At 42.6% G+C, this 965,285-nt stretch overlaps 2 protein-coding genes across 2 annotated transcripts; one reads left to right on the forward strand and one right to left on the reverse strand.

The window, feature by feature from the left end:
• The first annotated feature begins 178,790 nt into the window (after positions 1-178,790).
• On the forward strand, positions 178,791-677,174 carry LOC124787991 (putative polypeptide N-acetylgalactosaminyltransferase 9). Its single transcript, XM_047255023.1, has 14 exons — positions 178,791-178,863; positions 375,076-375,111; positions 490,662-490,977; positions 498,951-499,307; positions 561,674-561,846; positions 634,657-634,821; positions 642,411-642,559; positions 644,521-644,703; positions 647,448-647,633; positions 658,597-658,725; positions 660,339-660,449; positions 669,488-669,616; positions 676,249-676,397; positions 676,574-677,174. Exons 3-13 carry the CDS (start codon positions 490,733-490,735, stop codon positions 676,387-676,389), a joined length of 1,968 nt encoding a protein of 655 aa, XP_047110979.1. The 5' UTR covers positions 178,791-178,863; positions 375,076-375,111; positions 490,662-490,732; the 3' UTR covers positions 676,390-676,397; positions 676,574-677,174.
• Positions 677,175-727,858: 50,684 nt separating this feature from the next.
• Positions 727,859-824,263, reverse strand: LOC124789430 (golgin subfamily A member 7). Its single transcript, XM_047256774.1, has 5 exons — positions 824,114-824,263; positions 797,419-797,571; positions 754,641-754,793; positions 731,233-731,334; positions 727,859-728,301 (listed from the first exon to the last, which is right to left on the reverse strand). Exons 1-5 carry the CDS (start codon positions 824,120-824,122, stop codon positions 728,257-728,259), a joined length of 462 nt encoding a protein of 153 aa, XP_047112730.1. The 5' UTR covers positions 824,123-824,263; the 3' UTR covers positions 727,859-728,256.
• Between the last annotated feature and the right edge of the window lie 141,022 nt (positions 824,264-965,285).

The raw sequence follows: 965,285 nt of genomic DNA on the forward strand, positions 1-965,285 counted from the left end.
AGAGTTTGTCACATAAACTGCAACAAATGACTGCAACAGTCGCACAGTTTTCCCTGTGCTCTGTCAAATCATATGTTTTTAACGTTTTCAAATTTTTCCGTGTGTAGATCGTCAAATCCTGCATATGTCCAAGCAAACCTGAACATGTCCTGGAATTTTGGAGAACGAAGTTGATTGTGCGTGTGTGTGCCTGAACTGTGATAATTGTCTGAAAATAAAAAGTTAAAATTTTCACTCGGGGAAAGATTCGAACCAAGGACCTCTGGTTCCACAGCTGCTCACGCTAACCACAGGACCACGGCGTTACTGAAGTAGTAGTGTCCTTAATGTTACATATCTTGAGCATGGACTACTCAGTTTGTATATTTTGCTTATTTTTTTCGTAGTTCCACACAACTTCTTCCTGTTTTCTCGATTGATCTGTGTTCAGTTTTTCAAGACCTATCAACTGTGCCAACTTATAACTAAATCTGAGGAGGGTGCGATGGGGAGGTTCCCTTGTAAGCAGGTGCGTTAGCCACTAAGCCACCTCGAGCTGTTCATACAATTGTACACATAAAATCATATTTGTATGAGACCAGTAAAGTGTCCGAAATTGTGTCATTTCGTTTATCATAGAATAGTTTTATGCCATCAATCTTTCGAATAGCTCAAAGCCGTCCTATGTATATTCCTTTCATATGCTTGTCTTCAGATGTAATACAACTTACGCATGAACAGGGAGAGCGAACAGTGTCGTGGAGTTTCGATAGATCACTTATGTATTTAGTATCTATCATCATATTAATGTACCAGGAAGTTAGGAAAGTTTATATTCCAAAATGATTTTCCACTCTGTAGCGAAGTGTGCACGGATTTGAAACTTCCTACAAGCTTCAAACTGTGTCACCTAGATTGAACCCAGAGCCTTTGAAATTGGAAATTTAGAAATTTGTAGTAAGGACTATAGGCCCAGACTGCTAAGGCAAATGGAAATAAACGTTTGGCGTCATTGGCCGCGAAGGGCCTCTTGCGGGGCAGGTCCGGCCGCCTTGGTGCAGGTCTTATTACATTCGATGCCACATTGGCGACCTGCGCGCCGGATGGGGATGAAATGATGATGAAGACAGCACAACACCCAGTCCCTGAACGTAGAAAATCCCCTACCCAGCCGGGAATCGAACCCGGGCCCGTAGGGCGGCAATCCGTCACGCTGACCAATCAGCTATGTTCAAAATGTTCAAATGTGTGTGAAATCTTATGGGACTTAACTGCTAAGGTCATCAGTCCGTAAGCTTACACACTACTTAACCTAAATTATCCTAAGGACACCCCCCCCCCCCCATGCCCGAGGGAGGACTTAATCTCCGCCGGGACCAGCCGCACTCTGCTATCGGGGCGGAGACTGCTAAGGTTATCGGTCCCTAGGCTTACGTACTACTTAATATAACTTAAAACTAACATACGCTAAGGACAACACACCCATGCCCGAGGGAGGACTCGAACCTCCGACGAGGGGAGCCGCGAGAACCGTGACAAGTCGCCTGAGACCGCACGGCTACCCCGCGCGGCAGAGCCTTTAACTTTTCACGTACCAGTGTTCTGGTAGCTATTGGTCTATCCAGACTGACTTATGACCCACTCTCACAGCTTCTTCCGTGTTTCATAGAAGTTCCCCTGTCACCTTCATCGTTTAGATAATATGGACTTGAAACATGCAGGCAGATTGTGTGTACGAGTGCGACTCAAACTCTGAACCTTTACTCTGCAGACTGTGACGTTCGGAAGGTGGGAGACAGAGATACTGTTGCTAGTAAATTTATGACACTGGGTCGTCAACGTGTCGGAATAGTTCAGTTGGTAGAGCAGTTACCCGCGAAAGTCAAAGGCTCCGGTTTCGTGCTCTGGACCTTCAACACTTTTTTTTGAATATAGGTGATCACCAGACTTTCAGTGACGAACACTGGTGTGTGTGTGTGTGTGTGTGTGTGTGTGTGTGTGTGTGTGTGTGTGTGTGCGTGCGCGGATTTCCCAAAGCGTAAAGAATGTAACAAGACGAGTGTTTGTTTTGTAGCTTTTTCGATGTTTCTTAATGGCAAAGTTTGTCTGCCAAGATGATTTCTTTTTTAATATGACAGATCGAGGTTTGTCAATTTCTATATTCATCACATTCCTTAATGAATAGTTACGAAGCTTTTCATTATTTATTACTTTGCTGAGAAACCTTATCATCGATGTCAGTTTTCCTTGCAATGCCATGGCACTGTAAGGGTCTCGCCAGTTAGCATTACATATGTATGAAGCGCGTGCGCAACCACACACACAACACACACACACACACACACACACACACACACACGTTCTGCATTTTGCTACCTCCGTTGCTTACACGCTTTTTCCACAGTTTTTCTTCCCTGTAGTAAAGATTTTCGAAAGATGTTTGTCATTGTTATGCATAACTGTATACCCACAGTCAATTATTTAACTAAAACCGTGAACTGATGGTATAGTATTGGCTTTAGAGAACAATCTTCAGGACGTTAGGGGAGGAACGAATTTTGATCACTGCATGCGGACTAATTACTTCTGAAATTACTACTTTCCGTTTCGTATCTATAGGTCCTGCAACAAAAATATATAGACTAGGCCCAACCAATTAAAATGTGTGCTGTGTCAACACGTCCAGGCAACCTGTTTCAACCAGTGGTATTATTGTTTGATCAAGGTGATCATGTTTCATAGTTATTGAGCACAATTGTAACGTGTCTTATTTAATTACAATCTACGTAGCAAGTCCTGACTTATAATTCACGGTTTGTTCACTGTGTCTAGCTTCTGTGGTCTTACAGGAAGGTCTTGAAGAATAAGGCGTCCACACGATGAAGATATGGGTAATCCCTTACCGCCAGCATACAGTATAGATACGAGATTTGCTTCCAAATCGCTATTTTCTTCATAGTTGTTTAAGTTCTTCACATTGCCAGTAACAGATAACGATGCCCACTGTTGTTGGACTAGCAACTAGGTTAAAGAATAGAGGCAATGCTCAGTCCAGGAAACGCAGAATGGAGATGATAGAAGAAACGATTCAAATCTACGTGCAATCACCAAGAGTTAAAATTGGCGCTGTGCCCGTAAATCACTTTAGGCGAAAATGGAAGTAGTTCCTTCGACAACGTTTCCCGCATCAGAGTGTCTTCGTTCCCCAGTAATTGCAATATCGATAGAATGTTGAACTCTTAATCTTTAATTTACGGTGCTTGCCACCCTCTTTTGAATGAGTGTTACGTTAAGTATATCTAAATAACTGGCCCTATTTTGGCACTCAGCCGACAGCTTACTGTGTCGATCGTGAGTGTTGCCTTACACAACCCAGCGAAGAGTGTTTACAGAACAAAATAATAAACCGATGATTTTAGATACATTAGTTTTGGACTGTTAAAACCATAATAGAAACAACTATTCAAACGCACGCTCGTCCTTTTTTTTATCCAATGTAATGTTCTCACTAGAGTGACTGAGAAAATGAACGAAACGACATAAGTTTCCAATTTCAGTTTTCGCACTAAGGACGGATCATACCCAAACCGTTACTTAAGCAGCACTTATCTTCTAGCCGAGCAGTTCTAGGCGCTTCAGTCTGGAAGCGTGACCGCTACGGTCCCAGGTTCGAATCCTGCCTCGGGCATGGATGTGTGTGATATCCTTAGGTTAGTTAGGTTTAAGTAGTTCTAAGTTCTAGGGGACTGATGATCTCAGATGTTAAGTCCCATAGTGCTCAGAGCCATTTGAACCAAGTACTTATCTTCCGCCGACACTGTTTAGCCTCCTAAACGTCGATGCCTGGAGCTACCGTGCATACAAACTCGCGCCCTGGCGGAATGACAGACGCTTCCTTTAAATCTACAAGCGGTCTTTTGATCTTGCACCACATATTCTCCCACTATGAACAATTTGTTGTGCGTATAAACTTAAATAATAAGCACACTTCAGTATGACTGATAAGTGAATGAAAGGAAAACAAATTAAACGCTATGGCTGAAAATCAGGCCGTTGCATCTGCAGCTGCCCTCTCTCAAAATGTTGGGTGCAGATTTCCATAGTCTCGTCTTTATTTCTATATTTCTACAAGCTTATGGTAAACCAGTCAGTATATCTACACGGAACTTTGCGGGGTAAAAGTGGAGCAGTAAAAAAGAGATAGAGGAGTGATTGCGTAACTGGTGATACGTGGCGTATGAAGGAAATGCACAAACTGCCATCGGTGGAACGGTAGCTGGGGAAAGGGCGCGTGCTGCAAGGCCAGCATCTGACAGCCGATGACGTGATGACAGCGGCTGGGTGTCTCACCTTCAGCTTTCATGGTCTCTGCAAAACCACTCAGGGTCTGTTATTGTGACGTGACAATAGGAGCGGCGAAATTTCATATAAAATTAAATAAATACGGTAATATGATCGTTCTGAATACTATCTGATACAGTACAAACAAATTCGAACGTAATTTTTTTCCACTACTGCTTCCGAGACTTTGCCACACCATCGGGTAGTAGAACAGGTGTTCAATTCATCTACGTTGTTCCTGGGAAACCTACGGTGCCGAAAATACAAGATGTATCAAAAAGAATCATCCAATTTTAAAAAATCATAATTATTATGTTGTTTGAGATATTTCTTTTGGTCATTTGCCAAATAGCATTAAAAGCCTGACAGATAGCCAACCAACATTTAGAAACAAATTAAAAGAATTTCTGAATGGCAACTCCTTCTACTCAATAGATGAATTTTTAGATATGAAGTGGTAACTGTAAAGAAAATAATTATTTTATGTAAAGAAAACTTACGTTAAAGTGACACGTTCCACATCATTACGAATTGTCGTATTCATGATCTACGGAACAAGTATTAATCTATGTTTGTATATATATGTGCGTGAACAACGTACTGTTGTTTGAAAGAGCAAACTCTCGAGTTTTAAATGGTTCCCGCTAGGTAGCAACAGTATGCGCCCACTTCGTTACTAGTAAATATGGTGTCGGGACAATAGAAAGCGTTTTGTGTTCCACGTTTTGCGCAGTGCGGAACAGTAATAACCGTTGAGCTTGAACTTTCGCACTGGGTATGGTGTGGATCCTCCTACAACACAGAGAATTAGGCGATGGCATGAACAATTTCGAGAAATAGGTTGTTTGGGTAAATGCATATCGCCGGGCCGTCCCCGAGTGTCTGACACAGACGTCGAACGCATCCGCCATAGTTTCACAAGGAGTCGGCAGAAATCCGTTCGCCGTGCAGCTCTACAGTTCAACATTCCCCCGAAGTCCGACTGGCGTGTGTTGCGTCGACGTTTACACATGAAACCATACAAAATATAGGTACTGCAAGCTCTTCGCGTAGATGACGAACAACAACGTGTAAAGTTCTGTAGTTTCGTTCTTGGCAAGATGGAGGGTGACAGTTTTCTTCCACGCTTAGCGTTTAGTGACGAGATAACATTCCATTTAAATGGAAAGGTGAATCGTCATAATATGAGAATTTGCGGTACGGAACAACGACATGAAGTTGTACAACATGAGAGGGACTCTACAAAATGTAATGTTTTGTGCTGTTCGCGGGAAAAGGTGTATGGTCCATTTTTCTTTGTCGAGAGCACTGTTACAGGAAGCAAATATCTCGATATGCTTGAGAACTATCTTTTCCTACAGTTGGAGACAGATCCGAACGACTTCAAATGGTTCAAATGGCTCTAAGCACTATGGGACTTAACATCTGAGGTCATCAGTCCCCTAGACTTAGAACTACTTAAACCTAACTAACCTAAGGACATCACACACATCCATGCCCGTGAGGCAAGATTGAAACCTGCGACCGTAGTAGCAGCGCGGTTCCGGACTGAAGCGCCTAGAACCGCGAACGGTTTCGTTTACCAACAAGGCTTAGCACCGCCGCACTGGCATCTGGAAGTGCTGTAATTTTTAAATCAAAGCATTAATGAACAATGGTCGGTCGCTCTGAACCAAGTGATTCAGCCTTACATTACTGGCCTCCAAGGTGACCGGACCGGACCTGACTGTATGTGATTATTTCCTGGGGGGGGGGGGGGGGGTTATAGAAGAATCTGTTTATGTGCCTTCATTACCAACAACAATGCATGAACTGAGACATGGCATAAAAGTAGCTGTGGAAACTGTACCTGTAGCTCGGGGAACATTGGAATACCGCCGTTACATAATATGCCATGCATCTCAAGGGGGGGGGGGGGGGGGGGCAAATTGAACACCTATGAAAAGGTATGAAAACAGTTTCGATTTTCCCGTTCATCAAAAAACAAAATTCATTTTATATGTTTATTAGTTTCAAAAGTACAGACGAGCCATATCGGATGATTCTTTTTTATACATTATGTGCAATGATGAGCCAAAACATTATCATCGTTGCCTATCGCGAGACAGAATGTCGACTGATGGCGTTTCGACCACGCGATGCGGTGAGGAAGATATGTAAGCGGAGCAGAAACGAATGGAAAACCATTCTAGCAACTGTACCGGCCGAAAATGGGGGAAACCCACTGACATGAGTGACTTTCATATTTCTGTGGACTGGCACCAAGGAACGAGCATCTCGGAAATGGCGAAGTTGTTCAGTTGTTAGAGTGCTGCTGTTGTAAACATCTGTGGAAAGAGGCTGAAGAACGGCGAACCCACGACCGGCCGACAAGGTGGTCAACGTCCACACCTCCTAACGCAGCTTGGAGGACGAAGGCTTGCCCATCCGCTACAGCACGAGAGGCGGCGATCTGTGGCGGATCTGACAACAGAGTACATTCTGGTGGAGGCACAAGTGTTTCGGAGCCCATTCATGGATGTGCGACTCTGCAAACAAATCCTACGTGTTCCCCTGTTGTCCCAACGATGTTATCAGTAATGTTCGCAGTGGGCGCGGTGTTATCGAGACTGGATCTTGGAACAATAGAAACGTGTCGCATGGTTGGGGAGCCACGTTTTTTGTCACACAATGTTGATGGTCGTGTCAGGATAAGCCGTCATCCAGGCGAACAGCTACGCGAAGCACGCGCTGCGGCACGGTCGCAGACTGGTATGGGCATAATTATGTTGTTGGGGACGTTCATCTAGGCCTCCGTGGGATCTGTCGTATTGATCGTATGCACCATGACAGCTGTGGAGTACGTGAATCTTATTGCGCACCACATGCGTTTCTTCATGGCTGGCCGGCCGAAGTGGCCGTGCGGTTAAAGGCGCTGCAGTCTGGAACCGCAGGACCGCTACGGTCGCAGGTTCGAATCCTGCCTCGGGCATGGATGTTTGTGATGTCCTTAGGTTAGTTAGGTTTAACTAGTTCTAAGTTCTAGGGGACTAATGACCTCAGAGGTTGAGTCCCATAGTGCTCAGAGCCATTTGAACCAATCTTCATGGCTGATGTCTTCCCCGACGGCGATTGCATCTTCCAACAGGGAATCTGTCCGTGTCACAAGGCCAGAATAGTGACACAGTGGTTTGATGAGCGTGACAGTGAACTCTTGCCATCAAATTCGCCTCACCTGAACACGATGGAATATATCTCGGACGCCACCGGTCCATAGTTGACGGGAACTGCTTCACTTGTGCGGAGACATCTGGTGCCAGAAACCTGTGGAAGCCTGCCAATGGCTTGTCGAATCCCTACTACATTGCGTACGAAAGTTGGACCAACACGGTAGCAGGCAAGTGGTCATAATGATCTGCCTTCGCACTCCTATGCATCTTCGGTGTGTTGTTTCCGCGAGAACATTGCATCTGAGCTTTACATTCACTGTTTACAGACTTCCAGTGCGCGAATGAAGCAAAGCCTATGAAACGCCTCGTAAGAAAATTAATAAATAAAGAAGCTAACGTAGTTGCCGGCCGGAGTGGCCGTGCGGTTCTAGGCGCTACAGTCCGGAGCCGAGCGACCGCTACGGTATCAGGTTCGAATCCTGCCTCGGTCATGGATGTGTGTGATGTCCTTAGGTTAGTTAGGTTTAAGTAGTTCTAAGCTCTAGGGGACTGATGACATCAGATGTTAAGTCCCATAATGCTCAGAGCCATTTGAATCATTTGAGAAATATGAGGACGTGCGTTGTCTTGCTGGAGAAGAACACCTCTCCTCTGAGATCCACGACGTCTCTCTCTCATGGCTGGCTTCACCTTCTTTAAAAGCGAATCCGAGCAATACTGGCTGTTCATTGTACGCTGCTCTTCGAGATAATCACAAAAAACTGGACCTTCGGCATCCCAAAACACCGTCAACATGACTTTTCCTGCTGATGCTTGAGTTTTGAATTTATTCTTGAAAGGTGAGTTGGTGTGCTTCCACTCCATGCTTTGTGTTTTTGTTCTGGCTCGTAATAGTGAACCCAAGTTTCATCACAAGCTAAAATTTTGTTGAGGAAGTGCTCACCTTCTCTTTCATAACGTTCCTTTAGCCCTGTGCACACTCTCAAGCTTGTTTCCTTGCGTAGCCGCGTCAAGTCCTTCGGGACCCATCTTGCACATGTTTTGCGGTACTTCATCTTGTTGCATATAATGTTATGAACTGTCCCTGTACTAACTTGAACGTTATCAACTATCATTTCCAGTGTCACACGGCGGTCGGCACGAATAATGTCATCAATTCGACTTTCAAATGAGGGAGTTGAAACCGCAACTGGTTTGCCAGAACGGTGTTCGTCAGTCTCTGAGTCGCGATCATTTTTGAACTGCTCTACCCGCTTGTAAAAATTTGAACGATTCATACAACCTTCACCATAAACTTTCAACGTCCTACAGTATATATTCATTGGTTACTTGCCTTCCAAAAAATGGTTCAAATGGCTCTGAGCACTATGGGACTTAACTTCTAAGGTCATCAGTCCCCTAGAACTTAGAACTACTTAAATCTAACTAACCTAAGGACATCACACACAGCCGTGCCCGAGGCAGAACTCGAACCTGTGACCGTAGCGGTCACGCGGTTCCAGACTGAAGCGCCTAGAACCGCACGGCCACACCGGCCGGCAGTCGCGCTAGTACTTCCGAGCATATCAGCGTGTAAATGAAAAATGTTCGATGATTTCACTCTCTAAATTCTGATTGTGTGTGATTTGAACCACAGTTCAGTTCTTTTATTGGCGACATTTTCGATTTGGTGTCATATACGTGGGGACTGTTGCAAATAGAGCAGTTATCACGCCGAAGATAACTCATTACTGCTCTTGGAACTAATAGAAGTGGTGAGCCCTTCCTTCCGATCTCTGGGACAGCCGCTTACGGGACTTTACGTTTCAGCGCTAAAACCGAATCAGCCTACAACTTGGCAAAGGTTCCGAGTTCGAGTCTCGGTCGGGCACACAGTTTTAATCTGCCAGGAAGTTTCATATCAGCGCACACTCCGCTGCGGAGTGAAAATCTCATTCTGGGAACTTGGCAAACGTTACACGGCCTGAAATTGTACTCTTTAACAGTGTAGAAGAGGGCGATGGGGAAGAAAAGAGAAGGAAATAAAATTCGGCAAGTCTTTCATTCGAATTCTGAAATTACCGATTTACATATTGAAACCTGTCCCCAGAATTACAAAGTCCCACATATGGAGGTGGCTTCAAAAAGCAAGCTACACGTTATTGTGCCATGCCAAGTAAATTTTATTGAATGCCACACTACACTTCAGAGTGACACAGATATATGGAACTATTTTTCAAAGTGCATTTTCCACCAAGGCTCGGCAAATAATCATCGGAACGTTCTTCCAATCGTTCAGTTCCCCAACGCTATCAGTCCAGTCCACTCCTCAGTCACAGACATATTCGAGAGCCGCTGCTTGAACTTCCATGTCGTTGGAAAATATCTTTCCCCGCAGATGTTCTTTCAGCCTGCCGAAAAGATTGCCAGGGAACGGTGCAAAATTTGGTCTTTGCGATCAGCCCCACCCTCGTGTGAGCAGCCATTGTCGAATTGTTGGCACCATTTCATTACGATTGGACATGACATAGTATTTGGTCCATGTGTACCCGCCTACATGTTGCCAAGGTTGTTGGACTACGGTGCAGATGTTTCGTTAGGAAGTCCTTAAACATGTTCCTTGTAGTTCCGATTTCTCCCCATGAGAGCCGCGCGGGGTAGCCCCGCGGTCTTGGGCGTCTTGTCACAGTCCGTGCGACTCCCACCGTCGGAGGTTTGAGTCCTCCCTCCGGCATGGGTGTGTGTGTGTTGTCCTTAGGATAAGTTAGTTTAAGTTAGATTAAGTAGTGCGTAAGCTTAGGGACCGATGACCTCAGCAGTTTGGTCCCATAAGACGTTACCATAAATTTCCAAATTCCCTTTCTCCCCATGCGATTTCCGTATTTTTGGGGCCCTGAAGAAATACATTCAAAGCCGTCGATTTTCTGCGGCCTAAAAGGTGAATGCCTAGGTGCAGTAATGATTTCGTAGGCACCCGCAAGCATTTTTCCATGAAGGCATTGACGACAATCTTGTCTCACAGTTGGATAAATTTATTAACAGTTAACGGCGATTACTTTTGGAATAATAAACACTTAAATTTCCTCTTTTCCCACCCCTCCTGTTTTCATTTGACTGTCCGTTATAAAAGCTGACTGTTATAGACAGGATGGGCCATCTCTTTCTTTCACTATTTCCCGCTTCCATCTCATATAACTAAAATAAAAAAATATGAAAGCAGGAATAAACTAGGCATTAGTGGCTTGATAAAACCCGAAAAAATAACTCATTTAAATTGTGAAAGGTAGTATGGGAACAATTTGTTAAAATAGCATGGAGCTAACGACCTTAAGATTGTAAAATGTCATATGATGTGTATGACAGTATACAGCAAATGGTTCGAAACTGTTTGAAGCATGAACAAGGACATTATCCGTTGGTTTTAACAGGTAACCTGCCGTAGTTGAATCAAAAGTTAGATGAATGGCTGGTTGCTTCTCGAAATTCAGGTTATCCCGTTGTGATAGTGACTTTCCGTAACACTTACTTTGCTCGCGAAGTAATCATCCAATGTATTTTGACACACACAAAGGTGAAGCGTTTGGAAGGTGAGGCAATATTGTATCTCCTCTCGTTTTACCCTCCTCGTGTTACACTTTGATCCCCTCCCGTCAGAGACAACGTGGCCCTGTCATCAAAGACTAGTTACGTTCAATATTGATGTTGCCGCAGCTTCATCATGGCGCCTACAGAGAGTTACACATCTGATTGAAAAAATCGTTTCACAGCTTTGAAATAGCCGCATCTCTTACAGAGGTTAATAAATCCAAATTTTAATCTGCTGAACAGTGGTGAACAGATGGCTTTTCTATAGCTACACTATTCTGATGTCTCAGGTACTCTGATTAACTAGGCAAGGTGATTCAGTATTTCTAATTACATATGGAAGCTGTTAACGCAGATTAGGCAAGAAGAGGGAAATAGGGGCGATGAAGGTTCAATCTACATCCACAGGGTGGACAGAAACGTATCGAATTTTTCGAAAGTTATTTCTCAGTACAGCCTCCCGTACAATACCAACACAAGTTTTGCAGACAGTTTCTGACCACCCTGTATACTCAGCAAGCCACCTGACGGTGCATGGCGGAGGGTACCTGTAGTGCCACTATCTGACTCCCTCTTCTTTCACGAGACGTGTATGCGGAGAAGTAATACACTACTGGCCATTAAAATTGCCACACCAAGAAGAAATGCAGATGATAAACGGGTATTCATTGAACAAATATATTATACTAGAACGGACATGTGATTACATTTTCACGCAATTTGGGTGCATAGATCCTGAGAAATCAGTACACAGAACAACCACCTCTGGCCGTTATAACGGCCTTGATAGGCCTGGGCATTGAGTCAAACAGAGCTTGGATGGCGTGTACAGGTACAGCTGCCCATGCAGCTTCAACACGATACCACAGTTCATCAAGAGTAGTGACTGGCGTATTGTGACGAGCCAGTTGCTCGGCCACAATAGACCAGACGTTTTCAATTGGTGAGAGATCTGGAGAATGTGCTGGCCAGGGCAGAAATCGAACATTTTCTGTATCCAGAAAGACCCGTACAGGACTGCAACAAAACGGTTCAAATGGCTCTGAGCACTATGGGACTTAACTTCTGAGGTCATCAGTCCCCTAGAACTTAGAACTACTTAAACCTAACTAACCTATGGACATCACAAATATCCATGCCAGAGGCAGGATTCGAACCTGCGACCGTAGCGGTCGCACGGTGCCAGACTGTAGCGCCTAGAACCGCTCGCCCACCCCGGCTGGCCCTGCAACATGCGGTCGTTCATTATCTTGCTGAAATGTAGGGTTTCGCAGGGATTGAATGACGGGTAGAGCCACGGGTCGTAACAAATTTGAAATGTAATGCCCACTGTTCAAAGTGCCGTCAATGCGAACAAGAGGTGACTGAGACGTGTAACCAATGGCACCTCATCACGCCGGATGATACGCCAGTATGGCGATGACGAATACACGCTTCCAATGTGCGTTCGCCGCGATGTCGCCAAACACGGATGCGACCATCATGATGCTGTAAACAGAACCTGGATTCATCCGAAAAAATGACGTTTTGCCATTCGTGCACCCAGGTTCGTCGTTGAGTACACCATCGCAGGCGCTCCTCTCTGTGACGCAGCGTCAAGGGTAACCGCAGCCATGGTCTCCGAGCTGATAGTCCATGGTGCTGCAGACGTTGTCGAACTGTTCGTGCAGATGGTTGTTGTCTTGCAAACGTCCCCATCTGTTCACTCAGGGATCGAGGAGTGCCTGCACGATCCGTTACAGCCATGCGGATCAGATGACTGTCATCTCGACTGCTAGTGATAGGAGGCCGTTGGGATCCAGCACGGCGTTCCGGTATTACCCTCCTGAACCCACCGATTCCATATTCTGCTAACAGTCATCGGATCTCGACCAACGCGAGGAGCAATGTCGCGATACGATAAACCGCAATCGCGGTAGGCTACAATCCGACCTTTATCAAAGGCCTCCTTATACGAGGCATCACAACAAGGTTTCAGCAGGCAACGCCGGTCAACTGTTGTTTGGGTATGAGAAATCGGTTGGAAACTTTCCTCATGTCAGCACGTTGTAGGTGTCGCCATCGGCGCCAACCTTGTGCGAATGCTCTGAAAAGCTAATCATTTGCGTATCACAGAATCTTCTTCCTGTCGGTTAAATTTCGCGTCTGTATCACGTCATCTTCGTGGTGTAGCAATATTAATGGCCAGTAGTGTATGTTGTCCCAGTCTTTCCGGGACGTTCCCTCATTAAGTCTGTGATTCAGCTTTCATATCGTCTTCGCCTTGGAGAATCTACTCTGGTTGGACAGCAGAAGAGTCTCCATGGAGAGTGGGAAATACAACAGAAAAGAATTAACATGAGGGAATGCTGCTTACAGGAAATTAGTTGATATACAGAATGGTCCGCCCTTTGCATGAATATTCGCCCCATGATATGTAAGGGTCGTATTTCAGAAATTGAGTGAATTGTGATTATAAGTTACTTAAATCACAATCCACTCCATACCTTTTATAATTACGGGAAGAGATATACTGACGATTCATGTTAAGAGAACATATAAATCGAAAGGCTATAGGATAACTAAAATTGTATACTGCTAGTGAGTAATAAAGCAAAGTCGTCTGTGACCTGATTCTGAGATCGAAAAGTCGAGCCATGTTGACGAGGTCCATATTTGTCCGTGTGATCCATTAACATGTTGGCAAAGCCGCATCCCTGGCCACCACAGAAGGCGGGTCAGCTGTTGGTCGTTGATCACTGTATAATTTTATTGCTGCCGTTGCATGGCGGAATGAAATCTGAATTGGAAATAAGCGCCAAATTTAAATAAACAAGCAGCTGCGCGGACAAAAAAAGGTTAGAGTTAGCATGATATCGGCAAAAGGCTTAATAATGCATCTTGTGGATGACGGAGACCGCTATTTTCCGAAGGGGTCATGAAAAAAGTTCGTATGCGTGCGTGATTTTGTGTATGTGTGTGTGTTGTTTCTTAATTTTCCGTATGTTACCCTTTGACCTTTTTTTTCGGAGCTGGTAATCACTCCAAATGAAGAGAAACTGATAACATATGATAACAGAGCGGAGATCCTCTTGAGAAAAATGGAAAAAGACTGAGTACATTCAACGCTGAATTGTAGCTACTAGTTGATTATGTTCGGAAACCTGACGCAAAATGTGGTAAGCAGTGGTTGTTGTAATGTATTGTAGCAATGATTATTCAGTTCGGCGGATTAGTTTGTAGGAAAATTTGGAGTTCGTATGAACCATGGCGAAATAGTACGATGTAAGGTGCATGTGAAAACTACTCGTTACCTGATTCACATGCCAAACAAGTGTGTAAGTAATGTTATGCACAAGAGCTGTGGTAGAAGCCATACACCTTTATAAGCCACCTGGTGGAAGAGTACGAAACTTTGCATGTCCACAGCGTGACGCAACTACGGTAGTCACCACAATATTTACATTCAGGAGTAGATGTATCGTCTCGTTATTTTCATCATTCACCCGGTTCACGGTTGGGAAATAGCACAACGACCATGTGATCCGCCTTCCGCTATAACGATTTTGGCTAAAGCTGACTTCGAAGTAAACTAACCCTGCTGCAACCTTTCATGGTGTGAAATGACGTAGGCCCTGTCAAATATGAAGTAGCACTTCACGCTGAGCTGAATGGTGACAGATCAGTTTAACTTCCTATAAACGAAATGTCTCAACATGCCGTAAGCTTCCTCCTGATCAACTTATCAAGTAAAGGAAGACAGTCATCCTTTTCCACGTCCATCGTGAAGCGAATATTCGGGTGTATTGAACTCATAAGTTATAAAAGCCGTTTCAATTCTCACTTCCACGAGGCTGAAAAAAAAGCAGATTTCAATGCTGCCAACTCCAGGGTATGTTTCTGAAAATCTTCCATAAACAGACTGGCAATAATAGGAGACAGAGGGCTCCACATTGCAACACCATCTGTCTGTTCATACAAGTGGTCACTGGATAAACCGTTTAAGTCAGCACGTGTTGAAATAGGTTCGTTAATTCATCACAATACCGAACTTCAGTTAGCCGTAATGGATCAGAGGGACGTGAGTGGAGACAGAGACCACCTCAGAACTTACTAAAATGTCAGCCGTCCAAACGCAATCCCTGTAGTCGACGTAAGAACTCGGACGCGTTTTTAATCCGATGCACACACTGACCTAGAACTTGCACGGTGGCGCTCGACCCGGAGGTAAGCCGGTTCGAATCCTGGTGGTGGAAACAATTTTCACTGCCATTGTTTCGTCAGGAAGAGGAGGAGAGGTGGTGGAGCAAAATTCCTCGTCACTAAATTTTGCGCCAATGTCCTGATTTAAATACCAAACCTCTCCGCAATGTCTCGTGAAGTGAGAGCATGTGAAGCTACTGACGGTGATTCGCCAGTCGGAAGCGGACGTTAAGCTTGGCGGCCCCATTGGTGCTACTCGCGAGCAGTGTACAGGGTGGAATATTTTTGGTAATTCGTTTACCAAATTTTATTTTTCAGAGGCCCCAGACAAATCTCTACTAGTTTTCCCACAGAGTGACTTCCTGCGTGTCTACGTGACATAAGTTGCCGCCTGTCAGAACGGAGGCAGTTCTGTCCAGTTAAAGCTGCTCACAAGAGATACCTTCAGCCCTCTGCTGAAATCGCTAGCGAATTCACGCCATCGATTTTAGCCAATAGCCTGTGTGGGATACAGGTCACGTGTGTGGACGCTGGAGGATTCTGCAGTGCAGAACATCGTTGTCCTCTCTCTCTCTCTCTCTCTCTCTCTCTCTCTCTCTCTCTCTCGCGCCTGGTGATCCAGACCTCGAGCAGAACTGACATCTTTCTTGGAAGGTCGAGCCTCTGCGTTCCATGACGGACTACCAACATAACATGAACCACTTGCCATTTCGTTGCTCACTTACTTAGTTGTTCGTCCTCCTAGACTGGCCTAAACCTGGTAACTTCCTCCCTAGTCGCACCCCTTGTATACCGCACGTAGAAATATATTCTCTTTATTTTACGTAATTTTTTGTTCTGCCACTTCACGGCAACCTTGGACACCACCTCACAAGTCCTAACGGATCGACCTCCTTTACATTGTCGTCATAAGTCGGATACAACAACCTTCTCCCCTCTCACTGCACTTATACAGGAGTAGACCATGTGCCGCCATTGGGTTTGACCCTCTCCCTTCCATCATCATCATCATCATCATCACCACCACCACCGGACACACACACACACACACACACACACACACACACAGTAGTATTGCAAGTATTATATTGGAGCATGTTTCAAATAAATGAAGGAAAACACCGACTTCCTAGTGGGCTCAAATGGTTCAAACGTCTCTGAGCCCTATGGGACTTAACTTCTGAGGTCATCAGTCTCCTAGAACTTAGAACTGCTTAAACCTAACTAACCTAAGGACATCGCACACATCCATGCCCGAGGCAGGATTCGAACCTGCGACCGTAGCAACAGCGCGGTTCCGGACTGAAGTGCCTAGAACCGCTCGGCCACTCCGGCCGGCTATTGGGCTCAACAGATTAACAAGATGTTTTGCTATACGGTTTGTCTGAACAGAAATGTTACTGACTGTATAGATTTGTCCAAGACACCACCTGTCTGCATTCTCGTAAGTTGTTTGACCACTTTATACGCCGGATAGTGACTGCCAGTTTTTGCGTATTCTTGCAGATGAAGGACGTGCACTCTAGCGTTTGTAGAAACGCAGGCATCCTGATGAGTTTGAGCATCAGGTAAGGCGGAGTCTGTTAACAGGCAATGCTCGTTGCGCACCACCAAACATATCTGCAGCAGAAACGAAGGACGACCCAGAGACGCGCGGGCCGCAAAGGAGTTACAACACGGCCCCGTCCCGTCGGCGGTAATGCGAGGGCTTCCACGAAAGTAGCTGTGTAAGGACTCCTCCAGCACGGAGGCAATCGATACCCCTCTGCCGCAGGCCTGCGTAATATTCATGGCGTCTCCGGAGAGCGCCTGCCCTTGAAGCCGATGCCTCGCTGGCTGCCTGGCTGGCTGTTACCAGAGATAGCCGCCGGTCCCCGGAGCGCTGTTGCCCCGATGCTATCAGGGCCCTGGCTCGCTACGCCCGCCTCGTCATATCGCTTCTCCCAACCTCGGATGCCATGTGTGACACAAATAGTCTACCTATACCCCATGATACAGATATACGAAGGCCGTTGCCGTTTTTCAGCTTTCCACATCCTTCTTCGGTAACAGAAAGTCTGCTCCGCTGTAGCTGTCACTAGTGAAGGGAGTAGACCAGGGCGACGCTTGATTTTTTTTGGAACCAATATTCGCGATCTTTTTTCACAAAAATAACATATTACAAAACTTACTTTAGACCTATATTGTACACCCTTACGGTTGTGTTACGTATTTTTATTAAGTAAAAAACGTGCATCCGGAGGACAAATAGTGACATCGACGAAAGGCCTTCGCGGACTGCGAGGGCGGTCGATGGGAGTTCTGAACGCCACGATTTTCAACCTAGAACAAAATTTCGAAAAGTACTTTGCAACTGATGATATTGTGTAACGTAGTGTGAGGGGATATTCCAAAAAAATGGTTTCTAACAAGATGGCGACCCAGTCAAATAAGTCATTTTATTCGACAAAAACGTCATTATAAAAACGAGCACCAAAAATGGAATTAAAATGTCGCAAAAATCCTACGTGCTACAGTAGGGCAAACGCCGACTCACAAGTCACAAAAAGATTTAATGTAATTCCATGCATATTTAACGAGTTACAGCTCCCGCTAACTTGAAAATGTTGTTTTGAAAATACGAGCGTTTAACGTTTCAACTTTATTTATACTGACGTTGAACAAACTTTGAATCCGTAATGCCAGCTTCGTAAAACAGGTCTTTCTTTCGCCGATGTCGAAATACTCTTACTTTGATGAAATTGGATCGATTACATGGCTTCCGCTTAACAATCTAAGCCTTTTTTTTCACGATTGCGATTACTTTTTAAACTTTTTCTATCCGTAAAATACGTTTGTCATTTTCAAACAGTTACATTTTACTTCGTATGTACAAAAATAAAAAGATAAAAAAACAAACGCCGGCCGCGGTGGTCTCGCGGTTCTAGGCGCGCAGTCCGGAACCGTGCGACTGCTACGGTCGCAGGTTCGAATCCTGCCTCGGGCATGGATGTGTGTGATGTCCTTAGGTTAGTTAGGTTTAAGTAGTTCTAAGTTCTAGGGGACTAATGACCACAGCAGTTGAGTCCCATACTGCTCAGAGCCATTTGAACCAAAAAAACAAACAAGCAAACTGTCAAGGAGACGCGAGACAAGCACGTGCTTTCAGACTGTTTACCATAAACGAATCATGTTACGAAAAGAAGTCTTGTTGAGAATAGTAGTTTACTTGATACTAATGCCCCCTGTGGCACTATCTGAAACTAACAGGACCCCGATCCCGTCGGTAACTATTATAGTATTACATCGGTTACATTCGAGCGCTCGGATGCGCCAGACCCCCTTGCAGTAAATCGCCGTTTTAACACATTTAACATTTATGGCACACTTTATACGAATAAATCTTAAAAATAGGCTCTCTAAAAAACATTTTAAGCTAGTAAAAAAAATTAGGCCAAAAAAGAATTTCTAATCTACTCTACTTCTTAATGAGCTTTTTTACACAGTAACTTAAATCTAAATTTTTATTTTTATTATTTTTTGTTTTTTGTTTTTGTTGTACGAGGGATAGCGATAAAGTTTCACCACCTCGCATAGGAAAGTTACCTAGGGGAATGACTGCTATTACGGGCTACGTAAGACAAAATTGCCGTAAAATTCCTGTCTTGAAAGAGATGTAACTGCATAAAACCTTTATTTCAACATTTGTTTTGGTCTAAATGGTGAGAAAAGTTTTCTGACCAAAGTGACACACAGAAAAGCTTTCTAAGACGTGCAGTTCGACGTGTTAAAGTGTCTGGTAGCATGGGCCTTACAACAAAATACAGATTCTTAAATAAAAAGGTGTTTTTGTGGTTTACGAATAAGTGTAATCTCGTCGTCGTCGGCTGATACTCGTGTCCGAGTTCTCATTTCTCTCCTGAGATTTCCTTTGTCATGGTTCAGGCGTGGAAACGTCTTTGATGGCTTAGTAGTCCAATCCTAGCATGGAACATGCGACCACAGAAATTACAAACGACGGAAGGTGGAGGACCTGGCTGGGCGTGGAGCAGTTTACGTCTCTGACGTTTGTCATTCTCGATTCTTCGACGTTCCCCCTCAAAGTTCTTTAGAGCATTTGAGATAGTTGAGCGCCAGCGACTGCGATCTTCTATTTTTCTTGTACTGATCATTATAGCGTTTAAGAGGGGCACCTAGCGGCCTTTTACCTGTGCTCACTTCACTGTACAGCATTTGACGTGGAAGTCTGTCATCTCTCATCCGCTGGACATGCCCAACCCGTCTTAGTTGGTGCGCAATAATGAAAGTTTCTATAACTTGCTATTCATTTTCGCTTTTTCAAGAACGGTGGTATTCGGTATAAAGTCATCCCATTTCATGCTCGTGATGTATCTTAGCTTCTGTTGGTTGAAGCGTTCTATTTTCTTCATATCGCGGCTGTATAATGTCCAGGTTTCACAACCATAGAGCAGCGTTGAGATGACAATAGCTTTATACACCATCAATTTGGTCCTTATTCAGGAAGATACGTTTTCTGAGACGACCAAATGCCACATGGGCAGCACGTATTCTGTTCTCCACGTCTTTTCCAGGTGAGCAATTGGATCGCAATATGCTTCCTGTATAAAGGAAGTGGTCCACTTGTTCCAAGGGTGTATCAGAAATGGATATGCTGAAATCAGGAAGGGAAGAGCCAGGAGAATGCCTTGCTGAAACAATTAACAGACTGGTGCATCTGTGCAGGTGAATCAGCTGGAGAGGAACTGTCGTCAGCATACTGCACCTCTGTTACACGAGTGATACTTGTAAACTTTTTTGATGGGAGTCTGGATTGGTTAAATAATCCTCCATCGAAACTATACTTTAGTTCTACCTCAGCGTTGTTCACAGACGTCTCATAAAGCATAGCTGCCAGATACAAGGCAAATAATGTTGGTGCAAGAACGCATCCTTGTTTGAGTCCACTCGTTATTGGGAATTCAGTAGATGTTTCATTCAGGCAGATGACCTGTCCGGTCATGTCATCATGGAGAGCTTTAATCAGGTCAACAAAACGTTTAGGGCAGCCGAAACATTGTAACACCATCCACATGGCTTCTCTGGGAACTGTATTAAAGGCCTTTTCTAGGTCGTAAAAAACAAACAGTGAAAGCTTAAAGTGTATTAGAGTGTAATCTGTTTGTGAATCAAAAGTACAATACGATAAAAAATAACGTATAATCTTAAGACAGAAAGGTAAATGTAACTATGGAAGTTGATCTTTCGATTCTGTAACACGATGCAAGTTATCTAAACAATACTTGTCTAACATTCAAAGTTGAAAGGAATCTAATTCATTAGTTTTTCACTTCACAGTTCTCGCAATAGTAATAATACCATGAAATTTCAATGCCTGCACAAGTTTTATGCTCCCAGCCCTCAGATATTTCGCGTTGAATCCTTCCTTTTTTTTCCAACAAAATTTCGCCATAAACAATGTTGGTTTGAACAAGCCCCTCTGAGGCGTCATAGATGTTTCCTGATTCTCTACAACTAATTTTAACTCCTGGAAGTACGTCCTCTGAATCATTATCAGATGAAAGGAAAATAAGATTTTAGCAAGTCAAAAAATCCATTGAAGACGCCTTTAATGTAAAAAGGCGAAACGCGTCTGGAACATAAATATTGTATTGCGGCAAGGAAAGTAGCATTTCAAATCAGAAAGATGATTGATTGAAAATATTAATTTCGGGAGATTTATACATACCTGATGTTTACATCCATCAATCACTTTTGTTTTAATTTCGCTTGGCTATTGTAATCGATGGACGGAAAGAAATCAGGTGACTGATCTCTACTCTTCCTACGTGTCTCGTCTCCGAAGTTGGCTTTTTAGCGCAACTGTTTTATTCTATTTGTATGTGTACACCAAAATAAGTATAATTTGGAGGAGTGTACCAGACTGGTCGTTGCAGTAGACACAGATTCCAGACTCCTGCAGAATAAACAAAAAGCAGAGTAAGTAAATATGCCAGGGATGTTTCGCCGCCGGAACTGTCTTGTAAACATAACGCTGGGCGTTGTCTGGGTTCCCTGCTTGCTTCAGCTGACTGCAGGCGTTTTCTACGCGACTGGCTGTCAATACTGAGTACAGTAGTTTTAATGTTAGACCTAAATCAACATTACTTTGTCGGTACGAGAATATGCAAGGAGAACACGAATGCTGCAGACAAAATTTCCGAGGTTGTTCAAGAATATTTTCCGTGTATTTTAGTATAAGGGACCTGTCGTTTCCTCTGTTTCGTTATAGTTTAATGACGTAATAGACTAATTCGGGATGTTACAGAGTCACCTTCGTTTCTCTGAAAGTATCTTCTTAGCATTGAAAAAAAAACCTTGTAATGTGCAATCCTAAAACATACAACACAAAATGCAGAATAATGAAGCCATGCTGGTCTGCAAAATTAAAGTGATACTGCTGCCGTTGGTACGGAACAGCTAAGCGTGATGTCGTGCCGTTATTTTGCCGTTATATATACGAACTATTTAAAAGACGCCGGTATTGAGCTTCGACCTATAAGTTGCATGGATTTTGTTATCCCTTGGAAGCAGCTGGGTTCGAAAACTGGGACGTCTGTTTATGTTTTTACTTTGCACTATGAACTTGTATTTATAAATGACGCTTTTGCTCAGCTTTCAGTGACAAGCTGCTGCGGATGTCGTTCTCCCCTGGAACCAGCCCTGTTTGAAACGTGGATCGTATTTTTTTTTTTTTTTTTTTTTAGTTTATGTAACGAATTTGTTCTTGTACTTCATATTCTTATCATTGTTCTAGCTTGAAAATTGCACTGATGTTAACTTGGCACTATTTTTACTACTGCTGGCTGCCTGGTGCTCGTCGTATAGTTTTTTTAGTTTATTTTACATTAAGAACGTATATTTGTACATCGTACACTTTTTATTGTTCTACTGTAGACATTGCAATTATGTTAATATACCACTTTTCTAAACAGTGTTGACTGTATAGTTTTTTGCTGCCCAAAGCCAAAAATAAAGCATTGCGCTGCTTCCTCATTGCATTCAAGGTGTCCGTACACGAGGCGCATTTGGCCAAATCTTTATCAGTAAATCTGTTCATACTGCTTTGTACGACTGTTACCGTACAAGTAACACTGCCAGAAAAACTTAGCCAAGATAGAACCATTCCAGGTTTACTGAATGCAAGCTTGAGAGCGAAGACCAACGTGGGCGCTTGTTGCCTACAGCAAGTACCATGAGCCACCTGTGCAAGCGTGATCCAACACATGAATTGCATACCGTCGACATTTACATATTTTCAGCGTAATACAGATACCGAGAAAATGGAAGTAATAACTGAAACGAAATGTAAGGTGATCGTCACATTTTGTAGCTATAATTTGTGTCTGTTGTGGCCCCTTATATTCTCAGATAACATCTGTGAACGTCATCCGGAATTTCGTCTGTGGGCCTCCGGCACCTAGTACTTGCTTACCAGTTTTTTGGCGAGCAAGACTTTTGCGAAAAATGAAGCAAATTCTGTCTTCAGCTGTCCTACGTGAAATTTAGTGTAACACACAAAGAAAGCCATAACCAAAACGGACACGAACTTGGTTACAAAATGTGATCACCTTTTGAAATACGTTACTGTCAGTCGGGATCCTACAGTTTGGGGTTTCAGACATACCTTCTTCCTCAAGAGATAGATAACCACTAATATCAAGGCTGAGCGTTCACCCTCTATATTGTTCTGTATCTTCACATAACTGCATAGTATACATTGGTTCGTTATTTAATACAGTATCAACAGTTTGTGGTCTAGGTAGAGTTGCTGCCTCTAGATAGTTGCGGTCCCGGGAGCGATTCTCGGCCGGGTCGGAGTTTGACTGTGTATTCGTGTTGTTGACCTCATCATTTCACCTTACCATCATCATCAAGGTGCAAGTCACTGAAGTGCCGTCAGACACAAGAACATCCGCTGGACCGCCTAACTACCCCAGATGGGGTCTCCCGGACAATAATGCCATACGGTCATTTCATTTTATTTCGTGCAGTATGCTGGTGGACTATCTTATGATCACGACTTGTCTTGGACACACTCTCGTTCCAGTCGCGGCGAAAATTTGCGTCCGAGAGTTCGGTTTTGCTACCCGGAACCGAATTGGTAATACTTGTCTGTCTCAAGTTGCCTCACGTGACCGACTGACGTCACAGTACCTATATGAACTGTAATAAGTTTCGTTCAGCTGTAAGTAACTGAGGGAACAGCAGGCGGTAACCTGTTGTGTCATCGATAATGACGCCTCGGCGACCAAAAGGTTTATGTCGGCTTAAAAAAAACGACAGCTTTCGGTATTATTCTGCCTTTCTCCAACACAGAGCGTCTGCGGGAAGCGCGACCTTCAAGCGCTAATGAATTGTAAAAAACAAAATAAAAAGCCTCCATGTCACGTTTCTCTCCCTTCCTTGTCCACCTGGAGATCACGACATTTCGCTGAAGGCCGTCCGTGAGTTTCTCTCTCTGACGCCTGACGGCTCGTCAGTTATAGCACAACCCGTCCTGCAGACACTCCGAAACGTTTCGCGTCTGAGGAGAACCAGCTGCGTCATACCAGAACCACGGCTTTCCTTCACCACGTCGTCACACCGCCACGGCCACTTCCATCACCTACGCCGTCCATCGCAGGCGTGAAATTCTGTTACTGCTGATACCGAATCTTCACGGCGTACCTTCGTTCTCTCTCTCTCTCTCTCTCTCTCTCTCTCTCTTTCCCCCCTCCCCCTCCCCTCCTCCGCCCCTCCCCCCTCCCTTCTCCTCCACCTCTCCCGCCCCTCTCTGTGGTTTTGGTCGAGACGAGGCCAGTGGATTCGAGACAACTGATACCATCTGGTGACCTCCTTTCCCGAACTGTTCAAACATATGAGAATCTTCAGCTTCAGGTCTGCTCTCTGAACACATCATACGTAGGGTTAGCGGCACCCCAACACCACTCAGTCACTCAATAGTAAGAACTTTCACGTCCAGTGTTTACTTTCGTTGAAAACTTTTTCGCTTACAGGTCGTGGACGATGCATAAAACTTCTCTTCGGATGTCCAGGGACATTCTCAGAGGTAGAATATAACTGCCGATGTTTCACTGCTGAAGGTGTCCCTCGCTAATAGGGACGGAACGTTAATGAACGGGTTGATGTATCATTCACATCCTGTAAACTGTAACGGAAATAAACACTGAGCTGTTGTGTTGTTGTGATGAAATTTGTAGTATTATCATCATCTTACCCGCCATTTATTGATAGATTACTTACCCCAGTGTCTCAGAATATAACCGCATGGAAGAGGAACTTCTTGCACAGTTACTTCTACCGAAAGGTCTGTAGAATTCTATTTGTTTGAAACAATTTCTACCAAGTTTCTCGGAGTTCTCCTGGATCCGTTCAGCGACCAAAACGGCGACTATCAGTAGTCACAAAACTACGGGGTACACTGTAATATCCTGTCACGGATTATTTAGTTAAAAATAGTGCCGGAAGAAACGCACACAATTATTTTTTTTAGATAAATCTTCAGCAAAATACTGTCAGATGTCACGTAGCACTACATACGCAAATTTATTTATTTATTTATTTATTTTTGAGCTGTCAACTCCCAGAGAACGCAACCTATGAGGAAGGATCCGCGCGCTACGGAAAGCGTACCCAGTATTGTAGTGGAGTAGCCGCCACAGGCCAAAAGGAACTTTTACTCTCCAAGAGAAGTCCACAAATCCAACTACTGATCTAGGGTTCAGTTCTGGCGGAGAGTCGCAGAATGTTAACGTCCCTTCTCTTCCCTTTGAAATGTTCGCTGTCACCACCACTTTTAATGAGCCGCTGTCTACGATTTCAATAATGAAACAAAATTTAAATATTTTAATATAATGATAATAATACCGGCTAAAGCCGATAAAAGTCGGTCTGGCTGCTGCCAACATTAGCAATCTAACGGAACAGTGCATGTGTACACCAGAGCCATTACAATGTGATTGTCGTGTTGTGTCAGAAGTGCGTGAAGAAATCGCACCTTGTGCCCATGTCTCACTCATGGTATTGGGTTTCGTTTGCTTCCCCATCCCCCCCCCCCCCCCCCTCTACCGACCACCCGCAACCCTCTGTCTTTGTAAACTCGGTCAGGACTTTGTGAACAATGTACACATGTCGTGCAATCGAATTATGAAACATTATAGCAACAAACTCCCGCAACTTTGACAGTATCGTAATTTACACGAAATGAAATCGATGAGTGCACTGATTTAGCACTACCATCATGAAGACAGGTTTAACGACTACAACTATGTTAGCGTGTGAATTGGGGGGGGGGGGGGGTGCTGTCTCTTTCCACCTACGTTCGGCAAGGTCAGTCTCTCCTTATTTTTTCTCTGCGGGAGGGTGTTCGCCATTCTGCCTTGCCGTAACACTTTGAGTACGAGTGGTTTTTACGTGAAACAGCCGTTTTATTAATTTTTTAATTACCAGTGCGTTTAGGATGAAACCACATATGCTGTTGCAAGACAGACACCTAGTGGTACAGTGAGGAACTTTTACGAATGTAGTGCATTGTAACAGTCAGTCATAGTGGTCAAACCAGCTGTCTGCTACGTGATTGCAGGAGATTGTGACATGCGTTTTTTTTTATGGTGGCTATACTGAGGAGATCACTGACAGTGAAACTAAATATGTCTGACGTTATTATAACGTAAATTTGAGTGTGTTCTACAGCTCTTATGAGTGGTTCAAATGGCTCTGAGAACTATGGGACTTAACTTCTAAGGTCATCAGTCCCCTATAACTTAGAACTACTTAAACCTAACTAACCTAAGGACATCGCACACGTCCGTGCCCGAGGCAGGATTCGAACCTGCGACCGTAGCGGTCGCGCGGTTCCAGACTGTAGCGCCTAGAACCGCTCGGCCACCCTGCCGGCTCTTATGAGTGGTTTTGAAATGAAAACGCTGGGGTTGTATGTAGTTTTGATACTGAGTTTATTGAATTTTCGGCCCGTTTTTGCTCGTTATTTAGAACTATAATCTGTTTTAGGAATTATGAGCTCAAGGAAAGTTAGAGATGTGGGGTTGCGTCTAGGAAAAAAGTGAACTTGTTTTCAAACAAAACACATGAAATGATGGGTAAGTGAAGACTGTATGTCCTAGTGGTTCCAAAGTAAAGCCACCTCCTTAAAGCAACTAATACTTTAATATGTGCCAGTTCCTTCTTGTATCTATTGCTTATTATGATGACAACGGTTAATTTTTTGAAAAACTTTAAAATTATATTGCGAAGTGAAATTACGTCTTTAAAAAATTATTGCTTTTATTTTTGCAAAATTGCCTCTTCTGTTCGTTGCTTACCACGATAATAAAGGCAAATTTTGTGAAAAGTTGTAAATTTATATTTTTTATGTTGTTGGAACTGAAAGGGTAATTAGCTTGCTGTGATTTGCCTTTTCCAAAGTAGACTGAAGAGCCGTGACGGATTTGTTATTGTCAGCAGTTACGTTCAACCTTTACCCTACTTTAGTCAGGCAACTGAAGAGTCTCCTGCGTTAAGAGTGACTTTAACAAGTAAGTTTCCGGAATTCGTTGCTATTTTCGAGACTTTAATTTTTCGTGGTGCTTCATTATCCTAAAACTAGCTGTGAATTTTGGAAAGTGGTGCATGTAAAAAAAAATTACATATTTTGTTGTGGGGACGTAGTGACTGACACAGCAGCTCTACCTGGCCCACCCTTTTGAATCCGTGCCTCCATAAATACCGTAGATTCCACAGCCTTTCAACTAGCAGAGCTCACGTCCGCTTCGGTAGCTGCTAAAGCCCGTCTCACACGGAGCAAGGTTCGCCGCAAGTTTACGAGATGGCGTGCATGCCTGCCGGCTTGCAGGGAAAGGAGCCGGCTATCTTCCATGCCGAAGCTCTCCCACGGTGCAAGATCGGCAGCCAGTTGTGTTGTGATCGGCTGCATGTTGTATCGAACAAAGATGGCTGCTTCAGGTACAGATGTTCAGAGCAAACTGGCGTTATTAGCTGTTTTGGTGCTAAACGATGCAGAAATGCATGCTAATGAGAGAAGAAGAAAGAAAGAATGGACGAAAAACTGGATTAAGAGGAGAAACGCTGGAAAAGGTGTGCTCTCCATGCTTCATAAAAAATTGAGGTTAGTTCGCATAACACCTACTTTTGTTTGAAAAGTATCACCATTTCGTTACTGTTTGACTTTATTAATATACCAATAATGACTGTTACATTCGACTTTATTTTATAGGGTAGAAGATCGTACATCCTTTGCAAATTTTATACGAATGGTCGAACAAGACACACGGCACTTGCAACTCTTTCGAGTGCTTCTGCACGCAAGTGTTTATTGTAATAGTTTGCGCTTTTCACGACGTACAGACAATGTTCTTCCCTGTAAGTACAAATCAACGCTTCAATCGCTGCCTTGGACGACTGCGGTGCCATTATTTAATAATTATAAGAACTTCCTACCGCACCTCACAACAGCAGAAAAGCGACTATCAACAAAGGCTTCCCGCCCAGGCTTTCCGCGTCTGAAGTCGCAAACGAAACGCCTCGTGATTGGCCAGCGCAGGTAGCACGCAGGGAACCTTACAAGAAAAACAGCACCGGACCTATCCTGGAAATCTTACAAAGTTCCCAGCAAGGTAGCCCACTAGCAGACGACGGAGCCCGCAAGGTAGGCGTCGCGCGAGCCAGCAAGCAAACTTACAGCGAATCTTGCTGCGTGTGAGACGGGCTTAACCGAAGGGGCTCAGGCTTGATTCCCGGCTGGGTCGGAGACTTTCTCTGCTAGGGGACTGGGTGTGTTGTTCTTACTTTCACATCGCCGCAACTCACAATAAAATCGTCTCCAGTACAATGTCATATCGTCTTTCCGTTACTGAGTCGGCTGACTGGGCACGGCCCGAGCCAGTAAATTTAAATAATAATAGATCTCATCCTGGCCGCCAGTAGGCGTCTGTGATAGGGATTGAAAACGATGCCGGCCCGCCGGCACCCGTTGCGTCACGCAGCAGCTACAGAAGTTCATTACTTTGTGATTTCCTGCCTCGCAGGCAGAGCCCGCAGTAACTCAAGTAGCTCGCAGGCGCGGACTTTTTGTTGCGGGCGGGCTTACGCAACGAGCAAATGAGCAGCGGGCCTGGCGCGCGCGCGCGCCGTTTACAATGTACGCCGTGGCGCTGCGCGGCGCGGGCCGGCTGGAAAGCGGCGGCGAAGAATCGGGTTCGTGCCTATCCGCTTAGCGCCAACACGCGACAGCGCCCGCCTGCTTTCTCCCGAGGCGAGGCGCCGTATCCGGCTGCATCTCCTCTGGCGCAGTGTCACCAGGCAGGCGGTATTCCCGCTCTGGGGGGGGGGGGGGGCTATGCGGATGTTGTGCCCCAGTCGCCGAAACAAAAGCATGCAGTGTATCAACGCGGGAAATGCGCTGCACCAGTTCTGACCCAGACGTCCTTATTTACGACGGCTCTCGCAGAGACTGTGGTATCCCTTGTCAAATCAATGACGATTTGATAATTACTTAGATACTAAAGGTTCAAACGTAAGAGCTCTGGCATTATGGATCACGGCCATCAATTTGCTACTTCGTTTGTCATCCAACGCCCCACAGATATTCACCAACGGCCCTTAAAATACGAGCCCTGAGGTAAAATTTTTTGGTAAGCAAGGGGAAATGAGGATTGAGGTACCAAGTTCCACACTTGCAAGAGGAGCTTATTCATCTTTCAGTTGGTTCCCTTCTTTTCCCTGTTAACAGCTGGGTGTGCTGCGTATACAAAACGAAATCTGTAGATCAGTAAAGTTTCGACACTTTATTTATATACTTCGATACATAAAAACAACAAACAACTGCGCACTATAAAGTTAACGCAAAATCTTCTCCCATCCAACACAAGTTCGCTTAACACTACTCTACATAAAAATGCACAACATTATAGTAACTACACCAAAACATACGGTGCTAGACTTGTGCTAGACTTGCAAGTACAAGAATTTCGTATGATTTAATAATTGCTTGGATGTAGCGTATGTCGCCAGATGACACCAACGGTACGAAGTGCCCATTATACAGAGACAACACGTCATAAAGCTTTATTGCTGAAAAATAGCGATTAAAAGAGTAGTTTGGTGATTTCAGAGCTCTTTGATGACCCAAGAACCCTTGTCACGTGTTCGCTATGTAAAACTAACTACATTTACGCCTCAGACTGGATGTTACGTTCCACTTCTACATCTACGTGGTTACTCTGCAATTCACACTTAAGTGCCCAACAGAGGGTTCATCGAACCATTTTCATACTACCTCTCTACCATTCCACTCCCGAATGGCGCGTGCGAAACACGAACACCTCAATCTTTCCGTTCGAGCTCTGATTTCTCTTATTTTATTGGTTCAAATGGCTCTGAGCGGTATGGGACTTAACATCTGAGGTCATCAGTCCCCTAGAACTTAGAACTACCTAAACCTAACTACCCTAAGGTCATCACACACATCCATGCCCGAGGTAGGATTCGAACCTGCGACCGTAGCGGTCGCTCGGTTCCAGATGAAGTGCCTAGAACAGCGCGGCCACACCGGCAGGCCTTTTATTTTATTATAATGATCATTTCTCCCCACGTAGCTGGGTGTCAACAAATTAATTTCGCATTCGGAAGAGAAAGTTGGTGATTGAAATTTCATAAATAGATCTCGCCACAAATAAGACAGCATTTCTTTCACTGACTGCCACCCCAACTCGCATATCATATCAGTGACACTCTCACCCCTATTGCGCGATAGCACGAAACGAGCTGCCCTTCTTCGTACTTTTTCGATGTCCTCCGTCAATCCTACCTGGTAACGATCCCACACCGCTCAGCTATATTCCAGCAGAGGACGGATAAGTGTAATGTAGACTGTCTCTTTAGTGGGTTTGTCGCATCTTCTAAGTGTTCTGCCAACAAAGCGCAGTCTTTGTTTCGCCTTCCCCACAATATTATCTATGTGGTCTTTCCAATTTAAGTTGCTCGTAATTGTAATTCCTAGGTATTTAGTCGAATTAACAACCCTTAGGTTTGTGCGATTTATCGTATACCCAAAATTTATTAGATTTCTTTTAGTACCCATGTGGATGACCTCGCACTATTCGACGATACTTCATGAATAGATATTACGGAAGTGACCATCCCCACGCTTGCTACTTTTAGTATCCAGGTATCGTAGTTTATCGAGATTTTCTCGTGAACTGCACGTGAACAAATAGTGCTCTTATAAGCCGTCTAAGGCCCACCCTACACCACATCTAGTGCGAAAGAACCGACCAATTTGCTCAATTTGCCTGGGTCGGGGGAAGTCTGTACTGCTTAAATTTGGATCCTGTGCTGTTGGATAGTTACAGGCTGTCTGTTCTTCACATAGGTATGCAAGTGCTCGCTAGGCCAAGGAACTCGACACCGTATCTCTCTCACTGACAGAACCCAAGATATGACAGCCTGAAAAATAACTTTTCGCGCGCGGCTGTTTGGAACATATTGGAACCGCGCACTGTCGTGCACGGACCGGTTAAAGTGTTTTTTTACGTGAATACCACGAAAGGGCTTTGATGGTACTGAAACAACAGAAACTGCGTTGAAAAATAAATAAAAAGAATAGCTAAACAGTTGAGTTACCTGATATTTATGGCAGTAATAAATGGCCAAATAAGCGGTATCGTGCAATCTAAGATAAAGTATCACCTTGGCCGAGTTAGATTTTTCTATTAAATTGTAACGTTACGTATCAGCGTGATTTCATGTATCTGTGAACAGTGTGATTTGTTACCAAGCTGAATATGGTTGGTCGTATTTCGAATCACTGGAGACCAAACTTTGCATTCGACTACAAAGGGAGAGATTAAGTAAGAAGAACTATCCTTCCTTAGATTTGTGTTAACAGGGAGAGAAGAGATCAAGGTGTGAGTTCGTCAGATCGTAACACTTACAAGCGTGCTATGTGAAATACCAAATTGCAGGTGTAAGGAATAGTGGATGGCCCTCCAACGTCTGTGATGGAGCATCATATTGCTTCCCTAGATTAGATTGCGTCTCCGCGTCGGGTTGCCCGTGTCCTTCCCTGCTCACCCGTAGGTGTGAGAGTACAAAGTGTGAAGCGACAGCCGCAGGATTTCTCGATACCGCTTAGGGATAACACACGCGCCATGTTTAACTCTGGCTCTGACGTCTCAGCCGCGTGAAGGGTCGCATCAGGGTGATGTCATTGACAACGAAACAGTTCATTTTCTGGCGCGTGGCTGCGCTAATTGGGCTTGGAAGCTTCCCGATTGGCTATTGACTAGCTTCTGCTGGTAAATTGGATTTATTGCGAATACCGAATCCCGTGAAGTCAAGGTTTTTCGATTTATTCCAGACTGATTGCTTCGATTCCAACTTTTCAAGCTGCATTATATATAAACAAATGTGCTTCGACACCACCTACTTTGTGTAGCACTAATTGCGCTCTGGATATATTAAAATAATAGCCGAGGAATTAGCAATATTTCTCGCATGGTGAAGCTGACATTTGTTGCAACATTTTCAATAAAGAATTTCAGAATACTCCATGAAACATAATACGCTGACTGAATAACGATGCGTGGACGTACATACCGGGTGACCAAAAAGTCAGTATAAATTTGAAAACTTAATAAACCACTGAATAATGTAGATAGAGAGGTAAAAATTGACACACATGCTTGGAATGACATGGGGTTTTATTAGAATAAAAAAAAAGTATTGCTAGAAGCGTGAAAGATCTCTTGCGCGCGTCGTTTGATGATGATCGTGTGCTCAGCCGCCACTTTCATCATGCTTGGCCTCCCAGGTCCCCAGACCTCAGTCCGTGCGATTATTGGCTTTGGGGTTCCCTGAAGTCGCGAGTGTATCGTGATAGACCATCTCTAGGGATGCTGAAAGACAACATCCGACGCCAATGCCTCGCCATAACTCCGGACATGCTTTACAGTGCTGTTCACAACATATTCCTCGACTACAGCTATTGTTGAGGAATGATGGTGAACATATTGAGCATTTCCTGTAAAGAACATCATCTTTGCTTTGTCTTACTTTGTTATGCTAATTATTGCTATTTTGATCAGATGAAGCGCCATCTGTCGGACATTTTTTGAACTTTTGTATTTTTTTGGTTCTAATAAAACCCCATGTCATTCCAAGCATGTGTGTCAATTGGTACCTCTCTATCTACATTATTCCGTGATTTATTCAGTTTTCAAATTTATACTGACTTTTTGGTCACCCGGTATGAATGTAGAATTTTTATTTAAATTCTATTCACCTTTCCATGAGGAATCTAACGGCAGCAACGACTGGACCTAGCACAAACACACATTATCATGATCTTATGTGAATTCCGACCCAACATTTAAAAATATAGTACCTACAGTCCAGGATAGTTGTTTACTATAATTACATCGATGTGGATCGAAGCGCAACAAGTTCTGTACCTTTCACAGTGATTACTTAGCTTGTACTGCATAATAAACGATGAAAATATTGTTGAAGGTCAACACAGTTATTTGGATGTTTACAGTATAAGTCCTTCGAAGAATTCTGCCATCTTAGTAAAACTTTTAAAATTCTGCTAATCGAGTCACAATTCGCGTGGTTGCAAGATATTCACTTCAGTCATCAACATACAATTACAGACGGACGCATCAGCATATCTAAAGAAGGGTAACTTTCGGCATTAAGATGTTGTTAAGGGCAATGTTCTCTTCCCACATTCTTCGCAGAGTTGCTCACTGAATATGGGATTTTGTTTTAAATATTCCTCCCAGTTTGTCATTCCTATAGTAAAAAGTTCTGAGTTAGCTTTAGGCCGGCCGCGGTGGCCCAGCGGTTCTAGGCGCTTCAGTCCGGAACCGCACGACTGCTACGGTCGCAGGTTCGAATCCTGCCTCGGGCATGGATGTGTGTGATGTCCTTAGGTTAGTTAGGATTAAGTAGTTCTAAGTTCTAGGGGATTGATGACCTTAGATGTTAAGTCCCGTAGTGCTGAGAGCCAGTTAGCTTTAGGGAAATGTTGGTGCTGATTTATCTCGCCACGGCATGTACAGGGTGTTACAAAAAGGTACGGCCAAACTTTCAGGAAACATTCCTTACACACAAATAAAGAAAAGATGTTATGTGGACATGTGTCCGGAAACGCTTAATTTCCATGTTGGAGCTCATTTTAGTTTCGTCAGTGTGTACTGTACTTCCTCGATTCACTGCCAGTTGGCCCAATTGAAGGAAGGTAATGTTGACTTTGGTGCTTGTGTTGACATGCGACTCATTGGTCTACAGTACTAGCATCAAGCACATCAGTACGTAGCATCAACAGGTTATTGTTCATCACGAACGTGGTTTTGCAGTCAGTACAATGTTTACAAATGCGGAGTTGGCAGAAGCCCATTTGATGTATGGATTGGCACTGGGCAATAGCCGTGGCGCGGTACGTTTGTATCGAGACGGATTTCCAGAACGAAGGTGTCCCGATAGGAAGACGTTCGAAGCAATTGATCGGCGTCTTAGGGAGCACGGAACATTCCAGCCTATGACTCGCGACTGGGGAAGACCTAGAACGACGAGGACACCTGCAATGGACGAGGCAATTCTTCGTGCAGTTGACGATAACCCGAATGTCAGCGTCAGAGAAGTTGCCGCTGTACAAGGTAACGTTGACCACGTCATTGTATGGAGAGTGCTACGGGAGAACCAGTTGTTTCCGTACCATGTACAGCGTGTGCAGGCACTATTAGCAGCTGATTGGCCTCCACGGGTACACTTCTGCGAATGGTTCATCCAACAATGTGTCAATCGTCATTTCAGTGCATATGTTCTCTTCACGGATGAGGCTTCATTCCAACGTGATCAAATTGTAAATTTTCACAATCAACTTGTGTGGACTGACGAGAATCCGCACGCAGTTGTGCAATCACGTCAACACAGATTTTCTGTGAACGTTAGGGCAGGCGTTGTTGGTGATGTCTTGATTGGGCCCCATGTTCTTCCACCTACGCTCAATGGAGCACGTTATCATGATTTCATACGGGATATTCTACCTGTGCTGCTAGAACATGTACCGTTACAAGTACGACACAACATGTGGTTCATGCACGATGGAGCTCCTACACATTTCAGTCGAAGTGTTCGTACGCTTCTCAACAACAGATTCGGTGACCGATGGATTGGTAGAGGCGGACCAATTCCATGGCCTCCACGCTCCCCTGACCTCAACCCTCTTGACTTTCATTTGTGGGGGCATTTGAAAGCTCTTGTCTACGCAACCCCGGCACCAAATGTAGAGACTCTTCGTGCTCGTATTGTGGACGGCTGTGATACAATACGCCATTCTCCAGGGCTGCATCAGCGCATCAGGGATTCCATGCGACGGAGGGTGGATGCATGTATCCTCGCTAACTGAGGACATTTTGAACATTTCCTGTAACAAAGTGTTTGAAGTCACGCTGGTACGTTCTGTTGCTGTGTGTTTCCAATCCATGATTAATGTGATTTGAAGAGAAGTAATAAAATGAGCTCTAACATGGAAAGTAAGCGTTTCCGGACACATATCCACATAACATATTTTCTCTCTTTGTGTATGAGGAATGTTTCCTGAAAGTTTGGCCGTACCTTTTTGTAACACCCTGTATAAGTGGGTCGTTTTTCAGTTTGTGATTTGGCAATCACGACGAGAAAGAGCAATTCCCCTATTATTTCCATACGATAGTTGAGTGGCGTAAGCAGTGCTTCAGCACCCAAGTACGGAAACAATAGGTGACGCAGAAGTGCTGTTACCCGGAATGTTTTCGAAGGAACGTTGTAGATGGAAATCCCGGTAGGAAACGATGAGCACATCAACGAGCACCCGGTAAGCTTCCTTGAAGGAAAGTCAGTTTCATTCATACATTTATTCATTCATGCATTACTTTTTCGTTCTAAGAACCGTAAGGCAAGCAGGCTTGCCGGCACAACATCCTGTTGGCCATTGATATTGATGAGCCACAATGAACGCTGAACTTGAATCGTCGTTGAATGGCTGTAGTGGGATACAACATGACTTAGACAAAATTTCTAGTTGGCGTGATGAGTGGCAGCTAGCTCTCAATGTAGCAAAAAATGTAATGCAGAGGAGTAGGAAAAACAAACCCGTAATGTTTGAATAAAGCATTAGTAGCGTGCTGCTTGATGCAGTCATGTCTATGTCTATTAAGCGTGTAGTCGTAACGTTGCAGAACGACGTGAAATGGGACGAGCATGTAAGGATTGTAGTAGGGAAAGTGAATAGTCGAATTTGGTTTATTGGGAGAATTTTAGGAAAGTGTGGTTAATGTGTAAAGGAGACGGCATACAGGAAACTAGTGAGACCCGTTCTTGAGCACTGATAAAGCGTTTGGAATCCGCAGCAGGTCGGATAAAATGAAGACATCGAAGCAATTCAGAGGCGGGCTGCTAGATTTGTTACCGGTAGGTTCGAACAACACGCAAGTGTTACGAAGATGCTTCGGGAACCCCTGGGGTAAGATGACGTTCTTTTCGAGGAACACTGTTAGCAAAATTTAGAGAACGACAATTGAAGCTGACTGCAGAACGATTCCACAGCAGCCGACGCACGTTCACGTAAGAACAATGAAGAAAAGATAAATTATGGCTCGAACGGAAGGGAAGTCACTGGTAGTGGTAAAGGTTACCCTCCGCCACGCACCGTGCGGTGGCTTGCCGATATGTTTGTGGATGTGGAATCTTCGTGGAATCGTTTTTGAGTAATAGAGCATCAATCCAGTCGTCTGAGTAAACAGACATTTTTTCTGTGTCTAAACAAACCAGTTACAGTCTAAATTATTGGTATAGATTTTTGAGAGAGAGAGATCATATTATGAGTGATTACTTCCAAGGCGCAACTAACCGAAGATGAACGGTGGCTTCGGGACTGGAAACTGCGTCACAGTACACTGTGAAATGAGCTGCCTTCCTCAGCCACCTAACGCGACGGAAACAGTTTCACAGTAGTAAAACGCTAGACTGGTGCGTCAACTTCCACTATCCGGTCCATTCCACGTAGTTCGATGCTTTCCTTAAGTTGTTTCAGGTATAAGCTGAAATGTATGTATACACAAATTCTCTGCAAGGCATCTGGGGGTCCCGGGAGTTGTTTAAACAACGGGCTTTTGCTATAGAAGTACTGGTTCAGGACTTTGTACGGACAACTACGTTTACATTTCTTCTGATTTGGGCATAGTACCTAGCTTAAATACTGGGTCACTTCTTCAGCAAGGTCCTCTCTAATTTTCTATCTCTTCATTGTCAGCAGAGCTGTCTGTAATGATTTCAACAACGATTAGCTGCTAACCGTCGTTTTACTTTTGCTCGGATTATACGTAGCTCCCTCCCTCCTTTCTTCACGACCTTTATTACCTGATTGTTTACTTCTGGGGCACATTATGGTACGGAATTGAAACGCTGGCGATCGTAAATCCGTAGAAGAATAAACTGGAAGCATTTGAGATATGTTGGGCTACTAAAGAACGTTAACAATTAGAGCACACGAAGTTCGAAATGAAGTAGTGCTAAAAAGAATGAATGAGGAATCCTGTCCAATGAAGACTTAAACTAAGAGAAGCGACAGATTAATGGCACATACGCTCGAGCATCCAAGAATAGTCAAAAGTTGAAGGGCAAAAATAGTAGGGGCAGATGAAGTCTAGAATGAGCAAAAGAGTTTTTATGGAGTCGCCAACGTAAAAATAGGCCGGAAAATACAACCTAAGACAGAAGAAGACACCCCACGAAGGAATTATCCAAATGGAACGGAAATCAACGCATGTGATGTACATGTACAGACAAACAAACGATCTGAATTTCAGAAAGACTGAATGATTTATTCCAGAGGAAGAACTTCACAAATTGAGTATGTCAGTAAGTCGTTGGTCCACCTCTGCTCCTTATGTAAGCAGTTATTCGGTTTGGCATTAATGGACAGCGTTGATGGATGTCCTCCTGATGGATATCGTGCTAAATTCTGTCCAATTGGCGAGTTAGATCGTCAGTATCCAGATCTGGTTGAGGACCCTGTCCATAATGCTCCAAATGTTCCTGGTTCAGAAGAGATCCGTCTACCTTCCTGGCCAAGGTAGGATTTGGAAGCACCAACACAAACAGTAGAAACTCTCATTGTGTGCGGATGGATGTGATCTTGAGGAAATACACACATCAAAAGAAGTCTTGTATCATCCCTATTCCCAGATCTCCTGAAGATACACGTTGACTGTGGATATTGTATCACAGACACAGTCCCTTTGACTGTTCAGAGATGTCACTAAACCTGTCCAAGGCCCGCCCGGTTGGCCGTGCGGTCTATCGCACCGATTTCCGGGCGGGAAGGAGCGCCTGGTCCCCGGCACGAATCCGCCCGGCGGATTTGTGTCGCGGTCCGGTGATCAGGCCAGTCTGTGGATGGTTTTTAGCCGGTTTTCCATCTGCCTCGGCGAATGCGGCCTGGTTCCCCTTATTCCGCCTCAGTTACACTACGCTGGCGATTGCTGCGCAAACAAATTCTCCACGTACGCGTACACCACCATTACTCTACCACGCAAACATAGGGGTTACACTCGTCTGGTGTCAGACGTTCCCTGGGAGGGGGGGGGGGGGGGGGTCAATCGGGGGCCGAACCGCACAATAATGCAGGGTTCGGTGTGGGACGGCGGAGGGGTGAAGTAGACTGCGATAGTCGTCATGGGGTTGTTGACCACTGCAGCTGCGGCGGGGACGGAGCCTCTCCGTCGTTTCTAGGTCCCCGGTTAATATACAATACATACAATATAAACCTGTCCAAAGATGTAAACAACCATGCAGGAGCGGCGCCTATTAGACGGAGGTGGTCTGACAGCCGATCAGTTCCAGTCATTCCACCAGGAGGAGGTAAACGGTTCATGTTGTCTGTCGTTCAAACATGCCTGGTCAGCACCGCTGTTCGATCGCGTCCGCGTTGTTACTTTGTGCTGGAAAGGGCTCTCAGCAAGGGAAGTGTCCAGGCGTCTCGGAGTAAACTAAAGCGATGCTGTTCGGACATGGAGGAGATACAGAGAGACAGGAACTGTCGATGACATGCCTCGCTCTGGCCGCCCAAGGGCTACTACTGCAGTGGATGACCGCTACCTACGGATTATGGCTCGGAGGAACCCTGACAGCAACGCCACCATGTAGAATAATGTTTTTCGTGCAGCCACAGGACGTCGTGTTAAGACTCAAACTGTGCGCAATAGGCTGCGTGATGCGTAACTTCACTCTCGACGTCCATGGCGAGGTCCATCTTTGCAACCACTAAATCATGCAGAGAGGTACAAATGGGCGCAACAACATGCCGAATGGACCGCTCAGGATTGGCATCACGTTCTCTGCCTTCAACGAGACAATCGTTGGAGGCGTGTCTGGAGGCAGCCCGGTCAGGCTCAACGCCTTAGACACATTGTCTAGAGAGTGCAGCAAGGTGGAGGTACGCTGCTGTTTTGGGGTGGCTTTATATGGGGCCGACGTACGCCGCTAGTGGTCATGGAAGGCGCCGTAACGGCTGTACGATACGTGAATGCCATCCTCCGACCGATGTTGCAACCGTATCGGCAGCATATTGGCGAGGCATTCGTCCTCATGGGCGACAATTCGCGCCCCCATCGTGCACATCTTGTGAATTACTTCCTACAGGATAACGACATCGCCCGACTAGATTGGCCAGCATGTTCTCCAGACATGAACCCCATCGAACATACCTGGCGTAGATTGAAAAGTGCTGTTTATGGACTACGTGGTCCACCAACCACTCGGAGGGATCTATGCCGAATCGCCGTTGAGGAGTAGGACAATGCGGACCAACAGTGCCTTGATGAAAGTGGATAGTATGCCACAACGAATACAGGCATGCATCAATGCAAGAGGACGTGCTACTGGGTATTAGAAATACCGGTGTGTACACCAATCTGGACCACCACCTCTGAAGGTCACGCTTTGTGGTGGTACAACATACAATGTGTGGTTTTCATGAGCAATAAAAAGGGCGGAAATGATGTTTATGTTGATCTCTATTCCAATTTTCTGTACGGGTTCCGGATCTCTCGGAACCGAGGGGATGCAAAACTTTTTTCGATGTGTGTATAATCCCACGACGGCTTGTCATGAACGGGAAGAAGAGGGGCGTAAAATATCGTCGAAGTAGCGCTGCTCTGTGAAGGTGCCGCGGCCGACAACCAAATGGATCCAGCTATGAAAAGAAGTATCCCAGACCATTATGTTCTAATGCCACTTTTCGCTGTTATACTGTTTTTCAGAACAGTTGAACGAAATAACATGTGACTTCCATGGTAGTATGCATGGCGTAAAACAGATGCGCGCAAGTCAGTCAGTGGCGAGCCAGTGGGTGTGCGAGCTACAGACCCCCTTGAAGATGTCCTCCTCAGACGGGGACGAAACGTTGGGAATTGACACAGAATTCATCAACCGACCACGGTATAACAGCCCGTATAATTATGATGAAGAGTTTGGCTGTTACCTAAAAACATACTTAGGTACTGTTAAGTTGTTATAGTGATAACTGTGACTTCTCAATTTGTTATTTGTAACTGCCCGTAATTTATTATTTAGCATGTCGCGTACAGATTTACAAAGTTCATACATAAACTGACAGAAGATAAGCTAATGTGAAACAGTAAAAGCAAAAGCATATACCGGATGAATCATAACTCCACCGATAAACTTTCAGAGATGGTAGTATTAACAAACAGAAAAAAAATCTAGCAAACAAGGATTCTAAAATGTATATCTTAAGAGATACGAGCATTTGTTCGGATAAGAGATGTGTATCGCAGTAGTGAAGGTGAACAAGTGCTTATAGGTCTTATTGTATGCACTTTAATGCTGATCTTTAGTGGACACTTTTTCTTGTTTTTGTCTATACTCGCACCTCTGAAAGTTTGTCATTGTTCTGGTTCACCCTGTATACTCGTATAGGCACCAATGAAAGCTCTAGACCTGGCAGTAGCTAAAAGAGGTTAGTGGCCCATTTTCTATCATAGTTTGAATATCCAAAGGCTCCACCCACTTGATTACTGTGCCGTTGCATATTGCAAAGTTTTTCCAGGTACCCATGAGTTTTCTTTTTCGATCATCATCATCATCATCATTTAAGACTGATCATGCCTTTCAGCGTTCAGCCTGGAGCATAGCTCCCTTATAACATTCCTCCATGATCCCCTATTCAGTGCTAACATTGGTGCCTCTTCTGATGTTAAACCTATTACTTCAAAATCATTCTTAACCGAATCCAGTTACCTTCTCCTTGGTCTACCCCGACTCCTCCTACCCTCTACTGCTGAACCCATGAGTCTCTTGGGTAACCTTGCTTCTCCCATGCGTGTAACATGACCCCACCATCTAAGCCTGTTCGCCGTGATTGCTACATCTATAGAGTTCATTCCCCGTTTTTCTTTGATTTCCTCATTGTGGACACCCTCCTGCCATTGTTCCCATCTACTAGTGCCTGCAATCATCCTAGCTACTTTCATATCCGTAACCTCAACCTTGTTGATAAGGTAACCTGAATCCACCCAGCTTTCGCTCCCATACAACAAAGTTGGTCGAAAGATTGAACGGTGCACAGATAACTTAGTCTTGGTACTGACTTCCTTCTTGCAGAAGAGAGTAGATCGTAGCTGGGCGCTCACTGCGTTAGCTTTGCTACACCTCGCTTCCAGTTCTTTCATTATGTTGCCATCCTGTGAGAATATGCATCCTAAGTACTTGAAACCGTCCACCTCTTCTAACTTTGTTCCTCCTATTTGACACTCAATCCGTTTATGTCTCTTTCCCACTGACATTACTTTTGTTTTGGAGATGCTAATCTTCATACCATAGTCCTTACATTTCTGATCTAGCTCTGAAATATTACTTTGCAAACTTTCAATAGAATCTGCCATCACAACTAAGTCATCCGCATATGTAAGACTGCTTATTTTGTGTCCACATATCTTAATCTCACCCAGCCAGTCTATTGTTTTCAACATATGATCCATAAATAATATGAACAACAGTGGAGACAGGTTGCAGCCTTGTCTTACCCCGGAAACTACTCTGAACCATGAACTCAATTTACCGTCAACTCTAACTGCTGCCTGACTATCCATGTAAAGACCTTTAATTGCTTGCAAAAGTTTGCCTCCTACTCCATAATCTCGTAGAACGGACAATAACTCCCTCCTAGGAACCCGGTCATATGCCTTTTCTAGATCTATAAAGCATAGATACAATTCCCTGTTCCACTCATAACACTTCTCCATTATTTGCCGTAAGCTAAAGATCTGGTCCTGACAACCTCTAAGAGGCCTAAACCCACGCTGATTTTCATCCAATTGGTCCTCAGCTAATACTCGCACTTTCCTTTCAACAATACCTGAGAAGATTTTACCCACAACGCTGATTAAAGAGATACATCTGTAGTTGTTACAATCTTTTATGTTTCCATGTTTAAAGATTGGTGTGATTACTGCTTTTGTCCAGTCTGATGGAACCTGTCCCGACTCCCAGACCATTTCAATTATCCTGTGTAGCCATTTAAGACCTGACATTCCACTGTATTTGATGAGTTCCGACTTAATTTCATCCACCCCAGCTGCTTTATTGCACTGCAATCTATTGACCATTTTCTCCACTTCCTCAAATGTGGTCCTATTTCCATCATCATTCCTATCCCATTCTACCTCGAAATCTGAAACATTACTGATCGTATTTTCACCTACATTGAGTAACTCTTCAAAATATTCCCTCCATTTGCCCAAGGCATCCACAGGATTCACCAGCACTTTTCCTGACCTGTCCAAAATACTTGTCATTTCTTTCTTACCTCCCTTTCGAAGACTGCTAATTACACTCCAGAATGGTTTTCCAGCGGCTTGACCCATAGTCTCCAACCTGTTTCCAAAGTCTTCCCAAGATTTCTTCTTGGATGCTGCAATTATCTGTTTGGCTTTGTTTCTTTCTTCAACATAACTTTCTCTGTCTACCTGAGTTCTAGTATGTAGCCATTTTTGATACGCCTTCGTTTTCCTTTTACAGGCTGCCTTGACTGTGTCATTCCACCAAGCTGTTTGCTTCATCCTACTTTTACACACTACTGTTCCAAGACATTATTTAGCCACTTGTAGTACTGTGTCCCTGTACCTTGTCCATTCCTTTTCCAATGACTGTAATTGACTACATTCAACTAACTGGTACCTTTCTGAGATCGCTGTTATGTACTTGTGCCCGATTTCCTTATCCTGAAGTTTCTCCGCTCTTATCCTCCTACATGTGGACCTGACCTCCTGCACTTTCGGCCTCACAATCCCAATTTCACTGCATATTAAATAATGATCAGTGTCATCAAAGAATCCCCTGAATACACCTGAGTCCCTCATAGCCTTCCTGAATTCCTGATCTGTTATTATATAGTCAATGACAGATCTGGTTCCCCTGCCTTCCCAAGTGTACCGGTGAATGTTCTTATGTTTAAAAAAGGAGTTTGTGATTACTAAGCCCATACTGGCCCAGAAATCCAAGAGTTGTTTCCCGTTCCTGTTGGCCTCCATATCCTCTCCAAATTTACCCATAACCTTTCCATACCTTTCTGTTCGATTTCCAATCCTGGCGTTAAAATCACCCATGAGCAGAACACTGTCCTTGTCCTTTACTCTGACAACTACATCACTGAGTGCCTCATAAAAACTACCCATCTTACCTTGATCTGTCCCTTCACAATGCGAATATACTGACACAATCCTAATTTTCTTGCTGGACACTGTCAAATCTATCCAGATCAGTCGTTCGTTTACATACCTTATTGCAACTACGCTGGGTTCCATTTCTTTCCTGATGTAAAGCCCTACACCCCATTGTGCTATTCCAGCTTTGACTCCTGACAAGTAGACCTTGTATTCTCCCACTTCTTCTTTCTCACCCCTTACCCGAATGTCACTAACAGCTAAAACGTCCAGCCCCATCTTACTTACAGCCTCTGCCAGCTCTACCTTCTTCCCAGAGTAGCCCCCATTGATATTAATAGCTCCCCATCTCATTACCATTTGTTTGCCAAGTCGTATCTTAGGAGTCCCTGGTTTGTCAGTTAGAGGTGGGACTCCGTCACCTCCAAAGGTCCGAGGCATTTTGCTCTGATTGTTGCCAGCATCATATTTAAAGTACCAGGGAAGCAGGTTGCTAGCCTTACTTGCCCCGAGTCCCATTGGGTTTTACCCCTAACGGCTGAGGGACTAACCGGTGGATTTGGTAGTCTTTGCTGTATGAGCACAAAGGTGACCACGACTCAGAATATGTCCGAGATGCCCAGCCTTATACCAAAGTAACTGGTATCCCGACTGTCGGGACCGCTTACTTGGCCACTCATACGTTGCCCGTGGTTCATGAACTAGGACATGACTACAGGAACCCACACCATGAACCACAGGTATAGTAATGAATAAAAAAATAGGAATGCAGGTAAGCTACTATAAACAGCATAGTGAACGCATTATTGTGACCAAGATAGATACAAAACCCACACATACCACAGTAGTGAAAGTTTATATGCCAACTAGGTCTGCAGACGATGAAGATTGCTGAAATGTATGATGTGGCAGGGGTAAAATACAGGGAGCGAAAGGCTATTTACAATTTGTACAGAAAACAGATGGCAGTTATAAGAGTCAAGGGGCATGAAATGGAAGCAGTGGTTGGGAAGGGAGTAAGACATTGTTGTGGCCTATCCCCAATGTTATTCAATCTGTATATTGAGCAAGCAGCAAAGGAAACAAAAGAAAATTTTGGAGTAGGAATTAAAATCCATGGAGAAGAAATAAAAACTTTGAGGTTCGCCGAAGACATTGTAATTCTTTCAAAGGCAGCAAAGGACCTGGCAGAGCAGTTGAACGGAATGGACACTGTCTTGAAAGGAGGTTACATGATGAACATCAACAAAAGCACAATGAGGATAATGGAATGTAGTCAAATTAAATCGGGTGATGCTGAGGGAATTAGATTAGGAAATGAGACACTTAAAGTAGTAAAGGAATTTTGCTATTTGGGGAGCAAAATAACTGTTGATGGTCGAAGTAGAGAGGATATAACATGTAGACTGGCAATGGGAAGGAAAGTGTTTCTGAAGAAGAGAAATTTGTTAACATCGAGTATAGATTTAAGTATCAGGAAGTCGTTTCTGAAAGTATTTGTATGGAATATAACCATGTATGGAAGTGAAATGTGGACGATAAATAGTTTAGACAAAAAGAGAATAGAAGCTTTCGAAATGTGGTGCTACAGAAGAATGCTGAAAGTTAGGGGGGTAGATCACATAACTAATGAGGAGGTATTGAACAGAATTGGAGTGAAGAGAAATTTGTGGCACAACTTGACTAGAAGAAGGGATCAGTTGGTAGGACATATTCTGAGGCATTAAGGGATTCGACGTTAAGATTCCCCATCCTTCTGAATCTATTTAGTGTATTATCTGTTGGTCTCCCTCTATGATCATATGAAAACAAACAAACACACACACATATTGTCAACATAATGGCGTGTGTGTGTGTGTGTGTGTGTGTGTGTGTCTGTTTTTGTACTTTAGATCGAGACATATCCTGAGTCGTGGTCACCTTTGTGCTCAGGCGGCAAAGACTACCAAATCCAGGACAAGGACAGTGTTCTGCTCGTGGGTGATTTTAATGCCAGGATTGTCCGAGATGCCCAGCCTTATTCCAAAGTAGCTGGTAACCCAACTGCCAGGACCACTTACTTGGCCACTCATACGTTGCCCGTGGTTCATGAACTAGGACATGACTACAGGAACCCACACCATGATCCACTTTTTCGATAGTCGTGCAAAATGTGCCATCGTTTGTTCCGATTTCCCGCAGTCGTATTGGTCATAACGGGCATTCCACATCTATGTAGTGCTGATTTGGTAATGGCGTGGCCAGTTCTGACACGACTGACTAAGCTCCATGTTTTTCTTGATTGGTTCGCTCTCGAGGGATGCATGGACGGATCTGTTTTCCTATCTTTTTACTAACAAGGAAAAATGTTCACTGGTTTCTCAGTTCTTCTCTTAGATAATAGCTTTCTACACATATATTTTTTCTAGACTGCAGTTGAGTGCGCGGTAAGAGCATTCACTTTTGTGATGCTGCAGTCATTCTCTGCTTTACGTAGAGCGTCCTCCTGCGTCAACGATTCATTTGTAGTTGCTGCGCTGCATATAATGTTATAAAGATTTGACTGTGTTTACTCTCGTTGTAGACTTGACATGGGTAAGCTACTGTATACAAACGTAATGACTGTGTGTTGAGGTGATGGATACTAACGGAATGTTTGAGGTTTTTTTATTCCTGGTAGTGGAGTGTTTTGTCTTTTTACAAGAGCAAATGTTACTTTTGTTTTATGCTGAGTCCCAAACTATTCTGATGGATAATGCTTTTGCCAGTCACCTCCCAGTCCAATTAAACAGAAAAACTGTTACACACTTGGCTTTTGCCTGAACGTATACTTTCTTTTACTTACTTTTCATTCTGTGTTGCAAGTCGTAGAGAGGGCCCTTAGACCCGGCCTGTTATAGCGTCTCATCTCGTGTCAGCCAAATATTAGATGAGCTCGTAGTGAGTCCCATACAAAACTCAAAAAGAACGTGTGTGTGTGTGTGTGTGTGTGTGTGTGTGTGTGTGTGTGTGTGTGTGTGTCTTTTGCCATAGAAGCTACGTCTGAGGAAAGGGGTTTCTCGTGTCGTATTCATGCGACAGGCTCTAGGGCAACTGCTGATGGCATCTGGAGGGTCGCAGGCGCGCTCACAAATAGCACCACCGGAAATAGTTCCGACTGGAGAAACATCGGCGGCGGCGGCTGCGACGAGACAACGAGAGCAGACTCGGAGCTTCTGATTCTAGGCAGTTGTCTTTCGGAAGGCCTAATGCTCTAGATACGCTTATTGGTGATTTATCGCTGACTTTACTCTCAAAGAAAAGTGGCGACCGAGAAAGAAGAGAGAGAGAGAGAGAGAGAGAGATTGAAATAGTAGCGAAGTGGCTTTCATTCCTTTTACCAATGGTTTTGGTAATGGTGTGTGGTTGCGACCTGTGATAAGAGCAAAAGTTGCAGTGTTAATGGAAATTTTTTTCTGGGCGGTTGCAGTATGTAGATGCAGTGAAGAGTGTGTTTCTTACGGGGTGCATGAGTTCTCGCCACAGTGTGTAGCTGTCATTGTGTATTTCTTCCTAATACATGTAGCTGTAATTCCGTCTGCGGTATTGGGTAGCCGTCATTTTGATTGATATCCTAACATGTTTCTACTTGAAAGCAGTTTCAAGTGTATCAGTCTATGCATATTCGAGCTGGTTTGCCTTAATATTTTGCGGGTAAAATTACTATGGAAATGGCCGGCCGGGGTGGCCGTGCGGTTGTAGGCACTACAGTCTGGAACCGCGTGACCGCTACGGTCGTAGGTTCGAATGCTGCCTCGGGCATGGATGTGCGTGATGTCCTCAGGTTAGTTAGGTTTAAGTAGTTCTAAGTTTTAGGGGACTGATGACCTTAGAAGTTAAGTCCCATAGTTCTCAGAGCCATTTGAACCATTTACTATGGAATTAAGATTTTGTGATGTCCACCGGTGTACTTGAGGTTGGGGGTAGGCCAGCGAGCTACACAAGACACTACACCGCGCGTGCGTGCCTCTTTGGATACGGCAGTCTAAAGACATGTTAAATTATGGATGAAACGAGTCGAGATAGAACGCCAACACATTTCTTAATATATTCTACAGATTTACGTAATACGATAAACTTAAAAGATGCCCCTAATATCTAGGTCACATAATACGAAAAAATTTTTAAAAAATCTTCGGATTTAATTACCGTTGTGAGGTAAAAACAGACGTGATGCCCGGACTAATTCTGGTCGTATGTAAAATTGCGAAGCGGGTCTAAGGCTTCCACACACTGACTTGTTGACCAGTGTAGCGTGGTAGTTGAAGATAGGAAAACGAAAGCCGAAGTATTAAATTTCAGCCGGCCGAGGTGGCTGAGCGGTTCTAGGCGTTTCAGTCTGGAACCGCGCGACCGCTACGGTCGCAGGTTCGAATCCTGCCTCGGGCATGGATGTGTGTGGTGTCCTTGGGTTAGTTAGGTTTAAGTAGTTCTAAGTTCTAGGGGACTGATGACCTCAGATGTTAAGTCCTATACTGCCCAGAGCCATTTTTAAATTTCACGTTCAAGAAATCATTCACACAGGAGACTCGTACAAACATAGCGTCATTTGACCATCGGACAGACAGCCGCATGGACGACTTAGTGATAAGCATCCCTGGAGTAGCGGAGCAACTAAAAGATTTGAAAGAAATCTAAGTCCGATTTTACAAAGATTTTACGGCATTGGGCCATTACCTAGCTTGCATTTATCGTTCCCAGAACAAAGTCCCAAGCGACTGGAAAAAAAGAGCAGGAACTCCAGTATACAAGAAGTGCAAAAGAACGGACCTGCAAAATACCAATATCCGTGACTTCTGTTTTTTGCCGAATCCTTGAACGTATTCTCGGTTCCAATATAATAAACTTTCTTGAGACTGAGAAGCTTATGTCCACGAATCAGCATGGTTTTAAAAAGCATAGCTCGTGCGAAACTCAGCTTGCCCTTTTCTCACATGACGTATTGAGAACTATGGATGAAGGGCAAAGGGCAGATTCCGTATTTCTAGATTTCCGGAAAGCATTTGACATGGTGCCCCACTGCACGCTGCACGAGCGTATGGAGTAAGTTCACAGATATGTGAGTGGCTCTAAGACTTCTTAAAGTCCTGTCCTCGACGGCGACAGTTCATCAGAGACAAGGGTATCGTCAGAAGTGCCCCAGAGAAGTGTCAGAGGACTGCTGTTGTTCTCTGTATACATAAATGATTTGACGGACAGGGTGGGCAGCAAACTGCGGTTGTTTGCTGATGATGCCGTGATGTACGACAATGTGTCGAAGTTGAGTGGCTGTAGCAAGATACAAGACGACTTTGACAAAATGTCTAGGTGCTATGACGAATGACAGCTAGCCCTAAACGTGGAAAATTTAAGTTAATACGGAAGAGTAGTTTGATCAAACCTGTAATGTTCGGATACAGTATTACTAGTGTCCTGCTTGACACAGGGAAGTCGTTGAAATATTTGAGCGAAACTTCTTGAAGCGAGATGAAGTTAAACGAACATGTGAGGACGGTGGGAGGGAAGGCGAATGGTCGACTTCGGTTTTTTTGAAGAATTTTAGGAAAGAGTGATTCACCTGTAAAGGAGACCGCATACAGGACGCTGGTGCGACCTATTCTTGAGTATTGCTCGAGTGTTTGTGATCCGTACCAGCTGGGGTTGAAGGAAGACATCGAAGCAATTCAGAGACGGGCTGCTAGATTTGTTACCGGTAGGTTCTAATAGCACGTAAGTGTTATGGAGATCCTTCGGGAACTCAAATGTGAATCCCTGGAGGGAAGGTGACGTTCTTTTCGAGAAGTACTGTGGAGACAATTTCGAGAACCGGCATTTCAAGCTGACTGCCGAACGATTCTATTGCCACTAATTGCATACATAGCGCGCAAGGAACACGAATATAAGATATGATAAATTAGGGCTCATGCGGAGGCATACAGATAGTCGTTTTGCCCTCGCTCTATTTGTGAGTGGAAGAGGAGGGGAATGACAAGTAGTGGTACAGGGTACCCTCCGCCACGCACCGTACGTTGGCTCGCGCAGTATCGATGTAGATGTAAGTGTCAGGTGGAACTATCTTATCAGTAAACTAAATCTTCGTATAACAAGATACCTTTTTTCGCTCAAGCAAAGCTAAAGCCGTTTGCACGTAGCTGAATGTTAGAAACTGACTAAGACAGGAGAATCCTCAGAACCTTTTTGGAAGAAGTGAGACAGTGAGATGAGTACATAAAAGAAGTAATGATCTCCGTCAACAACCAGAAATGAGTGTTGCCATCCGAAAAAAAACGCAGAATAATGTGGGAGTCATTCCGTCTTTTGCGACTACATGTAGATATTTTGGATATCTGCTTTGGATGAATGAAAAAAGGCTATACAAGAGAATTTTCAAATACGTATACCAGAGAAACATACCTGCTGCAAATAGCTGCAAGAAGTGACTTCAAGGAAATGAAATTTGAAGACCAAAAAATTTCCATGCTTACCGAACGAAGGTCGAAGAATCCCAGAGGAACCAAAAGAAAAAACTACTGTAGCAATGTTGTCAAAAACCGAAATTATGAACGTAGGGTACGTATTTTTAATCCTTTTTGAAATATAGAAGTGTTCGTTTCGTGGGATGCCTCTTGTATGGTAATTGATAATGGATGATTAACTGTTGATTTGTGGGGAGGAGACGAAACAGCGAGGTCATCGGTACCATCGGATTAGAGAAGGATGGTAAAGGAAGTCGACCGTGCCCTTTTAAAGGAACCATCGCGGCATTTGCCTGAAACGAATTAGGGAAATCACGGAAAACCTAAATCAGGATGGCCGGACGCAGGTTTGAAACGTCGTCTTCCCGAATGCGAGTCCAGTGTGCTACCAACTGAGCTACCCCGCTCGGTTGCAGCAGTGCCTCTACTCCATTAAACGCAATGTGTACAGATAAATTAGGTTGTAAAATCAGAAAGAGTCGGCTAAATTTCGCAAATCTTACAGTCATAAAACGTTTTTGATTATTTTGCTTTATATTGCTAGATGGACCCACACACACACACACACACTATAATTATAGGTTTATGTTTAAATTTGACAAACAGATCGCAGTACACAGTGTCATTTCACGCAAATCTTTTCATACCCCCTAAAAGCATGTATGGGCAGTTCTCCGCAATATGTCCTCTTATCTGTTCACTCGCATCACTGTCACACAGAGCACCTCTACAAAACCACACTCCTTCAAAAGTTAATTTTATTTTTATTTGCTAGATAATATGAAAATTTTATATTTAGGAAGATTTATCGTATCAGAGTCCCAGCAAGGAATTTTCTAAATTACGCGTAAAGATAGACTGTGACTATTTTGCAAATATTCTGCCTTCGCTGTACGAGCAACATACGGAAGTAAAACATATTGTGTCATATTTCGTGCTCATGTGTCGACACAGGCCATATAATACACGCTGAGGTTGGAGTAACAACGCGTATGTCCGAGTCCAACAGTGGGTAGTGCTACAAACTACCATTACTCATCGTTCAGTGTTAATACACGGCAGCGGCCAACAGCTCGTAACTCAGGTCTTAATAAACAACAGAAAAATACCCCACGCAACCCACACCGGTCGCTGCGTGGAGTTTCCGTGCTGACAGATGTGTCATCTCTCTGGTGTTGGGAACTGCGCTCAACAGCTGAGTCGTTTTCTTGTACGCCCGAGTAAATAACTTTTACGTTGAAATAACTACTGCCCTTCGTGTCTTTGTTTTTATTTTCAGTGTTCACAAAGTATCTATTGTCCTTGGAAGGATCAAGCCTAATTCAATTCCCACTCATCTAGCTTCGTATTACAGGCACGCAACAGGATATTTCGTCATAAAAACTGCAGTTCCTAAATGACTTGGGAGGAAATTTCAAAACATGTCACTCAGTTATACAGGGTATTCCAGAAATACTTACACAAATTTTAGGAGGAATTTCGTACACCAAAACCAAAAACAAGAAAATCGTGTAAATGTACGTCAGGAGAATCTTAGTTTATCATTTATTCGTGAAAGTTTATCTTCAACGTCTTTCGATAGGAAAAACATAGTTGTTGTATCCTACAACGTGTGCAGGGGCTTTCTCCTGTCAATCACCTACCGCTGGAGAACTGCCAGTCCGTTGTTAGTATCTTCAGTCTTGTTCTGAAAAGATATTACAGAAAAAAATTCAAAGTAAAAATTTATGGATTTATGGATGTATGGTGATATTTATGTACATTTCAGGCTGGACGGCAGTGGTAGTTCAAAATTAATGTGTAGGGTGGATTTGTAAGTGATTATCTGATAGGTCCATTTGTGTCCACAGCACATCTTACAGGAGTTCTATTCAAGGCTTGTTTTCAGGAAGTTTTCCAGATTTGACGCAGTATGTTCCCCTACAAACAAGTCCAACCAAAGTTTGTAAAACTATTAGAGATACAACCTGCACTTTGTCGAGTTTTCTTTGCTGACGACCACTTCATAAACGTAATGCCTATGGATATATCGCACCGTGTTCCGGTTGATATGTGCTAGCGAAATACGTATTCAAGACAGCATTCGGAACGAACTTCAGTCACTGCCATCATTGGTAAAGCAAACCATTTTTGCAAACAGATAGGCGAATTTCTTAAACGGCGGAATTTTTGAACTGCCAACGTACGTAAATTCGTCGTTAATGATCGAAAAGCATTACTGCGAATAAGTTGCGCGGCTGCGTGTGCCAATGTGATCAGAGACGCGTACAGACTACAACTGCATGTGAAAGCCAACTTTTACGGTGAAAAGTGCAAGCGGCAACCAGACGGGTGTCTACCGAACACCGCTACAGTATCAAGGGGTTTGCGAGAAAAGTTGGGTGCATGCAACCATGTTGCCGAAAGCTCCTCAGTATTGAAACCAGACCGTACAGTACATAGCTGATCAGCCGGAACATTATGGCAACCTGTTCAATAGCCAGCATGTTCACCTTTGGCACGAATAACAGGATAGAAGTGTCGTGGCAAGGAAGCAGGCCTTTGTGGGTCGCTGATGCGAGTTGACACCGCATCACATCATCATCATCATCATCATCTTGGACAATTTCCAGCCTCTGGGCGGGTGTTTAGGGAACATAGGCCTCTCCGTCTTGCCACCATCTCTCCGTCTTCACCTTGGTCCAGTCTTCTCCTTTCTTCTGGACGCATTCCTCTACTCCTTTCAGCCATCTGTGTCTCGATCTTCCTCTTGATCTCTTTCCTCCCAGTTTCATCTCATGTATCATTCTGGGCATCCTCTTCTCCTCCATTCTCTTAACGTGTCCATACCATCTCAACCTTGATTTCTCTATCTCTTCCTGTAATGGTTCCACCTTCATTAACTCTCTCATCCTCTCATTTCTTAACCTGTCTATCTTTGTCACTCCAATACTGTTTCGCAAGAATTTCATCTCACTAGCTTGTACTTCGCTTTTCTCTCTTCCTTTCATAACCCAGATTTCTGATGCCTATGTCAGTATTGGGACATACCTAATTCTCGTAAATTTCGGGGAGGGGGGGCGATGAGCTGCGCCACCACATTCAATCACATCTCAGATGTGTTCGATCGGGTTCAGATCTAGCGAGTTGGAGTGCCAGGACATCAACTGGAACTCGTCAGAGAGTTCCTCGAACCACTCCATCACACTCTCGGCCTTGTGAATTGGCGCATTACCTTGTTGAAAAATGCCACTGCCGTCGGGAAACATGATCGCCATGAAGGGATGTACGTGGTCTGCAACCAGTGTACGAAAATCTTTGGCCGTCGTGGTGCCTTGCACGAACTCCACTGGACCCATGGATATTTCCAGAGAGAGTGATGGAGCCGCCGACAGCTTGTCTCCATGCGCAGAGCAAGTGTCGAGGAGCTGTTCTCCTGGAAGATGACAGGTCGCACCCTCCCGTTGGCATGATGAAGAAGGTATCGGGATTCGTCAGACCATGCAACGCTTTGCCATTGCGCCAGCGTCCAGTGCCGGTGATCATGTGCCAATTTCAGTCGTAGTTGCCGTCGGCTGCGGAGGCCCATCGTTAGGAGTGTTCGGTGCTCTGTGTGTTCATACACACTTGTACTCGGCCCAGCATTAAAGTCTGATAGTTTCGCCACAGTTCACCGCCTTACTTCTATTACTAGTGTGCCCGGTCTACGAGGTCTGATATCTGTAATGTGGGATGGCCACCCAACCCCACGACGTCTGAATGTGATTGCGCAGCCGGCCGCGGTGGTCTCGCGGTTCTAGGCGCGCAGTCCGGAACCGTGCGACTGCTACGGTCGCAGGTTCGAATCCTGCCTCGGGCATGGATGTGTGTGATGTCCTTAGGTTAGTTAGGTTTAAGTAGTTCTAAGTTCTAGGGGACTGATGACCACAGCAGTTGAGTCCCATAGTGCTCAGAGCCATTTGAACCATTTTGTGATTGCGCAGTGGTTTCGACACGAGTTGAATACACTCACCAGAGCACTCCTGGAACACCCGATAAGTCGAACAGTTTCCGAAACGGTCGTGTCGAGCCTCCGGGCCACCACGATCTGACCGGTTAAACTCAGATAGATCACGCTTTCTGGATTCTACTCACGGACAGCACGCTCACTGAAACGTGAACCTGAATAGCAACTCCTCGCCCGGTGACGCTGCTATCGCCTGGATGGGTTTGTATCGATAGGTAGTCGGTGGTCATAATGTTCTGGCTGATCAGTTCATATGAGTAGTTCTCAACTTGTCAGACGTGATTACACATGTGTCTAGAGACACTGGGAACTCACTGTAACAACTGGTATGAGAACTCCAATTTACGGTGATCATGTGTCTAGAGACACTGGGAACTCACTGTAACAACTGGTATGAGAACTCCAATTTACGGTGATTTACACAAACATCAAAATTTTTGTGTCAGCTTGCATCGAAAGTTGCCTCACATAGGAAAGAACGTAGTAGAGTTCGTGATCAGTTCTGCGAAACATTAGTTAAATGACCACAGTACACAGTAGAATAAGTTATCATAGATGGCAACTGAGCTCCAGGAGAACACCCAGTGATACTGCGAAAGCATTTGACGTTTGAGAGGGAACTGGGGTAGAACGTGATCGAAAATTACACGGTTGAGACAGCCTTATTTACAGCTGGTCTTTGAGAAGAGTCTGGAACCTCACTTGTTACAGAGAAAGAGGTGCGGCCATGCCCATCGGCTCGCTACCTAACTCTGCAGTGGAACTGGCGGTACGTTCACCTCCTCGAAAGCAGCTTCCGACGTCCCTGCAGACCTAATTTCAGTGCCAAGAATGCTAATTATGACTGGCAGCAAAAAATTTTCTAACATAGAATTATTCAGAAGAGCCACAGCAACCTTTCAAGAAGTCGTTAGCGAAATGCATTAACTAAAATCTCTTGGGATGGCAATCCATTTCACTTGCAGATATTCTCCAATTACGCCATGAAGCGATTTCCTTATGCTCTACGTTTCTTCTTCTTCTTCTTCTTCGTCTTCTCGTCGTCCTCTCCGTCTCCTCTTTTCGTTATGACAGTTTAGTGAAATTGATTCCTTTACTGTGGAAATTGATGGGGAATCTTAACGTCTAACAGAATATTTATTAGAATCCTCTGGAATACGTTAAATCTAGGCGCGCAGTCCGGAACCGCGCGACTGCTACGGTCGCAGGTTCGAATCCTGCCTCGGGCATGGATGTGTGTGATGTCCTTAGGTTAGTTAGGTTTAAGTAGTTCTAAGTTCTAGGGGACTAATGACCACAGCTGTTAAGTCCCATAGTGCTCAGAGCCATTTGAACCATTTGAATACGTTAAATCTTCCCAACGTGTAAACAAACAGTGGATTTTGTAACGTAAGGGTAAAATTTCCCATCACTGGATATTTAGGTTTTCTGTGCTTTCATTAACCAGTTCATACGAATCCGAGAATAATTCTTACCTGGTCAGTACTGATTTTTTTGTCCGTTCGGATGAAAGTGTGCTAGTACTCCTTTTTTTTAAGCAGTGCAAGTGGAACACTGCAGCCGTATTTTCGAAGTATTTGTTATTCAGGAGACTAGTTTCAACGCTACATTTCCGTCATCTTTAGGTCCTGTTTACGAAAAACAACTAATAGTTACAATACCTGCTTTTAATAACGTCACTGATGTAAAGAATGCGATACCACAACTGCTTTAACATCATAAAAAGAACAAGATATACTCAAGGTACCCTATGAGTGGCCACATCAATACATGGATAGGCTTTATGTTTATAATTTGTTTTTACGGAAACGTGAGCTATAAAATGCATGAAAATACATGAACATAAGAACACATGGTAGTATCATAGTAATCATACGTGAATTGCAATCTATCGACTTAAGAGTTGGACGAGGCTATTCCGAAAGAAAAGAGAGCCGTTTTTCTAATGTCGATACTTTAAACTGCAAATTTCGTTTCACTGTATCTGGTGAACCAAATTTTTCATACAAGCCAAATCTATCGCAGTTGATCTATTTTGGACAGAGCACAGCTGCTTAATTTGTAGAGTTTCGCTTTGATGTGTGATTATATACGGTGAGTCTAAAATCTTTCCCTGGTTACAATTTGTTTTAAAGGAACTAGTTTGGATACAGCAGTAAGGTTTGTTGCAAATGGTAGCTCAGCTAATGATGTTTTAGGGATACACTTCTAGATAACTCCGTTTGTTGCTACGTTGAACGTATGGGTGATTCTTAATTTATCTCCGTATCTTAGCCAACGTCCCTTCCGGCACCGCTCCTACAGCATCTCGTTTTCGTGCCGTAAGAGTTCGCACATTAGGAATTGATGAATTGAGTCTGTAACGTAACCCGACAAAAAAGTCAAGAACGGAGCGGCTATTTCTGGTGAACGTGGTGATCATGGTGTTGGTCAGTCTCTTACCGATCCATCTGTCCGGAAAGTTACCACCCAAGAGCTGGTGAACAAATATGCATGTTTATTTTCCGTGAGACATGAAAAGTCGCTTCATTGGAAAAAGAAACTCTAAAGACAGTCATTGTCTACAGCGATATGTTCCAGCATGTTTCTAACAAGAACAGAACGTCTGGGCTCATCATTTGGTCGCCAAAGCTTTCAGGGGCTGCTCTTTGTATCACAGACATGCTGCCGTTTATGTAAAATTTACACTGCAGTATGCCAGTGTCTCAGCAAATATGACGCGTCGATTCCCGCGGATTGTGTCGAAATGCTCTACTCATGGTATCAACATGTCGGCACTCACTCGAGGCCCATTTCTTCTCGCCATCAAAACTGCCAGTCTCTTTACACTTTTCATAACATCTTTTGATAATCTTCACATCTGGCGTATCTCGATCATAAGCACTTCGGAACTATCGCTGTGCTGTGTTAGGTGACTGTGTACCATGAAATAACAAAACTCGTTGCGCTTTGTCCTGTGTGGATCTATGAACTGTCTGCCAAATATTGAAGAGTCAGTTGCCGAGTAATCATGTAGATTACACTATGGGAAATACTGTTGCGAAAACAGCTGTGGTAAATGGATTAAATAATCACGTAGGTGTAGGTTTAAAAACATCCCTTAGTTACCTCCCCCGTCCCTTTTCTTTAAAGAACTACCGCGTGTAAAACAGTTACACGCGTCTGATTACTTTACAACTTAACCTATTAAGTATTTGGCGTTAATCATGTAAAACCCTTACGACTGAACATACAAAACATTAATTACGGTGGCTGAATTAGTTTCGGATTATTCACGCATAGACTAACGAAACAGTCCATACAAAAAATAGTGTTAAGCCCTTTATACTGCTGGGCTGTAAACGAGAAGTAATTTAGAAAAGGTTTGAAATTATGTTAAAAGATTTCTCGGATGTGACTAAGTGCTTTTATTTTGAAATAGTGGATGATTATAATCTGGGTAATATGCGCGCCGTGAGTTGTACTGCCTCAACACGTAAGAGTGTAGACGGTTTTTAACTGTAACACTTGTCTTTTTGTGTTAAACGTTTCGCGGAAGATAGCACGTCTTAATGAGAGGGTGATGGAAGCAAATTAAAATCTTAAATTCCGTCAATAATATTATATGAATTATTGAAAATCATATTTTTATTGTTCTTGGAAGCCGATAGACAGACAGCTTGCAAATGGGATCATGCCTCAGATTAGTCGTTTGGTAATACAACTGGGTAAAGAAGGAAAAAACAAGAATTTTTTTTTTTCGAGGCGGAATCCTGAAAATACAATTATCTGCAAATTCCGTTTACTTCAGCTTCACTTATTTCTCATGAAACACTGTAACCTTCGGGTGCTTCGCACACCTTGTTCGCCGAGGTCATACTTACATTGAGGTTGATGGCCGTCAGTTTGAGCACGTTTTGTAAAATAGAGTACGAATGTTACGTTCATTGTGTCAGTGATGGTATTTGCAGTTAACTGTAACTAATTTAAATAAAAATTTACACAGTAATGTGATTTTACTCCTATTATCTTCTTAGGCTGGCTTCTCCGACCCCAGACTCCCTACCTCAGACTGTTCAGTGGAGTATCCTCTTTGTCCTGCCAAATTTTTGTACCTTCTTACGAAAGCTATCAGTGTATTGCTATCTGAGTCGCGCAACGTTGCCTATACTCTGCAGCAACGGCCTCAAATGGAAAAGTTTTGATCAAAATGGCTCTGAGCACTGTGGGACTTAAGATCTGAGGTCATCACTCCCCTAGAACCTAGAACTACGTAAACCTAACTTACCTAAGGACATCACACACATCCATTCCCGAAGCTGGATTCGAACATGCGACCGTAGCGGTCGCGCGGTTCCAGACTGAAGTGCCTAGAACCGCTCGGCCACCGCGGCCGGGGAAACCTTTTGATCGCACCTTAGACAACACAGCGAGTAAACAAGGAATGACGTGCATAATGCATTTAAAGGCAAGTACAATTACAGGTATTAATCAGTTAATCACTGAGTCTCACAGACAACACAACATGACTTCGTCAGACTGTTGGTGTCACAGGTTTGGGGTCGTTGAGGGTGGCATCAATTTGAAAGAGAGAAAAGTAGACACGAAGTGTTCGGAATGGTACTGACATTTAACGATAAGTACTTGAGTGCCGGCGGCCACTAGAGTATCGGGACTGATAACATACTAATTTATGTAGATTACCTATTGGGGTCGGTACATGTGCGGTACGATGCGGCACGCTAACATGTCAGTATTAGTTCTTAAGCTAAAAAGTTTTTACGACCACTGATCGAAAACGTTTGGTTTGACTGCAGCTCTGACATGATGAGGGTGGCACAGGAGTAGAAGTGGCGGGGCGCATCCAGCCAGTCAGAAGACAGATGAATTATAAAAAAGTTTACCGACTGTTATCTTTCCACCCACAGCATTCGCGAACGGAACAAAAATGGTTCAAATGGCTCTGAGCACTATGGGACTTAACTTCTAAGGTCATCAGTCCCCTAGAAGTGAGAACTACTTAAACCTAACTAACCTAAGGACATTACACACATCCATGCCTGAGGCATGATTCGAACCTGCGACCGTAGCGGTTCCAGACTGTAGCGCCTAGAACCGCAGGCCCACCCCGGCCGGTGAAGGTAAGAGAAAAGGGGGCAGAGATAGTGATACTCGCGACTTTAATGCCCTTTCGTACACTCACTCTCGATGCTCCATTTACTGAGCTCTCGACATACATCGGTTGAAGTAGTCTTGCTCGGTAACGGAACTGACAGTGATTCGGCGTTTGCAGATACTCAGCAGAGACAAGCCGCTTCCTCATCGCGGTTCGGCAATCACAGGCCTTTTTCCTTCTTCACAGCCGAAACGGCTTTAATCGTGTCTCTCGGAACTCCAAGACCCTCACATACTGACGGAAACTGTTGGAACGTGAAACTATAGCAACACGCCCGCAGGCGGCAGCTGGAGCCCTGGAGGCTGCTTCGGCCGCGTCCTTGCCGCAGGATCTGGGCAGGCGGGCACGCGGCGCTAGTCGAGTTCCGTGTCCGCAACGCGCTGGGAACGAGTTTTTTACGAGCGCGCCTCGTTTCCCACACGTTTCCTCACAAAGGTGGCCAGCCAGCCAACTCTCGAGGTGCCCTTGACGCGGTCGATCCTCTCCTCTGCTCTCCAGCCCTTCCTTTGCTCCCAACCCCCCCCCCCCCCTCTTCCCCTCTGCCGCGGTGCGGGCGGCTGTCTGATCGCGGCGTCCAAAACGAGAAGGGCGACTGGTCTAGCGGACGGAAATTGCCAGGTAATCTTCCTCCGCGAGCACGCGCGCTCTAATCACGGGAGAAGGCGGGCTGTTCGCCGAGCAGACGGGACCCTGCCCACCAGTCTGGCGCTGGGTAGCTCCCAGAGGCCGGAGCTCGCTTTTTTGTTATGTCTGAGCACCCGTCTGCAACGAGGTTGTTGGAGATTAATCGCTCGCCCTGCTCTGACGAGCAGTGGGAATGCAGTCGGTCGTAACCTTCCTGAAGAAACCGTCCTGATGTAGTGCACGCTGATTCACATGCGATGAAAGAGCTGTGTGCGGCTTTGCGCGTCAGCCGGAACCGGGCAGGCAGCATCTGAACGCCGGGTGCGCTGCGGGTCGCTCCTCAGACTTCAGATTCACCGGTGATTGGTGCGTGCCTTTCTGGTATTTTGGTGATCTTATCCGAATTTGCAACACGAGACAACATTCCCAGATGGAGATAGAATGATAAACGTTTCATTTTAATGAGTGTAAAATTGATAGTCAGAACTAATTTATACAGACGTAGCAAATTAACAAGATTAGCTGAACACACACAAATGATCTTCGCGATCGATTATTAATACTGAACTGCTGTCTCCTACAGTTTGTGTCAAATACGCTTACACTTGAAGTAAATATGTCTGGGCTGCAGTTTAATCACTGAAGAGTGTTTAATAATACATTTTCAGAATATGGCTCTAGAGCTCGAAAATATGTCATGATTAGTGCCAAGAGCTGCTGGTAAAATTTCTTTATTTAACAACCAGTATAGGACCACAGATCAGCATCAGGTTCATAAAATCATTTAAAAAAATGTTCAAATATGTATGAAATCTTATGGGACTTCACTGCTAAGGTCATCAGTCCCTAAGCTTATACACTACTCAACCTAAATTATCCCAAGGACAAACACACACACACACACACACACACACACACACACACACATGTTCGAGGGAGGACTCGAACCTCCGCCGGGACCAGCCGAAGCATCTAAAACATCATGTTGGTGTCATATAATTAAATCACGTGACACGAGTCATAAACTGTGCCAGACAGTGCACTTACTAGTCTTACACCAACAGTGAGCCTCAGAGCTAGCAATGGAGGCATTTGCATGGTTGTTTGATTTTGGGGGGAGGGGACCAGACAGCGAGGTCATCGGTCCTACCGCATTAGGGAAGGATGTTGGTTGTGCCCTTTCAAAGAAGTCATGCCTGAAGTGATTTAGGAAAATCACGGAAAACCTAAATCAGGATGACCGGATGCGGGATCGAACCGTGGTCCTCATGAATGCGAGTCCAGTATGCTAACCAGTGCGCCACCACTTTCGGTGGCATTCTACATGTTGTCGATTGCACAGCAGTAGCTTACTCCGGAAGTAGTGGGGAGGCTACACTTCAGTATGGGATCGCTGCCTGTGATGGCCCAGAGAGATTTGGCTGTCAAAATTAACACTTTATCTTGTTAATGCATCTGCGTTTGTTTTATAAGGCCTAATATGATGACGTAAATGCCTTTATGAACCTTACGATAATCTATGGATCAACATACTCCTTCCAAACAGCTCTCGGAAGGCACAACGTTACCGACCGACCGCCGTGTCATCCTCGGCTGTTAGGTGTCACTCGATACGGATATGAAGGGACGTGGGGTCAGCACAGCGCTCTCTTGGTCGTTATCAGTTTTCGTAACTGGTTCAAATGACTCCAAACACTATGGGACTTAACATCTGAGGTCATCAGTCCCCTAGACTTAGAGCTACTTAAACCTAACTAACCTAAGGACATAACACACATCCATGCCCGAGGCAGGATTCGAACCTGCGACCGTAGCAGCAGCACGGTTCCTGAGTGAAGCGCCTAGAACCGCTCGGCCACCACGGCCGGCTTTCATGACTGGAACCGCCACTTCTTATAATCATTACGTTCTTTTAATAATGCATGTCCAACTCTCGACAGACCAAAACTCAGATGGTAGTCCTTGACCACGATCATGAAAGTTAGTAACAACCGGTGGAAACAAAGACCTGACGCCCACAGATCATGGGAGGCCAATGTCGGCTACGCGAAGGCTCAGAGACGTTGACTAGCTGCTCGTCTTTGCGGCATCTGCTGGAGTTGTTTAGAAAACAACCTGGTGTTGAAGCTGTCAGCTGGGAATGTTTACGTGTGGTTCCCAAAGTAGCGTCGCGTGCAGGGCTGGCGCTTCTGCAACTTGCCAGACACGCCTGTGTTGTCAGTGGATGAAGCGTCGTGACACACGAGTTACTCGCATTATTCCCACTAGAGCCCTGCAGGTGTGTGTCTTATCTGTGAGGTCTGCACCCGGCTGCGGTGGGTGACAGAAAGCGCGAATAAACTTCGCAACAGCTATTCACTATTCGCTCACGAAAACATACAGTTCCACATACCAAGTCTGACCTTCCGTTGCATTCAAACTTCGATTATCACTTTCATTTTTGTTACATATAATCGCGCTCAGTCGCTGTGGTAGTACTGGAGAAATCCAGGGAGACATCACACATTTTCTCCATAACCGTTGAAAATCGACAGCTAAAAAGAAATTCCAAATGCATTCCGGAACTTGCCAGGACTGTTAGGGCCGCTACGTTGTGATGAAGCTGTGTAGCGTCCACGTTTCCTTAGACGCGTGACAGGGACACTCGCCTGTTTCCCCACGTTCAGTGAGCACCCGCGTGATGGCGAGTGAGGAAACAGCCAGCCGCGTGCTTCGGAACCCTGTGCTCAGCGCCTGGTGGCGAACGAACGCCACTCGCATGGGTTCGCCACGCGGATGCAGTACTCTGATCCGCACACGACACATGACACGGCACTTTTATCATACGTGAGAAACGGAGTACTTCTTCAGTCTGTAGTTACGTGGCCTCTTGATGCTCTGCAGCGGCACTGATCAGCGTCGGTAGTGTTTTGCTAATAGGCGCTGGAAGCTGTAGAAATGTGGGTTAAATTAACTTCGCATGATCAAAGTTAAATATCGCCTAACTGCTGAAATACTTCATGAAAGTTTGCAAAATGAACGTAAATACGACGGACTGTAGTGGAAAGATTGTGAACTCGTTGACATTCGCCAAGACAGTAACAGTCTGTACAAAATATTCCTGTAAGATGCCTCGAATCGCCAGGACCACATTTAGAAAATGCACATCATTTCCACATCCAATATTTGTCAACGTGAGTCTATGCCAACAGTTACAGAATGTTTTGGAGCACGTTTGTGGCAATATGAACGTGAGAAAAACTCTGTGAACGGAGTCGTGCAGATCACTTTCCAGGCTCACAGAAGTCTGCGAAAGGACACCGGTAGAAACTTCGAGTAACTTTCGAGCTGCATCCATCAGATAAAGACAATATGACGTGTGCTCGCTTTATAAATCATTGCTAAATGAAATGGAGAAGATGGTAGGCCGGAGAAAGGCGAAACACACTGAACTTATTTCACAACAAAAATAGTCTTTTGTTACGAAATTGTTTAATATTAATCACACGTTTCACCCTTTTGGGCATCATCAGATTGTGTAAAAGTCGCTGGACTTGTAACCCGTTCGTCGTAAAGCCATATAAAATGGAAAATGGAAGCATCAGTAACTGGATTTCCATTTTATATGCCTTAATGACGGGTAGCTTACATATCCAGCAACCAAGACTGCTTTTGTTCCAAACTGAGCTTAGTAATTGTGTGGACAACGACTGACAAGAGCGCAAATTTATTCGAGAGTTAATTAGCTATTTCGAGATATCTAGCAAAGGAAACGGATGACTCTTAAAATCGTCTCGAGATACGACTCGCTTCGTAGCGGGACTCAGATGTTATCACAAATTCTGTTGAGATTCGAACTGAAGCAAAATAACAAATGTCAGCGTAACGCTGCTGCTACTACTACTACTGAAACTGGAACTACAACTACAATTACCACCCCTTACAACGAAAGAATCACTATGTGCATTGTGATTAGGAGTAGTTCCAGTGCAGTTTCCTTAAAGGAAAAACGCTGACATTCTCTGACTTAGACTTCTCATCAGGCATGTGATGTTTGTGGAAATGGGAGAACCACTCGCCTTTCCTTATTCCAGTGAAAATTAGCAGGAATGCTAGTTCTCAGCAGTGCGGAAGACAGATGCATTCCAATTTCAGTACAAAAATATCTAGCAAGCGTGAGGTAGGCGTATTGGAGTATAGCTGAGGATTGATTGCTGATTTCTTTCTGTACACTAATTTAGATTATGCAGATTCCTTACATTTGTGGTATGATGTAATGGAGCACAGCGTCCACTGTCCTATATAAACATGCGATACATATAAATAAATAGACTAGCGTTTTTTCATCACTTAAAAATCACCTGTAGAAGACGTGATTACTGCATAAGCAAGATGGTAGTAAAACATCAGCTACTCACAGGATCTGCGGAAAAGTGCATACTGCTAAAACCACTGTAGTTAAGTAGATTAACATATTTGTAGCGCTCCACCATCTACGCTTTACCGCTTCATGTTACTGTAAGACTCTTTTCTATTGAGTGTGAAATGTTCGTAATTCAATTGTCTGTTGTTTCAGGTGAGTTGGTGGCACAGTTTCATGAACAACACGGAGTACCAAGCTTTCTGTTCAAAGTACGGGTAACCATTACAGGTATTTCGATATCCAGGCACTCTATTGTTTTATTACATACCAAAGTCGACTACCACGGTCTGTAACTGAGCTCTTTCAGATGCGAAATTTCACTGCGTCTGCTCTTGCTTTTGCACAAGCGTACAAACCTGCTAGAAATGCAGTTTGTGCTTGGTAATTTACGCAAACTTCCAAATTTCATAAACTATTATACAATATAAATTGTATAGCAAGATACCAGCGTTTGATTATTTGGATCTGTGGATTGTAGATATCGTGATCTCGAGTTACCACGGTGGAGTGGTTCACATCACCACTGTTCAGATAAATGTTAGTTCGGGTAGATGATAAATTCAGGCAGTGCCTCGGTATAGCGTTAACAACTGTCATGTGCAAAGCATTTAAAATCGGAATAAGAGTTTGATATTTACTTATTCTATCTGGCGGCTTACGGCAATAAGGCGGGTTCCTTTTGTTGTAAGTCACAAAACTGAGTAATCTTCCACATAAATCACGAAGACGCAGGATCGAAATTTTACCAAAAGGTAATGAGCGTATAACTTGTCAGTTAGCAGTCAATTCGTGCCAGATAGATACACATTTACAACATATCCTAAATACTAAGACAGTTTTCAAGTTAATTAAAAAGTCCTTGAATAATTATTATTAGGACCAATGACTCAAGTATTGTTTTAAATAGGCATAAAGTATTTATGGAATCCTACTACAATTATTTATTCATCGAAAGGCAATTCATGTACTTCACATAGTTGCTTACCCGTTGAACAACAGCAAAAGAGTGGGAACTGTGAAATGGTAATCACTTTGTGTAGTATTATTCATAGTGCTGCGAGCAAAAGAGAAGGGGGCTAAAAAGATTTTAAATTTCGCGCCTATAGCGCCTCTGGATTCTTACGCAATCACAGACCAAGATCACAAACATCGCAGATCAGACTCTACACATGATATACTACAATCCCTGCGCCAGTTCTGTTTACGCACGAGAATACATTACATATCTCTGTCAGTTTCACTTTAATTTCAAGTGAGTTATTTATTTAGCTAGTAACTTCCAACTGTTACGCGATTAAACCCCGACTCCGCTTCGCGTTTCAGGAGGAACGGGTGTTCTTGCTCCACTAGTTATATTACAGAAATGTTATTTTAAATGCAGATGAAGTTGATTCGGATTTTGTGTACTCAGATATATGAATTGTGGAGTTACGTTCGTCCTTCAGTTTTACGTACAAGTGTATGACACACCACAACGGTGGTTTTACACATATATAATAACTACATTTGACGTTCAGTACGAAATATCTGAAATTGCTTGGAAATCGTCCAGCTCAAAACATACTTCAACTGGGGCTTAATAATTAAACTATTTGTAGACCATATAGCATATATCGAACTAGCAACGTATGTGATGAACAGCACTGAAATTCATTTGCTCAACACTGACCTATTTCGTTATCTGTATTAGATATAATTTTTTGATGTACATTTTTATACCAGAACATACGTCATAACACGTCTTATAATTACTACGGTAACCAAGTCTCCTGGAAAAATCTAAAAAAAGAAAAAGGTCGCAAAAACCTCCTAACCGTCTGTCTTCCAACAAAAATCTAGTCAGAAAAAATGGAAAGCCGTCTTTTTTTTTACTTATATTAGTTCAAAACTGGCTCTAAGGACTATGGGACTTAACATCTGAGATCATCAGTCCCCTAGACTTACAAGTAAGTAAACCTAACTAACCTAAGGATATCACACACATCCATGCCCGAGGCAGGACTCAAACCTGCAACCGTAGCAGCCGCGTGGTTCCGGACTGAAGCGCCTAGAACCGGTCGGTCACCACGACCGGCGGCTCATATTAGTGCGTTGTGCTGCAATATTAGAAAGCACTCTACAGTAAAGAATACACGGTATGGTCGTTGCTACAACACGTGTTATGATATAAATTACCAGACTACAATATGTTGTTAGGTAATTATTATTTGCAGAATAAGTTATTTACAGTAGTAACGTGTAACATTGCTTTATGTATGTTGACGTAGTACTTAATGATGTTATGCTATAATATTATTATACGTACGTGCAGTGCTTGATTAGTGACGTTTACCCACCGGAACGTCGAACTGGTACCTCTGATAAAAAAAATAAAAAAATAAAAAAATCAGAATCGCAGATTTTGAGATGTGTGACAATAGAATTTCGGTTGGGTTTGAAGCGATGTGAAACAAATGTGATAGTCAACCTTTAAAATCTTGAGAAAAGCATTAAAAATAACGTTTTAAGATGTATGAATTTCAAAAACAAATACCTGGAACGACACAGTAAGGAACTTGTCTTTTTCACGCACTGCGTATATGTATTTGTCTCTTCCTTCAAGCCGGCCGGAGTGGCCGTGCGGTTCTAGGCGCTACAGTCTGGAGCCGAACGACCGCTACGGTCGCAGGTGCGAATCCTGCCTCGGGCATGGATGTGTGTGATGTGCTTACGTTAGTTAGTTCTAAGTTCTAGGCGACTGATGACCTCAGAAGTTAAGTCGCATAGTGCTTAGAGCCATTTGAACCATCTTACTTCAAAGAATTGTATCTTCTTTTCATGCATTCTGTCAGGGATTTTCTCTGCCTCGTGATGACTGGGTGTTGTGTGATGTCCTTAGGTTAGTTAGGTTTAAGTAGTTCTAAGTTCTAGGGGACTGATGACCATAGATTATAAGTCCCATAGTGCTTAGAGCTATTTGAACCATTTTTTTCTTTCATGCATTATGTCGAGGTCTGACACTTGATTAAATGGTGATGAAGCTAGTTACACTGGAGTGAATACTTTAGCAGCTTTGTGGCGATATACACACGTATCAAAAAGTCCTACATTGAACCCAGGTAAAAGAATCATAACAACAGTTAAAATTTAACGTGTTTGCTTTGTGGAAATCTGCGTTTTAAAGTTAAAAAATGATGGCGTGGTATCAAAAAAGTAGTCTTAACGAAAATTCACACAGTGTATGCATCAAACTGGACCCACAAGTCGCAATTTTTTTTTATACGTGTATCAGGAAAGCGTAGATATACATTAACTGAGCTCGGATTTGCATGTTAGTAAGGGGAGAAATGACCCCCTGTCGACATTGTGTCGTGGAGCAGGTAATGGCGCTTTGACACACAGGCGACTTGTCGCGGAGCGGTAGCTTGTTATCTGGTAGCCGTGTTACACAAGGGCGCGCGTGAACGAGGCCGCCCAGCTGTTCGGTCAGGGTAATGAGGCCGTACCAGTGCAAACGGCCCAGCCGGGCGCCCGCGTATCTCGTCCGTAGCTGCCGCAAGGCCGCCAAAGTGCCAGAGGCGCTCACCCATTTGGGGCGTGGGTGTCTGGTCCGCCGTCGGCCGTTACAACACCAGACCGACACAGCCTCAGCGGTGTGTGCACGAGCTGCCAGGGCGCTACGGACGGAAAGGCGCTGGCCGTGGATCCACCGACCGTGTCGGCCGAGCACCAGGAAATCCTTCCAGTATGATGTGATGGAACAGGAAAGAGGATCGCTATGAAAGACATGGGTGATCCATTATTATAGTCAGAGTTACACGGAGCTTCCGAACCCTTGTGGGGAGTGGGGAGGGAGGGTGGGGGGTATAAGGAGCGAAGGCGAAAGTTACACTACTGGCCATTAAAATTGCTACACCACGAAGATGACGTGTTACGAACGCGAAATTTAACTGACACGAAGAAGATGCTGTGATATGCAAATGATTAGATTTTCAGGGCATTGACACAAGGTTGGCGCCGGTGGCGACACCTACAACGTACTGACATGAGGAAAGTTTCCAACCGGTTTCTCATATACAAACAGCAGTTGACCGACGTTGCCTGGTGAAACGTTCTAGGCGCTACAGTCTGGAACCGCGCGACCGCTACGGTCGCAGGTTCGAATCCTGCCTCGGGCATGGATGTGTGTGATGTCCTTAGGTTGGTTAGGTTTAAGTAGTTCTAAGTTCTAGGGGACTGATGACCTAAGTCGTTCCCATAGTGCTCAGAGCCATTTGAACCATTTTTGTATCGCGACATTGCTGGTCGCGTTGGTCGAGATCCAATGACTGTTAGCAGAATATGGAATCGGTGGGTTCAGGAGGGTAATACGGAACGCCGTTCTGGATCCCAACTTCCTCGTATCACTAGCAGTCCAGATAACAGGCATCTTATCAGCATGGTTGTAACGGATCGTGCAGCCACGTCTCGATCCCTGAGTCAACAGATGGGGACGTTCGGAAGACGACAACCATCTGCACGAACAGTTCGACTACGTTTGCAGCAGCATGGACTATCAGCTCGGAGACCATGGCTGCAGTTACCCTTGACGCTGTATCACAGACAGGAACGCCTGCGATGGTGTACTCAGCGACGACCCTGGGTGCACGAATGGCAAAACGTTATTTTTTCGGATGAATCCAGGTTCTGTTTACAGCTTCATGATGGTCGCATTCGTGTTTGGCGACATCGCGGTGAACGCACATTGGAAGCGTGTATTCGTCATCCCCTTGCTGGCGTATCACCCATCGTGATGGTATGGGGTGCCATTGGTTACACGTCTCGGTCACCTCTCGTTCGCATTGACGGCACTTTGAACAGTGGACGTTACATTTCAGATGTGTTACGACCCGTGGCTCTACCCTTCATTCGATCCCTGCGAAACCCTACATTTCAGCAGGATAATGCACGACCGCATGTTGCACGTCCTGTACGGGCCCTTCTGGATACAGAAAATGTTCGACTGCTGCCCTGGCCAGCACATTTTCCAGATCTCTCACCAATTGGAAACGTGTGGTCAATGGTGGCCGAGCAACTGGTTCGTCACAATACGCCAATCACTACTCTTGATGAACTGTGGTATCGTGTTGAAGCTGCATGGGGAGTTGTACCTGTACACGCCATCCAAGCTCTGTTTGACTCAATGCCTAGGCGCATCAGAGCCGTTATTACGGCCAGAGGTGGTTGTTCTGGGTACTGATTTCTCAAGATCTTTTCACCCAAATTGCGTGAAAATGTAATCACATGTCAGTTCTAGTATAATATATTTGTCCAATGAATGCCCGTTTATCATCTGCATTTCTTGGTGGTGTTGCAATTCTGATAGCCAGTAGTGTATTTCGAAATTCCTGAGATCTTTCTGGTAAGTGGCAACCAAACGACTGTTCACGTCGGTATGTAGGATTGATATGGCTGGAGACGTGCCGTCAGATTTTCGGAAGACTTTCATCCGTACAACCCCGAAGGTAGAAACAGCAGAGAAGTACGAGGGGTTTCGCACAATCAGCTTCACAGATCATGTATACAAGATGCTGACAACTGTAATATACAAAAGTGTGGTAAGGAAAATTGAAGATATGTTGCATGACAGTCAGCTTGCCTGTACGAAAGGAAGAGCCATCAAAGAGGCCCTCTCACGTTCCGACTGAAAATGGCAAGGCAGAACAAAAAGACACGTTCATCGGATTTGTTGGCCTACGAAATGTTTTCATCAGTGGAAAATGTTGCGGGACTTTTAAAATTCGCAGTAAAATAGGTTTAAGCTATAGGGAAAGACGGATAATACGTGTGCAATGCCAGCTGAGTACGCAGCGTTGCCCGGGTATGTAGTCCAACATTGCAGCCCTGTTCGTAATTTCCTCCTTCCCCCTTTTGTTCGTTTCCTCCTTCGCCCATTTCCTCAGTCTGTTGCCTCCTTACCCCTCCGTCCCTCCCCTCCTCCCCATTCTCTCTGTCCACCTCCTCACCTCCCCCCTCTTCCTTTCCATCTCATTCTCTCTGTTCATTCCCTCCTCCCTTTGTCTCTATACACCCCTCTTCCTTTCCCTGTTCATTTTGTCCTCCCTTTCTTTCTGCTACACCTGCCGCTCCCCGTGTCTGTGTCCATATCCTTTGGATACTGTCTGCGAAATTTGTTGCGAATGGTGTCGCTACTAAAGACGTAATAAATTAAAACATCATGCATGCTGCAACTTTTTGTCAATCACCTCAGTGTGTATGTTCACACATCACTTGAAATTTGTGTCGCACAATGATGCAGGTACCGGCCGCGGTGGCCGTGCGGTTCTAGGCGCTACAGTCCGGAACCGCGGGACTGCTACGGTCGCGGGTTCGAATCCTGCCTCGGGCATGGATGTGCGTGGTGTCCTTAGGTTAGTTAGGTTTAAGTAGTTCTAAGTTCTAGGGGACTGATGACCTCAGATGTTAAGTCCCATAGTTCTTAGAGCCATTTGAACCGTTTTTTGCTGTCTGCAAAATGTATTACGAACAGAGTTACTAGTGGAGAAGAAATAAATTTAAACGTCATGTACAATGCAGCAGTTTTCCATGCTTCTCGTTGTTTATGACGTCATATCTCCTGAACTATGACAGGTACACGGTTCTTACCCACACAGCGATTGCTGCCTGATAGTGAGAGATATATGTGCCAAATTTGGTACACGGTGGTTTAGGAGGAAATGTGGAACAACATACACAAATACATATATCCATTTTTCATGATATGCATGATGTACGAAAACCGAGAGGCAACATTAAGAATGGAAGACCAAAAACGAAATGCACGGATTAGGAGGAGTGTAAGACAGGGATGTAGTCTTTAGCCCCCTACTTTTCAATCTATAAAAGGAAGGAAATAAAAAAAGGTACACGGATGGGATTAAAATACAGGATGAAAGTATATTAATCATACGATCCGCTGTTGACACAGCTATCCTCAGCGAAAGTCAGGAAGGATTCCAGGAACTGTTGAATGGTATGAAAAGTCTAATAAGTACAGAATATTGACTCATAGTAAAGCGAAGAAATACGAAATTAGAAATGAGATTAGCGATAAATTTAACATCAAAATAGTTACACGCGGTAGACGAAATGAAATAAAATGCTACTGGTTCAAAATGGCTCTAAGCACTATGGGACTTAACATCTGAGGTCATCAGTCCCCTAGAACTTAGAACTACTTAAACCTGACTAACCTAAGGACATCACACACATCCATGACCGAGGCAGGATTCGAACCTGCGACCGTAGCAGCAGCGCGGTTCCGGACTGAAGCGCCTGGAACCGCTCGGCCGCAGCGGCCAGCCCCCATTAACCGCACGTACGTTGGATAGACGCGAATTCCACGCTAATCCCTTCCCTTTATGTCGGTGCTTATTCAAGGAGTTTCCATAAGAGCCCGCAAAAAAGTAACAGGACATAGAGAATGCTCCATTGAACAATTTGAGGTATGGAACCTTGAGTCGGAGAAGCCAGCTTAAGGAGATAAGGAAGTAAACTTGTCTGACGCTTTGTCTAGCGTTACTCTTTTCCAACTTTTTACAACTAACATGCGTACAAGTTTACGCTAACTGTGCTGTTTATTTACATGTACATTCTTTATTTCCTGCAAGAAAACAAGGAGGACGAGCTTGACTAGTAGCAAGTCATGAAGCATGTTTTGTTTACTTTAGCTGTCCGTGAGGCGGCTCTGTTGTATTGTATTTACATTGTCCCCCGTCAGAACGTGCTTGGAATCAACGACAGACCCATTCATTACTCAGTGCTGTTCAGAGACGTACAGTACAATACGACGGAGGAGTACCGGGACAGTTTCGCAGAACTCACTGACATGCAACTTGTGTATGGGGGAAGTACGTTACAATGCTCTCGCTGCTGAAAGGCTGTGTATGGAACGATTTCCTAAAAGGCACCATCCGCCTCGGAGAGTGTTTTTCTCTCGATCGACGAATGCGGGAGACTGGTTCATTGGAAAGAAGAAACGAGGGATCTGGCAACATGGGGATCACTCCGGGTGCGTCAGAATCTTGTTCGCCGATGTCATACTTGCTCTGAGGTTCAGGGCAGTCAGTTTCAGCACGATTTGTAAAATAGAGTACAAATGGTACGTTCATTGTGTCAGTGATGGTATTTGCAGTTAACTGTAACTAATGTAAATAAAAATTTACACAGTAATGTGATTTTACTCCTATTATCTCCTTAAGCTGGCTTCTCCGACCCCAGACTCCCTACCTCAGATTATTCAGTGCAGTATCCTCTTTGTCCTGCCAAATTTTTGTACCTTCTTACGAAAGCTCTCTGTGCATTGCTATCTGAGTCGCGCTACGTTGCATATACTCTGCAGCAACGGCCTCAAACGGAAAAGTTTTGATCAAAATGGCTCTGAGCGCTGTGGGACATAACATCTGAGGTCATCAGTCCCCTAGAACTTTGAACTACTGAAACCTAACTAATCTAAGGACATCACACACATCCATGCCCGAGGCAGGATTCGAACCTGCGACCGTAGCGGTTAGAAGGAGTGGAACAACTTTCTAGACGAGCCTGTTTCGTGAAACTGTATTTCACGCCATATGGTGTTAGAAAAAACATGCTGGGAAAGAAAATTTTGTATTTTGTAGCTAAAATTTTTTTCTACAAAGAACATTGCGTGAAAAAAATTATCATGGAAGGATGAGATATTATGAAAAAGAATTTTAGTTTTATTTAATTTTAGATACCATGCGAAGTTATATTTTGAATATTTTACGTTCAGCGACATTCATTTTCAGAGCATCATTCACTTAATTTTTATAATTATTCATTAATATGCCAGCCGGGGTGGCCGAGCGGTTCTCGGCGCTATGGTCTGGAACCGCGCGACCGTCACGGTCGCAGGTTCGAATCCTGCCTCGGGCATGGATGTGTGTGATGTCCTTAGGTTAGTTAGGGTTAAGTAGTTCTCACTTCTACATCTACATCTACATCTACATCTACGTCCATACTCCGCAAGCCACCTGACGGTGTGTGGCGGAGGGTACCTTCAGTACCTCTATCGGTTCTCCCTTCTATTCCAGTCTCGTATTGTTCGTGGAAAGAAGGACTGTCGGTATGCCTCTGTGTGGGCTCTAATCTCTCTAGTTTTATCCTCATGGTCTCTTCGCGAGATATACGTAGGAGGGAGCAATATACTGCTTGACTCTTCGGTGAAGGTATGTTCTCGAAACTTCAATAAAAGCCCGTACCGAGCTACTGAGCGTCTCTCCTGCAGAGTCTTCCACTGGAGTTTATCTATCATCTCCGTAACGCTTTCGCGATTACTAAATGATCCTGTAACGAAGCGCGCTGCTCTCTGTTGGATCTTCTCTATCTCTTCTATCAACCCTATCTGGTACGGATCCCACACTGCTGAGCAGTATTCAAGCAGTGGGCGAACAAGCGTACTGTAACCTACTTCCTTTGTTTTCGGATTGCATTTCCTTAGGATTCTTCCAATGAATCTTAGTCTGGCATCTGCTTTACCGACGATCAACGTTATATGATCATTCCACTTTAAATCACTCCTAATGCGTACTCCCAGATAATTTATGGTATTAACTGCTTCCAGTTGCTGACCTGCTATTTTGTAGCTAAATGATAAACGATCTATCTTTCTGTATATTCGCAGCACATGACCTTAGAAGTTAAGGCCCATAGTGCCCAGAGCCACTTGATCCACCCCGGCCGGGAAACGTTTTGATCGTCCCTTACACAACACAGTGAGTAAACATGGAATGACGTGCATAATGCATTTAAAGGCAAGTACAATTACTGATATTAATTAGTTAATCACTGAGTCTCACAGACAACACAACATGACTTCGTCAAACTGTTAGTGGCACAGGTTTGGGGTCGTTGAGGGTGGCATCAATTTGAAAGAGAGAAAAGTAGACACGAAGTGTTCGGAATGGTACTTACATTTAACGATAAGTACTTGAGTGAGTGCCGGCGGCCACTAGAGTATCGGGACTGTAAACATACTACTTTATGTAGGTTACCAATTGGGGTCGGTACATATGCGGTACGATGCGGCACGCTACAATGTCAGTATTAGTTCTTAAGCTAAAAAGTATTTACCACCACTGATCGAAAACGTTTGGTTTGACTGCAGCTCTGAGACGATGAGCGTGGCACAGGAGTAGAAGTGGCGGGGCGCATCCAGCCTGTCAGAAGACAGATGAATTACACTACTGGCCATTAAAATTGCTAAACCAAGAAGAAATGCAGATGATAAACGGGTATTCATTGGACAAATATATTATACTAGAACTGACATGTGATTACATTTTCACGCAATTTGGGTGAAAAGATCCTGAGAAATCAGTACCCAGAACAACCACCTCTACCCATAATAACGGCCTTGATACGCTTGGGCATTGAGTCAAGCAGATCTTGGATGGCGTGTACAGGTACAACTGCCCATGCAGCTTCAACACGATACCACAGTTCATCAAGAGTAGTGATTGGCGTATTGTGACGAACCAGTTGCTCGGCCACCACTGACCACACGTTTTCAATTGGTGAGAGATCTGGAGAATGTGCTGGCCACGGGAGCAGTCGAACATTTTCTGTGTCCAGAAAGAGCCGTACAGGACGTGCAACATGCGGTCGTGCATTATCCTGCTGAAATGTAGGGTTTCGCAGGGATCGAATGAAGGGTAGAGCCAGGGGTCGTAACACATCTGAAATGTAACGTCCACTATTCCAAGTTCCGTCAATGCGAACGAGAGGTGACCGAGACTTGTAACCAATGACACACCATATCATCATGCCGGGTGATACGCCAGTATGGCGATGACGAATACACGCTCCCAATGTGCGTTCACCGCGATGTCGCCAAACACGGATGCGACCGTCGTGATGCTGTACACAGAACCTGGATTCATCCGAAAAAATAACGTTTTGCCATTCGTGCACCCAGGTTTGTCGCAGAGTACACCATCGCAGGCGCTCCTGCCTGTGACGCAGCGTCAAGGGTAACCGCAGCCATGGTCCTCGAGCTGATAGTCCATGCTGCTACAAACGTCGTCGAACTGTTCGTGCATATGGTTGTTGTCTTGCAAACGTCCCCAACTGTTGACTCAGGGATCGAGATGTGGCTGCACGATCCGTTACAGCCATACGTATAAGATGCCCGTCATCTCGACTGCTAGTGATACGAGGCCGTTGGGATCCAGCACGGCGTTCGCTATTACCGTCCTGAACCCAGCGATTCCATATTCTGCTAACAGTCATTGGATCTCGACCAACGCGAGCAGCAATGTCGCAATCCGAACTTTATCATAGCCGGAAACGTGATGGTACGCATTTCTCCTCCTTACACGAAGCATCACAACAACGTTTCTCCAGGCAACGCCGGTCAACTGCTGTTTGTGTATGAGAAATCGGTTGGAAACTTTCCTCATGTCAGCACGTTGTAGGTGTCGCCACCGGCGCCAACCTTGTGTGAATGCTCTTAGAAGCTAATCATTTGCATATCACTGCATCTTCTTCCTGCTGGTTAAATTTCGCGTCTGTAGCACGTCATCTTCGTGGCGTAGCCATTTTAATGGACAGTAGTGGAGAAAAAAAGGTTTACCGACTATTATCTTTCCACCCACAGCATTCGCGAACGGAACAGGAAAAGGGGCAGGGATAGTGGTACTCGCGACTTTAATGCCCTTACGTACACACACACACACACACACACACACTCTCTCTCTCTCTCTCTCTCTCTCTCTCTCTCTCTCTCTCTCGATGCTCCATTTACTTAGTTCTCGACATACTTCGGTTGTAGTAGTCTTGCTCGGTCACGTAACTAACAATGATTCGGCGCTTGCAGATGCTCAGCAGAGACAAGCCGTTTGCTCATCGGACTTCGGCAATCGTAGGCAAAATGTTTACGCAAGCCTAACACAAACAGAGAGGCCGCGAAATTCGCTGACGCGGGCCAGACTGCTGAGCGCGACGAGGAGGTCGTACCCGGCGCGGGTCTTCCTCGCAGGCTGCTCCTGGCGGAGTTGTTTACACGCAGAAATAGAAACAGGACTCGCCGAGGACTGAGAGTTTCGACATCGGCATTCGGCCGAAGCGGCGCGCGCGTGCTGGGAGACGTGCGCCCGTGCCCGCAGTTATTTGGGAGCGGCGGCACCTCCAGCCCCAGGCGACGACTGGGAGGGGGGGGGGGGGGCGCTACGACTCCCCCTCTTTTCCCCCCTCTACATAGGAAGACGGAGGCGGAAGCGCCGAGATAGAGTACCGTCCTTAGATTTCTCTTGGAATATGAGGACGTGCTGTCGCTTCTTCACGGCTGCAGGCTTCAGAAAGCTCCCCCCCCCCCCCCCCGCTCTCTCTCTCTCTCTCTCTCTCTCTCTCTCTATCTCTCTCTCTATCTCTCTCACTCTTACAGTGTGTCCCAGTAAGAACAATGTTCGTTCACTATACCTAGAGTTGTAAGACATCCGTAGGCTACACTAGACTACCATAAGTAGCAGCGCTATCGGTACGCTAGGTGTGTTGCATACCTATCGGGCGCTACCACATACCGGTTGCTTTGTTTACTATGTTCCCCTAGAAACCGGAAGTGGTGAACTTTCCGGAAACTGATTGAGGTTATACGTAGTGCTGCATAATCTACGGAACATTTGTGTACTACACAGTTATCCTCCCTGCCGGCTGGGGTGGCCAAGCGGTTAAAGGCGCTACAGTCTGGAACCGCGCGACCGCTACTGTCGCAGTTTCGAATCCTGCGTCGGGCATGGATGTGTGTGATGTCCTTAGGTTAGTTAGGTTTAAGTAGTTCTAAGTTCTAGGGGACTGATGACCTTAGAAGTTAAGTCCCGTAGTGCTCAGAGCCAGCCAGTTATCCTCCTGTCTGTTACTTAAATATAAACAGTATTTATAGGAAATTTGAAATTGGCAGTGTTTAACTCAAGTTTCATCTGAAAACTGTTGATTTGTAACGTGAAACAGAAGGATGTTGTAGTAAAAACAAAGAAAAATGCAGACTTGTCAGATACGGTTGGAAAACGCAATTTCCCCAAAAAAGATAAAAAACAAAAACATATCCAATATTACTTCAGTACTTTGAGCTTGTATAAAAAATCTTTGTTATTCATAAACAACTTTGAAACTTAACATGAACTCTTGCCTTTAATCATGATGGAAGAATGTCCTATCGAGTACACATTAGCAGCAATAACTACATAGATTTTTTTATGTTTACGCATGTAAACAGTATTTGCCTCAAAAGTAATTGCTTTGCTTACATAAAAGCGCAGCAGTTATACAATCAACTAATTTTTATTTCTTATAGAATGCAGTTTATATTTTGTAAGGATATGAAATACACATTAGATGAGCACCGAAAGACATGCCGTTCTAATAAGTGCAAAACGAACAAACAAAAAACAAAACGAAGTCACCAGCTACCAGGTTCTCTCTCCCTCGTTCATTTGTGTTACTTTACGTACCAGTGCTACCAATACTACCGGGAATCCTACCATTTACAACGTCATTCATGTACTGTATCAAACCAACCGTACTGTAGTTTTGTTAGTGCGTCGCTCTAACTACACCCTTTGTCGATGGCTAACTGCAACAGTAATTTAAATTGGCGATTTATGTGGGTATCACACAAAAGCAGTCACTTTTTTAATTTTTCGTTCGATTGATTTTCTTAGCAGCTCATTACCAAAGTTCCAGCCCACAAATCCGATCCCCGATCGGTCCTAGGATTTTCACCTGTCACTCATTCCTACTTTAGCCTCTGGCAAATTTTGTCGATGTGAAAAATGTAGAGTTGGTCCGTAGTTCAGAGTCCACTTTGAACTGTAGACCCTCCGTATAACTGGCTGGATATGTATGTTCAGTGGTAGACATACCACCTCCAAGCGTAGCAAAGCACTGTGGTGATCAAAAACAAGATTGAAGACTGCTTTACTTTCCATTAACTAGTTTCCAGACCACCTTAGGCCAATCAGACAGAGAAGTTCCGCCATCATTTTCTCTTTCTCTGGACCATGTGCAGCTCGGCCCTAAGATCGTGGTGGTAGCGGGTAGAACGGAAATTTAGCTGCCGGTAACTAAAAGTTTTTTGAAAAGAAAAGGTTATTACGTTTTAGGGTACTTACGCTACATTATGTCGTGGTATCCATTATACATTCATTCTCTGTCGGTCTATTATGGCCAGGGGTCATCGGCTGGTACGTTCTTCTCAATTCAATAAACGTCACCAACAGCCGTATACTTTATTTTATTTTATTTCGAATGCTACCAGTTTCGGCAATTCATTTTGCCATCTTCAGGTCGAAAAAAGCGTATGGGGTCTGAAGATGGGAAAATGAATTGCCGAAACTAGTAGTGTTCGAAATAAAATAACGTAAAATATATGGCTGCTGGTAAAGTTTATTGAATTGAGAAACGTATTAATTCTGTCCACGTAAATTTTGCAGGCTATACTCGTACATACTGTATATGTAGCTGCACTTGCTGATGCACCCATTCACAGTCAGTATACACTGACCTTAAGTACAAAGAATATCAGTAACACAGAATTTCTTCGAAAATTTCCAAGTTATCCTGAAACCAAACCAGTTTTTTAAAAAAAGACAGTGATGAGATATATTCATCCTCCTGCGTCTGTTCTCTTATTCATGTAACAACTGTATCTCACAGTTCACTCATAAATGTTTTGCTCTTTAGTGTTTATGTTGCCATGACAAAGAAGAAAAGACCTGTCATATATAATAATTTTTTCATAATGCGGGGCCACAGTCATAATATATTTCTTTAAAGTCAGTAGCACCATTAGACTGTTGTTTATTTACAGTGTTACATTTACACTTACACAATCATGATTTCGGCTTCAAAGTACTATTACCAAGTGTTTTAAGTGTCATACATTGCCTAAGATGGCATACTATCGTATTAAAATACACTATTAGACACGTTGCCTAAGAGTCGATCTTTCTTGCAGAGCCTACTGCTTTCAAGATGGTATACTCAGTGATGAAACAAAGCGGTAGGCTCTGCCAGAAATACCGACTCTTAGACAATGTGTCTAATAGTGTATTTTAATACGACAGTATGCCATCTTAGGCAATGTATAACACTTAAAGCACTTGGTAATGGCACTTTGAAGCCGAAATCATGATTGTGTAAATGTAAATGTAGCACTGTAAATAAGCAACAATCTAATGGCGGTACTGTCTTTAAAGAAAACGATCTCCCATATATGGTACTAACTCTTTCTGTCTTCAGCTATGTAGTAAATATTTCACTCTATTTGTTTATCTTCTGTCGAACTTTTTCATCCTTATTACTTTACAGTTTCAACGTACGAACACACCTGCAGATGGCCAAGTGTGATATTTGGAATTTTCTTTTTATTTGTACTTACATTCGGTGTTTACTTTCTGTGAGTGAGTGTGATACAAAGTGTGTCTAAATAATATGTATGTATATATAAAACGTGCATAATGTGCATAATCAGAATGAATTTGTCATGACAATCACGTCACGCTTCAGTGTAATTATCTTAAAACATAACAATCATTTCGTTTCATGAACTTGCCATTACCGGTAGCTAAATTTCCGTTATTTCCGCAACCTCAACGCCCTTAGCGTCTGGCAACACATGGTCAAGATAATGTAGCTGTAACACATCCATCTGATGATGAGCTTGCAAACTAGTCAACTGCACAGAAAGTAAATCGTATAAAAACTCGGAAAAAGCGATTAGTTGCATACTGCACCCACATAACCAAGATCAACGTGCCTCGAAGTGACAGAAATGCTCATTGGAAGCTCAAAAAAATGGCTCTGAGCACTATGGGACTCAACTGCTGAGGTCATAAGTCCCCTAGAACTTAGAACTACTTAAACCTAACTAACCTAAGGACAACACACACATCCACGCCCGAGGCAAGATTCGAACCTGCGACCGTAGCGGTCGCGCGGTTCCAGACTGTAGCGCCAGAACCGCTCGGCCACCACCGGCCGGCTCATTTGAAGCAAAGCGCTTCATACACACGTATGCAGTCTTCGGATTTATACTGAGGTAGAGTCTGTTACCATCTTCGATTTGGTCTGTTGTTTTTGGATGCAGAACCACTTCAACAAAGGATAAACGTAGATCTGATGACTAATTCTAGTAAAATGAAAGTAATGTACAGTCAGTACGCCGATAGTAAAATACAGTTCTGCCAGCTAAATTTGCAACCACAAGGACTATAGAAAATGAAATGTTACTTGTTGTGCGAATACAGTAAAGTTGAAAGATACGTGATTAAATTTAGTGATTTGGGGGTATACAGGGTGAGAAATTTACTACACAGTGCTGATTACCACAACTTTAAAAATGTGTATTTAATGAAAGAAACATAATATAACCTTCTGTTATACATCATTACAAAGAGTATTTAAAAAGGTTTTTTTTTCACTCCAAAACAAGTTCAGAGATGTTCAATATGGCCCCCTCCAGACACACGAGCAATATCAACCCGATACTCCAACTCGTTCCACACTCTCTGTAACATATCAGGCGTAACAGTTTGGATAGCTGCTGTTATTTCTCGTTTCAAATCATCAATGGTGGCTGGGAGAGGTGGTCTAAACACCATATCCTTAGCATACCCCCATAAGAAAAAATCGCAGGGGGTAAGATCAGGGCTTCTTGGAGGACAGTGATGAAGTGCTCAGTGACGGGCTGCCTGGCGGCCGATCCATCGCCTCGGGTAGTTGACGTTCAGGTTTCATAACTAAACTTTTTCGTAGGACTCTCCATACAGTTGATTGTGGAATTTGCAGCTCTCTGCTAGCTCTGCGAGTCGATTTTTCTGGGCTGCGAACAAATGCTTGCTGGATGCGTGCTACATTTTCATCACTCGTTCTCGGTCGTCCAGAACTTTTCCCTTTACACAAACACCCATTCTCTGTAAACTGTTTATACCAACGTTTAATACACCACCTATCAGGAGGTTTAACACCATACTTCGTTCGAAATGCACGCTGAACAACTGTCGTCGATTCACTTCTGCCGTACTCAATAACACAAAAAGCTTTCTGTTGAGCGGTCGCCATCTTAGCATCAACTGACGCTGACGCCTAGTCAACAGCGCCTCAAGCGAACAAATGTACAACTAAATGAAACTTTATAGCTCCCTTAATTCGCCGACAGATAGTGCTTTGCTCTGCCTTTTGTCGTTGCAGAGTTTTAAATTCCTAAAGTTGTGGTATTCTTTTTGAATCACCCTGTATAACTGCCAGAAGTGTATTTTACTATCGGCGTACTTTCATTTTGCTAAAATTAATCATCAGACCTACTTTCATCCTGTAGCGCCTACAGACGAACCAATGGGCACATGAAAAGAATAGGAAACAAAAATTACTTATGATGCCTGATACGAAAAAGTGAGACATGTTCTTTCTGAAAACCAAATACATTCAATTGCAAAAGACAGAATATGATTTTTTCTATGTACAAGATGAATGTAATCACCAGTGTTTCTTTTTCTTGTTTTTATTTTAAACCGCATGAAACGTAGATTGTTTTATGGTGAAATACGTTTTTAAGACTAGTTTCATGTTTACATTCCACTTTCTCTATTCTTAACATTAATAACCTGTTCTGTTTCGTCACACAGCTTGCCATCAGTAGCATGACCACCTTCTTTCGAAATCTGATTTTGAACTTAAATATCATTTGTGTTATTAAACAGAGAATTTGCGACAGTAATGTGACTATTTGGCGAGCCTTTGGAAAGGATAATATTAAAACACCCCTTCGTCTCTGGGCTTCGTGGTGGTTATCAAATTTCTCACACACGTAAGTGACCAGATTTCAAGTAGTAATAGCGATGTGCGGGGTGTTAAATTGTGCGACATATCCCTCCGTTGATTAACTATAAAGTGATGGTCGTGGTTCATCTGGATTAACTCCCAGCCGGGCTGCACTCCAGGAACTTATCTTAGTGAGGGTGGTCAGCCCACTTTGGGTAGCGAGACAGTGTTAAAATTATCACTACTCCGACATGAGTAAGAAATGCCCTGTAGCAATCTCACAACTTTTTAAAAGCTTCTCAAGTTCAAATACTGGAACGGGAAACGCAAACTTGCTGACGATCAGTACACTGCCTCCCACTGGTTCCTTCCAACTTCCCGATAGTCTTCTCAAAGATAAGAGTTCAAAACCAACAGTAAAACTTCTCACCAAAACAATTCAATTTCGCAGGGAGAAAAATGAAGTTTATTGGCTTCATTTAGAGTTCACCAAGTCCGTCTCTTCCATAAAATACCACTGCTTGCTAACTAATGACCCCACAAGCTTGGAAGAATTGCTCAGAAATCCACACTCGTGCAATGAAAATAAAAATTCCAGTAAGTTTTTCGTACCATACTCCAAGAAATACTGCGTGGATCACTGGTGATCAGCCATCGTCTGAGCTCGGAAATCGGCACCTTTGATCAGAGATCGCACGACTCTGAAAATTTTCCTGACGTGTTTTGTAAAAAAAAAAAAAAAATAGAATTTTTCCATTTCCCCTCTTCATATTAAGTCGTGTTGAAGTGGTGACTCTCAACCAGGAGACTGATGATGCAAATTTTGTTGTACAAATTTGAAAAATAATTACTACTTCAGAATTTCAGTCGTGGAGGACACGTCAAAAGCTAAAGTTGGACGATGGGGTCAACTGAATGACTATGACCCTGTTCATTGTGTGTCAATATGAACCTCGAGACTTCCGAAGTCCCTGTTTGAGGCATTTATCTACTGCAGTGAAAGTAAAGAAGCCTTAAAGTGAGCTGTAATATGCGGTAGCATGAGTTCTTGCTCATCTTAATACCTGATGAACTGAAGAGAGCAGATGACACTTTGGTGTCACTGTCCCCCACTTGTACGTCGTGAATGATGGTGGAGCTACAAACTGTGCTGACAGGAGCCACTGTGAGAGTTTCCGGAGCTACGGAAAGTATTGAGAGCCTCTGTAGCTGGTGCAGCTATGGACTGTAATGAGAGCTTCTCTGAGAGCTGGTGAAGCTATAGACTGTACTGAGAACAGTTGTGTGAGCTGGTAGACTACTGAGTAGCACTGTGAGAGGTCGTGGAGCCATTGTGAGAGCTGGTGGAACTACAGACTGTACTGAGAGCCAAAATCCACTGTGAGAGCTGGTAGAGCTACAGATGGTACTGAGAGTCACTGTGAGAGCTGGTGGAGCTACAGACTGTACTGAGAGCCATTCGCCACTAGTGGAGCTGTGGACAGTATTGAGAGCCACTACGATAGCTGGTGGAGCTGTAGACAGTACTGAGAGCCACTACGATAGCTGGTGGAGCTGTAGACAGTACTGAGAGCCACTACGATAGCTGGTGGAGCTGCCGACAATATTGAGTTCCACTGTGAGAACCGCTGCGCAGGCCGGCCAGCCAGGCGCTTCCCAGCCGCCGCCGCCGCCGCCGCGGGCTGTGCAGACAGGTTCCCTCGGCCAGTTTTCCCAATCACCCGCACCGTGCGTTCCCTCTCATAATGTCACGGTGTCACGTGGCTCTGCAAGGTCTGCCGGGACAGGCGCATCTGCCGCCGGTGAGCCATTAGCGAAAGATTCCCCGCGCCGCGCCGTGGCGATGCGGTCCCGTCCCGCGTGCCACTCGTGTCGAAAGCCCGCGGCCTCTGCGAGGCGGTAAGTACTGCGCTGCTAGCGTTTAACTGTTCTAGGCTGCTGGGTACACCGTACACGGGTCATGCAGTCCTCGGCCCCGGCTTGGACGGGTAGTTCAGCCTTCTAAAGTTACATATAACACTTGCCCCCCTTCTAACAGCCGTGTACCGCAAGTCTCTAGAGGAACGGAGGGTTCCAAATGATTGGAAAAGAGCACAGATAGTCCCAGTCTTCAAGAAGGGTCGTCGAGCAGATGCGCAAAACTATAGACCTATATCTCTTACGTCGATCTCTTGTAGAATTTTAGAACATGTTTTTTGCTCGCGTATTATGTCATTTCTGGAAACCCAGAATCTACTAGGTAGGAATCAACATGGATTCCGGAAACAGCGATCGTGTGAGACCCAACTCGCCTTATTTGTTCATGAGACCCAGAAAATATTAGATACAGGCTCCCAGGTAGATGCTATTTTTCTTGACTTCCGGAAGGCGTTCGATACAGTTCCGCACTGTCGCCTGATAAACAAAGTAAGAGCCTACGGAATATCAGACCAGCTGTGTGGCTGGATTGAAGAGTTTTTAGCAAACAGAACACAGCATGTTGTTATCAATGGAGAGACGTCTACAGACGTTAAAGTAACCTCTGGCGTCCCACAGGGGAGTGTTATGGGACCATTGCTTTTCACAATATATATAAATGACTTAGTAGATAGTGTCGGAAGTTCCATACGGCTTTTCGCGGATGATGCTGTAGTATACAGAGAAGTTGCTGCATTAGAAAATTGTAGCGAAATACAGGAAGATCTGCAGCGGATAGGCACTTGGTGCAGGGAGTGGCAACTGACCCTTAACATAGACAAATGTAATGTATTGCGAATACATAGAAAGAAGGATCCTTTATTGTATGATTATATGATAGCGGAACAAACACTGGTAGCAGTTACTTCTGTAAAATATCTGGGAGTATGCGTACGGAACGATTTGAAGTGGAATGATCATGTGGAACTAATTGTTGGTAAGGCGGGTACCAGGTTGAGATTCATTGGGAGAGTGCTTAGAAAATGTAGTCCATCAACAAAGGAGGTGGCTTACAAAACACTCGTTCGACCTATACTTGAGTATTGCTCATCAGTGTGGGATCCGTACCAGGTCGGGTTGACGGAGGAGATAGAGAAGATCCAAAGAAGAGCGGCGCGTTTCGTCACTGGGTTATTTGGCAACCGTGATAGCGTTACGGAGATGTTTAATAAACTCAAGTGGCAGACTCTGCAAGAGAGGCGCTCTGCATCGCGGTGTAGCTTGCTCGCCAGGTTTCGAGAGGGTGCGTTTCTGGATGAGGTATCGAATATATTGCTTCCCCCTACTTATACTTCCCGAGGAGATCACGAATGTAAAATTAGAGAGATTAGAGCGCGCACGTAGGCTTTCAGACAGTCGTTCTTCCCGCGAACCATACGCGACTGGAACAGGAAAGGGAGGTAATGACAGTGGCACGTAAAGTGCCCTCCGCCACACACCGTTGGGTGGCTTGCGGAGTATCAATGTAGATGTAGATGTAGATGTAAGTGCACCTTGTAAAGCATATTCTCGTGAACTTCGAAACTCTTCACAGCTCGCGCTAATATTGTAGGTCGAAATTAAGCAATACATGGGCATGTGTCCTCCAGTCGCTCGTTACGGAGTAATAATACTATTTAGTTTGAAGCTCCATTTTGTTTCTATGAAAATACGCTCACAACAATAAAAAAAGCTTGTAATATGGAACCGCCGAAACGTACAACACAAAATACAGAGAAATACAAGAAACGTGAGACGAAAAACGAATGGAACTGAGATGAATGTCTGCATAGGTGTGTGCGCGGTGTGCCACCCCGCGGCTGTTTATGGTCAGTGTTCTTGGCGTCCAACGTCCAAAAACTACTGCCTTACCTGTTGACTCCATTGTCGGACTTGCTGTATTGTGTTTTGTTGTTCCCATTCAGTTTGTGTGTGCATAAAAGGGCAGTGCATAACACACTGATTCATATGAATACTTTATTCATAGGAGTCGAACGCGTACAGTTACTAAAATTGTTTTTCGCCGTCATGGGCGCATTTTAATAACTTGAAACACCTCTAGCAACAAAAATCTATCTTCTTTTTCTTATAGACGAGTGCGTTGCCTGCTTGTATTTTCCCCACTAATTTTACTTTTGTGACTGGTTTCTTTGTCCACTTTTTATTTTCATCGTCAATGTGAAATGTAATAATCATTGAGTAACGTGCATACAGATATCAAATTCTCATTGTATGCAAGAAACAAACGTTTTAACTGAACGAGACGAAACACATGTCACAACAAAAAGCGTACTTAAGCATTTACTCACATAGAGCCAGAATTAAAAAACTTTTTATCCGGGAGATAGCCGGCCGGAGTGGTCGAGCGGTTCTAGGCGCTGCAGCCTGGAGCCGAGCGACCGCTACGGTCGCAGGTTCGAATCCTGCCTCGGGCACGTATGTGTGTGATGTCATTAGGTTAGTTAGGTTTAAGTGGTTCAAAGTTCTAGGCGACTGATGACCTCAGAATTTAAGTCGCATAGTGCTCAGAGCCATTTGAGCCATTTAAGACATCCAGGAGATACCGTTACCAAAAACCGCACGCACGAAGAATTTGAACGTTATTATTCTGGAAGCATCAGTCCACTCAAGCGGTGTGATGCCTTTTGGAACAGTGCTTTCCATTCTGGTTTTGACTGCTTAACGGTACACTCCCAGTAGGCTGCCGAATTTCTGCTGTACTCAATCTTCTGAGCATCTGGCGGTACTGAATTCAACTTTCGCTACTGACAACTGCGGGTACCGGAAGTGGATGCAGCAAGTTCGTTTCCAAACAACACATTTGCAATTTTGTGCACGCATTTTCAGCGAAGACAGATATAAAAGCAAATCGACTAAGAAATCAAACTAAATGCAATTATTCTGTTACAAGCCGGCGAAGACTATGCGTCCAGTACACCAAAATACTCTCAACGTATTCCCGAGCAACACCCTAAATTTCGGATTCACCCAATATTGAAGTACACTGTTACTCATTATCTGACAGTGTCGGCTTTCCGATTTTGCAGAGTGCTGATACTCAGTATTGTCATATAAATATGGTTGTATTTGTTGCTATAGCCAACAGTAAACACTTACTGTATTATATTTAGAATTAGTGCCTAACCGTATGATAACAAATGTTGCCGTGAAATTCGGAAAAAATGTGCATTTGGAGGCTTTGGATTGATCGCTAATGCAGTTGCTAATGATCTTAATTGGTTGAGCTGTTTCCTTAAACGTTGTGTGGTCTCGCAAACGAATATAATTCTCTGGTCTTTGCATGTATGCAGTTGTGTGCTTCACGTACTATGCATTGTTCGATGCTCCACGTAACGTGCATTGCTGTGTACTCCATTTAATATGCATTGTAATGTGTTGGTTGATTTGGGGGAGGTGACCAAACAGTGACGTCATCGGTCCCATTGGTTTAGAGAAGGATGTCGGCCGTGCCCTTTCGAAGGAACCATGCCGACGTTCACCTGAAGCCATTTAGGGAAACAACGGAAAATCTAAATCAGTATGGCCGGACGCGGGTTTGGACCGTCGTTCTCCCGAATGCAAAGTGTGCTAGCCACTGCGCCATCTCGCTCGGTGTGTAATTTGTAATGAATACTGTTGTACGTAAAACTTCCAAGCAGACTGTGTACTGGACTAGTACTCGATCACCAATTTTGCCTTTCACAGCCAATACTCAGACAGACTGAGCCATTCATCCGCAACTGATGACCGCCATTACTGTTCTTCTGACAGTACCTCTTTATGTTTCTAAATTCACAGAAGTTTTGATACAGTGCTTCCAGGCCTGGCACTAGTGCAAAAAGGATATTATGTAATGTTCGCAAAGTAGGATGGAAGTACTAGCAGAAGTAAAGCTGTGAAGACAGTTCATAATAAGTGCTGGATAATCAGAGTGTTGGACACGACACAAACATATATTATTGGTATGGAGTATTATCTACATCTACATTTATACTCCGCAAGCCACCCAACGGTGTGCGGCGGAGGGCACTTTACGTGTCACTGTCATTATCTTCCTCTCCTGTTCGAGTCGCGTATGGTTCGCGGGAAGAACGACTGCCGGAAAGCCTCCGTGCGCGCTCGAATCTCTCTAATTTTACATTCGTGATCTCCTCGGGAGGTACAAGAAGGAGGAAGCAATATATTCGATACCTCATCCAGAAACGCACCCTCTCGAAACCTGAACAGCAAGCTACCCCGAGATGCAGGGCGCCTCTCTTGCAGAGTCTGCCACTTTAGTTTGCTAAACATCTCCGTAACGCTATCACGCTTACCAAATAACCCTATGACGAAACGCATCGCTCTTCTTTGGATCTTCTCTAACTCCTCTGTCAACCCGACCTGGTACGGATCCCACACTGATGAGCAATACTCAAGTATAGGTCGAACGAGTGTTTTGTAAGCCACTTCCTTTGTTGATGGACTACATTTTCTAAGGACTCTCCCAATGAATCTCAACCTGTCACCCGCCTTACCAACAATTAATTTTATATGATCATTCCACTTCAAATCGTTCCGCACGAATACTCCCAGATATTTTACAGAAGCAACTGCTACCAGTGTTTGTTCCGCTATCATATAATCATATAATAAAGGATCCTTCTTTCTATGTATTCACAATACATTACATTTGTCTATGTTAAGGGTCAGTTGCCACTCCCTGCAGCAGGTGCATATCCGCTGCAGATCTTCCTGCATTTCGCTGCAATTTTCTGAACGAATGGGCCCTTCTCGGGTAGGTTTTAATACTTTTGTGTAGCTAGAAGAAATTGTCCTGTGATGAGTTTATCATTACCGACCGTCCCTCTGTTTCGGCAGTCGTTCTCCCTCTTCGGAGAGAAAGCTGCTGGTCTCTGCCTGCCAGTGACTTTGGCTTTCGCTGCTGTTGCCTCGTGCTGCCTCTGAGGGGTCACGCAGTCGGTCGAAGTCATCTGGCCAGACGTCTAACTTAATTTAGTCAATCTGTGCCGTTAGCGCGGGCAGTGTGTCTCGAGACCCGTTGACGTGCGTGCCCGCCTCTGTGTCACCAGCGGCGGTAAGCAGAGCAGAGCAGAGCAGAGCAGAGCAGGGCGGATCGAAACATTGTGGCGCTAAGTCGCGCCAAGTGGCAGTCCCCGAGAAACTTGATTAACGGTATGTAATATGCGTCTGTATTAATGAGTTAGTTATTGCTTTGGGACCATTTTTTTCACATTTTGCATTCTTATAGTTACAGCTTTCTTACCACTGAAGTAGCTGGGATAAATGCGGGAAGCGAATGGTTATGTGTAAATTATGCAGAGACAGTACAGCATTTATAAGAATGTAAGGACAAAAGAGATAGTCAATACTGGAGGAGGGAGTGACTGCTGTACACGATCTCCTCTGTTATTCAGTTTGTACAAGCAGTGATGTGGTCAAGAATCGTAAGGGAAAAATTGGAATCGGGAAAGGGGTTTAAAGGTGAAGAAATACTAACTTTGACATTTGTATATGAGGTGTAACGAGCATGTGAAAACTGTGGTAGGGAAAGCAAGTGGTCGACTTCGGTTTATTGAGAGAATTTTAGGAAAGAGTGGTTCACCTGTAAAGGAGACCGCATATAGGACGCTGGTGCGACCAATTCTTGAGTACTGCTTGATGTTTGGGATCCATACCAGGTCGAATTGATGGAAGACATCGAAGAAAATTACAGGAGGGTTGCTAGATTTGTTACTGGTAGGTTCGAACAAAACTTAAGTGTTACGGAGATGCTTCGGGAATTCAGATGGGAATCCCTGGGGGGAAGGTGGCGTTCTTTCGGGAAACACCATTGAGAAAATTTAGCCAACCGGCAATTGAAGCTGACTGCAGAATGAATCGACTGCCGCCAACATTCATCGTGCGTAAGGACCACGAATATAAGATGCGAGAAGTTGGGGCTCATACGGAGGCGTGCAAGCAGTCGTTTTTCTCTCGCTCTGTTTGGAAATGGAACAGAAGAGGAAATGACAGTTAGTGGTACAGGGTACCCTCCGCCACGCATCTTACGGTGGCTTGCGGATATCTATGTAGATGTAGATATAGAAGTCAAGTGTGTATTGTTTTTTAATTAAATCGCATGGGGCTGAGAGAATTAGGTTAGAAAATGAGTCACTGAAAGAAATAGACGTGTTTCGGTATTTGTGCAGCAAAATAGTTATTGATCGTAGAATTAGAGAGGGTATAAAACGGAAATGGTGAAGGCAAGAACATTTTTTCCTCAGAACGAAAAAAATGGATACATATAATTTGATTTAAAGTTACGAAGGCTGTTCGGAAAGTATTCGTTGTCCATTTATCACTTCTGCGTAAGGCGAGCAACAGCGCAATGGTGGAGATTAGATGAGTAGATCAATTAACTAATAAACAACTACTGAATTTAATTGAGGATAAAAGAGAGTTGTACCATAAAGATAAAGAAGGATAGAGCGATATCACACATCTCGAGGTATCAAGGAGCAGTTGATTTGGTAGTGGGAAATAGGTGTGTGAAGGCTAAAATTGTGTTGGGGAACCAAGGCTTAACTGTATTAAGAAGGTTCAAATAAGTGTCGGTTGCAAGACTTGTGCAAAAATGAAGACTTGCTCATGATAGACTAGCACGGGGAACTGTATCAATCCGGATTGAAGAGTACAGCGGCAGCAATGACTGAAGAATCTGTGAGTTTAGTGCAATCTGGGAAAAAAAACCAAAGACGTATGCAGAGATGAATAAAAACATTCCAGAATGAATTTTCACTCTGAAGCCTAGTGTGCGCTCATTTGAAATCCAGATCTCCTGGTAGATTAAAACTGTGTGGCGGAACGGGACTCGAACATGAAACATTTGCCTGTCGCGCGCAAGTGTTCAGCGATACGGTAGGAAGTTTCAGATCAGCGCACACGCCGCTGAAGAGTGAAAATTAATTCAGGGAAAAATTCCCCGGGCTCTGGCTAAGCCAAGTCTCCGTAGTATCCTTTCTCCAGGAGTACTTGTACCGAAAGTTACGTTTACCATGTAGGAGGCGCGGAAGGGGCGTATGTAAAGCTATGAGAGTGAGTCATAAGTCATGGTTGGATAGCTCAGTTGGCAGAGCATTTGGCCGCGAAAGGCAGAAGCCCCAAGTTTGAGTCTCGCTCTAGCACACAGTTTTAATGTGCCAGGAAGTTTAAAGTATGAATCTGCCACCTTAAAGTAGTGTTACAACGACGAACTAATAACCTTATCATATAAGGTAACACTGTAAAAAAAATTTGAGGGTTTCTCATGCATTACCGCCAATAACGTATATCTTTTTAAAAGAATCATTGTGAAAAGGCTATCACTTGCTTTTGTAAGAACAGTGTTTTTAAGTAAATATCGTTTCGAACTAAGAATAAAACAAGTAGACTTTCAATATCAGTGTTATTTGTATGTGAAAGACTGTACTTTGCTATACTTTTATACACAATTCCAGTAGATATTCGATATGTTTATGTTTGCGAACATATGCTTCTTCCGACTGAGAATCCCGCCGACTGTGCAATACAGGCTGCGATTCGTTTTATTTGTGGTAAAGGTGTGGAAGCGGCTGAAATTCGTCGTCGGATCAGTAAAGTGTATGGAGAAAACATTATGACCGACGGTATTGTACGAAACTGGGTGAGAGCTTGTAAAGACGGTCAAAGGAATGTCCATGATGAGGAACAAAGTGTGTGTGTGTGTGTGTGTGTGTGTGTGTGTGTGTGTGTGTGTGTGTGTGTGTGTGTGGTGGGGGGGGGGGGGAGAAGGGGGAGTTTCACTCATTACTGACGATTTGGTCCAGAAAGTTCATGAAAGAAGGAGAGAGAACAAACACTTCAGGAGTTCGACGTCATGTGATGAGTTTCCTCAAGCGTCAAGGAGTGTGCATTATGCAGTTATTGCCAAATCAGGTGGCAGATTTCTACGAAGATCGTATTGAAAATCTGGTTCTACGATACGATAACTGTCTTAATATTGGTGGGAATTACGTAGAAAAATAAAATAAAGTACCGGCTTTCATGTAAAATTAAATTGTTAAGGAAAGTCTGCTTGTTTTATTTTTATTTCAAAACGGTACTTACTTAAAAACACACCTTGTATTTACGCATATTAGCCTAAGGTTTTAAGACTGGCATAAGTATTTTAATTGTAGTTCAGTCTACATCCAAGACCTAAGTACTCGTACTTGAGAAAAACCAGTTATAGAAGGATATTCCAATAATGAAATAAACGAAAAAACCAGTAACGTACTATAGATATACATTACGTTTAATAATGATTGGCAGTTACATATTTACTTTTGCTGCTACTGCAGCCGAAATAATAAAGCGTTTATAGTAATTTTCTGAGTACTGTATGCCAATCCGTGAGCTTATAATGCTCTAATGCGGCGAAAGACTAAACTGTTCGTCGTACCTCTCGTTTAACTTCCAAACTGAGACACTATCGCTTTTGTTATACCAAAGTTAAGTGTTTAAGTGTTAAGGGTCTGTGTGTGTGTGTGTGTGTGTGTGTGTGTGTGTGTCCTTGCAGTCTCCTTCACATCTTTTCTACATATCTGCTTGGTCAAGGCAAGTGTCCTCGCATTCTAGCTGTTTGTGAAACGGGTGTAAGAAACAGCGTCTTGCGCGGAAATACCTGCTCAATTAAGTACACCTGCCTGCAGTGAGCGGCACAGGTTGTAACAGTAACTGCAAGAGACTAACTGTGCTGCGTAGACATTGCGGTCAACCGTGTCCTGCTGCAAAGGGCGTTTCTCCTCTTTTATTGCGCTGGAAGTAATTGTAATACGTTGAACGTAGGACGGTAATTAAAGCTCGTTTAAGCAGTACACACTGAATTCTGAATGCCTGAACCCGAAACTGTACAGCATTCCAGTCCCTGCCGTAACGTGTTGTTGTTGTTGTTGGTGGTGGTGGGGTGTGTGTGTGTGTGTGTGTGTGTGTGTGTGTGTGTGTGTGTGTGTGTGTGTGTGTGTGTATGATCAAAACAAACAATGAATCCTGTGTCCACTTTCCATTTGCCCTCGATACGCCACCTATTGAAAACAAAATAGCGGCGCGAAGTGGAGAGTAAATTTGATTAATTATTTTTCCGTTTCCATAATATTGATGAAAAATACACATACTACAAGAGGCAGCCTCTGCGCATTTTGGAACCTGCCTCTTGTTATGTCGAACGCCAACAGCAAAAATGCATACTATTCAATGCAAATTGGCGAAAGTGACCAGCATCCCACTCCATATGGATTTAACGTCACGTCTCCATGCAGGGCCAATATGAACGTAATAATTCAATTTGAGTGTGTAACAGAAAAATGTTTTTCTTTTTCAAATAGCTAACAAAATTTATTTGCATTCAGCTAGAAAAATTTATTTATTCGCGTTCCTCCTGTCGAGTTCCGTATCTCCATTTTAAATGCACTTAAAATGATGGAAATGAATACAATAATAAATTTTATTCTTCTGTTCTTTTGTCCCATTTTAGTGCACTGAAAGTGAAGTTAGACTACTCTAAAATCGGTTTGCAGATGAAGACCTTGTGAATTCCATTGGAGTGAGGGAAAGCCTAACATTCACTGTATTCTGATGAGAAAACAAGAATTAATATAAAATTTTCTGTATGTACCTCTTTGCTTTACTTGTATAATGCGTGTTACCTCTACCGAGTAATTTTAACAGTTGAAACGCGTGATTCATTTTATTCAATGAAGTCCATGTTATTACGAACTTGTGAGAGGGGCGGAGGGGAATTATGTAGTTAGAAAATAGTACAGGCAGAAAGCGAATGAAGGTCAAACGTACCAAGTGATGGCCAATCCTATAAAGAAAAATAAACTGTTCCTTACATTTAAAGGGGCTGAGATTTCCGTGTGGACGTTGAAGCGCTAACTACGAGTACCAACGAGTAAACTTTTTGTCGCCATTTCCACCCAGCGGCCGATGTACCGGCTGACAAGATTCTGCAGTCGATATTAGATGTGGTTCTAGTTACGACGAAAGACAACGTATGTCAAGCTAATCCTAAAGGGAAGCAGCTAAGTGTAACCGGTTGCCTCGCTGAAATGTCTGATGTGGTACTGAGCAAAGCGTGCAGCAACAGAGTAGGTTTCCTGTATTTGGTTAGCATGTTAATAATAGGGGCAGGCTAACTAAAAGAACGAACGAATGGTCCACTAATTTTTAAATTTGTTTGTCGCTGTCTTTAGTAACTGGAAGGTAGGAGACGAGATACTGTCAGAAGTAAAGCTGTGAGGACAGGGCGTGAGTCGTGCTTCGGTAGCTCAGATGGTAGAGCACTTGCCCGCGAAAGGCAAAGGTCCCGAGTTCGAGTCTCGGTCGGGCACACAGTTTTAATCTGCCAGGAAGTTCCATGGAAAGAACTGTCTGTTTCAAAAAAATCAAATGGCTCTGAGCACTATGGGACTTAACTTCTGAGGTCATCAGTCCCCTAGAACTTAGAACTACTTAAACCTAACTAACCTAAGGACATCACACAGATCCATGCCCGAGGTAGGATTCGAACCTGCGACCGTAGCAGTCACGCGGTTCCAGACTGTAGCGCCTAGAACCGCACGGCCACTCCTCACATCAATAGTTCTACAACTAAAGTTGTTTTTCTGTCCACTGTGGTGGTTGACGACTTTTGAATAGTATTTAGGCTTCGACGCCCTATCGTTAGTGATCGACACTCGGAAGTAATTTAGCAGCTTTTTTTTTTTAAATAATGAATTAGGGATGGGTCTGCATCTTTACTAGTACACAATTGTTGTTTTGCTTTACTACCCAAACTGATTTCACCACAATTGCGGCATCCTAAATGGGCGTTTTTGTTTAGTTTCCTGAAATACATACATATAGATTACGTTTAGATTAGGAAATATGTCACTTCGGATTGTTTTGTTATTTAAATTAGATGTGTTCAAATGTGTGTGAAATCTTATGGGACCTAACTGCTAAGGTCATCAGTCCCTAAGCTTACCCACTACTTAACCTAAATTATCGTAAGGACAAACACACACACACACACACACACACACACACACACACACACACCCATGCCCGAGGGAGGACTCTAAACTCCGCCGGGACCAGCCGCACAGTCCATGACTGCAGTGCCTTAGACCGCTCGGCTAATCCCGCGCGGCAAATTAGATGTGTGCTTTACCTTCGATTTTAAATTGTATGTGAGCTACGGCTGCCAACAGAAATCATCCACATGTCTAAATTACTACACCATGTCATCTGCAAACATGCGGGATGTTAGGATATCGTCTGCACTGAATTTTTGTTTATAATCCAATGTTTAAAATATATAGTTCGTTAAAAATTGTGACAAATGCCCGTGCTCTTTTTTACGTAGTGATAAATAGCGTTGCAGATTTCTAGCGAATTCTGACACTTTTCGTAGAGTAGATAAAATTGTAGCGCAGTCTCGCTTCTTAGAAACACCGCGCCCTTTATCGGCTAATAACTTCAAAGCTAGCAGAGATGCTACCCGACCATACATTTACTCGTTTAATTTTATTTTACCTTTATTTTGCAACAGTAATGTAAAAATCTTCTTCGGATCTGGAATCTGTTGACAGGATTATCTGTCGGAGCGGGAAAGGTATTAGACACGGATATTACGAGGAAATAATATTTACGGGCATGGAATACGAGCGGTATTAGGACGATTAACCTACTTTAGGATTGAACGCTGCGGCGTCGTTCTTGAATAGATACTTCACGGGTTTTCTTCCGCGTCTGATCTGAATGTAATCTCAAGCTTTCGACGATTTCTCCGGTAGTCATTGTCAGAAGTTACCTTCAGACATCTCCATCATATAATCCGGCAAGTAAATAACCACACGGCCTACAGGCATCCCCTGAAGACAACAAAAATGACATCGACATTGGAAATCTGACGCAGCAAGTAATTCGTGAAGGATTTATTCAACAAACGAAGCAACTTAGCTGCGTCACAGATTGCAAAACGTATCAATCCATCGCATTGTTACGCTCTGCTATCTTGACCTAGGTCACTCTGGATCTGATAGAGGAAGGAACATTAGGGTTTAACGTACCGTCGACATGGAAGTCATTAGAGATGGAGCACAAACTGGAAGCGTTTGAAGGATGGAGAGTGAATCCGCCGTGTCCTTTCAAACCATCCCAGCATTTGCCTGGAGATTTAGGGAAATCACAGATAATCTGAATCGTCGTCTTCCCGAATGCGAGCCCAGCGTGATAATGACAGCGTCACTGCGGGGGGTCTGAGGACTGAACAGTTCGACATAATCGACAGGTGAAGGGAGACAGGTAATCGATGAAAGTTCTTCAGAATTATTTATATGTGTCACTCGATAAGAAAGAGCAGACTTCATAGTTGAGCAATCTAAAGGGGGGAATTAGTGACTAGTCTGTAAATAAGTAAAACTATTGGAATAAATAGGAGCTCCGTTTGCGTAAAATGTGTTTGTCTAGTAATCAGGAATTATTTAACACAACAGGTGTCTGTCTCTAATTCTGAGTATTCATTGTTTCGCAAAAAGACACCTGTTGTGTTAAAAAATTCCTAACCGCTGAGAATGGCCGAAGATGCAAACCGATCGTGTTTCAAACTACATTTTATGTGACTCAAGGTGCTATTTATTAAAATTAATAATAAAAGTTGAGACAAAATGATAAATACAGTGGTACTAGGCAGGGCAAGATTAACAAATGAAAATTAGCCGCATGAACCTTTCAGGAAAGAATCCTTACGTTGTGACAGAGCTATCGTGTGCAGCCCGATTTTCCCCGAATCCTAGATGGGGCAAACGATTTAGAGATAACGCGTTAACTGGACTGGTCTGCAGCAGTTACTCCGTAGGCAAAGTGTTTGTATCACTTCTCTGTTACGAAGGAAGTGCAAGCTATGTCTGTTCTTTTTTCCGTGTATCACGTCCTCATCTGACAGGCGTACACACACAGCTGTGGAGTAACTTTAAGTTACCGGACGTTCCTGCGCTAACCGAAAGGAGTTGTAAAAATCCTTTTCATAAAAAGGACTTGTGATTGGCGGAGACAGTTAACGGTGATCTGCAATGCGGAAGCTATGTTTCTGGGGAATTCTGTATTCAAGGTAATTTTTTTGTTCTAGCCACCAACCTGGCAGAGTGAATTAATGTGAAGAAGGTCGCAAAGAGAGCAAAAGAACAAGGGAAGCCGTATACCATTTAATAAGGAGGCGTTATTGCGTCCTTCGCTTTGCGAGGGACAGCAGGATAGCGGTACCGTAGACTATGAGGCCATTACTGCCGACGTAATGAAATTTCTTGTTTACTTCTCATATAAAACCTCTACACAGCGAATATTAAAACTGCAATACGAACTTAAGTTAGCGAACGGCTGTAATGGGTCGGTTTTATTGATTTACACAACTCGTATAAACAGCCCCTAAATTTTGAACATAATTCTCCAAAAGATATTTAATGGTTATGGCTTGCAACTGACTCTGGAAGCTGTACGACAACACTCTGTCTTAACATCGAATTGTAAAAGCGACATATATTAGCTGTCAAACTCAAGCCTGTTTTAGTTTCAGCCATTGTTTTAGACTTCCGCATCGTATAGCTTACGTAGAGACATGAACAGCTGTTTGCGTTAGCCAGCCCTTGAAAGGTATGACAGTGATACAAACATCAACATTACACTTCTTTCTCAGGGTTTCCTCAGCCTTATTAGATAAATGCTAGAACTACTCATCGCTGCTCCTTCACACTCCTTGTCGACGTAACTTGAAAACTTAAGTATGTTCGCCGGCAAAGTTACGTTGGTACCCAGAACAGATCGTCAATCCACTTTCTTCGTCATCGTCTCCGTGCGAACATTGTCGTCTGCTTACTAACGGCGGTTTGTGTGTCATCAATCAGCTAGTTCAACGGTTATGGGAACAGGCTCATATTTCGAGAGTGAATGTAGCGCCAAAAATGCCGTAACTGCATTTTCTTTCTAACGATTTGAGTAGGTTGTACCTCACAGACTTCAGATACTTTTGGAAAATCTTATTATAATACTTTCAGGTGCTGCGAAAAACATTTATTATTGCTGTCAGTTTCGAATGTCCCAAATCAGCAAGGGTAGGGTTCTTCAGTTGCAGTATCTGTGTGAACACAAGCATGGTGTTATGTAGAGTGGCACAGAACGTCATGTATATATATATATGCACAAAGACGCTGCAGTTACGAAACGCCCTGTACTTGAATCGGAAATCGTAACACCTGTAAAGCTTTATCATAGCAGTTGATGTTGGTGCAGTTTGATTTTCCTTATTATTTTTCTCTTACCAACAAACATTCCTCGATCCAGGACGCAATCAGTAAAATGTGATTACTGAGAGTGGTAACATCAAAATTTGGTGTAGTGTCTGGACTCTACATAACCTCATACGCGAGACGTTTTGACGTGTTGCAGTTAATCCATCAGTCAGCCGGGCACATGTCTCTCTTAGGCACCCGTAGATCTTTCCACTGTATTTCCTTCTTCTTGTGTAGTTACAGAATCGACGCTAAACATGAAAGATGCCTTTAGTGTAATATGTATAGTGAGTGTGTAGTTTTATTTTCATCCGTTTTTATTTTTTACGTCATTTAACAATATTCATCTGATCACAAATTTTAGTTTGGACGTTGAAGATCTGGATCTCGTGCACCCAAAACATAATAATAATCACCAATTTATTCATAACTTGAAGTTATCAACTTGTCCACAACCGAGGTCCTCACACGGTCAGAGCATCCTGATTCACGTGTTTTTACATCCTCTGTAAGGCAGAACAACCATGCTTTATGGACTTGCGCTATTCGAGTCTCTTAATACGTCTAGAACTCTACTATAAAAAAAATCTCCTTTGAAGATCTGAGATCGCAGCGTGGTTAAGTAATGAGCCTACCAAAATACGGTTTTGGTAGTTCTTATTGACACTGACATAAACCAGCTGTGGAGCGCAAAATGAAGAAGAGTATTTAAGCACAAAACATTTCGAGCTTACGTTAACAGATGGTGGTAGCCGAGTGCATAGTGTAACAATCGTTGCTTCAGATCGCGCCAGTAGCCACTTGTATTTAATTAATAATCACATAAAAATGCGGCATCAGTGTTTGGTGCAAAAATGTGAAACATCATTTTTAATACTTTTTATAGTTCGAAATACTGAACAGTATTACTGACGTATGTGTATTTTTTCATTCAACACTAAAGTATTTTGTATGTCTCTATCGAATTTTATTTTCATACGACCAGTATTTAAAATAAAAAGCTTCAACTTTTATTAAGAATTATAATGTGATTTTTGTTAATTAACGTTTCCATTTGATAACAAATATAGAATTAAAATAAAAGTAAAAAAGTGCCACTAATGATAATCGAATTAGCCTCTTCACGCTTACAACATTCCTACTCTACGCATTCATCTATCGGCGACTAAATAAATAAACTGGAAATATTTTGTTCTTAACAGCGCTTGAAAATCTAATATTCAAAACCGGTCTCTTTTCTAATTTCTTTGAGAATTTGGTCTTACTGTTTCGGGAAATTGACCTTCAGTGAGTGCCCTTCTAATTCTGTACATGGAAGAGGGCTTGTCCCTGTGGTCCTTTTGTGAGTTTATAGTCCGTAGCTAACAATGCTGCTGTCGCCAGCACACGACGCACTCGAGATATACTCACCGATTTAAGTAACCTAAAAAAGTAAACAGTCATCCCGCTATTTTTGGATAACTTGCTTAGCCTAATATAGCCATGATAGGCTTGTAGCAAATCATTCTGTTGTGGAGGCGTCCAGATAGTCGAACTTCCTACGCTTCGTCAGTCACAAAATTTTCACTTGGCGCTACCTTTTCAGCCGTCAGGCTGATCTGACTGACAGTGCTGGCCTGTTGATTTAAGTGTCACCTATACAATAGTTTCCCTCGCAACGTTTGTTGTTGCTTTGTACCGAGTAACACAAATGAACCTATTTCTCTGCCTTTTTGTTGCGGCAATATCTTCCATCCTTCCATCAGTCGTCAACATCCTCAGGACTCGCTGTGTACTGGAGCGCTAACACGTTCGAACGCGCTAATTGGTGACTTGCCAAATGTCTACCGCAGAAACTGTTCGGTTTAGCAGCTGGAATCCCACTCGACGCTTATTCTTATAGATCGGACGCACCTGTTATTTTTAGTTGGACAATGTGGCGCTGTTAGACGACGTCTGGTGGAATCATCGCCTGTGTGTGCGTGCTAGACGACACAGCTGTGAACGAGGCCACACCACACCTGCACCGCACTTGTCAGGCTGCGGGCAAAATTGCTGGATGTACCGCGAGAATCGGTAGCTGACGGTAAGCAGCATGGTAGGGTCGATATCCACCTTTCAATCATTCAGTGGACCTAGCTATATGGGACTATTCAGGCGTCCCGTTTCACAGTTTCATCAGTTTCCCTAAAATACCCGAGTGATAACTTGGCTTTCAACCAAGATTCGACTGAACTGCTCTTCCATCATTCTCTGATGACGTTAACAATGGTGCAACATTAACACTATTTCCTTCTGTTATTATTTTAGCCCCTCAGGTTTCCTAATAGTAATTATCCTGCTAATGCTAGTAACTCATGTTGCCCGTATTTTCTTTTATGTTTGCGAACTAAATTTTATTTTCAGAAAAATTCCACATTCTGCAAAACACTGCTCATATTTTTCACACACTCACGTATCAACGACTACGCGTCGTCTGGGGTAAGTGTCTTTATATAACCTGGTAAATATTTTACACAAAGAGATGACGAAACAAACATAGATACAGAAACATAATATGGGAGAAGAACACGAAAATAGAAAAAAAACATTTTTTTAAAAAGCCAAACTTTCCTTAGAGATTTCACTAGTGCAGAACGGGATATCTTCCATGTCACATTTAGACGAAATACGTCAACATTCGTTTTCGTGTAAGAAATCGCCACTGTATAGTGCGCACACATACCATGGCCCCTCCGGCGGGAGGGGCCGCGTAGTCCGTGACATGGCGCCTTAGACCGCACGGCCACTCCGCGCGGCACTGGTTGTTCATAACCGGTACCGGACTCTCAGCGTCCATTCTCCGAATGTCCTGTCGTTGCAAGAGCTGTTCCAAATGCGTTGCTCGATGCGGTCCTGCACTGTCATCGATAGAAATGAAAGTCAAGGCCAGTACACCCTTGAAAAAACTTTCCACGCAGCAGTGAAACAAAATTTCACAAATATCTTCACACTAATTTAGTTCTTAGAAAACTTTCAGTGAATGTAAGGTAAATGTTAAAAATGGAAATTTCCTCTCATACACAAATATCCTACACCCAGCATGCTCGGACGTGCCTGGAGGTAACCTACTGCCTAGGCATTCGATCATGTAATTGAGATATGTTAAAAAAAAAATTGTCACAGCCAGTAGATATACCATCTTGTGCTCATTCCTCTGTGTTTTATCGCAACAACGCGCTTTCGTTTCGGCTTTCTAATCCGTCGTGCATACTGGTACGGCGAAACAATCACAGTCCCTTTGAAGGAAATCATTACCTGACAGCGCTTACCTAACCGGAAGGCTACCTGACAATCGCGAGTGACGTAACCGGTCGACTTATTATGCTCTGAAGAAGGACGTCCAGAACTAATTGCCTGCGTGTAGAGGCGATGTATGACACGTTGGAAGTAAGGGCATGAGCTAACTGTGTAAGTACGAGGCCAAGGCGTCAAAATAACAACGCTCAAGGTGAAGAAAACTGATGAATTAAAGAAAGGTGTAGAACAATGACCTCATCATAGCGATTAGCACGTACGTACTAAATATATCCCTGTTGCATTACAATACTAAATTCCTTGCTTTACAAGTAACCAAGCAGAGTTTAGCATGCCACATTGATAAACGTCATTATAGAAAAACAAACATTACTTATAGAAACGGGCTGGAAAGGCGCCGTTTGCAAATTACAACGCCCGCTGCCCCGCCCCCATTAGCCGTCTTCATGCTCTGCTTTCCTCTGTTGCTATGTCTGTAGCACCGAGAAAAAATTCTCTGAACAGAAAGGTCCGGGAAAAGGGATCTTTTTCTTTTTGGAGTACTTCTAAATGGTTATACTGAATTAATTCGTTTCTAAAATTTTCCAAAGGACTCGACACTCCTTCTACACTGCTAGCTGTTGAAACTACAACACTATGAAGGACACTGAATAAAGAAATTTTGCTTGTTGAATGTATACAAGACGTCCCAGAAATGCTGCGACAAACATGGAGGTGTTGTGGAGGTTTTCTTGAAGGACAAATCGAGGATAAGAACTTGTGTCGGGAAACGTCATCCAACGACACTGCAGATTGTTGAAGTTTCAGGCGCTGGCGCCTGCCGGTAGGCTACCCCTTTGGTAGCAAACGTGACTTTGTACACTGACGGACCGTTGGCAGAACGCCTCGCAATGTTGTTTGTTATTCAGTGATCGCGACTGTTTGCTTTAATTGCCAGTAGGGCATTCCTCTGAGCTTGATTGTAACTGACATTAGGGCTGCTACTGATCAGTCATCAGTCAATCATACATTGTTGTTTTGGTTCTCTGTCCGTGTGTGGCTTGTCATGCCCCAGATGGTTCAAATGGCTCTCCGCACTATGGGACTTAACATCTGAGGTCATCAGTCCCCTAGAACTTAGAACTACTTAAACCTAACTAACCTAAGGATATCACACAACACCCAGTCATCACGAGGCAGAGAAAATCCCTGACCCCGCCGAGAATCGAACCCGGGAACCCGGGCGCGGGAAGCGAGAACGCTACCGCACGACCACAAGATGCGGACATGAAGTTAAGCTGAGAACACCCCAAGTAGTCCAGAGCTCACTTGATGCAGACCAACTCGCGCACAGCACCCAGCGATGAATGTAGTCTTTATTTGCTCCTGTAATATATCTCTTGCCAACGGTCTTGCCACAGGAGTAACACCTTTTTCCGTCACATCATCGACGTTAAGCGCTGTCTGCCTGGGTATTTCTTGGATGGGTGACCATCCGGTCTGCCGAGCCCTGGTGGCAAGCGTGATGCACTTAGCCCTTGTGAGGCAAACTGAGGAGCTACTTGATTGAGAAGCAACGGCTCCGGTCTCGTAAACTGCCATACGGCCGGGAGAGCGGTGTGCTGACCACATGCCCCTCCACATCCACATCCGCATCCGCATCCAGTGACGCCAGTGATTTGTGGATGACACGGCGGCCGGTCCGTACCGTTGGGCCTTCATGGCCTGTTCGTGCGAAGTTTGGTTTTTTCAGTATTTTCCTTACGTCTGTACCATTGTACTAAATTAAAACCGTCCGATGTGTTTAACTGTTATGGACTATTTCCTTAATCTCCCCATGATTGCTGGAAACTGTTACAAATATTCTAATCTTTACTTTCTCTACGTTTTGTCCCTATGCTTCTGGGCCTCCTTCCCTCCCTCCTGCCCCCCCAGTCATGGTACCTGGATGCCTCAGTGCTTTAGCCATTCTTTTGTAAAGGTTCCCCATAGAGGAAAGGTCCTCACTTAACCGCAACACTTCCTCTATTTGGTCCTTAATTTAGGAACATCCCCATACTTCATAGTGTCTTATTTATTACATTTGGCACATAACTTGCCATAGCCACGTCGATCTCAGGATTTTTAAATCGGATAGTTACGCACATAATTTTCTATTTATGTACACGAGCGGCTAGGTAATTATGTCTGTTTATACTTCGCAAAAATCTTAAGGATTAAAGACAGTAAAAGAATACTTCAGACTGTATTCTTAAATGCTTAAGACAATAAAAAATACTGAAGGCTATGAAACTTCCTGGCAGATTAAAACTGTTTGCCGGACCGAGACTCGAACTTGGGATCTTTGCCTTTCGCTGGCAAGTGCTCTATCAACTGAGGAGAAGGTAGGAGACGAGGTACTGGCGGAAGTGAAGTTGTGAAGACGGGTCGTGAGTCGTGCTTGGGTAGCTCAGTTGGTAGCGCACTTGCCCGCAAGAGGCAAAGATCCCGAGTTCGAGTCTCGGTCTGGCACACAGTATTAATCCGCCAGGAAGTTTCGTATCAGCGCACACTCTGCTGCAGAGTGAAAATCTCACACTGAAGACCATATTCGCACAACTTCTTCCAGGAAAAGAGGAAGAATTGCACTATCGTAAGATTAGACACATTTGCACCAAAGAGTCCGAGGAAGAACATAAAAAAAAGTTTAGCTTTACTGCAAGTGATCCATTACTAAATAAGTACCGTGAGTACAAGTTGCACTTACATCGTCGACAGCACTCGATGCGATTTTTTTCTCTCTCCACAGTGGCAGAGCTGGCTGCAATAGACTTTCACCTTTCACTTTTAGGAATGTGGAAATGTACAGTGACAGCGATCGCTGGGGATATTGCAGAAATCCTGCTTAGCCGCCGTTAGGAATGTCATAGCGCGGTTGGCTTATGAAATGTTACGTCCGTTTCGTGTGGATGACTCTCAAAGAAGTTTCATGCCAGGATAATACTGGACAAGTGAAGCAATAAGATGCTTGCCGAATGCTTTGTTTGGGGGACAGTTATATGAAATTCAATGATGCTAATTTAAGATTCTATTATTTACAAACTATAAAATACGCTGTAGATAACGTTTTCATTTGTCTCTAAACCACTGTTGGGTGAAAGAGGTTGCGAGATATAAACAATGGAAGTGATAAGTGACTTTACGTAATTTCTGAAGGAAACCTGTTTTAATTTAATGCAAGTCACAGAGGCGCTTGCCCTTAGTTTTTGTAATGATTAAAGATAGTTGAACGACAAAGGAAACTTTTAGTTTCATGCTTTGCGGGAAGCTATACTTAATGGGAAATAAAGATGGTGCCTACGATTCTGTAGTTGAGGTTAAACACCTTTTAAAATATTGCTCCAAGAGAGCCTTCCAGCCCATATCACCCTTTTTTTTCAGATTTACGTTTGTTCGTTTCTTTTTTGGATGTGTTAAGCGCAGACTCCATACATAGGCATATGTTTATTGAACCGTATCATTTCGTGTGCGTCCGTATAATGAATTACCTATTCCCTCGAAACAGTCGTACACTGTGGAATTGAGCGTTGAGCAAAATTCTACAGTACCAGCGGAACCAGTTATTTATTCTAGCCTAGGGTGTTTCGGGTTATTCAGCAGTGAGTTTTCGGACGTTCCTTTTGCATAAGGAGACGTCTATCAGATTTTGAATTGTGCTTGTATCAACTTAATGTAAATACTCTTATATGAAATCATATATGATAATTCGTATTTGAAATCACGCTGAAGGCAATATTTCGAATACATGAAAATTTAATTTTTTATGCGTTTTTCCAGTTTTTTAATTTTATGGTCTTTGTAACGCTTCTTAGTTTTTATTTCCTGTTTCAGCAGTATCGCGTATTTTCAGAGCTGTATTTAAAAATAACGTTTTTCTTTTGTATTATGTTTCTGTCTCGGCCATTCTCTTGTCAATTCTGAATGAAGTTTGCTTGCACATAAATTTAGAACTCTGTCGAGGTTCTCTAGTGGACATCTTTGTGTCACTGAGATGAGATAGACTCTACTCGTATCATTACATGATCTCAATTAGTTTTTGTGGAATGTGATAAGTGTGTTGTGTTGATCTGCGAGCCTCCTGTTTTTTCACTTTAGCAGAATAAAAGGCCACAGATTTGGCAATTTAAGTATGTGACAGAGCCCTTGAAAAGTAGAAAACAACTCTTTTTCTCTGAGTGCGTCAGACAATACTCTAACAATCTTTTTGCTGTGTCTATTACGTTGGTATCAAATGGCAAAATCAATTTCCGGGGAAGTTTGTGGCGTTTCTCGTATCTGGCAGTATTAGTTGGAAACTTCCGTTAACTGCTATCTGTCCCAGACTCCTGTTCCTGAGCGCGTGAACAAATGGAAAGTTCCTGGTCAGGTGAAATGTCGATCAAAAAGGAGCTTAATAGTCAAAATCGCCGAATATGTGGAACGGATGATTGGCTAAATTGTCTATCTACGGACTTAAATGTTTATCTGACTTCCTATTAGCTAAAGCTCTTCCCTTCGTAAAAATTTAAAGTGCGAAGCTCTCTACGTTTTCCAGGGAATAATTTTGTTGCTCTTATTTTTGCGTGATATTCTTCAAGTTAATAAATTCCACTGCCTGTAGATCATTAAATCAACATCACACTTCAACATTATCACTCGATTACACTCATGAAAACGTATCTTTGAATAAAGTGATACATATGTATATTTTGGAACTAATTATTGGCAGCACTGCATCTCGTAACCTTGGGTAATTTTAAAAGCTTAAAGTCCGATTAATGATAGTCTGCATCAAGCAACCTGGCCAGACACCGTCAAAATTATTACTACAGTCTCAGACGAATATAAACCATAGACTAGCGTTCACATAGTTTAAAATCTGATCATTAAATGGTGTCGAATTCCGGAGCTCTTCGCTCTCAGACCCATCGTTAAACTGCTGCCCCTCGCATGCTGCTACGGCCAGGGACTTCTTTCCCCAGCAAGTATACATCCACACGATTACTCTGAAACTCACAATCAAGGTTCTTCTAACTACCTTCAACCTATTTCTCTACAGTTCCGCTCGTCGAATATCGCATGGTAATAACGAGCATTTAAATCTTTCCGTGCGGGCTCCGATTTCTCTTATGTCATTATAATGATCTTTCCTCCCAATGTAGGTGGGCGACAGAAAAATATATTTTCACATTCTGAGGAGAAAATAGGTGTTTGAAATTTTGTGAGATCTTTCCGCAACGAAAAACGCCTTTGTTTTAATGATTGCCGCCCCAATTCGTGTATCATAACCGTGGCACACTCTCCCATATTTCGCAATCGTACAAAGTGAGCTGCCGTTCTTTAAACTTTTTCGATTTCCTTCGTTGATCCTATCTGATACGGATCCCATGCCGCTCAGTGGTACTCCAGAGCAGGACGGACAAACGTAGTGTAAGCAGTCGCTTTAATGGACCTGTCACATTTTCTAAGTGTTCTGCCTCTGGTTTGTTTTCCTCACAACATTTTCTATGTGATCGTCCCAGGTTCTAAGTTATTCATAATTGTAATCCTTAAATAATTTCATGTCAGCACAAGAGGAAATTGCATGAGTACTCAAAGTATATTACTGATCCCAATTTTAATTACTATTTCAAGAGCTTTAAAAGAAATCTGTCAGAGCTTATTTAAAAAATAAACATAATGTGCAGAAAGTTTAAAATAAAGATTTCTTACATAATTACATTACCATCGCCCTGTGAGCACATTTATTTCTAAAACAAAGAGAAAAAGCTTTTTTACTTACATCACGCAGGTATTTGCTCGATTTTGGTGTCCAATCTTTGCGCCCTGAATTTACAAGTCACCTTCTACGTCGATCTATATCTGAAGAAAACCTATAAAACTTGTAGCGATCATTTCTGCTATTATTTGAGCAGTTTGGAAAAATAAAATTAAGCAAAATTCGCCGACTCACTTTCCTACGCCACGCGAAGCAAACAACACTAAACTCTGATTGGGATTCAGAATGGCGGATTATTCAGCTCGGTATGTCCAGTGCTTTACTCATGTGGGTGACGTCACACTTTTTCTTATTTTGAATCAACTGCCACTTTTGTGCCAAACAGATGTCTTGTCTCAATATTTTTGCAGTTGGTTTACAAGACGGTAAATGAGAACATCATCTACAGAAAATCGTTTATGTAAATCACAGCAGGTTTTTGAAAATAACACAAGATTTATTCTCTACTTCTAGCTGAATTATGTCACTTAGCATCATTTTTCCACGTTGCCCGCCTTTTCGGACATGTCCGAAAGAATAGATACCATCTTCATATGGTTAAGGCTAACCGGCCATTGACCTTCTTCTGTGCGGATGCACACGTATTGCCCGAACTCTTATGGGACTCGGTAAGTTTGTCTGCCGCGAGTAATGAGTGTATTGGGCAGGGGCACTACGAATGTAGTGTATGGACATTAAGTTGGGAATGTGGGTCTCGCGGGGAGCGTGCAAGGGATAAGTCCCTGCAGTCGTACTATCCTCTGTGCCCTCAGTGGCTCAGATGGATAGAGCGTCTGCCATGTAAGCAGGAGATCCCGGGTTCGAGTCTCGGTCGGGGCACACATTTTAAACTGTCCCCGTTGATGTGTCTCAACGCCTGCCGACAGCGTAGGGTCTTGATTTTACTATAATTTCACTTTAGCAGTTGTCCGGCGCGGTCAAGCGCCGCGGTCTGCGGCGATGCCCCAGTAACCCGCAATGGCCGGCCTCGCTGTGACATTTGGCGCAGGTGTTGGCGACCTTGCCAGGACCGCTACAGCTGGACGCTCCGTTCCGCACACAGCACCCAACCCAGCCGGCGCGGCGAGCAGTAGGTCAGGTCCTCACTGCCCCCACATACGTCATGACATGTAGAATGGCTCCTTGTGTTAGCGAGAGGAAATCGTGGTAGTCTGATCTGTAATGCTGACTGCCCATTGGAGTGCACGTTCCATACGAGCAAAGGCGTCGTATAGCATTGATGGCTGGGAGACCACAGGGGGTAGTTCAGCTGCCTGAGCGGAAGAGATTTCTTCCTGCACGCACGATGACCGCTTTCCAAACGTTGCAGCGATGTCGCCTCTCAGGCGTAACTGATGAGCGTAGGTGATCGTAGCGAGGATGAGCTCTTAGTGTGGTGTCATGTTTGTGTGGTGAGAGAACGGAGAGTAAAACCCGGTGCCGGCACATAGACTTCTCCAATAGCATCATGGAGGCACGCAGAGCTTAACATCCCCTACACGACTGACGCATCACTATCTACAGTGTCACATGTCCACACTGCACAAGACACTGCGGAGAGCTTTGAAATTTAATCCAGGCCACTGGCTCAAAAACGAGCAGTTGATAAAATATCGCTATATTGATGTATCGGTATTTCTCACAAAAATACATCGATATGTACTGGCGATATCTCTTCCCGATATATCGATGCTGATATTTTTATTTTATGTTACATTTATTTTCGCATTTTTCGGTAAATATTTGAAATTGTTCTTTTGAAACTGTAGTAGAACATAATTTTGCTTTCACTGCGTGGGGGGGGGGGGGGGGGTCTTAGTACTTTGTGAGCTTTCTTCACGTCCAGTCATTTTCCTTGACTGTAGAAGCATGTACAGGTGACACAAAATAATAAGTCCGATAGCTCTGGAGAGTGGCGTTGTGAATGGAATAACAAGAATCCCTATTTGAACAAATAGCACGCCCAATGTGTAAAAAAAAAGGAAAAAGTTATTACGCAACTAGTGAGCTATTTCTCCACATCGGCATTCTTCAAAAACAGGCGCTGAAAATGATGAAAAAGGTTCAGCTTCACCACGCGGTTTTGACACTACAACTGCTAGGTCACTGGCGTTGGCAGAAATGAAAAAAGCAGTGAAGTTGATGTGAAGTGTTCGGGTAAATCCGATATGTGACGAAACCGAAAGAGGTTCAAATGGCTCTGAGCACTATGGGACTCAACTACTGAGGTCATCAGTCCCCTAGAACTTCGAACTACTTAAACCTAACTAACCTAAGGACGTCACACACATCCATGACCGAGGCAGGATTCGAACCTGCGACCGTAGCGGTCGCGCGGTTCCAGACTGTAGCGCCTAGAACCGCTCGGCTACCACGGCCGGCAAACCGAAAGAGGGATCCATCGGACACCTTTTATTGTGTCACTTACATGCAGTTACCATTGTTAGCCAAGCTTGAACTTGCATAGTTTCCGTTTCAATTCTTGCTGTAAGGGGGATAAGCATGCTGCTAGTGTCCTGATGTACAGAATATCTAATAATAAACGAGTACTTAAATATACAGCTCTAAAATCGGCAGTATATTTACAATGTGGAGCCGATATTTTTGTCCATCGATATATCAATACTTTCTTCCATGTAACGCACCGTTCCTGAAGACAAGCCTTTGGTGGACGACGGTCAGCCAGCAGGGAGCATAAAGAAAGGTTCTCCATAGTCTTCAGAATCGCCAGTTTTCCTGTTCGTGATTCCGAGAATAACTTCCGTTGCAGAAATTGGAGGCCTGGTTAGTTGACGCTTCTATTGAGCTGTGCATTGTTCCGCATGGTCTAGTGATGTGGGTGCTCTCAGTGCCAATAGGAAAATGAATAATGTATGCTTCAGGAGGGGGGGGGGGGGGGGACTAAAATGCATAGCAGCACCTCCTGGCGTGGGAGAGGGGGAGGGGGAGGGGGAGGCAGAAACAGCGTACGATTGTGTGTCATGTTTCAGTTCCATGCGTAAGAAAAGAACATTCTCAGCACGCGACATTGTTTTCGGCGGCAAATAAGCGGGTTCCTTCTCTCCGTTTCCTGCAGCAGTCCACAAATTGTTCCATACCTTTCCTCTCAATCAGTTTGGTAGATTTTGCATTGGGAAATCTTAAACTATATACCAGCACGTAATTTACGTTTGTACGGTATGTCCAGAAAGGTAATGTAATAAAAAGTTATGTAAGTACTTTCGCCCGTTACTTCACTCAAACATTATATCTGAGGCAGTGAGAACTGTAGACCCCAAAGCACAAACCTAGTTTTGAGAAAAGCAGATATTTGTTGGAAATTAAATTTATAGGTAAACTACCAGTCTCATAGGGCTGAATTGTTTCTCAAGTAAGTCTGTCCATCCCATACTTCCTATGAGAAAATAATCCCCACTTAATGCTATCAAATATTTATTCACATTTAGGATTATACTTATTATTAATGTTATTTCATAAAATTTCGCCGGCCGGAGTGGCCGTGCGGTTCTGGGCGCTGCAGTCTGGAACCGAGCGACCGCTACGGTCATGGATGTGTGTGATGTCCTTAGGTTGGTTAGGTTTAATTAGTTCTAAGTTCTGGGCGACTGATGACCTCAGAAGTTAAGTCGCATAGTGCTCAGAGCCATTTTTTTCATACAATTTCCATGTGTAGGCTACTGACAATAGTGTCTTTTTTACAGTTGCAAAGTTCGTAATTAACGTGAAACTCAATCAGAAGATAAAAGAACAGATACTAACTGCAGCGATCGCATGCGCGCGCGCGTGCGCGCACGCTCACACACACACACACACACACACACACACACACACACTCACTTATGACGTCTTCTAACACGTTCTGGTCCCCTTAGTCACCATTTTCATTTGCGCATTTTATGTCCTGAGGTTCAGAAACAACAGCCGATAGACATGTGATTATGAACTAGTACTACTATGTGCTTTGAGCCCGTATGGAAATGGATATCCGATAAATCAGTGAGACAGGTTTTCGCGAATGTTTATATATACAGTGTGTAGCTACGTATAAGATTGATTCACCCTAAGATCTACAGATGTCAAGAGCATCCATATATCCTAAAATCTCAGAATCGATGACAGTGTGCTTTAGGCCCTTACGTTTCTCAGCGTTTCATTTATTTTAACAAATACCTGTGATAAATGCTACAAATTTCATGTCTGCTGAAGGGAGGCCTAGATAAAGGGCTATGTTCATGGTGTAATAACAGTTGACATACATGTCCGGCTTATTGGTTGCGTGAAGAAGTGTCGAACTCCAAATTCAGAAGTTCAGTGTTTCTGTCCCCTGTTAATTCTAGGGATTTTGTGGTAGTTTACGTGAATGTGTATAGTGTGTGTTCCCTTTATAACAAGCGGGCACAACTATAGTTCATATCTGATTATAGTATGGAACAGACTAGGACAGGAGACTGATAAAAGAACCATACAAAAGTCGAAAAGTAGTAGAAATGTTTGACGATGAGAAAACAGATGATTCGGGTATTGGAAGAGATGTTTGACAAGAGCATTCTTTGTCACCAACGCTTTTCGACATCTGTACCAAAAACTAACAGATAAAGTATTAGAAAAAGCATAAGGCATTATATTAGGTAGAAAAAGGATAAAAAAGATTAAGCATGCGGATGATCAAACAGTGTTATCTTATTCAAAAAAAGAGCAAAAAATTACGACGGACAGGAACGCAAAAGTTGGAAAAGGATTACTGAATGCCACAGCAGAAACTGAAGCTCGCGGAGTGAATTTCCTTACGGTCATTCTCATTAATCGTGCTTCTTGTCTGGCTGGTGCGTAAAACGTTTTGCATACTTAGTCCGTGCCCTTGAAACCTGAAATCCAAAGAGGTGGTTAGCTGAGCGTCCGCCACTGTTGATTTATTCAGCTCCTCCTATAAAATCACACCTCGAGACTAGCGGAGCAGTGCGGCATTGTCGTGGTATTTGCATACAGGCATAGTTTTCAGGCACTTTCATTACGCCACGCGGCTTTGTGCCATACACTTAGCGGTCAGGTAGATACTAGCCAAGACTAGTCCACTGTGTCGCCGATAGGTACAGACGCAAGAAAATGTCTCGTCCAGGCTATTAGTTTTACCTCTTGCAGTACAAGAAGCCAGTATCTTTCGGTTGATATCGTGCCTTATTCGTCGAGTACTGTTGACGTTATCAGTGAAGGCATTGACCTATATTCTTAACTGCGTCCTTCTCATTAAGTTTCCTTACTGCCTGCATATTAAGTTGGGAAGCCCAACTATAGCTCTTGACTGTAAAATGTCGTCTGCTACTAGCCGATACATCATGCAAATGGCAAGCTCGTTCATTTCACCTATTTACATTCCCGGAGCTCATCAGGAGTCGATATGGTCACTCAGGACAGGCGGCCTGTTACAGACGTTGTGCAGGAGTCAGTACTCTGGTATGCAGAGTGTTGTTGTGGTCTTCAGTCCTGAGACTGCTTTGATGCAGCTCTCCATGCTACTCTATCCTGTGCAAGCTTCATCATCTCCCAGTACCTACTGCAGCCTACATCCTTCTGAATCTGCTTAGTGTATTCATCTCTTGGACTCCCTCTACTATTTTTACCCTCCTTGCTGCCCTCCAGTACTAAATTGGTGATCCCTTCATGCCTCAGAACATGTCCTACCAACTGATCCCTTCTTCTGGTCAAGTTGTGCCACGAACTACTCTTCTCCCCAATTCTATTCAATACCTCCTCATTAGTTATGTGATCTAACCATCTAATCTTCAGCATTCTTCTGTAGAACCACATTTCGAAAGCTTCTTTTCTCTTCTTGTCTAAACTATTTATCGTCCATATTTCACTTCCATGCATGGCTACACTCCATACAAATACTTTCAGAAACGACTTCCTGACATTTAAATCTATACTCGATGTTAACAAATTTCTCTTCTTCAGAAACGCTTTCCTTGCCATTGCCAGTCTACATTTTATATCCTCTCTACTTCGACCATCATCAGTTATTTTGCTCCCCAAATAGCAAAACTCATTTACTGCTGTAAGTCTCTCACTTGCTAATGTAATTCCCGCAGCATCACCCGACTTAATTCGACTACATTCCATTATCCTCGTTTTGCTTTTGTTGATGTTCATCTTATATCCTCCTTTCAAGACACTGTCCATTCCGTTCAACTGCTCTTCCAAGTCCTTTGCTGTCTCTGACAGAATTACAATGTCATCGGCGAACCTCAAAGTTTTTATTTCTTCCCCATGGATTTTAATACCTACTCCGAACTTTTCTTTTGTTCCCTTTACTGCTTGCTCAATATACAGATTGAATAGAATCGGGGAGAGGCTACAACCCCGTCTCACTCCTTCCCAACCACTGCTTCCCTTTCATGCCCCTCGACTCTTGTAACTGCCATTTGGTTTCTATACAAATTGTAAATAGCTTTTCGCTCCCTGTATTTTACCCCTGCCACCTTCAGAATTTGAAAGAGAGTATTCCAGTCAACATTGTCAAAAGCTTTCTCTAAGTCTACAAATGCTAGAAACGTAGGTTTGCCTTTCCTTAATCTTTCTTCTAAGATAAGTCGTAGGGTCAGTATTGCCTCACGTGTTCCATCATTTCTACGGAATCCAAACTGATCTTCCCCGAGGTCGGCTTCTACCAGTTTTTCCATTCGTCTGTAAAGAATCGATCCTCAATACGCCAGTAGGCACTGTACGGTCACCATCACCGTGGTAGGCAGATGCGGTGGTTGTTACCAGACGATACTACGATCGTCCAGCGAGAATGTGGGTTCTTCGATTGCTCATTGAGGTAGCACATTAAACTAGAACACTTGGAGCATTAGTTCACTTCATTACATGAATGAATAAAAGATTTCCTTAACTTTGACACAGGTCTTTGTTACAGGACTGCTTGATAAGCTACTACTCTTATTGACTCTTAAAGCATCACTCGAGGCACAGATTAATAAACTGTTCTCTTGGAATACAATGTTTCAAATTTAAATTAACGAGTCCGTCAGAAGCTTTAACTATAACATTGGCCCTGTACTGCGGTGCTGACTTCTTTAAATGAGATCTCAAGCTATCCTGAGATCTTGAGTGCCCAACTCTATATTGACTTCAGTGGGAGCACGCTGCTGTTGCTTAGCGGGAGACATGATCTTCTGGAGCACTTCCCATACGTCATCGCGTATTGCAGCTAATGTCCGTGGTATCCGGACGATAACACAGTGATCAGCAGCACTTCATTGGGGGGGGGGGGGGGGAGGGGGGAGGTGCGGTCACAAAGACACTCTGCTCATTTAGCAATTCAGATTAGAGTGTCGGTAGCTTCTGTTCAGAGGTGTACTCATACTCGATACGTACAAAAAGCTAGAACGTCGAATGGCCAATTCAGATACGTTCCTCGATGTCAGTACAGCAGCTGGCTATTGCAGTCTGCACGATTGAGAGGTTGCGGTGTTGCTTCTTCACTGACTGATAACATCAACTGCAGCTTCGGTTTTCTACAACATGAGAAGCGAAAGATAATAACGGGTGCTTATTATTAAAATGCAGCGGCTTACAAAGGTCCAGTGTGGGTTGCAGTTACCATATGGCAGCTAAACTTGGTAGATGCGTTAATGTGAAACTGATTTGCGCTGGAAAACAATTAGTTCCAACTCTGGCCACCAGGTGCGAATCTGGCGCTGTGAAAGACGTATAGAAGTGTTTTCGTAATGGATTAGGAATGGGACATGGGCATAAAAGATCATATAAGTGAGAAAGGCATAACTCTGATTTTATTAGTAACTGCCGCGTACACAAGGTGACGTACATTCGCCCCGCAATCAGCCGTTGCCTGAAAAAGAAAAAAATACAAATTCTACAGTGATATAAGATGCATACACATAGTTTAAAACGTAATTAAAAAAAAAAATTCAGACTCGCATGAAATCGGCAGTTGCAAAAAACTTTCACAAATTCGTGACACTACACGGTTAATCTAAGACTGCTCTCTTTTTTCTGGTGAAACGTGGCTGCGTTTATCTGGGAACATAAATTCGCAGAATAACTGACTTTGGAGTTCTAAAATTCATCAGCTACTGTACATCAAGAGCATCTGCGAGATGTGAAAATGGGACAGTGATCTTCAGTTATTGGACACGCATTATTATTCAAATGTTCAAATGTGTGTGAATTCCAAAGGTACCAAACTGCTTAGGTCGTCGGTCCCTAGACTTACACACTACTTAAACTAACTTTAACGTGTGCTAAGAACAAAACACACACACACACACACACACACACACACACACACGAGGGAGGACTCGAACCTCTGGCAGGAGGGGACGCGTTATTATTGGACCTTCCTTCTTCCACTGGTTCAAAACTGCTGATGGGATAGTTTCTGTCAACAAAAACACCTGGTAATACCGTCGTAGATGCACTGGCGTACGTGCTGTTGCTTTGTTCTTAATGAAATAACCGTAGGTTCAAATGGCTCTGAGCACTATGGGACTCAACTTCTGAGGTCATCAGTCCCCTAGAACTTAGAACTACTTAAACCTAACTAACCTAAGGACATCACACACATCCATGCCCGAGGCAGGATGCGAACCTGCGACCGTAGCGGTCGCGCGGTTCCAGACTGTAGCGCCTAGAACCGCTCGGCCACTCCGGCCGGCTAACCGTAGGTCTTTTCGTTAGTTGTCCTCTGATAAAGGGGCTGTTCACATACTGTTCCGTTGCACGAAAGAGCGGGCTGTTCTTCAGTATAGACTATGAACAGTTAGAGCACCATACGTTGCATACTACTGGTTGTAGGTCGTACATTTCGTGTTCACCCACACTGACCATGAGACATTATCTTTTACTTAAGTGGACACAAAAGAACTATATTAAATGCATTCGCTATTGATAAAATGGGCAACCATAAGCTGTAGAATGGAATGAGGACAATGAAAATTTCTACCGGACCGAGACTCGAAACCGGAATTCCCGCTTACAATTTGGCTATATGTGCACGACTCACGACCAGACCTAAACTTACATGTGTTGTCAATCATGCGTGTACAAATGGTACTCGTACATCAATTATGTTTATTCCCGTACAGGTGAAATATATTACTTGAAAGTCGGTTGCCCCCTGTCTGCGGATAAATTCGGTACAGCAATGCCAGTGTTGTTCTAAATTATGGTGCAAAGTTCCTTTGGACGTTCATGCATGTCCGAAGGAACTTTACACCGAAATATACAACACAGGCACTGCAATAACTTACAAAAGAGCTATGGATTTTGCGCCAACTTCATAAGTATTGCTCTGGAGCTGTTCTTCACTGTCTTTGGTTATTACAGTGAAACTGTCACTTGTGCCGGAGGCAAATTACTCACGTGAAATGAGGATCATGCTTCGGAGGAAAAGGGCTTGATATACCGAACGGGTCTTCAGGGGTCCGTAGTATCGAAAGGCGGCAGGTGTCGGCAACAGAACGGGTTCCTGAATATCAAGGCCGCCTCTCCGAGAAATCATAAATCAAGACAAGTGGACGCAGCGATATTTATCTCACCATAGTGCGGCACTTCATGTACAAAGCAACCCGAAAAATAAAGAAGAAAGACTGCCACGCGCCTCCTTCCAACCTTTAAGTAAACTGCTTTCGCAAAGAGCGGTGACTGATAGCTGAGATAATGGTTACGAAATTCTGAGCTATCGTCGTAAAGGAATGCATGATTATTCCTACCTACTAGAACACTCTGAATTAATCGAGAGAGGCTCTTCAGCTGTACAAGTTGCGTTTACAATCACTACCGAATAAACACCTGTCACAGCGAGGTTACTGATAACAGCTGTAGCTTTGTTAGAGACTGTGAGAGTCATGACATGAAGTGAAAATATGCCGCAGTCGTTGGTGCTTAAAGACTACGCCCATTCTTGTCCCTCCATATGGACACCATGACTCTCCTTCAGTTATCATCAAACCTGAAAGCAAAATCTCAATAGGGTAATAATTTCGTCGATGTTCTCCCTCATCCCAACTGACACCGTGCAGCAACATAGTTGCTCAGTAACAATTCATTTCTTGCGTAGGACGTCTGCAGTGCTTTTACCAAAGCCCGTAGTCCATCTGGGATGTATTAAATAAGCCATGTACTGGAACTGGTTGTTCCAAGGTCAGCCTACCGAAATAGAGCTGTTTCATCCCGACGATGATCTTCGGTGTTCCTGTGGTGCTGGGGCCAATCACTGCATTTGGCAGATTATTTTTCTTAGGTCATTCACCAAAAGCTGTTTATGGGCTTTGAAATATTACACATGTGACCGATCACCTCAGGCATATACAGGGTGGTCGGAAACCGCTTGAAAAGCAGCTAAGGGTGTTACAGGGGAGGTTGTGCTGAGAAATAATTGTTAACAAAAATTTCGCTACGTTGCAAGTTATTTAGCGCAAATTCAAGCCCACTGCGAGAGGCGGTTTCGCGAAACGTGTATGGTTTCCTCTAACCTAACAAACGTAGCTTTTGTTCATTTATCACGTCCGAAACAGGCACATTTTAACTAGTAATGAGCATCTCAACAAGTGGTGACTCACGGACACACAGATGTCTGTACTTTAGCGAATTTTAGCGCGCCCAAGTGATTCACTTCGCGCGAGCAACGAACTGATTTGCTGACGTCAATGCTAAATAACTCGGAAACGCGGAACGTATCGAATTTTTTTTCTTAACTTATATTTTTCAGCACAACCTCTCCTGCAACATACTTCAAGTTTTTCGAACTGTTTCTGACCACCCTTTATAATCAAATCTTTCCCGCCAAGGCTGTACATGGTGGCGAAAGGTGCATTTATAAAGCCACTGATTGCCAGTTCGGCCTTAAACAATTTTCAAGCGTTTTTAAGAGTTTATTAAGTGTGTGTGTGTGTGTGTGTGTGTGTGTGTGTGTGTGTGTGTGTGTGTGTGTAAAAATAATTCTGAGGACTTACGCCTGAATTTCACCTGCCTCCAATTTGTAAATGATTCTCTGTTGGATGTCATACGACGGATAGGTATACCACATCGGTGGCATTGTGTTCCCAACTCCAATGCGGCAGTATACTTATTTATCTTGTCTATGGGCTTATACCCCCCCACCCCGCCCCCCACACAGTCATTACTATTTCCTGTTTTATCGATTCCACTTTATTTTATCGTTATTTGATCAAACCCAGCTCCACACCATTCCCATTACTGTCGTTTACTATTGTCACAACTTCGTGTTCAAGCTGCCTGCCTTTTTCCCAGATTCAGTATTCATAACTCAGGCTCGTTCAGGCGGGGCGGAGCGGTGCGGTGGTTGCTTTCCCCAGGTGGGCCGAGGTTTTTTTTCGCGTGGTGTCGGGTTCGTCGACGGAGACCGCAGACGGGCGCCGTAAAACGCGGCGGGCTGCCGCCAGTTTTACGGCGGTGACCTCCTTCGGCCCCCAGCGCAGGCGTGACACAGCATCGCACCACGCCAAGCCACACACCTCGCAGCTGCAGCTGCAGCTGCGGCGACCTGCGCTGCTGTAGTTCTGCGAACACCCGGTAGGGGGTGCGAGAACTCCACTCAGAGACGAATGCCACTCCCGTTCACTGTTGTTGGCTCGTCATCCACATCTCAAAAGTATCATCGCTCTCCAGACTATTAACATAAAGTTTTGGAAAGTCGATTTTTGCAATACCAAATTCTGTCACAAAATGGTGTAGTAATAATAAAATCGAGACAGCAGAAAGTAAAACAACCTACGAGGAGCATTCAGTAAGTAATTCAACACACTTTTTTCTCTTGGCCAGTTTTGGTTGAAAAAATGCGGAATTTGTTGTGAGACATCGTTGAATATTCCCGCTTCATCCTCTGCAGTTTTATGTAGTTTCGATAGATGGCAGTGCTACGCGCTGCCTTCGTAATGACTTCTGTAACAGGTGCGTTCCAAGCAGAGTTTCTTTTGGCGGAAAACCAGAGCATCGCAGATATTCATAGGCGCTTTGCAGAATGTACGGAAACCGGACAGTGAACAAAAGCACGGTGACTTGTTGGTCGAGGCGTCATCGCACTGTCCGATCTTACGCGTGACAGCCAGTTGCACACAGGTCTGACTCCTCCAATGTTGGACATTCTCGTTCGAGATGATCGACGTATTACAGTCAGACACCTCTCTGCTCAGCTGGACGTCCCTGTTGGTAGTGATGGCACACTCGTCCAGCAGTTGGGGTACACAGAGATGTGTGCCCACTAGGTTCTCTGTAGCAAAAAATTAGCATTGCTAAGTAAGCGACAAACATAGATAGGAAGGAAAAATACATTTTTTAAAACTTATTATAAGAAACAGAAGCTATGCCGTATGCTAAAAAAATTTTTAGTAAATTATTAAAATCAAAATACAGCAGTGTTGAACCCAACATCTGAAACTAGCGCAACCAATCTGAAAATTATATAATTGTAGTGCAACGCATTATATTTAGTGCTCCAAAAAATTACGCGATGTGATAGCCTGTATCAGGACCATGGATACTACGTAGGATACCAGCGTCTGTCGGTTACTTAGCGATCCTGTCGAAAAAACGGTACATCCAGTTTAGTAAAGATATAACGCAAGCATTGTAAACATGGTGTATAGGGTTTCTTAGCAGTATTCTGTCATGAAGAAATCATCAAAAATGTTTTATAAATGTCACAATTTCTTATATATGTACATTTGGGTTTTTTTAATTACGTATTTTACTTTTGCTCGTATAATCTATGTACTGCAGCGACACTTGTTGTGCTTGCCTGTCAGTTAGTCTGATGCACTGACTACGGACAGTTAGTTTTGTGGTGCTACGGTAGGCATGACGTTTCATGTTATGGGAACGTTGTTTTGGCGAATTTTGACGTGTCAAGGCATCGCTCATTTCATTCAATGGAAAGATTTTGTTAGTAGCTGGCAAAAGATGTTTGTAATAACCTCTATGAAGATATATTGTTATTTGGTTCTTCTATGGGTTAATGTCGCATTACTTGTATAACAGTTTGTTGCACTTTTTGTAATTTTGTACAGATCTGAAGATGCTTAGTTTTATCGAAACTGGTTATCTACAATAAAGTCTTTATAGCGATCGCGGCTAAGAAGTTTTTCTTCTACCAAGTCATAAATGTCTAGTAAACATGGGCTCTGAAATGCGTACCTTAGGAGCGAAGAGCCCTTCGTCAGTAGAACATATTTGTTTCACAATATCGAAGGTGAATAAGTGCTCCCATTCCCGGCAGGGTCAGGGATTTTCACCTGCCTCGAGATGACTGGGTTTTTGTGTTGTCCTCATCATTTCATCATCATTCATGCATATGGCAAGATTGGACTGAGAAAAGGTTGGGAATTTGTACTGGCGCTGATACCCACGCAGTTGAGCGCCCCACAATCCAAACATGATGATGATGATGATGATGATCATCATCATCATCATCATCATCATCATCATCGTCATCATCATCATCAAGTGCTCCCAGCTCTTCAGGTACACATTTAGAGCCCGTGTTTACTAGACTTTTTTCTTGTTTCAGTCCGCACTATTACCTCCGAAAGTTTCCTCCCCTACAGTCTTAGCAACAGAAACAAAATTATTTCATAAACAGTAGCAATGCCCAAGCTGCGAAGGGGCCAAACTGCGCGCGACAAAATGTCTAGTGTTGGTCCCATTACACACCACAAAAAGTTATGCATCACCTCGTTTCCCAGACTCCTCGAGAAAGACGTTGACTGTGGATATTGTATCACAGACACAGTCCCTTTGACTGTTTAGGGATGTCACCAAACCTGCCCAGAGATGTAAAAAACCATGCATGAGGAGGGCCTACTACATAGAGAGGGTCCGACAGCCGATCAGTTCCAGTCATTCCACCAGGAAGGAGATACACGGCTCGTGTTGTCTGTAGTTCAACCATGCCTAGACGGTCAGTACCGCTGTTCGATCGCGTCCGCCTTATTACTTTGTGCCAGGGAGGGCTCTCAACAAGGGAAGTGTCTCGGCGTCTCGCAGTGAACCAAAGGGATGTTGTCCGGGCATGGAGGAGATAGAGAGAGACAGGAACAGTCGATGGCATGGTTCAAATGGCTCTGAGCACTATGCGACTTAACTTCTGAGGTCATCAGTCGCCTAGAACTTAGAACTAATTAAACCTAACTAACCTAAGGACATCTCACACATCCATGCCCGAGGCAGGATTCGAACCTGCGACAGTAGCGGTCGCTCGGCTCCAGACTGTAGCGCCTAGAACCGCACGGCCACTCCGGCCGGCAGTCGATGACATGCCTCGCTCAGGCCTCCGAAGGGCTACCACTGCAGCGGAGGACCGCTACCTACGTATTATGGCTCGGAGGAACCTGACAGCAACGCCACCACGTTGAATAATGCTTTTCGTGCTGCCACAGGGCGTCGTGTTACGACGCAGCCGTGCGCAGTAGTCTGCATGATGCGCAACTTCACTCCCGACGTCCATGGCGAGGTCCACCTTTGCAACCACTACACCATGTAGCGCGGTATAGATGGGCACAACAACATGCCGAATGGACCGCTCAGGTTTGACATCACCTTCTCTTCACCGATGAGTGTCGCATATTCCTTCAACCAGACAATCGTCGAAGACGTGTTTGGAGGCAACCCGGTCAGGTACCCAGTCAGGCAGAACGCTTTAGACACATCGTCCAGTGAGTGCAATAAGAGGGAGATACCCTGCTGCTTTTGGGTGGCATTACGAGGAGACGACGTACGCCGCTGGTGGTCATGGAAGGCGCCGTAACGGCTGTACGACACGTGAATGCCATCTTCCGACCGATAGTGCAACCATATCGGCAGCATATTGGCGAGGCGTTCGTCTTCATGGACGACAATTCGCGCCCCCATCGTGCACATCTGTGAATGACTTCCTCCAGGATAACGACATCGCTCGACTAGAGTGGCCAGCATGTTCTCCAGTCATGAACTCTATCGAATATGCCTAGGATAGATTGAAAATGGCTGTTTATGGACGACGTGACCTACCAACCACTCTGAGAAATCTACGCCGAATCGCCGTTGAGGAGTGGGACTATCTGCACCAACAGTGCCTTGAAGAACTTGTGGATAGTATGCCACGACGAATACGGGCATGCATCAGTGCAAGAGGACGTGCTACTGGGTATTAGAAATACCGGTGTGTACATCAATCTGGACCACCACCTCTGAAGGTCTCGCTGTATGGTGGTACAACGTGCAATGTGTGGTGAACAATTACAAGGGCGGGATTGATGTTTATGTTGATCTTTATTCCAATTTTCTGTACAGGTTCCGGAATTCTCCGAACAGAGGTAATGCAAAACGTTTTTTTGATGTGTGCACAATGGGAGAGGTTGGAAGGCGCTGGCAGCTTGATGCTTAAGATCTGTCCGCAGTCCCTGCTCCAATGCCGCAGTGGGCAGGCCTGGCACACAGTATTAATGTGTCACGTGTAATCAGGGTAGGACAGTGCTGTGGCCTCACTACATTCGTCACTCTTCATTGTTGTGTAATAGCGTAGCGTGATTGACGCCGTCAGGTGCTTTTATTATATCGACGCAGCCACACAATGGGATGTGCCGGTTACGGGTGGCTGTTGAGAGCTGCTTATCTGTGTCGCAGCTGGTGCGTGTACGTCCTTTGTCTACGTGTGATGCGAGAGCAGCGGGCGGTGCTGTGCAGATACGCACGTCACTGGCGTGCGCCGGGCATTCAATTCGGATCCTTCCGCAAAACAGCATGCCTTTGTCCGGGGCACGATACACGCCCGGCTCCTTGGTAGGAGGACCTTGGAGCGTGCCATATGTTGCCTTAACATCCTCTGTGCGCCTGAATAGTACTCACGCGAACGTCTTAGTGCGTGAATTTGTTCGTTGTGTCATGAGAGACGCTTGCCACCTGCGTCTGTTGTGCCGCGGGAGCTTTAGAGCTTTATAATGTTAACTTTCCCCTCCACTCTTGTCGGCTAAGGCTAACTAGTGTGCAGATTCGTCGCTTTTTAATCCGATGAGACAACTCACAGTAAGTATCGTTCTGTGTTAACAGCAGCCATGCCCATAAGTTAAGGTGTCTAACAGATGCACAATAAAGATAAGAGTGGCCAGGCAACGTTGTGACACGTGGCGCTGTGATATAAATACAAGGATGCTTGCACAATACCAACAGTACCAGAAGAACCAAACAATTTCCCCCCCCCCCGCGAAGTGGATGTAAGATACAACAGGGTGCGGCCAATAAAACCTACTACCAGGCCGTGGCGTAGCTCCTGCCAGTCAGCGAGACAGAGCGAAGTCCAAACTCTCCCGCGGAAACCACTTCCTATGGGAGCGCCTACGGCGACTGACTAAATGCCACATTGAGCAAGACTGTAACCAGAGTCAGCTGACATGAAAGTTTTGTGAGTATCGTACCGCGTCTCGGCCACTCTTGCAGTGGTCTCCTTATAGGTGTAGACCCACAATATGGCCACTGTAACCGTGGCCGAAAAGTTAGTTTTTTCAGTACAGTGTTTTATATTATGATGCGGGTAGGACACTCAGAAAACTTTGTAAGGTGGTCATGTCATTTTGATTTTTGTAACTTATTGATGTGCACGTCGGATAGAGAGCAAGTTACGTTACTGTTAAACAATCTTTGGTCTTGTTGGAGCGCAGGCTTTGCCCCTCTGCGCAGTCTGATACATCCTTAGTTGAAGTGTGGTAGGTGAAGGATGTATTCAGAACTGCTGTGTTCACCCGTGGTTGCATCTGTTAGATGAAGAATGATTTATTGTAATGGACAGCAAGGATGAATGTCTGCATCTACATGGATACTCTGCAAATTACTTTTAAGTGCCAGGCAGAGGGTTCATCGCACCACCTTCACAATTCTCTATCATTCCAATCTCGTATAGCGCGGAAAGAATGAACAGCTATATCTTTCGGTACGAGCTCTGATTTCCCTTATGTTATCTTGGTGATAGTTCCTCCCTATGTAAGTCGGTGTCAGCCCAATATTTTCGCATTCGGAGGAGAAAGTTGGTGATTGTAATTTCGTGAGAAGATTTCGTCGCAACGAAAAACGCCTTTCTTTTAATGATGTCCATCCCAAATCCTGTATCATTTCTGTGACACTCTCTCCCAAATTTCGCGATAACACAAAACGTGCTGCCTTTCTTAGAACTTTTTCGATGAACTCCGTCAGTCCTATCTGGTAAGGATCCCACACCGCGCAGCAGTATTATTCTAAGAGGACGGACAAGCGTAGTATAGGCAGTCTCCTTAGTTGGTCTGTCACATTTTCTAAGTGTCCCGCCAATAAAACGCAGTCTTTGGTTAGCCTTCCCCACAATATTTTCTGTGTGCTCCATCCAATTTAAGTTGTTTGTAACTGTAATAGCTAGGTATTTAGTTGAATTTACGGCTTTTAGATTAGTCTGATTTATCATGTAACCGAAGTTTAACGAGTGTCTTTTAGCACTCATGTGGATGACCTCACACTTTTTGTTATTTAAGGTCAACTGCCACTTTCCGCACCATTCAGATATCCTTTCTAAATCCTTTTGCAGTTTTGATCTTCTAATGAATTTGTTAGTCGGTAAACAACCGAAGACGGCTGCTCAGATTGTCTCCCAAATCGTTTATATAGATAAGGAAGAGCAAAGGGCCTATAACACTACCTTGGGGAACGCCAGAAATCACTTCTGTTTTACTCGAAGACTTTCCGTCAATTATTACGAACTGTGACCCTTCTGACAGGAAATCACAGATCCAGTCACATAACTGAGACGATATTCCATTAGCACGCAATGTCACTAAGAGTCGCTTGTGTGGTATATACACTTAAAGAGCCAAAGAAACTGGTACATCTGCCTACTATCGGGTAAGGCCCCCGCGAGCACGCAGAAGTGCCGCAACATTACGTGGCATGGACTCGACTAAGGTCTGAAGTAGTGCTGGAGGGAACTGACACCATGAATCGTGTAGGGCTGTCCGTAAATCCGTAAGAGTGCGAGGGGGCGGAGATCTCTTCTGAACAGCACTTTGCACGACATCCCAGATATGCTCAACAATGTTCATGTGTGTAGAGTATGGTGGCCAGCGGAAGTGTTTAAACTCGGAGGTGTGTTCCTGGAGCCACTATGTAGCTATTCTGGACGTGTGGGGTGTCGCATTGTCCTGCTGAAATTGCCCAACTCTGTCCGAATGCACAGTGGACTCGAATAGATACAGGTGATCAGACAGGATGCTTCCGTACGTGTCACATATCAGAGCCATATCTGGACTTAGCAGGAGTCCCATATCACTCCAATTGCACTCGCCCCACACCATTACTGAGCTTCCACCACCTTGAACGGTCCCATGCTGGCATGCAGGGTCCATGGATTCGTGAGGTTGTCTCCATACTGGTACACGTCCGTCCGAGCGATACATTTGAAACGAGACTCGTCCGACTATGTAACATGTTTCCAGTCATCAACAGTCCAGTGACGGCGTTGACGGGCCCAGGCGAGGCATAAAGCTATGTCTCTTCCAGTCATCAAGGGTACACGAGTGGGCTTTCGGCTCCGAAAGCCCATATCGATGATACATTGCTGAATGGTTCGCACGCTGGCACTTGCAATCTGGCACTGAAATCTGCAGCAATTTGCGGAAAGGTTGTACCTCCGTCGCCTTGAACGATTCTCTTCAGTCGTTGTCGGTCCCGTTCTTGCAGGATCTTTTTACGGCCGCAGCGATATCGGAGATTTGATGTTTCACCGGATTCCTGATATTTAAGGTACACTCGTGAAATGGTCGTACGGGAAACTCCCGCCTCATGATTATCTCGGAGATGTTTTGTCCCATCGCTCGTGCCCCGAATGTAGCACTGCCTTCAAACTCACTTAAATATTGATAATCTGCCATTGGAGCAGCAATAACCGATTTAACAATTGCGCCAGACACTTGTTGTCTTATACAGGCGATGCCAACCGCAGCGCCGTATTCTGCCTGTTTACATATATTTGTATTTCAATACGCATGCTCGACCAGTTTTTTGGCGCTTCAGTGTATATTGAAAGCCGAAAAGAATACAAATTTCAAACAGTTTTTTTTTCTTTGAAGAGAAGTAGTTAGAGCTAAAACTGCAGCACTGTGCAGCTAGTTTGCCGGAATAATTGTCAGCTCTCTAACTTTGTTCTCTTGCTCAGAACTGGGTGAAAACCCACTCCACTTCCCGAGTCATGCTTTAACATATCGACTGATTAGTCAGTTCGATTTTTTATAGAAATTCTCTGCTAATTATACCCTTTTCAAACCATTGTTCACTTTGTTAAGAGTAGTATTGTTCAGACCAATGTTATGTGCGAAGATCACGCGAAGAGTCACTCTGTCTTTTTGAATACATACTTCATTCTAAAATCGCAGTCTTGGAATATCATTCCATAGCAATAGTTACTCTCCCCATCCCACTATTTACAGAGGGTTTATCGTTATGTGTTACCACATTATTGGACATGCTATGCAACAGTTTTAGTATTATTTGGAAACTTTATTTAAAAACTAGAAATTGAGCTTAACCGCTGCCTGCTTGCTCTTTGCTGTTGTACTTTCGAGAAATCTGCAACAGTGTTGTGAAGACCAGAGATAAGTTAAAATTTAGATGAGGGCCAGATAACTGTTTTACTTCAGTTTCGCATTTAATATAAAGACAAGCTGTATTCAGTCCAGTTACAGTTCAGTCCAAATTACGTTATGTTCAGTCAAATGTTAACATACGACTTTAAATTGGATAATAGTTTGTGAGTACATAGGTTTGGTAATACGTAGACTTCTTTTGGAGTGGGAGGTAAATTTGGGATAAATTTCTTACAGAAACACGTAGTGAGAAACTTAAGAACAATTATGTCAAGACTATGTCCAGTTTTGTAGCGAGAGGGCACTTGGTAATTTGGCTGGGTCCTTACCGTCTATTTTATGCGACGACCCGTACTATCGAAAGCATAATCAGTTCTTGTTCATCTTTCGAGCTTCTTGTCAGGTCGTCAGACTGGACGACGTTATTTAGGACTGTTGTCAAAAAATGAAACGCCTACCGACGTCCATATGAATTTATTTGCGGAAGGAGTTGGCACTATCCCTATGTATATCGCATGAGTGTCCAGCATAACTGACTACGCAGACTATCTGAAAACATTGATGTCTGCACTGAAGATGGGGCATTGAAGTGTCGAAACTGGCAGCAACAAAACAAATTTAAAAAGTAAATAAAATCGCAAGGACGGCTGTAGGCATATTTTGACTAATTGTCTTCATTAGTTCTTTTTACTGAATTTTAACTTTGTATGATAGGATATTAATTTGGTTGTATTATTCTTAGCATATTAGCACCAGCTCATCATCATCATCATCATCTTCAGCAGCAGCAGCAAGAACAATAACGACAAGAATTACAGGTAGAAGATCTACGGGAGAATTGTCTGTGCGCCGTGTATGGTATTCGAGGGCCCACACACACACACACACACACACACACACACACACACACGGTGTGATCCACTCGCATGATGATGATAATACAGAATGTTTAATAGCTCCGAGTATTATTGATTAGGCTATGTACCATATATCGCGGTAATGTTACCAGTTACTGGACAAGCGGCCTCTGGTGATCACATGAGTACGGGACGACCTAGAGCATCCCATGCATTTTCAATGGAAGGGCAAGCTGGCCACTTCAGATGGCTGATGTGTTCCTGTTATAGGTTATGGTCCGCCAGCACAACAGTGTGCGATCGTGTTATTAGTCATTACTGTAGTTCAGGTATAAATACAGCAGGGAAAACCAGCACATGTCGTTGCAGGACGTCTCCTCAGGGAAGCAGCTGTACGAAGGAAAATCCTACAGCAGCTTGTGCACCTGTCACTCCACGTTGGAAAATACCCAAAATTGTCCGCCAACATCCACAACAGTGACTGGATTATAACATCTCCAAAGTGCTCTAGATGGGTAGATGATGTAAACCCGTCTCCACAGCTTCTGGAATGTGTTCATTACGTCACTTTTCCTCGGTCCACTCACAATGGGCAAAGTACAAGTTCGCCGAACTAAGTGATCCATTCGTAAGAGCGAGAAGGATGCGGACTGAACCTAAACGGACAATGACCATAGGCCTACTACTCGAAACTGAACACACTATCCTTTGGTGGGAGATGCGTGACCCATAGGGTCCTGCGATATATCTAACCCTGGCAGGTGCCGTGGTAGGGCGTCTCTGCGGGCACTAGGAAAGATAACCGTGAGTGGTGCTTGGGTAGCTCAGTTGGTAGAGCACTTGGCCGCGAATGGCAAAGGTCCCGAGTTCGAGCCTCGGTCCGGCACACAGTTTTAATCTGCCAGGAAGTTTCCTGTTAAACTCCTTTGCCTTCTTGAGCTGTTAGAAATTCGTCTCTGACGCTGTGAACTCCCGATGCCCACTGCACGGCGTCCATGGAGGTGAGGCGCTCGCCGAACCTTAAGTCAAGCCTTGGTGGTGACTTAGTACCTATGTACCACATTTTTAAAATGGGGTGACTACACCTATTCAGGCTGTTTTAGTTTTATTTCTGAACCATGCCCTCGTAGGCATGTTATAGAATTAGGTAAATCTTCTGAAGAAGGCTCAATTACTTGGGCTGAAACCTAGGTAAATGTTGGTTTCATTACCGCAATCGAGACTGATAGTGTCTTATATATTAGATTATCACGATTTCTGACTGGGGTGCAATGTTGAAAGTACAAATGGCAGTCTCCGCTTGGTTTTGTTCCTCGCAGAATGGTGATTTATTTTTTTTTTTCTTTCGAATAACCCATTTGGAGGGTACGATAAATCAACTTTGGCTACTCTTCATTGTATTAGATTTCTTCAGTTTCCAAATTTCCTTCATCCTTTTAGAGTGTTGTTCCCTTTCTTCTGGAGTCCACTTTCGTCTAGTTATTTTCTTTCTCTCCTGAAATTCTGCCTTTTGAACTGCCTTTCTGAAATGTGTTCTGTTTTCTATTGTGTCTATTGTAACTCCAGCATTTTCAATGTCCTTTTCAGTCTCTATGAACCATGCTGGCTTGGATTTGTAGCTATTGAGTAATGTGAATATCCGCTTGGTTAGTCTGTTATCCATTCCGAATATATGTCCAAAAAAGTGTAGTCTCCTCTTCCTCATTACATCAGTTAGTTTCTCCGTTTTCAGATATAGCTCTCTGTTTGGTCTTAACCTGTATTCAACATTATCGTTTCTTTTAGCTCCCAGTATTTTCCTTAAAATTCTTCTTTCGACCTTCTCTAGTTTCTCAAGATCTCCATTTCTTGTTAGTTTAAGTGTTTCTGCCGCATAGAGAGCTTCAGGTCAGGCCACTGTTTGGTAGTGTCTTAATTTCGTGTTCCAGGACAAGGATTTTTTATTATAAACGTTTTTGGTCATATGAAACACTCTTTCCATTTTGTGCACTCTAGTTTCTATAGCTATCTTTTCTTTGGCATTGTATGTAATCCACTCTCCTAGGTATTTAAAAGAATCTGTTTTGTGTATTGTGTTGTTGTCAACTGCAATATTTTGAGGAGCATCACAGATGTTTGTCATAAACTTTGTTTTTTCATAGGATATTTGTAGTCCTACTTTGGCTGCTTGTTTTTGTAGTTCTCTTATTTGTTCTTGGGCATTGTCTAGTGAATCTTTTGGCAAATAATTTTATTTTCTTGTGCATACCCAGGCAGTGATTACTGCTTACGACATGCAACTTACAGATTATATAATTTGAAAAGAAAACTTATGTAAATCTGGCGGAGCTATTCAGGATTACATGTGATGGCGTCAATACAGCACCAACAGCTGAATGTAGTTTTTCCTACCCGACCTTACTCTCCATGACAGTAATAATTGGTGGGCATACGATGTAGTGCTGTTCTATACACTTTTTCCAATATTGGTCTAATATTTTCGTTCCTACGTAACTGCTAGAGGCAAAAGAGTCTTTATTTTGTATTCTTTGCCTGCCTCTTCTTTTGGTAATGGAGTTCTCGAATTTTTTAAGCACTTCTTCATTTAGTACTTTATCTGTAAACTTCATTTTTAACGTTCTTCGATAACACCATATTTAAAATACTTCTCCTAACTTCCGATCGTCTGCATTTTACTTAGAGTGCTGTGCCCAAGATAAATACTTTCTAGCACTTCACAATGGACGCAAGGTTTTGTCTGGGAAGAGGTTTGCACAAACAGTGTAGGGAAATTATTAAAGAGTGGGGTCCATCTCAAATTTAATTAGTAGAGGATACTAACTACATAAAGCGAATGGTCGCATCTTATTTAATGGAAGGTAATGGCTCTAAGCACTATGGGACTTAACATCTGAGGTTATCAGTCCCCTAGACTTAGAACTACTTGAACCTAATTAACCTAAGGACATCACACACATCCATGCCCGAGGCAGGATTCGAACCTGCGACCTCAGCAGCAGAAGCAGCAGCGCGGTTCCTGACTGAATCGCCTAGAATCGCTCGGTCACAGCGGCCGGCGCATGGAAGGAAAGTGCAGCAGAAATGTTCAAAAAATTTAACTGGAGGGAGGGGGGGAATCGAAAGCACGCAGAATATCTATCGAAGAACTACTACAAAATAATCTAATTTCAGGGTAAAGTTTATGATTTTTTTTCAGCCCCTTGTTAGCACACACGCAGGAACCGTTGATGTAAAATGAGACTAATAAGCTTTCACAAAGTTGCATAACTTACTTTACGCTCTATGAGAGAATAGCTTGCAAAGAAAGAAAAATTAACAAGCATGTTGCAATAAAGAGTAATACCTAGAGCTATTTGCAAAGCAAATATGTGCAGTCCCTACTGAAACAGAAAACCACCGTCTAAATGTCTTTTTTGTCAATGCTCCTTCTGCACAACTTTCGTGAGCATGCATACGCGAATGACCGTAACGAGCTCCGAGGCGAAGCTTTACGCACGAGCAGAAAGCCTTGCACGAAATGTTCATTACCAGCTCCGCCTTTAACGGCCCCGCACGGCAGTAAAAGCTGTAAAGCGTGGAACCTTTCCGTGTTCTGCGGCGCCGCTCGGCTGGGCTACCGTGTTTGTTTAGCAGAACGAGGGGTGAAGCGATCGCTTTCACGGGGCCATGGGGGCGGCGTGTGGCAGGCGGGACACGAACCTCTGCTACTCAGGGCCGAGTCCAGCTGTTTCGGCCAGTGCTGTGCCTGGTTGTTGGTCAGTGCAATTCACTACTGTAGTGATATTCGTTCTAAATCTGCATGGAAACTCTGCAAATCACACTTACGTGCCTGGCACAGGGTTCATCGAACCACCTTCACAATAATTCTGTTATTATAATCTCTAACAGCGCACGGGAAAAACGAACACCTACATCTTTCCATGCGAGCCCTAATTTCCCTTACTGTATTATGGTGATCGTTATTCACTTTGCAGGTCGGTGTCAACAAAATATTTCCACATTCTGAGGGGAAGTAGTGATTGAAATTTTGTGAGAAGCTCCCGCCGTTACGAGAACCGCCTTTGCTTTAATGATGTCCACCCCAAATCCTGTATCATGTCCGTGACACTGTCTCCCCTGTTTCGGGATAATACAAAACTTCTTTGAACTTTCTCGATGTACTGTGTTAATCCTATCTGGTAAGGATCCCAGACCGCGCAGCAGTACTCCAAAAGAGATCGGACAAGCGTAGAGTTACCAGTATCTTTAGCAGCTCTGACTGCATTTTCTACGTGTTCTGAAAAATAAAAGGCAGTCTTTGGTTTGCCTTCTCCACATATTCTGTGTGTTCTTTCCAATTTAAGTTGTTCGTAATTGTAATTCCTGTGTGTTTAGTTGGATTTACGGGCTTTAGATTTGTCTGATTTATCGTGTAACCGAAGTTTAACTGATTCCTTTTAGCACTCATGTGGATGAGCTCACACTTTCTATTATTTAGAGTGGATTGCCAATTTTCGCACCATACATATATCTTTCGTAAATCGTTTTGAAATTTGTTTTTGATGTTCTGATTACTAGATCCTAAGCGTCAGCATCATTTACAAACAACCAAGACGGCTGCTCAGATTGTCTCCTAAGTCGCTTATATAGATAAGGAACAGCACAGGGCCTATAACACTGCCTTGGGGAACGCCGGCAGTCACTTCTGTTTTACTCGATGATTTGCCGTCAGTTACTACAAACTGTTACTTCTCCGACAAAAAATCACGAATCCAGTCACATAACAGACTATATTCCGTAAGCATGCAATTTCATTACAAGCCGCTTGTGTGGCTCAGTGCCAAAAGCCTTCTGCGAATCAAGAAATACGGAATTAGTTTGAAATCCCTTGTCAGTAGCACTCAACAGTTCGTGTTTCTAAAGAGCTAGTTGTATTTCACAAGAACGATGTTTTCTAAATCCGTGTTGAGTGTGTGTCAATACACCGTTCTCTTCGAGGTAATTAACTATGTTCGAACACAATTTATGCTCCAAAATCCTGCTGCATATCGACGTTAATGATACGGGCCTGTAATTTAGTGGATTACTCCTACTACCTTTCTTGAATATTGGTGTGACCTATGCAACTCTCCAGTCTTCAGCTGTATATGTTTGCTAACTATGGAGCTATTTCATATCATACTCTGAAAAAGACCAAATTGGTATACAGTATGGACCGGAAAACTTTCTATTATTAAGTGTTTTAAATTGCTTCACTACTCCGGGGACATCTGATTCAAAGTTACCGACGTTGGCAGCTGTTTTTGATTCGAATTCTGGAACATATACTTCGTCTTCTTTGGTGAAGGAATTTCGGAACGCTGTGTTTTGTAACTCTGCTTTGGCAGCACTGTCGTCGATAGTATTTCCATTGCTATCGTGCAGAGGAGGCATTGTGTCTTGCCGTTAGTGCTGAAATGCTCACAATTGCCTAGAAAGTGTGTTACATAAGGTGCAGAGAGTAAACACAGTGAAGAAAGGTTTTTGCTGTACAGTTTGTCGGAACGAATATAGAGCAACGTAAAACTTGTTAACAAAGTATTCATCGCACAACAGTGTCAAAAACATACACTGCCAAAGACTTGAAGTTGAAGATACGTAAGCAAAAGATGTCCGAAAATTTCTTTCTCGACAACAAAACAGTGAATGAGGGGTGGTGAACTATTCGTCGTAGTCCTCACATTGACAGCGATTCACAGATTTGTGAAAGCCTTTAACTCACTTTAAACGAAATTTGTATTAACTACGCTAGAAGAACAAGACTCAACGTACACTATGTGATAAAAACTACCCGGACACCCCCCAAAACATACGTTTTTCATATTAGGTGTATTGTGCTGCCACCTACTGCCTGGTACTCCATATCAGCGACCTCAGTAGTCATTAGACATCTTGAGAGAGCAGAATGGGGCGCTCCGCGGATCTCATGGACTTTGAACGTGGTCAGGTGATTGGGTGCCACTTGTGTCATAGGTCTGTACGTGAGATTTCCACACTTCTAAACATCCCTAGGTCCACTGTTTCCGATGTGATAGTGAAGTGGAAACGTGAAGGGACACATACAGCATAAAAAACGTACGGGCCGACCTCGTCTGTTGACTGACAGAGACCGCCGGCAGTTGAAGGGGTTCGTAATGTGTAATAGGCAGACATACGAGGGCAGTTCAATAAGTAATGCAACATTTTTTTTCTGAAACAGGGGTTGTTTTATTCAGCATTGAAATACACCAGGTTATTCCCCAATCTTTTAGCTACACAACACTATTTTTCAACGTAATCTCCATTCAATGCTACGGCCTTACGCCACCTTGAAATGAGGGCCTGTATGCCTGCACGGTACCATTCCACTGGTCGATGTCGGAGCCAACGTCGTACTGCATCAATAACTTCATCATCCGCTTAGTGCCTCCCACGGATTGCGTCCTTCATTGGGCCAAACATATGGAAATCCGACGGTGCGAGATCGGGGCTGTAGGGCGCATGAGGAAGAACAGTCCACTGAAGTTTTGTGAGCTCCTCTCGGGTGCGAAGACTTGTGTGAGGTCTTGCGTTGTCATGAAGAAGGAGAAGTTCGTTCAGATTTTTGTGCCTACGAACACGCTGAAGTCGTTTCTTCAATTTCTGAAGAGTAGCACAATACACTTCAGAGTTGATCGTTTGACCATGGGGAAGGACATCGAACAGAATAACCCCTTCAGCGTCCCAGAAGACTGTAACCATGACTTTACCGGCTGAGGGTATGGCTTTAAACTTTTTCTTGGTAAGGGAGTGGGTGTGGCGCCACTCCATTGATTGCCGTTTTGTTTCAGGTTCGAAGTGATGAACCCATGTTTTATCGCCTGTAACAATCTTTGACAAGAAATTGTCACCCTCAGCCACATGACGAGCAAGCAATTCCGCACAGATGGTTCTCCTTTGCTCTTTATGGTATTCGGTTAGACAACGAGGGACCCAGCGGGAACAAACCTTTGAATATCCCAACTGGTGAACAATTGTGACAGCACTACCAACAGAGATGTCAAGTTGAGCACTGAATTGTTTGATGGTGATCCGTCGATCATCTCGAACGAGTGTGATTGCACGCTCCGCCATTGCAGGAGTCACAGCTGTGCACGGCCGGCCCGCACGCGGGAGATCAGACAGTCTTGCTTGACCTTTTGGCGATGATGACACACGCTTTGCCCAACGACTCACCGTGCTTTTGTCCACTGCCAGATCACCGTAGACATTCTGCAAGCGCCTATGAATGTCTGAGATGCCCTGGTTTTCCGCCAAAAGAAACTCGATCACTGCCCGTTGTTTGCAATGCACATCCGTTACAGACGCCATTTTAACAGCTCCGTACAGCGCTGCCACCTGTCGGAAGTCAATGAAACTATACGAGACGAAGCGAGAATGTTTGAAAATATTCCACAAGAAATTTCCGGTTTTTTAAACCAAAATTGGCCGAGAAAAAAATGTGTTGCATTACTTATTGAACTGCCCTCGTATATCCAGACCATCGCACCGGAAATGCAAACTGCATCAGGATCCACTGCAAGTATTGTGACAGTTAGGCGGAAGGTGAGAACTTGGATTTCATGGTCGAGTGGTCTTCATAAGCTACACATCATGCCGGTAAATGCTAAACGACACCTCTCCTGGTGTAGGGAGAGTAAAAAATGTTCAAATGTGTGTGAGTTCCTAAGGGACCGTTACACAGGAATTCCAAACTGCATTAGGATCCACTGCAAGTACTATGATAATTAGGTGGGAGATGAGAAAACATGGATTTCATGGTCGAGTGGCTGCTCATAAGCCACACATCATGCCGGTAAATGCCAAACGACGCCTCGCTTGGTGTAAGGAGAGTAAACATTGTACGATTGAACATTGGAAAAACGTTGTGTGGAGCGACGAATCACGGTATACAATGTGTTGATCCGATGTCAGGGTGTGGGTAAGGCAAATGCCCAGTGAAAGTCATCTGCCAGCTTGTGTAGTGCCAACAGTAAAATTCGGAGTCTGTAGTGTTATGATGTGGTCGTGTTTTTCATTGAGGGGGCTTGCATGCCCTGTCGTTTTACGTGGCACTATCTCAGCACCGGCCTCCATTGATGTTTTAAGCACCTTCTTGCTTCCCACTCTTGAAGCGCACTTCGGGGATGGCGACTGCATCTTTCAACACGATCGAACACTTGTTCATAATGCACGGCCTGTGGCGGCGTGGTTACACGACAATAACATCCCTGTAATGGACTGGCCTGCACAGAGTCCTGACCTCAATCCTACAGAACACCTTTGGGATGTTTTGGAACGCCGGCTTCGTGCCAGGCCTCACCGACCGACATTCTCAGCGCAGCACTCCGTGGAGAATGGGCTGCCATTCCCCAAGAAACCTTCCAGCACCTGACTGAATGTATGCCTGCGAGAGTGGAAGCTGTCATCAAGGCTAAAGGGTGGGCCACGAACTTTTAAGTCATTTTCAGCCAAGTGTCCGGATAGTTTTGATGTCATAGTGTATATATATATCTTTAAAATTGTTGCTGTCTTAGATAATGATAATAAATAACATGCATGATAGGTTGTGGATGTATTTTAAATTAAAACTAAAAATATATTTAATGAAAGAAACAAGAGATGGAAATTTGACTTAGATATGATGTGACAGTTTTTCGCTTTATACCTTCTGCGTGTATGGTTACCTCTGTTACATATGCTTTCTTGACAGTGGCAATTCTTAATTTAATGTTCTGATTAGTTAGGTTATAATGTGTTTCCGAACTTAAGGTTACAGTGAAGATTGAGAGTTGTTTTAAAATGTTATAGTCAGCTGCATCAGGTGTGAGGGCTCGGTAAAACTTCGAGCCAGCCACACCTGATGCAGCAAAGAAGAAGAAGTCCTTCGCTTACTTTTGCTGTGTTTCTCTCTTCTTCACTTCCTGTGTGTAATGTAGCATCCGATTACATGTCTGTGCTGATTGTCCGATGTGGAGCCTGTCCTATTCTAGCGTATGATCCCTCCTTTTTGTGTGCCGCATATAGCACTCGCAATACTCCGTCTACGATGTTTTTTTTTTATAGAGTCCCAGTCATCTTGTCGGCGTATGAACTGTCCTGTGGTGAGAAGGTGATCTATAACGGTGCAGTCTGGAGTGAAGTCGACGTTCTAACTCATTCCAAAGGTGGTCCATTGGATCGAGATTGCGACTTCGGGCAGGCCAGTCGATTTCAGGAATGGTATTGTCAGTGGCCAGTGGATCATAGATGATGCTTTATGACCTGCTGCATTGTCATGCTGACACAAACAGTTGTGGTCTCCGAACAGATCCTCTATTGTAATCAGTACACAGTGCTGTAAAATGTATTCATATCCTTCCACATTTTGCGTTTGTTTAAGAGCAATAAGAGTACCACACCCTAAGCCGTAAAAAAGACCCCATGCCGCAACAGTAGTTCCTCCGCATTTCACTGTTGGCATAGCTAGTGACGGGAACTTACATTCTCCAGGCATTCGCCAAACCCAAACCCTTACATCGGATTGCCTCGTGGTATAACGTGATTCTTCACTCAAAAATCACTCATTTATGGTCATGCACTGCTCTTCACACCATCTCGTGCGTCTCTTAGCATTGACCACAGAAATGTGTGGCTTATGTGACGCCACAAGACTGTTGTACATCATCTTTTTAACTCTGCGCGCAGTCGTTAAGTTTACTGGACTGCTGGTAGGACTTTGCAGCCCGCGAGTGGTTCCTTCCGTCGATGCTACATGAGGTCTGCGTGGTCTTGGATTGGCTGTGATTGTTGCTTCGCCTTTCCCCTTCACAATCACGTCCTCGAAAGTCGATTCAAATGGTTCAAATGGCTCTAAGCACTATGGGACTCAACATCTGACGTCATCAGTCACCTAGACTTAGAACTACTTAAACCTAACTAACCTAAGGACATCACAAACATCCATACCCGAGGCATGATTCGAACCTGCGACCGCAGCAGCAGCGCGGTTCCGGACTGAAGCGCCTAGAACCGCTCGGCCACAGCGGGCGGCCCCGACAGTCGACTTGAGCAGCTTTAGAAGGGTTGAAATGTTCCTTATCCATTTTTAACTCACGTGACATCCAGTGACTGGTTCACGTTCGAAGTCAATGAACTCTCCCAACCGACCCAATCCGCTGTTATTCCTCCTCCACAGACAACGCAACACCTCCTTTTGTATTGGCGGTTCCGCCTGTCGTGACACCTACTGTTTAATTCCGAAATTCATAGTAGTGTTCGGATACTTGTGATCTGTTGGTGTTCTCTGAAAATGCACCTGAACAATCTCCGAAGCTTTGTCGGTGGAGTTCCGATTCACACCGTATATATTAATGTTAGAGCTTTGCTTATACTTCATCATGACAGTGAAAGCTTTAGAATTGTTAGTGCTAATCGTGCAGGGATATTACTCACAGCCTACATTATTCTCTCACCCAAACCCCCAGATGTCGGTATCAAACGTGTGTCGATAGAGTATCAACCAAAACACGGATTTAGTTCGTGCTGTGTGGTGTCGTACAGTAGAAGACGCGTAAACAATAATTAAAAGTAACACCCGTACAATGGAGTGTACAGAAACAGTATCTGTGAGCTGGTAAGTGATTTGGTAGCATCATAACATTGTGAGAAAGGTCATGAGTTCAAAACCCACTGACAGCGTTTCTTTTCCTTTTTTTAAAAAAAAAGGTTAATATACGAAAATGTTATGTGGGAGAATATTTTTCTGACATGTAAAAGGACGTTTAGGTATTTGTAGCAATGTTCTTTTGGCAGTGCCGCGCGGGATAAGCCGAGCGGTCTAAAGGTGCTGCAGTCGTGGACTGTGCGGCTGGTCCCAGCGGAGGTTCGAGTCCTCCCTCGGGCATGGGTGTTGGTGTTTGTCCTTAGGATAATTTAGGTTAAGTAGTGTGTAAGCTTAGGGACTGATGACCTTAGCAGTGAAGTCCCGTAAGATTTCACACACATTTGAACACTTTTTTTTATTTGGGCAGTCTGCTTTCGCTTCGTTTGTTGAAAGTAGCAAACCTGTAGAGTACATTCGTATAAATATAGGTGTGGTGTTATCCATACAAATGTACGCTGCAGGTTTGCTACTTCCAACTAGCGAAGCGAAAGCAGACCGCCAAAAGAACATTACTACAAACTCCGAAACGTCCTTTTACGTGTCAGAAAAATTTTCTCCCATATAAGAATTTGATGCGTTAACTGCTTAAAAAATGAAAAGCGGTATCAGTATATTTCGAATTAGGGCCCTCGAGTATGACGATCTGTCGCTCTACCAATTCACCTACCAGAAACGTTCACTTTTCCTGTACTCTGTAGTTCTGGTGCTACTTTTAATTACCATTTACACGTGTTCTACTGGACGACAGCACACAGCACGAATTAAATTAGTGTTATGGTTGAAACTCCATCGACACACAATGTTTGGTACCGATCGGAGTGTCTGGAATCCGGAGGTTTGGGTGTCAGTAGTCGCTGAGTATGTTTCTGTATCCTCGAACTGGGCAAATGAAGCAGGGAAACTTGTTACTGTACGTATCTGAGCCTTCATCGTATTTGTGTTGAAAATCTCAGCTTACCTTACAAGCATTGGAAATTACCCAATCATTTTCGAAAGTAGGCAAAAATTCAGTTATTTTAAAACAAAAATGATGTATAAAGTAAGTTTCTAGAAAAAGCCTTACAGATAAACTAGTTCACGATTTTTTTGTTTGGTGTATTATGTTACTGGGTGTTCATAAAACTAAAGAAACAGAAGCGTGAAAGTGGTTCTCATTCCCTTTGACAAACTAAATAGTGTTCACCAAACAAAGCTTTCGATGCGTGTGGAAAGTAAAGATTACAATCACTGTTGTTACCAATTTTGCCTTGAGACAGTGAGTCGTGGAAATGAAATTCGAAAACCATTTAGAAACTGAGGACTGCTCAATGATCAACGACAAAGAAGAGAGATAGGAATGTTCGTCTCGTCGAAGACTAGGTCATTACAGTTTCAAAAATCTGGGACAGAAATCGACCAGGGCGTGTTTTAATGCACCGTCCTTGCATTAGCCTTTACCACAGTCTTGGAAAAGCTAAGCCAGGGTAGATGATAGCTCCACATCTCCAGCATTAGTGCCCAGGTGTAATCACTGCACCATCTCAGTTGGTTGGTATGGCGCTAGGGGATAGGCCGTGGAGACCGTATCCAATGGCAATTATCATGTTGGAGACTGGTTTGATGCAGCTCTCCATGCTACTCTATCCTGCGCAAGCTTCATCATCTCCCAGTACCTACTGCAACCTATATCCTTCTGAAGCTGCTTGGTGTATTCATCTCTTGGTCTCCCTATACGATTTTTACCCTTCACGCTGCCCTCCAATACTAGATTGGTGATCCCTTGATGCCTCAGAACATGTCCAACCAAGCGATCCCTTCTTCTAGTCTAATTGTGCCACAAACTCCTCTTCTCCCCAATCCTATTCAATACCTCCTCATTAGTTATGTGATCTACCCATCTAATCTTCAGCATTCTTCTGTAGCACCACATTTTGAAAGCTTCTATTCTCTTCTTGTCCAAACTACACTCCTGGAAATTGAAATAAGAACACCGTGAATTCATTGTCCCAGGAAGGGGAAACTTTATTGACACATTCCTGGGGTCAGATACATCACATGATCACACTGACAGAACCACAGGCACATAGACACAGGCAACAGAGCATGCACAATGTCGGCACTAGTACAGTGTATATCCACCTTTCGCAGCAATGCAGGCTGCTATTCTCCCATGGAGACGATCGTAGAGATGCTGGATGTAGTCCTGTGGAACGGCTTGCCATGCCATTTCCACCTGGCGCCTCAGTTGGACCAGCGTTCGTGCTGGACGTGCAGACCGCGTGAGACGACGCTTCATCCAGTCCCTAACGTGCTCATTGGGGGACAGATCCGGAGATCTTGCTGGCCAGGGTAGTTGACTTACACCTTCTAGAGCACGTTGGGTGGCACGGGATACATGCGGACATGCATTGTCCTGTTGGAACAGCAAGCTCCCTTGCCGGTCTAGGAATGGTAGAACGATGGGTTCGATGACGGTTTGGATGTACCGTGCACTATTCAGTGTCCCCTCGACGATCACCAGTGGTGTACGGCCAGTGTAGGAGATCGCTCCCCACACCATGATGCCGGGTGTTGGCCCTGTGTGCCTCGGTCGTATGCAGTCCTGATTGTGGCGCTCACCTGCACGGCGCCAAACACGCATACGACCATCATTGGCACCAAGGCAGAAGCGACTCTCATCGCTGAAGACGACACGTCTCCATTCGTCCCTCCATTCACGCCTGTCGCGACACCACTGGAGGCGGGCTGCACGATGATGGGGCGTGAGCGGAAGACGGCCTAACGGTGTGCGGGACCGTAGCCCAGCTTCATGGAGACGGTTGCGAATGGTCCTCGCCGATACCCCAGGAGCAACAGTGTCCCTAATTTGCTGGGAAGTGGCGGTGCGGTCCCCTACGGCACTGCGTAGGATCCTACGGTCTTTGCGTGCATCCGTGCGTCGCTGCGGTCCGGTCCCAGGTCGACGGGCACGTGCACCTTCCGCCGACCACTGGCGACAACATCGATGTACTGTGGAGACCTCATGCCCCACGTGTTGAACAATTCGGCGGTACGTCCACCCGGCCTCCCGCATGCCCACTATACGCCCCTCGCTCAAAGTCCGTCAACTGCACATACGGTTCACGTCCACGCTGTCGCGGCATGCTACCAGTGTTAAAGACTGCGATGGAGCTCCGTATGCCACGGCAAACTGGCTGACACTGACGGCGGCGGTGCACAAATGCTGCGCAGCTAGCGCCATTCGACGGCCAACACCACGGTTCCTGGTGTGTCCGCTGTGCCGTGCGTGTGATCATTGCTCGCAGTGTCCGGAGCAAGTATGGTGGGTCTGACACACCGGTGTCAATGTGTTCTTTTTTCCATTTCCAGGAGTGTATTTATCGTCCATGTTTCACTTCCATACATGGCTACACTCCATACAAATATTTTCAGAAATGACTTCCTGACACTTAAATCTATACTCGATGTTAACAAATTTCTCTTCTTCAGAAACGCTTTCCTTGCCATTGCCAGTCTACATTTTATATCCTCTCTACTTCGACCATCATCAGTTATTTTGCTGCCCAAATAGCAAAACTCCTTTACTACTTTAAGTGTCTCATTTCCTAATCTAATTCCCTCAGCATTACCCGACTTAATTCGACTACATTCCATTATCCTCGTTTTGCTTTTGTTGATGTTCATCTTATATCCTCCTTTCAAGACACTGTCCATTCCGTTCAACTGCTCTTGCAAGTCCTTTGCTGTCTCTGACAGAATTACAATGTCATGGCGAATCTCAGTTTTTATTTCTTCTCCATGGATCTTAATACCTACTCCGAATATTTCTTTTGTTTCCTTCATTGCTTGCTCAATATACAGATTGAATAGCATCGGGGGTAGGCTACAACCCTGTCTCACTCCCTTCCGAACCACTGCTTCCCTTTCATGCCCCTTGAAACTTCCCCCTAGAACAATTGTACATGACTGTGCTTAAACTGACACACAGTATTTTTAGCGCAACGCAATCTGACTTTCATAAATCCCTACAAAAGAATGGCCCTGACTAACATTAACCTATACCTTTCACAAATCACTTACCTCACCAAAAATCTTCGTTACTCGAACTACTGCAATACAGCGAGCGCCACTACTCCCAGCTAAATAAAAGATTCAAACTACTGAAGGCACTAACTACTAATAGGCATAGTTAGCAAATGAAAGATTTTGATAGAGAACAAACAATGTATTTACCTCAATAGTGTTCAAAAGTCATAATGTATATAGCGGTTCATGACATCCAGTCTTACAAATGTACTGTTTCTGATGGACACACGTCCAGATCATCCATCCTCAAAAATCCGCAATCTCACTTCCCCACATCCACCACTGCTGGCGGCTCACCAACTGCGCAACGCTACGCGCTGTTAACATCCAGCTGCCCAACACTACAATGGCAGACAACAATGCAAACTAGCCACAGACTGCACACAGCACAGCCAGTGATTTTCATACAGAGCGCTACGTGGCGTTACCAATATAAGAACCTAAACAGCCTACTTACACCCTCAACTCTTATAACTGCCATTTGGTTTCTATACAAATTGTAAATAGCCTTTCGCTCCCTGTATTTTACCCCTGCCACCTTCAGAATTTGAAAGAGTATTCCAGTCAACATTGTCAAAAGCTTTCTCTAAGTCTACAAATGCTAGAAACGTAGGTTTGCATTTCCTTAATCTAGCTTCCAAGATCAGTCGTTGGGTCAGTATTGCCTCACGAGTTCCAATATTTCTACGGAATCCAAACTGATCTTCCCCGAGGTCGGCTTCTACTAGTTTTTCCATTCGTCTGTAAAGAATTCGCGTTAGTATTTTGCAGCCGTGACTTATTAAACTGATAGTTCGATAATTTTCACAACTGTCAATACCTGCTGTCTTTGGGATTGGAATTATCATTAGTGTAATCAAACGAGCCACGTAGTGGCTACGACTAGTTGCTACCGTAAGCCGTAACTTCACTCACAGTGAAATACGAGAAGCGTGCCTCGTGGGGTGAACAGTTACTGCAGATCATGACAGAGAGCGGATAAAATCTTCTTTGTAGCCTTGGTTGGTCTGCGGATGACCTTGCTACGTGTGGACACTGTTGTGAGGCAAGACTCTCGCGACAGTCTGACTTGGAGAAACAAACCAGCCCGGGTGACGTGAGCTCATAACAGGAAGTCGGCTGCGATCAGATTACAGCCGCTGTAGGCCGGGTCACCTTTATAGTACCAAATAGAGCCGATAACGGCGCGAAAATACGGAGCCAGTGCTTAAAACAGAGCTGTCCTACCAAATCAAATTCCCCACACGTAACGGAGGGAGGGGGACGGATGGCAGGATCGAAACCACACGCTGTCGGCACAGCACGCGATATCCATACTGCAGCGTTGCTTAAAACAAAAAAAAGGAACTTCATAGTCTGGTAGACTTTTCATGCTCTAATTTCAAATAAGCACGGAAGCTTGAGGTACAGTAACGAGCACTCGCCTTTGGTTTGTTAGCCACAGTGATACACGTTTCGTGGTAATTGCAAACGATAATACACCTCGTGTGTGATGGCTCGCTGACATCGAGTACCAGAAGGCGGAATAGGTTCTGATGATTTACTTTCCTTTAATGAGAGAAAAGGGTAGCTGAAGTCAGACTCCTTCGGTCATCTGCATTATTTGTGTGCTTTTTTGTATGTTCGTTGCCATCCTGTTCGCCTTCATTTCCTCCGTCACCGTCGTCTCTTTCACGATTTTCTTATCGATTACAGTTATCTCATAACGATAACGCACATTTTTCTCTGTAACATACAGCGATCTATCTCGGAGGCAATGACTCCTCCATGCCATACAGCACGGGTCCCGAAAACAAATCATGCGAAACACAATATGTACTTTTCTCACGTGTGACATACCGCAAGGTAAGTAAAATACTACAAGGTAATCAGGTGACTGCAGTATTTGTTTCGCCAAACGAGGAAAGTCATCGAGTAAAACAGAAGTGATTTCTGGTGTTCCCCAAGGTAGTGTTATAGGCCGTTTGCTGTTCCCTATCTGTATAAACGATTTGGGAGACAATCTGAACAGGCGTCTTCGGTTGTTTGCAGATGACGCGGTCGTTTATCGACTAATAAAGTCATCAGAAGATCAAAACAAACTGCAAAACGATTTAGAAAAGATATCTGAATGAGGTATTACAATTACGAACACTTTAACTGGAAGGAACTCCTAGTAAATGTTGTGGGGAAGGCTAACCGATGGCTGCGTTTTACTGGCAGGACACTTAGAAAATGTAACAGACCTACTAAGCAGACTGCCTACACTACGCTTGTCCGACCTCTTTTAGAATACTGCCGCGAGGTGAGATCCAGACCAGATAGGACTGACGGAGTAAATCGAAAAAGCTCAAAGAAAGGCAGCACTTTTTGTATTATCGCGAAATATGGGGGAGAGTGTCACAGAAATGATACAGGATTTGGGATGGACATCATTAAAAGAAAGGCGTTTCTCGCTGCGACGGAATCTTCTCACGAAATTCCAGTCACCAACTTTCTTCTCAGATTGGGAAAATATTTTGTTGACACCGACCTACACAGGGCGGAACGATCACCACGATAAAATAAAGGAAATTAGAGCTCGTACGGAAAGATATAGGGGTTCATTCTTTCCGCGTGCTATGCGAGATTGGAATAATTGGTTCGATGAACCCTCTGCCAGACACTTAAATGTGATTTGCAGAGTATCCATGTAGATGTAGATGTGACTAGATGTTAGCACGTTGGACTCGCATTTCGGAGAACGACGGTCCAACCCGCGTCCTGCCACCCTGATTTAGGTGTTCGTGATTTCCCTAAATCGCTTCAGGAAAATGTCGGGATGGTTCCTTTGAAAGGGCACGGCTGATTTCCTTCCCCATCCTTTTCTAATTCAATGGGACCGATGTCCTCGCCGATTTGTCCCCTCTTCCAAATCAACCATGAAGTATTTCTTCAGTTTCAGTACCATACCAACGCTCATTTACGAAACTACAGTGGTATGAAACGCAATTTGTGACTGGAGTGGGAATTTATTGGTAGAGATCAGATACCACTTCGGACAATGTGCTATCGACAGATGTAAATGTAACCTGAAGTGTGCCACAGGAAACTGTGCTTATTAATGATCTTGCAGGCAATTTTAAGAGTAACTGGAAATTTTTCGCAAGATCTGAAAAAAGCTGCTCGGATTCTTAGTTGTGTAAGATTTCATAGTGATGTCGAGATTCACAACTTGCATTAACAGTTAAGAAGTGGAAAATCATGCACTTCACGAAACACGAAAACTTAGTGTTCTTTCAGTCACAGTTGGAAACAAGTCATCTCAGGCATCTTTTTGGTTGTTTCAGTTTCTAGGCATACGAAAGGGAATGATCACATAGTTTCAGTCGTAGGTAAAGTAGGTGCAGGCTTCGGTTGCGTTGGTAGGATAACGAAAAATTTCTGTTACCTACGAAGAAAATTGCTTGCAAAACACTCGTGCAGCTCAGTCCCGAAAATTGTTAAAGTGTGCAGGACTCATTTCAGATAGTACTAAAAGGGCACACTGAACGTATACAAAGAAGAGCACATGTCTGTTTGACCCGCGGGACAGCGTCGCCAAGATGATGAAGGAACTGAACTGGCAGACACTTGAAAATAGACTTCAACCATCCCATGAAAGTTTAATTATAATGTTTCAAGTTCAAAGACCGGTTTAGAGCGATGGATCTAAACATACACAACAACCCCGTAAATACTGCTTTCATAGAGATCGTGCAGATAAGATGAAACTAATTAAAAGAACTATGCGAAGTAAAGAAGGAGCAGATACTGTAATAAATGGTACAATGATAAGTAATCTCTGTCATGTTCTTCAATCAATTGCAGAATGTGGATGTAGAAGATCAAATCTAAAGAGCGCGTTAACCCCCCGCCCTACTATCCGGTTGTAAATTTTGCCCCTGTTAAAACATTTCAAGCGAATGACTAGACGGTTGGAGTAAAGAGGACGCAGTCGACTTCCTGTCTGTCAGGAATTTCCCCGTCTGGCTTTTGTTTAGTATTTCGTTTATACTTCCATTCCGATAATTGTTCACTTGTTTAGGGTATACGATAAATCACAAATCTAAGGGCTGTCAATTCGACTAAATACCTAGGAAGTACAAATACAAGCAACTTAAATTTGAAAGACCACATAATATTGTGGGGAAGGTGAAACAAAGACTGCGCTTTGTTGGCAGAACACTTGCAAGATGCGACAAACCCACTAAGAGACAGCGTACATTACACTTGTCCGTCCTCTGCTGCAATATTGCTGCGCGGTGTGGGACCCTTACCAGGTGGGATTGACGGAGGACTTCGAAAAAGTGCAAAGAAGGACAGCTCGTTTCGTGTTATCGCGCAATAGGGGTGAGAATGTCACTGATATGATACGCGAGTTGGGGTGGGAGTCACTGAAACAAATGTTGTGAAATTTAGGTGGCTGTCCGTTTTCTTTCGTAATAAAGCAATTAATGAAACAACATCGAATGGGCAGCTAAATGAGAATTTCAGTCTAAGTAGCACGCTGAGAAACAATGAACTCGAGTGCACTGTTGAGCCATTATGGGCCGGAAGTAAAGGGCGTTTTATTTCCCAGCTCTCTTAGTTCACGGATTAGCTGATCACCTTTGCTGGTTTTCAATATACGCCCCTAAATGGAATCCGCGTCTCCTTCCGAGTCTACTGCCTCGTTAACGGTTTTCAAGGGCCTGCGCGCGATAAGATAGCGCTCCGTTGGGAACACATTTTTGTGGAAACAGGAACACGATTTTCCCATCTAAACGCTCATTGACGACAGTGTGAATTAACGAAAGGCACCCTCAAAACGTCTCGACACAGAAGTCATAAAATTCTGTTCAATGGACCTGGTCCATATTTTCCACGCGGTAGATGAGATCCACGATTGTGGAAGGTCTTTGATGACACTGCACGCCGATTGACGCATCTGACAGAACCCTCCCCCCCACACACCCACACACACACACGCGCGCGCGCGCGCTCTTTAAAAACATGACACACACACGCTTTAAAAACATGAGTATTTTGCAGATCACTCTGACACTTTCCGTTATTAAAGTAAGAACTTCTACTACTCGACATATGTTTAGGCGTTTCAGGCATCAGAAAAACAAAACACAAATATTCAGTGTTATCAACGCCATGTGCATGCAAGGATGAGAAGTTTCACCCTGCTCTCGTATTTCTCCATATTTAAAGCTGAAAACTGCCCCGTCCAGATAATTTATCTTCTCCGAAATTCTGCACAGCAGGCACGATGGGGATAACGTGCTTGACGAGGAAATAACGTAAGCGAACTGCGTTTTAAATAATACTAAGGCGTTTGTTTCCTTCAATATGCGTTTATACGTGCGAAGAATTGAGATATGAAAGAATGTCGGACCAGCTGTATTAAAATTCAGCTTTTTAAGCAGTGGTTGCTAACGACTTCGATTTTAAAGTTTTTATTTTATAAGCCGTATTATTAATCTCCCGATGTTCTACATGCACTTATAATCAAGAGGCTGTTTCGTTTCGTTGGCGATCTACGACTAATTCTTTGTTCGGGAGGAGCACGCGCTATGCCCCATCCCCCACCTCGCGCCCCTCCAGCTCCCCCCCCCCCCTCTCCCCAACTCGTGACGTAAGCGCGCAAACACGCGGGCCCCGCATAACCTGTTCGAATATGAGACACATTGCCACAGGGCTTGCAACACTTACGCTCCAACGGAAACACATACGGCACAATGGTGTTACAACTCTTTGTTGTTACCTGTACTGTTCTCAAGACGTCTTCCTATCAATAACTATGACGCCTGTTTGCCTCTTCACTTAACGCTACGTTTCATAGCTACGCCTTTCCATGCTTTACAGCACCCTCATCTGTATATTATTTTGACACTGCCGGTACTTTTAGTGCGAAAGCGTGCCATCCGAACCACTTAGCGTGTCAATTCACGAGCCGCACGCAGGACTGCTATTTCATAAGCTGCCGATGCTTCTCTCCGTCATCGTAATACGTCCACCATCAACTGAGAACTTAAACGGAAGGTACAGAAGGGTAGTCAACGAATGCAAATCAGAGGAACAGTATGCAAAAAATCTTGTATTTTCATGCCAAGGATTTTGTCATGGCGAACTTCGAGGACTTGAGGTTTTAAGTGCAACTGTTGCCAAAATAAACTGAATTGTTTTAGTAATGAGGGTTCACGATTGTTTGGTGGAGGCATCCTAGTTTGATTTTCCCATTTGTTTCCTAGAATGATTCGAGACGAATTATAGTAGACCAGAATATGACGTAAATTAATATGAGAGGAAATAAACTACAAAAAGAATATAGCAATATCGTCAGTGAAATAAAGGGACTTGAAGACCAAAAACTTCCGAGGAAAACGGAACCATCTGATCAAAGGAAGACAAGGAACTGCATCCATAAATAAATATATAAACAAAACTGAATCTTTAATAGACCATGTTTTTAAATCAAACTAAAAGTTATACAGTAATTTCTTCGAACCCCTTACAGATATCTAAGGCCGTACACATAGTCTTGAAAATTTGTGATTGTGTATTTTTAATAGATATGAAAATAAAGGGTGACAATTATTGAACCAAAGGGAAAAAAACGTAAATTAGTTATAAACTGCGGGCGGCACACGCTTTATTTAACATGTAAGTTACTACAGACAATCGGATTTAGGTTATGACATGTTCAACATGCCTGCCATCATTGGCTATGATATTGCGCATACGAATAGCGAAATTCTGCGTGATCCGCTGGAATGTCGGAACATCGATGCTGTCGATGACCTCCTAAACGGCTGTTTTCAGGTCGACAATGGGTCGGGGTTCATTGCTTTACACCTTGTCTTTAATGTAGCCCCACAAAAAGGAGTCGCATGTTTTCACATCCGGAGAATATGGCGACCAATCGAGGCCCATGCCGGTGGCCTCTGGGTACCCTGGAACCAGAATGCGGTCCCAAACCGCTCCTGCAGGACATCAATCACTCTCCTGCTTCGGTGGGGTCGAGCTCCGTCTTGCACGAACCACATCTTGTCGAAATCAGGGATCTCCAAAACCTTCACGTACCATTCGGTAGTCACCGTGCCATCAAGGAATATCGCACCGATTATTCTGTGACTGGACACAGAACACCACACAGTCACCCGTTGGGGGTGAAGAGACTTCTCGATGGCGAAATGCGGATTCTCAGTGCCCCATATGCGCCAATTTTGCTTATTGACGAACCCATCCAGCTAAAAGTGGGCTTCGTCGCTAAATCAAAGCATAGCATGCGCATGTTAATTCCCATCACGCCCCGCGGCCAACGGTGCAGTTTGAACGTCTTAACACAAACTGTTCATTTCATATAGTTCAATAATTGTCACCCTTTAGTTGCAAGATCTGTAACGAAAAACGTCGGACGCATGCAGTAGATAATATTAAGTCAGTGAACTATTCAGGGATCAATCTGTATGGGCTAGGAGAAATTATTTTATACTTCTTGTCTGATTTATCTACATGGTATATTAAAATACGTTTTTGTTCCTATAATTACATTCTTCTATTTAGTCATGTATGTGTGAAATTTTCAAACATTTTGATGAAATTTAAACAGAAACATGTGATAAATTTCAATTTTCACCAGACTCGACCAATGTATTGCTTCGTCCTACGTGTATCACGCGAAAAGTTTGCGAAGGTAAAAAAATAGATTCCATTTCACGCGGAGGCTTACCAGCAAGCGTTATTTCAGCGAATTATTCTCAAATGAAACAGTTGTGAGAAAAACAGGAACAATTGTTTGCTGTTTTTGGCATGTGACAGTTTAAAAAGCGGACACGCAGGCAAAAGAACGATTCTGCAGTTAAAAGCTGGTTGTCCCCGCGTAGCTACGCTGATGTTTCTGTCGATACGTGCACGTAACAGTGCTGAGGGTAGAGACTGCATGAAAAGAAGCCGTTGAAAAGGGATCGGCGCCATTTTCCGCACAAAATTCAGAGCGCCGCGTATGCATCGAGGACATTGCATCGAGAGTTCTCTGTCGTAAAAAAGAGCACTGTTCCAGTTATTTGCTTCACACGTACGAACAATCTTCGTGCTAGTTCACACAGTATTGCTATATTTTTTCAAAGACTTCATGAGAAACTGTGGGTCGATCCCTGTTGGTGGCCGCTGGGAAAGATATCTGGAGGGGGGCATTCCAGTATCGCTGGGGATTTAATGGATATACCAGAGCCGAGGAACGAAATAGGATGGCGAACTCTGCGCCGGTCTGTCTGGTTCTCAGATCTTTTGGGCCAGCGCCTTATGGTTAGTCACCGCATCCCCATCCCTCTGTTTCACGAGATTCTACTACATTCACATGTTTGCCTGTCTGATCTGTTATCAAACTGTACTGAAAGGTTGTATGTCTGTAAGAACGGAATTAAAATATTACACTTTAAAACGACGTGATTTAAAGACGACACCTCCAAAATGGTGGACTGTTTTAATATTTCCCGTAAAGTTTTATCCTGAACAGGTATCAGAATTTTTTTCCGAGATGCAGACTATGAATTCGTGGCAATTTCAAATTAAAGGTTGATTCTTAAAGTAGATGTGAATTACATGTTTTCAGTTTGTTTATTGTTGTCTTACGGTTTCCTTCTTCCTTTTAGACTGTAACCATGTTTAAACTGATGCGTACTTCAGTGAACGAGTAAAACTCTTAGAATTAGTGGGGTACAAAACTTGTAACCTCCCCCTCACTTATCGACCTTAATGACAGTGAAAATTAAACCGCGTGTACCTAATGGAAATTTGGGAAAAGCAATCGTCACAGAAGTTAATCTGTCGGTAAAGAGGGAAGAAAGGGTTACATCTACATGAAAGGAACAATGCAAATGAAACTGGTGGAAATTAACTTTGAAAAGGGGTAAAGTTAATAAAGAAAGTTAATGTGCGGTCGTTACGTTAACAATTAACTGGCGTCAACCACATATTCGAGATTTGGGGAAAATTACGGTCGCCAGTCCTATGGACAACTACTATAATAACTGAAAAAGAAAGGTTATTGCACATATAATTAGCACTAAAAGCGTGGCAACTGAAGGTTGACACGTGTTGTGTGAAAACTGAAAGTTTGTCAGAAGTAATAAATTTCGCTACACTCTGACTTAATTTAGCAAAAGAATTAATAAAACCGGAAAATTGAAATTTAATTTAGTGACTGAAATTAATAGTGAGCTTTGTTTCTGAAACACTACGAAATTCAGTAAAATAAGGTTAGTCTTGGGCTACCTCAACAATCATTTCAAAAGCTACTTGAATCTACGCAATTTAGTAATAAGGGATTTAAACTTTGAAGTTGAATTAAATGATTCTGAACAATTAACAATAGTAAAATTTAGTACGTACCAAGCTGAGCTGCAGTCGCAGATAAGCTAAAATATGGTAACGAAACTCGCAATGAATACCTTAACTGAACTTTGAAATTAAAGCAGTGAAATAGAATGATATTACGTTATTGCTGGCGTTTGAATGTAAACGACACTCGGGTTCATTTCGGAAAAGGAGGAGACCCTACTTGGTGATGAAATTGGGACAATGAGCAACAAAGGTTCATGCTAAATTGCTGTAATTTTGTGAGGCAAATGGAACAATTTTAAAAGCTAATGTCTGCCATACAGTTCTAAAACTTTACGTGCTTCCAGTCTTCCTTGTTGGTTGACTGAAGGTTTGAAGTCGTCGGTCGAGGAGGTAGCGACAGTCACTCACTGTCGGCCGTCGCTGTTGCAGAAGCTGTACGTTGGCGCGCCTTCTTCTCGACACTGTTACCAGGCGAAACGGGCTCTTGATGTGTGCCAGCTAATGCTTCCCGTCCGCGACACCGTGTCAGAAACTATCATAGCAAGTCGAGCGCAATTACATGCTGCCAATCCCCGAAAGCGCGGCAACTCACGGGAGCGTCGCACAACACACCTACTCCAGCCAGACTCCGCTCTGCCCGCGCTCCACGCGGCTGAGTTAACACTACCAAAGATCCTAAACACTTTGGTTCTCCACACGACCATCGATGTAATCGTTCGATAGCATAGTTTTCCCTAGGCAAGACCCAGCGTAAAAATACAAATAGTATTTACAAAACAAACCAATTATACATCGACATAAATGCATATATATATATATATATATATATATATATATACAAATAGTAAAACAATTACAATATATAAATACACAGAAATGTCATATCTTCAGGTAACAGAATAAGGAAAATATTCATAGTACAATAGATGGAAATAGGAGGATACGCATTTCCGGCGTTACAAAATGTCCATCCAGATTCCTTAAATCGTTTGGATGATTCCGAGCAAGTCGTTGATGATATCGTCGTCGACGACTCTGAAGTCTCTTCCCTTCTTATCAAGACCTCAGGTCACTGAGGTAACCGAGGTGTCTAAACAAAATTATAGCTACGAACAACTGAGGGTCCATAGAGGGTGTCTTTAGGATAAAGTTAAAAGGAGAGTCCAATGTTCGGTAACTTCATCCAGTGAAGCTACATATCGTCTAACAAGAAGAGGTCTCCAGGGTTGCGATTGCTTTTTTGGAACCACCTGTACGATTGTGTAGGTCGGAGTTCTAGGTATCACACACTCTGTAGCCATTCACCGTGGTCGGCCCACCACTTGCCAGTAGGCCACACATTAGCAGCAAGTTTGGGTTTTTACACTCTGCAGTGTTGATGCCGCCCAGTGTCCTAATACTGTCAAATGCTTCGCGAGATTTTCTGTGAGTTCCTGTCCTCAGCCCGTTCCTTCATCCTCTGCAGAACCCTTAAACTTTCGTCGATAGTTTTGCTGCATCCCGCATACCACAATGAAATTATGTTAGATCACTTGAAATGTGTTTATTTTATTGTAAAAATACGCTGCCTGGCAAAAAGAAGTAAAATACCGAGGAAGATAGGAGGAAACGAAATGATACTTGACGGGTTGAGAGGGTGTGCGATGTTATAAAGACTATCACAAAATTGAGTCAAATTTACAAAGAACTTGGCAGAATGAGCTCACTTATCAGTATGAAGTTGCACCCCCTTCTACCTTGGATGCAGGCACTGATTTGTTTGAAACGGGCGTTGAAAGACTGTCGTATTGTGTCGTGAGCAACCTGGCCCACAACTGTCGTAATTGGTCCCTGATATTCTGGATACAGGATTGGGATAGCGTTGATGTCCGAGATGTTCCCACATATGTTCAGTCGGGGTCAGATTAGGGACTTTGTTGGCCATGGGAGTACCTCAACATGTCGCAGACAGTACCCAGAGAGACATGTCGTGTAGCATTGTCATGCTGAAAAACGACACGAGAGGCGGCACCTGAGGATGCAGGATGCTCCTGAGGTGCCGTTATGCCGCTAGAGTTCGCTCAGTCATGGCCAGCCTTGACCCGAAATCATACCCCAGACCATGACGTCAGGATTAACACCATGTACCTCTCCAAAACATTAGAAGAATAGGACATATCCCCGGGACGCCACCGTACTCGCCGACGACGGCCATCTGGGGTGGTGATGAACTACGACTCATCACCGAATATGTTGTAATACCAAACATCAGCATTCCATGGTTCCCAGCCACGGCAGCTCACAAAACGCAGCCTAGGCATGGGACGACAATTCCCTAGCCTGACTCCTACTATTCTCCAACAAACTGTGCAGCGTAACACGATGTTGCAGGGAGCCCATTACTTGTTCTCGGGTAGCCAGTGCTCATGTGAAGTGGATATGGTGTGCTTGGTGCACAATGCGCGATACTCGCTTGTGGTGGTTAGACGTGTTCAATGGAAGCCTTGAAGACGAGTATGTCTGCCCTCAGGTTCCCATGAAGTCCAACATCGGGGCACTTTGAAATTTTAATGCCTCACAAATCTGAACACTGCACGATTCGACCAGTCGGCCAAATGGAGACTCGTAAAGAGATCCTTTCAAAGCCTGTCAAATACTGATAACGCTATCTGACAAGAGTCCACCGTTTTATCTATCAGTTGCCAGTCAGATCATTTCTGTAACAGTCCGTTGTGTGTACGTGTACGAACTTACACTGACGCCCAACCTTGTCTTCTGGATGCTTTATTCGTTTGTATCAGGCAGTATGTATTCAAATTTTACTGCGGTGGACGCATCTATTCTTTGTTTTTGTGTCAATGTTTTGTGTCATCCTCAAAATACCTATTCTCAGTTTTGTATTGGATATTACAGTATTTTATGAATGTGTGTGCGGGTGGGACGGGGTCAAGAGGGGGGGGGGGGGGGGGGTGGGAGAAGAAGTGACGCGACGCTTGGTTGTGTGATTGATTAGTACGTTCAGATTTTCTGTAAATCTGGAACTTATATCCAGCTTACCTTCTTTCGCCAAACCAATTGTTGCACACAATCAGCACGTAGAGATTATTTTTGCCTGTGTCTTATGGCACGAAATACGAAATTCAATTAAAATTTTATGGTAGACGGTAGTAGTTCGACAAGTTCTGTTTTGCTATCCCTATTCCAGATCGCCATTTTTATTTTACTTTCATCATTTGGTTGCCGTGTTTATATTAGTACTTGAATAATATAGGTTGTAACAAGTCCAAAGACAGAAAAAAATAGTATTTAGAAAAGTTCCTGTTTCCAGTCTTATTAACTAATCAATTAATTAATGATATTAACTATAACCTTGGAACAAATAACAAACACTAAGCTGTGCCTTGAGTTAATGCATATATATCTCTCATAAGATGCGTTTATCGTACGGTATGCTGGGTAGCATCTTCCTGCCCCGCCCGATCCATCCCCCCCTCCCTCCCCCCACCACTTCCACGTCTCCTTTTGTTGTAATATTCTTTCTCAAGCAGCTTCCATACTGATTACGTATTCATGCGCCCGATCTAGTTAGAACTGTCTGTTCTGGAATCGAGTTTCCCTGGGCAGCTTCAGAATGCAGCGAATATCGCAAAGGAGGGACTACCCCAAAACGAAACTGCAAGTAACAATCACAAAAAAGACTATATACGTACTATTAAATGTTTCGTTGTTTCTGAGGAATTTAGCTACGCATGATGAAATGCTTAATATGGCTCTAAGTACTATGGGACTTAACATCAGAGGTCATCAGTTCCCTAGACTTCGAACTACATAAACCTAACTAACCTAAGGGCATCACACACATCCATGCCCGAGGCAGGATACGAACCTGCGACCGTAGCAGCAGCGCGGTTCCGGACTGAAGCGCCTAGAATCGTTTCGCTCACAGCTATTAGCTAACGTCAAAGTAGAATGATTCATTTTGTTCACGGGGCCACAAACAAGCCTCTGCTTGCAACGCTTCATCAATATCAAAATGAAGTCCCCGAAGGTGATCTTTAAGTTTTGGGAGCAGATGAAAATCGGATGGGGCCAAGCCGGAATGATCGATGGCAGTGAACCCAAGGCTTCGGATTGTTGCGGATGTCGCAGCACTCGTGTGTGGTATGGCATTGTCATGCTGAAGGACGCAGTGTTCCGTGTGTGGACGAAGTCTTCGAATTTGAAACTCGATTACAGCACGCAGTTTCTCACGCACCGATGTAAATATTCCAGAATTTGAATCGAGAACCGCTGCCAACGTGAGTAACGTAGAAGTAAGTATCCTCGGAGTAGTGAAGCAACTTCAATAACTAAATATAAACAAGTCTTCTGGTCCCGACTGTATACCAATAACGTTCCTTTCGGAGTATGCTCATGCATTAGCTCCATACATAACTATCATATACAAACCGTTTGCTCGACGAAAGAGCCGTACCCAAAGCCTGGAAAGTTGCACAGGTCACACCAATATTCAAGAAAGGTAGTATGAGTAATCCACTAAATTACAGGCCCATATCGTTAACGTCGATATGCAGCAGAATTTTGGAACATATATTGTGTTCGAACATTATGAATTACCTCGAAGAAAACTGTCTATTGACACACAATCAACATGGGTTCAGGAAACCTAGTTCTGTGAAACACAACTAGCTCTTTATTCACATGAAGTGTTGACTGCTGTTGACAAGGGATTTCAGATCGGTTCCGTATTTCTGGATCTCCGGAAGGCCTTTTGACACGTTACCACACAAGCGGCTCGTAGTGAAATAGCGTGCTTATGGAATATTGACTCAGTTATCTGACTGGATTTGTGATTTCCTGTCAGCGAGATCACAGTTCGTAGTAACTGACGGAAAAACATCGAGTAAAACAGAAGTGATTTGTGGCGTTCCCCAAGGTAGTGTTACAGGCCCTTTGCTGTTCCTTATTTATATAAACGATTTGGGAGAAAATCTGAGCAGCCGTCTTCGGTTGTTTGCAGATGACGCTGTCTTTTATCGACTAATAAAGTCATCAGAAGATCAAAACAAACAGCAAAACGATTTAGAAAAGATGTCTGAAGGGTGCGAAAAGTGGCGGTTGACCCTAAATAACAAAAAGTGTGAGGTCATCCACATGCGCGCCAAAAGGAACTCGTTAAATTTCGGTTACACGATAAATCAGTAAAGTCTAAAAGCCGTAAATGCAACTAAATACCTAGGTATTACAATTACGAACAACTTAAATTTGAAGGAACACCTAGAAAATGTTGTGGGGAAGGCTATCTAAAGACTGAGTTTTATTGGCAGGACACTTAGAAAATGTAACAGACCTACTAAGGAGACTGCCTACACTACGCTTGTCAATTCTCTTCTAGAATACTGCTCCGCGGTGTAGGACCCTTACCAGATAGGACTGACGGAGTATATCGAAAAAGTTCAAAGAAGGGTAGCACGTTTTGTATTATCGCGAAATACGGGAGAGAATGTCACTGCAATGATACAGGATTTGGGCTGGACATCATTAAAATAAAGGAGTTTTTCGTTGCGACGAAATCTTCTCACGAAATTTCAATCACCAACTTTCTCCTCCGAATGCGAAAATATTTGGTTGACACCGACCTACATAGGGAGGAACGATCACCACGATAAAATAAGGGAAATCAGAGCTCGTACGGAAAGATATAGGTGTTCATTCTTTCAGCGCGCTATACGAGTTTGGAATAATAGAGAATTTTGGAGGTGGTTCGATGAACCCTCTGCCAGGCACTTAAATGTGATTTGCGGAGTATGCATGTAGATGTAGTTACGTTACACCCCGCCATTTTACACGCTATAATTCTGAGCCCTTTAACGGCAGAGAGCTGCGAATATGTATACACGTCGAATGAACATATAGAATGTTAATAACGTTTGTTTTATTTAGAAAGCTTTAAGAATTTTCAGATAAAAAGTTCGAAGGCATTACTTTTCAGCACGCCCTCTTAAATCATCCCCCCACGACTTCGCTCGCGATCAGCGTGTGCATCAAATTACCTACCTTAACCAATAAAGTTGCCGTGCAAGATGTGTATCTAAGTGCCGTAAAGCCCATTTTACACGATGCTTGCAGACGCAGAGGGTAGGAAAGTTACAGCCTGCGTATCTAAACGTTCGATTCCCTGTTGATCCTACGATATGTACCTGGGTTTTTACGTGACTTTCATCCACGCCAACGCTCCGCTTAATACAAAAATTACGAACTTGAGAAACGCCTAGGTCGACAGCAAATTAAACTCTTAATATTTATTTATTTATTTAATTATTTATTTCCTTGTTTCTCCCTTCACACCTTTCTTCCCCCCTTTCTTTCTGTCTTCTTTTTTATTTTTTCTTTCCCCTAGTTTCATTGTTTCCTTCTTCTGCTTGTTTCTTCCATTTCTCTTATGTTTAGTACTTTCTTTCTTTTTCACGTTCTAACTTTTCTTTTTGTTCGTTGTCTCTTTTAATTTTTTCCTTATTTTTTCTCTTCTTTCTTTTCTTTCGGTCACTTTCTCTTATTTTCTTCCTCTTTTTTGCGTTATATTTCTTATTCTTCCTGTCTTTACTTTCTCTACTTTTCTCCCCTCTCATTTTCTCTGCTTTCCTACATCTCTCTCTTTACTTTCTTTACTTTTCTCCCTTCTCATTTTATTTACTTTCCTCTCTCTCTCTCTCTCTGTCCTTCCGTCGCGAGAAGCAGTACAGTACGTGTGGCAGGCAGCTTTGGGGCCTGCCTCGTGGCCCAGACCAGCTGACCGCCTGACCTTTGGAGATGCGGTAGCCGCGTTCCTGAGCGGACGCTTCCCGCAGGCCCTGGAGGCTGGAGGGGAGAGAAGCCACCGAGAAAGTGGCCCTCCCAGGCAGGATGGCCCGCATATTTAGACTCCAGCTCCTCGTGGTTACCCAACCTCCACGGGAAAAGCAGCGGCAATAATGTGTGTTTCGCAATCGTTTCTTTGCTGCGAAGGAGTAGTCTAGCTCTCTGGAACCTGTGTGGAGTAAACAAATCCAAATTCCGCGTCAATCGCGCAGTAGATGAGGACATTTTCTATCGCTGGCATGTCGACTTCCAACATGTGTGTTCATAAATAGTCGTAATTCCGTAATCTGGCGTGCAGTATTGGAGAAATCACATCTATGGGAGTGGCGCAGTGATTTGTATATTCGATTCGAATACCGGATGACCTAGGCCGAAATCTCCGTCCGACATCGTGATTCGAGTTTCCTATGATTTTCCTGAACAGGTTTAGGAGAATGCTTCTTTTGCTACTCAAATCCAAGAAGCTAATACTCAATTTTTAATGACCTGATGCGATGTACGACCTTCCCCTTCTCCTCTGTAAAAGAGGCCGGAGGTTAACACAAATGGCATTAAGACATGCGGAAAGACTGCTAACACCTTGTGTAAAGTTGGTTAAACAATACCTGCGAAACAAGAAAGACTTAAAACGCAAAGTAGCCAAGATAACTGAAATTTTCTGCGCCAAAAACTGGAGAAAGTTTACGCCTTATGCAAGAAACTGTTTTACAGTTTTGTTTCTACCAAAACATGTTCCAGCAGTCCACGTGACGTCTTTAGTGGGAGTTTGTTTCTACTCAGTTAGGAAACCTCAAAGGTGTGGCGAAGCAACCAGTTGGACGAGCAAATATTTCGTTTATTTTAATACTCGCTGTCCACGATCGCATATATAACGGTGGTAGCGCAGGTGGATATCAACTCCGATCCACGAGATCAACCATCTTGCTGCATGGGCAACCGCCGAAGGGTTCTATTGCTGCTTAGTCATTATTCTTTCTTTGAAACACTGAAGTTTCGTTATTCACTTACTGTCGATGTCTGCTGAGAATGTTCACTTGTTTGTGTGATGATTTATGGACTCATGACACCTTTACAGTGCTATTATTGAACCACCTTACTCTGTTTCTCCATAGGAGAATCGTAATTAGATGTACCATGTTTCTTTAAGTCCAACTCACAACATATTACCATTTTGTTTTGGTTCCAACCCTGGACATATTTTTGAAAGTACTTAAAAATCCTAACAGTTTAATAAACCAAACTTTCTTTATTCAGTTGTATTTTTCATTAGACAGCAGTATAAGAAATCACTTATCTTCGGTTTGTACTTTTTCAGACACCACAAAAGACACCAGACAACACTTGGAACAAATTTTGTGTTGGAGCTATACGTTGTTACTGTTATGTACGAGTAATAATTGTTTTCCAAAGAGCACAACACATTGTCATATACAAATGGCGAAATAAGATTGACGATAATTGTCTCGATTTTGATACTAGGAGATGAATATTTTGGGTCATACAACTTTGTAACCAGTTCAGATGTGCAGTCTTATTTTTGAAAGTAAGTTTGTGTCTAGCAGTGTGGTATGACAATGTAGCCTCTTTAGCAGCACACTCCAAGTCACTGTTATTCCCATCATTGCTTGAAAAAAATCTCTTATGTTTATTGAAGCAGTAATTTTAATAGTACTCCTATGTTAATCTGTTTGCACATGGTCTTTGATATCGCTCTTTGCTTTATGTACAACAGAAAATTCTTCAGTTCATAGTGTGCAATAAACAAGTTCATTACACAGTTTCGAAAATTTGTATTCCTGTTGCAGGTTGACGTTAAACACAAAATCTCTTTTGCCCATTGCTAAACGATGGAACAAAAAAATGAATAGAGATAAAATGATCATAAACGTGTAGACGAGTTACTTCACACATGAAAATGAGCTAAATACTTTTGCACCTGTTGCGTTGCCAAATGAGTAAGTGGAACCAACACCCACGTCTCCGCATGTGCTCTTGCTCCGTAGTGGCATGAGAGAGGTACGGCCTCAAGAGAATGTTTAAAACGCAACATCGAACTCATAGGTCTAAAATTGAAAACGAACCACACTAGTCGTAAAATTCTTAAATCTCAGACATTTTTCTAACCCCGGACAGCGCTAAAGAACCAGTACTGTCCGCACTAATACCGGAACTATGGTAAGCCTAATCGTAACACATGATCTTCAAATGGTTCAAATGACTCTGAGCACTATGGGACTTAACATCTGAGGTCATCAGTCCGCTAGTACTTAGAACTACTTAAACCTAACTAACCATGCCCATGTCATGACTGAAGCTTCTAGAACCGCTCGGCCACTCCGGCCGGCGTAACACATGATTTCATTTCAGTTCTAAGTACGACTTGCCTCTCACTAAGGTTTGTAAAGCATCCTTACTGTCCTACATTTTTAAATGCGTAGCTGATCATAGCCAAAAGACTGGGCTCCAATTAACCCTATCAATAGGAAAAGAAACCCAGTGTTTAACGTTACGACGTTCTTGGAAAAATAAAAGCTCCTGTCAGATTATCGGCACGGATTTACGAAAAACTACTCTTGTAAATCACAGCTTGTCTTGATCGTGAACATGTTGCGAGTGACAGAGGCGGGTGAAGTCCGTTTTTCCAGATTTCCGTAAGTCAGTCCAATCTCTACCATATTGTTGAGTACTAATGAAGATACGGTCATATGGAGTATCTTCACAAATTTGCGACTTATTCAATGAATATTTATTTGACTACTAGAACCAATTACTTTACATTGGACGGCGAATATTTCACAGAAACGAAATCAAAATCGGGTGTGCACCAAGAAAGCGTACGCAAGGAGCTAGAATATTTTCATTATGCGTGGTTTATCAGACAGACTCGGCGGCGCTTTTTGTTGTTCGCTCACGACGCAATTGTATACAGGGAAGTGTCGTCTTTGGACGATCGAAATGAATTGTAGAATCAGCGGGACGTAGTTTACACTTGGTGTAATGAGTAGCAGCACTCTTCAAAGATGGATTAATGTAATATTGTGTCTAGAGCAAAGAGAATGAACCAAACAGTGTCTGGTTACAAGATTAATGATGAAGATCTTGAGCACATCGAATCATTTAAGTACGTGGGGGTAATACTGAGGAGTGAAATGTAAAGATAAGATCGCGTCAAGTCAGTATTAGGCGAAGCGAATGGGTTGGGTTGTTTGGGGGAAGAGGCCAGACAGCGAGGTCATCGGTCTCATTGGATTAGGGAAGGACAGGGAAGGAATCGGCCGTGCCCTTTCAAAGGAACCATCCCGGCATTTGCCTGCAGCGGTTGAGGGAAATTACGGAAAACCTAAATGAGGATGGCCGGATGCGGGATTGAACCGTTGTCCTCCCGAATGCGAGACCAGTGTGCTACCCACTGCGCCACCTCGCTCGGTGAAGCGAATTAAGACTGATTTGTCGGAAGGCTTCCGGGTACGTCCAGTTCACATGTAAAGAGAATCACATTGAAGACACTCATGCGACGAATTATATAGGATTGATTCAGGTTTCGGAGTGCTTATAAACTAGGCACGGGAACAGAGATCAAACAAATTCAGATATGCATTGATAACTGGTTGGTGTATCCCGTGTGGAAGTGCAACAGACATGCTCGACAGATCCCAGTTCGGTTTTACAGGGAGTACTCTTCTGTTTAGGCCCCTCGCTTAGCTTGCATTTATCGTGAACCTGTCGTCCAGTGGAAGTCTCGAGCGACTGGAAAGAGGCGCAGGTCACTCCTGTATATAAAAAGAGTGATGATGATGATGAAGTCTCACACTCCGTGACGGAGCGTAGGGGAACCATGCGGGAGACCCGCACCGCTGTACTAGGCAAGGTCCTAGCAGAGGTAATTTGCCACTGCCTTCCTCCGACCGTAATGGGGACGAATGATGATGATGAAGACGACACAACACCCCGTCATCTCGAGGCAGGAAAAATCCCTGACCCCGCCGTGAATCGAATCCGGGACCCCGTGCTCGGGAAGCGAGAACGCTACCGCGAGACTATTTTTCACAAACCATAAAAAGAGTAGGAGAACGGAACCGGAAAATTACAGACCAATGTCTTTAAAATAGGTTTGCTGCAGAATTCTTAAACGTATTCTCAGTTCGAATATAATAAATTTGCTTGAGACTGAGGAGCTTATGTTCAGGAATCAGTGCGGATTTGGAAAGCATCACTCGTGCGAAACACGACTTGCCCTTTCTTAGATGATATCCTGCGAACAATGGAAAATGGCAACAGGTAGAGTCCATATTCTTAGTTGTATAGTTGTACGGAAAGCAATTGAGACTGAGCCCCACTAAAGATTTTTGATGAAGGTTCGAGCATACGGTTTAGGTTCCCAGGTATGTGAGTGGCTCGAAGACTTTTTAAGTAATAGAACCCAAGACGTGGTCCTCGATGGCGAGTGTTCATCAGAGATAAGGGTATCGTCAGGAGTGACCAGTGATGGTGTGGTAGGACTGCTTTTGTTCTCTATATACATAAATGATCTGAAGGAAAGGGCTGTTTGCTGATGAAGCTGTAGTGTACTAGAAGGCGTCGGAGTTGAGTAACTGTAGGAGGTTGCAAGATGACTTACACAAAATTTCTAGTTGGTGTGATGAGTGGCAGCTAGCTCTAAGTGTAGAAAAAGGTAACTTAATGCAAATGGGTAAGAAGAACAAACAATATAGCAATAGCAGTGAGCTGCTTTTCACAGTCACGTCGTTTAAATATCTGGGCGTAGCGTCGCAAAGCGATATGAAATAGAATGGGCATGTGAGGACTGTGGTAGGGAAGACGAATGGTCGACTACAGTTTATTGGGAGAATTTTTAGAGAAGTGTGGTTCATCCATAGAGGAGACCGCATGTAGGGCGCTAATGAGACCTATTCTTGAGTTCTGCTGAAGTGTTGGGGATCCGCACATAGTCGGATTAAAGAAAGACATCGATCCAGTTCAGAGGTGGGGATGCTTGGTTCGAACAATACGAAAGTATTACGGAGATGCTTTGGCAACTCATGTGGGAATCACTGGGTGGAAGTCGACCTCATTCCGAGGAACGCTATTGACAAAAAATTGAACTTGCCTGAAGAACGACTGATGATGACGTAGATATCGCGTAACGACTGTAACCTCCCCACCGTAATTTTAAAGGAAAATGAAATACTTAATACAAATGGGAGCCAAGTGTAACCTCCCCTAGCAATTAAATTTAATGACAATAAAAGTGAGAATCGCAATCTGACTCAAATATAAATTCTTCACAAAATTTAAAGTCCGTTCAGTGATAAGGAAATTCAATTAAACCGAAACATCGGTCTTTGGCCCTGTGCAAAACAATCAGAATTAAAGTCTTACCTCAGAATAAATGGATGTCACATTTCTGCTCTTATCTTTCCGCACGGCTTGGAGGAACTGCATTGAAAATCATAATATTCTTTTTTTTTTTTTTTTTTTTTTTGATTTTACTGAAATTTTTCTTTAACGGAAGTGGAATGAAAGGGGAAGTGCAATTAAATCTTTAGTTCAATAAACAATAAATTTTTTTAAAAAAATGCTTTTGAAATCAAAATTATTATTGGGGGACTTGTTGGACAATAATTACAATAAATAAAATTTTTCATTATCTAATGATTATATTAATTAACAGTATACCTTATCCACCATCTTGACCAGTGTTGCCGACCGCCTACATCACACAACCGCACTGGGCTGCTACTACTGACCGACCGCTCTGCATGACGACTACTAGCGAACTGCACGCGACGACTACTGACAGAGTACTGCTCTCAACTAGACAGAGCTACAGACTCGCAACGACTACTGACTGACTGAGAACCGCTCGCAACACTCGCGCGGTTAAGCGCATACTCTCTGGTCACAGATGCTACAATGCCTCGCCATCGCTGCTATGTTACATACGTGTTTCATAACCCTCCACTGGGGGGGCAAAAATTTGGCAGCGATGGTGAGTCATTTGGACTTGCCAATCGCGGCAAAATTTTTTAATTAATTAATAAACTTCTACAATTTACAGAATATTTAGATGTAGTACATAAAGTAAATGTTGTGCACACGCACTAAGTACAAGATATATCAGACAAAGACAAAATGTGAGTAGAAAACATAGTAACAAATCAGAAAAATGTATATACAAATTATTTGACAGATAACAAAGTGCACAGGCACTGAAAAAATTCATTGGCATATTTAGAACAAATAAACAGACTGGCAAAAAATATTATATTGACAAGTGACATGAGTGTACTCGCACTGGAGTTGAGAACATATCAGTAATTGATGAAATGTATGTACAATTAGTAACAAATGGCATAAGTGCATTCGCATTAAAGTATTGAATATACAGAATAGTAGAAAACATATTGAAAAATGAGATAAGTGTACAGGCACTGAAGTTCAGTAGAAAACATATTAACACCTAACATAAGTGCACATGCACTGTAGTTCAGAACATATTCTCAAAAAAAAAATAAAAAAATAAATGTATATACAATATAATAGACAAGAGTGCACATATACTGTACTTCAGAACAAATCGAGAAAAAAAAATGTCTTTAGCATTTTCGCAATAAATAAACATAATGGCAAAAAAAAACATGTCCAAAGTGCACACGCACTGAAAAAATGTCTTTAGCATTTTCACAACAAATAAACATAATGACAAAACATCATGTCGACCAGTGACATAAGTGTACTCACACTGGAGTTCAGTGAATCGAAAAGAAAAAAAAAAAATGTATAACCTACGAACATAAATGCTGTTAACCAAAAAAATTATTTTCCTTATGTGACAAGAATTACGATAGGAAAGGGAAGGATTGCATCATGGTTGTAGCACTTTAGATTGCACACAGCTGTTCTGAAAGTCCATATCTTTCCACAGTAGTACAACACCAAGTGACACAACTTGAAGTTCTTTTCCCATCAGAATTTATCAGTGTAGCCAAGACACTGAACTGTCGTAGTAATGTTCCATGTTTTCATTTTGGCAGTACATTAGGTACACCAAACAGCGGGACCATAATAACGTCTTCATTGCTCACGGTGGTGGACAGCATGTCGTGTCAACACCACGCTCTTACAAGGCACACCAACGTAGAATTAGTGCAAAACCAAAGATAGTGCTCCATGATCACTAGGATAAACAGGACAAATGGACATTGCAGTAATTCAGGGTAGTCAGCTTATGAGGTGAAGGACATCAAGTCACATAATATTGACAATTAGAGACTTAATTAGTTTGTGGCATTCATAGCCCAGTTATTGAACATTTCTGTACCAAGTATGTAGTATTACAGAAAAATGTTCATTAATTGTTTTACACGGAATCAGTAGCCTTCTTTTCCTGGTTACAAAGCATTATTAAATAATCGCATTCTTTTCAGTTACAGAGTGTAATTAAGAATCATTAACCTTCTCCTAATTACAGTTAATTAATCATTTGTCACTCCAATAATAATCATTAGCCTTTTCCTAATTACAGTTAATTAATCATTTGTCGTTAATTAATCATTTGTCTAATTACAGTTAATTAATCATTTGTCGTTAATTAATCATTTGTCATTCCAATAGTAAGAATTATTAGTCTTCTTCTAATTACAAAGCATTATTAAACAGTACCATAGTTAATTAATTATGTGCCATTCCAATCTATTAAGAATCACTAGCTGGCATCATGGGTAATCGTATTACAATAAACAGTGGTAGTCCTTGGCCAGTTACAAAGTATATTTAGTAAGACAGAATAATGTTCATCAGAAGCCTTAATTGAAAAGGAGAGTCAATTATTGGCCTAGCATTAACATAATACATTGAGTGATACAAATTATTGGCACTCATTGGCCATTAACCAAAACATGACAACTCAACATGGAAAACAAGAGCTAATTAATGGCATAATTAATAACAATTCATCGAGCGACATTAATTATTGGCACTCAGTGGCCAGCAAGTATTGAATGGAATAAAACATAGTTCATCATTCAGTATTACTCAGATCATTACGAAGTCATTATTAAAAATCAGTTAATTACAATCAAAGCATTAATAATCACAGGCATTATAAGTAGTCTCATTACAATAAACAGTGTTCCTCCTTCAGTAGTATTCAGATCATTACAAAGTCATTATTAAAATCAGTTAATTACAGTCAAATCATTAATAATCACAGGCATTATAAGTAGTATCATTACAATAAACAGTGGCAGTTATTAGCTAGTGACAAAGCATTATTTTAAATATATACTTTTTTTTTGTCTCATTAAGAAGTCATTACTCAAGTGACATACTATTCAGAGCTAATCAGTATCATTCAGAATTATCTCAAACTGGTATCACTATTTGGGACTAGTAATACATTTTTTTTTGTTAGCAATGCATTGCGTTGAGATCGATAATTAATTGCTGAGGCATAACACTATTTGCTTTTGACCTATTGCTGCAAATGAGGATAGGTAACGTCATTCGTCATGAGTCAGCTGTAGCAAGGTTATGCAACAAGGCAGTATATGTGATCACATTCATAAATGATAAACACAAATGGGTAAAAAATAAAATGCAAGTACTAGAACAGGTATAATAAGTAACACGTTTAGTAAGTATCATGAAAAACTTCTCCTGAAAAAAATATACAAAATGGATTATTGACCTGAAAGAAGAAACGCACACTATGCTGAAAAGTAGTGAACTTCGAATTAACAGGTAGTGAAATGTGTATAAAAATGTGTTCCATAGCTGTCCTTTCCAAAACTTTCCGTCATCCTACTGTGCAATGTAACACCTGCTGTCAAAGCAAACTGCAACAAATACTTAAATAACTACATAGCATAAATACATAACTTCAACATTATCCTCATCTGTAAAAAAAAAAAAAAAAAACTTCATTATCAATATCATCATAACTTCACTATTATCATCACCTGTAAAGAAAAACTTCATTATTCATAATACCATATCCTTCATCATTATTCATCAGCATTCATTATCATCTGCAAAAAAATCACTTCATTCCTCATTATACAACTATTCCTTATCTCTAGCATATTTCATCACTAAAACTAAGATGTGTAGTTCAGTCTGACAGCCTGCATCAATCACCTTGTATTCTGAAAGAAAAAATTAGTTAAGACTGCTATTCTATGATGAGTATTGTATATTCTTGTTAATGCTTGTTAATCCTGATCCATTTACTCTTCCTCATAAAGTTATTGCATCTCCTTTCGTTTATTCCATAGGTGAAATTCCCATTTCTGTTGAATTTATCTCTTACACGCATCATTTCTTTCTGAAATTCATGAACAAAGATTAATGTCTTGCATTTAAATCCTATACCCACTAAATAATGACTGGTTTATGGTGACACAATTAACCATACAGCATAACATGACAGAAAACGTAATATGTCAAAGACATTGACAGTGTTCAGATGCAAAAATGTACACAGAATAATACAATGCAGCAGCAAAAAATGTAAAACAGTCACGATCTTGAGATGTCATAAAGCAAAAAATGTCAAAGTTAACTGGTGTGTGTTATATCCTAACCATTTCACAGTGCATACTAACAAAACTGGAATACAATCGTACATAAAAAGACAAATGTGACGTTCGTTGTGTTCAGCTTGTATGTAGTGTAGTTAATAGAGGCGAGAATTAAAGACTTTAATGGAGAGAGAATTTGATAAAATTAATACGTCATTACATAGAATTGCATAATTATTCATAAAATACGTAAGTTCATCTGGAAAAATATGCACGGTCTGATGTGTAACGACAAGAAAAGCGACCTGCTAACCTTACCTTGCCGGGCACTTGCCAAGAAAAAATACGATAATCATCAGTAATTAGTCAGGTGAAATAATTGCATTAGTAAATGGCATCATAGTGTGTTGAATCATACAGTGGTTTCACTCAATAAACGGTTTAATGTTTGAGATGTGGTGATTGCCTTTCGATTTTCTAGTTCTCAAAGTTTCGACGTGTACAACATTGGGGTGAGGGATGCTGCGAATCCGATATGGGCCTGCGTATAGAAGTTCAAATTTACTGCACTTACCTTTTAATTTGCTGGATAAATAGTGTGTACGTACTAGTATCTTCTGTCCAACGTGAAAGTCGCGACGTGTACAAACCTGTTTTTGCTGTCTTCTCCGGCGCTCTGCGGCACGTTTGATGTTGTTCAGCGCAATGTCAATTATTTCGTGGTGTCGTAATCGACGAGATGTGGGAAATGTTATTAATTCTTTAATTTTGTTAGGTGGTTCAGCATTTTTCAGTATAACAGACGGAGATAGCATAGTTGATTCATTTGGAATGGAATTAATTACATCTTGGAATGAGAATATGTGTGTGTCCCAATCAATATGTCTTTTGTGGCAGTATATTCGGCACAGTTTACCAATTTCTTTCATTAATCTTTCACAAGGGTTCGAAGAAGCGTGGTACTTGGATATATAAATCGGAGAAATGTTTCTGGCTCGTAACATGCGTGTCCATACGCTACTACGAAATTGAGATCCATTGTCAGAAATTACTTTCATTACATGCCCTACATGAGATAGAAAATGTTTTACAAAGGCTTTCGAAACAGTTTTAGCAGTAGCTTTGCGTAATGGAGTGAAAGTAACAAATTTTGAAGTGAGCTCAACAGCGACAAAGATGTAGCAAAAACCTCTGTTAGTTCTCGGAATCGGACCAAAAATATCTACAGCGGCCATATGTCTTAATTTAACAGGTATAATGGGATATAATGGAGGAATATGTGAAGTGATGTCTGATTTAGCTTTCTGGCAAATTTTACAAGACGCTAAAACTCGTCGTATACGTTTCTCCATGTTGGTAAAGTAACAGTTCTGTCTCAGTATAAGAAAACATTTTCTTGCTCCGTAATGTGCGTAACTTAAATGAGTGTACCAAATTAGTTTGTTAACCAGTTCGTCTGGAATGCATAATAACCAATTGTTGCTGTCAGGATGAGAGCGACGAAACAGAATGTCATTGCGTACAGTGTAGTGGTTCCTAATCGTAACATTTTTCCTATCTTGCCAAAGGCGTTTAATTTCTTTCCACACATTGTCTTTATTTTGCTCTTGTGCTATGTCCTGTAATGACGATGAAATAAAGTTTTCAAATGCAACTTGCTGAATGTACATGACACTGAAATTTGTTTTGCAGAAGTTGGTTGCTACGTCTTGCTGATTGTCGCCGAGAGAACGCGATAGTGCGTCTGCTATAACATTTTGTGTGCCGGGAATGTGAACAATCGTAAAATTAAATTCCTGTAAATACAGTTTCCATCTACTTAATCTATCGTGAGTGAATTTGGCCGAAAGTAAAAATTGTATCGCTCTGTGGTCTGTGTAAACAGTGGTATGTCTGCCATAAAGAAAGTGCCTAAATCTCGTGAAAGCCCATACAACACATAATGTTTCAAGTTCTGTAACAGAATAATTTCGTTCAGCGGGTGACAAAATGCGACTTGCAAATGCGATGTTTTTAATTACTGTAGAACCGTCTTCTTCGATTTCCTGGAAAATGTGTACGCCTAAAGCGGTGTTGGAACTGTCAGTGGCAATGGAAAAATTTCTACTAAGATCCGGGTGCGATAAAAGTGGAGCATTCAACAAAGCATGTTTCAGGTTCATGAATTCAGAGTGTGCTTGCTTATCCCATGACCAAATAGTGTTTTTACCTGTTAATTGGCATAGTCGAGGCGTGTCTAAAGCAGAGTGATGAATAAATTTACGAAAAAAGTTAATTAAGCCCAAAAAACTGCGTAATTGTTTTTTTGTTGTAGGAACAGTGATGTCACGTAGAGCTTGAAGTTTTTCCGGATCAGGTGCAATGCCTTCTGCTGAAATCACTTGTCCAAGAAATTTTATAGAAGTTTTGCCAAAGTGCGATTTATTGAGGTTAACTGTGAGTCTTTGTGCATGAAAAGTTTGCAACAGTTGTTCAAGAATAATATTGTGCTCAGACCAGTTAGCTTCTGCGATAAGAATATCGTCTACATACGTCGTAATTCTGTCCTTAATGCAAACGTGTGTCGGATGGCGTCAAAAGTAATAACATTTTCGTGAAAAGGATTCTGCGTGTCAATATTATTGCTTACGTTACTGGAATATGAAACCTGTACTGTGTCTGGTGAAATTCTGTCGTACGTGCTATTATTTACGGGAGGATGCTGTGGCATTTCTACTATTTGAACTGTTCTGTTATTTCTTACTGACGTGTTACGCTATGGATGACACCTATTGTCTGTTTCATTCATGATTATTTGTTGTTGCTGATGTTGTTGCTGCTGATAAGATCGACTGTTATTAAATGTACGCTGAAAATTGTGCTCATCATTTTTTTTTTTTTTTTTACGTCTGTCATGATAGTAATTTCTATACGGCGCATTGCGATACGAGTTGAAATAGTGTGTTATCTGTACGTAGTTATTTCTTTGCTGCCATGCATTACTATTTGTTGGGGCTGGGACTATACGTGCACGCGGCGAAACATTAAAGTTTGGTTGACCTTGTAGACTGCATTGTTGGTTAGGTATGCTAAGCGGTTGACTTTCATGCTGTTGCGGTGAAAAACGTCTATTGTTATAAAAAAAATGCGTTTGCTGTTAATTTTACACATACTGATGATTACGATTTTTATCTGTTATTTAAGTTCTCGTGATTCTGGAGTTCCTAATGAAAATTGTCACATTCGGTAAAAATTTGTCATATCGGGTTTTCATTACATATTCTTAATACTAGGTAGAGCAATAGTTAAAGAGCAGTTTGGATAGATATATAGGATAGTAGAAGAGAAGGCAGCAGTGCAGAAAACTAAAGATGAAACAGCACTACTACAGCTCGGGGCCCTATGCTCGCTACGGCACATATTCATTAAAGCGTAATGAATCCCCTGAGGTCTATTACGCACTGCAAATAAATTTTGGCTTTTGCGTTACAGGCAATTGCGGTATAAATTCAAAAGCAAATAGTTGTATCCATGTTAATTCTAGTTTCTTCATTACAGGCAATGCTGATGAAAATACAATAGCAATTTGTCGCTTCAGGTTCAAAGCTAGTTTCTCCATTACAGGTAATAGCGGTGAAAGTACAAAAACAAATTGTCGTATACAGCTCAAAGCGTGTACCTGTGTTCTGTCATTATTAACTTCCTTACATTTTCTGGCGGATAAAAATTGCTCGTAATCTATGTTCTCGCCACTGAATTTGAAAACACGTTCGGGTTTGTGAGTGAATCTGTTTGTCTGTGTCGTTTCGTACTTCAAGTTGCGTAGCTTTTCAGATTCTAAGTCGCGTGGCTTTTCGGATTTTACGTCTCGTAGTCTCTGTAAATTGCTCACATGATACGCGCTGCGTGAGTCTGACAAATGCTCGTAACGTGGCGGATTCTGTGACGAATTGTTATTAACTGAAATGTTTTTCATCTCTGTTACTTCTTGTTGTAAATTTGACAACTTCCTACGTAACGTGTTGTTAGATGAATCGAGTTCATTAATTGTCTGCTGTAAATTTTGAAATTCAGGTGTTTGGATAAATGAAACCGGTGCAGTATCGTCTGATTTATTGTCATTAGTATTTTCAATAACATCAATACGACTGGCCAATTCATCACATTTTTCAGTCAGTATTTTAACCTGATCATCGGTTTTAGAATCAGACGCATTAATCTGTTTTTGCAACTTGCACGTAGTTTCGCTCAGTTTTTTAACATCAGCTTTGATAACATCACAATCCTGTGTTAGATCTAACTGTTCGAATCTATCTGTCACTGTTTGAATATTTACTGTGTGTGTATCTGTTTTTGCTTTAAGATCAGAAATTTCATCCCGTAATTCCGCGTTCAATTGTTCTATGGTATTAATTTTGTCGGACACTGTAGTAATATTATTGTCTACATACGTCTTCGCTTTCGCGAACATTTTACGTTTATCCTCTTGTCTTTGTGCAGTGATTGTTTCCATAACCTGACGTTTGACTTTATTTTGATCCTGAATAAATTTGCGGAAACGCGTATCACTGTTCTGTATGTGCTGATTAAAGCGCTCGTTAATCTGAGTGTTCTGCTGTTCGAATTTCGCGTCTATCTTTGCATCCATTGTGCGCGAAAGTTCTACCGTCATTGCTTTAAATTCGTCCCGTAATTGTGTAGCTTTTTCAGAGCATTGTTTAGCGACTCCGCTAATTTCGTCTCTGAGTGTTTCTGTTGCGGCTCTTTGCATTTCCCTTAATTCTTGCGCAACAGACTTAATTTCTTCGCTATTTTTTTGTGAACAAGCCTCAATTTCCGTGCGCAACTGTTCCTTAGTGTCATGACACTGCGCGGCAACGGCTCTAATTTGTTCACTAAGCTGTCTGGAATTGTCGTCTAATTTATCATTTAACTGTCTGGAATTGTCGTCTAATTTTTCATTTAACTGTCTGGAATTGTCGTCTAATTTTTCATTTAAGTGTTGTTTGAGATTTTCATTATCTTGTTTGTTCTGTTCCCTAAGTTGTTTGAAATTTTCGTCATTATTGTCAAGTTTTTCATTTAAGTGTTTGGCCTGTTCACTAAATTTGTCTTGTTTTCCGTTCTGTTGTTTGACCTGTTCACTAAGTTGTTTGAGATCTTCACTCTGCTGTTTGTTTGATTCAAGAATTTGTAGCAACAATGCCTTAAGTGGATCCGACACAAAATTAGCATTTCTATTCTCCGTGCTGTTTAATGGTGGATCTGGAATTGTTTCGCTTTCTGTAACCATTTGGTTATTTTGAGATCCACAAAAAGGTTTGTCAGTCGAATATACACTGTCAGTCCCTATTTCGGAATTAAATAAATCTGTCGTACTTTCATTACATTGACCATTTTCATTCGAAAAATTTGTCTGTACATTATTTGAATTTTCCAAACCGGGTGTATTAAGCTGGGCAGCGCTCATTACAATAGTGCGCCCCGGGTCATCAATTGTCGTCAAATCAACAGAAGACACAATCGAGTTCGTTTGTTCATCATTAAGGTCTACATCATTATTAATGGTTGGAACGCACTGATTGTCAGTGAACGCAGGATTGTCATCATTACACTGCGTGTCACATGTCCTATCGGTAAAGTCGTTTGAGTCGGTAATTTCGTTCGTAATACCTCGCGATACACTATTCACAGTCTTTCGCGGCATTTTTACAATAGTCACAATTTTTCACAAAACAAATAATCACAAATGCAAAAGCAACACACAATTACAACAGAGCAAAGAATTGCCGTTGATCTGTGGAAAGAGAGTCACAAAATTAGTAAAAGCGTAGCGCCAAATCCTAATTATAGTTAAGCAAATAAGAGCAGATATCTGACTGTTTTTCAAAAGATTCTCAACGACATACGATCCTGGACTGGGTGTCGCCAAGTGTAACCTCCCCACCGTAATTTTAAAGGAAAATGAAATACTTAATACAAATGGGAGCCAAGTGTAACCTCCCCTAGCAATTAAATTTAATGACAATAAAAGTGAGAATCGCAATCTGACTCAAATATAAATTCTTCACAAAATTTAAAGTCCGTTCAGTGATAAGGAAATTCAATTAAACCGAAACATCGGTCTTTGGCCCTGTGCAAAACAATCAGAATTAAAGTCTTACCTCAGAATAAATGGATGTCACATTTCTGCTCTTATCTTTCCGCACGGCTTGGAGGAACTGCATTGCAAATCATAATATTCCTTTTTTTTTTTTTTTTTTGATTTTACTGAAATTTTTCTTTAACGGAAGTGGAATGAAAGGGGAAGTGCAATTAAATCTTTAGTTCAATAAACAATAAATTTTTTTAAAAAAATGCTTTTGAAATCAAAATTATTATTGGGGGACTTGTTGGACAATAATTACAATAAATAAAATTTTTCATTATCTAATGATTATATTAATTAACAGTATACCTTATCCACCATCTTGACCAGTGTTGCCGACCGCCTACATCACACAACCGCACTGGGCTGCTACTACTGACCGACCGCTCTGCATGACGACTACTAGCGAACTGCACGCGACGACTACTGACAGAGTACTGCTCTCAACTAGACAGAGCTACAGACTCGCAACGACTACTGACTGACTGAGAACCGCTCGCAACACTCGCGCGGTTAAGCGCATACTCTCTGGTCACAGATGCTACAATGCCTCGCCATCGCTGCTATGTTACATACGTGTTTCAGGACCACGACGATAACGTAAGAGAAATTAAGGTTCGTACAGAGGTATAGAGGCTGTCGTTCTTCTCTCCTTCTATTTGCGAGTGAAACAGGGCAGGAAGTGTCTAGAACCCTCAGGAATGCCCTACCGTGGCTAGCGGAGTATGTATATTGATGTAGAATTTAAACTGGGATTCTGAGAAGGTAGTTATTGCGAAACAGATTTGGATGATTTTAGAGAAGCTGTATTGGAAGAAGACTGTGCGGCCATTATACTGTCACCATCATATGTCTCCTGAAGAGATGATGAGGACAAAATAAGGAGTTAGGGGTCGTACGGGGACATATAGATAGTCACTTTTACCGGAGCACCCGAATGAAATAGGAAAGAAAATCGATAATACTGCTATGATTTAGCTACGTTCTGCAAAGTATTTTATGTAGGCGATGCATCGCACTCCTGAGAGCAACTTTTCGTGTCTGCTCCCGTTCCTAGTGGGACTGGACCAGTGGCAGAGTACAGTTTGGCTGCTGCCCTGCCTGAACGGGGACTGCATTCTCAAACAGCCCGTGCCCTGCAGCGCTTTGCCGTAGGCAGACGGGACTCGGTCGCTGCAGTGTCGCCGTTCCCTGGTAGTCTCGAGCACAAAGCCGAGTGTAAGTTCGTACAGTATGTGGCCCTGGACGGCTGACCCGCCCGAAGCGCGGGTCTGCAGCATACCCGATACATTCCGTCCGCAGGGGCCCAGAGGAATGCTAGCCACGCCGCGAGCAAAGCCGGAGCGGTGGGCCGTACTACGAGCTTGGCAGGCGCGCTCCGACTGTGGCCGAAACGATCCCTGTACTGGGACATTCTGCCTGAGTAGCAGCGCGTCCTGCTAAACCAATACACGCCTTTGTCCCTGTATCCATCCTCGGCTAATTTTCACATAACAGTCTAGTAATCTGATGAACGGACTCGGTAAATTCCTCTTCGAAAGGAAGAAAATAAAATGAAGATCCAAATTTAAAACTGAGTTTTTATTTTTATTTTTGTTTTTTCTCCGTTCAACATAATTTTTTCTAGGAATACGATTGTCCAGACAATTGGTTCCCAATCTTTCTGAAAAGGAATGAAATCTCCGCAAATACCACCAAAAATGGTATAAGGGCCATAACGGGCCGTGGAGAAACTGTCGTGTAACAGGAGCAACGATTCAGTAAAAATTGGACTAAATAAGAAACTATACTTGTTTGAACACATGAATTTTTGTAACGCTTTTTATTAAACCGAACAGTAGTAAGTTAACAAGAGGCCTCATACTACTCATCTGTGTCTACAGCTTGTGGGAGTCCATCATTTTTGTGGACATCGGACAGCGGCTGACAATATAAGTAATGGAAATGGAACACCAAATCCCTATTTTCCAACTATTTATTATGCAGACTACTAGTTCCAGCGCGACATTTGCGTCATTTTCAGGTCATGTTTACAAAAAAAACTTAAATAGTAACAATGCCTGTGCCTTACAACTTGATTGATGTGAAAAATAAGATATCACAACTACTTTAACATCATAAAAGGAAGAAAACGCAACCAAGGTACCTTATGAGTTTACATATCAATACATGGGAACGCTTTATATGATATGACTTTTTTGGAAGAACTTGAGTCATAAATGGATAAAAGTACATGAACATAAAAGCACGCAGTGGAATAATGTTTCATAGTAATCATACATGTGGTCATTACCATATGTGAAAAAGCTGCTACCTTCGATGGCAACTAATAAGTGTTTCTATTTTCATGTACTTTTGTCTATTTTGTGATTCAAGTTTCTATTAAAAGAAAGAGTATGTACACCCGAAGTGCACCTTGGTTGCCTTTTGTTACTTTTATGATGTGAAGATGACACAAATGTGGTGTTCCATTTCCAGTACCCATTTGCACCCTAGCTCTTTCTTATAATTGGTGTTGGCCACTCCTCATTGTAAGCCATGGTTAAAGTTCGTTTGATTCGTCGCCTTTGATTTTTTACATTTTTTTTTCATTGCTATCATAATCTAAAATGTTCGTACAAACATACAGGCTGTAATTTAAAGACCGTTCGTTTAGTGTATTCATTGGTGATATTGCTTCTAATGTCTACCCTGTAACCTCCACAGTTAACACAAGGCCGACAGTGTTGCACACTCTATATATGTGAAAGCAATCCTTGGACTGAATTCATCGTAAGAGTTCTCTTGGACAAACGCCTTCTTATCAAGAAACGTACAACAGGGGTAGCGAACAAAACAAACAGTGTGTTCGCTGCCTTATATCCCTTAACAAACAGAACATCATATCATCTACAAGTAGGAAAATCAGTCTCCGACTTTACAAGTCTATAATATAATCAGTGATGGATGCTTTCCCACATATGGGGACATGCTGCGTCCATGCATGTTGGCAACATTCAGGTTGACCGAAATGAAACGTTGAGAATAATGTTAATTGCTCCACGACTTGTTAGAAACTCAACAAATCACCATGATCCGAACATTAAAACTGTTTCAAAACGGATTCACTCTATATCTGAACGCATTCACACCGAACTTCCTTAGTCAACCAACACTTCAATTACACAATTATCCTTTTATGGTACGCATGACCACTACAAAAATACAGTCAAAAATTATTGTGAATAACACTTTGTAATATTGTAAAGGTTAATATTGTGATTTTATTCATAGTGTTTTGGCCCTTTTTATAACAACAATGAATGTTATTTAATATTTACATGTAAGAATCCTTGTAATCTTATCATTATTTATAAATTAATTATGAACTAGTCATTATAACAAAATGGTTCAAATGGCTCTGAGCACTATGGTACTTAATTTCTGAGGTCATCAGTGCCCTAGAACTTAGAACTACTTAAACCTAACTAACCTAAGGACATCACATACATCCATGCCCGAGGCAGGATTCGAACCTCGGACCGTAGCGGTCGCGCGGTTCCAGACTGTAGCGCCTAGAACCGCTCGGCCACCTCGGCCGGCCATTATAACACAAAACTCTAATCCATGTTTATGAATTCATCTGCACCTTGTCATGTCGTGGGGTTTTTATTACCTCTTTTGCCCTACTATGGTGATGTTATGCTAGTTATAGAAAAGTTTAAGTAGTGGGGAGTAAGGACCCTGGAGTCGAAGCGTTATAATATCAAACAAAAGCAAAAGATACATGGAAGATTTGACGGCTCAAACCGGTCTCCTTAGGGCTTTTTCGATAACAATAATTTTATCTTGTAACTCTTCCATTAATCTGCTTTTCCATGAAGTTGCTAAAGTTTTTTTTTCCGTGTCTAAAAGTAAATGCAACTTACGTAACAACCTGCACCAAAACCGTATCCACAACACTACCGCAGTTCCAACTGCATAACACTGACGTTTTTGTGTTTGTTTACAAACAGCCACTCATGCAGTTGCAGAACATCATGTTCCATATTTTACAATATTTATGAGTGTGCTATTTGAGCATGTTTTAAAATCAAAGAACCCAATTATGAAGGTGGTGATGTCGCTGAAAGTAGTTTGGGAATAAATAAATAAATAAATAAATATCAAAAGCGTATTGCATCAAGGCGGACCCACAATCCCATATTGTTGTTTTCCGATAACATCTGTTGCCTGTTCTGTTCCAACAAAATATACTTTCAGTGCACTGTTATTTCGGAGCTCAAGAAATAGTACATATTCTCTAGTCTGATACTTTGAAAATATTTAGTCCAAGGATGAACACCGTTCACGTGAACGATGAACAACTGTCTTTTCAACCATGATACCCTGTAAAGTCAATATGGGATACGTTGTCATTCACCAGCACTGAGTGGTTTAGTCCTTAAAGAGGATGTCTTTGATATCTGTCAGGTAATTCGTCTGCTATAAGTAGTCCTGTAAAGAGTCTCATATAAAAATTTAAAAACCGACATGTTTTTATACAAATGTAAGAGACTGTTATGCAAAGAGACTACAGCAAGGCTCTAATTTTGCTGTGTCAGCACCCTTTGGCCAGAATGACGGTTAATTTTGCAAGAAAGGTGTTCAAGAATAACGGCGTATGTATGTGCCAGCATACTCCAGTTTTCACGTTATACTGATTGCCATTTAAAAAGTGTATTGCTTCAGTTAAAAAGTTATTAATTATTTAGTTTATCTTGGCGGAAGAAATGTTAAGGCTATAGACTTTAAAGAATGGTATTGGGACCTGCATTCTATAATTTGCTGGAATGAACAGTTTATAGTGTGTCAACGTTTCCTGGGACATTTGTATAGGAGTTGAGAGAGAGAGAGAGAGAGAGAGAGAGAGAGAGAGAGAGAGAGATTGAGGAGGAACACAAAATATAGCGCAGTTATTGTATATAGCTTTCATAAAATAATAAAGACAAGCAGTTCATGTTCGTTTATACCGGCAGCAAATATTCATTTGTTGTTCATAGCACTGTGGCGCTGTAAGTGCAGCACATGAATTTGACGATCCGTTCTTTGTTCCAGGTCCGCAGCCCGTGTGTTCAACGTAAACCTTGCATAGCTGCTGTGATAACAACGATCTCCAGACGCATTTCAGGTAAAAACTTTCCCTATTGGCTACCAATTATTGTGTAATACTATTAAATAAACAACTGGCCATTAATATTGCGACGCCATGAGTATGGCCTGCAACAAATTCAGCTACATCTTTACAACATGCGAAATACAAAACTCGAAATAAGAATATGCAAAATATCTTTCTGCACGTTGTACAAGCTGTCTTGTGTAGAAAGCCAATCGAACAAACTCATTCCTCAGATATAGCGCACTTGTATTTACATAATATCGAATATTATAGAACATACGTCTATGAAACTAATTAGAAAGTATCAGAATGTATTAAAAAAGCGAGGGGTAGTAGGATTCAGTGAGACATGAACCACCTACATGTCACCTAATACCTCACAAATCTGCGTCTCTACTCATTACGCTACACTGACCATGAAGAATTTGCGCCCATACTTTACATTTTACCCCTGAAAGTTTTAAGTGGAGTAAATTCGTATGTTTGCTTCTGAAGTCCCGTGTCATACATTTACATTCATGGCTTGCACTACACATCTTAAGCAATGACTAATGCAATATGGCGGCTTAAACTATTTTAAACCTCATCTGCGAAGATGGTCAAAGACCGTATCCAGTAGATATTTGGGTTTAAAATAAAAGCAGCTGATGGTTCACATATGCATTTTATACATACATTATTACGACTGATTGCTGTACCGTTTACTAATTACAATGAATACAATCACAGAGCAGAACTTTCCGTATGGCCGGCCGCTGTGACCGACCAGTTCTAGGCCCTTCAGTCCGGAACCGCGCTGCTGCTGCGGTCGCAGGTTCGAATCCTGCCTCGGGCATGGCTGTGTGTGACGTCCTTAGGTTAGTTAGGTTTAAGTAGTTCTAAGTCTGGCGGACTGATGACCTCACATGTTAAGTCCCACAGTGCTTAGACCCATTTGAACCATTTGTTTCCGTATGGAATCAAACCTGACACAGCATAGGAATGTTCTACAATTTTCCTGGTCAGCTCATTCTGTAGTTCTCTCTCACTCGTTGAAAACATCTGGTCGTGGAGTGGCACTATATTGGTACGGCACCAATCGCGAGCCACTATGACTTGTATAAACCCTGACGTAGAATTGAAGCAGGATCCGTCGACTAAGCTCAGTTGGTCACGGTACCCAGCCGCGTTAGAGTCATGTGGCTGCCAGAGGTGACTTCTTTTCCAATCCAAGTAACCCCAGATCACCTACATTAATCACATATTCTTCCGTCTATACCTACACTTTCCTTATTTTACTTCCTTTCGTTACAGTTTTAGTGGTCACTGCGTATTTCGCGCCTCCTGTTTCTCAGAAAGTGTATTGAAAACGTTAAATAGCACGAAAAAAATCTCCTTTAAAATACCGTTGTGCTCATCCATTAAGGGCCTCTACGGTGAGATATAAAGATTAATGGTTATCGGAATTATTTGTCTGATTAAGCGCTGAAGTAAGTTTACACGCATAGCTTTCGAATTTCATTCGTACCACATTCCAATGTATATTACTCGTCTTTTGCAACCCTTTTGGTTTTAAATAAACGTTTTATCTAATTGTCTTAAGTATGTTCAGTAATCCACAGAAAGCGATTATAATAATAATTTAACTATTAATATTTTTACTCATATCAAAAACTTTAGTACATAGTATTGATAGTAGGCAACAATATTTATTTTATAGTTACTTATGAGCCTGCTTTCGGGTTTATAGGTCATCTTCAGACAACTTAAGACTAAACAGGTGATTCACACGATACCATCAAGAGTTCATAACTGTACAAAAGTTGTTTTACCAAAGATGTGTGACGTTTTATGAATGTTTGCGTATGCATAAAAACATGCGTTGTGATACCCACCAGGGAATAACTTCCATGGTTGGTTGATTTGGGAGAGTGGGGCCAAACAGCGAGGTCATCGGTCTCATCGGATTAGGGAAAGATGGGGAAGTAAGTCTGCTGTGCCCTTTCAAAGGAACCATTCCGGCATTCGCCTGAAGCGATTTAGGGAAATCACGGAAAACCTAAATCAGAATGGTCGGATGCGGGTGTTGAATCGTCTGCGTTCCGAATGCGAGTACTCCCATGGTTCTAGAGGTAGCTGCAGAGATAAAAACTCCAGGGGAAGTTAGATATTATCCAACAAATAATTCAGGACGTTTGAGTTAGTTAATGTTCCACGGGTCATTTGAACGAATCTTCATCGAAATGACGTGAAATGAGTTCCTTTACGGGATATTTATATATGATTATTGTTAACTTTAATGAACACTTTTTTTACTTCTACTCAAGCAACTACAACTGATATTTTTTTTCCCGTGGCTATCAGTTTGCAAGTAGAATTTCGTAAGTGGAATCGATGTAGATGTCCAGCAGAAATGATTTCAAATTGGGTTTAAAAAGTGCTTCGCTACCTGTCAGACATTTTATGCTTTTGGGCAAATCATCACAAATTTTTGTTGCTGTTTATTGAATTTCTTTCTGAGCCACCGACAACTTTAACATAGGATAATAAAGGTTATTCCCCCCCCCCCCCTTAGTGCTGTAGATATGTACATCACTGTTCTTCTCAAATTGTGGTGGATTATTTATGACGAATTTCATTAGCGAATGTGTGTGTAGGGGGATGCAAAAGTTCGGAGATGAGCAGGTCAACACAATGAAGGAAGTTGTGGCGGCCATAGTGGCCGTGCGGTTCTAGGCGCTGCAGTCTGGGGCCGGGCGACCGCTACGATCGCAGGTTCGAATCCTGCATCGGGCATGGAAGTGTGTGATGTCCTTAGGTTAGTTAGGTTAAATTAGTTCTAAGTTCTAGGCGACTGATGACCTCAGAATTTAAGTTGCATAGTGCTCAGAGCCATTTTGAAGTTGTGGCGGTCGCATCGGTCAGACGACTGATGGCTGCACAAATAAATAATTAAATAAGTAAATGAAGTAGATTGTGAACATACTTTTATGTCTCCAGTATTTTGTGTGTTGTACGTTGGCTCTCTTGTATGCAACTCTGAACACAAACTTTCGGAAGAAGTACCATACATTTAATGAAGGAGAGACAACCGTGCTCATCTACATCGTTTAAGTATAGTAAAAGGGAATGCAACTACGGTTCTAGAATGAGACACTACATACGTAATTTCTAAATAATCAGGTAATAAATATAGTGACTTTGTTTTGTTGAGCACTAAACGTGCCTTAAGCAAATAGATAAAATGTTCTGATTAATTAAAAACAAAAATAAAATTCGGTTCCAAAAAGCCATAGTAGTTCTTTTTATCTACATAATCATAGATTAATTTCACGTTCGTACTAAAATACGGTCACGTGCGCAACTGTGAGAGGTTGCTATTGTAATCACTGCAACTGATTCGCATCTGTATGCTGATTGGGTGTTGGCTGCTGCTGCATGTGTTCCTTGATCTCCCTATTATCTACGCACACGTGTCTGCTCGCTCAGTGCTTGTCATTCCCTAGCCTGGACACTCCACTTTGACCTGCATTATAATACTTGGTACGTAACTTTGTTTTTCTGATCTTATAAAATTCACGTTCACAAAAGGAAGCCGTCTTACCATTTCCATCATTTCCATTATAGCTAACTGAAAGTCGACAATTCTGTTTCAGCTAGTAGTTGTGTGTTTCTATTTTCATTAAACTCTCAATAATGATATTCTAAGTTATTCGAATAAAATGGCAATTGATATATGATTTCCAGTAAGCCGTTAATTTCTTTGAGCAAGTAATGTTTCACCACTGCTGTGGCATCTAAATTCTTGGTTTATGCATTTCCTCTTTACATTACATTTGTTTCTTTTTCTGTATATCCTTTCCAATGACAGTCTTATTGTGAATGAAGTATTCCATGGCTCTTGCAGCGGACCTGCTCTTAACCTTAAGCGATGGTTTTTTACGGGTTCTAGATTTTTCGACATCTTTTTTGGACCTGTTGTATTTTTGGCAATATTTTATTCCTACTTGTTCAGTTTCTAACTGTTACTTGAATGTGGTTTTCATGCTATCTCACGGCACTTGGCGTTATTACTGCTAAATTTCAATGCAGTGTAGTCAAAATCGCTTTGAAATGAGTAACAGCTGAAAATCGCGAACAGTTAAGAGAAAAACGTTGGGTAGTGAATATCTTATAAACGATGTTTCAAAATTATTCGTTCGATGTCACAAGATTATAGCTTGCACATAAATGGAGGTAGGAACATACGGTAAATTTTATCGTAGGCGTAGCCCTACAAAGTTTTTGTTTTCAAAACAACAATTCGATTTTGCATGCCAGTATCTTGATATAATGTTGGAATACTTTTTATGATCACGTTTAGTATCAAAGGTCTTATTTACATTTCACAAGGGTTCAGCACGCCATCCAACTGACGCACGACGTTTAAACAAACTCGTCTCCTACTTTTTAAATCATTGCATTCACTGCTGATCGTCACCTAAAGTTGCTGGAAGGGGAGTGAGGCCCTCCCCCCCTCGTCCTGCTCCCTCCCACCACGCACATAAAAAGATAATGCGCATTCCTTGAGATCAGGCGACCTTGGAGTCAGATATTGGAATGTGAGATGCGATCGCCACATAGAGCCCTTCCACTAGTTGAGGCAGCTAATTGTTAAGCCGCATAGTTGTAACTGAATTGCACCGTCCTGTTGACACGGAAAACGCCTTTTGTTGCTGCATTATCTCATCTAGACTCCGCCCACAGTGGGCAATGAACAAGCGGGAGAAGTGTTCTGGCCACCAGGTGCAAATCTGGCGCTGTGAATGCAAATAAGATTTACAGAAATGTTTCCATGTGGAATGAGTTAGGAACGGATCGTGGGCAGAAAAGATCGGACAAGTAAGAAAGGCATAATGATGATTTTATTTTAAGCCGCTTACAAAGTTTGTTCAATATGAACACTGGAGACACCGATGAGGTGCTGCATCCGTGAAACGACGTGATCACCAACTGCTGGCAGCAGCTCCGATAGAATCTGAGCAACGTGTTACTGTATACTGACCTTCAGATCAGGTGCAGACCTAACGTGTCCCTGGTAAACACGTTCTTTCAGATTCCACAGTCACATCGATTCAGATTAGGTGACCTTGCACGCCAAGCATCTGGAAAACCTCTGGAGATAACATGTTCGTGGAAGGTTGCAATAAGCAGATTTTTCATTGGGCGAGCGACATAAGGTGTTGCTCCATATTGCATGAAAACAGTGTTTTCCACACAGTTGCGCACTTCAAAAGCAGGGCTCACCTGATGTACAAGGAGATCCCAATAACGTGCAGACATCACTGTACGCCTGACAGGTCCTCAAAGAAGAGCGGGCCGAGAATAAAGGTGTTTGTGAGTCCACGCCATGCAGTCACATATGGCGAGTGCAATGGCTCTTCGTGAACATCATGCGTGTAAACAGTACCCCAAATTCGACAGGTCCGTGTATTCATTGCACCCTGTAGTGTAAGAAGTTCCTCGTCATTCGACATAATATTGTCTGGTCACATGTCTTCAACTTCGATCCGTGCCATAAACTGAAGAGCAAATTCAGAGCGTTGCCGCGGATCGTGAGGGATCAGTTGCTCCACCATCTCGATCTTGTACATTTATCGGTGTAAAATAGACCGCAAAACTTTGCGTAATGTTGACCGTGAGATGGACAATTCTTGTGACACTTCACGAGCACTTGCACTACCTGAGGTACGTGCTGCATGGTCAGTCAGAGCAACAGCAACCTAGTCGATAACCGCTACGTGCCACGCGAAGCTCACCTCTGTTTTCGAATTTCAACATCATCTTCTGTAAACCACTTAATGACGTTGAACCTCTCCTAGAACCTTTTCCAGTCGACAATCTCTCTCAATGCAACACTGTTATAGCTGCCGTTCACATAAAACAGTTTCAGAAAAATCGGGTCTCTGTTCTCGACAGCCTTAGTGTTCTCTCAAGTTATGGCTTGTCAAATGACAGCGTGGATGTCACAGTCACAAAAACAGCGTACAGCACCAGATTTGCACCTGGTGGCCAGATTTGGAACTAAATGTTTTTTCAGCGTAAATCGGTTCTGCATTAACGCTTTAACATATCTACTAGGTTTCGCTGTCATACGATAATTACAGCCCAATCGACCCCTATGAGTAGCTACACTTTAATTTTAACCACCCGGTACATGAACTGGTAATTTGCAATTGGCACCAAGTTAAACTTTTATATTCAATACGTAAGTTAAAATTTACGCCAAGTTCCTGTCTTTTGTCGTATGAAACGGAGTGAATCAGTTTGAAACACCCTGTTCACTGCAGAAAGGAGGCTGATAGGTCTAGAACTATTTAAGCATTATTCCAGTTTTGGACAATTGTTTTACTTCTAGAACATTCTGTAAATAATTTTGTAAGTTCTTTTACCTTCAGATTTTTCCGGCAAACTTTTTCGTTATTGATACGACGCATTACTGCAGTTATTCACTACGTAGTTTTTCAGTTGCTAGATTTTGCATTACCCGTTTCCAGTGATTTCGTAATCATCTTCAGTAGGGTCACAATTTAATGATACACTGGCCACGGTAAATTTGAACCATTAGGCTGTTTTTCTGGCGTCAGCAGTTGAAAACTTAAGAGCGCACTACTAGTGGGTTTATAATAACAGGAATAGGTCCACATGTTTTTCTCGCGAAATATTCTTTTTTCTAAGTTAGCAGAAAAAGTACTATAAAGACTAATTCATGCCTTAAGCAGGCTTCGAAGTCTTACACTTGCGTTTGTGTAAGACTGCGGAGGAGTCTCGACGACTGGATTTGTTTTCCCTCGCTCCACTCTTGGGTATGTTGCGTCTGACATCTAGCTCTGCTACAAAGTTTGCCGTATATGTATGTATATAATGAGAGAGAGGGAGAGAGACTGTTTTCGCCGAGTGCTGTGTAGTGTCTGCGTTGATATGCATGAGTATGGAAATGAATGTAAGCATGGCGCGTGTTGAATCATGATGCCGGCATGTAACTTATTCCTGTCGTAAAGGATCATGGGAAGAGCCACAGAAGCAGACATCTATGCCCATCATACGTCGTACGCATAACAATCTGTTCATTGACTATTCGGAACATATCGTGGATTTAAACCATGAAAAAAGTTCGTAGGCAACTGATCATGCGTAGACTCCTTACTATCTAGTAACATGATAGCAGTGTTTTAAAAAATTATTTGCACTAAATAAATTATGCTCAGGTAATTATTATGAAAGTGCAATTTCAGCTTCAGGAAGAAACTTTGGAAGATATATACGGCTAAAATATCATGGATAAATCCTAATGTATCCAGTTCTAGTGAGAATTTATGTTAAATCACATTTCGGCGCCTCTGTATAATTGCATTATATACGAGACTCTTCCAGACTGTCTTTCTAACGTTTCCCACCAAACGATGTTGTAGTACGCAGTGTAAGAAAGAGGCTTTTGCTCATTGCCATTCCACATTCTCTATAGAAATAACTGTATTGAAATGAAACTCTACACAGGTTTGTCACAGGACCTATAAACTAAGAAGGTCAGAACCGGGACTGTAATCTTCCTACATCATTATAATCAGTTACATTGACTATATTCTCGGTGTATGCTGTTTGTTGCTGTTCATATTATCATTTAAGGAAATGGAAAGAACTTCCAAAATGTGCTTCTGCAACTGAATCTCCTAATTAAGGAATACAATACAAAAACATTAAAACGAAAGGAAAAATCATGCTTTTCAGAAAAGCGCATACAATTACAAGAAACCACTAACGATCCTCGTCCCTTAGTCTTCAAAGAATCCATGTCTTGTGAATAAAACAACTTCAAACATCTAATGACGAATGAATGTGTTAAATATTTGACATTAACCATGTAAAACCCTTATAAGTGAAGACAAAAAACCTTCACTATGTTGGTTTTATTAGTTTCGGGTTACCCTCATGGCGCTCTAATTCTCAGACGCTGCTTGAATATAGTTTTCGTAATTTACGTGCCTTGAGATGCACTGGCTCAAGACGTAAATAATTCCTATATCTAATACTTGACTTATTGTGTCTCTTAATGACAGCATTTTAAATTTGGTCAATAATTAAATGAAATACTGGAAATCAAATTTTTGTCGCCCATGAAAGCTGTTAAATAGCCAAGCAACAAGGAGACACAGTGACCGCCTGACCGCTTCAGCCGTTTAGTAATTGGAATACCTGCGTTAATAAACACCACCTTCCATAATACGCTAATCTTGTCAGCTCTACGTAACTATTATATCCAAATTCTGTGCGGTCCGTTTCGCATTTTCTATTCTTCATCAACCTCTGCTATTTTCCCCACGAGTGCTCCCTCTGTTACCAACTTAAGTACTTCTGGATGCCACATCTGATGCACCACAAATCTGTCTCTTCCTCTGGTAAAATTTTTCCGTAGAATTCTTCCTTCACACATTCTTTACAGTATATTTCGTATTTATTTCTAACTTTTTACGCAATTCAGTAAAACCACATCTCATATGCATATAGTTGTCTACTCTCCAAAATTCCGATATGTTTTATTTCACTTTCGTTCACTGCAGTACACCACAAGGTCTGTACCATCTATGAACTTTAGCATTGTTATCTGTTGCACCTTTTTCATCACTTTTCTCATTTTCTTTTCCTTCGCCCATTGCCCTTCGGCGTACAAGGCGAAAAACAGTAGTGATAAGCATCAGTTCTTTATTAAACTCTCCTTTTCAGGTACTTGGAGTTCTCGACGCTCCACTTTTATTACTGCTGAATCCTGAGACTTGCGCCCACTCACGCTATAACCCGGTTTTCAGGGTTGCCTAATGGGCGCACGTCAACAGCATAACAACAGCAACATGTTTATGGTGGGGATTATGGGACCCGCCACTCGGTCAGGCGACTCCAAAGTCACTGCAGTACTTCCTTACGCTGGTCGCTTATACGACCAGGAAACATCTGCTTGACCAGTATTTCGGACGCCACATGGCTCCTGGCCAGCGAGTTTCAACTGAATTGTGGCTCCAGTGAAGTAAGGAAATTTGTGGTAAGGTCTTACAGGACCAAAATGCTGAGGTCATCGGTCCCTAAGCTGACACACTATTTCATCTAACTTAAATTAACTTACGCTAAGGACGACACACACACACACACACACACACACACACACACACACACACGCCCGAGGGAGGACTCGAACCTCCGAAGGGGGGAGCCACGCTGCAGTGAAGTGACATGATCACCAGCTACTTACGAGTTCTACAGTGATTGTCCACTAGCTGCCTAACTGTGGTCGCCAAATAATCTTCGAGCGATCATTCAGAATTCTATTAGGGTTTACCAATATTCAGAGCCTGGACTGAGGCCAGCCAGTTTGCTAGCCTGGTTTGGACGTCGAATCAGGAATGTACGAGGGGCGCTCAGTAAGTAATGCAACACATTTTTTCTGAAAGCGCGTTGGCTTTATTCAGGATCCCAGTATACCGTATTTTTCCCCACTCTTTAGGCTACAAAACCATGTTTTGGGACAGGGTCTCTATGGGCACATGGTACCACTTCACTAGGCGACGTTGGAGCCAGGGTTTTGTAGTATCGATAATCTCCCCACCACCCCCCGTACTGCGTCCTGTGGACCGCATGCTTCATTGGGCCAAAGAGATGGAAATCGAAAGGTGTGAGATCCTGCATGCTTCATTGGGCCAAACAGATGCAAGTTGCAAGGTGCGAGATCGGGGCTGCAGGGTGGATGAGGAAGAACAGTCCAATGAAGTTCTGTGAGATGCTCTCGGGTGTGTCAGCACTACTAACAGAAACTTCCAGCTGTGCAGCGAGTTGTTGGATTGTGATCCGTGGATCACCTCGAATGAGTGTGTCCGCACTTTCCAACATTACAGAATTCACAGCTGTGTGCGGCCGGCTGACACGCGGGTATCAGACAGGTTTGCTCGACGAAGATACGATGATGACAGACTCCTCGCCTACGACTCACCGTGCTTTTGTTCTCTGCTAGGTCTTCGAAGACATTCTCCAGACTCCTATAAATATCTGTCATTACAGATGCCATATTGAAGGCTACGTATAGATCCGCCACCCATCGGAATTTCATGAATCTATAGTGGCTGAAACGGAATATTTCACAGTGACCCACAAAAAACCCGCATTTTTTCAATCGAAAATGGCCGAGCAAACAGAAATGTTGCATTACTTATTCAACACCCCTCGTATAACTTACGCAATTTGGACTTTTGCTTCTTTGTAAGTGATCTTTAGTGATTATGTCCATTTCAAATGGCTCTGAGCACTATGGGACTTAACTGCTACGGTCATCAGTCCCCTAGAACTTTGAACTACTTAAACCTAACTAACCTAAGGACAGCACACAACACCCAGCCATCACGAGGCAGAGAAAATCCCTGACCCCGCCGGGAATCGAACCCGGGAACCCGGGCGTGGGAAGCGAGAACGCTACCGCACGACCACGAGATGCGGGCGATGTCCATTTCATCCAGAGGCTTCTCATACGACGCGAATCGTATATATTTTGGAGTAAATTAACGTGATGGCTTATAATAATGTAATGTTTAGTTACTTAGCAACCCTGGAGAAACTGACATCCATTTGGCGTGCAATAGAGCACTCTGTGACTATCGTCGCAACAATTCAGTTTTGTAGACGGCTGCCCTTGGAAATGATGCTCGCAATGGAACATGTGAACCGTACTCAGCGCCTTGCAGGATGTCAGCGGGCCCACGAAAGTTGTGCTCGAGAAGACAGACGCATTGTTCGCTCGGCCCTGCAGCATCGTAGTGCCACGTCCCGTAACTGGAGTAATGGTGGCCTGTTTACAGCAGGACAAGGATACAGATGAACAGTGCGACGACGTCAGCAGCATCGCGAGCTGCTAGCGCGGCCGTCATTGTTGCTGTTTACTTTCATGCGGCGGCAGAGACAGGCGTGCAGATGGCAGTGATGCTCCAAACGATGACAGTGGACACGAGAGAGCTATATAATGGGCTTTACAGTGACGTCATGGTACTTCGAGATAGACATATTTGTGTGTGGAGGCTCTGAGCAGAACGGACGTTCCCAGATAACACAGGTTGTCATCATTTGGGTACAACGTCTGGTGTAGTGGTGTGGGGTGCAATTCGCTATAGAAGACCATCACCTGTGGTTTACATAGCTACTAATTCGAGCAGAAGCCGATACATACGTGGTAAGGCCGGTGGCTGTGACCAATCTTCGAGGTCTCTGTGTGATTATCTTTCAACAAGATAGCGCAAGACCGCATGTTGCTCGTGCTGTGGCGTACCAGCACATTCTGCAAATCCCTCGCACAATGAAAACAACTGGTCATGTGTTCCTGAGAGAATGGCACACCACCAGTCGCCAGACACTACAATTGATAGACTAACATGGAACGACGTACCAGTATCTGTCATCTAAGTGCTGTTAAATTCCATACCTGATCACGTTAGGGCCAGTGTTGCTGCTTGAGATGAAAGCTCTGTGTGCTAAATTTCACCACCTGTACACCCCCAAAACATCCTCAAATTTAATCATGTATTCTTCCTACTACAGTGTGTAAGCACAAAGTAAATTTTCATTATTGGCTCTCCTTCCTGGTGCTCCAATATTGATGGCCATATACCAGTAAAATGCATTAAGAGTGTTGCATTTATCTTTGCGTGTTTTATGATGTGTTCTCGTAATGTGATGGTGTATTTTCTACTTTGTGTGGATGATTTACGTGACAGAGACTGAAAAATACTATAGAATGTAACATCATTATTGTTCTTTTTATTAACGTTGACCAGCGCTGTGTTTTCAACACATAAGTCATTTTTAGTTTAACTCAGATTTTTCACAGTTGTGTTGTGTTACCTATATGTGTTACTGTAGGGGTATTGGTTTATACAGGGCTATAAAGCAGTCCCTACCAACGGATTTTATGGAACCCACAACGCCTTCAGATACCATATGGAAGGTTTTCATATTCTCTCACTCACTGCATACAAACTATTACTCCTATAGAAAAAGTAAACAGGATCTTACTGTAGGAAATGTAACGTAATTAAATTTTGTACTGGGATAAGTTTACACTAGAGGTCATAGATTTCAAATTATTCAAGAAAAACGCACAAAAGTGACCTCCAAACGCGTTTTTCTTGAACGAGTCGAAAACCGTGGCCTCCAGCGGAAACGTATCCCAGTAGGATATGTAACCACATTAAATGTTCTGTAACAAGGACTTGTTTATATTTTCTGTATGGCTAATAGTTTGTGCGTAACAAGTGAGACAATATGAAAATCTCAGCTGTAGTTTTTTAGGGCATTATGGGTTTCATAAAACCCATCGATAGGGGTAGCTGAATCACTCGATATACTGACTACAGCTGTAAATACTTGCCGACGATCTAAGGTGGAAATTGGATACAGATATTCTCACAGGGCGTAACATCTGACAGAAGTAATATGAGCAACACAAAATGAAACAAATAATAAAAATTAATTTAAAACACTGACAGTATTAGGAAAAGGATAGTTGCTGCTCACCATTAGTGGAGATGCTGAGTCGGTATATGGTGAGAAGCAACTATCCTTTTCATAATAGCCATTATTCCATCCTGGATTTTCCATTGTTTAATTTAAAGCATTGATGCAGAATGCAATAGAAAACGTGGGGTGTTAACGTGATGCGTTGCACTGTAGCTGATGTCCTAACACTAATCGGACCTAACAAATTGAAAGCGAAAGAGCTGATCTATAGGAATTCAAATTTGGTCAGCTTCATCTGACTGCTTGTAAGTCTGGCTTTATGACTTACGCTTCACGCTAGGCGTTTCCTGTCCGACGACCGTGGGCTTATAGCGACTGGCGCAGCTGGAAGTAGCCGAAAGCGGCATTGCGTCCTGTAGATGTCCGTGACCAACGGAATTACATCTACATGCACTTGTCAGTTGAAGAGCTGCGTGAGTACAATGTACGCCAACGAAGAGAAGGTAGAAATGCTACTCATCCATGGGGAATGTAAGTTGGCAGAACAGGAATTGCTATACTGTTTTATTATATACGAGTACATTTAGTATAGCAGTTTAGTCCTTTTAAATACTGTTGTGTAGAGTAGGCATACAGTAAAGGCTCTCCTTCCTACAAACTGCATCGACAAAAAGTTTCTTTTATTGTTGATGTTAAAGGTAGGCGAAATGCTATGCAGGCAGCGGAACTGTACAGAGAGCGATATCCTGACAAGAACCCACCTTCCCGATGGATGTTTCCTCTTCTTGTTGTGACGTTTCAGGAAACGGGAAGTGTCAGGCCACCACAACGCAATCGTTGTAGCACACGCACAGACAAAGCTGCCGAATTTACTGTTCTCGCTTCATTTGCTATGAATCCACATGTGAGCACACGACAGCTTGAATACGAGATTGGTATTCCTAAAACCAGTGTACATCGTATTCTTACACGTCACCGGTTCCATCCTTACCATGCACACCTGCACCAAGAATTGCATGGGAATGATTTCCAGAATCGTGTACAGTTCTGTCAGTGGGCACAGCAGCAAATCCTCGCCAACCCGTACTTCTTCTCCAATGTTCTACTTACCGATGAATGTTCCTTCTCAAACAAAGGACAGGTAAATACAAGGAACATGCATTATTGGTCCAGCGACAACCCGCGATGGTTTAGACAGGTGGAACATCACCGTCAGTGGAGAGTTAATGTCTGGTGTGGGATGCTTGGTACAACAATTATTGACCCTTATTTCATCAATGGTAGTCTAAACGGCACAGCTTATGCCAACTTCCTCAGAGGAATTCTTCCTCCTCTTCTGGATGAAGTGCCACTAAGAACCAGAATGCATATGTGGTATCAACACGACGGATGTCCAGCACATAATGCCTTGCGTGCACGTTGTGTTCTGAACCGAATGTATCCTGCCAGATGGATTGGTCGAGGAGGAACAGTTAGATGGCCTGCTAGGTCTCCTGACATAAGTCCTCTGGACTTTTTTCTTTGGGGATGCATTAAAGACGATGTCTATCGCGATATTCCAACAACTCCAGAGGACATGCAGGAACGTATCGTGCTTGCTTGAAATTCTATTCAGCAGGCAACACTGGAAGCTGTAAATAATTCTTTCATTCAACGAGTGCACCAGTGTATCAGTGTCCAGGGTCACCACTTTGAGCACCTTTGAATGTTCTACTCCTGGGAAATGGTACAGAAGAGTCAAAGTCAATTTTGTGTTATGTTTTTACTTGGTTTTCATTTGTTTCCTGACAAATCCAGCAACTGGACGAGTTGCCGGTGTCAGCGCCCTGAATGGCAGCTGGCATGATTAGAGGCGGATGGAGCCGGCTCTTCGAAAGTCTCTTGACAGAACCATAAATAGGTTCCAATTTATGAGCGATATCTAGTCGGCGAATGTTCGGAACTTAAGACACCAGGCTTGAACAGTGCGTGAATGATGATGCCCTTTTCCGTATGAATACGTACACAGCAACGTATGTCACTGTTGACTACGTGCAGCTTGTGTTCCAGCGGCTTATCCGCCGCGCGCTCTCTCCCTGCGCGTTACGTCACGCCCCTGGCCGGCGACAGATCCCGCGCAAGCCACCACAGCCGTCGCCGCAACGCCCCCGCGCCGCCACGCCCGGCTGCGATAACATTCCAGTCGGGCTCCAGCTCCAGTCGCTGGCCCTGCTCGGGAAGCCAGGCGCGCCTTCGGCTGCTGGAAAGGTCGCCGAAATGCGTCACGGCGCCGCATAGCGCCACAGCCCTTTGTCGAGCGACACGCGGGCGTTGGTGGCGCAAGCCTGTCGAGGACTGCCGGCTCGACACTGGAAGCAGAAGCTTACCGGCTACTGGTACGTCGTACAAGAAACAGCAGGACAAAGTAATCCGATATTATTCTATGGATTGGTGATCGAAAATTGCCCGCCTCCAGAGCTGAGTGGTCGGTGCGGCTGACTGCCATGCGGATGAGCCAGGTTCGATTCCCCCTACTGACAGGGGTTCTTCTTCGGTGGCAGGACTGGAAAACGGTGCACTCAGCCTTGTGATGTCAATGGAGGAGCTACTTGACTCCAGGTCACGAAAACTGAAAACGGCCTGGAGAGCGAATTGCTGACTCCACGCTCTCCATACGGCATCCATTGACGTCATTGGCGGAGGATGACATGGAGGTCGGTCGGTACCGTTGGGCCCACTACGGCCTGTGGACAGAGTATATGTTTACGTATTCCAAAGTTTCCGAAATTTGAATTTTTTGTGCAAATCCTAAAGATTACCCTCAAATGCAGCTTGGTGTCTCCCTGAACATCTTTTTGAATGAGTATGACAAGAGCCTGCATTGGTTTGGATATTTGCTGGTGACCCTATTTCCACTGTCGTATTTCCGTGAGTCTGCGGTTCTGCGGTGGCTAACGTGAAAGAAAACTGGGAAAAGGACTGCTGAAATGCACCCCATGTTCAAACAAGCTTCTGGAGACAACGGTTTAAAGTGAGATACAGACACGTATAAGCGTTTAGAAAACGAGCGAATGTCTACTGACGTCACCGTTCCGGTCACCCGTCAACCTGCAACGTGCTAGAAAATGTTCAGAAAGAGAGGCAACTGTTCCTGCAAGATCGTACAAAAGCATCCAAGGACTCTGCAATACCTTGTGATTAAGTTCTGAACATGATAACGCATCGTGTAACAACAGTTGCAGGACTGTGGCGAAATTCGTGCCACGGCTGCTTCAAGACGATCGGGAGCTGCAGGACATCTACATCTATCTGCTTATTCCGCATGACACCAGACGGTGCGTGGCGGAGGGTAAATTGTACCAATGCTAATAATTCCCTTTCCCGTTGCACAAGCAAATGGAGCTAGGGAGAACGACTTTGTGTATGCTTTTGTATGAGCCTTAATTTCTGTTACCTTCGCTGTTCATATGCAGAATCGTTCTTGAGTCTGTTCAAGATGCCGGTTCTGTAAGGGTTACGTTTAAAGGTCACGTTTGAAACGTCCCCTTAGAAAAATTATACATGACTGTGCTTAAACTGACACACAATATTTTTAGCGCAACGCAATCTGACTTTCAATAATCCCTACAAAAGAATGGCCCTGACTAACAATAACCTATACCTTTCATGAATCACTTACCTCACAAAAATGTTCGTTACTCACACTACTGCAATACAGCGAGCGCCACTGCTGCCAGCTAAATAAAAGATTCAAACTACTGAAGGCACTAACTACTGATAGGCATATTTAGCAAATGAAAGATTTTGATAGAGAACAAACAATGTATTTACCTTAATAATGTTCAAAGGACATCATATATATGTGTCAGTTCATGATATCCAACAATACAAATTTACTCTTCTAATGGACACACGTCCAGATCATCCGCTCTAAAAACTCCGCCATCTCTCTCCCCACATCCACCACTGCTGGCGGCTCACCTCCAACCAGTGTTGCCAACTCTAAAAAACTCGAGTCGCTAGATTCAATATCAAAAGTCGCTAGAAAGTCGCTAAAACTTATTTTACTAGGGGTGTACTGAAAATTTCGTGCTGTGAATGGTGCAATAAGCCAGTTGGGGGGGGGGGGGGGGGGTGTAAATGAAATATTAATAAAAATGGTCTCATACGTAATTGCTATATTGTTTTAATTAAATGACGCATCGCTTGCAACAACATACATATAAAATACGCTAACGTTTAATTAAACATGTGATCATAATTGACGCAACACATAAATTGTTGTTTCAATCACAGTAGTCAAATATACTACAAATATACAACGATATTTGTAACAAAAGAAAGCAAGAACTCAAATTAGGTTACAAAATATATACATACCGGTATGCGAGCTATTCATCGTCGTCACTCAGAAGATCGAATAGCTCTTCTGTTTCATGCTCTGACAGAACTATAGTTGATGTAGAGGGTTGAACGTCGCTCAAAAGATGATGTTGCAGTTAGACTGGTTTTGTCGCAAAAGAGTAACTTTTGTTCGTTCCAATAAGCTCCAATATGTCTGATCGTATGTCAAAAGATGCACAATCTTTAATTTGTTTCTTCAGCTGGTCTCTCAATATGATCAAAGCATTAATTGTCTTTAACGATAATCTGTTACGCTGTTTAGTTTTTATAATGTTCATAGAACTGAATATTCTTTCCACTTCTGCATTTGAATGCGATAGGCATAGAACAGTGATTGCTAGCTGTGAAATCAAAGAAAAAGGATTCTCCCCTGCGGCATTTTTATACTGCAAAACCTCACTCCAAAATCGAACAGTGCTAGTAGTGTTATTCCACCTAATGAAGTTGATATTGTGCCATTCTTGCTGCATACCGTCTATGAAATCGCCACTAAAACCCAATTCTTTGGCTACATCCGCTACAGCATTATTTTTATTCACTTTTAGTGTTTCTTCAACATTCAGCATTAACATTTTTGTCAGGATCGTAACGTTACTTGGCAGTATTTGTTGAATTTTTTTATGAGTTTCAGACTAAACTGAATGCATCTCTTCTTCAAATAAACTTTATTTTCTTCAGAAAAACTTGACTCAGACAATTTCTGTTCAAACATAAAGCCAAGGTTCGGATTTGCGTACATACTTTCGCTTGGAACTGGTGTTGTCAACAAATCAACAGTTGGAAAAACTATGTTTTGTCCGAGTGACTGCATGAAAAATACAAGTGTATCTAGTAATTTAGTGGGGTCGTTGTCTTCTCCTTCAAAAGCTTTTATTGCTATTTATACGTCTTTTAAAGCATGTTTAAGGTAAAACATGTAAAGATGATTTGAGTCGTCACAATACATCTTGTTCAAAAGATGTCTTGAACCATGACAAGTGAAAAATGTAGCTTTAGTTCTTCCCACTGCTCCAGAATTCTTCGTATTGCTGGTTCAGTTGAAAGCCAACGTGTTGCACAGACCTTCAAAATGTTTAGTGGCTGTTTTCCACAATTTATTGCCTCATAAACCTTTGTATATTCCTCTTGTCTTTTGGGTGAAATGGAGAACCAATTGTAGGTTTCCCGTACAAGAAACTCTATGTTTCTAGGTATGGTATTCACTGAGGCGTGCGAAACTGCAAGCTGAAGAGAGTGACAAATGCAACGGATCAATACCAAATGCTTCAAACCATATTCTCTCTTGAGTTGTTCGAAAAGCCCATTGTTTATTCCAACCATTGCAGAAGCATTATCTGTGGCAATTCCTACCATATTAGCGATTGGAAGTTTGAGATCTTTCAAAGAATTCACAAGAACAGCAGCCAGATTTCTTGCATCTGCAGTTTCTACTACAGCGAGTTTGAGAAATACTGATCTAATGGTTTGGTTGTTTACACTATAGTACCGTATAACGATACCTAGCATTTTAGATGTTGATACATCTGTGGATTCATCTATTAGTACACTGTATTTTTGGTTACCTATATCTTCAACCAATGATTGTGTAAAATATGGAGCCAAAACTTCAGTTATAACGTTAGTGCACTTTGTACGATGTAATTGCATGTTTTTAGCGCCCCCATCACCGGAAAACACCTTCTTGCTCAGTATTCCTAAATGATCTACAGCTAAAATAGAACAATGTTCAGCAATAAATAAAGAACAGGCGCCTTCCGCTCTGCTTGCTATCCTAACTGTAGTTTTCGGAACAATTTTCACAGGTAAGGTGGTTTGTGTTTCTTTTAAATCAATTTTTTGTTTATGCTTAATAGTTTTCGAATGCCTTCTAATATCACACAATTTAGCATAAAACTCTGTTGCACATACTTGACATCTTGCCTTGGATAAGTCTCCAACGACTGGTTTCAGCCACCCATTGAATTCACGTTCTGCTTCCCACGCATCGCGATATTTTTGAGCCTACTTCTTCTGCGGTAAATCCATTATGTAAGCCACCACAATGTAAGTTTCACCAATTTATAATCACTGAAAATACATTAAAACTCAGGCGACTTAGAGGTCATGAAACAATCTACTCATGCGGTAACTCGATATCTGTCCTATTGTTCATTGTTTAAAACGTAATAATATCTGAGATATCCCCACCGAATTGTTCTTGTGTTACCACTGTGCATGTGGTAATAATTTGACTGCGAGTTAACATTTCGAAATATTAGAGGTTGCTGGACAGAAATGTATTATATTATACTTAATATTACGTATGTTTTTTGTCAATTCGAAAAGTGAAGGGAGTTCAAACGTTGAAGAATTATAGATCGATACGCTATCGACGATAACAGGCTAGTGGGTAATGAATAATGAATTGTTCTATAGTCAAGGTTTTCTTACTCTGTAGGCAATTCCCACATTCAGGTTTACTAAATGCTGAACAATGCTACATGATCTGCTAAGAACTTAATTTAACTTAGTAAATCTAGAACAAAGTCAGTGTAATATCCAGTCTATAGTTAAAATCTTAGTTTTGTTAATGGAAATACTGGCCCAAAATAGTTTTGATTTGTATTTCAAAAGTCGACAGTACTCCAAAAGTCGCCAGATAAGTCGCTAAATAATTTTTGTCGCTAAAAAGATTTTCTTTTTTTTTGTCGCTAAGACGAAGGCAAAAGTCGCCATTTCTAGCGACAAAGACGCTAAATTGGCAACACTGCCTCCAACTGCGCAACGCTACGCGCTATTAAAAGCCAACTGCCCAACACTACAATGGCGAATTCCAACAATGCAAACCAGCAACAGACTGCACACAGCACAGTCAGTGATTTTCATACAGAGCGCTACATGGCGTTACCAACATAAAAACCTAAACAGCCTACTTGCATAGGTGCGTGGCGGAGGGTAAATTGTACCAATGCTAATAATTCCCTTTCCCGTTGCACAAGCAAATGGAGCGAAGGAGAACGACTTTGTGTATGCTTTTGTATGAGCCCTAATTTCTGTTACCTTCGCTGTTCATATGCAGAATCGTTCTTGAGTGTGTTCAAGATGCCGGTTCTCTAAGGGTCACGTTTAAAGGTCACGTTCTTTCTCTCAAATAACTCGAAAATAGTTTTCAGTAAAAAATTAAACTACATAAATTTACTGCAAATAACCTCCTATTCATTTTATTCTGTAGAACTAATACACTGAAGACCCAAAGAAAATGGTACACCTGCCTAATATAGCGTAGGGGGCCCGCGAGCATGCACAAGTGCCGCAGCACAACGTGGCATGGACTGGACTAATGTCTGAGGCAGTGCTGGAGGAAATTGATACCATGAATCTTGCAGGGCTGTCCATAAATCCGCAAGAGTATGAGGGGATGGAGATCTCTTCTGAACAACACGTTGCAAGGTATCTCAGGTATGCCCAATAATATTAATGTACCCCCACTTCCTTGCTACATCGGAGGTGCTGTGTCCCAACGCTCGTGCGCCCACTATAGCACCACATTCAAACTCACTTAAATCTTGATAACCTGCCATGGTAGCAGCAGAATCGATCAAACTACTACGTCAGACACTTATTGTCTTATGTAGGCGTACCGACCGCGGAGCCGTATTCTGCCTTTTTACATATCGCTGTAATTGAATGCGCATGCCTAGATACGAGTTTCTTTGGCATTGCAGGAAGAGGAAAAATGGCAGACTATTAAAAACAGACTTTTAATGGTACAGAATTAATGTTTACTAATGAATGAATTGTGCTAAGAACAAATGGTTCAAATGGCTCTGAGCACTATGCGACTTAACTTCTGAGGTCATCAGTCGCCTAGAACTTAGAACTAATTAAACCTAACTAACCTAAGGACATCACACACATCCATGCCCGAGGCAGGATTCGAACCTGCGACCGTAGCGGTCGCTCGGTTCCAGACTGTAGCGCCTAGAACGCAGGCCAATCCGGCCGGCTAAGAACAAATATAAAATTTGTATACCACATCTAAGAACAGTAGAACTGAAGAACAAGCAGCCGATTCCCCACTCTCTGTACCCCAATAAATCACAAGCAGCGGTTAAGAGGTGTTTCACAAAGATGTACCTAACCTTCCGCTGCTCGCCTTCTTATGAATCAGTGGGGCCGCAGAGCCGCGCGGGATTAGCCGAGCGGTCTCGGGCGCTGCAGTCATGGACTATGAGGCTGGTCACGGCGGAGATTCGAGTCCTCCCTCGGGCATAGGTGTGGGTGTTTGTTCTTAGGATAATTTAGGTTAAGTAGTGTGTAAGCTTAGGGACTGATGACCTTAGCAGTTAAGTCCCAGAAGATTTCACACACACACACACACACATTTTTGGGACGCAGAGTCCAGGCACACCACGGGGAGTCAGTCTATTTTGCACGAATGCAGATATGAGTTACTAATAACGCTAACGTAAGAAAGGCATATGGACAGGATCTACATAAATCCCTGCACACTGCTAGAGGAGAAATTGATTCTGTCCTGTACGACGACTTACAACACCACGAACGCTGCCTGAGTACAGATTGCGATCCTATATGTGGTTGATAAATTTTTGTAGCTGATTATGGCAAAAAAGCCAAAACCGGTAACGAGTTTTAATAAAATATTCTGTGAGCAGGAGTTATTTATATCTGTGCAAGCCTGCAAAAGAGAAGAGAAAACAAGAAATAAAAAAATAAAGAATAACTGTGGATGCAGACATTAACTGTAAGAGTAATCAAACATGAAAGAGCATGTATCGCCTAGGTCACCTCAGAGAATGCCTCGAAAAGCGATACAATACAATCCCTTTGGAAGAAGTAGTGTGGGAAAGGTCCAGGAAGAGATGGTGAGGCGCAACAGGCCATAGGGCCTAATCCAGGATGAGCATAAGAAGACAAAAAAAAAAAAAAAATTGTGACAAATCTCTTTCACTTGCATTTCGTGTGAAGCTGCTAACTGGTATCTAAATCTTCCTGCGATGAATGCTCGTGAGCCAACACATTCGTAAATTGTGACTGCATTAGTTAATTCAGTGTTAATTAAAAATGGACCCTGTGCATTTTACTGCTGGTACCGAGATAGTTTGACATCCTACGTCGTCTGCTACACACTGTTAAAATTATGCAATACGACTATGCTGATAGCCGGCTTGTGTGGCCGAGCGGTTCTAGGCGCTTCAGTCTGGAACCGCGCGACCGCTACGGTCGCAGGTTGGAATCCTGCCTCGGGAATGGCCGTGTGTGATGTCCTTAGGTTAGTTAGGTTTAAGTAGTTCTAGGGGACTGATGACCTCAGATGTTAAGTCCCATAGTGCTCAGAGCCATTTGAACCATTTTGAACCATTTGACTATGCTGATAGCATATGAGGTATGACGCATTAGTTTAATGAAACAGCCCCCTACAAAGCCTCTTACCTCACTATGTGTCCTCTTGTGAATATTGGTTTCATTTCCAGATATCCAGACGAGTAAACGTGTATAGTGCGTCTCAGTACAAATAAATCTGAACATTACTAGCAAAATTGTATGCAATCGAAATTTAACAGAAGTATAACGGAAATTTGAGTTATGTGCCAAAGACATTTCAGTCTGCTTGAGTTTGCTAGGTATTCGCGTTAAAATTGCAGTCAACATGTTATGCATGAAAGCCAGCAGAAAACTTAGAATTATATTCAGAATCGATGCAAATAAATCCGGACTGACAGTCAAGAGGATATCGCGTTATTTCTAATAAAAGCTACTACTGTGCCTCGAACCGTGTTGAAGCAGGTATCAGACCCGTAATTGTTTTCCAATACAGTGGTTCGATAATATTTAGATTAGGCAGTATTTCTTTCGTGAGCTGAAACAACAAGCAGCTGTTAGCGAAACTCGTTCGCTCATCTATGGACACAGCCATTTGTACAGTATCGAGTGTCATCATCACGACTACTTGCTATTATTATGTGTGCTTAACAAGGCATTTGCGTGATGTGCTCTGGAGAGAAACACAAATAGATAGACAATAACTCAAGTTTGCTATCTGTGCCAAGATGTAGACGCTCTAGCTGTTCCCAGAATAGTTTTGTCGCCCTGCAGTAAGTGTAAAACTTCCTAACAGATTAAAACTATGTATCACACCGAAATACTTGCCTTTGACAGGCAATATTTGTTAAGGGCTATTTAGATGCTACTTAGGAATAGTCTTCACAGTTTGCGATACTGGCATTTGTATCCTACTTTCAAAACTTTACGAAGTTGGTCTTCTACGTACCTTGTCGATCTTGCAGAGAGGTTATCGCACATAGAGTTCTGCTCTAGCTATTGTCGTACCGCGAATCTCCAAACATGTAGATATAGCTCCCTATTGTTAACACTCTCATGACAAACTCATGTACACAAATACTGCGTTTCTCAGTCTTTCGTCGAGTTACATCAACAAAGTGTCTATCACCATACTTGCACTAACACAGAAGGCGGCAGTAGATCTATAAAGGCAGATTTATTGTCTTCGAGAGATAAAGCTGATAATGAATAATAACTAGTAACTTATTTCAGTCACAGCTGTGAGATGATATAAATGATCCTGACCTATTTCGGCTATTAGAAGCTCGAGGGTCATACTGGAAGTCGTGAGCAACCCATTGTTAAAATTCAAATTCCAACAATGTAACAAGAACGACTGCAGGATCATAATCTACAGATTATCACCACATTTTACCCTGTTATGACGTCATCAACGTGTATCACGTGACCACAGGCAGTACTTCCATAATGGCGATGTTTTCGTTTCTACAGCACGCCGTCATTGATTTACTTGTTGAAGAGAGAAAATCTGCTGCTCAAGTTCACCTCAGACTTAACGTACCTATGGAGGTGTCTGCATGGATGCTAGCAGTGTTGGCAGACGGGTGAAGCAGTTCAAACATGGGAAAATGAGTATCCAAGAGCGAGCTGCTTCCACTGTACGCAACAAGGAAAGAGATAGTAAGTTCATTAGGACAGGCGTGTCACAATGAATGAAATCGCTGATAAGCTTGCAGTAGAGCAAACTGCAGTGCAAGAAATGCTTCAAAGCATAGTTTAACAAAAAATTTGTGCCCGTCCGGTCCCACGTTTAATCACCGAAGACTACAAACTTCAGAGAGGAACCATCAGCCAACACCAGAGATTAGAAAATGAAGGTGATGATTTTTTTTGACAAGTGTTATTGTGACAGGCGATGAAAGCTGTTGAACAGAAGCGATGCCAACCGTAAGAAACGGCAGAGAATATTCAGAAAACAGTGCGTCAGTGTCTTTGTGCACCTGGAACGGAGTTCCGTCGTAATGGCATTTTCAAACGTGCTGAACAATGAGAAAGATGTATGCAATGAAACAGATAATACGCTGTAAAGTGTGAGAAAAGTCTGTAGATTACAGTAACGTACTTGGTATTCTAAAACATAAATACTAAGATATTTAAAAATTGTTACTCGAATATAGGGTGAAGCACCTACAAATTCCACCGCAAATATTGTGGAAATGGGAAGTGCTGCAGTTCGTTCTTGTACGGTGTATGCGGCAAGATATCCCAATAGGCATCAACCATCTCGGCAGTTACTTATCAACCTCTTCAACCAGTTACGTGAAAGTGGTAGTGTAACACCTAGACAACGTAACAGAAGGAAACATGTGACGACAGAAGAGAGAGAGAAATTTATGTTCCTGCTGTTGTTGCAGTAGATCCGCACTTAACCTCCTGCACAATCGCACGGGGAAGTGGCATGAGTGCGGCAAATTTCCTGCGCATTCTGCGTCGACATTGGTTCCATCCGTATCACATCTCTCTCCATCAATAGCTGTATGGAAACGATTAGGAGAATCGTTTTAACTTCTGTACATGGGGATTGAGAGAGATGTATCATGTCGGCGTGGATACGTTTGAAAATACGATACCTCGTAAATGACTCTCACAAGGACCCTTCAAGTAACACCACCGATATTTTGATTTACCCTACTTCTAGTTTGTTAATGTGAGTAGGTATTGTACCATTTAAAAGATGTATTTTTGCGCAAACCTGCACTTTCTAAGTATTGTTACACTCTGTTTACTGACTACCAATCCATTCTGTGGAAACCGCTCATGAATAGCACTTCCCATTTTGGCAATATTTGCAGTGGAAGTTTAGGTACTTCACCCAGTATACCAGGATCGTACTGGAAGCAGCGAGGAACAGTTTTTAAATCTCTTAATATTTATCTTTTAAAGACACGAAGACTTCATCGCAAGCGGCCGGGGTGGCCGAGCGGTTCTAGGCGCTACAGTCTGGAACTGCGCGACCGCTAAGGTCGCAGGTTCGAATCCTGCCTCGGGCATGGATGTGTGTGATGTCCTTAGGTTTGTTAGGTTTAAGTAGTTTTAAGTTCTAGGGGACTGATGACCTCAGAAGTTAAGTCCCATAGTGCTCAGAGCCATTTGAACATCATCGCAATCTACAGACTTTCCTCTCGCTTTTCTACATAGTATCCAGTTCTTTGCATACATTTTTCCCATCGTTTTGCAAGTTTGAAACTACCATTATGACAGTACTCCGTTCCAGATGCACGAAGACACTGAGGCACTGCTTTCTGAATGTTCTCTGCCGTCTCTTACGGTTGACTTCGCTTCTGTATTATGTATCTTGTTTGGTGATGAAGCGACATTTACCATTAACTTGGGTGGAACTTAGAGATTATAGGAATGTGGCACGGCAATTGCAGTACACAGAAATACCGTTGTATTCGCCGACTAATGTAGGCTGAACAGCCGTGAAGGTAAAGGTGGTTTGGGAGAAGAAGACATGAAGGTAAATGTGAAGGAAACATTATGGAAAGTTCGCTGTCACACTGTATGGCCTGGATGTCATCGAAATGGAACGTTAAAGAACAAAGACGACGAAAAACGAAATAACATACTAGTGAGGTTACCCAGGGGAACTTGGGAGAGGCTGCAGTATGCGCACCATTTGAGGCTTCTCATTTGGATTGCGAAAGACGCTGCGGGATACCGTTAGCCGCGTGCATCCATCTGCGAGCGGGCTCCGGCGGACGGGCCAAGTTGGCTTCCCACCTCCCCATGAATTATAGAGCACCCATTAGCGCGTCCCATGGGAGCCGCATTTAAACACACAACTTCGCTGTTACACACACACACACACACACACACACACACACACACACACACACACACACAATCTACGTGAGCTAGAATTAGAGTATCCGAAAATGCGAGGAGATCATCCGAAATACGAGTTAATGAAAACAGTATTAATTGTGGTAAAAGGGAAAAAACTGGCAATGTTTCAGTTCCTCTTAGCACCGCACAATCCAGTAAAATCAAGAAATGTGTCATTTACTGGTTATTTTTTAGTTTTATTTCCACAAATACTAGCGTAACTAACAAGGGGAGACCACAATGTTGGGATAAAGCATTTACTTCAAACTTTGTACACCTTTAGTAAGCTATTGCAACAACATAATGTGCAAATAGTAAGGTGCAGTAATCTAGCAATTGCCAAAAAATCATAAGAGAAGTTTTACGCGTCTATTATGTGGCTTTTCTACCTGTGGGTAGGTGCTGAACGTTAGAGTTCACGGTGGTCAGATTGTTAGCGTTAAAGCTACTTAAGACGAACGTGTATGAGGCGACCAACTCCCACTCCAAACAAAAAAAAAACAAAAAAATGGTTCAAATGGCTCTAAGCACTATGGGCCATAACATCTGAGGTCATCAGTCCCCTAGACTTAGAACTAATTAAACCTAACTAACCTAAGGACACCACACACATCCATGCCCGAGGCAGGATTGGAACCTGCGACCGTAGCAGCAGCAGCGCGGTTCCGGACTGAAGCGACTAGAACCGCTCGACCACAGGGGCCGACCGTGCTCAAACTTTCACTTTTGCACTAAAAGTGTAACTTCTGTAATATCCAAAAAATTTGCACCTACACTATTCGTTACTGCTATATTAGCAACGTCTCACCGCTACGCAAGTTAACTGCCAGATGGTACATGCGTGTCTGCAGCTCGAAGCGTCGAGGTGCAAAGTAGTTCCGGGTACATTACCAGATTGCATGTACAAGGGATTTCACAAATCACGACAGTCATATATTTCCAGAAAAACTCTATGCGTTTCTTCATGTACTTGTCGATAGCTATAAATATGTTTGTTCTAATAATTAAATTTAATTAAAAATAGTAAATAGTCAAATCACATACTAAAACTTCATGCAAATACACGTGGTTTTTAAAAAATTATATTACCGCTCAAATGTTATGTAAATTATATAATATGACCTCTGACGAAAGAAATATAGATTAAAAATTAGGTCTGAGCAGGAGCCGAACCCACGCTTGACAGAATTACGTCTTACGAAGCTCGAACGCTAGTCCTTTACCACCGTGAACCATTAACGTCCAGTATGTACGCTCAGATACATCAGTTACGCAATAGACGTTTACAACTTCTCTTGCGGAATTGCTAGAGTAGCGCACCCTCCTACTTGCACATTATGGTGTTTTAATTGCCTGCTGATGGTGTACAAACTTTGGAGTAAATCTGTGATCCGTCGTGCCCTTCCCTTGTAAGTAAAATGACAGATAACCACAGGTAACATTATCAAACACCAGAGCGTTAGTCATTTTGTAAATTGATTTGAGTTTTAGAGGTTTTTGCCTTCTGTTATTTGTACTGAGATTTATGCCAATCATTAAAGCAAATAAATAGTGGTTAATCTCAGTTTTGACTTAGATTTCGACATGCCTTACTGTCTTAAGACATTTCCATGGTTAGGCGACCCACAAATAACCAATATAACCTGTTGTACATCCACTATGTTCTCACCATGGCGGTGTTTTCGTTGTGTACATTGGCCGATCTCAACGATCAATTATATTATTCAGAGAAAGGAAACGAGTAGTGCACTCGCTCCTCTTGTGTTATGATCAAATATTTGTTTTACAACAAGCATTGCACTTACAGTCGTCGACTGAGATCTGGGACACACCAGACGCAACTTTCACTATGACTCTTGTACAGTTAATGTGGCATATTCAACTTGCCACATAGAAATTAAGAGAAAATACTCTAGAGTATACAGCTTTCTAATACCGAACTGATGTGAGTGGACATACAAAACTTACAAATTGAACATAATGTTTGCGCTGTTGTTGTTGTGGTCTTCAGTCCTGAGACTGGTTTGATGCAGCTCTCCATGCTACTCTATCCTGTGCAAGCTTCTTCATCTCCCAGTACATACTGCAACCTACATCCTTCTGAATCTGCTTAGTGTATTCATCTCTTGGTCTCCCTCTACGATTTTTACCCTCCACGCTGCCCTCCAATGCTAAATTTGTGATCCTTTGATGCCTCAAAACATGTCCTACCAACCGATCCCTTCTTCTAGTCAAGTTGTGCCACAAACTTCTCTTCTCCCCAATCCTATTCAATACCTCCTCATTAGTTACGTGATCTATCCACCTTATCTTCAGCATTCTTCTGTAGCACCACATTTCGAGCTTCTATTCTCTTCTTGTCCAAACTAGTTATCGTCCATGTTTCATTTCCATACATGGCTACACTCCATACAAATACTTTCAGAAACGACTTCCCGACACTTAAATCTGTACTCGATGTTAACAAATTTCTCTTCTTCAGAAACGATTTCCTTGCCATTGCCAGTCTACATTTTATATCCTCTCTACTTCGACCATGATCAGTTATTTTACTCCCTAAATAGCAAAACTCCTTTACTACTTTAAGTGTCTCATTTCCTAATCTAATCCCCTCAGCATCACCCGATTTGACTACATTCCATTATCCTCGTTTTGCTTTTGTTGATGTCCATCTTATACCCTCCTTTCAAGACACTGTCCATTCCGTTCAACGGCTCTTCCAAGTCCGTTGCTGTCTCTGACAGAATTACAATGTGATCGGCGAACCTCAAAGTTTTTACTTCTTCTCCATGAAGTTTAATACCTACTCCGAATTTTTCTTTTGTTTCCTTTACTGCTTGCTCAATATACAGATTGAATAACATCGGGGAGAGACTACAACCCAGTCTCACTCCTTTCCCAACCACAGCTTCCCTTTCATGACCCTCGACTCTTATAACTGCCATCTGGTTTCTGTACAAATTGTAAATAGCCTTTCGCTCCCTGTATTTTACCCCTGCCACCTTCAGAATTTGAAAGAGAGTATTCCAGTCAACATTGTCAAAAGCTTTCTCTAAGTCTACAAATTCTAGAAACGTAGGTTTGCCTTTTCTTAATCTTTCTTCTAAGCTAAGTCGTAAGGTTAGTATTGCCTCACGTGTTCCAACATTTCTACGGAATCCAAACTGATCTTCCCCGAGGTCCGCTTCTACCAGTTTTTCCATTCGTCTGTAAAGAATTCGCGTTAGTATTTTGCAGCTGTGACTTATTAAACTGATAGTTCGGTAATTTTCACATCTGTAAACACCTTTCTTTGGGATTGGAATTATTATATTCTTCTTGAAGTCTGAGGGTATTTCGCCTGTCTCATACATCTTGCTCGCCAGATGGTAGAGTTTTGTCATGACTGGCTCTCCCAAGGCCATCAGTAGTTCTAATGGAATGTTGCCTATTCCCGGGGCCTTGTTTCGACTCAGGTCTTTCAGTGCTCTGTCAAACTCTTCACGCAGTATCTTATATCCTATTTCGTCTTCATTTACATCCGCTTCCATTTCCATAATATTGTCCTCAAGTACATTGCCCTTGTATAAACCCTCTATATACTCCTTCCACCTTTCTGCCTTCCCTTCTTTGCTTAGCACTGGGTTGCCATCTGAGCTCTTGATATTCATACAAGTGGTTCTCTTCTCTCCAAAGGTCTCTTTAATTTTCCTGTAGGCAGTATCTATCTTACCCCTAGTGAGACAAGCCTCTACATCCTTACATTTGTCCTCTAGCCATCCCTGCTTAGCCATTTTGCACTTCCTGTCGATCTCATTTTTGAGACGTTTGTATTCCTTTTTGCATGCTTCATTTACTGCATTTTTATATTTTCTCCTTTCATCAAATAAATTCAATATTTCTTCTGTTACCCAACGATTTCTAGCAGCCCTCGTCTTTTTACCTACTTGATCCTCTGCTGCCTTCACTACTTCATCCTTCAGAGCTACCCATTCTTCTTCTACTGTATTTCCTTCCCCCATTCCTGTCAATTGTTCCCTTATGCTCTCCCTGAAACTATCTACAACCTCTGGTTCTTTCAGTTTATCCAGGTCCCATCTCCTTAAATTCCCACCTTTTTGCAGTTTCTTCAGTTTCAATCTGCAGTTCATAACCAATAGATTGCGGTCAGAATCCACATCTGCCCCTGGAAATGTCTTACAATTTAAAACCTGGTTACTAAATCTCTGTCTTACGATTATATAATCTATCTGATACCTTTTAGTATCTCCAGGATTCTTCCAGGTATACAACCTTCTTTTATGATTCCTGAACCAGGTGTTAGCTATGATTAAGTTATGCTCTGTGCAAAATTCTACAAGGCGGCTTCCTCTTTCATTTCTTCCCCCCAATCCATATTCACCTACTATGTTTCCTTCTCTCCCTTTTCCTACTGTCGAATTCCAGTCACCCATGACTATTAAATTTTCGTCTCCCTTCACTACCTGAATAATTTCTTTTATCTCGTCATACATTTCATCTATTTCTTCATTATCTGCAGAGCTAGTTGGCGTATAAACTTGTACTACTGTAGTAGGCATGGGCTGTGTGTCTATCTTGGCCACAATAATGCGTTCACTATGCTGTTTGTAGTAGCTAACCCGCACTCCTATTTTTTTATTCATTATTAAACCTACTCCTGCATTACCCCTATTTGATTTTGTATTTATAAACCTGTAATCACCTGACCAAAAGTCTTGTTCCTCCTGCCACTGAACTTCACTAATTCCCACTATATCTAACTTTAACCTATCCATTTCCCTTTTTAAATTTTCTAACCTACCTGCCCGATTAAGGAATCTGACATTCCCCGCTCCGATCCGTAGAACGCCAGTTTTCTTTCTCCTGATAACGACGTCCTCTTGAGTAGTCCCCGCCCGGAGATCCGAATGGGGGACTATTTTACCTCCGGAATATTTTACCCAAGAGGACGCCATCATCATTTAATCATACAGTAAAGCTGCATGTCCTCGGGAAAAATTACGGCTGTAGTTTCCCCTTGCTTTCAGCCGTTCGCAGTACCAGCACAGCAAGGCCGTTTTGGTTAATGTTACAAGGCCAGATCAGTCAATCATCCAGACTGTTGCCCCTGCAACTACTGAAAAGGCTGCTGCCCCTCTTCAGGAACCACACGTTTGTCTGGCCTCTCAACAGATACCCCTCCGTTGTGGTTGCACCTACGGTACGGCCATCTGTATCGCTGAGGCACGCAAGCCTCCCCACCAACGGCAAGGTCCATGATTCATGGTTGCGCTGATGATATAAATATCGTTGGCAATGTTACGTATGCTAGAAATAATAATGAGTTGTCATTTTTTTTTTTTTTTTTTTTTGCTTGTTCACTGGACCTTGGTAACAATGAAATGTGCACGCAAACTCTGGTATATTTCACACAGACGTACTATGTTTTAGCCTTTGTTTCGTCTCTATCAATAAAGGACAACAGAAATTCAGACGTTGCGAGGCCAGATCAATGAGGTAACTTCAAAACCAGTCTCGTACACTTGTTATGATGAACTGCTTGTCATGGGGTACAGTTCTTCTATTGGTGGGACATGCTCTGGTTTCCTACACCTACAACATCTAAATAGATATTCTACATGCCACCGTAAGATGCATGGTGGAGGGTACCGTATACCTCTGTTTGTCATTTCCCCTCCTGTTCCACTCGCCAATAGAGTGTGGGAAAAACGGCTTCCTGTACGTTTCCGCATGAGCCCTCATTTCTCGTATCTTATCTTCGTGGTCCTTAAGCGCGATGTATGTTGGCGGCAGCAGAATCGCTCGGCAGTCAGCTTCAAATGCCGGTTCTCTAAATTTTCGCAAAAGTGTTTTCCGAAAAGAACTCCGGCTTCCCTCCAGGGATTTCCATTTGATTTCCCGAAGCATCTCCGTAACACTCAAGTTTTTTTCGACCTACCGGTAACAAATCTAGCAGCCCTCCTGTGAATTGCTTTTCCATCAATCCGACCTGGTACGGATTCCAAACACTCGAGCAGTACTCAAGAATAGTCGCACCAGCGTCCTATATGCGGTGAACCACTCTTTCCTAAAATTCTCCCAATAAACAGAAGTCCACCATTCGCCTTCCCTACCACAGTTTTCACATCCTCGTTCCACCTCATATCGCTTTGCAACCTTACGCTCAGATATTTGAACGGTCGTGTCAATCTGGACACTAGTAACACTGTATCCGAACATTACAGGTTTGTTCTTCCTACTCATCCGCATTGACTTACATTTCTCCACATTTAGGGTTAGTTACTATAAATCACACCAACTGGAAATTTTGTCTAAGTCGTCTTGTATCTTCTTCTTTAAAAGTACTTCACTCCAGTTACTTAAATGATTTCTTCTAAAACAAAATAGGAGAGAAAATTAATATAATGAACGAAAAAAATCCGCGATTCAGTCTTCTGTTTTAAACGCACATTATTATTATAAACTTCATTTTTGCAGCTTGTCAGCCATCAGCAAAGATTTCTAATCGGCTCCCTCGTCACACACGCGTTCCAGCAATCACCTTTTACCGGGCAGTTCAGCAGTGTAAGATGAGCTTCTCCAGTAACGCCCCCTTGCCGTATTTACCTGCGGGAGAGAGGGTATTGGGCGGAATGATTCCCTTTGATCCTTATTACTGAGGCCTTCCCCGCTCTGAAGAATTAATTAAACGTTTCCCAGAACTTTATTTACTTCCTCTCGACTGATGTCTGGTTTACCTATCGCTAATGAGGCGTCTTTCCAGAGAAATTTCCATTAACTCGGGGTAACTACTTCATCACGCGAAACAAAAGTTCTGGCAGTAGAGGTGAAGACTTGCGTATTACGTAGGATTTCTTCTCGTCTTTTTAAATTTAAGATCACTATCTTTCGAGCTGTTCATTAATTTAGAAGACCATAACTGTAGCAGCATAATTGATGAACGTTCTAAGTTGTGTACCACCCACACTATATCTTGTTGTTAGTGTTTCTTACTTATACTCACCGTAACGTGTTGCTCCGTTGTAATGCCATCAGATATTTTCTTCTTTATCCTGTCTTGCAACGTATCCACATTCTAAGTTTTATATCACAGACATGTCCACTTTCTTAATAACTAATGGAAATAAATCAGCTGTAGGCTGTATCTGTAATTCAGAAACATAAATTACATTAATTAAAAAACTAGAAACGGTTCAGGTTTCAGCGTAATTTACTCGACTGGATGTTCATGTCGACGAACTTAGAAGAATGCTCAGTATCTGCCGCAAACCACAAATTCTCGTACGCTAGATTGAGGGGTTGCAGCTGCATGTGCAAAATTTACAAATCTAGAAAACACTTAGGGCCCCTTAAAATTCTGTGATAGAATAGGAAAGAAAGAAAACTCTAACAAAAGTCAGTAGTAATGAAACTTCTTTGGATGAGCATATTTCGGGCACTTTGTTATTCGCAGTTACGAGGACTGCAGCTGCTTAAGACTGATTCTGTTTTTAAATTCTGATGACGTTATCCACGATTCTGCCTCGAAGAGCTCATATTAGACACCTAGGATACATCTTCAATGAGAATTTAGTGGTCAGTAATTGGAAATCACAATTTTCTATTCTTCTGCATGCTGGAGATTTAGTAGCTGTGCCATGACAGTCATTTGTTGCTGCCGCTACAAACTACAATATTTAAGCGTTGGCAGTACGCCTCACGTACCTGTTAATCATCTCTAGTTGAACTGCGTCATTACCCGAAGTGCCGGCCGGGATGGCCGAGCGGTTCTAGGCACCACAGTCTGGAACCGCGCGACCGCTACGGTCGCAAGTTCGAATCTTGCCTCGGGCATGGATGTATGTGATGTCCTTAGATAAGTTAGGTTTAAGCAGTTCTAAGTTCTAGGGGCTGATGACCTCAGAAGTTAAGTCCCATAGTGCTCAGAGCCATTGAACCACTACCCGAAGTCAGCGATGCCTGGATTCTCATGGCTGCTACTTCTAGCATTTCCTATAAACAGATAACTGCATGCTTTTAACGTTGCTATTACCTATTCTTTTTTAGTTATTTCATCGTTACTTGAATCTCGGGCGTTAGGCGTACCAGTTTTATGGGGGAGACCCTGTAATATGACAACGCCAGACGAATTGCCGACGATGTTTCGAGTGGACTAGAGTCTACCAGATGCCTGCGATTGACAGCAACAAGTAGGTGACAATGTGACTATGATAAACTAGAAAGAGTGTTTTAGAGTCTGGCGCAGCAGTACTGCCGATCTGTAATACGGGTATGAAGGTCGAGTTTGGAATGTAGTATGTACATCCGCCTGCTTTTATCGCGTGTTTTAGGGATCCATGATAAAAATTACCAAGGCAGACCATATTTGAAATGAGGGTATTAGGAGCCAACTAGATATTTATAATATATATATTATAAGATACCCCCCACAAAGAATGAATGTAGAGACAACCCCACCCACGTCAGGCCATGTTTTACCAGCCAAGCGGAAGAAGGGAAGCAGGAAGACACAGAACGAAGGGGTACTGGAAAGTAAAGTCCGAATAGGCACAAGTGCCTAAACATTGAAGTGCAGCAGCAGCAGAAAAAGAAATATACTATCATAGCAGGAGTCCCTTTCGCACAGCTCTGAAATCAGAACAAAACGTATAAAAAGTTGTGAAATACCAACAACATAAATTATAGGAGCCAGCGCACAATCGAACTTCACAGAAAGAAGAGGACGGAACTGGGTCACACTTGGTGTCGACAAACATGCTATGCCTTACAACAAATTAACTTTTGTCTTGTAATTAAGTAACATGCAGTGAGATAGGTATATTCTTGAACTCGATATCGTAGAGTCAGCAGATTAATTTCATTGTTCTTTCATACGAAAGGAAGGATGTTCCTTACAGCACTACTTACTTCACACTGTTTCTTCTGTCTAAATACTTGTAAGAGCACCATGTTTGTAGCTTTAAGTCAATTATGAATAATAATCTTGAGTTAATCTTCAGTTAAAATGACTATTGAATATGCAGGATACTGTAATTATCAATGAATGACTGTCCAAGTTCATCACATATTTCAGCTGTTTAATTCCTATGGGAAGTGGCGATTACGTGCCATCGGCGTGGTATCATATGCGTATTCGCATCCTTTCTCTTAGAACCTGCGATCTAAATCGATTGTCACACGAAGTCCGACTATTCTTGCAGCACACTGCGACATATTTCACCGCAAGTGTACTGCATTGTAACATGGTCAACCATGAACAACTTACCCTTCTCCTGCAGCGATCTGTGTGCCCTTTTTCATCATAACGGGAAAGATAATGGTAACAACGCGCAAAATCAGCTTTATCGAGGAGTTTGTTCACATCATTTATATTAACTGAAAACTGAACATGATCATTTTTATTCCCACTGAAGTCTTTGTGATTTATCCCACCTCAGAACCATTACTAGTCTGAGGCGCAATGCAATCTAGCATTCCGTCTTTATTTTGATGTTACTTACGGGATAAAAAATCACACACTCTCGTGCAGCGATAAATTTAGTGGTTGAGTATACTGTACATGTTTGTAGAACAAATTGATTCCAATACAATTTTTCGCTAGCTGTGGTGTGAAGCATGCTGACATAATGCCGATTTTCAAAAGATGTACGATCAGTATTTAATAATAATGGCAGCGTTAATTTTTTTTCAGCGTCGGTCTACAGTTTTCGGATTTGAAACATGCTTTTTCACCAGATTGTGGAGTTGTTTTAGGGTATTTTTCGACGTTATGGCTGTAAAGAGACACATACTTGGGCGCAAAAAATGTTCCTTGACCGAACATCTCTTGAGATTGAAATGCGTTGCACGAATAGAGTAATTCGCCGTAGACGCTGTTGGTGGTTTGAAATGGCTTTCAATTCTCTATCTGTTCGCTAACTCCATGTGATGTAAGAAGGGGTAACAAAGAGGCTGTTGCACCATCCGATCAGTACGCATCACACTACCACACGTCCACTCCCTTGCCAGACATATTTCTAGCGATGAACATGTCTTCCTCGGGCAAAATGTCAACACTCTGCCTTATCACGATTTAGCGACCACGTCGACGGAGTGAGGTAAAGGCGAATAAAAGGCCTGAACATCGCGCGGCCGTAGTTTGCTAGTTAGTAATGATAGCACAGTAAAATTCTGACATAATAAGTAGACAAAAGAAGGGCTAAAGTTGTGGCAGTCAATGAAAATGCGAATGACCTCACTAAACCTCAGACATTATGGAAGAAATGTGCGCGCTCTATATTGCGAATTCTGTGCTTAACGAATAGTCCCGCCTGACTGGAAAACATAATCTCCGACGGAAATGAAAGTACTACGTCATGAAGCACCAGTCCGACGTTAAAACGTTTCGTGGAAATGTTTATTACGTAACGGTTATTACATGATTAAATTTTAATTCCACTCATTTTCACCAACACCACCAGTAGGAAATGTGGCACTAATACTTTCTTGTTTTCACTGTGGCATGTAAGCAAACAGACTCCGAATGTCAGTATGAGGAATTTATTGCCACGTCACCGTATCAGCCCATGAAGATTGCTGGCCAGAGGCCTAGTATGTAACTATGTGGTAAGTTGGGATAAATGAATCATTTCAACTTCTTGTGCCCCAAAATGGTAGTAAATGTTTTACTACGCATAGAAATTGTAATGATGAACAGATCATGGTTATAAGTTTTGTATGACGTGAAGCCACGCCTTGCGGTCATAAGACCTAATCCATAAACCTTTCTTCACGAATCTAGGTTCTTCATATTTGGTGTTGCAGGAACCACAAGGTACGTTTTCCTACACTGACTCATCTTCAGGTGATGATTAACGAGTATCTTCTGCATTTGAAGGATTATCTTGAACGTCCAGGGCATTTCTGTAACCCTTAAACTCCTCCTTTTGTGAGTTTCCTAAATCAAATTTTCTTCTCCTCGTAGGATTGTGATTAACTACTGAAGCCAGAAAGTACAATGAATTTTTCTCTCCCCTCGCACATTGGGGTTGGCAAAACAGAAGAAAATGAAGATGCTGAACTATGACTTCACGAATTTTTTGGGGGAATAGGAATTTGAGGGCCTGGATTTACTTCTGATTCTGTGGTAATTAAACGGGACTCATATTTTGGAATGTGGACAAAGGATGGAATTGTATTTCGCTGGAATTGAGGGGGAAAATTCCCATCCACTCAAATCCCTTCACTGAATTTGCTACATTAGCTCCACGTCTACATCTACATACATGCTCCGCAAGCCACATGACGGTGTGTAGCGGAGGGTACCTTGAGTACCTCTATCGGTTCTCCCTTCTATTCGAATCTCGTATTGTTCGTGGAAAGAAAGATTGTCGGTATGCTTCTGTGTGGGCTCTAATCTCTCTTATTTTATCCTCATGGTCTCTTCGCGAGATATGTGTAGGAGGGAGCAATATACTACTTGACTCCTCGGTGAAGGTATGTTCTCGGAACTTCGACAAAAGACCGTACCGAGCGTCTCTCCTGCAGAGTCTTCCACTGGAGTTTATCTATCATCTCCGTAACGCTTTCGCGATTACTAAATGATCCTGTAACGAAGCGCGCTGCTCTCCGTTGGATCTTCTCTATTTCTTCTATCATCCCTATCTGGTACGAATCCCACACCGGTGAGCAGTATTCAAGCAGTGGGCGAACAAGTGCACTGTAACCTACTTCCTTTGTTTTCGGACTGCATTTCCTTCGAATTCTTCCAATGAATCTCAGTCTGTCATCTGCTTTACCGACGGTTAATTTTATATGGTCATTCCATTTTAAATCACTCCTAATGCCTACTCCCTGATAGTTTATGGAATTAACTGCTTCCAGTTGCTGACCTGCTATGTTGTAGCTAAATGATAAATGATCTTTCTTTCTACGTATTCGCAGCACATTACACTTGTCTACATTGAGATTCAATTGTCATTCCCTGCACCATGCGTCTAATCGTTGCAGATCCTCCTGCATTTCAGTACAATTTTCCATTGTTATAACATCTCGATGTACTATAGCATCATCTGCAAAAAGCCTCAGTGAGCTTCCGATGTCATCCACAAGGTCATTTATGTATATTGTGAGTAGCAACGGTCCTATGACACTCCTTTGCGGCACACCTGAAATCACTCTTACTTCGGAAGACTTCTCTCCATTGAGAATGACATGCTGCGTTCTGTTGTGTAGGAACTCTTCAATCCAATCGCACAATTGATCTGATAGTCCATATGCTCTTACTTTGTTCATTAAACGACTGTGGGGAACTGTATCGAACGCGTTGCGGAAGTCAAGAAAAACGGCATCTACCTGGGAACCCGTGTCTATGGCCCTCTGAGTCTCGTGGACGAATAACGCGAGCTGGGTTTCACACGATCGTCTTTTTCGAAACCCATGCTGATTCCTCTCCAGAAGACGTCGAAAATTTTGCCAGAAACAAATTTTGCAACGGAGGCTGAGGGATTATTGTGTATAGCTAGGCTAAATGAACACTATTACAGAAGAAATAATACATCATTCCGATTCAGAAAGCTCCACGAAGACTGGTTCACATAGCCCAGTTCCCGTGTTAATTTTTAAAATGTAATAAGTTGCTTCTGTTTATATCGCTAGTTCTGGTGACCTACCTGCTGGAACCTATTCAACTGATAGCGGAAAGATTTATAACAAGCAGTCATGCATTTCAACGATATACCTTATTTTAAACAGACGTAATATTTAATGGCAGATTGCAATATTGTCTTACCTGTTCTGCTTCATTCTGGATGATTGGTGTTCTGGATTAAATACCGGATCATCAAAAAGTCAGAATAAATTTGAAAACTGAATAAATCACGGAATAATGTAGATAGAAAGGTACAAATTGACATACATGCTTGGAATGACATGGCGTTTTATTAGAACAAAAAAAATTATATATACAAAAGTTCAAAAAATGCCCGACAGATGGCGCTTCATCTGATCGGAATAGCAATAATTAGCATAACAAAGTAAGACAAAGTAAAGACGATGTTATTTACAGGAAATGCTCAATATGTCCACCATCATTCCTCAACAATAGCTGTAGTCGAGGAATAATGTTGTGAACAGCACTGTAAAGCATGTCCGGAGTTATAGTGGGTCATTGGCGTCGGATGTTATCTTTCAGCATCCCTAGAGATGTCGGTCGATCACGATAGACTTGCGACTTCAGGTAACCCCAAAGCCAATAATCGTTACGGACTGAGTTCTGGGGACCTGGGAGGCCAAGCATGACGAAAGTGGCGGCTAAGCACACGATCATCACCAAAGGACGCGCGCAAGAGATCTTTCACGCGTCTAGCAATATGGGGTGGTTCTAATAAAACCCCATGTCATTCTAAGCATGTGTGTCAATTTTTACTTCTCTATCTACATTATTCCGTGGTTTATTAAGTTTTCAATTTATAGTGACTTTTTGATCACCCGATATATTTGAAAATATCTTCTTGCCCCTTCTGCTCGACTTGTTTAGGAACAGTCCTGTAATATGATGGCGTCTGTGCTCCGCACACGGACTGAGTAGCAGAATATTCTCTTATTTCTATCCACAAAGTGGCATGATTCATAAAGCCAAACCCTATCCTACATCTCCCTATCGCATCCCAGACATACTCTGTGGGCGACATATTGGGGGATTGTGCAGCCCAGTCAAGGATCCGTACATTCGTCAGGGAGTTTGTGGTGTGGTGTTCATTTTGGGATTTTGCATTGTCTTGTTGGAATATGTCATTTGGTGCCCTAATCCTGAAAGTTATTCAACAGGGTTTACCATTATTCACATACTGGCGAGTTTCAGCCTCCCATCAAAAATTGCTAAACCTGTATGCAGTAGATCGCCACACTGTTACTCGAGGAGTTGAGATGCGTATCTCAAAAGTCGCTGCTTCCTGCGATGTTCAAATGTGTGTGAATTCCTAAGGGACCAAACTGCGCAGGTCATCGGTCCCTAGACTTACACACTACTTAAACTAACTTATGCTAAGAACAACACACACAGCCATGTCCGAAGGAGGACTCGAAACTCTGGCGGGAGGGCCGCGCAATCCGTGACATGGCGCCTCTAACCGCGCGGCCACTCCGCGCGGCTTCCTGCGATGTTTTATCAAGTCGTCTACCGTCACATTGACGTCGGCTGATTACAAAAAACAATAGCGAGACTCCACGCTGAACACCACTGAATATTACTCAATGCCCCTGTCGGTTCCGTCTCTACATCATTTTTTGTCTGTGATCGGCTATGAGCGGTAAACGGCGCAAAATTTCAGTCCACGTTGCAGTAATCTCTCCTCGACAGTTGAAAATGAAACACTCTCTTTACCTTCTCCCTGAATTTCAGCTGTTGCCGTCGGCCAGTTTGTTATAACCAGTCACCTCCTAGGGACGTAGACCTTCTGCAAAGAGCGGTGCCCATTCCCGCTGCTGCACTGTTGCCACCACTCGTTGTGGAAACATTGCGCCACGGCCAAAAGTCTGTGTGATCTGTTGGTATGGTGCTCCTATGTCAGCCATACCATTGACTCGACCTGTCCTAAAATTCAAAAGACAGCGACAACATGCATTACACTTGCTCTGGGAGTGGTTTGTTGTGATCAGCACCTAAAATGTTTCGGTAACGTAGGCACACACGAAATCGCCCGGTAGCCGCACGGTCTTAGGCACCTTGCCACGGTTCGGGCTGCTCCCCCCGTCGGAGGTTCGAGTCCTCCCTCGGGCATGGGTGTGTGTGTTGTCCTTAGCGTAAGTTAGATTAAGTTTATGTGTAAGCCTAGTCTAACAGCCCTACCACAACAAAGGTCAAAATTTAATAATGATTGTGGTGTTGCTCACGCTGCTAAATACTGCATTTTCGGGCAACAACAAAGTTATTATGTGGCAGGTGTCATTAGAGCACAGCTAATAAAGTCATTTCATGTAATAATGAATAAACTAGGCACTCATCTTTTCGTGTTTCCCACGCTGGTCTCGTTGTAAAATCATGGCTCAATCGTCGAAAGTCTAGGTGGTGGTGATTCCAAAGTCGGATGCAAAGAGGCCTAGGTTTTATTATGCTATATTCAAAAGTTTTATAGATGTGTTTCACAAACCATTCTTGAAGATTAAACCTTTGAAAGTTAGCACAATGGTGATGTAAAAAAACAAAAATAATCAGCACTCCGAAGTCAAGTTACGCTTCCGTTTTATTGCTTTTGTTGCAATATCGCGTAACACACAAAACATCACTTCACAATACAAAACATACTTGAAAACATCTTCCTCACTGATAAAGTTCACATTTTATAAGCTGACTACGTTATGCGTCTTTCCAACATGACGTCCAAGACTTGACTTTCTCAAGGTCCGACTAACTAACTGCTTACGCGCCCAAAAATCAAGAGTTACAAGTACGTCAAAGATCATAGTGACAAAAGAAAGAATACATATAAGAATAATATCATTGCAATATAAACATATCGATGTATCAGAGTACCTCTACATTAATGAAATCAAATCTGAATGTTGTCTCAGAAATATGTTAATTACTTTACAGAAACACAGTAGAATATTGTTGGTATCGAGAGGTTGAGGTGAGGTACCGTAATGGTTACGTAATTCAAGTACCATTGCACTAGGGACCGATGACCTCAGCAGTTTGGTCCCATAGGAACTTACCACTGCACACCCAATAGCCATCATTAACTGACACGATTCATCATCTGTAAACTGAACCCCGTCCATATAGGCTTCTCAAGGCCCAAACTTACCGACAGACCGCCGTTTCATCCTCAGCCGATAGGAAGGCTCATGTGGTCAGTACACGACTCACAGCCGCTAATAGTTTCCGTAGCCGGAGCCGCTAATTGTCAGTCAAGTACCTCCGCAATTGGCGTCACAAGAGATGTGAGCACCCCGCTTGCCAACAGTGCTCGGCAGACGAGAACGGACGCCCATCTAAGTGCTAGTCAAGTCCGACTGCGTTCAACTTTGGTGATCTGACCAGAACTGGCGTTATCACTGCGGCAAGATTGTTGGCTATCCATCATCAGTAGGAAGAGCTGTTTGTTGCACCGAAAATAAACTCGCAAAGGGATAAAATTTCTCGGCGCTCAGTCCGGAACCACGTGACTGCTACGGTCGCAGGTTCGAATCCTGTCTCGGGCATGGATGTGTGTGATGTCCTTAGGTTAGTTATGTTTAAATAGTTCTAAGTTCTAGGAGACTGATGACCATAGATGTTAAATCCCATAGTGCTCAAAGCCATTTGAACCATTTTTTTTGTTGACGCTAGTCATGCTCAGAAACGGTGTCCAAACTGCAGGAGGATGAACGCTCTTTTACTAATGCTGCTGAAAATATCGTCCGTTTACTTTAATGCACAACTGACTTTTGTGTGCTAATCATAGTCTAACGCGCTCAAAATAACCAGCTATTTGTCGAGTAACAGCTGTAGCTTCAGACAGACGGCCAATCAGCTCATCTGGAGTATCTTCGTTCATCTCCCCCCCACAAAAAGAAACCCACAGTGCTGAGGCCAGGAGAAAATGGTGGTCACAGTACTGACCAACCCCTCACAATCCAACATTTAGAGAAACAAGAGTTCCAAATGTTCTACGACATCAATGGCGAAGTGTCGCGGGTCGCCGTCAAACTGGAACCACAGTCGTTGCCTCACTGGTACCGAGACTGTGTCCAACATTTTTGGTAGTACTTCGTGGAGAAAGGTAAGGTAATTTTGTCCACTGAGCCCAATCAGATAGCCGTGAACATAACCAACCCCACATGTTTGTGGTAAATCAAACGGCTGTTTGAACGCTTGATGTAACCCCAGTTTGGAAACAAGCAGATTTTGGTCTCCTCTAAATACACTATATGTCTGTATGCGTACTCACTCGTAAGGAAAACTACGTCTTAGCGTGAGACCATACGTGACCTATGAGTGTAGCCGTGTGTGGGATGAGCGCTGGTTGCGGAGGCTGGTCAGGGGACGACAAACCCGGCCGTTGACCCCATGGCCGCTGGGCGCTCTTCATTAGCGAGCATTACGCAGGAAGTCTGCTCGCCGCGGGCGCTAACGGGAGCGCCCGTCTCAGCAGGTGTTGTGCGGGTAACGAATTTGCCCCCTGCTACCTCCATTGCCAAACCGACGCACAGTATCTTCCGTCAGTACAAAACTCCATCCAAGCGACTGTAATCTATCGCAGCTATCTGATTTTTCTTTTTTGTGGAGGTTGCATTACTGCAGTGACATGTATGACTACTGCAGCTGCTGCGCGAGTCCGTTACATGTTTATTGGGTGTCGAGTTCGATACTACTACTATTTCCGACACAGTCTGCTTCTTTCTGATTCTGCCAACCAATCACCCAATGTCCCTCCGCCTAAACGTCACCTTGGCCTGTAATTTTTTAAACCAACAGTCACTGGAACTTCAGCTGTTCTACGCAGTTTTGTTGAATTTGTGAATTAACTGATTCTTTCAGACGTTACCTCTTTCCTATTATTTGATAGTTCTTTGCCAGGCAGACTATCAGTATACAACCATCGTAACAGATAGTCAAAAGGGTATTTCCGAAAATAAAAAACCATGCCAAAAAGATATATGTATTACGAAGAGCAAACGAGCAGTTACAGCGCATACAGATAACAGTTATACAGCTATGATTTGGAAATGGGTCCCGGCCGGAAATAGCTTCGAGCAAGTAAATAAAAAGGGAAATTCGCAAAATGGTTCAAATGGCTCTGAGCACTATGGGACTTAACTTCTGAGGTCATCAGTCTCCTAGAACTTAGAACTACTTAAACCTAGCTAACCTAAGGACATCACACACACCCATGCCCGAGGCAGGATTCGAACCTGCGACCGTAGCGGTGGCGCGGTTCCAGACTGTAGCGCCTAGAACCACTCGGCCACCCCGGCCGGCTGGAAATTCACAACTTGGGCTAGTTTTTTTGTTGTACTGATCAACAAAGTTGCTGATCTATAAAATTCCAGCGTGGTGGAAGTTGGTAAACTATCTGTAGTTGGATGTAAATAAATTCAAAAAATCAGTATGACAAGTGTCACAGCGATTCATACTGGACATCCAGTGCCATCTATTTACACATAGGCAGTAAAAGTGGACTACTGTCCACTGTGACGTAATGTAAGACTCGTCATAATGATTTCCTGAATTGTGTATCTCCAGACAAAGATGTATTTTATTGTAACTACTACTTGGTTTCCCTACAGCTTTATGTATAAATTTTTATGACTTAACCTATTCTTTTACATGTGGACAATAAATAGAGAGCTGTGGCTATTACGTAAATCGAGATTAGCTGCATGAATTTGCGGAATCTGTTGGACTACTCTTTGTGCATGCCTGAGGTATATTGGAATGTGTTGTTACAATTACGTTCAGTCTACATGATTAAATCTAACGATATGTAATTGTGGAATTCTAATTGTGTACGACTGTCCCATGGTGTCTGATCAACGTCCTGTTTGTATTCTGTTATTTGTATTTATAGCAATGATGATAGCTGTACTGACAGCTGAAATCTAGATCTGCAGACACGTTGCGTTACAACCGATGCTGACCTTCCCACTGTCGTGAGGTAGATACAGGCCATACGGAAGGGTGTCTGGGATATACAAGGAACTAAAACGTGAAATATTTTTGTGTAAACTTGAAAAATCGGTAACTGGCTGTGCGACATTCCTGTTTGCCCCCCATTATGTATCTTGCAGCAAGACTCGTAGCAGTGAGACGTGTACCGAGGCTCACACGCACTCAATTTCCTCTCGCATTTTACGTGAACAGAACATCGTTAATATTGGTAAAAAGTAGCATTGCCTTGCATGTACTATATACGGATATATCGTATGCAGATGAAGGTACCACTTCCAGCTTTAAGATTTTTGTGTATGTAGCAGTCAGTGTTGAAGGTAATAGTAATTCAAAAGAGCCGATTGGCCCTTTATATCGAATAGCTACCCCGTCCATCACGCCAAACGCTCTTCACGTATGACGCTGAGTAATGAACTGTTGGGTGAATGGCTGATGGGGGTGGGGGGGGGGGGCACGTCGGCGATGTGAAATTCGCCAGTACAGCGTCCCAGTGTACGCCAAACTGTGAACGAGATTGGATGGAACTGGTGGATTCCTAGTCTATAGGGTCATAAATGTAGCTATAGAGATCGCCAGCGTCCTCTGCCGACGAATGTTTGTGCGCTGTCCGCTGATCGAAGTGCAGCACTCAAGCGAACAGTGGGGAACAGACTTTTTCTACTGATTGCCACGTGAATAGTGTGTTCGTCATTCCCTATTGACACATCTTGTGATCAGATGCCAGCGTTTCGAATCGTCTAGTTACACCGCATGCACACACACTTCTTCAAACAACACAATACGTATATACATCTCATACACACCGTTTGCATGAGGCAGCGAGATGAAATGTTCAGCACTTTTCGGAGATCATTCGTGTACAAAATGTCATTAGCTCAGATCCACATCTTAGTACTTACTATGATGGGTGATCGTACAATATAGCTAATTGTTCAAATGTGTGTGAATTCCTAAGGGATCAAACTGCTGAGGTCATCGGTCCCTAGACTTACACACCACTTAAACTAACTTATGCTAAGAATAACACACACACACACACCCATGCCCGAGGGAAGACTCGAACCTCCCGTGGGAGGGGCCGCGCAGTCTGTGACATGGTGCCTCAAACCGCGCGGCCACACCTCGCGGAAATAGGTAATTGACTGACTACGATCAGGAAGGAGAAACTGCCATAGTTCCGCATCTATTTATCTGCGTCATGTCTGTGAGGAGGATAATAAATCGTGAATTGTAGTGCTCGAGTTTTTGTTTCCGTTCTGCGACATAATTATGCAAATGCAAGGAAAGGTGGTAAACGTACTGCCTGCAGATACACACCTATTACTCTGGAGTACCCGCAGACAGGGGCAGGAGCTTCAGATCATATGTTTCCATCTGACAAAACAGTGTTACATGTTGTGCATAGAAATTTGGCGTTCAGCTATACTGTTGTTAAATTAAAATGACAGATAGCTCTGCTTGTATATCAACTCAGTGTACAAGATCGACCCTTTCGATAGGTAATAACGTTTCCGGTAACAGCCATAATTATTCTGAACCTTTACTTTATTTCAATAAATGCTTGACTGCAAGGCAAAAAGTTGCCCCAATTTTCTAATAGGAACCATACCAGAATATAATAAAATACTGGCTGCCTTCAAAGCTGTAATTTCAAATGCGAATTTCATATACTGCGTTGTCACAACGCTATAACGGTTTCAAATTTGAATAACACACCAACTAATCGCAAAACGAAGTTGAACATTTTACATAAGGTTGCTTATGAAATACTAAATCGGACAAATGAGGACCACTGGCGCCTACACTAGGCATTTCTCCCTGTTTTTGAACACACCTTTCGTAGCTGCTGAAGGAATTCTGGAAATTTCATCGCGAATTCGATCTTTTTTTGACTGTTGCAAACTTCTCGGCCGGTCGGAGTACGCTGTCGCCTTCAAATAACAATGTAGGTAAAAGTCTGACACGCTAAAATCAGGTGAGAGAAGCGGCCAATCAACACAAGCCTGTTTGGAAATTATTCCGTTACCAAACGCTTCACGGAGAACCTGCAAGATCTTCTTGGATGCGTGTCATGTCATGCCGTCACGTTGGAACGTTTTCGTAAAGAACGGCTGTAAACTGCTGTGCACACGTTCTATGTCCTCGGCAGTTCGGGCGGTTTTCCGATGGCCGGTTGACTTTCGATTCGATGCATTGGCGCTTGAACGGAAATTTCTTAGCCAGTGCAATACTGTTCCAGGAGCAGAAATTTGATATCTTGGCTAAATCTTGAACTGCTTACGAAAGACACGTTGCACGCGCACGACAGATTCGCCATTGCGAAACTATCACTCCACCCTGAACGCACGATGTTCCTTCGTCCAGTAAGACACGATTACTGACCTCTATATGGGTTGAAACTTGACACTTTGCACTATTAATAGACACCGCTTCGTCGTTGTATCTTGTTTTCGGTGCGCGTTATTCAAATTTGAAATCGTTAAAACATCGTGAAATACCCTGTAGTACTCACTCCCCTCACACGGAACGCCTGAAAATAAAGTTTTGTAGGGTGGATATGTCATTCTCATTTTTGAGTGTTATCAATGTGTATGTTAGAGAGAGAGAGAGAGAGAGAGAGAGAGAGAGAGAGAGAGTTACGTTACTGTTAAACAAACTTTGGTATTGTTGTGGCGCAGTCTTGTCCCTGCGTAGTCTGATACATTCTTAGTTGAAGTGTGGCAGGTGATGGACGTATTTAGTAGTGCTGTGTTAACTATTAGATGAAGAAAGATTTATTGTAAAGGACAGCAAGAATGAAAAAGATGTGTGTATTGAAAACGAAAGAGTGCAAAAACAGACATAATGTCTTATGGGATAACAGCAATCAGTGATTTTATAATGTTACTTTAAATCCGTCTTGATTGCAAATTTTTTTTTATTATTCATATGACCGGTTTCGGTTCATTCAGAACCATCTTCAGATCTGATATTTAAGTTACAGGAGTAACCCGTCCAATTCAGCAACTTTCACATGCTACGTCACGTAGCATGTGAAAGTTGCTGAATTGGACGGGTTACTCCTGTAACTTAAATATCAGATCTCAAGATGGTTCTGAATGAACCGAAACCGGTCATATGAATAATAAAAAAAATTTGCAATCAAGACGGATTTAAAGTAACATTATAAAATGAAAGAGGGCATAAATTTTGAATGTTGTTGTTGTGGTCTTCAGTCCTGAGACTGGTTTGATGCAGCTCTCCATGCTACTCTATCCTGTGCAAGCTTCTTCATCTCCCAGTACTTACTGCAACCTACATCCTTCTGAATCTGCTTAGTGTATTCATCTCTTGGTCTCCCTCTACGATTTTTACCCTCCACGCTGCCCTCCAATGCTAAATTTGTGATTCCTTGCTGCCTCAAAACATGTCCTACCAACCGATCCCTTCTTCTAGTCAAGTTGTGCCACAAACTTCTCCCCAATCCTATTCAATACCTCCTCATTAGTTACGTGATCTACCCACCTTATCTTCAGCATTCTTCTGTAGCACCACATTTCGAAAGCTTCTATTCTCTTCTTTTCCAAACTAGCTATCGTCCATGTTTCACTTCCATACATGGCTACACTCCATACAAATACTTTCAGAAACGGTTTCCTGACACTTAAATCTATACTCGATGTTAACAAATTTCTCTTCTTCAGAAACGATTTCCTTGCCATCGCCAGTCTACATTTTATATCCTCTCTACTTCGACCATCATCAGTTATTTTACTCCCTAAATAGCAAAACTCCTTTACTACTTCAAGGGTCTCATTTCCTAATCTAATTCCCACAGCATCACCCGATTTAATTTGACTACATTCCATTATCCTCGTTTTGCTTTTGTTGATGTTCATCTGATATCCTCCTTTCAAGACACTGTCCATTCCGTTCAACAGCTCTTCCAAGTCCGTTGCTGTCTCTGACAGAATTACAATGTGATCGGCGAACCTCAAAGTTTTTACTTCTTCTCCATGAATTTTTATACCTACTCCGAATTTTTCTTTTGTTTCCTTTACTGCTTGCTCAATATACAGATTGAATAACATCGGGGAGAGGCTACAACCCAGTCTCACTCCTTTCCCAACCACAGCTTCCCTTTCATGCCCCACGACTCTTATAACTGCCATCTGATTTCTGTACAAATCGTAAATAGCTTTTCGCTCCCTGTATTTTATCCCTGCCACCTTCAGAATTTGAAAGAGAGTATTCCTGTTAACATTGGCAAAAGCTTTCTCTAAGTCTACAAATGCTAGAAACATAGGTTTGCCTTTTCAAATTTTGAATAATGTTGTTTTTTTTTGAGAGAAGTAGTTTGAGGTAAGAATCCAACACGGCGGAGCTAATTTATTATAATAATTACAGTGATTTCGCCATTTTTTCCCGCATTCGGAAGAGGAAACGTTAGGAGGAAGTTTCATACATCGACCACGGCCTGAGAGCTTATAAGTTTTAAATGGTTCTGAGCACTATGCGACTTAACTTCTGAGGTCATCAGTCCCCTAGAACTTAGAACTACTTAAACCTAACTAACCTAGGGACATCACACACATCCATGCCCGAGGCAGGATTCGAACCTGCGACCGTAGCGGTCGCTCGGTTCCAGACTGTAGCGCCTAGAACCGCATGGCCACTCCGGCCGGCTATAAGTTTTAACTGATGTGTTGTCAGCTAGTTAACTTGCTTCGAACTGAGAGGAAAAACACTTCACATACCTGAGTCATGCATGAAGACATCAACTGATTAGGCTGTTTGATTTTTATAGAAATTTTCTGTTAACATTTTACCATTTTCAAACCATTGTCCTCTTTTGCTGAGCATAGTATTGTTCAGACCAATGTTATGTGTGAAGATCAAGCGAAATTTTACTCTGTCCTTCCGAATACATACTTCATTCTAAAATTGTTGTACAAAATTGTTAAGGCTTTCGTGGTCACTTGTTGACAAACTGCCTATTGGCTTCTGTCTCGGGTTCTTTGGCCGATGTTCATCTAATGATTTTTCTGACGTTTCGCCAGCACGAGTGGCTGGCATTGTCAAAGCATCACCCTCCATTGCCGGTGGTGAACTGGAGCCGAACTCTTTTAAAAGGATGGGGCCCCTCCACACCCACACCCACACCAACGTGGTGACCAAACCAAAAGTTCTACTGTCACCTCCGTAAACATGTTCGTTTTTGAATCAGGCGTCACAGGATGCGGGCTGTGATGTTGTCCATGCGTCTGGGTAAGATTACTCATTAACATGGCCTATCAGGAGATAGAAGTGGTCGAAAACGATTGAAGGGTAGCGGTTGTAAGGGCAGAGGAAAAAAAAAGTGCCAAGGCAAGAGCCAAGGGAAAAAAAACCTCTGCGACAGTAGGACGGGTAGTAAGGGCAGTAGCGGCTTGCTATCTGCGACAGTGCATGCAAGGTGTGGTTGTGTTAGTTCGAGGTATCGTGCATCGTTACCTTTGTCGTTGTTGGAGCTTGTTGCGGCGCTTGCTGCAGTTGCTGCGTCCCTGCAACAGTTCAAGGTCGTTGTGGATTAGTGGGCGATCGGTCACAGATCGGCTCACAGACGGTGTAGGGGGTGTGTGTGGCTGGTTTGCGTGCTGTGTACAATACGGTTTCCCTGCGGTTGCCTGTTTTTCGGCTAGTCGCACATCTGGGTTTCCAGTAATAACTGTGTTGCAGGGGCTCGCCAGTACTGTCGTGTTAGCGTTCTATAGACCATAGATGTTCAGTTCCTAGCCAGTAATGTCTTTGGTCTGTTATGCTTCCATCTATGGTTGTGGTCGTAATTACCCAGAGAAAGAATAAACGGGTTGCGCGAGTGTCTCGTGTTATTGTACAGTCGTGTGGAGAGTTTTTGGTATACCTGCAAGATAGTATCTAGCCGCCATGCGTGTGTAGCGCGGAGCATTGCTTATGATTTTGAGTACTTTGTTCTGTATGAGCTGCAGACGGCGCAGGCGAGTTGGCGCAGCGTATCCCCAGACAGGGGCTGCGTACGTCATCAGGGGTCTAATAAGTGTCATGTACTTGGACCTAGACACCCTCCTGTTCAGTGTGCTACGCCTGTTAAGCATAGGGTAGAGTTGTTTGAGCCTCGCGTTAGCTTTGTTGGTCACGTGTTGAATGTGGTCCCCCCAGAGTAGTTTCCTGTCCAGCCAGACACCGAGGTATTTGACCTTCTCGCGGAAACGTATTGGGCGTGTGTGTAGTGTTACTGGGTTGCAGTGCTGATGTTTGCGCAGTTGCTTCGGTCTTCTAGTGAACAGAACGGCCTCGCACTTGTCGACGTTTACTCTAACACGCCATTTCACCAGCCAAGGCTCCGCCGTTCTGAGTGCGGTCTGTAGTCGTGAGTTAATGTTAGACGGCTTCCAATCTTGCGCAAGGATGGCAGTGTCATCCGTGTAGATTGCTACCGTCGTGTTATGTGTAGCTGGGAAGTCGTTAATGTAGAGGTTAAACAGTAAGGGCCCTAGGATACTTCCTTGGGGTACTCCTGCCTGTATAACATGTCGTGTCGATTGTTTGCCCTGCACGTCAGTGTTGAAACTCCTGTCCGTGAGATATGAGTGTATGAGATGTACGAGCCCGTCGGGGAACCCTGCGTCACTAAGTTTGCGTATTAGGCCGTTGTGCCATAGACGATCGAAAGCCTTTTCGATGTCCAGGAACACCGCCCCAGTTGCCTTGCTTGTGTTGTATCCGTGTGTTATGTATTCAACGACGCGGAGGAGTTGTTGTGTTGTTGAGTGGTGATTCCTGAAACCGAATTGCTCCGGTCTCAGGGTGTCGTTTGTGATGCAGTGCCTGGTGAGTCGTTTTAATATTACCTTCTCAACGATCTTGCTGAGCGCGCTCAGCAGACTGATGGGTCGGTAATTTTGTGGGAGGGAGTGGTCTTTCCCCGGCTTCCTGAACATCAGGACCTTGGCCGTCTTCCAAAAGGCGGGGAAGTGTTGGTGCTTGAGTATGGCATTCGTAATGTGTGTTAGGTAGTCTACAGCTTTGTCCGTGAACTCCTGGAGGACACGGTTTTGAATGCCATCGTGACCAGGGGCCTTCCTAGCGGTGGTATGCATGATGGCCCATTTGACTTCTGCTGTACTAGCTTGTCGGATGTCGTTGCGCGCCGGTTGGGCCAAGATGCGTGTGACCTCCTGGTCCGTAGCAAGTGTGAACGCTGGGTCTGAGGGATCCAGGTTCGGTGTGAATGATGCTGCGAGTGTGAGGGCCATTAGTTCCGCATTTTCTTCCGCAGAATATGCTGGTCCGTCGGGCCCTTGTAACGTGGGGGTGTACAGTTTCTCCCTGGTGAAGTGTCGGGCTAGCTGCCACACGCCAGGTCGCGTGGTGTCCAGCCCTTCGAGTTTCTGGTCCCACTGTTTAAAACCGAGCTCGCTGGTGCAGACTATATGTACCTGGCGGGTAGTGGTGGGCAGGAAATCGCGTATCTGTTAGAAATCACAGTGACTGAGAAGTCACAGATATCACAGTAGCAACTTTACAGAATCTAACTGCGATTTCAGTCACAGTTAGCAGTCGCAAGTAGTATTTCACATTGAAAGACGTGAGCCATCTATTGGTCGAATTTAGCACTGCTTTCTGCGATTTCAGTGACAAGTCGCAACTAAGAGTTGCAAGTAGCAACTAAAAAGCGCAGTTAGCACTGCCATCTGTTGAGCAAAGTTCATACTACGCTATTCGCTACCGAGTCAAACTGCGATTTCTGTGACAAATCGCAACTAAGAGTCGCAAGTAGCAACTAAAAAGCGCAGTTAACATGTTTTTCCTAGTGTCATCTGTTGACCGACGTATGTACTTCGTTATGAGAGCCTTGTGCCTCACGAGATCGATGTGCTGTGTGTGCATATGAAGGGCTTATTTCAATAGTGGTACAAGTCCATTTTTGTTAATTTTGAGATATAGAGTCGTAAAGTTAAATGAGTGCTGAAAAATCTGCAGTTGAGATACCAGAAATATTCAAGCTAGAGATGAACCTTTATTTATGTTTGTTTGGATCACTAATTTCAGAAGCATTATAGACAGAAAAGTGTAGGTAATGGACTTGTACCACTATTGAAATAAGCCCTTCATATTATATGACGACATGCACATTCAGCATCAGTTATGGTTGGTCAAATACTGCTGTGACTCTGAATGTATTATATTAATAAGAAGCAACATTGCCTTTTTCTCCTGAAAATATCAAGTAACGTAACAAATGTGTTTGATTCTGCTTCCAATATGACAGTTTTGGTTAATACTCCACATGCCTACAGGACTTTGCAATGTTAACACAGCAGAACTCAGACATCTGTATAAGTGTAGAGAAATGAAAACAGTCATATGAATGCCTCACTTTTGTTCCGACACAGTTCAAGACTCGGGAGAAAAGTTTTACACCTGGTGTTCTACATGGCAACTTCACACACAAGAACTTTTTGCCGACACTACTACCACCTACATAAGTAAGCTTTTCCTGTGTCACTTTCAAGTAATGCACTTAAGCTATTCCTGATTTAACTGGAAGATCTGTACTTCCCACTTTCATATCAACAGCCTCAAAATGCATATTGTAGACTTCGGGATATGTTACAGGTCAGTGTCACACCAAGATTGTGGAGAAAGGGGGGGGGGGGGGCGGCATGTCACTCTCCAACAAGTGTTTACCAATAAATAAGTGGCGGAAAATTACGGGTATAGGACGGCTTAACATGTGGAAAATGAGATTTTTATTATTCACTCAATGTATTTAACATTTATTATTCCTTTAAAATCACACAACAGCTTCAATAAAACACTTTAATCAGTCACACACTTATTTCATAATTATTTCACTTTTAAACGGCAAATCCTCTAAGAGCTGTCTTGAATCTTCACGAGTCTCTCTCAACAGCCTTGATGTGGATAGATATGTACAGCAACCAGTAATCAGTCAGAACTGCGTCTGCAAAAACACAAGGATTATTAAACAATTTTTGCTGTCACTAATTACTAGCAATATAATTGACAGAGTAGATTGCTAATATTTGCTATATCACATTTGCTAATATTTGGTATATCACATTCGCAAGAACGATCTCACTGAAGTAATTAAGTCCATCAAAACGCTTAGAAACTAACCTGTCGTCTGACGAAAATGGTCTAAAGACTGGCAATTTCTTCAGATCTGTTGACAATGATATTTTGAATTATCACTTTACTGAATGACTGAAATGTAGTGCAGGTACCTATGAACATAACAATATGTTAGAATTCATTTTCTAAGCACGAACTATTACGGTACTGTGCGGCTACTTACATATTAATTACACTATTAACATTTTCACAGTTGTTTATTTAATACAAAATTAAAGCCAACGGAAGAATAAACGTAAAACATACTTACCAATGACAGGTTTGTTGAGATGCAATTTTCTGTGTGGACAGATGTAACTTTTTCATACGGTGGTACGTCGCAGAAATCGCAGGAGTCACAGAAATCGCAGAAGTAGCAGAAGTCACAGAAATCGCAGAAGTAGCAGAAATCACAGAAGTCGCAGAAGTAGCAGTGGCGGAGGGATACGCGACTTAGGTTCCTTAACTGCGATTCTTAACTGCGACAAATCACAGTTAAGAATAACAGATACTGAAAAGTAGCATTCACAGAAATCACTGATATCGGAAAATCGCAGTTTAGCCCATCACTACTGGCGGGCCAACGTCCGAGGGCTTCTCCGCGGTCATTTCCGGTGCGGTTCTCCTCTTGCTACCTGCGACGGTCGTTCGCTGCAGTACGGGAAGCCAGGATCCGTTTACCTTAAGGCTTTCAGAGCACGCACTGAATGAGACCGACCACGTAATAAAATTCGCCGACACGGAAGTTCTGGCTGTAGAGAAGCATTATCACACGCGCTTGTTCAGAGAAGCTGTAGAAATACAAAAACACGCGAACAGTTTGAACAAGAAAGGGGAAAGCCTTAAGGTAAACGGATCCAGGCTTCTCGTACTGCAGCGAACGACCGTCGCAGGTAGCAAGAGGAGAACCGCACCGGAAATGACAGCGGAGAAGCCCTCGGACGTTGGCGCGCCAGGTACATATAGTCTGCGCCCGCGAGCTCGGCTCCAGTTCACCACCGGCAATGGAGGGTGAAGCTTTGACAATGCCAGCCACTCGTGCTGGCGAAACGTCAGAAAAATCACTAAAATTGTTGTCTTGGAATGTCATTTCATAGGAATGTTCTCCCATTCCACTGTTTAAAGAAAGTTTATCATTATGCATTACGACAATGCGCCATGTGCTACGCAACAGTTTCAATATTTATTTAGAAATAGAAATCTAGTTTAGTCGCTGTTGTGCTTTTGACAAGTCTGCAATAGCGTTGTCAAGTCGCGAGGTAAGTGGAAATTTTGATCAGGGCCAGGTAATTGTTTTACTTCAGTTGCGCATCTAATATGAAGACAAGCTGTATTCAGACGAGATACGTTCAATTCAAACTAGTTTCTATATAGTCCAAGGATAGAATACGAGTTTACGTTGAATAACAGTTTTTGGGGACAGAGTCTTGGTAATATGTAGACTTTTTATGGAGTTGGGATAAATTTGGGCAAAATTTCATACAAAAACCTATAGTGGGGAGATGACAGTTTCTTTAAAATGAGGTAATGAGCAGTTGTTAATGAAAAACAAAGAAGTGGATGGTGGTGAGAAGAACGGAACGTATTAAAATAAACGGCAACGACCGATATCAGTAACGAATCAATAGTTTGTGAGTTTGCTTTGCGGATTGGTGACGTTTGGGATGAGATTTCACCCAAATAGGTTTGGAGAGAGCAAGTGTAGAAATGGGAAGGAGTGACATGGAAAACTGTCGAAAATGACTGACATTAGTGCCACACCCATTGGCTTCCGGGGTCGTTGGCTGAATGGTGACATTGTCGACGATATTTCACTCGTAGTGGCGGGTTAAGGTTGGGAGTTGTGCGACATAAGAACAGGTAACCAACATGAACCATTTCCAGTTGCATAACGGAATGGCAATCAGAATTTGTGCCGGATGGGGACCCTAAACCGGATTATCCGCTTTACGCTTCAATTCTTATAGTTTATTCTTATGTTTATTCTTCAGGAAGATTTTGTGCATTCTTCTGGATGATACCGATCGCGGAAACGTTCGGGGCACAGAAATTCCGAACACTACGTGCATCGCGCGATTGCAGGTTTGCCACAACGACATTTCTTCACGTCTATCTCACTCTGGAAAGGAACGTTGTTGATGTCCACGCCTTGGTAGTAATTTCGCGGAAGATCATGCATAGCGGATCACTTTTCCGAAATCTGGCGCTTGCAGTTGATTATGAATCAAGATACACTACACGAATTTCACCGAAAACAGTTTAGATAATTTTTCATTCATTTATTGCTTTTTATTTTTTTAACTCACTCAATAGAGATGCCATTAGTAGGATAACAGGGAACGTTATTCCAATACACATTGGAAGACATTCGTGTAGTAACCTTCTACGGACGTGGGTAGGTCAAGACGCAACAAAAACAAAAATATAATCAGGTTTAGAATATGGGGCGCGAAAGTTGGAAGCAGCGATGGTAGCCACTGTGCCACTGCTACGAATGGACTGTTTTCTCGCTAAAAGGTATATACGAGTAAATTACCTCGAAAACTTTGACCGTCGTTTTCTCAGAAACGGCCGAACATCTACGGATAAGCCGAGACGCGTGTTGACTTATATGGACACATTTTTCCACTGAGCGAAGTTGCTGGGAAATCGGGTTATGCCACATGCCGTGTTCTCCACCTAACGACGACAAGTGCTAAATATTTATTAAGTTAATAGAAAGAGACTTGGTACTACCCAGGCACCACTCACCACTCACCACTCGGTCTCACTGCTTGACTTCCGTCAGTTCGTCTTCTCTGATCCTGCGTGAGTCGTGCTTGGAGAGCTCATTCGTTGGAGCACTTGCCCGCGAGAGCAAAAGTCCCGGGTTCGAGTACCGGTCCAGCGCACAGTTTTACTCCGCCGTATTCTTTCCCCCACGCTTCTCCATTTCGTGCCTGTGCTCCATTATGGCCCTTCCAACGCGAGCATTCTATCCTGCTTCCTCCTCATGCTCCTCATCTCCCCACTCTCCATCTCTCCACCATTTCGTCTGCTTTTAATTCCTCCGGAATGTATTTAATGCCGGCGCCTCTAATGGCTGATGACACCCAGATATAAGCAGAGTCCTTTGCGGGCGCGGCCGTATTTCTTCGGACAGACAGCGGCCGGCGCGCGGCTATAAATCGCTGCTATCAGCGCCGCCCCCTCCCTCTCCCCCCCCCCACCCTACTGTGCGAGAATGACCTGCCCGCCTGCTGGCCGCGGGCACGCGCCGCCATTGTCGCGGGAAGCGGGGGAATCCCCAACACTAATTCAAGCGCTGCACCGCAGCCGTTGCGCTCGGAACGGAAGCCGTTATCAGGTTTCCGCTGCAAATTAATTTCGGCCGCGCGCGCATCGCCGCTTTAATTATTCACAGAGCGGCTCTCTTCAAAGGCCGCGCGACGCTCATTGGCGGCAGTCGCAGCCAGCCTATTGCTGGACGCCCCACCCGTGGCTGCCGATTAAAAGCGCGGTCCTACCCCGGATCGGCGGCTGCTGCTGCTGCTGCGTGAGGCTGTGGCCGGATTAATCACATTACTGGCTTTATCACTGCTGATTGCCAATCCCATCCTCCCCCCCCCCCCCCCCCCCTTGCCTGTGTGTCGACTCTCTCTTTCTGAGAGCCAGCACCTGCAGTTCTGGCATCGACTAACCTACTTCCGTGTAAGATTAAAGCTTTTGCGGCCCCTAGCAATTACGATAAAACATTTTGGGGCTTGGCACAGCGTTATTGCTTCTCCTGTGCTCTCTTCTGTCTTCTGAAGCTTCGCCTCTTTGCTTGATTCTGTAGTATTACTTTGCTCGGTCTTAATTTTTCCTCTACCGTTGCTCCATAACCTGGCCTATCGTGGGCGAAACAGAACCGGCAGCAAAGCAAATTTCTAAATCTGCATCTACATTATTACTCTGCAGTTCACAATTGGCAGAGGATTCTGCGAACCACCTTCAAACTACACTACTGCCTATTAAAATTGTTACACCAAGAAGAAATGCAGATGATAAACGGGTATTCATTGGACAAATATATTATTCTAGAACTGACATGTGATTACATTTTCACGTAATTTGGGTGCACAGATCCTGAGAAATCAGTACCCAGAACAACCACCTCTGGACGTAACAACGGCCTTGATACACCTAGGCATTGAGTCAAACAGAGCTTGGATGGCGTGTACAGGTACAGCTGCCCATTCACCTTCAACACAATACCACAGTTCACCACGAGTAGTGACTGGAGTATTGTGACGAGCCAGTTGCTCAGCCACCATTGACCAGACGTTTTCAATTGGTGAGAGATCTGGAGAATCTGCTGGCCAGGGCAGCAGTCGCACATTTTCTGTATCCAGAAAGGCCCGTACAGGACTTGCAACATGCGGTCGTGCATTATCCTGCTGAAACGTAGGGTTTCGCAAGGATCGAATGAAGGGTAGAGCCACGAGTCGTAACACATCTGAAATGTAACGTCCACTGTTCAAAGTGCCGTCAATGCGAACAAGAGGTGACCGAGACTTGTAACCGATTGCACCTCATACCATCACGCCGGGTGATACGCCAGTATAGTGATGACGAATACACGCTTCCAATGTGCGTTCACCGCGATGTCGCCAAACACGGATGCGACCACCATGATTCTGTAAACAGAACCTGGATTCATCCGAAAAAAATGACGTTTTGCCATTCGTGCACCCAGATTCGTCGTTGAGTATACCATCGCATGTCTGTGATGCAGCGCCAAGGGTAACGCAGCCATGGTCTCCGCGCTGATAGTCCATGCTGCTGCAAACGTCGTCGAACTGTTCGTGCAGATGGTTGTCGCCTTGCAAACGTCCCCATCTGTTGACTCAGGGATCGATACGTAGCTGCACGATCCGTTACAGCCATGCGGATAAGATGCCTGTCATGTCGACTGCTAGTGATACGAGGCCGTTGGGATCCAGCACGGCGTTCCGTATTACCCTCCTGAACCCACCGATTCCATATTCTGCTAACAGTCATTGGATCTCGACCAACGCGAGCAGCAATATCGCGATACGAGAAACCACAATCGCGATAGGCTACAATCCAACCTTTATCAAAGTCGGAAACGTGATGGTACGCATTTCTCCTCCTTACACGAGGCATCACAACAACGTTTCACCAGGCAACGCCGGTCAACTGCTGTTTATCTATGAGAAATCGGTTGGAAACTTTCCTCATGTCAGCACGTTGTAGGTGTCGCCACCGGCGCCAACCTTGTGTGAATGTTCTGAAAAGCTAATCATTTGCATATCACAGCATCTTCTTCCTGTCGGTTAAATGTCAAGTCTGTAGCACGTCATCTTCGTGGTGTAGCAATTTTAATGGCCAGTAGTGTATTTCTCTACCTTTCCACACTCTGGGAAAAGTGAACACTTAAATCTCTCTGTACGAGCTCTGATTTGTTTTATTATGATGACCATTTCTCCCTATATACATAACCGACAGTAAAATATTTTCCACATTCTGAGGAGAAAGTTCATGATTGAAGTTACGTGAAAAGATCTCGCTGCAGGGAAAATCGCCTTTGCTTCAACGATCGCCATTCCAACTCACTTGTCATATCCGTGACACATTCACCCCTATTTTCCGACAATACACGAGGATCTGCCCTTCTTTTAACTTTTAGTATAACCTCCGCCAGTCCTATCTGGCAAGGATCCTATGCAACACAGCAGTACTCCAACAGAGAACGAACAAGCGTTGTGTAGGGAGTCTCTTTAGTAGACCTGTTGCATCTTCTAAGTGTTTTACCAATAAAACGTAGTCCTTCCCCGTAACATTACCTATGTGATCGTTCCGACTTAAGTTGTTCGCAATTATAATTCTTAGGTATTTAGCAGGAATGACAGGCTTTAATTTTGTGTGATTTAAGGTGTCATCAAAATTTAACGGATTTCTTTTTTCTACTCATGTGAGTGACATCACACTTTTCCTTACCGATAGGCAGTTGCCACTTTTCACACCATTCAAACATCGTGTCTAAATAACCGTTCTTTCAGAAATTTTTTTCACGTTTGTCCTGTATGGGTGACGGGGAGGGGGGCAAGGGTGGGGGTCAGATCAATGGGGTCTGCGCTGAAATGATCAGGTGGCCGCTAGTACTGTTTTCCTAGCCTGACTGCCTGCTTATCTCTTCCAGGACATTGTGGTGGAAGTCTTGGAAGATTTGGCGTCCTAGTTCTTCTTGTATAGGTCATAGGATACTTGTCTTTTTGAACTGAATTCTCGGTGGCACCTTTTATTTCAAATGCATTACTTTTAGCGTTCCCTATTACGAAGTTAAAAATCGCTGTTTACTTAGAGATTTTTCCCCTTCTCGATCGCTGCTCTATTGATTAATTAAGGTGATAAATTCGTGAGGTACCTCCCAGTAAAACTAACAAGAATATTTTTAAAAACGTTAGACAGTTCGCTATCATGGCTGTGAACCAGTTAGGCTAGGCACGCATGAACGATTTTTCGATTGGCCGATTTTAATGGGCGACAGCGAGCATCGAGCTTTTGGAAATCGGTCGATAACTGTGCACGGACACAATGATATAGGCCGAACCAATGAATTAAAATTTATACCAGCTACGGAATTCGAAACCGGGTCACCTGCCTAGTAAGCTGGACCTTCAACTGTAAATGAATGAAGTGTTAATCAGTCACCAGTGCTTTCGGCATTCTCGCAAGTGGAGAATATTACACGCACGTCTCGACACAAATCCCGATTTTTGTAAAAGCATCAGAAAAGCCTGTTGCATGCTTCATAATTCTGAGAGATCAACACGGTGGCAAGCAAACAGGAGAGAAGGCAATATTCCTGCAGAAAACTATTTCTTGGATATTTCTGCAATAACTGTACGTGCTTCGCAAGTGACCCAAGTTAATCATAAATGTTGTTCTGAGTAATCTACTTCGCCAGCATGATCTGTTCGTTGACAGTATGGCCATATATAGACGCTTTTGTGAGTAAAGTTCTTGTAACTTACATTCTGAAATATTTAAATGTATAATAACTATATTTCATTATTGTGTGTCCGTATGTAATAAAATGATTTGCTCAGCACTTCGGTATTTCGCTCATATACATTGTTGCTATGATTAGTAAAAAAGTTTAGTTCGCTTCATCTTGATGTCAAAGTCCACAGATTTCAAGCCATAATCGCTCTTTAATTTGGCGCTCACTGTAACATTCCCCTTTTTTTGTCTTACAACGTCAGTTGATATTCTACAAAAAGAAACTAACCAGTTTCCATTAATCCTCTCCATTTTTACAAACTGTCACACTGTGCCGTAATCGACCGAGCGAAAACAAAAAATTCGCGGCACAGCTTGCAATGCTATCCTCTTCACTCCGTCGACCGATTGTTGGATCGTGCATTAGCCTATTTCCACACAGCATCATTGTTACAGCAAAACGATCCCGTGATCGGCCGATCGAAAAGTCGTTCACGGCGCGCCGAGCCTTAGAGTTTCTGCCCTCAGGCGGCGCGTCACGAAGCACTCCCCTAATCACCGTCGCAGCGCGCATTACAACCGCAGTTGCTCTAGTTTAATTTAGCGGAGCTCTGAAGAGGATTGCGGTACGTAATTGCAGGCTACAAATTACGATGTAATGACCACGAGAACAGCGGGAACATAACGCCAGCGAGCTATATAGTGGAGCCACTGGCGCACTGCAAGTGCCTCCTCTAACAGCAGGATCACATTTTGCAATTAGTGACCACACAGCACGGACGCACCCTCGCGCGCGCGCACGCACCCTCGCGCACGCGCAGGCACACGCACACGCACACGACAAAGGCCAGAATTCCGGTGAGTAGATCCACACTTCTAGTAGCAACGACTTCATGTACTCAGTAATCTCCTTTTTGGCTCCATCTCTACCGTGAATACTTCATTCCAGTCAGACAATTATACCATATGTGCATCCTACGTAAGAAGGAAGGAAGATTATGGTTTAATGAGATCATTAGAGGTGAAGCACAATCTCGGATTTGGGAAAGCAACCAACCGTGCCCTCTCAAGGGAACTTTCTCGTCACTCACCTTAACTGATTTCAAGAAATCATTGACATCCTAAATCCAGATGGCCGTACGGGAATTCCTGTATCCTACCACAGCGCCACCTCATTCAATACCTACTACAGATACAGTAAATGTATTCTCAGTTGCAAATATGAACCACCTTCGGCTGCATATTGGAATAGCGACAGTGAAAATTTGTGCCGGAGCGGGACTCGAACCGGATTTCCTGCCTTACGCAAGCGATCGCCTTAACCGCTTCGGCCATCCAGGCACGAATCACAGCCAGACCCAAGCTTCTATATGTCCTGCACTCGTACGTTACGTATACTCCCGTCCGGGAGAGACATATTTATTGAGAGTCGAGAGTCTGGCAGTTCAGAATAAATACACTACTGGTCATTAACATTGCTACACCACGAAGATGACGTGCCACAGACGCGAAATTTAACCTCCAGGAAGAAGATGCTGTGATATGCAAATGATTAGCTTTTCAGAGCATTCACACAAGATTGGCGCCGGTGGCGACACCTACAACGTGCTGACAAGAGGAAAGTTTCCAACCGATTTCTCATACACTAACAGCAGTTGACCGGCGTTGCCTGGTGAAACGTTGTTGTGATGCCTCGTGTAAGGAGGAGAAATGCGTACCATCATGTTTCCGACTTTGATAAAGGTCGGATTGTAGCCTATCGCGATTGCGGTTTATCGTATCGCGACACTGCTGTTCGCGTTGGTCGAGATCCAATGACTGTTAGCAGAATATGGAATCGGTTGGTTCAGGAGGGTAATACCGAAGGGGATCCCAACGGCCTCGTATCACTAGCAGTCGACATGACAGGCATCTTATCTGCATGGCTGTAACGGATCGTGCAGCCACGTCTCGATCCCTGAATCAACAGATGGGGACGTTTGCAAGACAACAACCATCTGCACGAACAGTTCGACGACGTTTGCAGCAGCATGGACTATGAGCCCGTAGACCATGGTTGCGGTTACTCTTGACGCTGCATCACAGACAGGAGCGCCTGCGATGGTGTACTCAACGACGAACCTGTGTGCACGAATAGCAAAACGTCATTTTTTCGGATGAATCCAGGTTCTGTTTACAGCATCACGATGGTAGCATCCGTGTTTGGCGACATCGCGGTGAACGCACATTGGAAGCGTGTACTCGTCATCGCTATACTAGCTTATCACCTGGCGTGATGATTTTTTTTTTCAAACAGGTCTCCAGTGCCCAAAGAATGAGCTTGCATGACAACAAATCTACCTGATGAAAAATACCCAGACAGCCCTATCAAATGCGGAACTGGCCATTAGATGTCATGAGGGGTGGACCTGCCATTATAAAAGGAGGTGGGGAGTATTGCGTTGTGAATAGGTAAGAAATGACAGGAGAATAAGTCGATCAGGAGAGCTCATTGACTTCGAACATGCACTAGTCCTTGGATATCACCTGAGTAACACATCCTTCAGGGACATTTCTACCCTTGTAAAGCTGCCAGGTCGACTGTTGGTGATGCGATGGCGAAGTGGAAACGCGAAGGAACAACCACAGGTAAATCCAGACCGACCAAGCAGTCTTCGTGTACTGTCGAACAGGGACTCTTGAGCATTGCGGAGGGTGGTTGAAAACAGTCAGCGGAAGGAATCACTCGGGACCTCGAAGGCAATACCAGCAGTCCAGCCAGCACTGTGACTGTGCGTGTGGATATAATGTGAAGGACCGTCAAACAGTTTAAAATCAGGGATGTTAAACGTCTATATAAAAACTGAGTAAAAGCCCAAAACCGCAATAGCTGTTTATTGTGTTTATTGTGATATTTGCGTGCATATGGAGTTAAAAACTGAAGTACAATGGTGGAACAGTTCCTCATAAGCCACACATTTCTCAAGCTGGTGATAATCGACGGTTGAGGTGTTATAAAGAGCAATGGCTATGGACAGTGGGTGATTGGAAACGACTGATTTGAGTGATGAATCAAGCTATACCCTGTGGCTTTCCCCTGAAATGTTTTGGTTTTGGCGAATGCCTGTAGAATATTACCTGCCATCGTGTTTAATGCTACCAGTGAATAACGGAGGAGAAAGTGTTTGGGTATGGAGGCGTTTTTTGTGGTTAGAATGTGGCTGTGTTACTGGGATGAAGAAAATTCTAAATACGAAAGGGTATGAAAACATTTTACGAAATTATATAAAGCGAACAGTAGAGAAACAGTTCGTATATGAGGGTTCTTTGTATCAACATGATAGTATGCCCTGTAATGAAGCAGCATATGTTACGCAATTGTTTGTGCACACAAACAATTTTTAAATATAGCAGCCTGCCCAGTGGGCCGACCTGAAGCCAATGGAACAGCTTTGGGATGAGTTAGAAATCGATATAACTCCCGCCCCTAGAGTCCAACACACTACCGCGTCTGGTTTCGGATCTTGAGGAAGAATGGCGTGCTATTCGTTCCCAGAGAATCACTGCAAGTTTCTCAGCAGAATTCAAACCGTCATAAAGGCATAATATGGACACATCACATATTGAAAATGGCTCTGAGCCCTATGGGACTTAACATCTGTGGTCATCAGTCCCATAGAACTTAGAACTACTTAAACCTAACTAATCTAAGGACACCACACATATCCATGACCGAGGCAGGATTCGAACCTGCGACCGTAGCGGTCACGCGGTTCCAGACTGAAGCGCCTAGAACCGCACGGCCACACCGGCCGGCACACATCACATATTAATGTCTGCTAATGCATGCCCGGACACTTTTGATCGGACAGTGTACATACTGTATGCTATAACTGCACTTAAGACGGTTACTTTATCGGAAGGAGAAGTGGTACAGTAAAGCTGTGAGAGCGGACCGTGAGTCTTACTGGATAACTCAGTTGGTAAATCCGCGAAAGGCAGGTCGACGTTCTATTCCCGGTCTGGCACACAGAATACATGGGCCAGGAAGTTCCAGCTTCATAATTGTTTATTTACGCGCTCAAGGTACAGAATCTGTACAGTTCCATCTGCACCAGCACTGACTGCTCCGATATCAAACATGAAGTGGCTTTAAATACACATCTGAAGATGAGCCTCCAGTACCATCCCATAAGATAGAAGATATGTTTTTGAAAACTATTTAAATCTACTTACCGCAGTAATAATGAAAAGCTTCCGCTATATTGTACACAGTAGCGGGTTCAACGTCCATAATGGATGAGACATATAGCCTATTACTTCATTGTATCCATTGCATTATATATTTTATAGCTTTCTGAATTGTCTTCTTCGTTCAGACAACGAAAAACGATCACAGTCACGAAGTTTCTCGTCCAGTACAGTGGCACACAAAACAAGAGAGTTGGCTTGCTTTTAAAATTCCGACAGCTTACGTTTCTTAAGGATCAACCAATATTTGGCTTCCACCTACATGTATCCGGTGAAACGACCATTAACCTAAAATTCGAGAGATTCGAAAACACCCAGATTTAGGTTTCCTGTAATTTCCTTAAAATCGATTAAGACGGATTGTGGGACGGTTCCTTTGAAAGCGCACTGCCGATTTCCTTCATCCATCCTTCCGCAATCCGAGCTCACACTCCAATCACCTAGTCTTCGATGAGACTATAAACTGAAATCTTTCTTCCTTCCTTACTTCCTTCTTCACGTGCATCTTTCGGTATTGGAGTAGGAAAGGAGTAAGAGAGAGTGGCAAACGTAGTACATTTCGCCGTATACCTTGCGTCTTGCGGAGTATAGGTGTATTGTGGTATATTGTTAAGATCACATAGTAACGCGATTCGTGCGTTTCTAGTAGTATGTAATTTTTTCCCTTTTAATGCAGTAAACCACATCTTGTTTCTTCAATTACCATGGGATATTATATCTCAAGGTCACTCTGCCACGGTAAGAAAATTTGAGCGCGATTTTAGTAGCAAGTGTCTGCGCCATGTGGAAGAGGTCAGTGCGCCTGCGCGCTGTGACGCGGCAACCCTCACGACGCGCCGTTATCGCAGGAAGCGGACGCGGCCAGGCAGTTATCGGCTCTGCGCTTCCTTATAACGCGCGCCCGGTCCCTGAGGAGCTTCGCCTGTCTGCAACAGGCGGGCCTGCGCGGACGTCGCGCCACGTGCCGATATAAGCCATCTCGCCAAACGCCAGTCGGCAAACCAGAAACGCCACATCACGCATTCCTAGTTACTCTGTTTCTAGAGGAAGTGTACGTTCCATTAGACATGTATACAGGAAGGTATTTCGGAGGCCTCGGGTTCGATTATCAGTACTGTCAGTGATTTTTCTGTCGTGGAAGAACTGGGAAAAGGTTACTCAGCCTCGCGATGCCAACTGAGGAGCTACTCCAGGTCCGGGAACCTGACGGTGGCCGAGAGGGCGCTGTGCTGCGTCCATCAGTACCCTAACGATACCCGTGTAAGATACAAAGGTCATTCAATAATTAAACAAATAGATGCATTGCAAGAAAAGGTTCATGAAATCAATAAAATGTTTTCTCTATTTTTCCACATAATTCCCACCAACTTCTATGCACCTGACCAATCTTCGTACGAGTCTTCTTATGCTTCCAGCGAAGAATTCTTTGCCTTGACTTCGTAGTTCGTTTTGCGCTTTTTTAATTTACCTCTTCGTTGCCGTTGAACTTGGATGACACGCAAAGCTTCTTTCATAGGACCAAACAGGAAAAACTCCGAAGGGGTTAATATTGGCGCTGTAAGGAGGATACAGTAGAAGCTAGCAACACAAAACAATCCGCAACGTTACCAAGTAACGCGAAAACTTAAATCAGCTGCATAAGATGTTGCGCCCACTACTTAAATTTCTCTGTCTAATTAATGAGTGACCCTCGTACACTATGATGGCAGCAGAAATGCCCCTCAATACTCCTCGAATAAATCTCTTTTAAATTTACCCAATAGTGTCTCTCGAGGACGATGACGCATTTTTCCACAGATTCTGATTAAATTTTCCTATTTTTGAGTGTCAGTAATGCAAAATTTTCTAATCCACATAAGAAATTGAACCCTTCACGAAACTACAGAAAAGCTCTGACACAATGAGGACAAGAAGAAATGATTTTTATGGATAAATCCTCAGAATGAACCCGAATAGATTAACCAAAGAACTTTTGACTACTTCCGCAACAAAAAACCAAACAAAAGCGGTTTAAGGCACTGGAGAAGGACTTAAGAGAACACCAAACCACAGCAAATATGCTCATAGACAAAACTACAAGGAAAAAATATAAGACAAGAAATAGAGTTTCCAAGTTAAAATCAAAACGAAACGAACGATCCAAATCAGAAGGAATGAAAAAATACTGGGCTAACAGAAAGACACAGAACATTCAAAAGTGATTCATTTAACTTACCCCAAACTAGAGTGAAACGAAAGAAGAAGAAGGAGGAGGAGGAAAGAAGAAGAAGAAAACATGTTCATTTGACTGTTCCCTTATTTCCTTTAGGATGCTATAGCATTTTCGGTTCTTTGATTATTATCTCGTTATGATAGGTTAATAATGAATCATTTGAAAATGGCTGTAGAGCAGAAATTCCGATTGTGTCGAAAAGGAAATAAAACCGCAGCGAAATAGCGTAACTCCTGTCATCTAAAACACTACAATTTATGTTCCTCTAGCATTCTGTTACCTTTCAGCCATGCTATTCATACCTATTACGACCAGAATTTCTTCAACGCCTCTTGTCATGGCTACTTTCTTTACAGATGCGTCTCATTTCCCTAGAGCCCTACCAGCAAACCCAAGTCTTCCATTCGTCACTCTCAATACTGGTTTTACGTGTCTTCGCTTTGCATGTCACTTCTTAGCATTATCCCTAAGTATGTAAAAGACGTGATGTGCTCAACTCGTTGCCCACTGATCCTGTAATCGGACGCTATCTGGCTTCTTCTCTTGTCTACAGGCATTATCTTGCATGTATCCACATTTAAAGGTAGCGATAAATATTCATGGTGCGAAAAGAGAGAGAATATTGTGTTCAGAACGATGTTTTGAATAAACGACGGCAGCTGACCTGTTTCAGTGCGCGCACCGCACTACTTCTTGCCACCGTCAGCCGTCGTAGTTTCTCGTTGACCTACGGGAACTTTTGTTTCATTCAGCTCGTGTCCAGATCAATAGCGAAAGCAACGTCCCACACAAGAGTGCACCTTTCATATAGCCAACAATAAAGCAGAAATAAAGTTACAAGGAGAATTAATGTCACCACAAAGATTCGGAGGCCACATAGCGCTTCTGTTTGAGGATGTAGAAAACATAAACCTGTTGAATGGAATGCACAGCATGATTTGAACAAAGATCTAGGTAAGAGAAACTACGTCTTTAGCAATTAAATGTTCGTTTTGATTCTAACCAAACATGTTTGACCTATCCATACTAGGCATTATTAAAGGCGTACAACGTTAGGAAAATTAATTATACACCTTTTGTTAGGAGATCTGTAGTATTCCTTGGCAGCACACTGAAATTATCTGTTTGCAAATGTATGGTTGTAATTTATCATTAAGTTACCTTTCTATATTATTCTCATGCATCCATGAACTCATTTGTTGGTACTAGATGCACACGGATAAGTTCCTTGCGCGCGCCTCATGAGCTGGGCCGGTTGCCCCCTGGTGCTCTGTAAACAGTAATACGTGGTTGTGTACGAAAACGGCGCTATGAAACGTTCATACGTAGGAAGTCCCCTTAGGTTAGTTAGGTTTAACTAGTTCTAAGTTCTAGGGGACTAATGACCTCAGAAGTTGAGTCCCATAGTGCTCAGAGCCATTTAAACCATTTTTTTTCCGGCGGCATTTTTGGGCAAACGAATTGCAGCCACATATGCGGAAACACTGGCGGCACCGTTGCCTGACGATGTTCGCGGCAGCGTATTTGCGGTCGACGAATATGTATATACGGCTACAGTATTGCGGCGAAGAAGATGGAAGCGAGCTACTGGAGGTGAGTACGGCTCTACTGATATTGCAGTCTACAAGGAAAAAATGTTTGTGAATGCGTTCTTTCTTAAGTAAGCGAACTGCTTTCGAAACTTTAACTCTCTGGCAGAACGCTGAAACACGGTTTTGAATACATCGTAAAAGCAGTTGGCCCTAGTACTGCTAAGATTTATTTCAATATGAAACACTATATACTACTTTACAATCAGATCTGTGACAATCCTTCGGTTTTTGTCCACCAGTAAATCAGACATAAACAATGTAGGAGACAATCCGAGAAGCCCTTTTCGGCTGTTTACAGATGATGCTGTCATTTACCGCCTTGTAAAAATTCGTCACATGGTAAAAACTAATTGAAAAATGATTTAGATAAAGTATCTGTACGGTGCAAGAAGTGGCAATTGACACTAAATGATGAAAAGTGTGAAGTCATCCACATGAGTACTAATAGGAATCTGCTAAATTTGAGTCACACCGCAAATCACACAAATCTAAAGGCTACAAACTCATCTAAACCCTTTAGGGTTACAATTACGAATAACTCAAACTGAGGCGAACACATAGATAACGTTGTGGGGAAAGCAAACTAAAGACTCTGATTTATTGCCAGAACACTTAGAAAACGTAACACATCCACTAAAGGGACTCCTTAAACTATTCTTGTCCGTCCTAGCCGGCCGCGGTGGCCGTGCGGTTCTAGGCGCTCCAGTCCGGAGCCGCGCTGCTGCTACGGTCGCAGGTTCGAATCCTGCCTCGGGCATGGGTGTGTGTGATGTCCTTAGGTTAGTTAGGTTTAATTAGTTCTAAGTTCTAGGGGACTGATGACCACAGCAGTTGAGTCCCATAGTGCTCAGAGCCATTTGAACAATTTTTTGTCCGTCCTATTCTGGAGTATTGCTGTGCCGTGTGGGATCTGCATCAGATGGGATTGACGATGGATTTCGAAAATTTCAAAGAAGGGTAGCGCGTTTTGTGTTATCGTGGAATAGGGGAAGGAGTGCCACAATTGTTTTACATGCATTTGGGTGGCAGATAGTAAAAAAAAGGCGTTTTCTGTGCGGCAGGAGATTCTCATGAAATTTCAATCACCAAATTCCTCCTCAGCATGTGAAAATGTTTTGTTGGCATTCGCTGACATACGGGAAAGTGATCATCATCATAAAGTAAGAGAAATCGAAGCTCCCACGCGAAGATTTACATGTTCGCTTTTCTCGCGCGCTGTTCGATAGTGAAACGGTAGAGAAGTAACTTAAATGTGGTTCGGTGAATCCTCTGCCAGACACTTTATTTTGAATTGCAGAGTAATCATATAGATTTAGATGTTGTTTGCACTTCTTGTCGATATACCTCTCGGTACCAGACTTTTGTAAGGCTTTGGTGAAAGACCTCTAAAAAACGTTAAGGTAGTTTCAAATAAAAATCAGACGTTTGTATTAATATTTTAATGTAGTTCACAGGTACGGTCTGAGTCTCATAGTCTCTCCACCAGAATTGGGACTTGAAAAGTAATGAATAGAAAGACGGTAAGCCGGCCGATGTGGCCGAGCGGTTCTAGGCGCTACAGTCTGGAACTGCGCGACCGCTACGGTCGCAGGTTCGAATCCTGCCTCGGGCATGGACGTGTGTAATATCCTTAGGTTAGTTGAGTTTAAGTAGTTCTAAGTTCTAGGGGACTGATGACCTCAGATGTTAAGTCCCATAGTGCTCAGAGCCATTTGAACCATTTTTGAGAGAGACGTTAATCAAAACAGTTGCCAAGGTGCTCCCCATGAGCACGGAAACACTCGTGAGGAAAGATAGAACTTACTACATTCTGGCTGCAGATGTACGAATCACCCACTTCTATAGTCTCGTAGACAGCAAACAAATAGAGATCCTGTACGTACGCGTACCGTCTTTCGAAGTGAAGCGAAATATTTTTGTTTCGTAGCTCAGATTACTTCAACGCTGTCGCCGTGAGGAGGAGGAAGCAGGGCCGATTATGAGAGGGAAGCGCTTACAGACGAAGACGCAGGTAGATATACACTGTCCATACGAAAGACTCTCCATCCTTGGTGGACAACACCGGCAAAAACGTACGTCGGCGACTTCCTTCAACAGCCCACTCTCAGCAATATTGTCGTGCAATTTCGCACTGTTCCCGTATGTTGTAGTCACACTGCAGCAATGTCGACATCAACACTGCCGCGGCCATACATTGCCGTAAATGTAACTTTCCTTCTCGCCTGTTCGGCCACCCGCAACGGCTCGTACGCATATTCCAGGAGTGCGTCGATGCGAAGCTAGTCGTGTTACCGTAGAGGTCACCCGGCCCGGTGCTGTGCGGTTGTAGGAGGAGCTCGCGACCGGACATTCCGGCCTGTGGCGCTCGCCGCAAACCTGTTTGCTGCCAGCCAATGCTGCAGCGCCCGGCCCACTGCCGCTCTGTTGATGGTAGAATATTCTGCGAGACTTTTCAGAGCCGGCATCAAACAGTTTGTAGTGAGGTCGTATGAGGGTGGGCAGAATTCCAATACGTGTAGTATCGATACCAGAACTCGCATCATTGCAGACGAGTCTCAGCAGTGAACGATTCTTTAAACAAAGGAATCATTCCGGAAGTCTCACCACGCTGGATTAAGCCAATTCGTTTCGGAAATAACTATATGCATCGCAGGAACCCTTGCTTACAAAATGCTGAGAGCGGACGTTCGAAAGTGGGCCAAGAGACATTCTGGCTCCTCCAACATACACTCATGTTCAGAAAAAAAAGAGAACACCTTAAAGGACGAGAAATACACTATGTGATTAAAAGTATACAGACTTCTCCAGAAACATACGTTTTTCACATTAAGTGCATTGTGCTGCCACCTACTGCCAGGTACTCTATATCAGCGACCTCAGTAGTCATTAGACACCATGAGAGAGTAGAATGGGGCGCTCCGCGGAACTCACGGACTTCGAACGTGGTCAGGCGATTGGGTGTCACTTGTGTCATACTTCTGTGCGCGAGATTTCCACACTCCTAAACATCCATAAGTCCACCGTTTCCGATGTGATAGTGAAGTGGGAACGTGAAGGGACACGTACAACACAAAAGCGTACAGGCCGACCTCGTCTGTTGACTGACAGTTGGCAGTTGAAGAGGGTCGTAATGTGTAATAGGCAGACATCTATCCAGACCATCACACCGGAAATGCAAACTGCATCAGGATCCACTGCAAGTATTATGACAGTTAGGTGGAAGGTGAGATAATTTGGATTTCATGGTCGAGTGGTGTTCATAAGCTACACATCATGCCGGTAAATGCTAAACGACACATCGCCTGGTGTAGGGAGAGTAAAAAATGTTCAAATGTGTGTGAGTTCCTAAGGGACCAAAATGCTGACGTCATCGGTCCCTAGACTTACACACTACTTCAACTAACTTATGCTAAGAACACACACACACACACACACACACACACACACACACACACACACACACGCCCGAGGGAGGACTCGAATCTCCGGCGGGAGGGGCCGAGCAAACATTGGACGACTGAACAGAGGAAAAACGTTGCGTCGAGTGACGAATCACGGTACACAATGTGGCGATCCGAGCCGGCCAGTGTGGCCGAGCGGTTCTAGGCGCTTCAGTCTGGAACCGCGCGACCGCTACGGTCACAGGTTCGAATCCTGCCTCGGGCATGTATCATGTGTGCTGTCCTTAGGTTAGTTAGGTTTAAGTAGTTCTAAGTTCTATGGGACTGATGACCTCAGATGTTAAGTCCCATAGCGCTCAGAGCCATTTGAACCATTTGGCGATCCGATGGCAGGGTGTGGGTATGGCGAATGCCCGGTGGACGTCATCTGCCAGCGCATGTAGTGCCAACAGTAAATTTAATTTCGGAGGTGGTGGTGTTATGGTGTCGTCGTGGTTTTCATGGAGGGGGCTTGCACCGCTTGTTGTTTTGAGTGGCGCTATCACAGCACAGGCCTACATTGATGTTTTAAGCACCTTCTGGCTTCCCATTGTTGAAGAGCAATTCGAGGATGGCGATTGCATCTTTTAACACGATCGAGCACCTGTTCATAATGCACGGCCTGTGGCGGAGTGGTTACACGACAATAGTAGGTGATGAAGACGATAAATGGACACAAATCAGCAGGTGATTCTCCCTCGCCGTCTGCCAAGGAAGGATGTTGGGCCATACATCTTTCTCTTAATATCAGGCTCCACTGACGTCCGATAGTGACGGTCACTGTAACAATCCATTCCCGACCACTTGATAAAAGCTCCAGTGGGTAGAAATCAATCACTATAGCTTGTTGCGAAGCTTGTCCTATAAAAAGACGTTGATAGTAAAGTTAGGGATTCGAGCTCGCACGGATGGTTAGGAACGGTCATTCTTTCGGAGAACCGGTCGTGAGTCGAACAGGTACACCACTCGCCATAAGGTGGCTGGTGGTGTATGTAGTACTGTTTTATAAATCGAGTATACCTGTCAGTGTATGTTGAGTAAATATTTGAGGGGAGCTGCTAATTACATAAATGGAGTGTTGTCGACATTATTTTTAGAAGTTTATTTTTATCCGTCAAGAACATGTTCTGTCTTGGAAACCGAGGACATTTAGACTATAGCACTAATGAGCATGTTCCCTGCATTACACGCTGTATAGATTCGACGTTGGTCACAAAACTTCGTAATATTTGTTCCAGTGTATAACTAGATAATAAAAAAAATAAAGTTTCAATTTCATGAAACGGTTTCGACGAATAGACGTAGGGTAAAAAGCAATATATGCACAGACATGGAGGTCTTTAACTAAATTTTGAGATACCTCTGCTGAATGCGTACTGCGTGTTGTGCACGTAATCGAATATCCTAAATTGCTTCTCTTTTCATCGCGGATTCTACACTTTGCGTACTTGTATAGCCCATTAAAGTAAGCTTATTCTGCCAGTGGCTTGAAGTTCAGATTTAATTACGGACGGCCTTTCAAAGTTTACCTGCGGTTGGGCTATTACACGACAGTTATTTGAATAATGCAGAAGTTAATTATAAACTTCGCCTTTTTACGATTAATCATTCAAACGACGGGACGCATATGGATCGTTCCGAGTACTTGCCCTCCGCTTTATTTGACTTTCGCAAGAGGATAATAAGAACAGCTTTCGCAGTCGTCTCTTATAAGGTTTCCCTGTCAGAAAGTGGTACGTAGTATAAATTCGAGAACTGAGAGGAATAATATCCTCTTTCGCTTCATCAGATGAGAGAGAAATCTTATAAAGGTAAACGGTGTAACGAGAGAACACACTCAACAGCCTGCAGGATTGTTTAGTGATGGCGAAGTTCATTGCAAAAGCCTCACGAGTAGGAAACGCAATGCTTGAATATCTCTCTCTCTCTCTCTCTCTCTCTCTCTCTCTCTCTCTCTCTCCTTCCATACGTGCTTGAAGCCATAGAGTAGGGGTGACGGTTATCAGTGAAGAAAGCGGTTTTCGGGTGCAATGGTTTTTTTTCAACGTAAGTTTAGCCTGACTGTTGAAACCGCTCAGTGCAACCGGTTTCTGAAATAACCGACTTTCGGTATTTTTTTAATATTATTTCCTGTAATAAACATAGAAATAGAACAGAAATTGAAAAATTTCGCCTCCCTAAGGTTCAAGGTACATAGAATTAAAACATTGAAATAAATAGCCAAATAAAAGAAGACTTAAACCGTTCACTGTTTGCTGCTTATCTCGAAAAGTGATAAGGGTTGAATACTACAAAAAAATCACCAATATTCTCCTTTTGCCGGCCGAAGTGGCCGTGCGGTTAAAGGCGCTGCAGTCTGGAACCGCAGGACCGCTACGGTCGCAGGTTCGAATCCTGCCTCGGGCATGGATGTTTGTGATGTCCTTAGGTTAGTTAGGTTTAACTAGTTCTAAGTTCTAGGGGACTAATGACCTCAGCAGTTGAGTCCCATAGTGCTCAGAGCCATTTGAACCATTCTCCTTTTGATACTATCTTTTTTTTTTTAACTCTGCTCAAAAGGTCATGTTGTAATCGAGGATCGTACCACTGTATGGGCGTTACGAATAGTCAGTGCTAAAGGGGTGAAAACTGAGATTGAAGAACTCTATTTCTCCGTTTTCAAGGGCTACAAGTAGATAAAGACATATTATGTGGATACAGGCAGCGGATCAGGTAGTTCCTGTTTTTATTGTGAACTGTGGATGAATAGTTGTTAGGTTCTTCTCCTTATATGACGTCGCAAGTTCGTTATGGCTCTCGTATTTAATATCCTGAAGCAAATGGAGCATTAGACATTATTGTTACCGCACTTCGTAAAATACTTCCAGACTATCTGCGGTGCTGTTCTACAATGCAACTGATGTCCGACGACATACCATACAGAGCCGATGGGGCGGGCCTTACACACTGCGTGCACACGCATACTACCCAACAGGACATGCGACATAGTGACAGGCACATTATTATTTTAACAATGCTGTGCCAATTCTTATGGCATGTGTTCGTTGCTCGTTTCTGTTGGCATTGTTAATTTTGCTTTTCGCATTTTATACATAACGCAATATTTCAAAGCAGTGGAAGTATTGCGAATAAAAATTATTCGTGTATTGAAAAAGGTTTATTAAAAACCGAAAACTTCAGTACTACCGCTATGGGTAATTGATATTTCAGGTTCTTTACCCGTTTATTAGTAAAAAACAAGAAGCACCTTTTATGACCGAGACCAAACAAATACCGAATATTACGAGTTATTCAGAGCCAAAATACTGGTATCGGCTGTAACTGGTAGATTTTTACTATCCGTACTTCAGAGCCAGGCTTTCGCCAACATGGCGCCTACCACTAGGTCTTCTGTGATGTGATGGGCACTGACAACTCGGGCGCTAGATTTTGCCTGCTCCGGGACACCGGCAAAAGTGAGGCTGAGCGACTCTGATAGGTCCTATTTAAAAACTCCGTCCCAGCAAGAGTACAGAATACACAATTTTTCTTTGTCACCATACAGGGCCGTTGATACGTAAAGCTATGTCCGTCGTACAAGCGAGATACGAGGGAACCCTGCAGATTGCCGTTACCTAGATGGTCGTAACCGCCAGCTGCCTCCTAGGAATGCGTGTCTCCATTCCTGGCGTCCTTCTTACAACAGAAGATCCTCTCTAACGGCCACCGCTGTCTTTGTGACCAACAAGGATTACAATTTCAGTGGTGTTGGATTAAAATGAAGCGGGCCTGTCCTTAGCGCAGCCGGAATGGAGAAGTGTAGTTTCTCTCTCACTTTCGTCTCGGGACAAAGAAAAAATCTGGAAGCAAGGTTTTTTTATCTTAATTTATAACTTGATTGGGTAACAAAATTAAATGTACGAAGCGTGTTTTTTAAGTAAGTACCGTTTTGAAATAAAAAATACCTGCTAAAATATCTCAATTTCATTTTTACATGAAAGCCTGTACCTTAATCTACCTTTCTACTTAATTTCCGTCAATACTGAGGCACCTGTCATAACGTTGTACCAGTTTTTGAACACCCTCCTCATAGAAATCTGCCGCCTGACTTGTTAACCACTGCATCACCACTGTTTTGACTTCGTCATCGTCTTGAAGACGCTGACCGCCCAAGCGTCTCTTCAAGTGCAGGAACAAATGGTAGTCACTGGGCGCAAGATCGGGGCTGTACGGAAGATGATGTAGAGTTTCCCATCGAAAATATGTAATGAGATCTTTGGTCTGATTCGCCACATGCGGACGGCCATTGTCTTGCAGCAAAACGATGCCCTTGCTCAACTTCCATGGACTGTTGCTTTGATTCTGGTGTAAGGTGGGCCACCCACGTTTCATAGCCTGTAACAGTTTGGCTTAAGAAATCACCGTCGTTGTGGTACCGCTCAAGGAAAGTCAATGCACTGTCTAAACGTTTAGTTTTGTGCACATCCGTCAACATTTTCGGTACCCAACGTGCGCACAATTTTCGGTAATTCAAGTGCTCGGTCACAATGCCATACAAAACACTACGGGACAAATTAGGAAAGTCACCCCGCAAGGAGGAAATCGTAAAGCGTCTGTTTTCTCTCATCTTATTGTCCACTTCCTACACCAAACCTTCACTAACGACCGAAGGACGCCCACTCCGTTGTTCATCATGCACATTTGTGCGGCCATCTTTAAATGCCCCCACTTTCTTACCATTCCGTCACTTATAATGTTTTCTCCGTAAACTGCAAAGATCTCACGATGAATATCGATCGCTTTTAGGCCTTTAACACTAAGAAATCTTATAACAGCCCGTACTTCACAGTCGGCGGGACTCACGATTGTCGGAGGCATCTTAAACGCTCAGTACACAACATAAACAAGGAAGAATTAGACTGCAATGGCGTCAGTGCGTAGATTAAGGTACAGGCTTTCATGTAAAAATAAAATTATTGAGATGTCTTAGCACGTCTTTTTATAATTTCAAAACGGTACTTACTTAAAAAACACGCCTCGTACTATCAAAATAAGATACTACTTCTCTGCATTTTTATGTAATGAACATTAAAAAAAATTGCCAATTTTTTCATCACTTTTTAAATCATATGGATATCTGGTTGTATATCCGTTCACCTTGTTTTCTGATAGTGCTAAGTTATAGATAAAATTCTAAGGTTACTATTTGTATTGACTGATAGGTCATTACTACTGAGCTGGTATAATTAAAGTGCAGCTACTCACAGGGTTCCAGTAAGGGCTGTAGACACTTGACTCGCATTCGGGAGGGCGACAGTTCAATCCCGCGTCCGGCCATCCTGATTTAGGTTTTCCGTGATTTCCCTAAATCGCTCCAGGAAAATGCCGGGATGGCTCCTTTGAAAGGGCACGGCCGACTTCCTTCCCCATCCTTCCCTAATCCGATGAGACCGATGACCTCGCTGTCTGGTCTCTTTCCCCAAACAACCCAACCCAACCAGTAAGGGCTGTAATTATCGTAAGGCAGCGAAACTTGGTAGATATTGTAATGCATTGATGCGGAAACGATTTACGCTGGAAAAAATTGTTCCAGTTTTGACCACTAGGTGCAGAGCTGGGGTTGTGACTGCAAGAACACGTGAAGAAATGTTTCCATATTAATGGTTTAGGAACGGAATGTGGGCAGAAAAGGTCAAACAAACGAGAAAGGCACAATTTTTATTGATATTAACTGCCACTTACAAATTTGTTCAATACGACCACCGGAGACGTCGAAGAGATGCATTACAGCGCCAGATTTCCACCTGATGGCCAAAATGGGAGCTGATTTTTCTTCCGGCGTAAATTGGTTCCGCGTCAACACATTAGCGTATTACGAAGTTTGGCTGCCATACGATAATTGCAAACCACACTGGACATCCGTGAGTGGTTGCACTTTGAGTCAAATTTACAAGAGTCGGCAGTATGAGCCTACGTGTCAGTGCGGCATGCATGCATGCGCTGTTTCGGTTGGGATGGATTCATAAAATGATTGTGTCCTCCCCTGAGATAAGCTGGCCCGCATCTGTTAAAAGTGGTCCTTGATACCCCTGGATACTGGCAATAGGCCTGGGTTTACGGCCGAGTTGGTCCCACACATGTTCATCAGGATAAAATCCCGGGATCTCCGTGACTGTGGGAGGTTTTTGATTTGATTTGATTCCATTTGATTTATTGTTTATTTAGAGACCTGTTGCTTTACATTTTATAACAGGTCGTTCATTTTACGGCTTTTAATGTAGATTGCACAACATATTCCATATTACAAACAGCAATTACTTTTTTCAGCAATTACAATGCAAGTAATAATAAACTAAAAATACATTACAAAATTGAAAGGAAAAAACCACCCACACACACTGTAACGCCGGAAATGCATATCCTCCTATTTCCATCTATTGTACTATTATTTTTTTTCCTTGTTTTGTTACCTCAAGATATGACATTTCTGTCTCTTTATATATTGTAATTGTTTTACTGTTTGTGTATATATATATTTATGCACTTATGTCGATGTATAATTGGTTTGTTGTGTAAAGAGTATTTGTATTTTTACGCTGGGTCTTGCCTAGGGAAAACTGCTATCGAACGATTACATCGATAGGTCGTGTGAAGAATCAAAGTTTGTAGGATCTTCGGTAGTGTTAACTCTGCCGCGTGGAGCGCGGGCGGGACAGTGAGAGTCTGGCGGGAGTAGCGAGTGGAGCAGGTGTGTTGTGTGACGCTCCCGCGAGTTGCCGCGCTTTCGGGGTTTGGCAGCATGTAATTGCGCTCGACTCGCGATGATAGTTTCTGACATGGTGTCGCGGACGGGAAGCATTAGCTGGCGCACATCAAGAGCCCGTTTCGCCTGGTGACCGTGTCGAGAAGAAGGCGCGCCAACATCCAGCTTCTGCAACAGCGACGGCCGACAATGAGTGACTGTCGCCACCTCCTCGATCGACGGCTTCGAACCTTCAATAAACCAACAAGGAAGACTGGAAGCACGTAAAGTTTTAGAACTGTATGGCAGACCTCAGCTTTTAATCTTGTTCCATTTGCCTCGCAAAATTACAGCAACTTAGCATGAACCTTTGTTGCTCATTGTCCCAATTGCATTGCCAAGCAGGGTCCCTTCCTTTTCCGAAATGAGCCCGAGGGTCGTTGAAATTCAAACGCCAGCATCATTCGATTTCACTGCTTTAATTTCAAAGTTCAGCTGGCTACAATATTTAAATTGCACAAGCACAAATTAAGAGTGCGAGCTTTGTTACCGTATTTTAGCTTACCTGTGACTGCAGCTCAGCTTGGTACGTACTAAATTTTACTATTGTTAATTGTTCAGAATCATTTAATTCAAGATCAAAGTTAAATCTCTTATTTCTAAATTGCGTAGATTCAAGTAGCTTTTGAAACGATTGTTGAGGTAGTCCAAGACTAACTGTATTTTACTGAATTTCGATGTGCTTCAGAAAGAAAGCTCACTATTAACTTCAGTCACTAAATTAACTTTCGATTTTCCGGTTTTATTAATTCTTTTGCTAAATTAAGTCAGGGTGTAGCGAAATTTATTACTTCTGACAAACTTTCAGTTTTCACACTACACGTGTCAACCTTCAATTGCCACGCTTCTAGTGCTAATTATATGTGTAATAACCTTTCTTTTTCAGTTACTTAGTAATTGTCCTTAGGACTGGCGACCGTGATTTCCCCAAATCTCAAATACCTAATTACCGCTAGTTAATTGTTAACGTAACGGCTGCACATTTACCTTCTTTATTAACTTTACCCCTTTTCAAAATTAATTTCCACCAGTTTCATTAGCACATTTCCTTTCATTTAGATGTAACCCTTTCCTCCCTCTTTACCGACAGGTTAACTTCGGTGACGATTGCTTTTCCAAAACTCCCATTAGGTACACGCGGTTTCATTTTTCACTGTCATTAAGGTCGGTAAGTGAGGGGGAGGTTACAACACACACACACACACACACACACACACACACACACACACACACACACACACACAATTTTAAGAAGTTATGATGATAGATGATAGGAAAGACTTGGATAGTAAGAGAGAGAGAGAGAGAGAGAGAGAGAGAGAGAGAGAAATGTTACTCTATCTGAGCTAGCCTGGTCTGAAAGCCTCGGAACTACTTCGAGCCTTGCAGTGCCGGTTCGCTGCAGTTTAATTTACTGATTAATATTTCTAAACACCATTTACAAAAACATTAGAACTATTACGTACAGTGTGGAAAGCGCAGTGTTGTCTGAGTGTAAAGTATGTTATTTCTTGGGGTTATTAATTAACCTTCAGTTCCTCTATTATGTGTCTTGAATTTTATCTCTTACGTTGCTTATAAACTAAGTGTTCAGTTACGAGTGTTACATCGCAACCGCGGTGTGATAACTGCGGGATGGATATGCCTGCTGTTTATACTTAATTTTACGTTGCTTATAAACTAAGTGTTCAGTTACGAGTGTTACATCGCAACCGCGGTGTGATAACTGCGGGATGGATATGCCTGCTGTTTATACTTAAGCTAAAACATATTTATAGGGTTGATTGCATTATACCGTTTATTCTCATACTGTTTAACTATTTTAGATGTTGTGTAAGGTTGCCTCTGGTACGTGTTGGTGAAAGTGTTTGCTGTACGAGTGAGTGTTTATTTCGGTATTGCTGTCTGTGTTGATACACGAACTGGAACTGCTGTTTACGTGCTTCGTGTGTGTGCAGTATTCTGTTATACGACCGTGTCCGTCTGTATCCGTCAAGTAATGTCCGTGAGACATCATCAACGATTTTATTTACTGTTTCCCTCTCGTCTTTTTCTCTTATTGCCGGTATCACGTCATTGTTGTACTGCGTTGTTGTGTAAGGCTCTGTGTCGGTGATAGTGAAAAAGTGTGTGTTATGGTGATCCATGTTCGCCACATGTAGCACTCTGGCTGCGGCCTACCCAATGTAACAGCGCAAGATAAGGGGCGTTACCTGTCAGAAAGTGAACCATACCTCGGCTGGGATTGATATGGTTCAGTCTCAGACGTTCCCTGATGTCCGGGAAGAACTGATATACCCTATGGTCCTTACCGCTTAATTCCCATTCCCTTTGCCGAGTATCCACCCGCCTTTTAACGAGTTGGCGCTTCTCTGTGATGTCATGTCCGGTAATCTCGATTACCTCCCCCTGTCTCCTCCTCCTCAACCAGTACATTGCAGCCCGAAACCGAATGGCTTTGTCGGTACGGTAGGTTCGAAGCACCACGCAGAGTGATTCCACTAATGTGGTGTTGAAAGCTGCTGACAGCCTTACCAGGACACTTCTGTGCCCTCGCCTCACGATGTTCCGATTCGTCACCAGACGCACTCGGTGGGCCCACGCACTGGCTGCAAAGCCGACCACAGACTCAAAGAGCGCACAGTGGTAAGTCCTTAGTGTGGTAATGATACCCTGAAGCGAGTTGAGCCTGGAATGATCATGGCAGCCCTGTCAGTCGTTGTTCTGATGCGTTCGTCAAATGACAGTTGTTCGTCGAGTTACGCACCAAGTGTGTGGGAGGACCCCAACAACGACATCCGTGACTTACCATTATGCCGCCAGAATTCGCTCACTCACTAACAGCCGTGACCTGAAACCGAGGCTCCCCACACTATTACGACACTGCTGTGCTTCTCCAAAATATTTTCAGACTGTCATCTCCTCCCTGGTCGCCGCCATTTCACCGATGATGGTTACATGGGATAATGAAGAGGCGCGCTACATCAGTGAACACAATGCAACGCCGTTCATCAGCAGTCCATGCTTCCCCGTCACGGCACCTCTCCAAACGTATCCGTTTGTGTTTTGGTGCCAACACCAACATACGCACCGGACGGTAATTTAGTAGTCCGACTGCTGGTAGTCTCTGATCGATGGTGCGGGATGATACAGAATGTTGCATGTAGTCCACTACTTGTTCTCGAATAGCAGGCGCGGTTCTGAAGGTGCTGCAAAGCGGCTGGTGCTCAATACGGCGACCCTCCCTTGTGGTGGTCAGACGTTGTCTTCCGCAACGTTGACGACACGTATTCCTGCCCTGACACTCTCATGCAGTCTAACATCGGGCCACTACTGTTACAACTACACGCCCCACAAATCTGAATACTGCAAGATTCGACTAGCCGGCCAAATCGAGGCCTACACGTGTTGTCAGGTGCTTATAACGCTGTCTCAGACAAGTAGTCGACGTCACCCTGCCCATCAGAGTGATAACATTTTACCCTCTTCACCCCTCTTGTATACCCTACCAGGACTGGTAGCGATACTAAACACAAACAACATTAATGCACTCTGCAGGCCGCTCGCCTTTACTGCAGCACTAAGAATTTACATACTCTCCAATTGTTTGTACATGTGCGCAGCTTCATTGGCAACTGGCCGTGTTTTCTGGATGCTGGACCTATTTTGCCAGGCAGTGCACCAGGCTGGATTTCGAGCAAACCGCTCCACAAATGATCTGTTTACTCTATGGCAGATCTTTGAGAAATACTGGAAATTTAACAATAACATCCACTGTCTGTTCGTTGATTTCCAGCGAGCCTATGACATCATCGTCAGAAGTAACCTCTACAACACACTAATAAAATATAGGATACCAAGAAAAATCATGAGGGCGATACAACTGTGCGTGGATGGCTCACAGGCAGCAGTGAAGTTAAGAGGATGCATAAACCCCAGCTTTCCGATCAAGACAGGCTTACGACAGGTAGATGCTCTTTCATGTGTTCTCTTCAACATTGCATTAGAGAAAGTGGCGCGAGAGAGTAATGTGCAGCTATACTATTGTCCTCAATTCAAACACAGTGAAGTAAAACTCCTGGCATACGCAGATGATATAGTCTTACTCAGTGAAACAGAAGAAGAGCTGAAGGACATGTACAGATTTCTCAGGCACAGTGCCGGCAAAAAGGGACTTTTGGTAAACCAAGAAAAAACAGAATATATGGATTATTGGTCGGGCCATGAATCCAAATCCACAGTATGAAACTGATCACCATTCTACACTCATGCTCATAAATTAAGGATAACTGCAGAATATGGTGCCACACAACATGGCACTACACAAAACTGGCGCTAATAGCATAGGCACATAGGGAACACACACGACACAGATCTGTTAAGTCCACGGTATTGGTGATAAGTTGAGAAAACCGTCCCGAAACACAAAACACCACTGTTTCCTGCGCATGAACCCCGACATCAATATGGGATATGATCACCATGCACACGTACATAGGCCGCACAACAGGTTGGCATACTCTGGATCAGGTGGTCGAGCAGCTGCTGGTGTATACCTCCCATTCTTGCACCAGTGCGTGTCGGAGCTCATGGAGTGTCCTAGGGGTTTGAAGACGTGCAGCGATACGTCGACCGAGAGCATCCCAGACGTGTTCGATGGGGTTAGGTCTGGAGAACAGGCAGGCCACTCCATTCGCCTGATATCCTGTTTCAAGGTACTCCTCCACAATGGCAGCTCGTTGGGGCCGTGCGCTGTCATCCATCAGGAGGAAAATGGGACCCACAGCACACCTGACATGTTACGGTTCCTCTGACAAAGACATGTAGGGGTATACGTGCACCAATCATAATCCCACCCCACACCCTCAAACCATGAACTCCATACAGGTTCCTCTGAAGGACATTAAGGGGTTGGTATCTGGTTCCTGGTTCACGCCAGATGAAAACCCGGCGAGAATCACTGTTCAGACTATACGTGGACTCGTCCGTGAACATAACCTGGGACCACTGTTCCAGTGACCATGTACTGTGTTCTTGACACCAGGCTTTACGGGATCTCCTGTGACCAGGGGTCAGTGGAATGCACTTTGCAAGTTTCCAGGCGAATAAACCATGTCTGTTGAGTCGTCTGTAGACTGTGTGTCTGGAGACAACTGTTCCAGTGGCTGCGCTAGGGCCCCGAGCAAGGCTACCTGCAGTACTCCGTGGCCGTCTGCGTACACTGATGGTGAGATATCGGTCTTCTTGTGGTGTTTTACACTGTGGGCATCCCGTACTGTAGCGCCTGGACACGTTTCCTGTCTGTTGGAATCGTTGCCATAATCTTGAGTTCACACTTTGTGGCACACGGAGGGCCCGTGATACGACCTGCTGTGTTTGACCAGCCTCCAGTCGCCCTAACCTTCTATCCCTCATAACGTCATCAATATGTGTTCTCTGAGCCATTTTCAACACACAGTCACCATTAGCACATCTGAGAACGTCTGCACACTTACTCTCTGCACCGTACTCTGACATGCACCAACACACCTCCGCGTATGTGGATTGCTGCCAGCGCCACCGTGCGACGACCGCAGATCAAATGCACCGCATGGTCATAATGGTCATACCCCTAGGTGATTTAAACCTGCTAACCGCCGACCAAAGCGTTTTTCACCATGTATAAGCATTACCATTAATTTATGAGCATGAGTGTAGATTCAGAAAAGTACATCAGTTTAAATACCTTGGATAGCGCTTCAGCAGTAAAAATATTGTAACTGTGGACATAAATGAGAGAATAGGCTCAGAATCAAGATATCTGTACACTCTAAAGAGCTCACTCAAAAATCACTACTGGGATGAAGATATATAACACCAACATCTGCCCAGTAGCACTGTATGGTTCGATGGTTCGGAAAGCTGGACGCTTACAAAGAAAGAGAAAAACCGAAAGTTTTCGAAGGAAATTGATGAGAAAAATCTGGGGACCTGTATTGGGGAGTTCGAAAGAACACAGAGATTTATCATTTAATGAAGCAACCCTCTATCGTCCAAAAATTAAAGAGTAGGAGACTGCATTGGGCTGTGCGTGTGGCTAGAATGCAAACCAAGAGAATTCCTGAGAAGGCATTTGTGGGCACTCTCTAAGCAACAAGACCATAGGGCTGACCTCGCACACGGTGGAAAGATGATACAGAGAAGGACGTCGCAGCGTTAGGAAGTCCCGCAGTGAGAGATAGAAGAAGATTGAAGCAGATCGTTGACGCAGCGCGTGGTCTACAGGGCCTGTGATCGTTGTAAAGAAGAAGAAGAACATGATGATGAAGTAGTGTATAATGAAGAGCGATGGTACCAAATACACCTGTGCATAACACAGTCGGAAAGTGAAAGTGTCGCTCCGGCTGTATTCCCGTGGCTATAGTGCAGGTTTAGCCTGTGACGTCAGCGGTGACCGCGCGCTCTTCTCTCTCCCGCGCTGCTGGCGGCTGTGGAATCGTCGCGCATTTCTCGCTGCCGTGAGGTCGCGCACGCCGTCCTATTCTGCGCGCTCGCACTCGTCGATGAATTATTCATCGCGAGGAAGTCCCGCCAAGTCCTGCGAGGGGTCTCTGCTGCTGTCTTTATATCGTTATGTCGCCCCCTCAAGGTCAGGGCGAGGCGCCAGGAGCAGAAATTCCGAGAAACATCGGCGGCTTGTATCTGAGAGCATCGGGGAGGCACTCGTCTAGAGTGGAAACACCGTGGCGACATCACCACTTGAGCTCCAGCCCGGGCCGCCCTGGGCTGTTGCGCTCTCGTTGCCTTTTTCTGACTGTTACAAGCGGTATAGTAGCTGCAATTTCCAGGAAAGTTCTGTGCTGTAATGTACGGCACGCAACACCCTTTAGGCGGAATTCAGACTTCTCCTACTACTACAACTGAAATTAGTTGTATTCATCGTATCTTTCGGAGGAACAGCCCTTCTTTTCAGAGTTTGTAATTATTAAGAACATTTCTCTTTGAGAACAGCGGCTACCCTTACTACTTTAAAATGAACGTAAACAATCTCGACCACAAGAAACCTTTATTTTTGTAGTTCTGACCATCTTCAGACCTCATACCATCTTGGTAGGCGGTAGCCGTGAACGGAGCAGGCCTTACGAACGTCAGCTGCGGGAGTCCGCTTTCGTCAACTGCTATATTCACTTCACTTCCCTTCCAATTTCCTAAGACTTTCTTCACCAGTGGGGGTACGACGCCACCTTGGCTTCACCCCAGGACATGCCTGCTCTGTGACCTTTGTCAGCTTCCCAAAAATAGTACCCCTTATATCGTCGGGATTTGCTGCTCTACGCGCACAAATGGAGGATGCCACATTTATTTAAACTAACGGTTGCAAGACTACCTTCGGTGTCGAGTGTACCTGCATTATTGACGACACCCCTGGTAGATTTCGGCTTCTCGACCAGTGTGCGGTTTTTACTGAGGAATTTTATGCTGTTCTCCAGGCTGTCCAATACATCCGTCGCCATCAGCGGATCCAGTACATTATATGCTCGGATTCGCTCAGGTCTCTTCTCAACCTCCAAGCTCTTCATCCCGTCCATCCTCTGGTCCACCGGATTCAGGACTGTCACTCTCTCTTGGGGGGGGGGGGGGGCATCTCTGTGGCATTCCTTTGGATCCCAGGGCATGTTGGTATATGCGGAAACGAGGCAGCCGAATAGCGGAAAAGGCTGCAGTCTCTCTTCCTCGGCCCTCTGTTCGCATGGTTCCCTTTGACGATCTACATAGCGTTTTACGTCGTCGTGTTGCTCATTTATGGCACACACAGTGGTCTGCGCTTCAGGATAATAAATTACCGGACATAAAACCTCTTACCTGTACTTGGACCTCTTCCTCCCGGCCTCGTCGTCGGAAGGAGGTAATTTTAACTAGACTCCGGACAGGGGACTGTCTTTTTAGCCATCGGCATCTTTTAAGTGGCGATCCTCCTCCACTTTGTCCCCGCTGCTCTCAATCGTGGACGGTGAGATACCTTTTACTTCAGTACGCCTATTTTAATACGCAGTGCGCCCCTTTACTGCTGTCGCTTGATATATCTTCCCTTTTAGCAGACGACGCGGGATCAGCCGATCCCGTCCTTGAGTTTATAAGAGTTAGTGAGATGACATTAGGCATTTGAAGATCTTTTCGGGGAAAACAAGCCCCCTTTAATAGCACTTTTCTAAGATTCCCTTCCGTTTTTAGTTTCCCTCCTTGAGTTTCGCTCCCATAGCTGCTGACTTATATTCCTGAAATTCATGTTTTAGCCCTTCACTAAGCCAAAGAATTGGCGCTTATGACCATAGCTGTTTTGCGCCCGAAAATCATAATTACAATAAAAGTCAGCTGCTCAATTTGTTGACGTTCGTGGCATGAGATGGTCAGTAACTGTCCGAAAACGGTAACCACAAAAATGTTTCTCACCTACGAGACTGATAATGTTCATTTTTAGAGTTTCTCCTTTAAACGTAGCTGTCCTGTAAAAAGCTACTGAAATCAGTCATCAGCTTCATTTTTTCCTTGCCAAAAAATCAAATCTGCCGTCTTTCTCGATGTCCGAGATCCGGTACTATCGAAATCCTCAAACACGAAAAAACAATTAACAATGATTTCGACATAAGATTACACAGCCAACCGGTTGCGCGTAACCGGTAGGTACGCTGACCTAGGTTTCGACACCCATTGGATGTGTCTTCATCGAAATGATCTGTCTGATGTTGTTCCCAGTTGGGCACACGTGACAAAGGCTAGAGAGTTTTATTTCACTTTTGACTTGATCATAGCTGCTCCAAATTCGGACCATTGCTTTTTAGCGTTGTTATCGTCCGATCTGTCATAATTTCATTCCGATGAAGCCACCCCTAGTAGATGTTAAAGCCTAGGTCAGTTTACCTACCAGTTATGTGCAACCGGTCGGCTGTGTAATCCTATGTTGAAACTAGTATACGGTTGCAGGGCAACAGCCATGTTTAAACTGTATAAATTAACAATGACGTGTACTGCGAGACACTCCATAGCTTACGGATGTCCATCAGGAGCAAACGGCCTGGGCTGCTCACGGAGGGAGTGATTCTGCTCTAAGATAGTGCTTGTCTACATGTCTCCGAGGTCGCACAAAGTGTAACGGCCAAGTTCAAGGGAGAGCAGCTTGAGTATCCGCCATACAACCTGGAAATACCACCCTGCGACTACACTGTGTTTGGTCCGCTGAAAAAAGGCAACTCAGAGGGAAACGATTCGGCTCGGACGACGAACTGAAAGAGACGCAGGAGGGCTGGCTCCTGTTACGGCCGCAGCATTTCTGGGGACAGAGAATACTTAAGCTCGTGAAACTGTGCTCAGGCCAATGGTGACCATATTTGAATAAATTCAATTATAGCGACAGTGTCGTTTCGTACGTTTTCTTTTGAAGACTCCTCATATCTGTAACTGAATGGGATGATAGAGAAGCCATTCCTTCATTACTGATACTGCTTGCAGAATACCACGAGATTTTCTGCAGAAGTTTAAAAGTGCGGCAGTTGTCCGCGCCGAAGCAGAGTCTGCGCAGTTTTGGAGTCGATGGACGGTTTCGTGGATGCGTAACCACATCGTGTCTGCAGCGAAGTTCATAGTGAGTGTGTGCATCATGGTATAGTGCACGCAGAATGACTTGGTCCCTACTGCATATAACTTCTAAGGTATAGGCAGCGAATCTGTGAACCATCATATTAACATGTTATGTCAGTACGACCAATAATTCGACAAACAAAAAAGTTCCTAATCAGTAGTATCTAACAGAGAATGATGCAGTACCGGAAAAAGAAGTTATCACATGATTTGCGCAGTAAGGATCGTAATGATGAAATGCTTCCTTTAAATGACCTACTTTCTATCAGAATTGGAAGTAGTTGCAATAACGACGGTTGCTTTTTGTGTGTCGCGTGGAAATTATGTACCAGTCTCCTGTAAAACAGTTCATCTAAATTATCTTTTTCTCCTCCCTCTGTATTCTCTTTACTCTGCGACGTATGTCGTCAGTGAAGGTTTCAACTGTCTCTTGCTCACATTGCAACGGGATGTCTATTCATTTTGTGCCATTTCCGGCATAAATCTGACGACATTGCACACATCTCCCGTAAGTAACTACGATGAACTGTGCGGATGATGTGTACAAGGGAGACAGCAGGAACGATAACTCTTCAAGTACGCGATTCGGCAGACTACTCACAGTGGAGAACTGAGGCAGCCACTCTAAAAGCCATCCTCACACGGAACGAGGCTGCTAAGTTTGACGTGGACGCCACGTGGTATCCAGCATCACAAGAGACAGCAACGTCGCTAAAGGGAACGTGCTGATTAAACCGATTTTGCTCTCAGCGCTCTCCAGCAGCAGTTGTCGGCTTTATTTGGCTTGCAAATCTCACACTTTGTTTACGAAAACGCACGCACGGTAAAATAGCTGCGTTAACTCTGTTAGCGACTGTCGGAGAAGGACGGAGAAAACCGCGAAGAAGATTTCTGGACTTGTCGATGACTTGAACAGTGAATTGTTGTTAGAGGAACACTACATAACGTTGTACGACGATCTCAGATACATACTGGTAAGTTATTAGTTAACTCCCATGTGCGGTTTTAAATTGAATGTAGTTAAGATGTGGTGTCAAATTTCAGTTTGGGCATGCATGATATTCATATTCTCCATGTTGCATTAGCTACCAACACTCTGAAATGACGTACTTCTTCACACAGATTTCAAAATCGAGATTCGTTTCATAATTTCCTTCGAAGGTACAGGAGATTACTTCGATTTCGAATGTTTTCACCATCAGCGAAAAAGATATTTACTGACAAGATACAAACATGAACCAGACCACAAATCCAGAGATATATACACTCCTGGAAATGGAAAAAAGAACACATTGACACCGGTGTGTCAGACCCACCATACTTGCTCCGGACACTGCGAGAGGGCTGTACAAGCAATGATCACACGCACGGCACAGCGGACACACCAGGAACCGCGGTGTTGGCCGTCGAATGGCGCTAGCTGCGCAGCATTTGTGCACCGCCGCCGTCAGTGTCAGCCAGTTTGCCGTGGCATACGGAGCTCCATCGCAGTCTTTAACACTGGTAGCATGCCGCGACAGCGTGGACGTGAACCGTATGTGCAGTTGACGGACTTTGAGCGAGGGCGTATAGTGGGCATGCGGGAGGCCGGGTGGACGTACCGCCGAATTGCTCAACACGTGGGGCGTGAGGTCTCCACAGTACATCGATGTTGTCGCCAGTGGTCGGCGGAAGGTGCACGTGCCCGTCGACCTGGGACCGGACCGCAGCGACGCACGGATGCACGCCAAGACCGTAGGATCCTACGCAGTGCCGTAGGGGACCGCACCGCCACTTCCCAGCAAATTAGGGCCACTGTTGCTCCTGGGGTATCGGCGAGGACCATTCGCAACCGTCTCCATGAAGCTGGGCTACGGTCCCGCACACCGTTAGGCCGTCTTCCGCTCACGCCCCAACATCGTGCAGCCCGCCTCCAGTGGTGTCGCGACAGGCGTGAATGGAGGGACGAATGGAGACGTGTCGTCTTCAGCGATGAGAGTCGCTTCTGCCTTGGTGCCAATGATGGTCGTATGCGTGTTTGGCGCCGTGCAGGTGAGCGCCACAATCAGGACTGCATACGACCGAGGCACACAGGGCCAACACCCGGCATCATGGTGTGGGGAGCGATCTCCTACACTGGCCGTACACCACTGGTGATCGCCGAGGGGACACTGAATAGTGCACGGTACATCCAAACCGTCATCGAACCCATCGTTCTACCATTCCTAGACCGGCAAGGGAACTTGCTGTTCCAACAGGACAATACACGTCCGCATGTATCCCGTGCCACCCAACGTGCTCTAGAAGGTGTAAGTCAACTACCCTGGCCAGCAAGATCTCCGAATCTGTCCCCCATTGAGCATGTTTGGGACTGGATGAAGCGTCGTCTCACGCGGTCTGCACGTCCAGCACGAACGCTGGTCCAACTGAGGCGCCAGGTGGAAATGGCATGGCAAGCCGTTCCACAGGACTACATCCAGCATCTCTACGATCGTCTCCATGGGAGAATAGCAGCCTGCATTGCTGCGAAAGGTGGATATACACTGTACTAGTGCCGACATTGTGCATGCTCTGTTGCCTGTGTCTATGTGCCTGTGGTTCTGTCAGTGTGATCATGTGATGTATCTGACCCCAGGAATGTGTCAATAAAGTTTCCCCTTCCTGGGACAATGAATTCACGGTGTTCTTATTTCAATTTCCGGGAGTGTAGATATATTTTACAGGATGGTTTATAACAGCAAAATCTCCCAGTGTGTAATTTGTGTTTATTTTCTGACATAGAGTGGCAGACACGTCAAGATTTCTGGCCCCTGCGGGAACAATCCAGTCGTTGGCCTTTACAGCAACAATTGCTGCAGATACATTGTTTATAATAAGTAATATGACTTTTGATATAATACTTCTGATAAATGAATAAGAAAGATCCGGAATCTTTTAGAAGGTAAAGGATGAAAACAGTTTGGAAGGAGCTGGACAAGGACCTACCTTCCTCTCGTGCGCTCGTACCTCACGCCGCACAAAGGGATAGGGGGTGGGGGAGCAAAGTGGGCAGCGGTCTTAACGCAATGTCTGGCTACCGAGTTCCCTATTCTCTCCCCTAGGAGCCAAGGAAATCGTAAGGAACGAGGAGCAGTAAAGGTACAAAGCATATCAGTGACTGCAAGCGGCCCCTTGTTCGTCCAGTTCCTCGAGAGTGGAACTACACTCAGCAGCTTGCAGAAACTGCGACGCGCCATGAAGTCAAAGCATCCAGGAAAGCTGTCTGACAGAATCATCCTGTTGCAGAATAACGGCCACCCCCACAGTGCCAGTCGGACCAAGACTACGCTTCAGCCGTTTGGTCGTACAGCCCGGATAGTTCACCGTACGATTTTCACGTGTTTTTCCACCTCAAAAAAGACATGCTTGGACGTCGGTTTCAGTCGGACGAAGAAGTGCAAGAGTGGGTACGGTGGTGGATCCGTCAGCGGCCGACCGTGTTCTACGAAACAGAAATTGTTTGTCTGGTCTCCCAGCGCGATAAATGTCTTAACACTTGTGGTGATTACTTGTGAATGGAGCCATTCCATGATTGCGTTGTAGCGGGTGTTCGGTTTTCATTAGACTGCCTCTTAGGAAACTGAATCCAGAATCAGAATGCCATCATGAGTTTACTTTTTTCACAGGTAAATGCTGATGTGATTCCCCGATTTGCATCAAGGGGAGAGGTTGCGGACAGATTAAAGGCGCATCTACTGCTGCCATGTTCATACGTGAAAAACCGGGACGGGATCTGTGCGCCAAGATGTCAGACCGGCTACTTTATATTGCAGCACGGTAAGGGCTGCGCGAGGAAGCGACAGGAAAACACTTAGGGCATTTCCAGAACGAGATTTTCACTCTGCAGCAGAGTGTGCGCTGATATGTAACTTCATGGCAGATTAAAACTGTGTGCCGGACAGAGACTCGAACTCGGCACCTTTGCCTTTCGCTGTCAAGTGCTCTAACCTCTGAGCTACGCAAGCACGACTCACGAACCGTCCCCACAGCTTCAATTCTGCCAGTACCTCGTCTCCTGCCTTCCAAACTTCATAGAAGCACTTCTGCGAACCACGTTCGAGTCTCGGTCCAGCACACAGGTTAAATCTGCCAGGACGTTTCACTTGAGGCATTACTTCGGCACGTTTCTGCAAAAGTTTGTGTCTTGCTTGACAACAGATCAGCACCCGGAACACAGCCGCACCAAGGAGACGGCATGTCTTCGCTTAAGTTCGCAGCATTTCTCGGTCGGCAGTGAATCTGCAGTTCAGTCGAATCGCAGACAATGGCTGCTATAAATTCGAGAGGTTTCTGTAACGCCCCAGATTTCAGACGGGACAAGTGGTCCCCGATTACGGACGCCTGTGTTCGCGGATTGTAGATGTAGACAGATGTAGGCGTAGACGTGGAGGTGGATTCTTCTTGCATTGCTTAATTGGCTTCTCTACGCATTATTATTGCCAACGGCCTTGCAGAAATGGCAACACCGGTTCCCGCCAGATCACCGAAGATGAGCACCGCAGGGCTTGGCTAGCACTTGAAGTGGTCACCGTCTGGGTCTGCCGAGTGCTGTCGGCAAGCGAGGTGTACCCAATCCTTGGGAGGCCGATACAGGAGCTACTTAATTGAGAAGTAGCGGCACCGGTCACAAAAACTGACAACGACAGGGAGAGCGATGTGCCGACCACATGTCCCTCTGTATCCGCATCCGTTGACGCCTAAGGGGTGAGGATGACACGGCGGCCGGTCGGAACCGTTGGGCCTTCACGGCCTGTTCGGACGATATTTGTTTGTCTGTCCACTATTATTATTGCTGTTATTATTTTGAAAAATGGCTGTAAGATAATTATGGTTGTTGGACTCGAATTTTTGAGACATGTAAGATGGTGAAACTTATGGGGAGAAAGGCAGTTAAGTTGTCCGTGGTGTGTGCTTTTTTTTTCTTTCCTAATGTGTCCAAGCATTCTTAGTTAAGAGTGACTCTTATCGTGGTCGGACAGGGAGGAGCCGGTGGCGTGACTGTGTAGCATCGCGCCAGTCTGCCGCGCTGTCGTGCCGTCTGCGCAGGAAAACCTTTTCTGTGATGAGTATCTGGCGCCGTAAAGCGCGCACTTTACTGGTGGCGGCTGCACGCGGCCGCTGCTGCACTGCGCTGTGGGCCGCTCGCCCCTCCAGTGAGTAGCGCGAGGTCGCGCCGTGGTGGGACCTAGGGCCTCGATTGACTCTGCACAGTGTTACGGCGCCCGGGGGCCTATCCGTCTCTTCCCGGCGACAGGGCGAGGCAGGGAGGCCGCCCACCGCTCCTCCTATGATGGATGCTGCACTGGGCGCCGCAGGGCTGCCAACCCTCTGGTGACCGTCGCCAACTCTGTAACGCTGCACACCGTATTACCCGTTGGACATTACTACTACTTACACTGCCGCTACTCATTATTTACTTACTGTTTGACTACCCGGCGTTTCCAAGTTACTTATTACACTACTGGCCATTAAAATTGCTACACCAAGAAGAAATGCAGATGATAAACGGGTATTCATTGGACAAACATATTATACTAGAACTGACATGTGATTACATTTTCATGCAATTTGAGTGCATAGATCCTGAGAAATCAGTACACAGAACAACCACCTCTGGCCGTAATAACGGCCTTGATACGCCTGGGAATTGAGTCAAACAGAGCTTGGATGGCGTGTACAGGTACAGCTGCCCATGCAGCTTCAACACGATACCACAGTTCATCGAGAGTAGTGACTGGCGTATTGTCACGAGCCAGTTGCTCGGCCACTATTTACCAGAGGTTTTCAATTGGTGAGAGATATGGAGAATGTGCTGGCCAGGGCAGCAGTCGAACATTTTCTGTATCCAGAAAGGCCCGTACAGGACCTGCAACATGCGGTCGTGCATTATCCTGCTGAAATGTAGGGTTTCGCAGGGGTCGAATGAAGGGTAGAGCCACGGTGTTAGCACATCTGAAATGTAACGTCTACTGTTCAAAGTGCCGTCAATGCGAAGAAGAGGTGACAGAGACGTGTAACCAATGGCTTTCACCGCGCTGTCGCCAAACACGGATGCGAGCATCATGATGCTGTAAACAGAACCTGGATTCTTCGAAAAAATGACGTTTTGCCATTCGTGCACCCAGGTTCGTCGTTGAGTACACCATCGCAGGCGCTCCTGTCTGTGATGCAGCGTCTAAGGTAACCGCAGCCATGGTCTCCGAGTTGATAGTCCGTGCCGCTGCAAACGTCGTCGAACTGTTCGTGCAGATGGTTGTTGTCTTGCAAACGTCCCCATCTGTTGACTCAGGGATCGAGACGTGGCTACACGATCCGTTACAGCCATGCGGATTAGATGCCTGTCATCTCGACTGCTAGTGGTACGAGGACGTTGGGATCCAGCACGGCGTTTCGTATTACCCTCCTGAACCCACCGATTCCATATTCTGCTAACAGTCATTGGATCTCGACCAACGCCAGCAGCAAGGTCGCGATACGATAAACCGCAATCGCGATAGGCTACAATCCGACCTTTATCAAAGTCTGAAACGTGATGGTACGCATTTCTCCTCCTCACACCACAACAACGTTTCACCAGGCAACGCCGGTCAACTGCTGTTTGTGTATTAGAAATCGGTTGGAAACGTTCCTCATGCCAGCACGTTATAGGTGTCGCCTGTGTGAATACTGTGAAAAGCTAACCATTTGCATATCACAGCATCTTCTTCCTGTCGGTTAAATTTCGCGTCTGTAGCACGCCATCTTCGTGGTGTAGCAATTTTAATGGCCAGTAGTGTACATGTTTCGGGAAGTGGCGGTGCCATTATCAAGTGCTTAAGTGTTACGCCATCAGGCCCAGTCAAAAGTAAGCAAGCAGCAAACATGAATTGTGAAATATAAGAAGGTGTGAAGAAAATTAATGCCTCCGAATTTTTTTATGTGTAAACTCTTACAGCTGTTTAAATACGACATGCATTATCAACATTCTACATCTATATTCGTCGTCTCTAGATATTTACGAGGTGGAATTCAAAATTTTCGGGACTGGCGATGCCATCTGTAAAGTAGTAGTACTAGATCTTTGCACCGCTAGGTGGCGAGAGTTTCATGTCTGATGAGTCAGTGTGCGGAGTGGCATTCAGCTGGGGGGACGTGTTGCGTGTCCACAGTGATTTCCGTAATACTCGTTGTTTGGTGTGTGTGGCGATTTTACGATGGATCCGCGAACAGAACAGCGCGTGTGTATCAAATTCTGTGCGAATCTCGGGAAAAGTGCTGCGGAGACCCTTGCAATGATTCAACAAGTGTTTGGGGGATAGAGCATGTGCCGTAAGCGTGTGTTAAGTGGCGTGCTCGTTTCAGGACAAGCTGTACAGACGTTGAAGATGATGTTCACGCTGGATGGCCCGTTAGCCGCACAACGCCAGACATTGTTGCCAAACTTCTACAATTGGTTCGTGCGCATCGACGTCGAACCATTCAAGACCCTGCGGATGAAGTGGGTATTGGTTGTGTCGCAGTAAAATTAGTTCGAAGCATCTTGACTGCCTATCAGAAGGCACAAAAATGGCACAAATGGCTCTGAGCACTGTGAGACTTAACAATTGAGATCATCAGTCCCCTAGAACTTAGAACTACTTAAACCTAACTTACCTAAGGACATCACACACATCCATGCTCGAGGCAGGATTCGAACCTGCGACCGTAGTGGTCGTGCTGTTCCAGACTAAAGCGCCTAGAACCGCTCAGCCACATCGGCCGGCCCAGAATGCACAGCGTGTTGAAGGGTGCCCGGACCTTCGTCAGACTGCTTCTGTTGATCTAACCTTCTTGCCACGAGTTATCACCGGCAACGAGAGCTGGATTTTCGGTTACGACCCAGAGACAAAGCAACAATCGTCACAGTGGAAGAGCCCGGGCTCTGCAAGACCCAAAAGAGCGAGACAAGTGAAGAGCATGATCATCGTTTTCTTTGATACCAAGGGAATTGTGCCCTAGTAATTCGTCCCATCCAACCAAACAGTGAATTCCGCGCACTAGTGTGACGTTTTGCGATGGCTCCGTGAAAACGTGCGGCGACGACGGCCAGAACTTTGGCGTCAAGGGAACTGGCTGCTGCATCATGACAACGCGCCCTGTCATACGTCGTTGCTCACCGGGACCTTTTTGGCAAAAACGACATGGCGGTTGTACCCCACCCACCGTACTCGCCAGATTTGGCACCTTGCGACTTCACACTATTCCCAAAACTGTAACTAAAATTGAAAGGCTGTTAGTTCGACATTTTATAGAGGATTCAAGAAGCATCGCGGCAGTGATAAACACCCTCAAAGAACAGGGCTTCCAGAAAACGTTTGACCAGTGGAAGAAGCGCTGGGACCGGTGTGTATGTCCGGATGGGAACTATTTCGAGAGTGATGGTGACCATTAGTCCAAAGGTAAGGTTTTGTACAGATTGCAGCACCAGTCCCGAAAATTTTGGATAGCACCTCGTATTTCTCGACAGAGCCGCCTCGACGACGAACACATTTCTCGCAACGAGAGACCAGTTGGGTGATACCGTCACTACAGAATGTTTGACTTTGTTGACGGAGCCTCAACCTCACTTTCGAAGTAAATTCCTCTAAGATGCTCTTTAGGTTTTGAAAACAGTTGAAAATAGAATGGGGCCATGTCAGCACTGCATGGCGGGTGATCGATGACATGGAACGCAAGGAGTCCGATTGTTGCAGAAGTCGCAGCGTTCGTGTTTTTTTGCATTGTCAAGCTGAAGGAGAGGATACTCCATGTGTGGATAACACTCCGAATTCGAAACTCGATTAGAGCACACTGTTTCTCACACACCGACATAGTTACGTCACTGACAGCCATGTTACACGCTATAACTGGGAGCCCTCTGGCGGCAGACAATATGTAGACAAGGCGAATAAAAATGTAGAATCTTAATAATTTTGCTTCACTTAAAAAGTCTTAAGAACCCTCGTCCGCAGCTCGTGGTCGTGCGGTAGCGTTCTCGCTTCCCACGCCCGGGTTCCCGGGTTCCATTCCCGGCGGGGTCAGGGATTTTCTCTGCCTCGAGATGACTGGGTGTTATGTGATGTCCTTAGGTTAGTTAGGTTTAAGTAGTTCTAAGTTCTAGGGGACTGATGACCGTAGATGTTAAGTCCCATAGTGCTGAGAGCCATTTTAAGAGCCCTCACATAAAAAATTCGGGGGCGTTACTTTTAGCATACCTCGTATAAACTCTCCATTGTACATACACTGAGAAGTGAAAAAAGTCATGGAATACCTCCAAATATCGTATCAAACTTCCTTTTGTCCGGCATAGTGCAGCGACCCGACGCTGCATGGACTTAACAAGTTGTTCGAAGTCCCCTGCAGGAATAGCCATCCATAATTGCGAAAGTGTTGCCGCTATAGGATTTTGTGTGCGAACTGACCTTTCGAGCACGGCCGGTGTGGCCGTGCAGTTCTAGGCGCTACAGTTTGGAACCGCATGACCCCTACGGTCGCAGGTTCGAATCCTGCCTTGGGCATGGGTGTGTGTGCTGTCCTTAGGTTGGTTAGATTTAAGTAGTTCTAAGGTCTAGGGTACTGATAACCTCAGAAGTTAAGTCCCATAGTTTTCAGAGCCATTTGAACCATTTGACCTTTAGATTATGTCTCATAAATGTTCGATGGGATTCATTTTGGGCGGTCTGGGTGACCAAATCATTCGCTCGAACTGTCCAGAATTTTCTTCAAACCAATCGCGAACAACTGCGGCCTGGTGGCACGGCTCGTTGTCATCCATAAAAATTCCATCGTTGTCTGGGGACATAGAGTCCATGAATGGCTGCAGAAGGCCTCCAACTAGCCGATCATAACTAGTTCCAGTCAATCATCCACGTACTCACAGTCCACATCATTACGGAGCCACCACCAACTTGCACTTGGTTGACATGGTTGAATCTGCACGACACTCAGACCCTACTATCAGCTCTTAGCAACTGAAATCGCAACTTATCTGATCAATTCACGGTTTTCCGGTAGTCTAAGATCCAACCGTACTGTCACCAGCCCAGGAGAGGCGCTGCAGACAAGATCGTGCTGTTGGCAAAGGCGCTCGCGTTGGTCGTCTTCTGTCATAGCCCATCAGCGACAAATTTCGCTTCACTGTGCCAAGGGATACGTTCCTCATGCGTCCCACATTGATTTCTGCCGTTATTTCGCGCAGTGTTGGCTGTGTGTGACAACTCTACGAAAAAGCAGCTGCACTCAGTCATTGTCCATTGCCTGTAAGAGAGATAATGCCTGAAATTTGGAATTCACGGCACACTCTTGACATTGTGGATCTTGGTGTTATGAATTCTCTAACGGTTTCCGAAAAGGAATGTCCCATGCGTCTAGTTCCAACCACCATTCCGCGTTCATAGTCTGTTACTTCCCATCGTACAGGCATAATCACGTCGGAAGCCTCTTCACATGATCGAACGGAGTGCAAATTACAGCGCTGCCAATGCACTGCATTTTTATACCCTGTGTACGCGATACTAATCCCGTCTGCTTATGGTGCATATCTCTGTCCCGTGACTTTGTCACAGTGTATTATAAAACGTTTCGCGCTTGACTTTTAAGAACTTGATAATGAAACCATGTTTCCCGAAATACGTTGTATTTTCAATTAATATAAAATAAGCGTTGTGGCAACTGGTGCGTCATAATTCCTACACGAACACCGTGATACATTTATATTACCGCTTTGTAACACAGACTTCCCAGAGACTATTAGCGCGTGTGTCAAATTCTCTGTAGCGGTCCAGCCCAGTCCCTGTACAGAGAGACAGTAAAATAAAATTAAAACTCCTGTGCCAGTTACACATCCGTGTTGCTTATAGAATTAAGACTTCAGTGGTAGCAGGCACAGGACTGCACACCCTTTTGTTAAAAAAAGACGAAGAATTTAATTAGCTTATTTATGCACTAAAAGAAATTTTCTCGAGTCATCCGTATAACCACACAAATCTTACCAGAGTGCCGGGCTACCGAATGGTGGGGCCAGAGAAATTCCTCAGAATGGCGTAAAACTACAGAGGTTCCAGTGGCCGTTGGTTTCAAAAACCCACGGCAAGGCGACGGTTGAGCGGATGGACACAGGCCTCTCCGAGCGCCAGTTGCCTGCCGCCACTCCAGTGACAGCCATGCTGTGCGTGGGCGGGTCGAATAGCCCCTCGGCTAAAAGCCTAAGCGACCGTCGACATTCCCGCCCCCTCTGCTGTTGGCAGCGGGGACCTTTTGCTCTCGGAGGAAGCACACAGTGCCGGAGGGTCAGAGTTTGCAAAACTACTGAGAGGCGCCCTCTCGACCTCAGTTCGTGGCTCTGCTTGTTATGCTTTTCTTCGTCACCCGGGAGTATTGGTCATTTTGCGATTCATGTGTTCGTTTCCATCGCTTTGGATCGACCATGCACATTTACGGTCAGTTTTAATAAATTAATTCGCCGAGCGGTCTAAGGCGCTGCAGTCATGGACTGTGCGGCTGGTCCCGGCGGAGGTTCGAGTCCTCCCTCGGGCATGGGTGTATGTGTTTGTCCTTAAGATAATTTAGGTTAAGTAGTGTGTAAGCTTAGGGACTGATGACTTTAGCAGTTAAGTCCCATAAGATTTCACAAACATTTGAACATTTGAAATTAATTCGGGGTAGAACGTTCGTACTATCTAAGAAAGGAACGTTCTATGTCTGGCGAGAGGCCAGCCTCATGGTTTTATCTATGTTAAGTGGATAACCTATGTCGTGCTGGCCCTGTTCGTGTGCTCCCAACGTGTTTCTGTTCATGACTCTTTACCATAGCTTATGATTCGAATCCTGAAGTTAGCCTTGATTAGGCTGCACCAAAACTCCCTTTCGGGGCAGAAATATTAATAGTTATTAATGTTCGTATTTGGACTTTTCATGTAGTTGTGACTTCGTCTATAGCATGTCTGCTGGTCTGCCGGGCAGAAATACGCTATTGTTAAACCATTGCATAAAAAAGGGGATAGGTCTGTTGCTAACAACTACCGTCCAATCTCGCTTCTGACAGCTTCATCCAAAATTCTTGAAAACGTAATGTGTTCAAGAATAGCATCACGTATTTGTAAAAATTAACTACTAACAAAACGGTAATTTCGTTTTCAGAAAGGCTTATCAACAGAAAATGCTATGTATGCTTTCACTGATCAAATATTAAATGTATTGAATGACTGAACATAACCCATTGGGATATTTTGTGATCTCTCAAAGGCTCTTGATTGTGTGAATCATGAAATTCTTCTAGATAAGCTTAAGTATAATGGTATGAGTGGGACAGTGCACAAATGGTTGAATTCATACTTAAGTGGAAGGTTGAAATCAACAATACAGAGAGTCTGCAAAAATCAGCACAGTCCTCTAGCTGGGAAGGTATCAAGAATGGTGTCCCACAGGGTTCAGTCTTGGGCCCCTTATTGTTCTTAATATATTAATGACTTACCATTCTGTATTCATGAAGATGCAAAGCTAGTTCTTTTTGTTGAAGATTCAGCTGAGGAAACCGTAAATAATGTCTTTCAGAAAATTATTAAGTGGCTTTCTGCAAATTAACAATTTTGAAAAAATAAAGTTTAAACAGTTCTGTACAGTAATGGCATAGCACTGTTGATAAATATAGACTATGAACAGAAGTCTATTGCTAAAACAATTTCTGAGTGCGTGCATTGATGAAAAGTTGAATTGGAAGAAACACATCGATGATCTGCTGAAACGGTTAGGTTCAGCTACTTATGCTATTAGGGTTATTGCAAATTTTGGAGATACACATATCAGTAAATTAGCCTACTATGCCTACTCTCATTCACTGTTTTCGTATGGCATCATATTTTGGGGCAATTCGTCATTAAGAGAGAAAGTATTCATTGGAGAAAAGCGTGCAATCAGAATAATAGCTGGAGCCCATTCAAGATCACCTTGCAGATATTTATTTAATGAACTCGGGGTATTCACAGTACCCTCGCAAATACATGTACTCACTTACGAAATTTGTTATTAATAACCCATCCAAACTCAAAAATAACAGCGAAGTGCATAGATACAACACTAGAAGAAAGAATGATCTTCACTATTCTGTGTTAAATCTCACTTTGGCACAGAAAGGGGTGAATTATGCTGCCACAAAAATCTTTGGTCATTTGCCAAATAGCATTAACTCTGACAGATAGCAAACTAGCTTTTAAAAGCAAATTAAAAGAATTTCTGAATGACAACTCCTTCTACTCAATAGATGAATTTTTAGATATGAAGTAGTAACTGTAAAAAAAGTATTTTGTGTAAAGAAAACTTATGTTCCACATCATTACGAAATGTCGTATTCACGATCTATTGAACAAGGATGTTGTGGACTGGCTGGTTACCCTTATTTGTATCGAGACTGCCTGTCATTTCACCGTGTTAACAGAATGTATCCACCTTTCTTTTAGCTGTCTGTAGCCTCCCCCTGTTGCGTGCATTCAGCAATGAATTTCAGTCCCTGCAGTACGTGGAAAACCATGAGACACCATCACAGTGCACAGAGCAGCAGATCATCAGGTGAGATCCTTCTAATATGCAGGTGGGGAAGACGGTGACACGCAGAATTCAATTGTTTCTTGTATTTCAGTCCATTCGAAGCCACAAAACACGAAGCAAGCTACAACTTCACAACAGATACAAGCTTTCACAAAAAACAGAATTTGCTGTGGTTTTTTGTTTTTACATTGACGTATAGTCAATAGTTTCCAAAATTTCGTTTGTTTATTATACAGCATTTAGCAACTCTCTTGTGCACGTCCAAGTCAGCTGCAGGTTATCGAGGTCACTGAGAATTCGCATTTCAGACTGGAAGAATTATGTAGATCATACGTAATTCGCCCAGCTATGGAGGACGCGGTTCCTGTATCGTACATGCATCAGCAACAGCAGCGGGCTGTCCTCACTATTTATCAAATAGTGACGGTGCGGTACGTGTGAGAGTATTCTCCCGTTGGAGCAGAATGAATAACGTATGACTCTGGGTTTGTCCTGGCAACCGACGAACGCAGTAATAGCGAATTGAACTAACGCGATGTCTGATGGGACCGCTTCTCACGGAATAAATAAAAGACTGTTTGAGTAGGTGCCGTAGGAAGCCGTTGTTATTTAAACGGTTCAACAGAAAATGAATGTAATTTCAACGTGGCTAGCGACTAAAAAAACGGAACCTGGGTTCATTATTACTCTGTATGAATCTAGAATCTTCTTTTATTCATGCATTCAAAGAGCAGACGATTTCTCTCTCACCTTGTATGCCTTTACCGATCTGCAAAACAAACCCGTGTTTAATGACCTCACTGTTGACGGTTCCCTTTCCTTTTCTCCTTGATTCCATATTTACTTCCCTCTCGCCTTCATTACACTCTTCCATTCTATCTTCTTTTCTTTCTTCATTTCTTCGTCCGTCCGTGAGACCCTCCTTCCCTCCCTTTCGCCCGTACAAGCTGCACCTACAGCATGTTGGCATTAGTACTGTCCTTCACAAGACACACGATTCTGTTAATGCATTAATGCAGTAACAACATATAATACTTAAACAATTTTTTGTAATTCAAATTTTGAGTGTTCATTGACTACTGAAAACTGTGCAAATCGTTAATACCCTCTAGTGATGTGTTGTAATGCGTTCATGTGGTGAGGAATGTAAAACACCCCAGAGACTATTTAAAATATTATGTTAACTGTTGCTTAAGATTTCGTACACAACAGTAAGGAGAGATGGGCTACAGAGAGGTGCAGTAACTGTCGTCGTAGCAAAGCTAGACAGGAGCAGGAATGATTAGCGAACAAGTTAACATAGGAAACAGAATATTTACTTAACTTGTAAGTGTATGAAGACTCACTGTAAATAATGCAGCAACGAACAGAATCCAGCTATCACAACGTCAGCAAGAATGAGGCTCTCTAAGGTAAGCACTTCTGTAAACCCTCGTCGCCAATTTTTGTAAAGGCCTCGTCGCTAATGCTGTGGAGGCCGAGTTGCCACTGTTGTTACAGTAGGCCGAATTTGTGAGTTCGTGAAACGGCTTCTGGTCCAGTACACCACTAAGACAATTTGTCCCTGCCACTACTACACAGCTACGCCTCAGGGTCAGGTAACAGGATATGAGAACGAAGGTTCTAAAACACTCCAAGAAATTAGTAACAAAGTCACACAAATTATTAAAAAAGGTTTACTTGTCTGTGTGACTTGTCGAATAATGAAGTCTGCAGCGCTGTAATGTAATATAACACAAAAAAGGCCGTCAATGGCTAAGTGGTGCAGATAATCGTAGGTAAACTTCACATTGCACAGGAAATACAATTTACAACTACTGTCTGTTCACTTGTGAGAATTCACTAAAGTCATTCCCTGTCTATGCCAGCCTTGGCGATATCTGTAACCAGGTGGACGAGAGCTGCTCTTCTGTTTTCCAAGCAGGCTTCTATCTCTTGTCGTTCCGTCATTGGTGGGTTGTACTCAGGCGACAATTGGGCGAGGTAAAATCAATATCTTCACCCTCAGCGCCGGCTGTGGCGCTGGTGAAACTAGCGCAAGTGGCGAGTTTCTTTGGCACTAGCTTGCATCTTTGCACCTGTGATGCTTTTTCCCTGGCTGTATCTTGTTCGGACGACACCAAGCACGGACGATGGTGTTTTAGCGAAGAGGCTCAAAGTGCTCGTGGCTTGTGTGGCTGCCGCCTGCCATTCTGTGTCACGGCAGCAGAGGGCGCTCGTAGTGCGGAGCTGCTGCAGAGATGGCTCAGCGGGCGCGCACCTTGGGTCCACCAGATCACACGCGACTGCTGTTGGCGTCAGACGAAAATTTGTAATTCCGTTGCCAACTGTATGACGCCCTTGGGGTGGTATCGACACGAGACATCACATTAACAGTTAGATGAATGTAATTTTCCTCTGTATAAATCAACTGTGTAAGCGCTTAAAAATTATACCATGAACCAAACATACACTACTAACATACGCTGATCCGTCGAAACATTACGACCACTGCCCACCACGAAATCCATTGCCACATGCTTGCATTGCATGCGCGTAACGCGGTAAGAAGTGTTTACAAGTGGACCAGAGATGGAGGGGGAACCATTCTAGTGACGCTACGGACCACAAATGGAGAAATTCGGACATAAGCATGATAGGTTCTTATGGCTCAGGGGACGTGCATCTCGGAAACGGTGAAGTTTGTACACTTTTTGCGTGATACCATCATGAAGATCTATGGAAAGTGGCTGAAGCACGCTGATCACAAGTAGGCGACATAGTATTGAATGCTCAAGCCTCATAACAGAATGTGGAGGTCGGAGGTTTGCCCCCTCTGTGAAGCAGGCTAGGCGGCGATCTGTGGCAGATCTAAGGCAGGGTACAATGCTGGTGCAGACACAACTGTTTCGGAGCAAGACATGCAGCACACATTGCAGGACATGGTGCTCTGCAGGAGAGCTGCTGCATATTCCCGTGTCGACCCAGCAGCATCGTCAGTAAGACTGCCATGGGCACGAGATCGTAGAGATCTGACCAGGAATCAATAGAAATGTCTCACCTGGTTGGGTGAATGACGTGTCTTGTTACGCCATGCAATGGTCGCGTCCAGATACGTCATCTATGCAAATGGCCATTCGAAACACGCTCCACACCACGGACGCATGCCGTCGATTGAGGAAATATTATTCTGTGGTAGACATTCACATTGGGTTCCATGGACGTATGATAGTAATCGAAGGGGTCATGACAGTTTTGGACTACGTGAACATCGTTGCGGACCACATGTATTCCGTCGTGACTGATGTTCTCCAAAGACGATGACATTTCCAATACGATAGCCGTCCATTTCACAATGCCAGACTGAGCGAGGCGGTGCAGTGGTTAGCACACTGGACTCTGGAGGACGATGGTTCAAACCCGCGTCCGGCCATCCTGATTTAGGTTTCCGTGATTTCCCTAAATCGCTTAAGTCAGATGCCAGGATGGTTCCATTTAAAGGCCATGACCGACTTCCTTCCCCATCCTTCCCTAACCGGATGGGATCGATGACCTCGCTGTTCGGTCCCCTCCCTCGAATCAACTAACCAAACACAAGGCCACTAACTTACAACAGTGGTTTGAGGAGTATAATAATGAACTCCCATTGCTGTTTTGGCTGCCACATTTGCCTCACCTGTACCTGATAGGACACACATGGGATGCTGTTGGGAGCCAGCTTGGCACACCCAAACCGCCAACCTGTAATTTACGAGAATTGTGTGATCTATGCGTATACATCCGGTAGCATATACCTCCACAAACCTACCAACTACTTGTCGAAGCCATGCCATGCAGAATCGCTGCTGCATTGCTTTTCAAAGGTGGATCAACACCCAATCAACCAGGTGATCATTGTGTTTCGTATCATCAGTGTACAAAATTATTTGCGTTGTTAGGTCGCGTTACTATCTACTTCATCAGCTCAACGTCTCAGTTCCACTGCTGGGATCTTCGTCGGTAATCGTCTAGTATCTGCCCCAGGAAGCTTACAATTTTTTGTCGTTTTCGTGGTTGGTGGAAAAACTTCCCCGACCTTTCCGTGCCGACAATGGCTGGTTACAGCCGAGATGATTTTTCAGAACTGTAGGCTGGTCAGCCCTTTCTGTCTTTTATGACCGTAAACTGTGGGTCTGTTAGCGATCACTGTGATGCGTGACGGTGGAACGTTGTGTGGTTCAGAGAGCGCGGATCTCGAGTTAACTGCCAGGATATCGAGGACGATAAAAATTTATATAAAAACTGTCAACTTAATGTGCAGTACGTGATAATGGAATAAATAGTTGTGCAGGCGCAACAGTTGTCAGTGGGTATCTTCTGCGACACCTGCCGCACCCTAGTTGTATGAAGCTTACCCAGGCAAGCAGTGTTTTTACTCCAGAAAGAATTTTCACTCTGCAGCGGAGTGTGCACTGATATGAAAGTTGCTGGATGTTAAAACTCTGTGCCGGACTGGGGCTCGAACCTGGAATTTTTGGCTTTCTGTCACACAGTTTCAACGTGGTTGGAAGCTGCTAAAACTCGACGAAAAGGGTGGACTGCAGGGAGTTGTAATAAACAGTCAACAAAGCTGTTCGAAGTATATCCATCCTCTTTCTGTTCTTTTCGATAGACGACTAATGATCGTTTTTAAATTTTGTATTTTATTTTGTTACACCTGATACTGGCTGCATAATCGAAACTGCGCTTTAGTATAGGTACATTTAGAGTATATTTTAATACAAGCAGTAGCTGCTAGAGCAGACGATTGTCATCGTCCATAAAATCGGGAGGTTTCAAAACTCTCATTTTGTCATTGTGAATGCAATTGAATCCATTGACGTCTCCATACTGCTCTTCGGGCTCTTCTCCATCCATCATAGACACTCTCGAAGTTAACGGAGCTATTTTACGTGTTGTCCGTTTTGGGGAATAATATATATATATATATATATATATATATATATATATATATATATATATATATATATAAAAAACCAGAGTGCCTTTATGGGGCTGAAACGCTAATTTTAAACAGAAAAAAGGACATTCAAGAAATCCAAAAAAGAGAAAGAAAAGTAATCAGAAAAATTCTAGGTCCAAAATATACTGAAGAAGGAACATACAGGCTAAGAGCAAATAGTGAAATTCAACAATACACCAGCATATATTCGGATATGAAAAAACGCAGATTAAAATTTTATGGGCATATTAAAAGAATGGATGCTACCAGACTAACTAAACAAGTAGTGGAATTCTACGAAAATCGAAGTAAAGCTAAATTTGAGACAATAAAATGGATTGCTGCTATAAAAGAGGACATGAAAGAGGCAGATATAAAACAAGATGAAATTCAAGACAGAAAATTATTTGGGCAAAAAATTCATGACTGGGTAGTTGGTCAAGCTGAAAAACCAAAGAAAACTGGAACCACATGGTCTGATGAAAGGAAAAGAGCTCATTCCGAGAGAATGAAAACAATTTGGGCAGAGAGAAAGTCTAAAAGAAAATAACTGAATGCCCCGTGATTGTACTTCGCGTGGTCCAGTAGGGCCCAAACGTGAATAATAATAATATATATATATAGTGTGTGTGTGTGTGTGTGTGTGTGTGTGTGTGTGTGTGTGTGTGTGTGTGAGAGAGAGAGAGAGAGAGAGAGAGAGAGAGAGAGAGAGAGAGAGAGAGCGCGAGCGCTGTCTGCGGGGACTGTTGCTGCAGAACACTTCGGTAACAGGCCACGTCGGTGAGAACCGCCCGTGTGTTTGCACCTGAGCGTTCAACAAACACGTTGCAAACGTCCACGTTAGCACCTCGTGTGAGGGTGCACTAAGGCGCCTTTGATCCGCAGTGTTTGAGCAGAATGTCCTCTTCATCGCACCGCTGTCCATCTTCACACCGCCCTCGCAAGCAGTCTGTATGTGTCTTCGGAAACGGATCTGCTGCTTCTCCTGCAAACAGTTCTTTAGCTGCGCTCAGTAAAGTTCTGTTTGTCCTACCAAGGAAATTTCCACCAATACCGTATTTAGAATCTTGATTTTTCTCTATGTGACAGTCGGACACAAACACTGATCAGATGGAGTGGCGGATGTAAAGCACTATTGAATCGTGGTAACATGTTTATATCGTTACTGGTGAGCTAAGCGACTGGGTTCTAATTCCGTGCGTCACATCTCTAAGCAGAAAGTGAGGGCCAGACGGCAAAACACACACACACACACACACACACACACACACACACACATACATACAGGCCGGTGAAACCTCAAATAGTTCAGGATCCTGAAGCGGGAGACGGCTGCGACCGCCAAGGCGAACACCTGTGAAGCTGACGTCATGCGATGCGCTCATCTCGGAGAGGCAATGTGCGGGTGGCTATCGGGCTAAGCATCTCTATAGCTGGCAGGTTCCGTCCGTCCGCCGGCAATTACCGTACACTCAGCCCCAAGTCCTTGTGATGCGGCAGTTTGGTGACTAACAGTCGACCTATTGAAAACGCTTGGCCAGCCTTGCAGTTTGCCAAGTCATGTAATTTACTTTTGCGCTGTGTACTTGACCTGTCATTTTCCTTATTTTGGGTACATTCCAGTGGAATCGAACAAGCTGCCAGCAACAACATTAGGCGCTAATGTTATTTCGTACAAGCGTAAATCTACAACAAAAGACATCACTGGGCTCCAGAATTAAAGCGACAAACTGCTATTTCTCCTTCCAGTGTCTAATTCGCGATATAGTTGTACAGACTGTGTATGTCGTTACGATCTTGTTGTGCACAGAAGAGGGCATTCCGATCAACGGACAACCATGCCAACAATGACGTCAGGGTAACTGTCAAGCGGCGTAGTGTTGGGAGGATAGTACCACATTCACAAACGCTGTGTACTGTCACCGACGGTGTAGTATGGCACAAAGAAGACACCTACAGACTTCCTGCTGTGGAGGGCCATACGAAGAATGGAAGCAGGAGAGTCGCAAACTCATGTGGCCGGATAGCTTAATGTGAATCGCTCTGCTGTTTCTCGGATGCGGCGACGGTTTAGAGAGACCGAAACTGCATCCCGAAGACCAGGACAGTACCGACAACGTGTAGCATCAGAAATAATGGACCGTTATTTGGCTGCAAGGACACGACGATACCGCCTTAGTACTGCACTGCAACTGGCATTACAGAAGGGAACGTCTAGAGTGGAGCCGTCAACATACCACCTGGACGGTCGAAAGATGGGCCAATGTTCTTTTCACAGATGAGTCCCGATTTCGTCTGGAGTGTGATTCTCGACGGATTCGCATTTGCAGGACACAAGGAACGCGATCACATTTGCAGGACACAAGGAACGCGATTCGAGGACCCAAACATTGTGGAAAGAGATCCGTGTCGAGAAGGATCCCCAATGATGTGGGCAGGGATTATGTTGGCCATGTGAACACCTTCTTATGGTATTGTACTGGTGAATCGGCAAGATTTAACTGTTGTCAGCTACCGCGAGGAGATCTTGGGATCTCATGCGTGGTTGTTGCGAGGTGCTGTGGGCCCAGACGTCCTGCTGATGAGCGATAATGCTCGACCTCATAGAGCACGGTTGGTTAATGTTTTTTTTCGAAACGGAAGATATTGCACGCACCGCGTGGCTTGCTCGCTCTCCCGATTTGAATCGTATAGAGCACGTCTGGTATGCACTAGGGAGACGGGTTGCATCACGTCGGCATCCACCAACCACTCTCCAAAACTTGCTAGCAGCTCTGCAGGAAGAAAGGGCGTTATCCCCTAAACATGACATGATATGATGACATCATTCACAGCATGTCCCGTCTTGGTGAAGCTCGTATTGGTGTCATAGGTGGTCACACCCCATGCTGAGCACATTAACCAGTTGTCAGAATATGCTTGCAAATCCGTTAAGTTTCAAAAAACGAGACTGGAATAGAAGGGAGAACCCATAGAGGTACTCAAAGTACCCTCCACCACACACCGTCAGATGGCTTGCGGAGTACGGATGTAGATGTCCACCGTTATGCATCTTGCAGTGGATCACGTTCTGTATTCTTGACATTGTTTCTATTGTACTATCACCTCTTTATACTGTTTGCGGCAAAATAAATGCAACCTGGAAAATTTTCGTTTATTGCTTTAATTTTGGACATCAGTGTACGTCATCCATGGGCTTAAGACTTTCTGATAGGTGATCAAAAAATAGTGGAAAATAGGTTCACAATTTCCCTTCTTGCATAGCGTTATCGCGACTGAAAATAATACGAATACCAAAGCTGAACAAGATTTTTAGTAAAACTCTATTCCACTTTCTTGTTCAAGAATGAGACAGAACTTGACCATCATATAAGTTAAGCCAAAGTGAACCTTGTGTTGCAGTAGTCGAGGAGAATGTTAGCATCCCGATTGCTCGTACTCCGCTTGAGGCGTCATTCACTACCATCAGTCATATGACGTTGAGTACTGAATAAACCTCTAATATGCATTACGGTCTTGAATCTCCTACAACCAGCTTGATCCTGTTTGATTTCTAATAACGTACGTCCACCGTCCATTACGCCTGCCCCCTTGAAATCAAACAAGATTCTTCCTGCATGCAGAGACCAGGTATTATTCTACATGTCCTGTTGGCCTTTGTTTTATTTTCATTACAGTGATGATTACATCTTCTACATTCAAGGCTCTTCTCGAATACATTCGTCTTCTCTCTCTTTGACTACGCGGGTGTTTTTTGCTTAGGCGTGAAATGTCTCTTATACTAATTCCTCAAGTGAATCTCTCCATTGTCCACGACCTTCAGCAGATGATTAACACTAGCTAATGTAAACTTTTCTATTCAAACAGTTCGAAAGCTGTGTGTTGTAAACCCTATACAGCTCACCGAAAGCATACCAGTTCATTTTTTCTCATCCCTTTTTTCCGTTTCCTGCCCATCCGGTCGTTGTCTTCACCTGTTCGAAATACAAAAATCACCAACTGGTTCTATGACTACATTACCAGTATTTTATTAGTATTACATTCATTTTAATTCATTTTCAGCTATAGTTTTGAAATTTCTCCATCCGTTTTTCAAACAATTATTACAGAATATTTGCTCTGAAGAAAAACGACTCGATATCGTCACAACCCTGCCGGTTCGTTTCTTCTTAGAGATGTGAAAGCTGCCTCTGCGACTGCTGACACAGTATTTTTTCCAATTCTGACATCTATTATCTTGCTAAAGCCTGTGGGCAGTTGCAGGACTGATGCCCTTATTCTTCCGTTTTCATAATATAGCTTGAATCAGTAGCACAGCTTCTCGACACACAACCTTCCGAGATGCCCTAACGTAGCCAAATAGAATCATCCCACTCCTCCAGTCCATGGACAAAGCGAGGTATTAGTGTACTTAAGACTTAAACTTTTGCACAAGAAAAGCTAGATTCGAATTCTGTTCAGTCTTTCTGCCTTGTGCTCCGACCTAAGTAATTTTCTGGTAGGGGAGGTATTAATATCGAACCATTCTGTTCTTCTTTCTTTGTCAAAACATTTCACATTTGAAAGCCATCTGTTGTCAACAAGGTTTTGTTGACCGAGGAATGCTACACCGCAAAATACGGTGTGCTCTTTTACGACCAAATTTCTGAAAATATGTGTTACATTTACGTGTGCTTCATATCACCTCATCAGGATGCTAAGAAAAAAGGGCTTGCCACACAAACACATGAAAAGCTACCAGTACGAAATAATACAAAAGTGGTCCTGCAAAACCATACAAACCAAATGTAAAGATTAAATAAAACAGAAACGCACTGATGATGGCTCAGGGGTGCCGAAACATGTTTGGGATCTGTGAAAAAACGGTGTTTCGCATAACTGGCGGACCTTGCATCCAACAATTTTCCAGATAACCGCAGATCGGAAGCACGCCGTCGGGTGCTACGGACAGAAAACAACTAGTTAGCGATGCGGTCTGCCCTCATTATCAACTTTTTTTGTTCCTGTATGACACTCTTAAACATTTCTAAAATGAACCCGTGGTCCAGGGTAGCGTCTTTGGTTGGTAATCAAAACATCGTTAATAATGGGTTCGAACCTAGACAATGCTTAACTTTTGAATGAAAATCAGCACTAATGGTGGCTTATTATTCCGGCATAAGAATTCACCCTCCCTCGGCCCACAACATTATCAAAGAGAACGTAGATGCGGAGGGAGGTTGAGGGCACACTCTTGCCTTTGTGGTGGGAAATTGCCCCATAAAGGCGTAGAAGGCTGTGGAAACCTAAGCTTTAAAGACACATCATATGTATCCACACAACATGTAGGCCGTAACTGAAAATATTTCTTGATGATCTCTGCATTGGCAAAAGATCCCGGACTATTCGCCCCGTTCGTATCTCTGGGAGGGGATTGCCAAGAAAGAGGTGACCATGAGAAAAAGATTGAATAACGAACGAAAGCATGATGTTTCACGAGTCGGGTGGAATGTCAGAAGTTTGAAGTAGTGGGAAAGCTAGAAAATCTTAAAAGGGAAATGCAAAGGCTCAATCTAAACTTAGTGGTGGTCAGTGAAATGAAATGGGAAGAATACAGGGATTTATGATAAGCAGAATGTACGGTAATATCAGGAGCAGTATAACGGAATTGGGATTCATTACGAAAAAGAAGACAGGACAGAGAGTAAGCTACTGCGATCAGTTCAGTGATGTATTCTCGTCATATTCGACAACAAACCAACGCCGACACCGATAGTTCAGGAATATATTCCGACGCCGCAAGAAGGAGATGAAGAGAAAGAGAGGAAGTATATTGCGATACTGAACGGGTAATTCAGTATGTAAAGGAAGATGAAATCTAATGGTCATAGCGGATTGGAACATGGTTGCACGGAAAGGAATAGAAGAAGGGATTACGGGAGAATGTATAGTGAGAATGAGAGAGGAGGAAGAGTAATTCAGCTCTGCAGTGAATGTCAGATGGTAATAGGGAATACTCTGTTAAAGAATCACAAGAGTAGGTGGTGTGCTTGGAAATGATCCGGAGACACGGGAAGATCCCAACAGAGCTTACGAAAAGGATATGCTGGATTGTAAGGCGTACTCAGGAGCATATATAGACTCAGATCACAATTTAGTGGTGATGAGGAGTACAGTGAAGTTTAAAAGAAACGTCGGGAAGAATCAGTGTGGAAGGAAGTTGGAGCCTGAAGTAGTGAGGTATAATGAGACACGTTTGCAGTTCGCTAAGGACGTGGACACTGGTAATACACCAGAATAGTCAGTTCAATTCATGTGGAGTGGATATCTCTAAAAGGGACGATAAGACGCGTTGGAGAGAGAAACTTAGGTACAAGGAAGGTAAATGCAAAGAAACGTTGGGTCACAGAAGAAATATTTACATTGATCGACGAGGGAAAGAAGTACAAAAATATTGGGGGAAATACGGGATGGCAGCAATATCAATCAATTAGGAATGAAATAAATAAGAAGCGCAGGGCAGCAAAGGCGAAATGGCTGCAGGATTTATGATAAGCAGAATAGGGGGTAATATCAGGAGCAGTATAATGGAATGGGGATTTGTTATGAAAAGGAAGGTAGCACAGAGTGTGAGCTACCGTGATCAGTCCAGTGATAGGGGTGTTCTCGTCATATTTGACAGTAAACCAACGCTGACAACGACAGTTCAGGTATATATTCCGACGTCGCAAGCAGAAGATGAAGAGAAAGAGAGAAAGTATATTGCGATACTGAACGGTTAATTCAGTATGCATGGAAGATGAAAATGTAATAGTCGTAGGAGATTGGAACATGGTTGTAGGGGAAGAAATGAATGCGACTTTGGTAGCAGGAATGAGAGAGGCGGAAGACTAATTTAGTTCTGCAGTAAATGTGAGATGGTTATAGGGAATACTCTGTTCAAGAATCACAAGAGGTGTTGGTATGCTTGGAAACGAGCCGGAGACACTGGAAGATCCCAACAGAGATTGTGAAATCGGATACTGGATTGTAAGGCGTACCCAGGAGCAGATACAGACTCAGATCACAATTTAGTGGTGATGAAGAGTAGAGTGAAGTTTAAGAGAAACGTCTGGAAGAATCAGCGTGGAGGAAGTGGGATACTGAAGTACCGAAGTATAATGAGAAACGTTTGCAGTTCTCTAAAGACGTGGATACTGGTATACACCAGACGAGGCAATTCATTTTATGAGGAGTGGACATCTCGAAAAAGGGACAATAAGACGCATTGGAGAAAGAAAGTTTGGTACAAGGAAGGTAACTGCGAAGAAACGTTGTGTCACAGAAGAAACATTTTCCATTGATCGACGAAAGAAGGAAGTATAAGTATGTTCGGGGAAAGATAGGAAGATACCAACATCAGTCAATTAGGAATAAAGTAAATGAGAAGCGCAGGGCAGCAAAGGCGAAATGGTTGCACAGAAAAGTGAAGAAATCGTAAAAGAAGGACTGACTCAGCATACAGAAAAGTCGAAACGACGTTCGGTGAAATTAATCGGTGAAATTAAACGCAAAGGTGGTAGCGTTAAGCCGCGCGGGATTAGCCGAGCGGTCTAAGGTTGCTGCAGTCATGGACGGTGCGGCTGGTCCCGGCGGAGGCTCGAGTCCTCCCTCGGGCATGGATGTGTGTGTTTGTCCTTAGGATAATTTAGGTTAAGTAGTGTGTAAGCTTAGGGACTGATGACCTTAGCAGTTAAGTCCCATAAGATTGCACACACATTTGAACATTTTTTGGTAGCGTTAATAGTGCAATGGAAATTCCACAAACGCAGACTAAAGAGCGGATAGTTGGAAATAGTACACTGAAGGCCGCTATGGGGGGATAACTTGTCTGATGACTTGACAGAAGAAACTGGAGACGATGAGCCGGCCGTTTTGGCCGAGCGGTTCTAGGCGCTTCAGTCCGGAACCGCGCTGCTGCTACGGCCGCAGGTTCGAATCCTGGCCGGCCGGTGTGGCCGAGCGGTTCTAGGTGCTACAGTCTGGAACCGCGCCACCGCTACGGTCCCAGGTTCGAATCCTGCCTAGGGCATGGCTGTGTGTGATGTCCTTAGTTAGGTTTAAGTAGTTCTAAGTTCTAGGGGACTGATGACCTCAGAAGTTAAGTCCCGTAGTGCTCAGAGCCATTTGGGACGATGCGGAAGATATAGGGGATCCAGTATTAGAGTCAAAATTTAAAAGAGCTATGGAACACTTAGAGATCAAATAAAGCAGGAGGGATAGTGACATTCGATTGGATTTTTTTCCTCCATCCTGTGTAGCTTATCTCTCCTTCGCAGATCATAATTAAAAGTGACACTGAAAAGAGGTTAATAATTAGGGTTAACTACCTTTTAGTCCGAAATCGTTGAGTATGTCAACAGGGAAAAAAGAGGCCCACTCACTAACCCATAAATTATAGGAAGCAGGATACTGCTAACGCTGTAACCATTCCCATCAGAGCAGAGCCCATAAGTGAAACCTGCTAGGGAGAATCCTAGTGTGCGTGGGAGGCCTGTTGAGAGATCGCAGCGAGCGCCGTCGTAAAATGGACGACAGGGCGTCTGGCATGCGGCCTGCACTCACTCTGCCTCTGCCAAGCGTCGTGCGAACACGTCCGTGTCCTGCAGCAGAGGGAGGGGCTGCGAGCGAAGCGGCTTCTCAACAGCCTGCACTCTGCTGCGTAGAACCAGCACCCGTCCGGGATCGCTGCTGTCGCTGTTGCTGCTCGAGATGTCGGTACGCGGAGGGGGACCTAAGCTGCAGCCCTGGTGGAGTTTCCGCTCACGCTAGCAGGAACGTCCGGCAACTGGAAGAAAAAGACTGTAGCGCAGTGCTTTCGCTGCCAAAAACTTGGCCATGTCGCCGACCACTGTAGCGGCGCAGTCGCGGGTTTGAAGTGTGAACAAGCACATGACACACGCGGCTGCAAGGAGGAGAAGGGTACTCCTTGTACCTGCGTCAACTGTGACGGCAAACTCCCGTTCGTGCGCCTACAAGAGGAATTGGCGTGGACCGGACAAGAAGACGAAGCAGAAGCAAGTGGCCACCACACATTAAGAGATCAGTTGTAGAATTTTGGAACACGTATTATGTTCGAGTATAATGACTTTTCTGGAGACTAGAAATCTACTCTGTAAGAATCAGTATGGGTTCCGAAAAAGACGGTCGTGTGAAACCCAGCTCGCGCTATTCGTCCACGAGACTCAGAGAGCCATAGACACGGGTTCACAGGTAGATGCCGTGTTTCTTGACTTCCGCAAGGCGTTCGATACAGTTCCCCACAGTCGTTTAATGAACAAAGTAAGTGCATATGGACTATCAGACCAATTGTGTGATTGGATTGAAGAGTTCCTAGATAACAGAACGCAGCATGTCATTCTCAATGGAGAGAAGTCTTCCGAAGTAAGAGGGAGTTCAGGTGTGCCGCAGGGGAGTGTCGTAGGACCGTTGCTATACACAATATACATAAATGACCTTGTGGATGACATCTGAAGTTCACTGAGGCTTTTTGCAGATGATGCTGTGGTGTATCGAGAGGTTGTAACAATGGAAAATTGTACTGAAATGCAGGAGGATCTGCAGCGAATAGACGCATGGTGCAGGGAATGGCAATTGAATCTCAATGTAGACAAGTGTAATGTGCTGCGAATACATAGAAAGATAGTTCCCTTATCATGTAACTACAAAATAGCAGGTCAGCAACTGGAAGCAGTTAATTCCATAAATTATCTGGGAGTAATTTAAAATGGAATGACCATATAAAGTTGATCGTCGGTAAAGCAGATGCCAGACTGAGATTCATTGGAAGAATCCTAAGGAAATGCAATCCGAAAACAAAGGAAGTAGGTTACAGTACGCTTGTTGGCCCACTGCTTGAATACTGCTCAACAGTGTGGGATCCGTACCAGATAGGATTGATAGAAGAGACAGAGAAGATCCAACGGAGAGCAGCGCACTTCGTTACAGGATCATTTAATAATCGCGAAAGCGTTACGGAGATGATAGATAAACTCCAGTGGAAGACTCTGCAGGAGAGACGCTCAGTAGCTCGGTACGGGCTTTTGTTAAAGTTTCGAGAACATCCCTTCACCGAAGAGTCAAGCAGTATATTGCTCCCTCCTACGTATATGTCGCGAAGAGCCCATGAGGATAAAATCAGAGAGATTAGAGCCCACACTGAAGCATACCGACAATCCTTCTTTCCACAAACAATACGAGACTGGAATAGAAGGGAGAACCTACAGAGGTACTCAGGGTACCCTCCGCCACACACCGTCAGGTGGCTTGCGGAGTATGGATGTAGATGTAGATGTAGAAGAGGTGGTCTCTTGTACAGATGAAGACGTCTCTTGTACAGAAGAAGACGTCTCCAGGCATCTAAAGGAAGCAACGGTGGCCAGGCAAACCGACGAGCCTGCCGAAGGGGAGGCGATACAGCAAAAGGACACCGAAGCAGCTGCACAAGAGGAAGAAGAGTGGGAAGAAGTACCACCCCTCCCGCTTCCGGACATGTACAGCGCAACTTCTGTACTGAAAAAGATTGCTAGTTTGCTTCGCGACGGTACATACCCTCACCACGAAAATCCCTATCCTTTTGTCCCACCAAACCATCCAAAGCCGTCACTCCCACATCATGAACTTATGTATACAGAAGGTCATATTGGACTCTCCAGAGAGGATTATGAGCTCATTAATTCTTACCCTGTCTTCACTACCCTGCAGATGAAGAGTTTAATCTATTCTCTGGTCTACGGAGAACAACTGAAAACAGAATACGCTACGTATCAAACCAACACCGACGAACAGTCCTCAGTCACAAGTAAGAAGAAGAATAAGAAGAAGAAGAAGAAGAAGAAAAAGCGTCACATCGACAAGAACAAGAAATATATTACCGGCTAGTTCCAGATATCATCAAAAAGTCCAAGAAAGAAGTTTCATCAAGATTCTTAGGGGAGTAAAGGCCAACAGGTCACAAACTCCCACTTGAACTTCCTCACAGAGAGGAAAGTCAAACAGGAGCAGAGAGAGAGCCAGCACCCGTGAGCGTAGCTTTTGCCGAACGACACTGATGAGTCGAAACATTAGAACTGTCTACTGAATAGCGCAGCGATCCAACGTCCAAAAGCAACACAGCGGCAGTCCCGGGTGTCATGGAATTCTCTTTTATGACGTTTACAGAGGTTCGCGGCACCAGATTTTTTTCTCACATGTCGCGAAATTTCCGATTTATTGTCGTAGACTTGGCGCGTGATAGTGTCCCAGCTGTTTTCAGTCGGGTTCATTTCAGGCAAATTTGGTTCGCACAGCCTCATACGCGTGCTCACTATTACGCTCCTCAAACCGCTTTAGTACTATTCCGGTCTTTTTACGTGGAAACGTATCATGCAAGTAGATGCCTGTGGTTGCGGCGGAAAACGCAGCTGTCTCTGTCGTAACCACAAGTCGCACTAAATATTGTTTTGTTGGTGGAAGGTTAATAATAGTTAAATGAAAGTATATACGTGCGTAAAATTTCATTCAGTTATGGTAAGCTTTCATACACCAGCTACTACCAAGCCTTACTCTAAACTGTACAATCTCTGAAAAGTCGACATGTACACATCATTCACAATCGCAGCCAGTTTATGGTAATTATTAGTTATCCTTCAAAGAAGGTGTACAAACGGATTGTTTCCTTTAGAACAGCTCGCTCAAATGTTGCTATAATCACTCTCACATAGCAAAATGTTCACGTTCGCGGGTAAGCAACACGCCACGCGGAATTTAGTCTTTAAAATATCACCAAAAGTTCTGAATTTCACGCCGTGCCTTAAACCGAACTCTCTTCCACACTTAACGGCACTTCTTAAACATTTTGCTACCGAAATAGCACCATATTAATAATTTTCATCGGAGCACATATCAGTAGGTGTGATCACTGTGAGGTCCAAGCTCTTACTCATCTCTCTACACAAAAGAAGTTTCTCATTCCCAAAATACGCACGAATATGCTAATTTCTCATTGGCAGAGAAACATCACAGCCAGTCGGAATGCAGCATCAAACCCGCTCAGTCCCGCACATATATACACAACCAATCAAAATACGTCATTGAATCGGAACAGTAAATTAACATAAATAAATTTTGAAAACCCAGTTATATAAAATTAACTCCGTCTTAACAAAACTGCTTTACCGAAATCGTAATCTCATTTCTCTAGTACTATAAACTGACGAAATAGTTTATAACAAATTTCCCGGTACGAATGACTAACACACACGTCATTCTCGAGCATTCTTCATAAGACAAGTTATTTCAACGTGTAGTATAAAAACATTATTATTTCACATTCACAGCTTGATTCACGCTCATAACTAAGCACAATTATAATAGTAATTAATAAACAAATAAGAAATTAAAGAAACGGAACTGCAGCTCAGACAGTGTCCGACAGCTAGTGACCTCTAGCAGATCGCATAGAAACTACACACACTCGAGAATCTGACGCCACCCATCCTGCGCGTGACTCATACTGCACGCCTGTTCAGATTTAAATTGGCACGATGTAAAGCGCTACGCCTCATGGTGTCAGAGAAGGTGCTAAGCACGAATGGATGAAAGTAGTTCCTAATAATGTTCGCGTAGTCCACCGCTGTGATTCTGCCCTCGATTGCTATTAAGGTTCCGTCGAAGCCAAGCTGAATGCCCCCATAGCGTGACACTGCCCACACCGGTCTTTGGTTCGATGCATGTTTCGAGCAGCCATTTGTGTGAACGACGGCGTATGCGGACTCGACCATCGACCTGGTGTAATAACAAACGCGATTCATCCGAGCGCTTGCATTGATCCGCGGTCCAGTCTCAATTAACCCGTGCCCACTGCAGTCGTAATTGTCGATGTCGTTGTGTTAACAAGGGAACACGTACAGTCCATCTGCCTAGGAGGCCCATATTCAACCATGTGTGCTGAACTGCGTGCTCAGAAGCGGATGTGCCTGTGCTAACATTTTACTCCGTCGTCATATCTGCTATAGATCGCCGGCCTGTCTGACTTTACAGAGCGGACAAGTGTACGACCTACACGTTGCGTGATGAAGCATGGACGACAGCCAACACCTTGTCGCCTCCTACTAGTGGTTTCACTGTCCTTCGACTCTTTCAATCGAGCCTGGTGGTCTAGCGCTACATAGCATGCCTGGAAACAGGGAGTTCGCGTGATGGAAATCCTGGTCGGGCCACAGAAATTTTGTCCGTCTTTAATCCAGCGTTTACCTTTGAACGATGTTTGGAGTCGCCGGGAATTACACGCGTTTCGGATTCCAAGTTAAACTGTTGGTCCCTTTTCTCCAGTTGGATAACTGAAGAACTGTAGTCGCACGCAAGTCAGCTAAGAGGGGTCCGATTGAAAGACTTGCACTCGGCAAGTTGCAAATTAACTACGTTCCATAGATGCTGACGACAGATGCTCGCGAACAGCCGACAAGATTCGCCGTTTCCACATCTACGTGTATACTCTGCAAACCACCGTGAGGTGCATGGCAGAGGGTACGTCCCATTATATCAGGGTTTCTTCGTGTTCCATTCACGTATGGAGCATGGGAAGAATGTTGTTTGAATGCCTCTGTGCCTTCAGTAATTGTTCTAATCTTTATCCTCACGATCCCTGTGTGAGCGATACGTAGTGGGTTATAATGTGTCCCTAGAGTAATCATTTAAAGCCGGGTCTGGAAACTTTGTTAACAGACTTTCTAGGGGTAGTTTACGGATGTCTTCAAGAGCCTGCCAGTTTCCGAGATGCTCGATCACAGGCAACAATCTGTGCTTTGCAAATTTCGGTTACATCAATGGATTTCCGGACTTGCGGCCAATATCTCCACTAGAATAGTTCCCCATTCGTCTCTGTTCCACTTATATACTTCCCGTACAACGTCATGAGCCTACAGTGCCACCAGGCTGACGCGAATGGTCATACAGTTTTGGCTCATTGTGAACGCCTGTTCTGGACCGTTCAGCTAACGAGTCACTATATGACATATGTAAGAGTGTTTACATGTATTCAGAAAATAGTTTAATTTGTAGTTTCATCTCGTATTGGCGCTAAGTTTTGAAAAATGTCTTAGAGGCAACGAAGCTCCAAAGGAGTGAAAAAAGGACACAATTACATTAGTGTATAAGAAAGGAGAGATTGTGCGAATTATCCTGGTATTAGTGTAACGCCATCTACGGTGAGCATCTGCGGTCGTCCTCATCATCGTCATCAACTCCAGTTTCCCGGGTGTGGTGTACAAGCGCCCGCCATCTCCTTCTGTCTTAATACATCTTCTGTTCCAGGACATCTTCCCCTTTGGGTCTTTTCTCCTCCACGTCTGGTCTTTATCCATCGTTTTCTTGGTCTTCTCCGTGGTCTTCTTCCTACAAAATTCAGGTTGAAATATTTTTTTGGCAGGTCTTTCGCTGTTCATCTCATTATGTGCCCCTACTACTGAGGCCAGCGTTTCTTTATGACACCGGTAACAGGAAACTCAATACCAGCTACTTTTCTATTCACCTCATTCCTGATTTTGTCGTTTCTGGTTGTTTGACTCATAGTTCTGTTGCTCGAATTCTGCTGAGGGCTTTATTTAGTAGGGTATATATTTCTAAACCATATGTAAGGATAGGTACGAAATAGGTGTGGTACAGGGTTTTGCTTTTCATGGCATTTTATCGCCCCAGCGATGATTTCTGATTTGACTGTAACAATTGGGTGCTATGTTTCGAGATCACTCTTCCTGGGTACTTGAAGTGAGTAACAGGTTCTACTTTGACTTCTTCTAGAAATATGTTTGACGTTGTTCCTTGCCTGTTGATGCTCATTTCTACTGTCTTTCTTTTACTTATTTTAGTCTGAAATTTTTGAATGTGTTGTTCTAGTCATCAAGTTTCTTCTGTGGTACGACCAGGATTCCATCCCAAGAGCTCTACGGTCGCATTAAAAAAGAGAATCCAAGAAGTAATACCTGCAACTGAAGAACAAAATGGATTCAGATCTGGATCCTCCTGTGCTGGTTAAGGATTTATCGTCAAAACCTAGTTGAGGAAAGGACAGGAAGGGGATTACCACCAGCCTTGTCTTCGTACATCTTCAGAAAACCTATGACACACTTCCACATAACAGGTTGTGGAGAAGTCTGATTGGTAATGGTGTGTCCTGAAGCTACGGGAAAGCTGTCAGATTCTTCTACAGAAGTTGTGGGGAAACGGTAAAAATGAGAAATCGGCTATCTCAAGGGATCAGGGTGACAACGGATCTAAGCCAAGGATGCATCCCACCCCTATACTGCTTAAGATCTACTTAGAGGAGGCGTTGAAATCTTAGAAAAGGAAATGCGGATGAGGGAAATGCTAATTACATGCTTCACAAATTAAAAAGAGAATATAAAAAATGGGAACTTACTATAAATATATCTCAAATAGAATATGTTAAAGTGGGAGAAAATCCTGTTAATGATATACAAGTACGTGACTATATTGCTAAAAGGTGTCGTAACTCTAGATACTTTGGAGTGGAACTGTCATCAAAAGGTTGAAGTTGGCCAGGAAAAGGGATCCCACAAACAACTAAATGGTATCCCCCCCGGAACAATATAATCCTTCATTCCATTGTTGAAAGTATCGTAACATATGGAGCAGAGTTGTGGCAACTAACTGAAAGGTAGAATCACAGCCTGTTTGCTGTCGGGACGTATTTTTGGAGACGGAGTTGTGGAACTTCCAGGCATGGTCATGTTACAAATGACACAATCAGAGATAGCATGAAAGGCGAAAGCACAATTCTTGAATTGATAGAAAGGAAGCGCCTACTCTGCTATGGTCACTTCAGCGTACGCCAAACCCAAGATGACATAAACCAATATGGCAGTGCACTCAACGTCAGACCTTCGATATGCTGTAAAGATGACATTACAGAAGCAATGGTGGCGACGGACCTTAATGGAGGGGGCTGGAAAGACGGTGAACGACGGAATCTGGGATGCGAGAGGCGGTGGCAGCCGTAGAAAACTGGCTGATATGTATGTAATTTCCTAGTAGTTTACCATTAGCCTTACTCTTCGTCTTTAAAAGTTTCGCAAGTTGATGATTTTCTACAAAGTCGAAAGCGGTAACAATACTGTTTATGTGACCAGAGATGGCTCAAATGGCTCTGAGTACTATGGGACTTAACTTCTAAGGTCATCAGTCCCCTAGAACTTAGAACTACTTAAACCTAACTAACCTAAGGGCAGCGCACACATCCATGCCCGAGGCAGGATTCGAACCTGTGACTGTGACCAGAGACTCAAGAGTTTAATGAAAGAATTTCGTCAGACGACGGTCATCGTGTTCCGCTTTGACAGTGACCTGTCCATTTTCTTTAATGTTCATACTTTCATTCTGTATACGCGCCTTTCGTTGGATACTGATACGGACGAGTAATGCTTCCCCCGATTTCCGTGCTATACACTGAAGCCCCTGTAGCGACTAGTAGCTGCAGCCAAAGCTGGCCCCTGTGAAGCAGGCAAGCTGTACGACGCGTGTGCAGCACCGAAGGCCTGCGTAATGAATAAACCAGGCGGCGAAGCCTTTGAGCGCCGCACGTGTGTGGCTGCGTAAAAAGTGTGACGGGGCTCAGGTGGCGACCCCACACGTGCCACGCACAAAGCGCACTAAGTGTGGGCACTTGTCCTCTAACTATACTGTATTCATGTCAGTTATTAAGGGTGAAATGAGCTACCGACAAGGCTTTGTAAATTACCGCCTCCAGAGAGCTTTTGATCCTGCAATTTCGTTTTACTGAAAAGTAAATAATAAAAAATTTACGAACGAATGTGATACACTGAAACGAGTCATTTAGTATGAGACGACTATGCGTTCAAAGTCTGGTATTGGCTGTGCTTAATATTGGCTGAAGCGGACTTTGGCCTTTGTGTGATTCATAGCGAGGTGACAGAACTCATGAGATGGCGGTAAGCTCGTGCATAGGCGGCAGTAATAAAAATGGTTCAAATGGCTCTCAGCACTATGGGACTTAACAGCTGTGGTCATGAGTCCCCTAGAACTTAGAACTACTTAAACCTAAGTAACCTAAGGACATCACACACATCCATGCCCGAGGCAGGATTCGAACCTGCGACCGTAGCAGTCGCGCGGTTCCGGACTGCGCGCCTAGAACCGCGAGACCACCGCGGCCGTCAGCAGTAATATCGCGCACACAAGGTATAAAAGGCCAATGCACTGGCAGAGCTGTTATTTGTGCCCAGACGATTAGTGTGAAAAGGTTTCCGACCTATTTTGGCCGCACGATGGTAATTAACAGACTTTGAACGCGGAATGGTAGTTGGTGCGATACTCATGGGAAATACCATTTCGGTAATCAATATTCCGAGATCAACAGTGCGCCGAGAATATCAGATTTCAACCATTACCTCTCGCCATGGACAACGCAGCGGCCGACGCCCTTCACTTAATGATTGAGAGTAGCGGAATTTGAGTAGTGTTGCCATTGTTAACAGGCAAACAACACTGCGTGAAATAACCGCAGAAGTCAATGTGGGATGTACGACGAACGTATCCATTAGGACAGTGCGGCGAAATGTGGTGTTGCCGGCCGGAGTGGCCGAGCGGTTCTAGGCGCTACAGTCTGGAACGCGCCACCGCTACGGTCGCAGGTTCGAATCGTGCCTCGGGCATGGATGTGTGTGATGTCCTTAGGTTAGTTAGGTTTAAGTAGTTCTAAGTCTAGGGGACTGATGACCACAGCAGTTAAGTCCCATAGTGCACACAGCCATTTGAAATGTGGTGTTAATGGACTACGGCAGCAGATGATTGACCCGAGTGACTTTCTTAACAGTACGACATCGTCTGCAGCGCCTCTCCTGGGCTGTGGCCGTATCAGCTAGACCCTAGACGATCGGAACACCGTGGCCTGGCCAGATAAGTCCCGCTTTCAGTTGCAAGAGCGTTTGGTAGGGTTCGAGTGTGACGCAGACCTCACTAAGCCAAGAACCGAAGTTGTCAACAAGGCATTGTGCAAGATGGTGACTTCTCGATAATAGTATATACAGTGCTTACAGGGAATGGACTGGATCCTCTTGTCCAGCTGAGCCGACGACTGGCTGGAAATGGTTCCATTCAGCTACCAGGAGACCATTTGCAGCCATTCGTTGCCAAACAACGATGGAATTTTTATGACTAACAATGCGCCGTCTCACAGAGCCACAGTTGTTGGCTATTGGTTGGAAGAACATTCTGGACAATTCGAGCGAATGATTTGGTCACCCAGCTCCCCCCATTTGCATTCTCTCGAACATTTATGGGCGATAATCGACAGTTGAATTCGTGCACAAAATCTTGGTCCAGCAACAGTTGCGCAATTGCGAACGGCTATAGAGTCAGCATCGCTCAGTATTTGTACAGGAGACTTCCAACGACTTGTTGAGTCGTTGCCACGTCGAGTTGTTGTGCTATACTGAGAAAAAGGAGGTCCGAAACGATGTTGATAAGTATCCGTGAATCTTGTCACCTCAGTGTGAAGTAGCTTTGCAGCTGACAGCTCGCAAGCTCGACTGCTTCCACCTCAAATACGACTATGACGGTCTGACTTCGTTTCCACTTCTGCCGTGCCAAGCATTGTGCCTACCGGTTGTGCAGTGGGAAATCTTCTGGAATTGAGATTGTCTCCTATTTCTCGTAACCACACATTCACAGTTACCTCGCAAACAGCTCTTTCGGTCCTGTGTATACTAGAAATCTTTTTCTTCTATTATCGCATATTTTCTCCCATGGCAATTTTCGTTATTAATTATACTAATAAATCATGTGTAACTTATATAAAGGTACAATAAAGAACTTATCATTCAAAACTTTTACATATTCACTATAACATTAATTTAGCACAAAACATGTTTGTTGTAACGTTACGCGTATGTAGGAGAGCTATTGGGTCCTCTAGAATTGTTAGGTGGTAGCGTGAATTTGATGTACAGCTGAACGCTAGCGGGCCCGGGGCTCAGGGAGGCCCACAGCGGACGCTAAGGCCACTCGGGGATGAGACAAGGAGCGGCCGGAAACGGCAAAATTTTGACACTTAAGAGGATAGACAAGGCTCCAAGGAATGGCGGAGTGTGAAACAAGCTGAAAGACTGCTTCTTACAGCTCTTTGACAGCCTATAACAATTTACAGTAAAATACTAATGCAAATCTGAATACGATGGTGATCTCAGCTAAATGAGGCACATCCAGTGACACAACGGTATTTCAGTGTGTCTAGAAATACAGAAGTTAATATTTTACAGTGAATAAATATTTTCACAATGAACCTCTGAATTAACATATTTTAATCAGTTCATACGATTTCAACAAATGGTATCTCAGATTATAGCATTGCACTATAGCTATCACCCTGAAAGCAGTGTAGCTGTATCTATTTTATTTCTTGATTTATGATGTCTTTTATATCTCCAGAATGAGATTTTCACTCTGCAGCGGAGTGTGCGCTGATATGAATCTTCCCTGCAGATTAAAACTGTGTGCCAGACCGAGACTCGAACTCTGGAGAGACGAGGTAATGGCAGAAGTAAAGCTGGGAGGACGGGGCGTGAGTCGTGCTTGGGTAGCTCAGATGGTAGAGTACTTGCCCGCGAAAGGCAAGGGTCCAGAGTTCGAGTCTCGGTCCGGCACACAGTTTTAATCTGCCAGGAAGTTTCTTTTATATCTGTTTTATTACACAAATGTTTATCAGAACATCGTAACAGCCGAAATTACAAAGCAAACGAATACAGCGTGAATACTCATTTTTTCATACTTGTGTATTTATTTAATGAACAGTTTACTATATTGCCCATTATTTTATTTAAGTGTTGTTTACAAGTCCTGTTAAAAGACTCTGCTAATTTAAAATTGAAATTGCATTTGTTAACAAACATTAGACTCAAAGGAAAATCAAAAGATGCTTATGTAAGACGGCATAAATAATTGTTTAACTATATGTAAGAACAATCTGTTACCATTTGTTGTGAGTGCACTTGTGCCTGAATACTGGCCTATTTACTTAAGGACAAAACTTTATTTGTAGTTATAGTAACTTACCTGAATGCGACAGAACGCTTATAATGTTCTGTTACGTAAATATTGTTATATTATATTAGTTTATTCCAGAAACCCAGCTGCTCATCTCCGAACTTTTGCATTCCCCTACACACAGCCGGCAGATGTGGCCGAGCGGTTCTAGGCGCTACAGTCTGGAACCGTGCGACCGCTACGGTCGCATGTTCGAATCCTGCCTCGGGCATGGATGTGTGTGATGTCCTTAGGTTAGTTAGGTTTAAGTAGTTCTAAGGGACTGATGACCTCAGACGTTAAGTCCCATAGTGCTCAGAACCATTTGAACCATTTTGAACCAGAAAGTGGACAACTTGAATCAAATCATGTCTATAGAAATTAAGGAAGGTTTATTTTTGGTCCTTCAGCCAATGGAAAAGCAAACAGTAGCAGAACACTATGGGAGTCAAGTGGAGACTGCGATTTTTTGAATGAAGAGCTCAAGGAAGCGATTCAGGACACTTTATGTCGAGTTCTGGAACAGGGCAGACGTGTCTGCAGTAACGTGCGTGATTCGGTCATTAAGGTGTTTGATTCTGTGAGGTGAATGGTCGCTGCCATACTTAAAGTTCTGAAGGAAATTTATATTTGGAAAGGTCTGAATGAGCGCCACTCGATTTACGGGACATACAGAGTGTGAGTTACTATTCATCGTATCGCGTGTGTTAATGTGTGAATTATCATGTTTGTCTCTGAATTATTTTGAGTTGGTGAATGTTTAATGTACTGTGCTCACGAAATGGACTTAGTTTTCGCAAGTCTTTGATGACTATTTAGTTTGGGGATTTTGCTACCATTCTTGTAATGCTCTCAACTCAACTTTACTGCATTTGATAAGAGTATTTTCTGTCTGCATTTTAACTGAATATCCTAGGACCACATTCCGTTTATTTGAGATGTCCTTCCTTGAACAAACATTATTCAGCAAAATTCTCTGTCGTCTGCATCAATTAACGACATTAGAATAGAAACCTCGTTCCTAAACTATTCATTTAACTTTATTTTGTATTTCTATGTATTTATTAACTCGCAGTTCTAATCAGTGCATAGACTATTTGACTGCGGGATCACAGCTACAGGTTATTATTTGCAGTGAATTAGTTGCGAGGCGTAAAAGCAGGCGTGCGTGGCTCGACTCTATGATTACATCGACCTATTCTTTTTAGACAGAGCCTTGCATAACCCAAGTGCCTAAAGTACGAGTAACCACAGGTCAAGACACAACTGGTTTGCTCGTATGGACAGTTCTTTAGAAGAGCAACTACTCAGCAGTAACCATTAAGTACCCTCACATAACAACGTCTATAATTTTTCTCCTCTTCTAGACACACACAAAAAAACACACATTGTTGAGACGTGGTCTTTCTGAATATTTACCGGAGGTTCTCTGTAAGTATACACGCTCCATTAAACTAAATTTGGACTAAAATTCCGCCGTGCTGGTCATCAGTAAGTCAATTGACCACGAAAACTGTGGGTGTTCTCGATTAGTTTTACACCAGTAAACATCCGATTCTTTAACGAATCGAACTGCCATGTATAAAACACCTTCAAACGTCTGACTACAGATAAGTTAATGTGTTAACTATTTGACGTTAAGCATGTAAGCGAGACCAAGTTCAGAAAAGGTTTGGTATTGTGCTTAAAGTTTGTTGGAAGTCACTAAGTGCTCTCATTATGGAACACTGGATGAATATAATCAGGGTAATTAGCGCTCCATTTTAAGCAGAAGCAAGTTTTTCAGGCGTCTCAGTGTTTATGACCTCATATCTCCTGACGTACGAGTCATACAGTGCTATAATTTTGCAGATACATTCAGTGATGTATGTAGATGCTGTCTGTAGCCTGTATTCCGAATAAAATTAGGAGTAAAGAAGTAATAAATTAAAACGTTATGTCTGGTGCTGAGATTGTAACTGCATGAACAGCAAAACTGTAATAAGCGATAATCTTTCTCTCCTTTCATCGTTTTGTGGGGATTGCCAGCGAGAAGAGGTTTCGTAAGGATTTGAAATTATGTGTAAAGTTTGTTGGAAGTCGCTAAGTGGTCTCATTCTCATATACTGGATGAGTCAAGTCTGGGTATCTGCGTGCCGTCAAATACACTCCTGGAAATTGAAATAAGAACACCGTGAATTCATTGTCCCAGGAAGGGGAAACTTTATTGACACATTCCTGGGGTCAGATACATCACATGATCACACTGACAGAACCACAGGCACATAGACACAGGCAACAGAGTATGCACAATGTCTGCACTAGTACAGTGTATATCCACCTTTCGCAGCAATGCAGGCTGCTGTTCTCCCATGGAGACGATCGTAGAGATGCTGGATGTAGTCCTGTGGAACGGCTTGCCATGCCATTTCCACCTGGCGCCTCAGTTGGACCAGCGTTCGTGCTGGACGTGCAGACCGCGTGAGACGACGCTTCATCCAGTCCCAAACATGCTCAATGGGGGACAGATCCGGAGATCTTGCTGGCCAGAGTAGTTGACTTACACCTTCTAGAGCACGTTGGGTGGCACGGGATACATGCGGACGTGCATTGTCCTGTTGGAACAGCAAGTTCCCTTGCCGGTCTAGGAATGGTAGAACGATGGGTTCGATGACGGTTTGGATGTAGCGTGCACTATTCAGTGTCCCCTCGACGATCACCAGTGGTGTACGGCCGGTGTAGGAGATCGCTCCCCACACCATGCTGCCGGGTGTTGGCCCTGTGTGCCTCGGTCGTATGCAGTCCTGATTGTGGCGCTCACCTGCACGGCGCCAAACACGCATACGACCATCATTGGCACCAAGGCAGAAGCGACTCTCATCGCTGAAGACGACACGTCTCCATTCGTCCCTCCATTCACGCCTGTCGCGACACCACTGGAGGCGGGCTGCACGATGTTGGCGCGTGAGCGGAAGACGGCCTAACGGTGTGCGGGACCGTAGCCCAGCTTCATGGAGACGGTTGCGAATGGTCCTCGCCGATACCCCAGGAGCAACAGTGTCCCTAATTTGCTGGGAAGTGGCGGTGCGGTCGCCTACGGCACTGCGTAGGATCCTACGGTCTTGGCGTGCATCCGTGCGTCGCTGCGGTCCGGTTCCAGGTCGACGGGCACGTGCACCTTCCGCCGACCACTGGAGACAACATCGATGTACTGTGGAGACCTCACGCCCCACGTGTTGAGCAATTCGGCGGTACGTCCACCCGGCCTCCCGCATGCCCACTATACGCCCTCGCTCAAAGTCCGTCAACTGCACATACGGTTCACGTCCACGCTGTCGCGGCATGCTACCAGTGTTAAAGACTGCGATGGAGCTCCGTATGCCACGGCAAACTGGTTGACACTGACGGCGGCGGTACACAAATGCTGCGCAGATAGCGCCATTCGACGGCCAACACCGCGGTTCCTGGTGTGTCCGCTGTGCCGTGCATGTGATCATTGCTTGTACAGCCCTCTCGCAGTGTCCGGAGCAAGTATGGTGGGTCTGACACACCGGTGTCAATGTGTTCTTTTTTCCATTTCCAGGAGCGTACGTTGAATCAAGACAAACACGCAGCATACAAAAGTAATGTTGCGCTTATTGTGTTCAACTTTTAACATGCGATTATACATCTCAATGAGTAGATTATGACAGCATTTTAAATGTTTAAATTCAGTCAATAATCACGCATAATATTGAAAAACACGTTTTTGCTCTCCCTCTCTAATAACGCCTGGGGTGTCACAACCCCAGAGTATGTTTTCCCTATTTAGTAACTCAATATGTGTAGCAAATTTCTTTGAATTTCCTCCAAACGTTCCAAAGTTACTGTAGAAAATATCCATACATCCACTTTTTTACATGTAGATAATGCTTATGTAAAATGTGACACAAAGTTTTTAAAGAACTTTCGTCATCGAACTGGTTCATCACGCTCTGGAATTGCTCCTTCCTTGGATATATATTGCATCTCTTTCAAAACTTCCCAAAAATATTTCCACAGTAATCCTTCATGTCTGTGTCCAGATAATAAAACAAAGTGAGCTGCGTGTCCGTTAACAGAATGTCTTTTATGATAGACGTTGAGTTATATGATTGCTCAGTTCTTAGCTTTAATTCACATCCAGCTATGTACTGAGTTTCATCTCAAAACCGGTCTGCTTATCGTAATTTTTTGAACGCCAGTCTTTTAAGGAGAAGATTAAAGCCAAATTGGAAGATGAAACGCGTCTAGCTATCCACAGGAGTGCAATCTAGAAAGAGCAATCTCTCTCTCTCTCTCTCTCTCTCTCTCTCTCTCTCTCTCTCTCTCTCTCTCTTTTTCATCTGAAATACGGCACACTGAGATGTCCATTAGCCATTTTCATCTCAAATGCCGCAGAGAGGCAGTTATATAGTAGAGACATAAATATGAAATTCAGCGCAGATTGTTTTAGACTGGCTCTATATTGCGCAACATCGAGACTGAAATTATTAATGTATTAATAAATGAACTGAGGTAAACCACGAACACCAACGTCTGAACTAATGCGATGCTGCATGCTTTATGCTTTTTTCACATTTGCGGTATGAAGATATGATGGCACCATAATTAACAAGTTACGTTATTGTACCTTGTAAAATGAGTGTCGTATTCATCAAAGTACTGTTGGGGGACATGAGGCACCACATAGGTCTCTTCGTAGGATGAGAATGAAGCTCTGGGGAGTTTCAATGACATCTCTATTGTGTAACAATAAGACGGAACTTCTCGTAATGATATTTCTGAATATTAATGCTAAGTTTACTTCTTTTGCATTAGTATTGAAAAACAGAAAGGAAAGGGGCGAAACACAAAGACGACAAAAGTCATCAGTGCACGAACTGGACAGAGCAAACAGTGTCAAACGCCTTACTTTCAGGAAGCACTGCAAAGAGGCGTCTGATTTACGTCATAAAACTGGAGTACAATCTCGCTCGGGATATATACACCATCACATCCCCCCTTCTGTCTAGAAATAAATAAAATTGTCAACAATTGTTTACGCCAACTGCATTTCTGTGAACGTATGTGGACTTAGACTGAAAGGGAGCAGTGAATGAAATAAATGCAGTGTAAAACTAAATATTAACTTTATTGTAAAATAAAGACAGATGCAAGTGAGCTGTTCTAACGCGGAATACTTTCTTATGTTTCAGGTGTGTAAACTGGCGTCCACGTTTGCGGGGTGCACGGCAGCAGACTAATAACCTCGTGCACGTAAGCGGACGTCATTTATTTATATGTGTAGTGCTGTGTTTTCTTAAAGATATTTTTACATATTATTTTACGATTACTCGATTGCAGAACAATCACTGGAAGCACACATTCATTAAGTGTCTGTGAGTATGGGTACGGAGCGAATGTAAGTGGAAGACGCACATAAAACTGACGGTAGACTCTGGTAAAACATCAAATCTCCGACATTGCTGCGGCCGGAGAAAGATCTTGCAGGAACGGGACCAACAAAGACTGAAGAAAATCGTTCAACGTGACAGAAGAGCTACCCTTCCGCAGTTCGCTGAGATTTCATTGATGGACCACGAACAAGTGTCAGCGTGCTAACCATTCAACGAAACGTCACCGATATGGGCTTTAGGAGCCGAAGGCCCACTCGTGTCCCCTTGATCACTGCACGATACAAAGCTTTATGCCTCGCCTGGGCCCATCAACACCGACTTTCGACTGTTGATGACTGTAAAAATGTTGCCTAGTCAGATGAGTCTCATTTCAAATTCTATGGAGCGGATGGACGTGTACAGGTATGGAGACAATCTCATAAAATCGATGGACCCTGCATGTCAGCAGGGGACTGTTCAGGCTGGTGGAGGCTCTGTAATGGTGTGGGGCGTGTGCAGCTTCAGTGATCTCTGATAGTCTAGATCTGACTCTGACAGGTGACAAGTACAAAAGCATCCTTTATGATCGCCTGAATCCATTCATGTCCATTGTGCATTCCGACGGACTCTCCACTCCTTCGTACTCATACGGATTTATGGACAGCCCTGCAGGATTCATGGTGTCAATTCCCTCCAGCACTACTTCCGACAGAAGTCGACTCCTTGCTATGTCGTGTTGCTGCACTTGTGTTCTAGTGGGATCCCTACACAATATTAGGCAGGTGTAAAAGTTTCTTTGGCTGCCACTATGACATCCACGTCGGCGAGCAAAAGTATATTCGATGGCATAACTTTAAATTACCTGTGCTGCTTCTCTGGTGGAGCAAGCATATACTACTCGACCGGAGACGTAAATTAGTTTCTCTTAAAGTATCATATTTTAAATATTATTTAACTTAGATGCTACTAGAATACAAGATGACAGACAACAGTACCTCTCTGACACCACGCTCAGTGATCTGCACTGCCGTGTTGCCTAGCTAGCAGGAGTCCGAGAAACGAGAGCGCAGGCCGCCACACTCTCTCTGCCATGGCGTGGCGCCCGCATATGCGCTGTCAGCGCACTTTACTGCAGGACAATGCGACACTCAAAACGTCCAGAACTGCTACAGAGTGGCTCTTCTTATTTAAAACACTTCCAGACATGAACATTATTGAGAATAGATGCCTTGCAACATGCTGTCCAGAAGAGATTTCCACCCTCTCGTACTCTTACCCTGCACGATTCATGGTGTCAGTTCCCTCCAGCACTACTTCGATATTAGTCGAATCCATGCCACGTCGTGTTGCGGCACTTCTGCGTGCTCACGGGGGCCCTACACGATTTTAGGAAAGTGTATCAGTTTGTTTGGCTCTTCAATGTATATGATGGTGCTCCACGTCACTGCCCTCTTGAGTGTGAAACCACAACAGTAGAACAGACAGAAAATTCACACTTGGCTGCTGTGCTCTCATGTGTGCTTTAAATCGATGAAACTTACATTGTCATTGTCAAAGATCTTTTATCTCTGCCTTCAAGTAGGTGTACCTCCTTTGGAATACATTTCTGGCCAATGTCCATATTATCTTTTGTGCTCCTTATCCTCTCATGGATCGTTTCTGGAGTTTGCCTCATTTAGCAAAATAACCCTGTATACACTGCAGGCCATTAAAATCGCATCAGGAGGAAGGATGGTATTGTACGAGGGGCATCCAGAAATAATGCAACACATTTTTATTCTGAAAGCAGGTCGGAATGAGAGTGTCCACACGTCCCCAACAATGCAGATGTCACAACTGTGTGCGGCCGGTCAGCACGCGGAAGATCGGACAGGTTTTGCGCGACCTAGTTCCAATGATGACCGACACCTCGCTCAACGACCCACCAGTCTTTTGTTCACTGCCAGGTCTACATCTACATCTACATCTACATCCATACTCCGCAAGCCACCTGACGGTGTGTGGCGGAGGGTACCCTGAGTACCTCTATCGGTTCTCCCTTCTATTCCAGTCTCGTATTGTTCGTGGAAAGGAGGATTGTCGGCATGCTTCTCTGTGGGCTCTAATCTCTCTGATTTTATCCTCATGGTCTCTTCGCGAGATATACGTAGGAGGGAGCAATATACTGCTTGACTCTTTAACAAAAGCCCGTACCGAGCTGCTGAGCGTCTCTCCTGCAGAGTCTTCCACTGGAGTTTATCTATCATCTCCGTAACGCTTTCGCGATTACTAAATGATCCTGTAACGAAGCGCGCTGCTCTCCGTTGGATCTTCTCTATCTCTTCTATCAATCCTATCTGGTACGGATCCCACACTGTTGAGCAGTATTCAAGCAGTGGGCGAACAAACGTACTGTAACCTACTTCCTTTGTTTTCGGATTGCATTTCCTTAGGATTCTTTCAATGAATCTCAGTCTGGCATCTGCTTTACCGATGATCAACTTTAATTGATCATTCAATTTTAAATCACTCCTAATCCGTACTCCCAGATAATTTATGGAATTAACTGCTTCCAGTTACTGACCTGCTATTTTGTAGCTAAATGATAAGGGAACTATCTTTCTATGTATTAGCAGCACATTAGAAGTTCTGCAAGCCCCTATGAATATGTGCAATGTTCTGGGTTTCTGCTAAGAGAAGGTCAGTGACAGCTCTCTACTTGGAACGCACTTGCCGGCCGGAGTGGCCGTGCGGTTCTAGGCGCTGCAGTCTGGAACCGAGCGACCGCTACGGTCGCAGGTTCGAATCCTGCCTCGGGCATGGATGTGTGTGATGTCCTTAGGTTAGTTGGGTTTAATTAGTTCTAAGTTCTAGGCGACTGATGACCTCAGAAGTTGAGTCGCATAGTGCTCAGAGCCATTTGGAACGCACTTCCCTCGCGGACGCCGTTTTCAAGGTTACGCGCAGTGCCACAACCACCAGTTCCGCATTTTTCCAACACAAATTGGCCGAGGAAAAAAGTGTTGTATTACTTATTGAACGCCCCTCCTAGTCAAAGATCCTGGGTGGCCGCTTGAGATCGACTGCGTCAGCTCCCCAAGACGCGGATGAGGCAGCAGAGCGCCCTGCGACTTAGCAGAGGCGGCTGTGCTGAGAACACTGCCTGGCTCCGCTCTAGCAGCCGCAGTCGCCGACCTGTCAAGGCCGCTGACGTCAGCGGGAAGGCCAGCCTGTAATTAGGCTCCGGCCGGCGTGTTGCTCCTCCCTCCTCCCTCCTCTCTCCTCTCTCCTCTCTACCTCGCCACTCTTTTGCCTTCTCGCTGCCGGTAATCCGGCGCTCAGCTGGTGTGAAACCGGCCTGTCATCGCGGCGCCGGCCCGTGCTTAGCGCGTCACTCTTTCCCGCTAACTGCCCTCCACACCTGCCGTGTCCGCTGCGATACTCCGCGGATTTGGCGGTCAATAGGCGCTCTGTCATTACACGCCTCGCGCCCGCGGCATTTCATTAGTCTAATTCAGTTGTGTTCCGTGTTGGGGCTTCACTGGACACCAGACGTGTCTGCACGGCTATGTAACTGCCTATAAGCAACGCGGTAACCCCAGGATGATCCAACGACAGACAGCTGCACAGAATAACGCAATGCCCTGCAGCTAGGGACACTTTCGTTGCATCGAATCGGAGCTAGGTAGCGCACTTGTTACCCTTTTGGACTCGCCTTTGGGAGGACGCGATTATCCAAATTTAGCTTTACGTAAATCTCTCCAGGCAGAGGCTTTGTTTGAAAAGGGCGGCAGCTAACTGTATTAACTTTAACAGCTATTTGCTGTAACAAATATTTAACTCGTGTAGCCAATTTTCAGGCAAGCCCATGTGATAACGCAATCTGACTTGAAATACTCACAAGGGAACCTCCCCATCGCACCCCCCCCCCCTCAGATTTAGTTATAAGTTGGCACAGTGGATAGGCTTTGAAAAACTGAACACAGATCACTCGAGAAAACAGGAAGAAGTTGTGTGTAACTACGAAAAAAATAAGCAAAATATACAAACTAAGTAATCCACGTGCAACATAGGCAACATCAAGGAGAGCATTAGCTCAGGAGTGCCATGGTCCCGTGGTTAGCGTGAGCAGCTGCCGAGCGAGAGGTCCTTGGTTCAAGTCTTCCCTCGACTGAAAAATTTACCTTCTTTATTTTCGCAAAGTTATGATCTGACCGTTCGTTCATTGACGTCCCTGTTCATTGTAATAAGTTTAGTGCCTGTGTTTTGCGACGGCACCGCAAAACTGTGCGATTAGTAGACGAAAGGACGTGCCTCTCCAATGGGAACCGAAAACATTTGATCGCAAGGTCATAGGTCAACCGATTCCTCCACAGGAAAACACGTCTGATATATTATATACGACACTGGTGACGGCATGTGCGTCACATGACAGGAATATGTTGTCGACCCACCTAACTTGTACACTTGGCGAATGGGTAAAAAGATTCTTCTACCTTGTCCGATTTAGGTTTTCTTGTGGATGTGATAATCACTCCCAAAAAAGTGATGAAAACATAAGAGTTTGTCACATAAACTACAACAAATGAATGCAACAGTTTCACAGTCGCGCAGTTTTCCCTGTGCTCTGTCAGAACATATGTTTTTAACGTTTGTTTAGGTGTAACATCCACATACTACGGCGCAGTTACCTCGCATCGGACGGACGGACGGACGGACAGATAATAATTGTCTGAAAATTAAAAAAATTAACTTTTCACTCGAGGGAAGACTTGAATCAACGACCTCTCGTTTCACAGCTGCTCACGCTAACCACGGGACCACGGCGCTCCTAAGCTCACATTCTCCTTGATGTTGCCTATCTTGCGCATGGACTGCTCAGTTTGTATATTTTTGCTTATATTTTTCATAGTTCCACACAACGTCTTCCTGTTTTCTCGATTGATCTGTGTTCAGTTTTTCAAGGCCTATCCACTGTGCCAACTTATGTATAAATCTGAGGGGGGTGCGAGGGGGAGGTTCCCTTGTCAGTGACAGCGATTAAATTTCCGATGTGCAAAGTAAAATTTTTTCACGCGTTTCACAAGGAAGTAGTATCAGGGGAGACTGGCAAAGCTCTTAGTGTAAAGTGGTTGTTCTTACACAGGGTGTCGCAGAAGGAGCGCTCAGTATTCAGACACATGATAGTGTAAGTAGGCTGTCTAGGTTTTTATGTTGGTAACGCCACGTAGCGCTCTGTATGAAAATCACCGGCTGTGCTGTGTGCAGTCTGTGGCTGGTTTACATTGTTGGAATTTTTGCTATTGTAGTGTTGGGCAGTTGGATGTGAACAGAGCATAGCATTGCGCAGTTGGAGGTGAGCCGCCAGCAGTGGTGGATGTGGGGAGAGAGATGGCAGACTTTTGAGAGCGGACGATCTGGACGTGTCTTCACCAGAAAGAGTAAATTTGTAATATTGGGTATCATGAACTGATACATATATGATATTTAAACATTATTGAGGTAAATACATTGTTTGTTCTCTATCAAAATCTTTCATTTGGTAACTATGCCTACCAGTAGTTAGTGCTTTCAGTAGTTAGAATCTTTTATTCAGCTGGCAGTATTGGCGCACGCTGTATTGCAGTAGTTCGAGTAACGAAGATTTTTGTGGGGTAAGTGATTCATGAAAGGTATAGGATATTGTTAGTCAGGGCCATTCTTTTGCAGGGATTATTGAAAGTCAGATTGCGTTGCTCTAAAAATATTGTGTGTCAGTTTAGTGTTGATCACAATAAGTAAAAGAGAGAAATGACTGAGTACGTTCAGTTTTGCTCAGCTGTTTGAAAATCAAATAACGTAGAGGTTTTCCTGCACTGTCATTTATAAAATTTTTCTAAGGGGATGTTTCAATAGAAACGATATTTCGAAGCAGAAAAGCCGAGTAAAGATGGACTATAAAATGTTTACCGTAAAAGCTATGACCAGTTGTTCGGTAAGAGAGATGTGTTTGACAGTACCGAAGATGAACAAGTACTCATGTTTCTTAAGAAATTTATTTTAGAGCCCATGTTTACAAAATTTTTTTGCTTCGATTGATCGTTCCTGTCATATCCGTGAATACTGACCATTTCTCCTGGGACGCCCTGTAGAAAAGCAGTCGTTCAGTGCGTAGGAGAACGCCCTGTAGAAAAGCAGTCGTTCAGTGCGTTTGTCTATGCGACCTGTGGAATCGAGAGCAGCACTGAAATCTGAATTATACACTGAAATATATTAACCTCTGAATGCTACTGATTCTTCGACAGACTTGTTAAGAGAACTGATCTGAAAGTAGAGCTGCCTGTGAAACTGTACTCATCAGCAAACAGCAGCACGCTTACAGGATATCTGAAATATTATGTAGAATCTTAGAATAATATGTGGCGCTACAGTGTGACTGCATTACTTGTTAGAAGCGGAGCGATTAAATAGGAACACCAATCGTGATATAATAAGTGGTCACGTGTTTCCAAGTCCAAACAAAGCAATTTTCACCGTAATAAATAGACGAATGTGGATTATTTTTGTATAAGTAATCTAATTTTCACGATATTATATACAGAATGGACAGGTTTACAGTCAATTTCAGGTAATGTATAAACAACCACGCTTTTTTGGATTTTCACAAAAATAATAATATGAAGGCAATTTGCTCACATGCAGTTGAATGAGAGAGCGATTGAAATTCGGAATGCTCTCGGATGTATGACGTACGAGTGGATAAAGTTACAGATGTGAGCATGTAGTTCTAAACTGATCACGTAGAAAAACTAGCTAGTGTTCCAGTTGGAACAAGCAAGAAGTACCTGAATTTACCCAGCCGGCGGGTGTGGCCGAGCGGTTCTAGGCGCTTCAGTCTGGAACCGCGCGACCGCTACGGTCGCAGGTTCGAATCCTGCCTCGGGCATGGATGTGTGTGATGTCCTTAGGTTAGTTAGGTTTAAGTAGTTCTACGGGACTGATGACCTCAGATGTTAAGTCCCATAGTGCTCAGAACCATTTGAACCATTTTTTTTTAATTTACCCCGCCTAACCATGACGACAAAGACATGACGCTGAGTGACTTAGGAAGATACAAAGTGATTTAGAAAAAACTTCTAATTGGTGTGAAAAACGGCAGCTACCTCTGAACGCGGACAAAAGTTAATGGGGATGAGTAGGAAAAACAAACTTGCAATGTTCGGATACAGCAGTGGTAGTGCCGCGCTTGACACAGTCACGTCGTTTAAATATCTGGTCGTAATGTTGCAAAGCGATATGAAATAGAACGAGTATATGAGGTCTGTTGTAGGGAAGACGAATGGTCGACTTCGCTTTATTCGGAGAAATTTTGGAAAAGTGCGGTTCATCTGTAAAGGAGACCGCTGGTGCAACTTGTTCTTGAGTACTGCTCAAGCGTTCAGGGTCAGTACCAGGTCGGATTGAAGGAGGACCTCCCTTGAATATCCACAGGTTGTCTTATGCACTAAAGTATCATATTGCTGAGGACTTATTCGAAATCTGTTCATAGTTCTTTTCACTACGCTGCGGATGGTTTTCCATGTAAGTAATTTCGGTTGACGACGATTGCCCCCTACTACGTTTCCCTGAAGACCGGATTTGTGGCTCCCTGTCGGACAAGGATGATGAACTACATGGCTAGATACCTGTTTCAATATCACTTCCACTTCTTAAGCACGTATAGTCATCATTGAACTCTCCATGTATATTGCCCGCACACTCGAGTGTATACATTCCACTGACTCATCTTGCAGAAACGCTAATACTTCATCTGTCATTTCTGTTTCACTCTGCGATATTCCTTGGCTTCGTTTCTGACGAAATGTCAACTATGGAACCTTTTGTTAGATATCCTGAAATTTTTGCTTTCTTTGCCGTTGCCATTGCTCTGCTTTGTATCAACACCACTAGCACTATATCGAGTTACTCGTGAACTAAGCAGTTCGACTACGCTCCGTAGCCTCATGCTGTACTCGCGTTTGGATACCTCCAGCCCCACTCCCTGTTGCCATTAGCAGCCAATATCGTGGATACATGGTGGAGAATATGTGGGACGCAGAATGCCCAGAACATCGTTGGCCTTTTCCGAGCTCGCACTCGTGGGATTCCTTGTTAGATACCTGCCCATTTCCATAACTGTGTAACACAAGCATACCCATTTCCATGAAATGGTACTCGAACCGTTCCAGCACAGTTTGGGAGGGATGGGAGGTCCATTGTATGGCTGCCGTGGATGGGAGTGGGTGTCGGCGCATTAAAGGTGTTTGCACATGCAAACTGGCGGTTTGGTGCACAGTGATGGGCTCGAACTGCTTCTGGAAACGACGCCAGTAGGGGACAGAGGAAAATAAAGAGGAAATATGCACCTAGGTGGAAAGAATTCGCGTGGCATCCGAGGGGAAGTGTGGGCAACCGGCAGCGGAACACTGGTGGCGCGCAGAATGCAATAAAGGTCCGGCGTGGCCCGTCGCAGGCTCGACTCCATCTGTAGCCGCGCCGCGAACCGTATTGACCGTCCGGACACTGTCACCAGCGTGAGGCGTAAAATATCGCTGTGACACCAGGCATGGTGCGTGCTTTCTAGCACCCCAACCCTTGCCCCCTTTCGCTATTCTCTAGAGCGCACCTGCGTTCCATACGTATTACGGATACTGGCAGTGGCAAAGACAGAAGTATTCAACTCCAGGAAAAGTTAAAAACACTTACTGTCATAGCGTTGTCGGACTGTTACATATGTAAGATCAACAGTGTGGTACCAGTCAAGTCCACGGGAGATCTAAGTGCGTCTCCACCAATTGTAGTGGCTTACGATAAGCGCAGCCAGTATGGACAGGCCAGAAAGAGAAGAGCTAGTTGATACGGGTAGGTAGACCTGCCGATTTGCATTCGTTTTCGGTACTGGTCTTACAGGGTACATTCGCATCCCTGGTATTGCTCAAGGCAACTGCCACCTAAAATAAGAAACCTCTGGTGTTCATGTCGAGGTTTCTTTGACGCGATTATGTCGGAACTTCCGTAAGCGCGTGGGTACTTGTTTCCACTTGTGAGAATCCATAGCACGACCGTCTTTTCTGCTTGGGAACACTAAACAGCGACATGCGAGTCGGGTGGGGGGAGTACAATTGCTTGAAAGAAGAAATAGCAACAATCAGCCGCGCCGTCGCCAAATGCCGTATACAGTGTCAGTGATAAAATCCGCTACAGTTGTAAAAATTGTTTATTCCTAAAAGGGAAAGCACTACCCAGTGTCCGGACATATGTCCCATCCACTGAATCCAGGTAGTGCTTTCCGTTTCAGAAATAAAAATGGAAAACCAAGGACGAACACCTCGAACCAGAAACGGTGTAAGATAGGGATTTAGTCTCTCGTTAAGTCTACATACCGAAAAATAAATTGTAAGCGTTTCTTATACATTGCAGTAACAGGTCGCTGAGGAACAACTGATACCTTGATGCTATATTTGATGCGTCCTGGGTATTAGCATATTCTCAGGTGAGCACTGATGTTGAGGATGGACACACGAGACGCTGTATTGTGGATAAAGCTATTTTGTTTGATGTTCTGAGGATGGGCTAAGCCCGAAACGCACTATATATTTGCAGCAAAGGATCTGTTGTTTTTAAGCGGCCCATGACAGCAGTGAATAAGAACTGCTCACATTTTAGATTATGGTTGCAGGCCTCGTCGCGACTTCAATATCTGTTGGTCCATCATGCCTAGGGGACATCGGCTGGTAAGTAATTTTCAGTGTCAATAAAATTCACCAACAGCTGTGTACATTAGGATATTTTATTTTATTCTGAAAGCTACTAGTGTCGGCATTTCATTTTGCGTCTTCAGGCCCCATACGCTTTTATCCAAATAAACGAACTTGTCGTATAGCGCCATAAATCACTGGGTATCTTGAATTACAATCTTTATACAATTGCATCATACGAAGACTGACAGCAACTCAACGTCACGTCTTCGTGTGAAGCAATTGTATAACGATTGGGTAGAAGCGTATGGGGCATGAAGATCGCAAAATGAAATGACGAAACCGGTTGTTTCAGAATAAAGTAAAATATCTTAAAGTATAAGGCTGTTGGTGAATTTTATTAACATTGGAAAATACGCGACTTTATGTCGAAACTTAAACGGAAAAGGAATAACGGAAATAAGTACGATTTAAATTCAGCGTGAAAAGAATGTTAAGATTCACTGATGACATAGTTATGCGCAGTGAAAGTGAGGAAGAACTGCAGGACCTGTTGAATGGAACAAACAGGTTAACGAGCACAACTCAATGGGTTCAGAGTGAACCGAAGAGAGACGAAAGCGATTAAGAGTATCAGAAATGAGAATAGCGATCAACTTAACGTGAAAACTGGAGACCACGAAACAAAAGAAGGAGTTCTGCCGCCTTGGAAGCAAAATAACCCATGACGAAGGAAGCAAAGAGGACATTAGAAGCAGACTAGCACAGACAAAGAGGAAGTTTCTCGCTAAGAGAAGTCTACTGGCATCAATTTGAGGAAGACATTTCTGAGAATGTACTTTTGGATTATGCCATCGTGTGGTAGTGAGTGAACTGTGTAAAGACCGGAAAAGTAGAGAATCGAAGCGTTTGAGACGTGGTGCTATAGAAGTATGTTGAAAATTAATCGAATTAATGAGACGGTTCTCTGCAGAAACGGGTAGAAGAGGGACATTGAGAAAACATTGACGAGAAGAAGGGACAGAATGATACGACCTGCGTTAAGACGTCAAGAGATAAGGTCCACGGTGCCTGAGGGAGCCATAGAGGGTACAAACTGCAGGGGAAGATACTGATTGGAATACAGCCAAAAAATTCATTCAGGACGTTTCGTAAAATTGCTGCTCTCACATGAGCAAGTTGGCACATGGAAGGAATACTGATGACAAAATAAGAGCCAAGGGGCGTGTCCTCGAGGACAAAACCTAAGTAGACATGCACACTTCGTATAATGCCGTGGTACACTCGGAAATGCATCTGAAAGGATTGGCAGCCTGTCGCCAACACGGTTGGAGGTTGAGAAGAGAGATCGTAGCCCATAGAAGCTTGTATCGTAATAGAAAATTACTTTCAAAGTCAGGATAGTTGTGCCGGATCGACATCGACCCACGTAGGACTTCGGATTTGGCGTCTCGCCTCACCTCATCTAGCACTTTCAGCACTGTACGTCCGCAGGAGTTGAAACTCTACCAGTCCCTGTGCATCGCCTCAAGACTTCTTGTCTAGCGGATTTAACGCTAGATCCCCTGATCTTAATCACGTGTCATAAGAAATGTGTGGGACTATTTAGAATATTGTTTGAAATATAACAGTGAACACCTCCGCAATTTGGTAACTCTACCCTCCACAGCAGTGGTTCCCAGCCTATGGGTAATTACACCCAGAGAGGTATAATGACATTTTCTGAGGGGTAAAAACTATACGATTCGATTCTGTTTGCCACGAAACTAAATTATTTTCAAAAGATCATTACTATTATCATAATTTTGTAAGACTATAATGTTGATTATATAAGTTATCAATAGTTACATTTTCTCAAATGGCTCTGAGCACTATGGGGCTTAACATCTATGGTCATCAGTCCCCTAGAACTTAGAACTACTTAAACCTAACTAACCTAAGGACATCACACAACAACCAGTCATCACGAGGCAGAGAAAATCCCTGACCCTGCCGGGAATCGAACCCGGGAACCCGGGCGCGGGAAGCGAGAACGCTACCGCACGACCACGAGCTGCGAACTACATTTTCTCAGTTAGTAGCATTAATGCCATGGAGGTTAAAGGTTACTAATATAGTCCACCCACTACACACGCATGTTGTGCTTTGTCCTGTTCGTCGTTAATGATGAGTGAGACATATACGTAACAAATGACAAATATCCCAAGAAAATGTCTTCTGCAAGTTGCAGATATTACCTGCAGTAGTCCAGAAATTGCTTCACTACTCACTTCGAACCAGATAAATGAATTAATTGACAGCACGACACATAAGGGCTACTGTAATGCTGTATACAGTATTATTATTATTATTATTATTATTATTATTATTATTAGTGTTAGTAGATGTGGCCAGAAAAAAAGCATTAACAGCCTGAAGTCTTCCAATTTCTGCCAGTTCAGAAGTAAGTAATGCAGCAATCACGTGATTTACGAACAGTAATTACAGTGTACATATTTTAACTTGTTTGATTTTAAATGGAATTGCAGTATGCAGGTTGGCTAAGTGCAGCAGTGGAGAGGAATAATTCATGGGAATTATCTTGTGTAATAAGTGTCTACCCTCACTGTGGATAATTGCCTTTCTTATCTGAGGAGGAATTGTGTGTATCACTTACGATGCATCACGAATTCCTTCGTCTTTCATTGTAAGACACCCACAAACCAATCATTCATCTTTCATCATTTTAAAAATAATTACAATGAGATGAACACCCTTAGCTGCTTACAGGCGTTGCCATACGTCAACGGGGCAGATGAAAATGTGTGCCCCGACTGGGACTCGAACCCGGGATCTCCTGCTTAAAAATAAAAGTGTTCCAAGAAAAGTATTTCATTCTACACTTTAGTTAGGTGCTTTAGTTGGTGATAATGTGGGGAATGGCGGGAGGGGGGGGGAGAAGAGTAGTAGCTAATGTCTAATTGCACTCAGGTGTAATGGTCTAAGAAAGGTTGGGAAGAACTGATCTAATCATAAATAAGTGGCTTGAATTGGGTAAGACGTAGCTGAAGGAATTTGTGGACTTTCTTTCCCGTCGAATTGATGCCATAATTAAGGCTGGAAGTGGTATTACATGCTAATAGTGTGATGCCTCTGAGGATGACCAACTTTTTGCCTGATGACACGTGAGAGGGTCACAGGGAAGCGCCTACGTGCTCTTTATCGAAATCTGATAGAGCACTCACCTATAAAAAGCACTGCATGAACACTAAACACAAAGTAGCCGCGAGAAACATCATTGTGCGCAAACTAACGGGCACTACATGGGGGGCACAGCCTGGAATAGTGAGAACCACAGCTCTTGCTTTGTGCTATTCAACAGCGGAGTACGCGTGCCCAGTGTGGTACAATTCTAGCCACGGACATACCGCTTAATGAATCCTACCGCATCATCATAGAGTGAGACCAACCCCGACTGATAAATTGTACTGCCTGGCAGGCGTGGCTGCACCAGATATTACACTCCTGGAAGGGGAAACTTTATTGACACATTCCTGGGGTCAGATACATCACATGATCACACTGACAGAACCACAGGCACATAGACACAGGCAACAGAGCATGCACAATGTCGGCACTAGTACAGTGTATATCCACCTTTCGCAGCAATGCAGGCTGCTATTCTCCCATGGAGACGATCGTAGAGATGCTGGATGTAGTCCTGTGGAACGGCTTGCCATGCCATTTCCACCTGGCACCTCAGTTGGACCTGCGTTCGTGCTGGACGTGCAGACCGCGTGAGACGACGCTTCATCCAGTCCCAAACATGCTCAATGGGGGACAGATCCGGAGATCTTGCTGGCCAGGGTAGTTGACTTACACCTTCTAGAGCACGTTGGGTGGCACGGGATACATGCGGACGTGCATTGTCCTGTTGGAACAGCAAGTTCCCTTGCCGGTCTAGGAATGGTAGAACGATGGATTCGATGACGGTTTGGATGTACCGTGCACTATTCAGTGTCCCCTCGACGATCACCAGTGGTGTACGGCCAGTGTAGGAGATCGCTCCCCACACCATGATGCCGGGTGTTGGCCCTGTGTGCCTCGGTCGTATGCAGTCCTGATTGTGGCGCCTACCTGCACGGCGCCAAACACGCATACGACCATCATTGGCACCAAGGCAGAAGCGACTCTCATCGCTGAAGACGACACGTCTCCATTCGTCCCTCCATTCACGCCTGTCGCGACACCACTGGAGGCGGGCTGCACGATGTTGGGGCGTGAGCGGAAGACGGCCTAACGGTGTGCGGGATCGTAGCCCAGCTTCATGGAGACGGTTGCGAATGGTCCTCGCCGATACCCCAGGAGCAACAGTGTCCCTAATTTGCTGGGAAGTGGCGGTGCGGTCCCCTACGGCACTGCGTAGGATCCTACGGTCTTGGCGTGCATCCGTGCGTCGCTGTGGTCCGGTCCCAGGTCGACGGGCACGTGCACCTTCCGCCGACCACTGGAGACAACATCGATGTACTGTGGAGACCTCACGCCCCACGTGTTGAGCAATTCGGCGGTACGTCCACCCGGCCTCCCGCATGCCCACTATACGCCCTCGCTCAAAGTCCGTCAACTGCACATACGGTTCACGTCCACGCTGTCGCGGCATGCTACCAGTGTTAAAGACTGCGATGGAGCTCCGTATGCCACGGCAAAGTGGCTGACACTGACGGCGGCGGTGCACAAATGCTGCGCAGCTAGCGCCATTCGACGGCCAACACCGCGGTTCCTGGTGTGTCCGCTGTGCCGTGCGTGTGATCATTGCTTGTACAGCCCTCTCGCAGTGTCCGGAGCAAGTATGGTGGGTCTGACACACCGGTGTCAATGTGTTCTTTTTTCCATTTCCAGGAGTGTAGAAGCAAAGTAGCGGCCAGGAAGGAAAAGACAAAGGCGTTGACCTCACCTGCCCACCCGCTGTACAAACACCAGCCAGCCCGCCGCCGACTAAAATCTAGAAAAAGCTTCCTGCACACAGCAGAAAACATCGTTGCGACACCGCAGCAAGTGAGGCTGGCAATGTGGCGAGAAGGAAACGCGCACCTTGTGGAATGGTTAGTCCAGCCGTATGGAAGGATGGACGACATGTAAATCTCTTAATAGGCTGCGCTCTGGTGTCACACGATCCAAAGAGAATATGCGCAAATGGGAGCCTCTGAAATGAACCGGCGCTGTTTGACTGTGGACACACTCAAACCACCACCCACCTCACGCAGTGTGTGCTGTGCCCAAGCACCTGCACCATGAAGGATTTGATTAATGCCACTCCGGAAGCGCTGGACGTGGCCAGGTTCTGGTCCAAGACTTCCTAAAATAAAAAAACTACTTGACCCTGCTTATATATCTGTATACTTTTATACTCTTTTTGTATTGGTTGTATGCTTGATATGTATGTGTTAATCATTCTGATGCTTCTGACACGATTAAATTAAAAAATCGAAATCTGTCGCCGGAAGAGTAGAATTCCTGTTCAGATCAAGTCCATGGAAACAATTTAACTTTCCGAAAAATGTTCAAAGACCATCAAGTGCATTATTATCGGTACCCGTCAAAACCGGGGAACTCAATCGATTAAAACCTATAGCCCGCGCCTAATACGCCATTTGCCCAATGTGTTCGTTCAGGAAACGCCGTAATGAGGCGCAGCAGTTAGCAGCTCGGCGCCAGTAATAGCCGCGGTATGGAATTACTGCCTGACGCTGGTGACGTCACGCGGTTGCTGGCACTGGAATGGCGTGTGCGGCCGGGCGCTGGCCCAGCGCACCACGGGGGACGCCGACCGACACCGCACAAGTGGATTAATTGCGCCGCTAAGCGAGTTAGCAGTTGGCGCGGGGGGGGGAGTGGAAGGGCCAGTGAGAGGGGACTCCACACAGCACGCCAACCGTGTGCCTGTTTACCTCGCCGCAATTTATCGTCACGCCCTAAAAGGGACAAAGCGCCCTCCGGTTTGTACCAGAAAAACACCCAGTCCTTTACCCCTCCGCTTTTTTTCCTTAACCCATTGGCCCTCTGGAATTTACTTTTTCCCTCCCTGTTACGCCATGCAGACGTGAGCTTTGGAGGTACGCTCGGTATTTTCGATTGGTTTACACAGCGTCGAGCTCAACGCAATTGAAGCTGATACCCACCGACATCACCTAGTTGGACATAATCTGCACCTAGCTTGACGCAAACAATTAAGTCATTTACAGAAGGATCCTCAGACACCAGAAGTTCGTTTGAATGATACAATTCTGCCACACCATCTGTCTCTGAATGGAGGCAAATATCATTGTACACTGAAGAGTTAAAGATACTGGTACACTAGTACACCAGCTTAATATCGTATAGAGCCCCCGCGAGCACGCTGAAGTGCTGCAACACGACGTGGCATGGACTTGACTAATGTCTGAAGTAGTGCTGTAGGCAATTGACACCATGAATTCTACAGGCTGTCCATAAATCCGTAAGAGTACGAGGGGGTGGTGATCTCTTCTGAACAGCACGTTGCAAGGCATCCCAGATATGCTCAATAATGTTAATGTCGGGGGAGTTTGGTGAGCATCCAAAGCGTTCAGCCGGCCGCTGTGGCCGAGCGGTTCTAGGCGTTTCAGTCCGGAGCCGCGCTGCTGCTACGATCGCAAGTCCGAATCCTGCCTCGGGCATGGATGTGTGTGATGTCCTTAGGTTAGTTAGGTTTACGTAGTTCTAAGTCTAGGGGGGCTGATGACCTCTGATGTTAAGTCCCATAGTGCTCAGAGCCATTTGAACATTTGGAAGTGTTCAAACTCAGAAGAGTGTTCCTGGAACCACTCTGTAGCAATTCTGGACGTGTGGAGTGTCGCATTGTCCTGATGGAATTGCTCAAGTCCGGCGGAATGCACAATGCACAATGGACATATCTGGATTTCAGGTGATCAAACAGGATGCCTGCGTACGTTTCACCTGTCAGAGTCGTATCTAGACGTATCAAGCGTCCCATATCACTCCAACTGCACACTCTCCACACAATTACACAGCTTCAAACAGCTTGAACGGTCCCCTGCTTACATGCAGGGTCCACGGATTCATGAGGTAGTGTCCATACCCGTATGCGTCCATCCGCTCGATGCAATTTGAAACTAGACTCGTCCGAGCAGGCAACATATTTCCAGTCATCAACAGTCCAACGTCGGTGTTGACGGGCCCAGGGGAGGCGTAAAGCTTCGTGTTGTGCAGTCATCAAGGGTACACGAGTGGGCCTTCGGCTCCGAAAGCCAAATGGTTCGCACGCTGACACTTGTTAAGGGCCAGCTTTGAAATCTGCAGCAGTTTTCCAAAGGATCACGTTGAACGATTCTCTTCAGTCGTCGTTGCTCCCGTTCTCGCAGGATCTTTTTCCAGCCGCAGCGATGTCGGAGATTTGATGCTCTAGCGCGCTCCTGATATTCACGTTAACTCGCGAAATGGTCGTACCGGAAAGTCCCCACTTCATCGCTGTGTCCCATCGCTCGTGCGCCGACTATTACACCACATTCAAACTCACTTAAATCTTGATAACCTGGCATTGTAGCAGCAACCGATCTAACAACTGCGCCCGATACTTGTGGTGTTATATAGGGGTACCAGTTTCTTTGGCGCTTCAGTGTATTTTACTTTCATTACTGCTTAGTTTGGTGGGAGCATAGTCTGTTCCTTTCCTCATCTGACACGTCTTTACATTGCGGATGTATTGTCACGAAATGGGCTTCCTTGTCGTTACGCTCGGTCGTTAGGTGGCAAACAAAACGTAGTTCACAGGAGCGGACCTCCTTATGTGAGCAGTGAGTCGCGCTGGTATTCTCTTTGACTTTGCTTTTGCGGCCACTTCTGTATGGGTGACCAGTGTGCTGGACCATTTGTCTTCCGGGAGTTCGTACAGTCCACATCGCCCGGCATTCAGACCTGCAGACTGATACGGCGTTCGCCGGCCAGGGTGGCCGAGCGGTTCTAGGCACTACAGTCTGGAACCGCGCAACCGCTACGGTCGCAGGTTCGAATCCTGCCTCGGGCATGGATGTGTGTGATGTCCTTAGGTTAGTTAGGATTAAGTAGATCTAACTTCTAGGGGACTGATGACCTTAGAAGTTAAGTCCCATAGTGCTCAGAGCCATTTGAACCATTGATACGGCGTTCGAAGACACACTAACGTCTGTTCGGTTGCTGATTATTATAAGGTTCGCTAAAACGAACTACGAGTTGACAAATACGTGCAGTAAAATTGGGGGAAATGTATGTGCATGGATGCTTTCAGGGTGCAAGGCCACTCTACTACCCAACCACGATATCATTGCTCTTCGACACCCATGATTGTTGTTGGAAACGTTAGGTGACGTTGTAGTAAGCAGAAACCATGTCCATTTCTTCGACTGTTGTATACGCTGTGGAATTTTGAATAGCTTCACAAAGTACCATAGGCACGGCGCGCGTTCTGAGCGTGACCTTGTACTGTGTGCTCCTGCACGCCTTACAATCTCTTCCTGGAAATTTTTGCAGTCACAAATTTTACTCTATTTTTGAAGCTTTTTATGAAAACATTAATAAACACAACATAGTGAACATTGTTTCGATTTATTTGGAATGTAAGTAACGTAAAAATTGAAAATTGAAAAAGTTTCCGCATAGGAACTGGACCCAATGACTGTCGGATTATTTTTCTGTACTCCTTTCGCTGCGCTAAAGCTGTCGGAAACTACGCTAACATAAAAGATTCATGCCTCGCCCTACCTACCCACCCCAGAAATTCTACTTTTTCTAAACACGTGGCCTAGCCTTAAGTATAATATAATTTTGGACGAAATCGATGATGACTGGTAGGTGCAATCGCTTTCTGAGCTTACATAGAAAATATATATACAGTTTTGTAAGCCTACTGATCTTTCACTAGTACTCTATTGAGGATCTGTGTTGCATTCAATTTCAATACTTTGTCTTTTTGTGTTGCGAACTCTAGCACTATTGGGCTACATGGATGTGGTCATATCATTTTTAGGAGGCGATGATATACAGGTTTTCAATGTTTTGGAAAGTCATGGTTCAAATGGTAGCGGTCGCGCGGCTCCAGACTGTAGCGCCTAGAACCGCTCGGCAACTCCGGCCGGCGAAAGTCATGGTTTGGCACAACAGCTTTATGTCACATTTTTAAAAGTACCACTTTGGGTCAAACAACAGAGCATCCAGAATGTGGCGTAATACTTGGTACTGTTAACGTAATTTATAAATCGGCTGCTTTCCTGCATTCTAAAGTTTCGATGTTGTTAATGTCTAACGTTGATCTAGACGCAAATAATCTTGATTATACGCATTCATTCTGGAAACAATCGACAGTATCCTTTCTTCCAGAAGTGAAAATCGCTCAAATTGCGCGAGAGAATTTCCGCGAAGCTTGGAAAGTAGATGAAAGCTGCTGGAGGGCGGAAAGCTCTGAGGCCGGTTCGTGAATTGTGACTGAATAGCTCATCGGCTAAGAGTATCTCGACAAGAAGCAAATGTCCCAGGTTTGAGTCTCCGTCCGGCACACAGTTTAAGTCTGCCATGGAGTGTTATACCCTGAACAGCGAAAACATTATCACCACTGCCTACTGCAACGTTGGATGCTGGGTGGTGGCGTTGCGGGCACATGACGGTAACAAAAAATGTATGTAAGTGGAGCAGACACGAACGGGATATCATCCTAGCGAAGATATGGGTTGCAAATGGGGAAATCCATTGAGATAAGCGACTTTGACAAAGGGCAGATCATTATTAGCAGAGCCTGTGAACGAGTATCTCGAAACCGGCGAAGCTGGTCGAACGTTCACGTGCTACTGTCGTGAGCGTCTACGGAAAGAGGTAGGAGGGCCGTGAAACCACCAATAGGCGCTGAACGATTGGACGTCCACGACTCTTCACAGAACGTGGGGTCCGGAGGTTTGTCTGTTCTATAAAGTAGTATGGATGGTGACCTGTGGCGTCTCTGCCGAAAGAGCACAGTGTTGGTGCGCGCACAAGAGTTTCGGAGCACACCGTTCATCGAACATTATTGAACATCGAGCTCCGCAGCAGACAATCCCTGCGTGTCAAACATGTTGACCCAACGACATCGTCTGTTTCGATTGCAGTGGGCACTAGACCATCGAGATTCGATCGTCGAGCAATGGAAATGTATCGGTTCGTCGGGTGAAGCACATTTTTGCTGCGCTAGGTCGATGGCCGTCTCCACAAACGCCGTCATCGACGTGAACGGCGGCTCGAAACGTGCAGAGTGCCACGGACGCAGGCTGGTGGGAGCAGTATTATGCTACGGGAGACATGCAGTAGTAACCGAAGACACGATGACAGTTGCGAACCACCTGCATCCCTTCCTGCTTGATGTCTTCCCCGACATCGATGTCCCCTTTCAGCATTATCATTGTCCGTCTCTCGGAGCCAGAACCGTGCTACTGTGGTTTCAGGATAATTATAGTGAACTCAAGTTGATGTCTTGGCGATCGGATTCGCCTGTTGTAAATCCTACGGAACCCATCTAAGTCGCCATCGGGCGCCGTCGTCGCGTATGCTGATCAGCGGGCCGTTACTTACGCGAGTTACAAGACGTGTGCATAGACATCTAATGGCACATACCTCCACAAACCTACCAAAAATCTGTCGTTCCCTGATACTCAGACTCAGTGATGTTCAAAAATGGCTCAAATGGCTCTGAGCACTATGGGACTTAACTTCTGTGGTCATCAGTCCCCTAGAACTTAGAACTACTTAAACCTAACTAACCTAAGGACATCACACACATCCATGCCCGAGGCAGGATTCGAACCTGCGGTCACTCGGTTCCAGACTAAAGCGCCTAGAACCGCACGGCCACCTCAGTGATGTATTTCGTTCCAAAGATGGACAAACAACCTGTTAAGGAGGTGGTCATAATATTTTGGTTCACTAGTGTATAGTTGTAGTAATATATTATAATTTTTCAAAAATAAATGTGCTCCTAGAGCCGTGAGTAAAATGTCTTCACCAGTTAGTCTATGACTACCCACTGTTTTGGAGGTTATGAACAGAAATTGGTAGGAGGCAATGGAGGGGGGAGGGGGGGGAGGGCAGTGTGTGGACTGCTGGCGTTCAACAGAGGCTAGTCCAGTTGTCAGAACTAAGAATCTTCCAGGCAGTAGTAAGATAGCTACAAAGCTTTTAATTATTGACTTTGGGGCACTAAAAAGTTTGCCTTTTTCTCGCTGGTCAAACTGTGGTTGGCGAACATCATTTAGACTAAATTTATGTGTGTTGCAACGCAGTTAATTGACCCGGGCCCACCAGTAAACATTTCCGATTAAATTTGTGGAGCAGAGCGCCGTGTAAATAGACTCGCCCGCCATGTATCATACAGAGAGAGAGAGAGAGAGAGAGAGAGAGAGAGAGAGAGAGAGAGTGTGTGTGTGTGTGTGTGTGTGTGTGTGTGTGTACTGTGACCTCATGCCCCCGTGCCCCCGAGGCACAGAGGACGGACGAAAGCAGCACATCGTCGTTTTCTTGCATAACCTATGTCAAAGCCCGCATGTTTCCTCTGAAAAGGCTACACGCAGTTTATTCTCGTTTCCTTTTGCAATGCGGTTTAGTGCTTCATCTCTAACAGCTTTTTCGTTGACAGGGCTGTAACCCCCAGCTTCATTCATTGCTTGCTTGCTTCCTTCCTTCCTTCCCTCCGTTGTTGCAATCTAAATTATTTCCATGAAAGTAACAAGTGGAACGTGTCTTCTCATCATCACATATTTCGTTCAAATTTGCGGTATATGCAGGGCTTGGCCACAAACGAAAATGATAGAAGTGGAAACTCTAGTTGGCCAAGCCTTTAGAAAAAGTACAATTTTTGGTGCGGGTCGGGCGAACCATGAGAAGTTCATGTTACCGTAATTTAGAGTCACATCTGGCGCAGCGATGAGAGTGCAGAATGGTATTCCGAAAGGTGTGGGGTCGAATAACTATGGAAATATTTTCTTGTTTTTTTATTTTCAATTCTTACGTTACTTACGGTACAAATAAAATGAAATAATGCTCAGTTTACTAATTTATTAGCATTTTCACGAAAGGGGCGCCAAAGAACAGCAAAGCAAAATTTAGTATTACAAAGAAATTTCTGGCTAGGGATTGTAAGGCGCACGCGAGAAATTCGTACATAAAATTAGATGCTTTTATTATTTTACAGTTGATATACATATGCATTGTAAAAACAAGGGAAGTAGTGATTTTCTCGGCGTCGTTACACACGTCGAAGTTTTACAAATACATGGTTGTTTTAAAGTTTTTATAGAAAAACAGACTTGGCTTACGTCGATCACCTCATCAGTCAGCATAACAGCGGACTACGCGTAACTCATCATTTCGCAAAAAATTGGCGATTATAACTACTGACATATAATGGAATGTATTTTGATGCAGTCTTCTCAGAATGTGATTTTTTTTTTCCTCTTTCGATGAGGTAAGAGCAGTTTTGAAGCTTCTTTATCAAATTCTGTACCTGCGGGCAAAAACGTGCATCGCAGTTTTGCAGCAGCTGAGTGCATTTGGGGAGAATCTGTTTAATATTGCACGGTGCAGTCCTTCGTCCTCTTGAAAAGACTTGTGAAATCGTGGATCTGTTTGTTTTCCCCTTTTTATGAAAATACAGTACTAATAAATACGATATATTGAGCTTTGTTTCGGTTTATTTGCTGTGTAAGTAACATAAAAATTGAAAATAAAAGAAAATATGTTGCCACAAAGGGAATCGACACCACGATCCTCGGGTTATTCTGTACTCTGTCCGCTGCCTCGAAACTATGCGAACATGAACGGATCTAGCCCCGCCCGGCTAGCTCCAAAAAAAATGCTATTTTTTTCTAAAATCTTGGCCATCGGTAGCTCCTACTTCCGTTAGTTTCATTTCTCGCCAAGATCTGCATATACCATAAATTTGGAAGAAATCGGTGATGACGATTACTTGCGGTTTCCTTGTAAGAGGAAAGTAGTACCCAACTCCACTGTTACGTATTTATACCCTCATTCAACCACCGTACTCTTCCACGTTCCTTAAGTTTAAAAGCACATCGGTAAATACAGTGCATTCAGAAATTCCTTACAGACTTGTAGGACGTGTAGAGACGAGTGAGGACATAATATTTTGAATTGGCACCCATGTCGGGAGACTCACCGTTTCCATGCCACAACCATTTGGAAACGTATTGGTAAGGCGACCACTTCTACAAGTAATTGCATAGGCTTGTTTTACAGTTCCACTTATTAATAGCCAAAGAAATTGCTCGTGTTCTCATTGACGGGTTCCCTTCAACATGATGCAGTACGGCTTCTTCCCGTTCGGGTGTGCGGCGTCTCCTTGGGGCACCACACTCATGCCCGCTGATGGTGAAGGTACCCTTTCCCGAAGCCGTGGCGAAATGGTGGCAAAAAGGCTATGCTATGGAGTCGGACGTTGTGGAAAACTGTCGTGTTAAGGAGGACGAGCAGCTCTTCCATCATCGTGAGCTTCGGCACTCAGAAGGATCTTGTCGGTGTATTATGCAAATGTGCACTCAACCATCTTGCTCTAACACCAACACATGAATGAGGCTCGAACCAGGTCAGAGGTGGGATAGACGTCAAATGACATTAGCCGACCCAACGTAACCAGCTCCCCGCCATGACTACCTTGTTATTTACCTACCTTGCAAACAAGTTTTCAAACGGCTGTAGGACATAAGTTGTACGTTTGCAGGCATGTGTTCCTCTTAAAATGTTATGTACTCACTACCCTCTACAAGTTTTAGAAGTTTGTAATGGGAATTTCCGAACAGCCTGTACATGGTACGGGGTACATAATTTAGTACTTAAATGTTCTCTGTCTATTTTTGTTCAAATGCTAGTCTTATTCTATACCTATATGTATTCAGAGCCTCATGCGTCCTCTATTAATATTGTACACTACAGCTGATCACTGTGATCAGAACCGTTTTATATTCTGACACGGGTTATAGCAGCCGACTTGTGCGCAATAGCAGCTGTCGGCAACAGAGTAGCGTGGCGTCAGAAGAGTGTGAGGGGTAGGGGGGGGGGGTTTGAAGCCGGCCGATGTCGGGTGTCGGGCAGGCCCCGCTTGCTGGCTCGCGGCCCGGTGTAAATTAGTTACGTATCAATCAGCTGCCCGCGCCCAGCGACAAGCTCGTCACCCTTGTAATTAGGCTGCCAGCAAAACGTGCGTGCCGCACCGGTTGCCGAGCAACAGGCGAAACACGCGGATGACACGCGATCCGCCGTGTCACCAACGCTCTGCTTCGCACCATCCGCTTCATCTTCCCACAGTCGAGTTCCGTCAGGGACTAATTTGTTCTCACTACGTTTAAGGGGACCAAACCCTCCTATAATTCGCATGTTAAATTTTCTTTTATGTCACACGCGCTACAAATTTTATGGATTAGCGCAGTGTAGGTATATTTGACACATTTTTTCAAAGATATTTCGTCAGATCGGTAATTATACTTCAGATAATAAATGTAAGCATATTTTACACCAACTTAGTACTAATCTTTAAGTTTGTGATATACAGTAAGCTCCCAATTATTTGGGTTCGTGCTGACCCGAGACAGCACAGATAACCAAAAAAATACGGATAATCCAAAATACACATCCAGAATGAATCTGTCCTCTGGAGCGAAGTATGCACGGATTTGAAACATCCTGGCAGATTAAAGTGCCCGACCGGGACTCGAACGGGGAACCTTTATTTCAGGAGTTCTGGTCACGCAAGGTATGCACTAGAAGTTAAGAGAAATTTGAAAGGTTCTGCCAGGGTGGAGTCACGCTCACACAGTTTTACTCTGCCAGAAAACTTCAAATACACGTGTTTTTACCGGAGACAGTTGTTTATTGCATTTGGAAAACATGTTACCCGTTGCAGATGAAAGACCATTCCATATGTTACTCTCCATAAACCGACAACTTATTTACAAAATTGCACTTACAACACACAGTATTTTTTATCACATTCAGTTCAGGCTAGAGAAATAATCGTACAAGCTATCTTGCCAGAAGTTGACACACTGAGAAACTTAGCTGTAGTACAGTTATAAGGTTTACAATTCAAGCAGCAGCTAGCCACAAATATGTTTATTTAAAACAAACGGTTACTGATTTCGAATTTATTGCAAATCCATCTTCAGATGGCTGTTACAGCTTTCGTTTTTCCCTCCTGGGGTGTCGTTTCGTGTTCGTTACTCGTAACGTAAATTAGTTGCAAGCTATGGGGTATACACACTTTATTCAACATGTAAACATCACTAAAAATATTCGTATTTAGGTTATGACATGTTCGATATGCCTGCAATCCTTAGCGATGATGTGGCGCAGACGAAGAGCGAAGTTATGCATAACCCGCTGAAGTGTCGGAACATCAATGCTGTCGATGACCAGCTGAATGGCTGTTTTAAGCTCAGAAGTGATTTTGGGGTTATTGCTGTACCCTTTAATACAGCCCCACAAAAGAATTCGCATGTCTTGAGATCCGAAGAATATGGCGGCCAATCGAGGCCCATGTCAGTGGCCTTGGGTACCCCAGAGCCAGCCAGAATGCGGTCCACAGAGTGCTCCTCCAGGACACCAAACACTCTCGTACACCGATGGGGTCGAGCTCCGTCTTGAATCGCATTCTGTCGAAATCAGGGTCACTTCGGATAATGAGGACGAAATCGGCTGCCAAAAACCTTCGGTAGTTACCGTGCCATCAAGGAATATCGCACCGATTATTCCGTGATTGGAGATTGCACACCACACAGTCACCCGTTGAGGGTGAAGAGACTTCTCGATCGCGAAATGCGGATTCTCAGTCCCCCAAATGAGCCAGTTTTACTTATTGACGGACCCATCCAAATGAAAGTGGGCTTCGTCGCTGAACCAAACCGTATTCACATCAAAGTCCTTTTCGTCAATTCTGTGGACAATAGTGTTGGCGAAACACAACCGCTGTTCCATGGTCCTGGGACTTAATGGCTGATGGGTTTGAATTTTGTGTGGGAAGAGGTGGCGGTCTTCAACAAAAATTTTTGGCTCTTTCTCCCGGTTGATTTCCACTGTTGTGCAGCTCGTCTGATCGATTTCGTGGGGCTGATATGAAATACAGCACATGTCTTCTCGATGTTTTCACCCGTTTTGGTCGATCGACATTCCCAACACTGTCATCACAAACACAACCCGTTCTCTCAAAATTGCGAATGAAGTTCTTGATTGTTACCACACTTGGACCGGTTGTCTACAGCTTGAGCTCAGTCGCAAACTTCGTTTGACCCGCAGTTGGGCTGTTAGTGTTCGCATTGTAGGCCTTCACAAGCGCCATACGCCCAGGCGTACCGTGACATTTTCACGTGCAAATGGCCGACAACAACAAGACGTGTACACACGTGCATACCCCTAATTCCCATCATGGCCCGCGGTCAACCGTTCAGTTTGAACGTCATAAGTTATGCGGATTTTATTTCATATAGTTCAATAATTGTCACCTGTATACGAGGGTTATCCAGAAAGTAAGTTACTATCGGTCGCTAAATGGAAACCACAGTGAAAATCGGAAACATTTTATTTGCAAGAGTTAGCTACACTTTCCAGATACTTCTCTACACAGTCACCGTTCCGACTTAGACATTTGTCGGAGCGTTATACCAAATTTCCAACACCATCGTCAAAGAAGGCAGCCGCCTGTGCTTTCCGAAAATTCTCTACACTGGTCTGTAGCGAGTACCCTGCGCCCAAGTGTTGTCTTCGTATCCAGCGTTTCATGCGAACACAGATGATACTCAGGACGAGTCAATTAGGGCTGTGTTGTGGGTGATCGAAAACTTCCCATCGAAAAGGCTGCAGGAGCGTCTTCACTGCCCCTGCAGGGTGCGGCTGAGAATTGCCAAGAAGGAGGAAGTGCGTGGCAGTTGTGTTAGGTGGGCTGCATTCATTAAGGCGAAGCCTCTCAGAGGGCCGTCCTACTTAGCAGGAGACATCGTTGTTCTAGGCACTTTTTCTAGCTCACAGTGCGCTCACAACTGAAAAGAGAGTCTTGATGGGATCGACGGTCATACTAAAGACACTACCCAACGCATCTGTGCAAAGCTTCATCGGGTTTTCACTGTGGTGTCCATTTCGCGACCTATCGGAAATTACTTTCTGGAAAACCCTCGTAAATGCATTTTGACCATAACAGAAACATTCATGAAACTAGGTTTTAAGTTACTACAGCAAGAAATGTGGCGGCAACGAATTCGTCGCACAAAAACATCCACTACCTAAGTTTTCGCCACATTTCTCTTGTTTGTCACCGAACGACAAAAGAATAACAGGAAAGTGTAATGTAGTGACAAACACGTAATTATTATACAAAGTGTAACAGATATAAGTCCAAGTATTTCTTGTTGGTGACTGAGGACGGTAAACTGAACAACATTGCATCAGTATTTACGTCATTTACATATTATTATTTATAGCTATTACAAGTTGTACGTTTGTAACCTGGGTAGTACCTCGAAGTGAGCGAACGGCCTTGTCGCAGTAGTAACTCCGGTTCCCGTCAGATCGCTGAAGTTAAGCACTGTCGCCCTTAGCTGGATGGGTTACCGTCCGGGTCTGTAGAGCGCTGTAGACAAGCGGGGTGCACTAAGCCCTTGTGGGGCCAACTGAGGAGCTACTTAACTGAGAAGCAGCGGTTCCGGTCACGAAAACTGACAACGTTCAGGAAAGCGGTGTGATGACCACACGTCCCTCTATATCCGCACCCACTGACGGCTATCCCCTGAGGATGACACGGCGTCCGGTCGGTGCCTTTGGGTCTTCCGAGGCCTGTTCGGACGGAGTTGAGTTTACTTTTTAGTACTTCCAAGTACAAGTGCCATTAACGCTTATTTTTCTGGGCAGCAGGTCAGAACGCGTAGCCACAAAACGGTTAGTCTATACTGACAAGGGTAAATCACTCAGTGGTGCATTTTACCGCTGTCCAGAAAACATCAGGTGGTAAACTATGTGACATGTTTGCCGGAAGACTGTTCGACGCAGGGAAGAAACAACCAACACGCTAAAGTGTGTATGTACTAAGGTACCACATAACAATATCTGCGCTTAACACCCGTTACATCATGCATAACGGAAAATATTATATACAAAACAGATTCTATTACAGTCCACTGAAGATGCTTCACAAATATAGGGAATCGGAACGAGTATGGCACCATAAAAACAGCATTTCATTTAGTTGGATTCTGCATTAAACGAACCACATCCCAAGAAGAAAGGCTGTTTATCCGGCCGCTGTGGCCGAGTGGTTCTAGGCCTTCAGTCCGGGACCGCGCTGCTGCTACAGTCGCAAATTCGAATCCTGCCGCGGGCATGGATGTGTGTGATGTCGTTAGGTTAGTTAGATTTAATTAGTTCTAAGTCTAGGGGACTGATGACCTCAGATATTAAATCCCATAGTGCTTTGAGCCATTTGAGCGAATGATGATCAAATGATGACAACACAAACACCCAGTCTCCGGGCAGAGAAAATCCCCAACCCGGCCGGGAATCGAACCCGGGACCCCGTGATCCAGAGGAAGCAACGCTAGCCACTAGATCACGAGCTGCGGACATGAAGGCGAATTGTTTCGCACCACTGCATCTACTAGACTGCAAACTTATTTAAAGTGTACCCTCCTCCAATGATCCCATCGATGAATACCAACTATTATTCTTGCCACATTCAGATCCATTACATTCCGTTAGGGCCTTACAGCACCAGTAGAGGTAGCACCGTCCTTGGCAAATAATTTCGATGGGGCCGTTGGGGGAGGATACACAGGAAACGAGTTTGGAAAATAGTAGATGAAGTGGCGCGAAACAATTCGCGTACACGACGTGCAGAAGGCTTCTTTGAAAGCTGCCCAATGAAAACGATTGTACTTCCATTTCTGTGCTCGTGGTATGTAACTGCATTTGTGTTGTAGAAGACCCATGTAATGCTGAATGACGAGTAAGGCGCTATATAACATACCATGCAAATTAAAAGAAATAAGACTCGACCCAGAATCGAACGCTCGACCTCCTGTATGCTCACCCAAAACGCTATCAACTGCACCAACTGCACATCACTGTTCAATCTCCTGACAGTCGTAGTTACCGTCCATGTGATTATAGTGTTGCCAGATTGTCAGTCTTTAACGTCCACTTACAGCCTTAGATATACACAGGACTGAGTTCTGCGACACACATTTTTGTATTGCCAGTATGTGAGGAATTGGGCTGCGATGTCCGAGTGCGCGAATTTTTCTTTAGCCTGTATATTGAGGCCTGTATACTGTAGTGGTTGGTGTTGCTCCATGTCTAGCGTGGGATGAGATCCGTCAAATATGACCGATGCTGGCGACATAGTGCGCGCGCCGTGCGCAGCAGAGCGGCGGCGTAACGACTGCGGTCCGGCGGCGCTGCGTTACGCCGCGGTCTGCTCTGAAGTCACGCACAGCACGGGCAGCGGGGGCGGCAGAGAGTCGGGGGTCGCACAGAGGGCGCAAGTTGCGGCCGTTAATGAGGAGGCGAGGCGGGCAGGGACGGCTGCCCCTCCGCTGGGGTCGGCTCGTTAGGAAACCCGACCCGACCCGACCCGCCGCCCTACCCGGCAGAGGTTGACCTCGAGGGCGCGCCGCCTCCCAGCGGCTCCTGGACGGCCGGCGGACAGACACTCCAGGTGACGAAGCGCCGAGCCGTGGGACAGAGGGCGGTGTCGCGTGTCACCTGAGGCCGGCGGCGGGCTGCTCCTCCTTGTGTAAAGCAGGCAACGAAACAACAGAAGAGAGACAGGCAACGACAGTGCGAACGAGCGCCCCGCCGTGTTTCGTCTCGTCAAAACGAGAGGGTGTGGTGTAGGGTAGTGGCAGACGACGTGTCGAGTAACTGCGAAATAACATCCAGCTGTTAATGTTCAGCAACTACAGCAATCCATCTTGTCCTCCCCCAGTCTCGGTCCATATCCTCCTTCCCCGTCTGTCCGTTATTCTCTTCTTCCCCGCGTCTCTCTCCACGTTATCAACCACGCCCCAATAGGATGTTGCTGGTCCTTAACCCCACAGTATTTCTTTCCAGATAGCAAAATGTGTACCAAATTTGGTTGAATTCTATCTAGGGGCTTAGGAGCTATTTTTTAATCGCGGCTTTGCCCGCATACGCACAAGTCACATGCATTTCGCATCTATGTCATGTATTTCACACATACATGTACACACATTTCACCAGCATCTATAGTGAATTTCGCCCGGCAGATTCGTTTTCTCACACCTTACTGTTTATGACGTCATATCTCATGAACTGTGTGTCGCACAGTGATTTCTTTATTTTTTTTTATTTTTTGTAGGTACATTCAGTGGCATATGTGGATGCCATCTGCGAAATATGTTACGAATGGAATTGGTAGCGAGCAAGTAATCAGTTTCAGTCAGTGTGCGATTTGTGCTTTTACCAGTGGGGGAGAGGGGGGGCGATGTCTTGGGGGGTTAGCATAATTACATGTGTTACTAGATTGGACCGTGGCGTTACCCATGGTTAAACAGTTATTTATAAATAGATGTTAATGCCGAAACTCACTATTCACGCGTATGCACTATCAGAAAAGCCATCCCTTGTTATATCTTTAAAAGTAATTTATAGGTAAAACTTATTTACAAAATCATCTACATACAGGTATACGACGGGAATTCAAAAAGTAAAGGCACATTTGTGAAAAGCTGTACTTATTCTGATGATAGAAAACTGAAACGTGCGTTATTTTTCTACGTAACCTCCCTGGATTTCAATGCAGTTTTCCAGACGTTTTACGAGGGTTTTTTTTTATTTCATCCGAAAATACGTTTTTCGGTTGCATCTGTAACTAATTTTGCACCGCAACAATGACGTCCTCATCACATTGAAATCTTCTTCCCTGTAGTGCTTCCGTTAAGGGTCCAAACATGTGAAAATCACTTGGAGCCAGCACCTCGAATCTCAACTCCTTTATTGCGTCGGCTGTCCGTTTGGCAGAATGTGGGCGAGCGTTATCTTGCTGCAGGATGACACCTCTTCACAGTTTTCCACGAAGTTTGGATCTGATGGCAGGTTTTAGTTTCGTACGGAACACATCACATCCACCATACAATACAGACCTGTCTCTAAAGCCTCGTTTACGCTGGGGCGACGTCTTGAAACATTGTGGCATGCTACGGAAATGTGGCGTGCGTCATCTTGTAGCATGCTACAACAGGCAGCATCTTGCGGCATATGTTGCATGCGGCAGGTTAATTTATACCAAAGCAACAGAATTTGTGCCACACGTGTGTCGGTCTTGCAGTATAAAGGATGATAAAGTATCGCAGCGGCGGCCTACTTGGTACTTGCACATGCAGCTAACAACGGAAATGAAAACCAAAGGAAAAAGAAAACGATGGTAGAAGAGGAGAGTATTTAAAGAAGGTCCACGAAATAGTATCCTAGGAACTAGAAGCAGACGATGGTGCGTTATTTAGTAATGTGTGCTTTCGTTCCAGGCGCGTTCGTCCGCGCCATACCGTTGCCAAAATGCGGCCTAACGGTTCGCACAGGTACCGGGCCGGTCTCCACCCTGTGTCAGGGCCCGGGGTGGGAATTTCAGCCCCCAGCTCACCCAACTCTGCGGTACGACTGCTGCGGTATGACTGACACACTACTTCCCTCGCAAGCTCGCAAGTAAACGGGTGACGCACCTTAGACGAAAGCAACAATGACAGCATGAGAATGATGATTTAGTTCTAATTGTTTTGAAATGCTTAACTACTACATAACACTTTTTTAAAATTAATAAGCAAACATATTAATAGTAAGACTGTATTAAAAACTTTCAGTGTTCGGCTCCACAAATTTAAATTATATGTAAAGTTTTACTCCAGTGCGTGGGAAATAAACATCCCAGGTTGGGATACATAAACTAAAGCCAGAGGAGGAGACGGTCTGATGCAGAGGGGGGGAAATCCCCCCCATCCCCCCCTGCAAATCGCACACTGGTTTCAGTGTAATGCATGACGCGACAGTTTCTCACGCATCTCAGTATTTACGTCGTCATATCTCGTGAACTACGTGTCATTCAGCGATTTAATGTTGCTGGTACACTCTGTGGTATGTGTGAATACTGTCTGAAAAATGTACAAATACAGTTAGCAGTAAAGAAGTAATAAATTGAAACGTCGTGCCTGATGCGAGGGTTCTAAGTCCACGTTCGATGTTAAAGTTCTTATGCTTAAATTTAACGTCTAACGTTCGTTTAACGTCTTACGTTCGTTTAATGTTTGGTTGGTTGTTTTATTATTTTATCGTCGTTTGGAATTTAATTTATCATCGTTCAACAGAAAAATATTTGTTAATTGTATCTTTCTTTCTTTCTTTCTTTGCTTGTACCGTGTTTCCCACGGATACGCGGGGTCGACATGGTTAATCGGATGTGGCAATGTTAGTGGAAGGGGTTGCCGGCTGTCCCTCCTGCCGCCACCCCGTACCCCCTGGGAAGCAATTAGTGTATGTTCAAATGTGTGTGAAATCTTATGGAACTTAACTGCTAAGGTCATCAGTCCCTAAGCTTGCAAACTACTTAACCTAAATTATCCTAAGGACAAATACACACGCACCCATGCCCGAGGGAGGATTCGAACCTCCGCCGCGACCAGCCGCACAGTCCACGACTGCAGCGCCTGAGACCGCTCGGCTAATCCCGCGTGGCGGAATTAGTGTACCCCAACTGTCTGCGACTAGTGTAATCCATGGAATAGTGCGAAAGTGTTCATATGTCTGCGAGCCGTACGACTGAGGCGGGATGTGGGGACCAGCCCGGTATTCACCTAGGGGGATGTGGAAAACCGCCCAAAAACCACATTCAGGCTGGCCGGCACGCCGGCCCTCGTCGTTAATCCGCCGGGCGGATTCGATCCGGGGCCGGCGCGCCTACCCTAGTCCAGGAAGCACCGCGTTAGCGCGCTCGGCTAACCTGGCGGGTGTATTGTATCTTCGTTTCGAGTTCAATTAATTTATCTCCGTTTTTTAAAGTTGACTAATTTCGTCTCTATTCCAATAAAGGAAAATTAACATTCATAAGACTATATTAGTTTCGAGTTTAGTTATTAGCGGTCAATTTTTCTTACCATTGCAAAAATTTTTATAGCCTTACAAATTAGCAATAAATAAAAATTAAATCGTTCTTCTGTAAATTCGTCCACAATTGTGTTCTTTTACAGTTTCTTCTTATGGAAATGGGTATGGGTCTTTATAACATTTACCACTATCTGTTTCATTTTCTTCGCTAGAATCCGATTCGTTTTCTTCGACATAACATTTGTTAATTGCTTTAAGAATCTTTTTTATATATTTATCTCTACTACTTTTTTTTAAGTCTTTTAATTCTACAAACGCGTCTTTTTCTTAATGTAAACAATAATTTTTACAAAACCATGTTCAAGTGAAATTAAAAGTAAATATTCTACATTCTACTTGGTAATCTTCGTCTAACAAACTATTTAATTTTTCTCTCGTATCCCGGTAATGCATTTTATTGTTGTAAAATAGATCTATGATTTTAGCGTTCCTGTCTTCTTCCAGTTATTACTACAGATTTTTAGTAAGTTATTTTTTGTTGAAACTAATTTTTATAACAATTTCTATTTACTTCGATTCTTCATTCATTTACTTCTTTCACATATGTTGTCCATTTTTTGTTGTCCTTTCAATCCCCATTTTCTTCTCTTCTGTTTTCTTTTCTCTTGTGTTTTCTTTTCTCTTGTGTTTTCTTTTCTCTAAAAGTTTCAATTGTTTATTCTTAAAATTTTTTCTATATAAATGAAAATGTCAATGAATGGTAGCATTGAAAATAGATTAACTGAACTTAACAATTCTAGAGATGGTTGTTCAGAAGTGTTCTTATAAAACATAAATCTTACATCACTTCGAAAGCTGAAATTTTAATAACTAAATTTGGAGAAAAAGTTTTCTTACTTTTAGATGATAAACATAAAATTACTCTTCCAGATCGATGTACTACAATCTTTACAAATGATGATGATAAATTAGATGAAATTGTAGGATTAAATTTATCTATCGTGCTAAAAAAAATGAAGATCGTCCAATTCATGTTATTGAATTTTAATCAACTTTAAAAGTTTTGTATTTTTCTTTTAATTAAATTAAAATTCCCCTTGCTATAATTTTCTAAGTTCTTAAATAGTTCAACTTCGTTGGTGATTTTGTTTTCGTTGTATTTATACAGAATTTCGTTGGGAAGAACTGCGAAATTAGATTCTTGGTGTGCATCTTCGAATTTTTACTCGAAAATGCTCTTTGTCCCAGAAGTCTCACCAGTATACTATTCCTGCGGCGCAGTACGTCCCACACCGAAGAATATTCGCGCATTCTGGCCACAGCTGCGAGTGAGATATCGCGCTACGCCATGTGAGTTCCGAGAAGGAAAGAAAGGAGGGTTTCAAGTTCTACAGCGACTTTGAAAAATATTAAGGTTTCCTGTAGTTTTCTTGCAAAACTTAACGACAAACGCCGGTATGGTTCCTCTGAAAAGACCACAGGTAATTTCCTTTCGAGGCGTTTTGCAAGTACAACTAGAGCTTCATCTGTAATGGCTTTTTTGTTGACAGTATTGTATGACCTAACTTACCGTCTTTTCTCCCCTCTTTCTCTGCAGTTTGAATTTTTCTTGGAAGTAAGAGGAAAGCTATGCCCAGCTTCTGGAACTTTGCTCTTACACACGTGAGTTTAAGAGGATGCAGAACCCATAAACGATGAAAATTTCGTTCGGATTTTTTTGTATGCTACAATAGTACCGGTTTCCACCTTTAAAATAACTTACCGATTTTGTATTTAGCGTAATTCTAATCATTTTAATATATTTTCTGAATATTTGCTTTCGTGACATATTCAATGAGAAATCTGTCATTTAAACTTTTCAGTAACACGCAGATAATACACCTGTGGGACATTTTACCGCAACTGGCTAACGAGATACTACAGACAACTATTTCCTTCTCAGAAGGCGAGTCTCGAAGATAACATAGCTTAGGTGTTGCTTTGTGAATTCTCTTATTTTGTTGCAGACATGGCACGGTTTGGTAAACGACTTTTATGGAAAGAAGACACCTCCAGGAAGGTACGCAATAACAGAAATATTACCGTTTCCTGTGATGAGATGAGCAGGTGTGAGGTTGTGTGTAAGGAGTCATCACTTTTGACATCCAGTGCAAAAAATAAATAAATAAATAAAAAATAAAAAAAGTTTCAAGGATATGAGGACAAGAATTCTAATCTATAGCAGACGTTCAGTGTGTGCATCAACATATTCTGACCCTCACAAGGGAACCTCCCCATCGCGCCCCACTCAGATTTAGTTGTAAGTTGGCACAGTGGATATGCCTTGAAAAACTGAACACAGATCAATCGAGAAAACAGAAAGAAGTTGTGTGGAACTATGAAAAAATAAGCAAAATATACAAACTGAGTAGTCCGTCCACAACATATGCAATATTAAGGTTAGTATGAGCTCCGGAGTGCTATGGTCCCGCGGTTAGCGTGAGCAGCTGCGGTCCTTGGGTCAGGTCTTCCCTCGAGTGAAAAATTTAATTTCTTATTTTCAGTTTATGTGACAAACTGTTATGTTTTCATCACTTTTTTCGGAGTGATTATCACATCCACACGAAAACATAAATCGGGCAAGGTAGAAGAATCTCTTTACCCATTCGCCAAGTGTACAAGTTAGGTGGGTCTACATATGCCTGTCATGTGACGCACATGCCGTCACCAGTGTCGTATAGAATATATCAGACATGTTTTCCTGTGGAGAAATCGGATGACCTATGACCTTGCGAGCAAATGTTTTCGGTTCCCATTGGAGAGGCACGTCCTTTCGTCTACAAATCGCACGGTTTTGCGGTGCGGTCGCAAACACAGACATTAAACTTATTACAGTGAACAGAGACTTCAATGAACGAACGGACGGATCATAACTTTGCGAAAATAAAGAAAGTAAACTTTTCACTCGAAGGAAGACTTGAACCATGGACCTCTCGTTCCGCAGCTGCTCACGCTAACTCGGGACCACGGCGGTCTTGAGCTCTCACTATGCTTGATGTTGCCTATCTTGATCATGGACTACACAGTTTGTATATTTTGCTTATTTTTTTCATAGTTCCACACAACTTCTTCCTGTTTTCTCGATTGATCTGTGTTCAGTTTTTCAAGGCCTATCCACTGTGCCAACTTATAACTAAATCTGAGTGGGCTGCGATGGGGAGGTTCCCTTGTCAGTATCTGCTGTATTTCTAGTAAGTGCCTGGTTCCAAAAAAAAAATGATTCAAATGGCTCTGAGCACTATGGGACTTAACTTCTGAGGTCATCAGTACCCTAGAACTTATAACTACTGAAACCTAACTAACCTAAGGACATCACACACATCCATGCCCGAGGTAGGATTCGAACCTGCCACCGTAGCGGTCGCGCGGCTCCAGACTGTAGCGCCTAGAACAGCTCGGTCACTCCGGCCGGCTTCCTAGTTCCTTTGGACATGATCTGTTGTACGCTAAACATTGGAATATGCGTTAAAATTGCCGCATCTAACAAAGAAAATATTATTGAATGCTATATGTTGGAAATTCAGGAAGACCATACCGGAGGACGGAGCGTTATGGTCTGGGGAATGTTTTTGTGGCATTTCCTGGGTGATCCCGTTATTTTGGAAAGTACAACGGATCAACACAATCCTCGGGGACCATGTCCACCCCTACATGCGGCTTGTTTTTCCTCGACACGATGGTATGTACCAGCAGAACAGTGCAACGTGTCACACAGGTCGCAGTGAACGTCTGTGTTTCGAAGAGCGTCAGGATGAGTTTACCGTACTCCCCTGACCACCCAGCTCACCGGATTTAAGCCTAACTGAGATGCTGTGTGGTCCACTGGATCGAGCTGCTCCCGCCTTGAATCCTCAGCCGAGAAACGTAGCGCGGCCTGCCACGGCACTGGATCCGGCATGGCTCCACGTCCCTGTCAGGACCTTACAGAAACTCACAGACTCACTCTTCCAGCACTGCAGATAGATGGCTATTGACATGTGGTCGCATTATCTGTAACGTCATTGGATAGTGTATGCTAATACAAGTTCCCCATTATCAGGACGCGGATTATTTGGTTTTGAGTTTTAGGTGGATGATTCAGCAATGTAATAAAATTATAACAAAGAAATCTGAAGTATTATTTTGTAATTAGAACGTATATTTTTATTACACTCATGCTCATAAATTAAGGATAATGCTGGTACATGGTGAAATAACGCTTTGGTAGGTGGTTTACTGGTTTCAATCACCGTGGGGTATGACCATGCGGTGCATTTGACATGCAGTCGTCGCACGGTGGCGCTGTCAGCAGTCCACATACGCAGAGGTGCGTTGGTGCATGTCACAGTACGGTGCAGCGAGTAAGTGTGCAGACGTTTTCAGACGTGCTAACGGTGACTGTGTGTTGAAAATGGCTCAGAGAACACATATTGATGACGTTATGAGGGGTAGAATACTAGGGCGACTGGAGGCTGGTCAACCACAGCAGGTCGTAGCACGGGCCCTCCGTGTGCCACAAAGTGTGATCTCAAGATTATGGCAACGATTCCAGCAGACAGGAAACATGTCCAGGCGCTACAGTACGGGACATCCACAATGTACAACACCACAAGAAGACTGATATCTCACCATCAGTGCCCGCAGACGGCCACAGAGTACTGCAGGTAGCCTTGCTCGGGACCTTACCGCAGCCACTGAAACGGTTGTCTCCAGACACACAGTCTACAGACGACTGAACAGACATGGTTTATTCGCCCGGAGACCTGCAACGTGCATTCCACTGACCCCTGGTCACAGGAGAACCCGTAAAGCCTGGTGTCAAGAACACAGTACATGGTCATTGGAACAGTGGTCCCAGGTTATGTTCACGGACGATCCAGGTATAGTCTGAACAGTGATTATCGCCGTGTTTTCATCTGGCATGAACCAGGAACCAGATACAAAGCCCTTAATGTCCTTGAATGGGACCTGCATGGAGATCGTGGTTTGATGGTGTGGGGTGGGAATATGATTGGTGCACGTACACCCCTGCATGTCTTTGACAGAGGAACTGTAACTGGTCAGGTGTATCGGGACGTCATTTTGCACCAGTATGTCCGCCTTTTCAGGGGTACAGTGGGTCCCACCTTCCTCCTGATGGATGATAACGCACGGCCCCACCGAGCTGCCATCGTGGAGGAGTACCTTGAAATAGAAGATATCAGGCGAATGGAGTGGCCTGCCTGTTCTCCAGACCTAAACCCCATCGAATACGTCTGTGATGCTTGGTCGACGTATGGCTGCACATCTTCAAACCCTTAGGAAACTTCAGGAGCTCCGACAGGCACTGCTGCAAGAATGGAGGCTACACGCCAGCAGCTGCTCGACCACCTGATCCAGAGTATTCCAACCCGTTGTGCTGCCTGTGTACGCGTGCATGGTGATCATATCCCACATTGATGTCGGGGTACATGCGCAGGAAACAGTGGTGTTTTGTAGCACATGTGTTTCGGGACGGTTTTCTCAACTTATCAGCAATACCTTGGACTTACAGATCCGTATTGTGTGTGTTCCCTATGTGCCTATGCCAGTAGAGCCAGTTTTGTGTAGTGTCACGTTGTGTGGCACCATATTCTGCAGCTATCCTTAATTTATGAGCGTGAGTGTAGAATACATATATCTGTTTGCGGAGAAATAGCACTCGGCCTGAAGCGAAGTCGACGTTCTAAATCGTCCAGAAATTGTTCCGTTGGTATCAGGTCGGGTCGCTCGTCAAGCCAGTCCACCACGGGAATGTTGTTGTCGATAGATGCTACTTTTATGACAGAGTGCATTGTGATGCTGATAACAATCGTCGTCCCCGAACTGCCCCTCCACACAAACTACGTAATTCTGTAACATGCGTTCATGACCTTCAGCAATTAGCATTTTCTTAAACGCAATGAGATGACATGAAAACCACCCCCATACTATCACCCAACACAAACCCTTCCACCGTACTACCGCAGGGTAAAGCGTGACTTCTCACCACAAATCACTCATTTGTAGTCATCCTTTGTCCAGTGCCGTCTGCCTTTACACCGCATAAACTATCGCTTAGCGCTGAGTACAGAAGTGTGTAGCTTAGGACGAGCTGCTCCACCATTGCACCACATTCCCAGTCACTGTGCCAGCTGGACTGCTGGTGGTACTCTGGAACTCAGGGACGATTCCTTTCGCTGATTTCGTGCGGGTGTTGTACAAACTCCTTCTACAATGTACATACTGTCAGTACATGAGGGCTGCCTGGTTTCTGTTTGGCTGCGGTTGTTCCTTCGCGTTTCCGCTTCAGTCATATCGGCAACAGTCACCTTGGCCACCATTAGAAGGGTTCAAATGTCCCTATCAGATTCGTTACTCAAGCCACATCCAGTAAGTAGTTCACGTTCGAAGTCACTGACCTCTCGTAATCAACGTGTTCTGCTCTTACTACTTCTCTATTTGGCAACACAATATTCCACACTTTACGGCTGGTCCGCTTCTTCTGACCTCTAGTGGTCGATTCCGTATTGCGTACGGATTTCCGGATACTTTTGATCACATAGCTGAACGTTTCTTTAAAAAATTATTAGTTTCACTGATAGTTTCCATTTATTGATTTTGAGTTGGCAGTTGCATTGCTTGGATTGCCTGAAAGGTTGTCTGAAAAGTTGTCTATTGCAAAGAAAGACACTAAACAGAATTCAATCTGACTGTGTGATTTCCCCGACGTGAACTGAGGCGCCAGATAAAGAAATCCAGATTCTACCCGAGTTCCCTTCTCAGAAATCGTAATAACCTTTTTATACTTCTTTACTTCTCAGACATGAAATCTGACAAAACCTTAAATGATTTCTGGTTGTATGAAAGAAAGTTCCTTGAAATCTGGAAATACAATTTTTTCTTTCTCGTTCCTAGCTTAGCAATGGCACGGAATAACGTTCGGGCAATTGATATCTGGAAATTACTGCTGCTGCTACTAAAAAGGCGCGCGTCTTATTTACTGCGGGACAGACTAAGCAGAGGTGAACTCCCCGTGCAATGAATCCACGTAATGTGTCCGCATTTTAAATTGCACTTGTGAAACTTTGTCTAATGAGTGAGAAAGACTGGGAAATGGATGATGACGTAGTACATTACGTTAATGCAAATTCCTTTAAAAGGTGTATTGGCAATTTTAGGACAATCATTTTACAAAAGTATTCTTCATTATAATTAGGAATTGCAAAGAAATGACAAACTCTGAAAATACTCTAGAGTGGTTTGTTCAACAGTGTCATGTTCAGAGAATTATTACAAAATATCTATGTTCGTCGTGCATTACAAAATGTCGCATTAATTGAGTTAATCTTTACTGAATTGCCGCTAATGTTGCCTAATGAAGAAGAAGGGGAAAGTTCTGTGCTGGATGCTAAATTAGTTATAACAGTGTGCAGGCAGCAGCTCGCGCGCAATTAAAGGAAAAAAAATTACCTTACTATGAAGTCTTCATCAAATTAATCAAAAAGCTTTTCCTGTTGCAGTAAAGACATAAAAAAACGTATTATAAAATCAATTTCCTCAGTGAAGATAAATTTTCATTCTTTCCATGCCGCTTTCTAGGTCGTGGTTCACTTCACTGTTACACGATGTGGAGTGACTGTATCCCTGAGAGTAGCATCCGTGATAAGCGGCCGACTCAGAGATATTACTGCAGACGCGCAGTGTCGCAGATGTTATCGTGCGCTGTCTGAGAAACAAAGTAAGTGCGACTGCCGTCTGTGTATCTGAGGTATAATGGAAGCTGACAGTGATCAAATATCAACATCTCTTTCATCGTGTACTCAAATTATTTTACTAATTGAGAACAAAACTTCGTTCGCTTCACGCACTGAAACTACACTCCTGGAAATGGAAAAAAGAACACATTGACACCGGTGTGTCAGACCCACCATACTTGCTCCGGACACTGCGAGAGGGCTATACAAGTAATGATCACACGCACGGCACAGCGGACACACCAGGAACCGCGGTGTTGGCCGTCGAATGGCGCTAGCTGCGCAGCATTTGTGCACCGCCGCCGTCAGTATCAGCCAGTTTGCCGTGGCATACGGAGCTCCATCGCAGTCTTTAACACTGGTAGCATGCCGCGACAGCGTGGACGTGAACCGTATGTGCAGTTGACGGACTTTGAGCGAGGGCGTATAGTGGGCATGCGGGAGGCCGGGTGGACGTACCGCCGAATTGCTCAACACGTGGGGCGTGAGGTCTCCACAGTACATCGATGTTGTCGCCAGTGGTCGGCGGAAGGTGCACGTACCCGTCGACCTGGGACCGGACCGCAGCGACGCACGGATGCACGCCAAGACCGTAGGATCCTACGCAGTGCCGTAGGGGACCGCACCGCCACTTCCCAGCAAATTAGGGACACTGTTGCTCCTGGAGTATCGGCGAGGACCATTCGCAACCGTCTCCATGAAGCTGGGCTACGGTCCCGCACACCGTTAGGCCGTCCTCCGCTCACGCCCCAACATCGTGCAGCCCGCCCCCAGTGGTGTCGCGACAGGCGTGAATGGAGGGACGAATGGAGACGTGTCGTCTTCAACGATGAGAGTCGCTTCTGCCTTGGTGCCAATGATGGTCGTATGCGTGTTTGGCGCCGTGCAGGTGAGCGCCACAATCAGGACTGCATACGACCGAGGCACACAGGGCCAACACCCGGCATCGTGGTGTGGGGAGCGATCTCCTACACTGGCCGTACACCACTGGTGATCGTCGAGGGGACACTGAATAGTGCACGGTACATCCAAACCGTCATCGAACCCATCGTTCTACCATTCCTAGACCGGCAAGGGAACTTGCTGTTCCAACAGGACAATGCACGTCCGCATGTATCCCGTGCCACCCAGCGTGCTCTAGAAGGTGTAAGTCAACTACCCTGGCCAGCAAGATCTCCGGATCTGTCCCCCATTGAGCATGTTTGGGACTGGATGAAGCGTCGTCTCACGCGGTCTGCACGTCCAGCACGAACGCTGGTCCAACTGAGGCGCCAGGTGGAAATGGCATGGCAAGCCGTTCCACAGGACTACATCCAGCATCTCTACGATCGTCTCCATGGGAGAATAGCAACCTGCATTGCTGCGAAAGGTGGATATACACTGTACTAGTGCCGACATTGTGCATGCTCTGTTGCCTGTGTCTATGTGCCTGTGGTTCTGTCAGTGTGATCATGTGATGTAACTGACCCCAGGAATGTGTCAATAAAGTTTCCCCTTCCTGGGACAATGAATTCACGGTGTTCTTATTTCAATTTCCAGGAGTGTAGTTGTGTGAGGTTGACGTAGTGAGGCTACAAAATATCTAAAATTATATACTACTGTTCTCTATGATTGTGTGCGATCGGATATCAGTGTTATATACAGGGCGCGGAACGTAAATGCGGACAAATTTCAATTTGAACTTCCCGTCATATCGTAGTTACGCCGGAGAGGGCGATTGGCGCTCTTGTAAGCCAGAGGCGTATAGCAAACAATCAGAACCTCAACATGGCCGAGATTTTACGGACGAATGCGGGGTAAGACCGAAGAGCTGTGATTATCGAAAGTCTTCGCGCTGAGCGTTCTCCCACTGAAATAGTTAGTCTTCTGGTACCCGACATCAACTGTTTATGATATTGTAGCCAAGTATAATGCTTCTGAGAAGTCTGGGGAAGGTTCTGCTAACCCAGCAAGAAATCCTCATTCGAGGAAACGCTTGCACGAACTGCGGCAGTTATCGAAAAGCACAAGTGCTTATTTCGGTGGACCCGGGGCAATCGCTGAGGAAATGGGCGTCGGTATTGAATGTCAGCGAGTGAATAATGCTTCGAGTGGCAAAGAAGGACCTCATACGAGCCAGTTAGTCCAAACTGGCTTTCGGATAACATTGAAATGTTCTCTGTATGTCCATCTTCTTATAGATGGTTGCGGGCCTCGTCTGTTCGATACAGGATGTCAAATGAAACACCTTAGAGCTGTCTAGTTTCCAAACTTCTTCTATTTGGCAACCAGTCTCAGCGCTTTACTACGTCATCTTCAGGCCTCTGACCGACGTGTAGGAAGATTCTACCTCGATTGTGATTAAAACAGGGGCCAGCAGTACTAGTATTAGTAATTAGCAGATGATGGTTGAATTGCTCGCTATAGCAGAAATCTACTAATTCCAGTACTGCTGGCTCCTGTTTTAATTACAACCGAGGTAGATTCTTCCTACACGTCGGTCAGGGGCCTGAAGATTGCGTTGTAAAACGCTGAAACTGCTTGCCAAATAGAAAAAGGTTGTAAGGTGTTTCATTCCACGTCATGACATGTTCTGGCCAAAGGAGTTCTTTCCCCCGAATAGACCGGATTTGAGCCCCATCGGCTATTATGTTTGGAACGTAGTCGAAAGAGTTATCAATAAGAAGAGGCAACCTAATGACGCATCTGTAAGCACCGCTGTCGAAGCAGCATTCGCGAATATGGACAGAGCTCTTTTAGAGAGTGCTTGCGATCGCTTCAGGACAAGATTTGAGGTAGTCGTTGCAGCTGAAGTGGGTTACATCGAATAATGTTGTAACGTCCCCTTAGAAAAATTATGAATGACTGTGCTTGTAAACTTCTACGTTATTTGATACAAATACAGCTGAGTACAACTGAACGTACTCAGACAGTTCTCTCTTTGCTTATTCTGATCATCACTAAACTGACACACAATATTTTTTAGCGCAACGCAATTTTACTTTCAATAATCCCTACAAAAGAATGGCCCTGACTAACAATAACCTATACCTTTCATGAGTCACTTACCTCACAAAAATTTTCGTCACTCGAACTACTGCAGTACAACGAGCACCAATACTGCCAGCTAAATAAGAGATTCTAACTGGTGAAGGCACTAACTACTGATAGGCATAGTTAGCAAATGAAAGATTTTGATAGAGAACAAACAACGTATTTACACTAATAATGTTCAAAAGTCATCATACACATATATCTATCAATTCATGACATCCATCTTTACAAATTTCCTTTTTCTGGCAGACACACGTCAAGATCGTCCGCTCTCAATATTCTGCCATCTCTCTCCCCACATCCACCACTGCTGGCGGCTCACCTCCAACAGCCCAAGGCTGCGCGCTGGCTGTTCACATCCAACTGCCCAACACTACACAAGCGAATATTCCAACAATGAGTCCAACCAGCCATAGGCTGCACACAGCACAGTCAGTGATTTTCATACAGAGCGCTACGTGGCGTTACCAACACAAAAACCTAACAGCCTCGTTACCAACACAAAAACCTAACAGCCTACTTACACTGTTACTCTTGAAAGATACCACTACTTACAAATTGAAGCGCCAAAGAAATTGACATAAGCATGTGTATTCAAGTACAGGGATATGTGTACAGGTCGGCAACGCCTGTAAGAGACAACAAGTGTCTGGCGCCGTAGCTAGATCGATTACTGCTGCTACAATGCCAAGTTATCGAGATCTGAGTGAGTTTGAACGTGGTGTTATAGTTGGCGCACGAGCAGCGGGACACAGCTTCTCCGAGGTAGAGATGAAGCGGAAATTCCCGTACGGCCATTTCACGAGTGTGCCGTGAATATCAGGAATTCAGTAAAACATCAAATCTCCGACATCGCTGCGGCCGGAAAAAGAGCCTCCTACAATGGGACCAACTACGACTGAAGAGAATCGCTTAACGTGACAGAAGTGCAGCCCTTCCGTAAATTGCTGCAGATTTCAATGCTGGGGCATCAACAAGTGTCAGCATGCGAACCATTCAACGAAATATCACCGATAGGGGCTTTCGGAGCTAAAGGCCCACTCGTTTACCCTTGATGACTGCATGACACAAAGCTTTGTGCCTCACCTGGGCCCGACAACACCGTTATTGGACTGTTTATGACTGGAAACATGTAGCCTGGTAGGACGAGTCTCGTTCCAAATTATATCGAGTGGATGGACGTGTTCGGGCATGAAGACAAGCTTATAAATCCATGGACCCTGCATGTCAGCAGGGGACTGTTTAAGCTGGTGGAGGCTCTGTGTGCAGTTGGAGTAATATGGGACCCCTGATACGTCTAGATGTGACTCTGACAGGTGACACGTACGTAAGCATCCTGTCTGATCATCTGCCTCCATTCGTGTCCACTGGGCAGCTCCAGCAGGACAATGCGACACCCCACAGTCCCTAATTGCTATAGAGTGGCTCCAGGAACACTCTTCTGCGTTGTAACACTTCCGCTGGCCACCAAACTCCTCAAACATGAACATTATGTGGGACGCCTTGCAACGTGCTGTTCAAAAGAGATGTCCACTCCCTCGTAATCTCTGCAGAATTCATTGTGTCAGTTTCCTCGAGCGCTACTTCAGACATAAGTCGAGTCCATGCCAGGTCGCGTTGCGGCACTTCTGCGTGCTCGCTGGGGCCCTACACGATATTAGGAACGTGTACGAGTTTCTTTGGCTCTTCAGTGTATGTAAAAGGATTTTCATTTTCATTTGTATTTTGTTTCATTAAGTTTGTTTTAAAATTTATTTGTCCGCATTTAAGCGCCATACCCTGTGGACACTGAAAACGCTTGCGGGCAACGCGTGTAGGGCGGAGCCTGTGTCGAGCCAAGGTGACGGTTCCAGCCAGCGGTTCAGTGCGGCGGTAGATGGAACGACAACATGTCGTCGATTGGGGGACGCTTGAATGCTCCTACCGCGCCCGCACCGGCAGGAGCGCATTGAAACGCCTGTCTGCTAGCGAAAGCCCATCGATATAGCGGGCCGCTACCACCGCACAGCACCACCACGCCACACCCCTGGCACGACGATGCGGCTGGTCGCAGTTCAGTCCGTCTTTGCCAAGTCGTGAGCACGGCTGCTCTGCACACAATGGCGTCCGTGTAATCACACACACACACACACACACACACACACGCCGCCGTGTTCTCCCTGTGCGAGCTACAAGGTTCACCAAGCAGGCAGATAAACCTGCCATCGGGAAACGCGCAAGAATTCCACCAATGTTTGTTGCCCGTCAATAAGAGGAGAACATCCCAAGACGTTACAGTGCGTGGGGCGGAACATCCCGGTATTGTATGTTGTCCAGCAGCGAATTTTGATTTCAACGATGTGCACTTTAGAACGTACTGCCTTTATTGTTATTGTTATTTTGTTTTAGCTTCACGTAATGCTTTCTTTTCTCAATTTTAGTTTTAGGGCCGCTTGTTTTCTCTTCTGCATTTAATCCCAAACGCAGGGAGTCCCACACACCTTTTTAACTTTTTAATTCCAGACACATACTCATCCGTACGAGGTCTGTTCAAAAGATTCCAGAACATTCGTAATTTCGCGCCAGTGGTGTCTCGGAGCGAAATGCGGTTGGCATCCCTGCAAGCGCCTGTGTTTAATGTGTAACTGCCGGAAGTTTCATTGTTGTGTCTGTTACTTATTGTTCAGTGCTGTATTGACTAGAGCGTTGTGCCGCACAATTTGCGATTTCGAGATGACAGAGTTAGGAGAGCAACGCGTCTGCACTAAATTTTGCGTGAAACTCACAATACCTTTACTGAGACACGCCAAATGAAACAGAAACCCTACAGAGTTGACCAGTGCTTAAGCCGTGCTCTGTACTACGAATGGTTCACACTGTTTCAAAATGGCCGGACGCAGGTTAAAGATGACTATTGTTCAGGACGGTGCTCAAGTCAGGAACGTCATGAAATTGTGCTGAGAGATTGCTGAAGAATGTAACATTTCAGTTGGATCAAGTCATGAAGTCCTGACACAGCATCTTGAAATGCATCGTGTCGCCGTGCCATGGCTCACGTCTCAAGACCAGAAAGACCTTCGCCTCGCAATGCGTGAAGAGCTTTTGGATCGCTCAAACGAAAACGAGATGTTCCTCAGGAGAATCATAACTGGTGATGAGACATGGGTCTACGGTTTTGGTGTTGATACCAAAGTTCAATCTTCACAATAGGTCGGAAACGGTTCTCCAAGACCGAGAAAAGCTCGTCAGGTCAGATCAAATGTGAAAGCCATGCTGATAGTTTTCTTTGATTTTGAAGGATTAGTTAATCATGAATTCGTGCCAAAAGGACAAACTGTTGATCGATACTACTAACGGGACGTGTTGCGACGCCTGCGAGAAAATGTGAGAGGGAATCGGCCTGAAATGTGGCGAGTGCTTCATGGCTGTTGCATCACGATAACACACCCTCACACTCATCCCTGTTGGTGCGTGACTATTGCACAAAAAACGAAATCACTGTGCTGCCTCATCCTCTGTACTCTCCACATCTGGCCCCTGCGCACTTTTTTTATTTCCAAATTTGAAAACCCCGTTGAAAGGACGAAGATTTGCAGCGAAAGAAGAGATAGAAGAAAATTCGCAAAAGGCGTCTCGCGTGATCCAGCAAGAGACGTACCGACACTGCTTCCGGAAGTGGAAACGCCATTGGGAGCGGTGTATCAATTGTGAAGTAGAGTATTTCGAAGGAGACCTTGCACGCCGGCCGAAGTGGCCGAGCGATTATAGGCGCTACAGTCTGGAACCGCGCAGGTTCGAATTCTGCCTCGGGCATGGATGTGTGTGATGTCCTTAGGTTATTTAGGTTCAAGTAGTTCTAAGTTCTAGGGGACTGATGACCTCAGAAGTTAAGTCCCATAGTGCTCAGAGCCATTTGAACCAAGACCTTACAAAATAATAAGAGGAAAGCGTAGAAAAAAAAATTGTGGACAAAACCCCGGAATTTTATGAACCACCTGTTACATACTACTCTGCAAAACTTAAGGACGATGTGGTAACTGAATGTACGCACGGTGGAGACGAATGAAAGTGCGGGAGTATGTCGCCAGAGTTATCCCAGTCGTTCACAGAAAGCTGGATGTCATATGGCGTGAGCGCCAAATGAGGCTCGCCTCACACAACACGAGGCAGCTGAAGGAACGGAAAGAGACTCTCTCTCTCTCTCTCTCTCTCTCTCTCTCTCTCTGTGTGTGTGTGTGTGTGTGTGTGTGTGTGTGTGTGTGTGTGTGTGTGTGTCTCAAACCGCGAGCAGTTACAGTGGCTCTATGGTGGTGTTCAGAATTACAACACTGCGCAGAGAGAACACTTGGACGACCTCACACGAGGAAGAATTTTCAGGAAACTGGAAGGAGGACCAAATGTGACGAATGTAGACCATTAGTTTGGTATTGCTCACAGCATTGTTTCACGTGCATGGGGTGTGTTCCGGACCACAGTGACTGCTGCCCGAAGGAGAGATGGAGATTGAGGACGGTCAACCGCAGCAGCGGATGACCGCTACATTGTCCAATACGCACGAAGAGAGACACGACAGACAGCGGGTGCAATTGTCGACACATTTATCAGAACTGCAAGGCACGCAGTCCCACGCTCCACAGAGGCATGACGGCTACAGGGCTGTGGTCTCTTTGCCTGATGACTAGTTCGTTGTGTTCCGTTTTCACCCGCACGTCGGAGGCTCCAAAAATATGGTTCAAATGGCTCTAAGCACTATGTGACTTAACACCCGAAGTCATCAGTCCCCTAGACTTAGAACTACTTAAACCTAACTAACCTAAGGACATCACACAACACCCAGTCATCACGCGGCAGAGAAAATCCCTGACCCCGCCGGGAATCGAACCCGGGAACCCGGATTTTGGGACACAACCTACGACCAGCTCAGAGACAGAAGTGATGACACTTTCTGCAGGACCTGACCATCATTTTGCAGGACAATGCTCAAGCACGTACAGTCCAAGCTGTTACTGATTTGTTTGACTGATGGTGCTGCTAAGTGCTATACCAGCTACTGCACTCCCCTGACTTAAGCCCTCGTAAGTTCAACTCGATTTTTAAACAGAAGGAAACACTTCAAGGCATTCGCGTCAGAACTGCTACAATTTAGTCAGGCCGCTCGAACCGTCAACACAACTGGCACTACTAAGAGTATCCTACGACTTCCACATCGCTGGCAACGTGTTATACACAATGCTTGTGGCTACTTTGAAGGTCAGTAAAACTTCGAAACACGTATTTATTTTGTACGAGCTGTAAATAAATAGTTGCCACTCTAAGTTCCAACGCTCGTACGAAGGGAGTATATTGAGGGTGGCAATAACTAAATATGTATGTTTTTGAAATAAAACGTTTTACGGCAATACTCTTTTTATTTTATAGCCACACGTCGTACTTCTCTTTATCGTTCATTATAAAGGTTTGAGCTACGGTCCTTCTTGACTATACGGCGTCCAGTATTTTTTATTCGGTAATCCGCTACCTCTCATCAAGATCAGTTTAGAAACATACCATCGTGTACTCTTCGCATGAACATGATGTTATTAAAAACGTACCGCAAAATTTTCTTTGGCTCTCCTGTCTACCATACAGTTCAGTTACTTGGGGTAAAGTAATTCGTCCACTTGTTGGAGTCTACGTTGGACAGATAGCAACACAAGGAAAACGCACACCGTTCTTTCACTCATCCGTGTCCAGTAATGATGGTCTACATCTACATGGCTACTCTGCAATTCACACTTAAGTTCCTGGCAGAGGGTTCATCGAACCATTTTCATACTAGTTCTCTACCATTCCACACTCGAATGGCGCGTGGGAAAAAGGAACACCGAAATCCTTCCGTTCAAGCTCTGATTTCTCTTATTTTATTATGATGATCATTTCTCCCTATGTAGGTGGGTGTCAACAAAATATTTTCGCATTCGGAAGAGAAAGTTGGTGATTGAAATTTCGTAAATAGATCTCGCCGCAAAGAAGACCGCCTTTGTTTCAGTGACTCCCACCCCAACTCGCGTATCATAACAGTGACACTCTCACCCCTATTGCGCGATAACACGAAACGAGCTGCCCTTCTTTGCACTTTTTCGATGTCCTCCATCAATCCTACCTGGTAACGATCCCACATCCGCAGCAATATTGCAGCAGACGAGGACAAATGTAATGTAGTCTGTTTCTTTAGTGGGTTTGTCGCATCTTCTAAGTGTCCTGCCAACAAAGCGCAGTCTTCGTTTCGCCTTTCCCACAATGTTATCTATGTGGTCTTTCCAATTTAAGCTGCTCGTAATTGTAATTCCTAGGTATTTAGTCGAATTGACAGCCCTTAGACTTGTGCGATTTATCGTATACCCAAAATTTACCGGATTTCTTTTAGTACCCATGTGGATGACCTCACACTTTTCTTTGTTTAGTGTCAATTGCCACTTTTCGCACGATACAGAAATGCTCTCTAGATCATTTTGTAATTGGAATTGATCGTATGATGATTTTACTAGGCGGTAAATTACAGCGCCATCTGCAAACAATCCAAGGGGGCTGCTCAGATTATCACCTAGATCATTTATGTAAATCAGGGACAGCAGAGGGCCTATGACACTAAATTGCGGAACGCCAGATATCACTTCTGTTCTACTTGATGATTTACCGTCTATCACTACGAACTGTGATCACGAATCCAGTCACACAACTGAGACGATACTCCATACGCACGCAATTTGATTAGTAGTAGCTTGTGAGGAACGGTATCAAAAGCCTTCTGGGAATCTAGGAATATGGAATCGATCTCAGATCCCTTGTCGACAGCGCTCATTACTTCATACGTTGCACAAGAACGATCTTTTCTGAATCCGTGTTGGTTATACAGTTTTTAATCAAGGATTGCCTTTACTGTATGCAACATATCGTGAAAAACAGTATTATGCTACATGAACCTGTTTTGTAAATAAGAAAACATCATTGCAGTTGCTGTTCTACTAACTTACGTTCTCCAAAGAGTAACACATCTGCCTTCTCTCCGTCAGTGTGTATTCTACTCATACATATTGTCAACGGAAGACAGTTGACTGAAGACCGCTGTTCATTTTCCATGTGCTTGCTTTTGTTTATCCTCAACGCCGGCAGCGGGCGAGCTACGTTACCTAGGGTACCTGCACTGTATGCTGGAATACAGGAGTCAAATGCACTTTCGTTGTTACGTTTTTAACAACATATGTTTAACACGAAGATGATATGTTTATGAATAGGTCTTGAGGAGAGGAAGTAATTACCGAATGGAAAATACAGGGCGCTGCTTAAAGAAAGTATACTGCTTGGGACGTGACCTACCGGCAGAACCACCTTCAGTTCTCGGAGTCTCATAGTGCTAATTTTGTTGAATAGTTGTAACACTGATATTACGCGAAAACTTTCAATAATTTTCACCACACAGCTTTTGACTTTTAAGATTTTTTCTAGTTTTATTGTCACTGTAAACCGTAAGATGACCAGCAGTTTTGACAGGAAGCAATTGTGTGCAGGTAAACACTTCCACATTTCTACTAAACAGTTTGGCAGGGCCAAGTCAACCACAGTGGACTTCTGTCTACAAAGTCTCACAGTTTAATATCAAAGGTAGCTTCCAATTACACAGTAAGTTTGACTATGATATACAACAGCGCACAGATATGTAGAAAGTTCACACTGAGCAGTAAAAACAGTATAAACATGTAATAGTCTTGCAGTATTATACGATTGATGGATATGCGCGAACTTTTTCAGAAAGAGATTTGCAAAGCAAAGATACAATAGACTAGATTATATGACGTTAAAGCTTTGACTGCTGGCCTCTGATTTTGATACATACAGAGTGACAATTATTGACTATATGAAATAAAATCGTTGTTAACTTCTGAGCGGTTGGCATTAGGACGTTCAAACTGCACGATTGACCGCGGGGCATGATGGAAATTAGTATACGCTTGCGTACCAGCTTTGTCGTTGATTGAGCGACGAAGCCCGTTTCGTTTGGATGGGTTCGTCAATAAGCAAAATTGGCGCATCTGGGGGACTGAGAATTCGAATTTCGCGATCGAGAAGGCTCTTCGTCCTCAACGGGTGACTGTGTGGTGTGGGATGTCCAGTCACGGAATAATCGGTGCGATATTCCTTGATGGCACGCTGGCTACCATACGGTACGTGTAGATTTTGGAAGATGATTTCGCCGCACGGGGTAGCCACGCGGTCTCTGGCGTCTTGTCACGGGCCGGGCGGCTCCCCCCATCGGAGTTTCGAGCCCTCCCTCGGGCATGGGTGTGTGTGTCGTCCTTAGCGTAAGTTAGTTTAAGTTAGATTAAATAGTGCGTAAGTTTAGGGACCGATGACCTCAGCAGTTTGGTCCCATTGACCTTACCACAAATTTCCAAAGATGATTTCATCCCCATTATCCAAAGTGACAAGATGTGGTTCATGCAAGACGGAGACTGTTTGATGTCCTGGAGGAGCACTTTGAGGACCGCGTTCTGGGTCTAGGGTACCCGGAGGCCACTGGCAGGGGCCTCGATAGGCCGCCATATTCTCCGGATCTGAACACATGCGACTCCTTTTTGTGGGACTGAACTGAAGACAAGATGTGTAGCAATAACTCCCAAAACGAATGCTGAGCTGAAAACAGTCATTCAGGAGGTCATCGATCATCAACAGAATCGATGTTTCGACGCTTCAGCGGGTCATGCACAATTTTGCTATTCGTCTGCGTTAATTCATCGCCAATGATAGCAAGCTACCGAACATGTCACAACCCAAATCTGAGTGTCTGTAGTGACATTTACATGTTGAATAAAGTGTGTGCCGCCGTAGATTGTAATTTAAATTTTTTTAATATAGTTCAATAGCTGCCACCCTGTATGTGTTGCGTGTATGATGGCTCGACCGGAACTTTCACATAGTTGTTGTCATCACAATATCCGAGCCCAGACGGACTATTTTGAGGTAGAGGTCGGTCTCAGAAAGAATGGGGCAATAACATAATGCGATTTCGGAAGCAATATAACGTTTCGAAAAACGGCTAGGTTTGATTTTGCTAATTCAGACGGGCTATATGTTACAAGCAGCACTGGGTTCAACAAGTACTGTTTGTAGTAGTTTAGAAAAATGCAAAACGTCATGAAACCATTTTATACATTCGCGTTGGGAATAACCCATTTTTAGATTTATAGCCATCGACGCAAAATTATCCAGGTTCTTTATTAATATCCTAATCGGTAAATGAAAGTTGTCTTCTGATTCCGAAACATTAGAGCAACAAAAGTACAATGGTCAAAGCTGGAATCTTACACGTATGATGGTACAAAAGGGACATAATAGAACTGTAATCAAAATTATTTCGTATGTTAATTAGTTTCACAGAAACTGAAATACGTTACCCTAAGATTGGAATGCCAGTCCTCCTATTGAGTGGTGTCAACATGCTCCACTAGACTGAAGGCTCGGTCAAAGATTCCTATCTGGTATTGTAGTAAAGTTTTCAGTCGTTAATAACATTCAATTAAGACGATTTTCGACAGAAGCAATTATCCTTATGAAATCGGTATTTTTAACAGAAAAGCCCGAATAATGAATTTCAGCGAAACAAATTCTGGTTAAAGTTTTGATTGTTTCACGTACGTACTACAAACTGGTTCAAATGGCTCTGAGCTCTATGGGACTTAACATCTGAGGTCATCAGTCCCCTAGAACTTAGAACTGCTTAAACCTAACTAACCTAAGGACATAACACACATCCATGCCCGAGGCAGGATTCGAACTTGCGACAGTAGCGGTCGCATGGTTCCAGACTGAAGCGCCTAGAACGGCTCGACCACACCGGCCGACGTACGTACTGCACATATGCTTTCTAGATGTTGTAATTTAGAAAGTTAACAATGAGTAAAGATAATAATTAATTTTGTTTTAGTCATCGCTCTTCTCTCTGGTTTGATGCGACCTGCCACGAATTCCTCTCTTCTGCCAACCTCTTCATCTCAGAGTAGCACGTGCAACCTACGTCCTCAATTATTTGGCGGATGTATCCCAGTCTCTGTCTTCCTCTACAGTTTTTGCCCTCTACTGCTCCCTTTAGTACCATGGAAGTCATTCCCTCATGTCTTAACAGATGGCCTATCATTCTGTACCTTCTCCTTGTTAGTGTTTTCCACGTGTCCCTTTCCTTTCCTCTCCGATTCTGCGCAGAACCTCCTCATTCCTTACCTTATCAGTTTACCCAATTTTCACATTAGTCTGTAGCACCACATCTCAAATGCTTCGATTCCCTTCTGTTCAGGTTTCCCCGCAGTCCATTTTTCACTACCATACAATGCTGTGCTGCAAACGTACATCCTCAGAAATTTCTTCCTCAATATAAAGACCTATTTACGATACTGGTACTCTTCTCTTAGTAAGGAATGCCCTTTTTCCCCAGTGCTAGTCTGCTTTTGATATCCTCCTTGCTCCGACCGCCATTGGTTATCTTGCTGCCTAGGTAGTCGAATAATACTTAATGTGGATGCAGTAGGACCAAATGGAGGGTGTCAGCCTGCTCTGTTTCACGCTGTTCATATCTTCGTAAGGAACAAAGACACAAGCAAAAGAATCATACCGGTTAATGCCTCCCTTGTAGATTGTACTGTATTGTATGTTAACCGGGGACCTAGAAACTACGGAGAGGCTCCGTCCCCGTCGCAGCCGCAATAGTCCACAACCCCACGACGGCCACCGCAGTCCATTTCACCCCTCCGCCGCCCCACACCGAGCCCAGGGTTATTGTGCGGTTCGTCCCCCGGTGGACCCCCCAGGGAACGTCTCACACCAATAGAGTGTAACCCCCTATGTTTGCGTGGTAGAGTAATGGTGGTGTACGCGTACGTGGAGAACTTGTTTGCGCAGCAGTCGCCGACATAGTGTAACTGAGGCGCAATAAGGGTAACCAGCCCGCATTCGCCGAGGCAGATGGAAAACCACCTAAAAACCATCCACAGACTGGCCGGTTCACCAGACCTCGACACAAATCCGTCGGGCGGATTCGTGCCGGGGACCAGGCGCTCCTTCCCGCCCGGAAAGCCGTGCGTTAGACCGCACGGCCAACCGAGCGGGCCTCCCTTGTAGATAAACATCGTTTGCGTGATAAATTTTTGTCCAGGAGCAAAATTAAAAAGAAAATAATTATTTTGGGTTTTCAAGATAAATGGAACACCCCGTGTAGGTTCCCCACTCTTGCGGAGCACACAAAGCGATTACGCAAATGTGTTGCTAAACACGACCGCAACTTTCCCCATCGTAATGCGTACGGTGCCTGTAATCCGCACATATCCATAGAGTGCACGCCGTTTTGCGGGACTCCGCTCTCCTGTTGGCTGCACTGGACACAGTGACGATCGCTCACTTGCAGACGGGCAGGGCTGCCAACCCCTGCAGTAAAAAGAAGAGAGACACGCAGGGAGGCGGCGGTACAGGCTCGCTACAGCGCACGGGCAACAATACTTGTCGCGGGCAGAAATTTCACGGCGCGTCGCATTGTGCGGCCACAAAGGCACGCGGCCCGTGCACACAATGGGCGCGCCTTGCCCCAGCCGCTTATCTGCCTAACGAGCTGCCTGGCCCCATTGTCTCAATCGCGGCGCGGGCTCGTTAAACCAATTAATGAAACATCCTCGGCCGCTAATGAGCCGCAAGCGAGCCGCCACGCCAGCCATCCGCCCGCGCGTGCTGTACCACTGCCCACCACAATGGCAGCCAAACTTTTCGTGCTGGGGGGGGGGGGGGGGGGGGGGGGAGGGAGGGGGTTACAGCTAGCTAACTAGCTAGCAATGCTCCCTGACAGCGGGCTCAGCCGTAGCATACAGCGGGGAAGCCCGCCAGGTGATACGGCAGCATCAGGTACACTGCGGCTGCGCAATACGCCCCTATCTGGCAAGGCCGTGACTCGCGTAACAGTCACACTGTACCGTGTTACAACTCCTGTTGGGATGTGGTAACTGAAGCTCAAATAAGCTCAGACGCGCATGATAGAATACTTGTTTCTACTATAGTTCATTAAAATTGGTGGCAGTTTGCACTGCAGTAGAGGGGAGTGCCCCAAACTGGACCTCAATTTTGTTTCTGACTTTTTCAAAACTGCAAATAGTGAAACTCATACTATAAAAATACACTACTGACCATTAAAATTGCTACACCAAGAAGAAATGCAGATGATAAACGGGTATTCATTGGACAAATATGTTAAACTGACATGTTATTACATTTTCACGCAATTTCGATGCATAGATCCTGAGAAATCAGTACCCAGAACAACCACCTCTGGTCTCAATAACGGCCTTGATACGCCTGGGCATTGAGTCAAACAGAGCTTGGATGGCGTGTACAGGTACAGCTGCCCACGCAGCTTCAACATGATACCACAGTTCATCAAGAGTAGTGACTGGCGTATTGCGACGAGCCAGTTGCTCGGTCACCATTGACCAGACTTTTCAATTGGTGAGAGATCTGGAGAATGTGCTGGCCAGGGCAGCAGTCGAACATTTTCTGTATCCAGAAAGGCCCGTACAGGACCTGCAACATGCGGTCGTGCATTATCCTGCTGAAATGTAGGGTTTCGCATGGATCGAATGAAAGGTAGAGCCACGGGTCGTAACACATCTGAAATGTAACGTCCTCCGTTCAAAGTGCCGTCAATGCGAACAAGGGGTGACCGAGACGTGTAACCAATGGCACCACACAACATCAGGCCGGGTGATACGCCAGTATGGCGATGACGAATACACGCTTCCAATATGCGTTCACCGCGCTGTCGCCAAACACGGATGCGATCATCATGATGCTGTAAACATAACCTGGATTCATCCGAAAAAATGACGTTTTGCCATCCGCGCACCCAGGTTCGTCGTTGAGTACACCATCGCAGGCGCTCCTGTCTGTGATGTAGCCTCAAGGCTAACCGCAGCCATGGTCTCAGAGCTGATAGTCCATGCTGCTGCAAACGTCGTAGAACGGTTCGTACAGATGTTTGTTGCCTTTCAAACGTCCCCATCTGTTGACTCAGGGATCGAGACGTGGCTGCACGATCCGTTACAGCCATGCGGATAAGATGCCTGTCATCTGGACTGCTAGTGATACGAGGCTGTTGGGATCCAGCACGGCGTTCCGTATTACCCTCCTGAACCCACCGATTCCATATTCTGCTAACAGTCATTGGATATCGACCAACGCGATACGATAAACCGCAATCGCGATAGGCTACAATGCGACCTTTATCAAAGTCGGAAACGTGATGGTATGTATTTCTCCTCCTTATACGAGGCATTACAACAACGTTTCACCAGGCAACGCCGGCCAACTGCTGTTTGTGTATGAGAAATCGGTTGGAAACATTCCTCATGTTCGCACGTTGTAGGTGGCGCGGGTTTACGGAATGATTTATCATAGGGCCATATTTTTTCGAAGAGACAGGTGCTTTCGCTCCTGTTACCTGTACCGTCACTGATAAGCGCTTGGAGTGTCTTTTGCACAAACACGGCCTTCCAGTTCTCTAACAGCGTGGATGTGTGGATGCAACATGGCGCACCTCCACACATTGTAAATCCAGTTAAGCAGCTGCTGGAGCGCTATTTCGGAAATGCTGGTGTTATCAGCCGCCATTTCCCTACAGCCTGGCCGTCCCGAACACCTGATCTTAATCCGAGTGATTTGCGTGTAGATTTTCCGTTGCCCATATTCGACAATTATGTGTATTGAAATATGCTGGCAGATGGGAGTGGGCTTCGTCTGTCCATAGAATCTTCCACGGCCAGTCATTGTCCACTTCCATGCGAACAAAAAATTCTAAAGGGCAGGTCTCTCTTGCTGGCAGGTAAACAAGAAACATCTCGTGCGCATGGGTAATCTTGAGTGGGTAGCAAAGAAGAATGTTTCGTAGGATTTTACGCACCGTGCTCACGGGTATGTCCAATGTTCAGGCAATTATCCGTGCACTACACGTTTGAAAACTACCACTCGTGTCCCCATGCATTGCTGTGGACACCGCTTCCACTGACATCGAATCAATTCGTTTCCTTCCTCTACCAAGTTGCACACCAAAAGAACCCGTCTTTACGAATTTCCGAATCATTTTCTCCAGACCCATGGCAGTCATCCGACTAACGCCTTTTTTCAAACCCTACAGTATCTGGAACTTCTGCAGAGCGACTTGTGCACAGTCATCATTCTTGTAAAACAGCTTTACAAGCAGGGCACAATCCTGCATTGAAATAGTCATGGCGAACGTCGCAAACGCGAAAGGAGGAAAAGCCGTGTGGCGTCGTGTTTATACCAACTTCAATGGGTCGTACGCATGACAGGTGTTTTCATTTACGTATTCCGACACATACAGCGCCATCTATTGATCAATTTTCACACTATATTTTTTCTCTACCACACCTTCTCCGACAATATTCCGTTGCAATTTGACGTCATTCTGACCGGTGGTGTTATTTCTACAGCGTTTTGAAAGTTAATCTTTAATTATAATAACCCTGTATTTAATTTGTAATGTTTTGCACCATTCACATTCCACTCTTGGAAAAAGTACTGATAAGTTAATTTAAAAAAATTAAAAAATCTCAACGTGTACGAGAGTTTGCGAATATTTGCTAAAATCTAATTAGCGTCCATCTTGGTTATGGTTCACGGCAGTGACAAGCCTTGTTTGTATCAAACCACAACTCAAATCTGCACCTAGCGACTGATTCCAACGCTAACCAAAGGCATGAAACTTTATTTATCTGCAATAACGATATGCAGGGTGGTTAAAATGAAACTAGCCTGGAAAACATTTCATGCCCGTTAAGATAAGCAATTCAATTTACATAACCTACTCCCAAGGTGGATGATATACGCTGGGTTGTCTATCTTAAGGTGCATGAAATATTTTCCGGGCCAGCTTTACTTCTCCTACTATCTATAAAATTCCTGACAGGCTTCTTTCATTCCGTTAGCAAAGATTACAAGATGAGCAGTTCAGCCCCGTCCCCCTTGCAAGGAACCTGACCGTAATCCGAAGGTAGGTCTTGTATGACTTGGTTATAGCTTCAGTTGGCAGGTGCTTTCCTTTAGAGTATATCTGCGTGGATTCAAGCTACAACTTTTTCAAAAAAAAAAATGGTTCAAATGGTTCTAAGCACTATGGGACTTAACATCTGAGGTCATCCGTCCCCTAGAACTTAGAACTACTTAAACCTAACTAACCTAAGGACATCACACACATCCATGCCCGAGGCAGGATTCGAACTTGCGACCGTAGCAGTCCCGCGGTTCCGGACTGCGCACCTAGAACCACTAGACCACCGCGGCCGGCTACAACTTCTTCGATTTCTCTGAAATAGGGGTATCTTACCCCCACTGTAGGATTTGCGACTTAAGTCGTAAATGAATATGTTTGGGAAGTTTTAGAATTGTGCATATTTTTACTTCTTAACTCCCTTCCCACTTCCACCAACACAGTAGGTCTGGTAGCCGCGCATCAGTCTCACGGCATTCTATTCTATATAGTAATATGAGGTTGAAACTACTACAGGTGTTAGAAGAGCTTCCTGCCTTACACCAGGGGTATCTCGAGCCCCATAGTATTGTTTTAGGGGACGCAGGTTTAGTCATGACTTTGCTCTAGGTTTAGACATCCACTTATATCAGGGTTAAACGATAATTAATGCATCCACGCGCTGTATTCATTATGAAGTTGCAGTACTGTCACGCAGCGGCCTTCTACAGGTTTCGTGGAGTTTCTACTTGAGTCTCAGATAACCACGAACTATTGCTTTGTTCAGTTACGTAGTTGTTGTGAACGAAATGGAACCGCGTAAGTAGAGCTGGCCACTGCGTCTGCATCAATGTGCTGCCATCGCGTTCCTAACAGCACAAGGTGCAACTTCTGTTGAAATTCACCGACGAATAAAAGCAGTTTATGATAATAGCTGTGTGGATATAGGCGCTGCGCGAAGCTGGGTAAACAGATCAAAAGCTGAAAGACTTCAGACAATGGAATTGTGTTACCAGCAAAGAGTTGGGCGACCAATCTCGGCAACCAGTGACCTATCTATAACAATTATCTAACTCGTTATATAGAGACTCTAAGCTATAAACGACCACCTCATGAGAATTCGTGGACGGGGGGAGGGGGGAAGAGAATGCTTTGTTGCAGCTACACAACTCGCCCACACATTTCACGCACTAGCATGGAGGAGCATAGGAGACTAAAACTCACAACAGTGCTGCATCTGCAATGCATATTTGACGCTCTGCGATATTCACCTGTTCTCTAAAATGAATGGACGTTAATGAAGACGTCGTCAGCGGGTTGAAGAAACAGAAGGTGCAGTTCTTCCGTGTTAGCTTCACGAAACTTCTTTATCGTGTATCCAACAACCTGGCGACTGTGTTGAAAAATGGAGCTATTCACTAAAGTGAAAATTGTAAGTAAATTTTGACTGTTTCTCTTGCTGAAATCTTCGCATCAAGTCAGGCGTATCGTTCATAACTGAATTACTTATCATTCATACTTCGTATTATATTTAACACCAAGAAGGAAGTTAATCATCAGTGTTGACTTCTCTTAGAGATATTTATACCAGAAGGACCCAAGTATCTTCCGATGTTCCACCACTGCGTTCGTGCAACGTCGGAACAACAAACGGTAGTGCTATTTCAATGGAATTCAAGGGACGTCATTTTCACCATGCTCTTAATTTGCATGAGTGTCTTATTATTTTTTGAAACCAACATCTTGGTGCAAATGATGTCGTTCTTTGACTTTATTGATGCCGTGATTCTCCCAGAAGACATCGACTTCAACGCAAGTATAAAATGTTATTAGCAGAAGCCTCATGGAAATATTGATGCCTGAGATGTTTCGACGCAGCCATAAGTCATGAAATATTCACGGCCTATTTGCCGAAAACGGTATGCCCGTTAATCAATAACACGAGCATTGGCTGCAATAAACTTTATAGTTGAAGGTGATGTGCTCACAATTTCTCATTGTCAGTAACATTTCAAATATGATCAAATTTCATCGAAGTGTCTGATAATTTGCAATTTGAGATTCGTTCCGTTGTACAGTATACTGTTCAAGGAAAGGACGGCTACAGCGGGCGACCTAATGGACGATGCCGATTCATCAGAGAAATTTTAAATGCAGAGTATATAACAATACGCGTCAGAAACTTTATGGAGTTATTCTTGACGTTACGAAACGTTGATATCAACGTGGTTTTGAGAAGCTTTCGTTATGGGGAATGAAAGAAATTCCTCGTAGCCACACCTGATTGTGTAATTAACCTCAGAAGTGCTCGTTCACTCACCTTCTTGTTTGCAATTGGTCGTGGCATTTGGTTTGTGTCGTGTTGTTGTTATTTGCTCTACTTTAGAATAAGTTCTATAATAACACATCACAACGATGTAATCAGTCTCTGAAGTGACGGATATGCACTACATGTACGGCCTAGTAGATGGGAACGCGAACGCAGAACGTCAACTTTGTAGTGGGCGTTATACCGAGAAGCAGCTACCTTACACAAGAACGACTGTACGACTAAATCAGCGCTCCAAGAGACAAAGAGAGTTGCAGATATTGGGAGACCTTGCGGTGTACGAATGCATGAACCTGAAGAGCGGGATCTTTGTACTGTGTAAGAAACTCCATCAACTAGTGCAAGGAGAACTGCGAGAAGGGAAGGCGCCAATCACGTGGCGACTTGGAACATTCTGCATGAAAATCGTCTGTGCCCATATCACCTTCAATGGGTGCAAGGATTAAATGAGGCAGACTTTCAGCAAAGAATAACTTTCTGTCAACGCGTGTTATGGCAGTGCCCTTTGTTTCTGCGGTTCTTAGCATCTGATATTCCCTGATAAGTTCAAAATGGTTCAAATGGCTCTGAGCATTATGGGACTTAACTACTGTGGTCATCAGTCCCCTAGAACTTAGAACTACTTAAACCTAACCAACCTAAGGACATCACACACATCCATGCCCGAGGCAGGATTCGAACCTGCGGTCACTCGGTTCCAGACTAAAGCGCCTAGAACCGCTAGACCACCGCGGCCGGCCCCTGATAAGGCTGGCTTTCAAGTGAAGAGATCTTCAGTCATCATAACAATCAGATGTGGGTGTATATAAATCTCATGAAGTGTGACAAGACAGATATCAACTGAGTTCAGACTCAGTGTGTGGGGTGATATGATTCTTGACCATCTCATTGGCTCCTACCCCTACTTCTTTCCACAACATCATACTTGACAAACATATCTGAAGTTTGTAAGACCTGAGATGCTCTCATGATGCTCCACCTCACTTTGCACGGACAGTTACCGAACAGATGGACAGGTCAAGGGTGACCCACTGCATGGTCTGTCCGATAGCAAGGTTCGAGTCCAGTGGACTTTTTCCTTTGGGTACATTTAAAATCCTTGGTGTATTCAACTCCGATACACAGTGTCGATATTCTGAGGGATGATACCCGAAACGAATTTGACCAAATATGTCATACGTGAGGGGTGTACCGCACTGTAGAGGAAAGTATGGAATACAGGCCCAGGGTATGCATGGAAGTAGGAAGTGGTCATTTCAAGCAGTTCCTGTAAATTTGTTTGGTAAATGCATTATTTTTGAGCCATGAATAATAAAACCTTCCATATACATGTAACTGTATTTTTGAAATGTATCATGTGTCATTAATAGCCCTAACATTCATACCTCCTTAATGAAGGGTTTTTGGACACATTTTCACATGAACTTTTTGAATGTTTATTGAGGCTATTTTATATTTTTAACAACATGGTCACACGATCATTTCACAATGCCATAGCCGGTTTCGAGCAGAAAGAAGTCATCCTCAAACTAAAAGCATATAAAGTGTTGCTGGCAACCCAAAGGAAACAGCTTGTAGCATATGACATTAGTTTGAAGATGTTCTTTCCTGCTGTGAACTGAATATGGCATTGTGAAACGCTCCTATGGCTGTGTCGTGAAAAATTTAGTGAATAAAAGATTATACAGACCTGCCTAGCTCACTGTAGTACAGGAGGATGGAAAAAAATTATAAGGCAACTTACGTGTTTAATTTCCTTTCCGTTGTTCATCGTATCAGTCATTTCCTGTCTATTCCGCAGTGGTTTATTTGTTTATGTATATTTATTTATTTATTTGTTTATTTATTTATTTGAGTCATGAGTCTTCTGACTGGTTACATGCGGGCGAAATCCTTTCCAGCGCCAATCTCAACTCAGAGTATAACTAGCACCTTACGTCCTCAATTATCTGCTCGATGTGTTCCAATCTATGTCTTCCCTTACAGTTTTTACCCTCTACAGCTACCTCTAGTACGATGGACGTTATTCACTGATGTCTTAATACAGGTCATGTAATCCTGTCCCTTCTTCTTGTCAGTGTCCGGTTCTGCGGAGAACCTCCTCATTCCTTATCTTATCAGTCCACCTAACTTTCAACATTCTTTTGTAGCACTGCCCATCGTTCACTAACGTATAATGCTGTGCTCCAGACGCATGTTTTCAGAAATTTCTTCCTCACGTTATGACCAGTAGGGTTCTCTTGGACAGGAATGCTCTCTGTCTCTGTGCTGCTGTGCTTTATACGACCTCCTTGCTTCTTCCGGCATGGGTCATTTTGCTTCGTGATCTCCAGCTTTGAGCTTAAGTTTCTAGCTATTTTCATTTCTACTGCTTTTCATTACTTTTTTTCCGTCTTGTTTTCAATTCATATTCTATACTCATTAAACGGTTCGTTCCATTCAACAGATCCTCTAATTCATCTTCACTTTTACTAAGGATAGCAATACCATCAGCGTAACTTATCACTGATACCCCTTCACCCAGATTTTTAGTCCCACCCTTGAACCTTTCTTTTATTTCAGTCAAAATGTTAATGGTACTTTCTGTCCTGTTTCAGACTAAGCAGAAGGCGGCACCATCTCCATCGTACTCGGTAAGTTGAAAGTAACTGAACGACCTCTTCAGCGGGCGCGTGTCCGCATTCCAGTATTGAAGCGCTTTAGAAGTAAAATGAATGCCGAAGTAATTATAATATCAAAATATCTCAAGTAATTACAGAAGTTCTAACGTTATCATGTTCAGTCGTTTAAATTTTTCTGTTATTATTGTCCTTATTCTCCTTAAAGAAAGAAAAACAGGAAAGAAAAAAAATTCACTCGTGATTAGTTTTTAAAATAACAAAGAGTAAATTGCGTTTCCCGTGGAAAGAAGTCTTTTCTCGTGGAATTTAAAATAGATTTTGAATTATACTGGCAGATGCTAATGTTTGAAAATAAGCCTCAAAGGACCACGTTTCAAACTGAGAAACCGTCTTACGATTAGTGCCATGACTTACAAGCCAGTCGGCCTAGGTAATTACGAACGTAGGTGCACAGCTCAAAATTTGCTATACTTTTGTGACATTCCGGTCGTTCAAATTGTAATTAGTATCGATAATCATCTTACTTATAATATAAGCAAATTTAATTGTAGATGCCTTTAGAGAATGGACTGACTCTGATTGGTTGCGAAATACTTAACATTTCGTCAGATGTAATGAATGTCTTTATATCAGTAAATCGTATCAACTGAAACTTCAGATCTACATCAGATACTGAGCATCTGTGTGCAAAATTACTGAAAACACCATACATATTGACTAGAGAGCCTGGGTTTTGTAAAATGCAAACGAAATGGCGAGCTCATTCAGTACTATATATTTGCATGTGCTCTGTAATAAACTGAAACGTCCCCTTAGAAAAATTATAAATGACTGTCCTTAAACTGACACACAATATTTTTAGCGCAACGCAATCTGACTTTCAATAATCCCTACAAAAGAATGGCCCTGACTAACAATAGCCTACACCTTTCATGAATCACTTACCTCACAAAAATCTTCGTTACTCGAACTACTGCAATACAGCGAGCGCCACTACTGCCAGCTAAATAAAAGATTCTAACTACTGAAGGCACTAACTACTGATAATCATAGTCAGCTAATGAAAGATTTTGATAGAGAACAAACAATGTATTTACATTAATAATGTTCCAAAGTCATCATATATATATATATATATATATATATATATATATATATATATATACATATATATATATATATATATATATATATCAGTTCATGATATCAGTTCATCAGTTCATGATATCCAATATTACAAATTTACTATTTCTGATGGACACAATCCTGATCGTCCGCTCTCAAAATTCTGTCATTTCTCTCCCCACATCCACCACTGCTGGCGGGTCACCTCCAACTGCGCAATGCTGCGCGCGGTTCACACCCAACTGCCCAACACTACAATGGCGAATATTCCAACAATGCCAACCAGCTACAGACTGCACACAGCACAGCCAGTGATTTTCATACAGAGCGCTAGGTGTCCTTATCAACATAAAAACCTAAACAGCCTACTTACAAAACACTCAAATACCACTAGTTTTCCTCGGATTCGCCTCGATTCGTTTAAGTTGTTCGTAGTGTGCGCAGTTGTTTTTTAGTTTCACAATAACGCTTTTTGCGCTTCCACAAGACTGAGGGAGATGTTAATCACCGGCTTCCGTATTTACTACCATCTTCTGATCTTAGTAAAACTGTTTATAAGAGTTATTTGTTGAAATTTGAATCTGAAGCATTGTAAATGGGAACGATATACACTCCTGGAAATTGAAATAAGAACACCGTGAATTCATTGTCCCAGGAAGGGGAAACTTTATTGACACATTCCTGGGGTCAGATACATCACATGATTGCACTGACAGAACCACAGGCACATAGACACAGGCAACAGAGCATGCACAATGTCGGCACTAGTACAGTGTATATCCACCTTTCGCAGCAATGCAGGCTGCTATTCTCCCATGGAGACGATCATAGAGATGCTGGATGTAGTCCTGTGGAACGGCTTGCCATGCCATTTCCACCTGGCGCCTCAGTTGGACCTGCGTTCGTGCTGGACGTGCAGACCGCGTGAGACGACGCTTCATCCAGTCCCAAACATGCTCAATGGGGGACAGATCAGGAGATCTTGCTGGCCAGGGTAGTTGACTTACACCTTCTAGAGCACGTTGAGTGGCACGGGATACATGCGGACGTGCATTGTCCTGTTGGAACAGCAAGTTCCCTTGCCGGTCTAGGAATGGTAGAACGATGGGTTCGATGACGGTTTGGATGTAGCGTGCACTATTCAGTGTCCCCTCGACGATCACCAGTGGTGTACGGCCAGTGTAGGAGATCGCTCCCCACACCATGATGCCGGGTGTTGGCCCTGTGTGCCTCGGTCGTATGCAGTCCTGATTGTGGCGCTCACCTGCACGGCGCCAAACACGCATACGACCATCATTGACACCAAGGCAGAAGAGACTCTCATCGCTGAAGACGACACGTCTCCATTCGTCCCTCCATTCACGCCTGTCGCGACACCACTGGAGGCGGGCTGCACGATGTTGGGGCGTGAGCGGAAGACGGCCTAACGGTGTGCGGGATCGTAGCCCAGCTTCATGGAGACGGTTGCGAATGGTCCTCGCCGATACCCCAGGAGCAACGGTGTCCCTAATTTGCTGGGAAGTGGCGGTGCGGTCCCCTACGGCACTGCGTAGGATCCTACGGTCTTGGCGTGCATCCGTGCGTCGCTGCGGTCCGGTACCAGGTCGACGGGCACGTGCACCTTCCGCCGACCACTGGCGACAACGTCGATGTACTGTGGAGACCTCACGCCCCACGTGTTGAGGAATTTGGCGGTACGTCCACCCGGCCTCCCGCATGCCCACTATACGCCCTCGCTCAAAGTCCGTCAACTGCACATACGGTTCACGTCCACGCTGTCGCGGCATGCTACCAGTGTTAAAGACTGCGATGGAGCTCCGTATGCCACGGCAAACTGGCTGACACTGACGGCGGCGGTGCACAAATGCTGCGCAGCTAGCGCCATTCGACGGCCAACACCGCGGTTCCTGGTGTGTCCGCTGTGCCGTGCGTGTGATCATTGCTTGTACAGCCCTCTCGCAGTGTCCGGAGCAAGTATGGTGGGTCTGACACACCGGTGTCAATGTGTTCTTTTTTCCATTTCCAGGAGTGTAGTTAAAATTCATGTCCCTTTTACTATCCTTATTGCTCGCGCTTAGTGCAGCTACTGCACATATAATACATCTGCAAACGCTACCGATTTACATCCCAAGGAGCAACTGCGGTCTCTACGACAAGCTTTACTGACTGTCAAAAAAGTGAGCAGACATGCTCGGAGATTGTTTATCTTTCACTAACTGTGTTAACACTGTACGGAATACAAAAGTTATTAACTAAAGTAACTGACGGAACACTGCACCCGAAAAGAATCTACGTAAATCATCGCACACTTCTCTGCGCGCGCCCGCACACACACACACACACACACACTCACGCACTGACTCTGCGCGCGCAGGCGGCAGTTTCCAACATTTTTAAGCTAACGTCACAAGACCTGTATGTCACTAAAGAAAGGTGTCTGTTGAGTTGAAAAATGTAAAATCAGAACACACATTCTAAATTAGGCGATATGCCCACTGGGGACTCTACAGCCAACTCCTGCAGTCACAGTGTTGGAAGAATAAGGGTTAGCCGGCCGCTGTGGCCGAGCGCTTCTAGGCGCTTCAGTCTGAAACCGCGCGACCGGTACGGTCGTAGGTTCGAATTCTACCTCGGGCATGGATGTGTGTGATGTTCTTAGTTTAGTTAGGTTTAAGTAGTTTTAAGTTCTAGGGGACTGACGACCTCAGATGTTAAGTCCTATTGTGCTCAGAGCCATTTTGAATAAGGGTTAAAGCAGAAAAGAGTTGCATAGACTAGAAGGAAACTATGCCTTCAACAAAAACTCTGTTGAACGTGAAACTAATTCTACATTAAAAACAATATTGTTAGTCGGGCACTGATGCCATCGGTGTTTCCCTCTGCCCCAGCAGGCCATTTCATCTACTACGGGAAAGACAGTGTTTAGTCTCAGGATAACGTGATTTAGATCCTCTACATCCGTTCCCGCTCTAATTTTTAGTGTTCTTCTGTAGCACCCCATTTCGAAGTCATCTATTCTCTTCTTCTATGAACTGTTTATTGTTCACAAGTCACTTGCGTACGAACTTACACTCCAGAGAATATCTCTAGAAAAGGCTTCTCAGCACTTAAATATTTTCGGTAAGGACAGAAGCTGAAGTGATGAAATAAAATTTGCGCCAAGTTTGTGTTACGGAGGGATTTCGACTAGGGTGCTCCGTGAAGCTGTGTTAACTACAATGCCAGGTTAGTGTAGTGGATAGCACATCAGCCTAGTAAGCAGCAGACCCAGGTTTAGTTCCCGGCCTTGGCACAAATTTTAATTAATTATTTCAGTTTCTATCCTTATTGAAGACACAGTTGAGATTGAATGTGTCTCCAGAAAATGTAATCAGATGGTTCAAATGGCTCAGAGCACTATGGGACTTAACATCTGAGGTCATCAGTCCCCTAGAACTTAGAACTACAAACCTAACGAACCTAGGGACATCACACACATCGATACCCGAGGCAGGATTCGAACCTGCGACCGTAACGGTCGCGCGGTTCCAGACTGAAGCACCTAGAACCGCTCGGCCAAATCGGCCGGCAAAATGTAATCAGACCAGCTTCAATATTTATTCGATGTTAATAAATTTATAAGTTTCAGATATGCTTTTCTTGCTACTGCCACTCTGCGTTTCATATCCTCTCTACTATCGGCTTCATCACGATTACATTTCATTACTCTGTTTATACTTGTAACGATATTCACCATATTACCTCTTTTCAAGATTATATCTATTAGCTTCAGTTGATCTTGCGAGTCCCATAAATTCTGAGAGAATTTCAATGTCAACTGCCGTCCTTAAATTTTTAATTTCTTCTACCCGAATGTAATTCATTTTCCACATTTCGCCGTCTTTTCATTTACTGCTTGCTCTGCGACAAGACTTCACTATTGTGTTCTGATCTCCTGCCTCCCTTTCATTTCCCTCGCCTGTTACAACTGCAGTACCTGCTGTACAAGTAGCAGTGGGTAGTTCACTGTGAGCCTGGAGAACAGGCGCTCAGTGAAGGTGTAATAGGCAGACACCTGTTGCCGTGACGGATGCTCGGCGAGGCGCGCCAGAAGAGGGGGCGTGTCAGATGGGTCGGCCACGCCCCCTGCTGATGGAAACGGCCGGAGAACAGGGCACGATCGACGACCACCACCTGACAAGGCTTCCGCGCGTTAATCCGCACCTGCGGGGCGGGTAATGATACGGTGAGGTTGGGAGCACTTGCTGGAGCTGCAGCTGCGCGAAGAGACCTCCCAACGACATCCGGAGCGTGACTAAGCGCTTAGGGCAACGGCGCGTCACAAATCTCCTGGTCGGAGGTTAAGAAGTGCGGAAATGCTGTTGGGAGCAGTCATAGACGTAACGTCGTATCAGCGTGCGACGTTGGCCTTGTTTCTGTCGTAAATTAACAAAAGTATGTCGACAGCACTGAAATGTCTCAATATTACTCTGGCTCACGATAAACACTTTGCAGCGTATGCATCAGCTATGAAATATGAAAGAAATATGTTCACCACTTAGTACCAACTCAAAAATTTTTGTTGTTATCATCGATCAACATGTTTAGAAAATCAGTGGAGAAATGTGAGATATGGGATATGGAGCTGAACTAAAAAATTGCTGGGCACGAAAGGATATGATTTAAAACTCTCACGTGAGTACTTCTGCGTCACGCTGGCAGCGATTGGAACTGATTATCAAGGCACGCGGTTACACTCAATATTACGGAATGAGATAATCTCCAATATTACAAAGAATCAACTGTACAAGATTTTTTTGGAAACCACTGTGTCATGTGGGGCAAAAGTGAAGACAGTGACTAAGAAGCTGAAACAAAGACACCACGCAGTGGAATTTATATATTGAGAAAGGCGTTACGAAACTACAGTAAGAGGCTGAGCAAATAATGGAGAAACCAAGCGAATGGTAGAAACAGATTAAATACAGGTGCAGGGTATAGAAAGGAAAGACGCAGAATTCTGTGGCGTTGTGTTACGTGTGCATGGTTAATAGATTACCACAGAAATGTGGCCCTGGAGGCCTCAGGGAAAACCCACACATTATTACATAGAAAATATAGGTAAACTGTAATTACTTGATAGTTCACATTTCCAGTCACCGCCGGGTCGTCCTAAATCGTAGAAAACACCAAGTGGAAACTTCAGATCGTCCAGGGTCAAGGAAATCTGTCAGTAATCGTAGAAGAGTAATCAAAAACGTAGTAAAGTTGAAATCTGTAAACAGCCATTTCCCGAAAGTTCGGTTCAGGCAGATAGACCCTTCAGCACAGCGCGATTCAAAGCATGTTGCAGAGACCTGTCCCGCAGGCGTCTCTTACCACTTGTAAGAAGTCTTTGATAGTGGACATACATCCCTGTGGGGTGATAGATATTGAAAAGGTTGTATATATAAGGGTAACAGATTATGTCAGTTCAAAAGATCTGCTAAGTGCTTTAACAACCGAAAATTTTATAATATCTTTTTCTCTGTCAGACACCGGACGGATTAAACAAAAGGTTGGGAAGATTAGAAGTCGTCTTTGATTTAACTAAGGTGTTTGATTATGTTAATCACATTGTGCAGGAGTTAGACCATTATGGAAGTAGACGAGTAACCCATAATTGGTTCCTCCCATATGTTAAGAACGGACAGCAAAAAGGCATTCTCCACATTAATGAGAGTGGCCGTGGGGAGGAGAGGGGGGGGCGGCGAGATGTCTCAGGGGTCAGTGCTCAGACCGCTGATGATATGACAGATGATGGGGAGAAAGGAGAGGAAAGGGAAAGAACTATTGATATCAGCTGCATCGGGACTTGATGCGGAATCAGCGGCGACTAGTGAAAATTTATGCCAGACTAGGACTCGAACCCAGGATCTCCGGCTTACTAGGCAGTTGAGTTAACTACTGCACCATCCAGACACAGTGTTTATCACAATTTCGCGGACTCTAGTTTCCCGGACGGATCACATGCAATCTTGCACCACCTATCTGCAGTCCCCATCCATGTACTCCATGCCCGCTAATTTTACAGTAATGGCCATTAAAATTGCTACACCACGTAGATGACGTGCTACAGACGCGAAATTTAACCGACAGGAAGAAGATGCTGTGATATGCAAATGATTAGCTTTTCAGAGCATTCACACATGGTTGGCGCCGGTGGTGACACCTACAACGTGTTCACACGAGGAAAGTTTCCAACCGATTTCTCATACACAAACAACAGTTGACCGGCGTTGCCTGGTGAAACGTTGTTGTGATGCCTCGTGTAAGGAGGAGAAATGCGTACCATCACGTTTCCCACTTTGATAAAGGTCGGATTGTAGCCTATCGCGATTGCGGTTTATCGTATCGCGACATTGCTGCTCGCGTTGGTCGAGATCCAATGACTGTTAGCAGAATATGGAATCGGTGGGTTCAAGAGGGTAATACGGAACGCCGTGCTGGATCCCAACAGCCTCGTATCACTAGCAGTCGAGATGACAGGCATCTTGTACGCATGGCTATAACGGATCGTGCAGCAACGTCTCGATCCCTGAGTCAACAGATGGGGACGTTTTCAAGACAACAACCATCTGCACGAACAGTTCGACGACGTTTGCAGCAACATGCACTATCAGCTCGGAGACGATGACTGCGGTTACCTTTGACGCTGCATCACAGACAGGAGCGCCTGCAATGGTGTACTCAACGACGAACCTGGGTGCACGAATGGCAAAACGTCATTTTTTCGGATGAATCCAGGTTCTGTTTACAGCATTATGATGGTCGCATCCGCGTTTGGCGACGTCGCGGTGAACGCACATTGGAAGTGTGTATTCGTCATCGCCATACTGGCGTATCACTCGGCGTGATGGTATGGGGTGCCATTGGTTACACGTCTCGGTCACCTCTTGTTCGCATTGACGGCTCTTTGAACAGTGGACGTTACATTTCAGATGTGTTACGACCCGTGGCTCAACTCTTCTTTCGATCCCTGCGAAACCCTACATTCCAGCAGGATAATGCACGACCGCATGTTGCAGGTCCTGTACGGGCCTTTCTGGATACAGAAAATGTTCCACTGCTGCCCTGGCAGCACATTCTCCAGATCACTCACCAATTGAAAACGTCTGGTCAATGGTGGCCGAGTAACCGGCTCGTCACAATACGCCAGTCACTACTCTTGATGAACTGTGGTATCGTATTGAAGCTGCATGGGCAGCTGTACCTGTACACGCCATCCAAGCTCTGTTTGACTCAATCCCCAGGCGTATCAAGGCCGTTATTACGGCCAGAGGTGGTTGTTATGGGTACTGATTTATCAGGATGTATGCACCCAAATAGCGTGAAAATGTAATCACATGTCAGTTCTAGTATAATATATTTGTCCAATGAATACCCGTTTATTATCTGCATTTCTTCTTGGTGTAGCAATTGTAATGGCCAGTAGTGTAGATTCCCGTTGGAGGTCGAAAAAAATGTATATCCGCACTGAAGAGTGTGAATTCACTGCCGATCGAGACAAATCAGTTGCATGAATGAGTAGTGTCTGTTTTTTCGGTCATGCCATAAAAAAGTATTTTGAAGCATGTGTAGAAATAATAAAACAAACCAAAGCTCAAAAACGAAAATAATAAAGTATATTTATATGATAAAACGCTGATGTCTGCCATTGGCAAACTGTGAAAATGCTCAGGCGTCTGTTCAGGAGTTTCTCTGCCGGGTTTTGTTGTATCGATCATAATTGAGATTTTAATGGAGGTGTGTGTGTGTGTGTGTGTGTGTGTGTGTGTGTGTGTGTGAGAGGGAGAGAGAGAGAGAGAGAGAGAGAGAGAGAGAGAGAGATTAATGGTTTAGCCACGCATTCACACGCAGTGCTCAGTGTAGCAGATACCAGTCCCTGTCCGTCCCCACATACAGGCGATTGCACGGAGCGTACTAGCATATAATGGAACTTGTCGCTGGCAGAGGCGGATGCCTCGCTAGAAACTGGCGGAACGGAAACGCGTGTCGCAAGACCACAGCCGTGGCAGCCTGCCGGCCGGCTCGACACCCGCAGCTGGCGGTCGCGGGTTCGACGCGCTTTCCTGCCTGCGCGTTTCTCGCGTCACAGGCGGATTACGGCGCGCGAGGTTAGTGGAGCGGAAAAGCGGACCGCGTTGGCTGCAGTCAGCGTTTGATACGGTCTCCGTCCACAAACTGCAGCTGTCCGCGTCAGCTGTCGCCGGCCATCCTGTGTGTACCTTCGCGATCAGTGGGGATGGAAGCACCGTAGTGGGCGTATTTCTTACAACCACATTTGGCGCATTACGAACTAAAAGTCTCATTGGAAAGCTATATGTTTGCTGTACACCTCACCATAACACTTTGTCAATCATATCTGAACTTAAGGGAAAAAATCGCAACACCAAGAAGAAGGTGTGCCGCAAAACGAAAGTTGGTAGGCAAGCTTCTACATCTGAAAGATGATATCCGTTCAATTTTCGCGATAGTCGCATTAGAGGATGCAAACGATGTTTGCTATAAATACACGCTGTAACCGTCGTTAGTTAATATTAGTCAATAATGCCTTTAAGGCGACTAAGACGCCATTATTAGCTCAAATGGCTCCGAGCACTATGGGACTTAACTGCTGAGGTCGTCAGTCCCCTAGAACTTAGAACTACTTAAACCTAACTAACCTAAGGACATCACACAACACCCAATCATCACGAGGCAGAGAAAATCCCTGACCCCGCCGGGAATCGAACCCGGGTAGACGGGCGTGGGAAGCGAGAACGCTACCGTACGACCACGAGCTGCGGACAAGACGCCATTATTAACAATTTACTGAGTTTGAACGAGATCATGTAATAGGGCTACGAGAAGCTGGATTCTGCGATATTCTAGAGAGACTTGGCAGGAATGTAGCCACTGTACAAGATTGTTGGCAGTGGTGGTCACGAGAAGACGGGGCTCCGGATGGAAAGGTGGCGCAACCGAGAGGGAAGACCATCGTGCTCGGCTTATGGCACTGGCGCATCATTCTATATTCGCAGCAGCAATTTGAGCGGCAGTTGGTACCACAAGGATGCAATGAACTGTTAAAAATCGCTTACTACAAGAAAAGCCCATAGGCGCCCTGTAGCATGCATTCCACTGTCTCCAAACCACGACCATCTGCAACATCAATTGATTCAAGCTAGAGCTTATCGGAGGGCAAACCACGGCCATCTGCAACATCAATTGACTCAAGCTAGAGCTTATCGGAGGGCAAGGTTAAGGTCTGTTGTGTTTTCTGATGGAAGCTGGGTCTGCCGTGGTGCCTGTGGTTTTTGGTGTTGTAATTTTTTCCGTCAGTGTATTATTCCTTAGGTCAACATCCTTTTTTCTAAAATCTTGTCGATGGCTGCACATTCAGAGGCCGTGAATAGCTACAATTGAAAGAAAATCCGCCCGCGCTCACTATTTTTAACAAATTAACCTGGTTTCGACATTGCTACGAATGTCTTCCTCAGAATTTAAACCAGAATGGTCTATATTCTATAACATGGTCACAGAATTATGACTATAAATGTATGATAGAGTATAAGCACGGAAAGACTGGTAGTACTTATGTCATTTATAAAAAAATAAATATGCCAAAAGGGCATTAGACAAAGAGATATTTAAGATAAAGAAAACTGTGATGGCGAGCCACTAAGGGCTGCTCGTTACTTGCGTGGTGCAGGTTGCGAAACGGACTGAGGTGCCATGTTCACCTGCCCGCATTTGTTAACGCGGGCACCTCAATCCATTTCGCAACCTGCACCATGCAATTAACGAGCAGTCGTTAGTGGCTCGCTATCACAGTTTTCATTATCTTAAATATCTCTGTGACTAATGCCCTTTTGGAATATTTATTATTTTATAAATGACATACAAGTACTGCCAGTCTTTCCGTACTTACACTCTATCATACATTTTTTGTCATAATTCTGTGACCATGTTATAGAATAAAGACCATTCTTTGTTTTAAATTCTGAGGAAGACACTCCTAGAAGTGTCGAAACCAGGTTAATTTGTTAAAAATAGTGACCGAGGCTGATTTTCTTTCAATTGTATCCTTTTTTCTCATCTCATACTAATCGTATAGGGATGAATGACGTATCGTTACAAATGTTGTTTAACCAACTTCTGACATTGCATATCGATTTTGAGATAAAACTTACTATTTGTGGAAAATTTTAACATAAAGGAGACATTTAACTACCATAGGCAAAAAGGGCATCACGGATGCCCAGTTTAATACCTATATTTTTAAGAAGCTAACATTAATGACGCATAAGAGAATCTCTATTCATATTTTCTTACTAAAAATACCATTTTATTTATTTTAAAGTGCTTATTAACTGGATAATTTGTATGCAGCTTTGCCAAAGCTAATAATAACCTCGACCACTCCAGAAGCCCATTCTCTCTGCCCGCGCTAAAAGTTGACTTTTCGAAACGACAAAAATATTTGACACTGTCTTCTTGACTTGTGATTTACCTATTGCTACTACGACATAACGTGCATACTGTGACTGAAAATATTTGTCGAGTTGAGCTTATGCGGACCTAGTGACAATCCCCATCTCTGCCTGCAGTAGAAACCACGACAAACATTACGAATGCAAAACACATTTTTGGATGCATGGGCATGTATGTACAAGGACATATCATAAATTAATGATTATTATTTCACGTCGTTCGGTTCATTGTTGAAGATGTTTTCTCTTCATTCCCACAACTACCTGTATCCCAACGTCTACTCTTATTCCAAACTATTATTAAAAACTATAAAAGTGCGATAGTTTCGCACGGGTCACCTGACCATTAACTATTCAGTGGTACGATGACGAAAGTTTCGTCCATGTATCGCAGCTAATAGCACGAGTAGAACTTAATGAGGAGTGCTTCAAAGATTGCATGTACACGAGGAAGTTGGCTACTGCCTGAATGAAGAAGGGACTGTATTGCAATTTCGCGCGTTTGCTCATAAAATTTAATGCACCACATGAAATAAACCGGCAAATCTAACAGCACCTGATCGCAGATAAACAGATGTTTTTATTGGTGTGTTGGTGAAGAGTATTGGTGTGAAAGCTGACTATTATATCTCTGTCCTGTACCGAACCGAGATTTTCGGCGACTGATAGAACGCAAAAGAGCTGGTGTTTTGCCATTTAGCCAAGACTTTTGACGTTTTAATCTATCGATATATTCGTGCAACAGCTGCGGTGTTTAAATGGAACGGTACACTGTTTTGGCGTCAACCGAGAGCCGTTGAAAAGAGTAGTAGAGCGATATAGCAATTTCTATGGCTTAAACGGTTCGACCGATCCGTGGAAGCGCTGATATTTTTCTGCGTAAGGGCTGCCAACAATTCCAGCAAATTCCCAGTAGTGTACGATAGGAACTTGTCACGCTATAGAATTCTGCGCTCTTTGAGCAGTGAGATACAAATTCGTGTGCGTCCATAAACGTAACAACTGGCATTAGGGAGCTGATGCGTCTCTGCTTAACTGCTGTAACCTACATCCGTTTCAATCTGTTTACTATAATCAAGCGTTGGCCTCCTTTTACCACAATTCTTATTCGCTCATTTTCCTCTATTACCGAAATAACCACCCCTTAATGCCCCAGGATAATAGTTATCACCATATCCCTTCTTTTAGTATCAAATACATTTTTTTCTCATTTCGACCAAGTATGTCTTCATTAGTTGCTTGACCTACTCGTTCAATCTTCAGCATTCTTTGATAACAACACATTTCAAATGCTTTTAATCTACGCAGTTCTCTGTCCATGTTTCACGTGCATGCTGTTCTTTGCATAATTTTGTCGCATTGAATCCCCATTCATTCCTCTCCTTCGGTCCACATTCTCTTATTACTTTTTTCTTTTCTTGCTTTTCCTACTGTAGAATATGAGTCACGTTCAGAAATAAATTCTTGTATCTCTTAACGCGCTGGTTAATTTCTTTTCTTTCATACTACATGCCTTTCGGTCTCTTCCTCTCCTTCAGAACTATTTGGCATATATACTTCTACTATAGTGGTGTCTCTTAATTTCGTGTCTGTCTTGACTTTTATAATGCATTCACTATGTAGCTCAGAGTATAGCTCAGAGTACTTACCCACAGTCCTATTTTCTTATTCGTTATTAGACCTTCTAGTGCATTACTCCTATTTTATTCTGTGTCGATAAAACTGTACTGTTATCACCAGAAATCCTCTTCTTCCTGCCACCACCTTTCAATAATTCCCACTGTATTTAACTTCATTCTATCTGCACCTCTTTTCAAGTTCCACCCTCTAACATGTCACGTGAGAACATTCAATACATTTGGAAACTCGTAGAATGCCCAGTTTGTTTTGTCTCATGATAAATCCACTTAGGTACTTTTGGCCCGGAGATCCGAATGAGAGACAGTTTCATCTCTAGAATATTTTACCCAGGAGAATAGTATCATCATTCAACCTTACACTAAAGATGCATGTCCGCTGTAAATGTAATGGCAGTAGTTTCTCCTTGGATTCAACAATTACGCAATACATCTAGCTTACGCATGTTAGCTAAAGTTGTTAAGTCCATATCCGTCAATCATGCAGACTGTTGTGCCTGCACCAAGTGAGGTGTCGCAGTAGTAAGACACAGGAGTCGTATTCTTGAGGATGACGTTTCAGACCCTCGTCCAGCCCTGTGGAAATAGGTTTTACATGATTTCTGTAAGTTTCTTAAGGCAAGTATGAGGATGCTTCCTTTGAAAGGGCAAGGCCAACTTCCTTCCGCATCCTTCGAGCATTCGAGCTTGTGCTCGTCACTAATGACGTCGTGTCGACGGGGCATTAAACCTTTATTTCCTTTCTTGTCCCCTACAACTATCGAAAAGGCTGTTCAAATGGTTCAAATGGCTCTAAGCACTATGGGACTTTACATCTGTGGTCATCAGTCCCCTAGAACTTAGAACTACTTAAACCTAACGAACCTAGAGACATCACACACATCCATGCCCGAGGCAGGATTCGAACCTGTGACCGTAGCGGTCACGCGGTTCCAAACTGAAGCGCCTAGAACCGCACGGCCACACCGGCCGGCGAAAAGGCTGTTCCTGCTCTTCAGGAACTATATGTTAGTCTGCCCTCTCCACTGAAAACACCCTGGTATATCCGTGTGTTGAGATGCGCACGCCAGCCCACCGCGGCAAGTTTTATGGTTAGTGAGAGGGATACCGCAGGCTGGTACAGAAAATATTTTACTTTTTGCGTAGCACGGCAAAAATTGAATTTTGTGGAGTTTCGTGGGATTTGCAGCCAGAAGGTCACCTGAGAACATTCAATAGATGTGGGATCTCTTACAGCGTTCCACGAGGTTGACAAAATAAAAAAAACTGGAAGTTACATATGGTTGTCTTAAAAAGACACTGTACTCTGGTAACGAAATTTTATGCGGTCCAATCGACCCACGTCTTCTCTACAGAAACTGTAAACTTCATAAATCATTTTTTGTACCCTGGGATGTATGCTTAAATCGTAATTCCAGAATGATCTGAAAAAAAGCAGCTCTGGTCGGTAAATATTGATGTCTGAAATGCGTTTCTGCTGTGAAATGTTGAAACTGCTTTACTTATCTTGAAACAACGTAACGCATTGTGTCACTGCTGCTGCGGTGTCGCTGCGCAACGCAGTTGCGTGGGATGAGGCAAAGCCGGCACGACAGTTTTGTGTCGCGCAGTAAAGTGTGCTGACAGCGCATATGCGGGCGCCACGCCGTGGCAGAGAAAGTGTGGCGGCCTGCGCTCTCGTTTCTCGGACGCCTGCTAGCTGGGCAACACGGCACTGTGCGTGGTGTCCAAGCGGTACTGTTGTCAGTCACCTTGTGTTCTAGTAGAATCTAAGTTAAATAATATTTAAAATCTGATACTTTAAGAGAAACTAATTTACGTCTCCGGTCGAGTAGTATATGTTTGCTCCACCAGAGAAGCAGCACAGGTAATTTAAAGTTATGCCATCGAATATACTTTTGCTCGCCGACGTGGATATCATAGTGGCAGCCAAAGAAACTTGTACACCTGCCTAATATTGTGTAGGGCTCGCACTAGCACACAAGTGCCGGAAAACGACATAGCATGGACTCGAATTCTGTCGGAAGTAGTGATGGAGGGAAATGACACCATGAATCCCGCAGGGCTGTCCATAAATCCGTAAGAGTACGAGGGAGCGAAGATCTCTGCTGAAAAGCACGTTGCAAGGCATCCGAGACATGCTCAATAATGTTCATATCTGGGGAGTTTGGTGGCCAGCGGAAGTGTTTAAGCTTGTGGATGTGTAGGGTGTCGCATTGCCTTGATGCAATTGCCCAAGTCTGTCAGAATGGGCCGACCGGAGTGGCCGAGCGGTTCTAGGCGCTACAGTCTGGAATCGCGCGATCGCTATGGTCACAGGTTTGAATCCTGCCTCGGGCATGGATGTGTGTGATGTTCTTAGGTTAGTTAGGTTTAAGTAGTTCTAAGTTCTAGGGGACTGATGACCACAGAAGCCAAGTTCCATAGTGCTCGGAGCCATCTGAACCATTTTTTGTCGGAATGGAAATGGACAATGGACATGAAAGGATGCAGGTGATCAGACAGGATGCTTACGCACGTGTCATCTGTCAGAGTCGGATTTAGACGTATCAGGGATCCCTTAACACTGCAACTGCACACGTCCCGCACCATTACAGAGCCTCCACCAGCTTGAACAATCCCCTGTTGACATGCAAGGTCCATGGATTCATGAGGTTGTCTCCATACCCATACACGTCCATCCGCTCGATACTGTTTGAAACGAGACTCGTCCGACTAGGCAACATTTCCCAGTCATCAACAGTCCAATGTCGGGGTTGACGGACCAGGTGAGGCGTAAAGCTTTGTGTCGTTTGGTCATCAAGGGTAAACGAGTGGACCTTCGGCTCCGAAAGCTCATATCGATGATGTTTCGTTGAATAGTACGCACGCTGTCACTTATTCATGGCCCAGCATTGAAATCTGCAGGAATGTGCGGAAGGGTTGCACTTATGTCACGTTGAACTGTTCTCTTCGATCGTCGTTGGTGCCATTCTTACAGCATCTGTTTCCTGCTCCAGCGATGTCGGAGATTTGAACTTTTACCGGATTCCTGAAATTCACGGCACACTCGTGAAAAGGTCGTACACGAAAATCCCCACTTCGTCGCTACGTCGGACATGTTGTGTCCCATCGCTCGTGCAACGACTGTAACACCACATCTTGATAACCTGCCATTGTAGCAGTCTTACCGACTAACAACTGCGCCAGACACTTGTCTTATATAGACGTTGCCGAGAGGAGCGCCGTATTCTGCCTGTTTACGTATCCCTGTATTTGAATACACGTGCCTATACTTGTTTCTTCGGCGGTTTCGACCATTATTGCAAGTGGCCTTCCTCAGGGTTTGTACTGAGCTGACTGCTGAATGGGAGGGAGCCGGCATCAAGCCAGTATTTCTCAGCAATATCAAAATAAACGATGATCTAGGCTCAACGAATGTGCGGTCGACAAGTTAAACACCGCAGGAGTCTACGAAATCGGTTGCGAATGTGGACTGGTGTAAGTAGGCGAGACGGGGCGGCTGATCACTACACGAATTGCAGAGCACGAGATACATATCCGTCTGGGACAACCCACCAGCCTAGCTGTGGCGAAAAGCAGGGAGGAGTACGATAAAGAGATAATATTCAGTGAAGACCGCGTACTAGCGAAACATTCATTTACACTGACGAGGAAGATCAGAGGGGCGATAGAAGTAGTCAGCCGATCCGCAAGCATGAATAGAGAGGACGGGTATAGGCTTCCGGCGTCCTGGCTGCCAGTATAGTCTGTCGGTAAACTGAAGAGCGAGCGAGCGAGTCCCCACTCTGCCTACCCTGCTACGTCACAGGGCGCTTCTACAGGCTGTTCCACAACGTAGTACCGGCCCTGCCGCGGCGCGCGTTTTAAATCTGTGGCGACGCTGTGTTCAGATACGTCCCGTCCGCGTTTATTTTTAGACCAATGCGTTAAGAGTATAAGGAAAACAAAAGAGGATAGCTTCTTCGAAACAAAACATTATAGAGTAAATAATATTAACATAAGAACGGAAATCAGGATTCTACTACAAACATAGAACCGAATGCCTATTCATGTGAATGTATGTTCCTCTATTCGTAAGACGAACCAGATTTAGTGCAATCAGTCTGAAGAATGTAAGGCTTGCTCTTACTTTGTATTTCTACTAAAAGGTGGAAGTTTTCTTTGAAAGGCTGCATTAAAACTTAACAATTCTTGCAACACGAAGAGTGTTCAAAAAGTAACCAGATAATTATAATTACGTGTGCTGTATTAGTTCGATTCGCACTGCTTTTTTTGTCATTGTCTTCGTAAACATGTCTGAAAATATTTCCAGGTAAATCCCATTTCACTCAATGTCTTGTGTAAAATATCTTTCTGCAACGAAAATGTGTTTTTTGTTTCACGCCAGTGAGTAATTTCCGTAATGTGGGCATTATTTTTTTGGTTTATGTAAAAGTCCTCCATCATTTGTCGAATGACCGATTTTGTGAAACTGTCAATAACGATGGGTTTCCTCCCTAAATTATTAGTTTACCTTCGCGGCGATTCCAGTAAACCATGCGCCTTGTTTTCGCGTTCCTTCCTTATGCGTCCTATTTTGGCGAGGCTGACGTTTACATAAACTGCAGCCCTTTGATTGGGACTGGTAATATTAGCCAACAGTTCTTTTTGTGTAGCCTCTTTAACACAAGATGTAATAACGTTAGAGACGATCGAAGGCTCGTTCTGCGCATATATCTTCTTCGTATTCTGCACAGTTTCTTGCAATGCAGGGCGATTACCCATCACTTCCGGATACTGAAGTATATCAGTGAGTACACAAAGTCAACTGACTGAGATTGGCAACTAAGATCCCACGAACAGAAACGACGTATATCACTGCACGCGGAACTACACCGCAAGATAGGTAACGGGCAACTGATTTTGGGTTGCCCTGTAGGCCGGTGGCAGGGTTCTTCCGGGAAAGACCACTTCCCCCACCAAAAGCGCTGCTCGCTCTTGAGTTTACAGACAGACTATAATGATAACGCCACGGGAGGACAGCGCGCAAAGCAACTCACACAGGCGTGCGGGAGACCGCGGTGGTCCTACGTACACGGACACGAACGCCGCAGCCCGCAAAAAAAATGGCTCTGAGCACTATGGGACTCAACTGCTGTGGTTATCAGTCCCCTAGAACTTAGAACTACTTAAACCTAACTGACCTAAGGACATCACACACATCCATGCCCGAGGCAGGATTCGAACCTGCGACCGTAGCAGTCGCACGGTTCCGGACTGCGCGCCTAGAACCGCGAGACCACCGCGGCCGGCCCGCAGCCCGCATCTGGCAGCATATAAACAGCGCTGCCTCACAGCTACCGCCCGCTTTTAATTCACTTGTTTCAACTGATGACAAGAAATAATGTAAACAGCAATCAAGCACGGCTTTATCCATCAATCACAAGGAATAACCCACTTCTCCTCCTATGCTCAAGTACCCTATCAAATTACGTAAACGGCTTCTTCCGCTCCTTCGTCACGGACCCATTCGAGAACCTTATGTCAGTATCCTTACCATTGTAAAATCTGCCATTGGTGCAAATCAGCTCCTCGATTGTATGGACATTGTCGTCTTTGGTCGATGTCTATAGCCTTCCTTCTCGAACAGCATCACTCATGTCTGTCTAGCGTTGGTCACCGGTTCGCTATGACTGGACATGACATTGCATTTCGTCCGCATTCCGACAAAATTTCACGGTGGATCTTTTCGCAGAGAATCGTACTGTCCTTGGGACTTCAACCTTGGAGTACGTTTCCAGTTGCTGCGCCATTTCACTCCCTCATTGCGATGCATCTATTAACTGTACTGCAGCAGAACTCTGCAGTAAACTCAGAACCTATACTTTCATTTAACAATGTGCTATTCTTATTGCACAATGGTCTTTGGGATAACGTGTACCCTACTTTCTGAAATCCCTTTGTAACATGGGTTTGAATGGATGTGCAGACAGTATGCATAAAGAAATTAATTCGTTCTGTTACCTTTTCCTAAATGGATCATATACTTTTCAAACAGAATTTCAATATCTTTTATTTCTGTAAGTGTTACAGCTTATTTTGCTCGTTATTTTCTAAAAAAAAAAGTTTCACGATCACAATTCATTACATATTGAGGCAATAGAAAGATATAATGATGGTAGAAATGGTGACCATGACAGGACTTTCATTTTCAATCTAGGTCCGGACAAATTTTTCTCGTTCAAGACTTTTAATAAAAATTATCTATCTATCGGGATAGGATGTGCTGCATTCGCCAATTCTGCGTCTACAAAGAGGTGTAACAATGTGTCAAATACGATGTTAATTTTCCAATGCATGAATCACATTTCAAAGTCGAATTCTCGTTACAGCCGAACGTGTTAGGCGAGTATGGATAAGAAGACATCTCAGGTGTAATTGAATAATGCAGAGAATAGCGAGAAATAATACTATAATATTAGCAGATAAGCTAGGGAAGCAAAACACAAATAGATAGGGATATTAACAGTGTGATAGGAATACTAATAGTAATTCGTTTTGTCGGACAGAAGAAAGAGGCCAGCCGATGTGGCCGAGTCGTTCTAGGCGCTTCAGTCTGGAACCGCGCGACCGCTACGGTCGCAGGTTCGATTCCTGCCTCGGGCATGGATGTGTGTGATGTCCTTAGGTTAGTTAGGTTTAAGTAGTTCTAAGGTCTAGGGGACTGATGACCACCTCAGATGTTAAGTCCCATAGTGCTCAGAGCCGTTTGAACCATTTTTGAACAGAAGAAAAACAGCTGAAATATTCTGAGGGGGAAGTTGCGCTGACAGTAACACGTAAAGTTTCAATATCCTTCTGAATGCAGCATAGTTTTGGAAAAGACACTGCTTATTGAGTAGTTTGTTCCAGAGTCGTTTGGCTGAAATGGAGAAGTAGATGGAGGAAGGTTAAGTGCCATAGATACAGCGAAGGTACTGGGTTGTGGACATCGTTGACGAAGGAATTGACGACGAAAACACAACGTGTGAAAGTCTCATCATTTATCCAGTCGTATCCATGTTGTTGTGAGGTAAGGTCTCGTGAAACATTCCTTCCATCTTGTTCACAAAGCTCCCATGGCTTCGTTTAGTAGACTTACTCAGAAGCGATCATTGGTAGACCTGGATTAATTCTTTGCTTTGCCTCACCAGTCTACGAGTCGCCAGTTTCGCTTTGGCCTACGATACGGGTTTAATCTTGTGACTGCTCCATTGTCAGTAATTAAAAGCCTTTAGCTGCCGGACTACTTTCAGAAAAATTTCGACGACTATCCACTAGGCTTGATAGTGACTACCGTTTACAGTTCATACGCTGCTTTCAGCTGTCGCTACCAATAACTTTCAGAGAGATAAAAACAAGATAACAGTTGAGTAGCAGTTGGTTGAAAGGTTCAAAAACATACCGCACTTCAAGTTTCCAAGGGAACGAACCAGATTTATTGATTTCAATTAGATCTCATCAAGTTTGCCTCGTTCGTTAAATATGACCTGCAGCTAGCTCCACCATTCGCTATGGTGCCTCTACCTACGGAGCACATTCTCACTCACTAAACTGTAAGCACAGACAATCGGCAAATGACCCAACATAATTCCACGCTCACACATGGGAACACTTTGTCAAATTTTTGTAGGCTTTCTTTATTGGAAAAGTAGACATTTTCGAATTCTTGTAGCCCTTTCTTACGGAAAATCACTCCCTACCACCATAGGAATAGTTAAATACTCCCACATAGCACCTGCACCCCAGATGGCATACATCTTGCCTTTTACACCACTGAAAGGTGTCAATAAACTCTACATTTCATGAGCCCCAAGTAGCTTCACGAAATCCTCACAACATACAAGTCTTTCACCCAATCAGTTAATTGCTGCTCGCATTAATAGATTTTCTCTACAAAACGCTGCTTCCTACCAGGACTTCTAGCAGTTTATTTCTTACAGGTGAAGGAAAAATACTGGTCTTAAGCCAGCTTGGTAGATTCTGACCACTACCCATGTAGCAGGATTACGGGAAGACCAACCATCATCTGAAGGCTGGTCTTAGTCCCTTCCACCAGATACCATCTCACATGTCCACAATAGCGCAGCTAGTGATTATATGTCGCACTTTATCTGACGGTCCATTTGTAGAGAATACCCGAGGACTGCGATCTGCGGAGATTCTACACAGTAACGCAGACTCATTTCTGAGGGCCTTAATCTTGACGGGCTGCAGCAGTTCCCTTCGCAGTTGGCTAGCATTTATTTTGGTGCTCAGTCACGCGCCCATAATTGGGTGGCCACGGCGACGGTCCTCCGGAGCCGCGCAGGATCCTCCCTCGGGGACACTTGTCGCCGGCGCCTGATAGAGCGCGCCCGCTGATGGGCAGGACTGCGATGGCCGCCGTAACTCGGTTTACGAGCGCTGCCTCGGCTTATCGCCGCCAGATAGCGCAGCCGGCGCCCCGGCCGGGGCTTCCCCGCCGCCATAGCGACGCCACCGCTGCCGTGCGACGTCGCGCCCTAGAGGCAGCATTGGTGGGGGATCTGCAGCAGGGATCGCGAGGGCTAAGCTCGTACACAGAGAATGAACTCATTTCCGTCCTTCCTGTGCCAAAGGGGAGAGCTGATTCCGCGAAGTCTCCCACCACTGTCCTAAGAAAACCACGCAGCCACGCAGCTCGCAGCTTTTTTTTTTTTTTTTTTTTTTTTTTTAGTCATTTGATGCTTGCCATCTTTTCTTATCTTACAGTAACTGACCATTAGCATAAACAATGGTACACAAAATGTGCGGAAAACGCTTGTTGTTTGATTTTATTAGTTGCAAGAATAATCACTGGAAGCATTCGCTTTCATTAAATAAAAATTAATAAACGTAACTGTTCACAACTTCCCACAGTGGCGCAAAGAATGTTGAGACAAACATTTTGAAGTAAGACACTTGTGGTGCCGGCAGTTGTGGCAGAGCAGTTCTAGGCGCTTCAGTCCAGAACCGCGCTGCTGCTACGGTCGTAGGTTCGAATCCTGCCTCGCGCATGGTTGTGTGTGCTGCCCATAGGTTAGTTAGGTTTAAGTAGTTCTAAGTCTAGGGGACGACCTCAAATGTTAAGTCGCATAGTGCTCAGAGCCATTTGAACACTTCTTTCAAGTCCGGAAACAACTTCAAACTGGCCTACAAAATTCACCTAAACCACAGCGCAGCCGCGCTGAGCGATATTTTCAATATCCTCTCGTCGTCTTCCTTACGCTACCTGATTAGTTGGTTTTAACCGTTTGCTCTTTTTTTCGCTAAAATCAGTCTTCAGTATGAAACACTCATTATTGTCCTTACATATTATAAAATTGATGTTTGTGTTGATTTTACGTCAACGAATTGTGAATTTTAATAGCATAAAATTGATAATTAAATAGTTTTTCTTCTTTCAAATATCTCATGGCACTGAACTGCATTAAGGGGATTTTATCAGTACATGAAACACATAATAAAAACTCATTCATAGCATTTACAGTGCAGCAATCTTCCTATTCACATGAGATGACAACAACAACAAGTTTTTTGTCTTCGTCTTATATGAATAGGACGATTGCTGCGATGTAAATACTATGAATGAGTTTTTTATTACGAGTTCCGTATGGATTAAAATATTCAATGCTGTGTGTTTTAGTATGCATGACACATGAAATGTTTTAAGCGATTTTCGTACCAGATGATGGCTTACGGCCGAAACTGGTAGTACACATAAAATCCAGTTTATGCATTTTAGTTTCATGAGTTTTTTGAAAATTGCCTGAAAAAACGTATGATAGTTAAATAGTTTTGTTTCTCTGGCTTTCTTCCTACAAGCCTGCTGTGCTTGTAAGAGTTAACTCTATATCGAATTTTACCGTAATTAACCTCTGCACAATTTCTACAAAAGTATTTTTCTTTCATTACTCTCACTGGAAACTAAATTACTAATGGCAACGAAATAAAGCCGGTGGCGTAACAAGGAGAGAGGATGTTCAAAACAATCGCTCATGCGCTGTAGCGTGGTGGATTTTGTAGAACGAGTTGAGATTGTTTCCCGGCTTGATAGATGACAAGTGTCCTGTATAAGATTATTGGTCTGGTGTTTCCCCTAAACCATTGTGATAGGTTGAAAGTTACTGGTACCAGACAGAGATTCATTGGAAGAATCTCCAGTTGATGTAGTGCCACCCATTAAGAAGCTAGCTTGCAAAATTCTCGTTCGACCAATACTTTGGTATTGCCCGCCAGTCTCGCACCTTTACTAAATACACTGTGTGATCAAAAGTATCCGGACACCTCCAAAAACATACGTTTTTCATATTAGGTGCGTCGTGCTGCCACCTACTGCCAGATTCTCCATATCATCGACCTCAGTAGTCAATAGACATTGTGAGAGAGCAAAATGGGGGGCTCCGCGGAACTAAAGGACTTCGAACATGGTCAGGTGATTGGGTGTCACTTGCGTCATACGTCTGTACGAGAAATCTCCATACACCTAAACATCCCTAGGTCCACTGTTTCTGATGTGATAGTGGAGTGGAAACATGAAAGGACGCGTAAAGCAAAAAAGCGTACAGTCTGACCTCGTCTGTTGACTGACAGAGACCGCCGACAGTTGAAGAGGGTCGTAATGTGTAATAGACAGAAATCTATCCACATCATCACACAGGAATTCCAAACTGCATCAGGATCCACTGCAAGTACAGTGACAGTTAGACGGGAGATGAGAAAACTTGGATTTCATGGTCGAGAGTCTGCTCATAAGCCACACACCACGCCAGTAAATGTCAAATGACGCCTCGCTTGGTGTAAGCAGCGTAAACATTGGACGATTGAAGAGTGGAAAAACGTTGTTTGTGGTGACGAATCACGGTACACAAAGTGGCGATCCGATGGCAGGGTGTGGGCGTGGCGCATGCCCGTCTCAACATCATAGCTGTAGATGCACGTCTCATCGTCACCAGTTATTATCCTCTTAAGGAATGCCCCGTTCACATTTGCGCGATTCAAACGCTCTTCACACATCGCGAGGGGAAGAAATCTCGATGCATTCCAAGATAATGCGTCAGGATTTCATGACATGATCCAACTGAAATGTTACATTCATCTGCAACCTCTCGGACAGTCAGTCGTGAGAATTGACACGCACAGTTTCGTTGACGTTCCTGACATGATCGTCGTCGGTAGACGTCGAAGGACGTCCTGACTGAGGCTCATCTTTAACTTCCGTCCCGGCATTTTTAAACAGTGTGAATCATTCGTAATTGCGAGTATGGCTTAAGAGCTCATCACCATAGGCTTCCCGCATCATTTGGTGTGTCTCTGTAAAGGTTTTATTGAGTTTCACGCAAAATTTAATGCAGACGCGTTGCTACTTTAACGCTGACATCTCGAAATGCGCAGACTGTGCGACACAACGTTCTACTCAGTACAGAACTGAACAATAACTGACAGATATGTTGTTGTTGTTGTTGTTGTTGTTGTGGTATTCAGTCTTGAGACTGGTTTGATGCAGCTCTCCATGCTGCTCTATCCTGTGCAAGCTTCTTCATCTCCCACTACCTACTGCAGCCTACCAACGAAACATGCAGCATTTACACATTAAACGCAGACGTTTGCAGGGATGCTAGGATCCATCCGCATTTCGCTCCAACACACCATTGGCGTGAAATGTTTCGGGATTTTTTAAACAGCTCTAGTGTTTAAGACATTATCTACATCTACATATACTTGGATACTCAGCAAATCACATTTAAGTGCCTGGCAGAGGGTTCGTCGAACCACCTTCACAGTTCTCTATTATTCCAATCTCGTATAGCGCGCGGAAAGAATGAACAGCTATATCTTTCCGTACGAGCTCTGATTTCCCTTATTTTATCTTGGTAATCGTTGCTCCCTATGTAAGTCGGCATCAACAAAATATTTTCGCATTCGGAGGAGAAAGTTGGTGATTGGAATTTCGTCAGAAGATTTCGTCGCAACGAAAAACGCCTTTCTTTTAATGATGTCCATCCCAAATCCTGTATCATTTCTGTGATACTCTCTCCCATATTTCGCGATAATACAAAACGTGCTGCCTTTCTTTGAACTTTTCCGATGTATTCCATCAGTCCTACCTGGTAAGGATCCCACACCGCGCAGCAGTATTCTAAAAGAGGACGGACTAGTGTAGGCAGTCTCCTTAGTAGGTCTTTACATTTTCTAAGTGTCCTGCCAATAAAACGCAGCCTTTGGTTAGCCTTCCCCACAACATTTTTTGTGTGTCCCTTCCAATTTAAGTCTTTCGTAATTGTAATACCGAGGTATTTAGTTGAATTTACGGCTTTTAGATTAGACTGATTTATCGTGTAACCGAAGTATAAGTTCCTTTTAGTACTCATGTGGATGACTTCACACTTTTCGTTATTTACGGTCAACTGCCACTTTTCGCACCATTCAGATACTTTTTCTAAATCGTTTTGCAGTTTGTTTTGATCTTCTGATGACTTTATTAGTCTTTAAACGACAGCGTCATCTGCAAACAACCGCCGGCCGGGGTGGCCGAGCGGTTCTAGGCGCTACAGTCTAGAGCCGCGTGGCCGCTACGGTCGCAGGTTCGAATCCTGCTTCGGGCATGGAAGTGTGTGATGTCCTTAGGTTAGTTAGGTTTAAGTAGTTCGAAGTTCTATGGGACTGATGACCCCAAGAGTTAAGTCCCGAAGTGCTCAGAGCCATTTGAACCATTTGCAAACAACCGAAGACGGCTGCTCAGATTGTCTCCCAAATCGTTTATGTAGATAAGGAACAGCAAAGGGCATATAACACTACCTTGGGGAACGCCTGAAATCACTTCTGTTTTAATCGATGATTTTCCGTCAATTACTACGAACTGTGACCGCTCTGACAGGAAATCGCAAATCCAGTCACATAACTGAGACGATATTCCATAAGCACGCAATTTTACTACGAGCCGCTTGTGTGGGTCAGTGTCAAAAGCCTTCCGGGAAGCCAGGGATACGGAATCGATCTCAAATCCCTTGTCAATAGCACTCAGAACTTCATATGAATAAAGAGCTAGTTGTGTTTCACAGGAACGATGTTTTCTAAACCCATGTTGACTGTGTGTCAATAGACCGTTTCCTTAGAAGTAATTCATAATGTTTGAACACAATATATGTTATAAAATCCTGCTGCATGTTGACGCTAACGATATGGGCCTGTAATTTAGTGGATTACTCCTACTACCTTTCTCGAATATTGGTATGACCCGTGCAACTTCCCAGTCTTTGGGTACGGATCTTTCGTCGAGCGAACGGTTGTATATGATAGTTAAGTACGGAGCTAATGCATCAGCATAGTCCGAAAGGAACCGAATTGGTATACAGTCTGGACCAGAAGACTTGCTTTTATTAACTGATTTGAGTTGCTTCACTACTCCGAGGATATTTACTTCTACGTTACTCATGTTGGCAGCTGTTCTCCATTCGAATTCTGGAATATTTACTTCGTCTTCTTTTGTGAAGGCATTTCGGAAGGCTGTGTTTAGTAACTCTGCTTTGGCAGCACTGTCTTCGATAGTATCTCCATTGTTATCGTGCAGAGAAGGCATTGATTGTTTCTTGCCGCTAACATACTTCACATACGACCAGAATCTGATTTGTAATCAGACGTTTGAAGCTGTTTAATAGGAGATAGTTCAATTATTTAAGAAATCGGGGGTGGGGTTAATGGCACTTGGTGTTTGAGCAGTTTATTGTGACCTCGTGTTGGCTCAGTAAACGCTCTAGCCAAACAGTGAATGTACACAGCGGCCAGTGGTCCCGCGCTCTAAGAATACAGACTAATCCCGGGAGCACACCTACCGCCTGAGGCTAAACTGCTGCAGCACTCGGACAGCCTTGTTCTTGCTCTTGCTCTTGCTCTGCTCTCACTTTCGCTCTGCCTGCCTTGAGGAGGCACCAGCTAGCCTCTCCTGGAGACGGGGGCGCTGCTGACTCAGCCTGCCGCGGCATCGATCACGCCAGCTCCCACGCTGTCTGGCACACGCCGGACTGGCTCCTCTCTCGCAGTGTGTGTCAGAGGGGGCAGGGGTGGGGTGTAAGTGTCGACCACACCTCGAGTACCATACTGCCAGGACCTCTGCGATAAACTGTGCATTTTTATACCTGAGCTCCTTTCCATTTTATTAACAACTAGCTCAGTGGTTCTCAAAATAAGGGTAATTGCCTCCTCAGGGGTAGCAAAAAAAAAAGATTCGATTACAGTACCATCGCGAGGAAACAATATAAATGACAGAGTGAGATTTTCACTCTGCAGCGAAGTGTGTGCTGATATGAAATTTCCTGCAGATTAAAACTGTGTGCCAGACCAAGACTATAACTCGGGACCTTTGCCTTTCGCGGGCAAGTGCTCTACCATCTGAGCCACCCAAGCACGACTCACGCCCCGTCCTCACAGCTTTACTTCCGCCAGTACCTCGTCTCCTACTTTCCAAACTTCACAGAAGCTCTCCTGAGAAACCTTTCTGAAACCCTTCTTCCAGGACTGCTAGTTCTGCAAGTTTCGCAGGAGAGCTTCTGTAAAGTTTGGAAGGTAGGAGACGAGGTTTCTGGCAGAAGTAAAGCTGTGAGGACGGGGCGTGAGTCGTGCTTGGGTAGCTCAGATGCTAGAGCACTTGCCCGCGAAAGGGAAAAGTCTTGATTTCGAGTCTCGGTCCGGCACACAGTTTTAATCTGCCAGGAAGTTTCAATATGAATGACTTTCAACGGAACTCTATTTTTCACCGTCGAGTGACACAGATGGTTTCTTCCTGATCGGACTTGCCTAATAGTAGCTTAACAGCTGTTTCAGTCTGTTTGGTATACGCTTGTGATCACCAGTTACTTGTTTGTTACTCGTGGGTCGCGTCTGCACACTTCACTGATGACCTGATAACATGTTCAGCTTTGTAGTACGAGAACTGTTGCAATTCTTTGTTCCAAGAACTTAAAGTTCTATTATAAATCTGAAGTTACTGCCAGGTAAGCAGTGGAGTGTTTCTCATCATTTAGTTTAACGAAAGAAAAGTGAGAAAATAAGAAAACCGCAAGAATTCAACACCAATATGTGCCGAATTTTCGTAAGTGAAATGCAAGTGCTTATCTTACTCTGAAAAATGAAATGATCGTATGGCATTGTTGACCGGGGGGAGTTCGGCCGCCGTATTGCAACTCCTTTTTAGGTGACGCCACGTCGGCGACTTGCGAGTCAATGACACACAACACTCAGTCCCCTGCCGGAAATCGAACCCGGGCCTCCTGCGTGGTAGGCGGTAACGCTACCGCTAAGCTACCCTAATAACAAATGAGTGGAAACGCAGATTTTGATGGACCACCACTGAAGGATATCCTCTTAAGATGTTTTCAATACGAAAGGAGTAACAATTATTTATCCATTTTATTGTTTATTGAGCTACGTGGCTGTGGATTATATTATTTGAAGAAACGCAGCAACCAGTCACCGTCTTATGTATTTTTATTTATGCCAAATGCATTTCAGGCTTTCATCCATTTTCAGTTGACGAAATACATAATTCAATCTTTAGTTAGCGCATCGTTATAAAGATCGTCTGCAATTTGGATGCTGCAGCTGGCGTGTGCAAAATAAAAATATTGTTTAAGTACCTACTTCACGAGTTGTATGTTTACGATATATTACTTCTTAGGTGTATTTACTTTTTGCTCTGGTAGTTGTTGTTCAGATTTTCGCATTTATAATCATGGGACGAACACTTTCTGATTCGTATGTCCAGTACCCGCCACGTTGCTGACTGGCATCATTGTTTGTATCGGCAAATAACGTGTATTGTCAAAGTTACGTTTTACTTACAGGTTCTGAAAGTATTATTTCCAGTTTGAGCTTCTGCATGGCCAAAAAATTGAAGTTACTTATCATAAATGAATTGAATGATATGTACGGTTATTTAACAACTGCAATATTGATGTTTAACTAACTGTATTGAATACGAAAAAAGTAATATAGTAGATTAATTAAAACATAATTTTGCTATGTAATTAATTATGTCAATTGGCAACATGGCAGATACTGTGCAGTTTTTGTCCAACATACCGTACATATGGAAAACTGTTCATACCACAATCTTGATTGCGAAGGTTCAGATGGCTCTGAGCACTGTGGGACTTCTGAGGTCATCAGTCCCCTAGAACTTAAAATCTACTTAAACCTAAGGACATTACACACATCCATGCCCGAGGCAAGATTCGAAACTGCGACCGCAGCGGTCGCGCGGTTCCAGACTGTAGCGCCTAGAACCGCTCGGCCACACCGGCCGGTCTGTGAATGCGAAGATCAGAACAATAATTAGTAGACTAGAAAGTAAGTTCGTGTAACGAGTAACATATCGTAAATATACAGCTTGCGAAGTATAGTAGCTAAACAAAATTTTTATTTTGCACAGGCAAGCTGTAGCATTAAAATTGCATTCGATCTTTACGAAGATGGGCTAACTGATGATTGAAATATGTACTATTCCAACTGAAGATGGGTGGAAGCCCGAAACGGATATTGGCGTAAATCAAAATACACAAAAATGTAGCTAGTTGCCGTAGTTCTTAAAATAATAAAAAGCACAAAACGTGTGAGAATTTAATATTACATTGCAGAAAGGTGTTTTAACCAATGAAACAAATATTTGTAAACTTGCTGCGGTAAATGGTTAGTGCAACAAGCCCGATAGTGAAATACAAAAACTTCGATGCTGCAACATGTAATGTCGATGACACGTTTCGAGAAGCAAACTCTCATTCTCACAGTAAGAATATCTTTACATATTAAAATTTAACAAACGTTAGTTCCTAAAACTTGAGTTTCTGCCTTACATGAAAATCAGTCCTGTTCATACCCTACTAGCTCTGCTGAATCCACTCACCCGTCTCTTCCGAGCACTGTTCAGTTGTCATGCATCGCGTGACATCTTAACAGTTCCACAACGCTGGTTTGTGCGGAAACCTTGAAGCTCCTTAATCGCAACTGCTTTCCTTGTCTCCTCGCATTTTCCTCTCTTCGCCGATTACGCTTAACTTTTGGATGGTCGTGTACAGTGATTCACATGCGGCAAGCTACAATTCCTCACATGTACGGCCGCTTGCGAAGGAACATTGTTACTAGCACCAAACCGTAAAATTAGCCGAAGTAAATATTCAGATTTAATCTGTGTTGTGGGAGCTATCCAATCAGGGAAGTTGGTGGGAACAGTTTAGCAGAAAACACTTCCTGTGCGGGCGCTGCTGCGGCGAGACGATTCTGGGAGGTCAATGGTGGTTAGCGCTGCGAGCTGCTGAAATATTCATGCAGAACGCCGCTCTCGCTTCGGAACCTGTTCTCGCAGGCATTGAACCTGGCGGGCGAACAGTGGCCGGCACCTGCGTGTGCGCCTTCCCAGCGCGTGAGCCTGGATGCGCAGCCAAGGCAGAGCGAGGCCGTCGTCAGTACAGCACCGTTCTCTGACTCTGCGCCTTGAAAAGATTTTGTTGTTCGCGCCTAATAAGACGTGATTTAGCGACTAGTGGGGAAGTTTATTACTGCAAAGAAAATCTGTCAGGTGACTGTCGAGTTCATTATTTTGGCACTTTGCACTTTGTATCGTTGCACAATATGAGTTTGTCATAGATAATCCTCCACCGAATCCAGTAGTGTTAAGGGCTTAGGAACGAAATAGACATTGCATATGTCGCTCAAACAACCTGATGACTATCCTGGAGGTATTAATAGTATGAACTAGGCCCTCGCAAACCAGGGGTCTACCAAATTCACTGCCAATACAAGAAGGCATACCTTGTGGAAACTGTACGCACAGCTAAAGAATTTGATGGATCATTAAGTGCTCTCACTCTCAAATACAATATGAATATCGTCTGGATAACTTGCGCGCTGTGGGTTGCGCTGCCTGAAGACAAGTACACAGTTCGTAACTGGTATTCTTATCTTACTGTGTTAAATATTTAACGTAAGATTGTTGTTGTAGTCTTCAGTCCTGAGACTCGTTTGATGCAGCTCTCCATGCTACTCTAGTCTGTGCAAGCTTCTTCATCTCCCAGCACTTACTGCAACCTACATCCTTCTGAATCTGCTTAGTGTATTCATCTCTTGGTCTCCATCTATGATTTTTACCCTTCACGCTGCCCTCCAATAATAATTTGTGATCCCTTGATGCCTCAGAACATGTTATACCAACCGGTCCCTTCTTCTTGTCAAGTTGTGCCACGAACTCCTCTTCTCCCCAATTCTGTTCAATACCTACTCATTAGTTATGTGATCTGCCCATCTAATCTTCAGCACTCTTCTGTAGCACCACATTTCGAAAGCTTCTTTTCTCTTCTTGTCCAAACTATTTATCGTCCATGTTTCACTTCCATACATGGCTACACTCCATACAAATACTTTCAGAAACGACTTCCTGACACTTAAATCTATACTCGATGTTAACAAATTTCTCTTCTTCAGAAACGCTTTCCTTGCCATTACCAGTCTACATTCTATATCCTCTCTACTTCGACCATCATCAGTTATTTTGCTCCCCAAATAGCAAAACTCCTTTACTACTTTAAGTATCTCATTTCCTTATCTAATTCCCTCAGCATCACCCGACTTAATTCGACTACATTCCATTATCCTCGTTTTGCTTTTGTTGATGTTGATCTTATATCCGCCTTTCAAGACACTGTTCATTCCGTTCAACTGCTCTTCCAAGTCCTTTGCTGTCTCTGACAGAATTACAATGTCATCGGCGAACCTCAAAGTTTTTATTTCTTCTCCATGGATTTTAATACCTACTCCGAATTTTTCTTTTATTTCCTTTACTGCTTGCTCAATATACGGATTGAATAACATCGGGGAGAGGCTGCAACCCTGTCTCACTCCTTTCCCAACCGCTGCTTCCGTTTCATGCCCCTCGACTCTTATAACTGCCATCTGGTTTCTGTACAAATTGTAAGTAGCATTTCGCTCCCTGTATTTTACCCCTGCCACCTTCAGAATTTGAAAGAGAGTATTCCAGTCAACATTGTCAAATGCTTTCTCTAAGCTTTCTCTAAGTCTACAAATGCTAGAAACGTAGGTTTGCCTTTCGTTAATCTATTTTCTAAGACAAGTCGTACGGTCAGTATTGCCTCACGTGTTCCAACATTTCTAAGGAATCCAAACTGATCTTCCCCGAGGTCGGCTTCTACCAGTTTTTCCATTCGTCTGTAAAGAATTCGCGTTAGTATTTTGCAGCTGTGACATATTAAACTGGTAGTTCGGTAATTTTCGCATCTGTCAACACCTGCTTTCTTTGGGATTGGAATTATTATATTCTTCTTGAAGTCAACGTAAGATTACACCTCTTAAATGAGTAGATTATGACAGCATTTTAAATTTGGCCAGTAGTTACATGAAATACTGAAAATAGTACGCTCGTAGAATGAATTTTTGCCTCTGCATTGGACTGTGAGCTGATATGAAAGTTCCTCACATATTACAACTGTGCGCCAGACTGGGACTCCAACCCGGGATCTCTGCCTTTCGTGGGCAGGTGTTCTGCCAACTGAGCTACCCAAGCTCGACTAACGATCCGTCGTCACACCTTTACTTCCGCCAGTACCTCACCTCCTACCTTCTTAACTTCACAGAATTTCTCCTGCGAAACTTGCAGGACTAGCACTCTAGAAAGATAGAATATTGCGGAGACATGGCCTAGCCACAGTGAGGGGGACAGGTAGCTCAATTGGTAGACCAGCTTGCCGGCAAAAGACAGAGGTCCCGGATGCGAGTCCCGTTGCGGCACACAGTTTTAATCTGGAAGCAGTTGCGTAGGCAACATGAACAGGATCAGTGCACCGGATTAGCCCTTCACTAATGTGCTTTAGCGTGATTGTTGGCGCTTTTTAAACATGTACATATGCTTTCCGTCTCATTTCATGAGGTCTGCTACGAAGTTCGATAATTCAGTGTTTATTTAATTTGGTTTTATTCTATTTTTTTTTTCAGTCTAATCTTAAGTCAGGTGCTTAACTTCGTTAGGGGTATTGACTTATGTCTGATCTCGTTCAGTTGTGACAGTCTTGACCGAAAGGTTGGGCCTAGACCGTCTGCGTCATATTTACGATCGTCGAAAGACCTGGAGACTGACATCAGCCGGCAGCAAAGTCCCGCAGAGTCTGTTTGCCGCGTCAACATTCCACGCGGGCCCTCCCCCCCCCCCCCCCTCCCCTCCCCTCCCCCACCCTGGAAAGAATCCAAAGAGCTTTAATTAAAGACGACTGGTGCGCTAGCAGCCAGCGCGGGCCCTGTTATTCACAGCCTCCCTGAGCCCCCGTTCTACCGCGGTGGGCTTGAGGCGGGGGGAAGGGGGGTTTGCATCCCGCAGTAGCAGTCCTCGCCTCTGTTGTCCCGCAAAGGGGATCTTAACGAGATGGAGGTCTCAGGTAGGCGCGTCCTCACGGCCTGACAAATTGGTTGCCCTGGCAACGCGAGGTGGCGCGGGCGTCGTCTTGCACACAGGGGCAGCTGACGATGGTTACGAATTACCCTGACAAGCTGGACTGCTGCACATTTCGCCATTTCTGCACCCGCCTGCCTTTGTTTGCGCCAAACTCACCAGCTTCTTACGCCACGCTAAACATATATGCAGGCTGGTTCCGTGACGATGTTACAGATTTTCAGGGAATGGAGAAGGATAACTGTATCAGTTTAACGTAAGAGACCGTCCACAACAGGCCGATTCGGAAGTTATAAACGAAAATCGTTCTGATACCATCGTTTTGATTTGCAGCTCCTTGTGTTGGCCGTGTTTGCAGTTAAAATTGTTGGATGTGAGGTCCACCAGTTATGCAAAGCACCGTTTCTTCTCAGTACCCAAACATGTTTCGGCACCACTGTACCGTCATCAGTAGGTTTTCGTTTTTATTTATTCAGTAATGTGAACATTTTTGTTAAATGATTATAAAATTATGTGCATCTTTAGTTCAAACAACAGGTCGTTTCTTTTTGTAAATCCCTTTACGTTTGGTGTGCATGAATTTTCTGGATTCCTTGTGTGTTAAGCAACCTGTAGTAATTAACACACAAGGAATCCAGAAAATTCATGCACACCAAACGTAAAGGCATTTACAAAAAGAAACTATCTGTTGCTTGAACTAAAGATGCACATAATTTTATAATCATTTAACAAAAATGATCAAGTTACAGAATAAATAAAAATGGAAACCCACTGATGATGGCACAGTGGTGCCGAAACATGTTTGGGTACTGAGAGAAAACGGTGTTTTGCATACCTGGCGGACCTCACATCCAACGTTCTGATACCTCTGACAGTGGAACAGATGTATCGGTACTGATTAATGTTATTAAGATCCTACGGTAGACAATTGTCAGACGTTTGGATGAAAACAAGAAAAGAAGAGCTCCTAAACATCGGCTCTAAAATGTATATCTTAAGAACTATGGGCTTCAGTAGACGAGATGTGATTCACAGTATGTAAAATGAACAAGGGCTCATAGCTCTTAAGGTGTGCATTTTAGATAACATGTTTACTAGTTACTTGTTTTGGTCCATACCACGACCTCTGAAAGTTGCCTACCCTACACTCGTAGCAACAACAGTACCTTTACATGCATTCTGCTGTCACAAGAATCAGAACGATTATATCTTTCAACTCGGTAGTTTACGGACCTGGGTCATTTACCTCAAACTGATACACTTAATCCACTCCATCATCCCTGAAACTTTGTAATATCATCACGAAATCACCCTATAACCTATATATGACGTTTATAGCTTACAATCGCATCCACTGTCATTGTGATGCAGTTACAGAGTATGGGAGACTAGCTGGGTAGATGAATAACGATGCACTGAATCGAATTGGGGAGAAAAATTTAAGGGACAACTTGGCTAAAGAAAGGGACTCTTTGATACGGCACATCCTGAGGAATCAAGAAATCGTCACCTTTGTAACGGAGCGAAGTATGGAGGTATAAATCGTAGAGGGAGACAAAGGCATGAGTATAGCAAACAGATTTACGTGGGAATAAGTTGCAGTAGTTATTCAGAGATGAAGAGATTTGCTCAGGATAGGCTGGCATGGAAGGCTGCATGAAACCAGTCTTCTGACTGAAGACAACAGCCATAACAGCAGCAGCAACAACAACAACAATGTACTATATGAAGAATAAACTTCTTGATAAAATATTAATGTGCTGCAAAGGTTGGAAACTTGATTTAGGTTTGTGATTGTGACCTTCAGAAAACTCTGAAAAGTAGCATCGTTTGATTACAATATCAGTGGGATAGAATTGGAATAAATCAATCCATATAAGTTCCTGGTTGTAGCAGTTAGTGGAGTTGTGTTATTGAATGATCACAGGATCGTAGGTAAAGCAGGTGGTACACTTCGGTTGATACGTAGGAAAAGTCAGTACGGCTACAAAGAACTTTGCACCCAAAATACTCGTGCGAGCCATAGCAGAATATTCCTCAACCGCGTGGAAGCCTTACCGAAGAGGAGTAACGACAGACCGCCCGGAAATGACGGAAAAACTGAATTGCCAGACAGTTGAAAGTAGACTTTAGTTATATAATGAAAGCCTATTTACAAAATTTCAAGATCAAATATTAAGCGAAAATCTGTAAATATGATACAGCCAAGTCTGTATTGCTCTCGTAGCTACAGCAAAGACTATTTACAGCGGACCCACAGGCACCGAAGCCGTCATTTCTTCTACACTCGAGACGTGGAAGAAGTCTTAATAAATAGCGCAATAGGAAGTCCCCACTACCACTTACTTCACAGTGGATTGCGGATGTAGATATAGGAATAGGCGTGTTTACTTGCCCAGCGTTAACGGCTGTCAGTGACATCATGGTGTAACAGAAACTTTTAGCGTTGATGTCTACATGTAAGTTTCTTAGAACATTTTCACCAGTATAGAATGTTAGGGAAGCTTAACAGCTCTATAGTTCATTTAAATTTAATATTATTCCTGCTGATTTTTTCGGACGTTCTATCATTTCTATCTTTTCAAATTTAAATCTGATTTTGGATATACATCGTAATAACAAAACCATGTCGTCTTAGATTCTTTGAAGCCTAAACTCGCACGTCTCGGCAAACCTAGACGACTGTATTCTTTTTCCGTTTATTTTAGTCTCTGAACAGCTCTCTCTGCGGCCGTTTTCGTGTTCTGTGTAGATGTTGCATATGGATGAGGACATGCTACGTTTTTATCAAAGGCCTAATGGCCCTGATTTTCTTTTGCGCTCGGGACGCTGGGTTTCTGTGATTTTACGCTATTTCTGAATCTAGATGACTACTTTCCAGTTCACACTTATGTGCCTAGCAGAGGGTTCATCGAACCACTTTCACACTATTTCTCTACAGTTCCACTCTCGAACAGCGCACGAGAAAAAACGCACACTTAAATCTCTTCGTGGCAGCTCTGATTTCTCTTAGTTTATTCCGATGATCATTTCTCCCTATCTAAGTGGGCGTCAACAAAATGTTTTCGCATTCTAAGGAGAAGGTTGGAGTTAAAATATCGTGGAAATATCTCACCGCATCCAAAACCACCTAATTTTAGGGTTTCTTGCATCCATCGGTAAAAGCAGAGCCCTTATAGGATCACTTTGTTCTCCTTCTGACTATCTGTCTGTCGTCAAAAACCCTTTTCTCTGGAGCGAGGAGACTTATCAAGTTTAAATTGCCCCACATGCTGAGGTCTACCGTCCCTTGGCTCTGCAATAAACGTTAGCTTCTAAGTAAAAGCAATGAAAGGTACTGCTATTTATGTCACATATTTTGGTATTCGCAAACACACACATTAAAACCTATGGGGTACTTCCCGCTGACCTATAAACATGGAATTTGACAAGAAGTAAGGTTTCACAATACAAGAAAAGGAAAAAATCAGAAAATTGTTAATTTGTAAAGTGTATCTCTTTTGTCAGTTGTTGCCCGACTTCAGACTTGAAATTAAAACATTGTCGAAAGTCTAGGAATCCACGGGACCGATTACATGCCAGTATCGATGTCAACAGCAGGCAAAAATCGAAGCGATTATCGATTCCCAGATGGACGAACTCGCCATACGCACAATTTAGTTTGTACTGAACCCGCATTTCGCCAGTCATACTCACACTGGCCAATTTTTTAATGACTGCCACCCAACTCGCGTATCATATCCGAGACATACTTTCTCCAGTACCTCGCGACAGCACAAAACGAGTTGCCATTGTGTGTACTTTTTCGATGTACTCCGTCAATGCTATGCGACAGCTATTCCATAATGCGCACCAATACTCTAGCAGAGGACGGACAAGGGTATTTCACGTACTGATGTATCCATTCTCTTCGTTCTGTACAAAATAGAAGGTTCTAAGTTAATGCAATCGACAAGTAAGCCCTATTACAAGTCTTGTTTTAGCTATCGAAATTTCATTTACTGACCGCTTGAAGTGCATTGCACTTGAACTGGTCGTTGTTCTTGGACTGCGTCTGCAAGACGTCTCAGTTGTTCACAATAAATGTCAGCAGTGAGGTCGGTGAAGCAATTCGCAGTACACCACACCTTCGCTGTTCCACCAGATGCATAATCTTTTGTGGATGCGTGCAGGTCTGTGTACGGGGAGTTGCTCTTTGCCTGGGCTCAACCATTCCTTTCATTCCCTTGTGTTAGCATAAAGACATCATTTGTCGTCATCAGTAGCGATAAAGAATAGGAATGGTCAGTGTTGTTCATGTGCCAATTGATGACAATCGAGCAAAGATGCACGTATGGCCAGTCTGATTTTTGTGATTTTGGCTTAGAGCATGCGGTCCCCCAACATCCGATTTTTGAATCTTCCCCATTGGATGCAAATGTCGCAAGATGGTGGAATGACCACAGTTCATCACGTTCGCCAGTTCTCAAGTACACTGACGTGGTTCATTGTGGATTAATACGTTTAAGCGATCTTCATCAAACCCCGAAGGTGTTTCTGGAAATGGAGAGTCACGAATCTCTAAATGATCCTCTTTAAAAGGAGGAAACCTTTCTTTTTGCCGATTTATGTCCAAAGGCACTATCCTCATGCACGGCGAAAATATTTCTGGCTGCCTCCGCTGCTGTCACCCCTCTATTGAACTCAAACAGAACAACATCTCGGTAATGTTCGTATCTCTCCATTGACACTCCATTTTTGAAGTGCACAGCTCCACTCACTATCTCAAATTACAAAATGATAATAAGTAAAAGACGAGGGCTAATACAAATCCTTGGGTAACAGAAGAGATATTGAAATTAATTGATGAAAGGAGAAAATATAAAAATGCAGTAAATGAAGCAGGCAAAAAGGAATACAAATTTCTCAAAAATGAGATCGACAGGAAGTGCAAAATGGCTAAGCAGGGATGGCTAGAGGACAAATGTAAGGATGTAGAGGCTTATCTCACTAGGGGTAAGATAGATATTGCCTACAGGAAAATTAGAGAGACCTTTGGAGAAAAGAGAACCACTTGCATGAATATCAAGAGCTCAGATGGAAACCCAGTTCTAAGCAAAGAAGGGAAAGTAGAATGGTGGAAGGAGTATATAGAGGGTCTATACAAGGGCGATGTACTTGAGGACAAAACTATGGAAATGGAAGAGGATGTAGATGAAGATGAAATGGGAGATACGATACTGCGTGAAGAGTTTGACTGAGCACTGAAAGACCTAAGTCGAAACAAGGCCCCGGGAGTAGACAACATTCCTTTAGAACTACTGACAGCCTTTGGACAGCCAGGCCTAACAAAACTCTACCATCTAGTGAGCAAGATGTATGAGACAGGCGAAATACTCTCAGACTTTAAGAATATAATAAATCCAATCCCAAAGAAAGCAGGAGTTGACACATGTGAAAATTACCGAACTATCGGATTAATAAGTCACAGCTGCAAAATACTAACGCGAATTCTTTGTAGACGAATGGAAAAACTGATAGAAGCCGACGCCGGGGAAGATCAGTTTGGATTCCGTAGAAATGTTGGAACACGTGAGGCAATACTGACCGTACGACTTGTCTTAGAAAATAGATTAACGAAAGGCAAATCTACGTTTCTAGCATTTGTAGACTTAAAGAAAGCTTTTGACAATATTTACTGGAATACTCTCTTTCAAATTCTGAAGGTGGCAGGGGTAAAATACAGGGAGGGAAAGGCTATTTACAATCTGTACAGAAACCATATGGCAGTTACAAGATTCGGGGAGCATGAAAGGAAAGCAGTGGTTGGGAAGGGAGTGAGACAGGGTTGTAGCCTATCCCCGACGTTATTCAATCCGTATATTGAGCAATCAGTAAAGTAAACAAAAGAAAAAATTCGGAGTAGGTATTAAAATCCATGGAGAAGAAATAAAAACTTTGAGGTTCGCCGATGACATTGTAATTCTGTCAGAGACAGCTAAGGACTTAGAAGAGCAGTTGAACGGAATGGACAGTGTCTCGAAAGGAGGGTATAAGGTGAACATCAACAAAAGCAAAACGAGGATAATGGAATGTAGTCGAATTAAATCGGGTGATGCTGTGGGAATTAGATTAGGAAATGAGATACTTAAAGTAGTAAATGAGTTTTGCTATTTGGGGAGGAAAATAACTGATGATGGTCGAAGTAGAGAGGATATAAAATGTAGACTGGCAATGGCAAGGAAAGCGTTTCTGAAGAAGATAAATTAGTTAAAATCGAGTATAGATTTAAGTGTCAGGAAGTCGTTTCTGAACGTATTTGTATGGAGTGTAGCCATGTATGGAAGTGAAACATGGACGATAAATAATTTGGACAAGAAGAGAATAGAAGCTTTCGAAATGTGGTGCTACAGAAGAATGCTGAAGATTAGATGAGTAGATCACATAACTAATGAGGAGGTATTGAAAAGAATTGGAGAGAAGAGAAATTTATGGCACAACTTGACTAGAAGGAATCGGTTGGTAGGGCATATTCTGAGGCATCAAGGGATCACTAATTTAGTATTGGAGGGCAGCGTGGAGGGTAAAAATCGTAGATGGAGACCAAGAGATGAATACACTAAACAGATTCAGAAGGCTGTAGTTTGCAATAGGTACTGGGAGATGAAAAAGCTTGCAGAGGATAGAGTAGCATGGGGAACTGCATCAAACCAGTCTCTGGACTGAAGACCACAACAGCAGTAAGTAAACTTATATAACAACAGTGAACTAGAAATAAAAGAATGACAATTGATGTATCAACCCATAGTAACGGGAAGAACAACATGCAAAACTAAAACGCTAGGTACTACGCACCAACCGAACAGTAGAATTTTCCATTTTTTATTTATTTATATTTTTTATTTTTATTTTTTTTCCTGCTACTCCTGATGAATGGACGACATTGCTTCACCTACGAACCTTCGTGAACCTGCAAGAATCGGAAGTGAAGGAAGGCGAGATCTCTGACCAGAGAGAACACAGCAGCCAGCGCCCCCGTGGCAGGTGGTCAGAGGCCGCAGAGCCCAGCCAATTAGCGCGGCCCGCAGCCAGAGTGGGTGGTAACGAGGGCGCCGGCTCGTGGCCCCGCGTCTGCCCACTGTACCAGGGCGGGAGGCTGCCTTCCTGTGCAGCGTCTCTTCTGTGAAGCGAGCTACCAGTAATTTTCGTCGACTGACGTAGTATGACGAGCGGCTACTCTTTGCTAATCAGCTAAAACATGACTACCTGTTTAACGGCGTCTTACGCCAGCTATGGGCGATTATACACGGCACTGGATTCGACACGTCGTTGATAGGTTTTTCAGAAGTACACGGTGCGGACAAAAAGATGGAAAATCACAACACATTACCGTCCCTTTGCGGTGTAGGAAAAACCGATGGCTTTCAAAACAGCTTCCGGTTATCTGGGAATGGATAAATATAGGTCCTGCATATTTTTCAAGGGAATCTTATACCAGTCTCGCTGAAAAAGTTAAGGTAACGATGACGGAGGTGTATAGCGATCGCGCTCTCTTCCCTCCAGAGTAGGCGACAGAGTCTCAATAATACTGAAATCTGCTGACTGACATTCTACATCTACATTTATACTCCGCAAGCCACCCAACGATGTGTGACGGAGGGCACTTTACGTGCCACTGTCATTACCTCCCTTTCCTGTTCCAGCCGCGTATGGTTCGCGGGAAGAACGACTACCGGAAAGCCTCCGTACGCGCTCGAATCTCTCTAATTTTACATTCGAGGCCTCCTCGGGAGGTATAAGTAGGGGGAATCAATATATTCGATACCTCATCCAGAAACGCACCCTCTCGAAACCTGGACAGCAAGCTACACCGCGATGCACAGCGCCTCTCTTGCAGTCTGCCACTCGAGTTTGCTAAACATCTCCGTAACGCTATCACGCTTACCAAATAACCGTGTGACGAAACGCGCCGCTCTTCTTTGGATCTTCTCTATCTCCTCTGTCAACACGACCTGGTACGGATCCCAGACTGATGAGCAATACTCAAGTATAGGTCGAACGAGTGCTTTGTAAGCCACCTCCTTTGTTGATGGACTACATTTTCTAAGGACTCTCCCAATGAATCTCAACCTGGCACCCGCCTTACCAACAATTAATTTTGTATGATCATTCCACTTCAAATCGTTCCGTATGCATACTCCCAGATATTTTACAGAAGTAACTGCTACCAGTGTTTGTTCCGCTATCATATAATCATACAATAAAGGATCCTTCTTTCCATGTGTTCGCAATACATTACATTTGTCTATGTTAAGGGTCAGTTGCCACACCCTGCACCAAGTGCCTATCCGCTGCAGATCTTCCTGCATTTCGCTGCAATTTTCTAATGCTGCAATTTCTCTGTATACTACGGCATCATCCGCGAAAAGCCGCATGGAACTTCCGACACTATCTACTAGGTCATTCATATATGTGAAAAGGAATGGTCCCATAACACTTCCCTGTGGCACACCAGAGGTTACTTCAACGTCTGTAGACGTCTCTCCATTAAGAATAACATGCTGTGTTCTGTTTGCCAAAAACTCTTCAATCCAGCCACACAGCTGGTCTGATATTCCGTAGGCTCTTACTTTGTTTATCAGGCGACAGTGCGGAACTGTATCGAACGCCTTCCGGAAGTCAAGGAAAATGGCATCTACCTGGGAGCCTGTATCTAATGTTTTCTGGGTCTCATGAACAAATAAAGCGATTTGGGTGTCACACGGTCGCTGTTTCCGGAATCCATATTGATTCCTGCAGAGTAGATTCTGGGTTTCCAGAAATGACATGATACGCGAGCAAAAAACATGTTCTAAAATTCTACAACAGATCGAATTCAGAGATATAGGCCTATAATTTTGCACATCTGCTCGACGACCCTTCTTGAAGACTGGGACTACCTGTGCTCTTTTCCAATCATTTGGAACCTTCCGTTCCTCTAGAGACTTGCGGTAAACGGCTGTTCGAAAGGGGGCAAGTTCTTTCGCGTACTCTGTGTAGAATCGAACTGGTATCCCGTCAGGTCCAGTGGACGTTCCTCTGATTAGTGATTTCAGTTGCTTTCCCACTGGACACCACAGAGTTTATCCTCGTGCTCACAAAAACAGTCTTGGACGGTGCGAGCCGTTTGAACTGGGGCCCCTGTCGGCTTGGGACACAGCATCAGCGTTGGGGAACAAACATTGTACCAAGGCTTGGCCCTGATGAGCCAAACTGGTCATTATAATCTTTGGCAGTACAGCGATGCCGCGCGGGGCAGCCGTTCGGTCTCAAGCGCCTTGCCACAGTTCGCCCGGCTGCCTGCTTCGGCGGTTCGAGTCCTCCCTTGCGCTTGGGTATATGTATTGTCCTTAGCGTAAGTTACTTTAAGTTAGATTAAGTAATGTGTAAGCCTAGGGACCGATGACGTCAGCAGTTTGGTCCCTCAGAACTTACCACAAATCCCATTTCCAGTACAGCGATCTTGCAGAATAATGGGGCACATCGAATACCACGAAACGGCTGCCCATATCATCGCCGAACACTTCCCGTGTTTCACTCTTCGGACGTAAACTCGGCCAGAGGTTGGAAACAGCGTGAAGCAATACGTAGCAGTTCTTGATTGCATCTGGCGCGCTAATCTCACACAGTTTCTGTACGGAAATGGACGCGCGTTAAATACCTCCGTTAACGCTGTTAGCATATTGTCAAAGAAGAGCAGAGAAAGTCACGAAGAGAATTCTGGACTCGTCGATGGCTTGAACAGCGCATTGCTGGTATAGGAACACTACATAATGGTGCATAACGATCTGAGATACATACCGGTAAAAGTTATTCGTTAATTCAATTGCATCTCCATCTCATTTTCGGTTTTAAATTGGATATAGTTACAGTGTCTAATGTTAGTCTGCGCATTCGTAGTTTCCATATTCTCGATGTTGTATCGACTACAATCACTCTGAAATAACGTACTTCAAATATTTGTTTCAAGACAGGAGCTCGTTTCGCAATTTCATTCGAATGGAAATGCAGATTTTTCTGAAGTTGTTCGTCATAATTGAAAAAGATATTTGTCTGCAAGATACAAACATGGGATAGTCCGTAAAACCAAGACATAGGTGTAGGCTATAGATTTTACACAGTTTCATAATAACATAAACTTCCAGTACGTAACATGCGTTTACTTTCTGACATGGACCAGCAGTCACGTTAAGATTTCTGGCCGCTGGGGAAACGTTCCAGTCGGGGGTTCATGCAACAAGAATTGTAGCAAATATATTATTCATATTCAGTAACATCAACTATTGCAGATAATAGATCTATTAAATTAATATGAAATACCCAGAATCATTTAAAAAAAACAAAACGTGAAAAAAATCGATTTAGCTAGACGCGACTCTGCTACCTTTTACTTTAAATCCACGACGCTATGAACTATGCTACGGCTTCAGCATGGCTGCAGGGCCTCAGTTATATGGGTTACACTGTGTAATCGATGTATCCACATTACTTCATATTTGATCCTTTCAGACCTGAATTTTTGCTGGAGGGAGCAAAATTTTTCTTTATGCGATAATGCTCTTAGGTGATTGTTTAATGATTTTACATGCAAGATTTGTACAAAAACATGTACCCGTTTTCAAAACATGCTTTGTACACTTAGCTTGATTTTATGGACTGAAATAACTAATTACGCAGTACTCTCTATTGCAATGAATAGTAAAATGATCATTCAATAATTACCATGCAAAATGCTAATAACAGTACTCAGTTATACAGTAGAATACAGCGAACGCCGGCCGGAGTGGCCGAGCGGTTCTAGGCGCTACAGTCTGGAACCGCACGACCGCTACGGTCGCAGGTTCGAATCCTGTCTCGGGCATGGATGTGTGTGATGTCCTTAGGTTAGTTATGTTTAAGTAGTTCTAAGTTCTAGGGGACCGATGACCAAAGAAGTTAAGTCCCATAGTGCTCAGAGCCATTTGAACCAATACAGCGAACGAACCATATCTTTGTATTCTGGTAGCCACGAGCTGCTGTTCACTGCTACATTGACTTACTGATGATTTCATTCTGACGCCCAACACTTGGCAGCACTTGCGCGTGATGTACCTCAGGTTTCCATTGGAAAAAAAAATATTTCTGTAGCAGCTAAGACACAGTAAAAGTTAATGTACACAGTTGTAGCCAGAGGGTCTGAAGGGGTTAATTATGACAAACTGTACCCAAAACCGTACGCTTTTGATATGTTGTCATTATGTTGTAGCACTGAAACGGTATACTTTCATGGCACACATGTTATAACGTTCAAAGCACCAAGTATGGGAAGCATATAACTCATGATATATAGTTTACTTTAACTTGATTACAGCAAATTGTACCCAAGGCGGCGTGTTTTCCAGAGATCTTGAATGTGCTGATGGTTTTAAACGGATTATATTCATAACACGCACTGTAAAGGAAAACACCAAATACAAAGTTCATCTCCATACAATACGGCTATGTTCTGCTTGTGACATAAAAACGATGTCGCATCTCGTTGGCCACGTTCCCTTTCACGAGGGAAAAAGAAATCTGACATGCGAGATTCTTCATTTCACGCTTCGCAATGTAGCGTCCTCGTCGACACTGTATAGTCTTGTACCATAGGAATCAAGGGCGAGGATGTTGTTCGGTGGCCGGTATTCTCTCTCTACAACAGAACTGCACACATGGATTAACAGCGTTCTTTATTTACATGAGCAAGAAGCTACTTATCTTTATGAGTGTCCAAGTGTTGTGGTACAAGCTCTTCCGTAATAGTCCACGTTAGCCTCACTGCTGGTGAAGTACAAGTCCCGCTATGCGATGAATGACAGACGCCAAACTGGAGTGCGAATTGGTGCGTCAGTGGCTGAGCTGGTCACTGAGCGTCTATCTAAATACTTGCGGTCGAGAGGGCGTTGGCGGCCTGTTGCTTACGAGTCTGTCTTTGGCCTCTCTCCTGATAGGCGCGCTTTATCCAGTGCCTACTATCGATCTCCTTGCTACATCTTTGCCGACCGGTGTGCTGGCGCCAGCTTACGCCAGCACAGAATCCCACGTTGTGACGTCACTACCTACTCGTCCATGTGCGTTTTCACGTCCTGTGAGAGGACAGCCGTGGAGGAGCATTTTAGGCAAGGTAAAGCTACGTCATGAACGTTGCTTGTACCTTTACACGTAGTGTACGGCGTCATGCGCTTGACAGTGCTTTGAAGACAACTGGTGTGGTTCTTTCGTGAAACGTAACGTCACGGCAAGATGATTCCCAAAGCAGTTCCGGCCAACAGCATCTCCTGGGACCAGAGACGTACGAGAGGGACGCCGAGTCCCGGCGTGTTGTCCGCAATCGACTACAGCCCTCAACCCCCACCCCCCGTCGCCCCTTGTTGCAGGCTACCGTGCGCTTCTGTTCCTATGAGGCTGCCGACCGCGTCAGGGGGAAGCCCCTTGCTTGCACGTCCCTGTCGGGCTTCCTAAGGCAGCAAAGCCTTTACGACCAGTCGCCGATCGATCCGCGGGACCAATCAGTCACAGCCCTACGTTCTATCAAAGGCTGCCCGTCCCATCGGGACGTTATTTAATCGCTTGGGATTTCTGTTTCTTGCGGCTGTGCTGACAGATTCATAAAGACGCAGTTGCTAGTTGAAACTGTGGAGGAGAAGTTGTAAAAGCGGTCACAGATGTAAATACAGGGTGATACCGTAATTATGTTAAAACTTCGAGAATGGTCTGGAAACGACCGAGTCGAAAGTTATATGCGAAAATTCAGATTGTCTGACAGTGGAATACATGTACAGTTACTGTTCTTGCTAAGATTGTAGGGTAGGCAACTTTCAAAACTGGTAGTCTGGAGCAAACAAGAAAAAAATATGTAGTAAATATGTGCTCTGAAGTGCATACCTTAAGAAGAATGAGTACTTGTTCAGTACAAGTGATGTGTTTCACTGTAGTGAAAAGGTACACTTGCATTTTGCAGCGCAAGTTTACTAGATATATTTTTTTTCCTTGTTTTAGTCCATACTACCACCTCTGGAAGTTACCTACGCAACAGTCTTACAAGGAGAGGTCCCCAGCGGTGGGATCGACATTTTGAAACCGTCTATATGGTAATGTAGGTCAAGATCCAAGGTATCACATACTGTAGCCATTCACCCTGGTGGACCGTCGTTCGCGAGTAACTGGCGAAAAAAATTTCGGAATTTTGTGTGACACTCAATAGCGTTAAAAAGGTGCATTACATAGTGTCGTTACGTGGTATAATGGACAGGATAATAGCTTCACGTTTAGGAGGTTGTGTGTTCAAATCTAGTCAGACGCAGTAAACTTTTTTTTACTTTTAAATCTTTTTCTGAATGATTTTGATCATCTTTTTATAGAGTTAATTGATTTAAATATAATTTTTTATTTCCATTACTTTTTCTCATACTTTTAATCATGATTCATGTTCTTTATCGCTCTCATTTTTTCCCCTATCATTCTTTTTCAACTTGAACTCTTTGTTCGTGTGTCATCAATTAATTTTCTGTATTAATTTCTATTTAATTTCTTTTGTTTTATCACTCTGTTTTTACGACACATTATCGTGTTCATAATATATATTTCTCATTTTGCTCGAATTTCGTTTTACTAATAAACCTGTCTTTCATTTAAACCTTGATGTGCGTTATTTTCTCCGTAGTGCAATAGGTATTTAGGTTATGTTTTAAATGTTTGTATGACGATTACCGTGCAAACAACTTGCAGGTCTGGTTACGAAAAACACATTTTTCACACCATTGCACAGTCAATGTAAATAGATTATTTCGTCGTTTGTTTTTTAACTGATTGATCGAAATTTTCAAGTAATTGAATATTGTAATAGATAAATATAATTGAATTCGTAAATGAAAAAGTTCATACTGTAATAGACATTATGTGACAAATGAATAGACATAAAAAATTACATCTAAACCAATTAATTGAATAAAAATAATGACCAAAAACATTTCGATAAAGATTTAAAAATAAAAGGTAGCTCATTGCATCTCATGAGATTCGAACCCACAACCTGCTCCGTGTGACACTATCATCCTAACCACTACAAAACGCATTCCGTCTATGTAATACGACTATTTTACTGTTACTGAGCATCATGCAAAATTCCGAAGTTTTTATCGTCACTTGCACGCAAATGTGGGCCCACCAGTGTGAATGGCTGAGTCAGTCAGTTAGTTAGTTAGTTAGTTGGTTGCGTGTTTCATTGATCAATTGCATGGTACAGAAGCTGTTATGATGTGGAATGTGTCAAGTGCACAAGACATGCACATATGACGCAAGATTTTTTATATATAACAGTACAGAGTTAAAGATTAATATTTCTATTATTTGCCCATTCCCTTAAATGGTACAACATACATATACTATATTAATAGATTTATTCACACCTATTCAAGAATTCACCTATGGTATGGAAGAAGTTGTCAAGGAGATATGATTTCAATTTATTTTTGAAGCTATTACTGCTGCCTGTCAGGCATATATCATATCATCTTGTAAACTGTCAAAACTTTTATAGCGGCATATTTTACCCCTTTCTGTGCCAAAGATAGGGTGAGTAAAGGATAGTGTAACTCTTTCTTTTTTCTGGTATGATAATCATGAATGTCACTTGTTTTTAAACTGGTCCATGTTGTTGAGAACAAAATTCATTAGTGAGTAAATGTACTGTGAGGCTGTTGCAAGAATTTCCAATATTTTAAAACGATGTCTACAAGACGTGCGACTTTGAACTCTACACATTTTTCTAACCCTTTCTTTTAAGCAGTGACTACTTTTTGTCTACATGTTGAGTTACCCCAAAATATTATTCCGTATGACATCAGAAAGTAAAAGAATGCAAAGAATGTTAGCTTGCTAATTTCTATATCCTCAAAATGGGCAATTATTCTGATTTGCAAAAGCTGCTGAATCTAGTCGCTTAGGAAGATCCAAAATATGAATTTTCCAAGTAAGATTCTCATCTATATGTACACCCAAAAACTTAGTATGCTCTACCCTGTCTACTGACTTCTGTTGATGTGCTATATTTATTGAAGGAACTGTACTTTTTGCAGCAGAAAATTGGATGTACTGTGTTTTTTCGAAGTTTAGAGTGAGCCCATTTGCAGAAAACCAATTAATGGCTTTCCAAAGACCTTATTTGTATCATTTCAACTGGAGTTTCTTTTACTGGAATAATAATGAAGCTTGCATCATCAGCAAACAGTGTCAGTTCAGCTTCTTGTTTCAGATGAGAAGGAAGGTCGTTCACATATATCAAAAATAGAAGGGGACCCATGACTGAACCCTGTGGAACACGTAATTTCACCCCAGTTAGATGAAGTGGCAAACTTATTTAAATCACTTGACCCGTATAAAGAACCTTTCTGTTTCCTGTTCTGTAGGTATGACTTAAACCACTCGCATGCTATTCAATTTATACCGTATAATTGTAATTTCTGTAACATATCATGGTTCACACAATCAAATGCTTTGGACAAGTCACAGAAAATTCCTCTTGGTGACATTTTACTATTTAAAGACTCCATTATGTGGACAGTGAAATTGTATATTGCTGTCTCAGTAGAACAGCATTTTTGAAATCTAAACTGATTTAATAAGTATCCCATTGCTGTTGAGATGAGTAACCACTCTTAAGTACACTGTGCTGACCATATGCCCCTCCACACTGCATACGATGGCGTCATTGGCATAGGATGATACGGTGCTTGGATGGTACGATTAGCCCGTCTAGGATCAGAACGGGGAACTTTACCGTTACGCTACCTTTGTATTCTTAAAACCATTTTAATTAAGAAAAAATTGGAAGTTTTTACGCGACTTTACTGGAAAGAGCCCATGTTTGCAACCCGTTCTTAATCGTGTTTTACGAGCTTCTAGTGAATCTTCGTTATCGAATAGAAATCATTGATATTAATCTTATAGAATACAGATCGCTGATATTAATCATCGTTAATCCTCCTATCATTTAATAAACTTTACAGTTCTTAATGAAGGTCAAAAATGTAATATTTTTCCAAAAGACAGTACAGTTATTTCAAAAACAAAAGATGGTTCCCTTATTTACGTTTTCTCCTCCATATCTTTCATCTGTCGTAAAAAGAACTTTGACACGAGTTTTGCAATACAGTATACACGAATTTGAACTTAAGGTAACAACTATAAGACACAGTTCGGATTTTCAATCAGTTCCCCACAGACATTTTACTACAAGTTCTTCTTTAATTTCAACCTATGTCCCAACTTAACGAAATCTGAACGGGCAGTGCTCGTTACGCAAACGCGATAGTCGTATGCGATGTTTTCAGCATAGAGAACACCTAGGCTAGTGACCGGCAGGGTACAGGTGACTCAGACCACCCGCATCTGCTGCCATCCGCATTACTTTTGCTGTTTGTGACAGTATCTTCGAAAGTGGAGGGGAGGGGGGGGGGCGTTGGGATGGATCGTTCATCGGAGTAAGGCCCCTGAGAGAGTTTTTAACGTGCCAAACTGATGCTAAATAAAACAGATGAAGGGATATCTATTCCACTGAAGGATGTGGAGCAGTTTCCCGTGAAATGTGGAAAAAAGCGTCCCATCTGGCAAAGGAAGATAATTACGGTTTAATGAATTATCGGGGGATCATCTGTAAAGGAATTTAATAATAATTCTGAGTCGGAAATAAGTGAACCGACGATGATACTGACAAAGTAATATAAGCCTTCAAAATAACAGATACAAGTACTTCTAAATAGAACTGGTTTTCTTATTTCTACTGTTACATACATAGTTGATGCGGGGACACCTTTAGGCGAGTGCTCTGAACCGAAGATAGCGTCTGCCGTTCTTTCCTTATTCGTGCCTACACATTCATACGAACAATCATTTACGAGCATGAACCTTATCAAGAGTAAATTCAGAAGTCTTCTTGTTGATGAGTACCTGGAATCGCGCGTAAAATTAAAAACAGTATGCAAACCTGACTTACCGAAACATTCGAAGTATATGCAAGGCCATTGTTCACAAAAGTTTTGACAGTCATTATCATTTTTGAATTTTATGAATACCTTACGATTTCATTTTATCGATAAAGAACATCGTTGTTATGTATTACCTCTTGGTTTATTCAATGAACCTGACGGTTAACTAAGACTTAAAACTTTATCTCAGGTTCATTACCGAGCGAGGTGTCGCCATGGTTAGCACACTGGGTTCGCATTCGAGAGGACGGTTCAAACCAGCGTCCTGCCTTCCTGATTTAGGTTTTCCGCGATTTCCCTAAATCGCTTCAGGCAAATGCCGGGATGGTTGTTTCGAAAGGGTACGGCCGACTTCCGTCTCCATCCTTTTATAATTTGTTGGGACCGATGACCTCGCTCTTTGGTCTCTTCCTACAAATCAACCAACCAACTAACCTCAAGTTTATTAAGTTGATACGAGGGAGCATTGTGGACTGAAAGAACAAGTAGTGTCGGGTACTGAGAAAGGTATATTGAGATGGTGTGAACATGCAAACAAGATAAGCGAATGGAGATAGACGAAACAAGTATACGAGACGTGTGTTGGTGGGATAGTTCGAAAGACGTAGACCTCAGTGAACGTGTCGCCTTAAGATTGAGGACGTTTTTACCAACGGCCAGCTTAGTAGAACCCTAATTCAGTAAATAATTAATAATCTATAGTTTATGTATAAATACTTTATTAATACACATTTAATTAGTGGTCACTTCATTTATTTTGCTCTCTGAGAACACGCTCAACATAGTGATAACTTTTTGTTTAAAGTGGTATCGCGATGTAAATAATACGTACAAATGAGTAAGTTAATAAATAATAACAACATAATCTAAAATGTAAAAACGCTTCTCATGATTGGTTATGTTCACTCTCAGATTTATAACCGACATGCAGATCAGTAATTTTGGGGCCTATGTACTTCTCTCTCTCAAAACCCACTAAATATTTTGCATCCTTCCTTTGAATAACGTCTCTTAGATGTAAAATTAATTATTTGGAAACAGAAAATCCTACTGGTGATTCAGTTAAGGCAACGTTACTGCTCAGCGTTTCTCTTTAACTTGGGCCATCGGCTTTTTCATCTTGGGGAGAGGGGGGAGGGGGGGGGGGGAATTGGTGTTTAACGTCCCATCGACAACGAGGTCATTAGAGACGGAGCACAAGCTCGGATTAGGGAAGGATGGGGAAGGAAGTCGGCCCTGCCCTTTCAAAGGAACCATCCCGGCATTTGCCTGGAGTGATCTAGGGAAATCACGGAAAACCTAAATCAGGATGGCCGGACGCGGGATTGAACCGTCGTCCTCCCGAATGCGAGTTTTTCATCTTGTTGAGCCACAAATGACATTTCGGGAACGTAGGTTAACCTCTTTACTGGAAATGTTTGCTACAAACCCTTGTGTCATAGGACAATGTAGCTCCAATAGGCTAAGGCTAAAGTTTCGCAACACTGAAACTCATATAGGCGACAAACTTCTATAAGAAACTACTTGATTTCTGGGGAGTCTGGAGGTATTTTTGTAATGTGACTCTACGAGTGTAACATACAAAACCGTACTCAACTGTATCGGGTAATAACAGCCTCTTGGATTCATAACACTTGAATATGAAGTGCGGACCTCTTATTACTTTACGTTCCTTTGGAGTTGTGGCAATCTACTGCTGGCGTGCTACGCAAGGATTGACATAGCAACTGCAATTAAGTACGCTGATTGGTTTCCGAGCGTATAAAAAACGAAATAACTACTACAAACAGCATAATATTGTGCTGTGTATTATTGGCCGTATTGTGATTCTGATTGTATTCACGACGATAGCCTTTCTCCCACTCCTTTTCTATCGTGTGTATCCGCACGAGATAATTAACACTGTAACAATGTTGACACACACACACACACACACACACACACACACACACACACACACACACTTGCCCCCGCGCGCGCGGAAATAAACAGAGGGAAGGGCGAGAGAGAGAGAGAGCGCACTTACGGCCTTGTGGAAGGGCAAAACATCATTCACAATCACACAGCTGTGTGGTGATCACATACACTTGAAACTCCAGTGCTGCTTAGTGAAATTATGAACATGAACGCTATGCATTTTATATCCATCATCAACATCCTTAACTATTGCGGCTTCCTAAATGAACGGCACCAAGTTTCAGATTGCCTATCGAATTTGGGAAAATTAAAAAAACAGAAAGATATTTTCTTAATCAAAGTGAAATACTTTCCAAATATGAACTACAGGTTTCTCTTAGATAGCTTTGGCTTTTTTTTTTTTTTTTTTTTTTTTTTTTTTTTTTTTTTTTTTGTACTTACAACTTCTGCTGTCTCTTTCATCACTGCGAGTTTGATCACAATAACAAAACATATAATATTCGCGTTTTTCCCCCAGGAAAGCTATCCCTTTATTTTAGTCTCACCAGGTAATAGTTTCGTATCACACACTTATAGTTCTCTACCCGTAAAAAAATATTCTGCTTGATGTACTAAGTTAATAAAATATTTATAAGAAATGTTTTGTTGTGTGCAACTGATACTCAGAATACACACATCCGTCACATATCCAGCGATAAATACAGATTCATCCGTGTTCATTTGTACACTTTCGATAACCACATATACTGCATCACATACGCTCTAGTCGACAAACGACTCAGTAAGTGACTATAATGGAAGATATTACTTCGCACCACACCATGGGACCTAATATCATCGCGGAAAACAATTGAGAACTGCCAGTCTTCACATCACGCTAATGCCGTTTGTTCTGAATCGAACGGTTCACACTTGCTGAGTAAATTACTATGAAAATGAGTATTAATGTGTCACTCACGCAAATCCAGGGCTTTGTCAGTCAGCTCGCCGGGTTCCCCAATTCATTTAGATTAGCATGGATAATTGCCAGGGCCGGTGACAGTAATCTGCATTAATGTCCCGGTGCTGTAGAACGCAACGTCACATAATATTACGTTCTAATCACAGCGTTTGAGAACAGGCGCTTAGTACACTAACGAAGCATTCAACACTTCATGACTCAAGTGAACAATTGTGGTCGTGTTGCCAGCGGTTTACGGTTTACGGCTGCTTCTCTTGTTCCAAGTCTAAATAAATCAGAGAAGAGCGAAAACCCCTTTGATGCCGTTAGCCCCCAATTCACGTACAGCATTATGTTGCTGTAGCACGTTGGCCGAAGTGGCCGAGCGGTTCAAGGCGCTACAGTCTGGAACCGCGCGACCGCAACTGTCGCAGGTTCGAATCCTGCCTCGGGCATGGATGTGTGTGATGTCCTTAGGTTAGTTAGGTTTAAGTAGTTCTAAGTTCTAGGGGACTAATGACCTCAGAAGTTAAGTCCCATAGTGGTCAGAGCCATTTGAACCATTTTTTGCTGTAGCACCAGCTACCTAGCGACAAAATTTTGTTGTTGCTATATACAGAGTGAGTCACCTAACGTTACCGCTGGATATATTTCGTAAATCACATCAAATACTGACGAACCGATTCCACAGACCGAACGTAAGGAGAGGGGCTAGTGTAATTGGTTAATACAAACCATTAAAAAATGCACTGAAGTATGTTTTTTAACACAAACCTACGTTTTTTTAAATGGAACCCCTTTAGTTTTGTTAGCACATCTGAACATATAAACAAATACGTAATCAGTGCCGTTTGTTGCATTGTAAAATGTTAATTACATCCGGAGATATTGTAACCTGAAGTTGACGCTTGAGTACCACTCGCCCGCTGTTCGATCGAGTGTATCGGAGAGCACCGAATTACGTAGGGACCCAAAGGGAACAGTGATTGACCTTAGGTACAGAAGAGACTGGAACAGCACATTACGTCCACATGCTAACACCTTTTTATTGGTCTTTTTCACTGACGCACATGTACATTACCATGAGGAGTGAGGTACACGCACACACGTGGTTTCCGTTTTCAATTACGGAGTGGAATAGAGTGTGTCCCGACATGTCAGGCCAATAGATGTTCAATGTGGTGGCCATCATTTGCTGCACACAATTGCAATCTCTGGCGTAATGAATGTCGTACACGCCGCAGTACATCTGGTGTAATGTCGCTGCAGGCTGCCACAATACGTTGTTTCATATCCTATGGGGTGTAGGCACATCACTGTACGCATTCTCCTTTAACGTACCCCACAGAAAGAAGTCCAGAGGTGTAAGATCAGGAGAACGGGCTGGCCAATTTATGCGTCCTCCACGTCCTCTGAAACGCCCGTCGAACATCCTGTCAAGGGTCAGCCTAGTGTTAATTGCGGAATGTGCAGGTGCACCATCATGCTGATACCACATACGTCGACGCGTTTCCAGTAGGACATTTTCGGGTAACGTTGGCAGATCATTCTGTAGAAACGCGATGTATGTTGCAGTGCTCTCCGACACACACGATCGAACAACGGAGGAGTGGTACTCAAGCGTCAACTTTAGGTTACAATATCTCCGGATGTAATTAACATTTTACAATGCAACAAACGGCACTGATTACGTATTTGTTTATATGTTCAGATGTGCTAACGAAACTAACGTGGTTCCATTTAAAAAAACGTAGATTTGTGTTAAAAAACATACTTCGGTGCATTTTTGTATGGTTTGTATTAACCAATTACACTAGCCCCTCTCCTCACGTTCGGTCTGTGGAATCGGTTCGTCAGTATTTGATGTGGTTTACGAAATACATCCAGCGGTAACGTTAGGTGACTCACCCTGTACACTTAGCGTATATCTCACTATAAATAGGTGTTAACACACAACTATCCGTATCTAGAATCACCCTCCCATCATTTTGAGGACCGAGCGATGTGGCGCAGTGGTTATCACTCTGAACTTGCATTCGGGAGGACGACAGTTCAAACCCGCGTCCGGCCATCCTGATTTATTTTTCCCGTGATTTCCCTAAATCGCTTCAGACAAATTCCGGGATAGTTACTTTTAAAGAGCACGACCGACTTCCTTCCCCATTCTTTCCTAATCCGATGGAACCGATGATCTCGCCGTTCGTTCCCCTCCCCATTTTGTTGTCCATATTTAACCGGGCAACCGTCGTAAAATATACTATTGCAGTTGGTACCAATTCGCGGTTCCTGCCAATTTGGTGTTTCAGTATTGGGTGTAAAACAGGTTATATTGTACTTGCTTTGCTGTGACATACCACTGGAGACCATATAACTGCAATTAACCAGCGTATAAAGTATACATTATTACTTCCTTCGAATAAAATATGGTGTATAAAAATTTACGATGGTTTAGTAATAATACATTTTCCCCTATTTAGTGTTCTAGGGTTAAATCATCAGTCAGAAGTAACCGAATCTATAAAAGTAACAGTTATAAGATAATCAGGGGCAAAAAGCTCTCTTGTAAAATTTTCAATTTTGGTTCCGCTATTCTTTCCCCTTACAAGGTCGGTGAGTAGTATGCTTCATTTTCTTCAGCAGAGTCTCCGTTTGTGTTCACTTGTTGGTCAAATGTTGCAGCGGAATGAAAACAAGACTCCTTAGAAATTAAATTCTTCATTTGAGTAGCCATGTTGTCCGCAGTTGTTTTACAATTATTGAGGGAATCTTTTTTCTGTTGTTGCAACTACAAACAGTGCGTGCATTCGTTACCCTGAAACTTGCATTCCGTACTGCTCGGTTCTGCTTCGGATTTGTTTTCTCGAATGCGTTAGTTGTACGTTAACAGCTGTACACAGCAGCATAGATAGGTTTACTGATCTACATTTACATCTGCATGGATACTCTGCAAATCACATTCAAGTGACTGGCAGAGGGTTCGTCGAACACCTTCACATTTCTCTGTTATTCCAAACACGTAAAGCGCGCGGAAAAAACGAACAAATAGATCTTTCCGTGAGAGCTCTGATTTCCCTTATTTTACTCTCGTTTCTCCCTACGTAACTCGGCGTCAACAAGATATTTTCACATACGGAGGAGAAAGTTGGTGATTTAAATTTCGTGAGAAGATTCCGCCACAACGAAAAACGCGTTTGTTTTAATGATGCCCACCGCAAAACCTGTATCATTTCAGTGGCACTCTCTCCCATATTTAGCGATAATACAAGTGCTGCCCTTCTTTGAATTTTTTCGATATACTCCGTCGCTCCTGTGTGGTAAGGATCGCAGAGCGCGCAGCAGTGTAGGCAGTCTCCTTGGTAGGTCTGTTACATTTGGTAAGCGTCTATGGTTAACATTCTCCACAACATTTTCTATGTGTTCTTTCCAATTTAAGTTATTCGTAATTGTAATTACTAAGCATTTAACTGAATCTACGGCCTTCAGATTTGACTGATTTATCGTGTAGCCGAAGTTTAACCGACTCAAGTGGCTCTGAGCACTATGGGACTTAACATCTGACGTCATCAGTCCCCTAGAACTTAGAACTACTTAAACCAAACTGACCCAAGGACATCACACACATCCATGCCCGAGGCAGGATTCGAACCTGCGACCGTAGCAGTCGCGCGGTTCCGGACTACAGCGCCTAGAACCGCGAAGTTTAACTGATTTCTTTTAGCACTCATGTGGATGATCTCCCATTCCTCGTTATTTAAGGTCAATTGCCAATTTTCGCTCCATACAGATATCTTTGCTACATCGTTTTGCAATTTGTTTTGATCTTCTGATGTTTCTACTAGTCGGTAAACGACAGCGTCATCTGCAAACAACCTAAGACGGCTGCTCAGATTGTCTCCCAGATCGTTTATATTGATAAAGAATTGTCCGACATGCGCGTCATGTATGGGTTCATTGAAAGCAGTGGGGGGAGGGGGCGGGGGAGAACAGCACGACGATTCCATGATAATTTGTTCGTGCAGCGGCGGCAACCACATCCCGCTACTTTTGTACCTGTTCACAGGCGTTACTCTGTGTTTTGCGTTTTGATGGTTGCACATTACGTGCTTGTTCACCGCTATTAAGGTATAACCACTCACCTGAGATCACCGATCCCTCATAAAAAAAAATACCCTCAAAATGTCCCTGAACAAACTCCGAAATTTTGTCCGTCGACGTCAGATTCAACCAGTGCATTTGTTTCTACAGTGCCGACTCTTTGCGTGACAAATTGTGAACGGAACGACTCGTCAACTGTTCTTTACCATATCAACGATAACAACACGTGCCTGAGCTGTAGCTAACATTTACGCTAGCTATATCCAAAAATTTGTTACACATGTGCTGTGCTTGCACTTATATCGGCATACGACCACGGAACCATTACGGAAGCTGTCTTACATTGCACATTAAGGACGTTGTTTAACCGAAACAGAAGCAAAATATCGAAATTTTAATTTAAGACGAGGACTTTTCTCAGATTATTTTATGTCTGCTGCTTTGAAAAATTCAAGTACTGTTAGAATTTAAACACAGACAGATGGATGACGAGAGCGTAGGTGCGTGTTGACATTGCTCCAAAGCGAACCGTGTGCTAAATAAATATAACATTGTATTTAATGAGCTCTGCCTGGTAAAATCCACAAAGTGCATAATATTAAAAAAAAAAAACACTTTTTTGTCTCCTGGCTGCAGGTATTCCGTCGAAGAGCAATACGTGCTACGTTCATGCTACTTTTGTACCATAAATATTAAAAGCTTATTTGAGTCTGACTTTTTAAGGCGTGAAGTATTTACCGTTCCTTCTAAAGCATACGGTGTGTCGTAACCGGTGGAGACGTGTAGAAGAGGACAGTGCTTTGCTGCCAAGAAGTTTACAACCGTGGACAGAATGACTGGTACTTACCCTCCTGTTATAGCTCTCCCTTGTTCGGAAGAAGCCATAACAATGAAAGGGGAGAAAGTTTACATGAAATGAATGATCAATCACACTGACATGTACCCTTATCAGTATTGTATTAATATGATAAAGAATGCCTTTCGTCTCTTTCTAGAGTACTGTATGGCTCGCGTTTTGGGAACGTAACAAGAAGTCGACGTCGTTTCGCTGTACGGAATCCTATTCATACTAAAGAAAAGCAAGACGTGAAAAGTTTAAAATGTAACGAAGTCATAATTATTTTCTACTGGATATTTCACGGGCTTGACGAGTCTGTGGCAGGATACCGCCGGTGATTTAAATGAAATGTCGTGATAGACTGAAACTGTGTGCCAGACCGGAAATCTATGAGGATGGAAAATGAGTCGTGCCAGGGAACAGAATTTTCTGAAGGTCGCTCTCGAATATAGCCGCGCGGTATTAGCCGAGCGGTCTAAGGCGCTGCAGTCATGGACTGTGCGGCTAGTCCCGGCGGAGTTTCGAGTCCTCCCTGGGGCATGGGTGTGTGTGTTTTAATTTAGGTTAAGTAGTGTGTAAGCTTAGGGACTGATGACCTTAGCAGTTAAGTCCCATAAGATTTCACACACATTTGAACTTTTTTTTTTCTCGAATATAAATATTCCCATGACTGTGTTGATAATGAATAAGCTTTCATCAACATTTGTAAAATGGTGTATCCTTTTGTCAATAAATAAAACACTAAGTGAATTTCATCCAAAATGGATGGGTTGAACTCCGTGACTGATTCTTTATAGGGTGCAGAATTATATCCGCGATCATTGACAACAGAAGGTGATTTTATTTAAGATACGACCGATTTCCAGCTTGCGCCAATCTTCAGGTGGTTATACGTTGATTTACATGCTTCCGCAATCAACGTTAGAGTTGATTGTTTAAATAAAAAGCAAATAATGTGATGATGACTAAACTGACACAACTGAAACAATTCGAAGTAGCTAAGCGAAATGGCTTAGCCATTTCCAGTAGTTTCAGTTGTGTGTATGTAGCCATCATCACATTATCTGCTTTTTATTTAAACAATCAACTCCATCACTGAGTGCGGAAACATGTAAATCAGTGTATAGCCGCCTGAACATTGGCACAAGCCCGATATCGGTCGTGTGTTAAATAAAACCGTCTATTGAGACTGATAGATGATATTATTCTATACTTTGTAAAGGAAACACTTCTCGAAAAGAGAAAATAATACATATCCTGGAACTAGTGGTCGGAGGACAGAGGGACTATACAGTTATCAGGTCAACACCAAGTACGCTGCCTGAAAAAACGAGTGAACCACGCAGAAGGCGAGGACGAAACCAATTGAAATTTCAGGAGTTTAGAGGTTATGTGATAATGTGACACTATTTCAGTGATTAGCGCGGGGTAGCCGTGCGGTCAAAGGCGACTTGCCACGGCTTACGCGGCTACCTCCGTCGAAGGTTCGAGTCCTCCCTCGGGCATGGGTGTTTGTGTTGACGTTAGCGTAAGTTAAAGTTAGATTAAGTAGTGTGTAAGCCCATGGACCGATGACCTTAGCAGTTTGGTTCCATAGGAACTTCCCACAAATTTACAAATTTTTTTCTAATGGTTACAAATACCAGTCAAAGTTACATATAACTGGGCAGTACGAGCCCTCTGGCGTGGATGCGTGGACTGACTCGGCTGGGAAGGATGACATAAGACCGTTGCATCCTTTCCTGAGGTAAGCTAGCCCGCAAGTATTGTAACCGCTCCTTGATATCATAGATACTGGCAATGGAACTGGGTTGACACCCCAGTTGGTCCCACACATGTTCTATCGGGGACAGATGGGGGGTTCTCATTGGCCACGAGAGTACCTCAGCGCCGGCCGTCGTGGCCGAGAGGTTCTAGGCGCTACAGTGTGTAACCGCGCGACAGCTACGGTCGCAGGTTCGAATCCTGCCTCGGGCATGGATGTGTGTGATGTCCTTAATTAGTTAGGTTTAAGTAGTTCTAAGTTCTAGGGAACTGATGACGTCAGACGTTAAGTCCCATAGTGCTCAGATCCTCAGCACCAAGCAGACAGTTCACAGAGATACTTGATACATGGGGACGAGCATTATCCTGTTGAAAGTTGACACCACGATACAGTTGCCTGAGAGGTAATACAAGAGGACGCGGGATGTGCCTTTAGAGTTCTCACAGTCACTTACCTTAAATCTTATCCGATGGCTCCCCACAGCGTGACGCCAGGATTAACACAGCTAGTTTCTCCAAAACATTGGAACAATGGTCGCGAACTGGGGAGATGTCCTGTGCACACCGACGGACGTTTTCCGGACAGAACCGTAGTTCGTCACTAAACAAGTTGCGATGCCATTCATGAGCCGCGCATGCTTCCCGGTCATGACACCATTCCAATCGCACCCGTGTTTGCTGCGGTGTCAACAATAGCCCTCGCATGGGACGGTAATTTCCTTTTCCAGCTGCTGCTATTTTCTGACAAGTAGTGCGGGATTAGAAAGAACGTTGCAGAAAGTCCATTACTTGTTTTAGGATGACGTGCCCAGATGTGAAGAGGTTACGGTGTGCTCAGGGGGCACAATACGGCGTTCCTCTTTTGTGGTAGTGGGACGGTGTCGACTTGAATCATGGCGATAACTGTGCTTTCCCTCATGTTCCCATGCAGTACAACATCGGGCCACTGTCACACCCGAATTCCTCACAAATCTGGATATCGCACGATTCGACTAACCTATCGAATGGAGACCCACTCTGAGGTCCCTTTCAAACTATTGTGACGCTCAGATAAGTGGATCTCCATGTCCTTCACAATGATCGTTTGGCTTCTGATGCAGTTCACACTCAATACATATCGTACCATACACTGTACATACAATTATCTGAGGCATGTTCCTAGACTTTATCCAGGTGCCAAACAATATGGGAAGTCTTTCAAACATATGTTAGTAGATGGCGCATGGACTTCGTGCCAAGTTGTGCTTTCGTCTGGAGTCCCAAAATTTAAAATATACTAGAAGTGGTTTTTGTTCTACTAGTTAAAAACCCAATGCTGCATTTCTGTACTCGTATTAACATAAGTAAAACGTACTACCTCATCATTAATACATGGAATAAAAAAATTTCTTCCTACTATTTTGTCCAAAACTGACGTTTTTGAGACCGTGAATGCGTAAAAAATACAAGCCGATTCTTGCAAAGAAAAAACCATCAACACAACATTAATAACGTTATTCATTTACACAAATAGCGCATTTACCGGTTTCATCTTCAGATGACTGTTCACGTTTGTATGAAGGCGGGTACACGCTGGAGCAGCGAAGGCCAGCGAACAACAACCATCTGCTTCGTTGGCCGAAATTTTCTTAGTGTGTACGGTTGGTAACTCGCAACCAATGAAGCAGTTAGCATCGGTTGCGGTTCGGACTGCCGGCGGTACCATCAAAGCGTTGGCGGTGAGTTGGGTTTGGGATCCACTTTCCACTGTGGACACCGGGTCGAATGTTCGTTGCTTCAGTAAAGATTTGTTGTGTGTGTTGCACAGGTATGTATTTAATGTCTCTAAAAATATTGGAGTATTGACTGTAATACAGAGTCAACATTATAGCTGATAGTTTTATTGTGAACGGGAAAGTTTATGGGACCCTACGAACTGCGACTGTAAAAACAAACTGGAGGAAATAAGTGAGCTGTTAGAAAATAATGCACACTGTGAAAAAGAAAATGATATCTTTATCGATATCTTTTTAATGCAGGTACAGCTCTCCTAAAAGAAGTGTCATCTTCGGAAATTTGAGGGCGTACAAATTCAATAACAATTCGAAATCTGTAGCTCTTGTCCGCTAAAAATTATGAAACTGGTCATATTCCAAATCAGCTTTAAGGGCACACATTAATTTTGTCCTATCGCACTACTCTATACTTTTCAAAACAGAGGACGTCCACCTGCACTGTGTCGTCTTCTACTTCATTTTTTTGATAATCAGTTTCTTGCAGTAAAATAAATGCTGCACGTACAACGAATAATATCGGCCGGTGGAACTGTTATTAAAACGCTACTTTATAACAATAACAAAACTGGAGCAAAGTCATCAAATTATCAGAGCCAGTTGTGAATTCCTTGGTCCCAACTCATCGGTTTGGTGAGGATGGCAGGCCAAATGCCAATGCGTTGGCAACCAACGCTCGGCCACATCCATTGGCCGTCGTTCGTTTTCCTTCGTTGGATTAATGTCTACGTGCCTCTACGTTTGTTGTTGCTTGCACTAGTTAACTAAATGTAAACCACAATAGATATAATACAAACGTAAATAGTCATCTGGAGATGAATCTGCCGGTTCGAAACTCATAATGACCGTATTTCTGTAAATAAATAGCATGATCAACGGCGGTTGGCTGCCGTTTTCGTTTTCGCAAATGGCTCTGAGCACTATGGTAATTCTGAGCTCATCAGTCCCCTAGAACTTAAAACTACTTAAGCCTAACTAACCTAAGGACATCACACACATCCATGCCCGAGGCAGGATTCGAACCTGCGACCGTAGCGATCGCGCGGTTCCAGAATGTAGCGCCTAGAACCGCTCGGCCCCCCCGGCCGGCAGTGATGAGTTGAACAGCATAGTTCTGTGGTCTCAGACTACCTTCTCCTTGTTTTGGATACAATTAGTTATGTACAAACAGAGATACAGTGTTTCTTCATGACATCTGTCAGATTTGGTACTTGAAAGTTTTCCATTTACACTCTTCAGTTGTTCATGTAGAGTACTTGAGGCGTAGCGCCTTCGCATCGCTGCTGTCACTTGTTAGGACGATATCGTTATAGGCATAAGTCATCGACAGATGTCACCAGCTGACATGGACCTGAGTTACAGAGCTGCGCGTAGTTTTACTAGCAGACGGCAGAGGTCAGCAGTTAACGGACAGTGCTAGCAGTCGTAGTCAAAACAATGTTGTAAAGTTATGTTTGAATAATATTTATTGTATTTGCATAATTATAATTGTTTTATATATGTAGTAAATAACAGTGTGAGGATTGTATGAGTGAAGAAGAACAGAAGTAAATGACAATTGTTTTGTTTATTCACGAAGTACCAGTTAAACTATACAGGGGATTTACTATAATTAAATGTGCAGTCAGTTTAGGGTACTAATAAATCGTGATTAGAACACAAATTAATCGGTAATTTCAGAAGGAGTAGTTTTATATTTGATACTTTTCTAAATTTATTTATTTATTTAGCAGTTGCCATAGAAAGAAATGTTTTACTATGATTGGCCATTGAAATAAAGCGCGGGTTAGCGCGGGATAATACTGCAACCTGATTTGCTGTTTGTGATATCAGCCAATCAGAAAAATGTAGGCTCGCGTCAATCTATGCTGGGAACAAAGCCTGGTGTGTGATCTAGAGGGGTCGGGGCTGAGGGTTCTAACTAGTAAGATGTTATTGAAAGCAGCTCCGACGAAAGTACTGTAAAATCGCGGAAAAATGCTAATTACGAGTTCGCAAAGTAGTACAAAGTGTATTTAAGTGAACGGTATAGTGGAAGTCGTGTGAAATTTCGGACGGAATATCAAAATTATTGCTTTTGACTGATAGTTAAAACCGCGTGGCGAGTTGTGCGATCCAAGACTGGAACAGGTATTACACGTAGAGCAGAGTGCACAACATATGAGCCAACATTTTCATAACTAAACGATCCGGTGAACTCAATTAACATCGGTAACGGGTGTAAATACCATAAATTGGCTAAGTGTGTGATTGTGGTGTGCGTGTGAACTTGACATTGTGTTGCCACTTAGTACGGACTTGGCAGTATTAACTGTGATCTTTATTGTAAAAATACACCTGAAAATTTACATTGCCAAGTTAAACCTTTTATTTCAGTAGCTAGCCACATCCCGTTTACCGGACAATTCTATGTATGTTGCGACCTGCAATAGACAGTAGTGGACTAGTATTTTCTACTACAGCTTTTAGCTAGACAAATGAATATTGCTGGACACTGGCAGGGCGGTAAAAAGTAACGTGCCGCACCGCATACTCCTGCAGCAACACGATTCATCTTTAGCAAGAGTTATTATAATCAGGTGGGCGGACAACAATTTTAGCAGCATATAAAAAGTAGATGAATCAAAACAGAATTTCAACTGTCCCACAGGACTGCATTATGTGTTTTTCAATTTCCTCATTTGTTATGGTTCCAGTGCCTAAAGTGTTGAGACTTTTTAATTACCCATGCCCTCACGCCTCCTGTCTGCAGACATCACGGCTGCGCTATAATCACCGTCCCCTCCGTATAAAGCAGAAGTTATCGGTACGGTCGTTTTTTTCCCACCCTCGCCCGCGATAAAGAGCGGAGGTGTCGGCGGCAGCTGGTGACCGCCAACAATCGCCCTGTCAGAGCGCGTTCGCTCGGGAAGTCGGAGCGGCCAAGTTCGTTAGTGGCCCGGAATCCTGTCAGGTGGTCGGTGCCCAAGTTCCCCGACGGGAGTGTTTGCAAGTCGGTGGGGGGAAAACTCCATCAGAGCCCCTGGAATGATTAATAACGTCAATTTGCGTTCCTCGGGCGTCAGGTGGCGCGCCCCGCGCCGAACTTGCCAATCCTCTTTCCGGGGACAATGCGGCTTTTGTCTCGGCAGCGTCTCCGGTTCGCCCAAGAGCCCGTGGGAACGCCCCTGCTGGCTGCAGCCAGCTATGCACTGCGTCCCACCCCAGTGCCGGCGGCTTGCAGTCCCAAGTTGCCTAACCTGTACTGACATGATGTTCGAGCCCCCAGTAAAGATCCCCGGAACAAAAAACCTTGCCCAGTAGTTGGACGAATGCGAAGGTCACAGCCTTCTACAGGAAGGGGAGCTAAACTGAGCCACAATATCACCGTCCAATATCTTCGGCATCCATTTGCTTCAGAATCTTAGAACGCATTCTGAACTCAAACGTAATGGGGTATTTCGAACAGAATGACCACGTCAGTCGCCATGGATTTCGAGAACATTGATCATGTAAAATCCAATTCGCACTTCCCTCACATGACCTCCATGGATCAAGGGAATACTTCTGGATTTCCAGAAAACGTCTCAGCATCACATCTGTGATTATTATCAACGTGCGATCGTATGGGGAATGAAGAGAGATATTTGACTGCACTGAGCATCTTTTAGTAGGGAGGATGCATCAAGTTATCTTGGATGGACAGTCATCGACAGATGTAGAAGAAACATCGGTTGTGCCCCAGGGGAAATGTGTTACGACCCTTGCTATTCTTGCTGTATATTAATGACCTTGCAGGAAATATTAATAGGAACCTTGCACTTTCCGCAGATAAAGGGAACTACACAGATATTCATTCTTGATAAAATTTCAAAATGTAAAATTTTACAGCTCACAAAACGAAAGAAGTGTTATTCTACGAGTATATCAGTGCGACGTAGTTGGAATCTGTCGTCGGCCGGTGTGGCCGAGCGGTTCTAGGCGCTTCAGTCTGGAAACGCGCGACGGTCGCAGGCTCGAATCCTGCCTCGGGCATTGATGTGTGTGATGTCCTTAGGTTAGTTAGGTTTAAGTAGTTCTAAGTTCTAGGGGACTGATGACAAGAGATGTTAAGTCCCATAGTGCTCAGAGCCATTTTTTTGGAATCTGTCAACTCATACAAGTACCTATTTGTAACAATCTGTAGGAATATGAAATGAAATGGTCACACACTCTCAGTTGTAGGCGAAGGAGGTGGCAGACTGCGGTTCATTCCTAGAACACCAGGGATGATGATGATGATTGGTTTGTGGGGCACTCGGCAACGCGGTCATCAGCGCTCGTACACATTCCCAATCTCTACACACGCTAATCTAACCATTTTCATGAATGATAATGGAATGATGAGGGCAACACAAACACCGAGTCCCCGAACAGACAAAATCCCCAACCCGGTCGGGAATCTCATCTTGGACCTTGTGATCCAGAGGTAGAAACGCTTGCCACTAGACCACGAGGTGCAGGTTAGAACACTAGGGAAATGCCATCAGTTTACAACACTACATAAAAAAAACACTCGTGAGACCAATCCTAGAAGTTTGCTAAGTGCATGGGACCCATACTAGCAGTGGATATTTAATGAATACGGGGAAGGGCAGCACGAATGATCAGACTTTTTTGATCCATGGAAGAATGTCATAGAGATGTTGAAGAAACTGACATGGTAGAACAGTGAAGATAGGCACAATCAAGAACCAGCTTTAAATCATGAATCCAGGAGGACACTGCAACTCCCTACTTTCGCTGCTGTATCAGTTTGTACGTTACAGACAAAAACACCTAATCTGGAACGCTCATATTTGGAATTTTTGGCTTTGCCTGATGTATGGTGTGACCACGTTCCTTCACAGTGCATTATGTGTATCAGATACTGCAATAAATGTTTAATGTGTGATGTTAGTTTTAAGGTCGCTCCTCGGCAGTTATTTAAATCCTACCAGCGTCATCTTTCTATGACTGAACGATCTTATTTCAAATGCTCGTAGCAGGATCTTTTGCCCAGTCTCTTTAACTAGACTCCACTGGCACGGACCCTTGCCTGCAGCACGTCCACCTCTCCGTGCATTTCCTCTGGAGTTGACCCGCGCGCCGACGCCCTGCAGAGAGCAACAGCCGCAGGGCTGCCCTGCTCCTGAGTTGCTCTGCCGCTTTACCATAGTCTCGCCTTGTCCGGCGGCCAGGGAGCGCTGCCTCCTCATTATTTCTGCCCCTGGGAGCGCCGGCTCTTACCCCCTGCTGCCCTGCAGCGGGCGCCTAACTTCGTCACGAGGGAGGCTGCTGCAATGTCGCCGGCTTCCCAGCCCAACTGGCCACTCTGTCATTAAGAACGTGCCCTGTGGAAGTTGGCCTTACTATCCGATTCTCCGGACGGTACGCATTCAGGCGAGAGAAACTACTCGTGCTTCCGCGCTCTCTTCCCTCGACCACCCCCTCCCCCTCCCCGCCATCCCCAAATTCCCTAAGCTCCGCATTTTATGCCCACGGCTACACTTACCCCAAACAAATCATACAACTCCCCCACACATACACTTCTCATTACAGTCACATATCCAATTCCACACCCGTACACACTATTACGAGCACGAATTTTTCTATGTCTTTGGGGGAGGGAGGTTTGGAGAGGGTCAGTTTCGATTAAGATCGATCTATACACATCAGGGAACGGATCGTCGGAATATTAAACGATGCACTTCATTAAGTACGGGTGTATCAGTACCAGCACATTTGGAAGGTAGGAGAAGTTTCAGCTGACACGAATTTTATCCGGGTTGTATGGCCGTGGTCCATGGAACTGAAGTTTTATGTACTATGACGAACTATTATCCACGGCTATCCAGTGTGTTACAAAAAGGTACGCCCAAACTTTCAGGAATCATTCCTCACACGCAAAGAAAGAAAATATGTTATGTGGACTTGTGTCCGGAAACGCTTACTTTCCAGCAGCAACTTCTCTGACGCTGACATTAGGGTTATCGTCAACTGCACGAAGAATTGCCTCGTCCATTGCAGGTGTCCTCGTCGTTCTAGGTCTTCCACAGTGGCGAGTTATAGGCTGGAATGTTCCGTGCTCCCTAAGACGCCGATCAATTGCTTCGAACGTCTTCCTGTCGGGACACCTTCGTTCTGGAAATCTGTCTCGATACAAACGTACCGCGCCACGGCTGTTGCCCCGTGCTAATTCATACATCAAATGGGCATCTGCCAACTCCGCATTTGTAAACATTGCACTGACTGCAAAACCACGTTCGTGATGAACACTAACCTGTTGATGCTACGTACTGATGTGCTTGATGCTAGTACTGTAGAGCAATGAGTCACATGTCAACACAAGCACCGAAGTCAACATTACCTTCCTTCAATTGGGCCAACTGGCAGTGAATCGAGGAAGTACAGAACATACTGACGATACTAAAATGAGCTCTAACATGGAAATTAAGCGTTTCCGGACACATCTCCACATAACATCTTTTCTTTATTTGTGTGTGAGGAATGTTTCCTGAAAGTTTGGCCGTACCTTTTTGTAACACCGTGTATAGAGAAGCCATCGAAATATATAAACATGGAGTTAATTTTAACAGAAAAGTAGAAGCCATGAAACTCAGCGATATATGGACAGTGCCGCTACAGAATCGATGAGAAGTTTTTATCTTTGACGTACTATGATCGATAGTTATATTTCATCCTTGACAAGGTTTATCTCTGCTATCACGTGAAATCCAGACCACGCCCACTTTCCGCGGTATTTAGGCCGTTCTTCGACGTCCGACTCGTCAGTCGGCAAGACTCGGTCCAACCAGGAGCACATCCGCAGATGTCCAACGTAGCTTTGGACGAAACGTCAGGCATAGAAGAGTTCCATGGACCACGGCCATACGATCCGGAAGTATTCTCGGCAGATGAAACATCCGGTCGTGAAAGCCTTCATTGTATGATGAGAGAAGTTTGTTATTGAACAATCACTAGCTGATATTCCCAAACTAGCAATCAGTTTCAGTGATCGCAGCGGTTATCAAATACTTAATAAAGAAATCTGCTGTTACCGATTGCACACAACAGAAATTAATTACACTGCCTGACTAAAGAAGAGAAACAACCAGAAGACATAGTTGGATATCAGTGTAACTTCTCTCTCTCTCTCTCTCTCTCTCTCTCTCTCTCTCACACACACACACACACACACACACACACACACACACACACAGTTGGGTAAATTTGCAATCTCTGTGATATGTGGAAGGAAGGAAGGTAGATAGATCACTTTTTAACGTCCCGTCGACAAAGAAGTCATCATCAGAGATGAAGCACAAGCTTGGAATGTTTTTTGGTAAGGATGAGGAATGAACTCAGCTGAGCCCTTTTTTTAAAAAAGAACCATCCCGCCATTTGCATGGAGCAATTTAGGGATATGACGGAAAACCTAAGTCTCGATGGCCGGACGCAGATTCGAACCGTTGTCCCCCAAGTGCGAGTCCAGTGTGCTAACCACTGCTCCACCTCACTCCCTGTGACAGGTACAGCGGACACAAGAGTGCATTAGTCTTGTCCATATTCGGTGTTTCATTTCCACTCTTCAATTGTTAAACGTATTGAGAAGCTAATTTAAGCGACGCTGGAGATATTAGCTCATACAGCTTGAGAAGCTAATGAAATCTAATTGCATTAACAACAACAAAAAATAGACTCGAGTGCAGCCTTTGTAATGAAGATAAAATGATTAGGTGAATAACTGCTTGAACCAGTTCAACAGTATTACAATAGCTTCCCATAAAGTACTCATATAGTACAGTTACACGAACATGTATTTTGGTAAACTTGTCATATTTATAGAAATATTTTCTGTAGCCTTTTAGGATACATTTTATTGTGAATATCCCACACCTCAATACCAACCGGTAATTTGATTGTTTTATGATCATTAGCTATCCTGAGTCAATATCGAATGTTATTGAAGAAGGACGTGGGCCGCATGGCTTACAATGACACCAGTCATTACAGGTTTTTTTTGGTAAATTTTTGCACGACTTTAGTATTACTTCATTTATTTGGTCACAGCTTTCAGCGGTCGAAGCAACATTTTTAAGCGCTCGTGTTTGTTGAAGTCAGTCAGCCAGGCTGTCATCTTACTACCTACGGTCAGGCAAGGAATGTGTAAGTTAGTTTAGCAAAATTTGTTCTTATGGAAGTCAGGCTACTGCAGAATGTTGTAACGTAGGCCTGTGTACTGTATTCCGTAAGCGAGAGAAAACTGATAAAAACTGAAGAGTTCAAGCCAAAAGTCGTACTTAATCACTAGAAAATGACTCTGGAATCACTTCAAGCAGCGGGTTAGATTCATACGTCCGGCAGCTGGAATCTGAGCTGCTCATGGAGATTCTGTTCCACCGCAGATGAATCAGTGTCAGTAACACTTGGATTCGTTTCACTGTTTTTCTTTTCTGTTTACCTCTAATTAAGAGTCATAAATTTGAACGTGAACAGTTAGTGGCACTGAGCAGAGAACAATGGTAAAACGGTAGATTCTCAATGATTACGCTATTACCGCTTTTGGAAGAAATTTAAAAATTAAATCAATCACTGTAGGGGAATGATAGTGGAAGACTTACATGACACTGTGGGGCAGAAAAGTAATATTATTGATGCGTTACCGGTTGAAGGAACACTGAAGGCTAACGAAGTTAAAAAAAGTCTCTCTTTTGTGGAGCCTCACCGTTCGTACTCCCTCCTTTCCGGCATGCTGGCACGTGGAAATAAAAACGAGGATAATCATGTTTTATATCTCTCTGAAGCTTACAGAATTAAAGCAGTAACCGACAGATATTAAAGGATTACTCACACCTCTTAATGGATTTTGGTCATAATTATGCGAATTTCTTTTTTTCTCTCTCTCATTACTCCAGTCCCTTAAAATGAGGTTGAAATAAAACACAGATCTCGATGCTAGTTTCCGAACCTCGTTAGTAATATGTAGATTCGCAAGTGAATATCGTTACGCTTCGGACCACCGTTGTCTCAGTTTAAAACGCTTCTGCTGACGAACTGTAATTCATCAAGACTGCGTAACAGTACTGCTTTCGTAAAAGCTATGTTCGACTTTGTCAACGCAACGAATATTGTGGAAACATTTTAAATGGTGGCAAAGTCACAAGCATTACAATGTTTTGTTATATTGTCGAATAGCGAATAACTAATTGACTGTTGGACAATCGTGTGTGGTGCTCATAATTATCGTAGGAGATGCCATGACTCATACGGAATGGCAGACAAAAGAACACTAAAGTATTTTCCCGAAATAGTATTTGCACACAAACAGCCTGCTTATATCTCGGTGGCCAGAGATTTTAAAAAGTGTGGAACCGCTGGATACAATCGAAGTCTGTAACACACAAATCTGAAAGAGAAATAAGAAAAAAATTACGCCACAGAAATTAAAGTACTTCCACGCTGCTGTTTTACTGAAGTACGAAAATTCCTCCGCGTCGTTTGAGAAGTAAATTACTTTGCCTTGTCTGCCCTTGATTTCCGCAATTAAAAATAATTTTCAGGCTGCGAGATTTTAATGAAGCCCTCGAACCACTCAGCGCAGTAATTTGCAAATACTCCATTTGCATTTTTATTTCTTATTTTATCTTCAATTTCATAGCCTATCGACTCTTGCCGTCCCACGTACAAATGGCGTCCGCTTTACTAGCACATTGGCACCACACCAACAGTATGCCAACAACTCTACACGTTGCTCAGACGTAGACTGTTAAAATAAGTCACTCGTGACGTTGTACGGGAAGTGACACAATGACGGTATAATGAAAGCAAGATTATTCAGTATGGCCGAAGCGAGCAGAATTACAGAATCAGAGAAGTGCAGATGATAAAAACTCTTTTCGACATAGAAATCAAGCACATAAGTTTTAAATACTACGAATGGGGGGGGGGGGGGGGTCGGAAAGTAGCGCACAATGATTTTTTTCACCCCTGCTATTGCAGCTGGAATGTTGAAATTTCACGACGATGTAGTTTGAAGTTTGCGCTACAGGGAGTATTTTGTTTTCATGTGCAGCTCTCGCGAGAGAAGCCTGAACTACGAAACAAACATGGCGCGCATGTTACTGTCGTCAACTTGTGAAGAGCAGCGAAGTGCAATATTTGCAGGCCAAAGAGCATAACACGAGTAAAACTCACAGGGGCAAGCCCGGCGTGTATGGGGACGATTGTATGGACCGTAGCAATGTCTACAGGTGGTGTGTCGTCTTCCAAGATGGCGGTGTGAATCTTAGTGATTCGCCACGCTTCGGGCGGCCGGTAGCAGCTGCAACCCGGTAAAATGTTGGAGCCATTGAGGCAGCAATTTTGAACTGCCGGCATGTGCAGCTACGAAGCTTATCGCAGCAGTTCAACATTGCCTGTGCTTCGGTGTGCGATATTGTTCATGACACGCTGAAATTTTATGAAGTTAGTGCTGGCTGGGTGTCTAAGGACCTGACAGACAACCACAAGGGCTAGTGAATGATGACAAGCTTGGATCACCTAACGCGTTACGCCGCAGAAGGGCATGACTTTCTGAAAGGAATAGTCACTGTTGATGAGTCGTGGGCGTCCCACAACACGCCCGAAACCTAACAGGCCTATATGGAGCGGACAAATGCTGGTTCCCAGTATGAAAGAAATTCAAAGTGACTTAGTCTGCGAGGAAAGTGTTTGTTACAGTGTTCTGGGGTATGCAGTGGTTAAGTTGCGTAGTTCCCTTCGTGACAGACGTCATAACACTAATGCAGGCGATGCAAAACTTCTTCATATAATGCTCGACTCCATGTTGCTGCTCCTGTTCGTGAGAAACTCGCCAGATTTAGGTGGGAGGTGCTCCAGCATCCACCATATACTCTGGAGCTTGACCGTCGGACTTTCATCTGTTTGATCCCATGAAGTTATTCCTGGCCAGCCAACGCTTTGCGACAGACGCGAAAGTGTAATCTGCATTCCGCATACTTCAACCAAACGGACTTACGCGAACAGGGCATATTGAAACTGGTACCATGGGAGAAATGTGTTGAGAACGTTGGTAACTATGAAGAAATGTAGGTAAAAGATGTAAGTTCATTTGATATTTTTTGTTTTTTTACCTATGAAACGTTTTGGCAATAAAATTATTGTGCGTTACTTTCTGATCTTCCCTCGTATGTCTGGGGGAAAACATTCTATGGCATTTTAACATGGGTCGAGGGAGCAGCGGAAAGTAAGAACTGGAAGCATTTGAAATGTGTGGCAACAAAGGTTGTTAAAAATTGAGTTGAGGGGATAACACGAAATGACGAGATACTGGAAGAAATAGTTGAGGCTGAAAATGTGAAACCCCTTACAGGATAAAGAGACATGTTAGAATATCATGTGATGAGCCATTCACGGTTTAGGTAGTAACGCGAATAAACTGTAATGGCAGGATGGATTATAAAATGTAGAACAGATTATCAGAGACACTGAGTGTAATCGATGACAAAAGTTCTTGGCATAATATGATGGTAGAAAGAGGTTAGTGAATATACCACACCCGTCGAAAGACTGTAGAGTATAAGAATTTAAGGAGACAATTCAAGTCTCTAATTCTATAGTACACAAACCACCTTACTGTTTGTGGCAGTGGGTCCTTTCAGCACCATTATCACATGTATCTCCCATTTCTGTTTCATCCGCGAATGATGCATGGGAAGAACAACTGTTCGTAACCCGCCCCGTTATCTCTGCTTTCTTTAATTTTCCCGGTATTATCAGGTGTGGGTAGCAATTCAAAGTTTGGCATAGGTAGTAGGTATGTCCGGGCAATAATAATCTTACGACGGTTGCAACAGTATGGTTAGAATAGGTCACAAAATTTCCCAGGAATTTTCCGGAATAAGCATATAAGATAAGGGTGCTTATTACCGCCGACTTTATTTAAGGTATGCTTAGAATAAGCTTCGCAAAATGCAGTGGAAATGTAGTGGAACGGGAATCCCTGTAGAACAAGGAATACTGCAGCTATACATTACTCTTCGTTGATGACCAGGTTCTGATAGCGGGAGACAAGACGAATCCAGATACATAGTCAGGAAACTTCACGAAGAATGCTCAGAACGAGGCCGGACAATAAACACAAGAAAGACGTAATACATGGTAGTGGATGTAGACGAAAGGGAAGGTTTGGATGTAATATTCCGCAAAATTAAAAATGTCTGCAGATTTAAATACGAGTAATTGGGCGCAATTTTTGCAGCAAACGAAAGAAACACACAACACGTGGCAAATAAAATTGGGCAAATTTGACCAGAACTGAAGTGGAAAACTTCCTACACGTCGGTTAGGAGCCTGAAGATGGCGTAGTAAATCACCGAAACTGCTAGCCAAATAAAATAAGTCTGGAAACTAGACGGCTGAAAGATGTTTGATTTGACATCCACTATTTATCGAGGTGTGAATTGGTCTTTCCAAGCCAGTCCCTCGACCTTGAAAATTTAATTAAAAATAATAAATATTCAAATAACATACGGAAATGGCTACTTCTACATGAAAACTCGCGGTTTTTTTATCATCTTACCTCTCAAGTATCATATGAATTAAATAATGTGACCAGTGATGAAAAACAGCTGGATTCGATGCGTCGCCCCGGGTGCAACCCTTTTGGTAACCGCGAACGCTAACCACGTGAACACATTGACTTCTTACTGCCGAGTACGTAACAGACGCGTTAAACTTCTCCTGCGATTTTCTCGGAATTTCCAGAGTAGTGCACGTTACTAATTGCACATCATGTTGTTTTAATGACCTAATAAACGTGCAACAAGTTCGAAGTAAATCCGTGATCCCAACGTCTTGGCCTCTCCTTGTTAGTACCGTACAGCAGGTGAGGGGTGGGCCAGCCCGTCACGCCTGTCTCATCAGGGTGGCATCTTGGAGTCTGAATTTTATCATAAGTAACTGAGAGCTCCGGCTTTTCAGCTTCTCCTGGAAAGGTAGAGAAGACAAAAAGTAGCGCCCTGTATTCAGCAGTTGCGCGTGCTGAATGGCAGGAGCGGTACCCTCGGGGGAGCCCAGCCTCGACTAACCTCTCCGCTGCAGTCGACGGGAGATTATTTAGCCGAGTCCCGGCGCAGATCCCCCCTGATGAGTCCACGGGAAGAGATTTGGCGGCTCGGGAAGCCCTTGCGGCGGGCCACGCGGCTAAGCTGCACTCAGCTGACGGAGTCCTCGCGAGAGGCCAGTCTGCCATTCCATTCCAGCCGGGCTACAGTTGGCACTGCGAGGAACAGACTGCAGGCCCCGTAAGAGTGTGGCTCCAGCAGGGCGAGACGAACTGCAGTTCTACAGCGTAGAATACGGGGGAGACGAGCCATCCCTCAGAGTCAAGAGGGCGGTAGTAGCAATGTTTCTCAGACCGTGCCATACGGCACAAACACACTAACAAGCAGCTTCCGATTTCTTCCAATCGAAGCTTTACTAAAAAAGTGAACGTGTAACTTCGTACACTTTCTCGGCGTAATAAGTCTTAAAAGTCCCTTTGTGTTTGCTGCCGGATCCCAAAGTCAACTCGATTCAATATTTCAGCGTTCCAGCTGTTCGCCATCTTCAGGAGAATGCTGCTGATGCTGAGTCCCGCTGAAAACTGATACAAGGCTGCAAAACGAAATCCTGTATTTCCGCAGCTCGTGGTCTTGTGGCTAGCGTTTCTGCCTCTGGATCACGGGGTCCCGGGTTCGATTCCCGGCCGCGTTGGGGATTTTCTCTGCCCGGGGCCTGGGTGTTTGTGTTGTCCTCATCATTTCATCCTCGTCATCATCATTCGTGACAGTTACTAGATTGGACTGTGTAAAAACTGGACTGTGAAAAAACTGGACTGTGTTCGGGCGCTGATGACCGTGCAGTCGAGCGCCCTACAAACCAATCATCATCATCATATTCATCATCATCATCGACGTACTGTATGCGCCTCAGTACCATACACAGCACATGTGCTGCCCACCACAGTTGCTGCCCTCAAAGTCTGGGCAGGGCCCTTGGTAGAACACCGGCGGCAACGGTATATCGCACTCAGAGACTACGAGGGTGGTTTGAAAAGTTCTCGGAACGGAATAGAAAAAAAAGTTCTTATATCACCAAAACTTTTATTTTTCAATGTACTCTTCTTATAGATTAATGCACTTGGTCCAACGATGTTCCAGTCCCTTGATCCCATCTCGAAAGTAAGTTTCCTCCAGGCCTGCAGAATTAATTGTCAACTCCGGCTACCAGTTATTCGTTTGATGTGAATCTTCGGCCACCAAGAAAATTTTCAGTTTTGGGAAGAGATGGAAGTCTGGCGGAGCCATATCAGATGAATAACGCGGGTGTGGCAACAGTTCATACCTTAGTTCGTGTAATTTTGCCGTGGCATCGGCACATGTTTGCGGGCTCGCATTGTCTTGATGTAAGATGACTTTCTTCCTTGCTAAACCTGGCTTTTTTTCGTGTATATTTTGTTGCAATTTGTCCAGGAGGTTAGCATCGTACTCTCAAGTAACTGTTTGCCCAGTGGGGAGATAATCTACAAACAGAATCTCCTTCGTATCCCAGAACACTGACACCATGACCATTCCCGCCGAAGGAATTGTCTTTGCTTTCTTTGGTGGCGAAGAATGAGAATGTTTCCACTGCTCTGACAGTTGTTTTGTCTCTGGGGTATAGTAGTGCACCCAAGTTCCATCTGTGGTCTCACGCTGGCGCAAAAAATCTTGTTCGCTTCTCCTAAAACAGGCAAAACATTGTTTTGATATATCCATTCCCGTGCGTTTTTGATCCAGCGTCAAGAGTCGCGGCGCCCATCTTGCAGATAATTTTTTCATCTCTAATTCGTCAGTTAAAATGTGATATACCCTTTCATATGACTCATATGACATCTGGCAAGCGTGAGCAATTTCACGCACTTTCAATCGGCGATCCTCCATGACCATTTTGTGGTGAACTTTTACAATGATTTGTAGAGTAGTGACACATCGTGGCCGACCGTTGCGTAGATCATCATCATCATCATCATCATCATCTGAGCTCTCCCAGCCAAATTTAAATCCATTTGTCCACTTGGCCACAGCTGAATATGAATGAGCAGAGCCCCCCCCCCCCCCCCCCCCCCCAGTGTATTGTGGAAATCTGCATGAATGTCCTCGGCTTTCATACCTTTCTTTATGAAGTACTTAATCACTGCTCGAATCTCGATTTTTTTTTCATCCTCACATAAAAAATCACTTCGCGGGAACAACACCAGAGCCACGTTACCGCCACAGCTCTCTTCCAGGAGGACTGACGTGCCACGTGTTTACAGGCAACAATCCAATGAATATCACGTGAACAACTCGTTGCACTAGCGCTCACCTCTCGTGGTGATTCCGAGAACTTTCCAAACCACACTCGTATTTTCGAACATTCGGACTGCGCGCATCGAAGAACATTCTGTTTTGATGCGGGATAGTACAAGGGACCACCTCTTGTTGAGAGGAAACACATTGTCTCTATTAATCAAATTATCGGCCAACCTAATTTCAATTGCCTCTTTATAAACACTGTTCCAAAAACAAGAAGAGTTGGCAACTATCACAATTTAGTCAAATTTCATCCCGTGTTCCTCGTTTAAGCAATGTTCTGCGCCACTGTTGTAGCCTGTTACGAAGGCGATGTTCCACGCACCTGTCGTGAACTGTGTGGATCGAACGGCCAATATAAGTCTTCCCACACTGGGTCGGAATTTTATATATACCAGGCTTCCTAACCCCCAAATCATCTTTAACAGAGCCTAGTAGTGCCCAAATCTTGGAAGGTGGATGGAACACAGTCTTCTCCTTAAAATTCTTCCCATCTTAAACGATATGCCCCCAGCATAAGGAATAAAGGCCACATATCTATGGTCCTCTTCATGCACCTCCGGAGCTGGCTCAAACTCCACAACCCGTCGAATCTGCTTTTCGGAGTATTCATTTTCCTTAAAAACAGCCATCAAATGTGCAAGTTCTTGGGCTAAACTGTCCGCGTCGATAATGGCACAAGCTCTGCGTACCGCTAAGGCAGTGCCAACTGCCCCGTCCTGGAGGGCAGCAACTGTGGTGGGCGGCGCATGCGCCGTGTACGGTACAGACGTCGATTTGCAAGTGGAGGTGTACACTGGTGAACCAAAATATTATGGCTACCTGCGTAATAGCTGCTAGCTGATCCATCTTCAGAACGCAATACAGCAACAATTCTGCATAGCATGGACCCGACGAGTCCTTTGCAGATATCCGGAGGTATGTGGCACCAGATGCCTACACACAGGTCAGGTAGTTCACGTAAATTGCCGACCGGTAGTTTGTGGCAGGGAACTGGCGCCATATAGCGTCCTAGGTGTATTCTATCGTCTTTATATCTGGCAAATTTGGAGATTAAGATATCAACGTGAGTTCTCTGTCATCCTCCTCAAACCACTGCAGCACGATTCTGGTATTATGACACTGTCAGTTATCTTACTGGGAGATTAAGCGAAGATATCAACCATGTAAGGCTGCAAGTAAACTGCAATAATGTGCATCTTCATCTACATGGATACTCTGCAACAGCGCGAGGAAAGAACGAACACCAATATCATTCCGTGCGACCTCTGATTTCCCTTATATTATTGTGATGAATGTTTCTCCCTATGTAGGTCGGCGTCGACAAAATATTTTCGCCTTTTAGGGAGAAAGTTGGTGATTGAACTTTCGTGAGAAGATTCCGCCACAACGGCAAACACCTTCGTTGTAATGACATCCACCCAAATCATGTCAGTGACACTCTCTCCCCTATTTAGCGAAAATACAAAACGTGCTGCACTTCTTTGAACTTTCTGGTTGTACTCCTTTAATACTATCTGGTAAGGATCGCAGACCGCGCAGCAGTACTCCAGAAGAGAACGGACAAGCGTAGTCCCATTTTTTTCAATCGTAACATTACTAAACAAGTGGAAGTGTACACCGATGAACCAAAATATTGTGAAGGCCTGCGTAATAGCTGTCTGATCAACATCTGGAACGCAATACAGCAACGATTCTGCGTGATACATATTCGAGAAGTCCTTTGTAGATATCCGGAGGTACATGGTACCACACACGCACAGGTCATGCAATTGCCGTAAATTACCAATCGGTGGTGTTTTTACAAGGAAGCGGCACCGTGTAACGTCCCAGATGTATACTATCGCCTTATCGCCTTCATCTGTCGAATCTGGACATCAATGTGAGTTCATTGTCATACTCCTCATGCCACTGTAGCACGATTCTGGAATTATGACACGGTCAGTTATCCTACTGGGAAAGGAAATGGCCGTGGCGGTGGGAATTTGAACATGTGAGAATTATTGCTAGAGGAATTTGCAGCAATGCAAAGAAAGACGTCCTGGAATGATTGGCGATTTTACCCTTCCCTAATAACACTTACTCACGGTCTTGTCGCAGTTTTTCACCCACTACACTTACGCCATTTTATATCCACATTATTACCGAACTCGTTAGTTATCGCCCCACTTTTGCACTGAATAGAATGTCGTCCCCCTCAACCTAAGGTGGCTCGTAACCGCTCAAACTCTAGTAACTATTCGTGATTCGCTTCAAGATAAAATTTAGGCTTATTCACTGTCACTTTCCTTCCAATATCTGCAAATACATTTCTTTGTTGTTATTTTCAAAGACAGCAGCTGATGGTTAGTGGCTATTTACAAAATTTGTTATGCATTTTGCGTTTTCAGGGAACACATAATGGCACGGTATCTATAGTTTTTGTTAGCACTTGCAAATCGTTTGAGAATACGAGGTGCGACAATAAAACAATGAGACTGATTTTCTTTGCAAGATGTAGCAGCCCTGCATGCTTGCGTACGCACAATATCTTTGACCTTGGTCTATAAGCTGCTTCTAGTCCAAGCGGCACATCGACGCAACTGCTCAGACGTGAGTTGTGCTGTAATAAGTTAATACGTGTCTGTGTCTCGTCACGGAAAAGGAACGGCATAATATTGCGCAACGGTATGCCATTTCTTTTTGCGTGAAATAGGGTGAAAACGCGACGACAATTTGCGGCAAGCTTCAGAAGGCTTTTGGAGAGCAGGTTATGTCAAGAGCTCAAATTTTTCGTTGGCATAAAATGTTTAGTGAAGACAGAACGAATGTTGAAGATGAAGACCGCAGTGGACGACCATCAACCTCACGGACGGATGTCAACTTGGCCAGGGTGCGTGAACTCGTAAGATCTGATCGAAGATTATCCATGAAAATGATTGCAGAAGAACTGAACATCAATCCAGAAACGGTTCGTCTAATAATAACTGAAGATCTTGGTATGAGAAAGATTTGTGCAAAAATTGTGCCCAAAAATCTCACACCACAACAGCAATTTTAACCTCAAAACAAATGCCAGTACTACCACAGCTACCTTATTCACCAGATATCGCTCCATGCGACTTTTTTCTACTTCCAAGAGTCAAAACGGTGGTCAAGGGACACCATTTTCAAACAACACAAGATGTCCAAAAAGCTGTGACGATGGTCTTGGAGGATATTACAGAAGATGAGTTCCAGAAATGTTACCATCAATGGCAGAAGCGCTGGAAAAAGTGTGTGCAATCGAAAGGGAACTACTTTGAATGAGACAACACTAAACTTGACTAAAACGGTAAGCAAAATTTCTTTTCACGTCAGTCTCATTACTTTATTGTCGCACTTCATATGTCGTGAAAGTGACAATACTGTGTGTTGCTTTTTCTTTGCCATAGAACGCTTCACATGTGAATGGCGTACAAAATGAAACTTTCTCGGAAAATGTTTCGTGCACCTTAAGTTACGTCATCCTTACATAATTCTACGTTAATTGAACTGTAATTCAGGTTGCCTACCTTAAGGGGTTAAAGAAATGCGAAGGCTACTCGGAAAGCAAGGTCCGACAGGTCAGGAAATGGAAACCACAGTGAAAATTCGATGAATCTTTGCACAGATGTGTTGAGCAGTTTCTATAGGTATGCCTGTCGAGCGCACGCCGCCACACTCTTCAGTTCTGATCATACAGTGAGCGCGTAAAGATGCCTGGAGCAACAGTGTCTTCTGTCAATTGTGGGTGTCGCTGCGAGGTTTCACCTAATTTCATGCAACTCCACATAATACACCTTTTATGCATTTCCTGTTTCATGACAATTCTCGGCCGCACACTGCGGGGGCAATGAGATGCCCTTTGCAGAGTTATCGATGGGGAGAGTTTTATCACCCACCATACTATCCGGACTTGGTTGGATTACTCTGATGTTCATTTCTGCTCACATTAACCGCTTGTTATTAAGAAAACGTTTTGGTACAGACAACGAACTGCAGACCTACGTAGAGAGGTGGCGGAAAGCACAGGTGGCTGCCTTGTGTGAGAAGCATATGGGAAGTGGCTACAGCGCTACGAGAAAAGTTTAAGTCGGAGCGGCGGCTATGTAGAGAAGTAGCAGGAAGGTGTAGCTAACTATTGCAAATACAACATCTTTGATTTTCGCTATGCTTGCCATTTCGCGGCCAATCGGACCTTTCTTTCTGAGTAGCCCTCGTATTTTCCAGGCCAGTTTTATTTTAGTCACCCTGTGCATGTATGTGTAGGATATGTTGCTCCTCTTATTACTGAGTGAGATGGAAAAGGATGCGGTGAACTTCCTTACCCGTTCTTCGCTTATCTGAACCTGTTCTGTCTCTAATAACCTCTTCGCCGAAGGGGTGTTCAACGCTAATCTTCCTTTACATTTGTATCTCACTTTATCTTCCCGGTATCTAACGATGGCGCTAAAAAAATGAATGATTATAAAAGACAATCCTTACAGACTTTGTTACGAAAATAGTACAAATTTTAATACATTACAGTCTGCAACTGCCTGCTTTACGAGTGTAGTAATACTCAGCTATTTATCGGTTACGGAATACATTTTAGTTTTTTCACGATTCGGAGTTTCGCACATAGAACTGGGAAAATTTTTGTAAACTCCTTATACAGTAATGTAAATGTTACGCATATGTCTTCTTTTGCTTTGAGTTAATTTCTCTCTTCTTACTGAGATATTAAAGGCAATACAGTCGAACTTCTTTTTACCGCGGTCGAGTCTGACATACATCTTACTAAACTCATTGAGAAGGTTGTCAGTGCGACATGATGTTCTGCAGGTGGAATTGGCTGTTACGCCTCAGTGTCAGTCTGCAGCATGGACGGAAAAACGAACGAATCCTTTCCAGTAACGGGTGAGCTCCGCCTCGTCAACGAATGCCCCTACTTTATATGCAACCCGACTGGCGCAACTGTAATGGGGGAAGGGTGTAGATTGGGGCGCCGTGCAGCGTGATGTAGCGGGCCAGTGCGAGAACGTCGATAAGTCCGTTGTCGAAGCAAATATCGACCACGATCAGCATTACTCAGGGGTGCCCACCCCCCTTCTCCCGGACGTGCTACGGGCCCGCAAAGATTAATGCTGGCACTTGCCGGGGACAGCTGTCGGTGTCACGTGTAAGCGAGAGGAAAAGCTGTTGCCCAGTGTCCACGCCCTAACCCCAGCCTTAATGTCCGTGGTATGCCTAGCGTGGTCCATAAAAATACATAGTATCTAACGTTTGGTATTAATCATATAACATCCCACACTCTCGCTCCTGAGTTGTGGTAATACGAAATTCATGTTATAAGGTTCTACGGCCTGCAGCGAACGCTGAGAAGGCAGCTTTTTGAACAATCAAATTTAACGTCTTAACGCAACTCAGAAAGTAATTAAGAAAACGCTAATATATGTAACAACATTTTATCTAATACAGTGTTGTTCATAAGTACCTCCAGGGTTTCAGAAGACGGCTGCGGGAAAGCTACGAGACGTACAGAAAATACACATGAGTGGACAGAGCACTTCATCAGGTTTCTTAACTCACGTTATCGGTGTTCAGTATGGACACCATTTGTAACGCAGCAAACGTCAATACGTCCGTGCAGTTCGTGGAAGTCGCTGACACGAACAGCTAAGAAAGGCGCGTCGCAGTCCGCTCTGGAATTCTATTCACTGGGTTGCCTATTTTCAGGTGCGGACCCAGATGACTTGTCCACATGTTGTGACACACCTACCCCCTAGCGCAGCTGTACCATGGTGCGGATTAGGAATATAAATTTGGAGAGAAGCACTACCAACTAATCTGTGTCATTTTTCTGTAGGGCTTTGTACTGTACTTGTAGTTTTTGTCCAGTCGTCTACTAAAGTCGTGGGGGGTACTTATGAGTAACCCCGTAGATATTAAAGCTGTAAGTAGGCTGTTTATGTTTTCTCTATGTAAGTAGGCTGTTTATGTTTTCTTATTGTTCTTTCCTTTCCAAGTGCTCCTTTTTTAAAGAATGTGGATCATAAAATAATTATTTAATAGATCTGTTGACAGAAAGTGTTCACATTAGCAAATGCATTTCATTTTATAAAAGCAATGCTGCAACACAGCTGGAAACCAGATATCAAATGAAATAAGCAATTACGCAAACCAAAGCATAAAAATATCATTCAATAGTCATGTGACATTTCATAAGTTAGTAGAAATTCTCTCAACTCTCGTAGAAAGACACTTGTCATAATCAGGTGTGCAGATGTACAAATATTTCTCGTCATTTCATTAGGCATTTCAGTAAATATCAGAAAGTACGATATGTTTCCAAGTAATCAGCGTGTCGAATTTGCGATGCTTTCTCTAAAGGAATGACAATGGCCAGGATAATGGCCTTTTTTTTTCTTCCTGTGCTCTGAAAGGCACGCGCTAATAGCTTTTTCTCCAGGCGTCTGACACAGCTGGGTGCCCACGACGCATTACGTGCAGGTGGTCACTTCATTTTCTTACGGAAATATTTACGACAGCAGTTTCCGCTACAGAGACAGTCTCACATAAAAACATTTAACAGGTCAAGAATGTGCGTTGCAAATGTGTAGAAACAAAATGCTATTGATATAACAGTGTCCAAAAAAATTTTCGTCTGCATTGTAATACATTCACGAATATACACACACATTTCATAACTCTTAAAGTACGTTTCTTGGTTTCCAACATCCTTTTCCACAAATCAGAGTCCCTAAACACTACTCATTATTCCTTACCTCATTATACATAAACATATTCGTCGACACTTCTTCAATATTTCATCATGAGAAATACGTAGCATAATAAACATTCCTCAACAACATAATACACATAGTCGTCGTAATAATAACATCATAACACCTCAGTCAAATCTCAAAATCGTCGTAACTTCCTCCAATAATTTCCAAGCCTAAAAAAATTCTCTGCTCATGTCAAAAGTGTCAGCTGCCTCAAACGTACTTTAAAAATCATGATCTCATACCAAATACATCATTCAAAGCTCTCATAGTATCACAATGGTTCCAAAAAAAAAATATGAACAGTTTACAAAGTACAGACAAAATACAGTTTCATAAGTGTGAAGTTATCCAACTGTGTAATTACGTAAACATCTATCACTGATATAGTAAAATAAATGTTTGTCTCTCTCAGTTAAATGATCAGATAGCTGTGTAATTTGTGTGTTAGAGAAATATGGTACCGATGTGTAAAGTTGTATAAGCAAATACCATATTAGCTAGGGTTCCTTGTGGTTGCCACACACATGGTACACAAAGTAGGCATGTACCCCCCTGAGGATAAATGTAATTATACCCTCAGGTGTTACAAATTACAGCAATGGAATGAAATGTATCACGGAAAACTTTCTTTGTAATTAAAAAATCTTTGAAAATAAGTGTTTTAAGTATAAGATTAATCACTCAAATGCGTGTCCTGTAGCGCTAAATGCGCGTCTTGCTGTAAGATAATTCTGTGGAACTGTCGTAGTTATCGTCCTCTGTAAGCAAAGTTCTGCTAAAGTCAATGTACTTACCTCATGATACACAAAAGTGAAATGCTTTGCGTATAGATATCTTAGTTATTACGCTTATTGCCGTGATGAGGAAAGTACTGTACAGTAACGTATTGTTATGCCACGAAAAAGGCTGTCTCATTGTTGCTATACCACAAAAGTTACTACTAAAACATGTTTTTCTTCCTAGAAGAATTCAGAAAACTGTGCTGATATAAAACAGATACACTGCAAAAGCAACATTGTAAATTGTCACTCATTAGTAGCGTCGTGATAAAAATCGTGTAGCTGTCACATAAACTAACCCCTGTGTCATCTGGTATCTCTCAGAAAGCACTTTAAATTCAGAATGTATTTTCAAGTAAACCAAAATGTTGCATTAAAATCTCATTAGCAGTACTGGTAAATGTTCTAATCGTACAACTAACAAGCAAGAATGTACACACACAATTACACTGTGTCGTCTGTTCGCAATAACAATGCATTCGTAATTTCTGTTTAAATAATTTCTCTTGGTTCTTGGCTGGATATTGAACTTCAAACATTGTTGCATGGTAACAGTTTCTAAAGCATACTAGTAACGTGAAGTGAAACGTTTTATGGCAAAGACAAAGTTAAAAGGCAGATTATCTGTCAATAAATGGTTTTACATGAGAAATGTGGTGTAAACCTTTACTCTTCCTAGTACGCAGAGTTTCAACTTCAACGCAATTATCATGTGGTATACGTCGGATTCTGTAAGGTCCATTGTAAACTAGAAAGAATTTGTGACTCAAGTGTTTCTTCTTATGTGACAATGAATGAGCTTTAATGAGAACTTTCTGACCAATATACAACTTCTTTGCATTTGCTTTACCGTGTAGTTTTCTCCTTTTGTCTGCTGCAGATTTTATATTTTTAAGAGCCAAATCAATTATGTCTTTGTGTCGAAGTTTACGTGTATTTGGGAAAGGTACAAGCTCTCTGATTCTGTTCGGTGGTTCTTCATTCTTCAGTACAAGAGTAGGTGGTAAAGCAGTGGAGTCGTGAGGCATTTCATTCAGCACGTTTTGAAATAAGTGTAAATATCTGTCCCAATGCTGATGCTTTCTGTGACAATAAAGTCTGCAAAGCTTATTGATTTCTTTCATAATCCGTTCAGACGGGTTGCAATGTGGTGAGTACAATGAAATAAAAACAGGTTTGATTTTATGGTTGCGAAGCATGCGTGACCAAACAGCAGATCTGAATTGCGGTCCGTTATCTGAAATGACTTTACTAACGTGTCCAACTTCACGTAAGAAATTTTTAACAAAGGCGTTGGATACAGACCGTCCAGTGGCTTTACGTAAAGGAGTGAAAGAAACAAATTTTGAAGTAAGTTCAACAGCGACTAGAACGTACGAAAATCCATTGGATGTTCTGACAAGCGGTCCCAAGAGATCAACAGCAGCAAATTCTTTTAATTTAGCAGGAATAATAGGAAACAACGGAGCACGATGTGAGACAGTAGATGGTTTCGCCTTTTGACAAAGTTTACAAATAGACAAGACTCTTCGAATTCGCTTTTCCATATTGTTAAAATAACAAGTCGTTCGAAGAATATGATAACATTTTCGTGGGCCAAAATGTGCGTAGCTGAAATGAATGTACCAAATGAGCTTATTAACAAAATCGCCTGGAATGCAAAGTACCCATAGCTTGTCATCAACAGTGTAGCGTTTGAAGAGTATGTTGTTTCTAACCAGGTAATAATGCCGAATCTGTGTGCGTGTCTTTTCATGCCATTTGCTCTTGATGTCTTTCCAAATCGGATCTTTATCTTGTTCATGAGCAATGTCCTTTAAAGATGTGGTGATGAAGTTTTCAAAGGCGACTTTCTGAATGTAAAGAATACTGAAATTTTTCTCGAGGTTGCCTTCTGTGGTACTTTTCTCAAGCCCAGCCGGTGCGCGTGACAGTGCGTCCGCAACAATGTTCTCCTTGCCGGGAATGTAGACTATTGTGAAGCGGAATTCTTGTAGAAACAATGCCCAACGTTTTAACCTGTCATGATTTAATTTTGAAGACATAAGAAATTGTAATGCACGATGATCACTGTATACTTTTACGTGCTTACCAGAAAGAAAGAAACGGAATTTGTTAAATGCCCAAACGATAGCTAAAGCTTCTAATTCAGTAACGGAATAATTTTTTTCAGATTTTGTTAGCACTCGGCTAGCAAAAGCAATGGTTTTCTGAACGGTAGTGTCATTTTCTATGGCTTCTTGAAATAAATGGGCACCAAGACCGACTTTAGAAGAATCCGTGCTAAGGCAGAAATCTTGTGACAGATCAGGATGAGCTAGTATTGGCGCGTGAAGTAACGCTTCTTTCAAAGAATTGAATTCCAACTGTGCTTGTTCGTCCCAGTTCCAAATAGTATTTTTTCCAGTGAGAGAACAAAGTTTTGGTGTAGCTAGAATTTGCATATTCAGAAAACGACGGTAAAAATTTACGAGACCTAGAAAACTGCGGACTTGTCTTTTTGTGGATGGAACTGGAATGGCTCTGATTGCTTCTAACTTTTCAGGATCCGGCCGAATGCCTTCAGAAGAAATAATATGTCCCAAAAACCTCACCTTTGACCTACCGAATTCAGACTTTTCCAAGTTAACTGTAATTCCAGATTCTGCAAAAATATGTAACACGCTGTTGAGGATGCGATTGTGTTGTTCCCATGAGGCTTCTGCTATCAGAATATCGTCTACATATAAGGTGATGTGACGTTTTAAGAACTCAGGTAATATGGAATTTAGCCCGCGAATGAATGCTGCCGAAGAAATGTTCAAACCAAAGGGAAGTTTCCGAAACTGATAACAAACGCCGAAACAAAGGAAAGCTGTGTATTTTCTACATTCTGGATGAAGTTCGATCTGATAAAAGCTGGATCTGAGATCAATGGAAGACAACACTTTTACACCATTAAAATTTTGTAGAAGCTCTTCCATCGTCTGCGGCCTGTCTGTTTCAGGAATAATGATCGTATTGATTTGTCTCGAATCTAAGACAAGTCTGATCGATCCATTTTTCTTTTCAACAACATGTAATGGATTGTTGTATGAGCTTACTGCAGGCTCAATAATGCCCTCGTCAAGCATAGATTGTATTTCTGTTCTAACACGGTCCCTATAATGTGCTGGAATTACATATGGTCTAACACAAAATTTAGTATGCTCACGAACACGAAATTGGTATTGAAATCCCTTGATTGTTCCTGTTTTATGAGTAAAAACTGTGGAATGTGCTTGTAAAATCTCAAAAAGGTCCTGCCTATCAGTGTCATTACAATTCTCAATTGTTTGAATTTTATTCTGAATTAACTTATTAATGTCAAATGCGCCGTCGATATCATCCCCGTCAGTACTTGCAGAGTGATTGTTAGTGTCTAGTTCCGTAGAAAAGTCCGAACTGTTGTCTAACAGAAGGTAAAGCCGATTAATTTCCTCGTCATGGTTTGAGAGCCAGTCTTCAAATTTCAAAGCTATTGACTTACCTTCTTTCTCTAAACTTATTTCAGCATCGTGAAAGCTTAAAATTGCTTTGTATTCATTCAAAAAGTCTACTCCCAATATAATTTCCGTCGACAATAATGGACACAATAAGAAAGTTTATAGAGAAGCTGTGGCTTTGACAAAAGAATTCTAAATTGGTTTGCTGGCGTACATCTACACTTTTTCCAAAGATTGCACCTTGTAATTTAATCTTACGTAACGGAAGTGTAGGGCAATCGTTCGATTTGTTACATTTGCTAAAGGCTGTTTCACTAATTACTGAGATGGGACTGCCAGAGTCAAGTACTGCCGTAAATTTTACGTCATTTACTGTAATGTGAATCACAGGATATGCAATATTGTTATGTTTTATGTCGTGTTCCTGGAGTAAGATGTCCCTAATGGCTTCCATTTTTACGTAATTACTAGCTACGGCAGCTGCGTCGTTAGTGTCATAAGAACGTTTTGTGGCTGCCATCGGTGTGAGTCATTGCCTATTGTCTCTTTGTTGGCGCGCGTCGTTATTGGGATTTGGAGACCTAACTTCTACAAATTCACCGTGACGAGAGGGCCCTGCTCTGTTTGAATCCCGCCAGTTCTGATGCAATTCAGGTCTGTCGTTACGATCATATCGTCTGTCGTCATGTCGGTAGATTCCATAGTTTCTTTCTTGTCGGTCACATGGTGGAGAATTTCTCCCTGAATCGTAACTGCGCGCTGGTCCGTTGCGTCTAAAGTTATTCTGTCTCCCTTGATAGTATTTATTTTGGTTCCCATATTGTCTGTTTCTCTTATTGTCTCTGTGATAGTCATTACCACGGAGAGGTGATCTTTCCCTGTAGTTATTACTACTCTGCCAACGGTTGTCATACGGGTGGTGTCTGTTTTGGTCACGATTTGTGTTGTGAGAATAGCCTTGTCGTGTCCAGTTATTACTTCTTTCATCGCGGATTTGCGACGGATGTGACCTGTAATTGTTGTGTTCCTGGTTTCGCGTTCCGCGATTGTCAGTGTCAATTTCTAATTCTTGTAACAGTCCCTGAAAAGCTTCAATGTCGTCTTTGCAACGTCCTGCTAAAATAATATGTCGTAAATGTTTAGGCATTTTGATTAAGCAAATGCGGATGAGTTCTGAGGGGCTGTATGGGTTTGACAGGTATTGATTCTTGTGCAACATGTCTTCAAAATATTTCACAAGACTGGAAAATTCAGATTGTTCGAAGTGTTTCATCATTATGATGTTATGTTTTACACGGTCTTGTGTAGCTTGAGACCAATATGCTGAGAGGAAGGCATGGTAAAATTCTCCTTCACTGTGGCAATCGTGAATGACCGATCGCATTCTTACAGCTGGTTCATTCTCTAAATAGCCACACATGAATTCTAATCTGTGTTCTAACGACCAGTTGGGAGGAAAACAATGAGAGAATTGATGGAGCCATGCTTGTGGATGAATGTCGTTGCCAGAATTCTTAAATGTTTTGAATTTACGTGTAGTAATGAACAGCTTATAGTCAAAATCATCATGTCGGCAAGTCGCATGTCGGTCATTGTTACGTCGTTTCGGCGGTTCCATCTCAAAATTCGGCGTACCTTGCCAACTTCTTTCACAATTTCCGAAGTGCCCTGTGTTGTTATTTTGTGTCTTTTCCGTATTTGTATGTCCCTCTTCCCGTATTGGGGCGCTAGTGTCCTCTGAAATACGTAATTCTTGTACTACTTGTGCCAACTGATCTTGCACTTCCCGGATTTCTCTTTTGTATTGTGTATTGATTTGATTTTGATTTTGTTTGAATTTTCTAATTTGTTCATACTCTTCAGTGTCCATGAAGGCTACAGGTGTTGTGTCATTCAGATCATCATCTACCTTTGTAGATAAGTTAGTGAACTGATCTGAAAGTTCGGCTACTTTATCCGATAGTGAAATCATTTCCTCTCTATGTTTTTCTGAACCAAGTTTCAGAGTGTCCATTTGTGTTGCAATCGTGTCTACTGTGACCTTTAAGTTGTCCTGAGTTTTTGCAAGTTGCATAACCGTATCGGTAGATGCAACTGAGTCAAATTTTGCTTGCAAGGTCTCATGATTTTCATGAACAATAGTTTGCAGTTCTTTTATGGCTGCTTCGTGATTCTGTAGTGCATTTTCATGACGCGAAAAAATAGGTTGGAAATGCTCACAAATTTGTGTTTTTACGTCATTACAGACTTTTTGACATTTCGATTCAATGTGATGTAACTCAGCAGTTAAATCCTCACGTGTTCGTTCAAGAGTTTGCTCCAATGAGTCTAACTTTTTAAGATTTTGTTCCATTGTGTCTAACTTTTGAAGCTTTTGCTGTGTTTGTCTCTGATTTTGTTCCATTGTGTCTAACTTTTGAAGCTTTTGCTGTGTTTGTCTCTGATTTTGTTCCATTGTGTCTAACTTTTTGAGATTTTGTTCCACTGTGTCTAACTGTTGCTGTGTTTGTCTCTGGTGTTGTTCCATTGTGTCTAACTTTTCAAGCTTTTGTCCCATTTGTTGCATTAATTGTAATAACAATGCACTGGTGTCTGAAACATGTTCCTCAGTGCTTTTCGGCAGTGAAGTTGCACCGGCAACATTCACATTTTGAAAAGCGGAAAATGTGTCTTGACTCATTTGAGAAAACGGTGAGAACCCAAAACCTGAGTCTGCAGTATTTGCAATATTGTGTTCTGTCATTTCGGCTTCCTGAGGCGAGCTATTGCCGACCGATCGATCGATAATGCTTCCCTCTTCACTAATTGTTTCACTGTCCACGCCATTGTTTGCCGCCCGCTCCATTTCCCTATGCACAATTACCAAATTACTACTTTGAACATCAGTTAATTCATTACTCGGTGGCGCTAACACACTACTTTCATTTTCACTGTCATTTCTCAGTTTACTTTGGAGCCTAGTATTACGTTTTTCACACGCCATTATTGTCACAGTATTTCACACGACAACACAGAAAAACACAATTTGAAGAGCAAAAATAAGAGAACACATTAACATAACCCTGAAAATAATATCTAGTTAATTGCAGCTGCTAAATACTTGGTGCAAATCTACATGCATGCCACAACTGTTTTACTGTACAACAATGAAAGACTGCAACTACAAAGGAGATTCTCTCTACAATTACGCGCTAGCAATAAACAAAAGCTACACTAAATACACAAACTACAAGAAAAAATCAGAAGATTCCAGTGAGGTATCCTAGGCTAAGGGTCGACATATGAAACGTCCCCTTTGAACATTTATACCCGACTGTCCTTAAACTGACACAAAAATGAGACACCCTTTTTCGTGGCACAACATTACGTTACTGTACAGTACTTTCTTCATCACGCCAATAAGCGTAATAAGTATGATATCTATACGCAAAGCATTTCACTTTGTTTATCATGAGGTCAGTACATTGACTTCTGCAGAACTTAGCTTTCGGAGGAAAATAACTACGACACTTCCACAGAGATTATCTTACAACAAGATGCACATTTAGCGCTACGGGACACGCATTTCAGTGATCAATTTTATACTTAGAACATTTATTTTTAAAGATTTTTGAATTACAAAGAAAGTTTTCCGTGATATATTTCATTCCATTGGTGTAATCTGTAACACCTGAGGGTATAATTACATTAATCCTCAGGGGGGTACACGCTTACTTTGTGTACCATGTGTTTGGCAAGCACAAGGAGCCCTAGCTAATATGGTATTTGCTTATACAACTTTACACATCGGTACCATATTTCTCTAACACACAAATTACACAGCTATCTGATCATTTAACTGAGAGATAAACATGTTTTTTACTACATCAGTGACAGATGTTTACGCAATTACACCGTTGGATAACTTCACACTTATGAAACTGTATTTTGTCTGTACTTTGTAAACTGTTCATATTTTTTCGGAATCATTGTGATACTATGAGAGCTTTGAATGATGTATTTGGTATGAGATCATGATTTTTAAAGTACGTTTGAGGCAGCTGACACTTTTGACATGAGCAGAGAATTATTTTAGGCTTAGAAATTATTGGAGAAAGTTACGACGATTTTGAGATTTGACTGAAGTGTTATGATGTTATTATTACGACGACGATGTGTATTATGTCGTTGAGGAATGTTTATTATGCTACGTATTTCTCATGATGAAATATTGAAGAAGTGTCGACGAATATGTATATGTATAATGAGGTAAGGAATAATGAGTAGTGTTTAGGGACTCTGATTTATGAAAAGGATGTTGGAAACCAAGAAACGTACTTTAAGAGTTATGAAATGTGTGTGTATATTCGTGAATGTATTACAATGCAGACGAAAATTTTTTTGGACACTGTTATATCAATAGCATTTTGTTTCTACACATTTGCAACGCACATTCTTGACCTGTTAAATGTTTTTATGTGAGACTGTCTCTGTAGCGGAAACTGCTGTCGTAAATATTTCCGTAAGAAAATGAAGTGACCACCTGCATGTAATGCGTCGTGGGCACCCAGCTGTGTCAGACGCCTGGAGAAAAAGCTATTAGCGCGTGCCTTTCAGAGCACAGGAAGAAAAAAAAAGGCCATTATCCTGGCCATTGTCATTCCTTTAGAGAAAGCATCGCAAATTCGACACGCTGATTACTTGGAAACATATCGTACTTTCTGATATTTACTGAAATGCCTAATGAAATGACGAGAAATATTTGTACATCTGCACACCTGATTATGACAAGTGTCTTTCTACGAGAGTTGAGAGAATTTCTACTAACTTATGAAATGTCACATGACTATTGAATGATATTTTTATGCTTTGGTTTGCGTAATTGCTTATTTCATTTGATATCTGGTTTCCAGCTGTGTTGCAGCATTGCTTTTATAAAATGAAATGCATTTGCTAATGTGAACACTTTCTGTCAACAGATCTATTAAATAATTATTTTATGATCCACATTCTTTAAAAAAGGAGCACTTGGAAAGGAAAGAACAATAAGAAGGAACTAGTAACAGTAAAACATAATTTTCTTTTCAATTAGATGGTAATATTTTTTTTACAATAACTTCTTGTGGTGCACCACTTTAATTACATAGACATTAAGATGTGAATATACATTTCCCTTATCTGCATTGTTGTTTAGTGTAATATTTTTTCTGCTTGCGCTATGTCATGTTTAGGTATAAGTTGCTGCTGTTTGCCAGGCATAGTGTTATTGAATTTGACTTTTGCTCATTTATGCTGCTAGCTTTGCCAATTTGCATTTTTTGCATTGCTGTTTGTGTTGATTTGTTATGTGATGCTGCATTGCCTCGTCCCTTAGTTTAGCATCTGAGCTCAGTAGATTTAAGTTAGCTTAAGAGGGGGTAGCCTCTAAGAGAATGAGTTGCGATGAATTGGAAGAAATGCATTGAGAAAACAGGTTTAGGTAGGATTTTCTTGGAAATAAATGTTGAGGTAAGAAATGTGTGAACATATAAATACAGAAAGCATGCTTAGATAGAATTTTTTTTGGTGGAAACAAAGGATGAAATAAGAGGAAAGATATATGAAGTTTTGGGTTGGACTGCAGTACCAAATGTTACACTGAAAACGAACCCTGTCCTTTCCTATTGGTGTTATCCCACTATGTGTTTGTGTACCCTTGAGTATTTGTTTTCTTCCTGTCTCTGTGTACTGTTTCATAGAATTTTTTTCTCTTCTAATACTAAGCTATATTCACTATGAGGAGGAATACTGTTATCCTCAAATATAAGTTGCATTAATAATATGTTATTTTCTTTGTAAAGTTGTTTACAATTCTGTTCTGTTTCAATGTTCATGTGTGAAATTAATGTTTCGAAAACTATTCTCATTATTTTATGTATGTACATATGTCATAATTCCTGTAAAACTGATGTATATGTTATTTCGATTCTTTTGTAATGCCTTTATTACTACAAATGTTATCTGAATTTTTATGTTTTTTAATGATGTTTTCTGTACCTTTGTAATTGTATTCTCCTGTTATAAAATTGTAACTGACACCAGTTCATCAAATTAAGTAACTTGTAAGCATACATTTCACTGCACACGTTTCTGTTGATCATAGCATATGCACAATATGTGAGAAGTTGGGACTGTGAGTGTTTGCACGTGTGTTAATAACTCAGCAAGGGACTGGATAACAGCATTGCTGGATCTAAGGACAATTCCAGAAACTTTGTGAGTGCACAAGTGGTGGTTTATGGACTTGCTATATTCTCCGCAAGACTCTTCGATGGTGAATGTGCACCTGCACAATCGCAACAGATGGCTGCTGGCCATTTCTACAAGGACTGCAGTGGGTCTGCACCTCTGGTGGCCCACCAATACCACAATCTCTACCAGGACTACAGTGGGTCTGCTCTGTGATGACCTACCTACCAATAGTCTTCAAAACTTCGAATGACTCTGTTGTGGGTTTGCTCTGTTGTGGTCCATTACCTGTCTGCATGTCGAGAGTCAGCGCTGTCTTTCCGTTGGAAGGACAACACCACTTCTTCAAGACTGCATGGAAATCCACTACTTCTATGTGCATTTTCTTTTACTGCTCAGACTTTGAGAAAAACTCTGCATTTTTACTGTGATGAACAATGTGGACTGTCTTTATGGACTGTGAGAAATTTTTAGCTTTTGACCAACATTGTATCAATAAGTGTGTGCATTAGATTTCTTTGTTATTGTAATTATAGAAAAATTTTTGTCAAATCTGTATTGGCCAGTGCCCAACACCATTTGTAAAAATTTTTGTGGGGAGCATGGGGGCTATGTAAGTAGGCTGTTTATGTTTTCTTATTGGCAACATTACGTAGCGCTCAATATGAAAATCACTGGCTGTGCTGTGTGCAGTCTGTGGCTGCTTTGCATTGTTGTAATACTCGCCATTGTAGTGTTAGGCAGCTGGCTGTGAACAGCGCGTAGCGTTGCGCAGTTGGAGGTGAGCCGCCAGCAGTGGTGGATGTGGGGAGAGAGATGGCGGAGTTTTGAAATTTGTCATGAACTGGTATATTTATATATGATGATACCAAGGTAAATACATTGTTTGTTCTCTATTAATATCTTTCATTTGCTAACTATCCCTATCAGTAGTTAGTGCCTTCCATGGTTTGATTCTTTTATTTAGCTGGCAGTAGTGGCGCTCGCTGTATTGCAGTAGCTTGAGCAGCGAAGATTTTTGTGAGGTAAGTGATTTGTGAAAGGTATAGTTTAATGTTAGTCAGGGCCATTCTTTTGCAGGGATCTTTGATAGTCAGATTGCGTTGCGCTAACAAAGTATTGTGTGTCAGGTTAAGCACAGTCTCGTGAAGAATTGTTCAAAGGGGACGTTTCAAAGCTACAACCTTAAGTAGACTGTCAGTGTAAAATTCCTGCATCATTATTATCAAAGTGGCAGACGAACTTCTGTGGTCACCCAGCAATCTTCCTCCCTACGTAGACTGATGGCAATAAAACATTTTCGCATTCAGAGAAGAAAGTTGCTGATAGAAATTTCGTGAAAAGATCTCGCGCATCAAAAAACGCCTTTGCTTTAATGATTTCCACGCTAACACACTTATCTTTTCCGTGACACTTTCTCCCCTATTTCGATATAGTGCAAAACGAACTGCCCTTCTTTGGACATTCTCGATGTCCTCTAGCAACCCTGTCTGATAAGGATCCCATACCGCACAGCAGTACTCCAGCAAAGGACAGAGAAACGTAATGTAGGCTGTCTCTTTAGTAGACCTGATGCATCTTCTAACTGTTCTGCCAATAAACACGGTCTTTGGTTTACCTTCATCACAATGTTATGCATGTGATCGTTTCAATTTAAATTGTTCGCAATTGTAATTTCTAGGTATTTAGTTCAACTGACACCCTTTAAATTTGTGAGATTTTCGTGTAATCTAAATTTAATGGATTCTTTCTAGTACTCATGTGGATGACTTCACACTTTTTTTATTCAAAGTCAACTACCACTTTTCGCACCATACAGTACCGCGCCTTAAGTAATTTTGCAATTGGTTTTGACGTTCTGATGATTTACTACACCGTAAATGACAGCCAGCATCATCTGCAAATAATTTAAGAGAGCTGCTCAGACTGTCTCCTAAATTGTTTATGTAGATTTCCAACAGCAGAGGGCCTTTAATACTTCCCTGAGAGACGTCAGCTTTCACTTCTCTTTGACTCGATGACTTTCAGTTGATTAATACGCACTATGACCTTTTGTACGGGAAATCACGGATCCAGTCGCCTAACTGACACGATATTCTACAGGACCACAATTTTATTCGATGCCGCTTGTAGGTAATGTATCATAAACCCTGTAGAAATGGAGAAATACGGTATTAATTTGAGATTCTCCATCGATAACACTTATTACTTCAGGAGAATAAAGAAATAGTTGTTTCATACGAATGATATTTTCTGAAACTGTGTATCAGTAAATCGTTTTCTTCGAGGTAATTCATAATGTTCGAACACCACAGTATGTGTTCCACAACCCTACTGAAAATCGACATTAGTGATATCGGTCTGTAATTCAGCGGATTACTCCTATTTCCTTTATTGACTATCTGTGTGACCTGTGCAACTTTCCAGTCTTTAGGACAGATCTTTCGTTGAGCGAGCGGTTGTGTATGACTGCTAAATGTGCAGCTACTGAATCATCATACTCTGAAAGAAACATAAGAGGTATACATTTTGCACCGGAGGACTTGCCTTTATTAAATGATTGGAGCTGCTTCGCTTCACCGACGATATCTACATCTAAGTTACTAACATTGGCTACAGTTGATGATTCGAATCCTGTAATATTTATTTCTTCGTATTTGGTAAACGTATTTCGGAAATCCGTATTCAGTAACTACGCTTTAGTGGTACTGTCATCGCTAACATTAGCATCGCTGTCGCGGAGTGAAGGGATTGATTGCGTTTTGCCGCTGGTATACTTTATATACGACGAGAATCTCTTCCGATTTTTGCCATATTTCGAGACAGATTTTTGTTACGGAAACTAATGGAAGTGCCACATTTCGACTTTCTGTAAAATTTCGCCAGTCTTTTTTGGCGTTATTTTACATTTGGCATATTAACGTATGAATTTTCTATCAAGCACCCTTCAAAAGCTGTGGGAAGTAGAAACTGAGGTAGCATAGCGCCAGATTGTCATGGATACCTATCGACAGTTGTATTGGTCACTTCCTGATCGCCTAGGTGGCTTTTGTGTTGTTCATACCGCCGGTGCTATCTAAATACACCACTGGCCATGAAGACGCCTTTTTTTTTTTTTTTTTTTTTTTTCAAACCACTAATGAGAAAAAACTGGTATCTGAGATAGACTGCAGCACTTTTCTTGTCTTTTGCAATCCTTGTCTTCTTAGAGAGGCACCTGTATCATACGTGCTCAATTATTTGTTAGGTGTATTCTTCTACAGTCATTACCCTCTACATTTCCCTCTAGTAGGAAGTTATTTCCTGACGCCTTGAAATAATCCTATCATCCTATACCTTCTTCTTGTCAGTGTTTTCCATATATTCCTTTCATCGCCAATTCTGCGGAGAACCTCTTCATCCCTTACCTATTCAGTTCACCTAATTTTCAACATTCCTCTCTAGCAACACGTCTCAAACGCATAGTGTCTCTTCTGGCCTAATTTTCTCACAGTCCATGATTCACTGTCGTACTGCGCTGTGCTCCAAAAGCACATTCTCAGAAATTTCTTCCACAAAATAACGACCTATGTTTGATAATTGTAGGCTTCTTTTGGCGAATAATGTACTCTTCGCCTGTGGTAGTCTGTTTTTTTATTTGTTTATGTTTATTATTTTTATTTTTTTATTTCCTTCGTGCTTCGTCCATAACGGGCTATTTTGCTTCCAAGGTAGCAGGATTTCTTTACTGGTACTCATTACTTTAGCCTTTTTTAAGTTAGTCGCAGTTCATATTCTTCATTCATTTGTCCGTTCATTTCATTCAACAAACCTTCCACTCTGGGTTTTAATCCTACTACTGAACCTTTCTTAGCCGCGCGGAGTGGCCGCGCGGTTTAAGGCGTCATATATATATGCGCCCGAGGGAGGAGTCGAAACTCCGGCGGTAGGGGTCACGCAGTCCGTGTGTGTGTGTGTGTCTGTGTTGTTCTAGCATAAGTTAGTTTAAGTAATGTGTACGTATAGCGACCGATGACCTGAGCAGTTTGGTCCCTTAGGAATTCGCACACATCTGAAGATCTTTTTAACCTTTCTCCTTTCTTTTATTTCCGTCATTTCTTCTTCGATCTATACATTTAACAACACGGCGAAAAACTGCACCCTTTTTAATGCGCGCTTCGTTCTTGGTCTTCCTTTGCTTTTGTTCCCTCTTGGTCCTTGTAACCATTGAATATTACCTGTCTTTCCTTACAGCTTGCTCCTATGGTTTTTTTTAGAATTTCCAACATTTTGCACCAGTTTACATTGGACGCCTTCTTCAGGTTGACAAATGTTAAGAACGTGCCTTGATTTTCTTGCTTCAATTATCAGTGACCACACCAGAACTGCCTCTCTGGTGCCCTTACCTTTCCGAACGCCAAAATGATCACCATCTAATAGACCGAGATAAGAGAAATCAGGAATAGTATGTGAAACGTCCCCTTAGAAAAATTATAAATGACTGTACTTAAACTGACCATGTAACGTCCCCTTAGAATTAATTAATTACTGTGCAGATAAACATCTTATGTTGTTTGATTTTCAAACAGCTGAGCAAAACTGAACGTACTCGGACATTTCGCTCTTTACCTATTCTGATCAACACAAAACTGACACACAGTATTTTCAGCGCAACGCAACGCAATAATCCCTACAAAAGAATGGCCCTGACTAACATTAAACTATACCTTTCACATCTCACTTACCTCAAAAAAATCTTCGTTACTCGAACTACTGCAATACAGCGAGCGCCAATACTGCCAGCTAAATAAAAGATTCAAACTACTGAAGGCACTAACTACTGATAGGCATAGTTAGCAAATGAAAGATTTTGATTGAGAAGAAACAATGTATTTACCTTAATGGTGTTCAAAAGTCATAATATACGTAGGAGCTCATGACATCCAGTCTTACAAATTTACTGTCTCTGATGGACACACGTCCAGATCATCTGCTCTCAAAACTCCGCCATCGCTCTCCCCACATCCACCACTGCTGGCGGCTCACCTCCAACTGCGCAACGCTACGCGCTGTTAACAGCCAACTGCCCAACAATACAATGGCAGACAACAGTGCAAACCAGCCACAGACTGCACACAGCACAGCCAGTGATTTTCATACAGAGCGCTACGTGGTGGTGGCGTTACCAACATGAGAACCTAAACAGCCTACTTACATATGGAAACATAGAGAGAGGTGACAGAAGTCATGGGACATCTCCTAATATCGTGTCGGCTCTCCTCCCGCTCGGCGTAATGCAGCAACTCCACGCGGCATGGACTCAGCAACTCATTGGAAATCCCGTGCAGAACTACTGAGCCGTCCTGCCTCTACAGCCGTCCATAATTGCGAAACTGTTGCTGGTGCAGGATTTTGTGCATGAACTTACCTCTCGATTATGCCCCATAAATGTTCCATGGGATTCATGTCGTGTGATATGGGTGGCCAAATTATTCTCTCGAATGGTCCAGAATGTTCTTCAAACCGGCCGCTAACAAATGTGGCCCGGTGACGTGGCTCACAAGGATCCATCTTAGGGCCATTCCTTTCTCTTGTGTACATTAATGATCTCTCATCAGTTACACTGCCAGAAGCAGATTTCGTTTTGTTTGCAGATGACACAAGTATTGCAATAAATAGTATGTCGAGTGTAGTTCTAGAAAGATCTGCTAATGATATTTTCATGGATGTTAATAAATGGTTTAAAGCCAACTCACTGACATTAAACTTCGGAAAGACTCACTATATGTAATTCAGAACCTGTAAGAGGTTTCCACCCAGCATATGCATAAAGTACGAAGAAGAGCTGATAGAAGAGGTTGACAGTCTTAAATTCCTGGGATTACAACTTGATAATAAATTCAGTTGGAAGGAGCACACCACAGAACTGCAGAAACACCTTAACAAATCTGTATTTGCAATTCGAGTGTTAGCAGACATAGGCGACATAAAAATGAAAAAGCTTGCATACCTTGCCGGATTTCATTACATAATTTCATATGGTATAATATTTTGGGGTAACTCTCCAAGTCAAACAAAAGTTTTCAGAGTCCAAAAGCTTGTAACACGTATTATTTGTGGAGTAAATTCACGGACGTCCTGTAAAAATCTCTTCAAAGAACTGGGTATACTAACTACTGCCTCTCAGTATATTTACTCCTTAATGGAATTTGTCCTAAATAATATCTCTCTCTTTCCAACAAACAGCTCTGTTCATACATACAATACCAGGAACAAAAATGATCTGCACAAGGACTTAAAATCACTTACTTTAGTTCAAAAAGGGGTCCACTACTCAGGAACACTCATCTTCAATAATTTGCCAGCAAACATAAAAAATTTAGTTACAAATAAAGATCAGTTTAAAAGGAGCCTGAAAGACTTACTAGTGGCCAACTCCTTCTACTCCATTGACGAATTTGTTAATAGAAACAAATGATGTATTGTATATATTCATACTATTAGCATTGTTATTTCAGCTTAAAAAAATTGACATGTTCCACATCCACGAGGATCTCCTCAGCCCGGTTCTATGGAACGAAAAACAATCTAATCTAATCACATTGCCATCCATAAAAATTCCATTGTTGTTTGGGAACATGAAGTCCATGTATGGCTGCAAATGGTCTCCAAGTAGCCGAACACAACCATTTTCAGTCAATGACGGGTTTAGTTGGAGCAGGGGGATCCAGTCCATCCCATGTAAACATCGACCACGTCGTTATGGAGCAACCACCACCTTGTACAGTGCCTTGTTGACAAATTGGCTCCATTGCTTCCTGCGGTCTCCTTCACATTCGAACCCTACCATCAGTTGTTGCCAACTGAAATCGCGATTCATCTGACCAGGCCACGGTTTTACAGTCGTCTAGGGTCCAAACACTATGGTCACGAGCCCAGGCGAGGCGATGTCGTGGTGTTAATAAAGGCACTAGCGTCAGTCGCCTGCTGCTGTAGCCCATTAACACCAAATTTCGCCTCACTGTTCTAACGGAAGCGTTGGTCGTAGTCCGCAACTCGTGGGCTTGCGGTAGCGTTCTCGCTTCCCGGGCACGGAGTCCCGGGTTCGATTCCCGGCGGGGTCAGAGATTTTCTCTGCCCCGTGATGACTGGGTGTTGTGTGTCTTTCATCATGATTGACTCGCAAGTCGCCGAAGCGGCGTCAACTAAAAAGGACTTGCAATACGGCGGCCACTTCCCCCCATGGGGTCTCCCGGCCAACAATGCCATACGATCATTTCATTTCATTTCGTTGGTCGTAGGTCACAGATTGATGTCTGCGGTTATTTCACGTAGCGTTGCTTGTCTATTAACACTGACAAGTACACACAAACGCCACAGGTCTCGGTCGTTAAGTGCAGGCCGTCAGCCACTCACTGCGCCACATGTGGCGAGAGATAATGCCTGAAATTTGGTCATCTCGACACTCTCTTCACACTGTAGATCTCTGAATATTGAATTCCCTAACGATATCCGAAATGGAATGTCCCCATACATCTAGCTCCAACTACCATTCCGCGTTCAAAAAATGGTTGAAATGGCTCTGAGCACTATGGGACTTAACTGCTGACGTCATCAGTTCCCTAGAACTTAGAACTAGTTAAACCTAACTAACCTAAGGACATCACACACATCCATGCCCGAGGCAGGATTCGAACCTGCGACCGTAGCGATCACGCTGTTCCAGACTGTAGCGCCTAGAACCGCTCGGCCACTGCGGCCGGCCATTCCGCGTTCAAAGTCTGTTAATTCGCGTCGTGCGGCCATACTCACGTAGGACACGCTTTGACCTGAGTACAAATGACAACTTCGCCAATCCACTGCCCTTCTATGCCTTGCGTACGCGATAATACCGTCATCCGTATACGTGCTAGTTGGTGCTTCATCACTTGTGTCACCTCAGTGTATAGACAGTCGTTCTTCCCTCGCCCCATAATTCGAGTGGAACGGGAAAGGGAATGACTAGCAGTGGTACAAGGTACCCTCCGCCGTGCACCGTATGGTAGCTAGCTGAGTGTGTTGGTAGACGTAGATGGCTGGCCAGCTGTGTAATGTTACACCCCAATGTACGTCATCGCGAGAGATGAAGAGCGTCAAGAAATATTGTTTTGCACATGGTGGTAACTGCCTTAGGTGGCACATGTCAGAGTACCCCGATATGCCACGTGCAGCGGGGGAAGCGTTAAGCCGTCGGCACACGGACCGTGCATCCGAACATTGAGCGTTAAGCGTGCCGAGTTTCTGACGTCATAGCGTGCAATAGCACGCTCGGGAGTCTTTCCGAACGTGCAGAGCAATATCTGGCATGTCAGATATTCTGAGCGTGCATCTGAGCGTTGACCAATGAGATGGCACAATGCCACCGACGTCACAAGCACGCCGTCTCCCTTCAGTACAGAGTTGTGAGGCGCCATATTGGCATTCATTTCAAGCCTATATGTATGTACTGTATGCCGTTTCTGAGCATCAGCAAATTGAGAATCACTGCAAAACCCATTGTTAACTGTGTGATTCGTTCCAATAAAATAATGAGAAACATCATATACGCGGCAAAAGAATTATTGTAACTTGCGTATTATGAGAGTAGGCTATTTGAAAGCAGCGACACACTGAAGACCCACCCAAAACGCATTGTTCTTGGTACAATTTGTTATAATTAAATTTCAACTAATAACATATCTACGATAAAGGTTTTCAGCAAGAGGTAACAAAATATGATTAGTGTCAGTACCTGTTAAGTTGGTTTAGCGTAATGGGTAGCGTTTCTATCGTGAGATTATTTGATGGTTGGGGTGGTGGTTCGCGTCTTAACACCACCAAATTTTTTTCCTAACATTTGCGTTTTTATTAGGCTCTGATACTTTATTATTAGTTTAATATAAGTATATACTGTAATATTTGATGTTATGTAAATATAAGTTCACCTTTTCTTGAGGGATGACTTTGTTCGATTGGCTTAATGTAAAGGACATCTTGCGCTACTTGTATAAAGATATTTTGCTCCTTTTTCTTTTACACTTCGTAATTCACATGTTGCAAAGATTCTGCTACTGGGTAGGAACAGTGATCAAGAAAGGCTGACCTTGGGGTTTTACTAAAATGTGGAAATGATGAAATAATGTTATCTTATGCGCAGAAGTATTCCAAATTTGTAACGCGCTGTTTGTAATGGAACTTTTATAAGCCTGTGTCCTTATTGATTGGACATGGTACTTTCCTTTACGTGGACGATGGAGGAAATGTGCGTTTAAAAAAATGTGGGTATTTTACTCGCGCCCATTAAGTAAACAGTGTGATTTACGAACTAGAAACATACCTCAACTGCCGCTGGAGTGCATTGCGTTCGCGCATACCACGTTGGGGCCCACGCACCGTACGCACAAGTCACATCGTTCCTGAGCGTTCAGCAGCACGTTGAGCTTGGCACGCTCAGTGTTAACGTTCGACAACACGGTCCGTGTGCCGACGGCTTTAGGTAGGCGAAACGGTGGGCGTCAGCTCTAGGCGCCTGTGCGTGGGCTGGGCTGGGCTCGGCTAGGCTCGTCAATTAGCAGAGCGCCCTCCGGGGCCGTTAGTCGGCATTATCCAGGGCGCCCCGCTCCAGACCACACCAGGGCCTCCCACGGCGCCACACGGCTCCCGGCCACTCCGCGGGAGCTGGTCTATGCTGCCGCCACCATCGCATAGGCGGCACGGCCGTCGTCACGTACTGCGGCACCCGCGTGTTGGCGAGCGTGCGGGAGGTCGGCCAGATTGTAGCCGTGCCTTGCGTGCATGTAGTAATAGTAGCAGCGACACGGAATATAAATGCGGCGTAGCTCTCCACGTAGTTTTGTGTGAAAGTACTGTTTGCAGACAAAATTGCAGCGTCAGGAAGGATAGCAACTGACGAAATTTTCCTTGTTATGCGTGTACAGTGTGATCGGAAGAATGCGCTGTCTGATCAGGCGTATCCGGGCACCTCCACGTAAAGTAGGATTGACTACTAGATGTCAACGGAGGCAGCATGAAATGGGTCGGCGAGTACTGTGTTGGCACTAGAGAAGCAGTGACAGCAGAACGGTTCTGTCAGGAGAGTTCACACTCGGACCTCAAAAATGGTTCAAATGGCTCTGAGCACTATGGGACTTAACTTCCAAGGTCATCAGTCCCCCTAGGACTTAGAACTACTTAAACCTAACTCACCTAAGGACATCACACACATCCATGCCCGAGGCAGGATTCGAACCTGCGACCGTAGCGGTCGCGCGGTTCCAGACTGTAGCGCCTAGAACCGCTCGGCCACCCCGACCGGCACTCTGACCTCTAGAAGTCAGACACTCAGATCGATACCAAACGTTGTACGTCGATAGAGTATCAACCAAAACTCCTATTATTCGTACTATGCACTGTCGTCCAGCGGAACGGGCGTAAACGTTAGACGTAACACCAGAACTAGGGAGCACAGGAAAGCATAAAAGTGCATTGGTAAAACGTATAGCTTCCGTGGGGAAGGTTGTGGAGTGTAAGACCGTCGTGACATGGGTCCGGGGTTCAAATCCCAATCATGACAATATTTTTGATGTATTATGCGTGAAAGTGTTATATGGATCTATTAATACTTCCGTACGTGTGACGCAGTTTCTTTATTTTAATGCTCCATCACGAGTGGTGTCTGTTCTTTCGCACATGTCAGGCAGAGCGCCACATCCATCTATAAAAATTTATTCTGTAGGTTTGCTACTTTCAACTAAGGAAGCGAAAGCAGACTCCCATAAGAACATTGGTACAAACTCCAAAGAGTCCTACGCATCAGGAAAATGTTCTCCCATATAACAGTTTCACGCGTAAACGGTTAAAAAAAAGTGCTATCAGTGTTGTTTAAACAGTGGACCCTTGGCACGCCAGCCTCATGTTCTACTATTTTTTTAAAAAAAATTTGTTTGTTAATGTTCGTTGTATTTGGTCGTAGTGGAAGTATCATGACATACACTGAAGTTCGTTGTTGATCCGTTCACTCAGTATTATTTATTTAGCGTATGGCTAATGCAGACATATCATGAAATTAAATTACATATACATATGCACATATTGACACACAAGAAACTGCATCTGGAGTTGCTAGCAGGAAGTCCTCTTCGGCGCCGTGATAGGCTCGAATCCTGCATTCACTGACAATGTGGTGAACAGTCTAGTATGGAGCCACGCAGTCATAGGCTGGATTAGGTAGCTTCTTTCACTTAAAGAGAGCATTCCTGCACCGGCCATGGCCGGTACGGATTCTGTTGAGAGTAGTCCAGGTCTTGCGTGGTGGGTCGAATCCACTTGGAAGTTTAGCACCTGAGAAGATGTTATGCAGGTGCACATCTCTCACTGCTTCCCACCGAACTTTCCATTCTTCAAGAGGTTTTAAATCCTTAGCAACCATGTCAGCAGCATCGCACAGAGCTGGCTAGCGTGATTTCAGTCTCTTACGATTTAAAAGTGGCAGGTCGCTATGCACAGATAGGTTAGAATTCCTGGAGATCTTGCGGAATTCTCTCATAAGGGCAGAACATCTGCGTAGATCAGGAGGCATTATACCGGTTAACAGTGGAAGCCAATAAACTGGAGTAGAACTGATTGCGCCACATATTATGCGCATTGTCGTGTTCAGCTGGGTATCAACAAGCCTTGCATGTTGACTGTTCGTCCAAACAGGTGCACAATACTCAGCACTTGAGTACACCAAGCCCAGAGCTGAAGACCGCAGGGTGGTTGCTGAAGATCCCCAGGTAGCTCCGCATAGCTTATTCAGGATGTTGTTTCGAGTCCTCAATTTTTGAGCTAAGTTAAGAAGGTGTTGTTTGAAGCATAGTGTACGATCCAGGATGACACCAAGATATTTTGGGTTGCAATTATGACGAAGAATTCTGCCTCTCAAACTTACTTCCAGTTTTACGTTCGCCAACTGATTATTTAGGTGGAAGCAACACACTTCGGTTTTACTCACACTGGGTTGGAGTATCCATATTTTGAAGTAATTATCTAATGCAGACTCAGTTTTTTTTTTTTTTTATTACAGAGATCGAACACGCTGAGGTTTAGTGCCGGCACCAATTCACCCACACGATATCTAGAACATAATCATTCACAGATACGCTTTTCCTGTATCCGTAGTTCCAGTGTTTCCTTTAGGTATCGTTTACGCATGTTCTACTGGACTACAGCACACAGCACGAACTAAATCTTTGTTTTGGTTGATACTCTATCTACACACAACGTTTGGTACCGATCTCAGTGTCTGACATCTCGAGGTTTGAGTGTGAGTGACTTCATACATGGATTAATCACTGGTTGTCACCTGAGTATTAGATCCATGAGGAACATTCTAAGTCTTCTAAAGCTGCCCAAGTCGACAGTTGGTGATGTGAAGGAACAGAAACAGCTAAACAAAGACCAGGCAGAGTTCATTTTTTCAGAGATAGGGACCGTCGATTATTGCGGCGGGTGGTTGTAAAAAATCGCAGGAAAATCAGAGGAAGGAATCCAAAGTGCTGGCAGCGTTCCATCTAGTATAGTGACAGTGCATCGGAACTTAAAAAGAATATGGCAAAGTGGTCGAGCACCTTCTCATAGCCGCACATTTCTGTACTCTCTTCTAAGCGACGCGCGAGGTGGTGTAAAGAGCGAAGCCACTGGAGCATGAATAACTGGAAACGGGTGATTTGGCGTGATTAATCACGCTACACTCTTTCGCAGTTCTGTGGAAGGGTTTAGGTGTAGCGAATTCGTGGAGAACGTTACCTGCCGTCATGTGTAGTGCCAATAAGGAAGTACAGAGGGTGTGGTATTAGGGTATGGCGGTGTTTCTCGTGGTTAGCGTCTGGTCCCCATATTGCGGTAAATGCAAAAGAATGTTGTTTTGTTTGGTTTTGTGTTGTTTTAAGACGCAAAAACAACGAGGGTCATACGCGCCCACGTCATAATCGTAGAAAACGAAGACAAAATGTTCAAATGTGTATGTGAAATCTTATGGGACTTCACTGCTAAGGTCATCAGTGGCGCCGACCAGTGTGGCCGTGCGGTTCCCAGGCGCTTCAGTCTGGAACCGCGCGACCGCTACGGTCACAGGTTGGAATTCTGCCTCGGGCATGGATGTGTGTGATGTACTTAGGTTAGTTAGTTTTAAGTAGTTCTAAGTTCTAGGGGACTGATGACCATAGATGTTAAGTCCCATAGTGCTCAGAGCCATTTGAACCATTTTTAGGGAGCAGAAGGACTAGCGGGCCGAGGTACCAGGATTCCAACCTTGACAGCAGCGTCAGCAGTCTCGTTTCACGTCAGACCAACGTGGCCAGGACAAACATCACAGTTGGTTCATCAAGAGTGACCAAGTGACAGCTTTCCTGGACCAGTTGCACTAACGGATGGACTGTGTACAGCACGCATAGGCTCTGAAGGGCATTGAGAGAGTCGGAGCAGGTGACGCAACTGAAAAGCCTGTGTCGCCGGGTGTAGTGCTCGGTCTGATACAGGGCGAAGAGCGCTGCTGAAAATACTGAGCAGTGTTCCGGAAGCCGATACCGAAAAACGTCAGTGCCAATGACGAAGGCACACTCGACACCGCGGTCAGTCCGAGGCACGTCGGTGTACACAAAGGTACACTACTGGTCATTAAAATTGCTAGACATTAAAATTGCTACACCACGAAGCTGACGTGCTACAGACACGAAATTTAACCGACAGGAAGAAGATGCTGTGATATGCAAATGTTTAGCTTTTCATGGAATTCACACAAGGTTGGAGCCGGTGGCGACACCTACAATGTGCTGACATGAGGAAAGTTTCCAACTGATTTCTCATACACAAACAGCAGTTGACCGGCGTTGCCTGGGGAAACGTTGTTGTAATGCCTCGTGTAAGGAGGAGAAATGCGTACTATCACGTTTCCGACTTTGATAAAGGTCGGATTGTAGTCTATCGCGATTGCGGGTTATCGTATCGTGACATTGCTGCTCGCGTTGGTCGAGATCCAATGACTGTTAGCAGAATATGGAATCGGTGGGTTCAGGAGGGTAATACGGAACGCCGTGCTGGATTCCAACGGCCTCGTATCACTAGCAGTCGAGATGACAGGCATCTTATCCGCATGGCTGTAACGGATCTTGCAGCCACGTCTCGATCCCTGAGTCAACAGATGGGGACGTTTGCAAGACAACGACCATATGCACGTACAATTCGACGATGTTTGCAGCAGCATGGACTATCAGCTCGGAAACCGTGGCTGCAGTTACCCTTCACGCTGGATCACAGACAGGAGCGCCTGCGATGGTGTACTCAACGACGAACCTGGGTGCACGAATGACAAAACGTCTTTCGGATGAATCCAGGTTCTGTTTACAGCATCATGATGGTCGCATCCGTGTTTGCGACATCGCGGTGAACGCACATTGGAAGCGTGTATTCGTCATCGCCATACTGGCGTATCACCCGGCGTGATGGTATGGGGTGCCATTGGTTACACGTCTCGGTCATCTCTTGTTCGCATTGACGGCTCTTTGAACAGTGGACGTAACATTTCAGATGTGTTACGACCCGTGGCTCTACCCTTCATTCGATCCCTGCGGAATCCTACATTTCAGCAGGATAATGCACGACCGCATGTTGCAGGTCCTGTACGGGCCTTTCTGGATACAGAAAATGTTCGACTGCTGTCCTGGCTAACACATTCTCCAAATATCTCACCAATTTAAAACGTATGGTCAATGGTGGCCGAGCAACTGGCTCATCACAAGACGCCAGTCACTACTCTTGATGAACTGTAGTATCGTGTTGATGCTGCATGGGCAGCTGTACCTGTACACGCCATCCAAGCTCTGTTTGACTCAATGCCCAGGCGTATCAAGGCTGTTATTACGGCCAGAGGTGGTTGTTCTGGGTACTGATTTCTCAGGATCAATGCACCCAAACTGCGTGAAAATGTAATCACATGTCGTTTCTAGTATATTTGTCCAATGAATACCCGTTTATCATCTGCATTTCTTCTTGGTGTAGCAATTTTAATGGCCAGTAGTGTACTATCGCGAAATTCCGTGCGAAGGCCGGGAAACTCGTGGTGAAAGAGCAAGGCTGGCCTAGTGTCCCTAGGAAGCGAATGAAGGCCGAGGTGAACACGGCCCGTCGCACGAAGCCAAGATTGTGAAGGTTTCACACCTATTCGGGAAAGTGGCAGGTAGCGTGAAGTTAAGCTGCTGGAGCAAGAGCCGAAAACTAACAAAATGATTAATTCGTTGATTTCAGCCTTAATGTTCAGGCTGAAAAGTATTTAAACTCATACGCTATTTCTCTTATTTCACCAACCACGGAGTGCACAGATATCTTGAATCTGCGGTATAGCCACTCTCTCACGCATTACCTGTTCCTGATAAGACAGTACAATATAAAGATTTCCTATACCTATCAGTTATTTGTAAAGATTTCTTCCGTAAATGATAACATTATAGGTGAGATGGTATAGAAACCATAATAATAGTGCTTACAAAGTCCACAAATGTTTCAAAAATCGCGTTATTTATGTATAGTACCCATAAGCTACAGTGAAGAATAGTAGAAGCACAATTCCTTCTTTGTACGCAACAGTGATTCAGCACGACATTGTATTACATAGTAGACGTTAGGTGTGAAGAAACTAGCGTTCGAATATTCATACTCTCTCAGCTACTTAAATTACTTCTTTGGCTCAGAGATGACGCACCGTGCCAGTAATAATATCTGTGAAAGCATCCTGCGATAATGAGTATCAGTTTGTTGATTTATCATACGTGGGAAGTAATGAAGAACACTGATTAGCTTTCAAGGCAAATTGCTGCTGTTCCTAAGGCGCCAGTAGGTTTTGCAACGGCGATCTCTAATCCGTGGACATGGCTAACAAATTCGTAAGTGTTGTCTGTAGCCGGCCGCGGTGGTCTCGCGGTTCTAGGCGCGCAGTCAGGAACCGTGCGACTGCTACGGTCGCAGGTTCGAATCCTGCCTCGGGCATGGATGTGTGTGATGTCCTTAGGTTAGTTAGGTTTAAGTAGTTCCAAGTTCTAGGGGACTAATGACCACAGCAGTTGAGTCCCATAGTGCTCAGAGCCATTTGAACCATTTGTTGTCTGTATTCGAATTCTTATAAAATTAGTAAATACTGCTTTTTGTTTTCTAGAAATTAAGAATGCACTTTTGTAACGGCAGTACAGTCTGCATGTAGATCAAAAATTATTCTTTGGAAAAAAATTGGAAGAGAAATGTTTAGACTCACATATAATCACCGTCCTTCTCCGCTCATCATTGTCATTTCAACAGATATCTGGCTGCTGGCCGTTGTGGCCGAGTGGTTCTAGGTGCTTCAGTCGGGTACCGCGCGACCGCAACGGTCGCTGGTTCGAATCCTGCCTCGTACACGGATGTGTGTGATATCCTTAGGTTACTTAGGTTTAGGTAGTTCTAGGTGACTGATGACCTCAGATGTTAAGTCCCGTAGTGCTCAGAACCATTTGAACCATTTAGATATCTGGCTACACGTTCAACACCAAAATCAAATTAAAACATTTCTTCATTTGTGGGTTTAAGTAGCGTTGTGTGTTGTTAATCTAAAAAATGGTTTAAACGTCTCTAAGCACTATGGGACTTAACATCTGAGGTCATCAGTCCCCTAGACTTAGAACTACTTAAACCTAACTAACCTAAGGACATCACACACATCCATGCCGAGGCAGGATTCCAACCTGCGACCGTAGCTGCAGCGCGTTTCCAGACTGCAGCGCCCAGAACCGCTCGGCCACATCGGCCGGCTGTTATTTTAAACTAGTTCTTTTCTTTGCACCAAACCTACTTTCAATTACAGTTACATGGAATTTTGTTCATTATAAAAGCATTTTATAATGGGAGTTAAGGCATTTCTAATGAAAGCATATATGAAATAGGGGTTTGGAACGGTTGTACAAACTAAATTTAGTCGTATGCAGCTTAAGCTGTATTGCAGCTGTAGGTGCCTCGTTTTACATTAGGCCTTCCTCTCTCTGTATTTTTACTTGTCGTAGATTTCTCTGTTACATAACACAACTTTCATGAATTTAACTTCCAACTGTCGCTATTCATAAACGTTAAGTTAGCAGCGCTGTGTCTGCCTGGAATCATAAATCGCTGAAACAAACAAACAAACACACACACACACACACACACACACACACACACACACACACAGAGAGAGAGAGAGAGAGAGAGAGAGAGAGAGAGAGAGAGAGAAATTGTGTGTGTTACTAACACACTCAAAATTTCTTGACAGCACAATCTTTCTTTCGAAATTATGTCATTCCAAATTTAAATTATAATGTATGGATTTTGAAACAGGAAGCGCTTAATTTTCAGATCTCGCCGTATTTTATGGAAGCTAAATAGGCCTGTAGCAGGCGCTTTCTAAATTTAACTTATATCATGTCTTTCCCTGCCTGCGCCATTGGACTTACTGCGTTCCATAGTTGGAAACTGGTTTGATTTTCGCTAATGACTTAACGTTCCATAACTATTTAAGCGATTTTTTTAATATTCACTGAATTACGATTTTAAAATAAATGTATCGTTAACTAATTGCTACCGTCTTATCCTAAGAAACACTTTGAATTAACTGATAACATATACTTATTTGTAGAATCCAACGATTGTATTCTTACTCGGGAGCAGGAACTGACGGACGGACTGATTTGTATATGCTTGCTTAAGTCGCGGTAGATACTCCGAACATTAAAGCAGTTGCATATTCTAAAATTGTTTTTGTGGCTGCTTGAGTTCAGCTCCCACGGGCGATTTTCACTCAGTACAAACGCCCTTAGCGTATCTGAGTAGTGATTGTGTTGTTACGCTTCTAACTGCTATTAAAAAAAATTAAAAAAACCGAAGCTATTTTGTGCACAGTGGTGCAAAGGAATATTGTACTGATCAGGAGCTATTCGTATCCTTTATTTAACTGAAGAGAATCATATTTTATCTTTATTAAATGGGAAGACATAGACAAATTTTGATACATTTGCTGAATTTGCAAAATCGAACTGCTGGGCGACAACTGTGTAGCTGGTGAATTAGTGAATTGAATTGCTGTACTCATTGTCTTTTAGATGGAAAGGTTCTCGTTTACTAGCAATGGCAGGTGAGGAAACATTCGTCAATTTTGTCCACAGAATTAGGTATGTTTCTTCATTAATTCGGAAGTTTTCTAGCCATTCAGAGTCTCTATAAGTGTAATAACGTTCCACCAGTGATTATGTAGCACTTTTTTGCACAGTGCGCAGTGGTGTAATAAACAATTTTTCAGATATTAACTAGCATCGATAAGATTTCTAATCGTCTCTCCTTAACTAACCCCACCTCGTCCTCCTCCTCCTCCTCCTCCTCCTCCTCCTCCTCCACCGCCACCACCGAGCGAGGTCGCGTAGTGGTTAGCAGACTGGATTCACATTCAGGAGGACGACGGTTCAAACCCGCTTCAGGCAAATGCCGGGATGGTTCCTTTAAAAGGAAAGGGCCGACTTCCTTCTCCATCCTTCCCTAATCCGATGGGACCAATGACCTCGCTGTTTGGTTCTCTTCCCCAAATCAGCCACCAACCAACGAACCACCACCACCTCCTGCTCCTCCTCCTCCTCCACCACCACCACCTCCACCACCACCACCACCACCACCACCATTCGAGTACACTGACAACCATAAGAAAACCTTACTCTCTTCCTATTAGAAATGATGAAGGTACCCTTAACCTTATTTCAGTATACTGACGAAATTCTTTACACATGCCATTCATCTTACACATGATCGGTAAAGTGATACTTGAGCATCTACTAAAATCGAAAATCGATTGGCCCGCCCCCTAGCTGAGGTGACAGCGTGTCTGACTGCGACACAAAGAAGCCTCGTTCAGTTCCCGGTACGGCTAGGGGTTTTTGCGTGGTGAGAGGACAGGAACGAGATGTCCTCAACCAGGTGAGAAGTTACTATGACAGGGAATGCGCTGTGCTGGTCACATGCCCATGCTCCATCCGAAAGTCGCCATTAGAAGAGGACGAGACCGTAGTCGGTCGGCATCGCATGGTCCTCAGCGCGTGAATGCGACGTGTCTAAAACAAATATACAGGGTGTTGCGAAAGTATTCATTCCAAAAGATACAGAACACTTCGTGCGAGTAAAGAACGATGTTTTCTAAATCCGTGTTGACTGTGTGTCAACAAACCGTTTTCTTCGAGGTAATTGGTTCAATTGGCTCTGAGGACTGTGGGACTCAACATCTGAGGTCATCAGTCCCCCAGAACGTAGAACTACTTAAACCTAACTAACCTAAGGACATCACACACATCCATACCCGAGGCAGGATTCTAACCCGCGACCGTAGTAGTCGCGCGTTTCCGTAGTGAAGCGCCTAGAACCGCTGGGCCACTGCGGCCGGCTCTGATTTATTACGACGAAGGATAGTGCCAGACTGAAGTAGGCTCATCTGTAGTGTTGATGTAGACAGAAATGAACGCATGACTCGCAGTTAATGTCGTTTTTTATGCTTGAGAGTCGTGTGTTGTTTGACTGAAGCTACTAGTTTTGATAAGATGACATCCAACTATCGTGCTAGAACATTTTTATACATGTGTTGTCTATTCTTGAGGAGGTGTCCTAAGGATTAGGCACCCTTCTGATCCAGCAGCTATTACGAATCAAGACACGAAAGAGTTCAAGACATTAGTGGGCAGTGATTTATATCAATGGAACAAGTCGTAAATTTCCTCCGGACCAGAATTCGAAGCCAGGTTCCCTACGTACTAAAGATGCACTGACCACTACACCATCCGGACACAGTGGTCACTACAGCTGCACGGACTGCCCTAGCACGCCTCCCGTCAGATCCAAATTCTTAGCTTATAACACACACTACTGATGCAGTACCCCTGCTTATTAGCCTTTATCTACATCTACATCCATACTCCGCAAGCCACCTGAAGATGTGTGGCAGAGGGTACCTTGAGTACCCCTATCGGTTCTCCCTTCTATTCCAGTCTCGTATTGTTCGTGGAAAGGAGGATTGTCTGTATGCCTCTGTGTGGGCTCTAATCTCTCTGGTTTTATCCTCGTGGTCTCTTCGCGAGATATACGTAGGAGGGAGGAATATACTGCTTGACTCCTCGGTGAAGGTATGTTCACGAAACTTCAACAAAAGCCCTTACCGAGCTACTGAGCGTCTCTCTGCAGAGTCTTCCACTGGAGTCTATCATCTCCGTAACGCTTTCGCGATTACTAAATGATCCTGTAACGAAGCGCGCTGCTCTCCGTTGGGTCTTCTCTCTCTCTCTTCTATCGACCATATCTGGTACGGATCCCACACTGCTGAGCAGTATTCAAGCAGTAGGCGAACAAGCGTACTGTATCCGTTGACTCGCTGCATCTCGCCGATTTCCATAAGAGTTCGATCTTGGCGTGTATCTGCACTGGAGGGATCATTGGCTGTCATTGCCGTAATTATGCATGTGGTACGTGTTCTTTCGGATACGTCCGAAAGAACAGAGATCACTATGATACCACCGGAAGATGTTGCGAGTAATGAGGTAAATGAGCAGGGCCACCACGTCAGTACTGTGTGGTATAAGGTGAGGATTTGGGTCTGATAGGAGGGACGCTAGGATAGTGCGTGCGGTTGCGGCGACCACTCCGCCCAGATGGCGCAGTGGTCAGCACATTTGCCTAGTAAGCGGGAGACCCGAATTCGACTCCCGATTCGGCACAAGTTTTGAGATTGCCCCGTCAATATCAATCAGTGCCCATTGGTGGCTAACGTGTTTAATTCCTTTGTGCCTTTTACTGGAAGAGACGGAAGCCCAAGAAGACGTGTGTGTTCGTGTTCCCGCAGTCCGCGCTATGGTGAGCTGACGCGCGGCCTCGCCTGCTCGTGCGCCGCGCCCGCCCCCGCCCGCCCCCGCGATGGTGACGAAGCTGCTGCTGGTGCCTCGGCGGCGCTCGCTGCTGCTGAAGGGCGCGCTGCTGGTGGCCACCGCCTGGCTGACTGTGGCCGTGCTGCTGTACACCGAGCAGCGGCCCGCCCAGGGCCAGCCCCCGTCCCAGCTGCTGCTGCTGCCGCTGCCGCCCAACCCGCCGCCCAACGCCGACGGGCTCGCCGCCCAGCCGCCCCCGCAGCCGCCGCCCGCGCCGCCCCGCCAGGCCAAGAGGTACTTACTGCTACTCACTAGCTCATAACCTGCCGTTGACTCGGTATCCCAAACATCAGACTAACTAATTGCCCAGCAATGACTAAAGTACGCGTCATTTACGACGGCGGCCGAGTTTAGGTTCGTTCTGCGCATCTGACGTCACAAAATAGTCAGCCAATGAACAGAAAACGACGTTGCTCGTGCCAGAGCTCGACTGCAGTGTAGAGCACGGACGAGTGTCTTCAGTTTTAGAAACGTTCAGTCATAAATAAAGTAATTGCACAAAAGCAATGTCTTGATAGCAGACTTTCTATAAAAGAAAGTTTGGAAAAAGCATTCTTTATACCAACTGTTTCATATTCTATTAATTAATTAAACCAAACAAGCAATAAGCTTCCTAATTCAGGCGATAGCAAGGAAATTCATTCTCACTAACCGCTTTTTCGCAATAAAGAACAGCGGTAATTGTTTATTTCCTATTGTACTTGGACGAAACGTGAGTAATTCATAGTGATACCAACAGCGCTTGTCGGTATTTTGCTTATTTCTTTAAAGTACTCTGGAAATTCCATTGAACGACGAGCTGCGTTAGCGTTAACGGTTAAGGTGTTTGGCTGCTAAGCAAAAGATTCCGAGTTCAAATCTTGTTAGATGCTTAATATTTTCTTTATTTAAAAACAATATGGAAGTGTCTTACTTCATGAATTTTATTCGTTTGACTGTAATTTTTTGAAATTTCTTGTGGTAACTAAAATCGACCATATAGAAAGTATATGCTATGGACTTTTACCTCTGCAAACTCTTCAAAATTTCGTGCAATGCTTTACTACATTTAATGCTACACAATAACTGCGTTGAACATCGAAACAAAATTGTCATTTATGGGGGGAAGGTATCAGTCAAGAAGATGTGTAAAAACAAATTTTTGGGCCAAATAGTTTTTATGAAATCGAATGATAAGTGTGTCAAAGCAATCGGAACACCATGTCTGCACAGGCGAGCAGTGTAGTGATGACAAAATCGCGCACAGCGCGGAATGCGGGGAGCACGTCTCTGAAGTAGCGAAAGGGTTAATGCGGCCGTGGTGGCTTTACTTCATAAACTGCGCGCTCCACCCTAAAGGTTAAGTTTGCGAACTATACTATACTATGGCGCTGCTTCTTTTGGCGCATGCAACTGGCAACGCAGCAATCTCCCGCGTCTGGGCGGTCATGAGTGAGCCGCCAAGATAAAAGAATTGAACTATAGTTATCCCAGCTCTGTGACTAGCTCATAACCCTGTGATAATTAATAATTACAAACCTCTGACTACCTCAGTGTCCAGCGATGACTAGTTATCCCAAACCTCTAACTAGTTCATTACCCAGTGAGGACTAATCATCCCAAACCTCTGACAGGTTCATCACCCAGTGAAGACTAGCTATCCCAAACCTCTCAGAACTCAAAACTAGTTATCTTAAACCTCTCAAAAGCTCATTATCTACGAAAGACCAGTTATCTCAAACTTGTGACTAGCTCACAACTCAACAATGCCTAGTTACCCCAAACCTCTGACTAGCTTATTGCCAGTGGTAACTAGTGATCTCAAACTTCTGGCTAGCTGATAAACTAGCAATGACTAGTTACCCCAAAAATTCTTACTCTCTCATTACCTGACAGTGGCAAGTTGTCCCAAACTTTTGACTGGCTGACTATATGGTGTTCAGTAACTACACCAAACCTCTTACTAACTAATTACCTGTTGATGTCTACTTATCCCAAACCTCAGACTAGCTGACTGCCCAGTGATCCGAAACTTCTGCCTAGATGATAAAGCAGCAATGACTAGTTACCCCAAACCTTTGACTTACTCAGTACCTGTAAATGACTAGTTATCCCAAACCTTTGACTAGCTGAATATCTGGAGCTCAGTAATTATCTCAATTCTCTGATTAGCTAATTACCTGGCGATGACTAGCTATCGTGGAACCTTTGACTTAGTAGTTACCGTGCGATGTAAAACGGGTGATCATCTCGTTACCTCATAAAATCACTGTAGGCCATACAAAGGGGGAGGCCTGACACACGGCCAATCAATTTGGCTCATGTTTGGTAGATCACTTGTGTATCACTTATACTGTATCACTCTAAAATATTTTGGCACACCAGCCCCACCACCCAATTTTTAGGAAACCCTGTAAAATTCATGATATGCACATACCTCAAATCTGATGGTACCAATAGAAAATACCACCCGTCCTCACCATGTGGCTGTTTATTCCAGTCTTCCACTAGACACGGAAACGAATCAAATCTACATATAGGATGTTGCCGTAAGAGCGTGTAAAAATGTAGCAGGACACAGAGCATGCTCCACGGAACAATTTGACGTAGGGAACCTGGGATCGGAAAGCCAGCTTAAGGAGATATGAAAGTAAACATGTCTACCGCATTCTCTAGCATTACTGTTTCCAGCTTGTGTGCAACTAACATGCGTAAAAGTTTACACGTACTGTGCTGTTTATTCACATGTACATTCTTCATTTTCTGCAAGGAAACGCGGAGGACAATCTCACTGGGCAATATCTTCTACGTGGCCGTCTGAATGGCCACCTGTACTAGAGGTTCGTGCAAAGAGCTCTACCTGAGTTGTTGGAGAACGTACCATTGGCTGTTCGTGAGAGGATGTGGATACAATATGACGGTGCACCGCCTCACTTCGGTGTCGATGTCCGCAACCATCTCAGTGCTGTATTTCTTGGTCGCTAGATTGTAAGGGAAGGTCCTATTCCATGGCCTATGAGATCACCTGACCTGAACCTCCTTGATCATTTGCTATGGGGGTAGTTGAAGTCACTTGTGTATGAGACCCCAGTGGATACGGAGACGCAATTAGTTGCCACAATTGTAGCTGCCTGTGATGTGATTCGAAACACACCAGGGATATTTGGCAGGGTGCGTCAGAATCTTGTTCGCTGATTTCATGCATACACTGAGGTTGGTGGCCGTCTGTTTCAGCACATTTCGTAACACACAGTACAAATGGTACGTTCATTGTGTCTGATTTTATTCCTATTACCTCCTTAACCTAGTTGCTCTGACCCCAGGTTCCTTCCTCAAATTTTTCAGTGAAGCACCCTCTGTGCCCTGTTAAATTTTTTCACGCTCTTACGGAAACATTCTGTACAATGTACGAGACCAGTCAGAAAGTAATGTCTCAATTATTTTCACCTTTATTAAGCTGGTGATGTATTAATCAAGAATGTGTCGCAGGACCTCAAACATTTTACAGCTTACTTCAGTGACAGTGCCCTTCCTAAGCAACAGGTGGCTGCGCTGGATAAATTTAGAAAGTAGCCGACACTGACGAACGGTTGTAGCACAGCGTTTTGTGATTAAATTCCTTCGGCACAACATGAGACGCCCAGTTGCATTCATGAAATTTTGAAGACGGTACACGGAGATATTACGGTGGGCGTCAGCACCGTTGGGGCTTTGTCGCTGTAGATAAGCTGAAGAGCGGTCACAATTACCTGAGTGTAACGGGAAGCGGCCGGCCAGCTACTGCAGTGGCTTGAAACATCATCCAGAGTGTCTACCAACAGGGGAATACTGACGCCATTTATCCATCGGTAAACGAAGTTTGATGGCCATTAATGAAAAACTGGGCTACTGTGCTTCAATTCGGCCCATTCAAAGAAGATAATTGGGGGATCACCCTGAAGACGCGCAGACCTTGAAGAAATCTGTGCGGCTGTGGCTGAGAAAGGACGACGATGATTCTTGCTGCACACTTATATTTACGGTAAACCTACCTAACTGCATGACATACTTTATTTCGTGACAGCAGACGTAATTCTTTGCCCGAAAGTAAGGTCGACGTTCAAGCCATCCTCAACAGATGGCAGGGATGTCTTCACACGGAAAAGACATTGCGAGCGGGAATGGTCGCTTGGTGCAGGAAAGGAGGTTCATTGTGTGTTGTGTGTAGAGAAACACGCTGTTTGCTAGGCTCATCTTGTAACATCAGTTTATAAAGTTCAGCTGTTCAAGTAATTATACAGACGCTTCTATGTAGTTGTATTTATGAAGGAACATAAGCTTAGTCATCACAGTCGGATTTAAATGCATTTTTACCGACATGAACGCTTAGGAAAACGATAACGACTCTTACGTCTTGTGACTCTTTCAGGCACAGTTGCTCTGACTCTAAGTGTGTGAAGAAGCAAAATTAAAAAAAAAAATTGTAATGGTGATACCTTCCTAAAGTCACAGTGGTCCTGCCATAGAGTGATGGATTATCAATGAACCTTTAAAAAATTAGTTCAGTAAATTTGTTGGAAAACATTGATTCTGATAATGGTTTCCCTTATGAGGCACGTGACACAAGATGCAGTAGAAATTGCGATCGAGAATGACATTATCATTGCCACAATATCACCACATACCAGCTATATTCTGCCCCTACTACTGGATGTTTCAGTCTCTGAAAAAGACATAGCAAGAAAAAGGGAAGTACTTTAAAGAAGAGAAACCTTTTATTATATCCGATCCTGACGGTTTTCATGGTCTCCTCAGCATGGCTTTTCTGGAGGCAGTTTCTGCGAGAACGTCGCATCTGCATTGAATAAAAGGGTATTTTTTTCTGAATACCGAAGAAGTTTCCGATGAATTTCACACAACAGCTGCAGAAAGTCACGACTCTTCTGTGCGAGAAGCGTGTGGATCTATGGATGATCAGAATGACCCGTCCATTTCAGCAGCAAGTCACATGCCAACTGACGACAGGTTTTGATAGGGGCCAGTCGTAAATTTACCTGAGAAGATAACGACCTCACCTAGTGGTGAAAGGAAAAGAGAAAAACGCAAGTAAAATAACAAGCAAAATGACACCTGCGCCTCCTGTAACTACACTGAAGCGCCAAAGTAACTGGTATAGGCATGCGTATTCAAATACAGAGATATTTAAACAGCAGAATACGACGCTGCGGTCAGCAACGTCTATGTAAGACAACAAGTGTCATTCACAGTTATTAGATCACTTACTGCTGCTACAATGGCAGGTTATCAAGATTCAACTGTGTCTGAACATGCTGTTATAGTCGGCGCACTAGCGATGGGACACAGCATCTCCGAGGTAGCGATGAAGTGGGGATTTTCCCGTAAGACCACTTCACGAGTGTACCGTGAATTTTAGAAACCCGGTAAAACATCAAATCTCCGACATTGGTGCGGCCGGAAAAAGATTCTGTAAGAACAGGACCAACGACGACTGAAGAGAATCGTTCAACGTGACAGAAGTGCAACCCTTACGCAAATTCCTGCAGAATTCAATGCTGGGACATAAACAAGTGTCAGCGTGCGAACTGTTCAACGAAACATCATCTATATGAGCTTTCGAAGCCGAAGGCCCACTCGTGTACCCTTTATGACTGCACGGACACAAAACTTCACGCCTCGCATGGGCCCGTCAACACCGACATTGGACTGTTGATGACTGAAAAATGTTGCTCCTTGGACGAGTGTCGTTTCAAATTGTATCGGGCGGATGGACGTGTACTGCTACGTAGACAACCTCATGAATCCATGGACCCTGCATGTCAGCAGGGGACTGATCAAGCTGGTGGTGGCTCTGTAATGATTTGGGGCGTGTGCAGTTGGAGTTATGTGGGATCCTTGATACGTCTATATACGACTCTGATAGGTAAACGTACGTAAGCATTCTGTGCGATCACCTGCATCCATTCATGTCCAGTGTGCATTGCGGCGGTCTTGGGCTATTCCAGCAGGACAATGCAACATTCCATACGTCCAGAATTGCTACATGGTGGCTCCAGGAACACTCTTCTGAGTTGAAACACTTCCGCTGTCCACGAAACTCTCCAGACATTAAAATTACTGAGCATATCTGGGATGCCTTGCAACGTGCTGTTCAGAAGAGATCTGCACTCCCTCGTACTCTTACGGATTTATGGACAGCCCCGCATGATTCATGATGTCAGTTCTCTCCAGCACTACTTCGGACATTAATCGAGTCTATGGGACCTCGTGTTGCGACACTTCTGCGTGTTCGCTGGGGCCATACACGATATTAAGCAGGTGTACCAGCACTTTATCTCTTCAGTGTAGAAACGAGAGCTGGTTGTGGAAAGAATAAAACTGCTTTTATTCTGTGTTGTTCCTGTTTATGATGGTTCCACGAAAGTTGCCAGGTTTCGGTTACCTGATGCTACTTAGTTTAAGTGCATTATTTTTGCATGTGTTAGTTACAATGACATTGATATTGAGTGAACTGTAACAATGGAAAATAACATTATCACAAAATTAAGCACATTATTACGACGCTAAATGCATAGTGTCACAGAATTGGGTATGTTATAACGAACTTAAGTAGCAAGAGGTACATTTAGTTGCCTGCATTTAATAAATTCAACGTTTTAGCACTTCTTGCTTATTCTTGATCATGGGTTAGTAGAATAATGTATGGGTTTCTTACGCGTAAAATACAAAATTTTTATATCGAGTATTTTGTTTTGATTTCTTCTTTACAATCAAAAATGGTTCAAATGGCTCTGAGCACTATGGGACTTAACTTCTGAGGTCATCAGTCCCCTAGAACTTAGAACTACTTAAACCTAACTAACCTAAGGACATCACACACATCCATGCCCAAGGCAGGATTCGAACCTGCGACCGTAGCGGTCGCACGGTTCCAGACTGTAGCGCCTAGAACCGCTCGGCCACCCCGGCCGGCCTCTTTACAATCCTTAATGTCACGAAATGAGGTAGATTTTCCCCACTCTGATTTTACTGTGGAAAAGAACTGTAGTCAAAGAGTGTAATTATATCGAAAATTAACCATGAATCTTGTAGCTATGTATATGGCATTTATTTTCTTGTAAAATAAAAATAAAATATGCTGGATGCGTTACTTTCTGACTGACATTAGCATAATCAAAGTAAATTCGGGTTAACCAAAGATCGCAGAATACATGTGGTAATCGAATACAAATCCTCAGCTCCTCAGCCAGGGGCCTTCGTCTCTCGGTCAGGGCGTTAACCTTACAGGTAGATAAGCGGGTGTCGTAATAGTCTCTCTTCTCGATTTCTCGGAAAATGTGCCTTGCAGCATATGTATATGACGATGCTCATTTTTAATCACTTGTAGGTCCCGTCAGTTACGAGTCGATTGCGCGCCGTGAACTTTCGGGTGGTTTTGTCTAAAACGAGGGATAGTGATATGGAATGAAACAACAAGTTTATTGTGACTGGTAACACTGAAGCCTTGCCGCAGTGGCGACACCGGTTCATGTCAGATCACGGAAGTTAAGCGCTGTCGGGTTTGGTTAACACTTGGATGAGTGACAATCCGGTCCACCGAGCGCTGTTGGCAAGCGTGGTGCACTCAACCCTTGTGAGGCAAACTGAGGAGCTACTTGATCGAGAATTAGCGGCTCCGGTAACGAAAACTGACACGCGGCCGGGAGAGCGGTGTGCTGACCACATGCCCCTCTGTATCCGCTTCCAGTGACGCCTGTGGGCTGAGGATTACACGGAGGTCGGTCAGTACGGAGACCTGTTCTGATGGGGTTTAGTTTAGTTTGTAAACTTGTTTCATTCGGTATCAGTTTCAGTCGAGCTAATCCCAAGAAAAAAATGATCGCATTTAAAAATATATTACTACTACTAGTACTACTACGTTAGCCACACAGTCCTCGCCAGTCAGCCTGGTCCATCTTCTTCTATCCATTTATTCTTCTCCAGCTAGTCCCATCGTTCTCATATCATCTGCGAACCCCCTCAATCCATCTCAGCCGAGGTTCTCCCCTTTGTCTGTTACATATGGTAGTGAGCCAAGATATCCTTTTTCAGCGGTACACAAGCGTTTTGCCCAATATGAGCCGAATTGGTTGGCCCTGTCTGAGGCCTTTCCCTTGTTAGCGAGTAGGCGAGAAATACGCATCAGTATCTCGAGTGGTATCCGCCGCTCAACACTAGCTGTGTTTTTGCAGACCTAACGAGGATGTCGCCGAGGCAGAGAACGCCGCCCTGGAGGACAACGAAGTGGCGCCGCCCCCGCGCGCCGGAGGCCGGCACAAGCACCACGCCAAGGCCGACGCCGCCCCCGCAGCCGCGCCCGCCGCCGCCCCCGAGTCTGACGACCGCGCCGCTCTGCAGCCGCCCCCGGGGCCCGGCGGCGCCGTCTCAGAGCCCCCGGGCCACATGGGGAAGCCCTACGTGCTGCCCAGCAACCTGTCGGCCGAGGTGAAGAAGCGCGTCGACGAAGGCTGGCAGAACAACGCCTTCAACCAGTACGTCTCCGACCTCATCTCCGTGCGGCGCAAGCTGCCAGATCCGCGCGACTCTTGGTGAGTTCACATTATATCCGAATCAGACCTTCGTCTTGCGGCAATACAGCCTCTAGTAAGTAAATTGAATGTAATCGGCGCTGTTAAAGAGAGGAGAGAAACCACTGGATGGCTGCTATAAGCCCCTACCGCTCTGGGGCGAGACTGGCAGAGACGCCACACACAAGCGTGGGACGCAATGGTGCCTCCCTCACCTGGCATCTACATGAGTGTGGCAACTCTGCCGGCAGGCCTGCCAACCTGCTGGCTTATGGCTGCTCCCACTCCAGAATGTCAGCAGAGGTGCCAAGCGCTACCTGCCACTCACCCGTACCTAGTTTTATCCGCCCACATGAGCGCTGTAGATTATTTTGACGCCGAATCTTTAATCTGCGCCGGCTGCTGTGATCGAAGGTTCGAATCCTGCCTCGGGCATGGATGTGTGTGCTGTTCTTAGAAGTAGTTTTAAGTTCTAGGAGACTGATGACCTCAGATGTTAAGTCCCATAGTGCTCAGAGCCATCTGAACCATTTTTTTTTTTCTTTTTTTTTTTTTTAATCTGCGACATCCAAATGAGATCAGCAACTTGGGACGCTCCATCTGAGAACTATTCAAAACACGAGCTGGAAAAACAAGTGTCTGGAATTACGAGAGTCACAAGTGAAGCTCAGTTGGAAGAATAAGCCTCTCCACATTACAATCACATTCAAAGTACTTACAATAACGCACTTTCTAGACTTTGGCTGACTGGAGATCGTAGAAATTACAAAATGGTTCAAATGGCTCTGAGCACTATGGGACTTAACATCTGAGGTCATCAGGCCCCTAGAACTTAGAACTACTTAAACCTAACTAACCTAAGGACATCACATACATCCATGCCCGAGGCAGGATTCGAACCTGCGACCGTAGCGGTTGCGCGGTTCCAGACTGAGGCGCCTAGAACCGCTCGGCCACACTGGCCGGCAGTAGTAATTGCCGATCGTCCATTTCCTCACAGACTGTTTCTGATGCTCCACTCTAACCATAAGAGCATTACTCCGCAGACAAAGTACGTTTACTATCCGAGCTATGTAAGTTTTACCTCGAAACCTACTTCCAGATGGAATCAGCACAGTTACATCTCCTGCTTCAGCAAGTGGTGCTAATGGGCCAGATGCATCAGACACACTGGCACTATTTTAAGAAAAAAAGGGGACAGGTTTTCGACTTCGTGTCTAAAACATTTGTAAATTCAATTTCAGTTTATAATAACGTGCTTTTCAAATAAAACCTGAAGAGCACTTCTATGTATACTTTACAGTTACAGTTAAAACTATAAATATCACGGAAGACAACAAATAATTATCTACAATTGCACAGACCACGAAAATCTTTTCCACTGGTGAGATTAGTTTCCTTAAAACAGTGACATTTTTCTTCAGTTAATCTCTGGAGATCTCCACTACCTCGTCAGATGAACAGAATGACATTCTCATGATAATGGAAAATTAGCAGTGTAATTTCTTAAATCATTGTGACGCGCGTCAAATAACCCGTTAATGTCACGATCAGCAATGAAGGGATTTGCCCAGAACTTCTTTTTCTGCATTCCCTTTTTATTTCGAACTTACATGCAAAGCTTCTAGCTCTTTTACTGAGCGGAGACTAAAGGCCTTCCTCTGGAGTCTCGTGCTATCGGAAGTGAACACTGACACCAGACCTGCCGTGGCGTCGCAGTGACGTGGGGCCCCACAGTCCGTAGATAGGAAGCAGGATCTCTCGTCGCCGGCAGTGCCTGAGGGGATTGACCGCACTTCTGCCAAACATTTTTACACGTGGTAACTTTTGAAAACATTACTGGAAATTAACGGTGTCTGATACTAATTGAAATACTTATCAGTCTTGCTCGCAAGGATTTATTAAAAACTAAAAGATCACACGTCAAAATGGTAACCTCTTAAGATTCAATTCCGATCGTTATTCATCAGTCCGACTCTATGATGACAGACGGCGTCGTTCCGCCGTTTCATCCCGGACGCTCCGTAATCCTCGCCACCGACACCATGCATCGAGAGGTTCCAAGCTACCGTCTCCATGGTAACGGCCTGCGTTGCAAAGCTTATCCCTACTTCAGTATGTGAGTTCGAACTTCCACGCAACGCCCGTCGATGCGGTTTTAGCGTACCTACTTCAATTTCTGTTGATTGTTTACGTATTATTAGTATTTCGTAATTATTTTTGCCAGTGTAAAATAATTATGTATTTCGACATAATTGTCATAAAGGAGTGTGACTGAATGTAATTTAAAATGTTTGTTTGATATGGCAAATGGTCGTCAAGCCACAGTCACTGAAACAATAAATTTTTTCAAAGGTTACATAACTAGTTTCGACACACTGAGTCGTCATTTGCAAATGTAACCACAAATCTAGAAAACTGCTTTGCCGACCTTTGGTGGCCGAGCGGTTCTAGGCGCTACAGTCTGGAACCGCGCGACCGCTACGGACGCAGGTTCGAATCCTGCCTCGGGCATGGATGTGTGTGATGTCCTTAGGTTCGTTACGTTTAAGTAGTTCTAAGTTCTATGGGACTGATAACCTCAGAAGTTAAGTCCCATACTGCTCAGAGCCATTTGAACCAAAACTGCGTTAATAACAGCAAACACCACACTTCTTTCAAATATTACGAAAAATACGCTAAAACCGGTAAAGGGAAGCAATGGCAGCAAAAACTGATCGCTAGACCTGACGACAATTGTCACTGCATTAAGACGTGAAATGACTGATGGACCGAAAATTGTCGTGACGTCTTGTGACCCGTTTCTGGTGCCTTTCCTTCAGTTTATGGGTTTTAGCGTATTTTTTGTAATATTTGAAAGATGTGCTTTTTCAATTATTAATGCAGTTTGCCAGGTTTGTGATTACGTTTGAAAATGACGACTCTGTGCGTCGAAACTAGTTATGTAACCTTTCAAAAATTTTATTGTTTCAGTAACTGTGTCTTGATGACCTTTTGTGGTGTGAAATAAACATTGTAAAATAATTACTGCTGCGTCCTACTTACTTTATACAATCCTTAATATTGCATTTTATTTACATCTAGATATTTTATGTTTTACGTATGTTACCATCGTATGTAAAGCCGTGTAGATGAACTGTGTAATTTTGAGGCCTTTTTCCCCTCTAAAGAATATTACTATTTAGAGTTTCATAGATGTGATCTGAAGATTATTTTTCATAAAAATGAAACCAGTTACGGTCTTTACATGTGATTTTTATTTTTTTTTAGTTTTTAATAAATCCTTACGATCACGACTGATTAATATTTTAGTTTTTAACGCGATTTAGTGTTATCGGAGAATTCCGTTAGAACAATTTAACATGTATAGAAGAATATTTACCAACCCTTTGGGGCCCAAAAAGTTGAAATTATACATTTAGCCCCACCTTACCCTGCTAGTACTAGGTTAGACCACATGAGCTGCAGTCGGTCTTTGGCCTAGGACTTCAGCGTTGTTCTGTATAGTAGCTGCACGAGTTCGCCCGTTTTGACTCATGTTCCAACCGGAATTAAATTAAAATTTGATTTTGGAGTATGCATCGAAGTGTTATTTTAAACTGGAAACTTGCATTCGTCTACGAAGGGGATCTCACAAATTCTCGGTTTTCTTCGAACACGCAGGGTGTCCCAAGAGGAATGATCAATGTTCAGGAATCTGACAGGACGATCATTCGAAGCAAGAAAAGTCTTGATGCTCTAAAGTGCATACCTTAAGAGCTGTGAGCACTTCATATGAAACTGTATGGTTCCAGAGACCTTTTCAAGACTGAAATATATATGATATATGTATGCCGACTCAAGGAACGAACGAAAATATGTGCGAAGGCCGGGATTCGAACTAGGCAGATGCGCTAACAACTACGGCACTCTGGCACAGTGGCTTTGCACCACTGCACGGTCTACCCGGGAACGCCTCCTTCCTCACTCCAAATTCCCATTCATGCCTCAGCCCACTGAATTTGCAGAAGACCTGGGTTCGAATCCGACATTGGTTCAAATTCATTCGTCGCTTCGGTATACATATAAACACTACGAGCACTTGTTCAGTAGAAGCGCGAAGAAGAAGTGCTCATAGCTCTTAAGATACGAATTTTTGAGGCCATTTTTAGTAGACATTTTTGCTTCGAATGACCGTTTCTATCACGTCCCTGAATATTGACCATTCCGCCTTGGGCACCCTGTGTAGGATTGAAAACCAGCCATTGTAGCAGAGGTCGCTAACGCACCGCTGTGCGTTGTCGCTCGAGTCGAAAGTAAGCCAGTTCGAGTGCTGGTTGGGGAAAATTTTCATTGCCTGTATATGACAAGCAAGAGAAAGAGACGTGGTGGCATAACGATACTTGTCACCAGACTTTGCGCCAATGTCCTGGATTTAATTCCAAACCTCTCTGCAGTGTCTCACGAATTGAGGGCATGTGACACGTGATGGTGGTACTGCCGTCGGATGCGGACGGTATAGTCTGCGGCAATATCGGGGTTATTCGAGAGGAGTGGACTAAGTGTGTCGGCATCGGGACCGGGTTACATCGTATCCCTTACCTTCATCCACAGTGACACAAACCTACCACCACACTGTAAAAGTACTAATCACAATCATCCAGACGACAGAGATACAATCTTGACATTTCATGAAAGGTCGGAGGAAGCCAATGGCAAACCACCTCCACTAGCGCCTTGTCATGAGCGGCGGTGCTTGATTCCCGCATCTGAACCCCTTCACTCATTTCTTCTTAATAAGATTTGAAGCTAAGTGTCCGAAAATCAATTTCCTAGAACATTACGTCGCACTTCTGACAACAGTTCAAAATTAGCAAGATTCAGAATTTTCGGACGCTATTAACTAAAAAAACCTTTAGAGTGTTTTAACTGACCCGCCGGAAGCATAGTACGCAGTCTTGTCGCTGCAAAGTCCCTGGTTCGATTCCCGCTATTTGCAACATTTTAAAAAAATTGTAATCAATTTCTGTATGTATAATGAAAAGGAAATTACATTTTAACAAAAATATCATATCCTTTTTAATTAATAGTTGCATTAAAATAAATTAAAAGATCGTACAGAAATGGGAAATGCCTTATCATGAAGAGGAAAACATTATATCGCTCAATTTTATTAAGATATGGGATGTGTCTATGGACATGCAATTATTTTTGTGAAGACCAAAGCACAATTCAAACATGGCACTACAGAACTTCAACCAAAGGAAGCTAGTTTGAAAGTTCTTCGACAACTTATTAACTTATTGCAGATTATAAACCTGGTAAAAATAACCATAGATTTGTCAAAGTTGTTCCATCAGTTTCTGAATATCTATTTGTTATTGATTCTGGTCCGCAGTTGTATCAAACTGCACCTCAGATATATTTTGGTCCTTGTCATGGTACTATTTCCCCGAAGACAGGCAGTATATTGAATAAGCATGAAATGTTTCCTAAATTGCATTTGAAAAAGAAGGTCGTGAAGATGTGTGTTTTGCATACTAGCACTAGAAAGTATTGTTCTGTTTCTAAATTTCACAGGTTTGTCCTCCGTGTATGATGAAATGCAAGTTTGTGATAGTTTCCGGACTTGGAGATTGATTAAAGCGCATATCCCGTATTATATTACTCAAGCTAGGTCATTTGGTACATGTGCCCGCCTGTAACTTTCCATTTATTTTGTATTACCTACCTTTGTTGTTTATTATTTTGGGTTTCACGAGATTTTGTGCGTTTTTTTCTTTTCCCTGATATTTTCTGGTATCCCTCAAGGCACATTTGGTGGCATTACGTTCAATTTTTAATACCTGAAATAGAAAACATTAGTGTTTGTTGGCGACGACAACGTCTAGTGCCGTCGCACAGTATCGAGTTGTTTACACGGGCAACACCGGAGGCGGGCACAGACATTAATTACAGAGTGACGAACTACAGCTCCGTCTAGATTTCAGAAATTAACAGTTGGTATTATTGCGGGAGGTGACTGTGTTAATCGTAACCGAAATTTACTTTCGTGAAGCAGCTTTTCACTCTCTCAGTAGTGCATTTGCAGGCGGCAGGCGTCTTAGAGTTAGCTGTGTATTATTAGCCAAGACTCTAGCGTTAAAACTATAAAATTTCGAATGCAGTAGCCATGCAACCAACCTTTACCGGTAATATTGTCCTTCTCCCTGATATTCTTATTATATTTTTGGATAATGTGTCCGTAGACTGAATAAATTGTTTTAATGAAGTTTTGTTAGCTTATGGCTGTCTATTATGTGTTAGTGCAGTGTTTGCATTATTTAATTGTCAACCACAGTCATTTTGTACCATTATAGGTACAAATTAAAATATTGAGAGCTTAAATTGCGGTACATTTCGCCCCATTTCACAAAATCAAAAGCAGCAACAGGTGAAACTACGTAAATAGCAGATATAAGCCGAGTTGTTATATTTCTTATGTTAGTACAGCTCCAGAGTTTCCGTCACGTATAGCTCATACTACGCAAAGCAACAACTTGGTTATGCTTAGAAAACGGGTTAGTACCAAAAGTACGGTAGAACATAATAATATTCTGACAGTTTACGTCCTTGTTTAAGCATTAAGATCAACTTTTGACCCGTCTTTTCCGACCATATGACTAATACTCAGCCAACACCAGTGCGGGAGTGTCAAAGTTGACCTTTTTTAAGAATTAATAGCTAGATTCGCACCTGTTACATATCTTCCCATTCGTGAACTAGCTAGGGTGTATTAGTCTCTTCCCTGACACGGTGGTCCTCAACTCGATTCCCGGTGACCATGAAAGCTTTTTCTGTGTTGGGGAGGCCTGAAACGGAGTTCTCTCAGCCTCGTTATGTCAATGAATATCCCGCTTCAGCATATAAGCGCTGAAATTGGCACACATGGCGTCAAATCGAAACGCTTACAGCAGCCTACGAGCCAGCGTTGATTATCCGTTAACAACAGGATTACATCCACTTCCAACAGTGACCTAATAATGTAGTTAACTCAACGAGCAGAAATTGCTATCGTTCCCCTCAAGTTGCCTATTACAGCAAATTCATCTCACTTGTGATCGGTGGAACGTAAATACGAGTGTACGTTACTAGCGACAAAATGTTCTTATCGCAGTACAAACAATGCGAATATGATTCTATTTATATAAAGGACTCCGACGGAAAAGAGGGTTACCACTGCCTATTCTACCATCCTCAACACCTATACAAATTTTCCCAAAAAATTTTGCTTGCGAACATTTGCACGCTCTTTTTAACTTGCAACTCACCTCTCCCTTCCACAGCTTCCTCTGACCGTAACTCGCTCACATCCACTAGTCCATCGCTGTAAGATGCTCATACCCATCCACTTGCAGTTTGACTTTCTCACTCACTCACTCAGCCCTACTCATTGTCATTATCTCTTTGCCGCTACGGTCGCAGGTTCGAATCCTGCCTCGGGCATGGATGTTTGTGATGTCCTTAGGTTAGTTAGGTTTAACTAGTTCTAAGTTCTAGGGGACTAATGACCTCAGCAGTTGAGTCCCATAGTGCTCAGAGCCATTTGAACCATTATCTCTTTGTGTCTCTCTGTCATTGCCTCGGCCGGCCATGGTGGACGAGCAGTTCTAGGCGCTGCAGTCCGGAACCGCGCGACAGCTACGGTCGCAGGTTCGAATCCTGCCTCGGGCATGGATGTGTGTGATGTCCTTAGGTTAGTTAGGTTTAAGTAGTTCTAGGTTCTAGGGGACTGATGACCTCAGATGTTAAGTCCCATAGTGCTCAGAGCCATTTGAACCAATTTTGTCATTGCCTCCTGTCACACAGCCACAGTGTCCATCGATCTGTTCCTACTGCTACTACTACTACTACTACTACTACTACTTCTACTTCACGCACTGTTACTGTCGCCTTCATGCTCTCCCTTACTGCTAATATATAATTCCTTTTTCTTACTGCCGTTTCCTCTTCTTACTCTCACTATCTCTCCCTTCCTCGTTGTCGTTGTCATTGTCATATAATGTGTGTCTCATTATCACTGGCTCTCGCACACTTCCTCTTCCTCTCTCTGTTTATTCCTCCCCAGCTGGCACTGTCTCTTTCACTCTTTTCCTAGCACTGTTCTGTCACTGTTAACTATGTCCTACTGCCGCTGTGTCCCTCTCTTTCTTTCACACTGCCATTGTATCCCTCGCTCTTTCTGTAAAACAACCGCTGCCTGCTGTCTTCCGGTATTTATTACTTCTCTGTCTCTCTGCCTCTGTTTTCTCTCTCAGCATAAAAAAGCGCGAACATGTTCGCATGCCAAAAACTGTGGGAAAAGTTGTAAAGCTGCTGAGAAGGACAGAGTGAGGCAACAGCTACTCCACTTTTCAGTCAATCTTTTAAAATAAATAGGACCTTATTCGCATTTTTTGTGCTCTGATAACAGCATTTTTCGGCTGGTTCCCTTCTTTTTCCTGCTGCAGCAGGGCGTGTAACTCATGTGAAAAGAAATATACTGGTCAAGAAAATTTTGATAGTTTACTTACGTGAAATAGAAATAACACAAAACTAATTTTACTCCTCAGACGGGATTTTACATGCAAAAAAAACTTTGCATGTGCTTCAGTACCACAACGAGGGATTCCCAGAAGACACCGGAGACACACTAAAGTATATTTCTCCGCGCTGCGTCACTTTATAGCCTACATTTTCGCCTCACACCGAATTTTACGAGCATATTTTACGTGTACAAGGAGGATAACTTTGAACTTACATACGGATAAAGATATGAAAGAAATTCTGAAATTTTTTAGAGACCGAGATCTTAGCAGTACATCGTAAAAATTACAGCCACTTGCTGTGCGTAGCCGTCTCTCAATCCGCAGCTGGGTTTTGGTCGGCTAGTGAGGGCGGAATATAGTTAAAAAAAGTCATTTCTTGGTGTTTTCCGAGGAACCGCCCATGAACTAATGATGCCTCCACAAGTCCCGTCAAGCGCACCGTAAAACACATCAAATACCAAAAGAACCAACTGATTTGCTACATTTGCCTAAATTGTGTAATAGCCATACTTCGACCCTGTACTGTAGGATAGTGACACTAAGACGTACCAAAAGACTGGAAAGTTGCACAGTTCACACTAATATTCAAGAAAGGTAGTGGGAGTAATCCACTAAATTACAGGCCCATATCGTTAACGTCGATATGCAGCAGGATTTTAGAACATATATTGTATTCGAACGTAATGAATTACCTCGAAGAAAACGGTCTATTGACACACAGTCTACATGGGTTTAAAAAACATCGTTCTTGTGAAACACAACTAGCCCTTTATTCACATGAAGTGCTGAGTGCTATTGACCAGGGATTTCAGATCGGTTCCGTGTTTCTGGATTTCCGAAAGGCTTTTGACACTGTACCACACAAGCGGCTCGTAGTGAAATTGCGTGCTTAAGGAATATCGTCTCAGTTATGTGACTGTATCTGTGATTTCCTGTCACAGAGGTCAGAGTTCGTAGTAATTGACGGAAAGTCAACGAGTAAAACAGAAGTGATTTCAGGCGTTCCCCAAGGTAGTGTTATAGGCCCTTTGCTGTTCTTTATCTATATAAACGATTTGGGAGACAATCTGAGCAGCCGTCTTCGGTTGTTTGCAGATGACGCTGTCGTTTATCGACTAATAAAGTCATCAGAAGATCAAAAAAACTGCAAAACCATTTAGAAGAAATATCGAAATGGTGCGTAAAGTGGCAGTTGACCTTAAATAACGAAAAGTGTGAGTTCATCCCCATAAGTGCTAAAAGGGATCCCTTAAACTTCGGTTATACGATAAATCAGTCAAATCTAAAGGCTGTAAAGTCAACTAAACACCTAGGAATTACAATTACGAACAATTAAAATTGGAAGGAACACACAGAAAATGTTCTGGGGAAGTCTAATCAATGACTGCGTTTCATTGGCAGGACACTTAGAAAATGGAACAGACTTACTAAGGAGACTGCCTACACTACGCTTGTCCGTCGTCTTTTAGAATACTGTTGCGCGGTGTGGGATCCTTACCAGATAGGACTGACTGAGTACATCGAAAAAGTTCAAAGAAAGGCAGCACGTTTTGTATTATCGCGAAATATGGGAGAGAGTGTCACAGAAATGATACAGTATTTGAGCTGTAAATCATTAAAAGAAAGGAGTTTTTCGTTGCAACGGAATCTCCTCACGAAATTCCAGTCACAAACTTTCTCCTCCGAATGCGAAAATATTTTGTTGACACCGACGTACATAGGGACGAATGATCACAAAGATAAGATAAGGGAAATCAGAGCTCGTACGGAAAGCTATAGGAGTTCATTCTTCCCGCGTGCTATTCGAGATTGGAATAATAGAGAATTGTGAAGGTGGTTCGATGAACCCTCTGCCAGGCACTTAAATGTGATTTGTAGAGTATCCATGTAGATGTAGATCTTCCTGTGGGTATAAAAATGGCTCGTAGCTCAAGTGCTCTCCAAAACACTTGATCTTACCTTTTTCTCAGCAGTAGAACCCGAGGTACGAGGACTGGAAAATCACGTTTTTTTGCGTGGCGTTTTGGAACATACTAGGTAACTCTTTCCGACAGATTTTTGTTGCTATGGTTGTGACGTGTATGAATTACAATAAAGGACAAAGGAAGATCTGAGTTTAGAGTCCCGTCGACGATAAAATCGTTAGAGACGGAGCACGAGCTCTGACTGGGGAAGAATGTAGAAGGAAATCAGCCGATACAGACCAGCATCTTTGTGAAGTTTTTGAATTTGACGCAGCTTAAAAGAAGAAGAAAATAGCCAGTATGAATAATACTTCATAAATTGCTTAAGCGAGAAACTTCTTTATTATCTGTATGCCGACTTAATGACTATTTCAGCACATTTATTCAAGGAGCATACAAGGTTCGTCGAAGTACGGTGGTAGATATTTATCAGAAATATTCATGTTATTCGAGAGCCACATTTTTTGACACATTTATCTATTTCTATAAACCTACAGCGAAAGGAACACCAAAAGCTGTTAATTTTGTACAGTAAACGCTTTAGTTTTTATGCGCGAAAGTGTCACTGAGATGCGCAGCCAACTCTAGCGGCAAACGCTGCAAGAGTGGCGTGGTTACTGTTAAAGTTCCGAGAGTCAACCAATATATATTTCCTCCTGCTACGTCTGTCTAGCCAAAAGACAATGACTATAAAGTCAGAGGAATTCGAGCCCCCCCCCCCCCCCCATTGATGCTTACCGGCAATCGTTCTTCCCGCAGACCATTCGCTACTGATACAGGAATAGGCGGAAATGAAATTGGTACACAAAGTATCCTCTGCCAAACACCGTGAGGTTGCTTGCGGGGTGTAGCTGTAGATACAGAAAACAGCAGTCTTCTTTAAAAGCGGATAATTGCTGGAACTTCAATCGTTCCAACGTCTCTTGATCGGCACCACTTCGTAGCGGCTTAATCGTATTCAGCAGCATACATCGTCGTTTAGCTTGTCAGTTGAATAATTTTAGTTTGGCACCTATCCATCATATTAAAACAAGAAGTGAAGTAACTCTTCTTTAAGTATGATACTAGGGGAGAATTGTTCCTGGCCGTCATATTCGAAATATGACATAGTGTTCATCGGCAGCTGCAAGCCATGGTCTTGATATTATATATACAGGGTGTCCCAGCTATCTTGTCCACCCAAAATATCTCTGGAACAATAACAGCTATTGGAAAACAACTTTCACCGGTATCAATGTAGGGCTGGGGCCCATGAATGTACATATTTGGAAACATTCTAAAACGAAAGCATATGTGTTTTTTAACACAAACTTATGTTTTTTTAAATGGAACTCCTATTCTTTTTCTTCAGCAGTCCATAGCATGACAAAGCACATACACAATGGCGTTGATTGCATCGCAATATTCCCACTACATCCCGAGATATTGAGACGCGAAGTTGACGCTTGAAACACCCGACATGCGCTGCTACCGCACGTCCTGAGGCCCAGGCGTGAACCCCATGCTGCCCGTAATCGCGATGTGATTGACATGTGTAATCACACCTCCATACTTATCAAGAGGTCCGAAACGAATAATACGGTCTGCTGCCATCAACTCTCATAAGCACATAATGGTTTCCCTCTTGCACGTTTTACGTATCTACGTACACAATATGAACCAGTACCGATCGGTGTACACCCGTCAGGTTGTCTTATTTACCCTGCACACGCAAAATAAGTTTTATCTAATGCGTTATATGACCCATTGTGCCTGTCATGTTACAGAACCGCATCACCCCTAGCCTATGGGATAAATACCTGCTGGAATGTACGACGTTAATGCAGGATGGCAGCAGACCGTATTATTCGTTTCGGACCTCTTGATAAGTATGGAAGCATGATTACGCATGTCAATCACATCGCGATTACCGGCAGCATGGGGTTCACGCCTGAGCCTCAGGACGTGCGCCAGCAGCGCATGTCGGGTGTTTCAAGCGTCAACTTCGCGTCTTAATATCTCGGGATGTAATGGGAATATTGCGATGCAATCAACGCCATTGTGTATGTGCTTTGTCATGCTATGGATTGCTGAAGAAAAAAAAATAGGAGTTCCGTTTAAAAAAAACATAAGTTTGTGTTAAAAAACACACATGCTTTCGTTTTAGAATGTTTCCAAATATGTACGTTCATGGGCCCCTGCCCTACATTGATACCGGTGAAAGTTGTTTTCCAATAGCTGTTATTGTTCCAGAGATATTTTGGGTGGACAAGATAGCTGGGACACCCTGTATACCAAGATGGACATGTCCGAAAGAACAGATACCATCAGTGACCATGCAGCTCGTTAGAATGAAATTACAATGAAATGAACACCCTTAGCTGCTTACAGGCTTTGACATACGTCAACGGGGACAGATGAAAATGTGTGCCCCAACCGGGGACTCGAACTTGGGATCTCCTGCTTACATGGCAGACGCTCTATCCATCTTTTTTTTTTTTAATCTCATTTTGTTCGCCTTTTTTCGTTGCATCTGCCCGGGGCGGATGTCGTAAGATATCCGTTTAAGTTCGTTGTTGATCGATTAGCTCAGTTTTTTTTTAATTACAGAGGGCTGCTAACCCTCTGACCGAACACGCTGAGCTACCGTGCCGGCCACCTGTGCGGGCAAAGCCCAAACCATCTGAGCCACCGAGGACACAGAGGATAGCGCGACTGCAGGGATTTATCTCTGGCACGCCTCCCGCGAAACCCACATTCTCAACGTATTGTCCCGCACTACATTCGAAGTGCCGCCGCCCATTATACTCATTACTCGCGGCGCGTTGCGGATTCCCGTAAGAGTTCGGGCACTGTTTGTGCATTCGCACAGAAGAAGAAGATGGTCAAGTGCCATGTAAGCAGGAGATCCCGGGTTCGAGTCCCGGTCGGGGCACACGTTTTTATCTGTCCCCGTTGACGTATGTCAACGCCTGTAAGTAGCTAAGGGTGTTCATTTCATTGTAATGTTTTGATAATAGTCGTCGTCGCTGCATTTCGATCCGTCAGGTCTCTTACTTATTGTTAGCAACGCGGCATTGAAATCTCCCGGCTAGTACGACACCAAAGCCCCCGTAATCTATTTTTTATATGTTGCCCTTTTAGCTTCAAGATGTTTACATAAAATCTTACAACACGTTCAACGTATTAGAAGGTAGCCAATACCTTGCTTCTCCTTACATTGACGACCAACAGGCGGCTTCAACGTATGCATGATTCCTAAAAACAGGCTATGACTGCAGCGCCTCAGACCACTCGGCTAATCCCGCGCAGCACGTTTCGTATTATCGCGAAATATGGGAGAGAGTGTCACTGAAATGATACATGATTTGGGCTGGACATCATTAAAAGAAAGGCGTTTTCCGTTGCAACGGAATCTTGTTACGAAATTTCAATCACCAACTTTCTCCTCCGAAAGCGAAAATATTTTGTTGACGCCAACCTACATAGGGAGAAACGATCATCATAAGAAAATAAGGAAAATCAAAGTTCGCGCGGAATGATATAGGTTTTCGCATTTTCCGCGCGCTATAAGAGATTAGAATAATAGAGAAATATTGTGAAGGTGGGTCGGTGAACCCTCTACGAGGCACTTAAATGTGATTTGCAAAGTATACATGCATATGTAGATGTAGACACTATAATACATAAAGATACATTAAAGTGTCAGAACAGCATATTGCGCAGTTCCTCAGAGTTCGTGCACCTCTCAGCGATAAAATCTCAGTAACAAATATGACATTTACTTTTGATGTAAACGTAGACTCTCAAAATACTATGCGATTTTAGATTAACACATCATTGGAAATAACGCTACGAAGAAAAGTTCAGAGATTTTTATTTAAACCGCTAGCGGTAGAAGCAAGTCCATTACTTCTGCCCATCTCAGCGTTTTTCTTTTAGTTCTGGAGTACTGTTTGCGCAGCTGGGCGTCAGCAGAGGCATTGACGCGGAGATCACTTATCGGCGTCTGTTTTTACTGCTCCCGGAGGCCGGAAGCCGCCCTGCCTTTCCGCTTTGCGCTGGCTGTTCCTTCCCGAAACACGACGCTGCCTGTTTCCGACCAAGCGCACGCTCAAAACATCTCCCGTTAATCACGAAGCCGCAACACCCGTTACTTTTCTCCCTCTCGTTTCTGCGTCCCTCAGCAGAGATTAGCGGCCTGCTGTTTTAGATTCCTGCGGAGACTGGTGTCTGATCCACTTTCCGATTACCCGCTCTTGGGTAAGTGTCTTGAAATACGGAAGTACAGGCAGTCATGGAAATATTATTGACACGTATATATTTGAGTGGTGTCTGTTCTGACGGACATGGCCGACAGAGCAGATGCCACTCGTGATTATGCAGCTGGTGCATGCATTTATATGAAAAAGAGAATGGGGAAAGAAAGGGAAGAGACGAGTGGAAATTCGTGACTTTCGGCCGCACAGAACATTGTGGTAATGCAATGGCGAAAGTTGAAAATTTGTTCAAAAATGTTCAAATGTGTGTGTGAAACTCGAACCTCCGCCGGGACCAGCCGCACAGTCCATGACCGCAGCGCCTTAGACAGCTCGGCTGAAAATTCGTGCGGGGCCGGGGTTCTAACCAGGATTTACCGCTTCTCATCACCGGTATCCGCGTCCGGCCACCCTTATTTAGGTTTTCCGTGATTTCCTCAAAACGCTTCAGGAAAATGCCGGGATGGTTCCTTTGAAAGGGCATGGCCGACTTTCTTCCCCATCCTTCCCTAACCCGATGCGACCGATAAACTCGCCGTTCGGTCCTCTCTTCCGAATCAACCAACCAACCATAGCCGGTTCCTTTAACCGCTTCGGCCATCCGGCCACGGTCCTTGCCCGACTCAGATTTACAACTTAATCGCACGCTGCAGTGCACCCCCTCTCTTCCATTAAACCCCTACTCGCAAATTACTGATTCCCCCACTCAGTGGGGATGCACCAATAACATCCTATCTCCTACGGGAATCAATAATTTGCGGGTCGGGGTTTAATGGAAGAGAGGAGCTGCATTGCAGCGTCCGATAAGTTTCCTGGATGGACGAAGCGCTTAAGGCAACCACCGCGCTTGAGAGGCATTCAACCCAGGTTCAAGTCCCGGTCCGGCACAAACGTTCAACTTTCGTCATTACACTGCCACATTGCCCTGTGTGTCTGGAAATCACAAGTTCCCACCCATCCCTTCCCTTGGTTCCCCTCATTCTCTATTTCATATAAACATTGTTGACGTCGCGTGTTTTTACTTGCTTCTCGCTGCCCGACAGCTTCCAAAAAACATAAAACGTATTTCCAAACTGGCCGGCCGGAGTGGCCGAGCGGTTCTAGGCGCTACAGTCTAGAACCGCGCGACCGCTACGGTCGCGAGTTCGAATCCTGCCTCGGGCATGGATGTGTGTGATGTCCTTAGGTTAGTTAGGTTTAAGTAATACTAAGTTCTAGGGGACTGATGACCTCGGAAGTTAAGTCCCATAGTGCTCAGAGCCCTTTGTATTTCCAAACGTTTTCTAAATTTTTCTCGCTTACACGCCGTAACGGGACATCCTCCTCTAGCATTACTTTTCCTCCATACTAGTTGTCGATACCAGTACTATTTTTCGAATTTTGGACAGGTCATTATTATCTCAACTGCTTTTCTGAAAACTTTCATATAATTTTATACACAGTATGTTATATTCCCATTCTAAAATTTATGAAAAGGAATTAGTTTATTATCGATGTTACAAACGATAAGTACTAGCTCTGAATGTACAGTTAAAATTTTTTTGTCTCGAGTCATTTTAAATTACGAATTATTTGGCACACTTAAAATTTCCATTATTAATTACGCAATCTAGTCCTCTTTACGATGTTTATTTCTGGATTCATTTATGAATTAGTAATCGACATTAATAGAAATTCATTCGTCAAGAAAAATTGTAAATTCTTTGAGATATCGTTATTACCGCAGAGTGACGTAGTAGTAAGCATTCCTCTGATGTAATCGATCGTATTTTGGGCGAACAACGTAATTTCGGCTTTGTTACTGTGAAAAATCAAAAGACTGTATGACATACTAAAATGTGACAAAATATATTAACGTAACAACAAAAATTCTGCAGCAACAATCTTCAGGTTAATTTAGATCAGTTGAACCACGAGGACCTATAATGTGAGAATTTCAGCCTCAAGAATCAGACCCAAGACAAGAAGAACTAGAGACAAATCTACACGATAAGCTAAGTAAACTAGAAAGTTTATTGTAATCCTCGCTCCTCTCAAATTTTTCGTAAAAGACTTTGCTTATAGCGGACAGAAGCTGGAATTAGGAAGGAGGGGGGAGGTTACAATGCGTAACGTCAAATACTTAACACATTAACACATTTTTGAACGAATCAGACGTTTGAAGCCGTTTTATACATGGAAGTTCGCTTCTTTAAGGAATCGGTTGTTGACTGGTTGGATACATAAATTGAACTAAGGTTTTAGAATTCCATTACAGTTATAAGATGAGATCGTCCGACAAGCGGAAAATTCTGGAACTTCATCGTGGCTTCCACCGACACGCTTGTGAACTTCCGGAACGCCTTTGTCCTGCGAACAGTGGTCGCCCGCGCTATATCTTAAGTCGAGGAATTCTGTTGACCTACGCCGTCTCTGGGGAAGCCAGGGGGCACAGAAAGGCAACACTCGGGCGTCAGATACTTGCGAAACTTGGTGGCGCGCGCCTGGAGATCACGAGAAGTCGGCGACGTGCCCGCGACGCAGCGCCAACCACCCGCTGTGCTCCGAGCATCGGCCGCCGGATGTGTATCGGCTGCCGACGCTACCCTTGCGGCGCCGCTGTGCGCGGAATGCCGCACAACTTCGGAAGCTCACGCGTAGCGAGAGGGCCGCTATATTAACGGGGAGAACCTGTCTCCCATCAGGACCGTTTCAAGTTACACGTCTCTCTTCTGGTCGTACACAGTGCCTGAAGCAAAGAGGTTGCTTTGCAAACTGCTGGAACACCAACTTTTCCTGTTGAGCTGTTATTGCATCCAAGATTATTAATTTCAGACTAGCAGTAAAAACCGAGTGATGAATAGTAGTGACTCTTCCGATATCTCGTCATGTCCAGGCTGCTGGAATAATCACTCTCCCAAATGCTGCGTATTTCATGTACGATACGCGCTCTCTCTAGTTAGGGAAACTATACACTGTAGTCAAATTCTCTGACTTCTTTCCAATGACATTCCTATTTGGTCAAGGTTAATCCCGTTGTTTCCATGACGCTAGATAACAGGGCCTTCAGCAATACAGTAATTTTTTTGTGGATCCATGCTATTTACGTACTAACTAGTGACTCAGCTGTATTTGTTGTTGATTTGGAGTCTGTTTAAAAGCTTTTTATAGATTCATCCTCAGCCACATAAGTACAGTTATCTAAATGAAATACACCCGCAATTGTATCTCTCTGTTGTAGCACGGCATCCTTTAACATAGTGTCAGTAGTTTGGAGACATGGAGCTAGTTAGTACCCAAAGCATCCCAGATGTTGGAAAAATCTCATATTACCGCATTGGGCTACTGGTAAAATACTTTATTTATATAGCCAGTTTCAGTAGTCTGACAATCATCTGGAAGTGTAGAAGTATTCACAGCATCTCGTTAGGCGAAATATAAAAAAATATAAAATCATTATCGTCAGGTGATAAAACCATGAACAACAAAAATGGTTCAAATGGCTCTGAGCACTATGGGACTTAACTGCTGGGGTCATCAGTCCACTAGAACTTAGAACTACTTAAACCTAACTAACCTAAGGACATCACATACATCCATTACCGAGGCAGGATTCGAACCTGCGACCGTAGCGGTCGTGCGGTTCCAGACTGTCATCATATCGTAATGTAAATTACCTAGTCGGTTTATAAAATCTGTGGTATGGGGTCTATAGGTTTTAACATGAATGTGTTCACCCAATAGCACAACTTTTATACATAGATTGACGACGTAATGTGTATTACAATATGGCGACAACCTATTGTTCATGGTTTTATCGCTTGACTATAACGATTTTGTATTTCGCCTAATATGACGCTGTGAATACGAGGGTAATCCCAAAAATAACGTCTCCTATTTTTTATAAGTACGTAGACCTGTTCATTTATCCAGTGGTTTACATCAATTTACAGCTTGAACATTTAGCTATTTTTGGACATAATCACCATTTCTGTCGATGCATTTTTGTAGACGCTGTGGCAGTTTTTGTATGCCCATGTCATACCAGCTCGCCGCCATGCTGTTCAGAAAATTATGAACCTCTTCTTTACCTCGTCGTCGGAGCTGAATCGCTTTCCGGCCAAATGTTTTTTTAACCTAGGGAACAGTTGATAGTCACTGGGCTCAAAGTCAGGACTATAGGGTGGGTGGGTGATTATGTTCCACTGAAACTGTTACAGGAGAGCAACGGTTTGCCGAGCAATGTGTGGGCGAGCGCTGTCTTGGAGAATGTGTACGCCCTTGCTCAACATTCGTATTATCCGGTTCTGAATTGTCCGTTTGAGTTTTTTTCAGAGTCTCACATTACCTGTCAGCGTTAATTGTGCTCCCAGCGATTTAGCTCCGACGATGACGTGAAAGAAGAGGTTCATAACTTTCCAAATAGCATGACGGCGAGCTGGTATGACATGGGCATACAAAAACTGTCACAGCGTCTACAAAAATGCATCGACAGAAATGGTGATTATGTTGAAAAATAGCTACTTGTTCAAGCTGTAAAATGATGTAAACCATTGTACAAATAAACAGGTCTATGTCCTTATAAAAAAATGGGAGACCTTACTTTTGGGATTACCTTCGTACTTTTATGAACCAGATGATGCTCAGACAACTGAAACTGGTTGTATAAATAAAGTATTTTATCGGCAGCTCAAGGTGGTAATACGACATTTTTCAAACATATAAGAGCTGTGGGGTACCTGCTCCTGAAAATACATCCCAGACCTGTTCCAACAAGATCAGATAATGCGAGTTTGGTGGGTGGCGAGTTTGGTGGGTGGCGAGTTTGGTGGGTGGCGAGTTTGGTGGGTGGCGAGTTTGGTGGGTGGCGAGTTTGGTGGGTGGCGAGTTTGGTGGGTGGCGAGTTTGGTGGGTGGCGAGTTTGGTGGGTGGCGAGTTTGGTGGGTGGCGAGTTTGGTGGGTGGCGAGTTTGGTGGGTGGCGAGTTTGGTGGGTGGCGAGTTTGGTGGGTGGCGAGTTTGGTGGGTGGCGAGTTTGGTGGGTGGCGAGTTTGCTGACAAAGACATCAACGTAGCTCCACTATCATGCTCATCAAACCACTGTAGCACTATTCTGACCTTGTGACACGAGTAGTTATCCTGCCGGAAGATGCCGTCGCCGTCGGGGAAGACATCAACCACGAACGGGACGCAGATGGTCTGCAATAATATCCATTTAGATCACAGCTGTCAAGATGCCTTCGGTTAATACCATCTACATCAGTACTGCGCAAACCATCTGATGGTGTGTGGTGGAGGCTACTTCTGGTACCACTAAGTGATCAGTCCCTTCCCTGTTCCATTCGCAAATGGCTGATGGGAAGAATGGTCGTTGGTAAACCTCTCGAATTTTATCGTTGTGGTCATTTCGCGAGATGTATGTGGGAGAAAGCAATATGTCGTGCGACTGTTCCTGGATAGTTCAAAAATGGTTCAAATGGCTCTGAGCACTATGGGACTTAACATCTGTGGTCATCAGTCCCCTAGAACTTAGAACTACTTAAACCTAACTAACCTAAGGAGATTACACACATCCATGCCCGAGGCAGGATTCGAACCTGCGACCGTAGCGGTCACGCGGTTCCAGACTGAAGCGCCTAGAACCCTACGGCCACACCGGCCGGCTCCTGGATAGTACTCTCTCGAAATTCCACTAGTAAACATCTCTGTAATGAACAATACCTCTCTTGTAGCGCGTGCGCCTACCACAAGTCAGTTGAATGTCCACCATAGCATTGTACTACCTTACTACCCCCAAAGGCCCGTATCCGTGACGAGGTGCATATTTGGAGCAGCCGTTCGCGTGCATGACAGATAAGACCATCGACGAGGTGGAACAATGAACGTGACTGATTCTACTAGGCGACACGTTTCCGTTCATCCAAGCTCCAGCCTCGATGACGGCGTGCCCACTGTAATCGTAATTGACAATGTCGTCGGGTCAACATAGGAAGACGTAATGGTCGTCTTCTGCGTAACGCTACGTTGAACAACGTGCGCTCGACTGTGCGCTCCAAAACAGTTGTGCCTGCAGCAGCATTGTTACGTCTACCATAGGTTGCCACCTACCCTGATTTACAGAACAGTAAGCCTCCGATCTCAGCTTTGCGAATTGAGACGTTGAGGTCCACCACCTTGTCACCTACTTGTGGTGTCACCATCCTTCGACAGTTTTCTATGGATGATCACGACAGTAGCACGCGAACAGTGGACCAGCTTCTCCGTTTCCGAGCTGGTCGTTCCCAGGGGCAGGGGCATAACAATCTGCTTAAGTCAGTGTATTTTCCCATTTTCATTCCGAATTAGCACTGGAATGATCCCCCATCCGTCTCTGCTCCGATTATACAGTTTACTTTCACGATCACGTACACGTAACGCCACCAGGCGGCACTGAATGTCGCGGTGGGCTACGCTGATAATGTCGGTCTATAATGAGTTTTTTTATTTACTTCGATAAAAAAGGACCTTTAAGATCACTAATGCACTATCGAGGGTAAGTGTCTTTAACTTCTAAAGTTGTTTATTGAACGTATGTAAGGTGCTAGCTTCACCCTAGGACATTGAAGGTGGGAAATGTTACATTGTTACGAAACCGTCGTAGTTTTTACTAGTCTATATTTTATTCAAAGGACATCGTAATTTGTAGTTTATGCACTAGTTAATTACAATTATAAGGTCTCCAATGGTGTATTCCATACAAAATAAGTATAAAATGCCCTGTTGTTCAGCCTACCAGATTGGCGAGAAACGCGAATGGATACCAACTGCAATCGTAAATGTTGCGAGGGTTTAGTAGTCTAGGGGTAAGTGCCCCGTCGTTTTAAACGCATCTGAAGAGGGGTGGGTTATACAGATTTTGCGATTTTACGCTCCTTAATAAAAAAACTGCAATTCCTCTTACGACATAAAAATAATTAATTTTTGCAAAACCCATTCTTCCATTGCTCCATCCATGAATAGATTGTAACTTTAATGCATCCATTAAAGCATGTGTCACACATTTGTTAATCTACATCTATACTGATACTCCGCAAGCCACCGTACGGTGCATGGCGGAGGGTAGTCTCACCACTGCTGGTCATTTCCTTTCTTTTTCCACTGGCAAATAGAGCGAGGGAAAAACGACTGTCCGTACGCCTCCGTATGAGCCGTAATTTTTTGTATCTTACCCTCGTGGTCGTTGCGCGCAATATATGTTGGCGGCGGTAGATTCGTTGGGCAGTCATCTTACACTGCCGGTTCTCCAAATTTTCTCAATGGTGTTTCTCAAAAAGAACTTCACCTTCCCTCCACAGATTCCCATTTGTGTTCCTGGACCATCCCCGTAACACTTGCATGTTGTTCGAACCTACCGGTAACAAATCTAGTAGCCCGCCTCTGAATTGCTTGGGTCTTCCTTCAATCCGACCTGGTATGGATCCCAAACGCTGGAGCAGCACTCAAGAACAGGTCGCACAGCGTCCGATATGCGGTTTCCTTTACAGGTGAACCACTCTTTTCGAAAATTCTCCCAATAAACCGAAGTCGCCAGCCGCTGTGGCCGCGCTGCTGCTACGGTCGCAGGTTCGAATCTTGCCTCGGGCATGGATGAGTGTGATGTCCTTAGGTTTAAGTAGATCTAAGTCTAGGGGACTGATGACCTCAGATGTTAAGTCCCATAGTTCTTAGAGCCATTTGAACAATTTTAAATCGAAGTCGATCATTCACCTTCGCTACCACAGTTCTCACACGTTCGTTCCACATTATATCGCTTTGCAACGTTACGCCCAGATAGTTAAATGACTTGACTGTGTCAAACAGGACTCTACTAATTTGTATCCGAGCGTTACAGATTTGTTCTTCCTTCTCACGCGCATTAACTTACCTTTATTTCACATTTAGGAATAGCTGCCAATTATCACATCTGAAAATTTCGTCTAAGTCGTCTTGTACCTTCCTACAGTCACTCAACTTCGACACCTTACCGCACAGCAGGGCGTCATCAGCAAACAAGCGCAGATTGCTGCCCGCCCTGTCCGCCAAATCATTTACACATATAGAGAACAACAGCAATTCTAGCACTCTTCCCTGGGGGCCTCCTGACGACACCCTTGTCTATGATAAACTCTCGCCATCGAGCAAAGTACGCATGTACAGGGTATCAAAAAGTCAGTATAAAATTGAAAACGCAGAAAGCACGGAACAATGTAGATAGAGAGGTAAAAACTGACACACATGCTTGGAATGATATGGGGTTTTATTAGAACCAAAAAAACAAAGTTCACAAAATGTCCGACAGATGGCGCTAGACAGCAAAACTGCTACCGTGACGGGTGAGAGGTACGCCGATATGTTACTGAATCGCATCACCCCAGCCTGGCTGATAAACACCTGCTGGAACGTACGATGTTTATGCAGGACGGCGCTCCACCCCATATTGCTAGACGCGTGAAAGATCTCTTGCACGCGTCTTTTGGTGATGATCGTGTGCTCAGCCGCCACTTTCGTCATGCTTGGCCTCTCAGGTCTCCAGACCTCAGTCCGTGCGATTATTGGCTTTGGGGTTACCTGAAGTCGCAAGTGTATCGTGATCGACCGACATCTCTAGGGATGCTGAAAGACAACATCCGACGCCAATCCCTCACCATAACTCCGGACACGCTTTACAGTGCTGTTCACAACATTATTCCTCGACTATAGCTATTGTTGGCGAATGATGGTGGACATATTGAGCATTTCCTGTAAAGAACATCATCTTTGCTTTGTCTTACTTTGCTATCCTAATTATTGCTATTCTGATCAGATGAAGCGCCATCTGTCGGACATTTTTTGAACGTTTGTATTTTTTTGGTTCCAATAAAACCCCATTCCAAGCATGTGTGTCAATTTGTACCTCTCTATCTACATTATTCCGTGACTTATTCAGTTTTCAAATTTATACTGACTTTTTGATCACCCGGTAGATGTAGCGGTTCGAGATGGACTACGCAAGTGAATTTTTTAATGCAATTCTCAATAAGTTATTAATTCAGTGCGAGGTGCTTTAATCGCGGAAAGCGCAAGACACGTACAGTTTCACGGGCGGCTATTGACGGAAGTGGAATGTTACGCAGAAAAGAAGTGGCGCAGGGTCATTGACGTAACAAAATTGCGGTTAGTGGCCGGCCTTAGTCTTCAAAAGACCCCCCTAATTTTCGGATATGATGACGACGAACGCGAGAAGACTACAATGGGCCCATGGCCAGCTTTCGGCGGCTCCGCAGACGAGAAAAATAAGCGGAGGCTCTGCGCGTTGGCGCGCGGCGCTCTGCGATCTCTCTGCGGGCACAGCTCCTCCGGTCCTCATCTGCATAATTGGGCAATTCCGGAGGGCTCGGTGGCCGGTTGAGGCAGAGGCAGGTGAGCCCACGGCGCCAGTTAGTCCGCCGCTGGGGATTACGGCTGCGGGGATTCTGGCGGACAGCGGCGGCCCGCCGAAGCCGGACCGCGGCGCTAAGCCCTGGGACCCGCCAGCGATAAGGGCAGGCAGCCGCGCGGCGGCGAACCTGCCGCTTTGTTTGCGCGCTTATACTCTGGTTTCCGTAAACTAAGGCGCTCCAACTAGGGAAAACGTTCATCTGATTTATTTGCATCTCCCACAGGTCACAGGCACGACGCACGCTGCGAGCCATTTAAACTGGAACGCCACGAAAGCGGCATGCAAGAACAGCCAAACTGGCATTTAATGTACTATACCTTGAGCAGGAAGAACAGATCTGTAATATCCGCATGCAGTGTCTAACAAACCCTACCACAACAAAGGTCAAAAATTAATTATGATTGTAGTGTTGCTCACGCTGCTAAATATTGCATTTTCGGGCAACAATAAAGTTATATTATGTGGCAGGTGTCATTAGAGCACAGTTAATAAAGTCATTTCTTGAAATAATGCGTAAACTAAGCACTCATCTTTTCGTTGTGAACTCGTGGCTCAATCGTCGAAAATCTAGGTAGTGATGATTCCAAGCTCGGATGCAAAGAGGCCTAGGTGGTGTTCTGCGATATTCAAAAGTTTTATAGATGTGTTTTATAAACCATTCTTGAGGATTAAACTTTTGCAAGTTAGAACAATGGTGGTGTCAAAAAAGTAATCAGTACTCCGAAGCCGGCCGGAGTGGCCGTGCGGTTCTAGGCGCTACAGTCTGGAGCCGAGCGACCGCTACGGTCGCAGGTTCGAATCCTGGCATGGATGTGTGTGATGTCCTTAGGTTAGTTAGGTTTAATTAGTTCTAAGTTCTAGGCGACTTATGACCTCAGAAGTTAAGTTGCATAGTGCTCAGAGCCATTTGAACGATTTTTGAAGCACTCCGAATTTAAGTTACACTTCTTTTTTATTACTTTTGTTGCAACATCACTTCACAATATAAAACATACTTGAAAATATCTTCCTCACCTTTAAAGTTCACATTTCAAAAAATGGTTCAAATGGCTCTGAGCACTATGGCACTTAACTTCTAAGGTCATCAGTCCCCTAGAACTTAGAACTACTTAAACCTGACTAACCTAAGGACATCACACACATCCATGCCCGAGGCAGGATTCGAACCTGCGACCGTAGCGGTCGCGCGGTTCCAGACTGTAGTGCCTAGAACCGCTCGGCCACTCCGGCCGGCCTTCACATTTCATAAACTGATTACAATTTGCGTCTTTTCAACATGACGACCAAGACTTGACTCTCTAATAACCGCTTACGCGCCCAAAAATCAGAGTTACAAGTACGTCAAAGATCATAGTGACAAAAGAAAGAATACACATAAGAATAATATCAATGCAATATAAACATATCGATGTATCAAAGTACCTCTACATTAATCAAATAAAATCTGAATGTTGTCACAGAAATATGTTAACTATTTTACAGAAACACAGTAGAATATTGCTGGTATCGAGAGGTTGAGATGAGGTGCTGTAATGGTTATGTAATTCAAGTACCATTACAAGTGTTACAGCGTCCAACTTGACACAGTCAAGTCGTTTAAATATCTCGACATAACACTGCAAAACGATATGACGAGCATGTGCGAGCTGTAGTAGCGTAGGCGAATGGTCGACTTCCGTTTATTGGCAGAATTTTAGGAGAGTGGTTCACCCGTAAAGGAGACCGCATATAGGACGCTGGTGCGATCTGTTCTTGAGTACTGCTGGAGTGGCCGGCCGTAGTGGCCGAGCGGTTCTAGGCGCTACAGTCTAGAACCGCGCTATCACTACTGTCGCAGGTTCGAATCCTGCCTCGGGCATGGATGTTTGTGATGTCCTTAGGTTGGTTAGGTTTAAGTAGTTCTAAGTTCTAGGGGACTGATGACCTCAGAAGTTAAGTCCCATATTAAAAAAAAAACTGCTGGAGTGTTTGGGATCATTACGATGTCGGATTGAAGAAAGACATCGAAGCAATTCAGAGGCGGGCAGCTAGATTTGTTACTGGTTGTTACGAGCAACACGTAAGTGTTGCGGAAATGCTTCAGGAAAACAAATAGGAATCACTGGTGGGAAGGCGACTTTCTTCTTCGAGAAACACTAATTGAGAAAATTTAGAGAACCGGCATTTGAAGCTGACTGCCGAACGAGTCTGTTGCCGCCAGCGTACATTGCGCGTAAGGACCACGAATATAAGATACGAGAACTTGGGTTCATACGGAGGCATACAGACAGTCGTTTTTTCCATCGCTCTATTTGCGAGTGGAACAGACAAAGAAATGAAAAGTAATGGTACAGGGTACGCTACGCGCCGTTCGGTGACTTGCGGAGTATCTATGTACACGTACATGTAAATACGCAACAGCTCTAAAAAGGAGACCGCACTGGAATCGAATTTTTCAAACTTTTAGTGTTCCGTACCCGAATCGGTAAAAACCGGAACCCTAATAGCATCACTTTGTTGTAAGCCTGTCCGTCTGTCTTTCTGTCCGACTGTTACAAACCTTTTTTCTCAGGAAAGGGTAGACGTATCAAGTTCAAATTTATGCCACATATTAAGCTCTGTGGTCCCTCAGCAGTGTAATAATTTTAAGCTTCTAAGACAATTCAGTCAAAAGATTCGGACATTTATGTCACATATTTTGATACTCGCAAACTAATTCATCAAAACCTATAGGGTACTTCCCGTTGACGTAGAATCATCACATTTGGCAAGAAGTAAGATTTCACAGTACAAACAAAGTAAAAAAATCTGAAAATTGTTAAACTGTAATTCTGTCTCACAAATACATTTTTGCCATTAGAGCATACAGTGCTTAATGGACGGATATTACTGAATGCAAACATAACTAAGTAAATATTTTTGTTATTCTTTCATATCCACCTACGTAAACTGAAGTGCCGTGCTCGCTTCTAAAGCATTCATATTTCTTTACGTACTACACGAATATGTAATAAAAAATGGGGGTTCCTGTTTTAAAAAACGCAGTTGACATCCGTTTGACCTATGGCAGCGTCATCTAGTGTGACAAACTATAGCGCCATCTGGTTTCCCCGTTCAAGCTAGACAAGTTTCGTTCTTTGTAGTTTTTTTGTTTGATTCTTATTTCGTGAGATATTTGACCCGGTCAAGATCAATGGACCACCCTGTATATAACAATTTGTAGCCTTTTCATTACGTTTCAGGATTTATGTAGGTCCTAACTTAGTAACCTGAGTCCTCTACCTTAATTGCAATCTCATTTAACGATCTGTACGCAACGATTGGTCATTATGAACGTAGACTGATGTTTGGAGTTTATTTCCTCTATTTCTAAATCAACCGCCTTTTTGTCTGCGGTTTCGACGGCGTACGCATATTCCACACACACACACACACACACACACACACACACACACATATATATTGCAGGCTTCTTGTTTTCCGTTTTCGCCGCCGTGAGTGCCCAGTCGTTGGCTTTGCGATCGATTTATCAAAGCCATACATGTTCCCTCCGGTTACATCATTGCATTTATTTCTACATGTCGTGAAATGAGCACGACATCAAAATAAGAACTTTGGAGGACTACAGACTGCAGCATTTCTTAAGCATTATTCGCGATTAGAACAGGAAAATGGGTAATTCATAGTACTCCGTGCTAGACACTGAAATGTAGCTCACAGAGTACAGACGTCGACAGTGCGGGATGGTCTACGTGTTTCTACGTGATGCTGAACGAAAGTGAGCTGTATTTTAGTGGAATCTTGCTTCTTGAGACTAATGAACAGCAACAGAAATTTGCCGTACACGAATCAGACTGCAACGGAATGTATTGAAACGTGCAACTCGCGTTCAGTGATGATTGGCTTTTGTTCGTGTGTTGTACAATTTTACCATTATTCCAAAGTCACTTGCCATATCACTATAAATCTATAGTAATCCAGCACGACTTGCTGGACACGAGATTGTAAAATCAAAGTCCCCGACGTGGTACAGACTCGAATTTGTCGACGTGGCTGCGCAGACTGTTATTTGCACAGAAAGGGGAACGAGTTGGTCGCCGCGTCATCACTGTCTGAAGCCGCGGTGGGTAACGGGGACTCGATTCGTAAGCCGGCAGACCCAGACCCCTTCACGTAACGCGATATCCCGCCGGCGCGCCGTCTGTTAATTGAGAAAGTTGCACCAGCGTACCGCGCCAGCAGCCGCTGCTAGCAGCGGGGAGGGGGGGGGGGGGGGGGGGGGAGCTCAGGCAGAAGAGAACGCCGCGGCATCTCTCCTCCGCTGTTTGCTCTGGGGAGTTCGGCCAGGCGGTATGGAATTCGAGCTGTGCGCCGCCCCGGGAGGCGGACTTGAGCGGATAAATGTTATTTTTCGATCAAACGCGAGGGAAAACTGACGTGACGCGGGAGCGCTCCGAGAAGTGCAGCAGTGGAGGCGAACATACTGGATTCGTGAGAGAGGGAAGCTGAGTACAAATCCCGACTGTCAAATCGTTTGCCTACATTGGTAGCGACATCATTAAAGTTGGAACCACAACTCAGCATAATAAAGATAAGGACCGGAACTACCCTGTATTTTGTCTAAAGCGAAATCGGAAACCTACAAACACGAAAACGCTTGGATGGGGTTCAATCATATAGGGTGAAAAGTATTTAAAACGACAAACTCTGGGAGGTTGTAGGGGGACATCAAAACAAATATTTTTCCCTAATGTCATTTTTTCCTATGAGGAGTATTTAAACTAGTAGAGGAAGATTTCTCTGGCGGCAAATTAATTAAACCAACAAACACCTTTCAATTTTTTTATGACCAAGAGACAACACATTAACACAACCCAATTTCAGTTACAGTAGATTTTCAGAAATGCCTCCATTGACACGTAAACAAAGGTTACACCATCGGATCATGTTCTGTCTGACACGGGCAAAAACCCCAGGAGTATCCTGAATTGTTCCTGCTGCTGCTACTATCCGGGCAACCAGATCCTCTTCTGATGCAACAGGAGTCGCGTAAACAAGGTTGCGCATCTCTCCCCACACAAAAAAAGTCCAGAGGGGACATATCTGGGGATCGAGCAGGCCATGGTACAGGACCACCTCTGCCAATCCATATTTCTCGGAATCGTCGGTCCAGGAATCGACGCACACGACGACTGAAATGTGCCGGCGCCCCGTCATGTTGGAACCACGTGCGTTGTCTTGTAGGGAGCTGGACGTCTTCAGCAGATCTAGTAATGCTCTGGCGAGAAAATTGTAATAGTGCCTGCCATTTAATGACCTAGGTAGCCGATACAGCCCAATTAAACAGTCCCCAACAACACCGACCCACACATTAACGAAGGATCGCACTTGATGAGCGCTAGTAACTGTGGCGTGTGTGGGTTATCCTCACTCCAAACATGCGAATTGTGCATGTTGAAGACTCCATCACGCCCGGAAGTTGTTTCATCGGTAAACAACACAGAGGGTGGAAATGTAGGATGCATTTCACACTGTTCCAGGTACCACTGCGAAAACTGTGCTCTGGGTGAATAATCAACTGGTTCCAGGTTGTGGGCACGCTGTAAATGAAATGAACGTAACAACTGCTCTCGAAGGACTGTTCTTACATTCGTCTGATTAGTCCCCACGCTGATTGAAGGATCCCGCTCCACATGCTGCAAGACAGCATCCTCAAATTGCAGCGTTCTTACTGTGAGTTGGCGTCCCTGTCCAGGTAATCTGCTAAATGACCCGGTCTCACGCAAACGTTGGTACACAGCAGCAAAGGTCGTATAATGCGGGATACGGCGATTAGGATATCGTCGTTGATAAACCGGCTGTGCTGCTCGTCCGTTGTGGTGCGCTACGTAGTACGCACCAACTATATCAGTGTACTCAATCTAGGTGTATCGCTCCATTAGTAAACAGAGACAATTCACTACTACACTGGTGGACAGCAGTTGCCTACAACTGTAGAGCGTAATACGCCCTCTAAGAACGGAAGATCGTAATACGGCCTCCATCGGTTTAAATAATCCTCATAGGAAAAAATGACATTAGGGAAAAATATTTGTTTTGATGTCCCCTACAACTTCCCAGAGTTTGTCGGTTTAAATACTTTTCACCCTGTATAGTGCTTTATGAAGAATAACACTTTGTCCTTCGCCTGTGTGTTTAAATTAAATCACCACGATTATACATCTTTGGACAAAAGTATTGAGCACCCTAGGTAACATTTAGTGTTGTGAAACGTAAGGAAATTAAATAAATGTGAACAATCTGTCCGAGTTTTTTATGTTTATTAGTAACAAAAAATTAATATTTCGTGGCCCCAACTTGTGCACTTATTACAGCAGAAATTCTTTATCACAGAGAGTACACTAGCGTTTTACAATCCGCGGCGCTTGTGGCTTTCCACTCGAGACGCAAACAGTCTTTAAATTCTTCTTTCTACATCCGGAACCCGCTCCAGCTACTGCCGGGTCTGGGTGCTGACGAGTCCTCCCACCACTTTTCTTCCTCCGCTTGCTCCCAGGTCACATTTCTCCTTGCCACAGATATTCTCACTCCCATTTTCCACCGTGTTCTTGGGCGCCCTCTAGGTCTTTTCCCATCCATCTTTAGTTCTTCCATAATTTTGGGGAGTCTCTACCCATGCATCCTCTTAACAAGCCCATACCATCTTAATCTCTTTTTTTCAGTTTCTTCTCTCATACTTTCTTGTTTAAGGTCCTTTCTAATCTCTGCATTCCTTATTCTGTCCATTCTTGTTTTTTCCTGAACTGCTCTGAGAAATTTCATTTCCCCTGCTTGCAGTCTGCTCCAGTCTCTTTCTGTCATTGTCCATGTTTCTCCACCATAGGTGACAATAGGAAAGTAATAATTCTTATACATAAGGAGTTTTGCTTTTCTGAAACTTCCTTAATCCAGATCAGATGTTTTATTGTTTGGTAGAAACTGCCTCCCTTCTGTAACCTCCTATTAATTTCGTTAGTTATTCTTCCATCCCTAGATGTTTCACTCCGTAAATAAGTGAAACTTTCTACCACTTTGAGGGGTTCTCCATTCAAGGTAATATTTCCGTTGATCCCTTTCTCTCTTCCATATACCATTACTTCACTCTTACCTTTATTTATTTTTTATCCATACCTTTTCATTATTTCCTTCCACGCATCAAGTTGTAACTGTACATCTATCTCTTTATCACCCCCATATTACCATATCATCTGCAAAAATAATCTTTTTGCCTTTATCTTTAACTGCCCTATTCATTCCCTCCATCACAACATTAAAAAGTGCAGGAGATAGGCTTGTTTAAGTCCTTGTCTTATTTCGAAGTATCCAGAGTTCCCCAATGGTGTTCTACTTCTACAATTGTGTCCTCTGTTCAAATGGTTCAAATGGCTCTCTGCACTATGGGTCTTAACATCTGTGGTCATCAGTCCCCTAGAACTTAGAACTACTTAAATCTAACTAACCTAAGGACATCACACACATCCATGCCCGAGGCAGGATTCGAACCTCCGACCTTAGCGGCCACGCGGTTCCAGACTGAAGCGCCTAGAACCGCACGGCTACACCGGCGGGTTGTCTTCATTACATTAATGTATCCATCTTCTGTATCTATCTTCTTCATTTTTTTCCAGAGACTTTCCCTGTTAACTGAGTCATATGCCTTTTCTATAGACATAGAAAAAACCATTACCACCCTTTTGTTACACTCCCAACTTTTTTCCATCAGTTGACGGATAGAAAATATCAGGTCGATCGTGCTCCTTCCTTTCCTAAACCCATGCTGTTCTTCACTCAGCTCCTTTCCTATCTTTTCACTTATTCGATTTAGTAAAATTCTTTCAAAAATCTTGGCTGTATGACTCATAAGGGTTATTCCTCTGTAGTTTTTACAAAGTCTTTTATTGCCTTTCTTGAAGATGGGAACAATGACTCCTGTTCTCCATCGTCAGGTATTGTACTATTTCTCCACACACTTAATAGTACTCTATACAGCCACAGCATTCCCACTGGACTTGCTGCTCTTATCATTTCCACTTATACTTGATCAGGTCCTGGGGCTTTCCCCCCCCATTCATCTTCTTCACAGCTATTTCCATGTCTTCCAGTGTAATTTGTCGTAATTCTGCTTCCCAACTTCTCTCAACTTCTCTCAATTTCTCCATTATTTGTTGTTTCCTCGTGTACCTGCTCTTCAGTGTTTAACAGTTTCTTAAAATGTTCTTTCCAGAGATCTTTTATATTCCATGGATCTTCAATCTCGATACTGTCCTCTGTTTCCATCTTTACTGGTACTTCAGAAGCCTTCCTTTTGTTTTTCATCATTTTATAGGACATTTTCTTATTGCTCTTCACATCTTCTTCCAGTTTTTTTTAATCTCCTCCCAAGCTTTTTTCTTTGCTGTTTCCTCTATTTCTTTGGACTTCTTTTCCTCTATATATCTTTTATGGTCTTCGTCATTTTTAGTTTTCCACCACTTTCTCCATGCTCCATTTTTTCTTCTAACTGCTTGGATAGTGGTATCATCCCACCAACTTGTCTGTCTTACTTTTTAGTTTCCAGATGTTCTACCACATACTTTTTGTGCTGCTTCGACTAAAATGTCTTTGAATAAACTCCATTCTTTTTCTACATCGCAGAAAACTTCTTTTGGAAATTTTTTGTGTGATTAATTCTCTGTACTTCTCAGCACTTTCACTCTCCTTCAGTTTCCAATCCCGTATCCTCATCACTTTCTTCTGTTTTCTATTTTTCACACACTGATTCATTTTCCATTGGCCCACCAGTAATCTATGGTCTCCATATCTTAAATTCTTCTTTTGACTTAATTGTAAGCTGCCTGATTTTGCGCTTCAATAAACCCCATCAATGCTCTGTGGAGTTCAGACCTGGTGATAGGGCACGCCAGTCAAGCTCTATGTTATTTTCCCTAATCCAAGACACTGTGCAGAAAGATTTATGGCAGGTTGTATTACCGTGCTGGAATTTAATGCCATCCATGTTTTCATCGCCAAAAATGGTTGTAAAAGAGGGCAGCAAAGCAGATTCTAGGACTCTACATAATCGGTGGAATCCATGTGGCCTTCATATACGACCGTTTGTCGCATTCCTGCAGCGCTCATGCAGTTCCAGGTCATGACGCTACCTCTGCCGTGTTTTACGGTAAGTAGCACACAGTCTGGGTTATAATATTCACCCATCGGACATAGGTCACACCAGGTGTACCAAAATTCTGAAATGTGAATAAATATTGTAGATAATTCTTTCATGCGTTTTTAAATTAATACATTTTGTTTTCTACCCAAACTGGTATGTGTTAATGGAGCATCAAGTTGACGAATCTACGTGAATGTTTGCTTCGTCAGACCACACGATGTCTGACCAATTTTGCATTGTGAACGTTTGGTGTTTTAGAGCCCACCCATAATGTTCCTTTATATTTTTGTAAGAGAGCCTTGGCTACTTCCTGACTTTACAGTCTTTTAGGCCAGCTTCTTGAAGTCGCCTACGAGTGATATGAGCAGATGTTTTGTTAAAACTTTCAGGTAACTCAGCAGCGAGGTCTAAGGAGGTTTTCTTCCTAATTTTTAACGACTCTCGTACTATAATTCGGTCCTCACGGTCTGTTGTGATCCTCTTGGACCCAGTTCTGGGCCTATTAACATGCGGCCCGGTCACGGCGAATCGCTCAATAACCAATTGTACAAATGGGCGTTAACATGTCAGTTTTCGAAATCTCCACCTGCGATTTCCCTTGCTCATGCAAAAGCTTTGTCTGCACTCGTTTTTCTAAATTAAGTTCGTTTCTTTCAAGCATAATGCAGCATTGTCACCGATGTCACAGATTTCAGCAGGAAAACAACACTAGGTTAGTGGTATGTGTCCACAAAGAGCGAATGTATCGGACTGTCAGTACACAGAAAGACATTCAATTGACAAATTTTATTCCATCAGATGTTTTATTGGTGGCTTCGAGGTATATAATTGTTTTTGGCCTTTTTCGATGCCGACAAACTACTTTTTAAAACAAAAGGGTCTATTTACCGTCATGTATATCGCGCACATGTAGAATTTCTGGGCTGGTCAGTACTTCCAGCCAAGGGTGTAGTTTCTGCCTAATGATGATTTTAAATTGGAAGATTCCATTCCTACGCACAATAGCCTAGCTGAAGAGAGGGCGGGGGGGGGGGGGGGAGGGGGGGGCGATGCAACTCATTTTAGTTTGTTTCGAACAACAGCGTGATGTCCATTGACTATGTATATTTGTAGAAAACCTCACAATTGCAATTTCGGCTTTACGCCATTATCAAGTGGTTTAGATGTTTTGTAGGGGAGTATGTGCGACATGTTTCACCATCTAAACCAGTCCGTCATGGACCAAAGCGAAGTTGAAATTGTGAGACTTTCACAAATATATCCTGTCATTGGGAAAAATATTTTCGTTAAAAATTTGTAAGAGACTCCAAACCCAAATAATACTCTATTATCATATTAGTTACGTGGAAGAGAAAGGGAAAAGGAAAGACGAATCTTACAACTGCTTTTCACTTAATAAAACTCAAAACTAGTGACAAACAGAGTTTATCAGATATTCTAACGCTAACTCTTCACAATAGATACCTACCACTTACAGTGTTCTAAACTGAGATAGTGTAGTTGGTGTGCGACTGGCACATATTCTTTTTCTGTTAGGAAATTGAAAATTTGTGATAAGAGCCTCTGGGACCAAACTGCTGAGGTCATCGGTCCCTAAGCTTACACACTACTTAAACTAACTTACGCTAAGGACAACACACTCTCTAATGTCCGACGGAAGACTCGAACCTCCGACGGGGGGAGCCGCGCGGACCTTGACAAGGCGCCTGAGACCGCACGGCTACCCCGCGCAGCAGATAACATTCTGATACTGGCAAATATTTTAACATTTTTAGAAGTTTTTCCCATTGGCTGGCAATGCGAGCCAGAAAAACATACCACGGATTAGAGGTGCAACCATGCGGGAAGCATGTAGAACCCAGCGCCATTTGGCATTTTCAGTTATAAGCAGAAAAGCGGCGAACGGGGATGTTACGGCGAATGTGTCTGTATACACGTGCTGTGTCATTATCCATTACGTGCTGTATCTTTCTTCAAACTGAAACTGAATTTATAAGTTTGTCGGTGTGGCCTCGCTGGATGCTGGATACTAGTTCCGAGTTCGATGTGCTATGATATATTTTTTTCTAGTGGTGGATTTGGGGTGGGTGGGTGGGGGGGTTGGGGGGGGGGGACTTGCATTCGCCTACACACGTGTCAAATAATTTAAATATCATCTGGCATAAATGGAAAACCATAGTCAACTGCATTTCAAACGGTAGAACCCACCAACACTTCGCCATCATCTTCACAAACTTCCGGAAACGGTTCTGCTAAGAACACGATTATGTAACAGCAACTCACTGTAGTCTTCCGCGACAGCATATCTTTCCCCTAAAACCAAGGTTCCATTCCTGCTAAATTACATTACAGAACCCCGTCGCCCTTCGTACAGCCTCCACCACCCATTGCACTGCAGTCTCCGGAAGCCTTCCTGAGGCGTTTTATGAACGTGATACCGTCCATCACTCTCACACAGCCACAAATTGGTCTCATTTGATCAGACAGCGCGTACCTCGCACTACAAGATCCACTGTTAGTTTCTCCGCCCGCTATAACTGCACAACTTCATAGGAAGTGGTATGCGAGAGAGTCTTGCGTGTAATGCTGCTCCAAATGAGCACACATTAATCTCTCTTTATTTAGAAAGAGGGCGGAAGGGATTGGTGTTTTAGTTCCTCACAAATTACTGACTTGGAGCGATGCAATTTTTTATCAGGCGTTGTATATCATTACTGACTTGGAGCGATGCATTTTTTTTTTAATCAGGCGTTGTATATCATCATCGTATCTCCGCCGTGATTCCAACGCAAATTCTGGCAAGCTGGGCTATGTAGTGCTGCCGGTGAATCCCTATGACAGTGCGCGCCGATACAGTATTCAAGGGGCGACCATTGGTGCGTCCGAGACAGTCATTATCCTGTATCCCATGTGTCGAGACCCTAAAGACTGGTTGCACTGAATACCTGCCTTTCCATCTCCTTTATCTCTACCTCCACTTCAGATCGCTCTATCCTATTTAACTGAGTCATGCTGGCCGATTAATTTTCGGTTTGGTGAGCTTAAAATAATACTTGTCTCTCTCTGAATGGATTTTTTTCAGTGAGGAAACAATTCTTACAGTGGCGCTTTTTTGTTCCAGTGGAGTCGTCTATAGAGAATGAACATTAAGTCTCGCGATTTTCTAAACGCGTAGATTGAATGCGACATGCAAGTGATTCTTTGCTGCTGGTAGCTTTGTTAGTGAAAACTGCGAAAGTTACCACACGATAAAATTTGAAAAAGGGTAACGAGCAATAATAACTGTAATAACGTAACATGCTAATTCTCGGGGTAATAAATACTTGTTAGGGGGCTAGAGTGCTGTAGTTTAATACTGACGTTGCTGAAGCGATTGTTAAATCCCAGCACACAAATTGGCACGGATCCATTTATAGTCAGCTTAATAAAATATCATAGCCTCTCGCAGGGGATTACCTGTGGGACAGTGGCAGGACAGAGCTGTTTCGGTGTAATTACGGACACTACATTCTGCTGTCAATTGTTCGTATTAAATAACGACTTTAATTTCGACAACGCGCGGTCTGTATCATTGTAATACTGTCTATTGTTTCCATTGTTAATTCCACAAATTGTACCTCCATTAGTTTCCAGAAAGAGCAGATATGATGTGTTTTTCTAAAATAAAAGCAATTTTGAACACATTGTTAACAGCGTTTGCAGATAATATTATATCCATCTCAATCTGTACTTGATTTTACTTAATACTAATCGACATACATTTGTATGTTAAACGAAGTGATAGGAGATGTAAGTTAGTACTACACTGCCGAATGAAATTATTATGACCTCTCACTAGATATGACGACCGTAGGGCGTAGCTTATGATACAGATCATATGACGTTCACTGGCATGACGACCGTAGGGCGTAGCTTATGATACAGATCATATGACGTTCACTGGCGAAGTAGCTATAACGAAGTTGACAAGTCTTTAAGCTGTCATTAGTAATGGAAGCAATTTGTCAGAGTTGACAAAAGCGGTCGTCATCGGACATCGGGGCAAGGCAATTGTATTTCTGAAGCTACTAAGAGGCTGAATTTTTAATATACACCTATAAGAAACGATACTGTGAGTGGAAAATGTCACTATTTACAACCCTCGGGCATGGGTGTGTGTGTTTGTCCTTAGGGATAATTTAGGTTAAATAGAGTGTAAGCTTAGAGACTGATGACCTTAGCAGTTAAGTCCCATAAGATTTCACACACAACACTATGAACAACCGTTGTTCAAACAATCAAGATAGAATCCAGCTGACGGTCGCGGTGAACTTTCACGGCTCCCAGAATCCTGGTTCTTAAGTCAGATGAATATGCTTTCGGACCGCCTCGTTCATTGCTTCCCGTATGTAAATCCTCCAAGATCTGTCCTTCAGTTGTGGAACTTCAGACCAAAGCAGCGCTAGAACCAGAGGGGCCTTTCAACACCTGACCGAATTTCTTCTAGAAAGACAAGATTTTACGCGTGGACTGTTCTTACATGTATGTCTTCTTTCTATTGTGTCTTTGCCCCACTTCGGTGCAGGATCGGCATGGATATTGACGGACTTGGTATGGTTGGTTTAAGGGGTAACATTCCCCCCCCCCTCCCCCTCAGAACGAAATATCTGTACTCCAGTTGTCTGCGTGTAGTGTTATTCACGTGAAAGTGAGCAAAACTTTTTTTAATGTTTGCGAATCGTGTAATTGAGGGGGGGGGGGGGGGGGACGACGACTTGGGTACCAGCCCCGCATTCATCTAGTGGTGTGTGGAAAACCGCATAAAAACCCACATCTCGGCCGGCCGGCGCACCTCCCCGTCCCGGAATCGGCGCTTTAGCACATGCAGCTATCCGGGCGGATACCGTTGTGAGATGTATATATTCACCACAGTCGCTATTTCCCTATTATGCTATTTTCAAGTGATAGGTGAAAGAGCATAAATTGCTTAAATACCAGTTCAATTTTAAGATCACATTTTATGCTCAAAATATTTTCAGAAAAATATTTTTAAATAAATTATAAATCTTCCTAACTATGAAGTGCGTCAATGCATCGTTTCTTTTACTAGGACACTGTCCTCGTGTCTACAGTGTTTACATAATCTCTCAGTATAATAAGGCAGGAGTCATTCATACAATGACGGCTTTCACGACCGGATGGTACTGTTGTTGATAATTCTTCCGGGTTATATTGCCGTGGTCCATGGAATTCTTCTATTCCTAACGTTTCGTCCAATACTACGTTGGACGTCCTCAGAGGTATGGCTGGTCCTGCCATACCTCTGAGGACGTCCAACGTAGTATTGGACGAAACGTTAGGAATAGAAGAATTCCATGGACCACGGCCATATAACCCGGAAGAATTATCAACAGCTGGAGTCATTGCCATGTATATAAACGAACATAGCTCTTTACTAAAATGAGAACATTGTGCGAAACCGGACGTCTAGGTTTGAATTCAGTGAAAATCTTGTAAATATATTGCTTTCTGCGATAATTGTTATCGAATACATATTAATACGAATAATACCAATTTCACATAATTTCCAAAGTGCGTCCTCCGAGTGTGACATCTGTCAGCTAAGCTAAAGTTCTTTTACACAAGTGTTTTCGTTTCAGTGAAATGCTGCGTTCCTTTGTACAAATGACGAAAAGTGTTATTATGCGCATGTAATATGACACGAAAACTGTGTAGTCACGAAAAGAGCGATGCATTGGCGCACTTCATAGTTAGGTAGGAGGAGTTGTAATTTTGTTTTTAGAAAATATTCTGAGAACACAATGTTTTCTAGAAGTTGAACTGTTCTTTAATCTATTATGTTGTTACAGCTGTTGAGAATGGCATAACAGATAGAAATAGCGACGTGGTGAACACACATAATTAAGAGCAGTCCAGACAGGCATTGTCGTCCTTACGAAAACACTGCAGAATTGTTTAACGTGTTTATACGAGTAAACAGAAAATAGCTGACTCTCTTCCAGCTAGTCTAGCTGATGTTTATTCTCCAAATTTTGGTTACTCTGAATACTATCACTTTGTCATAATAATAACAATACAAGGATTGCCCAGAAAGCAATACATCGCATTTTTTTGTCAGCCGAAAACAACGCCACGAATGCGAAAAGTTAGGTACGTATTATTTGAAATCTCCTGAATGAGCGCGCCAAGTTTCCATCATTTCCGACAGATAGCGTAGCTGCAGGACAGTTTCAAAATGGCGTCTGTTAGTGATGTACGTTACAAGCAACGTGCCATCATTGAATTTCTCACTGCGGAGAAAGAAACTGTGGGGAATATTCACAAACGCTTGTGCAAAGTACTGTTAGCCCCTGGGCACGGATGGTGAGGTCATCAGAAGGCGGTTCGGCGGAGCTCCTTCATTTGCAGCGGTCGGGGAAACCATGCACCCCTGTCACACCTGACATGTTGCAGCAAGCAGATGTTTGGCCCATTAAAGGGTCCCATTCGGGAAAACAGTTTGAGGACGGTGAGGAGGTGATTCACACAGTGAAGCACTGGCTCCGCCACCAGGATAGGGATTGGTACCGACAGGGCATACACGCCCTCGTTTCGCGCTCGAGGAAGGCCATAGAACGGAATGGAGATTTACATGGAAAAATAGGGTGTGTATAAATCTTATTATGTTTAATAAAGGATTGCTGAAGAAGAAAAAATGAGGTGCATTACTTTCTGGGCAACCTTCGTGTAAGAGCTTACTATGGATTTAGCTTCTCTGTGTTTATTGTACATTGTGATCGTTACAGCCTCAGACCTATTTCAGGTGGCCAGGGAATTTGGAAGGAATCTGCTGTGTTGATGAAGAAACCATTCCATCAGTCTCGTAAAGTGAACCATGCAAACGACGGGTCATCCATTTTCTCGTTGATTACATTGGTGTTTAAAGCTGTGCACTGCAACGAACACGTCTGATGTTGCGCTGTAATGAGCGGACGGAGAACACCAAAAATTAATGCCGATAGTGTGTTAGAAAAAGCAGGATTTGTAGGGCTACTTATAGTGGTCCAGTTCCTCCGTTCGTTCACTCAATATTCCAGCACCTTGCATACGATCGGATATGCTGAAGAAAATAATAGGTCAGTTAAAGAGAATGAGTGTGGCACTCAAACTCTTTCCTTTTATTTGTCACATACAGGCAAAATTACCGATCGTCAGTTCTATTATAAGAACCAATAACATTGAACATCCATTCGTCCGAACTCGCTGGAAAAATAGTAATGAAGCTAGCCTTGTTCGTAACGCTTGGTTGGTCCTTCGGTGCGTTGAGAGAGAGGGTCCGGACACACAAGAGCGAGATCACGATTCATAGTTTAGGTGGCGGATTAGGAAATGGGAGATTCATTACTTTCGTTAGAGTGCTCTCGACAGTCGGTAGTTTTCCAGCCCTCGGCGCTTGCGGAGTATTCCGCAGGGAGCGATAGGATGCTGCTTAGTCGTGCGTGCAGCAGCTGCCCGTGCCTCGCGTCCGCTGCCCGTTGGCTCATCCGTTTATCTCAATAAATGTCGCTCCCCCGCCCGGCACTGTGCAACCATTAACGAAATTAGTCGCAGAATTTTCTGTTTCTCCCCCGTTGCACATTACTCATTTAACTTGTGCATCTAACCTTATTTATCCCTGATTGAAATTTTTTTAATCTACTCACACTCTCTCCAAATGGTACAACTCATTTAAATCTTGTAATCATAATTTATTTTGCCCAGCGCATCTTCCCCCCAGAGACTTGCCATACGTAACAGCTGATTTATTCCACTGTCCTATAGCCCTCTGTCGTTGCAGTTTGTCAGCAAGGCCAATGTGCCTACCTCGTCTCTCTCTCTCTCTCTCTCTCTCTCTCTCTCTCTCTCTCTCTCCCTCTCCCTCTCCCTCTCCCTCTCCCTCTCCCTCTCCCCCTCCCCCTCCCCCTCCCCCCTCTCTCTCTATAATTCGTGTTGTTGTAAATTTTGAAACTTTTGTGCGGTGATAGGAAGGAGAACCATGAATAACATACAAAAAATCCTGACGGGTGGGGTGTGACGGGTGTTGGTTGCCTTTGAAAGTCACTTTTATACACTTTTGTTGAATATCTCGCAAACCACGACCTCTGGCGAAAACGTAACCCAGTTTATTACTACATTAAATTTCCTCCAAACAAAAGGTCCGCCGCGCGGGATTAGCCGAACGGTCTAGGGCGCTGCAGTCATGGACTGTGCGGCTGGTCCCGGCGGAGGTTCGAGTTCTTCCTCGTGCATGGGTGTGTGTGTTTGTCCTTAGGATAATTTAGGTTAAGTAGTGTGTAAGCTCAGGGACTGATGGCCTTAGCAGTTAAATCGCATAAGATTTCACACACATTTGAACATTTTGAAAAAAAAAAAGTCCAATTGACGTTTTCTCTAGGACCAATAATTCGTTCGCAGAGAGCGATAGAATATTGAAAAACTCGCGTACCGCGCATGCGCTGTAGCTTAGCTGGTTTCCGTAAGCCAATTTGTGGTACTTTCCCGACATGACGGACAACAAGTGCACTGTGTTGCATTGTAAACAATTGCCTGTATATACAACGTTCCCTGGAGGAATGGTAAATATCGGTGATGTAATAGGAACGATCATTTGAAGCAAAAGTCTTGATAAGGACATATTCCCGAATGGTTTCCGAGATGGAGCAAAATTAATGCACATTTGTTTTGGGCTAGTGGCGCGCATGTATGTGCCTTACCCATCCACCCCCACGACGTTTTATTCTAACCCGACCTACTCCGTTGCTTTCAAACCCTTTGTTCGGGATGTCTTCCTGCTATTAAACTAGCGCGTTGAACGCGCAGTTGTCCATGATGTGTCTTGAGTGATGTTGTGCGAGGGGCTGAGAAAAGCATCGGTTAACTGTGTTTGTACACGCGTTGGCTAAAATGCCACACATCTACACTAATGAAGAATATACGGATATAGTTTATGTTTACGGCTCCTGCACCGGTTAACGGTGTTTGTACAGTCTTTGGCTAAAATGCCACACTTCTACATTAATGAAGAATGTACGGATATGTTTTATGTTTACGGCTTCTGCAATAGTAGTGTTCCTGCTGCTGTCGAAGAACCGGCCGGTGTGGCCGTGCGGTTAAAGGCGCTTCAGTCTGGAACCGCGTGACCGCTACGGTCGCAGGTTCGAATCCTGCCTCGGGCATGGATGTGTGTGATGTCCTTAGGTTAGTTAGGTTTAATTAGTTCTAAGTTCTAGGCGACTGATGACCTCAGAAGTTAAGTCGCATAGTGCTCAGAGCCATTTGAACCATTTTTTTGCTGTCGAAGAATACCGTCGGCTGTTTCCTGCACGTCGAGTTCCTGATCGAAGAGTGTTTGCCAGAGTTTTCATCACAGACATGAATGTGTTAAAAATATATATTTTCTAAGTGCTATTTTGAGAAAAACGAATACTATAATTTCTATTAACAATTGCACATGTGTACATTTGTAAACCTAACAATGTACTGAATAATATAGAAAATAAATTACAGTGTATAATAAATGTGTTCTGGCTCGGAAACCGTTCGGAATAGGGCACATCTCGATATGAAGCTTTTTACTTCAAGTGATCGTTCTTGTTACATTCCTGAATATTGACCATTGCTCACGGGACCCTTCTTATATGCTCTCCCGCTCTTTCCCAGTCTAAATGCAGCTGCGTTTTGACATAGACTCGTAAACCTCAGTAGCTACAAAGGTAATTAATTCCCGTGCCTACACTAAGCAGACATGAACAGACAGTATCTTAAAATTCAAATTTCCGTACCTTTAGAATGCCATTTGCTTCACACATATCAGAACTTCGTCTTCCAAAATGTCCGATCTCGTCTCGTGGCCTTCATATAGCAACCTGTTACTGTTAAGAAATCAGTCTGTAGCTTCTATATCTTTTGTGTGCCTCTTATGTTCAGCAGTCGATTTCCGTCCTGCATTTCTTGACATCCTGTACAATATACTACTATGTTTATTAACGGATGTATCGCAGATTCCTTTAGAAAATATTATCGATTTCCACCAACATTTATCCTTATACAAGTGATCGGTAACCTCTCGTTTCATTTATTAACAGTACTGAACTCGGACTAAGGTTAAATCCCAACAATTTAATCTTCACTTTTATTTTCAGCATGAAATCTAATAATTGTTTTTTCGTTCTATTACCTGAATAAGCGCAGCGTTATGTTAACTATATGCGCAACACATAAACTAATAGAAACTGTTGTATAGGTCCGCATCTTGCATTGTCAGATCTTTATCATGCGGACATTGCTTCCACTAGGAGCATCGAAACCTATAGATGTACTAATCGCTGTTCGTTAATCTTTGGATTAGTTTTAAAATGATTTGCCTAATTAATTACATTCATAAATATTCTACACACACACACACACACCCACACACACACATATATACATAATAATACAGAAAATAAATTATAATCTACAATAAATGTGTTCTACCTCGGAAACCATCCGGAATAGGGCACATCTCGATATGAAGTTTTTTTGCATATATATATATATATATATATATATATATATATATATATATATATATATATATGGTTTCCGAGGTAGAACACATTTATTGTAGATTATAATTTATTTTCTGTATTATTCAGTACATTGTCAGGTTTACAAATGTACACATGTGCAACTGTTAATAGAAATTACAGTAGCACTTAGAAAATACGTGCTTTTAACACATTCATGTCTGTGCTGAATATATATATATATAATGTCTTCAATTTCTGTTGTCAGGATGTGGCGTGAACTGTTTTAAAGAACCTAGATGCAGATATATTCTTTCCATGCGCAAAAAAAAAAAAGTGATACGGATTACCTGACGTGCGCATTCGTTCACAGTGACATAACTTCCAGCTCTCCGGATACCATCATTCCTAGTATTTGAACTTCACGGATGGTGCACATTAAAAGTACTATCACTGACCATACTATTCATTTTAGTTTCTCTTTGCGTTGTGTTATACCTAATATGACAAAATATAGTATTAATGGTCGGATTAGTTTGTTTTTGATCGAATATCTCTTTCTCAATAGCTTTTTGACCGCAGAAATTGCTGCATACAATCAGAACGGGACATTGCCAGCCGTATTGTTGACATCACTCGAACGTTCATTCGCTATCGTGATACACAGAATTTTCAAGTTCTGCCTCGTCGCGGTCTTCTGTAGCCATCAAATACCGGCTGATGACCTCTGCCTACGAACTATGGGTGGCAGGTACGCCAGGGAGAATGCAACAGAACTGCTGGCTTTCTTTCTGGAGGTAAGTGTGGGAGGGCTGTGCCGATCAGACAATACGCAGCCGTCTCAACAGTATCAGTTTAGCCTCCGGGCAACCATTACGGGTGTGCAGGGTGACTTGTGATAGTCGTACAAGAGCGTGGAGGAGGCTAGATTTCAATGCATCTCTCTGGCATTGAATGCAGCGCCATATCTGGATTGAGAATCATTCGCAGGCTCGTCTTGGTACGACACATTCGTCAGGCGATACTCTGTCCACACTGTATATTATTAGGTTGCTGGGTGGCATTAGAAGCAATTTCAGGCTATTTTCAGATGATGTAGTTACGTATGACTGAATGTTTTTGATAAAAATTGTAGTATATCAGACCAAATCTGGACAAAAGATAATCCTCTTTCCGAGATTGGGATCTAGCTCCGACATTAAACGAATATAAAATTCTGTATCTCATCAGACGTAAAAATTCAGTGACATTCCCCATACACTGTATCACTAGCGGACTCTGTAATGTCATACAATTACCAGCGATGTACAGTCCTTGTCAAGATGCGACGTGAAAAAAACCACACAGGCGCAGCAGGTGTTAAATCATATTTTAGACTTATATTTATTATTCGGATATTGAAAACTTCAGTTAATACGCCAAAGATGATTATAAAATACACGTGCTTAGCCTCTGTTGTTGTGTTAGAGACCCATAAGGAGTTTTGGAAATGTGAACATCAGAAGTTTACCGCTAACCATGTAGTCGTATACTAATAGATTTTCTTGTCTTTTCTTATGGACATTACCTGGCATTTATTCACCTTTAAAGAGGGCTAAAATTCAGTGCTCTGAATTTTCAATATACGAAATAATTTATCATGCAGGCGCAGTAGCACTGTTAAGGTTGTTCACTGACAGTACTGTCGTCTGCAGGACAGTACAGCATGGTCGCTGGGTTGCCGTAAGGAAACACAGAAAGTCTTGGACAATATTTCCAAGTAGCGTAATTATCGACAGCTCTTTAAATGTGAATAAATGTAAAATAATGCCTACATAAAAGAGAGGGAACCCGATAGTATCTTACTGCAAGACGTGGAGAACATATTGAGCACGTCATATCGGGTATGTACAGGGCTACTATAGATCGTTTTCAGTGTTCGGTATTTTTCAAAGTATTACATGTACAGTTATAACTGAATCGTGAATCTAACCGTAAAGTTACTGACAAGGGAACCTCCCCATCGCACCCCCCTCAGATTTAGTTTTAAGTTGGCACAGTGGATAGGCCTTGAGAAACTGAACACAGATCAATCGAGAAAACAGGAAGAAGTTGTGTGGAACTATGAAAAAAAAGCAAAATATACAAACTGAGTAGTCCATGCGCAAGATAAGCAACATCAAGTATATCCTTGGGTTAGTAGCGCCGTGGTCCCGTGGTTAGCGTGAGCAGCTGCTGAACGAAAGGTCCTAGGTTTAAGTTTAATTTTTTATTTTGAGACAATTATCAAAGTTCAGGTACTCACACATAATCAACTTCGCTCTCCAAAATTCCAGTTCATGTTCAGATTTGCTTGGACACAGGCAGGATTTGACGGTCTACACGCGGAAGAATTTGAAAACGTTAAAAACATATGTTTTGACAGAGCACAGGGAAAACTGTGCGACTGTGAAACTGTTGCATTTATTTGTTGCAGTTTATGTGACAAACTCTTATATTTTCATCACTTTTTTGAGAGTGATTATGACATCCACAAGAAAACCTAAATCGGGCAAGGTAGAAGAATCTTTTCACCCATTCGCCAAGTGTACAAGTTAGGTGGTCGACAACATATTCCTGTCATGTGACGCACATGCCGTCACCAGTGTCGTATAAAATATACCAGAGGTGTTTTCCTGTGGAGGAACTGGTTGACCTATGACCTTGCGATCAAATGTTTTCAGTTCCCATTGGAGACGCACGTCCTTTCGTCTACTAATCGCATGGTTTTGCGGTGCGGTCGCAAAATACGGACACTAAACTTATTATAGTGAACAGAGACGTCAATGAACGAACGGACAGATCATAACTTTGCGAAAATAAAGTAGGTAAAATTTTTCCTCATGGGAGGACTTGAACCGAGGACCTCTCGATCCGCAGCTGCTCACACTAACCACGAGACCACGGCGCAACTGAGCCCACAACGTATTTAATGTTGCATATCTTTCGCATGGACTACTCAGTTTGTATATTTTGCTTATTTTTTTCATAGTTCCACACAACTTATTCCTGTTTTCTCGATTGATCTGTGTTCAGTTTTTCAAGGCCTATCCACTGTGCCAACTTATAACTAAATCTGAGGGGGTGCGATGGGGAGGTTCCCTTGTGAGTTTGCATTCCACCCACCAGTTGAAGTTACGCCTTCAGTTCTGTATCACATTGCGCAAAGCACTTGAAGATGAACAGTTCGCCTCCAAGCTGATACTCAGCGACGAAGCACTTTTCCATTTATCTGGAAAGGTTAATCACCACAATTTCAGAGCGAGCGGCACTGAAAATCCTCATGAAATTTGTGGAGCATTAACGAGATTGTGCAAAGGTTAATCTTTTGTGTGCAGTCTCGCAGACGAAGCTGTATGGAGCATCTGTGTACCTCGCTACCTAAACGACGAGTTTCCGCGTCGTTGGGGTTGGGCGTAGTGGTGAAGATGAGATGGCTGTGTTGCCTTGGCCGCTCAGGTCGCCTGACCATACACCTTGTGACGTTTTCCTTTGGGCGTACTGCCAAGAACACTGGAACAGCTCAGAGAATACAAAAAGTTAGTTAGTTAGTTAATTGGTTAGTTTCATGTACCGTGGCTCATTTTGTTTGTAACGGGAAACAAACTGACGCTTTCCGCCGACCGACACTGGACCCTCCAGCCGGCCAGTATGGCCGAGCGGTTCTAGGCGCTACAGTCTGGAACCGCGAGACCGCTACGGTCGCAGGTTCGAATCCTGCCTCGGGCATGGATGTGTGTGATGTCCTTAGGTTAGTTAGGTTTAAGTAGTTCTAAGTTCTAGGGGACTGATGACCTCAGAAGTTAAGTGCCATAGTGCTCAGAGCCATTTGAACCATTTGAACTGTACCCTCCAGCTACACAATGCAGGAAACAAATTGAAAAATCTGCAGAAACACAAGAGAAAATGCACCTGTCACCTGTTAGGAGAGATACCCTGTGTATACATATGTGAATTAGTGAGTTGGTAATTTCTCCCCACCATCTTCTACACGTTATAGTAATATAAATTCTTCTACAGACTAGCAGGCGTTGTCAAGAAGAAACTTTTTCAGTTTGTTTTGAAATTTTAGCTTGCTGTCTGTCAGACATTTTATTTCTCTGGGTAAGTGATCAAAAATTTTAGTTGCAGCATTGTGTATCCCTTTTTGTGTTAAATGTAATATTCACGTGCAGTAATGTATGTCATTTTTCCTTCTGGTATCCTACTTAAGTACCTCAATCATTGACTGGATTTTGCTACAAAAGGCGTCGAACGAACTTGACTACTGCCTGGACGTGTGACGTGTGACCAGAGGGGCAATCATAGAACAATGGTAGAATGAAAAATGCTAACTTGGAGAATCTACCGTTCTATTAATGCATCAGTCATATTTGCTCACGTAATACTTCCGGAAGTGTTGAACTTTGAAAACTAATAGTCATTTATAGTAGCCTCGTATTTAGGGATAATACTAAAAAGCGATACCAAATGAAATAACCGAGTAGAATTAGTATTAGGGCAGATGAATGGATGACTTATACTTGCAGAAATGGTTTTGGAAACCGTAGTGCATCCGAAAAAGAAATAGCATACAAAATATTAGTGTTATTAGTTCTAGAATGTTGTTCCAGTTTTTGGAGTCCTTATCAACTAGGCATAACACTAGGCATCAAGGGAATTCACAGACACCTTTCTAGGATCTTAACCGGCCATTATAGTCCATGCGCTGGCGGGGTAGCCACGCGGTCGCGCAGCTCCCCCCGACGGATATTCGATTCCTCCCTCGGGCATGGGTGTGTTCGTTGTCCTTAGCGTAAGTTAGTTTAAGTTAGATTAAGTGCTGTGTAAGCTTTGGGACCGATGACCTCAGCAGTTTGGTCCCACAGCAACTCACCACAAATTTCCAAAAGCTTGGAAGAAAGACCACGTCGTTCCCTAGGAACACTGTTGAGCGTATTTAGAGAATCCAGTTCGGAGAAGAAAACACGACCATTATGCTGTCCCATCGTAAATATCGTGTCAGGCTTATGAGAATGAGATAAGAGACGTTATGGCGCGGACAAAGGCACGCAGCCAGTCAATTTTCCCTCACTCAATAAGCGAATGGAATAAGACAGTCACTAATATTAGTACGAAGTACCCTCCGTCACGCACTGCAGAATTGGTTGCTCAGTGTGTATTTAGATGTACGAGGGTCACTCCAAAAGAAATGCACACAATTTTTTTAAAAATCCATCTTTAATTCTGCATGTCTGAAAGTTTTAGTGTGTAGATACCTCCTTTAGGAACAATATTTTCATTCCTCCACATAATTTCCATCCGTCTCAACTGCATTACGCCATCTTGGAACCAGCGCCTGTACACCCGCACGGCAAAATTCTGGACCAACGTGTTGGAGCCACTTTTGGCAGCGTGCGCAAGGGAGTCATCATCTTCAAACCTTGTTCCACGAAGAGAGTCTTTCAGTTTCCCAAAGAGATGATAGTCACATGGAGCCAGGTCAGGACGGTAAGGCGGGTGTTTCAGTGTTGTCCATCCGAGTTTTGTGATCGCTTCCATGGTTTTTTGACTGACATGTGGCCGTGCATTGTGGTGCAACAGCAAAACATCCTGCTTTTGCCGATTTGGTCGAACACGACTCAGTCGAGCTTGAAGTTTCTTCAGTGTCGTCACATATGCATCAGAATTTATGGTGGTTCCACTTGGCATGGTGTCCACAAGCAAGAGTCCTTCGGAATCGAAAAACACCGTAGCTGTAACTTTTTCAGCAGGTGGTCTGGTTTTGAATTTTTTTTTTTCTTGGGTGAATTTGCATGATGCCACTCCATTGGTTGCCTCTTCGTCCCTGGTGAAAAATGATGGAGCCATGTTTCATCACCTGTCACAATTCTTCCAAGAAATTCATCTCCACCATTCTCGTACTGTTCTAAAAGTTCGCTGCATACCGTTTTTCTTGTTTCTTTGTGAGCCACTGTCAACATCCTGGGAACCCACCTGGCACAAACCTTTTCTAACGCCAACACTTTCAGTATTCTGCAAACACTTCCTTCCCCTATCCCAACGTAGTGTGACAATTCGTTCACTGTGATGCGTCTGTCAGCAGTCACCAATTCGTTAACTCTCTGCACATTGTCTGGAGTGTGTGCAGTACGAGGACTGCCGCTGCGATGACAATCCTCAATATTGCCGTGCCCGCTTTCATCACGTAACCTGCTTGCCCACCGACTAACTGTACTGCGATCGACAGCAGCATCTCCATACACCTTTTTCAACCTCTTGTGGATGTTTCCCACTGTCTCATTTTCACAGCACAGGAATTCTATGACAGCACGTTGCTTCTGACGAACGTCAAGTGTAGCAGCCATTTTGAAGACATACTGTGATGGCGCCACTCATTGGAACAGGTTGAACTAACAAGGAGACGGCACGACCGTGGGTCGGGGATTTGTCCGAAATTTTGTGTGATAAAAGAGGACCCCTAACACCTCACGTGGTTAAAATATTAGGACGCACTACCCGGAAAATCCCGGGAAAAATCGATCCAAAGTTTCTTAGGTGCCTTATGAGTATAAAATGTTAGTCCATTGCCGAGCCGCCGTCTGGCGTAGATGTTTAGGCCTCGGAGTCTTACGCCAGAGGTCTCGGGTGCGATTCCTTCTCTGGCACTTTTTCATCTCTTTCATTTTCTTTTGTTATTCCACCAATTATTCAGAAAGTTTTGCAAACCTACATTATCTTTAACAAATTAGTTACATTTTGAATAAAAATTATTTTCTTTTTGTCCAACAACACAATTCATGGCGGTGGGTTTTCCATTTTTAATTGTAAATTGTATGAGGGGAAACATTGGGTGTTTAATCAAAATAACAAACTCGATTGGGAAACATTTAGTTTTTATACATATAATAGTTATAAACAAGAATCGCAGTGGTAATTATCGTAAAAATAAACAAAGCTATAATTTTTGCGACATCTTGCGCAAAATATAAAGGCGGATATTTTTCAATCACAGGGCGTTTGCAATAAATCTTTACAAAAACTTGCCCCATTAACATTTACGAAAATGTTTTGAGTTTCTGATAATTTTGAGGCAAACCAGGCATATTGAATCATGTCTCGGAATATTGGTGACGATAATTGACGGTGAATTATATCTTCCCGGGAATTAATTTCACGAATCTTCTGTAACAATGCGCTGCAATTTTGCAAGCAACAGAAGAAAAAAAAGTGCCGCAGGAGGAATCGAACCCAAGACCTCTGGCGTAAGGGTCCGAGCGCTAACCATTTTATTTTCTTCACGCAGCCCTCTGACCGAACACGCTGATCTACTGTGCCGGCTAACCATGTAGGCCAGACGGCGGGTCGGCAATGGACTGACATTTTATACTCATAAGGCACCGAAGAAACTTTGGATCGATTATTCCCGGGATTTTCCGAGTAGTGCGTCCTAATATTTTAACCATACAAAATTTCGGACAAATCCCCGACCCCACGGTCGTGCCGTCTCCTTGTAAGTTTGAAAACAAGCGGGAGGGATGTATCTACACACTGTAAAACTTTCATACATGCAGAATGAAAACTGTATTTTTACAAAAATAGTATGCATTTCTTTTGGAGTGACCCTCGTATGCAGTAAGCGGTAGATGCTCGGTGTGCTGACAGAAGGAAGCCATTCCCCTCACACTGACTCACCGAGCCGTGTAGATTTGGCCGGGACAAGTTTGTAACGGGAATAAGTAATCAGGGCGGAGCGCCCTCCGTGTGGGGGAATCCATTTCCAGGCGCCCCGCGCCGGCGGAAGGTAAACAAACCCGACAGTCGCGACCTCAGTGGCTGGCGGCGCGGAGCGAAGCGCTCCTGTTGCCGCGGAGCGCCAAGTTGCTCTGCAGAGAGGGCTAGGGGGTGGGGGGTGGGGGGGGGGGGGACTCGGGCCAGCAGTGGCGCGGGGCTTATTGAAGGCGCAGCCGGCCAGATTGGTTTCTGAGCCCAGATAACTTTTAATGCTGCTGCCGATGTAAAAGAAGGGGGCGGCGGCGTGCGGGAGCGGGCGCGAGTGAAAGTTAATGGGTTATCTGTCAGGGCGCCGGACAAGGGGTTTAATAAATTGCGGGGAAAATGAGGTTAGGGGCGGACGCTGACAGGCACTGAGAAAGGAGCGCCCGGGGGCTGCTCGGCCGCCAATTTGGGGGAGGAATCTGCGGTGGAGCGTAGCGGGGGTGGGTGGCGACCGGCAGAACCCTCCGTCTGGCCGCGCCCTCTGCGTCAAGGTCCCCCGTGTCCAGACACAGTCGCAGACCGAGGCGCGAGAAAGCGTTCCGTACTCCACGTTGTTGTCGCACCGTTCCGTTTCTAACAACAAAGAGATATGCGAAATTAACTGCTCTTTGTAGTGTTTTAATGCGAAAGAGCCCATTTAGGACAGCGCAAACTGATTACAAGAGAAGCAGCCCAGCTCAGACGGCTAAAACCAAATAAATATGATTGGGATCACAGCTTGGTAATAAATTCAACTGCGAGGAGCACCCCGCAGAACTGCTGAAGCGCCGAAACAAATCTCTATTTGTAATGCGAATGTTGTCACACATGGGGAATATAAAAATGAAAAAGCTGACATACTATGCTTACTTTCCTTCCATTAAGTCATATGGAATTATTTGTTGGGGTAATCTATCAACGCAAGCTACGGTTTTCCGGTTACAAAAACATGTAATAAGAATTATTTGTCGTGTGAATCAAGAACGTCCAGCAGAGGCCTGTTTAGGTAACTTGCTGTATTAACTACTGCTTCCCAGTATGTTTATTCCTTAATGAAACTTACCATTAAAATTATCTCCCTTCCAAACCAACACCTCAGTTCATGGAATCAATATTAGAAATAAGAATAATCTTCATAAAGATTTAAACTCACTTGCTTTCGTCCATTATTCAGGAACACACATTTTCAATAACTTGCCAGCAGCCATAACAAATTTAACTACCAATAAAGTTCAGTTTAAGAGGAACCTAAAAGGTTTTTTGGTGGCCAACTCCTCCAACTCCATTGATGAATTTCTTAGTAGAAACAACTGAAGTGTGCTTGTCTTACTAATAGTATAAAATAATCGAATATTCGCACAATCTGTCTTCCGTACAAATTCAGTGCAGTAATACGATCATTGTAAATAAACATTCTAAAATGGTTTTTCTATTCAGCGTTTATTGCCTCATAAATGAAAATATGTTTTAAAATTTTTTGACTCGTTCCACATTTATGACGATCATTCCACTTAGCATCTCTGGAAGGTACATTAGCATTGTAAACATTTATTGTGTATTCTTATTCTTCTGACATGTTCTACATCCTCGAGGATCTCCTCGCTATGGATCAGTTGGAACGAAAAGTAAATCTAATCTAATCTAATCTTAAAACCCGGAGATGTTCAAATGGTTCAAATGCCTCTGAGCACTATGGGACTCAACCTCTGAGGTCATCAGTCCCCTAGAACTTAGACCTACTTAAACCTAACTAACCTAAGGGCAGCACACACATCCATGCCTGAGGCAGGATTCGAACCTGCGACCGTAGCGGTCTCGCAGTCCCAGACTGTAGCGCCTAGAACCGCACGCCCGGAGAAGTATTTGTTCTACCGCCTGTCAATGTCATTTAACTGTAAAACTCTACATTTGTGCACAACTGATGTTTGAAGATCAAATCGAAAAAGGAAAAAAAATACCCTGTAGCAATCAATTACTATTTGAACAAACAAAGCAATCAGCCACTTCTCATGTAGATTCATTTATGCAAAGACGCTCTTCCGATTGATATTCAGTTGAGGTTGGGTTTATATCTTCATCAACACAACATTTTTGTGGACTATATTTTGAACGCTTTGCGAAATTCTTAGCTATCACGTTTCTCGAGTTGTTTACGTTTATTTTGTAACTTGTAGCTCCTTGTTTTGCATTGAAAGCATAATACACACACTTCAAGTTTCACTGGTGCACGGATGCAGCGCAGCATTCGCCATGTGGCCGATTTACAAAGTGCTAGTTTACGTCGGAATTCTATGCAGAGAGCCGCTAAATTTAAAATAACTATCCTAAATTGCTTTGCCGAGCTACATTGTATTATATTTAAGTCCTTCCCCGCATTTTTTTTTATTTTATGGCTGATCTTAGAAAATACTGTAAGGAATTCCTTACACTTTTCACTAATAGACAGGTTAATTTATTGCAGCCAGGATGGACAGGTGCTCTGGTCATAATACACACACCACAAAAAGTTTTGCATCACCTCGGTTCTGAGAGTTCCGGAACCTGTACAGAAAATTGGAATAGAGATCAACATAAACATCAATTCCGCCCTATTTATTGCTCATGAAAACCACACATTGCATGCTGTACCACCATACAGCAAGACCTTCAGAGGTGGTGGTCCACATTGCTTTACACACCGGTAGCTCTAATACCCAGTGGCACTTCCTCTTGCACTGATGCATGCCTGTATTCGTCTTGGCATATTATCCACAAGATCATCAAGGCACTGTTGGTCCAGATTGTCCCACTCCTCAACGGTGATTCGGCATAGATCCTTCAGAGTGGTTGGTCGGTCACGTCGTCCATAAACAGCCCTTTTCAATCTATTCGATGCATGTTCGATAGGGTAGATGTCTGGAGAACATGCTAGCCACCCTAGTCGAGCGATGTCGTTATCCTGTAGGAAGTCATCACAAGATGTGCACGATGGGGCGAATTGTCGCCCATGAGGACTAATGCCTCGCTAATATGCTGCCGATATGGTTGCACTACTGGTCGGACGATGGCATTCATGTATCGTACAGCCGTTACGGCGCCTTCCATGACCCACCAGCGGCGTACGTCGGCCCCACATAATGCCACCCCAAAACAGCAGGGAACCTCCACCTTGCTGCAATCGCTGGACAGGCCCTCAGCATGACCGGGTTGTCTCCAAACACGCCTCCGACGATTGTCTGGTTGAAGGCATATGCGACACTCATCGGCGAAGAGCGGTCCGTCTGTCATGTTGTTGGGCCCACCTGTATCGCGCTGCATAGTGTCGTGGTTGCAAAGATGGACCTTGCGCATCATGCAGCCTATAGCGCACAGTTTGAGTCGTAACACGACGTCCTGTTGCTGCACGAAAAGCATTATTCAACATGGTGACGTTGCTGTCAGGGTTCCTCCGAGCCATAATCCGTAGGTAGCGGTCATCCACTGCAGTAGTAGCCCTTGGGCGGCACGAGCGAGGCATGTCATCGACAGTTCCTGTATCTCCTTCATGTCCGAATAACATCGCTTTGGTTCACTCCGAGAGGACTGGGCACTTCCCTTGTTGAGAGCCCTTCCTGGCACAAAGTAAAAATGCGGACGCGATCGAACAGCGGTGTTGACCGTCTAGGCATGGTTGAACTACAGACAGCCGGCCGGTGTGGCCAAGCGGTTCTGGGCGCTTCAGTCTGGAACCGCGCGACCTCTACGGTCGCAGGTTCGAATCCTGCCTCGGGCATGGATGTTTGTGATGTCCTTAGGTTAGTTAGGTTTAAGTAGTACTAAGTTCTAGGGGACTGATGACCTCAGATGTTAAGTCCCATAGTGCTCAGAGCCATTTGAACCATTTTGAACTACAGACAACACGAGCCGTGTACCTCCTTCCTAGTGGAATGACTGGAACTGATCGGCTGTCGGCCCCCTTCCATCTAAAAAACCCTGCTTATGCATGGTTGTATACATATTTGAGCAGGATTAGTGACATCTCTGAACAGTCAAAGGGACGTTTATATTCCTTTTCCCTGCTTCATTAACTGCATGTATATATTTTCTCCTTTCGTCAATTAAGTTCAATATATCTTCTGTTAGCCAAGGATTTCTACTAGCCCTCGTCTTTTTACCTATTTGAACCTCTGCTGCCTTCACTATTTCATCTCTCAAAGCTACCCATTCTTCTTCTACTGTATTTCTTTCCCCCATTCTCGTCAGTCGTTCCCTAAGGCTGAAACTCTCTGCGACCTCTGGTACTTTCAGTTTATCCAAGTCGTATCTCCTTAAATTCCCACCTTTTGCAGCTTCTTCAGTTTTAATCTACAGTTCATAACCAATAGAGCCGGCCGGGGTGGCCGAGCGCTTCTAGGCGCTACAGTCTGGAACCGCGCGACCGCTACGGTCGCAGATTCGAATCCTGTCTCGGGCATGGATGTGTCTGATGTCCTTGGGTTAGTTAGGTTTAAGTAGTTTTAAGTTCTATTGGACTGATGACATCAAAAGTTAAGTCCCATAGTGCTCAAAAGTCATCATAACCAATAGATTATGGTCAGAGTCCACATCTGCCCCTGGAAATGTCTTACAATTTAAAACCTGGTTCCAAAATCTCTGTCTTACGATTATATAATCTATCTGAAGCCTTCCAGTGTCTGACAGCCTCTTCCACGTATACAACCTTCTTTCATGATTCTTAAACCAAGTGTTAGCTGTGATTAAGTTATTCTGTGTGCAAAATTCTATCAGGTGGCTTCCTCTTTCATTCCATACCCCCATTCCATATTCACCTACTACTTTTCCTTGTCTTCCTTTTCCTACTATCGAATTACAGTCACCCATGACTATCAAATTTTCGTCTCCCTTCACTATCTGAATAATTTCTTTTATCTCATCATACATTTCTTCAATCTCTACGTCATCTGCGGAGATAGTTCGCATATAAACTTGTTACTGCTATGGTAGGCGTGGGCTTCGTGTCTATCTTGGCTACAATAATGCGTTCAGCATGGTGTTTGTAGTAGCTTACCCTATTTTTTATTCATTATTAGACCTACTCCTGCATTACCCCTATTTAATTTTGTATTTATAACCCTGTATTCGCCTGACCGGAAGTCTCGTTCCTCCTGCCTCCGAACTTCACTAATTCCCACTGTCTCTAACTTTAACCTATCCATTTCCCCTTTAAATTTTCTAACCTACATCCTCAATTATAGGAGCTGACATTCCACGCTCCCATCCATAGAATGCCAGTTTAGTTTCTCCTGATAACGTTTTCCTGAGTAGTCCCCGCCCAGAGATCCGAATGGGGGACTATTTTGCCTCCGGAGTATTTTACGCAAGAGAACGATATCATCATTTAACCATACAGTAAAGTTGCATGGTCTCGGGAAGAACTACGGCTGTAGTTTCCCGTTGCTTTCAGCCGTTCGCAGTACCAGCAAAGCATGGCCGTTTTGGTTAATGTTACAAGGCCCGATCAGTCAATCATCCAGACCGTTGCCCCTGCAACTATTGAAAAGACGGTTGCCCCTCTTCAGGAACCACGCATTTGTCTGGCCTCTCAACATACCCCTCCGCTGTGGTTGCACCTATAGTACAGCTATGTGTATCGCTGAGGTACGCAAGCCTCGCCACGAACGACAAGGTCCATGGTTCATGGCCTGGGGGGGGGGGGGGCTAATCCTTATATACACACAAATTACAAATTATGGTCATTCATCGAAGTTGCTACATTTTTGAAGAACGTAACGCGGTCAAACTGAGCATCGTTCTGACCCCTCTCCCCCCCCCCCCTCTCTCTCTCTCACTCTCTCTCTCTCTCTCTTATGCACGCGCATGCGCGCGCACACACACACTCCACAGCGCAAGGCTCGATGGCATTCTTCGTCGGCAGTCCCCGGAGGCTACGAAGTTGGCGGCGAGGCGCAGGTGTGTGACAGCCGACACAGCCACAGCCAAGGCGCCGCGTGAATTTTCCTTGGACTGCGGTTGCGGCCGGCGCGACTGGAGGCATTAAACAGAGCGCGAGGCGGCATACTGATGGCGGCGCCCAACTTGGCACCCGCGTCACGAACGCTTCCGCTCCCGGACACATCGGCGCACTGCCTGTGTGTGTAGGGGGGGGGGGGGAGGGGGGGGCGCTGGTGCGAGCAGGTCGATCTAGATTCCTAGCCAGCTGTCGACTCCCTCGGACCAGGTGGGAAACTCTCTCATCCTATAAGTGCTTAAAAACACATAAGGAGTGGAAGGTTTTGTTCAACTTGTACAGAATCGAGACCGCAGTTGTAAGAGTTGAAAGGCTGTTGCTGAGTAGGGCAGCGTTGTAGCTAACCATCGATGATTTTTTTTCTGTACGTTAGCAGACAGTAAAGGAAACCACGGACAAATTTGCAACGGGGAATTAAAGTTCAGGGAGCACATTTAAAAACTTTGCCGATGACGTAATTCTGTCAGAGACGGCAAAGAACTTGGAAATGCAGTTGTATTGAGTGGATAGTGCCGTGAAGGAGAGACTATAATATGTTGTTGTTGTTGTGGTCTTCAGTCCTGAGACTGGTTTGATGCAGCTCTCTCAGTAAAGCTGCATGTCCTCGGGAAAAATTACGGCTGTAGTTTCCCCTTGCTTTCAGCCGTTCGCAGTACCAGCACAGCAAGGCCGTTTTGGTTAATGTTACAAGGCCAGATCAGTCAATCATCCAGACTGTTGCCCCTGCAACTACTGAAAAGGCTGCTGCCCCTCTTCAGGAACCACATGTTTGTCTGGCCTCTCAACAGATACCCCTCCGTTGTGGTTGCACCTACGGTACGGCCATCTCTATCGCTGAGGCACGCAAGCCTCCCCACCAACGGCAAGGTCCATGGTTCATGGGGGGGACTATAATATGAATCCCAACAAAAGTAAAACAAGTGTAATGGAATGTTGTCGATTTAGATTCAGTGGTACGGATAGAATTAGATTAGGAAACGAGGCACGAAAAGTACTACAAGAGTTTACTATATCGGCATCAAAATAACTGATGACCGAAGTAAACGACATATAAAAGGCAGTCTGGCAGACTAGGAAAATAATTTCTGAAAAAGAGAAGTTTCGTAACATCGAATATACACTAATAGCCATTAAAATTGCTACACCCAGAAGAAATGCAGAGGATAAACGGGTATTCATTGGACAAATATATTATACTAGAACTGACATGTGATTACATTTTCACGCAATTTGGGTGCATAGATCCTGAGAAATCAGTACCCAGAACAACCATCTCTGGCCGTAATAACGGCCTTGATACGCCTGGGCATTGAGTCAAACAGAGCTGGGATGGGGTGAACAGGTACAGCTGCCCATGCAGCTTCAACACTATACCACAGTTCATCAAGAGTAGTGACTGGCGTATTGTGACGAGCCAGTTGCTCGGCCACCACTGACCAGACGTTTTCAATTGGTGAGAGACCTGGAGAATGGTCCGGCCAGGGCAGCAGTCGAACATTTTCTGTATCCAGAAAGGCCCGTACAGGACCTGCACCATTCGGTCGTGCATTATCCTGCTGAAATGTAGTGTTTCGCAGGGATCGAATGAAGGGTAGAGCCACGGGTCGTAACACATCTAAAATGTAACGTCCACTGTTGAAAGTGCCATCAATGCGAACAAGAGGTGACCGAGACGTGTAACCAGTGGAACCCCATACCATCACGCCGGGTGATACGCCAGTATGGCGATGACGAATACACGCTTCCAATGTGGGTTCAGCACGATGTCGCCAAACACGGGTGCAACCGTCTTGATGCTGTATACAGAACCTGCATTCACCCGAAAACAGACGTTTTGCCATTCGTGTACCCAGGTTCGTCGTTGAGTACACCACCGCAGGCGCTCCTATTTGTGATGCAGCGTCAAGAGTAACCGCAGCCATGGTCTCCGAGCTGATTGTCCATGCTGCTGCAAACGGCGTCGAACTGTTCGTGCAGATGGTTGTTGTCTTGCAAACGTCTCCATCTGTTGACTCAGGGATCGAGACGTGGCTGCACGATCCGTTACAGTCATGCGGTTAAGATGCCTGTCATCTCGACTGCTACGGTCGCAGGTTCGAATCCTGCCTCGGGCATGGATGTGTGTGATGTCCTTAGGTTAGTTAGGTTTAAGTAGTTATAAGTTCTAGGGGACTGATGACCACAGTAGTTAAGTCCCATAGTGCTCAAAGCCATTTGAACCATCTCGACTGCTAGTGATACGAGGCCGTTGGGATCCAGCACTGCGTTCCGTATTACCCTCCTGAACCCACCGATTCCATATTCTGCTAACAGTCATTGGATCTCGACCAACACGAGCAGCACTGTCGCGATACGATAAACCGCGATCGCGATAGGTTACAGTCCGACCTTTATCAAAGTCGGAAACGTGATGGTACGCATTTCTCCTCCTTACTCGAGGCATCACAACAACGTTTCACCAGTCAACGCCGGTCAACTGCTGTTTGTGGATGAGAAATCGGTTGGAAACTTTCCTCGTGTCATTGAATCGCATTTAGAAGAAATAAAATTATGATAAATGTAAAGGAAAATATGAGATCGGTTGATAGGGCACATCCAGGGTTATCTGGATGTCGTCAGTAGAGTAAGGGAGGGAAGAGTGAGTTGTCAACGGAACCCGAGAGTCACGCCCTGCCTGTATTCCTGCCAACCAAATATGAAACAGGTTCATGCGATGTGGAGTGCATCGGAACAGGTGAGGCGTGTTCAACCTAAGAAATTCCTCATCTTTTGTCATTCGCTAAGTGTACTTCAGGGCAGCCAGGGCATGAACCTCTGTAGAAAACCCATTGAAGTTCATCTAGAACACGCTCCTTCACCTACAACATCTAGACAAAGTCATGTTGGGATTCGGAGCACGAAATTAGTTGATGCTGCAGTCAATGAGGCTTGTACAGTAGACTATGTATTGTGACACAGGGTGAGTCCACCTACATTTACTGTTCTCATTGAGGCCAAGCATCATGCACCATGTGGAGGGTAGATGACTGGAACTGAATTACAATAAGGTGCAGTAAGGAAAGCTACTACCCAGCAGTGTAGTAGCTGATCCTAGCCGCAGAGATCAGATGGAGGACTGTAATTGGCCTCCACGTTGTAAATTGTCCCGTGACGCATAGATTTCTTCTGCTGTGACAGGATGTCACCAGTTTGCGGCGGTTGTGACATACGCCTATTTGTACGCGGCCTATTGACAGAGCGCGCCAAGTTTCCTACTGAAAGGGCAGCGTATGGCCTTTATTTGGATATGCAGTCTGTTTTGAGCGATGACACTTAAGCGGTAAAGTACTTAATCAAATTCTGTTTGACTACCCAGCTCTTAGGCCAAGTCTTGGAAAGGATTACTTGGTTAATTACTTTGGTTCTGACAGCCAGCCATTATAAATTCCCACTTTCGACTTTTTTATACCATTAGCATTCTTGTGGAGTGAACCTTTTTGCTGACTTTCGTTGTTTACTTATTAATAATTATTATATTACTAGTGTTATAACTGTATTTCGCCTATTTATTTTGCTGTGAAAGTTCTCCAATATACTCAAAATTATTTGTGTGCAAGCGCTGATAACCATACTGCCCTGAATTGCTAAAATACTTTTATAATAATGTCCATTCCCCCCCCCCCCCTCCCCCCACCTGAACCATGAACCTTCCCGTCGGTTGGGTGGCTTACGCGCCTCGTCGGTACGGATTGCCCTGCAGTAACTTTGAGGATTGCCAATGACATTGTAATTCTATCAGAGGCCGCAAAAGACTTGGAAGAGCAGTTGAACGGAACGGACAGAATCTTGAAAGGAGAATATACGATGATCACCAACAAAACCAAAACAAGAACAATGGAACGTAGTAGAATTAAATCAGATGATGCTGAGGGAATTAGATTACGGAACCGGACTCTGAAAGTAGTAGATTAGTTTCGCTATTTGTGCAGGAAAGTAACTGATGATGGCCGAAGCAGAGAGGATATAAAATGTAGACAGGCAATGGCGAGGAAAGCGTTTCAGAAGAAGAGAAATTTGTTAACATCGAGTATAGATTCAAGTGTCAGCAACATGGACGATAAACAGTTTGGACAAAAAAATAATAGAAACTTTCCAAATGTGGTGCTACAGAAGAATGTTGAAGATTAGATGGGTAGATCACGTAACTAATGGTGAGGTACTGGACAGAATTGGGGTCGTGTGACTAGGGCCTCCCGTCGGGTAGACCTTTCGCCGGGTGCAAGTCTTTCGATTTGACGCCACTTCGGCGACTTGCGCGTCGATGGGGATGAAATGATGATGATTAGGACAACACAACACCGAGTCCCGGAGCGGAGAAAATCTCCGACCCAGCCGGGAATCGAACCCGGGCCCTTAGGATTGACATTCTGTCGCGCTGACCACTCAGCTACCGGGAGGCGGACAGAATTGGGGTGACAAAATATTTGTGACATAGCTTGACCCAATGAAGGGATCGGTTGATAGGAGACACTCTGAGACATAAAAGGATTACAAATATAGTACTGAAAGGAAGCACGGGGAATAAAAATCGTAGAGGGAGTACAGTTAGAGGGTTCAGAATGATGTAGGTTGCAGTAGTTATTCGAAGATGAAGAGGCTCGCATAGGATAGGGTAGCATGGAGAGCTGCATCAAACCAGTCTTCGGACTGAAGACCATAACAACAACAACAACGTACAGTGTTGAAATCTCCTTTCGGACGGGTGATAAGTAAGGCTTCTCTGCCTGACGACCCTTCGTTTGGTTGTGCAGGTGCAAGGAGCCAAACAAGTACGACGTGGCGAACCTGCCGCCGACGGCGGTGATCATCTGCTTCCACAACGAGGCGTGGTCGGTGCTGCTGCGCACCGTACACTCTGTGCTCGACAGGTCGCCGGAGCACCTCATCAAGGAGATCATCCTGGTCGACGACTTCTCCGACATGCGTGAGTACAATGCCACCTAATGCGTGCTGCGCGCTTGCCAAATGGAGGGGACCGGAACAAGCGCTGCCGAGTCATTGACTGTTTCGAGCAATCTGTACAAAGGCATTGCGGCTGTAATCAGTGATTTTCATAGGATGCAACGAAACGGAGTTGTGCCACACGCGAGCAGCCTGCTATAAATTCCCACCGTCAGTCGTAATGAACAACCTGAGCAATATTTTGCTGCTTACAGTCGTTGCATACAAGGACTACATATGAAATAAGTAAAGTTTTCAAAGGCTGATGACGGTCGCTCCTGAATCTACATCTACATCAATATTTGCTTGATAGGTTCCCGGGAATTACACCGGATAATATTGTAGAAACCGCACAATATTTCAGCGAGACAACTGCCCGCCATCTTCAGGAGCTACTGTAGCAGTTGTCTCGCTGAAATATTGTTCGGTTTCTACAATATTATCCGGCGTAATTCCCGGGAACCTATAAAGCAGATGCAGCGCCGGGAAAGCCTCAAACAGTACATCAGTATTACTTCCGCCATTGTACAGTGCGAGGTGTAGCGTACATCATACCAATATCAGCAATTTTCTTTCGTATTGCAATTCGTGTAATGAGCTAGTGAAAAATGAATGTGTGACGACCTATGTACACGTCTTATTCTCTCGTCTACCTTCATGCGGATGCTGTAGTATACAGAGAAGTTGCAGCATTAGAAAATTTTAGCGAAATGCAGGAAGATCTGCAGTGGATAGGCACTTGGTGCAGGGAGTGGCAACTGACCCTTAACATAGACAAATGTAATGTATTGCGAATACATAGAAAAAAGAATCCTTTATTGTATGATTATATAATAGCGGAACAAACACTGGTAGCAGTTACTTCTGTAAAATATCTGGAAGTATGCGTGCGGAACGATTTGAAGTGGAATGATCATATAAAATTAATTGTTGGTAAGGCGGGTACCAGGTTGAGATTCATTGGGAGAGTCCTTAGAAAATGTAGTCCATCAACAAAGGTGGCGGCTTACGAAACACTCGTTCGACCTATACTTGAGTACTGCTCATCAGTGTGGCATCCGTACCAGATCGGGTAGACGGAAGAGATAGAGAAGATCCAAAGAAGAGCGGCGCGTTTCGTCACAGGGTTATTTGGTAACCGTGATAGCGTTACGGAGATGTTTAGCAAACTCAAGTGGCAGACTCTGCAAGAGAGTCGCTCTGCATCGCGGTGTAGCTTGCTCGCCAGGTTTCGAAAGGGTGCGTTTCTGGATGAGGTATCGAATATATTGCTTCCCCCTACTTATACCTCCCGAGGAGATCACGAATGTAAAATTAGAGAGATTCGAGCGCGCACGGAGGCTTTCAGACAGTCGTTCTTCCCGCGAACCATACGTGACTGGAACAGAAAAGGGAGGTAATGGTAGTGGCACGTAAAGTGCACTCCGCCACACACAGTTGGGTGACTTGCGGAGTATAAATGTAGATGTAGATGAGCCGGCCAGAGTAACCGAGCGGTTCTAGGCGCTACAGTCTGGAACGGCGCGACCGCTACGGTCGCAGGTTCGAATCCTGCCTCGGGCATGGATGTGTGTGATGTCCTTAGGTTAGTTAGGTTTAAGTAGTTCTAAGTTCTAGGGGACTGATGACCTCAGAAGTTAAGTCCCATAGCGCTCAGAGCCATTTGAACCATTTTTAACTTCATGATTCCAACGCGAGGTATACGTTGATGCCAACATAATGGTCACACGTATTCGGATGCAGGTCTTCTAAATTTTCCCAACAGAGTTCGGCGAGAACTGCGTCCTCTTCCTTCCAAAGATTCCCATTTAATTCTTCCCACCATTTCCGTTACACTTTCGTATCGCCTATACCAAACTGTTACTATTCTAGGAGCGCGTATCTGACTTCTTTCAATATTCCTTCTCATGCCGAATTGAATAGTATACTAAAGTGATCGTACTCTAGCCTATTCTATGCGATTTCCTTTACAGATGCAACGCACTTTCCCGGAATCCTGTCAGCAAATCTAAGTTCCCCATTCATCTTACCTAACGCAAATTTTACGTGTTCGTTCAGTGCCATATCCCTGCTTAGTATTACCTTTAAATATAATGGTGTGAAAAATTTAAGGACGAAATTAGCTTTCCGGTAATGTCACTTTGAAACTTCCCCTTTGAAAATTAATAATGACAGTGCTGGTAAAACTCTTACGTTATTTGATTTTCAAACAGCTGAGCAAAACTGAACATACTCAGACAGTTCTCTCTTTACTTATTCTGATCATCACTAAACTAACACACAATACTTTTTAGCGCAACGAAATCTGACTTTCAATAATCTCTACAAAAGAATGGCCCTGACTAACAATAACCTATACCTTTCATGAATCACTTACCTCACAAAAATCTTCGTTACTCGATCTACTGCAATACAGCGAGCGCCAATGCTGAAAGCTAAATAAAACATTCTAAATACTGAAGGCACTAACTACTGATAGGCATAGTTAGCAAATGAAAGATTTTGATAGAGAACAAACAATGTATTTACCTTAATAGCGTTCAAAAGTCATTATATATATATATCAGTTCATTACATCCATCTTTACAAATTTCCTTTTCTGACGGACACACGTCTAGATCGTCCGCTCATAGTAATCTCTCAAAACTCTGGCAATTCTCCCCCCACATCCACCACTGCTGGCGGCTCACCTCCAACTGCCCAACGCTACACAAGCGAATATGCCAACAACGAGTCCAACCAGCCACAGATTACACACAGCGCAGTCAGCGATTTTCGTACAGAGCGCTGTGTGACGTTACCAACATAAAAACCTAAACAGCCTACTTACATAGCCTCCATGTTCCCCACAAAAAATTTTACAAATTGTTTTGGGCAGTGGCCAATATTTATTTGCTAAATTTTTTTTATATTAACGCTAATAAATATATCAAATGCACACTACTATTGATACACTGTTGGTCAAAAGCAAAAATTGTCTCCACAGTCCATAAAGTAGGCTGTTTAGGTTTTCATTTTGGTAATGCCACGTAGTGCTGTGTGTGAAAATCGCTGACTGCAGTCTGTGGCTGGTTGGACTTGTTGGAATGTTCGCTTGTGTAGCATTGGGCAGTTGGAGGTGAGCCGCCAGCAGTGGTGGATGTGGGGAGAGAGAGGTGCCTGAGTTTTGAGAGGTTACTATGAAAGCGGACGATCTGGCCGTGTGTCCGTCAGAAAGAGGCAATTTGTAAGACTGGATGTCATGAACTGATACATATACTATGACTTTTGAACGCTATTAAGGTAAATACATTGTTTGTTCTCTAACAAAATCTTTCTTTTGCTAACTATGCGTATCAGTAGTTGTTGCCTTCAGTAGTTTGAATCTTTTATTTAGCTGGCAGTAGTGGCGCTCGCTGTATTGCAGTTGTACGAGTAACGAAGATTTTTGTGGGGTAAGTGATTCTTGAAAGTTATAGGTTATTGTTAGTCAGGGCCATTCTTTTGTAGGGATTATCGAAAGTCAGATTGCGTTGCGCTAAAAATATTGTGCGTCAGTTTAGTGTTGATCAGAAAAAGGAAAGAGAGTAATGTCTGAGTACGTCCAGTTTTGCTCAGCTGTTTGAAAATCAAATAACGTAGAGGTTTATCAGCACAGTAATTCATTAATTTTTCAAAGGGGATGTTTCACAAGTGTTAAGGTGTAGGGAGGCATAATGTTACATGGACTTACTGACATACAAATCTTTGAGCACGGACACTCACCGGTCAACGTTATGGCTCGACACACTACAGGGTTATTACAAATGATTGAAGCGATTTCACAGCTCTACAAAAACTTTATTATTTGAGATATTTTCACAATGCTTTGCACACACATACAAAAACTCAAAAAGTTTTTTTTTAGGCATTCACAAATGTTCGATATGTGCCCCTTTAGTGATTCGGCAGACATCAATCCGATAATCAAGTTCCTCCCACACTCGGCGCAGCATGTCCCCATCAATGAGTTCGAAAGCATCGTTGATGCGAGCTCGCAGTTTTGGCACGTTTCTTGGTAGTGGAGGTTTAAACACTGAATCTTTCACATAACCCCACAGAAAGAAATCGCATGGGGATAAGTCGGGAGAGCGTGGAGGCCATGACATGAATTGCTGATCATGATCTCCACCACGACTGATCCATCGGTTTTCCAACCTCCTGTTTAAGAATGCCGAACATCATGATGGAAGTGCGGTGGAGCACCATCCTGTTGAAAGATGAAGTCCGCGCTGTCGGTCTCCAGTTGTGGCATGAGCCAGTTTTCCAGCATGTCCAGATACACGAGTCCTGTAACTTTTTTTTCGCAGAAGAAAAAGGGGCCGTAAACTTTAAACCGTGAGATTGCACAAAACAGGTTAACTTTTGGTGAACTGCGAATTTGCTGCACGAATGCGTGAGGATTCTCTACCGCCCAGATTCGCACGTTGTGTCTGTTCACTTCACCATTAAGAAAAAATGTTGCTTCATCACTGAAAACAAGTTTCGCACTGAACGCATCCTTTTCCATGAGCTGTTGTAACCGCGCCGAAAATTCAGAGCGTTTGACTTTGTCATCGGGTGTCAGGGCTTGTAGCAATTGTAAACGGTAAGGCTTCTGCTTTAGCCTTTTCCGTAAGATTTTCCAAACCGTCGGCTGTGGTACGTTTAGCTCCCTGCTTGCTTTATTCGTCGACTTCCGCGGGCTACGCGTGAAACTTGCCCGCACGCGTTCAACCGTTTCTTCGCTCACTGGAGGCCGACCCGTTGATTTCCCCTTACAGAGGCATTCAGAAGCTTTAAACTGCGCATACCATCGCCGAATGGAGTTAGCAGTTGGTGGATCTTTGTTGAACTTCGTCCTGAAGTGTCGTTGCACTGTTACGACTGACTGATGTGAGTGCATTTCAATCACGACATACGCTTTCTTGGCTCCTGTCGCCATTTTGTCTCACTGCGCTCTCGAGCGCTCTGGCGGCAGAAACCTGAAGTGCGGCTTCAGCCGAACAAAACTTTGAGTTTTTCTACGTATCTGTAGTGTGTCGTGACCATATGTCAATGAATGGAGCTACAGTGAATTTATGAAATCGCTTCAATCATTTGTAATAGCCCTGTACTTCTTCCGGATATGCGTCATTCCAGGGGTGCATTCGGTCCTGATTTATTTTTATGGATGACAAGGCACGACCACATCAAACTGCGTTGGTGCATGAGCTCATGGAACGAGAGGATATTCGGCGAATGAACTGGCCCACCCATTCCCCCAACTTAAATCCTATTGAGCACGTGTGGATGCGTTGGAGAGACGTTATTGCAGCACGTCCGCATGCACCAATGGCCATCCAGCAGATCTCAACGGCACTGGTGGAGGAATGTAACGCCCTACCTCAACATCTCCGTAGCAGCCTTGTGGCCAGCCATAGCACGTGATAATCACATCCCCTATTCAGAATCATGTCCCGCCTTTTGTAATATCAAGGGCGTCATCATATATGGCGATGATTTCGGTGTGATTATTTTTTGCCTAAAAGTGTCATTTCTGCTCAGCTCATTGCATATTTATTTTAGTTACCTTTTGTACTATACCGCATAAGTTCTTTCTATGTATGGTCAAAGTTTCATCGAGCTATGTTACTCTGCAAAATAGTAACGCGAATTCTTTACAGACGAATGGAAAAACTGGTAGAAGCCGATCTCGGGGAAGATCAGTTTAGACTCCGCAGAAATATTCGAACACGTGATTCAATACTGACCCTACGACTTACCTTAGAAGATAAATTAAGGAAAGGCAAACCTACGTTTCTAGCATTTGTAGACTTAGAGAAAGCTTTTGACAATGTTGATTGGAAGACTCTCTTTCATATTCTGAAGGTGGCAGGGGTAAAATACAGGGAGCGAAAGGCTATTTACAATTTGTACAGAAATCAGATGGCAGTCATAAGAGTCGAGGGGCACGAAAGCGAAGCAGTGGTTGGGAAGGGAGTGAGACAGGGTTGTAGCCTATCCCCGATGTTATTCAATCTGTGAATTGAGCAAGCAGTAAAGGAAACAAAAGAAAAATTCGAAGTAGGAATTAAAATCCATGGAGAAGAAATAAAAACTTTGAGATTCGCCGATGACATTGTAATTCTGTCAGAGACAGCAAGGGACTTGGACGAGCAGTTGAATGGAATGGACAGTGTCTTCAAAGGAGGATATAAGATGAACATCAAAAGCAAAATGAGTATAATGGAATGTAGTCGAATTAAGCCGGGTGATGCTGAGGGAATTAGATTAGGAAATGAGACACTTAAAGTAGTAAAGGAGTTTTGCTATTTGGGGAGCAAAATAACTGATGATGGTCGTAGTAGAGAGGATATAAAATGTAGACTGGAAATGGCAAGGAAAGCGTTTCTGAAGAAGAGAATTTTGTTAACATCGAGTATAGATTTAAGTGTCAGGAAGTCGTTTCTGAAAATATTTGTATGGAGTGTAGCCATGTATGGATGTGAAGCATGGACGATAAGTAGTTTAGACAAGAAGAGAATAGAAGCATTCGAAATACAGTGCTACAGAAGAATGCTAAAGATTAGATGGGTAGATCACATAACAAATGAGGAGGTATTGAATAGAATTGGGGACAAGAGAAATTTGTGGCACAACTTGACTAGAAGAAGCGATCGATTGGCAGGACATGTTCTGAGGCATCAAGGGATCACAAATTTAGTATTGGAGGGAAGCGTGGAGGGTAAAAATCGTAGAGGGAGACCAAGAGATGAATACACTAAGCAGATTCAGAAGGATTTAGGTTGCAGTAGGTACTGGGAGATGAAGAAGCTTGCACAGGATAGAGTAGCACGGAGAGCTGCATCAAACCAGTCTCAGGACTGAAGACCACAACAACAACATGTTACTCTGGAGTGACACAGCATGCGAAAGTTACTTTCATCTTTATGTTCTGCAGACCAGCGAACTTACACGTTGTGACTTGCTCAAGATGTTAACCACTACTTTTGTAGTAATATACTGTCTGGACCTTTCTCTTTGTTACAGCCATTGTCTTACATTTATCCACAATTAAGGAGAGCTATCATTTATTACACAAAGTGGAAACGTTGTCCAGGTTTTTTAATTCCTTATGTCCAATGACACTACTTTCCAGCACACAGTTACATCGCCAGCGAATAATCTTAAAGTGCTACAGGTCCCGTCTGATATAAGTGTCTACGCATCCTTGAGCACACCTGATATGTTTGCTTCTGTGAGCATTCATCGTCTCGTGTAACGTACTGGGTTCTTTTAGTCGAATGTTTGCGAAGATACTTCGTGTGGTGGTATCGTGGTTAGCAGTCGGCGATGTAGTACAGAGTGAGTGGTACAATGATAAAGGCAACCGGAAGAGTGAGATAGAGAGGTGCAAGTCTTTCACTGTTTGCTTAAAATTCTTAAATGAAATGCCCGGTTGGTTCCGTCAACAAGGTAACGGCAGTTTTGCTACGCATCTTAGTATAGCTAAGCTAGTACTGTACCTAAACATTGACTTTACTTCGCCCTACCGCGCACCAACGAAGAGTCGAATAGCTTAACAGGTTATGAGATCACAGCTTCATTAAAACCGCTTCAGCTGTGTTACATATTCCACCACCTACAACTCACCATCAACTGCCTCTTACAACGGTTGGCGTCAGCGGAACGTACATTCCAAATCGTTCCGCAAGCGCAAAGTACGCATGTAGTCCAAAGTGCACATAAGGAATACAAAATAAAATATTTTTGCGTAATGATTTCCATACGTCACCTTTCACCTCGCCATTCAGATATTTTTGCATTATTTTTCCCATATTGTTTGACTGTATCAGGTGTTCGTTAGAATCAATGCTTCATATGGTTCAAACGGCTCTAAGCGCTATGGGACTTAACGTCTGAGCCCATCAGTCCCCTAGACTTGAAACTACTGAAACTTAACCAACCTCAGGACATCACACACATCTACGCCCGAGGTAGGATTGGAACCTGCGACCGTAGCAGCCGCGTGGTTCAGGACTGAAGCGTCTAGAAACGTTGTGCCACAGCGGCCGGCACCAACGCTTCACTCGCGTCCACAGCCGAGGTTTCTAACGCAGTCTTGCGCAGAGGCACTCGCCTTGCAGATGGTGAAGGAAATTGTCCGCACGAGCTTATGGTCGATTACAGCAGGACCATTGTCTTGGTATAAATTTCAAACCTCTCCACAGTGAGACATAAAGAGTGGACATGTGAGACTGTTAATGGTGGATTCACTCGTCTATTGGGAAAGTTGAGCCCGACAGTCTCCTGGTAGATATGTGCTGTCGGCACCGAGTTTCAGCGTCTCCCTGCTCTCATCATCACGCAACACAAAAAGTGACGTTGCGCTATTCGTACACCCATTACGAGCACCTGTACTCAAGATATACTCTTAAGGCATAATTCTTAGACACGGAGGCAAAAGGTACCATTGTGGCTGAACCCAGCCCTCGAGGACTCCCAGACAACAATACCGTACACCTCTTCATTTTCTTACTAGTGTTTCAGTTGACGTATCGTCACGGAAGCCACGAGATACGTTGCGACGCCACCCGCAACACTCCCACGCTATACGTTTTGCGCGCCTCTTACGACGACTGGCGATGAGGCAGCTCATTTTCACAATGTGTTTCTCTCTCTGCCAGCTGAGCAGGAAGCTGAAAGGGGTAAGTTAAAATGCTTTAGAAAAAAAAAATTGTTACGTCAGACTGCCGTCTCGTCGCAGTGCGAGACAGAGGGTAAGAATTGGGAATTTCGCTGACCGCGGCAATGGCTCGGGTCCTCCATGCAGCGCGGTACGGATACTGGTTGAGAGAACGAGGTATCGACTTGCGAGCGAGCGCGCCAATTTCCCGGTAACGACTGCCGCTACCGGCTGCCGGCTGGCGACTTGATTAGGTTCCGGCCGACCCAGCGCTGGGCCTGTTGCCGGCACTTCCGCAGGTACCTGCGCCACCTCGTCTGCGTATGTGTGGGTGGGGGGAGGGGGGAGGGGGCGGGGCGGGGTTGTTAATTAACGGCGACCCGCTCAGCCGGCTCAGCTCTGCGCGGGACCTCCATCACACGGACGCGGATAACGTAATTAACATGCGTATCCATTATGGAATTCCAAATTGTATCTCGTGGTACACTCGCTCCTTCACCTCGGGCGCCACGAACTTCACAGGTGCCGAAATAGGTAGAACTCTTTATGCCTCTTTCTTTCCAATATCACTGTTTATTTTGCCCTTTCCCGAGGCCAAGTAAAACCACTTTAATAGCTATCCTCTCTCTCTCTCTCTCTCTCTCTCTCTCTCTCTCTCTCTCTCTCTCTCCATCCCCTCGCGTACCATATCAAAAGCACCATTCCTCCTCTAATTCTTTCACATTAAGTAATTTTTATGTATTAGCACCTTTCGTTCTACTTGTCAGCTCCCTTTACATCTCAGTGCCATTAATGGACGATTTTCTCCCCGGTTCTTGAACTTCAGAGTGTCGTCAGCTGCTTTCGTGGTTGTGAATGTACTGCGTTACATGAGCGAACATATCTTCATCTGCATCTACATTCTCCACGAGCCACCATATGCTGCGTGGCGGAGGTTACCTTCTACCACTACTAGTGATTTTCTTTCCTTTTCCACTCACAAATAGAGCGAGGAAAAAAGATTGCCTATCTCTTACCTCTTCTTCTGCCCCACTGCAGACTCCTAACTAAGGTATGAGCATATGAGATTGGTTCCCAAATATTTGAGTGGCTCGAAGACTTCTTAAGTAATAGAACCCAGTACGTTGTCCTCGATGGTGAGTGTTCATCGGAGGTGAGGGTTTCATCTGGAGTACCCCAGTGAAGTGTGCTAGGACCGCTGTTGTTTTCTATCCACACAAATGGTCTTTTGGATAGGGTGGATAGCAATGTGCGGCTGTTTGCTGATGATGCTGTGGTGTACGGGAAGGTGTCGTCGTTGAGTGACTGTAGGAGGATACAAGATGACTTAGACAGGATTTGTGATTGGTGTAAAGAATGGCAGCTAACTCTAAATATAGTTAAATGTAAATTAATGCAGATGAATAGGAAAAAGAATACCGTAATATTTGAATACTCCATTAGTAGTGTACTGCTTCACACAGTCACGACGATTAAATATTTGGGCGTAACATTGCAGAGCGATATGAAGTGGGACAAGCTTGTAATGGCAGTTGCGGGGAAGGCGGATAGTCATCTTCGGTTCATTGGTAGAATTTTGGGAAGATGGGGTTCATTAGTAAAGGAGACCGCGTATAAAACACACATACGACCTATTCTTGAGTACTGCTCGAGCGTTTGGGATCCCTATCAGGTCGGATTGAGGGAGGACATAGAAGCAATTCAGAGACGGGCTGCTAGATTTGTTACTGGTAGGTTTGATCATCCCGCGAGTGTTACGGAAATGCTTCAGGAACTCGGGTGGGGGTCTCTGGAGGAAAGCAGCCGTTCTTTTCGTGAATCGCTACTGAGGAGATTTAGAGAACCAGCATTTGAGGCTGACTGCAGTAAAATTTTACTGCCGCCAACTTATATTTCGCGGAAAGACCACAAAGATAAGATAAGAGAGATTAGGGCTCGTACGCCGGCCGGAGTGGCCAAGCGATTCTATGCGCTACAGTCGGGAACCGCGCGACCGCTACGTCGCAGGTTCGAATCCTGCCTCGGGCATGGATGTGTGTTATGTCCTTGGGTTAGTTAGGTTTAAGTAGTTCTAAGTTCTAGGGGACTGATGACCTGAGAAGTTAAGTCCCATAGTGCTCAGAGCCATTTCTTTTGGAGTGACCCTCGTATTCGAAATGAAAATATGTTCATGAATCTTGCAGGAAACCGTTGTTAAGAATCTTGCTCTGGAATCATGCGAGCTCGTTTCTTTACTTTTCATATACACGAGAGTCCTCTCTGCTTTTTTTCCAGTATCCAGTAATGGCACACTGCGCTGGGCGTGAGATTCTCGATAGATGCGAGCTAAGTCAGGGTCCAATGCTATAGACTACTCTTTGTAAAACCGAATGGGGATTCGATCAGTACCTCTCGACTTACTTGCTTTCAACCCTTTCAGTTGTCTCTGTACACCAACGATGCTTACTACTATGTCCTCCATGCGGGTGTCTGTGCGATGGTCAAACGACGGTAGGTTTGTACGATTCTCCTGCGTGAACGCTTTCTCAAACACGAAATTTAAAACTTCAGCTTTACTTTTCCTATCTTCTACTGCGACAGCAGACTGGTCGAAGATGGGTGGACAGAAGGCTTCGAACCGGCTCAGCGATTACGTTTGATTTGAGATCAAGGAAAGAGAGATTATTAGAATTTTTTTGTCATTAAATTCGTTTATTATACATGTAAAAAAAAAAAAAGGAAAGATAAAGGCGTTCGGGCCTAAGGCAACGTGCGGCGCCGACCGTCCTCCGTATGGCGTGATTCGGATGCGGTGTTGGGTTCAGTAAGCCGTTCTCCTGGTCTTTGTCAGCTTCCCGTACATTGGAGACGCTACTTCTCATTCAAGTAACTTCTCAGTCGGCATCACGAGGATCGGTGGATTCCGTTCCCGCCCTCCCACAGAGGAAGAATCTCTTGGAAATACGAGGAATGGAACCTGTGTCTTTCACAAGGCAATCAGAAGGGCTGACCACACAGCTTCGGAGGCGGAATTATTATACACGCACATGCATACGAGGGTTGGAACTTTAATAGTGGCAACTATTTATTTACAGTTCCTACAAAATAGATACGTATTTCAAAGTTTTACTGACCTTCAAAGTAGTCACCAGCATTGTGTATAACCCGTTGCCAGCGATGTGCAAGTCGTAGTATACTCTTAGCAGTGCCAGTTGTGTTGACAGTTCGAGCAGCGCGGTCTGTTGCCCGACTAATTTGTTTCAGTTCTGAAGCGAATGCCGTGAAGAGTTCCCTTCAGTTTAGAAATCGAGTTGAACTCACGAGGGCTTAAATGATAGGAGTGCAGCAGGTGGTATAGGACTTAGCAGCCCTATCACTCAAACAAATCAGTAACAACTTGCACTGTACGTGCTTGAGCATTGTCCTGCAAAATGATGGTCAGGTCCTGCAGAAAATGTCATCACTCTGTCTCTGTGCTGTTCATTTTTGGAACACAACCTACGACTAGCTTAGAGAAAGAAGACATGACACTTTCGCCGGCCGAAGTCGCCGTGCGGTTAAAGGCGCTGCAGTCTGGAACCGCAAGACCGCTCCGGTCGCAGGTTCGAATCCTGCCTCGGGCATGGATGTTTGTGTGTCCTTAGGTTAGTTAGGTTTAACTAGTTCTAAGTTCTAGGGGACTAATGACCTCAGCAGTTGAGTCCCATAGTGCTCAGAGCCATTTAACCATTTGAACCATGACACTTTCTGCAGGACCTGACCATCACTTTGTAGGACAATGCTCAACCACGTACAGTGCAAGCTGTTACTGATTTGTTTGACTGATGGGGCTGCTAAGTGCTATACAACCTACTGCACTCCCCTGACTTAAACCCTCGCAAGTTCAACTCGATTGCTAAACTGAAGGAAGCGCTTCACGGCATTCGCTTCAGAGCTGCTACAAATACGTCGGGCAATAGACCGCGCCGCTCGAACTGTCATCACAACTGGCACTGCGACTTCCTACGACTTCCACATCGCTGGCAACGGGTTATACACAATGCTGGTGACTACTTTGAAAGCCAGTAAAACTTTGAAACACGTATCTATTTTGTACGAGTTGTAAATAAATACACTCCTGGAAATTGAAATAAGAACACCGTGAATTCATTGTCCCAGGAAGGGGAAACTTTATTGACACATTCCTGGAGTCAGATACATCACATGATTACACTGACAGAACCACAGGCACATAGACACAGGCAACAGAGCATGCACAATGTCGGCACTAGTACAGTGTATATCCACCTTTCGCAACAATGCAGGCTGCTATTCTCCCATGGAGACGATCGTAGAGATGCTGGATGTAGTCCTGTGGAACGGCTTGCCGTGCCATTTCCACCTGGCGCCTCAGTTGGACCAGCGTTCGTGCTGGACGTGCAGACCGCGTGAGACGACGCTTCATCCAGTCCCAAACATGCTCAATGGGGGACAGATCCGGAGATCTTGCTGGCCAGGGTAGTTGACTTACACCTTCTAGAGCACGTTGGGTGGCACGGGATACATGCGGACGTGCATTGTCCTGTTGGAACAGCAAGTTCCCTTGCCGGTCTAGGAATGGTCGAACGATGGGTTCGATGACGGTTTGGATGTACCGTGCACTATTCAGTGTCCCCTCGACGATCACCAGTGGTGTACGGCCAGTGTAGGAGATCGCTCCCCACACCATGATGCCGGGTGTTGGCCCTGTGTGCCTCGGTCGTATGCAGTCCTGATTGTGGCGCTCACCTGCACGGCGCCAAACACGCATACGACCATCATTGGCACCAAGGCAGAAGCGACTCTAATCGCTGAAGACGACACGTCTCCATTCGTCCCTCCATTCACGCCTGTCACGACACCACTGGAGGCGGGCTGCACGATGTTGGGGCGTGAGCGGAAGACGGCCTAACGGTGTGCGGGACCGTAGCCCAGCTTCATGGAGACGGTTGCGAATGGTCCTCGCCGATACCCCAGGAGCAACAGTGTCCCTAATTTGCTGGGAAGTGGCGGTGCGGTCCCCTACGGCACTGCGTAGGATCCTACGGTCTTGGCGTGCATCCGTGCGTCGCTGCGGTCCGGTCCCAGGTCGACGGGCACGTGCACCTTCCGCCGACCACTGGCGACAACATCGATGTACTGTGGAGACCTCACGCCCCACGTGTTGAGCAATTCGGCGGTACGTCCACCCGGCCTCCCGCATGCCCACTATACGCCCTCGCTCAAAGTCCGCCAACTGCACATACGGTTCACGTCCACGCTGTCGCGGCATGCTACCAGTGTTAAAGACTGCGATGGAGCTCCGTATGCCACGGCAAACTGGCTGACACTGACGGCGGCGGTGCACAAATGCTGCGCAGCTAGTGCCATTCGACGGCCAACACCGCGGTTCCTGGTGTGTCCGCTGTGCCTTGCGTGTGATCATTGCTTGTACAGCCCTCTCGCAGTGTCCGGAGCAAGTATGGTGGGTCTGACACACCGGTGTCAATGTGTTCTGTTTTCCATTTCCAGGAGTGTAGTTGCCACTATTAATATTCCAACCCATATTTTCTATCAGAAACTTCTAGGAAGGAAGCGCTGAAGTATAATCATCTATACAAGAATGTATAGCCGATGAAAAATATAAAATCTAATCACATGTTTAATCCTCTATGGTTTGCGCGGTTGGCATATAGCTGATATCATCGAAAGTAAGAGTCAAGCTTCTTCCTCAGGTTTAGTTAGGGTATCCTAAATCAAATAATACTTAGAGTTGTTCCCAAACAGCAAGCTGAACTAAGCTTTTGTCCAGAGAGCGCGAAGGCAAAATTGGTAGGATATCTCAGATGGTCTCGGATGGCACGTACCAAAGATGCAGCCGCACCATTATGTTGAATTATGAGCAAACATTCAAGTGTAGTATTGCTATGGCTCACAATAATGTGGACTCCATATATACACTTGAGTGAACTCCTTACGTAACTTAGGCCAGGTTATTTTGAAAGCAAATGAACAGGTCAGCTGCAAAGAGTGTCGAAACGTTGATTTTATAATCGTTTTTAGTGTTTCAAAGATGACGCGGCTAGTGCTGAATACGATTTTAATCACACTGATTTTGGTCGTGGAAGCATACGCGCTTATATGTGTGCACAGGATTTTATGCTGCGTTAGTCACAGTGGGGCTACAAAAAATTCTACGGGTATATTCAAAACATTTCCGCGTCCCGATTGCAAGCATCTGAAGTATGTACACATAATTTGGAGTCGCTCGGCAAAACAGCCAACAGTTCGTAATTAACGGCCCCGTGGCGCTGGTTTACGAACATTTTGATGTGGAATGATCACTTTACAATTTTAATGTAGTGGCATGCGTACCTTTCAATTTTACCTCGAGTATCTGAATCATTAAACAGTTTTGTTTTCATTTTCAGACTTTTCAGTTCGCATATGTAGCCTTTCCGCAGATGAACCATTAACCATCAACGAGTAAATTACACACGCTTGAAAAATAACATGAAATAAAAACATTCAGTCTTCTGTCACAATTAACTGTAATTATATTGTTCAGTATAAAATATATCATACCGTTCGTTTACTTACTTCACAAAAGCACCACTGTGAGAAGTTGTCTTTTACAACTAAATTACACAAGATAAGGGAATTATTATACTGTATGAAATCGCCTTTTTACTTTGCTTCATTCTTGGCCGCATTAGTGTAGGGGAGCAGGCGTTTATTTCATAGCGTGGGGGGTAAAAACTGAAGATGGAAATACTAAGAAAATTTGTAGCAGTATGTTACACTGAATATCTTTCACATGTGTTCTGTGTCTAACGGCTTTGAAACTAGGCAAAATGTGGATATCTAGTCGCACAAATTTTGTTGTTGTGAGAAACGAGAATACGTTAGTAAAGAGACTCATTAAGACTACTTTCAGCTCCAAGTTTAGGTTAGTCAAAATTAGAATAATAATGTTAATAATTTTCATACTTTTTATTTTCGTAACAGAAAATGAAATTTCGTAGAGGCCATCTACAACCAATGAATGAATATGTGTCCGAGTGGTTCGAAGTATAAAATGCTGAAATGAAAGGTATTTGTACCTCTGGAAGCGACATTTAGTAACCACTGCATTGCCTGACAAAGGTCACTTCTGTGCATTTCCCTCGTGGCTAAGATAAAAAAAAGTGTTTTAATTATTATTAAGCTTTTCGGTCTATGAATATTCACTAAAATGACATTTTTTTTGTTTAAATCAGGCGTCTTCCGTTTCGTTTTTGCTATGAAGCAATGTATGTGAGGCAGGAAAAGTTAAATTAATATAAGTCGTTTTTATTTTGCAAATCAAAATAGCTGGAATATATGTTTCAGTCGGGTCAGACGCCCATAGAGACTTCACTTAGGCTGAGTTTTGACTTTTTTGTCCTTGCAGCTATTATTACAAGTCTTTACCTGATTCCACACAAAGACATACAGGGTGATTTTTTCCACCGTTTACAAACTCTAGGGATTTATCGATGAGAGGGTACGGAATAAAGAAGGTCTAATGAAGTCATGCCCGGAAATGCATATTTTCCATGCTAGAGACCATTTATTCAGTCATACTTCGGTACAGAGACTGCGGTCTAAAACCGCTGTACCATGCAGCCACAGTATGCATGGTTTCCTCCTAGAGGGTGGCACTTCTCCTCATATGTCATGCCCTAGCGCCCTCTCCTGCCATAGTAATCGGTAATGTTGTGTCCGACTCACTTGTAGTGGACGTGATAGAGCGTTGTAGACAGTGGTTCCGTATTCGAAACGAGAGCTTACCAACATAGTGTTTACTTAGGGAAAGACAAATTGCAACGGGCGGCGGGCAATCTCAGCGTTCAATGTTTTCAACAGTATTTCGCCTTTTGTCTGAGACAAGGTCGTTTTAGGAAGCAGGAAATCATGAAGGACGTACCCGAAATGTTCGGACACCAGACTTGGAGAAAAATGTGATTAACACTGCGGACGGCGACCCTCGTGTCAGTACCAGGCTGTTGGCACGCCAGTACAGGGTAAGGCAGACGACCGTGTGGAGCATTCTCAGTGACAATTTTTACCACCCTTACCGCTTAAAGCGTGTGCAGGGCTTGGTAGCGACAGACTTTCCACATCGGAAGCAGTTATGTCACTGTTTGACTCAGCAGGCAACCGCGATTCCAAGATTTGTGTCATCCATCCTATTCACAGATGAGGCCACGTTTACGCAGGGTGGTATCTTCAGCTTTCATAACAGTCATATGTGGGATGGCGTGCAGAACTCCCACGGTATGGTGACAGCGAATCGTCAGCATCGATGCAGCCGGAATGTGTTGGCCGGGATAATTGGCAAACGTATTTTGGGACCAATCTTCCTTCCACGTCGCGTAACAGGCCGGAACCATCGGCGTTTCTTACGGGTGACTTTGCCTCCCCTGCTGGAAGAAGTGCTGTTGATGATTCGAAGGCTTATGTGACTGCTACTTGATGAATGTTCAGCCCACTTCGCCATTAACGTCCGGACGCATCTCAGTCGATCCCTGGTCGATGGATCGGACTACGGGGTCCAGTTGTGTGGCCTGTTCGTTCACGGGACCTCAACCCGTGCGATTTCTGGTTATGGGCTCCTCTCAAAAGTATTGTCGATGCAGAGCTCATTCCAAATGTGGAGACACTGGAGCAGCGTATTCATTCTGCCTTTGACACTGTTCGTATGCAGCCTGGCCGATGTGCACGTGTGAGACAGAACATGCTACGGCGCGTACACGCATGCCTTGTGGCGCGTGGAAACCATTTTCAGCACGCACTGCAACTGTGACTGCATGGTACAACGCGTATTACTGAATAAACGGCTCTAGCGTGGAAACCATGCATTTCCGGACATAAATACATAAGACCTTTCTTGTTTCGTATCCTCACATCGATCAATCTCTAGAGTTTGTAGACGACGGAAAAAGTCACCTTGTATACTTAGGAAGAGAATTCTGAACCATCTGACGATTACTTATTTTCCATTTATGGACACATCACTTTCTATCTAATGTTGAGCACAAGGGCAAGGATATTAACCGTGTGTAGTTTCAGTTGATTTTCCCCCTCATTTCAGAAGCTAAGATGCTGTTAGAAGTAAAGAATTATTACTTTTTATGTTCGTTGTAGGTGCGCGATACACGCCGAAGATTCTGAGAGTAGGTCTGATACGTGTTTATCACTCTCTTCTGTACGTTTCAGCGACGTCCCATACGGGCCAACGACAGGCAGTTTGTGCCAACTGCTTCGCAGAGGGTTTCTTCTGCCGCCGAGCCCGTAAACATTGCGGGGTTCCTGTGTGGAAACAAAGTGTTGAAGAGATTTTAATTAAAACCACTTTGCGTCTCCTGCAGGGCGGCTTCGCCCACCCCGAATGCTCGTCGTTTCTCTCCCCCCTCCTGCTCCTTTCTAGCTAAATTCTCCCTTGGATGTGCATCCGGACCCCAGCTGGAGAAGTGCCTCTTCTTCCCTTTTATTCCTTTTTTTTTCAAGTCGTTTCTCTTTCTGCCGCCTGGCTGCAGACCGAGCTGTTATCTCTTTGCGAACCGCTAGCTGCCGCCGCCGCCGCCGCCGCCGCCGCTGCCGGAGGAAGCAGTTTGTCGCCCTAGAGACTCAGCGTGCAGCCAAAGGGGTGCCCGCCCGTGACGAGTCCCATTATGCTGCTGCTCCAACGCCCGTCCTCACGCTCGCAGTTTCTCGATTACAGAACTCTCTAACTACAAGGACACCCCGTATAACACTGATGTTGGTTGCACTCGTACGTAAAATGTGGCAACTGGAACTGGTATGGTACCTTCTCTGTCGTCACGGCTGTAGCGACAGTGGATAGGAACTGGGAATACTGTGCCCATCAGCTTGGAAGCTGCAGTCACCTGGTAATCTTCTGACCTCAGACTATAGAGACATCGATTGTTCTTCACTTACTGCAAGTGTTTCGTAGCCTAAATTGATGATGTAGCTTTTCGAAAATGGTTCAAATGGCTCTGAGCACTATGGGACTTAACATCTATGGTCATCAGTCCCCTAGAACTTAGAACTATTTAAACCTAACTAACCTTAGGACATCCCACAACACCCAGTCATCACGAGGCAGAGAAATAGCTTTTCCACATCCTATTGTCTTTAATTACTAGACAGTAATACCTAGTAATTGAAATTCGAATATATTAAAAACCAGCTTAGGGCCGGCTGCTTCGCTCGCTTATGGCATGGAGAGATTTTTTTCGTTTTTATTTACTCTAATTTTTATGTTGCTCAGGTACTGCAACACCTTCTAAGACCACATAAGCATGGTCTTTTCCGTACGTACTTCTGACCATAAAGCGATTCTGATATATGGAGTCCAAAGTTTTTGTTAATCATGCCTTTTACGTTGTTGTGGAGATATTTCCACAGCAACTTTCATCCCCTAACAAATATTTCTTTATATATACCCCAGAAATGTATTCTCATTTTTCATAAATTTAGCTTTAAAAATTCTTTAATGTAACATAATATTTCCTTAAAAAATTTTCGTCGCTATTACACTCCCTTAGGGGCTGAATTTCCAGCAATATTGAAACATGTTTTTTTTCATTTATAACCGACGAGTCAAATACCAGTTATCATAGTTGTAGCCTTAAAATCCTTTAGTAGTTCTTTAGTAATTATTTATTTTCAAAAAACTTTCACCCACTATTTTACCCTCTTAGAGGGTGAATTTACAAAAATTTTCTGACTGAGAAACCAAATACCAGTTTTCGTAGTTTCAGCTTCAAAATTCCCTTAATAGCGACATACTTTCAAAAAGCCTTTCATCCCCTATTTCACCCCCTTAGGAGTACAATTTCGGACAAAAAATGGCTCTAACACTATGGGACTTAACATCTGAGGTCATCAGTCCCCTAGAACTTAGAACTACTTAAACCTAACCAACCTAAGGACATCACACACATCCATGCCCGAGGCAGGATTCGAACCTGCTACCGTAGCAGCAGCGCGGTTCCGGACTGAAGCGTCTAGAACCACTCGGGCACCGTGGCCGGCCGATTTCGGACAATCCCACCTTAAACGATGCCTACAGTATAAGATCCACACCCTCTCCAAACTTCAAGTTTCTGCCCTTAGCTGTTTGGGCTGGACGACGATGATGAGTGAGTGAGTGAGTGGGTGGGTGAGTCAGTCAGGACATTGCCCTTTATATGTAGGGTTTGGCCAGGGGCGAGGGGACTCGCGCACTGAGGATTCCACAGAAACTTAATTACGAGTATGTGTATATCGATATTTCATCCATTCCGAAAATCGAGAGATTCAATCATTCGTGCCTGTTGCCGACATTGACACTGGTAACATATCGATGCCAGGGATTCCAAGATTTTTGAGAATCTTTTTAACTTCGAAACATAAATGTGACACGAAGTCATGCAGGTGGCAGACTACCGTATCTACACTACTGGCCATTAAAATTGCTGCGCCACGAAGATGATGTGCTACAGACGCGAAATTTAACCGACAGGAAGAAGTTGCTGTGATATGTAAATGATTAGCTTTCCAGAGCATTCACACAAGGTTGGCGCCGGTGGCGACACCTACAACGTGCTGACATGAGGAAAGTTTCCAACTGATTCCTCATACACAAACAGCACTTGACCGGCGTTTCCTGGTGAAACGTTGTTGTGATGCCTCGTGTAAGGAGGAGGAATGTGTACCATCACTTTGATAAAGGTCGGATTGTAGCCCATCGCGATTACGGTTTATCGTATCGCGACATTGCTGCTCGCGTTGGTCGAGATCCAATGACTGTTAGCAGAATATGGATTCGGTGGGTTCAGGAGGGTAATACGAACGCCGTGCTGGATTCCAACGGCCTCGTATCACTAGCAGTCGAGATGACAGGCATCTTATCCGCATGGCTGTAACGGATCGTGCAGCCACGTCTCGATCCCTGAGTCAACAAACGGGGACGTTTGCAAGACAACAACCATCTGCACGAACAGTTCGACGTCGTTTGCAGCAGCATGGACTATCAGCTCGGAGACCGTGGCTGCGGTTACCCTTGACGCTGCATCACAGACAGGAGCGCCTGCGGTGGTGTACTCAACGACGAACCTGGGTGCACGAATGGCAAAACGTCTTTCGGGTGAATCCAGGTTCTGTTTACAGGATCATGATGGTCGCATCCGTGTTTGGCGACATCGCGGTGAACGCACATTGGAAGCGTGTATTCGTCATCGTCACACTGGCGTATCACCCGGCGTGATGGTATGGGGTGCCATTGGTTACACGTCTCGGTCACCTCTTGTTCGCATTGACGACACTTTTAACAGTGGACGTCACATTTCAGATGTGTTACGACCCGTCGCTGTACCCTTCATTCGATCCCTGCGAAACCCTACATTTCAGCAGTTTAATGCACGACCGCATGTTGCAGGTCCTGGACGGGCCTTTCTGTATACAGAAAATGTTCGACTGCTGCCCTGGCCAGCGCATTCTCCAGATCTCTCACCAATTGAAACTGTCTGGTCAATGGTGGCCGAGCAACTGGCTCGACACAATACGCCAGTCACTACTCTTGATGAACTGTGGTATAGTGTTGAAGCTGCATGGGCAGCTGTACCTGTACACGCCATCCAAACTCTGTTTGACTCAATGCCCAGGCGTATCAAGGCCGTTATTACGGCCAGAGATGGTTGTTCTGGGTACTGATTTCTCAGGATCTATGCACCCAGATTGCGTGAAAATGTAATCACATGTCAGTTCTAGTATAACGTATTTGTCCACTGAATACCCGTTTATCACCTGCATTTCTTCTTGGTGTAGCAATTTTAATGACCAGTAGTGTATATCATCAACAGTTCTCCATTCAGGCTGGCTGCGTCGCAGAGGTAAAAGTCAAACATCAGGCAAGGAATGACTTCATTGCTCACATCGCGCGTTTCGGAATTTATGCATCATCAGATATCCAGGAGCGATTGCTGCGTGGTGTTTCAGGTTGTTTGTGAAACAAGCATTCGCAGACTAGTCATATGGGCAATAAAAGGAATTCCTTGTCTGATGGTTGACTTTTGCCATTGCATCGCAGTCAGCATGAATGCAGATCTACTGCCTTTTTTAATTTCAAGTTTGACATCGGATTACAAATGATAAAAGAAATATTTCCTTCGAGTGGTATAATTAAAAATTAACAATTTTCGTATTTTTCCTTTACTTGTACTGTGAAACCTTACTTTATGGCAAATTTCATGATTCTAGGCCAACGGGAATTGCCGTACAGTTTTGATGACTGAGTTTGCGAGTGTTAAAATATGTGACATGAATGACCGTATTATTTGATTGTAGTGACTTAGATGCTTCAATTTTTATGCCGCTAAGCGACCATAGACCTCAATGTGTGACATAAATTTGAACTTGTTACGTCAGTCCGTTCCTGAGAAAAAGATTTTTTAAGCGTCAGCCAAAAAAATGGTTCAAATGGCTCTGAGCACTATGGGACTTAACTTCTGAGGTCATCAGTCCCCTAGAACTTAGAACTACTTAAACCTAACTAACCTAAGGACATCACACACATCCATGCCTGAGGCAGAATTCGAACCTGCGACCGTAGCGGTCGCGCGGTTCCAGACTGAAGCGCCTAGAACCGCTCGGCCACACTGGCCGGCAAGAGTCAGACAGACACACGGACTACTTAGTGGTCGTATAAGAGTTCCTTTTTTTTCGATTGAGCCATAACCGTAAAAATAAGACACAGATGTGAGGTAGTCCTGCCACAATGTTTTATAGGGTTCGCTTAGATTTCCGAGTGTCCCAGCAAGCTACCAACTTCCTGTACGATAAGTAATAAGAAAGTAGATACATCAAGACACGACGGAAACTAAACAAGAATGCGTCCAGTGCCTAGAGAGGAAGCGAGGACTGCTAAACTGAGATGAGTTACGATGATGATAGCTATCAGTTCCGAAATACTATCAGAAAGAGAGGCCCAGTATGATGAGTTTATTGCATTGATATCGGTGGAATCGCGATGCTACATACTCACGGTGCTAATAGGGTGATAGCACTGTAGCAATCAGTGTAGTTGCTGCAAGCGTCCTATGGCGGAACTTGCTAATCGAACAGACTGCCTGCACTAGGCTGTTTCCATGGTAATGGAAGACAACGCATGGGGGGTAGCTGCGGGGTCAATGTGGCCGATTGCCAAGCGAAGGGGCCAGAGTTCCATTCCCGACCGGGTCGGTGATTTTCTCCGCTCGGGACTGGGTGGTGTGTTGTCCTTGACAGGGCTGAATGGGCACGTCCCGAAGGCCAATAAATTCGAAAAACAAAGCGTACGCATTACCACTATCCGCTATGTGAAAACGTCCAGGATCATCTGCAGGGCTGGGCGAATAAAAGTGGCCCGACGAGTGAATACTATTGGACGTGAATGAATGCATTAACGGAGGAGGAAAAGAGCCACAGTTATTTCCAACAGGATGGAGCAACTGCCCATATAGCTGGCCTAACCTTGCAGTACATTTACGCAACCTTGATGCCTGACAGAGTTATTAGCAGAAGTTAGTCTGGTCGCGGCCCTAGGCCACCTAGGTGACCTGATCTGTCAGTGTGCGATTGCTTTGTGTGCGCCAAGAGATGAATGGTGGTCACTTTCAGTATCTGCTGTAGTCAGGTTAGTACTGTATTCCTTTCCTCTGCTGTTTTTCTTTGGACCCTGGAACTCTGTTCTCCAAGCCACTTTTATTTGGCCCTCCCTGTACAAAAGAATGGGGTCGGAAAGCATTATCTCCGTACTTTTGTAAACCGGGGCGTCACACAACCGTTTGTCTCCAAGGAAGCAATAAGGTTCCCATACAAAACATGGCAGTGGGTGGAGGTCGGAGTCGTACAGCTTCTGGGAGACCAGTCTTGGCACCAGTTCTGCGAACGCTGGAGGAATTGGTATCCCTCCGCGTCGACGTGGCTCCAGCTTAAATTCGAACGGCCCCGAACTTAACGGGTTTTCATCTCGCCTACTTTCTAAATTAATTAAGCGGTTAATGTGAAAATTATTGTGCCCCGCCCGCCCACCCCCCGCCAGCGGGCGGTCCTCCATCCAGGACTTTGGGCGGAAAAAATAATCTTATTACACAAAACGATTATTTAATGTCTTGATAATTAATTGCCAGTCAGGTTTGCTGCGATTGCTTTCAATGAAATCAGAATTTTTCAAGCAGTTCGAATCTGTGAGAAATTAGTTTTATTCAGCTTTCTTTCTTTCTAGTGGGGACTGGATTTAACAGCCATTTAGGCTTCGCTAAGTGCGTTGTATAGCTATGAAATGTCTCCGCAGTACAAGACCGTCGAGGGGTTGTTCAGTCGGAAACAGTGGGTGCTAACAGCAATGCTAGAGTGTTGAGCCTAAATCATAAGAAGGAATCTGAAGTCGGCCTCAGTAGTCAGTAAGCGCCACGCTTCGTCTACACAGTGTACTATAGATACTATAGATTTATTCGAGTAAAGCCGCGCGGGATTAGCCGAGCGGTCTCAGGTGCTGCAGTCATGGACTGTGCGGCTGGTCCCGGCGGAGGTTCGAGTCCTCCCTCGGGCATGGGTGTGTGTGTGTTCGTCCTTAGGATAATTTAGGTTAAGTAGCGTGTAAGCTTAGGGACTGATGACCTTAGCAGTCCCATAACATTTCACACACATTTTTTATTCGAGTAAAATATTCCATGTAACATGTGTCTAATATTTATTTGTTGCAGAGACACAATTTTTACAATTTAACCAAAGCAAATACTGACTGAAGGTGATACTCAATTGCCAGTTATTAATTCAAAGTTGGTTATCATAAATTTCGTCTACAATTTAACTGAACTTTCGAATTCCCTTTGACAATACCACATTTCTCTCTTCTGAGGTCGTGTTGGCATTCTCTCGTGAGATCATACGACCAATTCGTTTCTCGTGTTTACTGTTGTTTCTGTAGACTACAGCTCTGAACCAGCAAAAAAATGGTTCAAATGGCTCTGAGCACTATGGGACTTAACTACTGAGGTCATCAGTCCCCTAGAACTACTTAAACCTAACTAACCTAAGGACATCACACACATCCATGCCCGAGACAGGATTCGAACCTGCGACCGTAGCGGTCACGCGGTTCCAAACTGACGCGCTTAGAACCGCACGGCCACACCGGCCGGCTCTGAACCAGCACCTCAAGCAAAAATCTAAAGGCGTAAGCCTTAGGAACCTAAGTGCGGAAGACCCGTGACCAATTCTGCCGATCCATCTTCCACGGAATGTTAGGTTTATGTGATGTCACCTAACTAGTACAGTGTGCAGGAGCTCATTCTTACGTACTGGAAGAACAAACCCGTTTTTGTATTCCAAGGAACCTTTTCCAACAATGCTGGAAGCTCATTTTCAAGAAAATCTAAATAACGAGGCACTGTAACACGATGCAGTAACACAACAGGTCCAGCCAACTGACTGTCTACCATGCCTCACCACATATTTACAAAGAAGCGTTCTTGAAAATGTGTCATCACAAAGGCATGTGAGCTCGCGTCGTACCACCAAAGTGAGTTACGAATACAATATTGCAGTGCGTGTGTTGTTCAGAAGTATGATGGAGTTTCCCTTCGGATATGGATGCATGTGAGCGGTCACCTTACCACTACTTCACAGACTAACTCAGATTTGCATGTGTTGTCAACCAAGCGCCTACTGCCTGCACACGTACATCAGATGTGTATATTCCTGGACAGGAACCATTGTACATGCATGCTTGTCCGAAGAAACGTTGCATCGTACTTATGAACAACGCTGGCACTGTACTATCATATGTATCTAACGACATCGGGCAAGCGACTTTCAATTAAAATGTCTCCTCTGTAGGGGGGAATATATATATAATGGATATACGAGTGCAGGTTGTAGATACATGGTTGACGACATATGTCAGTTTGAACCTGACTGTGAAGCGTGCTCACATAGCCTAATGGTAAGGCGACGACTCACAGTAAGTGGGAAATCACGGTTCGAGTCTCGGTCTGGCACAGACTTCATTGTCAGCATTCCATTACGCAGCTAATGGTTGTCCATATTCGCAGCTGCGAATACATTTCATGTATGTCGTCAAGAGTGGAAGTAGCTTCATCAGTAAACGGTATTGCAGACAATATTCGGGACTTGCAATTAGCCAATAAAAAATTCCAAGCGCCTATATTCACCTCCTTCTCTAAATCCGGTATAAGTAAGACAGCGGCCGTGAATACGTAATGTCCGGCATATTCTCGTATGTGCAACACCGACATGTGCAGAAGTTTTGCGTGCGCATGTTGAAGGACGACGTTCCACCGCGACGTTCCATCGTGTGCATAATGTCTTCTAATTCACCCAGACACTCTTTATTTGCACGTGCAGGTGAAATTTGACTGCTGGACACTGGCCACTGTAACGCAGTTTAGTGGAGTAAACAGTCTTGAACTGGGTACTCTCGAGAAGCAGCAGCAGAGTTCCATCACAAAACCTGTATACTTAGCATTTGTAAATATGTTCGGAATGCTGAAATTATGCAGAAAAACTGGCTAACAAATCACAATCATAACCAAAAAATTCAACTGCGTAAACTCAAAACCAACTTCACAATTCGAACTTAAAAAAAAATTACGATCGACAAATAAATCCACAGCATATTGCCTGTTGGCTTCTGGATCGGGCTTTTCGACCGACGTTTGTTTGACGATTTTCCTGACGATTCACCAGCACGAATGGCTGGCATTGTCAAAGCTTCATCATCCATCGCTGGTGGCCAAATCGTCAGTCAAACGTCGATTGAAAAATCCGAGATAGAAGACAACAGGCCATATGTCAACAAAGGACACGAAAGCTTCAATAATACTGTAACCTCATAGCAATTGGAATAATAGCACGCGGAATGCAAACTCATATCTGTAACCAGTTGTATTTTTTTGACCAGTGAGGATTGGACACAAGTTGTATGGAATGTTTTATTTAAATTAGCTCTTACTAAATCTTCCTAACGTATTTCCTATACCTCTTGAAACACCCTCTATACGGTAACGTTAATGCCCTCCTTAAGAACCTATTCGCTTGTATATAAATTACTTGGTTAGCTTGTGAGCAAGAGTGAAACTGAAACTTCCTGATAAATTACAACTCTCTCTCTCTCTCTCTCTCTCTCTCTCTCTCTCTCCCTCCCTCCCTCCCTCCCTCCCTCCCTGTCTCTCCCTCCCCCCTCCCCCCTCCCGCCTCCCTCCCCCCTCCCCTTTCCCCACCCCTCTCCTGGTTCCAAACTGGGGAAGTGAGAGGAAAATGACTACATACGTCGGAACACGCTCAATTTCCCCTCATTTTATTCTAACGACACCTGCAAGAGACAGACGAGTTTGACAACAGAACGGTCGCACAGTCTTCGTGGAACAAAGGACCTCTGAATGTACCGTACAGAATTTCCGCATCTACACAAGACTGATATTTCACTCCACCAGTTAAATTTTTTCATGCACAGGATGCTACATTTCGAAATTTATTCTCATTATCAAACTAAAATATCTAGATGGGCATTTTATGTGATGTTTGTATGTGTGTCGTTCTACCTCTCTTACCCTGCGGTAGAGACGGCATTATAAAACCACAAAAACTCGACTGAAAGGCAAAAGAGGCAGAACAACACGTACGCAAACATTAAACCACCTGCGGCCCCCAGTGTAAATATTTACCCTTGACAATGAGAATAAATTCTTGAAACGCGTCGTGTTATGCATGAAAAAATGTGTTTTATTATTTAAATCATGACTGCGTCAGTCGCTGCCTTTCAAAAAAACATCGAGTGCGCGGGATGAAAGTAAATGTACATGATTTATTCTATAATTCACACTTTCAGACTATTTCTATACCCTTCAATCATCGAATCGCAGGTGGGAGAAACGAACAAGTGAATGTTTTAGTGGAAACTCTGACTTACCTTATTTTATTACGATCGTAATGTCCCTCTACGTAGGCGGGAAAAAAAATATCGTGGCAATGAAAAACGCCTTTGCTTTAATGATTGCCACCCCAACTCGATATAATATCCTTAACACTCCCACCCCTATTTCGCGGTAATATAAAACGAACTGCCGTTCATTGAAATTTTTCGCCGTCTTCCGTCAATGACGTCTGATACGGATTTCATGTTGAGCAGCAATACTCCGGATGACGATGGACAAGCGTGGTGTTAGCCGTCTCTTTGGCACATCTGTTCTGCCAATAAAACGCAGTCTTTAGTCCCTACGAAATTTTCTATGCGATCGTTCCATATTAAATTACTCGGTATTGTAATCGCTAAGTATGGAATTGAATTCACACTGTAATCGAAATTTAGCTGATTTCTTTTAGTATTGATGTCGATGAGTGCTAAAAGGAACTCGTTAACTTCTGTTACACGTTAAATCAGTCTAACCTAAACGCCATAAATTCAACTAAATACCTAGGTATTACAATTACGAACAACTTAAATTGGAAAGAACACATAGAAAATGTTGTGGGGAAGGCAAACCAAAGGCTGCGTTTTATTGGCAGGACACTTAGAAAATGTAACAGACCTACTAAGGAGACTGCCTACACTTCGCTTGTCCGTCCTCTTGTAGATTACTGCTACGCAGTGTGGGATCCTTACCAGATAGGATTGATGGAGTACATCGAAAAAGTTCAAAGAAAGGCAGCACGTTTTGTATTATCGCGAAATATGGGAGAGAGTGTCACAGAAATGATACAGGATTTGGGATGGACATCATTAAAAGAAAGGCGTTTTTCGTTGCGACGGAATCTTCTCACGAAATTCCAATCACCAACTTTCTCCTCCGAATGCGAAAATATTTTGTTGACACCGACCTACATAGGGAGAAACGATCACCACGATAAACTAAGGGACATCGGAGCTTGTACGGAAAGACATAGGTGTTCATTCTTTCGGCGCGCTGTACGAGGTTGGAATAATAGAGAATTGTGAAGGTGGTTCGATGAACCCTCTGCCAGGCACTTAAATGTGATTTGCAGAGTATCCATGTAGATGCTAGATGACACAATTTTCCTTATTCGGAGTCAATCGCCATTTTTCGCACCAGAAAAATATCGCGTCGAAGACATTTTACATTTGATTTCGATCTTCTGATTTCTTCAGGAGACGCTAAATGACAGCATCATTTACGAACTATGTAAGAGGGCTGCTAAGATGTCTCCTAAATCGTTTATATAGGCTAGGAAGAGCAGAGTGCCTGAAAGACTTCCGTGGGAACTCCAGATATCACTCCTGTTTTACTCGATGCCTTTCCTTCAGTCACTAATAACTGAATTTTCTGACAGGAAAGCACAAGACCAGTCGTACAATTGAGATGAAGCCGCGTACGCATGCAATTTGATTAAGGTGCTTACGAGGAACGATGTAGAAACCTCCGTTAAATCTACAATCAAGCGCCAAAGAAACTGGTACACCTGCCTAATATCGTGTAGGGCCCCCGCAAGCACGCAGAAGTGCCGCACCACCGCAACACAACTTGCTATGGACTCAACTAATGTCTGAAGTAATGCTGGAGGGAACTGATACCATGAATCCTGCAGGCTGTCCACAAATCCATAGAAGTACGATGGGGTGAACATCTCTTCTGAACAGCACATTGCAAGGCATCCCAGATATGCTCAAATAAACTTCGTATCTGGGGGGTTTGGTGGCCAGCGAAAGTGTTTAAACTCAGAAGAGTGTTCCTGGAGCCGCTCTGTAGCAATTCTGGACATGTGGAGTTTCGCATTGTTCTGCTGCAATTGTCCAAGTCCGTCGGAATGCGCAATGGACATCAAAGGATGCAGGTGATGAGACAGGATGCTTATGTGCGTGTCACACGCCAAACTCGTGTCTACACGTATCAGAGGTCCCACATCACTCCAACTGCACACGCCCCACACCATTGCAGAGCATCCACCAGCTTGAACAGTCCCCTGCTGACTTGCAGGTTCCATGGATTCATGAGGTTGTCTCCGTATACGCACACGTCCATCCGCTCGATACAACCTGAAGCGAGACTCGTCCGAGGAGGCACCATGTTTCCAGTCATCAACAGTCCAAAGTCGGTGTTGACGGTCCATGCGAGGCGTGAAGTTTTGTGCCGTGCAGTCGTCAAGGGTACATGAGTGGGCCTTCGGCTCCGAAAGCCCATATCGATGGTGTTTCGTTGAATGGTTCGCACGCTGTCACTTGTTGGTGGCCCAGCATCGAAATCTGCAGCAATTTGCGGAAGGATACACTCGTGTGACGTTGAACGATCCTCTTCAGTCTTCGTCGGTCCCGTTCTTGCAGAAGCTTTTTCCAGCCGCAGCGATGTCGGAGATTTGATGTTTTCCCGGGTTCCTGATATCTACGATACACTCGTGAAATGGTCGTAAGGGAAAATCCCCACTTCATCGCTACCTCGGAGATGCTGTGTCCCATCGCTCATGAACCGAATATAACACCACTTTCAAACGCACTTAAATCTTGGTAATCTACAATTGTAGCAGCAGAACCGATCTAACAATTGGACCAGACACTTCTTGTCTTATATAGGCGTTGCTGACCGCAGCGCCGTGTTCTGCATGTTTACATATATCTGCATTTGAATACGCGTGCCTATATCAGTTTCTTTGGGCGGTTTTCCACATCCCTCTAGGTAAATACCGGGCTCATCCCCACGTCCCGCCTCAGTTACACGACTCACAGACATCTGAAACACATCCGCACTTTTCCATGATTTACACTAGACGCAGACAGTTGGGGTACTCTAATTCCGTCCCGGGGGGTACGGGGTTGCAGCAGGAAGGGCATCCGGCCACCCCTTGAAATTAACATGCCAAATCCGATTTAACCACGCCAACCCGGCGCAAAATGCGAGACAAAGGCGCAAGCGATATCAGTTTCTTTGGTGCTTCAGTGTAAGAAGGTTGCCCAGATATATCCTAAATCGTTCATTCTGATTAGGAACAGCAGTTCACCTGTAACACTTCCGTGGGGAACTCCACTCGTTGCCTTCCCGTCAGTCACTAATAACTGTCATTTTTCTGACAGGAAAGCACAAGTCCAGCTGTACAACTGAGATGAAGCGCCATACGCACACAATTTGATTAAGGTGCTTGCGAGGCACGGTGTGAAAAACCTCCGGGAAATCGATAAATTGTTGGCGAGAACAGCATTGCCCTTCTTCCGAAGATTGCTTTTCAAGTTCCCCAGCGCATCTCTGTCATACTTTGGCACAGGCTGTACCAACCTGTCAGGACGTCACCGGCGTCGCCTATGGATGCTACAGTGTGGAGTGCGAGGCAGCCGGAAGGGGCAGCTAATGTTTCCGCGTCCGGACACAGGCGCCCCGCGGGCGCGCGCGCGCGCCGGCGCCCGTGTTCGGCGTCGCCATGAATATTCAGGCGTCGCGGCGGCACGTTGCTAGCGGCTAGCGTTCATTAGCGCCCTGAGGGCGCACGGCCAGCGCCACCGCCTCAGGCCGTCGTGCGACAGCGATTAGCAGTCTCTCCTCCGCAATCGCTCGGACGTACGTACAGCAACGACTGCAGCGTTAATCCAGCACGTCTCTCGCGGTGCCTGTGTTTACGCCTCGTTCCGCGTTATACGGGCTCAACACAAACTCGACCTACAAAATTTCGAAGGTTGCTCTGGGACTTTTTACAAAAAAAATGGCTCTGAGCACTATGGGACTTAACTTCTGAGGTCATCAGTCCCCTAAAGCTTAGAAGTACTTAAACTAAGCTAAGGCCATCACACACATCCATGCTCGAGGCAGGATTCGAAGCTGCGACCGCAGCGGTCGCGCGGTTCCAGACTGTAGAGCCTAGAACCGCTCGGCCACCCCGGCCGGCGGACTTTTTACGGACTATTTCGGTAGGAGAAAGCCGTAGTCTCCCTTGGCTCATTACAGATTAATAATGTAATGCTCATAGCTTCTTCGTGTTTCGTTATTGTTATGTTTTTAGCACAGACATACACTGAGATGCCTAAAGTCATGCCATACCACCTTTTTGTCCGCAGTAGTGTAGCATCTCGAAGTGGTACTGTGGGGCGGCGAATGGAATTATGTTGTTGTATATAAATGTTTGGTTTGTAGAATGTAAAACCAGTTCCTATTATTTAGAATGTTATTTATGCTGTCTTTCGCCGTTCTCAACACTGGCTCTCTAACTACAATATTGGCAACCAGAAAGTGATTAGCAAAACGTGAAGCCTGTAATTAGAATTCCTAGTGCCCACTTCATCTGAGAATACACTTATAGTTACAGCTTGTAGCTCTGAGGAATTAGGAGATTGTCTGGGATTTCTAATTAAAAACGGTCGTGAAAAAAAACGTTTTGTATTCTGAAAGTCACAGATGAAAACAAAAGAATCCACACCACCTAACTACAGAGCAGTTCAGAGTCTAATGCGCTGATGCTACTATAACTGTCCAAATTAAATATTTAAATGAATTCTCGCCATAATTTGATAATTAGGTTCATCAAACGCCACGCTAAATAATGGTAGAATGTTTGTACCGCGGCGGCAAGTGAAAATACGACAATACGCAAACTGAAGATCGATAATTAAAGTCATTCCAGAATTAACCCTTCACTCGAAAATGATTTCATGGTACGCGTATCCCGAGTAACTTAATACGGCATCCGAGGCTGTTTGTAGCAATGATACCGACGCGACGCGACTCCCGACACAGATGGCGTGCTATTCAGCGTCTGGAGAGAACTGGGGCCTTTCTTCCTCGCGCATCGTTCTTATATATAAAGCCGCGGTGCGGACGGCTAAGGGAACGCCTGATCAAATCGGCTCTCCCGACTAGCCGCTAGGCTAGTAATGCACCACATTAAGTTACCGAATAAATCATAGCTTCTTTTGCTGATGGCCGATGAAGCTCTCAATTTAAATGTGCATTCAACACACAGGTAAGTAACCATAATAAAAGTTTGACGTGGCTAAGTTAAATATTTTGGGCGAGAGAATTAATTTAATTACACTGCACGCAGTAGACGAGCTCTGAACTTGCCCTTTTGAAATACGCTATCGCTATAGTTTTATAGTTATTTAAATGAAACTTCTCACATCTTTATGATTATAGCGGATCTCCATTCTACTTAAATATAAACATCCTAGCCTTATTTATTAGCCTACTTAATCTATCTTGCTTCCTTAAGTTTTAAGACAAAAACCAGAAAGTTATGAATTTCAACTAAAATCTTAATTTGTGAGATCCAAAGTACTGTTTCGATTAAATTATTATTGAAAAGGGATCTAAGTATAAATTTTTAAATCTCTAGCTCTTTTCTGTTGCGCCAATGATTTTTACAGAAAAACGTCCAAATTTCGAAAATGGTTAAAGCTATTGAACTGATATTCAACACATATTAATATAGTATTAATCCTGACATGCTAGAAAAGACTGATGTGAATTTACTATGGCGTGAGTAGGCTGCTTCCCTACAGTACGGACTCAGCCACTAGCTGGAAATCCCGTGCAGAATACTGACTCATGGTGCCTCTATAGCCGTCCATAATTGCGAAACTGGTGCAGTTTACGTTAACTAATGAGATTAAACGATTTCAGTAAATGCGAGTATCTTGAGATGGGTTGTGGAGTAATTTGTTGAAGACTTCCAGTGGCGACTACTTTCCAGTACTTCAGTCCACAGCTCGTGATCTGTCGATTAACGAAGCAATCTGTAGGTCGTGGGTTCGATTTCCAGAGACTGGGTGTTTTTGTTGTCCCGGGTGTTTTTGTTGTCCTCATCATTCCATCTCATCCTGATCGATGCGCGAGTTGCCGTAGTGGCGTCAAATAGAAAGACTTGCACCAGGCGGTGAAACAAACCCAGACGGCTAAAAATGCCGTACAATAATTTCGTAATTTCCCTAAATTAGTTACTGTGAAAAAACATATTTAGGTGTCATATCAGACAAAATAGCCAAGCTGTTAAAAAAGAAAAAAGACAGACATCAGGATCACCTTTGCCAACAACAACAACTTAAGAAAGAAACTGATACAAGACATCTAACACCCGACAGAGAAACTTAACAAGGCAGGAATTTATAAAATTTATGACGTCAGAGCTAGTTACAGCGGACTGGCTGGCACACAATGGAAAGACTGATGTGAATTTACTATGGCGTGAGTAGGCTGCTTCCCTACAGTACGGACTCAGCCACTAGCTGGAAATCCCGTGCAGAATACTGACTCATGGTGCCTCTATAGCCGTCCATAATTGCGAAACTGGTGCAGTTTACGATTTTTTCCACAAACTGACCTCTCGAATACACTGAAGCGCCAAAGAAACTGTTGTAGGCGTGCTTATTCAAATACAGAGATATGTAAACAGGCACAAGATGGCGCTGCGGTCGGCAATGCCTATATAAGACAAGTGTCTGGCGCAGTTGTTGGATCGATTAAATCTGCTACAGTGGCAGGTTATCAAGGTTTAAGTGCGTTTGAATGTGGTGTTATAGTCGGCGCACGAGCGATGGGACACAGCATCTCCGAGGTAGCGATGAAGTCGGGATTTTCCCTTACGGCCATTTGACGAGTGTACCGTGAATATCAGAAATCCGGGAAAACATCAAATCTCCGACGTCGCTGCTGCCGGAAAAAGATTCTGCAAGAACGGGACCAACGACGACTGAAGAGAAACGTTCAACGTGATAGAAGTTCAACCCTTCCACAAATTGCTGCAGATTTCAGTACTTGGCCATCAGCAAGTGTCGGCGTTCGGAGTGGAAGGCTCACTCGTGTGCCCTTGACGACCGTACGACACAAAGCCTTACGCCTCGCCTCGGCACGTCAACACCGACACTGGATTGTTAGTGACTGAAAACATGTTGCCTGGTGGGACGAGTTTCGTTTCAAATTGTATCGAGTGGATGGAGGTGTACGGATATGGAGACAACCTCATGAATCCATAGAGCCTGCATTTCAGCAGGGGACTGTTGAAGCTGGTGGAGGCTCTGCATTGGTGTGGGGCTTGTGCAGTTGGAATGACATGGGGCTCCTGATACGTCTAGATACAACTTTGACAGGTGACACGTAGGGAAGCATCCTGTCTGATCACCTGCCTCCATTCACGTTCATTGTGCCTTCCGATGGAGTTGGGCAGCTCCAGCAGGACAATCCGATACTCCACACATCCGGAATTGCTACAGAGTGGCTCCAGGAACACTCTTCTTAGCTTAAGCATATCCGCTGGCCGCCAAACTCCTCACACATGGACACTATTGAGCATATCAGGGATGTATTGCAACGTGCTGTTCAGAAGAGATCTCCGATCTCCACCGCCTCGTATTCTCACGGATTTATGAACAGAACTCTGGGATTCAAGGTGTCAGTTCCTTCCAACACTCTTCAGATATTAGTCGAGTCCATGCGACGTCGTGCTGTGGCACTTCTGCGTGCTCGCGGGGGCCCTGCACGACATTAGGCAGGTGCACCAATTTCTTTGGCTCTTCAGATGTGCGATGGGATTCATGTAGGGCGGTCTGGGTGGCCAAATCATTCGCTCGAATTATCCAGAATGTCCTTCAAACCAATCACAAACGATTGTGGCCCAACGACGCGGCGCATTGTCATCCATAAAAATTTCGTCGGCGGTTGGGAACATGAAGTCCATGAATGACTCCAAGTAACCGAACATAACCATTTCCAGTTGCACCAGAGGAGGCAGTCCATTCCATGTAAACAGAGCCCACACCTTTGTGGAGGCACACCACATTGCAAAGTGCCTTGTTGACAACTCGGGTCCACGGTTTCGTGCGGTGTGCACCGCACTCGAATCCTATCATCAGCTCTTACCAACTGAAATCTGCCCTCTTCTGATCAGTGCGCCATTTTCCAGTCGTATAGGATCCAACCGGTAGCGTCACATTCCCAGGAGAGGCGCTACAGGCGATGTAGTGCTTTTAATAACCGAAGTCTGAACTTTTGTAACTGTAGTCTGCCACCTACTCGATGAATGAACAAGCCGCTCTCGTCCTATCCCTCCCTCCTCCCAGTGTCATCACCCACGCATGTACACACCCAAATCATACTTCTTTTTCTAATGCTTACAAAATGGGGTAGCAATGACAATAAACAGTAGTTCTGCTAAGTACCAGGCCGTATCGTCAGAGATTTACAAATAACATGATAAAGAGCTAAAACACTCAACTTCTGATCGAGAAACTGTGATTCGAATCACTAGTTAACTAATGAGATTAAACGATTTCAGTAAATGCGAGTATCTTGAGATGGGTTGTGGAGTAATTTGTTGAAGACCTCCAGTGGCGACTACTTTCCAGTACTTCAGTCCACAGCTCGTGATCTGACGATTAACGAAGCAATCTGTAGGTCGTGGGTTCGATTTCCAGAGACTGGGTGTTTTTGTTGTCCCGGGTGTTTTTGTTGTCCTCATCATTCCATCTCATCCTGATCGATGCGCGAGTTGCCGTAGTGGCGTCAAATAGAAAGACTTGCACCAGGCGGTGAAACAAACCCAGACGGCTAAAAATGCCGTACAATAATTTCGTAATTTCCCTAAATTAGTTACTGTGAAAAAACATATTTAGGTGTCATATCAGACAAAATAGCCAAGCTGTTAAAAAAGAAAAAAGAGACAGACATCAGGATCACCTTTGCCAACAACAACAACTTAAGAAAGAAACTGATACAAGACATCTAACACCCCACAGAGAAACTTAACAAGGCAGGAATTTATAAAATTACATGCAGTCATTGCAACAAATGTTACATTTGCCAAACGGCAAGAAATTTTAAAACCCCCTTTAAAGAACATATTGAATGTTTCAGAATCGGCAAACCGAATAAATCAGCTATAGCGAAACATATAAATGAAACAGAACACAGTGTTACAATAGACAACGATCTCAAAGTACTACATAACTTGGAAAGGAGCTGGAAGATGGACATCTTGGAAGAAATGGAAATATTCATCCATGGCCACATGGGGAATAATGAGATCCTGAATGAAATGACAGATTTCAAAAATTCACATTTCTTTTCCAATTTCACTATAGTACGCCTAGAATAAAAGTCGTTTGACTCTAGCCCCAGCAATAGCTTAGAAATATGTAAAATAAATAGTTTATATCATGATATGTTCAATAACATAGCAACAGGTGCTCAATTTGTTATGTATTTTGTCAACCTACATCTGTAATACGGTAACAAGACGTGCAGAAGACATGTAAACATCTGATACCACATAGATCGACAAATCGATATTCATATCGAAACTAGCTGTATTTCGACCGCCATCTTGTCGACTGCACTACACAACTGTTTGTGATCGTGTTTCCAAGTTACTGCTATGTTAGTGACAATTTGTGAACAGTGACCAAGAGAGCCGCGTAAATGGAAACACCGCAATGCATCACAACGAGACTGCCACGCCAAAAGAACAAAGTGAGTGACCGTTAAAAAACATTTTCGTGCAAACATCAGTCCAGCTTCCAAAGTGACATCGCTTCTTACTAAAATTTCTCTTCTTCCACAGGATGACCACAGCATTTACGAAAAGACTATGTAACACCAGTATGACCTTATTGTATAGTTGTTTTTGTAATTCTATTTAGCCTGAAGATGAGGTATAACCCTCGAAACATGTCGCTAAATAAATAAGTAATACAATAGTTGACAAAGTTTGTGACTGGTTGCGGTAATTTAAAAAAAAAATCACACGGTTGATTGCGTTCCCCAATTTGACTTTGTGCTTCGTCGCTAACGAGCTCGTCGTCGACGGGCCGTTAAACACTAATTCTCTTTCCTTTTCACTGTCGATATGAAGTACGTCTTTAATTATTGGCGGCCATTATCAATTTCTTTGAAAACAGTTATGCGTTTTACGAAGAAACTGCGGCAGAGCGGCATGTACGCGGGTCGCTCAATAGGTAATCCAATCTTTTTTTTTTTTCTGAAAGCAGGTTGGTTTTCCAAGCGGTTCTAAGCACTTCACTCTGGGACCGCGCGCCCGTACGGTCGCAGGTTCGAATCCTGCCTCGGGCATGGATGTGTGTGATGTCCTTAGGTTAGTTAGGTCTAAGTAGTTCTAAGTTCTGGTGGACTGATGACGTTAGAAGTTAAGTCTCATAATGCTCAGAGCCATTTGATCCATTTGAACACACACACACACACACACACACACACACACACACACACACTCTTAGTGTTCCCTCTAACAGCATTACAGAGGCTCTCCAACTTTTACTGGAATAGTACCTCAGCCATTTGAACCAATTTGGGTTGGTTTTCTTCCGAATTCCAATAAATCATAATATTCCCCACTCTTTCGGCTACAAAAGCCTATTTGTCAACATAATCTCCGTTCAATGCGACGGTTTCACGCTTAAAAAAATGGTTCAAATGGCTCTGAGCACTATGAGACTTAACTTCTGAGGTCATCAGTTCCCTAGAACTTAGAACTACTCAAACCTAACTAACCTAAGGACATCACACACATCCATGCCCGAGGCAGGATTCGATTCGAACCTGCGACCGTAGCACCAGCGCAATTCCAGACTGTAGCGCCTAGAACCGATCGGCCACTCCGGCCGGCTCACACCACCTTACTGGGAGGGCCTGTATGCCGTATGATACCACTCTACCGGTCGGCGTCGGAGTCAACGTCTTCCTACATGAATAAATAACCTCCCCGTCATCCGCGGAGTGCAACCTTCATTGGGCCGAACAGATTGAAGTCGGAAGTGGCGAGAGACGGGCTGTAGGTGGATGAGGTAGAACCGTTCAATGGTGTTCTATGAGCTCCTCTCTTGTTCGCAGACTTATGTGAGGCCTTGCGTTATTATGCAGAAGTAGAAGTTCGTTTCCATTTTTGTGGCGGGGAACACGCTGCAGTCTCTTCTTCAATTTCCTGAGGGTGGCACAATACACTTTAGAGTGATCTTTGCACCATGAGGGTGTACATCAAACAGAAAAACCCCTTCAGACTTTCAGAAGGCTGTGTCTGTTTATCGTTTTCTGTTAGGCGGTGAGGAGCCCAGTGGGCACACGTCTAAAAGTACCCCAATGACGGACGAGTGCGTCAGCATTGCCAACAGAGATGTCCAGTTGAGCTGCGAGGTATCTGATTGTGATCCACCGATCACCTCCAGTGAGTGTGTCCGCACGTCCCAACACTGTAGGACCCACAGCCATGTGCGGCCGGCTGGATCGCGGGATATCGGACGGTTTTGCGGTACCTTGTTGCGATGACGACAGCCACCTCGCACGACGCTCACTGTCATTTCGTTCCCTGCCTGGTCTCCGTAGACACTCTGTAAGCGCCTTTGAATATCTGCGGTGCTCTGGTTATCCACCAAAAGAAACTCAGTGACAGCTCTCTGCTTGGAATGCACTTCTGTTACGGATGCCATTTTAAAGGCCTCTCGGAATTTCGTGAAACTTGATTATAGGCTGTATTGGGAATATTTCACGATGTCCCACAAGAAATTCCGCATTTTTCAACCGAAATTGGCCGACAGAAAAAAAATGCCTTGCATTACTCATTGAACGCCCCTCGTATACAGGGTGGTCCATTGATAGTGACCGGGCCAATATCTCATGAAATAAGCATCAAACGAAAAAACTACAAAGAACGAAACTTGTCTAGCTTGTAGAGGGAAACCAGATGGCGCTATGGTTGGCCCGCTAGATGGCGCTGCCATAGGTCAAACGGATTCAACTGTATTTTTTAAATAGGAACCCCCATTTTTGTTACATATTCGTGTAGTACGTAAATAAATATGAATGTTTTAGTTGGACCACTTTTTTCGCTTTGTGATAGATGGCGCTGTAATAGTCACAAACATATGGCTCACTCTTTTAGACGAACAGTTGGTAACAGGTAGGTTTTTTAAATTAAAATACAGAACGTAGGTACGTTTGAACCATTTATTTCGGTTGTTCCAATGTGATACATGTACCTTTGTGAACTTATCATTTCTGAGAACCCATGCTGTTGCAGCTTGATTACCTGTAAATACCACATTAATGCAATAAATGCTCAAAATGATTTCCGTCAACCTCAATGCATTTGGCAATACGTGTAACGACATTCCTCTCAACAGCGACTAGTTCGCCTTCCGTAATGTTCGCACATGCATTGACAATGCGCTGACGCATGTTGTCAGGCGTTGTCGGTGGATCACGATAGGAAATATCCTTCAACATTCCCCACAGAAGGAAATCCGGGGACGTCAGATCCGGTGAACGTGCGGGCCATGGTATGGTGCTTCGACGACCAATCCACCTGTCGTGAAATATGCTATTCAATACCGCTTGAACCGCACGCGAGCTATGTGCCGGACATCCATCATGTTGGAAGTACATCGCCATTCTGTCATGCAGTGAAACATCTTGTAGTAACATCGCTAGAACATTACGTAGGAAATCAGCATACATTGCATACATTACACCATTTAGATTGCCATCGATAAAATGGGGGCCAGTTATCCTTCCTCCCATAATGCCGCACCATACATTAACCCGCCAAGGTCGCTGAAGTTCCTTTGTCGCAGCCATCGTGGATTTTCCGTTGCCAAATAGTGCATATTATGCCGGTTTGCGTTACCGCTGTTGGTGAATGACGCTTCGTCGCTAAATACAACGCGTGCAAAAAAATCTGTCATCGTCCCGTAATTTCTGTTGTGCCCAGTGGCAGAACTGTACACGACGTTCAGAGTCGTCCTCATGCAATTCCTGGTGCATAGAAGTATGGTACGGGTGCTATCGATGTTGATGTAGCATTCTCAACACCGACGTTTTTGAGATTCCCGATTCTCGCGCAATTTGTCTGCTATTGATGTGCAGATTAGCCGCGACAGCAGCTAAATCCCCTACTTGGGCATCATCATTTGTTGCAGATCGTGGCCGACGTTTCACATGTCGCTGAGCACGTCCTGTTTCCTTAAATAACTTAACTATCTGGCGAACGGTCCGGACACTTGGATGATGTCGTCCAGGATTCGAGCAGCATACATAGCACACGCCCGTTGGGCATTTTGATCACAATAGCCATACATCAACACGATATCGACCTTTTCCGCAATTGGTAAACGGTCCATTTTAACACGGGTAATGTATTACGAAGCAAATACGGTCCGAACTGGCAGAATGTTACGTGATACCACGTACTTATACGTTTGTGACTATTACAGCGCCATCTGTCACAAAGCGAAAAAAGTGGCCCAACTGAAACATTCATATTTCTTTACGTACTACACGAGTATGTAATAAAAATTGTGGTTCCTATTTAAAAAAAGAAAAAAACGCAGTTGATATCCGTTTGACCTATGGCAGCGCCATCTAGCGGGCCAACCATAGCGCCATCTGGTTTCCCCCTTCAAACTAGACAAGTTTCGTTCTTTGTAGTTTTTTCGTTTGACATTTATTTCGTGAGATATTTGGCCCGTCACTATCAATGGACCACCCTGTATACGAGGGTTGACTGAAAAGTGGTGCGTCCACCTTCATAACTCTTCATCAATTGGCAGCATTGGTATGCGGCACGTACTAGCTTGTTCCGTAGCCTCTTCTGTGCAGCTCCAGTTGGCGGGAAGCCTTAGCATTGAACGGTTGTGTTGTTACAGTGTAAAGTATGGAACCCTGCGCCAACGGTCGTTCAGTGCTACTTAAGCGACGTGCAATCACTGAATTCTTGACAGCAGAATGTGTCACCTCAAAGGAGATTCATCAGAGAATGACAGCAGTTTATTGTGATTATGTTGATGTGAGTATTGTGCGTCGTTGGGCGAGTAAGTTTAAAGATGTCGAGGCGGGAACATCTGACATGCGTGACAAGCAGAGTTGGATGGCCTGTGACAGCATCCACCGAGTTTCCCAAGCAGTATGTTGACAGATTAATTCAGGACGATCGTCGTACCACACAGAGAGAAATTGCAAGAACAATCGGCATTTCACAGAAACGTGTGGTTCACATTATTCCTTTGCTTGGCTATCGGAAGATATGTGCACGATGGGTACCCCGGATGCCACCACAGCAGAACTTCAGAGACTGAATCTCACCACCATACCGCATCCTCCATAAAGTCCACATGTAGCATCGTCTGACTTCCATCTGTTTCTGATAGTAAAAGACGGTCTGCGGGGACATCATTATGCTTCTGATGAAGACGACAGAACTGTGGGACTGCGGTTGCGGAAACAGTGTGTCAACTTCTTCCGTGACGGCTTCAGAAAACATGTTCGTCGTTGGCAGAAATGTATCCCATTGGCTGATGATTATGTGGAAAAGTGAATATTGGCAATTAAAGATGACATTCTAACGATTATTTCTGCGTTTGATTTATTAAAATATTCCCATCCAACTCCAGTTAACGAAGGTGGAGGCATTACTTTTCATTCAACCCTCGTATTTAGCAGGTGTAGTCGTGTGAAGCAAAACTTTGAAAATAAAGCGTGTGGAAATTTTACCTTGAAACGGTTGCTAATGCACGGAAAAATGATCTCTGTTTGACTTGACCGCTGCATATCCAAAAGGAATAAATGTGTTGCACTGCTCTTTATTTTTCGCAACATTTACATCCCTGTGGCAATTTTTTGTGGAAGAACATAGAACTGTTCCAGATGCAAAGAAGAAGAAATTTGTCCCTAGTACCTCACAAATCGCCAGCGCTTTCGTTCCCCACGGAGACTAAAAAATATTGTTGTGTCTTTGCTTTCCATGACGATACCTGAAGATATATTTTAAATTTCCGCCCGAAAAGGTAAATAACCACGGTCAGTTGGTAATAGAACTGCCTTACAGTATTTACTTCCGCTGCGCAGGATACTGCATAAAAAAGGAATGCATACAAATCGGCGAAACTCCCGCCTTGTACGAGACAATGGTAGCCGCGTAAAGTACAAAAATATTATCGGCAAACAGTCGTAATTTCCGGATTTAGACACACGGTGAACGGGCTGTATAAACTTGCAGAGAAAGGACAGAATTCAGGGAATAAAGCCCTACTTCCTAGAGAACTCGTTGCCGAGGATGCACCTAAATTCAGTCGGGCGTCAGGCGGCTGTCGGAAGGGAGACATTATAATATTCAGAGCAGGGAGCTGATAGCAGCACTTAGCCGTAACAAGTAGAGCGGACGAGCGCAGACGCCGGGAAATGAGATTCCGTGGCGCGGCGGATAGGGGCGGAGGCTGGAGGTGGTGCCCCCTCCCCCCCTCTCTCTCCCCTAGCACACAGCAGGTCCCCTTGCACCTGCTGTTTATGATACCCAGAGACCAGGAATGTACGGCCAACTTTTAGCCTTAGCCCCTTCATTGCTATAGAATTTATACGAAGCGCGCCCAAACTTCTCTCGGGATGATGTGCACTACTTATTTATGGTGCTAGGATAATTTGCACTTCTTGAAACAATCCACATTAAGAAAACCGTACCGTAACCCATTTGGCTGTGTATCGAACGTGATGAAACTTAGATAAAAATGTAGAAAAAATAACATAGCGTCTATAAAACGTGACTAAGAGCCTGATAGTAAAACGAGAATTTGTTTTCAAAATCCTGTTATTTTTGACATAATCGCCTTTAACATTACTACACTTCTCCTAGCGTTGTATTGGTGTCATTATCCCACCGCTGTAGTGATCCTCGGGAAGCACTGGTAAATACTCGCCTACGGCGTCAATCGCTTCCTGTTTGTGTGATAAACGCTGACCAGCGAAGAGGGCTTTTGATTCTTGTGAAGAGATGGAAGTCTGAGGGAGACAGATCAGGAAAGCAGACCGAATAGGTTCAGCACTTCATGGCGCAGGTCCTCCAGTTTTTTCCATTGCTGAGACATTTTGTACGTACATGCATTGTCTTGATAAAAGCTGACTTTTTTCCTCTGCAAACCAAAACTTATTTTTTCCATACAGATATGTTAGTGTTAGAACACTATTACCCAGTTATTGTTTTCAATTTTCGAAGATAGCGAATTAACATAATTCATTTCACATCTCGAATTACACCAGTGCTATGACCTTACCCGGTGGTATTGTCTTCGCCTTGTTTGGAGCTGAAGAAAAAGCTTCTGCCGAATGTTTCAAATGTAGTTTTGATACTGGTGTAGAATGGTGGGTCCATGTTTCATCCGTTGTCACATACAGACGCAGAAAATGGGATTTCTTTGAGAAACCGCGCCGAGTACTCCTCGGAGACTGTCTTGAGAATTCGTTTCTGATCGGCTGCGTGTAGGTGCGTCACCAATCTTGGAGAAATTCTCATGCGCAAATCTTCAAGTAGTATGTAACCGACACGTTCTTTCTCGCACCTTCGTGCTCCGATCCATCTCTTATGCTTTTTCGATGATTTCTGGGGTGGGTGCACTTTTTAGACGTCTTTCGCGTGGATAATCATGAAGACTTTCACAGCGTCGTTTCAATTGAACAGCCGCTTTCTTCACGGAGTACAATGAACAAGAAGAGCTACCGTACACATTTATGAACAAAGAAACAATTTCAGTTGCCACAGAACATTTTCTTACAAAACAAACTTCATCGCTGCTCGATACTATATTTCCACCATTTACGAGGATTCACGCACTTCACCTTATTCAGGCTACCGTCTGTGGCCAACTACTGGACGGAATGACTTGAAATTCCACACGGAGCCTGTTGAAAATTATACCAAGTTCGGGGGGAGGGGGAGGAAGGAATAGCGCGGCTAGTGTTGCGTTCTACATGGAGATGACGAAAATCATGGGATAGCGATATGCATATATACATATGGCGATAGTACCGCATGCACAATATATCAAAGGGCAGCACACTGGCGGAACTGTCATTTGTACTCAGGTGATTCCATGGGTAAGGGTTTCCGACTTGGGTATACGGCACGAATTAACAGACATCAAACGAGGAATGTTAGCTGGAGCAGACGCATGGGAAATTCCAATTCGTAAATCGTTCGGGAATTCAACATTCAGAGATCCACAGTGTCAAGAGTGTGCCGAGAATATTAAATTTCAGGCATTACCTCTCTTGACGGACAACGCAGTGGCCGACGGCCTCCAATTTACGATCGAAAGCAGCAGCGTTGGCGTAGAGTTGTCCGTGTTAACAGACAAGCAGCGGTGCATGAAATAACCACAGAAATCAATGTGAGACTTACGACGAACGTATCCGTTAGGACAGAGCGGCGAATTTGGCGTTAATGGTCTGTGGCAGCAGACGACCGATGCGGATGTCTTCGCTAACAGTACGGCATCGCCTGCAGCGCCTCTCCTGGTTGGTTCAAAATGGCTCTGAGCACTGTGGGACTTAACATCTATGGTCATCAGTCCCCTAGAACTTAGAACTACATAAACCTAACTAACCTAAGGACATCACACAACACCCAGTCGCCTCTCCTGGGCTCGCGAAGATATTGGTTGGACCCTAGACGACTGGAAAATTGTAGCCTGGTAGGATGACTCCCGATTGATGGTAGGATTCGAATGTGGCGGAGATCCCACGAAGCCATGGACCCGAATTGGCAACGAGGCACTGTGCAAGCCGGTGGCGACTCCATAATGGTGTGGGCTGTCTCTGCTTACAATGGAGTGGTTCCTCTGGTCCAACTGAACCTATCATTGACTGGGAATGGTTATGCTCGGCTTCTTGGAGACCATTTTCAGCCGTTCATGGAAGTCAAACAACGATGGATTTTTTATGGATGATAATGCGCCGTGTGACTGGGCCAATATTCTTCGCGATTAGTTTGAAGAACATTCTGGACAGTTCGACAGAAAAATTCTGCCTTCGAGGTCGCCCGACATGAATCTCATCGAACATTTATGGGACATAAACGAGAGGTCAGTTTGTGCACAAAATCCTACACCGTCAAAACTTCAGCGATTATGGAAGTTTATAGAGGCAGCAGAGCTCAATATTTCTGCACGTTCCTTCCAACGAATTTTTGAGTCCATGCCACGTCGAGTTGCTGCCCTACATCGGGCAAAAGGAGTTCCGACTTGATACTGAGACGTACCGGGTGATCAAAAAGTCAGTATAAATTTGAAAACTTAATAAACCACGGAATAATGTAGATAGAGAGGTAAAAATTGACACACATGCTTGGAATGACATGGGGTTTTATTAGAATTAAAAAAAAAGGTTCACAAAATGTCCGACAGATGGCGCTGGACAGCAAAACGTCAGTGACTGCGCTTGACAATCGTGTATAAAAGGAGCTGTAATGAGAGAGAGAATCAGGTGCACCAGCAGTCGCAGCATGTTGACATTACCTGAAAAGGCGCTTTTAGTGAAGCTGTATTATCATAATGGGGAATGTGCTAGTTCAGCGTTTCGATCCTATCGCTGCAGGAAGGGGATTCAAACGGGTAAAGGTCCGTTGACAAATGCAGCTGTTTCGAGAATGATTTCGAAGTTCGAAGCCACGGGTTGTTTTGATGATAGACCCCGTAGTGACCGACCGAGCACAAGGCGTAATGCTGTTGAGACAGTTCAGGAAGAAATGGAGACTGTAGTGGGTTCGTCTATGCACGGGGAAGTCAGGGCTCGTGCAGTCGCACGTCGCACCGGCATTCCATACATTACTGTTTGGTTGTCACTTAGGCGTACCCTCTGGTGCTATCCGTACAAAATCCATCAGCACCATGAACTGTTTCCTGGCGATTTAGTGAAGCGGAGGGCATTTGCGGTGTGGCCGTTTCAAAAGATGGCGGAAGATGACGATTGGTTGAGTGACGTGTTGTGGACCAACGAAGCTCATTCCACTCTCCGAGGGTCTGTCAACGCCCACAACTGCAGTATCTGGGCTACCGAAAATCCTAGAACTGTCGTGAAAACTCGATTGCACGACGAGAAAGTCACGGTATGGGTTGGATTTACCACATCTACCGTTATCGGGCCTTTTTTCTTCGAGGAAATGCGTGATTCTGGTTTTGTAACTGCTACCGTGACGGGTGAGAGGTACGCCGATATGTTACAGAATTGCATCATCCCCAGCCTGGCTGATAAACATCTGCTGGAACGTACTATGTTTATGCAGGATGGCACTCCATCTCATATTGCTAGACGCGTGAAAGATCTCTTGCACGCATCGTTTGGTGATGATCGTGTGCTCAGCCGCCAATTTCGTCATGGTTGGCCTCCCAGACCTCAGTCCGTGCGATTATTGGCTTTGGGGTTACCTGAAGTCGCAAGTGTATCGTGATCGGCCGATACCTTTAGGGATGCTGAAAGACAACATCCGACGCTAATGCCTCACCATAACTCCGGACATGCTTTACAGTGCTGTTCACAACATTATTCCTCGACTACAGCTATTGTTGAGAAATGATGGTGGACATATTGAGGATTTCCTGTAAAGAACATCATCTTTGCTTTGTCTTACTTTGTTATGCTAATTATTGCTATTCTGATCAGATGAAGCGCCATCTGTCGGACATTTTTTGAACTTTTGTAGTTTTTTCGGTTCTAATAACACCCCATGTCGTTCCAATCATGTGTGTCAATTTGTATGTCTCTATCTACATTATTCCGTGATTTATTCAGTTTTCAAATTTATACTGACTTTTTGATCACCCGGTATCTCGTGACATTTGTCGCCTTAGAGTGTGGGTGTGGACGAAGGCTTTTCAGACCACCATGGTACTCATTTCCAGGGAAATGGTGCCTCATGCTTTGCGCCGCAGAGATGCGGGGTGTGGTCCGTTGGACGTTGCGTTTTGTCTCGACGTATAACTACCACGGCTTTGCCGGATACTGCTGCCTCGTAATGGAGACTCCGACCGCAAGCCGCGCAGGTACGAAGCGTACGTGGTCGCTGTTCTATCAGGCTTGTGGCTCCCCGGGGTGTAGTAGAGGCTGACGTGAGGGATAAAGGCCACGAGCAGAGAACGGCAAGAGGCCACGGGGCTGGGGCGCCTGCTGCTGTGCGCCAAGGGCGGGGATCGCGTAGCATCCAGGCGCGGCGCCGTCTCTGCACAGCAGTGTAAACCTCACAGGTGGCAGAACTGATGCATTCGTTTTCTCAAGATCTGTCTATCCCAGAATGAAAACTTATTTCTTCATCTGAATGGAAGGACTGTAGACAAATGTGACAGACGTAAGATAGGAAACAAATATACAAAAATACTAACAAAGTTGTATAAGTTACAGGACCATCCGTTTCATTCGACAACAATGCAAAATACTGAAACGAATTATTTACAGAAGGTTAAGAAGACTGTTAAGTGTGACCTCAGGAAATATCAGGATAGGTTCCAGGGAGATGTGGGAAAACTGACCCTACAACATATATTAAAGTACAGGCAAAGAAAGAGAAATCTACATTCATAGCATTTTTAGATTTGTAGAAAGCTTTTGACATTGTTAACTGGAATACACACTCTGAATTTCTGGAGGTAGCGGGGATAAAATTCAGGGCTCGAAAGATCGTCTGCAACTTGTATAGAAACAAGAGTAAAAGGCACGAGAAGGCAACAGCAGTTGAGAAGGGAGTGAAATAGGTTGTGATTTGAAAACGGATTATAAGATGTACAAAAGTAGAACAACGCCAATGAAATGTAGTCGAAGTAAATCAGGCGATTCTGAGAGAATTAGATAAGAAAATGAGACACTAAGACACTACAGCAAGCAGAGTTGTTTTGTTACTTGTGCATCAAAATAACTGATTGAAGCAGACTCACAATAAGAAGAAAAGTATTCTGAAGGAGAAAATTGCTTGCACGGAATATACTAGCGCCAAGAACTACAAAAAAAGTCTTTTTTCTGAAAACCACAACAGCAAGTATAAAATTACAGCAAGGAGACATTTAGATAAGTTTTTAATATCACAAGCCATCTGAGCTCTATGTCCAACCAACTTCTCTGTAGAATATCCTTTGCAGAGGACATTGTGAATTTGTTCCAGTCCCTTTTAAATCTTCTTACTGAACATTCTGTAATACTCTGTCTGTCCTGTTGCGCCACAGTCACATGTAGTGCTGCGTACAATGCCCTATTTATCAAGCGATGCTTTGCGTCTTGCATACCTTGTTCTGATGTGAGCAGAGCGAGTTCATATTATTCTTGATTGTGTGAATTGTGTGTTGCATGTTGAACCGGGAACCTAGAAACGACGGAGAGGCTTCGTTCGCGCCGCAGCCCTCAGTGGTACCCAACCCCACAACAGGCCATAGCAGTCCACCCACCCCACCGCCGCCCCATACCGAACCCAGGGTTATTGTGCGGTTGGGCCCCCAGTGGATCCCCCCTCCCCCCCCCCCCAATCCCCCAGGAACGTCTCATACCAGACAAGTGTAACCCAGATGTTTGCGTGGCAGAGTAATAATGGTGTAAGCGTAAGTGGAGAATGTGTTTGCGCAGCAAAACACCGACATAGTGTAACTGATGCGGAATAAGGATAACCAGCCCGCATTCGCCGAGGTAGATGGAAAACCACCTTAACAACCATCCACAGGCTGGCTGGCACACTGGACGTCGACACGAATCCACCGGGCGGATTTGTGCCAGGGACCGGCACGCCTTCCCGCTCACGAAGCAGTGTGTTAAAGCGCTCGATAGCCGGGCGGGTTATTCTTGATAGTTGCATGCTTTTAGGTGGCACAATTCCAATGAAGAGTGGAATTGGGTCTCCAACGCTCTTCTAAGCCTCTAGAAGTAGGTTTGTGTAGGCTGTTGAGGTCGCGCATAAGCGTTCTGGATTCAGAACTTGTATGTGTCAGGTGAGAAAGAATTTTTTTGAAACTTCCTGGCGGATTAAAACTGTGTGCCGGACTGAGACTCGAACTCGGGACCTTTGCCTTTCGCGGGCTTTACTTCTGCCAGTACCTCGTCTCCTACCTTCCACTTGCCCGCGAAAGGCGAAGGTCCCGACTTCGAGTCTCGGTCCGGCACACAGTTTTAATCTGCCAGGAAGTTTCATACCAGCGCACATTCCGCTGCAGAGTGAAAATCTCATTCAAGAATTTTGTTGTTGGAGTCACAAAATAAAAATGAACTGTACCAACGATCGGTGTTGCCACATCTTTTCTTTAATTAACACACAAGTGACATGCCGGCACCAGTATCATATAAGCTTTGCTATGCAGATGATATCACTAATGGAACAAAAAGAAAATTTTCGTTGAAAAGAATACCGGCCAGAAAATCTAAATAAACTAAATAAATATAAACACAATCTCTCTTTCCGCACCCATTAAAACAGAGGTGTATGTATTCCACGTAAGAAAGAACCCCGCCGACCTAAAATTTAACATCGACTCCTGCAAAGCACAGTTAAACTGCAGCCCGTATCTTAAATATGTAGGCCCAATACAGGAGTGCCCTCTAACATTTAGAAAACGTCTTGAAATAACTGGGCAAAGCATTAAAACTACATACAAAGTTATCTGAAAACTGACTTGAACAAGCTGGGGAGCACAACGAGACAAGATAGATTTTGTATTCTGTTGCTAAATACTGCGCTTCGGTGTGGACCAGTCATGTCAGCAAGATTAATATCCAGCTAAACGACACAATGAGAACTGCTCACTGGCCCACCAAAAAATTAAAAGTGATCGTTGTCCAAAGTATTTCACTGATAACCAGGTAAAGTCCTTCACCAGACAGAGACGATCGCTACCTCTTGCTAGCAGCCGGTAGGAACATATGGCAGAATGCCACTCGACTGTACTACACACGCATTAAGAATATGGAGTGTAGCCATGAATGAGTTGAAGAATCGATAAAAAGTGAAGAACACCGGTGAGCCAGATTATTATCACCATTGCCCATCGCGAGCTGACTACGGCCTGATAGCGTTTCTGACACGTAATGCGGTAAGGAAAGTATAGAGTCGGAGCAGAGTCCAATGGGGAATCATCCTTTCGACGACACAAACGGCAGATGAGGAAATCCTCTCATACAAACGTTGTTGTTGTGGTCTTCAGTCCTGAGACTGGTTTGATGCAGCTCTCCATGCTACTCTATCCTGTGCAAGCTTCATCATCTCCCAGTACCTACTGCAACCCCCTTCTGAATCTGCTTAGTGTATTCATCTCTTGGTCTCCCCCTACGATTTTTACCCTCCACGCTGCCTTCCAATACTAAATTGGTGATCCCTTGATGCCTCAGAACATGTCCTACCAACCGATCCCTTCTTTTGGTCAAGTTGTGCCACTAACTTCTCCCCAATCCTATTCAATACTTCCTCATTAGTTATGTGATCTACCCATCTAATCTTCAGCATTCTTCTGTAGCACTATATTTCGAATGCTTCTATTCTCTTCTTGTCTAAACTACTTATCGTCCATGCTTCACTTCCATACGTGGCTACACTCCATACAAATATTTTCAGAAACGACTTCCTGACACTTAAATCTATACTTGATGTTAACAAAATTCTCATCTTCAGAAACGCTTTCCTTGCCATTTCCAGTCTACATTTTATATCCTCTCTACTACGACCATCATCAGTTATTTTGCTCCCCAAATAGCAAAACTCCTTTACTACTTTAAGTGTCTCATTTCCTAATCTAATACCCTCAACATCACCTGACTTAATTCGATTGCATTCCATTATCCTCGTTTTGCTTTTGTTGATGTTCATCTTATATCCTCCATTCAAGACACCATCCATTCCGTTCAACTGCTCTTCCAAGTCCTTTGCTGTCTCTGACAGAATTACAATGACATCGGCGAACCTCAAAGTTTTTATTTCTTCTGCATGGATTTCAATACCTACTCCGAATTTTTCTTTTGTTTCCTTTAAGGCTTGTTCAATATACAGATTGAATAACATCGGGGATAGGCTACAGCCCTGTCTTACTCCCTTCCCAACCACTGCTTCCCTTTCATGTCCCTCGACTCTTATAACTGCCACCTGGTTTCTGTACAAATTGTAAATAGCCTTTCGCTCTCTGTATTTTACCCCCGCCACCTTTAGAATTTGAAAGAGAGTATTCCAGTCAACATTGTCAAAAGATTTCTCTAAGTCTACAAATGCTAGAAACGTAGGTTTGCCTTTTCTTAATCTTTCTTCTAAGATAAGTCGTAAGGTCAGTATTGCCTCACGTGTTCCAGTATTTCTACGGAATCCAAACTGATCTTCCCCGACTTTGGCTTCTACTAGTTTTTCCATTCGTCTGTAAAGAATTCGTGTTAGTATTTTGCAGCTGTGGCTTACTAAACTGATTGTTCGGTAATTTTCACATCTGTCAACATCTGCTTTCTTTGGGATTGGAATTATTATATTCTTCTTGAAGTCTGAGGGTATTTCGCCTGTCTCATACATCTTGCTCGCCAGATGGTAGAGTTTTGTCATGACTGGCTCTCCCAAGGCCGTCAGTAGTTCCAATGGAATGTTGTCTACTCCGGGGGCCTTCTTTCGACTCAGGTCTTTCAGTACTCTGTCAAACTCTTCACGCAGTATCTTATCTCCCATTTCGTCTTCATCTACATCCTCTTCCATTTCCATAATGTTGTCCTCAAGTACATCGCCCTTGTATAAACCCTCTATATACTCCTTCCACCTTTCTGCCTTCCCTTCTTTGCTTAGAACTGGGTTGCCATCTGAGCTCTTGATATTCATAAAAGTGGTTCTCTTCTCTCCAAAAGTCTCTCTAATTTTCCTGTAGGCAGTATCTATCTTACCCCTAGTGAGATAAGCCTCTACATTCTTACATTTGTCCTCTAGCCATCCCTGCTTAGCCATTTTGCACTTCCTGTCGATCTCATTTTTGAGACGTTTGTATTCCTTTATGCCTGCTTCATTTACTGCATTTTTATATTTTCTCCTTTCATCAATTAAATTCAATATTTCTTCTGTTACCCAAGGATTTCTACTAGCCCTCGTCTTTTTACCTACTTGATCCTCAGCTGCCTTCACTACTTCATCCCTCAAAGCTACCCATTCTTCTTCTACTGTATTTATTTCCCCCATTCCTGTCAATTGTTCCCTTATGCTCTCCCTGAAACTCTTTACAAACTCTGGTTCTTTCAGTTTATCCAGGTCCAACTCCTTAAATTCCCACCTTTTTGCAGTTTCTTCAGTTTTAATCTACAGGTCATAACCAATAGATTGTGGTCAGAGTCCACATCTGCCCCTGGAAATGTCTTACAATTTAAAACCTGGTTCCTAAATCTCTGTCTTACCATTATATAATCTATCTGATACCTTTTAGTATCTCCAGGGTTCTTCCATGTATACAACCTTCTATCATGATTCTTAAACCAAGTGTTAGCTATGATTAAGTTGTGCTCTGTGCAAAATTCTACCAGGCGGCTTCCTCTTTCATTTCTTAGCCCCAATCCATATTCACCTACTACGTTTCCTTCTCTCCCTTTTCCTACACTCGAATTCCAGTCACCCATGATTATTAAATTTTCGTCTCCCTTCACTATCTGAATAATTTCTTTTATTTCATCATACATTTCTTCAATTTCTTCGTCATCTGAGGAGCTAGTTGGCATATAAACTTGTACTACTGTAGAAGGAGTGGGCTTCGTGTCTATCTTGGCCACAATAATGCGTTTACTATGCTGTTTGCAGTAGCTTACCCGCTCTCCTATTTTTTTACTCATTATTAAACCTACTCCTGCATTACCCCAATTTGATTTTGTATTTATAATCCTGTATTTGCCTGACCAAAAGTCTTGTTCCTCCTGCCACCGAACTTCACTAATTCCCACTATATCTAACTTTAACCTATCCATTTCCCTTTTTAAATTTTCTAACCTACCTGCCCGATTAAGGGATCTGACATTCCACGCTCCGATTCGTAGAACGCCAGTTTTCTTTCTCCTGATAACGACATCCTCTTGAGTAGTCCCCGCCCGGAGATCCGAAGGGGGACTGTTTTACCTCCGGAATATTTTACCCAAGAGGACGCCATCATCATTTAATCATACAGTAAAGCTGCATGCCCTCGGGAAAAATTACGGCCGTAGTTTCCCCTTGCTTTCAGCCGTTCGCAGTACCAGCACAGCAAGGCCGTTTTGGTTATTGTTACAAGGCCAGATCAGTCAATCATCTAGACTGTTGCCCTTGCAACTACTGAAAAGGCTGCTGCCCCTGTTCAGGAACCACACGTTTGTCTGGCCTCTCAACAGATACCCCTCCGTTGTGGTTGTACCTACGGTACGGCTATCTGTATCGCTGAGGCACGCAAGCCTCCCCACCAGTGGCAAGGTCCATGGTTCATATTCTGAAGCGACGAATGAAGTGCCAACGCCGGGATTCGAACCCACGTCTCCTTCTCACTAGACAGATGCAGTAACCACTATACCACCCTGGCACAGCGCCTTTGCTCAACTGCAAGTCCTGCCCCATCACACATCCCTCCTCAGTCAAAAACCGCATTTACGCCTCGGCACTGTGGTTAGCGCATCTGGCTAGTGAGCAGGAGACCCGGGTTCGAACCCCAGCCTTGTAACAAATATTTATTTGTTGAAAATAGATGTTTGAGACTTGAAAAAGTCTCTGGAACCATATAGATCCATTTGATTAAAGGACCTGTGCCTGGATTTCGGGCAGGATTGCGTTTAATGCTGAGGTGCTATTCCAGTAAAGTTGGAGCGCCTCTGCCATGCTGTTAGAGGTAACACTAAGTGTGTGTGTGTGTGTGTGTGTGTGTGTGACATGAGTCCATGGGCGAAGCTGCGACCATAGAGCTATTTAAGAACAAAACACGAGAATCATCTCATAGTGATACTTGCAAACATCAGAGGCACCCAGAATATTAACCTATTAACTTTGTGAAGGTAGCGTATACACACAGTGTAAACCTGCTGTCCGCTTCCATGAATAACTGTAGACCGCAACGTACAAAGACAATGGCAGGAAACGCCGTCTGTTGTCTCTCTCTAAGGAGTTGTAGTTCACCGTCAAGCATTGCAGCGAGCGTGGTAGGTGGAACATCACAGTGACGTGGCGCTGACTGACGATGCGTGCAGGTTACGTATTACCGGAAATACTGAAATACAAGGTTTCCGAAACCGTGTCCTAAAGAACTTCGTCTGTAGGTATGCTGGTGCCACTGGAGATTCTATCCTTTATAGAAGACATCTTTCTTCCAAGAGTCGACTTACGAGGGTATATGTTACTAGGTGAGGGGTTTGACTCTAACACCTTGACCTGCATACTTCCCGGATAATGGATAAAGTAGCTACATCATCTTCACCGACTAGTGTTTCAGAAATAGTGTTCAGGTAATGTGTGATATAGAGTAAAGAAGGAATGAAGGAAGGACGACACATCGACGTAGTGGTCATTAGAGACAGAGCAGAAACTCACATAGTCACTTTCAAAGGAACCATCCCGGCATTTGCGTGGATCGATTCAGGGAAATAGCGGAAAACCTAAATCTTGAGGGCTGGGCGTGGGTTTGAACCGTCGTCCTCCCGAATGCGAGTCCAGTGTGCTGACCACTGCGCTACCCTGCTCGGTCGTGTCGTGTCGTAATTGCTGTTACCTGAATGTGTAACACTGATCTGTACACAGACAAGTGACTTAATATCGACGTCAAACGTGGAAATTGCAAGTAAAGCTGGCGCAGTTCGGGAATGTTTCATTCGGTACATTAACAACAAGAACTTACAGTAGTTAAGTCCAATAAAGCTGCCAGTTCACAACTGGCGTAACTTTCATTCGGAGCAGAAAAGTGGCGCTCTGAAATTCTGCACAAGAGCCATTACGAAAGCAAAGAGTAGAAAACAGAAACATACGGAGCTTACAGAAAAAGTGTACCGGAAATTTAGTGGGAGTCATTTGTTCAGGTGGCCATCTCCAAAAAGCTATTATCACACATTAAGAACACTCTCCAAATGGAACTTGTGCCGGCGCACGACCAATTAAAACTGACGTCGAGGTGTGGGACAGTCCTCGCGAAATTCCACTCTGCGTAGGTAGCGAAGCAAAAAAGGGAAAAGGGAGAGGGAAAAGAAGCCAACTCCTTGGTGCAGGTTGCATGTTTCGGATGGAACGGGCCCTAACTCCCTGCTCATCCCGGAGAGGGGAGGCGGAATAACAAAAGTTCTTAAACGAGAAAAAGAATGGGGAGCGGGCCCGCAGCTACACCGCGAGTTTCGCGGCGGCAGATTTCCCCGTCTCTCTTGTCTTTCTTCCCTTTTACTTTTTTTTCTCTTCTTCTATTAAATTTGCGATGCGAGCCGAGATGAGCGCGCAAAGATACGGCGTGTCGGGAGAGGTGAGGAGGCGGCGGGGGCGTGTGTTCTGTGACAGCTGCCGCCCTCGCTCGTTAGTCGTGGCTTCGCGTCCAAATCCGACACGGACGCAGCGCCAGGCTCTGCAAAGCCGGCGGAACACCTGCGGCTCTGAGCGAGGCGGGCCGCGGCTAGCAGCAGTTCTGCACGTCCTCTGATGCAGCGGCAGCTCAGTGGAGGCTGGGGTGTCGGGTCGCGTTATTAAGGCCACTTCCCAGACGCGAAATCTAGGGCTGGTACGTCTGCGTCTATATACCGAGCGAGGTGGCGCAGTGGCTAGCGCACTGGACTCGCATTCGGAAGGACGGCGGTTCAATCCCGCGTCTGGCCATTCTAATTAGGGTTTTCCGTGATTTCCCTAAATCGCTCCAGGCAAATGCCGGGATGGTTCCTTTGAAAGGGCACGGCTGACTTCCTTCCCAGTCCTTCCATAATCCGACGAGACCGATGACCTCCCTGTATGGTCTCCTCCTCCAAACAACCCAACCCAACCCTCTGCATCTCTATTCTGCAAGCAACCTAACGAAGCGCGCTTCTGATACCACAGACGTTTCTCCCCTTCCTGGTGCCAGACTGTCGGTTAGGCACCACGTGAGCTCTAATTTCTCTGATTTTCACATTTTGCGAGACATACGAGATCTGTTCAAAAAATTCCGAAACGTTCGTAATTTCGCGCAAAATACGGTTGGCATTCCTGCACACGCCTGTGTTTAATGCGTAACTGCCGCAAGTTTCATTTCTGTATGTCTGTTAGTTATTCTTCAGTGCTGTATTGAGTAGAACGTTGTGTTGCACAATTTGCGAATTTCGAGAGACGACAGAGCTAGAGAAGCAACGCGTCTGCATTAAATTTTGCGTGAAACTCGAGAAAACCTTTACAGAGACACATCACATGATGCAGGAAGCCTGCGGCGATGAGTGTTTGCTGTTAAGAATGGTTCATACGGTTTAAAAGTGGCCGGACGGAGGTTAAAGATGTGCCTCGTTCACGACGCTCTTCGTCGTCTACCGACGACGCTCATGTCAAGGGCACAACAACGCAATTGTGTGCCAATGGAACACTGGCTGTCTCAGAGATCGCAGAAGAACATAACATTTCAACTGGATTATGGCATGAAATGTGAGAAGGAAACTGTCTGAAATGTGGAGAGACAATTGATGGCTATTGCATCACGATAACACACCCGCACATTCATCGCTGTTGGTACGTGACTATTGCACAAGAAACGAAATCACTGTGTTGTCTCATCCTCCAGACAAAGCTCCTCTGGACTTTTTCGTTATTTCCCCTCTGAAAGGGCGAAGCGGCGTACCAACATTGCTTCCGGAAGTGGAAACGCATTGGGAGCGGTGTATCAATCATGGAGGAGTATTTCGAAGGAGACCATGCACAACAAGTGAAAGGTGAGCGTAGAAAAAAGTTTTTTGGACAAATGGTTCAAATGGCTCTAAGCACTATGGGACTTAACATCTGAGGTCATCTAGGGGTAGACTTAGAACTACTTAAACCTAACCAACCTAAGGACATCACACACATCCATTTATGGACAAAGTTTCGAAAGTTTTTTGACAGACCTCCTATGTGGGGGCGAAATAATAAAATGTTACCCGACGCTTGTATCGTACGCTCTCGGAATTTCAGCAGCAAGTCTCTCAGTGATGCACAACGCTTCCCTTGTAGGGTTTCCCACTGGAGTCTGTTTAGCATCTCCGAAACGCTCTCGCACCCACTATACCATCTCGTCTATTAATACAACCTAGTAAGGATCCAAACTGATGAGCAACACAGAACCATCGGTCGAACATGTGTTCTGTAAGCCATTTTAAACTATTTATTTTGTGGATAAATAACGTTTCCCTGACTGCCTCCCTGTGAATCTCAGCCCGGAAACTGCTTCTTCTACAATTTGTTTTATGTGGTCATTTCGCTTACGGTCGCTGCAGATGGATACTCAGAGACATTTTACGGTTGCTATTTTTTCCCGCTGATCTGTACCCAATAGCCGGCCGGTTTATCCGAGCGGTTCTGGGCGCTTCAGTTTGGAACCGCACGACCGCTACGGTCGCAGGCTCGAATCCTGCCTCGGGCATGGATGTGTGTGCTGTCCTTAGGTTAGTTAGGTTTAAGTAGTTCTAAGTTCTAGGGGACTGATGACCTCAGATGTTAAGTCGCATAGTGCTCAGAGCCATTTTTTTTTCCTTTTTTGTAGCCAATAATGCAACCGGAAAGTAATGGATCACTTCTAGAGTTGTAAAACTACCGTAGGTTACTGTAGACTGTCATAAGTAAACGTAGATTAAGGTAGTTTTCCCCAGTAGCTTTGGTCAGATTAAAGACGTACCCGCATTAGCTCTGCGTAAGGTGTGCTCCATACTTACGGGGCGTTAGCTCATATCCCTCGCTTTCTTTACGTACGCGATCAATCTCTTACCAGATTCTTCTAAAAACTGGAAGCGATGAACCGTCTACAAACTCATTAAAGATACATAAAGGGCCGGGAAATCTAGGGAACATTTTCGTTCTACATAGTTATCTTCTTGTCTTTTACTAAAAATAAACAGTATTTATAGCAAAATTGAGATTTTCAGTGTTTAATGCACGATTTAATCAAAAGTTGTTGATTTGTAACGTGGAACAGTTGTAGTAAAAATAAAGGAAGCAATACAGATTTATCATATAGTGCTAGAAAATGCAATTTCCTCAAAAAAGATGAAATAAAAAAAACGCAAAACAAAATTATATCAATCATCACTTTAATACTTCGTCGATCTTACATAAAACATGTTTCTGTTATTCACAGACGACGTCCTCATTTGTCAGTAATAACAGGAAACTCTTGCCTTTGATTGTGATGAAGGTTCTATTGAGTACAAAATAACAACAGTTACATATATTTTTTATATTTGTGTATGTAGGTTGGTTGGTTGGTTGATTTGGGGGCGCGGATCAAGATAGATTAGGGAAGGACGGGAAGGAAGTCGGCCGTGCCCTTTCAGAGGAACCATCCCGGCACTGAACTATCGTCCTCCCAAATGCGAGTCCAGTGTGACAGCCAAGTGCTACTTCGCTGATATTTGTGTACGTAAACTGTTCAAATGGTTCAAATGGCTGAGCACTATGGGATTTAACATCTGAAGTCATCAGTCCCCTAGAGCTTGGAACTACTTAAATCTAACTAACCTAAGGACATCACACACATCCATGCCCGAGGAAGGATTCGAACCTGCGACCGTAGCAGTCGCGCGGTTCCGGACTGAAGCGCTTAGAACCGCTCGGCCACGGCGGCCGGCACGTAAACTGTATCTGTATCAAAAGTAATTGGTTTGGCTATATAAAAGCGCAGAAGTTATGCGATCAACTAATTTTTATTACTTGTAAAATACAATTTACATTCTGTAAGGACTAACACTGAATGATGTGCTGTTCTAATTGTGTGTAAAACGAACAGTCAAACGAAAGAGAAGTCGTAACCTCTCTGTGTCTCTCCTATTCATTTAAGTTTCTTTCCTACCAATGCTACCTACAATCCTACCATTTACCACGACATTTTTTTAGTGTATCAAAACTACCGAATCGTAGTTTTGGTAGATCGCAAGTTTAATCACTTCGTTTACTCAAGCGCAGTGTGTTTCCAGTCCCTGCATCAATGGTCGGTCCTCCGCAGGTATTTCTAGATTTCGCTACAGCATTCCGGCGTTGCAGTTTTCCTATACACAAATACAGCGCGAGCAACTTAAACCCGAACTCATAATGTAACCGCTGCAGAATCGGTAGACTGTGATAGAATGAAGTTTTATGAATGCTACGTAATGAAAATACTGCATTTATTGTTACAAAACCACGCAATTACAGAGACAAGCGACTAAAGCAGGCCGCGCGGGATTAGCCGAGCGGTCTCAGGCGCTGCAGTCATGGACTGTGCGGCTGGTCCCGACGGAGGTTCGAGTCCTCCCTCGGGCATGGATGTGTGTGTTTGTCCTTAGGATAGTTTAGGTTAAGTAGTGTGTAAGCTTAGGGACTGATGCCCTTAGCAGTTAAGTCCCATAAGATTTCACACACACATAGGAACATTTTGACTAAAGCAGGCTTACAGGTCTGTCGATAAAATGCGGTATTTGACAGACATCAAGGCAGCCCCTAGATCGATGACAGTAGATGGGGGAAGGGGGAGGGGAATTCAGAAGATGTAAGAGTTTTAAATACTTGAGAGAATGGATGGGAACTGCGCTGACCGAAAAAGAAGCAAGAAAACAAAATGAATTTAGCGTACAAACTATGAACATCTACAGTAAGAAAGACCTTTCGATCAATGCAAAACTGAGACTTTACCAGACAGTGATCTGCCCTGAAGTCTTATACGCAGCAGGAACTCTTAACCTACTAAAAGCAGGAGTACTTCAGAGATTAGAACTGGTGGCACGGAAGATTCTCAGGATGGTACTGGGACCTCGAAGAACAGAAAGTGGGCAACTTGGAAGACGAGCGAACGAAGAACTGTGTACCAAGACGGAGAGAATGTCGGATATCATTAGAAAAAAGAGGAGCTTGTTCTTCGGACACATCCTTAGAATGGACCAGAGGTGGGGTAGGGGGAGGGGGGGGGGGTGGTAACACAGCGAATAATGCAGTGTCTGGTGAGCAAGAGAACCAAACAAAGTGCGCTAGATCCAAGAGGTTCAAAGGGATGTGACAGAAATATGAGTACATTAACCAGAGATATACAACAGGGTGATTTTTAAATTTAAAAAAAAGGCTCTCACAGGTTTCGACGACAGTGCTAGACCCAGAAGAAAATCATGGTGGACAGATGAGCGAAGAAGATAACAAAGTATGAGCATGAAAGAATATTGGACAAGGAAAAAGACCAGAAGAAGCGAAGGTAACGCGAATTAACTTGGTCCTCAGGCGGCCCAAATGAAAAGAAGAAGAAGAAGAAGAAGAAGAAGAAGATTGTAACAAAAGATGTTCAAAATTATCAACCTGTACATCGATGCACTTTCGTGGTTGACTGACCATATTGTGAGTCTTCTGACGTAAAACGCTGTTGTCAGTTGCGTTGATTTCTCGTTGAATGTTCACCTTCAATTATTCCGATATAAATTTTATCCTTCATACATCGCCAAAGGGAAAAAAAATCGTAGGTGGATAACTGGAACGTGGAGGCTACGATCTGCTATTGACGACTCGTTCTTTTGAAAGCTGCACGAACCCGATTCAGTAAAACGTTTGATGTGTGGTATGTTGCTCCGTCTTCTTGGTTGAAGCGGGATTATTTTTAGTCATAAGTTAATTAATTATAGAATTCATTGGAAACATTGAAGTAAACTTGTATATTGACAGTCCGGTCAAAAGATATTGGTCGCACTGTGCGATTGCCGGAAATGACACTGCAGACACAATTTTCTCATCGTGAAGTGGAAGCTTGAATATCTCGTCAGAAGAGGATTCCTCTCGATCCAGTACCTGGTGTACCACGAATTAACATGAACGGATAAAGGAAACCATGCGTGCTGCAACATGGAATACGACGTCGTGTCTGTTCTGTCTACCAAAAATGTTTCCGAGGAGTCACTTGCAACAATTAGTTCGTTTCTGTTTGTCTGTTTCCTTCAGTAGTTGCGCAGCTGTAATGCGCTATAGTTCCAGCTTTAGCTCATGAAGACCTTTACGAGAAGCTGTGTATTTAACCCAAGACTGTTGGGATAATTTGCGTATTGATATTTTTTTTCGGCTGGCAGCAATTGTCCGTTCATTATCAACAGTGTTCTGTAGATTCTTAACAGATGGTTGCCTATTTCGATTTGCATTTGAAATCGTACCCGTTGTACACCGTTTTCACCTAAACTGTATATGCCACTCTCCGCTGGGATACTGGCATTTGGAAATTTTTCTACGAACAGTTGACGTATTTGAACGATAGGGCAGAAACGTATCGAATGCCTTCCGAAAGTCAAGGAACACTTCACATGCTGGGCAATGTTCTCTGCGGCGTTCGGGATCCCGGGGGTGAACAGAGCGTAACTCGTGAATGACGGAACACTATACTGCACACTGACGGTCTATGACAAAGTGGACTATTAGGCAATTCTCTCTCTATGGCTACGAGCTCCTTCTTCGTAGCTGCCCTTATAGAAGAAACATAAGTGCCACTGAAGTACGTACCTGGCAGACTCTTATACGAGGTCTGTTCAAAAAACTCCGGAATACTGGTAATTTCGCGGCAGTGGTGTGTTGGAGCGAAATTCTGTTGGCATCCCTGCACACGCCTGTGTTTAATGTGTAACAGTCAGAAATTTCATTGTTGTATGTCTGTAGGTTATTGTTCAGTGCTGTATTGAGTAGATCGTTGTGTCGCACAGTTTTGCGAATTTCGAGATGGCAGAGTTAGAGGAGCAACGCGTCTGCATCAGATTTTGAGTGAAATTCAAGAAAATCTTTACAGAGACACACCAAATGACGTAGGAAGCCTACGGTGATGAGTGCTTAAGCCGTACTCGGTGTTACGAACGGTTCACTTGGTTTAAAAATGGCCGGACCGAAGTTAAAGATGACACTCGTTCAGGACGCCCTTCGACGTCTACCGACAACGCCCATGTCAGGAACGTCAACGAAATTAATGCGTGGCAATTGAAGAATGACTGTCCTAGAGATTGCAGAGGAATATAACATTTGTGTTGAATCGTGTCATGAAATCCACGTCCCACCTTCGCCTTACAACTTGCGAAGAGCTTTTGGAGCGCGCAAATGAGAACGAGTTGTTCCTTAAGAGAATCGTAACTGGTGAGACTTTTTTTATTTCCAAAGTCAAAACCTCCGTTGAAAGGACGAAGATCTGCATCGTAGATGAGATAAAAGAAAATTCACAGAAGGCGCTTCGCGCAGTGCAGCAAGAGGCGTATCAAGACTGGTTCCGGAAGTGGAAACGGCTTTGGGAGTGGTGCATCAGTTGTAAAGGAGAGTATTTCGAAGGGTAACATGCACAATAAATAAAAGATTAGCGCAGAAAAATTCTGTGGTCATAGTTCCGGAATTTTTTGAACAAACCTCGCACAGGGGATAATATCGACCAAGTCTCGTTACAGTTTTGACCATGCCAGTGAGAACACAATTATGAAATGTGACAAGGAGAAGGTCGCGAATATGTGTGCAGCAGGTCTAATTGACTGACGAAATGACACTGATGAGCCAAAATATCCCGTAAACGTCGTCTTCTCCGCTAATTGATGCTGTAGACGAGAGTACTGGAGGAGAACGCCTCTCGCTTGAAGATGTTCCAGCAAATGTGGGGCGCAGCTTGTGGTTCCAAGAAGATGGGGCAACTGCTCATTTTGGACTGACTGTTCGTAGGCACTCAAACAAGTCATTTCCGCATCGATCGATTGGGCTTGGTGGACCGGTTACCTGGCCCCCACGCTCAGCGGATTTATTGAGCCCTGGTTTCTTTCTGTGAGGAGCCATGAAATCTCTCATGTATCGCGATCCTGTGGAGTATGAAATCGACCTCGTCGCAAAAATATTCTGCGCAGCTGCTAAAATCAAAGAGGACCGATGGCCTTTGTAGTCTGATCCCTTCAACCTCCACCAACCACCCAACCAGAATCAAAGAAACTCCCGGTGTGTTCGAGCGTGTCCGGCAGTCAGTGCCCCGTCGGTGTTAGGCATGTTTGGTGTCCGAGGGTGCAAGCTTCTAGCATCTGTTGTGATACCAGAGCTGTATTTATGTCATACACTATGTGTACGCGTTATGTCCGTTAAGTGTTTCAAATGACTCACTCTCTTTGTTTCCTTTCCGATCTACGACCTCTGCTACCACTTACTCTACGATTGGGGCCGTGGGTTGCTATGCAATTCTCAGTTGTTACGATGTACCCCGCCTCTCCTCGAAGTTTGTCGGAACATTTCTGGGTCATTCTTTATAAGCGGAGCAGAGACAAATGGGGAATCGTTCCAGCGATGATACATGCCGCGAATGGAGAAATCCACTGACTTGAGCGATTTTGACTGTGAGCAGACTGTGGAACTGTTGTCCCGAGTATCAGTGGAAAGAGTTTGGAGGCATTTCTCTGTTGCAAGTAATTATTTCCCTTTCAGCGTGTGCGTTGAAATGAAATTGTTCACGATGTGGAGAACTAACTTACCGAAAATTTTCACAGATCATTGTGGCTAATATTGGCCGCGGTCGATATCGTCAACAAAACGGCTGCTCTTGCCACACAAAATTCGAATAGTGAAGTCAAGAATAGAAACTCGCGCAGTTCACAACCGCAAACCATAAAATTTGGGAAAGAGCAGTACAGACAAGAGGAAGGCAACAACAGCAGCTGCGGCAGCCGTATCGCCTGGCGCCTATGTAGCGACTGACGCCGCGTGGCACGCCGCCGATCGATAGCGTGGTCGACTCGGCGCGACTTGGCGACGCGACGGCCGCGTGGCGATCCAGACGCCGGCGTCGGGGTGTTCCCCGTGAGGGACCACCCAGCGCGAGCGCGGCGCCGGCTCTGCCGCTGCACGGCTGCAGTCTGCGTGGCACATCAACTGCCGCGGCTGACGGTGTTGACGTGCTTGTTCACTTTGGAGCCTGATCAGGCCATCATGTCGGAATCTACAGGGTGGGTGAGAAGTCGCTCCCTAGTTTTAAATCTCCATGAAATTTTTATTAACGAATATTAGCTCACGGAACAAGTTGTAGTCGGTTTCAGGACCCTGAGAATATGTGTATCACACTCCAGTTCCACATTGCTCCTGCGTTGTCGGCCAAATAACGTAAACGTGTAGGTATGTCATCAGCTGATTTCTGCAGGAATGTCACAGGTACATTTCCGATGACAACAGTGATCCTACCCTCCAATATGTCAAGAGTGCGTGGGTTTGTTCGGTACAGCCCTTCTTTTGCCCGATCCCACGAGAAAAAGTCACAACGAATGAGGTCGCGACTTCTCGGAGGCCGTTCTGAGGGTATCGCCTTCCCAGCCAACGTCCTGGTAAGTGTTCGTCCAGCCCGTCACGAACGATGCAGGAAACATGAGCTGGTGCTCCGTCCTCCTTAGAAGGATATCGCAACATTCTCCCATTGTGATACCGGTGGCCACGCAATCATTCAGCGTCTGGTGATACCAATCGCTTTTCACGATGTCTCGCAGTATGAATTGACTAATGAGATGATCTGCGGTCATACCGCACCAGACTATCAATTTTGGGCAACTTTATGATTTTTCGATTGTCATTTTTGGATTTGTTTCTGCCCAGTAATGGCAGTTGTCTCGATTGACGAATCCCCCCAACGTGAAACACCGCCGCAACGCTCCAAATAATGTTCTTGAACAAATACGGACTACGCGTGAAGATGTCCGTCACTGCCTCTACATTTTCTGGAGATCCCGCCACGGATGGTGGTCGTCCTCGCGGTTTATACACATCTCACCCAGTTTTAATTAGCTTAGTGTCTCTCGCAACGGGAGACCAGTTTGTGGATACCGTCAGTGTAGAATGTTTCGCTCTGTTGACGGAGCAACTACCTCATCTCTGCCTACTCCGATTCATGACTTTGAAAGTGACGTTCTCGAAAGTGTTCAGTAAGTTTTGGAAATAGCTGAAAATCGGATAGGGTGCAGTCGAGACTGTATGGAAGGTGATCGATGACAGTGAACCCAAGGCGTCGGAATGTTGCCGGTGTTTCTGTCCTCGTGTGTGGCCTGCCACTGTGAGGAAAGGGTGCGCCGGCCGAGGTGGCCGAGCGGTTCTAGGCGCTACAGTCTGGAACCGCGCGACCGCTACGGTCGCAGGTTTGAATCCTGCCTCGGGCATGGATGTGTGTGATGTCCTTAGGTTACTTAGGTTTAAGTAGTTCCAAGTCCTAGGGGACTGATGACCTTAGAAGTTAAGTCCCATAGTGCTCAGAGCCATTTGAAGCATGTTTACGGCCTCTGTGTGCGCAACAGTTCAGAAACATACATGATTGATGAGAAGGTTTCATGTCATCAATGTTCAGCCGAGCCAGTGCATTGGAGGCATATACAAGGGAGTACATGAGCTGCACTTCCATAGTTTAAAAACAGCAATTGAAAAAAGGAGGGAAGTGTTTCTGGGAGAACACGTTGTGCTTCCCCGACGTAGTCTCACGACAATATTGACGGGGCTCAGAAACGGTTGTAAAACGTTTTAATTTCTCCCGTATGAGCGATCAGTCATTAGATGGACTGGTTACCGGGATAAATGACGTAATCAGAAAGAGAAACACGGTGATAAGATTTGATATTCGGCCAGTAGAAATATTAGTTACTGCTTTGAAGTTAAAGTATACTCTGAACAGTTTACAACAATCACCGCAGTATCTATCCTTCAGTAGAGTAGAACTTCTTACGACAGCTACATTTCTTAAGATTCAATCTCTGGCACAACGGATAAGGGGGTCGTAATTAATTTCATTTAATTTTCTTTGCTCCGCAGGTCTTGATACTTTGTCACGAAACTCGTTTGTTGGTAAACCGCGAAAGATGTGCCTGGAGTTAATTGCAGCAATGAAAGACATTATATAAGTGTTAGATTTCCTGCTTGAAGCTGCCTGTCAAATAGGGTGAGTACACTAAAACCCGCCTCCGTAGTTGGGGTCGCTAAAATGCGATAGTCGGGTTGCAATTTTGACGGCGACAAAATATAATCATTAGTATTTGGTTGGCAAAGGGAAGAGAATCGGCAAAGTTGTTTGTGATCAAGAGATTTTTCACCAGTGCCCTGAATTAAGTACCAAATCTCTCAACAGAGCATCATGGAGGGTGGACGTGGCACACTGGTCCCTCGTATGAGAGTGTGTTAATCATTTAATTGTCCCGTTACGTCAGTATAAAAAAATTAAACCAGCTATTCTTTGGTCATCGCTCATTAATGACAGTGCCGTTTCTTTCAGTTCCATAAACAGGGCGATTTCTTCCTGAAAACGACTCGGAGGAAACGTCGACTACATGGGGTGAGACAGCTAAAACAGACCACCCAATATATATACAGAGGCAGTAAATACATCGAGGTGCAGTAATTTGTAGCGTTAATAGTTGCTGATTATGACGTTTCTGTTTCACCAAGCTCCACACATCGTTGAAGCCTTCCTCGATAACTCCTTCCTTCCGCAGAAAAGAATATTGGTCCATTAAAAAAATCGGTAACATAATTTTGCAAACGTAACGTTAAAATTAATTGCGTACGTCAGAAAATTCGCCATATTATCTGTTACAACTCAGAGTAAACCGCATCTCCGTACATTTACTTGTTTTGGATATATCTGGGGTGGCTTGTCTCAGCTGTCTTTCCCATCACATCTTCCCCCGCTTTGCGTGTCCATTTCCTCCTGCCCCCCCGCCCCCCCTCCCTCTCCTCTGTCCATCTCCGCGTCTCCCACGAATTTGTTCTTGAGTCATTTTTTCTTGGTGTTGTAAACAGAAACCTGATTGGGAACTCATGTCGCTTGAAATCAGTTGGTAAATCGGTTGGGCTCATTGGCATATGGGGTATAGATCATTGAGAATAATAACTTCAATTAATGTATTTCGCAGAGTTTTAATCCGTGAACAGGAAGGATTACATAGTTTCAAGCGATTTAGATTCCATTGGAGTATTTCAGTCATAAGCTGGTAAACCATAAAATACAATTTTCCTATTTTATCTCAAAACCAACTGGCAGGAAGGAAACAAAACAGTGTATTGTTGTGTATAGAATTTTTATGCAAATTATATACTGGTGATTCAGCAGCTACCTATTGGTTTTATGCATCCCACAATGACTTCAGATACCACATACAATAAACTATTAGTCCTTAATGTACTTAAATTTTGTACTCGAATATGGTTTCGTTAGAGGCTCTAGATTTCGAAGTATTCAAGAAAGACGTAGAAAAGTGACTTTCAATCGCATTTTTCTCGAATGACTAGAAAAGTGTGGCCTCCAGCGAAAACGCATTCCAGCACAAAATTTAACTACATTAAATTTCCTACAAAAATATTCTTTTCCTTTTTTCTATAGGACTAAAAGTCGGTGCTTAGCGAGCGATAAAATTGAAAATCTTGAGAGTTTTTGAAGGCATTGCAGGCTGCGTAAAACTTAGTGCTAGGAGCTTCTGAACCACCCTGTATAAGGAGAGAGAATATCCTGGTGCAGCGTCGACAGAAACCGTTTGAAAAGCTTTTTAGACTGTTGCAGCGTTGGTGTGTTGAGAAAAAATTAAGAAAAAAATACTATAATTGTATTGTTTCTAGGTTAAATGGCTCTGAGCACTATGGGACTTAGCATCTATGGTCATCAGTCCCCTATAACTTAGAACTACTTAAACCTAACTAACCTAAGGACAGCACACAACATCCAGTCATCACGAGGCAGAGAAAATCCCTGACCCCGCCGGGAATCGAACCCGGGAACCCGGGCGTGGGAAGCGAGAACGCTACCGCACGACCACGAGCTGCGGACTGTTTCTAGTTTAATTAGCATTGAAGTTAGACAATCAGACCATTGTGTGGGAAAATTCAAGTGGCACGCAGAGGCGGTGTCGTCAAACGTGTTCTTTGTTTGGTTTCCTATACAAGAATTGGACATTTGTCGATAGTAGGGATCGATCCCGAATCGAAGGCTGAGCAGTTTCATGCGCTGAGAAATATTATCTGGCGGGCCGCTTGAATTTGCGAGCGCAACGGCCTGATTGGCCGACTTCAGTGCTAATTAACTTGGAAACGGTGCAACATCTTGAATTTTTTTTTAAACTAAACAGTTCTCAGGACAACGTACCCTGCATCGCCCTTACAAGATTTTCAGACTGTTTCTGACAATGCTGTATATGGGAGAAACAATTTGCCTAATGGTTTAAATAATATGTCTTGCCATCGCAGTTAAAAATTGATTGCGACAAATAATACTAAGCCGTACATTTTCACAGCACAGCACTTCCTATCTCGCAGTCGTTTTGACGGAAAATCTGTACATTATTATTTAAAAAATTATGTAACTCATGTCCACGTAAGAGATTCGACATTTCTTGAATGTAAACCATCTTTTAGCCCTCTTAATTTCGAACTTCGACCATATATTACGCCGTCTTCAGGCCTCGTCAAAACAGGGACCAGCTTCCAATGCCTGGTATTCGTAGGTTTTTGACACAGCGATCCCTTCGATCATCATTTTCCGACTGTTACTGGAATGTTGGGTAAATATTGGAAAATTTATCTAACAGTCGGCAAGTGATGATCGAAGGGATCGCTGTGTCATAATTCTACGGATACCTGTCACTGAATGCTGTTCCCTGTTTTGGTCGGAACCGAGATCAGGGGGCCTGAAGATGGTGTAATATATCGCCGTAACTGGTTGCTCAATAAAATTACAATTGGAAATTTGGACGGTTGAAAGGTGTTTTGATTCGACATTCTGTACTGAACAGCCGAGGTCCCCCAACCGTCTGTATAATGATAGACATACAGAGAATGAACATTTTTGTTTTACACTGTCACTCGGTCTTTCATTCGTTCAGTGAACGAAATACACTGAACAGCACATGTGACCCGGAGTCGAGAAGAAAAGTCTGTGTCCGCAGAGGGTTCTTCCGACTGTGCCACTTCTTAGGGCTTCTTCCCGTTCCATTCGCTTATGGAGTCTCGGAAAAACAGCTGCGTAATGCCTCTGGGTGCACTGTAATTAGTCTAATCTTGTCTTTAAGAGTCCCTATGGGAGCGGCAGGCAGTAGTATATTTCTAGAGTATTCACTTAAAACTGGTTCTTCAAACTTCGTACTAGGACTTGTGCGGCGTAGTTTGCGAGGGACAGCCATAAAGTTTTAATCATCAACAGGAACAAAATGTTTGTTTGTAGACATATGTCCGCAGTTCTAGTAAACTTTGAAATCTACGCCCACAATACGTTGTCTCGCCGCTAGATGAAGCAAAACAGTGAGGTATATCCTATGGTGAAGTGGTTTATCGTCCGGCAATTCATTTTCAGCTGCAAGAGAAAATAATGCAGCTGTACCTGGCTGACCCAGACTGCTAAAGAAGTACTCTGAATGGGCCTGAAACATTTTAGTTGCTGCTGAAAATGAATGACCACAGGATACTCCACTCACCAATACGCTATGCCATTTTTCGTTTGCCCATCTAGTGGTATGATACGGTACTGAGACGCAAGGACTTCAGTGTGTTACCACGATTGCAGACATGCACCTGCAAACAAACAAAACATTAATTACCTTATTTCGTTTTTTCGAGGTGGTGATTAAACATTCATGACTACACTCCGTACGTCAGCAAACCTGTGACCATACATACTGCCCTCCTGTGTTTATATTAAATATCCCCTGACAGTCTTATTTTGATATCGATGTCGCAAGACTTTTGTGAGCAGTCTGCTTTGTAGACTGGCTGTCTTTTTCCTGGTATTTCTTCAAGAAACCGATGTCTGCAAGCTGCCTTACCTGCTATTGAGGCTTCGTAATTATTCCATTTTATATCCACACGAATGTTGAGCCCAGTGATTCGGGCAGCGACTCGTTGATATCTTAGTCATATGACATTACTTATATGCGTTCAGTGAAGTGCACTATTTTAAATTTCTGAACCTTTAAAGAAAACTGGCAATGTTTGCACAGGGTAGAGGTGGCACGTAGTGGCAGCAAGAGAGGATTGTGAAGAACAGATGATTATATACCTGCCAACTCTTCCGATTTAGGCAGGAGACTCCTGATTTTACTCTTCTTCTCCCTTCTCTCGATTATTCCATTGTTTCTTCAGCTTTCTTGCAAATAAATGTCAAACCTAAGAAATTTGTTTCGAAAACCCGCCATTTCAGTTCATGTTTTTTCCAGTGGTCTGAAAACCTTCGCTCATTAGTCGTTTTTAACAGATAACGTATCGAAGTTTACAGAAATCAGGAATTCTCACGCGGCCTGTATTTCGAGAGCAATTTTTCCTCTTTCCTGCCCGTTTTGTAGAATTTTATAATGGTACTGCTCAGTGTTGCGCTCTGTTCGAATTGTGGTTAAGCGAAATCTCTTATTAGTCAGTGTTCTTATAACTGGTACAAAGCTTTAGAATGGATATTTATGAGTATCATTTTGTTACCTGAATCTTGTAAAAGATTTATTTTGTGCTGTAGGTTATTTCACGTGTATCTTATTCGTCATACTTCGTTTTCTTGAAGTAATATTCGGACCAGTTTTCCGTGCACTACCGAATCTAGGAAAGATCCATTGATTCCATTCTAATCTCTTTGCTGATGTGACGTTTTTATAACACACGGTGGAAAAAGCAATGTTTCAAAACACGTGGAAACAAAACAGCAGCGAGAAAATATCAAGAGCGTGAATAACTAAAATCCCAACGTAGTACAATTTACCTGGGCTACGCTACAGTTATGGGGTATAGAATCTACACTGAAGAGCCAAAGAAACTGGTACACCTGCCTAATATCGTGTAGGACCCCCACGAACGCGCAGAAGTGCAGCAGCACAATGTGGCATGGACTCGACTAATGTCTGAAGTAATTTATGTCTGGGGAGTTTGGTGGCAAGCGGAAATGTTTGAACTCAGAAGAGTGTTCCTGGTGCCACTCTATAGGAATTCTGGGGTGTGAGGTGTCGCATTGTCATGCTGGAATTGCCCAAGTCCGTCGTAATGGACAATAGACATGAATGATGCAGGTGATCAGATCGGATTGTCAGAGTCGTATCTAGACGTATCGGGGTCCCATATCACTCCAACTGCACACGTCCCACGCCATTACAGAGCCTCCACCAGCTTGAACACTCCCCTGCTGGCATGCAAAGTCCATGGATTCATGAGATTGTCTCCATACCGGGATACGTCCATCCGCTCGATACAATTTGAAACGAGACTCGTCCGACAAGGCAACATGTTTCCAGTCATCAACAGTGTTGACGGGCCCAGGCGAGGCGTAAAGCTTTGTGTCGTGCAGTCATCAAGGATACACGACTGGGTCTTCGGCTCCGAAACCCCATGTCGATGATGTTTCGTTGAATGGTTCGCACGCTGGCAGTTGTTGATGGCCCAGCACTGTAGTCTGCAGCAATTTGCGGAAGGGTTGCACTTCTGTCACGTTGAACGATTCTCTTCAGTCGTCTTTGGTCCCATTCTTGCAGGATCTTCTTTCGGCCGCAACGGTGTCGGAGATTTGATGTTTTACCGGATTTCTGGACCGAGCGAGGTGGCGTAGTGGTTAGCACACTGGACTCGCATTCGGGAGGACGACGGTTCAATCCCGCGTCCGGCCATCCTGATTTAGGTTTTCCATGATTTCCCTAAATCGCTTCAGGCAAATGCCGGGATGGTTCCTTCGAAAGGGCACGGCCGACTTCCTTCCCCGTCCTTCCCTAACCCGATGAGACCGATGACCTCGCTGTTTTGTCTCTTCTCCCAAAACAACCCAACCCCAACCCGGATTTCTGATATTCACCGTACACTCTTGAAATGGTCGTACGGGAAAATCCCCACTTCATCGCTGCCTCCTAGATGCTGTGTCCCGTCGCCCGTGTGTCGATTATAATACCAAGTTCAAACTCACTAAAATCTTGATAACCTGCCCTTGTAGTAGCAGTAACCGATCTAACAGCAACGCCACACACTTGTTATCTTACAGAGGGGTTGCCGGGCGCAGTGCCATATTCTGCCTACTTACATATTTCTATATTTGAATATGCATGCCTACACCGGTTTCTTTCGCGCTTCAGTGTACGTTTCGGATGTTTTGGAGGTTTCATTTTTCTTTCTTTTTTTTCAGCCGCTATCTAGCTTTCTGGCTTCATAAGGAAAGACTCAAGTGCGTTTTCTCGGGATTGCACTGAAAATGAGCCGCGATTTATGAACTTTCATACCTCCTGATTTTTAAAACTGAATCTCTCGATTTTTTGTTTTTGAAGGTTGGCAGGCGTGGATGATGAGCTACGTGCGTGTTTGGTGTTGCAGCGCACACGAAGCAGCAGCTGGAGGACTACATGGTGCACTACCCCAAGGTGCGCATCGTGCGCGCCAAGAAGCGGGAGGGCCTGATCCGTGCGCGGCTGATGGGCGCGCGCGAAGCCACGGCGCCCGTCCTCACCTACCTCGACTCCCACTGCGAGTGCACCGAGGGTGAGCGTGCAGGCTGACCGGCCTTCCCCTCACGTTCCCGTACTGGGCAGACAACAGACCTGTGCGACGGGTTGTGCACAGCTGGCTGTTAAAACTGCTGTACCAGGAAATGTGTGTGTGTGTGTGTGTGTGTGTGTGTGTGTGTGTGTGTGTGTGTGTGTGCGCGCGCGCGCGCGCGCGCGCGCGCGCGCGCGGGTGTGTACTTAAGTAGGAAGCACACATGATTATGTTTTTAGGTGATTTTTGTATACACAAAGTGCGAAATTTAGTGGCATTTACGGCTATGACATTCCACGCTGCTTCAACTCTGTAGCCGAGTTCATCAATCGTGGTGGCTGGAGAGTGGTTGTGTGCTAGTCTCTCCGGCAGCACTTGGCCAAATATTTTCAATGGGTGAGAATTCTGGAGAAATTGTTAGCCAGGGAAACATTCGAATATCATCTACGAGGGTCGTTCAATAAGTAATGCCCCACATTTCTTTTTCTCAGAACATATTGTTAAGAGTCAGAATTTGGTGACAATATACATCAACATGTCTTGGCCATGTCTTGTTTTTCTACGTAGCCTCCATCACGTTCTATGGCCGTACGCCAACGTTGTGGAAGAGCATGTATTCCCTGCTGGTAAAAGGTCTTGTCCCGTAGGCATAGCCATGTTTACATCGTATGACTGATACTTTCGTCATCTTCAAAGTGTGTTCCCCGTAGAGAACCTGTAAGTGGCCCAAAGAGATGGAAGTCCGAGGGTGCCAGGTCTGGACTGTAGGGTGGATGAGGCAATGATGTCCAACCCAATTTGGCCATGTGTTCCCTGTTCCTCAGACTTGTGTGTGGGCGTGCATTATCGAGTTGGAGCAAGATTTCTGCTGGATTCTTGTCCAATCGAACACGTCGGAAACGGTTCTTGAGTTTATTCAGACTCTCTATCTATGCCTCTGAATTGATGGTTGACCATCTTGGCATCACATCCCTGAGAATGACTTTATCACAATCCCACGAGACTGATACCATGACTTTTCCGGCAGAGGGGGTTGTCTTGAATTTTTTCTTTTGTGGTGAATGAGGATGATGCCACACCTGGACTGCCTTTTTGTTTCGGGCGCAAAGTGGTGCAACCAGCTTTCGTCCTCAGTAACGATCCGTGACAGAAAGGCCTCTCCGCCGGTCTCAAAACGCTGCAACAATTTAGATTAAATGGCCTTTCTTTGAATCTTGTGGTCCGCTGTGAGCATGCGTGGTACCCATCGTGAGCACCACTTTGAATATCCGAGAGTCTCAATCATTGCAGACGCACTTCCAATGCTGACCGAGAACTGTAGAGCAAATTTTCGAGTGGTGATACGCCAGTCGGCACGAATAATGGCATTTGCACAATTCAGAATGTCTGGAGCAGTGGCTGTGACAGGACATTCCGAGCGTGGCTGATCATGGAGCTCTCTGCATTTCCTGAAACTGTAACTTTCTTTACCCATCGCACAATTGTACTCCTATCAACTGCAGCATCATCATACACTGTACACAAACGTTTATGGATGTTCACTACGGGTTCTTTTTCTGCACACGAGAATTCAATAGCAGCACGCTCCTTGTAACGTGAGTCATATGTAGACGCCATCTGACGCTGTACTACAGCTCTCCCATCCGCCGGAACGGTTCAAAACTTCACCCGCGCACAGAAAAAACATCAAATGTGAAAAACCAATAAGGTCGTATGTCTATGTATATTAATGGCTTTTTTAAAAAATGTGGGGCATTATTTATATAACGACTTTCGTATATCGAGGTAGGTAAGGATAGCACAGACAACGTGCAGCATTCACTACATGACATTAAGGTTGTCTTTAGCACAAAAAAGGGCGCTTAATGCCATGTTACTTCATCGAAAGATAACGACATGGAGACCTTGTAATAGGGCACAGCCATAGCCACGACATGTGATAAACGTAACAGCTGCTGTCAGATGACTGTGTCATCCACCCACCACCACCCTCTATCACTGGCTAACCACCATGCCAGTGGCTTTGCACAACTGCATGGACTATCCTAGTATGCCTCCCTCCTTAATCAAAATTCCCATTCACACATCAGCCCACTCAATATGCATCATGCCAAGGTGGTGTAATGGTTACTGCTTCCACATAGTGAGGAGGATACCTGGGTTCAAATTCCAGCCTCAGTACAAATTCTCATTCGTCGCTTTGGTCTGCATATATACATCACAGATGGTTGGTGCTTGGAAGGGTCTCTTGAAGCATATAATTTCATTTGATTAAAAGCACTTATGCCTGCATTTCAAGCAGGATCCCCAGTTTCATTCAATGCTGAGGTGCTGCACCAGCACAGTTGGATAATCTATGCAGTGCTATTAGAGTTTACGGCAAATACCGAGGGGACTGAGTTGTGAATGGGAATTGGGGCTGAGAGGGGAAGTGTGCTAGGGTAGCCCAAGCAGCTGTGAAAAGCCAATGTGCCAGGGTGACACAGCAGTTAGTGCATCTGCCTACTGAGCAGGAGGCCTGTGTTCAAATCCCCACATTTGGTACACATTTTCAATCATCACTTCAGTCTGCAGATAAACCTCATATCAGAATGACAAATCTGCCAACATTCATTCTCCTCGAATCCTCCACACGCAATGCCTGTCATGATGTGGTTCGCAGAACCAGGATTTGTCTGAAAAGTGTTGTCATTATGTCCACCACTGTTGGCATTGCTCCTCCTTCTGTTCCAACAATGGTCACCATGCTGACAATACGTGGCATTTCAGATGTCATCATATTATCCTGTTATTACTTTTATATTGTAATTTCATGTACTGACACGTTCCATGATCTTGGAGATTTGCTCCTCAATTTGGTCCTACGGAACTATATGTGTAAGTAAATAAATAAGTCTTCACTTAAAACTTCTGGGCTGATAGGCCATGGTCGATGTATAAAACTCTCCCTTGACATTTCATCTCCGACTGTGGGAGACATCCTCCGAGGTAAAGCAGCTTTACCTCGGAGGATGTCTTCCACAGTCGGAGACAAAACGTCAGGGAAGAGTTTCATACACAGACCTCGGCCTATCATCCCAGAAGTTTTAAGTGAAGACAGTACTGGCTGTGAAAGCCTACATTAAATAAATAAGTCTTTGATGTGGCTTTACGATTCTGCAGAGCTGTGCAAACAATATGTCTGTCTTCTTGGGTGCTATTCACCAGGGGCCGTTGAGATCTTGTATAGTGTTGAGTATCCCCTCTCCCCCACCCCCTCCAGAGAACCTGCTGATTCCATATTCACTTACAGTTGTGAGATCTCACCCAGTGTGAGCAGCTATACTGACCAACAATAAGCCACAGTCTCAGTAAACTATGATTCTTCCTCTGCTGCATCCCACATGAACCAGGAGATGTTTCCCCTCCTTATGAGGCTTAACACAAACTTCTCACATACAAATAACATTCAAACATGATTTCTGGATGAGAAACCCTCTGCATGCTCTTTCTTAGATACAGTATGAAATACTAAGACGTTTGTTGCATGCTGCCTTTATAGTGTTGCAATTTTAATGGCCAGCTGTGTAGTTTAAGATTAGGTATTTCTAATGACATAGATTCCAAAATTAAATCATCCTGTAGTCGGCATGGCACCTTTAAAACACCCTTACTTGGCAAAGTCAGCATTCAGTCGATGATAAAGTGGTGTATCCTGACAGGAAAACAAAACTGAAGAACATATGTACCAAAAATGAGGTTTCTATGTTCAACTTTTCATCCAGAACAATGACATAAGACTTGGATTAGTTGTAAAGAGTACACTGGAGGATGCTGAAATACATAAAATAAATTGGTTAAACCATGTTGAAAGAATGTCAGTGACAGGTATCGAAAATAATGAATAATTACAAAGACACAGGGAAACATAGTAGAGGAAGACCACAGAAAAGTTGGAGAGAGAAATTTTGGTATGTTTGTTTATGGAACAGCCTTAAAAAGGCTAATAGTTGCAGTCAAACAATGGAAACTCCAGGCAGGGATATCAAAAATGTAGGAAAAGATAGATTTAGAACAACAAAAACAATCAATTATTGACAAAATTATTTAATTGGATAGATAAAAAATCTACTCACCAAGTGACAGTAAAGCACATACATAAGACAGCTTTCGGTAGAGTTCAGGAAAGTCACCCAGAACCGCAGGTCAGGAGAGACTTACATACAGTACGATGCTTTCTGTGATGGTGGCTTATTGTTAGGTGGAGATCTCACAACTGCATGCGAACATGGAATCAACAGGTTCTTGCTATATGGTAAGTCACCCCTGACCTGTGGTTCTGGGTGAGTTTCCCAAAATCTACCCCTTTTCCTAGACCTCTCCAGTCCTTTTCCTTTCCCTCTCTTCCTTCCCCTTCAACCCTTCTGCCTGAAGAAGGAGTCACTGGCTCCAAAAGCTTGTCAGTTACAACTGTCTTTTATTTGTGTGTTGTGCCGGAAAAGTTAGATTGCTACTTACCGTAAAGAAGATATGACAAGTTGCAGACAGGCAAGATTAAAGGATACTCACATGTAGCTTTCAGCCACCACATTCATCAGTGAACACACACACACACACACACACACACACTCTCTCTCTCTCTCTCTCTCTCTCTCTCTCTCTCTCTCTCTCTCTCTCTCTCTCTTACTGATGAAGGTTGTGGCTGAAAGCTACAAGTGAGTGACTTTTAATCGTGCCTGAGTAGTGGTAGATATTGATGCTGATGATGATCACGACAATGATCATAACTGTCTGTATGAGTTTCTTGAAGTCACAGAGTCTAAATATGATTTTCAAATAGAGGTAGACCCTCTAAATTTATTGCCTCTGATGAAAGTTATAGCTGTGTTTTATTTAACAACCACAGAGTTGGGTGGCACAGCAACTGCTAAACTTGATCCATATTGAAAATAACAATTTTCAAATCCCAATCCGGCTGTACATATTTAGGTTCTCTGTAATATCTCTGAATGATTTCAAGCAAATGACAACATGCACGTCACTGATTTCTTGTCAGCACTCCCTTCAAACTAAGCCAGTTCTGTACCCACCACATTCTGCTTATATTAGACATCCAAATCAACAATCATCTATAATTGCAAGAGAATACTAACATCATTAGCAAAAGAATTAGACAAACCAGTCTGCATGTGACTCTCTTCAAGGCATCAGAAACATTGAGGTAGCATTCCAATCCATGACCACTTCAGTTCCACCTGCAGCTCACAGAGATTGTTCCAAACAGGGTCCAAGATGGCATCCTTCATGTGCTCTGTAGAACTCAGGCCCAGTGAACTGGAAGACCACATAAGCATCCTCGTGTGTAGGAGCATTGCTCAATAGGAAAGTAGTTTCCTGTCTTCTGCAGCAAATATCAGGGGTCACATTTCATCCCATGTAAACAACCCCTGTGTGAGAATACCTCCACCACCTGCTTGAAGGGTATCCTGTTGACAAAAAGGAAACACTGTTCCCATTTGAGACTAGTGGGAGAAGGAACTTAATGAAGTTTGACCTTCTAGCCGTCGACATGTTGGCATGCTAGGAAAACTGTGGGAAACTGCAGTCAAGATGGCCAGTCAAGAATTTTAATCTGTTCCTTCTGTGCTTTTAACTATTGCACCAACTCCCTCAGTAAAACCACTGTTAAGTTTGTTGCAGAGTTTACATTGTTTTGTATTATATATCACGATTTCTTACCATTACATTCACAAATAGAGCATGGGAAGAATTCTCGTACACCTAGCATCAGCTATTAATTAGTATGATTATTATATCCATGATCCCTACAGCAGTGATCTGTAAAGATTTTAAAACATTTGCAGATTCAATTCTGAAACGCCACTCTTGCAGTTATGAGTATGTTTCTTACGAGAAAAATAAATAAGTCATTTTTTGTGTCCCAGCCTGGTGTAAGCCTTCAGGTTTATGACACTTCAGCAGCTTGCAGGTCAGTTTTGTTACTTGTTTTAGTAAACCACTTCTCATTTAGCCTTAAGAGTTCATTCCATATCATCCTATTGCAAAAATATCCGAGACTCTCAGGTGCCATAGCATTTACATGTTGACTTGGTTCCAGTCATTCACAGTGTTCCCAAATCAATCTAGGTGAAGGCCAGGCACATTTGTCTTCATCTTTATCTAACTGAGATAGTATTTTGTCCTTACCAGGAAAGATTATTATGTTTTTGAGACCTTCATTTCCTTACAGTGAGAGCCAGTTGTCAATTTCTTGTGCCAATCTAATATTTTCTCAAGAATTTACTGCACACTACCACAATTTTAATGAGACAGATTCCACTGTCAGTATCATAGAATTTGCCCAGTACCTTAAAAACTGCAAAAGCTAAACTCCATAGCTTCACAGTACCAAAGACCAAAATCAGTTACTGTGCATTATTGAAATGGGTAATATTACTTTTCTAGACTGTAGTAAATTTTATATTATCAATGAGACAGAGCTATAACACAGATATTATTCGTACATGAGTACACCTGGAGACTGTACAAGTCTGACATTACACTGACAAGCAGGTGTTGAGTGATGATGAAAACTACCAAATGCTGTTTCATGTTCTTCAGTTATCAAATAAAAAATTAGAGGAAAACATATTTGAGGCCATTGTGCATACAGTTCTCACTTACTCATAAACCAACACAGCTTAGCACCACTCCTAAGCAACATCTGAGTTTTTAACCCTTGTCTTCATTCTTCCTATAATTTCTGCTCTTCCATTCTATTTCACACTTCTCAATTAGTGTAACCTAAATTTCCAAATAGTCTGATGTTCCAGCTTGTGCATTCTCTACAGTAATTGTGCTATTCTCCATGTGTAAACATATCTCAATTCTTGTAGCTTAATTCATTAACCACAAATTTCAAATTGTATTACAATTTCTAAACTTATGTTGTAAATAGAAATAAAATATCTGTTATTTACCTTCTGTATGTGCATATTGAGTGTCATAAAAGATTTAATATAATGCTGTTTTATAAGCTTGTGCAAAATCTCAGATGCTGTTAGTCTGAAAGTGAATAGTGCAATGTCTTCAACAGCTTCAAAACTTGCCTCAAACAAATTACAACATGCCCCTTCCATTTTCTTGTTGAGTCATTGTTTAACAAAAGGTCACAAACAAAATGTGACACAATCCCACTCTGCATGTACAAACTGCATCAACAGTGCACATGTTTATCAGAAATACAAAAGTGGTAATTATAATATAATTGAACAGATAAAAGAACTACTGACCAAGCAGTGACAGGAGAACACACACATAAAAGAAGGTTATACTTAAGGAAGCTTTTGGAGTCAATTTACCCTTCTTCTGGCAGAAAAGCTGAAGGGGAAGGAAGAGGGGCAAAGGAAAAGGATTGGAGAGGTTTAGGAAAAGTGGTAGGTTTTGGAAAAGTCACCGAGAACTGCAATTCAGGGGAAACTTTCCAAATGGGATGAGAAGGAAAGACTGATTGTTGGGGACTGCACTGTATGAGATGAGTAGTAATTACGCTACACTACAATATACCAGAGACATATGGAATTTTCACAATGCACATTTTTATTTGTTTCCAGGCTGGTTGGAGCCTCTTTTGGATCGTATAGCTCGAGACCCAACTACAGTGGTCTGCCCTGTCATTGATGTCATTGATGACACAACATTGGAATACCACTGGAGGGATTCAGGAGGTGTTAATGTCGGAGGTTTTGATTGGAACCTCCAGGCAAGTGGCTTCAAAATTTACTGTTGATATTTGTATATTTAATGTAGGGCAGTAAATATACAAAACTTGTTTAACATGTTCAAATACCCTTCTCAGGTTTGCCGCTGGATCATTTTGTGTAAATCGCATAATATTTTGTTGACACAACTGCTTGACATCTTCAGGTGATGCTAGTTGCTGCTGCCATTGATGCAAGGCACAAGAAGCTGCACCTTGATGCAGTGACAGCAGCAACTATCACCACCTGAAGATGTCAAGCAGTTGCATTGATGAAATATCGTGCGATTTAACAATACGATCTATCAGCAAACCGGAGAAGTGCATTTGCAACAGATCCACTGGGAAAGCCTGAAAAGTCACATTGTTTAACATGTGTTAGTTATCATTGTACTTATAGAATGGCTACTGTTTTAAAGTAATTACTCACAGTAAATACCCTCAGTACCTTGTATGACAAATCATTTACAGTTTGTCAAGCAGCTGAAACCATCCATTCTTTTAAGAAATGGCATATCTTACTGCAGTCCATTTTCACTAAAATTGTTTATCGTGTGTGCATATAGTTATAATGTTTGGAGAAGAGGATATATCCATAATGTCCTAACATAGATTAAAGACACTGGGGTCATATACCACAGTAAGAACATAAAATCACTGCAAGAAGAAATCAGAAAAAATACAACTGAAGGACTTTAGTTTCTAACTTTGCTATATTCTCCCATGGTCCATTCTTTGGCACTAATGAGCAACTTTAAACTTCTCAGTAATATAAGTGATACTTCACTGCATAACAGAAGTTATTTGTTTTGGTTGTGCATTAGCTAATCATTTAGTGTTACTGGGATAACAAGCGAATTGTGATCCTGTTTGAACAAATAATAATCCCAGATGAACTGGATTCAAATCTTAATCGAGTCATATTCATCTACATTTTATGTCATTTTCCTAAGCAATTTGATGTAAATATCAGGTTTGTGGTCTTGTTGTCTTCCTCAGTGAGTTGAACTCATACAAAGTTCTCAGGTTTCTAACTCAGTGAGTTTATTGAAACAGTGTGACCTTTTCATAAGTGCCACTCCCATCATTTTGACAAACTAACTCAGATGGAAACCTGAGAGCTTTATATTAGTGTCAGGATTGTTTCTTCAGCAAGCTTCAGCTGATCTGGTTATATAGCTGATATTTATTTTAGCCAGTGTGCCATCTTTAATGAGCTGAGCTGCCAGCAAGATGTTAAATAGGACCAAAAAATGTGATTAACTTGAAAACTCAATCATTTCTTCATAACAGCAATGGCAATTAATTGCAAAGCCTCAAGCCTTAATAACTAGAAGGGTAAGTGGAAGGTTTCAGAATGCATGAATGCACAAGTGCTGAAGCTGTTTAATGATAAGTACTATTAAAATGTATCCCCAAGATCAATTCTCAAAATAATTCACTGTCTATTGGTCTGCTGTGGGCATGAATCATGCTGGTGACAGAATGAGAAAACTAACTGTATAACAATGTGATAACTTTGCTCACAAGGTCAGATGGCTACTAATTGTGTAAAAAGGAACAGCATGACAGTTTTCACTCCAAATTAAGTGCCTTAAGGATGTTTTTCAGTAAAAAGGTGGAAACCAATGTGGTTTCAATAATCTCAAATGGCAGGTTTCAAGGGCTTAAAGGCCTGTGGTATTAACATAAAGCAGGCAGCTCAGTTTAAATTGCAAATCATTAGAATGTCTAAAAGTCTTGCATTCAATGGAAGCTCTGTGGTGGATAGGAAAGTTAGTTTGATAGCAACTAGAGCATTAGTGCCTATCATTCTTTCATACTGTAACTGTTAGACTATATATTGTATTGTATGAATTAAAAGTGTTACTTCAGTACACTTCTTGCTCTACAGTATTTTCAGATACAGGTCTGTGTTGTTATAAAACCATATTTCACTACTGAACTAACAACCATTTCTGCAGTTCAACTGGCATGCAGTACCTGAGCATGAAAAGAAGAGGCATAAGAATGCGGCTGAGCCTGTGTGGAGTCCAACAATGGCTGGTGGGCTTTTCAGCATTGACAAGGCTTTCTTTGAGCGCCTTGGAACTTATGACAGTGGGTTTGATATCTGGGGTGGAGAAAATCTGGAACTTTCATTCAAGGTAACTACATATATCAAAGGGAGAATACAAATATCAGTACTATTTATCCACTTCAGTGTTAAGTACCTGTGGTAATTTCTAAAGGAACATGAAACAACCTGTATTTCAACATCTGCTAAAGTTTAGAGATGCACCTGCTCCCAGAAGAAATACTCTACAGAAACAATTTCATATTATTTCTTATTCATTCTTGCAGAAATCCCCAGCAACAGAACAATAATTATTTTATGTAGAAATAATATGCAGTTATTTGCCCTGTCTCTTTCGGATAGCATGAATATTTGCTACAATCATTGATGTTAACACACTACTGTCCGGCAGCACCACAGTGGTGTCACGCATGAAATAGTGGTCAACGGCCGGCGGCACCACAGTGGTGTCGTGTGCGTAGTATTGCACAGTGGCCAGTGACAGCACTTTAGTATCTTTTGCATTTTGTTGGTGTTTTGTTTAGGTAACAATAAGTTACACACATCAACAAGTTTTTTGTTTTTTATAAATACTTGTGCCCTTTCATCATGGCAGACGAAAGAGACTATATGATTATTTACGATGAATGTGCGGACGTCTTGTCTGACGTTCCAGATGACTTGGCCTATTGGGAAGAAGACATTGGATATAAAAAAAAATGAAAGTGAAGCACAGTCATTAGAAAATAGTGAAATACGTCCAATAAGAATTTGGTGAATGCTACGGTTTCCAACCGGTTCAGATGAAGAGGACAGTACACAGAGATCAGGCTTTGATTTACCGAGGACCAGTAATACATTTGAAGGCTCTCTGGGTCCAAACATATTTCCCAAAGATACTCAGAGAGTATGGATATCGTAGAATTATATATTGGGAACGATGCAATAAAACCATCAAGTACTACAGTCAAAATTGCAATAGAAGGAAACTGGATTAAAAAAATGTCAAATTTGTTGACGTTACAGGACCTGAACTTAGAAAATAGTTTGGGCTTACTATCTTTATGAGAACTGTAGAAAAAGCAAGGATTGATGATTATTGGTCAACTAATCTGTTGATAGACACACCGATATTTTGCAATACAATGTCCCACAACCAATTCGGACAAATATTATCATTTTTACATTTTTCCGACAACAACAATAAAACGGACTGGTTTTTCAAAGTGCAATTTGTATTTAATTATTTTTCCAAAAAGTTTAAAGACATTTTTAATCTAAGTCAAAACATCTCAATTGATGAAGGAATGATACCATGGCATGGACGGTTAAATTTTAAAGTTTACAATTCGTCGAAAATTGCAAAATATGGCATACGCATTCAGATGCTGTTGTGATTCGAGTATGGGATACATTTCCTCATTCAAGATCTATTCTGGCACTTTTTATTATTTAGCGTATGGCTAATATAGACATATCATGAAATTAAATTACATATACATATGTACATATTGACACACAAGAAACTGGCACTGGACAGCCTTTAATAAACCCAGTGATGGAACTATTGGCACCTTCTTATGAAAAGTGGCATCACCTTTACATGGATAATTATTATGACAATGTAAAACTAGCAGAGAAGTTGCTTGAAAAGAAAATTCGAGTTTGTGAAACAATACAGAAAAATAGAGGATTTCCGGCAAAATTAAAGCGTGCAAAAGTCAATGTGTTTGAAGTTTGTCATCAACGGAAAGGTGAAGTACTTGCACTGGTATGGAGAGCTTTGGAAACTAAAATGATATGAATGATCTCTACAATACATAATGCCACTTTGACTGGCATTCAAAGAAAATGCAGGAAAACCAATTACACAGTTAAAAAAAAAAACTTGAAAGTGTATTAGACTACAACAAATGCATGAAAGGAGTGGATCGGGCCGACCAATATTTGAGTTATTGCCCCATATACAGAAAAACTGTAAAATGGTCAGAAAAGGTTTGCATGTACCTCTTTAATTGCACATTATTTAATGCATTCTGTACATGTCAATATTTCAGTACAGAACACAAGCGTCTCTGATTTCATGACTTTTTATTGAAAGTGCCTGATTTGTGGATACCTGCTTCTGAACAAAACTTGGAGGTTGCCACTACATCACGTACATCTCACCATGATCCAGTTGATGGACTTTAAGGTCATATAAAGCGACACCAACTAATAACTATTTCCGAAACGAATAAACGAAAATGAAGAAACTGCCATGTATGATCCAAAATCAAAAAAAGAACAACAACAAACTTAATGTGCAAGTCTTGTGGGGTTGCATTACATCTTGGAGACTGCTGCATATCAACAATGCAAATAAACAAATATATTAAACAAAAAAAATTATATTTATTTACATATGTATATCTTCGAAATTTCATGAAAGTAGGGGAACAGGGTTGAGAACTTATGAGAATTAACGATGAGATTAATAAAACTTAACAATTAATAATCTCCTGATAATGTCAAGAACAGCCGGCGACAAGCCAAGTAATCTGAAGTAGCGCTGCCGGCGCCAAGCGAATAGATTTGTACGAGACGTGCAGACGGCAAAGTGTTAATATCAGTTGATGTGATACCACAGTATTGAAAATCTGAAAATGTATATTTAATTTACGACCTATGTGTTGTGAAGCTTTTTTAATTTATATTTGTTTTACTCTTTTTCTGTTCCTCGTGCACTACTAATCATAAATTTCCAGTATATTTTGTTTATTTAGCAGGAACTACGATTTCAGTAACTCTAATGAAAACCAAATCAGAATTATTCACAGTACCTGTGTGTTACAGACATGGATGTGTGGCGGTACTTTGGAAATAGTTCCTTGCTCACATGTGGGTCATATATTTCGTAAGCGGTCTCCATACAAGTGGCGGTCTGGAGTCAACGTTCTGAAGAGAAATTCTATCAGATTGGCTGAAGTATGGCTTGATGAATATGCTAAGTACTATTACCAAAGGGTTGGTAATGACTTGGTAAGTTTCAAGACTTCAGAAATAAATTTGAATGTTCAAAGGCTTGTGTTTCAATATTGTTAATGAAAACTATATAACAGTTCTTTGCTACATGATATTACAATAACAAATTCTATCCCATATGGTATGGCACAGCAGTATAAGCTTCAAAGTTCTGTGAAATACTTGTTTGCAAAGTTAATTTTGAAAAGTATCCTGTAGCCAAAAGTTTGTTTTCTTACTCCTTGGGTCTTTAATTTTCTTATGACTCCAGTATCTCAAGTGGCAGACCACATCTCCCCAGGCAGATGATGTTATAAATGATAAACTAAAGAAAACAACAATTGCTATTTTGATTCTCCAGTTCACAAACACTGCCAAAATTATATAAGCATTATATTTGGAAAGGAATATCCATCTGTCCCATTACTCCACCATATCATTAAAAAGAAACTCAGCAAACTGGTGAATTCTAAATCTATACTAAGTGAATTCATTTAGTAGTTTCTGTCAACATCCCACATGTGTAGAGTGTGGAAGTCCCATCTGCGTTAAGGCCTATTCATGACTGATATGCTTGTTCTAAAGGAAGTAGAATAGCCTATTAAGAAACAGTATATCATGAATCAGTTAGTTATCTGCTCCCACTTGACTTAATACTTTGACACACGTTTTATATATCTGATTTACTTTATTTTACAATGTATGTTTCTTCAGAGCGGGTATTGCTGATGATCCACAGCTGTTTTAAACATTAAAAAACTTTTTTGCAGATCGCTAATTCTTTTGATGTCACCTGTACTAGGTATAGATACACAACTGTATATCTATACCTAGTACAGCTGATATCAAATGAATTTGTAATCTGCAAAAAAGTTTTGTGATACTTAATTTAATTTGACGTTTGTATACAAACGTCTCAAAAATGACATCAATAGGAAGTCAAAATGGCTAAGCAGGGATGGCTATAGGACAAACGTAAGGATGTAGAGGCTTATCTCACTAGGGGTAAGATAGATAGAGCCTACAGGAAATTAAGGAGACCTTTGGAGAAAGGAGAACCACTTGCATGAATATCAAGAGCTTTGATGGAAACCCAGTTCTAAGCAAAGAAGGGAAAGCAGATAGGTGGAAGGAGTATACAGAGGGTCTATACAAGGGCGATGCACTTGAGAACAATATTATGGAAATAGAAGAGGATGTAGATGAAGATGAAATGGGAGATATGTTACTGCATGAAGAGTTTGACAGAGCACTCAAAGACCTGAGTCGAAACAAGCCCCCCAGAGTAGACAACATTCCATTAGAACTAGTGACTGCCTTGGGAGAGCCAGTCCTGACAAAACTCTACCATCTGGTGAGCAAGATGTATGAGACAGGCGAAATACCCTCAGACTTCAAGAAGAATATAATAATTCTAATCCCAAAGAGGGCAGGTGTTGACAGATGTGAAAATTACCGAACTATCAGTTTAATAAGTCACAGCTGCAAAATACTAACGAGAATTCTTTACAGATGAATGGAAAAACTGATAGAAGCCAAAGTCGGGGTAGATCAGTTTGGATTCCGTAGAAATGTTGGAACACGGGAGGCAATACTGACCCTATGACTTATCTTAAAAGAAAGATTAAGGAAGGGCAAACCTACGTTTCTAGCATTTGTAGACTTAGAGAAAGCTTTTGACAATGTTGATTGGAATACTGTCTTTCAAATCCTGAATGTGGCAGGCATAAAATACAGGGAGCGAAAGGCTATTTACAATTTGTACAGAAAGCAGATGGCAGTTATAAGAGTCGAGGGGCACGAAAGGGAAGCAGTGATTGGGAAGGGAGTGAGACAGGGTTGTAGCCTCTCCCTGTTGTTATTCAATCTGTATATTGAGGAAGCAATAAAGGAAACAAAAAGAAAAGTTCAGAGTAGGTATTAAAATCCATGGAGAAGAAATAAAAACTTTGAGGTTCGCCAATGACATTGTAATTCTGTCAGAGACAGCAAAGGACTTGGAAGAGCAGTTGAACAGAATGGACAGTGTCTTGAAAGGAGGGTATAAGATGAACATCAACAAAAGCAAAACGAGGATAATGGAATGTAGTCGAATTAAGTCAGGTGATGCTAAGGGAATTAGATTAGGAAATGAGACACTTAAAGTAGTAAAGGAGTTTTGCTATTTGGGGAGCAAAATAACTGATGATGGTCGAAGCAGAGAGGATATAAAATGTAGACTGGCAATGGCAAAGTAGTAAAGGAGTTTTGCTATTTGGGGAGCAAAATAACTGATGATGGTCGAAGTAGAGAGGATATAAAATGTAGACTGGCAATGGCAAGGAAAGTGTTGTATAGATTTAAATGTCAGGAAGTCATTTCTGAAAGTATTTGTATGGAGTGTAGCCATGTATGGAATGAAACGTGGACGATAAATAGTTTAGACAAGAAGAGAATAGAAGCTTTAGAAATATGGTGCTACAGAAGAATGCTGAAGATTAGATGGGTAGATCACATAACTAATGAGTATGTATTGAATAGAATTGGAGAGAAGAGGAGCTTGTGGCACAACTTGACTAGAAGAAGGGATCAATTGGTAGGACATGTTCTGAGGCATCAAGGGATCACCAATTTAGTATTGGAGGGCAGCGTGGAGGGTAAAAATCTTAGAGGGAGACCAAGAGATGAATACACTAAGCAGATTCAGAAGGATGTAGGCTGCAGTAGGTACTGGGAGATGATGAAGCTTGCACAGGATAGAGTAGCATGGAGAACTGCATCAAACCAGTCTCAGGACTGAAGACCACAACAACAACAACAATTTAATTTGAACTGTATATTACATCAAAAAATGACATAAATGAAAGTGTAGAAAGTGCAGAAACAGTTCATGATGCAGAAGAAAATGTAGTAAAGTAATAATATCTTGGGCATTACATTGTACAATGAATTAAATGTCCTTGGTTTAAATTTGGAATTGTAACATCTTAATTTCATAATTTGCTTATAACTGGATGTTTATGAAAGGGGAAAAAATCATAAATCATAAACATAATTATTTAATTTATGGCAGCAACACATAGAAAATTGATATTGGCATAGTTTTTTCAAAACAAATTGAACTAGTAAAACACTTCAATTCATTTAAATGATGACATGATTTATTCCATAAACACAGGGTGATTATAATTAAAGTTTCAATTTCAAAACACTGTAAAAAAAGTGCTGCTACTCAGAATGACACCATATTTGAACAGAATATTATCAGAGAAGGGGGAAACCTAGAAACAAAAAATATTTAACAAAAATTTTCCGAGTAGATGGAGCTGTAAGTGCCATAATGTAAATGGGTTCAGCTACATATAAGAGATGAATCACAATATGATGTCTATGGTGTGAGTTACACATTAAATCAACCATACTGTGTAATGTGCATGATGCACAAGTCTGGCATTCAACAGTTGAGACACTGTTAGTTAGGCCCATCCACCGCGATAAGATTGTGCCACATCACATTGCAAAGCTGGGTTTTTAATTGTTCAGAGGCCAGAAATCACATAAAAAGTAAAAATCAATTTTTAATTATCAAGAGACTAGTGCAAGATGTGTTCAGTAGGCTATCCACTGTTTTCTGCCTCAAGATAAAATCAGGAAACAGCATGTTCTAAAACAACTGGTGTGTCTCAGGGGTCACATACAGTATGTGTGTTGCACAAGGCTTGCCTTTGATTCAGTTAAATTTGTAATCAGAACACTGAACACAGCATCTTTCTGATAACCCCACAGCCAGAAGTCACACAGATTAAGGTGATCTGAACAGCTGGGCTGTAGGGAAATGACAGCAGATAATTCGAGCATTTCCATAATGCCTCTGCAGCAGCTGCTTCACTGGCTGTTCAATGTGTGGAGTGGTGCCATGTTGCACAAATATGATCCAATACACACACACACACACACACACACACACACACACACACACACACACACACACACAGAGAGAGAGAGAGAGAGAGAGAGAGAGAGAGAGAGAATGAAATGGTACCAGCTGATGTGCAAGCAGACTTTCCATTACCCATATTCTGCTATTCTATGTAATGGCATGTCGTTGGAGAAGAAAATGGACTTCATATGTCTACAGAATGTTCCATGGCCATACATTGTCCAGTTCCATGGGAGCAAGAAATTCTACATCTACATCTACATCTACATCTATACTCCGCGAGCCACCTTACGGTGTGTGGTGGAGGGTACTTATTGTACCACTATCTGATCCCCCCTTCCCTGTTCCATTCACGAATTGTGCGTGGGAAGAACGACTGCTTGTAAGTCTCCATATTTGCTCTAATTTCTCGGATCTTTTCGTTGTGATCATTACGCGAGATATATGTGGGCGGTACTAATATGTTGCCCATCTCTTCCCGGAATGTGCTCTCTCGTAATTTCGATAATAAACCTCTCCGTATTGCGTAACGCCTTTCTTGAAGTGTCCGCCACTGGAGCTTGTTCAGCATCTCCGTAACGCTCTCGCGCTGACTAAATGTCCCCATGACGAATCGCGCTGCTTTTCGCTGGATCATGTCTATCTCTTCTATTAATCCAACCTGGTAAGGGTCCCATACTGATGAGCAATACTCAAGAATCGGACAAACAAGCGTTTTGTAAGCTACTTCTTTTGTCGATGAGTCACATTTTCTTAGAATTCTTCCTATGAATCTCAATCTGGCGCCTGCTTTTCCCACTATTTGTTTTATGTGATCATTCCACTTCAGATCGCTCCGGATAGTAACTCCTAAGTATTTTACGGTCGTTACCGCTTCCAATGATTTACCACCTATGGCATAATCGTACTGGAATGGATTTCTGCCCCTATGTATGCGCATTATATTACATTTATCTACGTTTAGGGAAAGCTGCCAGCTGTCGCACCATGCATTAATCCTCTGCAGGTCTTCCTGGAGTACGTACGAGTCTTCTGATGTTGCTACTTTCTTGTAGACAACCGTGTCATCTGCAAATAGCCTCACGGAGCTACCGATGTTGTCAACTAAGTCATTTATGTATATTGTAAACAATAAAGGTCCTATCACGCTTCCTTGCGGTACTCCCGAAATTACCTCTACATCTGCAGATTTTGAACCGTTAAGAATGACATGTTGTGTTCTTTCTTCTAGGAAATCCTGAATCCAATCACAAACCTGGTCCGATATTCCATAAGCTCGTATTTTTTTCACTAAACGTAAGTGCGGAACCGTATCAAATGCCTTCCTGAAGTCCAGGAATACGGCATCAATCTGCTAGCCAGTGTCTACGGCACTGTGAATTTCTTGGGCAAATAGGGCGAGCTGAGTTTCACATGATCTCTGTTTGCGGAATCCATGTTGGTTATGATGAAGGAGATTTGTATTATCTAAGAACGTCATAATACGAGAACACAAAACATGTTCCATTATTCTACAACAGATTGACGTAAGCGAAATAGGCCTATAATTATTCGCATCTGATTTATGACCCTTCTTGAAAATGGGAACGACCTGCGCTTTCTTCCAGTCGCTAGGTACTTTATGTTCTTCCAGCGATCTACGATAAATTGCTGATAGAAAGGGGGCAAGTTCTTTAGCATAATCACTGTAGAATCTTAAGGGTATCTCGTCTGGTCCGGATGCTTTTCCGCTACTAAGTGATAGCAGTTGTTTTTCAATTCCGATATCGTTTATTTCAATATTTTCCATTTTGGCGTCCGTGCGACGGCTGAAGTCAGGGACCGTGTTACGATTTTCCGCAGTGAAACAGTTTCGGAACACTGAATTCAGTATTTCTGCCTTTCTTCGGTCGTCTTCTGTTTCGGTGCCACCGTGGTCAACGAGTGACTGAATAGGGGATTTAGATCCGCTTACCGATTTTACATATGACCAAAACTTTTTAGGGTTCTTGTTTAGATTGTTTGCCAATGTTTTATGTTCGAATTCGTTGAATGCTTCTCTCATTGCTCTCTTTACGCTCTTTTTCGCTTCGTTCAGCTTTTCCTTATCAGCTATGATTCGACTACTCTTAAACCTATGATGAAGCTTTCTTTGTTTCCGTAGTACCTTTCGTACATGATTGTTATACCACGGTGGATCTTTCCCCTCGCTTTGGACCTTAGTCGGTACGAACTTATCTAAGGCGTACTGGACGATGTTTCTGAATTTTTACCATTTTTGTTCCACATCCTCTTCCTCAGAAATGAACGTTTGATGGTGGTCACTCAGATATTCTGCGATTTCTGCCCTATCACTCTTGTTGAGCAAATATATTTTCCTTCCTTTCTTGGCATTTCTTATTAGACTTGTAGTCATTGATGCAACCACTGACTTATGATCACTGATACCCTCTTCTACATTCACGGAGTCGAAAAGTTCCGGTCTATTTGTTGCTATGAGGTCTAAAACGTTAGCTTCACGAGTTGGTTCTCTAACTATCTGCTCGAAGTAATTCTCGGACAAGGCAGTCAGGATAATGTCACAAGAGTCTCTGTCCCTGGCTCCAGTTCTGATTGTGTGACTATCCCATTCTATACCTGGTAGATTGAAGTCTCCCCCTATTACAATAGTATGATCACGAAACTTCTTCACGACGTTCTGCAGGTTCTCTCTGAGGCGCTCAACTACTACGGTTGCTGATGCAGGTGGTCTATAGAAGCATCCGACTATCATATCTGACCCACCTTTGATACTTAACTTAACCCAGATTATTTCACATTCGCATTCGCTAATAACTTCACTGGATATTATTGAATTCTTTACTGCTATAAATACTCCTCCACCATTGGCGTTTATCCTATCCTTGCGGTATATATTCCATTCTGTGTCTAGGATTTCGTTACTGTTCACTTCCGGTTTTAACCAACTTTCCGTTCCTAATACTATATGCGCACTATTTCCTTCAATAAGAGATACTAATTCAGGAACCTTGCCCTGGATACTCCTGCAGTTTACCAATATTATGTTAACTTTTCCTGTTTTTGGTCTCTGAGGACGGACGTTCTTTATCAACGATGATAATGTCCTCTCTGTTAAGCCGTCAGGTATTTTATCGTTTCGCCCAAGGGGGGGTCCCTCTAACCTAAAAAACCCCCGTGTGCACGCCACACGTACTCTGCTACCCTAGTAGCTGCTTCCGGTGTGTAGTGCACGCCTGACCTGTCTAGGGGGGCCCTACAGTTCTCCACCCAATAACGGAGGTCGATGAATTTGCAACCATTATAGTCGCAGAGTCGTCTGAGCCTCTGGTTTAGACCCTCCACACGGCTCCAAACCAGAGGACCGCGATCGACTCTGGGCACTATGCTGCAGATATTAAGCTCAGCTTGCACTCCGCGTGCGATGCTGGTTGTCTTCACCAAATCAGCCAGCCGCCGGAAGGAACCAAGGATGGGCTCAGAACCCAAGCGGCAGGCGTCATTCGTTCCGACATGTGCTACTATCTGCAGCCGGTCACACCCAGTGCGTTCAATAGCTGCCGGAAGGGCCTCCTCCACATTACGGACAAGACCCCCCGGCAAGCACACCGAGTGCACACTGGCATTCTTCCCCGACCTACCCGCTATTTTCCTGAGGGGCTCCATAACCCGCCTAACGTTGGAGCTCCCTATAACTAATAGGCCCACCCTCTGTGACTGTCGGGACCTTGCCGGAGAATCGGCCACTGGCCCAACAGGCGAGGCATCCTGTGGTGGCTCGGAAACGATGTCATCACCACTAGGAAGCACCCCGTACCTGTTGGAAAGGGGTAAGGCAGCTGCCACGCGGCCAGATCCCACCTTCGCCTTTCGGCCAGGCACGCGCGAGCCCACCACTGTCCGCCATTCACCCTGGAGTGATGGCTGACCGGTAAGATGCTCACTGCCGGAAGACGCAGCGACATCAGGGGTTCCATGTGATTCCAAGGCCACCGAAGTAGGCATAGGTCTCACCACAGTTGCCCCAACGCCACTACGAGCCGACGCCTGCGCCTCGAGCTCGATGAGCCTAACAGACAAAGCCTCCACCTGCCCCCGAAAAGTGGCCAATTCTCCTTGCGTCCGCTCACAACAACCACAGTCCCTACACATGACTATGTTTACCCTACTCTATACGGTGACAAATTCCCAAGATAATCTTCTGATGAGCTACTCTGATAATCAAGAAACACTCACTGAAATACGAGACGCGAAAACTACGCTAGGTTTTCCCAGAAAAACTATTTAAAAGCTAAGCGCAGCAAATAAGTACAAAAACGCTTTATACAAACAGTACTCGCTGCTGCTGGTGCTCTCGCTCTGGCTGTCACAAGACAACTGCTGATTCAAGTGACTAGTGGCTAACGGCCGCAAAACAAACAAAAGACGGTTTTAGGGTGCTTTCTGTTCTAAACGATCAAGAAAACACTAAGAAATCTAACACGAAAACTACGTAAAGTTTTATCAAGAACTGTTAGTTACTATGCAGAGCAGATAAACACAAATAGAATCCCTTCCTTAGTGGAAGGTCGTAAACAAAATGCAAAATAAACGCTTTATACAAACAGTACTCGCTGCTGCTGGTGCTCTCGCTCTGGCTGTCACAAGACAACTGCTGATTCAAGTGACTAGTGGCTAACGGCCGCGAAACAAACAAAAGACGGTTTTAGGGCGCTTTCTGTTCTAAACGATCAAGAAAACACTAAGAAATGTAACACGAAAACTACGTAAAGTTTTATCAAGAACTGTTAGTTACTATGCAGAGCAGATAAACACAAATAGAATCCCTTCCTTAGTGGAAGGTCGTAAACAAAATGCAAAATAAACGCTTTATACAAACAGTACTCGCTGCTGCTGGTGCTCTCGCCCTGGCTGTCACAAGTAAATGCTTGTCTCACTGGCAGATCAGCATGAAGCAACCACTGAACATGGGTAATTTTGTGTGGGTAGCAATGCAGGATGTTTCATAGAATTTTATGCATCGTGTTCACAGGCGTGTCCAGTTCAGGCAATTCCCCCATGCACTGCATGTTTGAAAACCAAAGTTAGACTCCTCCTGCAGTGCTGTGACCACATCTTCTACAGCAATTAGATCAATTGGTTTCCTCCCTTTGCCACACTGTACTTCAAGAGAACCATTTTTCCAAATTTCCAAATCATTGCAGACATTGGACCAATGTCTTTTTTCATACCCTCAAGTGTCCAGAACTTCTGAAGAGGTACCGATACACAGTCACTGTTCTTGGGAAGGATCTTTACCAGTAGCATACAATCCCACGTAGAGACAGTCATCCTGAGCATCTCAGACACACAGTGAGAAACAGCTTTGTTCCCCACATCTTTTATTTTGCATATCTGTTGCTTGCACTACTTCCTCTTCTTCCCCCCCCCCCCCCCCCCCCCTCCAAATAATGTTTCCCTCTTCATTGATAATAATTCATTCAAATTTGACATCATTCTGAGCAGTGGCTCTTGTTTTACAGCGTTTTTAAACTGAAGCTTCAAGTATAATCTTCCTGTATATTTGTGATATGTATAAAGTATTTGAGACATAATCATTTCTTTGATACCGATGCATGATAATCTGATAAAACACAAAAGCAGTACGAAAAACAAGATTCATACATGGCTATATGAAATTGTAAAAGGAATAGAAAAACACTAAAGAGAAAGATCGATTTGATGGAATAAGATTTTCTATGTTAAGTAATACAGCAGTTTAATGTGATGCTTATTTCTCATATATATAAATGAGGGCTGTTCAAGAAATATATGACCATATTTTTTATTGTTGAAACCAACAGTGGTATTGGAGCATGAGTGCTCTCTATATTTGTAGGCATATGTAATGTGCATGCCTGATTTTTCTTTTTTTCCATTACTGTGAAAACAACCAATCACTGGCTTTCCATTGCCAAGTTAACATGCGTAAGCGGTGGCCTTGGGCAGAATGTTGGAAAAAGTGGAACAACATTATTGCATCAAATTTTGTTTTAAACTTGGCTATTGTGAAGTTGAAATAATCTGCAAGATTCAGAAAGTGTTTGGAGATGAAGCAATGGGTACCACACCAATAAAGGAGTGGTACAACTGCTTCAAAGATGGCCAGTCATCAGTGAAGAGTGAAGCACGTACGCATAGGCACTTAACATCTGCAGATAAGGTTGTTACTAATAACATAAGGACTCTGATGACGCAGGATAGATGAATGATGATCAGAGAACTAGAAAATGAGGTTAAAATTAGTATTTGTTCCATTTAATCCATTTTAACAGGACATTTGGATCTCAAGAGGATCTTTGCACAATTTGTGCCAAAGTTGCTAACAACTGAACAGAAGCAACTTCAGTCAGAAATTGCACAGGGCATGCTGAATACTGTAAACAGTGATCCAGCTTTCATAAAATAGTAATCATTGGTGATGAGTCCAGGGTTTATGGGTATGAGTCAGAAACAAAGTTCCAATCATAGCAATGGAAGCGTATATCATCCCCAAGACCCAAAAACGTGAGGCAAGTCCACAGCAATGTGAAAGTCATGCTAACAGCCTTTTTTGATTCCAATGGCACAGTCCATCATGAGTACACCCCAGAGGTGCTAATGAAAATAAGCAGTACTACCAAGAGGTTCTGCGTCACCTTCTTGAAGTAGTGAGATGCAAATGGCCAGACTTGGGGGCAGCAGGCAGATTAGCATGGCCTAGCACTGACTGATTTCTGGCTTTTCTCTAGACCAATAAGGACTCTTAAAGAGACCAGGCTTCAGAACAGGGAAGATGTTATGCAGAATTCAATGGAGCAGTTGTGCACCACACCAAAAGAGGCTTTCCAACAAAACTTCTGGCAGCATTTGGAGAGCTGTGTAGAAGCTGTAAAAGACTACTTTGAAGGTGACTAGTGTTAAACAATTGTATCTGGATAAAGATTTGTTTTATAAATAAAAGTTATATAGTTTTTGAACAGCCATTGTATAAAGACAACTTGTCACATCATATGTTTGGATAACTGAAATCTTCTATCTGTGCAGGGTGATTATGGTGATGTGAGTGGCAGGAAGGAGCTCCGCAAGAAGTTAGGCTGCAAATCTTTTAAATGGTATCTTGACAACATCTATCCAGAACTGTTCATACCAGGCGAGGCTGTGGCATCTGGTGAGGTAGGTCGTAAAGTTTATTCTCATACAGTGTTTATATCACTTTCTGAAAAGTAAAGTTTCTTCCATAAGATGCACATATTTTTACTTACTAAATAAGTTCTAAATATATAGCAGGAACTTTGGAAAATGAAGTCAATGTTCAATAGGTTCAGGTTCAGACTGATGACACAGTACTCAACAATGAAGTGCGCACTCAAAATGTCAAATATGGATGCAGAAAAAACTATCATACATCTGATATCCACCTAAATAAATTTCTACATTCATGACTCCCTGAGCTAAAATGTCACCTTGGCATCAACTCAATTGTGCTATCCATCCATTTACTACAGCCAAAGCAAAGACTCACTGACTACTATCAGCTGTTTTCTAAATTTTTCTTCATATTTTAGAACCATCTCATTGATAGTTTTCTGTCTTTTCAATGTTATCTTGTGTCAGCAACTTACAGACTTCTGTTCACTTAAAAAGGTGTGATTTTTCATTGAATACTCCTTCTGATAGATATGAAAGTATTCTAGATATGATACATGTTTTCACACAGACTACAGTGCTAACTTGTCCAGGTAGTGTCCAGTAACTAACAAGAATACATTTTATCATCACCATCTTGACATTATAAGGGCTATCACAATTCTAAAATTTCCAAGCCTTCTGAAGTATTTAGTGTTACAAAACTGATTAACAGTATTTCTTCTGCATCACATTACAAAAGAAACAGAACAAATGCATTTGTGTCAATCATTGCAGTATAGACATCCATGATAACATGAAAGACCAAGGATTTGACTGTTACTGAGTGAATAATTAAGAGATTGTAAAGAAACGGCTTACACCTTAATTCATCTGAGAGACTGTAATACTGCTAAATCTGATACTATTAATTGTGAAAAAAACAAAAATGAACTGCTTCACAGAGAGAGATTGAAAAAGTGAGAAGAATAAGCCCATTCTCCAAAAATTCAATCAGATCCCTTGAGTAATGCAATAAATTTGTGAATCCATAAGAGCTTTCAATAACTAAAAGTATCCTCCTCCAAAATCAATGACACTATGTTAATGTTAATGAATATCATCAGGCCTCTCTCTCTCTCTCTCTTTCTCTCTCTCTCTCTCTCTCTCTCTCTCTCTTTTCAGCTTTCACTCTCACTCAAGCTCTTGTCACATAACCAAGGCACATATTTTTCCTACTCACATCATTACTGCTTACATTTCACTGTCAAAAATTTTTTATCTTTGTAATTGTTTCTTCCTCAAATTCCACCATTTTCATGTAAAGAAGGTAATCTACTATGGTATCCACATACTGCAGTTGAAGATAACCATTTGTAGGTTTTTAATATTAGCAAACTAATTGTTTTACATTGTTACTATTGTCTGGTTTCTCTTGTCTTTACATCATTTTACAAGCCAAAATGCTTCAGTTCAAGTAAGAACTTAGTGTTCTGGAATCTTATGAGTGAAGCTACACTTCAAACTGTCCTTACTTTAAGGGATAGTACATTAATTATGAATGAGTGCTTTAGAGAAATCTGTTTATTCTGAAGTTGTACATTCATAACCTTTGGTGACACTCAGCATAAGCACTCACTGTAACTGAAGCATGTAATCAGGTTCGCAACATGGGAGTTGGTGGGAAGACATGCCTGGACTCGCCTGCACGTAAGGCTGATCTACACAAGCCAGTTGGAACATATCCGTGCCATCGCCAAGGTGGCAATCAGGTGGGTGCATCATTTCCATTTCTATGTTTCCACAGGACTGGCCATATCCAGGTGCACCAGAGCATACTTCAGCAACCACCTTACATGCCCAATGCCACTTGCACGCTGCTATGCTTAGAAGTCTAATCAGAAGAAAAAATTTATGTTCTCTGGCTATCATACTAATTCTTGAAGAGATGTTATACTTTAAAACCCTTCAAAATTATCATATTTCAGAAACTTTGTAGCAAACTATAGCTGCTACATTTAAAAATTTAAAACACTGTTGGGTTTACACAGTGTTGTCTGTTTTCACCTCGTGTTTTACTGCAAAATAACTGTGGTTACCTAAATTCACTTTTCCAAATTATGTACTGCTGATAAGATTTCAATTACTGTGTAGTATGAACAGCCAGAGAATTCTTTTGTCAGGCTTCTAGGTTCAGTTCACTCGAGCTGTGGCACAATCTTTATTAGTTGCCTCTTGCATATTGTTTATGTTGTGATATTCGATTGGCCCAGATTGCAAACGTCTGGTCAAACCAGTGTGTGGACTCAGCTTGCAAACCGGAGGACATGCACAAAGAAGTCGGACTGTGGCCATGCCACAAGCAGGGTGGCAATCAGGTATGTCACTGCCAACATGCTTATCTCTGTAAGCATGCTTCTCTCTCCTCAATACTTTCCCATCTCAGACTACCGGGTAAACAAACTAAACAAAGGAAACAAATTGGTAGCCTGAAAACACCTAAAGAATAATTTATACCGAGGGACTGGCCTACTCTTTGTTTCCACAGGGTGACGGTTTGGATGGGGCTATGCATAAAAGTAAACAATTAAAAAAGTTACAAATTAATTCATGCTTATGACTGATGTTTTTGGCTTCTAAAGTCAGAAACCAGTATAAAATTAACCACTAAGAATGTGACAAACTTATTTTAATATTATTTAAGCAGTGGTCACACTATTCCAGCATACTTATAACACATCAAGAAAAGACAGTAACTCTTGTAGAAAGCAACAGTTTCTGTTATTATTATAGCTTTTTGATGGAACTGTCACATTAACTCCCTAAAAGTAAGTGTCTCATTCCTTCTAACAATGACAAATAAGTTCATAAAAATTTCATAATTACAGAAGTATAGTAAATTGAACAAAAAACTTAAAATTACCAGCTGCTGAGAAAAATTGAATAAGACAATAATATTAAAGAAACTGACACATCATTAAGGGGAGCAGTAAATGGTGGGCAAGCTATATTTAAGAATTAACAATCCTTTGTGTGGATGACTAAGCAAAAAGTAAACTGTTACAAATAATAACTGAAGATACTGTGCCTCTTAGTTTTCCTGGTGAAACATTCTGATTTACTGCCACATAGCTTTTGTCTGGCAATTTTTTAAGCATGCTACATGTAAATTCATTAGAGACAGATGCACATATCACATGAAATGTCAGACATTAATAAATGGTCAGCTAGTTTCCATGCTCTCTCTCTCTCTCTCTCTCTCTCTCTCTCTCTCTCTCTCTCCCTCTTCCCCCCCCTCTCCCTCTTCCCCCCTCTCCCTCTTCCCCCCTCTCCCTCTTCCCCCCTCTCCCTCTCCCCCCCTCTCCATCTTCCCCCCTCTCCCTCTTCCCCCCTCTCCCTCTTCCCCCCTCTCCCTCTTCCCCCCTCTCCCTCTCTCTCCCTCCTCTCCCTCTCTCTCCCCCCCCTCTCCCTCTCTCTCTTCCCCCCCTCTCCCTCTCTCTCTTCCCCCCCTCTCCCTCTCTCTCTTCCCCCCCTCTCCCTCTCTCTCTCCCCCCCCTCTCCCTCCCTCTCTCCCCCCCCTCTCCCTCCCTCTCCCCCCCCCCTCTCCCTCTCTCTCATCCTCTCTCTCTGTCACTCCTCTTCCTCCTCCTCCTTCTCGTCCCCTCTTCCTATCCACACCACAGTGCTTCCTTTATTAGGTCAGTAGTCTTGACTGGAAATTGGTGTGTGCCTTCCGTGCATGACATGAATGTAGCTCTACTAAATTTATGCTGTGTGAAAAAATCCATGTGTTGACATTTACTTATCTTGAGTCTTAGCTGAATGGCATTGAAGCTGTGTAGTTGCCTGCTCCAGGTTCAAAATATCCACTGTGCAGCTTCTGAAGGGGAAAAAAAAACTGGATCTATCTTGCCATAAATAAAAACATGGGCCTTTTAATTCAGTTGAAGACTTTTGTTTATTCAGTCAACAGATTAACTCTAACTCAGTGTAATACACTGTTCCACCATAAATCGTAATATTGTGCAATAAAATGAAACAAAACACACATGACATAATAGAATGTCTGTATTCTGTCACACCTGAACCACTTCTGGCCTTTAGTTTCTGAGTGTTAAACATGGCAGACTTAGACCAAAATCAGATAAATTACTACATTTTAACCTCCTTAGGCAAGTGACATATAGAAGACAATAGTAATGATAAAACCTAAACAGAAGTTGGTGGTTTTCGTATAGTAGCTCTTCCTTTATGAAATGAGCATTAATTACAGAAATTTAATTTACAGTTCCTGTGTTTAATAGCATGGGTAACATGAAAACAGTAGTCATTTTATAAATTTCTAGACAAGATTACATTCATATTTTTACATTTCTAAAGTTTTCTGTATTACTTGAGAAGTGTAAAAATCCAGATAGAATTCCATATCAATGAAAATAATCAATTTCTCACAATATAATGTAATTGGATGAATAAAAAATTTACTCACCAAGTGTTGGCATGAGTCTTAGCCTTTCCTTTTCATCCCAGCTGGTACATCTCCTCTACCCCAGGGTTCTGGGCAACTTTCCTGGACTCTCCCCTTTTCCTTCACCCGTTTTCCTTCACCCGTCTTCCTTCCCCTTCGACCTCTCTGCAAGGAGAAGCCACTGGCTCTGAAAGTTTGCAAATTTCAATACCATTATGTGTGTTTTCTCCTGCCACCACTTGACAAATAGAATTCTAGTATCAACAATTTTTCAAATCCAAGTGTGTTTTGAAATTCTGATTTATGATATAGTTGAAATATTTCATATTTCACTAACGACTCAGTACAGCAAGTTTTATGAGATTCAAAGTGCATTTTGTTTTGATACTCCAGCTTCTAAGCTTCGTAGTCAGCTAAAAATTCTCAAAAGGTAATACTTTTTATAAGTAAGCAAATATTCAAGTTCTGTATTTTGCTAAATTGTGTTTCATTAATATTCTGTAACAATTCAGATGGCCCTTCTGTCTCCTACAAATGTTATGGTCATTATCAAACTAAATTTAGTACTATTCATGCTTAAACTGCTTCACACTCTATTAGTTCTCAATATTTGCATATTGCAAATGTGGTTGTAATCAAGATTCGCTAAAACTTACTTTTCTTACCAAAGTGGAAGAATGTAAGTGCAATATTATAGCATTGTGTGGGTATGGCTTGCATGCCTCAGTGATACAGATAATCATACTGTATGTGCAACCACAATGGGGAGGTATCAGCTGAGAGGCTAGACAAACGTGTGGTTCCTGAAGAGGGGCAGCAGCCTATTCAGTAGTTCCAAGGGCAACAGTCTGAATGATTGACTGAACTGGCCATGTAACATCAACAAAAACAGCTTTTCTGTGCTGGTACTGTGAACAGCTGAAAACGAGGGGAAACTACAACTGTAATTTTTTCCGAGGGCATGCAGCTTTACTGTATGGTTAAATGATGATGGTGTCCCCTTGGGTAAAAAATTTCGGAGGTAAAATAGTCCCCTATTTGGATCTCCAGATGGGGACTACTCAGGAGGACGTTGTTATCAGGAGAAACAGAACTGGCATTCTACAGATCGGAGCATGGAACGTCAGATCCTTTAATCGGGCAGGTAGGTTAGAAAATTTAAAAAGGGAAATATATAGGTTAAAGTTAGATATACTGGGAATTACTGAAGTTTGGTGGCAGGAGGAATAGGACTTGTGGTCAGGTGAATACAGGGTTAAATACAAAATCAAATAGGAGTAATGCACGAGTAGGTTTAATAATGAATACAACAACAGGAACACAGATAAGTTATTATGAACAGCATAGTCAACACATTATTGTAGTCAAGATAGGCATGAAGCCCACACCTACCACAATAGTATAAGTTTATATGCCAACTAGCTCTGCAGATGATGCAGAGATTGAAGAAATGTATGACGAGATAAAAGAAATTATTCAAGTAGTTAAGGGAGACAAAAATTTAATAGTCATGAGGGACTAGAATTAGATAGTAGGAAAAAAGAGAAGGAAAGTAGGAGGTGAATATGGATTCGAGGTAAGGAATGAAAGAGGAAGCCGCCTAGTAGAATTTTGCACAAAGCATAACATAATCATCGCTAACACTTGGTTTAAGAATCATGAAAGGAGGTTATATACATGGAAGAGACCTGGAGGCACTAGTTGGTTTCAGATTGATTATATAACAGTAAGACCGAGATTTAGGAACCAGGTTTTAAATTGTAAGACATTTCCAGGGTAGATGTAGATACTGACCACAATTTATTGGTTGTGAACTGTAGATTAAAACTAAAAAAGCTGTAAAAAGGTAGAAATTTAATGAGATGGGACCTGGATAAACTGGAAGAACTAGAGGAACTAGAGGTTATAGAGAGTTCCAGAGCGAACATAAGGGAACAATTGACAAGAACAGGGGAAAGGAATACAGTAGATGAAGAATGTGTAGCTTTGAGAGATGAAATAGTGAAGGCAGCAGAGTCAAGCAGGTAAAAGATGAGGCTAGTAGAAATCCCTGGGTAACACATTTAATATTGAATTTAATTGATGGAAGGAGAAAATATAAAAATACAGTCAATGAAGCAGGCAAAAAGGAATACAGAGTGTAAAAATTGAAAACAACAGGAAGTGAAAAGCGACTAAGCAGGAATGGTTAGAAGATAAATGTAAGGATGTAGAAGCACATGTCACTAGGGTTAAGACAGATGCTGCCTTCAGAAAAATTAAAGAGACCTTTGGAGAAAAGAGAACCATCTGTATGAACATGAAGAGCTCAGATGGTAAACCAGTCCAAAGCAAAGAATGGAAAGCTGATAGGTGGAAGGAGTATATAGAGGATCTATACAAGGGCGATGCTCTTAAGGACAGTATTATGGAAATGGAAGATGACGTAGATGAAGATGAAAAGGGAGATATGATACTGCGTGAAGAGTTTGACAGAGCACTGAAAGACCTAAGTTGAAACAAAGGCCCGGGGAGTAGACAACAGTCCATTAGAACTACTGATAGCCTTGGGAGAGCCAGCCCTGACAAAACTCTGCCATCTGGTGAGCAAGATGTATGAGACAGGCGAAATACCCTCAGACTTCAAGAAGAATATAACAATTTATAATGAAGCAAAATTGTCAACGTGCAAGACACAACTGATGTGTTACTTTCTCTTGCCATAGGTTAGACAAACAGATGTATTAACTTCGGGTTCAACAAATAGAAAGGTGTAGGATTTGTAACAATGGTATTTCATCAAATGGAGGAGGTGTGATATAGGTGAAAGAATGAAGCACACTTATAGTTACATTATAAACTAAAGTATTAAATTATTAGGAATTTGCATGACTCTCATTACTCAAGTTAGCCAAATGTCATTTCTAAGAAGTGCAATAGTTTTTAAGCCTTGCAGGAAGCAATAGCTTTTTATATTTTATTTTCTGCCAATATACATTTCGCTATTTGCAGTTGAGAAATGGAAAATCTTGATTTAATTAGAAGTTTCTGATACCACCTCTTCCTAAAGCCTTTTTTATTATGTCTGCTAAAGATGTACCCTATACAGAAGTTTTTCACCAGAGACATATCATTGTATATGAGAGCTTAAATATTACTTGTGAGCACCATATCGCATCCAAGAGTGAAATCTGGATTATGTTGCAAAAACAGCGTATAATTTTGATGCTGCAGAAGAAAAACATTGCCAAATAAAGGTTTATACTCATGTGGTCAGGTATCACTCTCAAGGCGTTAAAAACTTTCCAACCTATGCAATAAATTGTAATGGTCTGATCAGTCATATTGTTTGCACAATAGAGGCATAACATACAACATTTCCAACCTTGAACAAGTGCTGAAAGCAGTTTTTTCTATTAGCAAATTTATGTATATAGATAAAACATATGCTAACTGTCCTTTTATCATAAAACTTTTTTAATTAATAAAAATAATATATAATCAAATAGGAAACATTTAATATTGTTTCCAGTTAGGTAAGTAAAGACGTCCTCAAGCCTAAGATTTGCTTGGAAGCTGTGGTGTTTCACTATGTTACAGTCCTTTGAACTTACTTACTTAAAAAGAAACCTTCATCTGGATCTGTCTGTGTATGAACTGTTTCATTTGATTGCTAATCCTAAAATTGTACCACTTGATTCCAGTTCTCAAAGTGTACTGCAATAACACTGCAACAAGTCTGTCCCCCTGGGGTGTATATTCTAGATCAGTTCAATAATCATCTGTGCTGGATTATTGCAATTGTATGAGGCCTGACATTTACTATTCACTCACTGACACACACACACACACACACACACACACACACACACACACACACACAGTGGAATAGCTCTCAATATTCAACTGACCAAGAAATAATTGACAGATGACTGAATCTCAGCTGCTTCCTGTGTTAGTATAGATATCTCGAGATTATTAATTGAATGCTTACAATGTTTATTTTTATCTAAGCATGTGGCATGTGCATGTATCAAACTGAAGTGTGCTCTGGTCTGTTCTGGTTTTTTTCTATATTGCATATGTGCACTAACATGTGTTTAAATTCCCTGTTCTTAAAACTTAATATTATGTGATAATACTGAGACAAAGAGTCCTATGTTATTAAAGGCATTATAAATGTATATTGTATGAACTAATCCATTAACACATTCTTGCTTTTTTTAAAAAATAAAAAGGGGGGAGGGTTCCTAACAATCTAATTTAAAAGAAGGGTATAATACTTGAGATCAAAGTGGCAAAAAATTGTTTAAAATAGCATTTATGATGGTGTAATGATAATTTGTGCTCTCTGCCAATGAGTTAGCTTATTTGAAATTACTGGCAAGAAATATAAAGACTCACATTATGTCTCTCCCTTCTATTTCATTTCTTGCCTACATAATTCATAGATTCTATAATGGTAAGCCACAGTGGATTATTATATTGGTGTTATGAACATAAAGATTTTCTTTTAGTGATATTTGTTGTTGACGAGCAATAGAAACAGAACGAGAGAGCTTGAACCTTTTCAGAAACTGATGAAGATACATTATGCTAGAGGACATGTTGTTACCTTAAAAAGAAATTCATTCCTCTTCTTATGCTGTTTGAGGATGTGTTGTGATTATTTCCATGGTAATACACATATCTGTCGTGTTAAGGCAGTTCAGAATGTTTGTTAGCAACTACATAATTTTGAAAATGGGGTAATATGTTAGCCTGACAGTTTAGCCATACCAGTAATTATTATTAATTGTAGAAATGTTCTCTTCAACAACCTTATGTAACCTTCATAGAAACTGATGAGTCAAAACATTATGACCACTATCCACCATGAGGCAGAACGCCATCTAATGGCATTGTGGGCATGCAACATGGTGAGGAAGTTATATAAACAGCGCAGAGGTGAAGGGGGGTATCGATTAAGCAATGATACGAGCTGCAAGTTGCGAAATCCCCTGACACAAGAGACTTTGATTCAGTGTAGATTATTATGGCTTGATACCTGGGAATAAGCTGTTTGGAAATAGCAAAGGTGGTTGGTCAGGTAGGTGACAACTTGCTGGATGTCAGCACTTCATCATAGAATGTGGAGGTCTAAGGCTTGCCTGCCCTGTAAAGCAGGATATGCAGCAGTCTGTGGCAGATCTGATAAGAGTACAGTGCTGGTTGACACATGACCTTGTCAATTATAATAGCAGTGGGTATAGGGTCAACAAAGATTGATCCAAAGATCATTGGAAACTTGTCACCTGGTTGACTGAATTGCATTTCTTGAGACACCAGGTTGACTGTCATGTCGAGATGTGCCATCATCCAGGTGAACAGCTGCACAAACCATGCACTGCACCACAGACACAGGCCAGTGGGGGCAGTGTTATGCTGTGAGCTTCCATGGGATCTGTAGTAGTAATCAAAGGCACAATCCCAGCTGTAGAGTATGTTAACATTATTGCTGATCATGCTTGATAGCCTTCCCAGTGGTGATGGCATCTTCCAACGGGATAACTGTTACGTCACAAGACCACAATCATACCACTGTGGGCTGGTGAGCATAATAGTGAACACAAGTTGATATCTTGACCATCAAATTTACCTGATGCTGCAACCAATAGAATACATCTTGTATGTTACTGGATACTATTAGCTCCATACCCTCGAACCACCAGCCCATAATTTATGGTTATTACATGACCTGTGCATAGATGTCTGGTGCCACCTATCTTCAGAAACCTACCAAGGACTTGTAAAATCAACACTATGCAGAATTGTGTTCTGAAGGAGGGCCAATATGGTATTGTTCAAATGAATCATATTGGAATTTCACTTAGGCGATTTGGGGAAACCATGGATAATCTGTACATGTACAGCTGAATAAGGGCTTTAACCACCAGCCTCCTGAATGCAAGTCCATTGCCTTAACCAGTGTGTCACTTCACTCAGTTGGAGAGGTGAATAAAATTGGTTTAGTACATTAAGTACAGTAACAGACACTTCTTCATAATAACCAAATAAAGATGAATAGCAAAATTACTGATATGCATAATTATAAAAATTAGTTGCTCATTACTTAAAGTAATTCCATCCACAACCACATGGTTCAACCACAATTAACATTGATAAATTGAGGTTGTTTATTTTTATTGTTCGTTGTTATATTTCCCTTCTGTGCGTATTCTGAGAATAAGCAAATGTACACATCTTATGTATGAGTAAACTTTCCACTGACAGTGTTACGGCAACTTGTGGAAAAAATTTATATGCAATCACCTCAAACTCCTCATTCTTCTTTACATTTATGTGAATAATTTGTATCTGCAGTACTGGATGTTAAGCAAAGCAGGAGAAATCCGCCGGGATGAAGCTTGTCTTGATTATGCAGGACAAGATGTAATTTTGTATCCATGCCATGGATCAAAGGGCAATCAGTTCTGGCAGTATCATCCAGATGTAAGTAAACATTTGGTGACTTGTGAAAAATCTTTTCTCTATTATTTTCACTCACTTATTATTATTATTAATTTCCATCTATTTCCTAACTTGTACTTAATTCTGTAAATTAAGTTACCACAGCTGTAAAATATGACACAAGTATTAATTGCTGGTGCCCAGACAGGTGACCAAAGCAAAACAACTGCTTGAACAACTACCAGGTCATTTAGCTGTAATATATGAGCATTTATTGGTACAATGTATTAGAATAATCTTTAGAATTGCTTTGTCACTTAATAACTGGTAAAAAACTGACAGAGTGAGTGGTTGGTTTAAAAAAAGGAAAGATCTTCACAGGTGTCTGTACGAAAGTATACAGTTGTTGCTGTAATGATACAGCCTGTAAGGAAAACACGATTGCCAGACTGGTTTGAAGAATTTATAATCTTAATTGCTGGCAAGGTTAGACATTTGTATTTCAAATTATAAGTGCAGTACCACCTGTATCATACTTGTATGTGACTTTAAACAAGTCCTGGAAGCACTGTTCTTTTTCTTCTAAATCTACTAGAATTATTCTATAAGGAAAACTCATACATTTTTATTATTCACATGTGATCACTAATGGCAACCAGTCAATAATATTCTGGTATCAGCCCAAAAGTTTCAGCTCAGCCTTCCTACATTTCGCAGGTTGTGCCAAAAAATTATGAACTGTGATGTGTGCAGCAAAGTGCGATGAAAATTCTTCAGCCAATTCCTGTGGCTGACTTGTAGCACTCTAAATAATCAATTATTGTCTTGTGAATCAGAAAATTGCACAGAACATATAGAAAATGCAAAATATTATATAAAATTACAATTGCTAATATGTCAATGAAAATAATCAATTTTTAAAAACTTATTGAAATTGGATAGATAAAAAAAAGTCTACTCACCAAGCAGCAGCAGGAGAAAATATATATAAAGATTAACTAAATGTGCTGGCTTTCAGAGTTAGTAGCTCCTGCTTCTGGTAGAAGTGTTGGAGGGGAAGGAAGAGGAGTGAAGGTAAAGGACTGTCGGTAAAGGACTGTCAAGGTTTAGGAAATGGGAGAGTTCGGAAAAGTCGCTGAGGACCCCAAGTCAGGGAAGATTTACCAAACAAGATAAGAAGGAAAGACTGGCTGTTGTTGACTGTACCAGATGAGATTTGAAAACCTAAGAGCTTAAAGGTGAAAGATAGGGCATAAAACAAGACAGAGATTACTGACAAAACATCATGCAAGAGTGAATAAGGGCGGAAAGCTAAGGGCATTGTGTGTGATAAGAGGGGAAAAATAGGCAGGTCAGAAATTAAAAGATAAAAAAAATAAAGGGAATGAAGAAAGGAATAGTTACTGAGAAAAAATGCGAAGACCAAAGGAATTAACATAAATTAACCCCAGGTGGGTGGTAGGAATGAAGTACATGCCTGTTCCCAGCTACAGAGTTCTGAGAAACTGGTGTCTGGGGGAAGAATCCATATGGCACATGTGGTGAAACAGGTACTGAGGTCACAAATGTCACATTGCAGGACTTGCTCTGCAACAGGATATTGTGTGTTGTCAGTACACACCCTCTACCTATGGCCATTTGTCTTAGCTGATAACTTGGTGGTGTCATATCAATACAAAAGGCATAGGGCTGGTACAGGCAGTGGTAGGAGGGCATATAGGGCAAGTCTTACAGTGGGGACAGTCACAGGAGTAGGAGCCATAGGGTAGGGAAATGGGTGCAAAAGGAGCATAGTGTCTGACCAGGATGTGTACAGAGATTTGGAGATATTTTTTTGGGGGGGGGAGAGGGGGGGGAGGGAGGGGGGCGGGGGGGGGGGGGGGGGGTGGGGGAGTTATTTCATGTGTTGTGGGCAAAATGTCAGACATGATGGACCTCATATCAGGGCATGGTTTAATGATGTCAAAGCCTTGTTGAAGTAGCTGATTAATACAGGGTGTTTCAAAAATGACCGGTATATTTGAAATGGCAATAAAAACTAAACGAGCAGCGATAGAAATACACCGTTTGTTGCAATATGCTTGGGACAACAGTACATATTCAGGCAGACAAAATTTCGAAATTACAGTAGTTACAATTTCCAACAACAGATGGCGCTGCAAGTGATGTGAAAGATATAGAAGACAACGCAGTCTGTGGGTGCGCCATTCTGTACGTCGTCTTTCTGCTGTAAGCGTGTGCTGTTCACAACGTGCAAGTGTGCTGTAGACAACATGGTTTATTCCTTAGAACAGAGGATTTTTCTGGTGTTGGAATTCCACTGCCTAGAACACAGTGTTGTTGCAACAAGACGAAGTTTTCAACAGAGGTTTAATGTAACCAAAGGACCGAAAAGCGATACAATAAAGGATCTGTTTGAAAAATTTCAACGGACTGGGAACGTGACGGATGAATGTGCTGGAAAGGTAGGGCGACCGTGTACGGCAACCACAGAGGGCAACGCGCAGCTAGTGCAGCAGGTGATCCAACAGCGGCCTCGGGTTTCCGTTCGCCGTGTTGCAGCCGCGGTCCAGATGACGCCAATGTCCACGTATCGTCTCATGCGCCAGAGTTTACACCTCTATCCATACAAAATTCAAACGCGGCAACCCCTCAGCGCCACTACCATTGCTGCACGAGAGACATTCGCTAACGATATAGTGCACAGGATTGATGACGGCGATATGCATGTGGGCAGCATTTGGTTTACTGACGAAGCTTATTTTTGCCTGGACGGCTTCGTCAATAAACAGAACTGGCGCATATGGGGAACCGAAAAGCCCCATGTTGCAGTCCCATCGTCCCTGCATCCTCAAAAAGTACTGGTCTGGGCCGCCATTTCTTCCAAAGGAATCATTGGCCCATTTTTCAGATCCGAAACGATTACTGCATCACGCTATCTGGACATTCTTCATGAATTTGTGGCGGTACAAACTGCCTTAGACGACACTGCGAACACCTCGTGGTTTATGCAAGATGGTGCCCGGCCACATCGCATGGCCGACGTCTTTAATTTCCTGAATGAATATTTCGATGATCGTGTGATTGCTTTGGGCTATCCGAAACATACAGGAGGCGGCGTGGATTGGCCTCCCTATTCGCCAGACATGAACCCCTGTGACTTCTTTCTGTGGGGACACTTGAAAGACCAGGTGTACCACCAGAATCCAGAAACAATTGAACAGCTGAAGCAGTACATCTCATCTGCATGTGGAGCCATTCCGCCAGACACGTTGTCAAAGGTTTCGGGTAATTTCATTCAGAGACTACGCCATATTATTGCTACGCATGGTGGATATGTGGAAAATATCGCACTATAGAGTTTCCCAGACCGCAGCGCCATCTGTTGTTGAAAATTGTAACTACTGTAATTTCGAAAGTTTGTCTGCCTGAATATGTACTGTTGTCCCAAGCATATTGCAACAAACGGTGTATTTCTATCGCTGCTCGTTTAGTTTTTATTGCCGTTTCAAATATACCGGTCATTTTTTAAACACCCTGTATGAGTACATTCAAGACCAAGATAATACTAAGTGCCGTAAAAAGTCTGCCATCTGAACAAGTATGTTTGCCTTGAATGTCAAGGCTGTATGGCAGGGAACATTTGACATGGAAATGACGGCATCTGTCAGAATGAAAGTACTGTTGTTTGTTAGTGGGTTTAATGTGAACTAAATGTTTAGCTGACCCTCAGACAGGATGAGGTCAACATCAAGGAAAGTGGCATGGGATTTGGAGTAGGGCCATGTGAAATTTAATTGGGAGAGTGTATTTAGAGATTCCGAAAATGTGAACAGGTCAGCTTCACAATGAATCTATATGGCAAAGATGTCATCAATGTATCTAAATCAAACCAGGGGCTGCAGGCTTATGGATTCCAGGAAAGCCCTCTCCAAGGGAACCATGAAAAGGTTGGTATAGGAAGGACCCCATTCTGGTTCCCATGGCCATGCCCTTGATCTGTTTGTACATCTGTCCCTCGAAGGTAAAGTAGTTGCCAGTACACATAAAGTTGATTAAGGTGAGGAGAAAGGATGTCATACGTTTGGAATCAGGTGGGCTCTGGTCAAGGCAATGTTCAGCAGCAAACAGACAGGGGATGTCGGTATAGAAGAAGGTGGCATCAACGGTGACAAGCAAGGTGTGTGGTGGTAGTGGGACGGGCACGATTTCAGTTGGTGTAAGAAATGGTCAGTGTCTTTAGTATAGGAGGGAAGTCTTTGTACTAAGGTTCGCAGGTGTTGATCAACTAAGGCAGATATGATTCAGTGGGTGCTTTGAAGCCAACAGCTATGCAACAGCTTGGGTGACTGGATTTGTGGATCTGAAGTGGGAGTGCAAAATTCTTTGGATTACGGTGTCAGTCCTTGTGAGAGGCCTGAGGTTTTAAGGAGAGACTGTAGGTCAGTTTGTATCACAGGGATGGGATTTTGATGGATGATTTCTATATGTAGAGGTATCAGACATCTGGCACAGACCCTTGCTTACATACTCCCATTCGTCAAGTACCACAGTGGTAGATCCCTTGTCTGCTGAGAGGGTAATGATAGAGTAATCAGTTCCTGGCAATTGAAGAGATTGATGTTCTGCAGAGGACAGTCTCTTTACAACAATACCACCATTCTCACCTCAGCATTCACTGGATATAATTGCCCCACCAGTCTAGTTTAAAAGCAAATTTCTTGGCCCATCACTTCCAATCCTGGTAGTGCTGATCCTTCCAAAAATGACAAAGGTGTATACCTCTCATCACCCAGTATTATCCTTGTCTTGAAAGTACTCATATTAATCAGCTACTTCGACAAGGCCTTGTCTTCATAAAACCATGCCCTGAAATGAGATCTACAGGGTGATTCAAAAAGAATACCACAACTTTAAAAATGTGTATTTAATGAAAGAAACATAATATAACCTTCTGTTATACATCATTACAAAGAGTATTTAAAAAGGTTTTTTTTCACTCAAAAACAAGTTCAGAGATGTTCAATATGGCCCCCTCCAGACACTCGAGCAATATCAACCCGATACTCCAACTCGTTCCACACTCTCTGTAGCATATCAGGCGTAACAGTTTGGATAGCTGCTGTTATTTCTCGTTTCAAATCATCAATGGTGGCTGGGAGAGGTGGCCGAAACACCATATCCTTAACATACCCCCATAAGGAAAAATCGCAGGGGGTAAGATCAGGGCTTCTTGGAGGCCAGTGATGAAGTGCTCTGTCACGGGCTGCGAACAAATGCTTGCTGGATGCATGCATTTCGAACGAAGTATGGTGTTAAACCTCCTGATAGGTGGTGTATTAAACGTTGGTATAAACACGCTGAACAACTGTCGTCGATTCACTTCTGCCGTACTCAATAACACAAAAAGCTTTCTGTTGAGCGGTCGCCATCTTAGCATCAACTGACGCTGACGCCTAGTCAACAGCGCCTCAAGCGAACAAATGTACAACGAAATGAAACTTTATAGCTCCCTTAATTCGCCGACAGATAGTGCTTAGCTCTGCCTTTTGCCATTGCAGAGTTTTAAATTCCTAAAGTTGTGGTATTCTTTTTGAATCGCCCTGTATTATGTCTGGCATTTTGCTTATCACACCTAGAATCAATCCCCACTCAAGTCTCCGCAACACCTTCGTCAGACCCTGTGCTCCTTCTGAATCCATTGCCCAACCCAATGGCGCCATCCCCACTGTAACACTTGCCCTGTGCACCCATCTAACTGGCAAAACTGATACTATCAAAGAGAGCCACCTGTGAAATTACACATTGTGTACCATCTATTATGTAAACATTGTTATGCTTTTTACATTTGTATGACTATCACCAAGTTATCACTTAGATGAATGGGGTTAGGTAGAATGTGTATAATAGCAACACATAATATCCTGTTGCAGAGCATGTTCTATAACATGACATTTGCGACCTTAGTGCCTGTTTCACCACATGTACCATCTGGATTCTTCCCCTGACACCAATTTCTCAGAACTCCATAGGTGGGAACTGGCATTGCTGGTCTTAATTTGTTAATTTTTTGTGTCAGCATTTCTTCTCAGTAACTATTCCTTTTATCACTCCCTTTTAGTTTTCGGTATCTTTCATTTTCTGAGATCTATTTTTCCTCACCATCCACTGCTATCACATACAATGCCCTTAGCTTTCTGCTCTTATTAACTCTTGCATGATGTTTTGTCTGTCTTGCTTATTACACTATCTTCCACCTTTATGCTCCCAGGATTTCAAGTCTCTTCTGGTGCAGTAATAAACAATGAGTTTTTCCTCTTCCTCTTGTCTGATAAGTCTCCACTGACCTAGGGCCCTGGGTGACTTTTCCAAACCCTCCCCATTTCCTAAACCTTGCCAGTTCTTTTCCTTCACCCCTCTTCCTTTCCCTTGACCCTTCTGCCAGAAGGGCGAGCCACTGACTCTGAAAGCTTGCACCCTTTATTTATGTTTCCTTCTGCTGCCACTTGGTGAGTAGATCTTTTTATCTCCCAGTAACATTAAACAATTACATTTGTTATTGATTGTCAATGATGTGACACAAGTCACAAGAACATTTTCATTCCACCAACACAGTATGTATGTTTTACATAAATAAGTATCAGTGACAATGTATTTTAATTTTTTTTCCCTAGACAAAGCTCTTACAACATGGGAGCAGCAAGAAGTGCCTTGCAATAAGTGAAAATAAACAAAAGTTGCAGATGTTAGAATGTGATGAAAACATGGAAAGGCAGCACTGGAAGTTTGAAAATTATGACTCGTCCAAACTTTAAACACCTTGGTAAGAAATAAATTGACTAATTATAGCAAAGATATTCCAACTTACACTAGTTTAGAACTCCTCCACAGTTTCATCTTTGAGTTCTAGGCAATAGTTTATAACAATAGGAAAAATTCACATGAAGATTTTGATACCTCTTTCTTCCATGATATTTGAACTATATATTTGTTTTGCAGGCCAACTGGATGAAACCAAATCAGATCTACCAGCACTGTGTCATCACTGCTAGGTCATTTGACTTGTGAAATGAGTGTGATGTGACTGCTGGTGAAGTGATTGCTAGTCAGTTTGTTAACTGCATGTAGAATATTCACGGTGCAAATCACCAGGAAACACTTCGCAACTTCAAAAAGTTCTCCATTGCACCATTCAGTTTTTACCAGAAGAGACATAAAAAATCATTTGTTGATAATGAAATGAAATATACTGAAAATGACTAGAAATAGCACAATGTGTGTGAATGTATCATATAATCTCGTGCATGTTACAACAGTTGGTGATTCGATAGCTATGGTTCCTACGGAACCCTGTGTGCCTATCATCAGTCAATGTTTGGTGCAACATGAACTACTTTAACTGTGGTTTGAAGAAATATAATGTACGAATACACATGAATCAACTTTTGTCCTGAAATTTGACGTTACAAAGTGAACACTATGTACTTAAGATTTCAAAGACTGAGTATTCTGGTATACTAAAATACTTCCATTGTGTGTACATGTATATATATATTCTGATGATGAATGTAATGTAAATACAAACTGAAAGCAAAATTTATTTATTTGGTGAGTGTGATGGTTTAAATGAACATTTTAAAGCATATCATCATTATACATAGCTTAGAAGTGAAGAATGACATAGATGGATACAAGAATTGGGAGTTCTTTTTATTGGAATTCATTTTAAGGGAGTGTTACAAACTTCAGAAAATGGTTGAAAATTTTTGTTGCTTTTATTTAATTGTTTACAACATAGAATTTTAGCACAAAATGATTTTTCTTTTGTGAAAGTGATATTTAGTTGGGAAGCAAGCTAATGCATTCCAGACATAGCTGTACAGTGCCAGTAGTATAAGGAGGTTGTAGGGATTTTGTATACCAGTTGCTATTGCTAATACTTACATTTTTAATTTGTTAATGAATAATGTTCATGTATAAAGCAACTGCCAAATATTACAGGTAAATGAGAAAAAGGGAAAAAAAGACCAAATAATACAATGCAGGCAAAAGATTTGCAAAACTGACCTCATATTTTCTTAACATTGAAATACTGTGAAGATAGAAGTATTTTAAAAAATTGTGTTATCATCATATTTTAAGTGTGCAATATTAACTGTTTTATCTGGCTCTCCATTTGCAAGTCAGTGTTTCAGTGTAGTATTATCATGGCATTTTGGCCACATTCATTTGCTTATAATTACCTGTCTTATACTTACAGGTATTGGTATTCTGAGTTCCTAGTATTCTCTTTGTAGTTGTGCTAGTTCCTTTTTTTTAAAAAAAATGTCACAGCTGCAGATCAGAAAGCCATACCTAAAAAAGAGTCACCAATAAGATTATTCCATAGGTCATCATTCCTGACCACACATTCCATTTTAAGTTGCCTCTACACTGCTACCTCATTGTGTACACAAGACATCACACATTTTCCTTTCTACAACTGTTAATTGTATTTGACTTAGAGCTATTTTATACAGAAAATAATTATCTTACCATTCATATTTGTGTATTAATTTAAATCAATGAGAGCCATTCATACTTGTATCTCATCATCAAATTTGCCATGATCCACTTAAACTGTTTTGCAGTTGTGATAGACGGAATATGGAATTGGACTTTTCACATTTGTTTACTATGAGTGTTATCAGTGTTAAGTATCTGGTAACACTAAAAATCATTTTGCAAAACATGTGAAACAAAATCATTATCTGGCTTGCATCTGGAACATTTCTTTGTCAGAATATTTAACTTCCTTATGCCACATGATCTTTGTTTTCTTCTTACCTGCATTTATCATTAAAGAAATAAGCTCAGATGTTTGGTCTTCTCTCTAGGTAATTTCATGCCTTATGTTTTCATTAGCCACTTGTGAGTTTATACAGCACTATGAAACATTCCTGTATTACTGTTCATGCATTTTCTTTGAAATGTAACATAATTTAATTTCCTTATAGTTTCATCAAGTGGAAAACAGGATTCCTTTTGTCAAATGAAAATTTAGCAACATCACATTTTAAACTTGCATGTGCCATGGAAGATTGAGTTTTTACGTCAACAGTTGCAGAAAATAAGGCTGCAGTACAATTAAATATCTTCTTTTAGATAGTACACAAACATTGTCCATATAACTGTTCTTAAAAGTGCCAAATTTCTTTTTCTTATATCTTCTCTACACACTGCATTCATATTTAATGGTTACTATTGTTATACATGGTCCAAGAGGATAATTTTGTTGAAATAATCTTACTGAATGTTCATGGCATGGGCTCTACTTCTAGATGTCCAGTAAAAACATGTTTGTTGGCACTAACAGTCATGTTTAAGTAAAATGACAGTTATATGTTATATAACAATTATATCACTCATCAATGTTCCTTAACAGTGAAATACAATCCTGCACAAAGTAAATTTCAAAATAAAACTTTGACAAATGTAAAATTTTAGTGTCGTCATAAGGAACAGTTGAGCTGTGATATGAGAAACAGGTTTTCTTTTCTTGTATTTGATGAAGACAGAATGTATGATGTCCAATTTTTTATTGATATAACAAATATTATTAGTTCCTGGAAGTCATGGACAATGTGTTCAAAAGAACAAGATGTAACTTGCATTGAGCCCAATTTGTTTACAACTCATTTGTCAGTGAAATAAGGATAGACGCTGCTGTCAACAGAACTTGTACACCAATTAATTTTAATAATGGACTAAGATTACTGTGCCTTACTTGGTGTAATATATGCAAATAAAAAAGTGAAAATTTTGTGTTTTGGAAAAAAAGCTGTGAAAATACGTTTTGCTGTTCTTTCAAACATTTCCTTAGCATGTACAAAACACTGAGAAGTGCAACATTTTTTATTATGGTACCAGGTTGTTTCTTCATACATTGAGTATTCAAACAGCATCTGTTTTATAAATACATGATAATCACAAGTCAAAATCCTTACTGCCATTCCAATTGTACAAAATAATGTATTTTAAACAAAAATATTTTGAGTGCTATGAATTATATGCCAGTGATGGTTACAGAAATCTCAGGAGTAATGATTAAAATTTTTACATATGGAGCTGTCAAATAAAAATGAGACAGATGGAAAAAAAGTAAGTAAACTGTTTATTATTTCAAAAGTAATCACAGTAACTATTAATCCATTCATTCCACTGTGAGAGAAGATGGTCAGTGCTTTCATGGAAAAATGTTGGCTATTGCCTGCAGAACAAAGATTTTACACAGGAGTGCAACTCTCTCTCTCTCTCTCTCTCTCTCTCTCTCTCTCTCTCTCTCTCTCTCTTTCTCTTTCTCTGAAGCAAATCTACTGCCATGCATGTCTTTCACGAGGGCTCCAGTGATGTTGAAATCACATGGGGAGAGATAGGGGCTTTGTGGACAAAGAACTCCCCTGCAAAACTTTTGATCTCTAGTAGAAACAAGTGGGCCCACCCACACATTGCTGAAATTGTTTCAAGTACACTGCATAGCCCTTATACATCCTCCATACAGTCTGAATCTGTCACCATGTGACTGTAATATTTTTGGAGTCATGAAGAGTGACACTCACGGTTGTCAGTTTCCTGTGGACAAAGAGGTGCACCCTTGGGTACAGTCATGTTAAGTAACTGCAGATGTTTTTCAATGAAGGCACAGACTGTCTTGTCTTGAAATGGGATAAATGTATTAACAGTTATGGACATTACTTTTGAAATACCAAACAGTATACTTTCTTTTTTTTCCATCTGTCTCATTTTCATTTGACTGTCCATTGTAGTTATCCCCAATAACCTTACGACCAGTTACTACACCATGAAAGATTTTAAATCCAGAATGAGATTTTCACCCTGCAGCGGAGTCTCTGCTGATATGAAACATCCTGGCAGATTAAAACTGTGTGCTGGACCAAGACCTTAACTCGGGACCCTTGCCTTTCGCAGGCAAGTGCGCTACCAACTGAGCTATCCAAGCATGACCCACGACCTGTCCTCACAGCTTTAATTTCGCCAGCACCTCGACACCTACCTTCCAAACTTCACAGAAGCTCTCCTGCGAACCTTGCAGAACTAGCATCCTTGGAAGGAAAGATACTGCGGAGACATGGCTTAGCCACAGCCTGGGGATTGTTTCCAGAATGAGATTTGCACTCTGCAGTGGAGAGTGTGCTGATATGAAACTTCCTGGCAGATTAAAAATGTGTGCTGGACCGAGACCCGAGTTCAGGACCTTTGCTTTCTCGGTCTGCCAGGAAATTTCAAAATATATCCACTTTGAAGTGTATCTTGAACACTCCTTTCTTCCAACACTGTGTATACTGAAAGTTTCCTTGCAAAGTTAAATTGAAGAAGAAACAATAAAAGTAAAGAAAAGCTATAAGAAGTGTGCTTGGAACAACAAATAAATGTCACAGTATTTTTATGGTTCTAACACTTTACCACAATACTACTTTTTCCCATAAAATTTAAACACTCATACAAGAAATCTCAAACTTTATAGAAGAAATAAACCGTAACAAACAGTTTTGCTCATTCACTAAAAAGGGATGTGATTGGCCCCAGCATTGGGTCTATACTGATATTTATTATGAATAACAATTATCTGCATGTTGCAAGAAACAGGTCTTATACCAGGGAACATTGTCAATTGTTCTGTACTCAATATTTGAACACAGACAATCTATAGAATGAGTGGCCAACAAGACACATTTTGACCTGCATAGGTTCTCAAATTGTTGAGATGTGGTTTTAGGTGTTGTGGATATAGACCACACAACCCATTAAAAAGTGGGTCCCACCATGACAGGCTTGCATGACTTGTTCACTTATGCTCCTTCCAGTACTTTCCTTGTCTCTAACCCTTTTTTCAGTGGTTATATGTATTTAGTCATCTAGCTTCATTCATGTAGTAAGTTGCCTCAAGGCTGCTTATAGCAATATCAGTTGGGCTGCTCCCAGCTGTTACTAGGGTATGTAAACTGAAGGGGATAACTGCTGTCATATGCTGCAGGACATTATGTAGAATCAGTGGCAATGAGTGAAAATGTGCACTGGACCAGGATTCGAGCCCCGAATCTCCTGTTTGCTAGGGAGGTGCATTGTCCACTGTGCCATCTGGGACACAGTGTTATCACAACTGCGCGAACTATCTTGGCATGCCCCACTGCCAATTGCATGCCAGATCCTGGATTCGAATTCCAGTCTATGTAATGTCCCACTGCAGCTGACAGCAGTTATCTCCTTCAATTTCTGTAAACACCATGAATTCATATAATTATTAGGATAGCCACTACCGGAGTTGTGTTGAACATCATCATTCACTAGAGTAACACACACCTTTTCACTTGCCACAATGTGATCCAAAACTATGCCTAAAAGTGCTGGTGTATGCACACACTAGCTGCCAAGGTAGCACATTTGCACATTCTCACCAAGTTCGGCAGCAGCTTGTATTGTGAGGCCCACAAGTGCTGTTTTATGTTGTTATACTCTACACTTTGTGTACTACTACCATCTGCCATGATGAAGCTTAGCTTCAGATCAGAATTAGTTCTGAAGAATTTGTATATGTAGCTCAAGTCTTTAGTATTGATCTCGACCCTCATTAACTATTCAAAAAACATTTTGCATCATGCTCATGACTTGCATAGCAAGAGTTTCTTTTTTTTATTAAAAATCTCATTCTCAGCACTATTATAACGATAGGAAATGACTATGTACAAATGCCAGTGTAACAGAAGTAAAAATAAACTTGCATTCTCAGTCCATCTCAGTATAGTGTAATGTATCTGCAAACATGAAAAGGCTACTGCAGGTTGTGTACTATGTTCAGTCTATCAACATACCTCGAAGGAACATTTCAAGCTTGGACCAAGTGTTCATTAGCACTTTATGACAAAAAGGGTTGTCAGTATGGGAAGTTGCCTGCTGAATCTGCTGTGATACAATCCAAACGTATTGTGAGACACAGAACATTGAAGATCTGACCCATACGACTGCCCACAGCCAATGGCTACTATCTACAAATGATGATTCAATTACACTGAGGAGAATGCAGTATAACTAAATGTTATCTTTTTGGAGATAACAGAGAGGACTGTCCACACACCTAGTACACAACACTCTTCGCATTGGCCTCTAGGCATCCATTATGAACTACAGTACAAGGGAGCACCTGGAAAAATGTCAGGTTCCTTTCACCAATGAAGGGAGAATTTGTCTGATACAACACACAAGAGTGTGAAGGCTGCAAGGTACCAAGGTGTGAAGGCTGCAAGGCTGTAGCCCCCTGGGTTAATTTGGGAGTGTGTAAAGAGTTTTTTGTGCCCTAATTTGAGTGGTGTGCAGTATAACAACAGGTTCTCCTGACCTATTGTCCAATCTCACAGTCAACATTTTGATGACAGAGTCATCTTTCAACACTAAAGATGCGTGAGCAAACTAGGCTCACCTCACACCACCTTATGCATCTACACCTCTACAATCCAAACCACTGTGACGTTCAAGGGAGAGTGTACACCTCATTATACCACTTATCATGACTTCTTCCCAAACCATTAGTGAATATAGCACATGGAGAATGACTGCCTAATGGAAAAGGTAATTCCTATCTCCCTCCGCCATGTTAAACAGGCTGTTTCTAATGTATCTTTTCTCAAAAAGTATTAACAGAAGAACACAGAAGTCTTTTCACATGCATTTACACTATTCGCTAACAAGCTGCCATTTTTTAAGACTAGTGTATTAAAATTGTAATTTTGAAAAATGTTTTATCTGCTGTTAATCACTTTCCAATAGTATACATGCCATACATGAACCTAAAATCATTTTGTTTATATTCACTGTCTTCTTTTCTACAGGTCCTCCTGATCTTTTCTTCTTAACTTTTGAAGGTAGATCTCAGCGTTTCTTTGTTAAGAAACAAAGATGCATGTGTTATGTTATTACTATAGGGAACAACTGATTGCAAGACAACAAATAGTATAGCAAAGAGCTGAAAGCACAAATCAATGGAAAACATTGTCCCTAGGCTTATGAGTTCACAGAAGAGAAATCAAAGAGCAATAAGTGGTGTATCCGACTCTGAAAGCTGCCATTTATACTGACTTTTAACCTTTAAATAAGGATTTGCCCTAAAACATTTTTATATTCACATAAAGCATACTTCAAACAATCATAATCACAACAAAAATAATTTTCATAATTTTCAAGGTACCTTCTGCCTGTAAAGTCCTCTTCGTATGATCTTATTTGGCCTAATGCTGTGTTTGTGGTTCCTACAGGATTGATGCATGGGGGATTGCAGCATATTCCTAGATTCACCATTAAATGCTGGTTTTTGAAACTTTGTGAGTGGGTTTTCACAGGATATGGATAGTTGGCATCTACATTTGAGGGCCCAACAGTTCATGTTTTTCAGTATCTCTTTTGCACTGTCCCAAAGGTCAAATGAAACAGTGACCATACTCACTGCCCATCTTTGTATACATTCCTACACCCCAGGTAGTCCTAATTTTTATGCGTCACACATACTTGAGAAATATTCAAAGACAGGTTGTACATGCCTCTTGTAAGCAATACATGCTTTGGCAGTAGACTGCATTTTCCCAGAACCTTACCAATGATTCAAAGTCTGCCATCTGCTTTACATACAACAGAGTCTATGTGACTGTTCCATTTCGCATTCCTACACATTGTTACACCAAGGTATTTGTGTGAGTTGACAGATTCCATTTGCAACTAACTTATGCTGTAGACACAGGATACTACATTTTTCAGTTTGTGGAATGCACATTTTACATTTCTGAACATTTGAGGAGCTAACACTCTCCGCACCACTTGGAAATCTTACTAACATGTGCCTGAAGATTTGAGTGAGTTTTTTGGATAGTATTTCATTATAAATAACTGCATCATCTGTAAAAAGTCTGAGGTTATTGTTAATATGATCTGCAAGGTTATTAATATACAACACAAACAGCAAGGATCCCAATACACTTTCCTGGGGCACACCTAAAGTTACTTCTACGTCTTCTGATGTCTCTCCATGGAAATGGAAATGAGCGTTTGGCGTCATTGTCCATCAAAGATAAAGTCTGTGTACTTCATAAACCTGACTGCCTTGATCCATGGCTTATAGGGTTGTCATATGAAAAAAGTGTTGAGTTGACTTTCACATGATTGATGTTTCTGGAATTCATGCTGCTTCGCATGGAGGTGGTCATTATGTTTGAGGTACTTCATTATTTCTGATATGAGAATATGTTCTGAGATTCTACAGTAGGCAGATGTCACAAATATTGGATGATACTTTATTTCTGATGATTCTCACGAACTGTTTGGCTAAGTTAATATCTATCCAGTGCTTGGTTAGCTATATTTTTATGGCCCATGAACAGGTTGGCACATGATGGTGCCATGCAGGTACACAGATTTGTTCGCAGGTGTTGCCTCTAAAGGCGATGTAATTGTTGGTGAGAATGTAGCTGATCATAGTGAACACGAAAGTGGTTGTAGGTTTTGGGTCAGTTGCACATTAGGAAAGGTAGTGTTCAATTAACGGTAAGGGCATGGGCATTCAGGACGTTAGTGTAGCAGGAAATGGCATCGTATAGTGATGAGCAAGGTGCCGGGTAGTAAAAAAACAGGAACTGTGGAGTTTCAGTAGAGGAAATGATCAATATCTTTTACATATGAGGGTAAGCAATGGGTGATAGGCTGATGGTGTTGGTCTACATGGTAAGAAATTCTCGCCAGTATCCAGCCACAACTGGGCATCCTGTGTGGAGGAGGTTATGAACGTTATTTAGGAACCATGTATATGTGAGGAGTGTGGGGAGTGGTGATGGTGATTAAGGGCAGAGGTTCTGGGATGAACCTAGGGATTTGAGGAGCAACTCGAGATCCTCTTGAATTTTTGTAATGGGCTCACTTTTGCGAGTGGACGTGTCTGACAGCTGGCAGAACCTTCCTACCAAGTGATCTCTGCAGTTCATAACAGCAGTGGTTGTTGGCAGGTAGGTTTATAAGGCCAGTATTAGCTTTTAGAAGGTGGACTGCCATACTTTCTGCAGATGTGAGGTTGGTTTCCAAATTGAGGGACTTGCAGAATGATGATGACACAAGGCTTGAGGTTAGAAAATTCTGAAAAGTAATCAGGGAATGATTTGGGGGTGTGGGGGAGTATCACACTTAGGTGGAGGATTAAATTAAGTAAGGCAGGTTTAATATTGATCTTGGGTTGAGTGTGATTGGTAGGGTTTGTGGGGAGAGGTATTTCTGCTGTAGGGTGTGGGAGAGGAAGAGAAGGTCTTTAACAGGCCTATCATTATTGAATTTGGGGTGCAGCAAAAGGTTCTATGCACTAGTGACAGGTCATGATTAAGGGGGCTGGTCCGTGGATACCAGAGGAAACCTTGAAAAAATTGTCAGTTTTCTAAATAGTGTAAATCAAAGAATAAGATTCTTAAGCCCAGGCTTGACATGGTTTGTCATCTGTGGAAGACTTATGAAAGAACGTAGCCCATACTGCCTTTTTATTCCTTCATGTTGTTGTGGTCTTCAGTCCTGAGACTGGTTTGATGCAGCTCTCCATGCTACTCTATCCTGTGCAAGCTTCTTCATCTCCCAGTACATACTGCAGCCTACATCCTTCTGAATCTGCTTAGTGTATTCATCTCTTGGTCTCCCTCTGCGATTTTTACCCTCCACACTGTAATACTAAATTGGTGATCCCTTGATGCCTCAGAACATGTCCTACCAACCGATCCCTTCTTCTAGTCAAGTTCTGCCACAAACTGCTCTTCTCCCCAATCCTATTCAATACCTCCTCATTAGTTATGTGATCTACCCATCTAATCTTCAGCATTCTTCTGTAGCACCACATTTCGAAAGCTTCTATTCTCTTCTTGTCCAAACTGTTTATTGTCCATGTTTCACTTCCATACATGGCTACACTCCATACAAATACTTTCAGAAACGACTGCCTGACACTTAAATCTATACTCGATGTTAACAAATTTCTCTTCTTCAGAAACACTTTTCTTGCCACTGCCAGTCTACATTTTATATCCTCTCTACTTCAGCCATCCTCAGTTATTTTGTTCCCCAAATAGCAAAACTCCTTTACTACTTTAAGTGTCTCATTTCCTAATCTAATTCCCTCTGCATCACACGATTTAATTTGACTACATTCCATTATCCTCATTTTGCTTTTGTTGATGTTCATCTTATATCCTCCCTTCAAGACACCGTTCATTCCATTCAACTGCTCTTTCAAGTCCTTTACTGTTTCTGACAGAACTACAATGTCATCGGCGAACCTTAAAGTTTTTATTTCTTCCCCATGGTTTTTAATACCTACTCCGAATTTTTCTTTTGTATCCATACAGTAAAGCTGCATGCCCTCGGGAAAAATTACAGCCGTAGTTTCCCCTTGCTTTCAGCCGTTCACAGTACCAGCACAGCAAGGCCATTTTGGTTAGTGTTACAAGGCCAGATCAGTCAATCATCCAGACTGTTGCCCCTGCAACTACTGAAAAGGCTGCTGCCCCTCTTCAGGAACCATATGTTTGTCTGGCCTCTCAACAGATACCCCTCTGTTGTGATTGCACCTACAGTACGGTTATCTGTATCGCTGAGGCACACAAGCCTCCCAACCAATAGCAAGGTCTATGGTTCATGGGGATTGTTTTATTCCCTCAAAGTCATTTTTATTTTGTCTTATAGCTTGTCCATAGCAATATTGCAACCTATTTCTTTGTCTGAGTCAACCACGTCCATTAATGCACTTAATATCAGGTAATTACTTTCCCTTCAAATTACTATTCAAGTTCCTCAGTCTTGTACCTAACCTTTTCTGGACATGTTAAACACATTCCATTTTTTCAATTTTTGTGTCAGCTAAAGGTTTGGATTCATAAACTTTTTAGTAAACTTTTGAGTCTCCATCTCCTAGGTATGACGTATACATCACACGATATTTCTCCACTGACCTGTGAAACATCTTCACAATCACGTTCAGATTCCATCCCTCCACTATAACGACTAAAATTAATCACACATTTATGATTTTCAGTTCCCCTAGCACAGCCATGACAGCACTTGGTAATATATTCCACATCAGTGACTTTACCATTGTCCAAGGAGGTAGCTGTCATTACACCAGTTAGGGAACTATGGTCTCTTTGCTGCCAGGGTGCATCCAGGACTGCAGACGTACATGTATTGCTGTCATTCATGTCTAAACTTCTCTGAATAGCATTTTTCACACTATCATTTGGTACTTCTTCTAAACTCTGTAGAATAATTTTATTGTACCTGTTAAATCTTTTTTAAGGGGGAGGTAAGTCCATAGGAGCACAAAAAATTTTTGCACTTCTGTATCCTCTGCCTGTACACCTCATACCATAAGCAAGTTTAATATTTGTGTTATACACTCTCTGCTTAGTTATGCCACAAGTATAACAACATTTGCTTAAATCACAAAAATTACCAGCAATTCTTAATTTTGATGCACAACCTCTTCTAGCACATATTGTCGCATTCCTTACACTGCAAAGATTTATTTATTAGTTCAGGGAGAGCAGAGAGTTCAACAATAACACAATCTTAATCAATAGTTGGCATCTCTATATTATCTGCATTAATATTGTCAAGCCCATTTCAGTTTTAGCTTTGAAGCACTTGGAGTAGGTGAAGCTGATTCAAGTGTCATATCTTGTTGTATTTCAGTATTAGCAGAGTGAATCCATTTGGTGAACTGATTTTCATAAAATTTATGTTGTTTAACACTGAACTTCATTCTTCCTATTGCTTTCAAGTGGAATAAAAAACTCATGCACACAATTACTTCACTGTAAACAAAATATTCACACTAAAACAACAGGAAACAATGACTAAATTTCCTATATAAACAAAAGATAAGCAACTGTAAAGCTTTTGCAGGTTAACCAATTTAGGGGACTAAAAAGTCATACAAATGAAACAAATGAGATCAAAACTTTATTTTTACCAGAGCTGACTGTGTGCTATGGGGATGTCATGGTGCATGCAGCAACTTCTAAATTCCTCTGATTTTGGTAATTTTTGTGGTCCAATTTCCTGGAAGTAAACTTTTTCTCATTCAGAAAACTACAGAGAATTTTTAAGACAAAAATTAAAAAAATTGATTTTTTTACAGTTATTCACACACAAGTCCCCTTAAGGATCATTTCCAGGTTTTGATAATGTTGCACTAATTCAATAGATATGACTCTGATTTACTGTAAATTATCTTCTAGGTTTCTAATTGCCCTTTCTACCAGAAAAATGCCTTTTGAGAATGCTCAACAAGCAATGTAGCTCGGTGGATGGCAATATTCCAACCATTGGCATTGTGGTTATCTGATGTTTCAGACCACTTTTTTTAATACACCACCATCAACATTACACCATGCTCTTTTTGCCGTACTATATGGGACAGCATCAGTAACATTGCATAGTTATTTCCTGACGTTGTTGATTACCTGTGCTATATCCTGCACAGAAAGTCCAATTTCTGTCTGACTGGAACTTTGAAGAGTAGGTGTATGATTCATCAACTGAATTGCCTTGCAAAATGTTCAAGTTGAAGATCTTCTGCCTGAAAGAGTGGCAGATTGGGCTCTGCCACAATCTTTACTGTATGTGGGGCAGCCAAGAGATTAGCCAGACATTCAAAAAGAGTTCTCACAGAGGGAGTTGTACTTGGAGCAGTGGTATTCTCAGAACGACATATATCGGGAAAAGCAAGACACCAAAAACATATACCTCATAATGGTATGCTGTAACAAATATGATGGCCTCATCATCCCAGCAAAGGGACGTTTACAGGAGAGTGTGTAAATGCTTCAAAATGAAATAAAGAGCAGATGTATGCCTAAACTTACTAGTACTTACTTTGGAATTCTGTAATGCAGTAGTCCGCAGCTCGTGGTCGTGCGGTAGCGTTCTCGCTTCCCATGCCTGGGTTCCCAGGTTTGATTCCCGGCGGGGTCAGGGATTTTCTCTGCCTCGTGATGACTGGGTGTTGTGTGATGTCCTTAGGTTAGTTAGGTTTAAGTAGTTCTAAGTTCTAGGGGACTGATGACCATAGATGTTAAGTCCCATAGTGCTCAGAGCCATTTTTTTGTAATGCAGTACAGGATGTGCACGACATAAACTGATGCAGAGCTTGATGTGTGAGAGAGCAATAATGAAATAAAAGTAGTAATCAAAATGCTTAAGACTCATCATCAAGAAGGTGTTAGCAAATCAAGATCACAGGTTCAGAGTACAGCAGGTTTTGACAGACAAGATTATTGTGTGCTACTCTTGCCCTCCATCTGCCACCCAGATATGAGGTACAAGGTTTGACAAAAACCCAATGGGACAATGTGGGGTGGGGTAACAAGAAAAAACTCATCAGACCAAATATATATCAGAAAAATTGACAGACATTGCTTTCTCAGTTTTACAGGAGAAAAAACAAAGTTGTTCTTATCTGAGCCTATTTATCTTCTTTATTCTGAGCGGGAAGCAAACAGGCAGCAACGATGATTGACAAAGGGTCACAGCACTTAGTTTGGTGGATGAATAGGCATGCGAGCCACAGGTGCCATCCTTCATGGCATAATGGAATCTGTGCCTGCCGTGGAAAGGATGTAATGGGAAATTCAGTCACAGTCATTGGGGCAAACTGTAAGGGTTACACTGATGACACAGCAGTATTCAACAGACAAAAATATATAATGTTAATCAAAATATCCACGGGTGTACTGCCGGTCTACAGTGTCCAACGGGCACAATATTTTGGCGATCATACATGTCGCCATCATCAGGTGAACTGACGGACTGAGCTCCTGTGAACGCGCCGGCACGGAGATCCGTACGCTATGGCTGCTCAGAGGGAACTGGGTTTGGTCGCGGCGGCGGCCGATTTAAATACCCTCCACGCGCGGCGCACTCCCTCCGCTGTCCGCGCCAAGATCGCACGGTGGAACAGATTGCGACAACGTCTGAGATGACGTCGGAGTGATGGCTCTGTCCGCCGTGGTCGTCACAACTATACGTTTGCTCGATTTATTCTTGATTAACGCAATTGCTGGTTCCCAAGCCTTGCTAATATTATAGCCACAGTCACAGTTTATGAGGTCGTCATTGGTGCGAATTTCGATGGCCTCTCTAACAATGCTGTCCCAGTATCTTGACATCTGTACCAGAATCCTCGTGCGTTCATACTCCATAGCGTGATTTTCCCACAAACAATGTTCAGCGACTGCCGACTTGCTTGGATACATCAGTCAAGTGTGCCTCTGGTGTTCACGGCATCAATCCTTGACGGTACGCATCGTCTGACCAATATACGACTTGCCACATTGACACCGAATCTGGTACATGCCGGCCTTCCTCAAACTGAGGTCATCTTTGGGGTTCCCCACCAATGCACGAGTTTTATTCGAAATAAATCACACTATGGAGTATGAACGCACGAGGATTCTGGTACAGACGTCGAGATACTGGGACAGCGTTGTTAGAGAGGCCATCGAAATTCGCACCAATGATGACCTCATAAATTGTGACTGTGGCTATAATCTTAGCAAGGCTTGGGAACCAGCGATTGGGTTAATCAAGAGTAAATCGAGCAAACGTATAGTTGTGACGACCACGGCGGACAGAGCCATCACTCCGACGTCATCTCAGACGCCGTCACAATCTGTTCCACTACGCGACCTTGGCGCGAGGCGCGGACGCCGGAGGGAGCGCGCTGCAGGCGGAGGGTATTTAAATCGGCTGCCGCCGCGACCAAACCCAGTTCCCTCTGAGCAGCCATAGCGTACGGATCTCCGTGCCGGCACGTTCACAGGAGCTCAGTCCGTCAGTTCACCTGATGATGGCGACATGTACTGATCGCCGAAATATTGTGCCCGTTGGACACTGTAGACTGGCAGAACACCCGTGGATATTTTGATTACCAAATACGCCGGGAGAAACTCAAGATTCACATCATACATAATGTTGCCTGCACCAGAAAAAGAGGAACAAAGAGCAGTTTCACATTTACTCTGTGAAATTCATGAGGGTAGTCACAGAGGAAATGCTGGCCGCAGTGGCCATGCCGTTCTAGGCGCTGCAGTCTGGAACCGCGAGACCGCTACGGTCGCAGGTTCGAATCCTGCCTCGGGTATGGATGTGTGTGATATCCTTAGGTTAGTTAGGTTTAACTAGTTCTAAGTTCTAGGAGACTAATGACCTCAGAAGTTGAGTCCAATAGTGCTCAGAGCCTTTTTTTTTTTTTTTTTAAACAGAGGAAACAATGCTTTTCTAAAGGGCCAGGATGTAAGCATATAGCTTGGAACAGTATCCCACAGCACATTATATAGCTGAGCTATCACATTTCTCAGCTGTTGACAGAGTCACTAACACACTGTAATGTGAAATGATGATAAATTAAGTAACAGTGTAGGAGACCCTATGTAGCTAATATCCAATAGTAAGACAAATATTTCCCCTGCAATGGACTGAAAACAAAATGTATTGAGCATGATGTGCAATATTGAATCAAAGCTTTATGGCAACTGGTCAATGGTGAATGATACTTTGACACTGACATAACTGGTCAGATGTGGGAAGAGGAAGAAACAGGGTCATTCCCAGCAGTAAAGCCACACAGGCTGGTAATGGGTAAACACAGAATCAAGGGAAGTGTGATGCTTCGTATGTAATAATGGCAATGCTCAAGATAGAACAGGTGAAAAAATAGGATATCATCGATGGTGTGACAGTAAAGAATAGAGGGAGGGTGTAACGGAACTGAAATGATGGTGGGCTGACAGTCATTTGGAGCCCGCGCGTCGGAAACGGGCACGCTGGTGTGAGACTGCCAGGGAGTGCACCCTGATGCCATCTATTGGCGAAACTGGGAATTAGCGCTGCCTCTCAGATAATGCACTAAGCTCTCGGAGTCAAATGTATTCTTTTTCTTGGTAATCATAAGTTATTACTGTATGATTTAATGTTATAAAGCGCTAGTAGTAAATTATTATGACTGGTATGAACTCCAGGGTAATAAATATAAATATTCTTAAATACTAAATGATTTCGGTGAAAAGGTGGTAGGGGAACGCCCCCACTCTTGGTGATACGAGCGTAGCTAGAGGTAGCTGGAGACACAGGGACGGAACAATGGAATGGCCTGGGGAGTGTTGACATGACCGGACGTGCCTAACTGTGCTCACACAAAAGTGATTGTGCAACAGCGAAGAGGCGAATATCGTCGCCGTTTGTGGAGTGGAACGCGACGAATGGTTGTCGAAGCCGTCTCTATGCCACTGGTGCTGATTGTAAGAGTTCCTGCGCCCAGATTTTATGGCGGACGTGCAGTAGCTTATACGAGTGCTACAGCTCGTAGTTCCAGCCGCCATTAAGGGCATGAGGCGTGAAGAGCTGCGTTAGCCACATGCATCTCACCACCAGCACCGACACGTCTACCCAAGGCAAGACTGCTTGCAATTGTTAAGTCGAACTTTGTATACATGTAAAAGGAGAATACCAGTTTTCTTTTGTGCAAGTGCAGAAGACAGAATATAGCAATGAGTAAAATTACGACGCATGTTGTTCATTGTAAAGTGTAGTAACCTGAAACATAGTGTAGTGAAATCAGACTGAGGCCACCATCGCCTCTTTCATTTACAATTCTTTTGGGTGTAGAATACTTTAGCGTACAAGAATGTTGAAAAGAGCAATGGTCACACCAGAATGAGTCGCCTGTTTATAGTTACTTAAATTTTCTGAGTAACCTTTCAAGTAAAGTCACTTAACTAATTCTATATCAATTGTCCAAAGAGTAATATCCCAAAATCATTAAATAAGTTGAAGGATAGAATTTTGTTAACCTAAGTTGCATAAGTTGTCTTGGTGGTAATTACCAAGCCAACTCACAGAAATTGAGAGAGTATTTGCTTTGTAGAATCACCTAGAATGATCAGAAATAGTAATATTCAGAATTAAGTTTAAATTCAACTCAAGCCGTTTCACTTTGAAACGAGCCAAAAAACTGATTTATTCTTTTGCTCCTTCAGAGCTGGCGACCGTAGTTATAAGTATTTTCAGGAGGATTCGACGGTAAGTCTGCTGCTCTCGTCGTGCTGATAGGATTACCCACTGCTGCTAGCAGTGGTGATTGGATACATAAGCTCACTACCAAGTTAAGTGGGCCAGGTAGGCAGTGTTACCGTGTGAACTGTAGGGCACTGTAGGCCGTGGATCGAACCCGTTCAATCATCACAGCTCTTTGGGAAATAGTCCGGTTAGGAGTGTACTAATCATTAGGTATATACTGGCGAGTAACGGTCAAAAATGTATACGCAAGTGAATTTAGCAAGGTCCATGTAGCACCTAATTAATGTGGTGCAATGGCGAGGGTAGGAGTGGAGTAAAAGTGAGCTGAGCTTGTGGCAGCTGTGCTGTATTCAAAGATTAATAACGTGAATTCACTACTACCTCTTACCATTAGGGCTGAGATATTTACTGTTAAAATACTTAGCAGTAAGCGCAAAGGCGTGACAGCTACAAGTCCGTATTGGCTTTATACATACGGAAGTAGGAAGCGGGTCATTCTGTCAGTGGAGGGGTTAAAACAACCGAGTCAGTTGAGAACATACCCCATTTACTGATGGAAAGATTCGGCGGTTCGGTCGCATGTGGCGACCGTGACAGGACTTACCAAGTTTGTAGAATAATGGCTGCAATAAAAGTGTTTTACATAAACTTGTAGTTTCAAGAAAATTTTAAATTTAAAATTCTGTTGTAGACAAATATACCACAATTGGTAAGTTCAAGACGACAACCTGCAAAGGAGCAGAAGAAAGTCCAATAGTAGGAGTTAAACAAGTAATACTTGGTTTAATAAACATTTCTATTAGGCATGAAATACAGCAGCATAAGATGGAGTCGAATAGTAACAAGCAAGACGAAAACATTACAAGGTCAGACCCAGAATTAGGGACCATAGATACTGTTGTAGGGTTGGAAAATTTTATAGATGAATCCACACCCACAAGACAGGAGGAACGGGAAGTGAAACCAAAGGTAGTGAAAAGTGAACCCAATGTATCTGTGGATGCAAGTCACAAGGGAGAGGATATGGAATTAACAAGTTTGTTAAATAGGATGATGGCGCAAATTCGAGAAAGGAATGCTAGTTTGAAAGCAGAAATGGCTAGTCATATATCCCAATTGGATGAAAACCTATCTGGTAAAATAAAAGCCAATTTAGATATTTTGAATACGCAAAGCCAACGTATCACAGAGGTAAACAAATCAGTAAATAGCATTAGGGCTGAAATAACAAATGTTCAGAGAAAAGTCACAGAAATAGAGAAAAAATTTGATACCGAAATTCAGAGAATAGAGAAATCAGTGGAACCTTTGGTTAGTGAAAAATTAGAACCGATAATTGAAAGTAAATTACAGGTGATAGTACCAGTTGTAAAGAAAGAGATTGTTAAAGAAACGGCAGCTGATATTGAAACACTGCGCAATACCATGTTGAGTTTTGATGCATGTGTGCAGGAGCAGGAAAATACACTGCGTAATGAGATAAAATTGTTAAGTCAGCAAGTTCAGAATCAGACGTTTCTTAACTGTAGTGGTATCCCATTGGTAATGCAAAAATCGGAAATACTGAGTAGGGAGGAAAAATACGATCCTCAAAAGAAACAAGGTGGATGGCATCCAATGGATTTTATAAAAAATTGTGAACGTGTCTTACCAACAGACATGTCGGATAAAGAAAAAATTAATTTAGTAATAGACGCTTTAGCAGGTCATGCTAAACGTTGGGGATTGAATTTGGATATCGACAATTTGAAGTTTACAGACTTCAAAGAAAAGTTCCTTGAGGAATTCTGGAGCAAACAACAGAGAGATAGGTTGTGGAGAGAATTCGTTGTCGCCAGAATGCCAGAACATGGGCGTGGGCTCATGAAAGAATACTGTGAAGGATGGTTCAAGCGTTTGGAGTATCTTAAAGATCGTAGATCAGAATCGGAGATAGTGTGGGAGTTGCGGAAAAAGCTACCTGACGATTCAAAGCGTTATGTAGGAGGCACTCATCAAACATTCGATGAATTTTTAGAAAAAAATCGAGAATGAAGATAGGTGGCGTGAAACTAGAGAGTTTCGAGGTTTCAGAAATCAGAATGGAATAGTAAAAGGTGGTAGGAATGAACCGCAAATTAACATGATGAGAGGAAGAGGTCGAGGAGGTAACTCTCAGCGAGGGAGAGGACACTATCAGGGAAACGGGATGCATTATCAAAATCAGGAAAACTAAATACCGCGCAGGTCAAGGGCCTAACGCGCGCGGAAAGAAAGAAATGGCCCAAATATAGGGAAGATCGGAGTAGTCAGTACTATAGTAGGATAGTGCGTCGTTCGCCTGAAGAGCAGTTACATAAACGAAACTTTGCGAAGTATAATGCAGGGATACAAACAGAGGAGAGAGAGCAGGGAGGAATTATTAAGGGAAATGAAGTAGGAAAAGAATATCGGTCGGATGTGAAGGCTCACGTGAATGAAATAAGCACAATTCGAGGTCAGAGTGACGAATTGATGAAGGAAGAGTCAGAGAAGGCGTTGTTTGTCGGTAGGGATGGCAACTGTGCAGAGAGGCAGGGGCAAGGTAGGAGTGATGTGACTTATGGTAAAAGGTTCGTACGAATAGTCGACGAATCGCATCGAGAAGTAATTAAAGAGGGAAGGGTGGATAAGAAAAAGGGGCATAGTGCAGAGACGCATGCCGATTCAGAAATTACCTCGTATGCAGAATATGTACATCAGCTCAAAAGCCAGCCAGCACAATTAGAAAGATCTTCCACTCAAGTGATTAAGTTAGACCCGAATATGACAGTGTTAGAGAGCCATACCAATTATGATGTGTACCTAGTGACAGCAAGAGTACATGACTGTGATGAAGATTCTTTTAAAGAAATTAGAGAAAGTGTATCTAACCAAGAGAAAGAGTGTTGTGATCCCTGTAGTACTCAAGCAAATGAGTTGAGTGAGACTGGAATTCCATTAGTAGGGGAAAATAATGAAAGTAAGAGTGGCGAATGCACTATCCAACAAAGGGAAAGTAGAGAAATGGATTATAATTTGCAAGAATTATTTGAATCCGAAGGAGGTCATATTTCTAAGGAGGAGGAATTATCGTCAGAATCATCTAAAGGAAGAGAACCAGCTGAGATGGGTAGAATTTAGAGATGATCATGATTCAGGAATAGGTCAAAAATTCGATCGGTTTCTGGTGAGGTAGATAGTTGAAGATGGAAATAAGGAGACACTCCTTCGAAATGTAGTGGATAAAACGGAAGGATTATCTGATGCCCAAAGGGAGGATCTATGGCAAATTCTGAAAGAAAATCAGGAGGTATTTTCGGACAGACCGGGACGAGTGATAAATTATGAGTACTGCATGGAGGTAGAGGAGCATGAACCTTTCTTTAAACCACCATATAATGTACCCGTGTCTAAGAAAGAAGCAGTTCAAAAAGAAATAGATAAAATGGTTTCATGTGGGGTCATTGAACGGAGTTCTAGCCCATATAACAACCCACTGGTGATAGTAGGTAAGAAGGATGGAAGTGTACGAATAGTGATAGATGCTCGTACTCTGAATAAAGTAGTGAAGAGGGAGTTGGATCGTCCAGAGAACATAGATAATTTATTGCAGAAGTTTAATGGTGTAAAGTACATGACTAGTTTAGACCTATCTGCAGGATACTGGCAAATCCCATTAAGTGAGGAGTCTAGGAAGTACACGGCATTTTTATTCAATGGCAAATGCTACCATTTCACAATGGTACCATTTGGCCTAAATACTTCCGTTTCAGTGTTCATTCGGGCTTTAGACAAAATTTTATGGAGTGAACTTAGTTCGCTAATCACGGTTTATGTAGATGATCTGTTAATTGCTACAAGGACATGGGAAGAGCACATGGAGTTATGCGACAGGGTGTTCAAAGCTTTAATTAAAGGAGGAATGACCCTGAACCTGAAAAAATGCGAGTTTGTGAAGAAAGAAATAAAGTTTTTAGGTCACATAGTAACACCAGAGGGAATTGAAAAGGATCCCGATAAAGTCAAAGCAATAAGAAATTGTCTGGCTCCCAAGAATAAAAAACAACTAAAGTCGTTTATAGGACTTTGTTCCTTTAACGTAAGTATGTGGATGATCAGGTGTTCAATAGCCCACATCTGAACAACCTACTTAAGAACAGTGTGTATATATGGACTGAGGAATGTGAAACAGCATTCAACCGGCTAAAAGACAATTTGGCTAAAAACATAAAGTTATGGCACCCTGACCTGTGTGAACCATTCCACATGGCAACAGATAGTTCAGATTATGGATTGGGAGTATCCATATTTCAGGAGGTAACGATAGATGGGGAAAAAACTCATAGACAAATAGCATTTGCGAGTAGAACCATGTCTAAGTATGAAAGAAACTATACGGTTTCAGAGAAGGAGGCTTTAGCTATAGTATGGGGTTTTAGGAAATTTCAACTTTTCTTATGGGGACATAAGACTGTGGTCCATACAGACCACAAAGCTTTAATATTTTTGAAGGACTGCAGATTGTTACATAACAGGTTGACCAGATGGGCGCTGTTTTTACAACAATTTGATATAGAGATCAAGTATGTTAAAGGGAAAGAACATGCAGTACCGGATGCTTTGTCGAGATTACCGGAAGGATGTGAGACACTAGAAAGTCTAAAGAATAGGGAAGATGTTTTTGAGGTGAATTACTTCAAAAAAGCGGAAGGAAGAGAAAAAATTAGGGAAATATGTCGGAATATGCGAAGATATCAAAGTGATGATGATGCACTCAAGTCGGTAAAGGTCAAGTTTGACAATCCGGACGCAACTAACATAAGGGCTTCATATAAAATACATAAAGGTGTACTGTATCTTCAAAGATTAAATAATCCAGGGAAGTGGAGAGTATGTTGGCCGGAACAACACACTGAAGTGCTGATAGATTATGTTCACTTGGCATATGGCCATTGTGGTGCACGGAAGTGTACCGATAAGTTAGATGAATGCATTACCTTTAACAACATGGCACGAAGGGTAGCACAGAGGATAAGATCTTGTGATCTATGCCAAAAGGCGAAAGTAACAAATGCAACTAATCAAGGGCCCATGCAATCAATAAAACCTGATGAAGTATTAGAAATAGTAGCAGTAGATATCTTTGGACCATTACCGAAAACCATGGGGGGTTTTGTGTACATATTTGTAGCAGTTGAACTTTTCTCAAAGTATATAAAGCTATATCCCTTGAGAAAAGCTACCGCCAGAGCTGTGTATGATAAAATGGTGTGTGATTATTTTGTGAAAGTAGGGAAGCCAAAGAGAATACTATCAGATGATGGTGTTCAGTTTTGCTCAAAAATGTGGAAGGATGGGATAACTGAGAAACAGGTAGAAGTGGTACATATCTCAGCTTATCACCCATCAAGCAATCCGGCAGGAAGATATATGCGTGAGATAGGTCGGTTATTTAGGACGTACTGCCATAGCAACCACAAGAAGTGGGGCATGTATGTGAATGAATTCGAAGAAATCATGAATTCATTAACAAACGAGAGCACTGGATTTACTCCAGAAGAAATCCTGAAAAAGACGAGAAGTAAAAGTCTAGTAGAAGACCTAATAGAATTTCCAGATAGAGTTAAATTAGATTATGATAGTAAAAAGAACTTAGTAAAAGACAAGATGAGAAAACAAGCAGATGCGAGAATTCGTCGTCATGACGAAAAAGTAAGGAATCCTAAATTCAAAATAGGTGATCTCGTTCTTGTAAAAACACATGAAAAGTCAAGTGAAATTAATAACGAGATCAGCAAATTTAAATATATATATATAATGGACCATTTAAAATAGTGTCCATACCCAATGTGAATGCTTATTATTTAGAGTACCCATTAACAGGCAAACGCCTGGGAGTAAGAAACATAGTGGATCTCAAAAGGTATGAACCACGAATTCTACCAGATTGAAAATAAAAATATAAATAAATATTAAAGTAAACCAATATGTAAATAGTTTTGTTTCTTTTGTTCTATGTGAAAGGTAAATGTTCACTAAAATATGTTGCAGTATTCTAATGAAACTTCTACTTTAAGTAGAGACTAAACAGACTGGGAAAGACTGAGCTTCTAAGAAAGCCTTAATAGATGTGTAAATAAGTGGTGTGGAAGAGGTAGAAAAGTGAGGAGGTAAAGTGAAAAGGACGGGCTCTAAAGTAATAGGCGCATAACGTGTGTTTTACTTGCCTGAGATAAAAGAAGTGCATTTAAAATTTTTGTAAAAAAGATGTTTAAAGTGTACTTTGTTTAGAAGTAAGAAAATTGGAAAGAATATATGTAAATCATTTATGTAATGTTTAGCAGGAAAGATAGAAAGAATTGGTGTTTAATTTTAAATAAGTAATATAAGTACCGAGGTGTATCAGTAAGAAAGAGAAAACCCTTGGTAAAAAGCTTAACGAAAATTTCAGATTCATTATAGGAGAGACTTCTTATTGAATTATCACTGTTAGATACTTCAATAAGAAGTGGGGCATGTGTAACGGAACTGAAATGATGGTGGGCTGACAGTAATTTGGAGCCCGCGCGTCGGAAACGGGCGCGCTGGTGTGAGACTGCCAGGGAGTGCACCCTGATGCCATCTATTGGCGAAACTGGGAATTAGCGCTGCCTCTCAGACAATGCACTAAGCCCTCGGAGTCAAATGTATTCTTTTTCTTGGTAATTATAAGTTATTACTGTATGATTTAATGTTATAAAGCGCTAGTAGTAAATTATTATGACTGGTATGAACTCCAGGGTAATAAATATAAATATTCTTAAATACTAAATGATTTCGGTGAAAAGGTGGTAGGGGAACGCCCCCACTCTTGGTGATACGAGCGTAGCTAGAGGTAGCTGGAGACACAGGGACAGAACAATGGAATGGCCTGGGGAGTGTTGACGTGACCGGACGTGCGTAACTGTGCTCACGCAAAAGTGATTGTGCAACAGCGAAGAGGCGAATATCGTCGCTGTTTGTGGAGTGGAACGCGACGAATGGTTGTCGAAGCCGTCTCTATGCCACTGGTGCTGATTGTAAGAGTTCCTGCGCCCAGATTTTATGGCGGACGTGCAGTAGCTTATACGAGTGCTACAGCTCATAGTTCCAGCCGCCATTAAGGGCATGAGGCGTGAAGAGCTGCGTTAGCCACATGCATCTCACCACCAGCACCGACACGTCTACCCAAGGCAAGACTGCTTGCAATTGTTAAGTCAAACTTTGTATACATGTAAAAGGAGAATACCAGTTTTCTTTTGTGCAAGTGCAGAAGACAGAATATAGTAATGAGTAAAATTACGACGCATGTTGTTCATTGTAAAGTGTAGTAACCTGAAACATAGTGTAGTGAAATCAGACTGAGGCCACCATCGCCTCTTTCATTTACAATTCTTTTGGGTGTAGAATACTTTAGCGTATAAGAATGTTGAAAAGAGCATTGGTCACACCAGAATGAGTCGCCTATTTATAGTTACTTAAATTTTCTGAGTAACCTTTCAAGTAAAGTCACTTAACTAATTCTATATCAATTGTCCAAAGAGTAATATCCCAAAATCATTAAATAAGTTGAAGGATAGAATTTTGTTAACCTAAGTTGCATAAGTTGTCTTGGTGGTAATTACCAAGCCAACTCACAGAAATTGAGAGAGTATTTGCTTTGTAGAATCACCTAGAATGATCAGAAATAGTAATATTCAGAATTAAGTTTAAATTCAACTCAAGCCGTTTCACTTTGAAACGAGCCAAAAAACTGATTTATTCTTTTGCTCCTTCAGAGCTGGCGACCGTAGTTATAAGTATTTTCAGGAGGATTCGACGGTAAGTCTGCTGCTCTCGTCGTGCTGATAGGACTATCCACTGCTGCTAGCAGTGGTGATTGGATACATAAGCTCACAACCAAGTTAAGTGGGCCAGGTAGGCAGTGTTACCGTGTGAACTGTAGGGCACTGTAGGCCGTGGATCGAACCCGTTCAATCATCACAGCTCTTTGGGAAATAGTCCGGTTAGGAGTGTACTAATCATTAGGTAAATACTGGTGAGTAACGGTCAAAAATGTATACGCAAGTGAATTTAGCAAGGTCCATGTAGCACCTAATTAATGTGGTGCAATGGCGAGGGTAGGAGTGGAGTAAAAGTGAGCTGAGCTTGTGGCAGCTGTGCTGTATTCAAAGATTAATAACGTGAATTCACTACTACCTCTTACCATTAGGGCTGAGCTATTTACGGTTAAAATACGTAGCAGTAAGCGCAAAGGCGTGACAGCTACAAGTCCGTATTGGCTTTATACATACGGAAGTAGGAAGCGGGTCATTCCGTCAGTGGAGGGGTTAAAACAACCGAGTCAGTTGAGAACATACCCCATTTACTGATGGAAAGATGCGACGCTTCGGTCGCAAGGGCAAAAACAAATGGTTCAAGTCAGATGCAGTTGCCCCATCTTGCAAACACCAGGTGGCAGAATGAGCAACTATGCACCTCTTCAAATTCTGTAATGTAAAAATCCCTGCAAATCAAATCAAATTGTTCCCCATTAGTATTGAACCCACTTTAGGTGCGTAGAAAAACTGAAGCTTCCTCTCACTCAATAGCCAACTGAAGCAGTTACACCAAAGCATACTGCCTGTCAACCACTACAAGTAAGACATAGCGTTCAGACAGTCTTCATCACTAGGACCTCCATGAAACTCATTCTTTGCATGTTAGAAGGCAACAGTGAGAGAGCCCAGCAAGGCAGTCAGCACATCAATCATGTGCACCCCGTCCAATACGACCCTGCTACAGTGGCATGCAGAGGTGTCATCATGAATTCCTAATGACAGTGATTTAAAAGTGGTCAGGACCAAACACAGGGCAGCAGGATGCAGAGCAATGTCAACTTGAAAAAGAAAGTGAATCCATTTAGAAAGAGAAAAGACAGCAAAGTAGGGGACACAAGCATAAGGTAAGATTGGAATTGCTGATGCCAACAGTAATGCAGATGTTACAAAGGCAGCTCAGTGGGAAATAATAACATCTTTAAGTTAAAATCAAACAAAGGAAATTCCAGGTAGGCCTCTCAACCATGTACGAAAAGACAGATTGCTGCTTATCGTAAAGAAGACACGTTAAGTTGCAGATAGACACAATTAAAAGACACTTACATACAGCTTTCAGCCACAGCTTTCACCAGTAAAAGAGAGATACACACCATTCACACACACAAGCAAGCACATCTCATGCACACATGATCACCAACTCCAGCATCTCAGGCTGGAATTCAGTTATCATGTGGGATCAAGCAGCAATCTGGAAGGGGTGGGGAAGGGATGGGGAGAGAGACTAATGCTGTCTGGTGGAGTGTGCAGGGACTAGACTGTCAACAGGCGTAGGGAGGTAGGAAAAAAGGAGCAAAAAAGGAGAGGAGCAGGGAAAGACTGGCAGATGCATTGGTATAGGGCGGCAAATAAACTGAGTGGGATATGAGAATGGGGAAGTGATGATAGAACAGAGGGGGTAGAAACTGTTGGATAGAGGGTGTGGGGAGAGTATGTTACCATAGGTTGAGGTTGGGATAATTACAGGAGCAGATAATATGTTATAAGGATAACTCCCATCTACACATTTCAGAAAAGCTGGTGGTGGAGGGAAGGATCCAGACAACTTGGGTAGTGAAGCAACCATTGAAACCAAGTGTGTTATGTTCAGCTGCATGTTGTGCCACAGGGTGTTCTACTTCGCCCTTGGGCACAGTTTGGCAGTGGCTGTTCATCCTGGTGGGTAGCTGACTGGTAGTCGTACCAATGTAAAAAGCTATGCAGTGATTGCAGCAGAGCTGGTAAATGACACAACTACTTTCACAGTTGGCCTGGCCCCTGATGGGGTAGGATAAATCTGTCACAGGACTAGAATAGGAATTGCTGGGTGGGTGGATTGGGCAGGATTTGCACCTGGGGCTTCCACGAAGATATGATCCATGTGGCAAGCAGCTGAGATTGGGTGTGGCATAGGAATGGACTACAACATTGTGGAGGTTGGGTGGGTGATGGATCACCACTTTAGGAGGGATGGGAAGTTTGTAGAGTAGGATATCCCTCTTTTCAGGGCAGGATGATAGTTAATCAGAGCCCTGGCAAAGGATGTGGTTCAGTTGCTCTTGTCTGCCGTTGTACTGGGTAATGAAGGGAGCACTCCTTTGTGGCTGGTTCTTGGGGGTGGTGAGAGGATTGGGGTGTGAGGAGAAATGGCACACGAGATCTGTTTGTGGAGTAGTTCTTGGGGGATAGTGCTTGTCGGTGAAGACCTTGGCGAGACCCCATGCTGTTTCCCCTCACCATTTCTCAATTCTCAAAAGTTTGCAAACTTGAGTGAATTATGAAGCTATGTCCCTTGATCTGTGAGTATCACATCTGGACTTCCAAAAGGCAGAATCAAATATGTAACAAATGCCTTAGTACTGTCTCTGTTGTCATGTCAGCATTTGGGACCAAGACAAGAAAATGTGAGAAGTGATCAATGATCACACTTGGCTTCTTGCTGTGTCTAAACAAATGGTCCTAAGATATCTAAAACTACATGGTCTGGAAGCTTCAGGTAGAATGGTGTCTGTTGTGCACAAGGAATACAAGAACAGGTATAATCCTTGATATCATGCCACTGATTTTTTTCAGCACTATTAATTGTCCACACAGGTGTTTGTTCCCCTTTTCCTGCTATGACAAACTTCAATACTGTCATAACACTGTGTGATTATTCATTACTGGTTTCAGTAAAACCAGTAGATTTCCCTGTGAAGCTTTATGGCACAGAATGCCGTCTTCAGACACAAATTCTGGCAGGGTGGCAAGTTTCTGGCATTCCTCATCTCTTTCCTTTGCCCTTTCCAATTCAGCTAAGAGCACCTCATCAGTCTGCAGTATACAGACCTTCCTACCTAGTGCATCAGCATTTCATTAAAGTCTGCAGAGTTTATGTATCGTAATCATATTCAGTGCCCGTTATTTCAATCACCCACTTGAGTCTGAAAGAAAATTAGGAGCCATTGCAGTGCTGGATGGGCAGTGACTATAATGAAATGATGCCATAAAGATATCACTTGAAAAAATCTACACAAAATACCAGAGCCAGCAGCTCCTTCTCAATAGTACTGCAGTTAATTTCTGCTTTGTTAAGCTATTGAGATGCATATCCAATTGAAGATGAAATGGGAGATATGATTTTGCGTGAAGAGTTTGACAGAACACTAAAAGACCTAAGTAGAAACAAGGCCCCCAGAGTAGATAACCCTCCATTAGAACTACTGACAGCCTTGGGAGAGCCAGTCCTGACAAAACTCTACCATCTGGTGAGCAAGATGTATGAGACAGGCGAAATACCCTCAGACTTCATGAAGAATATAATAATCCCAATCCCAAAGAAAGCAGGTGTTGACAGATGTGAAAATTAACGAACTATCAGTTTAATAAGTCACAGCTGCAAAATACTAACGCAAATTCTTTACAGACGAATGGAAAAATTGGTAGAAGCTGACCTCGGGGAAGATCAGTTTGGATTCCGTAGAAATGTTGGAACACGAGAGGCAATACTGACCTTATGACTTATCTTAGAAGAAAGATTAAGGAAGGGCAAACCTATGTTTCTAGCATTTGTAGACTTAGAGAAAGCTTTTGACAATGTTGATTGGAATACTCTCTTTCAAATTCTGAAGGTGGCAGGGGTAAAATATAGGGAGCGAAAGGCTATTTACAATTTGTACAGAAACCAGACAGCAGTTATAGGAGTCGAGGGGCACGAAAAGGAAGCAGTGGTTGGGAAGGGAGTGAGACAGGGTTGTAGCTTATCCCCAATGTTATTCAATCTGTATATTGACCAAGCAATAAAGGAAACAAAAGAAAAGTTCGGAGCAGGTATTAAAATCCATGGAGAAGAAATAAAAACTTTGAGGTTCACCGATGATATTGTAATTCTGTCAGAGACAGCAACGGACTTGGAAGAGCAGTTGAACAGAATGGACAGTGTCTTGAAAGGAGGGTATAAAATGAACATCAACAAAAGCAAAACGAGGATAATGGAATGTAGTCAAAATAAGTCGGGTGATGCTGAGGGAATTAGATTAGGAAAGGAGACACTTAAAGTAGTAAAGGAGTTTTGCTATTTGGGGAGCAAAATAACTGATGATGGTCGAAGTAGAGAGGATATAAAATGTAGACTGGCAATGGCGAGGAAAGCGTTTCTGAAGAAGAAAAAATTGTTAACATTGAGTATAGATTTAAATGTCAGGAAGTTGTTTCTGAAAGTATTTGTATGGAGTGTAGCCATGTATGGAAGTGAAACGTGGACAATAAATAGTTTAGACAAGAAGAGAATAGAAGCTTTCGAAATGTGGTGCTACAGAAGAATGCTGAAGATTAGATGGGTAGATCACTTAACTAATGAGTATGTATTGAATAGAATTGGAGAGAAGAGAAATTTGTGGCACAACTTGACAAGAAGAAGGGACCGATTGGTAGGGCATGTTCTGAGGCATCAAGGGATCACAAATTTAGCATTGGAGGGCAGCGTGGAGGGTAAAAATCTTAGAGGGAGACGAAGAGATGAATACACTAAGCAGATTCAGAAGGATGTAGGTTGCAGTAGGTACTGGGAGATGATGAAGCTTGCACAGGATAGAGTAGCATGGAGAGCTGCATCAAACCAGTCTCACGACTGAAGACCACAACAACAACAACAACCAATTTGTTTCCCGACACCTTCTTGTACCTGACTCAGAACACAATCAGTAACATAAATGCTGGCATCAAATGACAGAATGAATGATTTTTCAAAGTCTGGCTAAGTTAATAAAGGGTATTTTGTCATCACACCTTTTATTTACTGCATTACTCCATCATATTCAGAAGTCTAGGAAAAAGATACTGCTTTTTTCAACAACTTAGTGAAAGGCTTCATTACTGTGGCACAATCTTGTATGGATTTACAATAGTAGTTTACAAGACCAAGAAAATATCATAGTTCTTTTATGTTTTTCAGTGTAGGGAAAGACATCTACAGCTCTTGTGAGACATATGGATCAGGCTTAACACCTGCACAACCCATAATACGGTCCAGATATTATGCTAGTGACTTCACAAATGAACATTTCCCCCATTTTAAACTCAGATCTGCACTTTGTAAATGAGACAAAAGTAGGAAATTAAGGAGATGGGGCCTGGACAGGCTGAAAGAACCAGAAGTCATTGAGATTTTCAGAGGGAATATTGGACAATGATTGGCTACAATAGGGGAAAGGAATACAGTAGAAGATGAATGAGCAGCTTTGAGAGATGATGAAATTGTTAAGTTGGCAGACAGAAAAAAAGGCCTAATAGAAATCCTTGGATAATATGGGAGATATTGAAATTAACTTGTGAAAAAATGTAGCAAATCAAGCAGGTGAAATGAGATACAAATGTCTAAAAAAAATGAGGCTGACAGGAAGTGCAAAAGACTATGCAGAAATAGACAGAGGAAAAATGTAAAGATTTAGAAGAATATTTCACGAGAGGAAAGATAAGATACCACACACGGGAAAATTAAAGAGGTCTTTTGAGAAAAGAGAAGTAAATGTATGAATATCAAGAGCTCGATGGAAAACCAGTCCTAACAAAGAAGGGAAAGCTGAAAGGTGGGAGAAGTATATCAAAGGTCTATACAAGGGATATGAACTTGAAGACAATTTTATAGAAATGGAAGAGGACATAGATGAAGCTGAAACGGGGATATGATACTGTGAGAAGAATTTGACAAAGCACTGAAAGACCTAAGTTGAAACAAGGCTCTGGGAATAAACAAAATTCTGTCAAAGCTACTGACAGCCTTGAGAGTGCCAAATATGACAAACTCTCCCATTTGGTGCACAAGATGTATGAAAAAGGCGAAATACCCTCAGACTTCAAGAAGAATGTAATAAATCCATTTCCAAAGAAAGCAGGTGCTGAGAGATATGAATATTACTGAACTATCAGTTTAATAAGTCATGGTTGCAAAACTAACACATATTCTTTATAGAAGAATGGAAAAACTGGTAGAAGCTGACCTTGGGGAAAAGTAGGAACATGGAAGGCAATACTGACCCTACTATTTACCTTACAAGATAGGTTAATGAAAGGCAGACCCAAGTTTATAGCATTTCCAGACTTGGAGAAAGCTTTCGACAATGTTGACTGGAATGCTCTCTTTCAAATTTTGAAGGTATAAGGGATAAAATAAAGAGTTGAGTGGCATGAAAGGGAAGCAGTGGTTGAGAAGGGAGAGAGATATAGTTGTAGCCTATCACCAATTTTATTCAATCTGTACACTGAGCAAACAGTAAAGGAAACAAAAGAAAATTTGGAGTGGGAATTAAAGTTCAGTGAGAAGTAATAAAAACTTTGGTGTTTGCCAATAACATTGTAATTCTTTCTGAGGTAGCAAAGGACTTGGAAGAGAAGCTGAATGGAATGGAGAGTGTCTTGAAAGGAAGATATAAGACGAACATCAACAAAAGTAAAACTAGGATAATGAAATGTAGTCAAATTAAATCAGGTGATTTTAAGGAACTTAGATTAGGAAATGAGACACTGAAGTTTTATTATTTGGGCAGCAGAATAACTGATGATAGCCGAAGTAGAGAGGGTATAAAATATAGACTGGCAAGGACATGAAAAGTGTTTCTGAAGAAAAGAAATTTGTTAATGTCAGATTAGATTTAAGTGTAGCAATGAATGGAAGAAAACATGGATGATAAACAGTTTAGGTAAGGAGAGAACAGAAGCTTTCGAAGTGTGGTGCTGCAAAGGAATGTTGAAGATTAGGTAGATCAAGGAACTAGTGAGGAGGTACTGAATAGAATTGGCAAGAAAAGAAATTTTGGCACAACATGACTAAAAGAAGGGATCAGTTGATACGACACATTCTGAGACACCAACGGATCGCCAATTTTGTGTTGGAGGGCAATGTTTGTGTGTGTGTGTGTGTGTGTGTGTGTGGGGGGGGGGGGGGGGGGAATTGTAGAGGGAGACCAAGAGATGAATACAGTACAAAGATTCAGAAGGATGTAAGTTGCAGTACTTGCACAGGATAGAGTAGCATGGAAACTGTATCAAACCAGTATTTGGATTGAAGATCAAAACGACACAAATGAGACAGTACATTCCTTTGTCATTCTGCATGACACTTGATTGATCGAGAGAAAGCAATGATATTGTCGAGGCATACATAACAGCAAGTCTGCAAACTGCTGAGAAGTTGCTGGCACATTTCTTAGTCTGAAAGGTATGATGAATAATTCATATAGCATGGAAGATACAACAAATTTAGGCGTAGCGCTGTATACCGATCCTGCCTTCGAGGCGGCTAAGTGGGAGATGTGTCTCAGAGCTGGATAGTGACAGATGTGACGCGAGACTGGACACGCATGTAGTTTATGTATCAGCCGATAGAGGACATTATTGGTTAGGGGACTGTGATATAGTTTCAATTGTGCCTACTAGAGTGCACTAAAGTAATAGAATGTTTTTCGTAAACTGTTCTAGTATTTCCATAAAGTGTTATGTCTTTTTGTGTATGTAAAATGTTATAAATGTGTTTTTGCAGTATGAATGATGTGTGAGTGTAGTTTAAGGTTAATATGAAGATAATTGTTTAACGAATTATGTAGTAGGATTTAGTGTGGGAACATTTCGAAGAAGTATGGATATGGACAAAGGGGATTTTTGTAGAATACATTTGTAAAGTAAGTTTATGGTAAAGGGAAAGTTAATTCAGGTATAAATAACAATAGTAAATAACTTTATGCATAAGCAAAACTTCAGGATATTAGATAATTACGTCTGTCTAAAGTGCAGTCATTAGGTTTATTATTTTGCAATTGGTTATTGATGAAAAGTGCGGATTGACGTGGGAGAATGTTGTTTTGCTATTGGCTGTTGAGTAAACTGACCAATAGTAAAGCAATATTCTTCGCGCGCCTTTCTCTGCTGGTAGAGAAGACTTAAGAGTATTCTCTAGAAGAGTCGGAGCCTAGCCATGAAACAGTTCGGACGTGTGTAGTAGTAGTTTCGATGGAAATGATAAGTTGCCGGATCTAGCAGTGTTTCATTCATCAAAAGTGTTGTAAAGTGACGGCATAATTATTCCGATGGGTGTGTGGAAATTTTGGAATTTTTAAGTGAATTTTGTGACGAGAAAAGACATAAATTCTGTGTGGCGTATTGAGCAGGTTGGTGGCTAAAAACTGTGACTGCATTAGGTACCGACAGACTTAATATTTGGCGAGCATTCTCAATCAAAAACAATCAGTATTTTTGTAGCTATTACGTTTTCGGGAAATGCAACACCACAAACTTGCTAATGTGAGGGAAAGGGGTTGTGAGTGACTGTTTTAAGACTAGCATGAGCTTGTCAGTGATGTTTGTTTACCTAAGTTTCAGAATATATTAATTAAGGACAAAATTTCCAACCTTTCATTTTGTGTGAAAACTTTCTCCAAAAACGCAGATTAGTGTCTTTAATTGCAGCCTGTTTCACATTGAAGTACCACAGGTTTTGCTCGGCTTCCCTACTGATGATCTGCTGAGACAATGTTCACAGGTAGGCGCAGGTTTGTCATAAAGTGACGGAAGGAACGGTGCTGCCGCAAAATGTCATCTCAGATGTATCCTGGGGTGCTATGGGTATCTGGCAGTAACCTGACCACATATCTAATGTGGTAAAACAGTTGTAATTTCCCAAATGTTCAGGTGTTTCATTGATGTGATGGAGTAGATAAGAGTCAGTTGTCATAATTTGATTTACTGCTAGCATATCAACACAAGAGGCTTTAAGTTCTTTCCTCCAACTGCTACTCTTTTTAGGTATTATAACACACGATAGGAGATTTGGTAAAGTTTCTGAATTATTGGCTTTGTATCTCCACTTGGAATTTTGTGCAGTCTTTCCTTGAACAACCATGTGAGTTCCGCCACCAGACATAACAGGTTCCAGTCCTGCTCTGACAAATACATAAATTTCCCTCTCAGTTGATTATTGATGAGTGGTGGTGACTGCATATACTTCTCTGTTTGAGAATGTTTTCCGATTTCTTACAGGTTGCTTACAGGACCACAAATTTTCCTGTGTTTTTTTTTTCCGTTTGAAACTGCTGTCTCTACTGCTTATATTTCTTGTTCACTGGGCAGCATTGTTCCATATGGAATTATTACTTCTTTTGTCCCAAAGTTATCTAAGCATACAGGGATACAGATTTCTCCATTAATACTTCTGGCTCGGCAAATGCCTCTTTTTGCATATACATGGAGACTATCTAGAACTTATTTCTGATCAGCAGATCAACCAGAAAGACATTGCCTGTGGGCTCTTCAGTTTAGGTTATTATCCAGAGAACTCTTCTTGTTCCACCACAAAATATTTCAGGGGTGTGCACCTCCAACACTAAGACACACAGCTTAGGCCTTTTTGCCCACATTACTCAAGCCTTTGTAGCACTGTTGCCACCTAACCAGTACAGGATTTCACCAATCTGAACATATTGCAATCAAAAGTCGACAACTCCCCAAAAGTGATGCAGGAAACTGTTCCCACAAACAGCATTGAAATTCTGCCCTCTTTTCCTGAGCATCTCTATGTCAAATTTATATTCTCCTCTACAGACCTCCATTTTGACTGGGTGGATTTGTAATGGACTAATAGTTTCTGAACCCAGTCCACTGATGCAATAATGTGGCAGCTTTAATACCTGGTTATCACCAAGGACTAAAAGTAACATGCTTCCCTGAGCACCCATCACTATTAAAGTTCTTACTCTTTTTCCCTTTACAATCATGTCTGCCACCTCTATTAATACGTGGAAGCTAATGAGATAACAGATTTCAATGGGAGCTCAGAGCAACAGCTACACTGCTCCCCATCCCATTTCTGGATCCTCTGTGCCCTCGAAATCCTCTGTGGCCTCAGATTCATCTATTTCATAATTTGTCACAGTTGGCATTTAAGTGAATGGTCTCTCTACAGTGAGAATAGCAGGTGGCCTGACACCTATCAGTTGTGTGCTCTGGGCAGTTGCAATGCCTACACTTTGTCTCCATAGTGAATACACAAGAGAGTATGAGCTCGGTAGTAGGAATGAGAGAGGAGAAAGACTAATTGAGTTCTGCAATAAATTTCTGCTGGTAATAACAAATACGGGATCACGGAAGGAGGATGTACTTAGAAAAATGCTGGAGAGATGGGAAGATTCCAGCTGGATTAAATCTTGGTCAGGCAGAAATTCTGAAATCGAGTATTAGATTTTAAGGCATACCCGGAAGTAGATATAGACTCAGATCACAATTTAGTATTGATGAATAGTAGACAGAAGTTTAAGAGAACTGTCTGGAAGAACCAATATGGAAAGAAGCAAGATGCTTTAGTACTAAGGAATGAGGCATTATTAAGTGCATTAGAAGTTCCCTAGGGCCGTAAATAATGAGATAATGAATACAACAATAGTTAGTTAAACTGAAGATATTGGACATCTCTAAAAAGGGCAATCATAGATGGACAGACAAATATAGATACAAAGAAGATAACAGCGAAGAAACTTTTGCTAACAAGAGAAATACTTCAACTGGTCAAGGAAAAAAGGAAGTACAAAATTCTCGGGGGGGGGGGGGGGGGGGGGGGGGGTGGACCAACACCATAAGTCAATCAGGAATGAAAAGTGAAGAGAAGTTGAGGTGAAATGGCTGCAGGAAAAATGCAAAGAAATCAAAAAAGAAATGATCATCAGGAGGGCTGATTCAGCATATATGAAAGTCAAAATAAACTTCGGTGAAATTAAAAGTAAAGGAGTCTACATTAAAAGTGCAAGAGGGATACCACTGTTAAACATAAGAGAAGAGAGTGGATAGTTGTAAAGAGTAAACCGAAGGCCTTTGTGATGGGGAGGAACTGTCTGATGATCTGATAAAATAAATGGGAGTCAGAATGGAAGAAATAGGGTATGCAATACTAGGGTCAAAATTCAACACAGCTTTAGAAGACTTGCAATCAAATAAGGCAGGAGGCATGGATAATATTCCTTCAAATTTCTAAAACAATGGAGAAAGTGGCAAGCAAACACCTATTCAAGCTAGTTTTTAGAATCGATAAGTCTAGAGATATACCATTAGACTTCTAAAACAATATAGTCCACAGTATCCTGAATACAGAAAGAGTAGGTAAGTTGCTGACAACAATAACATTCAGAAGAATGGAAAAAAAACTGACGATTTGTTAGATGATGATCAGTTTAGCTTTAGGAAAGGTATAAGCACTAGAGAGGAGTTCTGATTTTACACTTTATAATGGAAGCAAGACTTATGAAAAATCAAGATACATACGTTCATAGGATTTTTCAATCCAGAAAAAGCATTTGACAATGTAAAATGGTGCAAGATGTTCAAAATTCTTAGATAAATTGGTGGAAGCTATAGGGAAAGATGGATAATATACTACATGTAAACAAATGAAGAAGGAGCAATAAGAACAGAAGAACAAGAACAAAGCACTCATACCAAAAGTGGTGTAACTCGGGGATGCAGTATTTCTCTGCTACTGTTCATTCTCTATACTGAAGAACCAGTGATGGAAATCAAAGGAGGACTGAACAGTCTAATGAGTAGAGAATATGAATTGAGAGTAAATTGAAGAAAGTCAAAGTAATGAGACATAGCAGAAATGATATTATCAACCAACTTGACATAACTGGGGACCACAAAGTATAAGAAGTGAAGGAATTCTGCTAAATTGGAATCGAAATAACATGATGGATGACGCAAGGAGGGCATAAAAAACAAAAACAAAAATACAGGAAAAGGAGATATTCCAGGCAAAAGAAGTTTACTACCACCAAATATTGGCGTTAATCTGAGGGAGAAAGTTATGAGGAAATATGTTTGGAGCACAAGTTTGTATGGTGGTAATTCATGGTTTATGGAAAAATCAGAAATGAAGGGAACTGAAGTGTTTAGAATGTGGTGCTAGAGAAGGATGTTGAAAATTAGGTGGACTGATAAGGAATAAGAACATCCTCTGCAGAACTGGCAATGAAAGGAACATAAATTTATGGTAAACTCTGACAAGAAGAAGGGACAAGTTGATAGGACACGTATGATACATCAGGGAATAACTTCCATGGTTCTAGAGTCAGCTGTAGAGAGTAAAAACTGCAAAAGAAGAAAGAGATTTGAATATGTCCAACAAATAATGGAGAGAGAAGAGGTTGGCACAGGAGAGGACATTGTGTCAGGCTGCATCAAATCAGTCTGAAGACTGAGAACCCCTCCTCCCCTCCCCCAAATAAATAAACAAACAAATAAAATAAAATAAAGTTTACATGAAGGGAATCATTCATGCAAGATGATGAGACTAAATCATTAGCATTTTCTCTCAGCACCATAGGGTGCACGGACCCTTGTGAAGATAAGGGCAAAACTACTTTTATTTCTCTGCCAATCTGCAGTTTATCCCTTTGATAAACATATCCACAACTCTCCTCTTTGAGGAGCATGTCATTTGTCCATTTTTCTGGCCACAGAACCTAAGTATGACATAAAATTGATCAAATGCATTCAGCAAATGCCTCAAAATATTCCCCCTGCTCACTGCCAGAGGGTGGATAGCCTGTCATGGTAAAAACTCACCACCCTTTGGTCAACACATCAAGGTTGCTGCCATTACACAGTGCTTCCACCGAGTGTACATAGAACATTGTGTCTCCAGTCAACTTTATATGTGCAGTATTCAGCTGAATCCTGTCAGGTCAATGATACGTTTGGCCAGCATCACACATTTAGCAAAAATGAGGCAACATTTTCTCATGTCTTCCTGAGAAAAGAGGTAAGAAGTTAACAGTGGGGAAACTGTTTATCACACTTGACTGTGACACAAGAGAAGGAATTTCAGTATGCGTAATGAAATCACCAAAGGTTTTCCTGAACGCTTAAGTCTACATTTTGATCAGGTGGTGGCTTGTTTCACTTGCAGCTGTTCCTGCAGTACAAGATTTTTAAGGGTAAGGGCTGTTATATGGTGCTGCAAGGATTTAAGTGGATCTCCACTGACTGATTCTGCAGTTCCCTTCATTTGGGAGCATGTAGCAGGCATCTTAAAATTTAAAAGAAGGTTAATAACAGTAGGCATTTTCTATTGCAATACCCGAAAATATGCAGATGTAAAACTATTGTTCTCTTCATCTGTATTGTAGGTATCCTCATTTCATTCTGTAAAATCTGGTTCCATGACCTTTGACGTGTCTTCACCTTTATTTCAGACCGTGAATCAGCTATCCAGTAAATTACATTTTTTATCATAGCTTTTTTTTATACAATCTTTGAGAATTCCTCTGCCTTCTGTTGTCTGTAGAAGTGTCTGAAGCAAACAATGATTCTTCCCCCCCCCCCCCCCCCCCCCCCCCCCACGTATTGTAAAATGACTTGGTCCATATGCTGTATGGAACTCATCATTTTAGGGGGTAAGAACAATACGCAAATAATGTCACATTGTTATTCTTCATCAGGGTGTGAACCAGCATTGTCAAGCATTAGATTGCTTTGCAAGGCAAGCATAATTAGTGTTAACATTAAGGAACACATTTTTGTAGTTCTACTCATGTAACCACACTTAGGTGGATAGTTTCTGTGAATTATTATGGGTGGAGGTTACACTCAACAACCGAGCTAGGTTAATAATTGGCTCCTTTTACCGATCTCCTGCCTCAGCAGCATTAGTGGCAGAACAACTGCGAGAAAATCTGGAATACATTTCACATAAATTTTCTCAGCATGTTATAGTCTTAGGTGGAGATTTCAATTTACCAGATATAACTGGGACACTCAGATGTTTACAACGGGTGGTACGGACAGAGCATCGAGTGACATTATACTGTGTGCACTATCCGAAAATTACCTCGAGCAGTTAAATTGAGAACTGACTTGTGGAGATAACATCTGAGTAATAGAAGGCAGATTTCAGACTACCTAACAGATCAAAATGAAAATTTCTGTTCCAACACTGATTATGTTGAGTGTTTATGGAAAAGTTCAAGGCAATCGTAAAATGCATTTTAGAAAGGTACGTGCCGAGTAAAACTGCGAGGGACGAGAAAAACCCACCGTGGTTCAACAACAAAGTTAGGAAACTACTGCAAAAGCAAAGAGAGTTTCACTGCAAGTTTAAACACAGCCAAAACCTCTCAGACAAACAGAAGCTAAACGATATCAAAGTTAGTGTAAGGAGGGCTGTGTGTGAAGCGTTCAGTGTATTTGAAAGTAAAATTCAATGAACCGACTTGACAGAAAATCCTAGGAAGTTCTGGTCTTACGTTAAATCAGTAAGTGGCTCGAAACAGCATATCCAGACACTCCGGGATGATGATGGCATTGACACAGAGGATGACACGCGTAAAGCTGAAATACTAAACACCTTTTTCCAAAGCTGTTTCACGGAGGAAGACCACACTGCAGTTCCTTCTCTAAATCCTCGCACAAACGAAAAAATGGCTGACATTGAAATAAGTGTCCAAGGAATAGAAAAGCAACTGAAATCACTCAACAGAGGAAAGTCTACCGGACGTGACAGGATACCAATTCGATTCTACACTGAGTATGCAAAAGAACTTGCCCCCCTTCAAACAGCCGTGTACCACAAGTCTCTAGAGGAACGGAAGGTTCCAAATGGTTGGAAAAGAGCACAGGTAGTCCCAGTCTTTAAGAAGGGTCGTCGAGTAGATGCGCAAAACTATAGACCTATATCTCTGACATCATCTGTTGTAGAATTTTAGAACATGTTTTTTGCTCCCGTATCATGTCATTTCTGGAAACCCAGAATTTACTCTGTAGGAATCAACATGGATTACGGAAACAGCTTTATTTGTTCATGAGACCCAGAAAATATTAGATACAGGCTCCCAGGTAGATGCCATTTTCATTGACTTCCGGAAGGCGTTCGATACAGTTCTGCACTGTCGCCTGATAAACAAAATAAGAGCCTATGGAATATCAGACCAGCTGTGTGGCTGGATTGAAGAGTTTTTAGCAAACAGAACATAGCATGTTGTTCTCAATGGAGAGACGTCTACAGACGTTAAAGTAACCTCTGGCGTGCCACAGGGGAGTGTTATGGGACCATTCCTTTTCACATATATAAATGACCTAGTAGATAGTGTCGGAAGTTCCATGCGGCTTTTCGCGGATGATGCTGTAGTATACAGAGAAGTTGCAGCATTAGAAAATTGCAGCGAAATGCAGGAAGATCTGCAGCGGATAGGCACTTGGTGCAGGGAGTGCAACTGACTCTTAACATAGACAAATGTAATGTATTGCGAATACATAGAAAGAAGGATCCTTTATTGTATGATTATATGATAGCGAAACAAACACTGGTAGCAGTTACTTGTGTAAAATATCTGGGAGTATGTGTGCGGAACAATTTGAAGTGGAATGATCATATATAATTAATTGTTGGTAAGGCGGGCGCCAGTTTGAGATTAATTGGGAGAGTCCATAGAAAATGTAGTCCATCAACAAATGTGGTGGCTTACAAAAACACTCATTCGACCTATACTTGAGTACTGCTCATCAGTGTGGGATCCATACCAGGTTGGGATGACAAGAGGGGGGAGAGAAGATCCAAAGAAGAGCGGTGTGTTTCGTAACAGGGTTATTTGGTAAGCGTGATAGCGTTACGGAGATGTTTAGCAAACTCAAGTGGCAGACTCTGCAAGAGAGGCGCTCTGCATTGTGGTGTAGCTTGCTGTCCAGGTTTCGAGAGGGTGTGTTTCTGGATGAGGTATTGAATATATTGCTTCCCCCTACTTATACCTCCCAAGGAGATCATGAATGTAAAATTAGAGAGATTCGAGCGTGCATGGAGGCTTTCCAGCACTCGTTCTTCCTATGAACCATGCGCGACTGGAATAGGAAAGGGAGGTAATGACAGTGGCACGTAAAGTGCCCTCCGCCACACACTGTTGGGTGGCTTGCGGAGTATAAATGTAGATGTAGATGAAAAGATTTCTCTTTTTAAAAAATCAAAATGCCATTGTGCACATTTGGAATTAAAGTCATTATACTTAAGACGGTTTTACATAAACATTCCTGTACTGCTGTATGCTAACATAAGTCTACTACTATTGCAAAGGGTGCACTGAAGTTCTGCTACAAATTATCAATTCAAGCAATAAAATTCTGTGAATAGAAACTAAACTTCATATACACAATTACATTGAATACTATAAGGTTGAAGTGAACATTAAATTCAACTATTGTTGTTTTTGGGTTGGCAACACTTCAGACTAACAAGGAAATTGTTTTGTTGGGTTGGCAGCATTGTAGGTTGACGTTTATGTGCGTGCGCGCGCGCGTGTGTGTGTGTCGATACGACAGTTTTTAAGTTGTTTTTCTACCTACTTTGAACTTCTCTGGTAAGTAAACATGTATTCTACATATGACAGTAAGGGCTATTTTTGTTTCACTTTCAATGAAATCAGGTCTGTGAATTTTCAAATTTTTTAGGTTATGTTTATAAACTTTATGGGGTGAATAGAAACATATGAATTCTGATGTTTCTATTCACCCCACAATAACAAAATCTAAAAAAATCTATTAGAATGCCATATTAATACCGTACTATACAATTCTATAGTTATGTTACATGCACAACTAACATATCTTCCTTGTTTCAGAGTTACTGTTCAAATATGCCATGGAAATACAAACCCATCATAGGAAGCGGTTACAAAAAAACACAGACCTAATCATATAAACAATGCCCTCTCTGACATCAAATCAAAGGTTACTTGCGGAAAGCAGCTGAAAAACATGGGATTCATTTTAGTGTACTATGCAGACACCTAAAAAGAGGGGCTAACATTAAACCTCAGGGTGGACAAATTGCCTTGTCTTTCGAAGGAGAGAAGCTGTTTGTAGACAGATTCAAAATATGCAGCGAATAGGGCTATCCTAATGACTTTACAACCATAAGACTTCTAGTAGAGGATTCTCTGAACAGAAGGGGGAAGGAAGTGAGAAGGTTAACAAATAATCTCCCTGATTGTGATTTTGTGGAATCATTTATGAGGCGACACAAAGATCAATTAGCAGTGCGAATGTGCCAAAACATAAAACACTCCAGAGCTGGTGTTACACCAGAAACTATCAACAGTTACTTCGATGACCTGTCAAAGGAATTAGAGAATGTGCCGCCATCTAATATAATAAATTATGATGAGACAAACCTTACAGATGATCCAGGAAAACGAAAGATAGTCACACAGAGGGGAACTAAATATCCCGAAAGGATCATGATCTCCTCAAAGGCATCAATCCTCATAATGTTTGCAGCTGCTGCAGATGGCACTATACTACCCCCTTATGTCATGTATAATGCTTTGCATTAGTATCAAAGCTGGACCGAAGGTGGGCCAAAATATGCAAGATACAAGTGGACAAAATCTGGCTTGTTCAATGTTCTGCTTCGATGATTGGGTCCTTACAGTTGCTGCCCCCATACCTGAAAATGCTGGAACGTAAGAAATTTCTCATTGGAGACAATTTATCTTCACATCTATCCATAGAATCGGTTAAGCTGTGTCAGGACAATGACATAATATTTATATTCCTACCAGCAAATTCAACACACCTGACACATCCACTGGATGTGGCATTTTTTTGGCCTCTTAAAACTACTTGGCACCAAATACTGGAAGAATGGATGAAAGGCCCAGGAAGAAATGAGGCAACAGTTCCTAAGGATAAATTTCCTTTGCTTTTGAAAAAGTTGTATGACTCCTTGAAGGAAAAAAATGATATTGCAGGTTTTTAAGAAATGTGGGATTGTGCCTCTAGACTGTAATAAACTGTTGTCAATGCTCCCAGGTACTGGTACTGGTATACCAGTAAATGAAAACCAGGATAAGAACAATCTTGAAGAATCCACTAATGCCGTTGACAACAGTTTTAAAGAAATCTTCCAGAGTCTCAGCTACGACCAGACTCCTAAACAAAGGAGAAAAAAGACAAAAAATGTCCAACCTGACAGAAGTGTTAGAGTTGATGACTTTGAGGACATGGATGGGGAGGATGTAGCCCCCAATTCTTCACTTTACAGTGATCCAAGTCCTTATGTATCTAAACAAGCCAAGACAACAACAAAAAATACCAAGAAAAACAGAAAACACCTTGATTCATCATCATAGGATGAAGATGCATACTCAGTGCAGGACAGTGATGAAGACTTGATTTTGTCCTCTTCAGATCAAGATGAAAATACTGGTATCTCCATACACCAAGTTAGTCAAAGTATATGGTAAAACAACATCTTTTCGGTGTTATGTTTCCAAACTTAATTACCTTATTGACAATGGTTTTGTTGGAACATTTTTAAAAGAGTTCCTCAAACCAAAAAGTTCGCAATTATTTGAGAAAAATCTTTTGACTCAAGAAATGCTGTCATCCTAAAATTGTCGTTGCCAGTTCTCAGTTCAAGTGCTCATTTCAAAGACATGCTATGTTTTGAGGATGATCTGTCTGATTTTACAATTTATTAATAACACTGTACCAGTGTTCTGTTTGTTCACCTTAAATTTGAATAGATTAGCCATGTGATACAAACATTTTTGTATATTTTACTTACTTTTAAAATTAATAAACCATTATCTTTTGTTATAAATGTTTATCTGTTTATTTTATAATAGAAAAAATATATTTCATAGCTTTTATCAACTTCTCTTTGCTTTTAAAAGAAACAGTGACAGTTTTATAACACTATTTCTATTCACCCCTATCTGCAGAGTGATTAGAAACACCATGTTTAATTTTTTTCCAATTTATTGAAAGAAAATAATTTGATAATAATATCATAAGCTGATAAGAGCAATACAGACCTGAGTTTTAGGTAGTATTTTTTATTTAAACATGACAAACAATAAGTAAATTTTTCAACCAAAGTTAAAACTTGTTGCTATTCAGCCCTTTTTACGGTATGCAGTCTGTTTATACATTTCAAGAACACAACTGTCTCACATCCCTTTGGATAAATAAAAGTTAAACACACACAAAATTTTCCTTTTAATCGTAATTTTGACTTCCTGCATAAGCTATGAGGGCTATCCACAAAGTACATTACGTTTTGGAATTAAAAATAAATAAAGTATTGGAAATTTTTTTATTATCTACAGATGAAAGCCACACTTAAATACTGATTTTCTACATAGTTGCTATTTAAATTGAGGCACTTATCGTAGTGATGGACGAGCTTGGAAATTCCTTCGTCGTAAAATTCGGCCACATGCGCCTTCAACCATGTGGTTACCTCTTTTGGGACAGAAAAGGTGTGATTTTTGTGGATTTCCTGGAAAGAGGCACTACAATAAACTCTCAAAGGTATTGCCAAACTCTGCACAACCTCAGAAGAGGAATACAAAACGAGCGCAGGGGAAAGTTAGGCTCAAAGATCTTGCTGATTCACAACGCCCGGGCCCACACGGCAAATGCCACTCGTGAAGTTCTCGAACCTTTTAAGTGGGAGTTGTTTCCTCATACGCCGTACAGTCCCGACCTGGCACCGAGCGACTTTCACTTATTCCCAGCAATGAAGAAGTGGTTGGCTATGCAGTGTTTTGATGACGACCCACAGCTTCAAGAAGAGGTAACCACGTGGTTGACGGCGCAGGTGGCCGAATTTGACGATGAAGGAGTTTCCAAGCTCCTCCATCTCTACGATAAGTGCCTTAATTTAAATGGCAACTATGTAGAAAAGTAGTATTTAAGTGTGGCTTTCATCTGTATATAATAAAAAAAATTTCCAATACTTTATTTATTTTTAATTCCAAAACATAATGTACTTTGTGGATGGCCCTCATACAAATAAATGCGTTTACTGACACACATGACAAAGCACAAAGCATTATTGCAATGGAATATAGGCTATTTGTTGACCTAGTATTTGTAATTGGCTCCCCTGAACTACTTTTGATAAGACAGAACCTTTTAGGTCTCGAGAGAAGCTTTGCACCTATGTTATATGCAGAAGACTGTCTCAGCCAGCCTGCTACAAGTGGGGTATATCAGATGCTCCAGAAATACGAGAGAAGGAATTGTTTTGCCATAATGCACATTCAAATCAACAACACATTGGTTACCCTGTGACGCCAAGGCTTTCTTTTTTTTTTTTGCATTCCCCAGAAATACTTAAGCGATGAACCTTATTTTCTGCACCATATAACTTGACAGTGACCAACCTAACAGCAATTTTTGAGGTACAAATACACCTATTGATAACTAAGAGATGACCACATCAACCTCCAAAGTTGGAAAGTGAACCCTTGATTTACCTAACGCAAAAAATGTTGGTGCAGGCCGAGTTTCCTGTGGTGCTTGTGGCGTCACAAGCTATCGATAACACACCAGACACACTATATTGACAAGCTGGCAGTTACTCATGTGACTGCCCCACCAATCCATGGCAGGCTCTGAGACACACCCTCCGCAGCACACACGGCTTGCGCAACCACAGAGCCGACTTACAATGCTGCCATACCGATGCCACCCATTCTGTTCATGGTGTTCAATTGGCTCATTCAAATCTTACTAGTTAGCACCCATTGTTACTGTATTCTACATTCAGATCTACTGTTAGCAATGGACGCTGCAAATACAGCAACAAAGTTATGTATTTTTTTGCTATTTGATATCAGATGTAGAATAAATTAATATCTGAATTCTCCGTCCATGAACAGCATCTGTCCCTCAACCCTGTATCCACTTAAGAACCACAAAGCATGCAGAATGAAGACTTAACACTCATTATTTCTGCTCCCTGTCTTGGCACCCACATATTCATTGGAACCCATCCTTGAGCTGGCCCAAAAACTGGTGACTAGCCTGTTCCCACAAGTGTTCAACTACATCTTCTCATCTAGTACGACCACTAGCGGCACCTTTGTGCATATTTTTTTTATTTTTATTTTTTTGCAGAAGTATCACTCTTCACCAAGTTTGCTTTGCATTGCATTTTGTGTTTCAGAACATTTGCCCTGCACTTGCGATTTGTAGAGGCTATCATTCTTAGTTTTTTTTTTTTTTGTCAGTGGCTGGCATACATTTTCTTGTAGTTTTTGTTTGTACTGATCAGGACTAAACCTTCACAAGATCTGTCAGTAACACACATTGTTCACTTTCGGGCGCAGCACATGCAGCAGCTTATGGAAGTGATGACAAGGCTACTCGCTGCACAAGGTAACACACCGCTGCCGCCCTCAACTCCCGCAGCAAGCAGCGCCTGTTTCCATACCACCATTCCACGTATTTGATTCAACACATGAGGAATAATTCCAGTACTGAACACAGCTTGACTTAATTTCATGGAGTGTCACATTGAAGCTAGAGGATTGTAACCTTATTTTCTTGTAACGATCAGGGTGTCAGTGTAAAGGCTTGCCCAAAAACCCTTCCTTATGAAGAACTAATTTCTGCACAACAAAAATTGTTTGTACTATCAAGACTCTCAGGTCATTTTTTTGTACTCACGGTCTACCTTAAGTGTTGGTTTTGGACAATGGACCCCAGCTTACATCAGTGAAATTTGTGCAGTTTGTGATGACAGTGGCATAAAGCATGTGCCATTCCAACCTCAATCTACCTATGAAGCAAAATGCTTCATCTGAACATTCATGCAACAGATCAACAATTTATGCACTTCCCATATGCTGGACACGTGGTAGTCTCTTCCTCTCATCATACCGTTCCCAGCCACGGAGCTTTTGCATGGACACCAACATGAAACACTGCTTCAGTTGGTGCATCCTCCACAGCGATCAGTCCTCCCTCCAAAGTGCTTCAAGTTTCATGTGCACGATTTGGTCTTTTTCAGAGATTTTGGCAGACACAGGCATTGAGAATGAGGCACTATGAAAAAGTCTTGGCCACTCTTTGTATATTTTACCGGGTCCCACTGGGCTGCAGAAGCGCCATGAGAATCAGCTTCACTTGAGTGAATTGTGTGATCCTGCCAGCGGCTTTTTGTTTGCAGATTTGGTGCCCAAGAGTACGCAACAGGCTCAGCCGCCTCCGCCTCCCTTGGGTCCCATGCTGCTGGTGCCGGACAGGGAGCTGATGGACACTGATGCAGTGCCATTACCGCAGCACCAACAGCCCAGATGCGAGTGGTGGGCTCCCTTCACCCTGCTGCCTTCCCCACCTATGATCTGCCATGGACCCTTCAGTTGCCACTGTGACTCCACCAATGGAAGATAATGTTCCATCCTTGAGCTTGGATGTGCACCCCATGGCTGGTTCTTCAGACAATGTTTTTGGTGATTTGCAAGACAAATGTCGGGTTGTGGGCATGAGCTTGTCACTGGGTGAAGTTTTGGCTCCTGCTTCCTCAGTGGCAGCTGCACCCGATCTTCCCCACCTGCTGTTGTTTCTGGCTGCACCAGTACAGGACGACAGTGAGGAGTTTTGAGGGCGACGGAGGCAAGAATGTGGTGTCATACGTTATCAGTACCACACCAGGCAATCCAGAGCAAGAGATCAGTAATAACTCATGTGACTGCCCCAAAAATCTGCAGCTAGCTCTGAGATAAACCCTCCGCAGCATGCACAGTTAGCATCATCACAGAGCTGACACCACCCACTCTGTTCGAAGTGTTCCATCGGTGCATTCAAAGCCTTAGCTTCTGTTATAGTTGTATGCAACAAACCTGCCTATCTCATGGAACTGCTAGACTGTAACTGACTTTCCGAAACTAAAGCTAGGTAAACCAGAGTTAAGTACAAATTCAGTGTGCTTGTCATTATTTCTTATCTTTCTCTCAGTACTCACCAATTTCTTGGCACCCATACTGGACCAACCAAACAGCACTTGTAATCTGATGCCACTGAGATTATACGTGTATCTTTGGGAATACCATGTATGTTGCCAGTATTACCCCTGCCCTTTGATACAAAGGCACAGCACATAGAATTCACTACAGATAATTTTAACTGCAACATTAGCACGCTCACCTCACAGTTTCACATTTCCTGGCATCCAGAAAATGAAACTAGATACTCTGCACTTCTGTCTATGTTGGTTAAAAAAGCTCTTGTACTAGAAAGACACTCTGGGAAACAGATCAGATGACAAACTTTTTTACAAAAGCTCATCTCAGTTGTTAACACTGCACTACTTCAAAAACTGTGAATCTGTTTGATAAGCATGTTGCATTATACATACCATATACAGTCAAAGAATTCCTCTACTTACATCCATCACACCACAGAGTGGTGTACTGCTTTATTTTTATCCCAATAAACACACAACAATGATGTAACTTAGCACCTAACGTGAAACTGGGTTCCAACTTCAATTCCTAATCTTATCTGTACAGCCAGCCTTACCTTGCTTTAGATGACTCCTAAACAGCCCCATTACTGGCAGAAGATTTATGAGAATTTACTCCATTGATGGTTAACAATGGCATTAACTACCCCTGTGTAAAAGGAAAATGAAATACTGTATACTTGATGCACAATGTCTAGTTTGCTGTCACGTGGCATGAGCCATTTCACATGAGTGGCTGTGTGACAAGACTGGTTTCAAAGGTCTCTGTGGCCAATCTAATATGGTGGTGATGTGCATCATTAATGATGATCTGTCATAATAGTCTTGTTGACTCAGAGACCATGCATCCATAAATGTACTGTAGAGTGTATATTGCTCTCCAGTTTCGAGGTGATGGATCGAGATTACATCCCTCCATAAGTTAAGAAAATTTCCAGTCAGTAAAATTACGTTAAGCGCTTCCACGATGGTTTCTTTTGTCTCATTTTGTAGATGCTGTTACAAATTGTATAGGATGTCTCCACGCAAAGTGTTGTAAGCCTCAGACAACATATAATGCAGTTAATTTGTGAGTTAAGAACAATGCTCTAACTTTGCTGAGGAACACAAAATCTGCATTTCACTGCTATAATGCACAGTTGCTTCTCTCTCATAAAATCAAACTCAGTTACTAGTTTCCCTCCCCACCCCCAAATATAAAAAAAAAATAAAAAAAATTCTTGTAGACAAACTTATCTGATCATTTATGCTTACTGAAAATTGTAGGAAGAAAGGATAATTATGGTTTAATGTCTCATCATTGATGAGGTGATTAGAGATGAAGCACAAGCTGAAATAGGGTAGGATGGAAATGGAAATCAGTAATACTCCTTCCAAAGAAATCATTATCTTAGGCAATTTAGGGAAATCGTGCTAAATCTGAAACTGGTTGGCGATTTGAACCACTGTCTACCCAAATACAAGCCCAATGTGCTAACTGTTTGGTACTGAAACTGGGGTATGCTGACATACACTAAAAAATCGCAAATGTTTAAGAAGTAAATTTATAAGCAGTAGTTTTCACTTTATTTTTTTAGTAGTTTTACATATATTTAAACAAAGACAAGTTAGAAAAGTAGATGATCTGCTTACAAGTGACACAAACCAGTACATCAATGAACACACACCTTTCCTCGTTTAGTCATCTGAAGTACCTCAAACACTTAACATTAAATGCAGTATAATAATTTTAACTTTTTACTCATCTTTCTGCACATTAGCACAACTAATGAAATACACAAGAACGTGAAAGGATGCAACCAAAATGTGAAAATTTAAGTACATACGGAAATTGACTAAATCCACTATCCACACAAATACACATGGGAACGTTGTCACCTGAAATATAAATGCTTGGCTTTTCACAGATACAAACCAACTGCTACTTCTTTTCAGAACATATTCATTTTGCTCAATATTACAATTTGAGAGTTTCTACATTTTCATTCTTGAATAAAGTGTCATAGTACAGTTCCCATGACATACAAGAAATGCTTTTTATAAAACTATTTTAATTAAATTCACAGAAATAAAAAGGAAATAAAATTAGGGCTTACCCCAATCAACAACAAAGTCATTAGATACATGGCTCATGATAGGGTAGGGCTAGGATGCGGAAAGTAAATGGCCTATTTCAAAGGCTCCTGTCAGCATCTACCTTAAATGCTTTGATAAAACCACGGAAAACCTAAATCAGGATGGCAGGATACGAGTTTGAAACACATTACTCATAATTGCACTAACTAATGCACCACCTTGCTTAGTCGCACACATAAAGAATGGAGCTTGACTGACCACTAGGACCCAAACATAAAAACGACAGCCTCAAACATTCAAAATGTTATACAACATCATGTAAACCTTCTCGTAATGTGGCAACTTGTCTGGCAGCCACATAAAAAAAATGATGAAACAAACTATTATTTCATCAGACACCAACCACTAACAAGTAAATCTCCAAGGTTTATCTGCTTGCCTCCCTCAGTACCTCCCAAGTATCGTTTCACATAATTCTCTGCCTCAGACATGGTCACCCACTCACTCAATATATGAATAAATTATGTTCTCATTCCCACAAATAAACTGAACATACAATGGCTTCTAAACAGGAAGACACATAATTATCCTTTGAAGCAAATATTAACTTTATTCCCAGGCGCCAGTCCAATTGTGAAATATTAGATGAACTTCATGACTTAAAATAATCTGTAACTAGCTCTGCTACATTAAGAATAAGGCTATAGAAAGGTCCAAACTGTATAAAGCAGCAAAATATTGCCATCTCATTAACCCAACATCACAAATCTCACTTTACTTTTTTTGTGTTTTCCCTGAAGATACAGTTTGTGACACCAAGAGTGTTTATGGCCTGGCCTGTTGATTCCTATTATCAACCTTAAAAACTAACCGAGTTGTATGTCATTTACTCGCATTTTATTCTTCATGGCTTTTATCTCCTATCATTAAATTATATGAGTAACTGGCTATTTAATATGAGGACATACTAACTGTGAATAAAGAAACATTAAATCCTTTATAGTTTTTAAGTATAGAAAAAAAATGACTGCATAAAATTCTATTTTTACTGTGTAACATACGGCTGTCTTCAAATAATTATTATATATAAATAAGCAACATTCTTGTAATGATCAGTCATAATAATATAATATTTTGCAGCACATAAACTGTGGTCATATGATTTAACAGGAAAATTGTGGCACCTGGAAATATTAAAAAGAACAAAAAAATTATTTTTTATCTACAGAGATATTGCACAAATATCTTTACATAAACAAATAATATAAAAAGAATGGTATAATAATGATAACTGTATGCTTACATAGTTTAACAAATAAGAATAATGTTTTGCATATACTTAGGAGTAATTGCCAGTGATGCAAATTTAAATCTCATAACCAGCTTCTTAGCAAAGTATGCACATCTGAGCTTCACTTTCTGCACCAAGCTAAAGCAAGCTTTCAAGGAACAAAACCATCACCCACAACGGAACAACGTTGTGGCATGCTATCCAGTGCCAGAATATCACACCTCGGAGTCAAACACTGCACTAGCTTCCAATGCGCTCACCAATTAAAGAGAATGAACAGTCACATAAAAAATTCTTCTGTTGACTCCGAAAGGGAAAGTCACGTTCTGGTCGCTGCTGGCTCATTCAGTATGGAAATCTCTATCTGATTATTAATTAAGGAGTCTCACTCTTATTTACATACAAAGATGAGATGGTAATGCAATACAATTCAATTTTACATGAAGTGAAGTTTTTTCCGATATTTACACACAGATGTGGCTTCATGTCAAGAACATACAAAATTAGACAACAAAGTTGCACTCGGTGGAATATTTGTGAATATATAGCTAACAGTAGCCAAAGAAACAGTATTACACTGAGAGAGTAGTTCTGCAACAAGTTAACAGTTAGCTACAGCTGGGACATGGGCATTCATGTGGATAGACAGCTGGTCAACTCTCATACATTGTACATAGAACAACAACAACAACAATTGGAGTAAATATGGTATGTAACAAGGCTGCTTTCATATGTGACCCTATCATCTCTGATCAAAAATAAAATTATTCTGGTTGGAGTCCATGAATAAGCTGTGGGTGATTGTATGGGAAGGTCTTTTATATAGGCCATCCACAGGGGAATATACTCAGGGAAACATAAGCCAGAGTAAGAGCAGTGGAAGGATGAGCTGTGATGCTGTTTATATTTGGTGGGCAATGGCATAGTGCTTTAAAGTGGTGTACGCAAAATCCTGGGTTGGATCTCCTCCATCTCAGGTCATGGTGAGAGAGAGTCAGTATCTTGACAAAGGAATGTGTTGAATGTCTCAAAGCCTGTACAATATTATATGATAAGATGAGAACCATCAGGAGGCTAGTAGGGAGTAGTCATAGGTTTCTTGGGTATTTGGGAAGAAATGTTGTAGGATATTCATTTATGAGGTCAGTTCAAAAAATTTCGGAACATTCATAAATTTTTTTTTTGTTTTATATCTGTTAGTTATTGTTCAGTACTACATTGAGTAGAACATTTGTCACACAGTTTGTGAATTTCGAGATGGCAGAGTTAGAGGAGCAACACGTCTGCATTAAATTTAGTTTGAAACTCAAGAAAACCTTTACAGGGGCACACCAAATGATGCATGAAGCCTATGGTGATGAGTGGTTAAGCCATACTCAGTATCACAAAGATTTCATACAGTTCAAAAATGGCCAGATGGAAGTTAAAGATGATCCTCAACCAAGATGACCTCTGACGTCTACCGATGATGCTCATGCCTGGAACGCCAACAAAATTGTGCATGCCAATCTAAGACCGACTCTCTGAGAAATTGCAGAACAATGTAACATTTCAGCTGGATTGTGTTATGAAATCCTGACGTCATCTTGGAATGCATCGTGTTGCCGCCAAGTTTGTTCCATGGCTCATGAGTCAGGACCAGAAAGATCTTTGCCTTGCAATCTGTGAAGAGCTTTTGGATCACACAAATCATAACAAGATGTTCCTTAAGAGGATCATAACTGGTGATTAGACATGGGTCTACAGTTACGTCGTAGATACCAAGGCTCAACCTTCACAATGGGCCAGGAAGGGCTCTCCAAGACCAAACAAAGCTCGTCAGGTCACGTCAAATGTGAAAGCCATGCTGATAATTTTCTTCGGCTCTGAAGGGATTACTTCATCATGAATTCATGCCACAGGGTCAACTGTTAATCAATGATACTATTGGAATGTGTTGTGACACCTGCGAGAAAATGTGAGATGGAAATGACCTGAAATGTGGTGAGACAATTCATGGCTCCTTCATCATGATACAGGCTCATGCAGTCATACCTATTGATGCATGTCTATTGCACAAAAAATGAAATCACTGTGCTGCCTCATCCTCTGTGCTCTCCAGACCTGGCTCTTGTGGACATTTTCTTTATTTCCACAGTTGAAAACAGTGTTGAAAAGACAAAGATTTGCTATGGTAGATGAGAGAAAAGAAAATTTGCCGAAAGCGCTTTGTGTGATCTGGCACGAGGCGTACCAAAACTGCTTTCAGAAGTGGAAGCGGCATTGGGAGTGGTGTATCAATATGAAGGAGAGAATTTCAAAGGAGACCATGCACAATAAGTAAAATGTAAGTGTACGAAAATTTTGTGGACAAAGTTCCAGAATTTTCTGAGCATGCCTTGTATGGTCTGGACGAGCAAGGTATCATCAGTCTGTAACGGCTTTGTGGTGCATAAAGGAAGGAAAAAAATTTCTCAACATATTTACAATACTGTGGGGAACTTAAATGTGTCCAGTATTACACATGTAAGAAGGAAATATTTACATGAAATGTGTTTCTGATATTCCCATGCTAAGTAGATACATATACCACGGGAATGAAAATTTTAGTAAAGTGAAGGCTTACAGGTAGTGGTTACCTTGCCTCTTCCTTTCACAAGTAACATTAGACAGTAGATACGACAAGCTATTGAATGAACAGTTGTTACACTCTCAAACTGTGTGCTGAAGCAGGACTCTAACACTGATCCTGCATTTCACAGACAGCGTGCTACCTACTGTTACCAGCTGTGCACACTGCACAGGCCAATTCAAAGTTTAGCTTGTCAACTGAACTCCACAGTTGGAACTTGTCACAAATGTTCATTGCTGCAAACACTCCATTAAACAGTTGGAAAGTATTATCTCTTTACTTTATGTGCATTGTGTAACATCCAGGCAACTCTCTCTATTAACTTCAGCAACTAGAAATTTGAAGTGCCACACACCCAAGAACCCTTACTGTTGTTTTTGGACATCTGCCACCACCACCACCACCACCAAATACTCTCTTCTCTTGCTTCAAGACGCCACAAACAACAAGCTGACTGGTTCAGCAACCCCTAGTAAGCACAAAAGAAAGGAGGCAGCAATTTCTGTCCTTCACTCATAAAAATCCTGCAAACCAATGCAATCACTGTTACCATGTAACTTTATAATTAACCACGCAGAAGCAGCAGAGTGTTTTTTTTTTTTTTTTTTAGGAATGCACTTACTTCAAGAAGACAAGTTTATCACACAGTTAAATAACTTTTTAATTGTTGTTTTGAAAGGATACAACTCTCAATCCTCTTTCAGAAGGATCAGTTATAAGAAGCCCACGTGGAGCATAAACACGTTCATTTTGTTCTGCAATAAACTTTGCTACTTTCCGGAGACACTGAAATGATAAAAAAAATGGAGTAACAGAAATGAAAACACACAGCATGTGAAATGTGCAGTAATTTCAAGCCCATTCATACCCCTGCATTGTTTTGTTCACGAGACTATTGTCACTGATATATAAGGTCAATTTACTCACACTGAGGAAGGTGAAAAAACTACTGAACTCTGATATCTACATTTCTCTAATACTTTTCTTTACTGCAACAAAGACCTGTTTCTAGTACAGATAACTGAATTAGTACCATAAAATTCTCAACGATATTGTCTACTTATTCTGTAATGCAAGGTAGAAATAAATCTTCCTAACGAACCAGTAAGCCAATAAAAGCATTATCAGAGTTAAACTCTACCTGTACAGAGATATTAGATGCCATTCTGACTCCGAAATAAACTAAATGCCATTCAAATAAGAACTTTAAATTTTATACCCCCCCAAACTCCATCTTATTCCTATATAAAAGGCTGTGCAGCGTTTGTAAAAAGGCCGTCTATATATAGGCTACAAATGAAAGACAAGTTCATAGAAAACAGATACTTTAATACCAATAGTTTTGTACACTTATGGTTACTTTTCAACATAATCACCAAAAAGATTGACACTTTTATGGTACCTGTGGACAAGCTTTGCAATACCCTCTTCAAAAAAATGTTGCCACCAATGATTGCAAATGAGCATTGACATTGTTTTGAAGATCTTTATTGGTTTGAAATTGCTGCCCTCCTACCAACGTCTTCAGTCATCAGCATTCCTCTTCATTTGTTTTGAATGTCCAAATTTGCAATTGACTTCAGGCATTGTGTTGATCCTTCACAACGCTCACCCACACACTGCTGGCACAACCCAACAGCTCCTTGAAAAATTTCAATGGGACATTTTCCATCATCCTTTGTACAGTCCTGACCTGGCACCCAGTGACTTTCACCTTTTCCCTGAACTGAAGATGTGGCTACAAGGGCAGCACTTTCAAACCAATGAAGATCTTCAAAACAACATCAGTGCTCAAAAATGGTTCAAATGGCTCTGAGCACTATGGGACTTAACAGCTATGGTCATCAGTCCCCTAGAACTTGGAACTACTTAAACCTAACTAACCTAAAGACATCACACAACACCCAGTCATCACGAGGCAGAGAAAATTCCTGACCCCGCTGGGAATCGAACCCGGGAACCCGAGCGTGGGAAGCTAGAACGCTTCGACACGACCACGAGCTGCGGACCAACAGTGCTCATTTGCAATCATTGGTGGCAATATTTTTTGAAGAGTGTACTGCAGAGCTTGTCCACAGGTACGATAAATGTCTCAATCTTTTCGGTGACTATGTTAAAAAGTAACCACAGTGTACAAAACTTTTGGTAATAAAATATTTGTTTTCTATGAACTTGTCTTTTATTTATAGCCTATCGGAGGTTGGGGGAGGAAAAAAAAAACTGGATGTTGGATATTATTAATGTACCATTTTCAGATACTGCAGCCAGCCATAGTTTAGGAAATGTATTACCCAGATACTGGACACCACCTGCAATACTGAATGTCTTAAAATTATGAGTTTCAGAAGACTTATTTAGGAATGAGCCTGGGGATGACTGAAAGCACAAGTAAATAAGCTAACATACACAGATGCTTTACAGAAACACCGAGAATGATTAGGGTACAGCTTAACCACGCAACCCGACAAATACAGGTATATTTTCACATTATAGACACTTCAATTGTAGTGCTCCTTCCTTACTTTGAGATGAAGCAACAGTATCCTAGTATTTGGAAACTAATTGCAGTTTAAGAGGAACAATGTGTTATTGATTGTTGATATTTCATTCATGTAGTGACTATTTTTGTGCTCACAGTTCCATTACTTTACATGGCAGGATGGGCACAATTTTTCTTTAACTAACAAATTATATTTAATCCACAAAAGAGTGGCAATATCAAAAGTAACAAATTATATTTAATCTCCACAAAAGAGTGGCAATATCAAAAGTAACAAATTATATTTAATCTCCACAAAAGAATGGCAATGTCAAAAGGAAATCATCGATAAGCTTCAGAATTTGGCACAGCTACAATGCAAACTCTAAGCTCTCAATTATTTTTATGTGAAGAGTACAGCCAACTGACAAGTTGGCAATGAGTATGGTTTTAACCTAATGTGCAGTGTTGTATCGAAGTTGAGAATGATCTTCAGATTTCTGTTCATCAATCAAGTCCCACAGAGGGGCAAAAGCTGGGGAAAATCCTGAACCTGATGCTAGCTAGTATTCTTTCCTCTGTGCAAACTAAAATTAAGGACAAGATTGCCACTCTCAACAAATAATACAGTTAAAGGCCTCAGAATTTGTGAAGACCTTAAACATACACCACAGACAGGTGAGTTCTCTGGGAGGTTTATGCAAAGAAGTGGGGTCTCTATACAATGGATGTCTTCTCTGGCAGAGTAATTGCTGGAAGAGGCACACAACCCAAATGTGCCAGCAGCACTTTTAGGAAATGAAAAACGAAGGCTTATTGTGATGTTAGAAGTATTCTTCTCTGTCATTGATCTCCGGCATATTGGTCGGTGTATATTCGTTCCTCCAATTTTCCTTTCCTTCGACCTTGATCCCCAATTCCAACCAGTCCTTCCGAAGTTCAACAACCCACTTGGTTCCTATCTTTCCCCTTGTCCTCCCTGTTGTTTCCCACACTCTCTTCGGCATTCTGTCCATACTCATCCTAACTATATGTCCAGCAAACCTTACCCTTTTGAGTCCGATTTCCCCAGATATTGTTCTCATGTTCCAGTACAACTCTTCCCTAGGTCTTCGCATTCACCTCTCTCCACCTCTTTTGGGACCTAGTATTTTTCTCTCTTCTTTCTCTAGTTGTTATGCCTCATTTATTCTTAGTGGCATTGTCTCGGCAGCATATAATACTGCATTCCTCACTGTTGCCTTGTAGTGGCTTATCTCTGCCTCTGTGGATATATTCTTTTTATTGTACAGGGCGAGTCAAAAAGAATACCACAACTTTAAAAATGTGTATTTAATGAAAGAAACATAATATAACCTCCTGTTATACATCATTACAAAGAGTATTTAAAAAGGTTTTTTTTCACTCAAAAACAAGTTCAGAGATGTTCAATATGGCCCCCTCCAGACACACGAGCAATATCAACCCGATGCTCCAACTCGTTCCACACTCTCTGTAGCATATCAGGCGTAACAGTTTGGATAGCTGCTGTTATTTCTCGTTTCAAATCATCAATGGTGGCTGGGAGAGGTGGCCGAAACACCATATCCTTAACATACCCCCATAAGAAAAAATCGCAGGGGGTAAGATCAGGGCTTCTTGGAGGCCAGTGATGAAGTGCTCTGTCACGGGCTGCCTGGCGGCCGATCCATCGCCTCGGGTAGTTGACGTTCAGGTTTCATAACTAACCTTTTTCGTAGGATTCTCCATACAGTTGATTGTGGAATTTGCAGCTCTCTGCTAGCTCTGCGAGTCGATTTTCCTGGGCTGCGAACAAATGTTTGCTGGATGTGTGCTATATTTTCATCACTCGTTCTCGGCCATCCAGAACTTTTCCCTTTACACAAACACCCATTCTCTGTAAACTGTTTATAACATCGTTCAATACACCACCTATCAGGAGGTTTAACACCATACTTCGTTCGAAATGCACGCTGAACAACTGTCGTCGATTCATTTCTGCCATACTCAATAACACAAAAAGCTTTCTGTTGAGCGGTCGCCATCTTAGCATCAACTGACGCTGTCGCCTAGTCAACAGCACCTCAAGCGAACAAATGTACAACTAAATGAAACTTTATAGCTCCCCTAATTCGCCGACAGATAGTGCTTAGCTCTGCCTTTTGTCGTTGCAGAGTTTTAAATTCCTAAAGTTGTGGTATTCTTTTTGAATCACCCTGTATATCTCTCTCATCATACAGAAGGCTGACCTCACCATCTTTATCCTCTCTGTTATTCCCTCCTTGCTCCTGTTCCTTCCTGTTATAAATTCTCCCAGGTATTTAAATGTGCCCACAATTTGCACAGTGCCTTCCAGTGTTTCCCAGTCTGCAGTGGTATTTAATGTCTTTGTCTTGTTATAGGCGATCCTCAGTCCCACCTTTCTGACTACCTTACTTAAGTTGTCGAGTTGTGTCTTTGCGTCTTCTTCCATCTCACTTACTATTGCTATGTCCTCTGCAAAAGCTAGGCAGTCCACTTGAGCCCTGTTGTCCTTTCTTGTCCCCCAAATGGGTCTTTGGTATTCCCATTTCCTCGTTTATTGCTCTCCACTGCCTGATCACTTCGTCCAGTGCTATATTGAACAACAATGGTGACAATTTATCTCCCGGTTTAACACCAGTCTTGATCTCAAATTCTGCTGACAAGGCTCCTCTGAATCTCACAGTTGCTTTTGTGTCTGTCAGATTTTTTTTGAGTTCTTGTGTAGTTCCATCCAGTCCACTGTTCTTCATGATCCTAACAAGAGTCTGTCTGTCAATGGAGTCATATGCCTTTGTGAAGTGCACGAAAGTTATTATTGTCTTTTTGTTTTTTAAGGCTCAATTTTTTATCAGTTGCTTCAGGATAAATTCCTGTTCTATACAACCTCTTCCCTTCCTGAATCCCGTTTGGTAGTCGCCAACTGTACTTTCTACCTGTTGTTCTACTCTCTTGAGCAATAGTTCTAACAGCATCTTGTATCCGAACATCTAGTAGCGATATTCCTCTGTAATTGTTTGCATCTCTCTTGTCCCCCTTCTTATGTATTGGTACTACAATGCATTCTTCCATCCTTCTGGCAACTTCTTTGTTCTCCAGATCTGGTGGATTATGTTGGTCATGTTGTCTATTGCTTTGCTGCCTCCCCACTTTATCATCTCAGCAGCTATATCATCTTCTCCAGTTGCCTTATTATCCTTTAGATTGCTTATGGCATGTGCAACTTCAGCCCTGGTTGGAAGGTGTGGTTCTCTCTCTTCTGTGTCAGTCCCAAGTTCCAGCTCATGTTCAGGTGGTTCACAGTTCAGCAGGTCGTGAAAGTGCTCTGCAAAAATCCGACAGTTCTCCTTTGCACTGACAGCCAGCTCCCCTTTCTTATCTCTTATAAACAGTTCTCTACCCTTATATACAATCAGACTCTTTTTGAATTTCCAATAAAAGTGTCTGCTGCTGTTTTTCCTGAAGTTGGTCTCAATCTCGTCCAGTTCCTGGTCCATTTTATTGTTCGGGCCGCTTCCTTTCTTGCTTCTAAGAAAGCTTCCCATTTTTCCAGGTCCTCCTTGCTGCTCCAGTCTCTGCAGGCTTTCCTGCGAGTTTCTACCGCTTACTCACATTCCTTGTTCCACCACCAGTGCCTCTTTTTCTTTTCTTCCTTTCCCTATAGTTCAGCCTGTTTCGCCATATTTCGCTTCATGTTGTCCCATTCATTGAATGATTCAATTCCTTCCTCATATCTGGATCGATTGTGACTTAAATGGTCTCTGTCTACCTTTATTTATTTATTTTTATTTATTTATTTATTGTTCTGTGGGACCAAATTAAGGAGAAGTCTCCATGGTCATGGAACGAGTCAATACGTGAAATTATAACATGATATTAGAAACAGATAAAATGAAATATAAAAAAAACATATTCAGGTGACAAGTCATAAGTTTAAATAAAGAAAATCAACAATGTAACACTGGAATTTGCTTAATTTTTTAGCTCTTCCAGGAGCTCCTTGACAGAATAGAAGGAGTGAGCCATGAGGAAACTCTTCAGTTTTGACTTAAAAGAGTTTGGGCTACTGCTAAGATTTTTGAGTTCTTGTGGTAGCTTATTGAAAATGGATGCAGCAGAATACTGCACTCCTTTCTGCACAAGAGTCAAGGAACTGCATTCCACATGCAGATTTGATTTCTGCCTAGTATTAACTGAGTGAAAGCTGCTAACTCTTGGGAATAGGCTAATATTGCTAACAACAAATGACATTAAAGAAAATATATACTGTGAGGGCAATGTCAGAATTCCCAGACTATTGAATAGGCGTTGACAAGAGGTTCTCGAACTTACACCACATATAGCTCGAACAGCCCGTTTTTGAGCCAAAACTACCCTTTTTGAATCAGAAGAATTACCCCAAAAAATAATACCGTACGACATAAGCGTATGAAAATATGCGAAGTACACTACTTTTCGTGTTGAAGTGTCACTTATTTCAGATACTGTTCTAATGGTAAATAAAGCAGCATTTAGTTTCTGAACAAGATCCTGGACATGGGCTTTCCACAACAGCTTACTATCTATCCGAACGCCTAGGAACTTGAACTGTTCCGTCTCACTTATAATATGCCCATTCTGTCTGATCAAAATATTGGTTCTTGTTGAATTGTGAGTTAGAAACTGTAAAAACTGAGTCTTACTGTGATTTAGCATCAAATTATTTTCCACAAGCCACGAACTTATTTCATGAACTACATTATTTGATACTGTTTCAATATTACCCACAAGATCCTTCAATACCAAGCTGGTGTCATCAGCAAACAGAAATATTTTTGAATCACCTGTAATACTAGAAGGCATATCATTTATATATAAATAAGAAACAGCAGTGGTCCCAGTACCGACCCTTGGGGAACGCCCCACTTAACAGTGCCCCATTGGGACTGAACATCACTACCACTCTCAATATTGCGGAGAATTACCTTCTGCTTTCTGTTCTTAAAGTAAGAGGCGAACCAATTGTAAGCTACTCCCCTTACTCCATAATGGTCCAACTTCTGCAGTAATATTTTGTGGTCAACACAGTCAAAAGCCTTCATTAAATCAAATAAAACACCTAGCGTTCGCAACCTTTTATTTAATCCGTCCAAAACCTCACAGAGAAAAGAGAATATAGCATTTTCAGTTGTTAAACCATTTCTAAAACCAAACTGAACATTTGACAGCAAATTATGTGAATTTAAATGCTCCAGTAACCTTGTATATACAACCTTCTCGTTAACTTTAGCAAACACCGATGGCATAGAAATAGGTCTGTAATTGTCAACATTATCCCCGTCTCCCTTTTTATAAAGTGGCTTCACTACCGAGTACTTTAATCGGTCAAGAAACCGACCACTCCTAAAGGAAAAGTTACAGATATGGCTAAGTACTGAGCTAACACACGTGGAACAATACTTCAGTATTCTGCTAGATACCCCGTCATATCCATGAGAGTTCTTGGTCTTTAGTGATTTAATTATTAACTCAATCTCCCTCTTGTCAGTATCATGGAGGAGCATTTCAGGTAACAGTCTCGGAACACTTTTTTCTAAGAGCGCTATATGATTCCCTGTTGGGACTAGGTTTCTATTTAGTTCACCTGCTATATTCAGAAAGTGATTATTAAATACTGTACATATATGCGACTTATCAGTAACACGGACATCCCGACTACGCACCGATTCTATATTCTCGACCTGTCTCTGCAGACCAGCCACTTCCTTTACGACTGACCGTATGGTTTTAATTTTATCCTGAGACTTAGCTATTCTATCTGCATACCACACACTTTTTGCCTTCCTAATAACTTTTTTAAGCACCTTACAATACTGTTTGTAATGGGCTGCTGCATTTAGATTCTGACTGTTTCTAACGTTTTGATATAATTGCCACTTTGTTCTACAAGATATTCTTATCCCTCTAGTCAGCCACCCAGGCTGCCTGTTTGTGCTAGTACCCCGTTTTGAACGTTCTAACGGAAAGCAACTTTCAAAGAGCACGAGAAAAGTCTTGAGAAAAGCATTATAATTATCGTCTAATGTATCAGCGCTATAAACATCTTGCCACTCTTGTTCCTTGATAAGGTTTACAAAGGTCTCTACAGCAACTGGATCAGCTTTCCTAAACAGCTGATGGCTATATCTAACACGTGTTGCAGCACAAAACTCTTTTAGAGTTAAAATTTGTGCATCATGATCTGAAAGGCCATTCACCTTTTTGCTAACAGAATGCCCTTCTGGCAATGAGGAATGAACAAAAATGTTGTCTATGGTTGTTCTACTGTTCCCTTGCACTCTCATTGGAAAGAATAAGGTTTACATAAGATTATATGAATTAAGGAGGTCTACCAGCATCCTCTTCCTTGCACAATCACTTATACAATTAATATTGAAGTCACCACATATAACTAACTTTTTGTATTTCCTATAAAGTGAACCAAGAACCTCCTCTAGCTTTAGCAAAAATGTTGTGAAATCGGAGTCTGGGGATCTATAAATAACAACAGTTAAAAGTTTAGCTCCATTAAATTTAACCAAACCTGCACAACATTCAAACACCTTTTCAGTGCAGTACCTTGAAACATCAATTGACTCAAATGGGATGCTGTTTTTCACATACATGGCTACTCCTCCACACCGCAAAGAGCTCCTCGAAAAGCTGCCAGCCAAGCTGTATCCTGGTAAAGGAAGCCTCTGAGTTATCTCCTTATTTAAGAAGTGTTCAGATATACCAATAATTTCAGAGTCAACATCTATAAGCAATTCACTAACTTTATCTCTAATACCCTGTATATTTTAATGAAATATACTAATTTCCTCATTACTCAGATACCTAAGCTTTGTCAAAAGTGGTTCCTTTGTTAGAGAGACTTCCCTTAAGCAGGAATACCTATCAGCTGACTTCAATCTAAAAAAGGTGCAGCTCTAACACCCACTACTGCAGAAATTTTCCCATGAGTGATCCCACCAACCCCACCTATGCTGTCACCTATAAGCTTTGCTAACCTCCCCTTCCCATACCTGTTGAGGTGCAGGCCATATCTAGTGAAACCCGTCCTGCTGATAGACTCCACTGACACCACTGAAATGTGACCCATGCTTTCTGTCATCAGCGCACCCCCAAGTCTCATGTTATTACGCCTGACGTCTGTATTAAGATGAGGCCGATCGTGACGCTGAAAGAGTTCCACGAAATGCACATTCGTGTTGCCAATCTGAGTGGCTATCTTTTCCAAGTCACCATCTATGTCATACTCTCCACCCCTATCAATACTATTACCAGCCCCACCCACTATCACTACCTGATCCTCTTTAGTAAAATCCCTACATAACCCCCCTATGTTAACAGTCACCTGAGCCAATCCTGCATTAGGCTTCACAATGCTGGTGACCTGGTACTCACTCCCCAGCACTTCCTGCAACTGCTGGCCTACACCTCTGCCATGAGAACTACCTAACAGCAGAACATTCTTCTTCCTCTTCGACTTTGCAACTGTTCTAGCCACCGTAACTACTGAGGTCTGCTGCATACTTCCTACATCTACAGCTACTAGAGATTCCTCTCCACTAGACTCTGACAGTTGGTGATATCTATTGTAAACACCAATAGTAAAACTATCTGAAAATCTTCTTCTCCTAGCAGATCTCTTGTCAACAGCCCACTCCCATTCCCCAACCCCCTTCTCCCTCCTCATCCTATCTAGCTCTTCCTTTGCATTTTTCAACTGTACCTGAAGGGCACAGATCTTACGCTCCTGCTCCTCCATTAACTTACTCTTGCTACATAACCTGCAGATCCAGGAGAGGATCTCACCAGAATGCCCACTGGCTTCCCCACTGCATTCCCCCCAGTGAAATTACTTCGAACAAGTCTCACAGCGCAATCCACTACTCACGAACCTACGGCAAAGCCCACACTTCTCACTCATGGTAAAATTTTTACTATTATTAACAGTATTAATAAACAACAAATGTGAATCTAACAAAAGACTAATACAGAAAGGGAATCAAACGTCTAATTACACAGTAAGGATGCTGAAAACAGTTCCGAAAAGGTTCTTCTGAAATTATTTCACAGAAAATACAAAAAACACCGGTTGAAGACCTGTTCTATTCGTTTGTTTGGAATCCAAAGGCACTTAACTTCTGTAAGATAGTGATCCGTTTCTATTCTTGTGTTCTTCCTGACCTTTGTGTTCATGATCTCTTTAGCATTTGTCCAGCTGATTGCTACGTGGTCAATTTGGAATTCCCCAAGGCAGGTGCACGGGTTTGCCCATGTCTTTTTCTTACACAGTTTGGCCCTGTAGTGTGTTATCATCAATCTCATTTTGTGTTCTCAACACAGTTCAATTAGTCTTTGTCCATTTTTGTTTGTCCGCTGGTGTGCGGGGTACTCGCCCACTACTCCTTTATATTGCTTCTCTCTTCCAATCTGTGCATTATAATCTCCTATGAGTATCTTTACATGTCCATATGGTATGTTTTTCAGTTTATCATCTAGCTCCTCTCAGCCACTGTCTGCAACTTTCTTGTCTTTCCTGTTCTTGTCGTTTGTAGGTGCATGTCCATTTATTATTGTATACTTTTTGTTCCCTGGCTGAAATGTCAGTGCTGATATCCTTTCTGACCTGCTCTTCATTTCAGTTATGCCATCCTTGTATCATTTGTCTACTATGAACCCTGTACCAAAGCATCTAGGTGCATGTCTTTCCTTTCCCACTCCTAGTTTACCTTTCAGTATTTTGAAGCCTTCTGACTCCACTGTATCTACGTCAGTGTATCTTGTTTCTTGCATTGCTAATATTCCAATGCTTCTCTCTTTCATCTCATCTATTACCTGTTTAAAAGTTTACCAGTCTTAATCATTGTCTGTACATTTATGGTTCCAATTCTGAAAGTCTTTTTAGTTCTAATCTTCTTTGAGGTTTTTGGGAGCTCAGACTCTTCCCTTATGCACTTTTTGGCAGGTCCCCTAGAATCCGAATGCCTGCTTGCATCGACCTTCATCAATGGGGGATTTTCCCCTTGGGGTAATCTTGATTCCATAGTGCGCTCCATTCCATGAGCTCAAAATTTTTTTTGTAATGGGACGGCTCATGTCCATCCAGTTATATGACTGAAGTTGTTAGCCCCAGAAGATGTGCCTTTGATAGCCAACCCTAACATGGAGTACAGCCACTACCTGATATGTTTCAGCAGCTCTTCCGCTCTCTCTGCCATTGGAAAGTGACTTTCCTCTTCCGCCTTCGAGACCGTTTGCCGGGCTTTGCCTGTAACCCTAGGTAGGGGCCCTAACTGGAAGCTACCATCCGGAGCCAGATGGACCCATGCTTTTTTTATGAGGTTGTTACTCCTCCCCCTCCTCCTTGCCCATGACTTGTGAGATGGAGCCCCGGGCTTGGGACTGGCAATGGCGGTGACCATACTGTCGTATTGTAAATAGTTTCTGTAAATATGTAATGTGATAATTTATTTCTAGCGAGCTTCTCTCTTCCTCCACCCCCCCCCCCCCCCACCCCCCAGGCATCCCTGAAAAACTCAAAATTAGGAGCAGGCCTGCAGTTTTATTTGGATCTACACAGTGAATTGTTTTCACATTTCAGCACTGATGTGTGTGTTTTGCCACATGGATGTCATACTCTTACTCCAATCAAATTTCTTTCTCCCCAACTTATTTCAGCCCATCAACTGGCCTTGGTGAATTCTTTTTTGTGCCGAGTATTGTTCACAAAGAGTCCCCTGTTGTGAGGCTTGGTAGTTAAGCCACTTATTTTCAAATTACTAACTGAAATCATTTTAATTAGTCTCACAACTTTTTTTAGTACTAAATGTGACTTTCATATCTAGCACTGTACTTCACAGATGATAAAGTGCTGGACTGCAGTATGGATCTGAATGCATGTTAAAATATAGGTTTCCCCATATAACTGACGACGCTGGTCAGTTCTTAAGTCAGACTATATGCAGGGCACACCACTGCAACAGGTTAACAGTGAGTGAAGAATTACATTCAAACAACCCTTTGGGTTGTTGATTAGTTTACTTTTGCTTACCCCTTTCCAGTCACCCTTTGGTCCCTCATCAACTATTCATATAGCATTTGGCCCTTATCTCAAATAATCTTATACTGACTTCAATTTAAACATGACTAATTGGCCTCTCTCTTTCTTTTTTTGCTTAAAAATAAGGTTGTCTGTGCTATCAAGACCAAAACACATCAAAATTAAGTAGGTAAACCATTTTGTTCCATTGATAATCTATAGCACTGATTAAACTAACTTTGAAAATTAGTGACTAAAAATAATATGTTTACTTGCCTTTCAGTAGATACAAATTACTCCATCAACCATAGAAACATGAATGATTTTTGTCTTATTATTATTCTTACTTCCAATGGAGATCTTATTCCCAAAGGAATCTCCTTTGATGATGCGTGTACTGAAACTCATGTCAGTGACCATGTGGCAGCTGCATCAACAAATATTACTAAAGCACAAAGGGTAGCTAAAAGCAGTAGGAAGATTTACATATTTAGTAAGTTAGCTACAGAGGCAATCATGTTACATCTCAATGAGGAACACCCAAAACTTTTACCTTTTGGCAGGTGCATGTAGAAGAACTGTGGCTCAAGTTTAAAAGAATAGTTCACAGAACTGGACAGATGTGTACACTAGCTAATACTACAGTTCAAGACAGGAGGGACACTCTCTGGTATACAGGCACTGTTAAGAAACTTCTAATGAAACAGCGACTTCTGCATAGTGTGCTGGTTGTTACCTATCTCGTTTCTTGATAACTGAATGATGTGGAATCTTACGCGGTATATTGTGGTAAGACCACATTCGCACCACGTGTTTGTGATTGATAATAATACGAGTAGTTCCAGCACAATTTCAGCAAGGCTTATTCATTAGTAGCTGCTGAAAGATTACACACTGCAGATCTCGTTTGTCTAGGGGTTTTGTCTGCAAAACATTACTCTAACAAGCATGGCCTGGGTTTTCTTCTTGTTTGAAATAAACACTACCGGATTCGAATTACTTTCGGCTAAAAATAATATTTATTCGTACTTTTTGTTTAGTCACTACAATATTTTTCACTACGAACATTGATACCCTAAAAATGCATTATACTGTACTGGTCACTTAGACACGTCCATCTCCCTCCAATACCGACAAAGAAGTGGCGTGCAAGCCAACATGTGCCCAGAAGTTGCAGACATTCCTGCATTCCAGATCTTTGGTCTTCTGATATTAATACACTCCAAAGACACATAAATAAATACATATAAATATACAACATTTATCATCTCAAACAAATCCATTATTTATCATAAAAGAAAATATTCATAAATAAATAAATTAAACACATTGTATGGCAACATAATGAAGTTACCTTAACTCTCTACTGTGGGCATCGTACTTTTCGCATGAGATAAAGTTTATCTCAGACATTTAATTACATTACAATAGTAAGTGTAAAACAAAATGTAGAACCATAGAGAGTTGATGAAAGAAACACATTTTGCCATCAAAAGGGCAATGTGTGAAGCCTTCAGTAACTACTGCAGGAGAGTTTTTTTGAAAGCTCTCTCTCACAAAAACGAAATTAATTCTAATGATACGTAATGGGTGCGATAGGCTTTGAAGTAAGTGTCCACAAATTCACGGATGACACATTAACTTAAACTGGGTATAGCAAAACACACACAGAAATAAGGAATCAGTTTTCAAATCATCTTTCACTGAAGAAGATAACCTATGTACTGCCCCAGCTTACTTCTTGCACCAATGTGAAGACAAGATATATAGATATTAGTGGGGGTGGTATTGAGACGCAACTAAGATCACTGAAACCAAACAAGACTATAGGGCCAGATGAGATCCCTCTCAGATTTTTTATAAAATTTGCAGTTGAGTTTGCTCCCACTTTAACCTCAACAAAACACAGATCACTTCAACAAAAACCTGTGCCCAACTGTGATTAAGCAAGCTGGGATATTCTTTACTTCCCCTCTTGTTTTGCAATCTGCCTCCTTAAAATTCACTTTTTCACTTTTAACTAATTACCATTAACATACATGAGTATAATGTGCATTTTCATGAAAGAGAAAGGTTAGCCCTCAGTTTTAAAGAATATAATACAAGATCTAAGTGTTACATCAATAGGTCATGTGTTAAAGCAATGACAGTGTCTGTTCAATCTATTTGAAAGACAGTGAAATTTGTGGTTAGGTTTTTACTGTTTGTACATGTTCAACAGTAAACTATTGTAGCATTATGTGGATGTTTGCCTGCAATCTATTAATGATGCTTATCAGAAGTTAAACAATAGTGCACTGGCCATATAACTGTGTGATATTGGGAGGGGGGGGGGGGGGGGTGAACAGTGAAAGCAGTGAAAGTACAGAACTGTGAAATGCAACTGTGCACCTATCAGCTACATCATTTACAGTAGTCAGTACTGCACTTCCACCCTCAATTTTTTTTTCAGCCAGTATCACAATGCAGTTTGTCAACATCAAGGACCATCAACGAATAAATAAAGCAGGCGAACGTCGCATATGGTGCCCCGGGTGAAGACTATTTTATGTGGGCAACTAGGACTCATGAACTTTGACAGTTAACTCAAGCGGTTCACAGCGATTTAAATGGAGGAGATGCAACAGCCAATCAGTGCTGGGGTTTCATGGCCACAGTAGCACAGCAGCCAATCAGCGAGCGGGTTCTATGGAAGCAGCCATTGAGTACAGGAGCAGCCAACCAGCACAGTCGACTAGGATAAACAAGATGCCTTGCAGAGAGAATTAAAACTTGCAGCAGCCGTGCAGATGATGAATTGAGATGACAAACACAGCAGCAGCAGCAGCAGCAGGAGACGAGTGATTAAAAATAAGGTAATTTCATAGCAAAAGCTGTTTTGTATTAAGTGATACATAATGAGTGGCTTTAAAGAACAAGACAGAGCGATGGAGGACAATGGACAACAGGGGAGTGATGTGCTTGAAAACAAAGCTGTAGAGGTTAAGTTTTTAAATGAAGAGAAAGACTTAATGGGGATTGGTTCTGTAGATGATAGCGGGCATGTAGTGGGCAGGTAGGGATGTAACTTTGAATGATAGAGACAAAAGTCCTATTGTAGATGGAATGATAAGAGCATCATATACATTGTACGGTGATGTGAGCAAAATGGACAAAAACAGTACTGAAGTGGATGAGATTGTTAAGGTTAAGGAGGAAGAATCTAGTAGCAAAAATCAGCAAGGGCAAAAGTTTATGGCAAATGGAAAAGTGGAAGCGATGTTAACACAAATTATGTGTAGTTTGAGTAGTATGTGCATGAAAGAAAACATTAGTAGAGTGGAAAAGAAAACTGATAGCATTAGAACTGACATGGTTAGCATTAAGGATGAACTGAAGAAAGAAATTCAGGAGGATATTAAGGTAGTCAGCTCTAATCTTTCAGAATTAAATAAGAAGGTTGAGGCAGTAGTTAAAGATTGTGATGAAAAGACAAAGAAAACAGAGCAGAATACGAATGAGAAATTAACATTAACGAGTAGCAAATGTGTAGAAGAGAAAAAGAAACTTTGTGATGACTATAGTAGGAGGGTGGAGGTTTCTGAAAAACAGTGTAAAGATGAAGTCAAAGCTGCCAGGAAATTCTGTGCTGAAAACAGGGTTAAACTTGAGAACCAAAATCAATCAGATTAAAAACGATTTAGAAACGGAGGTAGAAACCAAGTGTGCAGTCAACCATATGGGGAAGTGCATCCACTAGATTTCATTATGGAATTTGATGATTTGCCTAAAACATGGAATGACAAAGAGAAAAATTCATTTGTGAGAGGTTTTTTGAAAGGGGCTACTTATACATGGGCAGCTCAGGTAGCTGATAGCTGTACTTCGTGGCAAAGCTTTGAAAGAGCATTTTTAGATGAATATTGGTTTAAAGAGAAGCAGCAGACAATTTTGAGTGAATTTTGGGGAGGAGAATGTGGAAGGTTTCTGTCAGCTTTGGATAAACAAGCTGAAATATTTGGACAAAGAGCTACATGGTGAATCAATAATTATGGGTTTAGAAACTAAATTGCCTCAGAAAGTTAGAGAATTGCTTGTACCTGCCCCTAGGGGTAATATTAGTGATTTCTTGAATTATGTTGATAAAGTGAAGATGGGGAAGCCCTTAATGGAAGATCGTAGGAGGAATTTTGATGACAATAATCAAAATCAGGGAGAGAATTTCAAGTAAATAGGATGAACAGGATTAATTACAGTAGGAATTCAATGCATGTTGGGTGGAGGATAGCCAGAATGCGCATGGAAATGGTAGGAGAAATTCAATTAACAGAAATGGAGGAGATGACTTTAATTCTGGATCAAACCATTTAAACTGGATAATGCTCCAGTTTTGGCTTGCACTCGAGCAGGTAGTGATGAAGAGCCAATTGTATATAATGTGCAGTAATCACAGATAAGGGTAATGTAAATGAAAATAGTAAAATGAGTGTAATTTCTCATTCTAGTGAGATGTTGAATGATGGTGTTGGTAGCAATGCTTATCCCATAAAAGGTGAGGAGGAACTTATTATAATAAAATCAAGTGATGAAACAGTGTGTTGCTGTTGCTCAGGATGTACAAAGTTTCAAAACAGAAGTTAAATTTTTAAGAGAACATAAGGAATTCAGGTGTTTTGCTTTGTGGTCTAATACTGGAAACAAGAATTGATGAGGACGAGGTATTTGAATTTATTATCGATAATGGCAGCAATGTGGTAGGTAAAAAGGACGTGTGGCACCCTGTAATAACAAGTATACAAGCTACACATGTTAAGTGTTTACTGGACAATGGTAGTGATTTGAGTGGCATTTCACAGGCATTTTTTGAATCTGTTAAGAACACACAGGATACAGTGGTGATCCATGTGTCTGGAATAAAAATTATTTGATGCTACTGGTAAGCTATCAAAGAGTGTGAAACAAGAGGTACTACTAACTGTGGAATTGGCAGGACAGCTGTTGGAGTGCAATTTCTTGGCGATTCAAACTTCCAGCATTGATATAATATTTGGAACTCATTTCTTGTGCAAATAACAAGTAGGGAGTTCAACATTCTGTGTTGGATTCATTATGTGGCGACAACACTTACCCCAGCTGTCTGTCTCATTTTTCATGTTTCATGAGGCAGTCAAACTCTTCTCCTATCCTATCTGTAGTTTATAAGTGAATCAGAATTATTCTATCTTCGACTTTCATGCGATTTTGTACAGCAGGATATTTTAGTATAGGAACATTTTAGAAAACGTTTCTCGTGTGTGTGTGTGTGTGTGTGTGTGTGTGTGTGTGTGTAATGTTGTGTTAGTTATAAGTAACTGAATCATAAGAGGATGGAAGAAAATAAATTGCTACCATGGTTAAAGGATTTCTGTCAAACAAAGAGGCAAGGTAAACAGACAATGAAAGGTGTCAGCATATGTGGAGGATAATTAACATCTGAAGTTATCAGCTCATTGGTGTAGCAGCAGAGGCAATATGCAGTAAAAAACCATCTTAAATATGATATCTGAATATTAATTGCGATATAATAGAAGTGTTTGTGTTCAGTGCAGTCAGTATGTGGAGATAACTATCTACCCATAGAAGTGTGTCATGGTACTGCCTTTTCTAACATTGAGAAATTACAACTTTAGACATAGTTGCCTGGATTAATGTGCGTGGAAAGAGCAAGCAAGATTCGTACACACATCGCCTTCAAGCTAGAATATCAAGCAATTTGATGGAATACAGTGGAATAACAGTTTTTCCGAGTGATACTTCTGTCTAATCAGTGGTGAGGGTTAAGTTTGCCTTAGCGTAAGGATCTTTTACTGTGGAGTGTTTTTCAGTAGAATCAATTTTGCATTAAATAAGCAGAGCAGGTATTTGAAACTTCCTGGCAGATTAAAACTGTGTGCCCGACCGAGACTCGAACTCGGGACCTTTGCCTTTCGCGGGCAAGTGCTCTACCAACTGAGCTACCGAAGCACGACTCACGCCCGGTACTCACAGCTTTACTTCTGCCAGTACCTCGTCTCCTACCTTCCAAACTTTACAGAAGCTCTCCTGCGAACCTTGCAGAACTAGCACTCCTGAAAGAAAGGATATTGCAGAGACATGGCTTAGCCACAGCCTGGGGGATGTTTCCAGAATGAGATTTTCACTCTGCAGCAGAGTGTGCGCTGATATGAAACTTCCTGGCAGATTAAAACTGTGTGCCTGACCGAGACTCAAACTCGGGACCTTTGCCTTTCGCGGGCAAGTGCTCTACCAACTGAGCTACCGAAGCACGACTCACGCCCGGTACTCACAGCTTTACTTCTGCCAGTACCTCGTCTCCTACCTTCCAAACTTTACAGAAGCTCTCCTGCGAACCTTGCAGAACTAGCACTCCTGAAAGAAAGGATATTGCAGAGACATGGCTTAGCCACAGCCTGGGGGATGTTTCCAGAATGAGATTTTCACTCTGCAGCGGAGTATGCGCTGATATGAAACTTCCTGGCAGATTAAAACTGTGTGCCCGACCGAGACTCGAACTCGGGACCTTTGCCTTTCGCGGGCAAGTGCTCTACCAACTGAGCTACTGAAGCACGACTCACGCCCGGTACTCACAGCTTTACTTCTGCCAGTACCTCGTCTCCTACCTTCCAAACTTTACAGAAGCTCTCCTGCGCACACTCCGCTGCAGAGTGAAAATCTCATTCTGGAAACATCCCCCAGGCTGTGGCTAAGCCATGTCTCTGCAATATCCTTTCTTTCAGGAGTGCTAGTTCTGCAAGGTTTACAGAAGCTCTCCTGCGCACACTCCGCTGCAGAGTGAAAATCTCATTCTGGAAACATCCCCCAGGCTGTGGCTAAGCCATGTCTCTGCAATATCCTTTCTTTCAGGAGTGCTAGTTCTGCAAGGTTCGCAGGAGAGCTTCTGTAAAGTTTGGAAGGTAGGAGATGAGGTACTGGCAGAAGTAAAGCTGTGAGTACCGGGCGTGAGTCGTGCTTCGGTAGCTCAGTTGGTAGAGCACTTGCCCGCGAAAGGCAAAGGTCCCGAGTTCGAGTCTCGGTCGGGCACACAGTTTTAATCTGCCAGGAAGTTTCATATCAGCGCACACTCCGCTGCAGAGTGAAAATCTCATTCTGGAAACATCCCCCAGGCTGTGGCTAAGCCATGTCTCTGCAATATCCTTTCTTTCAGGAGTGCTAGTTCTGCAAGGTTCGCAGGAGAGCTTCTGTAAAGTTTGGAAGGTAGGAGACGAGGTACTGGCAGAAGTAAAGCTGTGAGTACCGGGCGTGAGTCGTGCTTCGGTAGCTCAGTTGGTAGAGCACTTGCCCGCGAAAGGCAAAGGTCCCGAGTTCGAGTCTCGGTCGGGCACACAGTTTTAATCTGCCAGGAAGTTTCATATCAGCGCACACTCCGCTGCAGAGTGAAAATCTCATTCTGGAGAGCAGGTATTTATTTATTAGATAACAAACAATAATGAAATAATAAAATAATGAATAATGTTAGGGTCTTAATGGTTAGGGAGCCTGTCTACGGAGTAGGGATATTTTTTGAGAATGCACTCCACTAGCTAACGAGTAGGAAAGGTAAGTAAAATAATGGAGCTGACAGACATGATTGATTAATGAAAGGATGACTGTATACAAATAAATGTAGTGTAACTATATTGAGGACCTAAATTTTGAACTAGGTAACATTGAGTACTGTGTATGTTGCGCAATTCATGAAACAGCAGCTTGGAATGAGAGCTTAACAGAAAGAGCAATATTTTGGTGAGGTACAAGTCATATAATGTTGCATCATAGAATCCATAGGATATCTGGAAACTTCTATATGTATTCTGAGTGGTAATACTGGAAGAAAGGAATGTAATTTTGCTGATTAACTTATAAATGTGGTGCTAAACTGATGTGAATATTCTGACAGGTCAACTATTTGGTAACATTTTGTGATTTAGTGAGGATTTAATTTCCTTGTTGAATGAGAGTAGTGCTCAGAGCTGAGTAAAGAAGTAGGGCAATGATTTGGTACAACTTCCATCCCCTTAATTTTGAGTTGAATAGCAATTAAGTTACATGATGGCATCTATTCTTTTTTCATAACATAATCATTAGTAAATCTATGCTACTGCACATCTTAAGTTTTTACTAGAGGTAATGTACATATTTTAGACAATAAGGTGGTATTTTGCAAATGGGAAAGAAACAAAAATCTTTCAAGTTTAACCAGTTTCAGACAGTTATGACTTAGAGTAATGCTTTGTAGTGTAATGTGCACTTGATTTTCCAACTTTTACTAGTCCCTACCTTTTGTACTATGGTCAATTTTAGTGCTAATTATTGCAATGTTCTGAGAACCTTGTAAGGTATCTATTTATGAAGTAATGACTATCATTTTTAGTATGAAACAGTTTTTCTTCAACTTAGTTAGAATTAAAAGAAAATGTACTAAAGTAGGTATTTTGTCTGAATTTTTCGTGTACTGTGGCAGTGGAGAACCACCTCCTAGGAAACTGATAGCAGTGCATTTCCTTACTAACTGCCACTTGGACCTGTTGAAGGCATGAACAGCTTGGTGAGAAAGTGTGTTAAAGCTCATTAAAGGTCTGAAAAATACTAAACATTGAACAAGTGAAATTTTCTGTCTAAAAATGAACTGCAACGCACAGTGTAATTTAACTTTTTGCTACCCGTGAGGATTAATTTTTTTAAGCAAGATAGGATTTGTATAAAATGAGATGTATCTTTGAATGTAATCCTTGTTTACCCAAAAAGGACATCACTTAAGATGAAGATAAATAATTATTTTTGTTAAAAGTATAACTTGTGGATATTTTGTGACAGTGTACAATACATTGTATGTAAATATTTTGTATGGCGATTTTCATATGGCCAGTACATGTAAGTATAAATTGAAAAAACATATGTACAGTAGTTCGGGTAAGAATTCTTACGTAATTTTTTTGTGTGTAGATTGTTAAACCCACTACTTGGGGTCATTTGTGGTCACTGAATTGCCCAGTTAGCTATGTGCAATATCTGTCTGTTCAATCCAATGAGGGGGTGATGTTATGAAGCAAGATGGGATATTCTTTACTTTCCCCTCTTGTTTTTCCATCTGCCTCCTTGAAATTAATTTTTTCACTTTTAACAAATTACCATTGACATACATGAGTACAACCTGCATTTTCATAAAAGAGAAAGGTTAGCCCTCAGTTTCAAAGGATATAACACAAGATCTAATTTTGTGCTTAGTTTTAGGTATGTAATTGATTTTCTAATTTATTTCGACTATTCCTAGTTAGTATCTTTTGTTATAAGGTACAATCAGTAATTGTTCTGTAACTTCAATTCTATTGTTGATGTATAAACAAATATAAATTACGTACTAATTATGAACATTTGGAGGAACAACTGATAGTATTCTTAAAGGATCTATTTGGCACTATTCGAAAACATGTCAGCAAAGCCAGCCCTTAATTAATTCCAAAGTAATTAACAGTTTTGTCAAAAGTATTGTTTGCATAATGATATCTGTTAATTTCATAATTTAAACAAATAATTCGGCCTAATTCTTGTAGTACAAGAAACTGTTCAAAAGACGCAACTTTTTTATGTATGCAGTTAATTTAATGAGTTAAGTTTTAACTGCAATTTCTGTAAATTAAACATTGAATAATGTGTAGTTTCAGTTCCTTTATTGAGCTGATATATAGAGGCCCAGTTTTTGGTCACGAGACAGTCAATCGACAGCCGAGTTTCAGACGCAGAACCTGTATTGGTTAGATCAAGAACAATGCATCCACTTAACTGTGGAATAAGCGTTACACAAATAGGCTGTGTGTTAAAGCAATAACAGTGTCTGTTCAATCTATCTGAAAGAGTGTGAAATGTGTGGTTAGGTTTTTACTGCTCATAGATGTTCAACAGTGAACTATTGTAGCTGTATGTGGATGTTTGCCTCCAACCTATTAATAAGGCTTATCGAAAGTTAAACAATAGCCTACTGGCCATATAACTGTGTAATATTGGGGGGGAGGGGTGTTGTGAACAATGAAAGTACAGAACTGTGAAACACAACTGTGCACTTGTTGGCTAAATCATTTACAGTTGTCATACTGCATTTTCACCCCTTATTTTTTCAGCAAATATCACAATGCAATACATCGACACTGAGCAACATCCAGGACAGCTATTTGTTGTAGAATCTTAAAGCATATATCAAACAGAATGATTTCTTCCACGCCAACTACCATGGATTCCAATAATTTTTCTATCGACACCCCAAAAGCCATAGATCATAGCAGGTAGGTTAACATAGCATTTGTCAACTTCAAAAAAAGCATCTTATTCAGAACCGCAACTACATTTACTATAAAAATTCAATAAAGTAAATTTATGAATGAACTCAGGATTTCTTGTTAATGAGGATGCAACAAATTATCTCAGGTGGAGAGTCACAACAGGTATAGAAATAACATCAGGCATGCACCAGGGTAGTGTGTTAGGATCCTTGATTTTCATTTTGTATATTAACCATCTTGCAGACAATACTAACTATAACTTCAGAACTTTTGCTGATGATGGAGTCATTTATAATGAAGATCTGTCACAAAAAAAGTGCTTAAATATTAAGTCAGACCTTGATGACATTCCAAAATGGTGTAAAGATCAGCTATTTTCATTGAATGTACAGAAATTTGAAATTATGCACCTCACAAGATGAACAATAGTAGTATCCTATGACTGCAATATCAATGATTCAAAAAAAGAATCAGTCAACTCACACAAATACATTTGTGTAACAATTTGTAGAGATACGAAATTGAATGATCACATTAGATAAGACATAGGTAAGACAGACTGCAGACTTTGATTCATTGGCAGAATACTGAAAAAACATGCTCAATCTATAAAGAAGACCATTAACTGTGTTCCATCTCAGAATATTACTCAAGTGTGTGGAACTCATACTAAATAGGATTAACAGGGGATGTTGAATGTATACAAAGAAGGCATCATGAATGGTTATGGGTTAGAGTGACAGGACAGCATAATGAAAATGTTGAAGAACCTAAACTGCAGACTGCTGAAGAAATACAAATTATCCTGTGAAAGCTTGCTTACAAAATTTCAAGAACCAGTATCAAATGAAAAATCTAACTATATTATTCAACCTCCTACATATCATTTCTGTAAGGATCAGGGAGACAAAGTTAGACTAATTACAGCACAAACAGCCACATTTATGCAGTCATTCTTCCAGAATGCGATTGGAATGGGAAAATAGCCTAACGTGATACTGTGTTAAGTACCCTCTATCACACACCTCACAGTAGTTTCCAGAGTATGTATTTATTTGCAGAAAGGAATGTATCTAACATGAGGAATCAGATCTTAATTTCACGGAGCTGTCACAAAGTCCAAAAGCATGTAGTTACAATGTACAATAAATGTCATGTCGGTCATTTTTATATTGTACTCATGACAAAGAAGCTGACAGTAAATACATTCTAAAGAAGTAGATTTTTCTTTTACCTTTTCATAATGTGTTTCTGTGCAAATGTAAATAAGGTACGCTGTAAGACAAGCCATGCACCCTTTACAATATGTACTGCATCCAGCTTTCTCAGCTTCAGCATATATGGCATTCAACTGATTAACCGTGTATTCAAATGCCTGTCGATCAATCTGCAACAGTAAACAGTCATACAAATTAAAACATTATCTGTCTGTACTGCTGAAGAGGCAAAAACACGAATTTTAACAACAATAATTGGTAGCATTCAATCGTTTTCTGTCATGCACAGAGATAATGTCATAGCTGAAAATACTTAAGGCTAACTACCCAATTTGACCAATAGCAAACTATAGAAATAGCCCAGCCTATAAGACACCTAGACTGCTAGAGCAAATTCTTAAAAAACTGTGTCTATGAGATCAAATATTCGGTGCATAATACTATGACTCCGATAAATGAAATTACAGAAAAACCATCTTTCTCTCTTCCTATTTGGTTTCACTAGACATTAAGAATTCATGTATCAATGTCCTAGATAAAGAAACAATTGAGATAATCAGAGGAACTTCCTTAAATATAGTCAGGTTTCAAAGACAAGAGACCACTGAATTCATGTACTTTTACAGCTGGTTAAGAATTTTAAATATTTCACTTTCAATCATGTTTTATATTTAGGTAATAGTGTCTAGCATTTCAGGGACTTTAACATTTTTATCAGTGATCCAAAAGATAAAATTTTAAAGTCTGACAAAACCATTTTGGGTTGTTGTTGTTGTGGTCTTCAGTCCTGAGACTGGTTTGATGCAGCTCTCCATGCTACTCTATCCTGTGCAAGCTTCTTCATCTCCCAGTACCTACTGCAACCTACATCCTTCTGAATCTGCTTAGTGTATTCATCTCTTGGTCTCCCTCTACGATTTGTACCCTCCATGCTGCCCTCCAATGCTAAATTTGTGAGACCTTGATGCCTCAAAACATGTCCTACCAACCGATCCCTTCTTCTAGTCAAACTCCACAAACTTCTCTTCTCCCCAATCCTATTCAATACCTCCTCATTAGTTACGTGATCTACCCACCTTATCTTCAGCATTCTTCTGTAGCACCACATTTCGAAAGCTTCTATTCTCTTCTTGTCCAAACTGGTTATCGTCCATGTTTCACTTCCATACATGGCTACACTCCATACAAATACTTTCAGAAACGACTTCCTGACACTTAAATCTACATTCGATGTTAACAAATTTCTCTTCTTCAGAAACGATTTCCTTGCCATTGCCAGTCTACATTTTATATCCTCTCTACTTTGACCACCATCAGTTATTTTACTCCCCAAATAGCAAAACTCCTTTATTACTTTAAGTGTCTCATTTCTTAATCTAATTCCCTCAGCATCACCCGATTTAATTTGACTACATTCCATTATCCTCGTTTTGCTTTTGTTGATGTTCATCTTATATCCTCCTTTCAAGACACTGTCCATTCCGTTCAACTGCTCTTCCAAGTCCTTTGCTGTCTCTGACAGAATTACAATGTCATCGGCGAACCTCAAAGTTTTTATTTCTTCTCCATGGATTTTAATACCTACTCCAAATTTTTCTTTTGTTTCCTTTACTGCTTGCTCAATATACAGATTGAATAACATCGGGGAGAGGCTACAACCCTGTCTCACTCCTTTCCCAACCACTGCTTCCCTTTCATGCCCCTCGACTCTTATAACTGCCATCTGATTTCTGTACAAATTGTAAATAGCCTTTCGCTCCCTGTATTTTATACCTGCCACCTTCAGAATTTGAAAGAGAGTATTCCAGTTAACGTTGTCAAAAGCTTTCTCTAAGTCTACAAATGCTAGAAACGTAGGTTTGCCTTTTCTTAATCTTTCTTCTAAGATAAGTTGTAAGGTTAGTATTGCCTCACGTGTTCCAACATTTCTACGGAATCCAAACTGATCTTCCCCGAGGTCCGTTTCTACCAGTTTTCCCATTCGTCTGTAAAGAATTCGCGTTAGTATTTTGCAGCTGTGACTTATTAAACTGATAGTTCGGTAATTTTCACATCTGTCAACACCTGCTTTCTTTGGGATTGGAATAATTATATTCTTCTTGAAGTCTGAGGGTATTTCACCTGTCTCATACATCTTGCTCACCAGATGGTAGAGTTTTGTCATTACTGGCTCTCCCAAGGCCGTCAGTAGTTCTAATGGAATGTTGTCTACACCCGGGGCCTTGTTTCGACTCAGGTCTTTCAGTGCTCTGTCAAACTCTTCACGCAGTATCTTATCTCCCATTTCGTCTTCATCTACATCCTCTTCCATTTCCATAATATTGTCCTCAAGTACATCGCCCTTGTATAAACCCTCTATATACTTCTTCCACCTTTCTGCCTTCCCTTCTTTGCTTAGAACTGGGTTTCCATCTGAGCTCTTGATATTCATACAAGTGGTTCTCTTCTCTCCAAAGGTCTCTTTAATTTTCCTGTAGGCAGTATCTATCTTACCCCTAGCGAGACAAGCCTCTACATCCTTACATTTGTCCTCTAGCCATCCCTGCTTAGCCATTTTGCACTTCCTGTCGATCTCATTTTTGAGACGTTTGTATTCCTTTTTGCCTGCTTCATTTACTGCATTTTTATATTTTCTCCTTTCATCAATTAAATTCAATATTTCTTCTGTTACCCAAGGATTTCTATTAGCCCTCGCCTTTTTACCTACTTGATCCTCTGCTGTCTTCACTACTTCATCCCTCAAAGCTACCCATTCTTCTTCTACTGTATTTCTTTCTCCCATTCCTGTCAATTATTCCCTTATGCTCTCCCTGAAACTCTGTACAATCTCTGGTTCTTTCAGTTTATCCAGGTCCCATCTCCTTAAATTCCCACCTTTTTGCAGTTTCTTCAGTTTTAATCTACAGGTCATAACCAATAGATTGTGGTCAGAGTCCACATCTGCCCCCGGAAATGTCTTACAATTTAAAACCTGGTTCCTAAATCTCTGTCTTACCATTATATAATCTATCTGATACCTACTAGTATCTCCAGGATTCTTCCAGGTATACAACCTTCTTTTATGATTCTTGAACCAAGTGTTAGCTATGATTAAGTTATGCTCTGTGCAAAATTCTACAAGGCGGCTTCCTCTTTCATTTCTTCCCCCCCAATCCGTATTCACCTACTATGTTTCCTTCTCTCCCTTTTCCTACTGACGAATTCCAGTCACCCATGACTATTAAATTTTCGTCTCCCTTCACTACCTGAATAATTTCTTTTATCTCGTCATCATACATTTCATCTATTTCTTCATCATCTGCAGAGCTAGTTGGCATATAAACTTGTACTACTGTAGTAGGCATGGGCTTTGTGTCTATCTTGGCCACAATAATGCGTTCACTATGCTGTTTGTAGTAGCTAACCCGCACTCCTATTTTTTATTCATTATTAAACCTACTCCTGCATTACCCCTATTTGATTTTGTATTTATAACCCTGTAATCACCTGACCAAAAGTCTTGTTCCTCCTGCCACCGAACTTCACTAATTCCCACATTTTGGGTAAAGTGTTTATTATAAACATTATGCAGACAATACAATATTGTTTGTTGATGATACTGATGACAATACAGAAGAAATAATGAAAAGTTTAATGATGCCCACCGAAAAATTGAGTTCATTAGCTCAGCAGGAAATCAACAGCAATTTACACTGCCTCGATTTGTAAATTAAAAGGTAGGGCAATAATCACAAATTTAATGTTTACTGAAACCTGACAACAGCTGACACCGTTATTCTCAATGATTCATGCCATCCAGTGTTATGAAGAGGCTGCTTTTTGTAGTTTAGTGGACAGGACAGTCATTGTGCCAATGAGAAGAAATGATAGAGAGACAGAACTAATCATTAAGAAGATAGCAGTCAACAATGGTTCCAAAGTATATACTGTTAATAAATAACTGTGCAAGAGTAATAAGAATAGGAAGAATAAACAAAATAAAAAATGACAATGGTCCCTATGCCATACTACGGCGCAGTCTTGCAAAAGATTGAGAACATTTCTAAACCTAACAATGTCCAAACAGCATTCCAGAAGAATGATCTAGCGAGGTATAACCTGAAGTATGATTTTGTGAAAAGATACATAAGTAGTAAACATTGGGAATTTATAAATAAAACGCACATCTAGCAACAAAAAGTATGCTGGAAAGACAGGAACAAAAGGAACACAAAGAATGATGGTTGGTTGGTTGGTTGTTTTAAAGGAGGGGAGGAAAAGGACCAAACTGTGACGTCATCGGTCCCTTGTTCACGGTAAAATAATTACCCATAGGGCAAGAAGAAAAAGAGACGTACAGCACATTAACAGGAGAATGGAAGAGCCAGAAGAGCGACAGGACAACCAACACTACTATGGGTGAAACAGGAAAAGAAAACACCAGAGGAGCAAGAAACAGGTAGAAGGGATAAAAACAAGAAAGCAGATGACCGTGGCTGGCCAACCACAAGAATAAAAAGGAAAAGCCAGCCACTCTGCGACACATTAAAACATCCAGCCTAAAAGCATTAAAATGGAGACCACAAAGGAACTAAATTAGTTGATGAGGTGTTGTCAGCTAAAAATAATGGCAACGAGTCCGGTAACTGATGAGTCCGTCGCAGGGCAGACAAAGAGGGACAGCTCAACAAGATATGGGCCACTGTCAGCCGGGCGCCACACTGACACTGAGGTGGGTCATCATGGCACAGGAGGTAGCCGTGTGTCACCCAAGCGTGGCCAATGCAGAGCAGACAATGAACCACACTGTCTCTGCGAGAGGCCCGCATGGAGGTCTTCCACACATTCATAGTCTCCTTCATAGCACGAAGCTTGTTGTGTGTTCTGAGATTACGCCATTCTGTCTCCCAAAGCCGCAAAACATTGTGCTGTAGAACTGAATGTAGGTTGGTTGCAGAGAAGCTTATCTCCATAAGCGGGTTCCGCATAGCCTGTTTGGCCACCCTGTCAGCAAGTTCATTGCCTGGGGTTCCAACGTGACCTGGGGTCCTGACATACACCACTGAACGACTGGACCATTCCAGGGCACAGATGGACTCCTGGATGGTTGCTACCAAAGGATGATGAGGGTAGCACTGGTCAATAGCTTTTAGGTTGCTCAAGGAGTCAGTACACAGAAGAAACAACTCCCCAGGGCATGAACAGATGTGCTCAAGAGCATGAGATACAGCCACCAGCTCAGCAGTGAAAACACTGCAGCCATCAGGCAAGGAATGCTGTTCAATATGTCCTCCATGGACATATGCAAAGCTGACGTGATCATCAGCCATTGAACCTCAGGTGTAAACCACTTCCAGGTGTAAACCACTTCATGGCCTCAGTACATGCCAAGCAATGAGAGGAAATGGCAGCGGAGAGCTGTAGGTTTAACTGAGTCCTTACGGCCATGTGAAAGGTCCAGGCGAAGCCGCGGCCTAGGTGTACACCATGGAGGTGCATGTGAATGAACGTCAAGTATAGGTGGTAAAGGCAAGGACTGCAGAAAGAAGGGATCGGACACGAAATCCAATTGGAAGCCCTGACCTGGGCCGCCGAAGTGGGAGATGAACCGCCATGGGTGAGAAAAGGAGACGGTAATTTGGATGCGCAGTAGAACTATGAACATGTACAACATGACAGCGGAGGTGAAAGTTTCCCAGTTCGCCTTGTTTACAGTCCATCTGGGCAGGCATACATGGGCCTGATGCCGAGGCAGTGACAGGAAGATGGGGAAATGGTCACTACCACATAGGTCGTCATGTGCTCTCCAGTGGATAGGTGGGAAAAGTCCTGGGCTGGAAATCGATAAATCAATGGCTGAGTAACTATCATGAGCCACACTGAAATGTGTGGCGCCCACAGTATTTAAGAGGTGGAGGTCCAACTGAGACAGTAAAGTTTCGACATCTCTGCCTCGGCCAGCGAGCATGGTGCCACCTCACAAGGGGTTATGGGCATTAAAATCCCCCAGATGTAGGAAAGATTTAGAGAGTTTATCAATCAGTGCATTCAGGGTACTGCACCATCTGGAGGAAGATATACATTGCAAACAGTTATTTCCTGTGTAGTCCGCATTCTGACAGGCACAGGTTCACTACATACTGAGTTCAGGATATAAACGCCACCTCCACCTGACACTATTATATTCGCAACAATTCTTGTAATATCCCCTGTAGCCGCAAAAGTAGCGGTTCCTGTTGCCGGGAACCAGGTTTCCTGGAGGGCAATGAAGAAAGCAGGTGTAAAGCTTAACAGTTGCCGTAGCTCAGCCAGGTGATGGGAAAAACCACCACAATTCCACTGGAGGATGACGTGATCTTGAGACTGGGAAGGCATGAAACACTCAATGAGGCAGTCTACACCTCAGGGTCATCTGCTGCCACAGACTTATTTCCCAAATAGGCTATATCCATTGTGTCTGAGTGTCTGACGAGACCTAGGTCCTCAGCGGATGCCAGAATCTTCATCTCATCCTCAGATGCACAGCTTGTAGGCAGCAGTGGTGTGGGTGCCACTGTAATTCCCTTGGTCTTGGGGGGTCTTCTTTCTGGATTTCTCTCGCTAATCCTTGGATTTCTCTGGCTGGGAGGGCTTCACTGATTCAGTCTCCAGGACCGAGACTAAGCGTGAAGCCCTATGACCAGCTTCTTTTGGGCTGTTCAGCCATTGGCGGGTGTCATGTTTCCCACTAGTAGAAACCCGGGAAGGGAGTGACCCAAAGGACCCCCTTCCAAGGGAGAGGAGCCGAACAAGACTTATGCTTATCCGGCACAGGGGATTGGTATCCCCGATGGTTAGGGGCATGCTGCTCCTGAAGTAGGTAGTGCTGGAGCAACAGGGAGGGAATTGCCGCTCACCATCAAGGTGGGAGGTGTAGTCATCCAGGTCTGAGAGGTGACTGGGATTGGCGGAGCTGATGGGGCTAGAACTGTTGTAAGATGATGTCATACATACAGGATGTAGGCATTCAAATTCCCTCTTACCCTATTCAAATTCCCTCTTACCCTCGGTGTAGGTCAGTCAGTCCAGGGTATTGTACTTCATGATTTTCCTTTCTTTCTGTGGAATCCTGCAGTCAGGTGAGCAAGGCAAATGGTGTTCTCCGCAGTTGACACAGATGGGAGGCAGGGCACATGGAGTATAGGGATGTGATGGGTGTCCGCAATCTCGACATGTGACACTGGGAGTACAGCGGGAAGACAAGGCTAAACTTCCAGTACTTAAAGCACTGCATGGGGGAGGGGCGTATGGTTAAACATCACAGCGGTAAACCATCACCTTAACCTTTTCAGGCAATGAATCACCCTTGAAGGCCAAGATGAAGGCACCGGTAGCAAGCCTGTTGTCTTTGGGTCCCCTGTAAATGCACCAGATGAAATGAACACCCCACCGTTCTAAATTGGCCTGGAGCTTATCGACAGACTGCAAGAGGAGATCGTGATGCAAAATGATCCCCTGGACCATGTTGAGGCTTTTATGGGGAGTGACAGAAACAGGAATATCACAAATGAGTAACATTCGGGATTGGGCTGGGGATGCTGTCTGAATCAAGACCGCACTGTTTCACATCTTGGACAGCGCTGTCACTTCTCCAGACTTATCCTCAAGGTGTTCAACAAAAAACTGAGACTTCGTAGGTAGAAAGGAGTCCCCATCAATTCTGCTACAAACAGAAAACGCAGACGAATATCGCTCTCTCTGTTCTGTAGCCCTATGTTCCTCCCATGGTGTAACGTGACAGGGAAACGATTTAGGGTCATACCTGTCAGCACTGTATTCAATCTGTCATTTCTTAGAGACTGCTGGTGCTGTACAGTCACCAGAAAGAGATAACTTAGTCTGCTTCATTGCGGGTCATCCGCCCTGATGCCACCCACTCTGATCAGGGGCTCTCCCCTTGGGCGCCACCCAGCCACAGCAAAGGCCAACTGGCATGATGGCTGTTGCTGGGAGTCCTGATGCCCCAGGAAGACAGGCATCTACTCCTTGGCATACGTGAGGAGTTTACATCTCAGGCATCAGAGTGTGATCTGTGTTGTCAGGGGGCTACCACCAAATGGGTACATGATGGCCCCACCACAATGGACTGGCTACCATGCTGGATACTGGGCGCAGAGAAGTCCAATATTGTCATGGGGGCGAAAGAGGACAGGAGACAATGTAAGAAGATGATATACCCCGGAAAGTGTCCTCGCCCAATAGTTGAATTGCAGGTGGAGATGCAAAGCCATGACGAGATTCAGGTGATCGAATCTAAGGGCACTATGAATAACTCGTGCACCACGTAAGGTGTCCGTCCCCATATGGCCCGCACTTCTGTAGAAGTTTGAGTTCAGGTCCTATTCTATGGTTTGACCTGCCACTTTCATAGGGCTGAAAAGTGTGAGAGTCCTTTTAGTCACCTCTTACGATAGGCAGGAATACCTCATGCCTATTCCAACACCCAGACCCGCAGAGGGAGAAGAAAGACGCATTCAGACTAACTATGACAAATCAATTGTTACAAATCATCCCCTTAAGGGGATGGAAAGTGACTTAGAAATCCTGCACATAGAAAAGAAAGGATGTAAACTAGACTTCCTGGAAGAATTGGAGATAACCATTCATGAAAAGGAACACATTAATATTCTTAACGTGCTGTGAACAACAACAGAATGAGAGTCTTAATGGCTTTTTTATTATCATCTTAAAGCAGATGCATAATTATAAATTTGCCATACTTCTTCAAAGTAGCAGATAGAGGCTGAGGATCATAAACATCCAAGTAGCCAAGGAAAAGTAGGTGACCAGTGGAATATCATTAAGGTTGATCTAATAGCTGTATTTACACAGTAATACCACGGATGTGTCAGTTCACAGCAACTTACAGACCTCTGGAGAAACATCAACTCAACACACTTTGAGCCCACAGCAGATTAGCAGGACACGGCCTCGTGCTGTGTGAGATGGGACAACTACCGACAGGAGTCAATGATTTTAATGTAAGATGAATAACCACAGTCTAATGCATTTTTTCTATTTCATTTTATGAACATCACAAATGTGCTGATATACGTAACCTCATGATCTAAATTTCACAACCTGATGAGGAAACGCGTTGTTGAGCAGTATGTAGGACAAAAAAAGCAGTTAAATGCTACCAATTATTACTGTTAAAACATGACAAGTGTTACCTCACATCCTTAAATTTGGTAATATTCAACACAAAATTGGTTTTATGATATATGTTGTGGAAAATATTCCCATTTTTCCCTCCAAATGGTGCCTGAAGGACAACATTTTCAATAAAAACAACTTTTGACATTCACACAAAAAAAACAGGCATGCAGTTATGGATTAAACATTTGTGTCTACATCTATACCACAAAACTAACTTATGGCGTGTGCAGCTGGGTACTTCAGGAACAACTATCATTTACCCCACCTTCCACATGCCAGTCACAAACAGATCATGAAAATTACGACTGTTGATAAACCTCCATATGAGCAGTCATTTATCCTATTTTCTCACTGCGGTCATTTCATGAGAGATATGTGGTATCATGTAACATACCTAATTGTTCTAGCACCAGACACACTCAGAATTGCAACAGTCAATTTCTCTTCTTGTGTCTGCCATTGGAGTTTGCTGATCATCTCTGTAATGCTCTCGTGCTTACTTAATGGCTCAATAAGAAAACATGTTGCCTTTTATTGGATCTCCTCTGTCTCTTCTTTTAATCCAATCTGGTATGGTTCCCTTGCTAGTCAGCAATATTCAACAATTGTTTTTCAAGTTGCTTGTATGCTGCTTTCTTTGTGGATGAATTCCTTGTGATTCTTCCAACAAATCTCAGTTTGGCATCTGCTTTTCCTACTTTTAGTTTTAGGTGGTCATTATACAACACTTCCATTTGTTCCTTTAAGTTAATCCATGGAATCTTATGACTTAACTTTTCAGTGATCTTTGATTAAATTTGTTTCTATTCAGTCAACAGCCAGTCCCTGCACCAATTATGGATCCTCTTCGTGTTGTCCTGTGTTCCACCATTATCATCTTGCACTGTAGCCTTCCTACTATAGGTGCAAATAAAGAGCAGTGTGAGGAATGATAAGAGAAAGTGGGTGGATGAGCAAACCCTGAGAGCAGAGAGAGCTGCAGCAAGGGGTGAACTGTACCGCATCACTAGAATGTTGTCCACAACAGGTTTCAACAAGAACAGACCTGCAAAACCAAGGAGGGTCGACTGTTGACGACAGAAGAAGATCAACTTAGAAGCTGGAAAGAACATTTTTCTAAAGTCTTAAACAAAGAGCAACCTGAAGAGAGGGAGAGGCAATGGAATTTTCCAGATGCCAGTGACAGAATCAATGTAAACACACCGAATAAGACTGAAATTGAAATAGCTCTCAAACAGATAAAGAATGGGGAGGCTTCAGGAATGGATAATATTGCACCTGAGGTGCTAAAAGCAGGCATTGACACCACCGTAAATCTACTGCATCCATTGTTTGAGAAGATATGGTCAGAACAGAAAACACCAAAGGATTGGAAAGAAGGACTGATTATTAAGTTGCCAAAGAAAGGGGATACTACCAACTGTAATAACTGGTGAGGCATCACCCTCCTATCTGTAGCAAGTAAAGTACTCTGTAGATTGATGCTAAATTGTATCAAGGACCCAGTCGAGGCATGACTGAGAAAAGAGCAAGCTGGGTTTAGAGAGCACAAAAGTTGTGTCGATCTCATCAACACACTGTGTATAATACTTGAGCAGAGTGCAGAATGGCAGGACACACTCTACCTTACATGTATTGATTTTGAAAAAGCATTTGACTCTCTTAATAGGACAGTTATGTGGCATACCTTGGAAGAATACGGAATAACATCAAAGATAATAAATATTATTAAAGCCATGTACGATGGATATGAGTGTAGGGTGCTACACAATGGGAAACTTACTGAATCTATCCAAACAAATGTTGGGGTGAGACAGGGATGTATTCTGTCACCTACCTTGTTCTTGTTGGTACTGGACAGCATAATGAAAAGAGCTGTTGATGGTAGGAGAAGAGGTATTCAGTGGGGAAAGCACGGCAGGTTTGAAGACCTTGACTTTGCTGACAATATCTGTCTGCTCTCGCAAAGATTGCATGACATGGAAGAAAAGTTGGAAAGACTGAAAGTGGAAGCAGAAATTGCAGGACTTCAAATAAATGTTCAGAAAACTAAGGAAATGAGAAGGCGATCTGAAAAACAAGCGAAGCTCACAGTGTATGGAAAGGAATTGGAACAAGTAGACTCCTTTGTATATCTAGGAAGTACCATCTGTAAAGCTGGAGGGGCCGAGGAGGGTGTAAACAGTCAGATACAGAAGGCAAATGGAGCCTTTGTACAACTGTACCCTGTCTGGCGTAATAAGAACATCTCGAGATGAACCAAGCTGCACTTGTTCAATAGCAACGTAAAGTCAGTGATCCTGTATAGTTGCGAAACATGGAAGGTAACAAACATGATTGTAAACCAGCTGCAAGTCTTCATAAACCGGTGTCTTTGGCAAAATATAAATGTGAGGTGGCCAGATGTTATATCAAATGACGAATTGTGGGATATGACCAACCAGTGACCAATCTGTGAACAAATAAAGGAAATAAAATGGAGGTGGACTGGTCACACAATACCCAAACAACAAGGAGCTGTTGATAACGCGGTACTGGATTGGAACCCACAAGGAATACACAGACGTGACCACCCGAAAAAGACATGGAAAAGAGGAAAAGAATGGTGGAAGATGAAGCTCTGAAAGCTGGTAAAACATGGAGTGAAGTAAAATGTTTGGCTGCCAACAGAACCAGATAGAAGATCTTTACTGCTGCCCTATGATCCAACAGGAAAGAAGTCAAGTAACTCAAGTCATAGCACACTAGTTACATTAAAAGACATTTTTTAACGCAACTGGTGTGCTAATTCTTCAGACTGGAATTGTTGTTATTCTATTCTGTCCCCAACCCCCCCACCCCAGTGCAATTGGGCTACTACTCTGCACCACATATACTTGCTTCACACAGTCAAAGAGAAAGACTGGACATGAAGAAAGCTCAAAGTTGTAAGATTCCTTCACACAGTGAAAGTAGAATTATGTTCTACTACAATTTCAAAGAACAATTTGAAATATTTACTGAAAAGTATGAAAGAAATATCAGCATTCGATATTGCGATTTCAACATTGATATATCAGGGAAAAAAGTATCATGTATGTGTGTGTCTACATATATTTTGGAAAACATCGATTTTTATCGACAGCCCTGCTGGTGACCTGAAGAAAAAAATTTAGAGAAAACATATTCATGGATTAATGTGCATGTTTGCATAGCCATCTTCCACAGCAGCTGATACAGTCAATTAATGGTTTTTCGTCTTCTTTAGTTCCTTCCAATTAAAAAGTATGTCACATCATGAGAAGCATTTGTTTTATTTATAAAGCAGCTCCTATTGGAATATGGATAAGCACTCCCATAGCAATGGCAAGACTGCCTACTGAGACGCTATTACTAAAAGCAGTTGCCTGACCTGATGTAGGTGGGGAGGGGATAGGTAAGGATGCAAGGAGAGGGTAGCAGGAAAGAGGTGGCACAACACCAGGAAAAGAGTATAGAAGGTACAGCAAAAAGATACATAGCAAGAGGGAGACGGGGGAAACTGAGGGAGAAAAAGGGAAGGGCAGGAGAAGGCAGTGGATGATCTGTACAGAGGAGGAGTGGTGTGGACCGAAGAGAGTAGCAGAAAAGCAATGTGAGGCAGCAGTAACAGGTTAGTGAAGGTTTAGGCCAGGGGGACAAGAGTCTAGGGTATGTTGGACAGACAATTCCCTTTTGCATAGTTTAGAGAAACCTGGGATGGATGAGAGATGCCAAATGGCTCCTATAATGAAGCAGTTGTTCAAGTCATTTCTGTTGTTGTGTGCAGCTTGTTCGGCAAATGGATGGTCAAGTTTGCCACAGTTTTGCATTGGTCATTCATGTGAGTAGACAGCTGATTACTTTTCAAACAAATTTCGGGCCTGCAGCCGGTCGTCGTCCAATACTTCACACGATATTTCAACTGGGCACCTGCCAGTCATCTTCAGGTGAGCCGTCACAGACTGGCGAAAACGTCCTCCGTTCCGCAATATATAGTGTACTGTAAGTATTCTGAGCATGTGTCGAAAACTTGATAGTTGAACCACACTGCCTGCCGGCAGCACCCTCACTGGTGGAATAACGGAACTCAATCGCCCTCAGCGTTGCTGTTTGCCACAACAGAGTGCGTAGACGACCGTGGCAAACAGCGAGGGCGCTGCCGGCGGGCAGTGTGGTTCAACTATCAAGTTTTCGACGCATGCGCAGAATACTTACAGTATGCTATATATTGCGGAATGGAGGACGTTTTCGCCAGTCTGCAACGGCTCACCTGATGATGACTGGCAGGTGCCCAGTTGAAATATCATGCGAAGTATTGAACGACGACCGGCTGCAAGCCCGAAATTTGTTTGAACAGTCAATTCGCCGGGAAAATTTTAAAATTCACAGCTGATTACTTGCCATGCCCACACTGAACCTGTACAGTTAGTCGGTTGGTTTAAAGAGGGGGGGGGAGACAAACTGCGAGGTCATCCGTCCCTTGTTCCCAGTAGAACAACTACCCGAGGCAAAGAAGAAAACAAAGAAGATGTACGGCACAATAACAGGAGAAAGGAAGAACCAGAATAATGGCAGCAGGACAACAAACACTATAATAGGCAAAACAGGAAAAGAAAACCACAACAGAGAGATGCAAGAAACAGGGAGAAGAGATTAAAAACAAGAAAGCAGATTACCATGGCTGGCCGACAATAAGAATAAAAAAGGAGAAGCCAGTCACTCTGCAACACATTAAAACCTCCACCCTAAAAGCCATAGGGTGGAGGACACAGATCAAATGATTAAACCCTCACAAATAAAACATAAAACTAAATCTGCTGTTGAGGCATTGTCTCCCAACACCAAAGGTAGGGTGCTCGGAAAGTTAAGTCCACCACAGAGCAGCTAAAAGTGGGCAGTCCAGCAAGAGGTGGACGACTGTCACTTGGGAGCCACAGTGAGACTGAGTTGAGTCCTCGCGACAGAGGAGGTAACTGTGTGTGAGCCGCGTATGGCCAATAACACCAAGTTTGTTGTGCATACTGTTATCCCACTGTCTCCCAAAGCCGAAAAACCTCGCAGCATAAGACAGAACGCAGGTCAGTTTCGGAGATGCCTATCTCAAGGAGCGGTTTCCGCATAGCCTGTCAGCAAGTTCACTGCCTGGAATTCCGATGTGTCGTGTGTTCCACACAAACACCACCGAATGACTGGACTGTTCCAGGGCAGAGATGGACTTCTGGATGTTCACTACCAGAGGATGGCGAGGGTAGCACTGGTCGATAGCTCGTAAGCTGCTCATGGAGTCAGAACAGAGAAGAAACGACTCACCAGAACAGCAATGGATGTACTGAAGTGTATGAGACATGGCCACAAGCTCTGCAGTGAGTACACTGCAGCTAGCAGGAAAGGAATGCTGTTCAATATAGCCTCTGTGGACATAGGCAAAGGCATCATTACCATCAGCGATCGAGACGTTCATGTAAACAACTTCAAAGCTCCAGAACATATCAAGAATCAAGAGGAAGCGACAGCAGAGAGTGGTAGGGTTAACATAAACCACGCAAAAGGTCCAGACCAACCTTCAGACGAGGTGTACACCATGGAGGTGTAAAGGGCAGGACTCCAGTTCAGAGAGAAGGGATTGCACGCGAACCGCAATAGTGAGCCCTGACCTGTGCCGAAAGTGGGGTAGCCAAGTCAATCGGGTGTCGAAAACCAGTCCTAAGAAGTGATACGTCTCAACTACAGTGAGTGGATCGTCATTAAGATAAAGTTCAGGGTCCAGATGAATGGCACGACACCGACACAAGTGTTTGACGTACTACGCTTCATGGCGTGTCATCCGCCATGATGTAACCTACTCCGACCAGGGTCCCTCCCCACGGGCACCACCCAGCTGCATCAAAGGCCACCTGGCAGGATGGCCATTGCCGGCAGTCCCGATGCCCCAGGGTGACGGGCATCTACTACTTGGCATACGTGGGGAGTTAATGGTGCATGCATCAGCGGAGCAATCCCTGTGTTTGTCAGGGGGCTCCAACCAACAGGGTACATGGCGGCCCCACCACAACGGACTAGCTACCAAAGTGGATATGAGATGCAAAGAAGTCCATGGTCATTGTCGCCACAGAAAGTGACATAGTGCATGGTGGAAAATGCACCCAGGAAGGAGTCCTCATCAAAGAGATGGAGAATGGGTGGGACTGCAATGCGACGACGAAAAAGTGAGGTAAAGATCTGAATGCGTGATGAACACAATGCACCACGTAAGGCGCACTTCCCCAATTGGCTCGCTCTTCAGGAAAATTTTGAAAAATGGAGGTCAAACTCTACAGGGGACCATCACATAAAGGACAAAATGTGTGAGACTCCTTTTAGTTGCCTCTTATGACACGCAGGAATACTTCAGGCCTATTCTAACCCTCAGACCCGCAGGAGGGGGTGAGGGAGATTTGATGTGTATCCGTATATCTGCACCTGGAGTCATGAAAGGGGATGGGGACCTAGTGTCTGCCTCTCTAGCCAAACAGACAGCTCGTTCATTCCCTGGAATGCCCACATTACTTTGCACCCAGAGAAAGACAACTGAGCAGGTGGCAGGGCTAAGGGCAGACAGAAGGCTATGGATAGCAGAGACCAAAGGGTGACGAGCATAGCATTGGTCTATAGCCTGCAGGCTGCTCACTGAGCCAATACATATTAAAACACTGTGAACAGAGGCTTGAGTACCAAACTGAAGGGTCCTGTTAATGGCTGGCAGCTCTGCTGTGAACACACTACATGATCCCAGCAGTAAATGGTTTTCCATGCCCAGTAGGAGATGTGAAAGCATGTCCCGCCTTATAGCACCCAGCAACTGTTCAAGGATGGAATGTACAATATGCTGAAATATCATAGGGGCAACAGAGGCCTCAGGACCCTGGAATAGGTCAGTCCTAATCCATAGTCGAGGCACCATCCAAGGGGGGTGCAGGAGGAAGTACATGGGGTACATTCCAGAGGGTGGAAGGAGCTGCTGGGCCATAAACTGATGATCTTAATCTAGTGTGGACAAAACCACAGCATGGTAAATATGGAGAAGAGTAACACTGTCTGCACCCCAATATGTGTGGGCCAGTAGTAGGAGCGCATTAAGCTTTCACATGCAGGTACTCTTCAGGTGACAAATATGGGGCAGCAATGTCAGCTTTTCATCAAAAAGAAGGCCCAAGAAATTGGATTGTGCTACAACATCTAGGTCCTGGTTGCCTAAATAAAGTTCTGAATAGGTTTGTACTGTGGGTTGGTGGCAAAAATGCATAACTTGCATTTCTGAGAGAGAAGACTGGAAGCCATTGGAAAGGGCTCCTGCAGAGGCCTGTTGGATGATGCCTTGGAGTTGGTATTTACCAGATGCGACCGACTGGGATTTGTGATGCAAACATCACTGATACAACACTGGGGTAACCAGAGGCCCAACAGAGGATACAAACTCATTGATGGCAATGAAGAAGAGTGTGACACTTAAAAAAACACAGACCCTGTGGGATACCATTCTCCTGGATCCAAGGGACCTGAGTGAAGTGCCAACTCTAACCCGGAAGAGTCCATGGGATCAAAATTCATGGATAAAATTTGGAAGGGGGTCGCAAAAGCTCCAGACATGGAGGGTAACTAAAATGTGACAGCACCAAGCCGTGTTGTATGCCTTATGTAGGTCAAAAAAGACCACAAAACGGTATCGGCATTAAGAAAAAGACTGTTGGATTGCTGTTTCCAATTTGAGTAAATGGTCAGCTGTAGATGGTCCTTACCAGAAGCCACACTGACATGGGAACAAAAGGCTCTGGTATTCGAGTGCCCAATATAATCTGAAGCTACTCATCCTCTCGAGGGGTTTACAAAGTATGTTGGTCACGCTAATCAGTCAGTAGGTGTCGAGAGATGTTGGGTTCTTCCTGGGATTAAGTAAGGAGACAATTATGCTGTCTTATCTGTGAAGGAAGGCACCCATGAGCCAAATGTGGTTGAAGACCCTGAATAGATGTTTCCTCTGGGTAATCTCCTTCTGTTGGACCACCTGATTATGGATGGAACCTGGGCCTGGGGCCATGTGAAGAGTTAAGAACCCGCAAGAATTCCCATTCAGTGAAGGGTTCATTATAGGCTTCAGTGAGCTGGGGATTGAAACAGAGGGGGGTGCTTCATATCGTCATTTCTGTCGTCGCAAAGTGTGCTGCGAGGTGCTCTGCATGGACCGATGGATCAGTACACAGAGCACCCTATAGGATAAGACCCTGGATAGTTCATTGTTGATGGCAGCCTGGAAGGCTACAAAGCTTGGACCAAACCCGAGACGAACAGGCATACATCCTTGGGGAGGAAACATAGCACTCCCTTTTGCTCTGCTTAATAAGGTAGTGAACCATAACATGGAGATACTCAAAAGCAATAAGGTTGGTCTGTGAAAGATGTCATTTAAATCGCTGCAGTGCCCATTGCCAGTCCTGGATAGCAACTGTTACATCCTTTGGGCACCATGGTACTGGTCGACAGCAAGGGGGACCTGTGGATAGAGGGATAGCAGTGCCAGCGGCATGGAGACAAGTGGTAGAGACGTCTTGCATCAATGCAATCCAAGAGAGAGGTGTCTAAGGGCATAGAGGATGTATATAAAGGCCAACTAGCTCTGCAGACTGCGCAACAGGGAGGAGGAACTGTCTGCCTAGCAGCAGCAGCAGCAGCAGCAGCAGCAGCAGGGGAACGATAGAATCACCAGAACGTGGCCATTGTCACAATAATCATCAAGGGGTGTAGTGAAGCCATGAGAGCAGGGGAGGAGATCGTGAGATCGATAGCAGAAAAGGTTCTATGAGCAGCACTGAAATGGATAGGAGAATCATTGTTGAAGAGACACAAATCAAAGTCTGTAAAAAATTGGTCAATTAGAAGACCCCTACTCACTGAAGTGGTGCTCCCCCCACAGGCAGTGGTGTGCATCAAAGCGCCCAAGGAGGAGATATGGAGTTGGAAGTTGCTGTATTAAGGTAGGCAGACACTGCAAATGGTGATTGCTGGGGTCATTCACACTCATACTGCTATTGCTTCCAGGTGGAAGGCAGATCCAATCACTAATGAGATCGGTGTGAAGCAAAATGCAGACCCCTCCAAATGTTATCTCAGGGCCAGCACAGTTCTGACAGAACACCCAATAACCACGAAACATAGGAGAGTGGTCATCGCAAAAGTGTGCTTCTTGAGGAGCAAGACAGAATGCAAATTAAGAGGAAACAAACCGTTGTATTTCTGACAAGAGATGGTTATACCTGTTGCAATTACACACTATTATCATGTGGCAAGAGTCCAGGTTAGATGTAAAAAAAGCCGAGGGGAGGTCATGTCACTGGGCCAATGGTCATCACCAAAGAGGCTGGGATGATATCCATAAAAATTGGGACTGATTCAAACTGAAAAAGAGGGGGCGTGGAGAAGGAGGAGGAGGAGGAGGAGGAGGAGGAGTGGTTCCTTGAGGGGAAGGGATGGGAGCCACCGGGGAATGGGGAGGAGGAAAGGAAAGGGGCAGGATGGGGGTAAGGAGGATTGGAGAGGAGGGCAAGGCTTAAAAGAGGCAAAGGTAGACAAGAGGTTCATATGGCTTCCGGGCCTCGAAGTAGCTGAGACTGAAGGATCTTTATTTCCTGGATTCATTTTTTCTTTGTATCCACTGGACACACTGGTGAGTGGGGAGAAGGTAGACCAGAGCAGTTTACACAGTTAGGCAGTGGGGTGCAAGGGTTCCGCAAATGAAGAAGATGGTCCAGTCAACACAGAAGGGAGTGGCATTGCTTTGTGACAACAATTGGCCGAACTTGGGGCAACAGAAGCAACATGTGATGTGGGATGAATGGTTGACACTGCATCTGTATACCATCACCTTGGCCTCCTTGGAGAAGGTATCTCTCAAAGGCCAGAATGAAAGTGACAGTGTCTACAAGACCATCCTTAGGGCCCCTTTAGACATGCTGGACAAAATGAATGCCACATCATTCCAGATTATACCCAAGTTCATCTTTGTACTGGAGAAGAAGGTCCCTACAGAAAATTACACCCTGGGTGACACTGAAAGACTTGTGAGGATTGATATTCACTGGGATGTCTCCTAAGCCGACTGGCTGGCAGAAGTTGTCTTTATAAGGAGGGAGCCAGATCTCATCTTCATCAAACCTGTCCTCACTGTGTTCCACAAAGGGAGAGGGCAGAAGGGAGAGGTTGGTTGGATTAAAAGAGGGGGTAAGAGACCAAACTAAGAGGTCATCAGCCCCTTGTTCCGAATAAAACCACACCACAAGTGTGACAATAAAATGAACAAGACTTGTAACGCCGGAAATGCATATCCTCCTATTTCCATCTATTGTACTAATTTGTTTTCCTTATTTTTGTTACCTGAATATATGACATTTCTGTGTCTTTACATATTGTAATTGTTTTACTATTTGTATATATATATTTATGCATTTATGTCGATCTATAAATGGTTTGTTTCGTAAATATTATTTGTATTTTTACGCTGGGTCTTGCCTAGGGAAACCTGCTATCGAACGATTACATCGATAGGTCGTGTGAAGACTCAAAGTGTGTAGGATCTTTGGTAGTGTGAACTCTGCCGTGTGGAGCGCGGGCAGAGCTGTTGGAGTCTGGCTGGAGTAGGTGTGTTGTGTGATGCTCCCGCGAGTTGCCGCGCTTTCGGGGTTTAGCAGCATGTAATTGCGCTCGACTCGCGATGATAGTTTCTGACATGGTGTCGCGGACGGGAAGCATTAGCTGGCGCACATCAACAGCCCGTTTCGCCTGGTGACCGTGTCGAGAAGAAGGCGCGCCAACATCCAGCTTCTGCAACAGCGACGGCCGACAATGAGTGACTGTCGCCACCTCCTCGATCGACGGCTTCAAACCTTCAATCAACCAACAAGGAAGACTAAAAGCACGTAAAGTTTCAGAACTGTATGGCAGACCTCAGCTTTTCAAATTGTTCCATTTGCCTCGCAAAATTACAGCAACTTAGCATGAACCTTTGTTGCTCATTGTCCCAATTGCATTGCCAAGCAGGGTCCCTTCCTTTTCCGAAATGAACCCGAGTGTCGTTGAAATTCAAACGCCAGCATAATTCCATTTCACTGCTTTAATTTCAAAGTTCAATTTAAATATTCATAGCTGGCTACAATAGTTAGATTACACAAGCACAAATTAAGAGTGCGAGTTTTGTTACCGTATTTTAGCTACCTGTGACTGCAGCTCAGCTTGGTACGTACTAAATTTTACTATTGTTAATTGTTCAGAATCGTTTAATTCAAGTTCAAAGTTAAATCTCTTCTTTCTAAATTGCGTAGATTCAAGTAGCTTTAGAAATGATTGTTGAGGTAGTCCAAGACTAACTGTATTTTGATGTGCTTCAGAAAGAAAGCTCACTATTAACTTCAGTCACTAAATTAACTTTCGATTTTCCGGTTTTATTAATTCTTTTGCTAAATTAAGTGTAGCGAAATTTATTACTTCTGACAAACTTTCAGTTTTCACACTACACGTGTCAACCTTCAGTTGCCACGCTTCTAGTGCTAATTATATGTATAATAACCTTTCTTTTTCAGTTATTATAGTAATTGTCCATAGGACTGGCGACCGTAATATCCCCCAAAACTCAAATATCTAATTACCGCTAGTTGATTGTTAACGTAACGGCCGCACATTTACTTTATTAACTTTATCCCTATTTCAAAATTAATTTCCACCAGTTTCACTTGCATTTTTCCTTTCATTTAGATGTAACCCTTTCCTCCCTCTTTACCGACAGGTTAACTTCGGTGACGATTGCTTTTCCAAAATTCCCATTAGGTACACACGGTTTCATTTTTCACTGTCATTAAGGTCGATAAGTGAGGGGGAGGTTACAGACTGACAACTCACAAAGGAATGAAAGGAAAAAATCACATCAACAATGAAGGGCAACGAACATGTGAATGGACAAGAAGGGGCCAAGAAAACCACAGAATTGCAAGAAACGGGATGAAAAGAATAAAACAACAAAGCAGATTACCATGGCTGGCTGACCATGAGAATAAAAAAGGAGAAACCAGCCACTCTGCATCACATTATAACCTCCACCCTAGATGCACTAGGGTGGAGGACACAGATGCGCAAAGGACATGCACTAAAACTTAGATCAAATGATAAAAACCCACCCTCACAAATAAAACATAAAACTAAATCAGCCGATGAGGCGTTGTCAGATAAAATTAGCGGCAACGAGTCTGGTAACTCAAGATTTCGTTGCTGGGCAGTCAAAGTGGGACAGTGCACCAGAATATGGGCCACTGTCAACCGGGCGCTGTGTTGTCACTCAGGCGGGTCTTTACGGTGCAGGAGGTTACCGTGGGTTGCCCAAGCATGGCCAATGTGTAGCCAGCAGAGGACAACTGATTCCCTGCGAGAGGCCCACATGGAAGTCTTCCACACATTCATAGTCTCCTTAATGACATGCAGTTTGCTGTGTGTACTATTATGCCATTTCGTCTCCAAAAGCTGAAAAACCCTACAGTGTAAGTCAGAATGCAGGTCAGGTTCAGAAATGCCAATCTCCAGAAGCAGCTTCCGCGTAGCCTGTTTGGCCAGCTTGCCAGCAAGATCGTTGCCTGGGATTCCAACTTGTCCTGGGGTCCACACAAACATCACTGAACGACCAGAGTGGTCCAGGGCATAGATGGACTCCTGGATTGACACTACCAAAGGATGGCGAGGGTAGCACTGGTTGATAGCTTGTGGGCTGCTCAAGGAGTCAGTACACAGAAGAAACGATTCCCCGGGGCATGGACAGATATACTTAAGTGCACGATAGATGGCCACCAGCTCTGCAGTGAATACCCTGCAGCCATCAGGCAAGGAATGCTGTTCAAAATGGCCTCTGTGGGCGTAGGCGAAGCCAACATGATTGTCAGCCATCGAGCCGTCGATGTAAACCACTTCACTTCAGAGCCCCGGAACACGTCAAGAATCAAGAGGAAGTAACAGCAGAGAGCGGCAGGAGTAACTGAGTCCTTAGGGTCATGCAAAAGGTCCAGACGAATTTGCGGCCTAGGTGTCCAGCATGGAGGTGTATGCGGATGGACCTGGATGAGAAGTGGTAAAGGGAAGACTCCGGTTATGACAAAATGGATTGCACACGAACCGCAATCGTTAGTCCTGACCTGGGCCGCTGACGCGGGAAATGAACTGCCGCGGGTGGTAAAAGGAGATGGTAATTTGGATGCTCAGGAGAACTATGAACGTGTGCAACATAACTGGCGAGCCGTTGTGCACTTCGGATCTGCAATGGAGGGACTCAGGCCTCCACCAGCACACTGGTCACCGGACTCATTCTAAAAGCTCCTGTCGCTAGGCAAATGCAACAGTGGTGCACTGGATCGAGTACAAGCAATGCTGAGGGCACCGCCGAACCATAAACCTGACTCCTATAGTCAAGGTGGAATTAAATAAGGGCTTTGCAAAGCTGCAGCAGAGTAGGGCGATCTGCACCCCAGTTGGTGTTGCTGAGGGCATTGAGGTGCTGCCAGCACTTCCACTTAAGCTGATGAAGGTGAGGAAGCCAAGATAATCGGGCTTCAAATGTCTCCCCTACAGTTAGTGGATCGACATGAAGGTAAAGTTCTGGTTCTGGATGAATGGTACCACGCCGTGGGTGAGAGCCCATGACTGCACCTTGTGGATGGCTCCCTGTAGGCACTGATCTGCAACACCAGTACTGGTGGAGCAGCATGAAATGCAAAAGTCATCTGCATACAGAGAGGGTGCAACAGATGGCCCTATAGCTGCTGCTAGACTATTAATGGCCACTAAAAATAGTGATACACTCAATACAGAGCCCTGGGGGCCCCCATTCTCCTGAATACAGGGGGAACTATGGGAGTCACCAACTTGGACATGGAAAGTATGGAGCAACAGGAAATTCTAGATAAAAATCGGGAGTGTGCCCCGGAGACCACACTCATAAAATGTGAAAGGATATGATGTTGCCAGGTTGTGTCGTGTGCTTTACATAAGTCAAAAAAGATGGTAACAAGGTGTTGGTGTCTGGGGAAGGCTGTTCGGAGGCAGACCTGAGGGACACAAGATTACCAGTGGTAGAGTGACCCTGGCGGAAGCTGCCCTGACATGGAGCCAGTAGGCCACGTGACTCCAGGACCCAACCCAACTGCCGACACACCATGGATTCCAGCAGCTTACAAAGAACATTGGTGAGGCTGATGGGCCGATAGCTATACACATCAAGCAGGTTTTTACTGGGTTTGAGCACCGGAACAATGGTGCTCTCCCGCCATTGCGATGGAAAGATGCCATTACACCAGATCCAGTTGAAGATAATGAGGAGATGCCACTTGTAGTCAGACGAGAGATGTTTAATCATCTGACAGTGGATCTGATCCAGTCCAGGAGCTATGTCTGGGCAATGTGCAAGTGCGCTGAGGAGCTCCCACTCAGTAAACGGGGTGTTATAGGGTTCAATGTGGCACGTAGTGAACGTGAGGACTTTCCTTTCCATCCGCAGTTTGAGGGTGTGATAGGTTGAGGGGTAGTTCTCCGATGCAGAGGCTCGAGCATACTGATCAGCAATGTGCTCAGCAATTGCGTCTGTGTCCATACATAGCACACCATTGATGGTAACGCAAGGGACACCTTCTGGTGTCTGGTACCCAAAAAGACATCTGATCTTCGTCCAGACTTGAGAAGGTCATGTATGGCACCTAATGGTTGACACATAACTCTACCAACACTCCTGTTTCCGTCATTTTATATGTTGGCACACACGGGCACGGAGCAGCTTAAATGCTATCAGACGCTCTAGGGAAGGGTGCCACTTATGTCGCTGCAGAGCTCACTGATGCTCTGTAACTGCCTCAGCACCTTCCAGGCGACCACGAAGGGACTGTCTTTCGCTGCAGGCACCCTAAAAGACCAAGGGATCACATCATCTGCAACAGAAATGATTGTGGTAGTCACATGCTCAACCATCACATAGATGTTACCATGTGGGGGATATTCAACAGTGACATTATAGGTGAAAGTTTCCCAGTCCACCTTGTTTAAAGCCCATCTGGGTAGGCGTCTGTGGGCATGATGCTGGGGAAATGACAGAAAGATGGGGAAGTGGTCACTAACACAAAGGTCTTCATGTGATCTCCACTGGACAGATGGGAGAAGTCCTGGGCTGCAAACTGATAAATCAATGGCTGAGTAACTACCTCGAGACATACTGAAATGTGCGGCAGCCCCAGCATTTAGGAGTCAGAGGTCGAACTGAGACAGTAAAGTTTCGACATCCCTGCCTCAGCCAGTAAGCATAGTGTCACCCCACAAAGGATTATGGATGTTTAGAGAATTGATCAATCAGTGCAGCTAATACAATCAGGGGTACTGCACCATCTGGATCTGGAGGAAGATATACATTGCAGACAGTTATTTCCTGTGTCATTTGTATTCTGACAGCCACAGCTTCAAGAGGGGTTTGAAGTGGCACAGTTTCACTACAGACTGAGTTTAGGACATAAACACAAACTCCACCTGACACTCGATTATGGTCACTACGGTTTCTGTAATATCCTTTATAGCTGTAGAGGGCAGGAGTCTGCACTGCTGGGAACCTGGTTTCCTGGAGGGCAATGCAGAAAAAAGGAGTAAAGCTTTACAACTCCCATAGCTCAGCCAGGCGGTGGAAAAAAAACCACCGCAATTTCACTGTAGGATGACATCATCATGAGACTGGGAAGGCATGGAACAATCAATGAGGCAGTTCACACCTCAGGGTCACCAGCTGCCACCGACTTTTTGCCCGAGTAGTCTATATCCCCCTCCTCAGATCCAGAGCTTTTAGGTAGTGGTAGTGGTGGTGGTGGTGTTGGTGTGTGTGTGTGTGTGTGTGTGTGTGTGTGTGTGTGTGTGCCACTGAAAGTACCTTGTTCTTGGGGGTCTTCTTTTTTGATTTCTGTTGTTGTTTCTTGGGTCTCCCTGGCTGGGAGGACTTCACTGAATCAGTCTCCAGGACTGAGGATGAGCGTGAAGCAATATGACCAGCTGCTTTTGGGCTCTTCAGCCATTGACGAGTGTCATGTTTCCCACTAGCAGTAACCTGGGAAGGGAGTGACCCAAGGGAACCCTTCATAGCGAAAGGAGCCGAAGAAGCCTTATGCTTCTCTGGCTCAGAACTGGGGACTGAAATCCCTAATGGATGGGGGGCTGTTGCTCCTGAAGTAGGTGGTAAGGGAGCAACAGGGAGGGCTGAAGTAGGTGGTGCGGGAGCAACGGGGAGGAAAGTGCCCCCCAACCATCAAGGGGGCAGGTGCAATCTCCCAGTTCTGAGAGGCGACAGGAATTCGAGGGACTGATGGGGCTATAACTGTTCTTGTAGCAGCGACATATGAGGAGGTCATAGCCACAGGATGTAGATGCTCGAATTTCCTCTTAGCCTCAGTGTAGGTCAGTTGGTACAGGGTCTTATATTCTATGATTTTCCTCTCTTTCTGTAAAATCCTGCAGTCTGCCAAGCAAGGTGAATGACACTTTCCACAGCTGACACAGGTGGGAAGCGGGGCACATGGAGTATTGGGATGCAATGGACATCCACAATATCGACAGGTGGGGCTGGAAGTACAGCGGGAAGACATATGGCTGAACTTCCAACACTGCATCAGGGGAGGGATACATGGCTTGACGTCACAACGGTAGACAATCACCTTAACCTTCTCAGGCAATGTGTCACCCTCGAAGTCCAAGATGAAGGCACCGGTAGTAACCTGGTTATCCCTGGTACCCCAATGGATGCGCATGACAAAATGAACATGTCGCACAGCTCGTCGTAAGACTGCAAAAGAAGGTCCCTGTGAAATATAATACCCTGGACCATATTTAAGCTCTTATGAGGCGTGATGGTAACAGAAATATCCCCTCCAACTTGCCACAAGGGAGTAATGTCCGTGACTAGGCAGAGGATGCTGTTTTTTTTTTATCAAAACAGACCCCAGAGTGCATTTTGGACAAGCCCTCCACTTCCCCAAACTTGTCCTCCAAATGCTCCACATAAAACTGAGGCTTCACGGACATGAAAGATTCCTCATCAACTCTCGTACACATGAGGTACCCAGGCAAATAAGCTTCACTGCCATTCTTAGCCTGGCGTTCCTCCCATGGTATGGCCAGGGAGGGGTATGACTTGGCATCATACTTCTTAGCATCGTAGTTAGACTTTGCGCACTTAGAGACTGCTGGCGGCGGACCACCAGCAAGAGATGACATAATACGCTTCATGGCTTCTGTCCTGATGCCACCCGCTTCAACCAGGGGGCCTCCTCACGGGTGCCACACAGCTGCAACAAAGGACACCTGGCAGGATGGCCATTGCCAGTAGTCTCAATGCCCCAGGGTGACGGGCATCTACTCCTTGGAATACGTGGGGAGTTAATGGCGCAGGCATCAGCAGAGCGATCCCTGCTCTGCTGGGTGTCAGGGGGCTACAATCAACACGGTTCACAGCGGCCCCACCACAATGGACTAGCTACCATGCTGGATATGAGGTGCAAAGAAGTCCATGGTCATTGTCGGCACAGAAAGTGACACTGCATAGTGAATGGTGGAAAATGCAACCAGGAAGGTGTCCTCACCCAAGAGATGGAGAATGGGTGGGATTGCAATGCGACGACAAGAAAGTGTGCTAAAGAGCTCAATGCACGATGGACACAATGCATCATGTAAGGCGCCCTTTCCCAATTGGCTCCCTCTTCAGGAAAATTTTGAAAAATGGAGGTCAAACTCTACAGGGGACCATCACATGAAGGCCAAAACGTGTGACACTCCTTTTAGGTTACTTTTACAACAGGCAGGAATACCTCAGGCCTGTTCTAACCCCTGGACCCGCAGGAGGGACGGGAGATGGTAGGTGAGGGGTGTGTGACGGGAGATAGTGGAGAGTGGAGAGGGGTGTGTGATGGGAGAGTGTGGAGAGTGGAGAGGGGTGTGTGATGGGAGAGAGTGGAGAGTGGAGAGGGGTGTGTGACGTGGGAGAGTGGAAAGTGGAGGGGGAGTGGGGGAGAGGGAGGGAAAGGGGGAGGGGGAAGGGACCAAACTACGCCGTCATCAGTCCCTCCGACCTTGGAATAACTAAAACCAATAAAACCTCACACTATATGAGGGAACTACAATTACCATAAAATTACAAATTATTGACAGAGAAGGAACGAAGAAGTCGGAAGAAGAGAGGAGGGAAAGAAAGTGACTAATGACAGGAGCATGAAGGAACCAGCACAGGTAAACAAGATAGACACCAAGCTCAGTCAAAGCCAGTCCAATCGGGGCAAAGGTGTGAGCAAGACGGCCTGCCACCCCCTCCACCCACTGATAAGGTTGAAAGCCCCACACTTAAATAAAGCGATAAAAACCCCATCACAAAGAAATCGTAAAAATAGATCAGCTGCTGGGGCACTGTCAGCTAACGCCAGGGGTAGTGAGTCAGGATAGCTAAAAGTCCGTCGCAGGGCGGCTAAGTTCAGACAGTCCAGTATGACGTGAACCACAGTCAACATTGATCCACAACAACAGAGAGGGGGGTCCTTACAATGGAGGAGATAACCGTGAGTCAGCCAAGTATGGCCGATGGGGAGCCAGCAAAGGACGACAGAGGCTTTACGAGAGGCCTGTAAGGAGGACCGCCACATAGTTGTAGAATCCTTTATCGGCCTGAGCTTGTTCGGCGAAGAAAGTGTGTGCCATTCTGCATTCCAAAGTGCCACAACCTGACGACGTAATGCTGATTGAAGTTCTATTTCCGGAATGCCAATTGCAAGAGATGACCTGTAAGCAGCCAATTTAGCCAGTCGATCAACAAGTTCATTGCCAGGGATCCCAACATGGCCTGTGGTCCAAATGAAAGAGCATCCACGTCGATCAAGGAGAGAAAGGGAGTCCTGGATAGGTACGACCAACAGGTGGCGAGGGAAGCACTGGCCGATAGCTTGCAAACTGCTCAAGGAGTCACTACAGATAGTGAAGAACAGTCCTGAGCAGAAGTGGACATGATCTAATTCGCGCAAGATGGCTACCAATTCTGGAGTAAAAACACTACAGTCATCTGGCAAGGAACAAAGTTCCGTGTGGTCTCGCAGAGGTGTAAGCACAACCAGTGTGACCAGCAACCATGGAGCCATCCAGTATAAATTACTTCTGAACCCTGGAATGAACTGAGGAGACAGTAGAATTGCGGGCGAAGGGCCTCTGGAGGAACAGAATCCTTTGAATTGATAGAGAGACAGAGCTGTGGCCGAGAGACGCACCACAGAGAGGTATGTGCTGGAGCTCAGAAAAGAGTGATTGAATGCGGGCAGCCATGGTAAACCCACATCGTGCCCGCCGCCACAAGAGGTTGAGATTCGTGTCTGGATAAAGGAGACCATAATTAGGGTGCTTTGGGGTGCAGCGAATGTGGAGCACGTAATATCTCAGCTGTTGTTGGCGCAAAACTTGCAGCGGTGGAATCCCCACCTCTACGAGGGCTAGTCCGGAAGGCAACAGTTGCAAGTTGTACCCTACTATGGTGGGGGAGAGGGGGGAGATGAGGGGAGATGAGAGGAGAGATACCCAAGCCAAGGACACTAGGGAGGCAGTTCTTCCCCATCTGCTGCACACTACGGATTTCAAATTTAAAGGTGGAGGTCAAACTTCTAAGGTAGACCAAAAAGAAAAGCGAAAGGGAGGAAGCAAAGCAAACACACCAATACCACAATAAGAAACAAAGTCAGGAGGATAGCCAGTCCAACATAAACACGGGGGAAAGGGAGGGCAAAGGGAAAGTAAGAAAGAAAGGGAAGGTAAGGCAGCCCAGAAAAAAAGAAAGGCTGCAATAGCTCAGGGACCCGTGCGCACCATACACGTACCCACAAAAGAGCTATGCCCCCCCCCCCCCCTGGGGGGCAGTAGCAAGAGTAACTGTATAGGACATGTCACAGACGACTTCGTCAATACAGTCTGACAAAGAGCGGTAAACACCATCTTTGGGGTATACAGACCAATCAGTGTGAAGGAAAGTCCAGCACGGTAATCCAGCCATCGGAGGGAGAGAAGGGAATGAGAGACTCAATGGCAAGTGGTCACAAGTAATCACTATCGCAGAGGTCATCTTGCAGCAACCAGTGTAATGTAGGGATTGGGGATGGAAAGTGAACAAAAGATCTAGAGCACAGGAGCCATAAGTGGCACTGAAATGGACATCATTAAGAACACACTGGACGTGGTCCGCAAAAGGTGGTCTATGAGACCTTGAGTACATGAAAAAGCACAGCCCCTCCTCTTCCCAAGGGGTGATGGGCATTAAAATTCTCAAGGAGGAGGTATTTGCTGAAGGAGGGAAGTTAGGGCAGCAAGCATACGTGGTCTGTCAGAGGGAGAGGGGGGGAGAGGGAGGGAGGGAGAGAGAGAGAGAGAGAGAGAGAGAGAGAGAGAGAGAGAGAGAGAGAGAGAGACCTAGTGGTGCAGGCAACTTATGGCAGCAGGCCTCCGGTCTAGGGGACACTGGGGAGAGTGGTCCCAGGAGGTGGCCCCCATCACTGGCAGGTGTCGATGAAGAGGGATATTTCTCTGTGTGGGTTGGGGGGGGGGGGGGGGGCAGCCTGAACGGGGTGGGGAGGGTGTTGGAGCTGCAGGGGTGATAGAAAGGAATGGGAGGGCAGGACTGGGGTAAGGAGAAGAGAGGAGGGAGAAAGGATGTAAAAGAGGCAAAGTTAGATATCCTACACACAGGATGAAGAGTCATTTCTGACAAGCCTCAGTGTAGGCTAAACAATCAAGGGTCTTTTACTCCTGTATCTTCCTTTCCTTCTTATAAACAGGGCAACCTGGTGAAAGTGGTGAGTAATGGCCATGACAATAATATATATGGGTGGTAGTACACAGGGGCTCCATGAAGGGAGTGGGTGTCTACATTCACCACCTAGAGGGTCTAATGTACAGCAGGAAAACGTGTCCAAAACATAACACCAAAAACACATCATGGGTGGCAGGATGTATGGCTTCAGGTCACACCAATAACACAGTTTCACCTTCTGTAGCAAGGTACCCCCTCAAATGCCAGAATAAACATGCCGGTATCAATGTTGATTGTCCTTATGGCCTTTTTGAACATGCCATGGATTCAGGTGTTAGGTTTTGGAACGGGCTTCAAGCATTGAGAAGCTCCTTGAGGTCATGTTCAACTTCTGGGATGGGATCATGGTTATAAGGTTTATATGCAGAGATGTCAGAAAGTTAGCGGAGACCGTTCGTTAGGCACGTAGACAATGTGATATGACTGTGGTGGAATTTTTTGTCTGCAGGAAGGATGATAATGTTTGGATTGTTTATTAGATTAAGAAGAGCAGTGTGTTCCATAGGAGTGATAGTGGACTCACCAGAGACAGATTCAGGGAAGGAAGGTGATGCCAGGTTAAAGATAAAGGGTACTTATAAATGGTGGAAAAATCGATTTTTTATGGCTTTATTAAATTCTATAATCTTTCATGATTACATTGATATATACATTATAGGGTTTCAAATGTAAAATGACCTATATATACGAAATTTTAAAGTTACAGTCATGTATGCTGCCACGCCCCCTTTATTTCTGTTACAGAAACCAGTATTATTTCGAAAAGAACTGTGAACTTTCTTTTTTCAGCGATTATACGCTTGATACATTGTATATGTTGGTAACAGTGCAGGTCTCTAGTGTCTGTAAATGATTATCTTTGCTAGTATTTACTTTTGTTTCGCTGAAGCAGTTTGTTCATGTGTTACTGAATGTTTGTTACCCAAGTGCTACATATATTTGTGGAAGTATATATCCTTTAGTGTGCAACAAATATGAACTATGCCACACATCAAGAAATTCAATAAAAGGAAATTCCGTGGTAACCAGTTCACAAACAAAGCAAGCCTCACTGTTGAAAGTAACCTACGTATCAGTTCTTCAGGGAAGAAACTCCCGCATGGCATGCCTCCTGGTGATTCAATTTTTTGTGTTAACAATTATGCTGTTTGTAGTGGATATGTTGTTGATGCGAGCATCTGTGACCCTGTTTTGCTTAGTAAATGTCTTCATGGGGGCACTCAGAATACAAATGAAAGTTTCAACCATTGTATATCGGAAAGATTACCCCAGAATGTTTTGTAGGACTAAATACGTTAAAAGTTTGTGTACTAGATGCAGTGATATGTTTCAATGATGGAGTGATAGGAACTTTGGAAGTCCTCAGAAATTCAAGCACAAAATGTGGCTCTAATATGGAAGGTCAACTGCTTGCGTGTGACAGACAACAGGTGCATGAAGCTGAAAGATTCGCTCTCCAAGTTACCAAAGAAGCAAGAAGTGCTAAAAGGAATGCCAAGAGGAAACTTTAAGATTTGAAGAAATGCTGCAGGATGAAGACTATGCTTCAGCAATGTTCTGAGGCACAGTTTCATTGGACTCACATCTTCATTCACAATTTCCTGCAAGTTATATTTTTCAGAATTCAGGTATAAATATTTCCTAAAGTTTTTTATGAAGCACTGCTCTAATTTTTTTTCTGTAACTTGCAATAGTCCATTCTTATGTAGTAGACCTAAACTTTATTGCAGAATCAATTAAATTATAGAAAAAAATAACATTTTTACTAGGAAAAAATTATATAATTTAAAATATAAGATGTGATATTTTTTATCCTTATAATATACATAATAGGTGCAATTAAATAGGTCTAGTACCTCAGCCATCATGTCATGCATATCTGATAAAAATTTGGTCTCCTTCAAATTTATAACATTGGATTAAATGGTACCTCAATTTGAGGAAGCATTTTGGGAAAAAACTGCATCAATTTCTTTGTAATTTTTAATAACCCTAAGCAGGTTCAAAAATATCCAAAATACTTCTAATTTGTTTAGAAAGTGTGCTGCATTACCTGATATCAACAAAAAAATCTGTAAAACATATACATTATAAACAGTGCCTGAAAGAAATAGGTGTTGATTTTTACATAATATTGAGCCGGAAAAGTACCCTGTATCCTTGAGAGGAATCTCTGAAAGATTACCAGGGGATGACTGAGTGGAAGGAGAGGAGGGTCACAGTTGGAGGGAGGTCAGAACTGTTTTAAACAAGGTTCTATATCGGGTTTTAGTTGGCTGTTGTCAGTAGGCTATTTGGCAAAGGAATGTTTCCACTCAAGGGTCCTTTACATGCTTGAAATTAGGTTGGGGTTAAAGGTGAGGTATTTAGAAAGTACTGAGACTTCTGCAGGGATCAGAGTTTTGGCAGAAAGATTGACAAAAATGTTACAGGATGAGTGTACAGAAGTGGTGCGTTGCATTGTGGAGGAGGGGGGGGGGGGGGGAGTGTAGAAGTAGTTTTTGGGGGTACGGGAAGCGGAGTAAGTCAGCAATGCCTGGTTGGAGAGCTACATACACAATGTCTAGTCACATTAAGGTGAGCACCACCTATGTTCAGTGTCAAGATGCAGTAACCACTAACAGATGAGAGGTGGCATTACTAGCAGTGACGGATATATAACACATTTCAAAGGGACATGGAAAACAGTGAAGTCATCATCATTATGCAGAAATTGCTAAGTTTGTACCCTGTTCACGTGCAGCTGTGGTGCACATGGGCCACAGATGTGTCCAGGTGATCTGTGTGATCTTGTCATTCTGGAAGTCAATGGATCAACACAAGTATGCATCTATCCTTGAGGACCATGTCTAGTCCTACAAGCAATTTGCTTTTCCTCAAAACAATGGCATGTACCAGCAAGCAATGCAATGCACTGCACAGCTTTCAGTTTGTGTGTGTGGTTCACAGAGAACCAGGATTAGTTTACTGTACTTTACAGACCATCACATCAAACTCTACGGATTTAAACCCAAGTGAGAATCTGTGGGACCGTCTCAATCGGGCTGTTCATGCCCTGGATCATTAACTGAGAAACATAGCACAGTTGGTCAAGGTACTAGAGTTGGCATTGTTCCACATGCCTGTCAGTACTTCCCAGAACCTCACTGATACACTTCCTGCATATCTCACAGCAGCCCGCTCTGCAAAAGGTCGTTATTCAGGCTTTTGACAGAAATGTGACTGGACACTGTATGTTCTCATTCAGTCATATGAGGAAGTTCACGCCTGGAAGTACAAAGATCCATTCTCGTGATCCAGATTCTTTATACATTATGTAAAATATTTTAATTTAATTTATGACCATGTTCTATAAAATGACACAATCAAGTGTTTACAATGTAAAGACTTAGCACATTGCTGCCCTCTATATAACAGTTCTTTGCTCAAAATAACACTGAAATTACAGGCAACTAAAATACTGAATTTGTTGTTGTTGTGGTCTTCAGTCCTGAGACTGGTTTGATGCAGCTCTCCATGCTACTCTATCCTGTGCAAGCTTCTTCATCTCCCAGTACCTACTGCAACCGATGCCTCAAAACATGTCCTACCAACCGATCCCTTCTTCTAGTCAAGTTGTGCCACAAACTTCTCTTCTCCCCAATCCTATTCAATACCTCCTCATTAGTTACGTGATCTACCCATCTAATCTTCAGCATTCTTCTGTAGCACCACATTTCGAAAGCTTCTATTCTCTTCTTGTCCAAGCTAGTTATCGTCCATGTTTCACTTCCATACATGGCTACACTCCATACAAATACTTTCAGAAACGACTTCCTGACACTTAAATCTATATTCGATGTTAACAAATTTCTCTTCTTCAGAAACGATTTCCTTGCCATTGCCAGTCTACATTTTATATCCTCTCTACTTTGACCATCATCAGTTATTTTACTCCCCAAATAGCAAAACTCCTTTACTACTTTAAGTGTCTCATTTCCTAATCTAATTCCCTCAGCATCACCCGATTTAATTTGACTACATTCCATTATCCTCGTTTTGCTTTTGTTGATGTTCATCTTATATCCTCCTTTCAAGACACTGTCCATTCCGTTCAACTGCTCTTCCAAGTCCTTTGCTGTCTCTGACAGAATTACAATGTCATCGGCGAACCTCAAAGTTTTTATTTCTTCTCCATGGATTTTAATACCTACTCCGAATTTTTCTTTCATTTCCTTTACTGCTTGCTCAATATACAGATTGAATAGCATCGGGGAGAGGCTACAACCCTGTCTCACTCCTTTCCCAACCACTGCTTCCCTTTCATGCCCCTCGACTGTTACAACTGCCATCTGGTTTCTGTACAAATTGTAAATAGCCTTTCGCTCCCTGTATTTTACCCCTGCCACCTTCAGAATTTGAAAGAGAGTATTCCAGTTAACGTTGTCAAAAGCTTTCTCTAAGTCTACAAATGCTAGAAACATAGGTTTGCCTTTTCTTAATCTTTCTTCTAAGATAAGTCGTAAGGTTAGTATTGCCTCACGTGTTCCAACATTTCTACGGAATCCAAACTGATCTTCCCCGAGGTCCGCTTCTACCAGTTTTTCCATTCGTCTGTAAAGAATTCGCGTTAGTATTTTGCAGCTGTGACTTATTAAACTGATTAAACTGAATTTATACAATAAAAATTTCCATTTTTTTAAAAAAAGCTTTTTGTTAAAATTAAAGACATTACGAAACTTAAAATAAAAATTTGCACAAAAGAAAATGTTATTCATTTCCTCAAAATATGTTCTCACATTTAAAATCTCTTAAACTCATCCTCACTGTAAATTATGATGAATTAAGGTTACAACAATATTGGACAATGTGACAACTGTCATTTTTCTACATAAAGACGAGTTTTGGGACAATGAGTTGTTACAGGCAGCTGTTAAATGATCATCAGACAGTTGCATGTCATGTACCATCTTGGAGGTAAGGCTTGATAATAAATGAAGAAATTATGAAGTTTGGATGCTGAAATTTATGTTAAGAAATATTAAAACCTTTCCCACATGATTTATATAAAATTGACAAAAATCAGGACTTCCAGTGAAAAAAATGATGATTAATTATGAACAATAATTACCATCAGCATTGATTATTCAAAGCTAAATACATAAAAATATTGATTTCCTGTTCTTAAAGTTTTAAGAGACAGAAATTGGATTTCTTGAGAAAACTGCAATTTTAGCCAAACTTTTGTGTACATATTGAGAGCAGGAGTGCTAGATCACACTTTTTTTCCCTCGCCCTGTCAACAGAATGAGATTAAAAAATTATTAATTTGGTATGAAGCACTTCTCACCAAGCATTTTATAGTGGTTTGCAGAGTATTAACAATGTGGGAAAAGACATATTGGTACTTACCATAAAGAAGGCACATCAAGTTGCGGACAACCACAATTAAAAGACACATAAAGCTTTTGGCCACAGCCTTCATCAGTGAAACACACACCAATCACCCACACAAGCAAGCACATCATACACCCATATTACCGCCAACTCCAGCATCTTGGGCTGGCATGCAAAATCATGTGGGATGCAAGTAGCAATGTGAAGGGGGCAGGGAAGAGAAGGGATGACAATGTATGGGTGGGGAGAGAGACATACACTGTCTGGTGGAGTGTGCAGGAAAACTCTCATCTTCTAAATGCTCCAAAATACACAAACCCAACAATTCTGGACACCTTATTGTAGCTAGTTATTGTGCCCCACTGAAAGAATTTCAGCTCTCACTGTCCAGCACCTCCAACCAATTGCCCAGCATCTAGCCTCCCACATCAAAGACACCAACCATTTCCTTCACCGACTGTCCACTATTCCCACTCCTTTACCTCCTGGATCCCTACTCACCACTGCTGATGCCTCCTCCATATACACCAACAATCCTTATGCCCATGTGATCTTACTGCTACTGAACACTACCTTTCCCAATGTCCTTCTGACTCCAGACCCACTACCTTGTTTCTCATACACCTTACTAACTTTATCCTAATCCATTACTACCACTCATTTGAAGGGAAGGTATATAAACAAATCTGCAGCACAGTCATGGGCACCTGCATGGAACCCTCCTATGCCAACCTTTTCACTGGCCATCAAGATGAGACCTTCCTAGCCTCCCAAAACACCAAATCCCTAGTCTGGTTCAAGTTCATTGATGGTATCTTCATTCCTTCACAACCTCAACACCCTCTCTCCCATATTCTTCACGTGGTCCTCCTCAACCCAGTGTGCCACCTTCCTAGATGTTGACCTCCACCTCTCTGATGGCCCCATCTGCACCTCTGTCCACACTAAACCCACCAACCACCAACAGTATATGCATTTTGACAGTTGTCATCCCTTTCACACTAAAAAAAAATCCTCCCATATAGCCTGGCCACCTGGGGACAGCTTATCTGCAGAGACAAAAATTCTCTTGCTCAGAATGCTTCATAGACTAGCACTATCCCCAGACCTAGTATGCAAACAGATCTCCCGTGCCATTTCCCCCTCACACCGCCAATCCTCCCACCACCCTCAAGAACCAGCCACAAAGAAGTGTCCCCTTCATCATCCAGTACCACCCCAGACTGGAACAACTGAACCACAACCTTTGCCAGGGCTTTGATTACTTATCATCATGCCCTGAAATGAGGAACATACTACCAGAGATACTTCCCATCCATCCTAAAGTGGTGTTTTGTAACCCACCCAACCTCCACAACATCCTAGTCCATTCCAATGCCACTCCCATTCCCATTCCCAACCACTTGCTACAAGGATCATATATCTGTGGAAGACTCAAGTGCAAAACCTGCCCAATCCACCCACCCAGCACTTCCTATTCCAGTTCTGTCACAGGTTTATCCTACCCCATCAGGGGCTGGGCCACCTGTGAAAGCAGGCATGTCATTTACCAGCTCTGCTGAAATCACTGCACAGCTTTTTATATTGGTATGATTACCAATCAGCTGTCTACCATAAGGAATGGTCACCACCAAACTGTGGCCAAGAGCAAAGTGGACCACCCTGAGGCACAACATGCAGCTAAACATAACATGCTTGATTTCAATGGCTGCTTCACTACCCAAGCCATCTGGATCCATCCCTTCACCTCCTTATTTTCTGAACTGCGCACATGGGAGTTATCCTTACAACATATCCTCTGCTCCCGTAATTATCTTGGCCTCAACCTAAGATAACATACTGTCCCCACATCCTCACAGCCCAACAGTTTCCACGCCCTCTACCCTATCACCTTCTCCCCATTCTTGCCTCTCACCCTGTTTATTTGCAGCCCTCTGCCAACACATCCATCCGTCTTTCCCCACTCTTCTCCTTTTTGCTCCTTTTTTCCCCATCTCCCTGCACCACAATCTCCTGATGCTGCACCTGTTGGCAGTCTAGACCCTGTACACTCCACCAGACAGTGGCTCACCTCTCTCCCCACACGTACACTACCATCCCTTCCCCTTCCTTACTCCCTTCAGATTGCTGCTTGCATCCCAAGTGATGTTGCATTCCAGCCTGAGATGCTGGAGTTGGTGGTTGTGTGCACATGATGTGTGCTTGCATGTGTGGGTGAATGGTGTGTGTGTGTGTGTGTGTGTGTGTGTGTGTGTGTGTGTGTGTTTTTTTACACTCATGAAGGCTTTGGCCGAAAGCTTTATGTAAGTGTCTTTCAATTGTGCCTGTGTGCAACCTGATGTGTCTTCTTTGTGATAAGTGGCAATCCATCTTTTCCTACATTGTTGATGTTCCTACCTGGTGTTACCATTGTTTGATTTTTACAGAGTATGACATAGTTGTGTAGTTGTCCACCTTATGTAATAAAAACTGATTTCCTTACTCAGTTTCATTGATATTCACACAGCTGATGTACGAGGGTTATTCCAAAAGTAAGGTCCGATTGATTGCCAAATTGAAACCACAGTGAACATCAGAAATGTTTTACTTGTAACAATTAGCTACACCTTTCAGCTACTTCTCTACGTGGTCGCCGTTCTGACTTAGACTTTTGTCATAGCGTTGTACCAACTTTTCAATAGCCTCATCATAGAAGGCAGCCGCCAGTGCTTTCCGCCAATTCTCCACGCTGGCCTACACCTCGTTGTCTGTGTCAAAATGTTGTCTTCAAAGACAGCGGTTCATGTGACCAGAGATGAAACTCAGGGGGAGACAATTGCGGACTGTATTGTGGGTAATCTAACATTTCCATTTGAAAACGATGCAGGAGCATCTTCATTGCCCCTGCAGAATGCGGCTGAGAATTGTCGTGAAGACGAAACAGCACGACAGTTATGTAATGTTGGCTGCATAGCTTCAGGCGAAATTTCTCACCAGGCCCTCGTACTTGGCGGCAGACACTATTTTCTAGACATCTTTACGCACTCACTGCGAGCTCAGAAATGAGAAGAGCGACGTGATGCTAACTGGGGTTATACTAGAGACACTACCCAACACATCTGTGCAAAGCTTTATCGGATTTTCATAGTCGTTTCCATTTCGCGACCGATCGGACCTTACTTTTGGAATAACCCTCGTATGTAACTCTCAATTATGCCATGTGATTTGCATGTTTAGATTCACTGATTTCAATTTTACAAACATTTTGTGTAATTCTACACTTAGGTACAAGTAATAACTAGACAAAAACATACAGTAAGGATAATATGTTAACATGCTCCAAACTTTTGTAGCCAAATGTTTAAACAGCTACACATATACAGGGATAGAGCTTTCTGAACTTGGGGACTATCTCTGGAGATGAGTTAGCTGACATGGAGCAGTTAAACAGCATCAAGTCCTGAGCTGCAGGGTTCTCAGAAGTGTAACAGGGAGGGGGAGAGGGGAAGGAAGGAGGAAGGGAGGGAGGGAGCAAATCTAATTAAAATCAGTGCTTTACTTATGAAGAAAAGAGCAGGTAGGAAATTCAGATTGAGACTTTATTGTATACAAGGAAGTTAAAAACAATATTATCGTGGCAATCTGATGATATTTAGACTTGATCCAAAAGACAGAAAAGGTGTTCTTTGAAAAATGTTAAGTTTCTTCGCCAACATAATCACATTCCAACCAGGAGGTGAAACACCTAGAGAGTAACAGAGCACAAATGACAGTACACTGCACTACAATATAACAGGCAGTTTTAATATGAAAATAAGACAAAAACTAAACAATGCTTCTTCAGTGGAAAACTTCAGATATGATCCCAGAAGTAACACAAGCCACATGTTAGTATAACTTGTTGAATACGAGTTAGTATAATCTGTTGAAGACTGTATTCCGGAAGGAAAAGTACATGAAACATACTTCACAAGGACGAAAAGGAATTATAAGTAAAATATGCTATTCTTAATCAAATAAGAGGGTTGCCTAGAAAGTAAAGTACCACACTTTTTCTCAGCCAAAAACAACGCTATAAATGCAAAACATTACATATGTATTATTTGAAGTCTCCTGAGTGAGTGCGCCAGGTTTCCATCACTTTCGACATGTAGCCTAGCTGCAGGACAGTTTCAAAATGGCATCTGTAGGTGATGTACATTACAAACAACGTGCCATCATTGAATTTCTCATTGCAGAGAAAGAAAAAGTGGGGAATATTCACAAACGCTTGTGCAAAGTCTATGGAGCATCAGCTGCCATTGGAAGTACAGTTAGTCACTGGGCACAGAGTATGAGGTCTCAGAAGGCGGTTCGGCAGAGCTCCATGATTTGCAGTGGTCAGGGAGACCGTCCATGTCTGTCACGCCTGATATCTTGCAGCAAGCTGATGCCATTCGCAAGGACAGACACATTACGAGTTGGCAGTTGGTGCTGCATCTGGAGGTGATTCACACAGTAAAGCAATGGCTCTGCCACCTGGACAAGGATTGGTATCAACAGGGTATACACGCTCGTTTCGTGCTGGAGGAAGACCATAGAACAGGATGGAGATTATGTGGGAAAACAGGGTATGTAGATAAAACCTCATTCTTTCGCATGTGTAATTCTCATTATGTTCAATAAAGAACTGTTGAAGAAAAAAAAAAATGGTGCATTACTTTCTGGGCAGCCCTCATACTCAAGTAATGTTACAGGTACTGGTGCTCCTAAATCGGTTTCAAATTGCGAATGATAAACCTATAAGATTAAAGTTATGAAACGGAACTGCTCACCAATAGAGCTCATTCAAAATAAGGTGGCTTTTGTACAGAGAGGTATTTTTGTCCCGAACACTGGGAGAGCCCACCCATTGTTCTGAAGGGGCAACCATCTCAGTTGCCTGTCGCCTACTCACCTGTGCTCTTTGAGTATTTTCACTGTTATTTTACTACATAGCATGGCACCACAGTCTTCACACACTACAGAGTTCATCATAATCACACACTTTAGATTATGTGCAACACCATTACATTTATATCGGGAGAGGCAAACGAGGAAGCAAAAAGCCTAATTAAAAATTCTAGTTTATACAAACCAAAAGACATTTTATATTTTTGAAGGTTTCACTACTTGTGAAGGCCATGGAAGACTGACAGAAAAAAAAATATTTTTTGGTAATATTGCAGATTAGGTCATAGGGGCATGACAACTTCAGATGATACTTTATCTTCATTTTACACTGGCAGTATCGCAGTAATCAACGTTGTCTCCTATACTATATTTTTAACCATTTCTTTTTTTTTTTTTATGAGATTACCTAGTAGCTCATGGTCCAATTTGTTTTGCTTTGGGTGATTCTTTGTCCACGAGACTTTCTTTTTTTGGTACTCAAGCAAGAAACTGGTCACACTAACTTAACATATTATTAGACTGGGGCATATGTTCAAAGTGCTTTTGTTTTGCATGTTGGCATTCCGGTTGCTATGGGTTTATTTATCAACTGTTATGTGTTATTTGTAGTTCGCTGTTGCTATTTGAGTTTACTTATTGCTATTTTGTCATTTGGAGATAGTGAGTGGAGCTGTGGACACTAAAAAAATGGAGTGCCAAGTGGAGAAATCAGAACATTTATGACATATTCTTCTGTTTGACTTCAATAGAGGGGTGACAGCTGCAGGGGAGGCCAGAAACAACTGCACCATGACTGGGGATACTGTCACTGGACTGAGCACAGCAAAAAAGTTCTTTTTCACTTTAAGGAGGGTGGTTTTGACGTTAGCAACTCTCCACTTTCAGGAAGACCTTCGGGGTTTGATGAAGATTTTTTAAACACATTAATCCACAATGATCCACATCAATATACTTGACAACTGGCAAACATGATGAACTGTGATCATTCCACCATCATGTGACACTTGTGCATGGAGAGGGGGGATACTGCAAGCTCTAAGCAAAAATCACAGAAATCAACGTTTGGCCATATGTGCACCTCTGGTTGCTCGTAATCAACTGGCTCATGAACATCACCATTCCTATCCTACATCATTGCTGGTGATGAGGCACGAAAAAAAGCAGCAACTCATCATACAAAGACTTGCACACATCCACGAAAGATAACATTATGCTATGCATCTGGAGGAACAGTGATGGTGCGGCGTGCCAAGAATTGCTTTCCCGAGATGTAACCATCACTGCTGGCATTTATTCTCAACAACTGAGAAGTTTTTCAGATGCATTCCAAGAACAACAACGAGCAAGACCACATGAACTGATGCTACTACACGATAATGGCACCCACATTCTCCTAGAGTGACAAAGGGCACTATGCAGGAGTCGGGTTAGAAGTTATTTGGCACCCACCTTTTTCACCTGCTCTTGTGCCCTCAGATTTTCACCTTTTCTGTTCTCTATTGAACAACCTTCAAGGAAGTTCTTTACCGGATGAAAATGTGCTCCGAACATGGCTCTATGAGTTCTTTGCTCCAAAACCACACGATTTGTACAGTCAGCAAATTGAGAAGTTACTCCATCATTGGCTGTCTGTTGTAAATAGTGCAGGAGAACATATTATTGATGACTGAAGTCTCTACTAAGTGTGTCTGTTGTGTTTATTAAACTTGTGGAAAAACGCTATCAACTTATGCACCAACACAATAATATGATTGCTTGTACACTCGCTAGCTGTAGCATATACATTATGGGAGATACGGGTCCGTGCACAGGCTTAAACTGTGCAACTTCACCTGCCCTATCGTGCAGTAGTGTTCGTGCCAAAACCCCCCACTACCAGTGTCCCCTCCCCAACTGTGCCACGTCATCTCCACAGGTACAGACCAACTTATTTTGTGTGCATTCTTCTTATCTTCAGGAGGTGAAATGTGAAAATGGAAAGAACATTAGGGGGTAGAATCCCATCAATGATGATGAGCACAAGCTCAGACAGGGAGGGGAATGGGGAAAGAAGTCAATTTAGGGAAACCACAGAAAACTTTAATCACGATGGCAGACAGGGATCTGAACCACAGAGCTCCCAAATGGGACTCCAATGAGCTAATCACTGCACAACTCCGCTGCTGCAAAATGAACAGCACTGCCAAGAGAGACATAGAAGTAAAAGTGATACCTACCAAGCTTTCAGGACTAACAGTTCTTTCCTCAAGAAAGGGACAGGGACAGTTTGGAGAAGGTTAAAAATGGAAGGCAGCCACTCAGACTCCAAGATATGAGGGACATGCACAAAGTGAGCACGAGGATAAACAAAGATCTACTTTGCAAGGTGCAACCACACTAAAGTTAGTAGAAAACCAGACTTACAACTTTCTACTTACCCGATCTTCAAGTTCTTGTGGAAAGCGTGTCTGGAACTTTACAAGTGTTCCTTCGTTATAATCCCGCTGTATAAACACCTTCAAACACTGATTATTTGCATTAACAGCTCTCGTCGTGGACATATCCTCCAACGGAGTGGTACTGGTGTGGTTCTAAGTAAAAGAAAGAATGCCATATACACGGTATGTATGGGTAAATTCCTGTAGTGACAAATACTTGTGGTTATGAGAAACGGATAATTTTTGTTTTAAAAGAATAGTTCTGTTACAGTTGAGGTCATGAACAGGTATAGCCCGTTACTTTTTGAAGGGCATAGCCTCACTCAGCTGTAGAGGAAAATAGGGCACAACAGACTATTAACAAAAGTTCAAGTGAGAGGTCAGAAAACGAACTGGGTAAAAAAAGAAAAAAATCTTGCTACTGGGCAGAAGTCCTGGGAGGGGTATAGGGCAACAACTGGTGGTAAAAACTAAGATAAAGGTACCCAGTGACATGTACTCTAAAAGCTATTGCTAGCCTTAACCAGGTAACAAATGATTTTCAGGCATTGTCTAGTGATCTCAGTAAAGAGGAGAAGGCATTGATAGTTGGGAGAGCAGGGCAAGAATACAGAACATACTGTAACAACTGGCCAGGATAAGTCCAGATTTGAAAACCTGAGAGCTTAAAAGTGAGAGACAGAGTAATACACAAGACAGAGATTGTGATAAAACATTATGCACAAATTTCTAACAGCAGGAAGCTAAATGCACATAATCTGGTAGAGATGGAAGGCCAGAGAAAAATTGAAAGGTCAGAAAATAAACAATACAGAAAACTAAATGTGAATCAAGAAAGGAACAAAGAAATTACTGGAAAGTAAGGCCAGGTAGATGGCAAGAACCAAGGACATGTTGCAACACCATTTCCCACCTGCAAATTCTGAGAAACTGGTGTCTGGGGAAAGAACATAGATGGCATGTGTGGTGAAACAGGCATCAAGTTCATGACTGTCATGTTGTAGAGCATGCTCTGCAACAGGATATTGTGTGTTGCCAGTCCACACCCTATGCCTGTGCCCATTCATCCTAACTGACAACTTGGTAGTAGTCATGCCAATGTAAAAGGCCAAACAGCTTTTACATAGCAGCTGGTACATGGCATGTGTCACAGGTGGCTCTCCATTTGATAGCATATGTTTTTCAAGTTACAGGGGTGATGCAGATGATGGGAGGAAGGTGCGACAGGCAGGGATTGGAGCAACAGGGTGGGAAATAGGTGCTGGATAGTCTGACAAGGATATTGCAGAGATGCAGAGACTGGATTGGTTGGTTGATTTGGAGGGGGGGGGGGGGGGGGAGGACCAAACAGTGGGGTCATTGGTCCCAAGATCTAGGATGGCAGAAATAAATTAACGTGCAACACAACAGCACACTTCAGTTGAGGGGAAGGGATAATGAGCAAACAAAGAGGAGAAAGGGATCAGGGCAGCAGGAAGAGGAAAGAAAAAGAGGGGAGAAGAGGATGCCTTGAGAGCAGAGGTGCCACAGAAACACCAGCGCGGTGGGGCACCAGCACCATGAACAACCTGACCAGACATCCACACCATACCATTATCATGATACAACAGGGATAACACCAGGGGAAGAAGACACAAGAAAAGGGGGAATAAAACAGCACAACAGATCAGACAAAATGAAGGGAAAAGGCAGTGAGAAGGGGAGAACCTGGCAGGTGTGGAGGCAAGGTCGAGGCCTTCATAATCACTGCCTACGCTATATGAGGGACTCTCATGCCAGAGGAAAATTCAAGGATTTATACCTAAGAGTACAAACCACTTTTATGATGAAAATTGAGGACAGACATAACCATGCAAGAGTCGCCTGCTACCACCCGAGACAAGAAAGGTAGGAGTGCATATTTAATGTGAAGGGCCAAAAGGTGGAGGAATTCCAGCAAAATATCTATCATCATCAGCAGAGCCCCGCAACTACAAAGGAAGGGGAGGGGGAATGGGAGGTGGCTCACTGCAGAGTAAACAACCGTAGGTCAGCCTAGTATGGACAATACGAAGATGGTGGATTCCTAGTGGGAGAGGCAGGGGGAAGAATGCCACATTGTTGGCAGGAAGTTTATTAATGGTGGTTAGCTTCCCAAGAGTCAGCCCACAATTGAGCAAAAAGGGACTTGATGTAACGTTACAAATCTGCCACCGGAGGATGGGGAACGGTGGGGGGGAGGGGGGGGGGGGTTGATCAGCCCCTACTCCCGCCAGATTATCAGCAAGTTCATTACCCAGGATACCTACGTGGCCAGGAACCCAAAGCAAATCAACCAAACTAGCAGTATCACGAAGATCAGCAAGAAGACTGTGGGTGCCAGAGACCAAGAGGTGGCGGAAACAACACTGAGCGGTAGCCTGACGACCATTCATAGAGTCTGTACACACGAAAATTCCGGAGGAGGAGGAGGAGGAGGACCATTTAATAAAACAGAGGGCCCAATACATGGCCATCAATTCCGCAGTGAACACCTCACATCTGGCAGACAAGAGATGGTGTTCCATGCCAGCAGAAGACAAGAAGGCATATCCCACACGATCAGCAGATTTAGAGCCATCAGTATAAAAAAAAGTAAATAAATAAAAAATGGCATCCCGAAACTCCCATGAGAATGTTCAGAACAAACACCACTGAAGTGATTGAAGTCTTTGGAAGAGATCCATCTGAATCTGTGGCTGAGGAACTAATCATCTACATCTACATCCATACTCCGCAAGCCACCTGACGGTGTGTGGCGGAGGGTACCTTGAGTACCTCTATCGGTTCTCCCTTCTATTCCAGTCCCGTATTGTTTGTGGAAAGAAGGATTGTCGGTATGCTTCTGTGTGGGCTCTAATCTCTCTGATTTTATCCTCATGGTCTCTTCGCGAGATAGATGTAGGAGGGAGCAATATACTGCTTGACTCTTCGGTGAAGGTATGTTCTCAAAACTTTAACAAAAGCCCATACCGAGCTACTGAGCGTCTCTCCTGCAGAGTCTTCCACTGGAGTTTATCTATCATCTCCGTAACGCTTTTGCGATTACTAAACGATCCTGTAACGAAGGGCACTGCTCTCTGTTGGATCTTCTCTCTCTCTTCTATCAACCCTATCTGGTATGGACCCCACACTGCTGAGCAGTATTCAAGCAGTGGGTGAACAAGCATACTGTAACCTACTTCCTTTGTTTTCGGATTGCATTTCCTTAGGATTCTTCCAATGAATCTCAGTCTGGCATCTGCTTTACCGACGATCAACTTTATATGAACATTCCATTTTAAATCACTCCTAATGCGTACTCCCAGATAATTTATGGCATTAACTGCTTCCAGTTGCTGACCTGCTATATTGCTGCTAAATGATAAGGGATCTTTCTTTCTATGTATTCGCAACACATTACGCTTGTCTACATTGAGATTCAATTGCCATTCCCTGCACCATGCGTCAATTCGCTGCAGATCCTCCTGCATTTCAGTACAATTTTCCATTGTTACAACCTCTCGATACACCACAGCATCATCCGCAAAAAGCCTCAGTGAACTTCCGATGTCATCCACAAGGTCATTTATGTATATTGTGAATAGCAACAGTCCTATGACACTCCCCTGTTACACACCCGAAATCACTCTTACTTCGGAAGACTTCTCTCCATTGAGAATGACATGCTGCATTCTTTTATCTAGGAACTCTTCAATCCAATCACACAATTGGTCTGATAGTCCATATGCTCTTACTTTGTTCATTAAACGACGGTGGGGAACTGTATCGAACACCTTGAAGTCAAGAAATACGTCATCTACCTGTGAACCCGTGTCTATGGCCCTCTGAGTTTCGTGGACGAATAGTGCGAGCTGGGTTTCACACGACCGTCTTTTTCGAAACCCATGCTGATTCCTACAGAGTAGATTTGTAGTCTCCAGAAAAGTCATTATACTCAAACATAATACGTGTTCCAAAATTCTACAACTGATCGACGTTAGAGATATAGGTCTATAGTTCTGCGCACCTGTTCGACGTCCCTTCTTGAAAACGGGGATGACCTGTGCCCTTTTCCAATCTTCTGGAATGCTACGCTCATCTAGAGACCTACGGTACACCGCTACAAGAAGGGGGGCAAGTTCCTTCGCGTACTATGTGTAAAATCGAACTGGTATCCCATCAGGTCCAGCAGCCTTTCCTCTTTGGAGCGATTTTAATTGTTTCTCTATACCTCTGTCGTCTATTTCGATATCTACCATTTTGTCATCTGTGCGACAATCTAAAGAAGGAACTACAGTGCAGTCTTCCTCTGTGAAACAGCTTTGGAAAAAGACATTTAGTATTTCGGCCTTTAGTCTGTCATCCTCTGCTTCAGTACCATTTTGGTCACAGAGTGTCTGGACATTTTGTTTTGATCCACCTACCACTTTGACATAAGACCAAACTTTCTTAGGATTTTCTGCCAAGTCAGTACATACAACTTTACTTTCGAATTCATTGAACGTCTCTCGCACAGTCCTCCTCACACTACATTTCGCTTCGCGTAATTTTTGTTTGTCTGCAAGGCTTTGGCTATGTTTATGTTTGCTGTGAAGTTCCCTTTGCTTCCGCAGCAGTTTCCTAACTCGGTTGTTGTACCACGGTGGCTCTTTTCATCTCTTACGATCTTGCATGGCACATACTCATCTAATGCATATTGTACGATGGTTCTGAACTTTGTCCACTGATCCTCAACACTATCTGTACTTGAGACAAAACTTTTGTGTTGAAGCCGTCAGGTACTCTGTAATCTGCTTTTTGTCACTTTTGCTATACAGAAAAATCTTCCTACCTTTTTTAATATTTCTATTTACGGCTGAAATCATCGATGCAGTAACAGCTTTTTGTCACTTTTGCTAAACCGAAAAATCTTCCTACCTTTTTTAATATTTCTATTTACGGCTGAAATCATCGATGCAGTAACCGCTTTATGATCGCTGATTCCGTGTTCTGCGTTAACTGTTTCAAATAGTTCAGGTCTGTTTGTCACCAGAAGGTCTAATATGTTATCGCCACGAGTCAGTTCTCTGTTTAACTGCTCAAGGTAGTTTTCAGATAAAGCACTTAAAAAAAAAATTTCACTGGATTCTTTGTCCCTGCCACCCGTTATGAACGTTTGAGTCTCCCAGTCTATATCTGGCAAATTAAAATCTCCACCCAGAACTATAACATGGTGGGGAAATCTACTCAAAATATTTTCCAAATTATCCTTCAGGTGCTCAGCCACAACAGCTGATGAGCCAGGGGGCCTATAGAGACATCCAATTACCATGTCTGAGCCTGCTTTAACCGTGACTTTCACCCAAATCAAGGGGGGAAGGGGAGGACATGGGGAAGAGGACAAGGACGGGAGAGGGAAGTCACAGTGGAAAGAAGCAAGGCAAAGCCCAATTGGTTAACCCACATGAGGATAGGCAGCAGATGGGTGACTGCCTAATGTAATGGAAAGAATAAATCAGCAAGTGCGAGCAGAGGAATAGCGGATAGTGATGGCATAGGAAACCAGGAGCAGGGACTGCCAAATCAGAAGGGGGAGAGATCCCAGTACAAACCAGAAGGCTACTGACAGGGCTAGTTCGACAGTCACCAGTGGCTAAATGCACACCATGATGGTAAACCATGCCCAAGAGGAACAGCATGGAACAGCAGCTGATCTGTAAACTTGATAACCATAGTCCAGCTGAGACAGGACTAATGACCAGTAAAGGTGGAGAAAGGTCAAACAATCCATGCCGCAAGAGGTGTGGGAAAGAAAATGAAGAACACTGAGTTTACGAAAACAGCTAACCTTCAGATGACGAATATGGGGCAACCAAGTAAGCTTGTTGACAAAAAGAAGACCCAAGAAACAGAACTGTGGGACCACAGTTAGGTGTTAGGCATCAACGTACAGCTCTGGATGGACCATAGTACAGTGACAGAGAAGCACCATCCTCACATTAATGGAAGAGAACTGAAAACCCTGAGGAAGCATCCACATGGAAGCGTACTGGATGGCACCCTGGAGCTGCTGTTCCGCAGAGGTCACCGAGTGGGAGCTAGCCCAAATACGGAAACATCAACATACAGAGCAGGGGTTACCAATGTTCCAGCAGAGGCCCCAAGTCCGTTAATAGTGATTTGAAAAAGAAAGATACTTAATACGGAGCTATGTGGAACACCATTCTCCTGGGTCCGCAGAGAGCTGAGAAGAGTGCCAACCCGGACTCTGAACAACTGGTTGGACAAGAACTGGTGAATAAAAACAGAGAGGACCCCGAAGCCCACACTCATGGAGCAGAAGGAAGCTGTGATGGCGCCAAGTTGTGTTACAGGACTTATGAAGACGGAAGAAAACTGCAACATGATGGCAGTGCTGAGAAAAGGCCAGTTGAACTGCGGTTTCCAATTGAAGCAGACGATCAATCGGAGAATGTCCCTTCTGAAAGCCACCCTGCTAGAGCCGAAAAGGCACCACCCATTCTAGTAACTTGCAGAGAACATCAGTCAGGCTGATGGTCCAGTAACTATTAAGGGGCAATGGATCCTTGCCAGGCTTCAGGACAGGAACCACAATACTGTCTCTCCAGTGAGAGGGAAAAATGCCTTCAAGCCAAATACAGTTAAACACCTAGAGGAGAAATTGTCATCATGGAGGATTGAGGCGTTACAGCAATTGGTTATGGATTGTGTCACTGCCACAAGCTGAAATGTGAGAAGAAGAAAGAGCCAGAAGAAACTTCCATTCAGTAAAAGGTTCATTGTAGGATTCTGCCTGACAAGGGGTAAAACATTACTAGGAAGCTTCAGCATGCTGTTTCTGGAGGAGGAAGGCAGCATGATAAGAGGCTGAAGCCGATGTTGTCACAAAATGGGTCGCAAGAGGTTCCAAGAGAATGGATGGAGCTGTACGAAGACAACATGGAAGGGTAAGGCACAGAATGGAAAACTGTCGCTAACAACCTTGGAGGGTGCGGAGGGCAGCCCACACCAGTGACAAAGGTACAGAAGAACCTGAAGAGGCAACACGCATACCCAACACACCTGTTTGCTCTGTTTGATTAAGTAACAGACTTTGGCAAACAGTTGTTTAAAGATAATAAGACCAGCAGAGGACAAGTGCTGCTTAAGACATTGCAGGGTGCAATGTCGATCACAGATAGCGGTGGCAATAACCATGCTCCACCACAGAACTGGCTGATGGCAAAAGGGGTATGTCAAGCAGGGAACGGCAATGCTGGTGGTGCAGATTTTTTTACTGGACAGATCACAGATGACTTCACCAATACAAACTGACAAAGATGGTGGAAACTCAACCTGAGAGGTACGATAGAGACCAACCAGCACGATGGAAAGCCCAATGGGGAAACCTGGTCTTCAGTAGGCTATCACAGAGGTCAATGTGCGGCGACCATTGTAAGGAAGGAAGAAGGGGAGGGGAAGAGAGCAGAAGATCAATGGTAGAGCAAGTGATAATTGTGGCACTAAAATGAGGACTGGAACCATCATTGAGAAGGCACAGGTCGTGGTCCACAAGAAATTGGTCAATGAGAAGCCCCTGACTAGATGAAGAAGCACCGATCCACAAAGGGTGATAGGCATTAAAATCCCCAAGAAGGAGGGAGGAAGTGGGGAGTTGCTGAAGGAAGGCAGTTATGGCAGCAGACGTAGGTGCCCTTTTAGGAGGTAGACAGAAATTACAAACCATGATGGCAGAGTCCAAATGTGCATGAATGGCAGCTGCTTCCAATGCAGTACAAAGTGGGATCCATTTACTAACAATATCCAAATGGACGAACATGCATACCCCACCGGAAGCCCTCAAAGGGCCAATCCGGTCCCGCCAAAGCATGGACCTCACAAAGGGTCAGTGAATGAAATTCCTGGAGAGTGACACAAGCTGCTGAGTAAAAGACAAATAAGGGGGTTGTACCTCTGGGAGGTAACAATAGTATCCATTACAGTTCCACTGAATATTCGCAGAGTGAGTATTTAAAGGGGAGGCAAACGGGCTGGAGCCAAGCACACCGCCATGCCACTATCCATCACCAATGACAAGGGGGTGACACCCATAAATGTCAAACTCAGGTTGTGAGGGGCTTGATGGCACCTCTGAGGACACCAAGGGGGGGGAGGGAGAGGGAGAGAGAGAGAGAGAGAGAGAGAGAGAGAGAGAGAGAGAGAGAGAGAGAGAGAGAGAGAGAGAGAGTGTACACCGCTTGTCCTGAGACTTACTTTTCTTCTTCTTCTTCTTCTTCTTCTCCTTCTCCTTCTCCTCCTCCTCCTCTGCCTCTTTCTTAGGTTGAGGAGGGCAGGGCACAGAGAGGGAGCAGGCTTCCGCAAGATCCAGTACCAAAAGAGAACAGATGCCCATGGGGAGCACACACGGGTGTTCTGGGACTGAGTTGTGGTACTAGGCCTCCGGCCTGCGAGACAGAGAGAAGCCAGTGGGAAGGGGCCTGGGAGGGAGCTCTATCACTGGTGGACACCAAAGGGGGGGTGGGGGCATTTCTTCAGCCAGTGAGGTAAAGCAGCACCAAGAGGGGAGGGCGAGGGGACTGCAGGAGAAGGGGAAGGAGAGGGGGACGGGACTGGGGTAAGAAAGGGGGAGGAGGAGAAAAGGACATAACAGAGGTTAAAACAGAAGTTGTTGACAAAGGGTGGAGTTGGTTATATTTAGATGGGCCTCAGTGTAAGGTAGACAATCCATGGACTCATACTTGTATCTTCTTTTCTTTCTTGCAAGCCAGGCAATCTGGTGGGCAGGAAGAGTGACAGTTGTGACAATTTACCCAAATGGGTGGTGGAACACAGGGGCTGCCCTCATGGAGTGGGTGTCCACAATCACCACACAGAGGGTCCACCGTACATGTGCTCAAAACTCAAGCACTGAAAGCACCTCATGGGTGGTGGGAAGTATGGCTTCACGTCGCACTGATAACACATAATCTTGACCTCCTCTGGGAAGGTAACTCCCTCAAAAGCCAGAATAAAGGTGCCAGTATACAAGTGCGGTTGCCCTGATGACCTTCCTGCCCTCTCCTTCCAGATTAGCCTGGAGTTCCTCATCAGTTCAAAGGATGAGATCCCAATGAAAAATGACTCTGTGAACCATATTCAGTGACTGGTGAGGTGTAATATACAACAGGATTTCATCAAGATGATTATAAGCACAAAGAGTTGCAGATTGGGCAGCAGAAGCAGATTGGATCAACAGGGAACCCAACCGTGTCTTACTGACAGACTCCACTTCGCCAAATTTGTCTTTGATATTTTCCACAGAAAATACCACCTTAGTGGTGATGAGTGTGTCTGTCCATCCTAGTGCATACAAGGTAGTGTAAAAAATGTTTCACTCCAAGCCCAAAGTAAGAAGTGAAGTGTTTGGATCTGATGGGTGCCCAACAGCGAGGTCATCAGCACCCTTACACTTGTAAAAACAAATGAATGTGGAGATGAAATAAAAGTGTTTTACACGCATGCACTCGAAATGACCACACAGTCTCCATGTATCACATGCACTCTCACATGCGCGAAAACCGATTAGGAGGGAAAAGAGCTAATCAAGAAATTAAAACACAGAGAAAACAAAACACACAAGAACAAAAAGAAAAGCACAGGGAAATGTGATTGGCTGACCACTTACAAAAATATAAGGTGAGCCATCCACCCTTTGACACATTAAGAACATCTCCCTAAAATCTTGTTAGAAACATTGGACAATTCACAAAACTTTAAAAACCTACCCACATTAGTTTAATCATTACATAAAATATACAGCAGATCTGTCACAATCCACTGGTTGGCAAATAAAATGCAGTCCAACTGAATGTAGATGCCGCCATCTGAATGCCACATGCATCACACATTGGAGGGTTCTCCTGCCGAAATAAGAATCCATGTGTCATACGGCTGTGACCTTTGCGAAGACAAGTAAGATGGACCTTGTCCCGCCGACGTGGCTGGAAGGAAGTAATCCACAGCTGAGTTGTGGGCTTGATGACACAGAGCTTGTTATCGCTCACTGACAGCCACTCATCTTCCCATCAACACATGACTTTGTACCTCAGCGAGGTGATAGCATGCAGGGGGATAACGCACCGAAATACATAGGATCACGACACATCTCCTTGGCTGCTTGATCCGCCCTGTCATTCCCCGCAATTCCAATGTGCCCAGGTACCCAGCAGAAAGACACCAACTTCCCCAGTCATTGCAGTTGTAGGAGGGCATGCTAGATATTCTGGGCTACTGTATCTGCTGGATACAAACGTTGGAGAGAGTAAAGTGCACTCAGAGAATCTGAGCAGATGAGAAATCTAAAACCAGGAGAATGTCTCATCTGCTCTACTGCTCACAAGATCGCATATAATTCTGTGTTGAAGACGGTAAATTCTGGAGGCAGTCTGACCTTGAGGGCATGATCCGGGAAAACAATAGAGCAACCAACAGCATCCCCCCGCTTAAGATCGATCTGTAGAAACAGCTATATGGTCGTGCACTGAGAGCGGCTAAGGAGTTGCCTGGTCTCTAACAAACAGACCAGATGGTTTTCCATTCGCTCCAGGGTCTTTCCTACACAGCCTGTTAAGGCGTTACTCCAATAACTACTGGGATAGGGCTCAAAATTTCCTCCCTCAACAAGTTGGGGAAGTTGCCTGTCTGCCATATTAGATTAAAACATTCGAGGAGGATTTCCTTTGATACCGCTGATAAATGTCAAAGCATGCAGTACTGGATTTGGTCATGACCGGGTGCAGTGTCACGAACCTCAGTCAGTGCCGATTTGAGCTCCCACATGGAGAAAGGGGAGTTGTAGACCTCAGAACTGTTGGACCTGAAGTCCAACTTTTCCCTCTCTGCAGTTACATGATAGCAACAAAACGCCGGATCCTGGCTTGCATTGGCAGTAGTTTGTGCAAAATGTTCGGCCAGCGTCTGAACAATGTCTCTGGGTGTCTTTTGGAGGCACCCCTGCTTCAGCACTGCAGCTATCGGTAAACGGCTGCATTTACTGGAAATGCTCAGAATGGCTTTGCATACTTTTATAGAGGAAGTGGAACGATTGATGCAGTCCAGGTACGCTTGCCATGACCTTTTCTTACTCTCCCTAATGACACATTGAGCCTTGGCCCACGAGACTTGAAAGGCCCTAAGGTTGTCTGCTGTCGCTCGGCATTTAAAATGTCTAAGAGCCACATGCCTTTCCTAGATCGCGGAATGGCAATCGTGTCCGCCAAGGTACTGGTCACCACCTGAGACGACCTGAGGACTGTGGGACAGAGAAGTCAGCGGCACTATGGATCACTCATATGATGTGGTCCACCCATCCTTGGACGCTGTCACAATGTTCAAACACAGCCAGCTGGCTGAACCGTGTCCAGTTAGCCCTGCTCACCATCCATTTTGGGGGCTTAACTTTAAGTGGTGAGCTATTTAGTAGGTGAAGGAGGATTGGGAACTGGTCACTGGAATGAAGGTCATCTATGACCTCCCACTGAACAGTCAGCGAGGGTTTGAGAACAGAAAGAGTGGTCGATGACTGAGAATGGCCCAGAAGCAGTAGAGAAATGTGTGTGAGTACTCATGTTGAGGATGCACAGCTCGTGAGATGGCATGAGGCCCTCCAAAACCCAACCTCGAGGGCAAGTAGTTGGAGCCACACAGAACATGATGGGCACTGATGTCTCCCCGGAGGAAGAATGGTCATGGAAGTTGTGCGATAAAATCTGTGAGAGCCTCAGAGTCTAGTGCGTGTTGCGAAGGTAAATAGTGAGCAAACAGTGATCCTTCAACACACACGAATTTGAACTGCAACTGCTTGCAGGTCAGTAGCCAAGGGGAGAACAGAGGAGTGGTGCATATTAGTGACAAACACTGCAACACCTTCATTGGCACTTTCCCCCAATAGGTCATCCTTGCAGTATAGCATATATCCCTGTAGCACAGGGACACCTGTGTCTTTAAAATGCATTTCTTGTAAACAAAAGCACAAGGGATGTGCCTGCACTAGGAGTTTCAGTTCCTCCACAGGAGTCCTGAACCCATTCATGTTCCACTGTAGTATGGAAGCCATGTCATTGGTGCAGTTTTCATTTATCCCTATCTTTGCCCGGGGAGGTGAAGCACTTTAATAGCATGGGGGTGTGGAGGGGATGCCTGGATCCAAGGCATCTAACTCTATGATATCCTCCTCATCAGTCAGATGGGAAAGAATGATGTCTGGCGGCACTCAGGACAGCTTTTGACCCAAACGTCATGAGCCTTTCCCTGTACACCGACCCTTCGTGGACGAAGGGGAAAGGGGGCACTGAGAGGCACTTCTTTTCTTGTACCTTCTGGATGCTTGCTGCAGAACTGTTGTTGGTCTTTTCTGGTACAGCTGCCTGGATTGCTTTTTTCCGTTGACATTTACACATGCAAGTACAGGTACTTGTGGTGGATACAGGCATACTAGGCATCACCTGTGTTGAAGCGTCTGCCTTGGGAATAGATTTCTGGACCATGGAAGATTGGTTTGTTGGTTTAAAAGAAGGGGAAAGGGACCAAACTGCTTGGTCATCGGTCCCTTGTTCCTGTTAAAACAATTAAATAGGGGAAAGAAGAAAACAAACGAGATGTAGAGCGCAATAAGAGGAAATACGACAAAAATGACAGAAAGGCATCAGACACTACAAAGAACAAAAGAGAACATTAAAACAAGAAAGCAGATTACCATGGCTGGCTGACCATGAGAATAAGAAGAAGCCAGCCACTCTGCAACTCATTAAATCTCCACCCTAAAAGCCTAGGTGTATACCATGGAGGTGTACGTGAATGGACCTTGAGGAGAGGTGGTAGCGGGAAGGACTCCAGTTCAGACAGCAGGCACCAGACATGAAATGGAAATTTAAGCCCTGACCTGGGCCGCCAATGAGGGAGATGAACCACCATGGTTGGGAAAGGAGATGGTAATTTTTATGTGCAGGAGTACTACGAATGTGTGCAACGTAACTGGCGAGCAGTTACGCACGTCGGATCCACAATGGACGGACTCCGGCCTCCACCAGCACACTGGTCACCGGACTGTTTCTAAAAGCTCCCGTTGCTAGACGAAAGCCACAGTGGTGCACTGGGTCAAGTACACACAATGCTGAAGGCGCCACCGAGCCATAAACCTAACTCCCATAGTCAAGGCAGGATTGAACAAGGGCTTTGTAGAGTTGCAGCAGAGTCGAGGGGTCTGCACCACAGTTGGTGAGGTGCCGCCAGCAATTCCACTTAAGATGACAAAGGTGAGGTAGCTAAGTCAACTAGGTGTCGAAAACCAGTCCTAAGAATCGACTTGTCTACACTACAGTGAGTGGTTCGTCATTAAGGTTAAGTTCTGGTTCTGGATGAATGGTGAAATGCCGACAGAAATGCATGACACACAACTTTGTGGCTGAAAACTGGAAGCCGTGGGCTAGAGCCCACGACTGCACCTCGTGAATGGCTCCCAGTAGGTGCCACTCAGCAACACCAGTACTGGAGGAGCAATACGAAATGCAGAAGTCATCCGCATACAGAGAAGGTGAGTCCGACGGCCCTACAGCTGCTGCTAGACAGTTAATAGCCGCTAGAAATAGAGAGACACTCAATACGGAGCCCTGTGGCACACCATTCTCCTGAATGTGGGGGGAACTATGGGAGGCACCAACTTGGACACTGAAAGTACGGAGCAACAGGAAGTTTTGGATGAAAATCGAGAGCAGGTCCCGGAGACCCCACTCATACAATGTGGCAAGGATATAATGTCGCCAGGTCGTGCCGTATGCTTTACGTAAGTCAAAAGACGGCAACCAGATGTTAGCATCTGGAAAAGGCTGTTCTGATGGCAGACTTGAGGGACACAAGATTATCAGTGGCAGAGCGACCCAGGCGGAAGCTGCCCTGACATGGAGCCAGTAGGCCATGTGACTCCGGGACCCGACCCAATCCAACCGCCGAAACACCATACATTCCAGTAGCTTACAAAGACAGTTGCTGAGGCTGATGAGCCAGTAGCTATCCACATTACACGTGTTTTGACCGGGTCTGAGCTCTGGAATGATGGTGCTAACCCACCATTGCAATGGAATGACACAATCACACCAGATCCGGTTGAAGATGACGAGGAGATGGGGCTTGTAGTCAGGCGAGAGATGTTTAATCATCTGACTGTGATCCGATCTGCCCCAGGAGCTATGTCGGGGCAATGTGCAAGGGCGCTGAGGAGCTCTCACTCTGTAAATGGGGCATTATAGGGTTCACTGCGGCATGTAGTGAACGAGAGGATTTTCAGTTCCATCCACCGTTTGAGTGTGTGAAAGGCTGGGGGGGGTAGTTTTCCGACGCAGAGGCTCCAGCATAGTGCTCAGCAAAGTGCTCGACAATCGCGTTTGCGTCGGTAAATAAGATGCCATTGATGTTAATGCCAGAGACACTTGTTGGGGTCTGGTAACGAAAAAGATGTCTGATCTCCATCCAGACTTGGAAAGGTGATGTATGGCACCCAATGGTTGAGACGTACCTCTCGCAACACTCCTGTTTCCATCATTTTATAAGCAGGTGAATGTGGGTTCCGTCCGCTTAAAGGCTATTAGGTGCTCTAGAGAAGGGTGCCACTTATGTCGCTGTTGAGCTTGCTGATGCTCTGATTGCCTCAGCGACTTCCGGCGACTATCAAAGGACTGTCTTTCGCCGGACGGCACCCTATAGAACGAAGGATCGCATTTTCCACCACAGGAATTATCGTTGTACTGACCTGCTCAATCACAACATTGATGGCACCATGTGGGGTAGATCCAGAGGTGACAACAGAGGTGAAAGGTTTCCCAGGATGCCTTGTTTAAAGCCCATCTGGGTAGGCGTCTATGGGCTTGACGCCGGAGGAGTGACAGGAAGATGGGGAAGTGGTCACTACCAGACAGGTCATCATGTGCCCTCCAGTGGATAGATGGGAGAAGGCAAGGGCTGGAAACCGAGAGATCAATGGCCAAATACGTGCCATGTGCCACACTGAAATGTGTGAGGGGCACCTGTATTCAAGAGACAGAGGTCGAGTTGTGACAATAAATTTTCTACCTCCATACCTCAGCTGGTAAGCATGGCGCCACCCCACAAGGGGTTATGCACGTTAAAATCTCCCAAAAGTAGTAAAGATTTAGGGAGCTGATCAATCAGTGCAGCCTATACGTTCAGGGGTACTGCACCATCTGGAGGAAGATATACATTGCAGACAGTTATTTTCTGCATCATCCATATCCTGACAGCCACAGCTTCAAGAGGGGTTTGAAGCGGCACAGGTTCACTACATACTGAGTTGAGGACATCGACGCAAACTCCACCTGACACTCGAATATAGTCACTACGGTTCCTGTAATATCCCTTATAGCCACGGAGGACAGGGGTCCGCATTGCTGGGAACCAGGTTTCCTGGAGGGCAATGCAGAAAGCAGGTGTAAAGTGTAACAGTTGCTGTAGCTCAGTCAGGTGGTGGAAAAAACCACCGCAATTCCACTAGAGGATTACATGATCGTGAGACTGGGAAGGCATGAAACACTAAATGAGGCAGTCTACGCCTCAGGGTTACCTGCTGCAACCAGGTGAGTACCTGTGCGATCGGCATCCATTGTGTCTAAGGGCCCAGCGAGCTCTAGGTCCTCAACAGACACCAGAATCCCCACCTTATCCTCAGACACAGAGCTTGTAGGTAGTGGCTGTGTGGGTGCCACTGCAGTGCCTTGGTTCTTGGGGTTCTTTTTCTTTTTAGGTTTCTCTTGCTGCTCCTCAGGTTTGTCCTGCTAGGAGTGCTTCACTGATTCAGTCTCAGGGACTGAGGAGGTCCGTGAAGCCCTATGACCAGCTACCTGTGGTTGCTTCAGCTACTGGCGGGTGTCAGCTTTGCCACTGGTACGAACATGGGAAGGGAGTGACCCAAGGGATCCCTTCCTGGTGAGGGGTGCCAAAGAAGACTTACGCTTCTCCAGCTGAGAAGTGTGGACCGATGTCCCTGATGGTTGGGGGGTGATGCTCCTGAAGTAGGTTGTGCAGGAGCAACAGAACAGGGAGGGAAGTGCCCCCCCCCCCCCCCCAGGACATAGCCTCTCATGTTTTCTCTTACCCCAAGTGTAGGTCAGTCGGTCCAGGGTCCTGTAGTCTGTTGTTTTTCTTTCTTTCTGGAGAATCCTGCAAGTCTGGTGAGCAAGGTGAATGGTGCGCCCCACAGTTGACAAAGATGGGAGGCGGGGCACGGGGAGTATTGGGATGTGAAGGACATCCACAATCCCAACAGGTGAGTTGGATGTACAGTGGGAAGACATATGGCTGAACTTCCAGCACAGCATCAGGGGGAGGGATGTATGGCTTTATGTCACAGTGGTAGACCTTCACCTTGACTTTCTGTGTCTTTCTGTGACTTTCTTTGTCACCCTCAAAGGCCAAGATGAAGGCACCGGTGACAACCTGATTATCCCTCGGACCCCAGTGGACACGCCGGATGAAATGGATACCTTGCCGCTCTATATTGGCATGCAACTCCTCATCAGACTGCAAAAGAAGGTCCCTGTGAAATATGATACCCTGGACCATATTTTAAGTTCATATGGAAACAGAAACATCCCCCAACTTGTCACAGGCAAGTAGTGCCCATAACTGGGCAGAGGATGCTGTTTTGATCAAGATTGACCCCGGCCGCATTTTGGACAAGCCCTCCACCTCACCAAACTTGACCTCTAAATGCTCCACAAAAAACTGAGGTTTCATTGACAAGAAAGATTACCCATCAACTCTCGTACATATGAGGTACCAGGGTGAATAAGGTTCACTGCCATCCTTAGCCTGGTGTTGCTCCCATGGTGTGGCCAGGGGGAAGGGGGGGGGGGAGGGGGGAGGGGTGGGGAAATATTTGGGGTCATATTTCTTAACATTGAAGTTGGACCTTGATCGCTTAGAGACTGCTGGTGTTTGACCACCAGCAAGAGATGACGTACTTCGCTTTATGGCGTGTCATCCACCCAGATGCCACCCACTCCAACCAGGGGCCCTCCCCACGGGCACAACCCAGTGGCAGCAAAGGCCACCTGGCAAAATGGCCATTGCCGGGAGTCCCAGTGCCCAAGGGTGACAGGTAACTACTCCTCGGCATACGAGGGGAGTTAATGGCGCAGGCATCAGCAGAGTGATCCCAGACCACCTGGCAGGATGCCATTGCCGGGAGTCTCGGTGCCCAAGGGTGACGGGTAACTACTACTTGGCATACAAGGGGAGTTAACAGCGCTGGCATCAGCAGAGTGATCCCAGTGTGGTCAGGGGGCTACAACCAACAGGGTACACGGCGGCCCCACCACAGCGGACTGGAGATCGTGTTCGATATCAGGAGCAATGAGCTAAGAAGTCAATTATCGTCAAATGCGCAGAAAGCGATACTGCACAGAGGATGGAGGAAAACGGAGCCAGGAGGGTGACTGCGCCCAACAGCTGCAGAATGAGTGGAAGTGCACATCCACGTTGATGAAGGATGTGAGAGGTCTCAGTGCATGATGGACACTATGCACCACGTAAGGCATCCTTCCCCAATTGGCTTGCTCTTCGGGAAAATTTTGAAAAATGGAGGTCAAACCCTACAGGGGACCACATCACATAAAGGCCGAAATGTGTGAGACCTCTTACAACATGCAGGAATACCTCGGGCCTATTCTAGCCCCCAGATCTGAAGGGGGACCATGGAAGAGTATGAGGTGGCAAAGACGGGGTTTCATCGCCTTATATTCTTTTTTGGCTTCAGCATAGGGGATCCGCTTGGTCACTTTTATCTCCCATATTTTGTGTTCTTCAGCAAAAACAGGGCAGTCTCAGCTCCAGACTGGATGGTTCCCAGAGCAGTTGATGCAGATCGCTGGAGACGGGCAGTCGGTCCCAGCACCATAAGCGGCTTTCCACAGTTTCTGCAGAACGCTTCACCACCACAACTCATGGTTGTGTGGGCGAAATGCTGGCATTTATAGCACCGCATAGGATTTGGAATGTGAGGCCGAACATTTAAGTTGAAAGACACCTCCACCTCCCCTCCAAGATGTTTGGCAGTGTCGGAGAATTGAATGTGACAATGAAAGTGGCAGTCTTTTCAGTTGCTCCATTATTCCTGCATATTCGCTGCTCCACATTGACTGTTCCCTGGGATGCCCAATCTTGCTTCAGTTCTGCTATGTCCATATCCATATCTCAGCAGCATGTGACAACGCCCTTACTGGAGTTAAGAGAGGTGGGTATCTCAATAATGATATCATAGTCATCCAGTTTCTGCGATCTCTTAAGAAGGTCTACCTGGTTTGACCTAATAGTTTCGACCAACAATGATCCATTACGCAACCGTTTTAAAGATTTTGATGTTGCAGCAAGGCCTTCCAAACCATTATGGATATAAATGGATGGCACTTTATCAAATGTCCCCTCCTTCCTCTTTATCACCAGAAAAACACTGTTATTCATGATTCCAAGAGACCTGCTACTGCAGTCCAAAGTATTCTTACTATCAGCAGGACTAGCCTGTCTCATGAGTCAGCATAAGTAAGAACACCAAGAGAGGAGGAGGAGGAGGAGGAGGAGGAGGAGTCAGTGAGGAAGGAAATGCAGCCCAGGAAGGAAGAATGGGCCGTAATAGCTTGGGACACTGTGTGCGCCATGCATGAACTCACAAAAGAACCATAAGCCCCTGTGGAGGGGGACGAGATTGTGAGGGTGACGAAAAGCTATTCTAAGTGTGGCGGGCAAAAGGTCAGACATAAACAACCTCATAATTTCAAGGCATGGTTTTAGGATGTCAAAGCCTTGTTCCTAAAATCATGCCCTCAAATAAGTTCCATTCTGACCAACATTTTGTTCACCACAGCTTGAATACCTTTTCATTGCTCTCCCAATCTCCACAATATCCTTGTTAGACTCTATGTTCCTTCTGCACTCATTTCCCTACCCCACTGCTCCTACTCCTGTGACAGACCAGCTGTACGATATGCCTGCACCCTCCTATCACCACCTATACCAGTTCTGTAACTGGCAAAGCATATACTATCAAAGGAAAAGCCACTGTGGAATGAGACACAGTGTGTACCAGTTGTTATGTAAAAACTGTTTGGCCTTTTACATTGGCATGACCACCACCAAGCTATCAGTTAGGATGAATGGCTCTAGTCTTGGTTGTATACTGGCAAGACACAATATATTGTTGCAGAGCATGCCCTACAACATGGCAGTCATGAGCTTTGCGTCTGTTTCACCACACGTGCCACCTGGATTCTTGCCCCCAGACACCAGTTTTTCAGAATTCCACAAGAGGGAAATGGTGTTACACTATGTCCTCGCTTCTCGCCACCCACCTGACCTTAATTTACATTAATTTCTTCTGTCTCAGCACTACATCTCATTATCTACTCTTTCTTCACTCCCTTTTAGTTTTCTATATCTTTTGTTTTCTGATGTATCTATCCTTCCCCACCCCCACATCTATCACAGTCAATGCACTTAGCTTTCCGCTATTACTCACTCACGCACAATGTTTTGTCAGTAACTCTGTCTTATGTATTACAGCATCTTTCCACCGATAAGCTCTCAGGATTTCAAATCTCGTCGAGTGCAGTCACCAACAACCAGTATTTTCTTCTCATCCTGTCTGGGAAGTCTCCCCTGACCCAAGATTCTTGGCAACAAGCTCTCCCCATTTCCTAAACCACATCAGTCCTTTTCTTTCACACCTCTTCCTTCCTCTCCAATCCTTCTACCAGAAGGTGGAGCCACTCGATTTGAAATCTTGCAAATTTTAATACCTTTATATGTGTGTTGCTCTGCTGCTGCTTGGTGAGTAGATTTTTTCCTCTATCCAATTGTTATATTTATTTTCACTAAAGAAACTCTGTTTAAATAAGCTTACTGTATCAGAATGTACAAGGACTAAAAAATTAAGTTAATGAACTTTTTGTTTGGTTACATGTTCTAAAATGTCAAAAGGAAGTTTGTGTGTTATTTCTGTCCAAGTACCATGTACATACAGGAACACACATGATAAACATAGTGCACTATAAATTAGCAGCCTATTTCTACTGAAAAAATATGGTGAAGGGAAGATTTGTCATGCATGTTAAAAATAGCACCAAGTTAAAATTAACTGATAAAGTTTCTGCTTAGTTCAACAATCAGGAGCCTGGGCTTTCTAACTGCTGGTATAAATTAAAAGAGACACTTTAATTATTACAGTATACAGATCAGCCCTGGAAAATTTTGAAATATTCGCACAAGGAGAATTCCTCAGCAGTGCGATCGACTTTTTTGAATACAGTAATTTAGATTAAGATGCCAAGTGACACACCCTGCAGCCATTCACCCCGGTGGGCTCTCATTTGTGAGCGATAGCCAGAATTTTTTTTTTTAATTTTGCGTGTTGCTCAACAGTGTTCAAACAGTGGTGTATGGACTGGCTGTGTAGTGTAACGCATAGGGTCAGGCCTTCACATGCAGGAGATTGTAGGTTTAAATCTCGCAACTTAATATTTTTAATATCTATGGAAATGACTATCACCATCACTTTTATTCAATTAATTGGTTTAAACGCCTTTTTTATTTCTGTTCCTTCATCACATCATTTTGATCATCACATCAACTTCTCCAATTGCTCTCATTTTCCTTCCTATCATTCTTTTTCTACTTGAGATTTTTGTTTGTGAGATTTTAATTAATGTTATCTATTAAATTTGTTTTTTTTTCATTTTATCACCCTATTTTAGTTGTACTTGTTATTGCATTTGTTATTCCTATTCCTCATTTTGCTTGAATGTTGTTTTACTGGCAATACCTCTTTTGTTTAAATCTTCAGAGCCGTTATTTTGTTTATAGTGAAATAGCAATTTAGGTTATGTTGTGAATGTTTGTATGATGATTACCACAAGAAAATCACGCACATCCTGTAATGAAAAAAATTTTTGATACAATTTTACAGTCAATATTAACAGATTATTTTGTCTTTTGTTTTTTAACAAATGGCTCTATTTTCAAATACTTCAATATTACAATAGATAAATATAATTAAACTCACATTCACAAAAATTCCAAGTGGAAAAAGATTGAAGTAGACAAAAGATGAAAAAAATGAGAAAGATCATATGGTGACTAAAATGATCTGAAAAAAGGAATAGAATAAAAATTTTATATTTAAACCAATTACGTTAAAAAACAACAATCAAATTAATTTTTATAAAGATTTAAAAAATGTAAAGCAGCTAATGAGATTAAAATCCACAATCTCCTGTAAGTGAAGGCCTTACCCATCCATTACACCACACGTTCCATTTATGTGATATTGCTTCTTTAACACTACTGAGTGTGACGCAAAATTCTGAAATTTCTTTTCATCGATTACTCACAAATGAGGGCCCACAAGGGTGAATGGCTGCAGTGTGTGATACCTGGGATCTTAAAATACATCACCATAAAGATTGTTTCAGGAAGTCCGTCCCACTGCTGGGGACCTCTCCCTGTCAGAAAAAGTTGAATCATTACTATACCAACTAGCAGGTAAAAGCATGTAGTAATCTGTGGAGTTTTTAACATTAATTTTTGGAAATACTCAGATAAAGAATTTGGAAATGTCACTTAACACCTATAATCTGAGTTACGTTAATTTTCCCACCAGAATTACACAGGAAGGCAGTACACTGACAGACAATTTTTGAGTGAACTACTGCAAACTACATCCTTCTGAATCTGCTTAGTGTATTTTCTCTTGGTCTCTCTCTACAACACACAACCAATTTAAAAAAATAAAAAAAAGTATTTATTCAGTTGCGAATGATAGCAATGACTTGGTATCATGGAAAACAGTGTACCACAAAACTTTTACATGAAGCTGACTGTACGTGAAGTCCAAATTCAAAAGCTAGTAAAGTTCCAAGTCTCGTTTTAGTGTCTGTAATTGACAACATCTCTACTGTTCCCTGAGTTGGTACCCTTGCTCCACATTTTTTCACATTCTACCAGGACTTTCCAGCACACAATTTAATGCATTTATAGATGGATTTCTACAAGTCTTCAACAGCTAGGAAAGCCTGATGTCTGAACATAATAATTCAGGTAGTAAAATTAAACTTAGAGAGCAATCGGAAACAGTCTGAAAAGCTTATAATGCTGTTGGAGTGTAGTTTGCACTGAGAAACAAGCTTTAAGAAAAAAAGTTTGATACATTGCACTGTTTCTAAGTTAATTAGCATTGAAGTTAGCCAATCGAGCCACTGCACGTGCAAATTCAAGCAGCCTGCCAGAGACAGAGTCACCAAACATGTCCTTTGTTTGGTTTCCTAAAACTGAACAAGAGAGCTATAGAAAAACTGGACATAGGCCAGTAGTAAGGATTGAAATCGAGCCAAAGGCTGAGCAGCCTTGACCACTATCATCTATGCTATGAGAACCTGACACTAAATATACAGGGTGTTACAAAAAGGTACGGCCAAACTTTCAAGAAACATTCCTCACACACAAAGAAAGAAAATGTGTTATGTGGACATGTGTCCAGAAACGCTTACTTTCCATGTTAGAGCTCTTTTTATTACTTCTCTTCAAATCACATTAATCATGGAATGGAAACACACAGCAACAGAATGTACCAGCGTGACTTCACACACTTTGTTACAGGAAATGTTCAAAATGTCCTCCGTTAGCGAGGATACATGCATCCACCCTCCGTCGCATGGAATCCCTGATGGGCTGATGCAGCCCTGTAGAATGGCGTATTGTATCACAGCTGTCCACAATACAAGCACAAAGAGTCTCTACGTTTGGTACCGGGGTCGCGTAGACAAGAGCTTTCAAATGTCCCCATAAATGAAAGTCAAGAGGGTTGAGGTCAGGAGAGCGTGGAGGCCATGGAATTGGTCCACCTCTAACAATCTATCGGTCACTGAATCTGTTGTTGAGAAGCGTACGAACACTTTGACTGAAATGTGCAGGAGCTCCATCGTGCATGAACCACATGTTGTGTCGTACTTGTAAAGGCACATGTTCTAGCAGCACAGGTAGAGTATCCCATATGAAATCACGATAATGTGCTCCATTGAGCGTAGGTGGAAGAACATAGGGCCCAATCAAGACATCACCAACAATGCCTGCCCAAACGTTCACAGAAAATCTGTGTTGATGACGTGATTGCACAATTGCGTGCAGATTCTTCTCAGCCCACACATGTTGATTGCGAAAATTTACAATTTGATCACGTTGGAATGAAGCCTCATCCGTAAAGAGAACATTTGCACTGAAATGAGGATTGACACATTGTTGGATGAACCATTCGCAGAAGTGTACCCGTGGAGGCCAATCAGCTGCTGATAGTGCCTACACACGCTGTACATGGTACGGAAACAACTGGTTCTCTCCGTAGCACTCTCCATACAGTGTTGTGGTCAACGTTATCTTGTACAGCAGCAACTTCTCTGACGCTGACATTAGGGTTATCGTCAGCTGCATGAAGAATTGCCTCGTCCATTGCCGGTGTCCTCGTTCTAGGTCTTCCCCAGTCACGAGTCATAGGCTGGAATGTTCTGTGTTCCCTAAGATGTCGATCAATTGCTTCAAACGTCTTCCTGTCGGGACACCTTCGTTCTGGAAATCTGTCTCGATACAAACGTACCGCGCCACGGCTATTGCCCTGTGCTAATCCATACATCAAATGGGCATCTGCCAACTCCGCATTTGTAAACATTGCACTGACTGCAAAACCACGTTCGTGATTAACATTAACCTGTTGACGCTACATACTGATGTGCTTGATGCTAGTACTGTAGAGCAATGAGTCGCATGTCAACACAAGCACCGAAGTCAATATCACTTTCCTTCAATTGGGCCAACTGGCAGTGAATCGAGGAAGTACAGTACATACTGACGAAACTAAAATGAGCTCTAACATGGAAATTAACAACTAGACTTACTACTGCCCACTTCCTTGAAGATATTGGAAAAGATTATGTCTGCAAGAACCATAACACACCACTCTCAAAGTAAGATAAGTCTAAGTTTGGATTTCAACAGGCTCTTGCCATAGAACATGCAATTTTTCATTTCATGGATTGCATTATATGAAATCCAAATGGCAAAATATTGTCAAATGGTATTTCTTGTAACTTGCCAAAATGCATTTGACTGTGCAGTTCACAATGTTCTCTCACAGAAGTTTAAATATTGTGGTATCAGAGATTTTACTGGTAACTGGAGTGCATACTGCCAAACTAAAAGGATACAATGTGTTGTATGTAGAAACAGAGGTTATACACCACAAAGCACCATCTTTAGAATAGTGGCTAATCACATTACAGGTAATCAACAGGGATCAAAACTGGGTCCATCACCTATCAGAAAACAAACAGATCTAGTTGTCCTTTACATCAATGCAAGCATTATAATCACACTTAATGGAGAAACTTTGTTGCTTGAAAAGGTAAATATATTTTCTAGGAAATTAACAACTAGTTCTCTAGAAACGGCCTCACTGAACTTGCATAAAAAAATAAATGTAATTCTACAGAGTGTCCCAGCAGGAATTGTCAATTTCAGAGATATGACAGGGGAACAATAATTCAAAGCAAAAAAGTGTAGCGAACATAGGCTCTCAAATGCCTACTTTCAGAGCCATGAGCAGACTCATAACGATGAAAAAGTGTCGACAGCTCTTAAGATACACATTTTCGAGCCTATCTTTACTTCACTTTCTCGCTTTGAATGATCATTCCTGTCATATCCCTGAAAGTTGAGCATTCCTCCTGGGGCTCTATGTATACTGCAGAACAGCTGATTACACCATTAAAAAAATATCTGTGTGTGTGTGTGGGGGGGGGGGGGGGGGAGGGGGGGGTGTAAATCAATAAATGAAACACAATATTCTAAATGCTTAGGTGCTGATATTGATAAGCATCTGAAATATAAGGCACATGTTACAGACCACCTTAACCACCTCAGTTCTGTAAGTTTGGCTTATGGAAAACAGTAGATTTTGGAGATGCAAATGTAAAAAATTGACAAACTTGTCCTATCTTCACTCACTAACGTCTTATGGCATCATATTCTGGTCTAATTCTTAACTGAGGAAAAAAGTGGTTGTTGTGCAGGAGTGGCTCTGAGCACTATGGGACTTAACTGCTAAGGTTATCAGTCCCCTAGAACTTAGAACTACTTAAACCTAACTAACCTAAGGACATCACACACATCCATGCCCAAGGCAGGACTCGAACCTGCGACCGCAGAGGTCGCGCAGTTCCCGACTGTAGTGCCTAGAACCGCTCAGCCACCCTGGCCGGCGTGCAGGAGTGTCCAGGGCTAATAAGGATAATGCGTGGTACCATGATAGAATCTCATGCAGACACCTTTTTAACACTTTGGATAATTACAACAGCCTCTGACTACTTACTCCCTCATTAACTCCGTTGTCAACTACTCTCACCTCAAAAACAATAACATTCACAAATAACAATTTCCCTCACTTGGCCTCAGTGTGGCATAATGAGTATGGCACATAACTTTCGACCACCTACTCAGTGGTTTAAGGAATACAATGATCCTCACAGTTATTTGCTGCATTTGTGTGCAGAACTTTAAAACAGCTCCTCCCACTACAGAGAATTTTTTTGTTATGCTGCATCTACAATTTACTCTGCAAAGCACTGTGAATGGTATGGCAGTTGATTTGATCTTATTTTTTACTTCACTTCATATTTAGTCCTAAGTTTTTATGGCTATATATCTCGCTCCTTTCTGTGCACACTGAGGCCAAGTGAATGAAAGTGTATTATTTGTGGGTTTTCCTGCTGTTTTTGAGGTGATATTAAAAAAACTTCGAGATAATACCTTCCACTACACAGATAAAAATAAAACTGTTTAAAACAATCCTGTACATAGTCAGCATGTTGCCATATTTTTTGTTGAGAATTCCACATCATAACAAGAAAATGCAATTATGAACCATGGAATGTTCCAATAAGTAACTGACATAAATACCATACACAAAGTATTATATATGGCAGGGAGTACATCTGACAATAAAACTGAGTTATTTAAAAATAAACAGCATATGGTAGGTTATAAATGACAACAACAAGACGTAATGATAACAGACACAAAATACATTAAATTATAGAGAAAAAATGTGGAGGTACTGCATGATTATAATATGGGTTTGCGATAGCTTGCATGAGGTAAAGTAAATATGACACTATCTGCTGGCAGGCAGTTCAGTATCTAAGTTCTCCGTGTGAATAGGCAATCCATTGTGTGTGGACGTTTATACCAAAGTAATTCATGACGATGCTATAAGTTGTTGGATTTTCTGATGCGTGGATCTGATGTTCACTCTATGGAAGACACACTCATGCGAAGCGAATGCGTGACTTAAATCACATTCAGCATCTGACTGTCAACCGCATAGTATTGTAAACAACTGGCCTATTTATATAAAAACTACAGGAATTTGCAGATCACGTTCTACTATTTTCTTCACAGTTAGTAGTCAACAAGACTGAAAGAGGAAACATTTAACAACAGCGCGTAAGAAGAGTTTATACGGACGCAACGTATATCTGTCAAGAGCAGCCCTCACTAAAACATAAACAATGTACCACCACGATGTCGTGTTTACTGCTCGTTGGGAACTTACCACAGGCATTGCCTTCTCTCCTTTTTTTCGACAAATTTTGACGCCGTAAAAATACCTCTTCCTTCGGAAATACTTTAACCCGCACACTTTGTATATAAAATTACTACTTACACCTACGACAGAAACAAAGATTGTACCAAGGTAAGATTGAGAAAACATCAATATCATCGTAGACATCAGAGACAATGCTTTTATGGTCAAAATAACGTTATCTATGCTTCTATGAGATCGTCAAGCAACGACAGGTTGTGGGTGCTAGATACGTTTCATCTGGTATTAAACGGTATTATAAACTATCGTAAAAATGCACTATAACAAATTACTTTTACAGGGTTCACTGACTTACAGATTCGTATTACTGCAGCGCATAAGAGCCGTCTTTGTAGTACCATATGATGTCGTACGGGAGCAACTGCTTTTTTGTGTTTGCAGAATGACAACAAATAAATTAATTAAGAAATGTGTAGAAAAAGATCTACTTCGAAAATGACAATTGATCTTCGGTTACTATTTTTGGCTGATGTGCCTACTAAGGCGAAGATGCCATGTACGTAAGAGTAGTAAAAATTTTGCGAAAGATCAGGTTATTATAGTTGGTGTAGCACTGAATAGCCTGGCTAAGAACCGTAATTACAGCATGAGGGGTGACTTGGATGAAAGTGCAGTAGCAACTACATACAAAAATGTGAGTTTTGTGGAAGTCTAGCATTGCCATGACCAGCTCCAGGTAAACAATGCTGTGAGCCGTGTGGACAGTCTTAAGCAGGCTACTGCTGGTTGAAACGAAATCTCGTATGAGTGCAGCGTTAATTGCTACAATTAGGCGATTGGAATATACTAGACATGGCCTACACCTGAATGGGAGAGGGAATGTTAGATTGGCTAAGCTTCTTTCATGTAATATATAAGGGGCCACTATCACACATAGCAAGATTCCTGTTGTTAATGGTGTCAAAGTGGAACCTTTTTTAGGTTAGAATCTGGATTCAGGCATTCTGTTTTGAAAGAATTGAAAATAACAGAAGAGCATCACAAAATGTTTAATACTGCACAGAAAGGTAAAGTCAGCTTATTTCATCAAAATATTAGAGGACTGATTAATAAAGCAGAAGACTTCTTCTCTTATTGGAAAACTTAGAGAGGTCTGAAAAAACAGACATTCTGTGCCTGTCTGAGCACCACTTAACAACAGGGTTAGATTACACTTACGCAGTTCACTCGTGCAGAAATGACACAGGAAAGGAGTTGTTACATACATTAAGACAGAATACAAGTTCAAAACCATTGAGACAAATAGGTTTTGTATGATCAGCACACAAAAGTGTGTGCTTGTGAATTAATGCTGAAAAATAGTTCACTTTTAATTGTAACTGTATATAGATCCTACTGGAAAAAATTTGAATTAATTATGAGAAATCTGGACTCCCTGCTGTGCTATCAGATAGCAGCAAGCAGTTAATTGTCTGTGGTGACTTCAATGTAGATTTTATGAAGGATTCTAATAAGAAAAATTATCTGGAAGATCTTATTTGGATCCTACAATTTGATCTCAGTAATTAATTTTCCAACATGGGTGGATAAAGATAGTAGAATCTTAACTGATAATGTTTTCTTTGGTGAATGTCAAAGTAAGAAAATAACTGTTTACCCAGTAACAAATGCTCTCTCTGATCATGATGCATAGTTAGTTAGTTAGGATAAATAACAAAGCACCTTACTGTATGGATACTCCTCAGCAGAAATCAGTTAGAATAATTAATGACTCCAGGACAAATATTTTTAAGAATAGTATACAGTACATGACATGGATGTAATTTGTAATGAACCAAATGCTAACATACAGATTAATCTATTCCACAATAAATCCATATCATTATTTAACAATAGCTTTCCACATCAGCTTATCAGAAAGAACACTAAACGGCAATTTAAAGAAATACAGATCACTAGACAGATTACAGTATCTTGTGGAAGTAAAACAGAAATTTATCTTTTGGCAAGAACAAGTAGGGATGCTGCAGTAGTTACACACTACAAAAACTACTCAAAATTATTAAGAATGTAGTGAAATGAGGGACAGCAATACCAGCCACAGAACATGACAAAATCATATTCTGAGCTCAAACATAATGAGGTATATTGAACAGAAGACCCACCCCCAATGCCAACAAGCATGAATTTAGAACACATCAATCATGTGAAAGCCAGCTCGCACTTTTCTCACGTGGCATACTGAACACTTTGGATCAAGGCAATCAGCTAGATGCTGCATTTCTTGATTTCTGAAAAGCGTTTGACTCAGTAGCACACCTACCCTTACTGTCAAATGTACGATCATATGGGGCATCATGTGAAATTTGTGACTGGCTTGAGGACTTTTTGGTAGGAAGGACGCAACATGTTATCCTGGATGGAGACCCATCGTCATATGAAGAACTATTTTTGAGTGCACCCCAGGGAACTGTGTTGGGACCTTTGATGTTTATGTTGTATATTAACGACCTTGCAGACAATATTAATAGGAAATAGGAAAACAACAGTTACGTCAGTGTATAGATCACTATGTGGTGACCCAGAATTTTTTAAAAATAAGATTGAAGAACTGATGAGCATCTTCCATGAAGAGAGATCACCAATAATTGTATGTGGGGACTTTAATGTCAATATGTTGGTAGATAGTTCATTTAAAATTAAATTCCTCAATATTTTACACAGTTTCAACCTATATTCTAATATAGAAAGTCCTACAACAGTATGAAACACTTCAAAAAGTCTTATAGATAATATATTTTCAAATATAGAGAGCCCAGATACAGAAGGTTTGAATATTGACCTAGGGATATCTGATCATAACGCATTTATTATTGAAGTGCTCACAGTTCCAATACATACAAAAACAGTACATCACATGTATAAGAGAACTTTCTCTTCTGAAAACTGCAACCAGTTTGGTATCACACTGACTAACCAACCTTAGGCAGAAGTATTGTCACAAACTGATTCAGATGCTGCTTACAGTTTTTTCTCCTCTTTGTTCATGACAAATTTTGAAATGTGCTTTCCAAAGAGATTAGTTAAAATCAACTCATCTACTCATAGACACACAAATTCTTGGATCACATCTGGCATTAAAAACTCTTCCAAGACTATGAAAAGACTAAACTCTGAAATTAAAACTAATACTGACCCTAATTTCAAAAACATGCTAGTAGCTACAAAAAGGTATAGAGAATGGTAATTAATCTAGCAAAAGTATTAAGTAATGATAAACTAATAAGGAATTCAGACAATAAATCAAGGACCACATGGGAAATCGTTAAAAGAGAAATAGGAAACAGTTCTAAAGACCAAGATATTGTACTTAAATTTAGTGATAAGATTGAAATAAAGAAGGAAGTCTTGCCCACTTACATTAACAACTACTTTCTAAGTGAACCTGATAAATTAATCAAGAGCTTTGCCGAAGAAGGGAGAACAACAGCAGCAAAAGTAGTCAGTAGAATGAAAATAAGTGCCACTAATAAATACGAAATACTGAAAGTAAATAAGACTATGAAACCCAAAATGTCTGCATGACTGGACGAAGTGCCAGTGACAATAATAAAAAAAAGTCACCTCACAAATCTTGGCACCACTGGTACATATTGCCAGTTTATCATTCAATGAATGTTTATTCCCCCAAAGGCTGAAAATTTCTAAGGTTAAATCATTATTCAAAAATGGGGATATACATAAGGTAGAAAACTATAGACCTATATCCCTCTTTCCATCTTTATCTAAATTTTTTGAAAAACTGATGAAAATTAGCTTCTTTGACACCTTCAATCTTCTAAATTGTAATCAACATGGTTTTTGTACAGGTCACAGCACAGAAACAGCTATACAGGGCTATACAGAAAAAAATATTAGTAATTTAGACAATAATAAACGTGTGGTAGGAATCAACCTAGGTTTTTACAAGGCCTTTGATACAGTAGATCATCAAATTCTCCATGACAAACTGGAAGCAACAGGCATCAGAGGAATTGGGAGGAAATAGTTTGAATCCTATCACCAAGATGGAACACAGGTTGTGGAACTCACCTCATCTCAGAATAAGCAAAAAATAAAGTGGGTATCCGATACTAAGAAAGTGGCAATATGTGTCCCTCATGGCAGTGTTCTTGGCCCCCTATTATTCCTAATCTATATAAATTACATTGAAAGGACCAATAGTTAATCAAAAATTATGTTATTTGCAGATGATACAAGCATAATTATAAGTGATGGTAGCAAATCGTTATTCACTATAGCTGAAAAGGTTCTGAACAGTGTGCAACAATGGTTTTACACTAATAAGTTAACACTCAATTTAAATAAAACAAATTACATACAATACAGTAAAGTAAATGAGAAGGATGATCAACATTTATCATTGAGTGACCCTGAAATAGAAAAAGTTGGACATGTACATTGATCAGCATTGGAGCTGGAAAGACCATGTCACATACATATCCAAAAAACTCAATTCAGTGCATGTTTTGCACTGAGAATACTTTCTAGAGTTTGTGTGCTGAGTGTACAAGACTAGTGTATATAGTTTATTTCGATTCTATTATATCCTATGAAATAACGTTCTGGGGTGCAACTAAATGTCGCTTGAGAGAAGTTTTTAAATTACAGAAAAGGGCCATTAGTATTATTACACACTGCTCTCCACAAACACACTGCAAGCCCTTGTTCATGCAGCTAACCATACTTACAGTACCATCTCTGCACATATTAAAAAGCATACTGCATACAAGTAGACACTTGAGTAGTTTATGTGTAAATTCCGATCTTCATGACTATAATACATGTATCTGTAAGAACCTGCATTTAGAAAGAACAAGAAAAACAAAAACTCAGAAAATGTGAGCCACTATGGAATAAAGCTTTATAATGCTCTGCCACTCTGCAGCAGGGGAACAGAAGATAAAAGTCAGAATTAAGAAAGTTTCTGATAAATGATTTTGTATCATAGAGGTATATTTTGAATCCTTAACTCACTAACTGACAGTTGTATTGTCAATATCGTGTTGTTTTCATTGTCAGTTCTATGTTTCGTTTATACTCTTTTAACTCTAAATTATGTGTAATAAGTGTTTTCCAAAATGTACTAAATATATATAAATCCATTACATACAGTACATGTAAAAAGAGGTATGTAAAAGAAAAACCCATTAATTCAATGTTTTAATTTTCAACATATTATATAACATTTATTTTATGTATTTTAATTCAATGTTTTAATTTTCAACATAATGATAATTTTATGTGTTTGATAGAAATCTGCAATATTCTGCTGTGCATGTTCAGGACAGTATTATGACAATTCCTATACCATGTAAATGATGTAAAGGATGATAATAAATGAAATGAAAATGAAATAAAATCAGGCTTCTTGCAGTTGATGAAGTTACGTATATTGAAGTACTATCTGAAAGAAACTGCATAAATATTCAGTCAGATTTTGATAAGATTTCAAATGGGCAACTTGCTTTAAATGTTCAGAAATGTAAAATTTTGCACTTCACAAAACAAAAAAGCGTACTATCTGATGACTATAATATCAACGAGTCATTATTGGAACTGGTCAACTTATACAAATAGCTGGGTGTAACACTTTGTAGGGATATGAAATGGAACGATCACATAGGCTCAGTCATGAGTAAAGTAGGTGGTAAACTTCAGTTTATTGGTAGAATACTGCGTACATGCAGTCAATCTACAAAGGAGATATCTTACAAATCACTCATGCACCCGGTTCTAGAATACTGCTCAAGTGTGTAGGACCCATACCAGATAGGACTAACAGGGGATATTGACTGTATACAGAGAACGGCAGCATGAATACTCAATGGTTTGTTTAATCTGATGGAGAGTGTTACAGAGATACTGAAGGGACTGAACTGGAAGACACTTGAAGATAGACATAAACTGTCCTGAAGAAGTCTAATAACGAAGTTTCAAGAACTGGCTTTAAGCGATTATTCTAGGAATATACCACAACTCCCTATATATCACTCACATAGGGGTTGTGAAGTTTAGATTAGAATATTTGGTGCACACACAGAGGCATTGAAACAATAATTCTTCCTGTGCTCCATATGTGAATGGAGCAAGAAGAAACCCTAATAATTGGTACAATGGGACATATGCTCTGACATGCACCACACAGTGGTTAGAGTATAGATGTAGATGTTGAGGCAGATATTGAACGAATGGAAGTACTGTAAATGATTAGCCACAAATAGGAAATGCGTTTAATAACCATTTCTTAGATATAATAGAATGCATATGGAGAAACAGTTCAAAATCACAACAGTGAAAATATGACTTCCATAAAATTCAATCTTATTAACAATCACCAACTTCTCCTTCTGAAATGAAGAAAATTATACATTATCTCAAAACTAAAAGCTCATTGGGGTTTGATGTTTCCAATAGCATACTAATATTTTGTTTCCATGTAATAAAACCAGTCTTATCTGGAATATATAATGCATCACTAACTCTTGGTATTTTTCCAGAGATACTGAAATATGCCTTTGTTAAACCCCTCTCTAAGAAAGGTGATAAAAGAGATTGCAATATCTACCGACCTGTTTCACTGTTGATATCATTCATCAACATTTTTGAGATGATGATGTATTCTAGAGTAATATCTCACATTAGCAACAATAGTATCCCTAGCAAATCATAGCTTGGGTTTCAGAAAGGTTGCTTAACTGAGAATGCCATTTACACTTTCACTCACCAGATTTATGAGCATTAAATAATAAAATAGCACTGGTTGTAATTTTTTGCGACCTGTCTGAGCCATTTGTCTGCGTGAATCACAGTATTCTCCTAGATAAATTGACGTTTTATGTGACTGGTAGTATAGCCAACCAATGGAGAATGTCACATCTAACCAAAGGAATGCAAAAAGTTGTACTTAGTAATTCAAGCAATATCCTCCAGGGATATAATTATGGAGTTCCCAAGGTTCAGCTAGTCACCTAGTGATATAACATGCCTGACAGACAGCAAAGTAAAATTTGATAACAAGCTGAGGAAGTTTCTCCTTTACAACTCCTTCAATTCTTTAGAAGAATTTCTGTTACAGTAATGTGTAAAAGTTGATGTGTAGGAATTATTAGCTCACATCGGCATATCTTTTCTTTCCTTTTTGAAAAATAATAAATAAATAAAAATAAAAACACTTAGAATGTACAAATTAATTTGCAATCTGAATGTAAAATGATTAATTCCACATCATTACAGCCTATCATGCAAAATGCTCCAAGGACCATGTAACTAACTAACTAACTAAAACGTTGAATCACACCACCACTAAGGTTTCTTGGGAAGAAAGTTTTGACAGCTGATGTCATCCATCCATTGCTGATCATGTAACTCCCAAGCTCAGTTCCTCCCCATACACAGTCATGCACAGGTCTCCATATTTCGTTTTGCTGTGGTTTTCATCGTTGATATCAGTTTTTTTGTTTGTTAATTGTTATAAATTGTTTGGTTCAGTTACCTCTTTCGTTAAAATTTACAATAAATGACAAAAGATTAATTGAAGCAGTGAGGCAGCAGTCTGAATTGTACAACACAAGCACACTAAATTACTTGTCCTCTACTATGTTTATAATTTTTATACATGCTGGTATGGTATCTAATATTTTACAATGAAGTGGATTGCAATGTGACTGGAACTTGAAGTGGAAAAGTCCTGTGGTTAGAATCAGATTGATTAGTAGGTGCAATTTAGTTGTATGCTATCAGGCATTTGTAGTGTTTCATAAAGAAATGGATTGAAACCTTCAGACGCTACAACTTGTTTATTTAAATATCATGAGTTTGTGCTCGGCTTATTTATCATGAAGTAGCTCTTTGGATTGCATGTGAAACAGTTCTGCAAGCTTCAGTCACCAGTAGTTGTGTGGTTTCACTAGCTCAGCCCAGTACAAGGAGCCATGATAAAAGATGTAAAGAAAACTTATAAATCTTGTAGAGAAAGCTATTGAGGGAGTAATGACTACTGCACAAAAATTTGCACTGGGCTAGCAACCAAACTTAAACTTAAGCAAATCAGTTTTTCAAGGGGTGTGATGGCAGCTCGTAGCACTGCATACCTGTTAGTCTTTCTGGGTGCAATTTGATATTACAGATGAAAAAAACTGATGTTTGACTTTCTAAAACATAAAATGTCCCTTGAAAAACTGATATGTGGTTAAGTTTAGTTGCTAGCCCAGTGCAATTTTTTGTGCAGTAGTCGTTGCTCCCTCAATAGCTTTCTCTTCAAGATTTATTAGTTTTCTTTACAACTTTTATTTGGTTTTTATTAGCCCAAATGCCTTATTTGCACTGGGCTTAGCTAGCGAAACCACACAAACACTGGCACTGGTGCTTGCAGAACTGTTTCACATGCAATCCAAAGAGCTAGACACAAACTCGTAATATTTAAATAAACAAGTTGTAGCGTCTGAAGGTTTCAATCACTTTCTTTATGAAACACTACAAATGTCTAACAACATAAAAATAAATTGCACCCACAGATTCCTCTTACTCAGGCTCTTTGTATAGTGTGTGAAATTCCTCTTCTGTACCCCATAATGATATTTTTCGGAATCATACTCTTTTTTGTGTTGATTTTCACTTCTGCCTTCCTTCTCTAATATACAAGCTGTCCCTACAAGCCACAAACCAACTGAGACCAATGAATGGGATTTTTGTACAAATTTGGACTCCAGCATCCACTTATGTATAACCTACTGCGTTGTGATATGTATTTCAGGCGTAAAAACAATTGAGAATCATCTTGCAACAATTGAAATTGTCGCGAAATAACAATTGAGGACAGCCATACAAGCTGAAATTATGTGGCTTGAGGTGCTGTGACCTGACGGACAGTGTGAATATACATTGATGTGTGTTCACACTATCCATCACGTCACAGCATATGGCAAAGGAGGAGGCGATTTTGACGTCCCTACTGGTCAACATCGACAACAAGCGGTTGCCCAGCAGTTACATGAAGATTCTGTTCCCTTTCAAGTATCTCCAGGAATACATCAGATTCCCTGATGGATGGTATCAGCCACTCGTTAATGGCCACGAAGAGGAAAAGATGGAGACATTAGAATAAGAGCCCTCTAGCTTTCCCAGCATGAGAAATAAGTAGCAAAGTGAGGTTAATCTGGAATTAAGAAATCCAAACATCTTCATTGCAGTAACAGTGTAAAAGCAGTTTCTGCTTCTGATCCTCTTCAACAAAATATTAGAAACATTTTTCTGTAGAGTCTGTAGTGACTCAGAGGTCTTAGAACTTCTACATGCAAACAGATAATGGTTCATATGTAGTTTATATGGAAAGTTTGGATAGAAACATAGGCTGCCTGCATCCTATGGCTCTAAGGAAAATCTGCACCTTTCGTTATCTGTACTGAAGAATGCTATAATTAATATACCTTCTATCGAGAAAACCAGATGGAAGGTTGAATTAAAATTTCCAGAAAAGGCCAGTTTATTAGTAAACAGTTTAGTATTAAAATCTAAAAATATTGAAGCTTGCACTCCTTTCATTGCTCACAAACATGGAGTAATAAGAAAAGTTGATACAAATCTTGAAGAAGTAGAGATTTTGGAAGTCATATAATCTATATTACCTATTCTATGCGTTAGTAGGTTTACTAAGAAATTTGTAATGGATGTTAGGTAACAAACTGTGAAACTGCAGAGCTGTTTGTTGATATTCGATTCTCAGATTTTACCAGGTGCTCTGACTATTTATGGAACTAGATGTCCTGTAGACCCTTGTTTGCCAGCTGTCAGGGAGAGCTTTAACTGCCTCCGATATGGGCATATCAGCAAACAATATCGATCTCAGATGAGCTGCAACAAATGTAGTGGGCCTCATCCTATGGAATTCTTGACATACCTGTTGCTATTTGTGCTCACTGTGGTGGTCAACTCCAATCCACATATCGATACTGTCCTGAATATCATAGATGGGGAAGAGCTCAGGAACTAGCTACGTTTAATAGCATCGATTTCAGGGATGTGCTGAACAGTATCCATATGCCAACCTTCGCTTCCATCACAGGGGACAACAACTTCTCTATCCTGGGCTGATAGTTTCTGTTCAAACAAGCAACAGCGCACCCACGACAAGCTTAATGGTTATCAGTGTGTGAATGGGGTTGGTGCTAAATGTGTGGGTTAGGCTCTTCAGACAAAAATTGCTCACTGAACTTATTGGCGACAAGCGGAAGTAAGCGAACACCCTAATGTACATGAATAGTCGCAGTACCGAAACTTGCTGTACCCCTCGCAACAAGATGTCAGAATCCCTATGTGCCTGGTGCTCATGGGGTAACAACTTTGCAAGTAGTAAATCAATGACAGCTTCTAGTTCACAATTAACAAATCGATAAGATAATAAATGTTACAGACATTATGATTCAAAATAAGCGACGAAACAGTGCTATGAACGATAATGATATCATGCTTCTCGTAACAGATATCTTTGATTCTCTCTCAACAAATTATGAAGCCTATTAAAATGTTACAAGATCAATTAATTCCAATAGAGAATGCTTACAAAGAGAACTATTCATCAGTCAGCCTGTTAGATGACTCAAAACTCCTAATAAGCCTGCTTCAGCCTCCATTTATAACAGATGCTGATCTGAATTCCCATCATGTTCCATGGAGAGGAAGCATGAGTGACAGGAGCAGAAGAGTTTTGATGGATGATATCAAAGACAATAGCTAGTGTTAGTCAATGATGGAGCTCCCTTTATGGAGTCTACTCCCTTCCATAGAAGTTGTGCAATAGAAATGACGCTTTGCATCCTCTATTTTAATGAACTTTCTAACTGGCATGTTAAAACTAACTCAACGGGTCCAGAGTCTCGCAGTAGAATTATTCATTAACATAAACTTGATACTGAACAAATATTTTATGCTAATGGCAAGTGGAAAAATTCAGAAGCCAACTAGGAAAAATATAGGGCACAGTTTGGAGAAACCTCGAAACTATAGAGAGTAACTTACAGGAAAAAGAAGCATACCAAATTTTAATAAATGCTATAGAAGCCATAGCAGATATCAGCATTCCTAAGAAAAAAGCGTTTACTATTATGAAGCAACATTCTGACAAACTGCAACACTTAAATAGATTCAAAACCAGAAATTTCAATGATTGAATATAAATTTAAAAAATGAGTAGGTGTTGCCAGATGGTGGTTGCATGTTTGTCATCCGCAATACATGCAGCTCAGTGTGGTAATACAGCCAATGTTTGGCACTGAGTTCAGCATGCAGCTGAGAATACAACACATAAGGGAAATTAACCAACATCAAAAACTTTTAAAATGTTCGTGGGCCCTGTGTCCGACAGGTGGAGGCCGCAAAGTGACTTCATTGTTAGTAGATGAATGATCGACTCATTCTTTGCATAGCTTGCGTGAAAATCCTGCAAGACAGAAATAAAATGACCAGCCCAAGTATCTGAGGGACGTAGAGCACAAGACACAATGAAAAGTAATGATTAAACATGAAAAGTATATGGTCATTAACATCCACTAACCATGTGCCATCGACACCTCTGTACCTGCCACAGACCTCTGGAAACACATCATACAAATAAAAAATCACATAAAAATGACATGACCTTTGTTGGAAATAAAGGCAGAATAACTTTAACTACATACTACATGAAGGAAACCTAACTATCATTTACATAATAATCTTTACAATGAGCAGAGCAGAATGGCGTCCATACCTTATGAGAGCAAGACAACAAAAGATAAATCCCACAAGAGATAACAAAACATCCAAAGTAGAAAAATATCTGACAAACGAAATTAGCCTAGCAATTCGATATGAGGATTTAGGAGTCGATACACTTATGTAAATGAGTAAGTTTCAATTAAGAGCACAGGCGCATCGTTGCTTCACAAACAGTTCATACATAAAAAATAGGGCAATAACACAGGCACCCTCAAACGCTTAAAGATATACGAAACACCAAATACCTTCAAGTGTTCGACCAGTGTTAGGGAAAAGCAATGGTACAATGGGTTGCTATATTTTCATTCCACAAAGTATTACAATACATTGGATAACTCGGTACACAGGTTAAGTGTGCATATACCACAAGAAATTCAGAGCGTATTGCATACAGTGGAATCAGATAGTGATTTTGATTTAGTTATTTGCAAATGTGACAGTTATTTAAGTAAATTATAATTCAAATTAAATCTTAAAGTATTTGTATCTTGACAAGGGTCACATGGATCCTCAGATTGGTGTTAACTTTAAAAGATTAACATTTTTCATAGAAGTACTATGTTTTACAAATCAGGTATTTCACATTAACTAGGTTAGTTAAAGGTTTCACATAGTATAGCAGATTCAAATGATTTCATATCATAATTTTGCAATGGATGAATTTTGGAATGATTGTACTTCAGATCATTACTATTTTCTAGGAATTTGGCTGATACAGTGCTAAGTAGATTTGACGTCTTCATAGATCAATGTTAACACACCGTCCAAAGAATGGTTGAAGTTATACAAACACAGTGTAGACTCGATATCTTTTGTACATGGACCAGAAATTTCGTTTTACGAAAAATGAATGTATATAAACACAAAGTAGACTTGAAGTCTTCTGACGATGGTTGATGTAGAAAAGTTGGAAGGTAATGAATTTGTGCATGGCAAAGTAGACTTGAGGTCTTCTGGAGATGGTTGTCGAAGAACATGTCGAAATAGTAACGAATTTACACAAAGGAAAGTAGATTCGACATCATCTTATGTTGAGTAATGTCAGAAGTTTCTTGGAAAACGGATGTACACAACAACAAAGTAAACAATGTAGACTTGTGGTTATCTGGCGAAGTGGTTTATAGAAATGTTTAAATTATATAAACTCAGCTCAACAAAGTAAACAATGTAGACTTGTGGTTATCTGGTGAAGTGGTTTATAGAAATGTTTAAATTATATAAACTCAGCTCAGAGTCGTTATTGATATTTTCACTCCATGCATCAGCAGAAGAGCGCTTGGTGGAAGAGGGGGCGAGAGCAGGCTGCCTCCTTGGGTCGATAACAGTGGGTAGCCTCCTCCACCAACACTGTCAGCGTGATGATGACGAGCAGGAACCATGTGCCTTAAGAGTGTATAGTGGGCATTGGTAGGCTCCAGAGTGTAGCCAACTGTTTGCCCAATACTCCCTAGGGGTCATGAAACAAAGTCAGATACCAGCACCAGTGCTTCAGAATGGTTCAAATAGCTCTGAGCACCATGGGACTTAACTTCTGAGGTCATCAGTCCCCTAGGACTTAGACCTAATTAAACCTAACTAACCTAAGGACATCACACACATCCATGCCTGAGGCAGGATTCGAACCTGCGACCATAGCGGTCGCATGGTTCTAGACTGTAGCACCTAGAACTGCTTGGCCACCTCGGCTGGCAGCACCAGTGCTGAATAAAGACTCATTCACACATTGCTGCCAACACTACAGTATGAAGTGACGCACTGATGCACTTTTCTGTTTCATGCAAAACTTTGGTTACGATGCACTTCACTGGGGCTTGCCATATACAGTGTCGGTAAATTGGTACTATACACCCTATCTGCTGGCTCAAAATTTACTATTGATCAAACAACACTGCCCAAGAAAACAGAAATGTCTCTCAAATTCACGTTTATATTAAAATGATTGCACATGGACTGCTGGAGAGTCCATATGTGGCATGCCCTTAAACTGTTGCTGCATAGCAAAAGTTTAATAATACACATTCCATGACAATAGTCAGATTTATAACTGAGCCTTTTTGTGTCGGCTACCACACACAGCCAGGTGACTCTTCAGTTCTCACACTATACAATTCATCACAAGCGTGCTTATTCCATGATAAGTGTTTGTGAAGAGTGCACTACCTGTAGGATCACAGTATTACAGCGCCAAGAGATTCACAATACATCAGTTCAATACCCAGTCAAGGCCTGGCAGGGATGAGTAAACATCACGACTATACACATTCTTCTGTTTAATGTTTATTGACCTCACACAGAGGTGAGAAAGTTTTGCATCGCCAAAGCGTTTGCGAGTTTCTTCACTTCACAGAGTGTCCACACCTCCTTATTCATCACATGATTGTCCATGAATAACTTGTGCAGGAGAGCTGCGCATAATAATTGCACTACTGTCCCAGGATCGTGGCAACACTCCTTTTAACGTTTTTTTAAGTAAGAGTGTACTTTTTAATTAATTACAAATGGTCAATTAACATGTAATTAGTGATTTTCAAACATAAAGTGTATGTAAAAGTCGGCTGTATTTTCGAAGTTTGGAATTTATTCGTCAGTCGGACTCTTGCAAACGTCTCGAGGTCTAAAAAATAAGGGAATAGTGATAAAAGTTTGGGATATCAAGCCTCCTACGACCGAACATGACAGAACACAAAGCAAAACAACCACAGCTGGAAAAAGAACAAGGTTCATGAATGGCAGGACAACAGAAACTAATCTCACATGATGCACTTTAAACATCTACCCAACAACTCATGTTCTACATCATGTTCAGGACATAGACAAAATATACATACATCATACAGTCAAAGCATCAATACAAATATGAGGGTCATTCAATAATTAAAGAGACAAATTGATCTGGGGAAAAACTGTTAGTTGTGCAACTTTGGTACTTTTATGGCTTTAAGTTGGCATCACTGGGATGAGCCCTGATCAGCTGATTTATCAACATTGTTTTGTTTATAACCTCAAAAATACATTTCAAGATGGCGGGTTTGCTTGAAATGTCGAGATTAGTTGAACAACATTCTGTTATTGGTTTTATACTTTATAAACCAGTGAATATATACTGTAGAATGTCTAAAGTTTATGGCAAAGGTTGTATGAATTGTGCAAATTTTTACAAGTGAGTAGAAAAGTTCAAAAATGGTCGTGACTCAGTGACTGACGTACACCATTCTGGCCGACTAATTGCAGTTTGAACTTCTTCACTTGAAAGTCGAATTGATGACATTATTCGTGCCAAGTACCATGTGACTGTGGAACTTATAGTTGATAAGGTTCAAGTCAGTACTGATACAGTTTATAACATTATCTTTAACATGCTGAAGTACTGCAAAACATGTGGAAAATGGGTCCCAGAGGAGTTGACATGGCTAACTCATAATATTCCAAAGAGTTTACAAAGCAAAAGAATTTACATAATTTCTTGACAAAAGAAGAATCTTTACTAAGCCACATCATAATTTTATAAATGAATCCAGAAATAAATTTAATAATTAGTGCTATATTGTGCAATTAATAATATGAATTTCAAATATGCCAGATATTTCGTAATTTCAAATATTTTTAAAAGAAGAGTAATTTTGACCATACATACAAATTGTAACAAATTAATTTCTTTTTGTTCATTTCTGTCTGAAACTTAATACATCGTATACAAAATCAAATGAAATTCTTTTAGTTAAATTGCCAAGAACGTTCGCCTATACAAGAATCGATAGTATAAATTGATCTGTTATTTCTATAAAAAAAAGTTATGTTAGAAAAGGGTGTCCCATTACATAGCACACAACTCAGCTGTCAATAAAAAATTCAAAATCGAACCGTCAGCAGGAAAAGTCATGTTGATGGTGTTTTGGGATGCTGAAGGTCCAGTTGAGTATCTCGAAGAGCAGTGTACAATGGACAGCGAGTACTACTGGGATTTTCTTTTAAACATGGTGAAACCAGCGATGAGAGAGAGACGTTGTGGATCTCAGAGAGATGTGTGTTTTTCCAGTAAGACAATGCATGTCCTCATATTGCTCAACTAAGCCATGAAACATCGACAAAATGGGCTGGGAAGTACTGCCTCATACCCATTGAAGTCCTGATTTAGAAGCTAGTGATTTCCATTTGTTTGGTGCACTGAAGGAGGCATTACATGGGAAGAGGTTCCAGGACAATGAGAATGTGAAACGGTTAGTGGGAATTGGTTCGAACATTAAGGTAAAGAGTTCTTTGCAGCCGGAATAAAAAAGCTTTTAGCCTTTTGCAACAAATGCATAAATGTTCAAGGAGTCAAGAAGATTATGTTGAAAAGTATAAAAAGTATTGTTTTATACACTCCTGGAAATGGAAAAAAGAACACATTGACACCGGTGTGTCAGACCCACCATACTTGCTCCGGACACTGCGAGAGGGCTGTACAAGCAATGATCACACGCACGGCACAGCGGACACACTAGGAACCGCAGTGTTGGCCGTCGAATGGCGCTAGCTGCGCAGCATTTGTGCACCGCCGCTGTCAGTGTCAGCCAGTTTGCCGTGGCATACGGAGCTCCATCGCAGTCTTTAACACTGGTAGCATGCCGCGACAGCGTGGACGTGAACCGTATGTGCAGTTGACGGACTTTGAGCGAGGGCGTATAGTGGGCATGCGGGAGGCCGGGTGGACGTACCGCCGAATTGCTCAACACGTGGGGCGTGAGGTCTCCACAGTACATCGATGTTGTCGCCAGTGGTCGGCGGAAGGTGCACGTGCCCGTCGACCTGGGACCGGACCGCAGCGACGCACGGATGCACGCCAAGACCGTAGGATCCTACGCAGTGCCGTAGGGGACCACACCGCCACTTCCCAGCAAATTAGGGACACTGTTGCTCCTGGGGTATCGGCGAGGACCATTCGCAACCGTCTCCATGAAGCTGGGCTACGGTCCCGCACTCCGTTAGGCCGTCTTCCGCTCACGCCCCAACATCGTGCAGTCCGCCTCCAGTGGTGTCGCGACAGGCGTGAATGGAGGGACGAATGGAGACGTGTCGTCTTCAGCGATGAGAGTCGCTTCTGTCTTGGTGCCAATGATGGTCGTATGCGTGTTTGGCGCTGTGCAGGTGAGCGCCACAATCAGGACTGCATACGACCGAGGCACACAGGGCCAACACCCGGCATCATTGTGTGGGGAGCGATCTCCTACACTGGCCGTACACCACTGGTGATCGTCGAGGGGACACTGAATAGTGCACGGTACATCCAAACCGTCATCGAACCCATCGTTCTACCATTCCTAGACCGGCAAGGGAACTTGCTGTTCCAACAGGACAATGCACGTCCGCATGTATCCTGTGCCACCCAACGTGCTCTAGAAGGTGTAAGTCAACTACCCTGGCCAGCAAGATCTCCGGATCTGTCCCCCATTGAGCATGTTTGGGACTGGATGAAGCGTCGTCTCACGCGGTTTGCACGTCCAGCACGAACGCTGGCCCAACTGAGGCGCCAGGTGGAAATGGCATGGCAAGCCGTTCCACAGGACTACATCCAGCATCTCTACGATCGTCTCCATGGGAGAATAGCAGCCTGCATTGCTGCGAAAGGTGGATATACACTGTACTAGTGCCGACATTGTGCATGCTCTGTTGCCTGTGTCTATGTGCCTGTGGCTCTGTCAGTGTGATCATGTGATGTATCTGACCCCAGGAATGTGTCAATAAAGTTTCCCCTTCCTGGGACAATGAATTCACGGTGTTATTATTTCAATTTCCAGGAGTGTATAAATAAATGCTTCTTACTCCAAATCAGTTTGTCTCTTTAATTATTGAATGACCCTCGTAACTTGAGAAAAACATATCATGTAATGCATTATAGTAAACGCAGAAATCATAGAATTTTAAATTGTTTTACTAATTATACACTTATGAATTACTTTTAGTGAACTACTATACTTCAGAAAACTACTATATACAGTTCGATTCTAGAGAACTGTGTCTCATAGAAAGTCCATGTTTGCTATGATTAGTAGTCTATGTAATGATTGGTTATAAATGTTCTTATTAGAGTGCTCTAGGCAAAATGGCCATCTGCATAACGATAATTACAGCGGCGTTTCGCTGGTGACACATTTAATGAGAAGATCCACGTCCTCAATGATTAAATTTTATATTTTTATTTACATTACAGAAAGGAACACATTGGACAAATGACAAGACAAAAACTATTAGCGTGAGTTCACTTACTTTACTAAAATTTGTAGTGAAGAAGGCACTAACTGGTTTTTATAGGACACAACCCTCAAAACATGAATCAGCATTACAATACAACATAGGTTATCACAAAATCTGAAGTGAATATTTTACTGTTTGCATATGCCTCATTTGCATTGAGTATTTTGGGCCACAACCTCCAACATTCATGTATTATTTGACAAAAGTCAAGTATTTTTACATATTTTAGATTGACATACTCATTTATATAAAGTACAAATAAAATACATCACAAATAAAACAGATGCAGATACAGCTGTATACAAAAGTAAAAACAAAATTCTATTTTACAAATTTTTTAAAGTCCCAATAGTGATAAATACCTTTGGCTTTACATGAGTTTGGATACGCTAAGACCCAGCATCCATCATGTGGAATTTTCAGTATTCAGTACAGGCTAGTATATAATACGTGCCACATCTTGCTTCTTTTCTTTAGAAGGGTTGGCTTAGGAGGAAACATAAGCAGCACCATCTCATCTTGGTCAAACGACTGATTTAGACCTAGCTTTTTAACATATGCTCTCTTGCTTGTCACAGTATTGGCATTTAAGTACACAAGTGCTTGGTATGTTTTCTCTTCCAGTGAGATGTCACATCTTGGGGCGATGGGAAGAGGAGCCACCCACTTATTTTCCCCGACTGCATTTAGCATAACTTCATTTTGTGTGTGCCCTGTGCAAATATGTGGAAGATCTTTCATTATCTTCTCAAAGAGAGTGACAAAATGAACCCACTTGGTCTGTTTATATGGTGTATAGGTTCTGAATAAAACAGTTGAATTCTTTGAAAATTCGTTCTGTACAGTTACGTTCAGGATGGTAACGTGAAATCAGAATTTGTTTGATGTTATGCTAACGCAGAAATAAGCGCCAAACTCATCCAGTAAAACTTGATGCATTGCCGGATAATACAAATTGCCGGTTTTCCGAAGTGAGGGAAGTAGTTATCTCTCAACCTCCTGACTACTGGTGTGTCATGAGTAGACTTTGTGATATATAGACAGATACGTTTTGAAAAAAAATCATGTATTACGACCAGATATTTTACACCTCCCCTTCCTTGAGGGTATGGTACACCAATAACAATGGAGGCGATTTCTCCTAGTTTAGTTTTCAGAATCGGATACAAGGGAATTTCGCTTGGCAGGTTCATGGGTTCAGTCTTCTGACAGACAACACATGCTCGCAACAAACGATGCATGCATCTGTGCAGATTCACCAAGTAACAGTAAGTGGCAATTTTCGGTTTACACTTCTCAACCCAACCATGTCCCCAAGGCATGTAGTTATACCAGATCACATGATTCTGGTATACATGGAGTATACAAACATACATACACACACACACACACACACACACACACACACACACACATACACACACAAAAATCATTGTCCGTATTGCTCCTATGGAAAAACACATCATTAGCCAAGGCGTAATACTGACACAGTCTGTAATTTGGCTGAAGTATCAAAACATGTTTAACTTTTGCCCACTTAGGATCTGCATCCTGCAGTGCTTTCATGTTTTTCCACATCTCTAAATAATATTGTCAGCGAACAGGGTCCTTCACAAGCAACACTTTGTAATCCGTCACCTGTTCCACAAGTTCATTAAACGTGGGCAAGTCATATGGTAATCTTTTTAAGGCATCAGCGATAATATTTTCACCGCCTTTGATACAAAGAATTTCAGAATCATATTCTTGCAAGAACAACACTCACCACATTAACCACTGGTGGAGTAGCCTACAGTTAAAAGAAAACTGAAAGCTTTGTGGTCACAGAATCCTTAAGCATGCTGACTGCAGATAAAGTAATTAAACTTCTTAAAAGACCAGGACAAGGAGAGGGCCTCTAATTCTGTGGCCGACTATTACTTTTCACACAATGCCAACACTCTGTCAGCGAAGTTGATGAAACGAATTTTCATTTGGCAATCAACCTTGGCTGTCTGAAATAAACAAGATCCAAGTCCTGAGTACGACACATCTGAGGCGATACCAAAGTCCTTTTCCATATTGAGATGGTGCAAGATCTCACTGTGGACTACCATGACTTTAATTTTGTCAGAAGCTTCCTGGCGCTGGGGAGGCCAGGACCAGACAGCATTTTTCTTGAAAAAAGCCAGTAGTTCTTGGTTGTTTAAGAGCTGATTTGAAATAAACTGTCTAAAGAATGATGTCATATTGAGAAACGCTTTCAACTGTTTTCATGACGTTTGTAGTGTGGATTTGGTTATAGCTTGTATCTTGTCCAGATCAGGTTCAGCACATTCTGGAGATATTATATGTCCTAAAAACTTGATCTATTGATTACTGAATTACGATTTCTCCAAGTTTGCAGCCACTACTATCCCTGAAAACCGTTGAAAAACTTGCCCTAACAACTTTATGTATTCTCCCAGGAAGCTGTGTCTATTAACAAATCATCTACATAGGCAGTAACTGTCTAACAAAACGTAATAAATATGCCAGAGCTGACATTCAAACCAAACGGTAGCGCCTTAAACTGGGCGAGCGTCCAGCAAAGACAAAAGCAATACATTTCTTAGAATCCTCTGACAATGGGATCTGCCAGTACAACGATCGGCGATCGAGTGTCGTTAGGAAGCTCATTCCCGAAAACTTTTGCAATAATTCTTCGACAGTTTCGGGACAGGTTCGTATGGCACAATGATATTGTTCAGTTACGTGCGTCGAAAACTAAGTGCATGCAAACCCCTGGCTTCGCTATGGCTAACAACGGACTGCAGTAGGGAGAGAAGGAGGTCTTAATAATGTCCCACGCAAGAATTTTGCTTAATTCTTGTTTCACCACCTCCCTCTTGACCCACAGGGTGGCGTAGGTTTGATTACAGTGTCATGGGGAGCAATATTCACGTGATAGCCGTATTCCTTCACAATACCAGGATGGTTGTGCTTCAGTATTGGTAAAATGACTGTCTGCCGCTAGTACATTTACACCTACAAATGTAATTGACAGGACCTGGCATAATCTGCCCTGACCTTCCTTGGTACGGATTAATTTAAATTTCACCATTTCTCATTAACAAGTAGGGTGCATGTTCCGTTTTGGAGATTGACACACACATTCCTCCGACTTAGGAACTCCGTCCCCACCAAGCAAGGTATGGTTAGACCCTTAACCACTAAGAATGTGCACTCAATGGCTCCACTCTCTAAGTCTACTAAAACCAACACCTGCATCTCTACCAGGGTTGCCAACGTCCGGTTTTAGACCGGACAGGCCGATTTTTAAATAAAAACTGCGGTGTGAGATCGAACATCCAGACGGACGTCAAAAGTTCGGATTTTTGGAACCCTTAAATTAGGCTAAACTCGTATTTACTAATTTCACTTTTAAATTTTTTTTTACAGAAGTAGCATAATGAAAATGGAGTCAGTTAAATTTTTCAGTTTGATTATTCTTTAGTTTCAGTATGTTGTATCAGATTGTATCACAAGTTGGGAGCATTGTGGATCTGTCACAACGAATTCCAGTGCATTTTAATATAAGTCAGCGCATTCATTTGTTTGACAAGCCGTGTCAAAGTGTTCAAATAAGCTTTGTAGTTTTATTACATTGGGGTGTCCATTGCCGTCATGTCATTTGAAGACCGCTCCAATATGAACGAAGTAGAAAAGACAGGTCAATAATAGCTTGTACTTTCTTGTGACAGCTGCGTGTCACTTCCATGTGGACAATAAAGCAGAGTTGCAATATCAGTCTATGTCTACTTGTTCTTCTGCACAATTATATTACATGGGGGCAAAAAAACAACAAAAAAAGCAAACCCTGACAATGTCGCATTTTCGTTTTATTGTCAGTGCTTGCAATAAAGACCTACCAATTTTAAAAGGAATACTGCTGTCGAACAAATGAACACACCAAGGATACCCATACGTGTACATATGTAACATCGTATTATAGTGAGTTTCTCAAATGCACTAGTCTAAAAAACAGCAATGAAAGTGGTAAAGCATGATGATTGATAAAATACAGTATGTATTAAGAAACTGCACTGTTCAAAGGTACTTCATGCCAGTGGGAACTAGTCAGCAATAGGAAGTGTCAGCTACAGAACTAATATTAACATGTCACGGAGTGAAACAACGTCACAGTTACCTTTCACAAGGCTGTGAAAATGCTCTCCTATCTCACTTGTTTCAAGATTCAAAATTATCATCCAAAATTCACCATGGCCAGACTAAAGCTGAAGCTGTACTAGAGACTGTATTGGTTCCATATTCTTTGCAACAAATTCTGAAAAAAGTTTGTACAACTCCATTCTCTATTGCATGTTATGCTTCAAATAAAGTAAATATGAAAATATATCCAGTTGCTATTCGCTACCACGACCAGGAAATGGGAACGACTTCAGCTGTTACTGATTTTTACGAAGACACTGACGAAACATCAACTTCTACAGCCAAGGAGCTTAAAGAGAGCATTATTAAGACTGGTCTTTCAGGATCGCATTTGCTTACTTATGGTGCAGACAAATGTTCCGTCAATTATGGGAAAACTCAATCTGTTTTCGTGGAGTTAAAAAAAATGTTTGAAGCACCACATCTTATTGCAGGACATTGTCACATGCATATACTGCACAATACTGCGAAATATGAATTACAGCTACGGTCATACGATGCTGAATCGTTAGTCGTTAAGGTATTTAATGAGTTTTCTTAAAGCGCGGAGGAGGTGAGTGAGCTGTAGAACTTTACCGAGTTCCTGCAGTCAGATTACTCTACACTACTCTGGCATGTTCCTACATGCTTTTGGGCTCTTATTTTTCTGCTGTAGATAGATTGTTCCACAAATGGCCATTGTTGAAGTCCTGTGTTCTAAGCCAGGGTGAAGACAATACGGTCAAACTTATTTGGATGTTTTAGCCCATGAAAATGACAGTGAAGTGGATGATGAAATAAGACTCTCAGAGATTTACATTTATTTTGTCCAGAATGTTTACTTAATACAATCATAAAACACATGGGAAATGATTATATATGGATAACTGAGATATACTCTGTATTCCTGATGTTGTGTACAGAAATTATTAGTAGACAAAGAAATAATTTCTTCGGATTCAAGGTATTACAGGAGCTGGCAAAATGTAAACAATACGAACATCAAAATTTGTCAGAGAAACTCATCAAATCTGTATGTACATATGTATGTACTAGGATTCTGGAATTCCTAGAAAACTGGTTTGACTTCACATCAAGATGGCAGCCGAGTGAGATCACAGGTATTTTCTTCGTCCAAGAAAAGAACTTATTTAAGAGGAAATAGTGTCAAATTTAAATTTTCTTTGTTTTGTATACCTACTGTAGTGTCTGTTCTTGTCGCACAACTGAATATTAGCGTCCCAGCAGAGTTTGATCTTGAAAAAACTTCGTGTTATCTTTAGTCCCGATAATCGCAACATAACCCGAATTTTTGCGTGACATGAACAAAAAAAGTTCTATTCAAGTTTTCTCGATAGTGCAAAATTCGTTAAAAAAAAGATAGCTACTAGTTTCATCAGTGTCTATTGTCGCAATAAAAGTGTAATTAAACGTTTCAAAACCATATTATTTCGTATTGTTTACTAGTTACATAGACGAGATCTAGGCCTAAATTTTCCAAGTTATAAACGTTTAAAAACCTGACCAAACACGCTTGAAACGTAAATTCTCTAAAAGTAAAGTAATTACTAATTCATTCTTCTGTCATTGTATCTCTAAATCAGCACAAAAACAACAACAATCGCACATAAGACTTTTGTGTCGTTCTTTGTTTACATATAGCCAAACTCACGTCCTTGATAAATTTAAAACGTTCTTTTAACTTAATTATTCTTTCGAAACTGACCGTGACTAAGAAATCTGGGAGCTGTTTCCTGGAACTGCAGAGTATACAGTAGGAATATTTTGATTGGAGAACAGGAAAGGAAAATCTATGCCCTTCAAGCACAGTTGGAGGAAGCAAGAAAGGAACTAATAAGGATCAAGGGAGATAGGGGGGAGGAGGGTGGTTGGGAACTGGCAGCTGATAGGAGGATAGGTAGAAAGTGAACGTGATATGACAGTTTTATCATCAATACCAAAAACATGTGTGTACCACTGCCGGAGTTAAGTGGAGAAGAGCCTCAGGTAGAACGAGGAGCAGAAAATGTTCAGCACATGTCAACTAAGGCCATGAAGCCTAAAAGTGTACATAGTGTTAGGTAGTAGCCACAGGTGAAGTGTAGGCCCTCAGTTACAGGAAAGTTTAGGGGCAGTCTACCAGGCCACCAGGATCTTCAAACCAAATGCAGGGCTAAGGGGTCTTAGGGTATTTATGTAAGGACCTTACAAAAGGGGACAATGTAGTGATGGTGGGTGAGGTGGGAAACAGTTTGGACAGGAATGGGGCATATGACATAGGTGGAGCCCTGGACAAAATAGCTTCCCTGACTCATGGCACCAACATACACTTTGTTGAGCTGTTCCGACATTATTATCGGCCACACCTTAATGAAGCTGTGAGGCAAGTCAATGTGGGGTTAGGAATGGCTCTCAGAGCAGCCCACTTTGTTCATGTCTCTCTGGTGCCTGTCGGGACTATCAACAGATGGGGTTTCACTAGGCATGGCCTACACCTAAACAATGCTGGGAAGGGAAGGGAAGCTTGGTACAGCTGATTCATAAAAGTATAGGGGCCACACATGGTCAAATATCTGTTAGGATTAATCCAGACAACAGGTTCCCCTGCCTAAAGAATATCTCCAGCACTTTAAAAAATATGGAAAGAATCACTCACAAGACATTTTAACACTCCAAACATCACACATACCAGATGTCACAAAGAAAAACAAACAATTGGAAAGAGTAAAATGGGCATTTCAAAGACTTAACAATTCTCCATTAAAACATGCAATCAATAAAAAAAATAAAATACAACTATTAGAAGTAGAGTTCCAACCTTTGAAATGCACAGTAGTTTGTGTTACTGAGCACTGGTGTAGAGAGACAGAAATCCAACATGAAGTGTTATCATAGTATGAAAGGGCAAACTCTTACTGCAGAACTGTTTCAAGAGGTGGAGGATCATGCATTTATATCAGGAAAGAAACAAGGTTCAAATCAAGACATGACCTCAGTACAGCGAGTGAAGACAAACACTTTCAAATATCATCTATTGAATTAACAGAGCTTGATATCACCAAGAAATTAATCATTTTATGTGTGTATAGATCTCCCAGTGGTAGTTCAAATGGTTCAAATGGCTCTGAGCACTATAGGACTTAACATCTGAGGTCATCAGTCCCCTAGATCTTAGAACTACTTAAACCTAACTAATCTAAGGACATCGCTCACATTCATGCCCGAGGCAGGATTCGAACCTGCGACCATAGCGGTCGCGCGTTTCCAGACTGAAGCGCCTAGAACCGCTCGGCCACATCGGCCGGCCCCAGTGGTAGTGTGGACACTTTTTTTGGTAAATTAACAGAAGTTCTGGATAAAGTCTCGAGTACAAGGGTCAACATAATTCTGTGTGGGGACATTAACATCAACACTAATATAATAAATGAATCCAGCAGAACCCTCATAAATATCCTTCAAAGTTGTGGCATGTCCCTAATGGTCAATAGTGCAGCAACGGTTAATACAATGACTGCGTCATTAATTGACCATGTAGCCACGAATATGAACAGGGAAAATGTGATGTTGCTGTAAAGGATCTTGGACTATCAGACCATCTCTGTCAAATAACAACAGTAAAACCAGGCATCGAATCATTCCACAAACTACAAGCCTATAAACGATATCTATCAGAAATCAAAATAAAAGATTTTTCAACAGAACTAGTGAAACAAAACTGGGATTAAGTGTATAAGGAAACCAATGTGAATATGAAATTCTTTAAATTCTCCACATTATTAAAAACTGAACTTTGAAAAGGCATTTCCAAAACTATGCATGTCTGTAGCAACATCTCACAAAAACAGATGCATAACAGCAGGTATTAAGAAGTCCTCCCAAACACTTAAATATCTCAGTTCCATAAAAAAGGGTCATAATGATCCAGAATTCTTAAATTTCTATCATAGATACAAAAAGATCTATAGGAAGGCGCTGATTGCTGCCAAAACATCATTTAATGACAAAATATTATATAATGCAGAAAATAAAAGCAGAGCAGTCTGGGATGTTATAAAAAAGGAAATGGGAAGAGGCAAAGAAACACAGAATAACATACTGGTAAGGGAGAGGGATAAGGTAATAAATGATCCACGACACTTAGCAAACTACGTAAATGAGCATTTTTCAAGTATTGCAGAGAAGTTACAGCAAAAATTTCCCAAAATAAATATAACACCTGTAAATAATGTTACACTAAATACAATGATGTTACTTCCAATCACAAAGAATGAAGTCAATAAAATTCTTCCAAAATTAAAAAATAAAAAGTCAGTAGGTTTAGATGAAGATCCAATGTGTGTACTGAAACAATGAATAGAGATTATACAAGGCCCCTTAACAAATATAATAAATGAATCCTTCACATCATGGACATTTCCAGAGCAGTTAAAACAGGAAAGAGTTGTACCTTTGCTTAAGAAAGGTAATGCAGAAGACATAGAAAATTACCTGCCCATTTCTCTGCTGTCACCATTCTCAAAAATAATAGAAGCAATTATGAAAGACAGATTAATGAATTACCTGAATAAATACAATCACAGTTTGGTTTCTGAAGTGGCAAAATACAGTCAGCCATAGTAGAATTCTCAAAGGCTGTATTTGATGCTCTTGATAAAGATGAGTGTGTTACAAGCATATTTTTGGGTCTTTCTGAGGCCATTGATACAGATGACCACAAGATTCTATTAAATAAGTTAGAATCATACCTAGCAGGTAGGGTGCAAAGAGTAGGGATAACACATACTTCAAATAGATCGAAACATTTAGCAAAATGATTATCAGAACCAAAATACATAAATATAGGGGTTCCACAAAGTAGCATATTAGGACCAATACTATTCCTAATATACATCAATGACTTTCCCAGTCCAGTTACTCAGGGTGAAAGAATTCTCTTTGCTGATGACAGCAATATTATAGTCACTGAGAAAACAAAGCAAATTAACCTCTCAAGAAAATTTATGATTGGTCAATAAGCAAATAATGACATTGAACATAAAGAAAACTAATGTCATGAATTTCAGTTTGAAGAGGGAAAATTATAATGTTGAACTAAATGTAGATGGGACCTCTATAGACTGTGTAACAAATGTAAAATTTCTGGGAATGAATATTGATTCTCAGTTGCAATAGTGTGAACACACAAAGGTACTTGCAAACAGAATGTCATCACCATCCTATCATCAGTGTGTAACATGCAATGCCTTTTAGCTACATACTATTTGTATGTACACTCGCTTCTTAGCTATGCCATTTTTGGGGGGCAAAAATGCACAAAATATGAACACAGTTTTAAAACTCCGGAAAACAGCCAATAGAATCATAACCAAAAATGGCAGTCGAGCTCATTGTCAAGATCTGTTCAAAAAACTGGGTATTTTAACTGCTCCATATGAATTTACCAGTCAGTTATACACTTCAAAAATAATATTGGTAATTACTGTACAAATAGTTCTGTCTATGACCATGGAACAAAAGCCAGACTCAACTTACATTTGCCAAGAAAAAACAAACATAAAACTCAAAACATTATTTTCTACCAAGGAAAACGCTATACAATAAATTACCAAAAGAGATAAAAGAAATTGCAAAAATTTACTTATTGAAAAAGGCAGCTAAAAGTATCTGTTATGCAATACATTTTATACATTGAAGGATTACTTAGATAAAACAGAGTAGGGGTTTGGTAAAAAAATTATATAAATAAATAATAATAATGATTATAAAACATCCAACATTTTACATAACATCTTTACATTATGTTTTTTGCTTCTTTTTTCCTTTTCTAGAAAACTTACCCCCAATCTAGGCATTGCACAATATTAACATCTCTTTCTCTTTCGGAGCTCAACATCTCACTCATTATAGAAGGATGCTGATTCAGTTTTTCAGGATAGCAAATGGGAAGTTGTGGTACAGAAAATGGCACTGAGATCACCAGTGTGCGTGTGTTTCTGTGTAGTTAGTGAAGTGTTATGAAACAAAATGTGTGTAGTGTGTGCAGTAACTGATAGTGAGATGTGAGTAAACATTGTGGCATTACATTGTTGAATATGTTATTTGTAAAAGAAAGTATTGTATACCTGGTGTAAATCTAATGGTTGTCTGTAACTAAAGTCTGTAAATGAATGTGTATATGAGTTAGCTTACTTTAAATTGATCTAAACTTGTAAATACTTTGACATGTCCTATATCCTTGTAAAAAGATATCTATGAATGAATGAAGCTACTACTACTACTACTACTACTACTACTACTACTGCTACTACTTCAGTTAAGATTCAGTTTTCAAGCTAAACTCTCAGTTAAATCTTGAAAAGCCCTTTAAAATAGAGAACATAATGAAACTTACAGATTATTTCAATATAAATGGTGACGAATCATTTTTCGAAATATGTGTACTGAACGACATCTTACCATTCATTAAAGACTTACCAGACTCAAATGTTTCTAATAAATGGGTGAAATTTTTTAAGAGATGCAAAGCACATAATTTGCTGAAAGTTGATGAACATACCCTAGCAGTGCCGTCGTCTAATGCGTTTGTATAGCGGATTTACAGTGTGATGCGAAATGTCTGGAGCAATGAAAGAAACCGACTGAAAGTGGAAATACCGAAGGCAGAACTGTTTGTGAATTTTAGACACGATTTGAAATGTGATGAATTTGCTAAATTTGTCAAATTCGACAACGTGAAAGAACTTGTTAACGCTGAAGAAGTATAACATCAAAATACAACTAGCAGAGAACCTAGAGGCTCACAGAAATGGCTGGATTCGCAGTATTAACAGCGAGTATCGTGTTAAATAACTGCATGTTTCCTTTTGTAGCAGCTATACTGTATGTACTGTGTAATGTGTTGTGAATAATAATAATAATAAAAACAGTAATAATAATAATAATACATTTCTGAGTAGTCCGGCTTTGGCTGCAGTTAAAGTTGGCGTGCGGGCGCCGGTAGCTCCCGACACAGTTCAGTCCCGGCGTCGTCGGAACCTTAGTTCTTTTCAAAATTCTTTTTAAGGAATAAATGGCCATCACACTCATACTAGCTCCGGTGTGAAACTCTAGGGGACCGGAATACCTCAGACTACGCTATTCACGCCACTTGTAACTGCTCTGTCCAAGCTTCCGTACATAATATCGGATCACTACATAGTTCATGACGGATTATTATTATAACCAAGCATTTTCGTCGGATTACAAGAACTGCTGCCCCCATTCATTCCCGCGGCCGCTGTCAGGCTGCGCGATGAGACCGCATTTAGTTTGACGCATTGTTCGTTTGTGGAGGCCGCTCATCCACGCACTACACAATGTGTACCGTCTTATTTCGCGAGGTTTGTGACCATCCTGTTGGTGGTCACGGCTCGGAAACAAGTTGATTACAGCCGTTCAGTGGATAATTATTTTGTGGACAGTTTTGTCTCCATTGGTTACCATGGTTCTGCCCCGATAACCACTGCCCTACATGTGATCCACTCCTACCTTTCTGGTAACCAGAGTGGAACCTATTATTCCGGATTCTACGCTGAAATCCTGAGCTGTTAATGCGCCTGCTGATTTCTTTTTACGTTTTTTTGCATGTCTTGCGTAGGAGGGGTCGCACCCTTGCGAGTAGCGCCGTTCCGGTCATTGTTGTTGTGGACGAGGAATTCCGCCTTATGCAAGACACCTTTTCAGTTTCGTTTTACCCTTGTTTCAGCACTTTTGTTCTATCTTCAGTGAGTTGTTTTATTTTCTTATTGTAAAATCGTTGTTACATATTAACATTTAGAGAAACTTTTGGTACAAAATATTTACAATTGTGAATGAATAATTGTTGTAAAATACACTCCTGGAAATTGAAATAAGAACACCGTGAATTCATTGTCCCAGGAAGGGGAAACTTTATTGACACATTCCTGGGGTCAGATACATCACATGATCACACTGACAGAACCACAGGCACATAGACACAGGCAACAGAGCATGCACAATGTCGGCACAAGTACAGTGTATATCCACCTTTCGCAGCAGTGCAGGCTGCTATTCTCCCATGGAGACGATCGTAGAGATGCTGGATGTAGTCCTGTGGAACGGCTTGCCATGCCATTTCCGCCTGGCGCCTCAGTTGGACCAGCGTTCGTGCTGGACGTGCAGACCGCGTGAGACGACGCTTCATCCAGTCCCAAACATGCTCAATGGGGGACAGATCCGGAGATCTTGCTGGCCAGGGTAGTTGACTTACACCTTCTAGAGCACGTTGGGTGGCACGGGATACATGCGGACGTGCATTGTCCTGTTGGAACAGCAAGTTCCCTTGCCGGTCTAGGAATGGTAGAACGATGGGTTCGATGACGGTTTGGATGTACCGTGCACTATTCAGTGTCCCCTCGACGATCACCAGTGGTGTACGGCCAGTGTAGGAGATCGCTCCCCACACCATGATGCCGGGTGTTGGCCCTGTGTGCCTCGGTCGTATGCAGTCCTGATTGTGGCGCTCACCTGCACGGCGCCAAACACGCATACGACCATCATTGGCACCAAGGCAGAAGCGACTCTCATCGCTGAAGACGACACGTCTCCATTCGTCCCTCCATTCACGCCTGTCGCGACACCACTGGAGGCGGGCTGCACGATGTTGGGGCGTGAGCGGAAGACGGCCTAACGGTGTGCGGGACCGTAGCCCAGCTTCATGGAGACGGTTGCAAATGGTCCTCGCCGATACCCCATGAGCAACAGTGTCCCTAATTTGCTGGGAAGTGGCGGTGCGGTCCCCTACGGCACTGCGTAGGATCCTACGGTCTTGGCGTGCATTCGTGCGTCGCTGCGGTCCGGTCCCAGGTCGACGGGCACGTGCACCTTCCGCCGACCACTGGCGACAACATCGATGTACTGTGGAGACCTCACGCCCCACGTGTTGAGCAATTCGGCGGTACGTCCACCCGGCCTCCCGCATGCCCACTATACGCCCTCGCTCAAAGTCCGTCAACTGCACATACGGTTCACGTCCACGCTGTCGCGGCATGCTACCAGTGTTAAAGACTGCGATGGAGCTCCGTATGCCACGGCAAACTGGCTGACACTGACGGCAGCGGTGCACAAATGGTGCGCAGCTAGCGCCATTCGACGGCCAACACCGCGGTTCCTGGTGTGTCCGCTGTGCCGTGCGTGTGATCATTGCTTGTACAGCCCTCTCGCAGTGTCCGGAGCAAGTATGGTGGGTCTGACACACCGGTGTCAATGTGTTCTTTTTTCCATTTCCAGGAGTGTATATTGTACATCATTTGTTTACGGTTCATAGTTGAGATATGTATTAACGACCCGATGCACACACTCAGCATTGGCAGATCACCTGATAGCATATAGTTACCACCCAACAAACATTGAAACTAACTTACAGATCCTTAAAATTACTAGCAGCTTATACCAAAAATTAACTATAGAAGAAAACTATCACATCCAAAAATCGACAGCCCAAGGAAAGAAAGTATGAAACGAATACACATCACTGTGCAATAAAACCCTCTTTGTCACAATTGAAAACCTATACAAATAACAACCACACCAAAAACTACTCAGGAAAAAAAAACCGTCCATTCTCTCTCTCTGCCCCATTCCTGAAAACACACACACAAACACAAAAACCAAACACCACAAAGGCCAAATACACTTCAAACTTGCGCGCCTCACCCAGACAAACACGCCATGAAACAAATGAATAGTACACAGCTACAACACGTAATGGTGGCGAAAACTCTGTCCTCGTTTGAAAATTCGTAGAAAGTGCATTGTCAAACGGCCATAAGACACAGAAATCAGCGTATTCAAGTCGCCAAAACATACGAGGAAACACTACAACATCAAAGCCGTAAGTTACACACAGAAAACGTGATATATACTCATTTCCGCTAGTAAATGCAGATTACATGTTGCAGATTGTGTAGCAGACTAGCCACCAACATAAATACCCAATAGCTTCATGTAAGGTATGTACACTAATGTACGCATACACTCTTTTGCCATTTAAGCTAAACTAGAACTTTAGACATAGGCCCCTAATGTAACAGACAACATACAGGGTATCAGGTCGTTAATACATATCTCAACTGTGAACTGTAAACAAATGATGTATAATATTTTACAACAATTATTCATTCACAATTGTAAATATTTTGTACCAAAAGTTTCTGTAAATGTTAATATGTAACAACAATTTTACAGAAAGAAAATAAAGTAACCCACTGAAGATAGCAAAAAAAGTGCTGAAACATGTCTGGGTAAGACGAAACTGATAAGGTGTCTTGCATAAGGTGGAATTCCTCGTCCTAATTTCATAGCAAGCACGGACATAAGAATGGCAACACTACAAGATGATTATTGTTGTTGCGGCTGCAGGAATGAACTGTTCGCACGCCACCATTTCCGTTCGGGCGTCGCTTGTAGGCGGCATGGATTAAATCTGACGCCTCGACGACGGACAGAAAACTCTCAGTGTTATCTTCCAGCGCGTGAGTTAACTTGTCAGTTATGTCCACCGGTAACTTTGAGAGGCACCCGCATGCCCTGCTCATACTGTGGCATCAAGCAGTCAGGCCTGCAAGAAGAGTGGTCTGCCAAGCGAGTGGATTCATTCTTATTTATCGAGTAACATGAACTCTCGTACTCACAATTAAGTTACAAATTATCCTCCTGTATGAATATTACGCAACGGAAACGCACATCTGGCTATCAGTAATTTACAGAACTCTGACTGTTCACTACGCACTGGTAATACCACATTTTCTTTCTTATTTACCGGCTTTGACAACACGTGGCCATCGCACTGAATATGAATGGCGCACACATTATAAATTCTGGATATCATGACAACATACAATTCGAAGGAAAAGGCCACCAATCTTTTTCTTTTCACTATCTTATTTATTCCGATAAATTCTATAACCTAAACACACAAATTCTATAGCCTACAACAATAACACATGAGAAATTCCGCCCAGTGGGCATGGCTTTACATTGGTGAGTCTCTATCTTATGATCTCGTAATTATTGAATGCTACAGTGCACTTTCTGGATAGGATGGTGGATCTTTTGCTGTATCTCACACTTCGACTCTCACAACCATCATCACGAAACTTTCCTCCAGACTGAGCGGTACAAAAGGAACATGCATAACCCACTACCTCTGAAACTACCTTGCTACTCTCCCATGCAAACCACACATACTTAAATTACATGACATACACCACACTGCAACATGGAATACAACATAAGGAATAGTCACAACATTATAATCACATCACTTTCAGCTTTCCCACTTCAATTAGTATTCATCCCAGTTTCACACGACACTGCCCCACTTCGTAACTTTTCTTTCCTACCACGAACTCTGGACGATATGTGCACGTCTTCCTGTGCAACGCAAGCCAAGTGGCGTTGCTGGATAGACGGCTGACTCACCTTGCTTCTCTCTCAGAGTATTATAGTTTGAATCAAGCGTCACACGGAAACATAACATGCAAAGTAATATTAAGAACATATTCATCACACACGCGAGTCCTCAACTGATACCATGGACGAGTACTTCTCTTTATCCTTTGTCTCATACACAGATTGAGACTCACACAGTACTCACCACGTGGAAGTACTCGTCTCTAATTTCAAGTCCTGCACACGCCATTTCGTAAATATTTCCAACTTATAGTACACACGCTAGTAATTCAGCTTAACTTAAGCACTCAAAAGTATTTCAACTTATTGCTACATGTGGTTTCATTGTGACTGTTGGTCACTTCCGAAGATTACTACGATCCCCTTAATATTACCTGCCTGACATTTAATTCTCCCCACAAAAGTTCCTGAAATAGAGATATTACTATTCTAAACTACTCTTAAGTATTTCACATGCATACCATGTCTCCACTCTTTTGTCCTTATGGAGCACGCCTAAGACAGGTCTTACCAACACTAGATCCAGCGGCAGAGTGCTGAAACATGGCCATTCTTCAGGTCCTCTCGCACCTCTGCCGAAGTGAGGGAGCACCTTGCTACCGTATTGGTCAGCCACATTTCAGGTGCTCAAAGCTCAGGTAAATTTCATGTCTTTGGTACCACCAAAGGTGACCCAAGTACCGTCTCAAAGATGATCATATATTCACATTCACTATCTGCAGTTAGCAGACGACCATACATTCATTCGTTTCACAGATCTCACCAAACTGGATGTAGGGATTTATTTTGTGGGAGTGCACATGTGATCAATTAAATAAATAAATTGTCATTCTTTCCCACACTAGTATCCGGCTTCGCTGTATTAATTGAAATTGAGTTATTATTAGAAAAAATATGTTGTTCTGACAAGAATAACGAAGAATGTTGTACCTATTTTCAATGTCGGGCGGTACTGTACCCTTTCAACTTGTCTTCTAATATCCCGATCACATCATTGGGTGCGATGGGATTATCCCAATATCGCGTCTTATTAATGTACCGGTCGAAATATTTTCGAAGGCTACCTTGCTTAGGTGGCACATTTCAGGACTGAAAACTTCCCGTTGTAGGCCTTCTTGTATGTACGGTGATCAATACTTGGCCAAGAACGCTAGCTCGAACTGATCGTATGTAGAACATTGTTCGTCGGTTGCTGTGGCCCAAAGCACAAAATCGTCTTGCATATGAGCTGCCGCGAATTGGATTTTCTGGTGACCTGTCCAATATGTAGGCAACACTCCTCTAAAACTACTTATAAACACAACAGATTGTGGGAATTTCATTTCAGGAATAAAAACCTGAAATTGGTAGTGTTTCAGTAACCCTTCTTCCAACAACACCGCGGTTAAACTTGTTGCCGATCCCAAGGGTTCTAGTGGGGAATTTCCATATAGACTGTAAGGTCCAGTATCTTGCGGCAGTGTTACGTTATTTTCTCTCGCCCTCGCCGAATTATCCTGCAACAAACGGCGATGGAGATATTATCACGTCCAGCAACTCTTGTATCTGTTGGATTCCCCCCTTAAAATCGTCTACTTTTTGCCGCCAGCCAGGCAACTCATTTGTTAAAATATTTTGTGTCTGACCGAGTTCATTGCGAAGAGATTCACCTGATGTTCCTGGTTTGGACAATACTTCCGCACCGACAGCCTGTAATGCTTTCTGAAGTATGTCCGTATTGCGTTCAGAAATCAACTCATAGAAAACTTTACTTAATTTTTTCAGCTTGAGCAGAGAGATTTTGCTGCATCTTGCGTTCTTGTTCAAGGGAAATATCGTTAAAATGCTTTGTCAATTTGGCATTTTTGTTTGCTGACACGTCTGAGTATCTTCCAACTCTTTTAAATCATCAGACAACCTTTTAACTTGATCAAAAATCTCGTGGTATTCCTCCGTGAGACTCGTAATCTTGGTTCTGATCTGCGTGAGATTCGCATTTAACTGACCGTTCACGTGTCACCACACTACCAAATTTTTTGTGCGTATTTTTGGACAAGTCTTCAAATTTCGTATTTAATCCAGTGCTTTGCTCACTAAATTTTAAATTTAATTCTTTACTTAAGTCTTGTGACTCGTTATCAAATTTCTCTTGAATATTTTTCATTAAGTGTTCAAATTTTGAATTTGACTCAGTCCTTTTGTGCATTAAATTTTTCTTGAATGTTCTGGTTAAGTGTTCAAATTTTGAATTTAATTCAGCGCTTCCATTTCTTAACATCTTTGTAGCCAATTCGGCACATTGTTTTGTAGTAGCCTCAGTCAACATATTTGCTAGCTTTTGGTATAAGTCGTTGAGTGATGCAATCGGCTGCTTAATTTGAGCAGTTGCTTCACTCGTTCCCGAGTGCATTTTCTCTGATTCAAATACTCGTAGGTTGGAAACATTTGCGACTCCGGTTTCCGAAACGTCTGTTTCGAAATCCATGCGCGCCATTACTGAATCGGCAGCATTGCCGCCATCGACACGCGTTTGTCTTTCTATTTCATCACCGGTATTCATGTTCGCAAATTTTCTGTATTTCGTCATGTACAACAGGAATGACTTTCAAGCTGATATTAAAAATGGTAATGAAACTGAACTGCGTAATGAAAAAGCTCATTCTTAATATTACGCGCAGCTGCAATAATGTTAAACTGCAAAGACAAGAAGAACGATGACTGAAATGCAGAGCAAAACATTACAAAAGAAGTATGCCACCCTGTCGTGGCGCAGCGCAAAGATAGACAAGTATGACAACCTTTGGCAACAATTAAAATTGACTTTATAAGGAAAATTAGCACTCACTACACAATTGCTTGAAAAAAAAGTCAAAACTTGAGCTACTGAGGAACTGCGTAAAGCTATCAAACGTGTAGAACAAGATACGTGCGTTGATGTCTCTTACCTTTTTCACAGATGTGTTGTACAGCTTCGTAATTGTGAGAGCCCAGAATTTTACAATACTTGTTTTTCCTTCCTTGCTGGCCAAGCAGCTTTCATTCAGTAGTCCGGTTTTTTCCAGTTACAGCAACTGTTCACCATTTCGCCTCTCGAAATATGGTATTTGAAACGTAGAACACAGTACAGATTATTACAATGGGAATTTTGTCGAGTTCCACGTTGGGTGCTAGAATGACACGTTACTACTATTAAATAGATTCAAAAACAGTAATTTCAATGATAATTTTAAAAAAGTGTAGGTGTCACCAGAGGGCGGTTGCACGTATTGTCATCCGCAATATGTACGACTCAGTACGGTGGTACGCCAATACTTCGTATCCAACACGTCTGGGAAATTAACCACCATCAAAAACTTTTAAATGTTCGTGGGGCCTGTGTCCGACAGGCCCCACAGCGACGTTACTGTTAGTAAACTAATGACCGAATCATTCTTTGCACAGCTTGTTTCAAAATCCTGCAAGATACAAATAAAATGACCGGTCCAAGTATCTGTCCAAGTATCTCAGGGACGCAGAGCGTAAGGGGAAGTGAAACATAATGACTGAACACGAAAAGTGTTCGGTCACTAACGTCCACTAACAATGTGCCGCCGACGCCTCTGTTCTAGCTGCGATCCTCTGAAAACGCACCTTAAAAATTAAAAAATCGTATAAAAATGACATAGTTTTTGTTAGAAATAAAAGCCAGAATAACTTTAACTTCATATTATATTAAGAAAATTCAATTGTCATTTACATAATAACCTTTCCAATGAGCACAGACAGAACTCACAAGAGATATCAAAACTTCCGGGTTACAAATATATCAGACGGACGAAATTACTCCAGCGATTAGATACGAAGTTTTAGGAGTCCATACACACACGTAGATGGGTAAATTTAAAGTAAGAGCACAGGTGCACAGTTTACACAGTTAATTCGCAAACAGTTTGTAACCTCCCCCCTCACTTACCGACCTTAATGACAGTGAAAAATGAAACCGCGTGTACCTAATGGGAGTTTTGGAAAAGCAATCGTCACCGAAGTTAACCTGTCGGTAAAGAGGGAGGAAAGGGTTACATCTAAATGAAAGGAAATGTGCTAATGAAACTGGTGGAAATTAATTTTGAAAAGGGGTAAAGTTAATAAAGAAGGTAAATGTGTAGCCGTTACGTTAACAATTAAGTAGCGGTAATTAGGTATTTGAGATTTGGGGGAAATCACGGTCGCCAGTCCTAAGGACAATTACTATAGTAACTGAAAAAGAAAGGTTATTACACATATAATTAGCACTAGAAGCGTGGCAACTGTAGGTTGACACGTGTAGTGTGAAAACTGAAAGTTTGTCAGAAGTAATAAATTTCTCTACACTCTGACTTAATTTAGCAAAAGAATTAATAAAACCGGAAAATCGAAAGTTAATTTAGTGACTGAAGTTAATAGTGAGCTTTCTTTCTGAAGCACATCGAAATCCAGTAAAATACGGTTAGTCTTGGACTACCTCAACAATCATTTCAAAAGCAACTTGACTCTACGCAATTTAGAAACAAGAGATTTTACTTTGAACTTGAATTAAATGATTCTGAACTATTAACAATAGTAAAATTTAGTACGTACCAAGCTGAGCTGCATTCACAGGTAAGCTAAAATATGCTAACAAAACTCGCACTCTAAATTTGTGCTCGTGTAACCTAAATATTGTAGCCAGCTACTGAACTTTGAAATTAAAGCAGTGAAATCTAAATATATTATTTTAATGCTGGCGTTTGAATTTCAACGACACTCGGGTTCATTTCGGAAAAGGAAGGGACCCTGCTTGGCAATGCAATTGGGACAATGAGCAACAAAGGTTCATGCTAAGTTGCTGTAATTTTGCGAGGCAAATGGAACAATTTGAAAGGCTGAGGTCTGCCGTACAGTTCTGAAACTTTACGTGCTTTTAGTCTTCCTTGTTGGTTGATTGAAGGTTTGAAGCCGTCGATCGAGGAGGTGGCGACAGTCACTCATTGTCGGCCGTCGCTGTTGCAGAAGCTGGATGTTGGAGCGCCTTCTTCTCGACACGGTCACCAGGCGAAACGGGCTCTTGATGTGCGCCAGCTAATGCTTCCCGTCCGCGACACCATGTCAGAAACTATCATCGCGAGTCGAGCGCAATTACATGCTGCCAAACCCCGAAAGCGCGGCAACTCGCGGGAGCGTCACACAACACACCTGCTCCACTCGCTACTCCAGCCAGACTCTCTGTTCTGCCCGCGCTCCACGCGGCAGAGTTAACACTACCAAAGATCCTACACACTTTGATTCGTCACACGACCTATCGACGTAATCGTTCGATAGCAGTTTTCCCTAGGCAAGACCCAGCGTAAAAATACAAATAATATTTACGAAACAAACCAATTATACATCGACATAAGTGCATAAATATATATATATATCCAAACAGTAAAGCAATTACAATATATAAAGAGACAGAAATGTCATATCTTGAGGTAACAAAACAAGGAAAAAAAATAATAGTACAATAGATGGAAATAGGAGGATATGCATTTCCGGCGTTACAAGTTCACACATACAAAATAGGATGAAATAAAAAGTAATAATACAGTTCTCCTCCTTGACGTAATCCCGAATGCTCTAGAGAAGTTGCAAAACGCCGTCGTATTCTGAAAACCTATCGCCAGAATCCTAACTTGGATAACTGAATTAAATTTTGTTCTTCACTCAATAAGGCATCAGTAAAGTTGAACATTTGGTATAAGACAAAGGCTGACTTCACCATATCTTAGCCGGCCGGTGTGGCCGAGCGGTTCTAGGCGCTTCAGTCTGGAACCGCGCGACTGCTACGGTCGCAGGTTCGAATCCTGCCTAGGGCATGGATGTGTGTGATGTCCTTAGGTTAGTTAGGTTTAAGTAGTTCTAAGTTCTAGGGGACTGATGATCTCAGATGTTAAGTCCCATAGTGCTCAGAGCCATTTGAACCATATCTTAGGTTGTCGATTCTCAAAATAAGAGCTAAACGATGCTATTAAAACATTCTGTGACAATCGTCCTGGTACGTATTCCATACATTATTCTGTGCTTGAGAATCTGCCCATGGAAGCAAAAGATTTGCTGTTGTTCATTTCTAATCAGTATTCGATGCAACAGGACCTTTGGTAACTTAGAAGATTCAGGATATGATTCTAGTTCTGAAAAATGGGAAAGAGCCAAATATCTCCTCTAACTATCGACCGATCGCGTTGTCCTCTTGTGCAGCAAAATCGCTGGAACGAATGGTCAAAATTAGACTGGAATGGTGGCTTGAAAAGTGCAATGTAATTCCGCGTAGTCAATACGGATTTAGAAAAGGCAAAGGGACTGTTGACAACCAGTATTCGCTTGCTATGGACAAAATCTCAGCCTTTCATATAGAAAAAAACCCAGGATGATGTATGGCATCAGCTATCTGGTCGCTCAAAGAACGATCTGTATCAGATTTAAGGGAAACATGCTCGATCCGTCTCTTGTCTCTCAGGACCTGCCCCAGGTTGTAATTTTAAGGCCCTGTACACTCTTATACTAATGATGTTGAGCGTGTAATCAATCTCCCGACAAAAATTTTACAATATGCAGACGATGTTTGTGTTTATTCAATTACAGACTCATATATTCAGACTAATAAAACGGAATTACTCGTCGCTATAGAATACATCGATGAACGGCTGTCTAACAGTGGGTTGGCGATCACGGCTAAGAAATCGGTGATCATACCTTTTTATAAATCGGGCGCTGCACTCATTGTTGATCACGCCACATGCGAAAAGTATACGTTCCAGATAACATCTCATGCTCGATTTCCTGGTATGGTATTTGACTCTCGACTCAGCTGGGCGCCTCACATAAAACCTGTTGTTGATAAATGCGAGAAAGGATCAAATATAATTCGCTCTCTCACTCGTACATGGAGAGAGGTGCAACAAAGTACTCACTCATGATATACCGAGCGATTATTCAATCTAGTCTGGACTATGGTTGTATGCTGTATCACTGCGCCTAAGATTTACCTCTCCAGGTTAGACAGTCTTCAGTTGAGAGCCATTTGTACTTGCCTTGGAACCATGCGTTCGACGCCTACAAATGCTCTTTTGGTGGAGGCAAAAGAGATGCCCTTAACCATTAGACATCAAATGCTATCAGATAAATTTTTCGTTCAACGAAAGGCCTTTATGGAAAGTCATGTCTATAAGAGTAAAGACTGCATTTACCAATTACGAAATGCCTCCAACAGAAGAACTAAAATTTCGGCCATCTGCACAAGCTTCGACTCTTGGTATCCTGTCATATACTCTATGTGATGTTCTTCACATTTGCCTTTATTTTAATATGATCATGATACACTCAACTGCCATATTCCAGTCTTTTATTAAAATATGACAAGCTCGCTAAGTGTGAACGTTAAATGCAGATTTATTGTCTCATTGAATCTCAGGGGCCTCGTTATATCTGTATATATACTGATGGATCCAAGAGGAGTACACTGGATGTGCTTTTCTATGCCCTCAGATTCAAAACAACAATGCCTACAAACTGCCTAAAAGTGGCTCTGAGCACTATGGGACTTAACTTCCGAGGTTAGCAGTGCCCTAGAACTTAGAACTACTTAAACCTAACTAACCTAAGGACATCACACACATCCATGCCTGAGGCAGGATTCGAACCTGCGACCGTAGCGGTCGCGCGGTTCCAGACTGTAGGGCCTAGAACCGCTCGGCCACCACGGCCGGCTGCCTAAAAGTGCTTTAGTTTTTACGGTGAAGGCTTACTAGTTTGGAAGCAATTAAGTATGTATCTTCAACTTCACAAGACATCAATAATGTCCTACTCCTAGAATGTTTTTGAAAGTTTCGACTCCGATGATGGAATAAAACTACCAACTGTTATATGTTAGATGTGTTACTGGAATATATTCGCTGTAAACAGAGAGGGCAGACAATCATTCAGCTCTGCGTGCAGTTTCACGCTGGCATCCGCTATAACGAGGAAGTAGACTTTTAGCAAAGCAAGATGCATCTACAGGAACTGTTCTCGATGTGACATTACCGTACATAGACAATTTATGTGAAGCCAAGAGTCACAGAAAACAGCAGTGGTAATATATGGATATTATACAGCATTACAACTTCAAAAGTACTGCAAGGCAGTGGTTTACGAGAACGCATTTGGACCGATCTACGATTTCCATCGTCATTCTACGCCTCTTTAACCATGTCTATTTTCCTATGCATAGAATCAACATTTATGATTCCCCTGCATGTGAGTGTGATTCCCAGTCAGAAGCTGATGTAAACCGTATATTGTTTTCATATTCCACATTTAACAATGAACAATCGAAATTTCTGAGGACTTAGATGAGTATGGGTTAACCTTTCCCTCCATCAGCGGCTTCTCTTTTGGTTTCTAAAGACATTCGCTGTGCAAAGTGATTGTCATTTTTCTTAAGAGTATAGGGAAGAATCACTAGGACTCATATTTTCATTTATCTTTGTCAGTTACTATTAAATTTAAGAAGTAGTCTGAATTGACTACATAAATATGTCTGGTTTACTTATTATTCTATTTATTAAGCATTTGACAGCTTGAGCTTTCAATTCTGTAGATATGCATTTTTGTATTTGTACAATTATGTATTCTATGTAAACATGTGTTCTCGGTGGCTAAATAGAGAACAATCTCTGGAGACCAAGTAAAGCAAAAAAAAAAAAAAAAAAAAAAAAACTACACCTTGATGTGACGGTGGCGTAACTTGTAGGTGCCGTGATGGCCAGTGTGAATTAGTCTTAAAGCACCAAATTAGCAACGAAATGTTTTGTAAACAAATCACTTAAACTGTTCGCTGCCATACCTTAGTTTATCAAGGTGCAATCAGATCAACAGTTCAAAAGAAAAGTAGAAGAATTTCTATCAGACAAGAAGATCATGGGTCCCAAATCCCAAAATAACAAACAAGTTTTCTATAGAAACGAAGCCCTTTATGCAAAGTCGGAGAGACTCTCGGAAACCATGAGGAAAAGGAGGATTGATTTCTATGGACAAATACTCCGAATGAATCCCGACAGATTAACTGAACAATTCTTTGACTTCTTTTACAAAGAAAAGACTAAGCCCAATTGGTTTAAGGAAGTGGAAAAGGATTTGAGAGAACTCCAGATTACCGAAGTCATGTTAAAGAATGGTACAGCCAAGACCGTGACCAAAGACAAAATTAAGAGGTTCCAAGTTAATATCAACTCCAGCAAACCGATTCAGATATCAGAAGAGGAAAGAAAGAAGAGATCAGATAGAATGAAGAACTATTGGGAGAAAAAGAGGGCATAAGAATCTAAGAAGAGATTAATCTGACGTACCCCAAAGATGGGTGATTAGAAGTGGAAAAAAGGACAAAGTGCTAATGAAACTGATGAATTCTTAATTGGGGAAAATGATGTGATTGTAATGTATAATTACTGCACTTGTGGAATTAGGATGTCATACATCAGTGAACAGTTATACAGGGTGACGCACGGAAGACAGACGGTTTTTAATAAAATAATACTCAGCCAACTTTAAAATTAATGCATGTTTATTTACACAAAATCAAAGCTCATTATTTGCCATTTTAGTTAACAAAGTTATTTGCGAAAAATAATGTCGTCAAGGTGATGTCCATCATTTCGAATGCTGGACTCAAGTCTCTTCTCAAAATTCTCCATTTCACCGACTAAAATCTCTGCAGGGATGGCAGCAATTTCTTAAATGATTGCATTCTTCAACTCATCCAAATTTAGTGGTTTGTGGTATAGACACAGTTCTTAAGGTACCCCCACAGAAAAAAGTTACATACTGACAAGTCCGGCCCGCTGGAGTGGCCGAGCGGTTCTGGGCGCTACAGTCTGGAACCGCGTAACCGCTACGGTCGCAGGTTCGAATCCTGCCGTGGGCATGGATGTGTGTGATGTCCTTAGGTTAGTTAGTTTTAAGTAGTTCTAAGTTCTAGGGGACTGATGACCTCAGAAGTTAAGTCCCATAGTGCTCAGAGCCGTTTGAACCATTTGACAAGTCCGGAGACCTGGGAGGCCAAGGAACATGCCATAACGTGAGATGATCCGGCCAGGAAACATGCGTCTAAGAACTGTAATTGAAGTGTTTGCAGCGTGCGAAATTGCCCCAAAAAAAAAAAAAAAAAAAAAAAAAAAAAAAAAAAAAAAAAAAAAGTCCAATAGTGCCAACAGAGCCAAGAGCACACCAGACTGTTACTTTTTCTGAGTGTAGAGGATGCTGGTGGATAAGGTGTGGATGCTCTGGAGCCCAGTAACGTAGGTTTTGCTTACTCACGGACCCGTTTACATGAAAATGAGCTTCATCGCTCATCAATAAAATTTCATTTTCATTCTCTCCCAAAATCATTTGCATTCTGCAAGAGAAGTCTTCTCGTACAGAAAAATCAGTTTGCTTAAGTTGTTGGACAGTGAGCATTTTGTAGGGATGGAATTTTAATTCTTTATCCAAAATTCGTTTAACCGATTCACGATTGATTCGTAACTCACTAGCATGACGTCTAGTTGACCGTCCTGGGCTTCCGACTGCTGCTTGCCTCACCCTTTCAACATTTTCTGGTGTCGTTACTCTGCGTCTCGGGCCAGGATGCTTCTTATCCAGTATGTTTCCAGTTGCTCTGAAGTTTTCCAACCATCTGAGAATTGTGTTACGGCTCGGAACAGCTCCATGTCGACCGACATTAAACAGCGCATGAAACAATCGCTGCGTAGCAATAACAGACTCGCCACTTTTCACGAAACTGTCATAGACAAACACTCGACGTTGCAAGTCCCACTGCTCCATAGTGACTGAATAAATAAAATGGCGTCATGTGTGGATCAGAACTATCTCCACTACGACCACCTCCCACCACCGCGCCCTCAGTACTACGCAGTTCATAACCGTCCGTCTCCAGTGTGTCACCATGTATAATGCTTTTTTTTATGTTATAAATTTGCCGTAAATATCTGTGTCAGTAATGTACTATCATATTTAATAGCCAACAGTTAAAATCAGGGCCGGCCGGGGTGGCCGAGCGGTTCTAGGCGCTACAGTCTGGAACCACGCGACGGCTACGGTCGCAGGTTCGAACCGTGCCTCGGGCATGGATGTGTGCGATGTCCTTAGGTTAGTTAGGTTTAAGTAGTTCTAAGTTCTAGGGGACTGATGACCTCAGAAGTTAAGTCCCATAGTGCTCAGAGCCATTTGAACCATTTTTAAAATCTGGCTGTACGTGTACCCGTTTATTTGTGTGTTCCTCAACTGTATTGAAGCTTTTAATGCCTCAGTGCCAAGAAAACTGATGCAAATAACTTCTGTGTGGACTTGGATCTAGAACTTGCCACTTTGGGGCTGTCAGATGCTAACGTAATTGTTGTTTCTGTGTACTGTTCCTCAACGGCAGTTCTGAAAACTTTATCACCAAATTGATGCTGTCATCTAGTGCGCCTAGAAGAAAAAATTGTCTTCAGTGGAGACTCCAGCATCCTTATTGGGTAAGATAGTAACAGAGAGAGACCTTTTAGTAAGCAGATATGAAATATTTGTGACAAGTTATCTATCAACAAGAGGAGATGTCTATCTTGCTACAGTTGTCACCAACTCAAATAGCTGGGACTACAAAGTAAGTGTGGTTGACCCATGCTTGCAGATCAAAGTGCAATAATCATGAAGCTATGGACAAACTCAGTAAGTACGTAACAAATACCCAAACGGCCTTCAAATTATGTAGTTAGAAGGAGGGTTATTACAAAGAAAAATTTAGATGATTTCGAAGCTACAGTGTCTTCTACATAATGGCATCAAATGTATGAAGAAGAGGCACCAAATGACACATTCAGTTCCATGTTCCAAACTCTTAAAGTCAAATTTGATGGAAATTTTCCTCTGAAAACCAAAAGATATCCAGATATCAAATCAAAATTCACTCAGAAAACTGCCAAAATAAAGATCAGGTATACCTCTAGATTAGCTAAAATGAAATGCATTGAACAACTACTTTAAATGACACAGCCAAAGCCACTGATGATGTGGCATCAAGGACAGACTACACTGCAATTATTTACAGGCCAAAAGGACGTTTAGAAAAGAGGCAGAGAAAGCAAAGAAGGAAAGCAGATCCAGATTTATTGAAGATGCCCACAGCATGAAATCTGGTTAATGTACACGTACATAGGCAAACACCCACCTCTTGCTCTGAATCTTGCAGTCCAGATGAATTTAATGAATATTTTACAAACATAGTCGAAATAGCTGAAATTCCTGACTTTGGAACAGATCCCGCAGATGCTGTGAAATTTGGAAATAAATGTAGCATGGTAATGTGGAAGGGAGTGTATCAAAAAGGCATAATAAAAATAGTAAAAGACCACAAACACCCATGGTGCCCTGATATTTACAGTATGCCCTGTACTATATTAAAAACTATAATCTGTGAAATTGCTCAACCACTGTTAGTAGTGATAAATAAATGCTTCCTTATCATCATCATCATCAGGATTTCCTTCCATGCCATGGAATTTCCAACTTCCTGAAAGTAGTATGTACAGCACCAGTTTACAAAAAAAGGTAATCTACACAAAGTGTGAAGCTTCTGGTCTATACCTATAATACCACTGCTAGCTAATAGCACATATCTGACCATTTTACAAAAAAAGGTAAACCACATGAAGTGTCAAGCTACAGGCCTGTATCTATAATATCAGGGCTAGTTAGCTTGATGGAGTCCATAATGCAAGATCATCTATTATGTTATTTTGAAAGAAATAACCTCTTTTACGATAGACAGCACAACATTTGGAAGAGCTACAACAGCAGTACTTGACTTAGCTACAAATATAAGTCAGGGTTTTGAAAACAAAGCTATCTACAGCACTCGTACTCTGTGACCTTAGTAAGACATTTGATTGTATCCCACGTAAGGCCCTACTCAGCAAGCTAAAATCATGTGGTACAGGGGGACCTATTCTACATACTGTCGAATCCTACCAAAATAACAGACGACAGATTGTATCAATGTAAGGAGCAGACTCAGGTCAAATGAAGTTAAATGTGCTGTGCCACAGAGATCTGTAATGGGTCCCCTGCCATTTCTAATTTTCGTTAATTACATAGACTGCAACGGGTACACCTTGCAGTTTGCAGATGATGCAACTTTGTTCTTAACAGTGGAGAATGTATTTCATGCTGTTCAACGAGCAGAAGTCCTATTCAGCGAGGCCAAGGCCTGTTTCATCATGAACAATATGAAAACTAATAAAGACCAAACATAGAGGATGATATGCAGCCTAAATGATACTGGAGCACTGGATGACACAGCAGCTGCTATGTTTCTGGGCTTTTTATTGATTCCACATTAACTTTTACGTGTACATTCAAATCTCTGACGGGTTCTCTACCTCTTGAGGACACTAAAAAGTGTTCTATCACAATAGTATCTGCTAACAGTATACTATGCAATGTTCTACAGCCGTACAGCTTTGGGCTGTTACTGTGGGACCACTTTGGAGGTTGCAGGAATATGCTTTTATTGCAGAAGAAAGCAATGAGGATCACTGCAAAAGAAAACTTTAAGACAAAATGTTCAGCAGGAGCTGTTTTCAAAGGCAGAATTTTTTCCTTATGTACCCATTTGAAATTCCGTGGTAGAGTTAGTTTCTTTATTTCCAGCACCTAAAAAGGAATGTGTATTTCACTGTTATATTTGTTCTAATGAGACCGCAAAAAATTCTTTAGATTTTATTTCAGTTTGTTGAATTATTAACAGTGCATTAGAAGCACATGTTGTGGAGATATTTTGATGAGTTGGAGATGAGGGAGGGAAGGGGAAGAGAATAGAAGGAGCCTTACTTCAAATAATTGTAACTGGGCCTCTGGGTGTTACTTGCGGGAGCGAGCCTGAAGGTCTTTGTGACTCGATGACATTACTTATGTGGATATTACTTACGTGGACATTACTTATGTGGACAGTCAGTAGGCCATGGAGGGGATGCCAACAACGACTTTATGAAAATAAGAGCACCTAGGAACCATGGAAAGTTTCCTGCAGATGGGTTGCAGCAGGGAGAAATGAAAAGGATCGCCAAGAAAGATGGAGAAGACAATTTTGCAACAGTAATCATGATTGGTGGAGAAAGCTTACACTTCTCGTCCAGTCTTGAAACAATGATTTAGGTTCAGTTGTACGATTGCAGGATAGAATCAATGAACAATTATTTCTGGAATTGGCTACACACTATAGCGCCATTTTATTCTCCAGTTAGTTATTCCTGGAATAGCGTCCCCATCGGTGAGTCTCCATTCAGTTAGACTGACAGTGCAAATCGAGCTCGTGGAATATTTTTGCACTCAAAAGCTACGATATTCAACTAGTTTCACCATTGTGTGAGGAAACCTCAAATGTAAACCTGAGTGAGAAGTGGTCTCTAAATGTTGCAGACTGACACTGGTGAATGCTGTGGCGGCCTTCACGAGATTCTAGAAAAGATAAGAGATGTTATCGTTACATCAGTCGAAAAGATTAATTAGAAAGCGTGAAAGCAATGTATTCAAGTAACACAAGACTCTATATTGAAGTTGCTTTGATTTGATTTGAATAATGCAGTGGGACAAAAGCAACAGTGACCTTAGGCCTATGTTGCCCTCAACGAAACTGAGTTTATTGTGCGGTCTTGCTATCTGTGATTCTAGCACACCCTTAAGGAGTACTAGGAGATCTTTTACTAGTTGCTTAATAGACTCGATTTCTTCACATTATATCGACCGGAATATTCTGTGTCTATGGCTCCCCAGAACTTCGCATGGTCTACATCTAGGGGCTTCTTCCTCTATACTCAACATGTGTAGATGTTTCTTAAAGTTCCCGTGGCCAGTCATGAGTCCTATCATGAGTTTAATCTGTTTCCCATTCAAGTTCAGGATTACAAGAACTTCTCTTGAAATATGGCTTCGGCATCATTAGCTTGCCATGTTTCCGTTTTTGGACCATCGTATTGTATTGTATGTTAGCCAGGGACCTAGAAACGATGGAGAGGCTCCGTCCCCGCCGCAGCCGCAGTGGTCCACAACCCCTCGACGGCTACCGCAGTCCACTTCACCCCTCCGCCGCCCAACACTGAAGTGCTCTTTCATGGTTATTGTGCGGTTCGGCACCCGATGGACCTCCTCCCCCCCCCCCCCCCCCCTCCAGGGAACGTCTCACACCAGACGAGTGTAACCCCTATGTTTGCGTGGTAGAGTAATGGTGGTGTACGCGTATGTGGAGAACTTGCTTGCGCAGCAATCGTCTTTTGGACCATAGTCCAATAGTATATGTGCTGCCTCCAGATCCGGCTACGTAGTTTTGATTTTACCATCGCCTTAGTGATGGTTAGGACAGGTTTCGGTCCAGTAAATAGAGTCTTCGCGCCTGTGCTGGCCAATCTACTACCTTCATTGCCAATAATTCCGGAGTGACCAGTGATCCACAGCAGATTTATCCTGTCGCTGGGTTTCATTGCATTCTGCAGCGATCTTGATCTCATTTCAACGGCTGATAGAGACTTCAGAGCTGCCTAGCTGTCTGAATAAATGTAGATGCTACGATCCTTGTAGCACTTACACAAATTCTCCTCCTCGCTCACTCTGATAATGGATATTTCCACCTGGAATACTGTGGCCAGGCTTCCCTAGAGAGACTGCCCTCTCTAGTCTAGGCCGTACCCATTCTAATCCGGTCCCAGAGCCTTCATCTGTTTTCGACCCGTCAGTAAACCAGACTATGTCTCCTTAACGGTATCGTGGGTCATTCTTCCATTGCTTTTTCTTCCAATTATTACACTGAAAGGTTTATTAAAGCAGCTGGAAGTTATTGTACGGTAAGCTGCCATTTCCTCGGCTATTCCCACATTTACCACACTCCCCATAGAGGTGTGAGATTCTGGGTATCACAAAGCAATCCGGTTATTTCTAGTTGTTAAGCGGTATGCCCCTACAGCTGCCTCCATTGTAAACAAAAGGTGAAATTGGGGCCATGTCCAACATGGTGTCCATCCTAGAAGTGTGTGTGCTACTAATTCCGCCTGTTATGGCTAAGCAGGCCAATCTCTGCACCTTGACAGTGCTCCTTAGCGACAAATTTTAGTTCTATTTTATTCCACCCCATAAATTACTATAGGTCTTATTACAATGGTGTATATTCACTACATTCTCCTGAGGTATAGATCCCATCCTTTAACACATCCCCTTCTAGCATTCATGAGAGTACTTTTTACATTGAAAAATATATTCATTATACAGGGTGTTACAAAAAGGTACGGCCAAACTTTCAGGAAACATTCCTCACACACAAAGAAAGAAAATACGTTATGTGGACATGTGTCTGGAAACGCTTACTTTCCATCTTAGAGCTCATTTTGTTACTTCTCTTCAAATCACATTAATCATGGAATGGAAACACACAGCAACAGAACGTACCAGCGTGACTTCAAACACTTTGTTACAGGAAATATTCAAAATGTCCTCTGTTAGCGAGGGTACATGCATCCACCCACCGTCGCATGGAATCCCTGATGCGCTGATGCAGCCATGGAGAATAGCGTATTGTATCACAGCCGTCCACAATACGAGCACGAAGAGTCTCTACATTTGGTACCGGGGTTGCATAGACAACAGCTTTCAAATGCCCCCATAAATGAAAGTAAAGAGGATTGAGGTCAGGAGAGCGTGGAGGCTATGGAACTGGTCCACCTCTACCAATCCATTGGTCACCGAATCTGTTGTTGAGAAGCGTACGAACACTTCGACTGAAATGTGCAGGAGCTCCATCGTGCATGAACCACATGTTGTGTCGTACTTGTAAAGGCACATGTTCTAGCATACATCAAATGGGCATCTGCCAACTTCGCATTTGTAAACATTGCACTGACTGCAAAACCACGTTCGTGATGAACACTAACCTGTTTATGCTACGTACTGATGTGCTTGATGCTAGTACTGTAGAGCAATGAGTCGCATGTCAACACAAGCACCGAAGTCAACATTACCTTCCTTCAATTGGGCCAACTGGCGGTGAATCGAGGAAGTACAGTACATACTGACGAAACTAAAATGAGCTCTAACATGGAAATTAAGCGTTTCCGGACACATGTCCACATAACATCTTTTCTTTATTTGTGTGTGAGGAATGTTTCCTGAAAGTTTGTCCGTACCTTTTTGTAACACCCTGTATAAGGAGTTCTTGATAGTTTTGCATCTGCAGTTGTCCCTAGGTACTTCAGTACCCCCCAATACTGGTAGAGTTTCATCGAGTAACTTGAAATTACAATATGTTTGCTTGATCTGCTTTCTCGTATTGTAAATTTTCTTGCACTGACTGTATTGAAGTTACCATAGATAAATTAAGAATCAGATACATGCTGATTGGCATGTAAGAGATATTTCGTATATTTCTTACGTTCAGAACAAAACATGGGGAAAAGTCATGCAGACCCTGAGAATAGCTGAAGCAGAAATATGACCAGCTAAACACTAAACTTGGCTTTAGGAAAGGTATAGGCGCCAGAGTGGCACTTCTGATGTCGTGGTTGATAATGAAGCAAGACTGAAGAAAAATTATGTTCTTAGGATTTGTCGACCTAAAAGAAGCGTCCGCCGATGTAAAATGGTGCAAGGTGTTCGAAATCCTGAGAAAAATATGGGTAAGCTATAGGAAAAATTGGATAATATACAGCATGTACAAGAACAAAGAGGGAACAATAAGAGTGGAAGACCATGACAGAAGTGTACGGATTAAAAAGGGCGTATAACAGGAATGTATTCTTTCGCCCTGCTGTTCAGTCTGCACGTCGAAAAAGCAATGACGGAAATGAAAGAAAGGCTCAAGAGTGAGATTAAAATACGGGATAAGATATCGTTCCTCTATATCTACATGGATACTCCCCGAATCACACTTAAGTGCCTAGCAGAGGGTTGATCATATCACCTTCACTATAATACTCCATTATTCCAATCTCGAAAAAAAGGAATACCTACATCTTTCCGTGCGAGCTCTGATTTCCCTTATTTTATTATGATGTCGTCAACAAAATATTTTGGCAGTCGGAGGAGAAAGCTGGTGATTGAAATTTGGTGACAAGATTCCACCACAACGAAAAACGCCTTTATTTTACTGATCTCCATTCCAAATCCCGTATCATGTCAGTGACACTCCCTCCCCTATTTCACGATAATACAAAACGTACTGCTCTTCTTTGTACTTTTTCGATGTACCCCGTTAATCGCCGGCCGGTGTGGCAGAGCGGTTCTAGGCGCTTCAGTCTGGAACCGCGTGACCGCTACGGTCGCAGGTTCGAATCCTGCCTCGGGCATGGATGCGTGTGATGTCCTTAGGTTAGTTAGGTTTAAGTAGTTCTAAGTTCTAGGGGACTGATGACCTCAGATGTTAAGTCCCATAGTGCTCAGAGCCATTTGAATCATTTTTTACTCCGTTAATCCTATCTGTTAAGGATCCCAGACCGCGCAGCAGTACACCATAAGAGGACGGACAAGAGCAGTGAAAGCAGTTTCTTTAGATGTGTTACATTTTCTAAGTTTTCTGCCAATAAAACGCAGTCTTTGGTTTGGCTTCCCACAACGTTTTCTATGTGTCCTTTCCAATTTAAGCTGTTCGTAATTGTAATTCCCAGGCATTTAGTTGAATTTATTGTGTTTGGATTTGCCTGATCTCTCGTGTAACCGATGTGGATGACCTCACGCTTTTCATTATTTATGGTCAATTGCCAGTTATCGCACCCTACAGATATCTTTTCTAAATCGTTTTGCAATTTGTTTCGATCTTCTGATGACTTTACTAGACGATAAACGACAGCATCATCTGCGAACAACCTAAGATAGCTGTTCAGATTGTCTTCTAAATCATTTATAAAGATAAGGAACAGCAGAGGGCCTATAACACTACCTTGGGGAACGCCAGAAATCACTTCTGTTTTACTCAATTATTTTCCGTCAGTTACTGCGAACTGTGACCTCTCTGTAAGGAAATCACGAGTACAGTCGCATAACTGAGACGATATTCCATAAGCATGCAATTTCACTACAAGCCGCTCGTGTGGTAGAGTGTCGAAAGCCTTCTGGAAATCTAGAAATGTGGAATCAATTTGAAATCCCTTGTCAATAGCACTCAACGCTTCACGTGTGTAAAGAGCTAGTTGGGTTTCACAAGAACGATGTTTTATAAATCCGTGTTGATTGTGTGTCAATAGACCGTTCTCTTCGATGTAATTCATGACTTTCGAACACAATATATGCTCCAAAATCCTGTTGCATGTCGACGTTAATGATGTGGGCCTGTAATTTAATGGATTACTCCTACTACCTTTCTTGGATATTGGTGTGACCTGTACAACTTTCCAGCCTTTGGGTGCGGATCTTTCGTCGAGCGGCCGGTTGCATATGATTGTTAAATATGGAACTATTGCATCAGCATACTCTGAAATGGAACCTAATTGGTATACAGTCTGGACCGGAAGACTTACTTTTATTAAGTGATTTAAGTTGCTTCACTACTCCGAGAACGTTTACTTCTAAGTGACTCATACTGGCAGCTGTTCTTTTTTCGAATTCTGGAATGTATACTTCGTCTTCGTAGGTGGACGAATTTCTGAAGGTGTGTTTAATAGTTCTACTTTGGCAGCACTGCGTCGATAGTATACTGCTGTCGCGCAGAGAAGGCATTGATTATGTCTTGCCGGTAGCATACTTTAAATACGACCAGAATTTCTTTAGATTTTCTGCTAGGTTTCGAGACAGAGTTTCGTTGGGGAAACTATTATAAGCATCTCGCGTTGAAGTCCGCTCTAAATTTCGAGCTTCTATAAAATATCGCCAACCTTGGAGAGTTTGCGTTTTGTTTAAATCTAGCATACTTTTTTCGTTGTTTCTGCAAGAGTATTCTGACCCGTTTTGTGTACCATGGCGGATCAGCTCCGTCGTTTGTTAATTTATTTGCTACGAAACTCTGACAAAAGCACTTGTGATCTAGGAGGTTGCTGGGCACGGTAGCTCAGCGTGTTCGGTCAGTGTGTCAGCTGCCCTCTGAAATAAAGAAAAAAAAAAGCCTGAGTGAATGGATCAATTATGAACTTGAACGGGAGTCATGGGACGTCCGCCCCCAACAAATGCAGCGAACAAAAATGAGATTTTTTTAAAAAAAAGGGGGGGGGGTAGCGTCTTCGATTAGTAATCGAAACGTGCTCCGTCCCGGATTCGAAACCCGCCATCGCTTAAAATTTCATTAATAATCAGCGTTGGCGACCGAAGACTTCCGGCATAAGAAGTCACCAATATTTTGCCAACGGCCTTGTCAGAGAAGGCGGAGGAGCTAACAGAGGTTCAGGGCACTGTCTTGTCGATGGGGTGAGAAACCACCCCTTGTAACGTCCCCTTAGAAAAATTATAAATGAGTGTGCTTAAACTGACACACAATATTTTTTAGCGCAACGCAATCTCACTTTCAATTATCCCTACAAAAGAATGGCCCTGACTAACATTAACCTATAACTTTCACAAATCACTTACCTCACAAAAATCTTTGTTACTCAAGCTACTGCAATACAGCGAGCGCCACTACTGCCAGCTAAATAAAAGACTCAAACTACTGAAGGCACTAACTACTGATAGGCATAGTTAGCAAATGAAAGATTTTGATAGAGAACAAACAATGTATTTACCTTAATAGTGTTCAGAAGTCATAATATATATATATATCCGTTCATGATATCCAGTCTTACAAATTTACTGTCTCTGTCCAGATCATCCGCTCTCAAAACTCCGCCATCTCACTCCCCACATCCACCACTGCTCTCCTCCAACTGCGCAACGCTACGCGCTGTTAACATCCAGCTGCCCAACACTATAATGGCAGACAACAATGCAAACTAGCCACAGACTGCACACAGCACAGCCAGTGATTTTTATACAGAGCGCTACGTGGCGTTACCAATAAGAAAACCTAAACATCCTACTTACATTGCCCCCATGTTCGCAACAAAAAAATTTTACAAATTGTTTTGGGCAGTGGCCAACGCAGATTTGAAAAAAATTTTCGTAATTACAATAACAAAGAAATCAAATGAACACACTTATTGATACAATGTTGGTCAAAAGCTAAAATTTTCTCACAGCCCATAAAGACAGTCCTCATCATTCATCACAGTAAAACTGCAGATTTTTTTTCTCAAGGTCTGAGCAGTAAAAGAAAATGCACACGGAAGTAGTGGATTTCCATGCAGTCTTGAAGAAGTAGTGTTGTCCTTCCAACGGAAAGACAGTGCTGACTCTTGACATGCAGACAGGTAATGGTCCACAACAGAGCAAACCGACAGCAGAGTCAGTCGAAGTTTTGAACAATATTGGTAGGTAGGTCGTCACAGAATAGACCCACTGTAGTCCTGGTAGAGATTATGGTATTGGTGGGCCACCATAGGTGCAGACCCACTGCAGTCCTTGTAGAAATAATGGTATTGGTGGGCCATCAAAGATGCAGACCCACAGTAGTCCTTGTAGAGACGACCAGCAGCCATCTGTTGCGACTGTGCAGGTGCACAATCACCATCAAAGAGTCTTGCGGAGGATATAGCTAGTCCATAAACCACTCACAAACCACTCACAAAGTTTTTGGAATTGTCCTCAGAACCAGCAATGCTGTTAATCAGTCCCTTGCTGAATTATTAACACACGTCCAACCACTAACAGTCCTCTTTTTTTCACATATTGTGCATATACTACGACCAACAGAAATATGTGCAGTGAAATGAATGCTTACAAGTTACTTAATTTGATGAACTGGTGTCAATTACAATTATATAACATAAGAATACAATAACAAAGGTACAAAATACATAAAAAACATAACAATACAGATAACATTTGTAGCAATAGGGGCTTTACCAAAGAATAGAAATAAACATATACATCAGTGTTACAGGAATTATGACATAAGTAAATACATAAAAGATCAGAATAACTTTTGAAACATCAACTTCACACATGAGCATTAAAACAAAACAGAATAAATAATGTCTAAACATCTTTACAAAGTAAATAACATAGTATTAGAAAAATTCTACAACATAACTCTCATCAGCTAAACACATAAAGGCAGGAAAAACCCAAATACACAAGAGTACACAAACACATAGCAGAATAACACAGGAGGAAAGGACAGGGTTTGTTTTCAGTGTAACATTTGGTACTGCAGTCCAACCCAACACTTCATTCCATAGATCTTTCCTCTTATTTCAACATTTGTTTCCACCAAAAAAATCCTATCCAAGCATACTTTCTGTATTTATATGTTCACATATTTCTTACCTCATTATTTATTTTCCATTATCTTACTTCATAATTTATTTCCAAGAAAATCCTACCTTACCTGTGTCAGCTGATCTTGTACTTCCCAGATTTCTCTTTAGTGTTGCGTATTAATTTGATTCTGATTTTGTTTGAATTTCCTTATTTGTTTGCACTCTTCTGTGTCATAAAGACTACTGGTTTTGTGTCATTCAGATTATAATCTACCTTCATAGATAAATTATTTAGCTGATCCGAAAGTTCAACTACTTTCGCTGATAATGAACTAATTTTCTCCATGTGTCTTTCTGAACCAATTTTCAGAGTATCTACTGTGTCCTTTAAGTTTTCCTGAGGTTTTGCAAGTTGCGTAACCGAATCGGTAGATGCAACTGAGTCAATTTTAGCTTGCAAGGTCTCATGATTTTCATGAACAATAGTTAGCAGTTCTTTTATGGCTGCTTCGTGATTCTGTAATGCATTTTCATGCCGCGAAAAAATAGGTTGAAAATGTTCACAAATTTGTGTTTTTACGTCATTACAGACTTTTTGACATTTCGACTCAATGTTATGTAACTCAGTAGTTAAATCTTCACGTGTTTGTTCAAGTGCGGTGTCTAACTTTTGAAGATTTTGTTCCATTATGTCTAACTTTTGAAGCTTTTGCTGTGTTTGTCTCTGATTTTGTTCCATTGTGTCTAACTGTTGCTGTGTTTGTCTCTGATTTTGTTCCATTGTGTCTAACTTTTGAAGCTTTTGCTGTGTTTGTCTCTGATTTTGTTGCATTTGTTGCATTAATTGCAATAATAATGTATTAGTGTCTGGAATCTGTTTCTCCATGCTTTTTGGCAGTGCATTTTCACCGGCAACATTCACATTTTGACAAGCAGAATATGTGTCTTGACTCATTTGAGAAAACGGTGAGGACCCAAAACCTGAGCCTACAGTATTTGCAATATTGTGTTCTGTCATTTCGGATTCCTGAGGCGAGCTGTTGCCGACCGATCGATCGATAATGCTTCCCTGTTCACTAATTGTTTCACTGCCTGTACCATTATTTGCAGCCCGCTCTATTTCCCTATGCACAATTACCAAATTACTACTTTGAACATTAGTTAATTCATTACTCGGCGGCGCTAACACACTGCTTTCGTCTTCACTGTCATGTCTCAGTTTACTTTGAAGCCTAGTATTACGTTTTTCACACGCCATTATTGTCACAATATTTCACACGACAATACAGAAAAGCACAATTTGAAGAGCAAAAATAAGAGAACACATTAACATAGCACTGAAAATAATATCTAGTTAATTGCAAGTGCAGCTGCGAAATACTTGGTGCAAATCTACATGCATGCCACAACTGTTTTACTGTACAACAATGAAAGACTGCATCTACAAAGGAGATTCTCTCTACAATTACATGCTAGCAATAAACAAAAGCTACACTAATTACACAAACTACAAGAAAAAATCAGAAGATTCCATGTTCGAATCCTGGCAGGGTCGCCATATGTAACGTCCCCTTAGAAAAATTATAAATGAGTGTGCTTAAACTGACACACAATATTTTTTAGCGCAACGCAATCTCACTTTCAATTATCCCTACAAAAGAATGGTCCTGACTAACATTAACCTATACCTTTCACAAATCACTTACCTCACAAAAATCTTTGTTACTCAAGCTACTGCAATACAGCGAGCGCCACTGCTGCCAGCTAAATAAAAGACTCAAACTACTGAAGGCACTAACTACTGATAGGCATAGTTAGCAAATGAAAGATTTTGATAGAGAACAAACAATGTATTTACCTTAATAGTGTTCAGAAGTCATAATATATATATATATCCGTTCATGATATCCAGTCTTACAAATTTACTGTCTCTGTCCAGATCATCCGCTCTCAAAACTCCGCCATCTCACTCCCCACATCCACCACTGCTCTCCTCCAACTGCGCAACGCTACGCGCTGTTAACATCCAGCTGCCCAACACTATAATGGCAGACAACAATGCAAACTAGCCACAGACTGCACACAGCACAGCCAGTGATTTTTATACAGAGCGCTACGTGGCGTTACCTATAAGAAAACCTAAACAGCCTACTTACACCCTAAACGCGGAAGAATCAACAATGATCAATGGTATGAAGATGCTGAAAGCAATGAAAACGACTGCATTAAAGACACATAAGGTGTATCCACAGGACATGTGGCCTGTAATTGAAAAAAATGTTATGATGATCTATCCATTGGCAAAAGATTCCGGAATAGCCCCCCATTCGTATCTCCGGGAGGGGAATGCCAAGGAGATGACCGCGAGAAAAAGATTGAATAATCAACGAAAGGATAACGTTCTACGAGCAGGGCGTGGAATGTCAGAAGCCTTAACGTGGAAGAGAAGCTAGAAAATGTTAAAAAGAGAAATGCAAAGGCTCATATAGATATAGTAGCGGTCCATGAAGTGAAATGGAAAGAAGACAAGGATTTCTGGTCAGAAGAGTATGGGGTAATACCAACATCAGCAGAAAATGGTATAACGGGAGGGGGATTCGTTATGAATAGGAAGGTAGGGCAGAGCATGTGTTACTGTGAACAGTTCAGTGATATGGCTGTTCTTATCAGAATCGACAGCAAACCTATGTCTACAACGATAGTTCAGGTACATGCCGACTTCGCAAGCTGAAGATGAACAGATAGAGTAAGTATATGAGTACATCGAAAGGATAATTCAGTACGTAAAGGAAGATGAAAATCTAAAAGCTATGGGGCACTTGAATGAGGTTGTAGGTGAAGGTGCAGAAGAAAAGGTTACGGGAGAATATGGGATTCGTACGAGAAATGAGAGAGGAGAAAGAGTAATTGATTTCTGTAATAAGTTTCAGTTAGTAATACCGAATACTCTGTTCAAGAATCACAAAAGGAGGAGGTCTGCTTGGAAAAGGCGGTGATACGATAGGATTTCAGTTAGATTACATAATCGTCAGACAGAGATTTCTAAATCAGATACTGGATTGTAAGGCGTGTCCAGGAGCAGAGAGAGACTCAGCTCAACGTAGTAGTGATGAAGAGTAGTCTGAAGTTTAGGAGATTAGTCAGGAGGAATCAATATGCAAAGAAGTATGATACGGAAGTACTAAGGAATGACGAGGTACGTTTGAACCTCTCAAAGGCTATAGATATAGTAATATGGTTCAAATGGCTCTGAGCACTATGGGACTCAATATCTGAGGTCATCAGTCCCCTAGAACTTAGAACTACTTAAACCTAACTAACCTAAGGACATCACACACATCCATGCCCGAGGCAGAATTCGAACCTGCGACCGTAGCGGTCGCGCGGTTCCAGACTGAAGCGCCTAGAACCGCTCGGCCACTCCGGCCGGCAGTAATAAGGAATAGCTCAGTAGGCAGTACAGTTAAAGAGGAGTGGACATCTCTAAAAAGGATCATTACAGAAGTTAGGGAGGAAAACGTAGGTACAAAGAAGGTAACTGCGAAGAAACCATGAGTAACAGAAGAAATACTTCAGCTGATTGATAAAAGAAGAAAGTGGAGATATGTTCAAGGAAATTCAGGAATACAGAAATACAAGTCGCTGAGAAATGAAGTAAATAGCAAGTGTAGGTAAGCTGCATGAAAAATGTGAAGAAATCGAAAAACAAATGATTGTCGGACGACTGACTCAGTAAATAGGAAAGTCAAAATAACCTTCGGCGAAAGTAAAAGCAATGGTGGTAACATTAAGAGTGCAACAGTAATTCCACTGTTAAATGCAGAGGAGAAACGGATAGGTGGAAAGAATACACTGAAGGCCTCTGTGACGGGGAATATTTGTCTGATGTGATAGAAGACGAAACAGGTGTCGATTTAGAAGAGACAGGGGATCCAGTATTAGAATCAGAATTCAAGAAACCTTTGGAGGACTGAAGATCAAATAAGGCAGAAGGGATAGGTAACATTCCACCAGAATTTGTAAAATCGTTGGGGAAAGTGGCAACAAAACGACTGTTCACGTTTGTGTGTAGAATGTATGAGTTTGGCGACATACCATCCGACTTCCGGAAAAATATCATCCACACAATTCCGGAGACTGCAAGAGCTGACAAGTGCGAGAATTATCGCACAATCAGTTTAACGGCTCATGCATCAAAGTTACTTACAAGAATAATATACAGAAGAATGGAAAAGAAAATCGAGGGTGTGTTAGATGATGATCAGTTTGGATTTAGGAAAGGCGAAGGCACCAGAGAGGCAATTCTGACGATGCGGTTAATAATGGAAGCAAGGCTAAAGAAAAATCGAGACACGTTCTTAGGATTCGTTGACCTGTAAAACGTGATCGACAATGAAAAATGGTGCAAGCTGTTCAAAATTCTGAGAAAAAAAGATTAAGCTGTAGGGGGAGATGGGTAATATACGATATTTACAATAGCCAAGAGTGAATAACAAGAGTGGACGACCAAGAACGAATTGCTCGGATTAAAAATGGTGTAAGACAGGGATGTAATCTTTCCCCCTCACTATTCAATCTTTACATCGAAGAAGCAATGATGGAAATAAAATAAAGGTTCTGGAGTGGAATGAAAATTCAAAGTTAAAGGATTTCAATGATACGATTCGCTGATGACATTGCTCTCCCGAGTGAAAGTGAAGTAGAATTACATGATCTCCTGAATGGAATGAACAGCCTACTGGGCGCAGAATATGGATTAAGAGTAAATCGAAGAAAGACGAAAGTAATGATCAGTAACAGAAATGAGCACAGCGAGAAACGTAACATCAGAATTGATAGTCACGAAGTAGATGAAGTTAAGGAATTCTGCTACCTAGGCAGCAAAATAACCAGTGACGGACGGAACATGAAGGACATCAAAAGCGGACTAGTAATGGCAAAAAGGGAGTTCCTGGTCAAGAGGAGTCTACTGGTATCAAACATAGTCCTTAATTTGAGGAAGAAATTTCTGAGAATGTACGTTTGGAGCACAGCATTGTATGGTAGTGAAACATGAACTATGGGAAAATCGGAACAGAAGCGAATCGAAACATTTGAGATGTGGTGCTACAGGCGAATGTCGAACATTAGGTGGACTGACACGGTAAGGATTGAGGAGGTTCTGTGCAGAATCGGAGAGGAAAGTAATATGTCTAAAACACTGGCAAGGAGGAGGGGCAGGATGATAAGACATCTGTCAAGACATCATGGATTGACTTCCGTGGTACTAAAGGGAGCTGTAGAGGAGAAAAACTACAGAGGAAGACAGAGATTTAAATGCATCCAGCAAATAATTAACGACGTAGGTTTCAAGTTTACACTGTGATGGAGATGTTTGCACAGGAGAGGAATTCGAGGCGGACAGCATCAAACCAGTCAGGAGACTGATGACTCAAAAATATATAAATAAATAAATCTCTGAACTGCTGTCGATACTATTTCTTTGAATTCAAGCCACATCTGGTCTACACTCATATTATTAATTTGGAAGGTGTCTCAGGAAGGCGTCAAGAGAATTTTTATCTGCTTTTTTGAGTAGGTATAATTTTCGTTTATTTTTGGAGGAATTGAGGGTTACAACATTCAATCTCTCTACGACACCCCTGTGTTCACTAATCCCTGCATATGCTTAGATGCTCGTTGCTAGCTCAGGATTATTTGTTGCTAAGAGGTCAAGTGTGTTTTCACAACTGTTTACGATTCGCGTTGGCTCATGAACTAACTGCTCGAAATAATTTTCAGAGAATGCGTTTAGCATAATTTCGGATGATGTTTTATACGTACCTCCGGATTTAAACAAGTGTTTTTGCCAACATATCGAGGATAAGTTGAAGTCGCTACCAACTACAATTGTATGAGTCGGTACGTGTTTGAAATTAAACTCAAATTTTCTTTGAGCCTTATGGCAATTATATCATGTGAATTGGGAGGTCGGTAAAAGGATCAAAATACTATTTTATTCCGGTTGCCAAGAACGATATCGACCCATACGAGCAGGAACTATCTACTTCAATTTCGCTACAAGATGAACTACTTCTAACAGCCAACTGTCCTTTTGGAACACCTTCAGATTTTTCGCAAAAATTTCGGCTGAACTTATCTCCAGCTTTAGCCAGCTTTCAGTGGCTATAACGAATTGAGCATCAGTGCTTTCTATTAGCGCTTGGAGCTCTGGGACTTTTCCAACACAGCTACGACAATTTATAACTGTTATACGGATGTTTCCTGTATCTAAGTTCTTCCTGTGTTCGACCTGCACCCTTTGAGGCTGAAGCCCTTTTTGTGTTTCCCTGAGACCAACTAACTTAAAAAACCGTGCAGTCCACGCCACAAAACCCATGTTATCCGTGTAGCCGCCTCCCGCGTGTAGTGGACTCCTGACCTATTCGGCGGAGCCCTAAGCCCATCCACCCTATGGCGCATGTCGAGGAATCTGCTGCCTACACGGTCGCAGACCCATCTGAGTCTCTGATTCAGACCTTCGACTCGGCTCTGTACCAGAGGTCGGCAATCGGTCCTGTCGACTAAGCTGCAAATGGTGAGGCGCTGCTTTCATCTCGCAAGCAAGCCTTTACCACTTCTGCTAGCCGCTCGAAACCAGATAGAATCTCTTCCGATCCAAAGTGACACAGATAACTGGTACTGTCGTGAGCCGCCACTTGCAGTTCGTTGCAGACTTTGCTCTTCACGGCATCCGGAAGGACCCGTTCCAGGTTTGGAATGACTCCATTTGCTATGCACACAGAGTGCACATTGGCTTTCTTCACGTCCTTGGCAGACATGCCCCCAAGGGGCCCCATAACGCGCCTAACATTGGAGCTCCCAAGTAAAAATAAGATTAGCTGATGATGTTGTTACCCTCAGTGAAAGCGAAGAAGATTACAGGACCTGTTGAATGGAATGAACAGTCTAATGAGTACAGAATAGGAATTGAAAGTACACTACTGGCCATTAAAATTGCTACACCAAGAAGAAATGCAGGTGAGAAACGGGTATTCATTGGACAAATATATTATACTAGAACTGACATGTGATTACATTTTCACGCAATTTGGGTGCATAGATCCTGAGAAATCAGTATCCAGAACAACCACCTCTGGCCGTAATAACGGCCTTGATACGCCTGGGCATTGAGTCAAACAGAGCTTGGATGGCGTGTACAGGTACAGCTGCCCATGCTGCTTCAACACGATACTACAGTTCATCAATAGTAGTGACTGGCGTATTGTGACGAGCCAGTTGCTCGGCGACCATTGACCCGACGTTTTCAATAGGTGAGAGATCTGGAGAATGTGCTGGCCAGGGCAGCAGTCGAACATTTTCTGTATCCAGATAGACCCGTACAGGACCTACAACATGTGGTTGTGCATTATCCTGCTGAAATGTAGGGTTTCGCAGGGATCGAATGTAGGGTAGAGCCACGGGTCGTAACACATCTGAAATGTAGCGTCCACTGTTCAAAGTGTCGTCAGTGCGAACAACAGGTGACCGAGACGTATAACCAATGGCACCCCAGACCATCACGCAGGATGATACGACAGTATGGCGATAACGAATACACGCTTCCAATGTGCGATCACCGCGATGTCGCCCAACAGGGATGCGACCATCATGACGCTGTAAACAGAGCCTGGATTCATCCGAAAAAATGACGTTTTGCTATTCGTGCACCCAAGTTCGTCGTTGAGTACACCATCGCAGACGCTCCTGTCTGTGATGCAGCGTCAGGGGTAACCGCAGCCATGGTCTCCGAGCTAAATGTCCATGCTGCTGCAAACGTCGTCGAACTGTTCGTGCAGATGGTTGTTGTCTTGCAAACGTCCCCATCTTTTGACTCAGGAATCGAGACGTGGCTGCACGATCCGTTACAGTCATGCGGATAAGATGCCTGTCATCTCGACTGCTAGTGATACGAGGCCGTTGGGATCCAGCACGGCGTTCCATAGTACCCTCCTAAACCCACCGATTCCATATTCTGCTAACAGTCGTTGGATCTCGACCAACGCGAGCAGCAATGTCGCGATATGATAAACTGCAATTTCGATAGGCTACAATCCGACCTTTATCAAAGTCGGAAACGTGATGGTCTGCATTTCTCCTCCTTGCACGAGGCATCACAACAACGTTTCACCAGGCAACGCAGGTCAACTGCTGTTTGTGTATGAGAAATCGGTTGGAAACTTTCCTCATGTCATCACGTTGTAGGTGTCGTCACCAGCGCCAACCTTGTGTGAATGCTCTGAAAAGCTAATCTTTTGCATATCACAGCATCTTCTTCCTGTCGCTTAAATTTCACGTCTGTAGCACGTCATCTTCATGGTGTAGCAATTTTAATGGCCGGTAGTGTACATCGAAGAAAGATGAAAGTAATGAGAAGTAGCAGAAATGAGAACAGCGAGAAACTTAACATCATAATTGGTGATCACGAAGTAGATGTAGGCAGCAAAAGAATCCATGACGGACGCAAAGGACATAAAAAGTAGACTACCACTGCAAAAGGGACATCCCTGCCAAGAGAAGTCTACTAGTATCAAACATTTCTTAATTTGAGGATGAAATTTCTGAGAATGTTCGTCCGGAGCACAGCGTTGTGTGGCAGTAGGACATGTACTGTGGGGAAACCGGAACAGAAGAGAACAGAAGCATCTGAGATGTGTTGCTACAGAAGAATGTTGAAAATTAGGTGGACTGATGAAGTATGGGACGAGGAGATCCTCCACAAAATCGTCCAGGAAAGGAATACAGGGTAAATACTTACAAGAAGAAGAACATCTGTTAAGGTATCACGGAATAATTACCATTGTAGTAAAGGGAGAGTGTGCTGTAGAGGGTAAAAGCTGTAGCGGGAAACAGAAATTTTTATCCAGCAAATAATTTTTGGACGCTGGTTCCAAGTACTAGAGAAGAAGAGAGCCAGAGAAGAGATGAAGTGGTTTGCACAGGATAAGGATTCGTGGCAAGCTGCATCAAACCATTACTCTTCAGTGTTAGTTAATATACTGGTGAAAGAATCTGTGTGACGTTATACTTCTCGTAATTATTATAGTTCTATGTAATGCATAAACTACAGAGTGTTTCAAAATGAATGTACGGGTTTTAAGGCTTTGTAGCTTTTATTACGTTCACCTTACAAATATAAATAACACATCAAATGAAAGAGCAACTCAAACAGTTTTGTTTCTGTACCTGTTCGCAAAGGGACGAGACTGGAACGACCAAGAGTGACTGAAGAACGTGCTGAACGAGTGAGAGTCTTTCACGCGTAGCGCCAAGAAATCAGTTCGGATGGCTACTCGTGATTTAGCATCTCCAGTTATGTCTGTGGAGACTTTTAAAGAGACACTTAAAACTACGTCCGTATCGTCTGCAGTTGTTGCAAGTCGTAAAAAGCCTACAGCGTACGGTTTATGTGTCAACTTTGCAAACGAAACGTTGCTCCATGACGATGAAGATATTCTGGATCGTGTCGTCTTCAGTGATGACTTGACATTTCACCTAAGTGAAAATTTGTAAGAATAACTGTTTCAGCTCTTCTTTCATTTAATGTATTATTTATAACTGTAAGTTGAATGTAATAAATGCTACAGAGCCTTAGAAGCCGTACATTCATTTTGAAACGCCCTGTATTTTGAAATGGTAGTTTCTTTGTGAAAAGCGTATTTTATATCGTTCATGGCAAATATTATGCAATGCTTACAGAAAGCCCTGCAATTTCTGACAACAGAGACATCATCGAGCAAAACGTATTGATTCACGTTTCTGTGGAATTTCTCACTGGCTAGCTTGTTGTATTTACATCTTTAAATGATTAATTAATGGAACTAACTAAAAGTGACCAGTTAGTAAATACTTTTCCTCTTTGTAAGTAGATGTAAGATACATTTGTCAGCCTGTACACATATGTGTCACTGCTATACTTTAAACTGAATATAAGAAAGAGTAACATGTGAGAGGAGACATATCATGGTACAACACTAATTAGAAAATTGAAATTGATACTCCAAACTACAGACAAGAGAAAGCAGTGCATTCACCTAGTGTCATATCTCCAAAAATCATTACAAGAACTGAGCTTGGTCCACTACTAATTGTTTCAAAATAAATTGTTTAGTTGGATAGCTGAGAATCCATTTTACAATGTAACAGTACTTTTGGACATTATGCCCTCAGAATCCTATCATCAATGTGTAACATGCAGTGTCTTTTAGTTACATATTATTCATATGTACACTCTATTCTTACCTATGGCATTCTTTTTTGGGGAACAAATGCATAAAACATGAACACGATTTTCAAACTCCAGAAAAGAGCCATAAGTATAATAACCAAAAATACTAGTCGAGCTCATTGTAAAGATCTGTTCAAAACACTGGGGATTTTAACTGCTCCATGTGAATACATTTACCAGTCAGTTATACACATCAAAAATAACATTGGTAATTACTGTACAAACAGCTTTGTCCGTGAGCATGCAACAAAAGATATAGACTCAACTTACATTTACCATGAAAAAATAAAAATGAAACTCAGAACAGCATTTTCTACCAAGGAATAAAACTGTACAAAAAAATAACCAAAAGAGATTAAAGAAATTGCAAAAATACACTTATTTAAAAAGGCAGCTAAAAAGTACCTGTTATGCAAAACATTTTATACATTGAAGGATTACTTACATAAAACACAGTAGGGGCTTGATAAAAAATGTTGCACAAAGAAATAAATAATAATAATAATAATAATAATCATTATTATTATTATTATTATTATTATAAAACATCCAACATTCCACGTACCACCTTCATTTTATGTTTTTTCCTTCTTTTTTCCTTTCTAGAAATACTTACCCCCAAGCTATGCATAGCGCAATACTAACACCTCTTCCTCTTTCTGAGCTCAACATCTCACTCATTATGGAGGGATGCTGACTCAGTTTTTCAGGATCGCAAATGGGAAGTTGCGGTACAGAAAATGGCCCAGACATCACCAATGTGTGTGTGTGTGTGTGTGTGTGTGTGTGTGTATGTGTGTGTGTGTGTGTGTGTGTGTGAGTGAAGTGTTACGAAACAATGTGTGTGTAGTGTGTGCAGTGACTGATAGTGAGATATGAGTGAACGGTGTGGCGTTACATTATTTTAATAAGTTATTTGTAAAAAAAAAGTATTGTATACGAGGAATAAATCTAATGGTTATGCCTAACTAGAAGTCTGTAAATGCATGTGTATACAAATTAGCTTATTTTAAATTGATCTAAACTTGTAAATACTTTGACATGTCCTATATCCTTGTGAAGAAGGTCGTGTGACGAGGGCCTCCCGTCGGGTAGACCGTTCGCCTGGTGCAAGTCTTTCGATTTGACGCCACTTCGGCGACTTGCGCGTCGATGGGGATGAAATGATGAGGATTAGGACAACACAACACCGAGTCCCTGAGCGGAGAAACTCTCCGACCCAGCCGGGAATCGAACCCGGGCCCTTTGCATTGAGAGTCTGTCGCGCTGACCACTCAACTACCAGGGGCGGACTATATCCTTGTAAAAAGAGATCTATGGATGAATAAAACTACTACTACTACTACTACTACTACTACTACATAGTGTTAAAATGATATTGCTGCGAGCTACGGTGCATGCCGTATGGTGTACGAGTAGAGCTTAGCATAGCTTCCTGGAGTGTTGTTAGTTGCCAGTTCAAACTTGACCACCAGCGATTATTTGTTATTTAGTATTTATCATTTCTGGAAGATTCTTGAAATGTTTTGTATTTGTAATTGTTGTATATTCTGGAATATTCGATATTTGTAAAGATACCAGCATACTGGAATATTCAATGTCTGTGTAAATAGCTGCACTCTCCATCCAGGTGTTCAGATCTGCTCTGGTTGTACGTTGGTGGTATCAGTAATAAACGTGCTGTCAGTGCTAAGTGTTGTTCTTCACTGACGACTCTGCCTTCGGGTTTGGACTTGATACTGGTTTCGATGTGACATTATGTTAAAATTAAAAATGCATGTCTGTAATTAAATATATCATTAATGATGTATGTCTGTAATTAAATGTAAGAAAGGAAACCTTTTCCATTGTATATATGGTCAATCACAAATAAAGATTCTGATTCTGGTCTACGCTGTATCTGTTTTACACTTCTTGTATACAAGGTGGTCAGAAAGTGTGAAAAACTTGTAAGGATGTTGCAGGGTAGGTTGTGCTGACGAATAACCTCCAAGAAAAAAAAATCTATTCGAAGCGCCGTTTCAAAGTTAACTAGCTTTGAAGTTAGCCGACCAGGCCGTTGCGCGTGTAAATGAAATCGGCGAGCCATACACAGTTAAGTACTGTCTGTTGTTCTCATGTCGTGAATGACAGCGCTCGAGACTGCTCAGCCTCTCGTTCGGGTTCGATTCTTACTACCTTCCCATGTCCAGTTTCTGCATCGCTCTCTTGTTGTGATTTAGGAAACCAAACGATTAACACATTCGTCATCACCTTCTCTGGCGAGCCGCAACGGTCTTCAATGCTAATTAATTCGAAAACGGCGCAATATATAGAATATTTTTTTCTGATAATCATTTCTCAGCACAATCTACCCTGCAACAACCTTACAAGCTTTTCAGCCTGTTTCTGATCAAAAACTGGCTCAACTCTGAGCACTATGGGACTCAACTTCTGAGGTCACCAGCCCCCTATAACGTAGAACTACTTAAACCTAATTAACCTAAGGACATCACACACATCCATGCCCGAGGCAGGATTCGAACCTGCGACCGTAGCGGTCTCGCTGTTCCAGACTGTAGCGCCTAGAACCGCATGGCCACTCCGGCAGGCTGTTTCTGATTACCCTGTATACATACGGTCCAAATTTTTAATGATTTGGTGGTCATTAATAATTATATTGCGAAATATATGGGGAAAAATAACAGTTGCCTTTACTGTCATTGAACAACAATGGTTCTTTTTGCATTCTCGTGTGATGTGTATACCTGTGACTTATACTGCATCCGTATTACTGTCTGTTATCGTTTTGTCTCATGTAAGTGTTGGAGGAACTGTAACCATGGTATGCATAACTTTAGCTGGTACAATCATATCTAGCCGCTGTTTGCCGGGGGGGGAGGGGGAGGGCAAGGGGCGGGGGGGGGGGGGGGGGGAAGGGATGTTGGCCCACCTACTTATCTATCTCCCGGCATAAGACTTTCATCTAAGTGTGTTATGCTACGTGAACATGCTACCACTATATCTGTCAGCCAGTGTGCCATTAATTGTTGCCACATAATTCACGGGCGTATACATAAACACCTCTCACAGGCAAGGCCATAGACCAATTCCGATTGACTGACTGCTGTCTACAAGGCAGGAAGTTTGTGTGTCAACTAAAGTCTGTTTCTTAGAGAATATCTCAGTATCAATTACAGAACTAATAGCTAATTCCATACCTTCACACAGTTTTTGACCAAAGCTGGACGACAAATTGCACATTGCTCTCTGTATGATTCACAAAAAAATTCGTCCAACAGTTAAAGCGATGGAAATGATGGCTGTTGAAAGTTGACTTGGTTTTTTTCAGCGTTAACGACCCTGCAGTTTTAATACTTCCAGTAAACAATCCAAAGCCGTTATAACACTGTTTGGCTGTTTTCGGAAAACACTACCTGAGAAGGTGGGATTATATTTTCTGCCATAAAGGTACTGTTACTGTGAACGTTTGAAACTACTCATAACAGCAGAGGGGGAACAAAAAGAGGTTGTCTTATTGTACCCAATTAAAAGTCTCAAATGAGCAGCCTTTTTTGAATACATCTTTTTTGCGATGTGTCTAATAAAGAAAAAGGCGAGTTGCAAAAATACTGCAGCAGTGATAACGCAGGGACACGAAAATGTTCAGCAGGATATAAATCTGAGGCTCTTTCAGCGCAGTTGGGTGTGCCCTCAGTTTATCTACTAAATAAAAGTACAAAATACAGGGTGATTCAAAAAGAATACCACAACTTTAAAAATGTGTATTTAATGAAAGAAACATAATATAACCTTCTGTTATACATCATTACAAAGAGTACTTAAAAAGGTTTTTTTTTACTCAAAAACAAGTTCAGAGATGTTCAATATAGCCCCCTCCAGACACTCGAGCAATATCAACCCGATACTCCAACTCGTTCCACACTCTCTGTAGCATATCAGGTGTAACAGTTTGGATAGCTGCTGTTATTTCTCGTTTCAAATCATGAATGGTGGCTGGGAGAGGTGGCCGAAACACCATATCCTTAACATACCCCCATAAGAAAAAATCGCAGGGGGTAAGATCAGGGCTTCTTGGAGGCCAGTGATGAAGTGCTCTGTCACGGGCTGCCTGGTGGCCGATCCATCGCCTCGGGATAAGGTTTCATAACTAACCTTTTTCGTAGGACTCTCCATACAGTTGATTGTGGAATTTGCAGCTCTCTGCTAGCTCTGTGAGTCGATTTTCCTGGGCTGCGAACAAATGCTTGCTGGATGCGTGCTACATTTTCATCGCTCGTTCTCGGCCATCCAGAACTTTTCCCTTTGCACAAACACCCATTCTCTGTAAACTGTTTATACCAACGTTTAATACACCACCTATCAGGAGGTTTAACACCATACTTCGTTCGAAATGCACGCTGAACAACTGTTGTCGATTCACTTCTGCCGTACTCAATGACACAAAAAGCTTTCTGTTGAGCGGTCGCCATCTTAGCATCAACTGACGCTGACGCCTAGTCAACAGCGCCTCAAGCGAACAAATGTACAACTAAATGAAACTTTATAGCTCCCTTAATTCGCCGACAGATAGTGCTTAGCTCTGCCTTTTGTCGTTGCAGAGTTTTAAATTCCTAAAGTTATGGTATTCTTTATGAATCACCCTGTATTGTTCTTTTCATTCTGTTACGAAGTAGTGGCATAAAATTTCGAAAGGCCAGTAATCAAAAGCGTGTATCAATGTTAATACTGCGTATTGACAGTATTATTCAAAATGATAAATTGCTACTCACTGTATAATGGAGATGTAGAGCTGCAGACAGGCACAACAAAAGATAGCTAAACAAGGAAGTTTTCGGCCATAAGGCCTTCTTCTGAATCAGAAAACATACACACATGTATACAGACTGCAGCCTGGTCTAGGCAGCCAGAGACAGTGGTCATGTGTGTGTGAGCTGTGTTTGCTTGAACGTATGTGTGTACATTGTCTAATTCAGAAGAAAGGCTTTGAGCCGAAAGCTTATTCGTCCAGTAGTGTTTTTGTTGTGCCTGACTGTGGGTCAACATCTCCGCTATATTGTGAATAGCAATCTATGTTCATAATATTGTCATTATTCCATCCTGGATTTTCCATTGTTTTATACAGAGTGGTGCACATAAAACCGGCCCGAACCGGAATGTGAACGCGCGTGAGTAGCATTACTAGCTTGTCAGTTTCTTTGCCACCTTCCAATAGCAGTAGAGTGCGAGTAGTTCATACAGAAAGTAGTCGTTATTGTCATGCCTTACTCCATTGAAGAACGTGTGTTCATTGTTGAAGAATATGTGCGGCCTGAATCCATTAAAGTTGTTCATGACACTTTTCATGAAAACTTTCCTGAAAGTAATATTCCTGCAAAATCAACGATTCAGGATCTAGTGAGAAAGTGGCGTTCGACAGGCAGTGTTGTTAATTCAAAGAGAAATAAGGTACAGACTGTACGTACACCTGAAGTTGTGGCAAACGTGACGGCACACGTTGAAACAAGTCCCTACAAGTCAACACGACGATTATCATAGCAATGTGGAATATCTCGCAGGTCATGTCAACGCATCCTTCATGGCTTAAAAATGAAACCTTACCGTGTGAGTGTTGTTCAGCAAATAAAAGAAGCGGACAAGGGTAAGCGTACACATTACTGTAATTGGTTGCTGGAAAATGTCGCTGGGGGACATCTTGATCCGTTCCTCCTTTTTTCGACAAATGAAGCTTGGTTTCCTCTGTCAGGTTACGTTAATTCACAAAACACAAGACACTGGGCTACAGAGAATCCCCATGGCATACTGCAAAAGCTGTTACACGATTTAAAAATTGATGTTCGGTGTGCTGTATCTGGTAACAGAATTATCGGGCCATGTTCTTCAACGAAAGTATCAACACACAAGTTTACTTGCAACTCTACAATTAATTTTCGGTTCTGTTAACTCCAAAGGATAAATGTTGTGCATATTTCCAGCAAGATGGGGCAACTTCTCAAACATCGGATTTGTCCTTAGCTCGTACACATACTGATTTTAGAGAAGAGAGGACCATTAGTAAGGACTTGTGGCTACCCCACTCTCCCGACTTGTCACCATATGACTTTTACCTCTGGGGATTTCTAAAGGCTATAGTCTACTGCAACAATCTCATAACACGTGACACATTAAAAAACAACATATGTGAAGAAATTTCGAACATTCTTCGAAGAGTACTGAAAAGTGTTTTCCTTAACATGCTTCGACCTGCACAACTTTGCTTGAGTGTTGGCGGAGAACATTTTGAACACAGACTTTAAATTCCTTTCTAAAATATGCTTATTAAACAAATAAAAGTAAATCTGTTACTTAAACTGTTAATTGCATAGTTAATAATGAAACTGAACAATAAAAATATATGGAAGCGATGATGTACGTTGATTTTCTTCATTCATATTCCTTTCAGCGCAGGGGCTGGTTTTATGTGCGCCACTCTGTACTTGGTACTTGGGATGTACACTTTCCAGTCACATTAATGAGAGCACCTGTCACAAGACTGAATAGCCGCCTTCTGCAGCGCGGACTGCTGCAATATGTGCAGCAGAGAGTAGATGAAGTTTTGGAAGGTACTGGCTCCAGTGCTGCGGCCAGCTTCGTTATGTTTCTAGGGTGAGGATCCATGGCATGAACAGCCCAGTCGAGGTGATCCCGCAGATTTTGGATTGAGTTTAAATGTGGGGAGGTTGGTGGCCAGGAGAGTACAGGAAACTCATCTTGGCGCTCTTCGAACCACGTACGTCACTGCGAGTTGTGTGACACATTGCATTGTTCTGCTGGTAGATGCCATCGTACTGAGGAAAAACGAATTGCACATAGGGGGGGACATGGTCGACGAAGATGGATGCATATTTGTGATGGTCTATTGTGCCGTACAGTATGAATAGATAACCTAGAGAATGTCACGAAAATGTTCCCAAGACCATAACTGTGGTGACGGTACTCACGACTCCAGAGAGTGCTGCACCACAATCGATAAGCTGCTCTCGAAACACTCGTAGAGCAGCAGCTGCATGAGCTGGCCGTACGAACTATACAGAGGCATGCCAGGGGCCGCAGCTGCCAACCCATGGGCATCACGTGTGTGGACAGCGATTAGTCGACGCCTCGTTAAATACCGGAGCACTGAGCTATGGCGGCTAGTTCTCTTCAGTGACCCAAGACGTGTACAGTCTCTAGTTACCGCCGAGTCTACAAGATGCAGTGTTTGTCCCTCGTCTCCGAGACTTAGACTCTGTAGGTATCTTAGACCAGCACTGGATTCTACGTATGCATCACTCAGTGTCAGAGGCACACTGACGAGACTTTAATATTTTAGATGACTTGTAATAATTTCAAACGTCTAATTGTGCTGGAGATGCCGCAAGAAGAAGCTTCATTCAAGTTAAGTATGTCTTCATATTTAATAAATATAATTTTATTACCAGTAATCGGGGATCATGCTGATTGCAGATAGCCTAAGCCGTCCTCCTGAATTCCCAACAATAACACTCCTGAGCCGTGGCGGCTGGCGCTAAGGTGTCCCACTTGCATCGCTGATATCGATATTCGGCTGTCCTGCTATCTTTCACTGCTCCCCCGGCGGTTTTTCCGGCTGAACGTGTGACGAGTGAGTCACCGGTCGGCGTTCAACGAGCCAACTTGTGTTAAAAACAAGCCCACGTCCCTAACCGTGGCGCATGGACCTCGCCGTGCTCGCCGCTCTTGTCTTTTGGCGTGCGCCGGATGTACGGTGCCGATCATTGGGCGCCTTGACGTGCAAAATTGTGGTGGGTTCGTCGTCTCACGCTGAACAGCTTCCCGGCTCGTAATTTGCAAGCTCCAAGTTACGTATGACTTTTATTCTGTGCTTAACTAAGAAGATTGTTGAAACTTATTGTGCATGGGTAGCTGCCGGAGATGGTTCTGAATTTGTTTCCACGGTGCCTATTTTAAGGAGGCTGATGTTCCTCATTTCGTTTCTCATCATCTGTGGAGTGTGTGTTTTAAGTGGTTTTCATGCAAATTTTAACTTTTTTAGGACATATTGTCCGCTTTGGGACTAGCTGCGGTTGTGCACGTGCCTGGCAACTTTAGAGTTAATGGTTTAATCATTTGTCACGGCCGCATTTAGTATCTTTATTTAATGTTGAAAGTGCCTTAAGGCAACTGCTAATTCACTGGGAGACGGGTAACGTTAGAGTATTGCTCCATAATAATTTGGGGGCGTGCTTATTATATATTCCAGTGTGGCTGTGTTTTGACCTTGTCTTCATTGCTGTAGGCTATTTGTTTAGACTGCTCGTTCCCTGACGTCGGTGCGGTTATGGATTCTTGTCAGGACCGCTTATTGTGGGGCCGGTCGGATTATATATAAATATATACCGCCTGCTATATGACCCTGTACACAAGCCGTGGGGAGTGAACGCTCGTATTGCCTGCCGGCCGCAGCGTTATTGCTTCCAGACACTGCTATGGGCCTTAACGCCGTTCTCTAAAGTTAAGTGCAATTTGGGAATCATTCTGACTCATTATGTCCGTTAGTTAAGTGAGACCACTTTGTTAATATTAGCGTTTCTGTAAGTCATTTTACTGGTTGAGTTACTACTGGCTGTTCTGATTTAACACTTATGCACAGCCGTCGTTCACCATCGTCCTCTAAGGCCCTTGGTGCACCACAATTGTCTCAGCGCCGGTTACGAATAGTTCCATTTTGCCGTGCACGGTATACTTCATCCACGCCTGCAGGGAAACAATTTACAAACTTAGCCGTTTCGGAAATGCTGTCTCTCTTGGCCTGAAAGCCAATAATCGACCTTTTGAACGCAAAATTAATCGCACCATTTCCGCATTATGACAACGGCTGCACTGTGTTGCGCGTCTGCCTCCCCCTCCCCTCCCCACCCCTCCCCCTGACACGCTTCATGTGCCCTCCACTGCTAGTGCTGCCACCTCTCGTCTGTAAGTGGTTGTTGCATGTTGACGTCTAACATAGCTAATGGACACATTAATGTGACTGCACCGCGTGCTGCTGGCCGCTGTGACGGAGCGGTTCCAGGTGCTTCAGTCCGGGACCGCGCTGCTGCTACGGTCGCGGGTTCGAATCCTGCCTCGGGCATGGATGTGTGTGATGTCCTTAGGTTGTTCAGTCTATGGGACTGATGACCTCAGATGTTAAGTCCCATAGTGCTTAGAGCCATTTGAGCATCTTGTGGTTCAAGACACAGATGTAGACTCGCTTGTCAGTCATTCATATTATCAATTGTCTTATCTACAGCATCGAAAAGACTGAGTATAGCTTATTTCGAAAGATGTAATCTAGCGGAAATCCAAAGGACACAATCAGATGAAGTGAGAATGTGGCTATATACCAATGATATGATTCCACTGTCAAAAGAAGAGAGTAGCTGCAAGAAGCCGTTAACAATCTGAAAGAATAGTTCCAGGAGAACGACCTGGTAAAAAATAAGGGTAAGAGAATGGCAATGTAATTCAAGAGAGGGGGATTAGGGACAACAACAAATTCATCTACATGGAACAAGAACGGGAAATCGTCAAAAGCTACAAGTACTTTGAAACCACACTGCAGCGGGACAGGCAATACCTTTCCCAAGCATATTGAACACTAGAGCAGTAAGAATGACGAAAGCAAGTATTGAGCTAAAAAACTGATTCTAGTCTCTGCAAGAGTAGCCCTGAGACTATTCAACATAAAGGTTGCGCCGATTGCATCATACTGCCTACAACTTATATGGAGGTACCTGACATATTCAAATCTCAAGCGACCCATAAGGAGTCAAGTCAGCGTAAATGAAAAGAATGCTATGTGTCTCAAAATACACTCAAAACCGAATAACCTACATCTTGGCAGACACAGCCTATGTCGTTGAAAACCTGATGACAGCTCATAACCTGGTATCAAACTCAAAAAGCACCAGACTCCTTGGAAGACAGGCGGAAAAAAACAAGAGAAACAGATCACGGGCTCTTCAACATCCCAGCGATAACAACGTTTGGAAGAAAACCAGCGTTCAGCTGAGTCACCTTTACACGAGGGTGGCAGTCTATGGACTGCCTCACCAAACATGTTCAACCAAGGGGTCCCACAGCTCAAGGAAAAGGAAAAAGGAAAAAAAGCCATTTAGATTTTTTTTCATTTCTACATGAATTAAAAAGTTTTCCTCAACTATTTAAATGTGTATGTATTAAAGTGGATAAAATAATTCCAAAACTATTGCAGCAAATCATCCTTAAAAGCAAAAATAGTTTGCAAGGCTTACTCACACAACTGTATTACTGTACTGAAGCTATGCCAGAGTCAGGTGTTACATAACACTCATGCTATGTTGTACAGTTAATAATGACATACCAAATGATTCTGCTATGAAATTCATTAGTGGAGTAGAAGCAGATGGCCAGCAATAGGTCCTTCGGGCTGCTCTTATTTTACACTTTATTAGTAGCTAACTTTTTAAGGCTGCTAGCAAGCTGTTGAAAAATGTGTATTCCTGAATAATGAGCACCTTTATGGACAAAAGTAAATGATAAATGACTTTAAATCTTTATGAAGATTATTCTTATTTCTGGTATTGATTTCATATTTTGAGTTGTGGTTTGAAAGAGAAGTATATTGATTTTGAAAAGATTTAATTGCGGAATGAATATATTGAGAAGCACTTGTTAGTTTACCCAGTTCTTTGAACAAGCTTCTGCAAAGTGTGCTTGAATTGACACAACAAATAATTTGTTTTACATGGTTTTTGGATCCAGAAAACGTTAGTTTGGCTTTATGAAATATGCCAAAATATAAAACTGTATTACATTGTGGAATGAAGGTATACTATTTCTGTTATGATGGGATATCATATTTTTCAAAATTGTATTTACTTAATATTGTATAATATCGTTTAATAAGTGCAAATATGGACATATTTGATTATTTTGTGCGCAATATACAGAAATAGAGGAGTGAGCTTCACTCAACAAAAGAAAAAAACGTGCCTTTGGCGAAGACCGAATTCCAATTAAACATTTAAACTGGGGTTAAATATAATTATCTAAGACTATAATGATGTATTTGTGAAAAGAATTAACATGCCATTTAATTCATACCAATTTAGTTTATTTATTTACCCATTAACAATGCACATTGTATGGATGTAGTCAAATTTTGTAAAAGCTGTATAAATCCTCATAAAAACACGCACATGCAAATAGGTAATACAGTTTTATAGGCAATGTTAGCTGTCATAAAACATCTTATAATTAAGTAATTAAGAAAATTATATCCACAGCTGAACCTGATTTATACGTAAGTCTGTTCTGCGTAATTCTTATTCATACGTAATGTTTTGTGGGTCCCAGCAAAATATAATATAAAAACGTGTTAATTAAACCTTACACATTACCTTACATATAACCTTATTTTTACGTAATTCGCTGTTATACATGACGAATTCCAGTGAAATAAATTGAGTTTTGCCTAACTGTAATGAGCATTATTGTTTGAAAAGAAGCCCTGTGAGATTTTCCTTCACTTTGTTGACGTATGTAAGTGCAGCGAACGGGCAGCGCCTCGAAGACAGAGAGCAAAGACATCGTTAACCAGAGCGGGCGGCATGGAAACAAGGCACTCATGTCACTATTGTTTTCAATACCAATACGAGAATTTCTTTCGTGATGAGAATCGAGAAATTAAAAGTTGCCAGGTGATGTTTATTGTTGAACAGTGATTCTGTCATTCAGTCTCTTTCGATCAACTACGGAGAACAGAAGAAGGAAAAGTTACACACTAGCTCAGAAAGTAAAATTTATATGAAAGCTAGATGCTAATACACGCACAGCCAACTCTGAAACTGCTTCAGACTTAGGAATTACCAGGCTATGTACAGTTATCAGCTAAGGAAACAGTATTTTGAACGAGTTTTTAAAACTGAGTGCAAAATCAACTAAACGCAGCTGTCAGCAAGAGGGAAGATAAGTAAATTCGGAAAAGGCGCTTTCTACGTAGTTCCAGCAGCTCTATCGATGAGTGGTGACGGATTTAGCTACAAGTATGGACATGACTGCGGATTTCAAGGCTTCATCAGGATGGTTACGAGGAATTAAAGATCCTCATGGAATGACAGAGAGAACAGTTTCCGGCGAATGATAAAGCTGTGGATGACTTCACGGTGCAACACTGGATTGATGAGGTTCTGCTGGACATCTTAAGGGATTATCATTCTCAAAACATCGGTCTGTTCTAAAGTATGATTCCTAGTAAAACATCAGCTCAAAAGGGTGTCCGCCTCTGGTAGTTGAGTGGTCAGCACGACAAAACGTCAATCCTAAGGGCTAGGGTTCGATTCCTGGCTGGGTCGGAGATTTTCTCCGCTCAAGGACTGGGTGTTGTGTTGTCCTAATCATCATCATTTCATCCCCATCGACGCGCAAGTCGCCGAAGTGGAGTCAAATCGGAAGACTTGCAGCCGGCAAACGGTCTACCCGACGGGAGGCCCTAACCACGCGACATTTACATGTTTTAGCTGAAAAGGGTAATTCGTGCAGTGGAGGGAAAAAAAGTAAAATACGCATGACAGTTCTTTTCACCACGGATGAATATTCAGCTGACAGACTTCACCCACTTGTGACAGGTAAATCTAAGAATCCGAGGTGTTTCAAAGGTATAAAGACGAAACCTACGGAACACGAATCTAACAAAAATTCTTACATGACTGTGATTTTAACGGAACAGTGTGCGAGGTAACGGGCGAGTCGTCGGGCCCTGAAAATATTCTAAGCTCGGAGTTGGCGTGGCTACACTGGAGCCTCTCGGCGGTAGCCACGTGTTGCCAAGCGTTAGCCGGGGTCCAGGGAGCGCGTGGCTGGAAATTCCATGGTGACGCTGTGACACGAACTGTGTTCTGTGCCGATGAAGGAGATTTGTATACCAGTAGTGCCAAAGATGGCGGACTTTGTGAGACCATAAGGCAGACATTTCGCAGTTCATATACAAATTAATAATAGACAGATGAATCATGATACCTCAAAAAGAAACATGTACATAACCATTATTTGCACAACGATTCTGATCGTGTAATAAGATTTTCAATATCTTTATGAGTTTAAAGTAGAGCATCTGACTGTAAATTATACAAGTAGCACCCAACTACGAATTTCCAAAATCTAAACGTTTCATCCAATTTTGTGAAAGCTATTACTGTAAAGGTAAATTGGTATAAATTACTTTCATGTAACTAGAATAGTACATGAGTTATTGGAGGTCAAAGTGTCCGATTGCTATTGATCGCGTCAGGCTGTAAGGACTCCACAGTTACACGAAAAGAAACGGTAACAGCATGTTTATAAATATATTTATTCATTTATGTCTTTGTTTATATACTGGGTTATCAAAAAGTCAGTATAAATAATAAACCACGGAATAATGTAGATAGAGAAGTAAAAATTGACACACATGCTTGGAATGACATGGGGTTTTATTAGAACCAAAACAAAACAAAGTTCACAAAATGTCCGACTGATGGCGCTGGACAGCAAAACTACTACCGTGACGGGTGAGAGGTACACCGATATGTTACAGAATCGCATCAACCCAGCCTGGCTGATAAACACTTGCTGAAACGTACGATGTTTATGCAGGATGGCGCACGTCGTTTGGTGATGATCGTGTGCTCAGCCGCCACTTTCGCCATGCTTGGCCTCTCTGTCTGTGCGATTATTGGCTTTGGGGTTACCTGAGGTCGCAAGTGTATCGTGATCGACCGACATCTCTAGGGATGCTGAAAGACAACATCCGACGCCACTGCCTCACCGTAATTCCGGACATGCTTTACAGTGGTGTTCACAACATTATTCCTCGACTACAGCTATTGTTGAGGAATGATGGTGGACATATTGAGCATTTCCTGTAAAGAACGTCATCTTTGCTTTGTCTTACTCTGTTATGCTAATTATTGCTATTATGATCACATTAAACGCCATCTGTCGGACATTTTTTGAACTTTTGTATTTTTTTGGTTCTAATAAAACCCCATGTCATTCCAAGCATGTGTGCCAATTTGTACCTCTCTATCTACATTATTCTGTGATTTATTCAGTTTTCAAGTTCATACTGATTTTTTGATCACCCAGTACGATATATACAATTTATGAATAAATTGGTTAAATATTTACTGTGTTTTAGAAAGCACAGAGGCTTTAGGCTACTGGTCTACCTTTTGTTTCTATTCCTTTGATATATGTTTATTTGATTATGTATTTAATAATGTGTGTTAGAGCGTGTTTGTGGTCCAGCCGTAGGAATATTTATTTGATTTCCGGTTTCACGTGTATATGGTATACTGTAGACTCTGCAGTATTTGGCCTGTAATGCAGCAACTACGTATCCCAGCCCTTAGACAACGAAAGCAGCCAAAACTTTTAATATTTCAACTCTGAGTCAGAGGGAACGTAGTTGAGGGCCACACCACATTACATTTTATTTTGAAAGCTCACAAGTGGTTAAAAAGCTTAACATCAGAATGAAAAACAAAAAAGAGGGTTCTTCTTCTTATGGATCGATGTGCAGTACATCCACACCTCAAGCAGTTTTGGAAAATGTTCGAGTGGAATTTTTCCCTCCAAACTGTACCAGTACAGCCGCTTGATTTTGGCATAGTTGCAAATTTTAAACTGCATTATAGAAAAGAAACCGGTTCAACATTTGATAGTGCTGATTGACGCAGGAAACGAAAATCTCTCCATTAACTTACTACAAGCCATGGAATTTATTACAGTTACGTAGCAGCTGGTTCATCCCCAGAGTCAACAGATGTCTCCATAAGGCTGGTGCCTTATTGGAAGAGACTTCCGCTGTTGATGATGACGGTGATGATGGTGAAATCGCGTTTGGTAGTGAGCTAGCTCTACTGGAGGGTGCAGATTTCGACAGTTTTGTTCATTTTGATGATAATCTCGCTGTGTGTGCCGAACTACAGGATTAGGAGATTATTGCTGATGTGTGCCAACAACACGGTCATGATCAAGAACGTGGGCCAGTTTCAAGTGACAGTGATGGAGATGGTGATATCGACTTGAATCTCGAAGCACATAAACTGATTGATGTGTTAAGTGCAATCGATGTGTGCAGCCATTACATCAGTGCGAAAAGCTGTAGTGAAAAAGCTACGAATTCATTACTAGTTTGCAAAATGAGATGTAAACGTTTAACGTACGAAAGTGAAACAAGCCAAATTATTTGATTTCTTTAAAGCAGGATTGAAGTTCAAAATAATGTCGTTTCTCTTTAATATTGTATCATTGTTGTTTGTACAGTGCAAAGTGGAAAATTACAATACAGTATCTAATTTCTCTAAAGCAGGCCCAAATAACATTTTTTTCTTTTAATATTGCACTCAATCTTCATCGTTTGTAAAGTTTGCACATGTAAGTCGATTGCATTTTTGTTCAGTGAAAAATATAATGTGTATTACTGTATCTATACCCGACTTCTAAGTTACAAGTAATCTTTTTTTCTCCTTGATATACTTATAAATCTAGTTAAACTGTAAAATTATACAATAATTATACTCAAACGTATGTAAATATATTCAGCATTCACTGATTAGGTGTTGGAGTGATGCGGTTTCTACCTACATAAGAATGTTTCATTCACGTTTAGTGATCTTCTGCAGCACACACCTTTACTGAATTAAATGATCAGTGTTCTCTAAACATCTGTGACACTAATATCTATGCATATCAGTCATCTTGGCAGTGATGTTGTAACCTCCCCCTCACTTATCGACCTTAATGACAGTGAAAAATTAAACCGCGTGTACCTAATGGAAATTTGGGGAAAGCAATCGTCACCGAAGTTAATCTGTCGGTAAAGAGGGAGGAAAGGCTTACATCTAAATGAAAGGAAAAATGCAAATGAAACTGGTGGAAATTAATTTTGAAAAGGGGTAAAGTTAATATAGAAAGTAAATGTGCGGTCGTTACATTAACAATTAACTGGCGTTAATTAGATATTTGAGATTTGGGGAAAATTACGGTCGCCAGTCCTATGGCCAACTACTATAATAACTGAAAAAGAAAGGTTAATGCACATATAATTAGCACTAAAAGCATGGCAACTGAAGGTTGACACGTGTGGTGTGAAAACTGAAAGTTTGTCAGAAGTAATAAATTTCGCTACACTCTGACTTAATTTAGCAAAAGAATTAATAAAACTGGAAAATTAAAAGTTAATTTAGTGATTGAAATTAATAGTGAGCTTTGTTTCTGAAGCACTACGAAATTCAGTAAAATAAGGTTAGTCTTGGGCTACCTCAACAATCATTTCCCAAGGTACTTGAAGGTATGCAATTTAGAAATAAGAGAGTTAACTTTGAACTTGAATTAAATGATTTTGAACAATTAACAATAGTAAAATTTAGTACGTACCAAGCTGAACTGCAGTCACAGGTAAGCTAAAATATGGTAACAAAACTCGCACTCTTAATTTGTGCTTGTGTAATCTAAATATTGTAACCAGCTATGAATACTTTAACTGAACTTTGAAATTAAAGCAGTGAAATGGAATGATATTACGTTAATGCTGGCGTTTGAATTTCAACAGCACTCGGGTTCATTCCGGAAAAGAAAGGGACCTTGCTTGGTAATGCAATTGGGACAATGAGCAACAAATGTTCATGCTAAGTTGCTGTAATTTTAGTTATGCAAATAGAACAGTTTGAAAAGCTGAGGTCTGCCATACAGTCCTAAAACTTTACGTGCTTCCAGTCTTCCTTGTTGGTCGATTGAAGGTTTGTAGTCGTCGATCGAGGAGGTGGCGACAGTCGCTCATTGTCGGCCGTCGCTATTGCAGAAGCTGGATGTTGGCGCGCCTTCTTCTCGACACGGCCACAGGGCGAAACGGGCTCTTGATGTGCGCCAGCTACTGCTTCCCGTCCACGACACCGTGTCAGAAACTATCATAGCAAGTCGAGCGCAATTACATGCTGCCAAACCCCGAAAGCGCGGCAACTCGCGGGAGCGTCACACAACACACCTGCTGAACAGCACTACTCCAGCCCGACTCCCTCTGCCCGCGCTCCACGCGGCCGAGTTCACACTCCCAAAGATCCTAAACACTTTGGTTCTCCACACGACCTATCGAAGTAATCGTTCGATAGCATAGTTTTCCCTAGGCCAGACCCAGCGTAAAAATACAAATAATACTTACAAAACAAACCAATTATACATCGACATAAATGCATAAATAAATATATATATACAAATAGTAAAACAATTACAATATATAAAGACACAGAAATGTCATATCTTCAGGTAACAAAATAAGGAAAAAAATTTATAGTACAATAGATGGAAATAGAAGGATATGCATTTCCGGCGTTACACATGCCCCACATTGTCTGAGGATGTTCGTGTAACTTAAACAGACTCAGAAAATGTCCCAAAAAGGAAAAAAAAACAGCGGAAATTCATATGCTCAAAACATCAAGAAAATTTAGCATTAGGCTAACTAACTATAAACCAATTTTAAACCATAATAATTGAGTGGAGATACTCCTAACCTTATTCCACTCTGTCATCTTACACAAAAGAAAACAGGTTGACAACATATTAAAATTCATAGAAAACGTAGAAAATGGTATAGCTATTCTAAAATCAGTAAAATTCCTGACAGTATCAAGAAATGGAATACTATTTACAGAATTAATCAGAGTACATGGTCATAAAAACAGGTAGATCAAAATACGCAAATTAATAATTAATCAAATAGAATACACATTTTTATATAACCTTTTCATAACTAATATTCTCGTCATGAGAGTCCACTTAACGCTAAACAAGAAAATAATACACAGCAGATCGAAAAAAACATAAATATAGACAGCAGAATTCTTTCACATCAGCTGTCCGGAAAGAAAAACAACTCCGCCTTCCGTACTCGCAAGTACAAAGAATGCCGACAGCGGAACAAGAGCTGACAGCGGCTCCGCTTCGCCAGTATTGTTGCGCCCGCCTGTGCGGCACGCTTGATCTAACTCGCCTGTGAAACGGCATTTCCAGAACGTCCGTTTCGCTGAATTATTTCGGAAAAACTCACTCCCGAGTAATCTCAAGGAGTCCATTAACACTATCACAGTGGATAACTCAACACTGTCCATCATCACACGCATGTACTCGCCTGAAACTTAAAACAGCGTCTAAGTACATCGGCAATGACTAGTAAAATACACATTCATGAAATCTCACAGCTAGTTACAAAATCATATTTACATTCCTTAATCTACTGTGACTCAGCTGTAAACTTAAACTAGCAGCTTGGATTTTTCAATTGATTAATAACACGTTACTCTTAAATCATTTAATCAAAATTAATTACTTATTAATTACAACTTCTTTAATGACCTTTTGGTCAGGCAAAAGCATGGCAACATGGCAAATCCTTAAATCTTACACACTATACTTACACACTGTACAAATTACCCATTCTGTGGTATTACTCCATCCTTGGTTGGTACAATTTCAAATTTACAATGTTCCGTATGCCTAATAGTTTTCCAGAGCTTGGATACTCTAAGCAATAAGCATTTGTGTGAGGTATACCAATGACTTTATATGGTCCATTATAAACAAACTTAAAATTAGAGATTTCATTCTCAATCTCGCTCGATTTCTCATGAGCTTTTACTAGTATTAAGTCTCCGATTGCAAACTTGGCAAAATGCGCTTTAGCGTCATGACGACGTATGCGAGCATCGGCTTTTAGCTTCATTATTTCTCGCAAACAATCTTTTTTCACACCAATACTAATGTCAATCCGTGGAGGGAATTTGATAATCTCTTCCACAAGTCCCGGTTTGCCTGAAAACACACTCTTATTCCTCATTATTACTTCATACAGACCTCGTCTTTGTTCGTGTGTTACGTCTGACACACCGTCTACAATACTTTCCAATTCACTTTCTACACTATTGTCAATGCCGAGATTCCTCACGTTACAGTAGTTCAAATTCATGCCTACGTCAATGGCATCCGGCCAGTTAACAATGTGTATAGGCTGGTATTGCCTATGCACACCGTCTCCTGCCTCGTTAAAACTAACTACTATTGTTTTATCTTGTGACGTACATGTCAATGTTTTGCTTTCGCAATTAATCATTGCACGGTACTTTAATAGCCAATCTAACCCGATAATTACTTCCGTAGTTAAGTCTGGCACGACGACAAACTCTTGTTCAAATCGTGCCCCACATATCTCGAAGCTGACAAAAATCTGTTTTGTGACCGGTTTACTGGCCTTCCCAGTAGCACCGATAATTTTCACTCCTGTTACTGGCATAACTACGATATCAGGTCTGTCTTTCAGTAACTGAAATATTTTCCCAGATACAGCACTCAGTTCTGCACCGGTGTCAATCAACACGTTTAGTTGTAGGACGCGCATATTAACAGACACTACTATCTGTCTACACTTATCCTCGACTGTTTCTTTATTTTCCCACAATAAATCCTCGTCTATATCCAGGTCATTTCAGAAAAAAACCATCCGGCTTTGATCGTAAATCCGGCTTATCTGGCGGCTTTTTCAGCCTCTGTTCACATACAGTTTTAATTTCAACACGTTTGTCCTGAGGCTTAGTCCAATACCGAAACCTTTTCCTGTAACTCGTCAACTAGTGAGTGTTACTTTGCTATCAATTCACTAATTGTCACCTTCGTTGATTTCTCTTTGGTTAGATTGATCTCATCTGCCAATCTACCTGGAGGAATGTGCCCAGTAGTCTCTGCAATTACTTCCTCTGGATCTGCGGACCCCATACTGCTATCGTCCGACCGTATAACGTCAGCTCTAACCTCATACACGCTGTAATCTGCGTGCTTTTCTACCAGTCGTGTCCGGCTATCACTAAAATTCTCGTAATCTTTCTCCTTAATACTTTCGCAATGTTTAAACTGGAGTTTTGCGTTGGATGGGTCGGCCACTTCTACCACTATAACTTCCGGTAAGGTCTGCCGGTTAGGGCCAGAACTTTCCGTTACTACTTCAACATCCAACTCCTGCGGGACGAAACACGACGAATCTTGCTCGTGCTCCCCATTAAAATCAACTATTTCTGGTAAAGTCTGCCGGTTAGGGCCAGAAATTTCTATCACTTCACAAACACTATCTTCTTCCTCCGGGACGAGACGCGGCAAATCCTGCCCGCGCTCCCCATAAATACTTCTCCCATACAGGCCCCTATAATCTCTTAGTTCGTCGTATAAGCGACCGAACTGCCTTAACCAGACCTCATACCTCTCTGCATCCCCTCGCTCGATGGCGGACGTGTTATCCGACATCTGATCTTCTCTCAACAATTGCGAATCATTTTTAAACTCAATCTCCAGTTCCGCTGTGGATTTTACAGCTGCCACTTTACAATCGATTTCCGGAACACTACTTAAATTGTTCTCACTGACAGTGAATGTATTTTCTACTGCCGTGTCTACAGCTGATCTACTACCTGTGGGTGCACTTTTTTCTCTTAACACTGGCACACTCCCCCGCCGTTGATTATTGCATACGGAATTTTCATAACGACGACACCTGGGTTTTCTCCTGGTATCGGGCCGCCAAATTTTCTCCACGCCAGGTCGGCCCCTCACCGGCGCGGCTAATGGTTTCCCTGTCTCGTCCCAGCAGATCCGCTCCCCGGTTGCTGCTGAGGCGGCTGATCACACCCTCTGGCGTTATTACTATTCTGCGAAGCCCGTATCACGTTAGTATGATAATGGTTTCCGTCATTCCTGTTATTATTTGCATTGTACCGATTGTTATTACGGTCCGAACCATTATTTTTATTGCTGCCATGGTTGCGGTATGCATTATTCCCAAGGTTATCGTTGTTGTGACTGTTGTGGTACCCGTTGTTGTTACCACGGCATCTACCACTGTCGCGATTATTGCACCAATTGTCCTCGTCCTCAACTCTTTCCAGGAAATCATTGATTGTCTTGTAATTGCTTCCTACGTAGCGTTTTGTATCATCTGGAAGCTTCTTGTAGGGTTCCCAGACTATTTCGGATTCCGTGCGGCGATCACGCAAATATTCCAACTTGCGGATCCAGCCCTCACAAAACTCCTTCATCGAGCCACGCGAATTCGCATCGAAAGACCTCGATACGACAAATTCGCGCCAGACACTTTGTTGTTTTTGCTCTGACCAGTATTCAGCCAGAAACAAATTTTTAAACTCGTCAAAAGTCAGGTTCGTGATTTTGAGGTTTAAGCCCCAACGCTTGGCATCACCAGCCAACACGTCAATAACCGCATTAATTTTTCTCTCATCAGTCCATGATCTGGGTAAAATTCTTTCACAATTTTCAATGAAATCTGTCATGTGTATACCGCCTTTTTTCAAGGGGTCGAACCGCTCCTCTTTCGTCAACAATTCCGAACTATGTGCACAGATTGGCACATAGCTCTGTTTTTCGTCAAATTGCTTTTCTAATTCCAAAACTCTCGTAATTACTTGGCAAGTGGTTGTCGCAAGTGTTTCCACTTCCCTCTTTTTCTCTTCGCAGGTATTAGCCTGCTTCCTCACTTTGATCTACTTCGGATACTGAGGCCTTTAAAGTTTCCACCTGCTGTTGATCCTCTTTTTTCACTAATTGAATTTGTTCCGTCACCTTATTCTCGATGATCGGAGCAACTGCTTCTCCTACACTTTTCTCGATTCTGCTAATTTCGGAATAAAAACGAGTATTTATGCTCGCAATTTCCGTTCAGGCGAACACCTATCATTTCCTGTTTAAGATTACCGATTTCGGTATTAATTACAACAATATCTTCTTTGATTTTATCAACTTTTGCGTTAACGACTCTAACATTGTTGTTAACAACATTAATAGCTTTATTCTGATTGTCTAGCTTCCTGTCAATTTTTTCAGACTGAGCTTCTTGTTTGGCAGACTGAGCTTCTTGCTTGGCAGTCTGAGCTTTAATTTCTGCCGATTGAGTTTCTATCTTGCTAGACTGAGCCTTGATTTCGCTAATCAAAACATTCAATAAATCAGCTAAATTGCAGGAAACCAGCGGATTTACTTCCGTAGCGGGTGCCTCTTTAATTGTCCCTCCGTATTCATCATCAAGGGGCTCAGATTTGATTATCACTTCCGATTCCGAAACATTTTCTAAAGTTTGTAATTCAATTTCTGCTCTTTGTTGCGTTTCGGCGGTCGCGTCTTTCATGCTAGCCGCCTGCCCCTGAACAATGGGTTCCGCGGAGCGCGTTTCCCACTGTTCGACCGATTGTTCCATGTCCAAGTCTACCAAATTTTGGTAATTGTTGCCGTCACTCATTTTAATAATTTTCAATATAAATGCCAAATCTCAAATCTAATTAGGATTCCTCCCACTACTTATTCTCGCTGACGTAACTACCTGTTCGTAACCAGTACTTTGTTACGAGATTTGCACAATGCAAAATCCGTGTCCAGAACAACCTCAAATCCGAAGATTGTCCTGTCACCAGGTCGCCACGTGTAACCTCCCCCCCCCCCCCCCCCCGACTTATCGACCTTAATGACAGTGAAAAATTAAACCGCGTGTACCTAATGGAAATTTGGGAAAAGCAATCGTCACCGAAGTTAATTTGTCGGTAAAGAGGGAGGAAAGGCTTACATCTAAATGAAAGGAAAAATGCAAATGAAACTGGTGGAAATTAATTTTGAAAAGGGGTAAAGTTAATAAAGAAAGTAAATGTGCGGTCGTTACGTTAACAATTAACTGGCGTTAATTAGATGTTTGAGATTTGGGGAAAATTACGGTCGCCAGTCCTATGGACAACCACTATAATAACTGAAAAAGAAAGGTTATTGCACATATAATTAGCACTAAAAGCGTGGCAACTGAAGGTTGACACGTGTGGTGTGAAAACTGAAAGTTTGTCAGAAGTAATAAATTTCGCTACACTCTGACTTAATTTAGCAAAAGAATTAATAAAACCGGAAAATTGAAAGTTAATTTAGTGACTGAAATTAATAGTGAGCTTTGTTTCTGAAGCACTACGAAATTCAGTAAAATAAGGTTAGTCTTGGGCTACCTCAACAATCATTTCAAAAGCTACTTGAAGCTACGCAATTTAGAAATAAGACATTTAACTTTGAACTTGAATTAAATGATTTTGAACAATTTCAATAGTAAAATTTAGTACGTAGCAAGCAGTCACAGGTAAGCTAAAATATGGTAACAAAACTCGCACTCTTAATTTGTGCTTGTGTAATCTAAATATTGTAACCAGCTATGAATACTTTAACTGAACTTTGAAATTAAAGCAGTGAAATGGAATGATATTACTTTAATGCTGGCGTTTGAATTTCAACGACACTCGGGTTCATTCCGGAAAAGAAAGGGACCTTGCTTGGTAATGCAATTGGGGCAATGAGCAACAAATGTTCATGCTAAGTTGCTGTAATTTTAGTTATGCAAATAGAACAGTTTGAAAAGCTGAGGTCTGCCATACAGTCCTAAAACTTTACGTGCTTCCAGTCTTCTTTGTTGGTTGATTCAAGGTTTGAAGCCGTCGGTCGAGGAGGTGGCGACAGTCATTCATTGTCGGCCGTCGCTATTGCAGAAGCTGGATGTTGACGCGCCTTCTTCTCGACACTGTCACCAGGTGAAACGGGCTCTTGATGTGCGCCAGCTAATGCTTCCCGTCCACGACACCGTGTCAGAAACTATCATAGCAAGTCGAGCGCAATTACATGCTGCCAAACCCTGAAAACGCGGCAACTCGCGGGAGCGTCACACAACACACCTGCTCAACCGCACTACTCCAGCCAGATTCCCTCTACCCGCGCTCCACGCAGCGGAGTTCACACTCCCAAAGATCCTAAACACTTTGGTTCTCCACACGACCTATCGATGAAATCGTTCGATAGCATAGTTTTCCCTAGGCCAGACCCAGCGTAAAAAAACAAATAATATTTACAAAACAAACCAATTATACATCGACATAAATGCATAAATAAATAAATAAATAAATAAATATGTATATATATATATATATATATATATATATATATATATATACAAATAGTAAAACAATTACAATATATAAAGACACAGAATTGTCATGTCTTCAGGTAACAATATAAAGAAAAAAATTTATAGTACAATAGATGGAAATAGGAGGATATGCATTTCCGGCGTTACAATGTGAGAATTAAATAGGAGCAATACCCATGGATTTTCATTTGTAAGGGAACATGTGAGGACCGATAACGTTCCTACTTTTACTATGCTTCCTACAATTTCAGTTCCTGTTGCGTCCATGAGTGTCTGGACACTAACGTTGGTACCAGAAACAGCCTTAACGTATCATCCTTCGATAATATTCAGCTAATACAGTGATTGAAGGTTTCTCGAGGTCAGCCAACGGCTCGTGCCGAGAAGACTAATTGAAAGACATGAAAGACATGAATTACCTTGAAATATTATTCTAAATGGAGACTGAATGAAGGTATACACTTCCGTGTTGTATGTGATTGAGTGACGTTAAAGGTGTGTGAAGTTTTTACGGTATAGTGTATGTTATTACTTATCTGTGAATCACATCACCGTGTACAGAAACGGGGGTTGAAATTTGATCAGCAACGGCAAATTTACTCAAAAGCAAAAGTTTATGCAAGTTATCTCATATGAAGAGAATCACTTTGTACAAAGAAAATAACTGCTTTCGTATGATTTAATTTAAGCAACTCCCATAGCATTCAGAAATACTTATGAGCATATTATGAAGGATAGTGATTATGTTATTTTTGGAAAGTTACTCAAAATAGAGAAGTTGAGCAGAAGGCTGAAGGCTTAAAATACTTTAATTCAAATGATTCAAAACATATTACCAGTAGTTTTGTTGCGAAAAGTTAACTATTTTCTTCATACTAAGGAAATAATAGTGAATAATAGTGAATAAAAAGATAATTACGGAGCTTAATGTTACGTATAGTGTGATTGTTCTACAAATACAATAAAATTTAGGTGAACAGTTTTAAATGTTGCGAGACTATCTTCTGGTCTCTTCTCAACTGGAAAATCGAATTTGCTGTTGAAACAGAAGTGATCGGACTGTTAATAATGAGATACCGATAAATATCGAGAGGTATACGAGACAGAAAATTCTAAAGAATGTCGATTTGCGACGTGGCTACACACGGTCGAGCAAATTACATGAAATACAGCATTATCCAACAAGTCTGAAGATTAGGATTTCGTCGTGAACATCGCAATAGCTCTATGCACTGTTTAGCACCTGATGCAGTACCCTCTGTTTCTTTAGAAATTTCTTTACAGTAAATGTGTTCCATGGAGGATCCCGCCATAATGAACTGTTCCACTAGAAGTTACCTATCAAGTGCATATCAACTACTCTTTTTAACCTGAGCCATATTTCTTCTATATGCTCCTCTCCAGAGGTCAGTATCTAGTTTTCCCGAGAATACACTGGTGAAAAAGAATCGAAACACCAAAAAACTGTTGATAATGAAATTTTGGAAATACATTTGTCTAGGTAACATATTTAAGTCATTAGCAATGCAATATCACAGATTAACGTAAGCACGAAATAAGGTATTACAATGTGACGTGCTGATACATTAATAAGCCGAAAAAATGAGTACATTGTGTTGTAGAGGTGACGGATGTCAGTTTGTGGGATGGAGTTCCATGCCTGTGCCAATTTGTCGGTCAATATAGGTACGGTTTATGCTGTTTGTGGGTGACACTGGAGTCGTCCGATGACGTCCCATGTGTGCTCGATTGGAGACAGATCTGGTGATCGAGCAAGTCAAGGCAACATGTAGACACTCTGTAGAACATGCTGGTTTTCAACATCGGTATATGAGCGAGTGTAATGCTGTTAAAAAATACCGCCTCGGTCATGAATGGTAGCACAACAGGTCGAATCACTAGACTGACGTACGAATTTGGAGTCAGGGTCCATGGGATAGGCAAGAGAGTACTCCTACTGTCATAAGAAATACTGCAGCACCTCTGTCGACAACTCCAGGTATAGGTCCAATGTGCCTAGTATGCAGACAAGTTGGTTTCAGGCCTCCTTCTAACCAACACACAGACATCACTGGCACCGAAGCAGCACCAGCTTCATTAGAAAACACAACAAACCTCCAGCCTGTCCTGCAATGGGTTCTCGTTTGATAACACTGAAGTCGCAAATGGAGGTGGCTGGAGGTCAGTGGAATACACGTCACAGGGAGTCTGGCTCGAAGCCATCCTGCTGTAATTGATTTGTGACAGTTCGTTGAGTTACTGTGGTGCCAACTGCTGCTCAATTTGCTGCTGCAGATGCAGTTACAATACGCCAGAGCCATATGCAGAACACGATGGTCTTTCCTCTCAGTAGTGCCACGTTGCCCTCCAGAGACTGGGCTTCTTGCAACCATTCCTTCTCCTGACCACCGCTGGTGGCAGTCATGTACAGTGGCTACATTCCTACAAAGTATTCCTGCAGTATCGTAGAAGGAACATCTAGCTTCTCGTGGCCCTATTACACGCACTCGTTCAAACACAGGGAGTTGCTAATGGCGTCTTTGTTGCCTTAAAGGCATTATTGAGTATCATCAACTCAGCATGTCGAGTCTCAAAGGAAACTAACGCTTACGACCGTTACAGCTTTTTTTGGAGCCAATTTGATACGCATCCTCATAGTGGTGGTACTAGCGCCACTCTTATGCAACTGGCGCGAAATTTGAATATACGTCATCTTACAGATGTAAAAACAGTCTACCAACTTTCGTTTATGTCGCACAAGTCCTTCTTCGTGTCGCTATTTTTTTTCCGTCAGTGTAGAAAGCCTTCTGCTTGTTTTGCATTGTATTGTATTGAACTGGGGACATAGAAACGACGGAGAGGCTTCGTGCCCACTGTAGTTCTCAGTGGTTCACAACCCCACAACAGCCTACAACAGTCCACTCACCCCACCGCCGCCCCACATTATTGTGCTGTTCGGCTCCCAGCAGACTGCCCCCCCCTCCCCCCCCAACCCTCTCCCCAGAACGTCTCATAACAGACGAGTGTAGCCCCAAATGTTTGTGTGGTAGAGTAATTATGGCGTACGCGTATGTGGAGACAGTGTCTGAGCAGCAATCGCCGACATACTGCAACAGAGGCGGAGTAAGGGGAATCAGCCCGCATTCGCTGAGGCAGATGGAAAATCGCCTAAAAGTCATCCATAGGCTCGCTGGCACACCGGACCTCGACACTAATCCGCCGGGTGGACTCGTGCTGGGGAGCGGCACGCCCTCCTGCTCGGGAAGCACCGCGTTAGACTGCGCGGCTAGCCGTGTGGGCTCTGCTTGTTTCAGTTGCCCCTTGTACTTTAGTAAACATTATTGTTACATTTGCCTCAGGATCTGTGATACCGGTTTGTGGACATCCTCAAAGAGGCCAGGTCTATTCGTTGCTATTAAATCCAATATATTTCCTTCATGAGTCGGCTTCTGAACAATCAGAGAAAGCATTTAGTAATGTTTCAGAGGACGGCTTGTAATGCCCAGCAGTTACAACATTGTAATTTTCCCCACTTGATCATTGGGTGATTAAGATGTCCCTCGGTGATGACAGTATGATTTGGTGTGTGTGTGTGGGGGGGGGGGGGGGGAGAGGGGAATACATACATACTAGTGAACTTAGGATTTCTAAATAACTTTCGGTTATATCTAGGCATAAGTCTAAGTCTTGTTCATATATATCGCATGCAGCTTCAATTTCTGCCTCAGTGGATTTGAGTTTCTTGCCTGCTGCGACAAATACACCGCCAGTATTTACCATTGGAGCTTTTTAGGAGTGATTTGGACTCTGATAATTCGCTGTGAATGCTTCGGCAGCTGATCACTAAGATTTTAATACTCACGCCTGCAGGGAGCATTTCTTCGGATCTTATACTGACATTTCCAGGTCCCATACAGCTAGCCTTATCTGGACTTGATGGAGAGTTGCCCAATCTGAAAACTCCTTTGAGGTCCCCACACAAGTCAGCTTCCTGTGTAGCAGCCTCTGGTGTGTAGTGCCCAACTGACCGTTTAGAGCACCATACAGTCCTCAGCAACATGGCGTAAATCTAAGAAGTTACAGCCTAGCTTGTCACAGAATTTCAAAGTCTCTGGTTCAGTCCTTCCACTGACCTCTGAAACAGTGTGCTACGATCTGTTCTGTGGACAATGTTTCAAATTGTGAGCTTCCTTGAATCTCCATGGGCAAGGCTGATCTTTTCAACCTTCTCAATCCAAATATGACCTTACGGCCCAGATGACAGCATCGTTTGCTATGACGTGCATGTCCCTCGATTGCTGCCAGTACATCCTCTTTATCGTGTTGAACAAGGCGCCCACCATTAAAGACTGAAAGCATCTGATGTTCCTCCTACCTATGCTGCTGTTTGTCTATGCAACAGCAAAATTCGCAATACGCTGGAGCTGTCAACGGTAGATAGATCCCTAATCTTTTGCATTTGCCTCCTCTTGACAAAGGAGACAGTGGGTTTCCCAACAAGTGAAGTTAGTCTCATTGGCTCATTTTCTGTTTCAGTGGAAGACAGTACCTCGAATTTGTTGGTTAGTTTGATGGGTATAACACCCTGAAGTTCCATGGTCCTTGTCGCCACTGTAGGGGGGTCTTAACCCTACCACCGTCACTCACTGTCAAGGGGACGAATAGTAATAGTTGTAAATGACACAATATCCACAGAAAGGTAGAGTACTTGTGGTATCTTTGATATCCTCGCGAGCCCTCTCAAAACATGTATTCGCAGCGGTTCCAATCGTTTGACTGTATCAAGGCGATCTTCAACTGCTTACGAATGTCATCTCATGGGCGAGAACAGCATTCGTAGCAGGGCAGCAATGCGGCTGGTGTAACGTCTTAGAGAACAGCAAGCAACTATCTTTAAAAAAATAAAACGTTCTGATTCTCTATTAATCTCTCGATTCGTTAAGCTAAAAGTATTGCTAAGTCCCATGATCAATTGAAGTAATTACTGCGTAAAACGAGATTTATATTAAGGCAATTGAAAAACCTAGGATAAAAGTTTCAAATTTCCTGAAATTTTTTTGAGCTTATAGGTACTAACAACCCTGAAAATAGCATTAATATACATTCCTGTTGAATGGGAAAACTAAATGTATCATGATACGTTAGTTATATTTGTGCTATAATAACTAAACCACACAATACAGAAATTTGAAGGGACTGACATTTGAAGTGTGGTGAGCTGCTCACCTTAGTGCTCCCTTCAAACTGCTTGGCAGAAAAATCACCCTTCTGGTGTCATGGTGGTGTCATTCTTCTCCTGACCGGCAGTTAGTTAATTGCTGGCTTCTGGTAGGATATTGATGCCGTACTGGGAGCTAATGCCGCTGCTATTGATGATGGTTCTGTTGTTCCTGTTAATGATGCTAGAGATTCTGCTGTTGCCACTGGTTGTTTGCCTTCTGTTACTGATAATGCCAGCGCCTCTGTTGCTCATCAAAATATTGTCGGGTTTCCAGCCGGATCAAACTGTCATCTGAGCACAATATTTCAGCGGTCCACCTGGCCGCCGTTATCAGGTGAGAAAAGCTACGCTCCTCTCGCTGATAACTGATGCCACTCGCAAATGACTGCACCTTTATATGCATCGGAAGTACAACAGCGCATGCGCTAGATACTGTACGCACGCGCTCAATCATTCCTGCTGCCTCCTGGCGCAGAAAGAGTTGCAGTGCCTCCGGTGGTGAATACTGTTGAAAACGATATATCGTTACAAATGATTATTCATAGCCGGCCGATTCAGTGCCGTTGTTTCTACATGTCTGATAAAACAGCATTCCACGTTTTACTTAGCGGGTATCCATTATCACAATTAATGATATTATCTGCTAGTCTAATTTCGACAGATTCTTTTAAAACACAATCCCAATGCCGAGAAGCATTTGCAACTACTTGCGTCTCATTATATAGCATCCTGTGTCCCTCTGTAAGGCAATGCTCAGCCACCGCAGATTCATCAGGTTGTAATAATCGCGTATGGCGATGATGTTCAATACAGCTGTCGTTGACGGTACGAATTGTTTGGCCAATGTAAATTTTCCCGCACTCACACGGTATTTTGTAAACGCCAGACTTCCTCAAACCTAAATCATCTTTGACAGAGCCAAAAATTGCTCGAATCTTAGCTGGCGGACGAAAAACACATCTGATCTCATATTTCTTCAGAAGTCTATCTATCTTGGTGGACACATTCCCAGCATACGGAAGAAAAGCCACAGACCTAAAGGTGTCTTCAGAAGGTTCGCGCAGAGGTCCAAACTCAAAAGCACGTCGAATTTGTCGGTCCGTATAGCCGTTATTATTGAACACGTCCTTAAGATGTTGCAGCTCCTGTGGTAAATTTTCAGCATCCGAGACAGCATATGTTCGTTTTCCGAAAGACTCCTGTACGTTGGAAAGGTGGATGGCAAAGGTCCGAAGGACTCCTGTACGTTGAAAAGGTGGATGGCAACTGGTAGCATATAAATACCTGTCGGTATGAGTCGGTTTCCTGTAAACACTGTTTCCAAGAGTTCCGTCTTCTTTTCTATAAACTAGTACATCCAAAAAAAGTAGCTTTCCCTCCTTTTCAATTTCCATCGTGAATTTGATGTTCGGATGGAGACAATTAAAATGGTCCAATAACCAGCCGGTGCAAAGAGTCTATTCCATGTGGCCAAACAAGAAACATATCGTCAACATATCTCAGAAAACACGAAGGCTTCAAAAAAGATGTTTTCAGGGCCATATCCTCAAAGTCTTCCATAAAAAGAAGGACTTCCCATAGCCACACCATCGGTTTGTTCAAAATATTTGTCATCAAATAAAAAATAGATGGACGTCAGAACATGACGGCAGAGCTTCGTCATTTCCATATCAAGTTTTTCATTAATTAAAATCAATGACTCATCAAGAGGGACACGAGTAAAAAGTGATACCACACCAAAACTAACAAGTAAATCAGAGGGACCAAGACGAAGCAACTTTAAACGCTGAATAAAATCCATGGAGTTGGAAATATGGTGTTCACATTTACGCACATGAGGGCTGAGAACCGACGCTAAATATTTTGCCAAGTTGTAAGTTGGTGCAGCCATATTAGAAACAATAAGGCGCAATGGGACCCCATCCTTATGGATTTTTGGCAAACCGTATAATCTAGATGGAACGGTCGCACCAGGACATAGTTTTTTGATAGTGTCCTCAGGTAAGGAACTCTTCTTCAGAAGTGAAATCGTAGTCCGTTTTATGCGATCCGTGGGATCCTTCTGTACTATACGATATGACGGATCCTTAAGTAAATCATACATCTTATTCACATAATCTGCCTTTGAGATTACAACGGTAGCATTATCTTTGTCTGCTGGTAACATTAACAATTCAAGGTCCTCTCTAATAGACCGAATGGCTGCTCGTTCAGCTGAAGAAATGTTACTTTGTGGAGGCCGAGCCCGACGCAAAAGGTGGGAAACCTCCTGTCCAATCTCTTCCGCCTGTTCTTCCGGAAGACGACACACAGGTTGTTCAAAAGAAGAAATGAATTCCATGGTGGGAATACTACTAAGCGTGGATGCGAAGTTGTAATCTTTTTCCAATACTGAAACTGTGACATTCACACGAGCCAACTGATCCTCTACTTCCTGCACTTCTCTTTTGTATTGTGTATTAATTTGATTCTGACTCTGTTCAAATTTCCTAATGTCCTTGTACTCTTCCGTGTCAGTGTGCTCTTCTGCTACCGATCCTGTATCATTCAGATCATCATCTACCTTCGTAGATACATTTGCTAACTGCTCCGAAAGTTCGACTACTTTTTCTGGTAATGTGCTAATTTCCTCCGTGAGTTTTTCTGAACCAAGTTTTAGTGTGTCCATTTGTGTTGTAATCGTATCTACTGTGTCCTTTAAGTTTTCCTGATCTTTTACAGGTTGCTTAACCGTATCGGTAGATTCAACTGAGTCAATTTTAGCTTGCAAGGTGTCGTGATTTTCGTGAAAAATAATCTGCAGTTCTTTTGCGTCAGCTTCATGATTCTGTAATGTGTCTTCATGTCGCGAAAAGATAGGCTGAAATGTTCAAAAATTTGTGTTTTTACATCTTCAGAAACTTTTTGATGTTTCGATTCGATTTTGGATGTCTCAGCAGTTAAATCTTCACATGTTTGTTGAACTGGTTGTTCAATTGTGTTAAATTTTTGGAGCTTTTGGTCTATTACTTTCTGATTTTGTTCCATTTGTTGCTGTATTTTTTTCTGAATTTGAATTAATTTCAATAACAATGCTTGAGTGAGTGAAACATGTTCCCTTGTGTCTTTCATCAGTGCGTTTGCACTGGCAACATTCATATTCTGAGAAGCAGAAAATGTGTCTTGACTTAACTGAGGAAAATGTAATGACACAAAACCTCCAAGATTTCGTTCTGTCATTTTGCATTCCGGAGGGGAACACTTACCGACCGATCGATCGACAATTGTTCCGAGTTCACTGATTGTTTCCATCTCTGCACCGTCATTTACTGCCTGGTCCATGTCTCTACACACTATTACCAAATTATTATTAAGTTGAACATTTGTTAATTCATTACTAGGTGGTGCTACCAGACTAAACTCGTCTTCACTGTAATTTCTCAATTTGCTTTCAGCCTAGTGTTACACTTGTCACACGCCATAGTTGTCACACTGTTTCACACTATAACACAAAAAACAATTTAAAAACCAAAAATAAGAAAACTCACTAAAATAGCAATGAAAATAATCAATATCTAATTAGTTGCAAACGCGACTGCGAAATACTTGGTGCAAATCCACTGCTTTCCTCATTACAATACTGTACAACAATGAGAAACTACAACTACAATGGAAATTCTCTATAAAATAAACGCTAGCAGTAAACAATAAGTAATTTCTAATCATGCACTAATTATTGAAACTACGAGAAAATCAGAAGATTCCATTGAGGTATCCTCGGCTAAGGGTCGACAGGTGAAACTTCTTTATTTAAAATAATTTTTTTACTTAAATTGCTGACAATGAGAGAAATTGACTATACTGTCTCTTTACTATTCTTTACCATTTCAACACTGACCTACTGAATTTGCTCTGACTAACAGAACTCAAACTTTTCCTGTTCATCAATTACTCAAAATATTCAAGGATATCATGATCTGACTGCTTTAAAATTAACTCAAAAGAATGGCCCTGAATTAGTAGAAATCCTAACCCATACACATCATAAGTCACTTACCTCACAAAATCTTGATTACACAAACTACAGCAACGCCGCAAGCACCAATACTGGCAGCTAAATAAAGATTCTAGCTACTACCGACAGGCGTGTGGTTAGCAAAGGAAAGATTTTGTTGCAAAGCAAACAATATACTTACTTTAAGAATGTGACAACCAGTTCAAAAATTTTATATAGTCGTCCATGACATCGAGTTCCAAAATTATATAATCATCAACAATATTACATATCCATGACAGATACACGTCCAGATCCTCAGCTTGCACTAACACTTCAGACCTCCAACCTCCATAAATCCTATCTACTGACATCTAACTTCCATCACTGCTGGCTATTCACCTTCAACTGTGTCCGACCAGTTATAGAGTATCCTACAGAGTGTGCACACTGCACAGAGCTTTCAGAGTTACTAATGCAGAGCGTTGCATAGCGCTACCAACGTACAAACACATAAACAGCCTACTTACAACATCTGTGTTGGTGGCGCCGCCGCTTCCATAGTAGTATAATAACACTGCTTCCTCTCTGCACGGAGAGCTCATTTCCATGGACCGCTAAGATTATGTTCACGGTCATGGGTGAAGTTCTTCTCGCACATTCTTATTTCTACAGACTCTTTAATTACAGATCCCAGTATGTAGAAGTCTGGGGCAAAACTTTTGTTTCGTCAACTAGTATTTTGTGCTTGTTTGTAATGCTGCGCTCAGCAGCTGCAAAACTCTCCAGTTTTCGATTGTTAATATGCCGTTGATATTCTGTGTAGCAGTCGGAAACGCTGCGGATGGACTGACCAACGTAATTACTTCCACATTCACAACAGATGTTTTATGTAATAGATGTTTAATGTAACAGACGTTTTATACAACAGTGCCGTATCAAAGGACTTCGTTCTAATATTAAAAATTGTTAGGAGGCTCATAGCACTTTGTTGTTCTGGAGTGATCTGTTTGCCAAATATTGTTGACTGCATAATTAGATTGGGAAATGCCAATGAAAATTACGAGTATTTAATGCCTGCGCCGCCTATAATAACTGCGACCATATATGTGATAATCATAGGGTGATTATGGCTACACGTAGGAAGAACTGAACCACCGTCTTTAAAACTGTCATACATTATCGAAGACATTAATTTAGAAAGGGGTGTTTGGAGTTCTACTACAGTATTTCATGAGTTACATTTAAAACAGTTGACCTTGCACTTCAAAAACAAATAAATTGTACTTTTAGTTTACATCTTCATTTGTAATTATACTAAAGAGCAAAATTTAAGGGCCAAAGTAAATTTCGCTTGATGTGCCACACCACAATAACGTAGCTTGTATGAACGTGTGATGTTTCTTCTTTGGGACATGTCCGAAAGAACAGACACCAAGCATTCATATAATTGATTAGCACTGGTGGGCAATGAATCCACAACCTTCAGTGTAGATGCAAAATATCGTCCAGCCTCCAGTGGGAATCTAAAATTAGCGAGCGTGGAGGATATGGATGGAAACTGCAAAAATGTGTATTCGAATGTATGTGAATTTCTAAGGAAACAAACTGCTGAGGTCGTCTGTCCCTAGACTCACACATTACTAACCTAGACCGGCCGAAGTGGCCGAGCGGTTCTAGGTGCTACAGTCTGGAACCGCGTGACCGCTACGGTCGCAGGTTCGAATCCTGCCTTGGGCATGGATGTTTGTGATGTCCTTAGGTTAGTTAGGTTTAAGTAGTTCTACGGGACTGATGACCTCAGAAGTTAAGTCCCATAGTACTCAGAGCCATTTGAACCATTACTAACCTAACTTATGCTACGAACAACACACACACCCATGCTCGAGGGAGGCCTCGAACCTCTGGCGGGAGGGGCCACGCAATCCATGACATGGCACCTGAGACCACGCGACCACTCGGCGCTGCAGAAACTGCAGATAGGTGGTACTAGGTGGGAATGTGAGCTGATTTGCGATAAACACTACGTCTGGATGGCGCAGTGCCTGCCTAGTAAGGATATAGCGGATTCGAGTCCTGGTCCAGCACACATTTTCACTTGTCGCCGCTGAGTCCGCATAAAGTTCGGATACAGCTTGTACCATCTGTTCCTTTCCTTTCCTTTCTCCTCCTTCCACCTTCAATTTACGTAACATAGCTTGAAGGAACTCGGGTCATAAATACAAAGAACTGCCATATTATAGTACAGAAGGTAACTGAAACAAATACGCAATGAAATGAACAGAAATGACATTTTCATTAAAAGGCGATAATTACGCTGAATTCACAGCGATTTATGATTGCTTCCGGGACATTACAAAAGGCGGTAAATGGTTCTTCATCTACATCTACATTTATACTCCGCAAGCCACCAAACGGTGTGTGGTGGAAGGCACTTTACGTGCCACTGTCATTACCTCCCTTTCCTGTTCCAGTCGCGTATGGTTCGCGGGGAGAACGACTGCCGGAAAGCCTCCGTGCGCGCTCGAATCTTTCTAATTTTACATTCGTGATCTCCTCGGGAGGTATAAGTAGGGGGAAGCAATATATTCGATACCTCATCCAGAAACGCACCCTCTCGAAACCTGGCGAGCAAGCTACACCGCGATGCAGAGCGCCTCTCTTGCAAAGTCTGCCACTTGAGTTTGCTAAACATCTCCGTAACGCTATCACGCTTACAAAATAACCCTGTGACGAAACGCGTCGCTCTTCTTTGGATCTTCTCTAACTCCTCCATCAACCCGATCTGGTACGGATCCCACACTGATGAGCAATACTCAAGTATAGGTCGAACGAGTGTTTTGTAAGCCACCTCCTTTGTTGATGGACTACATTTTCTAAGGACTCTCCCAATGAATCTCAACCTGGTACCCGCCTTACCAACAATTAATTTTATATGATCATTCCACTTCAAATCGTTCCTCACGTATACTCCCAGATATTTCACAGAAGTAACTGCTACCATTGTTTGTTCCGCTATCATATAATCATACAATAAAGGATCCTTCTTTCTATATATTCGCAATACATTACATTTGTCTATGTTAAGAGTCAGTTGCACTCCCTGCACCAAGTGCCTATCCGCTGCAGATCTTCCTGCATTTCACTACAATTTTCTAATGCTGCAACTTCTCTGTATACTGCAGCATCATCTGCGAAAAGCCGCATGGAACTTCCGACACTATCTACTAGGTCATTTATATATATTGTGAAAAGCAATGGTCCCATAACACTCCCCTGTGGCACGCCAGAGGTTACTTTAACGTCTGTAGACGTCTCTCCATTGAGAATAACATGCTGTGTTCTGTTTGCTAAAAACTCTTCAATCCAGCCACACAGCTGGTCTGATATTCCGTAGGCTCTTACTTTGTTTATCAGGCGATATTGCGGAACTGTATCGAACGCCTTCCGGAAGTCAAGGAAAATAGCATCTACCTGGGAGCCTGTATCTAATATTTTCTGGATCTCATGAACAAATAAAGCGAGTTGGGTCTCACACGATCGCTGTTTCCGGAATCCATGTTGATTCCTTCAGAGTAGATTCTGGGTTTCCAGAAACGACATGATACTTGAGCAAAAAACATGTTCTAAAATTCTACAACAGATCGACGTCAGAGATATAGGTATAGTTTTGCGCATCTACTCGACGACCCTTCTTGAAGACTGGGACTACCTGTGCTGTTTTCCAATCATTTGGAACCTTCCGCTCCTCTAGAGACTTGCGGTACACGGCTGTTAGAAGGGGGGCAAGTTCTTTTGCGTACTCTGTGTAGAATAGAATTGGTATCCCGTCAGGTCCAGTGGACTTTCCTCTGTTGAGTGATTCCAGTTGCTTTTCTATTCCTTGGACACTTATTTCGATGTCAGCCATTTTTTCGTTTGTGCGAGGATTTAGAGAAGGAACTGCAGTGTGGTCTTCCTCTGTGGAACAGATTTGGAAAAAGGTGTTTAGTATTTCAGCTTTACGCGTGTCATCCTCTGTTTCAATGCCATCATCATCCCGGAGTGTCTGGATATGCTGTTTCGAGCCACTTACTGATTTAACGTAAGACCAGAACTTCCTAGGATTTTCTGTCAAGTCGGTACATAGAATTTTACTTTCGAATTCACTGAACGCTTCTCGCATAGTCCTCCTTATGCTAACTTTGACATCGTTTAGCTTCTGTTTGTCTGAGAGGTTTTGGCTGCGTTTAAACTTGGAGTGAAGCTCTCTTTGCTTTCGCAGTAGTTTCCTAACTTTGTTGTTGTACCACGGTGGGTTTTTCCCGTCCCTCACAGTTTTACTCGGCACGTACCTGTCTAAAACGCATTTTACGATTGCCTTGAACTTTTTCCATAAACACTCAACATTGTCAGTGTCGGAACAGAAATTTTCGTTTTGATCTGTTAGGTAGTCTGAAACCTGCCTACTATTACTCTTGCTAAACAGATAAACCTTCCTCCCTTTTTTTATATTCCTATTTACTTACATATTCAGGGATGCTGCAAGGGCCTTATGATCACTAATTCCCTGTTCTGCGCTTACAGAGTCGAAAAGTTCGGGTCCAAGTTGTTATCTCGACGAGTCGGTTCTTAATAGTGTGCATGACGGCATCCATGCTCGTTAGTGCAAGTGGACGTGCTGAAAAGTCTCTTCAACCCGTTTCACACGTGCTTAATGAGGAGGAACGGGCAGGCCTGTCTATTTTCGGAATATCATCTTGTTCCAAGAACTCCTCCACCTGTGCAGTTCGATGTGGTAGCTGATTGGCGTCCATAACAAGGAAATCAGAACTGATTGCAGTAGGATATTTTTGACAGAGCTGGCTCACATTTCTCGTTTCGTAAAAAATATAAAAATCGCACGTTTCACTCACCATTTTTTTTATTTTTCACGAAAATTCGAAAAGTTACCCTGCTCTGTCAAAAATATCCTACTTTCTCCCACCTAAAAAGAGCTTGGTGAATGACTCATTTCCCTAGGTGAAGGTAAGAAAATAAATTTAATGAGCTTGGTGAACAACTCTTTTCCCTAGGTGAATGCTATTATTTTGCTTTCTAAGCTTTACAAGTACATGTTATAGATAAATATAAACAAAATGTACCAAATTTAATTAGGTCCCAAAATAGGTCCCAACCTAATTATCATGAAGGCAAACAAATTTATATATCTGAACGACAGATTCACCCATTTTTACTTCATTATATAAGAGGTGAATGTAAGAAAATAAATAAAATGAATTGGTTAACTTTGGTAAATTATATAAAAAATTTCACTTTTTTACTTTTCGAAAATACTTCGAAAGGAAATGTAAACAAGAAGTTAGTATTTCTATAACTTTCTCTAGTTTTTCATTCATTTACATAATTAAAAATTTTCACTAAATATTCTATGTTGTGCATCATATGTAAGATTCTTCTTACCATACATAACGACATAAGCAAGTGTATCATTCAGAATTTTATCATTAAAAGTGGCACAAAGTTTCATAGTCGTTTTCTGTGTAGTTACAACATTCTTTCTATGAGTCATATTGATTACATAAATCGGATAATTCGTTATGAAACTAAATGGGTTAATATCGATATCTGGTTTTAGTAGAGTAACTCGTTTAAAATCGAGAAATGTGTCATATGCTTTGAGAAAATTATCTGGTGGATTCATGTTCCACATCTCCTACAGAAACACTTCATTTCGACCATTTTTCAGGTATATGTTCTGAAGTTTAATGTGATCGAATAACGAAGAGTCAGCTAATTGATTATTTTTTCGATTTGTCTGAAACATGACAAAAATGAAGTAAGGCATGTCGATTTCTACCAAGTTGTATTAATTTGTGATATTGAGTTCAAAATTATTTTTGCCAGATAAGCCGGCGACTTCAACAGTTTGAAGCTCATAAAAAGAAATCGGAATTTTCGGATTTTTCAGAATGTGTTCTCGCTGCTCTATCTCGTAATTTGGTTCGTATCTGACAATAGGAACACGAATTTCCATCGATTATATGACGATTGTTCCTTCTTTTGGAAGAGTGTCTTTTATTTCAATTCTGGCCTCATTGTAGTCAGACCATCTAAGTATTTCATCTCCAGAACTTGAAGTATGTGTAAAAATTACAGTCAGATCTCCTTCCCACATAATTTCATTGTAGTCTTTAAAAAAATCCAACAAGCATTGACAATGGATAAAGCACTTAATTTCTCTTAATATTTATTTTTCCAGTGTTAAGAATATGTCTTTCTAAGTTTATCTTGTCAGTAACAGATGAAGTCAGATGTAGTAAAACTGATAAGGAAATAAAAGGATGTTCAATTCCAGATAAAATATTATTCCCTTTCTTTATCGTTATGAATTCAAACAGTTTTGCTACATAATTATCGATTAATTTTTTATTGGATTTTCCATCATAAGTTGGATAATCTGTACCATCATTTCCAATAATACTAAAATTCATGTACAATTGTGCATGATTTGGATCTCCAATATTTATTTCAATCTCTGTATCCTTATTTGGAGCATTCAAATTATTTTGTTTTCTCATTCACAGCAAATGAGTAAAACTGGTAACCCTCAATTTTATTCATGACAGAGTCTAAGATGACTTTAGCTGTTGCTGATTTATTAAGGAAAAAATTTATTAAGACATTCCTAAAACAATTGTTACAGTAACACCATTAAAGTCAATTAAATTATCGTTTTCATCAGTTACAGTAATTTATAAGTCTTGAATAGGATCAAAAATAGGAATATTTAGAGGACAATGAGGTTCACGAATTATTGGTCCACTAAATTCTGCATTAGGCTTGAATGAAGTGATAATATTAGTTTATCTGTGAAAATGATCAGTATGCTTTACAAACATTCCATCAGCAAGATTGAAATTTAAATTGATCAGTTCAAACGGAATAATTTTAGGAACATCTTTAGCCACAGCTTTTTCTTTAGCCTCAACAACTTGATTACTAAAATCAAACAAACTTCCAATACTATCTGCTATATACATATACAATTTTATATCACTTTCGATTTCAATTCTGTTTAGAATTTCATCTGCTTTAAAGTAAATATTGGGCTTTTTCGAATGAATAATTTTTTAAAATTTTTCAAACTATACTGACCTACAGGAACTTCTATTGTCTCTCCATCACAGTAAAGTTTATTATTTTTCAATGTAATATTTAGAATTAAAAAAGTTGAATAAAAACCAACTAATGAAACATTAGTATAATTATCTCACATTGGAACAGTCAATTGCTTTCTCAGAACAGATGACGTACCACTAAGTTGAAATAATCTACTCATTTACTACTGAAAAAATTATTTATAAATGAGAAAAACTGATTGGGAGCCAAAAATAAGACTTCCGAAGAAGAAGTCCTAAAACAAACATGGTAGGCTTTTACCAAATTCTGTTCAATGTGCAATAATTTGACGGAGCAGATGTGGAAAGACTACATTAATGATCGACAGTTCTATTCTAGATCCTGGTTGGTTGAACTGGAATAAAATTAATCATCTATATGTTGATTCAAAAAGTTTAGATCACCCAAAATATCAAGAATTTATAAAAAGGTGTGAAAAAATTGAAGATAAGCACAATGAAAGAATAGCTACCTTTGTCGAGAATAACGATGAAATTGTTCCATTGGATCAGTGTCAAGACAATTCATTTGTTGTCTTCGATGACTTCATTCTTGAGAAACAAGATATCATTAGAGAATATTTTACTACAGGTAGACATAAAGGAATAGATTATTTTTACTTAGCTCAAACCTACTCGAAGATATCAAAACAACTAGTAAAAGATGACCTAATTTTTTTAAATCTCTTTAAACAAGATGACACAAAGTTAAATCATATTTACCATGAGCTTTTTGGAGGAGATTTAAAGTTTAATGATTTTAAAGAAATGTGTAGTAAACATTAGAATGATGAGTATGGATTCTTTGTAATAGACATGACTAGAAAATCAAATGAAGGTAAGTTCAGAAATAAAATACAACATTTCATAACAACATAAACATTAAACATAAACGTAAATGTAAATGTTCAACATAAATATCCAACATAAGTATAAAACATTAAACATAAACATAATTATTGATTTTCTTCTCTAATAAATGTTTGCAAATTACGATCCAGAGGTTGTTAAAAAAGCTAAGTGAGAGAGAAAGGAAGATAAAGAGCTGAAAGAACAATTCAAGCTTTGGAAAAAAGAACCAAGAACAGAATATGAAAAATATAGAAAGGAAGATCAACCTGTTATTAATGCTATCGAAAAAGTAAAACAAGGAATCGAAGGATTAGGAGATAACGTTCTGAAAGTGATTGAATAAAATTGGGAGATTGAAAAACAGATAATTCCATATCATCATCATATAGAATATTTTGGAGATTTATCACCAATTATACAATTAAAAAATTGGTCTGATAATATTCCTGATAAATATGAATTTACTTTAAGTGAATCAGAAATTCAAGATGCACTGAATAAAAATGAAGAAGAGAAAAAATTAAGGGGGAAACAGAAAAAATAGGAGAGATGCAACCTGATAATGCTATAAAAATAAAAGAGGTGTGGTCTGATAATGATGCAACAACAACAGATGTTGATGAAAGAATGTTAATAAATGTAAGAAAAAGAATGTTAAAGTATATTAATCATAGTAAAGATACAGATTTTGGCTTAAAACATATTGGAACATTTAGATTTGTTGGTAACTTACCTGTAATATTTCGAGGCGATAAATTAAAAGTTGGTACAAAAGAATATAAAGGTACAGATGGTCTAATGAATCTTTTAACTAAAAGACAAATTACTATGCATGATATGGGTGAAAAATTTGATTCTGTTGATGTATCAAATTATACAGATATATTGTACCTTTCAGGAGCACTATATTCTGAAAGAAATCAAAATAAAATAAAATGAAGTAGAGGTAAAAAAAGAATAAACTGATAAAAAATTGTTAACGCCTACTTTCCAAAAGGATATCAACTACCATCAGATTCTTCATCAGATGAAGCAAATGTAGCCAATGGGCATGGTTTACTTAAAAAGTATACACAAAAACCAGCTGAATATGTTTGGATGAATGATGTTTGAGAATTAATCGACAGATTAGCAGTAATTCATGGCGAAGAACTAGTGGGGAATAAAAATTTTCAGGATGAAAAAGTTAGCATAGCACAGATGTTAACAAATAAATTTAGTGATTTCATATTCGATAATCCAAAAGGAATTCCACATGTGATTAAATTTTCGAATAGCCTTCCTCACACATTTTGGAAAAGTGATACACATGGGAAAGGTTTAGTTAATTGCATGATTAATCAGGTTGGAAAGCATAACATTGATTTAACACTTCCTTCCCATAAATTTTGTGGCCTGGGAAATCCATTAGACAAACAACTTGCTGAAGGAGATAAAGCTAAAAATCCACTAGATGAAGCTTGTAAAAAACATGACATTGCATACAGAGATTATGAAAATTTAGAATCTAGACATCAAGCTGATAAAGAACTTCAATTAGCTGCAAAAGAAAGAATTTATGCAAGTGATACTTCATCTACATCTACATCAATACTCCGAAGCCACCTGACGGTGTGTGGCGGAGGGTACCTTGAGTACCTCTATCGGTTCTCCCTTCTATTCCAGTCTCATATTGTTCGTCGAAAGGATTGTCAGTATGCCTCTGTGTGGGCTCTAATCTCTCTGATTTTATCCTCATGGTCTCTTCGTGAGATATACGTAGGAGGGAGCAATATACTGCTTCACTCCTTGGTGAAGGTATGTTCTCGAAACTTCAACAAAAGCGCATACCAAGCTACTGAGTGTCTCTCCTGCAGAGTCTTTCACTGGAGTTTATCTATCATCTCCATAATGCTTTCGCGATTACAAAATGAACCTGTAACGAAGCATGCTGCTCTCCGTTGGATCTTCTCTATCTCTTCTATCAACCCTATCTGGCATGGATCCCACACTGCCGAGCAGCATTCAAGCAGTGGGAGAACAACCTACTTCCTTTGTTTTCGAATTGCATTTCGTTAGGATTCTTCCAATGAATCTCAGTCTGGCATCTGCTTTACTGATGATCAACTTTATATGATCATTCCATTTTAAATCACTGCTAATGCCTACTCCCAGATAATTTATGGAATTAACTGCTTCCAGTTGCTGACCTGCTATATTGTAGCTAAATGATAAGTGATCTTTCTTTCTATGTATTCGCAGCACATTACACTTGCCTACTTGACTATGAGTCAATTCGCTGCAGATCCCCCTGCATTTCAGTACAATTTTCCATTATTACGACCTCTCGATATACCACAACATCATCCGCAAAAAGCCTCAGTGAACTTCCGATGTTATCCACCAGGTCATTTATGTATATTGTGAATAGCAATGATCCTACAATACTCCCCTGCGGCACACATGAAATCACTCTTACTTCAGAAGACTTCTCTCCATTGAGAATGACATGCTGCGTTCTGTTATCTAGGAACTCTTCAGTCCAATCACACAATTGATCTGATAGTCCATATGCTCTTACTTTGTTCATTAAACGACTGTGGGGAACTGTATCGAACACCTTGCAGAAGTCAAGAAACATGGCATCTACCTGGGAACCTGTGTATATGGCCCTCTGAATCTCGTGGACGAATAATGCGAGCTGGGTTTCACACGATCGTCTTTTTCGAAACCCATGCTGATTCCTACAGAGTAGATTTCTAGTCTCCAGAAAAGTCATTATACTCGAACATAATATGTGTCCCAAAATTCTACATTTGGAGAAAAAGTTGCAGCAACAACAGTTAGAGGAAAAATGTATGGAAAACGAAAATTAGGAATGGGCACAGCCAAGCCTGCTTTAGCTGGCGCTGGACTCGATCTTGACGAAAATGGTTGGGGTTTATAAAAATCTTTATAAATTTTTAACGTATATAAATGAACAATTTTACTATTGATTATACTTTGCTACCTAGTGGCAAGACTGAACCAAAATCAGTTAAATTAAAGTTGATTAATGAACAATTAAATGCGATTGAACCATTTTTAGCGATGTTCAGAAGAGAAAAAAAGAAAAGAATGTTGGTGGAAGTTAGTTGTTACATTAGGTATTCCTATTGTGAAAAAAATTATTGAATTTCTACCATTACTTTTGGCTGCATTACCACATATAGCAACAACTGGTTCAGTTGCTGGCGGATGTGCAGCAATCGCAAATGCAGTCATAAACAAGAAGAAAGCTGATAAAGAATTAGAAGAACAGAAAACACCTACTCAAGCAATGGAGAAGAAAGCTGGATGCAGCAGAGACAGTTTCAGCTGGCGCTGGCGCTGGACTGAAGAAAGCAAAAAAAATTTCGAAGAGTTGATTGAAAAATTTAACAGTCCTTTATCTATTTTGATATAGAAAAACTTGCTAAACAATTGAAAATTAAGCACTTTCGTGGTGTACACATGATTGATGAATTAAGATTCGACCAAGGGAATATGAATGTGAAATAGTTAATTTAGATACATCTGATCATGTTTGTACTCATTGGATTTGTTATTATAAGAATAACAACATAAAAATGGTTTTTGATTCATTTGGTGGTAATATACCAAAGCAACTAGTTATCTATTTGGGAAAAAATTATCTGTACTACAATACTGAGAGAATACAAAATTTCGATGAAGTAATATGTGGCCATTTGTGTCTATTTGTTTTAAAATTGTTATGTGAGAATTATAAGTTTAATGATATTTTGGATTTAATAAAGGCACATTTCTGGAAGGAAGATAGGTCAGACTGAAGGGCTTAGCACACCTACCTTCAATCTAGAAAAAATCAAAAGTGAAATTGATCCAAATATAGAAAATATGATTAAGAAATTTCAGTCATCAATAGACCCAAAGATAGCCAATGCAATAAAACAATTTCAGAAAGAATTTAATGCTATTTTTGAAGTAAATAGAGGCTTTAAAGGTAGAAGACTTGTGAATGTAAATGATCCAATTAATGCAAATGATGCAGTGAACAAACATTATTTCGATAATGAGTTATCAAATGTTGTTACAAAACGTGAATATGTAGCATTCTAACACAGTTCAATAACTATGTCACCACTACACAGTTTAATGGAAAAATTAATCAGATTCATCAAGATAACTACAACACTTTAAAGAATTTCTTTACAAAAAAGAATGTAAAAAAAGCCTTTGAAGATTATTTCTCAAAGGCGGATTTAACTCCATATCTAAGTCAAATAAGTGATCTCCAGAAAAGAATCTATGACAAACATAGACTGAAATTTCCCTTTCATGCTGGCACAGAAATATTCAAGTACACATTTAAGTATGATGTAAAAATGAAGAGAATTATTTTATTTGGAGTCAATGTAAATCGTGATCTGTCATGTACTGATTTTAAAATAGAGATAAAAAGATTCAACATTGATGAACTGGATCTACTTAAATGGATGATTGTGCTTTGCACTCAGCTCTTCAGAGCGATCACGCTTCGAATTTAGTCCTTAAGGACGATCACATTTATTGTTTGAAGTGTAAAAAATTTACAGAGACACATAATCCACACAGAGTAACAACAAAAAATGTAAGACAAAGAATCGAAAACTTTGTACAATATGTAAAACTAGAAAGTGTAAATTTGTTAAAAAATTCTGTAAGTAAATGAAGTTCTAAGACTGCTTCAGCAGTTAGCAGTGAAGGTCTGAATAATAATGAATTACATAAACTAATGAGGAAAAATTTAAAAAGAAGACAGGTTGTCTCTCTTGGTATAGATGATTTAGAGCAATGTGATCTAGTCAAAATGGACTCAGGTAATCGAAAGGAATTTCAAAAATAAACAAAGGATACAAGTATTTATTGACTGTTATCATAGTCTTTTCGAAATTTGCTTTGGCTACCCCAGTTAAAGATAAAACAGGTAAGAATGTGGCTGATTATTTTCAAAAAATATTTACAGACAGACACCCAAGAAATTTACAAACAGACAATGGTAAGAATTCTACAACAAAGAATTTCAAGAATTGATGAACTAATACAACATCAATCATTATTCAACTTTTTCAGTATTAAAAGCATTTGTTGTTGAATGATTCATCAGAACACTTAAAGAAAAGATGAGGAAGAAATTTTCTCTTCAACGGAAATTATAAATGGAGTAAGCTAGTCTCAAAATTAGTTGATGAATACAATAACATGAAACATCCTACAGTAAGAATGAAACCAATAGAAATTAGTGAGAAAAATTTAAAAATAGGCACCATTGTATCTAATGAACAAGCTAAATTTAAAACAGGTGATAAAGTGAGAATTACTAAATTTTGGAGTTAAAGATGTTATGCATTCTAATCCAGTCACATGTACGTTGAAGGCTCTAGATGGCGAAGAAGTAAAAGGAAATTTTTAAGAACAAGAGCTACAGAAAACGAAATATCCTGATGTATATCTTGTTGAAAAAGTTTTGAGAAAGAAAGGAGATGAAGTTGATGTTAAATGGTTGTCTTTCGATAATTCACATAATAGTTAAGTGAATAAAGACAATGTCATTTTATAATAGTTCAGTCTGATGAAGCATTTTAATACCATTAATCAATTGTTCTTGCATATAGTTATTCAAAATATTGACATAGTTCAGATGATAGACAATCCTCAAATTTTCTTTCATTCTTTGATACACAATTATTGAGTTAAATTATAATTCAATATTAACATTTCTTCACAATTTGGATGGCTATCTTCGATTCTATATAGTTGTTTCTGCAATTTTTTTCGTTGTGTTCTAATGACATAGTAAGTTCTGTGATAATTTATTTAATGTTTGTAGTTGTTGTGTACAATTATCTTTGTGTTTTATTTGATCTTTGCAAAAAAGTTTTAATTTTATATTTTCCATGTTTTCGAATTTAAGGTAGAACTTTTTCGTAAATCCAATTTTGAAAATCTTCTGTAAAAGACATTTTGGATTTCACGACTAAAGAATAAAGACCAGGTTCATTGATTGATTCTGTTGAATTTTGTCTATATTTAGGTAGCAGTGAAATGGTGCGACCAAAATTTTGTTATGTTTAGGATTATTTTTGTTTAACTGGTCTTTAATTGCATCCCTTGGTCGAATACATCCTAACAGATCAGCAATTTGATTTGCATGAAACCAAGAATTATGCTTTTCATCAATAATCAAAAACACTTTCTTACTGTAATACATAAGCTTGTTGTTGAATAAATCTAAAATTGATTCCATTTAAGAGAGATATTTTTTATTAGTTTTGCAAAAAATAAACAGTAGCTGAAATTTGCAGTTTGTATTCGCCATATGGAAGGAAACGCAATCGCCAGGTCGATTTAATATGTGACTGTAATTTTAACTTCTTTATGTGTAACCGGTTGTTTACTGCTTTTCCACTGTTTTAGTTCTTTAAAGCAATTCCAAATTTTTGCATAGTTGATGATGTGATGTTCAATTTTTACTCAATCCAACAATTCTGATCCAGTTAAACTTAAATTATTTTTATTTATGCAATCATCAAGAGCTTGATTTATTTCCTCCATCAATTCTTCTGTATCAAATAATTCCACTTCTTTGGGCGTTATCGGGCCTATGGAATATACTTCTTCCAAGTGATTTTTAGTTAGATCATTAATGTTGTCAAAAGGTTCGTTTTATTTTTTTAAAAGTCAATTTAACAATCTAGAGTAGTGACGTGTAATGTAAAACGAAGATCTCCTTGTTCTTTTTATCTCTGAAGTCGTCTAATAATTCGTGAATCATCTTTTCTGTTTCATGATCATCCTATACTTTATCGTAAAAACAGATATAAAATCTATCTTACTCGTTGAGTGAAGAATTGGAATTCGAGTTTCGAATAGACAAATTTTCTGCCTTTCCCACTTTAAAATTGTTGATTAAAGAATATCTTTTTGAGGTGGCGATACAGATGTAGCCATTTTTTCGTTTTCTGTTTGACTTTGTCGATGAAGATTTTCATGTTTATGTTGAATTGTTTGAGTCCTTTGTTTTACTCTTATAATTTTTCTTTCTCTTTTGACTCGATTGCGAGTTTGTTTTGGAAGTCGATGAGGAGTTGTTGAACTTAAATTGTTGTACATTCTGCTATATATTTCAAATAATCCATAAACATTTTTTCTATAGTCATATAATATTTTGTATCATATGTACTATTCTGGTTGTTTATCATCATTATCGACTCTTTAAAATTTTCAACTGTTAATTTTAATCAAGTTTTTTGAAATAAAGCATGTTTATGATAAATTGTTAATTCACCTTCAAGAAAAGGGTAGTCATCTAAAATAGTTGTATGACATTGAACTACTTCAAAATCGGTACTATTTTTAATAAAACATTTTTATAATTTTTTTATTGTTCAGAAAATCTATATTATTCCAAGTGAGTAAAGATTTACCCACTTGACTATCTTCAAAAATAAAGCACAAAATGCTCTTTGTGATGAGAACATTCTTCTCTTTGAACAAAAGAATCCAAATGTCATTGAACCATGTTCCCAAATTTAATTAATACTTCTTCTCTCGAAAGAATTCGAAAATGTACAGTATGATCGATTCTGAATTTGCAACAACTGCGTTAGAAGCTGCCATTTTAGAGAAATAATTTTATTAGTCTTACAAAAAATAAATGGTAGCTGAAATTTGTAGTTTGTATTTACCATATTATCTTTCATGAGTAACCCATCTTCTAAATTGTTTGGCAACTGATAATTTTGAACTCATAGCTAAATCATGTAAACCATATTCTGTAATAAATATCGTATTTTTTTCATTATATGTTAGGTGTGTCTCTGAGACACCTCTTACATTCTTGTGAAATTCTTTATCATCTTCATCAACATGTTTTCTATCTGCATCATCTATTTCAATTTTTAAAAAACTAATAAAAATTATTTATTATAGGTGGCAAGCATCAACAATCCGGAAATCAGAGCAAAAGAAAATAGTGAAATTGGTAGGGAATACATATCAATGCATTATGAATTATCTGAAGTTTTTATGACAAAATTTCAAGACAAATTACACTGGGATATTATATCGTGCTATCAAAAACTGACTGAAGATTTTAAAAGAGAAGTTCAAGACAAATTATATTGGAATATTATATCATACCGTCAAAAACTGAGTGAAGATTTTATCAGAGAATTTCAAGATAGATTAGATTGGGATGGTATATCATCTTGGCAAGTATTGTCTGAAGGATTCATTAGAAAGTTTCAAGATAAAGTAAATTGGGAAGGTTATCATTTTACCATGTATTGTCTGAAAACTTTATAACAGAATTTCAAGACAAATTAGACTTGACTTCAATATCATCATTTCAAAAATTAAATGAAGATCTTATAAGAGAATTTCAGAATGAAGTTTATTGGGAAAATATATCAACTTCGCAAAAATTATCTGAAAATTTCATTAGAGAATTTGAAGAGAAATTAGACTGGAATGAAATATCAATTGAGCAAGAGTTATCAGAAAATATCATCATAGAATTTAAAGATAAAGTTAACTGGGATAATATTTTAAAATATCAATATGTATCAGATTCACTCTTACAGAAAATATTTCATCCTTATAAACTGATTGAACAACCTGACAATATTGAATGTTCTATATGTTTAAGTGATGAAAATCATCAATTTGTACAAACAAAGTGTAATCATATTTTTCAGAAAGAGTGTATTGATGAATGGCTAGAGAAAGAACTAATTGTCCATTATGTAGAAGTAATATTAAAACAATTATTGAAACCCAATTCGATTATGAGTCTGATGATGATTAGAGTTGAATTGTAAACGAAATTAACTTTATGAATTTAGAGTAATTATAGTATTTTAACTCTATATAAATGAAGATACTTTTGCTATTACTGTTTGTGAAAATGGTAGTAGCTGTGCCAGGCTCAGGCCTGTGCCCTGATGAAAAGAACAAAGCAGCTAAATATTTAATTGATTTTGGTTACTTGAATATTCCATCAACAACTGAAATAACCCAAGTGAATGATGAATTATTAAGAGAATCGTTAATGTTATTTCAACTAACACACAATCTTGAAGTTAATGGTGAATTAAGTGAAGAAACTTACATTTTATGAACAGGCCTAGATGTGGTGTAAAAGATTCCTTCCATAGTTATAGAACTAGTATGTATAAATGGAATAAAAAGAATATAAAATGGAATTATAAAGAAGCAAATAAAAAAGTAGTGGAATTAACAGATGCAGCTTTTACTTTATGGCAGAAATATGGCAGTAGTCAGTTTATTCATGATATGAATAATCCTGATATTTTACTGACAAGTAAGAGATGAATACATTTAAATGTCCAAAGGAGTTAGACGGAAAAGGAAATGTATTAGCTCATGCTTTTTTTTCCAAATGGGAATAATGATCCAGTAGAAATACATATGGATAAAGATGAAAATACGTATTTGGAAATCGATAAAAATACACCAAAATATCAAACAAATCTATTTAAAGTTCTGGTTTATGAAATCGGTCATGCATTAGGTTCAGAGCACAAAGATGTTCTTGAATCAATAATGTATCCCAACTATAATGGTTCACATTAAGAATTATCTCAAGATGACATCAATGCTATTCAGAGTTTGTATGGAAACAACGAAATATACCACCACCAACAACAACAACAAAAGTAACTACAACAACTACTGTTATCTCACCTACACCAATTGAACCATTATGTGAACTTAAAAAATTTGATCAAATACTATTTGCAAATGGAATTTTGTATATTTTTCATAATAAGTGAGTTTCGAAAAAGGAGAATAAACCTCAATTAAAAACTAATTCGTTTAACTTCTTACCGCAAATTGTACAAAAATAGATTGTTCATATCAAAGACCAAGTGGAGAAATTGTATCATTCGTTGTCAATATAGTTTATAAAATAGATTTGCAAACATTACAATTATATTCTGGGTGTCCAAAACCAATAACTACTACAGGATTACGTCAAAATTTATTAAATGGTATAGTCAACACACATTCAGGTAGAACATTCTTATTCTTTAGTGAACTTTTCCATGCAGAATTACGTGAATGTACTTTTATGTACAAATCATGAGGAGTTATAACTAGAGAATTTCCAAGATTGCCTACCAAAATGAATTCCGCATTTAGGTACATTAATAGATTATTGTATTTTTTCAAGGAAGATACTTTCTATGAATATAATGAATTGATAAGAAAAGTAGTTAGAGCTGGTACAACTGATTTATCTTTATTTGGTAATGATTGTCCTAAAACATCTGAATTAGTTCCTAAAGTAATAAATATATTAAAAGATACTGTCGAAAAATTAGAGAATTTAATTTTTTCACAAATCTAATAAATTTATTTTCTATATAAATGGAGAGCATACAGCAACAATAGCTGCAGTCTTCAGAAAGCATAAAATCTAAGTTTTGTAAATATTGCAATACTGAGAAGTCAATTGATGATTTTATATTACAGAAATACAAAAAAGATTGTTACAGAACGATGTGTAGACTATGTATAAATAAATATAATGTAAAAGTCGAATTCCTTGCATATGTGGGAAAAAGTTCGCTAAATATTATTTCAAAGAATATTTACTCTGGATTCCAAGTGTAGAACATTCAAAAATATTATTAACGACGAATAATGAAGAAGCTGTAACTCCTGAAGGATCCACATCTACAAAGAAATGTAAATGTTGTCAAGAGATTAAAGATTTAAATTGTTTTTATAAAAATCCTTCACACAAAGATAACTATAACAATAAATGTAAGACATGTACTTTAGTATTTTAAACATAGCTACACAACAGCAACGGTTCCAAGTAATAAGATTAAAAACAGCCGACCAGTTGCAATGGATAAAGTAATCTTTACCTAGGTTTCGACAGATTTAAATCTATCTTCTTCAGAAGGCGGCAGTATTACATTAATATGGAATGATATGTCATTGTCGTTTTTACAAATATCTGCATAGATCCATTAGTCCAAAATAAAATATAGCCCTGAAAATAGGGTTTGTCATGTAAATAAAAATGGAAGTTCCATGCACTAATTTTTATTTACATGACAAACCCTATTTTCAGGGCTATATTTTATTTTGGACTAATGGATCTATGCAGATATTTGTAAAAACGACAATGACATATCATTCCATATAAATGTAATACTGCCGCCTTCTGAAGAAGATAGATTTAAATCTGTCGAAACCTAGGTAAGATTACTTTATCCATTGCAACTGGTTGGCTGTTTTTAATCTTATTACATGTACTTTAGATTACATGAAGAATAAGAAAGGTAAAACAGTGCAAGCATCTTGAACTTTATAATTAATTATCTATTAAATGAGAATCATTATCATCTATTAAATAATTACCCTTACCATCGATTTGTGAAAAAATATTTTTTGCAAATCTAATGAATTTTTTTCCTTTAAATAGAAGGAGCAAAATAAAAAGATACACAGTTGCTCAACTTCGTGACTATTGCAGGAGACATGGTTTGAGTGGCTACAGTAAACTGAACAAGGCTGATCTAATTAGACTTGTTGTAGCACATCGTCAGTCGACACAAGGTATAAGCCGTCCTGCAGGACGAAATCTTTGGAACAAATTGTCATATTTTGAAATTGGAGGCGATGATGAGATTTTCGAAACTAAGATGGATAAACCATTTAAACAAATATTTCCATTTTCTACCGACGTGTTTGACAAATCTAAAGAAGATAAACCATTGAAAAGAACGCATAAAAAGTTCTCGGTTTACTTGCCACATCAAATTTGTATAACATCCCGAACTTTCGATGACTATCTCCGTCAACTTCGTCAGGGGTAAAACACACTGTCATGGACCCTCGTCTCGCTGCAGGAGTGGACCGGTGAGGCTTCCGCTTTTATAAGCAGTGGACGGCTTCTCATTGGCTGGATGACGTCACAGTGAAAATGGCGCGTATGGAGGTGGTGGCCTCTATGTCCATAGACTTTTTGTTTGCGCACTTTATCCAGCGTTGCCTGCAGTGCCATCCATCGCAACAGGCTGAGAACTGGGAGGAATGGAAGAAGTCTGCCTCTGCACTCTTTTTTTATCAACTGCGTGCTTCCATACATTGATGAATGCATATCTGGAGTGTCTGTTGAAATTATTTTCACATAGTTTAATTTCAACTGCTTGCCTGGTAACAGAGTCCCAATAGTTTGAAGCATGAGCAAGTATTCTTGTTTATTTAACGAACTGTGCTCAGCCACCGCTGATTTTTGTAGATACCTGTATTTAAGGTGACGCTGATGTTCCACACAGCGATCGGCAACAGTTCCCATAGACTGGCCCACATAATTTTTGCCACACTCGCAAGGAATGCTGTAAATTCCCGGTACTCTCAGGCCGAGATTATCTTTCACAGGTTGCAACATTTCCTTAATCTTCCAGGGTGGGCGGAAGACTGGTCTGATTCCCTGCAGGCTCAGGACTCTACCGATCTTGCTGGTCGTTGCACTGCGGAATGGTAGCCACGCAATGTGTTGGTCCTCTTGATCTGTTCAAACAGCGTCCTTTCTAGGTTTCTTCACCTGAGTAGATCTGTTATCACGATCAGAATATCCATTTTTTCTGAATACCTTCGTCAGATGGTTAATCTCGCAGCTGAGATGATCCTTGTCCGAAAAAGTCCTTGCTCTGTGTACCAAGGTATTCAGCACAGCTCTCATCTGAGCTGGGTGGTAAAGACTACGTACATTTAGATATAAATCTGTATGCGTCAGTATTCTGTACACAGAATGTCCGAGACGTCCATCTGATTTTCGCTCCACTAGCACATCTAAGAAGGGTAACTTCCCATCCTTCTCCACCTCCATTGTAAATCTTATGTTCTGGTGTATACCATACAAATGATCAACAAACTCCTGCAATTCCTCATTCCCAGGTGGTCAGATTAAAAATGTATTGTCAACATACCTGAAGAAGGAGGATGGATGTAAGGTAGCACTGTTCAATGCTCATTCTTCGAAATCCTCCATGAAAAAGTTAGCTATGGCTGGTGACAGTGGCGAACCCATGGCTGCTCCATCAGTCATTTCATAATATTTTCCACCATACAAAAAATAGGTGAGTTGAAATAACTTCAGTATTTCAGGAGAGAAATGAGCAGCCAACAGTTCCACCGGTACCTTTGTAAACAAAGAAACCATATCTAGGCTGATCATGATGTCATTTGGACCTATCCTCATCTGTTTTATGATGTCAACAAACATTTTGAGTTATTAATACGATGGCTACAGTGGTCAGCTATAGGTGCTAATAATTTGGTTAAGTATTTTGCCAACCGATATGTAGGAGACTCAACAGCACTAATAATAGGTCTCAACGGACCCCATCTTTATGGACCTTGGGTAGACCGTATAACCTGGGTGGCCTTGGTGCTCTTGGTCGTACATTCTTGACTAGTTCTTCTGGGAGGCTGAAGACTCCCCCGTCTTCCTACTAAGTGCTGCTGTGGGCTCCAGTTTAAGAATCTGGTACGTTGTGTCTTCCATAATAGGGCCACTTTCTTATGATAACCGGTAGCATTGAGGATAACTGTGGCATTCCCTTCGTTGGTTGGTAGCACAATTAACTCTTCATCCTTCGCCAACGATTTCAATGCCAGTTTCTCCACTCTGCTTACAGTGGACTTAGGAAGCTTGATTGTTGCTAAAATCCTACTAGTGGCAAACCCTACCCCATCTGCTGCCTCTTCTGCTTATTCAACTCCACTGATAATCTCGTTCACTGGTAGCTTTTGTGGAGCTGGAGAAAAGTTCAGTCCCTTACTAAGAACGGAGATGGTGGCGTAATCAATTTCCTTGCCAGAGAAGTTGATAACAGTGTGATGTGCATCACTGGACCCAGAAATTCATTTCCACGGTTAAGGCACACACATTTATCAGCCTGTTTTGCTGTAGTCTTACTTAAATTACCTCGCTGATGTGCAGCCAAGTTCATGTCTACCTATTCCCAGTCCAAAGGTGACAAAACTGCAGACAAAAACAGATGGCAGCTATATAAGGAGCGAGCGTTGGCATCCAGTTCATGCCTCGTATGATGTATCTTCTCCCTGACGATCGCATGACTTGTCTTCTGCAAAATTCTATTCGCTGCAGCAGTTCGGATGTGATGTGTGATGTTTGAATGGTATACACCAGAACATAAGATTTAAAGTGAGATGGAGAAGGGTGGGAAGTTACCCTTCTTCGATGTGCTGGTGGAACGAAAATCAGATGGATGTCTTGGACATTCTGTGCACAGAAAACCGACGCATACAGATTTATATAAAGGCCTTATTTCAATAGTGGTACAAGTCCATTACCTCCACTTTTCTGTCTATAATGCTTCTGACATTAACGGTCCAAACAAACAGAAAGAAAGGATCATCTCTAGCAAGAAGCCATATGCTTGAATATTTCTGGTATCTCAACTGCAGATTTTTCAGCGCTCATTTAACTTTAGGACGCACGTAGTTTTCACCACCCAGCTCAGATGAGAGCTGTGCTGCATACCTTGGTACACAGAGCAAGGACTATTTCGGATAAGGATCATCTCGGCTTCGAGATTAACCATCTGACGACGTTATTCAGAAAAAATGTATATTCTGATCGTGATATCAGATCTACTCTGACGAAGAAACCTAGGAAGGACGCCGTTTGAACAGATCAAGAGTACCAACACATCGCGCAGCTACCATTCCGCGGTGCGACGACCAACAATATCGGTAGAGTCCTGAGCCAGCAGGGAATCAGACCAGTCTTCCGACCACCAGGAAGATTAAGGAAATGTTGCAACCCATGAAAGACAATGTCGGCCTGAGAGTACTGGAAATTTACAGCATTCCTTGCGAGTGTGGCAAAAATTATGTTTTCATCGTGACGTCATCCAGCCAATGAGAAGCCGTCCACTGCTTGTAAAAGTGGAAGCCTCACCGGTCCACGACAGTCAGTTTTACCACTGACGAAGATGACAGAGGTAGTCATCGAAAGTTCGGGATTTTATATAAATATGACACGGCAAGTAAACTGAGAACTTTTTATGCAAGGACTCCATCACGAAAGACTTCGTAGTCATTGAAAAGAATATATCCAGTTTCTACCACTGTGTTTGCGAAGCAGAAAACTGAAGATAAACCATTGAAACAAATATTTCCATTTTCTAATGATGTCTTTGAAAAAAGGATACACCATTGAAAAGAATATTTCCATTTTGTACCAAGGTGTTTTCGAAGCAGAAAACTGAAGATATACCGTTGAAAAGAATATTTCCATTTTCTACCGATGATTTTGTAAAACAGAAAACTAGAACCAATAAAAAAGTATTACTTCCCTTTTACACTGATTTATTTGAGAAACCAAAAGACTGGAAAACAGTTAGAGATTATGTAGTTGATAAAGCATTTGCAGGCAGGTTACTAACTATAGATTTTGAAAACAGTATAGACTCACTTGAACCTGATCATTTCTTGTCTGCAGTGAAGACGAAAATTCTGAAAATTGTGGAAAACAACCTGAGAGTGAAATGTGGTTTGAAGAAAATTTCAATTTATTTTTTGAGTACAGAATGCATAAGGATGATAAAGTTCAGGAATTTGGACAACAAACACAACACTGTACCATTATGACAGAGAAGGATTTCAGTAAAAAATTCGAGCATGGGGAGCGAGATATTTTAGCGAAAATATCTAATTTTCAAGCACAAGGATCAGGATGGACATTAAATGGAATCATTGGTTTACGGCTGGCAATTAACAGATACGTTCCACCGAGGGCATCATCTTACATTGAATTACTTGCAGCTATAAAAAACATAAAAGCTTGTATTAATGTAAAAAATAATGATCAAAAATGTTTTCTGTGGGCTATAAAATCTACATTGTATCCCATAGATAAAAATGCTGAAAGAGTAACGAAATAAAAGAATGTTGGTCTTGATCTTGATCAGAAATTTGAAAATATTGAGTTTCCTGTAGTGGTTAATCATATTCCAAAAATAGAGAGTAGAATTAATGTAGCTATCAACATCTATTCATTTGACAAAAAATATTAAGTGTATCCACTAAAAATCGCGAAAAGTAGGAAGGAGAGACAAGTAAATTTGCTGTATTTTAAGAATGGTTAAAATTCTCACTATTGTTGGATAAAGAATTTATCTCACCCTGTTTCGAGTCAAATTACAGAACACGGTGGAATAAAATGTATTTGTGACGTGTTTACTTCACTTCAACAGTAAGGAAAAGTTACATGAACACATAAAAAATTGTTTAATTAACAAATGATTGAAAGTAGAAATGCCAAATGAAGGATCATATGTCCATTTTAAAAATTATCAATACACACAGAAAGTTCCATTTGTTATTTATGCTCATTTTGAAAGTTTACCTTTGAAGATTGACAACTGTGGACAGAATCTAGAAAAGTCGTATCCAATGAAATATCTGAAGCATGAACCAAGCGGTTTTTGCTACTGCATCAAGTATGTATATGGATATTATAACGATCTTGTTGTTTATAGGGGACCAAACTGTCATAAAAAAATCACAGAATGCATGAAGCAAGAGATTGAAGAGATTGGAAGAATTTATTCTGAAATTGAAAAAATGAAACCACTTACACCTGAAGAACAATCAAGACATAACAAATCTAAAGTTTGTACACAGTGTAAATCTCATTATACAAGAAATAATGGAAAGGTTCATCATCATGATCATCTAACTGGTAAATAAATTGCTTCATTGTGCAATAATTGTAATTTGAAACTAAAGCATCCTGGCTTTGTACCTATTTATTTACATAATTTATCTGGATATGACTCACATCTATTTGTGAAAGAACATGGTTACGATGATAAGGAGATAGACCTAATCCCACACAATGAAAATAAATACATCAGTTTTGGTAAGAGTTCAAAAAATTTGAAAATGAGATTTGTTGACACATTTAAATTTAGGGCTTTGTCACTTGACAGACTTTCATCAAATCTGAAAAAGAATCAAATGACAAACATTAGGAAACTTTTCTCACACCAGCTGAAGCAGGCTCAGACCTGAGGTCATCAGAATTATTTAATCTAGTAATTAGAAAAGGTGTATATCCATATGATTACATGGATTCTTGGAAGAAATTTGAAGTGATACAATTACCATAAAGACGAATTTTATAACAAACTGAATGACTGTCACATAAGTGATGAAGATTATGAGCATGCAAAAATAGTTTGGAAAAAATTTAACATGAAAAATCTTGGTGAATATCATGATTTGTATCTGAAAACTGATGTACTATTGTTACCTGATGTGTTTGAAAATTTTAGAAAAACTTGTATGATTTAGATCTGTCTTGGTATTTTACAACACCAGGTTTATCTCTGGATGCAACGTTGAAAATGACTCAACAACTGCTTGATTTGTTACATGATTATGATATAATTTCGATGGTTGACAAGGGTATACAAGGAGGAATATTATGATGTTGCAAGAGATATGTAAATGCAAATAAAAAACATTTGAAAGATTTTGATGATAAAAAGATGTCAAATTATTAGGCATATTTAGAGTCAATATTTACCATATGGTGGATTTGAATGGGATGAACCAGCTAATTTTGATTGTACAAAAATAAGTGAGATGTCAAACACTTGTCAAGATGGGTACATATTCGAAGTAGATCTAGAATATCCAAAAAAATTACATGTTTTACATAAAGATTTCCCACTACCTCCTGAAAATAAAATTGTGCCAGGGATGAAGGAAAGCAAATTGATGACTACTCTGCTTGACAGTCATAATTATGTAGTTCATTATAGAAACTTCAAACAATATCTGTCTCTTGGAATGAAAGTCACTAAAATACATAGAGATTTAAAATTTAAACACTCTGATTGGCTAAAGAAATATATAGAGCTGAGCACACAGATGAGGACCAAGGCTTCAAATGACTTTGTGAAAGATTTCTACAAATTGATGAACAATTCTGTGTTTGGTAAAACGATGGAAAAATAAGAGACAGAATGGATATAAAATTAGTTTCAGATGAGAAAATGTGTGATAAACTTATAGCAAAGCCAAACTTTAAAAGTAGAATTATATTTAATGAAAATCTTGGTGCTATCCATATGAATAAAACAAAAATCACGTTTAATAAGCCTATCTATGTTGGAATGAGTATACTTGACCTGTCTAAAGAATTGATGCATGATTTTCTCTACAGAGCTATGAAAGCAAAATATGGAGAAAATATTGACTTGTGTTATCAACAGACAGACAGTTACATTAACAATATTAAAACTGAAGATTTCTAGGAAGACATGAAAACAATGAGTGATAAATTTGATACAAGTGACTATCCAGCAGATAATATTTATGGTATTCCACAAGTAAACAAAAAAGTTGTTGGGAAAATGAAAGATGAATGTAATGGAAAAATAATGGAAGAATAATGTATGCTTATAAAGTTGGTGACAAAATAGAGAAAAATCGAAAGGATTTACGAAATGTGTTGTTAAAAACAGAATAAGTTTAGAAGATTACAAAGATTGTTTGTTTAACAATAGAGAACAGTACAAAAGAATTAATTTGATTCGAAGTGAGAAACATGAAATCTTCACAGTTGAAATAAACAAGAAAGCTTTGAGTCCACATGACAAGAGATATGTCTTAAAAAATGGAATAGATACGTTACCATATGGACATTAATCATTATTGAAACTCTAATAAAAAATTCTCTATATAAATCGAATAAAATTTTTTCTATATAAACAGAGACCCTAATTAAGAAGGTCAGCGATGTAAGGGTCTCGAAAGAGATTTAAAAAAAAGTGAGCTAGAGAGAGATGTTTTATATGATGTCACTGGCTGTGAATATTTAAATACTAGAGTTGGAGAAAAACTATCTAAAGCTCAATAATGAGTTTAAGATTACTTTACCAAATAGATATTCCAAATTAACTGATTGTTGGGCTTTTGAAATAATTGGAAAAGGACAAATAAAACTGAAATATAAAGGAATGAAGAAACTTAAAAATAGAAATAATGAATTTCGCGATATTGAATTCACGATGTGAAATTTTTAATATAATTTACCTTCATTAACCAATTCATTTTATTTATTTTCTGACATTCACCTTTTATATAATGAAGTAAAAATGGGTGAATCTGTCGTTCAGATACATAAATTTTTTTGCCTTCATGATAATTAGGTTGGGACCTATTTTGGGACCTTATTAAATTTGCTACATTTTGTTTATATTTATCTATAACATGTACTTGTAAAGCTTAGAAAGCAAAATAATAGCATTCACCTAGGGAAATGAGTCATTCACCAAGCTCTTTTTGGGTGGGAGAAAGTAGGATATTTTTGACAGAGCTAGGTAACTTTTCGAATTTTCGAGAAAAATAAAAAAATTGTAAGTGAAACGAGCGATTTTTTTTATTTTTTCGAAATGAGAAGAGTAAGCCAGCTCTGTCAAAAATATCCTATTGATTGCCCACCTGAAAAAATGCGTATGACGAAGGAGTACACTGTCATACTAACACTGCCTAGTGAGCGTACTGTGAACAAAAATTTGGGGGTTAGTACACCCTGGCAAAATTATGCCTCCCCACATCATAATACCTGTATTACGAAAACGAGTACGTTCGACAATGTTCCTGGGTACGTTACATGATCCCTCCTCTCGCAGTATGGGGGTGTGTCCAGCAATTTCAAACTTGATAGTTTTGGTGTGTTGTTGAGGCTTTTTGGTGTGTGTGGGGGGGGGGGGGGGGGGGGAGAGGGGCATAATTTCTCAAGGACGTACTGATCTCGAAAGCTTTGAACACGGTGTACACACTGGTCAACGTTACTGAGACACTGTACTCCCTCTCCCTTTGAGTTGTTTCAGAGATGCGTTTCGCCCTGACTTCATTTTTATGGATGACAATGCGTGGCCACATCGAGCAACACGGTTGGAGGAACTGTTGGAACGACGGGATATTTGGCGCATGAACTGGCTTGCTCGTTCCCCTGACTTAAATTCCATCGATCACTTGTAAGATGCATTGGGGAGACGTATTACAGCACGCACCACATGCAACAACGACCATTTAGCGATTGTCACCCGCACAGGTGGAGGAACTGAACCCCCAAGCCAGCATTGTGAGCAGCATGAGAACATATTACAGAGCATTCATTGCTCTGATTGGTGATCATACGCCCTAGTAAGAACAAGGTCCTGCCTTTGTTTAATGTGCAGGGGATCATCATAAATCATGGCGACTTCAGTCTAATTATTGTCTTTGAATGAAAGTGTGGTTTCTGTTCGTCTCACTGCATATTCTTTTTGGTACTTTCCATACTGTATTGTAGCAGTTTTCTCTGCGTACAGTGAAAGTTTTATCGAGCTATGTTACTTAGCTGTGACACATCATGCAGAAGCTACTTTCGTCCATAAGGTTTACACGCCAGAGTATAAAAGAAGTTAACAGATGCTGAGTGGTGACCAGACAGAGTAACTTCTACAGTCGTATCGCTGAACACACTGCTTTGTGATGTTGCAAAGTAATTGACTTCACATTCTATCACAGAAATATGCTTAGCAAACGGTGTCACAACTTAACTGAACAGTTCCATTAATTTTGACCGCATTTTATAATTAGCTAAAGCTACCAAGTTAGCTATTAACTTGACGCTGGGACATGATTATCCAACATTAATTATGTTGCGTACAACAGTGAACACTGTGCTTTAACTGTTTCAGTTATTGCTGTTACAATGAGTACATTTTTAAGTGATACTGAAACCTGAGCAGTTTCCTGGGGCCTATCCTCATTCAGCTGAGATCATCAGAAGGGCTTTCAGCGTCACATATCGGACACACGACACCAGTTGCATGCAGTTTTTTAGGCCACGATTTTACAATCGAACAACTGTGGCATACTTGAATATAAATAAATGCGATCACCGAATACGAAACGGTATGCATCTCTACGTGGTGAATAATTTTGTAGCTACGACATGGCGAGTATTATGTTACTGTGTCTGGCACAATTCCAAATTATTGTCGCGATATTCAGGAGGGATAAACCAGTTTTATAATATTTACCATTTAACATAGCCAGAAAAGCTATTGTACACGTTATGAAAGAACACTTTGGTTCAGTACTGTCATTACATTGACACAATCCAGCGGTTGTTTCAAGGCTAGTTCACACTGTCCACCATGGAACCATCACATCATGGCACTGTCACATCAAGGTGTATTCACACTGTCCGTCACGTCACACCACGTCAAGTCAAGTCACGTGATCCCAACTTGTATTGCTGTCCTAAACTGTTCTTTTCGCGGGAATTGCGAACTCCGCAAGATGATCTTCAACCGTTCTAATGCACGAAGTGCACATTAACAACATGGTAGCTTATATGAGTGGATACTGGAGTCCAAATTTGTACAAAAAAGACATTTGCTGGATTCAAATGGTTTGCAGCTTGCTGGGATAGCTTGTATATTAAAGAAGGCAGACAGGAGCGCAAAGCAACACAAAGAAAATGCGTGGTATAGAAGGAGAATTTCGCACACTATACAAGGAGCTTGGGGGAGAGATACCTGCATTTTATATTGTCGAAAATGGAAGCGTCAATTTTTTTCATTTGTTACATCAAACTACATCCAGAATTACTAAAAGAAACAGTGTTACGAGAGCTGCCATCACATCTTGTGAAAATTTGGTTTAAGGTTAACTTTAATTGCTACTCCTGCGCAAATTTTTGTTACTTAGTCATATCTCCATCAATATCCATTTTCTTTAAGATATGCAGGTTTTCCTTGCATGTTGTATTTGGCTTTTACTAGTTCAAATGCCTCATTTGTACTAGGACCAACTAGTGAAACCACATAAATATTGACCACTGATGCTTGCGAAATTGTTTCACATGCAATTCAGAAAGCTGCTTAACAATAAATATGTCTGCCACAAATATATATTTAAGCAAACAAGGATTCATTGCATTTCCTTATGTAACACTAAAAATGCCTGACAACATTCAAATAAATTCTACCTACTAATCAGTCTGATTCTGCCCGCAGTATTTTTTTTCACTTCAAGTTGCAACCATGCTGCAGATCATTTTATTGTAAAAGATGAAATACAGTACTGGCATCTATAAAAATACACTTCACGAATATAGTAGAAGGGAAGTAATTTAGTACACTTGTGTTGTACAATTCAGATTGCTGTCTCACTGCTCCAATTAATCTGTCGCTATTTAATATGAATTTTAACAAAGGAAATAACAAAACGAAACACTTCATAGCAAATAACGAATAACAAACAACTGATATCAACTACAAAAAACCATGATGAAATAAAATACAGAGGTCTGCCAATGGCCATGTATCCGGAGGAAATGAGCATGTGGGTCATGTGATCTGCAATGGACGGACGATGTCAGCCATCAAAACTTTCTTCCAGACAAACCTTGACAACACTGTGACATGACAGGACGGGATAGCCAGTGTGGATACTGCCATTTGTAATGCATCGCACAATATTTTGACATGATGTGACGTGATGGCCAGAGTGAATTGGCCTTTACAAAGGAATGTGAAGTATTTTTATATTAGCTGTGGCTGGCAACATTCGCTTGACAAACAATGATGTGTTTTGGCATTTCTGTTATGTATGCCTTTCGACTATTCTATTACCAACAATTAATCCCAATAACTCATACAATGGTACTTATCCTCTGCCTTGCACTTCACGGTGGTTTGAAGAGTATAGATGTAAGTGTAGATGAAGATACTTGACACTGTAAAACTATTGTATGTACGTGTCTTTATATTTTATTTACATTTGTTTCTGGGAATCTCTTACTCCTGCTGAATGTCAAACATTGAGTTTTTTCATATGGTGCCTTCCGACTATTCTATTACCAACAATTAATCCCAATAACTGATACAATGGTACTTATCCTCTGCCTTGCACTTCACGGTGGTTTGAAGAGTATAGATGTAAGTGTAGATGAAGATACTTGACACTGTAAAACTATTGTATGTACGTGTCTTTATATTTTATTTACATTTGTTTCTGGAAATCTTTTACTCCTGCTGAATGTCAAACATTGAGTTTTTTCATATGGTGCCTTTCGACTATTCTATTACCAACAATTAATCCCAATAACTGATACAATGGTACTTATCCTCTGCCTTGCACTTCACGGTGGTTTGAAGAGTATAGATGTAAGTGTAGATGAAGATACTTGACACTGTGAAACTATTGTATGTACGTGTCTTTATATTTTATTTACATTTGTTTCTGGAAATCTTTTACTCCTGCTGAATGTCAAACATTGAGTTTTTTCATACGGTGGACTGCCTAGTAACCATATGTTGATACCTATAAAATTTTACTAATTGGTAATTTATCTAGTAATATTCTTTTTGATAGGTCACAATTAACAAAGGGAAAAATAAATATGCTATGATGAACTTAATGAAACAGCACAATTAATTAGTTCCTATTTAGATAAAGCATGGTACTTTCGTACTGGATGGCCTTTTCCTTTTGATTCCCTCTATTTTCTGTTAGACTGATACATTTTAACAGTATGGTGGAATGTTTTGACACCATAGTAGCCTACGTTATTGAAATGGGTCTTGTGATTACATAATTACATGACTTTGACATATCATGAAGTATTGTGTAATTTTTGAGGGCATTTTTGTTCTGTCATTGCAGCTACAAAATGCATGATTTTTTCACCATACACGTTTAGCTTTATTGGGATAAAGCATCATCAGCGGTATGTAACTAAATTATTTACATTTTGATTTCGTTTTAGATCGAAAAACAGTTCGATAAGAATATGTTGATTTGTACTTACGGTGATTTTTCGCTTGATTTCTCGCTTACATCGGTAAATGCCGTCTTTTAGCACTTTGTTGCTTTTCTGCGTTCGACATTGATAATTTTGGTCTATTATTTAGTTGTTCTGCAGCACTATGCATTTCTTCTGCTTATCACAAAACACTTTTTTGCACACCACTGTATTCTGTTTGTTTTCGTACTTCTAAGTATGTGTTGTGCCTTGTGTTTTTGTAGTGTTGCCAACATAACCTTTCTGTTATGTCTTTGACCTACAACCTTTTTTATTATTTATTATTCTATGTGTGTAATTCTATTTAATCATGTTCCTGAGTATTTAAATATTGTGTAAGAGTACGGAAGGAGTAGTGATAAAAGATTTTTTTCTCCCTTCAGTATAGGGGAGGGAGAAAATACGATGAATGGGTATAAGTGTATAGCAGTGTGATGGAGTGTGAGTTACAGGAGAAGATGTGGGGCAAGAAGTGAAATCAAATTGTGAGTGGGGGCAGGGAGAAGAGTGGGAGTGGGTGATGGATGGTAAAGGCTCTTCTCTTTTTCACATAATTTCATCAATTATTTTATATAGAGTCTGGCTTTCAATATTTATTTCATCATTGAGCAACTGTGTATTTTGTGTTAATGCTTTTTGTATGTGGAAATTTTCTTGGAAAGGGAGGAGGTGTCTGTCTTTACTAATTTTATGATATTCATATCTCTTTCAATATTGCTTCGTTTGTGGTGTTCCTGTTTTAGATGATCTGTAAATGTTGAATATTTTGTACAGTATTTAAATGCTCTAATGTGTTCTTTATATCTGGTATCGGTAGTCCTGCCAGTCATTCCAATCTATAGCTTTCCACAATCTCTGCAATTGAGCTGATAGATACTAGATTGTAGGTATCTGCGTGGTTTTTAACTCAGTTTTGGGATGTTCTTCTGTATTGAGTTGTTTGTTTGTAAGCAACGTTTATGCCTTGTGTTTGAATATATTACCTCTATTTTATGTGTGAAAAAGTGGTTTATTGAGTTTATTAAGTGAGGAACTAAGTAAAAGTAAAGTCAGTAGCTTATGAAAAAGCGCATTCTCAGTACAAAATAAATTTTTAACGTCTTCACTTATGTTCTTCTAAAACCCAGAGCATTTCACGTTTCACCAGGTATCGATGGCACTTAAAAACTGCATTCTTTCATCGAAAAAGTCTGTAGTTAGTGGGATAACACGCTAGACAATGAAGTTTTGCGTAACAACCATATCGCAAAATACTCTCCTCTGTGTGTGCTATTATTTTTCAAAATCTCATTTCAATATCTCAGACCGTTTATGAAATATGAGGTATGTTGTGGACATCTGTCTCTGGTTTTATCGCTGGCACTACGCAATCGCAAATGAGCATGCTACATCAGATCAATTTTCTCGAGATTGGCGACAGGTAAAGACCACCAGCCAAGTCTGAAGAAAAATTCAATATGTTAGCTAAATTTCATACACTGCAACATATTATATAATATGGACCAGAAGCAAAATCATAGCGTCCTGAATTTTTCGTTACGAACTTCTTCGAATTTCGCGCTGCGCTTACTTCCACATAAATATCACAATAACCATGTCCCTAACGAAGTGACGATACGCCAACCTCAACCTGAGATATAAAACTATAAGTACAGCAAAAATGATCCTTTTTCTCAAAAATTTCCTGAAAAATAGTTTGAGTATGATTTCAGGGCGTGCGCCTCAATTCTCTCATCACCGACTAGCAAAGATGTTTCAGACATTGTCGGCCTCCCCTTCCGAACAAATGAATGAACTCTCCCAGTGCTGTGAACGAAAATCGGTCACTGAACATCGGCCACCATATCCTGCATGAGCTATTCTATCCACTTTTCATAATGTGTTTTCTTTGATGTCTAGATTACTTACATCAATATTCTACAATATTTTTTGCAATGCATAACAGTATCAACACCAGTGCTGTCCCTGACTGACATATATTTCCTTTATGGCAAACAAGACAATTACAATCCTTGAGTATCTATGGTTTTTATAGACTTCAGTCTAATCTGAGTTACTTTCAAGGCAATTCATTTTCACATAGTGCCAGAATATTACTAATAGATGCATTGATTTTTTAATTTACACCATGAGCACTGTCAAAATCTGTCCAGTTCATCTCCCTGAACAAATTCCAAAAAAAAGGCCATTATGTACATTTTTATCTGTATTAATACTTAACATGAAAAACTGCATGCCTTGATCTGAAAAGCAATGAAATATTGGTTTTGTAATGATGTTCTGCTCATTAAATTTGTCTGTAAAGATTTTGGAAGTAGCTAGTTACTTTATGGAGAAAATTTACGATAGGAATTGAATTGAATTATAACATTACTGACTGCAATAACTCTTTATGAACAACAATGACAAAATCACCACAAACCACTACTTATTTGTGTTTATTGTTAAACAGGCCATAAGAGTTTCAATAGTATTTATGAATAGTTTAAAATTTCCCTTTGGTGCTCCCTGTAGTTACAATTATGACAGATCCACTATGAAGTTGTTCTCTTGTGGATGCTCTCATATATTGCTCTAAATAAAATTTATTAAAATAAATGTTCTTAAACATTTAATAATCTTAGGTGAATATGGCAGCCTCCTGCTTTTCTGTAGCTGTTTCACAGAAGTAAGACACTAACCTAAACCTTGTTACATTTAACACTGAACGTATGTATACCAGAGAGGCAGATTATCTCAACTGGGTTTCTTGATTCTAATTCATCAATGTAAAATGAGTAGTGAATAATGTTAATCTTCAGTACTAGAATTCTCAGATGGAATAAGGAAAGCTGACAGTTTGTACAGTCCATATTGTAATTGGTGGGGAAAAAATTCTGATGATTGGTGAACATTTTAATATAATTATATCATTCATTAATGTATTACAGTGTATCAATTTTGTGGGAACAATAAATGTAAATGATCATTTTAAAACTGTTTTGGACTTCAGTGAAATATCTTCTATTTGATATTTTGAATTGAATGAATTATAGTTTGGTTAATCTCTTATAGTAAGGATCAACTTTGAAAAAAAAGTCACCCAAAAATTTCTAAAATTCTGGTAGTCAGGTAAATGTAAATTGTCAATTGATAGCTCCACTCTTGTACTGGAAGGATCAACAATAATGTTGACATAGGAACAAAGATTTTACTTCAGCATTTCATGATTTCATGAAAGCTATCCTAGTCTCTGTTTATGGAAAATTTAATTATTGTAATCAAGCACAAATAAATACAAGAGAATACAGGCTTAGATATATATTTTATTCTGTTTTCAAATGAATGTTTGAAGGACCTCTGAATGACTAAAAATAAGTGTGATATTTAAATCATTTTACTAACTGGTAAATGAAGATTAGATCAAAAGCAGTCCAGCAAAGTAAATATTTTTCTGCTTGTAGCAGTTCTGCTTACTTTGTTTCTTTGTTTGTTGTCCTTGGTGTTGACGTTCTGGCTGCAAAATAGGGGGTGGACATGATGTACTGTCTACTGTAAATGATGTAGCTGACAGATTCACAGTTGCGATTCACAGTACCTTAATTTCTTTGTTCACAAAACCCCAATAATACACAGATATTTGGCCAGTGCACTATTGTTTAAAATGGTTCAAATGGCTCTGAGCACTATGGGACTTAACATCTGTGGTCAAGAGTCCCCTAGAACTTAGAACTACTTAAACCTAACTAACCTAAGGACATCACACACATCCACGCTCGAGGCAGGATTCGAACCTGCGACCGTAGCAGTCATGCGGTTCCAGACTGAAGCACCTATAAACGCACGGCCACACCGGCCGGCCACTATTGTTTAACTTTCAATAAGCCTCATTAATAGTTTCAGGCAAACTGCCACATGCTGCTACAATAGTTTACTATTGAACATCTACAAGCAGTAAAAAACTAACCATTAAGTTCACAGTTCTTGAAGAATAGAAAGGTACATGTGGAGTGGACACTGTGTGTTTTAACACATGATCTATTGGTGTAAGACTTATTTCACTGTTAAGTTGATGCATTGTTGTCGTTCTAAGCAACACAGATTCCTCTTCTGAAACTTTGCCATGGACTGGCTGTTTCATGACCAAAAACTGGGCCCTCATATATCCTCGCAGTAACATGTACTGAACTTACACATTGTTCCAAGTTAAATTTACAAAAATTACAATTAAAACTTAACTAATTAAATTAACTGAATAAATCGAAAAATTGCATCTTTTTAACAGTTTCTTCTACTACAAGAGAAGGCCGAATTATTTGCTTAAATCATGAAATTAACATATGTAGTTATGCAAAGAATACTTTTGACAAACTGTTAATTACTTTGAAATTAATTGAGGGCTAGCTTTGTTAACATGTTTCCTAATGCAGCCAAATAGATAGTTCAAGATTACTAGTATTTTGTCTTCCAAAAATTTATAATTAGTACAGAATGTATATTTGTTTATACATCAACAATAAAGTTTAAGTTACGAAACAATTACTGATTTCACCCTATAGTACAAGATACTAACTAGGAATAGTTAAAATAAATTAGAAAATCAGTTACATATATGAAACTAAGCACAGAATTAGATCTGGTATTATATACTTTAAAACTGAGGTCCAACCTTTCTCTTATATGAAAATGCAGATTATACTCGCATATCATAATGGCAAATAGTTAAAAGTAACAGAAGAATTTAAGGAGGAAGATGGCAAAATGAGAAGGGAGTCACAAGCTTAACAAATAGATAAACAGACAAAAAGTAGTTCACAAATTAATCTTTAAAATTATCTATTGGTTAATAAGGTATGGCCTGTAGTTACATACTTCAGGTGATTACTTCCCATTTACAGTATGGTAACATTCTGGTGTATTTAATCAATAAATCCCCCACATATTAACAGACCTGATGGATGTATAATATTTCTCATTACATAACAATATAGCATGTTGCCAGCGTCCTACTGAAGGATAACAATTCAGCATGCATCTAAATCCTGCTATCTTTCCATTTTGAGATGAAAAAATTTCAGAAGAGAAAACTTACTGGGACAATTTCTATATTCTGAACCAATGTTAATCTTGCATGAAAATTGTTCAGCTCCTAAAAAATAATCACATCATCCACAGAAAGTGTTCTTATATGTTACAACAAACTAATGTTTGCCTGCAATGGTGCACAGATCTTACAGTCCTTTCCTAGCTTTCTATTCTGTCAACTATTCTGTGACTTATGATTGGTACTTATTATCAGAGAGAATTATTTGGCTTTGTATTAATCAGATAACAAAGTTGTATTTCTTATATTCCAAATCCTTACTGAAATGCTGGTTACTAATTTTGTGATTTCCCTTCTTTGAAATCATTTAATGGATGAAATTACCTCCTATGGTATAAAACTGCATTGAAATATAAATTTAATACTTTGAGCTATCATCTGTTCTTCTAAATTGTTGTAGTAAGCGATAATTCAGGTGGCTAAATATTGTGGCAGCTAAAAGCTACAAATTTTTATAAAATTAGACATATAAGTAAACAGACAGATGAATCTGAACCTTAATCTGTTTTACATACCCTTAGAACTTCTCAGAGACATTATATTACTAACTTGTAGGATAGAAATAAGCTCCAGAATTTATTAGAATTATTATACATAGTTTTATGCATATTTTAACTTCAGGTTATTTACTGTCTTTCTTTGAGTTAACAAATTAAATGTTCCTTTGTTCTCTTGTTCACCCATTATTTGGCACAGCTGTTGTGGCAAAAATTATGTATTATTAATAATTTCAGTTTTTTGCACCATGAATATCTTTTTTAACCAAACTCTGTCAGAGTCACTATATATAAGAAATTTATAAATCTGTGTAACAGTATTTCAGACCATGTCTAAGTTGTGTAAGAGAAAGAAGCTAAACCATTATTAGTAAGTTAAATATGCAACTGCCTGATCTTCATTCTGAGATGCATTACAGCAGGGTACTATGTCCTTCATCATTAAAAACTTCTTTCATTTCCACATGGTAAAAAAATGTTAAGAAGGTGGTACAGGCAAATATTTTTCTTTCTTGCCAATTTCATAGATGTTGCTGGTATTTTTAATGTAATGTTAATCCTGTGAAATATGAGTATTATGTTTCTGTTAACAGAAACTAAGTCGCTTCTGTGCAAAGTCTCATCCTTCCACTGTTACCAAGCAAGCTGAAATGAAGATTGATACTCAGTATGATGGTATTGAAGTTGACTGATACACAAAGGTACAATCACAAGACATATTTTTATTGCAGTGTGCACAAATATAGGAACAACCACAGTACAGTGTGTTCTACAGAAAAAATGAACATATTGAAAAAAGAGCTGGCACATACAGTAATCAGTCACCCAGTTTCATTATCAACCACAATGGTATTCCTATTTGAAATAAAATAGTTTTTATGAGGGCCATATCTTTCAAAAATGACTCTAGCCCAAAAGAGACAAAGAAAATGGGAATGAAATGCAACAGCTGTAACTATACTTGAGACAGAAGAGAGAAACATCCTGGAAAAGACAGAGCAGTATTATGGAACAAAATTACTATCAAATGACCTGAAAGGAAATGATGATATAAATCCACATAGCAAATTAGATCCCAGAATATGAAACAGGTACTAGAACCCAAAGGGTAAACATATTGTTGGATCACTTTATGGGAAACAGATATAGAGGGACTGCTCACAAACTCTTAGTACTTGTGGCTGTGGCTGTGGCTCTCTATATCTAAAAGCACTTAGATATGAGACACCCAAAGGGTAATTCACTGATAAGTGATAGAATTAATTTGATGTCTCCACTGACACATGTTTACCATGCGAACTCTTCATACCGATCCAATACTCTGAGATTTACATGCACTCAACCCTAAGCTGATATTGTCGTAAGCAAAGTTCTACTGAAGCCTAACTCTCTGCACATTTTGGCAGAAGTTATTAGTGCTCAGCATAATTCTGCAACATGATCAAATGTCCAGGGCGTACTGCTATGTGTGACCTACAATGAATGGACTCAGTAAACTCGTGCAATTGCAGTAAGTCACAGGGCACTCTCAGCTGCTACTGTTCCACACATTGCTACAAGATTTTTGGCTAAACAGGTAATAACATGAGCCTTAGTAACACAAATGACACTATTACTGTTTATTTAAAGACAATAAATTGCAAAACATTTAAGAGCCAAAGATAGGGTAGTGGAATTAGAAGAGGATTAAATAAGATATAATACAGGCATCACCAATGAGGAGAAGGCCTGATGACCAAATAAATAAAAAATAGGCCATCTGATTCCATCACACAGAAACAGCCCAGTGAGTAAATTAAAATGTCATGTTTATTGAAAACAAGAAAATTGAAAACAATATTACAAAATTTTAAAGAATCTCAGACAGGACAACTTGACTTGTTGTAAACATAAGTGAAAGAAATTTAACAGCAACATGTGCATATTTTGATAAAGAAGTAGAACTACATCCAGACTTTCAGAAACTTGTAAGTTTAATGACAACAAATCCCCTAAAAGATATTAATGATGGGTTTCAACATAACAAAGGAAAAAACTAAAGAATGTTTCTTCTGTGGGAAACTTTGGATATGGTATGTTAAATGACAGATGTAATACAACAATATGTTTCACATTAGTATTTCTCCTAAAGAATTTATGTTGAAAACTAAACTGAGTAGGGACAAATAGAATTTAAATTGATATTAACTGTAATAATAAATAAATTGTATTATGTGCAACAGTCCAAAGCAATTTTAGGTTTCCAAGTAATCATAGATTCATAAGCACATGGATGTGCTATGTAAAAATATAAACACACAGATTTTCCTCAAACACAGAATAGCAAATGTTGTGGATGTGAAGGGTGTCAACCCACATCTGTCCTATTCACATATGAGAAAGAGCACAGGATGGCTACTTCAAAAGAATATTTGTAATAGAGAGAAGAGTGGTGATGTCTATGGCTGCAACAGCATCCAGATAGTCCTGTAGACAAGCTGTTGTGCAAGATAGTGTTATGACAGTGCACGTTTTGTATATAAATTATAATATGTGAACAAATGATTACCATGTCCTTAATAAAGATGTGCAGGTCTACAGAACAAGAGGAAATCTCAAACTGACAATGAGTCCTGCAGGTAAACAGTGAAAGATTTTTTTAACAGTCTACCTACCTCAATAAAATAAAAGGAATTAAAATCTATAAAAATAGCTGGAAACTATATCTCAAAGACATATGTATGAGTAGAAGCAGAATTAACGAGTATTTAAAATGAAACTAAATTTCAGATATTACATTAGGACATAAAATATCTAATAATAACCTTTCATGTACTGTGAAATGTAACACTGTTTTCCCTCATTGTCCATTGTAGAACAGTAAATGCAGTCAGAACACTGATGTTACAGCCATCTTAGTTTATCTGCATATAAAATTGTATGACAGAACCAATACTTTCAGCTGAAAATTAGATAACAAAGCTAAAAAGAAACACACTCTTCAGACAGTATGTGATTAGTGCAGTTTATAGGAATTTATTTAAGGACAGAAACGTATATTAGGTTGAAGTAGGTAAGGAATCCAATATCTCAGGAAATAAATGTTATGTGAATATAGTGGAAGAGCAATAATTTAAAAAAGTATTTTTATGTAAATGCAGATTTTGCAGGTGACAGTATGCAAAATGCTAAAGAAAAGAAAACCTCTAATGGAACGAGATAAGTCAACTGGTTCAACTGCACAATAACAAGAGGATTATAGACTATACTGGATTTTAGAAGTTCATTCAAAAATATCTTCAAGACTAAAGATACATAATCATGTCACTGAAAAGGAAATTTACTACATTAACAATGAAACACAGAACCAGCTGAAGGCAATTACATGATGACCAGAAAAAGAAATTAACAGTGATTTGGTAAGTGAAATAATGGTTTTAAAGCAAAATTTTCAATGTACTTGAAACAGAAACCTTTCACCTATGACAGAGGAATGTGGACTGCTTATAAGGAAATAATAAAAAAAACAAGTATTGTTCAGCAAGCAATGGGATCAGGTATGTCCTTAATTGCTATGAGATAAAGGGAAACAAAGAAGTGGGTAGGGAAATAGACTGAAGTGAAATATATAATAATGACTGTAATGAAGATTCATAAAGTGTAGATAGTTTGAGGATGTCATTTGCTTGATTCCATGAGATATGACTGAAATAATGACCTTAAGGAGGGTAAGTAAATAACATAAGGAAACATGTAAAAGCTATAAGGTATTGCATGACTGAAAACCAAAATCCACTGATAAATGTAGAGGAAGACTTTATTCAGCAGTGGACGTTAAACTGTTGATGATGAACGAATAGTGGTGGATGCATGAAGTCAGTCATGACTGTTATGACAGTAAACTTTAATGAACGTCTTGTATTCACATTTCATAAAAAAAATGTAAGGCCATTTTATTCACTCTAACAGCACAGTTTGATAAAATTTTAACTGTTATAACATAGTGTGTTAGACAACTTACTACTCCTTTTATTTGATATGACTTGTCCTTAGTATGTAACAGTTGTTCTGGCATGTTTTTGTTCCCAAAACTTTTCTATCTTGCATGATGTTGAATGTTTCATAATTTTGTATTTCTGTTCCTTTTACTATGTCGTAAACTCAACATGTATAAGCTCTTACCTGCTTGTCTTCTGTT

This window comes from Schistocerca piceifrons, chromosome 3 (genome assembly GCF_021461385.2).
Source record: "Schistocerca piceifrons isolate TAMUIC-IGC-003096 chromosome 3, iqSchPice1.1, whole genome shotgun sequence".
Lineage (NCBI taxonomy): Eukaryota > Metazoa > Arthropoda > Insecta > Orthoptera > Acrididae > Schistocerca > Schistocerca piceifrons.

What these genes read in the sequence shown, in the direction of transcription:
- LOC124787991 (XM_047255023.1), top strand. Translation starts at nt 490,733, where the DNA reads ATGGTGACGAAGCTGCTGCTGGTGCCTCGGCGGCGCTCGCTGCTGCTG. An exon ending in CCACTGCGAGTGCACCGAGG is followed by an intron (nt 634,822 to 642,410) that starts GTGAGCGTGCAG and finishes ATTTGTTTCCAG; the next exon opens with GCTGGTTGGAGCCTCTTTTG. An exon ending in AAAGGGTTGGTAATGACTTG is followed by an intron (nt 647,634 to 658,596) that starts GTAAGTTTCAAG and finishes CTATCTGTGCAG; the next exon opens with GGTGATTATGGTGATGTGAG.
- LOC124789430 (XM_047256774.1), bottom strand. An exon ending in CAGAAACACATTATGAAAAG is followed by an intron (nt 731,335 to 754,640) that starts GTAAAAGAAAAA and finishes TTATCATTTCAG; the next exon opens with TGTCTCCGGAAAGTAGCAAA. An exon ending in CTGAAAGAGGATTGAGAGTT is followed by an intron (nt 728,302 to 731,232) that starts GTATCCTTTCAA and finishes ATTAATAATCAG; the next exon opens with ATAGAGATTTCCATACTGAA.